This window comes from Eubalaena glacialis, chromosome 9 (assembly GCF_028564815.1).
Source record: "Eubalaena glacialis isolate mEubGla1 chromosome 9, mEubGla1.1.hap2.+ XY, whole genome shotgun sequence".
NCBI classification, from domain to species: domain Eukaryota; kingdom Metazoa; phylum Chordata; class Mammalia; order Artiodactyla; family Balaenidae; genus Eubalaena; species Eubalaena glacialis.
In genome coordinates, this window is record NC_083724.1 from 60,815,114 (window position 1) to 61,968,546 (window position 1,153,433).

General features: G+C 35.1%; 1 long non-coding RNA gene across 1 annotated transcript; it reads right to left on the minus strand.

Annotated features, from left to right (window-relative positions):
* Positions 1-43,355: 43,355 nt before the first annotated feature.
* Positions 43,356-825,205, minus strand: LOC133097171 (uncharacterized). Its single transcript, XR_009701997.1, has 5 exons — positions 824,781-825,205; positions 560,259-560,313; positions 270,643-270,714; positions 187,708-187,817; positions 43,356-43,406 (listed from the first exon to the last, which is right to left on the minus strand). It is a non-coding gene; the product is annotated as an uncharacterized LOC133097171 (long non-coding RNA).
* Between the last annotated feature and the right edge of the window lie 328,228 nt (positions 825,206-1,153,433).

The window sequence follows — 1,153,433 nt, forward strand, 5'->3', positions numbered from 1 at the left end:
ACGGATATTTTGGTATATGTCCAAGAAATATTTTTAAACCCTCTATATTAGAGACTGTACTCAATTCTTAGAAAATGCAATACTCAGTTGAATAATTTATATCATTTGAAAGAAATTCCATGACTAATACTAAGCACATGAATGTAATCTGCAGGTTGTCTGTAATACTATTTAAAAAATCAGGATGGCCAAACCTACATAAAATTTGCATTAAAAAACTGAGAACATGAATGAGTGAATGAAGCATCCATTAATCACCATAGTCCAACTACAGAAGGGTTATGTGGGTTTCCACTACGTAGATTCTGTTTTGGTTATTAATGACATGAATATGTATGTATGTGTATAAATATAAATACATATATGATAGATATAGATATGATATAAAAGATAGATATATATTATATAATACATACATGCAAACGTACAACTTGGGCATAGACTGTGACAATTTTCCCACCCTTGGATTTAAAGTAAGCAGGCTTTTCATCTTCTCAAATAACTATAAAGTACAAAAGACTAAATCTCATGTTAACCACTTATGTATTACTTTTCTTAAGGACTGCAAGCCAGGGGTGCTACTCCAATATATGTAGAACTGGATATTATTAAAAGCATACTGGGGTAAATGTTCTTCGGGAAGACATCTCAGGGACGTCTTCGGCATCCTAGAAATAGACTGAAATCTCAGCATCACGACTAAGTGATTGTAGATGAACTAACTAACCCCTCTGACCCTTAGTCTCCTCAGCTCTGAAATGCTGAACAAAATGCATGCCTCAGAGTATGATTGGAAGGTAGAACTGAGACTACATACATTAAAAAAAAGCACCTAGCAAAGCACCTGATACACAGTGAATCCTTAAAAATATTAATTCCCTTCAACTGTACATAATTGTGCATGTGTTATTAGTTTGACCTCTTAAAAGGTCCAAACTCCAGGTGCAGAAAATAAAATTTATGAATTGGAACAGATTGCTGCAATTGCACACACAGATACAAAATTCAGTGATTCATAAGCATTAAACACATTATTTTATGTAAGTGGAAAAATGTTGCAATAAGGCTTTCTGTAAATATTTTCAACTTCAATGTCGACTGTATTAGCTCTTCATATGGAAGTGAATTTTTATTGCTGGCATTTAGTTCCAGAATAAATATTATTTTTTTAAGCTTGAGAATTATATGATAATGAATAGAATATATTTCAACTTCTTTTACTTTGTAATAGTTGCATATTATCATTTACATGTCAATACTATTCTAGTTTGAATTTTACATTTATTTTCTTTTCACTGAATTGTACTCTAAAAACACAGTTTTCTAGACTGTATCAATATTACCTGAAATAAATTCAGAATTATGTATCAATCATCCTCCATGTTCGAGTCATTTTCTTCCTACTAAAACTCATAATTGGATAGAAGCAAACAATATAGAAATTAAGTGTTAGGTTTGAGCTTTATAGTATAGTGCGTACACGTGAGATCCTAAATAAGTTAGTCAATTGAAAATATTTCTTGAGGAACTACTAAACACAGAGCAATATGTAAGGTATGCTGTATAAATGGCACAAGAGGGCATTCCTACCTCATTTAACAAGTTTGCAAAATTGCTAAGTAGAAAATATGCATGCAATACAAGAACCTTAGAACACAAGACAGTACAAGTTAAAGTGCTAAACTTTGTTATCCTGAAAATAAAGAGTTCAGGGAGGTGGGGAATCAAACCACAATATTTAAAGCAATGAAGAATTTCAGGAGAAAATGGGAGCTGGAATTGAACTTGGCCTTGAGAGATGAATAGAATATGGGTGTATAGGCAGACAAGGAAGACCACTCCGTTCACAGAAGTTGACATAATGACGATGGGGGCTATGAGAGGAAAGAACTTAGCTTTGAGTTTCTTGGTATGTGTTCAAGGAAGACTGCTTTTGAATAAGTGTGGCAGAACTCAATTATCACGTATATAACAGATCAGGGGGAAAAGTCCTTATAGGCAATATGGCAGGATACAGAAGTATGAGGATAAGTGCTGTTTTCGATCAATCATCTGTCTGTTTTATGAAATGGATTAGAAATGAGATAAATTAGAAGATAAGAAGAATACCCAGAAGATAACTGTGATGATGAGAATTGCAAGAACACACTGTCAGCTTAAATGAATTAGGCAGGTAGAGTTCAGAGAAAAAGGATAATTACAGGAGGCATGTCCAGATCCCACATATGCAACTAAGAGAAGGTTTAGGATGGGGAAAAATCCAGGAAACATTGAGATTATGAAATCCTGTATCCCAGTTTTCATCATAATAAATCAAATGCTTAAGCAAAGCTCTCTATTTGCAGAAAGTGCTAAAGGGATAGGAGGTTAACCCTCATCCTCATGAGAATGAATAGTGTCAACTTTGTTACTGTTTGGCAGAAGGTATAGACTGGATATGGCCTGAAGTAGCACAGAAAAGTCATGATAAGATGACCAGAAGATACTAGTTTGGAAACCCTGAGAAGAATTTGGGAGCAACAGGTCATACACAATAACAAAGACACGTGGAACTCTCACCACCCTCCCATTCTAACCTAGCAATATCCGATTATTAGTAAAGAATGATGTATAAGACTGTACTTCTGCAATGCATCTAGTTAAAATTTCATAGTACTCTTGGCTGAGTATTATAGAAAGGGTGACTCTAGAAATCAGAAAAGTTGTGGACTCCCATATTATGCAAGAATAAGAATCCAAACCAGAGTATTATTGAGAAAAACTAAATAAGATAAAATATGAGATAAACAATGTTTTATAATCTTGCATATATTCAGAACATAGTAGGAAACCAATACATGAATTTGATTGTGAGCAACATTTCTATAATATTTGGAGGGAAAAAAAAGAGACGGGGTGAAGTGTAAGATGAATATATAAGCTGATGTTTGGGAAAATACAACTTATAGAAAAACTTCTACCTCAACCAGTCATCTTTTTAACTAAACAATCTCTCTTCCCCATGCCTATAATATATGTACCAGGCAAATACCATACAAATTTTAAGAGTTTTCATGTTGAAAAATGCAGTGCCTTCAGTGTATTTCTAGTTCCATAATATGTAAACTATAATATCGACATTGTAGAAATGAAAATCTTTTTAAAATTTCAGCTATCATACTCGGCTCCTCTGTGATTTTTATTTTGCTGTTGCATTTGATCTATTTTAAAAGAAAAAATTTCAAATTGATACTCTCTGCATCTTACCTGAATAATTATTTTTCCTATCTCAGACTGTTTCGGTGGTGATTTTTGTTTCCTTAAGAAACAAATGCTACCCCTCCTTGGAATATTCTCCTGACCCATGAAGTTGAATCTTCAAGAAGTATCTGGACTTAACAGATCATCCCATATGGGTTAAGATGTAATTGACCTTCTACTATTGGCTTAGGAGATTCAACCTCAGTGGATGGAAATGAGGGGAGAAATCAGAAAAAGGATTAAGCCTGAGATAAAAAGAAAGATAACCTCCCAAAATTTGTGGCAAAAGAAATGAAAATATTGACAGTACTATAGAAAACAAAGTGTCTTACCAGAATTTTGAAGTCACTGGAAGATCCAGGAGTCCAAGCCTAATTAGAAAAATAGAGAGAAATAAAGTTACTTTAGTTTTCTTGTTTTAAAAATAGATACGCAATTTTTTATAATTCTATAACATTATTACATTTATAAATATTGTAGACTGATGAAAATACCTTAGGAAACCATTTTTCTAGGTGAAAATATGTTTTTCACTTAAATTGTAGTGTTTATTTAGTCTCATATTGTGCCATTAAATAAACAAAGACAAAGAAAATACAGTCTAGATCTTGAAAATGTATTTCCAACTATTCAGGTGACCATAATTATTCAATTTAATTCTTTAGATTCTCAAAAGAAGGTAGACTATTACTAAATATACTTGAAATCTCCAAATACTTATTACATGCATTTATTTTTCTTGTGAGCTAGGCAGACCAAAGCTTCATTTTTAAAAATGTTTTACCATTTTTCTGCCTTTGTTGGTATCAGTCATTAGTTTTGACTTTGATTCATTTTTGAAAAGTAAATCCATGTAAGATATTATAATGACAAAAATAAAAGGGTTTTAATTTCCAAATTATATTAAAATGCAGCCTCTATGTTTTTAAGGTATTTGAAGTTCAAATGAAAGGCAGTATCTGAACAGCACAAATTCCCAAAAGAAGACCTAGCACCTGCTGTGGGATGCAAAGGTTTTATAAATGTTGTCTTGTGTAAAGGCAATGGCAAACACTGTGAGGCCTTTTGTAAATATGCCTGACTGCCTCTGTGTTTGAGCAGAAATATTGAACTTCTAACCATTATTCTATAAAATAAAGGAGATTATTTTTTTTAAACATATGATTATCACCTTTTCCTTTTACCTTGGGAATTAAGTTTGAAATTATATATTGTACAAGTATTGAAAAAACTATCTCTATAAAAGAGAATGAAGAATAACAATAAATGTGAAAATTTCACACTCTGTGTATACAGTTTTCTGTGTCTATAAATATGTGTCTGCGTCTTATTGCCACAGCATTCAAATTAGGTTATCTGGCCAGAATTACATACATAATGCTGGACCACTAATTGGTAACAAATTGGCCAGAACGAATCTATTAAAATTCTTTCTCTAGGGCTTAGAATCATTTGAGAAGACCAGTGGTTCACTTGAGAGGAGCAAGCAGTGGATTTTGTTGTATTATGAGAGAGCCTGGCTTCAAAGGTACAAAGCCTCTGTCTCTGGATTTTAGTTCTTCTCATGAGAGCTATAGAAAATGTTTGGTATTTTTCTTTCCTTTTCACATTTTAGGTTATTTCTTTATTGTGAGTTATAAATCACACAAGAAACTTGCAAAAGTACAAATGTATATAGCTCAATAAATTATCACAAAATGAATGCTCATGTAATCAACACTCAGATCAAGAACTAGAACACAACTAACACATAGAGGCCCACAGCTTGGTCTGTCACCATGTGTGCGTTTGTGTGTATGTGTGTGTGTGTATACACACATGTATATACACAACATACATACACAAACTATATATATGAATGGCATATACACCGACAGTATACACACACATATACATACGTAAATACATATAGTTTAAACTCACTTGATTACTTCTTGTGGGTTATGCTAAAGCACAGGTTCGAATAAAGTGCAAACCAGTTGAGGCAACACAGATGCATACGCCGTGACTGTGGAAATGCAGCACTAATGTTACGTATTCATCATAATTTTGCATGGCATATTGACTATGTGTTGCCAGAGAGGGACAATCCTTTGGACATGTTATGTAATGTCATTGAACATATTGTGTATTGTAATCACGATAAACTATTATATAAAAACTATATATATGTATTTGTCTGTTTCCAGATTTTTTGTTCATCCTATAGTTTTGCCTTAGTTTTGAACTTTATATAATTGAAATCATACACTGTATTTTCATCTATATTTAGTTTCTTTCCCTTAACACTTACATGAGATTCATTCATCTTGTTGCTTGTAACTATAATTATTTTTCATTACTCTATAGAATTCCATTGGATAAATATTACATGATTTATATATTCAATCCTCTATTGACAGATATGGATTGTTTCTACTTTCTAGTTATCATGAATAATTCTATTATAAGCATCCATTTATACATGCACACATATTCGTCTTGGCTATTTCCTAGAAGTAATTTACTAGAGTACATATGTTCTATTTTAGCAGACACTGCTGAATAGTGTATCAAAGTTGCCATTGTTGCACAAATTCACCAGAATATATTTTTATTCTACTTAGCTTTAGCCATCAGTTTACTGTGTAGTATAATTATACTTTTAATTGACATTTCTTTATTAATGCGTTTTAGTGCATTTTCATATATTTGTCATATATATATACATAATTCATACAAATATATATTTTTTCATTTAAGGAGATACTTTTCAATTTTCTTGTCCATTTAATGTGGGTTGTCTTCTCCTTATTAATTTGTAGAAGTGCTTTATATAGTCTAGATTTGAGTCCTTTGTTGGTTACATTTGGTGAAATATATTTCCCACTCCACAGCTCACCCTTTTACTCACTTATTGTGCCTCTTGTTGCAACTTAATTCTTAGTTTAATAGCAGTCAAATTTAACCATCTGTCTTTCTTTTTGTGGCCCATGTATTATACGAAGTGATCATATATACATATTCTTCTCTATCTTCTTCTGAAAGTGTGTTATTGTATGATTCTTCTGCCTCTCACATCTAATCCAAAAACCTACCCGAAATTAATGTTTTGCTCTGTGTGATTTGTGGTAAAATGTTATTATTTTCCAAATTGACCCAATAAAATTTATTGAAAATACCTTCCTTTTGCTGCTGCTTTGTCATAAATTAAGTGTCCATAGATACTTGGGTGTTTCTAGATGTCAATGTATCCCATTTAACTATTTGTCTATATCACACGTGTCTATACCATATCTTACCACAACTTGATGTGGATAGAAGAGCAGGCCCCTCTACCTTTTCCTTAAGAGTTTATTGAATATTTAAAAAATATAATCCACATAACATAAAATTTACTGTTTCAAACTGGACAATTTAATGGTTTGTATTATGTTCACAATGTTGTGTAAACATCACCATTAATTCCAGAACATTTCCAAAATCTGAAAAGGAAACCCTATACCTATTAGTGATCAATCCCATTTCTCCCTTATCCACTTCCCCTGGCAACCTCTAATCTGCCACTCTGGATTTGCCTATTCTGGACAATTCGTACAAATTAATCATACAATTTGTAGACATTTTTGTCTGTCTTATTTCACTTAGCAAAATGTTGTCAAGGTCCATCTATGTTGTAGCACATAGCAGTATTTCCTACCTTTTTATGGCTGAATAATATTCCACTGAGTGGACACAGTACTTTTTTTAATCTATTCATCAGCAAAGAATAGATTTTGTTTATTTTCACTTTTTTTGTCAATTATGAATAATGTCACTATGAACATCCATGGACAGGTTTTGTGTGTGAAAATATGTTTTTAGTCCTCTTGGGCATATATGTAGGAGTAGAATTTCTGAGTCATATGTTAATTCTATGTTTAACTGTTTGAGGAACTGCCAAACTCTATTCCAGAGTGGGTATGCCATTTTACATTCCTACCAGGAATGAATAAATGTTACAATTTCTCCATATCCTCGCCAAGACTTGTCACTTTCCACTCTTAAAAAGTATGGCCATTATAGCCAGTGAGCGTGATAGTATCTCATTGTGGTTTTGATTTGCATTTCCCCAACGACTAATGATGGTGAACAATTTTTCATGTGGCTATTGGCCATTTGTCTATCTTCCTTGGAGAAATGTCTACTCTAATCCTTTGTTCATTTTTAGTCGGGTTATCTGTTTACTGTTGAGTTCTCACTATTCTTTTTATATTCTGGATATTAATCCCTTATCAGATATATAATTTGCAAACATTTTCTCCCATTCCATGGATTGCCTTTTAATTTTGTGTTATTTCACAAAAATGCACAATTTTCTATATAGAGGTTTCACACCTTTCAATAAATTCATTTCTATTTGATATTTTTATATTATTAAACATGGTATTTCTATTTTCTATTTATCACTTGTATGTAGAAATGCAATTGACTTTCTACTGACTTTATATTGAGCAATCTTAATTGACCTGTGTATTCTTTTCAATTTACTATCTGCACTCTCACATTATACACAAATGATGGTTTCATATATTCCACTTAAATCTTTGAACTTTAAAAATGTGCCTGTATACATATATGAATGCATACTTGGGTGTATGCACATTGGCATGTGTGTGAATGTGTATGCATTTTGAATCACTGCACTCACTAGGACTACGAGAACAATGAACAGAAGAGCTGTTCCTGGGCACCCTTCTCTTGATCTCAAGGGAAACTTACCATTAAGTCCACTATTTGTTGTAGGTGTTTGGTAGATATTCCTTATCATAATGAGAAAGATCCCCTCTATTTTCAATTTACTACGAGTTTTAGTTAAACAGGAATTTTTATTATTCATCTCATTAATAGGTATGTAATTATTTAGATTGTCTTATTCTTTCTCACATCAGTTTTGTTAAGTTATATTTTAACTAGAAATTTACTTTATGCAAAATTTTCTTTTTTAAAAAAGTTATTTCCAACATCCTTTCAACATCTTTTTCGTACCTTCAGGATTTGTAGAAACCTCTATTCCTGATATTATTCTTGACACCTCTCTTTTTTTAACTTGGTAACATCAATATCTACCACTTTTATTAGTTTATTCAAAGAACCAATTTTAGTTTCGTTAATCCTCTCTATTGTACGTTTGGTACAATGTACAATATTTTTCATTCTATTACCTCCTGATTTTTATTATTTCTCTCCTTCTGTCTTTGGGTTAAATGTGCTGTTTTCCCTCAGTTTCTTGAGATGGATGCTTATAATCGATTTTCTGCCTTATTCTTTTCTTATATGTGTATTTGAAGTACACTTCCCCCTAACATTGGTTTTAGTTTTTTTAATACAGTTTAATTTTTATTCATTTCTAAGTATTTTAAAGTTGATTTTTTACTGAAGAAGTATTCCAAAAATGTATATTTTAATTTTCCTAATATCTGGAGATTTTCTGATTCAAATAACTTGTGCACAAAGCACTTAACTCAACATGATGCCAATCCTCTATAATATATTGAAATTTGCTTTATGATTCAGCATCTGATCAATTTTTATAAATGTTCTGTGTATCCTTGAAAATGATATACATTCTGCACTTAAGTGCATTGTTCTATATACATAAATTATATTAAACATGTTAATCATGTTGTTCATTCAGATACTGGAAGATTCATGTTGTACACACCCCCCCCACCATGATTTTAAGTTTGTCTTTTCTTCCTTTTAGTTCCACCTTTTAAAAAAAATTCTATATGTTAGGCTACATTAAGAAATACATACAAATTTCTAATTTTTATATCCTTCTGTTCAATAGAAACTGTTCTTGTGAAGTAGTTCCATTTTATCCCTAATACTACATCTAAGTTCTGTTTGAAATTAATAGAAATGTCCCAGCATTTACATTGACTTTTCTCAAAAGAACAACAAATAATTTTAGTAGAAAGAAATGCATGTTAAAGTAAATATATAGGCTGTCAGATCACTAGTCAGAGTGGCAAGTGCATCCAGGGAGAGTCAAAGGAGGATTTAACTGGCGTGAATACATATTCCAGTAGGGAAAAGTAGCTTATGCAACAACATGGATGGCGATGCATTCTATGTAGCTAGGGTCTGAGCGTGTGGTGGAAAGAGATATGACCAATATTTGAAGACATGGTTTAAAATCAGATTTGAAGGGCTTGATAACAGCAAGACTTTTATCATTAGTGAGCAATTTGAAGATAAGGCAGAGAAAATTTTGGAGTAGGGTTCTGATGACCTTAACTAACACAAAGCAATCTGAGGAGGTAGTAGAGAAATATGAAAAGTAAAATTTTAAATGAGTTTTAGAATCCTGTAGCATCTCTTTGTGGGTAGTTCTAATAATCTACTGGACATGCAGATCTGGAGTTCAGGAGAAATTTATAAACTGGATGTATAGATTTGGGATTTATCAGTGTTTTAGTGATAAATGAAGCATGGGAGAAAAGGAGGACACAAAAGTGATGATCAATAATGGATACTTAGGGGAACATCAACATTACTGGAATAGGCAGCAAAAATGTAATAAGCAAAATTGGTTGAGAAACCTGATAGACATTTCTCAAGTTTGAAGGAGGAAGGAGCCAAGAACAAATGGCGTCAGCAATGCAAAATGTTCTTCAGAGTGTTCCAAGATGATGACAACAAAATTTTGGCCTTCACTATTGCCTTTAGTAAGAGACATTTAAGCAGAACATTGAGATTAAAAGTTGAACACTTTGAGTGATAAATGGTAACTTAAAGAAATATGGTTCATCGAATATAAGATTTTCTCTTTTGAATTTTGATGAAAAAGGGAGGAAAAAGGGCATAATAAAGGTTGGAGGGTGGTGATGGAGTCAATGAAAGGTAGCTCTTGTTTACGTATAAGTTATGTCCAAAATTTTAGGTTATCAGAGAGCCTCACCCATATTCTTAGTCTGCTTTAAAAATATCTGGCCAACTTCTAAGGACACTGTACTTGTTTCTCCTTTTCTTTTCAGGTAAGTATGTAACACAGAGCTTTCATATTTAGACTACTGAGTTTCCACCATTTGGATGTGTCCCTTAAAAGCATCAACTATTTTCACTCCTTTTATTAGCTTCTTTTGTTCAAGGTATATATGTCAAGTAATTTTCACTGGTACTTGTGGGATTATATTCAACTACATTGCTGAAATTTCAAGTATCCTTTTTATGTTGTAAATACTCATTATACAACTATACAGAGACACAAAATCAATTATATTGTTACTATCTTTCTTTAGTTTTTTTCTGATAATTACTGAGCATAATTGTACTTTTGTCTATGCCATTCCAATTATTCCAAATGGTGTCCATTTTGTATACTCTTATTGTAAAAATTTATCTTCTTCTTTCAGTTAAGCCCTTTAGAACACTCTGTTCCCACGTTTGTTTAACTTTCCATCCTCTCTGCACAGTCTCAGGCTCACAGATCCTCAGAGCGTTTTGTTAAATGAATAAGTAAGTATGAATGAAAAAAGTAAATGCACAAATGAATAAAATTGTTTTATGTAAATGGCAAGTCACCTGCCAAATGCATACTTCAGCTCTGTCAGAGGAAAGGAGCCACGTTATAAGGCTAAGGGCACAGACACCAAACAGAGTTTGTGTTTTGACTCTACTGCTTTTGAGTTTTATTAATTTAGATCTAACCTAACCTGCAGTTTACTTACCTATAAACAGAGATTTTCATATGCAATTGTCATAGGATTGTTATAATAATTGTTATTTCTATGAAGATGCCTAAGATAGTTCTTTTGCCTGAGTGAGGGTTCATAAGTATAGATAAATCTGGATCTGAGATGCAGTCTGACCTTCCTGCAAGCCCATTTTTTTTTGGTACCATAAACAATGATCTATTTCTCAATACCGTCTGTGTAGTCAGCTGCTCACCGTCCATATCACCTTCCCTATCCAAAGTCATGACCTTTAACTGGAAGAAGAGATTAATACAACACATATGCTATCCCAACCCCCAAGTCTTAGTGCTTTTTACTCAAAACTTAATTTATATAAAATAAATGCATATTTTGGAATTCTTCTGACTGACTAAATTGCCTTGCCAACAATTAAGAGTGGGTTTGATGAGTTCTCTTTAGGTCTCAGTTTTGTCTGGAACTTTTATCCAAGAAGAAAAAACACAGGCTAATGTATGAATAGTCAAATTAATAATTAGAAAAGAGGAGCTTCAAGATGGCGGAAGAGTAAGACGCGGAGATCACCTTCCTCCCCACGGATACATCAGAAATACATCTACATGTGGAACAGCTCCTACAGAACACCTACTGAACGCTGGCAGAAGACCTCAGACCTCCCAAAAGGCAAGAAACTCCCCACGTACCTGGGTAGGGCAAAAGAAAAAAGAAAAAACAGAGACAAAAGAATAGGGACGGTACCTGCACCAGTGGGCGGGAGCTGTGAAGGAGGAAAGGTTTCCATACACTAGGAAGGCCGTTCGCGGGCGGAGACTGCGGGTGGCAGAGGGGGGAAGCTTCGGAGCCACGGAGGAGAGCGCAGCAACAGGGGTGCGGAGGGCAAAGCGGAGAGATTCCCGCACAGAGGAGCGGCGCCGACCAGCACTCACCAACCCGAGAGGCTTGTCTGCTCACCCGCCGGGGCGGGCGGGGCCTGCGAGCTGAGGCTCGGGCTTCGGTCGGATCGGCGTGAACACAGCCTGAAGGGGGCTAGTGCACCACAGCTAGCCGGGAGGGACTCCGGGAAAAAGTCTGGAGCTGCCGAAGAGACAAGAGACTTTTTCTTCCCTCTTTGTTTCCTGGTGCGTGAGGAGAGGGGATTAAGAGCGCTGCTTAAAGGAGCTCCAGAGACGGGTGCGAGCCGCGGCTATCAGTGCGGACCCCAGAGATGGGCATGAGACGCTAAGGCTGCTGCTGCCGCCACCAAAAAGCCTATGTGCGAGCACAGGTCACTCTCCACACCGCCCCTCCCGGGAGCCGGTGCAGCCCGCCACGGCCAGGCTCCCGTGACCCAGGGACAACTTCACCGGGAGAACGCACAGCGCGCCTCACGCTGGTGCAACGTCACGCCGGCCTCTGCCGCTGCAGGCTCACCCCGCATCCATACCCCTCCCTCCCCCCGGCCTGAGTGAGCCAGAGCCCCCGAATCAGCTGCTCCTTTAACCCCATCTTGTCTAAGGTAAGAATAGACGCCCTCAGGCGACCTACACACAGAGGCGGGGCAAAATCCAAAGCTGAACCCCGGGAGCTGTGCAAACAAAGAAGAGAAAGGGAAATTTCTCCCAGCAGCCTCAGAAGCAGCGGATTAAATCTCTACAGTCAACTTGATGTACCTGCATCTGTGGAATACCTGACTAGACAACGAATCATCCCAAATTGAGGAGGTGGACTTCGGGAGCAAAGATATATTATTTTTTCCCTTTTTCTCTTTTTGTGAGTGTGTATGTGTATGCTTCAGTGTGTGATTTTGTCTATGTGATTTTGTCTATATAGCTTTGCTTTCACCATTTGTCCCAGGGTTCTGTCCATCCGTTTTTTTTTTCTTTCTTTTTTTTTTTTTTAACTTTTTATAATTTTTTCTTAATAATTATTTTTATTTTAATAACTATTTTATTTTACTTTATTTTATTTTATTTTATTTTACCCTCTTTCTTTCTTTCTTTCTATTTTTTCTCCCTTTTATTCTGAGCTGTGTGGATGAAAGGCTATTGGTGCTCCAGCCAGGCATCAGGGCTGTGCCTCTGACATGGGAGAGCCAACTTCAGGACACTAGTCCACAAGAGACCTCCCAGCTCCACGTAGTATCAAATGGCGAAAATCTCCCAGAGATCAATCTCAACGCCAAGACCCAGCTTCACTCAACGAGCAGCAAGCTACAGTGCTGGACACCCTATGCCAAACAACTAGCAAGACAGGAACACAGCCCCATTCATTATCAGAGAGGCTGCCTAAAATCATAATAAGGCCACAGACACCCCAAAACACACCACCAGACGTGGACCTGCCCACCAGAAAGACAAGATTCAGCCTCATCCACCAGAACACAGGCACTAGTCCCCCCCACCAGGAAGCCTACACAACCCACTGAACCAACCTTAGCCACTGGGGACAGACACCAAAAACAAAGGGAACTACGAACCTGCAGCCTGTGAAAAGGAGACCCCAAACACAGTAAGTTAAGCAAAATGAGAAGACAAAGAAACACACAGCAGATGAAGGAGAAAGATAAAAACCCACCAGACCTAACAAATGAAGAGGAAATAGGCAGTCTACTTGAAAAAGAATTCAGAATAATGACAGTAAAGATGATCCAAAATCTTGGAAATAGAATACAGAAAATACAAGAAACGTTTAACAAGGACCTAGAAGAACTAAAGAGGAAACAAACAATGATGAACAACACAATCAATGAAATTAAAAATTTTCTAGAAGGGATCAATAGCAGAATAACTGAGGCAGAAGAACAGATAAGTGACCTGGAAGATAAAATAGTGGAAATAACTACTGCAGAGCAGAATAAAGAAAAAAGAATGAGAAGAACTGAGGACAGTCTCAGAGACCTCTGGGACAACATTAAACGCACCAACATTCGAATTATAGGGGTCTCGGAAGAAGAAGAGAAAAAGAAAGGGACTGAGAAAATATTTGAAGAGATTATAGTTGAAAACTTCCCTAATATGGGAAAGGAAATAGTTAATCAAGTCCTGGAAGCACAGAGAGTCCCATACAGGATAAATCCAAGGAGAAACACGCCAAGACACATATTAATCAAACTATCAAAAATTAAATATAAAGAAAATATATTAAAAGCAGCAAGGGAAGAACAATAAATAACACACAAGGGAATCCCCATAAGGTTAACGGCTGATCATTCAGCAGAAACTCTGCAAGCCAGAAAGGAGTGGCAGGACATATTTAAAGCGATGAAGGAGAAAAACCTACAACCAAGATTACTCTACCCAGCAAGGATCTCATTCAGATTTGATGGAGAAATTAAAACCTTTACAGAGAAGCAAAAGCTGACAGAGTTCAGCACCACCAAACCAGCTTTACAACAAATGCTAAAGGAACTTCTCTAGGCAGGAAACACAAGAGAAGGAAAAGACCTACAATAACAAACCCAAAACAATTAAGAAAATGGTAAGAGGAACATACATATTAATAATTACCTTAAATGTAAATGGATTAAATGCTCCCACCAAAAGACACAGACTGGCTGAATGGATACAAAAACAAGACCCATATATATGCTGTCTACAAGAGACCCACTTCAGACCTAGGGACACATACAGACTGAAAGTGAGGGGATGGAAAAAGATATTCCATGCAAATGGAAATCAAAAGAAAGCTGGAGTAGCAATTCTCATATGAGACAAAATAGACTTTAAAATAAAGACTATTACAAGAGACAAAGAAGGACACTACATAATGATCAAGGGATCGATCCAAGAAGATAGAACAATTGTAAATATTTATGCACCCAACATAGGAGCACATCAATACACAAGGCAAATACTAACAGCCATAAAAGGGGAAATTGACAGTAACAAAATCATAGTAGGGGACTTTAACACCCCTCTTTCACCAATGGACAGATCATCCAAAATGAAAATAAATAAGGAAACACAAGGTTTAAATGATACATTAAACAAGATGGACTTAATTGATATTTATAGGACATTCCATCCCAAAACAACAGAACACACATTCTTCTCAAGTGCTCATGGAACATTCTCCAGGATAGATCATATCTTGGGTCACAAATCAAGCCTTGGTAAATTTAAGAAAATTGAAATCGTATCAAGTATCTTTTTTGACCACAACGCTATGAGACTAGATATCAATTACAGGAAAAGATCTGTAAAAAATACAAACACATGGAGGCTAAACAATACACTACTTAATAACCAAGTGATCACTGAAGAAATCAAAGAGGAAATCAAAAAATACCTAGAAACAAATGACAGTGGAGACACAACGACCCAAAACCTATGGGATGCAGCAAAAGCAGTTCTAACAGGGAAGTTTATAGCAATACAATCCTACCTTAAGAAACAGGAAACATCTCAAATAAACAACCTAACCTTGCACCTAAAGCAATTAGAGAAAGAAGAACAAAAAACCCCCAAAGTTAGCAGAAGGAAAGAAATCATAAAGATCAGATCAGAAATAAATGAAAAAGAAATGAAGGAAATGATAGCAAAACTCAATAAAACTAAAAGCTGGTTCTTTGAGAAGATAAACAAAATTGATAAACCATTAGCCAGACTCATCAAGAAAAAAATGGAGAAGACTCAAAACAATACAATTAGAAATGAAAAAGGAGAAGTAACTACTGACAGTGCAGAAATACAAAGGATCATGAGAGATTACTACAAGCAACTCTATGCCAATAAAATGGACAACCTGGAAGAAATGGACAAATTCTTAGAAAAGCACAACCTCCAGAGACTGAGACAGGAAGAAATAGAAAATATGAACAGACCAATCACAAGCACTGAAATTGAAACTGTGATTAAAAATCTTCCATCAAACAAAAGCCCAGGACCAGATGGCTTCACAGGCGAATTCTATCAAACATTTAGAGAAGAGCTAACACCTATCCTTCTCAAACTCTTCCAAAATATTGCAGAGGGAGGAACACTCCCAAACTCATTCTACGAGGCCACCATCACCCTGATACCAAAACCAGACAAAGATGTCACAAAGAAAGAAAACTACAGGCCAATATCACTGATGAACATAGATGCAAAAATCCTCAACAAAATACTAGCAAACAGAATCTAATAGCACATTAAAAGGATCATACACCATGATCAAGTGGGGTTTATTTGAGGAATGCAAGGATTCTTCAAAATATGCAAATCAATCAATGTGATACACCATATTAACAAATTGAAGGAGAAAAACCACATGATCATCTCAATAGATGCAGAGAAAGCTTTCAACAAAATTCAACACCCATTTATGATAAAAGCCCTGCAGAAAGTAGGCATAGAGGGAACTTTCCTCAACATAATAAAGGCCATATATGACAAACCCACAGCCAACATCATCCTCAATGGTGAAAAACTGAAACCAGTTCCACTAAGATCAGGAACAAGACAAGTTTGCCCACTCTAACCACTATTATTCAACATAGTTCTGGAAGTTTTAGCCACAGCAATCAGAGAAGAAAAAGAAATAAAAGTAATCCAAATCGGAAAAGAAGAAGTAAAGCTGTCACTGTTTGCAGGTGACATGATAGTATACATAGAGAATCCTAAAGATGCTACCAGAAAACTACTAGAGCTAATCAATGAATTTGGTAAAGTAGCAGGATACAAAATTAATGCACAGAAATCTCTGGCATTCCTATACACTAATGATGAAAAATCTGAAAGAGAAATTATAAAACACTCCCATTTACCACTGCAACAAAAAGAATAAAATATCTAGGAATAAACCTACCTAAGGAGACAAAAGACCTGTATGCAGAAAACTATAAGACACTGATGAAAGAAATTAAAGATGATACAAATAGATGGAGAGATATACCATGTTCTTGGATTGGAAGAATCAACATTGTGAAAATGACTCTACTACCCAAAGCAATCTACAGATTCAATGCAATCCCTATCAAACTACCACTGGCATTTTTCACAGAACTAGAACAAAAAATTTCACAATTTTTATGGAGACACAAAAGACCCTGAATAGCCAAAGCAATCTTGAGAAAGAAAAACTGAGCTGGAGGAATCAGGCTCCCTGACTCCAGACTATACTACAAAGCTACAGTAATCAAGACAGTATGGTACTGGCACAAAAACAGAAATATAGATCAATGGAACAGGATAGAAATCCCAGAGAGAAACCCACACACATATGGTCACCTTATCTTTGATAAAGGAGGCAAGAATATACAGTGGAGAAAAGACAGCCTCTTCAATAAGTGGTGCTGGGAATACTAGACAGGTACATGTAAAAGTATGAAATTAGAACACTCCCTAACACCGTACACAAAAATAAACTCAAAATGGATTAAAGATCTAAGTATAAGGCCAGACACTATAAAACTCTTAGAGGAAAACATAGGCAGAACACTCTATGACATAAATCACAGCAAGATCCTTTTTGACCCACCTCCTAGAGAAATGGAAATAAAAACACAAATAAACAAATGGGACCTAATGAAACTTAAAAGCTTTTGCACAGCAAAGGAAACCATAAACAAGACTAAAAAACAACCCTCAGAATGGGAGAAAATATTTGCAAATGAAGCAACTGACAAAGGATTAATCTCCAAAATTTACAAGCAGCTCATGCAGCTTAATATCAAAAAAACAAACAACTCAATCCAAAAATGGGCAGAAGACCTAAATAGACATTTCTCCAAAGAAGATATACAGATTGCCAACAAACACATGAAAGAATGCTCAACATCATTAATCATTAGAGAAATGCAAATCAAAACTACAATGAGATATCATCTCACACCAGTCAGAATGGCCGTCATCAAAAAAATCTAGAAACAATAAATGCTGGAGAGGGTGTGGAGAAAAGGGAACACTCTTGCACTGTTGGTGGGAATGTAAATTGATACAGCCACTATGGAGAACAGTATGGAGGTTCCTTAAAAAACTAAAAATAGAACTACCATATGACCCAGCAATCCCACTACTGGGCATATACCCTGAGAAAACCATAATTCAAAAAGAGTCATGTACCAAAATGTTCACTGCAGCACTATTTACAATAGCCAGGACATGGAAGCAACCTAAGTGTCCATCGACAGATGAATGGATAAAGAAGATGTGGCACATATATACAATGGAATATTACTCAGCCATAAAAAGAAAGGAAATTGAGTTATTTGTAGTGAGGTGGATGGACCTAGAGTCTGTCATACAGAGTGAAGTAAGTCAGAAAGAGAAAAACAAATACCGTATGCTAACACATATATATGGAATCTGAGAAAAAAAAAAAAAAAAAAGGTCATGAAGAACCTAGGGGTAAGACGGGAATATAGACACAGACCTACTAGAGAATGGACTTGAGGATATGGGGAGGGGGAAGGGTAAGCTGTGACAAAGTGAGAGAGTGGCATGGACATATATATACTACGAAACGTAAAACAGATAGCTAGTGGGAAGCAGCCGCATAGCACAGGGAGATCAGCTCGGTGCTTTGTGACCACCTAGAGGGGTGGGATAGGGAGGGTGGGAGGGAGGGAGATGCAAGAGGGAAGAGATATGGGAACATGTGTATATGTATAACTGATTCACTTTTTTATAAAGCAGACACTAACACACCATTGTAAAGCAATTATACTCCAAGAAAGATGTTAAAAAAATTAATAATTAATATTCTATTTTTAATGTTTATATGTCCTTCATAATTTATCTGATTGGGCAGTATCTTGATGGGGTCATGCTACTTAAACTTCTATATACATTTCTTTGACTTAGTAGATAACAGAAAAAATTTGAAGCTTTAAGAATTCTGCATATATAGTACTGATTTCTATCATTCTCAAGTTGAATTTTAACTCAGTTGGGTGACTTAATTCCATCTTCCAAATTATTGCGCTCCTCAAGTAATAATTTATGATGAATTATAAAGGAGATTCATGGAATTATTTACATCTGATGGAAGAATGCTTTTTTACCTTTTTTTTTTTTTTTTTTTAAGGGAAACTATAGTTGTTTTTAGAAGTAGAAAGCAGGGCAGATGGATTGGAGGCAAAAGATTCTATTAAACACATGTATGTTCTGTAGACCTTGAATGTAGATGTTAAAGTCTAGATAAGTTTTATCAACTTTATTATTTAAAACTCTACAAGACTGAGTTCAAAGAATTGATGATGAGTTGACATATTTGCATTATTTTAGTTTAGTTTAAATGGCTCTAATTGATTAAATATAGGTTACCTACTCTAATATACAAAACCTTTTCTATTACAGCAATGACTTCACTAGTGATATGACACTTTCTTAATTTTGCTTTGAAGAAAGGTGTTTCTTTCAAAGGTATTTTATGAAATATATTTATTACTGTATCCCTCCTCTTAGTATCCACGATGCACATTAGCAAACGAAGAACTATTAGATGCCTTTAAGAGGGAGAGATTTAATTTGGCTTAAGATGCCTTAAACCAAATTTCATCAAACTCACTTAAACCATGGAAAGGGGGTTTTTTTTTTTGTTTTTTTTTCATATAAATCTTATAGCTCTGTGAATCAAAGTTTCTCACGCTGAATGTGAATATGACTAGCTGTAATATTAAATGTAGTTTGATGTAGGAATAATTAATTCCACCATATTTCAAAAACCTCTACTTATTTTTCCTTTTATCTTATGTTACAATAATATCTATATATTCACTCATCCATTCAGAAAAAAATTTATGAATCATAAACAAGTATGACTGAGACTCAGTTTCTGCTTTTAAAAGGGTCATGTTAGCGCAAACTGCAGTAAACAAATAATTGCCAGCTATGGTCAATGTTATAAGTATTTGTACATAGAACCACAAACTGATTACACAAACGTGCTTTGAGATTCTAGTGATATAGATACAATTCTCCAAATTGTCAAAATCAATACCTTTTCAGGGCTCATATGGCTACTGTTTGCCTACTCCTTTTGCTCAGAGGGATCAATGATAGCAATGCCTTAATTTCTCCCCCCGATCTTGACAATCCTAAAGACTAAGCAACTGAGTGGAAGAACTAGAGGAGTTTTATCATGGATGAATTTCACTTAGATCCTATGTACTTTTTGTAAAAATCAGTTTCAGTCTCCCACTAGAAGGCCAATTGCATTCATTTTGTCTGTCCTATTTACTACTGCACACCTGTGCCTAGAATCTAGAATTTAACACTTGGAAGGTACTACATAAGTGTTTGTGGAATCAACTGCTTTTTTCAGGCTGAGTTTTTGGTATTCATGGTACCAGTGATGTCAACTCATGAACCCATCACCTTTATACTTCAGGCACTTCATTTCTCAAAATTCCAACTTTAACCACAGCACCATGGGAGAGAGGTAACCTCTCCAAACAAGTCCCCTCATGGTAACAACTACGGAAACCCTATCACACTTTCTAACCTAGAAGGATGGGTGGAACCAGTTAGAAATGTCTCATAACAAGATCCTTCATCCCCATCAGACTCAGAAGAAGTTCCCAAGTTTAATAATTTTGCAAATAAGCTGATTCTTGGTTATTTAAGCTCTGCTGAAGCACTAAGCCAGAAATACCATTTTCTGGGACCTAAATCTCTGATTCTGACACGTTTAGCATCCCGTTGTTCCCAGTCTGTTTCTTCATTACCAAATACTCTAATGATCTACTCTACTTGCCAGCCCCTACCCTGTGTTTAATTCTAATTTGTGAAGATGCCATAATAAATCCGTTAAGCTTTTATTTGTACAGCAAGTTTCACTAGGAGACTCCATCTCCTGCTAGTTTTTCATCTTTCTGCCGGCTGGCTGATCTGCTCCTGCATGTCTCTATAGCACCTTGAGACCTGTTAAAGCCTCATATTTGGATCTCCAGAGTGGATTCCACCTGCTTGAAATCATGCTTTATAAAAGAATAATATGAAAAAATAAATAAATAAATAAAATAATAATATGGAAAACCCTATTAGTGTGTTTATTTGTTTTACATATTTAATTGAGAATACATTTTGAAAACAAATATCCCATTTTTTACCCCTATGTGGAGTAGTTTCTTGGAAACAGAATGCTCTTTATTTCTACATAATAAAGTATAAAAGCAGGTGTTTGGGGAAACTAGATATATGGAGGAAAATCACTGAAGTTCTTGGTGGTCACAGCTCGTCCTGTAGATGGTGTTATACAAAGTGATTCATAAATACCTAAATGAGCTACAAACAATTTTCAGTTAGTTGGTGTTCATGGTGACTCAGATGGCAGGTGATGAAGCATGGAAATTGTTTCAAAGAATACATTTCCAACATAAATGTACTGTTTTCTTGAGTGATTCCCGAGGAGATAATTTTTTAGTTCCTGTTGGAATAGCTGGTTCTGTAAACAGAATCAGTTCTATTTGCTGTGATTTTTCCTTGTTCATGGTAGATTTTAAAAAATGTAGAAAGATATCAGACCAATCATTTTAATATTATATAAGTTTAAGGTACACAGCATTATAGTTCAAGATCTGTATACACTACAGAATGATCACCACTACAAGCCTCGTTACCATCCATCACCATACCTTCACCCATCTCACCGCGCCCACCCCCCCCCCCAAATCCCTTCCCCTTTGGTAACCATCAGTCTGTTCTCTGTATCTATGAATTTGTTTTTGTTTTGTTTGTTTCTTTTGTTTTTTATAGATTCTACATATGAGTGAAATCATCACACCAGTCTTGAGAGAGGAAAAAACAACAACTGCATTTTGCTTTCTTAATGTCCTTTATTTTGCCATGCCTAAGTTTGGGAATTAGGTTGTTCTGGATTGTAAGCAGTTTAAAACAAGGAAATGTGATTCTGCTTCACAGGTTTCAAACTGCTGTCACTATTTTGAAGAGTTACTTCAGGAACTAGATTTTATCATAACTGCATCCAAACGATGGAACTTTCATCAAAGAATGGGGTACATTTTTATTTGTCTGTTATTTGACACATATGTAAGGCTCACTATGGACCAGGCCCTGCTCTGCTATACATATTAATTCATTGGGGACTTAAAATAGCCTTAGCAGGTACATGTTATCATCACCATCTCCATTTCATAGAAAGGACACAAAAGCACGGAGATGAACAATCTACTCCTGGTCACACAGCTAGTAAGTAACAAAGCCAGGATTTGAACCCCAGCAGTGTAGCTCCACAGTCTGTGTCCTTAACCATTTTATTATACTGTTCCTCAAGTGGCCTAATAAAAAGTAACAAATGAAATATTGTCCATATGCCAAAGATGGGAATAAGTCACAGAGAAAGCAAGTTTCAGCAACATCACCACGACGAAGCCTGCACAAGTATCTCCTTGTCAGATGACCAGTGCCCCTCTCCCTTATCAAAGATTAATACGTTGAGTAGCATTATAACTTACAACTGGATACCCAAACAGAGAACAGAGCTTCCCTTCAAAGTCTCTCTGTCACCTGGCAAAAATCACACAGTGATTAAAACTTGTATTCTGACGTCAGCCGGACTGGGTTTTGGATCTTAACTCTTAATCTTACTATCACTGAGCAAGTTATTTATTCCTTGAAACATTTAATATTCACTACAACCTAATTAAGAAGGTGCTATCCTTATATCCATTTATACACAACAAAACTGAGTCACAGAAAGTTTTAGTAACTTGCCCAAGGTCACACAGCAATGATGGCAGTCTTGTTTCCTACCCAGGCAGTCTGGCACCAGAGTGCAAGCTCATTGAGTCACATTGAGAATTAAGTGAGAAACACCTTCTCTGACATCCCTCAGTCAATTCTTTATTTTGTTTTTGAAGCATCTGTAACTCTCCTTCTGAGCACTTGCAATACTTAGGTAATACTTTATTTTGTTGTAAAGAGATTTTATAAAAATCTGTCTTCCACTGTGACCTAACATGTTGAAAACAGAGACATTGTTGATTTGACTCACTGAATAACTAAAGATAATGCCTTACACCCATTAGGTCATTCAGCACGTCGAATGAAAGGATTAAAGAGTAAATTAATCAATAAATGGTAGCCTGAAGTGCTTGGCAATTAGTAAGTGCTCAATAAATAGCTATTATTAAGACTATAAACTGGAACATAATTAATTCATCATACAGCTTTTACGTGAGATCTCCAGCAACCAAAAATTTGGAAACTGTAAATATATGCTTGAAAATATCATTTGCATGTAGTTTCAATGCAGCACTGGCACATTATCAATATATCAGAAATCAATTAAAAAAATTCCTTTGAAGCTGATTCCCATGATAACAAGATAAATAATAGCTATGTAGAATAAATAAATGGTTTTGATTAAAACGTTTTTTAATGTCCAAAGACAAGTGGATTGGTAAAACATAGTTAACATGAAAAATACTTAATTCTTATAAATTAAATATGGAACTATTTAACCAAAATAAAGTACAGTTGATCCTGGAACAACACGGGTTTGATCTGTAGGGGTCCACTTACATGCATCTTTTTCACTAACTACTTACTACACGACCCACATGGTTGGCTGAATCCACAGATGCGGAACCGTGTATAGGAAGGACCTACTGCAAAGTTACAGGCAGCTTTCAGACTGGGGTTTGGTGCCTTAAGTCCCTCATTGTTCAAGGGCCAACTGTAGACTCAGACTAAAATGCAGACATTGGGAAGGAACCAAAGTTCATCCTATCTGTACTTTTTCTTCAATTATTATGTTAACTAGCTATAGATTGAGTGGCTATGTCTTAGATGCAGCGTGGGAATAAAACAGCTTTATGTCTTGTGCTATGCTAAATATAAACTTTTTTTAAGGATGAATTCAGTAATTCTATTACTTTCGTTCATGAGCTGTTTCCTAGAACTAAAATCAATCCCACCTGGAGAGAGAAGTAGAGCAAAAAAAAAAAAAAAAAATTCCTTTCTATTTCTTCCACAAAATGACTCACAAAATGAGATCAGAATTTGGAAAACATCACTCCATTCCATTTCTCTTTCTTCAATCACCATCACTACCCAAATAATTTTGGCTGAATCTAGCTTCCTGGACAATCTCTGGATAAAAAGGTATATGGTCATGGAGAATGCACACAGACAGCAAGATGATGTAACTCAGCCCACTAAAAATGGATACCCTTTAGCTAGAGGTCATTCTTTTAAATTTCCAGAACAAATAACTATTTGTATATACCAGGACAAATTACTATTTCCTTCAGCAGTACCGCCATGATTTTTACTCATTTACCTATCACAACACTTCTCAGAAGGTTTTAGCTGTTTCATTCTCCTGCACAAACTTTCTGCAGATTCTAAACTCAAGAGCAGAGTATCCCTTTTATTGCTCATAATCCTTCCACAGTCTATGTGACCTTACATGGTCTGGCCCTTTGCCTACCTTTATAACCTCAATTTCTTTCCCATCTTTGTACTCTAGCATATGGACCTTTTTTCCCATTTCTAAAATTCACTGTGTTCCATCACCTCCACAATGCCTTTGCATATGGTGTGGTGAGACAGGAGTAATGTATTGAGTCCAGGTCTGAATTACATACTCAGCAGGAGTTTATATCCTGGGCAAGACTATTCAATGTTAGGAGATGAAGTTATACAAGATGTGTTCGAAAAGTACTTCCTTTTGACAGATGCAGTACTCATTTCTTTTTTTAACTGTCATAAGACACAATCTAGAGAAGTATACTGCCAAAACAAATGCCTGGACCACAAAGCAAAGTGGAAGAACAAAGAAACGGAATATTCTGAAACTGCAAACAGTACCAGTTCTAGATGTGTTAGGAAAGTTGAACAGTTAAAAACTCAGCTGAGCCTCCTAGAAACCTGTAAAAGAACAGCAGCAGGAAATTGAACATGAGCGACATCTCCATTGCTACAGAGAAAAGTATTCCAGAAATAAAGAGGTTTCTGATGTTTCTAAAGGTGTAGATGTTTTATCAAGGCTTGGAAAAAAGGGAGGGACCACTCCGGGGAGTAGTTCCTGACAGAGGTATCGGGCCTCACCTGACCAACCTGGGAATACAAGCTTCAGGACTATCAATAGTTTCAGATCAAGCTGATTTTCCAGATGAAACACGTGTGAGGTTAAACAATGAACTCTCCCAAGAAAGCATGTTACATAGGCTTAAGTATTTCCATATCTAGAGTTAGGGGTAGCATTTGGCACACAGGACAAAACAGTATTCCTGCTCACAAGAAAGTGTGTGAGCTATGTCATAAGACAGAAACAAAATTCATTACAGCATCAGGGCTCCAGAGATCCAGGGCTCAAATAAGAAATGGAAATTAAAAGGTTTTGAATATATCATTTGGGAAAGAAAGTCACCTCAGTTTATACCTAATGAGTGAGTCTGCCATCTTTACAAGATTCTAAACTTAGCAAGATGGCCGGAAAATTTCAAATGACACTCTCTGGGAAAGGATCGCATGTGCAGGTAGATTTCCTCCATGGTCAATGTAGTGCCATGATTAGGTTAATGACAGAAGTGATCCTGTAGGAGTTCACAGGTTTTGGAAACCAGAGAGCTGACTGACATCTTAGCAAGTCTGATTGAAGTAAGATTTTTGTGTAATACCTTCCTTCCACCAGTCACCACTAAATATCTGATTCACTGCTATAGGATATAGGTTTCATGTTTTCTAAATTTGGTAAATATAAAGCCTGTGCTATAATCATCTACTCACTCACTGTAGTTTTTAAAAACTGAGAACGCACACTAAAGGAATCCTTGAATATTTCCATGAATGTTCATTCACATCAGCACTGTTCTTTGTATCAGGAACAATAAAAAAGGGACAATGATCCATTGGAAGTAATAAATTGTGGTATAAGCTATCAATGAACTCTGGCTACGTGCATTAATGTAGATGATTCAGAACCAATGGTAGCAAAAGAAAAAAGAATATTATGTCCAGCATGATTTGATGTGTTTAAAGTTCGAAAACATGCAAAACTAACTGCGAGGGATATACACTTAATAAAAACTACAGAGAAAATCAGGATGGTGGTTACCTGAGTGTGGAGGAGTATATATGAAGTGCTAAAAGAACTAGAAGCAATTTTATTTAATGACAGCTGCTGAGGTCACCTGCACTACTCAGGAATCAGAGCAGTTACCACTGATTCGCTGGCTAAGCAAACAAATTCATTTTGGATTTTAGATTAAGAATTTTGGCTTTTGATTTACTTGGAGTTTTACATCACAAGGTGATGCAATTAGGGAACTTTAGTCAATCTCTGGGAATTTAATAATGGAAGAATTATACTGTCTATATTTGAGGCTATCTATGTCAGAAACATTATATGATTGCACACTGATATTTATCGTGTAATATTTTAATCTATAATTAAAAACATGGCTGGCAATAATTTGAGATGGGGGAAATTAGTAGTGTTAGGAAGCCCAACAAGTTGAGAGAACCCTAGATGGAGGAGGTTGGGTAAAAATCTTCCTTCGTTTTCGTGAGGGTATCCATTAGAGCAAGCCACCTGGCCTTCTCCCAACTCCTCTCATGCCAAAGGTTGTGAGAAGGTATTGAGCACATCTAGCTCAGCCCCCTGTGGGCTGTAGCTTCTCTCAGTGCTTGTTGGTCCTCACATCTCAGTCAATTTCTTTGATTTCATGTGATAAGCTTAGAGGGCACAACTCGGTCCTACCAGGAATGCCTTCACTTGTTCAGCTGTGCCAATACCTAAGTTGGAAAGTCTGCTTAAATCAGTGATGGGGTATTAAGTTATTTGCCTAAACTTTTAAAAATACATTTTCCCATCATCTTTAGAATAAAACTGGCTATTTGACCTCTATTTCTCTGCCTCCTGGGTCTTAATTCCGAATTGATTCTCAGCTCAGGAGGGGAAGAACAGGGTATTATTTATTGATCCCCTAAACCCTAACAGCAGTGAATATAATACAAAACTGGATGGCATCATCAAATATTTATTATTATCAGATCAATTATTGTTTAACAGTCTTAATTCAAGACTCCATAACAAGACAATATTCTATATAAAATCCAGAGTGTACACACCCCAGGGTCAGTGGAGGAAGTATGCCTTTTTAATAATAAATCAGTTTTGTGTGTTCTAATTTTTTTTTTTTTTTTTGAGGAAGGAAGGCCCCAGGAAGGGATTTATATTAAAAATCTGGCAGATCATTTGGAAACCTCATAGACAGAAGGTAGGAATATAGTAATTAGGACAGCTCTCACTTAGGAACACTTCCTGCCTCTGTTCCCCTTCATCTGAAAGGAAGGAAGGAAGAAATGAAAAAAAAAAAAGAAAAGAAAAAGAAGTTGAATTCACTTAAAGTTGGATTCAGCCAAACTCACTTCAAATAACCAGCCATCTTTTCTTAGTACCTAAATAAAATAAGGGATGCTCATATGTTAATTGATGTTTGTGAAATTACTTATACAGCACTTCATAAGAAATAGCTATGTGATTTTGGAAAAGAGTATTTCAACTGATAACAACTGAAAACATTAACTTTTGTGTGATTAATGTAAATTTGTTTTACTTAACATTACCCCTGGTTTATCAACCATTACTAATACAAATTGCAAAGGTTTTACCATTATATCAACTTCTTTATTCATGTCCCCAATGCATATCCTAAATGTGATCAAAGGTGATAATTATTTAGATGTTTAAATTTATTCTAACAATTGTATATTCCAAGTATCTATCATTGAAATGCTCATAAACAAAATAATGTTAATGGCACTCAGAAAAAAACGTTTTGCTCTTCTTCAATTTTAAAGCAAACCAAAATATGGCCGGAAATAAACAGATTAAACTTCTAGTCTATAGTACCAATGCAAAGGAAAATAGACTCCCTGGCTAACGAATTCACAAACCAAGATGCCTCTACCATAAACTCTCTTTACTGAGAACTACTTATTCCTTTTTTTGTCCCAGACCTACATCAAGATTTCCACTTGTTTCACAGTAACCAATTGGAGTGTTCTTTAAAGCAGAGTGAACATTATAGATTTCATTAAACTGTAAATGGCTAATGTCCCTTAACTTCCCACAGAGAATTGTATTTTTTTAAAAATCTATGTTTATTAATGTAAGTAATTCCCCCTTTAGCATAATATTAGGCATCTTGAAAAAGTGACATTTCCAACCACTGCCAGGATATCTTGTGAGGAAGTATTTTTATGAAACTATTGGGATAATAAAGGTTATTCATTGGAAGAACTCAGATATTCCAGGGGCTCAATGACCTAATGGAAAATTTCCTATTTACCCCAGTTTCCAAATTTAGATCCTCCCTCCCATCCTGAAGCCCATCTGCTTCCTCCAAAGGCCCAAGATTCTGCCTTATTCATTTCTGTATGGGATACTAAATAGAGGTGCTCAAGGCAGAGACAGATTAACGGGCAGCCAGTCAGTTTCACAAACACCAATTGTTTAAAAACATTAAAGCATAATTGGGGAAAAGAACTGGAAACATGAAGCTGGTTAATTTTGATCTTCTAATGCAACTCTTCATATAACTGTGGAATGTTCTTTGTCACTCTCCTGCAGCCATACTTGAATATAAAACTTCTCAGTGTTATTATGTATATAGAGCTCCTTCAAGATGACTTGAGATTCAGACTTTTTTTAAACCCCTGCCCAGGCTTGGAGAACTGAAGGATCAGTTTTGACAAACACAGATATAGCCCTGGTGCCACCAATGAAACCTCGATGTTGGTCAGTGTTGCTGAATCCTCTACATCACTAAAGTTACCAGAAAGTTTATGTTCAGTATTCTTAGTCCTGGGACACTGATACAGCCTGTTTTCTTTTTGAATACCAAGATTATTAGCTAAATTATGAATGAAGTCATCAAATGTGGATGTGAATCCCAGGTCTGCCATTGACTAGCTTTATGACTTTAGGAAAATTAACTCAACATTGTAACCTTACTTAACCCATCTGTAAAATGGGAGTACCACCTACCTCTAATGAATTGAATTAAATTGAAGTATTAAACCCCAGTACCTCAGAATGTAACTATATTTGGAAATAGGGTCTTTTATAGAAATAATCAAGCCAAAATGAAATTATATTGAATTAGGACGGGCCCCTAATCCAACATGACTCATGTCCTTATGAAAAGAACACCACGTAAAAAGACACCCAGAAAGAACATCACGTGAGGATGAAGGTGAAGATTGGAATAACACATCTGCAAGTCAAGGAGTGCCAAAATTGCCAAGAAAAAAAAAAAACAAAAAAAAACTGAAGCTAAGAAAAAGGCATGAAATTAATTCCCCACCACAGCCCTCAGAAGGAACCAGCCCTGCTGACACCTTGATTTCAGACTTCTAGCCTCCAGAACTGTGAGACAATAAATTTCTGTTGTTTAAGCCACTCAGTTTGTGGTACCTGGTTACGGTAGTCCTAGGAAACCAATATACTACCTAACAAAGTGATTATGAGATTTAAATGACTTGTAAAGCACCTGGCATAAGATAAGCCCTTGATAAATTATTGTGAATAATAACAGTGTTGGAATATTTTTGCAACATAACCATTAGAAGACTATGCAACAGCTATTCTTGATTTATTCTTCATTTCTATTTTTGGAAATTTAGATATTAAAATATTCTGGTAGGAAGGCATTAAGGAAGGCAGGAATTACAAAGGAGATAAATCTCATGCCAGTGTATACTAATTGTTTGAATCCCCTGTAAATGGTTTGCCAGGAGAGGAGGTTGGAACACTTAGCTAAATTGAAGTTTGGGGATTATCTGTGAATTTGAAGTACCCATACCACTTTGGCCCCTATTAGCACAAGTAACTGAGAGAAAAATCTTGCCAGTTATGCTTTTCCGTAAGGCTTAATGTGGACTTCAATATTTAAGTAATTCATTAGCAGGCTTAAATGGTGCCATGGAACAACATTAAAGGACGTAAGAGGCAGTCTGTGACCTTCATTTTAGAGACGAGCAAATCAGGGCCCACCGAGGTTATAATGAACTCAAGATTATATAGTTTACATTGGAAAAGCTGACACAACAATCTTTGTTTCCTAATTTTCTGTTGAAAATTGTGCCTTTCAGGATTCTCTGAGTATTATTTTCCAGATTCTATGGAGCTTTTCTAATTGTCAGAACCCCAGCTCTGCACGTGCAATCTTAAGACCATGATTGGGAGCATTCAGATCCAGAGAGAAGAAAGTGACATTGCAACATTTTCAGTAAAGAAGCCTCAAAATTGCATTAGGTGAAGGGAGCAGTCGTGGGGACAGAGGACAATGATTTTTACGCTAAAATTACAAGCCGTATAACACATTTAGAGAAATCTTTTTTTCATTGTTTAGAAAACCCATTAAATATGGCTTTATAGGACCTTTCTAGGACAAGTCACTAAAGCTCTAAATGGTATTTGGAAATACGGCTACCTAAGATTGAAATCATTTGCATTAGATTAGAAAACATGCAGGACACTTTGGTCATCAAGGTCACTGGGATGGCTGAACTTTGCCCCACCACATGATTTTGCAGATACAGAGTGTACTTATAACCTGCTTAACAACTAACCCCACTTAAATTAAAGCAAGCTGCCCTCTTTCACCTCTGGCATACTCAGCTTTTAAGTAGACCTTGTCTGAAGAAATATCAGACTTTTAATAATAAACTTTGTTTCATTGTTTGCTTTTTTCCCTTTGGTTTATTATTTTATATTTCCAGACTTTATAGGACATTTCCATTTTGCCTTCCCCAAGGATATCAGTATCGTAATTAAGGGGCCCAGTTCAGAATCTATTCCAGAGACAATCACCCAGTTTTACTTTGTGGCTTCATAGCACAGAACGAGAACTTTTCAAAAGACACTCAACACAAATGCAGAGACCCCTCTGGACAACATATTAATTTGTATTATGAAGTGAATTATGGCTGTACGCACCAGAGCTGGTATAGTTAAGTATCTGTCAGTGTTCCTACTATGTTTTGTGGGCTTCTTACTTGGCTGCAAAAATGCCCTTTGGGCTGAAGCATACAAGGCCAGCCTAGCAAGTCAGCGTTCCCTTTGTTTAGTTTTACCATTTAAAAACACTAACTCTCTTTTGTGTTTGCTTGTATACATTTTATAAAGAGAGGTTTGATTTTCTAAATCAGCATGGCTGCCAGAATGATGATGGTTTAACGGGTCTCACTAAAGGTCTCATTTCTGGGTGTGATCCACATTGTTCTCCGTGGACGATGCCAAGGCTCCAAAACTGAGGATTCCAGTGTGGTGAAAATGCCCTCCACAAATTACAGGTGTACTTATTAGGCCTCTAAATTTTAAATCCAGGCATCTCTATTTATATAGATGGGCTAGGACTTATGTTTAGGGTTTTCCTCTATCCTCACCTTTCCATGCTCCTATCCTTACCTTGAATCTTTGTAAATTCTTACCCCCCTTCCTTCAAAACCCAGCTCAGATTTGCTAATTTCTGAGAAGACTTCCCCAACTCCCTCACACAGACTCAGGGATTCTTCCTATAAGCCCCTTTGCACATAACACCTAGCTCTAATATAGCTGTTATTAATATAGCTGTTATCACATGATACCATTTCTGTCTTTCTGTTTCCTTATCAGACTGCACAAACTGAGAATAAGGATTATGTCCTATTTATTTGCAGAGCACTAGATATATTAAATATGCTCAGTAAATGTTACATTACTGAATGAATGAATGGAGTAAGTTTTCCATGAAATAGAAATAGTGAAAAGGAAAATCGAAGGATAAAGTTATTTTTGAAAAGTAAGAACTGTCTTTAATATGATTTCCCACTTCCAGTCTTTGACTTTCCAAAGGGTACAAATTCTCACACTCCCCATGATAAAGAATCTCCCAGAAAACTGAATTACTTGTAAATTCTTATAGGAAGAAATATATGCAACAGCATTTGTTAAGAAAATTACTGAACAAGGAACTAGCAGATGAAGTGTCTGTTCTGACTTAGTCACTGACTCCGACTCTTCAAGTTACTTAATAGCTCAGTGATTCAATCTATCTGCAAATGGTGATAAATAGCAGTTCCTGCCTGCTTCTCAGGGATGGTTGGGGAAAAATATGTTAGAACAGCTGAGACAGTTTAAAGAAAAAAACCTCAACTAAATATATTATATAAATTAAATATCGTTACATCGCTATTGCATACTATGTACTAAATACTAATTTATTGCAAACAAGACTGTCTAGTGAAATCACATTAACCTAATCACAAAATATAACTGGAAGATTTTATTCTTCCACATATCATGAGCAGTTGGACTGTATCCATTCTATAAAGAAGTAGAATGTAAAGTAGACTGTTCGATTGTTTCTACATTTGGGGATGGTCCATGTGATTTCGATGATGCATAAACTGTCATGTTCTACCTGAATCACCAAACACATTTTCAAGGAGAGGAGCTAAATAGAATTACAGATAACTTTCATAAGTAAAATGATTCTAAGAAATTTTTGTCTTTTTTTTTTAAATCACAGGTTTGCGAACAGATTAAACATTGAGGGCTATAAACCTTCCAGTATAATCCATGAATCATACGCCTTAGTATAATCTAGAAATGGCCAAACCTCATTCTATACGTAAAGAATAATAAAGTTTGGGGTGGAATCGAAGAATCTGCATGTTAAACAAGGTCCCCAGATGATTTCTATGAAGATACGCAGGTTTGAGAACAGCTACAAGAGCTTACACTCTGGTCCAGGAGGCAAATGAAGAAAAGTACAGACTGCAGAAGATCAGGAACAGGAAGCTAAACTTTACTGTGTAGCAAAAAGTGATAAACTCTCTCCCCTTTAAAAATCACTGAGTATGTTATCTTTTGTGGAATTTGTAAACAAATTAGAAATTAACAGTATAATCCTGTTTTAGGGGGAAAAAATTGGGGGAAAACTTGGATAGACTAAACTAAAAAGGGGAAGGAAGAATTGACAGCTCCAGTTTGCTGTATGTTATCAGGGTCCACAGGTACCTTGTACTTATGGGGAAAAAGGAGGACTCCACAGATTCTTTCATTCTTTCTTCTGTAGGGTCCTGAAAGCAAGCCAACCTACTTCAGGTTCTGAAACATTTTGGTACATTTTTTGAAGGGTTTGCTCTCCCAGCAACTATCAAGACAAATTGGGTAAAAATATCAAAACAAAGTAAGGTTGTAATGTGACTATTATCAAGTAGATACAAATTTATTATTTTGTTTCTGTTTGTAAGACAGCACATAGTCGTGTAGAAAATTTCAACAATTACAGAAAAGAATACAGAAGCAAATGAAAAACACCTGAAGTTCTGATACAGTGTGTGGCAATTACTGCTCTCGTTTTGGTGAAAATTCTTCTGGAGCTATATGGTGACTGTAGAATATGATTCCATTATATACAACTATAACTATAATTAAATTTACATTTATTTGCATATATAAATATAAATATACACTTATATGTAATTTTATATTATATTTTTATACACTGTTTTTTCATTGACACTTTAAAAAATCTCATCATCATGAATTGACATTGACACTTTAAAAAATCTCATCATCATGAATACTTATGGTATTAACTGGAAAATAATTAGGCCTAGGTTAGAGCTGCTGTTAGCTGTTTCATCTCCTTCATTCATTTCTTGAAGAAAAGGATTCCCTCTCAGAAATCTCTCTATATTCCTCTTATTTTCAGATCAGGGGTTCCTGGGAAATTCCCTCTTCCCCTCAACAGCTCTCTACCCTAACTTCTACCTCTAAACCATTATATGTAAAGAGAGATAGCATGGGTGCCCATTGTCAGTTTTCTGGAGCACCAGGTTATCAGTGAGATCTAAGTAATCCAAGGTCTACAGCTTCTCTCAGTCTTTTCCTGTTCTGCTGACTTGTATCAGCATTTCTTGGAGAGTGCTTTTTTACCACTCGTTCCCTTGGATGCTGAATAGAATCAAATAAGTTTAACATTTTATTTAACATGTATTTAATACATACAGTGTTCTACGTGCAGTGTAAGGGTTACTTTACTGACTACTTAGAACCACCATATAAGGTGAAAGCCGTTCCTGTGTTTATAGGAATAAAGAGGAAAACTGATTCTCAAGGAGGGTAAGTAAAAAAAATCCATACAATTTGTCATCATGGAGCAGGTGGGAGAAGGAGGAATGGGGAACAACTACTCAAAGGGTACGGAGTTCCTTTTGGGGTGATAAAAATGTTTTGGAACTAGACAGATGTTGTGAATAGATTGCTAATGTACTAAATGCCACTGAATTGTTCATGTTAAATGGTTAATTTTATACTATGCGAATTTTACCTCAATTATAAAAACAAATAGTAGAGCAGGGGATCAAACCCAGTCTGACTCCAGAGACACACTCTTAAACATTACAAAATACTGTCTCCTATGTGGCTATATTGGCCCCAAGCTTTTATAGCAAAAAATTATTAACTTCTCACTGCAGAAATTTTCAATGTCTTTATCATGCTGATAAACATGCTAAACCTCCCATAGGGTGATGTGGTATATAGGAGCGTGGTAAATAGTGTTTCTCAAATTCCTTTTTCCATGGAATCCATCTTATCTGGGGCATTTCTATAAGAATGTGTTTCATAAAACACCATTACAGAATCACTGTTTTCTTCAAAGCTCTGGAAAAAATGTTTATTACAGAATTATTTTCACTTGGATAGTCTAGTTAGTGTATCAGCAAACTTCATAGGAATTCAGACAATATAATAAAGACAGGGCAGTTTACTGGAATTCCCTTTATGATCATTTCCTTAGCACTTATTCATAATAGAAAGAGTAAAAGAGCAAAGAAAACCAAGCGATTACAACTTTATATTCTATTTGAAAACATTTAATATTTACTTTTTAGTTAAGTTTCATGCAAATGGTAGCTCTGCTATGTGCACATAAAACTATTTAAATTTTATGATAAAACAAAATATGTAGGGAAGTATAAATTTGATATCCTTTGATTTTTAACACAGCAGCTTCTAGGCTAAATAAGTCTTTCATAAGCAACTGAAAACACAAACTTTATACACTTGAAAAAAGATATTTTTATATAGATTTTGTGGGGTTTTGTCAGTTATTTTTCTCAGTAAGGAAGACAATTTCAGCAAAAGTTAAAGGATTTGGAAATTAAGAGCAATGACATATTATAAAATAATTATTTACTCTTTAATCATAACCAACTTATATCCCAATCCCATTCCCTTTTTCGATATTAACCATTATCATTTCATAGAAAGAATATGGGATTTAGAATCAGTCAAAACTGAATTCGCCTGCCAAACTTTATAACTCAATTTCCCCATCTAAACATGGATAGTCCTACCTTGTAGAATTTTTATAAAAACTACATAGGATATAGATGGTAATCTGTCCTTCCAAAAACATGTATATACACTTGACCATCCCACTCATCATAACCGAGAATCCTGACTTCTCCGTTTTCCACAAGACCATCATCATCATTACTTTGGTTTCACTTCCCTCCTAACACAGTCTGTAGTCCATGTGAAGCCATTTCCTAGATGATTTTAATAGCACTCTTCCTCTGGTGAACATCTGGCACTGCTGGGGAAAAGTCACCAAATAATCCTGACTGGGTGCATTACAAACACAGCCTAATATCCTCAGGCTGTATTTGAACTACTCAGCTCTCATATCTCAAGAGTAAAAATGGTATATATCTACATCTATCTACCTATCTCTCTCTCTCTCTCTCCCTCCATATATATATATATATATGTGTGTGTGTGTGTGTGTGTGTGTGTGTGTGTGTGTGTGTGTGTGTGTAGGGGTGTGGGGGGGGTGGGTGTGAGTGTGTATCTCAATATATCACACTCTCCCATATCAGACTTAATTTTTCCTATTGAAAGAAGACAACACCATTTATTTTATTATAAGAAAACAGATATTATTCAATGTAGGCACTTTTACTTCCACAGAATTAATTTCTGTGTTAATGTTTACTTTTAGTTTAAGGCAATTCTTATCTGAGAGCAACAGGGAACCAGGTATGTTCTCACAGGTGGTCTGTAATGTGACCATCTATGTATGATGGAGGCTGATGAGGGGTGAGGAGAGGTAGAAAGAGACCAAATCTCAGCCAGGTCTGACACACTAGGCAACTGTATCGGAGTGCTCTTAAGAAGTACCTTGGAGAACCACCAAAAGCATTATTTGGGAGCATCTGAGCTCCAGGTTTGTAGAAATCACTGGATGCCAGAAATACAGCAGCAGTGATGACCAAAAGAGGGTGGATAGCCCCTTGCCAAGGGTAGTCACACATGGAAATATTCAATTCTTCCTCCCTCCTCTGCCCCAACCCAAACAAATAACAACAGGGAAGGAGGAAGGAATTTGAGAAAGCAGGGTGCTCTGGCACCCTTTCGCTATTCCTTCATTGCCACTCACCCCCACCACTACCCACAACCCCTAAAACATACAGAACCAATAGGACACCAAGTCTAGCCTGTGCCCAGGCAAGGGGAAGATCTCTGAATCAAATATTAGGTTGAAACTTTCAGATAATCAAAACAATTGCATAACAACAAAAATAAGACATTTTAACAACAAAAAGGGACTGAAATGCTATGGGGTCTCCAACTGTGATTAAGGTAGCAATGACATCGTCCAGTAGGAAAGTGGGTTTGCCAGAGGACAGCAGGTAGTGTTTAATGAAAAAAAATAGATAGAAAGATAGATATTTATATCTTCAGTATTTCAGACTCTTCTACCAAAACAATTTTGTTAATCTCAACAGTAACATACTTGTCAAATATAATCCTTCTTCTGATTTTTTTTAAATTGAAGTATGGTTGATTTACAATGTTCTATTAGTTTCAAGTGTACAGGAAAGTGATTCAGTTATACATACATATATATGTGTGTGTATGTGCGTGTGTGTGTGTGTATATATATAAATATATTTTTTTCAGATTCCTTTCCATTGTAGTTTATTAGAAGATATTGAGTATATTTCCTTTGCTATACAGTAGGTCCTTATTGTTCTCCCAATTTTTATCTGTGACCAAGCAGGCCTGTTGACTCTGCTTAGTCATTCTATTCCTAGCCAGTTCCACTGAGATGCACTAGTAATAGACATATAGTCCATGCTAGTATTTGGCCAATTTGGTATTGGTATTGGCTACGCTGGTTATTAAAATATCAAAGTACTTATACAGAGTTGGTAAATAGGCACTGATTCAAACCCCCTTTCTCCCACTGTCTTTGCAGACTTGGCCTCCCCTCCAGGAGTCCCCAAAACCCAGCAACTATAGGGTTAGAGTTAGTGTTAGTACAGTAGGGGAGCCTCTTGGTCCCTGTTCCCTTGAGTGGACTTCTGTTTGGTTTGCACCAGTACCATATTTTAAATTTTGCAGAAAGATCAGAAGATGAGGTAGATATCTTTGAACCATCAATTTCTCTCTCAAATGCATTGTTACCTTGCCAATGGATACCTCTATAGACAAACATGCTCTAGTCTTTCTACACTTTAAGATATTGTTTTCTTTTCTTCTCCTCCCACCTGATGTTGTATATTTGTTCGTATTAAAGTGTCTATACTTACTGCTTTAATGAACTGCCATGGCTATATCAACAGCCTTCCCAGATAATGGATTTGCCCTCTGAACTGAAATTTCTTACAGTGTCTTGAGAAAGATCTCCTTACAAAATATCTACCCTATTTCTATGGGTAACATGAGTTCCAGATTGTAGCCCTACCAAGCCTTTCCTGTATCCCTGTCTTTGCCACACACCAAACATAAATTTAATTTTTCCACTGAAGAAAATTCATAGATCTTATTGAAATCACTCAAATACTAGTAGTATTGAAGGTCTATGGTAAATGAGAAAACAGTGTTTTATATAAAATTTCAAGTCCAGGGAATGCAAGTGCCTTTCTTTAACATACAGTGAAATTTTTGAGCGTAAGGGACAGTCTGTGTTTCAGGAAAACACAATAGCTTGAAGTTGTTATCCTCCAAGACCTACTCCCATATCTTTGACTATAACATCCTTATAATCTATTTCTATTCTTGACATTTTGCCAGGGCTTCGGACTTATACATAAAACTACTTTCTGACTGTTTCCCTATCTGGACTTCTAAATAATACCTCTTCATCTTCTCCACCATCTCCTCTCAGCCATCATACACATATTACTCAACACACTAACCATAAGAACTCTTAAACCTCAACTGTTTAAAAGCAGTACTCCATTTATGAGCCAGGAAAACCACGTGAACAGGTATTTCATTGAAAGGATATATAGATGCCACATAAGCACATGAAAAGATGTTAAAACTCATTAGTAATTAGAGAAATGAAAATTAATACTACTATGAGATACTGCTGCACACCTATGACTAAAATAAAAACAGTGACAACACCAAATGTTGGCAGGGATGCAGAGAGGAAAGGTAGGTGTCACTCTGAGTCCTCTTCTCTTGGCTTGTAGGCAGCCACCATCTTACTTTGTGCTCACATGACTTCTTTGTGTGCATACAAAGGGTGGGGGAGGGGTGGGATTTCTTCTTCTAAGACCACCGATACTATTGGGTCAAGACCCCACCCTCAGGTCATAGAACCTTAATTACCTCTTAAAAGCCCTATCTCTAAATACAGTCACATTGGGGGTGAGATCTTCAACATATGAATTTGGAGAGGACACAACTGAGTCTGTAGCAATTAGTTTCCTCTGCTGTATGACAAATTACCACAAATTGAGCTGCTCAAAACATGCATTTATTATCTCGCAGTTTCTGTGCACAGGTCCAGGCATGACTTGGACCTATGCACAGAGTTAGCTTAGCAAAGATCCTATAGACTAAGGGCTCAGTTTCATAAGACTGTCCTCCTCCCCACATACACTTGAGATGCCAATCTCAAGTCCAAGTTGTTACCCGTGCTTCCAACCAACTGGCTATAAATCAGAGGTTCCCATGACCCTCATCCTCGGGTTTGATTAACTTGCTAGAGTGGCACACAGAACTCAGGAAAGCAGTTTACTTATAGATTACTGGTTTATTACAAGTATATTAAAGGGTGTGAATGAACAGCAAGATGAAGAGATATATACAGTGAGGTCTGAAAGAGTCCTGAGGGCAGGAGGCTCTGTCCCCATGGAGTTGGGGTGTGTCACTGTCCCAGCATGTGGATGTATTCACCAGCCCATAAGCTCTCCAAACCCTTTATTTGGGGGATTTTTTGGAGACTTCATCATATAGGTATGATCAATCATAACTCAATCTCTAGCGTCTCTCCCCCTTCTTGAAAAATGGGAGGAGAGACTGAAAGTTCTAAGCTTCTAATCGAGGCTTGGTCTTTTTGGTGACCAGCCCCCATCATGAAGCCATCTCGGAGCCCACCAAGAGTCACTTCACTAGAACAAAAAACACTCCTGTTTCCCAGGAAATTCCAAAGGATTTGAGGAGCTCTGCATCAGGAACTGGGGTCAAAGACCAAATATTAGAACAAAAGATACTACTAGTGCTCTTAGGAAATTACAGCAGTTTTAGGAGTTCTGAGCCAGGAACTGGGGGCAGATATATATTTTATACAACACATGTATATTCAGGTTGTTGGCAGAATTTATCTTATGACTGTAGGAAGGACTGCATCCTTGACTTCTTGCTGGCTGCCAGCCAGAGGCCACTGTCAGCTCTAGAGGCTTTCAGTTTCTTGCCATGTTGCCCTCTCCTTAGACCCTCTCCCACCATGGCAGCTTATTTCAAGGCCAGCAGGAGAGCAAGAGCCACTCTTCTAACAAAATGTATTCTTATATAATGTAATGTACACGTGGGACTGTCACCTCATCACCGTTGTCATATAACATAATCACAGGAGTGGTATCCTGTCCCCTTCTCCATATTTCAATGGTTAGAAGAAAGTCAGAGGTTCTGCCCACACTCAATGGGAGGGAATTACACAAAGGCAGGACTCATGGGAGTCACATAGAATGTGTTCAACATGTTCATTATATAAAACATAAAATTTCAAGAAAAATAAAAGTCACACATATACCTACCACATAGAAATAATCACCATTAATCATGCTGGATGTGTTTCTTTCCAGTCTTTTTCTGTGTGCTTTCCTTGAACCCTATCCCCTAACAAAAGCACATCATAAATATAATCACTTGAGTATCTCTGTGTTTCTGTGTTTTATATAAATATGTGTATAAAAGCACATGTATAAAAGAGGCATGGTATTATAATACTGTTTCAGAGTTTGGCCTGATTTTTAAGAACACAGTCTCCTTAAATAATCTTCAAAATAATGAATTTTAGAAGCTGTAAAATGTCTTAAATATTAATATTTATTTGACAGTTTCCCTATGATTTAATAGTTAATTTGGTTCCTATTATCATGTTATAAATAACACTATGATAAACATCTTACTCCTATAAAAATAACCTTCAAATATATCTTAAATCTATACTTTCAAGAACAAAGTGGGAGGATTTCACTTCCCAATTCCAAGTCTATACCTTTATTACCACCATCTCTCTTTTAGTTCAGACAACAGATTCCTAACTGATTTTCCTGCCTTTCTTCTTGACATCTTCCTATTCCTTATGCTTCTACATTCAACTGATAACCAACCAATTTATCATCACCTTTCAAGATACCTGAGTGTCAAACCCTCCAGGGAGCCAGACTGATTGGAATGATTTTTCCATAGGGCCCCCGCATTGGCACCTCACGCCTATATTATGTTACACACACCATTTTAAAATGACATGTTTCCAAGTCTCCTTCCTTCTAAGATTATAATTCCCCTGAAGGCAGAGAACCTCTATCTCTTTCTTCTTTGCACCCTTAGCCCCTAACACAGTATATGACACACAGTCATTTCTTAATAAGGGAGCTGAAGTGAACTATTAAACTAAAATAGTTTGAGTGTGCTATGGAAATGCAATTTTTCTAAGCCCCCATCTACATTTTACAATGCGGTTTTTCATCCTTGAGCACACTAACAAGGCCTAAAATTAAATCAAAGACATGCAACCTGCTCTTGTACAACATAAAGACCCTTTGTATCAAATGCAATCTTTTTTTTTTTTTTTTTTTGCCCCGCTGCATGGCTTATGGGATCTTAGTTCCCTAACCAGGGGTGGAACCCAGGCCCCAGTATTGAAAGCACCGAGTCCAAACTCTAGACTGCCACGGAACTCGCTCAAATGCAATCTTTTAAAAAAAAAGAACTGATATTAAAAAATGATCAAGAAGTTCACAACACTTTCTTCACCAAAAAGAGTGCACAAAGATAAAGACAAATATTATACTGTAAATGCTTACATAACCTCAAGCTTACACATGTAGAATCATCTCTCTTCTATTCACAGAATGATCGAGCTGGTTATTTACAAATTTAACACAAAACTGAACTCATTACAGAAATGGGAAGGAGTAAAGGACATTTATTAAATGTCTATTATGTAGCATGTATAAGAGGTGCTTTAGGACAGTTAAGTCATCTTAATAGCCACACAATCCCTATGATAATTATTACTAAATTCATTTTATATCTGAAGTAACCTTCCCAGAATTCCACAGCTAGTAAATGACAGAGTGGCATTTCAAACTCAGGAAGGTCCAAGTTCAAAGCCACGATCCTCCCACTTCCTCACACTATGAGAACACCTAGGAAATGCCCCAGTTTTCAGTTCATTACCAGAAATGTTGCTCCCTGGAATATCAGGGGAAAGAGTAGAAATGACTAACAGCAGGCTCGAGGTTGAGGCTGTACATCTATGGGAAACCGAGATTATTTGCATTGTGCTATGTTTGATTTAGTTCCCTGCCAAATGTCATGCCAAAGCCTTGACACAACAGAGATTTGTGCCTGGAGACATTCGTTCCCTGTCTGGCAGAGTACATTGGCTGGCATATTTTCCTTGGATATTCTAAAGTCATACCCATCTCTGAATAGGGACTGAAAATGACTAAGAGGAAAAACATATGAAAAAGAGTCAAGAAAAAAACTAAGTGTGTTTCAATGTTAAAATCTCAGAAAATTATCCATATATGCAGATGAATAGCTTATTCTTTCATATAAGGGTAATGTGGAACACATACCATATATTTAGAGCCAAATTTAAAATATAAATGTGTATATAAGTGTATTTCCCCCAAAACTATGCATACAGACATCAATTATTATTCATGTTAGCGTATATAGCCACATTTTTCTTATAACCACAAACCAACTTCCAACTTTTCTTTCAATATAAAATTACTTTATCACGCAGAAAAATAAAAAGAACTGCCTTGCCAGTTTCTGTGTGGGGTTGGAAGGACCCCCAGGGTAGAGTAAATGATCTAGAGAAGCTTTAGAGAAATTATAATCAGACATTTGTGAATCCATTTGATACTTCAATACCTCTAAATAAACAACATCAAACCTTCTATTAATACTTTATCACTTAAATTCCTCACGTGTTAATTCAAGCAAGTCTTCTCATGCTTTCTCCATAGTGAAGGACTGGTTTTAATAGCTCCTATTTGTGAGTTTCATTTTCACTTTCATCTGTCTTCGCCTTTGTCCACTATAGCCCCTGACAATCTTAGTTCCTTTGGTCTTAAATCAACGCTCCCACCAAGTACTTTTTATTCATTATATACACTTTCTTTTCAGCTCCCTCTTAGGATTCAAGGCTATTACAGTTCTTGATCTTTATAATGTTCTTTGTTCCATTTTTTTTTTTAATTGGAGTATAGTTGCTTTACAATGTTGTGTTAGTTTCTGCTGTACAATGAAGTGAATCAGCTATACGTATACATACATCCCCTCCCTCCCACCCTCCTCCCATCCCACCCATCTAGGTGATCACAGAGCACCTAGCTGAGCTCCCTGTGCTACAGAGCAGGTTCCCACTAGCTATCAGTTTTACCCATGGTAGGAAAGCATAGGCATCCTGTATCAGCCTTATACTGGCCGCCTTATCTTTCATGTAGTACATTTATATACGTCTTATTTAAGCTGTGTGTGTGTGTGTTTATTTTCCTGTTTGCTTCCTATTTTCACACTGATTTGTAATTTTAAACTAATTTCACCATTTGATTCACCAAAACCTAGACACTCTTAGGTAGTTCTTGACTGGTAATTTAACTGACCTATATCCTATTTCAGTAATTTACTCATCAGCGTCATTAAAGACTATGTTAAATACCTTCCATCAGCCTTAGAATAGTTCACTGTTTTACTTGCAAGAGCATTAGCGACAATAGTCCTTTGAATATAGGTTGTGTGGATTAAGGCATTCTGTGGCCAGGCAATGCTATGTATTTAATAATCAGATATTTTATTCTGATACTTTATCACTAGAATCATATTTTGCCAGATGAAAGAGTATATATCATATACATAAACATGTATTATAATTCCATATACCTAAGTCTGAGACAATAATGTAATTATTATAACATTTTTATACTTTACTCATGAAGAAAATTTGAAATATATTTTAAATGTGCATACCTTTGTCCAAGGCACATCCTGCTGTGGTCTCAGGACAGGAACCTATTGTAAAAAAATATATATATTTTTATTAATATACTTAGTATTACAAACAGATTGAGAAATACCAATACATAAAACAAGACATGGTTTAAACCTCAACCATTGCTCAAAATGGGTATCTGCCCATTAACTTCAAAAAGATGGTCTATCTTTTGTCTTTTTTAGATGAAGTTCATTATGAAAAAAAGGACTGGAGATAAATACTCTGATATATCTCTCAATCTGAATCTCCAAAGGAGCTCTATTCTTTTATGTCTTAAAATAATTTTTTTTCCCAGAAAGAAATATAGAAGCAAATTTAGCTCCTGATACATAAAAGTCAATTTTAGGCAAAAATTCAGACACCACTTTTCAAAAATCCTAAATGAATTACTATGTTCAAAACAGGAAGATGAAGAGGCAGGTTAAACAGGTTTTATAATAATAAAAGCCTTAGAATATTTGTTGATCAAAAAGTGGCATCAGCGCACCAATTCAAGTTAACACAGAATCATTTTCACAGTAATAATGTTTCAAACTTTCACGTAGTGAGACTAAAATATGTGCAGATAATAGATGTAAATATGTTCAAATGAACTTGAGTACTTTAGAAATCAAAAGAGGAAACAGAATCACATATTGCTGTGCTAAAGCCCAATATTTCCATCATTTCTATTTTATTATTCTATTAGATGCAGTGACACATTTCCAAATATGTCCAGAAACCCACCCACATAAAAGGACAGATCTAAGTCTAAGAACCCTCGTTGCAAATGTGATAATACTAATTACAAGGACCTCAATTAAATGCAGAATGAAAGAACCACTTCATTCATGGTTTTTGACATTCTATCTGCCTGAAATTTCCAGATGTGGGGAAAAAAATCAGAGAAACAAACTTCCTTTGTGATCTCTACCAGTATGTTGGGATAAAAATTTAACCATGAATAATAAATAGCACCTATAAAATAGAAATAAATATAATGTTTTCTTCCATATGTAAAGATCACTAACCTAAATGAATTTAGTTCTAGAAGGCACCGGAGTGGTAATCCAGTAAACTGGATTCAAACTCTGAATTACAAAGTTCTCATTTTTATGTGGTAATGCCTCAGGAACTTCTGGGCGATGGGGAGAAACCAAGACTCCACGTTGCCTATAACATTCCTTCAGCCATTATTCAAGCCAAGTAGCCGTGTACAAGTGTGTACACAAACACATACACGTTGGTACACACTTTTCCTCTCTCACTTGAAAGGTCTACATAAGGTAATGTTTAGTGACAGGATTTTGTTGCTTAAAAAAATACACACACACATGCACACACACACACACACACAAATTTAGGCTATCTTTTAAATTTTATGGCCCAAACTCGAATTTCACACTTTCGGGAGCTGAACTTTGGTCCTTGGATTACTAACCAGTTTGGATTTAGACAATGTACATAACCTTATCTTAGCCTCAGTTTATCACTTATAATGAAGTTGTAAAGATTAAATGAGTTAATACAAATAAATTGCTTAGAACCCTTCCTAGGGCATAGAAGTGGCCAATAAACATTAGCTATTAAAAACTATAAAATGTTTGAAAAGTAAAAATAGTTCAAATATATTAAATTATTTAAATATCTAAAAAATATTTTAACTCATGCTTTCTAGTCTATTCATCTCCCAGTATGAAAAAAGTTTGTATTGGGTTGGCCAAAAAGTTCATTTGGGTTTTTGGTACCATGCTACGGAAAAACCCAAATGGACATTTTGGCCAGCCCAATATTTCTTCTATTTTAATACAATTATATTTATATTCACATAATTATAATTAAGTGCAAAATAATTGAGAAACACATTTTAAAAAATGAAACTTTATTTATGAAAGAAATTCAGACAAATCAAAGTAAAAGTGGCATTTTTTTGGTCTTTGTTTTGTTTTGTTTTTGCAGGGAATGAGGTATTTTAAGTGGTATTTAATAACTATCATTCTATGTTCTGTGTTTTACTTATGGTCTGGCATAACTAGAGGAACAGAAAATCTTGGTAAATGACAGGGAGGCACTTAAAGTTTTCACCAGCCAAGCAAGAATCCAGTTGTCTAACATCCATGGGAGTAGAAGCATAGGGTGAAGAGAAAGTACGAAACTCTGGATAGGCAGCATTACAGCCAGACTATAATGAATTTATCACAGAAAAACATGGTATCAACAAAGTCAGGGCTGGATTCACAGAAAAAAACAATCCCCAAATTCTAAAATCTCCATTTCTCTGGCCAGTAGGAATAATTGGGGTTTTAAAGATAGGATTAAGGGTGTTTGCTCTGATTTTTCTGACAGGAACATATACTCCTATAAATGGAAATAAGTTGCAGGAGGAAAGGGAGGAGACATATTTTAAAATTGTGGTTTAATTGAACTTAGCATAGGCTAGAATTAGGAGGGAAAAAAAAGACTTGAGATGAGAAAATGAAAAAAAAAGGAAGAATAAAAAAGACAAGAATAAAACACCTATAGACTCAATAAGGAAAATTCTAAATATCAAACCTGATAGACAATATATTTGGAAAACTATGTTTCGACCAGCAGCTGTTTTTTAGATCTGCTGATGGTGGTGAAGGGGAGGTGGTGTACCATCACTTCATTGACATCATTTAACTGTTTTAACTCAGGCATTTTCTCCCAGGGCTAATTTCCTCCCTCCACTCCCATGGCCCGGAACATTCGGCAATCCCTGGAGACATTTTTTGTCACAGCTCGGTGTAGGGTGCTATAGGCATATAGTGGGTAGAGGCCAGGGATGCTGCTAAACAGCCGACAATTCACAGGACAGGCTTCCACAAGAAAAAAATTTTCAGCTTAAAATATCAATCATGTGCTTAGGTTGAGAAAACCTGTCTGAATTAACAGGGGATATGGGAGTTTCCTGCTACCTCAGCTCTTCACAAACCCTCCCAAATTATGAGATCACATCATTTATGTAGAGTGAATCTTCAGGAAAAAGAGTACTAACCCTGCTCAAGAGTCCTACTTAAACACTGCTCACTTAGTACTTAATGAAGCCATGCATTAAATTCAGGTTGATCAGGTACTAGTCACAAAGTTTTTTACACTGCCTCAATCTGAACCCTATAGGTAAATGTATTCTCACTCTTTTTCTCAAATGTTTTTCAAGGTCAGAAAATATTTTGGTGGATTATCATTTTTCAGTTTTTTTCTCTTAAAGAACACTAAATTTAAGGCCATATATTATGCTGCTTGACATAATTCAGTTTGATTAAGAGATAGGTTATTTGCCTTATTATTAGAAATTGGATAATATACCATAATTCAATAGTTAACAACCAAAATAAAAAATAAGGTGGTTGAATATTACTGTTCTATTTTTTAATTTATATAAAAATAACAACTAACCTTCTTTAAGCAAATCTAAGATATATGGGTATTGAATATTTACATAAAGAAACAATATGTGCAGTGACTGGACTCAAACTAATCTTTGATAACAGTTTGTTACTATTTAAGGTAAACTAAAGTTAATTCTGCACTGGTCTCATTTTGCTCATTTGAGAGTATCTTATTATTATCATGGTGCTAAGAGTATTTAACCTGTAAACTATAATGCTTTATTTATTTTGATTTAGTGGTATTTACAAACTAAAAAACATACCATGTTTTAATTTGTAAACTGCCCTCAAGGATCTTCTCTGCAAAAGCCAAAAATCTCAGGAGGAAATTCCCTAAAACTATTAATTAATTACAGGTGAATTTGGACAGCTAAAAGCGATGCATTGGGGAAAGGAGGAGGAAAAGAATAGGAGAGTTTATGTTTTTACTTTTGTGATTCATAAGAGAAGCCTATATTTAGAGCAAACTTAGAAATGGTCAAAATGCATAGCAATGAAATGTCACAGGACCTACATGTCCTTCCTGTGTTTTGAGCACAAGAGGTATTCTTACCAAAGTATATCTAAGCCAACAGTTACTTCACCAGAGCCGAAACACTGTTTTACTCCAAAATAAATAAGCAACACAGTGATGTATGCCCCTTATACCCAATATGAATACTTCAGAGATTTTGTTATTGCTCCCACTTTTATTAACTATTAGTATCTAATAAATTTGACTATATAATGTATATAGCTAATTTTCAGATACAAAGTCAGTATTTTATACCATTTCTTATCCGTGTCTATTTCTTTAGTGGTACCAAGTAAATAGTTGTTAATGTATGCATGAGACAGTGCATGTATTTAAAAGCTACATTTAATTTTTTTCCATATCTTATTCATATTGTGAAGTACAGAATAACTTTATGTCATTTATGGTCACAATTGGATGTATCCATTTCCATGTGACACATAGTAAGTTTGTAAGCATAAGCCATAGAGCTTATCATGGAAGACTTTCTCCAGGCTACATCGTTTTTCCCTGTCAAAACTGTCAGAAGATCATAAGGATAGGGGCAGAGTTACTCTTCATTACCTTATTTAAATGTTAGGTCCTTAAAATGACTTAATTTTTCAGCCTATCTCGGAGAAAATTTTCCCTTCATTTTCATTTCCCTACTGATATATGACCCAATTTCAGGAGCAAGTTCAATAGATATGCTGTTATGACAGCTCTAGAAAACTAATGCAATTGGTAATTTCCAAAGTTAGATTGCAGCTATACACAAACATACAACAGAGGTAAATATTATCTTCAGTGTTCTCCCATTTTCTATTTAATACTTATCTTTCTCTTTTATGGGCTTATTGCATAACCAATGCTCTCCTGATTTTTCCAGGTTTCAAGGGCTTGTCTATCAGTGGATACAGCTTCCGTTTCCTGCCTCCCCAAATGTACTTTCAAAGTGATTCTCTCCTGACCTAAAGAAAGAGTCTAACACAAAGATTTTAATTACTGAGAACAGCTTGGCCTATATCTATCTTTGAGGGAATTTGTTTGCAAAAAAAGCAAATGATACCATTTTTAATAAAACAAGCCTTTGCGATATTTTGTTTTGTTTTGATAGTGATGAACAGGTGTGATAAAACTGCCATCTTCACTCATTGCTGGTGGTAGTATAAATTGGAAAGCAATTTTCCAGCACATATCAAACTCTACAAGATATTTGCTCCCTTTCACCCACTTACTTCACTTCTGGAAATCTCTCAAAAGGACGTATCAACATATGCTGACACAAACATTTATGTATTCTGATAATCCATTTCAATATTATTTACACCAGCCCCTCTCCCCGCAAAATGGAAACACACTAAATATCTTATAATACAGAAAATGAATTGCTTCCACAGATAAGGAAATATTGTGCTTTAATGTGTAACCATATTTTCAAAAACAATTTAACAGCATGGGACTATAAAGTGACCTTTACAATTTTAGGTGAACACGTCAGGATGCAACAGGATTCCACTGTGTAAAACTAAATCCCAAAACTCAGGAATTCCCTTTAGCCTTGCTCCCCCTAAAATGAAGAGTCTCCTTTTATAAATTAGTGAAACATTCAATTCCAAGAAGTAGACATAAGTTTTTCAGCAGAGTCCCCCATTACCTCAGAACGAGCAGGGAGAAAGAGATTTTCCACAGTTACAATCTGTGACTACAAACTGGCACCTGCTTCACTCTTGAAATGAACTGCCTCTGTCTATTTTACAGCCAAAATAACTGGCAAAGATGACATCCAATTACAACTTTCCTTTCTCATTTGGAGGATCAAGAGGTAGTCTTCCTTTATTTCCTAACAGAGGTATCACCAAGCATCTCATGACATAAGCCATAAAGACTAAAGAATAGTCCATACTTTGATCTCTCCCCTTTGTTAGCAGGTACATGCATTGTTTTATTGGAATAGAACAGTCTAAACCTTGTTGTACCATGATGGCCAAGTGCTAAACTCTTTAGCAAATCCTTATTTTCAGAAATAAAACATTGTTTTACTATTTAGTAACCTATGTTCTTGGGCAAATCGTTTATCCTCAAAGGGGATGATGATTGAATAATCTCACAGTGAATATGATCAAGTTTAACAGCCCACTAAAGTCATCCACCTGAATAAACATACGTACCTATAAAGTGGTTGCTCTCTATATGAACAACTATTTCTATTTATCAGACACTGAAATTTTTAGTTTGAAGGAGCCAGTAGCAACATGGTTGCCAAATTATACCTTTAAATGTGATTTAGGCACCAACAGAAGCCTCGAAGTGGTAATCAAGAAAAAAAAAGATTCTATGTAAATGTTAAGCACTATAGTGGGTTATACTCAACATATTTTTTTTTGTTTGAGTTTTATGAACATACTGTAAATCTGGCAATTCTTAAGAAGGATTGATTATAATATTCTTTCCCCATCGTATTCATGACAGCACTTCATAAATGCCCAATTTTCAAAAAAAAAAATCAGAACCTACAGCAGCAGAAAACAAAACAGTGGATTTAATGTGGAGTAACGGCAGCGCTGCCTGTATGCTGGGTTTGCACATCATTATTCAGAAGGCGGCATTAGCACCTTGCAAGGAGGCAGGATGGAGGGAGCAGGTCTCTCATTATTTCTGAGAGCAGGACTTGAGCAGCAGTTTGAAGATTTGAATGCTCCATTATCATCAGTCAATAAGTAGCATTTATGGATCTGACACCCCACTGGATCATCAACTAATTACATTAATAATCAGATCTAATTTTCCTTTGTCTTTTTAATTTTAACCACAGAGAGTTTTGTCCGTGAAGGTCACTTGTTTTATGGTACTGCTAACACAGACACATCATCATTAATACTTTCGTTAAAATATTTCTATGAAGCTTAAGGGCTGGTTCCTTGTGAATTTTAATATGTGTTTTTTGAGAAAGAGGAGATCAGGGCCCTAAATTCTAACTTTGTTGGAAACCCTCTGGTTTGGGGCAAGTCATTTAAAGTGTTTGACATCCTTTTCTGTATTGTAGAATGAAATAATTAGAATTTCAATCTAAGGATTCACTGATTTTTGAGTATTTATAGTTCTATACCTAAACTTTTTGGGGAAGAAGAGTGGTAGATGGGAGTTTTATACAGCATCCAGAAGCTAGAATCTTCTAATTAATCTCTCTTCTTTAATTCCTCATCCAATCCATCTTCTATTCTATAATAGGCATATTATCCCAAGCATAAATTCTGTTTGTCCTTCTCCCACTAATGTCCTGAAAGAGCTTTTCATCACCTAAGACAATATATAAACTTCTTGGTTTTGGCATTTCATGAAGTAAATAGTTCCAATCTTGCTCATTTCCCACCATTCACTCATATCACCCTTCTGCTCCAAAAAAACCCAAACCACTTGCTATTCCCTGAATATGTTATGTTCTTTCACTTCTGTGTTTTTCATATTCTGTTCCTTGTTCTCTGAATACTCTTTTCCTGTTTCCCCTTCTGGCTAAGTTCCTACTCAGGTTGAGTCCTTCATAGCTCAGCTCATACCATCCCGCTTTCGATTCTTTTCTTGAGCTTATTTATATGACCCTAAAATAGGTATCTCTTATATGCCTTGCATTCCTGTACCCAGAACCCTGTACTCCAATTGTTGCTTTAAAGGTAAGTCTCTTCCAAAGTACTGATCAGTTCCTAAACAGAAGGGACTTTGCTTTGTAAGTTCTTTTATTTAGCACCTAACACAACCTGGCACATAATAGGCACTAAGAAAACATCTGTTGAATGAATGGATAAAAAAATTAACCATGTTTCATAGAATTTATTATTAGTTGCTCCTTTTTCGTGTGCAAAAAAAAAATCCAAAACAGTCTAATCCTTTTACTTTACAAGAGAATACTGAACATGTTAGTTTAATAACCTAATCAGCCGTTACATGTTAGAATAGAGATGGTGACTTACACTAGATGTTTCCTTATCTTTAAAATTACTTTTTTCAAAATCTTAAATTGAAAACAAAAAGAAAGATCAGTATAACCTCATAAAACACCATTTATATCCTCTTTCCAACAGCCGTTCACTTCCACTTCATAGCACACCAGACAGCGGACCTTACTCGTTAACTAGATAATAGCCAGCTAATTTTATGCACAGGTTTTCCAAATAGTCAGTACGTACTTTCTCAAATCCTCTGGGTTGAAAGGTATAAAATTCAATTTTCTAGTCATCCTCTAAAAATACTTTTTAAGTGGAGCATCCACGTGAGGATATTTTGGGCACCACTGAAGAGTAGTTTTATAAACGTGTACCTTGCCATATACAAGCTCATGATATGCTATCATGGTTAACCTGTATTATTCTAAGAGCACTGAAACTTACGTAAGAAAACTAGATACACTCTTATCTCTGGGTTTCAGATCTTATACTATATAAAATGAGATGATCAAAATATTTTTTTTAATGAAGTTTAGAATTCTTATTTGAGAAGAGAAAAAAATACCACGGGTGTCTGGTACCACTTTCCCCTACCTATCCCCAACACACATACAAACACACATATGTGTATGTACAAACACACAGCTAAAGGAATAGTTCAAAGAATAAATATACCTCCTGAATATAAATATATAATTTTACAAACATCAATATTTTACACTAATTTTAAAGAAAGACCTTACTATTGTTTGTAAAATGTATTAAAATAAGTGAAAAGCATAAATTGCAAGTGTCTACACAAAGAGAATTAGAGTACCACTGGTGGGAAAAAAAAAAATACATTCTTTAACAGAATCAGCCCAAAGGGGTTTGTACATGAGTCATTGTCTAAAATACTATCTGCATATCAGAAGGGAGATGATAGAAAAGCCTGGACAAAGAGGATATTCCAAGGGCAGGAATAAGGGCTAGCTGTGATTCACTAATAAATGGCAATGGTGAGACTGGAAGAAGAAAATTAAACTGGATCATTTTGACCAATAATAAATAGTTGCCTAATTAAAGTGTTACATGTGAGTCCCTGTGAAGAGCTACATGGAGATATGTAATATATCAAGTAACAGAACAAGTATAACTAACCAAATACTGCCTAAAACCGAATAGGCCCTCAACAAATATTAGTTTCCTTTCCCTAAACTAGGTTAAAACTTTTGAAGTCGAAGTTTATCCTTAATGAACTTTCAGAATTTCTCAAAAGGGCTATTCCTTCTGTCCAGTAGGTTTTTACACCCTCCTTTTTCCTAAAAATACTACTTCCCCCCGTTATCTATTAGCTAACTTCTATTATTTGTCATATCTCAATTTAGATAATCTTTCTCTGGAAATATACCCTGGTGTGTGTGTGTGTATGTATGAGCATGCACAAATGAACATGGCAGTCTCTTAGTAAACACATGTTAGATGACATAAGATATACTGTCTATTGTCATATGTATAGATATAGATAGGCCATTACAATATATTTTGATGCCATTATTGAAGATATAATTGAAAAAGCAGATAAAAATTAAGATTTTCTAAAAATCCCTAACTCCTTCAGACCCATTAGGTGAAGGAACACATTTGCCTACTTAAAAAATTATTGAAAAACAAAGACCTTTCAAAATTGAGGTAAATTAAAAATTTATTAATTGAGGGAAATTGAAGGAATCTTTTCTAAAACTCTTTTGACAGAACATGAAACCTAGGCTGAGAGAAGTTAAGGAATTTGTTTAGTCTTAGGCAGGTAATTAATGGCAGACCTAAAACTGGATCCCTAAGTACTGACCTTTCCATCCAGTACATGCTGTCTTTGGGGAAGAACTTCTACAATGAGCATAAATAGCTGTGAGTGATTCATGTGGAAAATAAAATAAGGACACAAAAGGTTGACTCAGGAGTTTTACCTCCTTAACTGTGCTATACTGTCAAGTCCTCAAAAGTGTTAAAAATTCCATTGTTTAACAGGTAATTTTCAATTTAAAGTCAAAATGCTATGTTGAATACTCAGGGAATCTTCAAAATGAAAGGAAATTTCATTATTTTGTGGTTGGTATACCTACTTCCACAGAACTTGCCTAGTTTAACGTTATTCTTCAGGTAATTATAAGTACCAGTCAACTGATTTACATTGTTTAAGGTATGAGTAGACAAGCCCAAGATATAAACTAATGTAACTTAGATACATGAAGGTAAATAACCAAATTACCATGGAACTTGTTATTCCCCCTTTATATTTATATTTAATCATTTTGTTTAAATTCTTCCCAGGTTACCAGGGATGATTTCTATTCTTTTAAAATTTAAAAAAAAGAGAGAAATATTAAAAGCTTTCTCCCATGCAAAGTTAAGTCTTAGTAATTTCTAAAAGTACAGCTGCTTTAGATTCTGTGTGTGTATTATACTCTCAAATGATATTTTCTTGCTCATTATAGGAGATATGTATTTTATACACCTTTAGCCTTTTTAAGTATATTATACAGTGCAATGAGAAAAATTAATTTTCAGTTTCTCTCTTGTATGAAATATCCGAGCTAATAATTTGACCTAGAAGGACTAGAATCTTTTTTCTTTTCATTAGATTTCCCCTTTCACCAAAAGCTTTGTTAGCCTACTGAGTCATGACGAGTAATCCTTTACATGCTAGGGTACACTGTTCTTCCTGATGAACTAACAAATTAAAATGTAATGTGAAATGATGATGCTGGGAATATTGAGGAATAGCCATTGATGTGGGAAGGAATCCATGATTAAACCAAGATATGCATTTAAATTATAATTTTATCAAACTGATAATACAGAATAAAATGCAGTTTGAAAGAATCCAAGGACATAATAAGCAGCATAAGAAAGCTATTTCAGAGCCCTTGCTGTCTTCCCTCCGTTCTGCTGTGTGGCCCTCCTCTCACCCTCCGCCTCCCCAAAACCTTATTTTGTTATATCTCGCCAAGAATTAGGAAGCAATCAAATGATTTTTCACCACCTTCATCTCAAGCTAAGGTAATTATTGGTCTGGAGTTTTGATTTTTTTTTTTTTCTCTTTTCTTTTTTCCTTAAACTTGGTTTGCTCAAGAGTAAAATGAACCACAGTACTTATCAACTAAATGCATACACACAAGTGATACTGAAGGCAACCAACCGAGACTGAAGCCAAAGGTTAGCTGCAAATCCATTAGTGATTTTAAATAGTGGGGGGAAAAACTTCTTGATGAGTCCATGATAAAGCTGAATAATTGCAGAAGTCACAAAATAAGACAATGTAATTTGCATGATGTCATCAGACTGATTCACAGAAAGCTTAAAAGAGTGCAAAAGGTTTCCTGTAAGATGACCAAAGCCATATTTGCTGTTCATGTATCTAAAAATAAAATTTCTTTTTTTTTTGACACACAGTACATTTAGTAGCTACACAGAGCCAGAAGCTAACATATCTAGAAATTTTTCTCACCATCTCTGAAGCACCCACATATCACAGAAATATCTAGAATTTGTAGAATATACTGTGGAAAATTCTGAAGTATATACCGGGGGAAAATTTAGTGACAATTTTCAATTAAGTTTGCATGCTTTTTATGATTTATTTGGTGTTAATAAACTTCCAACCATGGTATCCACAATTTATATTTAAGGAAAAATGAATCTTTAAGATCTAATCTCACCTTCTAGAATTACAAATTACTCTACTGTTTGCTTTGTTCCTGTTACACATTTTTTTTTTCCCCAAAGCTATGGTAAACTTTAATAAGGGAGCTCTCACATCAGATATTTTATCATCATTAAATAATCATAGAACTTCTTATTTTAAGAATTTTTAATTAGCAGATCAATGACATAATAAGAGACCATACTGATTCATTCAAAGCGTTTACAAAGCATTGGTTCTTTAATGGAGCTGTGGTGGCTTAAAACTAGAAGAAAATTGCAATGTCAATATATATTTGCCCATATATATTACTAGCATATATATACATAACTATATATATATGATGTCATGAACAGGGTTTGGTGTGGGGAAGGTTTGAATGAATGTAGCTCACTGTACAAGCAAAATTTAGTTAAAAACATGTTTTGAAAAAAGAACTCTAAGTTAGCTAAAGCATTTGGAAGGAATGCTAGTCCTAACTAATAAATAGGAACAAAAATAAGAAACAACATATTTTTTTTCTGCTTAATAGTAATAGCAAGTAACAAGTGACATAAAGCCTATTATATAATAATAAATAGAGAAATAATAAGGGAAATAAAAATCACCATCAGGTAAACATCACAATAATAACTTCTGCAGGTAAAATTCAACAATGGATGCTAAAATAATTGGATGAAGCAGGATATTCACATAGCCTTAAAGTATCTCTCCCATTTTTTTTTTTTTTTTTTTTTTTTTTTTTTTTTTTTTAGTTTAAAGGGAAAAATAGTAAATTTAAAGTGGAAAGACTAGGCACATGCTACCTTAATTGAGTACATCCAGAGGGATAAAATATACCATATACCTTCTGATATGATGCACTGAGAAGGATACAACACTGCTTTTGTGGCACTGCTAAAAATACTTCACCTTGATCTAATCATGAAAAGCATCACACAAACCCAGAGCAAAAGTCATTCTACAAAGAAACTGACCACTACTCAAGTGTTGCAAGGTCATGAGAGACAAGGAAAAATTTAGCAACTCTCATAGATTAGCAGAAACTAAGAAAACAGCAACTAAATATAATCTGGGATCCTACTTTGGATTCTGAAACAGAAGAAAACATATTTGTGGAAAAAACTGGTGACATTCCAATAAGGACCATGGATTAATTAATACTATTGTTCCAGTGTTAACTGTACAACTGTACAAAGACATCGTTATGACTATGTCACGTGTTAACATTAGGGGAAGCTGGATGATGGGCATATACATATACACTATGCCATTTTTTGCAACTTTTTTGTTGATCTAAAATGTTTTCAGGACTTCCCTGGTGGTCCAGTGGTTGAGAGTCCGCCTGCCAATGCAGGGGACACAGGTTCAAACCCTGGTCCGGGAGGATCCCACATACTGCGGAGCAACTGGGCCCGTGCACCACAACTACTGAGCCTGCACTCTAAAGCCAGCAAGCCACAACTACTGAGCCCACATGCCTAGAGCCCATGCTCCGCAACAAGAGAGGTCACCGCAATGAGAAGCCCACGCACTGTGGCAAGGAGTGGCCCCTGCTCGCTACAATTAGAGAAGGCCCGCGCACAGCAACAAAGACCAAACCCAGCCAAAAAATTTTTTTAAATTAATAAAAATTAATTATAAAAAAAATTTAAAAATAAATGAAATGTTATCAAAAATTTTATAGCTATTATAACAGAGATTCAGACAGGTAATTAGATAAATCAAGTCAACACATTTCAAAACTTTCTTTGTAGCTACCATATTATTCCAATGTCACCATTTCACTGAATTTTATAATCACTGTTCTAGTTCTTTTTTCCTCCAAGTAAACTGATGAGAATATATTACTTCTCCATATTTCATAATCAATAACATGAACCAAACCAATTGCTTAAGCCTATGTTTTCTATTTTCATAACAACATTCACCTATCCCAAAATATTATCCTGCTTATATTATTTCTTCAAACTCAAGACAAGTATTTATTAATTGCCACAACATGTCTTGTACTGAAGATGTAATATGATTTACAATGTATCTACCTGCGTAGATTAACAAGATCTAGAAAAATAGTTTATGTAATTTGTATCTTATATGCCTACTGTAAACCATTATCATGTAAGTGAAAATTATTTTGAAGGTTATTGATACATTTGCATTCATTTAACAGTTATACTCTTGGTTGAAAAAAAGCAATTAGCATCAATGAGCAAAGATCAAGAACCTGAAGAGTTTTGTCATCATTTGATTTGTATATAATGGTATAAAATCATATAGGCAGAAGGGAGGAAATAAATTACCATGTAACGAAAATTTTGTAACATGAACTTTACATCTCTGGAAGAGAATGTGAAAAGCACGATGGAATGTCAGAAGAACAGAAGCACAGTGGAAAATCCCTGGCTGGGATTAGCAATAAGAGGTGTATTTAAAATCACTTGCAGATGAGCAGTTCTAGATTCTCACTTTAATACTAGTTTTCTTATCTTTGTGTTTTTAATCACAAATTTTATATTTTCCCCATAGTTCACTGAAATAATTTATAAAATATTTTATTTCAAAAAGGCACAAGAACTACGGTATAATGTTAACACTATCAGTAGAAAATGAGTAGGTGGTAGAGAGTACCACTTCACCAAACATAAACTGTTTGTTAGCTGCCAGGTGAAAGTCCAAATTTGCCTATGAGATTTGGAATTGGGACATTGAAATAAAATAACACTTTATGCTGCACACAAATTGAAATTAGTATGTTGTGATTTTCCTGTATATGGGTAAGTAACTAAGGATGATGGCAAAGAAGCATTTACAAATAAACATATAGGAATTATTTCAATAATAAAAAAAGTCAAATCTCTCATTGTCCAAAATTAATTTAATTGATCAATTTAGTTTTCTCTGTTAATTTTCTTTTGTCACAGTTTTCCTTACAGTGTCTGTCCTAAATACATAAATTTTGTGAAAAAGAGAGTTAATTAGATTCCAGAAAAAAAAAAATAAGGGAAGGGAAACTGGAAAAATAACAGGTATAAGGGATTTGGGACACCTAATATAATGGATAAGGAAAAAGATGATAGAAGAATTGTATCACAAAAGGTCAAAGACCTGGGAAAGATCAAAGCTCCAAAGAAAATGAAAAAATTAAATCTGTACAACATATGTAACTTGTATCTTATAATTAGCAGAAATTCTTAACATCAAGTAAAAATAAACCATGAAGTTATAATTTTTCTAAAGCTGTTTCCCTTTTTTTTTCTTTTATGCATATCTTAATACACGGAAGAAGAGTACCTGACAATATTTTTCTATTATAAAAAGTCATGTCATAAAAAAATAAGACCCCAAAAATAGTTCTTTCATTAAAAGGCAGTAACATTTTATTCTAACTCCATAGATCAAAGTAAAATATTAGTCTGATATAATAGAAAAAAAAAAACATTTAGTTAAAGGAAGGAAGATAATAAGCAAAGACCAACCAGCAACCGGGTAGGTTCCATGCTTCCAACATTTTAAAATTTGGCCAAATTTGGTCAAATTTTAAAGAAGTATTATTTTGTCCACCTGAGGTCAATGTACAATAAGAAGTAAGCTGTTTAAAAAACCATTTAACTCTTTCATATTCTTCATCTGGAGCGAAAATTATATCTAAAGTGGAAACAACTAGAAGAAACCAATGCTTTAGTCATGGATTTACTCAAAAGTCTTCAATGTCTCTCTGATGTTTTCAGAAATTGATTCAAATTCCTTTGCTGAGTATATTGCTATACTCCATTACCTAGGACAACACCTGGCTGGCTGGCTGTTTCCTAGAGCATTTCTTGCCTTTCCACACATTTAGCATTTAATGTAGGCTACTTTGTATTGTTAATTATTTTTATGACTCTGTATAGTTCTTTGTAAAAAGGAATTGCTTATGAGAATATTTCAGGAACCAGGCCTTTATCCCTGGTAGAGAAAGCTCTGAGACAAAACCAAGGTAAGACTCATCAAGTAGAATGACTAAGCCTGTATTCAAACTTCCATTTTTTATAGCCACTCAGTGAGGTTCTCAGCACATAACTATCTAAGCATGAGACTACACTGGATGTCACACAAGGTGAGGTTCATAGGGTATAAAAAAGACCCAAATAATAAATTGTTTGCTCCAAAATATTTCATCCTGAATTGTTATCTCTGTTCACAAGGGCAAGATCCTCTACTGGGGGTGGGGGGCGTGGGGGGGATCAACATCTTACCTGGAATTTACCAAGAGAAGGTGGGAATCAAGGTTAAGGTGAACTAATCATCCTGACTACTGAAATCTCTCTTTCAGTATAAATAGCCTGGATAAGTTTCAATTCCATTTCTGCCTTCAAACATGGAGCTTAAGAGCTTGAGTAAATATTTTATTTATATTTGTAGAATATTTAAAGAATACAAATAATTTCTCATCTCCAAAGGATCAAAAATTGTCTTTTCAGTGCTGAACTTTTCTGATCTGTTCCCAATTTTCCTCTAATTCTAATGTAGAGGCAGGAATATCTAGCTCAGCATCCTGACTCTACTTTTCAGTAGCTCTCCATCCTGAGGTTTACCTGAACTGGATCTCAAGTCACTCAACTGTGAAAAGTGACAATTTATACAGCCTATGGATTTTTTTTAATGAGGGGAAAAAAAGGAAAAACATTTTATAAAATACTTATCAGTATAATCATAATTATCATCACCATCATCATCTAATTTGTTTTCCTGCCCCCAAGACCTATGAGCCCTGAGAACAACACCTGTTTACTGTTTGAGCAGTTGTTTTGCCCTGTTGTTCAGTTTCCTGTTAAAACCTAACTGAGCCTCTGCTGCCCACTGCAGGAGGAAATGAGAAAAAAATCATCTCCCTTCTGCCTGGATTCTCAGGTGGCTTTATCGCTAAGTGTTTTGTTTGTTATTCTGTGATTCATTATTTGAAGAACATAGTTTACTAGATATCTTCATACGATGAACTCAATGGTAGTTTAATACATATAAAAGATAAGTTTGATTAACTATTATACCAATTATACAAAACTAAGAAAAATGACCGAAATTCAAACAGCACATAGTGACAATTATTTTTGTTGTTAGTTACGACCACTATATAGACATTTCCACAAAATGTTTGGCATTCCTATTCAGTTCCTATATTTTCTATTTTCCTGATATAATTATTTAATGGATCTATTCAAAACGTGTAATGCATTTCAGTCATTGCCTAGAATGGGGCCAACTATTATAGTAGACAACAAATCATCTTTGAATAAGTGGATATACACAAATATACCGATACATGTGAAAAACCCACACTAGTCTTATAACACGCAGGGTAACCAGTTCAGTTTGAACAGGCTCTAGAGTTTTTTGGTAGAAGGGTGAGGTTTCAGTATATATCATAAATTTATAAAATGAACAGGAAAACGTAATAGGTAATGTGCTGAGTTTTATTTTTAACAGTTCATAATGGAATATACCGAGAAGCTTTCCTCAAAACTTCTAGTACAGTAAAATCTTATTACGGATTTTTCAGGGATTATAGAAAAATGTTTTCTTGAACTGTCATTTTATTATGTTCCATATTACTATAAATATGTGGATTCTTACCTGAGATTTAAAAGACATTTTTTCATAGCTAAACAGAAGTCTTCAGTCAATTTTGTTAGTTATAATGAGATTACACCTTTAAAAATAAAACGAGTGTACTGGAGTTCTTTGTAAACTGCTCACATATTTGGGCTATAAAAGATCTGTAAGATCATAAAACCATAGGTGTATTTTTTAAAAGCTGAAATGGACTTCAAAGATGATAAATTTAAGGAGTTTGTTTTGAACCTGTTCAATTATGATAATGACCTTTAATTCTTTCCTAATGGCCTCCATGGAATTAATTGGTTATTTCAATATCAGGGCTCATCTTGTTTGGAATTTTAAAAGAGTCTCTTCTTTCCCATAATGGGTTCTATCAAGCCTATTTTAAATGTTCTGAAAGCACATTTTTAAAAGCCTTGACATTCTCCCTCTACCATCTCTCTTTCATCTTTCTTCATTATTTTCAGTAAAGAAGAAGCCATTTTTGTTCCTTTGTAATTCTGCTTTGGTCAAGCTATCATTTAGACCTTACTAACAGTCTTTTCTTAATTACATTTTCTATGTTGAGAAAATTTTGTGATTGGAAAGATATTATTTATAAAAATCTAGAAACTGTTTCCACTTAATGGAAGTTACAAGCTATCAAATTTCTAAACAGGTGCCATGCTGCCATCTTCTGGTTATTTTGTAACAATGTTTCAAAGCTTATAAACTTTATTTTAAAAATGCCTCCTGATGTACTTTGAAATATTAGAAAAATCTGTATTAAATTAAAGACAACAATTTGAATGATTAGAGTCACTATATCTAGAGTTCAGTTGGCCTGAAATCCTGAAGATAATGTCTTATACCTTTAAGTATAATAACTGATTGGGTCCAAAGGTAGAAAAGATGGGGTCCAAAAGATAGAAAAGTGTTTTATACCATGATCATTTACCTTGGACACTAATGAGATGGTTTCATGACATTTTTTTTTTTTATCATACTACTTTTTACATAATTTCTCTCACACCCTTTCAGTGTGGTTTCACTGAGTGTGAAACTTTCCCAAATCTACCATTCCTGTTATTATTAATAAGTGACGCTATTTAATGGTGTTGTGAGTAGCACTGAACAATTTTGCAATTTAATTGCCTTGTTTTCATGTTAAAACTCTCCAGTACCTATAAGTAGCAGCATAGACCTAAGACCCAGAAGGGATGGCTAGAGAAACCAGGGTTTCACGTCTTTAAGAGATTTTGTGTTTTAAGGGATCATTAAAACCTGTAGAACTTTCTTTTTTTGTGCGTTAGTTTATTCTAACAATTTTTCAGATTTTTTTTGTGTGAAAATGCCTATTCACTCCACTAGCATTCTCGTTTTAGTAGCCTTTAAGAGAAAGATAGAATGATTTTATGTAAGATAAATTGATGTCTCATACTGAAAAATTATTTCAAAATGTAAGGTATTAAAAACATTGTTTTAAATTCAAATAAGAAACAGTGTCTTTAAGTTCTATGCTTTTTCAGATGACTATATGAGAGTATAAATCATAATAGCACACTGAAAATCAGGATGCAAATGGCCCAGTAAATGTTTAGCAACAGAGGATTTTCTCAACTGTTTATTAAGTGCAATCCAAAATCTAAATCAGCTGAGACAGGTGCTAATTTCATTCCTGTTATTAGTAATTAGTGATGAAATTTAATGGTGTTTGTAAGTAGCCTCAAGCGTTTGCCATATTAAACAGGGTTTCAATATAAGGGGCCATTAAAATGTAGTTTTTAAGCTTAATAGACTTGGGCATACAGGTATCTTGAATAATCAACACCTCCGAGAGCATATGCCAAGTTTAAATGGCAAAATCGGCCCACTTATTGTGGGCACAGAGATGACCTTGTAGCTGCTGGATACACTGTGCATTTATATAGATTGTACCATACCCAGATGGTTGATAACTATTCTGTTTAGTAAACTCAAGGCACCTGATACTCCTGTCATTGTTTTGCCATGACAGAACTACTTTTTAGTCTCTTATATTCACAAAAAATTGCTATTATCATATGTTGACAGACAGCTATCAATTAAATGAATATTTCATCATTCCACAGCTTTCCTATGAATAAAACGGACTTTATTTAGAAAATGTGCTGTTTGATTCATCTGAGTTTTGTGTTTGCTTTCACTGTTGGAGGGAAAAAAGAATCTTTAATAGCCACAAATAAAAAGAAAGAATCCGGGGCTTCCCTGGTGGCGCAGTGGTTAAGAATCTGCCTGCCAGTGCAGGGGACACGGGTTCGACCCCTGGTCTGGGAAGATCCCACATGCCGCGGAGCAGCTAAGCCCGTGCACCACAACTACCGAGGCTGCGCTCTAGAGCCCGTGAGCCACAACTACTGAAGCCCATGTGCTACAACTACTGAAGCCCGCGCGCCTACAGCCCGGGCTCTGCAACAAGAGAAGCCACTGCGATGAGAAGCCCACGCACCACAACGAAGAGCAGTGCCCCCTCGCCGCAACTAGAGAAAGCCCGCGCACAGTAATGAAAACCCAATGCAGCCAAAAATAAATAAATAAATAAAAAGGAAGAAGCACTCCTACCTGGGTCAAACCCATGACTCTGTATTCATTAGCAGCAAAATAGCTAAACTAAATGTATTAAAACACCCATACATATGCATACATTAAATATATATGATTGGGAGTTTGGGATTGTTTAAAATAGACAACCAACAAGGACCTACTGTTAAAATATATATATATATATACACACACACACACATATGTGTATATAATTAAATAGATAGATATAATTGCCAATATGCTTCTACTCTATCTCTTTTATGCTGTTAAGATTATCCCAGGTGGAAAATCAAGATGGCAAAGTAAGAGGAAGTGGAGCTCACCTCGACCCACAAACACATCAAAAATACATCTACATGTGAAATAATTCTCAAGGAGAAGTAACTGAAAACTGGCAGAAGAATGTCTATATAACCAAGGCTACAAGAAAGATTTCCACATAACCAGGTAGGATGGGGGAAAAAAAGCACTGGGGTCAGGACTTGTGCCCCTAAGAGGGGTCTAAGAGGAAAAAGAAAGACTACACTGGTGGACACTCACCCTAAAGAGTGAACAGGTCAAGCCACAGACTGGGTGTCCTAGTCCTTGGGTCCCACGCAGAGGAGGCAAATCCCCTTGGCTGCTGGGAGAACAGCTGGCACAGAGATAAAAGGTCTAGAGAAGCCTAGACTCCACTCACGGTAAGTGCATGAGTGCTGACTTGCCAATAGACAGGGCAGAGAGAGCTCTACAGGGGTGGCTGCCACCTTGCCATACTCACCAATCTGAACTGGGCAAACACCCCAGTCCCACTCACTCCACAACAAGGTCTGGCACAGGATCTAGGGCAGCCGAGTCCTGGGAAAAGACTCCATCTAGTAACATGAAGATGGCCAAGGAGCCAGGTGTGTGATCTAGGTGGGGTGGCCGCAGCCATTGCTGGCACTGGTAGTGCCAAGGAAGCCGCTCAGACCTCTGACAGCAGCACAGCCACTTCAATTCCTGCAAGCGCAATGCCCAAACCCCCAGTCCCAGCCTAGAGAATGCCCTGGCCCTGCTCAATCCGTGTCACAACCTTTCACTAGATCTGGGATGACCATCAGGGAAAGGACGTGACCTTGGATTGCATCTGAGCAGAGCCACAGATGCCGTAACAGGCGGAGCATCAGACCTCTGGGAGCGCATGATCCTCACTGACTTCAACACTCCCCACCTTTGAGGCAAAGACCCCAGTGAGGGGAGAACAAAAAATACACACTGAAAGAGAAGAGAACCTACTGGAGTCAAACCCTTAGGGGCTTCCACTTCAGCAACTGGGGAACAGACCCCACCCCTGAGAGGGTGGCAACAGTCAAGGAGCAGAGAGGAAGCCCTGCCCCACACTCTGAGCAGGCTTTAGCTCCTCCAATACCAACCACCCCCCATCAAAGTGACAGCTGCGAGCACACCCTGAGGAAAGGCGTGGCTGCTGTCCACATCAACTCCAGTCCTCACAGCAAAGACACTGGGCACACAGTCTACACGCTGATGCTCCCACATAAAAGCACTCCTTTAAGATCGCAATAGCTGTTTCACCTAAATTCAGAGACAGAGAAACACAAGTAAAATGAAAAGGCAAAGGAACTACTACCAATAGAAAGAGAAAGAGAAAACCCCTGAGGGAAAAAAAAAAGAAACTGAGATAATTAGTCTAATAGATACTGAATTTAAAAAGTTGGTAATAAAAAAGCTAACTGAATTAAGAAAGTACGAATATAAATTCAGATTATTTTAACAAGGAACTAGAAACTATGAAGATGACCCAATCAGAAATAGATAATTCAATCTAAAAGCAATGAATAGCCTGCTAAATGACACAGAAGAATGCATAAGTGATATGAAAGACAAGATGATGGAAGTCACCCAATCAGAACAACAGAGAGAAAGACAAACGAAGAAAAACAAATGCAACACACTAGATCTATGGAACAATATAAAACACACCCAACTATGCATAACAGGGGTTCCAGAAGGAAGAGAGAGAGAGAAGGTGATCAAAAACATATAGAAGCAATTATTGCTGAATACTTCTCAAACCTGAAGAAGGAAACAGATATCCATGTATAGGAAGCAGAAAGGGTCCCAAACAAGATGAACCCAAACAGACCCACACCAGGATATATCATAAATAAAATTAAAGATTGAATTCTAAAGAGAAAAACAGTCATTTACAAGGGAATCATCATAAAGCAATCAGGTAATTTCTCTGCAGAAAATTTGTAGGCCAGAAATTTCTCAGACAACCAAAAATTAAAAGAATTCAGTAATAAGAAGCCTAGCCTAAAACAAATGCTGAAGGGTTTCCTCTAAATGGAGAAGAAGAAATGTAGAGGAAAGGGAAAATCCTAATAGGAAAGGCAAATATACAGAAAGGATGGAGGATCACTTAAATAAGCCAGTACATAGGATTAAAAAATGTGAAAGCAACTACAACTATAATATACAGTAAAGAGATGCACGAAGATGTAAAATACGACATCAAAACCACAAAATGTGGGGGAGGAAAGTAAAAAAATCAGATCATTTAGAACGTGTTTGTACTTAAATGATTACCAATTTAAAGCAAGTAGATATAATTACGGGTCAATATATATGAACTCCATGGTAACCATAAATTGAAAACCTACCAATAGATAAAGAAAAACCAAAAAAGATAGGAACTAAGGCATATTACAAAAGAAAACCACGAAACCACAATGGGAAATAAAAAAAGAAGAAGAAATGAACAAAGAACTACAAAAACAGAGAAGTTACTCTGATACACATCCTGAACATAAATTCAGAGGGGAAATAAGAATTTTATTCAAAGTTCGAAAAAGAATTTCAAATTCAACTCAGGTTTACTCTAAGGTGATATGCCTATGTAACAGTCAATGCATTTCATCTGTTCTTTCTCCATGTTATTAGTCCCTACTGGATTTCCATTAGATTAAATCCCAAATTCCAGGTAACTTTAAGAAAATATAAAGGATGAAATCAATAATAATCTTAAGATAAAACTTTCATCACTACAAAGTTTGAGGATAAAACTGACTTTTAGTTGTATGATACTGGAAATATTTTATGAAATACAGCCCACCACTTCTTAAGATGAATAATCGAGAGTTAGAGAATAACCAAAAGGGGTAAGAAATACTGGGATTGAATCTAATTACACCAACGTGTATTGATCTCCTGTTCTATGCCAAACACTATGCTAGGTTAAAAATATAACTGTGCCTGGCACATTTCCTGTCTTTAAGGTATTCCGAGTTCATCAAGGGAGTTAGGGGAACATCTAACTACTAAACAATGTGATAAGTGTATGAATATAGTGTTTCAAAAGTATGGGTTACGGGTCCATTAATCATGTCTGTGATGACCAAGAAATGACATATGGACTGGGCCTTAACGGATGATTAGACTTTTGCAAGATAAAGGAATGTGTTTCTGAAGAAACAGGAGCACCATATTTAAAGGTCCTGAAAGGTGATGTATTTGTCAGGCAGGTAATAGGGACAGTGAACTTGTCCATGTGGCTATTGCAGAGAAGTCACATGGGCACAATGTAAGGGACCAACACAGAAAGGTAAGTGAAGGACCTTAAATGCTAAGCTAACCAGACAACAAGGAGAATTACAACACTTTAAGGAGATGTGTCTTGATAATAATTAATAAAGAGCATTTGTCGTCCATTTTACATGTGAGATCTAGTCTGATCTTCACAGCAGCCCTAAAAAAAAAAAAAAAGTCCTTCATTTTACAGAAAATAAAATTAAGGCTTACAGAAGATAAATATTTTGTCTAAAATAGGTAGTAAGTGACTCAGCCCTGATTTCGCTCTAGAGGTCACATTTATCTACTCTGCACAGCCACCAAATTAACGAGACTGGTGTTTTAAAAAATAGCTTTACTGGTAGAGCTGAGTGAGAATAAGTTAGAGAGAAGAGATCCTAAAAAACAAAGAGAGGAGTGAAGATGCTGTTGCAATAATCTAAACCAGAAATAACACAGGTATAAATGAATGCAGAAAGTGGCTGCGGGGAAGGAAGCCTTACCTTGAAGCCAAGAAGCTTGAACTTCAGGGTCTTCACCGGCACAAGCCACAGCCAAGGCGCTGGAAGATCCCCAGCAGGGCTTCACATGGTCATACACATTTGTAATATTTGGAAACGCATTTGCCACAATGGTTAAGGCTGCTGTGTCTTTCTACTGTGCCTTCAAATCTATCCATTTTTGCTCCTATCCTATGGCATTGGAGAGGCCACTTGTATTTGGCAATCTGGCCAAAGAAATATTTGGGGCATATATTTATCTTGGGAATAGTGGAGTCCATTCATGCAGTTTGCAACAATGCCTTTGCATAAGTAAGTTATGAAAAACAACTCCATCGTAAGAAAAGTTGTCAGGAATACTGCTCCGCCAACTCATTCAGCTTTAAGATACGAAGTTATAAGGCCAGAGGTCTGATCATAATACGGAGGTCCACTGTCAGTCAGCACAGGAAGTATGTGGGTAGTGGAGGAGAAATAAGACTTGTTCCTCCGAAACAAGTCTGAGGAAAATTCTGAATCATCGTGCAAATAAATTATAAGCAGAGTATTGTGTTCTCCTTGATACTTAGTCAAAAAGGGATGTCAAAAAAGTAATATACTCTGAGGTAATAGATCATATACAATTATAAACATGCCATCTACTCTTTTTCTCCCTTTTTGGTGGGAATCAAATAAAATAGGTTTACACAGGATTTCTGTGTTGCAGGACATGGACCTACAGCAGTACTTCAAAGAGCACACCTGCCTGTGGGTGAAATTGCATGTTTTATGTGGTTTCTCATTTTATCAGATGTATTAGTACATCTGGCACGTCTCTTGACAATGTATGGTGGTTCCAGACTAAACAACAAGTAAAATGGCCACTGACAGAGCAAAATGATCGAACCATACTAGAGGAAAGCTAATTATGTTTCCATGCTCTCTATAAAAAAATGTTAATATAGGACTATAGTTATATGAAGAAGTGATTGATGACTATGCGACCAAAAAAAAGTTATGGAATTGTGTCAAGATTTCTTTCTGAATTTTAAAGTATTTGTTAGTCTTTTAAAATGTGCAATTTCTTGTCATTACGCTTAACATTCTAATTAGATATTCACTTTCAAACATGTTTGCACTCTTAAACAGGACCTCAAAATTATAGTAAGTTTTTGTCCTATAAAACCATGGTTCTCTCTCTTAGTCAAAAGAAAACAACAACAACAAAGAAACCAGAACATTTGAGAAACTTTTTAAAGATAAACTTGCTCATACTCTGTAATATAATGGAGTGGAGAGTCAGAGAAAATTCCAGGGTGCCTCGCATGGGTTTCTGGGTAGAACATGGAAAATGATTCTAGGTTTGCATGGCAGACAGCTGAATTCCAGATATATTATGTTTGAGAGGAAATATAGAGGAATAAATATCCAAGAGGATATGCAGGAAATATAAGGCTCTAATGTGCAAGAGAGAATAGAAAGTAGTCATATACAATTTTTAAAGACTTTATATTTTTAGAGCAGTTTTAAGTTCACAGCAAAATTAAGGGAAGGTACAAAGATATCCTAAATACCCTGCCTTGCTCCACACAGAAATAGCCTTCCTGATTCTCAACACCTGCCACCAGAGTGGTACATTTGTTAAAATTGATGAACCTACACTAACATGTCATAATCAGCCAAAATCCATAGTTTATACTGCGATTCACTCTTGGCGTTGTGATTTCATGGGTTTGGACAAATGTATCCATCACTAGGGTATTACACAGATTATTTTCACTGCCCCCAAAACCCTCTGTGCTCTGCCTATTCATCCCTCCACATCCCTCCAACCCCTGGCAACCACTAATCTTTTTACTGCCTCCATAGTTTTGCCTTTTCTTGAATGTCATGTAATTGGAAACATACAGTATATAGTTCTCTCAGATTTGTTTCTTTCACTTAGGAATTCGCATTTAATATTCCTCCACATCTTTTCATGGCTTTAGAGCTCTTTTCTTTTCAGCATTGAATACTATTCCATTGTTTGGATGCAACACAGTTTATCCATTCACCTATTAAACTACATCTCAGCTGCTTCCAACTTTGGTCAATTACAAAGAATGCTCTATAAACATCTATATGTAGTTTTGGTGTGGGCATAAGTTTCCAGTTCCTCTGGATAAACACCAAGGAGTGGGATCACTAGATTGCATGTTTAGTTTTATAAGAAACTACCGAACTGTCTTCCAAAGTGGCTGTACCATTTTGATTTCCTATAAGCAATAAATCAGAGTTAATGCTGCCTCACATGCTCATCAGCATCTTGTGGTAAGTGTTCCATATTTTGGCCATTCTAATAGGTGTGTCGAAGTATCTCACTGTCATCTTAATTTGTATTTCCCTAATGGCATATGATGTGGAGCATGTTCTCACATGTTTGCCATTTGTGTATTCTTCTTTGGTGAGGTGCAGGGCCTTTGGCCCATTTTTTTAAGTGGGTTCTTTGTTTTCTTATTATTGAGTTTTAAGAGTTCTTTGTATACTTTGACCAACAGTTCTCTAACACATGTGTCTTTTATAAATATTTTCTCCCAGTCTGTGACTTGTCTTTTCATTCCCTTGCCATTGTAATTTGTAGAGTAGTCATATAAATTTGAGGAAAATAAGTGTTTGGAAATAGCTCAAGCTAAAAAAATGTATGGGAATGCCCAGAGAGGAAATGTACAGTTGGAAGAGGTGAATAGAATGTGCAAAAAACCAAAGAGTATCAAATATGAGGATTAGGATGAGGATCTAAAGGATGCCCAAAAAGGGAAAAAAAATCAGAAAGGTAGACAAAGTATTTGTAGAGTGTTAATATTGGAAACTAAAGTCAGAAAGGACTTCAAAACAAATCTTCAAGTTCTTCAGGGATGCAAGGATAATGAGGGTTAAGAAAAAGACATTGATTTTAATATATAAGACCCTACTGGTAAAGTCACTAAATATCAGGTTTTGTGAAGTTATTGAGATTAAAGTCTGAATATAATTATTTGAATAGTAAACAGGAGATATGAGAGCAAAGGCAATGGACTCACTCTTTAGTTTCAAATAATATGAGCTCAATTTTATAACACACTCTCTTATGCTCTGTTTATAATATAAACAAACATTTATATTATATATAAATATAATGAGTGACTTTAAACCAAAATGCTAATACTTTTACCTCTAGGTAAAGAAATTTTGTTGTTTTTAATTTTTTTGTGTGTTCTCCAAATTTTCTACCATAAATGGATTTCCTTTTATAAGAAAATACTATAAATAACCTATTTACAGAATATGTATTAAACATTTATAAAATATATTTATAAAGTATAAAAATATATATAAAGCAACTAGTTGTTGCTTAAGGAAGAGGCTGATGTTTAAGAGAGTCTATATTGAAGAGAAGGTGCTGGAAAAGAGGGTAAGGATCAAAGATGAACAAAAAGGGATACCAGAGGAAGAATCTAGACAAATGGAAGAAGGTAGACTAAATAATGCAAATGTAAAGGGGCTAGCTTCAATAAAAATGATCATTTCCTCTCATAAAATGGGGAAGGAAGGAATAATGTAGTTAGAAAATGGTGGATTTAGGGTGAAATGGAAGTTAAATGGTTAAAGTCTGAATGCACTAATTTTCTGAATATAAGAGATTCAGATGTTAGCAAAATTTGAAAAGGTCAAAAGAGTGTTGGAGTCTCATAGAATAGCCACTAGAGAGAATAGACAAGGGAGGAAAACACAACAAAGAAAACATTTACCAAGTATTATTGATGGCCCACGCTGAGTCTGACAATCATAAATTTTAATGGAGCAAATTAATGTTGTTAGGCTATTTTCTCCAATAGTATGTAGCAGCCTAGAAGCAGAAATGGAGAAAAAGTGGATGTTTGGAATATGCCATATATAGAGAAGAGTCAACAAGAAATAAAGTATTTCTCAAGACAGCAGATGAAATGTCCGATTTGTGAGCCAGGCCCCAGCAAAGATGGAAGTAAAACCAGTAAGAATCTTTGGAAATAAAGAGAGAACCAGAGATTAGAACAGTATCACCCAAATTACCGAAGTGTGATGGGTGGCAAACTGATCCTAAGAGATAATGAAGGAAAAATATTTTATAATCGAATAAAGTTGGAAAATTTTACATATTAGAACCACATCATAGGAATTCATACAGCATAAGAGTATAATAAAAACTATATGAATTCCTACAGAATTGAAACTGTATCTCACCTACAATTTTTCAAAGTTGTTGACCATCAAGTTCCTTCCACCATATTTATTTTTATTTTTAAAATAAAAATAATTAACTTCCATTTGGAAAATAAATGTAGGCTTGCAATCAGGTTGAAGTGTCTGTTAAATGCTAATAGATTAGGTGAAGTGATTAAGTTTTGGATAGAGCCAAATTTCAAAATTAAAGATTTTATATAGAAAGCCATTATAGAATGTAGATCTTTAAATGAATTAACCAGTGGGGTGAAAATGAAGACCACTGGAATTTGAAACTCTTAAGTATAGAATATTATTAAGAGAATATTGAAGTGCCCATAATCTTCTGAAGACATGAGATTAGAAAGGAACACTGAAAGGCTAATACCAACGACCTCCAAGAATGAAGACAACCACCTATAAATCAGTAAGTATAAGTTTTGAAAGAATGATATGTTGTATTCTGTAGGCTGCAAATGAGGAAGAATCATAGGATGTGGTGTCGGTTCAGTATTCCATAAACACTAATGAGAACCAAGAAAAAGCCAACTGTTACTGAGGTCAAATTCATAGAAAAACAAGCAGTTCTGTTTACCATTAAATAAATAAATAAATAAATAAAGAGGAAGGAGGGGCATGGAGGAAGACAAAGGTTAGATAAAATAAAGTTTTAGTATACATAGAAAGTAGCTGGGGGAGAGAATGATGTCCCAATAAGAATCAACAAAGAGTTAAAAGTACAAAGATAGTTTAGGGCCTTAATCGAAGGACAAAGCAAGGAAAATAAAAAATAATAATAATAATATAAGGACATTGAGTCTACTAGAGAGATTGTTTGGATCAAGGGCTTTCACTGAACTTTGATGTTCACAAAGACAAAATAAAAAACAAAAAGAATAAAAAAGAAGACTTAGAAACACAGGGAAAAATTGATTAAATATGCTTTGAAGTACAAATAGAAACCTCTTGTAGTCTGCAAATATCCTTGCTCAACTGTTCCTAAACAGGACCACCCACTTGAAATTCCTAAATTACACATCAAGAAAAAATTATGTTATACATATGTGTGTGTGTGTGTGTGTGTGTGTGTATATATATATATTTAATTGCAAAAATATCTGTATCAAAATAAACAGTAAAATTTCCAGAGTACAATGCATTTGGAAAATCCTGCATTCTACATCCCTTCTGGATTATCTTAAAGTCCATTTGTGCTATAAAATGTCTGAGATATACTGAGTTTAGAAAAAAAGAATTCACTTTAGTTTTATTTAACATTCCTCAAACTTATATGAACTTGGAGCCATTTGGGAAAAAAAGAAACTAGAGCGACCCGGAATCAGAGATTCCTTCAGAGAAAATGGCAACAGCAAAGGATCACTTCATTATTTTCAAAGTACCTTGAAATGATTTACAACTGTAAAATACAGACCTGTGAGTAAGAATGCATGATCTGAAGGTAGATGGATGAAAGGATCATGTCTATAGGCCATGAGTTTCTGGAATACAGAAACCATTTATTTGATTTTTGTTGCTCAGTCTAACACATAGAAAATAAATGAATTTTGGCTGTTTGAGTGGTACTTCATTGATATTAGGTGTTCAATTATACCTTGCCCAGTTTATGTACTGTTGAAAGGGCCATGAATATATTCTAAAGATCATACTTACTATTTACGTGTCAGTAAATGTGGTCATCCACATTTCCAGCTGATAATGAAACATTTACCAATCAAATCTAAAGCTTGCAAAGCAATAGTCACTCAAAAATTTAATGAACATTTCTTAAGAGATATGCAACACAAGCATCTATATCTTTAATACAAGGAGATAAATGATTAGTAGAGCTTTTTGATAACTGCTCAGGCATAATCTCTTGCTTCTATACTAAGAGTTTAGAATGCATTTAAATAAGAAAGACTTATAGATGAAAGAGCCACTTGACTGATTTCTTTTTTTTCATTTAAAAAGAAATAAAGAATTGGACACATTTAAAAGTCATCTATCAAGAGTAAATATTAGGCACTTCCATCATCTAACAAGTCTAAATTTTAAAGGTCTTTTAGTAACAAATATAAATGAGAATTTCTTTTAAATGGTGAGTTCCCAGAACACATTCATAGGAAGGAAAATGCTTTCATACACATAAGTCCTTTCTGATGAAGTAAAGCACCAGCATAAAGCTTTTCTCTATGTTTCATCAAGTCTAAGCAAGCTAAAGAGGATTTTTAAAAGTCTCTTCAAATACCAAAGAAGAATGAAAATGTACTGTACTTAAACTCCAAAGGGATTTTTCTTTTGTCAAAGGCTGTCCTTCCATAACCTATTCTGAGCTTAAAAATCATGTGAATCTCACTGTGGCTCTCATTACATCCCTTTGGTTGTTAATTTTAAGTAATCTGTAGAAAGGTGAGTTTCTCAAAGTAAACAAAGGAGGCATCCTTGTAGCCTTTGGAGAGTAAGTTAACAAAACCTTTGTTGGATTAAGAAAATTAGTTTCATTTGTGATTGTGAGGATCAAGTTCCATTTTATCGACTGATTTATCAAAACTCATTTTAAGTTTACAAGGTTTAACAAGTCCACTTGTTAGAGAAGACACTTAAACTACTGGTTTTTAAACAAAAAGAAACTAAGTAACTTGTCTCTCAAGAAATTGGTCAGGCCATTGCATGACTTACAGAGTTCCCTATAAATCAGAGAGATGGTTTTTATGGCATTTTCATCAGAATACATTTTGGTAGAAAACTCAAACACATAGTACTCACTATCAAAAGACCATAATGATTAGAGTTAATGGTTATGGTTCAGTTTACACGAGAATAGAGTCAGCCTGAGTAATTTTCAAAATGTTAAGGACACAGAATAACAAGTTGATGGATGCTGAGAAAAATAGTCTATTTTGTTCTTAGACTCTGAAGTCAACTCACTCCATAACATAAAGCAATAATGTGCTCCTCAGGTAACTGCATAACCCAAACTTAATGTCTGGGCTCCAGCTGTGAAAAGTTTGATGTTCTAATATTTGGGTCATCTCTACTTATTTATCTCTCTGTTCTACATCCTAGAGGTCACTTACATACATATGTTCAGGGACTGTTTGTGGGTAAGCCTAACCATTTAGTAACTCACCTCACTAAACTATAAAGCCTAAGACTTCAAGAATAATTGATTCTTGTATTCAACTGTGCATCCCCAATATCTAGAAGAGAGTATGGCTTATACTTGGTTTTCAATAAATAATTTTTGAGTAGCTATACCCATTATTCTTTTATCTTATAGTCTCTCAGGACCTCATATATATATATATATATATATATATATATATATATATATAGAGAGAGAGAGAGAGAGAGAGAGAGAGAGAGAGAGAGAGGGAGAGAAGGGCTATTTATATGCACACAAATACATATATACCTCTATATAAAAATATATATATATATATATAAATATGAGGATATATACATATATTTTATAAAATTTGGACTACCAGATACTATACTGATCATATTTAATTATAAACAGGGATGGTCAGGTAACCAAATATACTATTGGGTTGACCAAACAATGCCTTCAGTTTTTAAGGAAAAATAAAAGACACATTTTTCATTTTCACCAAGAACTTTATTGAACAACATATTTGCCCTTTTGTTCTACTACATTCTGCCATTTTTCAGGCAACTTCATAATTCCATCTTTCCAAAACATTTTAGCTTTTTGAGCAAAGAACTGATCCAGGTGCCTTTTACAGTCTTCCAGGGAATTGAAAATTTTTCCATTAAGAGAATTTTGTAAAGACCGAAATCAATGGAAATCTGAAGGTGAAATGTCTGGTGAATATGGCGGATGAATCAGAACTTCCCAGCCAAGTTGTAACAGTTTTTGCCTGGTCATCAAAGAAACATGTGGTCTTGCATTACCCTGATGGAAGAGTATGCGTTTTCTGTTGACTAATTCTGCACGTTTTTTGTCGAGTGCTGCTTTCAGTTGGTCTAATTGGGAGCAGTACTTGTTGGAATTAATCAGTTGGTTTTATGGAAGGAGCTCATAATAGAGGACTCCCTTCCAATCTCACCATATACACAACATCACTTTCTTTGGATGAAGACCGGTGTTTGGTGTGGTTGGTGGTGGTTCATTTCCCTTGCCCCATGATCTCTTCCATTCCACATTGTTGTACAGTATCCACTTTTCATCGCCTGTCACAATATGTTTTAAAGGCGGAACATTTTCATTACGTTTAAGTAGAGAATTGCATGCAGAAATACAGTCAAGAAGGTTTTTATTGCTTAACTTATGTGGAACCCAAACATCAAAGCAATTAATATAACCAAGCTAGTGTAAATGATTTTCAACGCTTGATTAGGATATTTTGAGTGTGTCGGCTATCTCCCGCGTGGTGTAACGTCGACTGTTCTCAATTAATGTCTCGATTTGATCGCTATCAACTTCAACTGGTCTACCCGACCGTGGAGCATCATCCAGCGAGGAATCGCCAGCACGAAACTTCGCAAACAACTTTTGACACAATCAGTCACAGCACCTTCCCCGTACACCGCACAAATCTTTTTTTTTGCATTTCGGTTGCGTTTTTACCTTTCTTGAAATAAAAAGAAGCACGATATGTAGAAAATGTTGCTTTTTTTCTTCCATCTTCAATATTAAAATGGCTACACAAAAATTCACCAATTTTGATGTCTTTTTTTAAATGCATGCTGATATGACAGCTGTCACGATACAATCTAACAAAATTGTTTTGAATGAAGTTAAAGACAACTAAGTGCTTCTAGAGCCATCTTACAGAAAAAACTGAATGAACCTTTCAGCCAACCCAATATTATTAAACCACACAGAATTTACTTTGAAAACGTACCTCCATAAAGTTTAATACAATCAAGCAAAACCTTTCTAAAACATACCTTATTGCATATCCATTTCTGTTTAATGATTATAAATTCCAGAATCTATCATGAAGAAAATGTGTTGCCAAAATGTAAGGATTATGCAAGTAGAAAAGATATGTCAAATCACTTCAAACGTCAGGGGAATATTAAGCAAGTGATTTGGGGAAAATACTCATGTTAATACTTCCCTCATTTAAATGAGCTCTCTGATAAACAAGGTAAGTCAGTAAAATGTTAAGTGGTAATCCTCATTGGTTGTAAAAAATGTCAAACTCTTGTAAGAAACACAAAAGATTTCATCATTCTCGATATTATTGCAGAACTCAAGAAACTACTTTTTTCATTAGATTGTCTCTTAATATCTGCAATTCAGAAATAATTATCTCTTGTCTCTTATATCAATGGGACATTACCTGCACCAACAGTTAGCAACAGTTTTTCCTTTTTTTTTATGTTTTTATTTTTTTTCATTTCAGATACAGCAGTAAAATTTCCACTCACCATAGTGACCTTCCAGTATAGATGAAACCTGCTGGCCAGCAAGGTTAGCACTGTTTTAATTAAGAAGCTTACAATGAAGCATAACTGGTGCCTTCTTAATTTCTAGGATCTCTGCCCAGTGTGCCAATGGCAACTGTAGTGGGAAAATAGAATTTTTTTAACTTACAAATGCAGTTTTGGGGGGGTGGGGGAGGAGGGGGAGCTATCTGGGAAGGGACTGTTTTTCCCACTTATTAAACGTGAAAATACATAGCAAATCAAAAAAGAGAAACTGATTATTTAAAGGGAGCTCATGAGTGTTCTGATAGCAGACTTTAAGTATTTTAACTGGACATAAGAGCCTGATGTAGTACTCTTGTAGTGCAATAAATTAGAGAAGGCAGGAGATCTAGGTTTTATTTAGTGTTACACCATCTCAGAAGAGATTTTCAGGCACCTGTCTTAACTGAGTTCTTTTATCTGAGCAATGGAAGCAGGACTAGGACACATACAAATGCCTGCTACATTCCAATGTTAAAATTTACATAATGAGAAATAAAGTGTTTTTTTTAATGCACAAAGGTTATCTCATCTGATAGTTGTTTTTGATCAGCTTCTAAGCCCAGAAAGAACTATTTTTCACTAGAAATAAGTACCATAATCTATGTTCAGTCCCACGCCTCTACATTCACTTCTCTCTTTCTCTCTCTTGCGCTCTCTCTCTCTCATAGAGCTATTTTAGCTGAAAGAAGCTCCATTTCTGGAATAGGACAAGATAATTATGTAATTGTGGAATACTGCATGACATGGCACCACACTATACTTCATTCCCCACCTCTAAAGCCCACCTGTGAGTCAGCATCCCAAAGCAATTGAACCATACATTAATGTATCTGCAACACAAATAATTGATTTCTAAAAATGTTAAAAAGTAAATTTGCTCTCTACCGACGTCATGATTTCATGAAAGTATTCTAAAATTCCTATAGTATAGAAAGTTTGACACAGCTTTTAAATGACACCACAAATTTCCAGTTAGAAAGGTACAGTCACCTTCTCTTGACTATTTTAAGGTAAAATCTCTCAATTATTATGCCACTCAGTGCTTAGCATGATGTAGATGGCTCAATAAATATTTAATGAATACATAAATTGTTAATGATTTAGGGAGAGAACTTACATTAAAAACCTCATGAATAAAAAGGCACATAATCTAAACAAGACTTGTAGTTTTAACACAACACTTTCTTCTTTAGCATACTACGTACTTGGAAGAGACAAGCAGGGTGAATTTTTTTATATATGAATTATTTGAATATAATTTGGTGACAAAATAGAATTTTTAATCTTGTTTAATTTTACCATTTTTACATATGCATTTGAGGTATTTATTGCATAGAAAAAATTAACAATTATCATGATATATAAGTAGCTGTCCTAAAGGTTAAATAATGATTATATATAAATTTTGTTTTAAAATTAGTAATGATACTACTGTACATTCATAAAATACTGTGTAGTTTATACAGTGCTGTTATGTAATATCTAAAGTGATCACAGACACTTTGCAGTTAAATATGCACATTCCCATTTTAATGAGTAACAATATCATAGTAGTTAGGACCACAGGCTCCATGGCCAGGCTTACCTAGGTTTGCACCCCAATTCTGCCATTTGCTCTGAGGCCTTGAGCAAATGTCTCAACATTTGCAAGCCCCGAGTGATATAAACAACCTCACAGTGTTCATTTAGGGTTGCAAGAGTTAAGTCATGACGTGCTTAGCCCAGTGTTCTTCACTGAGCAACCTTACAGTAATGATCTCGTTAGTCACTGTTAGTAAGGGATTGGACTACTGGTTAACTGACTTTCTGGGCAACAACAGTGGTAGAACAGAGGCAGCAGAGGTGGAACAGTGGTGAACAAAGTTTAAATTTAAGGCAGTCTGACTTGACAGATTTTGCTCTCAGACTAATACTCTACCAGCTCATTTGAGTGGAAATCAAGTCAACTGTAAAAATGCTATCTGCAGAAACATTTTTAGATAAATTTTCACAAAATAAAATGTGTAATTTAAATATTTAAAACCCTTTTCATCTATTGTAACTTACAGTTTACACATATTGAGATTTCTCACTTTTATGCAATCATTATTTGTGCTAGAAAAGCTATTTGTCAGTGAAAACAAGACGCTAACTTTTTCAGCTTAAAAAGCAACTTGGTTAAAATGGTACCTAATTGCTCTATTCACAAATGAAGAATGACCTTTCAAATATGTGTATCAGCCTCTTACTCATGAACATTAATGCTTCTCTTAAACTCAAAAAAGTACTCTTTTAGTGAATGAATAATAGAGCTAAAGAGCACCATCATCAATGGACTTCTGTAAGGGAACATAGGAAGCTGGAGAAAAAAATAAGGTAGGAAAGAAATACACAACGTAATGAACCTTAAAGCAAGCCAAATTAATATATTCACTCAACACATAGTGGAGTGACTTGTATAGAAGTAGCTCTTAGAGGGAATTGTGATTCTTATCCTAAAAAGGCTCACAATGCAGAGGCTATTAGATAAAAAGCATTATTGGGGATCAGATTAAAATGAGATGAGGGTAAATTTACAGCAGCAAAGAGTGATTTACAGATCTTATTTGAAAGGTTATTGGAATTACTAACGATTGGGCAAGCAGGTAACAATCTCTCAGTGGTGTTGTGACTGATACCCTGTATACACGCTTATTTATATTGGGTTGGCCAATACAATATTCCCGATCCTCTTCTTATTAACACATCCTGACTTCTGTTCAGATAAGGACTAAAAATCCACCGATATCAAAGAACAGGTGGGTAAGAGATTCAGAAAAACTGAACATGAGAAGTCTCCTGGGAAGCCTGTGGGACGATCTCAAAGAAAAGGCAAGAGCAGTGCGAGAAGATAGATTCTCTGCTCTGAACTCCCCTGTGGCTGAACCGACACTGGCAATGACTTAGCTTTATTTTTCATGAAAATATATGAACTCCAGTTTGTTTAAGCCACTCTTAATCAGATATTTATGTTTAAAATTGTTCACAACTATTGCACACTCCATAACCATTATGGATTAGAAGTAACAGAGATTAAAGATTAATTGAAGAAGTGGATATGAAGGGAATATGGTGCCTCTCATGTTGGATATACGTTTGAGGTTGTAATGGAATATTCGTGAAGTTGGAAATTATAAAATATATATCAAGAGGCAGATAAACAACGAAGGTATTAATGTAAAATTCAACTGCAGATTTGAAATACAAGATAAAACTGTGGAAGTGAATAGAGAGTCAAAAGAGAGTCAAGAGCCTTGGCAATGTTTACTATTAGGAGGCTGAATAGAGAAGTCAGCTAAAGAGCTAGAAAAATAGATTTGACCATGGAATATCGCTGTCTAATTAGAAAGTGTAGTCATATTTGTAAAGACCAAATCATCAGGAGTCATTTGCAATGGATGCACCATTCAATCTTTAAGAAACCAATGGGAACAAACAGCGGTGTTAAGTATTGCTGCCAAAAGGATTTCTAGAGACCTCGAATGTTGGGTGGGGAGGGCCATGCTGTCCCTTATATCTGTTATATTATCCACTGTCCATTGTCCTTCACTTCTACTTGAATCTACAACCTCAGCTATAGTGGTTCCACTTGTTCTTCAGTTATTAAGTATAGAAAGCTTATCCTTAATCAATCCTTCTGCATTACATAATTATACTTACTAGTACTTAGAGTGCATTAGTATAAGTCGATTTGTCTGTATACCCTATGGATATACACACACACACATGCACATATCTATTCCTATATGAAATAGGCTAGTCTTTTTTTTTTTTCTTAACATTTTTATTGGAGTATAACTGCTTTACAATGGTGTGTTAGTTTCTGCTTTATAACAAAGTGAATCAGTCATACATATACATATATCCCCATATCTCTTCCCTCTTGCATCTCCCTCCCTCCCACCCTCCCTATCCCACCCTTCTAGCTGGTCACAAAGCACTGAGCTGATCTCCCTGTGCTATGCGACTGTCTTGTTCACCACTGTATTACTGGGAAGAATGATTTGAGTGAAACAATTCTGATTAAGGAATCTCATAACTTGGTAATTACCACCACCAGCCTCCTCAACTTGTCTGTACTCTTTGGCCTGGAGTAGTTTACAACACTGACATGGGAGGGAGCATGGGATTGTGCAAAAAGGTCTGATTTTGAAGCAAAACAAATCACTTTCTAATCCTGGATATTCCACTTATTAGATTTTGGCTTCAGGGAAGCTACACAACTATTTTAATCCCTTGATAACCCTTCTATTGTTGGAACACAAATTGGAGGTAAACTGTGGTCAAAACTGGTAAGTAGAAGCTGTGGTGGTCTTCAATGATGCTGATCTTAACTCACATATTTTATGTTGCCTATATGATTTCTACCACTTGAGAACACTTCTTATACCAGGACAACTTATTTCAAAGAAAAGTCTTTGTTGTAGGGGCATCATTGGAGCCTATAAAAATAACTGAAATATTTGTTTCCTTGACCAGTCTGAGAGAAGCTGACACATTTCATGTCTAATCATCCATCATGTTTTATGCTAAACAAATTTTCTGTTAAAAAATCTAAACCAATACATTTAAATTTAGGAAATGTTTTTTCATAAAGACTTGTTAATGGATATTGCCACAGTAAAACAAGCAAAATTCATCTTTTATTGGAAACATCTTCATCCAAATCAACCACTTTACATATTTAATAAATAGCCTTATGTTTTACCACAAATGAACTACCAAGTGTTTCATAATTGCTAAAGTGCTTTGTTACATTTATATAAATCTATTTGAATATAATATATTCCTATGAACATATTTAAAGGACCATTTGCCCCCAAAATGCCTTATTGGCTGAAAAAGAGAAAATACCTTTTGCATATTCTGAAGCAGCTAAACAACATGTTGTTAAACTTTTTCAGGATGTCTGATCCCAAGATAACACTAGTAGCTAAAGCACCATCACTACTGAAGTTGTTTGTAAGGTGCAAATCTATAGTAATAGCTGGTGAACTGGAAAAAAATTCTGCAACATCAAAATCCATCAATCCGTCAATCCATCAAAATCAATCCAAAGATCCATCAAAGGTGGATCTCGATTATCCTATGCATGAAATAATAAACACTATCATACTGAGATGAGAAAAATCTCACAATATTAATGATAATAATGAAGAAAAAATGTTAAAGTTTATTTTCTCTTTGTGGGACAATTAACGGGAAATAAGGATGCTTTAACTGCAGATTATTAGGTTACATGAGTAACTATTGCATTAGAAAATCTAATCAGTAAGATGTAAATAAGCAAATTACCAGCTGTCAAAAACATTACCACTATCAAACTAAATGAGCTTCCCCTAGGCAAGCTAACATTGCTTTTGCCTGAAGGCCAGACCAAATATGAATCATGAGGAAGACAAGTCATATAAATAAAACAGCTTTTAAATTAATTCTTTCTGAATAGATGAACTTGAAAAATAAACTTTAAAACTCATTTCTAAAGTTGGTAACAACAAAGTAACTGTGATGACGGCTGACTACCGTAGGCCAGATTGAGTATTCCTCAATGACCTCTCACTTCTTGCTTTTACATTAACACAAATATGATTATATAATATTGAATTGACTCGTACACATAGCTATCCCATAGGGCAGACTAAAATGTGATTTTCAACATGAAAAGTTGTAGATAAAAGCAGTGTGGTGATTTGTATGTATTTGCTGAACTGGAAGTCAACTGTTTAATGCTACCTTGTCTAACTACTCAAAAAAATTGATTCAGTAATGTCTTTAGAGGCCAAATATACAAGGTATATATACACACATATTTTCCCATCCTGACAACTTTATTTTGTCTGCTATTTACACAGATACACCCCTAAAAAAATTGAAAATAAAATATTAAAGGTATTTAATTTTGCTTTTATTTAATCTGATTATTTACAGTGTTTTAGTCTATCCTTTATCTGTAGAAAGTAAAATGAATGGGTTGAGGAGTGAGGGGGACCTTCTGTAAAGATTTTGGGAAAAAAAAAAAGAAAGAAAAGTGTCCATATACAAGGGTGTCTTGAAATTACATTGGTTTCTGTATTAGTGTCAAAAAGTCAAGAGTTCCACCTGAAGGTTAAACAAATTTAAAGTTAGCCATCTGAGTCTCAGGGAAACTAGGGAAGTTGTGCCTGCCATTGTGGGGCTAGTTAACAAGATCAATGTGAAGGACAAACGATCATCCTAGGGGATGCTATGGGTATTTTGGAAATGGAGTTTAAATTTGATCTCTTAAGGGACTTCCTTCAGTATGGTTACAGGGGCTGACCTTGGGGAAAAGAGTTTAATGCGTTACTTTTAACTTTGTTTTTTTTCACAATGTCCTATCAGCTAGTTTGGGGACTCTACTTGACTAACCTCATCCTTAGTTGTTACCTCATCTAGCTGCCCGCTAAGGCTCACTGAAGTAGTGAATACAAATATTCTAAAAGAATGTATTTTTTAATGGAGACCCTCACCAGGTGTCACTTAGACTTAAAGAAATGGATGAGATGTGTAGTGCCCTAATAGGTAATATACAGTTGAGTAATGAAGCTACACAAAGTGATTAAATGAGCATTCTGGGGCTTTAGGAGGCTGGAAGCAAAGGTATTAGTAAGTAACACCTAGACACTGACTCTGCCTCCCCAGATCCTCACATTTTTCCCCAGTTTGAGAAGTATCTTTACTGATGCTGATTTTGGCTGGAGAATAAGCAAGAATCAGATCTCTATTTCTTTTTAAAGGCTTACATGGTATAAATTCCCCCAGAAGAGGGATGAAACCCAAAGTGAATTTACACTGAGGTTAAGAACTGCACTTTTCAGATTCTATATCATTCTACCCTGGGGTTAAGAACTTAGGTGAAATGATTACCGATTTCTGCTGCATGTAAATATGTAGTGCTGTTATATCTGTTGTGTCTTCCTTCTGTCACTTTTTAAAAAGTGTTTAACTCCAGTTAAATCCCAAATGTAGTTTAATTTTATTGTATGAGTGATGTGGGTGGAGGTAGGTAGGGGCTGGTGGTAGGGGTCTGCTCACACATATGTGCGAGTGTTTCCTCTTAGCCAATTTATAGCCTAACCTGAACCAGCATATCTATTGTGTTGGGAGGCTTTTGAAACCTGTCTGAATATTCCTTAGAGATATAGCTATATAGAGATTATCATGTTTGGTATCCAGAATCAGAGAAGTTGAAGAAAAAATATATATAACCCATACTATATATATTATCCACAGGCTATTTATTCTCTCTGCTATGTTTTCTTTTTAGGCATAAAAAATACTGGTATTAGTAACCATATGCATTTTTAAGCATTTTACATCCATTATTAAATATAACATTACCAACAATTCTCTAAAATAGATTTATATTATTATTCTCATTTTACCGATGACCTTGAGAGGTAACTACATTGGCCAAGACTGCAAAGCTAGAAAGCAGTAGAGCAGGGATTTAAATTTAAATAAGACCACAAATTTCACTCATCAATTCCAAAAATAAAGGAAGTGTATGTGCATGCATGTATATGTATGTGTGTGAGTACATACTTTTCTTGACTTATGACTTACATACATTTGAAATTTGTAGGCTAAGATGTGAAATATCTGTGACTGGAGTCTCAAATCCTTTCAGCACTTATTAGAGTAAATATCACCCTACCTGTATATTTGCTCAAAAGCAATTATGATGAAGCCATAATAACCTTACATTCATCACATAAACTTCATGAATACAAAAATTTAACTGAAATAACAACCCACAAATGTCATCATATTGTTTATTTTTTCTTCCCTTCTTTTCCTTGTTAAATTATGGGTAACTTTATTTTGAAAATGTATTCTGGTTCATTAAATATTTTTTAAATACTACTCAAATATATGTTCATGATAACACTTAAGATAATCTCAACATATATAAACATATTATTTATCCTCCGTCTACTCCCAAATGTACTGTCAATACCTTCTCCATCATTCACGACTTAAATTTCTTTTTAACTAAACTACACAATATCAAATTAGAATTTGGCCTAGTACAGTATTTTCTAAATGCCATATACTTGAGAACTAATCATAATTTTTGTCGTACCACATACCTACCATGCATACTATAATTTACCTGCTGTTTTAATTGGCTGCTTTATTACAGGAATGGAGCTTTATATTGCTGCTGTAATGAAAATCAATGTAACGTTTCATTGTTTTGACTTAATCATAAAAATAAACACAGTCAAAACAAAAGCATATTATTAAATTTTAGTTAGATATCTTTGCCATTGAGTATGAGACCTACTCTTTTTGTTAAAAACAAAATTATTGGAAATACGTGGGTTGCTAAAAATATGCTAGTATAAAAATAAGTATTTCTTCTTAAGAATCAGAAGCAGGGAATAAGGTAATAACTTTCTCAAAATGTGGTTTAAGTTTACTGAGATGATTTTGTGTGTCTCAAGTGGAAGTGATATTAATGAACATTTAAAATCTTGTCTGATAAATCAAGGTTGATCACAAAATACAAACTGTTTTAAACTAGCATTCAACACCTGGTAAAGGTCCAGAAAAAACCTTGAATTTAGACAAAGTCACGAAATTGGGCTGTGGGAACCACATGATGTGAATTTGAATTCTTACTCTGGTACTTATTAGCTATGATGTCTTATATAAAACTGCATTAACCTATCTGAGCCTGTTTCCTTATTTGTTAGCAGCCACTGATAGTTCTAAAATCTATTAATTTGTAGTTGCAAAATGTACTTATCTAATTCTATCATTTCTATTTTATCCTGTGGGATACTTTGTAACAAGACATAACCCCAGTCTGCTACTTTGTTATCCAATGGTAGAGTCCATTTAAGAAAGGCACGATAAATGTTTGATTCTCTTTTATTTCATATACTAGGTTTCAAGATAAAATTTAATTGCTGCACATTCTCTGAAGGAAAACAGTTTTTAAAATATCATTTATACTCATAGATTTACATGTGTTTGATAAATTTCCATTCATTGCAATGACTAATTTATTAATTGCAAATTAACTCAATAGTGGCCTCTTCAAGTTATTTTCTGAATTCTTTTGACATAAACCTAGAGTTTTTTTTATAGCTTGCTATCTGGTTTGAAAAGACATCTCGGGGCTTCCCTGGTGGCGCAGTGGTTGAGAATCTGCCTGCTAATGCAGGGGACACGGGTTCGAGCCCTGGTCTGGGAAGATCCCACATGCCGTGGAGCAACTGGGCCCGTGAGCCACAACTACTGAGCCTGCACGTCTGGAGCCTGTGCCCCGCGGCGGGAGGGGCCGCGATGGTGAAAGGCCCGCGCACCGCGATGAAGAGTGGCCCCCGCTTGCCGCAACTAGAGAAAGCCCTCGCACGAAACGAAGACCCAACACAGCCAAAAATAAAAATAAATAGATAAATAAAGTAGCTATTAAAAAAAAAAAAAAAGACATCTCAGACTCATCTTGTCCTAGACCTGCCATTTCTCCAAGAAACCTTGGTTTTCTTTAGTAGGACGTGATATTTCAGTAACATAATCTGGGTGCTACATAGATACTAATTGCTACTGGCTCAGTGATTGCTTCTTGGTCTTTACAGCAGAAGAGCTAGGATGGACACACACACACACACACACACACTATATATATATATATATATATATATATATATATATACACACATACCCACACACATATATATATACACACATACACACACACACAAACACATATACACACACACATACACAAGCATATATCAATGTAGTTTTCAAGAAAAAAAAATTCTTAAGTTAATACTAATACTTTCAATGCAAATTCAAGACTACAGAATTTTTACTAAGTCTCTTCCATATTGCACCATTCGCTTCTTTTCCACATCAAAAATCCTGATGCCTGAAGATATAGAGGATAACAGAATAAAAATATCCCATCATAATTGCTCATTTTTTTAATCTACTTTACACAGAGGACAGTCTCAGAGTAACAACAGTAACATTATCACCACAAATATGAGTAATAAAAATAATTTTTAAAATTTGAATATGCTCTCTGATAATCCCTTATTTTTATATATACATATGATTATATATGTATATGTAAAATACATATATCTATGTCCATATCCCCTACATCCATATCATCTGTATTGCCCATATCGCCCAAACCTATATTTACAGTCAAGGTATACAGACACTACATACTGTGCTCTGTCTCTTTGCAGAGTCTTAACCACTGGACCACCAGGGAAGTCCTTTTTTTTTTTAATTTTTTTTTATTTTTTAGTATATACTTTATCCCTTTTTTTTTTTTTAATTAATTGATTTATTTATGGCTGTGTTGGGTCTTCATTTCTGTGCGAGGGCTTTCTCTAGTTGTGGCAAGCGGGGGCCACTCCTCATCGCGGTGCACGGGCCTCTCACTATCGCGGCCTCTCCTGTGGCGGAGCACAGGCTCCAGACGCGCAGGCTCAGTAATTGTGGCTCACGGGCCCAGCCGCTCCGCGGCATGTGGGATCTTCCCAGACCAGGGCTCGAACCCATGTCCCCTGCATTAGCAGGCAGATTCTCAACCACTGCGCCACCAGGGAAGCCCCTACTTTATCCCTTTTAACCATCACCTAGCTTTAGTTCTGACTGAGTACATGTGGAATATTCAACACCAGTTTTTTATTTATCTCTAGTTAACTGGGTGTCTGAAGCATATTCTACGGAAGATTGTCAGGAAAGATTCAGGGAAACAATGGAGTTCTTCAATGTTAACAATACTCTTTATGTCCTTTTAACCCAAAGTTAGTTTTTCTAAATGTAACATCTTTGGTTCATGTGTCTCTCATTTTCCTTCCCTGTGTACCATAAGTATGTTACCACATTTTTTTCTAGAGTTAGGTTCTGTTGTTTGATAACCAATTTTATTCCCTAATCAGTCTTTTTCTTCTTTTTCTTTTTTGGTATAGGTGTCCAAATGACACTTTTGTATTTCTTTCTTTTAGAGTTCAGTATTTTACTAGAGTATTCCTTGCTTTGGGTAATTCCACATTGATGTCCTTAGGCACATGACCTCTTTCAACATACAGCTTTAAATACCAGCAGGAAAGTTTTCTTGAGTATAGTTCTGGGTATGTGTTTCCTTTCCTTTGGTTTTCCTGAGATGCCTGATGCCTCTGACTTGTATGTAAGAAACTTCTTCAGGATTTATGTTTGTCTCAAATCTTTTTTATAATATTTTCTTAAATGGGTCTTCCATTAACTTTTTCTTAATGCTTTTCTTGCTAGGTTTACTTGTTCTAGTGTTCTTTCTAGTTTAATCTTCATTTCTGAAATGATTATTTCTTTTATTTCTAATAATTTCCAAAACTCTGTCACTTCATTTCTGAGATTCTCTAATGTTGATTAATGTTGTCCTTTGTAATTTTCCTAATCTCTTGTACATTATTTTGAAATGTTATGTCACAGTTTTTAATCATTTCTGTGGGCATGTTTTTCTGGGATGATTTTATTTTCTGTCAAAAGAATTTTTTTTAGAGGATTCAATTAGCTAATCCAGGGACACTGCCAGGCGCAAAGTACTTTCTCAGAATTAACAGATTTTTAGTTCCTCCAGTAGTTAATTACTGCTTACAAAATGATGCAAAAGTATATGTACAATTATTCTACTACTTAGTAGCCCTAGGATGTGAATACTTTTTACAAGATCTTTAGCTAACTGACCTGCTAATGAAAGTCTTCAGATAATAAATTAGGCATTTTTTTAAAGCTTTTCTTGTAGTTACCCTACCTCCCAATCAATAAAGTACTCGAAGTAGTGCTTACACTATCATCTAGTTATTCATGACTAAAAATGTTGAGCTCTTAAAAAGGTGATAACCTCAAAATGGATTTGATACTGCTCACTTCCATGTATTTTAACTGTTTTCAAATGCAATATGATATTGTAACTGATATTTTTCTATAAAATATGTTTATATAAAGTTATGAGAAAATATAATCTTGCATATTTATTATGTCTACTATTTTTAATATATCTAAAACAAGCCAATAAAAATCATTGGAGTATTCTACTACTGATGCATTGTTATGCTTAAAAGGATGAGGTGTAGTGGGAAATAACAGTTTAAAAAATATTTTACATTCATCTATGACATTGCTCCTTATGATTAGAGGGCCTACAAAATATTATGTAGAATATTGTATTTAAAATTATGGAAGATCAATTCAAATTGGAGTTAACATTTTCTACACTACATATGTCTATAAGCAGGTAACATTTATTTACATAAGACTATCTATAGTGATGTTCTTTTTCAGAATATCTACATCTAACCTAAAAAAAACACAATCCTTTGATTTCTAATTTATTAATATTTGAACTATGCTAAATATAAGAAATAAATAAAACAAGCCCATGTTTATCCAGTGGATATTAAGCATATACAATAAATTCTACATTAAATGTACAAAACTACAAATCTGTGGTGATCATCTTGATCCGCTCTTAAAATTTCATAGAGAACAGACTGGTAGTTGCCAAGGGGGAGGGAGTTGGGGGAGAGATGGAGTGGGAGGTTGGGGTCAGCAGATGTAAGCTTTTATATATAGAATGGATAAAAAACAAGGTCCTACTATATAGCACAGAGAACTAGATTCAGTATCATATGATAAACCATAATGGAAAAGAATATTAAAAAAAAAATATATATATATATAACTGAATCAACTTGCTATACTTCCCAAATTAACATGACACTGTAAATCAACTGTACTTCAATAAAAATAAATAAATTTTTAAAATAGGTTGAATCCAAAAAAAAAAAAAAATTCATTTCCTCTGGTTTCATGTGGCCAAGTGATGTTCCTAAAGAAAATCTCTAAAATATGATTTGTAAACTATGTGTCTGAAACATGATTTTTAACATATGAAAGGCTATGTGGTGGTACGTTAGCTATTTTTTGGCAATACATTAGCCATCACAATTATGTGGTGTTTTTCCATATGCATGATAACATTAAACAAACCCACTACATTAAATGAGGTGCTAAGATTTAGTAATTAAGTATTAGTTCATTTAATAATTAAGCATGTTACAATTACAATTTTTTGTTAGCTCAAGAAGTAAACCTGACACACCACAGACTTAGAAATTAGTTTTAATAATAGAAACCTACATTATAATTATTATCATTATCACTTTGTACACTCACTGTTTTGAAAAACTAATCTGTTATGTACTTGTTACCATTTCGATTACATTTGCAACAATTATGTGTGTTTAAAAGAAATAATAATTAGTAGAAATCATATTCATTCACTTAACAAGTATTTGAGTACCTATAATAAGGTAAACCCTGTTCCTTTTGCATAGTTATCAATAAAACTGTGGCATTTGGTTAATAGCCCCACATGGCACAAAGTGGAAACCTCCAACATGTTTCCTTAAGCTTAATAACGCTCAGCATTATAATGTAGAAAAAAATTCAGTTTTACAGTTGCATTTTAAAAACTCATATACACCTCTTCTCTTAAAAGCTTCGGAAATATTTTTGTGGCTTTTGTGAATTCACAGTAAAAGATAAAATAAAGTCTAAAAAAGGCTTCATTACTACTGATAGGGAGCACCTTTTATATGTAAATTTGACAGACTGTTTTTCATTTGTAAATGTCTTCATGACCTCATGCCATTTTTGTGAATATTTGCCTTTCTAAAGGCAATGTTCATTGCAGCACTATTTACAATAGCCAGGTCATGGAAGCAACCTAAATGCCCATCAACAGACGAATGGATAAAGAAGTTGTGGTACATATATACAATGGAATATTACTCAGCCATAAAAAGGAACGAAATTGAGTCATTTGTGGAGACGTGGATGGATCTAGAGACTGTCATACAGAGTGAAGTAAGTCAGAAAGAGAAAAACAAATATCGTATATTAACGCATGTATGTGGAACCTAGAAAAATGGTACAGATGAACTGGTTTGCAGGGCAGAAGTTGAGACACAGATGTAGAGAACAAACGTATGGACGCCAAGGGGGGAAAACCGCGGTGGGGTAGGGATGGTGGTGTGATGAATTGGGCGATTGGGATTGACATGTATATACTGATGAGTATAAAACTGATGACTGATAAGAACCTGCAGTACAAACAAACAAACAAAAAAAGCAACTAATACTAAAAATAAAAAAAATTTTTAAAAAGGAATGAAATACTGACACACACTACAGCATGGCTGAACCTTGAAAGCATGGTCTCACTGAAAGAAGCCAGACACGACAGGCCACATATTGAATGATTCCATTTCTATGAAATGACCCAAAGAGATAAATCCATGGAGACAGAAAGCAGAGCAGTGGTGACCAGGGACTGGGGTGACAGGAATGAGGAATGAGTGCTTATGGGGGGGTGGGATTATCTCTTGTGTTGATGAAAATGTTCTAAAATTGGTTCTGGTGCTGGTTGCACAAGTCTGTGAATATACTAAAAACCACTGAATTGTGTACTTTAAATGGGAGAATTGTGTGATACATTATCTCAAAGTGGTTTATTAAAAAAAAAAATTTTTTTAGTATACATTCTATATTGAAAATATTACAGATCACTATTCATCAATAGTGATAGAAAATGTGCCTGATATTTGTTAAATGGGAAGGGGGCCTATAAAAAAAAAATGCCTGTTTTTGATAAACAAATGTAACATCTTCTATATGTAACAATTTCTTAATCTTATTAATCTCCTAAGAAGCAGAGTCCACTTCCATCAATGGAAGCCAAAAGAGACAAAGCTTCCTCTTCCTGTGTCCTGGCAGCTAGAACATGAACATGTTAAAGTTCTCCCTCATCATCTCCAAAGGTATGTAGGGGTTAGACAGAGTTTTGCCCCAAGTTTGCCTCATTATTAACCCAGTGAAACCCCCAAACCATCCCACGTTTATTCTGTCAGTTCCCAAGTATGCATTTGGAAAAGATAACTGAGCAACCAGAAGAATCCTTTCACTATTACTTCTGGAAGTAAGTGCTATATTGGCAGGAATACCAACTAAAAGCCTCCAGGGCCATTTCTCCCTATCCGAACAATTAATGGAAATCAGTATTATTCCTCTGAAGACAGCCCTCAATTAGTGCACCATCCAAGATTTTAAAAACATAAGATGGTGATTCCTACTGCATCCTCATTTTCCAGTTTGGCCAGTAGAGAAGTGGTTAGGTCCTGAAGAAGAGTATTGGATTAGAAAATGTTTCATTGATTAGGAATTCCAGTTTCAGTTCTGAATGTGGTTCCCTTCCTTGAGCCAAGATTGTAGCCTCTCGATCACAGTATATAAATATTAATCTAATAAATACTTTTTCTCCAGCTTAGGAAAGATAAAGATATATTTTAATCTGGTAGTGTGAGTCCAATTTTACCACTTTCCTTTATTATTATATTAGCCTCTCAATGTTGTCTCACAATATAATAGTCAGGGTCCTTAGTAAAAGAACCATTCCATAGGACGTAAGCCGTTCTATTAGTTGATGACATATCACTGGGACCAAGGTAGCAAGGAGAAGGTATACTGGATATCTCAGTACAATACACATATGTTAGTACAAAACACTGGTACATGAACTTTCAGTGAAGTTTCTGGGAATCCAATAACCTTGGCCTTAGTAGGGTAATACATTTCGAAGTAAAGGACACTTGTGCCCCCTGCCATTAGCTAAGAGGCACAACACTTGGGCTTCTTTATATTTTGAATGCAATAACCAGCATATTTTGCTATACTGCTCTGAGCCACTCATCAGTTACTTGAAAGGATGCCACTTTCGATAAGACTCAGAAAAAAAGACGGCTCTCTAATTTGTCAAGGTGGTGGTGCAAGAATCTCTGCCACTGAGCATATTCAAAGGTATACACAATGTCTTTGGCACACTGGGAAAGAGTATGCAGAAAGGAACAAGCCCTCAGATGAGAATCTCACGGGAGACCACTGGGGTTTTGGACAAATCCATGCCTTCTTCAGCATGTAAATTGTCTCCTTTGACAAATAGCTCCTGGCCTGCACTAAAATTTAATAAAGTCTGAATAGGTAACAATAGGACACAGGTGGCCCTGTAACCTTACAGAACTAGGTATCGCCTGATCTATTTGCTCCAAAGTTCGGCATGTGTGATATAGGACTCCATCATGTGGCAGAAATAAAATCATCTGAAGTAATTGTTCAAGCAAACTGTGCACACTTTCAGTGCCAGCCTCCTACCACGCTGTAAGCTCTTCCATACTAACTCTGATCTCGTGTACAACAGAATAGTCAATGACCAGTTAGTGAGGAGGAAAATAATGGAGTCAGTTTTGTAAAAAGTGCTGAATGATATTCTAGGACTAGCTAGAAATTACTGGTGCAGAACTGTACTCCCATTCCAGTTATCCTTGAAAGACCATGAAGGAAGCTAATCCTTTTAGTATAAGGACATTTTAGCAGTCTGTTTTATGGTCCACATCTTTCTGGAAAGGGTGACGGTCTTATGTAAAAATCTACACTAATTCATGGATAGTTTGGACAATTATTTGGGGAAATGGGAAAAACAAGCCTCAAGGATTAGTAACAAGACAGTTCAGGGAAGAAGGGTGTGGAAAGACTTCCTGGAGTAGCCCCAGAATATGAAGATATATATGTTCCATCTGAATGCTTGTTTTTTTAAGGATCATTTTAATGCTTACAGAATGGGGTGGCGGGAAAGCTCTTAACTGGTTAGAGAAAATGATCTTCTCAGTGTATGTCAGTCACCTTCATTCTTTCCTCTCTGCTGGGCCTGCTGAATGGGCTCATTCACCATGTGAACATGGAAGCAGGAGTAGAGGCCATGCAGGTCCTCAACAACTTGATCTCTCTCTCACCAGGGCTCACCTCACTACTGCCCGTGATGAATGCCAAATTTGCCAACAAGAGGTACCAACATTAAGAGCATATTCCAGATGAATAAATTAGTTACCCAATAGCAGTGATCTGGGACTCTTCTCGCTACTTGATAGAAAAGGGAAAAAAAAAAAATATATATATATATATATATGTATACATATATATATATATAGTTTGTGGGCTGATTTAACCTATCAAAGGAAAGTTAACACTGGTCCTCTTCAAGGGTAGAGAGTCATATGGATAAAACCCAGGTGATTCTATGGGATGTTCTTTCACACAGTATAGACCTCCTGTGTTAACAGCCTGGTACTGGTACTTACTAGCTGTGCAAATTTGTCAAGTCCTGTAAACTTTACACAAACTTAATTTCCTCAACTGTAAAATAAGGGGAAAATCTTATCTATGTCTCAGGGTTGTTATCAGAAATAAAAGACAATATATGTAAGACACTTAGAACAGTAACTGATACATAATAAGCACCACATAAGTAATGGCTAAATAAAATAATAGAAAACTATCATACTTAAAGGTAGAAAATTAATGGAAACTATAATAAATGATCGTGAAACTTCTTTCAGGATTAAATAGTTGGGCCACACCAGTTACTAAAAAGCCTTAATGTATGTTGTTAGCTGAAGATAAAACATAAATGGCAAGTGGTGGAAAAAACTAATAAGCACCAAATGTATCCCCATAATCAGTTACAGAAATGAGGTCTGTAGTAGCTTCACCCATATTCGTTTCCCTAACTCTGTTATGTGTATAACACTACATACTAACTTGTTTTCTTTTACATTCCTCCATGTCTATCTTATTTTTGTGTATGAAGTGTGCAGGTGGGGGTTAACTTTCCGATATAGTTGCAGATATCGGTGTATGTCTTTGGTGCAGGCAATCTGACTTGTTTTTAATTTTGATGGAGAATAGATCCAGTTTCATAGGAAAATTAATCAAGGCAAATCTGAAAATGTCAAAGATCTTGCCATGTCAGTGACACAAGGAGAGGGACTACGACACCAGGGCAGCATCCCAACCACCATAGTGTGGTTTTGGCTGTGTTGTTCCCTGTCACCACTGTCCTTCTTTCAGAAGTCTGGATCTCCAGTTTTTTCAGTATCCTTCCTTCTGTTGCTGGCATTCAAGAAATCTAAATACACACATAAACCAACACTAGGAGAATATTTGTATATATTTCTAGAAAAATGTGAAAAGCTATACATTCAAATACTAGTAGTGGTTAACTCAAGGTGATAGAATTGTGTGGTTGGTCTTCATTCATTTTTGTTTTTAATTTGCTGTATTTTCATACTATTCTAGTGTACTACTCATATTTAGGAAAATTTTGTTTTTTTCCTAGTTGCCAGAACTTCTTCTTTTTGTCTACAAATTTAACTTTTTCAGAGGAAACAAAACAACTAAGTAGTAGATATGTAAATATAATTCACCTGATAATTGCATGCCTGAGTTTATTTCTGCATTAAAAGTTAGGTCACATCATTGAAGTGGGGAGCCAAAAAACAAAATAAAATTATGAGATTATAAAAGTATTAGGGAAAATACCGTGAATTAAGAAAGGGATAAGGAAAAATACAGTGGAAGATAAAATATTTTTATTTATATTTATTCCAATTTGGGTTTGTGAGAACTATAAGGGCATAAATTTAAATTTGGCAGGTCCTGGGAACTGCACTGTCCTTTGAGTGATGGTGAATGGAGGACCACAGAGCTGGATCTAAATGCCATGCTCTGGCAGGAAGTGTTTGTGAGGGGAGTTGAAGCTACAACAAATTTAGAGAAGGTATCTCAGTATACCAGAGAGTATTTTGGTCTGTTTATTTCCCTTGTTAAATTTGAGCTAAATATACTTTCAAAGGTTACCCAATATTTACTAGCAAAAACAACCAAATTATTTTGCTTTTCTGGAATCATACTGGGAGAGAGGTAGGTAGGAGGGTTGATAGTGGAGTAACAGAAATGATTAAGATGCATAATGTGTGTACATATGCTTTGAATGTTCTGAGAAATGCTGAAGCACAATAGACTTATGAATCACTGAGTCCTGGGTATAATTATTAGTTATTTCTCTTACTAGTTACGTAACTTGTGCTGGTGACTATTTTATCTCTGTACCCTCAGCTCCTGATGTTAAGATGAAAAAAATTAATTACATAACTCTGAGTTAAGCAGTAAATGAGATAATCCATGAAGAGTTTGAATCTCAGTTCCTGGCACAAAGTAGGTGCTTAAATTAATTTTAGCTAGTATTTTTATATAATGCTGATACTATTAGAATATATGTTAGATCATGGACTCTGCGATAGAATGGCCCTTAGGAAGTGTTTCTTTTAAGCCTCCAACCTTAACTATATAAATAAAGAAGCTGACACTTGGAAATAGTAATTATTTACTTAAGGTCACATAGAATTTTAGTGGCAAAAAGTAAGAATAGAATGTAATTTTCATGAGACTTAACTGAGTCTTTTCTCTATCTGTTATATCTCACAGCTTCTCAGATCTACACGTAAATACATACTCAATGCACATTGGCCAAAAGGATAAACATGTACCTTAGCTTACCTGCTAACATAAATATTTAGAATATATTTGTGAAATCTGAAGAAAGATATATTGCATTTTTATTTTAACACTTGTTAGTGACTTAAATATATTGGGAAATACACGTAAGTACTCATGTTAAAAACATTGCATTTTTAAATATTTGCTCAGACAAGGAATTGAGATGAATATTTAATATGTTTATGAAAGACTATAAATGTTTAATATTAGAAAATTTTATTTTTCCCTCCAAAATAGCTAAGTGTAGATATTTTTAGATGAATATATACATATTTGTATACTCATGTATATTTTAAATCACAAATGGAAATAAAGCAGAATATTGAGATAAGTTATGTTTAAAAGAATTTTGAGTTAGAAGGCTTTTTACATAATCTGTATTTCTTTTGACCCAACACACCTATAGCTGTCTGCTTGGAGTAATTTTAAATGGCAATAACTCAAAACATAAAAATTCAAAGTCTAAAATCAACTGAAATGGAGCACTTTTCCTTTGTATGGAAACAAAGAAGCAAAAATCGAATAGGGTGCTCTATAGAAACATCGAAGGATTATTCACTTCATTTCAGCCTTCATAGGTGAAAAAGGGAATTAAATCCATGTTAAGATTGACAGCTATTAGCTAAAACTGTTAACTCAAGTGAGTTTGAAGGGAGGGAGGGAGGGAGGGAGGGAAGGAGGGAGGAAGGGAACAGGCAGGGAAGAGGAAGGAAGGACGAAAAAGAGATTTAGGAGCAAAAAAGAAACCAGACATCAGTATCAATTCTAAAAGTAGTATGGTTGTTATTATCTCATACTCCACTGTAAAGTAAACTGTCTTTTAAGAAACATACCAACTAAAAGCTAACCAACTACTCAAAAAAACTTTTTTTTTTCCTTCAGATTATTGCCTTATCAGCTGTATCTAGGGCAGTGTTCTTCAGTGGAGTGCTTCACACACCAGAAGGTGGGTAGGACAAGCTACACGATGTCAAGTAAAATTGACTTTCTACTTAGGCATTTTATTTGTTCCTTATTCTATTTTGTGCATGTTTCATACTGAAAAAAATATATTAGAACAGCAGTATTTGTAAAGTCCTATAAATAAGTAAAATCATGTATCAGCGATATGCACTTGAAACTGTTTAAATGACAGTGTATGTGATCAGTTATTCAGGGATCACTAGTCTAAACTGTCAAGCAGGGGTTAGCAAACTTCAGCTAGCGGGCCAAATTTTGTCTAACATTTTTTGTATTAAATAAAGCTTTATTGGAACACAGCTATATTTGAACATTGTCTATGAATGCTTTTGCACTATAACGAAAGAGTTAAGTGGTTAAGACAGAAACCTTAAGGCTTGCAAAGCCTACATTTATTTTTTTCTCTGGCCATTTACAGAAAATTTTACTGTTCTCTTGAGAAAATTAAAATGCAAGAATTCAGGTCAAAGATGCTTGCGGGCAAGGAGAGAATCTTAGTATCTCTTAGGGACATGGTTTCCAGAGTCTATAAATAGTTGTTACACCTTGGAATTTTCTCGGCTAACAGAAAAAGGTGCCGGTGTATCTTTTTTTTTTTTTTTTTTTTTTTTTTACCTTAAATGCAAAGTACACTCTGTATCTCTTTCCCCAAATTAAGCCTTCCTTCTAAAGGAAGAAGGCAGATGACCTTGGCAAAGTTACACTCTCTAAACCTTGGTTTACTTATATAAAAAATTAAGGACTGTGATATCTTATGGGATCTTTTAAGTGTCATGCCTGCATGTGCTCCATGTTTGGCAAATGAATCCTCCTCAGTAAAATGATAATTGCTTCTCTTCCCACATATTTTGGTACAAAATATCTCACATAGGTTTGATTCTATAAAGCAACACCAATACATGAGTAATTATTGATGTTTGACTATACAGTCACACACAAACATGTACATATTTCTGTCCTTTTTATATCTAAAAAATCAATAACATATAAACAAAAAGATATAAATTACTAATTAAATAACATTAACATGACAGTAGAAATATATATCAAGTTATAGACAAACTGGCTGATGTTTCATGGATGTTAACTTATTCATGAAATTTAGCCAGGGTTTTGGCCAGTGGTCTCAGTATTCGACCAGGACAGCTAGGCTCAGACTGTGGGCTTAAGATCCAAATGGGAAAGAACTCTACTATATTTCATAGTTTTAATTTGGATATCTTCAAATTGGAATGTTATAGTGCCAAAAGTTTCATTTAAACCATGTTCCTTTGATCCTTTGAAGATTTTCAATTTTGTCCATCGGAATACATGTTCTTAATGGGAGGATTAATGGATTTCTCTTTGGAGTCCTAATATTTAGCTGAGTGCCTAAAAAATGTTAGGTTCTTAATATTTATAGGATAATGAAAAATAAAAGGAATTGATATTACGTGGTAACTGGAAGGAATAGGTGAGAATGAACAAAATGATTACCTCATAACTATAAACAATTACTAGAATTAAGTTATGTTGCATTAATTCCTTCATCTAATATTTATCTTTTAATTTTAAACATCGTATATGTATATAAATAAATCTAAAATTTACTTAAAATACAAGTTCTGGGGGAAAAATCCGGTATTTTTACAACACTCGAGACCTAGCCTTGAGTTGAGCACCTGCCATGTTCAAGGCTAAAAAAATAAAGTTTCAGAAATTGAAGCATTTTAATTTGTAAATTAAAAAATATAAAACAAGCCAACCAGGCTCGTTAGCATAGAAAATCTCTAATGCAGGTATTATGCCATAGTTGGGATATACATATTATTAACTTTAAGTGTCATTTTTAATAAATTATTAAAATACTACCTTTTCCCATCTATACTTGTAAATGGTGATCATGACTATCCTGTTTATCACATTCCAGTATTTTCAAAGAGAAAAGAAAACTGTATTACTAAGTCAAAAACTCTTATCTGCCATTTTCAACCATTTTGTTCATAAGAAAATTCAGTGGTAGATCCATATCCAAGATGTGGAGGCAAGGACCAGTGGGAATGAGATAGAGTTTCTGTCCTTCAGAGTGTGTCCCTCATGGCAAATTATAGGATCTCATCATGAGTGTGTGCAAGGTGAAGAGAGTAAATTTAAGTGAAATTTGAGCTCTTTTCATTACCCACCGACTTCTAATATGGTTCAGTGTTCCAAATAGTAGGTAGGGTCTTTCAGTCAGTGGTAATACTCAAAGTCATGTCCTATTTTCTATGACATGTTGCACTGAATCACGCCCAAGTAATGAACTTGAGGTAAAAAGACAGAATCTGTGAATGTTTGGTAGAGAGTCCTCAGCAAGAGGACATGAATTATTTTAAAAGATCTAGAATCCTAAGCAAAGAAAATGCGAGTCATAAAGCCAATCTTATAAACTGGGCTGGCTATGCAAACCTGGCAATGTTTACAGAAGGCTGCAGTTAAATAAGTAAGCAGTTAAATAAGTAAACTGAACTACTTTCAGTTCTACTTCTGTAGGAGTAGGGTGTATCACATATTTAGGTCAGAGCAGGGGAGAGTGAGGCAGAAGCCACAGTTTGATGATCTCTAGCACCAGCAACTGGGAGAAAAAAAGGCTACCAAGAAATTAATCTACTTGTGTCTTGAGGAAGACTAATTCCTAGAGTTATAAAAATTATGTAACTAGGCACAGAAATTAACTTTCTATTTTTAATATTTGCTATTTGGAAATTATCTTAAAGAGATGATAACACACCTCCCCACCAGGCAAGATATTTAGTTTCTCAATTTAACACTTTGTTCTCACCCAAATAATCACCAGATTGCCGATCTTTACACCTGTATGTAAAGCACTGCAGAGAGGGGTATTTTACAGCCTGTATATCCAGAAGCATTCACAATAAAAATTGTTCAATATCTTCTCCAACGTTTTAAGTTTTCACAAAGTTGATCCAAACGTTAAGGTAAAAACAAATCAGACTCTAGATAAGTGTTTGAACAACTTTAGCAAGATGATGCTATAAAAAATACACAGCTATTTTCTCTTGAAACTTCATCTTTATAGAAATTAAGCCCCAAAGACTATACTAAATATTTTTTGCTACCATTTCAATGGAGTTTTTATAAAATAAATTCCTTTTAGGTAATTTGACTCATGAGAGCAAAATTATTTGAACACATAGGACATATGTGTCTCAAAAAATGGTGTGCAGAAGAGCTACTAAGGAAGTTCACTGATTTCTAGACTCCATGTCAAGGGGTTCTGATTTTGCAGTTTGAAGATAAAGCTTGGAAATTTATTTTTAACCAAACCACCTAGATCATTACTTTGCCAAACACCAAATAAACCAGAGATGAAAGAAAAATGAAACTGAAGGGTCTTAGTACTGACACTGTTTGGACACTAGAAGTGGAATATTGAGGGTTGGAGGGAAGAGGATTTGCTTTTGATTGACTAAAAACTGCCAAAATCATCTTTGAAGGAAGCCATGTTTTTTACCCACAGGAGAATTAAAGAGAGTGAAGGGTTATGATAAAGCTTTTATCTTGGGCAAAACTGATGCAGTGACAGTGCTGTGATGTATGAAGCCAGCAGAGAAAATACCATGCCATAAAATATAAAATTGCCCAAGTAAGCCAGGAAAAAAAATAACATTCAGACATACAAGTATTCAGGTTACTTTTCTAAAGAGTTTTGACTTTAAAAATATTATTAAATTGCCCCCCTCAAAAAATTACCTTTAACTTAGTTCTTAAGTGTAAAGAATAAAAACTATTAATAAAAACTAATAAAAACTATTTTTCTCTGTCCGCATGCATGACTAAAAGTGAATAACTGAAACAACCAAACCGCATTTGACTCTTTACCCCAAAAGTGATTACTTTGTCATTTTCACTGCAATGGGACACATATGCCATCCACAACGAATTACTAATGTGCCTATGATATTCTGCAAATAAATACAATGTATTTTTACTTGTGAGTACCATCTGCAGGATTTCAAGCATGCAAAATATTTTGATGCTTCAGGGAATTTTATATAATTGATGCTGTATTTTTCTGAGAATGCTTCAAATGACTGATTATGAAAGATTTGCCCAGTTTCACTTACATTAACTCTTGAAAATAATATCCCCACATTCTCTGACTTCAATTTCAGCAGTCAACCCACTTCTTCACCAGTACCCCATTTAACCTCCTCCAAATCCCTGCCGCTTTATATGAAAAAGGAACAAACCCCACAGGTGATCTAGGTAATGTAATAGTATTTCCTCCAGAAGTATTTGGTTATTTTTCAGTAACCATTAAAAACAAAGACAGATAGCAGGCTCCCTTCACATAGTAGCTGGGTACTGTGTCCTCACCACTATCCCCTTCTTTCTGTTGTCATAAGAGCTCTCCAGGCAAGGCCAAATCCTCTTGCCAGACAGCTACTCTTGAATAGGAGGCCTCCTAATCATCCCAGACTTACCAGAACCATCTGGTCCTTGGGAAGTTACCTTGGAGCATTAAAATGGGAGCTTGTAGGGCTGTCTGTGGAGCTGAGATCTCAGGCTGGGAAATGAAACTGCTTTGCCTTTTCACTGAACCAGCTGAGATACCTGCCTATAGGTGATGTACATCACACTTTTTAAAAGAGGCAGCGACACATGATGAAGCTACATCCTGCTAGAGCAGCCCCCAGTAAGAAGTGCCAGAAAACGAAAATCACACTAAGGTAGCAGCAGCCCACGTGATTCACAATCAGCATTGAGGAGAGGATTTTTCTCATATGGAAGGACTTGTGAACAAGTCAGATGAGCTGGGATCCAAACTGAGAGCAGTGGAAGGGGGAAAAAAAAAACAAACAAAACCCATTTTAAAAGGGCCTCTAATAAACTATACCCCACTTAGGAGTCTTCTATTTTTATTCTGATCTTATGAGTTAACCCATGGATTTAACATTGTAATTTTCAGAAGCAATACCTGCAGAGCCAAAGATTCTTCAGTGCCTTTTCTCTTATGCTCATTTATACCATTACATTTAGTACCCAAATCCCATTAACTCCACATCTTGCCTGGGGTTGTAAATGACTACAGAGACATATAACCACTAGACCACATCCTCCCTGAGGGCCAGAATTGCATTTCAAAAGTAGAATCCAAATTATATAAGATGTGATGGTAAATGCTCAGATGTATATAAAACAAATAGAGATGCCGTTTGTCCCATTAATAAGCATATATATAGTTTATCTCATTTCATCATCACAACTATTCAAAGGGCAGGTGATAAAAAGACTGGGAGGCTTAGAGAAGCAAGTATCCTGTCCAATATGACACAGTCTCTCACGTTGGGTATATCCAAGCTCTGAAACTTGGAAATCTGACCCCACTGGCGATGGCCTCAACCAATATTTCTGTCTATTCAGTAAAATATGTTAAAGAAGAAACTCTATCACACAAAACAGGTAATGTATCAAATGAGTATATCTTCATATCTTCATTTATTTCAATAGAAGGATGTTTTTCAAAAAGGTGCTCATGTGGACAGAATATTTTCATACCCTTGTTTCCCTTCCTTGTAAAAAAAAAAAAAAAAAAAAGTATAGCTCTTTGATCTTCAAGGTCCCCAATTACTAAAAATAAATCAATTGCCTTGATAACCTACTGAATGTCTCTGAAAATCAACTAATCAAAAATGCCCATTTTAGTAATTTCTACTCAATATCAGGGAATGCAAGATATACTCTAAGTTGAGGCAAAGAAATGTCTGAGCATATCCAAATATCTGAAAACCAGGATGTTTTTGTGTATTTGGAGGGTGGTCACTTAAAGAGGAGAGTTATTAATACACTTTCTAGAAAAATTTGCAACGGAGGAAGCAGCTGTGTTTTATTGGGGAAATTTGTCCCCGAACTACTCAGTAACTTCCATCTGACCCCCCAAAATCAACTTGTACAGGTAGAATCTACACCAACTATTTTCATAAGAAGTGATTCTGAAGAAAAACATATGCCCGGATGAAAATAAAAAAACAAGTAGAAAAAGATGAAACAATGAACCCAGGCGCCAAATAAATCAAACTGAAGGGAATTGTGATTAACAATGTTGGCTTTCAACGTTTTTACACGAAAGCAGTTGACTGACTTTTCATGCACAGATCTGGCAAAATTAGAACAAAAAGTCAAGATATTAGTATCTTCTTAAATTTATATGTGGAAGTCTGACTGTAATGCTATTGTCTATCCTGATTTTTTAAAAAGAATGATGATGAGGCAAGAAGGGCAAAGAATCTCCATGTGTAACAAAGTGAACTGTTGTGAATTATTCTAGATTTCAAGGAGAAGCACATTTGTCTCAGGTATGATTGCTAAGCTCTTGACTGGCATTTTGATATCTTAGTTCACCATCTTCAGATACCAGTAGGTATCCCAGTGGAAGCAACACTAGCTGTGTGCTAATTTAATAGCTGGATCTTATATCCAGTTGATGTTCCACCCAAAATCAGCAAACCTTTTAACAACCAAATTAAAATCTTCAAACACTTCTTCTGAACACAGCAATAAAACTGTGGGTAGTTAGTTACCCATTAGAGTTTAACATAGTAAAGTCAGAGAAGAGCCCACCCAAAATAAAATCTGTCTGTCCAGAACCCAACTCAGCTCCTCATCAGGAGCATCCATCAGTATAATTAAAAAATAAATGCACAGATGGCATCCATAAACAAGTCTCAGAGCCAGAACAGGCTATGCTGTCAACTCTTGCTAACAGAGTTACCTAAATAAGTTACCTAGATAATCCAAATCAACAAACACCAGCCTGTGACAACCCAACTCCATCCCCCAGGTGACTTAAATTTAACTCTGGAACATAAAGTTGCCATTTAGATATGTTGAATTCTTCAAGGATATTAAAAAACTGGTTCTTATCTTTTATTTTTTAGACACTCAAACTTTGATGTTTCCAGTGATCTTTTTTTTTTTGTAGGAATCAGATGCAATATAAGTCTTGCAACTTGGAAGATCAAGAATTATGCTGAAGGCAGGAAAGAATCCTAGCTCATAGCTTAGGAAAGATGTCGAGTAAACATGCAACTGTAAATTATTATTGTTGTTGTTATTAATAATATTAGTGGCACTGCTATTATCCTGGTTTGCTACTCAGTTCACTGACTGAACAAACATACAAGGCTTGCGCAATGTTTTCTAGAGTCATAGGATGAATTTCAGACAATCCACAACTAAAATAATAAATGAATAGGGGAAGGAGAGATTTAATCTTAAGCAAAACCCTTTGGCCAAGGTTTACATACACAAAGGCACAATATTTAAAAATTTGTCTTTGTAATCAGAGACCTTAGATGCCACCCACTAGCTATGTGATTGTTAACCTAACTTCAAGAACTTCATCTGTAAATTGATGATCACAATACCTACATCATAAGCTTATTTTAGGATAAAATGAAATGATGTAGTTAAGATTTCAGAACATAGCATGTAGTAAACATTGTAGTATTGTTTCTGTTATTTTACTAGAGAGAATATGAGCAAAAGTGGAATCAGTGTAATAGATCACTGTTAGGTATCTTTGAGCAAAACTTATCCTGGTTGGATTATTGCAGTGCCATACTGCTAACTATGAGATAAAAAGATTAAAGTGAGATGTTCTCACCAGGCAAGCCTTCACATGGCTGCTTCTCCTTAGACACACTGTTATGGCTGTTCCATAGAGGACCAGTCATATATCTGAGAATGTAGTGAAGAATTGAACATTGTCCCTTTTTTGGTTCAACTGACGTTGCAGCAGGTACTACAGAACCTGAAGATTCATATTCTTCAAGCAATTACCTTTGTGACATTATTTTATTAGATTTAATTAGATTCTTTATAAAAGATGTAAAGATAAAGGTAGTGCAGGCACTTTTGGAGGATGTATCAATAATATATATTATTTTCATTATCTTACTGGGCATATATATTTGTGTTGCTCATTGAAAACTGTCTTAACAAGAGCCACAGTTCCTCACTGTCAATGTTGGCTAGACCAGTGTCATAAAATAATTAAATCACAAAGTTTGTGAGCTACTTATATCCAGTTAAAATGTAATTAATTTGGCAAATTAAGTTCCATATAGTTTTAAAATTTCAGATTCAACCTGGAAATTTCTGTTACTGATAATTGAAATCGACTCTGTAACTCTTCTCAGCCACAGGGCATTGGACAGAGACCAGAAAAACACAATGATGGAAGACGGATGCATTTTGAAATTCTCAGGCACAGGAAACTCTAAGGCCAAGTTACCTGAGTGAAGAAAACAAACAAACAAAAAACAAACAAAAAAACGCTCCTGCCTGTATAAATTAAATTCACAGATAAAAGTAGAATAACCTTCCTTAGGAAAGAGTTTATGAGGACAATATATATTTAAAATTGGAATTCTGAATCATTGTAGGCCAAGGCACTGAAAGAGAATTTTTGGTAGCTATTATTCTCATCAATGAGGAAGCCACAAAAGCATAAATGAGTATAAAACTAGGACAAATGGCAGTAGCAGGCAAAGACTTATTAGAAACTGAGAAAAGAGAAAAAGGAAAATTGAGACAGAACAGAGTTTTTTTTGTCCTTCTAGAACAGATCCTTAGTAAAAAGAAATTAAAAGTTAAAATCTGAAATCTGCTGTAACGTATAGAGTCACATACAAATACACTTAAGTTAACTGTATTAAAAACTAGACATAATTGTCACACCTCCATATAGATTTGATAATTTTCATGTAAATCTTTTTTTGTCTTCATAAATCTACAGGTTATAAATCATTGTTATGTGCTTATAGTTGTCTATAATTTTAAAAATAGTAATTACTATATTTTTGAGCATGTACTATTTACCAGACATGAGACAAAATAGAGGTAAGATTTCATTTATTCTTAATGATAATCCTATGAGGTAAATACTATTATCTTCCTGTTCTTCCAATGATACGACAATAGCTTTGGAGAAGTTTAGTGATTTTCGCAATCATACAAGTAATGCAAGTATACTACCCTAAGTAGGACTGGTAGATATCTAATGGAATTACAGACAAGGATTTAGTGCCTTGAGGACACTAAATAAGCATCACCCTTATAGCATTAAGTATGTCACAACATGACCTCATTATCTATGATGCCTGAGTGTACCACACATTACTCAAGCCACATATAATTTCAGAGTAGCCTTTGATATAGAAGACCTCTAGTCTCTACAGCAAAGACAGGCAAATTTTTCTGTGAAGGGCCAGATAGTATCTTAGCCCTTGCAGGCCAGGCAGGCTCTAGTGCAACTACTCAACTCTTATTATAGTACAAAAGGAGCCACTGATAACACATAAATGAATGAGTATGGCTGTGTATCAGTAACGTTTTACTTATGGACATTCAAATTTGAATTTCATATAATATTCACATGCCATGAAATAGTCTTCTTATTTCTTTTTAACCACTGAAGAATGTAAAAACAAACAAACAAAAACCAAAAACTTCTAAGTCCTGAGACCATACAAAAACAGATGTTGGACCCAACTTGGCACACAGGCTGTAGTTGATTGACGCTCTACTCTGCAGTGTCTAAAGTTCTTGCTGGTAGTGGCTTAGGCACTTAAGTATTCGTAAAATCTGGTATAACTCTATCCTACTATTTTACATCCAAGGTAAGTGTTAATTTAACACTTACCTTAAAAACACTTACATTAAAAAGATGGCCCAGGGCTTCCCTGGTGGCGCAGTGGTTAGGAATCCTCCTGCCAATGCAGGGGACACGGCTTCGTGCCCCTGTCCGGGAAGATCCCACATGCCGCGGAGCGTCTAGGCCCGTGAACCACAACTACTGAGCCTGCGCGTCTGGAGCCTGTGCTCCGCAACGGGAGAGGCCGCGACAGTGAGAGGCCCGCGCACCGCGATGAAGAGTGGCCCCCGCTCGCCGCCCTCGCACAGAAACGAAGACCCAACACAGCCAAAATAAAAAAAAAAAAAAAAAAAAAAAGATGGCCCATCTTTTTAATGCATTATTCAGTTTTGAAGTGATGCAATTAATTAAGCCCATAAAACACAAGTAATCCCTGGTTACATAATAAAGAACCAAGTATAAAGCTTGCCTGATCCTTGACGCTAAGTGGTATTTTCCACATTAGTATTTAAACAAAGAACTTGGGATCAAGAAAATGACCTTGGGACATTCTTGTACATTTGACAAAATGAGTTTGGAAATTTTTATTCTAGCAAATTTTGAAAAGTTTGTCAAAGAGATAACTTCCAAGATTTGTAAGAAATAAAATATAAAACATCTAATCTTTTCTCAGGATCATTCTACTGGTACTTACAAATTTAGCTATCAAAAATAATTTTTATTTGTGTATTATTTATATTTCCCCATTATTCTTTTAAAAAATGTTACCATATTTTATTTGTTTCTGGTCACTTTTCTAATTAAAATAAATAGGTTATCTGAATTATAATCTAGTTTCAAAAATCCCTTTCAACTTCATAATTTCTGCAAAGTCAATACCCCAGAGAAACAATAAAAATGACAAAAGATTATCTGACCTGTTGCCCATTTTGACAGCTTAGACCAAACAGCAAGTGTTCTTACATGTAATCGCACCTTTTGGCATATCTAGGGATGATATTCAAAAAGTCCCAGAAGCTTTCACTGCTATCAACTTTATTTTCTTCTAACTGTTGTACTACCAAATTGAGGATTTTAGGGCACTTTTGCAATAACCTTTAAAATTACTGGAAGAAATACAAGTATAGTTCTTCTTTTTGCTTGTCGAATAGCTACAAAACGAGCAAAATGAAAAAGAATTGGATAATAACATGATATTTGCCAGATTTTCCCATTGCTAATGACTTCTCAGGCATTTAATTGATTCAAGATTTGAGTGGTCCTGATCTTTTGTTTTTTTGTTTGTTTTTGTTGTTGTTGTTGTTTTTCTTTTGAGTGGTCCTGATCTTAATACTGTGACCATCCATGCCACGATGCTTTGAGGTCAAGTCAAGGCAGCCCTCTTTTCTTTTACAGAAGCAAAGTCTGTACAATGTTTGATTATTAATATCAGAGCAGCTATAAGCTAGAATGAAGAATTACAGGAAGGTCATCAAATAAATAAATAAATAAAAGCAAAGACAGGAAAACTATGACTTTCACTTTTACAAAGCTTTGTAGTGCTCAATATATTTTCACATCCTTCTCAGTTGATTCTCATAGCAATGCCCAGTAAAATAAAGAGGAGGAGATCTTTCCAAAAAGGCAAGCTTCTCTCTACTTTGCCACATCATGACTGACCATTAGAAACAAAAAGAAACTAGAATTGTACACAGGAAATGCTATTTGAAGCACTAGGAGGCAAAACCTACTTAAGAACTACAGTAACAAAAAGAAATACATCAAGTGTATAAGGCCAAGGAATGGACTCTTCATTCACCTAGATTAGCAGGATGGATGCCAAGAGAAGTAAGGCTGTAAAACACGATTCTCAAGGGATGAAATAGAATTAGTGACAATTCCCAGCCGTCACAGAAGAAATAAATTCTAAGAAGAGGAAAATTTAAAGGAAAATAAATTTATTTTCAGAACTCTTGGTAGAATCTGTTAGGCTGTCCCAATTTTCTGATGGACCCTGTCACTGTAGGGATACCTTTCTTAGCAGAGCTTCACCCTCTTCTTCATTCAGTTTGCTCTATATTCCCCATTCCTTCTTGAATAGACCCCCTATGGGAAATGTCACTGTTGATCAGTGAGCTAGGGAGGAGAAAGGAGTGATTCAGGGCTGAAATGTGTAAGAAAATAAATTCAGGGAAATAAGCTAAAATAAAGCATGAAATGAATCACTGAAGAACAGGAAACAGAAGCAACAGTGATTGTTAAAAGACCCATATATTCTTCTTCTTTCTTATCCCTCAACCTTGGTTATAAGCCCTGGTAGTAGGAACTTTGGTGGCAGCCTTTAAATGGTAAGCATGTTATTCATCAGCTTTGCAGAAACTGTACTCGGCTTTAGTCCATCTACCCAGTGAACTATTACAATTGATTATGTCACAATTTCAAATGCTTTGCCCTCAATGTCCAACACTAGAAATGGAATGAGGGACATCTTCATGGTTTTGTCTTTCCCCTAACGGCAGCTTTTCTCCAGTCCTCAGACGTCTGACTCCTTATTGTCGGGGTATGAAACATCATTCTGTTTCTTCCCATTTGACTTGGCATATATTAGGGAGATAGAAAATGGAACAACAGTTCACTGGAATGGATCCCTGAGTAAGTTAAATGCCTCCTGAATAAATGTGCGGTATCTCTTTCCCAGGCCTAGGTAATTGCTTTTTTTATTTATCTCAAACTGTTTTCATACTCTCCCGTAGCCTAATAGAGTCACTCTCTGCACACAGTGGATTTCCATCACAGAAGCTCACAGGATGCAGCCTTTGCTGATAATAAATAAATAAATAAATAATGGAGTCCATGTTACAGCAAGTGGAAGCTGAAGTTTTATATTTATATATTAAATTAAAATGGCTTTCTCTCCATTTTACACAAAATGTAAATTATAGTTCAGTCAGGCAGTAGACGGAGGTTGGCTGCTTTTTGAGCAGAGATGTCTGAAAGTTTTATTTCAGGGCAAGCATCCCTCATGGGCCATACAGACATTTATTAATAAGTTAATATGGCAGTATTCATTCTAATCATATCTAGTATCTGTCTTGTGCACAAGTAAAAGTCTGGGTGAAGGAAGAGGACATTAATATCTTTCAGATGAACATGGTTGATGAATACTCTCCTTAAAGTAAATGAAAAAATCCAAATGGAAAGAAATACTTTTAAATGAACAAAAAATCAACGATATGAAGAATGTATTATCACTCTACACGGCACCATTATCTTTGTCAAAAGATTCACTCCTTAACACCAATCAGAACTTTATATTTTTCTCCTTAACCAGAACACTCAGGCAACTGTGAACTACAGTCTGAGCAATTGTTTTAGTGAATAGAGGACCACAGGTCTTGAATTATAAAAAGAATACATTTAGGTAATGAGAGATCTTTTTTGTCATTAAAATATGGACTATTTCATGAGGTTTTGGAGGCTCTATAACTAGAAGACATTTGCTGCTACTAGACCCATATGGACAACAAGTATGATAACACAAAACAGTTATGCTTTGTCTGTATTTAGCCAGCATAATAGAAATATGCCTGATTTTACAGACACAACACATTTCCAGAAAATAGTACATGTGACTTCAAACTTGCTTCAGTTTTTTCTGCTCTCAGACTTGACAGCTAACAACCCTTCTAATGAAACAAATACTTGGGATAGTAATTAATCTATAGATCCAACATGGCAAACACCTGGCAAATGTGCCAATACTCCCACATTCTGCTCTCAGAACAGACATCATAATTCATTATGGCACTCTTCCACCAACTCAATATTTGGACACAGATGACTCAAAAGCGCACACAAGGCAGTGACTAGCAATTGATCCACGTCTCCGTTTCTTACTGGTTAGCATAGGTAGTTAAAAGCTCTGACTTACAGTTTCAGATAAGAGTTGAATAACTCTTAGTCTATCTTTTTTTTTAATGTTCAGTATAACCTCACTTTAAAGGTAAAGGAATTAAGACCAACCATAGTGAAGCAGTGAAGTCATTTACTCAAACCAGCAGTTATTTGTAGAGCAGAAAAGGACCTCGGAGAAAAAAAAACGTAGTCAAACCTATTAATTTCACAGATAAGAAAACTGAGGCACAGAGCAGAAAGATTTGCCCAAGAACAGGTATCAGATCTTGTGCCAACCCTGATCAGCTGAGGTAGCTTTCTGGACCACCATGTTGAGAAGGATTCTAAAGCTGAGTCTTAGCCTAATGGATAAGTTGCTCAATTAGCAATGATCCATTAACTATGTCTCTGAGGTGTGAGGGCAGGGAAGGGCAGAATAAAACATGCGGTATGATATCCCTTATTTGACCTCCATATTCTGAGCCCAACTGCACCAAAATAACTTCATGACAATGATTTGGATTCCCAAATAGCGCTCTCCACCTTAAGGAGAGAATGCTTTTGTCCTCTTTGCATAACTATTCTCGTTCATATGAAAGCAAGGTTTTTCAATAGCTATAATGAAGCTGGTATTCTGATTTAATACAATAGTGAACTTAGTTAATGCTCCTGAAATCTAGTCTTACAGTGCTGACAAATTCAAATTGCTGAGCCTGCAAGTTTCAAGGTCAGACTCTGGAATATGGCAGCATTATGAAGGTAATGTAAGGCCATTTGGGGAGAGGACAGCTGGCTTTCTCATGTGCCATATACATCATTTCCTTTAAAGTTTCATCAAGTATATTTGCACCTCATTTTAGATAACAGTATAGAAAATCACAGCTTAGAAAATAATTTAGAATATTTCACTTTGAAAAAGTGTTTATCACAAGGTCCCTAATACTACCAAACTCCTCCCGTACATTTAAAATAAGATATGATTCTCCCAACTAGTTTAAAAATAACTTTTCTGTAACAAATCTACCACATAAAGTAAAATTCACATGTTCATAAACAGTATCTCCTGGGAAAAAAGCCCAAATAATTGACAATGTAAAACTATTTTTCATTCTGAGAATCATATAGCATATGGCATTTCACAAGATCTGCTTTTGAAAAGCATCATGATTATTATTCTACCATGGAGTCACTAAAGGCAAAACAGATGCAGAAAATGGATTACAAAGTCAGCTAGGAAAGACATCATTGTTAACAACTTATTTTTGAAACCTCAACTAAAGAACAGCTTGAGACAAGTTTGAAGACATTTCTTTACTGGACAGTATTTGATTGCATGTAAGCGGACATATGTGCCTTATTTGGGTTATGGGCAGAGGCAATATAGTTTTTCATGGTTTCTTAATTATTGTTCATATGTTTATAAGAATACAGGTATCCTCTGCTTTTCAAAAGTTTGCTTTATGTCCCTTAACTTTTTGGAAAGCCCTACATTAGTGCCTGTTTTTGTGACCAAGATAAATCCAAAGAGCATTTTCACTTTTGTGAGAAAAGGCAAAAAGCAAAAACAGCGTTCAGCATTTGTTTTGCAGCGAGCCCTTATAAAGGCATCTTGCACCCTGAGTTGTGAGAGTGGCACCACCAAGCTCCTTCCCTAGGAACTACACTTGCATCTTAGCATCAAGCCTCCATAGCTCTGAATTGCGTCTGTGAGCATCTGTGCTTTATCTCCATTTATTTTGTGCAATCTTTAGCAAGATGTGTCCTAAGGCAATTGATTCTTCGCTTTACACCATTTCAGCTTATGAAAGGTTTCATAGGAACGGACAACTTTTGGATAGCAGGGAAAACCTGTATAGAGATATTAAGCAAATTTTACTGGTCTTTCTAAACACTTGCTATTTCCCATCAGCACCCTGATGCTTCTGTGTTTTATTGCCTTCCTTATGTCTAAGTTACAAGAATACCAGCTTAAGGCTGGTATTAAATGTGACAAACACAGTCACATTTCACACCCTGAAGGAAAACAGACAAAAGCAAAGATTAAGACATGAAGCCAAATATATCGATGTAACTTAGACTATCCCATTTTGGAAATTTATTTTTGAAGCTTCCCTAGCACCACTAGTAATTGTAGTAAATTGTTTATCCATGCCATGATGGCCTTGTATCCAGTATACTCCTCAGTCAAAACTTCATTTGTAGCTTTTATCACCATAGCAGAAGATAAAGAAAATTGTAACTAAACAAATCACTCTAACATTGCAAAATTACTACACTTGTAGTATGGATCTGCAAATTGGCATCTCTCCAAGAAAATGCAGTGTTGAAAAAACTAAAATTATGTATTGGATTAGCAAGAAAGAACATAACTGTTGGCAAAATAGACACTACAGTTGAAAGTTCTTATTTTTATAATTAGACAACAATTTAAAAAATATTTATTGTATTTCTTCCAACAGTAAGAGGAATCTCAGCTGGCATTTTTCTATCCTATGCTAACATAATGAATTGTTACCTTATGACCATTTTTAAACTATGTAATTGGAAATGTATGCAATTGGGGGAAGGAGAGAGGGAGGAGTGGGAGAGAAAGATGGAAAGAGATGGAAAAAGAGAGGGAAAGAAGGAGCGAGGGAGTGAGAGAATGAAATTTTGCTAGGGAATTCTACCTACCATTCCAATCACATGAATGGACTGGGAGAAATAAATTTTATGTCACCCCAGTAAGATTCACACCAAGAGACTTATGGTACGAGAGTAATTAGGGTTGACATAGTCAGTTCTTATTCTTAAAACTTATGGAAAAAATGTTTAGATGGTTTTTCAATTAGTCATATATATTTTGTTCATGGTAATGACATTATTCACACGCTTGGATAAAAACTAAGAGATATATCCAAGTTACATAGAGAAACACTAATTAAAATAGAAATTACTTAAAAAACACTAAGTAGATAATGACAGTCTGAAAGAACCAAGAGTTAGAGTCTTCATAAGTAAGTATATATATATGTTTATACATTTGGGTATATGTATATCCCCACACATATTTACATGACTTTTCTTGATTGCAATAGTAAGATACACTCATATACTTAGGTTAAAGAATTTGCCATGCAAGATTTGGGCACTTTTTGGTTGCTTCCAATTTTTTCATGATTATCAATAACAATGCTCTGGCCATCTCTTAGTGTTCTGAGACCCAACGTCAATGTGCAGAGAAGGGGTTTCCCCCCACACCACCAAGCAATTCTTGGACACCAACTGGGTCTCCTACAATTCAACTTAATTCTAACGCTAACTACATGCAGATAGCATCAGATTCCACGGATCAAAGGCACAGTATTACAAGACTGTCTCCCCCTCCGTTTCAGATGTCATTCACTTGCCCAGGATGTCACCTGAGCTTCTGACAGACCAGTTATAGATTGGAGGTTTTGACAACCCTAAGCTTGGGTATCAGACACCAGTCACCACTCCAGGTTATTACCTGTACTTCTGACTGACTAGCTGTAAAACACAGGTTCCCAGGATGCCGCTCCTCCAGTGCGATTAATTTGCTAGAGCAGCTCACAGAACTCAAGAAATCTGTTTTCTCACTAGATTATGGGTTTTTATAAAAGGATATAACTCAGGAACAACCAGATGCAAGCGACTCATATAGGGCAAGATATGGGGAAAGAACATGGAGCTCTCATGCCCTCTCCAGGCACACCACTCTCCAGGAACCTACATGTGTTCACTGCCCCAGAAGGTCTCAGAGCTCAGTCCTTTTGAGTTTTTATGGAGGCTTCATTACAAAGATATGGTTGATTAAATCATTGGCAACTGATTCACCCTGCAGCCCCTCTCTCTCTTTCTAGAAACTGGGGGTGAAAATTCCAACCCTCTAATAATGTGACTGGTTCTCCTGGTAACTAGCCCCTATCCTTAGCTGCCATCCAAAAGTCACCTCATTAAAATAACAAAAGACACTGTCATTGCCTTTATAGCTATCATCACTTTGGAAATCCCAAGAGTTTTAGGAACTTTGGGATGAAGACCAAATATATATTTATTGTAAATCACAATATTATACCATCTTTGTCCATATTTTTTTTAAAATTCACTAATTCTTGCTTAAGAACATATGCATAAAGACAAGACTTCCACCCCAATACTACATGTAATTGTAAACTCTACCTATCCAATAACGACATTGCTTTCCTCAACAGTACTTTCCAATCAATTTAACCCCACTAGTGGTATACAAAGGAATCCCTTGACAAACCTGTTCTTATTGAGTACCATCATTGAAAAAAGTTACCTCTTTGTCATTTTCAATAAGCAAAGACATATTTAGATGAAATAAATTGTTGTAAGTCCATTTAAATAAAAGTTTTATTCCATTCTTTAAAAAGAGGGCAAAATCAACTGTGTTAGTGCAAAATCCATTCTTGTCTATGCAAACATGGGGATTACCCCTAACTGCCACACAGTGCCTTATACCCAGAACTGTCTGGCTGGTGTAACTAGTTTTTCAAGATATGAAGTGAAAAGAGCATCTCCCTGGGCTTAGTAAGAGGTTTCTCAAAAGGATTCACTATGACTTCTCATGCAAGTTTTAATTCTTTGACATTGAAAGGACTGCAGGAACTATAAATCAACACCTTCTTATAACTGAAAATCAAAGAAATCCCCATTTAGAAGTATAATAGTTTGTATTTGGAAATATTTGTCACTGGTGCCCTGAGGTGAGTTCCCCAAGATCTCTGAAAGCATTTGCAACACACGCTGTGTTCACAGAGTAATACAAAATAGCTCCCACTAAAACTAGGGAGGGGAGGGTTTCAGCTCCGACGGAAACTAAGTTGGTTCTACAGATACCAACCCTAACCAAAATCTGTTTTGGATTTTTAAGCAAAGTTCATTTTTCTTAAATGCCACTTCTACATCCTCCTAGGTTTATTATATTGCAGGTGTCCTGGTGCCTTTTCAATTACATTTCAGTTGAAAACAAAACAAAATATTTAGGACATGAAAATTTACCTGATTTTATTATAACATTACTCCATAAAATAATTTGTAAACTTTTCAACAGCAATTATTTCTTCACTGAAATGGGTGGGAGACTTTGTAATTACCACTGAGACCATCAGCTGTTTTTCTGGTCAAGATTTGCTAACTCCTTGCTCAAAGAATATTTTCTTTACTTAAAAAAAAAAAAAAAAAGAAAAATCTAACCCATTTATTATAATTATGTGACAACAAAAGTAACATTCTTATTAGCATATTTAAGATAATTGATAATTTAATGGGTTTTTTTGTTTGTTGTTTTAACAGCAGGCTCCATTATGTTATTTTCCTGTGTAAGAACACATACTGGCTTCCAACTGCCCAGAGAATGAAGACAATATTCCTCAGTATGTTTCTCACATCTGAAAAATTTGGCGAATAGTCCTAACAGTCTTCTCTTCTGGCCTTCTAAATGTTCTCTTCTCACACACTTACCTCCCCCTTTGGACATATGTGTGTATATACCTATGGTTCTGTGCCCTGAAATCTCCTCCCTCATTTAAGGTCTAACACTTAACATTTAGTTCATGTTTTATCCATTTTCTAGAATGGTCTAAGCTGATTTCTTTTATTACTTCTATTAACAATTTGCACCATACGCTTTAGAATCCGCATATATATATATTCTAGTACTGATTGGTTCTGGTTTTGTTCATGTTATTTCATGAAAGTGCATCATATATGCAGGACACTTTTATACTGTTGTATTTGTAGGAATAGATTAATAAAATAAAATTTAAAAAATTAATTACGCAAACTTAAAAAATTAATTATGCAGACAGATGTCGTCACAATCTGGGGTCGATAGACCTGCATTCCAACGATCACTAGACATTTTGGTCTCTCAAGCAAAGGATCTAGGTAAAGCTCTTCTTATAAATTTTAGGGGCTATTTTCTGGCTATTTACACACATGGACAAAGAAAAAGAGAAATAGGTATGAGGAGTGCTTGTATGAATAATTATACCCTCAAAAATTTACAGAGGGGAATAATATAGTGATAAAGAAAAAAAAATGTTAAAGGTGGGAAGAGGGTATATTTTAGAGGATTCTTAGCTATCAGGAAGTTTTCTTTGTCAAGATAAATGCCTCTTTGTGATTTCTGGGTTGACTTCTAGGGTTCTTAGATGGTTGTGACTATGACTCCTTGGAAAACATATTTTACATATCATCAGAATCATCAAACGTTACGGTAAAAAAAAAATAAATCTTTAAGTATCTTCTAAGTTTAATGCCTAAACAGAACTTCAGCAGAGGTGCTAGACACAACTGGAAAATAATGTTTCATATTTACACAGAACAATGTGGTTCCTAATCAATAGCAGAGGCTTTTGCTTCTGTGATTTTTGTTTCTGTCGTAGGGGCTAAATACAGCTTATATTATAGCCTTCTTTTATATCCCATTTGGATATTGTTAATTCTTCTGTCTTCATAGGTTTCAACCTTAGTACTCAGACTCAAAGTTATGTTTATACAGACTCAGAAATTTAGAAACAAAAGGGGTCTAAGTTTTCACCTATACTATTTTTCCATTTAGCAGATGAGAAGCAATATTACCATGACTCTTTTTTCCAAGATCATAAAGTTAACTGGTAACATTATCAGGATTAGAATCCAGGTATCCTTATAGGTTGAGTTACTTATTTTCCTGATCATATTTTTGGCTTAGTGAAAACATTTTATATTCTACTGTTCTTGAAAAGGAAATGTTTTAGGATATGAATGATCAAATAATTTTATATAATCTTAAATTATCTTCCTATTCAGTTGGGAGGGATTAAAAATTCCTTTACTTATTTATAACCCCAACGTCCAAAAGGATTCAACATAGTCGGCATAATTAAATATGATACATCATAAGCATATTTTCCTTAACATATTGCCTTTATAAATAAGGTGATATGAATAAAGAAGGAATCTCAAAGGATTTGAGATCCAAAATAAATTTTCTCCTAAATTTGACTCAGTTCTATTTCATAGGCAAAAGAAAAATAAGTTCTTGGCTTACATGACAAAGAAAAATAATTGATATTTCAAGAAGCAATCTTTCAAAGACTAGGTGGATAAAAGAATACATATTCCCTTTAATTCTCAACTTAAAGTCATTCTCTTTTCTTAGGCCAAAAAATTACTAGAGCTGGCAAGTAAGTGGGGTTAGGTTAAAGAGTCAATAAGGATCTTCCTCCTCTCTGGTCCATATGAAAACATGGGAACCAGTGACAAGAGATTAAGAATGTGACAGAATCTAGGAGATCTTAGCCTCTGGGTATCCTATGATCCTCCCCAAAGAAATCTGGAATCAGACAATTTGACTAGAACTAGTTTTTTGCTCTATAAAGAGCTAAGGAGAAGATGAACAGTTGAACTAATTCTTCATCCCTTAGTGAAGCAAAGTACAGAGAGACTCAGTAGCAAAATGGTTTTCTCTTGGATGAACCTGATTTATGATGTATCTCCAGCCTACAGGTGCTGACAGACCATAAAAAAATAATTGGCAGAGGAGATGTGTAAGACTGATAAAATGTTGATTTTAATTGAATAGGGGTGAATGGGTACATGGAGACATTATACTATGTTCTCTATTTGGGGGTATGTTTGAAATTTTCCAAACAAAACTATTTTAAAAATTCAGGGAAGCTTTATATGAAAACTAACACAGTGGTTATTTCATCCTTCTTTAAAATCCAGATAGATTTGGTAGGCAAAGAAGAAAGAACACAGTGAAATCAACTAAGGCAATCTGCAATCTACATTTACAGTAGATATAAAAAATGTTGTTACTTGAATGTAGGTTATTTTCACATACTCAGAGAAAGTTTACAATAAATTATGAAGTTTTCCATAACCTTTAATATCTTCAGAAAATTGAGATTTTACAGCAACATCCTTGATCATAATGTATTTTATTCAAAATAAAAACTGTAGAGATAATTACAGAAACTTGAATAGAAACTGCATATTAAATAACATTATTTCTATTTCACTGATATTAAATTTCTTGGATGTTACAATACTGTTATGATATGTGCAAAAAAGCCTTTGTTCTTATGAAAGATTTGGGGATGAAGTGTACTTATCACTGCAATTTACTTTCAAATAATTCAGCCAAAACATTTCATACACACACATATATGGAGTTAGAAAGAAAAAGGTGAGGAAGAACTCAAATTTTGAAAAATGGTAATAATTGGTGAGTCTGGATTAAGAGTATACATGTGTTATTACAGTATTCTTTCAACTTTTCTATAGGTATGAAGTTTATAGTGGTAGAAGGTTAAAAAGAGAAATACAGCAACAAAAAGTTGAATAAACAAATTTTTACAAGTTAACAAGTTAAGAAATACATTCATTTGACCACTTGAACCAAAGAGAAAAGTTAAAATAGGAAATTTCATTCTGTAGTCTAGAGAATATTTCATACAAATATCTTCCTCTCTAAAAGGTCAAGAGGGCAGGAGTTGACCTGATCTTTAAGGTCCTTTTAACAGTAGAAATGCATTAGTCTAAATACCCCCAAAACAATCATAATGAGAATAAAAGCAAATGTTTACTGGCAATTTACAGTTGCCAGGCAATGAACTACATATTCTATATGCATTACCTCATTTAATCCTCACCACATCTCATGAGTAAGAGCAATTTGTCTTTGACTTTACAGTGATCCCACGGGCTAGTAAGTGGTGGAGTAATATAAAGTGCCCTTTATATTATGCAAAGCAAAGTTACTCAGCAGTTTCATCGTGCCCTTACCCATCAGAGCTGGTAGTCATCATGCTCCCCTAAATGAAACAGCTACCTTAGCACAATGATTGAAAGTGTAGCTCTGAAGGTAACCAGCCTGCAAATTAAACTCATGTTCCAACACTTACTAGCTGTATGACCTTGGTCCAGTGATTTGTCCTCACTGTTCTTCATTTTTCTTAACAATAAAATGGAGGTGTTAACTTGTGAAGCTATACTAAGATTACTTGTGAGAGATGCATTTAAAGAACACAGCACAGTGTCTGGTACATAGAAAGTATCCAGTAAGTATTAGATCTCAGTATTATAATGGGGGACATTCCATATTGCAGCAGCTTCACTTGGTTTAAAAAAAAAACAACAAAAAACAGCTGAGTATGTTTCAAAATAAAAAGCATCAGGCAGAGACAGGGGACAGAGAGTTACTAAAAGTAGCAATATTTATCAATTAAGTAGAAGATAGTCTAAATTCAGTTATATCCCCAGGCAAAGTGCCTGCTTAATATTAAGCATAAGCTTAATTTGTCAAATAACAGAATTTAACAATTAACGTCTAAGCTGTAACTGAATCATAATAGAAATTCAGAAGATCAATATTATTTTACTCATTTAAAAATTAGTGGTAAAATATCAAATGTTAAATGTTTAAACTTAAACTCGCATACACTAATTTAAAAAAATGCAAGATCATTCCATGAAGTGAGTGTATCTCACCAAATCTCCTACCACAGCATAAGAAGATCAGACAGAAGAAATATTATCAAAGAAATGTTCATCATGGATGTTTTTGGAGCATTCACCACTGTCTACTCAACATGGAAAGATAACCTGTTTTAACCTGTCATGTAAAGAACAGCCCATTTTCTTTTGAGCTTTCTGCCTTCCACAGTGGAAACATTAGCCTTGGGTAGCTTATCTGCACCTCTCCTTCCTATTTTGCCCAAAGAAAAATTAAGAAATGAAATAATCCTTAAAGCACAAAGCATGGTCAATATATTTCCCATCCTCTTACAGAAAAAGTAATTATCCAGAAAGTCATAAACTCTTGCTAAAACCTGGATCTTAACTATCTCTTTTTTTTTGATAAGTGAACTTAATAAGAAGTAAAGTAACAAAGATTCTCTGGGTAATTTACCACAGATTCTAAGGAGGTGGGCACAAAATTTAACATGAATACTGCTCCCAGCCTGCATTCTACATTTTCATTAATGCCACGCCTAAGGTTATCTAAGAACCTAAAAATACAGAAGCAAATTAGAATATGGTTTTGCTGTTTTAAAAAACAGATTATGTAAATACCAAAAAGTGGGTAAATAAGCAATCATTCTTAATTCTTTTTAACTACAATATTCTCTCTTCAACCTGACATTCATATTTTTAGTATCCCAATGGTGAAAATAATTTGCAGAAGCAAAACTTAGGAGCCTATAGGGAAACAGAGTTATGGGAATAAAACCATGTTTAAACATAGTATATTGGGAATCCTCTGGCAGTCCAGTGGTTAGGACTCTGTGCTTTTACTGCCAAGCGCGTGGGTTTGAACCCTGGTAGGGGAACTAAGATCCTGCAAGCCACGTAGTGTGGCCAAAAATAAAAATAAATCAAATAAACATGTTATATTATTTTAATAGATTTAACATTCACTAAAACAAAACAAGCTAACATGTATTGAAGAACTAATGACATTATTATTACACATAAAATGAGGAAAAAACATGAGCAAGATATAGAATTTTGGGGGAAGAGGATTTTTTTAAAAATAGGAAAAATCCTCAAAGAACCTTGCCCTAATGGAATATTTAGGCAATGGTCTGAATAAGCAAGTGTAAAACAAAAAGAGGGATCACTTACTGTGCATAATAAACCAACAGGAATCTATCAAGGGGAGCTTCCAGTGGGCTGTGAGGGTGAGAAAGGAAGCTAGAGCAGGTAGGGGATTGGAGACAATAGAAAAGAGGATTGGGGACTTCCCTGGAGGCACAGTGGTTAAGAATCAGCCTGCCAATACAGGGGACAGGGGTTCGAGCCCTGGTCTGGGAAGATCCCACATGCCACGGAGCAACTAAGCCTGTGCACCACAACTACTGAGCCTGTGCTCTAGAGCCTGCGAGCCACAACTACTGAAGCCCGCGTGCCTAGAGCCCGTGCTCTGCAACAAAGAGAAGTCACCACAAGGAGAAGCCCACGCACCACAACAAAGAGTAGCCCCTGCTCGCTGCAACTAGAGAAAGCCCGTGCACAGTGACAAAGACTCAAAGCAGCCAAAAAAAAAAAAATTAAGAAAAAGAGGATTGGTTAATCATTTTACCCTGGTAGGGGGATGATTGAAACTCCGTTAGAAAAGGTGTTTATTATTCTTTTTAAAATGATTTACTCTTTGATTTTTCTAATCTGTAGCCATAACATCCAAACCTTCACTGAAATTGTCCCAGAAACAACAAATCCCCTTACATGAGGGGCATTTTATAAGATTTCAACATTATATAAATTTGGGTCTAAAAAAAATAAAGACTGCAAGAGATGAAATGGAAATCAGAAGAAACAGAAATCACTTTCATGAGTGAAATGTGAGCATCTCCTTCTCCAAATCCACAGAGATATTGAAAGGAGTGCTGGACTTAAGTCACCTTTATCTGAATACCCAAGAAAGGTTGAAGAGCCCAACTGACATCACCCCATCTCCTCAAATTCTCCTTTCCCTGTAGCTTAAAGAATAAACTTCAGAATATGTTTTGCTTTCTGTCAGATAGTATTCCAAATCACCTTATACTACACACAAAAATCAACTCAAAATGGATTAAAGACTTGAACATAAGACCTGAAACCATACAAATTCTGGAAGAAACATATGGGGAAAGCTCATTGATAACAGTCTTGGCAATGGTTTTTTTGGTTTGACACCAAAAACAAAGGCAACCAAAGCAAAATAAACAAATGGCATTACATCAATCTATTGGGTTGGCCAAAGTTTGTTTGGGTTTTTCTAAAAGATCTTACAGAAAACCCAAACGAACTTTTTGGCCAACCTGATAAAAAGCTTCTGAACAGAAAAGGAAAAAAAAAAAAAAAAATCAACAAAATGAAAAGGCAACCTATGGAATGGGAGAATATATTTGCCAATCATATATTGGATAAGGTATTAATATTTTACACACACACAGAGACACAAACATTAATTAGATTATTCAACCATAAGAAGGAAATCCTGATATTTGTGACAACATGGGTGGACCTTGAAGGCATTATGCTAAGTGAAATAAGCCAGAGAAAAACAAATACTGCATGGTATCATTTATATGTGGAATCTAAAAAAAAAAAAAAAGTCAAGTTCATAGAAACAGAAAGTGGAAAAGTGGTTGCCAGGGGTGTGGGGGAAATAGGGAGAGATTGGTAAGAGGGTACAAAATTTCAGCTATAGGGTGAATGTAATGTAAAACATGGTGATTATAGCTGATAGAACTGTGTTGTATTCTTGAAATTTGTGAAGAGAGTAGCAGTTAATTATTCTCACACACAAAAAAAAAGCAAACAAAGAGAAGATAAATATATGAGGTGATAGATGTGTTAATTAAGTAGATGGTGGAAATCCTTTCACAGTATACATACATTAAACCTCTACGATATACACTTTATCCTACAATTCTACTTGTCAATGGTACCTCAAAACTGAAAAAAAATAGTTAAGCAAACAATGGAATATTACTCAGTGATAAAAAAGAATGAAATCTTGCCTTTTATGACAACATGGATCGACTTAAATGGTATTATGCTAAGAGAAATAAGTCAGAGAGAAACAAATACCATATGATTTCACTTATATGTGGAATCTATAAAACAAGTGAACTAGTATAACAAAATAGAAACAGACTCAGATATGCAGAACAAATTGATTGCCAAAGGTGAGGGGGGTGGGGGGGAATGAGAAACAGTTGAGGGGTATTAAGAGGTATCAACTTCCAGTTATAAAATAAATAAGTCATGGGGATGTAATGTATAGTATAGGGAATACAGTCAATAATATTTTAATAACTTTGCATGGTGACAGACGGAAATTAGGGTTACATAGCAATCGTTTTGTAATGTACAAAAATATCAAATCACTATGTTGTACACCTGAAATTAATGTCAATTATATTTCAATTAAAAAAAGAAAAAAATAGTAATCAAGGTATTTAAAAAAGTAAGCAGTATGTCCACAGTCCTCCAGCCAAACGTTAAGAGCTTTTTTTTTTTTTTTTTTTTTTTCACTTACTCGGAAAAATATGTATAGAGTCTCCCTAAGTTACAGAATTGATGTTTAATTCACTTTTACCTGTGAAAGTCTTGTAAATTTGGAAAAGTATGCAAGATAAATCTGAACCCTAATACTTTGTGTCCAAGGAATTTGTGATCAGTGAGAAATCATTCTATGATGTATTTTGTAGCCTAGAAATCTAAAAAAATTCAGATATAAATTTTTATGATTCCAAGTTTTATAATACATAATCTTAAACTGAGTTTTTGTGAAATCTTTTAAATAAAGAACATGATGATTTGTTTTAAGCTACAAAGGGTTCTGTGAAGCATTAGTAACTCAAGTGAACAAAACTGGTAAAATATCAACCTACATATCATTAAGGTTATTTTTTTATTGTTTTAACCCTTAAATATTTTTTACTTTACTCAGATCCTGCATTCTCTGGCCCTTTTATCTCATATTCTCAAATTTTTGCCTAGAACACTATTACCATGGACCCCTAAATAATTTCTTAAAATTCTATAGCTTTTGAGATACTATGACTTTTTCTTATATAGAAATCAAGAGTCACTAAGAAGGTCAAGGTAAATATTGATTCTTTAAATTGCTGAGGAAAAAGTAAGTTTTAAAATGGCTGGATAATTTCACCAAGGTTGAATATCTGTTAATAACCTAAGGAGGTTAACTAATCAAAGACTATCTTACTAACTTTTATTGCCTTTTTATTGTACTTTGTACATGCTCTACACGCAGGACGCTGAAATCTGGCAACTACCATTAGTATCAGTAAAGGTTAACAATGTCTCCTAAGTTTGGGGAAACAGCTTGAAATCTAGTGATTAGTAATAACATAGGTTCTATGGATTCATGCTTTAGACAGCTGACTGAGAGGCAGGATTCTGGAATTAGTTCTTTATAAACTGAAAACTTCCAGGTTTAAGACAGAATGATAACAGTCCACAATAACAGCTAACATTAAATCTTTTAGCCAAATGAGATAAATATAAATTAATTGATAAAAGGTAGAATACCAATAAAAGCAAATTAAAAAAATCAGGGAACAATCAACACAGAATCCAAGATAATGGTTTACTCTAGTGGATGGAGGCAGGGAGATGGGATAAGGGGGAGAGATGATTAAATGTAGGATAATCTGGAGATCGCAGCTTTGTTTTGCATGGTGTGCATTTCATTACCATGAGAGAAGGAAGGAAGGGAGGGAGGAAGGAAGATTGACCATGCACAGACCAGTAATGATTGTGTTTTAAACAAAGGATTATGACTAATACAATCCTGGGTGCTTCAAGTTCAAATGCAGTTTAAGGAGATTTTAGAATTCATCTTTGCTGTAAAATTTTAGGAAACATAGTCTTACACAATCAGATTTTTTTGTTTTATTAACATGAATGAATGTTTTTCTATCTAATGAGGAAACCTAATAAATGAAACAGAAGGGTCTTAGGAAAATACTTTGAAAATCTCTTTCAAGTAGGACTTCAGAAGCAAGCATACATTTAGAAATTTTGGCTAACATCCGTGATATTTCACTTATATTTAAACAGAGCTGTGAATGTCTCTCCAGGGCACCTACCATTCTATTTTAATTATGCCGCTTAAAAAAAAACTGTTTTAACATCTAACAAAGCACACATGATGTGAAAACACTTGTTAAACCACCTCTGCAGTTTTAACAATAAGACAAATGTGAGATCATTGCATTTCTTAAGGCTCATTAGATTAGCATTAGTGCAGTGGCAATATTTTTGGGAAATATTTGCCCTTGATATCTTTTTTTCATATACATTTGCCATTTGGAGGGTTCTTTTTTCAAATTCACTTTACACAAATTCTATGTTAGAATCATGAGATACCATAACATGTGTCATGTTATAGTGGTGGCACAAACCTACTCGGGAAATTCAAGATAAATGGCATGCCATTCATTGAGGATGGCTTTAGGTTATGTTTTTGTGTCTAACTATCAGCCTAATAAATAGCTTTTTTGCTCATTTGTAGTATATCAAACACATCTTTTAAATATGCTAATTTTAAGATACGCAAAAACATAGGTTGTATGTATGAATAAGTTGAATTACCTACCCTTGGGAGAAGTTTTAAGTTACATTCCTCAAGCCATTTGTTAAGCTGTATTCTACTCTACATACAGAAAATTTGACAGAATTCAAAGGAGGGTTGAGGCAAAGAGTTCAATCCCATTTCTATTCACTCTTGAGTCTGGAGGAGAAACTCTGATTTGAGATAATGGACTAATGATGAAATCAGGAACATTTAGATAATACATTGGGAACACTGAACTGGGATAAAGATTCTTTTCTTCTTTATGACTTACTCACATGGTCAAAATGAGAGTAAAAGCCAAGAGAAAGGAGGAATGAGACACTATTTTCTGCTCTAAGTTTTACAGTAGAAGGCAAGGAGTTATTGTATGTTCTGTTGGGTGCATTCTAGATCACCAAGATAGGAAAGTGGATCTGAGTTAAGAGCTTTTGAAGAAATGCACCTTTGTCTTTCTTACCATGTCCATCTGATACTCTCCAGAATTCAAGCATAATGTCATTGGTGGTTAAGTGAGATAGAGGACACTAAAGGACCATGTCAATTTTGGGAGAGATCCAAGACCCCAATCCTTTCATAGGACAACCAGCTAGAGAAAATTAATGGCTTTATGAGATTTTTTTCCTTTATGTATATTTTTCTAAAACATATACATATGTATGTATATATATATATACACACACACACATATACTACAAAATATCAATAACCGAGAATATCTCAGACACAAAGTCATTCATTCAGTCACATAAGAACATATATGCCATCTACTACGCTAATTGTGGAGATTTTGAGTTAATAAGAGAGCCAAGGAGCTTATATTCTAGAGAGTGAGTGGACACAGGCCGTTGCAGTACACTGAGATGTGGACCATGTTTGTAGAAGTACAGGAAGCACACTGGAGAGGTGATTTATTCAGACTTTCAGAAAAGGCTTACAGGAAAGAGTCATTTACTTAGACCTCAAGTATGAATAGGCATTATCCAGGTAAAGGAGGATGAGGTGAGAGACAATCTGAATAGGAGAGACTTGATAACTTTGAGATTGGAGGAAAAGCTAGACCTCTGAGACCAAAATCTATCAAGTTAAATCCTAGCTGTATCTCTAGATGAGTTACAGGGCTTCTCTTTGCTTGTTTCCTAATCTTCAAATAGCATTTTAGGAAAATAAAATGACATTGCATGTAACCTACCAAATACAACACATTAAGTTTCTCATAATGGTTAGATTCTTCCTGCCTTTACTTTTTTTCCATCTATATGCCTCTGTTTTCATGGCTCTTGTATTATTAGCATTTCTACAACTAGGAAAACAAAGACAGGAGGAAGCATTGTACTTTTTCTTTTCTCTTCAGCCTTCCTTCCACAATCAACCATGGGCTACTGACATCCTAATGTTAAGTATTATGCCTGATTCACTGTGCCCACCCCACCTCACCCCACCCCACCCCTGCACTTTGGGTCATATTATGTGCTCCAGATATATGGAAGATTCGGAATGAACGAGTGAATGAATGAATAGGAGATTTGATCCTCTATTTTCCCTAAAGATGGCTTATTTTACCCACGCCCAACCTTTTCCATTCAGTACATGCTATGTTTTTTGATAGTCCCACGATGAATGTGAAATCCTTTCTCTAAAAGTAAATGCATGGTTTAGGCTTAGGCTCCATTCTCCCCTAGGGACAAAGGGTAAAGGATTGGAGGAATAGAGGTCGGCAGTATTTGCTTTTTTTTCTTTTGTTTATACCATAGTTTCGCAACCTGGGCACTATTCACAATTAAAACAGGTACTTCTGTGTTGTGACAGGCTGTCCTATGCATTATAGGTTGTTTAGCAGCATCCCTGGCCTCCATCCACTACGTGTTCAATTTCATTCCTAGTTGTGGCAAGAAAAAATGTCTCCAGATATAGCCAAGTGTACCACCTCCTTCCCCTATTGAGAAACAAACCTATATTCTAAACATTTAATTCAAAAGAATTTTTATCATAGAGGAAGCTGTCAGTTTCTTTTTTGTTTTTTAATGTAATGAGGAGTAGGTCAATCAAGGTTCGAGGAGTGGAAAAAATTTAAGTTTAAGGTATTTGATACTGCAACTATTACATCTTGCAAACATGGCCAAGTCTCTACTTGCACCTGTCAAACCAAGAACACAGTGACTGAATTGGTGGGTCATCTAAGTGAAAATGTTAGGTTTTCAGACTTAGAGGATAGAAATCTCAAGATCAAAAAGTAAGAGATCTCTGAATTAAGGTAATCTCAGGAGATAAGGAGCTTGAAGGGATATAAAACCCCTTCCCTCCTGGTTTGCTGCGATCAGGTTAATAAGGAAGAACATCTTGAGTTTCTAGTTCATCTTGCTTCAGACAGCCTGGAGATCAAGATTAATCACTGACAGTTGGGTCGATATTGACAAGAAAATTATATTCAAAGCTTGACGTAAGAAAATACCTGAATTTCTCGCCTATGGTATCTAAAAGATGACTATATGGCTAATTGCTAGCATTTAAGTGAAAATGTTATGTACTCCTCAGATGTTAATTGGTTTACTTTTCAGAATTTCAAGAATCAGACTTCACCATTTCCTTTGAGTATAATTGTAAACAGTACTAGAATGTATATTCAAATTCAAATTAGCATATATATGTATCTTCATCTGTTTCTTCTATCAGGTGTGAGTTCCAAGTACACTTTAGTTTCAATGTCCTAGAGAAGGATTTAATTCATCTCTTTGAGATGCAATGTATGTAGATGTATGTATGTTTGTGTGTGCATGCTTGTGTGTGATAAGCAGTGCTTTATGTGCAGTGGTACAGTAACTGCTGTTATGATTTTTTTTGGTAAATATGGTAGATCTTTTTAGACAGATGCTTTTTAGTGCTGAGACTATCAAAGTCAGCCAAGCATGTATTTCTGTTGATTTATTAACTCTGCAGAGCTCCAATGTTACTGCTTTGACCTTTGCTGCTCTCTTTTTATTTTTGAGGGGTACCCTAAATGGATCTTCTGGTAGTTTTATTTTAGAAAATAATCAGATTTCTACGTGCTCTAAATAGTTTAAGTGAAGAACAAACTCTCCTTTCCACTAGTAACTTTGTGCAGCCCAAAACTATTTCCTATACTCACATTTGGAGACCCTGATTTGACAGATATTTCAAGTATGAGAATGCTCAGCAAAATTCTCATTAGCCATTTTGGAAAGGTGTATTGAAATCCTTGAGGAGTGAAGTGAAACTTTATTCAACAAAGGTTCCTTTTAAAAAGTAAGTATTAGGTGTTTTTAAAATTGGTTAATACTGCAGAATTTAGACATTTAAAGAAAAATTTTAAAAAAGCAGGTACATTGCGACACTCAATCATCCTTTGGATTCACCATCACAACCAGAAATTGATGGGCAGCTATTTTAACACTGGAGTCTCTACTATCAACTTGTCTCACTAACTTTTGTTGTTTTTATAAAATTGCTATTTTGCCTGTCTCCAACTAGGAGTAATTCCCACTTCTCCAGTACTCTGCTTTTGTAACAAGATTAAGAGCTTTGCTTGACTTGGGTTTGAATCCAAGCTCACTGAGGCCATAGCATCTCTCTGCCTCAGCATCCTCATCATTTTTTCTAAACGGAAAATATCGACCTAAAGGACTGCTGTGAAAATGAAATAGAATGGTTATATAAAGAACCCCTGGTGACACCTTGAACTTTTTTATCCATCAGTAAATTTTAGGGCCATAGAAAGTGGCGTGGAAGGATTTGTACAGTCACGTGTGATAGATGGGTTATACTGAAGGCCCCACTTTTTTTTTTTTATCCCTTCCTGTATGTGTCCCTCTGTGATAACACAGAGCCCTGCAACTGACTCTCAGAGGTGCCATGTAACTTGTGTTAGCCAAGAGGATGTTAGCAAAGTTAGAAAGTAGAAACTTGAAATATGCCTGACTGATTGAGTTTGCATGCTTGTACACCTCCTGCATTCACCACGGGAACAGGTCTGGGCTAGCTTGCCAATGAAAGGTGAAAAATCACTGCAGGAGAGTCAAGTCACCCAGGCCACCCCTGGACTTGTGAGCAGCATCCAACAACCGTCACCCCACCACTAACTCCACCATGGACTCCACAATGTCCTTTAAGAAAGCTCTTCTGCAAGTTCTTTAACATGTCTGGAGTTGAAGAAGAATACAGACAAACAAATATAGATTTAAAAATGTCTAGTAGCTTTATATTTGATGTTATATGCACATTGATTTAATATCTACTCATAATACATATATGTTAAAAACTTACTTAGATCCCACTCCTCCAATCTGCTCTTCTCACCACCTGCATTTCTCCCCACCTCTCTTCCCATTTTAATCCAATCTCTCATTTCTCTCAACATGACAGTCAGCAAAAAGGCCTAACTTGGGACGTTTTCCAGAAGGCTGGTAAGCACTGACTGAGCTGACTGTGATAGAATTTGGTTAAGAAGCATTTTCTCAGCAATTTTGCTTGTACCTATTTGCTTTATTCACCATTTATGTTTGGCCAATGCTTGGCCAAAGCAGTGTTCCAAAGGATAAAGTTGGTTGCTTCTGTTGAGAAATGAATATTCCCACCGCCCTAGGGTCAAGGGAGGAAGGTTCCAGCATGTAATTTTCCCTTCCACAGAGGGCTTTAATTCAGAAGTTTCGGGAATAGAATTGATATTTTACCTAAACTAAGTATTTTTATGAAGAAGAGAATGAGGTTTTTCTTGGTGGCATTTCAGATTCTGAGCATCAACTTTGAGCTCATTATTGTGTATGCCAGCTGCCAAATTGTTTAGATTGTGCCATACATGACTTTATGCTCCTATTGTCAAGGAAGGGGCCTTGTGCACAGATGTGCATACACACACGCACACTACACCAAGAGTCAAAGCCCTACACTTCAAGGTGCTTACACTTTAACAGAAAAGGTAGGCCCATTCTAAGTTTATTTTTCATGTTCCCTTTGTTGTTGTAAAAAATCTAAACACAAATTCAAGTATTTCCTGTTCTTTGAGGGACAATGACATTTCTTTATTCTAAGAGAAAAGTTAGAGATATTTTTTATAAGCAGAACAGGTTTTAGAAAAACAAAACTTCCTAGTAACTGACAATAAATACAGACAAAGCTGTGAAGAGGAGGTCAACTAGGGGAACAGGAATGTAGAGCTGATGTCTGGTAATCACAGGATAGTAAATGTGCAGAGATGGTTCAGGTTCTTCCTGGTTTTCACTCTCAAAGCTACCTGGTCTCTCCATCAATTATGAATTTTAAGGATAGATCAGCTTATACCAAAATGACAATCATACATCTGCTTTCTTATAAATGAAGCAATCACCAACAACTCTAAAAATATCTATGACACACAACCACTGCTTCACGTGTACTCTATCTGACCTCTCAGTCAGCCTTCATTTCCAACATTTAAATAAATGTATTTATCATTCAGCCATATACTGTGAAATTTTCCCATCACTTGGTTTTCTCATTTTCCAGGGCAAACTTCTCAAAACCCAAGGGAAAGCAACTGAAGTAGAACTATTCCAAAGTGCATTTCCAATGTGATGCAGCAGAAATAATGTTCAATGAAATTATTGTTAGTAGCACCTGGGAAGCCAAGCTGAATACGCTATGCTTTCAATGAGTATTTGACATTCGTTCATTTGTTTTTCAGTACCAGCACCTTCATTCTTCGTTTTATTCCTTAATGCATATTTAGTTGGAAAACATATTATCTAGAATGATGTCTAAATATTAACCTAGATATAGGAAGCTAAAGGACATTCAATACTCAGAGATGAGATTATGGTTGATCCTATGCCAAACTATGGGGTAGGTGAGGTTTATTGGGGGCCCTCTCAGCCTCCCCATCACCCAGTAACCATTAACTCTGGCCTGTGCTCAGGACATCACACCTGACATTGGGGATAATGGAATAAGGGATAAGAAACAGAGTTCAGTCTTTCCACCTTCATACTTTTACGTTCTTCTAAAATTCTGGTCTTTTTGTTTGTAACTCTCTTCTCACCCCTCAAAACAGGAAAAATATAACTTCAATTCTTTCAACTTCAGTGTGTATTTCAGGCAAGAAGTTGCTTCTTCTCAAGTTTTACTTCTGTAAGGAAGTGTTTCCTAAATGTTATAGCAGAGCTCATTGCTTACTTCCCTTGCCTACAAACACTTACCACCACCAAACCATGTAACTCTCCCTTGCCTCCTGAAACACATGGCGTAAGCTCTGGAACTAGATGGCGGGTGGAAGCTGGTGAGCCTTAAGGAGACTGGAGTCTGGTTGGCCTCTAGGAGGCTATCCAGACCACAGCAAAAATGCTGTTGGTACCGGGAGTAATGAAGACCTTTTTAATATAGTGGCAGGAAGTATAGCAAAGCTGTTATCTAAAAATAGCAAAATGTGCAACAGTATAGCGACATAGATTTGAGTGCTGAAGGGAATGTCTGCCTTCTCCTAGCTGCCTATAATAAAGTAAGAGATCAACTAAAGAACCAAGTGTCCATTTATTGAATGGAAATTAGAAATTACTGAATTGGAAAGCAAGCACCCAGACCAATCTTTTCAGGCAGTAAACTGTTCTGTGAGTAATAAAGAGCCATGGTGAGAGTATAAATTCCTATATTAATACCTAGCGAAGATCTAAGGTGTGCCTCATAGAACCTTTCACACAAACAACTCTGAGAACTTTCTTCCTGAATTTGTTACGTTTAGAGAAAAAGTTGCTATGTTATTTTTTTCCTAAGATTTTACATTTTGAGAGAAGTTTCAGGTTTACAGCAAAATTGAAGGAAAGGTACAGAGATTTCCTATATACCCACTGCCTGCACACATGCATAGCCTCCCCTGTAATCAAACTCCCGCATCAGAGCAGTGCCTTTATTGGAACTGATGAGCCTACGTTGATACATCATAATCACCAAAAGTGCTGTCTGAGAATTTTAAGGACACATCTCACAGATAATACATCTCAATACAAAAAGCGCTTCTAAGGGGAGTATTCCCTTAGCAGCCTCACAGGGGGGCTTGTAGATATGCTACCTAGATGACAGAAGGGACTTTGTAGCTTTAAGGATTTTGAGATGGGGAGATAATCCTGCATTAGCTGGGTGAAGCCAATGTAATCAAGAGAGTCCTCCTAAGGGAAAGAGAAGGCAGGCTAGTCAGAATTGAGAGATAAAGTAATGAAAGCAGAAGTTTCATTGACCTAGAACCACCAGCAAAGGAATATGGGCAGCCCCTAGAAAAGGCAAGGAAATGGAAAGAGATTTATGGATGTGAATTTGTCTAATGTAGTAGATTACAACTGATATATTTACAAAAATACACATTTAAAAAAATGATTTCAAAGTGAAATGAAATGAATGTAGTACAAAATTAAAATAGGCCTTTGGACTTTTGAACTACTATGAGCAAGAAATAAGCTGAGGAAGTTCCTTATTTATACATACCAGCCCCTCCTAATGGAAAAACAATAATGTCCAAGGGATGTAGCCAAAAGGTGCCAGAGCACAACTCCAGAGAGCAGCATCGATCTCTAACCAAGAAACTGACAGCATGTGCCCAGCTGAGTGTCAGAAATGCTATATACCAGCAACTGCTGTGGGTCTCTAATTTTCTCTATTTGAATCAGATTGCCTACATTGGTTATCTTATGTCTTTTTAATTCACAGGGGTTCTGATGAACGAGAATGATACTCAAGGAGCTGTATCTTAGGAATTGCACAAAATAGCTTTATCCACACGCAGATATGGTTTAAATAAAAGATTGTATACCCTGAGCCTGGGATTGCTGTGGTAAAAATGTGGGGTGGGAGATGTGTGTCCTGGAGAAGGAAGTGTATTTTGCTAATAGGAGGGATATAAACTGTGGCCAGAGAGCTGACTGTGGCATGGCGTAACAATGTCGCCTGTCATAGAAACAATTCTACAAGGTGACCTTGACAATTCTCCCATTGAAAAGAAGGGTCTATATTCCCTGATCTTTGAATCTAGGCAGGCTTGGGACACTCATGTACCAATACAATGAGGAAGAAGTGACAATGCATGACTTTTGTGTCTAGCTTAGAAAGGGCACACAGCATCCACCTTGTTTGCTGGGAATCTAACACTGGAACCTAAGTCACTACGTAAGTTGCCTGGGAGCCCTGAGCTGCCAGGCTTCAAGAAAGCCCGAATTAGTCCATGTGGAGACTCCACATGGGCAAGCCTGTAGACTAACCTGACCAAAGAGAGGCCTGCTCAGCAGCCAGCTGTCCCAGCTCCTCTGACTTGTATCCACAACACTGTCCCCAAGCACATCCCAAATTTCTGACCCACAAAAACCACATGATATAATGAAATTGTTTCCTTAAGCCAGAAAGTAAGATAACCAAGAAATGACCAAACAAGTCCATTCTCCTAAACCCTCAAAACAAGAAAACATTGGTTTCAATTATCGACACATTGGTGGTGACTTACTTCTTATACTTTTACCTATACTAGAAAGCCTTCCCTGAATCTCATAGCAGACCTGGTTGTTCACTTCACCTTATCTACCACCACCAAACTGTGAAATTTTTCCTTGAGATTATGCTTACTGTACTGGGTATTATTTGCACACCTCTCAGTTTTTCCCACTGAGATAGGAAATCCTCAAGGGAAAATACCCTGAGTAATTCAAGTTTACATCTCTTGCAATGAAAAGCACAAAAGACACGTAATTGGTGATGACTGTAAGCCTGTTATATAAATGAAAGATATTTTTTTGAAAAATCTCTTTTTGAGGGATTTTCAAAAAGGTAGAGGGCTTCGTTCCCTTTAAGTGATCCGTACTCTTACAATACAAGCAGAAGAGGAAATTGTTTAACACTACTGGACCTTTACTATAATTCTTAGTTTCACAGAATAGAGAAGGAGATTTCTCATCAACTTATCAAGCTGTTCTTGAGAGGCCGAAATTTATATGAGAAAGCATAATATCTGATATGCAATATCTATGGTGACCACACATTTGGAAGGAGCAAGAAGCTGATCTTATGATAAACCCTGTGGTAGAGGGGCAGAGCAAGGTTAGATGTTCAGCTTCCTGCAGGACCAAGTTAAGACACCAGAGTGATGGCATTGGAGTACTGACTACACAGCTGTACTGAGTCAAGCCTGGAGACCCAGTTGGTGGTATGTGGGGTGGTACAAAAATAGTTTCTGGAGAGAGACCTAACTTCTACCACCTCAAAAACGTTTCTTGGGAAATAGAAAAATTAGAAAAAGGTAAATGTTCTCTGCAGAACTAGAAAGTTTTACTAGTAGAGGAATATAGAGGAGATAGTACTTTTAAGTGTCCCTAAGTACCATCACTCAATTGACAATGTTAATATTTTATGGAATATCTACTCTGCTGTCTGAGGAAGTGTGGCTATAGGGGGCAAACGAGACACATATGCTCCAGGGTTCATGGAAGTTTAATTCTAATGGAGCAAGGCAAACTCACAAGAAACTAACAAAACAGGGTAAGTTCAGAAAACATAAGTGTTGAAAAAGAAAATGACAACTGGCAAAGGGAAAGACAATGGCCAGGGGAAATTTGTACATTAGCTAGGATGGCTAGGGAAGGTGGAGCAAACATGGTTGTTTGCCTGCCCCAGCTATTTCCCCCCCATCTTGGGTTCTAGTGGAAGAGCCCATCTCTTGTCACGTACTCACTTTCCCATCACCCCATAGCAGATGTGGAGAGTATGAACACTATTCTAAGACACTATGGAGACATCTGTTGGGGAAATAGATGCTTCCAAGAAAGAGCCTCCTCTCTGATGAAGACAGTCCCTTGAACATTGCCCTGTGAGCACAAGATGCACAGAGCTACTGTAGTCATCTTACAGTGTAATGGGGACGGCGATGAATATTGCAGAGAAGCCAACCTCAGGTCTTGATTGCATTGAGCCAGACCCACACCCTGAATCACTTACTTCAGTACATCTATTGTAGGAGAGGAACACTCATTGTTTAAGCCACATTTATAATACTTGTAACCGCAAGTATGTTAATGTATTAGTTTGCTAGGGCTGCCATAAAAAAGTACCATAAAGTTTAAACAACATAAAATTGTCTCAGTGTTCTGGAAACTAGAAGTGTGAAATCAAGGTGTCCTCAAGGTTGGTTCTTTCTGAGGGCTGTGAGGGGAAAAATTTATTTCACGCCTCTCTGCTTGGTTTATGGACGTCCATTTCCTCCCTCTGTCTCTCCTATCTCCTTTCTTCTATGTGTATCTCTGTGTTTAAATCTTCCCTTTTTATAAAAACACCAGTCATATCAAATGAGGGTCTACTCCTAGTGACCTCAGTTTAACTTTATTATCTCTGTAAAGACCCTCTCTTCAAAGGTCACATTCTTAGGTACCGAGGGTAAGGACTTCAGCATATGAATTTTGAAGAGACACGATTCAACTCATAAAACTAATAAATATAGACGTTTTCACGGAGGAGGTAGAAAGAAGAGGAGTGCAGAAGCAGCAGATTTACACCACAGGTTTGGGTAAAGACTATCATGGGCCCAGAGAAGTGCAAAGGCCAAGGCTCTGAACTGGTGATTTAGTCAGAATTCAGTTGCATATGTGCGCTAGTGATTGACTTATTGCCTTCCAGCCCCAAATGCACATTTCATTGCCTATTCTGTGATAACTGAGCTGAACCCTGAATATTTCTCCTTTGCCAACTGGCACGATGCTAATTTTGCTTTGTCAGTCGAGGGTGCTGGAGGGACATGGCAGAACGCAGGACTTCTCTTTCTAGATCCAGTGTGCTCTTCTCATCAAATTGCTGCATTGTACAGAGTCTCTGCAGGGCCAGGTTCCTGAAGTGTGTGCAGCTCCTGTTCCGCTGTGGGCAGTCTCCTAAGGAACCCCAAAGGGTGAATTATCTGCAAGTCTGGACTCAGTAACATGACCACACCCTCTTAGTGAGGCCTGGATCTCGATCCTAGGGAAGGAGTTATTTTAGATCGGTCTCTTTCTTGGGTATTATATCTTAGCCTAAGGGTAGTGACTACTCCTTATATATACTATTCCTGAATTCTTTAGAGATCGGTATACTCCCATTAGGTAATCACTGTTACTACAGTCTTGTTATAATTAATCATTCTTCACATTAAATTTGTCCTGTTCAAATTACGGTGTGGTTTCTGCCTCCCGATGGGGCCCTGAGTTGTCCAATATGCCAGAAATTACTCACAATATCATCACAAGAAGTAGAAGATCAAGCTCTTTGAAGGGACTCAAGGAATGACTCCCAGAATAATGCTGTGAACTAGCCCACAGAGAAGCTGCTATCATTGCCAAAAGAGAAGAAATCAGGAAGCTATCGATGCATTTTCCAGGAACATTTCTGCTTAGCTTCAACCCAAGGAAGGGGAAGTAGATCACGATTCCCAAAACATACTGTGTCTTTCAGGCAGCCATACAAAGTAACACACCCCTTGAACACTGCTGATTCTTTCTCTTTATACCCCCCCAACTTAATTCCAAACTTGAGCTTTCTATGAGAGCCTCAGAGCAGTTGAATCTAAATTACACTGGATTTCTGGACATCATATCTATTTTACCAGGCAGTAAGTAGTAGAAAGGAAAAAGATTAAATGGAAATGTCAGCTGATTTTGTTCCCTCCCAGAAACTTCCTTGGCAATCAGTGATTTGATTATATCTCTTTGACTAGAGTCAATGACTGGGCCATAGGGCCATGTCTTGTCCAACTACTGGAAAATGGCTGGGAATAAGAGAAGTGTGGAAGGGAGTAGAGGCACCAACGAACAGTATATGCCCACCTGTGTGTATATGCCCTGCTCTCTTCTCCAAAGCAACCCTGACTGAGCTTTCCCAGTAGTGCGGGGATTGGGATGAGATAAAGTTTGTACGAAAAGGGTCATAAACTCCCCATTATGTTAGACTTTCCGATCTTAAAAAATAAAGAACAAAGAGACAACACTTAGATTTAAAGAAATAAATGGCATCAGGGAAACATTTAACTTTTTAAGCAGAGGCACAGTATCCTGTGAGGATTGTGAGCAATTTGTCACACAGCACATAGAAAAAGCAATTACAAACACACAGACTATTATTTCTTCTTTCATATAAATGCTATGTATTTGGTTTTGCATTTTCTCACGCTTAATGATATATACAACCTTATTTTCTTGACAACACATTCACACTTACATAATTATCTTTGAAGGCCGATACAGATCTATTCTATTTAATCATTTAGATTTTGATGGTCATTTAGAAAAAGGATTTTCTATTGAGACTTCTTAACACAGGTCACTGGTTAAATATACAGTATTTCATATTTTAAGTCAAGAAAAAATTAGATGTTTCAAGAATCCTATGTCTCGGCTTTGTGTACACAGGCACATAAAACCTACATGAAAGGCTAAATACTAACTACATATGACTGGAAAAGTTCATAGCTTTTATGTCACAATATTTAAATTTTCATCAATGTATATTACACATAATTCCAGTTTTTTACTAAACAGGATTGAATGATCTGTAAATTTAGTTTAAAAATTAAAAGATTTACCTCATAATTTTATAATTTATTACCATCTTCTAAAGCTAGATGGAAAACAAAAACGACCCATTTATCTCTATTTTCTCAAATGTAGGTTGATAGGATACTAAACTCAAGTTTACTTTTAACCACCACTTCTATTTATACATTTATTCATGTAATAAGCATTTACTGAGTGACTATCATGTACATAAACAAGTAAATAAATAAAATGTATTTTAGGTGATATGGTAAGTCCTATGAAGAAAAATGAATCAGTAAAAGGGACACGGAGAAAGGGAGAAAGGGATGGATAACTAAACAGTCATGCAAGGCCTCACTGAGATGACCTTTGAGCTAAAGAAGGGGAAGAGCAGACCAAGCTGGCATTTGGAAGAGGAACAATCCATGCATAGGGGGTGGGTAGGGGCCATGGTGCACAGAAAATGCAAAAACCCTGAGATGTATGTGCACTTGCTCTGCACCAGGAAGAAGAAGATGTCTCACGCACAGTGAGCCAGAGGGAAAGTAGAGGTAGAGGAAGTCAAAGATCCAGTAAAGAAGTAAAATAATCCAGAACACTGTGGGCACTTGGAATGATATTGGCCTTTACTCTGAGTGAGATGGACAGGCACAGAAGTATTTTGAGCAGAGTTGTGACACGATTCCACTGTCTGCTGGTCAAATATAGACTTTGATAGGGAGTGGGGGTGGACAAGAGACAGAGAGAAAGTGCATTAGTTAGGAGGCTGTTACCATAATGAGGTGGTTATAACCAGGTTAAAGAAAATAGTGGTTTGTACATGGAAATATCAGCAGAGGGGTTGAGAAGGGGTACCATATTAGACATAATTTAACAGTAATGTTAATAAGATTTAGCAAGGTATTAGTTTTGGGATACGAAAGAAAAGGAGTCAAAGATGACTCACTCTAATTGTTTTAGAGCAAATAGAAGGATTGCGTATGTTGGGGAAAACTGGATAAGGGTGTTAGATCAGAAATTCAGTGTGGGACATGATAAACTTGAAGTGCTTACTGGACATCCAAGTAGACCTGCTGAGCAGGCAGTTGGAAGTAAGAGTGTGAAGTTCAGGAGAGAGCTTCTAGTTAAAGATACACATTTGGGAAATCTCAGTATACAGATTGTATTTAGAGCTATGAGACTATTATTGCAGATAGTGTTGAAAATGCCTGTTATGTGTCAGTCATTCTGTTAGGTCCTTCCACTTTAATCCTCGCACCAATTTTGCAATGAAACTGAGGCTGAGAGAGATTAAATAAATTTCCATGACCATGTAGCTAGTAAACGGAAGATATAGTAGTTAATTCAAGGTGTGTCTGAAATTAGCATCTATTCTTACCTGCAGTATAGACACACTCCATTCCTTGGTCTGAATGCACCAAATGTTATCCCCTACCTGGCATAGAAAAGTCACTAGTATTTAGGTCTAAAAACCACCAACCAGCCATTGTTGATTGATCTACCTTCTGCTATCCCAACTCAGAGAACTCTCCTTCAATTTTTGGAAATGTTAGCATCCTATCTCTCCAAATCTTACCATCCTTGCTTAGAGATAACTTGAAATGATTACCTATTGCTTCACTAGGGGAGACAATAATCTAGATATAGATCTGAATAGTGCAGTATTTTTGGAAATTTATTGTAGTGAATAGCAATTTAAAACAGACCTAAGCTGATTGCATTGTACAATATCAGTTCTTTCCCAGAGCTTCTACATATTAAGGGTTGGGGGTTACAAAGAGATTTGCTTCTATTCATGTATTATTTGTGGCTTTTGTGTATGTGTGTGTGTGTGTATATATATATATATATATATATATATATATATGAATGTAGATGCATCCTCTCTTAATAAGTGCACTTATGAAATCAATTGCTACTTTGAAATTTTTATCACTGTTGTGATTCTACAAGATTTTAAGACTCACAAATCTTGGTACATGCAATAAAAATATCTTGGTAATGTAAAGTAATGTAGAAAGTTCATCATAAGCTTTTAGAAATTTAATTATATAGGAATAAATGAAAACATTATGAAAGTGTTTTTTTCTTTTTCTTTTTTTGAATTTTATTTTATTTATTTTTTATACAGCAGGTTCTTATTAGTTATCTACTTTATACATATTAGTGTATATATGTCAATCCCAACCTCACAATTCATCCCACCACGACCACCCCCTGAAAATATTGATTGGTAATAAATCTCTGGTTATAAATGTGATTTTAAATGTAAACTAGCTTTAAAAGATAATATTTTTTCTACTGTATTTCAATAAAAAAACAAGAAAATTATATACCATTGTAAGCAACTGCCACACTGGAATAGATTAGTGCATGTTAATAATATTATGTTTTGCCATTGTAAGGTGTTCTTGGTCAAAGAGCTCAAGTGTCAAACCTTGTAAAGGAAAGGTGAATAAAAGAGTTATAAAATAATTAAGATTTATAAGTCACAAAAAATTTAAAATAAGGTTTTTGTCTTCATAAAAAGAATCATAATCTAAGTTCTAATTTTCTATAATTCTCTATATTGTAAAAGAAGGTTTGGCATAAGCATATAAAATATGGAATTAAGGTTATGTAACAAAAAATAATTTTCTAAATACAATTGATTTAGAAAGTGACCAAATGAAATAACATGATATGAAGCATAGTTGTCACTTGGAGTTGCCTATCTGATATTCTCATAAATCCCCAGTTTTGTTAAGGATATCAGTACACCTGTCTCAATATGTTTAGATTTTCACCATGCTTTGCAGCAGATGTAGCCATGGAACACAGTTTTAGCTAATAAGATGTAAACAGAAGTTGAGTGGGGATTCCACTAAGGCTTATTAAAGGTAGAACACATAGCTAACATTTATGTTTTTGTACCTTTTTCTTTTTCTTTCCTTCCTTCTTCCTCTATGGAATTAAGATGCAAGCTGGAGGACAGACTACCACCTTGCACCCATGAGGCAAGGAGCATGATGAGAAAAGCCACAAGAATGAGTGAGTAACAGTGCAGAAAAGAGCCTAGTCCCTGATAGTACCATGGAACTGCCATATCGGCCCAAGACTACATATCTCCAGACTTATTATTAGATAGGAATAATAAGACATTTGGGGACTTTTTGCTTACTATTAGTTTGAGTTATAGCTGCATATTCCTAACTGACATAGTACACATAAGAAAAAACTTTTCTCCAATTCCAAAGAGAATTAAGCAAAGTATACTTTATCATAGTTATTTAAATCCCCTAGATTAAGCCTCCTTGATACTCATGCCATCGCCTAGCCTCGGTACACAGGAGCTCTCTAATAATTGTTTGATGGGATGTAAAAGGAATAAATTAATGAACAGCTGCTAATGAAACAGCTAAGCATTTTTAAAAAATCATTTTAATGTCAGAAAAATTACTCTGAAACATTTTTAATATATAGAATTATTTCTGTTCTTAGTAATGAAATGTGTCAAGTTCTGAAAATATCTACATTTAGAAAACATAAAAATTTGTAGGGCTTCCCTGGTGGCGCAGTGGTTGAGAATCTGCCTGCCAATGCAGGGGACACGGGTTCGAGCCCTGGTCTGGGAAGATCCCACATGCCGCAGAGCAACTAGGCCCGTGAGCCACAATTTACTGAGCCTGCGCGTCTGGAGCCTGTGCTCCGCAACAAGAGAGGCCGCCATAGTGAGAGGCCCGCGCACCGCGATGAAGAGTGGCCCCCACTGGCCGCAACTAGAGAAAGCCCTCGCACAGAAACGAAGACGCAACACAGCCATAAATAAATAAATAAATAAATAAACCCAAAAGTTTAAAAAAAAAAAAAAAATTTGTAAATTACCAGTCAACTGCTTACCAGTTTCAACCAATGTAAGCTGCTATATCAAGTAATTATTCAAGACAGGTGAAAAATACATAACTGCCTGATTTTTGTAGAGAATTTTAGATAAACTATAAACAATGCAAAAAACAAATCAAAAGTAACAAAACTGCCACAAATTGTTTTAGTAAATGATTTGGTAAAGGGTTAATAATAATAAACATGGCAGTAGAAGGGAAGTAAGAGTTCTGAGGCTTTTCTTCTAACTTTGAGGATGCCTGAGGATTTGAAATGTGGTGAATCTTCCAAATTCCATTATCTCATGGAACACATAGGATTTTACCTTCACCAGATCCCAGATAAGTGAGAATCTGGCCAAGGAAGACAGACTAGACCAAGCAGCTATAAACAGTTCATGAGTTAATGGTGCTGCTGAGATGCTGCCACCCCAGGTAAGTGTAGTCATGAAGGCTGAGGGGAGCCACCTGGCTAGCTGGTCACATACATTTGAACTTCTCCAAAGTTATCTGCATACATGCAACTTGGCTCTTGTGACAAGACACACTGTAAGTGCAAAATGGTTGGGACATTAGAAGCTGTTGCTGGGAGGTGCAAGACTTGTGCTATGCTGTTACTGTGTGTGCTGTGTTGGTTTTTGCCCTATATCCTGTAGGAAAGCTAAATATACTCGGTGCTGGGTAAAACCTATTGCTCTTCATGAGTTTGACTGTCCCTCTAAATCTAAGACCACTTCTTCCAGCAGAGGAGAGTGAGTGATACAGTTGACTAGTTTCCAATGCTAGCCCAACACAGAATACTTAACCCATTATATTCTTGAAGTATAATAGCATACCACAAGCACAATTCACTACATAAAGTATTGTTTTCCACAGAAAAATGTATTCTGTCCTTTTCCCAAAAAATTACACAGCTTTGGCTCTAGGATTAAAACCCCTTCTCTCCTGCCACCACATCTACTGTTTCAATAAATTCTCCCATCTCTGAAACACTTGCTGTGGTTCCTCAATCTTGGGGTGGGAGCCCAGCAGCCTTGAGGCAGAAGCAAAAGAGGGGAAAGGAGGTCTTGGAACATCACCTTCCCCAAGAATTCACCTCTACCCCCTGTGCTTTCTTAAGAACCTTACTCCTGTTTTCTGTTATTTAAAGCTCCCCTTTCTCTCTTAACTGGATCCTTCTCAATGATCTTAAGCATGTTCAATTTTCTGACATTAAAACAACAGAAGCTGTTGTGATTCAATAGTTCCTCCATCCTGCTCTCTTTTAGCCTGTTCCTTTCATTTTTTTAATATTTAACATAACTCTCCTATTCTCTCCACCTCCAAGCTACTATCAAGCATCTCTCCGTTGAACTCCTCCAATAGCCACCTGGCTGGTAGGAAGCAATTTGGGGTTTTGTCTTGGTATAAGGGGACACAGTGATAAGAATGGAAATTGCCCTTTTTTTCTCATGAGTACTTGTTCCAATCCCAAAAGACACATTTAGCCCAAAACCCAAGAAGAGAAATGGATAGCAGTAAACACATGGGATTCTGGATATTACTAATAGAAAGAGGAAGGAGAAATAAGAAAAAAGAAAGAAAGAAAATCTTTAAGTATCAGCGAGTAAGAGGAGGAAAGAATTCTACTAGGACTCCTAAAATGGGAAAAATGAGATGGAGGCAAAGCAGACATACCCCAGCCCAAGACCTTATATGTATTTGAATATTTCAGTTGAATATTTTTCATTTTTGCAAATTGTTAAGTGAAGGATCTATAGCAGGTAAATTTCAACTTAGCACTCATGACATGTAGTTACTTAAAATCCCATTGATTTATATACTTGCTATTCTTTTTTATGGTTATGATAAATAACTTAAAAATTGAGTCTATCACAACGGTGGTGAATAAGGTCATTTTTCATTTACAATGGAAAGCTTGTCTTTCTTGAGGTTATGTGGCACATAGGTAGAACCTGAAACTTATAAAGGGAATGATGGGTAGCTAAAGAGTCTGTCTGTCACAGTTCATCTGCTGCAAGCGAGATGGCTACAAAGCTTAGAGCCCATCCATTTATTTACAGAGACAGATTAATTTTTTCCATCTTTATTTTCTCTTTGGAACCTTAATTTACAATGAAGGGGGCCGAAGTCTTCCCTAAAACACACACATCCAAACACACATACATACACGGAATGTGAAAGCGTAAAAGTCTTTCTTAAAAATCTTTCTTTTCTTTTCAAAAAAGAAAGGGAATATCTACAATGATTGGCAACAGAACAACATAAAAAACATCAGAACATTTATAGTTCTTTCATAAAAGAACTAAAAAATTAGATCTAAGGAATTTATTTTGAGGAGGATCAGCCGAAGGAGCTAAGTGACTTATGGATTACAAAACAATATTTTAAATGACACATCATAAAATGTAGTCGCTTTGGGCGTCAACTGAAAAATTAGCAACTTTCATAACTGAGTACATTTTCAAATATAAATATAATGCAAATCTGACATCAGTTGCCATTTATTTGGATTATAATGGGAAACAACTTTAAGAACACATTAGAAAAATCATTAAGTGGAGATCTATTTACTAAGTGACAATAACAAAACTGGTGTGTGAAAGGGAGCAGATTAATGTTTGTACTCTCAAAGTTTTCTGTAAGTTCTCATAAATAATCTCTGGACTTACAGTATTTTTCAGTGGAGGCATTAATGATATTCTATCATCTTTGCAACTGGCGATATTGCAAGCCTTTTCACATTCTTCCTTCCTGGGCCCTAAACTCTTACCAGTCATTAAAACAAAAATCTTGCTTACACACAGACACACTTTCCAAGATCCCTGAGGGTTGGAGATGGTAATGCCCACTTCCTTCAGAATTGTTGCTAAAACCTAGAAGCAGAGGAATGAGCTTCTAAGCGAACAGTCCACAGTCATCCCCAAATTACTGATTTGCTATATCAAATTTCAACCAAAGAAAATATACAAAGACTCAGTATTATGAACCTACACACTTTCAACAAGAATTTTTAGAAGGGAAATAAGACATTAAAGGTAAAAAAGACATAGTTGAGGGAAAGTTGAACTCTACAGTGAATATTTAAGAAAACAAAAAAAATCTATTTGCAATGTAGTAATTATTTTATATTCATGTCTTTTTCTTCAATGGGAGTACATCTATACCTTATTTTAAAATATGAAAGTGGTGTTTTCTAATCCTGTTGAGAAAATATATAGTATTTCTAACAATAGAAATAAGCACAATTTAAATTACAGGTGTTGGTTCACCTATTTATCAAGATTTTAATAGCCTGAAGAACAGATTATTACCGTTATACACAATGTATATTGTTATAAATCAGCATATTAAAGCAATCAAATATTTAATATTTTATTTTAAATCTGGTGTTTTCTAATGTAGACAATATATACTTAACTACTGTTCTCTCAGCTGTCTAAATTAAGCATCAGCTAACTTCTCTCTAAAGAGCCTAGTAGTATATATTCTATGCTTTTCAGTCCTATGCCCTCCATTGTTAGTACTCAACTCTGCCTTGGTCGTGTAGAAGCAGCCACAGAAAACAGACAAACAAGTGAGCACAGCTGTGTCTCAATAAAATTGTATTTACAACAGATGGCTTTGGTACATAGACGTACTGTGCCAAACCTTGGTGTAAATCAGGCAATAAGAACATCTTCTATAACACAAATTAGCTATTGTAAAGAATTCATCTCTTCTATTGCTTTGCATTTTTTCATGAAAATACATAAAACTTCTATAGTCCAAAATGTGTTTTAAAGATTAATAACCTAAGTCATATTAATAGTAAATGCCACACAAATACAGGGGTATGTCAATATCACATTTTAAAATATCAATAAATGAAAAGAGGTAACCATTTCATTTTGGGGCCAAAGGTAGTGAATTCCTTATTTGATGATATTATAGCTTACTTAATGAAGGGGATGTATTTTAATTAACTGTTTATAATGATAATGTCTTAATAATAGTATTTGAATATCAATAAGAGTAGAATTCACACTCGCCTACTCACACACAGAAAAAAGTATTTTTTCAGACACTTGAAGGTATTGTATTGTTTTTTTCCTTAACAGGGAAAGATGTCACACCAAGGACTTCATATGAATCTTTAGATGACCCTCTACATTTGAATTCAAGTTGAGAAATTCCTAGATCTTAGAGAAGGGAAATCACATCAAGGTTCTTGTGGGTGATTACTGCACTGAAATTTTGGTGGTTTCACAGTGTCATATACTCTATGAACTGCAGGAGTGGATTGAGATATTCAGCATAGATATCCTTAAACCTAAATTCTTAAACTTCGCTCAGGAAACCATGCAAAGTTTTCTCAAAGTGTAGTCCTCAGATCTCCTTTACTAGAATCACTTACTAGGTTTTTTAAAAAGTTGTATCAGTTTATATCTTAATTGTAGTGGATTAAAATTTCTATAGATAATGATTATGAATTCATATATTCATGGATATACATATTCAGGCTTTTCTGACATAATCATCCCAACTGCATTTCTCTGACTAGGCTTTGGAGGTCACTATTTCAGAGAAGTTTATGATATTCTTCAAGTGTGAATATATCGTTATTATAAAATTATTTTCAGAATCCTTCATTAATGTTTTCTGTAAAGGTTTTGGACTTTCAATGTTCAACCTCCTGGAGCAGTGCTTGAAGCCTAGTGGCTAATTCACACAACAAATTGTCATAATTATTGATGAAGTTATGATAAGGTCAAATCTTAAATATATTCCAAAGATGCTTCTTCCATTATGGCTTTACAAAATATGATGCTACATTGAGTAGGATAATAATTTATGATAAATAAAAAAATATTAAATATTTGAGAATTAACCATTATAGGTTTTGGTGTTGATAACCATGGGTTCAAATGCCCAAGAATACTCAAATAAAAAAGACGAGGGAAATCTGACTTCTTTCTTTCTCAGAATCTCTCGTGGTAAGTTCATGAAGGAATTACATGTGGGATTCTGTAAGTATTCCAGGCCAGTAACTATTTTAAACAGATTTAGACTCCCTGAGACTAGAATATTTTCTTGCACATAGTTGTTAACCAACTCAGGTTGGCTGAATTGAAAACTGGATATGAGAAGTCATTTTAAAAAATATAAGGTAACAATGGTTTACTGTTACAGCACATTGATTGGATTTAATAACCATAATATTTTTACTATTTTTAAACATCATTGAATACAGGCCAGCTTTACACCAACTTGGGACAATTTAGAGCCCTTCAGAAAGGTAGCACTGACAGCATCTACTAAACAAATGTAACAGCCATTTTTATCAGTGTCTTTCTTGTCTTACCATGAAATCTGAAGAAAGAACTTTAAAAGTAAGTTAAGTTGATCATCACATAAAATATTGGAAAATAAAAACTATTAGATGGGAAGAAAACTATTAAAAACATGCAGATTTAAATTGCAAGGGAACATAAAGTGAATCACTTGCATTAATTCATATGCATGCAATCTTTGTGCTATGTAAGATACATAATCATTGGAAGACAGTGATTTGATTCAACAAATTAGTTGCTTCTTCCTCATTTGATGTCTTATTTTATGGCACAAAAGGTTAAATAACTATATACATCTTAAGCTCAAATACATATGTACATATGCAAAATCCTTGATTTTTACTGGAAATGTATCCTCTCTTCACTCAGGCAAAGCTCCTTTTAAACCATAAGGAGTATTGAAGTTGAGGTCATGGTAAGTTTTCTTTAAGGACGAAGACCAGATTGAGACAATATACTACTTCAGCGTGGTAGGGGCTCAGAATTTTGACAGAATTAGACTGAAATATGTTTTTTTTTTCACTGGCAGCCAAAGTCATACTATTTTGTATTTCTACACTTGGATTTATATTGCTGAAGGATCTATAAAATATTGCCCTGTGTATTGAGAAATCCCTATCATCTAAGATGTCCAAATGTGTTTTGTATTCACTACAATGTGCTTGGAAAGCAGTTTGTGAAAGAAAATAGCTCCAATTCATCATTACATTTCCAAGTACCCCTGAGTTCTCTATTTTCCTACCTACCTACAGTTGAGTTCATCAAGTGACCTCAGTATTTTGAATATATTATCAAGCATAACTTCACAAGCCAGCACACAACAAAACAAAACAAAACGGACAGATACTAGTCAGACGAGCAAAGTCGAAAATTATCTCTGCAAATATGGTATTTTATTTTTATTTAAATATAAAATTAATGATTTAGGGCTTCCCTGGTGGTGCAGTGGTTAAGAATCTGCCTGCCAATGCAGGGGACATGGGTTCGAGCCCTAGTCTGGGAAGATCCCACATGCCACAGAGCAACTAAACCCATATGCCACAACTACTGAGCCTGATCTATGACTGAACCAAAACTAAAGCACTGAAAGGAAAAGCAGGTAACTTAGGAAATAAAAACAATTCCATTATTTTCTAGTAAACCAAAGTTTTTCTTTTTTTCTTATACCCCAACTTGTTCCAAAAATTATCTAAGAAACCTACCAAGATACATAAAAAAGATAACCTTAAATTAAAAGTAGGTAAGAAAAAGGTTAACACAGACATACACCCAGTTGTGCACACACACACACACACACACACACAAGTTTAGGATTATAAAATGGAACCAAAAATGAGGCTGATGCAAAATATCTATCATAGAATAACAGGGAACCTTGGGAGAAAGGAACTAGTTGGGGAAAGTAGAAGAAGGAGCCAATAGGGGCTTCCCTGGTGACGCAGTGGTTAAGAATTCGCCTGCCAACGCAGGGGACATGGATTTGAGCCCTGGTCCAGGAAGATCCCACATGCCGTGGAGCAACTAAGCCTGTGCGCCACAACTACCGAGCGTGCGCTCTAGAGCCCGTGAGCCACAACTTCTGAAGCCCGCGTGCCTAGAGCCCGTGCTCTGCAACAAGAGAAGCCACCGCAATGAGAAGCCTACGTACCGCAACAAAGAGTAGCCCCCGCTCGCCGCAACTAGAGAAAGCCCGTGGGCAGCAACGGAGACCTAACGCAGCAAAAAAATGAATTAATTAAAAAAAAAAAAAAAAAAGGAGCCAATAGATGTTTGCTAGACTGATGTGCTAAATTTTAGGAAAACCAATTTCAAAGAGTTCATATGATATAATCTGTAGGATAGAGGATTTAATATGAAATTATTGACCACATAATCCTAATGAATCCATTTAAGTAAAACTAGGAGGAAAGACATTAATAAGGATATGAACAAAATACAGAGGAAAGCAAACCCGATCTGGGGTTTGAGTCCGGCCTCCTTCAAATGTAAGAAAAGTTTATTGAAAATTTAACGTAATGAAAATAATACCCATTATTCATTGAAGATCTAGTGTATACCTATACAAACAACACTGTCCATATCATCCTTTATCACTCCTCAAACAACACTGCAGGTCACATATTGTACCTTCATCATTAACATAAGAACACTGAGTTTGGGAGAGTTTCTCTAACTTGTTCAAGTCATTTATCTAGAAGCAGAATTAAGGCACTGACTCCAAAGTCTATTCATACACCCTGCTAGTAGGAACTTCAGAAACAGAAGCTCTGAATCTAACACCTCAATTTACCAAATTAAACATTTTAATTTAAGCATTACTTTGTTGTTATTTATTTAATACCAATACTGTGCCAGGCAGTTTGCTAAACTCTTCCACCACAAACATATTTAATTAATTCCACCCCAGATCTCTGTGCCTATTGCCACACCAGTAAGATTAAGATAATCATAGAAACAGCTTCGTGAGTTTGTGAGAAAATATCCATGATGCACTTAGAATTCCACTGGGCACAGATCAGGCACCCAATAAATAATAGCTATTTCTCTCATGACACGTAAAACCTATCTCCTTTATATGTCCAGCATAGAAACAATGGCTGAGACAGGAAAGCTCAATAAATATTTTGAGATAATGGATTAAAATACAATTAAATAGAATAAAAGAGGTATAAGGTATCATTAAACAAATCAACATGGTTGATCTCTTTGGAAATCCGGATTTTATAACATATTCTTTCTTGCTCCTCCCCATCTCACCCTAGGCTTGGGGATGCCAGAAAATTCTAAAGTACTTGAAGTCTTTCATTGGATCTTCCCAAGTCTCTAACCCTTTCTAATTACCATGAAATACCATCATGACTATGCATCTCATTAAGTGTGTCAGAACAATTGTGTTCTAAGTTTTATTTGATCATAATAAAAAACTCAGTTTTCAAAACTTGTTAATCAACTAATAAGGTCATTGACTCACAGCCTATAGACATTAGAGGGAACATTAGCCTTTATCTCAAGTCAAGGCCCCAGCTTTCACTTCTGGAATCATCAGCAAACCGTCGTGGGTCATTCCTGGCAAATTTCAGCCCTCCAGGTGCACTGATTGTAGTGAAAAACGTTTCAATCACAGTCTGTTCTTTTCATCATCTCGCTTCTTTCTCTGCTCACTAAGAACTGCTCTGTGTCACACAAAGATGGGTGAGACAGTGAGTCTGGGTCTAAAGTTTGAAATGTGTTTCTTTTCTAAATCTTGAATATGTTTTAGGCATAAACCTTTGATGAGCTACAGGAGATGAGATCACCTGCTGGAAGTCAGATGCTCACTGAGATGAGACAGGTCACTTCTCTAAGGTTATCATTCACTGGCTACTTATATGTAACTGTGATTATTTTGAGAAGGAGGAGGAAAAAAACGTAGAATTTAAAGATGGGGCAAAAAACTGTCTTTTCCATACTTGTTTTGAAATTGAAATATCTGTATTACTATTTTTCTTAATAGATCTTTATTGGAGTATAATTGATTCACAATACTGTGTTAGTTTCTGTTGTACACCAAAGTGAATCAGCCATATGCATACATATGTCCCCCATATCCCCTCCCTCTTGAGCCTCCCTCCCTCCCATCTCCCTACCCCACCCCTCTAGGTCATTGCAAAGCACTGAGCTGATCTCCCTGTGCTATGCTGCTGCTTCCCACTAACTACTTTACATTCCGTAGTGTATATATGTCGATGCTACTCTCACTTTGCCCCAGCTTCCCACTCCCACCCCATGTCCTCAAGTCCATTCCCTATGTCTACATCTTTATTCCTGCCCTGCAACAAGGTTAATCAGTATTTTTTTTTTTCTTTAAGATTCCACATATATGTGTTACATATGGTATTTATTTCTCTCTTTCTGACTTACTTCACTCTGTATGACAGACTCTGGGTCGGTCCATCTCACTACAAATAACTCAATTTCATTTCTTTTTATGGCCGAGTAATATTACATTGTATACATGTGCCACATCTTCTTTATCCATTCATCTGTCGATGGACATTTAGGTTGGTTCCATGTCCTGGCTATTGTAAATGGTGCTACAATGAACATTGTGGTACATGTCTTTTTTTGAATTATGGTTTTCTCAAGGTATATACCCAGTAGCAGGATTGCTGGGTCATATGGTAGTTCTATTTTTAGTTTTTTAAGGAACCTCCATACTGTTTCCATAGTGGTTGTATCAATTTACATTCCCACCAACAGTGCAGGAGGGTTCCTTTTTCACCACACCCTTTCCAGCATTTATTGTTCCTAGATTTTTTGATAATAGCCATTCTGACTGGCATGAGGTGATACCTCATTGTAGTTTTGATTTGCATTTCTCTAATAATTAGTGATGTTGAGCATCTTTTCATGTGCCTCTTGGCCATCTGTATGTCTTCCTTAGTGAAATGTCTATTTAGGTCTTCTGCCCATTTTTTAATTGGATTGTTTGTTTTTTTTGATGTTGAGCTCTATGAGCTGTTTGTATATTTTGGAGATTAATCCTTTGTCTGTTGTTTCATTTGCAAATATTTTCTCCCATTCTGAGGGTTGTCTTTTTGTCTTTTTATGGTTTCCTTTGCTGTGCAAAAGCTTTTAAGTTTAATTAAGTCCCATTTGTTTATTTTTGTTTTTATTTCCATTTCTCTAGGAGGTGGATCAAAAAAAGATCTTGCTGTGGTTTTTGTCAAAAGAGTGTTTTTCCTATGTTTTCCTCTAAGAGTTTTATAGTGTCTGGTCTTACATTTAGGTCTTTAATCCATTTGGAGTTTATTTTTGTGTATAGTGTTTGGTAGTGTTCTAATTTCATTCTTTTACATGGAGCTGTCCAGTTTTCTCAGCACCAGTTATTGAAGAGGCTGTCTTTTCTCCATTGTATGTTCTTGCGTCCTTTGTCGTAAATTAGGTGACCACATGTGTGTGGGATTATCTCTGGGCATTCCGTTCTGTACCATTGATCTATATTTCTGTTTTTGTGCCAGTACCAAACTGTCTTGATTACTGTAGCTTTGTGGTATAGTTTGAAGTTGGGGAGCCTGATTTTCCAAGACTGAACCAGGAAGAATTAGAAAATATAAACAGACCTATCACAAGTAATGAAATTGAAATGGTAATTAAAAAATCTTCCAACAAACAGAAGTCCAGGACCAGATGGCTTCATAGGCGAATTCTATCAAACATTTAGAGAAGAGTTAACACCTATCCTTCTCAAACTCTTCCAAAAAATTGCAGAGGGAGGAACACTCCCAAATTCATTCTACAAAGCCACCATCACCCTGATACCAAAACTAGAAAAAGATATCACAAAAAAAGAAAATTATAGACCAATATCACTGATGAACATAGATGCAAAATCCTGAACAAAATACTAGCAAACAGAATCCAACAACATATTAAAAGGATCATACACCATGATCAAGTGGGATTTATCCCAGGGATGCAAGGATTCTTCAATATACGCAAATCAATCAATCTGATACACCACATTAACAAATTAAGGAATAAAAACCATATGATCATCTCAATAGATGCAGAAAAAGCTTCTGACAAAATTCAACACCCATTTATGATAAAAACTCTCCAGAAAATGGGCATAGAGGGAACCTACCTCAACATAATAAAGGCCACATATGACAAACCCACAGCAAGCATCATACTCAAAGGTGAAAAACTGAAAGCATTTCCACTAAGATCAGGAATGATACAAGGATGTCCACTCTCACCACTATTATTCAAAATAGTTTTGGAAGTCCTAGCCATGGCAATCAGAGAAGAAAAAGAAAGAAAAGGAATACAAATTGGAAAAGAAGTAAACTATCACTGTTTGCAGATGGCATGATACTATACATAGAAAATCCTAAAGATGCCACCAGAAAACTACTAGAACTAATCAATGAATTTGGTAAGGTTGCAGGATACAAAATTAATGCACAGAAATCTCTGGCATTCCTATACACCAACAACGAAAAATCAGAAAGAGAAATTAAGGAAACAATCCCATTTACCATTCCAACAAAAAGAATAAAATACCTAGGAATAAACCTGCCTAAGCAGGGGAAAGAGCTGTACTCAGAAAACTATAAAACACTGATGAAAGAAACGAAGATGACATAAACAGATGGAGAAATATACCATGTTCTTGGATTGGAAGAATCAATATTATGAAAATGACTATACTACCCAAAGCAATCTACAGATTCAATGCAATCTCTATCAAACTACCACTGGCATTCTTCACAAAATTAGAACAAAAAACTTTACAATTTGTATGGAAACACAAAAGACCCCGAATAGCCAAAGCAATCTTGTATTATTATTTTAATAAGTTAATTAACTTAGTTCACTTTTTATTCTGACTCCTCAGATTGTAATAACCTCAAAGGCAAAAATCACCATCTAAAGATTTTGCTCTCATCTGTACCCTTATATACGGCCATAAGTAAGTCATTTTTCTGAGCCTCAGCTTCCACACTTACAAAATGAATGTAATAATCTTTCCTTAATTATCTCAAAGAAATCAAATGCAATAATACACATAAAAATGCTCTGAAAAAGGCAAACCACTAGGTAAACACAAGGTACCATACAGGCATAAAAAGACAAATAATAAAGCCTAACTTTCTTTTTTTCAGCTGTGAAAATTTAATCATATACCCAGACTTATTTGGAAAATAGATGATGTAAAATAAATTCACTTAAGTTTCGTTCACCCAAGATCAAACTCAGAGGAATCAGAGGTGGGCAGTGACATACGCTGTTAAAATAAAGTGGGGCTTACGTTCTCATGCTGGAAGTGCCTTTAATCTGTCCCATATTTTTTATTCAGTTCATTACAGAACATGCATAAACATGGGTTTTTAGCACCTTTAAATCACCATCCTAAAGATTCAAATCAGTGAGGCATACATTATCAATGTTCTCTTTAATATTCATTGTGATCTACTCTGTGGTTTTCTTTCTAATGAGAGCTTATCATCTGAATAACTCACCTTCTTGTACCTGAATTTCACAAATTTAGTCCATACTTGAACATCACCTATTTTAAAAAGAGTTCTTGTTCAACTATTCTGTGTGTTTATAACTATTTATCTTCAATATCTTCTCATCTACTTTGCACACATCGTACACATTTAGTCACACTAAATTTGGTTTATTTGGTTACTAAAAGTCATGTGTATTTTTTTTTTAACCAGAATTACATTTCAGGTAGCCTTAAATAATCAGCTCAATTTTCATTAATGACTGACAGATAAACACTGCATTATCAAGAATATATTCTTAATGTCCTCAAATAACTCTATTCTCATGTTATTATATGCAAAGTTTATAGTTACATGTAAAAAAATGGCACCATGGATTTATGTGGCAGTTGTTATCAAATTAGCCCATATTTAATATTTATTTGTTCAATAAAAGATCATAGAATACCTATAAGTATATTTATATGCATATGTTTGTAAATATAAAAGATTGTTCCGTCTTCTCAGAGATCTTACAAATGACGTAACATAATAATGGGCAAAACACAAGATGAATTTTCAACTGCACAATTCTTAATATATATTCAATCCGAGCCCAGTACAGACTAGAAGAAGTCAGATGCTAAGGGGTAGAAGTGAACCAAAACTAGAGGAGCAGAAAAAGAAGCTAAGAAGAGCAAGGATGTCACTACAGTCAAGGACAGAAGTGAGAACTAAACAGAGCATACAAGTCAAGGGTATAAGTGAAAATTCATCAGCAATCTGCCCTGACTGGAGAGTATGGTAGGCATTAATGGATTATAAAGATAAGGTAAAACCTTAGGATTAGATTAAGATAAATTTGATTATCAGAGAAAAAATAACATACCAGATGCTGTAGGCAATAGAAGCCCTTATAACTTTAAACACAGGTGAGAAACGTGATGTAAGGCTTTAGGAGGACCCAGGATAGAAAAATGCAGGACGGGTATGAGGCAAATTCCTGGAATTTAGTGGAGACAAAGAAATTATTAAAATAATCCAACCCTCACAAAGGAGGAGAGTTTTGAACTCAAGTAGAAAGGGAAAGGAAAAGATAGAGGAGGATCTTTTCAAAGTACAACCAATCACATATTTACAAAATGTGTTCTAAAATATGAAGGCAGGAGAAGAAAGAAGGATGCATTCAAGGTTTTCAGCCATGGAGATGAGGAGAAGGGTGCTTTTATGCAATTGCAAAATATAGCTCTAGATTCCTCCAAAAGTTCTAACTTCACTCTATACTCAAGTATCATTTTCTTTCTGTTTATATAGATTATGCTACATAAATAACCATTACTTTTATCTTTTACAGATTGACTTGAATTTATTGCCTATGTAATCGATATGTTAATGGTTTGAAGCTTTTAATTTCTCTTATTTTCTATTACATAATAATGGTGGTTACATTGTTCATGTTCAATAAAAGCTTAATAAATGAATTAAGTCACAAACCTTTCTGTGACAGATATAGGTCAAATCTTAAAAAATAATTTCATAGAGAATTTCCTTATGATGTTTCAACTCACATATCTTGTAATCAGCACTTCTCAAGGCCTTGGGTGTATTCTATCTAGACAATTCGTAGGCAGGGGGCATAAAAACATTACTTTTAATTAAACTGGAATGCATTTTTTAAAAGAATATGTGGATCAATTTCCTTGTTACATTCCACTACCAATTTCTAGTTTCTTCTCTTTCAAATATCTAGAAGGAAATGTCATATTTTACAGGATAAATTGTTTCTGGGTTGAAAATTTGCTTGATAGCTTAATGTGAGATCTGGTTTATGAAACTTACTGAGTTCCCTGCATTTGTGACCCTCTAAGATTTCAACTGTGCTGACTCAGGCAGAAAAGCATCATTGTCAAGAGTAAGATGAACATAGAAGACATTTAGGTAAAATTACCTAAATTTAAATGAAGTATGGTATATTATCAAATGACAATATCTTCCTATCTCCCTCCCCTTCCCCCGACACACCAAGTCCTTATGTGGCCAGTACATAATGCAGGGAGGAGTTTAGGTAGCAATAGCCAGGCAAGAGTTCTGTGTTCTACCTTGTCTATCCCCTAAGCTTGGCAAATGCAGTCTAATTAGGTCATGTGCCATCATCCTATAGATGACAGTTACCAGGAGGTTTTGGTGTCTGGTATTTCTCTTTATTGGTTCTCCTATGAGCATCACTGTGTTACCATCCAATAATAATCATATTACTCTTCTAGGGCTGCCAGAGCAAAATATCACAGACTAGGTGGCTTAAAAAAAACAAAAACAGAGGTTTATCTTCTCTCCATTTTGGAGGCTGATGTCTCTTCCTATCCTATAACACAAGTCACATGAATTAGGAACCCACCGTTATGACATCATTTATCCTTACCTACTTCCTTAAAGTCCTTATCTCCAAATATAATCACATAGGAGTTAGAGTTTCAGGATATAAATTTTAGGGGCACATAATTCAGCCCATTACAATGATAATTCACCAATTTAAAAAAATATTGCCACCTCTGCTAATACTACTTGTACAAATATCCATGAAATCCTATTAACCATAAATACTCTTTGTAATCAAAACCTTTCTGATTTTGTAATGAACACCAGGAATCACTTAATAGTTATCACTCATTTTCTGCAGTATTAGCAATAACAAGTAACATGTATCACAGAATTATAAACTAACAGTATAAGGCTTGGTGGACATCAGGCATAATGACCCCTGTAACTTGCAAATTACCATCAGTTTGATTTATTAATGTATCATGTATCTAATCTATTATATCTCATACTTTTAAAAAAAAAAACACCTATTTATTACAGAAACATCCAGAAAACTAGGAATTAAAGGGAACTTCATCTACCTGATAAAGACATCTGTGAAAAGCCTGTGACTAACATCATTTTTTTTCCCCCTATTTTTAGTTCTATTTTTTATTGAAGTATAGTTGATTTACATTATGTTAGTTTTTTTTTAATTGAAGTATAGTTGATTTATGTTGTATTAGTTTCAAGTGTATAACAATGATTCAGTATTCTATATATATATAAATATTATTTTTGAGGACTGTATAGAATGTACTAAGAGTATAAAGAATATACAATATACACCCAGAAGGGTAAAAAGAACATAGTGTGGGGTGGGGGAGAATCTCAGAATAAACTGCATAGAAATGAAAAGTGGTGTCCAGCTGGGCAATGGAAAAGTCAGTGGAGGATGAGAAAAACAAGATGGCTAACGCCAGGGGAAGGAATTAATTTTACACTTCTCTGGCATCTAGCACATAGAGCATTCCTGCTGCGATAAGAGCTTAACAGCTCCAGATCAGGCCAGCCTGGCAGAGACTACCATGTGACCTAAGACTACCATATGACCTAAGTGAGGACAACGAATCCACAGCTGACATGAAGAGGAAGTGCCTCTATTCTCTATTCTAGGGAACAGAGGCTATTTCAACTGGCAGAGGTAAGGAGAACTTTCTCTTGGTCTAAGGCCTAGTCCTGGGAAAGTAGTGGACTTTGTTGCCTACAATTCCATTGCGGTCCTGAAAAAAACAGAAGTGCAGATGCTGGGAGTCCATGCCATCCACAGGGGTGTTAGTCTGTATTATTTCTCAGATGGCAGTCCAGGCAGGAAATGAAGTGTTAAAGGTGTAGGTGACAGATATGTGTTTTAAAGATTTAATTTCCCAGGCAGTTTCTAAAACCGTAAACTTTGCCTCCATTTGCTATTTAATATGTGTTTTCTGTTAATGTACTGCTTATATGTCTCTGTGTTGAGTTCCTAACTGGTAAATAAGTTATATCTAGGAGTGATGGACAAAGAAAATATGCCAACTTACATTAATCCATGAAACATCTTTGGGAAATGTATGCAAACGTGCACTGATACAAATGTTAAATCTAAGAGTCTTGATAGAATAGTCATTAATTTCAAGGTAAAAATAATTTTTAAAAAAACTTTGGAGTTTTATAGTCGGTTAAACCAAAATATTATCACATAGAGAGAAGATATAAGATGTAACCATTGATTTAACTAAAACTATGGTATGGGAAGTTATTTTAAAATTGACATAACCATATCAACATTATATTCTATCAATATCACTAAGATGAATAAAGCATTTTTTCACATATTTCCTAGGATTAAAAAGCAAACTCAAACTACGGAGTTCAAGTTTTCCTTTTTATTCCAAAGGAGGGAGTAGGTGTAATGATCTTTTCACTGCTGATACATACTTTTGTTCATCAAAAAATAAATGAAGCAGCACATTTCTACCTGAAAGGGCATATTTTTCAATTGTGTCCTTAGTGTGTTTTTCCCCTCTCACATAATGTTGCTGTGAATGAATGACATGCTGATGAATAGGATTTTAGGTTGAGATTCTAATTTGAAATATTTTCAATATTTTCATTTTCAATGCTTTTCCTACTAATTTAACTACCTAATTGCTGGGGACTGAGTAGTTGTATTGGGAGGGTTTTTTAAATGCTTACATTATCCGTCTAAATGCCAGTTTATTAAAAAAAATCACAACTACAAAAAGCAGTGCAGTATCAAGTTAAATAAAGGTCATAATCTCAGATGTAGAGAATGCACTTGAGGACACGGGGAGGGGGAAGGGTAAGCTGGGATGAAGTGAGAGAGTGGCAAGGACATATACACACTACCAAATGTAAAATAGATAGCTAGTGGGAAGCAGCAGCTGCATAGCACAGGGAGATCAGCTCGGTGCTTTGTGACCACCTAGAGGGGTGGGATACGGAGGGTGGGAGGGAGATGCAAGAGGGAGGTATGGGGATATATGTATATGTATAGCTGATTCCTTTTTTATACAGCAGAAACTAACACACCATTGTAAAGCAATTATACTCCAATAAAGATGTTAAAAAAAATTTTTTTTAAAAAAAGGTCATAACCTCTCCACTCCCAATGCATTATTGTTTAATATACTAAGCATATGGGTTTAACATTAGGTATTACCTTAGACACAATTGTAAAATGTTGTATAAAGTCCAAAGTAGTTTACCTGGTATAAACACATCCAAACGTAAAATCACTTTAATTTTTCATTTTGATATTGGGAGTCTCCCTGTCTTTATAGGCTGTTTATACATAAATGAACTAATTAAGAAATTGACTAAGTTGGTTAGAACATATAGAAGTGTAAGCCTTTGGGACACCGTTATTTCTTAATTCTATATTGTCAAGGTCATTCACTACTCACTAGATCTGACTCAACACCTGTTTTTTGCCTCTATGTACAATTCTTTCTCCCCTAACACGCAGTTAGCTTTGTAATGTTTCTGAATAGAAAAGTAATACATATAATATGTTCAGAGAATACAGAAGGTAAGCATAAAATGACAAAATAATCCTATGAGCCAGAGAAAAGTCCTAATACTAATAATATAATTTTATATTATATATATTATATAATACTACTAATAATTGTATAGTTATCTATGAACCCACACATTTTTACAAAAATTGACATACCATATGAACTTTTTTCATTTAATGTAATGTGTTGGCATTTTTGAATTTCTCACTTCTTTGTGTAGATATTTGTGTATGTGTAATCTTTTAAAAATCTTCACAGTAATTTGCAATGACATCTGTTTACATGTATGTTTGTACATCTGTTCAAATAATTCCTTTAGAATTCCTAGATGCAAACATATTAAGTTGAAAGATATGTACTTTTGAAGGATATTTTGAAATGTGTCATCCTTCCAACAGTGCAAGTATCTGACCATTTCTCCTCACTTTTACTAACACAAAATATTGCACTCTTCTATTTTAATAAATTTAAAATGTTTTGCTTCATTTTACATTTAATTACCTGTGTGATTAGGCAATATTTTATGTATTATTTAACTTTGCCTTTCATCCATCTTTAAATATATTTGTCTTTTTCTTACTGATTTCTATGAGATCATTTTATAATGAAATATTTTCTGAAAATATTGGTTAAAATGATCAATCAGATAACGATTTTCCAAGTTCTAGTGTACAGCCATGAGGCTTTTAACTGTCTAGATAAAGCCTGGAAAGCTGGAAAGGTCTAATAAGTTTATTAGCTCCAGTAGTGATTTTAATGCATTTTATTTAATCCAACAAAGACTACACGATGGGTTTAAGTTGAGCAGTTCTCATTCCTGTAGGAGTCATTTCCTTTGGAAGCTACTTACTTTAGGTTTGGTTTTTCACTGTTGGTTTCCACTTCATTGCTTCATACTTAGATTTGCCTGTTGGCTAAACTCCTCTCTGTTGACATTTTATTCATCCATTTCCTGTCTTTCCTCCTGAGTGTTGTTTGCTCCGCTCTTTGGTTCATATATATCAACTCCATTCTCTCTGCCTACCAGGCTTCCACATTCTCAGCTTTGTTTGGGAAGGTCGTTAGATAGCTACAACAACTACTGTTATCTTGGTCAGGAAAAGAATTCCAAGGCTGGTGAAACCACTGGTCAGATACAACACTACACTGAGATCATTCTTATAGCTGAATGCAAGATCTTTCTCATTAAAACATAGCCTCGGGGCTTCCCTGGTGGCGCAGTGGTTGAGAATCTGCCTGCCAACGCAGGGGACCCGGGTTCGAGCCCTGGTCTGGGAGGATCCCAGATGCCGCAGAGCAACTAGGTCCGTGAGCCACAATTAAAAAACAAAAAAACAAAAACATAGCCTCTATGTTTGAGTCTACCTAACAAAAAAAGAGCATTTCCAAACTTGCTTGGATGCAAATGTATATGAACATGAACATTAGCCACACAGTTAAAAAGAAATTTAGAAACACACACACACAAACCTCAAGTCAGAGTTGGCTCCCATATCACAGCAAGCCCCAAGCAAATTACCACACAATGAGCTATACTGCTAAAACAAGGTGCGATATAAAAATTTACGATAATTTCAAAGAAATTAACATTCTGGAAAAAACCCTACATTTATTTTTGTTTTCATAATAATTTGCACTTCACCAGACTCCAAAAAGTATTTTGTATCTTTCCATTTAGTTACAAACTTTCATATTATTCAAAATGCCAAGAAACTGGGCTAAATAACAGTGGGATATAGGGAAAAAGTATTTGAACTTTGTTATTCTGTTTTTAAGTAAAATTTCTAGAATAATATGATACAATAATGTTAATAAACTAATCCATTTTTCAAGCTTTCCTATGGCATTATTGTTTAATCAAAGCACGTTTAAAAAAGCAAAATTTTCGAAAACAAGCAACGCGTTTTACTTGACATACAGCAAATCATCAGTTTCTCCTCGTCCAGTTTTTGGAGCCAGCGTATAATGCCATAATTTACTAGACTTAAGATCTTTATGTTCTTTATTTAAGAATGTTGGGCAAGAGAAATAAAAAAGAAATTATATCAATAATCTATAAGCCTTGCTGATATATCTGTAATATATATAAAATAGGGGTGGCTAAAAAAAAGTAACACCCACAAATTCAGTAAATTTCCATCAAGTATATTTATAAGTAAAAATAAGAGCTGATAAATACAAAGGATTTTTTTATATTTTAATTAATTTATTTATTTTTTAAAATAAATTTATTTATTTATTCATTTTTGGCTGCATTGGGTCTTTGTTGCTGCGCACGGGCTTTCTTTTTAGTTGCAGTGAGCGGGGGCTACTCTTCGTTGCTGTGCGCAGGCCTCTCATTAAGGTGGCTTCTCTTGTTGCGGAGCACGGGCTCTAGGTGTGTGGGCTTCAGTAGTTGTGGCACATGGGCTTGGTTGCTCCACGGCATGTGGGATCTTCCCGAACCAGGGCTCAAACCCGTGTCCCCTGCATTGGCAGGCGGATTCTTAACCACTGAGCCACCAGGGAAGCCCCTTATCTTTTAACTTAAATTTGAGCAGGTCAGAGCCTCTGGAAAACCTGTCACTTAAATTGAAAAACACAAGGCACTTTTGGTTGTTCGCCAAGTTAAAATATGCAAACTACAGTGTTTGGGTAAGACATTTGTCCAAAATTGAGAGAGTCAACTCATTTATTATGAGGTAAAGATCTTCCTTGTCAAACATCAGCTTTGACGATGCTATAAATTCTACTATTCTCTGGGGTTACGATGAACTGAATTGCATAAAATAACGTTCTTCTGGTCACATGAATGAAGCTGGAGATCACAGTAACACTTCCCAATAGCAACATGCTTTGCCTTATCAGTGTCTAGAAATAATTTGATAATAAAGCTCCCTGAGAGAGAGAGCTGAATATTACCAAATATTAACACTGACAATCAATGCTGGGCCCTACCTGTGACTTTTCATCTCCCTCTGGTGGCAAAGAGAAACAGGGAGATGACAGGTATTATAATTCAGATGATTGAGGCAAGAAGCCAGTAATACCAGATTAAGAATAAAATCACATTCCCATAGACTTTCCTGACTTAAAGATTTTCTTTTTGTAAACTAATGTGTTCAACACCACTTCAAATACAAGAATTTTTAATAACTTCCTCATAGCAAAGAGTACAAAAGTGGTACAACCAACATGTACTATAATTTCTTAAATGTTGATAATTTCTTTTTAGCTTCCTTCCTTCCTTCTTTTACAAATGTAAATCAAGACAAACACATTGAATAACAATCAGACTTGCTGTGAAAATTTTAAAATATGAAATTATTTTTTTTGAAGTATGCTTGCCTCACCTTGCAAGATCACACGAGTATGTGATCAATTACACATTTTCTGGCTCATCAACAGAAGAGGTGACAGTATAGCTCCAATTAAAAATAATTCCAGGGCTTCCCTGGTGGCACAGTGGTTGAGAATCTGCCTGCTAATGCAGGGGACACGGGTTCGAGCCCCGGTCAGGGAAGATCCCACATGCCGCGGAGCAACTGGGCCCGTGAGCCACAACTACTGAGCCTGCGCGTCTGGAGCCTGTGCTCCGCAACAAGAGAGGCCGCGATAGTGAGAGGCCCGCGCACTGTGATGAAGAGTGGCCCCCACTTGCCACAACTAGAGAAAGCCCTCGCACAGAAACGAAGACCCAACACAGCCAAAAATAAATAAATAATAAATAATAATTTAAAAATAATAATAATTCCAAATTAAGTTCTGATGGTGACAAACTCATCTTTTCATAACAAAAAGTTTGATCTGCATAGTATTTGGTTGTTTATGTGGTTAATTATAGAGCAAAGCTAAATACAAGCTTCCTGAGAGAATCTTTTAGTAAGGTCATAATGAATCTTATTCATCATCGTATTTCCCAAAGTAAAAGAATACTGATAAATTTTATATGCATTGCAGGGGAAAATACTTTCAGGACAAAAAGGTGGGACAAGGATTGGTTAAACAATTCCAACAGGTTTGTTACCAGAGGATCTCTTAGAGCCTTTACCAAGGTCAAGTGCACTGTCAGTCTCTAAACGGGGTAGAAGGTGACCAGAAAACTCCCCAAATCAAGTCACCAGCTGTTCAGCCATTTCACCACAGAACACTTATTAACATTGCCCATAGCTTATGTTCTGCTACAGATTGAAAAACTACTGTAACAATTTCTCTTTCATAGAATGAGTTGTTTTTGTTTTGTTTTTTAATTTGAAGTTTAGAATACCAGAAAATCTCATTTGTCTTATATTATCATAGACTAGCATGTACTAAAGGGTAAGTTACATAAAAAAATCAGCAGTTATGTTCCTCAATTCAGGGGATATTTTCAAATACTGCTTAACTTGCTCACTACATATTCTCTCATTTCTAATGTCAACCTCCCCCTTTCATTTGAAAGCAGTTATATTTGTCTGCTTTACCATGCCTCCATCAATATCCATTGAGCACCTAAGAGATGTGCTAGTATTATGAGGCATCCTGAACATTTACTTTACCATCCGTTCTGAGAACCTTCCTAAACTCTAGTTTTGCCATGAAATGTGGAAGAAATAGCATGGTCTTGGCAACAGTGTTCTTTAACTTAATACTTATGTAACCTTCCACAAGTTTGTCTACCTCTCTGAGCCTAAGCGTTTTATCTATAATTAGGGCTATCGCCACACATAGAGGATTTCTATGAAGATTAAATAAGATACATCAAAGTGTATAGAACAATGCTAGCGATTAAATGCAATTTTGTTTTCTTTTTGTCTCTCTGATGAACTTCTCAAAAATTGGTCATGCCTTGGACCGTATTGCTAAGTTCTCCTCTAAGATGCCAAATCTCTCAAACCCTCCTTCGAAGGATCACTTAACCCTGCTACCTTTCTCACGCCTGTGAGTCCTCATCTACAATGTCATAGCAGTCACCCATGTTCAAGTCCATCAGACCATTCTGGTTTCACTTCTTTCTCACCCCTGTGTGAACTCCACATCCAGTCCTACCAGAGGTGTATTTTCCAGTGTTGTGGATTCCTTCACTCCTTTTTCTGCCCGTCTTACTTTGGAACATCCCCAAACTTGAATTAAACACTTCTTCACCTTTAGCCAGTTCTCCTGTTTATAAGGTACAGAGCAGGGTCTAGGTATTTCTATGTATAAGTGCCTAGATATTCCCATTGCTTTTACCACACTCTCAAATGTGTGTTATGCGGTTCACATTTGGAAATCAGAAATTAAACCAAAGACATCATTCATGCCCCCAAGGCACTGGCAATACATTATACAACCTGGCTTTCCTAAAACTGACTTGTTTTGCCCTGTATTCTTTATGCTTATAGAAATATAATGTCTTTTAAGAGAACTATGCAGGGCAATTTTTTCCTCTCAAAAGCTAGAATTCAAATAGGTCAAAGTTCCCATCAGCCACAAGTAGAATGTTGGCAGAGTTTGCCATTACTGATATCTACCTCCGCTGCTGAACCTATTCCAGCCTCTCTGCCATTTTTCATTTTGTAGGTTTGGTTTGAAAATCACATCCTTTTACAAAGACTGAGTATTTTTAAAGGCCCTACACCTGGAATTACAATAGATGCCACCAGATGGCGCCACGGGACTGGCTACTTAGGTCAAAAGGTTAGACTACCCCAGTTGTGGCTGTGGAGATGGCATAGGTTAAGTCTACTTCAGGTTCTTTCTATAAAAATGTCATTTTAATATAGCATAGATTTTTTTTCTAATCCCTAATTCCAAGATATGTAATAAACAGTTTTGAGAGAGAGAGAACACAAAGCTGAATACTCGATTTTCCATACTTTGATAATTGACAGTCACTAGCTAACCGGAGTCTTCTCTGTCCTGCTACCTTTTGTCTTCCCTGTATCGATTCGCTGCTTTGCACAACCCAGAGCCGTGCAAATGAACATCCCATGGGCCTGCTCCCTCTGTGGATGGCTGCTCCACAAAAGCTCTTCACCATTAGGAGCAAGTTAATTAGCTTCCTCAGAACTCCTAATTAACTCGTCAGTCCCTTTTATATCTTTCCACTCCATATCCACCCTCTTCCGTGAGTGAGAATGTGTTCCCTCGCCTGTCACTGTCTCCGCTTCCTGCTGCTCCAGCTTATTTCAGTCATGATATAAAGATCAAAACGGCTAAAATATAAAAATTTAAAATGTGGAAATAGTGCTCTAGAGCTGCATCAGAGTCCCTAAATGCCTTTTCTTTCAGTCAAAAAAAAAAAAAAAAAAATCCATCTGTACATTTCCCTTCTTCTAAAGTTCCTCCTTTGTTGTAAAATCAATTTACACAGTTATTACTAAAGATTAAATTTAGCTAATTCAACAACCCTCCACTTACTAGTCCTGAAAATTTCGAGAATGACGGATAGGAGAATGGACTCTGGAATCCAACGACCTATGTTTAAGCCTGGCTTTTCCATTACTAGTTAGGTGAGCCTTCAACAGCTTGTTTAATTTCTTCAGGCTTCTGTTTCATTTATATAGAAGGAAGTAATAGTATTTTAGGAGAGTTATGAGAAGTAATCATATATAAGGCTTAGACAGTGCCTGACACAAAGCCACTAGCAATTATCAAATGTTACCTGTGGCCATTCTATTACTTTTAATCACATCAAGGGCCAACCTCCACTTTTTCTTGAGAGATGCAAAATACAGATGCAGAAAAATGAGCACAGAATGCAACAATTATAATGTTTAAAAAAGTGAGCCTTTGTACACATATGTTATTGTAATAGACTCTCGCTAAAAGGATGTGCTTACCTAGAAAACATGTTTACCTCAGAGCATAGAATTGAGGGAATGAAAGACAGTAGGGGAGGAAAACAGTTCTCCTTCTTCCCTTCTGAGATCTGTTTTCAAACTATACAGAGTTACTTTTAAAACTGTAAGAAAAAATGAATAGCATGGTATTTAAAAAAAAAATAGTTACAAAATGATTTTAAAACTTCAAGTGTTGTCAGTCTATTGTCTGTGTATCTCTCTGCCTGAATGGGAATGGAGATAAAGTTGTGCACGACAAGCATACCAATTCACTCCAAGTAATAAAAGGGCCGTTGGACTCGTGTTACAAATTAGATGGAAGGGAACACAGCATAGCAATAATGGCAGGCAGCAACATTAGGATAGCCAGGACTAGGCAAACATGAGAAGCAATTCATTTGGGATTCCCTCTCTTGAAAGTACATGCTCATTGGCAGCCAAGGTTGATTCAGCCCTGTTTGATTCAGTCATCCTAATCAGTTCATTCTCTTTTCTTTCCTCTCACTGTCTTCCAGATTCAGAATATTACTAGAATAATTCAATTTACTTTAGAATCTAAGTCACTTCTAAATGTTTTTAATATTTCCTTCTATATTCTAGCATTGAAAGACATCACTTAAGAAAAAATTGTTTAGTTTAATCAGTCAATCTAACTTTGTTAACTTTAAGAGATCGTACATTTGATAAGCCAAAGAAGGATACACTTTTGTTAGTGTGAAGGACTAACTGGTGGAAATAAAAATTACTTATTTTACAATACTTGGATTTATTGCAGTGCTGGTAGAAAAAAAAAATTACTCTAAAAAATGGCAAGTCTCATTCTGAAACACCATTTCCAGGAATTCTTCCCTCAGCTATATAATTTCTGTGAAAGCTCTTGAAATTTTAGAGTAAACACAGATTAAAATTATTTTTATTTTTTAAAAATTGGAACTGTATGTAACTGATAAAGACGGAAAAGAAATTTATGTCCAGAACTACAAAAAGTGTGGGGAGAGGGACATATATGGAGTTTTAGTGGGAGTGTAAACCAGCATATTTGCCTGGAGGGCAACTGGACAGGGTAAGAGATGTATAGACTTCGGTCTAGCAATTCCACTTCTACTTCTTGGAATTTATCCTGAGCAAATAAGGGGACATATTAATAAAGGTGTTTATGCAAGTTTCTTTATTAGAACACTGTTTCTAATAGAGAAAAGTTAGAAACAACAAAAACAAATAAGGGAGACTAGTGAAAACATTTCAATGAACCCATGTAATGGATTTTTATAAGACCATTAAGAATTTCATATACTCTAGGAGACATAGAAATATGTTTACAATATACTGTTACTGAAAAGAGTGGTTTACATAACAGTATGGCAGCTTATGCTGTGTTAAGATCATGGGTTTCAGATAGCCTAGGGTTTAAATCTTGGCTCTGCCACTCAGTGTTTGTTATAGGGGCTTGAACAAATTGTCTAGCCTTTCTAAGCCTCACTTTATCATCTATAAAATGGGAATAAACAGTTAAATCCATGCATAACTTTAAGTGTATTTCTGTTCAAAAATACCTTACTTAACATGTATCATTAATTCACTAATATTACATATATAGCCAAACTAAATTATAATTCATGCCTGAATGAAATTTATCTAACACACATTTTCTCCACAAAGCAAATCTGTTATCTTGCACCTAGGAACACTGACAACACTTCAACACTACAATTGTAGGCCATTTAAAATGGTAAGAATACCATAAAAATCTCACAAAAATGCAAACATTTCAAAAAATGTAACACTAGGTAAACCATGAAAAGGACACTTGTGTATTAATATGGATGTCAAACAAGAAGGGAAAGCACCACCTCATTCCACCTTAGCTGGGAAGGCGTCGGGGGAAGGCCACTCAAATTTTGACTGCTCTGTGCATGTCTGTGAATGACCACAACATTCTATAAGCATTGATTTGGGGGTTACCAATAAATTTTAGGCAGTAGCCAAATTCACAAACATGAAATGAAGATCAACTGTGTGTGCCTGTACACACAGATACACACAGTTGATCTATCTAAGTTAATTTCATTAATGGGATAGTTTATAACAGATTCTATTATGCTAAAAACGATGTTTTAGTAGGTGGTTTTAACTCAAGTTCATGTTTAAAGGTAGTGTGACAGTAAGCATCTCCACGCATCATGGCAATCATTTTTATATAAGGTCATACAGTGCTATTAGCTATTATATTTCATAAGGAATTAGAATCAATATTAAAAATACAAATTTTGTTTTCTTGCCATAATCTCAAAGCAAAATGGATTTTGTCCCAACCCAAATTATCCTGGGAATATTCAAGCAATATCATCATAGTTTAAACATCACATAAATTCTTGTGTTTGCCAAAGCATTATTTTTCAAAAGCAAATAGCAAAGCTGTTCTAATGAGCATGCAGATTATTATTCTAGGGAATGGCCTGGAAAGTGTAAGGGGTGAAGGCTGTAGAGCTAATGTCCCTGACTTTGCCACTTAGCTTTGTAGTTTTCATGGGCAAGCAAGCTCCTTAAATTTGCTATGCACTATTATCTTGATATTTAAAACAGGATTAATAGTTTATATGTTATAAATATACATATAGTTAATACATTTCAAGTTCTTAGAAAAGTGTCCGGCACATAGTCACAACACAATGAATGCCATTATTTTTTGTTATTACAAATGATATTAATATTGATGTTGAGGAGATAGAAAGTTATCTGGCAGCCTTTCATTGGTTTATGTGAAACAATTGAAGAGTTCTAGAAAAAGCTACAGATATATAAATCAAATATTGTCATTGATCTGAGTATGAATAAACTTATCATCTGATTTTTAGCTAATTTTTATTCCTAATTTCTCAGTACTTTTGCTCCTCACACAGATCTCCTATCACCTGTTTCTTACTCTTTCATTCTCCTTAATTTCACTTATTCCATTCTCTTGTGATCCACATCTTGAAAGTCCATTTCTCTTCTAAGTAGTTTCAGGACTCCAGCATCCTGACCCTCAGCAGTCTCTTTAAATCAATCTCATTGACCAGGGTGATGGATGGTGTTTGTTGCCAGAGTTCCACCCCAATTGCCCTTCAAGTGGGAAAGTCCCTGCTCAGCAAAGAATGAAGCATTCAATTTGTGTGCCCTTTTCTGAAGAAGGGTCTCAGACAGCCCCCTTACCAGCTATCTCAGTTTCCAACATTTTAGACTGCTGTGGAGTCCTGCATGTGCTGCAGAACAATCATTCAAATAAAGTATACTTCAGAGCTTCCATTCTCTAAAAGCCCATTGATCCGTGTGACTCCACTATCAGGACAAATGGGAAGTTCCTGCCTGAATGTGGCAGATGAAAAGGTAAATTGTACACTCTGGTAACACTGACTTTATTATAGCAAAATGATTTGCATTTTGCAAGTTGGCAGTTCTTGCAAAACCTAAAGGGAAAACCTAAAGGGAAAGACAAAGTACCAAGCTATTACTTAGGTCCAGGTGGTCCAGGTGCCAGCTGCAAGTAAGGAAGTTGCATGACCTGGTGCTCATCATCTAACCTGTCTGAGCCTCAGTCTTCCTTACTGTGGTGTTTTGTAAGGTATCAATGCCTGTTTGAGCTCATGTCTTCTTAGGGTTGCTGCCAGGATTGAATGGTATAATGGATATGAATCACTTCACAAATTAGAGTATTTCATAAATGCAATAATCTGTTGCATTCATAACATCTATACTCTTATCTGTCTCCATCCTCTGCGGGACCTCTAAGCTCCCAGCCTAATCAAAGATCCTTCTTCAGGTTAAAATGAGTAAAATGAAACCCATAAGCAGTGATGTTAGCAATTTTCAGAAGGATTGTTAAACATATTTAAATTTTTTACATTTAAATTGGGGACAGAATTTTCAGTTTTTGTTTGCTTCTGTTACAGCAGAATCTTTAGCACTGGCTTTTTAAAGGGACACTGTAATCATAAGATATTAGAAAACAAAAGTTTATCTCAGCTTTTTCTGATACTTTTAATTTGTATACAGCTTTTCAATATGCTGGTTTGTCTTCTTGTCTACATAGGCAGTGCTATAGCCATTTCAAGTTCAGAATTACTGCAAAAGAAGTAATTGATCCTCTATTTCAATATCCCTACTGTTTCATGAGCTCTCTTACAATTCAGAGGAATCTATTTCTCACTGATGCTGAAAAACATAATAAGGTCACAGCAGGGAGGCTTTAGCTTCATTAAAGAACATTATTATAAAAATAAAATGATCGAGGGCAAATTGTTTTTTTCCTTGTGGTACTGTTTCTGCAGATTCACATTAATCTGAGCGTTTAGAGGCACAATAAATTCGTCATCTTCTCTCTATCGTCCACTTCACCATGGTAGCCCCTAGTGGTAGAAAGATGTCAATCGCTCACGTTCCAAGGGATTTCTTCATCTGTTGAATAAAGAGGAACGAAGCCTCCTCGGAAATGAGGGCTACAGTTATGTCAATAACTAAATTTATTTCTGCTTTTAAAACATCATAGAGAATGCTGGTGTCCAACAAATGTAGATGCCAGCATTATTTAAAAAGTGACTGAGCAGAGAAATGAATTGAAATTTTGACCCACTCAGGGTTCCGTCTATCATGGGAGCCTATAATCGGGGAACAACAGAGAAGAACTTAAGACAGAAAATCAGTGATTGCTCTATTAATCTAGCTTAACTGTTACTAAAATCTAACAGAGCACATTACAAGCTGCAGGCAGTAAGGCTTATCAATTCATTGCTACTTTCAAGGTTCTCCCTTGCTTTCTTTTTGCCTTCAGCTCCTGGCAAAGGACAGCCTTTTACAGTTCCATTTCTCAGTTTATTTTTGACTGCTTTTAATTATATTTAATGGCCTGCTTCTGCCCCACTTAAGTTATTGGAGTTGCAAAGCACTTTGCTGTTATAATGATAGTTCCCTTGATGTCTGTTCACTATTAACTGCTTTTCAAAAGTGCTGCTCTCAACTCCCTTTTTAGAAATATTTAAATAACTGAATTTCTATAACATAGATATCTTGCACAGAAGATAGTGATTCTATTGCCTGTTTAATAGTTTGCAGATAGCAAAATAAAACTTTTGTAAAGTTTTGTATTATAATATTAATTGGGAATGTCTCATTAAATCATCTTGTATTAAATTCTCACCAAGAGTAATGTCCCAAAATAATCAATGACTTAAGAGTTTGACACTTTGCACATTTAATTCTAAGAAAATATTTTAGAAAATAGAGTATTTTTCATAGAGATGAATAAAATCCTGTAATTAATCTATGTGTCTTAAAAGTTACCATTCTTTGTTTTTAAGAGGAAATGAAGGAGTATGCTAAAAGAGAGCTCATCACACAAATATGTTATTGCTCAGGAAAAAAAAAATGGCAGTGGAATGAGAATAATAAATTTAGAAGTCTTAATATTGTTTTAAAAACCCGGGACTTCCCTGGTGGCGCAGTGGTTGAGAATCTGCCTGCTAGTGCAGGGGACACGGGTTCGAGCCCTGGTCTGGGAGAATCCCACATGCCGCGGAGCAACTAGGCCCGTGAGCCACAACTACTGAGCCTGCGCGTCTGGAGCCTGTGCTCCGCAACAAGAGAGGCCGTGACAGTGAGAGGCCCGTGCACTGCGATGAAGAGTGGCCCCCATTTGCCGCAGCTAGAGGAAGCCCTCGCACAGAAACGATGACCCAACACAGCCCAAAAAAATAAATAAATAATTAATTAATTAAAAGAAGAAAAAAAACCTGATGATTTGATCACAGGCATTAACAACTTCTTCTCAAACATCAGGCAAATGACAGCAAAATAATTGTTTTTAAAAATCACCTTACGGGGGAATACTAATCAACGTATAGTAGAGATACTAATAGAAGAGAGAGGGCAATAGTAGCATGGTTGATGGCAGCTGACAGTGTGAGTCAGGCACTGTTCTAACTCATTTGGTATCTGTAACATCCCTATCATTAACTTCATTTTACAAATGAGAAAATAGAGGCACAGAAACATCAAGTACCTTGCTGATCAAATATTCATTAAGTGGTAAAGCTAGGATTCAAATCCAGGCAGTCTGGTTTCAGAGTCATACCCTTAATCACTGTGTTGTATTTCAAATCATGGAGAACAGGAACCAGAGAAATGATCAATGTAGCCGAACTGAGAAGGTACTGCCTTATGTGCCAAGACTGTGGAGTACACACAAGTCAGCTTATCACCCCCGAAGCCACCCACAACCCTGTATTTGGAAGAAGTGAATGCCATGGAAGGCAGGGGTGAGGTGCAGTTCCAGGAAAAAAAAAATCCTAAGACTGTAAAGTGATTGCTCTCTCATCCTCCACAGCTGGCAATTACTCCCCATTCCTCAGCACACCCCATCCAGAAACCTGGTACTGTAAGATTTTTCCTTGGAGAAAACAAGCCTGGTACACTTTAAATAGAACCATTATTTCAAGTTGATATGCCTAATCAAAGAACCTGGAATCCCCTTCCCCCTTGGTTTCTAGAAGAACAGTCAAACTGTATTACCCCAGCTCCTACTCTAAAACCCCTCTCTAATATGTAAATGGGTAAGAAAAGATCAATCATTTGGGCAAACTGCAACATGATTGTGACCTTCAGCTAAGACCTACAGTAACAACGAAAAAACACTGAGATAAAAAACAGACAACATAGGTGGAAAGGAGGACCTCCAGAGTGTGGCATTCCAAGCTGTGTGGCTGACAGGGTCTTGGTGCTCTGGCCGGGTGTCACGCCTAAGCCTCTGAGGTGGGACAGCCGAGTTCAGGACATTGGTCCACCAGAGACCTCCCAGCCCCACATAATATCAAATGGCAAAAGCTCTCCCAGAGATCTCCATCTCAACGCTAAGACCCAGCTCCACTCAACGACCAGCAAGCTACAGTGCTGGACACAGTATGCCAAACAACTAGCAAGACAGGAACAAAACCCACCCATTAGCAGAGAGGCTGCCTAAAATCATACTAAGTTCACAGACACCCCAAAACACATCACCAGACGTGGTCCTGCCCACCAGAAAGACAAGATCCAGCTTCATCCACCAGAACATAAGCACCAGTCCCCTCTACAACCCACTGAACCAAACTTACCCACTGGGATAAGACATGAAAAACAATGGGAACTACAAACCTGCAGCCTGCGAAAAGGAGACCCCCAACACAGTAAGTTAAGCAAAATGAGAAGACAGAGAAACACACAGCAGATGAAGAGCAAGGTAAAAACCCACAAGACCAAACAAATGAAGAGGAAATAGGCAGTCTACCTGAAAAAGAATTCAGAGGAACGACAGTAAAGATGATCCAAAATCTTGGAAATAGAATACAGAAAATATAAGAAACGTTTCACAAGGACCTAGAAGAACTAAAGAGCAAACAAACAATGATGAACAACACAATAAATGAAATTAAAAATTCTCTAGAAGGAATTAATGGCAGAATAACTGAGGCAGAAGAATGGATAAGTGACCTGGAAGATAAAATAGTGGAAATAACTACTGCAGAGCAGAATAAAGAAAAAAGAATGTAAAGAATTGAGAACAATCTCAGAGACCTCTGGGACAACATTAAACGCACCAACATTCGAATTATAGGGGTCCCAGAAGAATAAGAGAAAAAAAAAAAGGGACTGAGAAAATATTTGATAAGATTATAGTTGAAAACTTCCCTAATATGGGAAAGGAAATAGTCAATCAAGTCCAGGAAGCAGAGAGAGTCCCATACAGGATAAATCCAAGGAGAAGCACTCCAAGAAACATATTAATCAAACTATCAAAAATTAAATACAAAGAAAAAATATTAAAAGCAGCAAGGGAAAAGCAGCAATTAACATAAAAGGAATCCCCATAAGGTTAACAGCTGATCTTTCAGCAGAAACTCTGCAAGCCAGAAGGGAGTGGCAGGACATATTTAAAGTGATGAAAGGGAAAAACCTACAACCAAGATTACTCTACCCAACAAGGATCTCATTCATATTCAACGGAGAAATTAAAATCTTTACAGACAAGCAAAAGTTAAGAGAATTCAGCATCACCAAACCAGCTCTAAAACAAATGCTAAAGGAACTTCTCTAGGCAGGAAACACAAGAGAAGGAAAAGACGTAGAATAACAAACCCAAAACAATTAAGAAAATGGTAAGAGGAACATACATATCAATAAACCTTAAATGTAAATGGATTAAATGCTCCAACCAAAAGACATAGACTGGCTGAATGAATACAAAAACCAGACCCGTATATGTGCTGTCTACAAGAGACCCATTTCAGACCTAGGGACACATACAGACTGAAAGTGAGGGGAGGGAAAAAGATATTCCATGCAAATGGAAATCAAAAGAAAGCTGGAGTAGCGATTCTCATAACAGACAAAATAGACTTGAAAATAAAGACTATTACAAGAGACAAAGAAGGACACTACATAATGATCAAGGGATCAATCCAAGAAGAAGATATAACAATGATAAATATTTATGCACCCAAAATAGGAGCACCTCAATACATAAGGCAAATGCTAACAGCCATAAAAGGGGAAATCAGCAGTAACACAATCATAGCAGGGGACTTCAACACCCCACTTTTACCTATGGGCAGATCATCCAAAATGAAAATAAATAAGGAAACACAAGCTTTAAATGACACATTAAACAAGATGGACTTAATTGATATTTATAGGACATTCCATCCAAAAACAACAGAATACACTTTCTTCTCAAGTGGTCATGGAATATTCTCCAGGATAGATCATATCTTGGGTCACAAAACAAGCGCTGGTAAATCCAAGAAAACTGAAATCGTGTCAAGTATCTTTTCTGACCACAACACTATGAGACTAGATATCAATTACAGGAAAAAATCTGTAAAAAATACAAACACATGGAGGCTAAACATTACACTATTAAATAACCAACAGATTACTGAAGAAAACAAAGAGGAAATCAAAAATACCTAGAAACAAATGACAATGAAAACATGACGACCCAAAACCTATGGGATGTAGAAAACGCAGTTCTAAGAGGGAAGTTTATAGCAATACAATCCTACCTCAAGAAACAAGAAACATCTCAAATAAACAACCTAACCTTGCACCTAAAGCAATTAGAGAAAAAACAAAAAAACAAACAAACAAAAACCCCAAAGTTAGCAGAAGGAAAGAATCATAAATATCAGATCAGAAATAAATGAAACAGAAATGAAGGAAACAATAGCAAAGACCAATAAAACTAAAAGATGGTTCTTTGAGAAGATAAACAAAATTGATAAACGCTTAGCCAGACTCATCAAGAAAAAAAGGGAGAAGACTGAAATCAATAGAATTAGAAATGAAAAATGAGAAGTAACAACTGACACTGCAGAAACACAAAGGATCATGAGAGATTACTACAAGCAACTATACGTCAATAAAATGGACAACCGGGAAGAAATGGACAAATTCTTAGAAAAGCACAACCTTCCAAGACTGAACCAGGAAGAAATAGAAAATATAAACAGACCAATCACAAGCACTGAAATTGAAACTGTGATTAAAAATCTTCCAAAAACAAAAGCCCAGGACCAGATGGCTTCACAGGTAAATTCTATCAAACATTCAGAGAAGAGCTAACACTTATCCTTCTCAAACACTTCCAAAATATAGTAGAGGCTTCTATGAAGCCTCCATCACCCTGATACCAGGCTTCTATGGCTTCTATGCCTTCACAGGCTTCTATGAAGCCTCCATCACCCTGATACTTCTATGAAGCCACCATCACCCTGATACCAAAACCACACAAAGATGTCACAAAAAAAGAAAACTACAGGCCAATATCACTGATGAACATAGATGCAAAAATCCTCAACAAAATACTAGCACACAGAATCCAACAGCACATTAAAAGGATCACACACCATGATCAAGTGGGGTTTAGCCCAGGAATGCAAGGATTCTTCAACATACACAAATCAATCAATGTGATAAACCATATTAACAAATTGAAGGAGAAAAACCATATGATCATCTCAATAGATGCAGAAAAAGCTTTTGACAAAATTCAACACCCATTTATGATTAAAAAAACCCTCCAGAAAGTAGGCATAGAGGGAACTTACCTCAACATAATAAAGGCCATATATGACAAACCCACAGCCAAGATGGTTCTCAATGGTGAAAAACTGAAACCATTTCCACTAAGATCAGGAACAAAACAAGGTTGCCCACTCTCACCACTATGATTCAACATAGTTTTGGAAGTTTTAGCCACAGCAATCAGAGAAGAAAAAAGAATAAAAGGAATCCAAATCAGAAAAGAAGAAGTAAAACTGTCACTGTTTGCAGATGACATGATGCTCTACGTAGAGAATCCTAAAGATGCTACCAGAAAATTACTAGAGCTAATCAATGAATCTGGTAAAGTAGGAGGATACAAAATTAATGCACAGAAATCTCTTGCATTCCTATACACTAATGATGAAAAATCTGAAGAGAAATTAAGGAAACACTCTCATTTACCATTGTAACAAAAAGAGTAAAATACCTAGGAATAAACCTACCTAAGGAGACAAAAGACCTGTATGCAGAAAACTATAAGACACTGATGAAAGAAATTAAAAGATGATACAGACAGATGGAGAGATACACCATGTTCTTGGATTGGAAAAATCAACACTGTGAAAATGACTATATTACCCAAAGCAATCTACAGATTCAACACAATCCCTATCAAACTACCAATGGCATTTTTCACAGAACTAGAACAAAAAATTTCACAATTTGTATGGAAACACAAAAGACCCCAAATAGCCTAAGCAATCTTGAGAAAGAAAAATGGAGCAGGAGGAATCAGGCTCCTGGACTTCAGACTATACTACAAAGCTCCAGTAATCAAGACAGTATGGTACTGGCACAAAAACAGAAATATAGATCAATGGAACAGGATAGAATGCCCAGAGATAAACCCACACACATATGGTCACCTTATCTTTGGTAAAGGAGACAAGAATATACAATGGAGAAAAGACTGTCTCTTCAATAAGCAGTGCTGGGAAACCTGGACAGCTACATGTAAAAGAATGAAATTAGAACACTCCCTAACACCATACACAAAAATAAACTCAAAATGGATTAAAGACCTAAATGTAAGGCCAGACACTATCAAACTCTTAGAGGAAAACATAGGCAGAACACTCTATGACATAAATCACAGCAAGATCCTTTTTGACCCACCTCCTAGAGAAATGGAAATAAAAACAAAAATAAACAAATGGAACCTAATGAAACTTAAAAGCTTTTGCACAGCAAAGGAAACCATAAACAAGATGAAAAGACAACCCTCAGAATGGGAGAAAATATTTGCAAACAAAGCAACTGTCAAAGGACTAATCTCCAAAATATACAAGCAGCTATGCAGCTCAACATCAAAAACACAACCCATTCCAAAAATGGGCATAAGACCTAAATAGACATTTCTCCAAAGAAGATATACAGATTACCAACAAACACATGAAAGGATGCTCAACCTCACTAATCATTAGAGAAATGCAAATCAAAACTGCAATGAGGTATCACATCACACCAGTCAGAATGGCCATCATCAAAAAATCTAGAAACAATAAATGCTGGAGAGGGTGCAGAGAAAAGGGAACCCTCTTGCACTGTTGGTGGGAATGTAAATTGATACAGTCACTATGGAGAACAGTATGGAGGTTCCTCAAAAAACTAAAAATAGAACTACCATACGACCCAGCAATCCCACCACTGAGCATATACCCTGAGAAAACCATAATTCAAAAAGAGTCATGGACCACAATGTTCATTGCAGCTCTATTTACAATAGCCAGGACATGGAAGCAACCTAAGTGTCCATCGACAGATGAATGGATAAAGAAGATGTGGCACATATATACAACAATGGAATATTACTCAGCCATAAAAAGAAACGAAATTGAGTTATTTGTAGTGAGGTGGATGGACCTAGAGTCTGTCATACAGAGTGAAGTAAGTCAGAAAGAGAAAAACAAATACCGTATGCCTACACATATATATGGAATCTAAAAAAAAAAAAAAAGGTTCTGAAGAACTTAGGGGCTGGACAGGAATAAAGACACAGACATAGAGAATGGACTTGACGACAAAGGAAGGGGGAAAGGTAAGCTGGAACGAAGCAAGAGAGTGACATGGACATATATACACTACCAAATGTAATACAGATAGCTAGTGGGAAGCAGCTGCATAGCACAGAGAGATTGGCTCGGTGCTTTGTGACCATCTAGAGGGGTGGGATAGGGAGGGTGGGAGGGAGGGAGACGCAAGAGGGAATAGATATGGGGATATATGTATATGTATAGCTGATTCACTTTGTTATAAAGCAGAAACCAACACACAATTGTAAAGCAATTATACTCCAATAAACATGTTAAAGAAAGAGACAACATAGAAGTTTAAGAACACACACCAAAAAATCAGTGTCATCAGTATTGAACAAGAATAGGTTATGTCCTACGATAATAAAACTAAGACAGTATGCTGTAGTAAGTAAAACACAAAATTGGAAATTAAAAGTAAAAAATTTTAAAAATGGCACAGATGAACCAAAAATGAAAACATTTCTTAAAGGGAGACTATTCTTAAAAAAGACATTGTCGTGAAAGGAAGGCTGTGGCAATGTTTTAAACTGAAGGGGGCTGCAGAACATGATAACTATTAATTTTACAACAAGGCCGTAAGACTGAGGTGGCTCTAATGCCATGAAGGTCTATGTAAGCAAACCAAAATCCAACCCTGTTAATGCCTCAAAGATTACAAAATCAAAACCTAAGGCAACCAAACAGCCAACCAGGCTTTAGGCGATGGCCAATCAATTATCTCCTTAGTTTGCATCTGCCTTTATCAAGTCTCTCCCCGGCTTCTGTCCATGGAGCATGGCTAACCACTTCCTGTTTGGTGCTGCCCAATGCATAGAGTTTTTTTTTCCTCAAATAAACCGTTAAAATTTTAACATGCCTCAGTTTACCTTTTAACATAACTAAATGCAATACATGATTCCAGACTGGATCCCCTACTGGAGGAAAAAAAATACTATGAAGAATTGGCTGACAGCAGTTGATAACATTGATATAATCTACTGCTGGTGTTCCAAAGTGTTTTATCAATTACACATTTACTGAAGCCGATGACCCTACTTTACTTATGTGAGAGATTATCCTTGTTCTTCAGAAACACACACTAGAGTATTTAGAGGTGAAGGAAAGTGATATATACAACCTACTCTCAAATGATTAAGAAAGAAAGCATAGAAATAGTATGTTTGTGTTACTGAGAAATGAGGCAAATGTTAACTATAGGTAAGAGGTATTGAGGTGTTCCTTGTATTTTTTCCACAACTTTCCTGTATGTTTAATTTTGTTCCACATCCAACTATTTTCTAAAAATCAATAGAAAGGTAGAAGATAAAGTCAAAGAGATCTCCCAAAATAGAGAAACCAAGAAAGAAAAGAGAGTTGAGTTGAAAAATTTGAAGACAGGAAAAGAGTAATCCAGAAGGTCCAATAGCTGACTAATAATATAAATATAGCTGATAAGATGAAACTATCAAAGAAATTGCATACAAATTTTTTTTTAAGCACAGAAGAAAAGTCACTTTCCAAAATGAAGTTAATCCCATATCAAGGCACACCATCACAAATTTTAATAATCATAAGAGGTTCCTATAAAGAGAAAAGAAAAACAAAAGCCACTTACAAATGAAAAGAGAACAGACTAGCATTAGAGAGATATTTTCATAATCATGAGGGAGAATTATTTTCATCTCAGATACTAAAGCATATACTCAAATATCAATCACATGGAAGGGTGGAAGTAAGCCCTCTGAAGACAAGTGTGGATCCAAAATGTATACTTCTCACACTTTTTTCCTTTTTTGGGGGGAAAGCTATTAGAAGTTGTGTTTCTGGGAAAAAAAAAGAAGTGAAGGATTCAATCAATCAAGAAGGAGTAGTAAGTGCAGTCCAGGAACGAGAAATTCAGAGAAAAACGGACAGGGAGGCATAGAGAACAACCAGATAGATGGGGACAGAATGTATTCCTCCAGCTTGCCATCAATCTCCAAATGGAATTTCACAAATATTTTAATAATTTTGTGAACTTGAAATTTGAACCCATTAGTAATCTTATAAGCTTCAAGAAAAACAAAGATCTTATGCTAAAAAACTGTAAACCTGAAAGCAGTATTTACACAGTCATAATAAAGTAAACATCGAATACTGAGTTCAACACAACAATTTGATCCAACACATTGACAGGATAATGGAAAGTTAAGTCCTGTGATCAATGGCTGTCCTAAATCCTCTATAAGTATCATAGTAGGGAGTTAATAGGTTATGTTTAGATTTGATAAGTCAAGATAACAATATAAACATAAACTGAAAATAAGTAAGGTGATTACCAAAATAAACAGGTAAGAGTTGAACCTTATTCTTTCTACTGAATGTGACTATAGCACAGACAGGTGTGGGGCAAGATGCTGTGATTCTGTTGCTGTTATGAGCCTCTTAATACTGTCTGATTACTAGATGATGAGTTTCTTTCCTACTTAGAAAATATTAAGAACAAGTCTTAGAGCTCCACAACTGCTTCAACCATTTCAACAATAATGTGCACTGAAGATTACACAGAAATGTCTGTTCCCTGCCTGAGTTGTGTGGATGTTTTAAAAAGAAACATTGTCCAGTGTTGTGACATACTTCTGAACGGAAAACCATCTCCTAGCAAAAGAAATTTCAAACAGCCCAGAAAATGTTCTTGTTGCCTTCTCATTTCTAAAAACAATTGCTTTAAAAATTAAGATTCACGGTCCAAGAGAAATTTGAAAGCTAAAGTTTTGTGGGTTTTAGTACAAGGGTAAGAATGTCACATATCTCTCTAAGTTTTGTAGAATAACTTGTTTCCATTGTTAAAAATATTTGAAAATGAAGCACATTCTGCCCCTGCTTTCAACGTCCACCCTGAATAGATGCTATTTATTTGTTAGCCACAGAATTTCAGAGTTTTCACAGGTCCAATGTTTACTGTAATTTGAGTAGCCAACGTTGACTACCAATACCTCTGACCTTAGCGAATAGTATGTATTAGTCTAAATTACAGATGGTGTTAACTGTTACAGCAGATTACAACAAAAAGAATTAGACGATCACACATTTAAGATATGATCACAAATTTTGTTGTTGAAGATCACTTATTCTATGTGAGAAAATTCTTCTCATTTATTAAGATTAAAGTACATTGCCTTATCAAACAGGAATCTGCATCTTTCCCTCTACAAGAGATAAATTGTGTACATTTAATATCTACTATTTTCAAGGTCTGAGTTTTCAGCATAGTCTGTCATCTCAAGCATCTGCCATGGATCTCAGGGGAAAGGAGGGCAACTGCTGACATTTTTGTATGTGAGGTCTTTACATCAGATATCTGTATCTGAGGTATATACAGGAGATCTTTGAAAGGGATTGATTTACCTTTCTAGATAACCAGAAAATTATATTTCATCTCAAATATTTTTTTAAAATTGTTTCATTTTTATTAAACAGAAATACTGAGTTTACTGGGCTTTTATCATTTTTCCACCATCTAGCAGATGACACTGACCCCTGTATTTTTTTAACTTCTAAACTTTCCTACTTCTCTTTAATAATCTGAGATAACTCCTTCTCACTCAGCTTTATCCTCCTGTCTTCCAATGTCCACGTCTCAAAACAATTTTATACTAGAACCTTTTTCTTGCTTTTGTCTTCGTCTGTTTCACTCTAATGTTAAATGATTACTAGTGGGAAGAAATTTCAAATCTAAATACCGTGCTCCAACTTCTAAGTTTTTCAGTTTCATGTTTCTAACTCTTATCTCATACTTCTACATACTGTAATATTCTGCCACCATGTCAAGCCCTCAAAAACTCAGTATAAATAAAATACCATTTTTTTAGGGGAACAGTAACTATAAGATACTGCTTACATCTTAGAAGAATTACTATGGAAACAATATGATAAAAAGGAAAAATAGTGTTTTTTTTTTTTTGGCCAAGGGGAAAAATTGAGTTTAAAAAGAGAATAGGCAGGAATATATATATAAAAGAGGATATGAAAGAAGACTCTTAGGACTCAGAAAAATGTTTTACTTCAACAAATATATGCTGAATGAGTAGAACAGGATATGAGGGAAAAAATGACTTAATTTCTTACAGGTTTAAGAAAGTGACTCAAGTGCTTTCAGAAGACGAAACTATGGTTTAACCCACAAGTCTTTGTTTAGAAAGATAAAGATTACTATCTACATGTTACCATAAAATGTTTATTTTAATCTATACCTTTTCAACATTTCTCACAAATGTGAGTTCTATTTGTTTCGTGTGAATGGTATATTACAGGAAACATTTTTTCCAAGATTAATTTTGAAAGTTGCAAGTACTGTTGCTTTGTAACCTTGAGACGAATGTTTACTGTAGAAAATCACATGTAATTGAGTGTTGTAGAAAAAGTGTTATGGCATGTAAAATATAAAACTTTGGAGGTCAATTTTGCTTATAACTGATATTTAAATACTGCTATGAACATCAGATTGGTAATAACAATGATACGCTCTATGGGCATAAAATATAATTTCCAAATTAAGTTAGAAAAAAAATTAAAGTGTTTGTATCTGTGATGTTATAGGAGTCCAACACAATGTAAAATCCACAGATCACTGGAGAAGGATCATAAAAATAAACGTCTTGGGCTAACATTGAAGTCCACCAAAATCAATCACCATCCTTTTCAGTACTACTACCCTTTATTTAAAAAAAGGCTTGCTAACTGTCCTTACCCATTTGTTATGTATACAGATATTGTTCCCTCCATCTACAGTGCCTGATATACACCATCCCTGTTATTTATATCAGATTCAAGATAGCTTCAAGAAGTCTTCACAGTTGTTTTAATACAAGTCAAAATGTATCTGTCTTCTGGCAAACAATCTGCTCTTGGTCGCTCATTATCTTTGGCATCTAACACTAATAGTTACCTCACTATACATAGTATGTATCTGCATTATAAGATAATATTTAATACTATCTGCACATAGAGCATATCTCCTATCCTGGAGAATAGTCACTTGAAGGCAGAAATACTTTATTAATGTCTATATACCCCACAGGTCTAGGGAAATACTATGTCCATAGTAGATGCTTAAAATTTTGTCAATCATTTCAACTCTTAGTTATTGAGAACCATCATTGAGAGTCAGTGTCTTTTTTCCCAGCTCTGATGTATTCTCACGTAACTCACATTTTCTTGAGAAATGTGAATAAAGGACAGAGAATAAGCCTGGTTGAGACTTTTGGTTTGCAGTGATCTAATTCTCCCAAATTTTACTACACATTATTTGACACTCTAAGTGGTTTCAGTGTGATCAACATATATCTTGATTTATCTTAGACATATATTCATGAATGACTAATGAACACTGATTCATATGAAAAAGTTCTCACCTTGTGATAATTTCCAATATTTTATTATAGTTCGCAAAATATCCTCATTATAGTACTTCAGCAAATGTAATTTCAGCTGCTAAAATATTCAACATGACTACAGTTGTTGGCAATATTAAATAATTCTTGTTGCTGCGTGATGTTAGCTGCAGCTTAAATTTCAAGTCATGGAGTATTATTAATATTATATGGTTAGAAATAATTTCCAGATCAATGAATCAATGTTATCTTAATATTCTGTGTCTTTAATTTTTGTACCACATTTATTTTGTGAGTGGGTTTCATAAAAGACAGTTGCTTGGTGTTGCGAAGCTCATTATCTTGGGATTTTGTCCAGAGCTGAATTCCCTTTGTGATCAAAGGTCAAAGAGAACACATCCTAAGCTATTGAACCATGCTGATTTGATGGGCAGGCCATATATAGTAAAGTGAGAAGGAGGGAACTTTCTCTGCAAATACTTAAAGATACTTTACTGAAAAGCAAAGACATTTTGCACAGGAACAAGTAGAAGTAGTCTCTATAATGTGTGTGTGTGTATGTATATGCGTGTGTGTGTGTGTATACACACATATATACATATATACATTTGTGTGTGCTTTGCTAAGTAAAATAATTTTAGAGTTGGTAGCAATAAATCAATGCTCACACCTGCAAAGTGCTTAAACATTTATAAAAGGCTTCCACAAACATTCTATTAGTTGACTTTCAGAATGGGAACAATTTATAACAATGAGTAATTTCAGCCTCAGAGGCTTAAAGAGAATGTTATGCTCTGGGCTGCATAACTCATTCATAGCAGGGTAAATATTTGAACCCAGGTCAGTTTATACTATATCTGTCCCCCACACCCATGTTGATGTGTTGATAACTCAACTACCATTGAGTTTTTCTGCCCCTCTTCTAGTTTCCACTTAGTGTTAGTTCACACATTTATAATGTGCATATTGGGGATAGAAGCACAGAAGATCAATAATGAAAAGTACATTCATTGATGGTAATAAGTTTTCTCCCTTTTCCTATGTTGATAAAAACAAACTTGCCCCTTCTCCTGTCTATTAGGGATAAGTCAGGCCTACTCAGTCAATCTAGACAGCCCTTCACATACACTCTTGCCTTTCAAGCAGGGTTTTGCTTTTTCAGATTTGATACTGGGGAGGGTGAAAAGAGGAGATCCCATTAGAAAGGAATCTGAAGGAACGAGGTGAGAAACATCGGTGAAAAGGATTATCTGTGACTCATGTTGGTATATTGAGCTAGTGACCAAGTAGAGTATGGGTTCATATAGAGTTATACATTTGGGTATATTGAAGCCTTGGGTGTCAGTGTGATCACCCAAGCAGAATATGCAGTAAGAATAAAAAGGGCAAAGGATGGACCTAGAGACACAGTCTATGGGGAAGATAGATACAGGGAAGTTTGAAAGAGAACACTACCAGTATTCTTCACAAAGTTTTTTGTTGTTTTTTTTTTAAGATGTTCACATGAAAAATTAAATTTATTTCAACTTTCTGATAAATGTACAACTTACTCATGTGTCACTGAAGTCAGAAAAATTTAGAATTGAATAATATGGTAATGAAAGTAACTGAAAGATTTGACAAATATTTTCTTATTGTGACTTATACAATGATGCATTATTTTAAAAGGCAGTGATATTTACAAAGTGTATGACAAAAGATAGAATAATCAATTTGATATACTAAATGCTAACTTTAAACAAATATGTTAACATACAAATTTACTCAATGTGTAGCATTTATGGTATAATTTTCTACAAAATGAAAATTAGAATAAGGTAAGTGAGCATAATATGTACATTTATCCATTTCAACTAGTCAAACTTAGTTATTATCAATACTAATGAAAGCACATTTCCATATATTTAGGCTTCAAAACCCTACTCAAATTTTATCCCTTCTTTGGCATCTTTACACATTTCATTAAATAGGAATCAATTGTCTTCATTATCTAAAACTCATTTACTTAAACAAAAAAGTTAGGTATTTTTTTCTTATTATGAACTAATACATATAATAACCTATATACACATGCCATTATGTTTAAACACGTACAGGATTTTACTTCCATCCTGTTTTGTAACCTCATTTTTTTTAATCTCTGGAAAACATGGTGATGATTTTTTCATGACCACTTTCTATAATACCTTTTCTTATGAAAAACTTTGATGAATTATTGGAAGTTTTGTATTTTCTGACTATAATATACATTGTGAAGACATCAGAAAAGTGTTAAAAATAAAAATAGAATAAAAATCATGTATGTCTCTTTTCTATATCATTTTCTCTATAAATGCACAAATGTTATCTATAAAGAATTTTTAATCCGCTTTTTCAATTTTAAAAGTATACCTGGCTCTTTCTTCCATATCATAAATATCCTTCTAAACTATCTGTTTTAATAGATCTATAGAATTTCACTCTTTGAAAAAAATCTATTTGATAAATACTATCCAATTAAGTATTTGGGCTGTTCATTATTTTCACTGATATTACAACAGACTGAGAAATATCCTTTAAATCTTTTCATGCATCCATAATTACTTTCTTACATTAAATCACTAGATATAGAATTGCTATTTATTAATATATTTGATAAATAGACTAAGTATTTATTGCATGTTTCTTCTATCTTTTATAGCACTTGCCATACTATTCTGGGATTGGCTTATCTTCTTTACTAATCTTTGAATTTGTGGAAGGCAGATATTCTATATAAATTAAAATAAGACATGTGTATAGGTCCTAGTATCTAGATCTTAAAAAGTATATATTTTTTTAAATTAAATTGTATAAAATATATTCCATCCCCTAAATCTATAGTGTATTACTCTAGTCAACCCACAAAAGTTTTATATTCATGTCTCTAGGTGATATATACATTCTTGGCTTATGAATTCATGAAAGTACAGACTCAGGGAGGATCATAATTAGAATCTGTGCAATAAAAGGTGTATTTGACCTCCACTTTTGATCTCTTGAAAACCAGAAATCAAAGATTCTTTTGAATTATTGGATTATCTGTCTGCTCTAATTACATGACTCTGCAAGTGACAAAATTCAGGGTCCTTAAGGGTAACTCAGCCCTTAGGTGCCTGCCATTAAGGAGGGTCTAGAATAATGTGTCAGTTTGAAATGCTTAATGGGAACTCTGTGTTCCCAGTTAGGTCACTTATAGAAATAGCCTTCCCTCCTTACCCCCAAGTACTATATGAAGTTTTATCTTTTATTCTACTTACACTTCAGGCATTGACCCTCATTTCAGAAAGAAACCCATCCTTAACTACCTGTTCTATTACTTAAAGTTAAAAAGAAGAGAAAGAATATCCAATGACTTTAAAGCACACAGAATTTTACAACTACTATAATCTTTTAAAGAAATGCCATAGCCCGATATCTTAAAAGGTTCAACAGAGTTACGTTATGAACTGTGTGTATATAGGAGTAGGAAAGATGCACATACTGTGTCTTGGAGAACTGAACTCACCTGGACCTGAAGCCCATCACTTCCTTCAGTGCTGGTGCCAACATGCCATCAGTCAGACACCCTTAACTAGAGTTATCATGGGCCAGGAACTGCTCGCTTTTTATTCCCACCTGGAACAAAATACAGTGTCAGTCACTTTTTCATGTTCCTTCAGCATAATAACATATTCATTGTGTTATCTTTTCCTGTCACATTAGACTCTCATTTATCAGAATGCTCAACACAAAGGAAAGAAGCATAAACTCTTCACCTCTATAATTCACACCTCAGTGATTAATATAGCACCTGTGTGAGTCAAAGGGACCATGGATATTTTATTTCCTATAAAACGTTCCTTATAAAAGATTTATTATTTTAGTGCAATTAATACTCTCCATTTGGTTTAATTGATGTGTTAATTTAGGAAGCCATTTTCTATATATTGTCCTCAGAGACTGTAAATCAAAATACATTTTTAAACCCCAGAAAGAAGCTAATGTTGAAAATATTTCATTTTCAGAATTCCTTTTTTTCCCATCACAAAAAGGAATCTCAGTAGGAAACAGAATTTAATAATGCAATTCCATCAGTTTGATGCCTGCCCTATTTTAAACTCCTCAGATTGAGAGACATTGATGAAGAACACTCATGTTTCCTCAAATGCACCAGGGTGTTGCTGCTTTGGAACACAAGGTGAAAATAGACCTTTCAACTACTTGATAAAGTTACAGGCTTCGCAAAAACCTCAGGGCTGAGTTGCCTTTGTGAATGGGGTGTGTTAGGACCTTCCAGTCCCCACAATTAGAGCCACCTGATCTCCCCAGTGCTCTCAGCCATACTCCAGTCCAATGCACAATCGGGAGGTTTAAGGAAACATCCAAGAGGTATAGCAGTACACCAATCGCGCTGCCGTTTGTCCAGCCAGCACTTGCTTTGCCTTTGTCCCCTTCCCCGGGATCTGGAGTTTACCCTGAACTGAATCTCATGATGGGGCTCCTGCCATTTGCTGACCTTCCTCCTGATGCTCACTGCCTAGCCAAACCCTCAGAACCAGGGCTGAGCAGGTTGATCTACCTGCCAGGGCTCCCTCTTTCTTCTTGCTATACCTTCTTGGCACTAATTGCTTATTTGACTCACCACCTGATACCTGGCACCACCCTCTGTGAATGAATAACGTGGCTCCATGTACTTCAAGACATGCAAACCCTGTCTTCAAGTGTCAATTTAGCAACCACCTGTTTTGTCCTATCTTGCTATTCACTTGGATTAAGAGTTTCTGTCTAGGTAGTGCAATGGCAAACATGCAAGAAAGGTCTACTTGGATTCCTTTATAGAACCCAAACCTTAAGAATGATTGTTCTTTCCTTGAAGTGCTCTTAAAATTCAGATTTCTCTCCGTCTGGAATCCATCCTATCCCTTTCATTTCTTAAACTACTGCGACAATAGACTTTCATCAGCTCTCACTTAGGTAATAACTTCCTACATGTTGATATGGTGCCAACTGAAAACAGATGGCACTTTAAAATTAGGATAATTTGAAGAGACTTTAATAAAAAACTTATTTACAAAACAGTGGGTGGTACGTAAGGAAACCACAAGGGAAGGTGAGTTGTTCTCACCCCAGGCCTGCAGGGACAAGGTCGGGGAACAGTTACTGTCACCTAGGAGTCAGGTATGCAGAAAAGGCCTCCTGGAGATTAGCAGTGATCTTTCCTTGGGAGTCCCAGGTAGCACAAGCTGGCAGGATGGAAGGGAGCCCTAGGATAAAATGTTCTCCTATTTTCCCCTCCCTCTGGTTTCCTTCCTAAACTACCTATGAGACCAATCACACTGGAATCCTAAGAGCATAAAAGTCTGTTGATAAACTCCATCCAGGCTAGTTTCCAGTTTTAGAGAATAGGATGGAGAAAGGTAGAGAGGGCATCTGAAAGAACAGAAGAGATCCAGCAAACACTCTAATTCATACTTTGGAGCATCAAATTTGGAATCAGATATAAATCCGAGTCCTAGCTCTACCTACATGTATGACTCTAGACAAATAACCTAATATTTTTATTTCTCAGTATCATTATCTGTACAATGGGGATAATATGTACTTCAGAGTTTTGTTAAGATTAGACGGCATAACGTAGCTAGAGCACATACTAAGTACTTAACATTAGCAGTAGTGGCAGTAATTCCTCTCAAAATGTAAACACACACACACAGTGCTGCTAAAGTCTTCAGCCCTTGTTCCAACAGACCACGTGTTTAAGTCTGATTTTCCTAAGTGTTCTTCCTTCTGCTTAAGAATTTTTTTCTCCCCGCCCCCCATGCCAACCCCTGTTGCCTAGAAAATTCTTACTCAGATTTTAAAGTCTGTAATATGATGTGAAGGCTCTCTCCGGTCTCTCTCAGGAAAGGGGAACCATGCCCTGTTTCTCCATGACACACATCACTCCGCAAAGCAATTATACCATGCTTGTCCTCTTAGTTGACTGTGAACTCCCCGAGAGAAAGAAAAGCTTAGGTCTGACAGATCTCTATCCTCAGAAGGAGGTTCATTGTCCCTCAGAACGAGGTTCATTGTCAGATTCTTAGTAGATACTCAATAAATATTAAGTGAATAAATGAATATGTATTACTAGATAAAGTCTGTTACAATGTAAGGAAAAGGCTCAGTAACTCCTTCCTTCTTTGCCCATAGGGCAGATCAACCTGTAACCAATTGCTCATGGTGGGGACTAAGAAAGTCAAGAAAACGGAAGAGATCCCAAAGGAAAATCCAAGCAACTTTGTCATTTTTCCTGAGACAGCCTTGCTGGAAAATTCACCTCATTCATTTCAAGTGTGCCAGAAGCACTAGTCCTAATTGAATTCATTCAGTAACTCAAAAAACTACTTAACTCTGACTACAAACACCTCTATGTATCTGATGCATTTGAGTAATAAAACAACCAGTTGAATTGCCAACATTCTCTCAATGAGAAACCAAAAGTTTTCCCCCTCCAATTAAATATATTCTGCTTTGTGAATAGGTAATTAATTTGCATCAGTCTCACAAAATGGTATAAAGGACAAAGTCTCACTCCCACGCTTCCATCCCTTTCCATCTGTCACCCTCAACAAGACAACATTTACTGGCATCTGTGTGCCCTTGTTAAATTTCTTCCTGCAAATACAGTTATGTATGTGTATTCTTACTCCTCAACCCCCCTTAAAAAAAACTGTATGCTTTACCCACTACTATGAGCCTTTTTTTCCCCACCCAAAGTAACTTTGAGGTCTTTTATACTAGCAAATAAACAGTATCTTCATCATATTCAGCTTCATGTATTTCTGTTCTGAAATACCATAAGTTCTTTAACCAGACTCCCCAAAGATTTGTTTTTCAAAACTTTCACTGTTATTAAGAGGCTATAATAAATGATTTCGTATAAGTAAGTTAGTATCTCATAGTATAAGTAAGTTAGTATCTCATAGGTCCCCATCTGTAGGATACATTCCTACAAGTATGTAGAGGGAGTTCAAAGGTGAATGCATTTGTAACTTTCAAATAGATTGACAAATGACCCTCCTTGAGAATCAAACAAATTTATGCTCTCACCAGCAGTCTTAAAAATTATGAGTGGAAAAAAAAAAAAATTATGAGTGGGTTTAGTATCTTTTAGATACACAATATCCCTTGTTATCTTTCTTTGTGAAATTTCTACTATCAGCCTTCACCATTTTTATTATTCCAACTGCAGTTCAACACATTCTTTCTTATACTGTGTGTTTTCAAAATGAAGCAAAGTCATTAACGACATGAGCAAAATATTCCTCTATGTTTAGGTTTTTTCAAACTTTTGTGCCCAGCTTCCTGCAATCCTATACATCCTGGAAAGCTAAACATCAAAAAGAGGTCCCACAGTGTCCTCTGGTGGCGACCTGCTTCATCGCATCTTCCCTGCATTAACTGTGGGGCAGAAGGTTGATGTCAGACTCTGTTAGCCTCTTAGCCTGGTTCAAGTCTCTTCACCCCTAAGGCAATATGAAACTACACCCATGACTTTAGAGCTAAGTCAGCCTTTAAGGAACCAATTTGTGCTTTCAACAAATTGGTGGGTGTCCTAATAGGCAGGGTTCATTTCTTTTGTTTTTGTTGTTTTTCTGGGTTTTTTGTGTGTTTTCTTTTTCCCCTAGTTGCTTTTAAATATGTCCCAGAGTACATTTTCAGTGCGCTGCAGTGCAGGCTTGTATGGGCAGTCAGGCTCTGCTTCAGCCTTCCATCTCTATCAGTGAAATCCAAAGGACTATCATCACTCTGTAGAAGTTCTAGTACTAAAAATATCAAAGCCAGCTTAGTCAGAAGCCTGAAATTCATTTCATTTCATTCATTCATTCATTCCACAAGTATTTGGAATACTATATGCAGTGTCCTAAGCGCTTGTGAATTTTTCAGTAAAGAAAGTAGACAAAAAATCTGTCTTCTTGGAGCATGTCTTCTAGTTGGAGGAAACAAAACATGAAATTAAGCAAATACACCATATTAAAAGACATGGGTCTGTGAGAGAGTATGTGGGGAAGGGGGCTGTTTCAACTTGAACTAGAAAGAGAGAGGGTAGGCCTCTTTGAGACAGTAGCATCTGAGTACGAACTTGAAGGAGGAAGAGGAACTGTGCAGTCCCCAGGAGGAAGGCCCTCCTAGGACACGGAGGCAGCCTGAAGGCCATAGCCTACTTGGTAGGTGTAGCAGTACACACGAGAAGGATGCCCTTTGAGAATGAACAGACCTTTCCACCCAGCTGCTAGGAATGCTGTCAAACGTCAGCCCCAGTTCTCATCCCACTTTGAAACTGGCCTAAGCTGGTTGTGTTGTGTCACCCAAGGCTTCCCTCAAGGGCAGCCTTGCACCCCATGACTAGTGGATGCCAAGCGTAAAGGTCTAGTCTGTAGTCACAAGGCAGGACAGCTCCCTGGGTTGTTGGCTGAGGCTTTTGTGGAGATCGCACTGAAGCCCATTTTGCTTGCCTACCCCTACTTTCTTCCCCTTTCTCTCACAGATGTTGATCCCCAGAACACTCACCCATAAACTTCCTGCATACTCCTTTGTTTCAGTGTGCGCAGCTGAGGAGCAGCAAGGTATCAAATCCAATACAGCATTCATTAATTCTTACAAGTATTTAGTCAGTGTCTACCATAGGCTAGCACTAATTTTGGTGCTTAGAATATAGCAGTTAAAAAAAAATTGTTTTTTCATATGAAGATTAAATTAGTACAGAAGGCAAATTTAATAAGATACATTGTAAATAACATAGCAATTAATGCTAAGGCCAAAAAGAATCAAAAGTCTATAAGCAATGTCTGGGAGGGAAGTTGTAATTTTTTTAATTGGAAAATTTTTAATCAGTAACTTTGTATAAAATTGAAGTATATGCAATTTCATAGATAAGAGTCAGGCAAATTCTTACAAAGTCAAAATTTGAGTAAAGACCCGAAGGAAATGAGGGCATCAGCCTTGTGGATAACTGGGAGAAAGCATTCTAGGCACAGGAAACATCAAGGACAAAGCCTCCGAGATTAGATTGTTTAAAAAACAGCATGAGGACTTCCCTGGTGTCACAGTGGTAAGAATCTGCCTGACAATGCAGGGGACACCGGTTCGATCCCTGGTTCAGGGAGATCCCACATGCCGCAGAGCAACTAAGTCCATGCGCCACAACTACTGAGCCTGAGCTCTAGAGCCTGCGTGCCACAACTACTGAGCTCGTGTGCTGCAACTACTGAAGCCCGTGCTCCGCAACAAGAGAAGCCACCACAATGAGGAGCCCGCACACCGCAATGAAGAGTAGCCCCCGCTCGCCACAACTAGAGGAAGCCCACGTGCAGCAACGAGCACAGCCAAAAATAAAAACAAAACAAATAAAAAACAGCACGAGATCCAATTTGTTAGGAACAGATTGAGACAGAAGAGGAAGTCAGAGAGTAATGAAGAGACATTATCTAAAACTGAGTAGGTTATCACAGGCATTAGAGATACATCTCCAAATGAGATGGCAACCCAATGGAAGACTCTGAGTAGAAACCGAACAGGATGTCTCTGGTTGGATTTTGAGAAGAGAATGAAAGGGAATAAAGTCAGAAGCAGGGAAGCAAGACTACTGCAGCAATCTAGAAAAGAGATGAATGTGGCTTGAACTAGAGCAGAAACAGTAGAGGCGGCCAGGAATGGTTAGAATATGGATGTATCTGAAGATAGAAAAGATGGGATTTGCCAACAGGTGCTTCATCTAATATCCCACGTTGAACAACCCCATGGTTTCAGATCTAAGCACAATAGGGAAAACAGTGTTGGCATCTACTTGAAGCAAGGCTTAGAGGGAATTAAAGGGATCCATTGTAAAATTGGTAATTTCCAAATGCCCATTAGGCATCTAAATGAAGATGTCAAATAGAGAGCTAGGTAAACGTACCTGAGATTGGGGGGCGGGGGGGATGTGCCTAGAAATGTAGATTTCTAAGTAATTAGAACACAGATGTTACTAAAAAGCCCCGAGATAAGGAGTGAATATGGTTTGGAAAGAAAGAGGTCCAAGGACTGAAGCCTTGGGTACTTCAACTTTTATTAGAGATTCAAAGAGTGAAGAGAAACCAGCAAAGAATGAAGTGGCTAGTGAGGTATGCAGGGAAGTTAGAGAGTGGTGTTCCAGAAGCTGAGTGGAAACTGGTTAAAATAGCAGAGAATGTTCAACTGTGTCAACTCTAGCTGATAAGTCATGTGAGATGAAGACTGGGGATTGTCATTTTATTTACAGTGTAGAGATCATGGGTAACCATGATAAAATGAGTCTTAGTGAAATGGTGAGGAGGATGCTAGAATAGTGAGGAATAAAGACAAGTCCAGAGGGGAGATATTGAAGAGCATGTATACTATTTTTCATGCACAAGTTAATGCAGACCAGATTTACCTCAAAAAGCAAGCCTTAGTAAGTTAAGAGATAGAAATCCTACAAATTATGTTCCCTCAATACAATGGAAATAAGTTGAAAGCCAGTAATAAAAGGATAACACACAAACCAACAACCTTTATGTCTGAATTTTTTTAAAAATGTAAATAACTAGACAAGAAATATTAGTTTAATTTAAAAACAATATAAACTGAATGACAATAGAACTACGACGTATTGAAGCCTGAGAAGCCTTTTGGATCCTTACCCTCTCTCCCATGTTTCCCTTTCACAGGCTGAATATTGCTTCTAGAAAAGTACTTAGAAGATTTGCCACACAAGCAAAAATCACCGTTTTGTACCTTATTTCTAAAATAATTTGACTATGTGCTCATCTTCCTCACTAGGCTGTAGGCAATTTCAAAGCAAGTCCTTACTCATTTTGATAATAGGTAGCACTCGGCAAAACAGCTAAGTAGGTGGGCAGTACTCAACACATGCCTATTTAATGAATGAAAGAGATGAATTCATGGACAATTAGATGTATTACAACTTGGTAAGTAGAACTGAGGGGTGTACAAAGTCAGTGCATGGCTGAAAAGATCTACATTATTGAGTGGCATGTAGGACGTCAATTAAATTGCGTGGAATTAATTTTTTAAGAAAAATTCACTCTTCAAACTAGCTGCAAAAATAAACTTCCAGAAAAAGTGCAGGGTTCAACAGCTGCTGATCAACTCCCAAAGAGATCCACTCCTGAGGCTTGCTCTGACCTTTCACCTGGCTCTTCCTGATGTGTACTCTTACTACAGAAGGGAAACACACTCTTTTTTTTCAATTGCACGTCTCCAAACTACTGCACCCCCAAACCTCCCCCATAGATATTAGCTTCCTGGAGTACAATTTGGTCAGTGCAAAGGCTCAAAAGGTTCTCACACAAATCCCTTAATGCCTTGACAGACATCTAAGCTCTAAAGCTACCAATGTTGTTTTTCCCAATTCATGCCTGGAAACAAAGATATTTCCACAATAAAATTAGAAGTAAAAACTCCTACGAGTCCCCCATAACATAAAAGGTTTTAATTGAAGCAAAATGTTCTGTGAAGCAAAACTATGAATATGTGCTGACTCATTATCTTTTTTATAATCTAAATGACAGAATGAATAATGATTATATGCATGAAAATCCTGATTTTGGAAGCCATGCAGAGAGTTCTATTTGCTTATGAAAACCAGAAAATGTCTGAAAATATAAAAGATTAGCCCAAGAGCCTAAAAATACCACAAAAGAAATCATCTTTTATTAAAAAAAAAAAAAGAAAAAAAAATTACTTGGTTGAGCTAAAGAGTTGACATTTCCCTTTATCATGTATTTCTACATACAGAAGAAGCTTATTCAATATGGTGAGCAGTTTGATTATACCAATTCCTCATTTAGCTTTCAACAATGCACCTTGGAATAGTATATTAAACTTAGGTGTCAAAATCCTTTGCTAGTTATATTTAACATGGGTTCTCAGGATGACAATAAAATTAAAACTATGGCATGTAAGCAGTGAAAGGCCAAGTTAGATTTTCATCCTGATTCTTGGTTCTCAAGACTAAACTTATCTTCCAAGAAGAGACCTTTTCTTCACATAACATTTGTGAAACTAGGCAAATATTTTTTGCTCATAAAGATCTGAGTAATGTGCCTATCAAGTTTATTTTATTAAATTGGCCATCCCTGAGAGTGAATAACTCTATCTCTACATAGAACAAATCAAGAAAAGTGGCAATAGAGGAAGACGACTATTCAGGAACTTCATTAGTCTGGAAGGAAGCTATAGTCTCCTTGTTGAAGGAATATCCTGCTTGCAAAGTATCACTTTTTTCCCCCTTGACTTTATTAAGGGAACAGAGAGAAGGCAAAAATGAAAATTCAGAGCATGAAGAGTCGCCAAGATGTTTGTTGACAATCCTAAGATCTATTAGTTGTTTGCCTTCTGTGGTCCTCATTGCTCAAGACCCTATTTCAAAGTCAACTTTATGAAAATGAGACTATTCCCCTCAAAGTACAGGTAGTTGTTCCCTTTACTGTACTTATGAACTGCACTGTCATTTTCTATCAGCACAATTATCACTGTTTTGTTTTGTTTAAACAGGGCTGTCCTCCCTCGTGAAATAAGAATATTTCAAGAAGAGATATGCATCCCTTATTGCTGCCACTCTTTTCTCCTCCTATCTGTCCTCAACCCACTCCATCTCCAGGACCTAATATCATGCCTGGAAAACAGTAAGTTATTTTGAGTGCTTAGTGATAAAATGGCTGAAGAAAACGTGAAAAATGTCAAAGTTAAAGGCAAGAAAAAGCAAAATTTAGAGATAAGTTAAAAGTCAAATAGCCATTCACTTCCAGCTTCTCTTTAGAGATTCATTTGTTTACCTGATGACCCAATACTCTGCTACATCTATTTCTTACAAAGGTATAATTTTAAGGATAAATATGCAGTACTTAGCCAAACATTTTAAAAAGTGTGCCCAAGAAATTTCTGTGATCCAATGGCAGTGACTCAGAACCATTGTTACAAAAGAGAAAGGACAATATTATCAGCCTAACACTCCCACCGAAATTGACAGTACCGTGTAAGACATGCTCTGAGTAGGAGCAAAGGAAGAGAGGATTGAAGAGATCTTATGACAATGAGAGGATAATTGCAAAAAACAAGATGACAGTCAAAGTATAAAAGCTATTTGAAATGAAATTAAAACATCTAGTAGTAGAGTTACACTGTATAAATAAAAGAATATTAAACTGCAGTGAGAAAAATAATATTACAGTGTACTGTAACTGATACAATGGCAGGATGGTGGGTATAAGATTCCTGCAGTAGGGTGAAGGGTAACCAATACAAGAAAACAAGATGTTTAGCAAAATTATAAGTCAGATGAAGTTCAAACAGAAGGGCAAGAAGATAGCATCAATGATTTTCTGATATATTTCATTTTCCCCTCGAGGATCTTTGTAAAATCTTCAATTACAAAATGTTTTCATTAATGAATGTTTGAGTTCCCGATTCTTTATACTTTAAGGGAAGTAGTAGGTATTTCTAAACATTTTTAAAGGTTTTTAAGATTGAAACTAAAGCTCAGCATTCTCCACACCAGAGCTTCCCATCCTTCACAGGATATGTAGGTTTTTAAAATTCTCTTCCCCTATTTCCTTTCCTCATTTCATTTGTCCTTTATTTTTCTTACCTGGGAGTGTCCCTCATAACACTAGTAGGGCATAATTATTTGTTCTGACTTCTGGACAAATTGGGTTAAAGACAGTGGGAAACATGGAGGACACCGGACAGACTCTGAAGAAGGATCTGGGGGCTGGATTACTCATTGGTCTGAAAGTAAGAGATGCCATTTCTGGTTGTATTTAGGGTGGGGATAATCCATGACATGCAAACACAATGCAAGCACTAAGGCTTTTTTTTTTTTTTTTTTTTTAACCTGTGGTTAATTAAGATCAAACGTAGGATGAAGGTGAAATACTAGCTATTTGTAGCCCTCTAATAGTACAGGGACAATGATAATTGCGGAGAGATCTGGCTTCTGTTAAATGAATTAGAAGCTTTCATTCAGATAAAAGGAATAGGCTCAGGATATCCAACTCTAACTCAAATCAAGCCATAAAAGCCCAAGGTCCTCTACTAAAGATTTTGAAGATATTCTCACCTCCTTGAGTTGAAAGGCAGACGGCTCTGAAAAATCAGACCTAAGATTTAATTGCAAAGGTGGAAGAACTGCACAGGAAACCAAGTGTGGAGAGACCTGTAACAAAGTCATGGCCCTTAAACAGTGTGGGAAAGGAAGTCCTATGAGGGGACTTTTGAGTGGATGAGCCTGCAAATTGTGAACTTCTGAATTCCTCTGAATCCTCTGGGTCAGTAAAAGCAGTGCCCTTGGTCATTGAGAAAAGTCACAACTTCCCTTGCCTGGGCAATGTATAAGGATATTACTTAAAATTAGATTTTTCAAAAGATAATGTTATTCTCCTCAAGATCTCAGGCTACGACCCCTCCTTGCCTTCAGGCTAATCACAAGGGCGAGGTCTCAGCACAATCTGAATGGAGAAGTGCAATCTCTGCTTTGGGAGAAAATAGTTTATATACCCAAGGACTGCAGTACCTAGCTAATATACTAGAGCAGGGGCCAAGGTTAAACCTGTGGGAGTCTACTCAGTTCATTAGTCCAGAGTCGAGGGGGAGGCAACATACAGCTGGATAAGCGGAGAATTTGACTCACCGAACCTATTCATCATGTGAATTCAATGTTCAGGCAGGAACACCTGGCCCAAATGTGTGTGTTGGGACAATTCCTTGAAACCTGCACACCATCATGGCCTGCAGCAAATGAAGTAGAGGTGTTAGGACGGTTTTTGGTAAGGTATTGATGAAGTTCATAGGTTTGGGATGATAGGAAAGTTAGAACAGATTTATTAGGTTAGAGAACTCACCACCTCATTTGTGTCCCTTGGGGAGCCCAGAGGACCCAGAGCTATTAAAGCAGTGAAACAGTACATTGGTGAAAAGGGAAAGACTAACAAGGAAAAGCTCAAAACGTGGCTACGTTCTGTAGTACAGGTGGAAGATGGGAGTTTAGTGGGCTCCGGGGCATCAAGGAGGATAACGGGACTGCAGTACAGAAGCCAGGTACAGAAGCAAAGTCGAAGGAAAATACTATCATGCTTAGCAACACTACATTGGCTATCATGGTACCCTGCTCCACAGGCATTTTTGGCAATGACTAGTAGACCATGGTGCTCCTTGTGACAGGATTTACATGTAACTGACTAGGGTATTGTTCAATTATAAAAATGGAAAAAAAAATCGTGAGCAGAAACCTGACACAAGTCACTGCAGTGGAAAATTGCTGTCCCTCACCCATTTTCTACAACCAAGTCAGTTCATAGACTTGTGAGTCCATTGACTGAATGGACGTGTGGCTCCTGTTGAGGAGGTGCTCTCCAACACCACTGTACATACATATTCTTAAAACGTATATACATGTATTCCCCGAAGAGTTCCAGGGCCATTTGCCAGACTAAACGTTTACTGGGAAAAGGAGAATACACAGAATTCAGACTGTTTGCATTAAGATCTAACACTGGAAATAAAATACTTGAAATACTATCATATTAGAGTGAGGGCTTATGGAACCCAGGGGATAAATTAAGTTTATTCCAAGTCCATCATACAATGTTTCTGATATGTCTGCAGATCCATCTAGCAATTATTTCCCTGAGAACTAAACATGGGAATTTCATAAATGCATTCACAGGAGCGATAGACTTAACTAGCAGCACTCCCACATTGGTTCCCAAAGCTGTGGGGTAAGGAACATTATGGTAGCAAGCAGAGAGTGGAAGCCCCTGAGAATGTCCCTTACAGTTTTAGCCAAGACAGTAAATCACATGCAATAACGAATCTTAGAATTACAGAAATTAGTGGTACCAAAGACCTGAAGAATACAAAGGTGGTGATTCACATTATATCCCCATTCATCTGTTTTGTTCATGAATTTTTTTTTTTTTTTTTTTAAAGGTCATGATTGAGATGGTTAATTTTGTGTGTCAACTTGGCTGGGCCATGCTGCCCAGGTTATGTGGTCAAACATTTTGTGTATTTCTGCAACGGTGTTTTTGGATGAGATTAACACCGATATTAGTGGACTTTGAGTAAAGAAGATTGTTCTTCATAATGTAGGTAAAGCCTCATCCAATTCATTGAAGGCCTGAATACGACAAAGGACTGACACTCCCCCAGCAAGAGGGAACTTTGCCAGCAGACGGCTTTTGGAGCCTCAAACTGCAACGTCGGCTCTTCACTAGGTGTCCTCCTGATGGCCTTCACATTGGAACTGCAGCTTTTAGACTCCCTAATTGTATAAGTGAATTCTCCAAAGTAAATCTCTGTACACACAGACACACACACACCCATTGGCTCTTTCTCTGGAGAACCCTAATACAGTGATGGACTACCATGCAGAATGTGATATTTTAACTGCCTCTGATTTCAGTTTATCTGACTTACACTCAATGAAAGCACCTCATTTCTGCATACTGCAATCATTGCTGAAGCAAAGTTTTGTGCATATTGTAAACAGTTTTTTTTGTAGATGCCACCTGGAAATGCTTTATCTCATGCCCGTGCTACATACTTCTCACTTCCTGCCATAGTTTTGTTGACATGTATATACCTTTAGACATAGAATGCCTTGAAAAAATTGGTGTGCACACACTCAACATTCCAGTTAGCCTTCGAGCTGCCATGTGTATAAATGCAAGATTTCTTAGTTGTGTCTTTTAGCTGTACTTTTCCATCCAGGTACTACCTTGAAGGACTCTAGGTACTTAAGACCCTAGTTTGGAAATCATTATTCAATGAACAGTCCCAAAAAACCCTTCTACTTACAGGGTCATATAATTTTCATATTTTACTACTAAATTAACAATTTTCAAAATACTAGCTTTAAAAATGTTGTTCTAACATTTTGAATATGTCAATACTGCTCATAAGAACACAATTTCTAAAATATCTAAGATAGCAAGAAACAATTTTGTTCCTGGCTTAAAATAAGAATATCAAATAATAGGCAGAAACAGAAAATCTCCTATTATTTATGAGGCCACTGAGTTAATAACTAGTTCACATTCATGGATTACTTTCCTTTTGAGTAAAACACTACAACATGCACATGAAAAATTCAAACGATGCCTGCTAAGTAGTTATCCCTCCTCCCACCACAAACAGTTCATTTTACCCATAGTAGTTTGTCTTTCAGAAATATTTGTGTACATCAACATTAATAGAGCAATCAATACAAGTAACTATATATGTAATGATAATAAGATTTCTCGTATAAGAGCTATTTTGATTAGCTGGGAAATATTACAAAGGAGTGAGATAGACTTATATCTTGTTTAGAATGAGATTCTAGGGTAAGATAAACTCAGTCTTAATATTAAACCTCTGTTAAAAGTAAACTCTCATTTAATTTTATAAGTAATTATAGACATAAAAGGTAAAGGCCTCTCATTTAAAAAAAAAAATACAGGATCAAACTAAATGCAGAAAAGCTTGCATTTCATCACAGCAATGAAACAGAGGACAGAGAAGCAACTTCTTCCCATCACAAATTAGGCATAGAAAGCACAAGTGGTCAGGTCCTCTTAAGCTTTCAGCCAAGGGGGTGAAAAATCTACAGTGTAAGACTGAAAGGGAAACATCTAACTGAAAAATAATGAGTGAATGAGTGAGTAGATGAGTGAGTACTAAGCAGCCAAATTTGGCGTGGGGTATCATCCTAGGAGTACCCAAAAGAATATAAAATAATAAAGAATATATATGTATTTAAGGCACATTCTCTAAGTATTAAAATTCTAATGTATGTGGTTATTTTTAATTTTATGAATCACAAAATAATTTTATCCTTCTAGTTTTGTTATGCATCAGTTTGGTACCCAAATTTTGCTTCTCGTCTCTATCACCAACCTTAGCCACAACACTTAACTCTAAATATTCTGGACCATTAAGGAAATAATGTTACTCTCAAAGGACAAAGATTTTCCAGGACTGAGTGTAACTACATGTTCCTGAAACAGCATCAAAGTACTCTTCCAGGGACAGCCAAGACATTTTGAATTGTAATATTAAAATTAGAATAAAACCTTAAGATAGTATATTTCCAAACAAATATGACCTTCAAACCACCTGTTATTTTTGTTTCCTTTTAATCTTTTATAGTATATTAAATGCACTTAATTCTAGTCTTTATGTTCCAAAATTGTTCAGTATAATGTATGGTCTTCTGTTCTTTATTAAATAACTCAGAGAGATATTTCACTTTCCAACTTATTTGTAATATTATTCTTTGGCCTTTCTGGGGGAAGGAGAAAAAGTAAATGATACTGAGGGGAAGCTTATCTCAACACTGACTGAAGTCAAACTTAAAAATAGACAAAATTACTGAAAATGTCTGAGGCAGAAGTATTATGGAGATTGAGTATTGAGATTGTGGGTCAGATGATTAGAATTTATATATGAACATGAAAGCTTAAAACTCTCAAGCACTACTTGGATTCAGAAGCATGATTTGCTTTTAATATGTGCACGTGATTTTTAAAAGCTAGTTGACTATGTTTCATGTAGGAAGAAGCCAATAATATTTACAAAGATCAGACCTAAAACAGAATATAAGTTGTATAATATGATTTAGAATGTTGCCATATATTTAATCTTGTGTTCTTGAAGTATCCATTTTCCACAAAGGTAATTAGTGTGGGAAATAGTGAGGTGAATCAGACATGGGGATTATCCTTAAGGAACCAGTTACATAGTAACAGACATATCAATGTATTAGTAAATGAAAAGGCATAAAGCAAAAAGAGATTTTACTTTCTAGCGATGAAGGGACTAAACCAAATTTCCTCCACACAACCATGAGAGAATGAGTTATAGTAAATATCAAGTTTAAATATATGTTAGGTGAAAGTTTAAAGAAAATTGGGTATGTAATAACCAACCACTGGTGCTGAAAAGTTAAACTGCCACTTTCTTGAACCAGTTAAGAGTCAAAATAGATGAGAAAGGCTTAAGCTCAGGTTAGGTGGAAAGTTTGAGAACATCGTATTAAACTGAAGCCCATCAAGAGCTATACATTTTGTTGAAAATGAAATTTTTGAGAAAAAACTATTCTTACCAACTGGGCGGCAGGGGGGGGGGAATTAATACAAGACTTGTTTGTATTAGCCTTATTTGAAGGACCTCACTAATTAAAAACAAAGTGATACAGAACTGTTATCGTCCATGGGAATCTCGGCATAGACAAAGAACATGCCTCTGTTTAAAGATACCTCATAAATCCAATCATAAAAAACTCCCACAAATAAAGCTCTGTCAAACAGTGCACAACCCAAAACTACAATATGCATGTTGATGCAAGCTTCTCAGAGAATCTGTATAGATACAGACTATTATTTAAGTATTAAAGTTGTGCAAAAGTGCAAACAAATGAGAAAAAGTAATCAGGTAAATTTACAAACATATTCAAATTAGACATCTGAAAATGAAGTACGATCACTGAAATTAAAACTCAGAGAAACCAACAGAATACTTCCTACCTCTTCCTAGGAGGCCATAAAATACCACAACCAGATAGAGACATTTCAAGAAAGGAAAACTACTGGCCAATGTCTCTGATCAACAACATGTAAAAATTCTCAAAATATTTATCAAAGAAAATTCAATGTATACAAAGAATTATACACCATGACCAAGTAAGATTTATTCCAGGTATACAGGTAAACCCAATGTTCTAAGAACATCGAATGTAATCCATCAGACCAATAGGTAAAAGAAAAATTGCTATCAACTGATGCAGAAAAATCCTATGACAAAACTCAGTACCCATTCATGATAAAAGCTTACAGCAAATTAGGAACTGAGGAAAACTTCCTTAACTTGATAAAGGATAACTACCCAAAAAATGCTACAGGTAACATACTTAATGGTGAGAAACTGGATACCTTTCCCCTAAGATAGGGAACAAGTGAAGGATGTCCCCTCTCACCACTACTACTCAATATCTTAATGGAAGGACTCCCAAGTGAAATAAAGGAAAGAAAGGTACACAGATCTAGAAGGAGCAAATACAACTTTTGTTGACATGACATGATTGTCTCTGTAGGAAATCCCAAAGAATTGAAACAAAAACTTCTAGAATAAGTAATTATAGTAAGGTCACAGAATATAAGGTTAACATGCAAAGTGAAATTGCTTTTCTATAAAGCACTAGTGATTAGGAATTTGAAATTGAAAACTAAGTACCACTTATAAACTAAAAAATAAAGTGTTTATAAATTTAACAGAATATGTATGGTATCTCTGTGTGGAAAGTTTTAAAATTCTATTGAAAAAAAATCAATGAAGATCTAAATAAATGGAGACATATTCCATGTTCATGAATTAGAAGACTCACTTGTTAATATATCAGTTCTTCCCAACTTGATCCATGGATGTAATGGAATCTCAGTCAAAATCCCAGTAAAGTTATTTTTTTTATATATTAACAAATTCTAAAATTTATATACAAAGATAAAAAGATCTAGAATAGACAACATAATATTGAGAACAAAGATGGAACACTGAAACAACCCAACTTCAAGACTTCATAAAAAGCTACAGTAATCAAGACAGCATGGTATTGGTGAAAGAAGACACATAGATTAATGGAACAGAATAGACAGCCCAGAAACAGATCCACATGAATATTATTAACTGATATCTGGTGAAGGTACAATGACAACTGAGTCAAGAAAGGATAGCTTTTAAACAAGTTATGCTGGAAAAACTGGACACCCATGTTAAAAAAAAAAAATATATATATATATATATATATGTATATAATCTAGACACAGATCTTAATTCTTTCACTATACCTGACTCAAATTGGATCATAGACCTAAATAGTAAACAATTCTATAAAACTTATACAACACAGAAAACCTACCTGACCTTGAATTTAGCAGTGAGTTTTTAGATACAACACCAAAAGCATGATTGCCAAAGGGAAAAAAAAAAATGATAAATTGGACTTTATTGGGACTAAAAGACTTCTTTAAAAGACACCACTGAGAGAATCAAAGAAGCCACAGCTCGGGAAAATTAACAAAACACTTATCTGACAAATAACTTTTATCAACTGTACAAAGAACTCTTAAAACTCAGTGGTAAGAAAACCACCCAATTAAAAAACAGGTATCTGAACACTTCAAAGAAGAAAACAAACTTATGGTTACCAGGGGGGAAAGGGATAAATTGGGAGATTGGGAGTGACATATACACACTACAATATATAAAATAGATAACTAATAAGGACCTACTGTATAGCACAGGGAACTCTACTCAATACTCTGTAATGACCTATATAGGAAAAGAATCTAAAAAAGAGTGGATATATGTATAACTGATTCACTTTGCTGTACACCTGAAACTAATACAACATGGTAAATCAACTATACTCCAAAAATTAACAAAACAAAAAAGATATGCAGATGGGAAAAAAAAGACATGCGATATCATTTGCATTAGATAAATAAAAATTAAGACAATACACCTATTAGCCACAATACATCTTCTAGAGTGGCTAAAACAAACAAACAACAGCAGCAAAAAACCAAGTGCTAGTTAAAATGCAGAGCAATAGCTGGGAATGCAAACTGGTACAGCCACTATAGGCGACAGCTTGGCAGGCTCTTAAAAAGTCATACAGTTTTACCATATAATTCAGCTTTCATGCTCCTAGTTATTTACCCAATTGACTGGAAAACTAATGTTTACACAAAAACCTGCCTGCAAATGTTAATAACAACTTTATTCATAATTGCCCAAAACTGGAAGCAACCAAGATGTCTTTCAATAGGTAAATGAACAAACAACCCATTGTATACATGTACTAGTTACTCAAATTAAAAGATACGATTAAGACACAGAAAGATATGAAGGAACATTAAGTACATTTTAAATGGCTAAATGAAAGCAGCCAGTATGAAAAGGTAACGATTTAATTCCAATTAAGTATTACTCTGGAAAAGGCAAAACTATAGAGTAAAATAGTCAGTAGTTTTCAGGGGCTTGGGGTAGGGCAGGGGGATGAATAAATAAAGTGCAGGTCATCTTTAGAAGAATAAAATTATTCTGTATGGTACCATAATGGTGGATACAAGACAGTACACATTTGCCAAAACCCATAGAATTTCATAGCACTAGGAGTGAAACTTAATGCATACAAATCACAAAATATTTAAGAATGTGGGGGAGGGTATCTCAGAAGCAATGCTGACTAATGGAAGAGAATCTGTTGAAGGGGATGACAAAAAAAGGTGCTAATCTAAGTAACTTTGTGAATGAGTGAAGTCTGCAACATTAAAGCAAAAGGAACTGCATAAAAGCACTGTACTTTAGTTGATAAAGTTGTTACCCACAGGGGTAGGCGTAATAATTCTAACACTACTACACATGTATACTGGAATGGAACAACAAAGTAAATGGATGACGGATGGTAGGAGCCAGGCTCCCCATTTTTGAAGTGGGGAGAAGCGGCTAGAATGATCTATGAGGTAATAAAGTTGGAGACATGAGTATGAACTTGGGTTTAATACAGAGACAGATATAAATATTTAGAGTTATTTATAGATAGGTACATGCACCTGAATTAGTATAAGCACATATATTTTTTTGCTCTGTCAGCAGAGGACCTGAAAGAAATGGTAGCCAGTACAACAAATTAGGCCTCCTTGAAGAAGAATCTGATTCTAAGTCAGTGGCAGGAAATACGCAAAATGAGCCCAGAACACCTTGTAGTGGCAGAAAGTCAGAATATACTCAAAACAAAACAAGAGCAAGACCCTCACTGGTGGAGGTATGTCAAAGGAGCCCTAGAGCAACTGAAAGCACACCCAATGGCCAAATTTCTAATAATTTGAGCAATAAAGTAGTATTAAATTACAACCCAAAATATGAAATAAATATCCATATTGATAAAAGAATAAGTAAGTGGGGGAGAAGTGACAAACATCCCAAGCAGAAGAATTTCAAATACTTTATGTAGATAATCTGCCCTTAAGGAGCTATGCCTGGTGACTTGCTTCTGAATAGTATGAAAATGAGAGGGGTGCAGGGGAGACTAACTTTACAGTCAGAAACCCAACCAACACAGTATCAGGTTGTGTAGGCCAACAACAACGGCCATAAATCATTTTGATAGTATATTCCCTTGTAAGGAGGTGATGAAAATAGCAAGTTACCTCTGGGATCTTTCACTTAGTCACCAACTACCCAGGTCTTATCTTGAGGGAAATACACAAATGTTAATAGAAGGGCATTGTACAAAAATTCTAACCAGTACTCATAACTTTCAAGATCAAAAACAAAGTCTCAGGACCCACCACAAGCAATTCCTCCCTTAAGAGACATGACAACTAATGCAATGTGGTATCCTGGATTGGACCCTGGAACAGAAGAAGGACATTAGGTAAAAACTAAGACAATTAAAATACAATATAAAGTTTAGTTAATAATGTAATAATGGTTTATTAAATCATAACAATGTGTCACACTATTTACGATGTTAATGGGGAAATGCTGTGGAGTGTATCTTCGATTTTTCTGTAAATAAAACTTTAAATAAAAATTTTTAATCCAATGAAAAGCACCTTAGATAACTCTGAAGTAACAGTAGAAAGTAATCTAAGTCAGTAAAGTAATTCAGACAGAGGAAGTTTGAAAGGAAGACAAAGGGATCTAAACAGCTGAATAAAAAGATGCAATGATGTTTAATAGGTGTCTTAATATGAAAGAAGTGGAATATTGAGAAAGGAAATATTTAAAAATATAATGGCCTCAAAATTTTCCGGAATTGTCAAAAGATGCCTCCTCAAATTTAGGAAGAGTAAGGAATATAGAGCAGAATGAATTAAAAACTGGGGCTTGGGCTTCCCTGGTGGCACAGTGGTTGAGAATCTGCCTCCCAATGCAGGGGACACGGGTTCGAGCCCTGGTCTGGGAAGATCCCACATGCCACGGAGCAACTGGGCCCGTGAGCCACAATTACTGAGCCTGCGCGTCTGGAGCCTGTGCTCCGCAACAAGAGAGGCCGCGATAGTGAGAGGCCCGCGCACCGCGATGAAGAGTGGCCCCCGCTTGCCACAACTAGAGAAAGCCCTCGCACAGAAACGAAGACCCAACACAGCCATAAATAAATTAATTAATTAATTTAAAAAAACAAACAAACAAACTGGGGCTTCCCTGGTGGCACAGTGGTTAAGAATCCGCTTGCCAATGCGGGGGACACGGATTTGAGCCCTGGTCCGGGAAGACCCCACATGCCGCAGAGCAACTAAGCCCACGAGCCACAACTACTGAGCCCACATACCACAACTACTGAAGCCCGCATGCCTAGAGCCCGTGCTCTGCAACAAGAGAAACCACTGCAATGAGAAGCCCACGCACCGCAACAAAGAGTAACCTCCACTGGCCGCAACTAGAGAAAACCCGCGCACAGCAACGGAGACCCAACACAGCCAAAAATAAATAAATTAAATAAATAAATTTTTAAAAAAAGAATGAATTAAAACAACCTATATATAAGGTACATTGTAAAGCCAATGTGGACTATCACAACAAAAAAATTAGCTATCAATACTTGAAAACTCAAACATACAAAGATATAACAAGATTGACAATAGATTTTAACAAGAAGAGTAATAGGAAGTGAGTGAAACATTTAATGTGCTTAAGTGTTACCTCAAGCTTTACAAAAACAAAAATACTGAGAATTTACCACTAATAAAATCTCACTAAAGGAACTTATATAGCATGCAGTTTAAGAAGACATAAAACATGCAATGAAAGTATGACATAAGGAGGAATGGGTAGCAATATTGGCAGATATATGGGTACATTAAAACAGGTATTAACTATGTAATGGTGGAACACACCAAGTTGAAGAATATTAAACCTCAAATAATAAAGAGTAACAAGTAAAAGTGAGTGACAAATCTGTAACTTTTGATTGTAACTCATTCCTCCCAAAGTTATTTTTTACATTTATATATAGCATGGTGTTAGTACTTTGCATGTCTATACTCTCTTCATATGAGAACTCGGTAAAATCAAAGATTTTTTACCCTAGGTATATATAAACACATTTTTTGAAGTACAACTGTGAGCTACAGATTAGAAACACATCAAAAAACAAGACAAACAAAACAAACAAAACCAAACCTAAGGGCACTGAAATACTGCAAAAGTGAAAGGATGGAAAATACTAGATAAACACTAACCCAAACTTAACTGGTATAGTAAAGATATTATCAGAAAAAGTCCTTAGGGCAGCAATTACTAAATTTTCTTTGCCAATATACAATGATGAAAATTTCAAAACATGCGTGCACCAATTTTTTAAGAAAGTCATATTTGAAGAAAAACATTGAATATCTTTTGGAAACATGAATATGCAAAGAAAAGCATTTTAAGCTGGGATAAAGCCTAACAAAGATATATAATATGCTAAAGAGAGGAAAAGGAAGAATTTGTGCAGAGACCAGCAAACAGTATAGTTTAATCCATAGTAAAAAGTACAGGGATGTGAATAATAGGAGGGAAAAAATTTTTTTAAATACATCAAGGGATAGGAATAGATGGCCTTGAATACAAAGTTCATAAAGCAGAGGAGTAACATTGCAGTGCAGTTTTCTGGACGATTTTAGAGAAGTTAGCACATTGAGTTAGAGAGACCAGAGAAGGGTCAAATGGAAGCAAGAAAGTAGGAGAAATGAGCTATAGGACCTACAACAGGAATCAGGACAGTGCTGATGGAAACAAAATATATTTGGAAAGCGAGGAGGTAGAGAGGGTGGGAGCAAAGATTTTGGAGCCTGGTGACTAGAAATTGGTGGTATTAGAAAAATTCAAAGGTAAGAAGAGCAGACTTGGAAGTTAGTGAGTTTAATTAATTTGGGCATTGCAAGTAGACCTCAAAATTGTCCAGGCAAAAACGATCCTCAGGTAGGTGGATTAAAGGACCAGAGTTAAGCAGATGGTTTAAAATCAAAGGAAAAGCCAAAGAAGATACATTTTTAGTATGTCTCCCAAAAGGGGAAACATAGGTTACACGGAATGCATTTTGGAGTGAGTTTCATCTGCAAATGTTCTTGTTTCAACCCAGCTTGCTTCTCTGCTCAGCAGAAGAACCTGGGAAGTGTTAGCACAGTTTATGTTTCTGTATTCGATTCTACAGTATTTGTGGCCCATAATGGGTAAAAGAATCCCTTCTTTATAAAAAGAATTTCTTCCTGAATCTAAAGCAAAATTGCCCAATGTTTTGGATATTAAGGAAAAGTATTGCCCATTTGTTTTGTCTCCATAATTCAGTTAGGGAGCTACAAAAAAAGAAATGGTAGGTTGTTTACATAAATATACAGAATTTGAGAAAAAATATTAAAAGAAAATGCAAAATCAAAGAGCTTTGCAGCTTAAAAGGTTCATCAAAAGTCCCATGTGAACTTGGATCAATTTATGTTTTGAGATGAAAACAATCATGTAGGAAAAAACTCAAGAATAATTTATATAGTGTGTTTCAGTAAATTGGATGGATGACTAAGTATTTTATTCACATTTTAAACTATAATTCACATTTAATTGCATGGAGAAACAAGGATCTTATAGTGAGAAAGATAATTCAGGCTTACCCACTTTAAACTAATTTACTGAATTCAGCCTATAACTTCTATATGGAAATGATGTATTTTATAGATTAACAGAACGTCTGGGTTAGGGTAATGGATATAAAACTGATCTAGCCCTATATTTATTTTCCCCTTACAAAATATCACTGTTTTTACACTTTAATTTGTATTAAAGTTATCACCTTGTCTTTTCCCATTCCTTTCAAACTTAAGATCTGAACTGTACTGAAAAGAAATTTTTCTACAAAAGTGAGTTTGTTTTGGTTTTCTTGATTTTTGTGTTTTGTTTTTTTTTTTTTGGCCACATGGGAAAGTAAGCAGAATGGTCTGTAATGGCCATGAATGGCCATGGTGCTCTTCTGAGTTATATTAATATTACTCTTTTCCTCATGCTAGATGAGGACTTAGTCCTCTTCATAGTCTATCTAAAAGGCTGGAGACATACAAAAAATAAACCTAACAAAATGCTGAATATAGTGAAGAGGTGATTTTGAGAATCCCTTTGGATATGGATCTGTACCTGAAGCCAAATTATTTCTGAACTACAAATTTTTCCATAAACATGCTAAAATAGAAAAATTTAAGAAGATTTAGTTTTTACAAGCCACTGCTTCAGCTGTATGTCTGCTATGTATGCTTATCCTACCATGATACTGTATATAGTCATAGTATATGTTAAAAATTCAGAATGAACTGTTTAAAATAAAAATCCTCTTGATATATTCTAGGATCCATCACTGAGTCTCAATTGTCTCACACGTATAGTCAAGACAGAAGTCCCAGTACTGCCCCTACAGTGAGAATTCTATTAAGATAAAAAAAAAAGGAAGCATTTTAAAATCCTTTCATTTACCCCTTTATTTTTTTTCATTTCACATTTACTGAAGCATATACAACTATAGGACACATTAAGTCAAGACATGATCATTTCCCTTAAAACACAAAATTATTTGAGTATAAGGGAGTATAATGAGATGAAAACAATGTAGGCATGTGTAGGAATGTACAACACAATAAAAGTAATGTAGAGATGAAATTGAGACACATATACACCAGGTAATATGCATGGGGTATCTTAACCAGCCTGGGGGCTTTTGGCATACTAAATGACGAGATGAGGAATGCAGAGAAGAGGGCATGTTACTGGCTAATATTTACATGTTAATATTAGCTAATAACATGTAAATATTATCACTAATCATTTTCTTGTGGACCTGGCACGTATTTTCTCAAAATCCTCCAGAACTCTATGTAGTGTAGTAACAATATTCCCTTTTACCAATGAATTAAAACTTAGTTTGAGTGCCCATTATAACTTAAACCTATGTATAGGCAGAAATGTTTCTCACAGGGAGAAACATTCTCTTTGCCCAACTGTAACTGCCAGCATATGTATCTTCCAACTCTATAGCAAATATTGAATTAGAAATTTCAAAACCAAGAAATTTGAGACACAGCAAACATGCCTTCATCATCTATTCCTTGTTTAAGAAATGGTGGATGATATACTTGCTGAAATGGTGGTCCTTCACTGAATTTGGGAGTAAATATGAATGATTTTCTATGCGTCTTTTGTTTTTTGAATTTTAGTCACTCAGAAAAGGTATGATGAAGTTAGCTTATTTCCTCAAAAGGTTTAAACTTCCCAATACATTAGTAAAGATTCATTCAACAAACATTAAATGAAGCCCGCTATATAGCAGGCACCATGCTCCAAGTAGCAAGCTAAAGCCTGAATGATGTATTGTTTTTACCCAGATAATGATTACTTAACTGACTGGTAATTCAGTGTGATAAATGTTATGATACTTTGGGAAGTAGGAGGCAGGCAAACCTAAGTATAAATGCGTATTCTGTTAATATAAAAATCAAGTGAAGTAATAAAATGAGCCATGGAATACAGCGCTTGGCAAGTCTAATGACCAGTTCTACAAAGTTATGATAAAAATTTAGAAGTCAAACTTTGTTAAAAATTCAAGACATAGTTACTACCATATGTATCTTCAACTGGTAGTAACTGGTAGCGCTTCTACCAGTTCTTTAAAAGATAATTCCAGAGAAAATGTCTTAGAAAAGCAGAAGAAAATAGTATCTTAGAAGTAGGTATAAGAAAACTTCAGACCACCTACCTTGCCTGACATTCTGAGTTGTGCTCCTGAGAGCAGAAGCAGCTTTTTTTAAAGTTGATGATTAAAAGGACCATAGAACTTCCTAAAATCACAAAGCAATGAAATACTAGGCATATAAAGTATGTGTGGAATTAGTGATTGGTCAATTCATCCTAAGGAAGAAAAAGCACCTAAGACTGAGGTTCATTTTAAGACAGCCAAAAAATATTGGTAAAGTGATTAAAAAATGTAACAATTATGGAAAATAAAAGGAGAGAAACAGTTTTTAAAGTGTTAACAATTTCCTATTTATCAGGCACAACTTCATGCCATACTAAATAACTCCTCTATTTAAAAGAAATTAAATGAATATAGGCTAAGCACATTGGCTCCTACACCCATTTTCTGTTTTGGTGCTCCAATGTCTTTTTGAAGCACAATCCATTCAAACAGTAAGCCAACAGTTAACTTTTAGAAAATTGAAAATTGCCTTTATAAACCCTGTTGCCCTTCTCTCAATTACTTATTTCAGTTATCTACAAGTTATGAGAAGGCAGATATGTATATACACATATTATACAGATGTAGAACGTCTACCTTTTTTATACTATTTAGGCCTTCTAGACTCCTTATTATGAACCTAATTTTAAGGCAGTTATGGTAGCCATTAATGCTCTTCATTGAACTTTGACTCTCTACCACCTGTCAGGCTAATAGTAAGATCGCACTTTCTTGTCCTAGGGTTGGGTGGAACAAATATCTAGTACTTGGCAGTGAGAAGTTGAAGTGATACACTCCCTGAATCTCTTATATGTTCACCCCAACAGATGCCAGTCTTGATATAATTAACGTATGTAATGATATGTTACTGTTTTCACACTTGTATGATATGGAACCACTAATCTAACTCATTCAATTTCTCTCAGCCTCAAGTGTCCAACAAGAGGTCCTGGGCTTATGGAAGTGCTTGCTGTTTTTGCTGCCACAAGGGGTCAGGCTAACACATTTGCATCAGTCACTGCCATTGAAGATGAAGGCAATTATTTGTATAATTTTGAGCCATTCGAGTTTAACTTTGTGTATTATATCTTTCAACACAGGTATTAAATATGATGACTAAAAAGTGAAAACATAAGTCCCCTACATACGAACAAGTTCTGTTCTGAGAGCACGTCTGTAAGTCCAGTTTGTTCGTAAGTCCAACAAAGTTAGCGTAGGTACCCAACTAATACAATCGGCTGTTTAGTACTGTACTGTAATAGGTTTATAATATTGATACTTTTCACGCAAATAATACATAAAAAAACAAAAAATAAAACATTTAATCTTGCAGTACAGTACCTTGAAAAGTACAGTAGTGCCAGCTATATCACTGTTGCTTTTATGCTTGCTTCCAGACATCCTGGGCTTGCAATAAAGATATTGTACTCTATACAGTACTGTACAGTAAAGTACACAAGAGCCTAACCGCCTGTAGAGGATGCACTCATGTGACGATGTACGCCAGACATGTGAACTAACTTACGTGATTAGACATGGGAACGCACGTTCACACCTCTGAAAGTTCGCAACTTGAAGGTTGGTATGTAGGAGACTTACTGTAGATGCAAGGCAGGCAGTTAATGCATCAGATCTTGGTCAACTTGACTGAAATGTTATTAGAAAAGGAAAATACTAATTATATATTTATTTCTGATTAATTGCTGAATCCTGAAAAAAATCTCAGCTGTTCTCACTTGATATTTCTAAAATACCCTCTCATCCATTGGCCCACCCACTCATTTTTTTATATGTCCCTTTCTCTGCATGAATAGGGTATTCTGCGCTCTGCTTGTTTTGTGTATCTATTTCTAATCACCACAGATAAAGTTTAAACCCTTACTAGGGGAAATTATATATTTAACAGGTTTCCTATGTCTACTTAGTCTTACTTATTTACTGAGAATCTAACTGGAAACATGAGAGCTCAATAAAGATTGTTCACAATATAAAAGATGTCAACATAATTCCAACATGTAACGTACCGTAACTTGAGTAAACCACTGTAACTTGAGTAAACTGATTGAATAAGGATGCAAACTTATGCCAAACACTAGAAAGATAAAGAATCCACCGTGAGCATAAAATAGAATGCAACGTTTAAATGGTACCTGATAATTCTAGAGGAGTAATAAAATATTTTATTCTTTATTGTAACCAGAGAAAATTAGAAACAAGGTTAGCAGGAAATAAGCCAGGCATATTTAATGTCTTTTTTAAATGCTTTTGTAAATATTTAATACTCAGATTTAAATAAACCTTGTCGAATTCAGACAATTTTTAAAATGAAAGAGCTTAGACTCTATTGAGCTGTATGCACCTAAGTTCTCCATTATTGCTAATTACCAAGATTTAAACACTCTAAGTCTATTTGCCACTCAATGGGTCCCTGTAAGTCCCATTAACAGTAACGGGAATTCTATGGGTACTGAGAAAAGAGAAATACCTCTTAATGTACATAGTTTTCTCCTTTACAATTAGCCTCTGCCTTCTACCCAATTTCTTAAGTTTGATGTTTTAACTCCTTCAACGGAAATGATTGGATTGTGATGGAAATCAGGCATAGCCTCATTACATAAGTCACAGTACTAGATACTGCAGCAACATCACAGATACTGGCATATTCACCAGAACAAAGTTCACTGTCATGCAACAAGGCAGCACAAAATATCAGTCAAGAAGTGGAATTTTGGGTAAGCAGAGGTCGTTGATGTGTAAGCACTTAACAGGATAAAATAAGAGAAGAGCTTCTTTCTTGGTAATGAAACCCAAAGTCCAGATCAAGAAAGACAAAGCTCTTATCACCTGAAAGCTTTAGAATTGATATGTAAAAAAATAAGGTGGGTTCAACTTAGTTCTTTGAAGATGCTCTGAACAACTGCATCAACGTTCAAAGGCTACCAAAGCATTTGCAACACTGAAGACTAACCATTTAGATTCACAAGGGACTTCCCTGGTGGTCCAGTGGCTGGGACTCCACGCTCCCAGTGCAGGGGGCCCGGGTTCGATTCCTGGTCGGGGAACTAGATCCCACATGCCTCCACTAAGATCCCGCAAGCTGTAAATAAGACCTGGCGCAGCCAAAATAAATACATAAATAAATAAATATTAAAAAAAAAAATAGATTCACAAATGTTTTCGGTCAGAGTGAAATTGTTAATCTAGCAATGATTCTGCTGATCCCAAAGATAAACAAATGGTACTCTTATGTTTTCATTTTTTTACAGGCATTCCTTTCATACATTAACATATGAATGACATATCAGAGCTTATTTAAACTGCATTTGTTCAAGCATGTATATGATTTGCCTCTATGGTTCTTGAACTATAACCAGAGATAAATCCATTTTCTTAAATGGAGACTAAAATTGAGTTTCTCAAATTAGGAACTCGAGCACTCACCAAGTTAATATTGAATTTGGTTTGGGAGTGAGGGGACGCCACTCTCAAATATTTACCAGGACACGAAGCAAAGTGTTAGGGAAGCTTGCTGGAAACATTACTCTCTACTTCAAAAAAACATGATGCGTTTGATACAGGTGTGCATCATGGAGTTAATGTTTCTCATGATTTAGAAATAGAAGCCCAGATGGGAAGGAATGAGAACTTCTTTCTGGATAATTCTACATGCTAGTTAGAATGTAAACTTTAAAAAAAAATTAATGTCATCCCTGCTAAGCCTTAACAGGAAAAAAGGAGAAATGACACCTTAAGTCATGGTCCATAGTGAACATCCATCAAGAGGATTTACTCAACTGTTATGAGTGGAGAAAACCTCATTTTCCGGTAGAACCTTAAAAAGGGCTTGATTTTTTTTTAAAGTTTTGTTTTAGTTTTTAAACTTATTCATCTGTGCACAGCAAGCTAGACTATATTTACATTTCTTTAGGAAAAATAGTTTATTTCCTTTACTTGTACCTTAATGTGTTCAAAGTTAAACATTTTTATATAATGAATGGAAGCTTAGTTGTTTGCGTAGTATAAATATGAGATATGTATACTTTGTGTTTAAACCAGAAAGTGTTTAACAACCTACTTTTCATTGAAAACTGAGCAAATAAACTTTGTTTTGTCCCCCCCCCCTTTTGCTTGGTTAATAAAGAATGTTAATGAACATTAATGAACAAATATAACACTAACGAACAAATATAACACTAATAGAAATTCATTATTCTATTTTGGATTTGGAACCTCTAAATAATGGTCTTCATGACTTATTTCAACAATATGTAAGCTTAGAATTGTGATTTGTGAAAGATTTGATTTGCAAAAGATCTTCAAATAGGTGCACATGTACTCACACATAACACATAACACAGGTGGAGCCTAAATTCACACAATCTTCCACATCTGTACTGATCCTGGTAAACTGCTTAAAAATAGGAGTAATCTTTCTGAAAATGCTAGAGCCATACATACAATCATGAAAAAATTACTGTGGAACCTCAGGTTGGGTGAGGGGCGGGGAGGGGGAGGACCAATTTTACTTTGAGATGGTTGGAGCAGGTATATTTAAGAGTGGAAAAGGGAAAAACTTCCAAGGAGAAATGGTATTCAGCTGGGTAGACATGAGAGGAGAGAGCTTTTACGGAAAAGGAAACTTGAGGCAGGTATAAAGAGGAGATAAGCAGTCACGGATGAGCAGAAAAGGGAGAAGTTCAGTATCAGCTTAGAATGGGTCAGAGACAGAAGGTATTAGGGGATGAGATTAAATATGTAGACTGCAAGCCAGTTCTGAAGGACCTGATACACTACGCTAACGAGATTCAGCGGCACTGATTCTAACAACATTAAGAGGCAGCGTTAAATTGTTCTATCACCTGTTAGACTTTTCTTCCTCTGACCTCAAACTGGTTTCCCTCGAGTCCATGAAGCCTGAGAATTTAATCTCTAGAGCCATACAGATGTTAATTCGAAAGCTGATTTCAACTTACGGCTGTGTGACATGGGTAATGTAACCCCCTTCAAATTTCAGATTTCTCATCGCACCTACCAAGAAGGATAGCTGTGAGATTAAACTTCTAGAACTTAAAGTTTGTCAGCCTAGCCTGCCACATTGGTGTACAATTAATTCACGTAGTTTATAAGTATTACCATGTTTTAATTAACATTTCCTTACTGTAGATTTTGTATCATTTAACATATTGATAGACGTGATTTGTTTGGTTTTGAGCAAAATGCTCGCAGAATGAATTGAAAGTCAGGTTTATACTATTTGAGGTAGACCTGGGGACTGCATATACCTATGCTTTTGTCTTCTGATATTCGAAGAGAATGTATATCATCACTGATTCTAATGGCTTTGGGTTATTGACCTTGCAGATGAGAAACCACCTTATGCCATCAATTCTGCTTGTACACCTGGAAAAGAAAGTGGACCTGAGACTATTTTTTAGCGTGACAGGAAAGGTTTCTTCCCAACTCCTGAATTATCTGTAACATATTCTAGACTTAAACATATAGCCAGCCATATACATTTGCCCCTTGCTATTCAAGGGGGATTGGTTTCAAGACCCTCATGAATACCAAAAATCCATGGATGCCCCAGTCCCTTTTATAAAATACAATGTAGAATTTGCATATAACCTACATACATGATTTATACTTTAAATCTCTAGATTACTTACAATAACTAATAAAATGTAGATGCTATGTGAATAGTTAGCAGCGTGGCAAACTCAAATTATGCTTTTTGAAATTTCCTGGATTGTTTGAACATTTTCAATCCATAGTTTGATTTTGCAGATGTGGAACCTGCAGATACACAGGGCCAACTGTATTTGCCAAATTCAATTATTCTTCAGACTCTCTCATCTATAGATCTAGTGACTTTCTCCTTTTAGCATATCCAATATATTCAGAAAATGTTTTTATCAGCTTTTGTTAGATGTTTCACTCAGGTCAAGGCTTTTCATTCTTTCAAACATAATTATTAGAACTGTTTCTAGGGCAGGCCTGTGCTATGTCAGAGGGGAGGGGCCTTAGGAGTAAAAGATTTTGCTCCCATTTTAGAGCTTTAAAAGGGTTAAATAAATTCTTCTCCATATATTCTTCTTCATAAAAGCCTGAGCCATTAAAACAATCTCCACTAAATTATCAAAAAAGACATGTTAAGAGTCATGTTCAGTAGTCAGACCTCCTAGGAATCACGGCTTATTATCTGGACACTCTTGGACAACTGTCTTAGCTACCCTTTGCCTTGGTTTTACCATATGTACATACTAGATATAAATAGTGACTGAATTCTTGTGAGGATTACATGCACTGCAGTGAGTGTTAGCAATGATCATTATTAGTAGCAGTAAGATGACAAATTGATAGAAATAACAGTCCTTACGAATTAGAAGGTAAGCCAAGTTGAAGTCATGCACAGAAGATAAAGGGCAGTGTCTAGATCTGTAAGCCTCTTCCCACCCTGTTTTAAAATAATCTGTCCACTAAACTTTAACAACCACTGTTCTTGAGATGTTGAAGATCCTATAGGGCAGAGGTTAAGAGAGGGAAGGAATAACATGAGACAATTATGTCCAAGAATGTATGTTCTGTAATTTTACATGTTGCGTCATATAACCCACAGTGATCCTAGAAGATGATTTCATCATTCAGATGAGGAAACTGAAATTCATGGACTTTGCTAAAGTCACACACAATTCAAAGTTTATCAGGATTGGAAAGGATTTTAAAAAGGTCTTTTAATGGTGTTAGGTAGCTTTGATTGACCATGTGATCTCACTTTTCTCAAAATTAAGAATAATTGACATCCACAGATTGAAGGCATGTAAGAAGTTGAAAGGTAGCTCAACACTGTTTACAATAATTGTTTTATGCACACCATGCCTGGAAATGGCAAGAGACGAAAACTATGTTCGAAATAAACTGATGTATGTTTTTAAAAACCTTGCATGGAATTTTAGAATTTTATATCCATATTAGAGAAGCTACTGTGTAAAAATCCCAATTAGAATAGTGAGAAAAGTTCTCTCTAATGCTTATGGTCATGAGTATATATGTAAAGAGTTCAAGATTTTGCATTAGGTAGAAGAACTATTTTAGAATATAAAAGCTCTTATATTTTAAGAAGCAACCTGCTATCCTTCAATGAAACCATGAAGACAATTGTGAGGACTGACTACATGCACATGTGCCAGGTCAGGACACTCAACGGCCACGTACTCATCAACTTTTGTTGAAGTTAGTTAGCTAAGCAGCTTATTTGATTAAAGGCGGTAGTGATTTCTAGTAGCCTCATTCAGGAGCACATATTACAACTTCATTTTGCACTGTCTTATTAAGCAAATGTTTAAGATACACTTTGAGTAATATCAGTGACATTAGAAAATATATTAGATGGCCAACAATTAAGAAAACATGACGCATATGTAAGTACAAACCATTCAAATTGCCAGCAAATAGTTAAATGCCAAAGCATAGAACAGCTAGTCAAAGGTCTTAAAGTGATGGGCCAGAAAATAGAGTCCCAGAAGCCAAAGCACAGAAGAAATAAAGTTTGTTTTGTTTTTTGTTTGTTTGTTTTTAGAATGGAAGGGAGGGGCAACTACCTGACCAGGTTATCAGACTTATTTCCAAATTAGGATTCTCAAGGAGACAAAAGCAGAGGACAGTTCCTCTCCTGCAAGAAAGTCAGGAAATAGAAATAACAGAATACATAGCCACAGGGCCTGTAACCTCAGCCTTAATTCACAGTTTGGCATTACAGGGAGAGAAAGGCGAAAGAAAACAGTAAAACTGAGCTGGGGTGGGTGTTAATAGAAAGCTGTAGTGGGGAAGGAGGAACACGTATACATTTATCCTCAGTCTCTGTCAAGCATTTCCACTCCTCTTCCCCCAGCTTGCCAAGTGTGCTTTCTCATCTCTGCCCACTCCTTTCTGATTCAAAATGCATCAGGACTATCATTTCTTAGATGACAGAAGAAAAGGGCTACATGGGGACAATGGCATAAGTGTGGGTCTTAAGTTGAAGAAATGACCATTTGTATTTCAGAAGCAGGAAGCAGTCTGGTGGACTGTACCTAAAGATCCAGGGGAGGTCAAGAGAAACACACCCTGGTCATACAGGATTTATACAGCTGTGTTAAAAATATTAGGTTTTATTTTAATGATAATGAAAAAGCCATCAAATCATTTTAGGCAGGAAGGATCCAAACGTAAGAGGATTCCTCTGGTAGTTGAATTACCTCATCTGGTTGAAAGGAGGGTATATACTTCAGACATGACTTTAAGAGCAGCAGGTTTGTGCCCAGTTGGGGAAGAAAACTTCTGTTCCTTTCCCTTGTCACATGGCAGACAGCCCAGAAGTCTGTACTAAAAGATTTGTGTGGGTTTCTGTTTGGGTAGTTACAGAGAACTTAAGGGAAGAGCATTCCCAGAGTTATCCCGCAAGTTGACTAAACAGAGCTCCCTAACAGATCTAACACCTAGGCTTAAATAAATTGGACAAGAGCTTCTTAATTATTAAGGCCACGGTCTCTACATTGCCTTGGTCCACGGGAAACCATGACTTGAGGCATTGCCCTGGAATGTCACAATGGACATGGCTCTAATTTGGACAATCTACTGCTTTAAGAAACTGGTAATTAAAGACTATTTATTGTTCTAAATTTGAATTTTAAATTCATCAACCCTGTTGCTCTTAAGTTATTCTTAAGTATTTTTAAATAGATATCCATTTTAAAATCTCAGTTTAATAGAAAAGATGACTCTCTCAAGAACTATCAGCCTACAAGGATAGAACCTATTATAAATTTTCTATTTGTCACCCTGTCTAAAGGATTTCTTACATATTCAGTATTCAAAGAGAAATTAAACAGTAATATGGAAAATAATCATGTGGTTAACAAAATAATTGAAAAAAAAGCTAAGAAAAAAAGACTAGTTTCTTTAAGAAGAGAATTTTTAAAAGCTGATTATCAGAATCGGCTGAAGGACTCTGAAGCAATTAAAATGATTAAAACTCAATAGGTCTGAGTGGAAACCAGTGACCTAGCAGGCTGAGAGTAGCTGGAAAGAAAGGGATGATAGGGGAAACAAAATAGGCCATGAGTAGATGGCCATTCAGGCTGGAACACTGCAATATTATAGTACTCTACTTTTGTGTATGTTTTGAATTTTCCATTAAGTTTTTTTTTTTTTTTGAAGGAATAGTCCAAAACGTCTCCTTTCTGATGATTTCACGTTTAGAAACTGATGAGTTATATTATGACATAGGATTTAATTATTTTGCATTGGATCCTGTAAAAAGCCAAGAGAAACTGATTTTTAGTATGTTTAAAAGGAAGAGGATTTCACGTGCTCGACAAGGACGCTTGCGCTGGTTTGGTGGTGACTGGGCAAACAGCACCACCAAGCTGCTATCATGATTCACTCAGAGAGAAGAGGTAATCTATGATTCACAGAGAATCAACTTTTTTTCATGTAATTTCAATCCTATATTCCTTTGTGTACTTAAATCTTAAACACTATAAAAACTTAAGTGTTTTTAGAGCAAATTTGGGATGGCTCACATATTCACAGATGATTTGTATTAACCAAGTTGTATTAACCAAAAACAGTATTTCATAAGTAACACCACCTTTACAAGTGTTGCTAGTAATTTCTACTAGAACTTCCCTTTAGTAACAAAATTAACACAAAAATGAAATTTTTAAGAAGTCTAGTAAATTCCTCACATGAAGTCTGTTCCATCTGAATGAGCTCTACTTCTTTCAGTAGTACAAGCCACATTGACATTTGACAATAGGCAGAACCACATCTTATGCTATATGATTATGTAGAATTTATCAGTCAAAAACACGCCCAAATCCTGACCTGCTCCACAGAGAAAATAATCACATGTACGTTTCCATTGCCATGCGTTTTCCCCATTTCTTTGTACCACACTAACCAGTAAACATTCAGCATTTAATGTGCGCATTTCTTCCTTACCTCTCTTGCAAAATGTGAAAGCTCGCCCCTACTTTTTCTCCCCTCAAGAGGAATCAACTTCAAAGTTAATGAGGCTTGGAAAGTCCCTTTGGACGCTTCTGTTTCCAGTTTCAGTAACCCTCAGGACAGTTACAGTCGGGCTTTGGTGAAACCTCCTCCTATTCCTATGCTACATTTTTAGGTTAGCACTTGAAATTAAATTCATTCTTTCACTTCATTTAATCTACATTACTTGAGCAACTAATTATGCTACAATTGGGTTATTAGTTTCCTATTACTGCCATAACAAACTATCACAAACTTAGTGACTTGAAAAAAAACAATTTTACTACCTTACAGTTGGAGGTTAGAAATCCAAAATCAGTCTTGGGGTGTTAAAGCCACGGTGGCAGCAGAGCTGATTCCTTCTGGAGACTCTGGGGAAACAGCGATTTCCTTGCTTTTGTCAGCGTCTAGAGTCTGAGGGCACTCTTTGCCTCAAGGCTGGGTCCTGGCTTATACCTCCCTCCTGCTTCTTTCCCCACACCTACTACTACTAACTTTGCCCCTTCTGCCGCCTTCTTATAATAATCACATGGGCCCACCTGAATGATTCAGGGTAATTGCCCCATCATTAGATCCTTGATTAATCACATCTGCAAGATTTCTTTTTTGATGTAATATACTGATAGGTTCTAGAATTAAGGCATGGACATCTTTGGGAGGTTGGGGGTGCATAACGCAACTTAGCCCAAAAAGTAAAAGGAAGCACACTCAAAACTGATACTGGAGAATAACTTAGAAAAGTCCAATAAGCCTAGTATATAGTTAACACTTACCAGAAAGGAAGAATGCACACACTAACATGGCTGAATTTTTTAAACAATAATTAAGTTACGGATTGGTAGGTATTTTGATGACAACTGGAGAGAGACTGACTTGGTCTGAATTACTCAGAAAATTGTCTTAACTTCTCACTCACCTTTATTGTTCTAACCCTAACTTTCCAGACACAGAAAGGAAGAATCTGCATTCCTTATCTATAGAGACCACATGCCCGGGGCACAGGAACATGAGCCTAAGGTTAGGTGCAGTCTGTGGGTGCTTGGAAATCAGCTGTAACCTTTTCACCTTGAGGTAAGAAAGCATATATTGATGTGAAAATATGTTCCTTGGTACAGAGTAAGGGACTCTTATTTTTATTTTTATGATCTTATCTGGGACAGTTTTCTAGTTAACTAGTCAGGGCAAATATATTCATCTAAAGGGGCCCACCAAAAACTGAGAGGTGATCACAGACTTTCCACATACTTCTGAAATTGCTTTGATATTTGTAAAGAGGAAGAGCACATATACTGTTTGTTCTATAAATAGATTTGTCCATATCATAGGAATTTAGAAATAGTGACGCCTGGGACAATATACTTTCGATTATATTATGAAGCACTTTCACTACAGGCAGCTGAAAAATAGGCTTGCTCAACATCTTTAATTTGAAGAAAAAATGGAGATGACATCCTTACCTCTGTTCTATATATTAGAGGGTGTTTTTCTCTTGTTTTATTTTGTACAATCTACAACAGCTCTGTAATGACTACATAACCTCAGTGTATTATTTTTAAACCATTTAAGCCTCCAGAGGTGTTTAAATATAAAACCACCAATTAAAAGCATTTTATTTTCTCACAGAAGTATGCACAGATGGCCTATATTGAATGATGCCAAAATGTTTACAAAAAATATTTCTCCTTTGCTATTAAAGAAACTGCCTTACTGACTCATGTGGATGGTGAATAAAATTCACTTAGCAAGCAAACCTAGTAAGACCCCATGTGGCCTTCCAGGGACAGACACCCTCCCCCTGCCCCACCCACCACGTTCTCCACCTGCCTCTTGTTTGTAGAAAAACTTTAGCCTCCTAGGCCTTTCCTTAGTTCCAAAGAATAAACTTAATCAGAGAAGTGAGAAAATGCAGAAACAAAGAAAACAGTCAAGCAAGACAAAATAACAATAGTTTAGCCATTAAACAAAGTCAAGGGCCTTTAGTTCCTCCTCAAGAGCTATAGATAATATTCTGAGCCATGTTCTTTGAGCTGTTTAGCAGATACTGAAACCGCCTCCAGGTGGATGAAGTTAATTATATTCTGACTATAAGCACGTAGACCCCAGACTGGTTGGAACCAGAAGGTAGATGATACTGACTCCTGATCACCTCACCACTAACCAATTAGAAGAATGACTACAAGCTGATCACACACCCCACAACCCTCCCCCTCCCCCTGTTTTTAAAAAACCTTTCCCTGAAATCCATCCGGGAGTTGGTGTTTTTTGAGCATCAGCTGGCCAGACTCCGTGTTTGGTACCTTACAATAAATGCTGCATTTTCTTTTATCACAAACCTGTGTCAGTAGATTGGCTTTACTATGCGCCTACAAGTAGATCCAAGTTTGATTCAGTAACACAAGTAGTGTTTAATTTTGTACCCCTTTTGTAAGAGGTGTTTTGACTTCCAGCTCAACATCTCTTGGGCCAAGAAGGTCACTAGGCTTAGAAAAAAATTTTTTTTCAATAGCTGTTTCAAGGTGACCCATTTAAATGAACGTACACTTGGTCTCTGAACCTAGATCTACTTACTCCATTATTTGCAGGGTAAATTTCCTATGCTGGGTGCTTCTCCATGGAGCTTTGGACGTCCTTTCAAAATCTCTTCAGAACATTTCTATACACGCTTAGGGAAAGCATATTTTTACTTCCTTCTCTACCCTTACTAGAGTGTGAGCTCTTTGAAGATAGGGACTATGTCCTACACCTTTAATTTTCTATTGTAGTGTTTGACATTACAAAAAATTTTTGGCGGAGTAAATATTTGTTGAATAAATAAATTAATAAATACAGCACACAATGAATGAGACCTTGCTGAGTTCTTTCGTTTGGTAGGAAGACTCAGGAGGATTTTGTAAGCCTTATTTTTGAGGTGTTTATAGTTTACTTAGGAAAAAGAAGAAGGGAAACTGGAGAAAAATCTCAAAACACTACATACAATTGAAAAGCAATCATAATATCTGCTCTAAACCTATGATTCTCCAGGCATACAGAAGGCTATATAAGAATCACTTGGTAAACATAAAAATATATATATATATATAAATTTAACTGTGCTTTCTCACTCTGGCTACAGTCCAGAATAACCTGTGAGAGCTTTATAAAGTTAAGTTGCCTGTGTTCCATTCCCAAATTTCAGGAGTGGACAAAATCAGGAGATTTTGCTGTGCATTTAGGATTGAGAACCATTGAGCCACTCAGAGCAGAGACCTAGGACAAGCAGAACTGTATCACCTGAAACTTCTCAGACACACACATAATCTCAGACTTTGTCAAAAACCTCCTGAAACAGAATGTGCATTAAAAAAAAATTCATTATGTGATCCACACATGCATTAAAGTTCAAGATGCACTGCTCTACATCATATCAACCTACACAGAAAGGGAAAAAAAGTCTGTTGAAGTAATTAGGCAATGCTCTTGAAGGAGACATTATAGCCTGTGGGCACCTGGGTTCTGGGGTCAAACTACCTGGATTCTAACACTGAAGGTCTGTTAACTTGATCGGGTTACTTATTATTATGTCTAAGCCTAAGTTTACTACACTCAAATGGAGGTAATGATAATACCAAATCCATACAGTTGCTTTGTGTCATATACTATTGTTTCACAGAGTAAGCCCTCAGTAAAGTTAATTACTGCCACTAGGAATGAGTAAACTTGGGCCTGAAAACAGGTGGAAGGCATTCTTTTCAGGTCATTATCTATCTTGAAGCAAACTAAAATAGCAGTTTTCAACTAGGGTATGCAAACTCCTAAACATAATAAATGCATGCCAGATGGAACAGGAGAACCACCAGTTTTAAGTGGAACATTTTTCAGATTCTCAATATCAACATGCATCCATTTATAATTTATCTAAAATTAAAATCTATCATGCCTGCAACAGTGTCTGAGCTTTGCCTTTCTTTTCCTTTCCCCACTTGCCTTTCACAAAGGTCCTCCTCCTCAATTTACAAACTCAAAACTTAACGTTGCCCTGGGTGAAAAAAACAAAACAACAACAGCAGCCAAAAAAACATTTGTGGCACCAAAAGCACTTTTCATGCGTCATCTAGGTGATAAACTATTAATAGCAAGACTCAGTGCCCTCTTCTCCAGCTAGCCATCCAGCTACCTATTTTAGAAGAGTTCAGACTTGAACACACAGATGTCTGCACCTGTGATGAGTATTCAGTTTATTTAAATTAAAAAATGAAATCAGTCTTTTCTGACAGTAAATTTGATTTGGTGATTGGTTTGACAATGAGGATTAACTTCACCATTTAATGAGAACATTCTTCCATAAATTGAATGAGCTATAGCTAAAGGTAAAAGGTTTTGACAAATATGATTTAAGCACACACACACACACACACACACACACACACACACACACACAAAATACATAGTAGTCTTAAAATGGAATTGTTTATGATTATTTAAAAATAGTAAATAAAATTCAGATGTCAGCTTAAAAATGTATGAGCATTACAGTTTGTCAAAGTTTCTGAAGTTTGCAGATTACTATTGGGTAGGTCAAAAAGTGCCTTACGTTTTTTTTTTTGTTTTTGTTTTTTTAATTTTATTTATTTATTTATTTATGGCTGTGTTGGGTCTTCGTTTCTGTGTGAGGGCTTTCTCTAGTTGTGGCAAGCGGGGGCCACTCTTCATCGCGGTGCGCGGGCCTCTCACTATCGCGGCCTCTCTTGTTGCGGAGCACAGGCTCCAGACGCGCAGGCTCAGTAATTGTGGCTCACGGGTCTAGTCGCTCCGCGGCATGTGGGATCTTCCCAGACCAGGGCTCGAACCCGTGTCCCCTGCATTGGCAGGCAGATTCTCAACCACTGCGCCACCAGGGAAGCCCGCCTTCGGTTTTTAAGTAAAAATAAAAGACACAGTTTTCATTTTCGCCAAGACCTTTATTGAACAACGTATTCAACCTTTTGTTCCACTACCTTCTGCCATTTTTCAGGCAACTTCATAATTTCGTCTTTCCAAAACTGATTTATCTTTTTGAGCTAAGAACTGTTCCAGGTGCCTTTTACAGTCTTCCAGGAAATTGAAATTTTTTCCATTAAGAGAATTTTGTAAAGACCGAAATAAATTGAATTCCGAAGGTACAATGTCTGGTGAATATGGCAGATGAATCAGAACTTCCCAGCCAAGCTGTAACAGTTTCTTCCTGGTCATCAAAGAAACATGCAGTCTTGCGTTATCCTGATGGAAGATTATGCATTTTCTGTTGACTAATTCTGGACGCTTTTCGTCCAGTGCTGCTTTCAGTTGGTCTAATTGGGAGCAGTACTTGTTGGAATTAATCAGTTGGTTTTCCGGAAGGGGCTCATAATAGAGGACTCCCTTCCAATCCTACCTTATACACACCATCACCTTCTTTGGATGAAGACTGGCCTTTGGTGTGGTTGATGGTGGCACATTTCCCTTACCCCATGGTCTCTTCCATTCCACATTATTGTACAGCATCCACTTTTCATCTCTCAACACAATTTGTTTTAAAAACGGAACGTTTTCATTACGTTTAAATAGAGAATCCCATGGGGAAATACGGTCAAGAGGTTTTTTTTTTTGCTTAAATCATGTGGAACCCAAACATCAAAGCGATGAACATAACCAAGCATGGTGCAAATGATTTTCAGTGCTTGATTTGGATATTTTGAGTATGTCGGTTATCTTCTGTATGGTATAACGTTGATTGTTCTCAAGTAATGTATCGATTTGATAGCTATCAACTTCAACTGGTCTACCCGACCGTGGACTGAGAAATCTCCAGCAAGAAATCTCCAGCATGAAATTTCGCAAACCACTTTTGACACGTTCGATCAGTCACAGACAGCACCTACTCCATACACTGCACAAATTTTTTTTTCTTTTGCATTTCAGTTGCACTTTTACCTTTCTTGAAATAATAAAGCATAATATGCCAAAAATGTTGCTTTTTTCTTCCATCTTCAATATTAAAATGGCTACACAAAATTTCACCAATTTTGATGTCTTCTTTTACACACATGCTGATATGACAGCTGTCACCTCACCTACAATCTAACAAAATTGTTTCGAGAAGTTAAAGACAACTAAGTGCTTCTAGAACCATCTTACAGAAAAAAACAAGTGAACATTTTGGCCAACCCAATATCTGAAGCGATGTTAGCTCAAGCCTTGATAGGCGGATTTATCTCCCAGCCTTGTACTATTTATGATGTTCTATACGGCACTGGAAGCTCCAGAGAAGAAAACACCAAATAGACGTCCCAAATGCTTATCTGGGCTTAATAAAAGAAGAAAGTAAAACAGAATGTGGTGCATGCTCTTACCTCAAGTCTCTTATTGGTACTCCAATACATTTATAATATCAGATTCCAACAATAAAATAACATCTTAAGGAAAAGAGCTTAGATGCATGCAGAAAGTACAGAGTTCTATACTCACAGATCTATGCTTAAGTTTTTAGTGGTGAAAAAATTTAAAATCCACAAATACAATGATATCATAAATAGCAGGGAATCACAGACCTGGAAACTATAAAATGGAGGGACTAGTGGGATTTTTCATTTTTGTTTTTGGAGTCTTTTTGGTATTTTAAAGTCTTTGGTGCAGAAATATTAGGATATAATGGCATGGTTCAAGAGTGACAAGAAGGAGAGCGAATGCAATGGAAATTGCAATGGATACAGCTGAAAAAAATATCAATTAGCTTTTGATGATTCTCTTTGTTTAATAATTCTCCCAGAATGAATGTCATTCATTGTCATTTCCCTTTGCATTATTTAAAGATAGAAGTGTGAAAGAAGGGACTTTGGGTTTATTTGATTGTGGTTATGATTCAACAAAAGCTGGTTTGAAGAGGTAGAAAGAAAATAAGACATTTGAAGGCCTATTGAAATGTGGAAGTAATTACTATTTCTTCTTACACAAAAAGGTATTTTAAAATTGTATTTGTAGAATATCTTTCCAGGAAAAAATATGTTATGAGCTTTCTGCTTTCATCTAGGACATAGAACATGGGAAATAGTACTGCTTCTAAGTAAACAATGGAAAAAAGCCAAAAACAACAACAACAAAAAACTATTAAATTACTTTTATCAAGTTCATCAGATCACGGATGTTATAGAGAACGAATTAGCCTGAATTCCAAAAAGAACAAGCATAGAAGGAAGGAATTGATGCCATATATGAGAGTCAAAAGAAATAATTTAAAATAATCATTGAGTATCAAATATAAGATGGCATGTTGTCTCACTCTTGACTGGATTACTTCAATCCTTGATACTAACAGCCTGTCAGAATAATAGGTATGCCTATTTCCAGGTATAAATACTATTTACCTTAGTCTCTGTTCTTCCATGTATTCAGGTCTGGCATTAAATAAAAAATTAGAAAACATACAAGAAAGGGGAAAAAAAAAATCTTTGTCACGACACAAGATAATCTATAGAACTAGACTCATAGGTGACCTAAATGTTGGGCGGAAACTTTAAAATAATTGTGAAATCTCTTAAAGACCTAGTAGAAAAAGTGGATAACATATTTCAATCGATGGGGAATTTTAGCAGAGAGATGAAAACTATAAGTAAAAGTCAAATGCTAAAAATAAAAACAAGATATATGAATTGAAGATTTCCTTCAACAGACACATGAGGGTACTTGACCCAGCAGAGGAAAGGATCAAAGACACGTCAGTAGAAATTATCCAAACTGAAACACAGAAATAAAAGAATAGAGCATTGAGAGTTGTGGGACAGGGACTTCCCTGGCAGTCCAGTGGTTAAAACTCCAAGCTTCCACTGCAGGGGACATGGGTTTGATCCCTGGTCAGGGAACTAAGATCCCACATGCCGAGTGGCATGGTCAAAAAAAAAAAAAAAGAGAGAGAGTTGTGGGACAATACCAAATAATTCATCATGAGTGTCTTTCAGTTCACATAAAGAACCAGTAGAGAAATTGGATGAAAAATTTCCAAAACAATGAGAGCACATCATAGAACCAAGCAGCTCAGAAGACACTAAACAGGATAAATAACAAAACAAAATTAATCAAACAGAAAAACACATGTACACACCAAGATACATGTCAGTCACACTAAAGTAAAAAAAAAAAAAAAAAAAAAATTGTGCCATACCTCTCAGAAGCTATGCAAGCTAGAAAAACAAGAACACACAGTAGCATATTTGAATTTTTGAAAGACAACAAAATTGCCAACCCATAATTATATCCTCAGTGAAAATGTATTTTGAAAATAAATATGCAATACTTCTTAGAAAAGCTAAAGCTTATTCACTGTCAGAATACTGTGCTATAAGAAATGTCAAAGGACATCCTTCAGGCAGAAGGAGTGATATGAGACATAAACGTGGATTACACAAAGAATGAAACATGTCAAAGTGGTAAAAATGAAGATAAATATAAAAGCCTTTTTCTTATTTTTAGTCAGCTTCTAAAGATAATGAATGATAATGTCGATCTTTTAGAAAGAAATTTTATGTATGTTGCTTTTCTAAATGAATACTTTTCAAAATATAATCTGTGTAGCCCTTATGGTTCCAGAGAACTAACTCAGTAGCCTCCTCCCTCAGAGGTAGGACAACAGGGCTCCAAGTTCACACATCATATCTTCAAAACAACTAAGTTAACGCCACCATTTTTAAAATGTTAAAAAATATCTATTGGGTAGCTATTCTATCAGGTGGTAAAATGCAAGATTAATGTAGATATAGTACCTTTTCTCATAAAGCTTACATTTTACTAAAGGAGACTGCAAACAGGTATCATAATTATATAAATGAAATAGAGATGATGAGCAATGCTAAAAGGAAAGCTAGAAGGTGAGCAATGATAGAGCACAAAGAGTGAGGTGACTTACATGTAAAGTGATCAGAGAATATATAGAAAGAAATGACTGTGGGACACCCATGAGTCAGACACTTGGATATATGGATGGGTTTAGAGCTCAGAGAAATGGTTTCTACTAACACATAACATGTGGGAGTCAAAGTCAGAGATAAAATTTAAAGCCACAGGGGACGTCCCTGGTGGCGCGGTGGTTGGGAGTCCGCCTGCCAATGCAGGGGACACGGGTTCGAGCCCTGGTCCGGGAGGATCCCACATGCCACGGAGCAGCTGGGCCCGTGCGCCACAGCTGCTGAGCCCGCGTGCCACAACTACTGAAGCCTGTGCGCCTGAAGCCCATGCTCCGCAACAAGAGAAGCCACCGCAATGAGAAGCCCCCGCACCGCGGCGAAGAGTGGCCCCTGCTCGCCGCAACTAGAGAAGGCCCGTGTGCAGCAACCAAGACCCAACACAGCCATAAATAAATAAATAAATAAATTTATTAAAAAAAAAAAAAAAATTTAAAGCCATGGGAATGGATTATATTACCAAAAAATGAAGTGCAGATAAAAATAAGTTTTACAAATAGAGTGTGTGTCATGGAGGGGGGGGTAAAAGAGTTATGCTTAAAATATTTTCAAGACCTTAGCCCCCAACTATTCCTCTCTACCCCTCTTGCTAAAACAAAATTGTTCATGCAACAGCTGCAGGCTTATGACCCTGGGCTTGCTGCCTCTGTATCCTGTGCCTATAAATTTTTTAACTCCCTTTCTCCTAGAACACGGTATCAGAGCTGATTTACATGCAACATTTTAATAAAGACATGAGCTACTAGCTTTGATTGATTTTTCTCTTCCACGTGGGGCAGTAAAGAAAGAAAAACCATGGCAGCAGAAGTTATCTGCTGGTTTACAATGTATATAATTGTTTGTCTTTATAGTTAATGATGTATAATGGTGGTACTTTGTAACTTTCTTTCCATTATATCATATTTCAAATTATACTATTTTTATAAAGCTGTTTATATATGAGCACTTTGTTTTGATACTATTATACATGTCTTCCAGATCTTTCCCGCATTACTGGGAAGAGTATCATTTTGAGATTGTCAGAGGCATCAATGTCAACATAACTCTGGCTTTTAGAAATAATTTGGTCTTTGAAGTGCTCAAGAAAGCTTCCTATACATTAAAATAAACGTGCATACAAACAGTAATACCTTCAATACTATCATCACTATCACCTGTTTATAAATTATAAAATTCCAAGTTGTGGCTAACTTTAGAAAATAGTGAAAAGTCATATGAGGTAAAAATTGACTGTAAAAAGGTAAAACTGCCATTTCTTGCATTTGATATGAGTATCTCCATAAAGAACTGAAAGACTCCCCAAATTGTTAAAATCATTAACACGGAACAAGATACATTTTTACAATTTAATTGCTTTGCTTTCTATCATCACTAACTGAGCAAACTATAGAACAGAGAATATGCTGTGCTGGATTTAAATATGCCCATAAGGAATTCCCTGGCGGTCCAGTGGTTAGGGCTCTGCGCTTTCATTGCCTAGGGCATGAGTTCAATCCCTGGTAGGGGAACTAAGATCCCACAAGCCACGCGGCCTGGCCAAAAAAATAAAAATAACATAAAATAATATAAATAAATAAATAAGCCCACAAATTCTATGACATTCCTCCCTTCGGAAGGTGATTTTCTTCCCTTTGACTGTGAGTCAGAATTAGTAACTCACTTATCATGAATAGACTATGATGCAAAAGATGTTATTTGATTCTGAGGCCAAGTTATAAAAGATAATTACTTCCACTGAGTTCTCTCTTGTATTACCCACTTTGGGAATACAGGAAGCCAGCTGCCATGTTCTGAGGACACCAAACATCCTACAAAGAGGTCCACGTGGGGGGGAAATTATCCTCCTGCCAACAGTCATCACCAACTTGCCAGCCATGAGGGTCAGCTACCTTGGATGTGCATCCCCCAGCCCCAGTTCAGACTTAAGATACTGCAGGCCTGGTTGACATCTTGACTACTCCTTCATGAGACTCCCAGCCAACACCACCCTGCTAGACCACTCCTAAATTCTTGACATGCAGAAACAGTGGAGAAAATGAATATTGCTTTGCAGCAATAGATAACGAAAATATCTATGATTTACAATGCAACAATTAATGTATAAATATATGGAAATTAACATAATGAAAAATGTTCAAGTCTGTTACAAAGAAAAATTAAAACAAAATGGAGAAAGTGTCCAAATATTACCATGCTACAAAGCTTTTAGAGAGTGATTATATTAAATCTTTAAAGAAAAGATCATCTCAAAGCTTTTAAAAACCTTCTCTGGATAATGAGAGAAAGCTTCCAAGTTGTGTGTTTTTGTTTTTTTTTTCAAATCCAGCCACTATTAAAAGAAGGTAATCTATGCCAAAAGGGATTTATTCCTAGAAAGCAAGGATAATTCAATAGTAGGGGATTTATTATTATAATTCATCATATTACAAGGTTTAAGAATAAATATCTTCATGGACACTAATGGGGCATTTGACAAAATTTTACATCCTTTATTCTGCATTAACATTCCTAAGAAAATAAGAATATAGATGTAAATTTCTGAATATAAGCATACATCTTACTCCCAAAGTCAACAGCATGCTTACTGAGAAACACTAGAAGTATTCCCACTATGAAAAGATATGACAAGACTGCTCAAAAAAATTATTATTTCACATATTTTACAGGTATTAACCATTGCAAATAGATGAGAAAGAAATTAAAGGTATAAATTGTAATGCAAGTGGTAAAATTATCACTATTTGCATATAATATAACTGTTTTGTTGGCAAACACAGGGACTGAAGGAAAAAGTACTATCAACAATGAAAGAATTCAGTAAGGTGACTGAGAATAAAATTGATATTCAGAAGTCAATAGCTTTCTCATATTAAAAACAACAACTCATTATAACATGAGTAGGCAAATTGTGGACTGTGGGACAAATCTGTCTCACTGCCCTCTTTTAATTAAAAAAGTTGTATTGGAACACAATCACACCATTCATTTAAGACTTGTCTATGGATGCTTTTTCACTACAAGGACATCAGAAGTTGTCTGGCCAGCAAAGCCTTAAATTATTTACTAAGTGACCCTTTACAGAAAAGAATATTGCTAAACCCTGTGTAAGAAGAGATAGTAGAAGAAAGATCCCATTTACAATAAGAACAGAAGTGATAATACCTAGAAATAAACTTAAGAAGATGTGAAAAGTTTGTTAAAGACACAAACCTTTGAAGACTTAAACAAATGGAAAAGCATACCATATTATTGGATCAAAAAAACTCTATGACAAAATGTGATCCTCCTAAAATTAATCTGTAGATGGAACATAAACCCAATAATAATATCAATAAGTCTTTTAAAAATTTATGGCATTCAAGAACTAAAATGTATATCCTCTGGAAAAATACAGAAAAATCTAATAGTGGTAGCTGCCAGTAGGGAGGAGAGAAAAGAATAATTGTTACTAGATATACTGTTTGTCCTTTTGAATCTTGTCTTAATACTACCCGTTGAGAAATAATAAAATGTAAAAATTTAATCAAAAATCTAACTGAAGCAATATGCAAAGTTCAAGGATGGAATCATAACATATAAGTAGAACAATTAACCCAAATCAATCTGCCAATTCAAAACAATCTTCATTAGAATTTTACCCGAACTTTTTAAAGAACTCAACAAACTCTATAAAACATAAACATGGAATAATTTATAGTCTATGGATAACTAAATAAACTCTGACTAAGACTGGGAATTTACCCAAACAAATTTTAGTACACACTGCAAAAACATAGTGTTTAAAAGAGTATAGATTTATGGGTGGAAAAAAAAAACTCAGATAACTCTGAAATAAATCCTCATAAATAGGGAAATTAGGTACATATAAAAGGTTGGGCAAAGGAATGGGTAAAAATGGGCTGCCTGATAAGTAGTGTTGGCAAAATTTGTTATGATATTGAGAAAAGTAAAAATGGATCCTGAGCATAGTGTACTCTAGTTGTATTAATGATCTAAATGTGAAAAGAGAACTTATATGCTGAATAGAAGGACAGAGAGGAAAATAAATTATAAACCACAATTGGAAAAAGGCTTATTAAATGAGAACAAAAAAGGTTAAGTTGTGAGGTTAAAAAAAAAATCAGTATTTCAAAATTAAATATTCTGTTCAGCAAAAACTAACAGATAGATAAAAATTTAGCTATTCTGAATAATAAAAATTAACTGACAGATTATAGAACCAAGTTAGTTTAAAAGATGAAAAAAAAACAAGTGACATTATAGCTTACATTCCCAAGGAGGGTGATATTGCCTTGCTAACAAGGTAGCAACAATTGTTATTTTATAGCTTACATTCCCAAGGAGGGTGATATTACCTTGCTAACAAGGTAGCAACAATTGTTATTTTCGGAGTGACAAATTTCTTACCTTTTAATATGTAGACCATAGATATACTTTTAGTACATAAACATATACAAAATGTCTGTAGTATTAAATTTCAAGGGTGAAGACTCTTAAGAAAAATAGTCTACAAAAGCTCTCTAGGGAGGTAATAATGAAAAAAAAGAAAAAAAAACATACTGCTTATAGACTACACAAAGAATTTTCTTAAATCAACAAGGGAAAACGCATCAGGAAAATCAATAGATAGCTAGTCAAAGGATATTAATAGGTAATTCATAGAAAGGGAGTTCTGAATGTTCAAAGTGACAATAAAAAATGCTAATTAAAACCACTTTATACCCATCAAAGTGGCCAGTTAAAGACATAATAACAAATTTTAGCTGAGATATAGAGAAAGGGAACTTGGTGTACTTCTGGTGAGAGTATATGTCTGTATAGCCATTCTGGAGAGCAATCTTAAACTATTTACTAAAACTGAAGATGTTTATGGCCAGCAATCCCAAACCTAAAGAGGTTCTCAAAAAAGTTGCCAACTGGACCTACATCATGTTGTTATCCATGAAAGTGAGAATTGTTAGCAAACTAGATGCCTACTACCGGAGAAATGCGTAAGAAAAATTCAGTGAATATATGTTATGGAAATCTACGTAGAAGTTAGAAACAAGTTAATGGATATCAATAAAATAAGACACATAAAATTCAAACATATATTTAATTTTCAAACTGTAAGAAGCTAAATGAAATTTATGGTCGACAACATTTAAGTACATTAAAAGCACATAACCACGGAAAACAATACTACATTATTTATATGGTTACATGCGTATTAAAATTTGTGCCAGTGGGAAAAGGGAAATAGTTTATCTGAGATAAAGGGGCTTAAAAGGAGAGGAGTCTTTATGATCGCTACCAGTACTCTATTCTCATTATTTCTATAATGACTATCCCCTTCTAATATAATATTTAATTAATTTATTTTATTATTTAATATATCTATTTCCTGTGAGAACATAAAGTCTGTAAATACATAGCGCTTTGTTTTGTCTAAGGTGTTTCAAACACTAATATATTTTAAAATACAATGTTGACACATAGTAGATGCTAAAAATTATTTGTTGTATTATCAATGAATTAATGATGATAATTTGCCCATAATTTGCTTTACCAAATCACTTCTTCTGAGCATGCTCAGTTGAAACAACATGTGTCCACCTTGGTGAACAGCTTCCTAAGATGAACATATGGTGAAGCATGGCTCTTATGTTTCCTGTAATCCAGAAAGTGTTGCCAAAGTGCAGAGCTCTGCCAAGAAAGCTCTGGCTTCCTAAGCTTGACAAGGCTTTCTGAGGCACCCAGCCAGGGGCCTTTATATGTATTTTTGGCCATAATCACTACATAGAATGACATGGTCCAAACAACCTCCACATTATCACCTTGCAACACATTGTCCTTAAATAAAATAGCATATTGTGATATGCTATCCACGGTGCTAGGTATGGATGCTATACACATCACTGGTCAGTAAATGAGCAAAAATCACTTTCATGTCCATATATAGAGAAATATGAAGAAAGACATGAGCTCATTGTAATTTCCACCATTATAATCATAGAAAAGTGACTTTTTAGGTAAGCCTTTCTTTTCCCTAAGATAAAAATCAGGACTCCCATTTGTAGTATGTATTTTGGGGGGTTATATAAGAATCTAGAAGCCAGATATAAGCTTTTCTACAATAAGTTTTCATTTTGTGACTGATGCTACCCGTTCGGATCTCAGAGGAAAGATTCTAGAAATGAAAAAGTCTTCATATGTCAAGGAGGACACGTTTTCCCTTCTTGATTATAGCTTTCTCTTTACAATGCTTTTCTGTTTTAGATTCAGCGTCCTCACAAATCAAACTTGATGGTGGTTCATGTGCTAAATAAACATTGTTCTGACAAAGATGACATCTGTGTGGTTTTTGGGGATAAGTAAACTTCTATAAGTAGAAAAGCAAGTTGATATTGTGGACAGCAGTCATTCATGGCTGCCTGAAATCTGCGGAATGTTACACACTTTGACAGGTCTTTGTAAATCGAATCCTTTAATGTATCATACAAAAAACTTTATTTCTGAACCTCACTTGTTGGTAGGATACAGAGAATTGATTTCAATGCCAGTCAAATGCACCCATTGCTAGACTTTGATTCAGAATGGGTTACAGGGAAAGAAAGCACCCATCTTGAAGGTGCTGTTAGAAGCAGAGATGACCTGGTTCTGAGTAAAGTAGTAGTGGCAACAGCAGAACTCTTGCTAAGGGGCCTGGCATGTTTCCACAGCATTTCCACCAGAGTTCTTGGAATCTCAGTGAACAGTCAATTTGGATGCCCTTCCAAAGAATCTCTAAGCTGGGGCTTCCCTCGTGGTGCAGTAGTTAAGAATCCACCTGCCAATGCAGGGGACATGGGTTCGAGCCCCGGTCTGGGAAGATCCCACATGCCACGGAGCAACTAAGCCCGTGCGCCACAACTACTGAGCCTGTGCTCTAGAGCCCGCGAGCCACAACTACTGAGCCCGCGTGCCTAAAGCCCGTGCTCTGCAACAAGCAAAGCCACCGCAATGAGAAGCCCGTGCACCGCAACGAAGAGTAGCCCCCGCTCATGGCAACTAAAGAAAGCCCGCACGCAGCAGCAAAGACCCAAGGAAGCCATGAATAAATAAATAAATTTATTAAAAAAAAAAAAAAGTATCTCTAAGCTGTAGAATAAATACTCTATAATAAAAGTGTCTCCGAAAAGAAGAGAAAATAGAACAAAAACACTGGGTAGTAAAGCTATACAAAGTTAAACCCCTCAAAATGACAATTGCTTTTTAAACTTTTTTATGGCTACCAATAATAATATATAAGTAAAGCACATAGTACCTGCTACATAGTAAGCCCTGTATTAGTGGTGGCTATTTAAATGTATTTCACACTGAGATCCAAAATATACATACCCATATATATTCAAATTGAAAACAAAAATATCATGAAATAATAGTCATATTTACTATATTTTCATTAGATTTTGTTTAAGTAAAAAAAAAAAAAAAATACTATTAATAGCACTACCGAAAAATAGGATATTTGAGTAACTAACCTTTAGAGGCTAATGACACAGATAGAAGTTAAGCCATGCATTCATTCATTCATTCATTAAAGCATCCTTTCCCCACCAATTATTCTCTAGTGTCCTCTCAGACAGAACTAAGGTTTGATTAAATAAGCCTATTGTTTTGTTTCTATGGAGTCAACTTCTAATAGAAGGATAGATATCCAACTAAAACAAAGAGTTGAGAACCATGGAGCAGTGATCAAAAAGGGGATATTTTTACTTTTTTATTCATATTATTTTTTTCTTATTACAAAAGAAATTCATGATCACTACAGAAATTTTTCAAAGTGTAGATTTAAAAAAGGAGACAATGGGAATCACTCATTAAGCCACAAACTAGAGATAATTACACATAGCAGCCTGTGTCCAATCAAGAAAAAGAAAGCACCCAGTGATTTAATCAGGGAAGTTTAATATAAAAACTGTGAAATTCTGATAAATGAGCAATTATAGGATATAAGAATACTTTTATATTCCAGATACCCTTCATATGGGGAACTTTCCCAAGGAAGGACAAACTTGGAAGAGGACTCCCCTTCCCAAGACTGGAATTCAGACCTTGTTAGAGAAGATGTAGTTGCAACCCAATGGATGAGAGAGTTCACTGTTGTGCCCTGGTCAGGGATGGTCTATATTCATGGGACAAGTAGAAAGAAATCCTCCAAAGTGCAAGTGAGTCACAGTTGGTAGCTAAGTGTGTGAGTATGCACAGGGAATAGAGGCACCAGGGGAAACCCTCTCGGGCACAGGTAGAGTCAGGCAAGCTCTAGCTTACGGCTGGGCACATGGGCATTCAAAGGGAATGGGGGAACATATGTGGCAGGAGAACTAGAGCATGCAGTATCTCTGTTGGGAGGGCCATGGTGTTGGGAAGACCTTGGAGACAAACCTGGGGTGGGGCTGTGAATGAGTGAACAGAGAGAACGAGGGCCCTGGTATGGGCCGGAGACCTGCAGTGGTCAGTGTCCATGTCAAGAGGGACAGTCCTGCACGCCTGGCCAGTCAGAGCATCACTGAACGTCCTCACACCCACACTGTTGACCCACCATGCAGTGGCCAGAAACCACAGGAGATTCTCCTTCTCCTGCAATGCTCCCCAGTGCCCTCTACTGAGAAACCTTAGCATTGTGCTCACTGTACAGAAGGGAGAATTAAAGAAATTTCATTATTGCAGAGCATATATTGAGGGGTTAATATGGAGCTGAGAGGCAATACTTAATAAGTAGCAATACATACTAGAGTTAAGATTTTTGTATATACTTTTCCATTCTTTGATCAATAGCCATTCGTACTCTACTATACATGCTATTTGAAACTCTTCTATTAACAACATACTGTGGTCATTTCCCATAATTTTCTTTGGGAAAGCTACTGTAACAAAAAGTATCCAAATATCTAAATAAACTGTGCCAATGATAGAGATACCAGTGGAAATGATAAGCATTTAAAAGCTTATTCGCAATCCAAACAAATGATTTATAATGAGGGGAACTTTAAATATTTATTGTAAGTAATTTGGGGGGGGAATAGGAGGTTCTATAGGCACATGATCTTCAGTTATTTTACTGAACAATTTTTTTAAATTGTGATGCATCAGAATGCTCACCAAAAAAGGGTATCTACATTAATAATACATGAATAAATCATGTTCAAAAGCCCCCCAAAATGAGAAAATTTTAATTGAGACATGAATAAATAGAAAGATATACCATGCTTACATATTAATAACAGAAATACCCAATATTGTAAAAATGCCAATTTTCCCCATATTATTTTATGGATTCATTGCCATCTAAAAAAGTACTTAGGGACTTCCCTGGTGGTGCAGTGGTTAAGAATCCGCCTGCCAATGCAGGGGACATGGGTTCGAGCCCTGGTCCGGGAAAATCCCACATGCCATGGAGCAACTAAGTCCGTGCACCACAACTACTGAGCCCGCGTGCCACAACTACTGAAGCCTGCCCACCTACAGCCTGTGCTCTGCAACAAAGAGAAGCGACCACAATGAGAAGCCCACGCACCACAACGAAGAGTAGCCCCTGCTTGCCGCAACTAGAGAAAGCCCACGTGCAGCAATGAAGACCCAACGCAGCCAAAAATTAAATAAATAAATAAATAAATATTTTAAAAATAATAAATAAATAAGTACTTATTTTTTGGTCAAATTTGACAAACAACTCTTTTAAATGTATAAAATGGTAAAAAATGTCAACAAATTTCTCAAACCCAGATAGAAGGAACTGAACAGTTATAAAGACAACTGAGGAAAATCCTCATAAGGTTTTGAAAATGTGACCCAAAGTAAAATGTACCCAGGGATTCCTGCAGAGACTTTCAGAACTCATTTTGAAGACAGACTTATTAAGCTTATGCCCATTTTCTTTCTATAGCATATTTCTTACAGATTTACAATGTAAATTGTCAAGAACTGACAAAACAAACAGTAGTATTTGTAGTCACAAGGTAAATTTCAACTAATAAGGAATGATTTCAAATCTGATCAGAAAGCCAAAAGATTCCTAAAAGAGATACTATTTTCTGGGATGCAAAATAAGCTTCACATTTGAAGCTCAAAGAAAATAAATCTGTCTGAGATCCACAGTGAGACTAATCCCACCAGCTTTTGGGAAAGACCCCCGAGTAAGGGGTTCAAAGTGTCTCCATAGAGCACATTATTTCTGAGTCAAGTCTTTCAAACCATGGCAATGAGGAAGTCTTGAATGGATCTCAGTAGAACTACCCATAATAATTTTAAGTGTAGAGCGCAGTATTGTTAACCATAGGCACATGGTGGTACCGCAGATCTCTAGAACTTTTTCATCTTGCATGACTGAAAGTCTATACCCACTGCACAGCAAGTCTAGGGAGTGTTTTAAAAAGTAAATGTGTTAACCCATGTGAACGTTTCCTTCCTTAATGTAAAATTTGTCTTGTTTATTATAAAAGCAATAGATAATATAAACACATATTAGGAAGACAATAAAAGGCTGTCATAGCTCCACCAGTAGGAGATAACTCGTTTCATTTAGAGATTATACTTTGAGCCTTTGTATTTATACATGCATAAAGTTTGGTAATGGCAATAAAATTACATTATAATGCTGGTTTTTATTCTCATACCGTATCATGGATAAGTATGCACAACAAAAGTACTGTTCTGCAATATCAGTTTAATGGACATATAGTACACCATTATATCAACGACGTACAATTTATTCAAATTACTATTGATAGATGTTTAGTCTATATCCATTTATCACTAGGTCCTCTGCCAAAATTAAGAAGTTCAATTTGCAGATCCTACATTTTCATTCATATTTCTTTCACATTTCTACATATGGAAAATGTAAGTAAAAAATTAAAGGAAAGAGTACTCTGAATGGAATTATAGGCTGAGGTCTTATTTACTTCTATAACTGAAGCAATTGTGCTTCAGTGACAGACAATATTATTTGAAACTTTATTACCAGAGATAGATATGACATATATAAAAAACACAGCAGAGCACAACCTTAGGGTTCACTGGAAACAGCATGACCTCTGGAGTCAGATCAGAGACTGAGTCAAGTCCTACAAAATGGGTGGTTTTGGATTAGTCACTTAACCTCACAGACTTTCAGTTTCTGCACCCGTAAAAATGGGTAAGTAGTTGATAGGTTGTAGCAATATGTGGGATAATAACCATCTGGATTAAGTGAGATAATATATGAAAGCCAGTCCAAAACTTAGTGAATAGTAAGCTATTAATATGTTACAATTTCATTTCTAGGATCAAAAAAAAAAAAAAAAAAAAAAGCTACACATGATTCAGGTAATGGGAACAATATATATATATAAAACTAAAAAACAGCAAACTAGCAAGAAAGATTAACAAAGTTAGTCCCTGTTTTTTTTTTTTTTTTTTGAAAAGCAGAGTATCCCTTTTATTATAATTTCTTTTTACATAACCTTTTCAACCTAGATTCAGGTAACTACCTGTCTCTCCCATCAAAGGAGAAGGGTCCTGCATATTACAACAGGCAAAAAAGGTTTCTAGGAAATAAAATATTTTAAACTGATTCATGACAATTTTTCAATTTTCTTGAGTACACTGGAAAGTGGGAAAAAGACAGGAGGGAAAAATGGTGCTTCGAACAGCCAGACTGTAATAACCTTAGTTAGGTTAATTTTTTTCTCCAAACAGGTTCTAAGGAAGTTCAAGTGCTCTATGTGAATGCTTTTCCATACCTCAAGGTATCTATTCTTTACTCCCAGTAATCTTGGCCAGTGTTTATCTAAATTCTCTGAAGCATATTAAGTCTCAATTTTGCAAAATAACCCTGGGCAACCACAAACAAGGGGAAAGATGTATTTCTATATCTTGTAGAAATAATATTTGTAACAAGTACATTTTCAGAATTTAGAATTGCTAATTCAAGATGGAGAATATGCTGTGGGAAGAGATATTAAAAAGGTAGCAGTCCCTGTTTTATAATCACACCATCCTTAAAGTTCTCAGTCATTAATTTTGTTTTGGTTCTTCATTTATTAGAAAAACAAAAAGCCCAATTATTTAATCTTGTTTGAACTTAGATTTTGCAAAGGCACACGTCTCCTTTTGTGGACCGTAAAGTTTAATGAGAATTAGATTCATAGCTGAAATTTTTTTTTCTTGGGACATTTATTTTCTGTTTTCTCTTTTGCAACAAATAAACTTAGCATAACAAGTTAATCTGAATTAGTAATTGTGTCTATGTCTATTCAGGTCATTGTTTTGAATTTTTTTTAAAGAAGATCATTTAACTGAAGGGTTTCCCATCATTAAATATCATAGGATTTCTTTTACAACAGAAGCTGAGCTAGCCAAGCTACTTCTGTCATTTATTGGCTTGGATGCCCTAGAGGGAGAAGAATTGGAACAAAGAACTTAATACACAGGATGTGAGAAGACTTGAGTAAAACCGTTACAGGAATCAAACTCAAACTAGACAAAATCTAGACAAGAAATAAAAGGAATTGGCATTTTTTTGTTTACTTTAAAGATCAATGTTTGAACAATGGTATGTGTGTAAATAAGTTAAAAATACCTTTGAACATACATTTTAAAATTCTTTTAAATAATATTTGCAACAAAGCCATCTCACAAAGTCAATTATAATAATTTTCCTCATGAAACTGTATATTTGTAAAGTGATTAATACAATTATATATTTATTGTCTTCATTTTGATATTGTGATAACTCAGAGTCAATAGAACTGTAGCTTTATGCTTGCAATATTGTTTAGCCCGGGGCTGAGATGAGTGCCTTGTGTAAACTGCCCACAAAACTATCCTTGTAGAATTGCTTTTCTTAAAGTTTCCCTTAGCAAGATAGCATCTGTTTACATTGAGTACCATTAAAAATATCTCCATTAAACGTATTACAATATTATTCTAGATGGCATGCACCACATTAGCTGCTGTCCACTTCACGAGGGCCCTCCGGAGAAATGCATTGTCTCTGCATCAAAACAGCTTTGCAAATACAAAAGGTAAAATCTTCTAGGTAAGATGAATAATAAAATGTCTTCATGAACTTGGACTTGAAAAAGATTTCTTAAACAGAACACAAAGAGCACTAACCAAAACAGAAAAGATTGATAAACCAAATATTAAAATCAAGAAATTATCTTCATCAAAATGCAAGTTTAAAACCCTGCAAGGGTAAGCCATAGAGACAGAAAAGATATGTACAACGTATATAACAAACAAGGGTCACATACTCAGAGTATATAAAGAATTTCCACAAATCATTACCAAAAGTCAGACAACCCAAAAGACAAATGTGCAAGGGATTTCAACAGCACTTCATAAAAAAAGGAATTCCAGATGGCCACTGACATAAACAAAATGTGGTGCATCCATACAATGAAATAATAATTGGCAATAAAGACAAATGATGTACTGATACATGCTACAGCATAATGAACTTCAAAAACATGCTAAGTGGAAGAGCCGATCACAAAAGTCAACACATGATATGATCTCATTAATATGAAAAGTCCAGTATAGGCAAATCTATAGAGCCAGAAAATAGAATGAAGATTTCCTAGGGGTAGGAGTGTGGGAAGAAGGATAGGTATGACTGATGATGGGTAAAGGTTTTATTTTGGGGGTGATGAAATATTTGAAATTAAATAGTGATAATGGTTGCATGACTTGTGAATATATCCTGACTTGTGAATATATGGTTGCATGACTTGGGAATATATTGAAAACCATTGAGTTGTATGTTTTAAATGGGTGAACTTTATGTGATATAAATTATATCTCAATAAAGCTATTAAAAATTAGATGGAATAAAAATTTTTAAGTTATAAAAAAATTAGATGGAATGGAAAAATAATGTGGTCCAGCAATATCAGTCATCATAAACTAAAACCATAATTAGATACAATTAGATACCAGTGTGAACTTTTATACACAGATGGTGATTAAGAAAATCTGGCAGTATCAACTAAAGTTGAACTGACATATACCTTCTGACCAAACCTTTCCACTCCTGGTATATAATCGCTAATAAGAGTTGGCAGTGGTAGGAAGTAACTAGAATTTAAAAGTAGGTCAGTGCTTGTTTGTTACTTTGCTTGTTTTGTAAAGAAATACTTTAATTATTCACTAATTCAAAATGTAGGTCAACTGTGATTCTAGGTTGCCACACTTCATCCTGGTGGAAAAACTTTACTTTTCACAGCTTGATTATATTCTCTTGCAAAGAAAACTAAATATAAGTAGGTGTAAATTATGCAAAACATTTCCCACAGAATTTAGTTTTCCTTTTATATTCAGCCTATACAAAGTTCATTGTACAACCCTTGTGTGATTGTACCTGCTATGTCCTGGGGCAGCTGAGGCATATGCCTAACACTGGCATTTCAAAAGCACCCAACCACTAGCTTTTAAGGGTAAATGAGATACTGACACTTTATATTATTTGATACTTATGACACTAGGCTTTATTCTCATATCATGATGACAATGCAGACTGAAAGCCAACAGATAACAGAAAGCAGTTATAGGTCTGACTTGTGCTCACTTCTTTTGGACTACTGCCTAGTTAAGTCCCAACTCCCTCACTTCCTGACAGGGAGTCTGGCCAAGCATCCAAATGTTGTCACAATTTTTGTTCGTTTCTTTGTATCTTCATCCTTTTTCAGATAACTCTAAAATGGTTATCAGGATGTTGAGAATTTTAAATTGTGCCCCATCTCCTCCTTTTCTATTTCTTACAAAGGAAATAGTGGAAGCATCTGGGGTAGAAACACATAAGCAGACGGGTATGTGCCCTTCATGACTCAAAAGTAGGTTCTCCCTCTCATGTTAATCTATTTGGTATGACACTTTAAAACTTTCTGGAAAGCTGCTTGATAATATTTATCAACAAAATTAAAATAACCATAGTCTTTGACCTAGTTATTATCCTTAAGGAGATTCTATCCTCATCTAAGGATCTGAAATGTACACAAATGAACAAAAAGACATTCATCATAAGTATTATTTATAAAAATACAAAATTGTACTAAAATCTGAAAAAAATTGGTAAAAGCAAAATTAAATAACAACCAAAGGAGGCCAATTAAATTAAATTTCCAAAATTTCTTATGATATAACATAAAGAAAAAATACAGGGCATGAAATTATAAATACACCATTAATATCTCTCTCTCTCCACACACATATATATATGTGTGTGTGTGTATATACATATACACATATATGTATATGTACACATGTAAATATATACATATATAATCAGCACACAGAATGCTGACTACTATCTCAGTAAACAAAGGATGTTGAGGCCATTAAGCCCTCAGCCACTGCAGCCACGCCTGACAGTGCACCCTGAGGGGATTCAGGATGGAAAGGAAAAGGATACTGGCCCTAGATAGTCAAGGTGCTAATCAAAGGAATATTTCATTCAGCCCAGATTCCTGCATCTTCGCAAACATAGAAAAGTGCTAAATTCATTAACTTGACTTGCATGTTTTTTCTTTAATTAAGAGAAATTTTTGATGCTCAACTGCCTGGTTTGTTTTTGCAAAACTCCTATATATCCTGGCTCTTTCTTTCTTTTTTTTTTTTATATATTTATTTATTTATTTATTCGCTGCGTTGGGTCCTTGTTGCTGCACACAGGCTTTCTCTAGTTGCGGCAGGCCGGGGCTACTCTTCCTTGCGGTGCGCAGGCTTCTCATTGCTGTGGCTTCTCTTGTTGCAGAGCATGGGCTCTAGGCGCGCGGGCTTCAGTAGTTGTGGCATGTGGGCTCAGTAGTTGTGGCTCACGGGACCCAGAGCGCAGGCTCAGTAGTTGTGGCGCACGGGCTTAGTTGCTCCGCAGCATGTGGGATCTTCCCAGACCAGGGCTCGAACCCGTGTCCCCTGAATTGGCAGGCGGATTCTTAACCACTGCGCCACCAGGGAAGTCCCCTGGCTCTTTCTTTGCCTCTTCAGAACAGTCCTTCAGAGCTTATCTGAGGGCTTAATTCCTCAGTATGTCCGATGAATAAAACATAATTCTCAACTTTTAGGTTGTGCATTTTTTTAGTAATAACGACATTGTATTAAAAACAAGGTAAGAAAGTAATAAAAAATATTGTATATAACAACTGACTGGTTCTTTTAATTCTAGATTTCAAAATGTCTAAGTTAAATATTTGAAAAATATAAGTAAGAAAAAAAACGGGGAAATTAATAATGGAAATGTGATCATTTTGGTCTCTTATTTAATGATCTGCATTGGTTCCTTATTAGCTATAGAATAAACATTTAATACTTAGCATTAGATACAAGGTCCTTAATGTTGCTGTAGTCTCACTATGAGGAGTTTTTCACCAATTTAGTTCATGCTATAGCTAATCTGAATGTTAAGCTATATGCTGATCTTTATTCTTTAAAATTCACTTTTCCTTTCTAGCTCCCCAAACTCTTACTTATTCTTTATGTTCCAGTCCGCATAATTTTCCAATGTTAGAATGAGCTATATTTGAATTATGTTTTTTGTTTTATTGAATCCAATGTCATAGCACATCTCCAGCTTTGTGCCATACATGAATATAATTAGAATATGTCAGGGAGCTGAACCATATGATCTCAGGAACTGCTTCTGGTAATATGGTTCTATTCCAGTAGTGTTCATCTCTTCCATGTTTAAATTGTTTTTCAAGAGAGATATGACACAGTCAAAGATTTTCTAAGTAAGCCATTTACACTGCCATGCATATGAGGAGAGTTTTGGCTAAAATATTAAATACAATTATGGATATTTTTGGTATATACTTTTTATATTTAAGATCATAGACTTCTGTACAGAGCCAAGACTGGTTAGAAATAAATTTTGTGCACAATCTGTGCATAACAATCAAACTTTATTTGTCAGCCAATTTTTATCAAAATTTGGTTGATATTTTAAAGTTAAAGCCATATTAAGGAAAAATATATTTATTTTCTCATAATCATCGTTCCATACTTCTAGTTCTACCTAAGATTCACAAATTCTAGCAAATATATAGAAACAGTAGTAAACTAGCAATATTATGGAAAAACACTCTTATTGCAATACTGAAAATCTGGGGTTGGTTGGCATTTCCAATCTAAACAAGATGAATTTCTACTTAACTAGTAATTCTGTATGACAGATTCAAGAAGGACCTAAATGAAGAAATCACTCATGCCCTTAGTGAAAAATCTTATGGTTGAAAACAAGTGTGTGAAGAAAATGACTACTAGTAATACAAATAACAATAGTTAGCAGTCAATATTAGTCAATGAAAAATAATGAATGGTTGGATTTCATTTTTCTGCTTTTTCCCCCAATCACTGATTGACAAATCAAACCTATTCTCAAATCATAAAACACAAATGAGGGCTTTAAACGTATTTAATGAAAAACTGCTTTATAAAGGTCAATTATCTAATACCATAGAAAATTAAATTAATGCAGTTCCATTAACACTGAGGGCTTTTTGAGTCTTAAACCTTTTGCTTAGTACTTAAAATGCACTATATATTTAATCTTTGGAACAACCTAATGGGTTGATACTACCTTCCTTTTAAATTGAGAAATCAAACTTAGGAAATAAAGTTGCCCACATTCACCCAACTAGAAATTGGAAAAGACAGTTTTTGAACACATGATATATGTGTCTCCAAACACTATGATCTCCAGCAAAAAAGAGGCTGAATATGGATTTTGAATTATTTTTAAATGCAAGGTATTTACATAGCAATTTTCTCCAATATATATACAAACGAGATGTCTATAATTTCTCTGTCATGTTCATGTAATGCCCCCTTTGCCTCTCAAATATTCGGTAATGGCTGTCTGTGGTTTGCATGAATGTTTTGGGGCTGGTAGGTTTTCTGTTTTGGCTGGGGGATGAGCTCCACACACCGCTCAGTGTGGTGTGTCATCAAGTGGGCATGCATAGGACTCTGATGCTATTCATGCTAGACTCAGCCAGTGGTGACTGGATTCCCAAGCCAGAGATGACCATTAAGGCCCAACTGCTGCCCTCCCACACAAACACACATTGATACAGAAATACTAGGAAAGCAATAGAACAGAAAATTGAGGTTTTAGACAGTCTCACCTAGATCCTCATGGTTATGGGGAGACCACAGAAAACACTATGAAACGTCTGCATTAAAACTAATAGAACACTAATAACATTTTTTACCTTTAAGAATTATTACATATGTCATTGCATTCAAACCAATGCAATAATCGGTCTCATCAAGAGAGAATGCTATCTAATGTAGGTTCTATTTTAAATACTCAAGATTTATCTGCGAAATTATATCATAATGTAATTAGAGATATACCAATAACAAAGTATGCCATCTAGTTAGTATGAGGGATACACTGCAAATTTTACGAAGTTGTTTATTTTAAAATAATAAATGAGTGAATAAATATTTACTATAAGAAAAAAATCATTCTCCATAATCCCTGAGCCAAGCCCTTATCACTATAGAAGTCACTTATTTTTAGAAGAAAGAAATCACAAGGATTAGATCATTTTTCTTAGATTGGAAGAAGATTTAGCAGATCCTTGTCAGTGTTCCAAGCTGTTAACTTTGATTTCACATACTAAAAGATGAAAATCCTATTATTAGAAAAGCATTTAATTTCTATCCAATTTTCTTTTCCTTGTTAGTGAAGTCAGTAATCTGTTGTCTGAAGGGTTATCAAAGAAGCTGGGATGTCCTGGCATTTTGAAACTTGAAATTTAATAAGACAAATAAAAGTGCTTGCTCTAATTTTTCACTTAAAGGTTTCTCAGACATAGATTTCTCAAGTTAGTTTTATTTATTCCTCCATGTATTTAGTAAGTCAAACACAATAATGAACAGGCTATTATCAAAGCATAATACCTTATTGCTGACAAGTACCCAGTGCAAGGCTGGTTTAGATAATATTTGCATCTTTTTAGGGAAGGGTATACTTATTCCTCAAAAAGATACACCATTGTAGCACATCCAACTCTGGGGATTCAGGCATTTGAAATAGTCATTTTGTAATCATAAGTGTTAAGAGTTTCAGAGAATTTCAGTGCTCTTTACTTATAAGTTTTCTATTAAAACTTTACTTTGGACTTATAGAAGCATTTCTTATATCTTACAAATCACCTCCTAAAATCTAATATTATTTAATCAGTGATCAGTATTCCAAGCTGGAGATAAGGACAGAGAGACCGTGAGGATAAGCATTCATGAAGTTCCTTCTATTATGTCTGACAAGTGGGAGTTGTGGCCTATGCATGAGCCGAAAATTCACTTGTTTTCAGCCAATTAACTTTTTATTCCATTATACTCTTCCTTTTCAATGATAAACATTGATACTGACAGGAAATCTGATGCAATATTGTGATTTATAAGAAATATACGTTTGGTCATTCAGATGACCAAACACATATTTCTCATATATTTGGTCTTTGTCCATGGATCCTGGCTCACAGCTCCCAAAACCCTTGGGATTTTCTGAATGATTAGAGCAATGGGGTCATCTTTTATCATAATATTTGGTCCCTTGTCTTCATTTCCTGAAATTGCTTCAGAGCCATAAAAATGAAATGGGTGTTTTGTTATTCATAACAAGCCCCTTTCCACCACAACTAGGATTATGTTAATAAGTTGATTTTTCTTAAGCAACTAAGGATGGGGGCTGATTGCTAGAAGAACCAACAATGAATTGAGGGTTGGAAATTTCAGTCTCACCCCCTGATTTCCAGAGAGGGGAAAGGGGCTGAAGGTTGAATCTATCGCCAATGGCCAATGATTTAATCAACCATGCCTATGTAATAAAGTGTCCATAAAAACCCAGAAGGATGGGTTTGGGAGCCTCTGGGTTGGTGAACATGTGGAGGTGTTGGAAGGGTGGCACACTCAGAGAGGACATGGAAACTCTGTGCCCTTACCCTATGCACTTGTTTCTGAGTTAACTGCAGAACCAGCTCAAACTGGTCCTACTCTGTCCAAAACAGGATGTCTAGTTGTCTTGCAGATACAGCAGAGTCAAAACTGCAAGTCATGTAACCTGGGCATGTTCAAGGTTAAACCAGTCACAGAACAAACAAACAAACAAATAAACAAACAAAAATGGAACATGACAGAAACCTTAATGCCATAACCCTTTCAGAAACAAGGGGTCCATTGTCCTGGAAGATCCAGTGCTGAAATCCACCATTCCATAGCTTACTATAAATGGTCAAGTTTAAAACTCTCCAGTTGAAACCTGCCCTAGCAGCATTTCCATATACCAGCTGGTCCTCCCTAACTTATAAAAGTTTGACCAAACACCAGATGGGGGAAACAGATTTGAACCCTGCCACTTGTCTCCTTGTTAGTGGACCTGGCAATAAAGCTCTTTCTTTTCTCAAAGGTCAGAGCAATAGTATTGACTTCTATGAATGTCAGGCTGCAAGCCCTTGCTCGGTAACATACCATTTTATAATAAACCGGTAATCTAGAAAGTAAAATGTTTCCTTGGGTGAGCCACACTAGCAAATTAATTGAGTCCAAGGAGGGGGTCATGGGAACCTCTGATTTATAGCCAGTCAGTCAGAAGCACAGGTAACAACCAGGACTTGCCACTGGAGTCTGAAGTTGGGGGGTGGGGGACAGCAGCCTTGTAGAACTGAGCCATTAACCTGTGCGATCTGATGTTATTTCCAGGTAGATAGTGTCAGAATTGAGTTGAATTGTAGGACACCATTCTGGTGTCTGGGGAATTGCTTTATGGTGTGGGGAAGACACACATACACACATTGGAATTGAGTTCATAAACACAAAAGACGTGTAAAGAATTATTATTTTATAATAAGTATATCTTCTCAATCTGTGCCTCCATTCTTTTTCTGAGATTTTGGATGTAGAAAACAAACTCATGGTTATCAAGGGGGAAAGAGGGGCGGTGGGAGGAATAAATCGGGAGACTGGGATTGACAAATACACACTACTATATATAAAATAGATAACTAATAAGGACCTACTGTATAGCACAGGGAACTCTACTCAATACTCTGTAATGACCTATATGCGAATAGAATCTAAAAAAGAGTGAATACATGTATATGTATAAATGATTCACTTTGCTGTACAGCAGAAACTAACATAACATTGTAAATCAACTATACTCCAGTAAAAATTAATTTAAAAAATAAAATGAAATATATACATACTAATCATTTCCTTAATTTAGTTTTAATATTTATTTACCTAATCAAGCTTTTAAATACTGTAAGAGGTATAAAGATGGAACTTTATGTAAGAATTTTGAGGAACTATAAACAATATCTAAAGAATGGCCAAACTGAGATGAAACTAACAACAAGATGAACAGATAAATTAAAAAAGGCAGGAATGGTCAAACAAGAAGAAAAAATATCGTAGGAAGAACAGGTGTGAAAAATCATGTTTTCCACTGCTCCTCTGAGCACAATCTGCAACTTTATACTTATGTATGAGATGATTTTTAAATTCTTTTATTGAAACTGGGTCCCTTTAAAACCAAGTTTCTCTGCCAAGTTTACGATTAACCTCTCTATCCAAAACTTTATTCCCTTTCTTGCTCCATACCTGTTCCCCTCAGGACTGAGGGGTATCCAATAAAAGGGGAGATTGAAACCAAGCAGGATCTTGTGGGAGCCCTCCCGGGTACAAAAGTCCCTCCATGCCCCTGGTTTCTTATTTGTAAAAAAGGCTCTAGTGTCCTAGGCCTTCCCTGAGTTCCAAAGAGCAGATTCTAGCAGTCAAGAAACAATAGTTCAGTGATAAAGTCCTAGATCCTCCTCAAGGGATATACATAACAATCTGATACATAGCTTTGAGTTGTTCTGCAGGAACTAAGGCCCCACCCAGGTGGAGGATGGTAACTACATGCTGAGACCCCAAACTGGTCTGAACCAGAAGTTTGATGATTGAGATTCCTGGAACACTGCCCTGTTACCTCACCATCAACCAATCAGAAGAAAGTCATGCACCCTGCAGCCCTAAACCTAAATATCACATTTAAAAACTTCCCTGAAAACCATCAGGGAGTTAGGGTTTTTTGAACATGAGCCACTGGTTCTCCTTGATTGGCCCTGCAATAAACATTTCTCTGCTCCAAACCCTAATGTTTTGGTTTTCTTGGCCTCATTGTGCACTGGGCACACAAACTTGGGTTTAACAACATTATTAATGTCCATCTTCTCTACCAGACTGTAAGTTTCATTAATGCAGGCACAATGTTAACTTTTACTCACCATTTCATCTCCCAAGCCCAGCACTGTTATCTACAAATGATAATTCCTTACTATAAGGCTTTTAGACCCATGATAAGAGCACCACAATGCTCATATTTGGGAAAAATGTTAGACACAGATAAAAGGAAAATACTAAGACCACAAAAGACAAAATTGCCTGGATAGGTATTGTTTTCTATGTATTAGAATAGCAGCTTACAAGCTAAACTCCAGTGTAAGAAACAACAGAGAAAATACAACCCATTGAAAGCATCCAAATCAATGAGCAAAAAGATTTAATTATTACATGGAAATGCTTCACATAATTTTCAAGATCATGACTAGATAAATAAAATACATTAATATTTTATCAGTAATTTCCATGTTCTGCTAGAGAAGTATACCTACTCCAAAATTTATTAATCCTCAACAATCTTGTGCTATTATTATTGTCATTATGTTATCAGTGATATTAAAATTCACTGACCTAAAATATTATATCCAAACACAAAAAACAATAGGTCTTGCTCTATCATTTTTTTAATTAGAAATCTTAATTTTAAACACTTTCATGATGCCTTGAAAGATTATATGGAATCTTTTAAATCAATTAAAAGACAATAAACAAGACAATCTACTGTGTAAATGTCAAAACAACTTACATATCAAACAATAGTTAAACAATGAATGGCTTACTGATGGGATACTAAAAGTCATGAAACATTTGCTATAGAAATATATTTAATGATATAGAAATTGTCTACCATGTTTTAAGGATGAACTCATCCTTTTTCTAAGAGTATGTATGACATAATCCAAACTTTTTTAAAGAAAAAAATGATTAAAATATCTAGAAAAGCATGCATCAGAAAAACACATAAGTAGATTCTGAACATTAGATTATGTATACTGTCTGTTTTTTCTTTGCGCTATTCTGTGTCTTTAAAATTTTCTACAGTGATCAAATACAACTATTAGCAATTAAAAATTATGAACTGTTATTTAAAATTTAATTTGCTTCCATTTGATTTTGAAAGGTCCTTCTCATACATGGGACACAGCTCAATACCTGGAGACTGTTCTTTGCTATTTAAGTGATTCATTCTATGCATAGGAAATATTACCTGTCTCTCTTCTGCCATTATTAAATGTAGTTTTTCTATACATATTTATTAGTCTAGTTGGCTTATATTGTTATTTGAGTCTTCTATATCCTTGGGGCTTTTCTTCCTAGTTGTTTTATTAGTTGTTGAAATCATGGTATCAATATAGTTAATTATTAACATTGAATGGTTTATTTTTCCTTCAATTTTGCCATTTTTTTACTTTATGTATTTTGGGGCTCTGTTGTTAGATGCGTATATTTTATAGTTGACATATTTTCTTAATTAATTGAGCCCTTTATCATCGTGAAAAGAATGTTGTTCCCACTTCACACATGAAAAAATTAAGACTCAGAGAGGCTGAATAATTTGCCAAGGCTGCAATTCCAATTCAGGTGGTTATGTCATAAATTCCCTGTTCTTTCTACTTCTCCATTGTCTTCCAAGATGTAATTCTACATTTACTTTTCACACTTCATTATGCAAACTGTTAATTGCAAATACCAAATCCAGTGGCACTAAATAACTCTATGTGGGTTTTGACTTTGAGAGTGACTGATGTATTTAGAACTTTGTTTCCTAAAGACATGGGAGCATGATAAGAAAATATTATTCACTCCAAAAATAATATACTGCATTACAACATTAAATTATATTCATATTTCATCCAAACTGTTTCAACATATTTCACTGAAAAAGAAGGGTGCAAGAACAGCCTCAACAGTAATAAATGACAAAAGAAATCTGACTTTACAGATGAGAAACGAGACATGGAAAAGTTGATAATGACAAAAGAAAGAAAAACTTTTATTTGGAATGAAAATACATTTTTAATCCTCAATTAAGTGCAGTTATTTATATATTTAACTGTGCTTTTCTTCCCTTGTAATTGAAGAGACTTGTTATCCCATTTTATGGGTGTACTTAAAAACTGCTTCAGTTAGCACTTCACCTCATTGGATTGTTTGGGGTTGATTAATTAAAATGTCTTTGAGATATGGGGTCTGTAAATGGTAATGGCCACATAACGTTCACTAGAGCAGTCTTATTCTGGATAATCCAGTCAAAGTAATTTCTGTAGACAAGTGCCTTGCTCACATGTATGGAACTCTCACTACCTACTTAGGCAGCTCTTCTATAATTTACTTTTATTGCTTTCAGTTTCATTTGGATTTTATAGGCTTAATGGCTTGGGAAATGATTATGGGTAACAATAATTCAGAATTGACCTTTCAGAGTTACCTGCTTTTTGATCGGTTTAGCTAGCAATGCTTCTACTTGAATTTATCAGCAACAAAAAAATACGTGCACTAACAGCTGCTGACTTACATTTTATAATTATTGTTATTATGTTAGATAAATATTTAAGTAGTTGAGAAAACCATGGCAGTAGAACAAAGTCATCCACAGTAACATAAAGTCAATGTGTCTATGTGAAAATATTTCACACTCAAATTAATCTTGCTTCTTCATGTAAGAAACCCTTTGGGAACTATTAAAAATGAAATTGCAATCAACTGGCAATGAGCACTGAGGTTGCATAGAACATAGTTGAAATATAAAGGCAATTCAAATTTTTATATGGATACTAAAGAAGTATAAGTCAATCCTAGCCTCAACTCTAAAATGAGCATCACCGTGAGATTTAATTTCTGTACATGCAAAGCAGTTAATACAATTTCAGTGAAACCCAGCAGAACCCTGTGGGGCTCCTGGGCACAAAAGCCTTTCTGTGTCCACCGTTTTTTTGTTTATAGGAAATAGGTTTCATTCAGCCTCCAGGACCTTCCCTGAGTTCCAAAGGGCAGGTTCAAACCATTGCTAATCAGGGAAGGGAGGGGCTGAGGAGACAAGGGAGGAGCAGTTAAAGAAACAATAGTGCACCTTGGGGCAGAGCCCTGGTTCCCCCTCAAGGGATATACATAACAATATCTTTTTTTTTTTTAACATCTTTATTGGAGTATAATTGCTTTACAATGGTGTGTTAGTTTCTGCTTTATAACATTGTGAATCAGTTATACATATACATATGTTCCCATATCTCTTCCCTCTTGCATCTCCCTCCCTCCCACCCTCCCTATCCCACCCCTCTAGGTGGTCACAAAGCACAGAGCTGATCTCCCTGTGCTATGCGGTTGCTTCTTTAAGCTGTTTTGCAGATACTAAAACCCCCACCAGGTGAAAGAAGTTAATTGTATGCTGCCTACAAGCATGCTGACTGCAGACGGTTAGAACCAGAAGGTTGATGATGCAGACTCCCAATTACCTCACCACCAACCAATCAGGAGAATGTCCAGGAGCTGGTCCCGCCCTCCTCTTTGAACAACTACAACGAAACTCCTCACTACCTCCTCCCAGTCAGGACACACACTTTTGAGGGCACTAGCCCACTATGGCCCCCTTTGCCTGGCAAAGCAATGAAGCTATTCTTTTCTACTTTACCCAAAACCCCTTCTCTGAGATTCAATTCGGTACCGGGGTATAGTGGCCGAATTTCAGCTTCACCATTTACTTTACATATATTACATTTTTTAATACTGGCAAAATTCTATGAGGTACACATTGCTATTATATATTATAGATGAGTCCGTTTTATAGATGAGAAACTGAGGTAGAGAAAGGTTATTGCTTAAGTTCACACTGCCAGTAAATAGTAGAGGAAAAGTTTGTCTTGTCTTGTTTTTCCTCAGGTGTCTGATTCTGGAGCCAGCTATCTTAATCACACATCACACTAGAACGTAACAGATACTCATAATTGTAAGCTTTTTATTTCTCTTTTATTTTCTACCAATGTTAAGTAATGTAAGTTTTCTGAAGAGGGAACTTTCTAGAAGAAAAGGAAAGTCTCCACAGAGGAAGTGGAAAAGCACTTGGATCTAAAGGGAAGATGTGATTTGGATAAGCAGAAGAGGAAGTGAAGAGCATTCTAGATAAGGAACAGCATATGGTGATGAAAAGTTTGGAAGAAGGACTAATCTTATCATGCTTCTGAGAGACTGAAGAGGCTGAAATTAGGAAAATTTGTGGGGAGGTGTAGGAGATAAAGCTGGAGAGATAAGGTAAGCCCGGTGGATAAAAATGCCTTGAAAAGCTAGGCAGAACATGTTAGCTTTGACTTGGAGAAGATCGATTTCTGAGACCAGAGTGACATGTAGTTAGTATTAATGGCATAAATTAATGGAAGGTAAATACTGTATTCAGATTTCAATAGTTATTTAACCTTTTTTTAAAATTTCAATTTCCCTCATCTATAAGAGGGTGAAAATAATATGTATCTCAAAGAATTATTTTGAGCATTAAACAAAATAATAAAAAACACATAATACAGTGTCTGAAACCCTGAGTGATTTATATGAGGCATCTGCTAAAATTATTATTTCAATAGTAGGAGTAATAGAAGAAAAACAGAGGCGGAAGACAAGGAGGAGGAGATGGAGGAGGGGGAAGGGGAGGTACAACAGCAGCCAGTAGCAGCTGCCATTATCATAGAATCTTATAAAATTTATCTCCTCTGGTGAGACTTAGGAACTGAGCAGTTTTTAAGATGTAAGATGTTACAAGGTTCTTTTGAAACATTTCATCTCTGGGTTACTCTTAGGCAAAATTTAGAAGTCCTGCTATCCTGCTCTCAAGATTTCATACTAAATGTGTCTCATACACCTCTCTCTAATTGCCTGTTGACTGGTCCTGCCCCCTTTACATGGCGATCCACTTGAATCTGTCTCTCCTGAGTGAGGCACCAGGCTACAGTCACCTCCATCTACTGTGTCAGTCCTTGTCCCTCAGAACTTTGTTACATACTTGCTATCAATCTGAATTAAGGCATATGTAGTTGATAAGGGCTTAATGCAATCTGCCAAGATGTGGATGTAATTTTGGATGGTTTGTAGATGAACACTATATTATAATTGTTATTTTCTTCATTTTAAGCATTAGGAAGCTACTTTTTTGTTGTTAGTGACATTAAAATTTCTTTTGAAACACATTTACTTATAGTAATCTATTTAGAATAATGAGTCATAACCATTTGAATGAAAGAGAAATCAATGTGTCTAAATAGATATAAATAGATGATAGATAGATAGATAGATAGGAAGGCTCTTCCTCATAACAGAATGCCAAGTAATAAATACATAGGAAATAATGGAGTTTTAAAATCATCAATGGAGGCTACAAGCAGGGGATGGAAGTTTGAGAAAGAACAGGATATTTACACAGTCTCAGAGAATCTCTCTATAAGGTACTTACTAATTATGAAAGGAAAATTTTGACTTTAAAGTAGACAAACCTGTAGACTGTTTCTGGATTTCTTTGTTTCTTTGTTTATTTCTAGTGCAAATAATGCTGCTAGGACCATTATTGGCAATGACTCCTGTTGCACATTTATAAGCATGTTTTAGGATATGTTCCTAGGAGTGAAAATTTTGTATCATGGGTTACACACATCTTTAGCCCCATGAGAAAATGCCAAATTGTTGTTTAAACTGATTGTCTCAGTCTACATTCCTACCAGCAAGGTATATAAAACATTTCCATTGTTACACATCTTCACTAACAATTAGTAATGTTGCCAGATTTTTTAGTTTTATCAATGTGGTGGACACAGAGATATTTATCTTTATGTTTTCATTTGTATTTATCTTATTGCTAGCATCTTTTCATATAGGTACAAACCACTTATTTGTGAAATTCCTGCTCATGAGTTGGTCTAATTTTTGGTTGGCTTGTCTTTTTCCTTATCATTTTCAAGAGTCTTTATAGGTCATGTTGTTTGTTAGTTATATGTCTTGAATAAAGTTTTCGGTTTCACTTTTTATTTTCTTTTTGGAGAATGGAGGCTTCTTACAAACAGATGTTTCTGATTTTATTGTTATAAAAATATCAATCTTTTCCTACATGAATTGTAGTTTATTTTTCAAAATCTTGTTTTAGAATCCTACATATCCCAATGATATAGAGATTTTATATTTTATTTTCTTCAGAAAGCTCTGAAGCTTTCTTTCAGGTCTGAGTTTAACCCATCTAGACTGGATGATGTGAGGCAGGAAACTAAAAGATTGAGGAACTGAAAAAATGAATATGCCAAATTTCTGACTGATCCTGTTTTGCACTTCAAATTTTGAATTTGTAGACTGGGAAAAACACTAGTACCTTCTTCTTACTATCATTGTGAGATAATGCCTAAAAAGGTTAATGCATATAAAGGGTTTATAGCAATACTTGACACAGTAATTTTAACTTTATTATATTGAATTCAGCTTCAGATCTTGAATATAGAGATCGAAAGTTATAATCATCCTAATTTTGTCATTTAGAAAAGTTAGAGATTTATTATTTTAAAGAATGTATACTTCCTACTTTGAAAGAGGGACCATTTTATAATCAAATAGTAAAAAGAATGCTTCTTATTTATTTGGGCACTTTTTTTTCTCTGCTTAAAATGAACCAACAATTTTGGCCCAACACAATGCAATTCCCCTAAGAAGCATATCCATGTTGTTTGTTATTATTTAACAAACAAAAATATATGTGGCACATTTATTATGCCACAAGAATAATCTGAGAGATAGATACTAGTCACTTAATATCCGTATGACTGGAGAATCCTATTTTTTTAATCACCCCAACTGCTTACAAACACCTTGTTTTATCTGAAAACTCTTAATCATTCTCTCTATTGCAAGTATTAGTAAAACTTCTGTGAAGTTTTACTAGACTTATAGACACTAATACAGTTGTTCTAAGTTCTGGAAACCACTGCAATTTGTACTGCCTCTTGTATCAAACATTGCTGTTTGCTCACCTAACTGCCACTGGCCCTCGACACACACATATATTCTGATAAATCCATCTCCTGTTACAGAATATGAAAATATGAGATACTTAATCTTGTAATGCTGATTTCCAAATGTGGTCAGTGGCACTTGAGAGAGTCTGCAGGGAGGTTTCTTTGGTGTCTGGCATTAGAAAATCAGATATTCACAGATAAGTTATCCTGTAACCTTGAGGGAATAAACTTGAGAATGAAGGACCATTGACTAAGGAAGGCAGAGCTTCAGAAAGGAATTTTCCCCGATCTTCCATGACATGTGTGTCACAAAATTAAACAAACCTGGAAATTTGTACCTCCTTACTTGTTACTGTGTTTGATGATAAACCCCGATTTTTTAAGGCAATTTTGGTCTCATGTCTCTTACTTGGTTTTGATACACTGCTCTCATACCTCATAGACAGCATTCTAATTTATTGGCATGTACAGTAGACAATGAATAAGTGTTTGTTAAGTAAAAGCAATGGAGAATTACTTCCCCTCTCATATCTGGATGTTGCCTGACAAGAATATTGCTACCTACTTCAGGAAATAACAGGAAGGGAAATAAGGCCACAGGCCCTTGTACTGCACAGATTAAAACCACCCTGCACAAGTTTTACGCACTGGGTCTTTCATTTTAAACTATAGGTGAAATCATTAAACTAATTTATTGCAGTTTATGTAGATTGGGCAGCTGTTAAGATCTAGATTGACCAAGTTTTATTTTAGCCACTAGAATGAATAAAATGCAATAAACTAGAGCCAAATGTCAAATACCCGTTTTAGAAATGATCTCTTCCATTAATTGTTTTCCTGTTCTCAATAATTCACTATTACAGAGCAGAAAGCCCATTGAATTATATGGTTGTAATTAGGCTGTTGCTTTAACATGTTTTATGTTTCAGTATTTCTTATGCCTCCAGTAAAAGAAAAAAAAAACTGATAATGGCTTTATATAAAGCTGTCCTTGGATGGAATTTTGTTTTGTCTCAGAAAATTATCTTGTACTAGAAGTATATACTCTGTCCAAAATTTAAAAGTTAAAATAAAATAAAAATGATATTTTTCACCTGTTGATGTATACAGGACATTCTTACATTAAAGTTTTTTGACATTAATCAAAAAACAAACGAACCCTAATCATATTTTTGTAAATCACTATATATATATATACACGCATATATATATATATATAAATGTACCACTGTTATGACTAATCTAATCAGGACCAATCATTTTAAATGTATAACAGATAATACACATAGTTTCAATTTTTTTTTTCTTCAGACATTAGAGACCACGATGTTTCAAAATTCTTCATTACCTTAAGAATCTTGAATATCATTACAAAATGATATCATTCCATTAAAAGGAGGATTCTCAAAAATCTCATCTCTTGATTTCCATATAAAACAAAAGCCATACCTCAGCTACATTCCACTCCTTCTACAAACTTATCTAGTAAAGGAGACATCAGGGGAAGGAGCCTGGGTCTTCCATTGGGAAAGGAGCCTGGGTCTCCCCAGCCATGCAATAGACATGTGTGTCTGTGTAGTGGGGTATCATACATTTAAAAGCAACAACTCTTGTTCATCTTTGGTGGAAACAAAAGCAATTCTGCACATAATTTCTACCATGCACTTGAAGAAAGGAAAACTCTACCTCTTTTCTCTAAATAAATCTAAATTTTATGTTTTTTACCTTCACATATTTCACCAACCGTCATATCTATTGCTCTTCTTCCTTGCATTCTCTCCATGTAACTCCTCAGGTATTTTATTGTCAGACCTCAAACTGAACACATTTTTTTTTTTTTAAATAAATTATAGAGTTGCTACAGAATTATCTAAAAGCTATAGTCTTAATAGCTAAATCCTAAGATTACTTTCTCATTGGCCACTACCACTCAATAACTATATTGCATTGCAAGTTAAGACCTAAGTAAAAATGCTTAAGATGTATTTAAGCCTGAAAAAAAAAAACAAAACAAAGGTCCCCTTAAGAAAGGTAAGACATTCTTTACATTCATGGAGAATATGCCCATGTTCATTCTTCAGCAAAATACTGTTTTAGTCTTTAATGCTTCAAAACAATAGCTGGTAATTGTTTCAAATATGCATTTGTCCATAATGAGAGCTTTAATTTGTATGCTCTAATTATTTTTGTTTTAACTAATGTAAAAATTTAATAAGAAAAACCTTAATTAAATAGAGTTGGAAGACCAGAAGAGGGAGCTCCCATGCCCTGAAACAATAGCAGAACCCAACACAAAGAAAGACTCCTTTCCTGGCAAGGACTTAGCCCAAGAAAAACCATGGACTCTTCATTTACTATAGTCCTTCCAACTTCTTTTTCCTCTCTATAAAAGCTTCTTCTTCTCTTGCCCTGGGGGAACTTGCACTTGGCTCCCCAAGGTTGTAGACCCCAAACTGCAATTTTCTGCTGATCCCAAATAAACTTATCTTTGCTGGGAAATATCTGGTAGACTATTTGTTTCATGTCAACACTAAAAAGTGTATTACTTATGTATTGTCAGTCATGTGTACATCCTATGGTTTTATATTGATAAGACTCTTATGTCCAGTTATTTTAAAATGTATTTCCAAATGTTTTAAGTAACATTTGCATTGTCATTGTCATGAGATGTATTTGATGAAAGATAAATATATTAGAAATATGTAATTAAATCATTTGTCATCATTGTTTAAAGTATTAATATGTGTATTTAAATAATGCTTTTAAAATTCATTCCAGGGAAAGTTCGCACGAGATTTTATAAATAGAAGTTTGTATAGCCTAACTGTTTCTGAACAAGGAAGGTATCAATAGTTTTCCCTCTGAAAAGGAGTTCTATTTGTCATTTGCTATGTCTTATTGATCAACGTGAATGTCTGGTGCCTTGAGAAAATAACATGCCTTAGAATGTAAACCTTTCACAGACTACACATTCGAAACCCTTTTATAGTAATTACATAATTAACTCATAATGTCATACTTTAAAAAGATGATAAAATGCTGTATTATATTCAGCACTTCAATCAGATGTACCAGTTTGCTAATTCTAAGTGCTTCGTCTCTGATATACTCACTCATTTGCAACTTTCCCTAACTCCTCATAGAAATTTTGACACTTTATGAGTATTAAGCAGTCTCACCAGAGAATGATGAACGTGACAATACGAGTATTTGAACATAACCATAATGCAAACCATTTGACAGCCAGATTTGAACTGTCATTCTTACTAGATTTTCTCAAGAGTCAACACTGATCTTGGGAGAATTCATATTTCTTTTAGACTTTCTCTGTGTATCTAAGAGAGAATTAGAATGGACGTTTGGCTGAGCACATACCAAATAGATACAAAATTTAGATGAATTTTAGATAACTTAAAATTCAGGTATTTTTTTTTAATGGATAACTTAATTATATTAGATCTATATCCTTTATTTTATTTATTTATTTATTTATTTATTTATTTTTGGCCGCGTTGGGTCTTCGTTGCTGCGCAGGGTCTTCCTCTAGTTGCAGCAAGCGGGGGCTACTCTTCCTTGCGGTGCACAGGCTTCTCATTGTGGTGGCTTCTCTTGTTGCGGAGCATGGGCTCTAGGCGCACGGGCTTCAGTAGTTGTGGCTCGTGGGCTCCAGAGCGCAGGCTCAGTAGTTGTGGCGCACAGGCTTAGTTGCTCTGCGGCATGTGGGATCTTCCCAGACCAGGGCTCGAACCCATGTCCCCTGCATTGGCAGGCGGATTCTTAACCTCTGTGCCACCAGGGAAGCCCAAAATTCAGGTAATTTTTAAATCCCTCACCCACACTGAGAAAATAAGGAATTGAATGATATTTGAAGAGTATTTCCTTGGAGAGAGCTGTGCTATGAGCTTCTCCCACTGACTTTTCAGGAATTTGGGGTATAATCTACCAATCTCAAATTAAGAGAGAGTGACTTTGAGGAGACCATTTAGGGGATTAAGTAACTGTGCTACAATTTGGGGGGCATTTCAACCTTCCCCCTTTAAAAATATAAAGAATGAGATAAGTATTCTCTCAGAAAGGAGACCAGGCATAGATAGATCTCAGGAAAGAAAAGCTAGAGGTAACACCTGATGCCTAATTGCTGAGGAATGTTTAAGCAATGAGTCTTAGGAACGTTTACTACTTGCATAAAGGCTACTGCTATACAATCTGTAGAGACTGGTGGGGTCTTTGAAGAAACCGCAGATGTACTGATGAAAAAAAAAAAAAATCAGCTTTAAATACCTACCAGGCCAGGCCAATATCATTTAACTAAGAACTATACTGATCCCTGTACCTCTTCTCTCTCACCATGCCCCAAAGCTAAGCATTTTGGCAAGCTGGAGGAGGAGGAATCACGCAAGGTTTGAACAGAGAAAGGGAAAACAGCTGATGGCTCCATCCTTCCTGATCTACTGGCCTGCAAATGGCTCAAACTGACAAGAAGGAGAAATCTCAACATTATCCCAGACAAATGACATGAATTGACACTATGTTTTAAAGTTCTGAATTGATTATGGACATTTTTTACCATCATAAAGTTACCAGAAAAGTCAAGAAGCCTGCCTGAGTTTCTCAAGGGGCAGGGAAATAACCATGCCGACAGTGACTAAAATAGACACTCATAGACAAAAATAAAGTTGTTTTTGTTTATTTTAGGCCATAATTTGTGCTTAAACTTTGGAAGTATTCACAAGGATAAGGCTGCCTTCACAGGGGGCAGTGCTTCCTCAATACAGGAGCACTGTTACTGCAAACACACAGTCTTAGCCTTATGTCGTACACAGTATTATCTGTCATGGCTTTGACACAAACACTGTGGTGGGTTGGCCTGGATTTCAGGTATATTACACATTTACAAGAACCGTTTCCTCAGAAAAAGGAAGTCGTGGTCTCATAAGTGGGCAAGATACTTGGTTAGTGATGTACAATTTTTAAAAAGACTTGAAAAGGATATGAAATTGCAACATGCCGCAAAACCTACAGGGCTTCTCAGGTGACAGAGAAATTGCTCCAATCGATTTTAACATCCCATTAAGGCCAGCCAGCAAACCAGGGGATGTACTGTCTGCAACAATAAAGCATTCCTCTGGAGACTCAGCCTTGGTAGAATAAATAAAAAGGGGTAATTCCTTCTATTAATTCAGTTCACTCTGGCCATTGATAGGAATATAGAGTCAGATTCCTGAAAATATCACATATTGACGAGGGGCGTGAAGTCTACTATAACTAAACAGAAGTTGGAACACAGTATAAAGTATCAGTTTTATTATATCATATAACCTAAGGGCAATCAAAATTTCCTCTTCCAGTAATAAAAAGGAACTATTGAGCAAATGGATGAAAACTTTCATTATGATGTTCAAAACAGCTGAGATAAAAGCATAAGCATTAAATTTGGGGGTAAAAAGAGATGGGTGGGATATGACCTTCTCTAACTTGTCAGGACAGCATTGAATCTCTAGTTCACAAATATGGCCCAGTAACATGCAGAGATGTACATTTGCATCTTTCAAATAATAATTTTAGTCATGCTAAGTTTGTGTACAAAAGTACTGAAACATTATTAACACTCAGTCAAATGTATGTCATATGTTCTAATCAATTTAAAAGGATTAGAGACGAATATATATGTCTGATCACTACATGTGAGAAGCATTTGTTATGTGCATATTTGGAAGAGAACTTTTTTTCTCACTGATATTTCACATAATAAACTAATTTGAACATTGAACTTAACACAGTTATTGGGAAATGACGTAATGGTTCTACAGAAATATGTGCATATATATTTATGGGTAGGAAATGCTAAAGTATTAATAAAATAAAAGAGATTGGAGTTTATAGTAAAAATACAATGAGCTAAATGATAAAATACTTAAGCATTAGCCCTTACTTGGGGATGAATCTTTTTGCCCTTGTTATGGACTACAGTGATCATTTGTTTGTCTTAATGGATTTAGTTTCCACCAACACATTTCAAACTGGTTTAAAAATACACATTACATTTTTCTTACTTCTGGTAGCATTTCCCATCTGTCCAGAGGAAGAATTGACAAGACTTCATGTGTTTTATAATGAGAGGTGAGAAAGGAATCCAAGATATTTCCCAGGTTTCTTTTTGGGAAACTGGGTAGATGGTACTTCTATTTACAGGAATGGGAAAGATAAAAGTAGGTTTATGGGAAAATATTTTGAGTTCAATTTTAATATATTAGAAGTTGAGAAGTTAATGTGCTATCAAATAGATATGTTGATTTGATTCTCAGGAATGCGATCCTAAGAGGACATATTGAGTTGACAATCACTATACGTAAATAATCCTTGAAGCTACAAGAGTAGATGAGTTCAACCATGAAAGCTATAGACTGAAAAAAGAAGAAATGTAAGAAGTTATTGGGCTAATATTAGTTCTTGAGAGGTGATATCTGGCAAAAAGGGAAACAGAAAAGTGTTCAATGTATTAATGGCCTAGTGATGGGTAAGGAAAGTGAGGGAATCCCCATGGGGAATCTACCTGATTAGAGAAATTCCAGTTGAGAAAATCTTGAAAATTGGAGCAGCGAGCCTGTGTGTCTTGAACACCACACAGTGCTTATTCAGTGAACAAACCAACCAACTTGTTGTAACAAACCCCACCTCATCTTTACCCTTGAATTCTATGGTTTGTGATTTTTCACCAGCAACTTGGAGGACAAATCTGCTTAAATTTTCATCTGTGTTCTGGGAAGGAAGCAAATGAACTTTCCTTTTTTTTTTTTTTAAACTTTGGGTTTATTTTATTTATTTATTTATGGCTGTGTTGTGTCTTCGTTTCTGTGCGAGGGCCTTCCCCAGCTGCGGCAAGCGGGGGCCACTCTTCATTGCGGTGCGCGGGCCTCTCATTATTGCGGCCTCTCTTGTTGCGGAGCACAGGCTCCAGACGCGCAGGCTCAGCAACTGTGGCTCACGGGCCTAGTCGCTCCGCGGCATGTGGGATCCTCCCAGACCAGGACTCGAACCCATGTCCCCTGCATTGGCAGGCAGATTCCCAACCACTGCACCACCAGGGAAGCCCCTTTTTTTTTTTTCTTGTTTTCTCTTTTTCTTTTTTTATTCCAACCACAGACAACTCAGACACCTTTATGAAGTGGCTGATGACTCAGAACACAGAACAGGAAAAATTCAATCCAAAATGAAACAGCAAAACTAATTGCTCTGCTCTTTCTCTTTCTTGAGAGCAAAGTCATAGAAAATTCTAGGGCCCAGGTATAGAAAAAGTAGTATCAAGTAACAGTGGGTTTTAAAAAAAAACAAGTTAGATTATGCATGCTATGACTTGGTGAGGTAGAACTTGATCCCCCAGAATCCTTGAGTCTAAATGAATTATCTATCAGCTGGCTGGCCTGTGAAGAAAGCCATAATTAATGAGAATCATTAAGGATTCACTGAGTTGTGTCAGACAAGCCTCATTTTATTTTATTTCATTTTTTAAAATTTTTGATAGAGTTTATTAGACTGTAGATTAAAGGAATGAGGTAGATGCAACATATCTGTATATCTGTATTTCAACAAGGTATTTGACATGAGATTTTTGAAGGTAAGAGATGGAGAATGGGTTCCTGGATAACAGATAATTTAAATGGATTCCTAACTGGTTCAGCAGTGTTAGGTTCTTGAATTAGAGGAGGGCTCAAATAAGTGGAAACAGCAATTATGAAGGCTTTTATATCAAAGATTTGATGAAGCCTGGCTTGTCTGGAAAGTACTGAGTTTCTAATTTAACATCTCACCACTTCCTTGTCTGTCTTCAGATCTCAGCTGAGGCTTGGTTCCAGTTAAATGTGAGTTGCTACCGTAAGGGATAGGGTGTGGCGGCTCTTGATTAATATTCAACATTCAAAGGAAGTTTAGCTGGTGCGCTGTGAAAAACAACTTTTGTAGGATTGTTGGTTCATACAGGCAAAGACAATTTGGACTAAATGATATTTACTATAACCATTTAATCCTCCTCTCTTCTTCTCACAGTGTGACCTCTGGTGGCTCACCACTGAGGATACTATTGAGAAAAAATTACTGGCAAGCTTATGAATGACTAAGGAGTTCTATCATACGGTGACCATAAATGGTGTGAATCTACTTTTGCCAAGATATCCCCTTGGCAAGATATCTTATCTTTGGTGGTACTCACATGGATACAAGTTGCCCATACTAACTATTTGGCTTTTTGATTCTCTACAATAACCCCTCTGGATTCTTTTACCCCTAAGCTTTCCAGAAGAGAAGTATTCAAATAATGTCACTAGATGCCACTATAAACCATCTCAACCACTTGATCCAGCCAATCCTGGTCAAACCAACTGCATGAACATACATATTTGTGTGTATAAATGCATAAACACACTTACTGACTTGCAGCATGCAATGTATCGATTCAATCTAATGCTTAAAATAAGCTTTTTTCTAAAGAGTCTTTGAATGCCCAGTACAATTCCTGGGTGTTAACAGAAATAGAAGAAAACAGAGGATGTGTAGAACTGGGGATCTCTAGAACTATATATATATAAACACACATATGTACATATATATTCATTGTATCTATAAATTTTTCTATAGTATGAATTTTATATTTTTTACTCTTTGTCTATAATAACTGTGTATAAATATAATGGTAAATTTATGTAATTTATAAAAACTGTACATATATTTGAGTACATATTTAACATTTTTAACTGACGGAATGTTTCACCAAAAACATCTGGAGATAGCTCTAAAGGATGAGGGATGAAATGTGCCTCAAAAACTGCGGTTTAGAAGAACTGGGAAAATTGAAATTAATTAATGGTTAATGTAACACACGATATTTTAAAAAACAAGTGAATGTATGTGTGCTTGTGAGTGTGTGTGTGAGTGAGAGAGAGTTAATTGGATGGTTGAGGAGAGGGTTGTTCAGAAACGTGATGCCAGAACATGTTAATGCTATTTACAGATAACAGGAAAAACTAAACTGAAGCAAAAAGACTTGTATTTGGTTTTATGGCATAGTAGTACATAAGAACTATTTTACTTTAAAATTGAATTTCAATATGCAAAATGACTATCATGTATTATCTAAGCTGATAGAATTTATTAGCTTTTATTTGACTTCAGCCTCAGACCTCATCACGCATGCTCCTTCAACTACTGCTGTGGGCCACAGTGTCAACGAATAAAATATCTTAAAAATTACCTATAAGCAATGCCACCACAATTTTAGACTTAAAAAATTTACTAGTTTCCATTCTCCACATAATTTTAACTTTACATCTACAGGCTTAATAGTACTCCTATTACTAGATTAATTAAAAACAAAAATGAAATCCCAATGTTATAAACTTTGTTTGAAAAAAGGTCATTCTCTAATTAGGCAAGCAATGATGTTGACATGTCTTTAATCCTGCTCATTCTATATTATCATCAAGTCACAAGCTTTATTAAACTAAACTTTAAAAAGAGCAATTAGAATGAGTGAAGCTTACCAACATATAGCCTTCCCCTACAAGATGATTAATGGCTGGAGAATGAAAAGTGTCAAACTCCTCAAGATTTCCCTGGAAGGAAAAAAAAAAGAAATGGGAAACACATTCTGAATTTACATTTTTTGGCAGTTATATGATGCTAAATTTAAGTCAGTTGATGAGATGAAAAAGGAGAATAATAATAATTGACACTTTATAGAGTAACGAAATTGACTAATGATTTGAAAAAATACCATCAAAAGGGTGTTTATATTATTTCCTTGATGGAAACTATTATAATCCATTTAAAGAATAATTTAAAGAAAATCCATTTAAATAAAACATTTAAAGAACAAATATAATCCTTAAATTTTTCTGATATAAAAGTTCATGCTATAAGAAATTATTCACTGATTAACCACAAACACATTTTCTTGTCTTAAATGAGAAGTTACTGAAAACATAATATATTTTATATATAAGATCTTTACATCTGTTTTTGTTTTTCCATGTTGCATAAGAAAATGAACCACTCACAATTTTTTAATGTTATACTACTCATTATTCACGTATGTTTTCTTATAGATTCAGAAAGCATTGTTTATCAAATTATGCTTATTATCTATAGAACTCTTATCCCACATCCAAGTGACTGGTGTACTCTAGGATAATCAACAATTTTCAAATTGACAGCACAGTACTAAACATAAAATAGTGAGGCCATAACTATAATAAACCATATACATCAAAAACATTAAATGAATCAGGATAGAGAATATGCAAGCCAATTGATGAATAGTCACCAGACGCACAGCTCAAAGAAAAACTATAGACAATTAAATATTTCACTTAAAATCACACATTTAACAGCAGAAAATTGAACTGGGTGACAAAGATCAGGTGGTCCCACCAACTGTTTAATGATTGGTGGGTCATGTGCTCCTGAGTTCCAAAAAGAAATCACAAATGGCAAAATTTCTACCATTTACTAAACACAAAGAGCTGAGCATTTAGGGTTCATCATGATTCCCCATGTCTGATCCAAATGTCTCCTCCCACACACAGCCAGGCTTTGTATGTTTCTCTCTTCCTAAAATGTTCCCTTGCTACCTGTTCAAACGTTATTCATTTTTTCTAAACCAAACTCTGAACTCACCTAATCTATGAAGCCATAATCTTTTTTGCATTCATAGGCTTGTTCTAATATTAACACATACTCCATCATGTATTTTTCATATATGGACCTTCTTTTTTCAACCACATTTTTAGTTCATTGGAACAGCAATCATGGTCTATTGATTGTGTGTGTATTCAGAAATTCAGAATCCAGTAGATTTCTGACTATGTGGTAGAGAAAATATTATATTTATACAAATATATGTATATTTGTGTATAGCTAGGTAGATAGATATAGATTACTTAGTTAACTGGAAAGTCTTGGTACTATACACTACGTCTAAAATGATCCATGTCAAAATCTCCTTTGACTGACCAAGAAATGGCTTTTGGTTTTGAAAGGAAGGAACTGCTATTTCTGTCTAATTTGGCAAACAGTTCTCGCTCAGGACTAATAGAATACTACATTGAAACTAATTTCTTCTACATGACTTTAGTGAATAATGTTAAAATCTAACAAGGTGTTTCTATAACCTTCTGCTGAACTTAAAAAGAACAGGTTCTGCAGAACCTAAGCAAAATAACATGTATTGAGTGGTTACTATGTCCCAAATGCTCTTTGTATATTATGTTGATTTTTTTTTTTAGCATGATTAAATGCAAACTAATGAGGCAGAATTTGTTGATTTCTCTACTTTTCAGATGAGAAACCTGAAATAAAGAGACTTTGAGTTACTTCCTCAAAGCCTCCTAGTCAGTAAATGGTAGAGCTGGAATTTAAATGCAGGCAGTCTGACTCAAAGCCTTTCATTCTAACTACAATAATATGCTACCTGTGTCTACAAATCACATATGCTAGATAAAGGGGAAGGGAATGCTAGAAGGAAGGAATAAGAAAGATATTTTATATATTGTCAAAATGTGGAACTGACATTTTTTTAAAAGCCAGGAGCAATTCCTAAAGGATTCTACCCTTCACACCCCTTCCCCAATATACCCAAGGCAGTCTTAGAACCAGTATTTTCACGCAAACAAGACGACATGTTATAAAACCATTATCTAGTTATAGGATTATATATGGGAGTTTAAAATGAAAAATAAAATTTATTTTTAGATATTTACATGGGCATATTATCAAACATCTTTTATGTTACATTATAATTTAAATTGTAGAATTTAATTTTAGGTAAGATTTAAAATAGCTTTTAAATTTGCCCTTTACCTCTCTGCTTTTGAACATCTTACCATTAACAAATACAGCATCTGTAAAAACAGTATAATTTTGAGCTTTTAGTGCTATGGATTTCGCATTTCCCTAAACCAACCCTTTTCCCTAAACTGTACATGTTTCAGAGACTAAAGCAATATTTAAAGATTGTGGTATTCAAAACTTATTCACAGGAATAATGCTACCCTTTCTTTCTAGGAGCTGATTCACAAGTTATTATAAGTCTTACAAAAAACATTTTTTTTGAGATTTATAGTATGCACTTAACTTTGAGATTAGTTATCGTCAATAGCATTCTCCCCTTTTAAAAGTTAGGAAGAATGAGTCTCAAGCACGTTGAATCATTGCTCAGTTTTACTCAAGTTGTTTGTAGAAGAACTTGTGGGGACTTCCCTGGCGGTCCAGTAGTTAAGACTCTGAGCTTCCAATGCAGGGGGCGCGGGTTCAATCTCTGGTCGGGGAACTATGATCCACATGCTTCATGGTGTGACCAAAAATGTTTAAAAATAAATAAGTAAAATAAAATAAAAATTTTAAAAAAAGAAGAACTTGAGTTTTTCCTCTGCTCTTTGAAGCTGTGTTTCCTGTTATTTCTTTTTGTTTTATTTCTTTTGTGTTGCATTGTTATCATTTTCTGGCACTTCATATTTTGCTTTTAGCTTTCACAGAAAAAGTGAATAAAGACTCTCTACACTACCCGCACACACAAACAAGAACAAGTGTGTTTCTTTTTAAATGCTATCTATGTTTAAGCCCCTTACTTATTGTTACATAAGGTCTGCCATTATAAATTTAGAAGCTCATCACTAATCTTCATACACACGAGTTATTTTAAAAAATTCGATGAACATCAATGTTACAAATTAAATCTTATCTCATGGTCACTGATTTTAATTCTTAGAACACTAAAAGTGACTATGAATAGGTAGCAAACACCAACAGTTAAGGAGACACATATTAATAGGGAAAAGGGAAAATTTATAAAGTACACCTTCTGCTTATAGTGAAATAAATTATATAAAAGAGGGAGTTTCTGAGGGTTATAAAGATATACAGTACAGAAAATAAGTGAAAATATAAAAAGGTATGTGCACTTATTCTGAAAGTTCTTTAGCTTCTTGTAATAAAGGATTTCTGTGAACAGATAGTTAATTAACATGCATTACCTAATAAAAGATGCATATGATGAAGACACATATAGTATAATGCTTTCATAAAAAGATCATAAAATATAATCATGCAAGCAATTGGCCTCAATCCACAAAGCTAAAACTAACTCTATATCTCACTGAAATTCAATCTCTCTTACAATAACCTCCTGTTATTCAATCTCTACTCCTTCATCTAAATCATAAATACATGTCCCTGCCTTTGACTCTTCTCCCAGTCTATCTCAGCCTCCTCACTCGTCTTACTTCCCTATCCAGGTTGATCCCAGGTTAACCTCCTCAGATACCCTCTAACCAAACCTTTATCACCTCTGCCCTCCTGCTGTCTCACTACCCTGCTAATGGAAAACTCTAGACCAACCTGACAGTCCATTTCCTCCGTTCCAAATTTTATACTGCCCAACTCTGACAACTTGAGTTCCTTATTAATGAAACTCCTAATTAATGGCTTCTTTATTAATAATAATGGTTTATTTTGTCCAAAAAATGGGCTGGAAAAAGATAAGTGAGTAAAAAGCAGCAAGACAGCATGCTTCTGATGATTAATTATAGAGCATTGTCCAAGAACCAGAAAGCCTATATCCTCATCTGTTTGTGTTTAAAAGATAGGAGAATATATGTACCCATCCAAATCATGGGATGCTATATGCTTCACCAAGGATCATTGCAGATTCCTGCTGGCCTGTAGGTCCAAAATAAGGTTCACTCTTAGGTATTCATAATTGGCAGCTGGCAGCACACCCCCCCTGCCACTAACATTGCATATCTTTCAAATAAATCCAGTATTAGGTATTTCAAAAACTCATACTATTTTACTAACACTTTTGATAAGAACCAGAGCAAGTTAGAGAGGACAGAGTGCATACATTAGTGGCATCTCTGCTTTCTAAGGCCTGTGTGTATCCCTTTCACCATGACATCTGAGACACACCAATGGTAGCCTGTTGACAGCTACATGGTGACTAAAGTGTTACCTACCACGCTTAATTCCCTGATGTTTCTGAAATATAGGTCTGGCTAAGCATTCTAAGGCCCTTTTGCTTACTGAACACCAATTTTATTAGAATTTAAGGGTCATATCATATGACATCCCACCACACAATGTGAGTCAACCATTTAGATATCAAATAGCAGCAGAAGATCACTTATACATGTTTAAGAAATTTGATCAGGTTTCCACAAACTGCACAAATATTTTTTTGAAATATGAAACAGATTCATTCACTTTACACTTAGTGAATGGTTTAATCAAGATAAGTTTCCTGTGGGAACAGACCACTAATATTTGAGAGGGCCACAGTCTTCATCTTATTGGAAAGTGTGTCACTTATCTTAAATACAAAAGGCTATTTTGTTTTGTTACACTGCAATTGTAGTATCTAGAAGATGATTCCACTGAAGGGAACTTGAAAGACAGCTCAAATATCTTACTTTAAAAGAAAAAGGAAAATAAAGCAAACAAAACCCTTCTAAGCTTTGCATTCTAGATAGCTTTTATTTTTCTCCATTCTCCTCTTCTCAGTCACACCCTCTCAAAAAAGTGGTTTGCCTTCACTAACTCTATTTTCAAACCTTCTCTTCACGGCTTATGCACTTTCTCAGAGATTCAGGCACTGACATTGCTACATCTGGAGTTGCCAATGACCTCCATATTGACAATTCCAATATAGACTTCAGTTATTTTACCTGTCGTATTTAACATTTGGCTCTGCTGACTACTGTTACCATCTTAAAACTTCTCTCCTAAATCCCATGACACTGCTTCCCTCTAGTTTTCTTCCTACCACTCTGGTTATTCCTTCTTAATTAATTGTTCATGTGTATCTTATGATTTTTTTTTCTCAGCACTTCATCTTTGACACTTTGCCCTTCTCATTACATACCTTCATACAAAGCCATGGTTTCAAAAATAACCTATTACTAATAAATTCCACATGTATAGCCCCCAAACCCATATATCAAACTATTGGACATTTATACCTGAATGTCCCAAAGATGTTCCCAATTCAACTTATGAAAATATTCAATCACCTTTCATCTATTAATCTGCTCTTGTAATCTCTATCTCTGTGAACAATAATAATAGATAACATTTATTCCACATTTACTCTGCACCTGACACTTCCAGTATCTTATGCAAGCTCTCTACAACCTCATAAGGGAGATATTAATATTATCACCATTTTGAAGATGAAGAAACAGATGCACAAAAAGGTCAAGTTACCCACTTCAATTCATACAGCTAATAAGTATTGGATATGGGATCCAAACAGATTGCCTACACAATTAACCACTACACATTGAAAGATATTTGCCCACTTGCACAAGTCAGACTCTCTGGGATCAATTAAGTTTCACTTTTATTCACCTCAGAAAGCTGTCATCACTCAGTTTTTAGATTATGGGTACAAAGTATTTATTGTATCCATTTCCTCCTCTCCATTTCTATGGCTCCAACTTTGGTTTACATCTTCACTTCTCATCTTGATTATTTGAATAATTATGGCTCTTTTTACCAGCCTCTATACTGACAATAAACTTTAATCTCTGGTCTTGATTCCAAACACTTTATTCTGCTGTTGTTTAAGATCAGTCTATGTAACCTGGAAAAAAGATATATGACTATGAAAAAAGTTGACCTAAATACCACCTTCATTTTCAACTGGCCATATAAAAAAGGCACATGCACAGATTTGGTGGGCACAGAACTCTTCCTATCTCTCACAGCACAATTTCCTAAGATAAAGGATAGAATTTCTAACCATCAAAAATATGACTGAATGGTCAAAAAACTGAAAGTCTATAAAAATTATGAAATAAAAGTCACCATTCTATTTGTACTTTGACAACTTAAAGTTCTCATTTGCATATATAAAATAACGCAAAGACCATGATTTTTCTCTCATGGAAAGTCCAAGGCATGCAAATTGTCCCCACAGGCAGTTATGTTCATGACATGCCAAAATAAAGTTATGAGAAGGAAGTGTCTGTATGAGTTTTGCCTCCCAAAATTTAAAGTTTACTAGTCTCTAGTATCTGTACATGTTTATACAGTAATGAAATAGAAGTTGCATTAAAAATTGTGAAGAGTTACTCAAGTAAGCCAGATTACTATGTGAATTTAAGAATATTTTATTTCAATTTCCACCTGAAAGAAATTCTCCTCACATAAAAAACACATGTGTCCTAAAGAAAGTCACTAACCCTCTATGACTCTCTTTTCTTATCTGGGGAAAAGAACATAGGGAGTAGGGGTTAGTAGATGAATTCTAAGATCTTTTTCTGCTCTACTCTTCCAATTTGGGCAGATCTTTCAAGTTAGATAAAATTGCTTTGGTGACATCATGTGAATGGTTAGAAAGGACAAAATGTGAACAATCAACAAACAACATTATACTGGCTTGGAGAACAAAGACTGTAAGATATTTGTGATTTACAATTTGAGCCTCACAATTTGAATTATTTTAATTTCCAAGAAAAACAACCCAGAAGCTTTAATGCCACTCCCCTAAATTGCTTTCAGTTAATGTGTACTTAATCAGAATTACAAAGGCATGCACATTGTTTTCAATAACAAATGGCTTTATTTCAAAGTGAGGCTATAATTGGAATAGAAAAAGTGAATGACAGCAGCAACCTCAGCATTTGGTAAAACTCTACTCAGAAAAACAAGTTCAAACCAGAGGAAGCAGCGAGATGAGCAAGCATTTTTGGTTTAAAGGATCAATAAAAATGAATGCACTGATGTAATATTCCTGACCAGAGAACTCAAAAGTATTTCCGTTTTGTTTCAAGTCTGATGTCATTGAATTAAGAACACTCACACAGTTTTTATGCAAGCAGGATGTAGCTTTGAATAAATAGCCATAGAGCACTTTCGACAATTGGTCAAAACACTTTAGATACATCTAACAGGGCGTCCTCGGAGCAGATGTGTTTCTGCCCAAACCGCGCACTAGAATTCCAATTACACAGGCAGACACATCACTACAGCCTAATTGCCACTATCCTCAATGTGGGATGCAACCACTGCTTATGCGTCCTTGTTTCTCCCAAATCAGCATTTAGTGATCTTCTCAATTTAGCAGTCTGCCCAGGGCTGTTGGGAGAACCAGCAATAAACTACTTAGTAACAAGAGGCTACAAATTGGTTTGTGCTCCGGTGTTTACGGGCTTAGGTAGTTAATTTCTTTCCGAATCAGTGGATGGATTAAACATTTTCTTCCCTAGCAAGGAAAGGTTCTTTAAAAAATGAGATTTTAAAACAATCAGATAAAGAAAAAAAAAAAAATGGGAGAAAGAATTTAGCAAAAAGGTATTAAACGCAAAATTAAATTGAGCACTGATAAACCTCACTGTTAAGGCCATTTAAACAAATTGAAATGTATTCTTCCCCCTCAGTTTCACATGAAGTGCAATATGCCCTATTTTAAAATTAGATAAGCTGCTTAAAAGCTATTACTGTAAGCTCCACCCTCTCGCTAACCAAATTTACTGTAATGTGGGTGAGATTGTTTTTCTTTCACTCTTTCTATTTGTTGTTTTGAAGACAGTGATACGTTTAAACTGTTTTTCATGTTCTTAAAGTAAATGCATTTCAATGTTTTTGAAAAATAAGAATGTAAAAATATATAGTATTTCCATAAAAAAGCACATGCTTTCTCTAGAAGAAAAAATATATTTAAACAACTCACAAAAACACATTATGCCACTAGTGAAAGAAAATAACTTTTAAAAGTAACAATTGTAAATGATATTTTAATTTTTCATGCCCACACACACAAAAAATTTGGTTTGAGAAATATATAGTTGTATCTTGAGACAGTTTGAAATTATGTGAAAGACTGAGACTATATCACTGAAGAGTTTCCAGTTTTAATTTTAAATGTGCTAGAAACAAAGTTAAGTAGAAACGTGAAATTCAATGGAATTGAATTCTGGCAAAGTCAAACTTAAAAGAACCAGATATCTAGATCTTAACTATAGAAAATAGTTTTCTCAGTCGGTCACTAAATCACTTTTTAGGGGCCTAAAATAAAATAGGCCCATGAAAATAAGCATATTATATTTGGGATCAACTATTTCAAGCCCGTTATTTAACGCTACCTAAAATTGAGGCATGGGGAAGGAGCAGAACCATTCCCAATTGCCTTATTATATTTGAGCCTCTACAAGACTCACTAAAGTATTTACTATGAGCAATAAACCTAGCTTTAAAAATCTCAGCAATCTGGGTACCGCAGATATGAGAAGGCTACTAATTGGTTTAATCTTACCAAACATTGTAACTTTTTTTTGCACGATCAAATGCATGAAATGATTAAGCATTTTAAGAAATTTTATTACCTAAGGAAAAGAAAAGTTGTTGTTTCTTAAAGCTAACGTAACTTAAATAAAACATAAAGTTTATTTATTTTTATAAACTTATTTATTTATTTATTTATTTTTGGCTGCTTCGGGTCTTCATTGCTGTGCACAGGCTTTCTCTAGTTGTGGCGAGCGGGGGCTACCCTTCGTTGTGGTGTGCAGGCTTCTCATTGCAGTGGCTTCTCCTGTTGCGGAGCACGGGCTTTAGGCGTGTGGGCTTCAGTAGTTGTGGCATGCAGGCTCAGTAGTTGTGGCACACGGACTTAGTTGCTCCGCGGCATGTGGGATCTTCCTCCTGCACTGGCAGGCAGATTCTTAACCACTGCGCCACCAGGGAGGTTCAAACATAAAGTTTAGATCCAGGCTGTCACCCATTAGCGGTTGCCTTCCCTGTGAATCCTAAATATAATGTATGATCTCATCTGCTCATGGCAAAGTAACATCCTTCTTAGAAGCACATCCTCAGCGACAGCATTTCTGGAATGTCATTCTAGCTCAAGTAAAGCAGCATCCGCAGTACTACACAATCATCCTCAGAAGTATTGCTATTTAGAAGCAGAACGACAATGAATAATGGTAAGAAATAGGGCACTGCCCCCGTGGGAATGCAGTAGCAGAGGTAGCAAAACACTTAAACTTCTGACTGCGATTTCCCAGAGATTTAAACACCAGCAAATAAGGCCCTGTAGGCATGTAAAAGATAAGAGTGAATTTAACCCCCTTTTCACCTGCTCAGCTGCCACAAGTGTCGTTCTCTATGTGTAATTTAAAGTTTATTCCATTTCTGGCCCTGCTATTGTGCATTCTGAGGCATCAGCATAAAGAGGCATGGGGAGACAGAAGACTCAGAGATCAATCCTGAAAGATTAATCTATTAAATGTAACCTATTAAAACACCATAGATGGCCAACTTAGTTAAAGGTAGCCCAATAGAGCTGTTGAAAAGAAAGCTATTTATCTAGACTGTTTCCTAAGAACCCAGAAAGCTGCTATTCCGGCTCTGGGGTAGAATTCTGCCCTCAGCACTTTTACCTGCTGCCTTCTGCTGGCATTCTTATTAAGACGCACTTACCCTTAGGAAAGGTAACAAGATGGCTATTAGCGGGACTAAGAACACGTTCGTCTCCATGAAGGAACTGACAGAGATGGTGCTGCTTGAGGAAGGTAAAATACAGAGAACTGAGAAGCAGTAGAGCACAACCCAGATGAGGCAGAATTCCAGAACAGGAAGGTGGAGGGCTGTCTGGGTATGCTTAGTTTGGCCCCAACCCTGAAGTATACTGTTCCTCTCCCTACCCAGCCTCATTCAACTAAATCTAAATGACAGTTACCACCCAGAACTTTTTAAAAACTTGAGAATAGTTTATTGCAAACAGAAAACATAAAATTTTCAAGAATTCATTGGTTTACCTAATATGAATGTATTTCTGAAAAAAACTTGTCAATTCCCCATAATGTGAACACTTGAAGAGTTTAATCTAAGAGACTAGAAAGAAAAAGCACAGTTTAAACTGAGAATACTTGAATTCTAATCTCACTTTTGGCACGTATCAAATGCGGGCATTTATTGAATTTTTATGGATTTCAGTTAGTTTCTCATTTATACAAAAGAGGGCAGGAGAGACAGATCACTTCTAAGGTATCACAGAGCTCTAAAAACACAAGGCTGTACAAAATTAAATATTTTCTGGATGGAGATTAAAGAAAATATGAATTTTGCTACTGCCTCTTGGCTAGGGTTGGACATCAGATTATTTCTGCATAATAACCTGTCATGTATACGTAAAACTAATGGATGCTATTCACACCACCAAAGTGATTCACACCATTTCGGTTTGAAAGATAGCACATGCTTTGCTTTACTTAGAGATCACAATTATGTTTGGGGAAGAAAGCAATTTTGATATTCCAATCACAAAATTATCTTTCAATGTGCTCATTTATCCATAGAAAGTATTGCAGAAAACATTTAGTTGGCAATCCCCAACCCAGACTGGGATTTTAACTCCTCTCAATGAACTTCTGTGGGATGCATAGTTAATTTAGGGGTTCCTATGCTCCTTCTAAAAAGTCTACAAAATTTTATGTGAAGTGCATGTGTGCATTTTTCTGAGATGTTTCATAGCTTAGATCTGCAATTCAAATTGGTTTAGGATGAAAAGAAAAAAGGGTGAAAAGGTGGTTCTCACCTGAAGATCAACATGACAGAAAGAGACAGGACAAAATGTAATGTTTCTGAGGTGACATTCAAGGTAAAAAAAAGTAGGATCTGCCCACACTCATCTGCAAAATTCCAAAGGCTGATTTGTCTTTCGCAGGGTAAATATCCAAATGAGTGAATAAATTACAATTCCAAAACAGATATTTTGATCATAAACTGTTGACAACTGTGATTTAAATGAACTCTCCCATTTAAATTTACTGGTTATTTTCTATGTTTTGTGACACAGGGACACAATTTCAGAATTTGCAACAAATATTTAAGCACATATCTTCCCTGCATAGAGTCCTTAACATGAAAGAGCGGAGGTCAGTCTGAGTAAAGTCATGGAAGGTAAATAGGGAACCTTGTTTCTTGTTTGACACCCTGCCATCTACCATTGAATACACCTGCAATGCATCAGAACCATGCCACGACAGAATAGACAGTCTCCCTAAAATTATGTTTGTGTGTTTTAATAGGAATAAGAGAATAGTATCTAAGAGTTTTTCCTTAGAATAATTCTTTGTGATGGAATAATATAGAAGACATAACAGATTATCATCAAATTTTAAAAGATATCAATTATGCTACTAAACTTTTCTTCATATGTAAAAACAAAACAAAACAAAACAAAAAAAGGTATAACAATTAAGCCTTTGATCTAAGGCTCTACATCCAGGGGAAGATGTTTTCAGAAGTAAAAATGGAATCAGACTTGGTTGATACTTACAATCTTTCCACATAAAATGAGACTTAAGCTTGAAGTTAAAATCACTGTTGTATGAACAAATATACAAACAAAATCGCCACAAATGTAGAATGAAAATCTAGCTATTGGACTAATCAAATAATTTGCTCTCATTTTGCATTTCTCAGTGTTCACAAAGATTATCTCATTTGGCCATCTCCCTGTTAGATTATTAATATTATACTCAATGTATAGATTAGGAAATTGAAGCTCAGGGAGACTGGCAAATTTTCTCAAGTTTGCAGAGCTGGTAAATAATAGAGCTGGGACCAGGGCAAACCTTTCAGAAGTTATAGGGCAGACTTTGTGCCATCACTGAAATAGACACAATTTTAAATGATCACAGGATTATCATCCACTATTCTGATTGAGGCCATTCAACATTCAACTTCCCTTTTGCTGCTAGTCTATGAGTCATTTCATTAATAATCAACTAATAATAATGGTTCCAAAATCTCCTACATGTCAAGGTGTGACAGCTCCTCTCTCTCTCCGTCATTCCAGATGGTGGATACAGGAAGGTTTGATGACATATTTTGGGAAAGAAAATTTATTCAAGATTTAGAGATCAGGGGCTTCCCTGGTGGCGCAGTGGTTGAGAATCTGCCTGCCAATGCAGGGGACACTGGTTTGAGCCCTGGTCTGGGAAGATCCCACATGCCGCGGAGCGGCTGGGCCCATGAGCCACAATTACTGAGCCTGCGCGTCTGGAGCCTGTGCTCCGCAACAAGAGAGGCCGCGACAGTGAGAGGCCCGCGCACCGCGATGAACAGTGGCCCCCGCTTGCCGCAACTAGAGAAAGCCCTCGCACAGAAACAAAGACCCAACACAGCCAAGAATAAATAAATTAAAAAAAAAAAAAAAAGGAATTCCTTAAAAAAAAAAAAAAGCGTATAAAAAAAAGATTTAGAGATCAAAATGAGGTCTTTGAAGTAATTTGTTCATCCTTTCTTCTATTCACATTATTAGGAGACAGTTTAGAAAACACCTATAACTTTTCTTTAGTTTAATTGTCATCCTTTTATTTCCCTACAGACAGTTGTTAAGAATTTTTCTTAATAAAAAAAAGCATAATTTCAGAAAACATTTTAATAATTGGAAAAATACTTAAAACGGAGAGGAGAGAAATCATGTTTAAATATTAGAAGAATTTCATATAAATTGAGAGTCTGGGAACAAGTGGGTGGGCATCTATAAAAAAATGACTACAGGATTACCAATCTGTCACTATTTTAAACAAAAAATACCCTTGCTTATAGAGGACTAGTTATATTGTAAGCTTAAAACCAAAATACAGATCACAGAAATCTTAATAACTGGATATTCTTTAAATTCACTACCTGTGATATAATTTAAGAGTATATTTTTTCACCTACCATTTTCAGAACAATTTCTAGGCGATTTGGAGTGAATGCAAAATGGAATGAATAAAATAAATTTGGCTGATGTACTATTAGGCTCTATAAACTATATTGTGCTATAAGAATTACTATTTAAATATATGTAATTTGTTTAATACTATTTCATAATATGTACATATGACTACCTCAGATAATATGTCCCAGAAAAAGACAAACATATGTTGTAAGGCATGGCCACTAGTCTGCACTGTTGTATAAGAAATATTAATTTTCACTGAAGTATTTCTAAAAGGAACCAGCTCTATTAATTCTGTATTAAGAATCACAACTATCAGATCTCAGGTTTATATTTGCCATTTTCTATAAAACATTATATGGCAAATCAGTATTGTGGAAAATATTAAATTAAAACAATATAAAGCCATCAATGTTTCCCCTTTTCTTCTAAACTCAAGAAAATAGAATTTTTAGTATTGATATTGATAATTTATGAAATATGAAATATGTTAAGCTACATAAATGTCTTCCTTTAATTTGATGCATTATACAAAAATGTTCTAGCAGCTGGATGTAGCTAATGATCAAGTAGTTTGCCTGCACCTATTACTAACAAGCCATCATAAATAGCTTCTCTAGATGGCTTCATTAGTGATTTTAGATAAATACGGTAAAGCGCATACATTAGTGATAATTTTTATATTATATTTTGTTTTATGTAATTGTTTTCTCAGTTATCCATAAACATTTTTAAGTTTGTTAGTTAAAGCACAATTATATCTTTGGATTTTTAACCCTTTTTCTACAAATGTCTTATACTTCACTGACAAACTTGAGGAACTGTTAAATTACAGCCTCAACACTCAAAATTGTTTCAGGATTTGGAAAAATGGACATTTTAAACTAAAAGCAATATTGTAAACTCTTCACCCTTATAAAATGTTGTTTCAAATACCCTATATATATATATTTTTTCCTAAGTATCAATACATGACAGGCTGAAGATCAGAATGAGAAATGTAAAAGTGTATCAGAAGTTGGCTTAGGGTTCTTCAGTGTTTCTCAGAAAAAGTCTACCTAAATATATATATTTTTACTTGCAACTTCACAATGCTATATTTCAGAGAAAAATATATTCAATCAAATATGCACCATTTATCTGAAAAGATATGATTGATGATTACATTCAGAGAACAATTAATATCTGCCACTCAGTTAATGAATATGAACAAGTATATGCTGTTATTCTGGATATGTCTATAGTGAAAGCAAGATAGTTGAACCAAACACCCACCTTGTTTAAAAATGAAAATACCACAAAAACTGTGTGGGTCTCAAAACACTACTACACCTGTCATATAAAAATCTGTTTTGCACACCCAAAGAAAAACAACTACAGACATCCAAACTACAATATTTTAAAGGTAATAAGCAGATCAAATATACACGAAAATTGGTCATTCAATTTTAAATGCCATGGATATTTCATTGCCATGGATATTTTACTACTCAAACATCTCTTGCCATGTTGTGTAACAAAGAATATTTAATCTGGGGCTTTCCTGGTGGCACAGTGGTTGAGAATCCGCCTGCCAATGCAGGGGACGCGGGTTCGATCCCTGGTCTGGGAGGATCCCACATGCCGCAGAGCAACTAAGCCCATGTGCCACAACTACTGAGCCTGTGCTCTGGAGCCCGTGAGCCACAACTACTGAGCCAATGTGCCACAACTACTGAAGCCCACGCGCCTAGAGCCCGTGTTCCGCAATGAGAAGCCACCGCAATGAGAAGCCACCGCAATGAGAAGGCCTCGCACTGCAACGAAGAGTAGCCCCTGCTCGCCGCAACTAGAGAAAGCCTGCGTGCAGCAGCGAAGACCCAACACTACCAAAAATAAATAAATAAAATAAATAAAAATTAAAAAAAAAAAGAATATTTAATCTTTAGGAAGAATAATGTCATGGCAGCTCATCCATAGTTTGAATATTGCCACCTATAACACATATAAATTAAATTCATTATTTTGTGAACATAAAATTACAAGGTCTGAAAACTATAAATGTGAAGATGTAACACTCATGTGTGAATCCTTGCTCCAAACCTTCAATAAGTATGGCTGGGGCTTGTGTTCTAAACTCTCTATATCTCAGTTTCCTCATCTATAAAATGAGAATAATGATAGTAACTACCTTGTAGTTACAGGCACGAGATTATGCCTATAAAGTCTTCAGCATACCTAGCATTTACTATACATGCAGTGATTGTTGGATATTCATTATTATTATTAAATTTATTTTATTAATTTGAGGAGATAATAGTCTTCAGAGTAAATCAGGCTGCATAAAATGCAGCCAAAGAAAATATCCTTCTTATGTTTGCAATTCACCATCTCTGGACTTTTGTTTCAACACTCCCCAAGTAATTATTTTTTCCACCATCACATCTCCCACATTTACACACCTGCCAAAATCTTGTTTTGACTACATAAGTATGAAAACATTGGAATTTCATTTTTCATGTAGCACACCACCATACATAAGATAGGATAACATTGAAAATTTGGGTTTTATCCTACACTGTCAACTTATATATTTGGATGTGAATACTTGATCGAGCAGTTGGTTGACCACAGGCAATTCATTTAACTTTACAAAGACATAGTTATTTCATCTCTCAAAGATTACTATCCAATTTCTCAAAATTGTTGCAAGCAATACAGGTAAAACTCCTAACATAGAACTATTAGCTCCTTCTCACTACCTATCAAATCCTATTTATTTTTGTGCCTCTTCCCAACAGGATTGCCAAGCAATCCTCATTTCAGGTAGTTCCCATTACAACCGAGTGGACTTCCTAGTTTCCTAACACGAGCATTAGCTGCCTCCAGGTTGATATTTGCTCTGCTCTTGAACCCAGCTGTCTATTTCTTGCTGTAAGTAGGAAACATATAAAAGGTTTCCTAGGTGAGACAGATGTTTACACATTTCTATCGCCATGTTTTCTAACAGCTAGTGTCTACTACTTTCTTGACCTTCTGCTTTGTTGTACTGCTTTCCTTAACCTCAGCCCTCACCTCCTTTGTGCTTCTTGTCCTGACTTGCTGCCCTTGACTTCTTAAATTATTACAAACTGTTTCATCTTTTGGTCAACAAGTGCTCAAGATTTTCTAGCCTTCAGTATCTCAGGTCTGCTTATTGATTTTTTAAACCTAGTTTATATCCATGGCCTGATGGTGGCCTTTGACTTCTGTGTATGATATGGCTTCTGGCTTCTTATATAATCTTTGAACTGTGCCTCTGGCCTCACCGCTGCCATTTGGATTTTTTTTTTTTTTTCCATTTGGATTCATTCCAGCTGTCTTCTTGTCTGTACATCCACTGCTTTATCTTGGTTTCCAGTTTCATTGCATATCTTGAACCCTGACTTTACCATTCATTGAGTCTCATCTTTCACTTTTTTTTTTTTTTTGAGTCTCATCTTTTATACTCCTAATTTCATAAAGACTCCTATTACTTATAACTGCTCTGGAAATTAGAGAAGGAAAAAAAAGTCTATGGAAAGGTAGGATCTAGGACCATTAGCATTTACAAAGGCAAGTAAAGGACTTCCCATAACCTTTGATTCTTATATTTACCCTCTTAGCTCATAGCTCCTTGGCACCCAGGAAACAAATAGTGACAGTCAATCCCCACCCCTTCTCCCCACCCCCTCCAAAATCCTATTTCCAGGTGTTTCTTTCATTAAAATGCTAACGAATTATAATTTAAATGATAAGCCTCCAAAATATATCAAAGTTTTAAGAGTCAAGTTCAGTAAGCAGAAAGAACACAAAAAGTGGTTGTAGGATGATTTCTTAGGATTAGGATGTCTTGAATTATACTAGAACTGGAAGCCATTTGAGTCATTAGGGAGGAGGTCCGACACTAGGTTAGTTCAAGAGCAGGAGAGAGCTGCAGCCCTTGAACGGGACATTGAGGAGGTTGAAGAAGAAGGTTCAAATGTATAAAATGTAAGTGGCAAAAGCAAAATGAGAAAAGCAAAGCCTCAGAGGAAAAAGCAATGATGTCAACTGCAAGCTGTCACAGGTTCTGGTACCACTTCCACGTGGCTATTGAGGAACACAGAGGTAAAGGGTGTGGGAGCTGAAAGGGATCTGTGCAACAATCTACTGCAGCCTCCTCATTTTTTCAGGACTTTTAACATATATCATTTCCTTCCTGCCTCTGTGGGTCCATACTTAGAAACTTTGGCCCTGCATGTTCAATGCTTTCAGAAATAGTAGCTCCCTTAGAACATACTGAACTGGATTAAAAGAAGCAGCTTCCCTGGCAAAAAAATCTATGTGTGTATAGAACACATTTTGCCATCTGTCCCTTTTTCCACTTTAAGTTAGGTTCCCTTTTTTATATCAAGTGACGCAATGCTGCCACATCTTTTGGGTCAGTGTTCATAGTCAGAGTTATGAGGGAAATCTTTTGAAGGGAAAGTCAAGTTACTATATACTATGTGAGGGGAACTGAGAATTTTCCAACAGTAATTTTCAGCAGCTAAATATGAACCCCAAATACTCTTAATAAGGAAGAACAGTATATATTAAGTAGGGTAGGTTTTCCTTTAAATATATTTTATGTATTGTTCATAGGAGTAGTACTTGTAAACACGCAGTGCCAACTCCATTATAGAGGAGTAGAAAGGCTTGTAGGCCGAGTCTCAGTACCTAAAGTAGCAAAATTCTTACACCTGGCAAAGACTTTTGAGTGAACCATTAGTCAAGATTCATCTTAAGGTAGCATGACCAATCTCAGAATCCAGTAAACTCTTTTGATGTTTATCATAATCTGATTATAGCATTTATAAACTCTTTTTTATGTATTTATTTACACTTCCATTAGGATATAGGCATTTTTTATATTTTTTATGTATTTATTTACACTTCCATTAGGATATAGGTTCTGTGAAGACTAAGACCTTATCTGTCAAGTTCATTCCTTATTCCAAGAAGCTGGAATAACAGGCTCCAAATAAATATCTGTTGAATTAGAGAACTAATTAATGTCAATGTAAAAATTAATTTGGTTTGGTACAATAAACCTGGCAAACCTTGCAGAACTGTTCTGAATAAGCAAAATTATGTTTTCAATGAACAGTTATCTAATAAACCAACAATTAAAAAAATCTCCACGGAACTCTCTCAAATGCATATTCTTAAATTATTTTATTTTATTATGTTTTTCAGTTTTAACATTTAATTTCCTCTCCAATATTTTGGGAGTTGTGGTTCTTTAAACTCTATTTAACAACAATTTATTAGAAAATTACATAAAGTCAAATGCTGATTCACTTTTCTGTTTCAACTTTCTGAAAAGGGTAAGCATATATAATTCTTATTTTTCACAAACGTTAAAAATTCTTAAATCAATGTAAATCATCTATTATCCCATGCTATGATAAATGTACCTTAAGCATAATAAAAGTTGCTATATTCTCACAGCAAAGTTGCTATAGTCTCACACCCACAGAAAAAAGAAAAAAAAAAATGCAGAAGCCATTGAAAACTGTGTACCTAGTATATTATTCTCCACAAGCATAAAATGAAGTCATTTTTATTTTTAAGCAAAGAGTTCATTTTGTATGTTAGAGAAGAAAAATAGAAGAATCTTCATATTTTGAAGAAAAGAGTACTGTTTTAGGAAAACATAGCTTAGTTATAATTTGGTAATTATTGTTCCGTATTATTCTCCTTAAAGTATTAGACATCATAACCAGCACTCACTCATCTCCCATTGTGAGCCCTCTCCCAGCCATTACATTTTAACCCATCCTCTCCTGTTTTTAGTCATGATGTGACTTTTTTTCTCCATATTGTCAGTGACATTACCATCTTTCTTTTCCTATGTCAAGGGACACTGATTTGCCTCTTCTCTGCCAGCCATCTTATTCTCCTTCGAAACATGATTATGTTTGAATTCTCTTTGTATTCAGATAAGGAATGCTAACAATATTTTAATTTTCAGATTCATGTATAACTTAAAGATATACCACCGTCACCACATATTTTATTTGGTTAATTATTTAGGCTTCTCTCTGATGATTTACATTGCAATGCAATCTTCAGATAGCATTTTCACAGGCCTCAGAGGCTGCTCCACCAGGCCGTATAAATCAGTAGCTCCTCTATAAGTACTAAAGTAGAGGACAAGGAGGAAAGTTTCTTTAAAGATGAGCTCACTCAGAGTGAGCTTAAAAAAGGCGCCTGCTTAGCGGCAAACTCCCAAAAGAAGCAGCACAGGAGGGAGACGTGCTAAGAGTTGGAATGGTGTCATTCCCCACCTTCAAGTCATCTGTTCAACTGTAAGCTGAGAATACTGAGAAACCTGCCTTGAAGGTAAAATCAGGCCAAGCTATGCAAAAGAGGAGAAATTGACATTTATGGAGCACCTATAATATTGCAGGTATTGTGAAAGTGGGCACTCTTCACACATTTTTGGATTTAATTCTAAAAACAAAATGAAATGGTTATCATCCCCAGTTTTCCCCCACAGGTGTGAAAACTAAAGCTAAGGTCACAGCTAAGAAGATCCAGGCTTAAACGCAAATATTTCTCACTCAAAGTCTGTGTTGTTTTTCCCACTCAAATATCACAAACTTCCTTCTTACCTTCAAATTCTTCCTTTTTTCCAAGTCCACCCATCTACTCATCCTTCCTCTCCCTTTTACCTCTCTTCCCTTCCCTACCTTCCTCTAACAAACATATTAAGCATTTACTATGTACCAATTACGATGTGGGATATCAAAAATAGTAAGTCATGACACTCACCATGAAGAATGTACTTTGCTTTTTATATTTTAACAATATTTGATGGATAACTTCTACATAACTATCTAAATTTTACACCAATGTAAAATGTGCATAATGTGCTTAATGAGTGAAAGTATATAGGATATTAATGAATTTTCTCCTGAGGAAAATAGATAAAACAAACACTGTTTGACTCTTGAGATGATTATGTAAGCAAAATATAAAGAAACTATATGAAACTTGAAAATGATTGACTTATGACTTATATATGCTTTAGATGAATGATGTTTTGTTAATAAACAGAGCTGAACTGATTTTCAATTGCATAATAAGCCTTAAAAGATGTTTGGCATGTCATGTTTTAGCTGCACAGGTGAGGAATCAAGGCAGCCCAGTATCTTATTTCTGCCGTCATCTTCCTTTTAGCCCTTAGTAGTCTGTTCTTTGTTTCTCATGGCGGTTTTCAGAAGTGAGGGGGAAAAAATGAGGCATTTGGTCAGGTGCTTGAATATTTCATGGTGAATGTGGTATATTGTAATTAAAGGAGGATATGAATGTGGAGGTTCTCAGAGGGTGAGTATAGGATAACTATATTTGTGTACCCTGTATAGATCATTGATTCTATCTAGAAACAATTACCCTTTAAATGAACAGCAATTGAGCATTGGCAACTTTTATTTACTTATTTTTTTATTTCTATTTTTTTTGTATTGTTCATTGAGGTTTTTAGGTAGTATCTCATATCTTTTACTTTCCACAGACTGCTTTACACATTTTACCATTCTATTTTATGAACTTAGTAGAAGGTCAGAACACATGATAGAATGTTGTGTTGTTATTTCTGCCTTTATACTGGACTTGGGCAAATTTCATACCGCTAAAAATAACTTAGATGTGAATACTTCCTTGGTTTATTAAACTCTTCCAAAGTAAAAGCCTGTCCCCAGCCTACTCCATTTGAAACTAGTCAGAACTATAACAGAAAATCTGCAATAGCTATCAGTGAGAGGAAAATATTTGATAGATGTACAGTAACCATACAAATGATGTTGTATTTAATAATCTATAGACAATATCTGTAATCTCTATAATTTGAAAAGATAGTCAACAGAAGCCAGCAGAGAGACTTTATGTGTCTCTGCTCATGTGGACTTTGAGATCTATAAGACATGCAAGATTTGCAGATTGATATTTGCCAATACTCATAAACTTCTACTTGCATATTTTAAAATAATGGAGATGTTTATAAATATCCACGTAATAAGTATAGCTAATCTTAATTGAATACTTACTAACATCAGACCTTTCACATGTACTCTTTCATTTAATTTAGTCTACTTATCTATGTTCTAATGAGGGAGATACTATTTTTACCCCAGTATATAGATGATAAAAATGAGACTTGGAGACTTGAAGTAACATGCCTGAGGCTACAGATTTAGTAAGTGGTGGAGCCAGGATTTAAACGCAGGAAACTGACTTCAGGGTCTTCACTCTTAATCACTTCGTTATGTTATATGGGGGAACTATCATGACTTCTGAGATTTTATCCAATTGTTCAACATCATACAGACACAGTTTTATTGTGTCATCATATTAATTGGATGCCATAGCATAATATGACCTTGGGAAAGGAGCAACTAATGAAGCACACTTGATCTCATTCTGCTGTGTGTGACCTCTGAGAAGTACTTCTTATGAATATATCCTGAAGTACAATGTTCCTTTAGAGGACCTGACTAGCTGAAGGTTGCAGGTGCAAAGACTGTCAACAAAACAAAACACCTACAGAAGTGTAACCTCTTTTATAAGCTGCTGGAAAGAAAAAAAAACTACTGAATAAAGAATTACCTAATTCTCAGTCTTTTTCTTTAAATAGTAAGTCAGTTCACTTTTTAAACAGAACTATGAATAACTGTAGGTACAACACCCATCTTTGCAAAGAGCTCCACATCCAGAAGGAAAATCTAACTTCCTCCCAAGAGTAATTGTGATTCTGTTAAGTCCACAGGAACATAATATTGATCCAAAAACACACTTCTCTATTGGGAGTCTTTGAAAGGGATTTAATGAGCCATATTCTCCCTGTGTATGGGCGATGTCCTGGGAATAAATTAAGCTCTTTTGCAAGCTGAATTAACTCTTTCAAGCCACTTAAGTATTATTTAGTGCACTGAAGCAGTGCCTTACAGACAGTCTGTCTTAAAATTTATAAATTGTTGAACCTTGAACATTTTGCCTAGGTATTCACTTTGGGATTATTATTTCTGGTTATAAAAATAGGTGAATCTGTTATCACGTGGAGAATTGTAAGCCTAAGCAGAAATATAATATTTATAAAATATAAGGTAATGGAGAGATAAAAAGACACTAAACTGGAAGTTAGGAGAGTAGGTTCCTAGATCCTTTTCTGTCTCCAAATATATTTCCTTGGGGAACCTCTTAAATTTTCTTGAATTTAGTCTCCTTATTTCTGAGGTGCTGTGGTTGTGAATCAGATCTGGAAGATCAAGAAGGTTGTACAGTAATTATAAAAAAAACTGCACATTTGCACTGACATCAAACATTGCCTACAGATGTGATCAATAACTGCTGCACTACTATATCAGGCTGAGGCCACTCGGGAACACAGAGGGTATGACAGACAGTTTAATAGAGGACATGTAATGCAGAAAATAGTTACCAAGAAGTTGAAGAGGTGAAAAGCCAACCAAGGAATGGAAATCAAGCAAGGCCTTGCTACTAGCAGCATTAGCTATTTGATATCAGCTGAAGTGAACTTTCAAACAATCACACTCTCTCTTGTAGAGTCCTAAGGACCTCCCAAAGGACAATATTTACAGCAATACATCTTATGTGCCATTTGCTTGGAATGAGCTATGGTCTGAGGTTAGGATCTACATTGGCTGAGAGGCTTCTAGGGGACAAGATTGTAGGATCGGTAGAAAAAAATATTTATTAACAATATACTGGCAGAACATTTTATAAGACAGCCTAGAACCGTCAAGTATTTATATCTAATTAAATGGTCACCAGAAGGCTTCCACTGTAGAAGAGGCCTTTAATCTTAGCTTCCAGCTATTCTAGTGCTTGTTATGGTGAAAAGACCGGAGGATACAATGAGTACCATGAAATCATCCTGTTTCTTCTACAAGAATGCTGGACTTTTCCGGCAGCTCCCACTCCCCATAAAACCCATGGAATTGAGGGTGTTAATTCCAACTGCAGAGGCAGATTCTGATTAGACTAGACATGTATAGCAATGCCTGCATGTTCTCCCCATTTGGCAGTTACTGGTTTAGGAACTGAGTCTTAATTCAATCAACACCTGGCATCCAAGGCCATCGTTCTTGGTCCAAAAGTAACACATGGCAGTCAAATCAAACAACTGTTTTCCATAACTGAAGAGAAGTTTTCTCTCTTCTTATCTTTCTGAGGACAAAAAAACCCTGAAATCGTGCTAAAATCATCCTGTGAACATGATATAGTTAGCCTAAATTCAAAGCTGATACACCAAAGAGGACAGAAACAAGAGAACTGTAGGGAAATGGTACCAGACCCCTGATCATAAGACACACAGATTCTACCAGGGTTCGTTTCCTAAGGTTGCCATAGTGAAGTACCATAAATGGATCGCTTAAAACAATAGAAGCTTATTGTCTCACTGTTCTGGAGGCCAGAGCCCAAATCAAGCATAGGCAGGCCCACACTGCCTCTGAAGGTGCTAGGGAATGATCTGTTTCAGACCTCTCTCTTTTAGCTTCAGGTAGGTAGCCTCAGGTGTTTTTTGGCTTGTAGATAGATGCTTGTCTTCTCCCTGTGTCTATTTATGTGTGTGCCTATTTGTCTGTCTCTGTGTCAAAATGTCCCCTTTTTATAACACATCAATCTTACTGGATATGAGCCCACAATAATAATTTTATTTTAACTTGATTATCTCTGAAAAGACCCAATTTCCAAACCACATCACATTTTGAGGTACTACAGGTTAGAACTTTAACTTGTCTTCTTTGGAGGGCACAATTCAACTCATAATAGTATCTTACCTTTGGATTTCCTGTTATTCAAAGAGACCACATATACTTACATTTTATACAAGTCTGGGTTTTCAGTTTTAGTCCACAGTCCCATAATTAATACAAAGGCTAGGCGAGGGGTTAACAAAATGGACTCTTGCTAACTGTGGCTGAGTGCTCAAATTCCCATCCACAGTGAATCAAAACTAAAGGTATCCAATCTTATTAGGAGGCTAGGCATTGTCATAAAGGGGCAAAGAATTTGCCCCCTCCAAAGTATGATTCTTTGGTGTAAGGATTATCTTGAACTGACTTTTTTTAAGAAACAGCAGACACAGGAAAAGTTCTAAAACTAAGTAGCAGTTACCCTTAGTAAGGGATGTTTACACTGATCTTCATTTGTAAGGGTTTCTCCCTCTTTATACCAAGAAGAAGAGGATGACTGACTAAATCTCTAGAAACTCTTATCAATGGTGAAGGCAAGACTTAAATCTGCATAACAACCATACCTTTGTTTAATATGCCTTTCCTGACAGCCTTCCATAACTAGTTCCCCCAACCCCCAACATCTTCTTTTATCTTTAGCTGGAGCTGCTATTTAAGGTGTTGGCTTGGGCCATTTCAGGGAGTTACTCAGTTTTCCTAGGTATCTCCCATGTATACAGGAGGTATACCTGCTGTTAAACTTCTGTTTATTTTTCTCCTGTTAATCTGTCTTTTATCATAGTGGGTTTCAGTCAAGAACCTAGAAGGGCAGAGGGAAAATTATTTTTCCTCCTCAACATAGGCCACTCCATTTGTCCCTATTTGTGTCTTCTCTTCATGTAAGATCAAAAAACTCTGCAAAGTTATATAGTCTATTGCCTTTCTGGTACTCATGTTCAACCCTGGGATAGGGATGGAGCACCACATGGAGTAATGAAAAAGTAAATGTCAACCAAAAGACACTTTAGAAAAATAATATACGCCTAATACATACTCCATAGTACAGATGCAACTAGCATTATGGGACTATGGGCTGGGCAATGCTATTTAAGAATTAATCCTCATACCAATTTCTCCCTAAACATTTGGAGTTGTATTCATAAGTTGCAGAATAACTATAAGAAATTACAATACAAGTAAAAGAAAAATTCAGGACCTGAAGAAGCACACCCATGCTCCATGCCATTGATATGGATGTAAAGTAAGAATGACTTCAGTCTGTTTTTCTTTGGGAAAGGGTGTATTTGTTTTGGATTATGCATAAGATAATTACATTTTTAAAAAAGAGAATACTCTTGAAATTTCAGGATATGGGTATATGTATAGCGCTAAGAAGACAGGAGTTGGAACGTAATGAGTATTCAATTGTTTTGGCTACTCAGCATCCCTTCTCTCCTTCTCCTGCTGACAGTATCCCTTTTCCATTCATTCTTCTAAGTGATTCCCATGAAGCTGAGCATCATAGTTCCTGATGTCACCTGAGTCATAGGGACTTGACTAAAGGGGTTTGTGTTTGACCAAAGATGGGCCGATAAGATTCTTTCTTTGGGGAATTTGAAATTTTTCCAGAGACCAAATCTTCTTAAGCTGAGTTCTCTAATGGAGCATTTAAAGAAGGTCCACAAGTTTATAATACTCATATTTCCTGCACATTCATAGCACCTGCATTTACTAGACATTGGTTACGCACCTCTTTCTTTAGTTTTGTGAGCTATTCTGGTATCCACCTCATTTGGTTCTAGATATGCTAAGTTTCTGATGCTTTTTTCTGTTATTTGAAATAAAAGAACTTTAATTGACACAGTACCTAGGACAGTATCTGGTTCTCTGTATCATGATAGGTTGGAGTTCCCTTTTCTGTTTTCGTTATAGAACTATTTTAAAGGCAAAAAGTAATAAAATAAAGTAAAATAAAATAGAATAAAATTAAAAAGTTCATTTACTTTGAACAGGTATGTACTTGCTCAGTTGAATGTAATACAATTCTTTTAAGTGAATGAGAGCAAATGAGTAGAGGCAACTCCATTAGCCTCATTTATCTTGCTAATAGCATTATGTATTGTCCTGAAGCAGTAAGTTCAAATTTAAGATGAGTCTCATGACTGAGCCAGACTGGAATAGGGAATTAGATTAGAAATGTTCTTCACACACTCACGTTCAGTAGGCTGCCCACATTCACAACTTCTGTGTTGAACAATGCTCATGGGGCTTCTCCTCAAGGATTTACATACCAGCTGCAGGTAAGTTTAAGAGAAACATGACTACATGTACTCCTGGGAGGCACAGTTACAATTGCAGGCAGCTATTGGGCCATTCCATTATAACAAGGCAGTTGCTTGTGCTAACCATTCCCTATGATAATTTGCAAAGTCACTTAGAGTGCAGTTTGTTTCTTGCATGACTCTTCTTAATCGATAACCTCTTATTAGTTAACTCCCGTAATTGATAAAAGTTCAAGAAAAAAAGGTTTTATTCATCAAAGTATGACCTTACTTTGAATTAGAGAGTTTAGGTGCTTAGTATTTGAACAGATTATACCTTTGTCTTTTCTTTGTCCTCTATTTCTTTACTAATATTTTAATCATGGATATAGCATTAGATATGAGGATAAACAAATTGCTGTTTCTCAAATTATGTATAATTTCTAAGTATTATAAACATAAAAACACCGTATCTGTTAAACACTCTAGGATAATAGTTTAGAAATTTAAAAAAAAGAACAAAAAAACTACACTTCACTTGTGGATATTTTTAAAGAGTATAGGTAATATAAAAATTGCTTTAGAAAATTCACATAAAGGTAAAGCATCATTATTAGATAGCTTAGGATAACAGAAGCAAAAATCTTTGTCTCAAAATACCACTGCATTCATGTTAGTGCACAGATATTTTTACTCCTATTATATTAGTGTTGAGTATCAACCAGTTAAAAAATCCTTATGAATTTCTATGTTAGATGTTTCTGATATTCTATTCACATTTAAGTAATATGAAGAGGTACCACTGTATAATGCTTTTGCTAAAATAGCTTTCTCCACCAAAGTGAAAACCTCCTAAAATGGCCCTAAAATTGATGATAATAGTGCATTTCATTTATGTCCTCAGCTTTCCAGTCCCAACTTTATATTTGCTTTATAATGTTGAACTGAGGGTTTATTGGTTAAAAGAAAATGAAAAGAAGAAGGAAGGGGAAGGAAAGAAAGGATGGCGGGAAAAAGAAACCTACTTTCTAAAACTGAAATTGACTCAGAGACATTGTTCCATCCACAAATTATCTCTCCCTAAAAGAATGCATTGTCTTCTAGCTACTCAAAGTGCCATTACTGAGTTTCTGTTTGAATTAAATACAGATCAGTTCATGTGTATAAAATTATGAAAACCTTACCAAAATTTAATGCATAATTTCAAGTGTTCAGTTTGTCCACTAGAGTGCACCATTGTAATCTCATGAATATAACAGAAATGTGTTAATGTATTTTTTTTAATGTACATAAAAGAGAAACACAGTGTTAAAGAACAAATTGCATTTCTTAATTGCCACCAACCTCTCAATAAATGACAAATTGCATGCAAATTAGATTTAATTTACCTTATGTTTTATAGGTTCACAAAAGCCTTTTTAAAAAGCCACCTCCAAGTATTTGAAAGTTCTGCGTGTATTTTCCCCATTATCAGCATACCAATGACAAGGCTTGCTTTTACTTTTTTTTTTTTTTTTTTCTTTTTTATGGAATGTGAGACTATAAAAGGAAAACAATGGTCACATCTAGGTCAGGTGTATGGTGTTCACCCATGGGTATCAGGTTTTCCTTTTCATTTAAATAGGAAAAAGATGTTTGCTCATTTAATTACTCTCCATTGCTATCCTCCTGTCTGACAATGAAAATGCATATTGAATTCTATAGCCACAATAGGGAAGGATAATGCATATCCTGCAACAGGAAAGGGGAAAGAAGAAAAATAGATAACTTGCCCCAATGAGCAAATGAATCATAAAAATTAGAATGGAAAGGGCTTACTATGCAATGAAGACCACAGCTCAGGGAAAACACAGTTCCACTTATGCTTATTTCAGATTATGGGAAAACACAGTTTCACTTATGCTTATTTCAGATTACACTGCTTAGCATTCATACTCTTCTTCCAACAATAGCTCTGTCTTCCCCTTTCTAACATCACACACATCCCATAATTGTCTGTAGTAGCTTTTTCCTCAGCCCGAATGAGGTTGCTTTGAAGGCTAAATTCACACGCTAGAGTAATTAACTACATAATTGGTCTAGAGTGAATCTTATATTGTCTTCTATGATACCTTCCTATTCCCCATCACATCACTTAATAGAAGCAGCCACTATTTCTAATGCCCAAATCAGGAGATTCAAGAGGCTGATTTATCTGGCCATAGGGGGAAAAAGGAAAGGACTGGAAACATTCTTTGCACATAGGGACCTGAAAATAGTTTAGGGCTGCAGATTAGGTTTTAGAATGAATATCTTTCTGTTTAGGTAAAGTGAAGGTTTCGGGGGATTGTAATCATCATCCTGGGTGACGATGATTTTATACCAGTGGTTCCGACAGTATAGTTTCTGGACCAAGCAGCATCAATATCACCTACACTTGCCAGAAATGCAAATTATTGAGCCCTACCCAGGAATACTGAATCAGAAACTCTAAAAATGGGTCCCAGTGATCTGCGTCTTAACAAGCCCCCCAGGGGATCGTAATGCACACCAGAATTTGAAATCATTGACACATACTGTTAAAAGAATTTCTGAAAAAAAAAAAAAAAGGTAAAATCATGACTCTCGTACAATTTTAAATAATCATATGTCAATTTACTTAACTCATTAATGAGAGGTAAAATGTTATAACCAGTTCAAAGGAGAATTCAGATAACTACACATACCTAGGAAATAACAAATGCTGAAATGAATATACAAAAGATGTACGACCACGCTATCCACTGGGCAATAATCAATTGTATTCCATCAGGCACAATCCATTTGCTCTTCTATGAATCATTTGTACTATTTTTGGTTTTCCACTTCCAGTTTCAGTTTTCTACACCAGGGTTATAAAGTAGCCACTGTCACTTAGGGAAATGTCCCCTAGTCAAGACAGTGTTTCTTTTTTCCTTTTGCTCATTTCAAAGTCATATATATATATATATTTTTTTTTTTTTCTTCTCCTGACAGTTTAGTCCACTTATGCTCCCCTAAAGCTAAGTGTGGTTAAACATCTTTAATCTTGGGATTTCTGAGCCATCCCATCTCAAAATGTCCATTTTTATGCCTCAGATTCTAGCCACAGATCTGTTTCCAGTTGACCACAGTTAATTAGTTAATTATCAGAGAATATGGGAATGAAAGCAATGAAATAATATGTCTTTTTTGTAGGCACCATTTGAACATTATATCATCCTAAGAATGAATGTCAAGAAACAACTGTGTAAACAGAATCCCATGCAGTATCTTGAAATTTTAGTGTAGGAGCTAAATTAATATGATTTGCAGATTTTCTGAAGGGCAGAGAAATTCTGCTAAACGGACAGTAGGAATCTACCTTGTGAAGACAATCAGCTGTAACAAAGTGAGTGTCCTAATATGTTATTGTATGTAATAAGGTCAAGGTCTGAAAAGAAGAATTGTGTAAATTCAGCAAAATTCAACTGCTCCACTTCTGTCAAAGTTTTAACCAATTCATACTGACAAAGGTACTCAGGTTATAAAACTGAACCTGTTAACAGCAGCAAAAAAAAAAAGTGTATCTCATCATTTCTCTTAAGAAATGTGTTCCATTTGGGATATGGGGATATATGTATACGTATAGCTGATTCACTTTGTTATACAGCAGAAACTAACACAACAATGTAAAGCAATTATACTCCAATAAAGACTTTAAAAAAAAAGAGAAATGTGTTCCATTTAATAATTATTATCAATGCCAAACTGGGTTTAATTGTCTTTAAAGCATCCATTTATGAGGAAAGACTAGTATAGTATAGTAGTGCAGGGGAGCAGAATTTGCCACTCCAAAGTATGACTCTGGCATAAGGATTATTTTAGGCTGGTTATTTTCAAGAAATATCAAAGGAGAAGCTCTGAAAACCAAGTAGAAGTTACCCTTTTGTAAGAGACATTTACATTTAAAAGGGAAGTCTCCATTTGTAAGGGTGTCTCCCTCTCTGTACCAAGAAGAGGAAGATGACTAATTCTCTAGAATCTCCTATCAGTGGTGAAGGCAAGACTTAAATCTGCATAACAACCTTACCCTTGTTTATTGTGCTTTGCCCGCAAACCTCCCACAGCTGGTTCCTCCATCCCATAACATCTTCTTTTGTCTTTAGCTGGAGATGATAGGTGGTAGCTTGGATCATTCTGAGGAGTTAGTTTTCCTGGGTATCTCCCATGTATACGGAAGGCATACATGTCATTAAACTTCTGTTTGTTTGTTTTTCTCCTGTTAATATTTTATTAGAGAGAGAGTCTCAGCCAAGAATCTAGAAGGGTAGAGGGACAATTATTTTTCTTCCTGTACAGTAGCAGAAAGAGTTATGAAAAACAAAGCAGGAATTTGGGGGATTTAGATCCAGATCCAGATCTTTAACTAGTTTGGTGAACTTTGATAAATCATTTATCTTCCTTCAGTCTTAGTTCTCATATCTTTGAATTGAGGAGACCTTTATTGTATGGCGGAATACTGCATACTTAAAAAAAAATGACTAGTTCTAATGCCAAACAAGTGAACATCATATGCACGTGTAGGGGAGGAGAAAATTAGTTTTCCTACTACCCTCCTATGTTCTTCAGCTGAGATTCTATAAATTGGACTAACAAAAGACAGATCGACAAGAGAAAAGCATACACATTTACTTAATACACAGTGGAGCCTTCATAAGGAAATGAGGACCTGAAGAAACAGTTAAACCTAAACTTTTTTATATTCAGCTTAGTGAAGAATGGAAAGTCATAGAAAAATGTGATAGGACAAAAGAGTATGAGCTAAGGATAGTAAATTGGCAGAAACTTAGCAAGGCCTATTCATCTGGATTCCTATTGGCCTACCTCTATCTTCAGAAATAAAGATGCTCCTTTCCTCCAGTTACAGGGAGCACATCTCTCACAAGTGGTTCCTGCTTCAGGGGCAAAGTGGGAGGTCAGGGTCCTTCCTTCACCTGCCGTTTCTCACATTCCTTCAGTTAAAAATATTTGGGCTTCCCTGGTGGCGCAGTGGTTGAGAATCTGCCTGCCAATGCAGGGGACAGGGGTTCGAGCCCTGGTCTGGGAAGATCCCACATGCCGCGGAGCAACTAGGCCCGTGAGCCACAATTACTGAGCCTGCGCGTCTGGAGCCTGTGCTCCACAACAAGAGAGGCCGCGATAGTGAGAGGCCCGCGCACCGCGATGAAGAGTGGCCCCCACTTGCCGCAACTAGAGAAAGCCCTCGCACAGAAACGAAGACCCAACACAGCCAAAAATAAATAAATAAATAAATAAAATTAAAAAAAAAAAATTTAATATGCCAAGGTGCCATATTTTGGGAGAGCATGTTCCAAACCCCATCACACTTGAGTATAAATATATAAAATTTGGCAAATTACGGTCTGAAAGTTGTGGAAGAAAAATCAAAATGGAGTCAGTGTTGCTAAGAGAGCTCTCTAAAATGGACCCAGGAAGCCACTGAAGAAGTATGGCCTATGCACATTTCAGCCTGGATGGAATCTGACCTTTTGACCACTTACTGTGTGCTAAGAAAGGCATCTAGAACATTTGCCAGAAACTCAAGATACTTATTGGACCATTACCCTAAAATAACTTGTGATTCCTTAAGGACAAATATTTCCTGACTTGAATCAGAGTTAATCACAGTTCTTGCCAGGCAACTTTAACAACCTTGTAGCTTTTGTTTTTATCAGCCCCTGACTCTTTCTCCTCCCTGGAAGACTCTCAGTTTTACCCACCTTTCTGTCTCCCAAATTGCAATTCCTAAGAACCCAAACAAACTCATATCTCATTTGCAGCCTTCTGCTTTGTTTTTTTTTGTTATTTTTTTGTCAACAAAGTGCCATAATTTTCAGATATTGGACCTGAGGTATGAAGGTGGATGGAAAGTATCCTGTATTTCTTGCAATCTAGCAGTACCATCTCATTGAGAGAAAATCAGACGGCCAATAAAATCTATCGTAGATAGCAGTACTTTAAAAACAGTAACAACAACAAAAAACTCAGAATCTCCAGCTTCCATTGCATAGTCCTCAACTTTAAAAGCTGAAAAAGATCTACTATTAGCCAATCTTATGACTAAAACATCCTTTCACAGCTGTCAATAGCGATGATAATAAAAACACACCAAATCTGTTCCTTAACCCTTCATAAGTTTTCTGGATGTTTCTGGGTTTTTTTTTTTTTTTTTCAGGTGGTAGTGTATGTCCTTCCCTTATCTTTCACTTAGTGAGATCTTCTTCAGACTTCAATGTATAACTTAGAAGATTTTTTTTTGAAATTTTGTCTAATGCTCATCTTCATCAGAATTAGTCCTCTCTCTTTCTGTTAAAAATTCTCTATATTTCAAGTGGTTTTTATTTAATTCTGCCTTGTTGAACAGTAAGCTATTTAAATATTTATTACTGACTATTGTAAGCCTTTTGTGAGGCAGGACCATGCTGTATTAACTTATCACCTCTGTGCCCAGCAGAGTACTGAACTTTAATTAGTTGCACAATAAATTCTGGCCGAACCTGAATGATATTCCAAAGCCCAGCTGACCTCAAAAATGAACTAAAAATGTGCTAAGACTATATACTGTATATATATATATATATATATGGCACCTTCCTGTTCTCTCTTGTCTCTGAAGAGGGGGTGAAATGTATTTATCTTTGATATCTGTATTTTTTAAAAATTTTCAGTCAATTCAATCTCATTTTAGTCATAGGGTTGCTGTAATGATACTCAAAAAAAAAAAAAAAATCATCAGGAATTCTATAAGCTTGACTCTCTCCAAGAAGCTCAGAGTAGGTTCAGTTTCATCATTCCCTAGAAAATCTTCTTTCTTATAAAATAAGAAATGAGCTTCAAAGACATTAAGCAGTTAGTTCACAAAAACCATGAGACAAGAAGCTTGATCTGCTTTTTCATGGGTCTAGGCCAATGTCCTACATATTAAAGCAGAATGCTAAAACTGACATTATAGCTCCACAATTAGTTCCCTCAAACTTAGAGTTTATGCAGCCAATAGCTGACTTGAATTGTAACATTTAATTAAGAACCAGAGAAATCCACTTAGGTATAAAAAGATGTTTCCAAATATACACAAAAATGTGCCTTCCCTAGAATGCTGCAGTGTCTCTGCAAATTTTCAAATGAATTCCTCTGCCTATATTCTGCAGTGATTTGGATTTTTTTTTTAATGCTTTGCAGGGATCCAGAAAAATCATTATTTCCAGTTTGCACATATTTATTGCCTGAGAACACAACTCTAATCCAAGGTAACTGGTGCAGAGTTGCATAGCATTAGTCAGTGGACCCATGGTTGCTTTCTGTCCTTGGCCATGAGCCCTATAAAAGTCTGATTTTCAACAAAAAACAAAATACCATGCAGCTTTGTCACGCTCAGATGGCTTTACTTTTCATGCCTGAAGCAAGAACTCCATTAGGATTTTTTCCTGGGAGAAGGCCTATTCTGTTTGCTTGCACCACTAGACCATTTGATTTTTGTTACACTGCTCTACCATTTTCACTACAAATAAAATCAAACTTTTGGTCTGATACATTTGAGTTTCCCAGGGCCTGAGAGGAAATATTCTTTTAAAGAATTTACAGATTGCTATGCTCATGAAGGCAATTCTCAAATACCTTCTATCAAAGAAGAGCTGAAAGGCACAGGGAGAAGGATTTCAAAATCCAATCAAGGTACAAAGCAATGAAGGCGGTCCATGATTTTTCCTTAAAGGTTTTCCCTGAAAAACTGGGAAAGAAAGCATTCATCAGTGATTAAGAGATTAAGGGCAATGTATCATGCCAAATTCCATTTGGGGAGTTGGGAAGACTGGTCTCTATTTCAGATTAATTTGTTATTTATTAGTAGTCCTTTGATGTTATTGGTATCACAGAGCAAATGAAACAAATGCAAAATTTCCATAAGACATTATTTTGGAGATTACACATAAGTAACTACATTTTCTCCAAAAATATTTAAGTTTCCTGATGTTAACATCTCCTAGCAAAATGTCATTTCCCTTGGAACTTAAAGTGAAATAGTTGTTCCCAGTAATGTTAACGGTCTGTTGAAAGAACTGTTGGTCTTTTGCCAATTCTGGAGGATACTTTTCCTTCTGAATGTCAGCCAACGATTTGGGTACAACTCTTTAAAAAGGTGACAACAAAGCACATCTTGTTACCAATATAACCTCACATTTCAGAACCTAAACCTCTGTCTTGTGAATATGTTTCTCCATTTGCATACAAAGAAGCAACAGCAAATTTAACACCCATTTCAATGGCTTTCCCATCCACAGTCATGTTTCTATATCTCATTTTCTTTTGAGGAGAGACCCTTTAACCATCTCATTAATAAAAGCCATTCATTATATTTTTATTACCAGCTTTCAAAAAATATACACATAATTACCTATATGACTCACTTTGACTCGCTTGATATTTCATAGCTCTTTTCATGGAATAAGATGAAAATGGGGGAGTTTAAAAGCTGTTATTTTCCACAGGAAATCATACCTCCCTGGGAGGACTTCCCACTTAGTGGCTTGTTCTGTATGGCATTAGCATGAACTGTAGTTTCCTTTAAACTTCTTCAATGCAATGTGCCTGAAGGGCCGAAAGGCCACCATCTTTCTCTATGTCCGTGACATCCAGAGCAGTTAAGTTCCTTGGCACTTCCACTAAACAAAGTCAAGTTTTCATTGTCTTGCTCTTGTTGTGTGCATGTTTTTGCTTCTGGATTGTTGCTTGTTTCACCACTACTGTGTTTACTGCCTCATATATTCTTGATGATTTCATAGTATTTGTACTGTCTTATGTTCCTCGAGTCCCTGAATGTTGGGGTAAAATGCTTCTTATGGAAATCTCACTCCTCATCGAAAACTCTCACTTTGATACAAGAGTTGGGTTGTCTGCCTGAAAAAAAATAGCTTCGGCTTCAGGGATGTTCTTTAGAGTGTATTGCTCTCCAAACAGGAAAAAGAAAATTGTATGTTTGGCAGTGCTTATGAGGACACGGTTGGTGGCACTATTTTCTCCAAGCAAGTATTGAATGGATGCCCCAGGATAAAATTAGGACTACAGGGCTTGGTGTGTGAATCATGAAACAAAATAACCAAAACCCTATGCTTCCAACCAATTTATAAATCCACAGATCCTTTGGAGGGGAGCAGTACCATTTACCTCCTGTTACTTCAATTTGGCAAAAGTAGCTCTCTCTTAGCTGGATTGTATATTCTGTTGTATTATGTGGTAACAGTAAATAGCTAGAATTATAATGGTACCTGTTTCTAAAGAGCCTAATGGATTTTATCATTTTTATCCATTTTTAAAAAATCTTTTCTTCATTGTCATACATTTTCCACAGAGCACTAACATGATTTTAATTTTACTCATGTGGAAATTTGTCACAAAAACAGTGAGGTTTCTAATAATGCTAATAATAAAACCTAAAAGCGACTGCCTTTTATTTGTCAACACTTACATACATGATCATTAATCCTAAAACTCTGCAAGGAGGTTATTAGCTGCTTATACTTAGGAGGGAATGGAAATTCAGAGAGGACAAATAATTTGGCCAAAGACACGCTACTGTCTAATGGTAGAGCCAGAATTCGAACCAAAGTCCTTTTAATTCCAAAGACCATATTTTTTCTACTCATAGCCCACCTCCTACCCCAATGTGCTAAAAAATATTATTTAACTATCTCTCCAGATGAAAAAGTCCTGACTGTATTGATATATAGCATTTGTGTATTTCCCTGCTGTAAATACCCCCACCATGACCAATTTTAAGCTACTGAACATGGAGTTGGGAAGAGATGCTATCAATTGGCTCTTGGGATTTGGTACCGGCTGACTCCAGCACAAACTGGATCACAATTCAAACTTTTTCCTTTCATATTTCTGATATGATCTTGGGTCCCTTTGCTCTAGGTCTTCCAGCTTTGGTAACCAGGAATGGATTCAACTGGTCCATTGAAATTAGTAACACTTTCCAGGAACACTATCAATTACAGAGCTGCTTCTGCTTTATGAGAAAGGCAATCAGACATAGGAGAAAGCACACCAGACGAGAACTGAGAATATGTGATACTCAGTTTAAGTTCCAAACCTGCCACTCCGTTGACTGAATGTGGGGAAGGTAATAGAAAACACTTGCCTTGCTAAGCCTTGGCTATATGATCATGAAAAGGGAAATATAGTAAGCACCCTATCTTAGTTGCCTTCAAGGTGAGTAACGTAAAATATGATCCACCTTTAAGTATCTTATAAATAATAATATGATAAAGGTATACAGTATAATTGATATCAATGCTATTCTTTTTTCCTTTTAGTCTGCCACACACTCCATGCCCTTTCACATACCAACTATTTAATTTCATCTACATAAAAATGAGACTAAATTAGAAACGATGCAGATTCTACAGAGCCAAATAATACAATAGAAGTGACTGTTTTCAACCACCAAAGACATATTCTTTCACTTTTTTCAGCTCCTTTAAGCCAATACTTGAAAAATAATGTAATCACAAGAGCTATTAATGCACTTTCTAACATTGTGCATATTAAATCTACTACAATGGAACACACATTTCCTTTTTTTTTTCCCTGTAGAGTATTTTATATTATTTTATTTTTTTTACTGGAGTATAATTGCTTCACAATGGTATGTTAGTTTCTGCTGTATAACAAAGTGAATCAGCTATACATAAACATATATCCCAATATCTCTTCCCTCTTGCGTCTCCCTCCCACCCTCCCTACCCCACCCCTCTAGGTGGACACAAAGCACCGAGCTGATCTCCCTGGGCTGTGTGGCTGCTTCCCACTAGCTATCTATTTTACATTTGGTAGTGTATATATGTCCATGCCACTCTCTCACTTTGTCCCAGCTTACCCTTCCCCCCCACCGTGTCCTCAAGTCCATTCTTTATATCTGTGTCTTTATTCCTGTCCTGCCCATAGGTTCTTCAGAACCTTTTTTTTTTTTAGATTCCATATATATGTGTTAGCATACGGTTATTTGTTTTTCTCTTTCTGACTTACTTCACTCTGTATGACAGTCTCTAGGTCCATCCACCTCACTACAAATAACTCAATTTCGTTTCTGTTTATGGCTGAGTAATATTCCACTGTATATATGTGCCACATCTTCTTTATCCATTCATTTGTCTATGGACACTTAGGTTGCTTCCATGTCCTGGCTGCAATGGACATTGGGGTACATGACTCTTTTGGAATTATGGTTTTCTCAGGGTATATGCCCAGTAGTGGGATTGCTGGGTCATATGATAGTTCTATTCTTAGTTTTTTGAGGAACCTCCATACTGTTCTCCATAGTGGCTATATCAATTTACATTCCCACCAACAGTGCAAGAGGGTTCCCTTTCCTCCACACCCTCTCCAGCATTTATTGTTTGTAGATTTTTTGATGATGGCCATTCTGACGGGTGTGAGGTGATACCTCATTGTAGCTTTGATTTGCATTTCTCTAATGATTAGTGGTGTTGAGCATCCTTTCATGTGTTTGTTGGCAATCTGTATATCTTCTTTGGAGAAATGTCTATTTAGATCTTCTGCCCATTTTTGGATTGGGTTGTTTGTTTTTTTGATATTGAGCTGCATGAGCTGCCTGTATATCCTGGAGATTAATCCTTTGTAAGTTGCTTCGTTTGCAAATATTTTTCTCCCATTCTGAGGGTTGTCTTTTTGTCTTGTTTATGGTTTCCTTTGTTGTGCAAAAGCTTTTAAGTTTCATTAGGTCCATTTGTTTATTTTTGTTTTTATTTCCATTACTCTAGGAGGTGGGTCAAAAAGGATCTTGCTGTGATGTATGGCATAGAGTGTTCTGCCTAGGTTTTCCTCTAAGAGTTTGATAGTGTCTGGCCTTACATTTAGGTCTTTAATCCATTTTGAGTTTATTTTTGTGTATGGTGTTAGGGAGTGTTCTAATTTCATTCTTTTACACATAGCTGTCCAGTTTTTCCAGCACCACTTATTGAAGAGGCTGTCTTTTCTCCATTGTATATTCTTGCCTCCTTTATCAAACATAAGGTGACCATATGTGTGTGAGTTTATCTCTGGGCTTTCTACACTGTTCCATTGATCTATATTTCTGTTTTTGTGCCAGTACCATACTGTCTTGATTACTGTAGCTTTGTAGTATAGTCTGAAGTCAGGGAACCTGATTCCTCCAGATCTGTTTTTCTTTCTCAAGATTGCTTTGGGTATTCAGGGTCTTTTGTGTTTCCATGCAAATTGTGAAATTTTTTGTACTAGTTCTGTGAAAGATGCCATTGGTAGTTTGATAGGGATTGCATTGAATCTGTAGATTGCTTTGGGTACTATAGTCATTTTCACAATATTGATTCTTCCAATCCAAGAACATGGTATATCTCTCCATCTGTTTGTATCATCTTTAATTTCTTTCATCAGTGTCTTATAGTTTTCTGCATACAGGTCTTTTGTCTCCTTAGGTAGGTTTATTCCTAGGTATTTTATTCTTTTTGTTGCAATGGTAAATGGGACTGTTTCCTCAATTTCTCTTTCAGATTTTTAATCATTAGTGTATAGGAATGCAAGAGATTTCTGTGCATTAATTTTGTATCCTGCTACTTTACCAAATTCATTGATTAGCTGTAGCAGTTTTCTGGTAGCATCTTTGGGATTCTCTATGTATACTATCATGTCATCTGCAAACAGTGACAGTTTTACATCTTCTTTTCTGACCTGGATTCCTTTTATTTCTTTTTCTTCTCTGATTGCTGTGGCTAAAACTTCCAAAACTATGTTGAATAATAGTGGTGAGAGTGGGCAACCTTGTCTTGTTCCTGATCTTAGAGGAAATGGTTTCAGTTTTTCACCATTGAGAACAATGTTGGCTGTGAGTTTGTCACATATGGCATTTATTATGTTCAGGTAAGTTCCCTCTATGCCTGCTTTCTGGAGAGTTTTTATCAAAAATGGGTGTTGAATTTTGTTGAAAGTTTTTCCTGCATCTATTGAGATGATCATACGGTTTTTCTCCTTCAATTTGTTAATATGGTGTATCACATGGATTGACTTGCATATATTGAAGAATCCTTGCATTCCTGGGATAAACCCCACTTGATCATGGTGTATGATCCTTTTAATGTGCTGTTGGATTCTGTTTGCTAGTATTTTGTTAAGGATTTTTGCATCTATGTTCACCAGTTTTATTGGTCTGTAGTTTTCTTTTTTTGTGACATCTTTGTGTGGTTTTGGTATCAGGGCGATGGTGGCCTTGTAGAATGAGTTTGGGAGTGTTTTTCCCTCTGCTATATTTTGGAAGAGTTTGAGAAGGATAGGGGTTAGCTCTTCTCTAAATGTTTGATAGAATTCGCCTGTGAATCCATCTGGTCCTGGGCTTTTGTTTGTTGGAAGATTTTTAATCACAGTTTCAATTTCGGTGTGTGTGATTGGTCTGTTTACATTTTCTATTTCTTCCTGTCTCAGTCTCGGGAGGTTGTGCTTTTCTAAGAATTTGTCCATTTCTTCCAGGTTGTCCATTTCATTGGCATATAGTTGCTTGCAGTAATCTCCCACGATCCTTTGTATTTCTGCAGTGTCAGTTACTTCTCCTTTTTCATTTCTAATTCTATTGATTTGAGTCTTCTCCCTTTTTTTCTTGATGAGTCTGGCTAGTGGTTTATCAGTTTTGTTTATCTTCCCAAAACCAACTTTTAGTTTTATTGATCTTAGCTATTATTTCTTTCATTTCGTTTTCATTTATTTCTGATCTGATCTTTATGATTTCTTTCGTTCTGCTAACTTTGGGGTTTTTTTGTTCTTATTTCTCTAATTGCTTTAGGTGTAAGGTTAGGTGGTTTGTTTGAGATGTTTCTTGTTTCTTGAGGTAGGATTGTATTGCTATAAACTTCCCTCTTACAACTGCTTTTGCTGCATCCCATATGTTTTGGGTCGTTGTGTTTTCATTGTCATTTGTTTCTAGGTATTTTTTGATTTCCTCTTTGATTTCTTCAGTGATCTCTTGGTTATTTAGTAGTGTACTTTTTAGCCTCCATGTGTTTGTATTTTTTACATATTTTTTCCTGTAATTGATATCTAGTCTCATAGCGTTGTGGTCGGAAAAGATACTTGATACGATTTCAATTTTCTTAAATTTACCAAGGCTTGATTTGTGACCCAAGATATGATCTATCCTGGAAAATGTTCCATGAGCACTTGAGAAGAAAGTGTATTCTGTTGTCTTTGGATGGAATGCCCTATAAATATCAATTAAATCCATCTTGTTTAACGTATCATTTAAAGCTTGTGTTTCCTTATTGATTTTCATTTTGGATGATCTGTCCATTGGTGAAAGTGGGGTGTTAAAGTCCCCTACTATGATTGTGTTACTGTTGATTTCCTCTTTTATGGCTGTTAGCATTTACCTTAAGTACTGACGTGCTCCTATGTTGGGTGCATAAATATTTACCATTGTTATATCTTCTTCTTGGATTGATCCCTTGATCATTATGTAGTGTTCTTCTTTGTCTCTTGTAATAGTCTTTATTTTAAAGTCTATTTTGGCTGATATGAGAATTGCTACTCCAGCTTTCTTTCGATTTCCATTTGCATGGAATATCTTTTTTCATCCCCTCACTTTCAGTCTGTATGTGTCCCTAGGTTTGAAGTGGGTCTCTTGTAGACAGCATATACACGGGTCTTGTTTGGAACACACATTTCTATGACCAAGTTGGAGCAGAAGGGAATGTCACTAACAGCGGAAATAGCATGAAATTCCAGGAAAAATGAGCACAAAAACATGCTCTCTCCTTTTGCACTTTTGTTTAACATACATGTTGCTTTTGTATTTTTGATCCCTTTAAATACATCCAGCTAATCCATAAAGAAGGGGTAACTGAAATAAAAGGCATCTTATGCATTTGCAGTCTGCCTTCAGACTTTTTTCAAGTTAGGCTTATTTCTTCTTTTTAACCACTTTGTTTATCAGTATAATCTTTGCTCATCAGCAAAAGTCGTGTGTGTGTGTGTGTGTGTGTGTGTGTGTCTGTGTGTGTGTCTGTGTGTGTGTGTGTACATGTTTCCTGTTTTGGCTGCGAGTTCCCATTCAGTCATTTGGATTTGGCAGCTTGGTTTTGCTCTATCATCCAAAGTTTAGACCCTTCATCTCTTTACAAAATGGCTTTCATTGCCTAGCCCTGTGCACATTGTACAACTTCCATCTATCTGTCCAAGAAGGGAGATAAGACATCTGCCCTGACCTTCTGAATGTGAGCAGGCTGAAGATGGTAACCCAGTGGGAAAAATCCCAGACTATGAGAAAGGAGCAAAGTTACCAAGGCTTGTTACCAACAGAGTGTAAACAAGACACTCCCTTTGTGATACTCAAGTGCCATCACAGGAGTGTGATCACCTGCAAAAATCATGCCATGAACATTAGCCCCTTTCTGGATTGTGATGCTATATTATGCCAGGCTCCCTGTTGAAGTTGGATTTTCTCCTCCACATACCAACTCCAAACTTCCTGACAATTTGTTAGTTGTGAATAGCTCTAGTGGCGTTGCTCCCAGGATTTCTCTTGAGAGAATGTTTTCCCCTCTCTCACAAGACCAGATGCAGTTACCAGACTTAGAGTGTGAAAGTCTGGCAAATGTTTGATTAGGTGGCTGGCTCAGCACTCAAACTAATCATCCACTGGGGCTTTGCTTTTGTCTTCAATAAAGGAAGATCCCAATTGCCTAATTAAATTTTTTTTTTTTAATTTATGGTATTTCCAAGAAATAATGACTCTTGTTCTTTGTTTCAGGGAAAAACAGGAATAGTGGTAATCAAGAATCAGAAAACATACACCATGACGATTATGACACCGCTTGAGAAATGAACAAGCTGATATGTTTATCTTGTTGGCTTAAAATTTTCTAATTTTCTCCTAAATTTTCTCCATAATTTTTGATAATTAATGTCCACTATATTATGTTTTCTATACAGGAAGGAATCCTGTATATTTAGTGCTCAGCACACATATCAAAAATACCTAGCATATAACGGACACATAGTATGAATAAATCTCTAGGATACTGTATTAGTTTGCTAGGACAGCCATAACAAAATACCAAAGAATTGGAGATTTAAACAACAGAAATTTACTCTCTTACAGGTCTGGAAGTTGGAAGTTTGAGATCAAGGTGCTGGCAAGTTTAGTTTCTCCTGAGGCCTCTCTCCATGCCTTGCAGATGACCACCTTCTCTTTTTGTCCTCACATGGACTTTTCTTTGAGCACATGTACCTCTGGTGTTTCTTTCTCTTCTAGGAAGGACATAGGTCCTATCAAATTAGGTTCCCACACCTATGACCTCGTTTAATCTTAATTACCTCTCTAAAGGCCTATCTCCAATGATAGCTACACTGGGTATTAGGGTTAACATGAATTTGGGGTGAACATAAATCAGTCCATAAAGGGAACTTTCTCAAAATATGTCCTACAGACACGCTGATTATTGTTCAAATTCAGATTCCTGGACAGAAATCAACATTTATTGAATCAAAATTTCCAATGTAAAGCTTGGGAATGTGAAATGTTAATAAAAACAAAAAGAGTGATTCTTTTGCTCAATAAAAATGGAAATTGCTATTATAGGAGTAATATCTGGGTCAGTTGGGTCCAGAGAGCAGCTTGCACATTTACTCTTCTGGCTCAGGCATCACACTGTCTCTTTATTTCATTCCATCTCTTCATTCAACACTTTTCTTCATTGTACCATTTTTGCCTCTATACAGTTCTTCAAGCTCTTCTATTCCCTCACAGCTGAATACACTATTTGTTTAAATTGTGATTCAAAGAAATAGAAAGGTCAAAGAAAGGATTGTGACTTTTTTTTTAAGTTTTATGTGTACTTCCCATTCAATGAAATTAATTAAAGATTGTAATTCCTTTGAGTTGGATTTGGTATCTCCGTAGTATTACAGATAAAATCTAGTATAATAACATGAATTTATATGAAAGATTTCAGTTTTGTTTTGTTTTTTTTTTACACAAGAAGTTCTGTGACAGAAAGTAACACCAAGAACAATTAAAAACACACATGCATTAACAATATTATCTTTGTCTCAAATTAAAAAAAGAAAAAGACAATCAGTTACAGAGACCATAGAACCACATTGCTATATACTTCTTTGATTGCTTTTTCATTCATAACAGAAGTAATTAGGGAATGAAAAAAAAATTACTTAGGATTTTTTCAAATGGATTATGAAGACAGTTTCTATGTCAAAGTTTCTTGTTGAAATTAAATTTTTAGTTACTATGCAGTAAATTCTTACTATGTATGTGATTCTGTGTTGCTCACTGCCATATATGATACTGTAGTTAATTTTTAAACTAAACTAACAGGCAAGAATTGTTATTACTCTTATTTTGTGGATTAGGAAAAAGAAAGTCAAGAATCTATTTTAAAAAAATCCTGGAACTAATGATTGAGCATAGAAGCAACAGGATATAAGGTCAATATGCAAAAATTAGCTGCTTCCCTACAAACTGGCAATAAACAACTGGAACTTCAAATTAAAATATATATATACTATTTACAATAGCACAAAAAATGAAATACACAGTCATAAATCAAACAAAAGATGTATAGAATCTGTATGTGGAAAATTACAAAACTGATGAAATAAACCAAAGAAAATCTAAATAAATGAGAGATATTTTTTATATTTGGAAATAGATTGGAATACTCAATATTGCCAAGATGTCAATTATTCTTAAAGATCCATAGACTTAACAACCTATTGCAATTTCAATGAAAATCTCAGCAAGCCATTTTGTACGGCAATCCAATTCTAAAATTCGTATGGAAAGGCAAAAGACAAAGAATAGCTAACACAATACTGAAGAAGAAAAACAAAGTTAGATGACTCACCCTATCCAATTTCAAAATGTATTGTAAAGCTACAATAATTAAGACAGCAGGGTAATGGTAAATAATAGACATATATCAATGAGACAGCATAGAGAGCCCTATCTTTGACAAAGAAGTAAATGTACTTCAATAGAGAAAATACACATTTTCAACAAATGATTCTGGAACAACTGGAGGTCAATATGCAAAAAAAATGAACCTAGACAGAGACCTCATAACTTTCACAAAAATTAACGCAAAAAGAATATAAAGCAAAATATAAGGGCAAAAATTCTAGAAGGAAACATAGAAAATTGATGTGGCTTTCAATTTGGTGATGAATTTTTAAGTATAACAAAAATCACGACCTATGGAAAAAAATGATAAGTTGTACATTATTAAAACTAAATCATTATGCTCTGTGAAGGATACTATTAAGAGAAGGATATGATTAGCCACAGACTGGGAGAAAATATTTGCAAAATGCATACCTAATAAAGGGCTTGTATCCACAATATACAAAGAAGTCTTAAAAGTCAACAATAACAAACAAATCATTCAAAATGCAGACAAAAGATGTGAACAGATAACTCACCAAAGAAGGTATGTAGATGTAAACTAAGCATGCGAAAATATACACAGTATTTCCCATCATGGAAATACAAATTAAAACTACAATGAGCTATTTTTATGTGCCTATTAAAATTGCTAAAATAAAAAAAAATACTGACAATACCAATCACTAGCAAGGACACAAACCAACAAGAACTCTCATTCACTGTTTTCGAAATAATATATCCCTTTTCTAAGATAGTTTTTCAATTTTTTTACAAAGCTAAACTAGGTCTATACAACCTACTTATCACGTACCCAGATATTTAATGAACTGATTTGAAAACATATATCCACATAAGACCTGCACAAAAAGTGTTTATAGCAGTTTTATTCATAACAGCCCCAAACTGAAGCAACCACATGTCCTTCAATAGGTAAATGGATAAGCAAACTGTGGGATGTCCATATGAGGGAATATTTCAGCAGTAAAAAGGAATGAGCCATCAAGCCATATAAAGACATGGATGAATGCGTATTGCTAAGTGAAGGAAGACAGTTTGAAAAGGTTACAGGCAAAGCAATAGAGATGATAAACAGATCAGTGGTTGTCACGGGGTTTCTGTTAAGGGAGAGGTGGTTAGGCAGAGCTTGTAATAGAACTTTAGTGCAGTGAAACTGTACAGTAATACTGTAATAGTGGATACATGACAACATGCATTTGTCAATATCCATGGACATTTATAGCATAAAAAGTGAACCTTAACTTGTGAAAATTAAAGAAACTATATATATATATATATATATATATATATATATATATATATATATATATATACACATATTTAGATGGTCATGGTCATGGTCATGGTCATGGGATACCAGAATGGAGTGCAGACTGTGAGAAAAAAATCTAACTGCATTACAAATTATGAAACAGTCTTTTTGGAGGGAGTGGGGGGAGGGGGAAGGTGCTGACCTAAGTAACTTTGGAAATGAATGTAGTCTCTAAGACTAAAGGCAAAAAAAGAAACTGCACATAAACACTGTACTATAATTGATAAAGTTGTTTCCCACAGGTGTATGGGTTAGCAATTCAGAAATCACAATACTTGTATAATGGAATCGAGCAATTAATTAACTAGATGGAGAATAGTGACAGCCAGATCACTCACCATTTGGGTAGAACTTTATAGATAAGCAAGGGCAAGAGGCTAGAATGATCCATGTGGTAATGTACTAGAGGTAGAGATATCCATATGAACTCATGTGAGCTTAATATAGATGCAGATAAATACATATAAAAATATTTCACAGTAAGCATATTTAGCACCCAAATCTTGAGTTCAAAGGTCATTCTCCAGTAAAAGAAACCAGGACTGCTTAGAGAAATTGATGATTGTAAGACTGGGCCAGGAAATATAAAAGATGATCCAAGAGCATCTTTTAGTGCCAAAAAAGAAAGTGTTAAAAAAGATCCACAGTGATGGGAATATGTCAAAGGGACACAGGAGCCAACTGAAAAAACTTTCACAGCTGAAATAATTTGAGCCACACAATAAATATCCATGTATCCGTACTGATATGAAAAAATTATTAAATAAATAAATAAAGGAAAAGAGACAAATTTTTCATGCAGAAGAATGTCAGATAATTTATTAAGATATTCCACTCTTGAGGTAATAGAGCATAGATTTACACTCCTTAAGTTTAGGTGATACATCCTTACAAAGAGTACAGTAGAAAGGAGGAAAATGGAATAACTTTACAGTGGAGAAACTTGACAAACACTGCTTTAACCAGGTTATCAAGATTAACATCAACAGTTACAACTGATATTGATAGTATGTACCCTTGATACGATGTGATGAAAATGGTACTTTACTTCCTCCCTAATCCCATGAACCTAGACTAACGTGAGAAAAACATTAGACAAATACCAACTGAGAGACATTTTGCCAAATATGTGACTAGTATTCCTCAAAATTGTAAAGGTCATCAAAAATAAAGAAAGTCTGAAGAACAGTTACAGCCAAGAGAGCCTATAAGACATTACAACTAAATGTGGTATCCTGGACGGGACTGTGGGATAGAGAAAGGGCATTAAGGAAAATTAAAGAAATCCAAATAGGTATGCACCTTAGCCAATAATAAGAAGAAAACAAAAACAAAAACAAATAAAAGAAAACCCACAAAAAACCTCAAGTCACAAAATATTTATGTGATTTGCGAAAAACCACAAATCTGGAAAATGGCAGCATACTGGTTGGAGATCAGTGCCTCTGACTTTGAGTCCAGAGCTCTTTCTACTATGAGAGAAGAGGCCTCATCACTCTGCATTCCACAGCCTCAGATTTCCACGTCATTGACAGTTGCCAATAGTCAAGGAACTAAAAGGTTTCCTGTTGGCAAGAACCAGATTTTTTTTTCAGCTAGATTCTATTAACTTTATCCTCCACTCATTTTTGTGATGGTTTTATGATAAAGTAGGTGTGAAACATTCTACTGGGTTTAGATGATTTTTGAAAGATATTTCAATTGCTGATTTTATTAAAATATACATTAATACTCTCGCAATTTTAACGAACTAATAACTTTTAAAATCAGCATAGCTTGAAAATGGAATGAAAGAGAACTTCCAGTCATTCTTAATAAAGGGTAAAGTATACATAAAATATTGTGATATTGATAACCCTCTTTATAAGCATCAAATAAATATTCTACAGAGTGAAACATTACCTAGTGTGAGTTGTCACAAACTGTGCCAGATCTTGTATTCAGGAGCCCACTGTAGGTGTTTCAGATATCCACCACAATTGCAGGTATTCAAATGGCCGACTCAACTCTGCCCTAAGTTTACTGGACTGAATTGTGGCATCAGAAAGTACTTGGGTCCTCTCACTAGCCTACTTATACACCATTTGATAACATGGGCCATTTGGCTTCTTGCTCATCCCTGCAAGTTCCTTTGGTAGCCTGAGAATGTTTAGATAACAGTAATACTCACAGCAATGCAAAATAGCTTACAGTTTTTCAGTCCAAGCCCAAAGCCGTGCCATTTCCAGAAAAAATAAACTACATAAAAATCAAAGAATGTGGCTCAATTATAGACCCTCTTTATGTACCTGTCTACTCAGGATGTTATTGGCTCAGTTTGGATCTCTGGAATTTCTAAAACTGACAGAGGAATAGTATTTTTAACCTTTTTAAAGTTTTGGGAACTTTTGAGACTGATGAATCCTTTGATGGTCTTTCCAGAAAAAAAAAAAAAAAAAGAATGCACAATCACACTACATTTTAATTGACTTCCATGTTGTTTTCTCTGACCTTCCTAAAGCCATGGATGCCAAGGTAAGGTTGTCCATCTTTGAGGTTATTCAGAAATCCTTCTGTACCGGATCTGATTTAGAGTAAGAAGTGGGCTTGTGTGAGTTCCTTGCATACCACGTGCATTCAGCTAATGTTTCTGAACCAGAGTAGCAGAAGGGATTTGATGAGCTACGCTAAAGTACACATGGTATATATAGCATCAGTCTGAAGCCACCTGAAATGTTGCAATATATCCACCATTTAAGACCTCCAATAACATGGGAACATTGCTTTCCTTAACCACTTTATGGAATAGTTTTATTTTCCCCAGGAGTTTTAGAGAAATTTTACGTAGTCAAATAATTCAAGTTTCACTTCTATTCCTTTCCATAAATAAGAAGATGGGTAGAAGAAGACAGAGCGAGAGAAACTGAATAAATTCCAAGTCTGTAAATTCATTCTCTAGATATATACTAAGTGGATGTAATGAAGTTAATAAGCCATTGATGCAAACATTGAAATGGAAATAAAATGAAGATTTCCAGTGGATTATAGTACATATTCATTTCTACCAAGGGGAAAAACACAGTAAAACAAGGTTTGCTTCTTTTCTGAGTAATTGCAATACCTTACATTTATTTTTATTACTTAAGACGTATCTGTTGAAGAAGAGGACCCCTGAAGTTACATATGATTATTAACTATAAAACAAAAAAAATAGTAATTCTGAAGTATGCTTTTTTCTCATTTTTAAAATCTCTAGAAAAAGAGTATTAAAAATGATTAAAAACAAATCTAAGCCCATGATGACAGCTTACTTACTAAAGCTTTTGGATTATGTTACATGCTCATTCATTTATTTTCCATAGCACTTACCACATTATATCATATAAATTTATTATTTATTGTTATGATTATAGTGAATTTTCATCAGTTTTGGTCACTGATATTCACAAGAGCTTAGACAGTGCTTTGAGCATAGAAGGCACCCAATAAATAGTTGATGAATGAATAAATTATTTCTTTCATCTATGTTTCAATTATGTGGGTGGTGTTGGTTGTGTTTAGGATAAAGGTGAGATATTAAATAGATATACTGATTCCAGGATCTTTGTAAAATTAAAGTTTTGGAGTCTATATTAAACTTAACTATGCTTATCTAACAAATGAGAGATGACCAAGGACTTGGGGTCTTGTCATTTCTAGAATCATCTATCCAAAATATCATCCTTCATAACCTGTGCCTTGTTAATTGATTGCCTTCTGCATAAGTACTTTAAAATCCTCACATTTATGTTGGTCGTCCTGTGGAATAGGAAAAAAATATTCACCTTTACTGTCTACTCACATTATCTCTTGGGGTCAGATTAACTGATGATTTATTACAGGTTCCTGACAAAGGTTTTAATTCTGGCCTCAATGTCTCCGTAAGAGTTATCTGATCTGTAACCTCTTCTATTTTCATTGCCAACATCTTCATATCCTCATTATTTTTCATTTAAACTACTGTAAGTAGCCCTCTCATTTCTTGAGTACATATTTCAGTGGCCATTATATATCATACACTGCCCCCCACCTCTCTCTCCTCCACCCACAGTTTCATAGCCACTACGTCCCCATACATCTGCTGCAAGCTAATCTTCTTGAACCGCAGTACTCATCATAACTCTCTTCTGCTCACAGACCATCTGGAGGGAGAGGATTAACAGCAGGCTACACCCTTTCTCCATGGGAAGATGTTTTCAGGTATAACTTCTTCAGCTCTGTTTATTTGAAAATGCATCAACAGGGAACAGTGTTAATAGACTTCGTTGTCTATTAACTCTCATTGGCGAACTACATCTGTACGGGGAGGACTGAGTGAACATATAGATCCTAAAGACTTACGAGACAAAAATTGTACAAAAACCTGCTGGGAAATACAAGGCTTGGCTTCCCTGATGATGTGATGTTTGTGTGATGTTTGTTGTAAAAAGCACGGCCCTTGAGGAGGCCTGTCAACCACTCCTAGAGGCTCTCAGGGATGAGGCTTCCCTGTGCCAAGGTGGCTGCACCCACTCATGTGATCTCAACCCTTCTAATCAACCTGCCCCTTGTGGGGCGTGGGAAGCAGCGTCTGGACTACTGCAAGAACTTTGAGGAAAACTTATTTAATGAAGTTATGCTGACATGCTCTCTTTCCCTTCTTTCCTCAAAGTTACATAAATCTGGTACAGGTTGTGGTCAGTTGTGCCCTATAAAGATGTGCCGTAAAAAAAAATGTCAATTTGAAAGATCAAGATCACCGCTCAATTTGTAGGGTAGATGTTGCAGCATCAACTCTCTCATTGCCTAGCCATATAGCCTGGCACACACTACATCCAGCCCAACTTCAACTTTATTTCCCTTTCTCCTACAAAGCCAATGCCGATGTCTATACCTTTAAGTAAAATGCATTACAATCTGAGAATCACTATAGACTCCAAGCAACTTGTGGAGAGAATCAAAATCTCATACATTTTGTAACTCCCCCATCCCTTATATGCAGTACTTGACATATTTTAAGTTCTCAATTTTTTATGGGAATGAATTAGCCACAGAGAAATACCTTAGGACGGAATAATTCAAAGAACCCTGAGAAATATCAGGAAATCCTTAGTGAATGACTCCAGAGCAATAAACACAAAGAATAAGTCTAAATATAACCATATAGTGATAATTATGTCAAGTCCTAGAACTTTAGAGTTCAAAAGAACTTCTCCATATAATACTATCTAGCTTATTAATACTAATAGCTTATACTATTCTACTTATTGTTGTCACCATTAAAAATCCTGACCAGGAGCCTGGTCATCTACTCTCTTCTTAACTTTTCAGATTATGAGTTAATCATTATTTAACTACTCATGAAATAACCTGTGTAACAGTTAGCTCTAATTTCACTAATTTTCTTCCAGTTACTTTATCAATATTTGTCTCCTAGGAATTTTTATCCACTGTTTCTTATTCTTTTTTTTTTTATTTTCTGTAAAATATCCTCTTTCTCTTCCAGTTGATAATTCTGGAAATATTTTAGAAATAGTTTTAGTATTTTCTCCTATACTTCTCCTTTGAACAACATTAAATATAAGACATGATTTCCAGACTCCTCGCCATCTGGCTGCTTTTTTCTAAACTTGTTCTGGTTGAATATTATCCAGCTTAAATCTACTTCCAATCACCAATGTGAATGGAGATTTTCTTGTGGTTGTTGAAATTCAAATAATTATGTACAGACAATTTTCAGATCTCTGTCCTTTGCTCTTGGGCTTACCAGTGTTTTAAGGCTTAAAATGTTCTCTTAAGGGACCATCCTGTTTTACAGTTACCCTTCCCTCCAAGCCAATGCCCATTGCCAGTTCTGGAAAGGAAAAATGGTGCTGGCAAGCTTCCACTAGTTTCCAGCTTAAGGCTGTGTCTGACTATTTGATATGGACTGATCTGATCTAAGTAGACAAGCCATTGCAGCTATTCTGACGGCTTTACTCTTCCAGATGGCAAATTCATTCTTGGCCTTGTACACAGGGACTGCACTAAAAGAAATGGTAATACATGGTAATACTCCTCTTGAATCCAAATGTGCATTGGCAGGAATGAAATCCTGAGGCCACCCTCAGGCTTTTTCTTTTCTTTCTTTCTTTATTAATTTTTTTTTTTTTTTCCATAACATCCAGGCAGGAGGCACTCCAGAATCATACTTTTCTACCATGCCACTACATTGCCACATGCTTGAGTGCATACATCAAGACTGAAGATTAGAATTTTAATTCTGGCCTTGCTACTAATTATGTGATTTGGATTAAATACAGTGCCCTGCCACCAACAAACCTCTCCCTTGCCTCAATTGCTTTATCTATGAAATTCAAAGATCCTTTCCAGCTGTAAATCTCTGTCTGTCTTAATCATTTTGTGACTTGTTTAAGGTTGGTTTCTCTCACTTTGAGGATGTGTACTTAGCAAATGCAGTCATTCTGAAACCAATTAAAATGGGAGTGTTTGCACTGACTCCTAAAGGAGATGCATTTCACACAGTTAGGCATTTACTGTGAATAACTCTCAGGGAGTATATGAACAAATTTCAGAGCATGCAGGGTAATTCAATCCTCAGTTTCTTTCTTTTCCTGCTTGGTGTGCACAATCCCATTCTGACAGATGACACTGCCAAATGTGTGGGCAGAACAAACAAGGAACTGTGTGACAGAAGAGAGAAGTACTGTGGAGACACCAAGCACAAATAGAGAAGAAGAAGGAGAAAACACCACTAATGGTCTAAGTAAAACCTAAAGCCAAGGGAACAGCATACACTTAAATGATAAGTTAAGGAACCTTTCTGCAACTGCCTGACAGCATATCCTCTAAAGGAAACTAGTTGCAAATCATCACCATTAGAGCTGGTAGCACAGAGGAGCAAAACAGTTCCCAGTAAAGGAAAACCAGGCAGGAGCAGGAAAACCCAAAATAGAAATAGAAATAATGACAGTTTTACCAGAGGACAAAATGCTGTATCTCCTTTAGTAGACTATACCAGAATGTTAACACTGCATGTGCAGAGTAGATGCAATAGGGAGGCATTGGTATTCAAACCACTTGTCAAAGCCACACTTTAATCCAATCATGACACAAGGGAGAAGAATAGAGAAATTAGGAATGTATTAAAAGAAACAGGAAGAATTGGGAATAGAAAGGGTGACAAGTTTAAACTGCTTAAACTCTTAGCCCTCCCCTATCAGAAGACTCACATTTATCTGTCTGAAACCAGTGAGGAAACATATTTTACATACAAATAACAGACCAGCCACAGTAAAGGGCTTTGCCCTCAGTATATAATGATAGATGAAATCTACTACCATACACATTATAGATATATTTTTAAAGTGATCATAACACCATTTCTTTACAGGGGCTTTTATTCCTTAATTAGGGAGGTTTTAGGGCTCAGGGCAGGCTGCTCCCAAATTTGTCAAAGTGGCATATTGATTATTTTGAATTAAAGTTGCTTGAGAAACAGCTGGTGCAAGAAGGATGCTCTGACCCTCCTCTCTGTCTCCCTGAAAGCAGGAAATAAATCTCCCATTGGAAAGGTACCCTCCCTGTATTGGGAGGTAGAGAGACATTCTTATCACCAGAGATTGGGAATTCAGGGCAGAGAAGGTTATACACACAAATCTTCTTACATCTTTACTAATTTACTATCCCAAGCACAAACTCTGCTTGGATTCTTCACTGATTAAGCACCCAAGCCTAATTTGTCTTGTCAATTCACCACAAATTTAGTTTGTCTAAAAAGTATAAAAGCTGCCTACTTTGGCCACTTTTTAGGTCTCATTTCTATGAGACCTCCCTGCATTCAAATTAAATGTGTTATTGTTGTTTTTCCTCCTCTTAATCAATTTTGTGTCAATTTAATTATTACACCATCCTAAAGAACTCAAGAAAGGTCAGGGTGAGGGGGTGGGGCATAATTTCCCCCATCCCCAGTAGAGACAAAGATACAAGATAAAATTACCGTTTTATACTCTAGAGAATTATAAAACTATTATCTTGAAAATTAATTTCCTGATGAGTTAAACATACTGTTATCAGTGTGACTATTCTAAAAAATCCAATTATATAGGGACAAATGGATATACTAATAATTTTAAAATTATATCAATATATCATTTTTTTAAAACCAGGAACCATCATCTCTTATTTTAAGAGAATATAGTTATATCTTTCAAGTAAATTATAACATTTCTTAAATTAGAACATCCAAATAATGTATTAAATATCCACTAAAAAACTTTTATTTATTTATTTGTTTACTTATTTACTTATCTGCTATTAATAATTCCATCTTCCAGTTAAGGTAAGAGTACATATAAGTAAGCATGCTTCTAGGTATTCCTTTAAAAGATATATTAATTCTTAAAATTTCTAGAAAATATTTTAAATATTACAAAGTAAATAACTATTTAAATAATACTACTGTAATATACTTGTCCAGGATTCCAATACACATCAATCAATAAATTGCTCCCTACGTACTGATGATTTTCCTTAAAAATTCAAGTCAATTATAAAGAAAAGTAAAATGGAAGTCTTATAGTATTTTTGCTATAAGGAAATGGCATTGTCTGTGAATTTTATTTTTAGTTGCTAAATACTTTATGGTAATCCCATGTGATTAGTGGCTTTGCTTTTAAAAAGTTTTGTATGGAGTCTCCAAATCAGCCATTTTTATGCAGTTTTTTCCTTAGTCACAAAAATAGCTGAGCACTTATTAATTAATCAAACACCTCTTTCAACCATTAGGATATAATGCAATCATAAGCAATGTTTTGTAATAACCTGAAAAACTTAGACTTAGGTCACACAGGGATTTAGAGAAAAGCAAAGTTTAACATTTAAACTTAATTGGGCCAAATATAAGAATTATCTCCTTGAAATAGCAACAATAAATCCATGTGGCTGACTTGGTTTGGCAGCTACAAATGCGTTGGCTCCATACGAAATAAAATTCTTCATTATTACCCCATATTTAATGATAGCATTGATCTTCTCAGACATTTTCACCAATCTACTTTCCTGGAATTCATTACTTGAATAAGTCAGAATAATATCTTTGAAAGGATGCAAACATTGCATTTGATTGATCAATTTACACAGGCTTAGAAGTGCTTCTCATCATCATCTTCATGCTTATCAAATGGACATGTTTGACCTCTAACTTAAGAACAGCACAAAGGTAGTCTGGATGCAAAACTTTTAATATGAACAATGATCCTTTGCAAGTGTTGCTGCTTTCAAGTTGGCAAGGTGCATAACCAATTATGTTAGAAAATGTGGGTCTGCTGATTTTTGTGTGTGTGTGTGTGTGTGTGTGTGTGTTTGCAAGGACTTGAGAGCAAATAATTCCATCAACTGGAAATTTACCATCAGTTTTTCTAGCAAAGACCATGGATCTCAAATTATAAAGAAAGAGAGAGATGAAGTTCTATAGAAAGATCATATGCATTTTGAGTTTGGCCATTTGAGTGTTCATAGAACCAAAAGTTCTTAAAAGATGCTGCCTGAGCCCTAACAATGCACTTAAATAAAGGTGCATAAGTACAGCTGACAAAACACATGTTGATAGGATATGATTATTTAACTATGACAGAGTTTGTTAAATTAAAGCAAGGGGTCTGTACTAGGAAGCAAGCCCACCTCCTCCTATTCCAAACGCATGTACACGCATACCACCTTCTCTGGATCGTCAGTGATAAAAATTTCAATATTTGCTCACATTAAGTGATAACTTAAAACTAATGACAGCCCCTCTTTATGGAAAACAACAAAAACAACATATGAAGACTCTTGGATTTAGATATTGGAAATAATTTTCCCCTCCCCAGTTTGTCTTTCTCTTTTAAAGTTCTGCACCTATATAATTACATTTCACATCTAAAATATATTTCCCTCTTTTTTTGCCTTTTTACCTATGACAATATTTTGCATCATGTAAATGCTATACTATCCTTAAAGTTTTCCCTGACCCTCTCAGTCCCCAGAAAGTGTTCTCTTCTGATTCCTTAAAATAACCTTCTGTATAACCCACTCATGTAAGTCATCTTATAATAATAGTTAGACTTTTTACATCAGATTAAATTTGGTCTTTATTTGGATTAGAAGTCTTACAGGCAGGTGCCTAGTCTCATATTTCTCAGCTACCCTCAATCCCTATGTGGAGTGCCATAGACACGTCTAAGGTTTTCAACTTGTGGCTGTTTGAAAAGAACCTCATATAGTACATAATGTCTGTGTTAAGGAGGAAAAGATAATGCTTTTGAAACATTTGTTTCTCAAAGCCTGGGCAAACTGTGTTTAGGGAGCTAATTCTTGTCAGGAAATTGACGTTTATATAGCACACTCTAATGAAAGCATAGAGTTTTAGTGGAAACTTAAAATATAAATACAAATACAAATTATTTAATAGGGGAGATAATGCTATCAAGGAGCCCTCAGGAATGAGTCAACACTAGGGCTATACTAATCTATAGTCAGAGTACTGGGCTCAAGATCATACTTGATCACTTAATGGCCATGTGACTTTGGATGAGTTTCGGAAATTTCCTATTCTCTATTTTCAAAACATAGATAATAATAGGCACCCTAACTATCTCCTAAGGTGTAAGTACCAAGTGACACAACATATGTAAAATACTTCTAAATCACAATGTTCCATAGTGATTTTTTTAGGTGTTATTTCATGATACTCAGAAAAAAAATGTTCAGTGACTATATCAGCAATGCTTTTTCCATGTTTAGCTAGCCTTTCTGAAGTATAACAAAAAACATTTTTTTCATCTTTATTTCTACAGTGCCTAGTATAATGTCAGATACTCTAATGGGAATTCTATAATTACATTTTCAATAAAATAATAAGCTAAACCAAACTGTATCTCTGTTACACTGTGAGAGGGACTAAAGAAAATATAGAAATATGTAACGTAAATAGAACTATGCTGAGGGCAAAATTGAAATCCATTAGTAAATCTATTTTTGTTTTTCATATATTCATCTATTACTAAACCAGAGTTATAACTCATTCACATATTATTTTACGTTAATGGCATGGCTGTATTTATTGGTATTTTTAGATATTGATATTAATCTCTCTCCAAGTATCACCACCTGGACATAATCATTTAGTTCAGAGGTCAGCAAACTTTTCTGTCAAGGGCTAGATAATGACTATTTTATGTTTTGTGAGTCACAAATACTCAATTCTGCCCTGTAGTGTGAAAATATCCATAGATGTTATGTAACAAACGGGTGTGGCTATGCTACAATAAAACTTTATTTACAAAATTCAGTGGTGAACCAATTTTGGTCCTCAGGCTGTAGTATACTGACCTTTGTTTAGTTCAACAAAAAGTACTTAGAACATAATAGGTCAAGCACACAGAAATTTTAGCATACATAGAAAGTCTCAATAAGAGCCTCGGCTTTCTGGGATAAAAACACACAGGACAACGTCATGAAGGTGCACAGATCTAAACCATAGCCATGACTTGAAATAGTGTGGAGAAATTTAACATCAGTGCCTTTCACAGGGTATGTGTCCTCCTGGTGTGAGGGGGTGGGGTGGGCTGGTACATGAACGTTCATTAAGATTAGTTATAAAATATTAGAATTTCTCTTTTGTTCTCTTTCAACGTTTCAACTTGTGTATGTAAGATAATTATACAATATATGAGTATAGTTTTATATGCATTATATTCAAGTAATTTACAAATAAATATATACCCATTTTCAGGACATGTACCCAACCTTTTGCAATTGATGCGGCAAGAGATTAAAAAAAATGGAGTCACTGGAACTTAGATAATCAATTAATTTAAAGCTTCAGATTAACATGAGTGATAGGAAAATTATATAGAATAATGACTTTGTAGTAAATTTGGTCAGCATAATTTTGAATTGTAAAATACCCTTCATGTGAGAGGTAATGGGGTTTATTTATAATTGCTGGGAATATTTTTAAGCACCCTAAAATAGGAGTACAATTCAGGAGCCCAATCTTGTGACTAAAAGATCAAGTTCTGCATTGAAAGCCACCATTTCTGTTGGTCACTCATTTTCTTGTTGAGAAATTTAAGACTTCATGGAGCGCAGTATGTCATGAGAGACCCAAGCGGGAATGGGAAAGAGATGCTGATTATGAGCTAATGTCAGGAAATAAGATGAAGAGTAAAAAGTAGGGAAGAATGATAATAATGGTGCATGCACACACACACACACACACACACACACACACACATACCCCTCCACCACACACACACACACACCCCCCACAAAGAGTCTTGCTGTTTGCTTAGTAGCAACAACTGCCCAGGTGGGAAAAAATCAGTTGAAGCCATCATCTTGCCCTCTAATTTTTAGGTAAAGAAATTCTGTTTTATCAGTTTCCTTAGTGGTCATCAGTAATGTTTTTGAATGTTCTTCAAATATATTTAGAAATACCTGATGAACTGCCAACTTCTACTCAATGAAAAGCTTTGCTTCATGAAATCTAATAAGAGATGTGACTAAACAGTCTCCAGCTCTCCTTAGTACCATTCACTCATGTGCTTACAATTAACACATTGTTTCTAGGATACAAGATTAAAACAATATAAAACCCTAGCAGCATAATAAAGAACCAATTGTGGTCTAATTTGATGCCCATATGATTGACTCAACGCAGTGTACAGAAATCACTTGTTAGGATCACTTGAAAACAATTTTTTAAAAAAACAATTCAACTCCAAATTTATAGGAACTGGGAAAGGGTTTAACACATTGGTAGTACTTAATAATGGCCGAAAAAAATGGGTAAATTTCATAGCGACAAACCAGAAGTCTAATACTATCCAATAAATGGCCTAATTGTATAATCTGTATAAAAAGATGCTGAAGCCTTATTTTCAGTTTTAGATACATGAGGTAACTCCATCTAAAAATAGCACATGATAATCCACCATCGGTACTACACCATTTGGGAGTCTGTTTCCCACAGTATCTTAGAAATGGTCAGCAGTAGAACAATCCAACCATTCTCTCTTTTGCAGTCACTCTGATTGCCACTGAAAGAAACTCCGTACTCTGGAGCTCAGTCGTTTAAGCAGTAGTTTAAACTATTGCCTGCCTCAGTGATATGAAGTGGAAAGTGAATCCATTTCAGATCAGACAGATCTGTGCTTGGCTCCACATCCCTGTCACTTTCTAAGGACAGATCTTGGACAAATACTTCTCATGCTATGGCCCTCATTTTAGGCACATGAAGAGCTTCTTGCTGGTTGTGAGGATTGAGGTTAAGTTTATTAAGCATGCAAGTCCCATGTCTACCTATATACCTATGTTGAAGGGATCAACAGCAGCTCTTCAAAGAACTTTCTAGGCTATTCCTTATTGTATCTTGTTTGGGATAAATATATACACACACACACACACACACACACACACGTATATATATATAACTTTGTTGCAACCATTCCTTTGAAAATGTGATTTCAATCTAGGAGGTTGCCTGGATTCAAATCTCAAATATACTCTTTATAATTTAAATGACCTTTCTATGCATAAGTTTATCCATCTGTAAAATGGGTTTTAATGAGATACTAAATAAGTTAATATGCATAAAAAGCTTATAGCAATTCCCATTTTTAGGAAAGAAAAAGATGCTGGTCTTTGACCTCCAAAAAGACTCAAACTTAACTTAGGCCTCAGCAATATTATTTGCTGACCACTGAAGTAATCTGCTATAAGCCTTTAAAAAATAACGGAGAAATATTTTTAAGTAAAAAATAAACCAGTCAGCAAAACATGAACAATTCTTTTTTTCCACAAAATGTTTTGAAGTTATTTCTTTTAGAAACTAAAAAATAATGTAATATACATAATAAAGAGTTAGCTAAATGTTACACTTTCTAAAAACTAAACTTTATACACTCACATATACATATTGCACACATTTTATGTTTAAATTCTTCTCCCAAATGGAAATGTTCCTTTTCACTGTGGCTCAAAGACAGCATTAGGACTGAATTTTCAGCCTTTAAGATTTGGAATTTACATAAAAGTAATACCTACATGTATGATTACTAGATGCTCCAATTATGCTAAGCTTTTTTTGTTTGTTTGTTTTTAACAGCAACCATTGAAGATGTGGCAAACTTTGTTCTCAATATTGATCCTTTAGAGTGTAGTTTATTTATTATATCACTATAACTACAGCTTCCTGTCAAACTTGGGCAAAGAAGAGATTGGAAAGAAATCTAGTAACACTAAGAGACTAATATAATAACTGATCATTTAGAGTGTCATGAGATCTCTCCAAAATATCCCTTTACAGAACACCCAGAGGAAATTAAGTGCTCATCTTGCTTTGTAGGTAGAAACAAGTGATCCAATGTTTTATAACTGAATGTACTAGTAGAAAATGACTGCTTAGCATTGCAACAATTATTATGAGATAAGCATTTGGCACCTCTGGAAAAACAAACAAGCATTTCCTGTGAAGGAAAATAGGAAGTATTATGGTAGCTTTATCTAAGCTTTATGGAATAACTTTGTGGAAATGTTTATAAATTTGAAATTTCAATATAACAACTTCTCATTTAAGTGTAATCTTTTGAAGACTATAAGTATAGTCTACTTCTTTTGGAAAGTATAAATTCTTCCCAAGGTACAATAAAATATACTTCAATATGTCAAAATATGTTTGCAATACTTTAGGATGGATTTCTTTAAGGCAGTACAGGCAATTCCTAAATTATGATTTATATATTAATCAATTTATTAATTTAGTTATTCAACTAAAATTTATCAAGTAACTAGTAAGTAGTAATAAAAAAGACTATTTACAAGCTTGCTGTCTTGAGCAGTCATCTTTTTCCATGGAAACAGTGCTATGCAAGATTAAATCCCCATGACAATCCACAAAATGAACTTTATACCTACCAAAGTGCATTGCACTAAGTAGGACAATTTCATCTCTACCTAGCACCAAAGGTTTCCACAGGAAAAGGTAACTGGAATTTCCATCTGTGATGCAAGAAACGAGTATGCTTTTAACAGAAGTAATTCTAAAATATATAAGACATTCATACTTCCATGCATGTAGACCTCAAGTACACATCTTCTGATTTATGATCAGACAATAGGAAAAAAGATTTAGAAACCCAGTTCCTCTAGAAAATTCAATCTATACACTCTCGAAGCACAAAGATGGAGAAAAGAAGATATGCTTCTCATATCTTTTTTGTCTGTATGAAAGAAGGTAGCTCTAGGTCAACTTCATCTTCAGGAAGGGAAAAGAACTAGAGTGTTATTGAACTCAATAAGTCTACAAGGTGGGGATAGTACTTAAGCATTTCTGATCTTTAGTAAAGTTAATCAATCTCTCTTAATTTTAGTTTCCTCATTTATAAAATATATCAGACACTTTTACCTACCTACCTCTTTGGATTATTGTCAGTATCAAATAATATATTATACGTAAAGTGTTCAGCACAGAGGTTAATCACAGAATATACTCATTAAAGTTTGGCTGTGAACAAATACATTTCTTTTCTGAGTGATGGAAATGTTCTGGAATTGGATAATGATGATAGTTGCAAAACTTTGTGAATATATTAAATACCACTGAATTATACACTTTAAAACAGTGAATTTTATTTTATGTAAAACTTTATTGTGTGAATTATATCTAAAAAATAAGATTAGCTATGATTGTATTTATCACCGATATAATACATATTAGTAAATACAAAATATTTTGTACATATATATTTTGTGGGTTTTTTCCTGTCTTGAAATAGTATGGAACCCAAGTCTATAAAATCAATTTGACACAGTAACAGCTATCTTGAATTCCTTTAGCTTTACCATAACTTTTCCTTATACCATAAGGTATAATAATGGTGGATGGGGCAAGCAACATGTGGAATTGGAAAATGGAGTGATAAAAGATGTTGAAGTCAATGAGTTTTTAAAAATTGCTGAGATATCATGATTTAGATGAATCAATATACTTAAGCTTGGCTAAAAATAAGTGGGCAACATTGAAGAGTATAAAATAGGATATGGCATAACACCCAGTCCAATTAATCCATCACTAGAGAAGTAGTCATTGGAAAGTTAATAATTCAATCATTCCAATTACCTGGAATTCAGATTTTACCGCAGCCAAATTCTAACTTCCCCACATATATTAAATGAATAGCCTTGGGTAAAGTAGATTATTCAGTATGCCTCCTTTTTCTGATTAGTCAAAGGGAGACTATAGCTTGCGTGCTTCTTGAGATGCATTCAGTAAACTCTAATTCTCTTCCCCTCCCTCTTCTGCAATGGCTTCAGTGATGACTGCATCCATACATCCAGTTCAGAGCCAATCGCTTTATATCGTAATGGTTTACCTTCCCAATGACACTATGAGCGATACAAGGACAGAGTTTGGGGTACTCATTGCTATATTAGTTATTAATTAATCTATGCACCATATTAATACTTGCTGAGTGATTTTTGTGTGCCAGACACCAATAATAAGCAGAATCTCCAAGACTAGAAGCAAGTTTTCTGACCTCTGTTCAGGGTTCGTTCTGCCTCCCCACAGTGTCCCTTGAGAGATACAGAGGTTACTCTGTATTAAAAGAACTTTAATTAGGGACGAAGAATTACAAGAAAAGAAAATTCATGTGTTTTAATCTGTGTCTCCCAGACATATTATACCTGGACATTAGGTAAGGAAGCCTGAATGTCTTTAATATCTTTGAAACTTCGAAGGGAAATAAAAGCAGCTCTTCTTTGGTCTATCACATAAAGTGTGAACTAGGTGGGGGGAAAATAACTCAGTAAAGTCTAGTACTTCAAGGGCAGAACCATAATACATTTGACTGTGTGACCTTCTATTTCAAAAATAAGATGCAATCTAAAAGACGTTGAAAAAATATTTCAAGTTAAAAGTGATTGATGAAATAGTCCATTATTTAGATCTCTTTTTTTTCACATGACAGGATATGCCAACACATGCAGAGAATGAAGGACAATAGCTACAAGACTGTAAAAGGAATTGCTCAGTTGTCTTATTTAGGAATCCAAGGACAGTTCAGAACCATGCTTCTGACTAAATCTGAGCCTGTGCACCTAATATAGTAGAGATTTTGAGTTCAGTATCCTTATTTCACACTTTAAATTCTGCTTTTCACTTTCTAAAGTTGGAAAATATTAGGGTTGTTTTATAAAACTGACTTAAAATCTAAACTCTGTTGACATAATTTAGTCTTTATTCATTCCAATAGCAAGAACTTAAGAAGATTTGGAATTAACTAAAAAAGCATGTTCACCAAGTACCTTAGTCTTCAGGGCCAAATCTGTAATAGTAAATCTTTTAAATCTCTGGGGAAATAAAGCCATGCAACAAGATATTAAAAACTTTTTGATTGTTTTTAGCTAGCTTATTAAATTTGCTGTCCAAAAACAATGTTTCAGTGTTATAGGAATACCAAAATATTCACAAAACAGCTCAAAGATTAACATATGCATGTGAATCAAAACCCATCCATTGAGAACTATTGCATTTAATTGATTTTAAGATGAAAATTTTTCCACATATTAACAACTCTGGGTGGCATTTTACAATCAATGGAATCTTTGGATGGATAGAATTTTTCTTTCTTAGTGGAATATAAAATATTGCTGCATCATACAATCACCATGTTCTATCCTAAACAGTAATTTCTGTCTTACAAAGAGTACACAAAAGTAAAATCATCAAAATAAGTACATTTTTTTTTTCTGAAATAGGGTAGGATAACTGTCTAGAGAACCCCTTTTCATTTCTGACATTAGTCACTGCTGTCATATTGTTTCTACAATCATGTTGGCTTATATTAAATAAGAGACAGGAGAGTTTGATTTCCCAATTGAAAAAACTCAATGAACTATGGTAAAAATGCATATATCATAACCATTATGTAAGAACTGATCTGGAATTTGGGATTTATAGGAGGTGTTTAGGTACTGTTATTAATTACTACATAGTTTGAGAGAGTCTTTCAACTTCTCTCTTTCATAAAATGGAAGTAATTATTTTTGTCTCTCTGGCAAGATTAGAATGCCCCAATAGTAAAAGGAAAATTATTGAAAGTATTTCTTTGAGGAGCATTAATTATGTTACTTACTATATTTAAAATATACCCCTCTACTGACCAATTCAGTACCCAAGTGTTCAGGACTGGAAATTGATTTTGAAATTGTTTTAAATATAGTGGCAAATAATTAGAGTTATAAGTGGACAATGGAAAGTAGACTTTCAAAATTAGATTGTGAATATTTCTTCTTAAAATAGAAACATTTATTAAAAAAATTTTGATTGATATCATAAAGTCACATAGCCCAAATGTTTTCAAGTTAATTCAAAATAATTATGGTTTGGAATTGTCAACCATACATCAATTAGAAGACAGAAATGTTTACCAAACTAATTTCTTTATTTTTAGAATAATTGATTTGTAGAAAGTAGGGCCATTTATTATTAAGAATGCCACAGACTATGATCACATAAATCCATATCTTCTTCATAAAAAGAGGATATTTATCTCTCATTTATCTAGAGAATAAATGAGAAGCAGGAGAAGGCATTCAGCTTATTCAAAAGTAGCATCACCATTAAGGAACAAGTTCAGAGGAAGTTGGTTAGCAGAGTCTATCCTTTATATCGACACTGGAAATTATTAACTGAACCTTTAAAAGACCACTCCTAATGACCTTGGTTTCAGAATTAAAACACAGTATTATGTTTGTATGGGCCTACATAACCTAGGGTCTATAATGAGACATACGTTTTGGCCTATACTTGATTCCTGTCTACAGTCAAAGACCAAGAATATGCTGATTAAAGGAACAAAGTATCTAATGCATATTCTGCCAGAGTTCCTTACAAAGTGACCAAGAAGATGATGGTGGAGCTTAAGGGAATAGCTATGTCTACCACCCACCTACACCTCATGTAAAACACTGACATAAGAAGCACTGGCTTGCTGTGTGTCAAGCAAAAATCAGCATATATGTCTGAATAAAATGTCCATGTGGATATATAACTGCTGGTCTGTTTTCAATATTGTTTGGTGAATTTTAGACATTGCACAAGCAGCTTTTGAATCCAGAAAAGGTAAGTAAAGACCTCAACATGACAGGGAATTGTAGACCAGTCTATTAGTTATACAACCTCCCCCAAACACTTCTCTGAAAGAACTATTGGAGTAATTTTCTGCTAAGAAAATATTGCAAGTGGTTTAAGTCACAGTACTATTGTCTAAGATACCTGTACTCAGTGATTTAGAAAGCACTGTTATTTGTCAAAAGGTGTCCTATAAAAAAATGTATTTCTAGGGCTTCCCTGGTGGCGCAGTGGTTGAGAATCTGCCTGCCAATGCAGGGGACACTGGTTTGAGCCCTGGTCTGGGAAGATCCCACATGCCGTGGAGCAACTGGGCCCATGAGCCACAACTACTGAGCCTGCGCGTCTGGAGCCTGTACCCCGCAACAAGAGAGGCCCTGATAGTGAGAGGCCCGCACACTGCAATGAAGAGTGGCCCCCACTCGCCACAACTAGAGAAAGCCCTCGCACAGAAACGAAGACCCAACACAGCTAAAAATAAATAAATAAATAAATTTATAAAAAAAAAAAAAATGTATTTCTGTACAGCTTCCAAACTTGTAAGATCGACTGACTTGGTTTTAATATTTTACTCCTTCCATCTTTCTGTTTATCATAATTTAAAGAATATTTTTCTTCTTTCTTTACATATCAATATTCTTAATAAATTTCAACCCCTAAGAGACATATTATAGTGGTTTAATGTAAAATTACTCACAAAGCAGAGTCATTGGGTGTTGAGTGAGAACAGAAGAAGGTCCTTAACATAAATTTGACATGATTTTCCCAATTCTTAGAACTACTTCAAGATGCCTTGAAAATCAATCTCACGCTTTTTCTTTCCTAAACAATCATCTATGTCTTAGACTAATCCATATAAGAGACCACAGCAAAATAAAACCATTAGAAAGAAATAAATGATACTGTTTATTTTTTCTGATACAGGGCAGGGTAATTGACCATAGAAATAAGTTATCTCACTTCCCGTATCTGACATTAGTCCTTGCTGTCGTACGGAGACATACCATATCTATAATCATGTTTGGTTTATGTAAAACAAGAAGCTGCAGAGCTTGACTTCTCAAAAGGAATTGCAGTAAGAAATTAAAATAATGGCTCTCATGGCAAAAGACTGCTGTGATGACAGTAAGCTAATTTTCCAGACTTCAGAATTTCAAAAAATGTTTTGACAACTAACAGTGAAAAGCTTTCATCCTTATTTCACTCTTACACTAACTGCCAGGTTTTTATGCATTTGTAATCATGGACTTCTTCAAATGCAAGAATATTAGCATTACTGATTTGTTTTCCATTATCACATAAAGGCTCCTAACACTTTAGAGTATCCTATACACAGGTTTAGGATTCAGTACAATAATAATAAACTTCAGAGCAGAGTATTATAAGCCTGAAGGTGTCAGCGTAGAAATTTGAAGAAAACAGAGAACTATGCACAATCTACAAAGAGGAAACAGGCGTAGGTGAGATATCTGTCATTTTGCGGGTTCTAAATAAAATCATGTATGAAGTCTCACACTGACACTTCAAACAGTAGAGGGATGCTTTCACTTTAATGGATTTAATTTATATATTCTCTTTCTTTCTGCAGTGCAAAACCTGCAAAACGCAGTGAAATATAAGGTAAAAGTGTCTGCTAACCCAGAGATGGAGCATAATAAACTATTTCAATACTTGATCCTAAAGTTGGGAAATATCCATCAGGAATCTATAATTGTCCCATATTTTACTTCAGAACCCATGAATGCATTATCCACATCATACCTGGACGTCACCTCTGAAACTTGCAATGCAACATTAGAAAAATGAATACAGACTTATCCCTTCTCATTACTCATGATCACCCACTGCATTTTAATACAAAAAATTAGCCAATGATGCCTCCTCTACACATTAAGACTGAATGAACAACAAACATGATATTTGAGCAAGAATGAAAACTGAGGAGCTTCCCTGATGGTGCAGTGGTTAAGAATCCGCCTGCCTATGCAGGGGACACGGGTTCAAGCCCTGGTCCTGGAAGATCCCACATGCCGTGGAGCAACTAAGCCCGTGCGCCACAACTACTGAGCCTGCACTCTAGAGCCCGCGAGCCACAACTACTGAGCCCGCGTGCCACAACTACTGAAGCCCACGTGCCTAGGGCCTGTGTTCCACAACAAGAGAAGCCACTGCAATGAGAAGCCTGCGCACCGCAACAAAGAGTAGCCCCAGCTCGTTGCAACTAGAGAAAGCCCACGTGCAGCAATGGAGACCCAACACAGCCAAAAATAAATTTAAAAAAAAAATTTAAAAATAAAAGAATGAAAACTGAGCTTACATGCATAGACTTCACTAATCTAATGCATAAAACACAGAAGTGTTAATATGGAACACTTAAAAACCAAATTTATAGTGACTGCATGTTGCATGGTAATTAGTTATAATTAGTCAGCAGTTCACATGAGTTACTATAACGGTATTATTTTGACATAACCAAGATGTGTTCTCTCTCATTAATAAATACATGGATACATGATAGCAGGGGTAATTTTTAATAGCCGTTGTCCTTATCTACACATACACATGACATTTGAATATGTCAAAGCAGAAAGTTCATACATGCTTTTCCTTATCCAATAGTCAGTGATTCTCTGCCCAGTGTGCCCAGCCTCTCACACTTAGTGTTGAAACATGTAAGGTCATCTCATCTTTCCCATCTTGTATGCCTTCTGTAGATCCCTCTCCCTATATCCTCATCAAGGGGACCTTGAACTGCAATGATGTTCAGCAGGCTTACAGCAATAATAGAGCTGTAGATTGACAGTTCTGATCATAGAACAGCAGAGACACCATCTTGAACAACGGAGAAAATGTCATACAGGCAACAATGTTATCTCTTCTAGGTTACAACACTAGAATTAGATACTGGTCAAATACATATAGGATGATAGAAAAAGTTACTAAGACGTAGACTGATATCTGGGTTGTCTGACAATTCCCTTTCATCTCTCTTTTTTACTGAATTCAAAAAGCAACAAAAGTGATAAAAAGCATGCCCCGTACTTTTCTCCGACTGAAAAAAAGCTGTTCACAAAAGGCACTCCTTTTCTGACTGGGCATATATTGTCACATCTCAGCAGCAACAGGTGTCAGTGTCTTTCTGGGTCACACCTTTCTCAGACTTGCAGAGTGAATGGGGAGAATGCAGTTTTGTTCTAGGAGAAAGACACTGGTCACTTTAAGATTCCCTCTTTCAGCCAGTTATATGTTCCAAATTTAAATGCTTAAAATGTCCAAGAACTGAGCTATTATCCCAACTTTATGGATGGAAAAACTACACATTTAAAAAGTATATAACTAATGCAAAGGCATGCAGGCAGTAAACTGCAGTACTGGGATGTGAAATCTGAAGTCTGCTCATGTGGGTAAAGATCAATGTACTACCACTTTACTATTTCAGCAACCACTATGCCGTATCTTACTCATTTTTTTCAGGTTAAAAATTGGAGTCAAGATGCCGAATTCCATAGACAGCAAGAGCCACTGAGCTAGAATGATGGGTGCACTCTCTTTCAACGTGATCATCTATTGGAATATTTCAAACTGTCTTCAGTTACATAAATATATAGTATCAGTGTCATTATCTTTAATAAACAGTTTTACTCTTGATTTCCATAGACAGTTCATTGAGGCTAGTAGTTTTCATTATGGTTTTAATTTTAGGATTGTTAAGAGCATGGGATCCAAAATCAGACTTACTTCCCAGGTTCAAATTTCAGAACAATTATATAAAAGTAGTGTGAACTTTAGCAAATTTCTCTGTGCCTCAGTTTTATCATCCATAAAATAGGAATACAAATAATATCCTCCAAGATGGTTGGTAGAAATTAAATAACTTAATGTAAGTTAACCTCTCAGTATATAGTAAATACCACGTAGAAGTTTGCTATTATTGTTTTCAATTGTGTGAAGTGAAATTATTTGGAGTTCTGGCCATGCTATCTATAAACAAATAAAACGTTGGAGGATTTATTTCATAATCCTTATAATGCCCACTTGAAAAGGCTGTCCTAAGCAAACAAGGAGGCAGCAATGGAGGTCAAGTTATAATGGGCTCACAGTCCTTGGAGTTCTTGGTTATCTTAGTATGTTAAGCCTTATCTTTTTAGTAATAAAAAATTGTGGAGTTGGGACAATTTGTCATAGAATGTCTTAAAGATGCCAATCTTACCAATTTCTGATTGCTAAAGGAAGGATGGGTAAAAATAGGATTAAAAAATGAAAGATTTGGAGACTCTTCACCAGAAGTGATTTCTTTGGGTAAATTAGTAAAAGATGCTGTGTGCTCTATAACTACTAATGCACACTAGCATTTTAAAAGATTTAAGAATTCATCCAGGATGAATGATAAACATGTATAGTTTTTTTTTGATAAATTTATTTATTTTATTTATCTTTGGGCGCATTGGGCCTTTGTTGCTGTGCACGGGCTTTCTCTAGTTGCGGCGAGCGGGGGCTACTCTTTGTTGTGGTGCACGGGCTTCTCTTGTTGCAGAGCACGGGCTCCAGGTGCGCGGGCTTCAGTAGTTGTGGCATGCGGGCTCAGTAGTTGTGGCTCGTGGGCTGTAGAGCACAGGCTCAGTAGTTGTGGTGCACGGGCTTAGTTGCTCCGCGGCATGTGGAATCTTCTGGGACCAGGGCTCGAACCCGTGTCCCCTGCGTTGGCAGGCAGATTCTTAACCACTGCGCCACCAGGGAAGCCCCTGTATAGATATTTTTAAGCCAGTTTTTCCCAAATGTTTGTGTGTGTTGTGTGTGTGTATAAAGTTTAACCAGCAATATTTTTAACTATGCTTCTGAAGGATATATTTTGGGAAATTTTCCGTAGTTTAGGTTAAATTCTACCATTGGGCAGATGGGTTTTCCTAAGGAATGAGGTAGAAAATGAAAAAAGCAACAAATTGAGAATTCGCTTAGTGCAGGGCATTTAACTGTCTTTCATGTATCGCCTCACTTAATATTCATAATGACTCAAAGCGTAGGTACTATCATTATTCTCAATTCATGGGGCATAGAAACTGAAACACAGAAAGTTTAAACATCCATCCTAAGGTCGGATGGCCAGTAAGAAATGAAATATTTGACGTAGGCTAGAGTCTAGCTGCAAAGCCTAGGGCTCTTGGACTCTGAGTGCTATTATTTCCTTAGGTAGGGAAGATAAGTGATAAGAGAAAAAGTGGTTTGATGGAGTGGATATTCAGGAATAAAATTCAAGAGGAGAATGACCTTAGAGCCACTGCTGGCTATTTGCAAGGAAGTCAGGAAGCATGGGGCGTGGAATCATGAGAACTTCATAGGAGTTTTAGAACTCCGAGACTCCTTTTGTTATTATTTGTAGTTTTAATACTAGTGAAAAACAGAATTAAAAAAAAATATATGTACAGGTTTGGGTGGTATTAAATGGGGAAGGGGAAAGAATGAATGTACATCGAGCACCTCCTAAGTGCCATACAACTGCTCCTCACTGGCATGAATTATTTTCACTTTACCCCATGATTTTATAAGATAGAGAATATCCTGATTATTTTGTAGAAGAGGAAATTGAGGCTTAAAATGAGTAGGCAACTTGTCCTTGAGTCAAATAATAAAGAAGAAACAGAAATGGCTTTTAAATTCAGATGGGACTTATTGAAAAATTTCCCCTATAACATAGCCTGAGAAAGTGGAGCCTGTAGGAGATCACACTTGAGTCATGAGTGAGAGGTACCCCAAGAAGCAGAGTGTTAGCAGCCATCAAAGGAGTAAAAGTAGATTTCCTACTGGACTGGCTGAAAGTAAGGCAGACGGATGTGAAAACCATTTATGTGAAAAAGAAAAGCCTCCTCCTTAAGCAGATAAAATGCAAAAAGGGACCCAAGCTTGAAGGATAATCTGGAGGAATGACAGTCCTTTCCTACAGCTGATGCAGCATCATCCCAGGAGGCAGTGCCTGGCATGTAGAGCATGGGTGGCATCTCAGCTCCTTCCCTCTGCTAGATGCCTTTGAATGGGGCACAACCTGAACAACCATAAGAAATGTCTATTAAAAAAAAGAAAAATGGTAGTGATGAACCTAGTGGCAGGGCAGGAATAAAGATGTAGACATAGAGAATGGACTTGAGGACACAGGCAGGGAGGGGGAAGCTGGGGCAAAGTGAGAGTAGCATGGACATATATACACTACCGAATGTAAAATAGTTAGCTAGTGGGAAACAGCAGCATAGCACAGGGAGATCAGCTCAGGGCTTTGCGATGACCTAGAGGGGTGGGATAGGGAGGGTGGGAGGGAGGCTCAAGAGGGAGGGGATATGGGGATATATGTATGCATGTGGCTGATACACTTTGTTTTACAACAGAAACTAACACAGTATTGTGAAGCAATTATACTCCAATAAAAATCTATTAAAAAAAAAGAGAGAGAGGGGCTTCCCTGGTGGCACAGTGGTTAAGAATCTGTCTGCCAACGCAGGGGACACGGGTTCGAGCCCTGGTCCGGGAAGATCCCACATGTCGTGGAGCAACTAAGCCCATGCGCCACAACTACTGAGCCTGCGCTCGAGAGCCCGCGAGCCACAACTACTGAAGCCCGCGCACCTAGAGCCCGTGCTCCGCAACAAGAGAAGCCACCACAATGAGAAACCTGCACACCACAACGAAGAGCAGCCCCCGCTCTCCGCAACTAGAGAAAGCCCGCACGCAGCAATGAAGACCCAATGCAGCCAAAAATTAATTAATTAATTAATTAATTAATTTAAAAAAAGAAGAGGGAGAAATGTCTATGGACATAGGGAGCCAACTTAACATTGACAGGTGAACCCAAGACTTTAACCACAGAAGGACTAGCTTCCTTGATAGACCTCCTTCTTGCCTCCATTCCAGATCAGACAGCCTATTGCTCTCTCCAATACCATATATATGAAGGTTGAAAGCAATCACGTGAACATAAAAGCTAATTTTATATTGGAAAACTTGCTGTGCAATGGAAAAATGACCTCAAGTGCACTCCCTTATGAGTTATATAAAATCATAAATCTTAACCACAGCTGCAGTGTATTTGTAACTCCACGTTACACCCAGAAACAATTGCAAATCTACTCTGGGGATAGTTTTAGTTGCTATAAGAGACAGGTTTGGAACACATATAGTTAGAGAAACCCTGCCAACGCCCTAGTTCCAAGGAAGGCAGGTCACATATCTCTTAGCTGGCCATACACCTGCCACATTTTAGATACGCTAAAAAAGAACACTTTTAAATTTACATCTCAATGTGAATTAATCATATTTAATCATATATCTACCTAATTGTTTTCAAACTATTAATTAATAATATAGTAATAAATACAAGTGCATATAACAATATATGTTAGGACCATTTAAAATCAGACACTTTCCCCAGCCTAATTACATGACAAGTTTGCTTTTTATTCCTTATAAAATTTTCACTCAGCCTCCCTCCCTCTTTCTCATTTTTACAAACCCATTATTTTCTGAAACTCACACTAGATCAAGCTACTTCATTTAAAAATTTCCATAGATCCTTCAATATATTCTGCTGCCTGGGGTACTGAATTTGATGAAACATTCCTCGTGAGTAAAAAACAAAAACAATTGTAAATGAAAATCAGATACAGAAAGCTTCAGATTATTGCTAGAAGGGTGTCAATATTAAAAGAACACATTTATTATTAATTAAAAAAATCCCTAGAACTAATATCAATATTATTATAATGCTTATTTAATCAGATATACAATTTGTCTGGCGGTTGCCAGAGAGGAGGGTATGGGTGAAATAGGTGAAAAGGAATGAGAGGTACAAACTTTCAGTTTTTAAACAAAAATCAGATAGACAAAACAGGTTGCAATAACTACAATCTTTGTTGGCTTATTATCATAATTACTTATACTAATAAAATACTTAAATAATAAAATGTTAATAAAATACTAATAAAGTCCAAAACTTATGTACAATTTCATCCTCAGGATTTGAGGTGTTCTCATAGATATATATGAGCTATATAGTACTATGGTATTAGTAGTAGCATCTATTAACAGTTACCAATTCAACCTGGCATATGCCCTGTTTATTTATAAGTGCTTCAGAAATTTCTTTTGTAAAAAAGGAGTTTTCAAAACTATACTTACAAAATATCAGAGAGAAAATATAATACTTATATTCTGGTCAAAATCATGTAAAGAAGAAACAACTCATAAAGTAAATCATCATTTTTTTCAGATAATTCACTCCAAACATCTCACATCCATTATAATAATAATTACGCATTCATTTTTTCCACACATTCCTTCAAGAGTCTTTTTTCAAAACACTTTGTGTCAGATGTCAAGAAGAGTAAGAGTAAGACCTAACTTCTAGAAGCCAATTAAATGACAAATTAGAATTCAATAATGTAAATGCCATGATAAAGGGATTACAAAGTGCTGAGGGAATATACAGATCTATTAGAGCTGAGGAAGAAGAGAAAGACTGAACGAGAAGCACATTTTTCAAATAATTATTACTTACCCAGCACTAATATCTGCACATGCTCTTAGTTACTTTTTATAACTTGTCCTTTTTATTTTAAGTAAAGCTAAGAATTGCTTCTCCATAAATATCTATACATTTCCTGATTGTTCCTGATTTTCTTCCCTAAAACCAGGAATAGGATACATATTGTCAAGATTATTGCCATTGGATTATGATGCTTACTTTAAGCTGAATTATAATATGTATAAATATTTAAGAGCATTGCAGTGAGAAAAGCGTAAAAACAAATAAATGAAAAACACAAAACAAAACAAAACACCATTGCATTATGTATAATTAGCAAAAAATAGTAACAAAAGTTCACACCAGACATCTAGAGCAAAATGGAAACTACCCAAGTGCCTCATTAGAGAAAGGGAATTACACAATAAAATCTGCTTAAAGCCCTTTGTGGTTATATCATTGTTTTTTTGTCTTACGCATCATTCTGAGACATTCAATGGGAAGGTCTAAGGGTTCATTGTCCCTCCCTGATTCCTCCCCCGCACTAAGTTCTAATAGATCTTTTCTTCCTCCTCCCAAATGGGACTCTGGGGTCCTAGGGAAGCTGATCCTTACTTGGAGCAAAGAGTCAAGATTGGTCAGCTCCTCTTCCACATGGAAGTTTATCATGTTCTTGCTTGGTATGCTCAAGAATTCAAATTAAAAGTGGAATTATACAATTTAATGGCTAAATACTTTAAAAATATTGATTTCAGGTCCCTATACACACACACAGATTGAAGATCTACAATAATAGATATCACAAATTTTATCTAGTATGTGACAATTATAAACACTACACAATGCCATTTATGCAGTTCATTATAGCCAAAATTATTAAAATAACTACAATAAGATCAGTTTGCCATAGTAGTTGTTTATACAATATGCAATTTTATAAATGTAATTTTTATTAATATTTTCTCTGTTCTAATGATTGCCATTTATTTACTTATATGTTTATTTTTAAAGTATACATTTGGATTGTACAACAAGATTTTTGAAGGTGTACAGCATGATGATTTAATATATGTGTACATTATGAAACAATTACCACAATCAAGTTAATTAACACATCTATCACCTCACCTTGTTACCACTGTTTTGTGTGTGGTAAGAACAGTTAAGATCTACTCTTGTTCATGTATGCCATTGAAAAGTTATTATTTTATAACAAAATTTTTGATACTCATCAGCCAGTTTGTCTATTTATCCAAAAAATCTTTATTTTTAAACTCAATGTCAATACAGTAAAATGTTCAAAATTCTTTGTTCAAAATTTTTTTTAAATCCAATTTGTAGTTGGGGTGATTCAGTCTTTAAGAAACAAAAGGATTACACTGGGTTTTAGTATAGACTATGTTCCTGCTTTAATCCCTTGCCTCATTTCCTGCCACAGGTTCCAGCCATACTCATTCCCTGGCAGTTGCACCATACATTCCAACTTTTCAAAGCCTTTGCATACTCTGGGCCATCAGAACACATTTTCCTCCCCTTGTATACCTGGAAAACTCCTCTTCATTATGCTTCAAATATCTGTTCAATTAGTGCCTTCTTTGAAATATCTTTCCTCAACCAGCCTCTCCTCCTGTGTTCCCAAATGCTTGAAACATAACATATAGCACTTTATTAGCATGATTCTTCTATTCTCCATTGGACTGAGGATTCCTTTAGTAAGAGGGTTATTTCTTTCTTTCTTTAGTTTTATTTTTTTCCTAATGCCTAGCAAAGTAATCTTACACACCAGGCACTCAAATAGTCTTGACAGATTAATAATAGTCAATGGCTCATATTTTGCAAACCACATTATAATTAATCATGAAGTGAAAGTCAGTGTCTATAATTGAAGCATGCTGCTAATTACCTAGTCCATTTTACTCTACTGTTTTGATGCTGGTTGCAACACAATTTTAATTAGATTAGCTAGACAGCTAGATAAAAGTTAAATTGAGAGAGGAAATGTCATTCCTCCAGTGGCAGGAAGTATACAGGATCAGGAGGCAAGAAAACAAGATTCTTGCCTCCACTTTTACCCACGCTTTATTTGACTTTCTAGTTCTTCATCTGAAAGCATTTGAGCTAGATGACTCCCTATATTAATTGCAGTTCTGTGATTCTAACAGTTGGTGATTTGCCTATCCCTCACTCCCTCTGCCAACATGAATCTGGCCCGTTCGCTATCTTCTAAAACTTAAGGTTGTTAATATATTAAAAAAACTGAATTATTAACATGTTTGTTGCATAATTATTATCTTACATGAGAAGCTCCTGGAATACCTGCACATATTTTCATAACAAAAACAGTACAACAGAAAGCAAAGTGGGGTTTCCCTGGTGGCGCAGTGGTTGAGAATCTGCCTGCTAATGCAGGGGACACGGGTTCGAGCCCTGGTCTGGGAAGATCCCACATGCCGCGGAGCAGCTGGGCCCGTGAGCCACAACTACTGAGCCTGCGCGTGTGGAGCCTGTGCTCCGCAACAAGAGAGGCTGCGACAGTGAGAGGCCCGCGCACCGCGATGAAGAGTGGCCCCCGCTTGCCGCAACTAGAGGAAGCCCTCACACAGAAACGAACACCCAACACAGCCAAAAAAAAAAATAAATAAATAAATAATAATTAAGTGTAGTCATCCACAGCCCTAATCTGATGGATGCACCACTATTTAATGTTGCCACATTAAACAGCACAAAGAAACTCTTACATCTTAAATACTTTTACCTGGAAATGACCCACATCACCTTCACTCACATTTTATCAGCCAAATCAATTCTCATAGCCAAAAATAACTAAAAGGGGGTGAGTGCCCAGAGGGAAAACAGGAATTGTGGTCTACCACATACTCTTAAAACAAGCAAACAAACAAAAAACCTTCTTTTTTGTAACCTGTTCCTCCTCCTCCAATCTAACTTGTGCACATTATTCCATGGCATTATATGTAATTCTACAGTGTTTCCAATTAATTTGAATCTGAATTTATGAATAGATCAGAAATGTTCTAACAAGGCTTCTCCTCTACCACTACTTCATGTAGAATATTAGGTTGGTTCCTATTTTCAATAATGTAATACAATGCTCTAAGTTTCCTTGAAGTGAAATTTTGATGTCAAAGATAATCCATTAATACTGTTCAGTTGGCCTCCAGAAAGTTATCAAGTTAATAGTTTATTGACAATACTGATGTTTATAGTCTACCTACTATATATGAGAAGCCAGTCTAAAAGTTCTAGAAGTATGGGTCCCAGGCAGAATATGGTATGCTTGCTGATTAGTGCATGAAGTGAGAAGTACAGTAACACAAAGAAAAATAATAATTTATTGAGCTGTGAATGTGACGAAGAATGTTAAAAAACAAATAAGCAAAATCATTAAATTTTCTCTCATTCTAACACAATAGGTGGACTTTCAATAGGTATTTGGAGTATAAGAGGACAATCTAGATGATAAAAATAATATGATCAAAGGGAGAGTGGTAAGAAAATTTGAGGGAAAATTTAGAAAAGAGTAATTGACTATTTGGGGTAGAATTAATGTTTTTGTTTCATTTTGTATTGCTTTAAGACATAGTGGGAAATAAGCAGGAATAAGAGTGTTAGGCCAGAATATAGAGGAATGTGAATGTCACTTATTATATATGAAATATCTGTATATACAATCAAAAGTGTTGGCAATGACATGCAGAAAGCAAAAGGAGAATGAAAGCTACAACAAAAGTTTGGAATTGATGTCATGAGGGACAGAATTTTAGTAGTGAGGTTGACAGAGAAGGGAAAACTGCAAGAGCCCCTGTGAAGGATAAGCTTTTAACTGATTGAATGTAGGGGTGAGGAAGAAATCACAGATGTACTAAAAGGTTGAGCCTGAGGAACTAGAAAGTATTCTGAGGATTAACTAAAATATAAATTAGGAAAATGTGGGTTTTAGTGAGAACATATAAATTTATCTTTAAAACTTAAGATTAATGGGATAATGGAACTAAAAGTAGACTTGGCAGATGGAAGTGGAAAAGGAAATACTTGCAAGATATATATATATATATATATATACATGTGTGTATGTACATATATATATATGTATATATGTATATATGTATATATGTATATATGTATATATATGAAGAAATTCTTGAACAATTTTGAAAAACATAACCAGGGCAAGTATATATATATACGATGTGAGAGATATATAAATGGATGACGTACTCTAAAGGAAAAAAAATATAGTGCTGTAACAAAAGAAGGCTGATGAAGGCCCACAACGGGGGATGTGAGGAAGAGAAGGAGACAACAAAAGTGAAAAACTGTCAAATCTGAGTATGAAATATATTAGTTATAAAGATCCTTCTGCACGAGTGGGCAACTGTTTGGTTTAGTTTTTATTTTCACATAGACCATTTCTTGTTGTTGAAAGATATGTTCTAGAAGGAGCACTGGACTTGCCATTAGAATGACCAGAATGTATTAACTCTGCCATCTACTAGCAGTATAAACTTGGACAAGGTGATGCTCCTTTCTTAACCAGTGTCCTCATTTCTCCTACAAGAGATAACATCAACTTTATTTTATTTGTTGTGAGGATACATAAGATAATGCACATAATATCGTATCTGGCACCGTTCCTAATAAAATAAAGGTTTGATAAACATAAGCTGAATCCAGATTCAGGGATTTTTAATCTGTTTATCTACACAGTGTTTGGTAAATGACTTACATGAAGTGATGTGCTCAATAAACATTTGTTGCGTTTAGCACTGGGAAACGATAGGCATTGGGACTAGAAAGCCAACTGCAATATGATTAAAGTCATTGTCAATTCAGGATTATCCCTGACGACATTTTACAAATTGCCTAAATGTACTTTCAACTTCCTTAGTTCAACCTACTCACAAACATTACCCTTTATATCTGGCACTATTAATAATTTTATTAGTGTGGTCATCATTAGTCTGATCACTCAAATATAGGTTTTTTCCCCACTTTGAGGCAAATAGTAGGATTTTATTTTTTGGCTTGCTTGAGGTTGAGAGAGTATATGTGACTAGTTTAGGACAGTACATTGTGAGAAGAAGTCACGTTTGTGGGTGTTCAGTCAGTCTAGTTCTTGGAGTGAAACCAACCTGACATGAACATGAACCATGAGCAAGAAATAAACCTTGCTGTTGAAACCAATACGAGTTTCTGTTTTGTGTTCGTTGTTGTTCTTACTATAGCACAACTTCATCAATCCTGACTAATACATTCACCATATGGTGGGAGAGTCCCTTCTAGATTCACCAGCTTAAAACCCACAGCACCTCTAGTACCACTAAGATTAGCATAGCATTTGCATTTTCATCATTTAAAGATGAGCTAAGGCACTACAATAGACTTTGATGTATCAGAAACCAACTAGTATAAAAACAAATAAAGGGAGAACATAAATATGTTGCCATATTCTTTAAGAAGTCAGCAAAGCTGATCCCTTAAGAAAATAAACAGGAGGATAAAAAAAGATTTTCTACAAGTAACTTCTTTCTGTTACTGCATTTTGATTTCTTGTCTCTGAAAAGTTATGTTACTCATTGGGATGGAGAAAGAGGGTTGGTGAGAAGGCTGATGATGAGCTGATTTTATGGTAATTAAGGGCACAGTTGATGTTAAGTTGGCTGGCTAATAGATATTTTGGAAGACAAAATAAGTTCTCCTAATAGAATTTATCAAGTTTTTCAGTATAAAAAATGAAATACAGAAAAAAAAAAAAAAAGAAATACAGGACTTCCCTGGTGGCACAGTGGTTAAGAATCCACCTGCCAATGTAGGGGACATGGGTTCAAGCCCTGGTCCGGGAAGATTCCACACGCCACAGAGCAACTAAGCCCGTGCACCACAACTACTGAGCCTGCGCTCTAGAGCCCGTGAGCCACAACTACTGAAGCCCGCGCGCCTAGATCCCACGTTCCACAACAAGAGAAGCTACTGCAATGAGAAGCCCGCGCACAGCAACGAAGAGTAGCCCCTGCTCACCGCAACTAGGGGAAAGCCCACGTGCAGCAACGAAGACCCAACGCCGCCAAAAATAAATAATTTTAAAAAATGAAATACAGTCACATGTGTTACTGTAATTACAAAAAGCCCATTGCATTCAATAAATATTCTATCAGCTACTTACTACTCTAAATGAATTCCCTCTGAAGAAATTCTTGACCAAGTTTGAAAAACATAAATCAGAGCAGATATAAATAATCTACCTTTACTTAAGGAACACTATATAAGATTTTCTACTGAGGTACTGAGTACCTATTATTATGATCATCTTCTTTGACCCAAGTCATATTTAAGTGAATGTGTTCACTGCTGTTATTGGTACCTGATGAAGGGTTGAGTGACGGGGTCTCTGATAGTATTTCCATGACAATGCTTCTAGTGGTTGATAAAGCCAGGCCTCTAGGGTCCAATTTTCTGAAACCCATAGGGAAAAATAGGAGCTGGAAAATGAACTACCTGGTTATATATATATTTTTCATTGTTTCAAGGAGACTATTTTCGAGACTGATTGTGACGGGAATAAAAAGACAAGGACAAGCAACCCCAAACTGTCAAAATCCTAGCATTCTTTCAGCTGATTTCCTGATACACACGAATGACTTATGCCAAAAGGCAAAAAAAAAAAAAAAAAAAGGAAGAAAAGTTTCTTTTCTGAAGATGACGTCAACATATCCGGTGCCTTGGGTAAGAAATAATATAGATGGTATTTTTATTGTTTGTTTGTCTTTAAGGACAGATCAAATTTCCACATAAGAGGGTCAGAAAACCGTGTCGCAAACCTTCTTCTAAGTAATTATTGACCCAAAGTTGAAAAGTAAGCATATACAACTCTTTCATCTACAGCATTAAGTCCAATTATGAATACATTTATTTGCCAGGCTCTGTGCTATAGTTGTACAGAACTTGCAGTTTTATGTGTCACAACTACTCTGTGAGGTTATTACTGTTGACATTCTGGAGGATGAGAAAGCTATCCCAGAGGTTCAGTCCCTTGTTCAATATTGCATGACTGTGAAGCAGTGTCACAGCTTTTATATCTGGGTCAGCCTGACTCTGAAATGTATGTGTTCTCCATCATAGTGCCGCTGCCTCCTTCTCCACAACAAACAAACAAACAAACAAACAAACCCCAAAGAAACTGACACATGGAAGAGTAAATCTGAGAAAGAAAAGAATCTTAAAAGAAAAGTAAGAAAAAACATGAGAAAGATTGCTTGCTTGAGGTTTTTCTTTTTTAAGTGGAGGATAAGGATGAGCAATTTTATCTCAATTTGCCAAATTAATCAAAGTCAATTAGAGGGTATATCTTGCCAAAAGAAAGCATACTGAATGGGCATTGGCCAGTTTAATCGGGATAAGGTTGGCAAGAATTAAAGTGGGAAAGCCACTTAATATGGAATAATCCCTAGCTAATTTCAAGAAAAAGTAGTTAGAAGGTATTGACTACCTCCTCTCTTTAAATATTAAGTAGTTTTATTATGAAAACATAATGTTGTAATGTCCCATATAGCTGATTGTTAATCCAACTAAAGCTTAACCAACCAAAATTTTAGTGAAATTTTGAATTGGACTGCTATTCATTTTGTATTTGACGTATATTCAGATTTTCAATTTGAGCATAAAGTGTCATTCTGGACGCAACTCACGGGAGAGTCCTGGATTCTAATGCTACTTACTTCCCACATGGCCTTACACACATTCTTTGAGTTTCTGTAACTCTTTTAACTCACCTGTAAAATGGAGAGAATCAATGTTTTAAGGTTTGTGTGAGGATGGAATTAGATAATTAAGGCCATGGCATTTTGTGAATAATTCTATGCAAATAAAGATGGTGATTATAACCTGTGTACTTCCAATTGGCTTCTCAGATCAGCAGAAAGTTCAACTTTATTATTGTAACAATTATTGTTCACTTCAGTGATTCTTTCGAGTTTTCATCCTCTATAATCAATCCTTTCTCAGGTATAATTTGACAATGGGATGAGCAGCAGTTTGCAGCATTTCTACTTTTCATTCTAAATTTGTCGTAATAGAAAGATCAAGTCATTTTGTAGATACATTGATTCTAAATTTCAGAATAAAAAAATCTGCAAGTAAGGTACTATCTCTGCTACTTCCTAGCTGTGTGGTCTTGGACAAGTCATTCAGCCTCTCTGAAGCTTACATCTTCATTTACAAAATGGAAGCAGGAGAATTGAGAAAGATAATGTATATACAGTGGTATACTCATTTTTGATGCACTATCTTTTCCTTTATCTCTATCAGTTTTGCATGTCAGCTATAAATCCAGCAGATGTGCTTTCACCTATGTAATTATGATATTCAGGCCTGATTGATTGTAGTGGTTGAAAGCAATTGTGAGTAAACAAGATGGATAGTGCAATGAACATAGAGGTACCCCTGAAGGAGAGGAACGTGCCAGATTCCCTTTGTCCGACGTGCTCTTCGGTGTTTCTGAAATTGAAAAGCAAGTTCCGTTTTCAGAATGACCAGCTGTGAGGGCTTAACTTGCTCAATGCAGCCAGAAACAGAATAACCAGGAAAATAACAGGTCACAGCTGAGCTCCCAGGTTGACCTGGAGCATGTACTTGGCACAGCAGCGTAATTTCTTATGACCTTAGGCATGACGTTAATATGAGGCTCATCAGTGACAGATACTGCTTGTTCACCTTGCCAAAAACAATGGGCATAGTATGTTTACAGATTTACTCAATGATATACCTGTTCAACCAACAATCACCTATCAATTTTGTGTTAAGCCCTATACTTGGCACTGAAGATTTTTTCTTTTTTTTTAAATGAGTAAATCACGGTCACTGCTTTCCAGGAATATCAAATTTAGAATGAAAGAGGAGCAGACACACAATTGACTATTTTACAGCCATGATAAATCCTGGATGCGTAATAGAGTTTGATGAACTCTACCCACGTTGTGGAGGAGGCAGACTTCTCACATAAAGTTAATATTGTTGGATCCAAATTCTAAAAGTCTCAGTCAGGGAACAGGAAAGCTAAGATTAAACAAAGCACAAATGGGCTAGGTTTCAACATTCCCATGAGGTAGAAGATAATTTGGTTCACAGGAAGAACCAGAACAATGATTCCCCAATATTTTCCCCCTTGCCTCTTCCTGGATTCCCAAGGATGGCCCAATGGGAACACCTTCTCTTGAAATAAAATAATCCTCCACCAATGTGTGATCAGAATAGATCAGTTCTCTGGTATCTTAAAGCCCAAGTCACATGCCTTATTTGAAAAGCTAGAAAGAAGGTGTAAAGGATGCTTGTCAAAGGTGGCAATTCATCCTTCCCAAACACTGGAAGGGTTGACTCTGCCCTTGCCAACAGTCATTTGGAGGTGTAGAGAGATTCTGTGACACACTAGAAATTCCTTTAGTCTCAATACCCACTTTTGTCAAACTAAACCTGCAGAAACTGTAGTCTTATACAATGCCTAAATGTTACAAGTCTACTTCACTGCTTTAAAAAAATGTTTGTCCATGAGTGTCAGTACTTTAGCTGTACATCATCACTCCTTTCCAGAACCTTGGAGGTATAATTGAGATGAGTGGTAGTGAAAGGAAGCTGAATTAAATCAGGTGGGATGGGTCATAACACATAAAAAGTCCTTGCTTAAATGGAACTGTAGACAAAATATTTCTGCAGATGAATTGATACATCTCTTCTTTGCAAAAAATCAAAAGTTGAATTTCTAGTGTATTTCCTTTTGCCTCTAGGTGGCCAGAAGACTACAGCTAAAAATGCACTTGGGAGCTCAGAATCGGGGAGGTTGTGTAGTGCAGTGGTTAGGAACTCAGACTTGGAATTGGACTTCCTGCTTTCCAATGCCAGCTCTAGCTTTCAGTGCGTGCCCTTGAGCTATTTACTTAGCATACCTGGTCCTCAATTTCTTCATCGGTAGAAAGAGGACCACAATGATTATGATACCTACATCAGAGATTGGATGAGTTAATACACAAAAACTCATACAGCCTGACTCACTGTCAGCATTCAAAAGTGTTAGCTATTATATTAACAACTTATCACCTTTTTCCTCTCCTTAAAATGTTTCATATCACACTTTACTTCATTCTCTATATATCCTCAATTCCATTCTGAAATATGGAGAATATATAACTGATGAAAAAGCACTAGCTTCAGAGACCAACAGACATGGTTTTGGAATTGGGATCCCCTACTCTTGTGGTCTTGGTGAAAATATGTAACCTTTCTGTCAGCTATCTTTAAAATGTCTTTGCAGGGCCATTGTACAGACTAAATGAAATAATTTATATCAAGTGTTGCTCAGTATTTGGTAGTTCCTTCCACTGCTTCTTTGAATATCTCGCTTTTTTTTTTTAAGTTTCTTTCAGTCACATGGTGGGGAAAGCAATGCCCACTGGCCTGGTATAGAGTTGGAACAGCTGTGGTGAGTTTGGGGTTCAGGCTAACAGGTGGTCTAAGGAGCACTTTCACATCCAAAATTTCGAGCACATATTTTTTGACCTCCATAGGAAGAGAAGAAGAAGAAATGGAAATGAACTCAGAGCACAGGAATCCAAATTCCAGAATCTAATTTTGCTCTCAGGAAGGGGAGAGATGGCAAAGAGACACTCTGCAGCATTTGGAGAGGGTACAAGTGCAAAACCAAGGGCTCAGTTATAAAAGGGCTTTTGTGAGGAAGGCTACGTATTAGTAATAACAGGTAAACAGAAACTTTTTTCAGTGCTTTTCAAAAAATTTGTTTATTCTTCACCCTATAAGGTATATATGATTGTTGTCCTCATTTTACAAATGAGGAAAATGAGGGACAGAGAAGTGAAGTAACTTTGTCAGGTTCACCCTCGGGCCAGCTGGCTCCTGAGTACGTACACTCCTCATCCCCACACGATGCTACCTCTGCACAGATACAGATAATTCGCTACAACTACTGATCAATAACTCAGACACTGAGCCTGAACTCCCACAATCAGAGGACATATACAAGAGACTTTGTATTAAAGATAATGGAAGCGATGTTTTTCAAAAGTATCCAGTGATACCGATCACCTGGGGTGCTTTCTAAACATACAGATTCCAGACACCGCCCCAGACCTAGAGAAACAGTCTCCAGGGAGAAGTCTGGGTGGTAGCTATGGCTGACAAGTGCTCCCAGGTGATTATCCTTATTATAAAGAAAGACTGGGAAACACCAATGGGGTGAATAATGAAAAAGTCTTTAAGGCAGTGCTTCTCACACTTTAATATGCACACAAATCACTTGGAGATCATGTCAAAGTTCAGCTGTGGAGCCTGTGTTTCTGTATTTTTAAAAAACTCCCGGGTTATGCCAGTGTTAGTGGTATATAGACCAGATTCTGAGAAGCAAGGCTCTAAGACAATGACTCAGCAGTATAAGATCTGGGGGCTCATTTACTGTTAGCCATAACCTTGGCCTTTTGATAAGCAAAGCCATCACCTGGCTTGTTTGTACAAAACACAAATAAGAGTATAGATCCTGATTTGACAGACATGGTTAGTTATCAGAAATTGACTTTTTAAAACAAATAATACCAAGGATTTGATTCTCATGCAGATAGTCCTCAATCCTACTTTTCCATTGATAAACACTGTAAATGCTGTGGAAATCAAAGCACTCTAAAGGTGGAAGGAACAGCAGTGCCATTATAGAAGTCATCCAATCCCTTGGTCTTATCACCCATAACCTGGAGAGAATAATATGTGCCTTTATAGAGTTGTTAGGATAAAATAAGACATGAAAGCAAAGACCAGCTGAGCCACCCTATTCAAAGGGTCAACAGAAATAGGATATGGATCCAGGAAAGAACCACTTTCAGCCAAACAGCAGAAAAGCTTTCCAATATTCTCTTGATTCTTAGGCTATAAAGGCAATTTACAAAATCACTACATTCACTCTATCCATTTACTAGCTAAGCAGGACTGATTCCTATCTGTTATTATAAAATGATAGTGGTTCTCTCTCTCTCTCTTTCCCACTGTGTGTGTGTGTGTGTGTGTATGCATTTCATGCCCACAAGCATATACACACACACATATATGTGTGTATATATATATATACATATATATATATGCTTGCAGATAAGCAACATATACATAAGCATATATGATTAAATTTTATAGATTTCTGGAGATTCTAAAAACATGTAATATAGCTAACCTTTAAAACAATGCTAACGTAGCTGCTACAATATGGCATTTTAAAAACACCTTTTTAATAATGCATGTTCTTAAATGTTAAACTGATTCATATGTTACATTCCCAACTTTTAAATCTCAAGTTCTACTTAGAATATCAAAAGAAATATGGAAAGTACAGAATTTTATATAAAAATTTCTAATGAACTATACTGATCTGCTGTTATTACTGTATCTTAACCCTGCTTGAAAGTTTATTACTTTTTCAGAGGGAAAGGGTCTTCAGCTTCTTTCTCAGACCATGCCTTATTGGATTTAAAAAAAAAAAAAAAGAAAAAAAACAACCTTCAAAGTACTATCTTTCACTGCCTGTGGCAAGGACAAGGCTTAGGTCGATGCCTATTACAGAAGCAGCAAAAATATGTGGATTAAAAAGAAAAAAACACACACTATAGCCTCTTTGGTGTATCTAGACATTTTAAAACATGGATTAGACACACACAGACAGTATAAACATCAAAATCACAATCAAGTGAATATATTTCATATATATCTAATGTCACACATTTGACATAGAGCTTTTTGGTGACCATGCTTTGGTGTGATGTATATTTGTTGAATTGCATAGGGTCATAATATGAAGTCTAAAGTATAGTTTGTTCTAGCACATTCTAAAAGGGTGAATCATTTGAAGGAGGTCTGTAAAATTATATTGTCTAAAGATAATTAGATGACTAAAATAATTTTGGATTATTAGTTACATTATAAAATTTCAATAATAGATCCCTTTACTTCTTCACAATTCAGCCAAGAAACATTGAAAATTAACCCAAAACCTTGTTTGTTATAAGGTCCAGAATTATGTTCACTATCAACTTTGATGTTTTAACATCTACATGAAAGTAAGGCATTTAAAATGAAATGATATTTGTAAAAATTTCATGAGTTTTCCTTTCTACCTAAGGAGAAAAATTCAGTGTAAATTTGTGTAGGTGTATTTCCTTCTGAAAACTAAACTACTTTTAGGCTTGGATTATAACTGGAATAATGTAACACAACTAGGGATAGTGACAATATTTAAATTCAGTGACTTTTTCTATCTAGATTCCTTTTAAACATAGGAGAACAAATGTACACCAGAAATTGGGAAATAAAATGTGTGTGTGTGTAGGTAACTTCCCAATAAAGATATATATATATACTACACATATATATGTGTAATACATATATTTATTTATTTATATGGTCTTGGGTAAAAATGTAGTCATCTTTAACATGTATCATCTAGAATCTGGAATAACTGGTTATTTATTGAAACATCCAACACATGACCTAATATAGAGGGAAATATAGAGATGAGTGATACAGATATGGATATATTTATATTATGGATTATTGGGGAACAATATCTCACTTTCTCCATATTTGTATCTATAATTGCATCAGACTTAACATGAAGTTAAGTGATGGCTATTGAAATAGCCACATCATCATAAAAATCTCTTTATTTCTAAATTGCAAAATGCCAGTCTGAGTTAAATCAAATGATACATGGATCATTAGTGTTTCTGCTTCTAGTCTTGATTTGGCACAATATACATATAAATTAATGGCTATTAATTTGGATACAATTTATGAAGTCATTTCACAGATTATGAATATAGGCAATAAGCCACAGTACAATTAAGAGTTTCTATGTTTTGGTCACCAAAAGAAGTTATAGATATTTTCATATCACATTTAAGTTTCCACAGATATCTTGAAATATCATTTACATCCAGTACAATTTCAAAATTACAGCATTTAACACACATGCTGCTAGATTTTTAGTGAAATCAATATTCTACTCTATCACAACTTTGTGAAATCATTTACTCTGTAATGTCCATATATTTAGTGTTATGCACATGAAAACGTTCTTCTAAAAAGTCCATATCGTTCAACAAAGGAATTCATGGCACAAAATGATTAAAAACACCTGTTTTTTAAGCATGAGTCATGTCATGGCACTGCTCTCTTGAAAACCCTCCAATGGCTATGCACTTCACTTAGAATGAAGTTGTTGTGGTCATTTGATTTCCACCACCACTAGTTCTGGCCTCATCACTATGTTTCTCAAAATATTAAGCATACCCCCAACTCAGAGCCTTTGTACTGAATGTTCCCTCTGCCTAGAATTATTTCCCTTCAGATTTAATCATGTTCCACTCACCTCCTTCTAGATTTTTTTTTCAAATGTCACCTCATTCAAGTCTATGCTATTTTATTTATAATCACATCACTTCCTTAACATCTCTGTTTTCCTTACTATGCTAATTACACCCCATAATTTACTATATATTTTCTATCTACCCTCCCCTAGAATATAAACTCCATTGGAGGAGGGATTTGTGTGTGTGTGTACGTGTGTGTGTGTGTTTTCTGTTTTGTTACCCATAATATCATAATGTATTTGAGGTGCTCCATAAACTCTTGTGACATGAAAAAATAATTTGTAAAGGTAAATGACGCTTTCAGTATGGTTGGAAAACAGTATGCCACTGTAAATTAGCCCATTTTTACAACTGCTAAATGTAGAATTTAAGAAGGTAGACAGAAAGTTGATGCTATTCCTTTATCATAGTGGTTAACTAAGAGTGTCTATAGAAAATATATTAGTTTCCTAGAGCTGCCACACAAGTTACTACAATTTGGTGGCTTAAAACAACAACAATTTATTGCTTCACAATTCCAGAGGCTAGAAGTTCAAAATCAAGGTTTGGCAGGGCCCTTCCGAAGGAGGAAGGTTCGAGGGGAGAATTCTCCTTGACTCTTTCAGTGTCTGGTGCCCCCGGTGTTACTTGGTTTGTAGCAGCATAACTCCAACCTGCTGCCATCTTCAGATGGCCTTCTTTCCCTCTCTTTTATAAGGACCCCAGTCATTGGACTTTGGGCCCACTCTAAATCAAGGATGATTTCATTTGAGATTCTTAAATCAATTATATCTGAAAAGTCCTTATGTCCAAATGAAGTTACATATACAGGTACTAGAGGTCAGGACCTGGACAAATCTTTTTGGAAAACATAATTCACTATAGAAGATAAGAAATGATTCAGAAATTTCTGGATAAAGAAACCAGATTTTTAAAATTCACTTTGTCTGCAGAGAAGGATATTTATGATTTCTTAATATTTTTTTCTAGAATTATATGCCTCACTGTTTTGGAGGATCTTCTAACTGATTTTGAGGAAAACAAAAAGTGTTTGTTGTTAATAAAAGTGCTTTTAAAGTTTAAATGGGAGAAAAAGTAGCATTGTGAAGCAAGACTCTAAAGCTCTACATAGTTAAAGTGACTAAATACAAACTGACCTTTTGCATCCAAGCTGAAAGTAAACTATCTACAGACCAAGAACTATGACTTGATACTTTTCCCACTGGAAAAAAATGATAGAAACTGACTAATGAATGTATGCCACTTCTTTCTATAGATGCAATAGGTCAATCGTGGCTAGCCAGCTGGAGATTAGACTGCAACACAGGTCACCTACCTGTGAAATTTCCAATAGCTATGATTAGAGAAGCATTAAATTAGAGGTTAAGTGCTCAATGGCTGAAGGAAACTTCTACTTTTATTGAGTACCTCCGAATGGCCAAAAGGAAATAATATATACTTCATATACTAGATCTAAGTCTATAAGAATACCTTATTTTAAAGGGTTGTTTTTTGCGTTAATGTGTTACCTAATATTATTGATTATCACTATTATCAAAAGTGGTACATGTAAATTTCTAGCTTTTAATTCAAACTGTCAAATGTGAAAGTGAAAAAAAAAGAAGTAGGAAAAAGACTTGAAAATGTTAGTTGGAAATAAGCTCAAAATGAGTGAAAAATATAGTATCACAATTAATAAATCTAAAGTATTCTTGAGTGAAATTTTTGGAAATATATGCCTTAGTCAATGGTGGTTCAGCATTACAATTTTAATTCAGATTACAACTAGGATTTAGTGTTGAATTCTAGGCATAATATTTGGAGGATGACCTTTATAAACTACTCAACAACCAGAAAGATAAAGAATCTGTGAAATATGTCATATTAAAAACAGATGAAGGAAGAGGGCATATTTATTTAGCTTGAAGAAGATACTCAGAATAGAAACAGTGTTTGCATGAAATAAACTGAACCATGGACATGTGGAAAATAGTAAAACATAATAAAACCAAACAAAGCAGATAAGCAAAAAGAAAGTTACAACAGGCAAGATGAGAGTTATATCAATATGTAAGAAACACCAGCTAAGTATGAGAACTGTTGAGCACTGAAATGGGCAGATACTGAATTTCCATAACAATGACTATTGTTCACTGAAGTGCTTGGTGCTGAGCTAACTGCATTTCTCCACTATTGCAATCAATCTCAACCACAATCCTATGAGGCAGAGGTTATTATCTCCATTTCCTAGAAAAGGAAATGTAAGTGATTTGTCTATGGTCAAACAACTAGAGGTTCTAAACTTATTATTTTAACCACGTTTATAGTCTTGGCTTTCTATGGCACACAGAATTGAGCACATCTGTTATGATTTTTTTAAAGGGATATCATGCATCCAGAGCATAGTATATCTGACTTCTAAAGTTAATATATGAAAAAATGTTTAGAACAGTTCTCGTAGTAAGAGTATCTGAAATGTACTGAGTGTGAAAAAGGATAATTCTTAGAAGAGAGTATAATCATACAATCCTAGCTTATACAGATATAAAATGAATATGTGTCAAAGATTTTATTTAACTTACTAATTAATGAAGGAACCAGGGAGATATTACAAATGGTTCTAAGGAGAATTCAAAAAGCTACACACACACACACACAAAACATTCACATTGATGCAAAACTGTATTCTAAAGGGAGAAAGGGAAATCAATTTTATTTTGTTAGAAAAAAAATTATTTTCAGTCCTATGGAAAATAATCATATGCATTGCTTTCAGTATTCTACAATGCACAGAGTTGTAAAATAGCTCCAAGACAATGAGAAGTGCAGAGATCCATTAGAATCAGACAACCTAGGAGGACACGCTTAGAAAGCACCTAGTAGTCCACTGAAGACACCCATTTGGGACCATTTCAAAGTCTTTCACAATGTTTCCTTCAAGTGTTTATAATTATGTTGTACAAGTCACATAGATTGGAAGTAGCAGAGGAGAAACTTAGAAACTTAGATCTGTTTAGCATGAAAGACGATGGCACTCTGCGTTAAGGCATATAGCCTCCCCAGAGATATTTGTATGTTGCATAGAAAAACTGACATTCATTGAATACCACATTCAGTGCTAAGTGTTTTATATTTCATGACAACAGTAACAGCAACAAATAATTATTGAGTGCTTTCTGTATGCCAGGCTTTGTGCTAATTAATTTATGTGCATTATTATGTATAATTTTCCTACAGGTCATAATGATAACACAATAGCAGCAGCAATAACAAAAGCAATAATAATGGTATCTCAGTTTAGTTAAACAGTTACTGAAAGGCAAGTACTTGTTCTAAGTATTATCGATTTTAATCTTAACAACCACTGCTATGATTTAAGTAATATTATTATTGGCGAGGAAGTTGAGGATTAGACAGGTTGATCAATTCGCCAAAGTCACACAACTAATAATATTCCAATCTAGGTCTCTTTGAATACAAAGTTTGTGGTTGTAATTATTATACTACTAAGCTAAACCATCATAGATCATGTCAATGCACTTTGAAGTATACCTATTAGAATACAAAATTATTTCTTTATGACATCATACAGGCGAATATTAAACACGTTAGGTTTTCAGAAACGTTCCTATAGTTTTAAAAAACCTTGAATGGTTATATGTATTTTAAAAATAGTTTGCTTAGGGCTTCCCTGGTGGCGCAGTGGTTGAGAATCTGCCTGCCAATGCAGGGGACACGGGTTCGAGCCCTGGTCTGGGAAGATCCCACATGCCGCAGAGCAACTAGGCCCGTGAGCCACAACTACTGAGCCTGCGCTCCGCAACAAGAGAGGCCACGATAGTGAGAGGCCCGCGCACCGCGATGAAGAGTGGCCCCCTCTTGCCGCAACTAGAGAAAGCCCTCGCACAGAAACGAAGACCCAACACAGCCAAAAATAAATAAATAAATAAATAAATTTTAAAAAAAATAGTTTGCTTAGAAACATAAGAATTAAAGAAGGATTCATAACCAAATATGAAATATCTTCTTCAAGAAATCCACTCAAAGAGTCAATGATTAAACCATAAGTGGAGGGTTTTCTCTGACTGACTTATCATAAAAAATAATTATATACCAAACATTATTAAACCTTAGTCGCCTCTCCTGCCACTCCCTTATCCTCTTCCAAATAACATTCCTATAGGTTCTAAAAAGAAAGGAAAAATAGATAGTGCTCAGATAGAGATAGAAGAGGTAAAATACATTACCAGCAGTAAATATTTATTTACATTTCATAAAATATATTCGTTATTTTTCATTGACTAAGTAGGAATGTAGAATTTTGCTATGATTTATGCCAAAATAGATCATTGTAAGAGATCAAATGTTTTACAATATGCCTTTAATATTTGCAATATTCTTGATTAATCTTATTAAATGATTAGCTTGTACAGTAGTACATACAAGGGTTTTGATTGTCAATGATAAATTAATCCAGCTCCTGACTTAATGATTAAATATGCCAAATTCATAGATATAGTGTGTTAAATTATTTAAATTATTTAAATTATCTTTGTTTAGCCACATAATTGGAAGGAAGTAGTGGTGTGGATAATCCTAAATACTGAATGATTCCAAAATCATTTAGAATTGGCTTTGGGATGCATTTTAATTTGGAAGCAGATTTGTTTCCTAAGTTCATTTTGCATGAGCTAAAATTAAAATAGGCAAATATTATTCACAAAGAAGGTAGCACGGTCCAAAATGTTATGGTTGATAAAGGCATTTCAGCCTGGGATATAGGTTGTACTGCTAACAACAACTAACAACAACAATAACAACATAACATCAACAATGAAAGAGACTTGAGGAAGAAACTTAGAGCCTGTTCAAGAACATCCAATTTATAACATAATTTAGAGTTAACTGTATCTTATCATTAACTCCTGCCCGGCTGCTGTTGTTTCTGCCTATAATAATCTTCTATTTTCACTTATCCATATGTATACAATAGTTCAAAGTATATTTCAAGTCCCACATCCTTCATTAACAATAACTTTATAACTTGAGTATTGAGTCTCCCTCAGTACTCAAGTAAACCTAAGTGTTCCAGGAACTCCAAGATTTATTTATTTTTCTCTCCAACCACAAAGATTGAGGGTGAAGTATGGCATTCTCTACTACCACCTCCCAAGACAGGTCCCATTCTGACACTGACCCCCAGGCCATGACCTTCATGCAAAAACAACTCTTACAACAAAAATCTCAAGGTAAATGTCAGGCTGGGTGCATTTCTGAAGTGTCTATGTTTGTTACTTTAGTGGTTTGTGTACCTGAAAATACAGGCTTTTTCTTAATTAGGGTTGAAACAGTGAAAAAGGTATGGAGTTAACAAAAGTTCATATTTCTTCTTGTTTCCCCATTATTGCCAAACAATAAAAACTTTAAAAGAGCAGATATAACTATGTTCTGAAATAGAGGTATAGGGGAAAAATGAAATTAAGTACTGTTCTATAAATGGAATGTTAATTACTACTATTGATATTAAATAATAATGATTACTGCAGCTGCTCTTACAACTAACAACATGATCAACACCAGCATTTATTGCTTATCATGTATGTACTATACGCCAGACACTGTGCTAATGAATTCACATTAATTTTTTTAAATGTCATTTAATAAAAAAATGAGCATATCTATATATTATGATTTAACTCTGGGGATGGGGAAGTACCTTAAGAATAGATGGGGCTTTGTTTTTGGAAAACTCTTTGTCTTATGAAAGGGAAGGACTGGTTTCAATGGGAGAGTTTGAGACAAATGTGCTAAATAATCCTTTATACTAGAGAAAAGGAAATCTTAGAGTTGCCCTTTACAACTGGTTCTATGGGGGGAAAGGGAACCATGAAATTGAGAGATAAGGGCAAGAATAAGTAGAGGGCAGAGAGGGATGAACAAAGAAAGAAGTTAATGAAATAAACATCAGTGCGTCCCATCTAAAAGGCTCTTCCAATACACTGGGGTCAAATTTGTATTCATAATTTTATTTGCTTTTTTCTTACAGAGGTACATAACTTGTATAAGCTCCAGGTCCCAGAAAACCTGGATCTGTCTCTAGCAGAGAGATGTTTCTGTTCCCAAGAAAAAGATACTAACTCTTCCAATACTCTTTTTTAATCTGGTGTCATCTTCCTCCACTAGTCCTAAAGGTTCAGTAAAATCAGATGTTCAGAGTAGCCTCAGGTTATGTGCTTAAGCTCAAGGCCCTAAATCACTCAATTATAGTATTTTCAACACCACATTAAGCAGGTCAATTAAAATAAGGTATCCGATCAAAATGACTTTATTTCAAATATCAAAATATTTCATACCAAATATCAAAGGGTGACCAAGGAAATTATAGGTTTAAATAAGTTTGAGTGAGGACAGTGGTATGCTTGAGGTTATAAAGAACAACCAAAATATATCCTTTTGGTGGATATCATGCTCACCTGGAAATTATGTTTCCATAATGAACATCAGATTATCAGTTTAAACTTGGAACATAGTGGACCCTTTGAGTTCAATTAAACATTGATGAGAAACTTTAGTTCTCTCGATCATCTTTACAATGTCTGCATCTAAACCATAGCTACAGTTAGCAACTAGACAGTAAGACTGGACTAAAGCCAGGTATTTTGCCAATAAAGAGGAGTCAGAGAAATAGCCTTAGGCCTCACTAGCCACACTCATACCCTAAATCACACTGACACTGCCCCATCAGCCACCTACCCATCACCTGGCATCTGTGATGTACTCTACTGTTGTAAAGTAGAACCTGTTGGTGGAGAGGACTTTCCTTGCCAGAGACGGACTGAAAACAGCAGTTTACAAGAAACTGCGGCAGGTATCAAGCTGGCGTCTTTAAGCAGCTCTCTTGTTAACAGATATGCTTGCGTAAGTCAGACATTTGCTGATGTGGTTGTCTGCGGTGGTCTAAGTCCCAGGAGCAGGACAAAATTAAATAACCTGGTACAGGTAAAGCACAGTAAAAAGCTGGACATTTAGGCAACAGCGGAAGTATGTCTTGTAGGACATATTTTTGCTGAGAGTAGAAGTTCCCCAGAGCAAAAGGATATGAAGAAAGGGTACACAGTGAATTGAAGCTATACAAGTGCTCCTTTCTGAACTTGAAATTTGCCTTGGGGACGTGGCTACATTTAGACTAAGTAGACTTTAAATGATAAAAATTATCAAATGATTAATGATCAGTGTGTGAGTCTGTGAGGTGAAGAAACCAAATTTTCCAGACTGTCATATTCATTCTTTTGTATTTAGTCTTGCAATCATCATCTCTATGAAGTCTCAAATTATAACACATAGCATTTGATTTTATTTGCCTTTCCTTTGATACAGGAAAACCAGTGAAGGGTTGTCCTAGAAGTTGACCTTGGACTGAGTCCCCAAAACTCCTCTCCCAATCATTTTCTGTGACCTCCATCCCTGTCACTCATGTACCATCTTGTTATATGACCACTGTCAAATGTGACTTGTGAAAAGAAATCCATCAACAACTCATCTGCACTTTAAGAAGACGAAGGAAAAAATGAAGGCAGATCAAGAAAAGGATGTCATTATTTTGCAGAACAGGGATGGAGAAAAATGACCACATGACACTCTAAGTTGGAATAGTGAATGCATCTCCCCTCAAAAACTGATATGCATGGTGTTTGTCTCTGCATTACACCCAATGCTGTGTTTTGGGTTGGTCATTTGTGCACCGCCATCACCCCATTCCAGTATCCAGAATTAGCTAAATTGACTGGATTTTGGTACTGTTAATAAATAATTATCCATTATTATTTAGAAAATAATGTTGTGTGTATACAATGTGGCATCTACAGTGCCAAGGCCATAACAACTATGTGGTGAATGTTTCCAGTCTTAAATAATTATCCATTATTATTTAGAAAATAATGTTGTGTGTATACAATGTGGCATCTACAGTGCCAAGGCCATAACAACTATGTGGTGAATGTTTCCAGTCTTAAATGATACCCATGTTACTAGCAAACATGTATTCTTAATAACAACTTGTCAAACAACATGGGTGAGGAGCTATCTAATTTTGAATGTGGGGTAGAAATGCCACAGAAATGAAGGTCTGTGTTCTGTAACTACTATAAACTCACATGCACCCAGGTTGCATTTAGAGAGCTGATCAGACTTACTTGAAACCCATTTACTCATGTGAGGAACCAAGGAGCCACTTTTTGATGGAAGAAAGGGTTGAGGAGTAAAACTTGGTAAAGAAACAAGAATTGTTTGCAAAAAGGAAGAGTTTATTTTGAAGACGACCCTTAGATAGGTTTCTTGCTCAGCTTTGTAATTCGTGCTTTGATCTTAAGGTAGGAGGATTCTAAAAAACTAAGTCAAAGTAAAACAGAGCACAGAATTCAAACATGATTTGTTGTATCATGTGTTATACTGTAAACAGAGTTTTTAATATAATATATAATACACATCCTGAGAAGTCAATGGGAGTGGAGGTGATTATGTGTTAGCCTATATTCAATACTGTATTTAGGATCCCATTTGACACATATGCTGAGGATTTTCCGAGGCAGATTCGATTTGAAGGAAACTAGGGTTCCTGAAATTCCACAGGTGGTAATCTGTCAAAGGCAATATAATCAATTATCTTTGCTAGGACACTATTATACTATTGCTATATCCCCTAGCTATTCTCTCAATGAACATTATTGCCTCATACATACCTCTTTAAACATGTATCTTATAGCATTATTGGTTATGAGGAAGAATGTGGCAGATCAAAGGAAAACAAGTTAATCGTTTCCTTTTTTATCTCTAGCAAAACTATCAGTTAGAAACAGGAAATCTGATGTTGGCATTGATCAAGATAAAGATATAAATAAGGATGCAGAGGTAGGTTTAGATGTTATCATGCTAAATTCTTGAAACTTATGATAAAATACTCTGTGACCAAAAACAATATAAATGCATAAATAATGTAACCATAAGAGTAACATGGTAAAATATTTTACACTATTATTAGTGAACTTATAAAACACAATTTGTGAAAAAAGTATAAATTAAATTTTTAAATTTCATTTTTAAAGTAACACAGAGAAGTCATATTTTATTTAGCCTTTGACATGAATTCAAAATTAGGGGTCCATATATCAGCCTAACAATTCAAAAATTAGACTGGAAAGCAAAATGTAGGTATATATTCATATTGTTATGAAAGTTGGGGAAAACTGAATTCAATTTCCCTGACCTCTTTCTCTACTTGTTTTACAAGGATGTGGCATTCACATCTTGTACCTATTACAATTTGCCATTAATATTTGATACCCCCTAACACCTTCAGAGTCATTTAAAAATTTTTTATACCATACATTCTTTCTCTCATTTTCAGGGGCTTGATCATTGACAAATTTGATTCCTTAAATAATACTGTTTTATATACCTCAACTCTGCTCATCACCTCAAACTTTAGAATCAATTGATCACTAATTTTTATAGATAGTTGAGCTCATAAATATGGTCATAACCCAATAATTAATTCTCACTTTTCTACTTTTCTCAGTCTACATTATGCATGTGACTTAGTTTTCATGAGTATCAACACACTCTTTTTTTACAAGATGTGCAGGAAAGCGTTAACACAGTGTGCTAGGTCTTTGGAAGGGCTTGCTACAGAGATGGGTATTGGCTGGCATCTGGGAACACGGCTTTTAAACTGTTCCACAAGGCTTTTAAACTGTTCCCTCTATCACTAACTGATAAGGTGTTTTACCATACAAGCCTAACTAGACTGTACAAACAGTGTGATTTATGGTGAACATCTGCTTTCCTTCTGGGATTCTAGAATTTTGATAATTTTGGATAGGGAGAGATTGCCCATGTAACCACCACCACCCCACCCCACCCCCAAGCCCTTAAACTCTAAGTCTCAAATGGGCTTTCTTGGGAAGAAACAACTGTGCAGATGTTATTTCATTTCATGTCTGGGGGGGAGCACACTTGGGGTGATACCTTCAGGGACAGCATAGCAAGAATGAACATGGATTCCTCCAAAGCAGTCTGATACATCTTTCTCCCTCTCTCATCCAGCTGTATGGCCTTACTGTGTTGCTGCAATAATTATCAGCCATGAGTCCAACTATATGCTTAGCACTGTGAATCCTTCCAGCATAGCACTGAACCTCTGATGGGAGTGGGATCCCTGACACAAGTGGTGTTAGAAGTGCTGGCGCACTAGACTTCTGTCTCAAATATAGTTCTCATGTCTGTAATGGCTCCCAGGACATTTCTTCTTAGTTGTCTTATCATTGTCTCAAATTAAAAGAAAATTTACTGTTACTTTAAATTCAAACACTTCACAGTTCTACAAATGGTATTAACATTCTTTAGTCTAGTCACCTACATTCAAAATACGAGTGATCGGGCTTCCCTGGTGGCGCAGTGGTTGAGAATCTGCCTGCCAATGCAGGGGACACGGGTTCGAGCCCTGGCCCAGGAAGATCCCACATGTCGCAGAGCAACTAAGCCCGTGCGCCTCAAAACTACTGAGCCTGCGCTCTAGAGCCCGGGAGCCACAACTACTGAGCCCACGCGCCACAACTACTGAAGTCCGCGTGCCTAGAGCCCATGCTCCACAACAAGAGAAGCCACAGCAATGAGAAGCCCGTGCACCGCAACGAAGAGTAGCCTCCGCTCGCCGCAAATAGAGAAAGCCCGCGTGTAGCAACGAAGACCCAATGCAGTCAAAAATAAAAATAAATAAATTAAAAAATACGAGTGATCTTTGAGAGCAAGGGCAATCTATAATAAAGAATAGAGGTTATGAAATCAAGATTTCCATCCCAGCTTTATTTCTAAATCCCAGTGTATTAGTTTAATGAACTTGGGCAAGTAGGACACAGCTTGACGTGGAGTGGAAACTGAGCACATTGTAATTATTTACTAATTAACAATATTAATCATGTTATTCTTATTCCCTCTTCCTACTACCATTCTACTATCATTCAAATATTACACAAATTGTATGACTTGCATTAGTAAAGTCATTAACTTTCCCTTTCTCACTGGGGCCACCCCAATCTGGCCTCTTTTTCTCAGTTCTACATAAGTACAATAATCTATTTTGGTCTCCTATTCCTCTCTAACCTGTTTTTCTAGATTAATCTTCTGAAGTGGAATTTTTTGAACTCTACTCCAGGGAGCCCTAACATTTCCTGTAACTCTCACAAAGATCAGTGAGGAGGGGAGTATGGAGAGCAATAGATCTCACATCTGACTACAACAAGAAATGCTCTGTTTTTTATCCATTTCCTATATTGTGCTTCTGTTTGACATTCTATTTGGACAAAGGCCTTGGTGGCTAATAAGTTTGTAAAAGCACTGTGCTAGCTGTCCTCAGGATCAAATCTGATCTCTTTAAACTCCAGATCCTCCACTTTTCGTCCCAACTTTCACTCTAATGTTCTTTACGTAAGTCCTTTGTCTCGGTCAAAATGATTTGTTCATTAAACTTTCTGTTATCTGTTGAACTGTGTCCACTCAAAATCGGTATGTTGCAATAATAACCATCAATACTTCGGAAAGTGATCTTATTTGGAAATAGGGTGGTTACAGATCTAACTAGTTAAGATTAGGTTATACTGGAGTGGGGTGGGCCCCTAATCTAGTGTGATTGGTGTCCTTACAGAAAGGAGAAATTTGGACGCAGCCATGCACACAGAAAGAACACTACGTGAAGGTGAAGGCAGTGCTCAGGTTGATATATCAGAAGCCAAGGAATTCCAGTGATTTCAGCACACCACCAGAAGCTAGGAGATAGGCATGGAACAAATTTCTAGTTCACAGTCCTTAGAAGGAACCAATTTTGCTAATACCTTGACTCAAACTTCTAGCCACCTGAACTGTGAGACAACAAACTTTATTGTTTAAGCCACCCAGTCTGTGGTACATTTTTATGGCAGCACTAGCAAACTAATACAACCTCTAAACATACTAAGTACATTTTTATCTCCACACCTTCGTTCTCCCTGCAATGCCTTCCTCAGAGATTCCCTCCCCCTTTAAGAACCAGCCCAGGTTTCTCAACCTTCCCAAACTGTTTTTTAGCTGCCTTAGCTTGTGGCAAACTTTAATTTTTTGAAAGACCTCATAGAACTTAATAATTCTCTTGAAAAATATTATATGCTATCTTATTGGTTACTTGAAAATAAAAGCCAGAATCACAATTTAATGTCATATCTTTAAACATAAAGCTAAATTAGAGTGTCACTGTGACCACTATTATCAACATAGGACATCTGCGGTAACTTAAGAGTGTATAAATTGGCTTTGAGGACACACAGAGGTAAGGGTTATGTGAAAATAATAGGTAGTATCAACAAGTATAGAGAAAACACTTTCTCATATAATAAACACTCTATTTCAACTCTCTTGATATGAATTAGGAATGATTGGGCTTTCTGTTTTCACATGAATTTAAAAGACTACTATTTTGGTGATATTCATCTTGCTTTGTTTATGGATTATTTTTGTTGTACTAGTGCAAAAGGACCTAATTATAGTTGACACACTTCACAAAGTCCATGCATGCTAATGGTATGTACAGATTATTCAAGAGAGCTTTAAGAATCCTTTCTTTAATAATTAAAATGTGTTTCGTGTCCTTCTTAAGGTCTCCAATGACCTCAATTCCCAAATCTGAAATTCTACTTTCACTGCTGTTCCTACTGACGTAAAGCAATCAACATGGTTGACAGCTCTAAACACCTCAAATTATTGTCTCTTTTGATTTTTTTCTCTCTTTTTCTTGTCTCACAGGCTGCCTCCCTTATTGTCTACAATCTCACCCATTCTCAAGGATTCAGTTATCAAATAAATGCTGATGTTTATACCTCTTGTTCCAAATTTGTCTCAGAAACACATTTACAACAGTTTCTTGGTCTGTATGCAAGCTGGTACATCATAAGTACCAAATGTCTTTTCAGTGGCAAACTAAACTATTTTGCATGTGTAATGTCATTTGTGCACTGCCATCACCCCATTCCAGTATCCAGAATTAGCTAAACTGACTGGATTTTGGTACTGTTAATAAATAATTATCCATTATTATTTCTCACTAGGTTAAAAGGCCACTATCACAGAAAAACACATATAAATGAAAACATTATTTGATATAAAAATCATGACTTTGGCCATTGTTAGTGGAAATAAAAAATTTTGTTTTTTTTTTTTTAATGGTACAAATGAACTTATTTACAAAACACAAATAGAGTCACAGACATAGAAAACAAACTTATGGTTACCAAGCGGGGGAAGGGGAGGGAGGGATAAACTGGGAGGTTGGGATTGACACATACACACTACTGTATATAAAACAGATGAATAATAAGAACCTAATGTATAGCACAGGGAACTCTACTCAATACTCTGTAATGACCAATTTGGAAAAAGAATCTAAAAAAGAGTGGATATATGTATATGTATAACTGATTCACTTTGCTGTACAGCAGAATCTAACACAACATTGTAAATCAACTATACTCCAACAAAAATTAATTTAAAAAAAAGTCTCCCCTCCTTTCACAGTATGACTTTTCTGCTATATTCACTTACAAATAATATTGCTAAAAATTAATTTAAAATTGGTGATTTAAAAGTGTATTTTGATTTGGTTTTGGATTTTGATAAGGATATTTGTAGACATCAAAGACTTTCAATGGCTCTCCATTCTTCTTGTATAAATCTTAATCTTTTCAAACTAGCACTTATAGCCTTATACAAACTGACCCAAATCTAACTTTTCATCTCTTTCTCTTCTACTGGGCCATAAAGCTTACATTCCAATTGAGCTAGTTCTTTGACACCCACTCAAATATTTGAGATTCCTACCTCAGTGTCTGTAATTATTTTCAAAAATATTTCTTCCACATGAAATAATACCCCTCCCTTCTGTTTCTATCATCAGAAATCTTGCCCATCATTACCACAAAGACCACTTCTTCATCAACTTTTCCCCATTAGCATAGGTCAGATTTACCTTCTCTTGATAGCACTGATAATAGCCCATTATGTCTATAGTTCATTGGAAATATATATTTCCTACTTAATTGTGGGTTTCTTTGAGGTCAAGTATCAATATGTATCTGACATTATCAAACACAATGCACAACAGAGATGCATCACTGAAATATTTGCAGAACTGTCCTGCATTTGGCTGCAAAGATCCATCTTCTCTGTGGACACAGTTGCAAAATGAAAAAAATAGGACAGAATATTAAGTGATTATAAATAAAAACTCATCCAGTAAATCTTTTCTGAATTGACAGAAATAGTGCAAGTAATAACACATCTGAACAAGAAAAGGTATTATACTGAAGGCAAAACTGAAAAAAAAAGTAAACTGGAACTACAGAAAGCAGATATATCATCCCTTTGGAGCCAAATCATACTTTAAGGTAGGCAGAGGAGCTGAAAATGGAAATCGAAGTGGTCTGGAAAACAGGACTCCCAGACCTTCTTTTATAAAGAATTGTACAAAGTAGGTCAGCACTGCTTAGAGAAGTGGTGAGAGCACAGAACATTCAGAAAAGAAAGAAAGGAATAGATCCCTTAAAGCTCTATAAGCTAGCATCAAATGTAAGAAAAAAGGAAGAGGTGATAGTAATGTCAAGCAGCACAAAACAAGAAGAAAAATTGCATTTGTTGGAGGCTGGGCTGCAGAGGAGGTCACAGAAGACTTGCTGTGTTATTTGGGAGGAAAAGAGAGAGTGGGAATAAAGCATATCTCTAAGAAAAACAATTGCTGTGTTTTCATTTTGGTCATCTGGTGTTAGTATCTAATAGTGTTTAAAGAGTCAAAGCTCTGAAGCAAAAGATATCTGGGCTCATCTCCAAGTTCTGTCCCTTGGGAGATAGATGGCCCAGTATAAGTTGCTTAAGCATCGGGTTTCTTCTCTGTAGAATAGAAACAATAGTAGTACTTACTTCAAAGAATTTTTGAAAGATAAAATAAGATACATCACTTAAACCCTTAGCATAAAGCCTGTACTGTTAAGTGCTCAATAAATATTAGCTATTATTTTCAGTCTTTAAAGCATGCTATGTTTCAGAGACTCCAGGAAGGCTTTCCTGCCCCGAAATTCAGGACTGACTTCCAAATACTTAGGTTGTCAGTATATTATACATTAAACACATCCCATTCTTTCATAACTCTACATAAAGAAGGATGTGATATATTAGGCATTGTCTTTACCTTAATATCTTTCATAATTGGATATCTGACCTGTAACTGAATAGAAGTGCTTATGTCAGGAGAGAGGTTATATGGGGAAGGGTAGAGAAGAGCACAATGCTAGTGGGAGGAATGGAAGATATATTCCTATACAATTTTGCTAATGCTGGCTCTAGTATACAGTAAAGTATAGCTGATCATCAACCTTCTCATCCCCACCTTGTGGGGGATATTTGCATAGTTCATGTAACATGACAATACAGGTAATTATAGTCTGAAAATCAGAAATAGACTGAAACCATATAGACCACATTTAAAAATAAGAGATGATGAGGAAAGATTCTGCTGCAAGCTGGGCTGGCACCTTGTCAACTCCACACTAAAAGTGATGTAGTGATAAAAGAGTAAATGAAAGAGAGTAAAGAAGAAGTATTGAGGCAACAATCATCACAGAGAATATTTATGTTAGTGGTCAGCAGTTAACACTGGTAACGCTTATTCTTAGGCATTTGTAATTTGTTTTCTTTTTTAAATAGATGATTGAAGTAAAGAAATATTCTGTACATAAAAGAATGGAAATTCCATGAGACTTTTCAGCAATTATAGGACACCTGCTACAAAATGTTGTCTATGCCCCATTCCATTCTAATGTATCATTGACCAATATTATGGTTAAAAGCTTTCCTAGCTTCTCATCATTTTTTTTCTTTTTTTAATGCAGACTCAATATGCCCTGAATGATTGTTGGACAGGCTTTAATAAAAATCTTTTAAGAGTGTGTATACTTACGTATATATTACTCTCTTAAAAACAATTAGTTATTTTAATTTAGCAAACCCTTACCTGCCATATGATGCGCACTGTGTTAAACACGGGAATGAGAAGAGTCAAATGTACTGAGATGGAAACAAATCCTTTTTATAGCTAGATGTGGAACCCCTCTTAAGAAGATTGCTACCTGTGTTGAAAAAAATTTTGGTAAGTCTACTTGGAGTAGAAGTTAAGACCTCAGCTGATCCATAACACGAATGGCTCAACTATCCTCAAAATAAGTGGAGTGATGTGTTGGTTGATCTAGAGAGAAAATGTGCCTGTTGGGGGGTGGGGGTACATGAGTAAGAAAAAGAGGACTTGGAACCCCAAACTGTAGCAGGAGGTTTGTAGTAAGTCATGCTTCTTCCTCTTTAGTTTTGAGAGAAGGTGAAGGTACTGAGCGTATTCTGTACATGTGAGCCAGGTCCCTTGGGGCCAGAGATCAGACTGTGGTAGGCATCTGCTAAGATGGCCCCCAGTGATCCCTTCCTCCTGCTGTTCATGCCCTGGTGTTTATGCCCTCCTGGTTTCTGTCTTTGGCATTCTCTCTCTCTCTTAAGAATTGCTCTAGAAGAGGCCAGCTGCCATGGTCTGGGGACACCCAGGCAGCCCAGGAAGAAGTCCATGTGGCAAAGAATTTGATGTCTCTAGCACATGGCTATTGGACGCTTTCATTGCAGCTGTCTACCAGGGTTGGTCAAGTTGATAAACTGGAACATGGAAGGTACAGGACAGTTTGGATGGGAGAGGGCTGAATCACCAAAGGGACTGGGGTGAATGTCCAGATGACATAGAGAACTTAAAAATCTCTCACAAGTATGAGAAAGACTAAGGAAACGTAAAGAAAGAAAATCACTGGGGAATTACAGAAAATGCAGCGAACATGGAGTCTGACTCTCACAGCTGAAAAACCGAAGTTGTGTCCAATATTTAACTCTGAGGGTCGGAGTATCCCTAACTCACACATGGTTTCAGAACCTTCAAGGCAGGCACATAAATGACTACAACACAAGAATGAAATATAAAAGAGTACTCATGTACATTATATATCAGTATATAAATATGTAAGTGCATAAATAGTATAGATCACTTAAAATAACATAAACTAATAAAGTATGTTACAGCATAAGTAATATGAAATATTATATAGAAAATAACTGTCATACACCTAACATAACAAAAATAAATGATATGTAAGTAGAAATACAAGTAATACATTCACCACAATAAACAGTAACAAAGTTAACTAATATATACCTATTCGTATATATTTATACAGAGAACACAAATTTTCAGAAATATATCTGATACATGCTAAACTAATCTTCAGTTGAAAAGTGAGTAATATGGAAAGATTAGCATTTGCGTAATCACTGTATTCAGTTCTTATAATGTTACCATTATTGCTAGTAAAGGATGTCAAATTTAATTACATTTTCCTATACATTCCAGGAAAGTATAAAAGAGGGGTGTTGCTATATTTTATATATATACACATACATATATATATATTTTTTCACTTAGGTAATGTTTTGTCAAAACTTGTATATAGTGTAGCAATACCTAAAAGTGTTACACTGTTGAATTCTAAGGTTGTTTAAAGTGTTACACTGTTGAATTCTAAGGTTGTTTAAGACATTGGGACATTTTTTTATTCTATGTCCTCCCTGTATAATTAACTCACATTCTTTAAAAAGTGTTCCAATATTTTCACAAATTCTCTTTTTAACCAACCTGATTTAAGAATCTCTTTGCAATATTTAACCCAATTAGGCCAGTGTGGTCACTTTAAACTATGTTCAAACTTTCTTTGATACTCCTCCCTTCAAAAGGAGAAGACTGATCCCCAATTTACTACCCAGAAATGTAGGCTGGAGTTAGTCTCTAAATCTAATGAATAGAATGTGGCGGAAGTGTTAGTATATGAATTTTGAAAATAAGCATATACGCACACATAGAGGATCTCTTTTGGACCACTTACCCTAAGGGAAGACAACAGCCAGATCATGAGCACAGGAATATGTGTGAGGAGAGACTCCGGGGAGGAACTGAGGCCTTCCCCCAACAACTAGCACCAACTTCCCAGCCCTGTGAATGAGACACCTTGAAATTACAACTCTACACCTTCTGAAAAGCCTGCAGGATGACAACTGACTGCAAACTCTTGAGACACTCTGAGGCAGAACCACTCACTTAAGCCATGCCTTAATCTTGACCCACAGAATCTCTGAGGATAATAATTATTGTTGTGTTAAGCCACTGTGTTTTGGGGCTTTGTAATACAGCAAATAATCTAATATAATCACCTTATTATTTTATATTCCATCTTCAATAAAGACGTATTAGGAAAAAGAGATCACCTTTTATGTAGGACAAAAACTGCAATTTAAAATGCACACAATCAATATTACTGCATTAGTCTTGTTTTTAATGGTGCATATGTTAATTTCTGAATCTGTGAATAGATGTGCCATTATTATGAGCTTCCACTGGTGACTGTTACATGTATGTGTTTAAACTTAATTCTAGATTAAGAAAGCACATTTGTAAATCCAGTTACTTAGCTGAAATCTCACAGAAGAATATTTGTACCTGGAATATGACATTTGATTCTTGCTCAAAATATTTACTTATATACTTTGAATGAAATCATTACAGTTATAAAATTGTGTCTTATTTTTGTGGTACATTCTGCCATTTTTCAAAATAATAAAAACAATAAACTACTGCTAGCTTACTTAGAAATAGGAAACTAAGTTTTATGTGAGAATTATTTCATTAAATTCATACTGTAAGTTAATTAATTGACATACTTAGTGGAGTAACAAAATTCATTTTTTAGTTTAAAAAGTGAGCTTTTATTGTTTGGTATGAGGTAAGCACTTGCTTTAAACACCTTTTATGTATTTGTTAATTATTGCTGCTGTTCTACCAATTAGGAAAACAAAGCAAAGATGAGTCAAATCACTTTCAAAGGGTCACATATTTAGTAAGTAGTAAACTGGGCTTGAACTCAGGCCCTCTAATGTGTACATTCTTAAGCATACTGATGTCCCAATCTGGAATCCAGTTTTCCCACTAACACATAACAAAAGATCTGCAACAAAAGCTCATTAAAACAACACATACATCCACTGGTTCAAAATTAACATATGCCTTATTAAAGGCAAGACTAATTGAGCCATATTGATTGTGCACATCCTAAAATGCTCCTGCCTTTAAATACAAATTAGTATATGATCAAATTGCAGTGTAATTTTTAACAATTTTAAAATCTCCTCAAGACAACATACCTAATTCTATCAGAATAGATACATTAAAAAAAAAAAAAAAATCAAACCAACATGCATTCCCTACAAGCTACTTGGAACTCCAAGGGAAAAAAGCAACAAGGTCACAAAACAGGTTATCTTAATGGGGTACAATCTGGGGTTGCATTTATCTTAAACAAAGGATAATGGTAACCTCCAAAATGTAAGGAAGAAAATAGTAAAATAAATTTCTAAGCAAAGACAAAGAATTGGTGACACTAAGGTAGACTTAGGTGCTGATCAAATTTGAGCTGCTTTCATTCCTGCTTTTTCTATTTCAGGACTCAAGAACTTGCTGCATTCTCCCGGCTATGAGGAAGGATGAATACAAAAGGCAACCTACATTGTCTAAAAATAGACCTCAGTCCACTTTGACAAAGCACTCCATCCAGCAGCACTCTGCTGCCACACTTTCATTAAACCAATGGAGATGTCAGCTTCATCTATTTCGTTTCTACTGGAGAGCACAGGGATGCTTCAATATTTTGACCTGTCTCCACTGGAGAGGAAGAATTTGATTTGTAAAAAGACATGGACCTAATTTTGCTAGATATTAATGAATCAGCTAAGGAAGTCTCTATATGGCTGCAGGAGCAGTCAGCAACCCCATGACAAATCTCTTTCTCCAGCAGACTACACTATGCTCACAAAAAATTCACTTCAGGATGAAATTTGGCATGTGGTTATACATGAAATCTGGCATGTAGTTATACATTTCTGGGATAATCATAATTTTTTCCCTTTCATTAGCAAGAAAAAAAAATTAGTGTCTTAACCTATAGCACTGTGTTACAACTAAAATAACAAGAAAAATACACAATAAGAGTTAGTCCAGGGCTTCCCTGGTGGCGCAGTAGTTAAGAATCTGCCTGCCAACGCAAGGGACACGGGTTCGAGCCCTGGCCTGGGAAGATCCGACATGCCGCGGAGCAACTAAGCCCGTGCGCCACGACTACTGAGCCTGCGCTCTAGAGCCCGTGAGCCGCAACTACTGAGCCCATGCATCACAACTACTGAGCCCGCGCTCTAGAGCCCGCACTCTAGAGCCCGCAAGCCACAACTACTGAGCCCACGTGCCACAACTACTGAAGCCTGCGTGCCTAGAGCCCGTGCTCCGCAACAAGAGAAGCCACCGCAGTGAGAAGCCCACGCACCGCAACGAAGAGTAACCCCTGCCCACCACAACTAGAGAAAGCTGGCGCACAGCAACGACGATCCAACACAGCCAAAAATAAAAACAAACAAATAAATAACTTTATTAAAAAAAAAAAAGAGTTAGTCCATCTCTGGAAAAAACAGAAAAATATAAATACCCTCCTTTATCAAAAGAGAGTAGAAAAATAGACACACATTTTAACAATATTTATTTTCTACTCTATATACATTTTATCTTCCAAAAAAAAATGTCTACAGATTTTACTCTATCACAAGAAACATTAAAGGGCTTAGGTCATATTTTGAAAACTGTTATATTAAGACATTGTCAGTGATTAACATTTTCACTTCCAGAGGAATTCATTTAGGACCACTTCAATTTCTTGATGAAACTTCATTAAAGTAAAAGAGTATGTCCATATTTATAATAAAATATGTTTTGCTTTTTTTCTGTTATACTTAAAATATGATCATGGTAGGAAAATCTGTAAAACAGATATAAACTTAATGACCAAATAAAAATTATTCAAAATCCCACCAGATATAATTATTATAACATTTTTGTTATATCCCCCAATTATATAGTTATATATGTACAAGTGTTTATAAATACACAATACAATTTTATTTAGCAAATAAAATACACAGAGATGATATTTTTGGTATATGCATTCTACTCCATTTCATTTTCTCCTTATATCATGTTTTCTTAGATTCCTCTCAGTCCAAAGCTGAAAAGTTAATTAATGAATTCATCCACAGATACACTTATACAGCAATCTATACACACATGCAGACATATAGTCACCCACCCATCCTTCTAGCCACCTATCCATACATACATACATAAACTCAAAAAATAGTTTAATGATACTGTCTATTGCAAAAAATCACTCTTCTACGTAATTGTTTACTAAAACAAAAAAAAAAAATCTGTCCTCTTTTAACTTATAATTGTGGGGGAGAGAGACAACTAATAAATAGAGAAATATATGAAATGATTTCAGATAATGATATTTACTCTGAAACTGGCCATTCCTGGAAGAGGTTGGCATTAGGACCTCAGAGAAGGATAAGTCAAGTCTTTCCCAGAAGTTAATGATACAGATAAATTTTGTACCTCTAGAAAATAAGTAGTCTCAAAGTTAGATTTTTATGAGGTGCAAGGGGGAAGATTTCTAAAGTCCATTAGCATAGAATATCTAGAGCTAGACCAATTTAGCCCTGATTAAGTGGGTGGAGAAAAGTCAGGATAAGAAGTTAAGCATTACAAATCCTTCACCCTCCAAGCTTAGTTATACTGTGGGAGGAAAAGGAGAGACTTAGGAAGATGAATGTTTGAGACTCTAAAGTTATAGTTACCATCCTCCTCCCCATACCCAGCTTGGAGCAATGCTTTGAAAGGGTTGGGAAGTCTTGACAAGTATCTAGTATATTTGGGGAAGCCCAAGAGTATTGGTAGTATGAAGGTGCTGCTGACAGAGCCAGTTGCAAGCAGAGATCCGGGGTTCAAAGATGTGGGTGGTGACTTTGAGTCTGAAAACAAATGACTGGAACCACAGCCAAGGGAATTTTTGTACTCAGTGGCAAAATGGGACCGTACACATTGTCACAGTCACAAATATAGGAGCAAACTAGACTACTTACAGCCAATGCCAGGAAGGATCCAAAAGATTCCAGATGGAGGTGTACCTTTTCTATCCCTCTGCCATGGTGTGCAGGAAGTAGAAAGCACACTGCCTATATACTCAGAAGCCACCTCAAAGAGGAACATAGGAGGAGAAGAATATCTAACTAATAAAAATTTAATTCTAATAGACTGAGCTACGTAGTGAAATGCTTAGGTTTATAAAAGTAAGACAGAGCTTTATTTATAAGTTCTGTTAGCCTAACTTTAATTTTTCTCTGTCAAAAGAAAGGTCTAGGAGGAAGATGAGTTTTAGAGATTTAAAAGCTACATTTTACTTTGCATATTTTAATATAGGGTTAGTAATTCCTGAGCTCATTATAAATATTAAAGTGTATGGTCAAAGGCTTTGACCCAAAATTTCTTCAGAGATACCTGAAATCAAGAGACAGTAGTTCCTAGAACTAGAGTTATTCTATCCCACCCCAATCACTTGCCTTTATTTTTAACTCTGAAGAGAAAGGAATATGCATAAATATGAGACAACTGTACAATGTGGGAAAAAAGTCAAAGTCAAAGATGGTATTGCTTATATTCCTGCTCCTGCTCCCCTAGTTCTTAGTAACTTGCAGGAAAAGAATGACACATTCACAGGTTGTTTCTGTCTACTGTACATCTAGTCTACTTTTCTTACTTACGAGAAATGCATAGATCTACTCATTTGTTCAACATAATCTGTATCTGGCATGATGATAAGTGTTGAGGACACAGGGACACAGTTCCTTTCTTCAAGGAGATTATTGCCTAGAAAATGAGTGAGCTAATGGAAATAGAACTTCAACTCTTTGATCTGATTAGGCAGCTCTCAGATTTCATATTTCAATTAAAAAATGGCATCATTGTATTCTGTGTATCACATCACAAAAAGATTGGGGAAAAAAAAGAATAGCATAGGATATTGATTAAATGGAGAGATCAAAATACCGTTGTTAATAATAATCACAATAAATAGGCATTATTTAATGAACTTATTACTTATCAAATATTGTGTTGTAAAATATGCATTAGTCTAGTGTTCTCAACCTTGGCTGCACTCTAGGATCACCAGAGGAGCTTTTAATACCTCTGATGTCCAGGCCACACTCAGGTCAATTTAATCACAACCTCTAGGGTAGGAACCAGTCCTCAGCAGTATATTTTAAATCTCCTCAGGTATTTCCAATGTGCAGCCAGGTTTGAGCACCACTACATTAGATACAATAAAATATGCATTCTTTATTGAATATACCCTTGTGAAAATCAGGACTATGTTTAGTTTTTCAATAAACCACTAAGGCTGAATAGTAACAGAGATAGTGTGGTATGTGAGGACAGATGGATGGTTTCACAATAAATTAATGGGATTTCAGTGTGCTTCCCACAGCTGGCTCAGGAAAATATTTCATTCATAGTAGAAGGGAATGAGAATATGTGAATCACATTCAAACGAATCAGAGCTATCCCTACCTATGACCATGTAGCAAGCGCAAGTAAGGAGCAATATCTGTATTATTATTTAGAGACACCAAAGGGAAATTAGATATTACTGCCACGAAGCTATCTATCCTAGGATAGTCACATTGCAACACAAATTTCACTTGCCATTTTTTCCTCCTTATAGCATTTAGAAATAGAGAAATTCAAGATGATATGATGCTATACACAGAAAATCCTAAAGACACTACCAGAAAGCTACCAGAGCTCATCAATGAATTCAATAAGGTTGCTGGATATAAAATTAATGTTCAGAAATCTGTTGCATTTCTATACACTAACAATGAACTATCAGAAAGAGAAATTAAGGAAACAATCCCAATTATCATTCCATCATAAAGAATAAAATACCTAGGAATAAAACCTACGTAAGGAGGCAAAAGACTTGTATTTTGAAAACTATAAGATGCTGATGAAAGAAATTGAAGACAACACAAAGAGATGGAAGGATACACCTTACTCTTGGATTGGAAGAACCAATATTGTTAAAATGACCATACTACCCAATGCAATCTACAGATTCAATGCAATCCTTATCAAATTACCAATGGCATTTTTTCACAGAACTAGAACAATTTTAAAACACAAAAGATCCCAAATACTCAAAGCAATCTTGAGAAAGAAAAAAAGGAGCTGGAGGAATCAGGCTCCCTGACTTCAGACTATATTACAAAGCTATAGTCATCAAAACAGTATGGCACAAAAACTGCTCTATAGATCAATGGAACAGGATAGAAAGCCCAGAAATAAACCCACAAGTCTATGGTCAATTAATCTATGACAAAAGAGGCAATAATATATTATGGAGAAAAGACAGTCTCTTCAATAAGTGGTGCTGGGAAAACTAGACAGCTACACGTAAAGGAATGAAATTAGAACATTCTCCCACACCATGTACAAAAATAAACTCAAAATCGATTAAAGACCTAAATGTAAGACACTATCAAACTCCTAGAGGAAAACATAGGCAGAACACTCTTTGACATAAATCACAGCAATAATTTTTGGGGTCTGTCTCCTAGAGTAATAGAAATAAAACCAAAAATAAACAAACAGGACAGAATTAAAATTAAAACCTTTGCACAGCAAAGGAAACCATAAACAAAATGAAAAGGCAACCTATGGTCTGGGAGAAAATAATGGCAAACGATGCTACTGGCAACGGATTAGTTTCCAAAATATACAAACAGTTCATACAGCTTAATGTCAAAAAACAAACAAACAACCCAATCAAAAAATGGACAGAAGACTTCAATAGACATTTCTCCAAAGAAGACATACAGATGGCCAACAGGCACATGAAAAGATGCTCAATATTGCTAATTTTTAGTGAAATGAAAATCAAAACTACAATAAGGTATCACCTCACACCAGTCAGAATGGCCATCATTAAAAAACCTACAAATAATAAATACTGGAGAGGGTGTGGTGAAAAGGGAACCCTCCTACACTGTTGGTGGGAATGTAAATTGGTACAGCCACTATGGAGAACAGTATGGAGGTTCCTTAAAAAAATTAAAAACAGAGTTACCATATGATCCAGCAATCCCACTCCTGGGCATAGATCTGAAGAAAACTCTAATTCAAAAAGATTCGTGGACCCCAATATTCATAGCAGCACTATTTACAATAGCCAAGACGTGGAAACAACCTAAATGTCCATCGGCAGATGAATGGATAAAGATGTGGTATATATATATACAATGGAATACTACTCAGCCATACAAAAGAGTGAAATAGTGTCATCTGCAGCAACATGGATGGACCTAGAGATTATCATACTAAGTAAAGTAAGTTAGAGAAAGACAAATATCATACGATATCACTTATAGGTGGAATCTAAAAAAAAAGATACAAACGAACTTATTTACAAAACAGAAATAGACTCACAGACATAGAAAACAAACTTACAGTTACCAAAGGGGATAGTGGGATTAGGGTAAGTTAGATAAATTAGGAGTTTGAGATTAATATACATACTACTATATATAAAATAGATAACCAACAAGGACCTACTGTATAGCACAGTGAACTATACACAATATCTTATAATAACCTATAATGGAAAATAATCTGAAAAAGATTATTTTCAGGTAATCACTTTGTTATACACTTGAAACTAACACAACATTGTAAATTAACTGTACTTCAATTAAAAAAAATAGAGAAATTCACAAATTTGTGCTCAAAGACCTTCTCAAAAATTATTTGTAATACTAAGGAACTGAAAACCAACATAAAAGTTTACCCATAGAAAATGGTTAAATAAATCTTGATAAATCAACATAATGGAATATAAGGTATTCATTAGAAAACACGATTTGGGTTCCCTCTGAACATTGACTGTGGGTGGTCGGATAATTTGTTTAAAAGCAAAGTCAGTCAACATATTCATAAAGTCCAATAAAAATTTTATTGGATTACATTATTGGCCTACATTTTCTTCCAAGTTTTAAATTTGCTTTTTTTTTCTATGTGTTTTAACTAGCCAACAACAAAATAAATGATATGTATATATGGTATATACATATGTATCATTAAATATAATGATCAAAGAAATTACAGCTCTTTCTCAATTTCCAATGGGGTTATATCCTGATAAATCCATTGTAAATTGAAAATGTCATTAAGTCGAAAATGCATTTAAATATATGTAACCTACGAAACATCATAGCTTAGCCTAGCCTACCTTATATGTGCTCAGAGAACCCTTACATTAGCCTACAGTGGGGCAAAGTCATCTAACACAAAGCTTATTTTATAATAAAGTATTTAACTTGTGTAATGTATTGAACACTGTACTGAAAGTAAAAAACACAATGGTTGTAGGGGTACAGAATGGTGTAAGTCTATAGGTTGTTTACACTTGTGATCAAGGGGCTAACTGGGAGCTGCAGCTCCCTGCCACTGTCCAGCATCATGAGAGAGTATCTCCCACATATCTCTAGTCTGAGAAAAGATCAAAATCAAAATATGAAGTACAGTTTCTACTGAATGTGTATCACTTTTTCACCATCATAAATTCGAAAAATTATAAGTCAGACCATTGTAACCTGTGGACTGTCTGTACTTAAAACAATGTTTTTTAAAATTTGCTTCTGAACACAGGAAGTGATCAAAGCTTAATTTGATGTCACTCACTCATCAATACTATGTTATCTAAAGTGGGCTGTGGCTGTAAACTTATTCAATTAATCAAACTTGGCTGTGCAAATGTAATATTTGTGTATATGTGTATAATTTATGAACCTTTTTGGTAACTTTTCTTTATTTCTTATTTAAATTAAGGTTTAATTTAAATAAAGTTCACCATTTTTAATGTAAAATATTGACAGTTTTGATAAATTCATATAGCTGTGGAACTACCACCACAATCAAGATATAAACTGCACCAACACCCCCAAAATTTACCTCTGAAGTTGTTTGTAGTCAACTCCTCTCCTCACCCCTAGGCCCAGGCAACCACTGGTCCATTTTCTGTCACTATTGTTTTACCTCTTCCAGAGTCTTACAATATACAGCCTTCTTTCACTTAACACAATGCATTTGAAATCCACCTCTGCTGTTGTGTCTATCAGTACCTTGCAGTGTTCTGTTCTATGGATATATCACAGTTTACTTATCCAGATACCAGCAGAAGGATGTTTGGGCATCCAACCCTAATTTAGGGCATTTATGACTAAAGCTGCTATAAAATTTGCATAGAGGTTTTTGTGAATATATTTTTGTTTCCCACAGAAAAACACCTAGGACTGGGATTCTTGTATGGTATGGTAGGTTTATGTTCAACTTAGAAAGGAACTCCCCAACTACTCCCCAAAGTGGCTATAAATTTTTGCATTTCCACTAGCAGGGTACGAGAATTCCTATTGGCAGCATTTGATGATAACATTTTTCTTTTTTTTTTTTAATATAGCCATTCTTCTAATTATGTGTAGCTATCTCATTGATGTTTTACTTTTCATTTGCCTAATGATCTTGTGCATCATTTTTTAAAATGAGTTTATATGTCATTTGTATAACTTTAGTGTCTGTTCAAACATTTTGCCCATGTTTAATTGGATCATTTGTTCTTATTAAGTTTTGAGAGTTTTTCCATATATATTGTTTACAAGCCATTTATCATATATGTGATTTCCAAATATATTTTAGTTTTGTCCTTGCATTCTCTTAACAGTGTTTTTCAAATAGCAAAAGTTCTTTAATTTGATGAAGTCCAATTTATTTATTTATTTTTCTTTACTGGGCCATTCTTTTTTTGTACTACTTAAGAAATATTCACTTAACCCAAGGACACTAAGACTTTCCCCTATATTTTCTTCCAGAAGTTTAATAAAAATTGAGGCTTTCCATTTAGGTATATGATCCATGTTATTTTTTTTTTCTTTTTTATCTGTTACGAGATATAAATTGGGGGGGGGTGTTTGACATATAGATATTCAAGAGTTTGGTACCACTTCTTGAAAAAAAATTCTTTATGGGAGTTTTGTCACCTTTGCCAAAATTAAATGACCATATGCCTGTGGGTCTATTTCTGGATGGCCCATTCTGTTCAATTGTCCTATATGTCTATATCTTTTTGTTAATTGATTGATTTGTGCTGCATTATACTAAGTCTTGAAATCAGGTAGTGTAATTCCTCAAATTATTCTTTCTTTTCCCCAAAATTGTGAAGGCTATTTTAATATATTTGTATTTCCATATGAATTTTAGAATTCATTTGTTGATTTAAAAAAAAACCTGCTAGAATTATCATCAGAATTGCATTGAATTTATAGATCAATTTAGGGAGAAGTGGCATCTCAATTATATTGGTTATTTCAATCCTTGAACATAGTATGTTTCTCCATTTATTTAGGTGTATTTTGATTTCAAGATAAAATTTTAGCGTCTTGATCTTGGACATAATTTATTAAGTTTATACCCAAGGATTTCATGTATTTCTAATGTGTTTTAATCACTAATGTAATTGACACTGTTTTAAAATTTTATTTTCAGTGGTTAATTGCTAGTATGTAAAGATACAATTAATTTTCATATACTGACCTTTTATCCTGTGACATTGCTAAACTTACCTATTAGACCTAATAGGTTTTTTTTTGGTATTTTTTCGGGGCAGGGGATTTTCTAAGTAGAACATTATGTAACCTGCAAATAAAAAGTCTTATTTCTCCTTTTCCAATTTGTTTTCTTTCTATTTATTTATCTTCTTGCCTTACTGCACTGCGTAGGATCTCATTTTCAGTTATGAATAAGAGTGCTAAGAAAAGACATCGCTGCTTTAATTTGAATCTTAGGTTGAAAGTATACAGTCTTTCAGCTTTAAGTGTGATGGCAGTAAATTTTTATAGATGACTTTTATCAGTTTCACGAAGTTCTCTTCTCGTCCTAATGCGCTGAGAGTTTTTATCAGGACTAGATATTGAATTTTGTCAAAAAAATTTCTGCATCTTCTGAGATTATTATACATATTTTATTTCAGTTTTTTGATATGATAAATTAGAATGATTGACTTTAAATATTTAAAGTCTTGCATTATTGAGATAAACCCCACTTGGTCATAAAGTACTGCCATTTTTATACACTGTTGGGCTTGGTTTGCTAAAATTTTGTTAAGAACTTTTGCATTTATATTCACTAGGAATATTGTAAAGAATATTAGTAAAGACTTGGTATTATTTCTTCCCTTAAACGTTTGATATAATTAATCAGTGAAGCCATTTAGGTCTGAGGTTTTCTTTACCAGCGCTGGCACTATTCAGGTTATCAATTTCTTCTTTAGTGAGCTTTAGGTAGCTTTTACCTTTCAAGGAATTTGCACAGTTCAAATAAGCTATGGAATTTATTAGCCTAACATTATTCATAATACCATTTGATATCCTTTAAATGTCTGTAGGATCTGTAGTGGTGTCCTTTATTCCTGATATTGGTAATTTGTGTCTTCTGTTAATTTTTCCTGATCATTCTGGCTAGAAATGAGGCATTTTATTGATATTCTCCTTGCTCTGCTTTTTATTCATCCAGTTACTCTTCCAACTATTCATTAAGCCATTCAAAAAGCTTGTATTCAGTATCTCCTATGTGTCAAACATTTTGATAGATACTCTTGATACAACACAAAAAAGACATAATATATGGGCTAGGAATAAAAAAATCCAGTGAGGGAGAAGAAAAGTGTACATATGATTGAGTTATTCACAAAGTGCTATATCTTTTGTCCAATGTTCATTTTAAACAAGAATTTAGACTGTATTTAGATGAGATCATTATTAGGCATCCCCAAGGGATAAAGAGGGAAAGGAGGAAGACAAGAGTTATCAGCATAAATTGCAAAGCTTTTTCTAATGAGATGGGTTAGGACAGTCCATTGAATTCCTAGAACTGCTACTGACTTCATGGCTACCCACTGTCCTTTTCTTATTAGAAACATAAAATCTTTATATATTTAATAAAGGCAATGCTAAATTCATGGGGTTTCTTTGCCCACATATAAAATCTGAAAATGCAGTCAATTTTTATATGGTTCATTCTCTCTGCATTTATGAAATTATTAATTGCAAAAATAAAAATAAAGTAATATGTGCTCTATTCTAAGAACAATTCATTTAATTAAAATCCCAATTCAACATATCATAATTCAACTCACAAACTTGGGCAGTGAAATGGTTTTGATATTGCTGAATAACTTTACTAATCAAACTTTACAGTAATCCAAAATGCAACGTAAAGACTTATAATAAAAATCCATATTTATAAGTAAGTTGATTTTTAAAATTTGCATAAATTGTTTAATAAGAATTCACTATTGCCTGTCTACTTATGCAAATATGCATGAATCAGATAACTGATTTCTCTTGGTTAACCAATCTAGGGGTAAGTCATTGGAAAACAAACAAACAAACAAACAAAACATCCTATTTCACTGCTTATTAATTTCCCTTCCTACTGCTAAAAAATTGTGAATGTTTCAGCAGTCTCCATATGAGCCTCATAAATCTTCAATCTTTATGCTGATTGATATGACTAAAGAGACCATTCCATTGTTAGGTTATGAGATCAGTTTCTGCTTATATTCTAAGAACTATCATTACCACTTCAAATTCCAATATGTTAGCTCTCTTGATCCCATTTTCTCTGTCTGCTGGAAACCCTATTTTGAGTCTTTGTCTTTCCATATCTCTCACTCTTAACTGCACTGTCCTTTGAACTTTTCCCCATCTATTTTGAAGAAGATATCATTCTACTCAACTGCTCTTTTCACCTCCTACTCAGTCTTACTCCTTTATTTTTAACTTCTAGAAATAGCTCTTTCCCTATTGAACTGTTTTCAGCAATTTCTGTGGGCAGTTTCTATCCTCTCTATTTATAATAATAATGAGGACAACCAAACAAAAATAATAATGAAGAAGAAGGAAGAGGAGGAGAAGAAAAGAAATAAGTCAAACTATTTGAAAACATAATATAATCAGCTACCTACCTATAATTTTTATGAAAGAGGTACTGATCTGAGTTTAAAATAAATATTGATGTTCAGAAGATAAAATTGTTTTCCCAAGATTACTTAATTCATGTTCATCATTTAAAACTAGGTCTAACTGCTAATAGCTACCACTTATTGAGTACTTTCTATATATTAGACCAAATATATGCATTATCTCATTGAATAAAATAACCCCTGAAGAAAGTACTATAATAATAATCATATCACTATCTACTGAAGCTCCATAGATAGATGAAATGGTTTGCTCAAGGTCACATATTGAGTGAGAATGTTGTTATTCAAACCCAAGTAGTCTGGCACTGGAACCGGGGACATTAATCTCCCCTTCATACTGAGTATTTTTACTTTATTAAGCTATGCTACATACAAAAAATTTGGTTGTTTGTTATTTTTGTATTTTTCTTTTCTTAATTAGCCATTACTTCAGGAAGTAGTATAAGCACAATATATTACTCAATGCTAAAAACTAGGTTGATTCCAAAGTGAATATATAGTACAAATATATATCAATATTTATCTATCTAGACAAGAGAGAAAAGATCAAAGAATAAAGGAATAAAATTTAAATTTTTATTATTTTTATTGTTTTTAAAAATCATCCTTATTTTATTGAATGCATTTTTAAATTCCAACTTTTCTAATTAAAAAATGATTTAAATTTTATTCCTCTCAAGTTGACCCACCAAATATGTAAATTTCTCATCCAGGCCAGTTTTCACCACCATTGCTATACTCTTACTAGACCATAAATCCATCCCTCATTTTAACTTTATTTTAAATACAATCTTCAAACATGTATATTACATATTACTTAGAAAACATTATGTCATCCTTTGAGATAACTGTAAAACAGAGACAACCTTTAACTATGATAGAACTTAAAATATTTACATTCAAACATATTCTTATGTGAATACATTCACTTTTATAAAGTGAGTTTCTAACCTGACTGGAATAAATATTGTTCAATCATTACAATTCCATTAAAGTTGCTGTTATTTTTATACCCTGAAACATATTTTTCATTTCATATTCCATTTCCAAATTCAAGGTATACAGTTTTTTTTTCATATACAGAGTAAAAGACAAGATTGAAAGTCAACTCAGTATACTTCAAATGATGGGCAAGTTAGAAAAACAATTTTTTCTTGAGCTAACGAAGGTCAACATCTCAAACACAACATATTCTTGAAGAATATTCTTCAAAGTAATCCTTTTCAAAAGTACATCTAAAATCAAGAATGTCTGCAGAGTGTTATTTTGGAGTGAGCTAATGCCAAAATATTCCAGTCATCAGTACACTCAATCATAAGACAGAGAAAATTTATTGACATTCTTCTTCAAAGGGTTACTGAGAGTATTATCATATTTGTAACTGAAACAGTCCTTTTTTATTTCATTTTTTGCAGATTATTTTCATAATAGTAGCCTTCAGTAAATATATATTGCAACTCATATGGCAGTTAACTATTTTTAACACGAAAGGACACAAAATTTAAAAAGATGGGTTGGCCTGAAACACAGAATGGAACAACGCTATCATTATCCTTTCAAGTGGGAAATACAGTTTAAAAGCAATAATCAACTGATATCTAGCCTTCAGTGCATAAAAATGACCAGACTATCATTTAAGAACCTTAAGGGTCTATAAAATACAGAACAGAGGACAGTTATAATCACATTCCTTCATTTTCATTTCTACAAAATCTACGAATCTACTTTAGCACTTAAGTTAAATGGCTTCAAGAGGCCCATGAGATTGAACACTTTAAGTATGAAAATGACTGCCATTTAGTGGACCAATCAATTAGCTTGACCATATACTTTTATGGTTCTTCACCTGAACTTATTTATTGCTTCTAGCCAAGTGTTTTCCAAATCGGTTGTTTTGTGTCCCATCACACTAGGTTTGTCATCAATGCATTATATTTAATGTGCTTCCACTGAGATTGTTCAAGCCTACCTAAAAAAACTCATTTTACAAATAACTATTATGGAATGTCTATTTGAGTATGTTCTGGGACCACCGTATACATCTAAATTCATATTACAGTTTTGATGTTCTTCATGTGGCTTGTATAAAATACAGAGAAAAACAATATGTGTGATTTGTGTTGTCCTAATAAATCTAGAAGTAATTGTACAGTTAGCTGGATGGGTCACAGATAAAGGAATCACAGAATCATAGATTTACTTGAAAGATGATATTCAAATAGAAGTACTCAAAATAATATGTAATATATTATTACATATATTATGTATACACACACACACACACACACACACACACATGTACACACTCATCTTCAGACCATTCCTGACGATTTAAAGGTTTTAGGAATGTAAAGGATAACAGAAAACCTGGTAAAGTACACTGAGCTTGGAAGGGACCATGGGATTAGGTTGAATAAGAAAGAATACATACTTATTAACAAGCATCTGAATTATGAATTTACACTACTGGATCTACAATTTAAGCTGAATTGGTTAAAACTGACAAAGGATAAGAAAAGAAGGAATAAAATCCTCTCATCTTTGAAGGTCTGAATAACATGTACAGCTAGAAGCCATGGCATATATCACAATGCTAAAAGGATTCTCAGGGTCTGGTACCTACAGAAATAGAAACTCAGTTTGGGAATCTCAATGGAAGAGCCCACAGTCCTGACCTGGAGGCTTTAGTTACACAGCTCAAAAGATTACCACACTGTGACTGGGCTATTATGTCTTCTATTTGCTTGAGAGTAACATTGAGCTAATCCTTTCACATTTAAGATTCTACTTTTATTTGCTAAGAGTCATGTTCAAGAGTTTTAAATCAATTTTTGTCTTCAGTGAGGGTCTGACATCATGGATTTTAGTAATTATAAAAACCATAACTTAAAAATCACTAAAACATAATAACTTGTAAGATTTCTATGCTAAAATAGAATTAAATATGGGAAAATAATTAATAAACTGTCAAATACAGAAAATACTTTGCCCTGTGTGGAAAGTAAATAAGTGGCTTTGTTTTATAATGATCTCCTATTTTTATACATAAAAGTGTGGCTAGTAAAATGTTTTGTTTAGTTGCCAAACAGTAAAAAATTAAAGTCTAAAAAGATTCAGTGTTTTCAAATAATATATTTGAATTATTTAATATATTTGAATAATAATAATATATTATTGCCAAATTTAGTGTCACAATAATAAAGCCTTAGTATAGTTAATGAATAATAAATAAATATAATTTAAAAAATAGAAGATAAATTCAAATGTTTGTTACAGATACAGATTTTCTGTAAAGTTTGGGACACTTATAGAAATATTTTCTCTAAAGGAGAATTAAAACACCCTAAATAATTACCCCTACCTAAATATAATATCATGCTTACGTAGTTGTAGAAAACTGAAACTTTTAGAGATGACCTCTATAAAAAGTGGAGGACATTTAAACATATACATATATATATACAGAAAGAGAGAATATCTGAGTTTTTAATTTTAATTGTTAGAGATATTTAGTAATTAAGGCACTTAAAAAGCAAAAAAAAGAAAACACTTACATAATGAGAAAAAATGTTTGACAGCTTACATCTGTCTTTAACATCATGTCAGTCTGCATATTAATTGAACAAAACATTTGCTCATTTTCGTGCTGATGCTTTTTTTTGTTTGTTTACTTGAAACAATCATTTTCATAGATACTCTGAAAAAAAGCTTTAGTGTCTTTTTCATTAATAATTTTATTAATTCAACGAGTAATCAGGTGCAATTCATCAACTGCACAACACTTTGTGCCCTATTTTTGCTAAATGCTTTTTCTCTGGAATTTAAATTATAAAGAAAGAGTGGCTGACTAATCTGAATTTCTCAATTTATTCATGTTCAATGAAAAGCTATTCATCAGCGTAAACTCTGCTGTGAGTTCAAATCAAATTCAAGCCACCTGGGAGTAAACAAAATTGCTCTTCTTCCTTAACACTTGGAAGGAGATAAAAATAACACATTTTCAAGAAACTCTGGATACTAATATATTTAACTGAAATAAAACAGACATGGCAAGGCATCAGGCATTTCCACTATATCAGATGTTTTTTCCATGCACTACCCACTTCTAAAATAGGCTTTTATTAGTTTCATTTTCATCATATAATGTTTTCTTTTACACCTCGCAGGTATAAAAAAAATCAGTTATGTTCAGTACCCCAAGATATGCAAAAAATCTACAAAATTATTAATGTATTCCTTTTCTTTTAAAACATTTTACATATCAATGGAATTTGTGATTAAAATAAAGTATTCACTTTCAGAATTTTTATTAAGTATTCAAATCTCACAGTCCTATAAATCTAAAGTTCAGTATCTACCTGTTTGGATTTTATAGATGCTTATTCTTTTAAAATCAGACATTTTTCATAATAAACATATGACTAAAAGTGGTCTATGGAGTAGAATTGAGGCTTACATGATTTTGAGGGAAGATCTCAGAGACAGTCCTTTAGAGACTCTTCTCTACTAATAATGGAACTAAATTTCATCTATTTTTGTGCACCATGCCAATATAAGGTTATATCTGTAGCTGGAGAGTTTTGGTCCATGTATACTTGTGTAAATAAATTATCAGTCAATTAAAAAGCAAAGGAACTATTGAAATGGTAAAGTCCCATTCCCTTTTATTTATTCTTCTTGATGACTTAGGGATATTTGGATTTAGCCTATAAAAATCCACACATCACAGGTGATCCTCAATTCTTAAACTTCTTGAACCTACATCCATTTCATCAACAAAAGAAATAACCAATGGATACATGGGCTAGTGCTGCCCACCAGACAACAGCTATGCATTGGCAGAGTCATTACCTTTAAGCAGAGGTGTCTGAAATTTTTGAATATTTAATGGCAATTATCGTTTATTTCTTCACATAATAAGTCAAAATGTTAATTCAAAATTATGGTTACTAGGGATCAAAAGTAGAGGAATCATAAAAATAAAAGACTTGGAACAAGGATGGAATCTTCTGACATGCTGAAAGCAGCAAATCTTAACCTCAACTGGACACATAGTTGGATTGTATAGTCAATTATGAAGGAAAAGAATATTCAAGGATATATAAAAAATGTGAGAAATATATTGTTGGAGATTTTGTCTATGAGGTGGGACCTAATAAGGATCTTTTATCTGTTTAGCTATTAGGAAATGGAATCTTCTTTGTGAATTTTAACATTTAGGAAAGTATTATTCATACAGTATGGAATATCCTATAGTTAGAAGTGAATGCACTGGGCTTTAAAAAGATGGGTTAATGAAATTTTCTACTTAGTTCTTATCTTCAGCCTACCTCCAAAACATCATCTTTGTTTCAGGGGAAGATATATAAAGTCCAAGCTTACCTTCTCCCAAAGCAGCTGTAAGAGTTGCTGCTGTGTAAGTGATGGAGGAGACCAGGATGCGTGGAGCTATAACCCTGTGAGAAGCCTGCAGAGGGTGCATTGTGACTTGAGCATCAATCTGATCTGGATGAGCAGAGCTCCTGGTACTTCAGTGGCCATTAGCCTTGAAAGGGAGGGTGAGGATCTGAAGGAGGAAATTCATTTTGTTTCCCTTCGAAACTATATTTTTAAAAATTGGTAGAACACTTTGATGGTCCAAGAAATATTTGTGTTTATATGAGGTGGTCTCTTCTAAAATATTATTACAAAACATATGAAAATAAGCATTGTTTTTGTTAAAATAAACTTAAATCTCACATAATGATGTAATAAAATCTGCATGTAATAAAATCTGCATTTTACAATCATATTTTTATTCAATCACTTAATTCCCATTGAGGTATTTACTGAATCATGAAGTGTATTTAGTGAATCATGAGATTTTAAAAATCTTTTATTACTAACTTATTGTTTTTGAAAAACCCAATGGTCATTATAATAGGCAGTGCTGTTTCAAACGTAATGATCTAACACTGTTATCTGCAGCAGAAGTGATGTTCGCACAGCTGGTGTACACTTGGAGACAACCATGCCCTTTATGGTACCTTGTCTCTGCGTGGCTCTTATCCCTAACATTCGCCTTTTAACATCTCTATAGAGATCTAACAGAAAAAATCACAAGAACAGCATCTTTTGTGCTTCTCTTTCTCTGGAAAACCCAAAGCAGCAGTGTATCTTCCCGTATTTAAAAAAGAAAGAAAGAAAAATGTTTTAATCTTTCATTTTCCAATATAAAGTTTTTAGTCAAAAGGGTATTTATTAAAAGAAAATACATCTGTCACTCACTAATTCAGTGACTAACTACATAAGTTTAAAACTTACTTTTTCTATGAGTATCAGACAAAAGTAAAACAAACTAGAAATTTCAACTCTCTTTCAGAAAAAAAAAAAAAGAAAAAGAAAGAAAGAAAGGGAGAAAGAAAGAAAGAAAAAAGAAAGATTCTACTGGCCTAGCAATTAAATCTAAAAAAGCTTCCCTTATCTAGGCTTAAGGGAAGGTAGATATGAAAACAGAGTAGACTACCTACATTTTGTTTTCCTCTAAGGCTTGCTATTTCTAATAGACTGATAGAAGCCAACCAACCTGTCAGGAGTTTATTGCAGAGGAACAGTGGTGACTTCTGGGAAATAATTCATCAAAAAAATTGTGGGGAACAGGCCTGGTTCAAATATACAGATAACCTTCAGAATGCAGGGACAATTCTGAAAATAGTAGTTACCAATAGTTGACCTTTTATATTTCCATTCCCAACAATACATTCATGTCTGAGTCCTAATAGTGAAAAACCTATGAATACAAATAAAAGAGCAGGGATATTTATTGTAACGGCAGAAGAGTGAGCGGTTGTGACTTCCACAAATAACAATTATAAACTGAATAAAAATTTTTAAAGCAACTCTACTATTTAAAGGTACTGTGAAATGTCCTAAGCAGAGAGAATCCAGAGGAAATTCTAATCTGATTGTGTCTTTCTGGCCTAAGGGCACTGTCCAATCTCCCCGGCTATAGCTGCAGAAGATACCAGAACAAAACTCCACAGCCTGGCTTGCCAGTAAAAATGTGCCACAGATCAGATTTCAAGTTGGAAATCTCCAAAATGTGTTATTTATAATGCTCAGTTTTCAACTAAAATTTAGTAGATATACAAAGAAATAAGAAAGTATGATCCATATTCAGAATACAGAACAGATATTCCAAGTTGATCTTGATATTGGATTTAGCTGACAAAGTATTCAAAGCAGCTATTATAATAAATACATTCAAATAAGTAAGGAAAATATGTCAAAGGGTTAGAGAAAAATGTTATCCATATTATACTCTTCTATTACAAAACACGAGAGCTATTCTTCAAATTTGGCCTGAAAACAGAATTCAGTTGGGACTTTGTATATCGACAGTTTGAAAGAATGACAGGGAAATCTTGGAGGATCCCATGTACCAATGTATTTATCCTAAGCAGGCAGCAGTGGTCACAGCTTCTAGAAGGAGTGGCAGTGATAGATCCCAGAATCTGATCTTCAGCTGCTGTTGGAAGCATCATTGAGCATATGGATAACTAGCTCCTTGGTCAAAGACCTCTTGCTTCTCAAAGTGGTCACTAAAAGCAAGTGGTGAGATGCCTTCAAATGAACGTATTTTACTGTGAAAACTATTTAGGTACTTTGGAGGACTCTCACCTACAACTAAGTTATTCTTTGAGAGAAGAACTAAAATCATGTTTTGGAAATCATGGAAATTGTATTTTTCAACAACATCGCTAGAATCACACATTTATTATTCCAAAGACAGACACTGCCACTTTCAACCCCATGTTATCTTTAAGTTTCCTTTTTATGCTTCTTTTCCAATATCAATAGTATATCTATACCCTAATAGCAATTGTGGATGTGAAAATATTCATAACAATAACTTTAAAAAGACTAGGACTGGACACTAATTCAAGGATACATCCTCACATTGAGTAAAATTCCCATGAAGTTCACTTCTTTGATTTCACTGAGATGCAGTCAATACTTGTGTGCTCTAGTACCGTTACACCTCAGTGCCTGCCACACAGTAAGTAGTCCTTAAGTATTTGTTGAACAAATACAGGGTAAAGTTCCCCAAATTATGTATAAAGCCTTCCACTACAAAAGTAGGTAAGTCCTTAGGGAATTTTATCCATACCTAAGGAATGTATTGCCCTGCTTCTTAAACATGAATTTTACCCCTCAAGATATTTTTCCAATCTGGATCACTAGACAATGGAAAGGGCAGGGGCATTTTTTTATTTAGGTACTGTGTTATATTTTTCTTGGGCAATATTACAAGGGACAAATAATATTACTCTGGCCTTGTAAGAATGTGTTTCAAGTTCCAAAGACTGGTTGCTAAATTATTTCAACACTGGAGTGGTAAAAACATTTTTATCTTGGATACCAAATACCTATACGGTGGTCTTACTACGGAGTCAAAGTCCCAAACATGACATATTGAAAAAAATTATTTGGTTCTAGTGGTGGATTTTTCTTTATAAGGAGTGGTATTAACTAGCATCTAGCTGCTGGTAGTCTGTCAATATTTAAAATCTAACTTCAAGGACAAGTCACAATCTCTTGTAGCCTAGATGTTCATATATTTACATCACCACCTAGTTTGCAGAGAGCCTCTAAGAGTAAAATAGTGTTTCAGGCTTCTGAAAGATGGCTAAAATTAAAACATTACTATTGTTATTAATAATACAAACGTATAAAATATACAAATAAATAGTTGAAATCTTACCTATTGAGTTACTTGAAAGTAACCTTGTTACTTGAATCATTTCTAACACCATCCATAATTCTCAGAGCCACCAAATCATACCCTGGTGGGACTTGCCATTCTAGTTCTGGTCACCTTTGATGAGGTTGGTTAGCCTGTTTATAGCTGACTCTCCTTCAGCCTCATTTAGTGCTGAACGGAACTGGGGAGATGAGAGCAGAAAGTGGCTATGGCAGATGTTGGAACCTTTTCCAAGAAAGTGCATAATAAAGAGATGCAACTGTATCACAATTAATTCCAGTAATAGGCCTGCTAGTGAGTGCTGGGCCAAACAGCATTTAATGGTGAATTCTGGGGTATATGTGAGAAGAAATGAAGTAATATTTACACAGGATCAAAGACAACCCTTATCAGGTGGCAAGGAACTACTGCATCTTAGGGAGGAGATATTGGTACATACTTATAAATAAAGATATAAATTTAAATGAAACCAATTGGGAAAGGGTCAAGTTTCTGGTATCACATAAATATGACTAGAGTCCCTTTTTTTCCCCCTTATAAATGTGAAGTCACTGATCAGTAAGTCTTTATTACCTGCCAAATAATTCACATTATACGATAGAGTAAGGCCATTTTTCTATCTTTATTTCTAATATCACATTAGAGTATGATTCCAGATGGCAGAGTTTTACATTAACATTTTATTATGATTAGATACATTTGTGTTGGGGAAATTTAATGTGAAGTGTGGGATCTTGCTCTTCAGCATATTCTGGATTTTTTTTTTTTTTTTTTTTACCTTGTTAAGAATAAGACCTTCGAGATTCTTAGAAAAGAAATTAGAAAAAGTTAAAATATTATAAATCACTAAAACTTAAAAAACACTTGAAAAATATGCAAGAATTTTGTTTTGTTTTGTTTTTAATTAAAGAGCAAGGAACTGAGTTAAGGAAAGTTTAAGTGACTTGCCTGGGGTCACTCATAGCTAGTAAGATACAGGGTCAGACATCCCAGACAGGTTATCACATACAGTTCTTTTATGATCTTATCAAAACTAAAGTCATGCATATTCCAAAAGGATAATGTCTCCAAACTCTCCCACATTCTTAAATTTACAAACATTGTCATTTAGGTAGGAATGTTCTCCTTTATATTAATATTCCCAAATAAAGATCAGCTTTAAAAATTTTCAATGGCATTTCTTCATGCACGAAAAGATTTTTATCCTTCACAGGAGAATATCTCACACCACAGGATAAGTAGAAAACAATAAAGACTCATAGAGATGCCTGTGCTTGTGGCATGCAGCTCTCTTTTCTCATCCTTTAGGTAAATTCCTGGCTCGTGCCTAACACTCTCTCAGAGAACTGGATTGAAAGCTGAGTCTCAGGAAATTGCAAATAATTACATGTCCCGAGCCTTATGGTCTCACATGAACAGTTAAACACTGAATGTTAACTTTAAGATTGCCGAGGTTCAATTTGGCACTATAATAGTGTCGATAGCACTTACTGTACTCAATTTTGGGGAAAATTTTTTTCTACCGGTAGCAAAAATAACTGTCAGCCATATGTGTATGCATACAAAATTAAATACTCTATCTAGAACTGTATGCCTTAGCAGTAATTTGCTCTTGTTGGGCATCTTTTACTAAATTAAGACAATTTTCCTAATGTGGCAGAGGTGGGGTTAAAAATTTCACTAACAGAAAGTTTTATTTTGGCTATAATACATTAACACAAATATTTTTGTCTAGCTTTCTTTTCAATGGCTTGAAATTTAAAGAATCAGATAAATTATTTTACAACTTTTATTTTTATATTTATTTATATTCAGGAGGTTATTTTCATTTTTTAATTGAAGTACAGTATACTAATTTCCAAAAAGAAGTATAAGCAACTAATCATAAACACACATTTATAAGGGTACCCATGGTAACAACAAATATTGACAGAAATAGCATAATTGAGGTATAAATTATCAACAACGAGCAATAAAATAAGTACTAAAAGCTACATTTATCTTTATTTAACATGAAAGAAACTTTCATGTTAAATTTATTTTACTCTTTCTTTTGGATTAGGAGCTTTTCTGAAATACAGGAATGCTTAGTGATGATCAGTAAAATTATTTAAATCAGTAAAATAAATGTTTGAAATTACTTGGGAAAATATATACTATATACTTTGAGATTATTTATCCTCATCATCTTTGTTTTTTAAAACAAGTCAATAGTAAAGCTAAGACTCCTTTGTTCAGTTAGTGATGAAGAACAGCTCTTCTTCTTTTGACAATAAATCCTTGATCAAAATGTTGTCTCTGCCACACCACTACCACTTATTAGCTGTATTAATCTGATATGGTCACTTAACCTCACCAGAACGTCAGTCTCTGTCTTTGTAGAACTAGCATTCTATTACTATTAGAAGAAAAATGTAAGATTTAGAAATTATGTTGAATAAAGCATCTGATCTACCCATGGCTCTCAATGAATGACAGCTCTTATTATATGAGTTCATATCCCATCAGAGAACAAAGCAATTATTTATATAAATTTAAAAACCTGAGAAAAAATGAAATGTATATATAATCTATCATCAAGTACCTTAAGATAAAATAATTTAGAATTCCACATTACTTTCTATAATAGGAATATAAACATAGGCAGTGATGGCTGAAAAGAATTTTAACCACTTTATCAAGGTATGGTTGACGTACAAATAGCTGTACAAATTTAACGTATACAACTTGATGAGTTTGTAGATAAATATACATATGTGAAACCATTATCACATTCTGTTCCGTAAACATGTATATCAGTTCCAAAAGTTTCCTTTCATCCTCAGTGTTTTTGAAGATGATGATGATGATGATAATTTGTGATAAGAACACAACAAAAATCTACCACCCTAGTGAATTTTTAAGTATAAGATATAGTATTACTAGCTATAGGCACTATGCTGTATGGTATAAGCTTAACATTTTTGTTTCTTTTCTTTGAATGTAGTGGAAAACCTTACAATTCTTTATATCCAGGTCATATGTGCACTAAGAAACTAATGCCACAGTAGGATAAAATCCTACATATTTCATTTAAATATACTTTTTGTTGATTTAATTTCAATTTTTTGCAAAACTTTCTTTAAAAGCAATCCATTGAATTAGTTAAAGTATGGGGCAAAGTACGATGATGTAAGGTCTTGATGTAAAGTGATTGTCATAAATCATGTTATACTCAACACATTAACACAACTTCATCTGTAATTAGAAGAAAAAAAAGAAGATAAAATAAAGAAAAAAAAATCTCAGCATGGATAATGTGAAACATAAAGAGGAGGTTATTTTTAATAGTATTTTGCAATATCTTTTTATTCTTTTGGCTACAAAGTAGAGCAATAATACACATAAAACTAAACTGCAAATGGCTTGTTATTGTTCCAACTATTCCTTTGAAATGCAGTGCATTACAAACAGTATTTGCTAGGGAGATTTTCTTTTATTTGGTGGAAAATGGCCATAAAAGCAAAGATGTTTCCTTTGAGGAACATGAATTATTATACTACTTTAAATAGTTCCTACTTGAGATAGCAAAACAGTTTAATCTTTGAATATTATGTGTAGACACAATGTTTTATTTAAGCATCGTTTGTTCATATAAATAGCTATTTTTATGTAAAAATTTTTAAGCACAAAGTTAAAAGATTGTTAATATATTTTTCTTTTTCTTCTATTGAAAATTTGGTGGAAGTCTAAACTACATTTTAAGAATGTAACAGTCTCGTCATTTTAAAAACCAAAAAGTTTAGGGATTTTACCTTTCAAAGACCCAAACCAAACCAGTCAGGTTACCCGTAAAATTGTTTAGAACCAAGGGAAGAAAAAAGGCAACACTTTGACCTCTATATAAAAAATCAAATCAATTATCACACCTGTAAATAAACCAAAGAGGATCCATGAAAGCAGATAAAGATTCCAAATCTCAAGATACTGTAACAACTACATAATAAATGTGATTGGAAAAGGTTATCTTGAACAAAGGTTCCTTGGAAGCACATAAATCATAGAAATAATTATCTCTGTATGGTGACAGGGACTTAGGAAGTGAACTACTTTAGGAGTATCCTCCAGAGATCCTCAACCATTTATGAGCTGCACCATCATTCCTACAAAAGACAAGATGGTTACTCTAGTTGAGTCAACCATACAAGTGCTGTATTCAAAAGAAGAAATGAACTGTGAACAGAAAGGCTAATATAATGTAGTACTGATATGAAATAAATACTTTATGTCTAGGTTTCTATCAAAAATTGCTTGGGACTCTTTTTTTCTGATTTATTCACTAAAGCACCTTCTTACAAAGAAAAATAAGCAGGCAAGCACAGAATGTTTATTGGATGGTAGCACTCTTCTGAAGTTTTGCTGTTGGTTTCATTCTTTTCAGGTTGGAGCTCAAGGTGGGCTACCCCAGAATATGACACAATGGCATATTGATTATTTTGAATTACAGTTACTCAAGAAGTGGCCAATGCATGGAGGATACTCTGACCCTCCTTTATGTTTCCCTGAAGGCAAGAAATAAATCTCCCATGTGAAAGGTGCACTCCCTGCATCTGACAGTCGAAGCATACCCCTATCGCCAGAGATAAGGAATTCAGGCCAAGAAGCCCCTATAAACAACTTTGTTACTTCTTTAATTTACTACCCCAAGCTCAAACTCTGTTTAGATTCTTCACTAATTGAGCACCCACAACTTAAGTTTCTTTGTCCTGTCAATTCCTCACAAGTTTATTATTTCTTTGTCTAAAAAGCATAAAAGCTGCCTGCTCTGGCCACTTCTTAGGTCCCTCCCATTTTTATGAGACCTCTATGTGCACAAATTAATTTTTTTCCTTTTCTTTTTCTCCTGCTAATCTGTCTTGTGTCAATTTTATTATTATTCCAGCCATAAGAACTCAAGAGGGGTCATGGGAAAAGTTTCCCTTCCCCAACATTCACACAACCTAGCCATATTGTGGCCACCATGCTAGGTGCTTAGAATATAATAAGATTGAGTCCCTGTCTTCACAAATTGTATATTCTAAGAGGGGACAGAGAAAAATAAATGGAAATAGAAAGTTGCTTCACACTGTGATGAATATTATAAAGGTTCTCATCATGGAGTGCTTCCTGCATTTAAACTAAGACCTGAGGGATGAGTAAGAAATTACCAGGGGAGGTGAGTGAGAAGCAAAGTGTTTAAGGAAAAGAAGATAAAATGAGAGTCTGGGGAAGAAACAGAGAAAATGAAAAATTGGGGAAGCCTAATAAATCCAGATTGGCAAGGGTGAAGAGGGCAAAGAGAGGTAAAAGAGGCAGAAAAGCAAAGGACTGTAACAAGTGGCATTGCATGCTGGAACTATGAGTTTGTACTTCAGGACAAAGAAAAGCTATTAAAAGTTTTTAAAAAAGAAAGTGATATGATGAAACCTGCAAATTTGAAAGATCTCACTGGTAGCTGTGTGGAAAATAATTGGAAATGCCAGAGAAAAAAAGATAATTTAGGAGGCCATCCCATATTTCAGGTAAAATATAATAGTGGCCTAAATTAACCCAGTGTTAATGGAAATGGAAATATGTGAATGGGCCAGAGATGTGTTTTAAAGGTTGGAATTAACAGGACTTCATAATTGATTGTTAACTTTTTTTAAGATTGTGCTGTGGTTTTGCTGACCATGATTCTTTCTTCCCTTAACTCTGCCTGTTGTACTGAGGGTCAAATTTAAATGTGGTTCACTGTAAATTTCAAGTGAGTAGATCTAATTGGTGAACATTTTGAAAGTAGTTATTGTCTACTACCCAGTTTATTTAATGCTTAAGAAAATTATTATCTCTCTTACATCTGAGGTACCAGAAATGCCAATACTGCAAATAAAAATGGGAAAGGAGCAGAGCTAGGTGAATAGTATGAGCTGAAATGGAGGAGACCTTTCCAGTTTCTAGTGATTGTTTTCTTTCCACTCTAGTGCATCATTTCTCATCCTTTGGCCATCATGCGGCTGTCTAGCCCATAACTGTTCCCTCCTCAAACTTCCCCTATTTTCTTCTTTGATTCCATTAGTGAACAATTATAGTAAAGACTGGCTAGTCCTCAGATAAGTGCCTGCGATGGAGATATTGTGAGTTTCCAAAGTGCAAGAGACACTTGCCTTGGAGTGGGGGTGGGGTATGAGGAAGGGCTGTGTCAGCAAAAGAAGGCTAGAGTAATCTCCAAGCCTCCACACTCACGTGGATGAACAGAAGCTAGGCGCCTGGACTTTGTCCCTCTCCCACCTTCCTCACTTACATACTGCTAAGTCAGATATCTGATATTCTTAAGGGGAGAAAAGATGAAATCGCAGAGAAGAAATATGAAGCATCTGAGGGGTGGGAGAACTTTGGTTAAAAAAAAAAAAAAGAAAAAAATGTATATGAGGGGAGCCACAATTAATAGGGTAGAACAAAAAATTTTAAAGGCACAGTAAATTCCATCAGGGAGATAAAAAGAAAACTGGATATGAAAAATGTAATTTATGAAGTACAGATTTCAATAGTTGGATAGATGGAAGAATGTACTCAGTATAAAAACAAACTTAAGTTGGAAGATCAAATTTAGATCTCTCACAGAATGAGATCAAAGGATGGAAATAATAAGTGAAGAGCTATGACATCATAATTTCTCAACTTTAGTACTATGTACATTTGTACCGGATAATGTTTTTGCTGTGAGGGGCTTTCTTGTGCATTATAGGATGTTTACCAACATCCTTGGTCTCTCCTCACTAGATGCCAATACTCCTCATGTTCCGACAACCAAAAATCTTCAGACATTTCCAAATGTCCCCGAGCGACAAAATGCTCTAATGGAGAACCACTGAAATATTTGGATAAGAGAAGTACAAGTGGACATAACTGTCTCTTATGAGTCTCAAGCAGTGAAAAAAATAGAGGTGAGGAAGTAAAGAATTAAAAACATTTATAAACATTATAGAAATTGTTCATGGACTACCAAATAATAGTGATTTTTTAAAAATCCATACATACATTATATTGATATTATGGTTAAAATTTTAAATATCAAATCAAAATTTAAATTATAATAGCTTTCAAAAAGTAAAAGCAGATCACTTAAAAATTAGCAAGTGTTAGGCATCATTCATATCAAGCAGCGGAAGTAAGAAGACAATAAAATAATACTTTCAGTGTTAAAGGAAAAGAACTTTGAGCTAGGGATGCTATTTTCAGCTGAAAAACAATTAAATCTGAGGCCAAAACATATGTGTGCTCTGGGATAAAAAGTCTTAGAAGGCATACACAATAGAGATCCTTTTGAAATAACATTTAGTAGATATTGTCAGCATCAAGAGCAATAAATCCAAGACATAGAAATGAAATATGGGAAGTAAGGGGGATAAAGGTGTTACCAAGTTTGCTACGTCTAAGTGAGCAAGACTTAAATAAAGTATATCCCTAAAAATCCAGCGTGAAGATTTCAAAACATACCATTCTGGTATGTGTATATTGCATGGAGAGAGGTACGTTTTGAGGAAGAGGGGTTAGACAGTGAGGTAGGTTCTTACTTTGTTTGGGATAAAACGGATTTCTGGCTGGATAATTTTACTGATAAATGCCAAAAAACTCTTTAAGATAATATCTCAAGTTGTTCCAGAAGTCTGAAAGAAGAGAAGCACTTAAAAAAAAAAAAGACAATAGTACAAAATTGACACCCAAACTAGATAAAGTAGAAGAAGTAAACCACAGACCAATTTAATTTATGGGCTGAGATGTTAAAATTCAAAAAACTAAAAAGAGAACTACCATATGATCCAGCAATTCCATTCCTAGGTATATATCTACAAAACATGAAAACACAAATTTGAAAAGACACGTGCACCCCAATGTTCACAGCAGCGCTATTTACAATAGCCAAGGCATGGAAGCAACCCATGTGTCCATCAATAGACTAAAGGATAGAGAAGATGTGGGATATATACATACACATACACACACACAGACACACACACAGACACACAGACACACACACACACACACACATGCAATGGAATATTACTCAGCCATAAAAAGAATGAAATTCTGCCATTTGTAGCAACATGGATAGACCTAGAGAATATTACACTAAGTGAAATAAGTCTGAGAGAGAAAGACAAATACTATATGATAACACTTGTATGTGGAATCTAAAAAATAATACAAACAAATGTATATAGCAAAACAGAAACAGACTGACAGATATAGAAACAAACTAGTGGTTATTGGGGGGGAGGGGCAAGTTAGGGGTATGGGATTAAAAGGTGGAAACTACTATTATAAAATAGATAAGCGACAAGGATATCTTGTATAGAAAAGGGAATTACAGCCATTATTTTGTAATAACTTTTAATGGAGTATATTTTGTAAAAACACTGAATAATTATGCTGTATACCTGAAACTAATATAATACTGTAAATCAACTATACTTCAATTAAAAACCTATCAGAACAGCTGAAATAAAAAATACAACACAAACACACACAAAATAAAAACTCTAAATAAAAGATTGACTAATTGAATACCATTGTGCAATTTTATAAACTACACTATAGTGTGATGTATATTTTATACCAGAAATGCAAGGATAACTCAAACTTAGATAACTTATAAGTACAAATATTTACATCAGAGTCAAAGGACAGAAATCACATGCTTTCTGTGATATGATATATAAATGATATATAAAATATATTCATTATTTTAAAAGAAAATTAGAAACAAGGGTTAGAATTAGACTTTCATAACTTGATAAATATTGCTGCTAAAAAGCTAAGTAAATATCACATTCAATGGATAAACTTTAGAGGGAGTCTTTCTAAGATCAACAACAGCATAAGGATTGTCCTCTATCATTACTACTGTTTAGCACAGAACTAAAAGTCCTAGATAACGCACATAAGTCAAGAAAAATAATGCAGCATATATTTTGGGAACTAAGAGATATAACTGTAGCTTTCACTAGTTAATATGTTTATTTATATAGACAATTCAAGATAACCACCTAATCATTATACTTAAATAGAGGAGGTTACTTAACATTAATATCATTCTTTATATGAGCAATTAATAACCAAAAAATGGAAGATACCATTTACGATACAAAGAGAAACTACAACCAATCTTTTTTTAAAAATATATTAACCTAATAAATAATATGAATGCATATATAGAAGTTTAAAACTCTACTAAATGACATAAAAACACTCACCAAATATAAATTCTATGTTGATATATAAAACGATCTAACATTATAAAGATCTCAGTTCTCCCTATATTTATTTATACATTTAGGCAATTCCAATCTAAACCTCAAGAATTTTTAGGACACCTCACAATCATTATCAATTTAAATTAATTAATTAAATATTATGAATAGGTAAACAGCTATGAAGTAGAAGAGCAAAAACGGAAAACTACTGACCTTGCCAGATACTAAAGCACATTAAAAAGCCATAGTAATTAATAAAGCCTGCACTCTTGCAGTTACTGTTAAATAGAGTAGAGTAGCATAAATGATGGCTTAGAAACATACAATCTATAATGCAAAAAAAAATGAACTGTTTAATAAATGGTGTCAGAAAAAGTCTCATTACATGGAAAAAAATTCCCCTTCCTAGGCCATACATAAAAATTAACTCTTAGTGGGTGAAATATCAAAATATGAAAAGGAAAACTTATAATGATAGAAAATAATATAAGACAATATTATTGGAACTCTGAGGTAGGAAAGCTTTCTAAAATATGACTGTATATCATAAATACTAAAAAGAAAAATATGTATTTACTGCAACAAAATTACAGATATTTTAATCAAAGGGCATCATGGGAAAAATAATGGATGGGTGAAAGATTAGGAGAATATATTTGTAATGTCTTAAAATTATAGAGGATTGGCGACTCTTCCAAATCTTCTGGAAAATATAGAAAATCATATAGAAAATATGATAGATACAGTATAATAATATCAAACACAATAACAGATGCCAAGACCTTACTATTTATAGTAATGCCTGTAAGTGTTTTATATTTATTTACTTATTCAATAACATTAAAGAAAATTCACAGAAGGGGAAACCAAAGTGACTAATATGTATTTTGAAGAGATATTCAAACACATTAGAAAATAGATAAATGCAAGTTAAAACTACTGATTTCTACTTTATACACATCGGTTTGGCAAAAAAATGCAAAGTAGGGAAATATTAAGTTCTGGGTATGAATGTGATGGGACTCATACATTGCAAAGGGGACTATAAATTTGTATAGCCATCCTAGAAACAACCTGGTAATACTTCTTGACAGTATATATGTATGTATATTGCCCAGCAATTCCATTCTTGGGGCTGTTATACAGTGAAATATGAAGAAGATACAACATAATTGGTTAAAAACACAGGCTCTCAACCAAATGATTTGGGCTCATATGCTGTATCTTCCATACGTTAGCCTTTGAGCTTGGCCAAAATTTTTAAACTCTTGGTGTCAATATTAAAATTGGTAAATGGAAATAACAGCAATGACAAAAATAATAACTATAATATTTGCCTGTTAGGGTTGTTATGTTTTAGCCATGACAACTTCTCAGATCAGATCCTAGCATACAGCAAGTGCACAATTCATGGTTGCCATTTTATTGTTAAAATAACTCACATTTTATCAACCCTGACACAGAGAGGAGATGTACTAAATACACTAGAGTGGGTACCTGTGAGGTACAAGATTGAGAGTAAAAGAAAAATAAGGGAAAAAGGGAAGAGAAAAAACAAACAACAATAATAACAAGAATTGTCTTGCATGGACGGCTAATGACAATGTTTCATGAATCAAGATTATGATCAGTTCATATTTATAACCTTTGTGTAACTGAAGTATTTCAGTAAAAAAAAAAGAAAAGAAAATGAGGATTGCTTATCTTTGAATGATCACAGTGCTAACTACAGGTACTCTCAAGGTTTTAAAAATGTATCCTTCTATATAGTGTTCAAGATAAAATTACTGAATCAGCATTAGGAATTATTTAAAAGAGAGAGGGTTAATATAAGCAAAGAAAATGTTGTTGCAGCTGTTTTAGTGTATTCATTTGTTTCTAGGCCTGTCCTCAAGGACTCAAAGCAGCCAGCATTTGGGGGTCCTATGAAAAGACAAAAGGAAAAGAGGAGAGATGAAAAATGAAAGAGTAAGTGAAGAGGATAAAGGAAGGACACAGGAAAAAACTGTGAAGTTATTTTTTAAGAAAAAAGTAAATGTCAGAGAAAAAGCTCCAAGAAAACCAAAATCTTGTTTTACTGTAAATAAACTAGTCAGCAAACAATGAACTGCACAACATATTAAAAAGTAGATAAATTGTAAACAGCAAAGGAGAGATAACTGTTATAACTGTGTTCCCACTGAGTGTTCATAAGGAAACAGTCACACTTTAAACAATTTAACACATCTAGTTACATTCAGGTGTACACCTCTTTCAAACCTCCCTCTTTTTTAAATATGTAGAAAGATAGATTTTTAAAGTATTGAGAGTTTCTGCAGGAACTCATCACTGTGCCTAGACCATAGTGTAGGCTTGGTGAATGTTTGCTAAACTTTGATAGCAACACAAGTATTTAAACGAAAGGTGTTGGGTCCTATGGTGTAATTATGTCCATCCCTTTTTCTGGAGAATACTCTCAGTTTCTCTCCCCATTCTCCTCACTTCTTTTCTGCTTTATCAAAGAACTGATATACGGGGGGCAAGGCCAGGCATCTCTCTTCAATCAGTCAAAGTGAAAAATGGGAGGTTTTCAGAGGATCAAATAAGAGAATGCATGTGAGACCCTTGGCATCCTATGTGACATAAGAGTACATGCTTTGTAATTTGAGATAGCTCTTTTCATTCCTTTCTAGGTAACACACCTGAAGGGTAGTAAGGTTTAAAGTGTATATAATAAAAGTGTCCAACCACAGCAGCAATTTTGAAAGTGGTTTCTTCATTCATAACTTTTAAGATTGTTTGTAAAAACAGAGACCATATTTCCTAAACAAGGAGACTCACGTTATACAGATTGAAAGCAGTAAAAGATTTCATTTTGTATCTCTACTAGCTCTTTTGTAACACTACTACCAGGCAGCATTAAAGATGATCTCGGGGGCTTCCCTGGTGGCGCAGTGGTTGAGAGTCTGCCTGCCAATGCAGGGGACACGGGTTCGAGCCCTGGTCTGGGAGGATCCCACATGCCGCGGAGCGGCTGGGCCCATGAGCCACAATTACTGAGCCTGCGCGTCTGGAGCCTGTGCTCCGCAACAAGAGAGGCCGCGATAGCGAGAGGCCCGCGCACTGCGATGAAGAGTGGCCCCCACTTGCCACAACTAGAGAAAGCCCTCACGCAGAAACGAAGACCCAACACAGCCATAAAAAAAAAATTAATTAATTAAAAAAAAAAAAGATGATCTCACTGTTAATCTTTACAGAATTGAAAAATGTTTCTATATGAGGTCCTAGCTGTCTGTGAACTCTTGATTTACTACAATTTACTCCATTTAATGAAAGAGTACACAAGATGGTTTTCAATTGTCAGAATATACTTCAGACCAAAAGAAGAAAAAAAAAGTCATTGAACATGTAAAGCAGTAATTTTAATGATATTTTCCAGTTTGAAACATAATGCATAATTTTTCATCACTATAGGAAATTTACTTTCTGCTTTGAAAGTGGTTCAAATTTTGAAGGAAAGGGGAGAGAGAGAGAGAATTAGAATTTACATCTTCCCTCCTTTGTGTAAACTGCATGCTAGGCACTTCATATATATTAATTATCTCAGTTAATACTACTATAAACCTTGTGAAATTGCAGTTATTTGAGTTTTACAAACACCTCAGGGTAATTTGATAACTTGCCTAAGGTTATATGGCTAATATGTTCAAGACATTGGTTAGAAAACAGGCTAATTTGACTCTAAAACTCATGCTTTTTAAATGTCAGTTCTCATCTTTTCTTATCTGCATTGCAGATTCTAATTAATGTTTTAAAATGAATTCATCGTAGAACCCTGTTGTTGCTGCTCGTGGAATCTACATATGTGGGTTATGACCTAATTCATTTCCTGTGAAGCATCATAACATCTTATCAGGATACGATGCAAGAGTAGATAATAAAACCTGCCATATCTGTTCCCTGTAGGGAAGGCAAGTGTTTAATAAAATGGCTTCGGTACAAGGGGTGAGAATTTCCAGAGGAATTTCTACCAGATCATTTTGTCAACATTTGAAGACAGCTTCCCCAAATTGATGGCTCAGGCTTTCAAGGTAGTAATAACTACTGCATTTGTATACCAGATCATATACGATGTACCAGAAGTAAGCCCTTGTTAATGATTAAGGTGTGGGAGTGAGACCCAAACCTCAATCTGCTTATCATACAGTCTAGATGTTCAGAAAAGTTCAGCATAACTAAATTCAGCCTAAGAGTCAATTATTCTCTTGCACTTGACCTAGATGCAAGGTAGCATTAGTATTCTCTGAATAATTTGTGACTTCAATGATATATAATCAATCCTTTTGCTTTTAATTTATTGGTCTATAGATTAAACATTTTGCAATCTTGTTTACTCAGGTCCAATTTTCTCATTTGACCTCAGTCTTAACTGACTAAAAGAAAATGTAAGCAGAAAGCATTTTATCACATTAATGCAACACTTGCAATTTGATTTAACAATATGATAGATGAAAGGATGAGGTTATTATATCACAATGCATTTATCATCTTTTACGAATTCTCGCCTAAACAAAATTAACACTGAACCATTTCCAGTGAGGTTTCTAAAATGACTAGCCTTGCCAAGATAGGTTTTTGGCTCATAAATAACATTGGTAGAAAAAATAAAATCACTAAATGCTATAAAAATGCAGTAGCAGGAATCACTGGAGTGTGGACATTAAGTACACTGCTCAAAATGGTATGCTCAAGTGTGCAAATCATTTGTCTGTATGACAGTACGCAGACTATTGCCACAAGACAAAGACAATTAACTTTTTGGATTATTTTGATATCTGGCAAAAACTACTGCTCAAGAAAACTCAAAGCTACTCACATCCATGTTAAACAATTCTATCATTAGAAAATGCACTGACTTCTTGCTATATTTAGGAATCTCCACTGTTAACATTCCTGAGAGCAGTAACAATCCTACTATCCCTATCTCATACCAGGAAAGAAGAGATACTGTTTTTTTAGTGATCAATACAAAGAAAATTCTAATATGTTTGATTAAATTTATACATTGATTTTTTTAACCTCTCTTTCATGGTAGAAAATGTATTTTTCTACATCTTCTTCTCTCCCGTAGAATACAGCACAGCACCATGTGTGGAATTATATATATATATATATATATATTTATATTTATATATATATCTACTCATTGAATATATGAGTCAGTTCTATCACTCTTCTTTCAATCTAATAATATAACATAGCTTTTAATTTCTACATAGTTTATCAAGTATTTGGATTTAAGCAATATTACTTAATTTTCTGATCAATGCCTGAATATCTTTAAGATCCTGATTTTGTATTCTATTGGGAGTTTCAAAAATATCATCAATTAGGCATTTGCACAAAGACTTAACAAAAAGTAAATTGAAAGTCATGGGTTTGATCCTTCAAATCCCCTCCAGTTTTAACTTGCAGTGAGTCTCCAATTCTGCAGGGTTGCTAACTTCAGATTTCCAAAAGATATAGTAAAAGCAGCCGTTACACTTCTCTCCAGTATTGAAGCTCTTCTCCTGGGTTTTGGGACAAGGGCAACTTTAGAAAGATGTCCCTTCATTCTCATGGATCATCTGATACATTTGTGGAAACAGTTATCTGTAGAGGACCCCAGGACCTCGTCATCTCTCTCTTCTATTATAGCAAAAGTCTCCAAACTGGTCTCTCATGACTCTCCTATTTGTCCTCTACAATATCACTAGACTTATCTTCCTAGAATGCAGTTGGGTCATTTTGGTCTTCTTCTCAAAAATCAGCAAAGGCTTTCTATTTCTAGGCAATCAATATCAAACTCTTTAGTTTGACCTTGAGAGATCTCTGCAGTAGAGTACCAATATAGCTTCCCTATAATACTTCATTACTCTATTTATCCTCATCTTCTATATTCCTGCTGACCAACATTATTTACCATCACTTGGGACTCCCATGGCATTTCTGTTAATGTTTATTCATTTATGCAGTTTTTCCCAACCAGGAATGCTTATTCTTCCCTTCTTGATCATCTCTACCTATATTCATTCATTTTATGAATATGTATTAAGTCAAGTGTCTTAGATGATATGATTAGGATTGTAATTGTTGATTAATTGGAAATTTTTATTAAAGTAGAACTCATAAATGCATGATACTAGCATAACAAACATTTTGTTTAATTTTAAAGTCTATACATCCACATTCACTTCAGAATATTTTCATGTGAGGCCAAACTTCTTTTCGAATAAGGCTTTTGAGTTGTTTTTCTCACATAAACACCACCCAATAATGTATCTTCTAAGAGTTCCATTTTAAAGAGTAGTGGGAACTTGTAAAGTAATCTGAATGTAGAATCCTTCACAATTTTGGTGATTTTCTCCCAATCCTTTGTAGTTGTCTGCCCACACCTAATTAATAGCATCTTTAAAATATTTTACCTTTTGTTTTTACTTTTCAAATCATTCAACATAGTTTTTTTAGAAATAACTAGTTCTTTCACACTTAAGTTTTTTCATTTTATATAATATACAGAGATATCATATATTTTCAGAAGTAAAATTGCCATCTACAAATTTGAGAACATTACAACTGATTTTGGAAAGCGTATATCTCATTAAGTGTGACACCTTTGGCATTGCTGGTATGATTATTCAGAGAATGAAAACAGAAAGTGCATCATAAGTAAACAGCAGGTTGATTAATTTTTATACTACTATATGCCAGGAAACTGTGACAGGCACTATTAATACAACAGTTGTATCAGTTATCTATTGATGCAAAACAAATAACCCAGCAACTTAGAGGCTTAAAATAGCAATAATTGTATTTATGCACTCTGTTGTTCAGCAATTTGAACTGATCACTCCGGCTGTTGTAATTACTCGGCAGCTAGACGGTGGCTGAATAGTCTTAGAGGGTCTCATTCACATTCTTATTTACACACATGTGGAGTTTCTGCTGCATGAGTCTCTCTCTCCATGCATCTTTCATCCTCAAGGAAGCTAGCCCAGGTTTTTTGACATGGAGGCCTCAGAGTAGAAAGAGTCAAGACTGGATGCTTTTAAGGCTTATGGCTATAATCTCTGCAGTATTTTACAAGTTAAATCAAGTCATAAGTCCAGCCCAGATTCATGGAGTGAAGAAACAGATTTCAACTATTGAGGCAGGAGGTATAATGTCACTTTGAAAGGGAGTTTACACAGGAGAAAGGTGTAGCATGTTTTGCAACCTTCCAAAACAAGTAACAAAGCAAATAGAATCTTCAGAGAAAGCAGAGAGAAAAGGCAAGCAAAGAAGCAACTGCTATTAAAAAAAAAAAATCTAAGAAGGGGGCAATTATATAGGAAACTGTAGGAATATATAGCAGGAGTACGTCTCTAGACCAGTGGAAAATCAGTAAATAGAAATACAAAATGTAAACTGAGACTCCAGGAATGAGTGGGCGTTATTAGGTAAAAAAATGAGGGAATGGGCATGAGAGACTTTTGAGGTAAAGGAATAGCAGGGCAGGCACAAAGGCCTGGAAGCAAAGGAGAGCGTGGAGGAGAGAAGAGAATGTTCACTGTGAGGAGGATCACAAAATGTAGGTAGGGAAAATAAGGAGGATGCCAGAATCTCAAGAGCAATGACAATTCTGTTAGAGTTTACTTCTGAGTATAATGAGAAGCTACTAACAGGTTAGAAAAATCAAAGTGGTATTCAGATCAACTCTTCAGGAAAACCACTCAGGGTTTAGTATGGAGCAGAGAGTGAAGTTTACGGGTCTAGAGGCAACGTAAGGAGACTCCTTAAGTAACGCAGAGGGCATAGGTTTACCTGTGGCCAGCAGCCTGCCATTGAGTAGGCACTGAGTAAATATTGGTCTAATTAAGGAACCAGTTCACTTTTATCACTGGGAATGGGAAAAGCAGTAACACAGTATCAGATTCCTTTATTTAGTTGACAGAAAAGTTAAGTAAAGATCCATGTTAGAGAAATGTGTCAAAGGAGATTGGACCATTTGAGTAATAATTGACCTCTCGATTTTTGGGGTGCTGGTAATATTAAGAAAATCTAGGACTCAGATTATTAACAACATCAGGCTGATGATTTACGTGACTATTTTTCATAAGCTATGCTCATTTGGAGGGTGGGAGACGCCTCACTCATTTGGGGAATTGAGACAAAAGGAGAAGTCCGGGGGTGAATGAAAATGTGATTTTTATCTAATGACTACTCTTTCATAAATCTTTTAATATTAGAAAATCTGTAGTCTTAAAAACAAAGGAAAAAACATATCTTATTATTCTTTCTTACAAAACAATTATTATAATACTTTGATACAAACAATAGAGATCATTTTGAGTATTAGTGACTACCACCGTAGCTACTAATAAACATGCAGAGCTTAAATGGTTCTTAGAGAAACAAATGCTATTTCATACATTTAAAACTTGAAAGAAGTAATTATAAAGGTAATTGAGCTCAGTGAAACAAACCAAAAACCAAAAACCAAAACCCCTGCAACTTCTAATCCTCCTTACATTTCTGCTACACACTCTTTAAGATCTAGTTTTCCAGGAAAAGAAAACAATTCCCTACACAACGCCAACTTTCACAAATCTTTGTACCTTGCCCAAGGTACTCTCTCTGCCTGAAACGCCCATAACGATGTGCTTGATGGGAGGGATGCTTAGTCACCCTTCCAATTCTACCTCCAATGGAACTTCCTCTGAGAGTCCTTCTCTGATTTCCCCAGGCCCTTAGTAGCTTCCTCAGTGTGCCCATAGCATTTTTATATACAACTGCAGTAACATTTTTCACATTGTTTTATAACTATTTGCTTACTTTTCTTTTTCACTCAACGTGACTTCCTCAAGACTCTTAAATTCTTTCTTGTAATTGTTTTCTAGTAAAAATATCCAAGTGCAAGTCAACCAAGATACACTAAACTATGTGTCCACAGTGCTGATGGTGGCGGTTAGGCTAGTCTTCTTTGTTGAGTTAGTATAAATTATTTTGAGGGTAACAAAATGAATACTAGAAGCAAGAGTGTTTAAACAACTTAAACCATTATCTTACCTAGGTGAGGTCTTGTAATACATATTTCATTATAACTGTAACTTTTGTGGATTTGAGAAGAAAGACAGTTTCTTGCTAAAGATAGGCTTTGTGAAAAGTATCAAGAGTAATGATGACCTTTAGGTTAAGTCGGTTTTTGTCTTTGTTTTTTAATAGGTAGGTATATATTCTGAAAGGAATTGAAGATTTGTGGACTGTCTCATTGAATAAACACAGCTCATGTAATTGCTTGTGATGTTACTATATACACGCTCTGTATTAGTTTCTTATGGCTGCTGTAACAATTTACCACAACCTAGATGGCTTAGTACAAAAGAAATTTATTCTTTCACAGTTCTGGGGGCTAGAACTTAAATCAGTATCACTGGGATGAAATAAAGGTGTTGGCAAGGTCATGATTTAGAAAAAAAATTTTTTTTAAATGATCACATAAGCCATGTTTCCTCCCCATATAATGATACAAAACCAACAAAGGCACAGACCAACAACTTAATGGTTTCAGTAGGAAGAAAGTAATACTGCTTAGAGCAAAATATTTTCTGTATTATTAAAATGACATGTGCTCTCAAACTAGGTAAGATTTACATAAAACAACCTGAGACATTGAACCTGGTATTCTTTACTTCTCACCAGCTTCCAAATCTTAACCTTGCTCTCAGATCATTAAAACACATGCTTGGGAAGAAACAGCTAAGCTACAGGAAGATAACCACTTTCTGTGGATCCCTGTAGACAGAAATAAGCTTGGCCTGAAAGCAATGTTACAGAGGATTTCAGAATCACGAGAGCAAAATGGTACATTAGGGATAAGTCTACACTTATGATTCCAGGAAGAATAAGAGCCTAAACCTTCCTAAGCAGAGAGATGTCTACCTTATTTCTCAAGAGCTCCATGGAATTGGACTCCAAAAGCATCATGAAAACCCTTTTCTAGTATCACTTTCCCTTTTCCTTATATAAAATCCAAATTCCTCTTATTACAAGTATAGGTCAGTTTTTGTTTCTTATTCAGAAGTTATATTCCACCAAAAATAGCTTTGGCTATTTTTAGAAATATTCTTTAATCTCTCACTCCCTCCTCTGCTAAGCCCCTCCACTGGAAATGATCTCCATTTTTCAGACACTCTATTTTATTTTTTTAAAAACTCTGACATCATTTATACGATTTGGGTGGCCACATTTTTAACTTCACTTACTCCTTCTAAAATTTGATCTGGGGAAAAAATCCACTCAAACATCCCACCTAGATTATTTCTAAAATATAAGGGCTATGTATGTATTGGGGTTGGGAAGAGGGATGTAGGGTAGGATCTGTATACTTGGAGATTACCAAAAAGAGGTAGAAAATTAACTAAAGTACTACCATGTGAACATAATAATTATAGTAAGGCAAACAAATGTAAAGCAGGGGAAAATATCGACACATTTGATTATTGGCAGTATTTTGTAAAAGGATACGGGAATGGGGGTTGTTATCAGCTTTAAAATGTCAAGAAACTGTGTTTATGAATACATTTGAAAAGAGTCCCTTTCAGGATGCCAAAAATCTCATATAGGATTGCTTTTTAAAATTCTATTAGTATTTCTTCTTGTAGCAGAGAGTCTCTTATTTTAGATAATACACAAGGTATCTGAAGAAATTTGGGGAAAAATTTATAGAAATTTTTTAGACAAAAAAAATCTTTTTCTACTACTTTAAAATAATCAATAGTTTGGCACTACTATAAGCACATAGAAGAAAAGAAAGCTAAATTAAAAAAAATTAAACTACAAAGTCATAGAATCACGTGCTTAATCAGATGCTCCAGAATATTTCTCATTATTATTGTTAAAGTGACCAATTATTGCTGTGCCCAAATTTAGAAGAAAGGCAAACAAGCTGAATATTCTCCTATTCACCTAATTTAAAAAAATTTTTCTTCTTTCTCCAAAACACCTCTAAAACAAAATGTCAACACACAATCAGTATTTAAAGTAAGAGCTTAGCCAAAATATAATTTTGGAGGGATAAAAGCCCTATTGATATCATTTCTCCACACTTTTATTGTCATTGTTGCCTCTTCCTAGTGCTTCTCAATTTATCCTCTTTATTCTGGGCTGCTATAAAATTTTCCCTAGTTAACTATCTACACTATTTTTCAAAATATCAAATAAATCAATACACAGCAACAAGATTAACTACCAGTTAATGAGATACAAGTGTATATGTGTGTGTGTATGTATGTGTATATATATATATATATAATATTTATGTAATTTTTAATAGCACCATTGCAAAATCAGAATTGTTTATTGATCAGGAAACTAAGGCTGAGAGATACTAGATTCTTTGTCAAAATCGTGCAGCTGGTATATCCTTGGATTAATTTATTCTGGTTCAATCTGTTAACATGTGAATCAACTCATATCCACTTCAGCCACATCACATATCCTAAAAGAAGCATTATAAATCATTTCTTCTATGTAAATCTAGTTCTAAAAATACTCTCTACACCATTATATTTTATATTGACTATTATGTTCAAAATAATTTGAACATTAAAGAGAACATTAAAGTATTCTATATTTTAATTTTTTCCAGTTCCATTGATAATAATACCTGACACTTATTAAGGGCTTACAGTACAGCAGCCATTCTTTTACACATTATATGTACCATTTCCCTCAACAGTTATAACTCTAATGAGGTGTCGTATTAGTTAGACTTAAGTTCAGTAGTGAGTGACTGAAAGAATGGAAATAACAGGCTTTTACGATGTGGAAATTATTTCTCTTTTAAGTAAATACATGGGTAGGTGATCTAGGAATGGTATGATGTCAAAGACCCAAGCTCCCAGAAGCTGGCATATGATACTCCTCACATTTCATTGGCCACAAAATAGTCACATGGACAAATACAGCAGCAAAGGGCTGGGAAATACAATCTGCATTATGGAAGGCCATTTAACTGATTAAAATTGGGGGGCTCTATCAAAAAGGGAGAAGACAAAGGATATTAAGAAAAACTACAAGCATTCTATAAATAAGTAGCTATAATTATTATCCTTCTTTTCCAAATGAGGAAAGTAAGGCATAGAGATGTTAAGTAACATGCCTAAGGTCACACAATAACTTGTCCCCTTCAGTTTTTATTCATCGTGTTGCAAATGCTTGTTACAAGGTCAATTTTACTATAAATTCTAATTTATCCCTCTATCACCGAACATCTATGCTTTGCCTTGCACCAAAAACCATTCTGTCATTTGCAAAGATAGATATGGTACAAAAAAGATAAAAGATAAAGCAGTGAAAAAGCCAAGGGGAAAGAGGAAAAAAAGATGAAGCCAAGAATAATTATTTATCAAAATTAAGGTAGATTCTACACAAAAAATTCTCCTCAGAAATGAAAAGGGACAAACTACTGATGCATGCAGTAACATGAATGAATCTTAAAAGCACTCTGTTAAATAAAAGTAGCCAGACACAAAAGGCTCCCTACCATATGCTTCCATTTTTATGACACTTTTGAAAAGGTATGTCAGTGACAGAAATCAGATCAGTGGTTGCCAAAGGCTGGGAGTGGAGCAAGGAGACTGACTGCAGAATGGCAAGAAAGAACTCTATGGGGAGACAAAAATATCTTTATATTGTAGCAGTTTTTTGACTGTAAACATTCATCAAAAATAATTGAAATATATAGCTAAAAAGGATCAATTTTACTATATATAAATGATACTTCAGTAATCATGACTCATACAAATACATAAGCTATATAAGCTATTGGGTAGCCTTAGTTAGCTGAGGATTACAATTTGCCTCTGAGTTTTGTAAACCCAGTGTAGAGATTAAAATATAATCAGTTATAAAATCATCAGTGTCTTTAAAAATAATATTAAGATAAATAATCTGGGCAAGGATGAAATGAGGTGGTAAAACTTTTTTTTTTTGCTTAAATACAGTTTGTTTTCATATATTACAGGTTGGTAATTTTGCAATTAAAAAAATATTTCATAATACCAGTATATAGATTACAAATTTCAGGTACAGCATTCAAGCAGGATTAACTCATGCCTGAGTAGTCTACTCATTAACACTCAGAGTCTAAAATTATATACTTAGATGTACTCAGAATTCTAGAGAGCTTCATCCTTTGTTTGAGTGCACAAGAAAATACATATAAACTAATCTATTCAAGGGCCATTCAAAGTTCTTATTGCCAGCTAGGTCTTGTCAACATGAATTTTGTCAGGTACCACTTTGTAAATTCATTCTAGTTTCTATGTACTTTTTTTGCCAAATCATTTTTTCACAAGCTAATACCTTACTTAGTCTTTCTGTAGAGAACTTATGCTATTTATCACTTCTTCTAGTAACAATTTAGAAAAAAAATCCACATGTTAGAATCACATTATTTCGCTCAGGATTCTGGAAAACATTCATTTTAGAAAACATTCATTCACCCTGGCTCCCTCATTTACAACCTGGAACCTTGGAAAAGGCACTTCAACCCCTCTGTGCCTCAATGACCTCACAGGGAAGTGGAGCTAATAAGAACAGCTCACTCATAAAGTTCTATGTTGAGAGTTAAATTAGTCGGCATACGTAAAATGCTTAGAGCATGCCTGACACAAAGCAAGCATTATTTTAGTTGCTGCTACTATCACTCTTAAATCCTACATGACCTGAACATTCCTCAAAATACAAAATTTTATTTAGTACCTCTTTGTATAGATTCTGTGTAACCTTTTAATGTCTTATCATCTCCCATTAGAAAAGAATAAAAATGTTAATCCCATGGTAATAATGTGACATATTAGTATTAAGCCTGTACTACATGCAAACTAAATCCGTTAGGGGAAAATACACTTAAAAAATTATAAAATTAAACCCAACAATCTGAATATAACACATTATGGGAGGCATGTTTACATTATGGTTAAAATGTAAGAAAGCACGCACACACACACACACACACACACACACACACAGGAACAGAAACAAAACCTGTGTTGTGTTGCCAAACAGCCAAGAGTTTGAAGTTGAAAGACTGCCACTCTTCCCCCTACCCCATAACCACCATTTGGTCTAGGCTGACCTTATTTCCTTTGGTACATTCCACCTTGGGTGACTTATTTTTACTTTGGATAAAACAAGGGATCTAATTACAAATCTAGTCATTGAAAAAACTGAGTGGGAATCAAATCAGGTTTAAGACATGATAGCAGCCGTGTAAATTGAGGATATGAATGGATTCTGACAGAAAAGAACCATGAGATTATTCCCTGTAACAGAATTGCATCCCTCTCCCTTAGAGGACATTAAAAACTTGGTTTGAACAATTATTTCCATAGGAGGCATTACTTTCTCCATAATTTCATCCTAGTTTTCCTCTAGACAAGTTCATGTTCCACTTCTTAAAGGGGTATTTATCTCTGTAAGAACAAGGGATATGTTATGGCTTTGTTGTTAAACTGAATATATCAGCCCCTTGAAAGGGTTAATCATCTTTCTGTATGACACAATTAGACACAGACAAATACAGGGATCTAAGAATGCATTTCACCAGTAGATAGTCTTTGCTTTGGGAGAAGCTTCAGAAGGAGTAGAGCTCTAAATGTTTGTGGGGTAGACCAAGTAGTAAGCTGAGACATGGAGAATAACTTTTCATCAGAGTCCTAATGGGCCATGGTAGGAATGGGTCTGTAAAGAAGGCATAGAAAAGAAAGTGGATAGAGAAGCAATAGAGAGGAGAGAAGAACACAGATAAGCAAAGGTCAAAAAAAAAAAAAAAAAAAAGACATACAGAGAAGCTTTAAGACATCTCAGAGTATCAATAAAATAGGACTTAACATTTCTATGAAATATAAGCCATGCTTCATAACCTCAAAAAATGTTGAAGATTGGAATTTTTTTTATTCCCCACCTATAGATAATTCATCTTTTGAAATTATTTGTAACCTCTATCCATACTTTAAAAAAAATTAGTCTATTAAATAAAAGAAATGATCTTACTTTTAATGAATACCTTACGTTAAAATTATCACTTACCCTCATATTGTCTTGATATATATCTTAAAAATTAAAATATTTAAAAGAATTAACTTTATGTAAATAAAACCAATAAGATGAACTAATGAAAGTAAGAAAGCATCTTCCAGGGATGTATTACTGTATAGCTGAGGGAAAGAATAGGTATAGTATGATAATTTTGAGCATGGTAATGCTGATTGATCGGATTACATGCTGTGAACAAAAGGAATAAGTGGTCAGGCATGAATGATAGTGCCTGAAAGGAAGACAGAGTTAAACAGACCCTTACAACCCATGGCCAAGTATGATTGGCTCTAACAAATGAAGTACAGTAATAGCAGCTGAAAGTTGTAATGATTGCCTGAAGAGGTGGGTCAAAAAAAATTCCAGGACATTTGATGCCTAAAGGCATTAACATTATGAGCATAACTGGAAAAAACGACAGGCAGGATCCATTACAGGACTGTTAGAGGCAAGGACAAAGGAAACACTGAAAAGATAAAATGAAATTTCATTTTCACTGATGGTGCTTAATCAAAACTTTGGAACAGGTAAACAACTGGAGAGGCCTACTTAATAATACATCTATTCTCCAGTAGATTAATATGCCTCTTTAGTTCTCAAAAGTAGAAAAATGGGGGGGAGGGGCAAGATGGCGGAAGAGTAAGACGCAGAGATCACCTTCCTCCCCACAGATACATGAGAAATACATCTACACGTGGAACTGCTCCTACAGAACACCCACTGAACGCTGGCAGAAGACGTCAGACCTCCCAAAAGGCAAGAAAATCCCCACGTACTTGGGTAGGGCAAAAGAAAAAAGAAATAACAGAGACAAAAGAATAGGGACGGGACCTGCACCAGTGGGAGGGAGCTGTGAAGGAGGAAAGGTTTCCACACACTAGGAAGCCCCTTCGTGGGCAGAGACTGCGGGTAGCAGAGGGGGGAAGCTTCGGAGCCACGGAGGAGAGCACAGCCACATTGGTGCGGAGGGCAAAGCGGAGATTCCCGCACAGAGGAGCGGTGCCGACCAGCACTCACCAGCCCGAGAGGCTTGTCTGCTCAGCCGCCGGGGCGGGCGGGGCCTGGGAGCTGGGGCTCGGGCTTCGGTGCTAGCCGGGAGGGAGTCCGGGAAAAAGACTGCAGCTGCCAAAGAGGCAAGAGAATTTTTCTTGCCTCTTTGTTTCGCGGCGCGCAAGGAGAGGGGATTCAGAGCGCCGCCTAAACGAGCTCCAGAGACGGGCGCGAGCCGCGGCTATCAGCGCGGATCCCACAGCAACAGGGACGCAGAGGGAAAAACGGAGAGATTCCCGCACAGAGGCTCGGCGCCGAGCAGCACTCACCAGCCCGAGAGGCTTGTCTGCTCACCCGCCGGGGCGGGCGGGGGCTGGGAGCTGAGGCGCGGGCTTCGGTCGGATCCCAGGGAGAGGACTGGGGTTGGCTGCGTGAACACAGCCTGAAGGGTCTAGCGCACCACAACTAGCCGGGAGGGTGCACGAGAGAAGGTCTGCAGCTGCCGAAGAGGCAGGAGACTTTTTCTTGCCTCTTTGTTTCGTGGCGCGCAAGGAGAGGGGATTCAGAGCGCCACTTAAACGAACTCCAGAGACGGGCGCGAGCCGCGGCTATCAGCGCGGACCCCAGAGACGGGCATGAGACGCTAAGGCTGCTGCTGCCGCCACCAAACAGCCTGTGGGCGAGCACAGGTCATTCTCCACACCGCCCCTCCCGGGAGCCTGTGCAGCCCGCCATGGCCAGGCTCCCGTAATCCGGGGACAACTTCCCCGGGAGAGCGCACGGCGCGCCTCAGGCTGCTGCAACGTCACGCCGGCTTCTGCCGCCGCAGGCTCGCCCCGCCTCCTCCGTACCGCTCCCTCCCCCCCGGCCTGACTGAGCCAGAGCCCCCGAATCAGCTGCTCCTTTAACCCGTTGTGTCTGGGCGGGGAACAGACGCCCTCAGGCGACCTACATGCAGAGGCGGGTCCAAATCCAAAGCTGAACCCCGGGAGCTGTACGAACAAAGAAGAGAAAGGGAAATCTCTCCCAGCAGCCTCAGAAGCAGCGGATTAAAGCTCCACAAACAACTTGATGTGCCTGCATCTGTTGAATACCTGAATAGACAACGAATCATCCCAAATTTAGGAGGTGGACTTTGGGAGCAGGATATATTAACTTTTCCCCTTTTCCTTTTTTTTGTGAGTGTAGATGTGTATGCTTCTGGGTGAGATTTTGTCTGTATAGCTTTGCTCTCACCGTTAGTCCTAGGGTTATGTCCGTCCGTTTTTTTTTTTTTTTTTTTTTGGCTTAAAATTTTTTTTTTCCCTAATAAATGTTTTCTTAATAATTTTTTCCTTATTTTCTATTTTTAAAAAAAATTTTTAATAAGTTTTTTCATATTTTTTATTTAAAAAAATTTTGTTTTCTTAATAAATTTTTTCTAAATAATTTTTTTCTTATTTTTAGTATAAAAAATTAATAAATCTATTTTTAAAAATTTAAAAAAAATTTTTTTCTTAATAAATTTACTCTTAATAATTTTTTTTCTTATTTTTTATTATAATTGCTTTATTTTATTTTATTTTATCCTCTTTTTTTCTTTCTTTCCATTTTTTCTCCCTTTTATTCTGAGCCGTGTGGATGAAAGGCTCTTGGTGCTCCAGCCAGGCATCAGAGCTGTGCCTCTGAGGTGGGAGAGCCAACTTCAGGACACTGGTCCACAAGAGACCTCCCAGCTCCACGTAATACCAAATGGCGAAAATCTCTCACAGATCTCCATCTCAACATCAAGACCCAGCTTCACTCAACGACCAGCAAGCTACAGTGCTGGACACCCTATGCCAAACAACTAGCAAGAGAGGAACACAGCCCCATCCATTAACAGAGAGGCTGCCTAAAATCATAATAAGGCCACAGACACCCCAAAACACACCACCAGATGTGGACGAACCCACCAGAAAGACAACATCCAGCCTCATCCACCAGAACACAGGCACTAGTTCCCTCCACCAGGAAACCTACACAACCCACTGAACCAACCTTAGCCACTGGGGACAGATACCAAAAACAACGGGAACTACGAACCTGCAGCCTGTGAAAAGGAGACCCCAAACACAGTAAGATAAGCAAAATGAGAAGACAGAAAAACACACAGCAGATGAAGGAGCAGGGTCAAAACACACCAGACCTAACAAATGAAGAGGAAATAGGTAGTCTACCTGAAAAAGAATTCAGAATAATGATAGTAAGGATGATCCAAAGTCTTGGAAATAGAATAGACAAAATGCAAGAAACATTTAACAAGGACGTAGAAGAACTAAAGAGGAACCAAGAAACGATGACAAGCACAATAAATGAAATTAAAAATACTCTAGATGGGATCAATAGCAGAATAACTGAGGCAGAAGAACGGATAAGTGACCTGGAAGATAAAATGGTGGAAATAACTACTGCAGACCAGAATAAAGAAAAAAGAATGAAAAGAACTGAGGACAGTCTCAGAGACCTCTGGGACAACATTAAACGCACCAACATTCGAATTATAGGGGTCCCAGAAGAAGAAGAGAAAAAGAAAGGGACTGAGAAAATATTTGAAGAGATTATAGTTGAAAACTTCCCTAATATGGGAAAGGAAATAGTTAATCAAGTCCTGGAAGCACAGAGAGTCCCATACAGGATAAATCCAAGGAGAAACACACCAAGACACATATTAATCAAACTATCAAAAATTAAATATAAAGAAAACATATTAAAAGCAGCAAGGGAAAAACAACAGATAACACACAAGGGCATCCCCATAAGGTTAACAGCTGATCTTTCAGCAGAAACGCTGCAAGCCAGAAGGGAGTGGCAGGATATACTTAAAGTGATGAAGGAGAAAAACCTACAACCAAGATTACTCTACCCAGCAAGGATCTCATTCAGATTTGATGGAGAAATTAAAACCTTTACAGACAAGCAAAAGCTGAGAGAGTTCAGCACCACCAAACCAGCTTTACAACAAATGCTAAAGGAACTTCTCTAGGCAAGAAACACAAGAGAAGGAAAACACCTACAATAACAAACCCAAAACATTTAAGAAAATGGGAATAGGAACATACATATCGATAATTACCTTAAATGTAAATGGATTAAATGCTCCCACCAAAAGACACAGACTGGCTGAATGGATACAAAAACAAGACCCATAAATATGCTGTCTACAAGAGACCCACTTCAGACCTAGAGACACATACAGACTGAAAGTGAGGGGATGGAAAAAGATATTCCATGCAAATGGAAATCAAAAGAAAGCTGGAGTAGCAATTCTCATATCAGACAAAATAGACTTTAAAATAAAGACAATTACAAGAGACAAAGACGGACACTATATAATGATCAAGGGATCAATCCAAGAGGAAGGTATAACAATTGTAAATATTTATGCACCCAACATAGGAGCACCTCAATACATAAGGCAAATACTAACAGCCATAAAAGGGGAAATCGACAGTAACACAATCATAGTAGGGGACTTTAACACCCCACTTTCACCAATGGACAGATCATCCAAAATGAAAATAAATAAGGAAACACAAGCTTTAAATGATACATTAAACAAGATGGACTTAATTGATATTTATAGGACATTCCACCCAAAAACAACAGAATACACATTTTTCTCAAGTGCTCATGGAACATTCTCCAGGATAGATCATATCTTGGGTCACAAATCAAGCCTTGGTAAATTTTAAAAAATTGAAATCGTATCAAGTATCTTTTCTGACCACAACGCTATGAGACTAGATATCAATTACAGGAAAAGATCTGTAAAAAATACAAACACATGGAGGCTACACAATACACTACTTAATAACGAAGTGATCACTGAAGAAATCAAAGGGGAAATCAAAAAATACCTAGAAACAAATGACAATGGAGACACGACGATCCAAAACCTATGGGATGCAGCAAAAGCAGTTCTAAGAGGGAAGTTTATAGCAATACAAGCCTACATCAAGAAACAGGAAACATCTCGAATAAACAACCTAACCTTGCACCTAAAGCAATTAGAGAAAGAAGAACAAAAAAACCCCAAAGCTAGCAGAAGGAAAGAAATCATAAAGATCAGATCAGAAATAAATGAAAAAGAAATGAAGGAAACAATAGCAAAAATCAATGAAACTAAAAGCTGGTTCTTTGAGAAGATAAACAAAATTGATAAACCATTAGCCAGACTCATCAAGAGAAAAAAGGAGAAGACTCAAATTAATAGAATTAGAAATGAAAAAGGAGAAGTAACCACTGACACTGCAGAAATACAAACGATCATAAGAGATTACTACAAGCAACTCTATGCTAATAAAATGGACAACCTGGAAGAAATGGACAGATTCTTAGAAATGCACAACCTGCCGAGACTGAACCAGGAAGAAATAGAAAATATGAACAGACCAATCACAAGCACTGAAATTGAAACTGTGATTAAAAATCTTCCAACACACAAAAGCTCAGGACCAGATGGCTTCACAGGCGAATTCTATCAAACATTTAGAGAAGAGCTAACACCTATCCTTCTCAAACTCTTCCAAAATATTGCAGAGGGAGGAACACTCCCCAACTCATTCTACGAGGCCACCATCACCCTGATACCAAAACCAGGCAAAGATGTCACAAAGAAAGAAAACTACAGGCCAATATCACTGATGAACATAGATGCAAAAATCCTCAACAAAATACTAGCAAACAGAATCCAACAGCACATTAAAAGGATCATACACCATGATCAAGTGGGGTTTATTCCAGGAATGCAAGGATTCTTCAATATACGCAAATCAATCAACGTGATACATCATATTAACAAATTGAAGGAGAAAAACCATATGATCATCTCAATAGATGCAGAGAAAGCTTTCGACAAAATTCAACACCCATTTATGATAAAAGTCCTGCAGAAAGTAGGCATAGAGGGAACTTTCCTCAACATAATAAAGGCCGTATATGACAAACCCACAGCCAACATTGTCCTCAATGGTGAAAAACTGAAACCATTTCCACTAAGATCAGGAACAAGACAAGGTTGCCCACTCTCACCACTATTATTCAACATAGTTTTGGAAGTGTTAGCCACAGCAATCAGAGACGAAAAAGAAATAAAAGGAATCCAAATCGGAAAAGAAGAAGTAAAGCTGTCACTGTTTGCAGATGACATGATACTATACATAGAGAATCCAAAAGATGCTACCAGAAAACTACTAGAGCTAATCAATGAATTTGGTAAAGTAGCAGGATACAAAATTAATGCACAGAAATCTCTTGCATTCCTGTATACTAATGATGAAAAATCTGAAAGTGAAATTAAGAAAACACTCCCGTTTACCATTGCAACAAAAAGAATAAAATACCTAGGAATAAACCTACCTAAGGAGACAAAAGACCTGTATGCAGAAAATTATAGGACACTGATGAAAGAAATTAAAGATGATACAAATAGATGGAGAGATATACCATGTTCTTGGATTGGAAGAATAAACATTGTGAAAATGACTCTGCTACCCAAAGCAATCTACAGATTCAATGCAATCCCTATCAAACTACCACTGGCATTTTTCACAGAACTAGAACAAAAAATTTCACAATTTGTATGGAAACACAAAAGACCCCGAATAGCCAAAGCAATCTTGAGAACGAAAAATGGAGCTGGAGGAATCAGGCTCCCTGACTTCAGACTATATTACAAAGCTACAGTAATCAAGACAGTTTGGTACTGGCACAAAAACAGAAATATAGATCAATGGAACAGGATAGAAAGCCCAGAGATAAGCCCACGCACATATGGTCACCTTATCTTTGATAAAGGAGGCAAGCATATACAGTGGAGAAAAGACAGCCTCTTCAATAAGTGGTGCTGGGAAAATTGGACAGGTACATGTAAAAGTATGAAATTAGAACACTCCCTAACACCATACACAAAAATAAACTCAAAATGGATTAAAGACCTAAGTGTAAGGCCAGACACTATCAAACTCTTAGAGGAAAACATAGGCAGAACACTGTATGACATAAGTCACAGCAAGATCCTTTTTGACCCACCTCCTAGAGTAATGGAAATAAAAACACAAATAAACAAATGGGACCTAATGAAACTTAAAAGCTTTTGCACAGCAAAGGAAACCATAAACAAGACCAAAAGACAACCCTCAGAATGGGAGAAAATATTTGCAAATGAAGCAACGGACAAAGGATTAATCTCCAAGATTTACAAGCAGCTCATGCAGCTCAATAACAAAAAAACAAACAACCCAATCCAAAAATGGGCAGAAGACCTAAATAGACATTTCTCCAAAGAAGAGATACAGATTGCCAACAGACACATGAAAGAATGCTCAACATCATTAATCATTAGAGAAATGCAAATCAAAACTACAATGAGGTATCATCTCACACTGGTCAGAATGGCCATCATCAAAAAATCTAGAAACAATAAATGTTGGAGAGGGTGTGGAGAAAAGGGAACCCTCTTGCACTGTTGGTGGGAATGTAAATTGATACAGCCACTATGGAGAACAGTATGGAGGTTCCTTAAAAAACTAAAAATAGAACTACCATATGACCCAGCAATCCCACTACTGGGCATATACCCTGAGAAAACCATAATTCAGAAAGAGTCATGTACCAAAATATTCATTGCAGCTCTGTTTACAATAGCCAGGACATGGAAGCAACCTAGGTGTCCATCATCGGATGAATGGATAAAGAAGATGTGGCACATATATACAATGGAATATTACTCAGCCATAAAAAGAAATGAAATGGAGGTGTTTGTAATGAGGTGGATGGAGTTAGAGTCTGTCATACAGAGTGAAGTAAGTCAGAAAGAGAAAAACAAATACAGTATGCTAACACATATATATGGAATCTAAGGGGAAAAAAAAAAAAAAAAAAAAAGAGGTCATGAAGAACCTAGTGGCAAGATGGGAATAAAGACACAGACCTACTAGAGAATGGACTTGAGGATATGGGGAGGGGGAGGGGTGAGATGTGACAGGGTGAGAGAGTGTCATGGACATATATACACTACCAAATGTAAAATAGATAACTAGTGGGAAGCAGCCGCATAGCACAGGGAGATCAGCTCGGTGCTTTGTGACCACCTAGAGGGGTGGGATAGGGAGGGTGGGAGGGAGGGAGATGCAAGAGGGAAGAGATATGGGAACATATGTATATGTGTAACTGATTCACTTTGTTGTAAAGCAGAAGCTAGCACACCATTGTAAAGCAATTATACTTCAATAAAGATGTTTAAAAAAAAAAAAAGTAGAAAAATGGATGTTGAGATAGCAAAAGTAAATTATATGAATTCACTATGTCCAATGACAACTTCTTCTATCCTATGACAATATGTCTCTTTCCATAATTGGCTTGGATGTTATAATTGTAAATGCAACATGCAATGTGAGATTTATGTTCAATTGATTATTGTATATAAGTTGGAAATAAAAAGATGAATGTTGCAGAAGCTTAAGGGTCACTATTCTTCACATTTGTCACTCTGAAATTTGATTGGTTCAAATTTAGCTAAATAAAGTTCACAGAGTCAAGAGAAGATAATCCATTATTTTGAAAAAAGATACCTACGCAGACTTCCTTTTTTCCATTATTTTCAACTTCTTCTTTTCCTTTTCCTTTAGCCTTTCAAATCTTTCATTTTATAGCAGAGGTCGGGTTCTGGAACTTCTTAAGGGCAGATGCACTACTCACTGTATGCTATATTTGAACTGGTTCTTATTTATCCTATATTAAATACATATCTCCAAGTATATTTGTTAAAACGAACATACAGTCTCAGGCACTCTATTTCTTACCATAATGTATTTAGTATATAATTAGTTGCTTCTAACATAAAATATATTTATCACCTGTAAGTCAGATTTTTAATATGCTCACCCCTCACAATCAATCTATACATAATGATAGCAAAACCTTATAAACAATCAACATTGAGAGATGAATGTTTAAGGAAGGTCTGACATTACTCATGATCTTGCCCACCTCTGTTCTCTGTTCTGTCAGAAAAGTTTTAGACACCAACCATTATTATTTTATCTTTTAGTCACGGACAGGATGCAGGGGATAGAAATAGTGAGAGCCTCTAAGTATCAGGCAATAGGTAGCATCTCTTCACAGGTCATCTCATTTGATTCTCACAACCACCTTAGAAGATAAATACGGTATTCTCCTCCCTGTTCAGATGTGGATAATACACTATTTAATACTTAATCATGGAGAGTAAATAGCTTTCCTTCAGTGTGGAAGCCAGTAAGAAGCAATACTGAAATTCATTTTCTGGGCAGCACGTTTTCTGACAGATTTTGACCAAAAGATAAGCACCCAGATGAGAGAAACCAAGACAGTGAGGATAGTAGATGTTCCTCCAAATAAAGGAAGAATGTTTAGACTTGGAAAGAGAAGATGCATGGGGAAAATAATAATGTCTTCAAATTTCTGCAGTGTTTTTATATGCAAAGGAATTTCGTGAAATATATGCCTCTTCCGAGGACAAGACCACAGCCTCCAAATGTAGAGTTCACACAAAGAGCTTTGGTTTACTATAAAAAGAATGTTCTAGTAATCTAGCCACATAAACTTCAACTTCCTTAGAAAGTAGGAGCCTCCTTACCACCAGAAGTTCCAAACAGATGCTGCTGATTATATGTGAATCATGTTATTAAACAGATTCCAGCTTTTGGTGGGAGTTGAATCTAGGTAACCTCAAAGGTCCCCTTTCCACTTCCAGTGCTGACTTTAGAAATGATGCTAAATAGCAATTTTAAAAAGAAGAGACAATTTAGCATCTTTTTATTTAGCTCCTAAGATAATATATTTCTTTTTTACAACATGTACACTTTTTCAATTTATCCTTTGATTACATGATTCAAATTGTTATTTAGGGAGTTAAAGTGGCTACACTGAGGGGTGCTTCAAATCCTATAGCACCTGGCTGTCTACTTATAAGAATTAATATGGATATATGTGCACTCCAGTGAAGAGTTACTATGTGTTAATTATATGTTAATATATGACACATTTTAATCTTCCACAGGCAATCTAACCTAAAACCTAAAAGAGAGAGAAATAGTTTTCAACCTCGTGAAATGAAATCTGTACATTTATCTCTCTATATATATTTCATATTTTGGATGGTGACTTATAATTTGCTTAATATACCAGGGTAGAAGGATACTGTTTATTCAAATCCAAATGAGTTCCTGAGAAATCTAGTTCCTATTTATAATCTTCCATTTTTCTATATGTGGATTGTGAGCTTTGGAAAGAAGAGTCTGTGTACTGTTAGTTTTTGACTAATAGCTTGGTGGCCAGCACAAAAGGAAGTACTCAATAAATCACTCATGAATAAATTGAAAGCTGCTTAAAAGTAATTAGCTTTCCTGGAATTCACAAAGAAATGAACCCAACATCAGCTAATGCCAGTTTTATAGGTATTTCATGCTATGGCTGTCAACTCTGGCTATATACCAGGACACTTGGTAAAGGTTTTGGTAAAGTATCAATGATGAAAAGGCCACAACTACATTCTGAAACAGAAACTCCAATGTAGAGGTTAAGGCATCCATATTTTTAAATACTTTATCAATGATTCTTATAATTTTGCAATTTGAGAACCACTTTTATTGATAACCATTTGTTCCTAGACAAGGAGCTAGACATTCCCTATGAATATGACTCTATCATTTATTCTATTATATTAAAAAATACATATCCCTAACTGGGGACAGATTCTGCCTCTTAGGATCAACAATTACCTTTAGTGTATGTACATACTTAAAATGGAAAAAAAAATGCTTCAGTGTACGTCTATGACATTACAGAACCGTTCCATATTATAAATGTCTCAGCCTAGTCTGGTAATAACATATAATTAAAATAGATATTTTCACCTTAAGTTATTAGATCACACTGCTATTTTGCTAACTCATAAATTATACAGAGCACAGAAAACAAATTTAGGGGGGTGAAGTCGAAGTGAATCCCATCATTTCTATCCCTGCCTACGTTGTGAATTTGGTGGCAAAATTTGTGAAACCAAATGCATCCCCTTCCTTCCCCAACCCCCAATAAAATAGTGAAGAAACAAAAACATTTTCTAGGTTAGGGGAAGCATATTTACAATTTGCCAGCTTGTGCCATTGCTGCTGAATCTCTTCCCATGTCTTGATTTTGCAAGATTTGATCTCTATGACATTGGAATGCTCTTCCCTGCTTTTCTGAATCTCCCCTTCTTTTCCAGTATATACAACAGCTACATAGTGATTTCTCCTTCTATGTGAACATCTGTTTGGGTTTACTGCTTGTCCCATTGCATATGTTCTACAGAACCAACCCAGTCCTGGTCAACTCAGTCTCAGAGTATCCCAACCTGCCCATGACACTTTAAAATACTAGAAAAAAAGCCAGATATTACAAACTAAGTTTCATCATTTCCATTCGAGAAAGGATCTCATTCCCTGCTGTTTCTAGTACCTCAACTGGAGTCTGTCATCTAGCTAGCTAACATTAAGTATTTGTTTAATAAGCAGATGAATCGAGATGATAGTTTTGGTACAATAAATACAGAGAATATATCATTTGTTCTGATTCATAAGTTTAGACTCATTTTTTTTTCCCAACCAAGTAATCTTGTGCATGACTATGACAAAGACAAGATTGATGATATCCTAAAAGACATGACTGTTCAAGACTGTCTTACTGGAGGAAGAATTGGCTGCAAAAATTTCTGCAACCTAAGAAAGAACAAAGTGTATATTCAGCAAAACTAACATTTAATACATTTAATCAGAAAATCTATCATCAAATTATAAGCAAGTCTATAGATATCAAATAAACTATTTTCTCTCCCCAAAGTAGTGAATGCATACAATTACTTGACAAATCCAGGACTTGTCTTCAAAATTATTTGTTACTAAAGCTGGAATTTGTGAAGTACCAGCCCTAATGTAGTTCCTTTACTGGATGATGTTTTTAATAACGGACAGTTGGGTATAAATCATTATTTTGAATGACACAATTATGTTTCTTCTAAAAAGCTCTGCAAAGCTTTGCATTATTGTCAAGAAGTTTTGTACTTGTTTAACAGAGCCCATTACCCACATGCTATATTTATTTATTCATGTTTTATGGTACTTATTTATACCCTCTGTAACTGTAACTACAAGTTTTATCAAGTTTATAGCATTTTTTAATATTAAATTTTGCTCCTCTATGGCCTAGGAATTATCCTTAAAATTTTTTGTGTTTTTCAAAAGTTATTTTCTAAAATTTCAAAATGTAAGAACTTTAAGTAGTATAAGTGAACACTGAGAATTATAAAGTTCAGATAGTTTACTATTGTGAAACATTACTTTCTGTGGTCACATTTTGGCTTCATTTTTAAAAGTGAAACGAAACTCATGTTTCAGCACAAATTATGATTATATATAATCACTGGTGTTTATTTTGAAACAGTACATATCTAGAATTTTTAAAACAAACTATTTTATAATACTCTTAAGTAACATGTATTTATTTAATTTATAAAAAAAGGTTAATTGCATTATTCATGTTCTGTTCCATCCTTTCCTTTGTTTACTCAACGGTGTCAACTGAATTACGTGAGCCTTTCCTGTCCTAAGTACTGGGAAAACAAAGATGAATTAGATACTGGCCTGCTCATAGTGAGCTTCTAATCTAGTAGGGAAGTCATATGTATAGAAATCAACACTTCCACTAATATCTTTATGAAAAAAAAAAAAAAAGCTTTAGTGACTCAGAGATACCACGGAGGGCATCACAGGGCATACAAAGCTTTAACTGTGGCTTAAAGAGAAAGTAAATGTTTGCAAGCAGACAGGAGACAGAGGCACTCCTGGGAGGAGAAATAGCATATGTGAAGTCAAAGAGGAATGAAATACCACAGCATGTTTGGGAAACTGGAAGGGGTTTGTTTTTTTCAGTGGTTCAAGTTTCACGGAAGCCAAGTAATAAGAAAGGGCACAGGAGATATTAGTAAATGCCAGACATAAAATGTTGGTCTCATACCACATGTTAAGAAATCTGCCTTTTTTATCCTGAAGTCACTGGGTAGTCATCTGTAATTCTCAAGCAAATCCACCTCACAGTAGACTTACCTTTTAGAAAACTACACTATTGGTAACACATACAGCAGATTAGAGGGAAGTAGGACCAGATCTATGTTTGAGGCTACAGAAATAATCCTCATGAGAATGAACAGAATAGTAAGAAAAGAATGAAGACAACATGTTTTTGAAGTTAAAAATTAATAGAATTTGGAAAACCACTGGATGTATCAGGTAAGGAAGTGAAGCTATAGGAATGGCTCTAAATTTTCTTGTTCAGGGCCATGGAGAATTATAAACCAATTAACCAGGGCAGAGACAAAAGTAAATTTTATAAGGCAGAAATAATGATCCAAGTTTTAGGTGCACAGGTTTAAGTATACTGTGTAATATCCAGAGAGTATTATCTACTAGGTAGTTTGGTATGTTCAGATCCTGGTCACAGTAGAGAGTTATAGTTGGATACACAGACTTTGATGTCATTAGTTGATATATAGATGTTGAATGAGATAATGGAGATAGAAAAAGTAGTCAGATTGAGGGTAATACAGACTAGAAACTCAGGAAACTCCCACAAGTACAGACTGGAACATGTCATTACATTTTAAGAATGTAAAATTTTATCAGACTTTCATATTATTCAGCTATAAGCAATATCATAAAAGTTCATTTTGTAACTAAATAGTAATGGTGCTCTAATAAAAGTATTAGCTCAATTAAAACACTACTGGATAATGTATGTAGTAGTTTTAAAATACCATTTTACAAATTCAGTTTTTGATAAAGAACAACCATCTTATCATTTATATCTTTTTTTTTGCTCTGTAATAACAATAATTTGTACTTAATTTAATGACTGACAATTACTTGAATCCACTGTAGAAGAGTGGGTACAAATTTTAAAATATTCCAAAGATAGGAAACATTAACAAAAGGGATATGTAATTTCTAGTATGGAGGCAAAAAAACTCATTTAAAAAATAATAATTTACCTACGTTGCTATAATCAACACTACATCAATCTCCACACATTTGGAATTGTTTCCTTGGAGACACTTTGTATTATTAACATTTACCCTATTGGACCCGCACATACACAACATAAATAAAGAATCAGAACTTGTCAATCATTAACTTAAATATAGCTCTAGGCTGTCAAGTCTCTGGTTCCCAGGAGTAACAACCACAAAACCTATCTAATGGGGGCTTTTGCTATTAAAGTCTTCTCTGGGAAACAACTGTGTTATAATTTACCACAGATATATATTGTATCTGTTAGTGTAATAAAAAAAAAAACTAAACCACTTACTTGAACAGGAGCAGAAACTGTGAACAGCTAAAATGCAACCCATATAACTTATTTTATCTACAAGGTATTTCATCTTTTAATTTCGAGAACTGCAAATCTCTTTAGCATTGTCTGTTTCCCCATATTGGTTTAACAAACATGCCTTGAATTTTTGTCAATATAAGCTGTTTGGGGAGGAATAGGAAAGAGAAAATATTCCTTTATTACCAGAAACAAGGAGAAAATCAAGAATACAAAATTAAGCTACAATCTTGAGTAAATATAAAAATGAAACAGATGCTTATTAATTAGTGTGAGCAGGTGATGACAAGGCTCCATGGCACATCGCACCAGCTGCGAAGAATGTAGACAGCTTTTATCTTACCAGACCATTTATTTATTATGCAACAGACACCTCGTGCACTACAAGTCAAAACAAAACAATACGAAGAGCTAAGATTTCAGCTTTCCAAACTTTGAACATTACTTGGTTTTACCTACTTGCCTAAGGGATAATCTGACTTTCATGTTTAAAAGTTTTAAGGATGTTCCCGTTCATTGTATTTCCTTCCACTAGAAACTGTATGACTAAAACATTATTTATGACATTCTGTTGTATACAATATGCCAAGAAGAGAGGCAGCATTGCTTTAAGTATGGAGTCTACTTTTTCAAGGAGTCCAGAATAATAGGCAGTATTAAGAAAAAAAGTAAAAGATCTAGACAGAGGAAACTCTGAAAATACAGATCCACTTATCAGCTGTTTAAACTCAATTTATATAAAATTAAATTTTTGAAAATAAAATTTAAAAGGCTTCTTGTGAGACACTGTGATGACCAATCCATTCCATTTTCAATTTCCACTTCTGCTCAGATTAGCGGCAATCAAATTTCATTTCAGCAATTTGATAATGGGCCATTAAGGTAGTCTAATCAATTGAAACTTTTTTTTCCCTTGTGCCCCTGCACTCTCACATAGAAATGAATTCAGTAACATTGATGGTTGACCCTTAGCTTTTTTTTAGTTATTTAAGTTGTGATAACCTTTGTATTTTTTGTACTATGTGATTTTATTTGGATTTAATTTTGCAGTAGTACACAGAGTACTTGATCTCATATCTTTCAATTATTTTACTTACTTAAAAGAAAATAATAAAACAAAATAAATGTCCTTCAAAAGCAATTGACAACAACAAAAAATGCAGAAATGCAATTAGGAACTAAATGAAAAAGAATGTTTTCTACCTAAGTGATAAAAATATCAATAAAATATGATCTGTAAGTTTGTTACTTCCAAATTAAAGAATATTAAAGATCAGAAATGCTGAGGTAAATCTGGCACTTTTGGTTTCTTTAAGACAAATAAGTACAGTTTCTCTGGAAAGCAATTCAACCATCAGTATCAAGAATCAACATACCATTCAAATCCTTAGTCAGTAAATATGTACCAAAAGAACAAATCACAAAAGGTGAAAGAGTATGCAAAACCTAGAGTAAAGAATAAGGAACAGTATCAGTGTCTAAAAATTTAAATAAATTTCAAATAAATTACCTGTTCAGATGATTTTTACATCAGCCATTAAAAATATAATTGTGGACACTATGGAATATCCTTTACAACTTACATTATTGGGAACTTATTAATTGCCATTTAAGAAAGTAATACCCATTGGTAAAGCCATTGGTAAAGCCCGTCTATATAGGTTGCTTCCCAAAGGTATACAGAGAAGGGGGAAAAAATAGTTGAAGAGCTCAGATAAAAGTGAGAAGAGACAGAAAGATAATATACAAATATGGGTGATGCATTTTAGTAGGAATCCAGAATCTCTGGAAACAAACTACTGATTATCCATAAATTAAGGTAGCATTTAATAGACACTCTATCAACCAGCTGGAAGATGAAATCAATACTGTCCAGTTCTTGAAGAATGGGAAAAAAATGCCAAGGAGGGCTTACTGTATTTTTTTCATTCATTTTCAAAATCTAAGGAGTATCAGTGGAGCTACTCATGTAACAATAAGGTGATATTTAGAGACTCTGAATCTTAACAGGTAATCTAAAGTTTTATATATATATAAATATATATGTATACATATATATAAATATATATGTATATACATATATATATGAACTGTTGAACTGTTGTTGTGATACATTTTTCCATACATACAAGTTCAGAGCTAATGCTAAACAAAGAAGATGATTCCATAAAACTGATCTCTATGTCCACAGCAAACAGAAAAATGACAAGAAGTGTACACATGGCAAAATTTAATGATATAATTTATTTGAAAGACACAGAAGACAATTTTGTAGTTACTATATGAATACAATTATCTTTATACTTAATATACCTAAGGAAAATGCTAGAACAGTAAAAGTGAAAACAGGAAACGGCTGATGCCCTGGGGTAAGTAATTTCTTTATTTCTTTTATTTTTATTATACTGCTGTCTGTGGAAGAAATAGAAGTTCAGGGTAACAGGAATAAAAGCCTTTGATTAAGTGCCTGAAGAGTGCTTTGAAGGCAAAAACCTAAACTTCCCAAACAAAGAAAAATAATGCATCTTCAAGGGCAAATGCATCTGAGGACAAATCTATAATGATGAAAAATTTCATGCATGACTTAGACTAAACCCGTCTTTCAAAGATGGTTTTCTAAATTCAAAACATGCAGTTGGTCATGTAGAGCTGACCTGGGCCTGAATTTCTTGAGCAGAGGATCCTGGACGAAGCAGAGAGGCATCACATAGACAAATGTCAAAAGTGTCAATAAATAAGCTGAAAGGAAAAACTCCATCAGATCTTTGGTTGCTCTCTCTCTACTGCTAGAGATGATGCAGAACATACCAGACCAACTCATTAAAGATGCAGCAGGCCACCTTTGGTATGTACTTTTGCATCTTAGGATATAATTTAAGGAGTAGATGTTGCTAAGCAAGGCTAAATACAATTTAAAGCACAGTAACCCGTGGCATGACCTTTTCTATTCAACATAGTAGCCAGTGTGCAATCTGTACCTGGTACTATTCACTCAGTGATAACTTGAGAGGTTTTGACAGCCCTGATACTCGCTTAACATGGTCAAGCGATTGATCAAGTCGCCTTTGTAGATTAATATAACAGTAACTTGTCTGCATAGGCAAATGCAACAGTAGGCTGGGGAAAGAGACCATGAAAGAATAGAACACATGGAAATTGATATCAAGGTATTTCAATTTATCAGTTGGTAACAGCTGAGCATAAATGTATGGCCAAAGGTCTAATATGAGAAGTAAATGATGATGAAAAAAATGGCCATTAGACCAAAAAAAACAAAATATATACATTCCATATGAGCAGACTGGTATTAAGACAATAATAAAAATAAAATTTAAACTGATTGTGCTATTTATTTTTTTATAGGGAGTCTCTAATTCAACCAGGAGAGTTTTACTACTCATGATAATAAAAATAATTTTCTTTAGCTTAAACGCTTCAAATCTTTAATCAAAAACAATAATTAGACGTACTAGCATTCATTATTGCATGCAGAATAAGTATTTGTAATCCCATAATCATTCTCTGGATATGTACTGTAGTCCTTTCCCTATAATCTGGGTCACCACTGATATCCTCTGTTCAAAGCATTTTACAATCTTGTTCTTGTCAAGAGGCAGACAGTACTTTCACAGCTGAACTTGCCATAGTCTTATGAGGCTTCACCCACAGTATCACCAAGCCTACTTTTGTAACCTACACTTCCTTTCCCACATGGCTTGAGTGACTGCATGTCTAAGAATATTAAGGAATGCCAACAGATGTGTATGACAGAGATTTATCTCAGACGGCTCTCTCAGGAATGCAATGAAGTTATTAAAATTTTGCACAAAGCGTTAGCTCAACCGCCATTTTATAATAGTACCCTTTATATTGTTGTTTGGCTTTTAAAAATCTATTAAATGCATAACAAAGAAAGGCATGTTAAAGGTACATGTATTTCCAAGTGATAATACACCTTTGGTGCCATAGAACAGTAAATTCTCAACATCATGAAATATGTTACTGCACATTTTTAACAAAACAAATTTATTTTTACTTGGATTTATGTATTGTATTCACCAGATGGCACTATCAAAGTACTTCTAAATCCATAAGCTTCTCAACAATACTTTCTGATATTAAAAAAATAGAATTTAGGTTTCTATGTACTTAGAAAAATACATAACGCTAAAATTGTCTTTGAAAGCAGACTTTAAAAATGTCATCAAAACAACCAAGATGTCCCAAATTAGCTTCTGAAACTGCAAATCCTGAGACTGAGTATGGTACCTTTTAAAATAGTCATTCTTTCCTTCTTCAGCTTTTAAAGACAATCTTTTAAAGAATTTCAAATACACCTTCAACGGGCAAAGCTATATGCATACATCTTGTAAGGTTAACAACACCATCAGAGAAGGGAGATTCAAAATAGTGTTGCTGTTGCTGACTGTTTCTTTCTTAACAGGTTAAGGTAGCTTAGTGAGAGGTGAGGGAGAATAGAGAGCCTTAGGGGGACAGAAGTAATACTTTAGAAAATATTTAACATAATTTTGAGGCTTCAATCAATTAATTTGGGATAAAACAGAGTTTAGGGCTTCCCTGGTGGCGCAGTGGTTGAGAATCTGCCTGCCAATGCAGGGGACACGGGTTCGAGCCCTGGTCTGGGAAGATCCAGACATGCCGCAGAGCAACTAGGCCCGTAAGCCACAACTACTGAGCCTGGGCGTCTGGAGCCTGTGCTCCGCAAGAGAGGCCGCCATAGTGAGAGGCCCGCGCACCGCGATGAAGAGTGGCCCCCTCTTGCTGCAACTAGAGAAAGCCCTCGCACAGAAACGAAGACCCAACACAGCCATAAATAAATAAATTAATTAATAAATTAAAAAAAACAAAACAAAACAAAAAAAAGAGTTTAGTGTCTACTGACTTCAAATTTAATCTCCACTACTAATAAAAGTTGAACGGTATTTATAATCTCTTATAACTTCACTTCCTCTTTGTTAAAATGTATATAGTCAAAACTTTATCTTCAAGTGTTTTTAATCTGAAGAAATTTTATCAGCATACTTTGCTTTTATTTCTATTTTAACTTATGTAATCATTATATTTAAGTGGTTAATTATACTGTTAAAGGCTAGAAATATACAGAAAGTCCCATCAACAGTTATCAGTGACATCCTGCTACCTCCCTCATTTAGAACTAATAGTCCCTATTAGTTCTTATTGGAAAATTTGCTTCCATTAGGGAAATTGGCTGTAGGTGTGGCTCTCCAATAACACATTGCTCCCTAACACAAAGCCAGCCTATAAAACATAGTTCAGTCCTACTGCAACAAAGCAGCTTTTATGAAGAATCACAAATCAGGTGGAGCTGCCAAAATGCAGCATTTCTGTACCAAGATCTCCCTCCTTATCCTTTTCCAATTAGTCTCTTTGCCAACATTTAGCTAAGACATTAAATTGAGTCTTTTGCTGCTGGGGCAAGACTAGTGTAGATATTCTTACACTGAACGTGAAAGGTCCCTGGTCAGAGGACTCCCTCTAAGAGGACTCCCATTTGGTTATTTAACCCCAGGAATGTCTGTGGACGTTTCAGCTTTCAGCCACTGTAGGAAAATGGCCAAGTGCTGGATGAGATATTTTGGACAGGCAGGTGGAATCTTAAGTTGTACCATGTCAGAAGAAGCTGATTTCATACTCTCAGGTTAAGGAATGCCCTGCCCTTTCTCCAAATGGTTTATTGCCTCTGAAAACAACAATCTTTTCTTCCTCAAAATTTCAATGTAGATCTGCATTAAAGGTTTAGATGTAAACAGTGCATGCACGATAAATAAAACTTACTTCTAAAAACATCCCCTTATGTATGAAACTTTTATTCTTTAACCTCACCTTTTCTTCAGAAACTTTAATCAGATATTTGTCAATGTCATATAAGTAAATAAAAGGTAATTTGTATTCATTAAAACAGAGAATGAATCCAGTGAAAAATTATACAAATGAGATTTCTAGAAATCTGTACAATATAGACATTTTTAAAATGTCTTAAGTATATATGTACAATATTCATGATAGAAAGCCTATGTTTTTGAGGTAGTATTGAGGAAGTTGGATGGAAGGAGAGCATCTACTATGTAAATGTAGTGTCATCGTCTATACATAAATCATCTCATTTTATCCTCACAGTAACTCTAAGAGAGTTAGTATTATCACCAAAAATCACAAAACAGTTGAGGAAATAGAGTACCACAAATAAGAGTCAGGAGAAAAAGCAAAACAAAACAAAACTACAGAATCAAACAAACCCAGTCAGAATATATGATAAAAGAACAGGAAACCATAAAAATTGACAAGGTGTATTTTTTTTAAAAAAAGCCAAAAATCTTAATGAAAAAATAATTAAACAACAAACTCAATAAATGAGTTAAACATTTAGCACATTAGATAGTTCACAGAAAAAGAAACTTGGATGGGCACTAAAATATGAAAAGATATTCAACCTCATTAGATATCACAGAAATGTAAATTTAACCCACTGAGAGTCATTTTAAAATCCACCAGATTGGCATACTTTTGCAAAGTCTGACAACATTAAGTCAAGAATACAGAATAAGTGATTCATAGAGTGCTGGTGAGAATGAAAACTGCAATAACAGCTTTGGAAAATAACTTGATATTATTTGCTATTTACAACATGGACTCATACTAATACCCAGGAACTACACACCTAGGTATAAACCCTAGAGAGGTTTTGCATATATGCATCAAGAGGCATGTAAGAATGTTCAAAGTAGCCTTGTTTATAGTATACACTGGAGACAATCTAATTGTACATCAATATTAGAGGGACTCATTAAATTGAGGTATATATGTTTTATACTGCACATATCAACAGCATGACTTTAAAAAGTATCATTTGAAGTAATAAAGAGAAAATTGAAAAAAAATACATATACTGTGGTCCTATTTATATAAGATTCAAAAGCGATAGAGGTCAGGGATGCTGCTAAACATCCTACAATGCACAAGCCCCTACCACAAAGAGTTTTCCAGCCCAAAAGCCAATAGTACCAACACTGAGAATCCTCTAAAGAAAAGCATAATTAATACAAATTTCAGGAAAACTTGTAAATAAAGGATCAGCATTACAAGTTTTCCTTTTTAATTTTCCTTTTTACAGATACTGTCTTTAAACTCCTGGTATCTATTTCATCTTGGATTTTTTTCATCAATTTTTATTAATTTAAAATACTGCATTAAAAATTATTTATCTTGATTACTGAGGTTTTTTGGTGCTTCCTTAAATTTTAGGCCTGAAGAACGTGCCTCATTTGCTTCACATTAGTCCCAGCCCTGGGGAGGGGTGCAGGTAGAAGGACAGGCATATAGAGCTTCAAAAATATTGATATTCTATTTCTCAAGCTGAGTCATAGTTACAGGGTTTGTTTTATTATTTTTCTTTGAACTATACATAGAGCTCACATTCATTATTTTTCATGCATAATTAAAATTAAAACAAATTTAAAAGATTTGGTTATGCTATAAAGACAAATCTTTATTATCTATATATCAATTGTTAGAAATATGCTCTTTATTATGCATACGTTAACTAGTATAAACTACTATTTAACAAATCAAATATACATTTATTTGGGTCAATATTAAGGGGACACTAAAATAAAGGCATATGATGTTTCCCCTTTAAATGCACAACTGTTATAAATGCTTATAAAATATATTCAAATATTCAACTTACTTCTGCACACAACAGAGCTTCCTTGAATTTTTTCTTATAATTAGAAATATAAGGGAGGCATTTAGTCCAACTGTGGTTTATTAATTCCTAAATGCTAGAAAGCAGTGACTTGACATGCAAATGTAACATTTCTATCTCTTCCTCTATTTCATTATCAAAATTCTCCAACTACCTTGTTCATTAGAGAGATAGAAGTGTTTCATTAATCCATTTCTGACTTCCATGAGGATGTTCACTCACGCAATTGCTTTCCATTCTTTCCCCCACTAGGTAAAAAATGAAAATCAACTACATATTCATTACACGATTATTTTTTCTTTATAATTAATGGTCATGAACTTGTAATCTTACAATTAGAAAAACAACTGTTACAACAAAGTATAACCTTTTTCCTTCTCATTTACTTGACTGTCTTGTTTCTTATATCCATTAAATGCTCAAGTGGCATTGAAAGAGTTTTCATTACTAAAACTGGCTTTCCACCAGATTTTTCTTTGCTTTATCCCAAATGTCAATACAAATTCTTTTTCCTTTTAAAAAATGCAGACAAGCTGGATTTAAGTTATACTCTGCTATTGACATGTCTGGTGTTGGCACTGTATTTCACTGTTCTATTGCAGGCCATCATATATACGTGAACACACATGTGTGCCCGCACATACACACACACACACGCTCCACAAAAGTTAACTTCTGAGATCTGAAAGCTAATTAGAAACTCAACCCAATCTCATCCTCCAAACCTCAGAGCAGGTTAGTGAGTGTTGTGTGAGCCTCCCAAAGCTGAGGATGTGGAAGAGGGATGTAAACAGAGGTCAAGTAAATATATAGCAGTTAACCTTTTTCCAGCAAAGCAGACATTGCGAATTGGTCACAGCAGGCTTTCCATTTAATCACGAACATAAATCAGAATATTTCTTAAAAAAAAAAAAAAAACCAAGAGGAGGTCACCACTGATTCATCTGAATTGGTATGTGATATATGAGTCTAATTGTCTTCTCTGACCAATGAGAAAAGTGGCAACATCTTAAGTCTCCCTGTCAGATCAAGTCAAATCTTCCTAAGTAGTCATAATGTGGGAAATCAAACCACATGCATATAATCATGATCTATTATGAGTCCAGGCCATTGGTGGTTAGACAACATAGATCTTCATTTAAGAAAGAAATGCAAGGGAAATATTGATAGTACAAAAATGCTATGACTAAGAAAGTGGAGGAGTTTAAAGAACTTCTAAGATGCTTAACTGGCCCTTTGGAAGCTTTCTTAGCAGAAATGGTTCCCTAGCAGTAGTCAAGTGGTTTGAAACACCAACTCTATTCATAGACACTCATGTTTATAAGGTTTATTGTTTCTTGGTTTGGTTACTTATATTTTTGGATACTGTAACATAAATTTAGTGATTGAGGTATTACAGTTATTAAGGAGCTTCTATTGTGGCCAGAATTTTTTTTTTTTTTTTTTTTTTCATTAAACAAGAAGGAAAACAGAGAGCTAGTGCTTCTGAAAGTAACCTTTACATATTTCTGGACACTTGTTTCTATATAAGACCTTTGTAAAAATTGACTTTTAAAAATACTAACAATTTAATAGATATTTAAAACAAATGAATAAATAAACAAAAACCCAAACAGTAAGCTATGTCTTCTCTGTACCTCCCTATCTTAACCTGTACCTACTGTTCTCTTAGTTGTCACTACTCAAGAATTTTGAAAGAAGTAGTTGTTACATCTATTTTTTAAAAAATTTTGGTTATATGATAAAATATTTTAAAATGTGGTATGTGTCTTGGGGGAGCTATTTAATTTTTCACTATTAAATTTCTAGCTTTTATTTTTTTAATTAGGCAGTGAATTTGATGAACTTTATTCACTATAAATGCCAAGATCTAAGGGGCTTCATAAACAAGGTCACTCAATCACCTTTCAATGTTAGAGATATAGTTTATACAACCTGGGATTGAAGTGAATCACTAGAAACACACCAGAGTATTTAATCTGAATCCATTCACATAATAATTAGAGTGCTTAATCTATCTCTATGCATACAGGATTGTCTGGAACGATATTCATCAAACATGAGGGTTATATATGGATAAAGATTCTTGGAGATTTATAACATTTTTCTTGTTCTTTTCTACATTGCTTGAATTGCTTAACAATAATCATATATTCATTATGAAAACATGGATTATTACTTGAATCAAAATAAAATAAAAGGTGTTAACAGACAAATCTTGAAGTTAAACAATATAGTAAGAATACTGCATTTGACACAGTTAATTATATATGGGGAGAACATTAAAAGCAAAACAAAAAAATCATTGCTGCATTTCATTTTCCCAGTAACCTTATGCTGAATAACAAACTGGTATACCAGATGAAAGATTAAAGTCCAAATTAAAAGCTGTACCAGGAGTCAAACTACTTAATCAAAGATGTTTCCAAATAATGATATATTAGAAAGAAGTGAAGGGAGGTCCAATAGGCATCTTCATTTATCTCTCAGGTGAAAAAAAATGGACTGAGATGTAAGAAAACTCGATATATGCTGTCCAAGTGAATTCTCCAACAAATAAAATTCTTAATATTGTGTAAAGATCCATAGTTAAGGTAATTTAAGAAGAAAAGTTATTTCAAATAGTCTATCGCCAATGTTGCAGCACTTTTTGTTTTTAGCATTAGCATTATGAGTTCGTGTATGTAAACAGTTCTCGGTGCCTGCTCTTGCAGGAATATTCCCTTAAACATGAGTGTGTCTGAAGACTTTTCCCAGCCTCAGATTTGGTAGCTAATTTGCATTTATGCTGAAATCACTGGCATTAATTGGGTTTACCTCCTTCTGATTTCTGTGTCAGCAAAGGAATATAACTTAAATTCCAGGAGGAATGAGAGGCCTATTTGTCTAGAGTTAATTCCTTCAGGGTAAATAGTTGGGAGAAAAGGTGTCTGTAAATTGTAAAGCAAGTTTTAGTAGATTTAGAACCTAAATCGATTTTAGATTTCTTATTAATCAGATGAATTTTTAAAACTTTAATTAAAAAAAATAATATATGATATTGCTTATACGTGAAATCTAAAAAAAAAAAATTGGTACAAATGAATCTATTTACAAAACAGAAATAGAGTAACTGATGTAGAAAACAAACTTACGGTTACCAAGGGGGAGAGTGGGGGGAGGGATAAGTTGGGAGATTGGCATTGACATATACACAGTACTATACATAAAATAGATAACTAATAAGAACCTACTGTATAGCATAGGGAACTCTACTCAATACTCTGTAATGATCTATATGGGAATAGAATCTAAAAAAGGGTGGATATATGTATATGTATAACTGATTCATTGTGCTGTACAGCAGAAACTAACACAACATTGTAAATCAACTATACTCCAATAAAAATTAATTAAAAAATCTTCTAGTTTTTCCATATATAAAAATCACAAGTAATTCTAAATCTCTATCTAGTAGTAGTTTAATGCCCTTAATATACTTTTTAGAGAACTTTTATTAAATTGACTTTAAAAAAATTACACTTCACTTCTCTTGTTTTATCCTTTTGTGACTAATAATTATCTGCCACACAGGAGTGACAAAATGGTAAGCAAAACCAGAAAGCTCTTTTTCATTAAAAAGAAAATGAGATATTTGAATGTGGTAAAATAACATTATCTTAATATAAAATCTGGGTAGAAGTATGCCCCATGAGCTAAGTAGGCACCACTACTTAGGATTTACACAGAAAGAACTTACGTTTATTTATTTTATGGTTGATTGGATCTGCATAGAAAAAGACACAACATACTACATTATTATAAAGAGATTAATGGCTAATAGGATTAATAATATTATGCAAGTCCTCCTTGCTAATTTACTAGTAGTTTTCTAAGAGATTTAAATTCCTCTTAGAAAGCTTTACAAACACCATCTTGTTTTCCCATACCCTGCTTTTTGCCACTTCACCCACCCTCAAAATTGAATTTCTCCTTTACTGTGATCTCACAGTGCCTTAGGAAAAGCACTTAACATTCTGCAATTTTTTTCTATATATCTCGCACACCAGATTTTAAGCTCCTTGAGAGGAGACACTGTATTTATCACCCTGAATCCTTAATTTTAGCATAAGGAAGGTCACATAGTAAGCACTAAATCAATGTTTCTAGAATAACTGAATATACGAATGAATGAATGAATGAATGAATGAACAGCATAACCACTTAATCAATCGAGTATATTTGGTTGACTTCAAGGACTCAGAAGGCTAGACATACTATAATGACTTCTCTTTAGCTAGGTTCACCCCCATCACTCAAAAGTTATCCTTTACCAGCAGCAAGATAGCCATTGCTAGGGCCTAGTATTTTAGTATAGGTTGGCCCAAGGCAGAACATTATAGGGCTTGAAGACCATATGTTATTAGTCTTGAGGTTCATTTCTCCATTTCCTCAACAATGTCACTATTCCAAATCAGATGAGATGTGCACTGTTAATAAACTTCAGCATTTAAAATGAGACTCCAGCAGTAAATGTAAGAATTGTGACACGTTTATTACCTTGGAATTTGAAACACAAATCAATCTAGTCTCTAAAACCACATGTTGAAAAAGTCTTCCAAAAGATATCCAAAACTATTTTTCTTGAAAGAATAAAAAAGAAGTCAAAAAAGACAGAAATATACAAAAGCAATTCAATTTCAAAGGAGGAAAAAGAAATCCACAGAAATGTTCAACATAAATTAATTTCTTAACATTTACTAAAGTTAAGTTGGGTATTTGTTTTAGCAGTGCTGACATAGTCTTCGAATTATTCATATTTTTATTTCTATTTTTTTCCTGGACACACCATTTAGCATAAATGTCTTTATTCTAAATAGGACAATTTGATTTAACACACTCAATTCTAGAGCATTCATGAACTAATTAATATTGTTTGGATTTTCCATGTCTTGGGTTTCTTCTATTTAGATACCTTAGTTTAGACACTATAAAATCACTACAACTTTACTCCATACTATATTGGCAATGATTAAGTTTAAAATATTAGATTTGAGTCTTCTGGCAGCATTTTTATTTTTTCTTAAACTTTGATGGAACTGTGTGGTAAAACTATGCACTAAAATTAGAAGGCTTTGTGGATAACTATGGATTATACCTATTCATACATTTCAGGTCTCCATTAGGAACTCATAGAAACAAAAATCTGGCCTTTTTCCAAAAAAATTATTGGATGACTACTACTGAAAATGTGCTAAACAGAAAACAAGGCAAAACCTTTTAAGAGTATGAATTCAATATACTAGATTTATAGTAAAAGCCTTCTGGTTACTTATAAAGTATCATAAATGATTTCCATAATTATCAAACATATCACATAGAACAGAAAAATTCCCAATGGTTTTTAATGAATTATCAGTAAAAATGTGTGAAGATAAGCTGAAGGGCACTTCATCTTTATTTGATCCACATTTTTTCTTTAATCTCTATTTAGATAGAAAAGCTGTTTTTTATATATTAGAATGTTTACTTTTCATATCATTCATAATAAAATGTTTTAGTTGAACAAAATATGAACAACTAATATTTTTGCTGTTGTTTGAACAGATAACATGGTACTTTCATACTTTCTCCATACTTAGAGTTACTAATTCTAGGCTGCCAGTGTCTGGCATCTAAAACATCACATGAATAATTTCCACGCTGATAGGCATGATGTACCCTGCCTACATTCTCTAGTTATCCCTTGCCACATTTTCTCTATTTTCTTACTCTCCTTATTCTTTATTTTGCCCATTAGACTTTGAAGATATTTGCATTCAGTAATCTTGCTCTAGATCCTGAAGATTTCACACTTCCTATTATTTTAAAGAAAGCACACAATTCTAGAGTTGAGGGAAACTTTACAGTGTAAAGTTTTGCAATGTAGGTAACTTAAAGCCACTGGCCACATGAATTGAATACTATCAACAATACTTATGAAGACACTTGCAATTATATAATACATTTCTCTCCATTTACTGTAACATCCTATTCTAGTTGTATTCTATAATGTTTAAAAAATTGAAGAAAGGAGAAATAAATCAAAATCAAAGCAAAAAGGTTCAAAGCCACTGGACATTTGATTGGCATGTGATTTTAGAAAACCTACATGCATCCTTAGTGACCTGTATTTACTTAAATAGTATCTCAATTTAAAGAAAAATGACTACTTTAGCATTAAAGTCATTCATTTAAATATTAGCCTTATGATTTCTTCCACTTATAAACGGACTGAATAATAAATTGCAATACAACAATATAGTATACTATCACATTCTAAGTAAAAAAATGATTACTAGCATTTATTGAATGCTTACTACATACCAAGCATAATTATTAATTTTAAATATGTTAATAACTGAACCCCTCAGTGTAACACTAAGAATTACCTGCTGAAATTATGCCCATTTTAAAGACTGAAAAATTAAGAGTCAAATACTTTAAGTCATTCACCTAAGCTTACTTAAGTAGTAATTGGTAGAATCTGAAAAAGCACTCAGACAGTGTGACTCTAGAATTTAGCTTTATCCACTGAACTATACTGTCAAAATGTAAACACTGACATTTTGGCCAAATGATTAACAATTCACAAGTTGTGGTTACAGACTAGAAATGTTAATGGACAACTGTCCTGCAATAATTATTTTAAAATTTTCGACTTCCCTGATGGCACAGTGGTTAAGAATCCGCCTGCCAATGCAGGGGACACGGGTTCAAGCCTTGATCCAGGAAGATCCCACATGCCGCGGAGCAACTAAGCTCGTGTGCCACAACTACTGAGCCTGTGCTCCGGAGCCCGCGAGCCACAACTACTGAGCCCACGCACCACAACTACTGAAGCCCACGCGCCTAGAGCCTGTGTTCCACAACAAGAGAAGCCCCTGCTCACTGCAACTAGAGAAAAGCCCACGCGCAGCAACGAAGACCCAACACAGCCAAAAATAAATAAAATAAATAAATAAACAACAAAAAAGAGTTCTAAAAAAAAAATTTATATAAGAGGATATATCTTTCATCTGCCTAAGACATATAAAATATTCTAGAACTTCATGGAAACAATAATGATACATTCTAAAAAATTATATGTGTATATATATTTGTATAATATACTTTTATTTATCTTGTTATTAAATATAATTTATACATTATTATGTAATATATAAGTATGTGTTATATATGCACTCATATGTAATTATATTTACATATGTGTGTGAATATGCACACGTATAGTTATATTTATTTGTGTGTATATGCACGTATTAATTTATTATCTGATGCTTTGAGTTTCCTTCTTGCTGAATACAGAAGTAGTAAAAGGGCATTTAGATTTATATAATTTTGAAGGCACCGGTAAGCACTCAGAAAAGAAGAGAGAAGGTTCAAGAGCACAAGGAAAGAGTGGACAAAAGAAAGAAATAAATAAAACAATGTCTTTCTTGAACATATTAAGAGAGGGAAAAAAAAAAGTACACAGAAGGGCACTCTGAAGAGCAGGAAAAATGCCAAACATAAGAAGAGTCTTCGTGAGCTGCTAAGATGCTGTTTTCTTTTCCTCCACATTGATTCAGTAAGATATAGAAGCCTCTGCAATCACAGAGCCCAAACTCACCAGGAAAAGAAATTGGTAAAATATTTCCCTATCGTTGCCTTCCTTTGTGGGACACAAACATACGCTGAAGAATACTCTTTTCTTTTGTTTTTGTTTTTTTTCTCCCACTCATTGGTGTACAGATATAAATCACAGAATTTGGGGCCTGAAAGGGAGGTCTCTCTCTCTCTCTCACACACATACACACCTACATACATATACATATGTGTATATATATATGTGCGTGTGTGTGTATACATATTTATACATACCTGATATATATAAAAATATACATATACACACATATGCATTTATACATATACACAATATACACACATATACACATATATATACATATATATATATATATATACATACACACACACACACATATATATATATATATATATGACTCTGGAGTCCAGTTCTTATCCATTGTGATTGTGAATTGTGAATCCCTTGAGGGATTCAGTACTTTTTATTATAGGCTCCTAGCAGTTTGTCCTATTTTATGTTTTGTACTGACTATATTCTGTTGAAATAAAATTAATAAATGGGGAAACCCCCAAAAGATCACCCAAAAAGTTATAATAACACAAATCACCTCATATTCTCCTCATTTTTTAAGGTAAACTAATTAAAAATTGTATGACATAAGATTTATTGAAATTGTATTGAAAGCCATATTTAAGTTTATTCTTATTGCAGGGAAAAATTTCAACTCCAGTCTTTCTCTAAAGATGATTTTTCTATATATGGTCAGATGATTTCTATGGAAGCTTTAATTCATTTAAATTTGAGAGACTTTTGGGACTTAGGCATCCATGATAAAGTTTACATTTAAAACTTCATCATTTTTACATGCACCCCAGTGTTCATAGCAGCACTTATTTACACTAGACAAGACATGGAAGCAACCTAAGTGTCCATGGACAGAGGAATGGATAAAGAAGATGAGGTGTGTATATATATACATACATATACATATATATATATATGTATACACACACACACACACACACACACACAATGGAATATTACTTAGCCATAAAAATGAATGAAATGATGACATTGCCAGCAACATGGATGGACCTAGAGATTATCATACTAAATGAAGTAAGTCAGATAAAGACAAATACCATATGATAGCACTTATTTGTGGAATCTAAAAATATGATACAAATGAACTTATTTACAAAACAGAAACAGACTCACAGACATAGAAAACAATCGTATGGTTACTAAAGGGAAAAGGGGCTGGGGAGAGATAAATTAGGAGTTTGGTATTAACAGATACACACTACTATACATAAAACAGATGAACAACAACAACCTACTGTATATAGCACAGGGAACTATATTCAATATCTTGCAATAACCTATAATGGAAAAGAATCTGAAATACATATATATGAAATATATATATCTGAATCACTTTGCTGTATACCTGAAACTAACACAACATTGTAAATCAACTGTACTTCAATAAAAAAAAAATTAATTAATGTAAAAAAACTTCATCACTTTGATAATATAGCTTATTGGAAATTTTAATAATAATTTTTCCTTTTAAGAGAGTTGATAGTAAGATTTGAAACTTCTATATTTACTGCTTTTAAAGCAATCTTAGCCATATCAGTATTCTATTTATTTTCATTGTGCTTCTTGTCTCTTCGATTTTAGTCTCCATTCCTTCTGTTTCTTGTACTCAAGTAGAATAGTTTATTTCTTCCTAGTAAACCCATACTATATGCATGACCCGTGAATATAAATATCACAAACATTCAAAGAAAAGGAAGGAATTGTACTGTATACTCAATATCATTTTTATATTGTAGGAAAAAGTATTAAGACTAGAAATCTATAAAACATGGATTCTAGAACTATCCTTTCCTCTAGGGAATTTTTTAAGCTCCTGGTTTTCATTCTCAGTGTCAGTAAAAATGAATATGTTGAACACAATGTTTGAAAGGTTCTCTACAGTTCTGAAATAGTAATAAAAAATTTATTTATAATCCACTATTCCTTAGGGTTCTTGAGCCCATAGGTATATATTTATTTTTATGAATGCATTAAGACTAATACTGCATACAATTTCTTTATATAAGAGTTAAGGGATTGTTCCCTTCTGGTATGTTTATGTAGATGTATTTTTAAGAAGCATTAAGTACATCTATAGTCTTTTTTAATAGATTTGTCTAATATTTATAAAGCAACTAAGTTATTAGGCCAGTATTCATGGCCACTATACAGTTATTTTCCTCTCACTTCCCACCTGGTATATTAGTATTATAAAACAAGTTATTTTGAAAGCAAATATTGAGCTGTAAGACCATAAATGCTTTGTATTATCTTGATGTATAAATGTTCTTCTTATAATTATTAAACTTGGAAAAATCTTATAATAAACACAATTAGAGATGTTAAAAACAACGTTCTCTAATGGACCAAACTGATTACTTATAGCAGAGACAGAAAATTGTGAGGAAAAAAATACCTGCTAAACTTTCAGGTTACAGAAGTGTAAATTACCCATTATCACAATGCATAAAACCACAGCCTGCAAAATTGTCCACTTTTCACTTATTACTGATATTTAATATTTTGAGAGTTAAATAGATGAGAAAATAATTTTATGAAGTCATTTTTAACTCAGACCTTTTCCTCTCATTTTTGACAACTTATTCTGCTATGAAAAGTTCAGATATCATACAGGATTACTCTTGTATAAAGGTATTTGCTAATACAAGGCTAATACGTTTGTTTTATTGTATTAGCCTTTTTTATTATGAAAATGCAGTAATCTTAATCTGTGTGAAACAGAACATTACTAGAAATTCCCCACATATTTGTAAAACAAAAACAAACCAAACAATATTTTTGGCCAACTTTACCTAAGTTTTCTTAGCGTTCTATGTATTTGTTATCAGTCTTTTCATTTCAATAAACCTGGCTGTCAAGCCAGTTTAGTGTAGTGAAACGATACCAATGGACATTTGAAAACATCTTATGATTTAGAATATATTTTTCCTATTCACTATGGCATATCATCCTTTCCAAAACTGTATCAATACCTCTAATTTGTTTTGTAGTAACCCAAGGCACAGAAACCACAAGTGATTTGCGTAAAGGGCTCACTGAGGCAAAAAGAGGCATAAAAGAGACATGAGTTGAAAAAAAACAAAGTAAAATGACTTCATTCAGTTCCTAGTAGGTGTACTTCTGAAATATACAAAATAATTGGTAATTTTGCACTCTGTAATGACAATAAAGCAGTTTAAGAAAAAAAGAAAAGAAAAAACAAACAAGGAAGGGCACTTAATTCCATTAGATTCCTATTCACCAAATTTTGCAAAAGCTCCAAGAAAGGTGAAAAAGTGTTGTTCCATCCTGGTGGCAGGGCTGTGAGGGGGAGGGAGGCAAGGCGTGTTGAAAAGGAAGTGTCAGGGTTGTATGCCTGGCCAGAGAGAAAGAAGTAAAAGCCTGGTTGCATTGAGACTTGATTCAATTCTTTGCTTATCCCTTTTGCAAAAGTTATTTAAAATGGGAGTCTAAAAGCAGTGAAAAATATGGTCTGAGAGTAACACCATCCCATCCATTAACTGTCACATTAATACTGAGGATAAATGCTTCTTTGGCAAGAACATTTCTTAAGTATTAACTAAATCCAATAAATAATGTAATGTCCCTTTTAAGAGCTAGTATTCATGGTTTTCAATTTAGGTAGCACCTGGAAATAAGTTTGGGTAGATTGGAATAAGAGATGTATGCCTATTTAACACAGATCTGGCTAATGCAGTTAATGAAGGCAAATAAGAAAAGGAATGAGTCATTGGGAAGAAAAACTTCACTGAGAACCTCTTTTATGCCAGGTATTATGCTAGGTACTGTGCATGTATCTTACTCAATTCCTACCACAGTTTAAGTTTTGCATGATTTCCATTCAGGGTCTGCTACATAATTTGTGGGTTGTGCAAAATGAAGATGCAGGGCCCCAACTGGGGAGGGAAAGTCAATGTCCCCTTCCCACTGGCTTGCCACTCCAATCCATAGTGGACTGATGACTCAAGGGGATTGCAACCTTCTCATTGGAATGCACTCACTACCTGGATGAGGGTGGGTGAGAGGTCCCTGTTAAATCATCTGCCGATTGTGGAGTGTTGCTGCCAGCCTAGGTGTGGTATGGCCACTGCTCTGCCGGCTCCATGTAGCACATGTTCAATCCCCTCCCACCCTGCACCCATACCTAGATCCCCAATGAGAAAAGAGGGCAGTAGGGGAACAGGGACCTCCCTGCAACTGTCACCCCCGGTGGAGGGTGGCAGCAGTCATATAGTAGGGTCCATAGAAGGAAAAGGTGAGTCGAGAGGAGGCAGATGAAAAGCCATGCAGATCCCAGGGAGACAGGAAGTGGGAGGTGGAACAGGGCCTGGGTGAGGCTCTAAGCACCCAGAGAATGCTTTGCTTCCCTTAAGACTTTACTTACTAAACAAATTCAAAGATAAAATTATTATGAATATCAAGATCACAACCACAGATCATTAAATCCTAAATGCTAAGCACAGGACCTTGTGTGACTACACTGTTCACACGCCCATGTAGTCAGCCCAGTTTCCATTATGCAGATGGAAAAAGTGCCCAAAGTCCTGTTTGTCAGCATGAGAAAAAATGCGCGTGTGTGTGTGTGTGTGGTTGTGTATGAATAAGGGTGGAATCAGTACTAATTTTAGTTTTTTTCACTATGTCTAATTGCTCCTATATATTTACCACTTCTAAAATTAATGAAGATATTTTACAGTATACTCCTTATATTTCATCTTTTTGGAGTAAATATAAAGGAGTTAGGAAAAGAAATAGATATAAAGAATATAGAGTTTATTTTGGAAGACTGATAAAATATAAATACCTTTGGCCTACCTAACAAAACTCTCTTCTATCAGCAAATAGGCAATGATAAATCTATATAAATATATAAGTATAAATATATATATTTTTTCTCAAGTTATCAAGCTCAATGTTGACTACCATATGCAGTTCACAGGAAAAGTTATAAAATGGAAGCTAATATTTTAACTTCTCAAAAAGATTTTTCATTATACCTGCATATATGTTTTCATGTGGAAATCACTTATTCAGACTTAGTTTACTATTATCATCACCTCTGGTCTAGTATGATTCAAAAAGAAGTGAAATCACATGTCTAGAAGCACTCCACAGAAAATAGTATGATAAGTAGAGAATTACAGCTTCTACAAAGCCACTGAAATAAAGAAAGCTCAAAAACGATGTTGGATTAAAAACAGGTTGAAAGGCATTAAACAAATACACAAATCAATAGTCAAATATTCCTCAGAAGAGCATGACAGAAATAATTTAAATAATTTCTATGTTCGATTTCACATTTATATGAAAATTGTTTTAATCTTATGATTTTAAAAATACTTTTCCCCAATAAACTTTTAACTTTCCTATGCAATCTCTCAGTGGTAAAGCTATATGAGACTTGGCTCAAATATTACCTTCTCTTATTTACATTGGCTAACCACCTTTCTCCACATGCAGACTAGGTAAGTGCTACTTCCCAGTGCTTCCTGAGAGTCCTTTACACAGCCTTCATTTAGCATTCCAGTGTTAAATGATCTTCAACCTCTCTCCTCCTGGTAGCTCTCAACAATTTCTGAAAAAGATGAATCTGTGTTCTTTGTTTGCTTGCTAGTTTCTGTATCATCTGTGCTTATTAATATGTCTAATACATACTAGAATTTCAACAACTGTAATTAGCTCTAACCATGAAGCTAACCATATTTGGTAGAAAGTGACTTTTTCAATGTAAGAAAATCTATCAGGGCTACTCCCAGAGCACAGTAAATATTTGCCATTCCGTACCTACTCTTCACAATTTTAGTAAAGGTAGAATTTCTCATCTGCCATGTAATCAATTCTGTTTTCTTTTTGATAAAAAGGGGGCAATTTTTATTTATTTATTTATTTATTTATTTATGGCTGTGTTGGGTCTTCGTTTCTGTGCGAGGGCTTTCTCCAGTTGTGGCGAGCGGGGGCCACTCTTCATCGCGGTGCGCGGGCCTCTCACTGTCGTGGCCTCTCTTGTTGCGGAGCACAGGCTCCAGACGCGCAGGCTCAGTAGTTGTGGCTCACGGGCCCAGTTGCTCCGCGGCATGTGGGATCCTCCCAGACCACGGCTCGAACCCGTGTCCCCTGCATTGGCAGGCAGACTCTCAACCACTGCGCCACCCGGGAAGCCCAAGGGGACAATTTTTTTAACAATTAAAAGCAAATGAAACTAAAGAGAATATGTATTATCTCTATACAATTTTTTTTAAAAATTAAAAGCAAATAAACCTAAAGAGAATATATATTATCTCTTTACAAATTATATACTTTCAAAAAATTATATTATAAATATAACTATATTATACATTTTATATAATATTATGTATCATATATATTCATATGTTATACATTATAAATTATATATATTGTATGTATAAATATGTTATATATAAAGAGATATAATAGATATATTTTCTATATATAAACAAATATCAAACTATATGTATATATATACATACATAATATACATATACATATATTACACAGATGTGTATATTATATTATATATAAAACTTAACCTCAAATATACATATTTTTAAAATTCAAATGAACTTTATATTTACATCAGAATACTTTCAAATTGTAATTACAAAAGAGGGACTAACTGGGAATGTGAACACTAACAGAGACATTGTTTCTTACAGAGTTCCTCAGCAGTTGATATTTCAGAAGGACTAAGAACAAAGCTTGATATTTTGCAGATACATGAGATCACTACTAACCAGTTTCCAGCAATGATTGTGATATCAGAAAAAACAAAGATAATTCCTAATTGCACTCCACAAGCTTTAATATTGTCTAATTAATTTCCTGATGTACATTTTGAGTTTGCCTGTGGCTGGTGACCCATTTTGTACCTGAATAATGCATTTTATTTCTCAAATTATGCTCTTGATACTAATACCTTTCATTTACAAACTGAAGCATTAGTCAAAGACCTGATGAATGGTACTTTCCAGGTGAGAATAGTCAGTGTTTTCAGCTACAGATACAAGCCCTTAGCTTCCTTCACTCTCCGCTAAGGGATTAAGTCTTCAGTGTTACTCAAGCCTACCATGATGGACTTTCTAATGATTGTAGGGGGATCTATGTGTGTCATGGTTTGAATTATGTCCTCCAAAATTCATATGGTGAAGTCCTAACCTCTAGTACCTCAGGATGTGTGACCTTATTTGAAATTGAGTTGCTGTGGATGTAATTAGTTAAGTTGAAGTCATCCAATATGACTGATATTTTAAAAGGGGAAATTTGGACATAGGTATGCACACAGAGAGGACCCCATGTGAAGATGAAGGCAGAAATCAAGGTAATGCCAAGGAATGTGAAAGATGCTAGCAAACCACCAGAGCTAGGAGGTAAGAATGGAACAGATTCTCCCTCATAGTAATGAGAAGGAAGCAATCCTGCCAACACCTTGATCTCAGACTTCTAGCTTCCAGAATTATGTGACAATAAATTTCCTATTGTTTACAACGCTCAGTTTGTGATACTTGGTTATGGCAGACCCAGCAAACTAATATGATGTGTAACTTTGCGAACTCCCTGATCTTGGCCCTTCCTGATGGTAACATGGTTCTACTCATCTAAACCTCATGAAGCATTGGGATCTGAGAGAGATATGTAGTTCCTTGGGGCTTAAGGTTTCAACTTTTCTACATTACTAGTATGTCCTAAACATCGAGTTAAGCCAGATTATTTTCATTTTTGAAATCAAAATTAATTGTTTTGGTTGTTCTTTAAAGGTTCATCTTAGTTTTTGTTTTGTTTCATTTTGTTTAAGAATATGATATAAAACTAATATTCAATATGTATATCAAAATGTAACAGACACTTTCAGTTTCCTATCATTGTTACTTATTTGAGTCAGTGTGGAAAGGACTGTGTAGCCTGGAGTGATTCTAGTATTAAAGCTTACTTTACATATTTATGATAATAACTCTAGGCTGCCATAAATCTTGGTAGATCATCAAGAGATCTTATCTGCTTCAGGTGCCCTTGATTCCCTAGGATGATTATGAGGAGGCATTGGGGCTGCTGGTCATGTACCTTACACAATGCCCATGGAAGACGATGGAGGACACTATCTGAGACAGAGAAGCTTCAAAAGCTAAATCTGGTAAGTTCCAGAGTCCCTGATGAAGAGAAATTACAAACCAAAAGAGCAGTTGACTCTAAACCGAATTTTGGATTTCCTACAAGTGTGACTTACAAATGAATGGTCTCACATAAGATGAAAAAGGAAAAAATATAAAGTTGAGGTAAGAAGGGATAAAGGAAAAGAAAGCAGGAAAGGAAGCAAGATTAATAGCAAGTAGACTAGAGAGAGCCTGTGAAGGAACAAACACTCAGTGAAGAAAGAAAAAAAATGGAAGAGTTCATAGGAAGGGGTAATTATTGAATAAACGGAGGTTGAGTAAGGTAGAAAAAGCAAAATCCAATTACTTAAAAAATCAAGCTAAGTATATAAAAGGAATCCTGTTATCACTCTTGTACATTTCAAGTGTTATCACTCTTGTACATATCACTCTTGTACATTTAGAGAATTATATACTCTCTATTAAGCTAGGTAGTGAGTTCTTCTTGGAGAGCAGAATTGGTGTGTGTGTGTGCATGGGAGCACATGCAGATGCGTGTGTGCCTGTTTTCCTCTTTGTAGCCTCAGCCTTTAGGCAAATTGCCTGACATACAGAAGTGCTTAATAAATTCTTGTTGAATGAGTCATCTTTGGTTAGCAATTCATAGTTACTTATTTTGTTCTGATTTGCAAATCATTAGAAGAAATGTTCTTAATGAGGTATCTGGAAGGATCCACTAATCCAGAAATAATACTCTGCTCTAGAGCATTAGCAAAAAGAGAATATGACAGTGGGGGCTGGATGAAATCAAATCTCTTTCTAGATGTCTCCCATTTCCCTTTTAGTTTCTTAGAAACAGAGCTCCTGGGCCACCAAAGAAAAGTCTGGCACTTGAGTAAAACAGTACAACAAAGCATCACTTTTACTAAATCTGTTTGTCTCATATTCAAGCCCTGAAGGTTTGCAAAATATGTTTCCAGCAGATGGCGTTTTGCAGAGTTAATAAAGATGTTCACATCTCCAGTGTCTTGTAATTACCTTAAGAATTAGGAAAAGGAAAATAGAAAAGAAAGGAAGAAATTCCTTCTGTTTCCCCTCCTTTTTAGTTTCATTATCATAATCTGTATCCCATTTCAATTTCCATTACTTTCAGAAGAGTACAACAGGACAATAGGCAATGAGAGAAGTCTGTATTGGAGAGACAATTTAATTGCTCTGTTAAGAAAGAAATTCAGTTCACACAGAACAGGGCCAACCTTTTCCATTTGATCTTACAGCTCAAATGTCAGCTATGCCATACGTTTTATGTTATTTGAAAGAGCATAAATGGAAACAAAGACTTTAAACATTCCATTCTGCCTCACTATCATTTTATCCATTAAAAAAAAATCCTCAGTAACATTTAACAAACTTAAAACAAAACAGTCCTCAGGAATATGTCAAGGTCTCTACAGACTACTCTAGTGTATGTGAAGCTGGTTGACTGTTTTTAGTCAAATTCATTGAAGGTGTTGTGTATTAAATTGTTGGAAGCTTTTCAGAATTCTGGCTCGCAAAGCACACGGAAAATGAATAGTGTGGCTACTGTGGGTGCCTTCATTTGCATATCAATGCCGAGAATTCTGTTGGTTTCATAGAAATGATAGTGATTGAGGTCTAGGAATGAAAGTGAGTGGTTTGGATATACACAGTGGTCAACAGAATTCTCTCTGCTTGCATGCCAACATTTCAAATGATTTTCCCAGTAGGATAAGATGGGTCCTTCACTGTTTTGTGTCCTCTGAGGCAGCATTATGGGTGTCTGAATAGGGCTAAAGATGAGGATGTTTTGAATTCCCAACCAACGATTTTTTTTCAGAGAAAATAATTCTCTGCCAAAATTTCAAAGCCCAACAGCTTGAAATCTCTGTCTCTTTTCCTTTTTGGTTTCACTTCTTTTTTTAAAAAAATCAAATTAAATAAAATATGAACATTTTTGTTCAAGAAAGCCAAGTTATGAGCAATAGTTTACCAAGAAATGGACAGATTTTTTTCTTATTATATTTCACTTGCCAAAAAGAATTTTGCTATCCATAAAAATCTACAGTTCGGTATAGACATTATTAGTTCTGTCATAAATGTGAAAGAACATTGGGAAACCTTATGATAACTTTTCAGATGATATCATAATTCAGTCTGGGAATCAGTGTGGTAGAAAACCTAATACATGGGCTATTTTTAAATCCTTAAAATTAAGGAAGGGCACAATTTGAATCAATATCTCATGGGTGATATTGGCAATATCATGGGTGATAAAATGGGTGGTACTAGAAAAAGGTTTCAGGGACAAATCAAATGTTTTACCTTTAACTGAAATAAGGCTTATATGCATTCTTCAAATTTCCCTTTATTCATAAATAACCATCTAGAATGTAAGCACCATGAAGGCAGGATGTAATGTTCTCTTCACTGCTGTATCAGCAGTGCCTAGAATAGTACCCGGCATATAGTGGGAACTTAATAAATAGTTGTTGAATATAGGAATAGGTTAATGACTAAAAGCCGACCTGGAAAGAGATTCCGTTTTTGAACACATAGCATTAATGGACACCAAGGAGGTGGTTCCCGTATGTCCTTTAGCTTTAACCATTCTCCCAAGTTCCAGTTACACTTTGTCAGCTGCAGCAGACATGCTAGTCCCTCTAACAAAGTCACATCAGTATGTCTCCAAATAAATTCAGCATCTCTCCTACCCTGAACATTGTCCTTCTATCACTTAACATAAACTCTTCCTTCATTATTTTTTGATGCTCTGAATATCTGCCTTAACTTTGAAGGCTACCTCAGTGACTTTCAGGCATGCTGTCCTCCATGTCCCCTTACCCAGGCCCCTTCCTTTTCTTGCTCAGAGTTTAATTTCTTCTTCCTTAGGTCAGGATTAAACACAATTTCTAAAAATCTTACCTACCTCAAACTTTCTTCTCTTCCAATCCATTCTATATAAGAAGAACGGATGTTTGTGTGAGTGTGTGTGTATTTATACATTTAATTGTCTTACTTGCTTTCCCTCTCAAAACTCTCAAGAGTACATACATTTCTACTGTATTCCTTACCATGCTATCTAAGGCCTCAAGACAAGTGTTGAGGCATATATCCAACTGTTTTAAGGCATATACTTCTATTTGTAATGAGCCCCATTCCTTGATACTCCCCAAACACAAGATGCCAGGCTTTCTTCTCTCTCTTCCTTTGCTTATGCCCTTTCCTCTTCCTGAAAACCCTTCTCCACTCTGTTATTCCTCTGAAAATATAATTCAGTCTTTAGGCCTAATGACCTTAGTTCAAATGGCTCCTTCACCATAAAGCATCTCAGAAGGTCCTGATTAGACATTTCTTCTGCCTTTGAATTAGCATAATTTATATACTTCCCTTATGAAATTTATCATATCCTGCCCCACATTATAGAACTTCGCTTGTATATTTCGTATCTGTTACTACACTCAAAATTCTTGAGGACACTAATGATGCCGTACACTCAACTTTCCAGCTCTTGCATATAGACCTGCTTATAGCAGGGACTTAATTATTGAATTATTAAATTAATCTAACCACTTATCTTCCATAGAATGAAGCTCAATGCTTATATCAGGCATTAAAATATTTAATTAAAATATGATCTATTTTTACATTGTCATTTTGTACTTAAAGGTTACCTATTAATGTCAGTGAATATAGCAAGAGTTTTGCCACTTACAATTTTTAGATTATTTAAGCTAAGCTTGATGGGAGTGAACTTAACACTTTCTCTGTACCTAAGGAGTGAGAGGTACTGGTTAATATTACATGATTTTGTTGATGCAATCATTACCAGTGCAGCAAAAATAACGTAGGCAGCAACATAATTTCTTCATTGGAATGAAAGTGTTCTAGAGCCTCAAGACTCAATTGATTGGAGAATTATGAAATATCCACTGTGATATTAGCATTCATTATACACTGTGGTCAAGACAATGTTAATAGTTAGTGTAGACGAGTGGTTCTCAAACTTTAGCATTCATCGGAATCATCTGTCTTGGAAGACTGTTAACACCCAGATTACGAGGCCCCACCTCCAGGGTTTCTGATTCAATAGGTCTATAATGGGGCCTCAAAATTTTGAATATTTTGCAAATCCCCAGTTGATGTTGATGCTGCAGGGACTTCACTTGGAGAAGCACTAGTCTAGACTAAGCAAAAAAGATGGTACACATTATTATAATTCTTGGTACATGTGTGTTAATTAAGGCTGATGAAGTAGACTGGACCTATAAGGTAAAACCAGCATCAAATGGGCAAATATAACTGAGGTGTCCCACCTAGCACCCTTTACCGTCAGGTTCCCTCAGCTTCCACTTGCACCAAATATTTGAAACCTAGAGGTTAGCACAGGACAAAAAAGCAAAATCACTGTAGCATAATGGTCTTTTCTATCTTGCTAAGAACTATACTCCAGTGTAGCTCTGAGACACAGAAGGTTCTCAATATTTATATGTACAAGAATGGATGAAATCAAAAGTAAATATGGTGCTGAATTATTTGACAGTAATAATCATAGTAATTAAGAGAAGTTGAATGAAAGTATGCACCATTATTTTAAAAGACCTAAAGAAGAGTAACTCTCTTGAGGAAAAAGACTGCACGTAAAGCTGAAGCTTTTCCCTTGCTAGGAATCTTCACTGAATCTCTGCAGTGGGATGTGTCTTGCTAGTAAAGTACCAAATGGTAACTTCTAAATGCTAACATCTGGCTCTGAATGTCTTTGTTAAAGACAGTACATGTTTTCATTAAGAACAGGTATTAACTCTAAAATACATGAAGATCCCCCTCAATCTTAGAATAATTATCTTACACAACCACTTTTTAAAAGAATCTATAAAGAACACATTTAGGGATATCAAGAACATATTGTAAGAATAATCTGATAGCATTTGCTGGTCCCAAAGCGTACAAGTTTGATTTCTTTTTCTTGACATATATATCTTCTCCCACCTTCCAGATTATAAGTGACATATATTTTTAGTTCATCGATCTCGAGAATTAAGTCCTTAGAAGGCAGGGATTGTTTATATGTACACCTAAAATCAGTTTAAGAAATTATCAAACTTGCTAAAACTTTAAGAAAAAAATATAAGCAGGAAAAATTAATATTTAATACAATCACTCAAGAAATTTAAGTGAAGACATGCAAACTGCTGGAAATGCACCACTGAATTTCAAACCTGTATTTGCTGTGAAATAATAGTTCTTCTGAATATTTTGATAAATGTTTTAATACGTGCTTAACTATTATTTAAGATCAAAATCTTTTATTTCTTGGATCAAGATGTAGTTGAGTGGAGAAGGAGTGAATACTAATGTTTATATCACAGCAATAATAAGAGTCAAACTGAAATACATTTTAATTATCACAACAGATTTCTTAGTTTGGAAGATCAATAACTTACTATGGAAAGTCAGAAAGTTTCATTATATAGGACCTTTACTGTGTTTTTCTAATTTGTGAAAACAAGATTATAATAGTTGAGTTAGTTCATTAAAACTAGTTTAAGGCAACATACATTATTATGTGTGTATATAGGTATAGATATATGGGTATATATATAAGTATAGAAACATTTAAATTAATAATTAAACTATTTTAAATATATCTTTTATATTATCAGTGACTTTAATTTTCTATCTATCCCTTGCTTTCTCTCTCTTGTTTTCTTTATTTAACAATGAACATGTGTTACTTCAATGGGAAACAGTTTAAATATGTGTGATAACTGATTTAATTGTAGATTATTATTAAGCATTATACTTCACTAGATTGCATTTTTCTTTTAAAAAGCCTCTAAATTTCCATGACCTTACTTTAATAATGCAGTGTACAAGGCAACAAAAAGTCCTGTGTGAAATAATTTGGGTGAGCCAAAATGTACTAGGACTACTTATAAACAATCATCACTGGACTCCATTTCCTAACAAAAATCCCCATGTTGCACAGCAGAAAGATTCAGTGCATTAATGAGTACAGCTTGCTGCTCATTGCAAAACGGGTGGTTATGGAAACCCATTTGACCATTAAGCAGTACATGTGGAGAAAACTAAAATTAGAAGACACTTGGTGATATCACTTAAGCCTATTTCTGGACTCCGGCAGGAAAACAAATGCAGGCACAATACAGAACTGCCAAATGAGGCAAACACCAGCTGGTCTGAAAGCCAACATTCATGAGCTCTTAGTTTCATAACATGTCTTACATGGGAGAAAAATAAATTGTCATTAAACTTTCATATCCACAGGTGACTTCACTTTGTAGATTATATAAAAATAAATGCTTTCCAACAATATATGCATACCTAAGTAATTAATGAGTTATTGCTCTTGAAAATTTAATATGAAAATGACCACAGCAAGGCCACTTAAAAGATAAGTAGATTAAACCTCATGTTAGTAGACTGACATATATCTTTGATATTATTCTAGTATGTTTATTATTCTAGTGCATTCCAGTCTCTCAGAGTCTATATTTGTTCTCAAGCATAATGGCTGCAGCAAATAGTCTACTTGGAACTGGAAAAGGAGTGTTGTAATTAAATGTGAGTTTCTACTAAACAATCACGAAAACTTTCTTACCACCAATAGTGCCTTGGAAGTCATTTTTAAAACAGAGCATTTTCAAAACTCCGAGGTTTCTTTCTGCAACCCATTTTATGTCCCCACCTCCGTCTATCTAGGAGGTAGATATGTCTGCACTCTACAAAGAATTCCAGGGAACTAAGTCATTGCCAAGGCCATTTGAGAGGTTGAATTGGCTCAAGCTGGATGCAGATTTAACGTAACAAATCAGCCTGACTGTATTCTAGTTCTTGGTCTATCTTTTGGGCTTGCTAAGTCATTCAGACCTGGGAAAGATTCTGACTTACTAAGAATTTTTAGAAGGGTTCCCTATCTTCACAGCTAGACTTAAAATGTATGGCTTCTGACAGGAATGCTTGGAAAATAATCATTCACTTCTCTCCATCAATTCCATGTTATCCCAAGGGTTTGTTCAACAGATGGACATAATTTGCATATTTGACTACCACAGTTTTCTTAATTGCATTTTCCCAGCATACTCTATTATATTTGCAGTTTATTAGGTTTCCCTTAGAATTTCACTTTGAAAATCATACACAACATATATTAAGTTATCATATTTCCTACATAGTAGACCTCCTTGCAAAATCTAGCACTTGGAAGATTCAGGCATTTAGGATACATTGAAAATCTATTACCATACTTTAAGCTCAACTGTAACATCTCTCAAAAGTATTTAATATGTCTATTTTGTTATAAGCCTTCACATTTTAGTTAAAAATATGTCAAAATATATTTTTATGTCAGAATATTACATAATTCAGTAGCTGTGTACAGTATTTCAATTTTTAATGTTAATTTTGTCTTAAAATCTATTGTCAATCTCTAACAAATGCCTAGACCATTCATCATTAGAAACTTAATTCTTTTTCAACCCAGAAATAAAAAAAAAAGATCCAAAAGAGAGCCAAGAAAAGTCATACTGCCATTAAGGGGGGAAGCGAAATGATATGTCATTACCATTATGATTTTAGTTTGCATGTGGGACCAGTCTTCTAAGTACAAAATACTTCTAAATAAATAAAAATCTTACCTTAAGACATTTCTGAAGAGGGTTCACCATATTAAAAAAGCTTGATTTTTAAAATATATTTTAAAAATATGCACTTACAACATTGTTGTATATTAATTATAGGGAAGAAACCAAGTACTCTTTTGCTATTTTTAAGATCTAGTCTCTGATTCTCAAATAAAAACAACTGGCAGTGGAGCAATTTTGTATTACTTCACATGAGACACAGAGTTGTTTTAACATTAAGTATCAAAAACGTGTACTTTTCTTTAAATGTATAAAAATTCATCAGGATCCCCAAAGAGGCCAATTCACTTACATTTATGGGATTAATATGAAGGCAGAAAAAAAATTCTTATCTAAAAATAGTGGATAACAATATATAGCCAACTATCTTACATCTAGAAATACTCTTCTAACTTACTGTGTGAATTGTGAGCTTTGAAGGAACAATTAAAATGGGATAAGTCAGTAGTGTAGGTTCAAATGTAATTATTCTTTAAACTTTATTCTGGTGACTATCTACAGAAGCAGTACATCCTCCTACAGAGGATTTTGAAAATCTGGGTGGCAGTGTGTTTTTGTTTTTGTTTTTGTTTTTGTTTTGTCAGAATGATTTAGGGCAATACAGGAACTTTAGTAGGGAGAGCCAGGGAAGTCTTGCAATGTGTAGGACAGTCCTGCACAGCAAAGAAGGCTGTCACATCCTGTATGGTTTTGAACTTCTGGCCTGGCATCAAGAGGAAGAAAATATATATAGTTACTTGAGCCTAAACCTTAACACTCTTTGGCATATAAGCATAAAGAACTTTTGCACACTGAATCTCCACAAAGTAATCTCTATCTAAATTAAGGAAAGATTAAACTTAAGAAAGCTTTCTTTGAACCAATGTTTTTTCCATTAGACATAATCACATTACCTACATGGGAATCCGCTCATGATGTTTGAATTGCAATAAAATAAATCTGTATTTATTAAAGACATTCTATGCATAGATGTAGGCATCTGATTATTTTATTAGGTTGTCATACTAGCATAGCCCAAACATTAATAAAATAAAATCAACGTAATTATTTTATTACAAATTTCTCACCCTTTATTTCTCCTTTATGTTATCATTGTAGAATTCTATTCATGTAGTAATTTTATGTTTCATTTCCAGATAGTGAAAGAGAATTATAAAATACATGCTAAAAAATAAAATGCAATCTAAAAAAAAAAAATGGTTATGAAGAACCTAGGGGCAGGACAGGAATAAAGATGCAGATGTAGAGAATGGACTTGAGGACACGGGGAGGGGGAAGGGTAAGCTGGGACGAAGTGAGAGAGTGGCACGGACTTATATGTACTACCAACTGTAAAATAGACAGCTAGTGGGAAGCAGCCGCATAGCACAGGGAGATCTGCTCGGTGCTTTGTGACCACCTAGGGGGGTGGGATAGGGAGGGTGGGAGGGAGACGCAAGAGGGAGGAGATATGGGGATATAGGTATATGTATAGCTGATTCACTTTGTTATAAATCAGAAACTAACACACCATTGTAAAGCAATTATACTCCAATAAAGATGTTAAAAAAAAAAAAAGAAAATGCATCAGTTCTAGTAGGGTTGAGAATAGCTGTTATAGCAGAATAGTAATAAAAGTTTGGACACCTTATTATGCATTATCATGGCTGAGACTTTAGTGGTGTGAGTCCATAGGAAATAGGATGACTTTTGAGTCCAGAGAATGTTGAAAATAACAGTTAAAATGCTATGAAAACAAGAGCTCCAGGATAGAAATGTGAGAGTAAATATGTAGAAGTGTAGAAGAAGAGAATAAAAGCTGCAACAGAAGAGCACATAATAAAAGATTATTTATGGTGTTAAGTAGGTAAGAAATTAGCTTCTCTATGATACAAGAAAAGTAAACTACAGACCTACATCCCTCATGAGAATAGACATAAAATTAACAATATCATTTAAGAATGCCATAACAGTACAAAAAATGTGAAAACGATAATAAAATATGACCTGGTGGGTTTATGGTTTATGGAATTTAAGATAGGTTTGGCATGCAAAAATCTACCAATATAATTCATCATGTTAACAGAAAAAAAAAAAGAAAAAAGAAATATGACTGTCTCAAAAGATACATTAAAAATATAACAAAAATTCAAAATCCACTCATGAAAAAAATTCTCAGCAAAATATAAACAAAGAAACTCAAACTCAAAAAGGAGTCTATGAAAAAACTTTACTTAACAGCATACTTAACAAAGAAAGACAAATGTTTATACTCTAAGGTCAAAAACAAACGAAGGATGTCTGTTCTCACTACTTATACTAAATATTGTACTGGTGTCCCAGCCACAGTAATAAGGCAAAAGAAAGTAGAAGACACACAGATTGAAAAGGAACACATAAAACTGTCTTTATGTGCAGACAATATGATCATCTACATTAAAAAAAAAAAAAAACTAAAGAATACAGAAGAAATCTAGATCTAGGAAGTGAGTTTAGAAAGGTTTCAGGATACGAGATTGATATACAAAAATCAACTTTATTTCTCTATGCTAGCAATGAACAATCAGAATTGAAACTACAAAACAATATAATTAAAGAAAGAATGAAAAATGAAATGCCCAGAGATAACTAACAAAAATTATGCACATCATAGTATACCTATACAATGGACTACTACTCAAAAATAAAAAGTAACAGACTTTTCTATACACAACAACATAGGAATACCTCAAAATGATGATGAGCAAAAGTAGCTATGCAAAAATACAATGCATACTGCATATTCTGATTCACATAAAATTCTAGAAAATGCAACTACTTTATAGTGAGAGAAGGCAGATCAGTGTTTGCCTGATAACCACAATTTGGGAGGAAGTAAGATTATAAGAGAGCACAAACGAATTTTGGGGGATGATGGGTATATTCATTATTTTAATGTGCATGGTTCACAGATGAATACATATGTTAAAATTTATCCATATCCAAATTGTACACTTTAAATAGAGGCATTTTATTGTGTGTCAAGTATACTACAATAAAGCTATAAGACCGATTATCTATGAAGGTAAATTGGTAAGAGGTCAGCTATTTATCATAACTAATGGTGAATGAAACCATGGTTGTATTTCTCATTTGCAAATTGACTCACCTTGTTGAAAGTTTATTTAAACACTGTTTTCACGTTTGCACTGAACTGTAAGACTAAAGAAACTAATGAGAGAGGAAAAATGAGGCTTGGACTTGAGACTACGATCTGTGAAGGAGAAAATCTGAAAACATGAGCTAGTTTAAAAATAATATGATTGATTTATAATAAATATTGTTCTATCATTAGCTTTCAAATTGCTTTTTTTTTTAAAGATCCCCTCTGCCTGGTGTGGTGGAATTGGGGCAAGGAGCAGGATTATTTTTAATTCTCTATCCTCTTTTCAAAAACAGAAGTGTTGCTCTTCATTTGCTTGATTTCTTTTAACTCCCATAAAAAATTTCATCTTGGCCGAAAACGTTAGGTTGAAATGCTGAAGCCATTTGACTATACTAGGCCTAGTGAGAGATTAGAATAGAGCAGTATCTCATTTGAGATACATTTCTGTATAATCAATCAATTCTCATAATAGATTACGATATGGTGATTTAGATGGATCAAATCTACAAAAAAATATTCATTTATTCATGCAACAGAAATATATGAGTTCCTACTATGTGCCAGGCACTATGCTAGATCCAAGGATATAATGATGAGTGCAGTTTTATTTGAATGTTAGTGATAGGAATTGAATCAAAATTTATCTTTGTATTGCTGATTATAACATGCTGCTTCTTTAGTATTATGTACAATCAATCAGCTTGAGGACTTACCTGATTTAAAAGAAGAATTCTACAGCTTGGATAGAATCAATGGATATTTTTCTCTCTGGTATTGAAGAAACAGTACAATTTACCTCTAATTAGGTGAGCTGATGACTATATATTTTATAAAGTTGCTGCTTCTCTCTGGATGTGATCAACAGACTGACATAACATTTCTCTAGCAGAAAATAGGCAGAATATGCAAAATGTCACCATGTCTATGCTGGGTTAAAAAAATAGAGAGTCAGAAAATGGTTATGTTTCAAAAATGTAAAGTTTAATAGTTGATACAAATCTCTGACTCTAAACTAGGGCTTCTGTTTTCACAGCCTGAGGCAATTCAGTTTCCACTGTCCCTTTACACCCTATGAACAGTTTTGCCTGATACCTTTCAAAAACCCAAGGATATTCACTCTTGGGAAGGAAGTTATTCAAAGAGAATCTTCTTTAACGTCATGCTTATTTCTCCCTGAAGTTACTGCTTTGAGGATAATAGTTTTCTTTGATTATGAAAACTGAATGGTTTCCACATTTATATTCTGCCTTGTATAAGCATTTGGCCACAGCTGTAATGGCTAGTGCTTTTGAGACAAGTTTAATTTTCTTTTCATGTTAAATGGTAATGTTTTTATGTTTATTACTTTGTTTACTTAGTGTATCACAAAATCTACTCTTGGCTGTGGAGGTTTGATCATAATATGCATTTTATTAGTCAGATCTCGTATTCTATAATAGCCCAGACTTAGGTTTACTGTTTTAATTTGAGTCCTCAACAATATCCTCCCACCTGTACAATTTCAATAGCTCCACTTAACTGATTTTCAACCAACACTCTCTACTCTCTTCCCTGTAAGATCTACCCTTCAGACTGCTGCCACCACAGTTCCCTTCAGAAATCCCGTAAGATACCAAAAAAAATATATATATATATTTTCTTCATCAATGCACATACACATAGTAGTAGTAATAACTACAAATACCTGGCATATTAAACCCTTCACAATCTGGTCCCCACCACTAATTTCTGACATACAGAGAGCCCTCAATCATCATTTACTACTAACGACTTTTTTTCATTGTTGCGATCTTGGTATCCCATTCACACTTTGAGCTCTCGATGAAGAGCAAGCTCTCTGTGAATCACTACTTGGCCCTCCTTAGAGGGTTAGTCATTCTATTCTTGCATTCTCAAAGTACATCAATCTTTCATATCCACTGTGCCTTCAGTGAGCTCTCATATTTGTTTCAAAGCATCCTCATTAAGCTGTGATCTCCCTCAGAGCAGAGATATTGATTAATGCAATTCTGCATCCCTGTGCCCATCACCATGCCCTGTACACAGTAAATAGCTAATAAATGTTTTTTAGATACAGGATTCTGGATGCATCTTTACAAATACAGTGATGAGCATGGCAAGAGAGGACAGCCGAGCAAGTTTCTGTGGACGTTAAAGAGATATGAGCACAGAGATCTGAGTTTATGGTCAATATAGATTTTCTTTTTCAAACCAAAGCTGGTTATGAGATTGAACAGGAATAAAAATCCCTCTTGAATTCTGGATATGAATAACGAATCATCCCACCAAAAGGAAAAATTAAAAGTTTGTTTCAAACTAGTTCAAACTGTAGAGCCTCTGTTGAAAATGCAGTGGTCCATATGGATAAGGTTAGTGGAAGTGATAGAAGTTCAAACAATGTTTAAAACAGGGAGAAAAACTGTTTGCTGCTTCTAAATTGAACAATGATTTTAGAATGCTTTCCCCTCTTATCAGGGCTCTACTTTTATAAGCATTCTGCTTTCTAGGTGATTCTATATTGACTTGTCTAAGCCCAAGGCATAATCTTTTAGACTCCAGACATGTGCTATAAGTCTGCTTGACAGTTCATTACACAATTTGTTTTGATTATCAGTATATTGGGAAACTCTTCTCATCCTCCTATTTCTTAATAATTAATAATAAAAATGAAACAATTTATCAATGAAAGCCTGTAAGAACATTAACACAGTATACCTGACTGTCCAAAGAAATGTTATTTATAATTATGTCCTAATTTAAGGTTTGACGTTTTCCACTTTATTGAAAAACATACTACCCTAAACATAGTGAAAAATAAAATGGGATTCCATCATAACCCAGCTGAGAAAAAAATAGATTCCTATAAATTCTGGACCAGTTTTCCTCCTAGGATACATTAGTTGTATGTTGTAGAACCCTGTGTACAGCAGAGATATCATTAACGATCATAAATATATATCTTTAAGTACAGATAACTTGAGGTTTTGATGTAAAGTCATACGGTACATATTTAATAGGATAATCAAAATAATGAATAATTTGAAATATTTAAACAATCATGTTACCTATGATTTCCTAAATATAATCATAATAATACTTTCAGTAAAATTATTGCTTACAAAGAGCCTAACTGCCTGCTCAGTTAATATTCACTAATAGCCTAGTATGTGTAAGATAAGCTAGGTGACCCCACAGACACTGAACTGTATATACATATATATATATATATATATATATATATATATATATATATATATATATATATATATATATATATACTAGCTCTTTTCTTGCATTACACACTTTGATAGAAAAAGGAGTGGCTTGTTTTTTAAAGGTATGTGGTTAGTACAGTTTTGTTAGATGTGTGAATGAATGCATGAACAATGAAATAAACAAAACGTGGAGTAAGAGATAGTCCTTCTAAATGAACTTATTTACAAAACAGAAACAGACTCACAGACTCAGAGAATGAACTTATGGTTATTGGGGGGGGAAGAGTGGGGGGAAGGGATAGTTAGGGAGTTTGGGATCGACATGTACACACTGCCATATTTAAAATGGATAACCACAAGGACCTACTGTATAGCACAGGGAACTCTTCTCAATGTTATGTGGCAGCCTGGATGGGAGGGGAGTTTGGGGGAGAATGGATACATGTATACGTATGGCTGAGTCCCTTTGCTGTGCACCTGAAACTATCACAACATTGTTAATTGGCTATACTCCAATATAAAATAAAAAGTAAAAAAAAAAAGAAAAGAAATAGTTCTTCTACCAAGGCATTTAATCTGGTGGTGTGTGTGTGTGTGTGTTTGTTGAGGAGGGATGCGGGGTGTGGCAGGGACTTGGATGAGCCCGTGAGATTGATCAAGTAGATGAGGCAGTATATAAAGGGTCCAAAGTTAAGTGAACTCAAATAAGGCAGAGATAAGATCAAGTCAGAAAATCAAAAAAGGCTTCAAGAATGAGATATTTTGAAGAATTAAATTTTAACAAATATTACAAGCCAATTCAGTGATGCAACACTTTCTATCAAAAAGCAAGCGTTGAACATTAAAGCAATATGAACCACGTTAGGAAATGGATACTCCCTATTTTATATTTCCTTTGGTCTAGTGAGCATCTTTCTCACGGATCCTGTCTTCTAAACCTATGAACAATCATGTGGCCACAGCAGTAGTTAAAAGAATAACCTAAGTTTGAAACACAACTATGCGAATCACTAGGTATATACGCTTTGGAAGTTTATTTAGTCTTTCTAAGCATAAGTCTCCTTATCTATAAAGTGGAAGATTAACCATTTAAACTGACTTGATTGTTTAAAGGATCTTCTGCAAAATGCATAAACAATAACAGGCACAGACTTAAACCTCAAGAAAGTGTAGCTACTTTTCATTTTCTTCTTCGTCTCTGTCGTCATCATTTAACAATATTTCTGCCGTAGGTTATTTAGTTGCACTCTGAAAGAATTAGAGGGTTTTTTTGTTTGTTTGTTTGTTTAATTTTTTTGGTGGCACGGTGCAGCATGTGGGATCTTAGCTCCCCAACCAGGGATCAAACCTGCACCCCCTGCAGTGGAAGTGCGGAGTCTTAATCACTGGACCACCAGGGAAGTTCCAAGAGCTATTTAAGATATATACCTTTAGGCAGTTAATACTGGTAGATGTACTGTGAGCACAAAATAAATACTCATTAACTTAAGGGATACTCTGTAGACACCTAAAACTGTACAAAGGGGAAAGATTTTTTTGCATGCATAAAATGTAACTGAAACTTTATTAGAAGATTAAACATTTTTCATCTTTGATTAAAAGGTGTTACAGAAATTAAAAGTAGTTTCATTAGTCATTATTGTTAATTGGTCTTATTAATGAGAAACCTATATACCTAGAGGGACAATAGCATCTCAAATTTCCATGCCTAAATGGTATTTTCTGAGTTAGACTTCGTAAAGTTGCAACTTGAACTTAATCATTTCTGATTAAGCTCCATGCTTTAGAAAATTGAAAGGAATTCCATGCATATTTTCCTCCTAGATAAATTAGAATAATAAGATCCCTATTAAAAATCTATTTATTCCCTGAAAAGTTAATCCCCAAACAGTAATAAGTTGGGCACATCTATTTCTTTAGAGTAACGTTTAAGCAATGTTTTAGCAAAATGTTTATTTGCATAATTTACACACGCATTACCATGTACTGTGAACATTTTATGAGGCAACGTTTCATGGATTTAGCATTATTCCCAGTTATAGTTGCTGTCACATTTGTGTCATTTCCACAGATGTTTCCCCCTAAATGACCTAACATTATTTGTGCATTTAATGTTGGTTTATAGGCTTGTAGAAATAAAAAAATTCACATATCTCACTGTTTTTCATATTTATTTGTATTCTGTCTTGGATGCTTTCCCTGGAAGCCAGAGGAGAGGGAGAATAGGGCAAGAGAACGAAGAGGATTGTGTTCCAGACAACAGAGGAAGGGATACAGCAACCACATAAAACTCTAGGAGGTGATGGGGAGTGGTAGAGAGTGGAGACAAACAGTAAGGGTTAATAGTGTCAAGAGGAGGCAGAGAGGGGACTCAGGCTCTGAGTCAGTGTTTTCTGGGGTGGTCCTAGGTAATTTTTAAACAATTCTGTCCCACACTTAGGAACATAGATAAAAAATTAAGCTCATAACCTACCACAGCCTCTGGCATGAAGTTGGGATATTACTAACCCTAAGCTGGGCAGACAAAGCACGGATTGAAGAACTCCTTGGGAAAAAATGTAGGGAACTGTGCAAAATTGAGCTGCTCACCAAAGCAAGATATTCTATTTTTCCAATGTGGGTCACGATAATCATTAGTTTTATATAGCTTCGAAGAGAAGCTTATAGAAAAAAATCCAAAAAAACTAAAACAAAAGGAACAAAAAGAAAAAACAGAGACTGCCCTAACAAATCAGATTGAAGAGCATCATTTTCGGATAAGAATTTAGGCACTCTAAATCTCCATGGGATTTCCTGAGGGGCCTGAGTTCTCTGGAATATGCTCTTAGACATTTCATTAAACTAAGGGCATGTACTTCTCCCATGGAGTGAGATGGTTTTGGAGAGTTTGGGTTAGGTCAGAAATCTTACGTCAGGGGATAAAAAACATGACTAAAACATGACCTTTATTCATGAGAAGTGTATGATCTTCTTTAGCAATACTGACAATTTCCACTCAAATTCAATTTTGTAGTCTATTACAGGGAATTTATACTCCTAAGGGGGTAGCAATGTGTGGTAGCCTAGAAACTTGGTCCACGGAATCATGTAGTGCATCCTTACTGCTTTTGTGTGACTTCTTTTTCAAGTCAAGATGTTACTTCTGTAAATCTTACAAATCTGAAGTCAGCAAATTCAACCGGCATTTGAAAATATTCACCACCAGCTAAGTGATTAAAAGCTATTTCAAGACATCTCTACTTTTATCTCCCTTGCAATGTTTGCTCTGTGAGTAGCATGGGGAAACTTTACAGCTATTAGTCCCTGAAGAAAAGATCAAGCAATTGCCCCCCTTGTGAAAAGTAAACTAGTTCTCTTTTCCTGTTTTGGTCAGCATATGCTCTTTACAACAAAAAAGACATGATCATACTCGATTTTTTTCTGTGACTAACACTTATGGTAACTCTCAGATTTTCTTTTGTTCCAAGACCCGCAGGAGCCATGAGAAAGAGTTGAAATTTTGACCTGGTGATAGCCAAGATTGGACCTCAAAATGTCCTTTTCTTGTGGCTGGTTTGACACCATTAGGGAAGAACAAGCTGTCTAGGTAATTACTCCATCTGTCAAGAGAAAAGGCCTCTTGAAAGTTGGACGTTTGGCCACCTACAAAGTAGGTAGAGGAACTTACCTAAAATCTAATTCATGACCAGATGTAGAAATTAACATTTTATTTTTAAATTTTCATCACATTATTTCAAACATAGTTTCCCATTTGTTTGTTTTATAAGTACTAATATGAAGGACTTTTGCTTCTACAGTTAGGCAATATTTAAATAGTGCTACCATAAACGCTGTTTTCTTGTATTTTAGAGACTGGTAACAAATATTATAGTTAGCTACTTACAGATTCATGTAAGTTTAGGTATTAGCAGCAAAATCTATAGATGATATGGCCTACAATAAACTATGGAAATTGGTTGCCACACTTGAAAAAAATAAATGCTTAAATATTTCCCTTTAAACACAATTAGAGACATAGGCTTACATTTGGAAATTCAGAAAAAATGTTTATTTTGATTATTAATGTGTATTGTCAGAAAAAATGGCCATATCTAAATATTTCATATATTTGTCTAAAAAGAATATTGCTGGGGAAAAAAAGAAAAACAAACCTGGGCTTTTATTCTAGTTACTGCACTTGTCAAACTCTATTTGAATGAAAGTACTTAGTATGTATTATCTGAGGATTATGATAGCTTTGGCACAGCATAAAGTGAAAATTTACTGTTCTAAAGCATTTACACGAAGAGATGGGAAATGAAGATTCTGACTCTACAAAGATTCTATGAAGATTCTGAGACTATAAAAAAGTGAAAAAGCAAGTAATTTCCTTCAAGTTTCAAGTTTTAGGTAATAAAATATATGCCATGTATGTTCTATGACCCCTCATTCGTTTATATAACCAAATTTTAAATTAACCTCAATAATTTTATAAGTCATCTGAACAGTTTTTATATTTTTGGGCTCCTGCCAAGACAAGATGTTCTGGAACCAAATTTTGTAAAGTCAAAGGGCCTAGAAAGTTTTTATAAGGTTTAGATTATCATCAGATCAAAATTGGAGCCTCAAATGGAGCTTGGTTACTTTCAAGCTTTTCTCAAAATGATATTTAGCAAGAGACAATTAAGAAATAATCCCTCTTTAAACTTAATCTCAGTCCTAAAATCCTTTGATCCATCAACAGTTACTGAACATACAACATTCTAGTTACACAGGAGAAAACAAAATCTAAGTCAAAGGGAAAAGAATTCTTCATCTTCATGTCACTTCGAGCCTGCCAGGCAACCATAAGCTATATGCTGGTTTACTTCCCTTGAGCATATGTTCCAAGAATTTAAAAAGAGTCAAAGAAGAAATTGTTTATGTGTATATTATGTGTGTGTCTGTATGTATATATATCATACAATTATTACACATAATTATACATTATATATTAAAATAATTATATATAGTATTTAAAGAGACAAAAAATGTTTGACCATTTATAAACTCATACCCTTCCTGAAAAAATATCAGATTATAAAACAATATACTGCAATTTAGTGCTAAAAAACATTTTTTATTTGTCAGAAATGTAAATGTTTATATAATTATATATGATATCTATCAATAAAACAGCAATTCAATTAGTAGGACTACATAGGAGACCTTGAACAAGATGAAGAGTTTAGTACTGTTCATATATTTGTATCAAATGAATTGAAACTCAAAGAAAAACATTTAAAAAATAACTAACTAAAAAAAAAATTGTTGAAATAATGTTCAAAACATGCTATTTTGGGTAATAATTATGTGGCTAACATAATGCTAGGCACTTTTTCCAGCACAGTATAAATTAACCTTGACAATCACACTAAAAGTCCAGCATATCTAATTGGAATTTTTAGACATGAGTCTCTAAGGTGCACAGATGTAAAGTAAGTAAATCAGGATCATGTGGTTAAAGAGTAGGTCCTCTAAATTAAGATATTATACTTTTCCCAATCTCTTTCTGTTGTCTATTGAGAAGCAGTATAGGATAGAGGTTAAGAACCTAGTGTCTTCTGTATCTTCAGTTCAAGCTGTGTGACCTTGAACAAGTTATTTAACTCTGTTCTCTAACCTTTAAAATGGGGCAAAAATAGTATCCATATTAAATGAATAGATGTTGTGAGATCTGAATGACAATACATGTACGTCATGTAGAACATCACAGAGCACACGGTAAGTTTACAATAAATGTTATCTAATATTACTAGGGGTTCACTCTTTGACCCTTAGGGAGTTACTTTGGCAGATTATATTTTCCTAAAACGGCCGTTACAATAAACCACTCGCTCATCTCACAATGTGACCTTGCACTACTCCATCAAGAGGTTGAGTCTATGTCCTCTTTTCTTGAAGCTGGGTGAAACTTTGTGACAGTCACAACCAATAGAACTTGATGGAAATGAAGTTATATGACTTCCAAAGTTAGATCATAAAAGGACGATGGTGTGTCTGCCTCTCTCTGTTTCCGTGTCACTCTGATTCCGTCTCTGACTTTGTCTTCCTCTGTCTCTGTCTCTTTCTCTCTTTCTACCCTTGCTGTTAGAATCCAGTCACCAGGTTGTAAGAAAGTACCAGTCATATATATGTAGAGTATGTGTACACATTCCAGCCAAAATCTCCAGCTAAATTCTAGTCAAAAGCCACCATCAACTGCCTGACATGTGAGTGATAAAGACTTTGAAATAACACCAGTCCATTTTCATGAGATAACCTGAGGAAGAACCATCAAGCTGAGTCCAGTCACCCCCATGATGATGAGAGATACAAATGAGCAATCATTATTGTTTTAAGCCACCATTTGGCGGGTGCTTTGTTATACAGAAATAATCACCAGGTTTTCTTTTGAAAAAATAAATTACTAAAAATAGGATAATTGAATACATTCCTGAATTTGATTTTTTTTTTAAATCTAGTTACTGAGCTGAAGCATCTTTTTCTCCTAAATGTATAGATCTTATGTAGATATAGAGAGTCACAGCTAGATTTAATGAAAATTTTCATTTTCTGCTACCCAGAAAGAAAGGGATGATCCATCCTTACTCTGAGCAAGGTTGGCATATGATGGTGAACAAAAACGACAAACACACATATGAAGGTCTTCCTCCTAAGGTCAAGAGAAGAGTATTTCCATGAGCAACTACCACAGTGCCAGGACTTTGGGGTCCTTCTTATGGGATCAAATGCAAAGAGTTCTGATTCTTGATAAAGAAAACAAGGCAGATAGCAGCTAACTTGCCCAGACACATTGAAGATAACCATGAGGTGCTCTGATGCTCAGGGAAATGCAACCAACCAACTCTTTCAACACATAAAACGAAACACCAATCATTGTCTTCCAATTTAAACATAATACTGGTATCTGAATTCAAAGTGTTGAATTATAATTCAGTTGCATCACCCAGCTTTACATATCAAGTCTAGAGGCTTTGACTGTTTCAAGAATAGTCTGTTGGACAAAGAAAGAAAAATCTCTCAGAGTGCCATTTGCTTGGGTAATATCAGGCCCCGTAAGTGGACTTCTATAAAGAGAGAAGCTCACTGAATTAATACACTGAAGAGAAAAAGAAGGGTAAATACTCCTTGAGTATAGGGTTTTACATATATATTAAAAGGCAAACCCTGTAATTTTCACAAGGAATGAAACAGGCTCATTATTCTCTCACTTTGAGAAACCGTTCTTCACTCAGGAAAGAAGTCCACGATAACTCTATAAAACAGAATACCACCCTTGCCAGCAATTTGGCTTTTTTCCAAAGAAAAATGCCGAAGGAAAAAAAACAAAACATTAAATAAGGGAAATTAATCCTAATTACATAGCTATAGAAATGTAATTATGTTGAAGATAATACAATGTTGCCATTTGACTTTAATGTTAAAGAAAGCATCTTGTCTCAGCAAAAAAAAAAAAAAAAAAAAAAATGTCCTAAGTAATCATAATAACATAATAATGTCTGCTGAGAACAAGTCTAACTCACAGTCATACAATCCACACCCCCACCTCATTCTAAATAGTTAATTATTTATATTATATCATTTATAAATCGATGCATGCTATAAGCTGGTAAATCATTTGTGGGTTATATAAATGCAAAAATAAGTAACCAAACATAAAATCAGTTATTTAAAATCCAAAAGTAGTAACTGTAAGGCTTTGATTTACCAAAATGTGCTTAATAGTGTTTTGAATCTTTCCCCTGGTGATAAACAATATGAATTACATAATGAGATACATTTGTTTAATAGTTGGGCCAACTTATTCCAGCTTGTCAAATAGCCAAGACTTTATCTATTTTTTTACTGCTGCCAGGCTGATGGCCATCTCTGTGTATATGTTTTAAAATCTTCACTGGATGGCAAATGAATAAAGCATAAAAACAATTTAGCCCGAGATGGCTTTCTGTTTCAAGAAAGTTTGTGCTTGGTAGCAATCAGGATTACTGAGGACTTTTAATTATATCTGTGGTCCTTGCATTACAAACAGATTAAAAGGTTCCCAGAAGAATGGGAATCCTTTTGACTGCCAGATATAGAAAGGAAAGACTGAGGTTAGAGACATCCCTCTGAACACAAACCCTGACACCAATTTCTCTCCTGCTCTGAGGTCACAAGGACCCACATGTACAGAATTTCTGTACACTACAGTTTACATGTGTTTACTCTGGCTGGTGCCTGTCTCCCAGGAGACTCCTGATAAGCATCAAGAAATGTAGTCTCTGGTGATCAAAAGGACGAAGTTTTTGTCTTCCTCAGAAAAAAATTTTTTGAAATATGCATTACAGTGTTTTTACTTTCTCTTTATATGCTCTATAAAATTCCTTATTTATTAAAATCTTAGTAGTTATACTTTGTCTTGAGAAAACATGGCTTTGTAGATATGATATAAAGAAAAGGAAGAGGAAAATAATGACACCACCACCAACAATTAGTAAGAATCTTTAATTTGCCAGGCACAGTACAAAATACTTTTCCATCTGGCCCTGCTAACTTTAAACCGTTGCTATTTAAAATGAAGTGATCTTTTTTATGTTACTTTGTCAAGTGTTTCTTATTATTTCCTTTGGGCTATCTTTGCTATACACTTTGTGTCAATGATATGAGAAATTCAACTTATCAGTTAGGTATCTGATCAAGTCTCCTTTTCACTAAAAATAATTAGTGGCCACCAATGCCCCTATCACACAGGACAGCTCCCTAACATGGTCTACCTATTTCTCCAGGATTACTATTAATCATACCCCTCTTGAAAATGCCAAGTTTCCTCTTGCCACAGAGCTTTGCACATGGTGTTTCCTTCTCCAGTAATTTCCATCCTTAATCCCTTTTGCCTGCAAATACTCCACTTCACTTAACACAAACTCCTTCCTCACATTTCAGCTTAATCACCTCCTCAACTATTTCTTCCTTAATATGTTCACATTATGATAAATACATATCATATACATCATTATACACTCTCATATCAATGAACTCCATACATTAGAGCATCCATATTAAAGTTAATTTTGGTTAATATTTGCCTTCTCAAGACTAAAAGCTCCAGAATGGTGGGAAAAAAATATACATTTTTTTCTAATTAGTAGAGCGGCTGGCATAATGCTCAATAAATGTTATTTAAAATAAAAAAAATAAATTAATGAGTGAAGGAGTTAAACTGGTTTTAGACAGGTTTTGGTTTCTCAATTGATTTCCTGAGATACAAAGAGAAAAAGTATCTTATTTCTCACACCTTGCCTATAGCACATAAGTACAAAGCACAAGTGCTACTTCCTGGTTCCACCCAAATCTTTATATAATTAAGTATTAAGCCACCAACTAGGGAGGAGGTACTGATGAAGAAGGGCTCCAGGGGAACTACAGCAAACCAGGAGCATCCTACAGGGCAAAACTGTCAAGGCAAAGAGTTAGGATCACCATCAGAGAGATGCATTCATAGCCAGCAGGAAAACAGCATGCATCACATCCAATTGGTTAGGCAAGCATAGGAATATAAGGAAGAAAAATGATAGGAATATCCCAGAGAATTACAGGGGGCACCATCTGGGCTGACTGCTTAGTTCAAAATGATTTCCATGATGCCATAATACTTTTCCTCTTCCCATACTCCTCTCTGCTATAATAGCTGAAGGATCCACAGGGCAGACTTATCTAGACCAGTCATTGGTTTTCAAGCTCCTAACCACCTCTCCTGGTTAAAGGATCAGTAGGTTACTCAAGCCAGTCCAATATGAATTCTTCCTTGGGAATTTTAAAACTCAGAATGAGATTAACTGTTCAATTGATTAGAAACCAATTAAAATGTTAAGCGGCTAACAGTCATATGCATCCACGGTATAAAAAGAAGACTGTCGCTTCTGTAGTAAAAAATAATGAAACAGGCATGCACAGGGAAGGAAAGGGGTGTGTGTGTGTGTGTGTGTGTGTGTGTATGTGTGTGTGTGTGTGTGTGACGAAGCAAAAGAAGGGAAGATGGGAGAAAAGAAGGGGGAGTGAGGCGAGGGAGAAGATGGAAAAAGAAAGGGAGAAGGAGAGAGAGGAAGAGAGAAGGAGAGTGAAATATGACAGATTTCAAGTCCCCTTAATACTAGCCATGCTTCAGCCAGTTCCACTCCTGACCCTTCCAAGGATTGGATATGTGAACCCAAAGTGTCTCCTTTCTTGTTTAAACTAGTTGTAGTTGGTTTAAGAGAGCACAGAAATACCAGGGTGAGATACAAATATTAACTGAGAGGTGTGATGCAGAAGTCAGGTTCTGATGAATTTCTTTTTAGGCAGTACTTCTACTTGGTTCCCTGTGCATGGTCATGGGGACTGAGGGGTTGCTACAGGGGGGAAAAATGTCACAGCAATGTGATGCGGTTTCACCAGGTTGAGCCATTAGAAAGCCTGAAGGCATAATATCATAATGTCAAAGAACAGAGGAACATAAAGTTATAAGACGCTGTCTTGCTATAATACCTCATAGATTACTGACCACTATTAATGTGCTTAGATCGTCATGAAACTAGGCAACTTATGTAAGCAATCCAGGTATTTTTATGTACACACTTTCATTTAGTAATGCTTACAAAATAAGCAATAAAGTAAGCAATAATTTTTTTACATAATATTGGCAAGCCAACAAACATTCATCTGGATACTCACTTCAGAATGTTTACCTGCACCTCCATCTTTTTATATACTAAATTTGTATAATGTATGCAAATTAGCAGTTGAGTGTGATTTAAGTTTTGTTGTTGACTTGAAAAAGTGTTGACTTTTTCTTTCACTTTCTCTCTCTCTCTTTCCTACCCTTAAGAAAAACAATTTATGTTTAAGAATTCAAAGAGTAGGGAAAACAACTAAATACACCCCGGTTTTTATGTTTCATGCTAATTTATTCATTCATTAAAACTATTTACTGTATGATGGGGAATGGATTACTAAACATAAAAAAGATGAAAAATTCAACTTTAAAACAGTATTGTTGAGCTTATTTGTTTAGAATGTTGAAAGTATCTGCTTCCTATCTGTAGGAGTACATAGTAGGACTGGCATTCTGTCTCCTCCTCACCGGCGTACAGTAACCATTTGATTGCTGACTTCAAAATATCCTTAATATGGACCCCAGGGATAATGCCTTATTTGTCCTCAAAGTCCTCTGCTCCAATCTTGACTCCCTAGACTTTGCAAATCCTCCAAGTGGGAGCTTCAGCTGTTTTCTACCTTTAAAATCAGCTCCATTCAGTTCCTGAGCCAATCTAAGTGCAAACCATGTCAGAAGTTCACAATACATCTGGCAACGATTTTTATTTCAATCAATTAATTCCAGCCTTTCTCTATAATGCTCCTTTAAACTATAATAATATTGGCTTAATTAATAAAAAGTATGGGTCTAGCTTAGTTTCCCCCATCAAATACTCTTGTTCATTCAGTTATTAAACTGCCCAGAAATTCAGCTTTGTAGCCTGGGTCTTGATCACCTGTTTGGTTCCTTTTAGCTCCCTTTACCAGACTCTCAGGCTAACATATTTCAAGGCTACCTGCTATAATATGACAAATATTGGGACATATTTATACTAAAACCATGTTTATCTGAAATTCAAATTTAACCAGATACTCTGTTTTTATTTTTTACTTCTGGCAATGGCCATTTGGGTCCAGGATGTGAACCAGTAGCAAATAAACAGAATTTCTTGGGCAGTATCAAAAAATGGGAATAAAGGTGCAGACCTACTAGAGAATGGACTTCAGGACACGGGGACGGGGAAGGGTAAGCTGGGACAAAGTGAGAGAGTGGCATGTACATATATACCCTACCAAATGTAAAACTGATAGCTAGTGGGAAGCAGCCGCATAGCATAGAGAGATCAGCTCGGTGCTCTGTGACCACCTAGAGGGGTGGGATAGGGAGGGTGGGAGGGAGGGAGACACAAGAGGGAAGAGATATGGGGATATATGTATATGTATAGCTGATTCACTTTGTTATAAAGCAGAAGCTAACACACCATTGTAAAGCAATTATACTCCAATAAAAATGTTAAAAATAAAACAAACAAAAAACCTTATCTAGCCCAAGAAAATACTTTGGTATGATGTCAGATCTCACTGTCCTGTTAGTCCTGAGTCCCTCTTTTTCTAGTAGGTACCCCTGATGTTTTGTGGGAGACTTTACTCAAGATCTCAATTTTTTTTTTTTAATCCACAGTTTCAACTAGGTAGTTTCAAAGGTCTCTTCCAAGTCTAAACTTTATAGTCTCAAACTAAGAGTTATTTCTCCCTCAAATCCTAGCACTCCTAAATATAAATCCAGGTTTTATCATATGAGCCTAACTCCTTGGATCTCTTACTCCCGTGTCATCAAGAATTAAGCTCTTGAAGGATGCCAATGTCTGGAGTTACGCTATGTCTGTGAATGTCACCACAAGGTGACAGTTACCCTGGGAATATGAAAATATTCTATATTCCTCCAGATTTTCATAACAGAGAGCATTAAAGTTCCTATTAAGATAATTAACAAAAGGGAGGTTATACTTACACTTAGAAATTTCCTTTAAGGGTAGCATTATCCTGCACATGATTACAAATCTATACTAATAGCCTTGTTTGTCCCTTGCCAGTAGTTTAGAAAAGAATCTAAAATTTTAAGTGTGATTTTCTTGCTGCTCTTTTTAATTCTTAGGTATTCAAGAGAATTATATTACTTAGGGCATACATATGGTCATTTTTCTAAATAAGCCATAGTCTCTTATTAAAGTGAAACTAACTTTTAAAGACCTGTTCAAGTAGATCAAAACAACTGGGGGTAAAAAAAAATCCTAGAGGATCCTAGAAAATAGACATGTCCTTGCGAATAAATTAATTTTGTACCTCACATGACACATACTTTTTCAAATGAGGAAAAAAAAAACTAATACCAAATGTCATTTGAAATAATGTATGTCAGTTATCTCAATGACTAGTATTACTAATTTTATGAATGCCTGAAACTGAGTTCCCCTGGTGGAGTATTGAAATTAGAGCACTGGAATCAGATATAGACTCAAATATAGAGAAAGAATATTACAGCATATATTTGCAAAACTAAAATAATAAAAATGCTCAGTAAAATAACTGGGAAAAATTCAAAGAATGTTGTTTGTAGGTAGCTGTCGTTTATCCAATCCAAACTAAGCTATCATGAAGATATTACTAGTATATTTATTACTCAACTGAAATGATGGTAGGTGTTATTTCTAGAGTTTAACAAATCAAATCAGAGAATCTAAAATAATTATGCTAATTATATGGTTTAAAATTGTAAGAAAGAAATGAGATTCATTTCTTGAACTCAATTCTCCTTTATAAAAAGTAATAATGACAATAAAGCAAAAGTGGATGTACAGGAGCAACAAAGCAGAACTGTTTCTATTCCAGGTATCAAAGTTGATGGGGAACCATGAGGTATACTGGGAATAAAGAAATAAGTTGTACCTTCTAGAACCCAGTAATATCAGTAGTTGCCTTGGAATATGTTGAGGCTAAATATGTAAGTCTATAGAATGTATCTGTCCAACAAATAAGGTCTCCGCTACAGAAAACAGGCCCTGATCAAACAGACAAAGTGTTCAAAGACCAAAAATGCTACTTAATATGACAAGGTCACCTGTCACATACATACTAAGGCCCTAAATATAAAAACTGATTTTACTTGAAAATCAGTGGTCCAGAAAGGTGAAAGTAAAGAGAAACCAATTTTGGAGTTTGAAAGAAATGATGAAAAAATTTAAAGAACAAACAATATATTTGATACAAAAAAGGCACAATGAAATATGAAGTAGGAAGATAACACTAAAGTAACTAGCATCTTCTGAGTACTTACACTGATTTGGTACTATCGAAATACCTTACAGAGTTATCCCACTTACTCATCAAACTTGCTTATGAGTTAGGGTCTATCATCCTTATATGCTGAGGAGAAATACACCCAGAAGATTTAGTCACTTGTTCAAAATCACCTACAAAGTAATGACGCCAAGATTTAAAGTGAGTTCTGAAATCCAAGTCAGTGTTGTTAGCTGCTATACTATACCATCCCTGTGTGCTACATAATCATTTACTGATGATGAGTTGAAGGGCATTAAAAATGAATAAAAGAAATGGATGTATAGCTACTGGAAATCAGGAGAGTCTGAGTCAAGAATAGGCTTGGACAATGACTAGCTACATTGAGCACAGGCAAGTCACTTTACTTCTCTGGGCCTCAATTTCCTCATCTGTAAAATTAGGAAATCCACTGTGGTAGGTTTTGGCAGTGAGAGCTCCCAATCTGTTCACGTCTTCCTGGATCCACACCTTTGGCTAGATGCTTTGCACACTGATGCTTGGCCTGCCATTGCAACTTGCTTCGGCAGAAGGGACAGTGGGAAATGTGATACAAACGGAGGCTAGAAAACTCCTTGCTCACTAGAACTTACCCTCCCTTGCTGCTTCTGGGAGTCCTGGAACAGCAAGTATATGAATAACTCAGCGTAGCCTATTAGAAACATGTAACCGAGTCACTCCCACCGCCTCAGCTGACAGCACCAACCATCAGACATGTAAAAGAGGCCAGTGACTGGAGGCACAGGAGTGAGTCTAGGAAAAGCCATCAAAAGAACTGCTTGGCTGAGCTCAGCCCAAATTGCTGACTGATAAAACTGTAAGCTAACAAATGATTGTTGCTTTCAGCCAGGGGTCAGCAAACGTCCTGTATAAGGCCAGATAGTAAATGTTTTAGGCTGTGTGGTCCATAAGATCTCTATCACAGCTACTCAGTTCCGTTGTTATAGCACAAAGGCAGCCATAGACAATGAGCATATAAATGGGTATGACCGTGTTCCAATAAAATTTTATTTACAAAAATAAGTCAGCAAAAAAAAAAAAGAAAAGAAAAAGAAAAGGACAGGACCTGGATTTGACCCTTGGGTAGTAGTTTGCTGACCCTTGTTTTAAGCCAGTAAATTTTGGCTTGGTTTGTTAAACAGCCAAAGCTAACTGATACCTTGATTAAGATGAGCTCATTAATATTAAGAAAATCAATTCTGTAACTAGAATTTGCATTACAGGTGAAATGAGCCTTACATTATTCCAATCAAAATCTGCCCCCAAAATACCAAGTTTTGTTGGTTTGTGTTAATTAATTAATTAATTATTTTTTGGCTGTGTTGGGTCTTTGCTGCGCGCGGGCTTTCTCTAGTTGTGGCAAGTGGGGGTTACTCTTCGTTGTGGTGCACGGGCTTCTCATTGCAGTGGCTTCTCTTGTTGGGGAGCACGGGCTCTAGGCGCGCGGGCTTCTTGTGGCACGTGGGCTCAGCAGTTGTGGCTCACGGGCTCTAGAGCACAGGCTCAGTAGTTGTGGCTCACAGGCTTAGTTGCTCCATGGCATATGGGATCTTCCCGGACCAGGGCTCGAACCCGTGTCCCCTGCATTGGCAGGCAGATTCTTAACCACTGTGCCACGAGGGAAGTCCCCCAAAATACCAAGTTTTCATCAGTGAATAGAAAAGAAAATGCTTGGTTTTCTCCAATTCAAATTTATTTTTGGTGAAAGTGATTGCTTTAAAACTTTGGGTATGTTACTAAAAGTATATTAACTAGAGCAATATAAATATAACTGAAATTTCACCCAATACTTCTTCCTTGGCCCTATGAGAACAGCACTTTCTCTCTCACATGCATGTACACACACACCCAGTAAGAATAAAACTTTAAAAATCACTAGTTAAGTGTGCTTTAAAAAGCATGGTTGCTAAGCAAAATTATAAACCCACTGATCTAAGGAATGCTAAGGAGAATTAAAATAAAGAAACCAAAATTTGCAAATATCTTGCTATGTATAGTATATGTATTATTCAATACATAGTGTCAAATGTGGTCCTCCCTGTGATGTGCCACTTGTAAATGCAACTCTAAAATATAATAGTGAAGAGAATGGATGATGCTGAGAAACATGGTAGTACTGAAAGACCTGTGTGTCCTTGAATGCTGAATGAGGGTAATTTTGACCCAAATGTGTCACTTTTAATTTATGCAAAATATATCTCCAAAGAAATTCAGTCAATGTTATTAAGTGAGGGAAGCATTTTAGTGTAAAAGTGAACTGATAACATCAAAAGTGCATATGTATGTATGGATGGAGTGGAGGGTGAGGTTGGGATGGGGGTAAGAGAGTCAAAAAAGAAAGAACAATTAGCAAAGAGTACAGTTCCAATTGGGCTTGAGAGGAAAGTACAGTTTAAAGTAGAGTGAGAACAGTTCTGAGTTGAAGGCTAATTTTAGGGAAGAAAAAAAAAAGCCACGTCTAACCTAGAAACCTATCTGGGTTAAAAAGTTCAGAGTATTAAGACCATTAAGAACATTCTAGAAGCTGTCAGACTATGTTAGGAGAATTCATGAAGAAACTAGGGAATGCCCTTATGAGTAGTCAGGGATCAGGCAGATGGATTCAGACCAATATTTTTGGAAGTAGGTTGAATATAAATAGAAAATAGTTGTACAAATGATAGGACCTTAGTATCTCAAAAATACTTATATCTTAACACTAGGTGTTAACATCAAAATTATGTAGAAGCAACTACAACTTAAGCAATGAACAATTTGTAGATTAATGCTTTATTAGACACATGGTTTATGAATAAATTGATTCATAATTTATTTTTCATTAATGTATAAGTTGCTTAGTCACAGACAGCAAATGATTGGAACCTATTAGCAAAATATAGGAAAGGAAGAAAATTTTTACTCAGGGTATGCCTTAGTTAAGAATTACCTTAAATTTTAAGAATTACTAGGAGTCATTTCTGTAAACTGCGGAAAGGAATATAAATTGGTACAATGTTCCTTAAAATATTTTGGCATTAAGCATCAAGAATCTAAATGTTTATATATTTCATTTAATTCTACTCATAACAATAAGTATAATAAAATTTTATGCACAAAGATGTTCATTACAGTCCTATTTAAATTTTTTTATAAACTGGTAACAGCAGGGAGGCCTACAGTTTTAAAAATAGTTAAATAAAATATGAATTAATACATTTTACATGGCCATTGAAAATTTTGAAGAGTTCTAACAATCTGAGAAACTTATTATTAGGTAACTAGGATAAAAGCAAAATAAAAATCGCATGTACATATTGATCTTGTCTATGTAAAACATTTATTTGTCAAGAAAAATCTGTCAGAAAATATGCTAAATTAATAATAGTAATTATACTTGAGTAGTAGCATTTATTCCTTTACACTTTTAAAATTTTCTAAATTTGCAACTATGAACTAATACTGTTTTTATAGAAATTTAAAAATAAAATGTCAGAAAATACTATTCCTTCTAGCTGAAAAAATCTTAAATGTTTCTTCATTTGACATTCAATGCTGGTCACAATCTGTTACAAAACATCTTTTTTATCCAACTTCGCTCTTCCTTCCCACATAATGCAGATAGACTGATGGTACTTTCTTATTCTTAGGTTTGCATTTCTCTGGCCCAGTGCCTTTGCCCAGTTCCGTTTACCTACAACATTTCACCTGTTTCTCTCAATCTATCTCCTTCCTGTTTTGAAATGCTCTTCCAGGTATCCTCACATCCCAGAAGCCCCACAGAACCACTGTGACGAACAGTTCTCTCAACTCCTTTTGACAATTATATGCCACCTTTATAATTTTAAGTGATAGAAACCCAATTAAACCCGTTTTTACCAGAGAGGAAAAAAAGAGGGGGAGGTTAATAAATTTGCTCATTCCAGGAAGGGTTTTTCAACCTCAGCATTATTTACATCCTTTGTCCTGGGGGCTTTGCACCCTGGGCATTGTAAGATGTTTAGCAGTATTCCTGGCCTCTGCCCATTGAATACCAGTAGCGCCCCCCAGTGTCACAAGCAAAAATGCTTCCAGACACTGCCAAATATCTCCCTGGGGGCAAAGTCACGAGAGCTGATAACCATTGGTTTAGGAATAGAAAGGCCTGCCTGGTCCTAAAGATTAAAATCACCTTCTCAAAACTCTTCTCCCTCCATCACAAAGACTCTCACTCCACTAACCGACCACTGTCAATACCAGACTTCAAACCTATCAGATTAAATTATTCAAGGGAAAAAAAAAATACACTGTCCAAAATAATAACTCTGATACGAAATCTGATGCAGTCTCTAATTGCCCTACCCATGAACTAATTTCCTTGGTCAGTGTGAGAGACTACTGGAGAGAAAAGAGCTGGATCAGGTATTCACACTAACCTGCAGGACTGCTGTTGGCACCACTCAACCCCTTGAGGAAAGAAGATGCTTTGATTCTAAGAAGGGAGACGGAGTTCAGTTGTTCTTTAGAGTCTCTTCTCTGCTTACTAAGACTGTAAGTTACTTAAAGGTAAGCAATGCCTTTCCAACATCTTTTCTCCACCCCACAGTTCCCAGAATGCCACCTTGAAAAAGTTCAATATATAGCCCCTTATTAACTGAAACATTTTAAAGGATAAGTTACTGAAATTTTTAAAATCCCAGAGAATAAACTGTTCTCCTTTTTTTTTGTTTCACAAAGGTATCTTTACAATCTCTATAACAATCTTCTGAAAAAATATGAATTATTTTTCAATTTGTTCTGTAAAATTAAAATTCTTAATAATCTTTAAAAAATAAAAAATCTGCTTTAGTTTTAATTAATTTGATATCAGTGAACATTAAACTTGCCGTCTAGATCCACCTATGCATAGGATGACAGAAGTATAAGACAGAATTAGAAAAATATAGAATAAAAGGCTAAATATATAAACTTTTTGAGAGGAGGAATTATATGTTACACTTACGCTAAATACTTTGTTGACAATATGATAAAAATATTATTTCTAATGAGTAGTATTTATGTTTGTATTTGTGCATATGTGTGCGTGTGAGTATGATTTAAACAATGATGTGTCTGGCAACAAACATAAATCTATGAAGAATTTTATAATTACATATTTTTAAAGTTTTTAATTTATCTTCCTTAATCGAACTATCCATAAGGCTTATTATATTAAAATGTTTTTTTAAAATGTTCACAACACTTGTTTGGAAATAAACATTTATAATACTGATCTAGCTCTCATATCACATCATACTTTTAAAAATAGAATGTGATAAAGCAATGAATTTCAGGTTAAGAATATGAGTCTCAAGTCAAGAAAACACAATTTCAAATTGGATTTTAAAGAGTTTGAAAGCAAACTAAATGAGCCTTGAGTATATATTTTTTGCTTCCTATAATTTTACAAAGCAATTTTTTATCCATCAGAGAGGGCTGTGCCGTATATTTAGAAAACCTAATTTGAATAAGATGGAAAATTCAGAACTGCCATGCAAAAACCAAATAAAAACCTGACTTCCATACCAGAAATATTATTTGATCTTCAACTACTTGGGAAACGTTTTGGTCTCAATAATGACAATTTACTTTAAATGGAAGTATTTTTGAGCATAAAAATATGGTATTTGATGCATATTGAATCTGTCTTGGATGCATTCTCATTACAAATACATTGCTAGAATGTAGACTATTGTATACTCCTATGAGAAATTACCTGAAATTTACAATTCAAAGATTTTTCCTAAAGTTGCTCAAATTCTTGGGCCTAATATTTTAATAGATTATGCAAATGGTAGCAATACTTGAGTCATATTTTTTTACACTTACATTAAACTCTAAATATTAGCTATCTTTAATTCATTTACAATATAATTTTAAACATTTCATATATGTTTTTAGAAGGAAAATAATGTCTTAAGTTGAATTGGTACTTTTTAGCAGTCATAAATACTTGACACTAGTAAAAGTATCCAAAAGGTACATTTAATCTATTGTTGATTTTAGAGTAATTAAAATATTAAGAGCAACTCACTAAGAATACCTTGACAACTTCTGAGAATGTAATATTTCTGAGACTATTAAACTTCACAAAAATAACAGTGAAAAATTATTTATAAAACATAACCTCAAATGTTTTCTCATAAATTAGACCACAATCACTACCCAATATTGATAAACTCAAATGTTTCTTATGATATGAAATACTTCTTTGGTTTGTTTTGTCATTGGTACTTTTCTTGATTTCTTTTGTTTTGGTTTTTTGCCTCCAGTGTGTTGTCTAGGCATTTTTTATAACAGTTTTATTGAGATATAATTCACATACCATAAAATTCAACCATTTAAAGCATACAATTCAATGCCTTTTACTACATTCATAGAGTTATGCAACTGTAACCATAATCAATATTAGAACATTTCATATCCCCAAAAGAAAATGTCTTACTCTTTAGCCTTCAACCACTATTACTCCTTAAACCTCTTCCAGCCATAGGCAACCGCTAATATATTTTCTCTCTGTATTCATTTGCCTATTCTGGACATTTGATATAAAAGAAATCATATAATATGTGGTCTTTTGTGACTGACCTCTTTTACTCAGCATAATATTTTCATGGTTCATCCATGTTGTAGCATGTATCAATACTTCATTTTGTATTATTCTATTTTATGGATATACCACATTTTATTTATCCATTCACGTGCTGATGGATATTTGAATTGTTTTGACTTTTTGGCTATTGTGAATAGTTCTGCTGTGAACATTTATGTACAAATTTTTGTGTAGACATAATTTTTTCATATCTCTTGGGTATATACCCAGCAGTGGACTACTTTGTTTTTTGTAAACAGAAGAATGCACTGCAAAGAACGCATTGTTTTTATATCCTATATTCTTCATGTAATTTCCATTTTCTTAACAGCTGAGGAAAAAAATAACTCTTTTAAGAGACAACATCTTGTTCTTGTGACATTTATAAGACATAATTTCAGGTGACAACGTTTGCTTTGTTTTATAAACCCCACTAGCATTTGAATTCACAGAAGTAGTGGTTTACCTACTATTTTCATTTGAGATCCTGTTTAAAAAGTCAGTAAGTTAAGTAAGCTGCCATTCAGACTGACATTTTTCTCTAAACAGAAATAGGAGGCTATTTAAAATTTTAATAAATGGTTAAGAAATGGAGAGAATATCACACGTCGTGTGAGAATCCTTTGAAGTCTTCCTATCTTAACTTGTAATAAAATGTCTTTCTTCTGTGGGGTGAGCAATTGAAATGTTATCCATCAGTATTCTGTTTCAACTCAGTAGAAATGAAAAATGCCTGATGTCACTGTCAAACATACTCAGGAAGATTTGATGAGCAAGCCCATAGGAAAATTGTCTTCTCTAAGAAATGCTCTGATGATTGGCACAATTTGTGTGCAGATGTTTTCCTTTAATTTACAATTCTAATACCCAGAGAAGAAGGTACCTTTTCAGATGGCTTACCCGTAATATAATGATACAGAATTCCACAAGGGAATTATCGCTAAGGAATTATGACATACATGATGTTGTGAGTGCACTTTTGAGACCAAATATAGGTCTATAACCAGTGTCCCTCTTTGTTTCATCAACTTATAGATCCCCAGATTTCATACTGTCACACCATAATGTACATACTAGATTTTAAATAAACATCTAATGAATGAATATTGTTAAGAATACATTTCTTACAATCCAATAAGAAAATTGTATTTTAACACAATAGTAGAAATTGAGATGTGACATATTAGAAGTAGATTAAAATTATAAGAGAAAAAAAGCAGATGAGTACCAATTAATGTTTATGAAGTCCAGACCAAAAATTCTGATTCAGTAGAAATGTTCTTATTTTGTCAGAACATCTCAGTGTGGCTCCTAGGTGGAAATCAGAATTTTACCAAGGTCATATACAATCCACAATTCCCGGTCCATTACAAAGTTGCTTTAATGAGCTGATCAAAATGCAGATGGCTCCTCTACCCAGAGAACCACTAAGAAGAGAATGATGTACTCAACTGCCACAGAACTGCTGCAGATTTGTAGTGTGGAATTGAGTTTCTGTGATCAAGATTAAATTCTTGGGTAACATCAATGATGACTACTAGTTAGCATCCTATGAAGGGCTAAACACAATCAAGTTAGTTATGCTGATATACTTCACTAAGGTAATAGAGTATTATTGGAGCTACCACTATTTATTTAGGAATAGGTCATGCTTTTTTTTAAAAATTCAAAAATGTTTCTAGATGACTCAGTGTAACAATAGCTAAGTAAAGTCATTTAAAAAATCCTTATGCTTTAGCTCATGAGACAAATGTTCTACTTCTGGTTGTGTCTCCCTAAATGAACTTCAGCATTGAGAAACTTATCTAATGTCTGTGGGTTTCTGTTCCTTCAACTGTACAATGAAAGCTCTCGCTACCAGTTGACCTCTAAAGTTGTATCCAACTCTGACTTGCTCGTGTCACAGTGAAGAGCATGGACTAAAAATGGATGGTATGTATGTTGCATTAAGATTTTTTATCATTTCAGATAGAAATGCATTTGAACTGTTTATTAATAACTTTTGCATATGGAGTTGGGGGAAATGAAAATGAACTGACTTGCTAGGAATCTCCACTGAGGACAAGGGTCACAGTTAGCATGTTTGGTGGTCGTAGTCACTAAAGATAGTGCCTCAAAAGCAACATTCTCCAAAATAGTTTTCTGTGACCATCAGTCCACATATATACTTCAAGTTAAAAAAAAAACACAGAAAACAATTTGGTGAGCTAGTATGACCTAAATTGATAGTCAAATTAGCTAGCAAGTGTGGCTCTGGCAGAAGCACACACAAATCAAACACCAAACTGACTGAGTATTGGACCTATATTCAACCCCTTTATGGGAACTTTCTGTCTTCAAATGCTATGGTTCATAGTTACAAGTGTCCAGTAGCTTAAGAAACAATGGAGCCTGATTTTTTCTTTTCTCCTGTTTTGTGCTGAGTTCCAAAAAAAGTGTTCCATTTAAAGTTTTTAAAATAATTTAGAATCCATCCAGATCTGCATTTTGCCACAACTCCATTTACTTTGTCAGCTCTTTATCTGAAATTCCTTCTGTCCTCAGGATGTTCAGGAACCAGAAAAACAACAATGGAAACGTGCCCCCAGGAGTAATTACGGTGGACTAGGATACAGGTGTGATTATAGTGACAGGGGATGGGGGCAAAAAGCACCGAAGAGTTTTAACTAGATAATTTACATGTACAATGTGACTATGTCTTGATTAGATATTTCTGAGTTTATAGCACAGTTAATCGGAAGGGCTGTGAACTCAGAGAACTTGTCTTCATATTCCAAAAGAGCTGCCATGCACGTTTGTACAGATCCTTGACATTACAAGGACAACACATCTAAGAAGACACCACTTAAACTGTAGCTGTCACAGATGTATTGATAACAACACTTTCCTGCAGGTGGCAGTAAAGCATCTTTCTTTTTAAACATATTTTCATATTCTGCTAATTTTTTTTGAAAGATGGAAATATCTTGAGTAAAGGGAGTTATTTTTTCTTTTTTCTTAATTGTACAAAGTTACCATATGGACTAGAAGTGGCCCTGCTCTGAGATATACTATTTTCAAGCAACAAATCTTCAGACAATTTAACTTCTTTGAAACTTATTTTTATCCTTGGTTAAAAAGAGAATTAATATACTTATAGGTTTATTTGAAGATTAAATCCCATTGCCTAAACACATTAAGTACTCCATCAATGGTATTAGAAACTGCTGTTGATAATACATAGTATTGTTTGGTATTGTTTTGGTAGAATGAGTGAAGGCAAGATTCTACTCCAATACTGGAATAGACTGCCAAAGAGGAAGACAGCATCCCCTCCCTCTCCTTCAAGGTCACATGGAGGTAGTAACATATGCCAGCATCTAGTCAAGGTTGCCTGTCCCAGAATTGCACAAGATGATTGGTAGAAGCATTAAAATGTACCTTTAACAAGTCAAAGAGATGCGAATTGGAGCCAGGAAATGATAACGTCAGAAGTAGAACATGACTTAGGAATATGTTTGAGATAGCCCAAGTGGAGAAAATCTCTGAAGAATATTACAATGAGAGAAGAGAACCTAAAACTTAATGTGCATGTGGGGCTTTGAAGCCACTGTAATTGGGGTACTTTTGATTAAGTGAATAAGTGGCTCATTTTGTCTCATGCTGTAGAGTTGAGAATGTTTGCCAACATTTGACAAATTTGTAGTTATCTTGCCCCTTTCCCCCTTCAGTTGGACCCTAGTAACCCTATACTAATGCTTAGCACAGGCTTGCTGGGGATGGCTAAACTTCTGAATAATAATTTACAGCAATGACAGTTGGATTAATGACAAGCTAGAAAAATTAATATTACAAAATAGTAATTAAAAATATAATTTCTATATAGCACAGGGAACTGTACTCAATATTTTGTAATAACCTATAAAGGAAAAGAATCTGAAAAAGAATACACCTGAAACTAACACAACATGGTAAACCAACTATACTTCAATAAAAATATAAATATATGTAATTTCTACAGAGGATCTCAGGTTAAACACATGGAAAGGCGTTAATTCAGCCATTGCTTTCATTTGCATATTTAATTTTCCTTGGGAAATGTCATGGGTTCAGCTCATTAACAACTACATGATCCAAATGCACAATCCTGCACTTTCCTTCCTTCCTTTGATGTCTCTTCCACTTACCCCCCAAGGACAAGGTAAGAAAAGAGTAGCTAATTTTCTCATTAAAAGAGAACATAGGTGAAAATGATAACTAATTCCAGCCATTTGAGAAACAATCAGATCTCAGCATGCAGAGTATCTTGGTAAATCAAGACAAAGTCATTAAAATTACTGTAAAAAATTCATTTGGGCAACAAATCCTTAGACACATTCATTGCATTAGCCTCTGGGTACTTCTATAATCTAACATAAAAAGTTGTAGCAGATAAAAGTTTGAATTTTAAGCCTATAAAATTCACTCTTGTATATCATATACCTACTGAATTGATTAAAAATCACATATATTGTACCTGGCATATGCCTAGAAAGAAGACGGGGGGCAGGGGGGGGCACAAGTTAGAGTTGTTGGCCAGATCACCACGTCTTTCCTTTTCAATGAGTGCACGAACTATACAAAGTTCAGTCAGATCAGAATTTAAATGTAATATAAGAATATATCAGTGAGATATGGTAGAATCAAAAGTAACCAAATTATATTGCCCTTGATTCTTTCAGTATGGTACATCCCAGGGATGGGCAGAGGTAAAGGACAGAAAAAGAAAGGAACTAGTAGAGGGACACCCATCAACCAGGTGCCTTTCAAAGGCTTCAGTTTCACTGTGTTCCTACACCTTTTATAACTGACCTAGAGTTCACTATCTCATGCAATGCCACTCTTCAGTTTTACAAACCTGACCTCTTGGAGTTGTTTATTTAAATCTTAAAAATCAACAACAGCAAAATCCTGAATTATAAACACACTGAACAAATAAAATATGACGATTTCTCTTCATTTAAAAACTGGAACTCAGCATACATCCCAGAAATTTAAAGCAAAGCATTTTCACAACTCATTCTGTTAGCTCTTTATAGCAAATTAACGTGATTACAAACTTCAGCCTTAAAATGCATACTTAAAAAAAAATTAATGAAGGTTTACATACTGTCTGGTCCCTCTACCATAAATCCAGCCTTCTTATTTATTTTTCTAAAATAATTTTCCATCAGAATTGAGAATTTCAGAAAGCAGAAAACTACAGTGATTAATAGCACTCATCTGAGGCCAGCCTGAACAGTCTGTACCTCTAGCTGCGCACTTAAAAGAAATCACTTTGCTTCTCTAAGTACTCAACTGTAGATTCGGTATCATCCTAGAACCTAGCATATGAGATTGTTTAAGTTTGAATAAGATAATCATATAAACAGTTAACTGAGTGTCTGACAAAGAATGTTCAATACATGCCAGCTAATATTATGATCGTACTGCAGAGGTAAAATCTCCTGGTTCTTGTACAGGTACTGCTATCTTGAGTTTGCGTAATGTCATTTCCCTGCTCCTAAATTGCTTCTGATATAATTACCGATAAATCTCCACTCATTTTTTCTGAGATTTTCTTTATCTTTCCGGAATGAACAATCAGAACAAATTTCTGAGCGTTTCAGTGCCAAGAACTTAAGTAGAAACAAGTATCTGCTTTACTCATTTTAATAAGGAGCAAAGGAAGCATAATACAGAGTCTTAACTCCATTTTTTTGATGTTTTATAGCTGACAGCTTAAAACGTCACCACTCTCTCTTGCCCTTCTTCCCCACTTTGGGCAAACAGGAAAAGGCCTGGATGCTCCCTCCTTTGGTCCCATTCTCTAACTACAACGAAAACCCAAGCCAATCTCCTTTACTTGCTCTCTCAAACTATTTTGGGGGCCAACCTTGGAAACCTGCCCTACCCCACCTTGAAAGCCTCATTATGTAAGAAATGAAATATATCTTTTCATATCTTCTTGGTGTGTGTGTGGCACCATTGGTCTTGATACTTGAACCAAAATTTGGGTGATAATGCATCCTGACTACTGAGTAACCACAACAGCAAGCACACTCAATGAATTTTACTAAGTTAAACTGTAGATTATTCTTACTTATCTAAACAACTGAATTTCAGGTAAGTTATCCTAGCAATCTTTTGTGGTCAAATTATGTAAGAAAGATTTCCAGAAAATTTCTGTCTTGAAAACTTTACAGTTCTTGTACAGAATATGTTAACCTTCAAGGAAAAAAAAAACTGAAAAGAACTTTTATTTAAACTAGTTTCACAACAACATACACACAGAAAAAAGGTCATTTTGTACAACAAATATAAAAACAGATTATTTTAATGACCTTATTAGATTTTTTATTCTTTCAGCCACAATAAAATGGGTATTATATAAGAAGATTATTTAAAATAGCATTCTGGAAGTAAAGGTGCACAGGACTTGTAGGATAGTCTACCATATGTCCCCCACCCAACTATACCCAAGCAAGAAGTTTTACTAACTTTTCCAAAAGGGACATTATTTAAATTAAGTGGACTTACAAAACTTTGATTCTCCAAAATTTTAGGAATCTATCTATTGTTAAAGGTGAGATATACTTCTATATTCTCATGCTTTTAAAATTATGGGGAATAAAAGTTTTATATAGAGAGTCTGTTCTATATACTTTAAAATCTTTAAATATTATACTTACATTTATCATTTTAATAGAAAAAAGAGTTATAAATATGTAATGTACAAGAAAGTGATACGATTTTTAATTAAACTCTATATCATTTGTTGAGTGCCTCCACTATGCCAAGCCCTGTGTTACATAGTGGGTATGAAATGGAAGAATAGGAAGGAAGCACCATTCTAATGGAACTAAAACTATGATGGACCAGTACTGCATGACCCCAGGTTCATATTCCTTACTCATACTGTACTGTAGATTCCACCACTGCAGTAGGAAAATCCTCGTGATATCACTAAAATACACTCTTTCTTGTTATTTCCGTACTCTGTGTATCCTAGCTCAATCTTTAAATCACCTACATAGTGGAGTTAAATTAAATCTACATCCCTCTCCAAGGAGATTCTGGCAACTGGTCCTTAAGCAAAGTGCTTTAGAGGCACCTTAAAGGGATATTTTGTTCACCTTGTAGACCCTAGACACAAATATCATGAAAGTCATTAGAAGATATGTATGAGAAAATAATTATAATTCACTTTTTATCTCCCATATAAGATTTTTGTTTCATTGGTATAGAGTAGATAGAATAACCCAGTATATCCTTAATATGAAAATGCAGGTTTTCCCAGCTTCCTGGGAGCCCTGTGTACAGATGAAGTATCTCAAGAGGTCCTGAGGACAGCTTGAGGTCAGCAGAGTAAGAGGCTACATCTCTTCTACAATCAGACAACTTCTGGCTTCACCTGATTTGTACACAGTAATTCGATTTCAATTAAGATCCCACTGTAGAAAAGAAAGGGGTTTTTTGTGGGGTGTGTGTGTGTGTGTGTGTGTGTGTGTGTATGTGTGTATGTGATTGTTTTGCTGCTTTAAAAAGTTAAAACCTTTGATCTGGGTTTCGCGTTTTCCTCAGAATATAAGCAAAACTCTAATTCTTCAAAACAGTGTAAGGTTTACTATTGATTCTAACATATTATCATTTTTATGCCAATCTTTGGGTTTAAAGATATATGTAAATTTGTATCTTATCTCAATGTATGAAAAAGGTTTTTACTGTAACTCTCTCCTTCAATCTTCACTTGATTTTTGATCATAAATCATTATTTTCACCATTCCCCAATTTGTTCCTCCACTCTGGTCAGTAGTAAGGACACATAACAAGCTTATATTAAGGGCATATGATCATCCACATACACTAAAGCTTAATTGATTTTTGTAATACAGAAAAGAAAGTAAAAACAGGCATAGGCTTCATGAAAACAGATATGATTTAAAATTTTAATTGACATAGTATTTCAGTTATTTAAGAAATAAAATCAATGAATGACACTTTTTTGCCCCTAGACCCTTCCCAGTCCATAAGACTTTGTTAATTACAAGTTTCCTACATGATTTCTTGGTCGTTGTCTCTTCTTCCCCTGCTCTTATCTTCCTTCCTGATATATCCTCCTTCCATAATATCATTTTGGTCCTTTCACTGATAAAGCCTACAGAATATTATCAAACTCTTTTGTTGGCAGATGGACATCACTGTCTTACTCAAGCTAGTTCCAAGTGACTAATCTTCATTATGCATTACAAACTATTTACTAGGTACCCAGGGTATGCCAGACACTGCACTAGTTGGTAGGGATAGAGTGTGAAACTGAGTGAAGAAGTCTTTTCTCTGAAGAAGTACACTCACAAATGCCAAACTTTTAGAAAAGTATATGTAATCTCAAAAACCAGAATCAAGAAGTGTGAGTCATCTACTATGAGGATTCTCGATTGGATATGCTCACAATTTTATTCTTACGCCCTTTTCTAAAAATGTCCTCTTATCTTCACCTGTATAAATTTATCACCTTTTGAAGTGCAGTGGGAATTCATTGTCACCCAAAATCCTCCTGCTAATCATATATTTCATTCTAAATACTGTTTTTAAAATCCTGTATCTCAGTGTCCTCAGATACTATGAGAATGAAAGCTATATTCTATATTTAATATAATTATTATTGTTAGTTATATGATGATTATGATGAGCAGTTATATAGGCATAACTGAGGGAGTTAAATGAATCAGAGGGTCGTGCTTGAAAACCCTAGAATTTTGTTTCTTTTTTCCCCCATTATCCTCCGTGGAATTTTTTTTTCAGAATTACATAAAGAGCTTCATAATGAAGAGTGAATTTAGTCAAATCCACTAGTGATCGATTACCTCAGGTTGGGATTATTCCTGACTCTTAGAAACAAAGTTGGGAGGATAAGAAAGGAATGAAATAGGACACAATATATATGTATTCTAAGATACCTAAAAACATAAACCAAGTCTCTGTCAATTCAGAATAATTAGAACAATAAATAAATTCAGAATAATTAAAATAATAGAAATTAAGAAGTTCTATGGTTCTCAAACTTGAGTGTATATTAGAATCACCTGAAGATCCTATTTCTGGGTCCAACCCCCAGAATTTCTGATTCAGTAGGTCTGATTTGGTGGCCAAAATATGAATTTCTAACAAGTTCCCAGGTGATGCTGATGCTGCTGTCCAAGAATCACATTTGAGGAGCAATGAACATAAAAGAAACAAATATTACATATAAAATTTAGCACATTTGTCTGGTAGCTTTTGCTTCATTTATGGTACTTCATTTTACCAAACAAATAGCAAACTTCCTGAAATTTTCATATCTCTAAGAACAATATTCTCTACTTAGAATACAAATCATCAGAGGAATTTTTTTAATACAATAAGTTATAAGCCAGGTGCTTCTGATGGATTCACCTTTGAGAGACAATATTTTCTCATATTATATACTCATTTTCCCATACTATATACTAAGCATTTTATTAAGTATTTCCTTATTTGATTAATATTCCCAGTGTGACTCCCATAGTTCTTCAAACGACCCTGGGCCCTGACCTAACAGGAATAACAAAAACTGGAAAAGCAACTCTGAATGGGGATATAGAGATAAATAGAAATATATAGATATATAGGCACACATATACATATATATGAATATATGTATTTATATGTATAGGTATATGTGTGTCTTTTTAAAAAGTACTAGGGTAAATGTGAACTACTAAATGAACACTATGATGAATGAATAATGAATATAAACTGTCTGCAACATCTGAAAATGGATAAAAACAAGTCATATACAATAATGGTTAAAATTACACATTGAAATGTACACTTTATGGAGAATTGTGGTTAGTTTAGATGTTAAATTAATTCTAAGCTCTATGTTGATACCAATATTCTTTTTTTTCAGTTAGATTCATTTACTACATCTTGAAGTAATGATATTTTTAAAAATATGCTGTTAATTATATTTCACATACTTAATAGTAAATGGAAGAGGTAGCCAACATTCTATGTATGCTTTGCTTTGTTGTAAATTCTAAATTTCACCTGATATCCAGCAGTTTGACTTTCTTATGAAGCCACTCACAAAGAAAAAGTGGCTGAGCAGAGAAAGAAGTTTCAAACCATGGTTCATTTTAGACTATGTATTTTCTTTTACTTACAATACTTAAACAAAAAATTGGATGGAAACCAACTGAATTTTAGACTCCATAGATGTGCAAAATTTAGCCTGAGCTAGTCATCAACCATACATATGTAACAAGTTCTGCTATTTTATACTAAAATTGTTGAATCCTTCGTAAAACTCTGAATTAAAATGACTATCATATGAAAACTCATCCTCATTAAATTTTGAACAAACCTGTTTAACACGTACTAAAGGTCAGGATTACAATTTTAAAATGACTCAAAAGATTTTTTTAAGTGAACATCCTGAAATTTTCTAGAACAAGGATCAGCATTCCATTGCATTTATTGTATAGTATAAATTATTTTAGAACTATTTAATCCTTTGAAACTCCTGAGCAAGTACCTTATGATCACACAATTACAAAAATATTGGGTTTCTAAGCAATTAAAATAATCAAAAAAAAGTTGCAAAAACAAGCCTCTGAGGTAAAGCTGATGGAATCAGCTAATTAACTGATAGCTAATTTTAGGAATATGAGGAGATATTAGATAAGCCCATGGAAGCAATCATGGAAAGACCACAGTTTTCTAATCTGGTAGAATTGGATTTGAATCCTGACTCCACCACTTATTGGCTCCATGATTTAGGGAACTTACTTAATGTCTTGGAATGTCTAAAATGGAAGGTTAAACAATTATCTTATAGGATTAGTTATTAACTTAACTGGCTTAGCACAGTCTGACTCATAGTAGACACCGACATCTTTTGAGAATGAGTTTTAATTGCTCAGTGCAGAATTTCCTATGTGGACTATGCTTAAAATAGGTTTAACTGAAAAGCAACAACGCTCCTTTTCCACCCTATATAAGTCACTTAGACAAGATGAGCCTTCAGCCTCATCTATAAAACGTAGGAGTTCAATTAGATGATTTCCCAGGGCACTTATTTATTATTCTATTATATTCTAAATAGCTTCCCTAAGAAATTCCCAATTTAAATGATATTAAGATTCTGTAGCAGATAAATTACCCTAATGTTAGATAAGAAATGTCTAAAGGCTATAGCTCTCAACTCTGGCTGTATACTAGAATCAACTGAGTGCCTTTAAAAACACTGACACGGGGCTTCCCTGGTGGCGCAGTGGTTGAGAATCCGCCTGCCAATGCAGGGGACACGGGTTTGAGCCCTGGTCTGGGAAGATCCCACATGCCGCGGAGCAACTGGGCCCGTGAGCCACAACTACTGAGCCTGCGCGTCTGGAACCTGTGCTCCGCAACAAGAGAGGCCGCGACAGTGAGAGGCCCGCGCACCGCGATGAACAGTGGCCCCCGCTTGCCGCAACTAGAGAAAGCCCTCGCACAGAAATGAAGACCCAACATAGCCAAAAATAAAATTAATAAATTAATAAATTAAAAAAAAAAAAAGTGACTTACCCAGGAAAGCCTCCTCTGACCTCCTCAAGATTAGGTTAGATGTCTTCATATGTGTGCATAGCTCCCTGGTCCTTTTCTCCATAGGACTTAATATGGATCAAATTTTAGGTTTATTTGTGTGATCTGCTGTTCAGTGTCGATATCAAACACTAGAATATGAAGTCCATGAAGGCAAGAACAATGTTTTTGCTATTGATCTTCAGAAACAGTACAAGTGACTAACATGCAATAAACACTCAATTAATATTTGTTGAATAATGAAAAGTAAAAAATAATCTTTGTTACCATTATTTGCACTTAGTTATTGGTAAGTCTGACCCTCTTTTCATGTATCTATTGGCCCTGTGCATTTCTTCTATGAATTAGTTTTACTATGGTATGATCATTGACTCATTCAAACACTGTATTCATCTGAGGACAGAGATCAAGTCTCCATTGACATAGATGAAATTTCAACTGTCTGTTTAGTGTCAAAATGTACAGTTAATCATTAAGAACTGCCACACAGGATAAAAATATCCAGCTGACTGACCTAGTATCTTCAGGTTTGTGTATGTTGTGAAGTAAAATCCTTTCAGTCCTATTCATTGCAAGATTACAGAATCATATTTTTACAGATCATAAAGATGAGTTATCTGCCATTCTGTATTGGTTAGGTGCCATCTGACTAGATTCCCCAAATTACACCTGATAACTTATACTAGGAAGAAATTGAGTCTGGTTCAGGGAACACAGGCTAGGCTCTTATTCCAGCAACTTCTCTGTCAGCTTGTGTGACCCTGGACAAGCACTTCACCTTTGTGCAGCTCTTATTTCTTAACTGAAAAGCAAAGAGTTAGACGCAACTTCAGCTCTTTAACTCTGACATTCTAGGACTGTTAGAACTATTTACATGTAATTATTGAGACTGGACTTTTTCCCCAAAATTCTGAGGAGTTAGATGTCCTAGTCATGCATGTGCGTGGACTTGTATCTGTGTGTTTTTGTGCATGTAACGAAATGTCATCCAAGTTGTAGAAAAGTTTTATTGGAAAATAGTCTGCTTTTTTCCCTAAGAATTAGTACACTATATAGCTTTCTACTGTTGTATTAAAAATCACCACAAGCTTAGCAGCTTAAAATAATACTCATTTATTATCTCATAGTTCCTGTGGGTCAGAGTTACAGGCATGGCTCAGTTGGGTTCTCTGCTCAGAGTCTCAAAAGGCTGCAGTCAAGTGTTGGCTGAGGTTGCAGTCTCATCTGAGGCACAGGGTTTTCTTCTCATCTCATGGAGTTGTAGCAAAATTCATTTCCTTGCCACTGTACAGCTCATGGAAGCTTGCTTCTCCAAGGCCAGCAGGTGAGAGGCAGTGTGTCTGCTGCTTCCAGGCTCTCACTTTTTGACCGCTTTTAAAGACCCCAATTATTTGATATTATTATCAAATAATCCTCCATTTGATAAACTTAAAGCGAATTGATTAGGGACTTTAATTACATCTGAAAAACACCTCCACTTTGCCATTTTATATGGGTTGAAGCAGTTGCAGGTCCAGTTTACACTCAAGGATGGGTTATACAAGGGTGTGGGGCACTGAGGTTCATCTTAGAATTCTGAATATCACATGCACACATGGTCTACAAAACAATCTGAAATGATCTTTTTATAAGAGTTCCAGTTTAAACAGTATTCCAAATGGTATTAATATTTCATTTTAACTGTCATTTTGAACGTTTTATGAAAGTTATTCATGTTTTAACTTCTTACTAAAAACTAAGAATTTACTTTTAATTGGCCTAATAACTGTAATAAAGATTTTTGTAAGTTATTAACTATAATTATCTCTTAAAACAGACACTCAAATTAAAATGTAAATAACTTAGTTGGAAATATACCTGTTTTTATCAATTCTACATGATGCTACAAGAACAAGACATTTTAAAACACAGACTTAGCAAAAAAGACAATTTATTTGTTTTCACATGAAAGAATAAATACATTTAAAGTACAGAAAAAAAAACTGCAAAATGACTGAATTTTGGTTTATTTTCCCCATGTATCGTGAACATAAAAATTTATTTTGTTGGGGGCCAGTATGTCAGGATATTATATAGTCTCACTTGAATTTCATCCTTTATGGTGAAATACCCATAAATAACATCGTAACCTACATCTAAATTTCATTCTTCTTAGAAACATTATATGATAATAAAACCACAGCATTTGGAGCAAGACTCCTGGGTTTGAATCTCAGTGTCATCACTAACCCACCAGTTCTATACCACTGAACATGTTATACATAATTTTGGAGTCTCATTAACTTCATCAATAAGATAAGCATAATAATAGGCACCAGCCTCAATAGGATTATGGAGAAATTAAATTTGTTAATTATATTTGTTTCTTTATACTTAAGAAAAAGCCTGGCACATGACATTTGTATGTATGTGTGTGTGAAATATATATTTAAATATTTAATCCATGTAAACATAAAATTATGCCTTACAAATTTGGACTTGTGTGTGTGCCTGATGATAAAGAAATCCCTAAACATGTATTAAAGCACAGAGAGGAAAAAAATAATGACTATTGTTTTTCAAATTCCTTAATGCAAAAGGTCCTGAGTCTTGAAGCTGCAGAAAAGGATACATAATTCTGCACACTAATGCAACTAACAGTATTCACATAATCATACCACTATGAATGTTTGTTTTTAGTGATTAGGATCAACCTATACCCAAAGTACTGATGACTCAAACATGACAGAAACACAGAATGTAAGTTTAACAAACTTGAAAATATAAAAACCAAAGTTAGAACTTGCAGGAAACAGGATAGCAAGTAAAGAGAGAGGGGTTGAAAAGAGGAAGGACAATAGTATTCTCATTTAATATAATGGGGGCTCTCCATATGCTGCACAGATTGATGGTACAGGAAACCAAAGTTCAAACGAGTCATGTAAATATGGAAATTAACCAAGAGAATAATTTTTTAAAGTATACCTCTATCAAATATTGAGAGGTGTGAGGAAGATTAGTAGGATAATATAATTGCACAGCACTTATTTTTCATAGGTAAGAATAAAAAACTATTGTCAGAAGTTGATAAGTCAAGAAATAGAAGTATATGCTTACTATTTAAAGATATTTCAGTAATTTGCAAAAGAAATAAAAACCAACATAAAAATCCTTCTGGAAAGTAGGATTATTGGTGGAAAATTGTGGGGACTAGAGCTACTTTTGTACTATTTTTTTGTGCCGTGTGTATCTTTATATATACATGCAATACATACATATGTATGTATTATATATATGTGCATATAAAACTATGTATATACATATATACATATCAAGCTATCTATATCAATAGTGCTATCCAGAAAGAGAGGCAGAGAAAGATTGAAGAGAGAAAGCAGGGAACATTGTTATGTCAAGGGTATTTATCATAGGCCACCAGCCTAGTGGTGTAGTCAAGGAGCTCATTAATTGTTAATTGCACAGCAGGTATTCACGGTTCAGGCTCCTAAAATTCCTCCTTTGGGCCTAAGGTAGGAATTGACAAGAGCTGGGCCATGACTAGTACACAGTAAGTTGGGATACCTTAAGATAAAGACATCCCAAAGTCAAAACAGATGCCAGCCTAGGTCCTGCAGCAAAGCTTAGTGAGTGGAGCCAAACTGACTTCCAGAACCAACTTGACCACCCAGTCGGATGCCTCTGCATAGCAAAACCCACACAGCCATAGCAGAAGTGAGTTGTCTCTTAACAGGTCATATTCCTCCTGCATCCAGACCTCCGAAGAGACTGCTTCTGGTTAAATAACCCTGTGATCCCCTGAGAATCTAAGCACCATAAAAAACAAATCCACATACCAGTGCCACCACTGCTACTGCACACGTCCTAAACTCAGGTCTCACACTTCCCTTGGGAGGGTATCTAGGCATCAGGCAGGAGGCAGGAGAGATGCAAGAACACAGACAGAAGCAGGAAGCCTCTTCGTGCCTGGGAGTCTGCTCAGTCTTCCGCTGGACAGGTCTCTGTTGGTTATCCTTTCTGTTTGTGCTCTGGTTCCTGCCATTTCACTGTACTTTCTCTCTCCCACCTCTAATCTCTTTTACTTTATTCTTTAATAAATTTACCAGCAACTGTCCCAATTTAGGAGTGTTCCTTAGGCGGGAAAGCCGTATCTCCTTGTCATTTCCAGATCACTGTACAATGTCCTGAAGGCCATTCCTCAGCCAAAATGATTAACAGGACATTAATATTGCCAAATAAAGGAAGTTTTCTCCCCTAAGAGGCGTTTTTTGTTCCTGACTCCTGATTTTTACTCCTTCAGTACCTATGTTACATGATTTATGTTTTGAGAAATTTGAATAATCTGTGAGGTTTCAAATCCAACATTGACTAAGCAATCCTATAGTCTTATTTGGAAGATAATTATGAATCAACTAAGAATTCAAGAATTTACTCTATAATATTTTTAACAATTTGACCATAAACCTCTGTCGGAAGACTTGGAAATACAAAATTGATCTCCACTTAAAAAACATTTTTGAGGAAGGAATAGTGGTTGATTTTACTTTTATCATCTTTAGAAAAAAAAACACAAAACTTACAGCTTTCATAACCATTTGAGTAAAGAAAAACAAAAGTCTGTTTTTATTATTCGGTTAAAATTATTTTAGAAGGAAAATTTTCTGTTTGCTGTATCTAATGTCTCAATTAGCTCCTGGGCCATTAGGTTTAAAAACAATTATACAATTGCCTATTCTCAAATACATTATAAAACTAGTTATAAGATTAGTCTTTCTATTTTCTCCACAGTATTTAAAACATCAGTTTATTTGTCAACTTACTGACCCAAGTAAAGAAGCAACACAATTTAAATTCTGTTTTCAGGAACAAAGAAATCTAGAACTCACTTCTACTTTGAGGATAGGATGAAAGAACAAAGTCTACAATTCATAAAAGTCCATTACAAATAAAATATGATGCATACAAATATGAGATCCTCCAGAGGCCAGAAAGGACAGCAGGAGAATTTGCTTAAGGGATGCAGTTCTCTTAATTAAAGAATTAGGAGAAAAACGAAACTCGACAGTAATGACATGCTTTTGGTATTTAAAAGCATCTTTGGCATGAAAGCTTCATCACTGCCTCATTTACTTTATAATTTCTCAAATATAGACATGGCAACAGCCCAGATTTGAATTGGGAAATTAAAAACTTTTTTTTTTCTTTCTTGAGGGGTTTATTTTCGAGATACTAAAATTGGGTTGTAAAAAAATATACAATACAGCGTGTCCAATGTGGATTTCATCTGTACTCAATGAAACTGACCACATGATAAGGCATCAATAAGCACCAATCAGGAATATGCGGTGTGAAATAACCAAAACATTGCTCACTAACTTACTCTGAATCAAGATGGACATTTTTGTTATGTTTCTCACTCTTTTTTTTTTTTTTCTTTCCTGTAGTCTCTGGAAAACCAAAGGCTAGATTCAAATTTGAAGAAAAGATTGGCAAAATGAGACTAAATTAAGAGTAGCTAAATTAATTAAACAAGGAAGCTAAGAGACTGAGGTGTCTTTAATGCACTGGCTGCCTAGTTGGCAAACCAAAATCTAAGCCAGTAAATGCCTTAAGGTTACAAAAGTCAAAGCCTAAGGACAACCAATCACAAACTAGGCTTTAAGCTATAGCCAATCAATAATTCCCTTGCTTTGCTTCTGCCTTTTCTCTATAAAAGTCTCTCCCCAGCTCCTGTCCGGGGGTGCTCCTAAGCATTTCCAGTTTGGCACTGCCCAATTCAAATAGATTTTTGCTCAAGTAGACCCTTAAAAATTGTAATATGCCTCAGTTTATCTTTTAACAGAGTCAGTGCTATAAAGTGTAAAACTTCCAGACATGAGGTAGGTTCACACACAGTTTGGGTAGATATTAATGACCTTCTTATTTATTTATTTATATTTTATTTATTTATTTATGAATAGGCTCTATGTGACATCCTTCTATTTAAAAAAGAGCAATAAAGCAACTTTTATATTTTAATAACTTATGTTTCTATTCAATACACACCAACTGAGTGAACTAACGGGCAGAGCAGGCTCCAGTTCAGGTGTAGAGATGTGAAGGTGAGAACAAAGACAAGAACCTTGCTCACGTTGATATGAATGTTTAACATCAGAGATGGTGTAAATGATTTCCCCAAAACCTCTATAGTCACAACAATAAGAGATTTACTTGTCTTTTGAAATCTGAAGGATGGATGGGAGTAAAATCACAAGAGTTAATCAAGACATTGTAAAAATGGGACTGAACAGGAAATCCTGCAATGTGATTTGGAACCAAACATTTATTCAATATGTATTTTAAAGTACCAGTTGTATGCAAGACACTCTATATATACCTATGAGGTTTAAAGTTTAGTAATGGGATAAGATATGCATAAGACAAATTCTAATGAAGATTAGAATGTACTGGATGGGATGAGAGGTGCAGATGAAATGTTAAGGAGTATTTAGAGACCGAGGGACTTCTTATGATATATGTGTGGGTGTTTAGGAGAAGTAGGGTAAAGAGGGTTATAGTTAAATTTTCACGTATTCATTTGTTTCAGTGAAATTTAAAAGAGAGCATTTTAGTCAATTCAAACTTATCCTAAAACCTTGTCAGTTATCAGAACTGCAAAACAAGAGCTCTTGGTCAAATCTTCTCTCCTTGTGACAGGATGACCATATTGCATTACTGAACTTGCAATATTCATATTGAATCTAACAACCTCCCCAAAGGTGTGTGAGAAGGACAATTAAAAACACTGATCGCTAGTTGCTTCTAGCAGCAAATTTCATAAAGCATCCAAAATACTGTTAATTTATTCAACAGAAGTCAAGATTTTTCTTCCTCCATACCCCTTCCATCTCATTCCCTTTGCATGACAGGCTGGTTATTATTTTTCCAGAACTGTTAACAAAGACAATCTTAAGCTGGCTGCTTTACCCTTTTTCAAACGGCAACAATCTAACGAAGGCATTGATGCAGGCATAAACCCATAAATCAGGTTCCAACTTAAGAAAGAGAATGTCAGACATTTGCTTTCAGGATTACAGTGCTACATGAGAAAGCTGTAGTTGTACCAGTGCAGCTTAATTTTGAAAAGCTTCTCTTTTACTTTCTTCTATATGTTTAATAATTTCACATTCCATTAATATACATTATAATATATAAATGTATTACGAATATAAGTTATATTATTGACTACTACATTGGATTAATCTTTCTAACACTCTATTTTTACCGTCTGTTTTAAATAATGAGACCATAAGGAGTTAAGTTATTTAAAAATATATTTATAAAAAAGCATTTATAATCTGACAAGCATTAAGTTTAGAGTCAAAAAAACAAGTGTTCTACAGGTGCTGAAGTCTAATGAAAAAGGGTCAAGGTCATAAAGGGTCAGTGCTATGAGGGAGGAATTTAATGATAGCTAGTGTAATAATTAAATAATAAATTATCTCAACAAAGAAAATCATACACACATGCACAAAACTCTACATATACTTTTGCATATGAAATAAACTCTCTTCGTATAGAAATCCTAAGCTAATGCTAGAGAAATGCAAGAGAAGTGTTGGTTGTTTACCTAAAATTGACAGCATCTAACAGTCTGACCTTCTATTTTTCTAACAAATGCAACTGTTTAGGGAATCTGTATTAATCACCCTTAGTTAGTGATTTATTTAGGAATGAGCATGTAGTGAGATTCCTCTTAAGTTATAAAGAAAAGCTTCTTGCAGGGCTTCTAGAAAAGGTTTCCTTGCTGATAAATAGACACGCATACACAGATAAAGCCCTTTTTTTCTTCCGTTGAACACTAGTGTCTGCCTGTGCTTCATAGAACGTGCAGCCATCATGCAGCTACCATGGATGACTGCTGAGGATAAACAGCCTGGCTGAGGAAGGCCTAGCAGAAAGATTGTGTGGTAGGCTGCATGATGGCTCCAAAAGATACCAACGTCCTAATCCCTGCAACCTTTGAATGTTACCTTATATGACAAAGAAACTTGGCAAATGTGATTAAATTACAGATATTGAGATGGATAGATGATCCCGGATCATCTGAGTAGACCCTAACGGTGATCATAAGTGTCCTTATAAAAAGGAGACAAAAGGAGATTTGACCCACAGAGAGGAGAATGCAATGAGATGGAAGCACAGAGAAATTTGAAGATATTATTCTGCTGGCTTGGAAGATGGAGGAAGTAGTCATGAGGCAAGGGGCACAAGGAATGCAGCTCTAGAATCTGGATAAACCAAGGAGACAAATTCTTCTCTATGGTCTCAGGAGAGAAGATAGTCCTGCAAGTAACTTCATTTCAGCCAGTGAAACTAATATCAGACTTCCGGCCTCCGGAACAGTGAAATAATAATTTTGTGTTGTTTTCAGCCACTGGGTTTGTGGTAATTTGTTGGAACAGCCATAGAAAACTAATACAGATGGAAAGATTTGAATGAGCCATTAAATTTATTCACCTAGGAGCCACTCAACCACAGTACTGCAAAGGACATGTGGGAATTACCTGAGTGGCATAGGTGATTGTTTTCTGTAGTAAATGGTTGACAGATTATCATATTTGCTGACTTTACTGGGTCTTCAGTTTCCATCACACTTTGCCTTAGAGTAAACTCCCCCTTACTTTAAGTTATTTTAGTTTTTTATATTGTCAGAAGTTCTAAGATATTGATCACAGCCCAGGAAAAAAATAAAGCATTTACCACAATTTTATATAATTAATATTAAAAGCTATCTCAATAAAAGGCAACACCATATTTTCAATTGTTCAAGTGAGAGATACTTAGGAGCCATCTTGAATGCTTGAACGCATTTTTGTCTCACACCCACATACAATCTGTCAGTACATCTTTCAGCTCTGCCTTCAATATCTCCAAAATCAGACCACTTGTCTCTCCCCACTTTAAATGCTACCAGCCTAGTGCACACTACTTTATTTTCATCCACCCTATACTGTTAGCCTTCAACTGTTCTTCCTGATACTACACATACCATTCAGCAAGCAGAATGATCCTTTATAAAATATACAATGGGTCATTTCACTCTCCTGCTCAAAACCTTCCAATGTCTTCCCATCTCTCTTGGAATAAAAGCCAAAGTCTCCAAAATTGGCTACAAAGCCCACACGATCTGTGCAGCCTGGATTCCAGAATGAAGAAAACAGAAGCCCAGAGCTGAAACTGAGCTACAATGGCCCATAGACAACATGTAACATAAGAGAGGAAACCACCTTTCTTTTCTGGAAATCTTAAGGCCATTTGCTATTTGGCAAGATCTAATGAAATGTAGTAAAATATGGCAAAAGTATTCCTTTGATCATTCTATCTTTACCACCTGACATTATACATTAATTTATTTACTTGCTTTTTGGTTCTCTCTCCATAGATAAACTCTATAAATGCAGGACTTTTCTGTTTTGTTCACTGTTGAATCCTCAGTACCTAAAATACATAGTCCCTCCTATTTAATGTTGCATGAATGAGAGACACTTAGAGCTACAATGCATGTATACAAACAAATGTTACATTAATTATTTCCTGAAAGAACAAATGACTACCCAGATAGTGACCAATACTACCCACTTTTGTATTCCAGATATTCTTACTTAAATTGAAATGTTCATTTAATCTTTGTTGAATAAATGAATGATTTCTTACAAATTAGACACATAAATCACATATAAAGCAAATAAGAATAAGAACTCTGTTCCTTTGGACTGAATGTCTATGTTCCCCTAAAATTCACAAGTTGGTATCTAGAGGCAGGGCCTTTAGAAGAGAATTAGGTCATGAGGGTGTAATCCTCATGAATGAGATTAGTGTCCTTGTAAGAAGAGATTCAAGAGATGATCTCTCTCCCTGCCATGTGAGGCAGCAAGAAGGCAGCATTCTGTAAACCAGAAGAGAGCCCTCATCAAGGTCCCAATCATGCTAAGCACTCTGACCTCAGACTTCCAGTCTCCACAACTGTGAGAAGTAAATGTCTGTTGTTTAAGCCACCTAGTCTATGGCACTTTTGTTATAGTATCCCAAACCAACTAAGATATCTGTGAAGGAGGTATTATTGATCTCATTTTGAAATACTAGAATTTAATTGCCATAGTCAAGATCATGTAGAGTGGCTGATATGGGGGTCCCATTCTTGAAATCTCTGGCCTCAAATTCTGTGTTTACTGCTCTCACATCAAAAGGAAGCATCAAAACCAGAAAGTTCAACAAAATGTTGGGAATCTCCATAAAGAGCTATAGGCAACAAAAGCAAAAGAAACTGGAACACTTAGTATTTCTTTATCTTGTAAAAACTGATTTTATTTCTCTCAGACTAACATGTAGTTTTGTCCTCCATATTTCAATATGAAAAAAGAAAAAACATACTGAAAAACATACTGTTTCAAAGGTATACACAATTATCAAAGTTTTGGAGGAGAAGGGATCTAGTATTTGGCAAGAGACTTAGTTTAGGCCTCGCAGACAAGGAAAAAACAAAAAGGCTGAAAAAAGGTAAGTTTGAAGAATATTAAATCATGTCACATAAATTTTATTTATTCATCCTTGCTCCCTCATCAGGTTAAGAACATTCTATGAGAATTTATAAAATCTAACATTAAAATGAAAGGAATTATTCCATCTTATGCCTGGCAGTGACTTTAAGAACCTCCTTGCTCCAAAGTTAGCATATATTGAAGGTATATATTAATTTTCAAAATCTTAGAAAAATTTGCTCATAATTTAAGTTACTTCAGAATGTTTTGAGATATGACTCTAGTTCCTTTTGGTAATGAGAATAAGCACACAAGTCACAAGGGTGACTGCTAAGGACTTTTTCAGACACTTCAAGGTGAGACATCAAGTTAGAGAAATCATAGTACTAATCTAGTCGGAATGTTCCATATTCGTAATAACAGTATGGAATCAATATTGAGATGAATCGTTTTTTCTGCAATTCTTATTGTGATTGCTCAGTGATATGCATTCTGTAAACAAACAACTTAAAAAGTCATAGATTCTCACTGATTTTTCCATCACTTATGGCATGTTCTGTAATAACTATCAAGTTGATATGTATCCAGGAATCTACGAAACTCTCTCAACGTTGTTGCAAAATATGTGAAACGTTTGACCAGAATTTGGGTGTCTTGATCGTAAATGGTCCATACCTCATTTTTATACGGAGTATTTCAGGAAACACTGCCCAAAAAGCATTTTTTTTTCCTGTTTTTCCATGTTTATCTCGAGAGAGTTAGAAAGATATCGGGCAGGCTAAACCTCAAATGAATTTGATAATGTTCAGTGGTTATAAATACAAAGAGATGTTCATCTATTGAAAACACAGGAAGAAAAAAATCCCATTAAGATAAAGCATCTAATTTGAAAGCGGCAGAAAGACAGGGAGAAAAAGTCACATTATCAGGTGGCTACAAGCTAAAGTATAATAACCATTAAAAACAATTACTTTATGTGCTTTTATTCCCTATTTTGGAAAATGACTGTAAATCAAGTCAACTAAAAGCATTGTTTTCTGGAAAACATTTGCATTTTTAACGGAGAAACAGCTGAACTCTTAAAAATGCTTTAGATATCAATTTGTTTTTATTTTATGTATTTATTTACCTGGACATTTTATTACTTTATTATAAAATTCTAAATATTTATAGTATGAAAGGACCTCAGAGATTGTTTAACCTAAACCTCTCTTTTATAAAGATAGAGAAATATGCTCAGATTGTTTAAGAGGTAAATTATGAAATTAGAATGTATCATAAATGAGATGAACTTTAATTCCTGTCTTCTGATTTAAGGCCAGTGTTATTTTCATTTTACTTTACCAATTACTTTTAATGTGTGTACCGTAAACAATAAATTGCATTTGCATTTACATTAATCCTAAATGAATAAACAATAATGGAGAAGAGGTTTTGTAACACCATGTGAGTTTAGTGAATGATTTTTTCATCTATTTATCTCTGTTAAGAATAAGTAAAATATCAATGAAAAGAAGACATTTTAGATAGATGAATTTTACTTAATAAATTTATGATTATTTAATATACTTGGAAAAGAGGAAAATTATTTTAATTGTTGAAAGTCCTTACAAAATACATTGTTAAAAGTCTTTAACCATTGTTGAAAATCCTGTATTGTATGAATATGTTGTATTCATATATTCATATATTGTATGAATATATTGCCTTAGTTGCAAGTATATGGAGCATCCTTGCATGGGTTTCTGGGTTATCATTTTTATCTATTAAAGTACAGAATATTTAGTAAAAATATATATCTTTATATTTTTGTGCCATAAACTGTATTTTCCTAAAAACAAAGTGCATCAAGCAATTCTGGATATTTGAAGATCTGAATGATCCTTTCATTTATATAATTAAAGATATAAAATTAGTTTTGTTGCTATAAAAGAGCATGAATCACAACATATAAGCTCCAATTTCACACAAGCTATAGGTGACTTCCAAATTCATTGAGAATTGAACTGATTACCTTTACTGCACAGAGAAATTACAAGGCAAATCAACCATAATCATAGTAAGAGAAGAAATAGTTGCTCAAGTATTTGTGATAAGCCAAAACAACAGTCCCAGCTCCACCAGCTTGACTAAGAGATACTTTCTCTTAGGTTCACTTCAAAACAAAAATATCTTATTACCATATGATTTCATTACTAGGAGTTACAGATTAAAAGTTTTACCTTCTATTTATTATGATGAATAATGATGAACTTGAGTGAAACCGAATGCCTCCTTTAATCTACTCTGGTTATTTGCTTCTCTTTTCTGAGTATACTTCTGCATTTCTCCTGTACTGATCAATTACAACTATTCCTTTCTGTGTGACTGCACAGCCTTCATACACTTTCAATAAAGAGCTTATTTGTTTACATCATTCTCTTTTTCATTAGTATGGTAGGCAGGATGGCTCCTCAATATATCCCACTATCCTAATTCCTGAGTCCTACAAATATGCTACTGTACATGGCAAAAGAGTTTTGCAGATGTGAAGTTATGAACCTTCTGATATGGAGATCACCTGTATTATCTTTACCTAGATGGGCTCACTGTAATCACATGAGCCCTTAATACAGAGATCTTTCTGTATTAAGAGATGCAGCAGAAGTTAAAGAGATATGAAGTAGGAGAGGGGCTTTATATACCTTTGTTGTTTTGAAGATGGGGGGGGGTAGGACTAGAAATACAGGTGGCCTTGAGGAGCTGAGAGAGGCCTCTAGCTGACAGCCAGCTAGAAATGTTGACCTCAGGCCTAAAGCCCCCAGAAACTCCATCCTGTCAACAATCTGAATGAACTTGAAAAAGGATTCTCCCCAACAGTCTCCAGACAAAAGTTCAGGCAGGCAAATGCCTTGTAAGACCCAGAGGAAAGGAACTCATAAAGCTAACACACACTTCTCACCCACAGAACTGAGAATGAATAAACGTGTGCTGTTTTAAGCCAGTGTGGTAATTTGTTATGCTAGCATGGAAAATCAGATTTAGTTTTACAAATAAACTAGATTTACTTCTTCATAGCAGAGATAATTTTTTACTCATGATGATATCCTTGGTTTCTTCCACTGCCTTTCACATAAGAGATGATCAATAAAGTTTATTGACTGAATACAATGCTCTATTATCTTCCATCCTTGATCTTATATTAAGTTGATTTATTTATAATCTATCTATTTTCAAGAAGGATATAAGGTAATTTATAATAAAAGCAATGTAAAATAAGACCCAAAGACAGAGACAAACAAAACAAACTAAGATATAAAAGTGGGATTAAAAGAACAGCATATCCCTAACTTGATAGAGCCAGTAATAATATTTGAAGCCAAATTTAGCACTATGCATCCCATGAGGCAACAAAAAAGAAAACAATTTTTATACAGTTCTCACCATCTCAAATTATGAAACTATCCAATTCATCAAGAAACATGCTTTTTTATTTTACACAGCATCTGTACATAAAGAGCACTGAACATCATAATGAAAATCATCTTTTGTAATGCATGGCTGAGGGATTACATATACTTCTATTCCTTATGTCAGCCCCTAGTTATGGATAGACATATTATTTAAGTTTTTTTTGTTTTTTTTTTAAATAAGCACATCTTAGATAAGACAGAGTGATAAAGCGTACCAAAACTACCAACCAGATTATGCTTAGGAAATCGTTGGACATGTGAACATGTCTATTGCCACTTCCCTTCAAGGCTGACTCTCTGGGCAGGAAGAGAAATCAGCTGCTTGCTCAGGTCCCAACCTGTCAACATTGACCAACAGAATAATCTGCTGTTTCTCAGTCTAAGGTTCCTTATAGATGGTGATTATTAAGGATAGGTCCTCATGGCAACATAAACACACAACTACGTGAATGATTATCTCCACTAAACTTGGACCACACATAGGAGAAACAATAAGTTCATGCCTTACGCAGATGACTGAAAATGTACTTGCTCAACTTACTTCATTTGAAGACAAAGTTAAATTATTTCATCCCCAAATGCATTATTTTCTGTTCCCAAATCACTTCCAGGTTCTTCAAATTACTTACTTAAATAACATTGTTATCATAGGTAGGGGCCCTACTGCCAGGTATGTGAGATCAGACATAAGCAGATCAGCCTCTGCAGAACTCACAGTTTAATAAAGTCAAATTCCAAACATGGTCTTCACTTACTCCACTCCTGAGGTAGCAAGGACTTAAATATCGTGCTGTTTCACCTGTTTTAGATTGTTTCCTTCTTCTTAAAGTGTTGTTGATCTTTTCATGTTCTCCGAGGTCACAGAATTTACCTCTTTTATTTCAATTATTTAATTTTACAGCATTTCCCATCCTCCATTAGAATAGAATATAGTAATAATGCCCATTCACTTAGGTCAGTGCTGCTTAAACTTTTTGACTGATAAACCCCTAAAAATGAAGTACAGTGAATTTGAGTCCCCACAATATTGGGGGCACAGCTCAAGAGGGCTTACATGAGAAAAATTGTTTCTTTTCTTAGTATTTTTAAAATTGTGGGACTATCTAGAACATTATTTTCCCTAAATATTTGAGTAATGTCAAAATAAATAAATTTTAAAAAGATGTACCATTTGATTCTTTACATGTTCCCTTGTACACCCAGTTTGTGAGGCATACATGTAAATTCAGGTATAAACACATAAATGAATCAATAATCAATCAGTCAATCAATAAACTAGATTCATATGGAGGAATGTAACTAATATTTGACTGTGTGCAGAGGGTAAAACCATTACTTGCAGCTTTAGCTGTTTAATTAGAGTGATGGGAAAGTGACAAAGGAACATTGGTATGGTAAATAGCTGCTTTAATATTTACTTCTGGTTATGTGGGCTTTACTCCAATGATTTGGAACATGTCAGACATGGAAATATGGCATTTCTAAGGCAACTTTCATGTTAAAAAGCTCTACTGCCATAGTTGTCATTTCCTACGGCACAGTTCCAAAGCAAGCAGAATTAAAGAATACATGCATGAATGAATGCAATGATCCAAAACATCAGGCAGAAAAAATGATTCCCAAAAGTAACAAAATATATGAAAGCACAGAAAATGGCAGTCTGATGTTCTTTCTTTAATTTGGGGGTTGTAGCATTAAAAATAAAAAAACATTAAAGTAATGAAAACATACCTCATGAAATTAATTTTTTCATCACTACTAAATCAAATAGCTTTATTTATTTATTTGTTTGTTTGCTTATTTTATTTACTTATTATTTTGGGTGGTAGTTCTTAATAGAGTTTTATCCTGGCAGAGAAAGTAACTGCTTGTTCCCTAAAATAGGTATGTTACCTCTCCTGAAAAGTTAAACTTAAGAACACGTTATAGGTTCCAATAGCAATATATTCTGAAAAATCACTCAACAAGGAAACCTATTTGCCAAATTAGAGTTCCATTGGTTCCAATTATTGTACAGATATGTTCCTTGCCAAGCCATGCCTTCAATTTTCAACAACGATAAAGGGATATGTTAGATAAGTTGAAACAGAATTTTTACAGCCTGGATTTTTAAATGCACTTTTGCATTCTGCTTGTGTGCACTCATTCATTTTATATTTTTGACTCAACTGCCATAATTTTCAGACAATATTTAGTTTTTGCTGTCACACAATAAATAAAATTTAAAGACCTAGATAAACTCCAAGGGAGACCCATTTCCCATGAATGTGATACCTTCTTTTGAAGAAAGAAAGCAATGAAAATTAAAAGAAACAGTATGTACATATCTGTATAGTCTGAGAGGCTTACCATATTGAACAAATATAATAATGTTTTATATTACTATTATTGAAAGGCATTTTTACTAATCATATACATTTAATTTCTGATTTGCATTACAGAACTTTGCATATTAGAGCAGTGAAGATAGAGACCAGAGGTTTCTTGAAGTCAGAGCTATTTAATCATCATTTTTGTCCACTTCATTGGTTGAAAAGTACCTAACAACTTTCTAAAGGTTTAAGTTTCTTCTTCTGTAAACTGAAGATTATAGAGAATGTAACTCATTACATTATTAAGGGAATTAGTTAATGCACACAATGGCATTGCAGAATACTGGATACATTGTAAATGTCAATAAATCTTGATCACTAACATTTTATGACTTTTTGTTTTAATATTTTACTTACATTTTATTATTATTATTAACACTTTATGGTTTATTATTATAATAATTCACAAAATAATGTGAATTACTTCTGGGTAGAATTACTGTCATCACGATCATCAACAATAGATAACTGTTGAGAATCTATTAACTGCAGAATATTTTGGACTATTGCCTATTTTTTTAATCTATGAGTTATAATTGTCAGAAATCTGAAATCTGTGTGCTTTGAACACCAGAATGGATATGACAAAGAACTTGCCTGGGAGGCATGACACCAAGATGCTAATTCCAGCCATCCCACAAACTAGTTGTGCGATTATGAAAAAAAGGTTACCATCTCTAGAATTTATCATCCTTAGATATTAAAAAAAAGTAATTGAATGAAGAGATCTCTTTAGAAATATACGTATGAAGCTTCTGGCAAGGTCAAGATGTTTGTAAGAGAAGACTGGCTGGTTTACTGAATGTAAAATTCACATTTTAACTGGTAAATAAACCTCAAATTAGCCAGAATAGAACATTCTCACCCTGAAGACCATAGACGTGATTAGGTAATTCATCAGGTTGCTTGGTAGGTCTGATGATTATAGACAATAATAGCTAGTTTTGATAGCTGAGAACAGGTATGTCAGAAATAACACTAATCCCAAGAAGACAATATTTGTGCACGAATGTTTTTTTACACACTGCAGTGGACACTTCTTATATTTGCACTGCTCTAATTCATCTCCGTCACAATTGATAACTTTTCCCATTAGAGTTATTAATCCAATCAAGGAATTGATAATCAAATTTTGACAGCCTGGCCCCCATTTTCTCTCATCTAGGAAACTTAGTATATTTCCACTGTGTTGATTTTATGTACCTCTGAAGGGATAATCTTTTATTCACTGCACTATTAGCCCTGTACATTGGCTATAATCTCTAAAAAACTTCAGGTTTAAAAGTTTACAATTCTAGGGCTTCCCTGGTTGCTCAGTGGTTAAGAATCTGCCTGACAATGCAGGAGACACGGGTTCGAGCCCTGGTCCAGGAAGACCCCACATGCCATGGAGCAACTAAGCCCGTGTACCACAACTACTGAGCCTGCCATCTACAGCCCGTAAGCCACAACTACTGAGCCCACGTGCCACAACTACTGAAGCCGGTGCGCCTAGAGCCCATGCTCCGCAACAAGAGAAGCCACCGCAATGTGAAGCCCACGCACCGCAACGAAGAGTAGCCCCCGCTCACTACAACTAGAGAAAGCCCATGCACAGCAACAAAGACCCAGTGCAGCAAAATATAAATAAAATAAGTAAATTTTTTTAAAAGTTTACAATTCTAAATGTTTCCATTCCATCTTTGATAGTCTGGGTCAATAGCTGACTTACCTTCTGATAAACTCAAGAAAATAAAACCCACTTATGAAAATTAAAAATTTCAATGAGAAAATATAATTTGTGACTGTTTAATCCTTACTGGTTTCCCTGTCAGCACTCAGAGCAAGGGTTTTCACATCCAAGAACCAGTCTGTAGGAAATAAAGGAATTCCCTAATAACTAGATTTTAAACATTCTCCAAGCATTGTTTTTCTCAATAAAATTAGTAATAATTAAAAGAGAATATTTAATTGCTCAGAAATATTCCATGAGCATATTTTTTTTTGCCCTTTACATCCCTCCAGTCTCAAAACGTTACCTCCCGCATTGAATTTACTTGCTTCAAGTATCAATAGCTCCTCATAGAATTAATTTGTGATATAATGCATATATCCTAAATAAAATCAGCTGTCCATTTTCTTCAGGTGCTAATATTGTCTCTGCTTAGTATTCTAATTCTACTGTTACTTATTAACTACTTTTTATTATAAAATATTAAAATCTTACGTCAAAAATGCAAGCAATTAATCTCTGTCATTCTTTTTAACTGCTGCATTATATTTCACTGCACAGAAAGTAGCAGAATTGATTTAACCAGTCTTCTATAATGGACAGTAGACTGTTTCTAATTTTTTGCTTTCATAAACAATGCTGCAATAAATATCTTTGTGGATTATCACTGTGTACTTGTGTGAGTATATCAATACTGATTATGGGGGGAAAAACCCTAAAAGTAGAATTGCTGGGTCTAAAAAATTACATTTTAGTCTTGATATATAAAGGCAAATTTTTCTCAATGTATCATCACCCAATTCTCATACCAATAGCATATGTGGATACAAACACTAACCAACTCAGTGTCCTTTTTAAATGCACCCAGACATGGCACCTTTCACCCATATTTTAATCTTTCAACCTTCTGAATAATTAAAGAGAACTAGGGGAGAAAAAGGTGTCCCTGTCATTTTTCTCCATGTATTTCCTTTCTTCATGTCTTATTATTTCTTCCCCTCTCCCAAAATTTGTTATACTCTAAAAAATCTCTAAGTCCATGAAATGAAAGAAATCATTTCTTATTTTTTTTAGAAAAGCTACTGCATAGATACTTCCTTTGAAATCCAGCTGATTCTTTCTGACAATAGCTTTTCCATCTTTATCACAAGCAGCATTCTCAATCAACCTAAATTTTCTTTTCAAAATATTGGAAATGAAATACGTTTCAAAAAGAAAAGAAGAAACTAAAACTAAGAATTGTATAATTTTGCAGGCTAACATTGTATTTGACATTTTTTGGAGTTGGGTTAATACCTTATCACTGGGTCCCATTGATTTTACTGCCTTTCTTTTGTTCTAAAAAGTGTACCATGGCATAAAACTTTTAATGAAATGTTGTGTCCGAAGTCTAATACTTATTGAGAAAACTGGAGTTGCCCTCGGGTATCACACCATCCAGGGTGGGAATTCTTCACAATTGGTAACATGGTGTTTCACTAACAAATGATTCTCCTTTTACAGACACAAGAAGTCTATGTAGAGATTTAAAATGAAGGAAGAATAGTATAAATAAATAAAATCCATAACAGGCTCTTTTAATTTGCCCCAGAGTCAAACTTATGAATCTACATATGGGATAAAAAGAGATATATGTAGCATTTAGGAGAAAACCAGAAAAAGAGAAATATTATTCACTAATGTGTAGTCAAACAAATGTCAAGACCTGTATACACTTTCTCCCAATCACTGCTAACTGATACAAATACAGATAGAAAACATGCGATTTCAGAACTACAGGGGCATATCAAAAGAAAAAATACAGCCCACCATTCTCGCTATTAGCCATGCCTATTTTTACAAACACGTACAACATCTATTAAAGTTCCAGAAAAAAATTATGTGAATAAATTACAGGTTTACCAAACAGGACTGTGAAAAAAGAAACGTCTCTGTGGCAAAAGAAAGGGAAATGACATATTCACTGAGAATTAAAAAGGAAAAAAATGTGTGGTTGTTTTAAAAGGAGAGGAATAATGGAAGTTTGGATCTTTCCCAGATGTCTGGAGAAAATGTTTCCACAAATCCCAAAGGACTCTAAAGCTGTTGGCTGAAGTTCCACTGTCTCCCATTTGTCAATCAGCCTTTGGGGTATTTATGCATTCCTAAACAGACATCCCTATGATACTGTCTTCAAACATGGGAAGGCTATCCCGGAATTTTGACAAGTATGAATGATTCTTAAACACAAAAGACTCCAAAGTTGGTTACTCCATTAATACACTGCTGCTCTGGGCAGAGGACAGCTGAGTCCAAAACAGCCTTGAGAATACACTGCTTCTTCCACTCACCTGCTGTACCTACATTTTCAAATCTCTCTTTGTCACATAAGAAGCATGGGTGGCAAATGTGAACCAATTTCAACTGCAAACTCCATTTGGCCTCCTTCCCATAAAAGTGGGTGCAAGATCCAGTTTTGGATATTGAAATTTAGCATATTTATACTTTTTGCTTTTTTTTTTAGTTTTTATTTTGCTTGTGTTTTATGTAGATAAGGTTATACTTTATATTTGGTATGCAATCCTCAGCCTTTGCTCCTCTATCCTAGTGCAAGGTGTTTGTTTTCTTTAATACTGTCTTGACTTTTCCCTTCTTAATATTCCGAACTTGGAGGGAAGATCTTTAGCTTTCACAGTGTCTTCTTCCAAGCTCAAGGGCAATCTTCACACTGATTATGAAAGAACTAAGGAATCTCACAATTATATGCACTGGAATGATAAACAGCAATTTAAAAACTTGGTGAAAATCAAACACAAATGGGTGGGAGGAATTGGGAGACTGGGATTGACGCATATACACTGTTGATACTGTGTATAAAATAGATAACTAGTGAGAACATACTGCATAGCACAGGGAACTCTACTTAATGCACTGTGGTGACCTGAATGGGAAGGAAGTCCAAACGGGAGGGGACATATGTATATGTATGGCTGATTAATTTTGCTGTACAGTGGAAACTAACACAACATTGTAAAGCAACTATACTCCAATAAAAATTAATTTAAAAAATAAAAAAATAAATAAAAATAAAACACAAATGCAACACGCTCTATATTCAGACCTAAATATTAGTTTTGGGCTTGCTACTCATTTTGCCAAGTAACCTTCACAAAATCCTTATCTTGCTTTAAGGTCAGTTTTCTCATCTGCAAAATCAAGTTAAATGCAACTGCACTGCCCATCTCACTGTGCTTTGTGTGTACTCATTCCATCCTCCATTCATAAATCTATTTACCACTTTATTTATTTATTTAATGAGTGTCTACTGTGTGGAAGACACATGTGCTGTGAGTATGAGGTTCACGAAAAATAAAACATATAAAACCACCTCCAAAAGTAAAAACAGTTATGCATATATCAGATATTGCTATTACCACAACTACTTCTTTACTGTAGGTATAACTATAACCATCACTGTGCAACTACTGAAAAAAAGGAATTCCATCATCTTCAAAGTAGGGCTTTTATATATATGTGTGTGTGTGTGTGTGTGTGTGTGTATATACATATATATATATTCATTTTACATATACATACATATACACACACACTAGTGATAGTAGGTGCATTGTATCATTCCTTACACAATCAGACTCTACTTCAGGCAATATAATAGGATCAGCTCATAGTTTCAGGGCAACTAGGCAACCCATAATGGCTTCCCCGTCTTCACCGTTAACCACTCACAGTAATGCTGTTACAGTAAAATGCTTCCGTCAGGAATAGCAACTGGGAGAGATGTCACAGAGTTTGACTGACCACCTTTCTCTTCTCTCCCTACCTGCCACATTCACAGACACATCTGGTCTTGGCAGTTGCTCACTTGCACATCTCACATGGTGACCAATAAAAAGGTCTTATCTGTCTCATAGTTACTGTTCACCTCTGACCTGTGTTCCTCCTTAGAGGAAATAAAAATAACCAGAGTCTAGTGATATAGCATATAGTCAGCAGTCAGACATAGTTTTGTACTCTTCTTTGATGAGAGAACACTTGAATGCCTATTATGAGATTTTATGTTATAATTGATTTTTCATTATATACTCCTGTGCTAACATTGGTACAAAAAGGCAAAGTCAATTCTTTCTGCATATTTGGGCCATTCACTCTTCCTCATCCATTTGAGGTTATTTTTCAAAGAACATTGGTTTCTTAAAAGATTGATTTTGTTCTCGATAAGGTAAGCACATATACAATTAAAATAGCATTTCAGTACTGTAGAAATATGGAGGTATTGATTATAACTAATATGAAGTAGAATACATAGCTGTCTTCTAGTTTTGTTGGATTAGAAATGGATTTTCAAGATAGAAAGTCTTACCAGGTATTTTATAAAAACTCGGTGTGAGACATTTTAAAACGTATAAACTAACGCTTTAAAAAAAGGTATGTCTACATCCTTTAACTGAAATGGAAATGAATGACCGATAACATCCTTATTTTCTACATTTACATAACTAGCTAGTATATATCTTTATACTAGTATATCTCTATATACCTTCTCTTATGTGTTTTATATATAAAAGCATGACAAAAATATAAACAGAAAAGGGTCAGAGCCAGACAATAAAAATAAAGTCAAAGCCACCAAAAAAGTCTAAGGATGGGATTCAAAGGTACAATTCCACTGACCTTGGAAAAAGAAATTTTGTTGCATTTATGTTGAAGTTCAGGAGCAAATGTGAAAAGTGTGGGATGCAATTTTATGAAATACAAAATTTCTTGTCAGCTATATTGCTTTCTGTGCAGAATAAAAACATTCTTAGGAACTATAATACATACATATATATGTATATATGTATGTGTATATATGTGTGTGTGTATATATATATATATATATATATATATATATATATATATATATATACACATATAAATAAACACACACACACGTACACAGACATACCTATATATAAAACAGATGCATCTTTTAGTCTGTCAGTGGTCCTGACTGACACATGGTGGTTGAAGATAAACAGCTGTATCATGACTACCAGTGATGAATGGATGCGTACTCTCCATGCTCACTGTCTTCTATACAAGCTACACAGTTTGCAATCTCTGCAGGTAAAACTTTTCTGGACTCGAGACTGGGACAGGATTATGAAAAGGTGTTTCAAAGAAGAGGCAAAGTAGGGCAGAACTTCCATCATTAGGCAATTCAGTCCAAGAAACCATCCTGATTCTTACACATAGCTTCACAGGGCTAACCTAGATTGTGTCTCCCATGCACTATTCATGTAGGTTACTGCAGCTAATAATTAGAAATTTGAAGAAGAGAGAGGATGAAATCCTGAAAATGGAAGTGTACAACATGTGGACAAGGGATATATAAGTGTGTGTGCGGACAAGGGATATATAAGTGTGTGTGTGTGTGTGTATATATATATATATATATATATATATATATATATATATATATATATATATATAATTTTTTTTCTTTTTCCCAAATTGGAAAAATAATACCTAAATTCTTCTTTGGTTCACCTTCACTTTATATTGCCATTAGTATGGTTATTCCAAAACTCAACTATGATGGTTATTCCAAAATACAACTATTGATCATGGGATTTCAAAATTTTAAATCCTTTAAATAGCTCTAAATTAAGTTGAAGTAGTCATTTCTTAGCAAGAGATACATAGCCATCTCTTTCTAGCTACCATGTTAGAGTCCTATATCAACTCCCACCACATCCACACACATAAGCCATCTAAATCTAGTCCCAGGTAGCAGAACATGCCATTCTGATGCATTTGCAAGCATTGCTCCAACTGCTTTCAATGTGTTTTCACCAGTTTTCTCTGTATGTTGAATTTCAGGCACCATTCAAAATTCAGCTAAATTAACATTCCCCATTGGAAGCCTTCCATAATAGTTTTCCTTCCTATGCAGACAGAGACTTATAAATTATGCAAGGACTACTGTGATAGATGCCATAAGAAAGATATAGGGAAAATCTGGTGATTCAGATTAGACAGGCCATTTCTCACTCCAGTGGTTTCCTGTCCAACTTCATGGAGATGTTGGTTTTTGAGCTTTGGAGATTTGATAAGTGGAGATGAAGACAGAGTGGTGAAGACAGAAGCTTATAAGGGGGAGATAAGGGTGAAAGGAAGTTTGACATCAGCCTAAGGAACTTACATTGTAATCTTGAGGGAGTGGGGAAATTCAGAATATTATGAAGCAGGGGAGAAACCTAATGACAGCTATCCTATAGAAATATTAATATGGTATATAAATACAAAGTTTATTTGTGTAAGAAAGGATATGTTATAAGTATGAAAAACAGAGACAGAATTACTATAATAGTACAGAAAAAGGAGTCCCCAACAAGGATAATGTTGAAATGAACAGGGCAAATTTTCCAAAGGTTTTGAAACTGAATCAGTGGGATTTGTCATTTTGTTAGATGCGAATTGTGCAGGGAGATAGATGATGATTTTAGTTGTTGTCATAGAAACTTTCAGTTTATGTTGGCATGTACCATTAGAGGGGACTGGGAGGAAATTGGAAATGCATCCCTGAAGTTTAGGAGAGAACCCAAGGCTGAGACAGATAGGTAGGTAAAATTATATAAAAATATTATATATGTATATATATACATACACACAAATACATATACACGCATATATGTGTGTGTGTGTGTGTATATATATATATATATATATATATATATATATATATATATGATAGTAGTTTCTGTAGTGGTAATGAGAAATTATAGACAGATGGGAAAGAGGGAGAAAGAAATAGGGAAGGAGAGAGCCAGGAGTATATAATGACATAAGCCAAGGGAGGAGACTTTCAAGAGAGCAACTGTCAACACTATCCAATGTCCAAGGAACCATCCATTATTAGTAGAATATTTTAAGTAAATGGTTGAGACAGGATTAGAATTTATGTCTCTGAATTCTAAATTATCTCTCTTTTGACAATACCACACTGTCCAGTATTGCATTCCCCCCTTTGAGAATTGTAGGTTTGCTCTGGTATTTGAGGCCTTGGTCATAAATTTCTTCTGGGCTCTGAGAAAGGTTAATTCAATGTACAGTCTAACCCTTCTTCCTCACCATCTAAATGCATCTGGGAATGGTGAGAGAGGTGGTGGGTAGAGAAGATTTGCAAACATATGGAAAAGAAAGACCAATACCAAATTGATATTAAAATGTACACACATGTAGTTCATTTTCATGACACGAAAATATACAATTATGATTCACTTTTATATGAGACATCCAAAATGAATGCCTTGATTATGTTTGTGTTAATTTTATCATTTAAGCTTTCCAAATTCATCCCAAGAATGTTTGTTTTTTAAATAAGGTCATTCAGAGATTCCATGATTTGGGAAGCCTGATATATGACATGCATACAAATTAAGATGAGTTAAACCTAAATCAAAAGCAGAAGAAAATCTATTTTACTTTTGCAAAATCTAGTAACCAGAATCATAAATAGCCTGATTCCATTACATTCACCAACACCTTTACTTCTTCTGAAACCATAATGTATATATAGAACTAGAGTTATAATAAGAAAAAAGTAATTGGATTATTAAAACTATAGGGTTTTATTTTTTTAATGTATGACATATAACTTGGCAATAATTCAAAACCAAATTTTTGGAACTTTTGAACAATGTATTTGCATTCTATTTCTGTGTAGTTTAGTGTTTCAATCTTACTGTCATAACATTTGTTTGACATTAAATTTCTCCTTAAACTTTCCCACAAGGTAATCCAAATAATTTGTGTGGGTAAAAATAAAACATACCCTGTTCCATTAGCCCTTTATAGTTCTGTGGGGCACTGTAATAGGCCCCATGGAACTATAGAGAAGAATTAACCTTCCTTCTGCAGCCTCTCCCAATTTGTACTCAAGCTGGTTGATCCCCAGAGAGCGGCTCAGCTGTTAACTGGTGGCTTATGCCATTTATAGAAGTATATTTACAGAGTTGATTCCTGCTCAGGATAATGTCATGCCGCATCCATTTCATAATATTTTCCTCTTTGGGTTTTCCTAAGTTTTATAATACTGTCATCAGAATCTCTTTGGGGCCCAGATAAGTCACTTTGACATTTACACGAAAACAAGAAACATTTTTAGACACAAAGTGTGCTAAACAAAATGTTTGGAGTTTTACATTTACATTGGTGATATATATTTTATAATTGCTTTAAAACATTGTTAATCACACTCCTTAATTGTCTTAACATACTGTCAGACTTTCAACGCAAGCCTCATTTTGAGATTTTATGTCAAATACTAATTAATATCTTTCTCTACAAGCTAGAGACAAATCTGACTAAACTCTGTGAAGCAAACCAACTCAGGACAATTCCAACAATAGGAGAGAGAGAGAGACAGACCAACAGAGACAGAGAGAGAAGGTTCAGATGAGTATTGCCTTAGTACTACATTGATCGCCAATACATGTGCTAATGATCACTGAGCATTATTTTACAAAGCAGAAAAATAATAGTGTAGTATTCCCAATAATTTAGCAACCAAGCATTTGCCTTTGACTATAAATATTAAGGGCCTTTGGAATTTATAAAAGTACAACTGTAATGATAGTAACAATAGTACTTGAAGTACAAATGACTAAGAAAAATCACCAAATGGGATGGTGCTCGCATGCGTGGGTTGCATATTATGATTCATGTTACTGAAAATTAAGTAATGGTGGATGAACAGCAGAAAATAAATGGGAAGAAAGAAAAAAGGAATGAGAGTAATTATGTGTGATTCTATGAATGGGAAAAAATAATGAGAACTGGGAACTATATCTTTGTTCCATATTTAAAAATTTTAAATGTGAAATATTTTACTTGGTCTGATTTTTCAGAAAATTCACTACTATTTTATGTTGGAATTAGATGATTACATTATATTTCAATATATCATATTATATATACAATATATTAGATTTTATTATCTTCAATCAGTACATTCCTCAAAATGTTAAATTAGGTGTTTTAATGCACCTTTTCTGACATACATTTATCTCCCCCCCACATGTAACAGCAATTCCTATCAAAGTTATGAGGAATACATTACTCTAAATGTATAAAAAAATCTTAGCACTGCACTTAGAACATTTTTAATCTTGGCAAGGTAAGTACAGGTTCAACAACAGTAAAATAATTTCTCAGGTGAATAAGAAGCTAACAATCTACACTGTGGTGAGTGTTTTAATTAAAGATCTTAAACCTAATCCCTAGGGCTTCTTTAAACAGTCCTAACTATTAAAAACAACAACAAAAAACAAAAACAACAAACATGCATGCATTCATAAAGCAAGCACATTCTATTTTCTGAACAGATATCCTTATTAGTTTGCTAAAGCATATTTTGGAAAATGTAATTCCATACACAATGGGTTTATTTCCCTGGTGAGACTGGCTACAGAACTTCACATTTTGAGCTGTATAGAAACACTAATGCAAAAAAGCTAGGCTATAAACAGCACTTTGTCAAATAGAGGCAAAAATAACAAAAAAATAATCTGGAGGGGACTATTCTTACCAATGTTATCATCGTAATTTAATCAGTTAATTCGATTTTATGTTGTCATTTGAAATTAGATTTGAATTAGTTTCTCTTTTTTAATGATAATATGAAACCTTGCGGATTATACTACTAAAATACATCAATTTTACATTCTCTCTTAGACCAAACCAACAGTAGCACCTTTAAGTAAAAATTTCTTTTGACAAACAAAGTTTGCAGCTGAAATGTCTATGTGGACCAAAAAAAGTGAGTAAAACAGTCTGGCAAACCAGAGACAGAACCAAAAGAGTTTAAAGCAATAGGTCATGTAAGATACTACAGTAAACTAAAAATAGCATGCTGTAGTTGCTTAGCTACAGCTGAACTTTACTGGAAGGTGGGCCCAGTATTGCTAAGTCTTTTGATATTTTGAAAGAAGATTTTAATAATCCAGATTTTTATATAAAATTGGTTGCTTTATAAATGATGCAACTTACATAAAGGTAAAAGTAATCGATAAAAACAATGACAACAATAACGAGCAAATAAAAATTTTAAAACTCACTTTTCTGGGCCAATCCACATGGCCCCAATGTTGCCTTCAAGCTGGCACTATACAACATCTGACTATACATCTAACTTACAAAATTTATCTTTGGCTCATGCATGTGCTCATAACATATAATGATGACTTTTAATATTCTACAATTAATATATTCTCAATTCCAGCTCAATTTTATTTCTTCAATTTTCAACATAGACGTGGCATTTTTACCAGAGTATAACAACCTCTTCCTTGATGCATTATTTTATCTAAAATTTAACCTGTTAGTAATTTCACACGTCTAGTACCTGTTTAGCTGCTGTTGCTTTCCCCCAAGTGAACTAAATCAAAGTTGAAATATTTGGTGTATCATCTGACAGAATACATTCTGCTTATAAGTCATGCCCCTTGCAAAATGGTAGGACACTTGCTGTTCTTCCATTCCTCACGTTTGGATCCACGAGGATTGCAAGTGGCTGCACTTAGTTCAGTTAGCCACAGTGGCATAACCATAAAGGAGGTTATTCTTCTCACAAAAGAAGAAGTGAGAAACAGTCGGAGTTTGCTTAGAAAATCACCAGAGGTCTAGGATCAAGTGTCTTGATGGCGAATCCTTAATGTACAGCTTTCATCTTTACAATCACAATACAGTTGACTCCACCTCAGGTATGAAGCCAGGATGATAGACAGTAAGATGGAAGGCATAGGCAGGCTTGTCAGTCCCTTTTAGTCAGGAAGTCAATAGCTCTCCTAGGACCCCTATTCAGTATGTGTCCCCTCATATCTGGTCAGCTAAAACTGGGTTATAGGACCCTAGCTAGCTTCATGAGAGTCTAGGGAAGGGGGTATTTTTAACTGGGTACACTGCTGCCCCCAACAAGATAAAATTCTGTAGCAGGAGAGGATGTATCTTTCTCAGGCATCTAGCAATATCTGCCTGCCGTGATGATTCCACTCATACAACTGGAAGCAGGGCTGAGTTTCACTTCAAGAAGGCTTCTAAGAGCTATAAGTCAGACTAAAAGCATGTTGCTACTGCTGCTTCCCCGCCCCCCCTTCTTCTTTAGTATCATATGACCAACTCATAAGAAATCATTCATTACAGAAAAATAGAAATAAAGGTGGCAAAGCACACTGTGTCTATTGGCAAGCCACCAGCATGAGCTGGTAAGATGATTCAAAAGGATGGGCAGGGGACAGAGCCTACCTAAGTTGTAATGTATTATTAATGTGTCTCTGAAACTGTAATTACCTTCTGATTCTGTCTCATCAAGCTTGCAAACAACTGCACTTAGCCTTCTCCTTTGTGGATGAATTAGTGATTATTTCATACAGTCTGTGGTTTACAGTCTGTTACTACTTTAGATTTCACATTTGAAGTTCACTTAACTAATAAGTACATCTGAAATTTATAATATATGCGAAGTACTATCTACCCCACTATATGGATGACAGCTTCTGTGGGTGTTCCCTAGAATCTCACTTTACAAGCTCAATTATCAAACTAATTTAGAATATTTCTGGAATATACCTTTCGCAAGGGCAAACAAGTTGAAGAATTGAAATAGATATCTCTTCTTTTCCCTTCAATTACGTTTTTAAGGAAGTCAACATAAAATCAGTTTTCACAACTAAAGTTTTGCTGAATAAATGGCTGTATACAGATAATGAATGCAATAAGAAGTATAACTACTCATCTGCTATTTGTAAAACGTTATGCTTTTTCATTCCTTTTTACAATAGGACATATATTATAACAATAAAGGATATTAAAGAGAAATCACGAGAGAAAGCTAAAAATGCTCCAAAACTGTAACAAAGGACGTGAGGGTAGGGGTTCTAGATGAAACAGTTGGCAATGACACTTTTTCCTTCCTCCTATAATTTAATTCATAGTATTATCAACCTACTCAGTTTAATCAGTGCTAACCTAAGAGACATATTTTCCAGTGAATTATTTCCAGCCACCAATTGTCATTTCCCATGGAAATTCTAATAAAAACACCTAAAATGCATTATCTGACATTTTAGTGGACCAGTAAGTAGCCTGTCAATTGAGATTCTAAAATCTTTACATGGTATGGATTACTGCTTTATGGTCAAAACTCTTGACTTTTTACAGGATAATTTATATCTCAATGCAGCTATTTAGCAAGGGATATCTAAAAATTCAAGTCAATTATAAATAATGGTTCCAGTTACACAGGTACACTGCGTTATGAAGAACCAGCAATTGAATATTTCTGCACTTAATATTGATAAATAATATCTCAGAGTTGCTTAAGTCAGCAATGCCTACAGCTGAGGAAAAAACAGCTGAGTACATAAGCTTGAAAATCCTCTCTCTTAATCACACTAAGCCTTCTTAATATAAAGATCGAGAATTTAGCAAAGCTTGGCCAGGTTTCCCCCTCAAAGGTTAAGATAATTTTTTTTTTTAGGCAACTGTTCTGTCATGTGCTTGGTAGATACCTTTTGCAAAAACGCATGGATCTTTTGATACTGTAACGTGTCTTTTATTAGCACAAAAATTCAGATAATTATCAACCAGGGCGGTCAACCCTAAAATCGACAGAGATCCCAAATTTTAACAACATTGTTAAAATGCAAATTATACTGTTTTCTCTTTATGGATTCCTAGAAACATCTATTTGGAGGTTCTTCCATTCATTCATTCACTCACCAAATACATATAGAGCACTGGCTAAAATGTAGGCATTGTGTGGAAAGTAAGACTGATAACCTCAAACCTTAAGCACCTTTAGTCAACTGACAGAGTTTACACCAATAACTATTTAAGCAATCAACTAATCACAATGATAATAACTGCTCCAAAGAAAAAAGAACAACTGCTGTAAAACTGTATACGAAAACATTCTAACAGAATCTGTAGGATCAGAGAAAATTTCCCTAAGGAAATAATATTTAAGCTAGAATATGAAGAGTAGGAAGGGGATTAGTCCAATGAAGCACTGAGGAAAGAATTGTAAAAGCAGAGTGAACAGCAGGTGCAACAAACAAAATAGAATTACAAAGAGACTGAAAGAAATTTAGGGCATCAAACAAAGTGAGAGAGGTTAACGTGGTTTGGAAGACAAGAGCAATAAGATGATGGCAGAAAGAGACCAAGACCAAACAGAATGTTGTATTGATAGATTGTTGGAGTGTAGACTTCATACCAAATCAGAGCAATTAAAGGACTGTGAAGGGGCTTAAAAGTGGTCTAGGGTAGGTAGGGACATAATCATTAACTATTAAACAGAAGCAACCATTTTTTTTCTAAATTTATTTTTTATACAGAGGGCTCTTATTAGTTATCCATTTTATACATATTAGTGCATATATGTCAATCCCAATCTCCCAATTCATCACACACCACCCGCCCGTCCCCCCCCCACCCCCGTCATTTGTTCTCTACATCTGTGTCTCAATTAATGCCCTGCAAACCAGTTCATCTGTACCATTTTTCTAGGTTCCACATATATGCATTAATATATGATACTTGCTTTTCTCTTCCTGACTTCACTCTGTATCACAGTCTCTAGATTCATCCACATCTCTACAAATGACCCCATTTTGTTCCTTTTTATGGCTGAGTAATATTCCATTGTATATAGGTACCACTACTTCTTTATCCATTTGTCTGTCGATGGGCATTTAAGTTGCTTCCATGACCTGGCTATTGTAAATAGTGCTGCAATGAACATTGGGGTGCATGTGTCTTTTTGAATTATGGTTTTCTCTGGGTATATGCCAACTAGTGGCATTGCTGGGTCATATGGTAATTATATTTTTAGTTTTTTAAGGAACCTCCATACTGTTCTCCATAGTGACTGTATCAATTTACATTCCCACCAACACTGCAAGAGGGTTCCCTTTTCTCCACACCCTCTCCAGCATTTGCTGTTTGTAGATTTTCTGATGATGCCCATTCTAACTGGTGTGAGGTGATACCTCATTGTAGTTTTGATTTGCATTTCCCTAATAATTAGTGATGTTAAGCAGCTTTTCATGTACCTCTTGGCCATCTGTATGTCTTCTTTGGAGAGATGCCTATTTAGGTCTTCTGCCCACTTTTTGATTGGGTTCTTTGTTTTTTTTAATATTGAGCTGCATGAGCTGTTTATATATTTTGGAGATTAATCCTTTGTCCATTGATTCGTTAGCAAATATGTTCTCCCATTCTGAGGGTTGTCTTTTCGTCTTGTTTAAAGTTTCCTTTGCTGTGCAAAAGCTTTTAAGTTTCATTAGGTCCCATTTGTTTATTTTTGTTTTTATTTCCCTTTCTCTAGGAGGTGGGTCAAAAAAGATCTTGCTGCTATTTATGTCAGAGAGTGTTCTTCCTATGTTTTCCTCTAAGAGTTTTATAGTGTCCGGTCTTACATTTAGGTCTCTAATCCATTTTGAGTTTATTTTTGTGTAAAGTGTTTGGGAGTGTTCTAATTTCATTCTTTTACATGTAGCTGTCCAGTTTTCCCAGCACCACTTATTGAAGAGACTGTCTTTTCTCCATTGTACAGCTTTGCCTCCTTTGTCATAGATTAGTTGACCATAGGTGCGTGGGTTTACCTCTGAGCTTTCTATCCTGTTCCACTGATCTATATTTCTGTTTTTGTGCCAGTACCATTATTGTCTTGATTACCGTAGCTTTGTAGTATAGTCTGAAGTCAGGGAGTCTGATTACTCCAGCTCCGTTTTTTCCCCTCAAGACTGCTTTCACTATTAGGGGTCTTCTGTGTCTCCATACAAATTTTAAGATTTTTTGTTCTAGTTCTGTAAAAAATGCCATTGGTAATTTGATAGGGATTGCATTGAATCTGTAGATTGCTTTGGGTAGTATAGTCATTTTCATAATATTGATTCTTCCAATCCAAGAAAATGGTATATCTCTCCATCTGTTTGTATCATCTTTAATTTCTTTCACCAGTGTCTTATAGTTTTCTGCATACAGGTCTTTTGTCTCCCTAGGTAGGTTTATTCCTAGGTATTTTATTCTTTTTGTTGCAATGGTAAATGGGAGTGTTTCCTTAATTTCTCTTTCAGATTTTTCATCATTATTGTATAGGAATGCAAGAGATTTCTGTGCATTAATTTTGTATCCTGCAATTTTACCAAATTCATTGATTAGCTCTAGTAGTTTTCTGGTGGCATCTTGAGGATTCTGTATGTATAGTATCATGTCATCTGCGAACAATGACAGTTTTACTTCTTCTTTTCCAATTTGTATTCCTTTTATTTCTTTTTCTTCTCTGATTGCCGTACCTAGGACTTCCAATACTACGTTGAATAATAGTGGTGAGAGTGGACATCCTTGTCTCGTTCCTGATCTTAGAGGAAGTGCTTTCAGTTTTTCACCATTGAGAATGATGTTTGCTGTGGGTTTGTCATATATGGCCTTTCTTATGTTGAGGTAGGTTCCCTCTATGACCACTTTCTGGAGAGTTTTTAACATAAACTGGTGTTGAATTTTGTCAAAAGCTTTTTCTGCTTCTCTTGAGATGATCATATGGTTTGTATTCTTCAATTTGTTAATATGGTGTATCACATTGATTGATTTGCGCATATTGAAGAATCCTTGTATCCCTGGGATAAATCCCACTTGATCATGTTGTATGATCCTTTTAATGTGTTGTTGGATTCTGTTTGCTAGTATTTTGTTGAGGATTTTTGCATCTATATTCATCAGTGATATTGGTCTGTAATTTTCTTTTTGTGTAGTATCTTTGTCTGGTTTTGGTATCAGGGTGATGGGGGCCTCATAGAATGAGTTTGGGGGTGTTCCTTCCTCTGCAATTTTTTGGAAGAGTTTGAAAAGGATGAGTGTTAGCTCTTCTCTAAATGTTTGAAAGAATTCACCTGTGACGCCATCTGGTCCTGGACTTTTGTTTGTTGGAAGATTTTTAATCACACGTTTAATTTCATTACTTGTAATTGGTCTGTTCATATTTTCTATTTCTTCCCGGTTCAGTCGTGGTAGGTTATACCATTCTAAGAATTTGTCCATTTCTTCCAGGTTGTCCATTTTATTGGCATAGAGTTGCTTGTAGTAGTCTCTTAGGATGCTTTGTATTTCAGCAGTGTCTGTTGTAAATTCTCCTTTTTCATTTCTAATTTTATTGATTTGAGTCCTCTCCCTCTTTTTCTTGATGAGTCTGTCTAATGGTTTATCAATTTTGTTTATCTTCTCAAAGAACCAGCTTTCCGTTTTATTGATCTTTGCTATTGTTTTCTTTGTTTGTTTCATTTATTTCTGCTCTGATTTTTATGATTTCTTTCCTTCTACTAACTTTGGGTTTTGTTTGTTCTTCTTTCTCTAGGTCCTTTAGTTGAAAGGTTAGATTGTTTATTTGAGATTTTTCTTGTTTCTTGAGGTAGGCTTGTGTTGCTATAAACTTCCCTCTTAGAACTGCTTTTGCTGCATCCCAAAGGTTTTGGATCGTCATGTTTTCATTGTCATTTTGTCTCTAGGTATTTTTTGATTTCCTCTTTGATTTCTTCAGTGACCTCTTGGTTATTTAGTAACGTATTGTTTAGCCTCCATGTGTTTGTGTTTTTTATGTTTTTTTCCTTGTAATTGATTTCTAATCTCATAGCGCTGTGCTCAGAAAAGATGCTTGATATGATTTCAATTTTCTTAAATTTACTGAGGCTTGATTTGTGACCCAAGATGTGATCTATCCTGGAGAATGTTCCGTGAGCACTTGAGAAGAAAGTATAATCTGCTTTTTTTGTATGGAATGTCCTATATAGCAATTAAATCTATCTGGTCTATTGTGTCATTTAAAGCTTGTGTTTCCTTATTAATTTCCTGCTTGGATGATCTGTCCATTGGTGTAAGTGAGGTGTTAAAGTCCCCTACTATTATTGTGTTACTGTCGATTTCCTCTTTTATAGCTGTTAGCTGTTGCCTTATGTAGTGAGGTGCTCCTATGTTGGGTGCATATATATTTATAATTGTTTTATCTTCTTCTTGGATTGATCCCTTGATCATTATGTAGTGTCCTTCCTTGTCTCTTGTAACATTCTTTATTTTAAAGTCTATTTTATCTGCTATGAGTATTGCTACTCCAGCTTTCTTTTGATTTTCATTTGCATGGAATATCTTTCTCCATCCCCTCACTTTCAGTCTGTAGGTGTCCCTAGGTCTGAAGTGGGTCTCTTACAGACAGCATATATATGGGTCTTGTTTTTGTATCCATTCAGTGAGCCTGTGTCTTTTGGTTGGAGCATTTAATCCATTCACGTTTAAGGTAATTATCGAATGTATGTTCCTATTACCATTTTCTTAATTGTTTTGGGTTCGTTTTTGTAGGTCCTTTTCTTCTCTTGTGTCTCCCACTTAGAGAAGTTCCTTTAGCGTTTGTTGTAGAGCTGGTCGGGTGGTGCTGAATTCTCTTGCGTTTGCTTGTCTGTAAAGCTTTTGATTTCTCCATCGAATCTGAATGAGATCTTTGCTGGGTAGAGTAATCTCAGTTGTAGGTTCTTCCCTTTTATCACCTTAAATATGTCATGGGAATAAAGATGCAGACCTACTAGAGAATGGACTTGAGGATACGGGGAGGGGGAAGGTTAAGCTGGGACAAAGTGAGAGAGTGGCATGGAAATATATACACTACCAAACGTAAAATAGATAGCTAGTGGGAAGCAACCGCATAGCACAGGGAGATCAGCTCGGTGCTTTGTGACCACCTAGAGGGGTGGGAGAGGGAGGGTGGGAGGGAGGGAGATGCAAGAGGGAAGAGATATGGGGACATATGTATATGTATAACTGATTCACTTTGTTATAAAGCAGAAACTAACACACCATTGTAAAGCAATTATACTCCAATAAAGATGTTAAAAAAATAATAATAAAATAAAATTTAAAATTAAATAAATAAATAAATATGTCATGCCACTCCTTTCTGGCTTGTAGAGTTTCTGCTGAGAAATCAGCTGTTAACCTTATGGGAGTTCCCTTGTATGTTATTTGTCATTTTTCCCTTGCTACTTTCAATAATTTTTCTTTGTCTTTAATTTTTGCCTATTTGATTACTATGTGTCTCAGCGTGTTTCTCCTTGGGTTTATCCTGTATGGGACTCTCTGAGCTTCCTGGACTTGGGTGGCTATTTCCTTTCCCATGTTAGGGAAGTTTTCGACTATAATCTCTTCAAATATTTTCTCGGGTCTTTTCTCTCGCTCTTCTCCTTCTGGGACCCCTATAACGCGAATGTTGTTGTGTTTAATGTTGTCCCAGAGGTCTCTTAGGCTGTCTTCATTTCTTGTCCTTCTTTTTTCTTTATTCTATTCTGCAGCAGTGAATTCCAGCATTCTGTCTTCCAGGTCACTTATCCGTTCTTCTGCCTCAGTTATTCTGCTATTGATTCCTCGTAGTGTATTTTTCATTTCAGTTATTGTATTGTTCATCTCTGTTTGTTTGATCTTTAGTTCTTCTAGGTCTTTGTTAAACATTTCTTGCATCTTCTTGATCTTTGCCGCCATTCTTTTTTCCGAGGTCCTGGATCATCTTCACTATCATTATTCTGAATTCTTTTTCTGGAAGGCTGCCTATCTCCACTTCATTCAGTTGTTTTTCTGGGGTTTTATCTTGTTCCTTCATCTGGTACATAGTCCTCTACCTTTTCATCTTGTCTATCTTTCTGTGAATGTGGTTTTTGTTCCACAGGCTGCAGGATTGTAGTTCTTCTTGCTTCTGCTGTCTGCCCTCTGGTGGATGAGGCTATCTAAGAGGGTTGTGCAAGTTTTGAGAAGCAACCCTTTTATTTATCTGTTTATTAAATAATTTAAAAGGAATAATGGTGGGATAACATTTATGTACTAAACATTTATGTTTGAGAATGCCATCCAGTAGGTAGATATACAGACTTAAGAACCAGCTGACTAAAGTGGCTGACCCCTAACGTATTCACAGGATCACTGCAAAAGCCTTACACAATATCGTAAGTTAAATGTTCCAATTTTTCCTAAAGATGAATTCATTTTAATCTCATAAGCATTTTAGCTTTGAAATAAATGTGCCAAGAATGCCAAGAAGGAAGATTTATCAGTTAGGGATGCATATTAATGTAACTGAAATCCTAAATATAATAATGGAATGGTGCTATGGGGAAGACAAAGTCCAAGGATTTCAAAATATATTCATATCAAAAGACAAAGTGAGGAAGATGTATGCTCTCAGCAAACTGTGTGAGGGTTATTACATTACTGTTTCCAACAAGCTCAAACCAAAACCCCATTAAATATTTGATCAGTTTGTGAAAGACCAGCAAGTACTCTTCACAACCATGAATATGAACATCTTGCAGACAGGTTAATGTATGGCAGGCCCATAAAAAAGATTATGCATGATAAAATAGTGCAATGTTGGCATATCCTGTGTGTAAAAATAAAAACGATGAAAACCACAGAACAACAAATGAGAGCTAAAGTTAGTTATAAAATAAGCTGTGTTTGGGAGACATCATAGAAGGTTGAGTCAGGGGGTTACAGGCTAACACTCAAATTGTACTATTTCAAATATAAACTAAGGATTTCTCTATTGTCCTAGACCAACATGTCAAACCTAGAATAAACAGTAATTTTAGGATAAATGCCCAGGTCAAGCTATTCATTTATATCTACAATTGAGCTTTAATTTAAGAATTGCCAAGTCAGTTTTCACCATCAAACCTCACTGTATGATTTTGCTACTATAATTGTAATCCCCACTTTTGGGGATTCTCTTTAAACTAAAATACTCAGAAATTAGTTAAAAAACAAATATATATTTGAAAAGAGGAAAGATGGACATTAACACATCAACCAATTTGCACAGTGGTACCACTTGGTTTATTATCTGAGATTTCACCCAGCAGAGAGTAAGAGGCAATAGTTTACTTTAAAAGATGAGAAATAGACATATTTAGCCTTGGGGAAGATAAGAAATCCAAGTGTGAATAGTATCAGAAGGGATTCCTCTTATGGGAGCTTGCAGAAAAATGGTAACGTGAGTAACTTAAGGTGGTAGACTGGAAAAAAATCATTGTAATGTGAAGAAGTGTTCTGTAATGGAAGTAACCATGGATAAGGATACTATCTAAAAATAAAACAAAACAAAAAGCACTATTACAAAATTACCAGATTCATAATTTTACTTAACAAGCTATTGAAGAGAGTGTTGCTTTCACTCCTAAGCAAATTATTCGAAATCATATTTAAAGAGGAAAAACTGGACATTTTGGTAATTCACTTAACATCAAATATAAAGTCTAATTCTTCCTGCATTTGGGCAAAGATGGAGGGGCAGAAGTTTGAAGGGGTGAGATATTTTGTTGAATAACTTAAAATGGCAATTTAATACTGATAATGATAAATGTTAACAGTGTAGTAACTATTCATTTCTGATCTTATATTCTGTTTGGTGAAAGATGATATATATCTGCAGACTTGGAGTTTTTCTTTTTCAATATAGAAATATAGTACACTAATTCTGCTCATTTTACATTATATCAAAAAGAAGAAAGAACATACATATTTACAGGTGGCCAGTGTAGCTAATTAGTACCAAAAAAATGATTTAAAGACTGTATATAGAGGGACAGATCAGACCATATTCTCTAAGGAAAAAAATGATCCTGAGAATGTATTTCTTTGAATTTTCAAGAGAAATTCAAAATAAATTGGATGATTGCCTTTTATTGAATTAAGTTAGCAGAACTGGAAATATTTAAATGGGTAGATATATTGATTCATGTTTTTCTATAAGCAAAGCAAGGTCTTGATAAATTGTAACACCTCCTCTCTCATTTTCTTAGAATTTTAGGGTAAATTATGAAAGCTCTATTATAAACCTGGGAATTGATTGACCCTTCTCTAAAGAGAAGGAATACACCATTCACAAAACACAATTCCTTTTTTTTTTTTTTTAGTCAACACACAATTCCTTATAGGAAGAATACTCAGTTGTTAGATACTCTGATAACCCCTTCTCTTAGTTGAAAAAAAACACAAATCTTTTAAACCTATGCCAGGATAGATTTTTAAAATCTCTCACAATGTCTTCCTGATGGTAGTTTGAGCAATGACTTTTATCATGTCATTTATATTCATTTTTAATGCAAAAAAATCATTGATAATTAAGTGGATATGACTTCATAGCAAGAAAAGAATCAAAGACAAGGTATACTTTCTGCCTGGCCAATAGGTAGGCTGTTGTTATTGATAATATTAGCACTAGTAAATAGATATGCAGAATTTCTGTCTGAGACAAGGGTCACTTCACTGATTCCATGGTTGATCAAGCTGACAGGCTATTTAGTCAGATGCCCAAGGTTACTCCAATGGCTTTATAATCATCCCCTCCAATATCCCCATATTCCACCAAATGGAGCACATTTTCTGAGATAGAATCTTCGGTGATCAAGGGTAACCCTTCTGGGAATCCCTGCCTTCAAAGAAGCACTCAATGTCTTTTTCTCTGACCATTATTAGCCTTTGAAAACATAACTTGTATCTCAAGCTTTTGAAATACTGTACCATTAATGATGCCTCACTAACTACAAAATTTGCTACCAGAAATCTGCATGTGGTCAACTCAAAACTGTGGAAATAATTCAACAGTAAAATGTTCAACTTAAAAAGACAAATCTAATTTTCAAATTATACTAACATATCTATAATTTTAATATGCAAATACCATTTTGTAATTTACTTAAATGAGGCTAATAAAAACATTTTGTGGTGGATGTTGCTATTAATACACTTTATGAAAGAAACTCAGATTAATGACATGTCATTTAGATACTATGTGTTAAAGTTTGTATTTAGGCCAGGGCGGCTCTAGATTCCAAATAGGTACCCTTTCCTATTTACCTATTACTCAGACATACTACTCAGGGCAAAATGGAGAAACAGGTGTTCTAGAGCAATGCTTCTCAAATTTTAATAGGCATCAAATCATCTGAGGGTCTCGTTGAAATGCAGATTATGATTCAGTTGGGGAGGTAGGAGGGACTGAGATTCTGAAGTTCTAACAAGCTATCAGGTGATGTTAATACTTTTCTTAATACCTCTGGCCACATTTTGAGATGCAAGGATAATATTTGAAAATATTCAAAAAAATTATGTTATACCTATGCAGGCATTTAATCTCTATCCTGGCCATGCTTCTTTTTGTTTTCTGAGAAGATGGATTCTGAGTAAATACACAATACTTTACTATTTTTATATTATATGCGATCTTTATGAAAGTGATAGGGTTAAACAACACTAAATTAGGTTTACCCTATTATTAAAAAGAGAGAAGTATCAATAAACGAGGAACTGCCAACTGCTAAACAATGTCCTTGATTGATTTTCACACTGCTAAAATCCTTTCCTACTTTGAAAGTTTTATTAAAAGAAACTCAGAAAGTAATGAGGCATTAAAAGCTGTTTATTTTTAAAAGCAGCAAAAAATAACCAAAACTTTTGAAACAACCAAAGCTCCAAGCTGAGTAAATTTTTCAATTTTTCTCAACCTATGAGATTAATCTCACATTCAATAATAATTAGTTAAGTGTTGCCTGATTTTTTAGAATAACGACTAAAGGAAGAATCTGATCTATGTAAAATATTGATTGTTAGATAGATTATTGATGTATGGTACCACTCTCACAAAATATTAGGTATATGTTTTCATTAGTTTAACTGGGAGAGGCAAATATAAAATTCACAACCTAGTAGGTAATAGTTTTTTAATGCAACACATGGAAACTACTTTCTGGTAATTGTGTTTTCACAGGAAACTATCAGAACAAATATCCAAAAAGAATAGTTTGTCCAAACCTGAATTTTGATTCACTGATTAATTCTAAGGCAGATATATTTCTTCTCTGCCTATAAATCTGATCATTTCTCTAAGCTAAAAGCACAAAACAAAGCAAAATGAAAAACCCATCTACCATGTTTGACTGGAAAATTTTCAAAAATCTTAGTCCAAATGAGGAAAGCTGTCAGCTAGACTCAGCAATATTTGTGTTCTTTAATTAAAAAACTGCCAAATAATTCAGGTAAAATGCTAATGTCCAAAAAGGAGGCTCTCTATGCTGACTCAGCCATTTAGAAATCTAATTATGCACACAGACTTACGTATATTTGGGCATATTTATGTATTATGTACATTACACATTATATAAATGTATTACTGAGATTGTATATGATAACATGTTACTATTCTTCAATTCTCACAGTCCAGTAGGTAATAGAGCTCAAAGACACTTTTATTTAGAGATAATGTGACCCTTTACCCTAAAAAATAATAAAATACTTTTCTCATAAAAGTTGATTTATCTGAAACAAACAGCCAGATCACTCATTACTCAGTGGGCTAACTCATGGCTGTGAGATAAATAATTATAAAATGTGCATGGTTCTTCATATTATTTTGTATCATTTCCTAAATGTTTATGATAACTGGGATTATTTTCAAGCCTTAAATTTACACATACTAGGTAGATTTCATCAAATTAACTGCCAATTTGCACTAATCTTTGAAATATTCTATATCATGACAATGGGTTCACAGAATACTTGCTGGACAATCTAGAGTTCTTGCATAAAGTGATTCTGCATTAAAACTTTTCTTACAGCTTGAAGGAGAACGAAAGCATCCCATTGGCAAAACATTAGAGGATTTACAAAAGGTGCTATTGGAAACTAATTTTCCCCTTTACAAATTTCCTGAGAAAGATATACAAGGAAATAATCTTTTTTCCTGTTCTTTATGCCAATACATTAATATCTAGGGCTTAAACCAACACCTAGTTGTCAAGAGGGCCCACTGTAATAACTGTCTGATAGTTTCTGGGCTCCTGCAGAGACCCAACCCCACTCTGATATCTCTTGGAAAAATGACTCTCAGGTCCTTGCAACAGGAAACATATTACACTGCTGCCACAATTTCTGGAGTTTTGGTGATAAAAATTTTCTGCCACCAGGTTGGGATAGACAGTAAAGGGAAAGGACTATATGTTCCTGATATAAGCTCTCTGTCTCTGAAGATTAGCTTCCATTTTAAAAAAGCAAAACAGTCTTAAACAAAAAGAAACATTTTATGTAATTGGCCTCACACAGATTAGGGAAAAAAGTAGAACTCCTAAAAAATATTGAGAGCCAAACATTTTAATCAGTGACTCATCTAGCCTGGAGCCATTCCATAATACTATATTAATAGCTATTGAGACACAAACGTAGCTTTTTCTTTTTTAAAAAAAATTTCATGATGATGGCTATTGAATTACACCTGGTACTCTAAAATGCTTTTCCACGAGACTGTACAATTGGAAAAAAGTAGAAAGAGTTGCAGCAAAGATGGGACGTAAGAGAAGGTTTTTACAAATTTTTCAATATTTGAGAGTACAAGAATCTCATTTTAAAAAATGCGCATCATGAACACACACACATACACAAACACACATCTACTACAAACTTCCCTCTGCCCAAAGGAACTTGTTAGCAACTTAGAAGAGTGAACAGAGTAGAAGAAAAATTCTTTTACATAAAGCCTCTTTATCTCTTGGAATCGAGTCAACATAGCCAGTGTCAAAGAGTTTTCCTATGAGACTGAATGACTTGCTGGAGGCAAGGCTTTAGAATGTTATGCACCTGACAAAACACCTGATTAGATGTTCTGTGAGTTCTGGTCTTAATATGGGGCTAAATTCAATTCTATGCAGTAAAAGAACCATGATTTAATTAAATAGAGAAGGAGGCAATATCAAGACAGAGGTTTAACCAATCAGAAATTAAAAATTAGAAGACAGTATCTTTTTGTTTCATGGCATTCCACTCTCTTCCAACTCTGACAAAATGTCATGTAGATGGAAGTTCTCAGACCAGGCTAGTTGTTTTGCATCTTCATTAACATGGGTTATTTTCTAGCTTCTAAAGAACATGACTGCAGTGTGGAAAATGTATGCTGTATTAGTTTTTTTAGAGTTGGAGTCTTGCTTTTTGATGATAAAATTAAGTCGTGTTTTATTATTCTCACTAGTATTTGGCAAATAATAAATTTACAACACTAGGCTAATATATTGGAATTAACAGTCACGTTGCTTTTATCTGATTCAGTTAACATTGTTTTACTTGTCACTGCCCTCTTTGCTATTTGTACAATACATGATTTATTTCAAGAAAGTGAAATGGGGTTTAAAAGAATTGTTTTATAAATCCTCATATTCCACGGAATTGGGATTAATTGAAAGTAGTATTACTATTTTGGAATATATCTTTAAAATGTTATTATATGTTTTAAACTAGTCATTTGTTATGTCCTTGGATAGCAAAGATCATAAAATGTGTCCATGAATACTTTATACTTGAACTCCTGATGGGTAAGGTACTTAGGTCTTTCTCTGGTTTCTTTTCATGGGAAACAGCTTAATGAGTACTTTGCACATAGGTCTTGTGGTGAAGCTATTTTATATGAATATTTTTAAATTATAAAAGTGTGTATGTTTATTGTATAAAAGTTGAAAAAAATAGAATAGAGAACAATGACACCTATAATCTTACAATGTGGACATAACTACTATACTGACATTCTTACACATTATTGAGTTTACACTGAATATACCATTTTGTATATTTTTTGCTTAATGTGATGATATGCACTTTTATATTATTTAAAACTTCATAACCAGTTTGATGTACACAAAATAGTCTGTCATAAAGTATAACAATTTACTTAAGTGACTTGGATATTCACATTTTCTATGTTTTTGATATTTGAAATAATACAGAAAAAATCATGCACATATTTGTAATTTCAGATCAGTCAATCAAGGACAAAAGTTGGACTCTACTAGACCTCTACTGAACTGCATTTCCGTACCCTTTTTTCTCTGGAAATTTCCTTTTCCTTATCTCATCCACATACTTGAGGTGGCAACTGTCATTTGTGTAACATGAACTTGCCCTCTGTCACAGTAAATTTGAATATTCTCTGAGAAATTTTAATTGGGACTGAGAGAATGACTTTTATCTGCTCTGGGTGGTTCCACTATGCAAATCTCAAGAGCTAATATTGGTGTGTTCCAACATACAGACTGCGTGTACAGAGGAAACTCGACTGGTGTCAGAAGGATAAATAAAACAAATGACAGGAAAAAAGCAGTAACAAAGAACAGAGAGAGAATATGACACAGATTCTCAAAGAGTTTCATTCCTGAGGCGTATTTACAGTCCTGATCTTGGCTTTCTAGAAGATATCTTAGGAACTTTATATATATCTATATAAAGATATATCTATATATGTTTATCTTCCTCCTTTTTTTTTTTTTTTTTTTGGTTCATTTGTCCAGATTGGGTTTCTATATCTTCAAAAGCTTATTTTCTACTAATGGAAATGAATGTTTTAAAGACTTTTGATACACACTGCATACAGTGTCTTTTACTGTTACCTTAGGTAAGCTGAAACATTTCTCACAATTCATTCTGTGTATAGTTTTTAGTTAGGCCACAAGAAAAGCCTGCACATGATTTGGCAAGTAGAGAAGTGAGAGCCATTTCTCTCTCCAAAGTTGGGTGCAGGAAGTCAGACCCTGGGGCACATGCCCTGGTCTGCTGACTTGCTGACATAGGGCAGCACCGAGGCATGCAGCCCCTTCAGCTTCTGCTGATTCTCTTCCTTCAGCTTCTCTGAGGTTAAATGCATGTGTGGCCCTTTGGTGAAGTTGCCGACTTCTCCTGCAGTTCATCCTTATCGTCAACATTAGTGGTGGTGAGAGACAGACAGGAGTTGAGCTCCAGCTTATCTTCCTGGGTCCTCCTTTATCCTCATGGGTTCCAGTTTTGTCCTGGCTCTCCTCCACTTCACAGCCCAACCAACTTAAAACAACTTCAAGCTCAACATCAGATGAAGAGGCAACAGCCTTGTATAAATGCCCCCCTCAGCTGCCACAATTCCATAAAATCCCTACAATAAATCCCTTATTTCATATCATCAGAGTGATCTGCTTCTCTGACTTTGGTATAGAAGATGAGTACTATTATAACAAAAACCGAAAACATGTGGCATTGGCTTTGGGTCCAGCAGTGAAGGAAACTTGAAGGGCTTTGAGAAAACTAGCAGAAACCTGACTAGCTGGAAGGAGATGAGGGTTTAAAGAAGAGCGGCCAGCCCACAACTATCTGAATTATCCCCAGCTGATCAAGTGTTCCAGGTGAGAACACATACTGCAGAGCCGAAGCAAACCATCTCCTCTGAATTCCTGATCCTCAGGCAGTATTATGCCCCTCAGGAAGAACTGGTTTGTTAGCAGTAAGATGTGATTCATGAAGCAACTGGTGCTGGAAGTGGAGCAGTCAGAGTTGCCTCTGCTCTTGAGTTCTATGCTAGAATCCTGTATACTTATAGAAAAATCCGCCTTTTTGCTCGTTAGTCCAAATTGAGTTTCTCTAATTAGCACTCAAAAGGAGGTCTGACAAATGGTACAATCTACAGAAACATTCTTCATGCATATTGCTTTTCAAAAAGACTACCATACCGTATCTTACTATTTTTTATGCAATTTTGAATGAAGAAATGCCCCCAACTTGAAAAACCATGATCAGTTTTCATTTGATGTATAAACTTAACCAGTTCTTTTGTTCAAGGAATTATGCAGTCATCTATTCAATCATCTAGGAAATATTTTATTGAACTCTTTAAATGTACAAGGCAGTGGGTTAAGCAAAGAGAAGGATACAAAGAATTATATAGTATCTGAGTAGTTAATCACACAGTAGCAGCAATGAGACACACGAACAGAAACTAAGACATTTCCTTGATTCTATGATGCACTTATTTTTCACATTTAAATCTGTTTAAAATCAGGGCACACCATTTAATTGATGGGTGCATTTAATGTGGGAGTGTTTCTTCCCCTTGAAAAGCTGCTATTAAATCAACACATGTGCCTTATGATCCGTGATGTTTTAGAAAGGAGGAAACGCAACATAGCACAAGCTAGTATGTAATAAGTACCATGAGCGACACCAGGAGACTTAAGATTTTCACTAGCTGGATAATGTGAGAATACGTCAAAGCATTTCAACTGGATCTAGAAGAGGAAAGGGCATGACATTTAAGAAGGATCTCCTGTGAATACATAATATGAACTTTCTTATAATCCTGACGACAGCTGTAAATGATAGGAATTAACTTAATATTCCTGATCATACAAATGAGGTTCAGGTTAGTGAGAAGAAACGTCCTTGACATTATCACACTTAGATATCTCTAAATTGAGGTGTACACTCTTTTCAGAACATAATAATGAATACATCATACTTACTAGGTACTTACTACATGCACTGTAGTAATGTGTACAATGTATTATGTTCTAAATCCTTTACATATAAGACTCATTTTAGAGATGGGGGAACTGAGACCTGGAGAAATCAAGTAAATTTAAGAAGGTCACACAACTAACAAGTGACAAAGCTGTATGGATTAAGAACCCCAGCAGTCTCATAAAAGAGTGTGTGTTATTAACCACTATTCTCTGTGCCTCTCTGGACAGCATAAAACACTTTCTCCCAAACTTCTGACTACCCCATTAAAAACTGTAGTCCCCTGGCTCTTGATTTCCCTTACCCAACTACATAATTGACAGATTTATGATGCAAATAACTTATTGTCTGTTTCTACTACCTCCAAGTAATCTCCTTAAAGGCAGGGTTGTTTGTCTGTTTTGTTCACTGATGTACCTTTGCCTGGGACTGTGCCTAGCATAAGGTAGGCCCTCCATAGGTATTTGTTGAATAAATTAATGAATAAATCTTAAAAAGGAGATGAGAGAGTGGATTCCATGAGTGAACAGTAATTGGATAGGAACAGAGGCAGGGCAGTGGGAGTTGTGTTCTGAAACAGTGATGGGTGTGGTCCGCCTAAGGTGTCAAGTGGTAGCAGAGGAAATGTGTGAGCATCCTCCCAGAGAGGGAGGTACAAGCCCCCCAGGCTCATCTGCATGAGCCTTTGCTCCCTCACGTTTTGTTTGTAGCTTGTTCAGCCATAGACACTGGAAAGGAAGGCAGGAAGACATCAAAGTAGCTGTATTGTTCATATTTTTTTCTCCCTTTGTTAACTATTTGCTCTCTTTCCAGCTGACACTACAATTTCAGCGATTTAATGATACAATTGTTTCTGAAAACGACACAGAAACAGACACCCGCTGTCATTTAATTGGCTGCCTGGACAAAGTGGAATCTGCTGTTTTGTAATTTCATTTTGGAAGTGTGTGGGAATCTGGAGAGGCTGGGAGAGGGATAACATTTACTGCCAGTAAAAAAGGTAAAAACTTAAGGAGGGATATTAAACAACCTATTTAATTAAGGCCTGTCACTTCCATGGCACGCTTGGATACTATGAAGATCACTCAATCCCAGCAAAGACTGCTAAAATTGTTTATCCAATTCAGCCTGCCCTTAGGTCAATGGAGTTTCACTTGCCATAGGAATTCTACATTATTTTATGTCACGTTTACTTCGAAGTGGTTTGCTAATCCTAATAAATCATAGCAAGAAGCATAACTCTGTCATAAACGTCTGACCCTTTCTCCTGCGCAGTTTAGGTTTGCTCTATCCAGGTCTCTGGGTTTGCTCTGTAATCAGCTCCTGCAACTCTATACCTGGTCGAGTTCTGCTTCCTTCTCAACATTTGAAGTAATGCATTAAAAACGGTGATATTTATATTTTCTGTTATTGCAAAAAATATCCCTCCTCTACCAAATGTTACAGAAATCATAACAAAGTTGACCCAAGTCTTCATCGTTTTCATTTTTAACATACAAAATGAAATACTGGATTTCTAAACAGGCCACTTGACATAGTGAAAAAAAACAGGGTTTGAACACAAAATATTGTGTTACTGATGCCCAGGTGCTAAAGCTAACTGTTGTATACAAAAGTAAGTGTAAACTAACGATTGGAGAAAGTCTGAAAAGCAGTTCATCAATTTAGTTAACAAAGTCTATGAAAAGAGGTTATAAGATGATAGGCCAATATACCCATGCATTAAATCAAAATTTAAAAGGTATCCTCCCTGTGATACCTGTGAAGAAAATGCTTCCAGGCATCTTTTTTTCTAGGACTTATCTAGTATTACTTCTCCTCTTTCTTCCAGGAGCCTGGAACTTCTTTAAGCTAATGACACAAAAGCTCTTGTTTCACTATTCCTTTTCTTTCCAATAGCCTCACTTCATATGCCTCAGTTTTGTTCCTGCTTCAAAGTCTCACTTCAGATTATCAGAGCTAAGTATTTTGTAGGTCCTTCTTCCTAGCAAACTAACTTTCTCAAAATTACATATAAAATTTTCATGGAAATATAACAGGCAAGTACAATTAAACAGGTGCAACCTTCAGCATAAAGCTAATAGGGCATCATTTGTTTTTTGTGTGTGTGTCTGTAATTAAAATGAGTGTTTGTAATGTTAACAGGATATTATAGAATTCTAACCAACGTTAAGCCAAAAATAGGTGAAAGCCATGACTGAATCTCAGAGTCTGGATGGAAGGAGATTAGTAAGTAGTCACAGAAAGGAAACAAAAAGCACAAGAGTTTTGGGAGAGCGCTAACTTTATGTGGCTCCCAAAGTATCACAGGAAAGAGCATGGAAGATCATGCATGGGCCAGGAAATGCGATGAATAACTTTGCCTATGTTCTAATGGTCAATCACAAGAATTTAACAAGGAGAACAACTGGAGACAGTGGGCCATGGGTGTTCTAACAGTTAATGTCTGTCCCAGATAATGGTGTTGGGGCTCAGGGTAGGTCACCCCAAAATATGCCAAATCGGCATTTTGATTATTTTGAATTAAAGTTACTTAAGAAACAGCCAATGCAAGAGGGGCACTTTGACCCTCCTCTCTGTCTCCCAGAAAGCAGGAAATAAATTGCCCATGTGAAAGGTCCCTTCCTTTGTATCTGGAGGTAGAAGGACATCCTTATCACTAGAGAAAGGAAATTTGGGCCAAGAAACATGTGTAAATAACCTTGCTACTTCTTTACTAATTTACTAAACAACCCAAACTCTGTTTAGATTCATCACTAATTAAGCACCAACAGCCTAAACTTCTTTGTCCTGTCAATTCCTCATAAATTCATTGTTTCTTTTGATGAAAAAGTATAAAAGCTGCCTACTTTAGCCACTTCTTCAGTCTCATTTCTATGAAGCCTTCCTGTGCATGAACTAAATTTGTTTTTTCTTCTCCTGTTAATCTGTCTTGTGTCAATTTAATTATTAGACCATTTAGAATAAATCAAGAAGGGTAAGGGGAAATGTTCCCCTCTCTGACAATGGGAGATTAAAAACAAACAAAAACAAATAAACAATGAAAGAAAAAAAGAGTTTCCTTTTCATTAGTGACCAAAAGAGAGTTGTCAAATAATTACAAGGCAGCCGTTGATAAGAGTGGTATCAGAAACAAGACACTAAGACATCACAGAGGGAGTGGAGTCCCAGTGGTGAAGTCAGGGAAGTAATATTAGAACCAGACTGTAAAGGACAGCTGGAATTTGGAAGGTCATTCTCCATAAACACAGAGATGGAATTTTTCCAGATATGCAATGAAGAAATAACAAACAGCTTGGGAGGTTTTGAATGGAGGGTATCCATTTAAGGGCAGAGTTAGGGAGCCATTTGACAAAGAAGACTGGGTAAGTTGGCTTGCAGCGGCAACATCAGCAAATATAGGCATATACTGAACACTGCTAGAGTATTTAAGTCCTTTTAACAAGAGATCGTTCCTTTTCAATGTTATATCTCCTTAGTGGCTCATTTTTAGCTTATTAAATATGAGGGAAAAGTATTATATTAAAAATTATCTTTAAATCACTTTAATAAGTGCCATCTGTAAAACTGAATTTCCCCCTCAATATCACATTATTTGTATACACATTTTATTATAAATTCCAAATAAAAATTTAATCCAAAGATTCTGAAAAAGTTAGGGTCAGAAATATATATAAATAGTAAAGATATCTAGATTTATAGATATAGATACTACCAAGAGAGCATGCCTTACTCTTCTTAATGTCATATTCCAAGTGGACTTAGATATAGTTGCAAAGAATGGTACTTATCAACTTACTGTGCATTTGAATAGGAAATTTATGTGGAAAATATCAGTCAGGGTGTAATGGAATATGTACTAAGCAAATTAATATAGTTTTTAACATACAGAAGTTGTGCTATTGAAAACTTAAATATAAAACAAGACTTTTATATGGACTCATGCTTTACTTTTTCTATGAGGTAGATGTTTTTACAGGGGAAGAAAGTGAGGCACAGACACATTTGAAAACTTTTCCAAGGTCATATAAATAGTGGAACCCATTATTTTACACAAATTATGTTTCGCCAGGATCTATATACTTAATCTCTGTGCCAAACTACCTCCCATAATAAAATGATATATTTTATGCTCAAACACATTTTCAGTAATCCTTTTTCTTTAAAATTTTCATAGTACTACACTTATTAATTTATCCTCTTGGGAAATAAAGCAAATGTTTTCTCTCATTTCCCTATACGAGAGATTAAAGAGTTATGAAGTAAGTTGCATCTCTATCATATGAACCTCTTTCTATTTTTAGCCCAAAGACCAATTCAGAATGTATAAAAAGAAAACTATAAATGGAATACCACTGGGTCTTGCTAGCAGTATCATAGTTAAAACCAAGAAACAAAGCTGAGTATGCAATGTTCATCTTCACTTCTCAGCACAATTGGCTACCAGGAGTCACTTGGAGTGCTATAGCTCAGTCACTGTGCAAACTCAGCTTTTTGGCTAATGAGTGACATTTAGGCAAGCAGAGGATTGATTCTTGAGACAGTTGTTTGAAATCTAATGCTAGATTTCTATCCAATCCAATGTCACCTTTAACTGATAGACTACAGTAATTTCACAAATAGACATTGAAAAGACCAAAGAAGTGTCAGTTACAAGACAATAACGTATATATTCACTCCACAAATAATTTTTCTGTGTACCAGACACAGTGCTATGCATATTCAGCGCTCAACCAAACCTCACAAGGTTGGCCTATTTTGACTTTTATTGCATCTATTGATAAAGGTGTACTGCTACTTTTCTTTCCAACCTAAAACTCTAACTCACCTTTTCATTTCAAATACCTGACCAAACAAAATATCAAATCTTATATATAGAATTTACTTGAATAGCCCCTACATCAAAGTGTTGCTTTCTTAGAAGTTCAGAATGTTATGTATCAGTTAGGCAAAAAGATCTCTGATGGCAAAGGTATTGCCTTTGAGAGGGATAGCCCATTTTTGGAGTAGCCTATGTTTTCTCTGAGAAAGCAGAGCAGAGATTCAATATAGAAGGGATAATTTAGCAGATGTATTGTTCATAAGACAAATGGATATAAATTAAATGAAGCACATTCTTAAAGGGAACCTGGGGTCAAAAATGCAATCCACAAAACAGGAAAAAAAAAATCTGAAGAAAGTTTCACGGCTATGATGAATTCAACTGAGTAAGAAGAAAGCATATTGTTGCCATTACTTGTGGGATCATAGTTAGGAAGCAGCAGGGTATTTGGGTGGTATTGGTCAGACTCATTAATGAATGCATACAATTCCTGGAATAAGAAGGTTTCTAAAATGAGGAGAGTGCTAGAAGTTGTCCTGTATAGTTTATCTAACATGAGGGCAGAGACCTTTTAGAGCTCTTTCCTCCCTATTTGGATGTTAAAACCAAGCAGTTGACCTTTAAGAAGCTAAATGATTCTCAATTTGCATAAAGCCTTTTTTCATTTTTTTGTTCTTCCTTCATTATATGGGCAAAATGCTTTAAGACAGCACAGCTACTTCCTATTTGTTTATGCTCCTTATGAGAAAAACAAGTATCCCTTACTTTTTCCTTTCCTCCAACTAAAGTGCAAATTTTAGGCAAACTGGTATCTTCAAAGCACAAGGAAAGTTTTCACTCAGAAAGACTTCTCTAGGAAGAGATAGGTTTCCAGGATAATAAAACTATCATGACATCTGTCTTCTGCTCTACATGACAGGAATTTTCAAGGTAGAAAAGCAGATAGAAAAGAGATTTATTTATTCATTCGACAAATAGTTATCAGGAAAAGGACAACTGGGAGGAAATTGGATATTGGATCTATGGAATTTTATGTTTGTTTCTTTGAGGCAAGATTGAGCTAAGGTCTGGTACATGAGATCAGTAATATTTTCTCCTCAAAGTTACTATACAAATCTGAGCGATTACAAGCACTGGGAAGGGGAGATGTCATTATCTTTAACAGATAAAAATAGATAGAAATTAAGGAGGAATGTTTGCCTCGTTATTTTTTTCACACCAGCTACTTGGTCTCCTCACTTCTGATTTTTCATCTATGTAGTCCATCCATCATAATGCTATAATAATTTTTCCAAGGCACAGTTCTGATTATAGGATTGCACAGATTAGAACAAATAAATAATAATAACAACAAAAGACCAACACCTTCAATATCCATTTTTTGTTTATATAGTAAATATAATTCTTTAGATCAGGCTTCAAAACTTCCACCAAAGAATCCCAGTTCAACCTTTTGAAATAACATCTCAACTCTTCCTTATCATATTTGAAGATTCAGTCTATCCCCTATTGCCAAAATGTCCCTATTCATTCCACCTCCATGCTTCTCATACTTCCGTCTTGAAAGAAATTATTTTATCCAACCTCACATATCTATATCCCATCCAGCTCAAAATGCCATTTGCTTTCTTCAATAATTCATTCATATTCCAACAGCTAAAATAAAGCCTCCATTTTTTGAAATTCCCATTCTACTTTATCTGGACAAGTTAGCAATCTCTACCTGTAATGTCATTACGTATGTGTTGCAAATATTTTTCCAGTCATTTACAGATATTATTATATATAATGTCTTCATAGTAACAAGCTTTCCAAGAATTGCTAGTTTAGAGTCAATAACAAGAACATATCAATCTTTACAGTGTCAACTCAAGTTGATCTTTCACTAGTTTCCTCTTGGCACTATATCATACAACTGTGTATATCACACTAGTTTGGAATTATGTACTATTTGTATCGATCCCTGTCTTTGTTTAATTTCAGAATTGTACAGTACAAAAAGTGGGCACCTTTGAAGTCAGATTTAGATTTGAAACCAGCTCTGACATTAAATAGCTCTGTGTACTAGGGCAAACTATCAACAACCTTAGAGCCTTAGTTTATTTCTAAAATAGGGATAAAACCCTTACAATAGTTTTTGAAGATTAAATGGAATGATTCTTATTAAGCACCTAGGACAGGGCAAGTCCTGAAATGAATGCCAGCTTTCTTTTGTGACACCATCTCATGAGTTACACTGTCTCTTCTAAAATGAACATCCTGTAACAGTTTCCAAAGTGTATAGCAGAACTGAACACAGGTGACATGCAATTAGTGCCAATGATCATATGCCAGGGATGGAAACAGAGTTTTATAGACTTTCCAACACTGTGTCTGAAATGAAAAGCTATTATTATGCAATGGATAGAACTCAGGTCAAACAGTCTGACATCTGACTCTAGATTTGCAGATATTACTTACTAGTACTGTGACTTTGAGACAGGTCCTTTACTTCTTTGAATCTCCATTTCTTCACCTGCAAAAATGAGGACATTGGACTAGATCCATGATTTTTAATTTAATTAATACTATAAAGTTTATTGGTTTATTCATTCTGTGAATGAAATTTTGTGGAAGTATAACAAATGAAAGCTTTAGAAGTAGAGCTACTCCAGATGATACAAAGAGGAAGTTTAGAGCCTTCACCTTTTGGTCCCTTCCTGTAAACCAGACTAAATCTGGCTTAAATCTAGTCAGAGATTTACAGAGGATTCATGAAGAATTGTAATAACTAAGCGATCACTCAGGTCTACTCAGAAAGTATGTATAAGAAATGACAAACTTTATCCATTCATTCATGGAGGATATTTAGGTTGTTTCCATATCTTTGCTATCGTGAATAATGCTGAAATGAACATAGGAGTGCAGAAATCTCTTTGAGATACTGATTTCATATCCTTTGAATATATATCCAGAAGTGAGATTACTGGATTAAAACGTAGTTATATTTTTAATATTTTGAGGAAACTCCATAGTGTTTTCCCAAAATGGTTGTACCAATTTACATTCCCAAATGTTCGCTGACAGATGGATGGATAAAGAAAATGTGACTATATATTTGGCTATATATATATGCGTGTGCGCACACACACACACACACAAACTGAAATATTAGTCAGCCTTAAAAAAGAAGGAAACCCTGTCATTTGTGACAACATGCATAAACCCAAAAACTTTATAAATGAAATAAGCCAGATGCAGAGTAACAAATACTGCATGTTCTCAATCATATGTGGAATCCGAAATGTCAATTTCATAAAAACAGAGAGCAGAATGGTGGCTCTCAGTAGCTAAGGAGAGTGAGATATGGGAAGATACTGGTCAAGGGGTACACAGTTTAGTTATGCAATATAAATAAGTTCTGCAGATTTAAGGTACAACAGTGTGATTATAGTTAACAATATTGTATTATATATTTGAAATTTGTTACATTTGAAATTTGTTAAAAGGGTGAATCTTAAGTTTCTCACTTCCCCCCACCTCAAATGCTAACTAGATGAGGTAATGGATATGTTAATTAGCTTGATTGTGGTGAATATTTCACAATGTATACATATATATCAATTCATGTATTTGTATACCTGAAATATATGCAAGTTTTAATTATCAAAATTAAATTAAGTCAGGTAGCCTTTTTAAATTGGGGGAAAATAAATGAAAGGCCAAACTTTAAGCTACTCTTCATATTCACCAAATATTTCCTAAAGATTCACTGAAACTCTAAAAGTTTTCTTACTAGGCATGTTGCTTACATTGTCTAATTAGCTGAAAACTCCAAATTGAAACTCCACAACTCTAATGTTTAAATACAGAAAAAAAAAAAACTAGGTTTATAAAAGTTAATACAACTGACAAATAAGAGTGATCATACACTGATGTTTTATGTTTTAAAAAACGTATTGGGCACAAAACTCATGTGGATGTGCTGTCTTCACACTTTAAATATCACTTAGAGTGTGTCATGATGAACACCATATCACAGAATGGCCAGTGTGCAAAAATCTTGCAAGAAATTATACAAGAAATTAAACACATGCTTTGGAGTAAAAGAGATGATTTTAACATTTTAACATTAAAGTTCTGGGAAGTTTACTTAACCTCTAAGCTGCAGCTTATCTGTAAAATGCAAATAACAATATTGATCCTCCCTGTTTTTATGTGTGTTTTTTTTTTTTTTTTGGTGATTGCAAAGTAATATTCACTGTAAGGAAGCACTAGCTCTTATTAGGTGCCTAATAAATATTAAGTCCCCTTTTCCTTCTCTTTTTATATAATTCCATAAATATAGTTAGCATTGTTAACATAGAGCATGAAGCAATGTAAGCAACTCAATTTTTAATGGTCTCTTTCACAGTGGTTTCTAATTTTCTAACCTTTCAAAGCTGTTAAAATAAAGTCAAATAATGATACTGCTGTGGTATAAGTGTTGCTAGGATCAATAAAGTGTGGTTGTTGGAATAAATTGCAATTAAAGGGGTAGTGCTTGATTGCTTGACAGTAGGTAGTCTTTCTGGCCCAAATAAACTCAAGTGTCAGTCTGATTTACAGGCTAATTAGTATGGACTGCACATGCATTTCATTGGGAGACCATCAGATCATATTGACTTCTATCCACATCATGAGTGTGCCCTTGACTTTGTTCAGTGTCACTAACAGGTGACATGTCCTCTTTACTTGTTTACTTTGTTTATTCAAGAATATAGTCATAATTTTTAATCAAGTAGAACATAGAAGAAATGTAATATGTTTGTAAATAAGCACTCAAACAGCTCTAAAACTTTCAGTATGACTTTCAGTATGACTTTTTCTGTTTCTACACATTTAAGATAAAAACATGCATGAATTCAAAAATGGCATAGGCATCAATATAGCAAAGAAGGATGATTATTATTGAATCTTTGCAGCAATAGAAAAATATACATAAGCAATTAATTTATAGGCTAGAAAATCTCAGGATAGGTATATTTCATGACAAATTAGTTGAATAATCCCTTAAAAAAGAGCCAAATTTTTATTTTCCAAATAAAGAGGTATGCTTACCTAAAGTACAATTTTGTTTATTCCTAATCTTGCTATTTAATGTGGTATTTTATATGTAACATATTCCAATATATTCCCACATAATTATCTAGTGAATATGGGATATTTGTACACTACAGTGAGGTAATTAAACAATCTTTTGGATTATGAATTCCATTAAGGTATATAGTGTGTGTGTGTTTTCTTCCACTATGTATTTACTAATTAGTCTAGTCCCTGCTAGAGAAATAAATTTTTGTTCAATGAACAAATAAAAAATTACAATTCTTTAATAGGAACAATTACATATATATATATATATAGTCTATACATATATTTATATATATAATTAAGCATCTTTTCTATAAGCCCTACCTCCACATTTCTTGTAAATGCCACTTTAAAAAAAAAAAATCAGAATCATGCAAAAATACTCTGATGCCATACCTTCTCTGTTATCCCATACTTATGTTAGATATTCATTTCAGGTGCTACTGCTACACCCAGAAAATCCCAATCATACTTATTATAGTACAATTATGTAATTTTCTGTTTCTGAACCCTATTTCCCTTTCCCTACACCTTCTAGAAAGGAAGCTTTGTGTAGGCCAAAGTCAAAAAGACTAATCTTTTTTGTACACTGATGAATTCCCATCAGAGTTTCTGACTCATAGAAAGTGCTCAATAATTATTTGTTGTATAAAAAAACTAATAAAAAATTTCTATTATAAAAAATGATCACAATATATTTGTGACTTTATACATGAAAGTATATTTTGATAATTCTGAGTAATCTTTTAACAGCTTTTATATATGACAGTACAAAACTACTGATGCATTAAATTTAAGCAATTATACCAAAAACACAAAATAAAACACTAGAGTCAATGAAAGCACTTTAAAGAACAAAATAGGATCCCAAGATCAAAATGCTGATATAAATGTTTCCATGTAAAAATTAGAAGAAGTCCTTGAAAAAAATATGAAAAGACAAATTAAAAGCAAAATCCATTCCCTGGCTCTTAGGTAATGTCACCCAAAACAAGAACTTGGGCTCCTTGACAGCAAAATATATGTCTACTGACCTTGTTAGTCCAAGGATTTAAATATAATACCTGGTTCACTGTGAGGGCTCAATTCATATTTTAAATGCATTATGAATGAATCAATCAATTACCTGATGCAGAATGTCTAAGAATTGAAAAACAGTGTAAAAAATATCAGGAACACAAAATAAAGACTGGAAAAATATAAAAATGTGTTATACAGTAATTTAACTAATTAATATGGCACAGACTACATGTGTTGTATTATAAAATGATGGTATTATTTTAAACTACAAGTGATATTAGAACTCCAGAAAAATAAAATATATCTGAATAGATAGGTTTAAAAAAATTCCATGATGAGCCATTACCCTTTTCCATCTTGAGTTCAGTGTCATTGACAGAGTTGAAGATAATATTTGAGAGCATCTTTTCCCCATGTCTGTAGGCAGAACTGGTGAGGAGGAGAGAGCATTTTGCTTTCCTGTCCTTGGGTTATTTGCTGAAATCAATAGTGGAAGAGGATGCACAGGTGTGGATCTGAAAGCAAGAGGCACTATAATTCTAAGAATGTGTGTTCCTGCATAGACCTTACAGCAGCTGTTCAGCTCTGACTGATCTTGGCTATGTCCAGCTGTCTGATTATCAATTTGTGTAAAATCTTGCAATAAAGAGTTACAGTTTTATCTTCTGCATAACCGTGATGTCATTAAAATAAAGGAAATGTTTAAATACTTATAGCTGTCAGGTGGTCAAATCTTAGGCTATGGGGACCTTTCTCTTCACTATGACACATACTCACCATACCAGTCTCCACCTATTTTTATTCCCATGAGCCACAGACACCCTCACTCCCATCCAGTTGCTTTTTGCTTCGCTGTCTTGCTCCTGCCTGCCCTAACACTCCACTGGCTTTCCTTGGGGCTAGTTCAGGTCAATCCTGCCTTTCACGGATACATTTTGTTCTTCCTCCAGGTAATTTTTTGTTAACTCTCAGATCAGTTTTTACGAGGCAATATTAAGATCAGTTTGACATTCTAACTGTAAATTATCTAAAATTGCCATTCACATATGCCTATAATCCATTTTCTTACCAGGAAATGTTGTTTTCTAGATTTTTTTAAAGAGCACCATTTAATTTTAGGTAAAAGAAGCAACAGAAAATAGTGTTTGGGGTATAAATTAGAACTCTAATGATTTAAAATGGGGATGGGGTATAAATTAGAACTCTAATTATTTAAAACAGGGATGATTTGCACATACTACAAGCACTAAAACACTGCTCCATGCATAGCATATATCATCACTCAGTCAAAATTCTATCCCTCTAAGCAACAAAATGGACTCTGACTTTTTTTTTAAAATATGTTCTTGGTCAGTTATTTCACGCAAAATAAACTTGGTATCCCTGTATTCAAAATGTATCTTTTAGCATATGCTATTATGAAATTAAAAATAGCTTACCTCCCCCATTATTTGAATACATTGTTTGAATACACAGAAACGTGTACATGGTTATTTCCTTTTTTTTTTTTTTTTTTTAATATTCAGATATTATCGCCTTGGTTTTTGTTTTTTTTTTTTTAATGGGAATTATTTATTTGTTTATTTACTTATTTATGGCTGTGTTGGGTCTTCGTTTCTGTGCGAGGGCTTTCTCTAGTTGTGGCAAGTGGGGGCCACTCTTCATCGCGGTGCGCGGGCCTCTCACTATGGCGGCCTCTCTTGTTGCGGAGCACAGGCTCCAGACGCGCAGGCTCAGTAATTGTGGCTCACGGGTCTAGTTGCTCCAGGCATGTGGGATCTTCCCAGACCAGGGCTCGAACCCGTGTCCCCTGAATTGGCAGGCAGATTCTCAACCACTGCGCCACCAGGGAAGCCCGGTTATTTTCATTTAGTAATATCTGTTGAATTTAGGGTTAATTTTAAAATAATCATTTAGAAATGGTAGAAAATAAATTAAAAAAAGGAGTCATCTGTGGTAAGCAGGATAATTATCCCCTAAACATATTCATGTTCTAATTCCCAAAACCTGTGAATATCTTATGTTACATAGTGTAGGGGAATTAAATTGCTAATGAGGTGAATTTGAGATGGTGGAGATTATCCTGGATTATTCAGGTGTAATCATAAGGGTTCTCATAAGAAAGAAAATGAGGCAGGAGAGTAAGAATCTGAATGATATGATCTGACAAAGACTCTGCTGGCCATTGCCACTGCTCGCTTTGAAGATGGAGGAGATATCTGTAATGCAGGAAGCCTTTAGAAGGTAGAAAAGACAAGGAAATGGATTTTCTCCTAGAGCTCCCAGAAAGAAATGCAGCCATGCTATAAACATTTGTGTACAAGTTTTTGTGGACTTATGTTTTCATTTCTCATGAGTATAGGCCTAGTAGTGCAAGTGTAAGATCATACGGTAACTCTATGTTTATCATTTAGAGAAACTTTCCAACTGTTTTCCAAAGTGGATGGCACCATTTATATTCATTTACATGATATATATGTTTACGATATATACATTTATATGTCAGCAATGTTTGAGGATTCCAATTTCTCTACAACCTCAAGAATACTGCTATTATCTGACTTTTTACTTATAATTATCTTAGTGGATCTGTAATGATACCTCATTGTGGTTTTGACTTGCATTTCTCTAATAACTAATAAAGTGAGCATATTTTTATGAGCTTATTGGCCATTTACAATCTTTTTTGGAAACTGTCTATTCAAATCCTTCATCCATTTCTAGTATCTCATTAATATAGTTAATAAATAACAACTAATTTGTCCTTGAGAGGATATTATTTATTTTTATTTTTAAAATAGACATTACTTTTTAGAGAAGTTTTAGGTTCACGATAAAATTCAGTGGAAGGGGGACTTCCCTGGTGGTCCAGTGGTTAAGACTCCATGCTCCCAATGCAGGGGACCTGGGTTCGATCCCTGGTCGGGGAACTAGATCCCGCATGCTGCAACTAAAATATCCCACATGCTGCGACTAAAGATCCCGCATGCCGTAACTAAGACCCGAGCAGCCAAATAAAAAAAATAAAAAAAAAAAAATTCAGTGGAAGGTACACATATTTCCCATATATCCCCTACCACAACAGTTGCATAACTCCCCCCATTAACAACACCACTGACCAGAGCTGATCAGAGTGGTACGTACGTCTGTTACAACTAACGAAACTACACTGACACATCATTATCACTCAAAGTCTATAGTTTACATTAGGAATCACTCATGGTATAGTACAGCCAATGAGTTTGCAGAAATGTATAATGATATATATCCATCATTATAATATCATACAGGGTACTTTCATTGCCCTAAATATCCTCTGTGCTCTATCCATTCCTGCTTCCCTGCAGTCCCTGGCAACCACTGATCTTTTTATTGTCTACATACTTTTGTCCTTTCCAGAATGTCATATAGTTGGAATCCTATAGTATGTAGTCTTCTCAGATTGGCTTCTCTCACTTAGTAAAATGCATTTAAAGGCCCTTCATGTCTTTTCATGAATTGATACATCATTTCTTTTTGGCACTCAATACTACCCCATTGCCTGGATATACCGCAGTTTGTTTATCCATTCACCAACTGAAGAACATCTCGGTTGCTTCCAAGTTTTGGCAATTGTGAATAAAGCCTCTATAAACATCCTGTGTACAGATGTTTTGTGGACACAAGCTTTCAGCTCCTTTTAGTAAATAGCAAGGAGTATGATTGCTGGATTCTAGCATTGTAAAAGTATATTTAGTTTTGTAAGAAACTGCTGAATTGTTTTCCAAAATATCTGTACCATTTTGTATTCCCACCAAGAATGAATGAGAATTCCTGTTGTTCCACATCTTCGTTAGCATTTGGTGTTATCAGTATTCTAGATTTTGGCCACTCTAATAGGTTGTAGTGGTATCTAATTATTTTTGTAATTTACATTTCCCTGATGACATACGTAGAGCAATGTTTTATTTTTTTTAACATCTTTCTTGGTGTATAATTGCTTTACAATGGTGTGTTAGTTTCTGCTTTATAACAAAGTGAATCAGCTATACATTTACATACATCCCCATATCTCCTCTCTCTTGCGTCTCTCTCTCACCCTCCCTATCCCACCCCTCTAGGTGGACACAAAGCACGGAGCTGATCTCCCTGTGCTATGCGGTGGCTTCCCACTAGCTATCTATTTTACATTTAGTAGTGTATATATGTCCACGCCACTCTCTCACTTTGTCCCAGCTTACCCTTCCCCCTCCCCGTGTCCTCAAGTCCATTCTCTATGTCTGTGTCTTTATTCCTGTCCTGCCCCTAGGTTCTTCAGGACAGGAATAAAGACACAGACATAGAGAAAGAACCTAAGAGCAATGTTTTATATACTTATTTGCCATCTGTATATTTTTGAAGGTATCTGTTAAGGTCGTTGGCCAATTTTTAATGAGGTTGTTTTCTTATTGTCAAGTTTTAAGAATTTAAGAGTTCTTCATATATTTTGGATAACAGTCTGCAATAGACTGAATTATTTGTGTCCCTCCAAAATTCATATGCTGAAATCCTAACCTCTAATGTGATAGTATTAGGAGGTGGAGCCTTTGGAAGGTAATTAGGTCATGAGAACTTATGAATGGTATTAATGCCTTATAAAAACTATTCCAGACAGTTTTCTTGCCCTCTTTCTGCTATGTGAGGGTACAACAAGAAGTTGGCAGTCTGCAGTCTGGAAGAGAGCACTCATCATACATCAAGTCTGTTCGTGCCTTGAGCTTAGACTTCCCAATCTCTAGAAATGTGAGAAAGAAATGTTTATTATTTAAGCCACCTAGTCTGTGTTATTCTGTTATAGCAGTCTGAACTAAGACACAATCCTTTATCAGATGTGTCTTTTGCAACTATTTGCTTTGAATGTGTCTGCCACAGAGCAAAAATTTTCAATTTTAATAAAGTCCACCCTGTCAATTTTTTTTCATGGAGGGGATACTATTTAATATGGTGGTTTCAGTTATAGAGAACAAATCAGTATACCTTTAATATGATGAGAACTTGGAGAGAAAATAAAAGATACAGTATGGGACTTGGATGTCACCAGAAATTTACACTGATAAGACTGGGAAATTTTCAGGATCATGTTGCTACAAAGCAACTCAGCATCACTCCTGTATCTTTCAAGTAATAAAAACAGAAATATTAATGATGCTTGTTAAGGCAGGTGGATGGGTAGAACTAGCCTGCAGGGTGGTATAAGTTCACAGGATATAGAATAATATAGATTAGACAATAGTTCTTAGATTAATAAACAGACCAATTACATTAGGTACACTTTGCCCCCCTCTCTGTATTTTATCATAGGGATGATGCACCTTGTTAAGCCCTGTCAATTTGTGTTTCAGCAATTAATTAGCAAGCAATTTCCTTTTATGGTCAAATTTCTTAGTCAAATGGACTAAGAAATAACATTCAGAATATAAAAAATTAATAAACAGAAACCTCAATTAGAGTTGGGAAACCAGAATGGGGAGCTGTCACACCCTCTGATGACAGTGGAGCCTAACAAGAAGAAAGACCCTTCTTCTTTCCTAGCAAGGTCTCAGCCAATGAAAAGCCAGGAACTCTTTGTTTACTAGAGCCCTCCGATTTCCTTTTCCTCTTTATAAAAGTGTTCTCCTTCCCTTGCTGTCGTGGGACTTGCACATGGCTCCCCATGGTTGCAGACCCCAAATTGCGATTCTCTGTGATCCTGAATATACCCATTTTTTGCTGGAAAACATATGACAGCCTATTTGTTTTAGGTCAACAAGAACCAAGCCAGTTTATCTTGGAAGCAGGCATTCTAAGCAATTCTGTAATCTAAAATATTGCCTTTATTTTGCATGCCTTAATTTTATATGGTATTTATTTTACATGATAATCTCTGAAGTGGCTCATATGACCATGATTAAAATCAATGAATCATGCTTTTCCCTGGCTCTCTGCAGTGCCTATCAGATGGTCAACAATAACCAATCTGTTTCTTTCAGTGCCCAATTACACTCTGATGGAGATTAAGAGTCACACACAAACCCTCTCTAAAGAAGGGGGAATGGATTTGTTCAAATAGAACCTCTTATTCACCCTTAAGAAAGGATATTGTGTTGAAGCCGTAGAGTGATTGCAGAGTGCTAAATAGGCACGTTGGATTCAATCATAGCTGGAACCCTTAGCCTTTAACTGTGCAGAAGCTTGGATCAAAAGCCATCATTTATCTAAGAAATCATACTGGGCAATAAGGGGTTAACATCTTCCAGAAGTTTGAATTCTAATTTTTTTTATATTTGCACAAGAAAAAAAGCCTCATATTTCCCCTTTGTTTTTTTTCTTTTTTTAAATTTCTTAAGCTTTTTGAGGAATAAAAATTCAGGGACCTAGGAAAATTCAAAGAGGCATACAAAACAATCAACATGTTCATTTCCCAAATGGTACTTTGATAGTGAAAGTAGATGGATCAAAAATGCAGACCTGCCTAGATGGGTCAGCCACTCTCTTTAGGAAAACATAGCTTAAGAGAGAGATTGAGTTTTGAGTCAATATTAGGTAAGCATGTTAATTTTGCAGGTATTGATAGGTGAAACCGATTTCATTAAGCCTCATTTTAGGAACAGAATGTGGTGGAAAGAGGACTGAATAAGGTGGCTTCTTATTAAATCAATCTGTAGGCTCTGCTTATAGTTCCAATGCAACCCATTTTTATTTTATTAAACTTTGGCAGGTGGTCCATTTTCACCTCATTTTTGAAACTAATTGAGGTGTGTTCACTGAACTGGTAAGAAAACATTGTATTAAAATCCAAGCATACAAAAATTACTTTATCCTGTTTAAGTATAGATTGTTATACTTATAATAGATTGTTATAATTATACAAACACTCCTGCTGATCTGAGTTTTTGTTTCATAGCTGGAAGTACTTAACCCAATATTAGTGCATCACTTCAATTGGGCAGATTCTTATACTTAATAGTTTGTTTTGACCATTCTCATTCCGATTCTTCTTCCATCCTCTCTACCACATTTCATTTGATTAGGGCTGAATTAACATGCTTTATTGCTATTCATGTAGAAATTTTACATCACCTCTGTAGACAGAGCACTTGAGGTCCTGCATATAAAACAGACAATTGTCTTACATGTAAGATTAAAGTAATGAAATATGGATCACAAGTAGTAAGAGCTGTATATGTGTGAGTATGTGGATTTATAATTCCAAGAGCATGTGTAATTGAATGTATTGCTTGTTCAAGCATTCTGAGGTGTTGGATATAAACCTTTCCAACAGTCTATTAGTATTTGACTGCATAATAATGATACTGTCCTATTTCTATTACTCTATTCACTATACTATTTATATTCAATATGTTATTGAAGTGACTTAAGTACAGAGCTTACAAAATAGGATATAACCTATTTTATGCAGGTTTTTATCCAGAGAAATCTATATTAACTCTCATTTTACTGCTTCTCTTATACAACACCCATAATACTAGTCCTTAAATACTGCAATATCTTTAGGTAACTTTTGTATCATGAAAAAAACGATGACCATATTGAACAGAGTGAATAGCTGGGTAAAATTCTCTCAAAGTTCTTAAGCCACAAAGAATGTGTATGTGAGGCGAGGTAATTTTCCTTTAACAAGACCCTTAAAATTACCAGAAGACCTACTTTTCACCCTATTTATCAGCTAGTTTGCCAATAATAATAATAATGATCTTGAAATAATCATTTCCAATATGCTCAGCTATATTACACTTATATATTTGAAACTCTCCCTTTAAAAAGTCATTTAAAAAACTTTCCCTTATAATCAGGATTGGGGGTGCAGTTGTTGTCATGTTAATGTTGTTGAGGTATTCCTAAAGTTTGCACCAGAAACAGTTTCTGCAGAAAAAAACTTGCAGTAATGACCCAGTGACACTGATGGAACCACTAACAGCAAAACCTAATGCTTTTCCCTCCCAGGCATGAGACCATCCCAGAGTTTGTTTACTCCACTTCCTAACAGTACTTTTCGGTCATCAATATTAATTGGACAAACACTTTGTTTGCATCATTATAATAAGCACTATTTAACTCCACTATCTTCTGTTTTCAACAATACAGCAACCTCTCACCACTCCTTTCAACCTCAGTACTGGAGAAGAGAGGGTTTGGCGAGCATGGGGCTTAAGTGCACACTTTCAGAGGAATCATTCTGAAGTCATTAACATAAAGCCTCTTAAGACGGGAGAGTCAGAATAACCTTATGCTCTTTTAAAAAAATCAAGATTTTTCTTTACCTCTCACAAAATGAGAACATGCTCTTTAAAATCAGTTTATGGGCTTCCCTGGTGGCGCAGTGGTTGAGAATCCGCCTGCCAATGCAGGGGACGCGGGTTCGAGCCCTGGTTTGGGAAGATCCCACATGCCGCAGAGCAAACTGGGCCCGTGAGCCACAACTACTGAGCCTGCGCGTCTGGAGCCTGTGCTGCGCAACAAGAGAGGCCGAGATAGTGAGAGGCCCGCGCACCGCGATGAAGAGTGGCCCCCGCTCGCCGCAACTAGAGAAAGCCCTCGCACAGAAATGAAGACCCAACACAGCCAAAAATAAATAAATAAATAAATAAATTTATTTTTTAAAAAATCACAGTTTATGACAACCTTATGCCAAAATGTTATTCATGAAATATTCATTTCATTTTTTTAGGTCCATGTCCAAAAAAAGGAAATTTTAATCATTTGTTAGAAAATATAATTTGATAATTTTATTCTATATTATATTAGAAAGTTAGCTCCAAAACACAACCAAAGACTATGAAAATTAAATAAACTACTAGAAATCCTTCAAGCTTTTCTCGGGGATGAACTGAATAATTTTTTTTTGCCTATTGTTAAATATCTGAAACATAAGAAAGACATAAAGAATAATAGAGTGAACTTCCATGTCCTTACAATCCAGCTTAAAAATTGAACTTTATCAATAAAATTAAAACCTTCTGAACTGTGTTTCCAAACTACTGTACATCGTCCCCTCACCCCCTCAGGTTACTAGCCACCTATTTAGTAGTTATATTTCCAGTGCTCTTCCTACATATATAAATATCTCTAAACAATAACAGTACAGTTTACCTGCTTTAATAATATACATGAATAGTATATCCTTTAAGAATACTTTCGCAGTTGCTCAGCTTTAAGTTTATGGAGGTCATCTAATGATGTATATTTATGTATATATATATATATCAATATGTATATAAATTTTGATAGACAATTAAGTTGATAGACATTTAGAATGTCTCCAGTTTTTGACTTTTAAAATGCTAATGTAGACGTATGTGTATTTGTGGATGATATACATGAAAGTCAACCTAGTTTACAGGAGAATTTTCCAGATTCCACAAATACTGTCTTTTGCCGGCTTTATAACCTTTACAATTCAAGTCTCTGGGTTTCTGGTATTGATAAATGTGCACAGAATAGCCACATCTAATTCTTACTTCCTCTTGGGATTTTGTCAAAGATTTTCCTTAAATTCTTTGACTCTTAGCCATGAGTGTACAAGAATATTTCTTGTATTTCACTCAGAAGTTGTTTTGTATCCAATTAGTACTGGGAAGGTGGTTTGAAATACCTTGTGTGTCACATTGCTGTAAGGGATCATATGAAGACTGTGGATTATGAGACAACAGCTAGTATGATATCATGTCCTCTTTTATTTTGTTAGCTCCATCTTCATGTCATTTTTTTACCATAGGGTGAAAAGTACATCACACAATTCTGGTAGAGAGGAGGGAGGACATGAGAGGAATGTGTGCTGTGTGTCCTTTGTGTGTATACTGCATGTCATAATTGTGGATGACCTTAACATGTATTCCATTGTTAATTGACAGGGGCACGGGATGGTCAATTTAAAAATATGTTTTCACTAACCAGATGCACATTTTCTCATGGAAGGCTTATAAATATCTTATTTCTCTTAGTTAAATAATCCAAAAACAGGCATCTTAGAATTATATATTATTATACATTTATATTGTGGTAAATTTTCTTTGGGTAAAATAGCTAAGTTCTTTGGCAAAATAAAAATCTGCAAAATTTCCATTTCTACTTTGGCATTTTCTAACCATCTGATTTGAGTTATTGAAGAACTTATGAATGAGAAATCTGTATCTTGGTATTTTCCATCTTGTTTCATAAATTTTAGTTCCTTCTGATGTTAGCAAACAAAATCCAAAATCTTTCTGGGTCAAATAAATTTGGGGAATATTCAAAGTACTCTGACTTCTCAGGTTCAATAATATGCTTATGTAAACTGCTATATTTTGTAAACATATTTTACCAAGGAATGTTTGGTTAACAATAGAAAGCTTACAGGACAGGTATTCTATAGATGACCCTTGGGAAATGCTTATGTATGTGTGTACTTTAAATACAGAAAGTATAGAAATTATGAAAAACTCTGTAGGATATGCCTATTTTAACTAATATGCAGATGTGATATATTAAAATATAGGTTAATATTGCCAGTAGAAAGTTACTGATCATGCTTACTAAGCTAAAATCTGAAGTGGTATTAGAGAATACATTGAGATGTGCACTGGGAATGATATGGACGCTTTCAGGAAAAATATGAATAACTATTAACTGGATATATTCACATCTTTAATGATTAATTCATTTAATTTATCTTTTTGATTTTTGGTGGGGGGGACCTTTAAAGAAAAAACTACTTTCTTCCTTTTCAGATTTTTTAAAAATTTATTTGTTCGTTTGAACCAAGCTCAGATCTGCTTGGCCAGAGGCTAGTGCAGCTTCCTAAAAGCCTATTAATGCACTTGAGAAATAGCGGCAGCAGGAAGTAAAGTGGCAGAGACACTGCCTCTAGGAGATTATTTGTCTCCTAGGAATTGTCTGTTTTATGCCAGCCATGCCAAACATCAACCAGATAACTTAACCACAAAGGGGCCCAGAAGATTCCCTCCACAAAAATTTCTTTCACATGGGCTTATCCCTGATACTTGAAATGGTATTTCAAAGTGTTGGTGACTAATACTTGAGTTAATCTTAGCGGTTCTGTAGAGATTTAAGCTTTTAAAAAATTCACACGTATTTCATTTATTTAATCATTGCAGTAAAACTATAAAGGTACTTAATATTCTTAAGTACACTTAAGATGTGACAAAGTGAGAGAGTGGCATGGACATATATACACTACCAAACGTAAAATAGATAGCTAGTGGGAAGCAACCGCATAGCACAGGGAGATCAGCTCTGTGCTTTGTGACCACCTAGAGGGGTGGGATAGGGAGGGTGGGAGGGAGGGAGATGCAAGAGGGAAGAGATATGGGAACATATGTATATGTATAACTGATTCACTTTGTTATAAAGCAGAAACTAACACACCAGTAAAAAGTATAAAAAATATATATATATATTCCCATCATATAGATGAGGAAATGAGGCTCAGAAAAAAAATGTGTAACTATTCTAACACATTCTGGCAAAGATTAGTATATGCCTTATTACCCTATTTTTCCCTGAATTCTGGATGGTTTCTATAAGATGTTTATTTCCAAATTTTATAGCTCATATACTCATAAAAATGTTTTAAAAGTACACAGGCACCACCAAAACATATATTACTTATTTATAAATCATAAAATATACTACTATACTATAAGAGGGTTTACATATTAAAAAAGAAAACACTGCCAAAATTAAGAAAGGGAGAGCTAACAAGTATAATAGAAACAGAAAATTAATATTTTTCTCCAAACTCCAGTGGATCATCTTACGTATTCCTGCACTGTACTCCAGTCACTTTTGAGAACACTGCTTTAAAAAGACATGTGTACTTCTACCAAACATAAAATAGATAGCTAGTGGGAAGCAACCACATAGCACAGGGAGATCAGCTCGGTGCTTTGTGACCACCTGGAGGAGTGGGATGGGGAGGGTGGGAGGGAGGGAGATGCAAGAGGGAAGAGATATGGGAACATATGTATATGTATAACTGATTCACTTTGTTATAAAGCAGAAACTAACACACCATTGTAAAGCAATTATACTCCAATAAAGATGTTAAAAAAATAAAAAAAAATAAAAAAAATAAAGGCAGTGAGGATTATGCTAAATCTTATTTTGTTTAAAAAAAAAAAGACGTGTACTTGATTTTTTGCGTGTTTGATTTGATTTAACCATCATAAAACTAAATTTTTGAGAATTCTCTACCAGAAGTAAGTGTTTTCAGGAGGATTCATCCCTTAGTGAAAATTGGCATTACTGTATAGAATGAATTCTAGTGGCCAGTGGCCTGATTTCAAAATCTTGCTCTGACTTGCCATATGGCCCTGAGAAAATTATTTATCCTCTTTGCTCAGTGCCTGTAAATTGGGATAAAATTAATACCTACATCATGGAGTTACTAGTTATTGTGAGGATTAAATTAGCTAATATATTATGCAAAGTGCTTAAAGCAAGCTTGGCACATAGTAAGTGCTGCAAACGCATGGGTTAATATTATCACAGCATTATTACATCACTTTGTGACAGTAGGAAAAAGGACATTGTTTACAAATAATTAAAAGATACCTATTACACACAAAGCACAACACAGGAACTAAGTGTATACAAAGAGAAAAAGAAAGTTCCTTGACATTAAAATAATTTGTAATTTAGTAGAGGGCCATGAGATCACTGGGGATGTTTCCATTAATTAGAGGTTAGTTTTTAATGCTTAATTATAATAAAGAAAGATAATTGTGTGGAGAGAGTTTATAAAAATATTTCTAGGAAAAACTACTGACACAGCAATATTGACCATATTGATACAGTAACAATAACGATACATTTCCAGATGCTCTATAGTCAAAAGCCCCAACTACAGTGCTAAGGACTTAGATGGATTAGAAAAACCCTATTAGAAGGCCAATGTATAACATTCAAGAACAAATTATAGGCAATAGGACAAAAGAGGTTGCTGAGATAATGATATTCCACATAATAAATTAACAAAGGTTTGCCTTCATCAAAAGATCATATTCTTGTCCAGAAATTCTTCAAACAGAAAAATCTGCTACCTTAATCATGCAAAGTAGAATAAATAAAATTCATGGTAAACCTAATTGGGAATAAAGACAGCAAATAAATAATGTGCTAGTTTTATTATTTATTTATTTATTTATTTAACATCTTTACTGGAGTATAATTGCTTTAAAATGGTATGTTAGTTTCCGCTTTATAACAAAGTGAATCAACTATACATATACATATGTCCCCATATCTCCTCCCTCTTGCGTCTCCATCCCACCCTCCCTATCCCACCCCTCTAGGTGGTCACAAAGCACCAAGTTGATCTCCCTGTGCGATGCAGCTGCTTTCCACTAGCTATCTATTTTACATTTGATAGTGTATATATGTCCATGCCACTCTCTCACTTTGTCCCAGCTTCCCCTTCCCCTTCCCTGTGTCCTCAAGTCCATTCTCTACGTCTTTATTCCTGTCCTGCTCCTAGGTTTTTCAGAACCATTTTTGTTCTTTTTTAGATTCCATATATATGTGTTAGCGTACGGTATTTGTTTTTCTCTTTCTGACTTACTTCACTCTGTACGACACAGTCTAGGTCCATCCACCTCACTAAAAATAACTCAATTTCATTTGTTTTTATGGCTGAGTAATATTCCATTGTATATATATGTGCCACATCTTCTTTATCCATTCATCTGTCAATGGACACTTAGGTTGCTTCCATGTCCTGGCTATTGTAAATAGAGCTGCAATGAACATTGTGGTACGTGACTCTTTTTGAATTATGGTTTTCTCAGGGTATACGCCCAGTAATGGGATTGCTGGGTCGTATGGTAGTTCTAGTTTTAGTTTTTTAAGGAACCTCCATACTGTTCTCCATAGTGGCTGTATCAATTTACATTCCCACCAACAGTGCAAGAGTGTTCCCTTTTCTCCACACCCTCTCCAGCATTTATTGTTTCTAGATTTTTTGATGATGGCCATTCTGACCGGTGTGAGGTGATACCTCATTGTAGTGTTGATTTGCATTTCTCTAATGATTAGAGATGTTGAGCATCCTTTCATGTGTTTGTTGGCAATCTGTATATCTTCTTTGGAGAAATGTCTATTTAGGTCTTCTGCCCATTTTTGGATTGGGTTGCTTGTTTTTTTGATATTGAGCTGCATGAGCTGCTTGTATATTTTGGAGACTAATCCTTTGTCAGTTGCATCATTTGTAAATATTTTCTCCCATACTGAGAGTTGTCTTTTCGCCTTGTTTATGGTTTCCTTTGCTGTGCAAAAGCTTTTAAGTTTCATTAGGTCCCATTTGTTTATTTTTGCTTTTATTTCCATTTCTCTAGGAGGTGGGTCAAAAAGGATCTTGTTTTTATTTCCATTTCTCTAGGAGGTGGGTCAAAAAGGATATTGTTTTTATTTCCATTTCTCTAGGAGGTGGGTCAAAAAGGATCTTGCTGTGATTTATGTCAAAGAGTGTTCTTCCTATGTTTTCCTCTAAGAGTTTTATAGTGTCTGGCCTTACATTTAGGTCTTTAATCCATTTTGAGTGTATTTTTGTGTATGGTGTTAGGGTGTGTTCTAATTTCATTCTTTTACATGTAGCTATCCAGTTTTCCCAGCACCACTTGTTGAAGAGGCTGTCTTTTCTCCACTGTATATTCATGCCTCCTTTATCAAAGATAAGGTGACCATGTGTGTGTGGGTTTATCTCTGGACTTTCTATCCTGTTCCATTGATATATATTTCTGTTTTTGTGCCAGTACCATACTGTCTTGGTTAATGGAGCTTTGTAGTATAGTCTGAAGTCAGGGAGTCTGATTCCTCCAGCTCCGTTTTCTTTCTCAAGATTGCTTTGGCTATTCGGGGTTTTTTGTGTTTCCATAGAAATTGTGAAATTTTTTGTTCTAGTTCTGTGAAAAATGCCATTGGTAGTTTGATAAGGATTGCACTGAATCTGTAGATTGCTATGGGTAGTATAGTCATTTTCACAATGTTGATTCATCCAATCCAAGAACGTGGTATATCTCTCCATCTGTTTGTATCATCTTTAATTTCTTTCATGAGTGTCTTATACTTTTCTGCATACAGGTCTCTTGTCTCCTTAGGTAGGTTTATTCCTAGGTATTTTATTCTTTTTCTTGCAATGGTAAATGGGAGTGTTTCCTTAATTTCTCTTTCTCATCATTAGTGTATAGGAATGCAAGAGATTTCTGTGCATTAATTTTGTATCCTGCTACTTTACCAAATTCATTGATTAGCTCTACTAGTTTTCTGGTAGCATCTTTAGGATTCTCTATGTATAGTATCATGTCATCTGCAAAGAGTGACAGATTTACTTCTTCTTTTCTGATTTGGATTCCTTCTATTTCTTTTTCTTCTCTGATTGCTATGGCTAAAACTTCCAAAACTATGTTGAAAGATAGTACTGAGAGTGGACAACCTTGTCTTGTTCCTGATCTTAGATGAAATGGTTTCAGTTTTTCACCATTGAGGACAATGTTGGCTGTGGGTTTGTCATATATGGCCTTTATTATGTTGAGGTAAGTTCCCTCTATGCCTACACTCTGGAGGGTTTTTATCATAAGTGGGTGTTGAACTGTGTCGAAAGCTTTTTCTGCATCTATTGAGATGATCATATGGTTTTTCTCCTTCAGTTTGTCAATATGGTGTATCACATTGATTGATTTGCATACATTGAAGAATCCTTGCATTCCTGGGTTAAACCCCACTTGATCATGGTGTATGATCCTTTTAATGTGTTGTTTGATTCCGTTTGCTAGTATTTTGTTGAGGATTTTTGCATCTATGTTCATCAGTGATGTTGGCCTATAGTTTTCTTTCTTTGTGACATCTTTGTCTGGTTTTGGTATCAGGGTGATGGTGGCCTCGTAGAATGAGTTTGGGTGTGTTCCTCCTTCTGCTATATTTTGGAAGAGTTTGAGAAGGATAGGTGTTACCTCTGCTCTAAATGTTTGATAGAATTCGCCAGTGAACCCATATGGTCCTGGGCTTTTGTTTGTTAGAAGATTTTTAATCACAGTATCAATTTCAGTGCTTGTAATTGGTCTGTTTATATTTTCTATTTCTTCCTGGTTTAGTCTCGGAAGGTTGTGCTTTTCTAAGAATTTGTCTATTTCTTCCAGGTTGTCCCTTTTATTGGCATAGAGTTGCTTGTAGTAATCTCTCACGATCCTTTGTATTTCTGCAGTGTCAGTTGTTACTTCTCCTTTTTCATTTCTAATTCTATTGAGTTGAGTCTTCTTCCTTTTTCTCTTGATGAGTCTGGCTAATGGTTCATGAATATTGTTTATCTTCTCAAAGAACCAGCTTTTAGTTTTATTGATCTTTGCTATCATTTCCTTCATTTCTTTTTCGTCTATTTCTGATCTGATCTTTATGATTTCTTTCCTTCTGCTAACATTGGGGTTTTTTTGTTCTTCTTTCTCTAATTGCTTTAGGTGTAAGGTTAGGTTGTTTATTTGAGATGTTTCTTGTTTCTTGAGGTAGGATTGTATTGATATAAACTTCCCTCTTAGGACTGCTTTTGCTGCTTCCCATAAGTTTTGGGTCATTGTGTTTTCATTGTCATTTGTTTCTAGGTATTTTTTGATTTCCTCTTGGATTTCTTCAGTGATCTCTTGGTTATTTAGTAGTGTATTGTTTAGCCTCCATGTGTTTGTATTTTTTACAGATTTTTTTTCCTGTAATTGAAATCTAGTCTCATAGCATTGTTGTCGGAAAAGATACTTGATATGATTTCAATTTTCTTAAATTTACCAAGGCTTGGTTTGTGACCCAAGGTATGATCTATTTGGGAGAATGCTCCATGAGCACTTGAGAAGAATATGTATTCTGTTGTTTTTGGATGGAATGTCCTATAAATATCAATTAAGTCCATCTTGTTTAATGTATCATTTAAAGCTTGGGTTTCCTTATTTATTTTCATTTTGGATGACCTGTCCATTGGTGAAAGTGGGGTGTTAAAGTCACCTACTATTATTGTGTTACTGTCGATTTCCCTTTTTATGGCTGTTAGCATTTGTGTTATGTATTGAGGTGCTCCTATGTTGGGTGCATAAATATTTATAATTGTTATATCTTCTTGGATTGATCCCTTGATCATTATGTAGTGTCTGTTTTTGTCTTTTGTAATAGTCTTTATTTTAAAGTCTATTTTGTCTGATACGAGAATTGCTACTCCAGCTTTCTTTTGATTTCCATTTGCATGGAATGTCTTTTTCCATCCCCTCACTTTCAGTCTGTATGTGTCCCTAGGTCTGAAGTGGGTCTCTTGTAGACAGCATATATCCGGATCTTGTTACTGTATCCATTCAGCCAGTCTATGTCTTTTGGTTGGAGCATTTAATCCATTTACATTTAAGGTAGTTATCGGTATGTATGTTCCTATTACCATTTTCTTAATTGTTTTGGGTTTTTTATTGTAGGTCTTTTCCTTCTCTTGTGTTTCCTGCCTAGAGAAGTTCCTTTAGCATTTGTTGTAAAGCTGGTTTGGTGGTGCTGAATTCTCTTAGCTTTTGCTTGTCTGTAAAGGTTTTAATTTCTCCGTTGACTCTGAATGAGATCCTTCCTGGGTAGAGTGATCTTGGTTGTAGGTTTTTCCCTTTCATCACTTTAAATATGTCCTGCCACTCCCTTCTGGCTTGCAGAGTTTCTGCTGAAAGATCAGCTGTTAACCTTGTGGGGATTCCCTTGTATGTTATTTGTTGTTTTTCCCTTGCTGTTTTTAATAATATTTTCTGTGTATTTAACTTTTGATAGTTTTATTAATATGTGTCTTGGCATGTTTTTCCTTGGATTTATCCTGTATGGTACTCTCTGTGCTTCCTGGACTTGATTGACTATTTCCTTTCCCATATTAGGGAAGTTTTCAACTATAATCTCTTGAAATATATTCTCAGTCCCTTCGTTTTTTTCTTCTTCTGGGACCCCTATAATTCGAATGTTTGTGTGTTTAATGTTGTCCCAGAGGTCTCTGAGACTGTCCTCAATTCTTTTCATTCTTTTTTCTTTATTCTGCTCTGCGGTAGTTATTTCCACTATTTTATCTTCCAGGTCACTTATCCGTTCTTCTGCCTCAGTTTTTCTGCTATTGATTCCTTCTAGTGAATTTTTAATTTCATTTGTTATGTTGTTCATCATTGTTTCTTTGCTCTTTAGTTCTTCTAGGTCCTTGTTAAATGTTTCTTGTATTTTCTCCATTTTATTTCCAAGATTTTGGATCATCTTTACTATCATTACTCTGAATTCTTTTTCAGTTAGACTGCTTATTTCCTCTTCATTTGTTTGGTCTGGTGGGTTTTTACCTTGCTCCTTCATTTGTTGTGTGTTTCTCTGTCTTCTCATTTTGCTTAACTTACTGTGTTTGGGATCTCCTTTTCGCAGGTTGCACGTTCGTAGTTCCCGTTGTTTTTGGTGTCTGTCCCCAGTGGCTAAGGTTGGTTCAGTGGGTTGTGTAGGCTTCCTGGTGGAGGGGACTGGTGCCTGTGTTTTGTTGGGTGGGGCTGGATCTTGTCTTTCTGGTGGGCAGGACCGTGTCTGGTGGTGTGTTTTGGGGTGTCTGTGACCTTATTATGATTTTAGGCAGCCTCTCTGCTAATGCGTGGGGTGGTGTTCCCGTCTTGCTAGTTGTTTGCCATGGGGTGTCCAGCACTGTAGCTTGCTGGTCGTTGAGTGGAGCTGGGTCTTAGCATTGAGATGGAGATCTCTGGGAGAGCTTTTGCCGTTTGATATTATGTGGAGCTGGGAGGTCTCTGGTGCGCCAATGTCCTGAACGTGGCTCTCCCACCTCAGAGCCATAGGCCTGACACCCGGCTGGAGCACCAAGACCCTGTCAGCCATACGGTTGCTAGTGTTGGAGGGTCTCCTGTGGAGGTGGGGGGTGGCTGTGGCTCAGTGTGGGGACAAGGTCACTCTATTTTTTTATAATCTCTTTGTTGGATATTATAATGTCATTGATCACTGAAGCAATCTTTAAATATTTTAATATCCAATTAACGATAGTAGAGTGCACATTTACTTTAGTTTGGCACTCTTTTATGTATAAAATTCCTTAGTTTATGGCTGCAATGTCTGTGTGTTAATTTTGAAAGATATGTATTAGCATCATGTCCAGTATAGCAATCTCTCTGAAAATTTTTAGATTTTATAACAGAGAAGTTATAAAAATACCCTGTATTTAATTTATTATATTCCACCATTAGTACAGTATATACTGTTGTAGGAAAAGTACACCCACTACATAAACATTCTTTAATATAAAATTCTATTTGTTAACTTAAGTGCATTCTATTTCAATATAGTAATAAAATTTCAGTAAATAAAGTAGTCCAGTAACATTTTATATTTTGAGCTTCACTAAATAATGCATTTTTCTATCATGTAGTATATTGTTTTCTGTGTAAGTATTGTATTAAAAGTTATAATTTCTAGGATTGGGGGTTCTTATACAGTAGGCAGATGCATAGAAATACACACTTTGCCATAGAAAATCACATCATTGCCTTATTATTATTGAAATATGTAAGTCAATAATAAAATGTGATTTTGTTGCCCAGATGTGTACATATATTATAAATCTAGTACTTAATACCATGATGTGGAAAAATAATACCAATGGAAAGGGTATTTTTTCCTAAAATTTGGAAATTCTTAGGTTTCTTTATATCATTAGATCTGTCTTTAACATTTGAACATCCATTGGTCAGCCATCTACTCTATATAAATCAAAATAACAGAAATATGTAGTACCAGAAAGTGATGGGTAAACATTATTTTCTAGTATTGTGTATGTACAAGTGCATTGTCTTACATTTAATTTTTTAATCAAAGTAATACATATATGATTAACAATCAAGTAATAAAGAAAAGCTTATAATAAAAACAAAAGTTGCTGCCTTCAACTTTATCCCCCCAGTTTTGCTCCCCAGAGGCACATATTATTATGTCTCTAAGCTGTTCTTCCGTTAGTTTCCTTACCATCTCTTGGTAATGAGTATTTATTTTAAATAATGCCCAGAAAGCTTTTGGTAGCTTTTAAGTCTTGGAGAATGCTAACATTAAAATATACATAAGCTTTTCAGTAACAAGATTCTGGCACAAATTATTAATGTTTTCTTTATTTCTGGAAGCAATGAAGAAAAGCAATATTAACTAGTATAATGGGGTGAACATAAATCTCCAAAATATCTGTTCTTATAATTAAAAATAATTGTATGTGATGCTGTGAACTAAGTTCTGCAGTGTAATTAAGCATATTTAACATATAACTCTATAAGTAATTTGCATAAATTATTCTGCTTAACAATTTTAGTGTACACCAGAGGATACTGTGATTTTTATCAATGCACTCTATTAACTGAATGGATAGTGATATGGTTTTAAAAGTTGAGACATAATTATAAGCCCCTTAGAATCTCCAAATGAAGAGTATTATAAGCTATTGGAATAACTTGCCAAAATTACAGGCAAAATTGCATATGCTGTTTTGAAAGTTGAAATTGAACCTCTATACCTAATCATTTGACAAATACTAACCATTCATTCATATTTTCTCAATGTTCCTTTCCAGATCTATTAGTTCATATGCTAGGCTTTTATTCAGAGATATATATAGTATTATGCATATAGTTCTATATAATTATAGTCAAAATTTATCCTAACTGAAAACATGGATAAATATTCAATTTTGTAAGATGCATGATGGTACAATAAACTAAAGGCCAAAACTTGAGTTCTGATTCTTGATTTGGTTCCTAAGAGGCCAGTGACTCAGAGCAAGTCCTATCATCAAAAATGGCTTCAGTTTCCTCACCTATAAAATGCAATAGACTTGGACTCATAAAAATCCAAAGAAGTCTCTTCAAGTACTTCACATAATCAGTCACAATTACTCTCAGTTTTGTTATTCTAATATTTATTTTACTAAATAAGAAAATAACATCATATCATTGTATACCATACTATAAGCATTTGATTATCTAGAAAGGAGACTTTTATCCACATAGCACCTCACATTTTCTTTGGCTTCCTCTATCACTCTTCTTCCCTTCCCCCTGCAAAGACAAAGCATGATTTGGGTAGGATACAAAATTGTCCAAGTATAACTATGGGCCAAGCACTACCTTCTCCCTTGTCTCAACCATGCCAAGAAAAGAGTGTAGACCAGAAGTTTTCAAGTATTTTAGTTTTAGAACCCCTTTCCACTCTTCAAAATTACTGAAGGCCCCCCAAAGCTTTTATTTACATTGTGTTTATCTAGTGATTTTACTGTACCATAAATTAAAACGAAGATCATTGGAAATATTTATCTTTATTAACTCATTAATCTCATAAATGCTAATATATAAACATATTTTTCATTGAAAAATTATTTTCTAAGACAAAAAAAAAAGGGAGAAGAGAGGCATGATTTTTCATTTTTATAAATCTCTATAATGTCTGCCTTAATGGTAGATAGGTGGATTCTCCTCTCTGCTTTCAATCTATTGTGAAATCACATGTCATGTAGCCTCTTGAAAACTTCACTGTACACTCATAAAAGAATGAGGGTGAAAAAGACAAATAATTCCCTAATGTTACAAAAAATAGTTTCACTTCTCAGCTCCCCTGAAAGGGTTTCACGCCCAAGCCACACTTTTGAGAAATACTGGTGTAGGGAAAGGCATGGGGGTGAGATGCAAAATGCTGGGCTTTGAGTAGCAGAGTGCCCAGGTGGGAGGGGGGAGGAGAGGTGGAGGCTCTTTGGCCAAGACCTGTCCATAATGAATTTGTATACAGTTGTGTATACAACACACCTGGTTTATATTATTCTTCAAGTTCTTGTTTTTAAGCAAAGGCTACTTCAGTAATAAACATTCCAAATGTGTGAAGAATTAGCAAGAAATGTGAATTAATTTATAGAAATACTATTTCCACTTATACAAAAAGAAAAAACAATCCTATGACTAGAATCACTATGTGATTGATTAGGTGGCTGTACCAGTTTTGTGAGCCTTTAAATATTATTATACTATTTAATAGGAACAAGTCAGTGCTTGGAGAGATTTCACTAAAATACATGAAAAGATTAGAAAAGAAACCAAGGTAAGCAAGGATTAACTTCCTGCTCATTTACCAACAAACTTTACTAAGAGAGGAGCTGAGATTAAAGACTAAAAGCTTGGAGACATGAGCATGACTCAAAGCAAATTAGATGGGCACGCACACTTTCTCTGCAGAGCACAAAAAAACCAATTATCTCTGCTTGTGCAAAATGCAGGAAGCAAATAAAGATTTAAAAATCATTATCTTCTTCCCTAGGTTTTCAGTGCAGGAGAGAATCTGTAGAAGTCAGCCTTCCCTATCAACATCTAGTCAGCATATACCACATCTTAACTAATGGAGATATTTCAAAATCCACTGATGATTTTTTTTTAATTGAGGTATAATTGACATGTAACATTATATTAGTTTCAGGTGTACAACATAATGATTTGACATTCGTATGTACTGTGAAATAATCATCACAATAATCTAGTTATCATCTGTCACTGTACATAAAGTAGTTATAATTTTCTTAAACTTTTTCTTATGATGTGGCCTTTTAAGATTCACTCTCTCAGCAACTTTCAAACATGCAATACAGTATTGTTAACTATAGTCACCATGCTGTACATTACATCCCCATGACTTATTTTATTGCTGGAAGTTTGTACCTTTTAACCCCCTTCACCCATTTTGCCCACTCTTCACTCCCTCACTGGTGGCTGGTTTTACCACAGACTTTTTAACATATCCCAAAACTTGAACTAGTTCCTTAAAACTCATTCAGAAAAGAGAAAGGTGCCACTAATAATTTTTCACTAACAACAACAGCAGTAAGGGTCTCTCATACTTACATAGTGCATACCAAATGCCAGGCACGGTCCTGAGTACTTTGTCTATATTAATCCCATTGATCCTCATAACAATATCCTGATGTAGACACTATGATTTCTCCTATTTTTCAAATAAGAAAACCAAGGAATAGAGGAACAGAAAGGCGGAGTGTTTTGTCTTAAGTTGGGGAGCCAGGATTTGAACCTAGGCAGTCTGGCTGCAGAATCTGAATAAGAACTAAGCAGTGACTGAATCTGAGCAATGCTATACAACAACTGAATGTGTAAAAGGTTATCAGGGAAAATTCCACATGTTGAGAGAAGCCTACTTGTTTAAATTCTTGCCCTTAAGAATTTCCTCTAGCTCTCTTGGAACACATTCAAATATTAACACCTTGAGTATAAAGAATTTTGCCTATTTTGTTCATCACTGTAACTTTAGAATCCAGAACAGCGACTAGCACAGAATAAGTTCTTAATAAATATTTGTGAAATAAAAAGTGTAAAATTTATGCTTAAAAGTAGGTTTATTTCAGAAATTCAATGAAGTGGAGCTGGAGGGAGGGTTGTTTGTTTTGTTTTTACTCTCAAATAACCCTAACTATTGTCAATCTATTACTGATTTCCAGGTGTCCTTACTCAATTACTCTTGAATTTTAGTATTTTAAAATCACTTGGGAATCTTGTTAAAATGCAGACTGTGATTCAGAAGGTCTGGATGAAGCCTGAGATTCTGAATTTCTAACAGGCTCCCAGGTGAGGTCACAGCTATTGGTCTAAGAACTGCTCTTTGAGTATCAAGGTCCTTATAAGCATCTGATAGGTGTGACTTTCAAATTTTAGAAATTAAAGTGACTTAAAAGTCATAACAAGTAACAGAGATTTTAAACATTATGTGCACCATGATGCTATTTTTTCACATACTCCTTTTCTCATTTACACTGTTGCCATTATTTGAGGACAGAATGAAAAGTGACATTTCTCACTGCTACTGGAATGATTGTCACATGGGATGTTAAATTCTTCAGGTTTTACTGGGGACATACTGCTATAATTTGTTTGGATATCTCCAACTGCCAGTGTTTTTGCTATGAACTTTCCTATGGATTAAACACAAATAAACACATATACTTAACAATTTGAAAAGGCAAGCTATCATACAGTTAAGATTAGAATGGAAAAATACAGAAACATCCACATCATTTTTTGGATTCATTCATCATTCCAGAATTAAATAGATAACAATTGTCCAAAAAGCCAAAAAAAGTAATGCTGTATAGTTTTGCAAAGAAAAGGTCAGGTGTGGTTCTCTTCCTTTCATACATGTAAACAGAGGCCACAGAAAACTATTATAGTAATCAGTATTTATTTAGCAAACACTCTTATTGCATGTAATTTGTCACAGAGAATGTTCTGTGTTACATAAATATCAACTTGTTTAATATGCATAACATCCCAACAGGTAAGTACTATTATTATCTCCTTGTTTTATAGGTGATAAAACCAAGGTAAAGGGAATGAGGTCCAGTGGTTAAGATGCCACGCTTTCACTGCCAAGGGCGTGAGTTCAATCCCTGGATGGGGAACTAAGATCCCGCAAACCGTGCAGCCAAAAATAAATAAATACATACATACATACATAAACTTCACCGTAAAGTGAAGTTAACGACATCATCCAAGGTCTCATATCTATTTGCTATGATTCAATACCAGGCAGTCTCGTCTCAGAATCTGTGCTCTTAACCACTGTACCATGGTGCCTCCCTCTATGAATTTCTAAGGAAAAAATATATTTGAGATTTCCAAAGACTTTGCAATATTATATCCAACTATATCTTCGATTAACCTCAAGAATCAGACTCCTTCCAGCAACTTAGAGTGTCACAAACAAAACAGGAGCAAAGAAATACTCAAGATATAAAATGATTGGCTTCAGGACTGCCAAGGGAAGCAGGGCAAGGTAGGAGCTAAAGGAGGGCTGGCTTTCTTCTCTAACGTAGTGTCTGTGGTTCTCAGTACTTTGCACTGAGCACACTCTGCTACGATGAACCAATCTACTAACTCTATTGCCTGATACTATCTTTATTTTTTTGTAGCTCCCTGGAATTTCAGAAATATACTTCCAGTTGTCCATTAGACATCTCCACCCACCTTTGTACAATGGTAATGGAAAGCAAACGTCAAAATCTTGCACAAAATTGTTCCTTCCCCTGAAGTTTTGTGTTGGATAATGATATTACCATCTGCTCATTAATATAATTAGGAACCTCAAAGACATTCTCAACAATCCTCTCCTTTTTTCCACATTATATTTAACTGAACAGTGACTAATATTTTTTTCTTTTTTTCCCTCTTTTTTGTAAATTGTAGCTAATTTACAATGTTGTGTTAGTTTCAAATGTACAGCAAAGAGATGCAGATATATTATATATATGTTTTTTCCTTCTCAGATTCTTTTCCATTATATGTTATTACAAGATATTGAGTATAGTTCCCTGTACTATACAGTAGATCCTTGTTGTTTACTTATTTTATATATTGTAGTGTGTATATGTTAATCCCAAACTCCTAATTTATGCCCCTGCCCCGCTATCCCCTTTGGTAACCATCAGCTTGCTTTCTATGTCTATGAGTCTATTTCTGCTTTTCAAATAAGTTCACTTGTATCATTTTTTAGATTCCACATATAATTGATATCATATGATATTTGTCTTTCTCTGTCTAACTTGCTTCACTTACTATAATAATCTCTAGGTCCACCCATGTTGCTGCAAATGGCATTATTTCATTCTTCTTTACGGCTGAGTAATATTACATTGTATATGTGTACCACATCTTTATCCATTCATCTGTTGATGGACATTTGCGTTGCTTCCATGTCCTGACTACTGTGAATAGCAATGAACATTGGGGTGCACGTCTCTTTTTGAATTATGGTTTTCTTTGGATATATGCCCAGGAGTGGGATTGCTGGATCATATGGTAACTATATTTTTAGTTTTTTAAGGAACCTCCATACTGTTCTCCACAGTGCCTGCACCAATTTACATTCCCACCAACAGTGTAGGAGGGTTCCCTTTTCTCCACACCCTCTCCAGCATTTATTACTTGTAGACATTTTAATGATGGACATTCTGACTGGTGTGAGGTGATACCTCATTGTAGTTTTGATTTGCATTTCTCTAATAATTAGCGGTATTGAGCATCTTTTCATGTGCCTGTTGACCATCTGTATGTCTTCTTTGGAGAAATGTCAGTTTAGGTCTTCTGCCCATTTTTTCTTTTTTAATATTAAGCTGTATGAGCTGTTTGTATATGTTGGAAATTAATCCCTTGACGGTAGCATTGATTGCAAATATTTTCTCCCAGTCTGTAGGTTGTCTGTTCGTTTTGTTTATGGTTTCCTTTACACTGACTAATATTAATGGCACCTCAGTGTACAACATCAGCTGAAGTCCACATCTTCTCTCCTTTGGACTACTGCAGCACCTTCCCAGCTTCTCATGGCTTTAACTTCTCCAATTATTCTTTGATACACTCATCAGACCTGCTTTTCTGAAGCACATATAGACGGTCTCACGACTTGTTAGCTTAAAGACCTCTGTTGTCCATTCTCTGCTTATAGATTTAAGTCCAAACTGCTTAGTGAGGTATATAAAGGCATTTCTCATTTAACCTCAGACTATGTTTCAAGCCACAGCCTCAACTATTTCTTTTCCAAGCAGCTATATAAGCTTCTTACTTCGGCAAACAATGTCTTTAAAATCTTCTTAATATATACCTTTTTGTTCTGTCCAGAATGTCCTTGTCTACATTTTAGCTTGACAATTTTTATTAATCTTTCAAGATGATAGCTTATACCTGAAGTATTTTCCTACCTTCCCTAGAAAAATGAACTTTATCACTCTGATTTCCTGTTGTACTTTGAATGTACTTTTTATGAGTCACTCTGCATTATAGCCTTCTGGCAGGTAAGAAAATCTCTCACAGTTTTTGGTATACAGGTGAAGCTCAGTAAAATTAACTGAATAAAAAAAGTGAAAACAAATAATTTGGCTTAACCAATGATTTTACATTAATAATGTATTTCATAATTTTGGTCATAACTGAATAATAATAAATTAACTATATATAATATTAATTATATAATAATAATAGTATGAAATTTTGTCTCACACATACTTATGTCAATGATTTCTCCATTTTGCATGAAAAAGGATGCTATTTGTAGTCAGCAAAACAATGGGAGTAAAAATACATTGATAGTATCATAAATCCCAAGAATATCCTCTATTCTATTCCTATAGTCATGGCTAGCCAGAGAGAAAAACAGTCAAATGCAGGTTGGTATAGGCTGTTGACTGCCAAGAGAAAAGAAAAGCTATTTGTGTTTAGTTCAACATGAATTTCATTATCAGGAATGTGCTAAAAAAACACTGACACTGTTGTGGTCCTTCTGTAGGTGGTCTGTCTCACATGTGGGAGGCTCATGTTTGGTAGAAACATGCTGTAGTGTTGCTGATATATGACACTATGATTTATACTTCCCCGTGCCATCCATAAATACAGGTGGTTCCTGCTTTGTATTATGATCTGGAAGCTCAACTGAAGAGAAAACAATCACAAACAGATCATTTTCTCCACAGTCACATAAACAACTATGTATATTCAAATTTGAAAGCTTATGTATGAGAGGCTCATTCAAGTTAGGACTCTGCAGTTATCATCTCGACCTCTAGATGGCGATGCAGCACCAGTTTGACATTTGCATTACTTCAATTCACATCACTGGAGTTCCACTACACTGTTCTCCGGGACATCCAGAAACTACGGGAAGAGCATCCTATCCCAAAGTGGAAGAAGATCTATTAGGTATTTTGAGGGGAGCAAAGTAGAGAGCTCTAGAGCAGAGTAGTGAATGGTGTACTTAACACTGTAGAGTGTTATTACTGATGTATACTAAGATAATCAATAAAATTGCTATATTTTATATTCTTGATATTTTCATAATTATAATCATGGGAAGTTCCAATCATTTTCAAAAGTAGAGTGAATGATGTAATGGCCGTCCATACACTCATAGCTCAGCTTGAGAAATTATCAACACATGACCTATCTTTACTCCTATACACATGTAACATGTTTTGATGCCACATACATGAATTCATTAAAAACCTCATGATCTCCCTCAACAAAATGACTCTGTAAAAATATTTCTACCTGATATTAACCTTTGAAGGAAACATTGGAGATGTAGTAATTACTAAGAGAGCAAGAGGGGATCTTCTTGGACCCATTTCTTGACCTGGGTGGTGAACACATAGGTGGGTTTACTTTGCTGTAATTCCCCTAGTTACAGACTTCATGTACTTTTATGCATATTTTACTTTTAAGAAAGGGAAAGGAAAAAAAAAAAAAGACAATCAGGAAAGGGACAGAAGCCTTATAAACCCTGGCCTCTAGACGGTAATGGGCATAGAGTATGGAGTTGCTTATCCTTATTGACAATGGGAAACCGCAAAGTTTAGAGAGAAATTAAGGAGAAAAATTAAATTGTACCAAAGCCCTCCACAGAGATCTTTAACATTTACTTCATGAAAAGCTCTTAAAGGCTCAGAAAGTCATCTTGATCTTTCTTTAAGGGGGAGCAGTGGAAGAATGAGCGTGCCCTCTCACTTGTCTACACTTTTATCTACTGTGGTCTCCCTTGAGACAGCCACTGCCATTGACGTGGTACGCAGCTTTATGGGAGAAGCACCACGAACACTTTACTGAAGTGAAATAATGATGGAAGTTTTACCTCTTGAAAACCCACCAGGAGGGCTTCCCTGGTGGCGCAGTGGTTGAGAATCTGCCTGCCAATGCAGGGGACACGGGTTCGAGCCCTGGTCTGGGAAGATCCCACATGCCGCGGAGCAACTGGGCCCGTGAGCCACAACTACTGAGCCTGCGCGTCTGGAGCCTGTGCTCCGCAACAAGAGAGGCCACGATAGTGAGAGGCCCGCGCACCGCGATGAAGAGTGGCCCCCGCTCGCCGCTACTAGAGAAAGCCCTCGAACAGAAACGAAGACCCAACACAGCCAAAAAGAAAGAAAGAAGCTTTAAAAAAAAAAAAAAGAAAAAAAAAAAGTCATCTCCGCTTTAAAAAAAAAAAAAAAAAAAAAACCCACCAGGAAAATAAGTAATAAGCCAGAGGGCAAAATAAACGTGCAATCAATGAAAAAGTAGGAAGAGCTAATGGAAATAATAAAAAGAAAAGAGAAAAATAAGAAGGTGGTGAGAACAGAGTACAGAAGAAGCTGTTCTCACTTACCCCAGAAGCCTTCCTTCACTACTCCACCTATTTCCCTCTCCTTGAAACTTCTAGAGTGTTCAAAGTGCTGTTTTATGTAAGAGAGGTATAATGGGGTGCAGAGAATACCTGCTTATATTCAGATAGGTCTTGATTGAAACCTTGAGGAAAATACTTAACCTCCTTGTTTTAGCTTATCTGTAAAATAGGGTTAAAATATTTTCCTTTCAGCGATATTTTGATTATTAGACATAAAATATGTAACATAATACCAGTGCACTGCTGGTAATCAATTAGTAACAACTATGATGATGATGATGATGATGATTAGATTTGTTAGTATTGTCTTTGTACCTAGGAATAAGCCAATGTTATAACAGGTGTTAATGAATATTTTTTCAGCTTGAGAGACAACTGTGGTTTGAGTGCAAGTAAAAATAGTCTTAGGGACTGCGTATGCTGCCTTTGACCCATATTGATAAGTCTTTTCTAAAATATGTGGATGAAAAGTATGATTCTTTTATATATGGTGTTTCTATTATGTATGTGACTAATAATGATTCAGTTTACACTTTACTAAGAATGAGGGAAGCTAAGTATAATACAAAAGGAAGTAATCTGGCTCACAGGTAGCAGATGCTACATATCTTCTACAAATACCTAATGGGAGACTTAGAGATGGCGTGTCTCCTCTGGAAATAATGATGAAATATATAGCTCAGTTTCCCCTCTATTTCTGTTTTAAATTAGCAACTGAAAGGAAGTAACAACGATTGACAGCAAACATAATTTCTCACATTTCTCTAAATAAATTCAATCCAATAGATTTTGTTTAAATTGCTCAATTACAGGTGCTTCAATGAAAGCAATATGGTTAAAGTTGTAGAGTTTTAATGCAGGATAGATATACTAGAAAGAGTAGAGAGTGTTGTAACTGAGTAGTATTAGAGAATATTTTTCCCTCTTAAACTTAGATTGTGATCACTAGATATTAGTTTCACTTATGGGAAGGATCTGAAAAGACCATTATAGTCAAGTGTAAACTAATCCTTATACAGACATATGATCACATTAATATTATAGAGCAAAGCTTGAGCATAATTTAGACCCATTTTGGAATGGTGGTGAAAGGACATATGGCACATCATGATACAGAAGTTTACTGATTCCAAGAAGGAACTTTCAGAAACATTGTTACCTAATTAAATTAGTGATTTTCTTGAGCATAAAAAAAAAATAAGTAGCCAGAGACTATGATTAAACAGAAAAACACAAGACAGGGTTATCTCACTCATTTTAGTGGCTTCAGTAGTATTTGTTGTGAAAAACGTGTTTTTATTATACTGGATAAAATTAAATAAAACAATTGAGGCCATAGCATCACATGTCTCAACTTAGGTATGCAACATGGTAAAAGATTGTGCTAAACTTGGATTCAAAAGATCCACAGACAGATGGACCTACAGAACATTATGCTTAGTGAAGTAAATCAGACAGAGAAAAACATATAGTGTATGATATCACTTATATGTGGAACCTTAAAAATAATACAAATGAATCTATACGCAAAACAGAAACAGACTCACAGATATAGAAAACTAACATGTGGTTACCAAAGGGGAGAGGGAATGGGGGAGGGACAAATCAGGGGTTTGGGATTAACAGATACAAAATACTATGTATAAAATAGATAAGACACAAGGATGTACTATATAGCATAGAGGATTATAGCCATTATCTTGTAATAACTTGTAATGGAGTATAATCTGTAAAAATACTGAATTACTATGCTGTACACCCGAAACTAATGTAATACTGTAAGTCAATGATACTTCAATAAAAAAACAAAACAAAAGATTCACAGACTATTTCCTGTTTTGTCATTTACTAACTATTTAAACTTGTGCAAACTATTTTGCCTCTTGGAAACCACTTCCTTAATCACAAATAAGATGTTGGGCCTCAACAAATACTTTCTAAAATTCTTAGCAGTTTTAATGTTTTAGGATTCCGTTATCCTTCGCACTGTATTCAACTAGCATATTGCATTTATTTTTCTAGAAGATTAAACATGAAATGACAGGTATGCTTCAATTCTAGTAGCCAGGAATCTAGTGTCCTTGTCCTGGTGGTGTGGTGGCAGTAAGGGTGGCTAAGTGCAGAGAGAGAAAGAGAACAAAGAAAGCAGTTGAGATCTGGGTGCATTTCTATGAAACGCTGCAATTTTAAAAAGCATCTAACATCACCCTTGAAAGCCAAGCATTTGCTCTATGTGTAAGAATGAGACTAGTGGAAATGACTCCCAATGATCTTTTAAAGAAACACACCTCATAGGAAAACCTCTCTTCTGAATAGCATCCCCTTTAAATTACTTCTTATAAGTAGTAACAACTGACTTCTCTTCACCTGCCCCCATTCTCCGTCTCTATAAACAGAATATTTCACAGGAATAAAGCGTTCTGGATCAGATACCAAAAATGAAAAATTAATCAATGTCCTCCAAAAGAATAGCAATAAATGAGCTACACAGTACTTCAGAATTTTTTTCAAATGAACAACAAAAGATAACTTCTCAAGTAAGATTTAAGAAAGTGCATGTAGCATGTCATATCAAAAGGAAACATGGGATTAAGAAAAGACCAATAACGATAGCTACTAGGGAGCTAGTGCTTTAACTATGGGCCCGACATTGTCCTAATACTTTACACGTATTTTTGCATTAACTATTCATAGCCACACCATGAGGGAGACACTAACATTATCCCTGTTTTCCACATGCTGAAACCGAGGCAAAGAAAGATCAAGTGGATTGACTGAGGTCCCACAGCTCAGAATGGCAGATAGGACTTGAACAAGGGACTCCAATCATTACACCATGCTGCTTCTCAGCAGACTGTTGTCAAGTCACATATTTCAGAAGATTCTTTATTTTCATTGTTCCTCATATGTTCTGTAGCCTCTGACTTCTTTCTTCTCATTAAAAAAAAATTAATGAATCAGTGAAAGGAAGAATCACAACATATGTTCACTAGCAAGCCACATAACCAACTGAGAGTAAATGTATTAATTTACTTTTAAATGGAAGCTTCTAAGACCATGCAATATTTTACTTTCTTGGGGCAATGCTATTTTTAGTGTAAGTATTCACTGACACAGTACAATGCTTATTATTTCATGTCAACCTAAAAATCAAATAGTTCTCTACTATACTTCTTCATGTTTGGCCTTGGGAAACATTTATGCAGAATTTTAAAATATGTTGAATTGGACTAATCAAATCAATAATTAAATGACTCAATTTTGCATTGAGGTCTGCTTATAAAATTTCTGTAGACAGAATAGGGTTTACTTATCTAACTGTATTGGGAAATTCTCAAAAATATACTATGTTTAAATAATAGTTGATATATTAAGAAGCCAGCACATTTTCTTAAATACTAAACATAAGTAAATGGATTCTAAGAGGCAAAATAGTTTGCACGTTTGAATAGCTAGTAAATGGCATAATAAGAAATTATGTGTGTGTTTATGACAAAAATCCATCTATTCAGCTTTTTTTTTTCCATTTTGAAATGCATTAATGCATCTGCTTTAATTAAAATGTCTCCCCTACTCACTTATTTTTGGTTTCTTTAGTTGAATTGATTTCTTTTGTTGAACTTTGCTTATTTTTATTCTTTCTTGGTTGGTATTGAAAAATGTTTAAGCTATGATTATTCTTGTGTTCAACCTTGATTGTATCCTAGAGGCTTTGATGTAGAATGGTATCAGTAATTTTCTTTTTTCTAGATAGCTTGTGAATGAAAGAACGAATGAATGAATATATGTATATATGACTAATGTATATATGACTAAATAATGCCTTAGGAAAGAGTTTTAAATTTTCCAAAAAAACCCTTAGTAGTTGATATTTAGTTTTGTTACCCATTTAATTAATTATTTTTATTGAAGTATTGTTGATTTACAATTTATGTTAGTTTCAGGTATACAGTAAAGTGATTCATTTATACATCCATTTTTTTTCAGATTCTTTTCCCTTATAGGTTATTACAAAATATTGAGTACAGTTCCCCATACTATACAGTAGGTCCTTATTGTTTATCTATTTTATATATAGTAGTGTGTATCTGTTAATCCCAAACTCCTAATTTATCCCTCTCCCACCCTTTCCCCTTTGGTAACCATAAATGTTTTTCCTAAGTCTGTGTTACCTATTTTAAATTGTATCATTTTTCTGTCTTTTGGAAAGTTTATGGAGATTTTTTTGTGCCCTAATGTATGACAATTTTTAAAAATGTAATGAAGGCATTTTTCTTTCCTGCTCATAGGCTAGATATCTATCAGTAATAGTAATATGTAATAACGTTAAACTATTCAGGTCACTGTTCTCAGTCATTTTTAAGTTTACATATTTTAAATAGATATTGATAAGAGTATATACGGTGTCACATGTCCTCATGTTTCTGTTTTTCCTTTTGTTTCCAGAAATTTTGCTTAGATAATTTTAATGTAATTCAGCATTTCAAATAGTTAATGACAGCTATCTGAATTTTAGTTCACACTACTTATTAGTAAAAGGGGATTGTCTTATTCCTTTTTTGTACTTTTTACCTTGCATTCAACTTTATTTACCATTAACACTTTTCATCCCCATGCCATTCTCCTTTGCCTTTTGCATTGCTGCCTATCCTTTTATTCTAAACCTTTACATGTCCCATTACATCCTCAGCACCTAGCACGGTGCTGGCTCATGGTGGGCACACAGCGTGTTACAAAATGGAAGAGTGTAAGTTTCAGTCATCTCATGAGTTTTCAATAAACTAACATTTCAATCAATGTTTAAATGCATAAAACCTCATTACAAAAATTGACTAGAATATGGACCTAAAGGTAGGACTAAATGTATATATAATGTTTATCTTCATAATTTAAAATTGATAAATTTTATAAAAATTCAATACAAAGTAGTAGGCATCTACTGAGTTAAAAATTAGGTTGACATACTAAGATTGTGAGTAAAGTCAATTAAAACACTCAACTTCACAGAGTCAAATATGAGATTGCATTTGATAAACTCATTTGAATTTAGTCTCTACCCAAACCTATTTATGTTTTCAAATAATTTCCCTTGTTTTCTGTACTTGTACAACTCCGGGCATCTAATTTGCAGATTACAATGTATTTAAATACAACTAAACTTTTACTATATGAACTTTATCAGCCTTGCCCATATATTTATCCATCATTAATTAGATGATCACTTTACTCTGTGAACCAGTACGTAAGTGCATGAAATAAGTAACATAGACTGGACACTGGATCATTAGTTAAGACAATGCCTTTCAACCACTATGTGGAGCCAAGGAAAGAATAGAGACTTGCTTCCCTTGTTGCTGGAAGTTAGGGCCTTCCCCCATACCCATAATGCATCTTGATTATCTTTATTTCAGTTTCTCTTTTCTTGCTCCTTCTTTTACCAACATTTGTTCCACTTACCCTTTTTCAAATACATCACTTTTTATAGCCTTGCCGTATTTCTCAGTTTACTTAAAAATTAGAAGATTTGGTGATATCAAGCCCACATTTGCACATGTCAACAACCTGCTGGAACTAAGCAGCAGCTGCCCTCTGGGGCCAGAAGTATACTTTCATTTTGCCACATTTTATTCCTGATCCACTTCATTTACTTCCATTATCATGATGCTCTTTTAGGTTGTTAAGGTCACATCCATCACAGAATATCTAGCCTGGTGTTTGGTCTGCTCATCTTCACAAACTTCTTTGTTTTTATCAACACTCATCTGCCTTTATTTATTGCAAATATTTTCTATGCTTCTTTAGCTGTGAGATATTTGAAAATGGTTATGTATAAATGAGAATTCTTAGGAAAACTCCTCTTGAAGGGCTTATGTTCTCTAAGCAAACACTTCCTTATAAAAGAGTTTATCTGTCTGGTCACCAGAAGGACACTTAAATTAGTTGATGCTACAGGCTCTAAGTCATAAACAAGGTGATGCCATTGTGTTAGAATATAGAAGTTTGAATTTGTGGGCAAGTGTGATTAATCATTATGATTGTTGTTAGTTTTAGTGGTACTGCTTTACCTAGAGGCTCATTGCGCATATAAATATGTGACACTTACTGATAAATACCATGACAGGCAAGTTAGTTACACAAAGCCTCCCCCCCCCCACCCCCTCACCCCCATGCTCTTTCAGGGAGAGGCCGATGCAACAAGAAAGCACTTTGGTTCATGCTCTTGCCCCACCTGATGGAACCTGCCCAAAGAAAGACTGTCACTCCCTTGACCAGATGAGCCAGACCCTGGATTCCTCAGGGCTCTACAAACTGCTAGATCAACAATTGGATTAGAAAGCCCAAAACCCTTAATCCTTCCAGGGCTCAGAACTTTCTTCCTTCTCCCTGTTCATCTGAAGATAGGTGGAAGGTGGTAAAAAAAAAAAAGTGTGATTTTGTTTTCCACACATCTGCTATTTCCACATTCCCTGTGTTCAGGCCCACTTATTAGAAAAAATTAACTTCTCCTTAGTTCAGAACTAGGACATCTGTCTTGTACAATCAGTTAATTTCATTTTTTTCTGGTATATACATATATGACTATTTGAAAACAATACTGAAGTAATATGTGAGTTCTTACTAATCATAAACAGTTATAAAATTTTGAAATCTGAAAATTTACTCTATATCCCCAAGTTTGAAGGTGCTGTGAAATATTGGTTTCAAGCAACATGGGCAGTTTAATAATTATTAAATTATATAAAAATGTATTATATTATATTAAACTGAAGAAATATTAAACAACCAGACAAATTATCTTTTGAATTATGAATTATTGAAGCTACAGATTTACAGCTCTGGGTTGCTTACATGAGAATAGTTTTCTTATGTAAATTGTCTGAATCAATAATGGACATTCAAAAACTTTGAAAAAATAAAATAGAATACTAACTTTTTTCTGTTCAACAGGATAGATATTTCCAGATCAAAGCTAAGTGGGGGGACTTCCCTGGTGGCGCAGTGGTTAAGAATCCACCTGCCAATGCAGGGGACATTGGTTCAAGCCCTGGTCTGGGAAGATTCCACATGCCGCAGAGCAACTAAGCCCATGCGCCACAACTACTGAGCCTGCGCTCTAGAGCCCACGAGCCACGACTACTGAAGCCCGCGTGCCTAGAGCCTGTGCTCCGTAACAAGAGAAGCCACTGCAATGAGAAGCCTGTGCACCACAACGAAGAGTTGCCCCCACTCACCGCAACTAGAGAAAGCCCGTGCACAGCAACAAAGACCCAACACAGCCAAAAATAAATAAATTAAATAAATTAAATAAATAAATAAATAAAAATTCCGATTATGTCATTAAAAAAAAAAAAGCTAACTGGGGCATTCAGTGAGCAAGTGACTAAGTACCCATTCTAAGTAGAGCCATGGACTTGCATTATCATGTTGCTGGACCAAAGTGAGGCTGTGTGCTACAAACTATTTGAAGAATGCTTTTGGGGGTAATTCTGTACATACAGAATTAGATTTATTTAAAACTCTAACTCTGATCTTTTTATTTCTTTTTACTGTCTACATTATTATGTGCATTGCTGCCACAGTTTCACAAGTTACAATGTTCCTTCATGTCCTCTGAATTTTATAACCCTGAGACTACTTAACTGTCATTTCAACCTGTTTACAGCAAATGAGGAGAGGATATCTGAAATGTATTTTTAAATACTCTCTAATCAGACATGTGATGAATCCCAAAGCAAAACCATGATAGTGTGTTCTATACTTGCTAATAAGATTCCCTTGGAAATAACAAACAGAATAGTTCAGTAATTTAAAAACTGGCACATTATTGCTTTAATAGAAACCGTGAATATTTTATCACCATAATCCCCAGTGAATAATTCTGCTTTGTTACTTTCCCTTCAAGGAGAAGAGTACTTGAAGTTATGATATGCAATGATAGAATCTCTTGAAAACCTTTGAGATCCTTTACCAAGTGACTCTGAAAATCTTTGATATTCTCCTCAGAATATTAAGGGATAGTGTTCAAAACGTGAAGCAATTATTTGTCAAAATTCTCTAAACATTGAGATTAGCTTATTGTGCCCTATTTTTAATTTGCATTTTATCTTCTCATTTATTTCAAATCGGTTGCATATTAAGTAGCCTTCTTTTAAGTCTCTAGGATTTCTTCATTAACGTTGTCCCCTGCCTTTTGTTATAATGTCATACACCCTTATTCGCACAACATTTCCATCAAAGACACTTTATTGAGTAACTACAATGGCAGAGAAAGTAATGCTCATCAAATATTGCATGTGCTTACCTACATTTCTTGGACTACGCTGCAGTTAGTTAGAGATTATAAGACTAGTTACGGCCAATGTATGATGAGCCAAAATTTTGTCATTTTTATCAGATATTCTTAATTGCAGACATGTTACTTGTATGTTCTCTATTTTTTTCTGGCTTTATTGTGACATAATTGACATGCAACATTGTCTAAGTTTAAGGTGTGCAACGTGTTGATTTGATACACTTATACATTGTGAAATCATTATCAAAGTAGGGTTAGTTAACACTTCTATCACCACACATACTTACTATTTCTTTTTAGTGGTGAGAACAATTACCATCTACTGTCTTAGCAGTTTCAAGTATATAATACAGTATTGTCAGTGATAATCACCATGCTGCACATTAGACAACCAGAGGTTATTTATCTTATAACTGAAAGTTTACACCCTTTGACAAACATCTCCCCATTTCCCCCATGCGTCAGTCCTTGGTAATCACCATTCTACTCTATGTTTCTATGAGTTTGGTTTCTTTAGATTCCACATGTAAGTGATATCATACAGTATATGTCTTTATCTGTCTAATTTCACCTAGCATAATGTCCTCATGATCCACCCATGTTGATATAAATGGCAGAATTTCCTTCTTTATCATGGCTAAATAATATTCCATTGTATGTGTGTGTATATATGTCACATCTTTTATCGTTGATCCATTAAGCTATTGACAGGCACTTAGATTGTTTCCATATCTTGGTATTGTGAATAATGCTGCAATGAACTTGGGAGTACACATATCTCTTCGAGATCCTGATTTCATTTCCTTTGGATATATACTCATAAATAAAATTGCTGGATCATATGGTGGTTCTATTTTTAATTTCTTGAGAAATTTCCATACTGTTTTCCATAGTGTCTGTACCAATTTACATTCCCACCAACAGCGCACAAGGGTTCCCTTTTCTCCACATCCTCACCAACAAGTGTTCTCTTCCTTTTTTGATGGTAGCTATTCTAATAGATATAAGGTGATATGTCATTGTGGTTTTGATTTGGATTTCCTGATGATTAGTGATGTTGAGTACCTTTTTATGCACCTATTGGCAACTTGTAGGTCTTCTTTGAAAAAAGAAATGTCTATGCAGATCCTCTGCCCATTTTTTAATCAGATTTTTTGTTTTTGTTTTTTGTCTGTTTGTTATTGAGTTGTATGAGTTCTTTATATATTTTGGATATTAACCCCTTATCTAATAAATGGTTTACAATTTTTTTTCCATTCTGTAAATTGCCTTTACATTTGTTGATTGTTTCTTTTGCTGTGCAGAAGCTTTTTAGTTTGATGTAGTCCAATTTGTTTAATTTTACTTTTATTGCTTTTGCTTTTGGTGTTATATTCAAAAAGTCATTGCCAAGACCAATGTCAAAGAATTTTCCCTTATATTTTCTTATAGGAGTTTTAATATTTTGGGTTTATGTTTAATTCTTTTATCTATTTCAAGTTAATTTTTGTGAGTAGTGTAAGGGGTTTAATTTCATTCTTCTGTATGTGGTTATCCAGTTTTTCCAGCATCATTTATTGAAGAAACCATCTTTTCCTCACTAAAATATTATTGGTTCCCTTTTCAAATATTAGTTGACTATATATATGAGGGTTTATTTCTGGGCTCTTGATTCTGTTCCATTGCTGTTTGATTACTATAGCTTTGAAATCAGGAAGTCTGATGCCTCCAGCTTTGTTCTTTCTCAGGATTGCTTTATCTATTTTGGGGTCTCTCATGGTTCTATTAAAAATTTTAGGACTTTTTTTTTTTTTTCTGTGAAAAGTGCAACTGGAATCCTGATAGAGATTGCATTGAATCTATAGATGGCTTCAGGTAGTATAGACATTTTAACAACATTGATTTTTCTGATCCATGAACATGGGATATCTTCCATTTATTTGTGCTTTATTCAGTCTCTTTCATCAAAGTCTTATATTTCTCAGTGTATGATCTTTTATATTCTTAGGTAAATTTATTCCTAAATATTTTATTGTTTTTGATGTTATTATGAATGGGATTGTTTTGTTTTTTTTCTTTTTCAGATCTTTTGTTGTTATTCTACAGAGACATTACTGATTTCTATATGTTGATTTTGTACTTGCAAATTTACTTAATTCATTGAGTAGTTCCAACAGTATTCTGGTGAAGGTTTTAGGATTTTCTATATATAAGATAACATAATCTGCAATTAAAGACATTTTTCATTTTTTCTAATTTAGGTGCCTTTTATTTCTTCGTTTTGCTTGATTGCTTCAGCTAGGATTTCCAGTACTATGTTGAAGAGAAGTGGTGAGAGTGGGCATTCTTGCATTGTTTCCAATCTTAGAGGAAAAACTTTTCATCTTTTTAAACTTTTAATCTTTCACCTTAAGTATGATGTTGCTGTTGTCTGTGTGTGGTTTTTTTTTTTTTTTTCCTCTAACAGTATGCTGGAACTTCTCCACTGGAAACCTAAACTTCCACAAAGGCTCTTTTGTCTCTTGTCCATGGGTGATTGTCTAAGATGGAGCGTCCAAGGGAGTCTTGGACTGAAGCCAACAGGGGCTATACAGGTCTCATGGACCACTGCAGGATACACAGCCAAGACTGAGCTCTGTACCCCCATTAATTGATGAGCAGGGGGGTGAGACTCTTTCCCAGTCCCTTGTGTATGGTACTGGATCCCACAGAGTTCCCACAAAGGCACTTTTGCCTGTGGATAAATTTCCAAATTCCAAATTTATCCACAGGCAAAAGTGCCTTTGTGGGAGGGGTCCCTTTGAGGGAGGGGAGTGATGAGGGATGTCTACTTAGCCATGTTGCTGATGTCACTCACTGTATGTTCTTTCTTTTCCTGATGCATCAACTTTGGAAGCCTTGGATCTGGACTGTTCAGCTACTAAGGACTATCCCAATTAATACAGGCACTAATCAACACAGCATAAGTAAATGAGAACAAAGGGAAAATTATAGAATACATAAGGAATTTAAGGAGCAATATATATTCTAGCCTCCTTTGTCATAGATTAGGTGACCATAGGTGCATGGGTTTATCTCTGGACTTTCTGTCCTGTTCCATTGATCTCTATTTCTGCTTTTGTGCTAGTACCATACTGTTTTGATTACTGTAGCTCTGTAGTATAGTCTGAAGACAGGGAGCCTGATTCCTCCAGCTCCATTTTCCTTTCTCAAGATTGCTTTGCCTATTTGGGGTCTTTTGTGTTTCCACACAAATTGTAAAACTTTTTGTTCTAAGTCTGTGAAAAATGTTATTGGCAATTTGATTGCATTGAATCTGTAGATTACTCTGGGTAGTATCGTAATTTTGAAAAGATGCTTAACATCACTAATTATCAGAAAAATGCAAATCAACCTACAGTGAGGTATCACCTCACACTGGTCAGAATGGCCATCATCAAAAAATCTACAAACAATAAATGCTAGAGAGGGTGTGGAGAAAAGGGGACTCTCCTACACTGTTGGTGGGAATGTAAATTGGTGTAGCCTCTATGCAGAACAGTATAGAGGTTCCTTAAAAAACTAAAAATAGAGCTACCATATGACCCAGCAATCCCACTCCTGGGCATATATCCAAAGATAACCATAATTTGAAAATATACATATACTCCAATGTTCACTGCAGCACTGTTTACCAGAGCCAGAACATGGAAGCAACCTAAATGTCCATCAACAGGGGAATGGATAATGAAGATGCAATACATATATAAAATGGAATATTACTCAGCTATAAAAAAGAACGAAATAATGCCATTTGCAGCAACATGAATGGGCCTAGAGCTTGTCATACTCAGTGAAGTAAGTCAGACAAAGAAAGATAAATATCATACGATATCGCTTATATGTGGAATCTAAAAAATTGGTACAAATGAACCTATTTACAAAGCAGAAATAGAGTCACAGATGTAGAAAACAAACTTACGGTTACTAAGGGGGAAAGGGGGGGATAAACTGGTAGATTGAGACTGACATATACACACTACTATATATAAAATAGATAACTAATAAGAACCTACTGCATAGCACAGGGAACTCTACTCAGTACTTTGTAATGACTTATATGGGAACAGAATCTAAAAAGGAGTGGATATCTGTAAATGCACAACTGACTCACTTTGCTGTACAGCAGAAACTAACACAACATTGTAAATGAACTATACTCCAATAAAATTAATTTAAAAAATAAATAAAATAGATAACCAAGGACCTATTGTATAGCACAAGGAACAATGCTCAATATTCTGTAATAACCTAAATGGGTAAATAATTTGAAAAAAGAATAGATACATATACATGTATAAGTGAATCACTTTGCTGTACACCTATAATAACACATTATTGTTAATCACCTATACTCCAATATGAAATAAAAATTTAAAAAAATAAAATAGATAACCACATAAAAAGCTATATTAATACATTAAATGTATGTCTTGATATTCTACTGACTAGAGGTAGGCCTCAAAATTAATTGTGAATTTGTAAGTAGTCAGTGTAAAAGGGAAATACAATTGGTTACTATTGTGTCCATAAGATAAAAATAAACCAGTTGACTGGGGAAAAATACCTATTATTTGTATTAAGACAGACAGAAAATTCCCCCTTTATTTTCAGACAGGGCAACATGACCTAATGACTCTGTTTATTCTTTGATGCCATTTAAGCGCAGGACCATGTACTTTCACAGTCAGAGGAGATGTTTCTCAAATTTACTTTGATTATGTAAATCCTCAAAACAGATTATCTCGAGAAAAACAGATTATTCTCGAGGTTCAGTTAGGTCAGGCTTCATTTTTGCTTATTCAATATGAACTTGTCAATATCACGCATAAACTTTTAAATACATGCGTAAAATTCTACTGGAAGTGTTTACAGAAATAAGGATTTTTTTGTGTCTAATCAATTTGTGTTGTGCTTAAAGTATAACTGAGTTCAAATTAGGGTATTTGCCTAAAAAACATAAATTAATTTTCCTGCATTACTTGAAGAATTGTTCATTCACACTTTTCCATCTTTCTAGCTTGTTTGCTATCAGGAATGTTAGAAGACTGTACTGTAGTTTGAATTATGTGGCAAATTTCTCATCAATTCATTTAGAAATTCCCAAATACCTGTGTGTTGTTATGGAGAACATATTTTATGTCTGATTCATTTTTCATCAGAGTACTTCTATTTATTTATATGTGCCAAATCTTGGTGGAAAATCTGAGTCTATTCTTTCTTTCTTTATTTTTTTCCCCACTTTTTTTTTTTTTGGTAAAGCTATTTTGACATTTTGATTTCTAATTAATTTTTAAAGAGAACCAGAAAGAAACACATAGAGATGTTGCATTTTTTAAAGCGTGATATCAATAAAGAAAACATTATCTTTCTTAGAAAACTTTGCTATGAGAACTTGAGATTTTATGGACACTCTGTGTAAATCAATGATCCATGAGAGCAAAACATGCACACTGGGTTCTCGGTCAATATAAATACCAAAAAACGAAAATGAGAGCAAGATGCTTTTGAACATGGTTTCAAATGTGTTGCATTCACCTGAATTTTATGGATGATATTTTTAGCTCCCTTGCATAAGAAGGATTTAGCTGGCCCCTGAAAACTAAGCACCCTGAGAAAGATATCCTTTACCTGTCACTGCAATGGGCCTCTACCATCAACCGACTGAAAGAAAAAATGTCATCATTATATGTCTCATGGCCTTTATTAAAAAAGGAAGTAGTGTTTAGTCCAATTTAACTTAGGATTTTTTATGATATTGAGAAATTACTGGAATGTTCTCAAGTTATGTGGAACAAAATACACTAGTAATTCCTCGTAAAAACCAGTTTGAAGACTGATATATGAACATAAACATTGTAAAATTATTTCTAGGCCTCTTATCATCCCAGCTTAAATATTCCAATAACCTTCCATTTTTTTCCTAGCTTGATTTCCAGATATTCTGTGCCAAGTATATTTGAATTCAACTGTGGCTAGTCCATTATGCCATGATCAGAATAGTTTTATCATCTTTATCAGTTTGAAAGATGCACTTCACACATTGGAAATAGTTTTTCACAGGTAGATTTCACACCTAGTTACTCCAAAGAGAATTGACATATGGTAGAGATTTTTTTTTTTTTAATTCACAAGCCGCTTAAAATAGAGATTAGTAGAAAGTTCAACTTGATAATTATAAAATGCAGAATATTAAATCAACTAAATAAAAAGAATTAAAATACAAAGATAAAGCACAGTCACCCTTGCCCTGCAATACTTCTTTTAATACTCTCAATTGCACATCATGAACAATTACCCACTCAGTAAAATCTTTTTTTTTTTTTCCATTTTGATATGGCCTCATATCACCTTTAACAAAAAGAATGAAAAATAAAAAAACATTTTTCCCTTCAGTTGTAAAGCATTTTCTACTTAAACTGTCTCCATTTCTTAAGTATTTTAGTTGCCTAGGAAACATACAAAGATTTTTCTGCAATAGCAGGGATCCATTTAAACACCAAATTCCCTCTGTAAGCCTGGTTCATCATTTCTATATTGCAGAAGTCTTCAACAGAGCACTTGACTGCAGCCAACTGGCTTGCTACCATATCACACTTTCATTCTAATAAAACGGGCCAAACAGATTTTCAGAGAGTTAAAGCACAGAGTTGTGGCCCTAACAGTATGATCCAGAGTATAATTTCCTTGGGATTCTAGAGTTTGAGAAGGATTATCTATTTTCAGATGTTAATCTAATCTATTATCCGCTACAAAAGATCAGCACACATTAACACTGGAGAGACCACTATTTTCTTGTCTTAATTTTTTTAAGTGCATTAACTCTTTTAGGAAACTAGGATACCATTTATAACATACAAAGTGGTCTTCTACACATTTGTTAGCTCTGTTTGACTTTTATATATTTTATCAGTATAGCATTGGTGTAGAGGAAAAACTACATATTTCAGGTCATACAGAGGGATTTATTACAGCAGCTAGATTGCCAGTGGAGTTGTGGGGGGAATAACAATTAATCTTTGTTGCTTCCAGGTTCCCCCATCTAGATAATGATAAAAATAAGATCTAAATTCAAAGGTCACTGTGATAGATCTAATTTATATAAAATTATCCTTTCTATGTTTCTTATCTCAGGGAATAATGACACCATCTTTCTCATTCACAAGTAAGAAACCTAAAAATTTCTTGTCCTCTCCCTCTCTCTGTCCTTCACATCCAGTAAGTCACTTAATCTCTCTACACCACAGCCACTGTCACTGTCATTTCCAAAATTGTTATTTATTTGGTCTCCAAGTCTCAGTTTGGGCTGCTTTAGTTCTCAACAATGATGTCAGACTGATCTTTCTAATACCTTTCTGACCCTGTCATTTAATGTCAGCGACTCCACATAAATCTTCACATTTCTAACAAGACATTCAAAGCCCTTATCTCCCAAGCTCTTGGTGTGTTCTTGCTTGTAAACTAAGAAATACAAACACATCAATCTAGCCACACCGAGTTATTTCTAGTTACCTTAATATTCTATGCTTTACTTTTTATTCTATTGTCTCTGCACTGGAATGTCTACCTGGAACTTCTAGATTCCAGAAGGACTAACTAGCCATTACCCATTTTTGTTTCCACAACTGAAATATCACTTGATCTATGAAGAATTCTTGAACCACAATCTGAACTGGGTATTGCTGCTTTCATGAAGTAAGACAGGTTAAGACAGAGGTTATTATTTGCTCACTGTCATATGCCCATGGCTAGTTTCCATGAGACAGACATTAAGCACTTAATTTGCTTAAGATAAATTTCTTTACCATCATATCAGTATATATAATAGAAGGGGGGTCTCCTATTAAAACAAAATGGAAACAAACATGTCTAGGAAAGTTGGTAGGGCAGGCAACCCTAAGATACCTATTTCTATCTATTGATTAGCTTAAAAAAACCAAATGGCATTTGTCAAGGATGATGGTCCCTGCACAAAATGCCAAGCACTTATAATGAGGCTATTTTTTTTTTTTTTTTTTTTTTAGAAGCATCTGAAAGGATCTGTCCTGGGCCCCTGGTATGCAGGTGTGGTATGGAGTGGAGAAAGGAATCTTCTCTCCACTTCTCCCAGGGATGTTGAGAGTTTGAATATGTTGGAGAAGGCAGATGACAGTAATATTTGAATTACTACTAGTATACGATCACATTTGAATTCACAGGCTGGTGATGTCTCAAGTCATTATATATACTTTTAAATAACACTTATACAAAGAGGGTGTATGTAAACATACTGTGAACATGTTCACTAAGCTTGGATTTATATTTAGTTACTTTACAAATGATAAAAACTGTGAACTTTCTGGTATTGGCTACCAGGCCTTATCAATCTAAATATCCTCTCTTTGTTCAGTTATTTTTGAAGATATTCCTATGAGGTAAAAAGTCTCTTAGTGTCATTTTTAGAACATTAGTCAAAATAAAGGAACACATATTCCTGATAACTAAGCAATTTTAGGTGAAAGAGAACATTTTTCATTAAATTTACTTTTATTAGGTAATATGCATATGCTCATGCCCTAATTTTCTTGTCTCATTTATAAAGCATCTCAGGGGATATGACTATATCTCATGCCTCCTTTACTCCTTTCCTCTATAGTTCCTTGACACAATAAATGCCATGTAAATGATATGACTGAGAAGGCTTACACTTCACTAGGGGGACTAGGTTTCTGGAACACAATTCAGTCCACATCTTCAGCTTTTATCATTTTAACTCACTTTTCTTTTGTTAGTCACGTTGAAAATGGATGACATCAGATGATCAAAGTACAGTATTAACAAAGTTGCAGTATTGAATATGTTTCACCTGCACTATTTTTGAATCACAATTCACTGCAAATGACAAGACAAAAATCTTTATTAGTAAGATTCGGGGACACAGTCTTCCTATAGACTTTGAAAGATACATAGGCATTCACCTGTCTTGCTCTAACTGGAAGTTAGTATAATAGAAAGGATTGTACAGGAAGAGTTCACATCAGCTGTTATCATTTTGGAAATGAGAAAATCAATAAATAATAATTATAGTATAAACAAAAGGGAGACTTTATTTCTCTTAAGAATATTAAGCACGGGTTTAACCTACCAAGAAGGTTTTAAAATATCATTTCAAAACCTTTATTAGAGAGGGCTGAAATCATTCTTATTATTCTGAACCAGATGATTTCCTAGGATTCCTTACAGCTTTTTCATTCTATGTGCTAAAAAAGATACAAACAAAATGCTAATGGAATCAAGAATACATATTTTGAGTGAAATCAAGTTTTCTGAAATTTATGCGGAAGTACAATTTTAAAGAAAATATCAAGAACTTTATATCCCTATAAATTTAAAGGTGGAAAAGATTGCCCTAATCCTGGTCAACAGAATACAGAACCTCACAGTTTGCCGAAAAAGAATGAGAATTAAGAACAAACGTTAGAGAAATTAGCAAAAGACTAGTGTAAATAAATAAGAGAGTTTATCAAAGTAAGATTTAAAAGCAAAACCCATGTAAGCATTCATGATACAAATTTATAAGCTTTGAAAAAAATGGCCAAATGGTCTCTAAATTTGTCAGAAAAAGGACTACTTCTCCTTAAAGGGTAAACTACAACTTTTAAAAATTTCCAAAGGATAAAATTCTTTTATCGAAGTGTTTAATTGCTCTTTGTATTTCTTAAACCATAATTTACACTTTTATTCTAAATCCTAAATATGGACTCTCCCTGGATTTTTAATATCAATCTTGACCAAAGATCCACTTTCTTGGCTTTTCTACTCCCTGTTTATAATGTAGACAGTTCCCAATGCCATTTTTCCTTCCTCCACCATGATAGCTCACCAGTTCTAATCTTATGGGCTGATTTTCAACCTTGCACAGTCCCTTCTCACATATCTACACATTGGAATATCAAGTGTTCTTCAAAATTAACCACAAATACTATTTTCTCCAAAATGGTCGTCACTCCAGCCACAAGTGGGTTAATTCTCTCTCTCTTTTTAAAACATTCTCTGTGCTTCTCACTATCAAAATATAATACTTCTCTTATGTTCTTGTAATATATGTGTTTGTTTCTGAGTGTATATATATATCTTATCTTTTCCACTAAACTTTAAACTCCTCAAGAAGAATTAGAATCTAGTTAATAGTTATGTCCTCCTGTAGCCTTTAGCATGTGTTCTTCACAGAGGGATGCTCAGATCTATCTGTGAATGATGGAAACATAATATATCTCATTCATTTATTCAGTAAATGTTTATCTATATGGTGAAGGAGCAAGAAAAAAGAGTAAACATTTCAGGGACTGTTAACATAAGTAAGTTAGAAGAATACAAGCTTGTGTTCAATCTATCTTTTTTTCCCTAAAATAAAGGGGTATCATTATTGCAGAATATGGAGGGTATTTTTTTGTCAGAGAAACCTGGTTTCCACTTAAATGCTACGTGGTGTTGAGCAAATTAATCTCTCTGAGCTTCAGTTTGTTCACTTATAAAATAGAGATAATACTTATAGTTCATTATAAAGGGCAAATGGCAAATCTATGAGAAGTGTTCAGCTTAGTGCTTGATACACAGATGTTTATAAAAGGATAAACATGAGATTCTCTTGTGGGGGATTGAGAGATGGACAATAATGTTTGTTTTCTTTAAAGTAAAGCTTAGAACACTACATCTTATGATTACAATAGAAAATTAAGTTTTTACACATGAAGAAAAAATGGCAGGGAGACCACATATTCCATCTTCTTAAAATAGTATTTTTTAATATAATTATCTATCTATCAAGTCAGCATAACTTTTTACCTTTGGAGCCCTTTTAATTTTTTCTTTGAAAGAGATAAAAGTTAAGTGACCTAATTTTTGAAATATATATTCTAAAAACCTAAAGTATGACGTTCAATCATTTAGCAAGAAGTTTTCATTATGCAGAATTTTAAATATATTGTATATGATTAATCAATGGAGACAAGCTAAGAGCCTACATTTCTGACTTACCCTGGGTGTGGGGCCCACAAACACAGACATGTAAAGAGACATTATTTACCCCAAATAGAAATATTTTCCTGTAGAAACAGGGTTTTCCCCCCTCACATTGCTATAGAGTGGACATAATGGTCTTCTGGTTTCTTTATTTTTTAGCCTAACTGGTATCCTGGGGAAAATCCCTTTTCCTATGTCTGCCTCTCCCCTCATCAGAAACTTACATCATAGAGGGGTGAAGGTGTGACTAAGGTCTGGGGACAAAAAGCATTTCATTTTGTTGCCCACAGGTACTGTGCACATGAAGCAACTCAGAAAATCATAGGCAGGAAACAAGGTCACACTACTGAAAGGAATAGAATTTTTCTTTCCCTGATTGAACCTGAACCTAGCAGGCTGTAGCCTAGTAGCTGATGGTAGCCACCTTGCTGCCTTTTAGCACTTAACAGTAAAGACTTAATACAGGAAAAGAGAGCCAAAAGAAGAAGAGAGGAGACAGATACCTAGGAGACAGATACCTCTGTTGTAGGCAGAAAAATGGATCCCCAAAGATATCCACATCGAAATCCCTGGAACCTGTGGATATTTTATGTTACCTGTAGACGGGATTAAGGTGGAATCAAGGTTGACCTTAAGATATAGAGACTATCCTTGTGGACTCAATACAATCAGAAGGGTCCTTAAAAGTTAGAAGAGGGATGCAGGAGAGTTTGTGCCAGAGTTATACAAGGTCAGAAAAGACTCCACCAGCCATTGCTGGTTTTGAAGATGGAAGGGAGCCACAAGCTAAGGAATGTGAATGGCTTCCAGAAACTGGAAAAGGCAAAAAGAAAAAAAAAGATTCTTCCCAAGAGCCTCCAGAAAGGAAGGCAGCCTTGCCCAGTGAGACCGATTTCAGACTTCTGACTCCAGAAATGTAAGATAATAAATCTGTCTTGTTTTAAGCCACTAAGTGTGTGGTCATTTATTACAGCAGCAAGAGGAAACACAGTACTCCAAATCTTTGTATAAAGTTTCCAATAATGCCTACGGTCTTTTCAGTGACATGAGCCGTAAATTTATTATTTCTTTTACCTTTGTATGGTTGGTATCTTGTAGTTTACCCAGTTAGGCACTATGGCTAAATATGGGTTAAGGAGCAGGTTTTATTGGGGAAACATACATCCCAGGATTCAGTCAGACCAGAAGGCGTAGGTTCCCTTATTCTCATTAACTTTCCAATGTGAGGCTTACTGGGCCCGGCTGGGCACATAGTAAGAATAGGTGTTCCAAGGAGGAACCTGGCCTCATCTCATCCCCCTGGGAATTGATACTGAAGATCAGAGTAACCAGGCCTTCTCCTCTTGCTGATCCCTCAATAGTAAACTTCTCCAGTAAAGCCTATTACTTTGACCATACTTTGCGTTATTGTACAATTCACCCTGAGTCTTCGCAAACAACAGGTGGAAACCTCAAAAGGACTGACTCACCTTGCCTGACATCTTCACATTTGAGACCATTTCTGTCATTTCCAGCTGAGCCATTTGATGAATATCTGATACCTGATGAATACAGTAATAAAAGGATTTTGTCTTCTTCCTAGAATTGTCTTCAGCATTGATCCTAAATTCTCTGGAGATTTCATTCATTCATTCACTCTTCCAGGCAACACAATTCACTAAGCACATGATTATAATCTAGATGCTGAAAACGTAAATATAAAGAAGATACCATATCTCTCCCCAAGGAGTTCATGGATTAATAGGGCAAATGGGAAAATAAGCAGAAATTACAATGCAATATGATATATTCTCTAAGATAAGTATTTGTAAGGTAAGAGAATAGGAAGATAACAGAGAGAAGCATGATTAAAAGACTCATAGATGTTAGCTGTATTTAGAATCTGGACTCAGCTATAATTATCCTTTTCCCAAATGGGAAGGAAGAACATCCTGAGATAAAATGATTAGTAAAAAACAAGCTTCCTGACTACAGAATACATGTCTGCATTTCTTGGCAGGAGGAACGACTAAATATGTCAACTCAAGTGCAAAGGCTTGACTATAGTAGGTGCTTAAAGAATACTTGTGGAATGAATGTCTAAATGGATAATTAGCAAAAAATAGCTGATGGTGCCTAAATTATGTTACTAATTGTCACCATCAATAAAGTGAAGTAATTTATAATTATAGTTAGAAAAAATTCTCGTATTGAATTTAGTTTTGACAAATAGCAGCTTAAATGGTGACAAAAAGAAACTGGAGGCTTTACGGTTAAGAAAATCGGCTTTAGATACCAGCCAGCCTGGGTTAGAGTCTTGACTGTTCTCCTTATTGGCCACTGTGACCTTGGCCAGGCTACTTAACCATCCTAAATTTGTTTCCTCCTAACAGGCTAAATAACTTTGGAGCCTATTATTTAGAAAATCTGATGATTAAAGGAAGTAATATATTTGAAATGCTTAGCAGAGAGCCTAGAATTTAGTAAGCACTCAATAAGTGTTTGCTCTAATAATAACTAATAATAAATATCCATATGAAAATAACTTTTAAACATCAAGTGAGACTGTTACAGAAGTTGAAAGATTTAATCTGGAAAATATTAACTATAACATAACTATTTTTATAAGAGATCCCATTGGTGTAATCATTTATTGTGATTTTGGCCCATATGTCTATGTGAGAGGAATGGAATATGGCCAAGGATTTTTAAGTAATTGTGTAAAATTGCTCCTGTTATGTAAAATTAATTGAGGGCTTGCTCCAGCAGCTGTTATGTGTACACAGAGGCTGCAAACCCTATTAAATAGAGTGATAACCATATAATCATGTTTTTCACATATCATTTTGTGCTAGCTATCACAATTAAAGGTTTACAAATAACAGTGACTTGTTTAAATATTATTGACACAATTAGATTCTCCCAGTGTGTGAATTACACCCTAGAAATAGATCCGGCATTTTGGAAATTAGATGATCTCTATTTTAATACTATTTTAATATAACGTTACCAACTATTTTTCAAAATATCCAGTTCAACTGAAATCTATCCAAGTTAAACATCTGCACTGGCCAAATCTACAAAGAGCATTTTGGCATCACCCTTAGCTGTTTCCTTTATCACAGTCAAGAACTCTTCTACAAACACTTACATCATGTTGTATAATGGACAAAATATTTCATATATGCTATGTAATATGTTCTGACTGGATTTGCTTATCTCTGTAGTACAGATAAAAGTTGTTAACATTGAAATGGTTAAAGACTTACACCTAACGTCATAGCGCATACCCTCAGAATCTCTTTTGACTTTGCAACCTCCACATCACTAGAATCAATACACCACAAAATACCTTAAAGAATCATATGTTCACATTAGTTTTTCAGTTTCCCCATCTAACTTTAAATTGTGGCAGTCGTCTGTTTCAGATCCTTTTTTGTCTAATCTCATTTGGCTTTGAGAACACCTTCTTTGGAAGAAGAAAACAGGTGGAGCCTACCATTGTTGACAAGGGCTACTTTGATCTAACGATTGTGATATTAATTTAGAGGATCCATAGATTTTGCAGTCAATGCACAGCCAATATTTAATGAGCTTGAGTTAATTATCTTTTTTCCCTTTAGATAATTTTTATGTGGCTCACAATTACAATTAAATTTTAGATAAATTAACCTTCAGGAGCAAACCTGGAAAATATAATAAATATAGTTCTACCTGTAAGGGACACTTCTATATAGTATAGCTTAAATACAGAATAATTTCATATATATTATTTCATATGTCTGCCCCTTCATTTGATTATCTCTGCATTACAGATAAGGAAATCAATATTTATAATAGTTACAAGACTTATACCCCAAATCATAGAATGTGGTCTTAGACTCTGTCAAACCCTTGAGTTTCACCACATTGCCTCCACTTCATTATAATCAATATATCACATCCTGACATATTTGAAATCAGGTTACAGCCTGCTGATGAGAGCAGCCTCATCTCTTATTCCCTGGATTAACCTGTGAAAACTTTGGTTACCTGGGTGGGTAAAGCAGTTAAAGAACACCCTTCATAGAAAACTGTTAAAAGGAGGCTTATCTCTGCCTAAGTATTTGCCAAAACAGTAGGCATCTTCTAGAGACTGCAAACACTGTGTATGAAACCCAAGGTAATCTCAGCAGAGTGATGAGTGTTTGACCATGAAGCTTAAGGGAATTCATTGAAGGAATAATAATTAAATACTATTTATTTTTGACCATGATCTCTGAGATGAGAAAAGAATTTTCTATTCAGGGTAGGGAAATAAGTGCTAGAGAGGGGCTCCTGGGACTAAACGTTTACTTGCAAGAATACAGCAAATTTCTTGGAGTAGACTTGTTCCTCAGGCTTCCTTTTATCTGATTTATTCACATGATACATGTCTGCAGGCTCTAGACATAAATCTGAAATTAAATATTTTGCTAATATTTAGCATGGATCTTGCTATAGGTTTTCAGGCTTAAAAATAGGCAACCAAATTTCTCAAGGCATTATAAAATTATTGGTGTACTATCAATATCCGTCAATGCCTCCAGCCAAAGGCCACCAGGAATACTATAGTTGAACAAAGTTTGGTTTATTGCCTCTGCAATGGAGGAGAATGCTCTCCATGGGGAACTGTGGGGTTTTTCATAAGAGGCTGTTAGAAAAGACTTATGGTATCGGGGTTTGTGTTAAATTATTTGGAGAAAGGTTAAAGAAAGTAACCTGTTCTCTAGATTGAATGTAGCCAGAAAGCAGGGGTAATTCTACTATTAGGTAGCTTAATAAAATTCTTATCTGAAGACAGAAGGTAAAAAGCAAGACTGAAACTCTAGTATAGTGACAACAGAGCAGGATTGGGGAACATTTGGTAATTTTTGTGATTTAGACAATATTCATGTATTTATCTGCATTTGTATCTGATTACAGAATGTTCTTGCATTTGTCTTGATGCATCATAATCATAGAATGACCTAATGTAGTGTGTGTCTTCTGTTACATTGTTTACGTTCAACATGAGGACATCATTATCTAGCCTTGAATGTCAGGAAACTCCAAGTAAGGTATAGCTGTTAGTACCAGGGCCATTCCCATCTTTCATGGGCTGCTTCTTTCTTTTTTTTCCCAGCTAGGACAGCTATGAACGCCTGTACATTCAATAGCAAATCCCTGTGAGCAAGTACTTTAAAATATATCCTGAATCTAACCATTTCTCAAGCCTTTCATTCTACAACCCTCATCCAAGTCAACATTATTAACTACCTGGATCCTGCTTCTACAGGATTTTTCTGTCCTCTAAAGTTTTGTCACTACTTAGCAGCCAGTGATGATCTCTTCCAATGTAAATCAGACCATGTAACTCTCCTATGCACAGACTCCAATGGCTTCCCATCACCCTCTCAGGCCAGTATCCAAAGCCTCCACCATGGTCTCACTTGGCCATTTCTCAGATATTTTTCACTGCCACACATGTTATCTTGGTTTTTTTGTACTTGCTGTATCCTTTATCAAGAATGCTTTTTTCTCCAGGTCACCAGAAGGCTCACACTCATATTTCATTCAGGTCTCTATTCAGATCATCACCTGTTGGAGAAGCCTTCCTTAAACACTATTCTCTTTGCTTTTTATTTTCTCTACTATTTTTTTTTTCTTTTTCTTCTTCTTCTTCATAGCATTTTTTCACTACTGGATATATGTTGTTTATTTGGATATCTATTTATTTTCTGTCTCCTCTTCTAAAATCCAAATTCCATGAGGCTTAGAACTACAATTATTTGACCACTGTCAAAATAAGCTCTGTATCCTCAGAGCTTAGAACATTTCCTAACACATAGTATAGGCTTAATCATGGATAAAGTCTATATCCAGAGTATGCATTTAGTCACTAGCCACAAAAGGAGCAGGTTAATTCTATGATTAGGTGGTATTATATTGACCCATAAAAAATAGCTGTTTCTGAAAGTCAAGATGGTTAAATAATGGCCATTTCATATCACCTCAATAGATAAGAACTCCCCCCATTACTCTGATGTAGGGCAGTCAGCCCTACACTAAAACAGGCCAACTTGAGCAATAAAATCTCTACTGTATGAAATGTACACCAGTCATGCTTTTATTCATTACTTCATTTAATGAACATTTATTTAGAATTTATCACCTCTGCCCTTTATAAGATGCAGTGAATATAGGGATAAACAAGGTAAAATTCTTCCTTCAAATAATACACTGAGGGAAGATAGATACAAAAGATAAAACAGAATGAGAATGGCCTCATGGAGTTACAGAAAGTATTGTATGGTAGTCCAGTGAAGGGCATTCTGAATTCGTCCAGGACATGATACCTAATTTGAGGCTTTATGAATGAGTTAGGAGTTCACCTACGACTCAGGGATTGGAAGAGAGCCATTCAGGCCGAAGGGCAAATCCTGGCTATTTGAGAGAGCATATTTTGGTTGGGAAGTATGGACATTTCCTGGAATAGAAAGAATGGAGCAGTTTCCTGAGGCCTTTAGCAGAGGAATAGGCAGGACCTGGTGTATAATACAGTGATCCTTCACAGTGAGGTCTGCTGGATTCTGAGTCCTCGAAGTAGCAGAGCAAGCAGTTTGGGGGCTTTAGGAGTCTGGGTGTTCCACTGTAAGTCACATACCAGCTGTATCAATGTTCTCACCTCTTAGCCTTCCCTACAGGGTTTGTAGTTTACAATATGACATACATCATCCTTGGAAATCTACTGTTCTATCTTTATGCCTAATATACTAATTACAGAACATTTAAGTTTGAAGATCTTTGATATAAAATCCCCACGATGAAACATTACAGAGAATGGATATGATCACTAGTAAAATAAGAAATAATTTTTTTTTTTTTTAGCCAGAACCACAGAGAACAGAAGCTGTGTATGTGCATATATTTCTTATGATTTATGTCATAATGAGGTTAACAAATTAGGTCCATTTTCTTCCGGGTCCTGATTTGTATTCATTACACTGGTTTCCCTTTGATGTCAAAGAAAATGCAAAAGGGAAAGAGAAACGGTTAAGCCAGTTTCATAAGTTCCTTTTGTTTATTTCTGTGTTTTTTAAAAAGCACCAGCACAGGTTGAGATTTATAAAGAGAGCTTAATCAATATTGTTGCTTTCAGCAGCCCTTCCTACTAATGCTTTATCTTACTAAGCAGTTCATGAACTGATGATTTTACAGAATTCTCTGGGATTAAGAATGTAGGCAGATGTTAAACTGTACTTATTTAGACATATTATTTTTATTATTTACATCATCAGTTTCTTTCCTGATTAGTAGTATGTTTTCATGTTCATTTTTTTTTTTCATAGCTACAATACAAAACTAAAATGTTTTGAAGATATAAAACATGTAGTTAAAGAGATGCAGGTTTTTCATATACATTTGTTTTGGCAAAGGAGGTAGGCCTTGATGGTGACATAGCTAAAGGTTGAATAAGCTGTTTCCAGGGGTTTGATTAATTGAGATACAAACTCTGACCTATTTAATAAACCATACAAAATAGGAAAAATTTTTATTGGCCATATTTCCTAGTTAATTCACTCTTTACCACAGTCCCTTTTTCATTAATATTCCAATCATGGAATTTTAATTTATTTTCTTCACTGTTTCCAGAGCATTTATTATGAGTAAAAATCTGATAATTCTATCTGGCTAGAGTATACCCTTGAATAGATGTTCGTCTGTTAATTTGTCTTATGTACAGTTCTCATTTCTTTCAACATAGCATCTACTGAAAATTTGAAAGCCAGGTTTAGTTAATTAGTTACAATTTAAGTTTTCAATAACTGACTCAACCGTCTACCCTGAATAATTGGACAACAAACGAATAATTTTTTTCTCCTTAGTTAAGAGTATACAAAAGACTAATACTATTACCTAGTAACTGTAAAATCTTGTCAAAGTCATCTAACACCTCTGAGCATAACTTCCCTCATCAGTAGAACAAATTGCCACACGAATCAAATGAGACTGCATACAAGAGAATGAGCACCATGAACCATCATGACACAAATTTCCAAACCCAGAGAGCCTGTCCAACAGTTCCCTGAATAAATAAAACACAACCTAAAAATATCACAGTATCAAGTGGTAAATAACCTTTATCAAAATAGCCTTTTGTGACACCTAAGGAACAATTTTATTTAGCTTTTTAAAAAATGAATATATAATTATTTAACATAAATAAAAAGTTTGATTGACTTAATGTTAGCTAAACAGAAAAAGATTGACAATACAGATTGTTCAAAAAATTAAATTAAAAACATGAGTGACATAGAACATTTTAGGTATTAAGAAGATTATTCCAAACACATACTTTTTTTTGTGGTGCTGATAGAACATGGTATTAGTGAATACTACTATGCATTTATTGAATCCACTTATGCGCCACTGATCAGCTGTCAGTGACACTGGGTGACTGGGTGCTGCTGTCTGCACTTCATCAATACACCTATGTTCTACTGCCTGGGAAATGCTGAGAAATGTCTGTTTGGGAACCTCTAACTTTGCATGGTTTCTAAGGGCAATGATCACGTTCTCCATTTTTCCAAAATACTATCATCATTTAAGAACACTCAATTGAAGTGTCACTTCCTCAGAAGAAGGCACTGCGTCAGGTTTCAAGTGAAACAATGAAAAATTAGATGTGATTACTGACCTCAAAGATATTCCTGCTTTGAGTGGTAAATGTATACACAACTGATCACTAATTGTTGCTCTGTCATCCCATATACTACAGTCAGCCTCTCAATGCCAAATCTGTGATTGGCATATACATGAGCTGACCCAAGGTGGCTTAACAAACTATCATTCCCAGGGACTTACATTTGGGTAGAGAGATCCTAGTTCTTTCTAGAATTGATTTAAGTGAAATAATCGAAAATGCAGATGAAAAAGGCAAACAAAACAGTAAAAACTGTGCAATACTCAGGAGAAATCAAGGAACTAGCTGTGTATTGAGTAGCAGGCCCTAGAAACATCGTGGTCCAGAAGAGGCAAAGGGAGACGAAGATGAAGAGAGGCAGAGAAAGAGAGAGAAATAAATAATTTCCTTGATCCTCCAGAACTTTCTAACTTCTGATTCCAATCCCTCCTGAGCCTGACGGTACCCTGTCAATGAAAAAACTTCCAATCATTATATACTGTCCTCCTATTTTACTCTAAGTAACGTAAGGTAAATTATTTACTTACAAACAATAGTTTTAAGTAAAATGAATGTGATCTAATGAGGAAAGCAGGAGGCTCTGAACTTTATCTCAGAAATAGCAATGTTATTTTAATTTCTCTGAAACCTTATGATCACAGGGAAGGTGGAGGGATGAGCTGTGCTTTGAGCGGGGAGGATGCCGAGGAAGGTTGAGAAAGCTGACTGGGCAATAGACCATGCAATTCTTTAAGATCTCTTGGAATCAAACTGCTAGGGAGGGTTGTAAAACATGTTGATTATTTAGGATCTAATTTTCTAAATTATTAATCATCCTCTGTTTTTCCCCCCTAGTTCTATTCTGCTGCCAATTCTTTCAAAAAGAACTTTAATCCTATTAATTCCCCTGCCAGATTCCAGGAAAAGTATTACAAAAACAGTGAAACTAAAATCAATGTATCTGGTTATCTCTTAGCCACGTAGTAAAAGATTTGGTGCAAATAAGGGTAAAGTGATGTCTTAATGAGATTTGGGAAATATCTGCGGATTTCATTTATGTCTGCTCCACCTAATGGGGAAGTATACATAACAATTGTCTGTAATTCAATACCAAGTAAAACTTGCTGATTTTCCCCAGAGACACTGTAACTGTTCATTACTTTACACTGCAGTATAAATTGGCCCAGTGGGGAGGCAGGCATAGACTGAAGGGAGCTGAGAACAAAATTACATAAGCTAACACTGCAGGCACCTCCCCCATACTTGAGGCCCTGGAATCCTGCTCTTGATACATTCAGCCAAACAATCTGACCCTTGCAGGTCACACATCTAGCTTTGTACCTGGAGAAACCACAGGCCAGTCTGGAGTTACCTTGAAAGTATCTTTAAAATGTATACCACTTCCCCCAACACCAATATTAGGTAACCGTAGTCCAGAACAAGCCCCTGTCTTACAGAAATAATAGTTTGCTACCTTCCTATACCAAGGGCATAAAAGCAAATGGAAAAAAAAATAATATTGACAAGAACTGCCATGCATTTGCACCCCAGCTGTACCAGTTATATACGTGACTTGAGTCAAAGTGATTATTACTCTCTTTGTAGATTTCTTATCTATATAATGGGCATGGTAGCAGTACATCTGTCTCAGTCTAACAATATAAAAATGTCATAGCAAATAAGTAGGTCATGGAAGCTCTGTACTTGTTACTGTTTTTATTGTTGTTTTTGCTGTTGTCAACCCATTATAATTCTGACCTCAGTCCTTTTGTTATTGGGGAGGGAACAAAGGGAAAAAAAAAAAGAAAACAGTAGTGGGTGGATTAATCATAACTGGCACAATTTTGAAACTATGTGTACTCATTAGCAGCAAGTAAAAATGTAAATAGTCATTGAACTAGAACACATTTTACATTGTACTACCATCTCTCAAGTCAAACTAGTTATTTCCTGGCCTCCCTCTGCTTGCCTAGCAACATATAGAATATATTAACCGAGATACATTTGTGCCTATTACAGTAGCTGAAAATAAGTACTAGGGGTTCATGAAAGAAATGAGCATCTATTCAGCGAGAAAATTAAGGATTATAGTTCCTAACTTCTCTCTAATGCTGTTTTGAGGGAAACTCGGTCAATAGGTAAAAACAGAGGTTCCTAAAAGCCAACTTTCCTGAAATGTTGGCTATAGCTTTCAGGAATAGCTTACAGATCGTTCTTTGCGTTCAGTTGGGAAAATTAGGGTAGAGTTAATCACAATTCATAATTCCAATTCTGTCTGCTCACTTTTCTTCTTCTCTCCTGAGAAGATAAGGAAGAGTGGGCCCCAGGCATGATTTGTGTTCTTTATTTCTTATATTTAGATGTACCAGCCAAATGTTTATTACTAAAAACAAACACATGGTATCTCATTATGGTTCTAATATATATTTTCCCTGAATATTAAAAAAAAAATCACATGCCAGGGGTGGCAAAAAAAAACTACTGAGTTGTGATAACATTTTCTATCTCAGTTCTTTACTACAAAACTCCTTTATTTATTACAACATTGTAAGTACAACTAACAAATAGGAATTCTTAGATTCACCACCCTGCTCTATCTCCTGTTATAATCTCTCTTAAAATCAAGATAGGTCTTAAGTCAGTGTTAAGCCTTGGGAAGATCTGATTATCTCTGTTTCTGTTTCTGTTACGTGGATGCAAAGTCTACTCCATTAATTCAAAATTATCTTTTAACACTATGTAGTAAAGTAGTAATCTCATCCCAAAGAAAGATCTGGTCTTTGCCCTCAGCTCCTGGGAGGTAATCTCTAAGCCTTCAAGCATCCTGCATGAAGAATGCCTTTATTTATTTGGTGGCTTTGGACAACATTGGATGGTCTATGCTAACAAAGTGACTCGTGGTGGGGACTTTGGGCCATACAATAGCAGTTCAACTTCTGGAGGGGCTGGTAACTCCAGGCAATCAACCACATCTATGTGACCGGGCCCCAGTAGAAACCTTGAACACCAAAGTCTCGGGTGATCTTCCCTGGTTGGCAATACTTCATGCATCTAGTTGCACATCATTGCCAGGAGGAGTTATTTAGCACTGTCCACAACTCCACTGGGAGAAAACAACTGGAAGCTGCACATTTGGAACTCCCCTGGACTCTGCCCCATGTGCTTCTTCTCTTGGCTGATTTTAACCCATGACTTTCTGCTGTAATAAACCATAACCACAAGCTTAACAGCTTTCAGTGAGTTCTGCCAATTCTTCTACTGACTTATTGAGCATGAAGATGATCTTGGGCACCCTAAACTTGCAGTTGGTATCAGAAGTGAGGATGGTTTTTACAAGCACCTACTATGTGCCTGATATTGAGCCTGAAACTGTGGATGGAAACCAATGAAAAACATTTTCATCCTGACACAGCTAATAGTCCAATGTAAAAGCCTACTTCCAGCCAACTTCCGTTGAATCAGAAAAAGTAATATTTATTAGCAATAACTATGATGATGATGATGATGATGATGATGATGATGATGATAACAATGGCAGCCACTAATGCATATTGTGTCTTTATTATGGAAGACCTTGTCAAAGAGCTATCATATAATTCCCACAACAATTCTGTGAGGAGGATACTATTATCGTCCTCGTTTTTAGAGATGAGAAAACTGAGGCATAGGGGAATACGTAACTTGACTAAGATCACACTGCTAGGAAATAATGAAACTGGAACTTAGGCTATCTAAGCCCAAAGTTGCTCTCTTACACACAGCGCTATATAAGCTCCCACATGGAAATCCTCTAACATTGTGTGTGGCACAAGGAGAGTCCTCAATAAATGTCAGAGGACTTCTTTTCTGCAGGGCTTCCCTCAGAATATGTTCTCTAGTGAAGGAACCCTAGTGGTTCCCTCCTGCAGAAATGATGCCTTTATTTAAAACAAAGAATGGTTGTTAAGGAATGTGACATCACCAAATCAAATATACTCATCAAGACCGGTACAGTAAGAAATTGAAAGATTCTGTTATTTGTAAATTAGAGAAGGACATATAAATATGAGACAATTGATAAAACTGGATTTAACGTGGGAAACGTTTAGATACTTTTTTTCCCTTTTAAAAATTTCCGCTATTGAACACCTTTATATCAAATGCTTTGAAAACTTATATGCTGTTATTCAGAGAAAACATAAAAGTGATCTTAAGCAAAACTAAGACAGTAAAATTGCAGGGTATTTTTTTAAAAGAATCATAAACATTTTCAAAATCATTAATCAGTGCAAAAACATTATTAACTTCCTACAATGTGCTCAAGCAGTACTGTAGATGTTGAGGATACAAAGAAAGAATTACATGAAACCATCTTTAAAATGATGCATGAAGATACACAGGGTACCAATATACAGTGGTGGTATAATTCATTAGAAAGTGATACATGGGGAATAAGAAGAAAAGATTAACTATGCCTGGGCGGGACTAGTTCAGGTTAGATTTTAGAGGAGTCACATCTGAACTAGTTTTGAAGACTGATTAAGAATATTTAGACAGACAGTATGTGGGAGAAAGATATTCCAGGCAGTGAGAATATAAGAAAGAGCATGGAATGTTCAAGGAACTGAAAATAGTTCAGTGTTTCTAGGGTGAAACCTACAAGTGATGGGAGGAGAGGGAGTATTTGAGCAGGAAGATGCGTGGTTAAAAAAAATAGGTAGGATTAGGACACAATGGCTTGTGTGTCATTTTAAGGAGTTTAGAATCATCCTGTTAACAGTGGGTGTCCCTAAATCATTACAAGTAGGAAAGTGACATCAGGTTTGTATTTTAAAACGATCATTCCCTCAAAAATTATATTCTAGAGGAAAAACTCAGTTATTTCCTATTTTATAAAGCAGAACTCTGATACAGTGATTAAGTATATGTTCACAGAAGCCAGAAGGAATGGGCTCAATTCTTGTCTCCTCCACTTATGTACTAGCTGTGTTCTTGGGCAGGTCAATTAATCTCTGACATTTAGTCTTCTCATCTAAAGGAAGGATAAGAATACTTCCCATTCATAGGACAGTTGTAAGAATTAAGTGAAATAATACATATTAAATACTTAGAACAGAGGAAGTTTTTAATGAATGCTAATTTTTAACATGGTTATTATTATATTGTTTTCTCTAGTCAATATGATGGATATTTTAAATTTGAAAAGAAACAATTCCTCGTGTATTCAATTGGCTTATTTTCCTTTTTACTACTGTAACTCCTTGTTTTTGCAAATTAATAACAGGTAAGCCAATGCTAATACCATAAGTAACAAAGTTACTTCAAAATACATTCATGAGGGATCAAAGTAAAAAATGAAATACATCTGTAAAAATCAGCCTTTGAATTTGTATCACTCCAGGCAGACTAAGAAACATCAAATGGAATAGTGATGAAAATTTAGCAAGTTAGAAAGGATTAGTCAAAATTTCTGTGAACTAAAATTTCAATTGAATTTCTAAGTCAACAACTTTAAACATATGCTTATTAAAATAATTTTAAAATGCAAATGTGTTTTTTTCCTATTTCCTTCTTAGTTTTTACTAATATTATATTTAAGAATTTTATATATCTGGCCCCTCATAAGCAATGATATGATAATTTAATTAGGGGCTAAAAGCTATTTCTATGATGATTTATTTCTTTGGATTCTCTTTTCTCAAACTCCTGTCTTTACTCCACATGCACACTCATGCATATCCAAAGTCTATTCACTACAGCTATAATTATTTTCCCCAAAAGTAATTTCCAATCTGGTCAATACCAAACAAAACTTAGTATTGCCCATTTTTGCAGGACTAGATATTTAATTTAGATATTAAGTATAAAACACTCTACTTAATATTTAAGATTAACCATCAATCAGGTATCTTACCTACATTCTAATTTCTCTTCCCATAGCTCTTATACTCCTGCTAATGTGCTTCATGGTATATATTACTTAACTATTATCATATTGCATTTGCCACTCCTCCATAGTCTGAGGGCTCCTATTACCAAAATTTTTGAGCTATCACATGTTTTGAAATCCAATTCCACATTTTAAGATTTCAGGAAGCTTTAACTTTCTATCTAAAAGTAAACTCATTTGTTCTCCATTTATTCAGTTTTGGCTAAACCATCTTACTTTGTATTTGCAGCTATGCTACTTTATTTAACGTAGCAGTATCATGTCTGGAAATAATAAATTTCTCAAGGACTGGGGTTAGGTTCTACTTTGCCTGCAGTAATTTATCTGAGGTGATCTCTAAATGGGTAAATCTATCAAGCAGGCATTAATTGGAAAAAGAAATCTCTTGAGAGATAGTTAAGGACATGCATTCCCAATGGGGAGAATATCATCCTCAAAGGGATTAAATTGGTTCTTGAGGGCAAAAAAAAAAAAAAATCTTAGGTATGAAGATGGTCTGTGGCCTTCCAAAGGATCACTCTATATAAGCAGATACTTACTATAAAGCTGTGCTATAACAGTATACCTGTGGTATTAAAATTTCATGGGTATTGGAAAGATTAAAAAAAAAGATCCCTTAGGTGAGTGATAATGAAAAAAAGATCGAGAAACACTGGTCTTGTGTAATTTTTTATGTTGATATTTTTGTACACCCACAGAAGGATAATCAGATTAATTTACAGATAAAAATTTCATATGTTTTAACTTGATAAGGGCATATGCAAGTATGAGTCATATTATGCCAATTATTTTAGAACCCTGAGTTTGGACCAAACTCTCACTTGAATATACTTATATCTAATAATCATATTTTCTGATTTATCTATTTGCCCTAAATATAAAGTTTAAATATAGAACTTGAGCATATTTCAGAGAGATGGCAGTGGAATGAACTACCCTGGGACGAAGTGAGAGAGTAGCATTGAACATATATACACTACCAAATGTAAAATAGATAGCTAGTGGGAAGCAGCTGCAGAGCACAGGGAGATCAGCTCAGTGCTTTGTGACCACCTAGAGGGGTGGGATAGGGAGGGTGGGAGGGAGACGCAAGAGGGAGGGGATATGGGGATATATATATACATATAGCTGATTCACTTTGTTATACAGCAGAAACTAACACAACATTGTAAAGCAATTATACTCCAATAAAGATGTTAAAATAAAATTTTAAAAAAAAGAAATCCAACTAAAGTGAGATTTTAAAAATATTCACTAAGTCTAAAATCAGAAATATAAAATGACTGTAATTTGGAAGAGAAAATAAATTTTTAAAAGGTGTAAAATTTAAAAGGTGTATCTCTGTCCTTAAGGAGTAGATCATTGGTCAGCTATTGTTTTGTAAAACAATAAATACTTAAATACCACATAGGTATCTTCAGATTGACTGATAGACAAATCCAGGAAATAAATAATTGTATGGAGATGTATAAAAATATCTCGAGGTTGCAGAATTGATTAAAATTATTTATAACTGTTATATTTCTCCAATGAGTTTCCTGGGATTCTTAAGGGAATCCTATCACAACTCCTAGGGAACATTTTATATGGCAAAGTTACTCTGTGATCATGACATGAACATACTTGAAGATATGTTTTCATATCTACTGGGCATCAGATTAAAATTTTAACTTTTAAGATGAGGAAAGAGCAGATCCATAAAGCAATGTAAAGTATTTTCTCCAGTAACTGAAGATTTTTGGAAAGCACCTTGTGGTAAAAGTCACACTAAAATATCTTTTTATCAACTGCAGGGTACAGGAACATAAAAGTTATAAATAATGTTACCCCTGACAAGAATATAGTTGTTCCCTTCCCTGAATTTACATAGAGTAAAGAAACTAAACCAAATAAATGAAATGCCTTATTTGTTAGATCGAATAAATCATTTTTTCCAACCTTATTTAGTCTACCTCTGACAGTTTCCAGTCTACCTTAAACTCATCTCATTTTATTGAAACTGAATTTTCTAAGGCCTCCAGTGAACTAATGTGGGGAGAATACCAAGGCCTCTCTTTTGTTCAAAAGTGTAAATGTCTTTATTGCCTTAGAGCCTAAGGAGCAGGCTTCTAGACATTTATTATGTCTCTATGTAGCCATTAGATCTATTTGAATTGGTGTGCTTCTTGACTATATTAATGGCCCACTTCCTCACAGCAGATCAATTATTCAATCCTTAGAAACTACTAAGAAAACCTGTCTAAAACTAAATTCGCAGCCTAAGTCCACATCAACCTAAAAACTTTCAATCCAGCAGCACCAATATGCATGATCATAGACATAAAGATACATTTCAAAATTTTAATAACAGAAAAACAAAAGTAAACACAAAAATGAAGCCAAAATAATTCTATCTACCTACCTATCTATAGATAAATACATTTACTCATATAGATATAGATATACACATACATATACATATATCATCATCATCATCAGAAAAATATTTGTTAAAAATATTTGAAAGCCAATTTGTTAAGAAAGACAACCTTGACATTTTAAATAGCAGAGTTAAAAGGATCAAATGAAAATTTAAGCACACAGAAAGGAATAGTTAAATCATAATTTATTTTAAAAGTTTACTAATTTGAGTATGTTTTTTAATTTTAAATTTTAAATAATTTTAACAAGTGGAGCTGGGGGTTCTCAACCAGGGATTCTGAGGGGAGGTTAAAGATTTCTAAAGAGTCAATTTTGAGGTTCAAAGCACCAGCATATTCCGTAAGAAATTGTGTAATATAGGTACCTGTGCAGTTTTTAACTTTTTGAGAGAAAGCTCAAACTTTCATGCTTTTTTCCAAATAGTAAAAAACTACTGGCAGAGAGTTAATCAAGAGTTATTGGATGAATTCTTAGTTTGATTATTTTTATTTTCAGTCTATATCTATTTTCTCAAAAGGATATACTTTTTGCTAAGCTAGTTATATTAATTCAACAGTCAAGACAATCATGATATTCAAAAGATATTTATAAATGCAGCTTTACTTTAAACTTGAGGGGGTCTCTATAATATGTCAAAAATCAACCAATGAACATAAATAACGGGTAATTACTGAGTATAAAATTCGAGAAATTATTTCATGTTCTAGCTCCTCATTTGGAATATCAAGCTATATTAATACAAAAGGATCACTGTAAAGTATCAAATTTTAATAAGGTATTTTCATACCTGAAAGTAGGAAAGGCTCAAAGTTTGCAAGCTTAGCTCAGATGCGTAGCCCTGGCAAACACATCTGCCAGTCTAAGTGTCTAGGGAAGTCTACCCTGTCCTTTGCCATAGTGAGCTAGGATACGACTCTCTTCCTCAGCCCTCTGAGGTTGAGGAGAGTTGGGTGACCTAACTGAGAGAACAGGAATTGTGAGACCACACTTCAATCTCATCCTCCATGCTCATGCATGAAATCCACCAAACCCTGTGGCAATGGCATGAGACAGTCTGGGACTGACATAACTTTATGCCCTCTCCTTACTTGTGAACAATCAGAAGAGCAGTTGTATCACATGCTTGGATTAACCAGTGATTAACTGGCCAGGGATATATGTCTGGAAGACAAGTGTTGAAGAAACTGTAAAACCAACCTTCCAGAAAAGAAATTAGGGTCAGTGCTTAGGAGTATCCATGTAAAGATCTCAGATCACTATCTTAACTGTGAAACCTTGGCAGGCTTCTAAGGTCTTCAAAAGCTGTGATGGATCTTCATTTGATGATAGCATTATAACAGGTAACTTTTTAGTAAAAATAATCCTCTTGTTTAAGTGACAGGTACTTGGGATCTTTACTCCACTTTTTACAAATCTATTAATATGAAAAGTAAACAGTCATGACCAGGAGGGGAGAAAATAAAACAGATAATTATATTGCAACCAGAATAACAGGGCAAGAGTTAGAGAAAAATACAGTTGCTACAGCACAAAAAATGAAAAGTATAATTAAATCACTAAACAAGAAAATTAATAAAAGCAACTGATATTGATATTTTTTCTTCTTTCCTAATTGTCTGGTTCAGAACCTTCTGAATCACTTATAGTAGTTTATACAACTACGTTTAAAGAATAAGGAGGTGGGCTTCCCTGGTGGCGCAGTGGTTGAGAATCTGCCTGCCGATGCAGGGGACACGGGTTCGAGCCCTGGTCTGGGAAGATCCCACATGCCGCGGAGCAACTAGGCCCGTGAGCCACAACTACTGAGCCTGCGCGTCTGGAGCCTGTGCTCCGCAACAAGAGAGGCCACGACAGTGAGAGGCCCGCGCACCGCGATGAAGAGTGGCCCCCGCTTGCCGCAACTGGAGAAAGCCCTCGCACAGAAACAGAGACCCAACACAGCCAAAAATAAAAAATAAATAAATAAATAAATAAATAATAATTTAAAAAAAAAAAAAAAAAGAATAAGGAGGTGTATACAAGACAAAATTTATAAAGATCTAATAGCAGGTTTATACCTACAAGTAAATGCAATAAAATGGAAACTCAATCGTTTAATCTGGCCCAATAGAATAACTTAAACTAGTAAATATAAATAAACTTCACGGTAAAATGGTCTGGGAGAGCTTAATTACAGCAATTCAGGAGAAGTTGATAGGTATCAAGACTTTATTCAAATTAATTTTAATTTTAAAACAACTGCTTGATGATAGGAATAGATAATGTAAAAAATAGAACAATTGAAGATTGCTGTTGCTGTTACACTGTATCAACTTATCTTAATATGTGAATATTATAAGAATAAATCATGGAATGTGTTTGAAAACTATCCATTATATGATATATTAGCTCAGATCAATGTGTCTTGCTAACAGATGAAATGTTCTAAAACATATTCTTCAGAAACTACTGAAGTTTTACTATTTCCTCTAGCAGATAAATCTTAAACAAAAGTTGAAATAAGAATGGTAGTTGGCACTTATATATGGTAAAGAGAGTGATGATTTCAGCAACTGTCATAACAATCATAAAAAAAGGAAAATTCATTACATATTTCTTGGTCTGATAAGTGGCCCTTCAAGCTATCACATAACCTGACTTAATTATAAAATTATATGCTTTCACATTTGCATAAAATGTTTAATATTATAGTGGAGTAAAAAGGGAAAATTATAGAAATAGTAAAAATGTTTATGTCATATCTACATATGTTTCATAGTCTTCATTTGAGTAAATACAATAAAGGTGGATTGCATATATCCTGTATAAAATCCTGACAATATTCTGATTTTGGAAGCTAGAAAAATCCATCCATATCCTATTGGGAAATTCTCTTCCCACCAACACCTGTTCTACTAGAAAAAAAAAAACCATGAAATGCAAAACAAAATATCTGAAATTGATATAAAACACACTGCTGGTGTGTAGAGGTCTGTACATACACAGAATCTTTAGCTGTAAATATCTATGAAGGAGAATTTTCATTCTTAGCATGTATGTTTCAATTCTCTCTAAGGGTAGTTTCAGTTTAATCAGCACAAAATCATAGGTGAGAGCCAGCTTTCACACATCAGCACGGGTGATCAAAAAAAAAAAAAGGAATGAAGAAAAGATTTTGAAAATTATTAGACTAAAGATGTTCATAGAGTTCATTCTGATCTCATGGTCTCAAGGGTTCGCTGTGGTGATTGGGAATGGGGCAAGAGACAGATGGCATCACCCACCTACTGATTTCCTAGAAAAACAGTTGGTCATCTTGAACTGTCTCAGTAGTTAAATTAAATGGACAGCGCCCAATTATCTTTTCACCAAAATCATCAGACCAGCATCATTATTATCTACCAAATATTTCAAGGCCCACCCCCTCCTCACCAAAATAAGATTGTTACATGTCAGACTTATCAAGATAAGGTGTAGCTTCACTATAGGAAGTAGTTTGGAGTTTTAATTTATAATCATAACATGAAAATTAAAATACTGCTCTACATGATCATGTTATTATACTCAACAAGGTCTTAGATTGTAGATTTAAAATGCATATGACCTAATAATTGCGTGAATGCTAAATGCACATATAAGAAATGTCATTAACAAACAAAGACCTTTCCTTTGTAAATTTGTTAAATTGCTTCCATTTTCTTCAGAATTCAGTTGCTCTTTGATTTTGGCTGTGTAGCACGGCTTGTGGGATCTTTTAGTTCCCAGACCAGGGATCAAACCTGGCCCCGGCAGTGAGAGTGCCGAGTCCTAACCACTGGACCCAGAATTCAGAGGCTCTTGAATTTCATTTTATCAAAAATAAACTTCTATGTATTCACACACTGAGACCAAAACAAACAAAAAAAAATGGATTAAAATATACAGCCTATCTATTAAACTAGCTAGTTGACTGGTTTGTACCATTCCTAATAGATGGCAGCTGCAAACAGCTCTAATACCCTTTAACCCAAGAGTTTTCCTTGGATAGAAGAACTTTCAGCTCTAAGTTGATTAGTTTTACATCTTGTTAGAAAGTTGTCAGAAATGTGGCCAACAGTAATCTCTCCAGTGAATTTAGTTTATTGATGATGGGGTTTCTAACCAGTATGTATAAATTCATGGCCTATTTTGATAATAATGACATGTGCATGCACATAAACTTTTCATATAAAATGGTAATATTCTGCTAGATAAAGGAGTAGGAAATCATATTTTGTGCTAGAAAACTATACCTTGAAAATGATTCAATTCTTTAAGTATTAGTGAAGTGTGAATAGATATCAGTGATCAACTCATGGTAATCCTTTTTGATGGGGGAATTTATGAAAAACACTGAAGAGTTCTCAAAAGATTGCTTTACATAATATCCTATATGATAGACCTGATATCATGTATGCATATACATGGAATAAACACACAAGGAAAGAGAGGAGTAAAAACATTACTCTTTACTCGGATGATAAACCCCAAGTTAAGTGGAATTGCTTTTCTAAAACTATCCCTGGTTTTAGGAAGTTATTTAAATATTTTGATAAAAATGGCTTTCTGTTAGTTTTTAGCTGAAATGGAGAAATACTGGTTATATGAGTATCTTCAGCTCTGTTCTCTTCTCATGTTCCACTACCACATTCCTTGCCGCAAAATGACTTACAATTTTACAAATAGGCACTATACTTCTCTGCCTTGATGTCTTCTTCTGTCTCTCTTGTGACTCCCATTTCTCTAAGAACAAGTGACACCCAACCAAAGGGGCTGGTTTTGGACAAATGAATTAATTTTGGGTAATGATTTTTGGACCAGGATTGAAGCCTTCTCAAGCTAGGCACTTTCTATTCTCTCTCAAGAATGTGGTGTGGGCTGAATTTGCTTGTCTCAGTCTCTGTTATTTCCTTAGGAGAACGTCACATGAACTTTGGAGCTAAACCACCGCATAAGACCATTATCTTTCACTAAGTCCATGAAGAAGCCAAGAGCTGATGACCTGTATAAAGAGCATCTTACATAAGAGAGTACATATGAAAGATGACATAATGAAATCTCAGAAGAGAGTTTTAATGACTCCACAAGTTTATCCAGCTGGGAATTGGGGCTAGGTGAGAACCCTGGATTTTAGGCTGACTACATTTCACCTGCCCTGCTTAATATAATGTGGACCTCTATAACTGCATTTCTAGCCTTTTTCCTGATTAAAGCGGTTCTGTTGATATTTGTTTCCTCTTACAGAGTATCGGTCCCAGGAAAACCAGTGGCAGATCTTACTCTTCTTTGTATGCTACTGGTACAGTGTTCACTGCCTAAAGACCCAGGTTTAATTCCTCATTCCCCTACCTGGGCAAGTTACTTGATCTTTCTAAGACTCAGCTTACTCTTCTGAATTCCTACATCCTAGACCATTGTGGGAATTACAGAAATAATGTCAAATGCCTTGCAAGGCGCCTAGTACACTTCAGTGTTCAATATATGTTAAGTATTGTTATATCATGCTCATTAGCATTTAGAAAGTACTCTGACTATAAAGCTGCTCAATAAATATACACAGGATATTAATACAAAACAAAATTCAAACTAAGACTATAAATCAGAGGATGGCAAACTGTGGACCATGGTCCAAAACTGGACTTCTGTCTGTTTTTGTACTGCCAGCAAGCTAAGTATGATTTTCACACTGTTAAGGGATTATAAAAAACAAAACAAAAACAAAGAATACATGACAGAGACTGTATGTAGGCCACAACACCTAAAATATTTACTATCTAGCCCTTTACAGAAAAAGTTTGCTAACCCCTGCTATAAATAATCTATAGAATATGACTGCAGTTAAAAATACAGAAATATATTTTGAGAAAATAAATCTTAGGAAACTCTCTTGATTAGTGCATTTCTAAAATTTATAAAGTTTAGTAACCACTTGTATAGCTTTAATAAGCTTCTATTCTTTCCTGTAGTTTCCCCCCTCCAATTCATCCTTCATATCAAGGTCACACTGATCATTCCGCAGCACCATTTTTATCATAGCACTCCATTTCTCACAAATACGTACATAAATACATACATAATCAAAATAAAGAATCATGTTCAAATCCTTTCACCAAATATTCAAGGTCAAACTGTTTTTCATTTCTGAAATGTTATCTCCCACTTTGTTAGTAAATATGTAATTCCAGCCATACCATACTCCCTCTAGTAATACTATGCGTATTTAGATACACTGTGGTTTTAAAATATGACAGTCTTCATTTGAAAAAAATTTTGACACTCTTCTCTTTGAAGAGTGGAGCCTAGTTTCCCTCCATGTAGGCCAGGTTGGTAGGCTTGCTTCTAATGAATAAAAGTAGTAGAACTTAGGCTGCATTGCTTCCAAGATGTAGGCATAAAAATTATAACTTCCTCCTAGTTCTCCTTCTTTTTGTCTAGCTCACACTGAAGGAAGCCAAGTATCATGCCTTGAATACACTCCAGAGATGCTACACAGAAAGAATCTGAGAGTTTGTATAACAGCCAGCCCCAGCATGGCGGCCACGTGTGTAAGTCATCTTGGAAGCACCCTTGCTGAGCCTTCAGATGTGTAACCTCAGCAACATCTTGGCTTCAGTCTCACAAGAAACCTTGAGTCTGAATTGTCCACCTAAGCAGCTCCCAAATTCCTGACTCACAGAAATTGTTGAGTTTAAACGTTTGTTGTAAGCAATAAACAAGAAAATGTATATCAAGCACTAGCCCAGAGCTTGGCACAAGGTAAAAGACTGACAAATGTTGCCTGTCACATTTTTTTCTTATTGTTTCAGTACTGTTTAGAATAAGATCAACAGTAAACAGACATGACAAAGATGAACTGAGTAATACAGATTTCTAAGTGCACTTTTACTTAGGATTGGAATGTATTTTTATTCTCAGTAGGTCTTTAAATCATCTAACGTATGAAAGTTGCTAAGAAGGTAAATCCTAAGAGTTCTCATCACAAGGAAAAATTATGTTTTTATTTTTCTTTCTTTCATATCTATATGACATTACAGCAGATGATGGATGTTCACTAAATTTATTGTGGTAATCATTTCACGATGCATGAAAGTCAAATCATTATGCTCTACACCTTAAACTTATAAAGTGCTGTTATGTCAATTATATCTCAATAAAAATGGAAGAGATCTGGGGAATTCCCTGGCGGTCCAGTGATTAGGACTCCTAGCTTTCACTGCCAAGGGCCTGGGTTTGATCCCTGGTTGGGGAACTAAGATCCCACAAGTTGTGTGGCATGGCCACAAAAAAAAAAAAAAAGGAAGAGATCTAACTAAATAAATAAATTTAAAACTTAAAAAAATCATCTAATGAAGAGTGATTCTACCAAAGACCTATTTTGAAAAGCACTGCTAGTTGACCGTCAAAATTCTTTATTCCATATATTGACAGTAAAAGGAGTTGTAACTTGTATCTCTCTTCCCAGTTAAGAACAGAATTTTCCAGTCCCCCTCGAAAGCCTATAATCATATATGGAAGTTCCTGTTAATGAAATGTAACTAAAAAATGTGTAATTTCTACCTCAGTTCCTTAAGAGGAACTCTTTTACTTTGAACTTCTGCTCTTTGATTTCCAGAGTAATGACGTCCAGAGTGACTTAGGAGACAGTGTTAAAGTTGGCAGAGCCACCATCGTCCTAAATTCCTAAACTGCCCCTTGCATTAGAACTGCCTGCTGATCTGCTATATTGTGCCTAAATTTTAAACAGGTAAAAAATTAATTTGATCTTGCTTGAGCAATTGGAGTTTTGGTTCTCTTTGTTACAGTGATTAATGATTCCTTAATACACCCTATATTGATCCAATAAGATCAATGCTTAAGCACTAGCAATTCCAGTGGCCCCTAATGACAAAGCTGAGAGTTATTAGATATTTCATGATGATAATTAGAGAAAAGCATTGACATTAACTCTCCAATATCACACATAATCACATATTTATAAATTAAAAAAATGAGGTAAAAGTATTTTAAATGTTCATGATACCAAACAAGAGTGCATATGATCTAAAAGTATTTAAATTGTTCCTAATTTTAAAAATATTTTGTGTATCAAGATTAGCATGCATTTAGATACGTGATTATAAAAACTGAGTTTTATAATTTGTTGAAGCTATGACAAGTGTCCATTCCCTAATAAATCTTATTTATGTAAAGCTATGCAGTATATTGAAAAGAGCTTAAATAAAGACTTGAAGCCAAATGAGAAGAATCTGAAGACTAAATGTTCAACTTAATATACAGCCTGGACAAATCAAATAACTTCTCTATACCTTAGCTATATCTTTTGTAAACTAGTGACTGAAAATGAATACACCTCTGTGTTGTTGTGAGGACTGAAGTGAACTCTAATGCACTGTATGTAAGCACAGTGTTCCTCAGGAGACAAGAATGCTTCATACATTTACGCACATAATCTTATTTCTGCTAAAATTTTTGGCAATGTTCTATGTTCCCAGGAAAAATGAGTTTTTTAATTAGTCAACAAATGCTACTGACTCTTTTATATTTGCCATTGGAATGGTCATGTTAATATTTCCTAAAATTAACCTGGTATTAAGAATGCCAGCTAAGAGAGAAAGTCATTAAGGAAATGCTGTGCGAGAGCTTTTTTGTGGTTTTGTCTGACTATTTGTTGCTGTTTTAAAGGAACAATATTAAGAAAACACAATTAGATTTAGGCAATTAGAAAGGCATCAGTTTTCTTGGAAAGTGGTTTTGGTAGAGTGACATGATTTGAAACCAAATTGCAAAGTATTAAAAATTAATCATTGGTGAAGACATGGAAACAAAATACATAGTTCTTTTATCCCCCAGTTCTTTGGTGTATAATGAAATAAGAGTGAGTGTTAGTAATTTCAACTAGAAAAAAAAGGTCTGGGAAAAAGGAGGGCTTAGAGAGGACATAGGCGGTTATTTTTAAAGAAAAAGAGGATGTCATCAAGAAGGACATTATGAAAATTAACAAGACAGTGATGGAGATAATGCACAGAGTGAGAAGGACGAAGTGAGGGAAAGAAAGGGAGAGGACATTTACAGGAGAATGTGGACAGCACAAGTCCAAGATTATTATTTTTTTTCTTTTTGATAGGTAAGAAATGGATTTATTTAGAGAGAAACACATTCCACAGACAGAGTGTGGGCCAGCTCAGAAGGCAAGAGGCCCTGAAATATGGGGTGGTTAGTTTTTATGAACTGGGTAATTTTATAGGCTAATGAGTGGGAGGATTATTCCAACTATTTCAGGGAAGGAGTGGGGATTTCCAGGTATTGGGCCACCACCCACTTTTTGACCTTTTATGGTTGGCCTCAGAACTGTCATGGAACTGGTGGGTGTGTCATTTAGTTAATGTATTACAATGAGCATATAATGAGGCTCAAGGTCTACTGGGGGTCGAATCTACTGTCATCTTGGACCTGGTTGGATCTAAGCAGTTTTTGTCATGTCCTATGACTATACCATTCTTTTATAGGTTGTGCCCTGCCCCCTTCTCTCCTGTTTCATTCCCCCCTCAGAGATTTTACTCTCTATTCTTATGGGAAGCAGAGGGGCAACAGTCTGTCTTCTGTAACTGCTTCAAGGCTGAGTAGGGGGCGTCGACCTGCCTGTCAGGGAGTAAAAAATCTCTGGATTCCTGATCTAGGGGTCCCAGGGGCAGGACAACTCCTTGTTTTAAGTCAGTATGGGCTGGAATCCTCATGTAGCCCTCATCTTGATGATGAAGCACTTTTTGTAACAGCATCAGAGTGCAAAAATTTCTATAAATAACAAAAGAATTAAAAGGCATGGTTAAACATCTGGTTACATTGTAATTGATAAAGAAACTTGGTTACTATAACGAGAATTATGAATGATTACACTTAACATACCAAATAATCCTAGTTAAATATTTCTCTTTGAGATACCTCAGGGGCCCTCTAAAGTATCCCAAAGTTAGCTGGAAATCAAAAGAACTTTAATTAAAATTTGATATTTGGGAAGTCTGTCAAAAAGTTTTAAAACACTTGGTCAAATAAGATCACAGGTCACTATAAGGAAGAGTTGTGCATGATCAGGATTTTCTAAGATTGGATTAAATCTACTTGGGTAAATGGATTTTGTTGGGAATGAGTTAGGACAATCGGATTTGGTTTCTCCCTCCAAAGTTTTCTTGAAATGCTGCTTTTAATAACAGATAGTATGAGTTTCTTTGCCTTTAATTGATCTGTATCGGCTTTTGAAATCTCTTGTAACTTTGGTTAAGAAATAAGTATTGTCTCACAGTGACCAAGATTAATTTTTAAGGCTTTATTGAGGTATAATTCCAAGATTAATCTTGAAAGACAACAAAGACCTTTTTTTTCCTCAAAGACAGGAAAAAGAGAGTATATTAAAAATTCATAACACTTTTGAGATAGAAATGTTCAAGATGAGTGATACTAAGATCAAAGAATTTGAAAAAAAAATGGGGACGGGATTGAGTGTTAAATAAATGTGCAGAGAATGTAAGCATATCACGCTTACTGGGAAGTTAAAGTGCATGCCCTGTTATGAAAAAGAAAGTGATAAGGCTAAGAAAGTAGATCTTAAAAGTTCTCATCACAAGAAAAAAATTTGTAACTCTGTGAGGTGAACAACCTTAACTAAACTTACTTTGATAATCATTTCTCTATAGATATATATCAAATCATTATGTTGTATACCTCAAGCATATACAAATCTTATATGTTAATTATATCTCAGTAAAGCTGGGTGGGGGAGAAACTGATGAGAAAATGTTTAAGTTAAATCAAGATGCTAATGAGCAAACAAATAGTTTGAATTCATCCCTGTCAATTACAGGCTCCCAGAAAATACCACAAAATAACTGTGGATATGGCAAAAGTGAGTTTATTCTTACTTACTAAAGCAGATCACTACCTCGACAGAGACTTAGGAATTCCTGTCTTAGTAGGGAGGGCAATGTCAGGATATTTATGAGGTTTGATGATCTGGCTCAAAGTGGGTCTTTCCATACAGGGGCTAAGTTCAGATGGGGCACAAATTCTGATATAATAGTTTAAAACTGATGGACAAAGCAAGGGGAGGGTTTTGATGTGAGGGTTCAAAAAGTCTTAGAAAATAAACATTTGGTTGATGCTATCAGAAAGTTGCTCGGCCTGATGTCCACTTAAATGAATTTTATGGAAAGGCCCTGAAATAAACAAGTTTCTCACAACTTATATCTTCCCTGGCAAGTGTTTCCCTGAAGAGTAAAGTCATGATGATGAAGTAGTGGAATTATAAGCTTGTGTTAGTGAAGACAGTAAACTGTGTGGGTATAGATGTTTCTATGCTCCATTCACTTCGTTTTTTATATAGAACTAGAAATGTTTCACACATATAGCAAGAATTCCTTTCCTAGGAACAGATGATATTGATAGAACATTAAAGATAGTTCAGCTCTAATCAATCAAGTAATAGTAAGAAAACTATTAGAAATCTTCAAAACACGATATATTCTAATAATCTATCAGTGTAGCCGTGTTCCTATAAAATTTATGAATATTTCTAAAGATTTTTAAGAATTCCTTGTTATTTGGATTTTGCTATTTTCCTCCTCTTTGAGATCTCCAAGTGATCCCTGAAGGATCCCTTGTCTTGACCGGGCATTCCTGTCTTCTTTCTTTACAATCTTAATACATTTAGTTTGTGGGTATAACTAATAAGTATAGCGAGTATAATATGCTTTTGGTAAGTTATTACAATGTGAACATTTTAGCTAAAAAGTAATAAGTATTGTAGTTAATAATAAACAGAGTGATATTTATGTGCCTCCTTTATCAAGAATGATACATGAAAGAAGGAATTTAGATTCTGAAGCATTCAATAATACATGCTATAAGTTAATATTAGAAACAAACCAGAGAATTCAATGTAAAATTGGAAAACAAAAGTGGCAAGGAAGACCCTTCCCCATGAGGAAATAAGGATTACTGGGTCCTAAGACAAGCAGCTCTGAGTATAGCCAACATGAAATTAATCGCAACTAGAGAAGCATTCTAGTCTTCAGTATTTGAAAATTCAAATCTTCCATTAGTTCGCCAGCAGCACTTCAGTTTTAACATATCTTCGGGATTTCATTAAATGACTCTAGATGTTTTGTTTTTTTTTTCAAGTTTTAAAACATTTACACTGTGATTATATCATCTTATTTATGGAGTTAAAGAGATTAGTTAATGATGTCTCTGAAAGCAGAGAAAAGGGAGAAGAAATGGGAAAGAAACCATGAAAGACAAATGATTAAGTAATGTAGATTATTTTCTATTAAAACTACAAGGCAGGATGAAATATATGGTGATTGTTATTGTTTTAAAAGGCAGTGGAAATGAAGAAAGCATAATAATGGTATAATTATAAATCCTTGAAGTTCTTCAGCATCTAAAAACATTAAATCTATTAATGCAGCAAGGCTATGCTCATATCCAGCTCAAGACAAACGTATTAGCATTATATGTTTCACAATGGTATAATTTAAAACACTATAAATGAAAAATGCTTTGCCCCTGGTTAATTTTGTGTGTTCCTTTGCCCTTGGTTAATTAAACAGAAAGTAGGATTTAGTTGTGAGGGTTTTCCTCATACAGTGGGGCCTTCCCTGACCACACTGCTTAAAATACAGCCTCCCCTCTAACACACACACACACACACACACACACACACACACACACGTTTCCTATCTTTCTATGCACTGTCTCCACAGCATTCACCACCATCTGGTATATCTGTTCATTTTAATTTTTTTTATTATTTAATTGGTTAAGGTTTGCTCCCTCCAACTCCCACCCTGGAATGTTCAGCTCCATAATCACAGAAACATTGTTTTGTTCTTGCTTTATTCCCAAGGCCCAGGAGAGTGTCTAAAACATAGTAGCGTTAATGGTAGGAAAGGAGGGAGAAGGAAGAAACAGCTGGATGGAAAAAGAAAGGAAATTATTTCTAAGGATAAATCACTCCTTGGACAACAAAGCTACATGGTAGAAGGGCACCATTAGATTTCTAAGCACTCCTGTAAGTGCGTTCCTGTCTCCTTTATCCCACACACTGACAAGGAAAGAGGGACGAGGACTGGATTCCTTCTGGGAATAGTCTTTACTCTCACTTTTCCTTGGCATGCATTTCCCTGCACTCTGATTACACCAGGATGATTTATAGGATTTATAGGAGGATGGTTAATTTTATGTCCCAACTTGACTGGGTACAGGGTGTCCAGATATTTGGTTAAACATTATTCTAGGTGTGTCTGTGATATTGTTTCTGGATGAGATTAACATTTGAATCAGTAGGCTGAGTAAAAAGCAGATTGTCCTTCCCAGTGTGGGCAGACCTCATCCATTCCATCAAAGGCCTGCATAGAACAAAAAGGTGGAGTAAGAGAGAATCCATTCTGTCTGATTGTTTTCTAGCTGGGACACTGGTTTTCTGCATTTGAACTTAGACTGGAACTTATACCATCAGCTCTCCTGGGTTCCCCAGTTTACTGACTGCAGATCCTGGGACTTCTCAGCTAACATAACCTTGTGAGCCAATGCCATATAATAAATATCTATCTATCTATCTATCGATCTATCTATCTAACCACCCATCTCACTTAATGGTTCTGTTTCTTTGGAGAACTGAGACTAATATTAAGACTTGGTTGATAAGTGGTCAGGGATACCACTAAGTCTGTCTTTAGTACTAAAGTTTTCTTTTCTTAGCTCTTTCTACACAAAAGATGCTCCATTGTAAGGTCTATGTTGGCTTGGAGACAAAAACGTCAGAGCAATAAAGAAACTACTTGTATAAAAATCACCAACTTCCATGTTGCAAAATCTAGCAGATAATTTTCAGGCCTCAAATTATGTGCTATCTTATCAGCACTCAACAAAGATGACCTAACTTCCTTTTAAGCCCTCTGTTATTTTGACTTCCATGACACCATTCTCTGCTGCTTTGTTCCTAGCCCACTGGTTTCTCCTTTCCTCTGACCTTTACCGGTGTTTACTACTCCTACCAGACCTATGAATCATAGAAGACATACTTTTTTTTTTTTAAATCTAAAACTCTATCCATTAAAAAATAATTGAGCAAACTTCCACAGTGATTTTATAACCAATTATGGACATTATAAATACTATACAAAAATAAAATGAAAAAAATTGAGATAAAGATTAAATGACAATATTTTAAAATGCTGTCTAGTTGCAATGGCTTTATTATCAATTATTTGCAAATACTAGATAAGGGTAGGATATACATTTTGGGCAAGATATACTGTTGATGATAAAAAATGTATTTCAAATAGACTACTTGATAAATTAAAAAAAAAAAAAAAAACAGAACAAAACAAACCAAAAAAACTTTAGACTGATCTCCTGACTGTTTTCATCTCATGAAGTGCCAACAAAGAGGACCAATTAGGATTTATAATAGAAAGGTTCTACTGTCATTTTCTTGTTATTTCCTGTGCATGCATTATCATTATTATATGCAACCTAAAATTTCTTTGCATTAATATTTTAAAGCTGCCCATCCACTTAGTGAGGAATATTTTACTTAAAACTAGATAATTCAATATATAAACCTATTTTTAATATTTGCTATTATTTATTTGGTAAAGGTTTGCTCCTAACCACTCTCACTCCCACACTAGAATGTTTACTTCCATAATTGCTCAGTTTAACCAGTCATGGGTAATCCAATTTGTAATGCAATGTATTCACTGTGAACAAAAGATAAAGAGTACCACTTTCAACACCTTTGGATTGTTTAATTTCCATTCTCCCCTTAAGATGAAAATGATCATGAAAGTAATGGTAATAATAATAATAAATGATTAAAAGGGGGAGGAAAAAGAGGGAATAAAAAGATCAGAAACTACTATTTTTTGGAGGAGCTTAATATGTACCAGGAATTGTTCTAAAAAGTTTACATGTAACTCATTTAGTCTTTACATTGAGCCCATGAAGTAGGTGATATTATAATTCCCATTTCATGGATGAGAAAAAATGGGCACACAGATCTGAAAGAATTTGCCCATTGTAGAGCCAGGACTCAAATGTAGGAGGCCAGGCTCCAGAGCCCATGCCTTTAACCAACATACACAGTATCTCTGATACTTCTTAGACTGTGTATGATACAGGGATGTCTAACATGAGACTCAGTGAGGGTGCCAGTGATGATCTGTAATTACTATAAAAGTTTATATCCTTAGTTGTTACAGTAGAAGCAAATATAAATATGAATTCTAATATATTCTTCCTAAATTCCCATGGATAGCATTGTATACCTCCTCAATTGCTGGCTCCTAAATTTAAAGATGATTTTTCTAATTACAACATTCCTCAAAGCTGATGTTTTCAATCTCTTTTCTGACTCAGGCTAAATTCAATATTTCTCAGAATGTGGTTCAAGGGCCATGTGCATCCTAATAACCTGAAATGTTTACAAAAATAAAGATCCCTGGACTGTACCTCCAACTGCACTGAATTAGAATCTCTAGAGGAGCAAATGGGAATCTATATTTTAAACAAAAGTCTACTGCTTTTCCATGGGCACTAAATAAAAGAACCCTTGCTATATTGATCTGGTTGATTCTTAAGGCTTAACAAAGAGGAAAATTCACCATCATAATGCTGAAATTCAACATTATAAGAATCAACAATTTGCAACAACACTACCATTTATGAACAATTAGCTATGTCATTATATAATATCCAAGCTCTGAACATAATGATAAAATGTAGTTCCGAATAATGGAAATAATGATATTAATAATTTGCATGACATTTTTAATCAACATATATTAGCTTCTAAGGATCACCCATAAATTTTCTAATTTTTACAATCTAGTTCATAATTGATTTTACACTTTTTTTTTTTTTTTTTCCAGGAATTAACACTGAGTTTACTCCCAGGCAGAATTCGTGCTCTCTTATTCAGATGAGGAAGAGGTAATCTCTTGTCCTTTGACATCTGTAAAAATCTTTAGGATTTCTCAGGGAATATTGATAGTGGCTCAGGAATTCTGCAAATGCTTTCATTATTATGCATGGGATGCAATTAATCTAGACTTAGAGACTAGAATTAAATGAGGAAAGACTTAGAAATCTTTGGCTAAGGATGAAAGTGATTGTGAGTCAGAAACAAACTCTTGCTGAGCAATTTACTCTATTTTCACTCTTTATTTCTTGTTTTTGTCATTCAAGATATAAGTGATAGGTAGGCTGGCCCAGCTAAATGGCCAGGAGAAATGCACTGTATTCTTCTCCAAGAAGTGGGTACATTACCTTATTTTCTTGCTATGAAAAAATAATTGAACTCATATTCCTTAGCCCCAGTGGATTCAAATGTCTTTGTTATTACATGCCTTAAATTTCATCACACAGCACTTATAGTTTTGAGCTACATTTTCTTATCCATTCTCAATTATGTGTGCCCTATCCACTTAAATATGCTTTAAAAAGTTCTGTGTGCTCTCTGCCCTGTCAGAGTTAAATGCATCCCTCATTTCATTTTTTATCACTTATGATAATGAATGGATATTATTTGATTTAGCCCTACCAGTCTAAGATTTCCACATTTTCTTTACTATTACAGGAGTTGCTTCATCTTTTCTTCATCTAGATCAATTTTTATTTACCATCTATAATAAAATTTACTACTTCAGAAAGTAAGTTCTACATCTCAGATTAGTGGAGGAGTTCCTTCACCAGGTCTCCATGCCATTTAGACCTCAAACTGAATTACATTTTCCTTGTGCTTCCCGCCCTAATTTTCCTCATTTCATTGTGATGGCAACCATATCCAGATAGAAGAGTTTATTTTAAGTTATTATTTTTATTTTTATTTTTATTTTTATTGAGGTATAGTTGATTTACAATATTAGATTAGTTTCAGCTGTACAACATGGTGATTCAAAAATTTTATAGATTATAATCCATTTATAGTTACCATAAAATATCGGCTATATTCTCTGTGCTGTACAATATAACCTTGTAGCTTATTTTATGCATAGTAGATTGTACCTCTTAATTTCCTACCCCTTCTTGCCTGCCCCCACCCTTAGCTCTCTCCACTGATAGGCACTAGTTTGTTCTCGATATCTGTGACTCTTTTTTTTTTTTTCTGTTGTTGTTGTTGTTATATTCACTAGTTTGTTTTATATTTTAGATTTGACATATAAGTGATAACATACAGTATTTTCCTTTCTCTGCCTGACTTATTTCATTAAGCATAATACCCTCCAGGTCCATCCATGTTGTTGGAAATGGCAGAATTTCATTCTTTTTTGTGCCTGAGTTATCAATATCTATATCTATATCTCTATATCTATATAGATATCTATATCTTACATCTTCTTTATCCATTCATCTGTTGAGGGGCACTTAAGTTGCTTACATATCTTGGCTATTGTAAATAATGCTATGAACTTTGGGGTGCCTGTATCTTTTCAAATTAGTGTTTTCGATTTCTTCAGATATATACACAAGAATGGAATTGCTGGATCTTATGGCAGTTCTATTTTTAGTTTTTTGAGGAACCTCCATATTGCTTTCCACAGCAGCTGCACCAATTTACATTCCCACCAACAGTGTGAAAGTGTTCTCTTTCTCTACATCCTCTCCAACATTTGTTATTTTTGATTTGTATTTCTCTGATGATTAGCAATGTTGAGCATCCTTCCATGTGCCTGTTGGCCATCTTTATGTCTTCTTTGGAAAAATGTCTATTCAGGCTTCTGCTCATTTTTTAAATTGGGTTGTTTGCTTTTTTGATGTTGAGTTGTATGAGCTGTTTATATATTTTGGATGTTAACCCCTTATCAGTCATATCATTTGCAAATATTTTCTCCCATTTTCAGTAGTTGCCTTTTCATTTTGTTCATGGTTTCCTTAGCACAGTTTAATTAGGTCCCATTTGTTTATTTTTGTTTTTATTTTCATTACTATAGGAGGTGGATCCAAAAAGATATTGCTGTGCTTTATGTCAAAGAGGGGTCTGCCTATGTTTTGTTTTTGTTTCCTTTGCCTTAGGAGACAGAGACAAAAAAAAAAAATTATATATATATATACATATATATATGTGTGTATATATATATATATACACACACATACACACGTATATATACATATACATATACATATATATATATATATATATATATATATAGCTAAAATTTATGTCAAAGAGTGATCTGTCTCTGCTTTCTTCTAGGAGTTTTATGGTTTCCAGTCTTACATTTAGGTCTTTAATCCATTGTGAGTTTATTTTTGCATACGGTGTGAGGAAATGTTCTCATTTCATTCTTTTACATGTAGCTGTCCAGTTTTCCCAGCACCACATTGAAGCAACTGTCTTTTCTCCATTGTATATTTCGCCTCCTTTGTCATACATTAACTGACCATAAGTGTGAGGGTTTATTTCTGGGTTCTCTATTCTTTCCCATTGATCTATTTGTCGGTTTTTGTGCCATTATCATACTCTTGATTACTATAGTTTTGCAGTACAGTCTGAAGATAGGGAACATGATACTTCCTACTCTGTTCTTTCTCAAGATTGTTTTGGCTATTCAGGGTCTTTTGTTTTTCCATAAAAATTTTAAAATAATTTGTTCTAATTCTATGAAAAACATCACTGGCATTTTGATAGGGATTGCATTGAATCTGTATATTGCCTTAGGTAATACGGTCATTTTAACAATATTAATTCTTCCAGTCCATGAGAACATGTTATGTCTTCCCATCTGTTTGTGTCCTCTTCAATTTCTTTCATCAGTGTCTTGTAGTTTTCAGAATACAGATCTTTTACCTCCTTAAATAGGTTTATTCCTAGGTATTTTATTCTTTTCTATGGGATGGCAAATGGGATTGTTTCCTTAATTTCTCCTTCTGATAGTTTGTTGTTAGTGTATAGAAATCCAACAGATATCTGTATATTAATTTTGTATCCTTCAACTTTACTGAATTCATTGATGAGTTCTAGTAGTATTTTTGTTGGCATCTTTAGGATTTTCTATGTATAGTATCATGTCATCTGCAAACAATGACAGTTTCACTTCTTCCTTTCCAGTTTGGATTCCTTTTATTTCTTTTCCTTGTCTGATTGCTGTGGCTAGGACTTCCAATACAATGTTCAATAAAAGTGGTGAGAGTGGGCCAGATAGAAGAGTTGTGAACTATATTTCTTTTTAAATTCTTCAGCCATTTCTGATTGACTATAATAACTAACAAATATAAGAAAATATCACTTCTATTTGTAATGAACCATTTTAAGGAGATGATGATAAATTATAACAATAGAGCTTACTGCCCAGTTTCTTTCATGATGTACACTTTAGTTTCTATACACTAGTTCTACAAGGCATTTTATATCATACATGACTGCTGTATGACTCTACATTGTCAGTATTCACAGATTTAGTTTCTTAACCACCCTTCAGCAACCATCCCTTTTGAAGACTCTTGATATTTTCTTTCACTTAATTTCTGTTTTTCTTCCCATTTGGTGCTCCATTTCAGTTATAATCTTAGTGTTCTTCCATTTTAATTTTTCTTACATTAGCTAACTATCTCCATTTTGATGGTAACACAAGTCTTTTACGATTATTCCAAAAATCTCAGTGGAAACTCAGAAAGGTTGATCCAGACACAGTATAATAATTTAGTATGGAGACTTATTTAAGAATTAAAAAAAAAGTATTCATCACATAAATATTCACTGAGTACCTACTATGCTCCAGGCGCTCTGATTAAAAGATGTATATGACTCAGTCTATGTTCTAAAAAAGATCATGGTCACATTTTTTTACATAAAGATACACTAATATCACTCCTTCTTTTTTTTCACTTTATTAGTAAATTTATCGAAAATAGTCCCCAGTAGCATTCAAAGCATATTATAATCACAAGAGTTAAAAGCAGCAATGTTTCATGTGGTGATAAGAAGCCATGCTTCAAAGATTCTTCTCTGAATGTAGAGTCATGACAATTGTTTAAAGTGATTTATTATGGCAAAAATAAGGGGAATGGAGTTTAAATGTTCAAGTATCTGAAAGTTAATGTACTCATACTTAAAAATCACACTTAAAATCAGAGTTTTAAGTCCATGACGAATATAAATACATGATGAGTTCTGGTGTATGTTTTTAGGTTTGGAATGCATCCTTTTGATCTCAGAAAGGAGTTGGAATCTACAATTCTTTCCACTATTTTTTTTTTCTTTTTCTTTCAAATATTGATGAAAGATTGAATCCTCTAGAAGTCTGGACTTCTCACTAAGATTTTGCAGTAGAGGGTGTGTTCCTTTTTTATAAGCTTATATACGAATTGCATAAAGCTACTTCAGAGACTGGAAAAAAAGTCTTGTTTGTTTTAGAAGCACAAGAATAGATTATGTTTCAAAAATGTTGTTGAAGTTAAAGGCCTACATTGGAGAGTTCAAAATGAAGAATTGATGGCAACAACATGGTCCTATCTGGGGACTTTATGAAGAACAATACATTAACATTAGATGAATGTGGCATGTACTATATTTATTGTTATGAAGCCATAATATATTGTAATTAAATATTGAGGGTTGGCAAAATAGGGTATCTAAATGAAAATAGCCTTAAATAAAGCTTAATAGTATTGTTTTCCTTTTTGCCTCTCTCACAGGCATTATGAGCTCTGTTATTATGTTTTCAGTTAACTGTTCAGAACTATTACTCCCACAACAGCAATACTGTCCATAAATGGGTCTCTGTGGCAACGATCCATCATATAAGTCTTCATTCACCATTTAAACAGGAGGGGTTGAAAACTATATATTTGTCAAAAAAGTAACACGTCAGCAGTCAGACAGGGGAGAGTCTCAATGCGGTTGCTTTCCTGGTGTTCTACTGATACTCTCTCTCTGTTACCTCTCTTACAAAGGACATGTAGATAATAAAGTGTGGAAAAATACTACAGAGTCCTATGTAGCATAACCAGAAAAAGCAAAGACGTTTGGACACCTAGAGTCACTGAGTTTCTCATGTTCACAAGTGGTAAATGGCCACCATTCAAAGGATTTATGTGCTAACTATTCACTGCTATATTTCCCTTTAAAAACTAAAACAAACACCCTGTTGGAAATAAATAAAAGTGTAAGAGATATTAATATTTTTGCCATTATTACTGAGTAGCATGCTGGTTCTGCTTTCCTAATAATTACTTTTTAACATAAAGTGAATAATTAAATGAACAGTCTTACCCTATCAAAATAGTAGGGATTTATGCATTATAGAAATTTAGACTTGCATTCCAATTTAAAATGCAAAGACAAAGTGATTACTTTCTTTAGCTTAATAAAGGTGAAAATAGAGCTCCTATATATAGGGTTCATATTTTTATATGAAACCCCATATAATTCGAACCAATATAAAAATAAACAATTTGATAAGAGTCTTAGGACTCAAGCTATAAATAACCAGCTCCAGAGACCACGGATAATTTTATAGTTAATATAAAATGGCTGCTGAGCTTGCTGGCAGCTTACACTCAGCTCATTAGAGCTAACCAAATGTTTGCTTTATAAAGGACTTACTGAAATATTAAAGTGCTAAATAAAGGAAGCCAATCTTGTTTTATTCCCAGTCTTATACATACTTTATAACACATTAGATGAGTATTTTCTTCTTATATTACCTGTCAACTCACCAGAACATTCTTTGCTCATCTTTACAGTAATGATATTTGCCTAAATATACATCAAAACACATACACACACACACACACACACACACACGTAACTCACTACTTTGCTCTTCAAGCAACTGAGGTATGTCCCCTATAGAGTAAAATCCCTTATAGAGGTTTTCACCCATTTAATGGCCAGTTACATCATGCTCAAACTAAACTTGTCTTAAGCAAAATGCTAATCATCCCTGGTTTCTGATGTTTTTGCACAAGTGAAAACCCATTTTTTTTTATTCTGTCTAGATGTTCATCAGATATACATTTTCCTTCTCATTACAGAACTTTAAAATGAGCCACACTTCACAGCTCAAAGTGTGGAAGATGTCATTAAACTAGCTGTCTAATCAAGAAGGTGTAAAAGATTTAATTAAACTAATAGCAGACTGACTCAATTATTCTAAAATATATTAAAACACATGCTGTACATGTGATTACAATCATAATTCATAGACAATTTTTATTTACTTTTTTGCTCATCTTTTTAAGTTGTACTATTTCTTTGCAGATACTAGTACTTGCATATTCAATTATATATATGCACATAAACACACATGCACATATAAATGACACAATTATCAATACCACATTTTAAATGTGGATTATTCCACTGTTTGCATTTTTATAACAGAACATAATGTAACTATAAAGCCAATACTTAAGAGTCATTGCATACACCTCGCCTTTCATGTGGACATCACTTTCCATATTTCACTTTGGCATTTCTGCTAAAATCAGCTACTCTTTTGGCTTTTTTAAATGGTAAAATCCATCTTTACTAAAAGGTGTTAAATAAAACTCCAAGTTTAAGGTAAATCATTCACATTTCATGGGTAACCTCATTGCTTAGAGTTATTTTATTTTTCCTTAATGAGGTCCTTACTCTTGTTTTCTCTATCAGTTGCCTTGTTTGTACTTAATCTCTTCAAAAGCCTAAGAGTCTTCAAAGGATTTGTGTGTATAATTATGTGTAGTTTTACTAAAAAAACCTGTGGGTTTTACCAAAAGCAGAAATATAAAGGTTTTCCTATGAAAACTGGTCAGTATTGCTTTGCTTTAAAGCCATCAGTATATATGCATCTCTTTTCCAGATGTCTTACAGAGAGATCCATTCTCAGTTAAGGAGGCTGGATGAGATAGCAGTGTGCTTGGTAATGACAAAGGGATGTCTCCCCTACAGCAGAAACAACAGGTGATGTGCATTAATCAAAGTAAGGACCAGCTTTTCACTTGCTATCTTTGCTTCTACCTAAGTAGATTTTAGTTTTCTCAGAGGCAGAGAAGAAAATCAAAAATTACTCTTGGTTTTGAGATGTGGGCCTGAACAATATTATGGTCATAAACATCACCCAAACTTCTATTTTTCTGCTTACATGTATGTAGGATGCACATTGACAAAGGAGGACTGTCAGTGTTCCTAACAATTCCAAGGGTCAAAAATTTCAGAGCTAAGTATATTTCTCAAACATTTTTTACATAACAAAGATGTCAAAGACACGCCAGTTTGTCAATACTAAGAAAATTATTCTACGAGAGAAGTCTACACAAAGGCTCTGTATTATTGCTGAAAAGAGGCACTTGGGATCTCATTTTTCCTTTAATTTATTACTTGTTTGTGAAGCATTTAAAAATAGTAAGTATTAATAAATCTGCACTTTTAATAACAGCCTGTCCTTTGACAGCAGTGATGGTACATAAAAACTAGTGGCCATGCTTTTGGCTAGCATTCATACTATCATTTTAGCTGTGAACATCTTTCCAGTAAAATGTCTAGATTTCTCCCAAATAAATAGACTGTAGAGCTTCACATCTCTATGAAACCCATGCCTTGCTAAATATGATTATGACATGTATTGTCAAGAAAAATAACCCTTCATTATGCCTCTAAGAGACTTAACTGTTAAGGTGGCATGCTGGTTTTGGTGTGAAGGGATCAAGACCTATTCCAGTGGCTGCTGGCTCTCACCTATACTTCTGAGTAATCTTTAGACTTCTTAGTAAGCATTATTCCAAATGGCTGATTGGCAGCTGACAGCAACTCTACCCATCGTAGCACATGGTCCACTGAGGGTTGACAACTGTCATTCAGGCAAAATTCACTACAGCTACATGCCAATCATAAAACACTCACTAAAAAAGGGGATCAAAGCCTGAGCTGACATGTACTGCCTGTCCTGATTAGATACAAAATAATTAGTCACTTTGAGTGGAAAGTTCCACTTGGATATAGCAAAACAAAACCCTACTGGAGTGGAAAAAGTTTGCTAAAATATTTTGGGGGACTGACTGATGACTACAAATACCACAAACCTCCATAAGCACTCTTCTATTCCTTTAAACGTTTTTCCAGGCTGTTTACCTGGCATCATTTTTATGAAAAATGGAATACAGAAGCATGTTTTAACTTAGGCATATTCTTTCAATACCCTTACATCAGTTTGCCACAATTACAAGCATGGTTGTAAAAGTATTTAAGAATACTTTAGTTAAGTAATACATTTAAATAAATACAAATTTAAGCTTCATTTAAGATTTTTTACTGAGGAATTTCTTTTTGATGCTTTAGTGAGATGGCTAGTTCATAACAGATAAATCTTTAAATATCAACTTTTTTTAACTAATAAGCTACAACTTCAGGATAACATATTTTCTAAAAGTATCACATATTGCTAACAGCTATTTTTTTTTTAATTTCAGTACTGTGATAGCTGCATTTACTTTTATGTTTTAGACAGTATTAGAGAGTAAGAAAACTTTGTGTGAAAGAAGCCTTGAAGACTCAACCTTCTTAAGATCCCAGTCTTCTCATGCCAAATATATGCTCAGAGAGGATTTTACTTTTAAGAAACAAGTATTAAATGGTCAATTTAAAGGGTCAAAATAACTCAGGAGCAAAAATCTGGAGTCATATACAGCGAACCTTGCCTTGTATTAGGTGTAGCCTTAGACAATTTCCTTAAAATTCCTAAGTCCTTAGTTATAAAATAAGGATGATAATAGTAACTTACAGTGTTGAATAAGGTAATGCCTAGGGCACAATAAGTCTTTAATAATTGCTAGATACTCCCATCAAATTAATTATCATTACCATCTATTTCAGCTAAGGTTTAAATTTTTCTGGAAATATAACACTCCTATTTAATTTTATACAATTTGTATCAATAAAAATAGTGCCTAACTTGATACAGCAGCTATAGTTTACAAATTTCTTTTTAATACATTTTATTAATTGACCTCAAAACTCTAGGAAGTAAGTAGGGCACTGTTCCTCTTTCCCAAATGAGGAACTTCAGGCTCAGAATGGTGAAAGAATTTGCCTAAATTCACAAAACTCTTTGTTATCAAAGGTACAACTATTTATTTGTTTATTTATTTATTTTTGGCTGTGTCAGGTCTTCGTTGCTGCGCACGGGCTTTCTCTAGTTGCAGCAAGCAGGGGCTACTCTTTGTTGCAGTGCGTGGGCTTCTCATGGCGGTGGCAACTTTTGTTGCAGAGCACGGGCTCTAGGCGCGCGGGCTTCAGTAGTTGTGGCATGCGGGCTTAGTAGTTGTGGCTCGCGGGCTCTAGCGCACAGGCTCAGTAGTTGTGGCACACAGGTTTAGTTGCTCCGCGGCATGTGGGATCTTCCCGGACCAGGGATCGAACCCGTATCCCCTGCATTGGCAGGAGGATTCTTAACCACTGCGCCACCAGGGAAGTCCCCAAAGGTACAATTAAAATCAAGATCATCCTATTTTCTATGCCACTCCTATTACCAGCTCCCTGTGCCAACACCAATTAATATATTTGCTACTCTTTCTGGACCATCAGTTATATAATAGTTTATGTCCTAATAAGAGTTATGTAGTATATAAATAACTTAGCCTGAAAAAATGTATAGCAGCCTTCATGTATCTCCCTCTATAAAAGACATGCTAGATGGACAAAACATCTTAGGGTTCAGATCAAGAAATTCAAGAAATGTGTAATTCCTATAAAATATTTTTATAAGACAATTTGACATCAACACCTCTCATTGCAGAAAAATATTGGTACTTTTATTTCAAAATTATTTTTAAAATTTAATTTAAAAATAAAGGAAATTAAAACTCAGATGAATATAAACCTCAAATGATGTTTTGCAACATTTACAATGATTTAAATAATGGTCAATAATTTTATACGTGTGTGTGTGTGTGTGTGTGTGTGTGTGTGTTTGTGTGTGTGCCTTTCTCTGGCTCTTGGTCTCTCTGCCTCTGTCTTTGTCTCTCTCTATATATAAAATAATCTCTGTCTATATTAAGTATACACATACATAAGTACACACAAAAATTTAACATGTGAAAATATTCAGTATATCAGAAAATAAATGAACAAAGTTTATTTGAAAACTAAGATTTAAATTCCTATAATTCAGAAAGTATTAATTTTTAGAAGGTCTGTATATTTAAAATTAAGATATTTAATATAATATAATATCTGATTTAGTCTTTTGTATTTATAAAACATTTCAGTGAAACAAACCTGTATTAAAGAATGATTACATCAGTCACAAACAGAATAATGCTAATAAATTATGCGTGGGTGCTATAAAAATAAATAATTGAAATATATTTATAAAACTTTAGTATTAACATTAGTATTGGTAAAAAATGAAAATGGAAAACTTACAAATATAATTTTCATATTTTTAAATTATTTTCATAGTTAATAGTGGATGGGAGGGGGAAGTAGAACTGTTTTCAAGAAGCTACCATATCCCCTTTATCCCTGATATTAATTGGAAGTTGGTAATATTTAATGATGAAGAAAAGTTTTAAACAGTTTTGATTATGTGAGATTTTAAACTTCTGAAAAGTTAGAATAATATTGGCTACCAAAATTTACATAAATTTACAAAATTTACATAAATACATAAATAAGAACCTAACCCCTCAATGCCAACTGGGTGCTTATCACAGATCAAACTAACTATAAGTATATATAAAACTACAAGGGAAAAATTTAAAAATAATAGACAATGCAGGAGCTTCTCAACTCCATCAATTCTAGCCTCCCAAGAGAGCTCTAAACGCCTCCTTTTACTGACTGTTTTCTTTCCTTTTCCTTAGTATCCTAAATTTCATCAATTCACAATCACTGTTTGAAAGGTTTCTTTCCAACTTCAATTTCTCAACTAATTTATCCCAATCTTCCTCCTTCCCTCCAAAACTAATCCTTCATCAAGTGCTATCTTCTCTAGCTCCTTAACACCTGTTTTTCCCCTCCATTCCCATTTCTTCTTAGTTCAAAACTGAACTCGTAAAACCGTCACTGACCAGTCTTCAAATTTTTCCTATCCCTTCCCCATAATGCTACTCATATGACTCTTTAAATTTCAAAGCTGATTACCTTATTACACTGATAAAACACAAGTGCCCCTCCCCACCCACTGTTATCTAAGAATGATGTTAGAAAGTTTTATAATGGTAACAGTATAAGAGGCTCTTCTGATCTTTCATTTGCCTTCTAAATGCAGGACCGCCCTCCTAGACACTGATTCACTCAAGTGTCTCCTGTCTGTATGAATGCTGAAATTAAACAAATTACTCATATTTCCTGAGATGTCAGGCTGATTTCATACCTCTTTATTTTTGCTCATGGTGCCTGACATTTCTTCTTTACTGAGAATGACCCCTCCCGCTTTCATCTCCCATCAGATCAGCCTTCCATTGAGAACACTTGTTTGCCTTTCTTGTCAGGTCCATGCATAAGTCCATCTTAGCTCCTCCTATTTTTGTTTTATTTTCAATAATGGCATTGCATTAAGTATTCTTATATTTCAAAGTGTGCAGAGAAAACTATGTCTGTTTTTTTCCCTTTCTTCAGGGAAGATTTTGCCTGCTCTAAAGCAGCCATTATGCAATTCACTCATGTGAAAGCCCATATAGAAAGAGACCTGTTTATCTTTCGTACTCCGTTACCTAATTCTGCATATATATAAGTTTAGGTACACAGGTTCTCATGCCATTTGCTGTCTTCACTAATGTACAAATATCTTTTTAAGATGTATGCTGGCAGTTGCCATGCAGAATGCCTTTGGTGAATCTTGTTATGGACGTTTTCTGGTTCTGCTATCTAGGTATATAAAACAAACACCTATATAGGCACAGTTCAAGGATCTCATTCAATGTAAAGCCAGTCCTAACATCATCCCTCAATTCTAGGTATGCCTGTTCTTCCCATTTCAACTATGAAGATTACAACACTATAACTGTGATTGTTTCACCTAGGAAAGCATATGCTCTCATGTCATCTATCTAATAATATCACATTTCTGTCTGTTGGATGTTACCACATAAAAAATGCTTGTCACCTAATTGGGAGGGTTTGATCATCAGATCTAAAAGCTGTATGGAGCATATGAAATTAATGGAGAGGGAGGAGAATTCAGAAAGAAAGCACCTAAAAATAGAATCTGATTGCTTGGCTATTTGGAAATAGCTAAAAATGATGGGAGGAAATAAAACATTATTAGGAAAAGGGTAATAATTTTATAATTACTTAAGGTGCAAAACTAAAAGTTAAGCCCCAGGATCCATGTTTAGGAGATGACAGGCCATATTAGTAATGATATTTACATCATAGAGGGCCTTTAAAATAGATATTTAAAACTCTTTTTAGAAAGTTTAAGAGAAACTATTGGCAGAATAGAGAAAATAAAATATGGGTTATTTTAAGCTCACAGTTGCTCAGAATGTTGTATTTTAATCTACTACTTATTTGGAGTGCCAGTGGCAATATAATAAATCAGTTAAATACAAAAAAAATTGTGTTCTCAATTTCAAAGACACCTATGGTAGTTCATAGATGAAAATAAACTATTTTCATAGTTGAAAATAGTTGAACACAATTAATATGCAACTTTTAAGCTCAGGAATACATTTCAAATGTCAAGGTAGAGAAGAGACATCTTAAAGCCCTTAACTACATCACGTAGCCCACAAAAATATGTTTGCAGTGATGCACAAGCACAATTACTTATTTTATTTCAAATTTAATTGACTGTTTCTGTACTTAATTAAACATCTAATGTAGGATTGGGATGTAATATTAAGGAAAATTCTTTTGAAATCCCATTAAACAGATGACTCCTGGCATGTTCATTTCAAACTGTATAAATTTCATGAATAAAAATTACCATGTGCTCCAGTTATTGTGATTTTCAATTATTTACATAGTAAATTAATAAAACATTTTAGTAAGGATCTCTTAGTATCTAGTTTTCAGTATATATAAACATGTTTAAATAAATTCCTTATGAATCTCTCAGTCACCCATACAAAGGTAACAGAAACTTGTATTATTTCAAAATAAAAATGTACGTCAAGGCACTTCATAAACTGGAAAGCATGATGAAAATACATTAGATGACAGCATCTAGACTACAGAAATTCAGTACTACTCTTCAATTAATAACTAAAATTAATAATCAATTTTAAAACAAATTAAATGATAAAAATTGGAGAATGGTCACTGGTTTTCTTAATTGTCTATTTTATACTTATTTACAGTTCTTAAAAAAATTTATTCAGAATATTGAGAACATTTTGAGTTTAAATATTTAACGATTTAAGAGAAAGGTGTAGGGCATTCTTTCGCTAAAAAAGAATGCCCCTTTTTATTTGAATATGCTGATTAGCATGATCTATTGTAACATGTCCTTATTTAGAGTAAATGCTAGTAGAATCATAACAAAGCCTATGATTAAAATGACTGTTTGAAACTTCAGGAGGTAAGTAATTGTTAATTTCAAATAGAAATAACGCTTTTCCGTATGGTTACTACTGGTGGAGAAAATTTTTTTCTCTGCATGCAATTTATTTTGAAAGAATTTATTTTTTGCTCTGCACAACAAGAACTTCACTACCTGGTGTTACAGTCTCTTTTTATTTCCATTTTTTTTTAATCTTGTAAATCTGGCTACATTATAACTCCCACTAAGCGTGGCACTGGTCCTTGCACATCTTTAGTGCACCTCAACGTTTGGACCCCATCTTTGAGTGATGCACAAACCCTATGCTTCCCTTCAAGTGCTGGACAGGTAGTAGGGGTTTGAGCAGGGAAAAATCCGAGAGCAAATATGAAACTGGAAAGTGTTTATTTTTCAATTTTATTGGAATCTAGAATGGGGATTTTTTTAAGGGCAGTTTTGCTCATTATTTGCTGCAGAAGAGGCATTACTGTTTCAAGGACCCAATGAAGCCAATGCAAGCTGGCAATATTTGAAGCTAAACTTCAAAAGTACAATCTATGGAAACTAAACAAGGAAAATGATTGTTTGCTCAATTGTAGCCAATGCTAACTGTACAAATGAACAGGATCCAGCAGGAAATACATATCTTCCATAAAGTGCTGTCTTTAAAACACTGTAATACGGCATCTTAAAGGCCCTTTACACCACTCATACATGTTAAGTTTCTCAAAGCACTTTCACACTCATTATCAAATTGCCTCCTATCTCTAATTTTATAGAAAGAAACTGAAGGGCAGACAGATGAAGTGACTTGCCTATAGTCTTATGACTAATTATGGACAGAGGCAAGTTTTCAATCCAAATTTGCTGCCTTTTTTTTTGTTTTGCGATATCAAGTTGATCATTATTGCATTAGAACTCTATTATAAATCATTCATTTATAGCATTCTTATTTATTTATACTCTACTTTGTTCATTCCAAAAATATCTGAAGACATTTAAAGAAATGCTTAAAGTAGACTAGGAAAAACAAATGGACAACTACATGAACATAAACGGACTAATATTCATACATATAATAAGTTTTATGAGCTTGTATACGTATTTAATGAAGGTTTTATATTTTGTCTCTTATGTAATAGTCAAAACAAAGAGATGAAAAGATGAGTTCTAAAATACACTCTAGTAAAACAAATCAAGAGTTCAGAAGCGACTTTTTTTGGGCTTAAGGCCCATACAGAGATAATGTATAATGTTGGCTTTCCTTTCCATTTGTTCCTTTAAAATTACCTATGTTTTGTTTCTAAAATGTATATACACACAAATGGAATATACAGAGAAAATAAAACATTTCTGGACTGCTTACCTTCTAAGATAATGAAAGGGGTATAGCACCAAATGAAAGTGGCTTGAAAATTCATGTAGTATCACTGTGATCATTTGCCAAGCTTCTGAGAAGAAAAACACTTTGTATAAACTGTTCTTTTAGGACACATCTGAAGATGATAATATGTCAAAAGAACGAATGTAATGTTTTTTGTGAAAAGACAGAGCTATGGTCAAAATGCAGAATTAATTCTTCTCTTTCTGTCTCTGTATCTCTGCCTCTCTGTCTTCATATTGCTCTTTCTCCGTATACATACACATATATACACATATATATGAATATATATATGAATGTGTATATTCATGGGTATACAAACAAATATAAATCACATACATAAACTGTTCTCAGTGTTCTCACTTACATTAAAAATTAACAGAGAGAAAGTGTGCTCTCCTCCCACCCTTCACTGTCAAGGACCTTTCATTCAAAGTTCCTATCATACTTTGCACCACAAAGCATTAGACAGGAATTAATACAGGAATTAATATGCACCATTTTGGAAAGAGACCAAATCATTAGGAATTAATTTTCAACACATTTTGTCCTTTATATCTCAAGAATGAATGGACTCTTGCTATAATCTCCTCCATTGTCTGAAGTAAGTCTAATCAATTTAAGAAAACAAATTATTTAAAAACGCCACTCCTTATCTTATCTCTAGTGTTTCCTCTTTTATTTGGCTGTATCTCTGTCAAAAATACTGACACAGAAGTTTTCTGTCCATGAGCTTGTCAAGCATTCAAGAATGTCATGTACAATGGAGAATACTGCCTGACGCTTGGTTCAAGAGGGTCTTGAAAATAAAGTTTAAGAGCCAATATATTCAGGGAACTAAACGTGTACTAAATGTGGGTGCAAGGTGTCCATTTACATGTGCCAACTTGTCAGTTAAGTTCCAATGTGTGGGTTGAACTTAACAGGTAGTCATTTTGGATGCATTTTCTTAACTGCTAGGTTGTGCAATAACCACTACTTTCCCACAGCAACTCGACCTAATCTTATGATCTCCTGAGTTTCCCTGAGACTGATAAATTCCCAAGACCCACCATCCCTATCTACTTGCTTTCATCATCAGTGATCCTATAAGACTTTCTGACATTTGAAATATACTTTGAAATCCACATTTCAATGTTAGGTAGCCAGACTCTTTTTAGAGGGAGCATTTTTCAAAGTAAGTTCATTAAAAAACAAAACAAAACAAAACAATATGAACTCAAATAATGTGAAAACTTATGGTCAAACAAAAACTTGAACTTGGATATTTATAGCACCTTTATTCATAAATGCCAAAACTTGGAAGCAACTAAGATGTCCTTCAGTAGGTGAATGGATAAATAAAACATGCAGACAACGGAATATTATTTAGTGCTAAAAAGAAATGAAGTATCGGGGCTTCCCTGGTGGCACAGTGGTTGAGAATCTGCCTGCCAATGCAGGGGACACGGGTTCGAGCCCTGGTCTGGGAAGATCCCACATGCCGCGGAGCAACCAGGCCCGTGAGCCACAACTACTGAGCCGCGCGTCTGGAGCCTGTGCTCCGCAACAAGAGAGGCCGCGATAGTGAGAGGCCCGCGCACCGCGATGAAGAGTGGCCCCCACTTGCCACAACTAGAGAAAGCCCTCGTACAGAAACGAAGACCCAACACAGACAAAAATAAATAAATAAATAAATAAATAAAAATCTGGAATACAAAAAAAAAGAAAGAAATGAAGTATCAAGTCATGAAAAAACATGGAGGAGCTGTAAATGCACGTTACTAATAATGATAGAAGACAATCTGAAAGGGTTAAATAAGCCCAACTATATGACATTCCAGAAAAGGCAAAACTATAGAAACAGTAAAAAAAATCTGTGGTTGCCAGAGGTTAGAGTGAAGCGAAAGACGAATAAGCAGAGCAAAGAGGATTTTTAGGGCAGTGAAACTACTCTGTATGATACTATAATGGTGGACATGTAATTTCACATTTGTCCAAACCCTTAGACTGTACAACACATAAGAGTGAACTCTTAGGTAAACTATGGACTCTGGGCGGTAAGGCTGTGTCATTGTAGGTTCATCAGATGTAACAAATGTCCCACTCTGGTGAGGGATTTTGATAAAGAGGAAGGCTGTGCATGTGTTGTGGCAGGAAATATGTGGGACGGCTCCACACCTTTTGTTCAATTTTGCTGTGAACCTAAAGCCACTTTAAAAAAAGAAAGTCTATTTAAAAAAAAAAAAAAAGAAAAGAAAAGGAAAATGTCACTCTGAAAACAAAACAAAAACAATCTGAGCCAAAAAATTAGCAATGGATCAGATTCAGATTTTTCAAATAAATTAGACTGAACAAAAAAATATATTCAAAGTATTCCAAACCGATAGCTCTTCTGAATTTACAGATACTATTTAAGGTGTTGCCAATTAAATCTGATCAGCACGAATGTAGTATTTTCAGTCTGATTTTCAGATCATGTAGCACAAAATCAGCATGAAACTTCTAATCCAAAAATTAACACAGCTGGATAGCAGAAGTTACATCAAGGATACTAGATTATGTGTGAATAATGTTTGATTATTCTTCAGGGTTTGAGATTTTCCTTTTAGTTTTGAGGGTTATTTCAATGAATGTTGTAAATATTTGTATGTCTGTGTTTATATCTACTTTTTTCTACCTATTAGTGAGCATATCTACAACGCAAGACTTTGTGCTGAGCAGTAGTTATATTTTTTTTAAAAGTGGCACAATTTCTATCCTAAAAAATTTTCCATCTATTAGATTATTCAATTTTTATTTTACCAGGCAAATAAATAAATAAGTTCTATATATACATACATATGTGTGTGTGTGTGTGTATATATATATATATATATATATATATATATATATATATATAATTTCCATCTATTAAATAGATTATTCCATTTTTATTTTACCAGGCAAATAAATAAAGTTATATATAATAATATATATATTAAAGACAAAACCAAGGTTCAGAAAAATGTTATTTATTAAAAGTAGCATATTTATTAATTGCTAGGTCCAAGATTCAGCAAAGGTATGTCATTCTTTAAAACATACTTTTTCTTTTTAATTTTTTTATGGTTCTTTTGTAACTCATTATCAATTACCAAGTACTATATTGTGGCAGACATCACTCTAGGCATTGATGAAACTAAGGGGACTCAGAGTTGAACACCAATGTCAAGGAATTTATGAGTCTTTGGACCCTCAGTCAATGTCTTTTCCGGGTTTTCTAGCAACTGGTTGATTTTATATTCCAATAAGACAACAGTTCTTACTTGTTTTTCTTTATTTACCAGTTATTTTTTCTTTTTCTTTACTAATTTCTACTTCATCAATATATGTGAATCTCTTTGAAGATCTCTATACTCACAGGTTAGCAGAGCATTTGGCATATTAGGGGAGAAAAAATAAATACTTTGGAATCTTTCTACTATAAAGTTTATTTATTCAGATTCTTCTTACAATAGAGAGCACAGATGTCATCGTGTGTAGTAAAGGTTTTGTTTACCCTGAGTGTCTGATGGACAGCTGTCAATTACTTCATGGCCACAATCTCCCTAAATGAGCTCAAAGAGATGGTGGGAGAGAGGCCACAGTAGCATGTGAGAACAGTGGAACCAATGAGACACATCTCTCTGTACCCATGACTTTTGTAGTCCCTTCCATCATAAATTCTGCGTTTGACCACATAGACCAAATGACTGGGTTGCTAAATGGAACATTAACAAATATGACACAAGCACAGGTGTGAAAAGTGTTTGCCCATGGGAGCTCATCCTGTCTTGCTTCTGGGAGCTCCTTTGCCACCCAACTCTGTCAACTTATAGCAAGTCATTTCATTGATTTCTCAGCAGTGGACAACTGATACAGAGGATAGGATCCAGGCCCTGTATGTTTTGTGGCAATCATATGTTTGAGTGCTTCCCCTGGGAGGATTTTTTACGACCCAGCTAGGGAGAAAGAGCATGCGCCAAGCATCATCACTACCCTTACGTCTAGGGCAGCTGGTGTTTTGGTTATGGTGAGCTGTGAATAAACAAGCAAAAAAACCTACATCTAGATTACTTTCATTAAATTATAATTTATTCAAGGAAAAAGTCTGAAAAAGTCATAAATAGAGAATTGCTAGCATTGCAGTCAGACTGAAATATTTATGTATTTCAGTCTGACTGAAGGAGCAAGGAGCAGATGAAGGAGCAAGGTAAAAACCAAGCAAACCAAACAAATGAAGAGGAAATAGGCAGTCTACCTGAAAAAGAATTCAGAGTAATGATAGTAAAGATGATCCAAAATCTTGGAAATAAATACAAGAAACATTTAACAAGGACCTAGAAGAACTAAAGAGCAAACAACAATGATGAACAACACAATAAATGAAATTAAAAATCCTCTAGAAGGAATCAATAGCAGAATAACTGAGGCAAAAGAATGGGTAAGTGACCTGGAAGATAAAATAGTGGAAATAGTTATTAACTACAGCAGAACAGAATAAAGAGAAAAGAATGAAAAGAATTGAGGACAGTCTCAGAGACTTCTGGGACAAGATTAAACACACAAACATTCGAATTATAGGAGTCCCAGAAGAAGAAGAGAAAATGAAAGGGACTGAGAAAATATTTGAAGAGATTATAGTTGAAAACTTCCCTAATATGGGAAAGAAAATAGTCAATCAAGTCCAGGAAGCACAGAGATTCCCATACAGGATAAATCCAAGGAGAAACATGCCAAGACACATATTAATCAAACTATCAAAAATTAAATACACAGAAAAAATATTAAAAGCAGCAGGGAGAAGCAACAAATGACATACAAGGGAATCCCCATAAGGTTAACAGCTGATCTTTCAGCAGAAACTCTCTAAGCCAGAAGGCAGTGGCAGGACATATTTAAAGTGATGAAAGGGAAAAACCTACAACCAAGATTACTCTACCCAGCAAGGATCTCATTCAGATTTGACGGAGAAATTAAAACTTTTACAGACAAGCAAAAGCTAAGACAATTCAGCACCACCAAACCAGCTTCACACAAACGCTAAAAGAACTTCTCTCAGCAGGAAACACAAGAGAAGGAAAAGACCTACAATTACAAACCAAAAACAATTCAGAAAATGGTAATAGGAACACACATATCAATAATTACCTTAAATGTAAATGGATTAAAGACTCCAACCAAACACACAGGCTGGATGAATGGATACAAAAACAAGACCCATATATATGCTGTCTACAAGAGACCCACTTCAGACCTAGGGACACGTACAGACTGAAAGTGAGGGGATGCAAAAAGATATTCCATGCAAATGGAAATCAAAAGAAAGCTGGAGTAGCAATTATCATATCAGACAAAATTGATTTTAAAATAAAGACTATTACAAGAGACAAAGAAGGACACTATATAATGATCAAGGGATCAATCCAAGAAGAAGATATAACAATTATAAATATTTATGCACCCAACATGGGAGTACTTCAATACATAAGGCAAAGGTTAACAGCCATAAAAGGGGAAACTGACAGTAACACAATCATAGTAGGGGATGATAACACCCCACTTTCACCAATGGACAGATCATCCAAGATGAAAATAAATAAGGAAACACAAGCTTTGAATGATACATTAAACAAGATGGACTTAATTGATATTTATAGGACATTCCATCCAAAAACAACAGAATACACTTTCTTCTCAAGTGCCCATGGAACATTCTCCCAAATAGATCAAATCTTGGGTCACAGATCAATCCTTGGTAAATGTAAGAAAACTGAAATCATATCAAGTATCTTTTCCAATCACAACGCTTTGAGATTAGATATCAATTACAGGGAAAACATCTGTAAAAAAGACAAACACATGGAGGCTAAACAATACACTACTAAATAACCAAGAGATGACTAAAGAAATCAAAGAGGAAATCAAAAAATACCTAGAACCAAATGACAATGAAAACACGAAGACCCAAAACCTATGGGATGCAGCAAAAGCAGTTCTAAGAACGATAGTTTATAGCAATACAATCCTACCTCAAGAAACAAGAAACATCTCAAATAAACCTAAAGCAATTAGAGAAAGAACAAAAAAACGCCCAAAGTTAGCAGAAGGAAGGAAATCATAAAGATCAGATCAGAAATAAATGAAAAAGAAAGGAAGGAAACGATACCAAAGATCAATAAAACTAAAAGGTGGTTCTTTGAGAAGATAAACAAAACTGATGAACCATTAGCCAGACTCATCAAGAGAAAAAGGGAGAAGACTCAAATCAATAGAATTAGAAATGAAAAAGGAGAATTAACTGCTGACACTGCAGAAACACAAAGGATCATGAGAGATTACTACAAGCAACTATATGCCAATAAAATGGACAACCTGGAACAAATGCACAAATTCTTAGAAAAGCACAACCTTCCAAGACTGAACCAGGAAGAAAATACAGAAACTATAAACAAACCAATCACAAGCACTGAAATTGAGACTGTGATTAAAAATCTTCCAACAAACAAAAGCCCAGGACCAGATGGCTTCACAGGCGAATTCTGTCAAACATTTAGAGAAGAGCTAACACCTATCTTTCTCAAACTCTTCCAAAATACAGCAGAGGGAGGAACACTCCCAAACTCATTCTACAAGGCCACCATCACCCTGATACCAAAGCAAACAAAGATGTCACAAAGATTGAAAACTACAGACCAATATCACTGATGAATATAGATGCAAAAATCCTCAATGAAATACAAGCAAACAGAATCCAACAGCACATTAAAAGGATCACACAGCATGATCAAGTGGCGTTTATCCCAGGAATGTAAGGATTCTTCAATATACACAAATCAATCAATGTGATAAACCATATTAACAAATTGAAGAAGAAAAATCATATGATCATTTCAATAGATGCAGAAAAAGCTTTCAACAAAATTCAACACCCATTTATTATAAAAACCCTCCAGAAAGTAGGCATAGAGGGAACTTACCTCAACATACTAAAGGCCATATATGACAAACCCACAGCCAACATCGTTCTCAATGGTGAAAAACTGAAACCATTTCCTGTAAGATCAGGAACAAGACAAGGTTGTCCACTCTCACCACTGTTATTCAACACAGTTTTGGAAGTTTTAGCCACAGCAATCAGAGAAGAAAAAGAAATAGAAGGAATCCAAATCGGAAAAGAAGAAGTAAAGCTGTCACTCTTTGCAGATGACATGATACTATACATAGAGAATCCTCAAGATGCTACCAGAAAACTATGAGAGCTAATCAGTGAATTTGGTAAAGTAGTAGGATACAAAATTAATGCACAGAAATCTCTTGCATTTCTATACACTAGTGATGAAAAATCTGAAAGAGAAATTAAGGAAACACTCTCATTTACCATTGCAACAAAGAGAATAAAATACCTAAGAATAAACCTATCTAAAGCGACAGACGACCTGTATGCAGAAAACTATACGACACTGATGAAAGAAATTAAAGACGATACAAAAAGATGGAGAGATATAACATGTTCTTGTATTGGAAGAATCAATATGGTGAAAATGGCTATACTGCACAAAGCAGTCTACAGATTCAATGCAATCCCTATCAAACTAGCAATGGCATTTTTCACAGAACTTGGAAAAAAAAATTCACAATTTGTATGGAAATACAAAAGACCCTGAATACCCAAAGCAATCTTGATAAAGAAAAATGGAGCTGGAGGAATCAGGCTCCCAGACTTCAGACTATACTACAAACCTACAGTAATCAAGACAGTATGGTACTGCCAGAAAAAGAGGAATATAGATCAATGGAACAGGATAGAAAGCCCAGAGATAAACCCACACACACATGATCACCTTATCTTTGAAAAAGGAGGCATGAATATACAATGGAGAAAAGACAGCCTCTTCAATAAGTGGTATTGGGAAAACTGGACAGCTACATGTAAAAGAATGAAATTAGAACACACCCTAACCCCATACACAAAAATACACTCAAAATGGATTAAAGACCGAAATGTAAGGCCAGACACTATAAAACTCTTAGAGGAAAACATAGACAGAACACTCTGTGACATAAATCACAGCAACATCCTTTTTGACCCATCTTCTATAGAAATGCAAATAAAAACAAAAATAAACAAATGGGACCTAATGAAACTTAAAAGCTTTTGCACAGCAAAGGAAACCATTAACAAGACGAAAAGACAACACTCAGTGCGGGAGAAAATATTTGCAAACGATGCAACTGACAAAGGATTAGTCTCCAAAATATACAAGCAGCTCATGCTGCTCAATATCAAAAAACAAACAACTCAATCCAAAAATGGGCAGAAGACCTAAATTGACATTTCTTCAAAGAAGATATATAGATTGCCAACAAACACATGAAAGGATGCTCAACATCACTAATCATTAGAGAAATGCAAATCAAAACTACAATGAGATATCATCTCACACCAGTCAGAATGGCCATCATCAAAAAATCTACAAACAGTAAATGCTGGAGAGGGTGTGGAGAAAAGGGAACCCTCTTACACTGTTGGTGGGAATGTAAATTGATACAGCCACTATGGAGAACAGTATGGAGTTTCCCTAAAAAACTAAAAATAGAACTACCATATGACCCAGCAATCCTACTACTGGGCATACACCCTGAGAAAACCATAATTCAAAAAGAGTCATGGGGACTTCCCTGGTGGTGCAGTGGTTAAGAATCTGCCTGCCAATGCAGGGGACACGGGTTTGAGCCCTGGTCCGGGAAGATCCCACATGCCGTGGAGCAACTAAGCCCGTGCGCCACAACTACTGAGCCTGCGCTCTAGAGCCCACAAGCCACAACTACTGAGCCTGCGTGCCACAACTACTGAGCCTGCACTCTAGAGCCTGTGAGATGCAACTACTGAAGCCCATGTGCCTAGAGACGGTGCTGCACAACAAGAGAAGGCACCGCAATGAGAAGCCCGCACGCCACAGCAAAGAGTAGCCCCTGCTCACCGCAACTAGAAAAGCCCGTGCGCAGCAACGAAGACCCAACGCAGCCAAAAAAAAAAAAAAAAAAAAAAAAGTCATGTACCACAATGTTCATTGCAGCACTATTTACAGTAGCCAGGACATGGAAGCAACCTAAGTGTCCATCGACAGATGAATGGATAAAGAAGATGTGGCACATATATATACAATGGAATATTACTCAGCCATATAAAGAACCGAAATTGAGTTATTTGTAGTGAGGTGGATGGACCTAGAGTCTGTCATACAGAGTGAAGTAAGTGAGAAAGAGAAAAACAAATACCGTATGGTAACACATATGTATGGAATCTAAGAAAAAAAAAAAGGTTCTGAAGAAACTAGGGGCAGGACAGGAATAAAGATGCAGACGTTGAGAATGGACTTGAGGACATGGGGAGGGGAAGGGCAAGCTGAGATGAAGTGAGAGAGTGGCACTGACATATATACACTACCAAATGTATAATAGATATCTAGTGGGAAGCAGCCACGTAGCACAGGGAGATCAACTTGGTGCTTTGTGACCACCTAGAGAGGTGGGATAGGGAGGGTGGGAGGGAGACGCAAGAAGGAGGGGAAATGGGGTTATATGTATACGTATAGCTGATTCACTTTGTTATACAGCAGCAACCAACAAAACAATGTAAAGCAATTATACTCCAATAAAGACGTTAAAAAAAAAAAAGAAATATACACAAAAAAAGGAGAAAAACAGGGCAGGAGATATAGACAATGGTAGGGCAAGATAGTAACACAGAAGCTAGTGAGAAGGCGCTAAAATTCAAAGAGTGAATTCATTAACGATGGTTACTGAACAAACTCCAAAGCAACAGGCAATGAGAAATCAAGGTTGGATAGGTTGTTTGTTTTTTTTTTACCTCACAGGCCAGTGATATGAAAACACAGCCTATTTCAATACACTATCTTTCTGGGGAGGGGGCAGTTTCTGAAATTAAAACAAAAATGGTAAGGCTACAAGAGCAGAAAGTCTGTCTGGATCCATCTGCCTTGACCCCAATCCCCAGTGCCCTGAGTTGTTCCTAGTGTACAAATTTAGAATTAGAAGGATCCTGAGAGATGGAATATAGGCTCCTAGAGATGAAACCACTGAGTCCTGAATCACTATATTCACACACTTAGTATCTGTATTTTGATAGAAATATTTTGTATGCTTGACTTCAAAGAAAGAGAAAATACATTTCAAAGAATGGAAAATATTCACGTGTCCTCAACTTACTAAAATCATAATCTAATTCAAGACTTCATCATTTCCAACTCAGATTTCTGCTTTCCTGCCTTCCAGTTTTGCTCCCCACCAGTTCATCATCCTCAATGGTACTAAAGAGATGCATTTAAACAAAAGTCTTCCATATCACTTACTTTACAATCATTCCATTGTTTTCTACACATAAAGGTCCATAACTGGAACATATGGTGAAAGGTCCTTCTTAATTTTATCTCTGATCACCTCTGTACAAGTACTATGGGACCAGCATGACCTCCCTCCTTCCTGTACTATGCATCAAGCAGTCTAGCCATGTTGAATATTTTGAGTTTTCTTAGGAGTGCCAGGTTCTTCACGTTGCTTTACTTTTCAAACGAAATTTTTCTATTCAGAATGTTTTTCTTCCTTTTGCCACATAACATACTTATTACACTTATATCTCAAGCCCCTGTTTAACTGCCATAATTTCTCTGGAAACTTTCCAATCATTTCCAAGAAAGCATTCCTTCCTTTGTGTTCCCATCAGACCTTGACTTGTCCTTATTACCATGCTTATCACTTTGCTGTAATCATCTGTTTAGGAGTTCATGCTTCCACTTATTCACCAGCCGACGAATGGCAGTGGCAATATTCTAAAAATCTTTGCAATGCCAGTCCATGTCTGCCACATACAACAGGTAGTTAATTAATCAGAATGTATTATGAAAATATGAGTGGTTTGAGTCAAATAAACACATTAGCAACATCAGCATTATACAAAAAGTTATTCTCTAGACTGGTTAATGGTTGTGTATGCACTGCCACCAGCCAATTACAATCAGTGGCTATTAGCTGGCAAGACTAAATCTGTCTGTTGACCCAAGACAAACTGTATGATGATGACTGAAAAAAGAACTGGAGAAAAAGCTTTCAACAAAATTCAACACTCATTTATGATAAAAAAAAAAAAACCCTCCAGAAAGTAGGCATAGAGGGAACTTACTTCAACATACTAAAGGCCATATATGACAAACCCACAGGCAACATCATTCTCAATGGTAAAAAACTGAAACCATTTCCACTAAGATCAGGAACAAGACAAGGTTGCCCACTCTCACCACTTTTATTCAACATAGTTTTGGAAGATTTAGCCACATCAATCAGAGAAGAAAAAGAAATAAAAGGAATCCAAATGGAAAAGAAGAAGTAAAGCTGTCACTGTTTGCTGATGACATACTATACATAGCGAATCCTAAACATGCTACCAGAAAACTACTAGAGCTAATAAATGAATTTGGTAAAGTAGCAGGATACAAAATTAATGCACAGAAATCTCTTGCATTCCTATACACTAATGATGAAAAATCTGAAAGAGAAATTAAGGAAACACTCCCATTTACCACTGCAACAAAAAGAGTAAAATACCTAGGAATAAATCTACCTAAGGAGACAAAAGACCTGTATGCAGAAAACTATAAGACACTGATGAAAGAAATTAAAGATGATACAAACAGATGGAGAGATATACCATGTTCTTGAATTGGAAGAATCAACACTGTGAAAATGACTATACTACACAAAGCAATCTACAGATTCCATGCAAACCCTATCAAACTACCAATGGCATTTTTCACAGAACTAGAAGAAAAAGATTCACAATTTGTATGGAAACACAAAAGACCCCGAATAGCCAAAGCAATCTTGAGAAAGAACAACGGAGCTGGAGGAATCAGGCTCCCAGACTTCACTCTATGCTACAAAGCTACAGTAATCAGGACAGTATGGTACTGGCACAAAAACAGAAATATAGATCAATGGAACAGGATAGAAAGCCCAGAGATAAACCCATGCACATACGGTCACCTTATTTTTGATAAAGGAGGCAAGACTATACAATGGAGAAAAGACAGCCTCTTCAATAAGTGGTGCTGGGAAAACTGGATAGCTACATGTAAAAGAATGAAATTAGAACACTCCCTAACATCATACACAAAAATAAACTCAAAATGGATTAAAGACCTAAATGTAAGGCCAGACACTATCAAACTCCTAGAGGAAAACATAGGCAGAACACTCTATGACATAAATCACAGCAAGATCCTTTTTGACCCACCTCCTAGAGAAATGGAAGGAAAAACAAAAATAAAATGGGACCTAATGAAACTTAAAAGCTTTTGCACAGCAAAGGAAACCATAAACAAGATGAAAAGACAACCCTCAGAATGGGAGAAAATATTTGTAAATGAAGCAACTGACAAAGGATCAATCTCCAAAATTTATAAGCAGCTCATACAGCTCAATATCAAAAAAACAAACAACCCAATCCAAAAATGGGCAGAAGACCTAAATAGACATTTCTCCAAAGAAGATATACAGATTGCCAACAAACACATGAAAGGATGCTCAACATCATTAATCATTAGAGAAATGCAAATCAAAACTACAATGAGATATCATCTCACACCAGTCAGAATGGCCATCATCAAAAAATCTAGAAACAATAAATGCTGGAGAGGGTGTGGAGAAAAGGGAACACTCTTGCACTCTTGGCGGGAATGTAATTTAATACAGCCACTATGGAGAACAGTATGGAGGTTCCTTAAAAAAAATTGAAAATAGAACTACCATATGACCCAGCAATCCCACTACTGGGCATATACACTGAGAAAACCATAATTCAAAAAGAGACATGTACCACAATGTTCATTGCAGCACTATTTACAGTAGCCAGGATATGGAAGCAACCTATGTGTCCATCGACAGATGAATGGATAAAGAACATGTAGCATATATATACAATGGAATATTACTCAGCCATAAAAAGAAACGAAATTGAGTTATTTGTAGTGAGGTGGATGGACCTAAAGTCTGTCATACAGAGTGAAGTAAGTCAGGAAGAGAAAAACAAATACCATATGCTAACACATATATACGGACTCTAAAAAAAAAAAAAAAAAAAAAAAGAACTGGAGGAAAAAGTTGAAAAGTAGAAAAAGAGTCATTTTTTTAAATGTTAATATAGGCTAGATATAAATGTTTGAGGAACCAACACAATCACCAACCATATTTGATTCTCTGATAGAATTCTAAAAAATCCAGTTCTTGATCTTAGTCAAATCCAGTTGAGTTTAATTAGTGTCAACTAAAATACCTTGAATGCAGTCGTTTATTGATTATTGAGAAAATGTGACCAGAAATGTGCTCAATCTCGTTTTCTAACAAGATTTAATCATTCTTTGGCAAAGTCACCATTCTTTTGTTATGAGACAAAACCTAAGATCAAGGAGAAAGAGTATTAAACACAGTCAAGGAAATTTGTCCTAGTTATACAGATGTTGAGCTATGCTTGTTAATTTAATTTGATTAGTTCCAAAACTATAGGATGATATAAATCTGAAGGGTAAGGGAACGTTAGTAGTGATTTGACCTGTAAGGATACATTGAGTCTGGTCTTGCTTTTCAAAAAGGTATAGGGAAGGAGTAATCTAATAGATTCTGAAAGATGAGTAAGATGATTCTAAAGATATAAGAAGGTTAGCAAGAGGTCTCAGATTTGCTTATGCTTGCCCCAGCAAAAGGGTAAAATAGCACAGCAAGGGTTAATAGAGAAGGGAAGTTGGTAGCAAATAAAGAAATAGGATCACTGGCATTGCTGGATTGTTGTAAAAAAGTATCAATTTACCAATTTTGTTTATCTTGTCAAAGAACCAGCTTTTAGTTTCATTGATCTTTTCTATTGTTTTCTTGGACTCTATGCTATTTATTTCTGCTCTGATCTTTATGATTTCTTTCCTTCTGCTAACTTTGGGTTTTGTTTGTGCTTCCTCCTCTAGTTGCTTTAGGTGTAAGGTTAGGTTGTTTATTTGTAATTTTCCTTGTTTCCTAAGGTAAGGTTGTATTGCTATAAACTTCCCTCTTAGAACTGCTTTTGCTGCATCCCATGGGTTTTGGATCGTTGTGCTTTCATTTTCATTTGTTTCTAGGTATTTTTTGATTTCCTCTTTGATTTCTTCTCTGATCCAGGAACAAGACAAGGATGTCCACTCTCGCCACTTTTATTCAACATAGTTCTGGAAGTCCTAGCCATGGCAATCAGAGAAGAAAAAGAAATAAGAGGAATCCAAATTGGAAAAGAATAAGTAAAACTTTCACTGTTTGCAGATGATATAATACTATACATAGAGAATCCTAAAGATGCTACCAGAAAATTACTAGAGCTAATCAATGAGTTTGGTAAATTTGCAGGATACAAAGTTAATACACAGAAATCTATTGTACTTCTATACACTAACAATGAAAGATCAGAAAGAGAAATTAAAGAAAAATCCCATTTACCACTGCCTCAGAAAGAATAAAATACTTCCTAACCCTCTGACACTGTTGGTGGTAATGTAAGTTGGTACAGCCACTATGGAGAACAGTATGGAGGTTCCCTAAAAAACTAAAAATAGAGCTACCATATGATCCTGCAATCCCACTCCTGGGCGTATATCGGAGAAAAACATGGTCCAAAAGGATACATTCACCCCAATGTTCATTGCAGCGCTGTTTACAATAGTCAAGACATGGAAGCAACCTAAATGCCCATCAACAGAAGAGTGGATAAAGAAGATGTGGTACATATATACAATGGAATATTACTCAGCCATTAAAAAAATGAAATAATGCCATTTGCAGCAACATGGATGGACCTAGAGATTGTCATACTGAGTGAAGTAAGTCAGAGAAAGAGAAACATCATATGATATCGCTTATATGTGGAATATAAAGAAATGATACAAATGAACTTATTTACAAAACAGAAACGGACTCACAGACTTAGAGAATGAACTTATGTTTATCGGGGGGAAGGGTTGGGGGGGCAGGGGTAGTTAGGGAGTTTGGGATTGACATGTACACACTGTTATATTTAAAACAGATAACCAATAAGGATCTACTGTAAAAAATAATAATAAAAAAATAATATATATATAAAAGTATAAATTCACTTTAAAATTTGAAGATGAAAAATAAAATAAAAAGGGAAAATACCAAGATGAATACAAATAAGCCTTTGTTTCTGCTTGTAACACAATTGTTAAATATTGTTTACAATAATAAGTAGTTAAAATTGGTAGTGTTATGGCATTAATTTTCCTTGCTGAGAAAAAAATTGGTAATATTAGAATATAGTACAGAGAGTGACATCCAAATTATTTTATTATACTTTTTGTAAAACTGATAAATTAGCTTCTCTTGATATGCCTTATGATATTGTTGTATGTGCTAGAGATGAATGTATACACACAGATCTGTCTTGACATCCTTACAAGAATCATCAGGTTAAAAAAAAAAAAAAGAAGAAGAAGAAAATGGTAACTGTGTGAGGTAATGGATATGTTTTAAAAAATTAAAAGAATAAGAATAAGAATGGTACTTTCATCATAGAGTTATTGTGAGGATTAAATAATTTAATATATCTAAAGTACTTAAAACAATGTTTGAGAGCAGTATATGCTTAGTAAATGTTGATTTCTTATTGTCAAAAAAAAAAAAAAGAGAATTGTTTCATCTAAAAGCAGGAGACTGGAATTTATGACTTCAGGTATCAATTTAGCTCTGAAATTTTGTGATTATTAGTTCTACTCCATGGATGCTTTTATGTTTGCTAAAGAGTAAAGTTAAATTGAGAAATTTTTATGGGGAGAAATTGTATCTTAGCACCAATTAAATTTATCAGCATACAAATTTTAAAAAAAAGGAACATAAGGTAGAATTTTCTCCTTTGGCACACAATTCTTCATTTCAAGTAACTAGGAAAATGGACAGAGAAATAGAAGTCTTTCTTCTAATGTGAGTAATTTAAAAAGCAAAGAAACAAACAAACAAAAAAAACACAATCTGTCCCAGATGACTTTTGTGTTTTTTATTAGAGATATAGCCCCTTGTTCATGTGGAGATGGAAATAAATCAGTCTACAATAAAATGCTCATGTTGAGGCTACATATTCTTAGATCCAGTCACATATGCCAAAAAATTAATGAAACCTGTAGCATAATTTTTCTACCTTGTGGAACTATCTGATAAAGTAATGTCTGATGATAAATTGGATTTATGGTGAGATGCTAGATTGAATCTATGGCAGTAAATCTTCTAAACTAACTTCTCTTAGCCTGTAAGCCAGATTCAATGTAGTGTTCAATAACTGTCTCTTGAATCACAGCCATTTTCACATACTAGTATCTCCCTGTAAAATTTTCTTTTATATGAGGTCACAAAGAGTTCACAATAATACTGAGAAAAGAAATATTCTGAGTAAGGTAATTGAAATTCCCTTTCAAACACATTTCCTTACTTCAATATATATCCATTTACACCTTTAAGTTACATTACTTGATGCTTGATTTCTTTTTTCCTTGCTTGGAATGCAGATAGATATTCCCAAATCAAATAAGATTTATTACTAAAGAGCTCTTCAGTGAGGTGTACTTGTCTTTCCCTTAGGATTTTGCCTCAGTATCAGTGTCCATTAGGTGCTAAATACAATGCTATTTCATAAAGTCCCTGGCTTTGGAATATGCAAAAAAAAGAAAAAAACTTAGAAGTTAGAACTACCTAGAGTTGTTTGCCATAAACCCACTTGAATATTTCCACAACATCTTATGTGAAATTCTTAGTGTTTGCTTTTTATCAACTCGCTTGGTATCTCATGTATGTTGCTTTACTACGTTTATATTAATAGGCACGCTGAGTCCTGAACGTGGCTATCTTTAAACCAGTCACTCAAAATTCACATTCCTGCCAAGTTCAGATTATATAAATTGGAGTCAAGGGTCAGTAATTATTCAGTGACCATTTAACCCAACATACTTATATTTGTGTCTTAGCTGCCAGAATATTTAGACACCAAATAAAAACCAGTGAAAGTCATCAGTTTATGTAGGTACCTGGTATTATCTGCTCTAACTCTTTAGATGATTAGCTTTGTTTTGTTTTAGTCTGATAGTGTATGTTATTTTCTGTGAGATTTAATGTATATGCAATTTAGATGTTTTCAAAATAGATAAAGATATCTAATGACTCACAAAGGGGAATACAACCTATCTGAATAATACATAATCCTATAATGATAAGTAGATAGGTAAACCTTCATAGATATGAATATTAAAAATAGATAGTCATAATTATTCAACTCTTCCAAGCTCATATTAACAGGCAGTCAATTTTTGTTAACTTTCTTTACACTGAGATTTTTAGGACACATGATATTATTGTTTAAAATCCAGCAATCAAGGAAACATGGTAGCTCAATGAAATGAATTATTTCACTAGTGGCAAAATACACATCAACTATGGCAATTGTATAGAATATAAAGAAAGATTAATGCTAAAGTTTGTTTTGGAAGGTAATGAAGCACCACATAATTCCATGAAAAATAACAGCAAAGACAAAATGAAAGAACTAAAAGAAACTTCCAATTCTAATACAGTAAAGCTAAATAAAATTGTCTCATGATTTTGGAAGCACTATGCTCAGAAAATCTTCCTATATAAAAACTGTTTTGTTCCAAATCAACCAACTTTTCCTTAAATAAACACTTCTTACTGCATTAAGCACTAACTATGGGAAAGCCACTTCACTCACAGAAATTATAATATAGTAAAAGAAATTGTACATGAATATAGATAAACAAAAGACAGAAAATACACATTTTCTTAGAGAAGCACAAACCTGCTGCTACTGGCCTGGAGGAGTGGAAAGTAGAGTTCAATTGAGAAGATCAGTAAAAGGTAAAAGGTATTCAGGATTTCCAAAATTATCAATAAGTTAAGTGCCTTGGTGAGAAGGTATTTCATGTGAAGAAAAGAAACAAAAGGGAAAGAGCAAAAAGGCATCAGAAAGCAAGAAATTCATATGGTTGGAGCAGGGATTAATTATAGGGAAGCAGTATTAGCTAAGCCCACAAAAATAAATTATAACCAGATCATAGAAGGCCTTGTCCATTGAGAAGGAGTTAGAATGTCTTTGAGTTGCAATCGTTTATTTTGAAGAACTTAAGTGGAAGATGAACATTATTGGAGTTGCTCTTTAAGGCAGGAGGAGAGAGAAGCTAGAAACAAGGAAACTCATGAGGAAACGTCTGCATGAGGAGCAATGAAGTAAAGGAAGGCCTTAAACTGTGGCTGTGGACACAGAACTGGAAAGAAAGGAAGGTATGTGAAAAATATATAGAAAATCTATCCATACTGGACTCAGTAACCAATAAGAAATGGAGGAGGAGAGAAAAGTTAAAGTATATTTAGAATTGGTTTGCATGACTGGAAAAACAACAATACCATTAAGATAGAGAGAATGAGTCAGGGGTAAAGCTTGGCTTGAGAGCAGGGGTTGAACAGATGAGACACATTTGGGAAGTACTAACTAAACAGTCAAACAAAAACATTACCCCTAAAGATAACCAAAGGTACCAGAAGCACAGGTGTAATGTGAAGACAAGACGAGAAGCGTGAGGAAGTGAAAACAAGAGAGGTGTACTTTCCAGAATTGCGGTGCTAAAGAAAAGAAGAACAAAAAGAGGAGACTTTGAACAGGTGGTAGGGTCTTAATGTGCTTGTTAGTTTGATGTTTGGATTTAAGAGCAGGTAAACCAAAGTGCTTTTATTCAAAAGTGAAAAGAGCCAAATAGGGTGATACCAAGAATTCAATAAAGATTATTAACAACACAATGTCCACAGGGTGAGGTATCCAAAGTCAAGCCAAGATAAGTCTTTAGAAAAAGGAAAGTTGATTTTCCTGTTTTGAAATAAAGAAAGGATGTGAAGGTACAGGATAGTCTGGGATGGAAATGTCGGAAGCTAAGAGTCACACTGGACAACTTTGACCTAATAATGTGGCAGAGTGTGTCATCTTTTAAATGTGTGGAGGGGAAAGAGGTGCAGAAGGAGATGGAGTTTTAAAGAAAGTGGAAAGGGTCTGAAATTGCAGCTCTGTGGAACATTCAAGAAAGTCAGGAAGAGATGAATGTAAGAACTATTGAGCAGTAGTGCTAGTTTGGCTGAACTTTTTATGAAAACAATTCCTTTGCAGTGACAACCATTACAGAGCTAAAAAATGAAGTATTTTGAAATTGTCCACTTTTAGTGGGAACCAATATACTTCCCAAAGATTTCAAGAAAATCAAATAGTGCAGTAAAAATACTATACTCTAGATTAAAAAATCATAAAAGTGTTCTTTTCAAACTGAGGAGCAAGACATTATTAAATAAAATATGACCTAAGTGTATCTAAGTGAAGTTGTTAGACATTTTGTGTACATGGCACAAAGCCATTGCACTTGATGTTTGATTTATTTGCAAGAAAACCTGCTGCCCTAATTACCCTTAAACCTCAGGAGACTTAGGCATATCAAAGGGACAAACTGTTTCAATATTATGTGTGTTTAAAAGGAAACTCTGTGAATCCATGAAGAGAGTGATTATTTTGAAAACAACCACAGAGACATTTTTAGAAATCATGGGGCCTAATGTTTATGCCATAACATACTGGCCATACTTACAAACTTCCAGTTACATAGAATATGGAGGGAAGTCTATGCAGGTACAAGCAAAGACACATTTACAGAACTTGCCATGTAATTGCAAAGGGTGTTAAGTAAGATGATTTGTTCAACTATTCTCTGGTAAATCTAAGTACTTCAGAACATTATAATAATAATCTGCTTACATAGGTGTTGAGAATTAGTGGTTCAGAGAGAAAACTCTTAACAACTTTCATCCTATGTATCCTGGCAAGACAATTTGTGTACTGGAAGTAGCTTTTAAGAGGTAGCTTTTCTAGATTCCCTGATGCCCAACAAGGTATTTGATCTTCACTGGCAGATAAAGGAGGTCCATTTGAGCTTTTGTGGCAAAATACTTTAGTGCCCTGGTTATCTAATCTAGCTGCCTCTACATGAGCACATTATATGCAGAAAAATAGATACCATGGGAATTAATGAGAAGACTCTGTATGTTAGGCCAACCTCGTTCTCCCTCAGATCTCTGTCAGAACTTTCATCAACCTTGGTTGAAGGTATTTTTAGGCACTCATATGCTACTCTTAATCCTCTTGGTTTTTCCATATACATACACCTCTCTCTGAACATTGTGGCTTCTATGGGACTTGGGGGAAACATGTACCTCTGCCATTGAGTATGGTTCCTGCCAGTATTTCCTAAAATCCAATCCTTCATAACAGATTGCCTTTCATCATTCTCACGTTCATTTCCCAGTATAACACATTTCCTGTTGTGGAGCACTGAGAAGCAACAATATGACTAATCACACTACCTAGAAATATTTACTTGTTTTCAGCTCTTAATGACAGAGAGGGATACAGAAAAGTGCAGGCAGGAGTGCAGGTACTAGGAACCAGGAGAGCTCCATACAGTGAGGTATGTGACCAGAGCTTCCGACCTACTTTCCAGAATTTGCTTCCTCATTCAGATGCAATTTCAGAATTCAGAATTCAATTCTCAATTCAGAAACATTGAGAAGGCTGGACTTGATGTTCTCTAACCTTTCCCGCTCTATTACTTCATGTAAAGTAGTATAAGTGACATGCTGGTTCACATAAAAGAAATTGAAAAGGCCAGCTGGGCTATATTCAGACTTCACATTAATAGGAAAACTTGAAATCTTGCACAAGTTGTGTTCTGAGAATGGTGAGAACACTCACACTGTGGACCAGTCTCAGAAACAGATTTACATAGTCCTCAGGATAAGCTAGGAGCAAACCATTGTATTAGATAAAATGTGTATATATATATGTGTGTGTGTATATATCCTATTTTTTTCCATAAATGAGAAAACAGAGGCCAAAATATTTTAACTCAGCTGGGGGTTACTCATAGTGCCAGAGCTGGGTCTACATATTCAAGTGTTTTTGACTCCTATGATAACATTAATTCTACTGCACTAGTCTACTTTACCAAAATGCTATCAAGAAATTCCTGACTGAAAGTCTTGAGTCCTTCACACTATTGGGCCTTGCATGACAGATAATCCATAATTAGAGGGTTGGGCATAGTCTGGATCTTGGGACACTGGTCAGATAGAGGACAACACAGAGGTGTGTTTCTGTGTATATAGACAGCCATAGCTTTCATTTTTCTCTGCAAGGACAAAAGTAAGAAGAAATTCCACAATGGTTCTAAGGACACTTGTCCTGTCATGTTCTCTCTCAAGATCATGTAAGTCAAGTGAGCACTAAATAAAATATTTGGTGAAGGATGACTCATCTGAAACATAGAAAATACAAATGATGGGAAGTGAATAAGCTGGGAACTATTAATGGACACCTTACACATACGTCACATTGTGGTACAAACTTTACATGTATGGTTTGATTTCCTTTTTCACAACTATCTACTAAAATGAGAATTATTTTTATTCCTATTTCACATATGAGAATATTAGAGCTAAGAAATTTTAATTTACTTGGTAAAGGAGACAGCCTAATAACTGGCAGAGTGGGGAGAAGAGTATACTCTGCCCCCTCCCACTCCTATGCTCTGTTCAGGGCATCAGATCATACCTAAAGGCATCTTGCATACCTAAGAGAGCTCATTCTCTCCAAGTAAAGGGAGAGGGGATCCTATAACCACATTATTATCTTCTCCTAATATTTTGTACTTTTCTAAATTTAGAATCTTTGCTAAATGTTTCATTAACTTAGAAATCTTTATACTTAATGAAAATCCTGCTCACTCATACCTTGTCAAGCTTAAAAGAAAATCAACACGATTTAAAAATGCCTCATGTATATGCCACATGGAAAAATATATGCTTAACTTCCTTATCTAATTGTCATATTAGTTTGCTGCTGGGAACTAGGAGCAATCTGTATTCTTGAAGTCACGCTATTTGTCAATAATTCAGAGAGATCTTAAGACTGTGCACCACAATTATTTATTGCTTTATCCAAAGCCTTCCAGAATTTATAGTCCCTAATCTGTAGTATATATTTTATGAATCCTTAAGTATGCAAAAAGGAAGAGAGGAGTCCAGTTACAGTTCAAATTAAGCTACTACCCTTGGAAAGAACTATATTATTAAAGTTTGATCATATATTTTGCTGTCATGTCATTTAGCTAAGGTACTGTCCTTGAACCATGCACTGATCACTTTGTAGTAATTATTTAAAACCATTCTATTGGCGTTTGTTGGTATGAAAATGCTTGATGCAGAACACTTAAGATTTCAATAAATGTGACTGCTGCTTTACCATTAAGTCTTACTCAATTGTTGGCTGTTATTGTTTTTGGAGCACTTAATATTCTTTGATAAACGAATAATGGTTATTTATTTAGGTTTCCATCTCTGAATTGCTCTTAACACATTTAATTTACAAAACTCTATGAGTATTCTGAGAGGTCAAAACCTGTATTCTTGACATGCTTACATTTAATTCACTAAAGGGTATGGTAAGTGCCATTCAACAACACCTGATAAATTATTTTGACAGTTTATTCAAGAAGTCAGGGCTTTTTTTTTTTTTTGGCCGCGTCGCATGGCATGTGGGATCTTAGTTCCCTGACCAGGGGTCGAACCCGTGTCCCCTGCAGTGGAAGCACAGAGTCTTAACCACTGGACCGCCAGGGAAGTCCCTAGGGCTTTTTAAATGTTTTTAATTTACCGTTTTTAAGAGGTTTTAAAAGAATTTAAGTATACTTATTTTGTTATTTCTTATCAATTTGACTCACTACACAGTTTAAAATATCTCAAACAGCAAAATATGCATTAATTTAATAAATATCAGTTTCAGACCCTCATGATCAAAACACTGCTTTAAGGTACTCTGGGGCCAAAGAGAAGAATAAATCATTGTTCTGCTTGATTAGTTCCATTTGTTTACTTCTTCAGTTCACTAGAGAATTAGTTTATGAAATGTCTGCGGTCTGCGATTACAGATGCCACCATTCTATTCTACATGATAAAGTAAGCCCCATGGCATTTATGGCTTTTTCTTTTTTAACAGTAAAATGAAGTTGAATGTGGCAGTGAGAGCCTTAACCAGACCTCCTGGGTTAGAATCCTGGCTCTTCCACGTCCCACTTGTGTGACCGTGAATATGTCTCCACCACAGTTCATTATCTGGAAACTGGTGATTAAATAGTATTTACCTTATAGTGTCATTTAAAAGATTAAATGCATCTGGTATATTCTGCACATAGATAAGTGGGTGACACAAAGAAAATTCTTAAAGTGTCCCTATTATTTTTGTATTAAAATCTGTAAAAGGTTTTCACTAGTAGAATGACTTTCAAAGGATTTATGTGTATTTTCCAATAGAAATTCGTTCCAGTTTCGTTCCTTATTCTCAGTATCAATGCTTTCTTAGTCCTTATATTAAGGCTTAAGGATTGTCTTTCTAGACTGTTCTTCAATGGCAACTAGAACATTCATCTGATTAAAATTAAACAAAACTGAACTTGACCCTAGTTGTGTGCTGAATACTACAGGAATTTCACAGTGCCAGTTTAACAAGGTGTTATTTCACAGCTAACACTTATTTTTTCTCTGGGAAGAAAGAGAAACAAAAATAAAGCATACCCAAGAGCAAAATAGGCCTTTTCTATAAGCTTCTGAATTCAAAATCTCTTATATCTCTTTTTATGTCCTTTCTAATTTACAATTTCTATTTCATCAATGAGATTAGTGTAAGAAGCTACTAGTTCAAGAGCATTTTCAAAGCCTTTTGAAGAGCCCTTATTAGCGGACTATTATATTCAAATAGGAGAATGAACACAAAAAAACTCTGTATTCCATAGAGCATGTAGGTTTTTGTGTGAATTTTTCATTAATCAATAACTATTCATTAAGTGTCCAAACTTTAAAACTTATAATATTTGGGGAACTTTCAGTTTAACTTATCAAGTGTATGCCTATAAAAATTCTATGCTACTCATTACTAATTACTTGAAGTTTTATGTATTAGAATTAGATAAGGGACAATATCTACTACAAAAAATTTATGGTATGAATTTTCATTTTTGCTTACAAAAATATTTACCACAACTAAGAGCTATTTAAGCAATAAAAGAGTAAAACAGCCAGAAAGGGTATAAGTTTAGTAAAAAGGCTTTATGCAATGACTACACTTGTAAAGCAGGAAGAGAATAGGTCCTTGAGAAGTAACAGCAGGCATATTCAAAGATATAAAGAAGGCTTCTAGGATAGAACTTTTTCAGAGCAGTGAAGGAGTAGGGTTTCAAAAAAGGAAAGCAAAATAGAAACAAAGCAGAAGAATATTAAGAATCCAATTAACCAAATGAGATTTAAAAAAAGGAAAAGATCATTAGTGAACTTCAAAAGAGCAGTTTCCTTGTAGCACTGGGAAAAAATCCAAATGGAAAAAAACATGTATGGGTGGGCAGTGAAGAAATAAAGTAAACATAACTTAATTTAGCAAGAATTCCCCAATAAAGTCTGTTTACCCTTGCAATTTCCAAATTTTCAAACCCTCCCTTCTCTCTTGTTGTTCATACCTTTCTTGACTCAACCTGCATTCCTTCTTTTGGTTTGCTTCAGATGTCCAAAGAAATAAGTCTTCTGGAAGCCAAAAATCAAAGAGGTTCAAGAAACTTCAACAGACTCATGTACACAGTTATTTAACCAACTCCATGAGGTAAGGCTTTTCCTAAGAAGGCCCGTCCATAAAATAATGCTTGTTCAGTATACCCACTGCCCACAGATATTGCCTATTGGAACCTGACACAAGTTATTTCTTTGGTTTTAGAACTTTTGCTCTTAGATTTTTAAAATAGGCTATCCCAAAACAATAGACTAATATCCACAGTCCTCTAGTGACTAACCTACATATAATATTTCCTGAAAATAAGCATAAGGCAAGATGTTGCCCACCAATCTTTAGTGCCCTATGATGGAGGAAATACCTTGTTATTTGAGGGTTTTTTTTTTATGAAAAATTAGTAAACTATACCTACCAAAAAATATCTGTCCCTCAATATCCAGAATCTAGTTACCTGGATTCCTGTTTTATTATTTCAATTATTTAGTCACAAAGGCCATGTTTTATTTCCCCACTTTCCTGAATATCTGCCACCTGTTCCCACTAATAGCTATATCTGCCCTTCCCTGTTCCTTACTCATACCCTTAAACTGCTGATGGTTTTGGAGAAAATAACATGGCTTTATAGTCTGATCATGAAAAGACATGTTCTCCAAGCTCGACAGGTCACAAAAACTCTTCAAGATGCTTTTTTAACATCTAATATTGATTTCCTATCCTTTATGATCACCACATATAGCTATATCAAGACAAACTATTCTCAATCATTCCCACCACCCCACCACTGTTACTCACAGTAGACCATGTTTCCTATTTGGCTGAAAAGGTACAAACCATTACATGGCAACCTCTCTTCCACCTTAAATGTATTCCATATTTTCAAACTCTTCTCTCTCATGGTTCCTGACTTAGCAGATGTGTTCATCCTGAGGCTTTCTTCTTTATGCTCTGATTTCTAGCCTCATTCAGGATTTTGCATCAATACTCACCCTTTTGGATTTTTTTTTCCATTTACTAGCCTCCATGTACCCAAAGAATGCATGCATTTGTTTTTAATTCTAAAAATCTTCATATTGATCTTATTTTCTTGTCATATATATGAAAGCATAGAGAGTTGATGTGAGGATTAAATAAGATGCAACAAAACTCAGTAAGAGGTAAGAAATTAAAAGTTGAGAGGTACACAGAAATACTTTTAAAGTAGTTTTTCCAGGTTGGTTTTTTTTTTTTTAAATTATGCTTTAAAAGTTCCTATCCCTTCCCATAGTCCAATTAACCCTTTATCACCTTGTCATTGGTTTTCTGTCTCCTTACCTTTCAGGAAAACTTCTCACTCAAAGCTAACCAGTGATCTTCTTCACACGAATTGAAGATCTAATATGTTCAGTTTTCCTTGGAACCTCTGTAGGATTGCTGACCACAGCTCTCTGAAAAAGCTTTCCTTCTTTAGCTTGGGTAAAGTAACTCTTGTGGTTCTCCTTCTATTTCTAAACTTTGGTTATACTAGTTCTTTCTCCTTCTTTTAACTCTTAAAAACCTTTCTGTCGGGCTTCCCTGGTGGCGCAGTGGTTGAGAATCTGCCTGCCAATACAGGGGACACGGGTTTGAGCCCTGGTTTGGGAAGATCCCACATGCCGCGGAGCAACTAGGCCCATGGGCCACAACTACTGAGCCTGCGCGCCTGGAGCCTGTGCTCCGCAACAAGAGAGGCCGCGATAGTGAGAGGCCCGCGCACCGCGATGAAGAGTGGCCCCCGCTCGCCACAACCAAAGGAAGCCCTCACACAGAAACGAAGACCCAACACAGCCAAAAATAAATAAATAAATTTAATTAATTAATTAATTAATTAATTTTTAAAAAGACAGTGGGTTTGAGTGTCAGCCTGTGGGTTCAAGTCCCAATCTGAGGTTTTAAAAAAATAAACAAAAACCTTTCTGTCATTATGTTCAGTGTTTAGTTCTGTCTCTTCACTGTCCTCCACTTGGAAATCTCTTGCGCTCAACTCTCAACTTAGGCAGAAACATCTATCTGTACATTTCTTGTCCTGATCTCTTCTTTATATTCACACTTGCATGTCCAAAGATCTTTTGGACATCTTCATACAGATGCCCCAGCCATGCCTTACACTCAACATCAACAATTCAACCCTGTAATCACCTAGGATTTGACCTTACTGTAGTTTTTCATTCCTCCTGTGCATGCATGCCTCCCTCTTGCTGGGTTTTGAGCTCTCTCTCTCTCTCTTTCTCTCTTTCCTTTTCCCTCTGCTACCCTTCACTATACAACTTGGATAGATACTTCATGGGAAGCACTTATCTTTTGTTTTGGGCCAGTAAAGCTCTGCTCACTAATTTGTTCAACATTGACATGATATTCATTCTTCTTCAGCACTCATTTATAAGAAAAAAAAACTATTACTCCTATACTCCTGAATAAGATTACCTGAAATAGATGATAAGAAATATATGACCAATTGTCCTTCTTTTCTTGCTTGGAATGTTGGGAAATCACAGAATAAGATTTAATGCAGAGTTATCAAATATGTAGGAGAATTTTGTCTCTAATCTCCTGATCCCGTTTTCTTTGAATACTCTTATGTGGCTTTGTTTGTTATAAGCGAACTAAAAACTGTTTATGCCTTAGGCTCACTAGAACCATGTGGAAGGAAATCTTGTGGTCTTTGTCTACTACAAACAGATGAAATGCACAGATAGATTGGACTCATTAAATAAACTACTTGAGACTGTGTCTCCATTCATAAAACTTGATAAGGCTAAGCAATTTCAACAGCAGGAGAAATGAGAACCTATAAAAGTATAACAGAAAAATAGAACAAATTAAATGGGTATAGTTTTAAAGTGTTGTTTGAAACACCATTTCATAGCTACCATTGTTTAAAAACCTGGTAATCATTTTTAAAGCTCCATTTTTCATTACCAAGTGAATCAAATCCTCTGTGTAATGTTTGCTGCATCCACCATGCAATCACTGAGCATGATAGCTTTGGCTAGCACTATTAGATGTGGAAGCATTTCAACTCATTTGTACAAATTTTTTTAAAGATCAAGGGGAGAAATCTAATTCCAGAGACACATTAAATTCAGAGATTCAGACTATATCCTAAAGAACTAATTTTAATTTTATTTTTCTTGTTTGTTTGCTTGTTTTCATTAACAACTATTCCGGTGGAACCAGTAGGCAACACTTCTTTTCTGGAAAAAAGAACATAAATACTGACAGAACAGTAAATGGGGTTTGATGTGGACTCAGACACACCAGATCTGTTCCAGATTCAGAGATGCATCTCTTTAATTTTGCCATCTTTTCTTACTACCTATCTCTTGCAAGTAATGCAATGAAAACAAATTTATAGTCTTTCTATTTTATCCTTCCTTAATTTTCTTCAAACAGCTTGCAGATGATATGGCCTGTAACTCATTTCTGTTTCTAGAACTCTCCTTGTTAGGAAGTTCATTGCATATATATAGGCTGATCCCAACTTATGAACTGGTAGTAGTCCAAAACCTCATGTTTAAATCAGTAGCTAGGAATACAAAGCACATTTTCTTTTCAGAATGACTTAATATGCAGTATATTGGTCTAAAACCAACATACAAAAGCCAAAATAGCTTCATTTTTTGAAGATCTACTAAATGTCAATATTATATATTACACATATCTCAGTGTTATTCTAATCACTTTTTTGTTTTTAATTGAGCCAGTGCATACTCACAGTAAGCACATAAAGTGCACATCTTAAATTAACAGTTGGATACATTTTTACATAGATTACACCTATGAAATTGCCATCTGGATAAAGATATTGAATATTTCCATCACTCAGAAAGTTTCCTTTTGCCTCTTTTCAGTCAACACTCATCCCATTCCATGGAGGTAACCATTATTTGTACTTTTATTACCATAGATTCGCTTTGCTTGCTCATGAACTTCATATCAAGGAAATTATACATCAGATAGGCTATTAAGTCTGGGTTTTTTCTGACAGATCCTTCAATATTCTCACATGTATCATTAGTATAGCATTCTATTTTAAAAGCACACCACTCTTTATCCTTTCTCTTACTGATTTTATCTATAGCTAAAACTGCTATGAACGCTTAATGCTCTAGGAGCACAACTGCTGAGTCATAGGGCAGGCATATATTTACTGGAAACTCCCAAAGAGTTTTCCAAAATGGTTGTGGCAATCTTCATTTCCACCGTAAAAATATGAGTGTTCTAATTTCTCTATATTCTTGCCAAAACTTCATATTGCCAATAAATAAGCATGCTATTGGGTGTGTTGTTGTCATATGTAATTGTAGTTTAAATTTTCATTTATTTGTTGAAGAACTGATGTTGAAAATGGTTTTATGTGAATATTGACCATTTTGATAACCTCCATTTTTAAAAAATATTTGTAGGTGCACTTTATATAGTCTGGAAATCAGTCATATCTATCCCAGTGACTTCTGAGAAAGGTAATAGTATCTTCACTTTAATAATGATTAAACTGAGATCCTGAGAGGTAAAATAATTTACCGAACATCACATATCTAGTAAGTGGCAGAAGAGGCAGGGGATTCAGTCTGCCTCAATCAAAAGCCTGTGTTCTTCATAGCATCCTACACTATAGAGCACATAATATTGGGTTGGCCAAAAAGTTTGTTTGGGTTTTCCATAAAATGTTACGGAAAAATCCGAATGAACCTTTTGGCCAACCCAATATAAAACATAACCAGGATATATGGCAAACTGTCCAGGGGAAACGAGGTATCCAAAACATTTCTCTCTAGGATAAAAGTATAAGACTTCCTTATTTCCCCCTTCCAGAATAGTGGGAGTGAGCTTTCATTAGTAGGTCACTGAGGTAGGGGCAAGTTATCTGGGAAAAAAAGAAGGTTAGTGTGGGTAAAAAAATACTGCATTTCACAAACTGTGTCTTAAGGAACACTAGTTGCAGGACATATTTTTTGCTCTTCTGGAAAAAGTAGTGTAATATTCTAAAATGAATTATAGAAATTAAAATGCACTTTAGTACATTAAAGCCTCTATAGCTTCCTCTTAAATTCATGTAATCCAGCATTTCTAAAATTATTTGACAGGAGAATTCTTTTCCAAGGAACACCTATTAAGAGTTTATGAAAACTAGCATGCAATGGAAAATAGCTTCCCTAGTCCTTTTGATCATTCATTCTCCTTCTTCCTTGACCACAATGGAAACCTATGGGATATAAATCAATTCACACACACACACTGGAATTCACACAGAAACATGCAGCATATACTGAAATTAATAAAAATCTTTAGAACAAAAACCCAAATTCTTGTAAGCATTGATACAAACTACCATTCCAAGGGGAAGTGGGGCAATCATAGGAGCAGCAAATATGTGTGGAGGATAGTAGCTCAGGAAAAGTAATCATTTAGAATTTAGGCTGTGGCGGTAGTTACTGGGATGAACAACTATGTTATGATCTTAGAAACAAAATGGTAAAAGCACCCTGCAGCTTGCTCCCTCACTGCAGAAGACACTGGCATTAATCTGCCAATGTCTAAATATCTGAAGAGCAGAGGTTTGGAACTTTCACAGGCATAGGGAGGTGGGTTTTCGTCTCCCTCGTGGTCAGTTGGCAAGGCAGGTTGGACTGGCCTTTTAGTTGTATGGCAATAGGCTTTCCCGTTATCCCTTGATTGTCATTCAACAGTAAATCAAGATAGTACACTGTTAGTATTCAAATGAAGTGAAGAGTATTAGAAAGAACTATTTTCTACTCCCATATCAATAAAGTATCAATAGTACACTGCAGATATGAAAAAAGCCAGAAGGACAATACAAACCTTATCATCTCTAAATATGTTTCCTAAGAGAATATGCAGAAGGGCCTGCACAGATTTCTGTTTAGTAATGTCCTTTGCAGCATTATTCATTACACACCCACACCCACACACAGACATATATTTATACGTGAATACAGGAATAGATAAAAAGAGACACTAATACATAAAAGGGCTTCATATTGACAGAGCCATGCAAATAAACACAAAGTTTATAAAGACCACAGAAATGATTAAAATATTCAATATGTTGTATCAATAAAATTGACAGAATATAGGAACTCTATATAAATTGTATGTATATCCTCACTAGTGATACCCAGTTGAATGATAGTCATTATCTTTGGCTATGGCTATCACATATGATACTTTCCTCTTGCTTTTCTAAAATGTCTCTATTTTTATTATGTTGTAAGTAATGTCTATAATATAATGCTGAGTCAAAAATGAATATGAAACTCTAAAACATTACATATACACATTATGACATCAGTATGTGCTTATATATTTCTGAATATGAACCAATCATAGTTTCTGAATGCTGGTTTTAGAGGGTTTTATTGCTGTGATTTAAAAATACATTTACCTGAAAAGTCATTCAGAGAATTATATATTAGAATTTATGTTGGATAAAAATGTATTCATAAAACAGAAGGTAAGCTGAAAATGCATTTAAGATTTTTATAGAGACAAAATTTAAAGAGAGACAAAAAGAATGCAAGAGGAGACGACAGATACTGAAATCATAGAATACTGAAGTAGAATTGACTTAATAATCACGAATAAGTTGATGATTGCAATTCATTTTATCTACACCTCTTTACAAAAGAATTTGAAATGGAAATATAAAATTAAAGAAAACTTCCCAGAACTTCACAGAAGTGTTAAGATTGAATTCACAATGACCTCAATAAAATTACCAAAGTCTTAAATTTCAAGAGAAAGGGGACATTTTTTCTATGTCTCTAAAAGAACAAAAGCAAAAATCTTTCAAAGAAGGTAAAACATTATTATTTCCAGGCTCTCTGCTGTGACAGTCAACAGCAGAAGGTAATAGAGAAATAACTTCAGAGTCTTACCAAAAAGGTGTAATCCAAGAACTCTTACCCAAGAAAGTTTCTGTTCATATGTGAAGATAAGAGAAAGACAGCTTTACACCTTTGAACTTTCATAAAATTTACCACAAAGATATCCATTTTATTCTGCAGAGGCTGAGAAAATAACGTAAGATAAAAAATAAATGAGAATTTCTGCACATGGAAGTTGATTACTATACACAAAGATCAGGAAATAACTTTATTAATTTTTAAAAAAAGAAGCATTTGTTAGCATAAAGTAGATGTGTATAAATATATTTAAAGTTTAGCATTAGAAATAGAAAAATGTTTCTGACCATTATGACTGCTGTGAGGGGAGAAAAGCATACAGGAAGACATTCACCCCCTATAGCAAGCTATGAAGAAAGGAGGAAAGAAAAAATATAATAAGGATGCATAATATTCCCTGTGAACTAATAGTTATGATTCTAAATTCAAAATCTAATGAAATCAAAAATTACCCTTATTAGTTGACAGAATAAAAATGTAACAAAAAATCAACAAATTAATGGTGTCATTTAACCCAGAAATGGAAAGATACTTCAATGTAACAATGTTAATATATTAGTAGGCTAAAACATTTAAATTGTTCACTGAAAATTCAGTGAAAAGAGAAAATTTAACATCTCTCTCAATAAAATATTTTTAAAAAAATAGAAGAATTCCTTTAGAAACAGCCATATAACCCCAAACCAACAATTTAATAATGGCAAACTGATGGTGATAACCCCGTTTAATTCAGTAACAAACAAGGATATCTACTGCTATCAATATTGTTTAATATTAGAGAGGCTCTTGATAATTCAAGAGCAAGAATGGATAGGAATATTTGTCATAAAAGTAAATACTGTTATTTCTAGATAACACTGCATGCATTGGAAGGAATCAGCTAAATTCCCAGCAGCAGTGTTAAAAGAAGTCAATAATGAATCCTGGTAAATGATACACAATCCGACATTTTTGTGCTTTAGCAAAGACCATTAGGAAAGCACAAATGAAAGCACTATCACAAAAGTAAATTTACATGATGGCAAAATCTTAGCCACCCTTCCTACTAGCAGCAACAAAGTTCTTCTGAATGACTAAAAAAAAAAAGAGCTGGTGATAAAACTTTGAATTTTAGAAAAACATGTGAATAAATGAAAATATACATAATGGATGTGGATCTCACATTAATGCTGTGTGCGTCTGTGTGTGTGTGTGTGTGTGTGTGTATAAGATATAGGCTTAACACAATTCCAATTACTAACAACTATATACAGAATCTAAATAATATAAACTAATTGCTACACAATTCCAAATAGTAAATACTGTATATAATGTATACTTAGGTTTAGCATAATTCCAATACAATAAAAATATATTAATAGTTTTTGGAACTATAATTACTGATTTAAAAAAATGTTGAAAAAATAAATGAGTGAAACTTTTAAAATAACAGTAATTACTATGCTCTTGCTGTTGCTACTACTACAAATACTATGAGGCTTCCTGCCTATGACTTGTTGAATGATGGACTTTTTGTTTTAATCCTCCAAAAATCTGATGAGGAAGATACTATTATTATGATGGTCCTTTTTAAAATTATGTGAGAAAAGTGGTCCTTAGGAAGCTTAACATCTTGCCTGTAATTACATAGGGAAAATGATGGACTCAAGATTTGAAGGTAGGCAGACACCACTGTCCTGCTCAATTACTTGAAAGTGAAGAATAAATCCTCTCTGAAGACAATGCTTCTGACAATGTGGGCCTGGCACTAAAGCAGAAAATAGAAATAAAATAGAATGCAGATCGGGCATCTGAAAACCACACATAAAATTTTTAAAAAGGGTAAAGTGAGGTTTTCAAAACAAGGGGAGAATTATTAATAGTATTGTGACAATTGCATAGCAACTCAGGGAAAAGGAGAAATTAGAAGCACAGCTCACATACTGCTTTAAAATAACTTTCCTGTTGAACATCAAACTTACCACCTATTAGGTGTGAGTACACAATGTAGATGTTGAAATGTCCTACAGATGCACTTGTTCTAGCAAACTATGAGAACAAGTACTATGAAAGAGAGTACTACAGTCCCCAGATCCCCCAAGGATGGTGGTGCCAGTCTGCCATGGAGAGTTTTACCTTGTGCCCTATCCACTCTGGCCAGTGACCAATTACCCATCTGTCCTCACTCAGAACTCATGGCCAATTGCTCTGGTGTCTGCCATGCCTAAGCACTGTGAGGAGATCCAAGAAAAGGTTTCATTCTATTGTGCAATGCTAATACTAACAGTGCATAGCGGGGAAAAGGCACACAATTTCAGTAGCAAAGAGGTAGATTGAAAACTTGACTCTCCTTTCAGTAGTTGTGGGATGTGTGATTCAGCAACTGCAAAAAGGCAATAGTATTGCCAAATTTACTGTTCTGTTTCAATAATTAGAAACAATTTGCTTATAAAACACCTGCATAATTCTTGGAACATCACTTAATAAGTTGTTTTTTAATGATTTTATTATTAACATGTTGATGATCCAACTCATTATTATTAGTATTATTATTATTTAGAGACATTGCCATTGAGTGTCAATATAAAAGAGAGATGATGAGCAAGATGTGGTAGAAGTAGAAAATTCTGCCAAAGGACCTTAAGCATATTTTCTCTTCTTTTCAGAGTATGCAAACATAATTGCTGCCCAGAAATACTCTCAGTCCCCTGCCCTTCAGTGACTCTGTTCCCTAAAATATTTACCTTCTGTTACCTTCCTATTGGGAGCACCCAAGAGCAGAGGCTTTGTGTCAGTCTCCTTTCATAAGTCAACTTTATCTACCCTCAAGTATCTACTCTTCGCCTCAACAGTTTCCACACACACTCAGCATCCTCTCCATATTACCAGTACTCCAAATAAATCACAAATTTTAATAAAATCCACACTTTTTCATTTGAAACATAGGAAAAATATGTGCATACAAATGTATCCCCGATATGGAAAATGAAAAGAAAAATAGAAAAAATATGTCTGTGAATATAGATGTGGAGGTAAAAGAGGGATAGTTGTAATTAGAAATGATCATCAGTTACATCAATACGTAAATGTATGACACAAATATCAATCCTTTAAAAAATGAATAATACTTATGAGCACACAGTAAACAAAGCGGAAAAACACATTGTAAGAGAGAAGGATGAAGAGGAGGAGGAGGAGGGTGGAAGAAAAGAAACATAAAAGGGAAACTATTATACACAGGAAATGTTTATCCAAAGCAAAGAAATGCAAACTAAAAACAAATCTAATTTATCTTTGCAATCATTAGAGTAAAATAAATAAATAAATAAGGCTGAAGATAATATATTAAAATTGAATAACTATTCATGGATGGTGTACCTATCTGCACAATATTTTAAAAGGCAGATAATTTAGGTAATACATAAGAAAAGCCACAAAAACGATCATTCCTTTGACACAGAAATTTCATTTTTAGGAGCGTATTTTAGGGAAATAAGATTAAACATAATAGAAAAGATAATATGTTTCAAGATGCTCTTTGCAGCACTTTTTGTAATGCCAAAATTTGGATGCAAGCTAAAATTTCAACATTAGAGAACGATGATATAAAATTACTATAAATTGATTCAACTGGGTTTTTATGCACATTTTAAAATATATTTATGAGAAAGAGAGAAAATTTTATATGACATAAAAATAGCACACTACAAAGTGCCATTTGCAGTCCAATGGCAGTTCTGATAAATTAGGGATAAATTAGGTATATATGTGGAAGAAAGTATCCAAAACATTATCATAAAGTAACCTATAATTGTGTTAGATTAATGGAATCTTGGCTGTCATAATTTATAAAACAATGTTTGGTATTATTCTATTTTCTTTTCAATAGCTACATTTAAAATATGTATTATTACATATTGTTATTTGATTATACATGATCAAAAGAGTAATTCTGATTTGCTTTTCATAGAGTTCCTGTTGCAGAAAGTTGATGAACAAATCTAGAAGTTCTCTCACTACAAGCATATAGAAATGTTAAAGTTAACTAACAACTTTTAAACTTACATAGCTAAGGGCAAGATAGAAATCCCAAGTGCCAGGAACAAAGAAATTGAAAGCAAGAGCAATTAAGGGGTGAGCTGACATTCTGGGGTGGGTGACGAGGAAGTGGAAGCCATCAGTGACTGGACCGGATCCTTGAAATTTAGTGTCCACATAAGGACAGGAGATAAGGTATTAGGCCTATACAAGGTTGGGAGTTGAAATAAGTCCCTACTTAAGATGGTACCCTCATTAAGCTGAACTAAAAGAATCTGCTCACTAGCTCAGTGGGACCATAAACAAACAAACTTTTCTACCTCGGCTCTGAATGGGGAAAAAAAAGCCTCAGGGTAGAAACTGGTCACTACTTGTCTTGAACACTACTTTTCTTATGTGAAAATCAATATGCCAAAAACTTAACATAAAACTTGATTTTGAGCTAGAAATTCTCCTAGGATACCTGGCAGAAGCAAATCTACACTAGAGGGGTTATTATACAACAGACCACATAGGGTTTATAAATAGAAACAAAAACAAGTTTCCCTGAAAGTAAAATCTTATTAAAAAATAAGGAAAACAGTCTGTTTTGAGTGTCAGCAGACACAAAAATAGAAATCTTCAAGCCTAAATTAACGATACAATAAAATAAAAAGGGACTATAAAACACCAGTCTAATGATTAAAAGGTAAAAATGAAATAAATTCATATGGTAAGAACTTTTCCATATGAAGCATATAATAACCAAAATAAAATTTATTATTATATTTGAAAAGAGAATTTGTGGATTGACAGACCTAAGTCACCTAGAATATGAGTTTAAGGATTAAGCGTCATCAAGTAGAGAGTCCAAGATTTATCTAATGCTAGCTATCATAAGAGAGACTAGAAAAAAACAAGGGAGAAGTAATATTTCAAAGAGATAATGGCTGAGAATTTGCAGAGTTGATGAATGACATGAATTCTCAAATGGAACATTTAGAGTCTAAGAAGGACAACACCTTGACACATCTTGGTGAAAATGCAGAATACCAAAGGCAGATTATTAAAATTATCCAGAGATAAAGGCTTATTAAAACAAAACAAAGTAACACAAAATACTTAAAAGAATGGCTCTCTTCTTAATGACAAACAAATTCAGAAGTGATTGTGTGTGTATATACATGCTTACAGAAATAATGCTGTATGACCAAACAGGATTTATCCCAGGAATTCAAAAGTCGTTTAACCTTATCCTATGTATACAGTTAATTCCTCAAAGTAATAGATTAAAGAAAAAAAGCGATATGGTCTTGCCAGTAAATAGAGAAAACCCACTTGACAAAAGTCAGTATCCTTTTATGGAATGGATATAGAAGACAAGTCCCTGAACCTAGTAAAGATTACTGAAAACTTTAGTGATACCACACTTTTGGTAAAACTGAAAAAGATCTCCTTAAAGACGGGAAGGTAGGTACACTATCCATGCTTCTGTTCAACACTGTTCTAGATCTCAAAGCAGGGAAAAGAGATATAAAGATCAAAAAGGAAGAAATGTCTCACAGATAATGTGGTTGTCCACATAGAAAATTTAAACTATTCTGAAGCATGTTCAGCAAATAGGAATATTCAGCAAGTTTGCTTTCATAACAAAATATCAGAAAAGCAACAAAATACCAGAAAAATCTTTAAAAAGGTAGCATTTACAAAAGGAACAAAACTGTAAGGTATATGGGAAAAATTTAACAAAATAATTGGTGAAATTTATAAAACATGATTAAGGACAAAAGAAAATGTGCATAAATGGAGAAAGTAATTTTCCTTGGAAGAAAGACCATTAAAGACATCAAAGAATCCCAATGAAATTTTTATGAAACATGAAAAACTCCAGCTAAAGCTCAGGGAACAGTAAAGAGAAATTTAGCAATATAAGAATAAGAAAGGGTGAACTCACCTGTGATGTATTAAAATACATTATAACTCTACAGTAAATAATCATAGCAAATGAATTGAGTTAAAAACCTTCCTGTTCTTTAAAAAAAAGTCACCATGATTTATGTAAACTATAAATGCATAAAATTATGCTTACTGTTGTGGTGATATTTTTATTTTTTATTTATTAATATTTTTAATTTTTATTTTTAGATTTCTGTCTTTCTCAACAAGGTAGAAACACGAGAACCAAATTTACCACTGCGTAGATACTCAAGGGAATATCCTGGTTGCATCATCTATAAACACCTGTATTAACAGTATGAAGACTTATAGAAAGATGACGTACACCAACTTCCTGACCCTCTGGAGAGAAAGAGAATGGGAAAGAAACGGCGTAGACCAGGGTCTTTGCTGTGAAGGCTGTCCTGTGCATTGCTGGATATTTAGCAGCACCTCTTCCTCTACACATTAGATGACAGTAACACCACACCTCCCAATCATGACAATCAAAACTGTCACTAGAAATGGTCAAAAGTCCCCTGGGGGCAAAACCGCCTCCAGTTGAGAACCACTGTAAGAGACTAAATCTTTAGTATTAGTCCTCAAAATGAGAGGGAAGGGCAAGGAAGCACAAGAGAGAGATGAATTAAAATGTCAACATCTATTGAACATGAGGGGCATGAGTGTCAGTCACATTAGTTTTTGTACTTTTTATAAACGTTTGGACTTTTTGAAATTTTAAAGTGTCACCAGGCAGTGTAGCAGTACAGCTTAATTGTTAATAATGCTGGCTGTAGTTTAGGACTGTTTTGGTTTGTAATCTGACTTAGTTTTTAATATTTATATGATTTTGTACCAGTTTTGTATTTTCTCCAAGCCTCAGTTTCCAAATCTGGTAGTTGTGAAAATTAAATGAAGTAGCCCATACAAAAGTCTTATTTAGCACATTGCCTAGAACATAACAGACACTCAAAAACAAAGTTTTCCTATTTTAATTAATATTACTTTGTTTATAAAAGTGATTTATAGAAGCATTTATGATATGTGGAAAAATAAGTCATCATTAATCATAAGCATAACCATAAAATGATTTATTTTTTTAAATTGAAGAGATTCTGAAAATATTGTGTGGTCAATTTTAGCTTTAAAATGAAAATTAGAATGCAATTACTTGATTGGAAAAATATGATCAAAAATAGCACACAAAATATCAGCAGCAGTTAAATACTGAAGTCACAAGGCCAGACAGACTCAAAGAATGATCTTTATTGTAATTCTTTTAGTTTGTGTCCCATATCAAAATAAACAAACAAGCAAACAAAAAATACCTGGTAGCAAAACTTTAGTTTATGAAATATAAAATGTGAAAATTTTTGCTGCATACTAGTAAATGCAAGATGTTCAGCATAAATTTTAAATTACAGGATTCCTTGCTTCAATTAGAATAGGGTAATTAACTGGTTTTCTCAAGTCCTTATTTAGAAGGTGTTAGAATAAGTTTAGAAAAAAGAAAGTGTGAAAATGATGTTTGGTTTTATGTAGCACTTCATACACAATGAACCTGTTTTCCAACACTTCTTAAGTCACTGATATTGCAACTCATTTATTTTATAAAATCCATAACATCTTAAAATTAAATGTTTGTGCTATTAAATTTTTAAGGTTCACATTACAAGGAGTGGGACTTCAGCTTTCAGTAATTTAAAATTTATGTCCCAAAACTGTGGTCCACAAACCTTGAATTTCTTTAACATAGGATGTCTGGTAAACCCATTTTTAAAGCAGGATGGAGTACTGGGGGCTGGTAGGGATGCGTGGTGATGTCAGCGAAGTATCAGCAACCATAAACTATAGGCTACTTTGGCTTTGACAAGCTGAGCAGGAGCTGATAGGCTAACTGTGCTGTGTGCAGTCACAACCTTCTTTTGAACATAACCCAATGCTGGGAAAAACACAAAATGTTCAGAACCAGATTTTTTCCCCTTTTTCCTCTGTGCCTATTTGGCTAGAGTTCTCTTAAACACAAAGAAAGCATTGATGACATTCTAGAAAACTCAAATTGAATGCATACCTCATATATCAAAATTAAATTGTTTCCTATTAAGAAAGCACTCATAACTATAATAAAAAGCTATTTAAAACTATTTCAAAAAGACACTCGGAGAAAAATATTTAAATAAAATATGTGTAATAGCATTTTCAAATAACTAAATGTGAGTAAAGCAACATATTATATTACAAATAATTTGAGTACTTACTTAATTTACTACATAAAGATTATTTCATTATGTATGACCATATAAAATGTATAGTGTCCTACAATACCCAAAATTCATTCAAGCACTTCATTATTGGCCTACATGAAAATTTGGCATCATTTGTAATCTGACACATGTGGCCACGTGAAATTGAGTCAGCTTCATGTAATTTCGGCTTTTAAGAAAAAGAAAAATTTGAAGAAAGCAGAATACCAATACTAGAGATATCCTGATGTTATTAATTCACAGCAGTATACCTGGAAGAAGAATAACCTAAAATATAATTTTCCTAACACAGAAATTGATAAGACAAAGCTTGTGTATATGTGCACGTATGCATATGTGTGTTTGTGTGTGATATTCGTAACATATGTAGCAAATTTATTCATTTTGGAAATAAAATGCCAAATGTTAATATTTGTTTATCTTGAGTAGTAGCATCATTTCTGATTGATATTTTCTTTTTTAATTCACTATTTTCCAAATCCCACCACTCTCTAAGTGGAAATAAGCAAATAAATAAAAAATAGAGAAGTTCTCAGTGATTCTAATGTTTGAAAGGTTTCAAGAGATATTAGTGGAGACTAAATATTCTTGAGAGTTGTGAAAAGGGATCATAATAAACTATTGTTCCTGTTATTTTTCCAAAAAAAGATTCAAATTAATAGCTTCTCTTAATATCAAGAAGTTAATTGTAAATTATTTTATTTAGTATTAGAACTCTCTTGAACAGAAAATTTTAACAATTCAAGACTTCAATCAGAACACCACCTAAAAATTACAGTGTATTAAACTATGTAACATATACAAATCAGTCATCATTTGCCACTTAAAACCTAATAAACATCATCACAGTTAAAAGGAAAGTGAAAAAAAGCTTATCTTTTACTTGCAAATAACCCCATGTTGTGTAAACTAAAGGTCTAAATCTAATCTTGCTGCTTCTGTGACCTTGCACATACAATCTGAATGCCCTGAGCTATAACATTCATCTGATCAGTGTGGAAAATACTAATTTCTGTAGAGTACTTACCACTTTCCAAAGGCTGCTATCCAGAAAACCCCTTTATTTATATTTCTACCTCTAAAACATATGTTTCCATTGCATTGCGCCCATTGTAAAGATGAGATGGTTGAGGAACAGATAAATAAACTATGCAATTCATGTTATATTAGTGAACTACAGAAGTAATTGAGATTGCCTGATTTCTTTTCTAGGTGAGAGAGACAGTAAACTTTCTTTTCACCATTTCTGGTGTTCACCTTTAATTATATAACATATCAAAATTCACTCACCAAGTTTCCATAAAATCTTTCAAATTAAGCACTCATTCATCCAGGCTGAGGAAAATTTCAGAAATTACTGCCTATAGACCTGAGTGCTACATTTCCCTTATGATAACTGCAATGGAACAAGTAAGCGAAATATTGGCAGAAATTTCCCAGAGATCCTAAAATAAAATTCTGAAGCTAACATATAAATCACTTTTTATGTCTTTGAAAACATAATTTTTGATTTAAAAAAATAAAATACAGAACAAAGAGTTTTTAAAAGGCCCTTCAAAACAATAAAGACTTTTTAAACATTTCAAAACCAATAAAAAAACTTCACAAAAGACACAATGTAATTAAATCAGAAGCAAAGTTTTCTGGTAGTGATTTTACTTACAGAATGTTGAGTAGGCTAAAATAAATGGAATAAATAGAAAACTCCTTATCTTAGAGTTTTCAGAATGCTAAGAAACTATGGCACAGATTTTTCAGCCTCCAAATTAGCATCCAGTTACATGATACACCAACCCTGTGTCCCAGGCAGGTACAAAGAGGGTAGAACAACAAACTCTAGGGCTACTTGTCTATCAGATGGACAACACTGGCTAACTTTCAGATTTCAAGCTTTTAAATAGAAACACATATCTTTTGGGAAAGACGGAGACAAAAGAGATACTTATAATAACCACTCTTTGAAAGCCACTGAAGAAAATAAAGAGAACCCAAAAGAGAAACCAAAACTTAATTTGCACTTTAACTGGGCATGACTTCAACCTTATACCACATATTTTGAATAATAACAGGTGAATAAAGCGTACTTTGAAAAATGCCAAACAGGATACCAGGAGTCAACTCACAACTCCACTCATCAAGACTATGTTGGGGTGAGGAAGAAGGATAGAAAATGCATGGTCTAAAGTTTTTTGGGTTTCTGAGGAGCCAAGTTTTCCATTCCCTAGTAAGAAGGGACAAGTCTGAAATCAAGTATTAGCAGGAAGATAGATATGAATGACTATTCTTACCCTGATGAAAGTGGACTCCAATAAACAAGTTCCCATGCTAATGGTTTTATGCCCTGTTTTCCTGGAAGGAGAGTTTAAAAACAGGAGGTGAAATCCAACCTCACCTTCCCTTGAAAATGTGCCACATCCAGATGACCCATTCCAGGCCTAGTCTGATTTGTCCACAGTACAGAAGTTTCAAAGGATAAGCACAAACAACTTCCTCCAGTGTTGCTTCAGTGGTCCCAGGTTCTATGCACCCTCTATCAGGCAGCTGAGAAGGTTGAACAAAGAACAGAAACCATCAAATCCCCACCCTCCAGCTGGTATTAAGAGGAGAATGAAATAAGAAATCTCATATGCCTGACAGGGTGAGTGATGTTATAACGTAATGTTATAAACACTATTTTGGTGGCAAACTGTATAACATATTCAAAGATTAATAAACAGGAAAAAAGAGCAATAATTTTAATAAACGTCTGAGTCAGTAAAGGAGAAAGGAACATAGCATGCAGAAGACCATAAAGAGATGACTGGAAAAACAGTCCCTCCATGAAGAGAAGAAAATTAAATAAATACAATTTCAACATTATTGAAAAATGTTTCAAAAATATGGGCTCTGAGGAAATAAGGGTAAAATGAGTAAACAGAATGAAATAAAGAGCTAGCAGTCCTAAGAAAATAAATTAATAGAAAAATTAATGTAAGCATAGAACTTATCAGATTTAAAACATTAAATTACAGACTATGCATTGATGAACTGAGTCATGGAAGAGAAGCTTGAAGAGGTAAGAGTGAATTCATAGGGAAAAAAAAAAGAACAAACTTATTAGTATACTGGAAAAATCTGAGGAATGTTGAAGTATGAAATTAAATTCAAATTATAGACAACAGTTTTGTCTGAAATAGTAGACTATGTACATGAAAAAAAAAACAACTCTATTCAAAGCTCTAAGAATGAATAATATAATAATAGTAACAAAAACAACAACAAAAACCTTTCATGACACAGACAAAAGGTTTGAAGATTTATAGGCCCAGTCTACATTTCAGGAAGTTTTACTAAGAGATATTCAAAAGCTAAATATTGTAATAACATCACTGAATCACAAAATTTAAGAAAGAGTCTACACATATATAAGAAAATGAAGTGTCAGTTACAAAGTAGGGAGGGAAACTGTATTCAGTATTCTCCACAGCTGATTTCTATGTTAGAAAACAATATCTTACTGGAGTTTTCATGGGAACAATATATGACTCAAATTATAGCTAATCTGTTATTCATACAGAATGTAACAAAAACATTCATAGATATGACAGACTCAGGAAGTATATCATCTATTTATCCTCACTGAAAGACATAACTTGAGCAATGTGAAATGAATCACAACTCGGATATGCTTCAGGAAGATAAGGATTTGCCCACTTTATCCGTTATTAGCTTCTCTTAGCTCAGTGACATCTGAGGAAGAAGTTAAAATTCATTTGTTGAGTATGAATATGTGAATAAATGAATGAATGAATAAGCAAGTCATGACAGGCATGAAATGATAGTGAGTAGTCAGTCAATAGTTGTTAAATGTTAAAACTCTTCATAAGTATACTATACACTAAAAACATCTGTTAATTATATCAAAGTTGGATAAAAATCCCAGAGCAGAGACTAAACCCAGGAAAAGTAGCAGTGGAGCTGGAGTAAGGATTTGTAAGAACTGTTAACTACACACTTTTGCTTATCTGTTATTGGAAATATAGTACAGTCAGCAGATTCTGCTTGCTTCTGAAGTAAAGTAGTTGAAAACCAAGTGTAAGCATATAAACCTAATTCTTAAAAGGAAACCAAATGATATTTAAAAGAGAGACTTTATGCTTTCCAGACTTCCAGAGGGGGGCAAAATGAAAGGTGAAATAAGTGAAAAACAAAAAAAATTAATAAAAGGTAAAATGAAAAAAGTAATATTTAAAAAGACCTGTTACAACAATAAATGTAAAAGGAATCAATTCACCAAAACAAATAAACAAACAAGCAAGATGGCAATGTTATTACTTGAGTTGAAAAAAAAAAAGAAAAAAAAAACCCTATATATATATATACAAGAAGTATAGGAAAGTGAAGTAGAAAAACTCGAAATCTAAAGGAGAATGATTATGTACCACACAAGTAAACAAGAAAGAGATATTACTGTTAATGTACATAATACATTTTAAAACCTCAATGTGACAAAGATACTCGACAAAAAACTGAAGCTCTAACTGCCATGGACCTTTATATGTCAAATAACAAAATAAACCATGTATTAAGAATGATGTAAATATATAGTAAGAACTGACATAAATACAGTAGCAACTACAGTCAACAAACTGGAGAGATCAAGTATAACATTTTGTATATGAATGATCTGAATAATCTTTTTTTTTTTTTAATTGAAGTATAGCTGATTTACAAAGTTGTGTTAGTCTGCGGTATACAGCAAAGTGATTCAAATATATATATGTATATACATATATATATTTTTTCATATTCTTTTCCATTATGGTTTATTACAAGATACTGAATATAGTTCTCTCTGCTATACAATATGACCTTACTGTTTATTTCTTTTATATATAATAGTTTGTATCTGTTGATCACAAACTCCTAATTTATGCCTGCCCCCTCTTCTCTTTTGGTAACCATACTTTTGTTTTCTATGTCTGTGAGTCTGTTTCTCTTTTGTAAATAAGTTCATTTGTATCATATTTTAGATTCCACATGTAAGTGATATCATATGATAGTTGTCCTTCTCTGTCTGACTTACTTCACCTAGTATGATAATCTCTAGGTCCATCCATGTTGCGGCAAATGATACTATTTCATTCTTTTTTCATCTTCTAAGCATGTATCTATATATCCTTCAAATAAAAAATGCACCTTCTTTTCAACCATATGTGATTATTCCTCAAAACCTATGCTAAATATATCATACTGCTAAGGGACCCTTAATAACTTTCCAGAACAAAACCAAAATGCATTTTCTTCATAACACAACAAACTAGAAATTAAAAGGAAATGCAAAAAAGAATTCCATCCTTAAAATGTGTCTCTCATTCCTTAGACAAAAAATAATTTTATGCAGTTAAAAAGTATAAATGTAAAAACAAAGACATAACAATATTAAAAGAAAATATTTTATATTCTTTATCATTCTTTTGCATAGAATGATATGAAGACAAACTTTTTTTAAAAGATTAACAAATATTATTATATACAAATCTATAACCTTTTTAAGGCAGAAAATGGTATGATCAAAGTTAAAAGACAATTGCAATGAAGAAGAAAGCAAAAACAAGTGAAATATCAACATCAAAAAATATTGCAACATATCACTTTCTCTCTCATGCCACACTCACAGCTAAAATTATATAGAAAGAAATCTGCAAATGTGCAGCCATTTCCCCCTTTCTGTCCATCCTTAACCTTTAACCACTCCAGGATTACCTCCCCTTCCTCCATTAATCCTTGGAAGTTGTTCCTGCTGCCATCACTAATGATGCTCCTCATCCCCGTGTAAACAAAATCAGGGAAACATTTTTAGTCCTCTTTGTATTTCATTTCTCAACAGCATTTTACACAGTTCACTACTTTAAACTCTTTCATATCTTTATATACATTTCATTTATATTATGTGCTAATTTCAACAATAAAAATTAAGTATTTATTGAGTACCTGCCATAAGCAGGCACACTTTTAGACAATAAGGATATAGCACTGGCTAAGACTAAAAAAGTTCTTGCCTTCAGGAAACTTAAAGTCTACTCACAGGGACAAGCAAGAAATGAACAAATAAATATAACTATTTGAATTAGAAAGAAAACAAGACAGCATCACAAAAATGTTAAAGGAGGCTTAAAATAAAAGAAATCTGTACATCCACTAAGAGATAACCAGAATTTATTACAGTAATGGTAAACCCACGACCTCTCAAATATTAAGAGGCATGTTGATTTTTGTCACAATTTTTCTAATAAAAGTACATGATGGCATGTTTTAAATGACCATATTTGATTTTTAAAGCACAGTTTCACAAAAATATTCTAAAGATTCTTCATGTTCCCAAGGGCTTATAAAAATTTGATATTCAAATTATTCCATTTCTAGCATAGTCCATTCCATCTTTTCTGTCATTTTTCTCTTTATCAAATGCCAACTTAACTCTGCTAGATCCTCAATTGTTAATGGCTTGAGTGTGAATGAAGCCATTCTCCTAAGTCTCTATGATTAACTTCATGAATATAACGTAACAGTTCCTACATAACCCTCATTAACTACTTCAAAATACACAATTTTACATGTTATATTGTTTCTTACACACTTCTACATATTTCAGATAATCTTATTTAACCAAATAAATGTGGATACTATCTATGTGACATGATGGATGTTAGTTTTAAGGAGGGATGCACATTTAAAGGGGACCTAACTGTTTAAGTGACTAATCCATTAGTAGATTATTTTTTCTTTTTTATATCAGTCTCTTTTGCTACAAAGAAATTTAAATGGCGTATAGGAAAGGTGAACATTAGGAAACTATGGACACCCTTTAGATAAAATTGCAAAAGCAGTGTATGGCAACAGATTCTTATTTTATATAATGGATTATTTAAATATTTGACAACCAATATATATTAATCCAACAATGGTATAGAAAAAACCTCACTTTATAAAAATAGTTTTCATAAAAACAATGATTGCCATCAACCCATTATAAGCTTTTATTATATTGTGCTTGGATTATTCATTAATATTTCAATGAGCTTCCCTGCTTATATAGACACCTCACTTGCCACCTCAAATCAGTCTGGCATAAAGTCACTGGATTAATCTGCCTAAGGCATTTTGACACTCCTTAGATTGTGTGTGTGTGTGTGTGTGTGTGTGTGTGTGTGTGTGTGTGTGTGGAGAGAGGAATGGAATTCAAATGAGTCTACAAAGTGGCCTCAATTTACTTGTTAAATTTTTCTCTATGATTTCCTTGTATAAATATGGTTTCCCTCTTGTCTTTATGTCTGACACTCTGGTTTTTGTCCATGCAAAAAGCTCTACCTAGCCCTGTTAATTCTATTAACATTTCCCCATATATTTCAGACAGACATTCATAAATTTGGTTTGATCTCCCAGAAAATATTTGTTTATGAATCATCTGCCATTTAGCAAATTTTGCTTTTTAATATCTTTTTTTTCAGTTGTTAAAATTTCACTACTTCTCCTACTGTGAAAATTTAGGAAGAGGTAGATGATAAGCAATGTGTCTTACTTAGTATCACTTTCACATTTCCCTATATTACTACTCTGCATAGAACTTACCATTAGCTTTGTATATAATATTTACTAACTTTAATTTTTTTTACTGACTTGATAACTCCACCAGATTGTAAGTTTCTGGAATGTAAGGAGTTTGTCATGTTCATTGTTATACACCCAGCATCTATATGCATACACAGCATATACTATGTTCAAAAAATAATTGATAAATGAGTACATAGAAATGAGCCTTTAATTCTTAAAGGCTATATATTGATAAGATTTATGTTTGCCAGTGAGGTTACAGTGTATAATCACAATCAATTAGCTTTGATTTCATAAATTTATTAGAGCATACCTTCTTTCTTTCCCTTGAGGAATGCACATTTCTAATTATCTTGCATGTTTATATCAGTTAAGACCTAAGAATTAGATCTCTGAAGACATGAACTTTGCTGTATTTTACAAAGTCACTTTTAATTTGTATAGCAATTGTGAAGAATTAGGATGTAAAAATTAACATGGAATCTTCGGGCACGGATGCTATGTCTTTTTTAATGCAAGTCTACATGACCAACTCAAGGAGCCACTGAAATGGCCAAAATTATGAAGCTTCAGGTGAATAATAACATATCTCCATAGATCATCTATAAACAGAGGAAAAAAGATTTTAGGTCCCATAAAAAGACATTGAGGCTTACTTTTAGAGGGAGAGTAATATTTCTGATGAAGACAGCACAGCATTTGCAGTGTTTCTTTTAAGAATATTTGATCCGTTGTTGAGGACTGTAATTTATCAAATATCACATGACCTGTATCTCCCTATCCTTACATTATTATTTCTTAAAGCTTTAGAATTTGGAGATATTTATACTCTAAAGTTAAAAATATATTTTTTCTTTTTATCTCAGAGTAAAATGATTCACATGTAACAACTTTGTCCTTCTAGACTCTCAACTCTTTAAGTATATTTTTAAAGTATGCAACATACAGACAAATACACTTCTCTCACCTATAATACTATTAATTGTCCTTAATAACTGCAATCTGTTTCAGTCATGTACACTAATGCAATAATTATAGCTTAAATAATCCAGTGAGTAAAAGTATCTATTTGACATACTGTGTTCAACATTAATCTGTTTCTTAGCTTAGCATAAATCTGTATACCAGATGCCTTCTTGTAATTAACACGTTGGGATTTGGGAGCAGTAGATTCTGCTTGTAACAAACTTTCCATCAAGTCGACATCTGTGATTTATACCTCCAACTCCCTTTCAATATATTTACATAATCAGTTCAATTTCAGCCTAGATTATACATTCTTCTTACATTTTTATAAGCAGTATCCCCTAAAGATGGTTAGAGTAAATCAAAGTGAAGTTTAATTCTTTCTCCTCTTTTTCTAATAAAACACATAAAATCAAATTCATTGATTACTTGAATTTATTTTATAAGATAAAATATGTGCTTTTATTCTGATAAATGGTATATAAGGCCATAACAGGGATACTTTAATTACTATCAACATGATAAAATAACTTGTATGTACATAGACTTATATTTTAATATATTTTTAAGATTTAATAGAATTTTGCCCTACACCATTCTTTTGAAGCATGTTTAGATGTTAGTTTTCCCATTTAACCACTAATGAAACTGAGGTTCAAAGAGGTTAGATGACTTGATTAGGAGGGTTGAACTTCCAAGATCATCACTTTTTTGTTTTGTTTTCCAGTGTACTTAAGGGCAGATTCAGGTCTTTTCTTCCCAATTCAAGGATTTTTCCACTCTAACACACTGTCATTAAAGACAGGTAACTGTAAAACTTGGAAATATTTTCAAATTATAATACAAATATAAGATGTCACTTAAAATATTTTACAGATAAACCTGGTGTTGTCTAAGATTATTTTAATCACAGTATAATTAATGTCAGTTTTAGATAATGTACATTAGAATAATAAATTTTTTATATAATTTAGTTTCTAAAAGATTCTAGGTTAGGCAAATGATAGCATAAAATGTATCATTATAAAAATTCTAGAAGATATATTTGACATATTGTTAGTATGCATATTTGGTTGTAATGTATCATTGTAAATAAAAGGTACATAATTACAAAAAGCCTGCCTTAAAAAGGGAATATTGCTAATGTTTCCATGTTTTATTTCAATGCAAAAAATTGACAAATTGTGAACTAAATTTTACATAAATGAGAAATATGTACATTAACATTGTTTTTGCCTTATTCTTGTCTGCCCTTCATTTTTATAGACTATAATTACCTCTTCATTAGCAAACTTTTTAATGTCTATGGTGAATTAACAATTAAAATCTTTTTAAAAAAACTAGAATAAATTTTCAGAAGAATAAAATAATTTAAAAATCTTTTAGTAGGAAAGCAGTTTCTTTGATATCTATACCCCAGTTTCTTAATGTTGTACAATCACAAAGAAGGTTAAGAGACAAATGGAGAAGAGTTACCAGGAACCAGCAAGAGCATCTTAGAATTAGAGGAGTGTACGGGGTACTTTACTGAGGGAATATTTCTCTTCTGCAAAGCCAAGTCAGAAATCATCCAGAATTGAGAGATATGAATAAAGACTAGAGTTTAAATGGTAAACCTGCTTCATTTCAATACTTACTTCACAATTGTTCTATTGTTAAGGGAGGAATCTGGGCTTCCTTCCATCAGGGTTATGGTGATAAGAGAATTTCTCACCTTTCATTATTCTCCTATAGGAGTTGGGTCTGCCTAGAATTATCCTCTCTGATACTAATGTCTGATAACTCTAACAGCTTTGACTATGAACCAGGCACTATTGTAAGTGCTTTGCATTTATTATCTTGTTTAAGTTTAGGCAGGTATAATTGAGGTAAAATTTTCAACACGGATAAAAAGACTCTATCATACTTAGAAATACATGTAATTCCTAAGTAGACAGATAAAGATTACAAGAAACTCTGTAAGCTATAAATATACAGTTAAATAATGGATGCTAAAAAATAACTGGATTTCTGGTATAGGGTATTTAAAATGGGAAACAGTTAAAATGGGAAACAGTTAAAATGTGAAAAATTACAACTTAATGGTATATAATGTCATGCAGAAGCTATGTCTATCTAAAATGAGTATATTCAGTCAGTTAAAATCCTTGATTAGGAAAAATAGTGAACTTGTGTTTTTGATACCATATAGAACAGCAGTCACCAACCTTTTTGGTACCAGGGACCGGTTTTGTGGAAGACAATTTTTCCATGGACCAGGGTGGGGTGGGGAGGGGCGGTGATGGTTTCAGGATGATTCAAGCACATTACATTTATTGTGCACTTTATTTCTATTATTATTACATTGTAATATATAATGAAATAATTATACAACTCATAATAATGCAGAATCAGTGGGAGCCCTGAGCTTGTTTTCCTGCAACTAGATGGTCCCATCTGGAGGTGATGGGAGACAGTGACACCCGAAGTGTGTTGCTGAAGTCCAGTCTACTCTGTAATCTCATTTTGGTTGCTGTCACTGCAGAAAACCCTGCTTCACAAAGATAGGATGTTGGAAATGGAAGCAGGCTTTTCAGTGCTTTTGTGGCAATCTCAGGTTATTCCGCCTTGACTTTAATCCAGAACGTATGGAGATTTGAAGTTGTCTCAAACATACTTTTAAGGCCACCGTCATTTGTGATCTCAAGCAGATGATCCTCTTCTAGCACGGACAAAGTTGATTCACCTGGCTTATTCACAAATGGGTCGTGGAGCCATTCCTTCCCAGTTCGGGGGTCTTTTGTGGTTGGGAAGTAATGCTCAAACTCTTTTGAAAGTGAGATAGGTGATCATGCACCAGCTGGGAGAAAAAAGGCCCTGGCTCAGTCTCTTTCAAAATCTCTCCTAATGTTTGAAACATGTCAAAAATCCCAATGTTCACTCGTCGGCCCCATAATTCCAGTTTGGCTTTGAATGCAGCCACTTTATCTGCTGACTTGAACACAGTTGTCATTCTCCCCTGAAGTGACGTTTGAGTTCGTTGAGCAGGTTGAATATGTCACACAAGTAAACAAGTTTTGCGACCCATTCTGTGTCAATGAAATGTGCTGCCAGGGGTGACTTTTTCTAAAAGAAATCTCTGGAGCAGCTCTCGTAACCCAAAAACTCTGGCCAGTGATTTTCTTTTAGAAAACCATCTCACTTCTGTGTATAAGAGAAGACGTGCGTGCTCTGCGTCCATCTCCTCACAGAGCTGCGCGAACAGACGTGAGTTAAGGGCATGTACTTTAATGTGGTTGATAATTTTCATCACATCCTGCAAAACGTTGTTAAGTTCAGGTGACATTTTTTGGCTAGCCAGCATTTCTCTATGGATGAGACAGTGCGTAGACTCACATTCAGAAGCGACCTCTTTGACCCGAGTAGTGAAACCAGAAAGCCATCCAGTCATGGCAGCCACTCTGTCCATGCATATACCGACACAAAATGACCAATTCAGTTTTCCTGATATGTAATCATTCAAAGACTTGAATAGGTCTGCAGCTGTGGTGTTGGTTGGCAACAAAAGTGCACATAACATGTCCGTATGCACATCCTCCTGAAAAATATATCGCACAAAAACAAGCGTTGTTGCCTTGTTGTCAACATCGGTAGACTCGTCAACCTGGATTGCGTACCACAGTGACTCATTAATCCTCTCTAACCATTGTGCCTCAATATCCTCTGCTATTTCATCAGTTCGTCTAGTTACGGTGCTAGCCGAAAGAGGAACACGTGCCACCTTTTGAACTTCAGTCTTTCCTAAAAGTTCACAACAAATGTCCTTAGCAGCAGGCAGGATCAACTCTTCACCAACAGTAAAGGGCTTCTTAGCTTTAGCAATGCAGTTAGCCACTAAGGACCATGCTCTCGGTGCAGACACATTTGATGAAGTGGTGGCCTTCAATAATTCTTTCTTTTGAAAAACTCCAAAGGCTTGTCTTTTAATGCAGGGTGCTTGGTCTCCATGTGGCGAAGCAGTTTTGAAGGTTTCATGGCTTCGTTGTATAGCAGGTCGCCACATATTATATAAAGCGGGCTTGGAGAATGTGAATCACCTGTTGCAATGAACCCGTAATTTAAGTAGGACTCTTGGTATTTTCTTTTAAAAGCAGCTTTCTTTTTGTTGGCAGTCTTAGAGTCTTCTGCTGTCTCATCTTTGGGTCTCTACCCCTTTACAAAGAAGCTCTCCAGCGACATGTGTTTTTTACTCATTTTGGCTAGGGTTAGCCTGTGGGCTTACCAAAACTGTGACTGAGACAAGTGTGAAGTGCGGGAAAGAGGCGCGGACGGAAGTTTTAAATAAAATAACGGGCAGGCCACGTGCAGACTAAAATAAGTGTTGGATTCTGACGTAAAGCCTGCCACCAAATGCAGCTTAATTGTCAGTTGCCACTCACTAATAGGGTTTTGATGTGCGTCTGCAAGCAATTGGTTTATTATGGTCTCTGTGCAGTCAAACCTCTGTGCTAATGATAATCTGTATTTGCAGCCACTCCCCAGCGCTAGCATCACCACCTCAGCTCCACCTCAGATCATCAGGCGTTAGATTCTCATAAGGAGCACGCAACCCAGACCCCTTGCATGCACAGTTCACAGTAGGGTTCACACTCCTATGAGAATGTAATGCCACTGCTGGTCTGACAGGAGGTGGAGCTCAGGCAGTAATGGGAGCAATGGGGAGTGGCTATAAATACAGATAAAGCTTCGATCACTCGCCAGCCGCTCACCTCCTGCTGTGCGGCCAGGTTCCTAACAGGTCACAGACCAATAGCGGTCCGTGGCCTGGGGGTTGGGGACCACTGATATAGAAAGAACACAGGTTGGCTAGCTGAGTTTTCACCTTATCAAATTTTTATTGTATAATTGTGTATGTTTGGTTACATCAATAATATCTACTTTCTAAAAAGTTTGATGGATTTATTAAAATACTTAAAATTATATTCTTAATCTAGAGTATATTGTAATATATACTAATACTTTAATATATACTAATTCTTTAATATTGAGAACAAATTCATAATTTTCACTGATTTTCTCAGAATCATAGTTTAATTTTACTGATAGTTACAAAAAAAGTTTATATAATGAAGATGAAGTGTAGGGCCCTCATCTTTGCTTTTTTTCTAGGAGCACTTTAAGCTTTTCAGAAACTTCCAATTAAGGCAAAAACTTATTTAGAAATAAAATTTCCTGAATATTTACTACACTATTCACAATCCATTGCATTTTTGAGACATCAGGCAAAGAGAGATGACCCTTGCTTTAGAGAATAAATCAGTGAAAAAATGTGTTAACATTATTTAGCAATTAATTTTTTCAATCTATTTGTTTTAGCATTAAGAATAGTTAGCATATAAAGCGTTAATATCTTAAATACCTATATTCTTTTCTGTATATTTCACCACATGACATATACATGTATACTAGACTAAGATCCACAACCAATGGCCATACCTCTCTCGTAACCTTGTACTCTCAGCCTTTGATACACTGACATACAGTACGTGCTCAAGAAGTCTTAATGAATAAATGAGTTTAATCATCCATTTTTTGACAAATATATATATAGTTTAAGCATATTTTTATTTGGGCATTTTAAAACTGTATGATTAAAGTTGGTTTGCAGAATATTCATATTTTATGAATATTTTATAGTGGAAAAATCATTCCTCTTATTTTTATAATGAACATAGTGGTGGATACACTGAATTACTTCCAAATCTTTAAGCAAGTTCATTGTTGAGGACATAAAATTATGTTTAGGGAAAAAGAAAGTATGAATTTGTGTGTATACATATCAAATACATAATAGATACTTAGGGGAAAAAAGACAGAAAGACATGTGCCCAAAATTTAATTTTCCCTATTATGCTGTCTGTATTTTTCCATTTATCCTAAAATTAATATTTATGGCTTTATAAAAATATCCACGTTCTTATAACTAGCCATTAAAACACTGGTATTAATAGTTGAAAATATTTTTTAAAATGTAATGTGGGAATCATTAAGTACCATGCACTGGATTGCTTACCTAGCCTGTTAATTAATAACTAGACTTTTTATTATTAGCTTCACATTAAAAGATTAGCAAAAAGAAGGGTCATGACCTCAGTTAACAGGAATATTGCTAGTACATTGCTTGCTTCATGAATAATTTATAATCCATTTGAACCAAATGAGCAGCAGAGCAAGATTACAACTAACATTCAGCTGTTCCATGGATTTGTTTTAACTCCCTTCAGGAATACTGTTTGTAATGAGTAGCAAGACATAATTTTCTTGGTTACCTAACATGGCACCCCAGATTCTAATGTTTAGCTTTTAGTAGAAAGGAAGCTCAATATATTAAAATAAAGTTATTACTTTCTCATAACGTCTTAGCAGGTGAACAAAATAAAGTGCAAGGCATATTAGAGAAAAGTTTAACTAAAAAAAATACAAATATAACTGATAATAAGCAATATAAAACACAGTAATTGTGCCTGCACACCAAAAAAAAATCAGCCATTAGCCTTACAGGTCCTAGCAATAACCCTATCTCTTGCTTCATGCCGATTGATTCTATACATTAAGAGAAGTCTTCCTTGTACCTGGGTAACAACAGGTCACATAACCTTTCTCTTTTATTTCAAATATTTGCTCAAATCTGTAACATAAAAAAAGAAACATTACTTTTTAAGCATATGTATTTTTGAATGAACCAAGATTTATAATTATTTGACTATTATATATATTTTATAGCTTGAGACACAAGGAAAAATGTGGAAAGAAAAATTACTATTATCTTAGAAACAGCAATTAAAATAAAATTTTCACAACAATAAACATATTAAAAAAAAAAAAGTAAAATACCTGAATCTTTTCTGACCTCCATTCCCCCAACAAAAGGCACGTCAACTGCGTATCTCAGTTAATATTACAAATCATTACGAAAGAAAATTCAGACAGACTCAAGGCATTTTAATGAAAGTGAACAGTCTGCCCAGCCATTAATAATTTTACCCTTCATTATACAAATGAAGCTTGAGGTTTTACAATGAAAATTTCCTGATTAAACCCACTAACTTTTGATCACTAGGGATAACCAAAGATTATATACTCAGCTTATGTCTACCTTTCTTTGGATCTGCAGAAAATCTTTTTAAAATCTCAGTTACTATTAAATACAGTGGCCAAGTTAAAGAGACACACTTCATTTTTTTTTCTGAAAAATGTCTAGATTATTAATTTTTATAGGACTGTTATCAAGAATGACTAATAAAAATGTTTGAAATTCATTTTTTAAATGCCTGCAATTGATCAAATCCTATATGATTGCTCTGTAATTACTAAATAGAAATAAATAAGTTCATTTATAAGCCACTGTCATTAAAGGAGCAATATACACTGAGTTGTAAATTCAATTTGAGGTCTGATTTTCAAACATGCTTGAAATTTTCTCCTCATCCTTTTACTTAAGATCACCACATTTACTTCACTTCTCTTGCCTTTGCCTTTATTTTCCATTATTGAAGAAACTTTTGTAATATTTTCTCTCACATGGCGAATGGCAGACTTTTTTCATAGTCATCTAACAGGCTGTAGATGTAACTTTTAAAATAAACTGTTACTTTTACATTCTGCCACCTATTTTTAGTGGTAGAGCTTCCTGCGAACAAATGAATAGTCTCATCATTAGCTTTAGGGTATTGCCCATGACAACCATCTTCTTCCTGTGTCCCCTAAGCAAATCTACTCTTTTAAGACAACTGCCTTTTTTTTTCCACCAAGACTAGACTTTTTTAAGTCACCAAATACATACATTTTAATAACTGATTTCTCTCATATGAAACCATGGTTTTCATGATATATTTCTGTATTATTTATAGTCCATACTTCCTTTCATACACATTTATCTCATTTTACCTTTGCAAGCCTTCTGTGAGTCAGAAAACTAACTTTCTACAATGAAAAGCATCTAAAAGCACTTCTTCTTGAGATTGTTCACTCCTTTGAAGGTCACAGACTTCATTCCGAACCGAATAAAATGTATAGTTCCTTTCCTCAGAAAAAAAAATGCACACAAATTTACAAATCCAGAGGATTCATGGACAATCTGAATTCTCATATTAAGAAGATGTGATCTAGCTAATCACTCATACCCAGCAGAATTAACTAACCTTCAAGTTCACATCACTCAATAATACTGAAGATTACATGAAAGCACAGAAGAAGAAAGAAAATCTTGGAGAAGTTAAAAGAAAAGGGAAATTATCTTTGAGAATAATGAGATGAGATATTGATGCTTTCCTAATACTCATTAGGAAACAGCATAGGGCAGGATATACAAACAAACTGGGACTTGAAGTATTCTTTCTGATTGAAATGACAAAAGAAATACCCTCTAATTACTTTGTTGACAAATTCATCATGGATGATGAAGACTAATACTTATCAGTCTGGAAGCACATTAGAATCCACCCAGGGAGTTAAAAACAAAAAAGGACCCTTGTCTAGGGCCCCACCTCATGAGAGATCCTGATTTAATTGGTCCAATATAGGGTTTTGACATCACTATGTTTCTAAAGCTCCCCAGTAGATTCTCATGTGCAGAGTTGAGGACCACTGCTGTAGAACCAATAAGAATGGACTTGGAGCTTAATTTTAATGAATAATCAGTATGCTGCTGTGAAATTAATCACAACCTAGAAAAAAATCACCATTTCACACTGGAGTTCAAATTAGCAAGGAGAGGTGCCTTAAATAAATATTGTCCAATTAGTCAAAACCAATTTAAAATCTGAAAAAGGAAAAAAAAAAATCCAATAGCCTGAAAATTAAACAAAATTAAAACTATATTAAATATTGTATCTATAACATTAAAATATGATAGAAAATGATAAAGAGAAAGAATGTAAATTTGATAAATGCAGATTTAAACAGTATACACAAATTGCAAAGGTGAAACTTATACAAAACCCAAGCACTGCATTATTATATATTATAATTAATTTAGCTCTTTGCAAATTTAAGGTTTTATAGTACCTGGTCTTTAGTACCCAAGAAGGTAGCAAAAGTTAACACCATAAGGCAGAATTTTCACCCAACTATTTGATGGTGCCTGCCACCTCAAATATTTTTTGCAAAGAAGTCAGTGGAAAAATCTAGAAGAAACAGATTATCTCTCAAATTCAACTAACCCATTATGGTAAGCAGGCCAGAATGAAATAGTATGTATGCACACACCCACACACACACATAACACAAGCAAGAATATTATAATCTAATATATGTAGGTACTTTTAAATTAGCACTGAAATACTCCTATACTCAAGAAATTCATTCATGAAATCATTTCAGACTTAATAGACTTACACTGCTGATTGTAGTTATCTTGCAAACAAAGTATTTGATTCATAAAAGATCCATTTGAGTGCATTTTAGAGAAGAACATGATAAAGCAATAAAATCACAGAATCTTAATTTTGAGGGGGATTTATAAGTAATACATTTAATCCTTTAAGACTTTCCTTCTGAAGCATACACAGCAAATATAAATATTCATAAGAAATGATCAAGGAGTCAGTATATGTATTCTCACCATTGCAATGGGGAGTTCATTAGGTTTTGTTTGGTTGTTGTGTTTATTTTGCTTTGAAACAAATCATTGACAATCTTCGTTTTCCTTCAAAACATTAACTTCCTTTTTGAACTATGGGTACCATGACTGCGACCATTACCCCCATTTTGATCTGACCAATGTATAATGATGAACAGAATGAAAAGAATGGCTCCTCTGGAGACTGAAGAGTATAGAGTTCATTGGGACACAGGAGTAGTACAAAGAAATCTTTCTTTCTAGGAAGGTTTGGAGAGCTTAATGAATTAAGTTGATAAATCCAGGTCCCTTCATCATGAACATCAGTATTACTAAGCCATGCATAGCAAAAACGGATTTATAAATTTGTTTGTAAATTAATGCAACACTCAAAGTGATCACACTTTCAAAGACAGTAAATACACTAATACTCTTTACCAAAAATACTAAATGAAACTAAAAGGATCAATTCAAATTTGGTTATTTTTAACATTAAGATTCCTAATAGCACCTAATGAGATTTGAAATGTTTAGTTAGGGGGAAAGTAGAGATAGAAAACGATATTTAATCTAGGTTTTTTCTTTAGTACTTTATCACTTATTTAATGAATATTTTTGAGAGGCTACTATGTCAAGCACTATCGTAGGTGCTGAAAGTATAGCAGTAAAAATGGTAGACAAAACTATCTTACCTCCTGGCCTTTACATTTTAGTTGGCCAGATGGACATTAAAGAAGGTAAAGGAATATAACATATAGTAAGTGAGAGAATTATGGGTGCTTGGGAGGAAAACAATGCCAGGAAGGGAAAAGTAAGTGTCTGGGGTGAGGAAAAGTACAATAATTTTGGAAAAGATACACAAGGAAAGTCCCATTGAAATGGTGATTTTTAAGTGCAGAGCCAGAGGAGGAGACTATTGCTAAAACAAGGAAGATATATATGTTGAACTCTCTCCTTTCCACATGTAAGCAGTTTCAAAAGGAATGTCACTACAAGCCAGTGTTAAGCTTAATATTAAAATGGACTCTCCAGCCTTTTTATTTAAAAATTTTTGAAATCTAGAAAAAATCCAGCTCAAAATGATGGAAAACTTGGGTTTCTTCTGCTCAGTAGGGATAAATTTAATTTCAGTAATAAATAAGGGCAATTTTATTTGATTGACACCTGGTATTATCACCTCAGAAATTTTGGACATTTAGGAACTTTTGGTAAAAACTGCCAAAGATGAGAACTTCGAAGTAGAAGCCAGAGCTAGGACAGCTCAGAGCAAGACAACAGCAACAGCAGCTTAAGTGTGTTTGGACTTTCCATTCTACACAGCAACTCTTCCAAATTCATTAACGCACAACCCTACGAGGTCAAGACGACAGTCCTTTTATTAGCATTTTACAAAGAAGGAAACTGAGACTGAGAACTTTAAAACGACTTCTCCACAGACATAAAGCTAAATACTGGAGAACTGAATAATAAAATCCGTGTTCTTATTTTTAATTCATGATTTTTTTTTTTTCTATTTCATTTTACTGCCCCTGTCACATCCTTTTTCCACCCCAAAAGAAACTACTTACTGGCTACTGAGTCAGAAGGTGGACATGAGTCCTGTTCTTAGTGTTAAAAGGGGTGAGAGATGGGGGCTGCTGAGTACCTATAAAGCTGAATCACAACACTGGTGTATATGCTACAATGTTGGCTCTAAACACACATCAAGCAAGTCTGCATTGCTCAGATACCATGTCAATCTTAATGCAGGAGCTGTCATAGCTAGAGACGCTAGGATACTGTCAGAAATCGTGGGCTTGCCAAAGAAAAAAAGGCAAAATCTTAAAAGAAACAGACGTTCAAGTTTGAGTAGCAAGTAACATGTCCGCTGGAAGAATACAAATGTCCCTCACTCTGGTTTCTCAATGTGATTAAGTAGTCTAATTCAAATTCATTCGGCTTATGTAAGGTACTGCAGAAGTGCTGTTATAGTCAGCAGCAACAGTATTCCAAAGAGAGGCAATTAGACTTCACTAGATTTAAAGTTTAGGGCTCATTATATATGATATTTTTCAGCTGGCGCACAGATTGAAGTCTTCACGAAAGAGCTGCATAAAACAAGAGATCCTGTTTGAGCTCCACTGATCATTGAAGAATGCTGACTGCCAAGCTGCCAATTGTGTTCTCAAAGAATAGACGCATCAGCCACTAAATCAAACAGCTGTGAAGCTCCCACCTGCCACCAGTGGGTAATCAAGAAACATCTGAAAGATAGACCTTCAGAAAGCTAGAATAAGTGGATAGCAAGGACTGGGTTGCTATAAAACTTACATGTTTTGTAGGTCTCACCAGGCATGTCATGACTCAAAGCAAGCATACTCTAAAGCTGCATCGTTCTCTAACAGAACAGCAGAAAGCTGAAAAAATTATAGTTGCTGATTCTACCTATCAAATAGTTATCAAACAAATACTATTTGAATTGAGCTATATATCATGGGTCATTGCTGCCCTGAGGAAGGGAAAGTGTTCATCCAGTATAAAATTATGAGAAGATTCATAATGAAAGTATGTTTTATAAAACACTTTAAAAGTTAGGTAACCCCATAATTAGAGGTATCGATGTATCAGCAGAAAAATCTGAACAAAAAAGAGGTTCGTAAAAAAAATATGAGGGAGTCAGTAACTCAGTGACTATAGCTTTGAGGTAAGTCACTTATAAGGATAATATTACTCACATTACTCCCCAGGTAGTATAAATAAATGATGTCAAATCAAGGTACCATTAAAAGACATATACAGTACAAAAGTAATTGATTGCTTTTAGCAACATTTGTTAATAAACATTTTATAGAAGAATGTGATGATTCCCTGTAAATTCAGGAGAGTGGAAGGGCAAGGGAGAGTGGGTACTATTAAAGATTTGAGATTTCTGTTTAATTTTGAGATGATTTTAGCTTTATAAGAGTTGCAAAAATAGTTCAGAGAAGTCTCATATATCCTTCATCCTGTTTTCCCATACACATCTTATACAACCATAGCACATATATCAAAACTAAGAAAATAACTTTAGTTATTTTACTGTTAGCTAAAGTAGAGAACTTACTTGGATTTCACCAGTTTTCCACTAATGTACTATGGGAGTTTTCTATTGTTGGTCTAAGATCTGATTCAGGCCACTAAGCTGTATTCAGTTGTCATGTCTCCAGAGTTCCCTCCAATCTGTGACATTTTCTCAATCTTTCTTTGTCTTTCATGACCATGATTCTTTTAAAGAGCACTGGTTAATACATATTTAGGATGTACATTAATTTGAGTATGTGCTATATTTCCTCATGATTAGATTGAACTTATGCATTCTTGGGAAGGATTCCACAGAGGCAATGTGCCCTTCTCAGTGTATTACTTTGGGGGTATATAATGTTAATACATGCGTCTGGTAAAATTAACTTTGATCCCATGGCTAAGGTGGTATCTGCTCGGATTCTCCACTGTAAACTTACTATTTTTTTCCTTTGTAAATATGAAATATTTAGGGGAAGGGAATGTAAGTCTATATAAATCACCTGTTTCCACATAAATTTTCACTCACTCATCTTAGGACCCATGAGAGAATTTTTCCTGCAACAATGTCTAATATGGTGTCATGATGAGGATTTTCTATTTCCTTCATTCATTCTATAGTTACTAATTGGAGTTCTACACAAAGAGTCATCACTTCTTTCCCATATAATTGTTTATTCATGTTTATTTATATATATCATGTTGGATATAGATGTTTATTATATTCTTTTGATTATAATCCAATGATATGGATTATCCATGCGGTTACCCATTTTACTGCTCAAGTTGTTCCAACTTTAGTCATTGAATGTTCTTCCATGTTGGCTCGCATATCCTTTTGATATGAAATATATATATCTTCTTTACTTTCTGGTATCACAAAGTTCTCCAGGCTCATTATGCATTTTCTCTTATCCAGCTCATCTTGCATTTTCTCTGTTTAAGCTCTAGAATTAACCAGACTTCCAAGGAGCCCTGATTCTTCTTTTATGGAGGATTACATAGAATCCAAGATCTGGGTACCAGGCATGCTCCTTGCTACTGGAATGTCACTGTTTCTAGCATTTGTCATTGTATAGAGCTGATACATAAACATGTATACCAACTCATGCATACACACACGTATTTATTTCTCTATGTATTGTACGTAAATGTCCATGCCAACGTGATCACATTTTATGCCAATCCAGGATGACAGAGTTCATTCTAGTCTTTCCCATTTCCTTATTTGCATCTTCTTTCTATAACAGAGAAACTGGGATCTCATTACCTACAATATATCTATTAATTTGTTCACCTCTAATATACATGTAAATTAGTTTCAGAATTTCTAACCCATACATGCCCCCTTTGAGAAAGAAATTTATCAACTACAGTACAGTGCTTATATACTGTTTTTTTTTTAATATTTAGCCTTAGAATATTTAGTCAAACATCATTTTTTCCAAAGTTACTTAGGTCAGCTCTTTTCTTCCCCATCCCATTCAGTGTGGTTATATGATTCATTTTAAATACAGAGTCATTTGTCACAGTCTGCATTTTATATTTCCCCCCACATTCTGATTTATTTTTTTTTAAATCTCCATACACAAATCTCACTCTTCGTGATGTACAGTCATATGGGTTTGACAAATGAATAGAGTTCACCACTACTGTTCCATATAGAACAGTCCCATCTTTCCAAAACATCCACTGCATATACCTTTATAAGCAACCCTTACCCTCAACTGCTGACAACAACTAATCTGTTTTCCTCAGTATGGTACTGGAACAAAAGCAGATACATAGATCAATGGAACAGAACAGAGAGCCCAAAAATAAACCCATGCACCTAGGATCAATGAATCTATGACAAAGGAGGCAAGAATATACAGTGGATAAAAGATAGTCTCTTCAGTAAGTGGCAATGGGAAAACTGGACAGCTACATGTAAAAGAATAAATTAGAACATCTTATCACATCATATACAAAAATAAACTCAAAATGAATACATTTTGAGTACTGAATATGAATACAAACACCTAAATGTAAGATCAGGAACCATAAAACTCTTAGAAGAAAACATAGGCAGAACACTCTTTGACACAAATCCTAGCAATACTTTGGGGGATATGTTGCCTAGGGCAAAGGAAACAAAAGCAAAATTAAACAAATGGGACCTAATTAAACTTTAAAGCTTTTAGATAGAAAAGGAAAAAAAATGAAAAGACAACCTACTGAATGGGAGAAAATATTTGGAAATGATATGACTGATAGGGGTTAAGATCCAAAATACATAAACAGCTCATACAATTCAACATCAAAAAAACAAACAACCAAATTATAAAATGGGCAGAAGAACTGAATAGACATTTTTCCAAAGAAGACATACAGGTGGCCAACAGGCACAGGCAAAGATGCTCAACATCACTAATGCTCTGAGAAATGCAAATCAAAACCACAATTAGATACCATCTCACACCTGTTGGAATGGCTATCGTCAAAAGGAACACAAATAACAAATGTTCGCAAGGATGGGGAGAAAAGGGAACCCTTGTACACTATTGCTGAGAAAGCAAATTGGTGCAGTCATGGAAAACAATATTGAGATTCCTCAAAAAACTAAAACTAGAACTACCATATGACACAGAAATTCCACTCCTGGGTGTATATCCAAAGAAAAAGAAAACATTAATTCTAAAATATATGTGCACCCAATGTTCATAGCAGCATTGCTTACAATAGCCAAGATATGAAAGTAAGTTAAGTGTCCATCAACAGATGAATGAATAAAGAAGATGTGGTGTGTGTGTATGTATGTATATGTGTGTATATATATATATATATATATATATATATATATATATATATACACACATAGTATACATGGAATACTACTCAACCATAAAAATGAACAAAATGTTGCCACTTGGAAAAACATGAATGGACTTAGGGGGTATTATGCTCAGTGACATTGTCAGACAGAGAAAGACAAATACTGTATGATATGTGGAAAATAAAAAATAAAACCAGTGAATATAATGAAAAAGAAACGGACTCACAGATATAGAGAACAAACTGGTGGTTACCAGTGGGGAGAGGGAAGGCGGGTATGGGCAAGACAGGAGTAGGTAATTAAGAGGTACAAACTACTATGTATATAAAAAAATAAGCTGCAAGGATACATTGTACAGCACAGGGAAAACAGTCAATATTTTAAAATGACTACAAATTCAGTATAACCTTTAAAAACTGTGAATCACTACACTGTACACCTGAAACTTATATAATATTGTAAATCAACTATCCCTCAATAAAAAAGGGAAAAAAGTATTAAAAAAGAAAAAGCATTGCAAAACAAATGCATTCTCTATTATTCTATACAGATAAGGTAAGTTTACTTGTAGGCAAGATAGGTTGTCATCTTTGAGTTTAGATTTAATAGACACCTAGATAAATCTACTTGGTTCTTAAAGAATCTGAAATTTCTATTACTAGTGACATTTGTTTAGGTTCATCATTCAGAAGACATCCATAATTTAAAATGAAAATGCTTCTGGAAGCTAGAAATATTAATAAAAAGAAGGATTAAATGAATTCACAAGAAATTTTTGATGATTTATTAGATTAACTTTTTCTGAAGATGAGAGATTAGGGCATTGTTAGTACACAGACATTAATGTAGTAGAATCACTTGAAAATTACCAAACCAAGAGAGAATAGAGCTTTCCTACTTGAAGATTTATCTTAGCCCTTACCTTCTCAAATTCTCTCTCTAATTTATAGGTCTTTCAAGATCAAAGTCATTGTTTTATACCACTGTTAACAAAGCACCAAGTTTACAACGTAAAGTAGAATCTCAACAGATGTTTACTGCTAATGTCTTCTTCTCAGACACCAATTCCCATGAACTTTGAGAGAAGAAAAACATGACTTCTTTATGCCCTGTGTCTGTTGAAAAATGCTAAATATTAAAGTTATGGGTATCTAATGATAAAGCTCCTGGGGTTCACAAACAAAATTGTGCAAATGTGGTCTGTTACTACCATAAAAAGGTAAAATATTTGGTGATATGGACTTCTGCTAGCTAGAAGAACAGGAAAAAGTACAATGTAGGTGCTATGGTCTCATGAACAAAGTTTTTAAAATCTCTGTATTCCTTTAGCATGATTTATTTTAGGTCCATTATATTTTGTTTCATTTCTATTTTTATTCTTACTAATTTTCAAGCCAATAAAATAGAACAAAATACTTTGTGCAGTATAATTATGTATGTGTGTGTGTGTATATATATATATATATATATACACAAAACTGAATCAATATCAATAGTTACAGCTATAGCTATTCACTTACACATTTATGTAATACCTCTCTTTATGTATGATGGTCTTACAGTTGTTGATGAGGGTACAGTGTAGAGGGACAGAGGTGAGGGTGTTTGCTGCCCAAATTGGAAATGTTAATACCAGTAATCTCTTCCCTCATGTATTTCTCCATTTCTAAGTGTTGACACTTTGGATTTAGAATGTGTGTTTAGATATGCTATATAGTTCAATAAGAGAGAAGAGTTTTACTCTTCTATATGCTAAAAGAGGTCAACTTGTTCTAAGGCACAGAGTTTAAGAGATAGTCTGGAATTTATTGAGTTTTCTACTACCAAAACATAGTGGTATAAATTCCATAACCACTTCATGAGGAGGTGATAAAGATTTCAGATCAGTGATAGGACTCAATGACCTCAAACTAAAATCCATTGTTCTATTCCAGTAAACAGAACATAGTATCACTGTAACTGAATAACTATGTACTGCTTGTCCGACAAATAATTTACATTTGATAGTAATAATGAGAAATTCAAGGGCAAGAAATTCATGCTTTAAAAAGTTAACTTCTTTCAATTACCTGTCAGATATATAAATCATGAATAAATAATGTTTTACTAGAGAAACTGAGGAGCCTGACATATGTCCTTGTACATCTCACTTGCAGAGATTGGTGAATTCACTTGTCATATCTTTTAATCAGGTACAAGTAGGGACAAATTAAGCATCATGCATGAAATCAGTCATTGGAAATTGAGTTTGAAATAAAGATGGTTCATTCCATCAGTCAGAGTAAGAGATTACAAGGCAATTACATACAGCTTGGTCAAGGTTACAATTTATGTTTAGATCATTCACAGCGCTTTGTCTACTTACAAACTGGGGACTGTCATGATAATTTAAGATTTTTTAAAAAGACATTTCATAATAATTAACATAAATCCTTTTGTTGCTACAAGATAATGAGTTGGATAAGAAGCGACCTTGCTACTTTTCCTCTTCTGGGTAGACTTTTTTAATGGTCAGAAGAAATATGAACTTTTATCTCCTATTTTCAGCTAACTCTTAACTTTGCCTTCCAGTTTTTTGATACTACAAATCCAACAGCCTCTCCACATTGTCAGACAAGAAACTTGAAAGGGATTCCATATGGCGAAATCAGTTAGATAACTCTTGAGGACAAAATGGCAATGTAAGAATATCCTCTAGCAGTTTTGCCAGGATACAACAAATCTAGGTCATTCTATTCAGCAAGAAAAGTTATTAGAATAAGAACTCCTCTCACTTCCTCCACAAGAAAAACAACCCCACAAAATCGAATGACCTGTGAATCCTCTTTTGGAGAAGGTAGCTTGCCCTAGATATTCCATTAAGAATATGCACACTATTACTAAGATTAAAAAAATCTGATGATTTGAAATATGTTACAAAATAACATAATAAAAAAAAGAGTTTCAAGCATCTAGCACTTAACTAATACATGCTAAACAAAGTGCTTGGTAAAACTTGTTAAAGGATAAAAATAACACCAGTTCCACTGTAAGTAGCCTCTTGGAGCTAGTGGATGGGTCTTAGCATATATTGTCTTTTTGATCCATAAACATTTCATATGTACTGGTAGAAAAAGGGTGTGTGTGTGTGCGCACGCGCATGCACGCACACTCATAGTCATTATATTTAAGGAATACTGAGAGATTAGGTGTGAAGGAAAGGTACAGCTAGCGCGTGACTTCAACCAGCTAAAGATCTGCTCTTCCAGATTTACTAAAATACGACCTCCTCCTGTTGCTTCTCCCTGAGCTGTGGACATGAGAGGAAGAGTGCCATTTTGGAACTCATATGCTAAAGAGTCCCTGAAGCAATTATTCTTTGTAAACCATTGCCAAGGCCAACGTCTGCAAAATCTCTGGGCAGTAAAATGTGGGGCTTCAAATACGAAGCCATCAGCTGTGTGGCTCACAAGAATCCTCCTCAGTTGAGTTTAGATATGATAATTTAAAATTTACACAAAGCTTCTGAGAGGACCTTTTACCTTAAAGGCTGAAAAAAGCTTTTTGCTTTTTTTTTTTTTTTTTTAAGACTTCTCACCACCTGGTGTAATTTGCAAAAACTTGAATTTTCTGAAGAAATAAAAATACCTGATTACTTACTTATGCCAGAACGTTTGAAATCTGTGCCACTTAAAAGTAATAGCAAGAAAGGTGACTTCAAATCCTACAGAAAGGATTGATTTTGTGAGAGAAGCTTATAACTGTGAAGGCACCGTGACCGATGGAGAAATGGAAACTCAACTTGAACAATCATATTACGTTTCAGTTCAGAATTACTGTCTAAATGATGGTATATGTTCAAGTGCATTTCAAATAATTTTCAGATTTTTCAGTCTAGGAACCTTGTTTAAATTCTTTTAAGCAGAGGGAATTGAACAAAATTTAGAAAAATTGAACACATTTTCTAAAAATATGTAAATAAAAATAGTTTTTATAGTGTAAAAATACTAGCCTTCATCTAAAAGAGTATTTCCCAAAACAGAATCTAGGTGTTTAACCATAATTTTTATTAATGTTCTGTAAGGGAGTGCATAAATAAGGATAGAATATGAAATACTAGTTTAGGATCAATGTTTTTGATTAAATACCCCTCTTATAGCCAAACACCTGTTTCATGGTTGTTGCATGTATAATTAATGCAGTCTAATGAACATGCTTCATCAAAATCTCTCTGTGGTTTAAAAATAAAATCAGAGTGGTAGGTTTTACAAATTACAACATTTAAAAACTATACAGTAATATCTTAAAAGCATATCTTGTGGCATTTTAGTTCAAAAGACAGTATGCCTGGATTGACAAGGTCCTGTAAGGAATCATATAAAAATTGCTATGATTTGCCAGTGCATATTACTACACACAGAGACTCATTTCATCAACACTTGTGTTGCAGGCCTAGATTCTCCTGAAGGCATGCATAGTTCCAGCTTGCTTTGATATATTAGGTATCAATAACAAATCATCTGTCTCAAAAACACTTCTCCTCCTAGATCAGCAACTCTCCCACTATTCCCACTTCAGGCTTTCTTTTCACAGTCATGCTCTGCAGTCATAATGAAGGCATTCTTCCCCTTCAAACAAGCCAGATTTTTACCCTTTAATATAAACAAGTGGAGAGAATTGTAAGAAAAAAAAATCCATAAACTCCCCAATATTTTTCAAGTATACTTTTGTGTACAAAAATTAAAATAGCCCTTTAGCCAGACTCATCAAGAAAAAAAGGAAGAAGACAAATCAATAAAATTAGAAACGAAAAAGGAAAAGTAACAACAGACACCGCAGAAATACAAAGCATCAGAGGACACTACTACAAGCAACTCTATGCCAATAAAATGGACAACCTGGAAGAAATGCACAGATTCTTAGAGAGGTATAACCTTCCAAGACTGAACCAGGAAGAAATAGAAAATATGAACAGACCAATCATCAGTAATGAAATCGAACCTATGATTAAAAATTTTCCAACAAACAAAAGTTCAGGACCAGATGGCTTCACAGGTGAATTCTATCAAACATTTAGAGAAGAGCTAACACCCATCCTTCTCAAACTCTTCCAAAAAATTGCAGAGGAAGGAACACTCCCAAACTCATTCCACAAGATCACCATCACACTGATACCAAAACCAGACAAAAATACTTCAAAAAAAAGAAATTTACAGACCAAAATCACTGATGAATATAGATACAAAAATCCTCAACAAAATACTAGCAAACAGAATCCAACAACACGTGAAAAGGATCATATACCATGATGAAGTGGGATTTATACCAAGGATGCAACGATTCTTCAATATACGCAAATCAAACAATGTGATACACCACATTAACAAATTGAAAGATAAAAACAATATGATAATCTCAATAGATGCAGAAAAAGCTTTTGACAAAATTCAACAGCCATTTATGATAAAAACTCTCCATAAACGGGGCATAGAGGGAAACTACCTCAAGATAATGAAGGCCATATATGACAAACCCACAGCAAACATCATTCTCAATGCTGAAAAACTGAAAACATTTCCTCTAAGATCAGGAACAAGACAAGGATGTCCACTCTCACCACTATTATTCAGCATAGTTTTGGAAGTTCTAGCCACGGCAGTCAGAGAAGAAAAAGAAATAAAAGGAATACAAATTGGAAAAGAAGAAGTAAAACTTTTTTGCAGATGACATGTTTGCAGAGGACATGACACTATACATAGATAATCCTAAAGATGCCACCAGAAAACTACTAGAGCTAATCAATGAATTTGGTCAAGTTGCAGGATATAAAATTAATGCACAGAAATCTCTTGCATTCCTATACACTAACAATGAAAGATCAGAAAGAGAAATTAAGGAAACAATCCCACTCACCAATGCAACAAAAAGAATAAAATACCTAGGAAATAAACTACCTAAGGAAGTAAAAGACCTGTACTCAGAAAACTATAACACGCTGATGAAAGTAATCAAAGATGACACAAACAGATGGAGAGACATACCATGTTCTTGGATTGGAAGAATCAACACTGTGAAAATGACTATACTACCCAAAGCAATCTACAGATTCAATGCAATCCCTATCAAATTACCAACTGCATTTTTTACAAAACTAGAAAAAAAATCTTAAAATTTGTACAGAGACACAAAAGACCCCAAAGAGCCAAAGCAATCTTCAGGGAAAAAAACAGAGCTGGAGATATTCCATGCAAATGGAAATCACAAGAAAGCTGGAGTAGCAATTCTCATATCAGACAAAATAGACTTTAAAACAAAGACTATTACAAGCGACCAAGAAGGACACTACATAATGATCAAGGGATTAATCCAAGAAGAAGATATAACAATTGTAAATATTTATGCACCCAACATAGGAGCACCCCAATACATAGGGCAAATACTAACACCCATAAAAGGGGAAATCAAAAGTAACACAATTATAGTAGGGGACTTAAACACCCCACTTTCACCAATGGACAGATCATCCAAGATGAAAATAAATAAGGAAACACAAGCTTTAAATGATACATTAAACAAGATGGACTTAATTGATATTTATAGGACATTCCATCCAAAAACAACAGAATACACATTCTTCTCAAGTGCTCATGGAACATTCTCCAGGATACATCATATCTTGGGCCACAAATCAAGCCTTGGTAAATTTAAGAAAATTGAAATAGTATCAAGTATCTTTTCTGACCACAATGCTATGAGATTAGATATCAATTACAGGAAAAAATCTGTAAAAAATACAAACACATGGAGGCTAAACAATACACTACTTAATAGCCAAGAGACCACTGAAGAAATCAAAGAGGAAATCAAAAATACCTAGTAAGAAATGACAATGAAAAAATGACAACCCAAAACCTATGGGATGCAGCAAAAGCAGTTCTAAGAGGTAAGTGTATAGCAATACAATTCTACCTCAAGAAACAAGAAACATCTCAAACAAACAACCTAACCTTACACCTAAAGCAATTAGAGAAAGAAGAACAAAAAACCCCAAAGTCAGCAGAAGGAAAGAAATCATAACGATCAGATCAGAAATAAATGAAAAAGAAATGAAGGAAACGATAGCAAAGATCAATGAAACTAAAAGCTGGTTCTTTGAGAAGATAAACAAAATTGATAAACCATTAGCCAGACTCATCAAGAAAAAAAGGGAGAAGACTCAAATCAATAGAATTAGAAATGAAAAAGGAGAAGTAACAACTGACACTGCAGAAATACAAAGGATCATGAGAGATGACTACAAGCAACTATATGCCAATAAAATGGACAACCTGGAAGAAATGGACAAATTCTTAGAAATGCACAAACTTCCAAGACTGAACCAGGAAGAAATAGAAAGTATGAACAGACCAATGACAAGCACTGAAATTGAAACTGTGATTAAAAATTTCCAACAAACAAACGCCCAGGACCAGATGGCTCAACAGGCGAATTCTATCAAACATTTAGAGAAGAGTTAACACCTATCCTTCTCAAACTCTTCCAAAATATAGCAGAGGGAGGAACACTCCTAAACTCATTCTACGAGGCCACCATCACCCTGATACCAAAACCAGACAAAGATGTCACAAAGAAAGAAAACTACAGGCCAATATCACTGATGAACATAGATGCAAAACTCCTCAACAAAATACTAGCAAACAGAATCCAACAGCACATTAAAAGAATCATACACCATGATCAAGTGGGGTTTATCGCAGGAATGCAAGGTTTCTTCAATATATGCAAATCAATCAATGTGATACACCATATTAACAAATTGAAGGAGAAAAACCATATGATCATCTCAATAGATGCAGAGAAAGCTTTCGATAAAATTCAACACCCATTTATGATTAAAAAAACCCCAGAAAGTAGGCATAGAGGGAACCTACCTCAACATAATAAAGGCCATATATGACAAACCCACAGCCAACATCGTTCTCAATGGTGAAAAACTGAAACCGTTTCTGCTAAGATCAGGAACAAGACAAGGTTGCCCACTCTCACCACTATTATTCAACACAGTTTTGGAAGTTTTAGCCACAGCAATCAGAGAAGAAAAAGAAATACAAGGAATCCAAATTGGAAAAGAAGAAGTAAAGCTGTCACTGTTTTCAGATGACATGATACTATACATAGAGATTCCTAAAGATGCTACCAGAAAACTAGTAGAGCTAATCAATGAATTTGGTAAAGTAGCAGGATACAAAATTAATGCACAGAAATCTCTTTCATTCCTATAAACTAATGATGAAAAATCTGAAAGTGAAATTAAGAAATCACTCCCATTTACCACTGCAACAAAAAGAATAAAATATCTAGGAATAAACCTACCTAAACAGGCAAAAGACCTATATGTAGAAAATTATAAGACACTGATGAAAGAAATTGAAGATGATACAAATAGATGGAGAGATATACCATGTTCTTGAATTGGAAGAATCAACACTGTGAAAATGACTATACTACCCAAAGCAATCTACAGATTCAATGCAATCCCTATCAAACTACCAATGGCATTTTTCACAGAACTAGAACAAAAAATTTCACAATTTGCATGGAAACACAAAAGACCCCGAATAGCCAAAGCAATCTTGAGAACGAAAAATGGAGCTGGAGGATTCAGGCTCCCTGACTTCAGACTATACTACAAAGCTACAGTAATCAAGACAGTATGGTACTGGCACAAAAACAGAAATATAGATCAATGGAACAGGATAGAAAGCCCACAGATAAACCCACGTACATATGGTCACCTTATCTTTGATAAAGGAGGCAAGAATATACAATGGAGAAAAGACAGCCTCTTCAGTAAGTGGTACTGGGAAAACTGGACAGCTATATGAAAAAGAAAGAAATTAGAACACTCCCTAACACCATACACAAAAATAAACTCAAAATGGATTAAAGACCTAAATGTAAGGCCAGACACTATCAAACTCTTAGAGGAAAACATAGGCAGAACACTGTATGACATAAGTCACAGCAAGATCCTTTTTGACCCACCTCCTAGAGAAATGGAAATAAAAACAAAAAGAAACATACGGGACCTAATGAAACTTCAAAGCTTTTGCACAGCAAAGGAAACCATAAACAAGACGAAAAGACAACCCTCAGAATGGGAGAAAGTATTTGCAAATGAAGCAACTGACAAAGGATTAATCTCCAGAATTTACAAGCAGCTCAAGCAGCTCAATATCAAAAAAACAAACAACCTAATCCAAAAATGGGCAGAAGACCTAAATAGACATTTCTCCAAAGAAGATATACAGATTGCCAACAAACACATGGAAGCATGCTCAACATCATTAATCATTAGAGAAATGCAAATCAAAACTACAATGAGATATCATCTCACACCTGTCAGAATGGCCATCATCAAAAAATCTACAAACAGTAAATGCTGGAGAGGGTGTGGAGAAAAGGGAACCCTCTTGCACTGTTGGTGGGAATGTAAATTGATACAGCTACTATGGAGAACAGTATGGAGGCTCCTTAAAAAACTAAAAATAGAACTACCATATGACCCAGCAATCCTACTGCTTGGCATATACCCTGAGAAAACCATAATTCAAAGAGTCATGTACCAAAATGTTCGTTGCAGCTCTATTTATAATAGCCAGGACATGGAAGCAACCGAAGTGTCCATCAACAGATGAATGGATAAAGAAGATGTGGCACATATATACAATGGAATATTACTCATCCATAAAAAGAAACGAAATTGAGTTATTTGTAGTGAGGTGGATGGACCTAAAGTCTGTCATACAGAGTGCAGTAAGTCAGGAAGAGAAAAACAAATACCGTATGCTAACACATATATATGGAATCTAAAAAAAAAAAAAATGGTCATGAAGAACCTAGGACCTACGGGCAACACAGGAATAAAGACACAAACCTACTAGAGAATGGAATTGAGGATACGGGGAGGGGGAAGGGTAGGCTGGGACAAAGTGAGAGAGTGGCATGGACATATATACTACCAAACATAAAATAGATAGCTAGTGGGAAGCAGCCGCATAGCACAGGGAGATCAGCTCGGGGCTTTGTGACCACCTAGAGGGGTGGGTTATGGAGGGTGGGAGGGAGGGAGACGCAAGAGGGAAGAAATATGGGGACATATGTACATGTATAACTGATTCACTTTGTTATAAAGTGGAAACTAACACACCATTGTAAAGCAATTATACTCCAATAAAGATGTTAAAAAAAAAAAAAAAAACAAAGCTGGAGGAATCAGACTCCTTGACTTCTGACTGTACTACAAAGCTACAGTAATCAAGACAATACGGTACTGGCACAAAAACAGCAATATAGATCAATGGAATAGGATAGAAAGCCCAGAGATAAACCCATGCACCTATGGTCAACTAATCTATGAAAAAGGAGGCAAGAATATACAATGGAGAAAAGAAAGCCTCTTCAATAAGTGGTGCTGGGAAAACTGAACAGCTACATGTAAAAGAATGAAATTAGAACACTTCTAACACCATACACCAAAATAAACTCAAAATTGATTAAAGACCTAAATGTAAGACCGGACACTATAACATTCTTAGAGGAAAACATAGGAAGAACACTCTTTGACATAAATCACAGCAAGATCTTTTGACCCACCTCCTAGAGTAATGGAAATAAAAACAAAAATAAACAAATGGGACCTAATGAAACTTCAAAGCTTTTGCACAGCAAAGGAAACCATAAACAAGACAAAAAGACAACCTTCAGAATGGGAGAAAATATTTGCAAACAAATCAACATACAAGGGATTAATCTCCAAAATATATAAACAGCTCATGCAGTTCAAAACTAAAAAACAAACAACCCAATCAAAAAATGGGCAGAAGACCTAAATAGACATTTCTCCAAAGAAGACATACAGATGGCCAAGAGGCACATGAAAAGCTGCTCAACATCACTAATTATTAGAGAAATGCAAATCAAAACTACAATGAGGTATCACCTCACTCCGGTTAGAATGGGCATCATCATAAAATCTACAAACAATAAATGCTGGAGGGATGTGAGAAAAGGGAATCCTCTTGCACTGTTGGTGGGAATGTAAATTGATACAGCCACTATGGAGAACAGTATGGAGGTTCCTTAAAAAACTAAAAATAGAATTACCATATGACTCAGCAATCCCACTACTGGGCATATACCCAGAGAAGAACATAATTCAAAAAGACACATTCACCCCAATGTTCATTGCAGCACTATTTACAATAGCCAGGTCATGGAAGCAACCTAAACGTCTGCCCTGCAACAGACGAATGGATAAAGAAGATGTGGTACATATATACAATGGAATATTACTCAGCCATAAAAAAGAACAAAATTGGGTCATTATGTATAGACATGTGGATGGACCTAGAAACTGTCATACAGAGTGAAGTAAGTCAGAAAGAGAAAATCAAATATCATATATTAACGCATATATTTGGAATCTAGAAAAATGGTACAGATGAACCAGTTTGCAAGGCAGAAATAAAGACACAGATGTAGAAAACAAATCTATGGACACCAAGGGGGGAAAGCGGGGGGCGGTGGGGTGGTAGTGGTGGAATGAATTGAGGATTGGGATTGAGATATATACACTAATATGTATAAAATAGATAACTAATTAGAACCTGCTGTATAAAAAAATAAAAATAAAGTAAAATAAAAATAGCAAGTGGCTACAAAATATTTGCTTACAAGTAAAATTTTATGTGGCCATTGATTCCCTTTATGATTACTCTTAAAAAAATATCATGTGCCCATTGTTAAAAACAAAAAGTCAAACATCCTGCTGCAAATTTTGATTTCAGGTGAGGCTAACTACACTATAGATGCCTTTCTGTCATTTAACAAAAGGTAAAATGTCCTGTCATTGTGCTTGGGCTACCTGTAACAAAATACCACAGGCTAGGTGGCTTTAACAATGGAAATTCCCAGTTCTGGAGCATGATTGGTTTCTGGTGAGGGCTCTCTTCCTGACTTGTAGACAGCCAGCTTCTTACTGTGTCCTCATATGGCCTTTCCTTAGTTCAGGCAGAGAAAGACAGAAAACTCTCTCTTCCTCTTCTTATAAGGCCACTGATCCTATTGAATTAGGGTCTCACCCTTATAACCTCATTTAAACTTAATTACCTCTTGAAGGTCCTATCTGCAAATGCAGTTACATTGGGTTTGTCAACATATGAATTTGGAGGGGGACAAAATTCAGTCCCTAGCATGTCTTGAAGCCCCTAGGAACTTGGGAGCAGATATCACACCCATACGTACCAAATTTACATTTGTTTGGAGGCAGTGCAAAATGTGGGGGATCTGGAATAATGCTTGCAGCATCTTGGAGAAACATCTTGTTTACAAGACACAAATATTAGTGCAAGAACATCCACTCTAAAATGGATTCTACATTAAACTTTTTCTGAGAATAAAAATTATCAAGTACAAATTCTAATTTCATTTGCTTTCAAGTAGACTTCTATTGGTTTCAAATTGCATTTTTAAATATATTATTTATATAATAAAATTGTTACACACATATTTGGCACACATAAGAAAAAACTTCTGAAAAATGTCTTCATATTTGAAAAGATAAAATTTTCATTTATTCAGAACCATTTACTGAATGCCTACTGTATGGCATACCTTGTTCTAGAAATCGTGTATGTATTAATAAACAAAACAGGCAAGAATCATTACCTTTACTGAACTCACATACAAGTAAATGTATTTATTTATGCAAATATTGCAATGAATATTTTGATGCAATGCTGAATACCTTTTTCAACTAATGGGAACTCTCAAGTTTCATACTATGAGTATTCTTTTTCTGCGCTTAATAACTAACCCCACTTCTGTGAAACAAGTGGAAAATATTATTTAGAAAGATTAGTTACATTTACCACTAGATATATTTCTAATATTCTTATCAAATATATTAAAAGCATCAAGTGAGTTTTAAGATATATTTGTGCGTAACTTGGTTCCTCAGTCCAGGGAGGTCTGCTTGATTTTGGAGCCTGAAGACTTGCGTCTGAGACCTGGTTATGCCTCTTACAGCTTCTGGGGACATACACAAGTGTTTTATCAATAAGTCTCTCTGATCTCACATATAAAATGACACCAGTAATAATATTTACCTTATTAGGATGTTGTAAAGCTAAATGCATAAGGTCTGACACGTAGTTCAGTACACAATAAAATCTGCTATTATTTAAATTTAGAGAACTCTATCTGAAGCATACACACACATACACACATATCAATGTATAACTTATTAAAATGGAAAAATTAAAATTTACTAATACCATAATACAGAAAATCAAAAAATTTTGAGGGAAACATCATTTATTAACAACCTACATCCTCCAGCAAGTTAATATCTGATTTTGTTCAAAATCTTTTGAAGAAATCAATTTTTTTGAAGAAAATATGTGTCATCTTTAAGGACTCATGTTCTTTTTAGCATTTGAGTTGAACATTTATTGAAGCAGTCAACTATTTTCTCATTAAGAAGCATTTTTCTATGTCTTAGTAACCTGTAATCTCACTTTGAGAAGTGAGACTCCAATTCATAGACAAGTACTAACATGCAATTATCAATTAAATTCACAGTATAACATTGGCTACTTTCCATTCTTTTTTTGCATTAGAAAGTTTTCCTGTTACTATTTTTAATCTCATAACTATGGATGAATTAAAATATAGAGGTAAACTGGAAAGACAGACTAGAATATGATAGTAAAACAAGCAAAGTTAGTGTAATGTATTCTTGGTGGGCACATAATAAGCGATATTAGAATACTAGGACTTGTACCCTAAATCTTTTCTCTGCAGGCAAATGCTTCTATTTCCAGGGTAGCAGTCTCTACTTTCTCTCAAAGGATGCTATCAGGAAGAAGAGGTATTAGTTCTGACAGTTCTTTGATTCCAACAGAACAAAGGCAGTATATAAATAAATATTATTTACCTACCTAGCATTCTCGCTATCAGATTTGTCAAACTATATAAAATACTGAATTTCTAAATATCTACTAGTATTTCTCATCACAAATTTCAAAAGCCCTGTAATAATAACACTGAAAATATCTGGATATGTTTCTATGATAGCTGTTGGTTTAACCTGATGTCACAATGCAAAAAAATGCCAAATAATTTTCTTCTGCTTAGTTTTGGAATCTTAGTCTTGCTCAGAACACTTTTTATACGCGGAGCCATCAAAGTACTGTACTCTCAGTACAAAATACTGTCTGTATGATATAAACCCACCAACAACGTGGTGGATTTCAGGTTATAACCTGCAAGTCCACAATTGATTTATAGCTTTTTAATCACATAGTTCTAGTTTGATGTTATTTACTTCTTGCTTTAGGCGGGTTCTTTATTATCCTACTGCAGATTCTTGAGAAAACAAGCCCCATTCTATAAATTGTAAGACAAAGTTATGGATAAAAATGCTCTTTCCACATGCACAAAGGTGGAAGCCATGTTTTTCAAAAGTCAGGAGTCCACAGAATTTTCCAAATGTATTTTTTTTCCTGAAAAAATGCTACACGAGAGAATTCATCTACCATGGAGTCATCACCTGGTTCTCTCTTCCTGTCTATACTTTTACAATTGCTCTTCTCCCACTTTAGAAAGTGTTAAGCCCACTTTTCAGTCATCCTGCACTGAATGCATTGCCTTAAGATTATGCTGTCACTAATCTCATGGGGTTACTTAAATTTTAACTAACTAAAATTAAATAAGGTTAAGAATTCTGCTCCTCAGTCCCACTGCCTATATTTCATTAAAATGCTCACTAGACAAATGTGGCTACTGTATTAGATGATTCAGATTTGAATATTCTCATTGTCACAGAACATTCTTTTGGAAAACACTGTTCTAAGATACAATGACTTGGGGGCAAAATAAAGGGACACTGGTCTGTAAGACAATAATGACTAAGAGTTTTAAGAATATTGTATGAAATACAAAATACATACAAGATATTGTATGAAATATTACTCAGTCATAAAAAAGAATGAAATAATGTCATTTACAGCAACATGGATGGACCTAGAGATTACCATACTAAGTGAAGTAAGTCGAAAGAGAAAGGCGAATATCATGATATCACTTATATGTGGAATCTAAAATATGACACAAATGAACTTATCTACGAAACAGAAACAGACTCACAGGGTTGTGGTTGCCAAGGTGCGGGGGGAGGGATGGATTGGGAGTTTGGGGTTAGCAGATGCAAACTATTATATATAGAATGGATAAACTACAAGGTCCTACTGTATAGCACAGGCAATTATATTCAATATTTTGTGATAAACTATAATGGAAAAGAATATAAAAAAGAATATATATATACATATATGTGTATATATATATATGAATCACTTTGCTGTACAGCAGAAATTAACACATTGTAAATCAACTATACTTCAATAAAATAAATTTTTAAAATAAAATTTAAAAAGAATATGATATTGTATTTCATTCAGATAAAATTCTGTTAGGAAATAAAAGTAAGTACATATGAAAAGAGAAAATGATGTACAATTTCTGACAATTATAGCTTGGGCACATATTTTGAAGATGGTTAACTGTATCATATTGATAACAGGTAAGTATATCATTGGATACACTTAAATACAGATGTAATAGTCTTTTAAAAAATATTTTAAACGCTGGAAATTATATTCATTGCCACTATTTCTCCTTTTGAAGAAAATGACAGATTTCAAACTAAATAAGTACAAGATGTACATAATTTTAAAATGTATTTTAGGGAATATTAGGGGAGAAATTTTGAAGGATCCAAAACTCTCTTCTTTGGTTTTCACACCAGAAGTTCCTTAAACCAATCTCTTCACTCCTAGTTATTCTAGGTTAGTTTCCACTAACTGCCCTCCTAACCCCAGGCCCCTGTTCTTTAACTCAATTATCTTTCATTACTCTCTATATAAAAGAGCCTCCCAAATGTCAAGACAAATAATTTCTTCCTTGTTTATTTTCTGGCAGTGGGGATTGAGGTTCCTTACATTTACAGCATCCCAGTAAGAGAAGGAGGTGCTTTTACTGGTTGTAAACTCTCAATGATAGAATAGTCAACCAAACCTCAGAAAGAGTGGGATGGTTAAATCAAGTAGCTTATATATCTCTCAGAAAAAGTCTCACAGTCTATGTGTTCATCTTGATTGCAGGTCAGCAAAATATTGAGGATCTTGGGTCCAGAAATCATGCTTTACCTTCTATCTTTTACCCAGACCCTCAGTTACACTATTATTCTTGTTCATCTGAGCCTGCTTCCATGAAAGTCTTACTCAATATGAATGCACACAATATGAATGCACAATTGAAAAGCAACTTAATTTACTTCACATAGCTCTCATGGACTTCAGAATAATAAATCAGACAAAAGATAAAGACAATTGAGAAAAGTATTATTTATCACCAAGCTATGGAATGGATAGGTAGAAATTAAGAATAAACAATTTAATTGATTCCAGGCTGTGCCATTTCTCCTCCTATTTTTAAGTCAGGTAAATATGCTCCAAAGCCTGCTCATGCCTCCCAATAAAGAGGCATGGGGATTTATGACACAATGTACTACTGATGTCAAAAAGAACAGAATCAAACAGCTCAGAGACAAGAGAATAGGTAACAGTAGACAGTGACACACCTAATAATTCTATTTTTAAAATACATGAACTGTTAATGCAGATGATGAATCCATTAATAAACAGAAATTAAGTATAGGAGTATAAGCTAATTCCATCGGCATTACATGAACTGGAAGAAGATGTAATTCCGAAGAAAAGCCATAAACAGCTTGCACATTGTCATACAATTAAACAAGCATTAAGATTACTAAATTTAGATAAATTAAAAAGATAGGCCACACTGGATATGTAAGCCATTGTAAAATGGAACAGCAGGAGGTTAATTCAAGAATTTTCCCTAAAACTCAATCAAGTTTAAGGATTTACAAATATAATCAACATAAGATGATTCACACTGACAATTTTATTAACACCAACTAGAATAATTTGCTTTTTAAGTTCATGTAAAATGTAGATATATTATATCAGGGGATAGGATTTTATTTAACAATAATTACTTAGGCATATGATTCATTCCACCTGGTTCAAAATAATAATTGGCTATTCAATATTTACAGCATTATGAGACAGAGAATTATGTGGTTACCATGTGAATTAACATTTGATTATAGTTATCTTGCTTTTATTATGCATTATATCTAAAGTTACCTATAATAATTAGGGGTAAGTTTAAAACAGAAAAACTAAAACTCATCATTACCCAAAATTTTCATTGATTCAATGCCCTTCCCCACAAAACCTTCAGTTCCTTCAGATCATATCCTGCAACATACACATACTTGAGTGAAAGCTCTATGGGCACAGGCATCTGATGGAAATCTGTGCAGTGAATCCTGCTCTAAATCCCCACAGCAGAAGTGTTCCTTTTTTTCCCCTCGTTATGAGGCCATGGAGAGAAGCTGTTTAGAACATGGGCTCTGCAGCCAGACTTTCTGATTCCCAATTCCACCATCTACCTGCTGCGCACCCATGCATGAATTTCTCAAATTCTCTGTGCCTTAGTTTTCGTATCAGTCAACCTACCTCCTAGAGTTGTAAAGTAAGGATCAACTGAGATCAGACATATAAGTGCTTCAAACAATACCTGACATAATCAATGCTATACTGCTAGCTATTACTTTTAATGTGGGGCTGTATCTATCATAGAACTTACTACATTGTACTGTAACATCTACTGTCACAAGAATGTCAGCATATTACTATAAATAAATAAATAAATATAAATATTCTCCTAAAACATATGCAAAATATATATTAAAAATATAAAATTTATATAATTTGTATCTGCGGAGTCTAGCCCAATGGCCAGTGCATAATGACAATCAATGTTGTACAAACAGATGATTGAATCCATTATCTTTATCACCTAATTTGCATGTACGTAAAAATAAGTTGACATACAATGTATCCTGTAATTTAGGAGTTAAATACCATTGGTATATGTTCTGCACGTATAATTGTGACTTCTAAAGGCAACTGAGCCCTCACAGTAACTATCTTCAAATATTTTATAATAATTACTTCTTCCTCCATGATATTTCAAGAACACCAAATGAAGTTTTTATAATTACACTTTCACATTTGTTGTTCAAATTTTAAAAACAGATTAAATGTAATTAAAGCAGATTTATACTCCTACATGTTTGTATGAATAGGGTTGGTTTTGTATGTGCATATGGGGAGGGGAAAGGGAGAATCAAATGATGAGAAACATTTTTTCTTTTAAATTAAGATCAGTGGATAATCCTGAAAATTTTGATTGTTTAGGTTTAGTGAAGCCTCTAGTTCAGTTTTTTAAATTTAATTGTCTATGCTTTAAAATGCATTTTTTTCATGACAATGACAACAAAGGAGAACTTTTACCCTTTTAAATTTTTTGAGTGGTGTATTCAGATATCCCTTTTCTCTGCATGAACTCAACTATTCTAATAGTGATGAAAAGTCAATTTTGGCAGTTTTCACTAATATTCAAGAATATTTAGAAAACTATTTAGATAATATACCTAAAATAAAATCTATGGTGAAATTATGTTTTTCTTGTGACCTCAATTGACTGTGGCCTGACATTAGACCCCAAATCATTCTACACATCCATGGGTTACAAAATTGGTTTTATTCTAAGTCCATTATTTAAAGATGTCCAGGTGATGGAAATAGGAGAGAGTATACCCCAGTGTCCTTTTAAAAGGAAAAAAAAGTCCAAATGATTATTATTTATGGAAAACTAAGGCAAAGGTTAAATAAAGGCAAAAATTTTAAATCCCATCCACATGAAATGCATTTTTGTTACAAACTCACTTTTGTGTTTCAAAAAGTAAGAGTTTCAGAACAAGTGTCCATCAGAATGCTCTACAGCCACTCTTAGCAATGAGCACACGTAACACGTCTTGGTTTCTAAGTATCACTGTTAACTAAAAGCAACCAACAAAAAGATTCTGATTCCAGAACTGATTCAGGAAAAGCATACGCAATATTCCTGGAATAGCTAGCTAAGTGAGAAAGTAAGAAAGAGCTCAGAAAATTATGGGAATATGGCAAAGAGACATAGATAGGAACAAGAAAAAAAAAGAGCTTCCAATAATCAAATTTGAAAAGCATTGATTATTAAAATGAATAATGATATTAATGGACTAAAGTGCATTGAATTTTAAAAATGATTCACAAGTTAAAATGTATATTAAAGAAAAGGGAAGAAGTGAAAGTTTATCCTTACAGCTGAATAGCAACTACTTAAATGTAGGATAGCTAGAAAATTGCCTATTACCAGGCAATAATCATCAATGGATGCTAAAACCATTGGGTGAAATCTTAATGGAAAATAAGATATTTACATACCCTTAAAGCATCTACAACAGATTACAGCCAATTCTATTATAATGGGATACGTGTTCCTAAACATCACCATGCTCTGCAAAATTGCACAATAAAAACCATAGGGCTTATGGAAAAGGATAAATTTATAAATAGTGACATATTTTAAAAAAGAAAGCTAATAAAAATGGTAGCATATTAAGTGGTTAAGAAATACATAATACAACAATAAACATGGCACTTTAACTTGAGAAAGACTTGAAATTTGCTTCTAGTTTATGGGTGTTGAATGAGTTGTAGCTCATGAGTTATCATGAAGTGGTAAAAGAAAGGTTATCTGATTGGGTAGAAAGTTGTAATATCAAATATGGATGAGTTTGTCTCATAACACACACGGCCAACTGAGGTAGTGGGAAGATGGTCGAGGTGTGTGCATGTGTGAGTTTTGCATATTTCTACATGGCTTGGTCCAACTGGATGCAGTTGTCTGTGTTCACCTGGTGTTTCTCCAGGACAAAATCACACGTAAACAAACATGTCACTGTTATGCTCCGTTAGTTCCCTGACGTATCAATCACATTAGAAAAAATGTACATTTTCAAAAGAAGTGTTATAGCAGAACTAACTGTACTCATTAACTGTAAAGTGGAAAATGGAATTTTACAGTGGAGAAATCTCACAGATGCTACCTTAACCAATTGATCAGAGGTCACATCGTTAATAATGGGACAAATTGCATTACATGCCATTTAATTTTCTGAAGAGTTGATTTTAAAAATACCCCCACCATGACCACATGAACAATGTTTGTACACCTTCTGTAAGACCTCTGTTGAAATCTAGCGGGGTGATGTAAAATCCCTTGTATAAAGACCACTACATATTTCTTTAATAATCTTGTACCAGAAAAACATCTCTCTTAAACAACACATTTTATTCCTTCAGACAATGAGAACCATATAATACATAATATATTTTTTTTTACTTTGTGAGGATTCTCAGAACAAAATGTAGTGCTTCATAACTATAAATCTCACAGTCACTGGTTTTCATTTATTTACCTGCTCCTGCATATTTATGGTTCTTCATGTATATTTTCAGAAATCCACCTACCCATCCATACATCATTCATTTACTAAGCAACTCATTAGGTGCTGACATAAAAAAATATCTTCATGTTGTAGCCTCTGTAATGAGAAAAGCCTTTTAGGGTAGAATTCATAGTCATGGAGAAGGTATATACACCGCTCTCTCACTGGGTCTCACTTTGTTGATTCAGTTGTATTTTATTGAAAGCAGTCTATTTTGACAGGTAAAGTATTCTGTTGTTGTTGGTTTTTTTAAATCAGTAATGTAAATAAAGATTAAGGTATGCATGAAGTTCATATCACATAGTATAATATTGCATACATCAGAAAATAATGCACACTTACCCCTCCAGATGCCTTATCATGAATGCAATTATAGAAAAATCAGGGGATTAAGAGCTTTTCCCTAGAATTAACAGGCGTGGGTCAATGTAATACTAAATAAAAATATTTTCAGTATTATACGTGTTTTCAAAGCCATACTTCATACATAATTTCATCTGAATACTAGTTTCTTCTCTTATCTTGAAAACACTTTTGTAAGCATTTCAGAATGCATGCAATGTAATTTCATGATTTTTCAATAGGAAATCTTTTTAAATTAAAACTGTTCAATTAGAAGTTGTTTGTACTTGGATATTTTTCAAAGAGAGCATTTTATTTTCATAATATATATGAAATAATTTTGTCTTTACTTCAAAATAGTAAATGAAATTTATTTTTATTCAAAACCAATTCCATTGAAAAGTTTAAAATCTCAGGAACTCTTCTACAACATATTTTATTAAAGCAAACCCTTTCTGTCATCATCAAATTGTTCAAGGCTTATGTCAGCTCTGTGCTGTGATGAGATTCAAAGGCGGCAATACTCTTTCCATATTGAGGTACATCCTTTAAACTTCAATATCAGAGTTCCAAAAAGATGTCAAAATCACACCATGGAACCACCCTCCAGAGTTCAAGACTTAAAATACAGCAGATTTAGACTTTTATTAGAGAAATCCCTCCATCATTTCAAATTAACATGCAATGATTCTGTCTGGAAGAAAACAGATTACCTCTACTCATTATTAACTTTCATGATTTTCTTTTACTTGAGTATGATTTTGTGTGACCAAATTTTATTTTTTGCTTAAAGTTATGATTTTGTTTTTGAACTTGCTGATTCACAGAACGCTCTTGAAGACAAAAATAAGCTTTTAATATTAGCGTTCTGGGTAGGTGTTTACAGCCCATAAACGTAAATATGTGGTTAAAATTGTTCAGAGGCATTTAGATATGAATTACACAAGTGGAATTCAAGCATGTGGAAATGCAAAATCTTAGCACAACAGGACAAAAGTTCTGTTTAAGTGATCCCTGCTCAGTAGACACGCAAGATGTATGCCCTTCAAGGTCCCCAAGGCAAGTGCTACTATGTACTAAGAAGAAGGGGAAAAAATGGCAGATTATTTTTAATTTGTTATTAATCATCTGCATTTCCTATTCAATTTTGAGATGCAACATTTCATTTCATTAGTTCTCTCATTATAAATATTTTCCACGGTGATTCAGTTGACACAAGTTTTCTGACACTGACTGTGCAGATGGCAGAAAACCGGTGTCTGGTCTCAAAGGAACTATTTGACCACTGCAGTAAAAGAGCAATAAACAAAATAACAACACTGCAGCCCACTTCAGTTTATGTAGGCAGTCAGCCTTTTATCGCTGTAAAACCTTGAAATGGATGTATGAGCTTTGCTGCAATAAACAAAGAGCCGTTTACAGCTTGGGGATGGCAGGTACCAACACTGGACCGGAGCTTCAGCAGCCTGAATGTCGGGAACTGACTAATGTGAAGAAACACATTGTGGCTTGTTTTATGGAGAATATGTTTTATAAACCTCAAGGGACAATTTATCACAAATTCATCCACTCTGTAGCAGATTGCTGCTTTAATGTTGAATGCTGGATTTCAGTCAGGCCCTCAAGTAAAAAAATTGAGGAAACAAATTCGAATGGTATTTGTTTCTGTTTGCTTTATCTTGATGATTCTCAAATTTTCCCCTAGGAAATCCATTTTAATTACTTATTCTCTCCCTTAAACAAACTAAATATTTCATGACTTGGGGCTAATTCATTAGAAAATTTACATCTATTTACTGTTGTGAGCGATTTCAATGCCATTTATTTGTGATCTTGCGAGCTTGCTGCATGCCAACATCTTCAAAAAAGACAAAGTATCTAACAAGGATATGCTTTGCTAATGGGTACAGAAAAATGCACCTTATTTCTTATAAAATGGAACTATCAAATGACCACAGCAAGGATTTTTATAGCCTTGTGGTTTTTTTTTTAAAAACAGTAACTAAAGGCACAGGGATATTTTATACAGGGATATTTTACAGGGATGTTATGAGTGGTAACCATTAAATAAAAATAATATACTTGACTTTCTTCATTACATATAAAACGTCAGTGTAAGAGAAAACAGCAGCTGTTCTCACCCCTAAGAAACTATGCAGTGCAAGTTGGAAATTGATATCTACCATGTTGTCAGCAACTCTCCATGTTGTAGGTGAATCCAAGCATTCGGTATAATCTATCCCGAGATACCCTTTGACCCTTTTATGGCCTGTATTGTCACATGGTGAGAAAGCTGACATAAGTTTCACACATGTGTGTCTATCTTAGTACTCAAACAGTTGGTTTTTGGCTTCAAAAATCAAATACAAGGTGTTTTCTGTTTTTGTTTGTTTGTTTTTGTTTTGGGGGGGTTTATTGTTCTTTGTTTGTTTTGGTGGGGAGTGGGGGATAATAACAGTGTTGAGAATATAACCATTTTTCAAACAGTGATTAGGAATTCTCCTGCAAATGAATCACTTATGAGTGGGTAGGTTGTGGTGCTAGATTAAAGTCTATATTACTGGGCCAAACTGTAATTTATACAATCACAATTTTCCAGGGGTGGGTCCAGCGAATATGTCTGCTCAGCAAATCCCTCCTATTACTCTTATACACACATATAGGAGAACCACTGAAGCTATGAGAAAGGAAAGCATGTAAATATAAGGGTAACATCATCTGTCGTACAGATATTGAACCTTTAAAAAGTTGGAGCATTCAAAGGAATTCTCCTGCAAGTCATAGAACTTAATTGGTTTCTTCTACTTCCTGCCTTTTCCTTTCCCTTTCTCTCCTTTCAATATTTATGTCCTACAACTAATTTATTATTTTTTTATTTTCATGTGCATGTTTCGTGACAATAATTTTTAAAGAAACTTCCCTATCCTACTAGCATTTGGATCTGCCCACTCAAAGAGCAACCAACACAAGCAATACAAGTGGAACTAGAAAACTCAGTGTGCTTTCTGGACATGTTTTGTTGGAGCTGTTCAGTTCTGATGTAAAGAATGTACACTCCACACTGGGTAAACATAGTCTTTTCCTGCGTAAAGCAGAATGCAATGCTTGCATAAATATGGGCGCAGGATACACTGCAGAGAACAGAACACGTAAGCAAAAAGTCAGCTGTCTCATTAGATGTAGAGTTAATACCTCAGAACCCCTCTTCTTTTATCTGAGGTTTGACTGTTACCATCCAAACATGTCTTATTTCATGATTCAACCAATTTTCTTTTAAATCTAATTAGTAAGTGACAATGCTTTATTTCCTGCTATTTGAGTTTCACCTAAAGCAGCAACTGATGGTAAATCAGTGAAGTTTTTCAAATGAGGGCTTCAAAGCTTCTTTTCCTTTTGAACTATATTAAACTATCTCATAACTGAGTTGCGCATTTCTCTTCCAAACCTGGAATAGCCTTCTGTGGAATGGACAGCAACAGTTCCTCTTTAGAGATAAAGAATTCTAAAAAGGATAAGAGGACTATTGTCATGAAATAAAGATACATGGAAAAACCTATCAGATTATTATTACAAAGTTAGGTCATGTGGTTTAAACAACACATTTGTATGTGAAAGACACGTTTTTAAAATCTAAGTGATTTAAAACAGTTTATTCTAGCGCTGACATGAAATCTCTCACAACTCAGCCTTCTTCACACACGGATTTGCTAGTGTCGGCTCTGATTCCGAATTTTGTTAAGGATCTCAACACCACATTCTGTTTTGTTTCCTATTTTTGTTCCTGAACTTGTTTTTGCTGCTGTTAATTTGTGTTGTTGTATTTATTTTTATAATATGACATCGAGTATGTAAAACATAATTGGCTGGAAAATAGATGGCTATGTAAAAAATCGGGCATTAATCTAAGCTAAAGATTGTCAAAAATCAAACACCTATGATATTTAGTCTCTATTTCAACTCTCTTCCTTCCAATTGTTACCTCTTGGGATGTCAACTAGTCTGTTCTTTCTCCTACCCATTAACCTTTTATGTTTTTCTTTCCATGTTTTCCCTCCAAACATTTAGCTAACGTATCTCTGTGCTCTCCTTCAGTGAGTCTATAATATCTACATTTATATTTCCATTATAATATCCTAAAATCATTTTATGAACTTCTAGATGTTTCCTTTTAACTAGATTCTACACATCGAAACCCAAGCAAGCATTTCATGTTCTTCAGTGTTCCTCTACACAGGTAGTCTTGTGTGGAGCAACGTGGTCACCACAAGTGGTAGCCAGACCAGCATACCTGGTCTGGAAATATTTTAAAAATACGGATTCTCAGGCTCCAAACCAGATCTACTGAATCAGAAATTATGATTTCTGATGCAACCAGAAAGCTGTGTTTTAACAAGCCTTTGAGACTAAAATTTGAGATACTCTGGTATAGTATATAAAAATGTTGTCTTTGAAGTCAGACAGATCTGATTTTGAGTTCAACTTACTTGTATGATCTTAAACAAGTTGCTTAACTTCTGATTGGCCCAGCTTGAATCACAGTGCCCATCCTTAACCAATCACTGTGGCCAGATAAATGGAGTGACCTGACTGGCCTAATATTGATAATGAGCCTACCATAATGGATAGGGAGGTGGGAAAGCCCCATGTTGATCACAAGGAATAGGAGAGGGGTGGTTTCCTTAAGGAGCGGAACCTGGGGGACAAACATTTTCTGTTCATCTCAAGTGATACTGTTCATATTTTTTCACTCTCCCTATTCTTCTAAACATCTGTGACCATTTACTTTCTTCCAGATTTTGATCAAAATCAATTACATTCAGGGAGTGTTCCTTGGTTAATCCTCCCCTCTCTGAACACAATTTTACCACATTTGAAAATAAAATATTTTATACAATTCCTTTGTGATTATCCCATGCAAGTTCCCTTATGTTACTGGTTTCTTGACTAGATTATACGTTCTTCTAGACAGGAAATTCTCCCCCTCAGTTCCTTCCTGTGTTTTGAGAAGTGTTCCATACATAGGATTTATATTTATATTTATATTTAATAAATATGCCTCTGTTATTAATCCTGTTATTGTTTAGATTCTAAGCTAAATCACTTAAAAGATTTGAGATCTGATTTTTTTTTCTTTAAATGTTTAACATATTTTTAAATTCTGTCTTGAGGATATGGATCTTATAACTGAATGTCCTGAATAATATTTTGAATCTTTATGTACATTCCAACAGACTATATTAAATGAGCTCCCTCTACTTCATTCTCTCAGAAGTTTAAGCTTGTTATTAACACAAAGCTTCTAATAAAGAAGTACTTAATATACTGAGTGATTTTTTTAATCTTAAAAATAAGACTATTATGTAAATTTAGAGAGATACAAATTTATACTTGACTCTATTAGTTGTAATAAACCATTAAAGGCTTTAGAGTAAGATCCTGACACAATCAGACTGTGATTTAGAATAGAAAGGGCAAGTCACGCAAGCCCCAGTTGAGGCCATTCCTAAAAGAACCCCAATAGTTCCATATTTCTTGGTAACAAAGAAAAATCATTTTCCTTCTTTTCTGTCAGTACAATCATCATATAAACATAGAAGAAAACAGTAAATTTTCATAAAAGATGTATGATTTCAATATGAGCTCCATAAAATAAGCAAAAATTGCACAACTTTTTTTAAAATTGTGAAACATTTTTAGATTTATGTTTTATTGAGGTAACACTGGTTTACAACATTATATACGTTTCATGTGTACAACATTATATTTCTATTTCTGAATACCATACCATGTGCTCACTCCCAAAAATTTAGTTTCCATCTGTCACCATATACCAGATCCCTTTTACCATTTTTGTCCTTCCCCTGCCCCCCAGCCCCTTCAGCACCGGTAACCACTACTCTGTTCTCTGTATCTGGTTTGGTTTGTTCATTTATTTTGTTTTTTTGCTTGTGGACTTAAAAAACCACAAAACAAAAAATATAACTGTTTTTGAAGTACTAAGAGCTCAGAACCTGAATAAGTCATAAAATTAGTCCAAATCTTGACTCTTCCTTTCACTGGCTTGCTAATACTCTTTGGATCTTAATTTGCTCATCTTTAAAGGCACCCACACCATCAAGTTATTTTGGGGACAAGGTGAGCTATTATTCCTAGAATGCTTAGCACTGTACTCGGCACATGGTACATGCTCCAAGTATAGAAGTCATTTATTACTCTTCATTCTCATCATTTACATTTCTCGCATCCTGTCCCAAGACATCCACCCAAGGCACCACACTGAGCTTTACAGTCATTCCCTGGGGCACCAGCCTGTGCCTCCAGGGCATTCTCCAGAGAGTCAGGTTTTGGTGTGGCTGTTCCCCAGATCAGAAGTGCCACTCTCTTCCACATTAATGCAATTACTCCTGAGAACTGGAAACTTCCCTACCTCACCACCCTGACCTTGTACCTTTTTCTAAAGGTGGGGTTAGGGACAATCTTTTCAAGGTTAAACACCCTTGGATTTACCATTATTGTTTAGCATTGTAATACAGTTACCTCCACTTATCATATTTGACTTGGTGATAGCTTTCAAATCCTACCACTTCTTTCCCTTTTGCCTCACATATGCGCAAGTTGATAAGAAAAACTGGGTGCTTTCTCCTTTGGTGCCAGCTTGAAGTTAGAACTGTCAAATACCCAGGCCTGTATGCACACAGCCCCAGTTATCTTGGGCCTACCCACTAACCACCATAAAATTCCACAGCAGTGACCCATCCCTGCTCTCTCTCAAGCCATTTTCCAACCTGCTTTAGAACCTGCTCTGCTTTTCCAAGAAAGTCTCCTTATGTGGGACATAAAGGTTTTCATCACTTCTTGGTATGTGTGTGGTATCATCAGTCCTGATATTCAACCAAATTTTGGGTGAAGAGGTTACCTCACCTCTGCGGGGTATCCACACCAATGGTCATCATCACTGTATGCCAATTAAACAACAATTTACTTTTCCCCCTCTCTGGAGCTCTTCTTCATGTTCAGACAAATTAATTCAGCAAAGTTTAGCAAACTACGTAAAAATATATATTGTTCTTTTAAATTGTATTCAATGTGAAAGTCACTGTTTCTGGGTCATCACTCCCACAGTTTGAACGTGCCTGCAAAGAACACCTGCCATCCTTCTGAATCTTGTGTAAAGGAGGGGGAAAAATGTGAAGTTATCTTTTGTAATCAGTTTTCTACGGATACTTTAAGACTGAGTTTCAGAATTTTTACCAACATTCCTGCACATATCCATTTTTACTTGATTCTTTTCATCCACTATTAAATATTCATTTTATATTTTATCCTGATTAATAGTTTACAAAGGGCTTATATTAATATTTTTAAGCCTCAAAAATAGCTCTGTGAAATATTATCTTGGTCTATACCTTCTGTGGCTGGTCCTAAATTCTTTAATGACGTAATTTTACCTTTAGAGGTATTTATGGATAAATTTGAGTGGCTTTGTCTTAAATATACATCCAATGCTTTTAACTAAATGAAAACTCACCTGATTTAATTTTCTCTATTCTTTTGATGCAGAAGGAAAATATCAATGTTATTCAAGGAAAATAAAAGAGAATGAAAATGGGGAGATGGGTAATCATCTCCAGAGTAGATAGGGTTTTTGTCTGAGGACAGTCCTTTGTTTGGAGCCTCTGTGGGCTGCTGCAGGGCACAGAGCAAAGGACTGATATCAAGTCTGAGCAGGTTCCCCCCCTAATCTCCTCCTACTGGGAACTTGCCATGAGGCAAGAAATGCAGACTTAATCCAGTTACATTATAGTAAAAACTAAAACACAAGTGACCCTGAAAGCTAAAACTTGTAGGATGTTCCAGAGACACTTGTTAAGCTATTATATTTCTCTGCTAAAAGGAAAATTTCTGTACTTTTTTTTTTTTTTTTTAAGTATACAATTCTCAAGACTGAGGTTGAGATTTGGCTTTGTTTAGAAGCAATATGAAGGGGTGTGTAGGACTCAAACTAGAACTTAATGGATGTTTTCACATCACAAAACCACTATGCGGTTTGGCACAATTTAAAATGACTGGCAGGCTCCACTTAGCAGAGGCCAAGGCATGAAATAGCAGGGGTGTTGCAGGTCAGTGCACCGGCAGAGGTGAATGGGGACGCACGCCTGGCTCTAGCTCCCACAATCACTTGCTCACGTTCATGAGCAACAAAACTGAACCAAGTAAAAAAAGAAAACATTAAGTATTAATGTGCAGTACACACTGACCAAGGATGGAAAAGAGGCTATTTTCCGTATTCTTTCTTTACTTTTATGATTTATGTCATGAAATTGGACCTAATTATACTATCTTATTCCCAAAGATAATGCCCTATTACGAGTTGGGAAATGTACTTATCCTTTAAACGCTGATATGAGAAGAGAACTGTTATAGCATTCTAAGCTGTCTGCTGGTTAAAGATGTTAAGAAAGAACAGGCCAACCAAAAGCAAAGAAGTCAGTTCCTGCCATTTCCACAAAAAAAGCTTATCCAATTGATATAATGTATTTTTTAGATGGTAGCAATATTCATTACTGTATGGTCACAAGGTATTTTCATGTATATTATCTCATATAATCTTCAAAGGATTACATGTGTCAAATTCTTAAAGCAAATGAATTTTAAATGAATATCTGTTGATTGTTAAAGTATTAAAATCATGTCTATGTGATTTTTTTCTGATTCTTATCTCTTTATATATTTTGATACAATATATAAATGAAGCAATAGTTTAAAATACCATTACTACACTTTAAGTTGATGTCTCAGTAATTCTTTAATTTATTTTTTGTCTTGATGGCTAAAATTCTGTATAAGTAAATATATCACCACAAATAAAAAAAGGCAAAAATATGTCTAACAGTTTTAGCAGGGGATTCTATAATCATTTAGCTTCTATATAATAAAGTATAAGGAGATATTTATAATATATAGCACATTACACGTAACTGAAGACCCTTCCAAAACGGAGAAAACGTTAAGTAATCAACAAATAAAATAAGATGTATACCAATAAAAATGTAAGACTGTTGACAAATTTCACTAATTGTTTTACATTTCCCCTGTGCAGATCAAGCTGAAGTTCCATTAGTTGACTTGAGATAATTAATTGACATAATTATTATGTTATTTAGCTTTTTAAAATAATATGTTCCAACTTTTTTTCTAAACACACCAATTGAGAAATTAATGCACTTGGCCAATTACTTCTTAAATGAGAACTAAAGTCTTACACTGCAGCATTTTGTTATTCCTTCTCATCTTGAAAGATTAATAAAAAATACTTCTGATATAATAAATTTGATCAAAATCTATTTGCAGTTATAATGACAAATTTTACTTAATTAACACAACTGCTTTGTACTATGAATAGCCTTCTCCTGCCAATCCGGGGTAATTCTGCATCAGCTCATATTGTATTATAAAACAGCATGAAATTTTTATTAGTTCACTGAAAGGATTTGAAATATGGTTTTCTACTTACTATCCAGTTGTTGCTTGGCTTTAATTGTTATGTAAAGATTCAAAGAAAAGTAACATCATGAATCTAAAATATTTTAATGTCAGGGTACTCTGTATTAAAACTTTGTCACTCTCAACTAAGTCCTCTACTAATTTATATAGTTCGAGATGTATTTTGTTCAATTTTTGAAACACGCTCATATTGAAAAATTGTATTACATAAATAACTGGAAATGTTTTCTTATTAGTAGAATCAATTAAGATGACTTCAATGACAAGCATTCTTTACTCATCTTTCTGTCAGCTATAACAGGTATTAATTGCTTGCCTTTATAACAATATGTATTTTTATAGTGAAATTTATAACTGATGATTATTTGCTATAAATTTTCATTTTGACATAATAAAGTAGAAAGCATAAGGCTAAAAGTTTGTCTGTCTTTGCATTTGGGCAAGGTGGCTAAAGTAATTTGATGAACTATTATGTATATAGTTTATTTATAGAACTGGACTTGGAAAGACCCTGGCGACCATCTAGTCAAACTGCCAAATTTTCTGGTTGAAAACTGTCGGATTGAGTACTTTCCAGAGTTGAAAAATTTGATCACAGATTTTGTATGTGAGAAAGACCAGAATCTTCGTTTCCTTAACTTTAGAAGTTTGAGGAGTTAAAAACGTATTTCCAGGACCACAAATATATTCCTCATCTATCAGCATTATTGGAAAATAAGTTCAGGTATTATATTATTTTAAGGAATTATGCCTAAGCACAAAACGGGCTAGTTTCTCAGAGGAAGGATATCAGAACTATGGTGAGTTTCAAGGTTTAGAAAATAACTTGCCAGGAGAGGAAGAAGGCTGGTTCTGGTGCCAAGAACCACTAATGCATTGCTGCCAAACAACCTTGCACTGTTGGCATAAATGATGGTTGTACACTACCACAATGTAACATCTCAACAGAAATAAACATCAGTCTTTGAACCATAGTCCAGAGGTATGTCTAGGCTCTAAGATATGGAAGAATCAACTTGTGGTAGGAAAGAGCCAAAATGGAGTCTGACTGAAAGGTGTCAATCACAAAGAAAAGTCCCATCTTGTGAATGCATGTCTCAAGATCATTTTTCAATCGCACTATGATCATTATTTCAATCACATTTTCCAAACTCCTTCCTTGAAGGACCTTTTATCTTAGTAACTTTAAAAAGCAATCAAATATGATGGCAAACGGATTGTTCCTTGACTTCTCTTTCTGATCTTTCATCAGAAAGACAGTGTATAGGAATAAACTTATCTAAGGAGGGAAAATTGGAAGAATTTTCCAATTCTTCCAATTGGAAGAATTTTCCAATTCTTCCAATTGGAAGAATCAATATTGTGAAAATGATTATATATCCAAAGCAATCTACAGACTCAATGCAATCCCTATCAAATTATCAATGTCATTTTTCACAGAATAAAAACAAAAAATGTCACAATTTGTATGGAAACACAAACGACCATGAATAGCCAAAGCAATCTTGAGAAAGAAAAACAGAGCTGGAGGAATCAGGCTCCCTGACTTCAGACAATACTACAAAGCTACAGTCATCAAAACAGTATGGTACTGGGACAAAAACAGAAATATAGATCAATGGAACAGGATAGAAATTCAAGAGATAAACCCACACACCTATAGTCACCTAATCTATGACAAAAGAGGCAAGAGTATACAATGGAGAAAAGACAGTCTCTTCAATAAGTGGTGCTGGGAAAACGGGACAGCTACATGCAAAAGAATGAAATTAGAACACACCCTAACATCATACACAAAAATAAATTCAAAATGGATTAAAGACCTAAGTGTAAGGCCAGACAGTATAAAACTCTTATAGGAAAACATAGGCAGAACACTCTCTGACATAAATCGCAGCAAGATTTTTTTTGATCCACCTGCTAGAGTAATGTAAATAAAAACAAAAAAAACCAAATGTGACCAATTAAACTTAAAAGCTTTTGCACAACAAAGGAAGCCATAAACAAAATGAAAAGACAACCCTCAGAATGGGAGAAAATATTTGCAAATGAAGCAAGTGACAAAGGATTAATCTCCAAAATATACAAAGAGCTCACGCAGCTCAATATTAAAAAAACAAACAAACAAAAAAAACCAAATGACCCAATCCAAAAATGGGCAGAAGACCTAAACAGACATTTCTCCAAAGAATATATACAGATAGATAAAAAGCACAAGAAAAGATGCTCAACAGCACTAATTATTAGAGAAATGCAAATCAAAACTACAATAAGGTGGGACTTTCCTGATGGCACAGTGGTTATGAATCTGGCTGCCAATGCAGGGGACATGGGTTTGAGCCCTGGTCTGGGAAGATCCCACATGCCGCGGAGCAACTAAGCCCATGCGCCACAACTACTGAGCCTGTGCTCTAGTGCCTGTGAGCCACAACTGCTGAGCTCACGTGCCTAGAGCCCGTGCTCCACGACAAGAGAAGCCAGCGCAGTGAGAAGCCTGTGCTCTGCAACAAAGAGTAGCCCCTGTTCGCCGCAACTAGAAAGCCCTCACGCAGCAACAATGACCCAACACAGCCAAAAATAAATAAATAAGTTAATTAATTTAAAAAGAAAAAAGAAAAGAAGTTTAAAAAAAAAAAAACTACAATGAGGTATCACCTCACACTGGTCAGAATGGCTGTCATCAAAAAATCTACAAACAATAAATTCTGGAGAGGGTGTGGAGAAATGGGAAACCTCCTATACTGTTGGTGGGAATGTACATTGGAATAGCCACTATGGAGAACGGTATGGAGGTTCCTCAGAAAACTAAAAATAGAGCTAGCACATGATCCAGCAATCCCATTCCTGGGCATATATCCAAAGAAAACCATAATTCTAAAATATACATGTACCCCAATGTTCATTGCAGCACTATTTACAACAGCCAGGACATGGAAGCAATCTAAATGTCCATCAACAGAGGAATGAATAAAGAAGATGTGATACATATATACAATGGAATATTACTCAGCCATAGAAAAGAACGAAATAATGCCATTTGCAGTAACATGGGTGGACCTAGAGATTGTCATACTGAGTGAAGTCAGTCAGACAGAGAAAGACAAATATCATATGATATCACTTATACGTGGAATCTAAAAAAAAGGGTACAAATGAACTTATCTACAAAACAGAAATAGAGTTACAGATGTAGAAAATTAACTTATGGTTACCAGGAGGTAAGGGGGGAGGGAGGGATAAATTGGGAGATTAGGATTGACACATACACACTACTATATATAAAATAGATAATTAATAAGGACAGGGAAGAGCACAGGGAACTCTACTCAATACTCTGTAATGGTCTACATGGGAAAAGAATCTAAAAAAGAGTGGATAAAGGTATATGCATAACAGATTCACTTTATTATACACCTGAAACTAACACAACATTGTAAATCAACTACACCCCAATAAAACTTTTTACGAAAAGAAATAAATAAATAAATAAATACAAAAAAAACCAACAAAGATTAAGGAAATGTATCCCCATTTGGTTCTTCTTAGATATAAATGTGTACCAGAAAATGTGAATAAACGCTTAGCTTTGCTAAAAAAAAAAAAAAAAAAAAGCAATCAATAAAACTATTGTTTATACGGAACAGTAACTGTCCTCACCTACTTTATAAATATGCTTTTTCTACATATTTATATACTTTTGTATATAAGGTAAGACTGAAATAAATGTCTTTAGTGTATCATAAACATACCTTGAAAATACTATTATCTATGGTTGGCCCTGGAAATAAAATTGCTGAAGATAAAATTGTGACAGGAATAGAGTTTCATAAAATGTTCTAAAATACGTTACTCTTTTAAAAGAAGTCTATATATATGAGAAGACAAAAAATGCACCATCTAAAGGGAAGCAAAAATAATGTAAGAGAGTATCAGAATACTACTTAATAGAATGTTTTTTCATTTCTGCCTTTTTTCTTCAAAAGTCTCCTTAAAAACACATTTTAAATGATGATATGACTTAAATATCTCTAAGTAATAGGATAAAGCAATGTGTCTTTAGTGATTTGTACTACATCTGAAGCACAGAGAATTATCACCTATCATTTGCTTAACAGCAACCAGTATTCAAATGTTCTAGGACTACAACCACTTCCCACTTTTGAGTACTCATCAGATCAGACAATCATTTTAAAAGATTCATCAACACCCAGATGTGTAGTCTGACAGCATTCCCTTTTTGAAAAGCATGTTTCCTTCCTAGTGACCAAAATGCACCTTGAATATAGAAGGTAACAGCCAACATCACGGGTTGGCTTTAGGGCTTAGAAGCAAAATTTCTAAAGTTCCTACATTTCAACCACAAAATAAATTTTTTGTTTTACATTAGTTTATAAAAGTTGAAAAATAGAAAAATGTTCTTCAGATATATAATCATGTTTTAAAACTCAAACTCTGTCTTGTATCTTCCTAGGAAAAACAAATCAAATAACCTAATTTTTTTTTCTAGTTCAGGGAATAGCTGCATCTCTCTTTTCTTTACCTTTTGTAAAGTTTAAGTTTTGGACAATTAAAAGGAGAAATGCTAAGAAACTGAACTGCAGTAGAGGCATAGTTTACTGTCTCACTTTAACTATGAACAGACTTCTAGGATGATTAAGCAGAGGGAACTCCCACACCAGGGTGGTTCCCATAGATTCCCTCTTCATACACAGCCTGTATGTGGTGCCTGACCAGGAGGTGAATGTCAGGAGATGTTTCAAGACTCTACTCTGAAGGGTCCTGATTGAGGAATGAAGGGTGGGGACCTCTTTCTTCCCCTGACTGCCTGTAGCCCACTATGAAGATGCACAGCAAAGAAATGACCTTTGAGGTCATTTCCTGTAGATATTTTTAACATGATTTTGAAAGGGCTATTTACACTGTACACATAGACCTTAATAAAACCCAGTTTACAGGCAATTAGTTCAGCTAGTTATAGCACAGAGCTTGTAAATCTAAAGCTTATTGTAATTCCCAGTTTATTTATTTATTTTGATCCAGGTACAATTGTTTTTCCATTCAGGGATATAGTTTTTAATTGGAGAATTATTCAAAAGTAAGTTATAAAATACATATTGACAAAGAGAGACTTGCACAAATTAGTGTAAATAGAGGACTGAATGTAGAAAAATAAATGAAAAGTAACTCAGTTCAGTAGTCATGTCTTCTAAAAGGTCTCTCAGAACCTCAAGCTGAGCAAAGTTCTCTTTCGTTATTTAACAAAAGGATTATTTGCATTTATCTCATTCTCTTTATCATATTTAATTTATGTTTATATGTATTATTTCTCTACATTAGTACCATTATTCCATGGGACACTAGTCACAGCTAAAACTCTTTGAAAATGGATTCCCTGATCAAATTAGTTTGCAATGTTCTACTAGAGACCACTCTTAAAGAATAGAAATGCATCTTAACATATTATAATATCTATGAAGTCATGCAGTCAAAATAATTTTTAATTTTTTAGCTCAGCATATTTTCATTAACTCTTACTTAGCAAGGGGACACCACCAATTTGCTTTATCCTGATAATATCTACAAATATCTCTTGGAACCAACTATAGTGTGGAATAGTTTGGCCCACAGGTAAATTAAAATACAAACAGACATATAAGCAAACACATTTTTTTTTTTTTCCATGTGATAAAAATTCTGGAAAGAAGTATTCTTAGTTTGGGATCAGTGGCTCATCAGTTTTCCATGCAAAAGAGAGAAGGAAATGACAAGGAAGAAACAAAACTTTCTTAGAAATCTCAGCAAATTCTAGTTTGTTGCTCATTGGCCACAGCTGAGCCACATGGACACTCTTACTGCAAATAATTTTGAGAAACAGATTTTTTTCACTGGGAACACTGACACCCAGAACAAATTGGAATTTGTTAGTTAAAAATACAGAGAGAATGGATATTGTGCAAACAACTAATATTAGCTGACACAATTCCCTGGATCAAAATTTAGAGAGAATTTGATGTCTTTCTGATTCATTTATATCAAACATTGCTTGCTTGTCGATGAAACCCAGTGAATGAAGCACAATAGGTAGTCAATAAATATATTAAATTGAGCCATTAAAAGAGGATTCTAGCAATGTCTTTAAATATGGTATGGAAGAGGAACATGTGGATAACAATGTTTAATACACTACAAAACTTCAGTGGAAAAATAGATACATGGCAAAAAGAGAAAGATAGAAAGTTCCCCATTACGACTGATTATCTAGTCATATTAAAGCTGTTAAGCACAGTTCTAGAAGCAAAATTCGGCCATGTGAATTCACCACTGTTCAGGTAAGGGTTTTCGAATCATCTGAGAGATAGGTCAAGCTGTCATTGGAGTCAGAATATCTGCTGTAGATTTCATTGAGTCTCACCAAGAATTCACCATCATAGTCCTACAAGTCATATGAGACTTCCTCTAAATATGGCCTAACAAATCAACTTTCTTATTTCAAATCAGTTTATAACATACATCAGTATCAGTAGAAGAGCTGGGGCATGAGGTGATAGAGAATTATACTGTTTCTGTTTCTGGAAATAGTTTCTCATTCATAATTTCATAATCATATGATTGACTCATAGCATGTAATTGTGATTAATGGTTTTTACCAATGATTTATTTTTTAATCATCTCTGGATATGGTGCTAAAGTCTCATTTTCAGAACTGCGAACTTTTAACACCAGACCCTAGGCTACACTAGAGACATAAAGATACTACCATGCTCTGGGGCCTCCTGAAGAAAAAACAACACTGACTCCTTTGGTACCCTCTCAGAAGCTACAGTATTGTAGAATACCAACTTTTCTTCAGAGCAACTTTGACTAGTGAGTTAAAAAAAACAAAACAAAACTTATCCCCTCTTACCTGACACATTCATTGCAAATAAGAAATAAACATACTAATAATATATTTATAGTGCATGTCTCTTTCTTGTACAGTTGTCCCTGAGTATCTGCAGAGGCTGGTTCCAGAACCCAAAACTTACAGATGCTCAAGTCCCTTATATAAAATGGCATAGTACAGTTAGCCCTCCGTATCCACGGTTTTTGCATCTATGGATTCAACCAACTGTGGATGCAGAACCTGAGGATACAGAGGGTCAACCATACATTTTCTAACAAGTAGTAATGCAAATCAAGATATTTTTCAAATAATTGTAGACTTAACCAACATTTGTAGACTTATTAACACTTAGACTTAAGGTAGAATTATTAATAAGTTTAAAAATACAGAAGACGAGGAGGAGGTAAAGCAATAGAGGAAAAACAATAACAGATCATTTTCTTTTTTACCAAGAGATGTATCCTGGCAATTTATTTTTTTATCCCTTGGTACTATACAAGGAACAATATGCTATTTGTTTGTGATAGTGTATTAATAGAGATGTAGTTGCATGTAAATTTCAGTAATGCATTTCTCCAAGATTGTAATCAATCATGAGATAAAGATGTATTTACAGCCATGGTAATTCAGATTAATCTGAAGGGTTATTGAGGGTGAGGAAAGGCAGAGCTATAGCTGTGGATGGCAAAACATTTTATGAGCCTTCTCAGAGCTCTCAGAAAACAAACTTCAACATTGGCAAAGCTTGTAAAAAGAGGTAAACAAAATTTAAATTAGACTATTTAACAATATTTCATGCTCATTACAAGCCTGGGAGGCTGTAGAAACTCACACATTAGTTGACTGAAGCACAAATGTAAAATGAAACTGAAGCACATATGTAAAAGGAGGTCTCCTTTTAGATTTAAGGACTCATTTACTCTCTATACAGACCTTAGCTATCAATCACACACAGAAGTAGATACTCTCTGCCACACAGCTATTAAATGGAGAAATGTACATTTTCTACTTCTTCTATCAGGCCTACTGATGTATTTTCATCTATGGCATCAATCACTATAGGAGCTTAAGTACTTGAAAATGGGAACCCATGGGGCCCAGGCACCACCAATGAGGGCTCAGCTGTTCTATGAAAGCCTTGAAAAGTCAACCATCTGAAAGACCTAAAAACACAGCTTAGAGTCTCATCATAAACCACTGACCATGTGGTGTCCCTGGCACCAGGCATCACACAGAGGATTTGAATAACCTGTGCAAATTCTAAAGACAAAGAAAAAAGTGGTGGCACTGAGATTCTCACTAGTGATTTCCAGATTGTGAACAAAACCAGGCATCCTTTGGCACTAAATTAACTTTGAGCAACATCTATAGAATGCTGGGAGGTGTGTGCACTCCAGGAGAACTGCCAAAGTCACAGACAAAAGGTTTCAGCATAATTACAGAGTCTGCACGGGGGGAAAGAAGCACAATATCTCAGTGGAGAAATGCAAATGATCTTTAAGACACTGTTAATGTGCATCAAACTCTGGGTAGCAACTAACTGTGAACACATAACCAGTAAATCACAAAGGAAAATAAGAAAAAAAAAAATTGCATGTGATAATCTGCTTCTGAACATTTTCTACAAGCATCTTCATGTATAACACAATTACAGCAAATTCAAATTCTATGGTCTTTGCTCAATTCAAAAAAAACAATATTTTATTAATTATATGAAATTATAGCTAGTTGTTCTCACCTGGAGTTCCTAATTCTTAACTATGTATACTTAATTAATGTAAGAATTTTTTTAAATAGCAGTTGAATACATGCAATGGTGTGTCAGCTAACTCTGGTGGACCTCTACATGCAGAGCTAACATCCTCTAATCCCTGATTAGGCTTTAGTTTCAGGAGTTGATTCTCACAAAGGCTTAGATTTTAGCTGAAGGGAAAGGGGGAATGGGAAAGTTGGGGAAATGGAGATTTTAATTTGTGTTTAGTCCAAATTAATCGCCAGCTTCACCCTCTCCTCCTCTTCCCCGCCAAGAGAAAGGGGCTGTAGGAAGAAGGTAGCAGAACTGATTCCAGCAGAGATTAGGTGCACTTTGGAGCATGAAGCCAGATAACAAAGTGACTCAGAATTACTGAGCATCAGCCAGAGATCATTAGGTAGGTTTAGTCCTCTGAGGACCATGTCCCTATTCATCAGTTTACGCCCATTCTCTGGGTTAAGGAAAGTGTAAATCTTTAGATCTAGATAAAGCCAATTTCACCTTTATGTTCTCTGTGTTCTTCACAGAAACTGTCTGATTACTCTTGGGAATTCTCCACTACACTTGGAGAGACCAAGAGACTAGTTTCTTTTTTTTTGGTTTTTTTTCCCTTAAGAAAAAAATAACATAAAATGTTAGGATAAAGGAGCAAAGAAGAGAGAATGACTCACTGAACTGTCTCCTGGTCCCTCCCAACTCCCTCCTGTTGTTCTTCGAAACTTTTCTATGCCTTATCAAGTTATCCACCATTATCTGCCCTTTAATTCTAGTGCCTTGAATGTTTCCAAGAATTGATGAGGATAGATAGGAGAGATTCCATAGGTAACAATCTCAGAGCAACGAAATCTAAGTGCATCACACATGAAAGAAGAGAAAACTGACCCAAGGAATTGCCTAATTATAAATGCAAATACAAAGCTGCTCTTTGCTATAACCCACTGCTAATCAATTTCCCTAGAATGTTCACTACAGTTTTCTTTTCCAAAAATTCTTTATTATCCACAAATTCCCATTGCTAAGCTGTTTGTTGAGAAAGGAAGTAAAGTACTGTCTTAATGTGGATTTCTTAAAGCAGAGCCTGACATGATGATTGGGTGTAGAAAACTTAGGAGTTAATTTCAGGAAGCAAAAGTGAGGGATTGGGAAAGTTGAAAGCCAATAAAATGTGCCTCATTGAGCTGGTTGCTGATCTGACCAACTGGAAATCAATGTATTTGGAGATTTGTGGAGACTCTGAGGAATCTTGTAGAGGAATCATCTCAGAATGGTCACCTTGAAGGAAAGGGAGGCTGGTGAAATTATCTACAGATCTTACTCCCCCATTAGTTGAAGATGGTCTTTGGGAGCATTAACTTCCACCCCCACCCATAAACACAGTTACATCTCTGGGCTGAGAGACTTTGTGACTTACAGAAAGCCTGAAGCAGAAAAGCAGAAATATTCCATGGAGTGTGCTTTAGGTGGGATGCTGGCAATGCACATAAAACTGTCCATCACAGCTGCTGTGAAATCAGTTGTGCAAAGGGGGAGTGCCTCTGCCACAAGTGGCCAAATACAAGTTTCTTCTCCACCTCTACCTCTCCATCTAAAGGTTATTTATTCCCCCGCATCACTGCCCATTTTATACAGCTTTTTATGGCCTTATTCACTTTGACACTAACTTTTATTCTTCAACTGCTATCCAAACATTTTTAAACTTGCCTTTCATAAACCGAACTCTAGCTCTCTTCTGATAGCATGGAGACTTTGATACACTTCTATAACTAAAATTGCACATATGCCACTGATTCATTTCCCTTGCTTCTTGTTATTGCTTCCAGACTATTTCACCTTGGGCTTTGGCATAAGCTAAATTTTAAAAGGTAACAACTTAACCCCAAAAGAACTAGTCAAAAACAACTTTATGGACTTCGATTCAGAATCCTTAGGATGGGAACATGCTGCTTTTCAGGTCCACCAGCTTTGATTACTTCTCCAAGGACTCTTTTTCCACATATCCTTTCCACCTTAATTTTCTACTTTGCATGCCAGAGCCACCAGTTTCTCTATCAGATCCTTTGGAGTCCTTAAGGCAAATACCACCTCTGTATTTCACGCCTTCAAAGGACTGATCTTTCATCTTGATTAAATTCATGACTGGCTCTTTTCCTGAGTACAGCCTCTTGCAGTAATTGCAAGAGGTTCACCCTCACATTCTCCTTGCCAATGGTGTTTTGAGGTGGTGGTGTTCTTTGTGTAACTCCAAATTGGTGCATGTAGACCATTCCATACTAATGTCTTCAGCTGGTATTAGGCCTAACCTAACACTTTTTGTTGTGTTTTCTATTGACTAATAGATCACTTCCTTACCTGGTTCAAGAAAATGAAACCAAGTCTTTTTCTCCTTATTATGAACTTGGGCAATTTCAACAATCAGCCGCAAAATTTCTGAATTCCCTAAACATCCATGACCTCTCACATCACTCTTTTGAACACCTACTTTGGTCTCTATACTCTCAACTTTATCATCAACAAAAACTGCTGTCATGTTGAAACCTTCAACTCTACTACCTTACTGATCCAAACCTATTATTTTTGACATTGATAGCCTCATTCTTCCATTATCTTTCTTTCTACTTGATCGTGTTTGACTCCTCCGTCTGTCAAGTTTTACAGCTTTTCCTCCTGTCTCTATCCATCCAAGAATCCCATAATGTATTGTATTTAAATCTCCACCACCATCAACTCTAGATCAGTCAATTCATCTTTCCTCTCTCCCACTTCCACTCTTCTGACAAAAATAGCATGCCTGAGTGGAAGAGGGCCACTACAGATTTATGGCAGGAGATCTATTTTCTTTCAGTGCTCTAGTGACAAGAGAGAGAGAAGTGGCAATTCTCCTTCATGGAGGAAAAAGACCCTTACATTAGAGAAGCAGCAGTATCCTCACAGAGCAAAGTGACCATAACACAGGTCCAAGTTAGTCACAGGGTGAGGCATTCCTATCTTCTCTAGAAAGAAAGGGAAACCCACCCTTGTCCTGGATTGGGTCTTGTGACTATCCCAGTGGATGCAATCCAGTTTCTGGGACTTCAACTTATTTGCTAGAGTCATCCTTGATGATAGAGCTTATGATAATTATTTGTGCTATAGTAGGTTTAATTATGCTCAAGGTGGGACACAAGATTTGAGCAGAGGTAGCATCTGTGCCTCCTGTTGACAGTGTCCTAACCCAGCACAGTGATCTCTAGCAATGTCTCTATGCAGAGAATCACCAGACCACATTCATGAGTTGTTATGTCCCTATCCATACTGCCCAGGGGGGCCAGAATGTAGTAGGCCGCAGGACAGCCCCTAGCAAGACAGAAGGCAGTACTTAGAGATGTAAGAGTTGTAGGTGGAACATCATTTATGAATGTGTCAGGAATTTTTTAAAAATTGACAGAGGCTAAAATTTCTGTGATTACGCTGAGATGGCTCAGGTCATAGATTGTGAGATTATTTTAACTATCTTTAATTTTTGTAATTAAAAAGGGAATGCATATGCACAAACAATTCAAACAGCAAAAATGGTTTGTAATAACAATTAACCTTTTCACCCCCACATTGCAGCCCTAAAAGAAACAGCTGTATCTCATTTGTTATGTGCATTTCTAGAGATTTTCTCCAACTATCCAGGCATGTACATAGTCTCTCCTACAAGGATAGCCATTCACAGGCACACTTCCTTTTTAAAAAGCAAATAGGATCATATTGTATGCAGTGAGTTTCACCTCACTTTATTTACTTGTCAATAAATTTTAGGACTCTTTCAATGGTGGTGGGCATAAATTCTACACATTTTGTTTAAGGATTGTGCATCTATATAATAATTAACTACTTTTCCTATCAATGGAAATTATAGTGTTTTTAATGTTGTAGTTACACAAATGGGTCAGAGAATGTTATTTATATAGGTTTTTACTCACTTATGCAGGTATACCTGTTGATTAGATTTATAGAAGTGGAACTGCTAGAACAAAGGATGAGTTTTACATTTTGGTAATTATTCTCAAATTTCTGGGAGAGGGCTGTTATTTTTCCCCTACCAATATTGTTCTCTTAATATCCTCTTTATTACTACCTGGAAAGGGTAGTATGGGAAACACCTATTTTATATGGCTTGCCTATCTCACTTCCAAACAAGAACAATCATAAGAGCTCAATTTCTTAATCTCCTAGTTCCATTAAAATACCCATCCCAAATATATTTGACTAAGCTTTAATGATTAAGCTTTTTAGTATATAGCTGAACCCTCATCATATGCCTCTGAACTCTACTATTCTTAATCCTTAAACTGGCTCTTTTCTCAGGATATTATTTTTTCTCCAATGGATCTTACTTCTCTGGAGAAATTATTTGATAATCTTATGGACCTTTAGTTTCTTCTCTGGGAAAAATAGGGGATGGAAACTATATATAATTTCCAGGATCATTTCCAGTTTTAAATTTCTTAGCTTCACACTCTATCAGCTCTGTGTGGTTGTGAAATATATTTAGGAAGTTTTAGAGTAATATTTTACTCTCTTTCCTTATTGATTTCAATATTCCAGTTCAATATTCTGATCATTGAATATTATCCACAGTTTCTGCCTTCACCCTCTATATTCATAACAGCATCCAATATTTGAGGATTCCAATTTCCTACGACAGTATATTACTTAACAGTTGCTATTAACAGGTTTATACATTTCAAAAGACCATGGCATCTACTACCATCTATAAAACATTAGAGTAGTTATTAAATTGTCACCCGTTCCTATTGTCCTAAATTATGAAATTGATTTAACTTCTTTTGCTGATTCAAATATAGTCTCTATAAAAGGTCAGTCAAAAAACCTTTAAACTGAAGCAAAAAACCTTTCTACTGCAAACTAAAATGACTAAAAACTCCTGATTCCAAGTCATAACATTTTACCCAATTTTACATAGGTAAAACCAAGTCTAACATGTCTGTCAAAATAAGCATGGTTTCATACTGTTTCCAGAGGGGAAAAAAAAAAAAAAGACACTTGTCAGTGATAGGTACAGGAAATAGAATTAGCAAAACATTTTATAATATAACTCAAGACTGGTTTATCCTACTTTGAATTGTATTAACAGGCAGGGAAATGTTACCTATTATACAATAGCATCTAGCCATCAGATGTGTTTGAAATTTGATTGGGGGTATTCCCTTACAGTTCTGGGATGAAAGCCAAGCTATTAGGCGGAATTTGTTTTCTGCAGCTTTAGCATCCCTTCCACCACCTCCAAAAATATATCCAATCAAATGGCATTAGAGTAACTCAGTCTCCTACAAAAGGCAAGAATACCCATCATTATAATTACTGGCCTTGAAAAGTGTTCTTTTCTTAATACAAAAAAAATCATTTTTATGAATTGATAACAAATGAGCTCTAACATTCGGAACAGTCAGACAGTTTAAAACATTTGAAATGTAAGTTTTATAGGCAAATACTAGAAAAAAATATAAACTCAAGTCATTAGGATAAACTTGGTTAAGATATAAGAAACTAGAGACCTATAAGGTCCCTCCACTGAAAAAGGCATTGTAAAGAAGACTGAATACTAAGAAAATATCAAATTAGTAAATAAAATAAAATAGACATAGGCAGAGAGGAAGAAAAAGAGAAAAGGGTGTGGAGAAAAGAAAGAAAAAATATATTTTTAAAATTTATAATAATTTATTATAATTTATAATAATTTATGAAATTCTGGAATACATATTAGATATAAACCTTTGGAATGTTAACAACTTTCGGTAAGTAACAAAGTAGTCTTAAAAATATAAACAGCCTTTGCAACTGTTTTTTATACCTCTGAGACCCTTTCCTAAAAAATTATCTGAAACTAGAAACAATTCTTACAAAGATGTTTACCAAAGACTATTTTTGGTTGCAAAAATTAGAACTGATCTAAATACCAAAACTTAGGGAAATTATTAATTATTTCATATCTATATAATGACCATCCAAAATGTTGGGTGAAAATTAAAAAGAATTCAAAATTCTATATGGAATGTGATCCTAATAGAGTACAAAATGTTTAGGGAGGAAATAAGAAGCAGAAAAAAAGAGAGAAGTATTCTGCTTCTGGTACCAGCTGGTACCTGGAATGGCTGTAATATTAGCTGAGCTGAGATCATTCAATCCAGACTCAGGTAGCCTGAGTAGAGTCATTTCCTTTTACAACAGTACCAGACCTGAGAGAGGTGATATTTTTTTGTTGTTGTTGAATCCAGGACTGACTACAACAGCATCTCTAACAGCACGGAAACAAGTGCAGACTTGTGGAATCACTAATATTACTTTTTGTTCTCAGACCTGCCACTCCCATCTCTCTTTTTCTATTCTAACTGTTCAAATTGTTTTGTGACCAATTCACTGTACTGCCCTCCTCCCTCTTTTGAAATATGTAGAGTGGTTTCTGTTTCAATGCCTAGGTCCTGACAGATACAAATACAGCATTCTTTTTCATTTTATTCTTTATAGTCATGAGAGAGATATAAATGTTATTTAATAAATAACCCACTGAACTTCATCTTCTGTCTGCCAGAAATAACCAGTTGACTATACAAGGAGGTGAAGTCCAATGAGAAGGCTTGACTGAAACTGACCCTTTCTAGGCCTCAATTTTCTCCTCTATTAGACAAAGGGCTTCCTGTAAAGAATGTCTAATATTTCTCATAGGCCATATATTGATCATCACTTGCTTATACAGAAATGTATACACAAATGCAGGCCCAACTTTCTCTCTAAAGACCTAGTTCATGAAAAGGCCTCGTCATTTACCTAAATGCCCAAACCAAAAATGTAAAATTTATTCTCATCTTAGACTACTGAAATAGAATTTTAACTTCTCTCCCTGATGCTTAAATTCACCCTTATAATATTCAATATATTCTTTGTACTGTGTTAAAATCTTTCATTGGTTCTTCACTGTCTACAAGATATATTCATATCACTGAACAAATATTTTTGTAGCAATGATTATGCACCAGGCATAATGTGTTCAGAATGGCGAAACAGACATGATTCTGCCCCCATGGGGCTTACAGTGTGCTAAAGGAGACAGGCATTCAAAAACAGTCCAACAAATAATTTAGGAAATTATGCTATAGTAAGTACTGCAAATTTTTTGAAGGTATTATGGAAATGTATAATTTTTTTAAAACCTCTTTAGGATAATGTGTAAAAACTTCAGTAACCTGGCTTCCTCTCTTACCAACCCTTAACTTGCAACTTAGTGTCCTATAGCAACATTTTCAAAATTCCTCAGACTCCTTTATACATCTGAGCCTTTGAACATTCCATTTCTTAGCTCTGCTACACATTTACTTCATCATTTTTCCTTGTTAAACAAACGTACAGAAAAGTATATTTTTAAAAAGTTCCCATCAATTTTCACATGGTTAACTCCCACTTAACATTTAAGACTCAATTTAAGAGGTTTTATTTACTCTACAAAGAATTCTGTGAAATCCCCTCTCTCCTTCCTGATCAATCCCCAAGTTACATGTCCCTCCCATGTGTTTTCATAGTATGCCTGCCTTCCTCTCTCGTGATATTTATTCAGCAGTATTGCAAGAGTCTGCATATCTTCTTTCTTCTGGTGGATTAGGAGTACCTTTAAGAGCAAAGATTATATTTCATATTCCTAGAACCATTTTTAGAATGAATTATATAAGAATCCATACTTTTCCAAAACTTAATTTACCTTGGTTGCAAAATCAAAATAAAATACCTTTTAATAGGTTTCAAAGAAAAATCTATTACATATTAGTAATCATACAAAAGTTCACTTTTTGGTGTTATTTAGTCAAACAGTATAGCTTGTTTAAAGATAATCAGAATATTGAAGTTCCATTTTCTTGTGATAAGATTTCTATTGTAATTCTGGGAAATATTATCCATAAGTGGTTTCCAAAGTACACTCCTGCAGTGTGACCTTCTTTCAGAAGACAGTCTGAAGCAGGTGTGGTTCTACTGGGGAGGTGGCTGAAGTCTTACCCTTTTGTCTACCCTTGATACCCATGATTTGGTCTCTAAAGCCATCTATTTGTAATCTAAGAGTTGAATGCAATACAGTGCAAAATACATACTAATATATAGTACAGGAAGTGCAGACTTTAAATACACATTGCTTTTTACAAATCCTTACTTCATTTACTAACCAAAAAAATCATAATCTAAATTTTAGTGTATGCATATTTGATATTTAACTTTCTAATTAAGTATGTATATAATTTAGAATTTCAGCTGTCACAATTTAAATCAAAGCAATAGTTCCCATCATTAAACAATTGGAACCAACTGGCATGTTCTTTGTATTGTGATAATAGTAAGTCTTTGCTCTCATTTCCAGGAGGCTCAGAGCCAAAGTGGTACTAAACTTAACAACTATGCCAATATTCTTGGTTAACAGAGATACCTGGTCCTTCTCCCCTTCCATGCTCTAGTTTTCTGATTTTTTTAAAATAGTGTTTTATTAACCTATTTGCATATGTGCTATGTGATCTAAGTTATTAAAAATTCATCCTGTATATTTGTTTGTATGTATATCTGTGTATATACACAGCTTTTACTTCCATCTAATAAATGCAATAGAAATATATTGTTAATTTATCTAGCATCTTGGTTGACAAATTACAATGATTGTTTTCATTGCTATGTAATTCATTATAACAGTCTCTCCACAACCCACTTTTCCTTAATTTTCTAAATCTGTCAGGTTCAATCACAAACATATTTCTTTCTTCAAAGTGAGAACATTATGAAATTGTGCTTTATTTGATCATGCAACAAACTCTTTTGTAGGTAAGTTATATTTTTGGAGTATTTTATCTTAAGTGAATTAAAATCATGCATATAAGTAATAAGCTCAGGCATATTTATGGATGGGAAGAAAAATGTGTTCAAAATAGTAGACAATCTAAAATGATGGAATAACATCAACATTATTCATTTGACATCCTTATTACCTGCTTTGAAGAGATGTTTTCTATGTTCTGTCCCTATCATGGCATTCAATGCACTGTACTAGAATTGTGTGTCCACTCAGCTGCATTTCCAACATCACCCCAACGCTATCTAGATTATAACATTTTGAAGGTAGATATCTTGTTCACCACTGTATCAGTAGTGCCTGGCATATTACAGTCATTCCAAAAATATTACTGAATGAATAAAGAAAAAAAGAAGATTGCTGAAATAATTCTCTCTCTTTTAAAGACTTCTACAATCCTTTCTTTAGAGCTCCCCTATAATATTTATCACATTCAAACTTCCATGGTAGATATTTCTGTATATGGCTTATATCCCCCTTTAGAGGTAATGGGAGGCACCTAATTCTCATGTTTTCCTATAACCCTTGGCGCTGTGTTCTATCCAGAGAAGGTACACAATATGTGTATTTTAAACAAAGAAAACATAAAATATTTTTAAGCATGTAAGGAATTTAAGTGTCTTCTCATAGTTACTCAACAAACTATTTGTTTTTAAATGCCATATAAAACAACAGCTGTATGCAATAGATTAGGCCACAAGTCATTTCACTAATTTAAAACAGCTTTTGAATATCTACTATATATGTCAGATTGTTCTACATGCTGGGAAAACAATAATGATGAAGACACAAGACTCTCTGTTCTTACGGTGCTTATAGCCAGGAAGAAAGAAAAATAATGTATGTGTGATGATAAACTTGGGAAGGAAGAGCTATTGGGTTTCTCCAAGAGAGATGGAGATTTTATAAGAAGTGACATTTCATCTGTTTGGATCATGTAGAGAATGTATAGTAGTTCTAAAGGCAAAAAATTGGTGGAACACTGTTTAAAAGGCAGAAAAAAAATGCTGTGTTTAAAAAAATGTAAAATCTAAAAAATATAAAATGTCTCGGGGAAACAGAATATGCTGAATGGATTAAACTAAAACTCAACTTCTCTTTAGATCGTAAAAATAGCCTTTGTGCAATATTAACATAATCAATACATCTGTACAATAAGCCAGCATTAATCTGATTGCCTACATACATTAAAGAGATCATTTTCATAGTACACTATAATATTTCCTAAAGTTTAAGGTGCTAAGTCAAATTATTAACTCAGATTCTAGATTTTCAAACAGAATCTTGAGGAAATAGTCCATGGTTCTCTCTCTCATCCATCTATCCCTTTCATAAACCATTGGGCCATATGCCATCTGTTTTTGCATTGTTATCCATACCCTCATTTTGATAATCTAGAAGATCCAGAAATATCCATCATATTTTACTATTCAAGAAAAATGTTTATCAGTCTCAATTTATTAAGAATTCCACAGGATATTACACAGTGGCCACTGCAAGAAAGTGGCCTAAAGGTCACAAATGATCATGGTGAAATTAAATTCCTAAACTGAGATTTATTTCAGCAATACACTTTCTCCCTTTCTTCCAATCCTATGAGAAGGCAACATGATTTTTTCCATCTAAATTACTACAAAAAGATACTAAAAAGAAAGATAATAGAGACGGTGTTGAGAGGAGGAATAGAATAACTTTCATCTAAATTTGGAAACCTAAAGAGGAATTCAGATCAAGTGCTAGAAAAATGCATGTGTGCGTACACATATGCATACACACAGGAGGGAGACTTATTTTACACCCTAGCCTGCTTTCTTCAGAACTTTCCTAGCTAGTACTAGCTGCCAATTCAGCTCTCTCCCTCACCTAAAAATTTGCAAATGTAATCAATCCAAATCCAGAACATACATATGGTTACATTGTACTAGAGGTTGCAGGACACTATGTCTTAAAGCCGGGAGCTCAGGCTTCCTGTGCAATACTTGCTTATCATTTCCTATGTGGTCAACATTCCTGGGTATGCCTGGAAACTTACCCACTTGTTAATAAGACAATTTTTTTTGTCTATTTGGCTACCTTTTTTTCCCCATGTACAGCTCCCTTGGCTCATAGTACTGTAGGGAGAGGAATGAATGAAAAGATTCTGGAATGAGAACTCTACCTGAAACCCATAACAACATGCAGCTGAATGTATCAAAAGGTCACGCTGCTGGTTTCGGTGGCATTTTCATTCATCCGCCTTGCTATTTTATGACTATTGCATGATAGTGTAGCATTTTGTAAATATTTATGGCATTGTAGAGAGCGTGCTGCACATTTTGTTATTTTTGAGAACATAGAATATAGTTAAAATATGTGATATTAATGATTCATTCCAATTTCTAATCTAATTTTTCTTTTATGAAGCCACCAACAGATCACATTAGGTTATCAGTAGATATAAAAATTTAACTTAGACAGATTTACATCAGGGAGACTTTGCCACAGTTCATTAAAAACTAATGCCACGGGGACTTCCCTGGTGGAGCAGTAGTTAAGAATCCGCCTGCCAATGCAGGGGACTCGGTCCGGGAAGATCCCACATGCCGCGGAGCAACAAAACCCGTGCGCCACAACTACTGAGACCGCGCTCTAGAGCCCGCGAGCGACAAGTATTGAGCCCATGTGCCACAACTACTGAAGTCCATGCGCCTAGAGCCTGTGCTCCGCAACAATGGAAGCCACCGCAATGCAAAGCCCACGCACTGCAACGAAGAGCAGCCCCTGCTCACCGTAAGTAAAGCCCACGTGCAGCAACGAAGACCCAATGCAGCCAAAAATATTAATTAATTAAAAAAAAAAGAACTAATGCTACAGCCGTCTAACATTTACATTATGCCTAACTTCAGTACACTCATATTTTTGATACACTTGAGTATTTTCCTTATGATAATCTAAGAGAATGTTACTTTTATTTTATGTGTTGTCATCAGATATCATAAATGCTTCATTAATTTCTAAAGGCTTCTATGATATAGTAGAAAAACTAGCCTTTGTAATGTGACAGGTCTGGATTTAAATCCAGGTTCTGTAACTAATTGGATGAGTGGTCTTAGAATTGTATTGTTTTCTGTGAGCCTCAGTTTCCTCACCTGTTAAGTGGTCATAACCACTATCCTAGAGTCTTACCTTAAAAGTGCATATGTAAAAAGCCAATCATATAAAAATTTTCAGTCACTGTGCACTCTCCCTAATGCAGGACCCTACTTCAGATGGTGACAGGAAACACGGGACTTTACATTTTCAGTTCCATCTTCACAATTTTTAGAAAGTGAAACAAACTGTATTTTCTCATTATGGATATATCATCTAAGAACTCATGTAGCTGTACAGTAAAGTACAGTATTTTCTGAGAATCATTAACTCTCCCAGATTCAAGGGCCTTATGGGGAATTACAGTGAGTGTTTTAAAGCTGTGAAAAAGTTAAAATAGCCATTAGGCCAATATGTCTAAGTCATTGCACAACTGTATGTCCACAAGGGCTCACAGTTTATAGGTTCATCTCTAATAGTATTGTTCCTGGAGGAGAAGGAGAGTTGTTTGAAACACAAAGTACAGTAGAGTGAAATAAGTCACTGACGGTCAATTGTTTTCTGGACAAATCGTCTCAATACCACACTGTGAAGAAAGTTATTTAACCAACTCTTTAAACTTGTTCCCATGAGGTAAATTGGAAGGAAGGATGATGGTCCCAAGGCCCAAAACAATGATGTAAGAAGCTAATCACAAGGCATACCAACAAGTATCCAAAATATAAAGATGTCAGCACTTGGATTGGACAGGAAGAGCTATTCTTACCAATTAAAAAAAGTATATTAGTTGTTCATGGCTATGAGGTATCTATAACTCATAGCAAGCAATGAATTTGAAGGCTTATTCCCACAGAATATTGTTCTATGTATTTAACACTCCATTAAGAGTCAAGCAAATATATCGACTCCACATAGGAAGATGGTGAACAGCTTTTATTGATAAAAGTGTCATTTCTGGGGGAAAATTGGTGTTTCTGTAGAACCAGAATGAATTACAATCAACCCTTGATATCCACAGGGGATTGGTTCCAGGACCAAAATCTGAGGATGCTCAAGTCCATTACATAAATGGCATATTTGCATATCATCCTGTATCCTTTACATCATTTCTAGATTTCTTATAATACCTAATACAATGTAAACGCTATGTAAATAATTGTAAATACAAAGTAAATGCTATATAAATAGTTACCAGTACATGGCAAATTAAAGTTTTGCTTTTGGTAACTTTCTGGAATTTTTTTTCCAAATACTTTTGATCCATGGTCAGTTGAATCTGAGGATGCAGAACCAGTGGATATGAGGGTTGACTGTACTGTCCAGTGAAAGAGTTCACCTCCTCTTTTTCACATGCTAGATAAGTTGCTATGCCTTTGTTTTAGAAGACTTAAATTGAAAACAGGCAGGATGGGTCCATTCCAGAAAGGGTATTGTGTAGAACCACTGTTGTATTTTGGGTGGGAAATTGATTGAGTTGTCAACTGAAATGTGACAGAATCCGTGCAACCTCCAACAGAAGTAGTAGGTATATGACTTGTGAGTATATAAGTAGCCCCAATATACCATGTTTATGAACCAAGAAATAGGAGAACAAGATTCCAAATCCTAGAAATGAAAATATATTTTATAATTACTAAAAGGAATGATCTTACTTTATATATTCAGATATTTATGTATTTCAGCGGTTTTTACTCCATTAAACAGAGGGGTGGGATAGGGAGGGTAGGAGGGAGGGAGATGCAAGAGGGAAGAGATATGGGGACATATGTATATGTATAACTGATTCACTTTGTTATAAAGGAGAAACTAACACACCATTGTAAAGCAATTATACTCCAATAAAGATGTTTAAAAAAAAAAAAAACTACATTCAGTTACTGAACGTTATTTAATCCCAATAAACATATTCAGCTCAAAATGTAAGTTCCCCTAAATCAAAATCCTTAATTCACCAAACTGACTTCTGTATACTCATCCAGTAATTTTCCACGTTTGGGTTCAGATACACACATATTGCACATATTTCAAGTCATTTTTGTTCGGAATATGAAATATTATTTCTATCTCAAATATTTGTCGAGAGTGAGAAATAAGAAAGAATAATGAATAAATAAAAGAATGGGGGAATTCAAAGATTAGGAGAGATAAGTAAGGCATATATGGGGAGAAAAACTGTTTTGAGTAAAGCCATGAGAAGGGTTTAAAAGATGAGTAAGAATAAACTCAGGAGAGTGAAGCAGGATAGAGCTGGATAGGCACAGATCATGCATGGGGTCTGCCACTGAAGGATCCAGAATGTTGAAGTCTATAAATAGAGCTGTATAAATCAGATAGATATCTAGGTAATAAAATAAACTGGGGTGGGGGGAGCATCCTGTGTATAACATCTGTAACAAATACAATGATTTTATAAATAACTCACTTAAGTTGGTGGGAAGGCAGAGCCCAGTAAGATAGGTCGGTAGGTAGGTAGATAGATAGATGGATGGATAGGTAGACAGATAGATGGAACATCAATTTAAGTATGCTGGGTTATCTTCTCTATAATGATTGTGAAATGAATTTACGACATTTATAGTTAGTTTCCTGGTCTATTTCTGCCTCTAATCCTATTTTCTAATTAATACTTTCAAGCTTTTCATTACAGAGCTTTCTCCCCAGATTTTCAGATTATAGAAGAAAGACCACTGAACTTCAAAATGCTGACTCACTCTCAATAAATTAAGCAGAACAGTATATTGGAATGATTACTGTACCCTGAGGCACCAGGTCAGGGTTGAATTCTAAATGTGACTATGAAGAAACCACCTATCATCTCTGCCTTCACTTTCCTATCAGTAAAAAAGAAAGATAAATTATATCATTTCTAAGATTTGGCTAAGATATGGAAAGTTTATGATTGCAATACATTTGTGAGTTAAAGTTCATTAAGCTCCTTGGACAGCTTAAGCAATGCAACACAAAGTTTTCATAGAAAAGCTGAGAAAAGGAATGATTATATGATCTGTTCAAGAAAGTATACCTTCTATATTAATTTATATCAAATTCACATTACTTTGGATAAATTATACACAGTTCAAATGAATATCTTAGATTCTCCTCCACGTTTACATGATTCATTGCCTAAATAAACTACTTTTTCTCACTTGATTCTCAACAACAGGAGTTTAAAATGACTTTCCAGAAGTTTTTGAGAATAACTCTCACAGTAAGCAACTTTAGAAAAGTGCAGTGTGGGCTAAAAAATCAAAAAAAGCAAAAATCATCAGGGTACAAAAATTATTTTTAAAATATGGAAAATATTTATAATATTGTGATGATATTAGGCAATGTAACCAACATCCTTTAGATTAGTGAAATCACTGCCTATCTTCCCTTGGAAGATAAAACTGTTTCCCTATTATTTGACACTGTAGACATCAACAAAATTACCTATATGCTTTCAAATTATTAATCATTATCATTATTAAGAATTTATAGCTGATGGAGAACAATTTCAAATACTAACTATAACTAAATATACTCTTTTGAAGACTGTGGAAGTTGGGAAAATTATTAATATTTCCTATTAAATAACATCAAATTTCAAAAGGAATACTAAAAAGATTTTTCTGAAAATCAAATGGGAAAAAAACAATGTGCTCTACCTAGTCATTGCACTTTATGACAGCAATAACCGAATTTTTTAGTCATGGTCTAAGGTAGAAAAGGAGTTGTAAAACACTAGTGTCTTTGTTTATGATCTAGAAATTAACTGTACACATTATACTTGGTAATTAAGAAAAGAACATTGTCACTTAAACCACTCTTATAAAGCATGACTTTATTATACATGCAAGATCAGTAAAATGCATGACTGTCAATCCAGGTCTGCTGTATCTGTCTGCCAACCAAAGAAAGTGATCACTTATGGTGATTACCAACCACATCAAGTGTAGTCTATATGTCACATCTTCACAAGAGACAGGTGGCAGCTTGATGAACTTTCTTTTTTAGCGCCAGTCTCTCCCTCTGTCTGGTCCTCTCCTCCCATCCTCTTTTTGTTTCTCTCCCTCCACCCTTTCTCTCCCTAGGGGTTCAAATGTCATTGCTACATTGCTCAGGAAATGAATCAATTTTCTTTCCGCTAACTCCCCTTCCTGGGAAGATTGAGGATCTCCTCATTGATTTTGACTAGGGAATTTTTTTAAGTAGAACAGACTTCTGACCTTTCAAATGATCAGATTAGGATGGTTATTTTCACATTATTAAGTAATCAAGGAACAAATGTATTAGAAAAGAGTTTGGTTCACAGGCGGGTCTGTCGGCTTCTAAAAAAATATTTTGCCCTGACAGCTAACCCAGATTCCATTTCTTCCTTTGCCTGTGAACCACATGGGAAGCTAAAATGCATTTTAACATTGCATTTTGCCTAAAGGCTATCAGTAAAATTTAATTTTCTTACTGCATTGATTTTTCCATTATAAGTTGTAACAGTCTAATGATATCTCATAAGAATTTTCAGTATTGAGGAAAAGGATGTGAAAGGTTTAACAATGATAACTGCTTGGGAACATAGTGTGATTTTAAAACAAATCTTCTATGTCTCTTTTTGACGCACAGTTGTTTAAAACTATGGTACATTTCATACTCTTAGTCCTTAGATGATGCTTTTAGTTCACCCATTATAAAGTTTAATATGTAACATTCCCCTTAAAAAAACAGAATCCCAATATTTGAAATCAAGATATTTTATCATAGGCATCAAATTCAGTATGTAGATACAGGGCTGGCTGGTTGTTAAAAATTAATGTGCCACACTGAAATAAGGTGACTAAAAGACACTAGAGTGTAAGGCTCTTGGCTCTTAGTCTAGACTGCATTTAGTAAAGGTCGACACCTTACCCTAATTACTTCAAATATGTCAAGTTGTCATATTTATATTTCGAGTTTGGACAAAGCAAGTATCAAAGATATCACACAGCCATGTCCCTACCAAAAAACAAACAGACAAACAGAAAAGCCTCTGATTCTTCTTTTCTTTTAAATGGTTGTCTCATTGCTGAAGCTTCAGCAAAACTTAAAATAACCATGTTGAGAAAACATATAAAAAAATAGAACCAGTGTCACAGTGAAATCAACAGAGAATTCAATGTGCCATATGTTCAATAGCTCCAAGGGAATATTTTAATTATTATTTCACATTGTCATAAATACATGTGGTTATAAATATGAAATGGAGATTTGTGAACAAAAAGCTAACCAAGTTAAATACCTCATTGTTAACAAGGGTAGATGCCACCAAATGGAAAATGTCTTAATTGTTATCACTCACCCTTATCTTTAGTATGTTCATTGCAGGCATGTCTCTGATACTTATTTTCACGCAATTTGGTTTCCACTTTTTTTTTTTTTTTTTTAACATTTAAAGGGCTTGAAACAGAAATGGAGAACATCTGTTTTGAAGAAATAAATTGTTATTTAAAATGTCATCAAAATAATTTAGAAAGCCAATCCTTTTCCTATTTTAAAACTCTAAATTTTAATGTTTAAACCACTGTGCATACTGGGATAACTTTATTGAAAGAATAAAGAAAATCATGCCTTCACTCTTTAATAAAGATATCCATTCCTGAGTAACTTAATAGACCCTTCCATATCAATAAACTTTCCAAATGTTTAGTTTTAGGAACTAATGTGTTCTGTGTTTAGTCAATATAAACCGACAAAATTTATAATTATCAACTAATTATTACCCCTTCATTATTCATTGTCACCACTTCTGAGATATTGATCATCCATAGTAAATGAAAAATAAAATTACAGATTAAAGGCAACATCTGAACCAATGGTGTTAATGACCAGATTTGGCTTTTAAAATTTCCAACTTATCTTGACTGGGTCATGTTACATTGTTAACCTGTATTCATCTAGTTAACATATCTATTTATAAGTTGTAAAAACATGGGTCATGTGGTAATTTGGAGTAGAAAACATCTGAAGTTGATTTTTCATTTTTAAGTTTTGCAATTAAGAACCAGAAGTGAATTTATTCTGAATAAATAAAAACATGCCAACAAAGAAAAATTCTTTTAATCAGCCGCTCACACTCTGAAATTTCTTCCATCTATGCTTAGGTTTATAAAAGTACCTCAGAGTTGTAACACTTATAAATATGCTACCTATTGTACAAGGCTCTGCTGAATGGTCACTTTACCCTAGAAGTCTTTTCCAACGTTCCTAAATGGAATTAATAGCTAATCTTAATGAACAAGACATGCATTTACTGTTTCTTCTACTTCAGCTGGTTGATCCTTAGCCTGTCCCCTCCAAAATATGGTAATTTACTTCATAAAAAAAATAAACAAAAAGCCAAAATATCCAGAAAAAGATACAGACGTGTTTTAGCATGCAGTAAGTCAAGAAAATAAATGTCCTAAATGAATCACCTTTATTTGGTGAAAGTGCTTTTTATTGCAAGCAAGGAAACTCACTCAACTTACTTATGCAAAGGGAAAGAAACTGACTGCAGAATCTAGGAATAAGTCTGGCTGTGTGCTAATAAATATTCAACAAGTGGCCCTCCAGCCCACATTCATAGCATTTGACAATTTCCATGGTGTAAATACTCCCATCAGGGTCGAATTCAAGCTACAAACATAATGTCATTGAATACAGTCTTAGGAAGATACACACACACTTGTCTCTCAAAACCTGGTTGTCCAGAAAACTACTAGAGCTAATCAATGAATTTGGTAAAGTAGCAGGATACAAAATTAATGCACAGAAACCTCTTGCATTCCTATATACTAATGATGAAAAATCTGAAAGAGAAATTAAGGAAACACTCCCATTTACCACTGCAACGAAAAGAATAAAATACACAGGAATAAACCTACCTAAGGAGACAAAAGACCTGTATGCAGAAAACTATAAGACACTGATGAAAGAAATTAAAGATGATACAAACAGATGGAGAGATAATACCATGTTCTTGGATTGGAAGAATCAATATTGTGAAAATGATTATACCACCCAAAGCAATCTACAGATTCAATGCAATCCCTATCAAACTACCACTGGCATTTTTCACAGAATGAGAACAAAAAATTTCACAATTTGTATGGAAACACAAAAAATGCCGAATAGCCAAAGCAATCTTGAGAAAGAAAAACTGAGCTGGAGGAATCAGGCTCCCTAACTTCAGACTATACTACAAATCTACAGTAATCAAGACAGTATGGTACAGGCACAAAAACAGAAATATAGATCAATGGAACAGGATAGAAAGCCCAGAGATAAACCCACACACATATGGTCACCTTATCTTTGATGAAGGAGGCAAGAATATACAGTGGAGAAAAGAAAGCCTCTTCAACAAGTGGTGCTGGAAAAACTGGACAGCTACATGTAAAAGAATGAAATTACAACACTCCCTAACACCATACACAAAAATAAACTCAAAATGGATTAAAGACCTAAATGTAAGGCCAGACACTATAAAACTCTTAGAGGAAAACATAGGAAAAACATTCTTTGACATAAATCACAGCAAGATCCTTTTTGACCCACCTCCTAGAGAAATGGAAATAAAAACAAAAGTAAATAAATGGAACCTAATGAAACTTAAAGGCTTTTGCACAGCAGAGGAAACCATAAACAAGATGAAAAGACAACCCTCAGAATGGGAGAAAATATTTGCAAATGAAGCAACTGACAAAGGATTAATCTCCAAAACATATAAGCAGCTCATGCAGCTCAATATCAAAAAAACAAACAACCCAATCCAAAAATGGGCAGAAGATCTAAACAGACATTTCTCCAAAGAAGATATACAGATTGCCAACAAACACATGGAAGCAGGCTCAACATCATTAATCATTAGAGAAATGCAAATCAAAACTACAATGAGGTATTACCTCACACCAGTCAGAATGACCATCATCAAAAAAATCTACAAACAATAAATGCTGGAGAGGGTGTGGAGAAAAGGGAACCCTCTTGCACTGTTGGTGGGAATGTAAATTGATACAGCCACTATGGAGAACAGTATGGAGGTTCCTTAAAAAACTAAAAATAGAACTACCATATGACCCAGCAATCCCACTACTGGGCATATATGCTGAGAAAACCATAATTCAAAAAGAGTCATGGACAACAATGTTCATCGCAGCTCTGTTTACAATAGTCAGGACATGGAAGTAACCTACGTGTCCATCAACAGATGAATGGATAAAGAAGATGTGGCACATATATACAGTGGAATATTACTCAGCCATAGAAAGAAACAAAATTGAGTTATTTGTAAGTGAGATGGATGGACCTAGAGTCTGTCATACAGAGTGAAGTAAGTCAGAAAGAGGAAAACAAATACCATATGCTAACACATATATATGGAATCTAAAAAAAAAAAAAAAAAAAAAATGGTTCTGATGAACCTAGGGGCAGGACAGGAATAAAGATGCAGACGTTGAGAATGGACTTGAGGACACGACGTGGGGGAAGGGTAAGTTGCGACGAAGTGAGAGAGTAGCATTGACATATATACATTACCAAATGTAAAATAGATAGCTAGTGAGAAGCAGCTGCATCGCACAGAGAGATCAGCTCAGTGCTTTGTGACCACCTAGGGGGGTGGGATAGGGATGGTGGGAGGGAGATTCAGGAAGGAGGGGATATGAGGATATATGTACACGTATAGCTGATTCACTTTGTTATACAGCAGAAACTAACACAACATTGTAAAGCAATTATACTCCAATAAAGATGTTAAAAAACAAATTAATTTTAAAAAATAACATTAAAAAAAAATAGCTGGTTCTATCACACTATTGGTTTGCCATAAAACTCAAGGGCAATATGAATAGGCAGGCCTCACATGGAGTGAAACCATGAACCAGGAAGCCATGAATAAATGAGGATAGTCTTGTGTTTCTTAATGGCCAGGTGGGGTCCTTTCTCTACTCTTCTTTCTGCATGTGCTTCAACTTTTCTTCTGCAGGTAGAGAGGCACTCCGCTCTTTCTTCTTAGCCCATATTTCACCCAAAAGGCCTTTTCATCTGGTTTTCTTACCATATGTCTGTTCAAGTCATAGAAGATACAGATGAGCATTCTTAACCTCGCGTATATAAATTTTCTGGAGGGACAATTTTGCTCAGCTTGAATGTAATAACCATCTCTGTATTATGACGGTGATGGCAGTAATTTTAATTTGTGTGTGTGTGTGTGTGTGTTGTATGTTCTTAAGAAATATTTGGACTACTGTAGAACATGGAAATAACAGAAATAGAGGAGTATATCACTGTGGATAGAGGCATAGTTTTCCAAGACAGGAAAAAGGGCCTGGCTTAGGCAGCTAACTATACCCCTTTCTGAAAATGTCTATTGTACTCATTGGGGTAAGCAGAATAATGCCCCTCCCCACCCCCAGAGATGTTCATGCCCTAATCCCTAGAATCTTTGAATATGTTACCTTACATAGTAAAAAGAACTTTGCAGATATAGTTAAACTAAAGAGCTTGAGATGGGGAGATTATCAGGAATTATCTCATGGGCCCAATGTAATCAAAAACTTCCTTTTAAATGAAAGAGCTAGGCAGGAGAATCAGAGCCAGAAAAAGTTGCTAATGGAAGCAGAGTTCAGAGTTCAGTACTAGCAATAACAGTAATCATATTAGTAGTATTGCTAGTAACTGCCATAAAATAAAAAGTGATTCATTATATATGAATAATATCTGAAAGTTATAAATTATAACACCCATCCTACAGAGTAAGAAACTAGGTGTCAGGGAGATAAAATTATTTCCATTGTATCACATGGGTAGTGTATTTGGACACATAACCAGGAGTATCTGATCCTTAAATCAATTTTCTTTCTACAACATATTTATATGCTACATTTGAAGTATCATTAGACACATACAGATCTTAATATAGCATAGATATGCATGTCTAATGAGAAACAAATAGTTCACTGATTTTCCTCAAATATAGGAAATGTTTATCAGAAAAACATTGCTGTCTCAGTCAGTTTGGGCTGCTAAAACAGAATACCATAGAATGGGTGGCTTAAATAACAAACATTTATTTCTTATAGTTCTAGAGGACAAGTCCAAGATCACAGTGCCAGCGTGGTCAGGTTCTTGGTGAAGGCCCTCTTCTTGTTTTACAGACAACCAATTTATCATTGTAACCTCACATGGTGGAGACAGAGAAGGGGTTAGCTTTCTTCCTCTTTTAATAAAGTCACTAATTCCATCATGGGGGTTCCACCCTCATAACCTAATTACCACCCAAAGGCCCCATCTTCAAATACCCTCACATTATGGCTTCAACAAACGCATTTTGGGGGTTGCAAACATTCAGTCCATAGCAAGTGTTCCTACAATAAGAGGCAGCAAAACACAGGAGCCTACAGTGAAGATTTAGGTGCTAGACTGCATGGGTTCCCATCTTGCTTCTTCCACTTTCCAGATGTGTACATTTACACAAGTTATATGCCACCTCTATCCTTCAATTTCCTCTTTTCTAGGATGAAGATAGAAATCATCCTTACCCCATTAAACTATTATGACGATTAATAGTCAATATTTATAAAGTACTTAGAATAGTATCTGGTGTATGTAAGGCACTGTGGAAGTATTGATATTTGTTTAACAAATGAAAGACAATATTAGGTCTCAGAAGAACTGTGTCGATCTTAAAATGAACCAGTGGATTTTAATTGTATTCCAAATTCTGAAGAAAGATTATGAGTGTGTGTTTTTTAAATAATATTTTCTATTTATTTATTGCAAGAAAAGATATTTGTCTTATAACCACTCTACACTTGAAAGGAGATTGACAAGTTTATAGACTGCTGATTCATTTATTCATAGACTTAACCAAACAGTTTAAACCTTCTCTTTTAATATTATGATGAATGTCATAGCAGGAGCAGTTAAAGAACTGAACTCTTTTCAAATAGTCCTTGAAGAAATATTCAATGAGTGATCAAGCAGAAGCATTCATGATTTCAGCTAATTTAGGACTATGATGCTATCCTCAGTGGTAGTAACCAGGAATCAAATTAATGCCAGTGCATTTAGCAGGGTTTGTGTATTTTGTGTACAATTACCCACCACATGCTGGAGTGAGATGACTCACTTGCTGTGTTAATTGGGTAAATCACCTTTTTTATTTCTCTATCCCTCAGTTTGGTCTCAGCAGTTCAACTCATTTCTGAGGGATATCAGAGTATTAAATAGAATGGAAATGATATTATAAAAAGTTGAATATATTTAACTTTCTCATAGACATATAGCTTAAAATACAGGTTCTTATATTACTATTAATATTTCTCATAAGGTAATCACCAACAAGCTACATTGCTGATAAGGAAGTGGAATCCTCTAACATTTTCACCAATGAAAAAAAAAAAAAATTAAACCAAGAATCTTGGATTTAAAAGTCCTACCACACAAGGATGCATGAACTCTGGAGTTGGAAATGTCTGGGGGAGTATGGTAGCCTTTTGGCAGAAGTGAAAAATAAAACAGTTTTTTCTAGAGATTTGGTCAAGTGCTTCTTGGAAGTCTTCTCCTTTATTCCTCACAGAAAGTAAGCCAGGTTATGTGAGATCTAACCATATATTAGAGACATGATCTAGCTCAAGATGCTTCGGGATTAATGCGCATCAGGGCAAAGCTGTTAGTCAACAATAAGCAGCGTGAGCCATTATCCATTTCATCAATGAAGGTCAATTTCTATACCTAGATTTGAATTTTTCATACATTGCTCCTCTAATTTTCCCTTTCTCTTTTAGCTCTGCTTATGTTGTTGGCATTATGTCCCACTCCAAAACATAAGGTCTCAATGAAATGTGAAATCAATGTTATACTAATATCAACTAGAATTAATGCTACAATCCTTTTCAAAATTAACACAACAAATATATATTTGATTAGCTTATTTTTCTACTTTACCAATACTGTATAGACAAATTAATTGTTCTTTCATTTTCATCTAGAAAAAGCACAGACTCAGAATTTCAGCAAACTCTAGAAATCTCCTCTACCACATCTCTATTGTTATTACCCAACCATTCTTGATTATGTCCATTTTGGAGCAGATGCAATATGTATCCGTCCATTTAATATACATTTACTGAATGCTCCCTGTGTTCTGGATAAATGTGTAATAAAACAGACACAGGCCTTCTGGTAAAAAACTTATATTCTAAATGAATTAATGATACTAAAGAAAAATTACAGAAACAATTGTAATTGGGATAAATACTGTGAAAATTAATTCAAAGCTACTGTAAAAGTCAATAATAGCATAACCTGACCTAGTTAGCAGTGACAGGAATAATTTACTTAAGAGGAAGTAATATTTTAGTTAACTTATAAGGGAACAATAGAAAAAAATAAGATGAGGTGGAAGGAGGCAAAGGAGAGGAATATTTTTGATTAAGTCTAGCCAGGCAAGTATAGATTATAGGCAATAAAGTCTGTGAGTAGGTAATATTAAAAAAGTGATGAAAATGATAGCATGCAGATTATCATAAAAAAGTAACCAAGATAATGGGCCATAGAATCAGGGGAGTATAGAGTGAGAGATAAAGATTGGGAGGATGCACCCATTTACAATTGCATCAAAAAGAATAAAATATCTAGGAATACATTTAACCAAGGAAGTGAAAAAGCAGTATATTGAAAACTACAAGACATTAATGAAGAAAAAAAACAAAAAACAAAAGAAGGCACAAATAAATGGAAAGATATACCATGCTCATGGATTGGAACAATTAATATCATTAAAATGTCTAAACTACCCAAAGCAATCTACAGATTCAATGAAATCCCTATCAAAATACCAATGGGACTTTCACAGAACTGAAACAGATAATTCTAAAATTTGTATGGAACCACAAAAGACCAGGAATAGACAAAGCAATCTTGAGAAAGAAGAACATAGTTGGAGGAATCACATAAACTCCCTGATTTAAAACTCTATTACAAAGCCATACTAATTAAAACCATATGGTATTAATATAGAAACACACGTATAGATAAATGGAACAGAAAAGAGAGCCCAGGAATAAACCCATGATTATACAGTCAATTAATTTCCAACAAAGACGTCAAGAATATACAATGCGGAAAGGACAGTGTCTCCGATAAATGGTGCTGGGGAAATTGGACAGCCACATGCATAAGAATCAAACTGGACCACTATCTTACACCACACATAAAAATTAACTCAAAATGGATTAAAGATTTGAACATAAGACCTGAAACCATAAGACTCCTAGAAGGAAGCAGAGGCAGAAGAAGCATCTTAACATAGGTCTTGGCCATGAGTTTTTGAACCTGACACCAAAAGCAAAAGCGATAAGATCAAAAGTAAACAAGTAGGACTACACCAAATTAAAAAGCACCTGCATAGCCAGGGAAACCATCAACAAAATGAAAAGGCAACTACTAAATGGAAGAAAATATTTGAAAATGATATATCTGATAAAGGGCTAATTATCCAAAATACATAAGAGACTCATACTACTCAATAGCAAAAATTAAACAAACAATCCAACTAAAATGAGCAGAAGATCTGAACAGACATTTTTCCAAAGAACACATACAGATGGCTAACAGGTATATGAAAAGATGTTCTACATCATTAATCATCAGGGAAATGCAAATCAAAACCACATGAGATATCACCTCACCTCACCTCACATCTGTTAGAACAGCTATTATCAAAAAGACTAAAAATAGCAAGTGTTGGCTAGGATGGGGAGAAACGAGAACCACTGTGCACTGTCGGTGGGAATGTAAATTGGTGCAGCCATTATGGAAAACAGTATGAAGAATCCTCAAAAACTTAAAAAGAGAACTACCATATGATCCAGCAATTCTACTTCTGGGTATTTATCGGAAGAAAATGAAAATACTAACTCTAAAAGATATATGCACCTCCAAGTTCATTGCAGCACCATTTACTAGACAAGATATGAAAACAATCTAAGCATCTATCAATGGATGAATGGATAAGAAAACTGTGGTGTGTATATATATATATATATATATATGTGTGTGTGTGTGTGTGTGTGTGTGTGTGTATATATATATAATGCAATATTATTCAGCCACAAAAAATAATGAGATCTTGCCATTTCTGACAAGACTGATGGACCCTGAGGTCATTATGCTAAGTGAAATACGTCAGACAGAGAAGGATAAATACCGTATGATCTCTCTTATATGTGGAATCTAAAAATGAATAATAAATAAAAATCAAACTCACAGATACAGAGAACAAATGGGTTGTTGCCTGACCTGGGAGATGAAGGATTGGGAAAAATGGGTGAGTTTTTTTTTTAGTTTAATTAAACTTAATTTAATAATAAGAAAACAAGGAGCTACTATGAACAACCCTAAGGATACAAATTCATCAGCTTCGATGGGCTTTACTAATTCCTCCAAAAGTACAATTTACCAAAAATTCACACAATATAAAACAGGTATTCTCAATAGTTCCATAACTATTAAAATATATTGTACTTGCAATTTAAAACTTTCCAAAAAACTTATTACCACGCCTAAATAAATTTGCTGGTGCAGACTGCCAGACTTCTAAAGAAGAAATAACACCAGTTCTACAAAATATCTTCCAGAAAATATTTCCCAACTTATTTTATGATTTTTCATTATCCTGATATCAAAATCAAATGAAAATAGTGAAAAAATAAACAGAAAACAAAAACAAGAACAAAAATTACAACCAATACATCATGAACATCAGGATATAACCAAGTGAAGCTTATCCTGGAAACACAAGGCTGCTTAAATATTCAGACATTAATCAATGTATTCCCAAAGTTTAAATTACAACAAACACATGATCATATCAACTGATAAATTTTTTTTTTAATTCATCATCCTTCCATGATAAAAAATCTCAGTTAATTAGGAGTGGAAAAGAATCTTCAATATGATAAAGAACATCTTCAAAAAAACCTACAGATAACATCAAAAGTCAAACTTAAAGATAGATGCTTACTTGCTAAGGTCAAAAACTGGTGAAGATGTTCTCTACTCTCCTCATTCCTATTCAACATCATACTGGAAGTCCAAGGCAGTGTTAAAAGAAACAAAAGGCCTTCTAATTAGAAGGATAGCAACAAAATTGTTCTTTTTCACAGGCAACATTATTGTCTGTGTGTGTAATTCTAAGAAAACTACAAATAAATTCCTAGAACTAATAAGTGATTTAGCAACTTTGTAAGATCAACACCCAAAAAAATCAAATAAATTTCATTGTTTTAAATTGAAGTTGAGATATATATATATATAGATAGATATAGATATATATATAGATATATATATGTATATAAAATGGTATTGCTTTCCATTCATGTGTGTCATCTTCAATTTACTTCATCAATGTCATATAGTTTTCATAGTACAGGTCTTTCACCTCCATGATTAAATTTATTTCCAGGTATTTTATTCTTTTTGATGCAATTGTAAAGGGGATTGTTTTCTTAGTTCTCACTCTGATAGCTAGTTATTAGTATACAGAATCGCAACATATTTCTGTATATTGGTTTTACAGTCTGCAATTTTGTTGAATTCATGTATTAGTTCTAATAGTTTGTTTCTGTTTTTGTTTTTTGGTGGAGCCATTAGGGTTTCTAGGTATAATATCATGTTATCTGCAAACAGTGACAGTTTTACTTCTTTCTTTCAAATTTGGGTGATTTTATCTATTTTTCTTATCTGATTGCTGTGGCTAGGACTTCCAATATTATGTTGAATAAAAGTGGCAAGAGTGGACATCCTTGTTCCTGATCTTAGAGAAAAACCTTTCAGGTTTTCACCACTGAGTATTATGTTACCTGTGGGTTTGTCATATATGGCCTTTATTATGTCAAGGTATGTTCCCTCCATACTCACTTTGTTAAGAGTTTTTATAATAAATAGATGTTGAATTTTGTCAAATGCTTTATCTGAATCTTTTGACATGATCATATGATTTTTATTCTTCATTCTGTTAATACAGTATATCACATTGATTTGTGGATATTTAACCACCCTTGAATTCCTAAAATAAATCCCACTTGATTATGGTGTATAATACTTTTCATGTATTGTTGAATTTGGTTTGCTAATATTTTGTTAAGGATTTCTGCATGTATGCTCATCTGGGATATCAGACTGCAATTTTCTTTTTTGTGGTGTCTTTACCTGGTTTTGCTATCAGAATAATGCTGGCCTCAAAGAATGAGTTTGGGAGCATCTGTCTGTGGAGAAGGATAAGTATTAACTCTTCTTTAAAAGTTTGGTAGCATTTGACTGTGAAGCTGTCAGGTCCAGGACTTTTGATTTTGGGGAGGTTTTTTTTTTTTTTTTTTTTCCCCGACTCAGTTTCATTAATAGTGATGCGTCTGTTCAGATTTTCTATTTCTTCCTGGCTCAGTCTTGAAACATTGCATGTTTCTAGGAATTATTCATTTCTTTTAGGTTGTCCAATTTGGTGGCATGTAATTGTTCATCGTAATTGGTTATGATCCTTTGTGTTTCTGGGTTGTGGGTTGTAACTTCTCCTTTTTCATTTCTGATTTTATTTATTTGGGCCCTCTCTTTTTCCTTGATGAGTGTGGCAAAAGTTTGTCAATTTTGTTTCTTTTCAAAGAACTCATTCTTCTTTCATTGACCTTTTTCTATTGCTTCCTTACATCTGTATTTCATTGTTCTGCTTTGATCTTTATTATTTCCTTCCTTATACTAACTTTGAGTTTCATTTCTTCTCCTTTTTCTACTTCCTTTAGGTATAAGGTTAGATTGTTTATCTGAGATTTTTCTTGTTTCTTGAGGTAGGCCTTTATTGCTACAAACTTCCCTCTTAGAACTGCTTTTGCTGTATCCCATAAATTTCAGAGCATTTTGTTTTCATTTTTCTCAAGCTATTTTTTTATTTCCTCTTTGATATTTTTGTTGAGTCATTGACTTAGTAGCATGTTGTTTAGCCTCCACGTTTGTTTGTTTTTTTCCATTTTTCTTCTCATAAATGAGTTCTAGTTTCATACCATGTGGTCAGAAAAGATGTTTGATTATTATTTCAATCTTCTTAAACTTATTGAGATTTGTGTTTTGGCATATCTTGGAGAATGTTTCGTGTGCCCTTGAAAAGAACACGTATTCTGCTACTGGAGTGGAATGTCTGTATATATCTATTAAGTTCCTCTGATCTAATGAGTCACTTAAGACCAATATTCCCTTACTGATTTTCTGTCTGAATAATGTATCCATTGATGCAAGTGGGGTGTTAAAGTCCTCGACTATTATTGTATTACTGTCAATATCTCCCTTTATATCTGTTAATAAATGCTTTATATATTTAGGTGCTCCTATGCTGGGTTGACAGATATTTATAAGTGTCATATCTTCTTGTTGGATTGATCCCTTCAACATTATGCAACATCCTTCTTTGTCTCTTGTTACATTCTTTGTTTTAAAGTCTATTTTGTCTGATGTAAGCATTACCACCTCAGCTTTTTTTTGTTTCTATCTGCATAGTATATCTTCTCCATTCCTTCAATTTTGGTTTTTGTGTGTCTTTAAATCTGAAGCGAGCCTCTTGTTGGCACTATATATATGGGTTTTGTTGTTCTATCTTTTCAGCCACCCTATGTCTTTTGATTGGAACATTTAGTCCACTTACATTAAAGTAATTATTGACAGGTTTGTACTTTATGAATTTTGTTAATTGTTTTCTGTTTGTTCTTGTAGTTCTTCTCTATTCCCTTCTCTTTTCTTTTCCCTTGTTATTTGCTGACTATCTTTAGTGTTATGTTTGGATTCCTTTCTCTTTATATTTTGTGTATCCCTTATAGGTTTTTGGTTTCCATGAGGTTCATATATAACAACCCATGTATACAGCAGTCTATTTTAAGTTGATGGTTGCTTGAGTTCGAGCACATTTTAAAAAACACTACAGTTTTACTTTCCCCCACATTTTATGTTTTTGACGTCATATTTTACATCTTTTTGTGTACTGCTTACCTATTTTAAATATAGATGATTTTTTACCATTTTTGTCTCTTAACCTTCATACTAGCTCTATACGTAGTTGACCCATTACCTTTACTAAGTGTTTGCCTTTACCAGTGAGATATTTTTTCGTAATTTCATGTTCTTAGTTATGGCCTTCTTTTTCCATTTAAAGAAGTCCCTTTAACATTTCTTGTGAGACTGGTTTAGTGGTGATGAACTCCTTTAGCTTTTGTCTGTCTGGGAAACTCTTAATCTTTAATTCTGAATGATAACTTTGCCAGGTAGAGTATTCTTCGTTAAAAGATTCTTTTTTTCCTTTTAGCATTTTGAATATATTGTGCCAGTCTTTTTATGCTGTAAAGTTTCTACTGAAAAATTGAATAATAGTCTTATAGGGGTTCCCTCGTACTTAACTAGTTGTTTTTCTCTTTCCACTTTTAAGGTTCTTTATTTTTCTGATCATAATGTTTCTTGGTATGAGTCTCTTTGAGTTCATCTTATTTGGACTCTATGTGCTTCCTGGACTTGGATGTCTGTTTCCTTCACCAGGTTAGGGAAGTTTTCAGCCATTATTTCTTCAAATAGGTTCTCTGGCCCTTTCTCTCTTTTCTCCTTCTGGGACTCCTATAATACACATGTTACTATGCTTAATGTTGTCCCAAAGGTCCCTTACACTATCCTCATTTTTTATTGTTTTTTTTTTCTTCTTGCTGTTCTGATTTGGTGATTTTCACTACCCTATCACTGATCCATTTTTCTGCACCCTCTAATCTGCTGTTGATTTCCTCTAGTGCATTTTTCATTTCAGTTATTATATTCTTCAGTACTGATTGGTTCTTTTTTATATTTTCTATTTCTTTGCTAAAGTTCTTCTCCAGAGTTCAGTCAGCATCTTTATGACTATTACTTTGAACTCTTTATCTGGTAAATTGCTTATGTTTCATTTAGTTCTTTTTCTGAGGTTTTGTCTTGATCTCTCCTATGGAAGGTATTTGTCTCCTCAATTGGCTAACTCTCTGTCTTTTTTCTAGGTATCAGGTATATCAGCTATGTCTCCCAGTCTTGAAAGAGTGGCCATATGCAGAAAGTGTCCTGTGTGTCCAGCGACACAATCTTCACCGGTCAACACAATGAGGTGCTCCAGGGGTATCCTCTGTGTGGACTGTGTGCCCTCCTGTGTGGTTGGGCTGCAACTGCTGCAGGAATGTTGGTGAGTGGGGCTGGCCCCCATCCAGGCAGGCTGAGAGTTACAGGCCATGACTGCAGCAGGTGCACTGATGTTTGGGACTAGCCCCCAGCATGACTGGCTATGAGGCCCAGCCATGACGGTTGTGAGTGCACTGATGTGTGGGGCTGTCCTCCTGGAGAAGGATCCATTTTGGAGGGGTGCTGGTGCCAGCTGAGGCCACATGCTAGGTGGGGTGAGGTGAGAGCTGCTTTGGAGGACCAGGCAGACTGGGTGGGGCTAGTGCACAGGGGAACACCTCGGCAGGACACATGGTGTTGGCTTGGTTGATGGAGAGTGACAGATATGATATCTGCTAGTGCCAGGTCAACTAGCTGGGAGTTAAAAAAAAAAAAAAAAAAGGCATCTTCCAGCACTTCCATCCCCAGAGAAAGTTCTACTAGATCCATATCCTCCCAGCACATGCCCTAAAATTAGTCAATGAATCTCCTTCTTGCATGACCCAGGTGCTTTCCAAGCTGCTGTCTCTGAACTGTGACTTGGAGTGAGTGACCTTATCTGCAAGCCCTTCAAGACCTTACTCTCAGTTTCCCACAGCCTTCAGCTCTCCTGGACATAAGTCCTATTGGTTTTCAAAGCCAAATATTATGGGGGCTTGTCTTCCCAGTGCAGATGTCCCAAGCTTAGGAGTCTGATGTTTGGCTCAGAACCTCCACCTCTCAGAAGGTACCTCCAAGATTGTGATATCCTTCCCACTTGTGGATCACCATGCCAGGGATGCAAGTTCTGACTAGACCACTTTTCTGTCCCTCCTACCTGTATTGATGTGGCTTTTTCTTTATATTCATAGTTGTAGAACATATGTTCTATGAGTCTTCTCTTCATTCTCAGAGATAGTTATCCTATGTGTAGTTGTAGTTTTGCTGTGTCCATGGGAGAAGGTGAGATTGGAATCTCCCTACTCCACCATCTTGATCCAGACGTCCCCTCAAATACATTTCTATATATGAAGCAAAGTATAATTTGAAACTCAAACCTACATATCAATACTCCAAAACAGTAATATTCATTTACCACTATAACAAAATATGTACAGGATCTATAGCTGAGAACTATAAAAATCTGATGAAGTAAATCGAATAAGACTTAAAAAAAAAAAAAAAAAGAAGACTGGGAGACTGCAAAAGGACTGATGGGCTGCTGCCACCCATGGGTTTAGCAGTCATGGTAGGAATTTTATATTGGATTTGATTAACATTTACAAGTATAATCAATATGCTAATGACTTCAACCAAGTTACTGATGAGATTGTTTTGTGATTTGCCTATTATAACACTGACCCAAGCTCATCAAGCAAAATGGAATGTTGTTATAGCCTCAAGATTCTGTTCAGTTATGTTTTCTGGCAGGTCTTTGATCAAAGTCACAAATCTCAGTATACAAGAAATAAAATTATAAGCTTAAACTAATGACTATAGCTTATCACTCACCAAAACCTCATTCCTCAAACCTCAGGTCCCAAAATGAGTATATATGTTTATACAGATACTCTTTACATCTTGCAAATAGTAAGTTATTATGATTCTCTGTTAATACAGAGGGGAAAGTAAGCTATTGGGTTGGCCAAAAAGTGCGTTGGGTTTTTCCGTAAGATGTTAAGGAAAATCCCAAATGAGCTTTTGGCCCACCGAATATTTGCATCCCAACAAATGACATATACCAGTAGAGATAAACCACTGAGGGCAAGGGCCAAATCCTAGTCCTCTTCAAAGGTGCAACATAGACTTGGTTGCCACAGAAGTTTGTTCAATGAATGAATATATCAATGAAAAATAAGTATACAGCTCTAGTTGTTTAATAAGGAAAAGCCTCTTGAACTATTTTTGAAGTAGAAATTTGACACCACTGCCAGAGGAACATTCATATTTTAGTTGCACCTTTGACAGCATCATCCAAACTACTCTTTGGCCAAAAATAACATGATATATAACTTAACAAATTTGAGCTTTCAGATAATAAATAACTGATGATGGTCTAAAATGTTAAACTAATTTTATCTTCCTTTGAATCGTGTTTTACAGATTTGAGCATCCTAAAGTAAACTGTGAAATAGGCTCATAATAATACTTATTATTATATTTTAGTGCTCCTTTCTCCCATTCACATTCATCACTATTTGTGCAATTCTCTCATTGATGGAAGCCCACCAATAGATAATACCTCATATTCTGTACCTTTCAGACACCCTTCTAACTCTTACCCAGACTTACCTGGCTAGGAGATAATAATTTATCTGATTAAATAAATTCATCTTTAAAAATCATAAAATGAATATATTATCCAATTTAGGAAAAAAAAATACATTTTCAAGAAGGCTTTTAGAAAATGAATACTTTAAACCCAACAGAATTTTAGAGCTGGAAATTTGGTGGAGAAATCTCACATCACATAATGGTAACTACTACAGCAACAGATATATTGAATCTAAAAATATATGATTTTTTTATGTTGCTTTTTTCTTCAAATAAAAAAATTGGAAGAAAATTAAAGTGTCTCTAAGCCCTATGAGTACAATCAAAAGACCATTAGGTTAAAAGATAAAACACACACACACACTCACACATACACACACACAAACACACACTTGTGTGTTGGGATAAGGCCTCCCCCCCATTAAAATATTGGAGACTTTTCAGAATAATAGCTGAGTTTTCCATTTTTGATCATTTTAATAGCTTAGATTAAAAAAAACCCATTTCACATTTTTAATGCATAAAAAACTCATATGTAAATGAATTCTACTCAGTGATGTAACTAGGTTTAGCAAGAAGAACCTGAAATTTAATGCTGATAAACAGAAAGTAATATAGTGGGAGCACAAAACTACAAATATAAATGCATGGTAAGATTCATACTTAACATGAGATATGTACTTGAAGCTATACAGGTAAGATGTGCTTTTTAAAACACAATCCAGTAAAAAATACATAAAAATAAATTATAAAAAAATTTAAGTAATCAAAAGTTTTTCTGAGGTTTCTGTTTTTGGCTATCAGGCAAATGTCTCTCCACATTTTGCAATAAAATATTTAGTAGAGAGACTCAATAAGGACACACAATTATTTTATCTAGGATTAAATGGCATGAGCTATGAGTATAATACGAAAAAAAAGTGAACCTTACATCTTCGTAGCCTCACAAAGATGGTGAGAGGAGTTTTACAAGAAAGAATGCTAAATATAGACTGGTATCATGCCAATCTCAAATTGCTGTATTCAGCTCAATAAAAAGTGACATGGAAAAGAACATTCATGGGAATGAAAATATTCAGAAAAGATGTCAAAAAGCACTTTTTTTAAAGGAAGCATAAAAATTACATGGCAATTCTACCTAAAGTAGTTTTTGAGAATAAATCTTCTGCAGTTAGTCATAAGGGAAACAAACCACAATGATAGTAAGAATCCAAAAAGAATGAACTACATTCTCATGTCTTTCATCAGGTTTGCTTGTGGGCATAAAATTTTCTTGAAAACTAAAATGCAGTAATGACTAAAGTGCAGAGAAAGACTTATTTCCTTTTACCTAATACTCAGAAAAGAGCAAGGTACTGTCAATCATGAAATGATTCTTCAAAAATTTATGGGTGTGTGTACACACACACACACACACACACAACTTTTAGAACCAATGCTTTTTGTTGTTGATATAATTAAAGTTCCAGATGGATAACTACTCTTAGTTCACAAAAATGTTTCCTTATTTTCCAACCCTATAGAATGTTAACTCAACGCTCTTTCACTTATCCTTTGCATTTTATATGAAAATATCTTGTCTATATTTCTCAATGAAATTAACAGTAGACTCTAAAGGCAGGCTATTTCACCATCAAGATCCTAGAAATGTAATATCTGATAGAGAGAAACAGTGTTAAAATTTCGAGGTGATATTTATCTAATAACTAATAACAAGTCACTTGAGGTATTATAAATCGATAAAGTGGAGAACGTGGAAGCACGAAGAGATGCATTGTGACAGATGAGGCACAAACTAGCCAGGGCAGCTGACAGCAAAAGTCCTACTTTCAGCTACAAGGAAGCTGCAGAGAACAGCTCGGGCATCTGCAGGCTTGCCGTCCTTAGGAGGCTATTTCCCTTAGCAATGTTCTCCACAAATTTGTATTGTGGAGCAAATTATATTCACTCACCAGTATTTATAGAACATGTATTCTAGTGCTACATACCTAATAGAGGCTCAATAAACATTATTTATGAACTTGAATTAATGAAAATCTATGGTATATATAGCATTTGCAATTCAATGCAAATAGCATCTACTTCCTAAACATGAACATGTAACATAATAATTATTAATAAGTATTCTTTTCATTATAATAATAAAGTATATCATTATATTTATATATTATATTAATTACATATTACATTAATAATAATTATTATTATTATTATAAGGGAGAGGAGGAAAAGTTACAGGAGGAAGAAAACAAGAGGAGATAGTAGACTTTGTTAAAAGTATCTGATCCAGATTATTGCATTTAACCCTCACAACAAACCTCTGATAGGCATGCCATGCTTACATCCATCCTTTCAGAAGAAACTGACTTAGAGAAACTTAATGGCCAAGAGCACATAGCTTGTCACCAGAGGAGAACACGTCAGCTTACACCTCCCCAATTAAGGACTATTAATGTATACCGTGTTCTCAGCACTGAACAAGGTACTCAAGATATAAACCTGAAGATGTGGCTTCTGCCTTTCACACAGTCTAGTGAGGGGACCATAGAGCTCAGGCATACATACAAATGCTCTATAAACACAGATGAAGGATGAAACATGAAGAGCTCAAGGAAAACAGAAAATGAGGGATAGAACCAAAAATTGAATGAAAGCAGATCTTGCTGACAAAAAGTTTATATTCTTAGTCTACTAGAAGGAACTACAGCTCACATATAAGGGTCATCCCTACAAAGATGAATCCAATACCTATCATACCATATATCTAATACGTCATAGGAAATAATGCTTTGTAAGTTATAAAGCACTATGTAAAACATGTTTTAGAAAGGGAATGAGATAACTCATCTGTGAGGCCAGCAAGTATTAGTTTCATGATGGTGACTTTCTAGACCCCATTTTACCCTCAGTACCTTATGCAGTGCCTGACTCAAAATAGATGCTCAGCAACAACACTGATTTATAAGTGGTCTCAGTTTTATAGCTGCAGTAACTCAAGTTTAGGTGTTTGTCAGCATGTGGTCAGACATTAAATTTAGGAGCTAAGACTGAAATCAAAAGTTTTCTGACTCCAAAGTGTGGGCTTTTTCTAAGGCAATCCAGAATAAGTGACTAAGACGGTGTTCATGAGAGAAACAAGAATTCTGGAAGTGAGGATTCTCCACTTGGTGGTGATTTAAAAAATGCTACCAAGTAACTATGCCAGCAGCCTATATAGGATCACTAAGTAGGTGTCATTGTGGCTTGCTGTACCAAAAAACACATGTGGTTGCCTAAACAATAAAACTAAAAATAGGTTAATCTCAATTATGTGGATAAATAGCCCATAGAATTAGAACTCATATTGTAATACTGATGCTAGAAGGACACCACAGTTACACAGAATCATAATGCATACACTCAGTAAAGGAACATTGCTTATTACTAAAATTTTGCTACTGAACAAGAAATAACTAAGTATATTTCACTGTGAGAAATTATCATCTTTGATGTCTTCTAAACAAGGGTCTGGAAGGCACTTAAAAATTTCTCTTCTGTAAGCTTTTTCCTCATATGCTTCCTTTTCAATGAAAGCCTCTCTGATCCCCTATTTAACATTTTATACCCCACTGCCTATAGCGCCTTCATTACTTTATTTTTTCTTCTTAGCACTTAATATCTGATATATTATGTATATTTAAAATTTTTAACTTATTTCCCCCGCTAGGATGTAAGTCCTACAAAAGGAGATCTTACTGAATGAATTAATGAAGTAAAGTTTCTCATTTTGCAGATGGAAAAATGGAGTTGAGATGTGCTCTATGATGTCTCAGGCCTGGACCAAAAAGAATCTCTTAAGTTCATCTCCTATATAGAATGTTATCAGGACTAAGGCCTTTAATTCTGGGTAAGGTTGGAATCATATCTGAGTGTCAGGAAACAGAGTAGGAATCCTCAATGAACCTAAACTGGGATTTCAGAAATGTCTGTGTGGGTCTGATACACAGGTCAAACGAATTGAGAAACTTTGTTATCAAAAGAAACTGAGACTATCATTGAAATAGAACATAGCCTAAGAGAAGAGGGAGCCAGACACGTTGAATTTGACCTAATAAAAAAGATTTAGTCACGGGAGAAGAAAGGAAATTATCAGTCAAGAGTGGAACCAGACACTCAAATTACCCAGGGTTGAGTTTCACATGTGAGTCCTATGGAGCAAAGAAGTGTTGCAAAGGAACTTGTAAGTAAAACTGAAGGAACTGTCTCAACAAAATGACTAAGGACTTAGAGCATAAGCAAAAACTCTATAGTAAAGTGTGACAGAAAAATTAAAGGGAGGGGGTGTGAGGAGAAGACATTCTTGTCTAGTTTGGCAATGTATTACCATGGAAACAGCCAGAGGCCTCCAGTGCTTCAACTAGGAGACAGGATGGAAACTCTGGGCCCAGCAAATGCCTCACAGAATATAGCAGAACCTGAGGGATCCAGTGGCCATGGGATGTCAGGTGGACATAGCATTACCCAGCAAAAGGCTTAGAATCAGGAAAAGAGGAAAGCATTACTATAGCCCAAGTAATAGCTGATTTGTTACCTGACTGAATTTGTGTTTGCACACATGTGAAATAACCTGTCTGGGATGCCTCAGAATACTTAGGAAGCATTTTTCCCAAAGGCTAAGAATGTGTATAAACTAGAAACTTTCAATAAAAAATTAAATTTATGTTATTACTATTAATGTGACTCCATTTGTAACCACAGGAATAATGAGGCCTATAGAAACTCATGCCAGTGAAAGAAGTACGAAAATAAATTTTAAATTTTTAAAAATAAAGTCTAATTGTCTAACTTTGACATCTGTGTCAAAGGAAAAAGTCTACAATGTCATACTTTCAAAACTGAACTTTTGATGTGCATTTCACAAATATAAAGAGATAATCAGCAAGATTCAAATTCAATGCTTTAAGAAAATTCATATGAATCAGAGTACTCAGGTTGAAACTCAGTCCATAATATTTTGTAATAGTAGGTAGAAGTTAGAAAATGCCATGTAATTATTGCAAATACTTTTGCCACAAGAAATGGACTAGCAAATTCATTTTCAAAATATTTTTAAAATCAGTTTTATTGAGGTGTAACTCAGGTACAATTAATGCACCCATTTTAAGTGAACAGCTTAATTATATATATACTCATGTAATTATTATCTCAAGATACAGAACATTTTCATTATCCTAAAATTACCAAAATGCCCCTTTGCAGTCAATATTCTGCATCTTCCCCTCCCTCAGGCAGCCACTGATCTGATTTCTAACATTTTAAGTTAGTATTGCCTGTTTTAGAACTTCATAGAAACAAAAACATATCGTAACTCATATTTTCCTCTGGCTTCTTTCCATAAGCATACATTTTTCTGAGATTTATTTGCATTCTTAAGTGTGTCAATAGTATTTTGTATTGCTATATAGTAGTCCATTATAAGAATACACTATAATGTACTTAGCTATTCTCTACTAAATTCATTTTTGAAGCAGTTTCTTCCATTACCTAAACAGCTCATTCAAAATCTCTCTTTACTTTCACAAATGTAATGCAACAACCCACCCATTATTTGTAGTGCAGAAATATGAAACTATCAGTCTGGATGCAGATAGTTTACATTGAAAACTGAACACCTGGTGGTATGCAAATTACCTAATCTGCATATGTGCCTGCCTGTGTGTGCATGGGGGGGAAGGGTTTCCAAGTGGAGGACAACTTTAAGGGAGGAAATATTATTAAATTTGTATGTATGTAAATGGCACCATTTACATGGCTTATACTACTGTGTGTTTTGGTGAATGTGAATGTTCTTGTGGATCTGTTCATTTTGTCTTGTTCTGGTTTGAAAGTTTCCTGCAGGAAGTAAGAAGCCAAGATGGAAAGGCTTCAGAAATGATTCAAGGAGGGTTATCATCTAGCAGAGAAGCAGATGATTTAAAACAGTGCAAAGGTGATCCACCTGTTAATGTACATGTAGTCTTATTTACTGCGCAGTATAGTGACATTGCCTTTTGGGAGTAGAGAACAAAATCATACCTTGAGAGAAGGACCACTTACCAATCACCCTGAGGAAAAGACTGTGGAAAGCAACCTCCAAGATAGCCCCAATGATCCCAGCCTCCTGGTATTCACCCCCTTTATGATTTCTACCTGTTGTGTGTGGACTGCACTCAGTGACTCAATTCTACTGAATTCAAAGAGGGAGAAGAGATGTTCTGTGACTAGGAGACTAAGTCATAAAAGGCAGCATGACATTTCTTTCCTTTCCTCTCTCCCTTACTCTCTCTGTCTCCTGTCTTGTCACGAGCAGCAACAGTGAGCCACATGGCAAGGAATGGAGGCCTCTAGCTTAGACCCAGTCAGGTCAGAGTGACAGCATCCCTCCCTCCACCTCTGGTACTTGACTGCAGACTTGTGAGAGACTCAGCCAGAACCATCCTGCTGAAAGCTCCCAGATTCTGGACTCCAGAAACTCTTAGATATGACTGTAAGTTATTTTAAGCCACTGAGTTTTAGAGTAACTTGTTGGGCAGCAACACATAATTAATACAAGGTCTAACCTAGATCAAAAAATGGGAACTCTAGTGGTGAGCCTTAGACGGAAGTGAGTTAGAACCTTCTTATTCTGATAACACTTCCTAGGAGTTAGGTCTGAAACTCTCAGAAACATATGGTTCAATACTTATGGAAAGGGATCTTATGGCAAAGAGTTGTGAGCTAAGTGAGGAAGCATCCTACAGTCCCCTGGAGACAAGTCTGAGCCTGTGAACTAAAAGAAATGAAATGGAGCTGCCAACAGTAAGTTACTCTTTAGGTATGCTGAACTGTCATTGTCTCCAAAACTTTAAAAAAGGATGTTTAAAACTACAGCATGGTTTCTTTTTGTGTGAAATTAAGGGGGGGGGGTGCTTAATGGTTGAGGGAAAGTGTTAAAAGATAGAACATTACAAACATCTCATAAGAACAGAGTTGTGACCCCAGCTACAGGTAACAGCCACGCCAGTTACAAGTGGCCAAGCAGTGACCTAATATGTCCTTTGGCAGAATATAAAGTGACATGGCACTTTGACAAGTGAACCAAATCAGAAAAACATGGAGTTGAATTCTAAAATGCTGCTTAAACCTAACAGGAACTACTTGAGGATCTTCTTAAATAAAGATGATAATTCAAAAAGCCCGGCGTGGGGCCTGAGAGTCTGCATTTTGAACAGGCTTCCAGGTGATAACGCATGCCACAGGTCCACAAACTATAATCTGAGTAACAAAGTTTTAGGGCATATGTGACAGTGATTGCCCATGAAGACACAAACAGAGCATTGGAACAGACATTGTTTAAGGCCCCAAATTCCTGCAACTAAAAACATGGAAGCTCAAAGCCATCATTATTTGGATATTATTACAAAAATGACTTTCCTTTATATTTACAGGCTGGTTCAACCTAGACCAACAAGTTCTGTACAGAAAAACAGAGGGATCTGGAGGTCACCAAGTGGCTTCAGAACCGTGTTTTTGTTCTAAATATGTCTATATTTCTCTACGGATACATCATGCATAATCCTGCTTCAATATATATGACACACTTCATATTAATACAAAGAGACTGGGAATTCTCTAAGAATTTTGGCAGACAGACAACATTATGGAACTTGAGCCAAAGAGATTTTAATGAACTATTTTCAAATGAAGGGAAAGCTTGAAGCAAAATACGCATTTCTATTTAAAAAAAAAAAAAACCAAAAAACTTAAGCCTATTTGTAACCTTGACTAAATACGTTTTTTTTTTTTCTTATTGCTGAGACAGAAAATACAAAATCTACAATTTGAAATCTTACTTCTATCCAGGAAGGTGCTTTTTTTTTTTTTTTTTTTCTTAATTCAAGTCATTTCTCTCTCATTGCCATTATTGCCCTCTCTTTTGTTTTTAAAAATATACATTCAGTGCATAGTAAAATCGCATTATCATTAAAAGAAGTATTTAAATTTTACTCTTTCTTCCTAAAAAGAAAAACTAAACTCCTTTTTGAGTTGTGCTTCTATCTTTCCTACTTATTTTGAATTGTTTATATTAGTTGCCATCCATTGTGCAGAATAAGCCTAAATAAGCAGATTATATAATTTCCCTTACTGGCAATTACAGAGGACAGTTTCCTCTAGTTTTGAGAAAGCATGTGCTCTCTATTTTCCTTAAAAATAAATAAAGGAGAAATTAAATTGCACATGTCTTGAGTACAATTCAACTGGATATTGCTTTTTTAGTGCTTTGTAGTGACAGAGGAAATGACTTTTTATATTTCAATCTTCACTCAACTAAACTCAAAAGAGTAAAGCACCTATAAAATTATGATCACTGATTAATATCAAATCAGTCTAAATGCAAGCAAGGAGCTTAATATAGCAAAAATGAAGTGATGCTATTTATACCTGAATTTTCAGTTAATTTATGTTCTTTGAACTGCTGATTGCTTTAAGAGAGGCAGATATAAAAATGTCTTCAATAAATTGCTGTATTTCTCAAACAACTTGGTATGTTGTTGGAGTTTTGTGGCTGGCAGCATAATGAGAATGAATGGCTTACAATCAACTGGGACTGACCCACTTAGTCATTCACACCATCCATCAAATGGGAGAATGCTTCAGAGATACAAGGTCACACCCTTGCCACAATTATTCTGTCTAATGAGGTATCACTGAGATGTCTACTAGTTCAAAGGTGTGTGGTAAGGGCAGCTGAGATGAAATATTTTGTATCCTTACACTGAAGTATGGATACACATTTCTGAGTGGGTCCTTGTCACAATATCAAATTAAATGAAAAATGCCACTTCTTTATGAAATCATTTGCACTTTAAAGAGGTAGAAGTGATACAAATTTTACTTTCATGTTGTCTAGAAGTGAAGAAAAAAAAAAAAAAACCCTCAGGAGAGGTTTTTTTGTTTTTCTCCAAAAAACTCAATGACAGGTTGACTTAATTATTCAAATGGTAATTTTTTATAGTAGATAATTAGACCATATGTTAACCTCAGAATTTAAAATAACCAATTTGCTTACATTGTGTGGTTCTTGTCTAACTCTGTAGAGGTACCATTTTCAGAGTGAAAAATGAGGCTTAGGTCAAATGAAAGCATCCATTAACATATTATTGTCTCCACAGAAATCCATAGGAGTGTATTAATTATCTAGGCAGCTGATCTAAAGAAGTTTTTTTATTGTTAATTGCTAATTAAAGAAAATGAATGGTAAAAGTAAATTAAAAAATAAAAACATAGATGAACTATAAAAGATAATGAGGCAATTTACAATTAATTGAATAGTTTTACATGAATTTTCCCTCAAATAACCAATAATTAATTCCAAATAAGTTGGAAAAATCAGTGACAATTCATTAAGCTATCTTGGCTTTAAATTTCTACAAAGTGAAGCAAACATAACCAAGTCTTTTCAAAAAGATATGTTTCCTTCTCAGTTCACTCACCAAATAAGCTGATCTTCCATAGGCAATTGGGTTTTGTTTTTTGGCTCATTTTGCTGGGCAGCTTCGGGGTCATAACTATGCCTTAAATACAATTTGCCCATGTTATTAATAGTTCTGGGAACTTTTTTATTCAATCTGTGGATGTTATTAAGTATTTATATAATAAATTAAAATTAGAATTATGTATGTATCAGTGATAAGCATTAACTAATTTCCAAAGCCCACCTTAGTGTGCATTTTAAAATACTTTCCCTACAAGCTACAGCTACTTTATTTAAAAAAATAAAAAATAAAACCTAATGTACCAAGTGCTTTCTTCCATAATAAATCTAAGACTTTAAAAATTGAGAACATAACATGATGCTCTCATGTAATAAGAGATAAAAAATGCATATGCATTAGTCCACTGTATATTAATTAAATACGTTCTATACATTCTAAAAGAGAAAGGATGAGATATTGCCATTACCCCTACCTCTTTATGCATATTATTTGTAGCGTGATTTTTAAAAATAATTGAAACTATTTTCCTTTCAAATATTTTCTTCTAATCCCTCATAATCACAGTCACATACATACAAACATACACCTTTATTTATACCTACATTTATGTTCTGACTTAATTAATTCTACAAAAACACCTTAAAGGTAAGTAATAGGATTTCTGCTTTACAGATGAGAAAACTGAAGTTTGCTTACATTAGTAACTGGCTGAAGACCAAGAATCTAATAATTAGTAGAGCTAGAATTGATCTGAGTTTGACTATTTCTAAAGCCCAGGTTCCTAATCAATGTAACTATTAAACACTATACTTAAAAATAGTGAACTGCTTATTTTGTTACCAAATTTGTTAACCATTTATTTTGTTATAGAATGTATATTGAACAAAAAGAAGTAAAAGTTGTCAAAACTTACCAAAAGCACTTAATTATGTTTATATGTAGCATATACATCACATCCACAGCCGCATGTGTTGTGTGTTTGTGTGCATATGTATATATATATACATATGTGTATATATATACACACACATATGTTTGTTAATCTACTCACTCACGTTTAATGAGTCCATGTCATACACAATTAGATTACGCCCTCATAGTCTAGCAATTACTAAGATAATTTTTTTTCTAAAATAATATTTTTTGTGTGGTTATCAACAATGACCAAATTTTAAAGAGAGCATAAAATAAAAGGAAACAAAGAATAAGCATACATATTAAAATGATTGTATGCTATTTCTTATGGGCTTCATAATTTAATATGTACATTAATTATTTTCGTTAAATGGAGCACTGGTTAAATTTACCTTTGACTCCAAATTGGGTATAATGGTGAATACCTTGAAGAGCTGGTAAAATGTGAAAAATGAGAAGCTAGCGGTCAAGAATTGAAGTTACAGAAAAATAACTTATTTTGTTAGGAAATATATAATTTATACATATAAGAATTAGTTAAACTATAAGTTACAAGCCTCACAGTTGTTCAGAGTATTTGAATTTACTATTAGAATAACATTTGGTTACAGTGTATGAGAATAAGTATAACATGTGCAAACATGATATATCTGACTGGTAATAAAAACCAAGTCCTAGGTAGTATATGTAACTTTTGCCAAGTAAATCAAATCAAACATGAAAAATTTATGAGTGTTTCTAAAAACAATGATCCAAAAAGGCTAAAGACATTGTATAGCTATCTTTGTATCATGATTATTAAAGGATTTTCTCTAGTTACATCATGGTCTTTGATTTATTTTTTGCTATTAAAATAGCAAATGAGACACAAAGCATTGCATGAAAAAACATGCTTCATTACCAACAGCACAGATAATAAGAATATAAAAGGCTCCCTCAAAATTTCTCCCGCAAATATGCTATTATTTGGTGGCAAGATTGTCCATTAAATTATTTAGCATATACAAATACACATGTTAAATAGTTTATTTGGTACCGAATAATAATATATTTGGGGAAGAAACTTGGGGGGAGCCTTTTTAATGCCCTTACTTATTATCTGTACTATTGGTAATGAAGCATGTCATTACTTGGTACCATAATTGTCCCTGAAGGTTGTTTAGAATATGCAAGTACATGTGTTAAACAGTTTATTTGGCACCAAATAACATATTTGGGGAAGAAATTTGGGGGGAGCCCTTTTATGTCCTTGCTTATTATCCATACTATTGGTAACAAAGCATGTTATTATTTGGTACCAAGGCTGTCCATTAAAATTTTTAGCACATGCAAATATACTTGTTAAATACTTTATTTATAGCCTGTAATAATTTAATAACTTATTTGATTTTTTTCTATCCAAAGCAAACTGATAAAAAACTATTCTTTGTATAAACATACATTGAGCACTATCAGAGTTTCATTCTTCAAATGAATTTACTGAACTAATTCAATGAGTCACCATTTGACTCTATGAAGAAAAATTGGCATTTTATTAACATTGAAATACCAAATCAACAGAAATCAAAAAATGCAGTTGGATTCATTTAAGATCCATTTTAAAATAATGCATGACTTGAAACTTTTTTAAGGCATTAAAACAGCACATTTTAGATTAGAAAATATTTTTAATTAAAGCATCCTGCACTTCAACAGCAAGTTCTATAATATAACTGCAATGGTAAGCAAAGATTTCATTAACTTCTGCCAGAAGTCCCAGATTTAGGAATATCGGCTGTAATTAGAAAAATTAAAGCTACACTTAAGAATTAATTGAAATTATTAAAGTGTTTACTCTTGCATTATTTATAGCTAGAATGTCAGCAAGAAGCATTTTACACCTTCTCATAAGTAATTCTACAGTGTATATTACCAACATAACATGACTTCCATTGAATATTTGGTCTTTCCATGTGGGCCTGCTATAAGTTATCATTTTATTCTGATTCCCTGGACAACTTCATAAAAATTCTTCACTGGGAAAGCATGAAGACTAATGCATTCCTGATGGATGGGTGTGATGCAAGATTCAGGCATTTGCTGCCCTCATCAAATTTACCAGCAGGATTCACCAGAAACAAAGATAGTCTTATCAGACAACTGCACTGTGTATGGAGTGACCAGCAAGCCACAGATTGAGGCTCAGTTTTCTAAAGGCAGAAAATTTTACAAAACCTGAAAAGACACAGATTATAACTGTAAAGTATCAATTCTATGTTTTTATTAACTCATTCTTTGATTTCATCTCAGACACTGTATTCATTTTTATTTTAAGTATTACGTATTTTGAATTTCTTAGCTCAAAGTAGATGTGTCTTCAGAAAAAGGAATTGACCTACTATCATAATTTAAAGCAAATAAGACTCAGCCCATGATTTCTGTTTGTGACCTCAACCCACACAGCACAGATAAATTCACTATCATGGAAGGAAAATGAAGGTTAAAAAGAAAAAATAGCTGCAACAATTTAGCGATCTTCTTTAAAGTTTTACATTTTTAGGTGATTCTCTGTATAAAATAAATTAAAATTTTACAGAAGTCCAGACAAATTCTTTATTGCACAGAAGTCTGAAATGTCAGTTAAGTTACCTGGGTTCTAATTTCACATTTAATTCTGAAAAAATAATTATAAAAACTTGGTATTGAATATCATGGAGCCTCTTGTTCATTATTAGTAATACTAAATGTTTTCACCTAGACTTTTTCTTGCTAATCCAAACAACAGAATAGATGACAAAACATCTCAACTACCTATTTTAGATTCAGAGTATAGAAAAATTGTGCAAGATATAAAGAAAAGAAGGGAGACAATGTAAGTTCTCACCAATTTTTTTTAAAAGGTGTAAATAACTAAAGTGGAGAATACTAACTCCTTCAGTATCTGTTCTCCTCTTCCCCCTTTTAATAGAAGCAACTCCCCAATTTAGCTAGGTACCTGGCCACCCAGCTAGGCACTACATTTCCCAGCTTCCCTTGCAGCCAAATATGACCATATGACTAGATTCAATGGAACTGGAATGGAAATTCCCTTAAAGCAACGCTGTTTCCCTTAACTTCCTATCTATTTATTATCTAAATTTGACCCTGAAGATAAGGACTCCTCTCTAGGTAATGGCTGAGCAGCAAGATGGAAGAAACCTGGGTCCATGAATGTCCTTGTGAAACAAGTGTCATCCCATCAGCCTGGGCCACTCAACTGAGGACTATTATGTAAGAAAAATATTTCTATTTCATTTCAGGTACTTTGTTTTGGGGTCACACAGTTATAAAGGTTTAGTGTGTAATCTAACTTGTACAATGTTGAATGCTGACTCTTTATAATTATTTACTACTGATTAATTTTTTGAAGTGTACCATATGGGTTAATAAGTACTTTAAATTCATTTAATTTTAAATCAATTAGGAATACCGATAGATGAGCCAAAATGTGGGCGATGGGCTCTACAATTCTTAGATTGGTTACTCTATGGGAAAAGACAAACAAATGAACAACCAACTGCTTACCAGGACAAATACTGCAACTTTTTTTCAAAGTTTGGTCATGAATATTTTATAATTTTCCAAACTATTCCAGTGATCATGTGGCTGTTAAGTTACTTAATCAGAGAGCTCAATTCTGAGATTTTGCATAGATTGCAATAACTCAAGATTACTCTAATTTCCAAAAAAATAGGCGTTTTTTTCCCTTCAGTTTTGTGACATTTTCAGCAATAACATCTTGATTCTTTCCTCTTCTACTCAGCTTTCCCCCTTCCCAGTCCTTCCAATCTCCCCAACAGATCAGACTCAATAATTATCAGCTTTAGTTACTGATACAAAGAAGCAGATCCAATAAAATGGGCTCTTTAGACCACAGAAATATATTAATATGGATCCAATCAATATTTTTGCAGTCATCACATTATTTTGGATGTGTAGTCTAAAAAGGGGTTCATGCAATATTTTCAAAGGTCACTAAAAATGTAGACATGGAAGCTGTGATTACATACTTACTTCATCTTAAGATACATCACTTTAAAATCTGGGGTACCTTTCCTAAGACAAAATGGATTAAAAAAATCAATGATTTTTTTCAAGCCCTTGTATAAACAAATTTCCTTAAAAAATAATTTCTACCTGGTAATCCAACAGAAAAGCAGTCATATGTTATCTAAATATCCAACAAAGGTTTTTTGGAAGTTCTTAATATCAAAGCTACATTGTAGAAACATATCATGAACTGTTTCCCTTTTTGATCTGCAACATTCTCTTCAAGACAGATTTCATGTTATACAATGTGTGCCACGATCCTGGAAAGTGCACCCAAATTCTTAAGATTGATGACAGTAACTACATACATGCCATACCCAACAGATGTTACAGTAGCATTTCCAGCAACAAAGACCTGGAGCCCAGCCAAGCTGTGAGAAGCAGAGTCTGTTCTTATGAGGGCTGGGCTACAATAAGAAACCCACACAGTTCCAGGATGGTAAGCCAAAGTAGGCTGACCACTTTGGAGTTGGCAGAGGAAACACAACATAAAATTTTGCTAGAGATCATTACTTTGTATGGCAGATACTGGCCGCTGCTGGGAAGCAACAGAAAACTGATCGATTTGTTGTGCAGAAATAATATAGTAGGTGGTTCATCTTGAGCAAAGCCACAGAAAGAAAGAAGTCCCTCAAATGTGGCGTTCTATTGTATATATGTCATTGGCTGGAAAGGATACTCATGATACTCTGAAATCAGATTCAAAATTAGTGTCTGAAGGACCCATACATGTAATAGTGCAAAATTTGAGAAGCCTCTTCAACAAGGAAAAAGCAATTATAAATCGTCATCATCGTTATCATTTTCATCATAAGCTACCTAAATCATTCAATTGTTAACTTCAGTGTGTTTGTATGGCTTTATTATAGAGTACATAATGCAGCAGGGGAGAAGGCAAGAAATAATGATGAAAAGGTAGTTTGCAACCTGAGTCAGGAAGGTCCGTTTATGGTACACTAAGTTTTCCTTTTAACATTATACTCCAGGCAATAAAGAATCTTTTAATGCTTTAAGCATGATCAGATTTGCATTTTGAAAAAAAAAAAATCTTTTGGTGGCAGAGAAAAGAATAGAGGAGATAAGGTAGAAGTGGGAAGACAGGAAGTAGTCATCCAGGTAAGATTTGTGCTATGGACTGAATGTTGCATCCTTCCAAAATTCTTATGTTGAAATCTATTCCCCCATGTGATGGTATATGGAGGTGGGACTTTTAGGAGGTGTAGGTCATGAAGGTAGAGCCATCATGAATGGAATTAGTGCCCTTACAAAGAGATTGCGGGGAGCTCCCCTGCCCTTTCCACCATGTGAGAATACAGCAGGAAGAAGGCTGTGTACTAACCAAGAAATGGGCTCTCACCAGACACCAAAACTGCCAGCACCTTGACCTTGGACATGCCAGCTTCCAGAACTGTGAGGAATAAATTTCTGTTGTTTATAAGCTACCCAGTCTACGGTATTTTTGTTATAGAATGGAATATGACAATTCCATTCCATAAGCCTGAATGGAATATGACAATTTGGTAAGACCCTGAAGCAAAATTATGGCATGGGGGAAATTTTAGTAAATAATACAGGGTGGGCCTGACAGAGCTTGGTCACTGATAGCTATCATTTTTGTGGTAGGACCCCACTGAGATGGGGCTGGATGCTGGCACAAATTTGATGAGACAACCCAGACCTTTAAAAAACTTTACTCTCTTGAAGTTGCAGATTCTGCTTATTTTAGCTAATTTTCTGGACCTATTACATTTGTTTGCCTGCAGAGATCTAATCCAAGGTATCTTGTATAACCCATACTGTGTATGCAAATTATACTGTATATAATGAGTACATTACATTTTAATAATAATTAGGACTACTCGTTTAAAAACACTTTGGATCTGAAGATTGTCTTCTTTGTTCATAAATCAAAAGAAATAAAAAGATATTATTGCCAATGTGTGAAAGAGTCCAGGGTTTCTTTGTTTTTTATTCTTGACCACTGCTCCTCCTACAAGGTTTTCAGGGACAGAAGGCCAAACCCTTGCTTGTAACAAGCATTTTAACAGTTTAGCAGTCCTACAAAGGTCTCCAGGGGACAAGTTTGCATCACAGAACTGCCCAGTCTGGCACATTTTCTACTCCTCAATTCTCACTTAGAAAGGAAAATCCATTGAATTTTCTTGGCAAGTAATCAGAACATGTTAGGGAGGAAAGACTTCAGGAAGACCTTGGGGGGAAAAGATAATCCAATAAACTTGTTCATTAAGTGTTTCTATATCTTTCACACTTGAAAGGAAGAGGTTTGTGCCTCTTGAAATATGAGTCGTAAAATAACTTTAACTTTCTATTTTTGGTATTATGTATTTCCCCCAATATAGGGAACATGCAATTTTTTGTACATGCTTTGCCATCTTGTGGTATTAATTAAAATTATAACTTGACAAATGTATAGCTAATATTTTATTTAGTTTGATTTTTAAAAGTCACAAATTTCTGATAATTTTACAGAACATCTAAGATATTTCTCATGTCCTTTCAAAATTAGGGCACCAGATTTCCACCAATAAGCATCGAGCATTTCTCATATATTAGAAACCAAATAAATGTTTACTAAGATTATTTTATTCAACCTTTTTAAATTTGGTTAATGTACAGGTAATAGTTTAACTTTTCAATTCTTATAATCTAAAAATTAAATCATGATTTATGCTGTAACTCATATTCCCTCAATTTAAGTTTCAAGTAAGCAGTCATGCAAAAATTCAAGAAAAGTGATCAACACACTGGAAAAAAAAGAAAAGCAAAAGTAGTTTACTATTGCTATCAAATGAAATTTACAATGAATTTAATCAAATGTGATGCAATGGTGTAAATAATACCCAGACTACATGGCAATGAGACATAAATAGTAAGAATTCACAAAAATAATTGTAATTAAAATGACTTTGACAGGACCAATTTTTGGTTTTCCTCTTCTTAATTTCTTTACTGCTTATAATCAGCAACACTTATATTATACTTTGTACCAGTTAGTTATGACAGTCTCATGTCATTATCATGGGAAACATTAATTAAAGTACTGGTAGATGGGGCCCTCTTGACCCTAAATCTCACTCCATGGTACATCTGAGCTCATCTTCCCTGCCTTTGCATTTCTATTCCGCTATGCCTTCTACATAAGACAAACTGACTCAAACATCTTGGTTGATTCTCAAAAATTGTGGCTCTTGGTCACCAGTCACTAAGTGTAACAAGGTATGTAAAAAGGTGATGCAGCATAAAATCTATGGCCAAGAGTCTATAGGGGCCTGCCTGTTTGGTGGGAACCACCTTGCTCAACCTACTCCTTAGAAGGGACCTGAGCTTGGAGGGACACCACGGGCAAAAACAGAGAGCACATCAGGTTCTCTTTCTACCAGATCAACACTCTCCAAGGAAGAAAAGAAATACACACTACTATATAAAAAATACATACCTAATAAGGACCTACTGTATAGCGCAGGGAACTCTACTCAGTACTCTGTAATGACCTATATCGGAAAAGAATCTAAAAAGGCATGGGTATATGTATATATATAACTGATTCACTTTGCTGTACAGCAGAAACTAACACAACATTGTAAATCAACTATTCTCCAATAAAAATTTTTTAAAAAAGAAAAGAAAAGGAATACACTCTAAAGCATTTGCACAGTCCTTACCCACTCAACTTTGGCAAGAGTTATCTGGAGATAGTTGGCCTTGGTGTGGTTTGTCCTCACTTCTTTGTTTCCCTGAACAACACTTTCACAATGTTCCATTCCTGTATGTTATCATTTACTTACAATAATTTGTGTTGGCTTCGTTTTAAAGGAATTGTATCATAAAAGCAAAGCTGGGATACCTCATGTTTTTCCACATTTGATATATAAAACCTATGCGATTGTGGAATTCTTATATACTAATGTTGTACATATGGGAGAACATATAAATCTATGTCAAAATGCCAATATAGCAAAATGGTTTAAAATGTGGGATGTGCAGGCAGAGCACAAAGGTGCTTCACTTGATATGCTGCAATGGGCAACTTTCCCTTGCTTCTATGTGCTTTAGTTTCCTCATCTGTAAATTAAAGATAATAACTGTACTGATTCCATGGGGCTGAGGTGAGAATAAATGAGTTAATGCCCATGAAGCACTTAAAATACTGACTGGTATACATTAAAGAGTCAATAAATGTTAGCTATTATTATCACCTTCTATCTTAAGGCTTTTCCAGAGCTCATGAGAAGATTCCACAGGACAAAAAAATTCCAAAACCCACGATGCCATCACTGATTAGGGACAAAAATTGCTTCCTTCTTTTAATGTAATAAGAAGTGATGATTAGAACCATAAGAAGTGATGGACTAGTCATGAAATGTAGATTGTTACATCGATGAGAGCGATGACTGAGATGTAAGGGAACTGCACAATACAAAAAATGGTGTAATCTATTAACAAGTCTTAACAATATACACTTTTATATTCTCACGTGACCAACAGAGTCATCCCTGTGTAGCTGTGGCACCAGGTTCCTATTAAGATCAAAGGAAATGAGCAAAAAAGGGAAACTTGGCAGTAGAAATAGAAATGGGAAGAGATACTCAATTCCTATTGAATAAGGGAGAAAGGAAGCCTGCTCTAGTAGGAAACACATGATCTCTTCTGACCTAGCTCCATAAACGGATTCGTCTCCAGGTTCAGCCCATAAGATTTCACACCAAAATAAATATTGCCTGAAATTTCTTTCTCTGAAAACAGCATATATATAAACACACAGACACACAGAGCATATATATATTGTATATATAATATATATATATATATATATATATATATATTACAATTAGAATATTTCTTTAGATGTACTACTTCAAAAAGCCAGAAAGTATCAATGTGTCTTAGGGAATGTGTAATTTATGTTATTAAGTCTGGCAACTTTCCACAATGGAGGTGGTCTATGGGAAAATAGAAAGCACCAAAAAAAAAAAAAAAAAAAAAACACAAGAGGAAGGCATGCCATCCTGAGGGGCAGGGAAATGAGACACTGAAGTGCTGAATTCAATCCTGAGAGCACACAATTCTACCACAAGAAAGCCCTGTTGTCTTGAACCACACAGGTATAAATGATGAGGCTAAGACATGTCTTACAGAGCTAACCACATATATTTCCTAGGAGGCAACAAACGGATAGCACAAATGACACAGAATGAACACATCCATTCAGAGGAGAAGCCACCGGACATCCTTACACACTAAAATTACAAGCAATGATCCACTGAAATAAATACCATTAATAAATATTAATTAAGAACTAAGTGAGTATATTATAAAATAAAATGGAAAATAACAAATGATGGGAAGACACTTTCCTATCTTTTTAATGCACATAGTCCAGCATTAAAATTTAGAAATGTAAAAGTTTCCTTGAAGGTGAAACAATATACTGTCTCAGGACAGTTTTTCAAATATTACTGTTGAGTAGTACAGTATCTTTGATAAGGGCTCTTAAGGAGAATAAAAACAGAAACTCTTTAAAATTAAATTAGAAACTAGAGAAATCAAGAGGTGAATTTATGGTAAATTTTTAACTCCAAAGATATCTAACAATCCAAGTAAGTTTCTAAAAATTTAAATTACACTTTTGTCTTCCTCTTTATTTGATCCAAAGTACATATTATAAGACCGCTTATGAAAATAAGCCACACATCAAAATGTACAGGTAGAATTTCCTCTCTTTTTCTCTGTTCTCTTTCCCGGTAAAACCAATACACTTCTCCAATGATGCTTTGGTTACAACTGAAACAACACGATCCTTGACTATAACTTGTATTGTACCCCATGAATTTGGAAATACAAGGGATTGGTACATGGACTATAAACTGCTACAGTGGTCTGGAGATTTATTTGTGTTTTCCATATCTTGTCAATATGAGGAGGGTAGAGTGATATGCTTATCATACCCTACTGCCTGCCTCTCTGGAACTTTGGAGAGTGGGGAACATGACCAATTAGCATTGGAGTAATCCAGCTTTGAAGATGTTGAAAGATGTCAACTTTGCAGTGGAATACAGCATAGCCTACAGCTGCTACATAAGCAAAAAGGATTCTACCCAGCTTCCAGAAGAGATGCCTCTGACTCAGGATGACAGCCAATGAGCAGGGGGAAATGATAAAAGAAGCCATGTACCGAGAAATTTTCCTGTGATTTAAGAGAAGAGATTCTTTAGGGAGATTACATTTTCTCCATGGAATAAAAAAAAAAAAATTCTTGATAATGGGGAAACATTTCATAAGAATATAAGATGGTCGCAATTTGGGCAATTTTATATTGCTACCGTACGAGTGTTTACTCAGCGTTGCTTGGCACACTGGAGAAAATAAATATTTGGGGATCAAGTGTTATATGGGTTATGCCGCCATGTGGTACATATTGCATAATCCTGACTAGTGATTCTGACTTGAAAATATATCCAAGCTGGGAAACAGAAGAGAACGTAACTTCTAGGAGTAGTGCATACGGTGCCTGTATTTTCCTGTCCTTGATTTTTGTGGCAAAATCAAAGAGGAATTAATACAGATCAGGAACTGATAAACTAACCTCCTTAACGGTTCCAGGTGGATACAAGGTAGCAATGGCAAAACCTGGGACTATGGCACAGTGAAGGTATGAGTCAGATTCCCTGCTAATCTGATGACCATCTACTCCAAGGTGAAAAGTCATATCTCGAAGTTTGAAACCAATTTGTGGGAAGAATAAAAAGTGGAAGAATACGGCTTCTAAGGCAAGATTAACAAGTCTCTCCTTTCTTCCATCCTCTCCACTCTACATCCTTCATTCTACCTCTAAGTACAATTTATGATCTTGATCATATAGATTCTAGGTCACTGTACTTGGACAACATCTCAGGGATACAGCATGGATGAGTATTTTTTTTTCCTACCTAAATAAATGTCTTGGACAAGTGGCCTAGACCAGTTCATTTAAAAATAGGAAACACGCTACTGCTCTTATTTTTTCTTGGTCTGTATTCTAAATTAACCTTTCCTAGGGGCTTCCCTGGTGGTGCAGTGGTTGAGAATCTGCCAGCCAATGCAGGGGACACGGGTTCGAGCCCTGGTCTGGGAAGATCCCACATGCCGCAGAGCAGCTAGGCCCGTGAGCCACAATAACTGAGCCTGCGCATCTGGAGCCTGTGCTCCACAACAAGAGAGGCCGCGATAGTGAGAGGCCCACGCACCGCGATGAAGAGTGGCCCCCGCTTGTCACAACTAGAGAAAGCCCTCGCACAGAAACGAAGACCCAACACAGCCAAAAATAAATAAATAATTAAATAATTAATTTGGAAAAAAAAAAATTAACCTTTCCTAGAACTGGAAGGAAGCTATGTTCTAGGCCTTTGTCCCAAGACAATCTAATGAAAGAAACAGGAGTATATCCTATGATATAAATCTCATAATACATGTGTTTAGTGGGTAAGTAGTAAAGAGTTCTATGTGCACACATGCTTGCCAGGCTTTGTTCTCTGTTCTTGTAGCTGCTGAAAAGGTCTATTTTTCAACAGTACAAACTATATTTGAGAAATATAACTTTGGGTAGTCTTTGAAAAGTATAATTCACAGGGGTCCCAATACAATAAATGCATTAATAGACTTGTGTAGCTGATTGCTTACATATTTGCATTCTTAAAATGGATTTTTTGTAAAAGTTCACTAATTCTGCATTTAAGTGTAATATTTTTTGTTCTTTGACAAAGTAAATCAGATAGCATCACATATGCAATGAATCTTACAACAAGGCATCCCAGTTAAAATTATACACATTTAATTTGAGGTTAAAGATGGCTGCTTTTAAGTCACCAAACATGTTATAATCAAATACAAATTTGTTCCTTTCCTTTTTAGCACCTAATATAAGTACATACACTTAACCAGGTAAGTAAGGTCCATAATAGCACATGTAAAAGAACAGCAATCATGTTCTCTGCAATTCTATATATCTCAACATTAAGAATATTTAATTATTATAATGTGGTATTTAGAAAATATATGAAATTATTACAAGGTGGAAGGCCTTGGTAATATGGTATATTGTTGAAATTTCATTTGATTTAAGGACTAATCAGAGAGCAATTTGATACAGTACACCCTAATATATGTTCTCTTTGACTACTCAATTATTGTATATACACTTCTAAAATTTTTAAGCACACTATTTTCACTAATTTCCATCTTGAACAGATGTATTTAAACACACACACACATACACACAGGCACACATGCAAATACACACAAAGAAAAACAAATACACTCTCTATAATTAATCAGCCATAATTTGCATTCAAAAGTAAACAAATTTTAAATATAGCATGATCTCCCGGTCTCCCATGATTTAAAACATAAAACATTTATAAAAATATAGGTCACTTGCTACCATTCAGAGATTTCTGTCAGAAAAGGAAAGGAGTGGGCACACTGATTTTCTTAGAGGGGAGGAAGTTTCCAATTTCATCAGTTAAATAACATGAATTGTATCTAGATAAATTGTATCTACAATTTTTTTTTTTTTTTAAATTTCCACCACCACCTCCCCTTCCTAGCTCTTTTTTTTTTTTTTTTTAATTTATTTTTGGCTGTGTTGGGTCTTCGTTTCTGTGGGAGGGCTTTCTCTAGTTGTGGCAAGTGGGGGGCCACTCTTCATCGCGGTGCGCGAGCCTCTCACTGTCGCGGCCTCTCTTGTTGCGGAGCACAGGCTCCAGACGCGCAGGCTCAGTAGTTGTGGCTCACGGGCCCAGTTGCTCCGCGGCATGTGGGATCTTCCCAGACCAGGGCTCGAACCCGCATCCCCTGCATTGGCAGGCAGATTCTCAACCACTGCGCCACCAGGGAAGCCCGTATCTACAATTTTTAACTGTATAAATTATTGGCTTTTTCTATTTTAAAAACAGCACTGAAAATTAACACCATATGTATTCTTTCTCTGTGTTCATTTTCCATGATGAGAAGTTTGATCACTATAAAATATTTTTAAATGAAATGCATCCTACATCATCAATGAGATTTTTTAACTTATAATTTACTAACAGGTATATAAATGACTGTCCGTGTGTTTTCTTGCCAATGTAGTATCTTAGATACTATTGCTCTGTGATGGAAAGCCTCTCTGTGAACTTCAGAAATTTATGTCACCTTTATGGTTTTTAATCTTTGAAGTCTTTAGTTTTGTCTTTAAAATATAGGGGTTGAAATAAATTTTTCTATGGTTTCTTCTAGCTGTGACATCTATAACAGGTATCACAGAAAAAAAAATATGAGTTGACTTCAATTGTGCATATTTATCTAAACATGACATTGTAAGATAGCTTACATGAAGTAATTAAGAGAAGTAAAAAGGATGTCAAAAGAGACGAAGCAATTCCTCTTATTTTTATCTTCTCATACCCTCTGGTATTGAATAGAGTAACAAATCCAAAAACACTTAATTATACAATATTCTTTCAGTAGCAAGAGGGAAGGGTGGTTTAGAGAAAATTTAATCAACCCCCTTCCTTCCATAATCTCCATCCTCCTCCTTTAAAACCACTCCAAATAAACATTCAATCTACATAGCAACAGTGTCCAAGCACTTCCAACATGGCTTCAGAACAATTTCCTTAGCCATCCTTCAAACAAGATGGCTGCCCCAACTCCTACATAGATTCTCAAGCTGCCATAGTGTAATTCAACAATTTGCTAAACACTAATACTAACTATATTAGTAATTACATTAGCTTGTTTCTCAGATTTTGTTATTGAAATATTCTCAAATTGTAGGCCAATTTCTCTACAGAGAAGAAAACTCAGGTACAGAGAGTCCAGGTTACCTCCCTGGGGTCACACAGCCAATTATAACGGTGAGAGGAAAACTCAAAACTTCTGATTCTACAATCACATAAATGTTCACTTTGTGGGTAATGTTCATTTTTGGTTCTTCATTCATTTTCCTTCATTCAACACAGTTTTAAAGGGTTTGAAGAAACATAACCATTATTGCAAGTACAGTTAACATATACATTGTTTAATTGTACCAGTGGAAATCCATTTATTCTTCATGGATGGCAAATTGCTTTTGAAAAGCCTGATTAAAACTGACTGAACTGACAGTAGTCATAAAAAAATTTGCATTTCAATATATAAGGAGATAAATGAATTCAAAAGGCACTCAACTGGATACAAAATCCAATTCATCCAATATTCACCATAACTTTTAAATTAGCATTATCAAATATATATGTTCATATAATTTGCATTGCTAAAGTTTATTAAATTCAGTATAAGTGTAAGTCCAAAAAGACATAACTGAAATTGAGGTATTTTCTCCAAACAACGGAGGAATTTGTGGTATTAAATTTGAGATTAATAGATAAAGCCATATTGATAGATATTCAATTAGGCAATTTTGAAAGTCACATATTGTTCAGAAATGTCTAAAAAGAAGATTTTGGGTGGGTGAATTTGAAATGTGTAACATGCATTTCAGGCCACCTGCTCTCAAATTACCATATAAAATCCATCCATTCCCCACCTACTCCCATAAGCCAGTCTTAGAAATGCAGAGGTATCAGAAGTTACATCAATATTACTTTTCTAACAGCAAAACAATTTACACCAGTGGTAGCCACAACTGTCATGTGCACTAGTAGCCATTCCTAAAATTTCAATAGTATCCAGCTAATTATTTTATATAAACCAGCAATATTTTAGCTTTTCTCTTTTACTTAACCTCACTAAAGAAAAATGTCCTTTGCCCTTGCAGGTTGCATCTGCACCCTACTAGTAGTACACAGGAGAGAAAGGATGTCATTTCATAGAGGGAAAAACAAAGTAATTTTTAACCACAGTTTAGCCTTCCAAAATCACATCTACTTAACAAAGTCTTACTTTCTAAATTAAAAGTTTTAAGAAAATAATAACCACATTTAAGGGTTCCCTACAATGTAAGACCATGTGGTCTACAAAACCACCTTTAAGTAATGATATCTACAGGACTACATCTGTAAATTCTACGTTAATATTAAGAGAAAGAAAAGTATGTTTGCCCTCACCAACTGCAACTGTAAGCAAATGCAGGTATACAGCACTTTATGAGTAAGAACTCCTTTAGTAAGCACACGTTTAGAGGAATTAATCATTCATTCCCTGTAGACTGCTTATGTATTTCATAGGGCCATGATCTGATCTGAATAACAAGAACAATTGCATAATAAAACACATTACTGCTGACATCAGCAACTTTCTTTTTTCAACTTTAAAGTTGCAACCACCTCTGTATTGCACAAAAAGCTGGTGGCCAAAAAACCTGACAACTGAATCGCCCCATCCAGCTTTGACTTTTTTCTCTCTTATTACACAGAGGCAGTGATCAAATATAATATGTGCAAGCTTTACTAGAAATGGTTTTAATTCAGGCTATCTTCCTCAGCACTATGACATAATTAGAGACAGAATTTGTGTCAGATTAGTTTTCATGTTAAGTGTAAATCTTTCAGAAATTCAAACAGGATGAACAATTCTGTCATGTCTTTTCTTCTGTGGAATATGTGTCTAACAGTAATATAGGTAATAACATGTTTGAACCACTCTAAAATTTGACTACCTCAGTACAAACTCACCTTTTATTTTTCAATAATTATTTTTTCAAACATCAAGTATGCTTTCAGATATTTGAGGTCACAAATGAGTAGAGGTCATTTGCTATAATTCAAATCTGATCAACCAAGGGCTTCATTTTAAATTATTTAAATTCACTTTAAACCAATGAGAGAAATGGCAGCTGAGAGCAGTAATACGTCTAAGAAAACACATTTGGATAGAAAATAAAGTAATATACAAGAAACAATGATATATCTATCCAAAATGATTTCCATGTATGGTAACTTCATGTCAACAAATTCATCAACTGTCCTACTGTTATTTCATTACCCCCAAAACTTATGTCCCAAGATATTCAGAGCTTCTGATATTGAATAACCATAACAACTCTAAAAAGAGCTTTCCCTTTTTTATACCACTGTACATTAGTTCACTCCTAAATTTTTAAAAATCAATGCCAAATGAATTTAGCTGCTTTTATATATTTACTTGAATAAATATAAAGGTAATTGTTTTTCACTTTACCATCATCAGCAATTAAATATAAGAAAGCCCTCAGGTATTATTTGATAGTAAGGTGTTTTGTTAAAAATAACCTGTGACATAAGTGATTTTAATTTTCAGTCTGGTTTCTAACTCTTGAAAGGATATGATTAGAAAAGTGTATATTATACTAACACAGAAAGTTGAAAGTTAAAGATAAAGCAGAAAAACTTTTCCTAATCACTATTCTACACTAGTCAGTATGAATGCTATTATGTCAAAGAAGTTTTAATTTGTTAAAAATCACCTCTGTTTTAACTAAACTGCAATTCCTACTGTATCTACTGTATATGTAACAATGCAAGAAGAATTAGATTCAGAATCCATTTGGCAGTGATAAAGGAAAAAAAAAATGCTGAAATGTTATTGATTCTCTCCCTCTTGTGCAAAACAGACTGACTCAACTATATTTTTCCTGACATAACACAAAGGTTTTATTTAGATATTACAAAATACTGGCAAATGTTAGACTGTATATCTCTCTTTTTTAAATTTTAAGATATCAACCCTTTCACAGAGAGAGGAAGAGTGTCCTACTTGTTTTTACAGAAATGCTGCAGCCACTGACATGGTGATGTTAGCCCCAAGAGGAATACCACCTGCAAAAGTTTTTGATGCAGAGATATTCAGCCCTAGGAGACACCTTAAACCTGTCACTGGCTGCTGAGCCCATCATAATTTATAACCTGCTGTGTCAAAGTCACAGCCTCAGCTCCTGCCCTCTCCAAAACATTTTTCACATTCCCTCTCCAAATTAATTTCATCCAGTTTTTTACAAACTAGCCTAAAATTCCCAGATTTTCTTCCACATCTCCTCTACCTACAAGCATAAAGAAACCTCAGCAGGGTTTTTTATTCCAGTCTTTCAAACCGGCTATATTAACTTTCCCTTGACCCAATTTTTTCTTTTTTTTTAACAAGCTCTCTTCAGAACCAAAGATAAAACAAGCAACCAAGTGAAGTCAGAGAAGGATAAGAGTTGGTGTGGATTAAGGCTGAGGTTGAAGCTAGCAGTAGAAGGAAACCAGTAGGGTTAGAATGCTCAAGCTTTTTTTAAGAAAACCATCCTTAAATCTTAGAACCAACCAACGTTTCACAAACCAGGCTTCCCATAGCCCTTGAACAATCAGTGTTTAAAAAATCGGATTCCCAGCAAGATTGCCCATACTGAAGTCTGCTGAATGCAATGTTCTTCCAAAAAAGAAAGAAAGAGAGAGAGAGGGGGGAGAGAGAGAGAGAGAGACACAAAGAGAGAAAGAAAGAAAGAAAGAGAATGGAAGAAAGAAGAAAGAAAAGAAAGACAGAAAGAAAGAAAGACAGACAGACAGACAGACAGAAAGGAAGAAAGAAAGAAAGAAGCTTAGCAAACCACTTCTCAATTAAGAACTAGTGAAGTTACATAAATCAACTTCTTCCCCGGTAAAACGAACAAACTGCCCGCCCATACCATCGGGGGAAAAGCATTCATTCAGCATATGCCTCAATTTAAGACAAGAAATACAGAAGCACAGTTTACTTACTAAAGCAGCCGCTCCAGTCCTCCTTGGAAACCCTGAGGAGTCTTCTCGTTTCTCCCCTACCAGTCAAATAAAGAATTGTCTTTCTATTCCACACAGGCCCAGAATAAACTGCAAGAAAGGACAGCACAAGAACAGCCGCCCGTCGGGCTTTGGCTTTGGTCGGATGCTTCGGGTTCTGATTGTTTCAAAAGTGGGGTCTTCTTTTCGGGAGGGAGGGGGCGAAGACAGGAGAAAATGAGGGCGCTCCGCAAGCTCGCCGGGGTCCTACAAATTATTCTGACGGCAAAGTACCTGCACTCTCCCCGCGGAGGCTGCCTGTCAGCGCCGCGCGGAGGGGAGGACGCTGAGGGGGAGGAGCAGCCGGAGGGCTCGGGCTGGGAGGGAGTGCGGGGCGGGGGAGGCCGGCGAGCGGCGGGCGGAGAAGCCGGGGGACCAGCCGCCGTCAGGGCGAGGCGCTGCCCCACGCGCTCGGGCCGCCGGGTGTGGGCGCGACGGGGCCGGGAGCCGAGGCGGCGGGCATCTCCCGGCAGCTCGCGCTCCCTCTTGCTCCCGCTCGCACACACAGGCACACACCCCACGTCTCCGACAGCAGCCGCCCCGCCGCAAGCACTCACCTGCATTTCCTTGACAAGCCACTTGATGGCTGCCAGCGGCGCGGGCGCGGCTCCCGCGGGCGGGCGGGCGGGCGGGAGCCCAGGGCGTGGAGGACGCGGCGCGGGATGTTCTGAGCGCCCGCCCGGGAGGCGGCGGCGGCGGCTGCGGCTGCGGCTGCGGCGGCGGCGGCAGCAGCGGTGCGGGCGCGGGCTGGGGCGGGAGGAGGGGAGCCGCGCCGCGCCCCCGAGCTGCCCGGGCGCTGACCTGACTGACCCCACGCCCCCGGGACCTTGGCGGGATTCCAGGGCTCGGGGGTCAAGTGGTCGGCGCGGGGAGAGGAGGACATGTCGGGCCCGCGCTATTCCCGACTACTAAAGCCACACAGGACTTGTCCAGGTGTGAATCCCGCTTGCGCGTCTTCAGGTGTTCGCGTGCTTTCGCTTATTTTACAGGTGTTTTTGCTTTTTGTTTTGGAGGGAAGCTGGCGGTTAGGGTTAGGGGTGGAGGGTTTAAAAATGCAAGGGCTAAAGATTTACTCTGCAATACGATCGATGCTTGGGAAGAATCCCCTTTAGTGAGAGTTAAGGAAGGGGAGCGGAGGCTCCGTGGCGCCCGGGGTGTTCTGCATCTCAGATACAGGATGTATCAATAGTTGTCGTATGGGGTGCTTGGCAGCCTGGCTGCCGGGATTGAGGGAGACACTGGGCTCTGCCGAGGTGGTACTTGAGAAGGGAAAAACCTGTGAAAGAGTTGCTGGGAAACAGCCTCGCTATTGAGGAGAGGACGCGGACAGGCATTGGGGGAGCAATTTCTTCCCCAGCTGCTCAGTCCCCCACCATAGAGCGGCCAACGCCACTAAGGTGGTGTGCCACAGACTCGGGATACCAGGGAAGAGGAACTTAGGTCCCCTGAGCAAAGCTAGAAAAGGGGACTGGAGCTGGGGAAGAGGGTGGGCAGGATGAAAGAAATCTAGCAGAAAGCTTATCACACCACCATCATTTATGTCTGATCAGAGCATACAGCTATGGCAACAAATGCTCTCTCTTTCTTGCTAAAGAGAGAGCAATGTCACTACGTCGGTGCTTTAAAAAAAAAAAAAAAAGCCAAAATAATTATCCTGTTTGTAATAACGCAACAGAGAGACTTCCAGGTACCCTCTAGTCAAACGTGCTGTAAGCACTATGGACACAAACAGAAAGCAGTGAGCCATCTACTTATTTGTCCATGACCTAATAGCAGAAATGTCACTTTCTCCCAAAGAGAAACAAAGCTTAATCAATATAGGTGACATTTTCCCCAGGGTCCTTTTTCTATTCATGCCTGCTTCATTGCTTGCCATGCCCCTTTGCTCTTCAGGAGTGACCCTTCTTCTGAACCCATCCCCTACCAAGCTCCCTGCTCTGCCACCTTAAACCCTCTGAGCTCACCCATTCAAGAAGGTTCACTTGCACACAGTATCACTTAAAGCTGTTCTTGTAAATGATAGGATATAAACCAAAAAAGACTTCTCCTGCGCGTGCAAGTGTGTGTGTATGTGTACTGCATGTCTATCTTTGCAATTATGCAAAGCACCTGCCCCCCTTATGGTGTTGTCTGTGCAAGATGATGACTAACTCATTCTCTCTTCCTCTCTCTCCTTCTTTCCCTCCCTCCTTCTCCCTCTGCACAAATACACACCACTCACCCCTGTCTCAGTTCCTTCCTGTCAGTGTTCAGTAATGGTTTTACATGAACTTTCTGTTAGACAGCCTCTGACTACCAAGAGCGAGTTGGAGTGGATTGGTAGGAGAAATGCTGGGGCTGAACACTGCTGCTATGTTTCCTGTCATCACTCACTCATTACATACACTACTGTACCTCATGCCAAGTGGCAGCAGAAATGATTTCCGCTCTTGCTATTTGTAATCATGTATTTGCCCTCCCCCGGAAACACTTATAATTAATAATAAAAGAAATAATGCATCTTGAAACGGTGGGAAAAGCAGATGGATGCTGATGTGGTGGCGTTAGTCACCTTTTCTGTTGCTGCTGCAAAGACGGTGTGACCACCTCTCCCTTTCTGCTGCTTCTGGCGGGTTAAGCAAAGCATCTGGCCCTTTTACTGTGTTCTCTTCTCCATCTTTCCCTTGACAATAGTTTGTGTATTTTAAATAAAGATTTCATTCTGCCAACCCGCAGGAAGCTTTTAACAAGATGCAGCTGAGTGTATCGATGTCCTATATCTTTTTACTGCTATATGGGGGTGTTCAGCCAGTTGAAACTCATCTCAACTTCAACTCAAAGCTGGCATCTCACACTCACAGTGCTCCCTGGGGCTGATTTACTTTTACTTCTACACAACTATCTTTTGGTGTCCTCTAGAAGAACACAGGATTCTGAAAACAATGAAAGACTGAGGCTTATAATCAATCCCCTTCCTGCTGCACCTCTCCCCCCCCCCACTTAATGACACCACACATGTTAATTGTGATTAGCTTATTGTAGAGATTTTATTAGTGATTCATTAGAGTTGGACTGGGGTATCTTTCCTGAGGATAATGGCTCCAAGCCTGAAGAATTAAGACAATTTCATTATCTAACTATCTTCACCTCCTATTATGGTTTATTGTTCTTTTTTAAATGAAAAGGCAGCTTTAAATGTCCTCTTTGGGTTATTGTTGTATATTTACTTTTAAAAGGCAGCAGCCTCTTTAGATTGGTCATTGAACCATGTGTTTAAAACAATCATAACAAACATGAAGTAGAAATTTTTTTAAAAAGTGGGATAGGGTAAAACAGGGTGGTCCTGAATATCAGTCATCTAAGATTAGTCTCTTTTGAAATTCTCTTTATTTTACCACGATTTCATTTACCAAAACTTTAGTAAGCCATGTTACATTTAAGCTTATAATTGATTTTAAAAGCCTGCTTATGCAGAAGAAATCTCCAAATTTATATTTGGATTTTGGATTTTTGAGGGAATTAAGTACTTTCTTATCTTAGTTTTTGAATTAAGCTTAACAGTGCAACAAAAGCAACTCTGCGGCAATAATTTCCTGTTCTAATATGTCCTTTAAATGTATTAATAGCATTGTGATAAAACTTCCTAATTATTCAGCAGTCCATATGTGGAATTGAAAATAAAGAAGATATAGATAACAGGGCAGTAAGGGAACTAGGAAGAGCAAGTAACCTGTTATAAGGGAGACGGTGATCAATAATTGAAAGAGGGTAATTCTGTGACCACCTGATGCGTGGGTTTGATTTGTCAATAGTAGTCTCTCACACTTTACCATCTTTTTTCTTTCTTCTTCAGTCTGCATAAATGGTGTACACTTAATTTCTTCTCCCTTTTCTCAGCTTTTGCTTCTCAAGTTATGCTGATTGGCAGAAACAGTCGTATATTGATAATACAGTGTGAAATCATGCACTTAATGAGTCAGACTGCTTGTACTTATCCCACCTGAGACAAGGATAATCCTCTACTCTTCAACTTTTATTTTGGTCAGTGAGGGTAGAGTTCTAATTGAGTAAATAGGCCTAATTTACCTAATTTGTTCTACATGCTTTGCTGCCAAGAAATCTGCTTAGGAAACCTTAAAACACAATGAGAAAATAAAATGTCTTGGCTGTACCCAATTTAAGGAGCCTTAATGAGTGGAGTCATTTGTGATAATTATCGGCTCATGGTTTAGATGTTATTCCACTGAAATTATCATGTGGCTAATGCTAAGTTACACAAAATCTAAATGCTTGGGAAATATGGGTTTTGATATAATGTATATACTTATTTTTACATTTGTGCTAATCATCTCTATTCCTCACCTACCCCCTAACCTTAGATCCCTCATTTGCCCTTCTTTGTGCCCTAGAGGTTAACCTCTAATAGCTGCATGTACCTGGTTCCCCTTGTCTCCTGGCTTTTGTTGGGGCATTGTCAATGAGAGGTACTGGAAGAGGGCAGTAGGAAAGAAAGGGGGGGCTGTTCTTGCCCCTTTTGCTCTAGAACTTGGACTGTGGTTCTTTCTGGCAGTGGCTGCATTGCTGTACAAAGACAGTCCTTTCTTGTCACCACCCTTCTAGTTCCAGCTCAAGTGTGCCTGTAATAACATTATCTTCTCCCTTACCCCTTTAGCTTTCCACTATGGTTAAAACCTAGGATACTCAGTATCTCTCCTCAGTTCCTCCAACCCAGCCACTCCTCTGGGAAGTGTCTGTTACCTAAATTCTCTCTCTCAAAAATCACTCCTGATTGTGCCTTTTGTTTCCCTCAGGTACTCTGACTGATACATTTTTGTAACTTAAATTTATAGTGTTCAAAGATAACAAGAAATATTTTATTCAATTATTTCAAAGTTTAATATATTGTCTAGTGTGTATAGAAGTGCTGGAACCTTACCTTTACTCAAACTGAGAATAACTTTAACATACTACAAGAAAATATGTGATGGTACAGCTGATCTATATAGCTAAGTAATACAATATATTAATATTTTCCACAGAGGTGTCAGTCTCTGTGTATTAAATGAGCCAGATTTGTCCAAAGTGTAAAACTACCTTTTTCTTAAACATATATCTCAATGTTTTATGGTATATGATTGCAAAATAATAATAATAATAGTAATATATGTTTTGAAGGCTAGTATTTATTATTTGATGAAGCACACTATAGTTCAAAAGGCATTGCAATTTTCATCAATTTTAAAGAACTAAATGAGTAAGGAAGCCTATATGAATCCATTCTTCCAATTATTAAAAGAAAAACCAATAATGAGGATGTAAAGGTGACCTTGGTTACAAGTGATAACCCAAAATAAATGCCCCATGTGTATACCTTGGAAAGAGAACAACTGGATATGAATACAAGGAATACAATCCACCAAATTCTTTTAAGCAAGCATTAAAAAAAAAATCAAGTTAACAAGGATCAGAGTGAGTTCTTTAATAAAAATAAGGTATAATTTGAGAGAGAATATATAATAGTTCCTATGGATTTTTGGTCTATTTTTGACCTTAAAATTAATAAAAAAAGGTATTGAATGCAAGAGTTTACCTATACATCACTACTTAATAAAGTCATTGTAAAATTTACTTCTTCTGTATCCTGAGTAATTTTGTATTTTCTTTTATAAATTAGGCATAAGAATGATCTCAACCATATATTTATGTGCACACCCCATGTGTGCACATACTACTTTTCCAAATTTTTTAAAGGTCATTAGCAGTACACTGTCTAAATTTTAGACCTAAGAAACATGGAACACAGAAAACTGAGGTGGATTAGCTGACCCCAGGACAAAAAGTTATATTAGCATTTATTTTTATCACAGGCTTTATGTATATTTTCAAAAATTAAAATTGTGGATTTTTAAAATAGAAGCAAAAGAAAGAAATGTGACGACCGTATCATATAGGACTCTGCTTTTTAGCAGTCTATATTTTATAGGTGACATGCAAATTAGAAACTTCTCTCTTCTTTATGGAAGGATATTTAACGTAAATCAAAACAGCAATCCTATAGATGCTTTAAAATTAATTTTTCCATGTAATTATCACTATCGCAACACAAGATGACTTGGTGCAGCACCCTCACCTTCTTCCCCATTTTACGCTACTAAACCCAGTGCAGGGGAAATGTTCATTTTTACATGACCAATGAGTGAAGTCCTGCTATTTCCAGGCAACTTTCCTCCTTATCATAATTTAAGGAATACTTTTAATGTAAGAACATTTCATATATACACATATGTGTGTATGTGTGTGTGTATTATTTAGTGTTTTTGTTATTTCAATTACAATGCGTGTGTTTTCATGAGCCCCGTCTCATTATCTTTTATGAGAAAAGTATTAAACTAAATCTTTAAACAAAATTTAAATGAGTCATTGAACAATCACTGCTATACTTAAAAGGGGAAAGAATCAGGAAAGACTTCTAGCAGGGAGTCTTCAAGAAAGGGTGAAGAGATGATATGGCTAGTGAGGCATCATCTTTATGAGTTGTTTCACTACTAGTAGTAATCAAAATTCTCATCTGAGTTTCATCTAAGCTATAAAAATGTGAACATAATAGGGATATAGGTCATGAATATGAATGTGATGGGGAAAGGATTTATTAATGCTAGTGTGTTCCCCACCAAAATCTCCTCCTGCCTCTTCCTCTTTTTCTCAGACACACACATGCATACACACCCCTACAGACACACTCAGAGAATGTGAGGTTATATTTTCCTTGCTCAGCTCCAGTTCCTATCCTGCCCTCTACGGCTTTTTTGCCCCCCTTGTTCTCAGGCTTCTGTCATGCAGAAACTAGAGAAGTGGAAGCAATCTGGGAATGAAAAGACTCAGATCAGGGATTTAGGGAAACAGAGAGAGATAAGATTTAACACAGTTATAAAGTAAGAATCTCCCAAGCAACTATGAGATGTGGGAAAGTTGGAAAGAAGAGAAAAACACTATGTTTTGTAGAAGTGTCACTGAGGGATATGAATCAGGGCCTCCCAATAATGCTTTTGAAGGGCCCAGTATTAAAGACTGGAATGCACTTTTATTACTTTTTTGTTTTTAGTCTTTGTATTTCCTCGGACAGTCAAAAGCTCTTATACAATACCATAAGGAGAATGGAATTTTTTGTGGTTTTACACACACACACTCACACACACACACACACACATACATACACAAATGTTTTCACCCAGACAAATATAGGTTACATAGTTTATAAGTTGATTTTAAAGTCCTAAGTTATTTTTAAAGGGTACCAGCTTGATTTTAATATAAATAGGGTAAATATATTTTCTATATTAAAATTATTTTTCCTAAATCCCATAACATATATTATTTACATTGAAGTTTTAACTAAATAAATTTTCAAATCTTTAGTGACAACTATAATATCTGTTCTCAGAAGAAAATGTTTATACAGTATAAATATTAATAAAATATTATCTAATAAATAAAATGCTTTATTTTAACATTGATTTATTTGGTAAAAACGCCTATAAACACTTTTCCTCACTTTGATTCTCTAGGAGAAATGTAAAAATTATTATGGAAAGCCACATTATTTTTGAGGAATCCAATCAGTGCTTCTCAGATATTTTTATATCCAAAGCTCTCCCCTCAGTCTCTACTTAATAAGTCCTATGCAAGCCCATGAGACACAAAAATCTAGAATATACTCATCCAGACAAAAAAGATATTAACCACATTATCCATCCTTTGTTGTATCCCATTGTGCCAATAATAGGTGGCACTTAGGACCAAAAGTAATACAAGACCATCATATAGTTTATTTAAATACATCTTATATGTCTTTCGGTGTAGTAAAACGGAGGGTACCAAATTTTAATGGACATAGTGAGAACTTATTGTATGCAAAGTAGATGAGAACACATTTGTGAGAACTTATTGTATGCAAAGTTGATGGTGTATGTGTGTAAGGGGTGGGGGGAGGAAGGTGGGGGCGGAGTGCAGCTAAATGACTAATGCCCATATGCCCATAAACAAACATAATTCAGAAGTCTGGGAGCACATGATTAGATTTAAAAGATTTAACATGGAAAATTTAATCAAATTCATCAGGCAACCTTGCAACCAACACTGTAATACAGAATATTCAAAGAAATCTACATGTCAGCAAGATGTCTAAGTACTCAGCCTGTCAAAACTCCAAACTGAAATTATTGATGAAATGCTAAATTAAAAAATATTTTTCAAAATCTCTGGAAATTTAGTAAGGGTGCTCTCAACTATTAAAATTAAAAGAAATTCATAGTCCATAAACTATGTTTGTTTATAGAATTATAGACAAATAAAATATGTATGGCTAATTTCAAATTTGATCCTTCAGAATGTAGCACAGTGTCAAGGAAAATAAGCAGGAATACTCTGGAAAAACTCACTAAAATCCTTACACTTCTAGGGATAAGGATGAGCCATGAGGCAATAAAGGAAACTGAAAAATGGTAGGAAACAGAAAGTATCATGAATAAGCAGCATTGCTGGATGTTAAAACAAGGGGAGTAGGTTCCTCCTATTTGCAGTAGGTGGCAGCAAGGGCTAACGAGTAATAAAAGCAAAGAAATATTTTGGCCCAGTTATCAACATGCTCTTTTAAAGATGAGTAAAGAAGATTTTGTAAAATAATGGGAGGAATGTGGAGGAAGTTATCACTTGAAACAATGTTTGAAAAGAAACAGAAAATAGAAAGAAATTTCAGAAACACCTGCAATAAGCTTTGTAAAATTAAGAATATAAGGTGCTTTTGAAGCCACAATAAAAACAGAAAAGTGAAAGTAGATAATAGACTATAGTGTAAAATTTTAAAGTTAGCTTTCTGAGAAGGAGGGAGACATAGAAAGAAATAGGTAAAAATTAAATTGTAAAAAGCTACAAATTAGTCAATAACATCAGAATTAGAAAGCAAAATGCAACAGAAATAGCAGAATTCATAATGCCAAAAATTACAGTTGAACACCAAGGTTTCTATTTAATAGTAAATATATTTTTTCTCAAAATTATTTAAAAATAGCATCATTTTCCCTTTATAATGTTAATTAATGCAAAAGATATATGTAGGTGTGTGTATATATGTGTATATACTTATATATACATATATATGTATCTGTATATCTGGATATATATATGTGTGTATCTATTCATCTGTCCTAATATTGTATTATATATGCAAGAAAAAGATAATATGCACTGTAATAACTAGAACTATTTTAATTTTTTGTATGTCTGTATTTGCTAAAATAAAATGATTCATTTTCATTACCAGAAGTATGTTTTAAATATATATAATTTTAAAATGGCTTTGAAATATATTCTGAGAGTAGGTAAGTCCTTTTTTTTTAAGTGTTCCCATTGCTTCCAGTAGAACATATACAGAATAAATCAAAGTAATTACTATATGCAAATTTTTACAATACTCTTAAGTAGAGTTTCATAATAACTTTTCTATTTTTCATCTTACCTTATTTTCTGCTGTATATATTAAATAGTAAAAGATGGTAAAACTAATGTTTCACCTTGTTTGAAAAGCTTTTGCAAAATTAAATTTTGAAGAAAGTCTTTTCCATATTTTCTAAATATCTCCAGAACTTCTTGCTGTAATTAAATTTGTAAAGATTCACTTTGCACATTATGTCTCTCTTGACAAAAATTTTTTCCATTCATAAAGGGAACAAATTGATAACTGAATAGTGCCAGAAATAAAAAAGTTCAAGAAAGTTCAAATATGTGGTCTTTGAATGTTTTGTACAGGCATATTGTTTTTCTAAGTTCAGTTAAATGGTACAGAATTGTGCTCCAGTAATAACCTTTAAAAAATTAAAAGGTACATTTGCATCAAATTGAATGGCCAACTAAAATTTTAGGTTTTAACAATTCTAATTGAAAAGGTTTTAAAGTAGAAAAGAAATAGCTCATAATGTGAGTACATAAATGGTAGAACATTTAAAAATATATTTCTTTTTCTTTTAACATTTTAATAGTTAGTACTCTTAAATCTCATATAGAGATGCATATCTGCACACTATTGATTGTGCATTATAGAGATTTCATAATGAAATACCATGATATAACTTATGTGAATCACTCTACATTTTCTCAACTAAAGCCTAGGGTTTTAAAGCACAGAATGAGAATCATACAGCCCAAAATACTGAGTGCATAATGGTTAAATGATTGCCTTAAATTAACTTGATGACTATGTGATTTCAAATTTAATTCTGATAAACTAAAATCACTAGTGTTCTAACTACAAAAATATGCTCCTATCAGATATTTCATAAAGAAACCCAGGGTAAAGGACAATAATTTCATTTATTTTAATTTTTAGTTTTATAAGTCATATTTGGAATCAGAGTTGTAAAGATGCCATAGTTAACTTGAAAATCATGATTTTCTGAAACAGAGAGAATGGGAGAAGGAGAGGGAAAGGAAAGAGACAGAGACTTGTTTATCCTTGTAGTTAACCTCTATTGTACTGCTCCATACCATTTTACACTCAAAATGGAAATCTCTTAAGGAGAGATAATGCCACGATAGAGAATGCTTGTGGGTTATTTTTTCCCCTTTTGGACTTTTCAGTGAACTTTTTAAGTCCCTTTTCTAGGATGATTCTTCTCCATGGTAGAGGATTCCCAAGATAAGGAACTGACATTTTCTATTACAAGTGCCAATTTTGTAATTGGTTTTAGTGGTTTGAACATTTGTCCCAGAGTAACAAGAGAGAAACCACCAATGTGTATCATATACACCACCAAAGAGCCACCAGACCCAAGTGGCTTTCAGTCACCATTAATTTCAGCTGTCTGAAAATATAGTTTCACAAATTTTGCTTGTTATTAACAAGACTTTCTTTCTGCCTTATTTTACTTTCCCACATTTTAATGTTTACACACAAAGAGCAAACACTAAAATGCTAAAATAGAGTACCAAATATTTTAAGATTGAATAATATCAACAAGCCCTATCATCAGGCAACTCTGAGTTTCATGTTCCCATTCTACAGGTGAGTCAGCAGAAGGTAAGAGAAGGTAAAATTTACTTTTCTGAAAAGAATAAGTAGCAATTTTACTAAGAGGGAATGATTTTCCTTAAAAGCAGTATGGAAGATAATGCGATGTGAAGGTTATATGTATGCACTCAGGAGACAAACTGCCTAGGTGCACACCCTTGTTTTTCTACTTGCCGATCTGGGTAAATAATTTATGTAGAAGTAAAGTTTTTACTTCTACATAAACTTTCCTTCTCTGTAAAATGGGGATAATAATAAATTTCCTTCAGCCTCCTTCCCTTGTTAAATGTTAATAATCATAATATCTTCCTCACAGGATTGTTGTGAGGAATATCATATGTAAAGCACTAGTAAATGGTAAACAGTATATGAGAATTAACCCTTTACATTATAAACAATATGGATGAACTGTACTGCTCAGCTTCCCTTGCCAGATATTTTATCTTTTATTGCTACTCTGGTTTAAGTGTTCAGAGTAGTTAAATTTTGGAGTGCCTACCAAAATCACACCCCTGCTTTGAAAATACTCCTTACTGATAGCTCCCACTAATGGGATTCTATTTGCACCACCTTCTGGGTGACCATAGCTGATTATGCCAGGAGGGGAAAGTTGATCCATGGGAAAACAGAACATCCTCTTCTTTCCTACATCCCATCTTCCAAGGATTTCAATGACAAGATTCAGAAAACATAGCCTGAAGGGGTATGTTGGGAAACTCTGAAGTCATGTAGATTTGGGGCAGACAAACCTATTCAGCCTTGCATTAGCAGAGAGACTTGGCCACAAAGGGGAAGAGAAAGAGACAGCCTGGGAGATGGGGAGAGAAAAGAGGCTATGCAGTCACCAAGAGGTGTGTCTCAGCTCCTGACTTTCCTTCTCTACATCTAATTAAGCTTGTAATAAGACTGGCTAAAGTTTGTCTTACTACTTGAATTCTAATAAAGACATCTCACCCTAACGAACTTGAACTAGGATAAGTTCTATTCTATTTCTTTCAACTAAATGATCTCTGCCTCAAACAGATGTTTTTCTATTGCACAACTATATGCATAAAGTTCTGTAAAAAAATGCATTAAGTGATAAGTGTAAGCAAACTGTGGGGGAGGGGAGCAGTGAGCTGATTGCAGGCAATGCCAAGCATCTCTGCGCTGAAAATGAACCTAGAAGAATTAATTCTTCTCATATCAGCAATGGATATTTGGAAAGAAGCACATCACAAGGCACTGTGAAACAAAAAGTGATACATTTTTGCCAAAAGGCAAAGAAGCGTTTAGAAGGGACAACCCAAAAAAGTAATCTCCTACAAGAGCATGTTTAAGGGAGAAGTTCACAAGATGGTATCAGTCTACTCAGAAATTTGGAAGGAAAGGAAACTAGGTAGAAGAAATAATGATAATGATGATGATGATGATAGCTGAATATAAGTGAAAAGGAGTAACATTATAGGGAGGTTGCAAAGTGTAATATAATGAGCTCAGAGGGTTACCTTTGATAAATTTGCAGAAAAACCTCAATTCTGCCAGGGACAAATGATTTCACACCTCTCCCCTCTGCCTCGTTATTCTAAAATTGGTATAGCAATGCTTACCATGCAGGGTTGTCATGAAGATTAAGAATAAGAACTTTGTCATCAAACAGACCTAAGTTCCTATCCTGATTCATAAATAAAAGCTCAAAAAGTGGGTTTTGTTGGTTTGTTTTTTTTGTTTTTGCTTCTCATAATGATTTTTATTATTGCTTCCCAATCACAAGGGTTATTCATACAAGAGGAATAGAGATTTAGCCTGAACCATCAAGCTTTAAACAACAGGAAGATTTTACCATAATCTTTTTTTGGAATTCATTGTTAAATTGTTCATTGTTCATCCACATAGCAACTTGCTGTTCTTAATAGCACATGAGATACTGAGGAACAACAGACCTCAGTAATGGTTATTTGTTCATGTTTTGTAATGACATTGCTCTCAATCCTCCATGTCACTTAGAGCATAACCCCTATCTTTGTTCATGTGTCTGAACAGTTGTCATGTCCTCTCTATTCAGTTATAATAGGGACTCTTAGTTTTACAAGTAAAATCTTAAATCCTTAAAGAATTCTGAAATTAATTCATAAGGAATTTTACAACTTCTATATGCTCAATAAATGTCATCATCTCTCTGAACATCAGTTTCATCATCTGTGAGGTAGAATTAATAACTAACTCTTAATATGGTGTCAAGTTGTGAGGACAAACACCAATCTCTCTGGCAAAATCTTGGAAAATGTATACCAACTCTACAGCTACAATCATGAAAGCAAACAAGCATAGCTCAAAGTGCTAAGCTTTTTCAAAATGTCTATATAATTAAGCCCATTTCCATATTATATATATATTTCAAACCATTTCTCTAAATTTAGCTCTCTTTATTCACCATAAAGCCTATAAAGAAGTAGTGGAAAAGAGCTTCATCACGTACATTAAATAAAGTTAAACCAGAAATGAAAAGTTAATCATCAATGTGAGCAAATGTGCCCTTCAGTGATTCATGACCAGCCAATTTGCACTTGGAATCCTTTGAGAATAGCATACTCAAATTCCCTTGGCACTGGTAATACATGTTGTGGTATGTGCTGCTAATTGCCTACTCAGTATCCATTCTCATTGTCTTCCTTATTAACCTGAGCTTGATGGGGGTGGGGGAACATACACAGATAAAATTAGTCATCTTACTAACACTCCTGTAGCTAGGAGTGGCCATGACAAATAATGTTGGCCAATTAGATACACGAATCACCGGGTGGGGATTCCTGGAAATATCTGCAGAAAGAATATTGATATAGAATGAATGATTGTGTCCCCACAAAATTCATACATTGAAATCTAATCCCCGTTGTGTTGGTATTTGGAGGTGGACCTTTTTGGAAGTAATTAGATCATGCAGGTGGAGCCTTCATGAATGGGATTAGTGCTCTTCTAAGAACAGGCTAGACAGCTAGCTCACCCTTCTTCTTCCATTTGAGGATCAAAAAGAAGTTGGCAGTCTGCAACCTGGAAGAAGGCTTTTACCAGAACCCAACCATGCTAGCACCCTGCTCTCAGACCTCTAGGCTCCAGAATTAGGAGAAACAAAGTTCTGTTGTTTGTAAGCCACCCAGTCTATGGTAATTTGCCATAGCAGCCTAAACTGACTAAGACAAAAACATTCAGTTGCCAATGCTCAATTTTGCCTTTTCAACTTTCATCTTCTTCTTGCTGGTAACCCAGATATGATGTCTATGAGGTTGAAAACCACAGATAGGGATAATAGAGAAAAAAGGAAAATAAAGCTTAGGTGCCTGCTGCCATCATTGAGACACTCCTCCAACCCTGGACCAATAGATCCCTAAATTTCTTGTTTCATGAAAAAAGTAAGTCTTCATCAATTTAAGGCACTGTTGATTGGACTTTTGCCTACAGACAAAAGCCTTCATCACTAATAGTGCAGTCATCTTCAGTATTCTAATATCAAGACATAGGTGCTTCATGACTAAACATATCTTTATAAGTATGAGAAAGATAAAGAAGAAAAATACAAGATATTTTAAGATAGATGGAATTCAAGAGGTTATTTTGGGGCTATATCAAATATGAAAATGTGCAAGAGGGATTAGAAAACCAAGCAGAAACAGTGAGTCAGATTTAACTGAATATAGTTGACCCCATTTCAGTTTGAGTAAGTCTCCTTTTAAGCAGCCCCTATAGAAAACAGCAATAGAAGCAAAAGACCTTTCTTTAGTTAAGGTAATATGCACATTTTTATTACTGACATGCACACACCCATACACATACACAAACATATATATGTACTTATAAATCTATGAATTATGTTAAAATGTAAGGATGCAAATAGAGAAATAAATAGGCACAAGATTTGAAAAGGAGGAACTGTATCAGTTACCAACTTGATTCCACAAATGTTCTGCTTATCTCATCAATTTAAGGTCACTTGCTAAATTTATGTCAGAGCAACTGCATGAATCTACATTAAGAAAATAATAGGAAGATAAAAGCACTTATGGCAATTATACTTTTGAAAGAAGATTAACTGATGTGTGTTCTAAATAATATGGAAGCAATTACTATTCAGTCCTACTAAATTATATATCTTGAGTCATCTCTTCATAATATTTTGAAGCTTAAAAGGAATCTTAAGAGTATGTTGTCCAAATTATTTTTTTTCCATTATGAGAAAACTGAGTCCTGGAACAATGATGGAATTACTCAATGCTGCTCCTTCAATTTAATTATTGTTTAAAAAAGTTGATATCAGGGTTAACATTTCAAATTGCTAACAGGGCTTGAATTGCCTTCTCCCAATTTACAAATAAAAATGTGTAATTATGGAAATTTGTATATGAAAATTGTAGCTGTGCATTATGGCTATAGAGGTTTAATATTGAAATCTAAGAAAATAAGACATTTAGGCCCATACTCTAGAATTTAGAAAACTTTAGAATTCCTTATTCACCTGAGTGTAGGAAGGGGCAAATTATCCTGAAGTACCTTATAGTTAATAAATTATTTCTTCTGTTTCCTCTCCCAAGCTAATTGTTAAAATAATAATAGACACTAAATGCAGCTTCTTGTTGTATATTAGAGGAGATTATTTTAATGTTGTATGTAAGTCTGTGTCAAATTATGATGAAAGAGATATTTTATAACACTTGTTCCCTTGGCATGCCTTGGATCCATGAGATCAATGAAATTAACAAAGTTCTTGCCAGTAAGATTTTGTCTCTGTCTTTTCTAGGCTTCCTGGGACACTGCAACTTCTGGGCAAAGTTTCTTTTCAGTAACACAATGAAAACTAAAGATAAGTGAAGACTGCAGACAGTATGGCTGGCAAATAAACTAATGATTACTTCTTATGGGAACAGCATGCATAACATCATCAACTCACCTATTTTTTTTTTCTTATAGACTGAACATTGACCAAAAGAGCAAGCAATAATAATCATACATCTCTCATCTTTTTTTGAGAGTAAGAGTTATGTTACTCTCAACACTTTCTTCTCTCTTATCCCACTGTTCATGGCTAACTCTGTCCTTCTCTATACACTGAGGGACTCAGTGGATATAATTTCCAATATAAAGCATAACTAAGGAAATACACATTACATAGCTGAAAAAAGAATCAGCTGAAGATAAGCATCAAAGTCAACGGTAAACATAAGAAGAGCAGTCTATGACTGGAGAGAGGTTAGGAGACATGCAGAACATTAGCTCTTTCCTGTATTAGGCAAACGTATTATTTAACAGAGACCAAAAAAAAAAAAAAACACAAAACAGATAATCAGACTAATCACTCTTCTATACAGTGGCTCATAATCTGGGTTCCATGATGAGTTTCAAGGGTTCTAAAAATGCTTTGAAATTATATGTAAGTTTGTGTATTTGCACATATCTATATAGTACAGGACCACCTACTGAAAGCAAGAGAAATATTACAACTCAAAATTGTTTATGAAAAAAGGTGGATGCATTGCCTCATTACCAAAGCACATGAAAGGACATAGGAGAAATTCCCATTGAAACAACTAGACTGGGAACCTAGATGTCATTAAAATATCTGTCCCTGTCACTCCCTCAACTTTTTCACTTCCCTACTGGTTTCATTATATCCCAAATAGATCAGGCAAGTTGCGAAACACTGGGACATGGCTGGATTCAGGTTTGATTCACATACTATAAGCTTAGCCACTAGAGGAGAGATCCTCCACAATTTCCAATTAAAGATGCTGGGAAAGTGCTCTTGTTGGTAAAGTATGGGTCATAAATCCTCCATATTTCAATTGCTCTATTCAAATAAAGAGAGTATTATTGTTGTCTCAGTTCAAATCATGTACACAATCAATTAATCACAGTGGCAGGAGCTATGATTGACTTAACACAGTTGAAGCAAATGGTTTGAAGAAGCATTTTCCATAATAAGGGAGGGGCTGTTTGGGTTCTACAGTAATGTTTTTTTTTTTTGAAATTGGTCAGCCCAGCACAAGCTGACACACACAACGACATATGATAAGACAGTGTAAGGAATATTACTAAGAGTTTTGGTTACAAAATTTATATCATTTTTACATTTTCAACTACATCTCTAATTCCTGATTAGACTTTTATTTTTCATTCTTATAGTGATTCACAGATAAAAAATTTCTAAGAATTTTAAGGCTTGAGGGGAAAAATATAAAACAAATCAGAACTAAATATGTATCCCATTATAAAGGATGAATAAACATTGGTAAATGATATTTGGGCTATATTTTAAGTGAAATTTTTAGTTTCAGTGCACATTTTTCATTTTGGCTTGTTCTTTAACTGCATATATGTTAAATTTAATGCAGTCCTATATTATTTGGAATACTACCAATTTATTCCTTTGTTTCTGAATTTCATAAATAGAATTTAAAAAAATCAATTTGTGCTGCCATTTTAAAACTACAAGCCAAAATTCAGAACTTTTTTGAGTAATAGTGAATGCCCTCACCTTTAACCCTTTCTCATTTCCCAGAGTGCATCACTGTTAGCAGTTTATAAGCTATCTGTTCAGATATTTTTCTGTACACATGCAAATATACTAACATACTTTTAAGCTTTATTTTTACTAAAATACCATATTAATATTTTTCTGCCACTTACTTTTTTTCATTCAACAAAAATGAAGAATTCCTTCCATTTCAGTAGTACATGCTTATTTGTCTAGTTATTTTTTATATTGACAAGGAAGAAGGCAAAATAAGTAACTTTCTCAATAATTTACCTAACCATTCTTTTAGTGGTGGATATGTATCAATAGAATATCACAAATATTTTCACCATTATGAATAAGGCTGACTAGAAAACTCAAAGTGAACTTGTTCAGTAAAAAGAACTGTAAATTCAAGTTTTAGAATTATGGCCCAGTTGCCCTTCAAAATTGCTCACTGCCATGTATAACACCGACAAATTTAAATCGTAATGTTTTTGTCAATATGATAGGTGAAAATTTGTAATTAACTGTCACTTGACTTTATCTTTTTTTGATGAAAAAAGTTAAGTGTATTTTCATAGATTTTTTAATGATATGAATACATTTTTTACATCTAGGTCTGCTCATATCCTTACCCATTTCTATTGAGTTATTTTACTCTTAATGATTTATATTTGTCTTTTTCTCCCCTGTCTTTTGGAATGGAAATAAAAATATGCTACTCAGATCGCCCTCTGTGGGGAGCAATACTGACTCATGGCCCCCACTGCTGCCCCTCTGGATCAATTGCCAGGTTCACTCACAGAAGGTGCTTCCCAACAAGCTGTTCTTAACCAGTGACTGAACAGGCAGGGAAGTAAGGCAGGTCCATTTCAGTGAGAATTGGCAGTCTTCTACGTGTAATGTTGGCTTGAGGACTCTGTATCAGAATAGTGAAAATCGTAACTGTGCAGTTGAAAGTTCAAGACTCTTCCTACTCAAACCTCCTTTCTTTGCTCTCTGCACATTGTCTCCTGAATCTTGACCTGAATCACCCCCATTTCTGACTTGGGGTTTACTTCTAGATGAATCTGAATTTATGCTTTCCACTATTGTCTGTGAGTATCTTTCACTGTATAGACATTTATAGTTGATTTGCCTTTTTTGTTTTGTTTTTTTGCCAAACATATCTTTACCACTATGGTTTCTAAGTTTCATTCATGCCTTAGAATATTTTCTCTTACATTAGAAAATACATTTATGTTTTCTTCCAATACTTCTATGTTTTTAAAGTTTTCAATACTCCCCATATTCAAGTGAAATATTTTAATGGTGTGAGATAAGGATTTAATTTTTTTTTTGAATTTTTGAATTTTATTTTATTTATTATTTTATACAGCAGGTTCTTATTAGTTATCCATTTGATACATATTAGTGTATATATGTCAATCTCAATTTCCCAATTCATCCCACCACCACCCCCCTGCCGCTTTCCCCCCTTGGTGTCCATACATTGGTTCTCTACATCTGTGTCTCAACTTCTGCTCTGCAAACCGGTTCATCTTTACCATTTTTCTAGGTTCCACATATATGCGTTAATATACAATATTTGTTTTTCTCTTTCTGACTTACTTCACTCTGTATGACAGTCTCTAGATCCAATCACGTCTCTGCAAATGCCCCATTTTCACTCCATTTTCACTCCATGGCTGAGTAATATTCCATTGTATATATGTACCACATCTTCTTTATCCATTCATCTCTCGATGGGCATTTAGGTTGCTTCCATGACCTGGCTATTGTAAGTAGTGCTGCAGTGAACATTGGAGTGCATGTATCTTTTTGAATTATGGTTTTCTCTGGGTATATGCCCAGTAGTGGGATTGCTCAGTCATATGGTAATTCTATTTATAGTTTTTTAAGGAACCTCCAGACTGTTCTCCATAGTGGCTGTATCAATTTACATTCCCACCAACAGTGCAAGAGGGTTCCCTTTTCTCCACACCCTCTTCAGCATTTGCTGTTTGTAGATTTTCTGATGATGCCCATTCTAACTGGTGTGAGGTGATAGCTCATTGAAGTTTTGATTTGCATTTCTCTAATAATTAGCGATGTTAAGCGGCTTTTCATGTGCTCCTTGGCCATCTGTATGTCTTCTTTGGAGAAATGTCTATTTAGGTCTTCTGCCCATTTTTGGATTGGGTTGTTTGTTTTTTTAATACTGAGCTGCATGAGCTGTTTATATATTTTGGAGATTAATCCTTTGTCCTTTGATTTGTTTGCAAAAATTTTCTCCCATTTGCAGAGTTGTCTTTTCGTCTTGTTTATGGTTTCCTTCGCTGTGCAAAAGCTTTTAAGTTTCATTAGGCCCCATTTGTTTATGTTTGTTTTTATTTCCATTTCTCTAGGAGGTGGATCAAAAAAGATCTTGCTGTGATTTATGTCAAAGAGTGTTCTTCCTATGTTTTCCTCTAAGAGTTTTATAGTGTCCGGTCTTACGTTTAGGTCTCTAATCCACTTTGAGTTTATTTTTGTGTACGGTGTTAGGAAGTGTTCTAATTTCATTCTTTTACATGAAGCTGTCCAGTTTTCCCAGCACCACTTATTGAAGAGACTGTCTTATCTCCATTGTATATCCTTGCCTCCTTTGTCATAGATTAGTTGACCATAGGTGTGTGGGTTTATCTCTGGGCTTTCTATCTTGTTCCATTGATCTATATTTCTGTTTTTGTGACAGTACCATATTGTCTTGATTACTGTAGCTTTGTAGTATAGTCTGAAGTCAGTGAGTCTGATTCCTCCAGCTCCGTTTTTTTCCCTCAAGACTGCTTTGGCTATTCGGGGTCTTTTGTGTCTCCATACAAATGTTAAGATTTTTTGTTCTAGCTCTGTAAAAAATGTCATTGGTAATTTGATAGGGATTGCATTGAATCTGTAGATTGCTTTGGGTAGTATAGTCATTTTCATAATATTGATTCTTCCAATCCAAGAACATGGTATATCTCTCCATCTGTTGGTATCATCTTTAATTTCTTTCATCAGTGTCTTATAGTTTTCTGCATACAGGTCTTTTGTCTCCCTAGGTAGGTTTATTCCTAGGTATTTTATTCTTTTTGTTGCAATGGTAAATGGGAGTGTTTCCTTAATTTCTCTTTCAGATTTTTCATCATTAGTGTATAGGAATACAAGAGATTTCTGTGCATTAATTTTGTATCCTGCAACTTTACCAAATTCATTGATTAGCTCTAGTAGTTTTCTGGTGGCATCTTTAGGATTCTCTATGTATAGTATCATGTCATCTGCAAACAGTGACAGTTTTACTTCTTCTTTTCCAGTTTGTATTCCTTTTATTTCTTTTTCTTCTCTGATTACTGTGGCTAGGACTTCCAAAACTATGTTGAATATTAGTGGTGAGAGTGGACATCTTTGTCTTGTTCCTGATCTTAGAGGAAATGCTTTCAGTTTTTCACCATTGAGAATGATGTTTGCTGTTGGTTTTTCGTATAGGGCCTTTATTACATTGAGGTAGGTTCCCTCTATGCCCACTTTCTGGAAAGTTTTTATCATAAATCAGTGTTGAATTTTGTCCAAAGCTTTTTCTGCATCTATTGAGATGATCATATGGTTTTTATTCTTCAATTTGTTAATATGGTGTATCACATTGATTGATTTGCGTATATTGAAGAATCCTTGCATCCCTGGGATAAATCCCACTTGATCATGGTGTATGATCCTTTTAATGTGTTGTTGGATTCTGTTTGCTAGTATTTTGTTGAGGATTTTGCATCTATATTCATCAGTGATATTGGTCTGTAATTTTCTTTTTTTGTAGTATCTTTGTCTGGTTTTGGTATCAGGGTGATGGTGGCCTCATAGAATGAGTTTGGGAGTGTTCCTTCCTCTACAATTTTTTGGAGTTTGAGTAGGATGGGTTTTAGCTCTTCTCTAAATGTTTGATAGAATTCACCTGTGAAGCCACCTGGTCCTGGACTTTTGTTTGTTGGAAGATTTTTAATCACAGTTTCAATTTCATTACTTGTGATTGATCTGTTCATATATTCTATTTCTTCCTGGTTCAGTCTTGGAAGGTTATACCTTTCTAAGAACTTTTCCATTTCTTCCAGGTTGTCCATTTTTATTGTTATAGAGTTGCTTGTAGTAGTCTCTTAAGATGCTTTGTATTTCTGCAGTGTCTGTTGTAACTTCTTTTTCATTTCTAATTTTACTGATTTGTCTCCCTCTTATTCTTGATGAGTCTGGCCAATGGTTTATCAATTTTATCTTCTCAAAGAACCAGCTTTTAGTTTTATTGATCTTTGCTATTGTTTTCTTTGTTTCTATTTCATTTATTTCTGCTCTGATCTTTATGATTTATTTCCTTCTACTAACTTTAGGTTTTGTTTGTTCTTCTTTCTCTAGTTCCTTTAGTTGTAAGGTCAGATTGTTTATTTGAGATTTTTCTTGTTTCTTGAGGTAGGCTTGTATAGCTATAAACTTCCCTCTTAGAACTGCTTTTGCTGCATCCCATAGGTTTTGGATCGTTGTGTTTTCATTGTCATTTGTCTCTAGGTATTTTTTGATTTCCTCTTTGATTTTTCAGTGATGTCTTGGTTATTTAGTAACATATTGTTTCACCTCTATGTGTTTGTGTTTTTTACGTTTTTTTCCCTGTAATTGATTTCTAATCTCATAGCGTTGTGGTCAGAAAAGATGCTTCATATGATTTCAATTTCCTTAAATTTACTGAGGCTTGATTTGTAACCCAAGATGTGATCTATCCTGGAGAATGTTCCGTGAGCACTTCAGAAGAAAGTGTAATTTGCTTTTTTTGGATGGAATGTCCTATAAATATCAATTAAATTTATCTGGTCTATTGTGTCATTTAACACTTGTGTTTCCTCATTAATTTTCTGTTTGGATGATCTGTCCATTGGTGTAAGTGAGGTGTTAAAGTCCCCCACTATTATTGTGTTACTGCCGATTTCCTCTTTTATAGCTGTTAGCAGTTGCCTTATGTATTGAGGTGCTCCTATGTTGGGTGCATATATATTTATAATTGTTATGTCTTCTTCTTGGATTGATCCCTTGATCATTATGTAGTGTCTTTCCTTGTCTCTTGTAACATTCTTTATTTTAAAGTCTATTTTATCTGCTATGAGTATTGCTACTCCAGCTTTCTATTGATTTCCATTTGCATGGAATATCTTTTTGCATCCCCTCACTTTCAGTCTCTATGTGTTCCTAGAGACTAGGGACACATAGACCTAGGTCTGAAGTGAGTCTCTTGTAGACAGCATATATATGGGTCTTGTTTTTGTATCCATTCAGCAAGCCTGTGTCTTTTGGTTGGAGCATTTAATCCATTCACGTTTAAGGTAATTATCGATATGTATGTTCCTATGACCATTTTCTTAATTGTTTTGGGTTTGTTTTTGTAGTTCCTTTTCTTCTCTTGTGTTTCCCACTTAGAGAAGTTCCTTTAGCATTTGTTGTAGAGCTGGTTTGGTGGTGCTGAATTCTCTTAGCTTTTGCTTGTCTGTAAAGCTTTTGATTTCTCCATCGAATCTGAATGAGATCCTTGCCTGGTAGAGTAATCTTGGTTGTAGGTTCTTCCCTTTCATCACTTTAAGTATATCTTGCTACTCCTTTCTGTCTTGTAGAGTTTCTGCTGAGAAATCAGCTGTTAACCTTATGGGAGTTCCTTTGTATATTGTCATTTTTCTCTTGCTACTTTTAATAATTTTTCTTTGCCTTTAATTTTTGTCAATTTGATTACTATGTGTCTTGGTGTGTTTCTCCTTCGGTTTATCCTGTATGGGACTCTCTGTGCTTCCTGGACTTGGGTGGCTATTTCCTTTCCCAGGGTAGGGAAGTTTTCAACTATCATCTCTTCAAATATTTTCTCGGGTCCTTTCTCTCTCTCTTCTCCTTCTGGGACCCCTATAATGCGAATGTTGTTGCATTTAATGTTGTCCCAGAGGTCTCTTAGGCTGTCTTCATTTCTTTTCATTCTTTTTTCACCATTCTGTTCCACAGCAGTGAATTCCAGCATTCTGTCTTCCAGGTCACTTATCCGTTCTTCTGCCTCAGTTATTCTGCTATTGATTCCTTCTAGTGTATTCTTCATTTCAGTAATTGTATTGTCCATCTCTGTTTGTTTGTTCTTTAATTTTTTTAGGTCTTTGTTAAATATTTCTTGCATTTTCTCAATCTTTGCCTCTGTTCTTTTTCTGAGGTCCTGGATCATCTTCACTATCATTATTCTGAATTCTTTTTCTGGAATGTTGCCTATCTCCACCTCATTTAGTTGTTTTTCTGGGGTTTTATCTTGTTCCTTCATCTGGCACATAGCCCTCTGCCTTTCCATCTTGTGTATCTTTCCTTGAATGTGGTTTTTGTTCCACAGGCTACAGGATTGTAGTTCTTCTTGCTTCTGCTGTCTGCCCTCTGGTGGAAGGATTTAGTTTTAAATTATTTTCCAGATATGTTGTTAATTGTCACAATATCAATTGTGGAATCTGTGCTCTATCACCTTTAACCACTAAATTTCCATAGAAATATATATATATATTTCTTGATATTTTAATGTGTTCTACTAATTTATTTGTAAATATTTGCTGTAACTTTGAGATGAAGTTTGGTTATTTCGTATGGTGTATTTCCTTCATTTTGCTTTCTCAAACATTTTTTTCCCTATTCTTCTATTCTTGTATATTTATTTTTCCCAGATGAACATGTGAATCAGCTTAAGTTAACAAATAATTTGGACATATTTTTAAAGTTACCTTTACTCTATCAATTAATTGAAAGTATAGAAGACATATATTTGAAATAGTAGCTCTTCCCATTCAACAACATGATAGACCTCCCAATTATTCAGGTGTTTTGTGGGCCCTTCTGTATAGTTTTATAAATTTTGGCATTTAGCTTTTGTTGGTATCTTGTAAAATTGATCACTAGGTATTTTATAGATTTATAGTATTGCTTAATTTACTTCTAAATTTTTGTTCTTGTTATTAGAAACTATTGAAGTGTAACATGTTTTATATATCTTAATGGTGCTAGGTTATGTGGAACAAAAAGTATAATATCTAAGTGGTCTTTGAACCATAAAGCAAAATAAATATGTTAATGAAATAATCAAAGACAATATGTTTTTTGACATGATATTAACAATTCATAAGCAGAAATAAACAAACATTTTTTAATGTTAAAAACAAAATTAACTAAAATTATTTTAAATTAACCTTGGCTGCTAGGCTACTTGGAGTTTTTCCTAACCTCATAACTTGAGCTATCAATATCAGTAATTCCTATCTATTTGCCTCTTATTTTGATTATCCTTAAAGAATTGTAAAAATTATTTTTTCTGTTATTAAGACTAACATAATATTCTTCCATATCTTAGCTCATTTTAAGGGGACGTTCTAAATTCTAGCCCTAATGCACTGTTTGGTTTATTATCAAGTGAAACATACAAATAATATTTTGACCACTTAGATTTTGGGCTTTGAAACCTAGATGTGTGGAGCATCATGATAACTCTGACAAAAAATAATTGCTGTATTTAATAAAGCCTTTCATTTCCTTTTGTTTATAAAAACAAAACAAATCAAAAATTCACTTGGAAAATCATAAATGGGAAATATTTGTTGTGGAGTGGTTAACAAAGTGTAATAAGATCGTCATTTTACATTTAAAATAGTTATTGGGTGCATTTTGGAAATAAATTTTGTGAAATAAGGCAATAGCTAATGAACACCTTATCTTAAACATTTTACTTACCAGAATGGCATATAATATAAAAATGCTGAAGTAAGTGGTTGCAGGTATATGCTTAAAGAACAAAAATTAATATTTGTATAGTACTCCACAGTTTGTGAAAGCATGTGTATGAAGAGTTTAATATTCAGCAGTTTACTAGCTGAGTCTGGTTCTGCTCTCTTGCAGCTTGGTGACAGTGAACCAGTCACTTAACTTTTCTGTTAAATGAAGAATAGTGGATTCTCATGCCTCTCTCATAGGGATTTTTGTGAAGATTAAATAGCAATGTGCAAATGGACATTCTTTTTATAAGATACTATGCAAATATCAGTGCTGAACATTCTACAAAATCATAATTCAAGCATTTTATTTTAAAATAATTTAAACATTAAGTGAAAGCCACTGAAAACAGCTGTGCTTATTTTTCAGCTGTCACAATCCCATATTTATAAAATTAGATAAAATCAGAGAAATGTAATTTAGCACTGATGGGTAGCTATATCAGGTAATGAAAAATAATTCGTTCAGTAAATATTTGGTCTGCCCTTGCCTCCATCCAACTAGATCTTAGTTATGGTGCATTTTTTAGTGATAGAGAAATGCATGCTTTAACCCGGGCCTGAAACTAGTCTCCTAGTTAGACTTTTTTCATTTATTGGATTCCATTTTCTCCTTGATTTTCTGTTCCTCTCTCTGTGGTTATAGGAAAGACTTACTTCTTTCATACTTCCTACTCTTGGAATGGAAGAAAATAAGGGAATTAAATTTTTTAAAAGATTTACTCTTCTATGCACTCTTCAAAGAGATATATATATATATATATATGTGTATATATATATATATATATATATATATATATATATATATATATATATGTATACACATACATACATGTAAAGGATCAAAATTCTCAACAACTCCAAACTATTTCTGAACCAGTTAGGTTATTCAGATATTTATGAACTATCATATTACTTCATTCATTCATCCATTAAGGTATTTATTATGTGTACCTGATATGTGCCAGGCATTGTTCTAAGCACTAGGGAGTGAGCAGTGATTAGATACAACTTACCTTTAAGGGTAGGGAGACTATTTAAAAAATACATACAAGATACCGATAAGAAAATATCAGTAGTAAATGCTGAGGAAGTACTTATTAAGGAAAATAGTAAGGGAGTAAAAGTCATTTGTAAAAGAGCTACTGACCAGTGATGGGTGGAGAAGCTTTAGATTCAAAAAGCCTCCTGGAGTTGAGTGAGTGATTAGTGAATGATTAACTCAAGTTGAGACCAAAGCATCAGGAAGAACAAAAACAAAAACAGGTACTGGGGAAGAGTGTACCAGATGGCAGGAAAAATGTCAGCGTGTTTAAATAAAGGAAGGAAGGCTACTCTGACTGGAAAGCAGAGGATAAAGGGGTAGGCAGGATTGAGAACTTCTAGGGCCAGAGACAGGAATAAGGTGTTTAGGTTTTACTCCAAGTATGATGGAAAATAAACTTGATCAACTGCTGAACAAAGTAAAATATGCCCATTTAAATGTTAACATCTTTAAAATATTCATTCTATTTTAATAAAGCTTTCCGCGGAGCAAAGCGGGAAAGGCTACAGTTTCAAAGAAGATAACTCTGCTCTTAACTGCAAGTTTAAAAGGAAAAAATATGCAACACTGCTATGTGGTTGACTACAGTCTGACTGGTAAACATACCAATGTGAGTTACATAGTCACTAAGCTCTTGGCTTGCAGCCTTACTGCTTATAATCTATTTTTAACACAGCAGTCAGCAGGTTTTCATTAACATATGCATTACATTTATTTCCTCCCTGTGGTAGCCAGAATAATGACCTACCCGCTAGAAGTCTATGTACTAATACTCAAAACCTGTAAATACATTAAGTTATGTGGCGAAGGGAAATTAAGGTTGCAGATGAGACGATGTTAGGATTGTTAATCAATTGACCCCAAAATAGTAACATGATTTTGAATTACCCAGTAGGCCCAATGTTATCACAAGGGTCTTTAACGTGAAAAACGAAATCAGAAAAGAGAACCATCTAGATGCAGGGTGAGAAATATCAAGCCTGACATCATTCGCTGTCTTTGAAGATGGAGGAAGGAGAGTGAGCCAAAGAAAGACGGCAGCCTCTAGAAACTGGACAAGGGAAGGAAAAGAATTTTACCCTAGAGCCTCCAGAAAGGAATACAGCCCTTCCAACACCTTGATTTTAGTCCAGTGACCACACTGCCCTACAAACTGTAAGACAGTAAATTTGTCCTGTAGAATCCATTAAACTTGTGGTAATTTGTTGCAGCAGCAAAAATAAGCAAACAAGAAACCCCACCCATCCACTAGATTGCAATCACTAATACGGTTTGAAATTTTGTCTCTTGGATTACTGATATATTCCAATTACCTAGACTGGTGCCAGATACACATAGGCTTCCAATAAAGATTTAACAAAAGAACTGAATGAATAAATGAATGAATGAATTATGCCAACATTCTGCTCACAACCAGTCAATGGCTTCTTATCTCATTAAGATTAAAAGCAAAATCATTCTCTTCTAGAAAATCTATACTGCACTCTTTATGACTTCATTAACTTTATCTCCTTTTACATTTCTTCTTGAACTCTATACCTTAGCAATACTGACCTCCTTGCAGTTCCTCTGAGACTTTGCCTATGCTATACTTCTCTACCTTGAATACTTATCCTCAGATATCCACCTTTCTCTATCACTTCCTTCAGGCCTTTGCACAAACATCCCTTTAGCAGTGAGGTCATCCTTGACCATATAATTTGAATCTCCACCTTTGGCACACCCTTTCCTTTGCTTTATTGCTCTCAATTACATCAGTACCACCTGCACATATCTTTACTTATTTATTTGCTTACTGTCTCTTCACCTTTAGAACATAAATTCTGAGAGGATTTTTTTTGTCTGTTTCCTTCTATGCTATGCTTGGCACATAATAGGTGTTCAACAAATACTTAGTGAATGGATCATGCTATCTCAACAAAGACCTTTTTTAAAATGCCCCATACATTGCTACAGCAAATCAAAAGATGAGTCCAGGAGAGCCTGTGGTTTATTGAAGAAAACAAAGACTGACAAAGCTTAGGTTATAGTCTGAAATCTGCAGCAGTACTCAGCCACAGCCAGTGGAAAGGCAGCCAAAATGTCTATAGAAATAAATTCTGAATGTTAATATTATTCTTTGAATTAGTAATGGTACCGAAACAAGAACCAAGCAACCCAGCACAGATTGCATGGGGCAAGTGAACCAAGGGGCACAACAGGGAACCAGAGAAAAACAAGGCTATTTCTTCAGCTCCTAACTTACACTATTACATGAGTTCTCTGATAGGAAAAAAAAGATAGTAACATAAGAAGGCACTGTACGACTATTATAGTTTACTTCATACAAGGCTGTAAACTGTCATTTTCATTCCCTAAGGATGGAATAAGTGATCCTCATCAAATTCTATTGGTATCTTCATAAAACTCCAAGCCTCTTTTGACATGAGATATTAAGATTTCTATTTGGAATAAAATGCACCTTTTGACTTACAAGAGTCAAGATCCTACTGCTCAAGGTTCATTAAGACATGTAGGAAGCCATCTCGTCAGAATTCAGTCCCTGAGAAGCCAAGTACTCCCTACAATACACCAGCTGCTCACTCTGTCAACACTGTACCTGTAACAATACTCTTGTCTCTTCATATCCAGTGGAGATTGGTTCTAGGACCCTGGAGGATACCAAAATCAGTGGACTCTCAAGTCCCTTATATTTAATGGCATAGTACAGTTGGCCCTTCTTATCTGCAGGTTCTGAATCTTCAGATGCAGAACCTACAGGGATACAGAGGACCGTCTGTATCACAATGTACAGAAACCAATTTTCCATTTGTTCCCAATGAAGAGCAGGGTTGTGCCAGTGCCCCACAGAGCAAATCCCTGAAGCTTCTCTTCTGACCTAAAAAAAGAAGGCGAACATGCTCATCCTGCTTCCACGTTTCCCTCCGCAGACAGAGTTTTGGAATCCAGGATTCCATGGGCTATGAGGAAATGCACACACTGTTTTGAGGAGTCAAAATCTTGGATTAACCATTGAATGTAGTAAAGAGATCCTGTAGACAAGGAAGATGAGTGGAAGCTGCTCTGGTGTTGCCTCCTGGATAGTGCTCTTAGGTCATGAGTATTTTATGTTGAGTAGCAGCAAATCGGAGTCCTTGTGTCAGTTTGTTCTAAAGTAGCTCAACACAGTTCTCCCTAGTTATGTCCTTACTCTTATCTTCCGCTAGAGTTAGTCTGACACAATCCAAATTACATCAGATTATCAGAATGGATGGATTCTGTCTATGTTGGGTTGGTTTTGCTTCTTTGTATTTATCATGTCCAATTATTTATGTACCCACCTAACAGTAATATGATGACAACAACCAACATTTATGTAGATCTTTATAATTTGCAAAGTAGCTTTTTAAAAATTTCTTTCACTTAGTCATTGCAATGACTTGTGAGGTAGGTATTCACTACCTTCATTTTGCAGGTGGTGAAAATAGGACGTTAGGTGATTTCCCAAATTATAAATTATAAATGGCAAAGAAAAGATTTAAACATGTATTATATGATTCAAATTCAATGGCACTACATTAATTAAGGAGATAGGTCTTTCTGATGTGTTAAATGTACGTACAACAGAAGAAAAAACTTTATTGACAATCCAGTTATGCTGCATTCACTGTTTCCTCATTATAGAGTAAGAGATTTCTAGCCAAACAAAGGTGAATCATGGTAATATGCATATTAAACTCAATTCTGTAGCCAATTATAAACAGGGAAAAAGGACTCATTGTTTATGGTACTATCAATTGTATTAATTAATGCAAATGTATTAATATCATTTATATCAATATAGTCATCATACCAATAAATTTTTTCTGAGGATGAGAAAGGAAGCCTCAGTTTGTTAACTAAAAATAAATAAATAAACGATTCTGAAGATAACTGCAAATAAATCAAATTTTGAATGTACACATAGAGTACAAATTTTTAATCAAACACAGAATCTTTGAATTAGGTTTTTGTTTGCTTATTTGTTTTTTTCTTCAAAGGATTCAAAACTGTAAGGATGTCAAAATAGTATTCATTTTGAGCCATAGAGTCATTGACTCCTATATCAGTCTACCTAACCTGGACATCTCAATTTCCTCAGAGAATGTTTTTTGTTTTAGAATTTAGTAAAGTAAACGTTTCAACTTTACTAACCTGGAGCAAAACCACTAGGAGGAAAGTCTATGTCAAAAAATTCTGGAAACATTTAGACTTTAAATAATACTTTGAACAAGAAGCATTTTTCAAACAAATCCTTTAGCAATATTATTTGCTAAAATCTCAAATTTGCTCTCTGTTTATAGCTTTAGATTTACAGCCAGTTAAGATTTTCAGGGTTTTGAGCCATAGTCTAAATTTAGAAGAAGGGTTATATTAATTTTTATTGAATACAATTCTTCCTTTTCTCCATAATACTGGTTATCTTTCTAAACGTCACTCAATTTTAGTTGAATCTCTTTCTTTCACACTATTTTTCCTAATAACTATAGTTTCTCAGCAATGGAGTGCTTCCAAATATTCAAATAGCCTTTAAAACATAAGACTTAACATGAAGAAAAATATGTCTAGTGTGAATAAACTTAAAAAATTATTTTTATCCATAAAATCTGTAGGAATACCAGGTACCTATTTTGGCAAATATAAATTTGATTCACACTTACTCCTCCACTCTGGTTTAAATGTCACTTTTTAACTTGTTCCACATTGCTCAACTAACATGAATAAAACATCTTATATTATGTAATAATCAAATCCCTGTTTTGTCAGGTAACCTTAAATGTTCCCTTAAGCTTTTCACATGCCCAGTAATATCAACTGAGAATTGACATCAACATTATAAGTGATTATCTTTTCTCATTAATAGCTTTTTTATCATCTATAGTGGCTTAATGTCAGTAGCTACATTAAAATGAGTTTTTTTTAATAAAGATGTAAAAACAAACAAAAGAGGAGCTAAAATGATAATAACATAACTGCTTTAATTTTGACAGTGTTTGAATATCCATTATATGTTTGACTTTCCCAATAATCTGATAGTTAAGAAAGGCAAGTTATTATCCCTCTTTTATAGAGAAGGAAACCAGGACTCATTAAGTTTAAGTGACATGTCCATGGTCGCCTTGCTAATATGGGAAGAGCAGTCATGAAAGTCAGTGCAAGAATTAGAATTCTGAGGTCAGTGTGTTTTCTCTTCTACAGAAATAAAACACACACTATAATCACCATCAAAATGCGCAAAGCCAATTTAATTCATTTCAGAGCTGAAGTGAAAATGCTTCATTTTGCTTCTTACATATAGCAACAATAAAATGTTTTCTCTTTAATTTAAATCTTTAAGATATATTTTTATGGTACACACATATATCAAGGAAGAGAGCACATAATATAAAAACTCACTATCTTTATTTTTAACCAATAAACAATTATTATTTTGCTAGAATAAGGTAATTTTTTTGTAATTTATTCTTATGTGGCTCATAAAACTCAAATGTTCAACAATTTTTGGCACTTAGTTTCAACATTCGCTATCTCACCTTAGTAAACATTTATCCTGAAGACCATTTCAAATATTCTTCTGAAGAGGGTCACTATAATTCTAGTGAAACACTGATCACTATCACCGAGCTAGCCATTTCTCTTCTTCCTTAGAGCCTAGTAAGAAGTATTAAATCCAAAAGTCCAGTATCCAAATGTACTATTTATCTCCAGGATTTTGGTAGCCTGAAATAAAGTAGGGGAAGGAACAGACATCTACGCCAAATTTAAATCATTACAATTATTGAAATAAAAGTTTTCAATAAAAGCCACTAACATAGTTTAGAAGGGTATATTAGCTATCTATTGCAGTAGATCAAATTACTCCCAAACTTAGCAGTTTAAAACAGTAAGCTATTATTATCTCATACAGTTTCTGAAAGTCTGAAATGCAAGTGTGGCCTAACTATGTGGTTCTGGCTCAAGGTCTCTTGTGTGGTTTCAATCAGCATCTCAGCTGAGCCTGCATCATCTGAACACTTGACTGGGGCTGGAGGAGCCACTTCCAAGATGACTCCCCGACATGCCCTAAAAAAAAAGTTTTCTGTTTAAGGGTTTTATTTATATTTGAAACTTTCTGACAATTTAGATATTTAAGTTAACCTAAATTGTCCTGAGTGAACTAAGAATATTTCACTCATCTGTTTCTTTTATGTAATTCTGAATATATTAAATGATCTCTCTATATATCATAACTTAAAGTTTAAGCAGTCTTAAAAAAATCCCATCACTATTCAATGTAGTAAATAATGATCCCCATATAGCATGAGACATTTGTAAGGTACCAAAATTTCAATTATTTAGATTAATACAGATCATATATTCTCATAAACTGGAATGTGGGCATATGACCTTCTTTTATATTAATCTTGTTAACTATAATTGAAGTCTTTGACATTTCAGTCTATAAAAGATCGGCTCACTACCTCTGCAGTATGGACAGTCATCTTGCATCACTGAAAATGTTTCTTCTGATTGCGCTCAAATTAAGGTCATCTTGAGAATCAGATATCTTCTATCCCAGCTATTCATTTATGAAGATCCAGAGAAGGCTGGATATTATAGTCAGATTGTAGCAAAAGAATCTTCCAGACATTGAAAAAGAGAAAATATTATATTTCTGAAAGAAAAGAAACCCATGAAGAAAAGAGAGGGATAGGAAGGCTTCCATCTTGGACAAGATGGTAAACAGTAACTTGAAATAGTATTAGATATTTATAAATCTGTACTTTCTTATAATGAAGCAAATATACATTCAAAAGAAGCAACGTTACAGGCAACATATTAGCATTGCACTTACTCAAAAGATGAACAAACACATTTCTTTACTTTAGTAAAATTTTGTTGCAATGTATGAGGCCTTACTATTGGACACATAATAAACCCGAAAAGTAGTCATTGGTATTAATATCTCCATTTTGTTGGTAAGCGAACTAAAGTTCATCAACTAGCTTGCCCAAGTAGGAGCTAGACTTAGAATTCAAATGAAGGGGTATTTAACATTAGTGTGAGTGTTCTTACTACTGTATTCGTTGAAATGACATTCTAAAACTTGTTTGCCTATTTAACAACATCTGGGCAGAACTATAGTCTGGAATATTCATTTTTACTACTGTGTATAAAAACTACATTGCATATATTTTTCATAAATTTGACTGACCTAATCTGATATTCTTCTATCTTGATTGGTATTATAGAAATGTAAACATAAAACAAAAAAGTGCAGTTATCTCTTTTCTACCATACTGTACTTTATAAATATATTATAGATAATAATGACTAATGAAGTTATTTAAAATTATTAAATTGATGAATAATTAGAACCTTGTCTAAAAATTAATGTGATATATACATTTAGGAATGATCCAGAAACGACATGAATTAAGTTAGGATGGTGACATATCAAATGGATATCTATACAAAGCCAGATATCCACCACACACTCCAATATGATTGAGGGTGACTGACATTAGACAGTCTGCTGACCCCAGGGATTGAGGAAAGACCACAACAACTGAGAATTAAATCAATTCTATTTCAACCAGCTCCTTCTTCCTGTGCCAAAAACTCAGAGCAGAGAGAATCTGACATTGATTTTTACATACGTGTGTGTGTGTGTGTGTGTGTGTGTGTGTGTGCGCGCACTGAAAAGAAAAGTAGCGTAATAAGCAGTCATTAAAACATTGTAAGTCTTGTGGTTATTTACTGATTTTGGTAAACATCCAGATACATTTCACTATGCAGCTAAAGGTAACAAAAACAAAATTTCATCAGACTCTGTAGTTTTGGAAAGAACACACAGTGTGGTAACAATGGAGTTGCCTGATTGCTTAACATGTGTGCACTTTGGTTCTTCTTCTGTAGAATGCAGAGGATTATATCAAATATATTACATCACATACTATAAAATGAGATCTAGTCAGACTATCTGGATCTGGATCCAGCAGTTAAGCTATGTTACCTTGGATGTAATTTCAGTTCCTTGTCTCTAAAATGGAAGTAATTATTGTTCATCTTTCACAAGGGTGATTAGAGGCAGTGAGACAGTGTATATTATATGCTCAACACATGGCTGGCCTTCATAAGTATAAATAATAACATATATTATATCAATAAATAATAAGTGTTATTATAGTTTCTGTGGTTATCACCCCAAAACAAACACACATACAAACAAACAAATAAAATATCCATAGGCATATTTGCAAAACTTTAGTCAAAGAGAAAAATGTAAAAAGGGGTTAATACCACTTTTACCAAGATCATTAGTATTTACAGGCTGCCTAGAATACAAGTATCCAAACCCAAAGCATATTGATAAACATAGACTTATTTATTTAATAAATATGTTTATTTAATACTGTTGATGAGCTTTTAAAAGAGCTACTGAATAAAGCAGCTAATTTTCAAGAAGAATCAGTCAAAAAACATCAAGCATTTTCATAAAAAGAGTTTAGCTCATTTTGCCTGCAAAAAACTCCAAAAAATAACTCCTTCAAAAATTAGAATATGGTTCCAAAGCGCATATAAATTTGGAGGGGCTTGTCTTACCTGAACTTTCGAACCTGTTGAAAAATTCCTCATGAGGATCTTTGTTTCTCTCATTATTTCTCTATCTTTGAAATATTGATACTTGCTTTCCCCATTTACTTTCATTTTATTTCATCAAGCATTGCGTACTTCATTTTCCTCTTACAAGAGCTTCAAATATATCTGCTATTTATTCTTCAATAGGATGGCTCTTCTGCTTAACTACGGTGACAATAAACCTGCAGAAGTACTGAAGAAATATGCCTATCTCAAAACAAAATGAGCTCTTCACCCACAAGCCCTTGATTATATCTCTCTTTCTGATTTTTACAAAAATTCTGCACTTATCCACTTTAATGAATTACATTTGCCCTTGGAATACCTTTTTACCTTTTTTCATTTCCTTTAGTACATATAAAATATGGTAGTTGGAGTGTAAATTGACTAAAAAAGACCTTAAAATACAATCAGGGGGAGAAATAATTATGTTACCTAAATTACTGTATCAATTTGTTTCATAAAAGTTCTGTCTCTTCAACTTTCCTTAAAATTATTCAGTGATGGTTGGGAAGGTGGAGAACAAACATTGACGGAGGAAATTAACACCTCTTTAAGCAGTTACTAAGAGATGGCCTGCTGGATGCTTGAATCAAGCTGAAAAGCTTGCTAAATGAAGAGGCTGATTCTGCTGTCTGCCTGGTTGGGCAGGTGGGCCTTCCTCCCTCATGTTTCTAGATTTGCCTGCTCAGTTGAAAATACCTGTTTCCTCTGATAGAAAACACACACACACACACACACACTCACACACGAAAAAAAGCATCAGCTGTTTATACCACCAGATGAGACCAACTGAATTTGTCACATTTTGTTTTAAAATAGCTTAATAAGTTGACCGATCTTTACCTACGTGGCTAAGGGTGTGTGTATGCATTTTGAATAAGAGAGCTGAGCCAGACAATGACACTAAATATCTGTGACCTTAAATAAATCATTTAACTTTTCTGAAAGCTGGTACCTTCAGTATTACATGAGCTCATCTCTACTCCCAATTTAAAATTATAAAAAGAAGACTGGCGTATTTACTATAAATGAAAATGGTAGAGTTTATTTTTCATCTTTGAAGAAACAGTATAAAATTTACCCATTAAAAAGTATCAAAATGTTTTATTAACAAGCATTTCATCCATTCAATTGTTAGCCCTGATATTACCACACCACTCTCCCTATAACTGCATTATTAAATATTTGATAGGTGCTTAACAAATGAGGATCCTAATAACACCACCTGCCATTGTTGCAAACTTACCAAATGCCCAGCATTATGATAATAGCTACAGGTAAATTAAAAATAAACAAGCAAATGCCTTGAAAAAGGGTTACTATGTAATTGATCATCCAAATCTGGATACTTCTGAGAAGGAAAGAAGCATTATTGATCATTATACTAGAAAAACAAGAGTAAACTAAGATTGTCATGGGCAAACCAGGGCAAAAGGTCACCTGCATATGTTGTAAATGTTTGCAAGAACAAGGAGAAAAAGGTGTTAGGACAGGCACAAGAGCATGAAAATTACCATAGTTGGATGGAATCAGAAGTAATGGTGGAGAGAAAATTATATAAGCTTTTCATTGTATTGTTTCATTGGTTACAATAAATGAATTTACTGTTTTTGAAATCGGAAGTAACATTTAAAATTTTTTTAAAGAAATGATATCCCAGTGATCTTCAGATATCAGTAAATGTTTCACTTCTCAGATGAGTAAACTATCATAAAAATGTTCAGATAAACATTGACCAAGGACACACAGTAGGTAAGACAAAAAGCTGGAACCAGACTATGTGCAACAACACTGTCTCCTGATTATGTTTCCCAACAGAAGATTTCTAGGTTCAGCATCATGGGAATTCATGCTTCTCCATGATAGATAAGGGCTCTCTTGACAATTTCAATTATCAGAATTGTGCCCTTAGGGAATTCATCAATTAAGTAAGAGGAGCATTCCACACATCTATTACTAAAACAATCCTTTGTGGCATTCATCTCATAAATATCATGCAACTGCTGTTCCCAGTTGGAGTACAACGATATCCAGTATATGAAGATGATAAATATTTTACCAGTTTCAAATCCAAAGTTTTCAGTGAAGTTCATGGAAATATGACATTAAAGCATGTTCAAATAAACATCAAATGAGAAAAGTTACGTGAACTATAAACTATTCCTAAACTATGATTCATATCATCCTTATTGTCAAGGGAGGAATGGGACTGTGTAAAAGTGAGAAAATATTGCACATTAGGTGGTGACACAGAGTGAGTTTTTCCCTCTTCTTTTTTACATATTTGGAAAATATATACAAAATTTGGAGGAAATTTTAAAACAGCATTTATCACAATACATTATAATACAGACATGTAATAAAGTGGTCAGTTGTGTCATCATGCTATTAAACACGTTCGTTTGATCTCACTGAGCAATAGAAGTGTAATTCAATAACTGGTGAATGTCATCAGTCATTTAAAATATCACTACGTTTTTAAAAGCTGTATTTGAAATAACTTCTAAAAAAACATATTTCATGTATTAGCCAGGTATAATGTCAGGCATTCTAAACATTGAGAAATGTAAGTCTCCTAACTAGGTATATAAAATAATAAACTAGGAATGCAATAATAGACATTCATTTATTCATTCAGTCATTCATCAAATATTTGTTTAGTACCTACTGTGTGCCAGGCATTTAGCTAAGCACTAGGACTTAGTAGTGGTAAATAAAATATATACTCTGTCTTTCTTATAGAACCTAAAATTTCTTGAGGATTTAAATATGTAACAATTAACATGTTTTGTGAAAAAAAATGCAAGCTGCTAAAGGGATGCGTTACCATGAGTTGTTACTGAGTGTGAGTAGCCATTTGAGACTTCAGAAGTTCCTGAAAGTTAACCAATCAGGATTGATAGTGTGCTTGAAAAATAAGACAGAAGAAAGTTAAAAAGCTCTGCAATGGCCTTTCAGAGGAACTGAATAAATGTCAATGTGGGTGACACTACTTTATTTCTAGAACCTTCCGTATTGCAGATCTTTAGGGTCTGCAATCTGACTGAAGGGTATCTTGCAGCAAAGGGATGTTTCTTGATACTTTATTAGCATAAGAAGCACACTGTTTTTAAACTATACTGTGTGTTTTCAGTATTCTTGGGGGTAAAGTTCCCCCAAGTCACCTTTTGTGCCATTGCTCTGAAGTAGTAGAAAAAAATGAGGGGAGAGTGGTGAGCAGTTTATGAACAAAATTGTAAGACCTCACAAGTTGGTATAACATTTTTTGGAGGATAACTAGTTAGGTACTAAATTACTTTCATTTTATTTCAAATTGTTCTTCTGCAATTATTACAGAAGATTGTACTGTTTTAAGAGTTAGTTATTTAAGAAAATCATCTCTCATATTCTATTAAGAGTATGAGTATAAAATTAAGATTCTGTAAGCAGGAAAAACAATATTGTGTACAGAAAGGCATGTAATGTCTGGTTGTCTCCCCATTAGTGATACTATTGTTGATTGTTGAGTTAGAGGGTCATTGCTCATTGTAAAATTGTACATTTCCTTTCATAGGAAATGAAGGGTAATCTGGACTGTGAAACTATGCAATCATGCACATATACGTTATGCCCAATGATTAATCCAAAATTTAAAATAGTTTCTTCAGATTGAAACAACACATAAAGGGCCAAGCAAGACTTACAAAAATAAAGGCATATCTTTGCACATATTAATGAAACTCTGGATCATACCATATAAAAAAAAATCTTAAAAAAGAAAAAGGTACACTAACAATGATATATCAGAAAGAGAAATTAAGGAAACAATCCCATTTAACATCACATCAAAAAGAATAAAATATGTAGGAATAAACCTACCTAAGGAGGCAAAAGACTTGTACTCTAAAAACTATAAGATGTTGATGAAAGAAACTGAAGACAATACAAAGAGATGGAAAGATATACCATGTTCTTGGATTGGAAGAACCGAGATTGTTAAAATGACCATACTACCCAAGGTAATCTACAGATTCAATGCAATCCCTATCAAATTACCAATGGCATTTTTCACAGAACTAGAACAAATAATTTTAAAATTTGTATGGAAACACAAAAAAACCCAAATAGCCAAAACAATCTTGAGAAAGAAGAATGGAGCTGGAGGAACCAAGCTCCCTGACTTCAGACTATACTACAAAGCTACAGTCATCAAAACAATATGGTACTGGCACAAAACAGACACATAGATCAATGAATCAGGATAGAAAGCCCAGAATCAAACCCACACACTCATGGTCAATTATTCATGACAAAAGAGGCAAGAATATACAATGGAGAAAAGACAGCCCCTTCAATAAGTGGTGCAGGGAAAACTGGACAGCTACATGTAAAAGAATGAAATTAGAACATTCTGTAACACCATACACAAAAATAAACTCAAAATGGATTAAAGACCTAAGTGTAAGACAGGATGCTATAAAACTCCTACCAGAAAACATATGCAGAACACACTTTGACATAAATCGCAGCAATAATTTTTTGGATACATCTCCTAGAGTAATGGAAACAAAAGGAATGATAAACAAATGGGACCTATTAAACTTAAAATCTTTTGCACAGCAAAGGAAACCATCAACAAAACAAAAAGACAACCTCCTGAATGGGATAAAATATTTGCAAACGATGTGACTGACAAGGGATTAATTTCCAAAATAGACAAACAGCTTATACAGCTCAATATCTAAAAAATAAAAAAAAAAAAATGGGCAGAAGAACTAAATAGACATTTCTCCAAAGAAGACATACAGATGGCCAATAGGCACGTGAAAAGATGCTCAACATAACTAATTATTAGAGAAATGCAAATCGAAACTACAATGAGCTATCACCTCACACTGGTCAGGATGGCCATCATCAAAAAGTCTATGAATAATAAGTGCTGGAGAGGGTGTGAAGAAAAGGGAAGCCTCCTACACTGTTGGTGGGAATGTAAATTCATGCAGCCACTGTGGAGAACAGTATGGAGGTTCCTTATAAAACTAAAAAAAAAGTCACCATATGATCCTGCAATCCCACTCCTGGGCATATATTCAGAAAATACAAAAACTCTAATTCGAAAAGTTACATGCACCCCAATGTTCACAGCAGCACTATTTATAATAGCCAAGACATGGAAGCAACCTAAATGCCCATCGACAGATGAATGGATAAAGAAGATATATATATATATACACACACACACACATATATATATATATATATATATACACACATATATATGTGTGTATATATATATAACTCAGCCATAAAAAAGAATGAATTAATGCCATTTGCAGCAACATGAATCGACCTAGAGATTATCATACTAAGTGAAGTTAAGTCAGACAGAGGAAAACAAACATCATATGGTATCACTTATATGTGGAACCTAAAAATAATGATACAAATGAACTTACAAAACAAACAGATTCACAGAAATAGAAAACAAACTTATGGCTACCAAAGGGGAAAGGGGGGGAGGGGTAAATTAGGAATTTGGGATTAACAGATACACACCATTATATATAAAATAGATAAACAACAAGGACCTACTGTATAGCACAGGGAACTATATTCAATATCTTGTAATAAACTATAATGAAAAATAATCTGAAAAAGAATATATATATGTATATACATACATATATAATGTATAACTGAATCACTTTACTGTGCACCTGAAACACTGTAAATCAAATATACTTCAATTTTTTTAAAAAGTGTATAATTAAATTATACATTTATAATTATAATTTAAAGATATAATATATAATGTAATTATATATTATAATCTATAATTATAAATTAAAGAAAAAAAAGTAAAGCAAAAGGTAAAGCGAAGAACAGAACAGAAAAGAGACCGTGGGACAGAAATTATTTAAACAGCAGAATTCTCATTGGATTGAACAGATTCCAGAAGAAAATGAAGTGAAATCTTCTAAGTTTTTATGAAAAATAATTATCAATCTAAAATGGTATAGTAGCTAAGATATCACTTAAAAGTGAACGCAAAATAAATTTTACCATCTGTATCTTTCATTGATAGAAAAACTTATGTATTCTGTTCAGTAGAAATGTTACTAAAACCACAATGCAAAGTACATTACGCCAGAAAACACAAAATTGAATTATAGTTCCAGCTCTTGTTAAGAATGACAGGAAGCCACCTTTCTTAGGTCATAGGGAGAGAGTGACTGTCTGAACCTGAAGACACAGTGACTCTGTGGAGAGGGTCACCTGACCAGAGCTGTTACTTTGGTAAAAGGACTAAGCTAGGGAGGAGGGAGGAGACTGGAAAATAAATATCCTGATATCAATTTCCTCACTTTAAACTGAAGGGCATAGAAACCTATTAATGGAGTGCATATATTTCAGTCTCTAGGGACAAATAAGGGGTGAAAATGGTGGAAAGTAGATCAGGAATGGCAAACAAAAATAGCTCATCTCCTAAGACCACAGACTTGCTTTCAATATCCGGTTCTAGTATTATGTATTTAATAACATCTGTTACTCAAGCCCATTTTGAACATGTGTTTGTACAGTTCCATGTATTAAATGGTAAGAAAATGTCTGAAGAGTTGGGGAAACCCAAGAGAAAATTAAAAAATGGGAAATGCAAATGCATATGAAACAATTTTCAACTTCTACTGCAACTTATACTTGTAAATAAATGTTTTAAAAAATTAAATGGAAACATAATTTAGAAAATTAAGAAACAAAAATTCGAACATGTGAAACTGTCAAATTCACTATCACCAAGTTATATTAAATGATAATTAGATACTACTTTTTTTCATTTTATATTGGCAGATTCTGACATGCTACTCACTTTGCAATAACATTCTATATTATACACTTCTCAAGCATACATATGATAGAAACGATATGGAAATCTATATAGACAGCATAAAAATTGGTAATTGTGTCTCAGTCATTCCTCTCCTAGGAATCTTTAGAGGAATATATAAAGGATGGTTATTTATGTACAAACATATTCACTGTCCATTGCACTAAGCTGAACAATAGTAAATTATGTTAACTCCATATAACGGAATATAAATTTTGTTAACAAAAATTTTTAAGTGAAATCTAATAAGTGACCATCATGCAGAAAAGAAAGGAAATGTAACAAAGGGTAACAGTGGTTAAAGTAATTAGATAAAAAATATCAGTCAAATCTGTTCAGTCAAAAGGTGTATATCTATGTATATCTATATCTATATATAGATACATAGATATATATCTTGTAGGGGAGAATAATCTGCCACGATAAAATGTGTCTCTTTGGCTTGTGGATTATTTCGAGTATTATTTCGAGCTGAAAATAATCAAAGCCCAAAAGACACAGGAGGAACCTTTAACCTTCTCCCGACTGCCTAAAAGAATTTAGACAGAGGGCTTGTTCCTGGAATAGAGCTATTACCAGAGAGATCTATAAAGAATATGAACTAGATGTAATGGGGCGAACTCGGCAGGGCCTACAGATAAGAGTCCACTCTGTGTCCCATTGTCTCTGCAAGGCCCAGGTAACGTTTGTTCACCAAATATTTGCTTTTCCTTCTCCATGTGAATTGCCTTCCTCCCCTCTGAAGTTCCAAACCACTACTCCCAACATTCTCTCTTGTCTTTAGCTGAAGATGGTATTTAAGGTGAAGGTTTCTGCCATTTCTACAAGTTACTCAGTTCTCCTGAGTCTCTCTCATGTATACATGTTATTAAACTTTTGTTTGATTATTTTCCTGTTAATCTGTCTCATGTCAATTTAATTTTTAGACCAGTCAGAAGAACCTAGAAGGGTGGAGGAAAATGTCTTTCTTCCTGACAATCTCCACACACAACATGTATATGTAACCACACAGCATAGAGAAACTCTATCTGTGCAAGAAAATTGAGCTTACTAGTTTATGGTTACATCTTGTATGTGTGTGTGTGTGTGTGTGTGTTTGTAGGTACATGTGTACCTTTGTGTACTTTCTGTGTAAAGGAATTTATAATACTTTTTATGGGTGGCAAGTTTTCTGTGTGTCATTCAGAAAGTGCCTAGGGTTCTGTTTGTGTTTTTCTTCTTAGTAATCAAACTAAACTTCATGAACAAAGAAATAAACATTTTCCCTAGCAATGCAAAACAAAGGGAAAGCTCCCTTCAAGTGTTTAAATCTCCTTTAAAAAAAAAATCTATTATAAGCCAGAATGCCATCAGGATAACAGTTGCATTGCGTCAAGCATCTGATTCTTGTGGTAGACATCGTATAATGATGACTAGGAAACTATCTATCTTCTTCTTGACAGGTGACCTATTTTAGAATCAGGAAGGCCATCATCCAAGAGAAGTTACTTTAGCCATGTTGTTCCTTTAATCATCGCTTACAATTTGCTTGGATGATTTGCAGGACAAGGGCTCTTTTGTTTTCCTTTTCTAATTATATTCATATATATATGAATAAGATTTTTCAGTTTTTAAATAACCAATTTTGGAACTGTAACAAGCAGGTTACAAATTTAATTAATTTATCAGGATGTATGATCTTCTGTAATTTTATTTTTATTTAGAGTTTATCAGTTACCACTTTTTGTGTATTTTATTTGAAGTTCACATATGCAGAACACTAGAAAGGAGGATATATATGAAAAACTACCTAATCAATTGTTAAAATTCTGCAACTGCTTTATTTTCTAAATATTTGATATCCATTAAGTTTCTAAAAATTTTCATCAATCTCATTTACGATAAATGGTCAGTCAGCAAACCATTCTCTTTTGAGATCTATATTTACATTAATATCCACAAAGCAAATGTAAGTGAGCATCAGAAGGGCCCTTGGTGTTCTGCTATTGATGTCTTAGCTCTAACATAAAGGTAGCAATTTAGCATCATGCTATAAATAGAAAAATATAGTGGACAGCATTGGCTCATCTTATGTTTTTAATATTCTCTTCAGGGTAAAGTATGACATAATTACAGTGGTGGAGCTTTCACTGTAGGGGATTTTGTTGTTATTTCATTTGACAATCAAGTAATTAGCTTCTCTACTGGATGGTTTACTGTATGTTACTAATTAAGCTATCCACTGGAATAAAAGTTTACTTAAAAGTTAGTGAAGACACTCCTGCTATAACATTAAAGAAGGCAGCAAATACAATGCAAATTCATACTATGTGATTTTATCAACTAAACATATATACATTTCCCTCTCTAAAAAAGTTACAACATATTCACTCGAGATTTACATCTAGATCATCCGAAGATATGTATGTTGTAGCTTTTTGAGTGTGTTAGGTTACAAAATCAAAGTTAAATGGCAGTTATAAATGAGAAAAAATTAGTTTTTAATCTTTAGTGTTTTAAACATGAAAGCAAATTTACAGGATTTATGTAAATGTCTAAATGTGTGTATTAATACCACGGCATTCCACCTTGATGACTAGTTAATTAAAAAACCCATATTCTTTTTACTACTAAAATTCAGTGAATAATTTAATAGATTAATATAATGCAAATGATTTAGTAGTATTCTAGCTTACTGGTTTGGGGTTAAAACTCTAATTCTACAGGATACTAAGAATGATCTTGTGATGAACAAGTACAGCAAACAGCTGAACCTGAACACCTGAACCTTACTGTGTCATGAACTGTGGAACTCAGTGGCCGCAAGTCCTCTTATGGAGTTCTTGTGTGTCTATCATGAAAGACAGGTGACAAACCAATTATTATAATTCATTACATAACTGCAAGTTTGAAAGTCACATGAGATGTAAGTCTCGAGTGAATATGTTGTAACTTTTTTAGAGAGGGAAATGTATATATGTTTAGTTGAGAAAATCACATAGTATGAATTTGCATTGCATTTGCTGCCTTCTTTAATGTTATAGCAGGAGTCTCTTCACTAACTTTTAAGTAAACTTTTATTCCAGCAGATAGCTTAATTAACTGCAAGGGTGTTGAAGGTGGTATAAACAATGGGGATCTGACACAGTTTGTGATGGTGTCAGAACAGGCTTCTCTCTTGTTGGGCTTTTTAGCCCAAGAACTGAAGGATGAGCATGGGTTGGTAAATGGGGAGGAGGAAAGCATCCCATGCAGAAGGAACAGCAAGTGCTGAGGTCTAGAGGGAGGAGATCCATGGGACGTGTGCAAAAATGAAATTTCTGGTATGATTTGATAGAAGATGGTGAGTAATCATTCTAATCATTCAACCACTCACTAGCATGTAACCTTGAGCTAGTCACTGAAGCTTTCTGAACGAAATTTTCTTTTTTGAGAAACTTGAGAGTTTCCCTAGAATTTGCTTATTAAATAATTTTTAGATTGAACCACATAAATTGCCCTTTGTATAGATAAAAAATAGCCAAATGTTTGCAAATTTATATGGTTTAGCCTAATGTAATTTTAATAGGTGCTACCGATTTTATAGTCAGGAAAAGTTATTGAATTTCTATAATTAAACCAGATCAATAGCAGACAAAAACGTACTTTAGAAACACACCTCCTACACTGTTGGTGGGAATGTAAATTGGTACAGCCACTATGGAGAACAGTGTGGAGGTTCCTTAAAAAACTAAAGATACAGCTACCATATGACCCAGCAATCCCACTCTTGGGCATATACCCGGGTAAAACCATAATTTCAAAAAATACATGCACCCCAATGTTCATTGGAGCACTATTTACAATAGCCACGACACAGAAGCAACCTAAATGTCCACTGACGGATGAATGGATAAAGAAGATATGGTACATATATACAATGGACGACTACTCAGCCATAAAAAAGAACAAAATAATGCCATTTGCAGTGACATGGATGGACCTAGAGACTGTCATACGGAATGAATTAAGTCAGACAGAGAAAGACAAATATTATATATCACTTATATGTGGAATCTAAAAAAATGGTACATGTGAACTTATGTACAAAACAGAAACAGAGTCACATATGTAGAAAACAAACTTATGGTTACCAAGGGGAAAAGGGGGGGATAAATTGGGAGACTGGGATTGACATATACACACTACTAGTTATAAAATAGATAACTAATAAGGACCTACTGTATAGCACAGTAAACTGCTCAATACTCTGTAATGACCTATATGGGAAAAGAATCTAAAACAGAGTGTATGTATGTATATGTATAACTGATTCAATTTGCTGAACAGCAGAAACTAACACAACATTGTAAATCAACTATACTCCAATAAAAATCAATTAAAACAAAATTTAAAAAATAAAATAAATTTAAAAAATTAAAAAAAAACATGCCTCCTCTTTTGAACTGAATGTTGCAAACTCACACTTTTGAGCTTCTGGGAGAGCTGAGCTTTATCATCATTAGACCTTGCCTCTCAGAGTCACTTGTCTGATGATGTCTGTATTTAAAAGAGTGGGTAACTGACTATTGCTGTTTTTCGCACTGCTTTGGCTGTCTAAATCAAGTCAAGACAAATTATACCTCGGCTGTGCTGGCAATAGTTGGAACACTTTAGTGAACTATCCTTTGATAGTTGGATTACACTTGCCTTGCTACTTCAATGTAAATGTAATTTGAGAGGCTTGTTGCCTGTTCCTCATAAGTGTTGTGACTTGAAGAAGAAAATATGTCACACTGGCTTGTTGGCTCTACTTGGAAAAGGCATAGAACTGTCACCAACAAGGAGGAGGAAAATGTTTCATCATCTACATTAAACTCTAAGGACTTACAAGATCTGCTGTGTAAACAAAGTTGAAGTACTTTTTGTTCACTAACTTCTTGCAAATCTAAAATAAGAGGTGCTCTGGGCCCCATTTTTTCATAGTTACTGAAGATTATTGTTTAAAAGAAAAAGTTTCCCCCTCCAGAAAAGAATGGCTTATCACTTCTGTCACATATCAGAAAAAAAGGCAAAACAAATATCCCATTTGGAAAAGAAATGATGGAAAATGTTCACTATGGGATAAAACTTTATCCTCTGAAAATACATTACACTTGAAATAACTTCCATTTTTAGACGAGGATGACTTTGCACTTAGAAAATAGAGAAATAATAGTAATACAACAAACAGAAATCACTTCCAAAGATCTCTTTAATTAGTCACAGGGAATATGAGCATCAACTAAGTTGTGACCCTGAAAAAAGGAAAGTGGATTTTATTTTACTTTCAGCTTCATGGCCATTTAAAATATGGGCTTGGAGAATGTACTTGCACTTTATATTCAGTGCAGAATATTATTAAGGTTATTTTGTATATGATTATTACAATACCTCAAGATACCAAAAAATAACGCACACCTATTATGAAACATTTTCATTTCTTCATTTAATACTTAAAACAAAAGCAATGACAAAACCCCACGTTGGCATGGGTATTCAGATTGATGTTCAGATTACGATCTTTATCATAAATTATGATTTTTAGGTGGTTTCTTTTTAATGAGATAAAGTCATAATGTACTGTAAGCTCAAATCTAGTAGGATTGTTATTTAGGTGGTTATTTCCTGTTCTTGATATTGTTTTTCCTATTGCCAGTTTTCCCCATTTCACTTCCATCTGTATTTCAGATTTTCGTAATACATTATGTGCCGGACATAGTGTTTGTCGATGATGTGAATTTTCATTTCCTTCTGAGCTTTCATGCGTATTTTAGTGAGAAGGTGGGGGAGGTTGTATTGACAGTTATACGCAAAATGCAAATTTGAACCAGATTTCAAATATAATCTTTAAGTTATATTTAGATTTAAGAATTTTATGACTTAAGAATGGGTGGATTTAAAGATAAAAGGAATATAATAAGTGATAGGCAATAGGAAGCAATGGTGTCACATTTACAGATAAAAAATTTAGTAATTTCAATGCATTAGAAAATATTATAAAATAATATAAAAAGAAGGGAAAAGAGAAATGACATACAATGACATGGAGAAGGAAAAAAAGTAAATTCATGGCAATGCATTAATTTTCTTTGTAAAACAGAATAGATTAGATATGATCACTAGGCTCTAAGCCAGACTGACCAGTAAGCATATATTTGAATTAGGTCGTATTTGCTCATTTTGTAATTTTCTCTAAAAGTGCTCTTTGGTCCAGGAACTGGAGTGGGGAACTAATATGTGAGGTTGATTCAGGATTGAATACTGGATGACAATTCAGTAAAACATTTGAACACAACAGAATTTTAATAAAAGGTAAACACTAAAATGATCGAAGCAGTAAAGTAAGCTTGAAATTGAATTATGTGGGGGACTTCCCTGGTGGTCCATGGGCTAAGACTCCATGCTTCCAATGCAGCGAGCCTGGGTTCAGCCCCTGGTCAGGGAACTAGATCCCCCATGCTGTAACTAAGAGTTCGCATGCTGCAAACAAAGGATCCGCATGCCGCAACTAAAAAAAAAAAAAAAAAAAAAAATCTCGCGTGCAGCAAAGACCCAGCAAAGACAAATAAATAAATTAAATAAATGTTAAAAAAAAGAAATTGAGTTATGTGGACCCAGAGAGTGGGGAGATTTATTTTTAAAAAAGACAGAAAGCTAAAGTTATATTGATGATTGATAAGTGTTGTATGTGCAATGAGATTTGGGTGGGGGTGAATATGACACCACACTTGCTGGAAAGGCTGTTTGCTGACAAGTCCCTAAGGTGACTCTGTGAGGGTTAACAGCTAAGGTAGAGGAGAACTAAAGATAAGTGAATCAAAGGAGGGCAAGAAACAGACATTAGTACCTCTCAGATGGGACTTCAATTTGGATATTAACATTGCTAAGAATGACCAGTGTTGGAGAAAAGAGACTCAGGTACTGCCTTTGCTAGGGAAGTTGTAAATGGATCAGGGGAAATAAAAAATTGTGGTGAAATGATTTGGAAAGGGAGGTAAAATAGGATAGCAACCCTCCCCTCTCGCACACATATATACTGGACAACAGTGTCCTCAAGTTCTGAAATTTTGTTTTATGCATCCAAATATTCCTAATATCTAACTCAGCACTTAGGATAAGTATATTTTCAATGAAATTTAGTTGAATGAATAAATGAAAGCCTTTCACAACAGCTGAGATAATTAGTGCTTACTATGGGTTATCATTAAACTATACATTTTACATGTGGTCATTAGTGTTTTTCACTAAATATTTATAAATTTCCATCTCATCACATGTTAGAAATGCATTCCCCCCACCCTTTGTAGTTAGACGTATTATATGACCTGCTGTTGCCAAGATAATGTGAGAAAAATTCTTTAGGAGCCAGAGTGTGATCTATTGCCATCTCTTTCCTTCTGACACAGCTACTAGCAATATTTGAGTTGATGGAGGCACCACAGACTTGTTTCTCTGATTGAGGACAACATGCAATGAAGTCTCTAGCTGCTCTGCAATGGTGGAAGCTCTCTTGTTATTCTATATGCTTACAAGAACGGAGCCCTCAGCCAATTGGCAATAGACATAGAGCATGAAGCAGAAATATATCTCATTGGTATAGGCTACTGGCATCCTGGGATTAAACGTTACTGTCACATAACCTAGCCTATCCTAATATATATGTAAGAGAGCGTCTGCTTACAATGTAAAACGTGGGTATCAATGCCTTCATCATTACAGATGAGGAAACCGGCTCAATAATGCTAAGGAAGAGTGAAGGAAATGTTGGGGTGTTATTTCATCCTTTATAGCCTGAAATGTTGGCCACCTTGATGACACACTAGTCCAAACATAGTTGTGGAGTTCAGAAGCATATGTTCCAAGGATTCCTGTGACCTAGCTAGAATACATAACAGTGCCCAGAGCATTAGTAGAAGTTCAGCATCACAAATTCTGAGTATTTCTGACTAGAAGGATTTGAAATTTCTAAAACTTTCATAAAGGACCAACATCACTATATGTGGATGATATGTACAGATGAGTTGAAAATTAAATATTTAGAAATATTTAGAGGAGAAGAGAAGGAAATGTTCAGAAAAAAAGAGTTGCTAACCCTGGATGTCATGACTTAATCGTTTTCTGTCATGTTTAGAAAAAAATCCACATCTCACCATTTTATTACATTAAACCAAACAATTATAATCTTGAAAATGTGTAATTTTAAAAGTTCTTAAAAATTCATGGCTACCCCAGCAATCCCACTACTGGGCATATACCCTGAGAAAACCATAATTCAGAAAGAGTCATGTACCAAAATATTCATTGCAGCTCTGTTTACAATAGCCAGGACATGGAAGCAACCTAGGTGTCCATCATCGGATGAATGGATAAAGAAGATGTGGCACATATATACAATGGAATATTACTCAGCCATAAAAAGAAATGAAATGGAGGTATTTGTAATGAGGTGGATGGAGTTAGAGTCTGTCATACAGAGTGAAGTAAGTCAGAAAGAGAAAAAGAAATACAGTATGCTAACACATACATATGGAATCTAAGGGAAAAAAAAAAGGTCATGAAGAACCTAGTGGCAAGATGGGAATAAAGACACAGACCTACTAGAGAATGGACTTGAGGATATGGGGAGGGGGAGGGGTGAGATGTGACAGGGTGAGAGAGTGGCATGGACATATATACACTACCAAATGTAAAATAGATAGCTAGTGGGAAGCAGCCGCATAGCACAGGGAGATCAGCTCGGTGCTTTGTGACCACCTAGAGGGGTGGGCTAGGGAGGGTGGGAGGGAGGGAGATGCAAGAGGGAAGAGATATGGGAACATATGTATATGTATAACTGATTCACTTTGTTATAAAGCAGAAAGTAACACACCATTGTAAAGCAATTATACTTCAATAAAGATGTTTAAAAAAAAAAAAATTCATGGCTCCATTTTCCTCCACTTTCTTTATGTTCAAAAATTTACATTTAAAAATCAGACTTCTATTTTAGATTTCAGATAGTATATTAGCAAAGGAACATAAAACATTTAAATAATCCTTGCTCTCCCTCACAGGTGATTTTCATGTCAGACAGTTTTATATGAATCTTTGTACATTAAAAACATGTAGATATAGGAGGCCTCATGAGATGAATTCACATTTATTAACATAGAGAGAAGGATATTAAGGACAGATGTTACAGCTGGATATTGAAAACAAAGCCATAAGAATATAAAACATGTACTTCACTTTTTCATAAAGTTATCTCATTCTCTGGCAAGCAATTTCAATTAGTGACTATTCAACCAAATCCAAGTCACTCAGATATTATAGTTTCTTAACTTAAAATTGACACTGGTAATGAGACTTCAGTCTCCAAGTGATTAATTTGTGATCATACTTATGCCATACTCTTAGTTAAGGCTCAATAAATAGATGTCAAAAAACACAGGAAAATGAAAATAACTTTTATAATTTGAGGAAATTCTCCCTTTTTCATATTATCCTTTCTAACACTGTAAATTAAGTAAATCTTCAACTGAACCACTGAGAGTAAGCCTTAGTTTCAGGTAAAAGGATTTATACTATATCCTTACTTAATTCTTTTCTACAATCCTCAGGACCCAATTCCTGGAAGGAGCTAAAAGCAAAACTCAGCTATTGGAATTCTCTTTGCAAACTGTCTCCCAAACAAGCCAGGATTCTGAATACTGATACTGATTGCCATCTAAAGGGATCTTCAATGAGGAATCGTAATGCTCTCATAAATTCTAGCACCTTTCTATGACAGCTCAAGATACTTGTTAGAATTCCTGCTTCACGGTATACCTAGTAAAAGTTAATATAAAAATATAAGAATATAAAAATAATGCAAATAAATTTCAATAACATTTAAAATTGTTCTTTTGGTCTAATGTTAGTGGTCATATAAAAGTTACTTTTGTACTTCTTTGAAATTCTAAAAGGTGGCCATATACTACCATAATTAAAATGTTAAATAATAAAATAATTCATTACCAATCATACTTAAAGAAGAAACACTATTTAATGGTAAAGAAAAATATGACTTTTATCCTCATACATAAAAAACAAAACCTCAGTTTTGGAAAATTAGCAAAATGTGGTAAAGCAAGATAATAATATATTAACATGTTTATTAATGTCCAGAAAAGTAATGGAAACAAGGTTACAAGGAATAAGGAGAGGAACATTTTCTAACTGTTGGAAAGAATGCCTTGGTGTCTTTTTAAAGCATGCATGTTTTATAATGGCTATTATCTTGGTCATATCTTTAAGAACACAACTATCACTTGTGGTAAGATCAGTAAAAAAAAGCAAGCTCTCTTAGGTTTTGCATAAGCTAAAAGCAATTGAACCAAACATCCCATAATTATGTATGAGATTTAAAAAATATTTTTCAAATCCATAACAACTTAGTTTAATGAAACTCAAATTACAATCAAATGGAGAAATCTGATAAAATAACAACCACCTTATCTCTTTGAACTACTTTGCTTATTGTTCTTCTCATATCTTATATTAATTAGATTACAAAGATTTTTCTTGTAGAAATTACTGAAGAGAAAGTAGACAGAAACTAATAACAAAGTATGAAATATGAGAATATATATATATGTCTTGGTTGTTAGATACCTGTACTTGCAAAGGAGCTAGAACTCTTGAGGTGTTATATTTGTTGTATTAGCTCTTTACTCAGTTATCTCCACTGCACAGCTTCCTTTTTTATTTTTATTTATTTTATTTAGCTTTCTAAGGTTTAAAATGTAGGTGTGGAGAGAGAGAGAGACAGAGAGCACTGTAGGTTAGCACAAGGTCAAATCAATGTGTTGCAGGTTAAAACAAAGCAAGGAAGAAATCAGTGGTGTAAAATTGTATCCTGGTTACTAAAAATACTTTATTTTTCTTAGAAATAGGTTACTTATGGTGGACTGTGAAGAAAGAAAAAGTGACCTAAATAAGATGCACGATGCTTGCATCATTTATTTATTCCTTAACCATTTAGAAACATCTAATAATGATCACTGTTGGTTGTTGAGAACTTACTGTGTGTCAGATGCTTTATATCTAAGGGTTATAACTACCAAGCATGGCAGCTACTGCCAGTCTCATTAGAGTGATAAAAAACTTCAGGTTTACGTATGTTATGTAACTTGTCCCAGCTCTTAGAGTTGGTATGTGCTGCAACTGGGATTTGGGCACAGGTTTGTCTGATTTCAATTCTGTACTCTTTTCTACTGTACCATGCTAGACATTAGTGACAAGGAAATTTTGCTCAAATTCTAATAGGAAGGAAAGCATAAAAATATAAGAAAGAAAAATTGTGTTGGTATAGAATAAAAAGCACAGACCTCTGAAATTTGGCCTATAAATCATGTGAACACAGTATTAGAAATGATTCTCATGTCACACGTCACATGTCACACACATAATGCAATATGTAGTCAAAATTCTAGTTCAAATTCATAGATATATGTATACAGAAGAGGTTAAAAATCAGTGGATCACCCTATACATGAATCAGTCTTGCAATAAATCACTGCAAGAAGAGTAATCTGGAATAACAATTCCTGGTCATTATTAGCACTATTAAAACATTGAAAATTTTAAAAAGAATAACTGGCGGTATTTTTGAAACTGTACTCACTGATCCAAAAATACTTTATTTCTCCTTTATTTACTTGTTAATCTGTTACACATTCTGATACAAGTTCTAATATTCTAATGGGGTGGCAGTGACCTTGATTTCTGAGCAGGTGACTGTGAGCTGCCATAAATCTTGGAATTACAAAAAGAGAGAAGTAAAACAGTATATTTGGTATCTGTTTAATACTTACATGAAATAGATAGTCTTATTTTATTTTTATACTCAGAAAAGTTGAGGCACAGAGAGAAAGTCAATGACATGACTAAGGTCTCATAACTATTAAACATCTGAAGCTAGGTTTAGTCCATATCTACCTAACCGAAAAGAACAAGCTACGCTTACTACACTGTTGAGTCCCTTCAAAGGATATAATATCCTCAATTCCTCCAATAAAATTAAACAAATAAGCAAACAAAAAATAAGAGAAAGATAGAGAGCTAAAGAATATAGAAATAGATGACTGATCACTTTTCTCTTTTGCTGTCCTCTCTGGATATCTCTATCTGTTCTGTGAAATTCGACATCAAGGGTCACTGCCAGCATCAGGATATACATTTTAAATAATAATGATTTAAGATAGCTTAAAGAAAACTTTTTGATAATTTTAACTGCAAACATAAATTTCCCAGTGTTATAAGGCAATGGCTAGATTTTGATGATACCTTTGGTTGATTTTTAAAATGCCCATCTATTTGCAATAAAATCATTACCCCAAATCTGTTGTTTCCTGTAAAGTCTTTAACATTAAAATTTACAGTATATATTCTGTAACAAGCATATGGTCTGCAGAAGAAAAAGAATAAATTTTCTTTTTTCTGTTAGCTTCTTTGACAGTAGACAAGAAATGTACTTTCCATTTTGTCCTGATCACTAGGAAGCTTAGAACTAACTGTTGGGCTTCTGTCTTTTACTATCTTTGTTTGTGTGTGTTTATGTGGGTGCATGTATTTTTATTCTAATATACCAAAAATAATTTTAGCACTTGGTTTATACAAACAAACATTCAAAATAAATATGTGAGAAATATCTGGTGTCATAACAGATGCCCATTTTTTAAACATTCTTTGTTAATGTATTTTATTAAAAGATGTCTTAAGACAGCTCACTTTTTTCTCTCTTCGCCATTGATACGATTAACTCAAGGTTATGTATATACTAAATTCTCCTTATATTAGCTTTCCTCTTTCTTCTTCTCTAAAGGTTTAGAAACTGTGTTTATTATAAAGACATTTTAGAGATGTTTTACTATATCATTCTAAAGGATATTCTTGTGCCATCACTACTACTATCTGACAATGAACTAAGTTTGCAGGTTTTGCTGCGGCACCATAGTTGCAATTAATCTTAAGTAGAATATATATGGTGGCTTCAGTTTAATTCTTAATGGGTTATACTGTACATAATAAAATCACCACAAAGAATTGATGAGTAGCATTTAATTAGCAGATGACAGCCTGATCTTAAAGACTGCAATATCTAATTTCCCAAAGACATAAATATTCTTGTGAAAAATATATAAGACATAGGAAAAACATAAAGTGGATTACTTATTTAGACTGTTTAAGCACAGACCACAGTGACAAATGGAGGGGAGGTTACTGATATTTGAAGTATTCATGGACAGTAGTGGCTAAGAGCAGGTAAAGCATCTGATTTCCTGTGTTCAACTCCTATCTTCTCTATCTTAGCCTGGGTTGCCCAGATAGCATAACCTGAAGCAAAGATTTCAGCATCGCTACTTTACTAAAAAACTGAAGTGAGGAAAAAACAAAATGAATCAAAGAAAGAGGGAGAGTAAATATATGAATGTGTTACTAAGCTGGCCATCACTGTCAAACATAACTCAAATTCATGAGATTAACTTCTAAAATATAAAATAAACAAGCTTTTCTCAAGACACTTACTCCTGGGATTCGAAGATTTACCTTTGGTGCTAATCTTTGAGGATTAAATATCACCTCCTGGATTGTGATTTAATTTTCATTTCTGGGTTGCATGTGTGGAGGCCCTGAATAGATCCACAGTATCTCACTCATCAGGGAATAAGAGAGCGCCAAAATAGGAGACCAATGGTGTTCAGAACATCCATAAAATGTGACACTGATGGGTTGTACTTCATGAATCTTTTCAGAATCTACACAGAATGGTTTACCACAGTAGCAGCTTAGTCTGGAACAAACAATCAAAGGTTCCAGAGATAATGAGGTTGTTGAGATGATCTGCAATAACATATGAGAAGCATCTATCTGACTGACCAGTTCTCAGATCTATTGATGCTCACCCTAATATCCAGGTACTTAATACAACATGGTATTTCCATAGTTGTAAGATGTCCTTACTTCTTCCCAAAGAGGTGAGATACAGGTCTGGTTAGTCACAGAATCTCATTTAAGAATAATATCTCCTTTAAGCCAATTCATTTGTGAAGCAGGCCTGATTTTATGTTTATTCTACATCGATTGTTCACAGGAAATACTCCCAGAAGGCTGTTTAGGTATAACCTTGAGGGAGAAATGCAAATGAAATAGAGGTTAGGTGATATGGGATTTCTGGCCACCAGTTCATCTAATTTTCTCATGCTTTCTACATCTGCTCAGCTCAGATCCCTTGTACCATTTCCATCGTACAATGGGTTACTGCTTCACACACTCGAAATTACAACTTGCCTGCTCTAATAATACCCAGGTTAGGATAACTAGATGTCCTTACATAGGCATAGGATGTCTGGCTACTATGGCCTCATAGTATATTAGGAGTTATTTTTTCAATGATGGTTAATTTCTCGGATGTAGAAAGCTTGAGCTTGCTCTATAGCCTAGGATTCTACATGTCAATTTTCCTGCTGGAGTGTGTCAGAAATTCAATATAGCATCCTAAATATACCAGATACATCTAGCACTATCACATCTCTGGGTCACATATTTTGAGTTACAAAGCAGCCTGCATCAGAGTCTTGACTCACTACAGAATACTTTCTTGCTCGTGGTCCTACCAAAACCTGCACTTTTTGGAGTTACCCAATAAAGGATCATAACAGTATTCTAAAACATGTTAAATGCTGCCTCAAAAATCCAAAGAGGCCCACTAAGCACTGTGATTAGGAAATGTGACGTGTAATAAATTTTTACTCATCTTAGAAAGAATATTCTGATATGCTCCAGTTGACTTGAACCCCTAAAAGATTCACTTATATGGCAGGCTCCTATATCTTCAACAGGATTTTCTTTCACCTTCTGGCATTCTGGTGTCTTACTAGGGCATATAGAACACTTGTTAGTTCCATACCATTGAGTTCAATTAGCTTGATACATCATTATAGTAGACCAGCATGATGTCCTGCAGCATAGCAAGAGATCAGTGTTCCTGCAGAGCATGTCATGAATGTGAGCATGAGTGTTAACATAGCCCTGGGGGCAATCAGTGAATGTATACTGCTGCTCCTACTATGTGATGACAAACTGTTCTTGTTTCTCCCTATTGTCAGGAATCAAGAAGTATGCAATTGCCAAATAAATTCCTGTGTGCCAAGTGCCAGAGGTGCGTGGTACTGCACCAATAAAAATACCACATCATGCATGTAGTAGCAGTTGGGGCTACACCCTGGGTAAGTGTAACATAGTCAGTCCATAGTTATCTACCAATCAGGATCAATTTTTTAATTGATTTTTTTTCAGCAGCCCAGCAGGTGAATTGAATGGGGATATCACAGGAACCACTATCCCTGCATTGTTTAAGTATTTGATGGTGGTGCTTATCATTGTAATTCCTCCTGAAATATAGTATGGCTTCTTATATATCCTCCAGGATAGGGGAGGGCTTCTGCTTTCCTTTTTCTTAACCATAATGGCTTGTACTCCACAGATAATAAATCCACGTGAGGATTCTGCCAGGTAAGTATATCACACTCAATTATCCACTTGGGGACCATGGAAATAACTGTAGGGTAGTCATGAGGACATGCTGGAATCACTGAATTGTGAGACAGTGAGACAAACCTGAGCTAAAACTCCATCTATCACCTGGTATCCAAAGCCTCCACTCATGGTATTTCAGACTCAGTTTACAATCCTTGTCAAATAGTCCTTAAAATATCTGTCATTCCTCTTTCTCAGAACACAGTTATCCTAGCATTAAGTAAGTCCCTTTTGGAAAGATAAGAGGAACATTTATCTAGTTTACTTGCAGTGATTCTACAAAGTCCATTCTCAAGGAGACCTAGATTCCCCTTCGATCAATGGCTTCTGGGTCTGTGAACTGACTTAAGTCTGGAATTTTTGTGAGGAACCCTAATTTTCCATTTTGCTGGCTTATGTCAGTTATCAGTTCACAAGATCTCATTTTATTTATTTTATTATGTAGTTCACATAACACACTATTCTGCTTATCATCTATCTTTCCTCTAGGACACTAAGATTTATTTGCCATCATCACAGATACCTGTGTATCAAGACACCCTGATTTCTACTCTAGCAATCTCACCCATCAGAGTAGTTAAATATATCTTGTCTCTAAATATTAAGCACAGTCACCTATATTCTTCCATTCTAGAATCCTATTATTCCTACTTGTCCTGGAAAGCACGGTTTCATGGCAACATTTCCTACTGTCATTCAAGTCCTACGTGGGATAGGAACATGATGTTTCTTAGGGATGTTTGTTCCTTCTTCATGCCCTGCCAAAGCAATATTCCATATTGCCTCAGTGAAGGAAATGGTCTCTGGCAATACTTTGGGAAAATACTTTAATGGTGCATTCTTAAGTTGCACATAGAAATCTATTCTCAACACTGCCAGTTTCTTGAGTATTTCTTTCCTCCTTCATATTTTGGCAGGGAAGTACTGACATCCCCACCTCATTTTCTGTAGGCTATCATTGTGTCCAAGCTTTGAAGAATTAACTCAACAAATTATGAGGATTGACTCTACTTCTTGACAGAACATTGACTTTCAATTTAGGAGTGAATGCTTCAAACTCAATAAATGCTCATTTATTATAATGTTTGCTTTGGTGTGCCGCCCAGTTCTCCACTCAGGACTGAGGTTTGATTTTCCCAGCTTTGGCAGTGTTGGTTGATACCTCACAGCTGCATCTGTTTCTGAGAACTGCCCATGGCCACAGGGAGTTACCTCAAACAAATTCCTCTCCCTCTAGGGGTCAGCCCACATCAAATGACTGGTCTGTGAAGAAATTCAAAGGTCTTTTCCCTTGATTCAACTCCAGACAACTTTGATAGTCACTCAACTCCAGAGCTCCTTGAGGCACTGAGACCACTTCTTCAAGTGCAGCACAGCAGTTTAGCTTCTCCCTTTGCCCAAACCTGTGTTCCTCAGCCTTTGTAAGTGCTACTTCCAAGACTGGTCCTCAATAAAACTCTTGCATGTAAATCTCTATCTCAGAGTCTGTTTTCCAGGGAAGTCAATCTAAGATGCCTGCCAGGCCTTATACTCTTTTACCCTGCTCTGACACTTGAAAGATCCACTACACAATTATCCCTCAATTCCTACCCTGTACATATTAATCAGGTCCTACAATTCCAATTTGTCATTAAATAACTTTCTCCAGTGGAATTACTGAATTTTCATGCTTTGCAATAAGCCTAGAAACAGTAAGTGTTGGTGGGGCAGCTCCTGAAGAGCACAAACAGTATTTGGGGAGGCATTTGCCTCTATGAGGTGCATTTGCTCCAAACTAGAAAAACACTTTCTTCTGTCACAGGAGAGGAACTATTTCTGCCCTTGTTCAGGGGAATACAGAGTTCAAGATTCTCACTTCAGTCCACACAAATGTCCCTATTCCAATTCTTGAAATTTTGCTCTTTTCCAACCAAAGTCCTGAACTAAAAAGAAGAGATCTCTCAAGGCAACATATTTGGTCTCCTTTGTAGCTCTGTCACGCTTAAAATCAAATCTGGGGTCTGATTTTCTGCAGAGTGTCCTATACTCATAGATGTTAAGGCTCTGCATAAGTGAAGCCATAGAGGTCCTCTGGCTTTCGCAGAGTGCCTCAATTTGGCAATTGGCTGCTCTAAGCCTATCATTTTCTCTTTCAAAGCTTCCAATATCTTTAACAAAAACCAGCCCAATGCACAGTCCCTGTAATTATTATTGTCCCCATACCATATAAGCATACAGCCACTGCACATCCTAAAGTCTTATCTTCCACCTGCACCTTATCCCAATTAACCACAAAGGAAAGCCTTAGTAATCATGATGTCACGGCATGCCAGAGCTAATCACCAGCCCCTCTTAACACTAGCACTGGGATCCTTATTGCTGTGAGAATGGTCAGTAATGCAGTTTCAATTCATTACCCTAAGGGTTCACTTTCTGGGGCCATTTCTGATACCAACTGTTTTCGACTGAGTTTCTTAGAGCCTGAAGCAAAGGCTTATGTTGAATACTTTATTCAACAGCACAATCCTCGGAAGCAGGGGTGAGGGCAAGGGGAAGTGAGGCAGAGAAGAAGGGAAAGCTGATAAGTGGTGCACTCCTAAGCTGACTGCTACATAGTATTAAGTGTGATTGATTGCTTGATCTCATGGGAGTATCTCCCAAGAAGCCTTATTAATGACTGCTTCTTAGGACAGGTCATGCATGGGAGAGGAATGGAGAAGAATTTATTCTCTTCTTTCAGCTATTTTCTGTTGGTCAAAGATCCACCTTCAAGGTTATAATCTCTTCTCACTTCCAGGCTACTTAGGTGTAGGCACCAAATGGTCCCATGGTGTCTTCTGCCTCAGCATCAACAGGGAATTTGGGCAAAGGATGAAAGTTGTGCATTGATTCCATGATGAAAGGAATGATAATGTTGTAGCCATTTGAATTCGGTCAGAATTCTGTGGCTGTGGCCCAGGATGCAAAATTAGTCAAAGGCCTTTGGAATAGGTTAAGCAAAGAAGCTATGAAGGGAAACAAACGGTATCTGATAAAACTACTTACTAGCTTTGTGACCATTTAAAATTTACGTTTTCCCTTTCACTCAGTTACTTCCTCTATAGCATGGAGCTAATAGTTGTATAATATTAACTGAATGCTCTATGAATTATGATATCTTATTTGTAAATATTTTTTCACAGTTCTTGGACCATATAGTAAAGTATTATTTATTATTTCTGTTTTCATGAAGAAAAATTCTTGCAACCTAAATAAAAACTTGAAATATCCCTAGGTATTATTTAACCTTCTTATAAAGCACTGAGTACCAGGAATATACTGCTAGAGGTATTTGGATGTGTGAGAAATATTAGTAAAATATTGATCCTGAATATGGTTTATTTTAATTTAAAAAGAGAGATAACTAACTTGCAAGACAACCAATATAAAAGAAAAGAATTTTTCATCTCTTACCATAGAAAGACACAACCATACCTTTTTCTAGATGTAGTTTAGACTAGAAATGATTGTAAACTAGTATGCTTAGGGACTCTTTCAAGATTAAGACACCTACTCATATGCACATTATAGTAGAGATAAAATGGTTTTGCCTTCTTGGTATATAGTATATATTCTTTCTCTTCCTATCAGTAACATAATTTACTCATAGGAAACACCTGTCCTATAATTGGGTTAAGTCATTTTGGAACGATAACCTTATGCTTGGACCACAGTTGGGACGTGATGCTAGTCTGGCTAATCCATGTGTTCAGTTTCTTATGGTGACTGACTCAAGAAGGGTCACATGACCTGAGTCAGTCCAATGTGGATCAATCTCAAGATTTGTCAGAAACATTATAGATCAGGGTTGTTAAGAATACCGATGTGAGCCTGAAGATGTTATGCATACCTTTCCTCTATGTTGGGAATTTCTGCCTGAATTATGCTAACAAAGGGAAGCAGAGCCACTCCCTCTTGCGAGAACACCAGAATCACAACTAGCTGCTGGACAATCATTGACAGGAAGACACTGGAACTCACCAAAAAAGACACCCCACATCCAAAGACAAAGGAGAAGCCACAATGAGACGGTAGGAGGGGCGCAATCACAGTAAAGTCTAATCCCATAACTGCTGGGTGGGTGATTCACAGACGGGAGAACACTTATACCACAGAAGTCCACCCACTGGAGTGAAGGTTCTGAGCCCCACGTTGCTGGGGGTCTGGCAACGGGAGGAGGAATTCCTAGAGAATCAGACTTTGAAGCCTAGTGGGATTTGATTGCAGGACTTCAAAAGGACTGGGGGAAACAGAGACTCTACTCTTGGAGGGCACACACAAAGTAGTGTGCGCATCGGGACCAAGGGGAAGGAGCAGTCACCCCAGGGGAGACTGAACCAGACATACCTGCTAGTGTTGGGGGGTCTCTGGAAAGGCGGGTGGTGGCTGTGGCTCACTGTGGGGACAAGGACACTGGCAGCAGAAGTTCTGGGAAGTACTCCTTGGCGTGAGCCTTCCCAGAGTCCGCCGTTAGCCCCACCAAAGAGCCTGTGGGCCTCAGGCCAAACAACCAACAGGGAGGGAACCCAGCCCCACCCATCAGCAGACAAGTGCATTAAAGATTTACTCAGCTCTGCTCACCAGAGCAACAGTCAGCTCTACCCACCACCAGTCCCTCCCATCAGGAAACTTGCACAAGCCTCTTAGATAGCCTCATCCACCAGAGGGCAGACAGCAGAAGCAAGAAGAACTACAACCCTGCAGCCTGTGGAACAAAAACCACATTCAAGGAAAGATACACAAGATGAAAAGGCAGAGGGCTATGTACCAGATGAAGGAACAAGATAAAACCCCAGAAAAACAACTAAATGAAGTGGAGATAGGCAACCTTCCAGAAAAAGAATTCAGAATAATGATAGTGAAGATGATCCAGGACCTCGGAAAAAGAATGGAGGCAAAGATCGAGAAAATGCAAGAAATGTTTAACAAAGACCTAGAAGAATTAAAGAACAAACAAACAGAGGTGAACAATACAATAACTGAAATGAAAACTACACTAGAAGGAATCAATAGCAGACTGAGGCAGAAGAACGGATAAGTGACCTGGAAGACAGAATGGTAGAATTCACTGCTGCAGAACAGAATAAAGAAAAAAAAGAATGAAAAGAAATGAATACAGCCTAAGAGACATCTGTGACAACATTAAATGCAACAACATTCGCATTATAGGGGTCCCAGAAGGAGAAGAGAGAGAGAAAGGACATGAGAAAATATTTGAAGAGATTATAGTAGAAAACTTCCCTAACATGGGAAAGGAAATAGCCACCCAAGCCCAGGAAGTACAGAGAGTCCCATACAGGATAAACCCAAAGAGAAACACGCCAAGAAACATAGTAATCAAACTGGCAAAAATTAAAGACAAAGAAAAATTATTGAAAGCAGCAAGGGAAAAATGACAAATAACATACAAGGGAACTCCCATAAGGTTAACAGCTGATTTCTCAGCAGACACTCTACAAGCCAGAAGGGAGTAGCATGATATACTTAGAGTGATGAAAGGGAAGAACCTACAACCAAGATTACTCTACCCAGCAAGGATCTCATTCAGATTCGATGGAGAAATCAAAAGCTTTACAGACAAGCAAAAGCTAAGAGAATTCAGCACCACAAAACCAGCTCTACAGAAAATGCTAAAGGAACTTCTCTAAGTGGGAAACAGAAGAGAAGAAAAGGACCTACAAAAACAAATCCAAAACAATTAAGAAAATGGTCATAGGAACATACATATTGATAATTACCTTAAACGTGAATGGATTAAATGCTCCAACCAAAAGACACAGACTTGTTGAATGGATACAAAAACAAGACCCATATATATGCTGTCTACAAGAGACCCACTTCAGACCTAGGGACACATACAGACTGAAAGTGAGGGGATGCAAAAAGATATTCCATGCAAATGGAAATCAAAAGAAAGCTGGAGTAGTAATACTCATATCAGATAAAATAGCCTTTAAAATAAAGAATGTTACAAGAGACAAGGAAGGACACTACATAATGATCAAGGGATCAATCCAAGAAGAAGATAAAACAATTATAAATATATATGCACCCAATATAGGAGCACCTCAATACATAAGGCAACTGCTAACAGCTATAAAAGAGGAAATCGACAGTAACACAATAATAGTGGGGGACTTTAACACCTCACTTACACCAATGGACAGATCATCCAAAATGAAAATAAATAAGGAAACAGAACCTTTAAATGACACAATAGACCAGATAGATCTAATTCATATTTATAGGACAGTCCATCCAAAAACAGCAGATTACACTTTCTTCTCAAGTGCGCACAGAACATTCTCCAGGATAGATCACACCTTGGGTCACAAATCAAGCCTCAGTAAATTTAAGGAAATTGAAATCATATCAAGCATCTTTTCTGACCACAATGCTATGAGATTAGAAATGAATTACAGGGAAAAAAATGTAAAAAACACAAACACATGGAGGTGAAACAATACGTTGCTAAATAACCAAGAGATCACTGAAGAAATCAAAGAGGAAATCAAAAAATACCTAGAGACAAATGACAATGAAAACACGACGATCCAAAACCTATGGGATGCAGCAAAAGCAGTTTTAAGAGGGAAGTTTATAGTTATACAAGCCTACCTCAAGAAACAAGAAAAATCTCAAAAAAACAATCTAACCTTTCAACTAAAGGAACTAGAGAAAGAAGAGCAAACAAAACCCAAAGTTAGCAGAAGGAAAGAAATCATCAAGATCAGAGCAGAAATAAATGAAATAGAAACAAAGAAAACAATAGCAAAGATAAATAAAACTAAAAGCTGGTTCATTGAGAAGATAAACGAAATTGATAAACCATTAGCCAGACTCATCAAGAAAAAGAGGGAGAGGACTCAAATCAATAAAATTAGAAATGAAAAAGGAGAAGTTACAACAGATAACACTGAAATACAAAGCATCCTAAGAGACTACTACAAGCAACTCTATGACAATAAAATGGACAACCTGGAAGAAATGGACAAATTCTTAGAAAGGTATAACCTTCCCAGACTAAACCGGGAGGAAATAGAAAATATGAACAGATCAATCACAAGTAATGAAATTGAAACTGTGATTAAAAATCTTCCAAAAAACAAAAGTCCGGGAACAGATGGCTTCACAGGTGAATTCTATCAAACATTTAGAAAAGAGCTAACACCCATCCTTCTCAAACTCTTCCAAAAAATTGTGGAGGAAGGAACACTCCCAAACTCATTCTATGAGGCCACCATCACCCTGATACCAAAACCAGACAAAGATACTACAAAAAAAGAAAATTACAGACCAATATCACTGATGAATATAGATGCAAAAATCCTCAACAAAATACTAGCAAACAGAATCCAACAACACATTAAAAGGATCATATACCATGATCAAGTGGGATTTATCCCAGGGATGCAAGGATTCTTCAATATACCTAAATCAATCAATGTGATACCACCATATTAACAAATTGAAGAAAAAAAACCATATGATCATCTCAATAGATGCAGAAAAAGCTTTTGACAAAATTCAACACCCATTTATGATAAAAACTCTCCAGAAAGTGGGCATAGAGGGAACCTACCTCAACATAATAAAGACCATATATGACAAACCCACAGCCAACATCATTCTCAATGGTGAAAAACTGAAAGCACTTCCTCTAAGATCAGGAACAAGACAAGGATGTCCACTCTCACCACTGTTATTCAACATAGTTTTGGAAGTCCTAGGTACGGCAATCAGAGAAGAAAAAGAAATAAAAGGAATACAAATTGGAAAAGAAGAAGTAAACCTGTCACTGTTTGCAGATGACATGATACTACACATAGAGAATCCTTAAGATGTTACCAGAAAACTACTAGAGTTAATCAATGAATTCAGTAAAGTTGCAGGATACAAAATAATGCACAGAAATCTCTTACTTTCCTATACACTAATGATGAAATATCTGAAAGAGAAAGTAAGGAAACACTCCCATTTACCATTGCAACAAAAAGAATCAAATACCTAGGAATAAACCTACCTAGGGAGACAGAAGACCTGTATGCAGAAAACTATAAGCCACTGATGAAAGAAATTAAAGATGATACCAACAGATGGAGAGATATACCATGTTCTTGGATTGGAAGAATCAATATTGTGAAAATGACTATACCACCCAAAGCAATCTACAGATTCAATGCAATCCCTATCAAATTACCAATGGCTTTTTTTACGGAACTAGAACAAAAAATCTTAAAATTTTTATGGAGACACAAAAGACCCCGAATAGCCAAAGCAGTCTTGAGAGAAAAAAACGGAGCTGGAGGAATCACACTCACTGACTTCAGACTATACTACAAAGCTACAGTCATCAAGACAATATGGTACTGTCACAAAAACAGAAACATAGATCAATGGAACAAGATAGAAAGCCAAGAGATAAACCCACGCATCTGTGGTCAACTAATCTATGACAAAGGAGGCAAGGATATACAATGGAGAAAAGACAGTCTCTTCAATAAGTGATGCTGGGAAAACTGGACAGCTACATGTAAAAGAATGAAGTTAGAACACTCCCTATCACCATACACAAAAATAAACTCAAAATGGATTAGAGACGTAAATCTAAGACCAGACACTATAAAACTCTTAGAGAAAAACATAGGAAGAACACTCTTTGACATAAATCACAGCAAGATCTTTTTTGATCCACCTCCTAGAGTAATGGAAATAAAAACAAAAATAAACAAATAGGACCTAATGAAACTTCAAAGCTTTTGCACAGCAATGGAAACCATAAACAAGACGAAAAAACAACCCTCAGAATGGGAGAAAATATTTGCAAATGAATCAACGGACAAAGGATTAATCTCCAAAATATATAAACAGCTCATGCAGCTCAATATTAAAAAAACAAACAACTCAGTCCAAAAATGGGCAGAAGATCTAAACAGACATTTCTCCAAAGAAGACATACAGATGGCCAAGCAGCACATGAAAAGCTGCTCAACATCACTAATTATTAGAGAAATGCAAATCAAAACTACAATGAGCTATCACCTCACACCAGTTAGAATGGGCATCATCAGAAAATCTACAAACAGCAAATGCTGGAGAGGGTGTGGAGAAAAGGGAACCCTCTTGCACTGTTGGTGGGAATGTAAATTGATACAGCCACTATGGAGAACAGTCTGAAGGTTCCTTAAAAAACTAAAAATAGAATTACCATATGATCCAGGAATCCCACTACTGGGCATATACCCAGAGAAAAACATAATTCAAAAAGACACATGCACCCCAATGTTCATTGCAGCACTATTTACAATAGCCAGGTCATGGAAGCAACCTAAATGCCCATTGACAGACAAATGGTTAAAGAAGAAGTGGTACATATATACAATGGAATATTACTCAGCCATAAAAAGGAACAGAATTGGGTCATTTGTTGAGACGTGGATGGATCTAGAGCCTGTCATACAGAGTGAAGTAAGTCAGAAAGAGAAAAACTAATATCGTATATTAATGCATATATGTGGAACCTAGAAAAATGGTACAGATGAACCGGTTTGCAGGGCAGAAATTGAGACACAGATATAGAGAAGAAACGTATGGACACCAAGGGGGGAAAGTGGCGGGGTGGTGGGGGTGGTGGTGTGATGAATTGGGTGATTGGGATTGACATGTATACACTGATGTGTTTAAAATTGATGAAAAAAAAAAAAAAAAGAAAAGGGAAGCAGAGTGCAATTTTGACCAAAAGGAAATAATACTGGGGGGTGGATTTTGAGGACAATGTTGAGGCGGAGTTCCAACAATATTTAAAGCTTTCATTATTCTCAGACCATTTGATTATCACTACTAATAGTATTAATACTACTGGTACTACTTTGATTTAGTCTTCTGTTACTTGCAATCAGATGTGTATTGGTTCATTTGTTGTATAATTTGGTTCATTAGTTTTAATAAATGTACTATATTTACAGGAGATGTTAACAGTAGGCGGCATTTCTGTGGGGGTTATAGAAACTCTCTGTACTATCTTTGCAACTTTTCTGTAAATTTAAAACTAATCTAGAATTAAAAAAAAATATTTTAAAAAGTATCATGTGTACTACAGATCTGCTTTGCTATGTCACACTGCCCAAGGGTAAGTAGACCCTCTCACTAATAGATCTGTGCTTAAGTCAAGAAGGTCAAGGACAAGCATTTCTCTAATATTGACACTTGGGGAACCTCTTCTTCCTGAATGTATGGATAGAAAATTTTCAAAACACAAGTCAATATGGTCAGTTTTGGGTGAAAACTTTTCAGTGAAGGGGAGATAAAAGAGGATGAAAAGATAGCATTTCAGTCAGCCATTCTGATTTATGACTGGTAAACAGTGGTCAGCTTTATATCTTGGTTTTCTAGTCATTCTAATGTCTGCTCTACTTATACTATAAAATACTATAACTAGAAGTAGGTTCTTTATTTTTATTTTCTCTGTCAATCTCGTATCAATCAAGATATACGGGCATAAATCTGGAGAAAATCATAATTCAAAAAAATATACGCACCCCAATGTTCACTGCAGCACTATTTACAGTAGCCAAGACATGGAAGCAACCTACACATCCATTGACAGATGAATGGATAAAGAAGATGTGGTATATTTATACAAAAGAGTATTACTCAACTATTAAAAAAAAGGATGAAATACTGTCATTTGCAGCAACATAGATGGAGTTAGAGATTATTATACTAAGTGAAGTAAGTCAGACAGAGAAAGACAAATATCTTGTGATATTGCTTATGTGTAGAATCTTAAAAAAAAAAAAAAAAGATACAAATGAACTTACAAAACAGAAACAGACCCACGGACATAGAAAACAAATTTATGGTTACCAAAGTGTAAAGGTTGGGGGAGGATAGGAGTTTGGGATTAGCAGATACAAACTACTATATATAAAATAGATAAACAACAAGGTCCTACTATGTAGTACAGGGAACTCTACTCAATATCTTGTAATAACCTATAAGGGAAAAGAACCTGAAAAAAGAAAGATATATATGTATGTGTAAATGAGTCACTTTGCTGTACATCTGAAACTAACACAACATTGTAAATCAACTATACTTCAATAAAAATAAATTAATTTTAAAAATCTGGTATTAATCAAGGCTCCACTTTTAATATAGGATTTTCTTTTTGTATTACAAATTCATATCATTTTCTCCTCAAAGTATTTTTTTCAGAATATTATGTTTAACTCGTAAAAACACCTCATTCCCAAATAACAGATTTTATTTTATTGTTGTTAATTCAGATATGTATCAATAATTTTCAGTGATTATTCTGTGGAGGAATCAGCCTTTAGCATATAACCTGAAGATATCCAATAACTGCAATTTCAAACAAAAAAACAGAAATAGTGTAACTAAAGAGAATACACTTAACTAAAAAATCTTAGCCCCCAGTCTTATACCTTGTGAAACATGACTTTTATTTAGCGTGCTTTTATTTCTTTTCTAGGCACAGAAAGATTTGGTTGATTTCACAAAGGGTAGGAAGTGTGTATCGAAATTCCAGAGGCCCTCCACACTTCCAAAGACAAGCTCACGGTGCTTCTGCTAGCAGCATCAACATGGTTCAGAAGGAATACAAAGGAAAAGATAGTATTTATAAACTAATATTCAAAATGTTATAGGCTTAAAAACCAGGCATTGCTGTGAGAGAAGAGACTGTCTTTCCACTTTCCCATTGAGCATATTATTGTCTGGGCTTGAGTGCTTACATGATAGAGTTTGTTGTAGTAGATGTCCGAGGAAGAAAAGTAGGAGAAGTAAATGAAAATCCCACCATTTCTGACTTCATAGAAATTGAGAAGAAAAGGGTAGAGAAGCAAGGAGACTGAAAAAGTGAAGATCAGGGCAGCCACCTACTCTGATTTTCCAGCCCTGGAATTGCAAAGCATGTAAGGGTTGGAACAGCAAGGTTCAGTTTGAGTGTGAGGTCAACTCTGTGTGGGATATTGGCCAGCCACCCATTTGGGAGTTGGGGAGCAGACTCCTGCATAAAGCATCCCTGAGCTAACTTCGGAGGGCTTGGTATAGTTGGGAGGTGGAACAGAGTTGTCAGGCAAAGAGAAGGTCTAACCTATACTTGCAAAGGTCTCTCTCTTCCTGCATGTCACTGACATACAGAGGATCAAAAGGCAATATGGCCTCCTGTGGTTGAGGGCAAAGTAATCTCATAGTAGATGCTACCATCAGACTATGGGTCAGATGGGAGAAGCAGCAGAAATTCAAAAGGTCAATTCCGCTGGGAGGGTCCTGAGACACTAGGAAATAAGAAAGAATAAGAAATCATCTGCTGCAGAAATCAGCCGCTATTGCCAACCCAATCAGGCAAAACAACAGCTTAGATAAATGATACATTAGCATACCAGCCAGGGCACATTATAAATTAGCAGAACAAGACCCTTTTCCCAGTGTTACAAGATCATGCCATCAGCCACGACGGTACTCCTCTACACACAGATGACATCTTAGAGAATATAAGAGAACATTGATGCATTTGAGTCATCCAAGAAGACACATTTTGTAATGTAAAAAATTTAATGATTGGATTGTACTGAGATTAGCAAATAAAAGTAAGCTTTACTTTCTTTCCCTGCTACCTAGCCATTGGAGGGTAGTGTGAAAGATGAGGCAGTTATAGATAAAATACGGAATCTTTATTTCCTTCACACATCTGAGTGTGATGTGCACCAGTCTGCAACCCTGCAAAGTATTTGTTTTTGACTTCTCAGCCTCAGACTACTTTATCTTCAGGTCAGTTGAGCTTCTCTCCATCTCACTTTGTGTCAGTTTCTAGATGCAAACTCCAAATTCTGATGGAATTCTGGCACCAAATCTAAACTTTCCTTACTGTTGTTTCGTTCCAGATGTCTTGAAATAGCCTCCTATAGTCATTGCCCTAGATTCTGTCACTATAGCTGCTGTATCATACTAGCTCATTCATGATTGAATTGAATCTTATTTTTAGAGATTTTCTTTCCAACAAAACTTCCTCAAAATCATTCTTATAACTTCTCTTGCTTTCTCCAGTCATTTCCCACCATATTTCTCATTGCTGGACTCCAAGCCACATTCAATACTATGACGCGTGTCACACTGTTTGATCTCCTTTCAGTTAACTTTCACTCTTTATAAAACTGGCATTCCTGAGACTTGTGTGTGTATGATCATTCTAAAATAACTTTCCTGCATCCAAAAAGGCACAGATGGAAGACACATAAAATTAACTGGGAAAGTGGGTATTAATTACCAGGAAACACATACAGAGCCAACAACACAGATTTACACACAGGAATCAATTAACTAATGATTAAGGACACTCACAAGGTCTGAAAAGTGCCACATCTTCTGATCTCTCTTAGGTCAAAAGCTATCATTCTTACCTCCTCACTGTCACAGCACCTTAATTGCACCTCAACCATACACATGCTTTATTCTCCTGCCATTACTGCTACTGGTTTATTTGCCTTCCTTTTCAATATTCCTATGTTTTATTCATATTTCTCTAGCATATTTTCTAAGGCACTACTTTGCAAGATGTTGATACTGACTACTGTTTGTTGAATCGAACGGCAACTCATTTTATTCTTAATGTGAGAGAAGAGGTGAGTTCTAATTCTACATCCAATATACACATACATTGTAAGCAAGATCCTTACGTATTAAGTTTCTCTAAAATGACCACATTAGCTGTGTGATTCTTGTGTGAACAGGGGAAGTGCAAAGTAAAAATAAAGGGACAAGGAGTCTACCCAGATACGAAAAGAGGAGAGAAAAAGCTGTTTTCATTTCCTAAGTCCCAGGCTAAGTCAAGTTCGTGACTATGGCCTCTTGTGAGAGGCACTATATGGGCAACAGAAGATCCCTGAAGGTCTAACTCTACATGCTTTAGCATGTCTTTGAAATGAAGGTAAGGCTGACTTAAAACGTTTACCTTTATGGGAAAGAGGTAGCAAACAAACACTTATTGTGAGCCTTCAATATGCCAGGTCTGTGAAGGGCAGGCCGCTTATATATTTTCCTCAGGGAGACATAACCGTCCCTATACCAACTGAAATATCAATGTATTTTACTAAAATAATCACTCAAGTAGCTACTTGAGAATTTATTTATTTCCATCATGGCAGTGGTTTTGCAACGATGCTTGAGGTGTTTGATTTGCAGCCCTGAGCTCAGCTGATTCTAAATATTTCCAGTAATTTATCCCCTGGTCCATATCTCACTCCAGTTCTCCCCAGTCAATCTTCAAATTAAGAGTCCCTGATCGCCATTTCTCCCAAATACGTAGCTTTTTTTTAGGTCTTCCCCTTTCTGACTTCTAATTGACGTTGGTAATCTACTGTGCCTCTGAACTGGCTTTTCCCATTGTGGAGAATTCTTTCAAACTAAACCTCTTATCAACATTTCTCCCTTTACCTTCTTGAAAGCCAATTTAACCAAATAGCAATGCTGATTAAAACTTCTGCTTCAAGATAGCACACTTTTTACACGTTTTACAAGGAAGCGCACAGCATCAGGTATCATCATTCCAGGTGTAGGTTATTTCATTCTACTGTAAATCAAATTGTTGTCCAACGTATTTTATTACTTTTAAAACTTTCCAAGGCACCAGGCATTATACTGCAAACTGGGATGGCTCCTAAAGATATAAAGGCAGCCATGGGTGAGCTCATAGCATGATAAGGGATTCAAATATGACTGGAGTACCAGGTGGCAAGTGCTGGGAGAGCACCACTCTGGAACATAGTGGGATGATTAACCGCCGTATGGGGGTGCAGTGGGTGCTGTGATGGGCCACCTAGAAATTCCTTCAGGTCTGAGATCCTCACTGTCCCTGCGACGGGGCTGCTAACAGGTCTCTATCTATCCTTCTCCAGGAATTATCCTCAGTGAAAGAGATCCACTGTGCCCAAGGTTATGCTTCCTCCTCAGGGAAAACGCTTATTCAGTGCTGTGCTATGATCTGCTCTCCTTTCTTTAAGTACAGAAATCTTGAACTATCCTCCCTGGCTCTAGGTCACCCAGTTGGATTGGCTAAGGGTTCTCTTCCACTGTATCACATTTCAACCTCTCCTCTGACCAGTACTGCTTCCTCCATTTCTTTCATGCAGCATTGCCTCCTACTGAAAGAAAGCCATCATAGAGTCACTAGGAATCCAACCTAAAATGGGGTTGAGTCAGGGAAAGCCCACAAGTAGTTTTGAGGGTAGTCCAAATAAATAGAACTGACATGACCTGGTATTGTGTTTAAGGGATAATTAGAGCAAACATATAGAGTGTGCTTATATGTGATGGATGCACTAAAGCTTGGGGTAAGGTGGTAGTGTGGGGAGTGGCTAGCAGTGAGGTTCAAGGCGTGGGAAAATGCTGGTTGTAAAGAGCCACAGAAGCCTTGCTAAGCAGTGAGCAGAGGCTTTAACTCTGAGGAGTGACAGGAACATATTTCTCTACGGAGGTGATTGTAACAGCCACATGGAGAAAAGGACTGAAGGCAGAGAGATCTGTGATGGGGATTCAGTTTGACAGCTTTTATGACAGACCATAGCGAAAAAAACAAAGACTAAAAGAATGGCAATTATATTAAGATATCTAGAGTGATATCTGTAGGATTAAAGACTTGTTGTTAAAAGAGTTAAGAGAGGGTTGGTGCCAAAATAACTTTAGGAATTCCAGGTTCTGATGTTGGAGAGACCACTGACAAAGGTGATAAATACAGAAAGAGGTAAAATGAATTGGACTATATCCTTCCATAATTATCTTCTACAATCCTCAGCACCCAATGCTGAAAATATGGGAAGAACAAAATTCAGGGAATCATCAAAATGAAATAAAATAATTTATATGAAGACCTTAGAACAATGCCTGGCATAGAGAACACTACATTTATTAGTTTGATAACAGGGTGGATCTTCACTCTTTCAATTTACAGGTGGACAGATATACCACCTACTACTATTATCCCATCTCTCTTGGAGACGTTTGAAAACATATTACAAATTTCATACCATCCCTGACATATTTTATAAGCTAGCACCCAAACAAACAAAAATTTCAAAAGCAATCTTACATTTTATTTTTAAACCATTGTTACCTACTCTCTTCTTTCCAGGGGCTTGTGTCATGCTTGTGAAATCAATAGCAAGAAGCAAGTATTTCAGGAAGCAGACAGTCAAGGACAGCCTCTTATTCTGCTCTGCAAAGCGTTTCTTGCTCTAGAGGCACTCAAACATGTAATGACGTCTTTACTTTTCCGAAGCCTAAAAATATGTTAAGAAGTTTTTAAAGTATTATCATCAAACTTGGGTCTCCAGGACAGAATGTTTCTTTTTAATAATAGTAGCCATTTTTCACTGAACTCCCCCTGTGTGCCCGGCACTAAGTGAAAGACTTTATAAACATTATCTCTAATCTTGTTAGTAATCCCACAGGATTTTTATTTTTTTATATATTTTTTTAAACATCTTTATTGGAGTATAATTGCTTTACAATGGTGTGTTAGTTTCTGCTTTATAACAAAGTGAATCAGTTATACATATACATATGTTCCCATATCTCTTCCCTCTTGCATCTCCCTCCCTCCCACCCTCCCTATCCCACCCCTCTAGGTGGTCACAAAGCACAGAGCTGATCTCCCTGTGCTATGCGGCTGCTTCCCACTAGCTATCTATTTTACATTTGGTAGTGTATATATGTCTATGCCACTCTCACACCCTGTCACATCTTACTCCTCCCCCTCCCCATATCCTAGTGGCAAGACGGGAATAAAGACACAGACCTACTAGAGAATGGACTTGAGGATATAGGATTTTTATTCATGTCTTCAGTTTCCACCTCAGGCTTTGGGATGTTGAATAATTGGTTCGAGGTCAACGCAGACCTCTGGTTGCAAAGGAGGCTTTCACCTGGGGCTCTACGCCTTTACAGATGAATAGCTAAGTCATTCCTGAAAATTATCCTGTCAATTCCAGGTGCAGGACAAAAGGGAATGATGTCTGCAGTCTTTGCTTGCTAACTCACTGGATTGCTTTCAGGTTTCATAAGAACACCAGTGAAAAGAAAGTGAGGGAGGTAGAAATGTGGCCATTATTAGGTTCATACAAAAGACTTAGGCTGCTGAAGGACACCGTGCACGCTCAGTATTGTAACTACTTATGTTTCTCCGTGCAGACCAAGAAGAGGAGAGGTAGGATCTGGTATCAGTGGAATCTAAAAGGAATAAAGCAGAATAAGGCAAGAAAGAAAAATCATCATCAATATGTAGATAATTCACTCTGTATCTGTGTGTGTGTGTGTGTGTGTGTGTGTGTGTTTAGTTAAAGCATTCTATACTTTCACTTCATTTTATCTCAGATTTTTAGCAGTCTATTCTCCCACACCCAGGAGACTGTGTGTTAGATTTAGTATGATTGTTTTAAATAAGGCTGCTATCACAGTACCTGTCATTTAACTGTTAATAAAAGTACAGTTATACAACTTTTCTCTTGGGCCTTTCGCCTCTCTTCATACTATACTGTCTTTCAAGTATGACAACAGTGGCCAGTATGAACAGGAAAAGTACTTTGAATGTCAGCTTCCTACTCACGGTGGTTTTATTGAGTTTACCAATTTTCATGGCATTTTACAGGTTTTGGAGAGATAGATGACCATTAAAGGTAATCAGAAAACAGTATCATGATTTTGTAAAATATGATATAAATGTAGAAACATCTATTAAGTGCAATAAGAGTAATTTTCATTTTATCTATAGAATATTGGTAATTGAACATCTCTACCAGATAGATGAAAATCAATAAATACAGAATAAGATAGAATGATATATATTTACTTCACATGTATTTGTTACATATAGCACTTGTAATAACAGGAACAATATATTTTAAAAGATGAGCAAAAATAGAAATAACCAACCATGACCATTTTATTAGGTATAACTAGGATGATCACTTTCAGATATATTCTTCAAGACTTGTTTTCCACTAAACCCATACAAACAAAAATAATTTTAAAAACTTTAAGAAGAAATTAGGTGAATTTAGGGTCAATAAGGAAATACTTATTTTTATCAGGTGCTTTTCTTATTTTTATCACTTCCATACATCACTCATGTTGTGTATATGTTAACATGCAGAAGTTCAAATGTTGGATAGCTCTGAAGTCAATCATGCCAACATAAGTTGCATTCAACAATTGTCTATTACCTCTTGGTCAATTATGATAAAACTCAAAGAGACCCCATGATTACCATCATTATTGATTTTACAATCAAAATTAAATTGAACAGATTTCTCTTATCAAAACGAATTAACAAAGATATATGAAACACAGGAAGAGAAACACTGACAGTCATATCCCATGTATTTCAATCTAACTTGAGAAGTATGTTAATACTACGACATTCTTTTATTTACTTTACAGAATGCAGTGGATTTTGTTGCTAAGGAGCTCAAAATGACAGTTGCCTTTCTAATCCATTAGCAAAATGTAAAATGCAATGCTGAATGTCACTATTGCCCTCTTAAACTGTACTAAGTATGGTTTTAATATTGATTCTTGCACATGTCATACATTCCCCAGCATTCAGTACTTTTGATGGCAGGTTGTACTACAAATCACTCATCTCTTTCATCCTGATCTTTAGATATACATTTTTAATACATTTTTATTATACTGCTGGTCTTCCTTTAGTCAGGATTATGAATGCATTTTACATGTTGGAAAAGATAGCTTTATTGGAGTAATGTGCCAGGAGAAATAGGAAGAATGAAAAGAGAAAAGGTTAGGAATAATGGCTATTTTATGGCCTATAGTGCAAGTATTTAAAAAAAAAAAAAAAGATAATAATAGGAAGAGGAAATAGCCTAACCTGAAACATAATCTATTAAAACGGTTTTAGAAACAATAATAATACCTTAAAGTTGTATAGCAATTTAGTTTCAAATTACTTTTTTGTAATTAATTTATTTATTTATTTTTGCTTGCATTGGTCTTCGTTGCTGCGCGCAGGCTTTCTCTAGTTGCAGCGAGTGGGGGCTACTCTTCGTTATAGTGTGCAGGCTTCTCATTGCGGTAGCTTCTCTTGTTTCGGAGCACGGGCTTCTCTTGTTGCGTGCGGGCTTCAGTAGTTGTGGCACGCGGGCTCTAGAGCGCAGGCTCAGTAGTTGTGGCACATGGGCTTAGTTGCTCTGTGGCATGTGAGATCTTCCCGGACCAGGGCTTGAACCTGTGTCCCCTGCATTGGCAGGCGGATTCTTAACCACTGCACCACCAGGGAAGTCCCACTTTCAAACTACTTTTACATACATTGTTTCATTTGATCTTCAGAACCACTCTGTGATATAGAAAGAGTAGTTATTATTTTCTCTATTATCCAAAACTAGTCACTGACCAATAATTATGAGAGATTACGTGGCTTGCCCAAGGTTGTAGGGCTAGTAAATAATAGGGTCAAGATATAGAAGAATGTTCTGATTCCTGGTCCAGTGATTTTACCTTACACTCCACGAAGGATATCTTCTGTCAGAATAAACACAAAAGTAAAAAAAAAAAAAAAATATATATATATATATATATATATATATATATATATATACACATACATACACACACACACACACACACACACACACACGTATACATATGAGCCAGGAAATTTATCCTGCCCCTCTTCTCTCATTTTTTCTTCTCTGGTACTCTGTTGGAAATGTCCCAATATAAACTTGTGCCTGGAACAGTGCTTAGCATTCATGGGAACACATTCAATGTTTTCGAATAAATGGAAAAATAAAGGAATAAATAAATCTACACTTTTGAATATAGTACCTGAAGAACTTCTGATTCCTGGTCATTCCCATGAATACTGTGAAACGAGTTTATTTTCACTTGTCACTCTAATTGCAGTGTTTTGTTTACATGTAAAGAGTGATTGGATAAATTATCATTTGACCTTGCATATTACTGTTTACAATAAATAGTGAATAATGAATATTCAACCAAAATATAATATAGTTACATCAAACTGATGGCTAGAACATTTTACTTTTCTTCTTGATTTTAATTTCTTCTACTATCTCAGAAATAATAGCCATAGGAGATTATACTTACTTAAATTTAGATTAAAGGAGGATTTGATCAATTGTTCTTATAGTTCTGATTTGGAGACTACTAACGCCCATTAGAATGACCCATGAATCATATACTTTATATTAAATATGACTATTTCTAGCCTCATTAAGATGTTTCAAAATTCAAATAACAGAGTTGTATAGGTTATATAAGTGATCCACCTAATTTGTGTAAAAACTGGATTTATTGGGTATTTGCTAATATGTCTCAAATTATCAATTAATATGAAGTCATAAAAAGCCATATAAAATTGTTTGAATGTGTGCATTGTTTTACATTATATATTGATCATTTTTTGATCCTCGTGTTAGCCTCAAATCATGCTGTATCAGGGTTTTGAAGGGGTGTATGTGGGGGGGGCAAAACTGGCAAGATGCTCAACAAACTCATTTCATCTTTCTGCATCTATAAAAAGACTACAATTCCCATCTTCACCTACAGTTATTTTGTTATGTAGGGCCATATAACTGGGTTCTGTCTAATGCAATGTGGGTAGAAGGGTGTCCTATGCCTAGAAGTGTGTCCTATGCTTAGGCATAAGGCTTGCTCTGTGAGCCTCCACAATCTCTTCTACTTCAATGATGATTAGGGCAGTTATATTGAAAGTAGTGACATTATATGTAGAAATAGCCTAGTTTTTCATTCATTTTTAGAATAAAGTCTCCAAGAGAATCTCTGACACCAAATGGAATTTGAATGAAGGAGAAAAAATTTTGTTGAGTTACGCCATTAAGTTGTATGATTTACTTGTTAATGCATCATAGCCTAGACTTCACTAACTAATAAGGATATGCGTAATGTGAATTGTTGCTATGAAGTTACAAAAAAAGGACATTTGTAGGCTTAGAAGTCAGAGAGTGGACAAAGAAGAAACTGAAACTGGAAGCTAGAAAGCTGATGAATTGTGTCACACGGTGGCAAAATACTTGATTACCAGGGATAACTGTGAAAGCAGACCATGGGCCTATAAAGCTTGTGGGTGTAGAGAAAGAAGCTGAAAATCACGAGTTCAGCACAGTTTGTTGTTTATTATTGATTTAAATAGATAAGGAATTATAAGAAATAACGAGCTTAAGGAAGAATTGAAAAGATTATGAGCAAAACTGAATAGAAAAACTATAGAGTTTGGGGACTTTGCATTTGTAGAAAAGCCAACTACTTCTAAATCCCAAACAGTAAGATATTAAGAAATAAAACTTTCAGCAAAACCCAAGAAAAAATTTTCATTTGAATAAAGTGACCCAAGGAAAATATCAGATTAAGTATAAGCCTTCCCATTCAAGTCTGAAAGGTTCCAGATAGGCACCATTAAATTGAATGACACAGACATGGGAGTGAGAAAGTAAAAAAAAAAATAAGTGGATTTGAGAACTATGTCTATTAAAGAACTTTAAGTGTGGAACAGACAATAAGCAAGGGGATCTGAAGCCTACTAAGTTTTGAAGAAAACTAGGAGCATAAAAAAGTTAAGACTTTTTAAGATTTAAAACAACTCTTAAGACTTCAATCTGCATGAGCAATAGACACATTTCAAAAGCTCTACAGGTCTGCAAGAGTAATTTCCCCCAAAACTATCTTATATATAATAAATAAACAATGAACTAGGAAGAACCTCCAGAGTGTGGAGCCAGGGGCCAGGGAAAACTATGGATAACACAGTTCCTCCCATAGAGCAGCTTCAGAAATAATAAAAAATCAAAGAACTCCTGGCACTTCTGGGGTTGAGGGATTGCACGCAATCAGCTCAATGGTGTTTAGAATTGCCAGAGACTGATGCCTACAAGTTCTCCTTTTATTTGCTTTTTCAAATGGGAGTATTTATTCTGATTATCTGGTCTCTACACATTGTGTGTGAGTACATGGTCTGCTATCAGGTAACTTTGTGGTCAAGGCACATGACCACTGAGATTTGTAGGAGATCATATAGGTCATCAAGACCCCATGGATATGATTGTGTATGATTTAAAAATCATGGACTTTGAACTGGATACAATAACTGGGTGGGTCTCTGTCTTGTCCCTTTTAGGGAGAAAGAAAGTATGTTCTAAGTGTAGAAAGAAAAGTGACCCATTTGGTGAATAAAAAAGAGGATTATGTCATAGAATGCCTAGATGTTCAATAACTCCAACAGTTCTTTCTGGGTACTATGTTTTCCAAACACTTGTAGTTAGTTTGGACCTTCTGACTAGATAATGGCCATGTGACCAGCTTCTTCAGTGTGGGAACAAGTGATGTGTGCAATTCCCAGGCCTGGATGTGAAACTCCTTGCACACACTTTCACTTTGTCTTTTGCTTTTGTTACAACCAGGAAGGCCACCTAAGAGATGGTGGCATAAGAGGCTGGTAGCCTGGTTCAGTTGATTACTGCTTGAGAGACAGTCACTAAGAAAATCTCCAACCTAAAACATACCCTGTGTATCTTAGAAGCAAAATTTTATTGTATGATTCTACTAACATTTGGGGGCCTATTTATTACCTGAGCTTAGCATAGCCTGCCCTACCTAATCAAATATGTCTCATTCAGCTAAGAAATTTGGCAGTTTCATACATTTTTGTGTGTTGAGCACTTAGCAGAGTTCTTGGCATTTACAATAAGTATTTGTGTTCAATGGGTGTTTGCTTATGAAATGAATCATCAGTTCTATGAAGAAATAAGTTCTGGGGCAGATAATATTGTTTTACAGAGAAAACAAAGATCACATACATATGCGGTAAACTGAATTATTTCTCCCAATTCTTTACTTCCCTGTATAGCAGGATCACACACGGACAACCTCTGGCCTGTTATTTTTTAGTGTAGTGTCTCTTTGAGGTCAAAATATACTTGCCTACCCTATTGATATTGGGCTTTACCATATGACTTGCTTTAGCCAGTGGCATGAATGTGTAAGTCACAATATGTTATTTTCCAGCTGGGAAGTTAAGAAGCATCCAGGTTTCCACTTGCCTCTTGGGCTTCTTTCAGGCCTTGAAGATAGTGCTGCCAGGATGCTGCTTGTCTCAGAAGGAGACATGTAGGAGGATATGAACCCACCTTCAGTCTGGAGCCCAGCCCAGTAGAATCCTTGAAATCTAGCTAAGATTCATTAAATCTTAAGAAATCAAAGATCTGTGAGTTATTAAAAAAAAAAAGTTCTTGTAGGACAAAGAGATTCTGAGGTTGTTTTCTACATGGCAAAAACTGACATTACGGACTTCCCTGGTGGCGCAGTGGTTAAGAATCCACCTGCCTATACAGGGGACATGGTTTGATTCCTCGTCCGGGAAGATCCCACATTCAGTGGAGCAACTAAGCCCGTGCACCACAACTACTGAGCCTGCGCTCTAGAGCCACAACTACTGAGCCCATGTGCCACAACTATTGAAGCCTGCGCACCTAGAGCCCGTGCTCCGCAGCAAGAGAAGTCACGGCAATGAGAAGCCCGTGCACCGCAACAAAGAGTAGCCCTTGCTTGCCACAACTAGAGAAAGCCCGTGCACAGCAACGAAGACCCAACACAGCCAAAACAAATAAATAAATAAATAAATAAAATTTAAAAAAAACCACAAAAAACCCTGATGTTACAGTAAATTCCATAGGTGGAAATTGAATTCAGTCTTCAAACTTCAAATTCAATGCTCTACCTACTACACAGTGGGAAAGATTTATTTTGAACTTGAGCACAAATTCTTCCATTCAACCCCTACTAAATTTTTAATTTGGAATGCATCTGTAGCTTTTAAACTCTTATTTTTATATGTTGATATTTATTTTTCTCTGTGTAATTTATTTTTAAAAAATAAAAAACTTTTAACCTTCTAATCTTCACTCAAAAGCAATTTGTTTCTGTAATTATAAAAACTGACAAGATAGAAAAATAATTACAAAAGGGTCATTTTCAAGGATGCTGTGTTTCTTCTCTTATGAAAATATGCAACTCTAATGAATTTTGTTAATGCCTCTCAGTTCCTCTATGGCATTTACGAAATAATATTCACTGGAATTTATACACTATAACTATGCAATTATTTTTATGTCTTTGATGTGTAGCATGAGGGAATGCTAATCTTTGTTTACATTTTTTTAGGTTTGCTTTTTATATTTAGAAACAAACTATTTAATAGCAAGGCCAATAAGAATCCTAATTACTTGTATTTATTATTAGCACTTTCTTCATTAAATTAGACATTAGAAAAAAGGCTTTTATAACTTAATCTCATTGAATATCATTATTAATGTGCTGTTGTCCCTTCAGTAACCCTCCTGTTTTGTGTGCCTCATTGTTTATTTTACTGTAAATCTTTTAAAATAGAAATCTCATTTCCTCTTCTACTCTGAGCTAGATTTAAGACCTCTTCCTTGAAGTGACCGTTAATTTCTTTTAATTCAGTCAAAAAATGTTAAAAACTCTTGGCAGGAGGAATGAATTGACTACTCAATTATAGTTACTAGAAAATTCAGGCAAAATAACTATATCGGCTGTACATTTAGACACAACCTCTGTAGTGTTAAACTTTATTACTTCACACACTTCAGCTAAGATTAGGAGAGACTACACTCTAAATTACATATACAGCACATTTTGGTGTAGTATATATGATATATTGGTATAGAATAAGATATTATGATACAATAGCTAGTGGGAAGCAGCCGCATAACACAGGGAGATCAGCTCAGTGCTTTGTGACCACCTACAGGGGTGGGATAGGGAGGGTGGAAGGGAGGGAGACGCAAGAGGGAAGAGATATGGGGATATATGTATATGTATAGCTGATTCACTTTGTTATAAATCAGAAACTAACACACCATTGTAAAGCAATTATACTCTAATAAAGATGTTAAAAAAAAAAGATATTATGGTTGGAAGTTTTGGATACATTTTAAATATCTGCAAAATCACTTATCAAATTTTTTACCAGATGCATTTCTTACTATGTACTTATTAATTACTTATAATAATTAAGAAAATAGGAAAATATTACGGAAGCAAATCATATACATTCAATAGTAGGATTTTGATATTTGTAAAGACATTTTTGATTATTTGTTCCTGTGTTTTCCCAATTAGGTGTTTTTCCCTAGCAAACACAGGTGCAAATTGGTATTGACAACATATACAACATTTAGAAGAGAATATATGTCTTATGAGAAAAATTTTCTTTAATCTGTCTATCCTTGCCTTCATAATCCTATATAACTTATCTTAAAATTTGTCAGAGGAGAGTTTCATTGTTTGGAGTTGTGAAAATGAATGTCAGACAATGATTTTCAAGTTTATTCAGTAAGGGAAAGTTCTCTCATTTTGTAAGTTTCCCATTTAAAAACCCTCCTTTTCTTTTTCTTTTGAACTTGCACTAGTGAGTTAGCATGACAGATTTTATTCATTCTGAAATGGTAGAGGAAACTCTGATGTTACCTCCTGGAATATTGGAGGCTTCTCCCAAATTACTATATTTTAAGTTCAAGTTGAAATGAATAGTGTCAAAGCAGTTCAAACACAAGGGAAGGAACACGAAATAGAATAACATGATTCTGAATTTTTTACCCTGACCTGATTTTACCAATACCTGTTAGCCTATGCGACAAAGTTCTTGTGTCCTGGGACCCTGTATCACCTTTGTATCTTTAGTATAGGTTTCTGAATCTTGGCATTGTTGACATTTGGGGCTGAATAATTCTTTGTTTTAGAGTTTGTCCTGTCCATTATAGGATGTTTAACAGCATAACTGGCCTCCACCCATATAAATGTCTCTGATTCAATGCACATAAAGCATGCTGGAGGATGGCACCTCATTCTTGCAGGATATTGCCTCAAAGCTGGTGCTTTAGATTTTCCTTCAGCAGGCCATTCTAACACTATCAGGGCAGCAGCAGCTGGGTGATGCATTATGTATTACAACCAGTGAATTCTGTGGTCAGAAGCTGTCTGGGGATTACATGCCTGTGGACCAGGCATTCTGTAAGCACCTGGATAGCGGTACTGGCTGAGACCCAGTAGCAAGAAAAGGCAACCTTCAACTCAGACTAGGTATCTATTCCTGTGAAAACAAACCACACAGCCTTACCTGATAGAAGGACCCAATATAGTCAACTCAGAACCAAGTGGCCATTTAGTCTGCTCCAGGAATAATGCCATATTGGTCTTTGCTGTAGGAATTTTGGAGATTTGGAGGTAGTGGTAACAGTAGTTGGACAAGCCTAGGTAAGTAGGAATCCATGCTTTTGGGCACATGCATAGCTTGTGTCTTTGCTGTAATAGCCTTGTTTTTCATTTACCCATTATGATAATACTATGGTAGCAGCTGATAGTTCTGCATCAGCTAACATCAACTGGATGAACATTGCTTCCATCTGGAAGTTTACTGCCTTTATTCTAGTGCATCTTTTCTGGTAGGCATTCACTTGTTACCATTCTCATATATCCATCCATATGCCTTTATCCCAGACCTCCTTGTGGCCAATATTCCAATCCTTTTCCTCCCAGATCTCTGACCAGCTGACCCAGTAATTTGTCACTGCCCATTAGTCTATTTATATTATGACCACAAGTTAATTCTCCTTCCACACAAAGTAAATATCCAAGTACTTATGTATTATGACTGTCTTTCAAGCTTAACCATGAGTCAGGCTCTAACAAAGCCACCATTCCTCTTCAGCTGGTTTCCATATAATCTAGCTCATATGTAAAACAAGCTTGGGAATTTGACTTCTTTTGGAGCTGTTTGGACATGATTCTTCCAATGGTCATAGGTATGAGCTGGAAGAGGGAAACTAATGCAACTGTAGTAGGAGGATAAGGGGCCTGGGCTACTTTCTCATGCAGCTTCTTGTGCTCTCTGACCCTGCTCCTGACTGCTCCCCAATACACCCCTTCTATTTTAAAAATTATTTCTTCTGATTCCACTGAACCGTACGATTTGGTGCACCTGACAGTACCAAGTTCATGATGGACAGTTACAGATAATCAAGACCTTTTCTCTACCAGTGCTCAATAGCACTCCAGGAGCTATTATTTTTTTTAATGGCTCCCAATTTTTTATTGCAGACAGCATACTCTTGCTCCAGAGCCTCATGATCCACTGGGGCTTGTCATACACGCCATACTGCATCTTTTACAACATCCAAACTTCAATTCCATATAATCTATTGAATCAATTGGGTCACAGTGCAGCTGATCGCACTTCAGACTGGAACTGATGCAGATCTGTGCCCTACTCAAAGCTGGCAGCCTTCATCACGGTCTACACCTTAAACATATATCATTTCTATCTGTCAATTATACCTCAATAAAACTGGAAGAAAAAATAAAACAGATGTAAAAAAACAAAAAATGGTGTGGCATCCTCATCTTCCAATATGTGGTCAGAGCTCTATTCATAGATGACATATGTTTTCTCCAGAAAACGCAGGAGACCTAGTAGGAGTTCAATTTCCTTCTTTCTAGGTGGGTATGCAAGATACAGCAATTTATCTTTTACTTTGGAAGGGATGTCCTGGAATGTCTCTAACAATTCGACTCTTAAAAACTTTACTATAGTGACAGGGCCTTGAATCATTGTAGAGTTTATCTTCTAGCCTCTAGACTATGTGTATCCTACCGAGGCCTTCAGGGTAGGAGCCACTTCTTGCTTATCCTTCCTAATTAAAAGAATTCTCTCAATGTAATGGATCAATGTGATATTCTGCAGGATGTCCAAACAGTCTAGCTCTTTTTTTTTTCGTATATTATGATAGAGTTAACATAGTCCTAGGGCAAACTATAAATGAATACTCTTGTTTAATCCATGGGAATGAGGATTGTTCCTGATCCTCTGTATTAACTGAATAGCAAAGAAGATATTTACTAAGTCAGTGGATGCATACCATACACCTGAGATCTATTAATGTACTTCACCAAAGATACCATATCTGGCCTAGCGGCTGCCATTGAAGATGCTGCTTGATTAAGTCCACCCTGGGCTATAGGCATTTGCTGGGATTCAGGATCCATCTGGTGTCCGCAGGGGGCAGACTGGTGAATTAGTGGGAGATATGATAAAGACCACTATTTCTGTACCCTTTAAATTCTTCAGTGTGGTACTTATCTCTGTTCTCTCTGGTATGTGATACATATTTTCTTTGTTTGTTTTACTGTCCTAGCTGGAGGGGCAGTGGTAGTTTCTGAGACTTCACAGACATCCCCACTATTATTGCCCTTATCTCCGCAGGTGAAAGACACAAATTCAACAGTTATTCCAATGGCCAAATATGTCAATGCCAAATACACAGTCAGATGTCAGGGCGATTACAAGTGGGTGGGTCTGTGGTCTCAGTGGGCCATTTTAAGTTGGACTTTAGTCAGGAATTGATTACCTGAACCCATGTGACCCCACTTTATCAGAGGAGCCATAAGGCTACTTCAGCTCTGTAGGTATTAGTGTCAACTTAAACTCTGTGCCCAATTATCCTCAAAATGTCTGTGTAATCCCCTTTTTCCAGTGTATAGTAAATGACCAACAGGTAATGGCTCAAGTAAATGGCCAAAGGTCTCTGGGAAAGGCCTGGAGAAAACAATTCAGTGCATCTTTGCTAACAGTGCAGCATCTTTCACTATGGGGACCCAGTGGCCCCTTCAGATAATAGTTTCTATATCTGAAACAGCTTCACATAATACCTACTTCCCTGAGTCTTTTCATTCCATATTCTACCATTTGTCATGACAATTCAGGCATATCAACACCTGGATGAATGATGCTGTGACTTAATTTTGATTATAGCTCTGGAGGCTAGGAGAGGAGGTGGCTCTCTTGAGTTCTGAGTTGGCAACTGTTGTTTTGTGGGGTAAATCCCTTTTTATTATTTTCTGATACTGGAGGAGTGCTACATTTTAATGTGACAAGGTGAGCCACTTATGAAGGCTCAGAAGGTTAAGAGAAGTCTAGGAGTCAAAATCTTCCAGGGCATCCTCTCAGATGTCCCAGTCCTGGGTCAGAGCACCAGGTTTTCCCAACTAGTGCCCCAACTTTTGTATAACAGATCTGTTATGGTTGAGCACTCAATGATCTTCAAATTTTAGCACCCTGTTTTTCAAACTCTGAGCTTAATGTTATCTTTATCTGTTTGCTCAGAGCAAGACAAGAGGGTTTATTTGTGAGCTGCCAAAGAGACTCTCTGGCTCCAAGTTTTAAAATGATTGTTAACAGCCCTCTGCTTTTCATTACTAGTCTGCTTCAGTGCAATAGCCGTACAATTCTGTTCTCCTTATATCTGCACTCCTTCTTCCACTGATACTTTTCAAATGCCTAGATCATGATATTGTATTCACCTCTACCACACACCCATCCCATCTCATCATGGGTAATAATTACTTACCCCCAGGCACAGGGTCCATCATCAATCATCTAGCTAACTTCTTGGCTTCCTAAGAGGATGAGATCTCAGCTTGAATCCTGAGGGACCTTGAAGGTGCTAAAAACTAAACTCTGTTGGCTAACCGTACTCATTATAATGGGGAAGCTAATCCTTCCTTGAGGGGGAATCTGAGTGGTACATCTCTATGTCTGCCAAACCATCAAAACATGAATCTTTAGACTGTCTAAACTAGTTGTCAAGTTGATTATGTGGAAGAGATAGGAATGAAGATAAACTGTTCTGTGTAATAAACTGGAAAACTTTTTCATTTAGTTTCTTGTGAATAGAAAGTGAGAGGAGATAAAGAAAAAAGAGAAAAGGGAAGGGGTGAGGAGCAGTGGAGAATGTGCAAGAGTCTAGAACTTATGAAGAAAAAGCCAAGAGTATCTGATTTTCAATTTTTAATCTTTTAACTGCTACAACATATATGCTGTTTGGTCTTTTGAAACCCTCAATGAAATTTGATATAAAATATAGATTAGTGCTTTATTTTGGTTGAAATCCAGTAAAATATTTTTGGTTCCACATCTGGGATAATACAATGTGGACCAAGAGAATCACAAGTGGATGCTGAGATAATCCATCCATAATTGTACCCCCTTCCACAGATGATCCTGAAATATACCTTATCTCTTAACAGAGCCAAGATTTGAATCTTAATCTGTGGATGGACTGTGCGCCCATCTAGAGTCATAACATGATGAAGTTCCCCTTAATTTTTTTTTTCAGTTCCCAGAAGCACAATATTGGTATCATGTTTCACTCAGGTATATACAGATATATAATCCCCAAGCAGTTGATATGATATGAGGGGTCTTTATTTACAGGAATTTTTCATAACTTTCCTTTCACCCTACTCGTATTTGCCATCACTGATATCCAGATCCACAATCTACCAATCCCAAATCTCTGGCACGAGCCGCCTCCATTTCCTCTTCGAATTTTTTGCTTCTAAAATACAACTATTACCCTGTTATTTTAATATTCAAAAGCATTCAGAGGTTCCTCATGGCTTATTATTTTTTCAAATATTTTTGGTGATTACTAGATGTTAGCAACTGTTCTAGGTGTTGGGGTACAATGATTAATAAAGGTACAGTCCTTAATATTGAGAGTGTCATATAGTTGCAAACACGGCAGAACACAGAGTTCAAGATAGAGATTTACATGGAGTGGCATTACCCTTATGGAAAGGGAGATTTGTAATGATTACATCAATTCTGGACTCTTCTGCCTGGCTTTCAAGATTGAGATTATTTGTTATGTCCTACTTACCCAAATTTGTCCAGTCACTGCCCAACACAAATTCTGTTTCTCTTAGAAAAATACTTTAATTCGACCCCCATACATAAAGCTCTTGCTCACCTCTTTATCTTTGTTCATCCCTCCCGCCTAAAATGGCTTTCGACAGCTCATGTCTGCTTGTCCACATCCTTTTGCTAGCTTTTAAAAGATAAGTACCAAAGCCAAGGTTTTGTTTCAATCACACAGTTTTACCAAAGTCCACATAGTTTGCTCTCTTCTCTAAACCTCTTCTGCACAAACTGATTGTATCTCCCTCTTGGAATTTATCTCTATTTGTTATTGAATTCAGCATGAGAATATCATCTTTAAAATTAGCTTTTTTATTCATGAAGGACTTATTCCATCCTAAGAAGCACAATTGAACAGGCCTGTATTCCTACTATTCACATTATAGAGGAGTAGAAACTGATGGATGGTGCAGCCTATCAATGAACAATTACTTTCAGGATTCCCATCGTTTGCCTCAGAAAATGTTTTATGTGTAGGAGATAGATTGGTGAATAAGGCAAAAAAGGTTTTTGGCTTCATTAAGCTTATGATATAAAAATATAGATATATTTAAACAAATAAATATTAAAATGATAAACCTATATTTATAGACTTTGTAATAATGGAAATAATATGTTAAAGAAGAAGGATATGATAGAGAGTGCCGGGGAGTATGTAGCATCTTTAGGGTAATCGAAAAATGCTTTATCAGATGAGTTGATATTTGATATTTATTATGTCAGATCCTCCCTCAGATGGCAAAGAGCTAGTCATATGACAAGTACAGGAAGGAGTATTTCAGGCAGAGGAGATGATTAACACAAAAGGCCTGAGAAGCCAATGTAACTAGACAACAGTGAACAAGCCAGGGATGGTATAAGGGGAGGCCAGAAAGATAGGTTGTTCTTGTGAGCAAATGGTGTAGTTGTTTGAACTTGTTTCTCATTGATTCTCTCATACGAAAATGCTTTGCTCTCACCGGTGGAGTATTGAACACTGCTAGTCCTTGGTGTTTTGTTGACTCTTTTACACACATATAAACTGAAAATTAGGATCAGAATTTTTTATTGAATAATGTCTTATGAAGGTTATGTCCAATATTCCCAAAATAGCTTTTCAGCTTAGTACTCCTTAAAGTTGCACATATCAAAAATAAGGTGCTAATACTGTGCTGGTAGTTTGCAAGAGCAAACCAATTCTTGAATTTAGTTGTTAGCGGTAGTGGGACTTATTTCAATCCTTGAACAATTGTGAAAAGTCAACCCATTGACTTCATACAGAGAAAAATACAATGAATATGTTTACTATAGCTCTGGCCCTGATGTGTTCAGGTGACATAGAACTGAAAGAGTCCATGCTCTGAGTAAGTTCATTTTCTGTCAGGTTTAATTAAATTAATCTATTCCCTGCAGTTCTCCTTTCTTCTATTAGAGACAGCCCCTGAGGTAAGGTGGAAATCTGCCAATTGTGAGGGTAGTTTAATTAATGTAACAATTATAATAATATCCAATATTTATTGAGTATTTAGTATATGCCAGATATTTTGCTAAGTATCCTATATGCATTTTTCTCATTTAATTTTCTCAAAACTGTAGGAGAGAGGTATTATGATTATCCTTATTTATAAGATTCCTAAACAGAGGTCAAGAATGTGAAAGCAACTTGCCTCTGGTCACACAATTAGTAAATGGCAGAAATAGGATTTGAATCCAGGTGGCTTAATTCCTGAGTTTAGACTTAATCATTACTCTGTCAAAACAAAACAAAACAAATCATACCAAACCAGCAGATACACTTATTTGGAAATCTGAATTATGTGTGTTTTCAATCTCCAATAATCAAATTAGATAGACAATTATAAAGACACCACATCATCTCATGCTGTATTTTAACAACAGAAGACCTATTTAAAATGTAGAATCAAGAGTCTCAGAGTATTAAATAATAGATTATGTAATTCCCGAATGATGTACAGACATTGAATATAAATTGGTGATGTAAATATGGTTTTACAAATAGAGGGTATGGTACAAAAAATTTCCAATTCCATTTCTTTAAATAATTCCCTTTATTAAGTCAGGGCACCTTAATCAATCCTCTGTCTGAGTTTCTCTATGTATTATAAAGGCAAAAAATAACAGTTCCCCAAACATCGTAAAAATTAGTTAGTTAATTTTAGAGATCACCATGTATGTTTTCTGCATGCATAATTGTGGGGAACCCTTAACAAAGAGGATGCTTTACAATGAACTTGCTATTGTGGACAAGGAGATTTTTAGCCTTCAGAGTATTATGTACGTGCTTCCCCCATTAGACAATTATGTGCTAGTTATTCCAGGATGATTTTCTCAAATGGTGATCTAAAAAAAAATACGTTTATTTTAACTGCTGGAGGACATTCCAATTGAGAAGAGTAATCAGAAAATAAAATATAACTTACATTATTTTTCACTTTGTGTATCAATCCAATAGATTCAGGACCTTTTTAAATCTTGTTTACTTTTTTTGAGGTCTTTTTTTTCCTTCAGCCTTTCCTTGACTTCTTTTTTAAAGTCTTGATATATCATGTTTGTGTTTGTGAGTGTGTGATACCATGTGAATTATCTCGCCTTTTTTCTTTTTCTTGCATGTTTTCTAGCCTCTTTTCTTTGTAGCAGAAGTCTGCACCTCAGGGGCCAGAGGGTAATGTAAGATGTGAACTGATTCAGGAAGCTATAGGTAATATATAATACATATACTTACATCAGCAATGGGGAGCTGACTAACAGGAAGGACATTTTCCTTACTGCTACCTAGATTCTGCAGGTCTGTCCAGTATTGACAGACATCTGATTCTTAAAAAAAAAAAAAAAGTTTAAACTCCTTATTTTTAAAATGTTGGTCACTAATTTGAAATTAAAAAAGAAATCTGTGCCAAACAAAATATGTGCACAGCCTATCATTTGTGATTACGAAGGATAACGGGATTGACTCTGATCTAACTTATGAAGTTTGCTAACAGAATGACTATGGCAAGTTACTTTTGTTAACTGAACCTCTAATTTTCTCACATTTAAAAGAGAGATAATACTATATCACATGGTTGTTTGAGTATTAAAAGATGGAATGTAGATGAAAATTTTTGGCACATTTCCTGACTCATAGAAAGATTTAACTAAATTATAATTAACTTCCCTTTCTTCTCACACTTTTGACTAAATATATGTTACTTACTTATCTACTCCATGAATCCTCCCCAACTCCCTTTTCTTCCTCAAAGTTGTCCATCTTTTACTAATTATTATTACTATTTTAGGATAGATTGTCATTAAATGCATCTCCTCTTTAAAAAAATAAAGTAGTTTTTTGTCCCTTTGCTTTGCTGAAATTTTCATTCCAGTGTTGAAAACGAATGGAGAAAACATTCTGAACTGACCAGCAACTGCATGTGATCCATAGCAGTTTGCTGAAAAATGGAACTTCTTAACTTGCACTTGAAGAAAGGAGCCAAATAAATTAAATGTATTATTAATAAAGACATAATTGTGTGTGTTTGGCTGATCCCTTTGAAAGTCTGCCCTGCCAAGCCTTTCAGGGAATGAATGTGAGGGCATACTGTTCAACAGTCATGGAAATTGTTCCTGATTTCCCTGTTTGATCTATTTGCATTTTTGCTGCATCTTTTATCATTCTCAACATCAACTCCCACTTCGTCTAATTTCTGTCAAATCTCTCCAGATCCATTATTGCCTTTGTAGTTACCAAACTTTATCTTTTCTTAGATTTTAATAATCGTCTTTTCCATCTGACTCAGTATTCCCACGAACTGTAAACTTAAATGTCCATGCTTGGCATGGCCTGGGAGTTCTTCAATATTTTTTACTGTCCTGTGGTTCTCCTCATATTAGGTACAGTCTTGTGGGCAATGGGATGTGGAAAAGGGAATGTTGCCCATCATCAAGCCGTCAGCCACTGCACAGCGCCCCACCCCCTCCACCCCGCCAATGGTGCACTTTGTATACTAGCCTCAGATAGTTAAGATGCATATCAAAGGAATAATTTCAATGAGTCCAGATTCTTGCTTCTTCCCATACATTGAAAAGTGCTAAAATCATTAACTTGAGATGTCTGTTTTTCTGATTAGCAGTAATCTTTTGATGTTCAACTACATGTTGCTTGTTTGTTTTTTTCTTCCCCAGCAAAATCTCCTATGTATCCTGGCTCCTCCCTTACCTCTTTGGAGCAGTTCTGCAGAGTTGTCTGGGAGGCTGTCTCCTGGGCCATAGTCTTCAGTAAGGTCCCCAAATAAAACTTAACTCGCAATTTTATGTTGTGTTATTTTCTTCAGTGGACAGGGAAATGAAAGATAACCACATATCCTAAGGGAAATTTTAAAATTAACAAATAAATTCACTATTCACAATTTCCTCTATAATTGTTTTCATGATTGAGTACTAAAACATATGATTAATTTATAATATTTCCATAAAAAAGATTTTATAGTTTTCATGAATAAATTATCAAAAACGTGGTTGTGAAAAAGTTTAACTGAAATGTCTTGGATAGCTAGCTCATCATCACAAGGCCAGATGACATATACTCCATTTGATTTGTATGCACAAAAATGAATAAACTTTTACAACCCCTTATACCTGGAAATATATGTTCCTCTAAGTGTCCAATTAAGGTCCCTACATAGTTTATCCTAAAAGTGACATTGAGGAAAACATATGCTTCATTTTTTTCTTTTATTTTTACTTGTAAAGTTCCATTTTTATTCATATACTCATCTTTCTTTTTCTCAAATGGTAGTTAAAAGAATGATTTTACTTTTTCATTTTTATAAACAGAAGTAAACATAGAAAACATATTTTCAAATGAACTGTGTCACCTCACATTTTAGGTGAGACTGTTTCATAAAAAGTTTATATCACAAGAAAATTTTCCCATAAAGCAATGGTCTCTTTTCTGCTGGCAAATTTTTAGCAACATATTAAAACAATGAATTTTAGAGATTGTTCTTATTTTACAGTTTCACTTCTCTGATATCAGCTATAGAAATTGATATTAGAACCTGAAATATATAGTGCAAGAAAATTACAGACTAATTTCACATATAAAAATATAGTAAAAACTTAAAGTAGAAGCATATAATCTATTAATAAATTAAATATAATGGATAGTTTAATATTAGGAAATCTATTAATATAATGCATCACATCAGTGTACCAAGGGAGAAAAACTGTTATGGTCCAACTGATAAATGCCCACCAAACAATACTCAGCATGTATTCCTAATTTTAAAAATCTTAACAAGAAATAAAAGGGTAAAAAGTCAATATCACAAAGTAAAAGTTGCTGTTATACTTAATGATCGAGCACTACAAGCAAATTAAATCAGAAATAAGGATGAAATAATATAAGGGAAACAACAAAAAGCAGTGGGATGATGAAATATCTGTGTATTTCCTTAACATAATATGTTCTTATCTAGACTGAATAAGCTTTTTATCAAATGGCTAGGCACTGGAGACCTTTCCTTTAATCTCAGGGGAGGACAAAGTTGGCCAATATAAACAATATTTTTTTTAACATCCTTCACAGAAGTTCTAAAATTATTATTCAGGAAAACAAAATTTCAAAAATATATAAATTTATAATCAAAAGTGGAAAAGTAAACATAAATTGTTGATGACATGATTTTCAACTTGGGAAATTCAAAAGAATTAACTAAAAATCTATTAGAACTAATATACACAGTAGTATAGCTTGATTGAAAATAATAGAGAAATAAAAATTTCCTATATAAAAATGATAAGCAGTTAAAATAAAATAAAAAATGAGTCATATATAGTAGCCAGGAAAAGTATGAAATATAAGCAATGAACTAAAATAAATTTCCCAGAACTTTATGAGATAAACTACATAAATTTTCTATGGAATTTAAAGGAAAGATGAAAATGAAGAAACATACTTTGTTCTTCAATAGAAAGACTAGGAAGAGAGTGACAGCAAGATTTCCTAAATTAATCACATATAAGACCATTCTAACCCAAAGTTTAACTTTGGGAAGGTACCATAAACTTGACTAAATAATTCTAAACATCATTTGGGTACACACACACTTCGAATAAAAAATAGTAAAGCATGGAAAGAGTTTTCTCTCACAATCATTAAAAAGTTTATAAACATATCATTAATAAGACAGTATAGTAACAGCAACAGAGCATATGGATAGGTCAATGCAATAATGATGAAAGGTCAGAAGTAAAGATAATTATACATAAATACTTAGTTAATGACTCTTAAGTAGCCATTTTAAATCAGTAAGATGGACAAATGGATTAATCAATAAAAGGCAGTAGAATAACTGGTTAACACTACAAATACACACATGCACACACACACACACACACACACACATCCTACATCATAGTTTATACCAAAATAAATCCCTGATATATTAAAGACTTATGGCTAGCCGTTTCTCACCAGGAATTATGGTCTGAAGCGTCGGTGCAAGGCCTCTGCCCATGGCAACCTATGAGCAAGTGAAGCTAGATGGAGCACAAAGGAAAACAAAAGGTACTACAGACCGGCCTCTCTGCCCTGAAAGCACGCTTGCGGCCTGTTTCTAAAGGCCTTCAGACTTGGGTCTTGGACTGGAACTATACCACCGGCTTTCCTGGACCTCCAGCTTGGAGAGGAAATTTTCAGCCTCCAAAATTGACTGTATGGCTGACAGGGTCTTGGTGCTCTGGCTGGGTGTCAGGCCTGAGCCTCAGAGGTGTGAGAGCTGAGTTCAGGACATTGGACCACCAGAGACCTCCCGGCACCACGTAATATCAATCGGTGAGAGCTCTCCCAGAGATCTCCGTCTCAACATTAAGACCCAGCTCACTCAACAACCAGCAAAATCCAGTGCTGGACACCCCATGCCAAGCAACTAGCAAGACAGGAATACAACCACACCCATTAGCAGAGAGGCTGCCTAAAATCATAATAAGTTCACAGACACCCCAAAACACACCACTGGATGTGGTCCTGCCTACCAGAAACACAAGATCCAGCCTCATCAACTAGAACACAGGCACCCCTCCACCAGGAAGCCTACACAACTCACTGAACCAACCTTATCCACTGGGGGCAGACACCAAAAACAAAGGGAATTTCGAACCTGCAGCCTGCGAAAAGGAGACCCCAAACACAGTAAGTTAAGCAAAATGAGAAGACAGAGAAATATGCAGCAGATGAAGGAGCAAAGTAAAAACCCACCAGACCAAACAAGTGAAGAGGAAATAGGCAGTCTACCTGAAAAAGAACTCAGAGGAATGATAGTAAAGATGATGCAAAATCTTAGAAATAGAATGGAGAAAATACAAGAAACGTTTAACAAGGACCTAGAAGAACTAAAGAGCAAACAAAGAATCATGAAAAACACAATAAATGAAATTAAAAATTCTCTAGAAGGAATAAATAGCAGAATAACTGAGGCAGAAGAACGGATAAGCGACCTGGAAGATAAAATAGAGGAAATAACTACTGCAGAGCAGAATAAAGAAAAAACAATGAAAAGAATTGAGGACAGTCTCAGAGACCTCTGGGACAACATTAAACACACCAACATTCAAATTATAGGGGTCCCAGAAAAAGAAGAGCAAAAGAAAGGGACTTAGAAAATACTTGAAGAGATTATAGTTGGAAACTTCCCTAATATGGGAAAGGAAATAGTCAATCAAGTCCAGGAAGCACAGAGTCCCATACAGGATAAATCCAAGGAGAAACATGTCAAGACACATATTAATCAAACTATCAAAAATTAAATACAAAGAAAAAATATTAAAAGCAGCAAGGGAAAAACAACAAATAACATACAAGGGAATCCCCATAAGGTTAACAGCTGAACTGTCAGCAGAAGCTCTGCAAGCCAGAAGGGAGTGGCAGGACATATTTAAAGTGAGGAAAGGGAAAAACCTACAACCAACATTACACAGCAAGGATCTCATTCAGATTTGATGGAGAAATTAAAACTTTAAAGACAAGCAAAAGCTAGGAGAATTCAGCACCACCAAAGCAGCTTTACAACAAATGCTAAAGGAACTTCTCTAGGCAGGAAACACAAAGGAAGGAAAAGACCTACAATAACAAACCCAAAACAATTAAGAAAATGGTAATAGGAACATACATATTGATAACTACCTTAAATGTAAATGGATTAAATGCTCCAACCAAAAGACACAGACTGGCTGAATGGATAAAAAAACAAGACCCGCATATATGTTGTCTACAAGAGACCCACTTCAGACCTAGGGACACATACAGAGTGAAAGTGAGGGGATGGAAAAAGTTATTCTATGCAAATGGAAATCAAAAGAAAGCTAGAGTAGCAATTCTCATATCAGACAAAATAGACTTTAAAATAAAGACTATTACAAGAGACAAAGAAGCACACTACATAATGATCAAGGGATCAATCCAAGAAGAAGATATAACAATTGTAAATATTTATGCATCCAACATAGGAGCACCTCAATACATAAGGCAAATGCTAACAGCCATAAAAGGGGAAATCGACAGTAACACAATAATAGTAGGGGACTTTAACACCCCAGTTTCACCAGTGGACAGATCATCCAAAATGAAAATAAATAAGAAACACAAGCTAAATGACACATTAAACAAGATGGACATAATTGATATTTATAGGACATTCCATCCAAAAATAACAGATTACACTTTCTTCTCAGGTGCTCATGGAACATTCTCCAGGATAGATCATATCTTGGGTCACAAATCAAGCCTTGGTAAATTTAAGAAAATTGAAATCATATCAAGTACTTTTCCTGATCACAACACTATGAGACTAGAAATAAATTACAGGAAAAAGTCTGTAAAAAATACAAACACATGGAGGCTAAACAATACACTACTAAATAACCAAGAGATCACTGAAGAAATCAAGAAGAAAATCAAAAATACCTAGAAACAAATGACAATGAAAACACGACGACCCAAAACCTATGGGATGCAGCAAAAGCAGTTCTAAGAGGGAAGTTTATAGCAATACAATCCTACCTCAAGAAACAAGAAACATCTCAAATAAACAACCTAACCTTACACTTAAAGCCATTAGAGATAGAAGAACACAAAAAACCCAAAGTTAGCAGAAGGAAAGAAATCATAAAGATCAGATCAGAAATAAATGAAAAAGAAATGAAGGAAACAATAGCAAAGATCAATAAACTAAAAGCTGGTTCTTTGGGAAGATAAACAAAATTGATAAACCCTTAGCCAGACTCATCAAGAAAAAAAGAAAGAAGACTCAAATCAACAGAATTAGAAATGAAAAAGGAAAAGTAACAACTGACACTGCAGAAATACAAAGGATCATAAGAGATTACTACAAAAAACTATATGCCTATTAAATGGACAACCTGGAAGAAATGGACAAATTTTTAGAAAAGCACAACCTTCTGAGACTGAACCGGGAAACATGGAAAATATAAACAGACCAATCACAAGCTGTGAAATTGAAACTGTTATTAAATCTTTCAAAAAACAAAAGCCCAGGAGCAGATGCCTTCACAGGTGAATTCTATCAAACATTTAGAGATGAGCTAACACCTATCTTTCTCAAACTCTTCCACAATATAGCAGAGGGAGGAACACTCCCAAACTCATGTTACGAGGCCACCATCACCCTGATACCAAAACCAGACAAAGATGTCAAAAAAAAAAGAAAACTACCGGCCAATATCACTGATAAACATAGATGCAAAAATCCTCAACAAAATACTAGCAAACAGAATCCAACAGCACATTAAAAGGATCATACACCATGATCAAGTGGGGTTTATCCCAGGAATGAAAGGTTTCTTCAATATAGGCAAATCAATCATTGTGATACACCATATTAATAAACTGAAGGAGAAAAATTATATGATCATCTCAATAGATGCAGAAAAAGCTTTCAACAAAATTCAACACCCACTTATCATAAAAACTCTCCAGAAAGTAGGCATAGAGGGAACCTACCTCAACATAATAAAGGCCATATATGACAAACCCACAGCAAACATCATTATCAATGGTGAAAAACTGAAACCACTTCCATTAAGATCAGGAAAAAGACAAGGTGGCCCACTCTCACTACTATTATTCAACATAGTTTTGGAAGTTTTGGCCACAGCAATCAGAAAAGAAAAAGAAACAAAAGGAATCCAAATTGGAAAACAAGAAGTAAAACTGTCACTGTTTGCAGATGACATGATACTATACATAGAGAATCCTAAAGATGCCACCAGAAAACTACTAGAGCTAATCAATTAATTTGGTAAAGTTGCAGGATACAAAATTAATGCACAGAAATCTCTTGCATTCCTATACACTAATGATGAAAAATCTGAAAGAGAATTTAAGGAAACACTCCCATTTAACGTTGCAACAAAAAGAAAAAATACCTAGGAATAAATCTACCTAAGGAGACAAAAGACCTGTAGGCAGAAAACTGTAAGACACTGATGAAAGAAGTTAAAGATGATGCAAACAGATGGAGAGATATACCATGTTCTTGGATTGGAAGAATCAACATTGTGAAAATGACTCTACTACCCAAAGCAGTCTACAGATTCAATGCAATCCCTATCAAACGACCAATGGAATTTTTCACAGAACTAGAACAAAAAATTTCACAATTTGTATGGAAACACAAAAGACCGCGAATAGCCAAAGCAACCTTGAGAAAGAAAAATGGAGCTGGAGGAATCAGGCTCCCTGAATTCAGACTACACTACAAATCTACAGTAATCAAGACTATACTACAAATCTATAGTAATCAAGACTGTTTGGTACTGGCACAAAAACAGAAATATAGATCAATGGAACAGGATAAAAATCCCAGAGATCACATATATGGTCACCTTATGTTTGATAAAGGAGGCAAGAATATACAATGGAGAAAAGACAGCCTCTTCAATAAGTGGTGCTGGGAATACTGGACAGCTTCATGTAAAAGAATGAAATTAGAACACTCCCTAACACCATACACAGACATAAACTCAAAATGGATTAAAGACCTACATGTAAGGCCAGACATTATAAAACTCTTAGAGGCTTGGGAGGGGCAAGATGGCGGAAGAGTAAGACGCGGAGATCACCTTCCTCCCCACAGATACATGAGAAATACATCTACACGTGGAACTGCTCCTACAGAACACCCACTGAACGCTGGCAGAAGACGTCAGACCTCCCAAAAGGCAAGAAAATCCCCACGTACTTGGGTAGGGCAAAAGAAAAAAGAAATAACAGAGACAAAAGAATAGGGACGGGACCTGCACCAGTGGGAGGGAGCTGTGAAGGAGGAAAGGTTTCCACACACTAGGAAGCCCCTTCGTGGGCAGAGACTGCGGGTAGCAGAGGGGGGAAGCTTCGGAGCCACGGAGGAGAGCGCAGCCACATTGGTGCGGAGGGCAAAGCGGAGATTCCCGCACAGGGGAGCGGTGTCGACCAGCACTCACCAGCCCGAGGGGCTTGTCTGCTCACCCGCCGGGGCAGGCGGGGGCTGGGAGCTGAGGCGCGGGCTTCGGTCGGATCCCAGGGAGAGGACTGGGGTTGGCTGCGTGAGCACAGCCTGAAGGGTCTAGCGCACCACAACTAGCCGGGAGGGTGCACGAGAGGAAGTCTGCGGCTGCCGAGGAGGCAGGAGACTTTTTCTTGCCTCTTTGTTTCGCGGCGTGCAAGGAGAGGGGATTCAGAGCGCCACTTAAACGAACTCCAGAGACGGGCGCGAGCCGCGGCTGTCAGCGCGGACCCCAGAGACGGGCATGGGACGCTAGGGCTGCTGCTGCCGCCACCAGACAGCCTGTGGGCGAGCACGGGTCATTCTCCGCACCGCCCCTCCCGGGAGCCTGTGCAGCCCGCCACGGCCAGGCTCCCGTAATCCGGGGACAACTTCCCCGGGAGAGCGCACAGCGCGCCTCGGGCTGCTGCAACGTCACGCCGGCTTCTGCCGCCGCAGGCTCGCCCCGACTCCTCCGTACCGCTCCCTCCCCCCGGCCTGACTGAGCCAGAGCCCCCGAATCAGCTGCTCCTTTAACCCCGTTCTGTCTGGGCGGGGAACAGACGCCCTCAGGGGACCTACATGCAGAGGCGGGTCCAAATCCAAAGCTGAACCCCGGGAGCTGTACGAACAAAGAAGAGAAAGGGAAATCTCTCCCAGCAGCCTCAGAAGCAGCGGATTAAAGCTCCACAAACAACTTGATGTGCCTGCATCTGTTGAATACCTGAATAGACAACGAATCATCCCAAATTTAGGAGATGGACTTTGGGAGCAGGATATATTAACTTTTCCCCTTTTCCTTTTTTTTTGTGAGTGTAGATGTGTATGCTTCTGGGTGAGATTTTGTCTGTATAGCTTTGCTCTCACCGTTAGTCCTAGGGTTAGGTCCGTCCGTTTTTTTTTTTTTTGGCTTAAAAATTTTTTTTTTCCCTAATAAATGTTTTCTTAATAATTTTTTCCTTATTTTCTATTTAAAAAAAAAATTTTTAATAAGTTTTTTCATATTTTTTATTTTAAAAAATTAAAAAATTTTTTTCTTAATAAATTTTTTCTAAATAATGTTTTTTCTTATTTTTAGTATAAAAAATTAATAAATCTATTTTTAAAAATTAAAAAAAATTTTTTTTCTTAATAAATTTACTCTTAATAATTTTTTTTCTTATTTTTTATTATAATTGTTTTATTTTATTTTATTTTATCCTCTTTTTTTCTTTCTTTCCATTTTTTCTCCCTTTTATTCTGAGCCGTGTGGATGAAAGGCTCTTGGTGCTCCAGCCAGGCATCAGGGCTGTGCCTCTGAAGTGGGAGAGCCAACTTCAGGACACTGGTCCACAAGAGACCTCCCAGCTCCACGTAATACCAAACGGCGAAAATCTCTCACAGATCTCCATCTCAACATCAAGACCCAGCTTCACTCAACGACCAGCAAGCTACAGTGCTGGACACCCTATGCCAAACAACTAGCAAGAGAGGAACACAGCCCCATCCATTAACAGAGAGGCTGCCTAAAATCATAATAAGGTCACAGACACCCCAAAACACACCACCAGACGTGGACGAACCCACCAGAAAGACAACATCCAGCCTCATCCACCAGAACACAGGCACTAGTTCCCTCCACCAGGAAACCTACACAACCCACTGAACCAACCTTAGCCACTGGGGACAGATACCAAAAACAACGGGAACTACGAACCTGCAGCCTGTGAAAAGGAGACCCCAAACACAGTAAGATAAGCAAAATGAGAAGACAGAAAAACACACAGCAGATGAAGGAGCAGGGTCAAAACACACCAGACCTAACAAATGAAGAGGAAATAGGTAGTCTACCTGAAAAAGAATTCAGAATAATGATAGTAAGGATGATCCAAATCTTGGAAATAGAATAGACAAAATGCAAGAAACATTTAACAAGGACGTAGAAGAACTAAAGAGGAACCAAGAAACGATGACAAGCACAATAAATGAAATTAAAAATACTCTAGATGGGATCAATAGCAGAATAACTGAGGCAGAAGAACGGATAAGTGACCTGGAAGATAAAATGGTGGAAATAACTACTGCAGAGCAGAATAAAGAAAAAAGAATGAAAAGAACTGAGGACAGTCTCAGAGACCTCTGGGACAACATTAAACGCACCAACATTCGAATTATAGGGGTCTCAGAAGAAGAAGAGAAAAAGAAAGGGACTGAGAAAATATTTGAAGAGATTATAGTTGAAAACTTCCCTAATATGGGAAAGGAAATAGTTAATCAAGTCCTGGAAGCACAGAGAGTCCCATACAGGATAAATCCAAGGAGAAACACACCAAGACACATATTAATCAAACTATCAAAAATTAAATATAAAGAAAACATATTAAAAGCAGCAAGGGAAAAACAACAGATAACACACAAGGGCATCCCCATAAGGTTAACAGCTGATCTTTCAGCAGAAACGCTGCAAGCCAGAAGGGAGTGGCAGGATATACTTAAAGTGATGAAGGAGAAAAACCTACAACCAAGATTACTCTACCCAGCAAGGATCTCATTCAGATTTGATGGAGAAATTAAAACCTTTACAGACAAGCAAAAGCTGAGAGAGTTCAGCACCACCAAACCAGCTTTACAACAAATGCTAAAGGAACTTCTCTAGGCAAGAAACACAAGAGAAGGAAAACACCTACAATAACAAACCCAAAACATTTAAGAAAATGGGAATAGGAACATACATATCGATAATTACCTTAAATGTAAATGGATTAAATGCTCCCACCAAAAGACACAGACTGGCTGAATGGATACAAAAACAAGACCCATATATATGCTGTCTACAAGAGACCCACTTCAGACCTAGAGACACATACAGACTGAAAGTGAGGGGATGGAAAAAGATATTCCATGCAAATGGAAATCAAAAGAAAGCTGGAGTAGCAATTCTCATATCAGACAAAATAGACTTTAAAATAAAGACAATTACAAGAGACAAAGACGGACACTATATAATGATCAAGGGATCGATCCAAGAGGAAGGTATAACAATTGTAAATATTTATGCACCCAACATAGGAGCACCTCAATACATAAGGCAAATACTAACAGCCATAAAAGGGGAAATCGACAGTAACACAATCATAGTAGGGGACTTTAACACCCCACTTTCACCAATGGACAGATCATCCAAAATGAAAATAAATAAGGAAACACAAGCTTTAAATGATACATTAAACAAGATGGATTTAATTGATATTTATAGGACATTCCACCCAAAAACAACAGAATACACATTTTTCTCAAGTGCTCATGGAACATTCTCCAGGATAGATCATATCTTGGGTCACAAATCAAGCCTTGGTAAATTTAAAAAAATTGAAATCGTATCAAGTATCTTTTCCGACCACAACGCTATGAGACTAGATATCAATTACAGGAAAAGATCTGTAAAAAATACAAACACATGGAGGCTACACAATACACTACTTAATAACGAAGTGATCACTGAAGAAATCAAAGGGGAAATCAAAAAATACCTAGAAACAAATGACAATGGAGACACGACGATCCAAAACCTATGGGATGCAGCAAAAGCAGTTCTAAGAGGGAAGTTTATAGCAATACAAGCCTACATCAAGAAACAGGAAACATCTCGAATAAACAACCTAACCTTGCACCTAAAGCAATTAGAGAAAGAAGAACAAAAAAACCCCAAAGCTAGCAGAAGGAAAGAAATCATAAAGATCAGATCAGAAATAAATGAAAAAGAAATGAAGGAAACAATAGCAAAAATCAATGAAACTAAAAGCTGGTTCTTTGAGAAGATAAACAAAATTGATAAACCATTAGCCAGACTCATCAAGAGAAAAAAGGAGAAGACTCAAATTAATAGAATTAGAAATGAAAAAGGAGAAGTAACCACTGACACTGCAGAAATACAAACGATCATAAGAGATTACTACAAGCAACTCTATGCTAATAAAATGGACAACCTGGAAGAAATGGACAGATTCTTAGAAATGCACAACCTGCCGAGACTGAACCAGGAAGAAATAGAAAATATGAACAGACCAATCACAAGCACTGAAATTGAAACTGTGATTAAAAATCTTCCAACACACAAAAGCCCAGGACCAGATGGCTTCACAGGCGAATTCTATCAAACATTTAGAGAAGAGCTAACACCTATCCTTCTCAAACTCTTCCAAAATATTGCAGAGGGAGGAACACTCCCCAACTCATTCTACGAGGCCACCATCACCCTGATACCAAAACCAGGCAAAGATGTCACAAAGAAAGAAAACTACAGGCCAATATCACTGATGAACATAGATGCAAAAATCCTCAACAAAATACTAGCAAACAGAATCCAACAGCACATTAAAAGGATCATACACCATGATCAAGTGGGGTTTATTCCAGGAATGCAAGGATTCTTCAATATATGCAAATCAATCAACGTGATACATCATATTAACAAATTGAAGGAGAAAAACCATATGATCATCTCAATAGATGCAGAGAAAGCTTTCGACAAAATTCAACACCCATTTATGATAAAAGTCCTGCAGAAAGTAGGCATAGAGGGAACTTTCCTCAACATAATAAAGGCCGTATATGACAAACCCACAGCCAACATTGTCCTCAATGGTGAAAAACTGAAACCATTTCCACTAAGATCAGGAACAAGACAAGGTTGCCCACTCTCACCACTATTATTCAACATAGTTTTGGAAGTGTTAGCCACAGCAATCAGAGATGAAAAAGAAATAAAAGGAATCCAAATCGGAAAAGAAGAAGTAAAGCTGTCACTGTTTGCAGATGACATGATACTATACATAGAGAATCCAAAAGATGCTACCAGAAAACTACTAGAGCTAATCAATGAATTTGGTAAAGTAGCAGGATACAAAATTAATGCACAGAAATCTCTTGCATTCCTGTATACTAATGATGAAAAATCTGAAAGTGAAATTAAGAAAACACTCCCGTTTACCATTGCAACAAAAAGAATAAAATACCTAGGAATAAACCTACCTAAGGAGACAAAAGACCTGTATGCAGAAAATTATAGGACACTGATGAAAGAAATTAAAGATGATACAAATAGATGGAGAGATATACCATGTTCTTGGATTGGAAGAATCAACATTGTGAAAATGACTCTGCTACCCAAAGCAATCTACAGATTCAATGCAATCCCTATCAAACTACCACTGGCATTTTTCACAGAACTAGAACAAAAAATTTCACAATTTGTATGGAAACACAAAAGACCCCGAATAGCCAAAGCAATCTTGAGAACGAAAAATGGAGCTGGAGGAATCAGGCTCCCTGACTTCAGACTATATTACAAAGCTACAGTAATCAAGACAGTTTGGTACTGGCACAAAAACAGAAATATAGATCAATGGAACAGGATAGAAAGCCCAGAGATAAGCCCACGCACATATGGTCACCTTATCTTTGATAAAGGAGGCAAGCATATACAGTGGAGAAAAGACAGCCTCTTCAATAAGTGGTGCTGGGAAAATTGGACAGGTACATGTAAAAGTATGAAATTAGAACACTCCCTAACACCATACACAAAAATAAACTCAAAATGGATTAAAGACCTAAGTGTAAGGCCAGACACTATCAAACTCTTAGAGGAAAACATAGGCAGAACACTGTATGACATAAGTCACAGCAAGATCCTTTTTGACCCAGGTCCTAGAGAAATGGAAATAAAAACACAAATAAACAAATGGGACCTAATGAAACTTAAAAGCTTTTGCACAGCAAAGGAAACCATAAACAAGACCAAAAGACAACCCTCAGAATGGGAGAAAATATTTGCAAATGAAGCAACGGACAAAGGATTAATCTCCAAGATTTACAAGCAGCTCATGCAGCTCAATAACAAAAAAACAAACAACCCAATCCAAAAATGGGCTGAAGACCTAAATAGACATTTCTCCAAAGAAGAGATACAGATTGCCAACAGACACATGAAAGAATGCTCAACATCATTAATCATTAGAGAAATGCAAATCAAAACTACAATGAGGTATCATCTCACACCGGTCAGAATGGCCATCATCAAAAAATCTAGAAACAGTAAATGCTGGAGAGGGTGTGGAGAAAAGGGAACACTCTTGCACTGTTGGTGGGAATGTAAATTGATACAGCCACTATGGAGAACAGTATGGAGGTTCCTTAAAAAACTACAAATAGAACTACCATACGACCCAGCAATTCCACTACTGGGCATATACCCTGAGAAAACCATAATTCAGAAAGAGTCATGTACCAAAATATTCATTGCAGCTCTGTTTACAATAGCCAGGACATGGAAGCAACCTAGGTGTCCATCATCGGATGAATGGATAAAGAAGATGTGGCACATATATACAATGGAATATTACTCAGCCATAAAAAGAAATGAAATGGAGGTGTTTGTAATGAGGTGGATGGAGTTAGAGTCTGTCATACAGAGTGAAGTAAGTCAGAAAGAGAAAAACAAATACAGTATGTTAACACATATATATGGAATCTAAGGGAAAAAAAAAAAAAAAAAAAAGAGGTCATGAAGAACCTAGTGGCAAGATGGGAATAAAGACACAGACCTACTAGAGAATGGACTTGAGGATATGGGGAGGGGGAGTGGTGAGATGTGACAGGGTGAGAGAGTGTCATGGACATATATACACTACCAAATGTAAAATAGATAACTAGTGGGAAGCAGCCGCATAGCACAGGGAGATCAGCTCGGTGCTTTGTGACCACCTAGAGGGGTGGGATAGGGAGGGTGGGAGGGAGGGAGATGCAAGAGGGAAGAGATATGGCAACATATGTATATGTGTAACTGATTCACTTTGTTGTAAAGCAGAAGCTAGCACACCATTGTAAAGCAATTATACTTCAATAAAGATGTTTAAAAAAAAAAAAAAAAAAAAACTCTTAGAGGAAAACATAGGTAAAACACTCTATGACATAAATCACGGCAAGATCCTTTTTGACCCATCTCCTAGAGAAATGGAAATAAAAACAAAAATAAACAAATGGGACCTAATGTAACTTAAAAGCTTTTGCACAGCAAAGGAGATCATAAACAAGACAAAAAGACAAACCTCAGAATGGGAGAAAATATTTGCAAATGAAGCAACTGACAAAGGATTGATCTCCAAAATATACAAGTAGCTCATGCAACTCAATATCAAAAAAACAAACAACCCAATCCAAAAATGGGCAGAAGAGCTAGATAGACATTTCTCCAAAGAAGATATACAAATTGCCAACAAACACATGAAAGGATGCTCAACATCACTAATCATTAGGGAAATGCAAATCAAAACTTCAATGAGGTATCACCTCACACCAGTCAGAATGGCAATCATTAAAAAATCTACAAACAATAAATGCTGGAGAAAAGGGAACCCTCTTGCACTGTTTGTTGGAATGTAAATTGATACCGCCACTATGGAGAACAGTATGGAGGTTCCTTAAAAAACTGAAAATAGAACTACCATATGACCCAGCAATCCCATTACTGGGCATATACCCTGAGAAATCCATAATTCAAAAAGAGTCATGTACCAAAATGTTCATTGCAGCACTATTTACAATAGCCCAGATATGGAAGCAACACAAGTGTCCATCGACAGATGAATGGATAAAGAAGATGTGCACCATATACACAATGGAATATCACTTAGCCATATAAATAAACAAAGTTGATTTATTTGTAGTGAGGTGGATGGACCTAGAGTCTGTCATACAGAGTGAAGTAACTCAGAAAGAGAAAAACAAATACTGTATGCTAACACATATGTATGGAACCTAAAAAGAAAATGGTTCTGAAGAACCTAGGCGCAGGACAGGAATAAAGACGCAGACATAGAGAATGGACTTGAGGACACAGAGAGGGGGAAGGGTAAGATGGGACGAAGTGAGAGAGTGGCATTGACATATATACACTACGAAATATGAAATAGATAGCTAGTGGGAAGCAGCCACATAGCACCAGGAGATCAGCTCGGTGCTTTGTGACCACCTAGAGGGATGGGATAGGGAATGTGGGAGGGAGATGCAAGAGGGAGGGGATATGGGTATATATGTATACGTATAGCTGATTCACTTTGTTATACAGCAGAAACTAACACAAAGTTGTAAAGCAATTATACTCCAATAAAGATGTTATAAACAAATAAATAAATAAATAAAAATAAAAAATAAAAAAACCGTCCCCCCCCACAAAAAAGGTACTACAAACAAAAATGAGCTTTTTGAAAATAGGGCTTATATCATATATTTACATTTGGATTTCTCTGACCTCTCTTCAAGATTTAAAGAGTCGTGAAGGACTAGAAAAAGTCTTCCACTTCTGTATTTTTCTGCTACTTCTTTGTATTTCCTACTATTATTTTTCATGTAAATGATGATAACTTATTGATGGAAAAAGTTTGTTTACTATATACTCTTGTAATTCTTATATCCAATGGATATATAATGTATACATCCATTGTGATACAGTAACTTTGATTTAATGCCTTTGGGTTTGATTTTGATTCCATTCATGCTTGTAAGGCAGAAATCACACCTTAAACAAATTACTCTTGCAACCCCCCTGAATTGTTCATGTATTTCACATAGATAATAAAAAAAAAAGAAAAAAAAAGACATGGCTATTTTCATTATATTTAGTCTTTTATCCTCAGGAATTTATGTTTCTAATATCCAGTGTTAGTGAGTGAGGGCACTTCCATGTACTGCAAATTGAATGTGAATTATTACAAAATTTCTGGAAAGTAATTTGGCAATATGTGTCAAATGTCTCAAAAATATTCATAATATGTGACTCAGCAATATCACGGTTAAAAATATATTCTTAAATATTCAATAACATTTAAAAGTTCTTCATTATTATATGATAATAGCAAAACTTGCAAACACTGAAAGTATCAATATGAGATTGGTTAAATAAGTTAGGGAATATTCAAACAGATAATTGGTCTGTGGTCATTCAAATAAGAATATTTTATTTATGTATAGAGGATGTTCAAAATTCCTTTTCTCTCTCTTTATCTGTCTTTTTCTGTCTGTTTCTCCATATATATATATATATGCACACATATACATATTTACATATACAGACATACATATTACACAAACACACAAATTGAAAAAATACATAACAAAAGAGTAATAATTGTTTGCAATATCTATTAAAATTTGTTTCCTTTTTGTTTTACTTGCATTTTCTGATTTTTTCTTTTTTCTATGGATTATCCATAAAATAGCTATTCTTAAATCATATATATAAATATATAATGATTTTAGTTATAATTTATTTTGTGAATAATATTTTTGTTAATTCTACTTGCTTTGATTGCTAATTAATTTTTTATAAAGCTATCTGTGGCCCTTATCAGACTGTAAACAGAGTCTTAATGTCTTAAACATTTTTGTATCCCCAATGTGTCTATAATTCTCCTAAATGATTAATAAACACTGGCTATATTACCATCATTTTAAAAGTATTCTCTTCATGCTGAAAATACAGAGTTTAACAAACATGAACTTATGGTCTCTGCCTTTAAAAATCACATCAAATATAAAATAACAGACGCAGGATCAATTAATATGATATGAGTAAGCGAATTGTACTATGGCAGAAGGTCATGCAAAGTTTTCTGGAGAAACAAGTATCAGAACTACATTGTAAAGAAGACTTAGAACTTAGCCAGGTGAAGAAGCTTTCAGAAATGAGTCTGTTGCTGAAATGAGGCAGGATGTAAAGAGGCCTAGAAACAAGAAGAATCAGCTTAAAAATTTTTTTTTTGAAAAGTTGATTTATTGGATGCAAGTTGGAGTTGGGATTTCTAAGGGGTAAGCGTGGGTAGTAAAGGTGTCTAGATCTCAAAGAGCCTTTGATGTTGTGCTAACAGATTTAAATTTTATCTTTAAAATAATGGAAGCCTTTGATGTACATTAACTGTGAAAAGAGGAAATGGCCCATAGTATTAGAGAGCATTTTGAGATATATTTCATGTGTATAACATGTCGTAGTTCCTTGGAAACTTTGGTAATATATTCTGGCCCGTGGCATACTTGAGTTTTGAAACTGACAAGATCTAATTCATCCACTTTAAGTAATGTATAGTATTTCACATATAGTATATTAATATACTATAATAATTTTTTCAGAGAGACAGAGAAAGATAACAAATAAGGCTATTGTTCACAAAAATTCTCTCTGATACATGTTGGCTCTCTTTCATTTAATGTGTATTAGCCTTAAAGCATATTTTATACACATAAAGACAAAATTAAAAAGATGAATTAATAAGCATCAAATAATACAGTGAAATTGATAGTCATAAATACTCAATAATGGTATAGCATAAACACAATTCAGGTGTAGACTTCCTGGGTGAGATAACTTTGAAAACAAGACTTGAAAGGAGCTCTATATTTTACTTCACTGTGATGAACAAGTATACTAATGTAAGAAGATATGCACAGTTTGGATAACAGGAATTGACTCATGTATGGGTTCTTGATACATGATGGAGAGACCTTACAGATGAAGGAGGAAAGAGCTAAGACAATCACCTTTCCATATGGAAGTGGAAAAATATAAATATATTAAAGATATAAATGTAAAAAAATCAAAACTTTACAAAAATGATCATATAAAAATATAGATGAATGTCTTTCTTACATATGTAGAGGAAAAGTAAGAAAGACACATAAAATAGAAATAATTAAAGAATGATGAGACTATCACAATTAAAAACTTTATTACAAAAGACATAAAAATCAGACTAGGAGAAGATATATACAACCTACAAAAATTTTAGTTAGCAGAACACATATATAAATCCTTCATATAAAAAGAAAGCAAGCCAAAAAAAGAAATATGAATGGAAATAAACAGTTCAAAGAAGAAGAAACCTGAATGACCAAGAAATAAATCTCCTTAATGTCCCTAATAATCAATACAACATAATTTAAAATAATAATCAGATATCATTGCACATTCATCAATTAGGAAATGCTCAAAAGTCTAACCATATCGATTGACAGAGGAAGTAAGGAACCAGATACTCAAGATAAATCTGTTGGAAGTATAAATTAGAACAACTTTAAAGAGCAACTGAATATATACAAAAAAATCGACTGTACATATACCATGCCACCCAGAAATCTCACCTCTAAGAAAATCTCTTGCACAAGTAATATAGGAGATACATAAGAGATGTTATCTGAATAATTATTTATAATATATTGGACATGGAAAGATGGATAACATAGGGGAAGTTGAAAAAAGTACTATAGCATATTCATATACTATACATGAGATACTGTACACCACTTAAAATGAATGGATTAGATTTTACCAATCCTAAAAGACGCTGAATAAAGAAACAAGTTATAGGTGCATGTGTATAATGTGCAAGCACATGATTTTTGTAAATGTAAAGCCATTTATATATAAGTAGTAAAAGTATATCAACAGGGATGAGCTACAGATCAAATTTGTGGTAATTGTGTTTGGGGATGGAGAGGGATGGAACTTGGTAGGTGAATATAGGGATTTCAACTTTAATTTCTATAAAAATAAATTAAAAATAAGTACATCAAAATGACAGCCATTTTCATTTGCTTACTTGAAGAGGTGAGTACATGGATGTTATTCATTGTAATTTTCTGTTTTATAAAAATATTATTATTTTTCCTCTTCATAGGAATGAATAGCAAAATGATACATCATTCTTGTGGATGTAGGATAAAATAGCATTCCTTCTTCTAGCTCATACAATACCAGGCGTAGGAAATGGTTTTACTAACTAGATTCCAGCCCTCATTGATATCTCTAGCCAGTAGCTTTTGTGCAGAGCACAAATTTCGTTTTTAGTCATGCTACTTAGGGGATTTTATAACACAAGAAAGGATAAATTCATGTTGTACTTTTTGGCTTGAGTCTACATTTTATGTCTTATGAAATGTATCCTCTAATCTAAGGATATATAAGTTTGGAGTTTATATTAATGAGTAATCCAAGTTTCAACCACTTTATTATAATCTCTGCCAGGCCCTAGCCATAGAGAAGGCAAAGCCTATACCAGAAAAATTGTCAGAATTAACCTAAAACTCTTGTTTCTATGAGTTTTGTCATATTATAGTCAATCTACCAAAGTTTACTTTCTGGGGTATGTCAGCCAACCAAAAAAAAAAAAAAATAGCATGTTGGTAATGTGGACAAGATAAACTTCAGGTACCATCTTTGAACTCACTAGTGAATGGCTTGTGATATCTTATATTCACTTATATTGTTCAAAGTTGCAACCTCCTAAGCCAACAACAAAAGATGTACTATAGTACCCCCATTGTCTGTAATGTACACAATTACACATTGCACAAAAACACACCCTTTGTGTATGAACACAATCAATACTTGAAATTAATAGACCCACAGCTTTTTCATAAGCCCTTTTTCTATGTCAACACAGTGTGACTGACTGTACATTTCCAAATACAATTGTAATGTTATTGTATATAATATATACATACACATAGATACATGCATACACATGAACTAGGCTATAGCAAATATTTGACGGTTAAATCCAGCAAGTTGGCCATAAATAATACAACTATTCCACAAGTACTTTGGGCCAAAATGTAGGGAAGGCAAACTAAGTCCTAGCAACCCATGAGGACAGATGTCAGGGAAGGGTGATAAATAATTAAGTTTTAACACTTAAACCTCTGTGCCCAGGCAAGCTGAATTGTATACAGTGGAATAAAAGGGGAGCAAAAGGAATTGAGTGCAGATGGAAGAAAAAAAATGAGAGGTGGGAAGCATAACATTGGAATGTGCCTGCCCTGAGGAATGCCTTTACCTTGGTCAGCAACCCAAAGTCAAGTATGGAAAGAACACTATTCTAGAAGTCAGGAGACAAGGATTCTAAACCTGGCTATACTACTACCAAGTTGTTGATCCTGGGCAAATTATCTCCCTTTTCTGGGCCTTGGTTTATTCGTCTCACTGCTGTTGAATCTCTATATTCCTCCAAGATACTGTAAGCCCTTTTAGCCCTTTTTCATGGTACTCAGGAATTACTGTTAATGAACTACAGCATCCTGTAACCTCAACTATGTTATATCAGCTCCACTTCTTGGTTTAAATCTTTTTCACCATAGCATTACTAAAAGCTGGCCATTGAAAAAGTTTTTAATCTATCAATGGACTAGACTCCCAGGAACGCATGTTATGGGTCGTATGCTCCGATGAAAAACTGCTTTTTAAGACATCCTAAGGCCTTAGTCATCTACAACCCTGGTGTCAGCAGAACAACTTTGGCATTACAGAATCATCATCTTTCCCTTCACTCTCTTAGTACTTTCTCCACAGAATTTTACCATAATGGGTCTGATTCTTTATGTAAGTCCCACCCACTAGTAGAATATTGTTTTGATAAATGTTACGAACAAGTTCAACATAGCAGAGAGATCAACATAGGTATCACTCAGGTAAAGGACAAAATTAATTGCAAAATAAAAAGACAAAAGAAGTGTTCAGATGAGTCACAACACCCGGAAGAGAGACTAGCAACATTTTTCAAAGTAGAGGCACAGATGTACACCTGTGGACCTCTGAAACCCTCATCCTAGGGTTCACCATTGGGACTGTTAAAATCTGAATGAATGGGGACCATCTTAGATGTTCAGAAAGCTCAATTATCCCCTCCAAATCTCATCATACAGGAGCAGTTCTAGTGGGTTTGATGAATACTTGCTGGAAACCACCACACCAAGCACTTCATCAGTCTCAGGGTCGTATAACATGAAATATAACTGAAGTGAGATTCAGAACAGTTAGGCCTGAGTAGGGCCTCAGTTAACACTCTCAACCTTCACAAAGTGAAACAGCCTGGTCAGGATAATTTTCTGAATCCAGAGCTATAGCATTAGTGCCAGGGCCAGTTTCCCAAATGTCCTTGGGAATCGTACCAACAGTCCCTCAAACCTACGTGTAGCCTAACCTACCCAGGATCAAATTCAGGAAGGCTGGGGCCTGAAGCACATGGGGGACCCAGTACCCTACACTGGTACAGAGTAAGGCATGCTGGTCCTTTCATTGCAGGGCATCACGTAAGGATGATCAAAAACAGAAACATGGTCAACAGCAAAACACATTGTTAGAATGGTAACAAAAAAGGAAGTCAGCTAGGCTGGGGAAGGGGGAGAGTGCTAGGGAGGGGACAGTTCCAAAGAAGACATCGATCCAAAGATGACCCCAAGAGCGTGATCTGAACTGCATAATTCAGGCAGGTGGTAAATGGATAAATGAACTGGAAAGCCATGGCTGGAAACCCGTGAAGGATTCTGAGTACACTGAAGAGAAGAGATATCTTGGAATGCCTAGCATATAGTTAGGTAAACCTCAGTTAGGCATTGCTCTATCTGCCAAGCCTTCTTTAAAAATGTGATTATAAAGCTCATGCATATACTTTCTCTAGCCAAGATAGATAGATGATAGGTAGATTAAATAGATGATGGATATTCATGGAATTACACACAAAATACTTTTATGTGTATATCATGACTTGCTTTATTGTCTGAACTATATTTAAAAGCATTAACATGAAACACTTTCAGTCAGGAAGTTCTGCCAAATGTTTGCATTGTTAATGACGTGGCCAGCGAGGTGGTTAAAGGTTCAAGTTCTACGGAGTCAGACAGAAATCCCAGAAGATTCGAAGTTAACTGTGTGGTATATTTTAACATATGAATGCTTCTAAATAAGTTTTCAAAGTTCTTATGGATTGACTGTCCCTCTGAACTTCTTAGAGTAATTCTTAGTGTTGCAGTAGAAAGTGTTGACTTTGGATTTAGATGGATCTGGCTTTAAATTCTTGTACTGACATTTTCTAGGTATTTGACCTTGGGCTATTATCCTAACCTCTTCCATCAGAAGTTTACGTCATCTACAAAATGGAAGCACTAATGTCTTGGTCACAGAGTTTTTATAGAAATTAGTGAGATGATTCACGTAATGCATCTAATGTGTGCTTGCCACATAAAAGATGCTATATAAATGAATTTTTATGACTTAATTTATGAACTTCCAGAAAAAGGTAGATGGCATTTATAAATGAACAATGAGATGGGGATTACAGAATCAGAGCACTAATATTATGAGCCAAATTAATAGAAAATGTAATTTGATATATCAAGATATGAGGGACACATTCAAAACAGAGAAAGTATTTTACCAATATATTCTATGACACTGCTATAATTTTAACACAAATGACGTCATAAGGTCTAAAGGACCATGGCTCTCTAAATACTGTGAATCACTAAGTTAAACAATTTTTTAAAATTGTATTTAAACATAGCCTTGTTATAAATATTCTCTGCTCTTCATTATTTCTTTATTATACGAGTAACATGTGTAATTACAAAAAATGTGATGAGTGAAAGTATATCTTCATAACTCACCTGTTATTCTACTTCTCAGCAATAACTACTGCTAACATATTGTGAATAAATTTCTACACCATAGGTACATGCATTTATGTATATGCATACACATACAGGTATAATTTCTTTAAAAAAATAGAACCATATAATCATGCTATAAATACTCTTTTGTATCCTTATTATTCAACTACACATCCATTCTCTTAATATCCTTAATAACTTTAAAATAAAATATGCTACAATATTCTGTTCAATATGGTGACTGAACAAAACTGTAGCTATTCTAAAATGCAGTTATAAAGAAGCTGCTCTAGAGACCAAAGGCTTCTGGAAGCTGCGTTATAATTTTATAGAATAGAACATCTCGTTCTATTTAAGTTTTTCGTCTAATCCTGAATCCATATTTTTATTCCATTTTGAGACCATGACATACTGGTTTGTAAAATACCTTGTGATCTTTTGTTGAAAGTGCTGAATATTATTATAACCATTTATCTTCACATAGTACAAACCCTTGACTGGAAAAGGCATTGTTTTATTTTCCTAATGCACTAGGGGAAGTTGTTACATTTTTGGCTCTAGCTATTGCTATTAATTCCTCAACTTTTATGACCATGAACCACGGCCCTCAAATTCTTTTCTTCCCATTTTCATCAATATAGCTATATATAATCTTGCTTTTGCAATGAGAAAACAGACCAACAGTGCATTACAACTGGTTGGCTTATGCAAAATTAAATATTACCTGTTGACTTGAGGAGACCTTTACACCAGCCCTGAATTTATAATTATTTTTCATATGGACCCAATCCATTGATTTAGGTACTTGAAAACAATCAGTAAAACAATATTAGCATCATGCATTTTCTTTATTAATAAGTAATAGGAAGAATGAAATTTCCCATGCTTTAGCATTCCAAGTCACCAAAGCCTTCATATACCTGGGATGGATGACAAATAGTTTCTTGTATCTTAGTAATATAAAAATTACCTTCTAAAATTTTTTTTAGTATTTCATAAACACAGTCTGAGAATTAACTCTAAGAGGATCACTATAGAGAAAAATTGGCATTTAAGTCATGTAAATATAAACTATCCTCTAAAGAATTTGTATCATATCATCTGTCTCTACTTTGTCCTATCCCCATCTATAGCAAGTTTTCTATATCTTTACCATTATTCTGATTATTTTCTTTGTTCCAACATGGGTTTTGCTGTTTCCTATGGCCGCTTCTTCATCAGGTACCTATTAGTTGTTAAGATATTAGACTTGTTGCCTAAATCTTAGAGTCTTAAAAAGAAAAACAAAACAGAGAACTAAGTACTCCCTGTGCTGGGAAGGTACAAGAGAAAAACACCTATAAGGAGATGACATTTTATATTGGGTCTGAAGAGATCATAATTTCTTTTACATCATGGTGGCTAATCTCGTCCTTAAGTTTTCTGAATGACAGTGCCATTGATCATTGTGTTGCAGTAGAAAAAACACTCCATGGTAATGTAACACAGGACATTCAAATTCTCCTCCTGCCACTGCTGTGTGGATTGAAACCACTGGCAGAGGCAGTAAGACCTTAATTTAGAGCCTGAGTCTCATTTATTTGTCATGTGCCCTGGAAAAGCTACTTTCCCTTTTTGTGCATTAGTCTCCTCATTTCTAATAAGGGAAAAACAAGACTTTTCTTGCAAAGTTGTTGGGAAGATTACAACTGCTGCATATACTGTCTAGACTAACACCCAGTACACCTAATAGCTACTCAAGGAAGGGTGGCTGTAATTATAATAGTTGTTATTAATCACGATCCTCAGATTTTCTGAGAAACAGGCTAGAGAAACTTTTGTTTCTTTCGCACCCACCCCTTTACAGATCCCATCTGCATTTTAAGACAGAAGAATTTATAATACTTGTTAAGGCAATTGAATGCTATAGAAGAAAACAGTACAATAAAATATTTCCTGTAGAAAGTACTTGATTGGACATTTTTAATAAGAACTTATTCTCTCTCTCTCCCCACCCTTTCTCATTTTTTACTTTTTTCTCTCTCACTTTTACTTCCCTCTATACACACATACACACATACATGTATACTCTCACCATTTACTCCAAACCCATTTTTTCGCATTCTCCTTTTTGCCTTTATAGATATTCTGAAAGTTCTTTAGGATTTTTGTGCTTAGAAGAAAGAATATCAGTGTCTCTCACTTAAATATTTGAAGAATTAGTAATTTATGCTTATTAGAAATTTGTGTATATAAAAATCTCATATAATAGTCTCAGATAAGTGAAAGTATAAGATTTTAATATAAAATATGTAGAAGAATGTCTTCAGTTAACTCCTGATAAATTCTGAGGATAATTTATTACATATATTCCTTAGGAACCATTTTTTAAACTACTATAGTAATGTGGATAGCATACTTTTAAATCAATCTATATATGGTTAAATACTTAGGGTCTGTTTACATATTTTTTCTAAAGGCCCTCTTACCCATATGAAAGGATCTACTTTTATTTCTCTCTCTCTCTTCTGTCCCTTCTTAATGGAAGGAATGGTATTTCTGAGCTACACACATCCTATTTTTGCATTAAGGAAGAGTTGTCAGTCTATTTATGGAATCCAAGTGTTTTTGTTTTTGTTTTTGCTATGTTCCCTTCTCTAGTGATACAAAACTCCCAAAATAGCTAGGTTAAAAATCTGGTGCTTAGATTCCAAACACTATGATGATTAAATAATCAGTTGTGATGATTAAGTAATGACAGCCCTTTTCTGCCTTCTACTCTCCTATCTGACATCAGCTTTGACATTTGTTTTGAAGCCGCTGAGTTTTGGGTGAAGTCTCCGTCAAGGGTGTTAGGTATTTAGATTTTCCATGAAATGAAAGGAAATGCGAAGAATGAAATCTTCCAACTAATATGCTTCCCAAAGTTGGAACATCAGGATTCACACAATAATATACCAGAAGAATGTGGCAGTATCACATTATTCTGCAGCATCTCAAACCATCTGAATTGTAAGTGATATTCAGTGACCTCAGCTTGTCCTTGAGGCTCTAGCAAAAAGCTAGTGTTGCAGTTAGAGCCCTGGCAGCAACCAGAGCCAAGTTTAAAATAAAGAATGCTGCTGTCTTCTATCTCTACAAAACCAAGCTTGTAGAGCTAACGTATTAAAATGATTTTTGGTAGTATTCTGCCCTTTTATGAAATTTAATGAATTATTTTCTCACAAGTAGATAGCAACTAAATAACCCTGTGTGCTTTTAGATATTCAAATAGACTTAAAAACCCCTTAACCTTTTTTGGATGCAGTTTTCTATTGAGGAAAGTGGATAAAGTAAAAGATCATTAAAAAGATTGACAACTCCCAATGTACTATTAAAAAAAAATAAATGGTTTGAAACTACTTTTTATCCTTGATTTACCAGAAGTTGCTCTAGCTTTTTCAAGGGAGCAAAATAGAAAAATCTATTTGCATCCTTTAGAGATTAATGTGAGTTGAAGGTTTGTTTTTTTTTTCCTTTTTAAACTTCAAGTAAAACTGAGTTGTTATGAAGGATAAAGTGTGTTGAAATAAACAGACTTGCTATAGTTGTAGGAGTTGAGGATCCACAATTCTGTTAACATAAATTTATTATAATTCCTACTTAGGAATATGCTCTTTAATGATGTTAAAGATAAAATTTGTTTGTTCTTATTAAATTTATATTATTTATATTATGTGTGATACTCATGCATGAGAAATATCCTTTGAACATGAAGACATAATTCTTTTCTCATTATTAACTTCCAGTGATAGAATAGATCAAGATATTTTAACCAGTCGTTCAAAAAAACTCTCAGGTTAGACTTTGCATGCAAATTAGATGCAAAGCCTTTGTAAAACAGAACTCTGCAATTAAATACATTGGAAATATTCATTAATAGATTCAAGGTAGTTCTTTTACACTTACCCTGAAGTTACTCCCAGTTTAGCAGAGACTTGAAAAGACTAAGTTAGCTATGGAAATAGATCAGGAAATGTATATGTGTTTTTAGTTGCAAGGTTATAACTCAGTGAGATACATGTTACTGACTGAGCTTCTCTAAACTATTGTTTCTTAGTTTTGTTTATGGATTCAAATGTTATTTTTCAATATATGCAAGAGCCACATAAATTATTGTAGCGCACAGGCAGTATGAAACCACCAATTTACTTCACCTCGTCATAGCATTAAATGTCAAGGTGTCAAGTTGTCCTTTCAGGTTTCATTGGAAAACATAAATTATTGCTAATAGAATGCACCAGTGAAATTTCTGAATAACAAATGACTTCGCAAAGCATCGCTTCAAGAAGGAACTATAGGACACTTGAGATAATTTATGATACAAATAGTTTCAAAAGCTGGTCTGCCTGGAAGGTTAATTTCTCAATGTAAAATAAATAGCTGACTGAGTTTCCTGTGTTCAACTCATCCTCCTGCAATTTCTGTCAAATACATTCTTAAAGAAGTCGTAGCTCTGACTGCAAACCTGAAGTGCCCTTAGGGCATCAGTGGTACAAAGTAGAAGATTCAGCTTCAAATTAATAGCTTGAGTTCTTCCAAACTAACTTTCCCTTTTTTACGGATTCAAATGTTATTGTTTCATAGAACATATAGTGTCTGTTTTACCCCCTCAAATACTCTTAGCTCAAATAGGATAGAATTTCTGAAACTCTAATATCCTGAGTTTATTCATTTTGCTGTACTGCTTCCTTCCCATTTTTATGAGGAACATATAGAGGGGCAAAAACTGTAACTCTACATATTTTTTAAAAATTTATTAGAATTTCTGGCAAAATCATTAACATTTGTAGAAGATTCTGAAGGTAGTTTCTACCAAAAGATCTTATACAGAAAATAATCAGTAAAAAAATCTTTGATGGAAAAAAACAACAGATCTCCACCATTTGCAATAGAAACTTGTGTATTCTTTCATATGGGCTCAGACAAGGCAAGACTTGGGTAGGTTCAGTATAGATACAGCTAAGAGAATCACATAGGCCTGCACATTTCCTCTGTAAGTTGACTTTTCCTTCTTGTATCATGAAAAAGTAAACCTAACATGTATCTAACATGTGAAAGTTGATATAATTATCAATACTTTAAAGTGTTATATTTAGGAAATATCATAACGGTCACATCTATATACCTACATGGGATATTAGAAGTAAATTGTTTAGGAAATATTTTAAATATCTCAATATCTATTTATACTTTATTATATTATTCTCTGTTTTTGCAATGTTTCTCATCCATTTAGCTCACGGATATTCATGCACTAACAAACTCAGCATTTATTAGTGATTTTCAGAATACTTGTCTTCAAAGAAAAAAATAAACTATATCAAATAGATTATCTGTAATAAGAAGCAAAATTATTCCTAGGCTTCAATGTAGAAAACATTTCAGTTCTTTTCAGTGCAGAAACACACATTCTAAAAACAATACAAGTTAACCTTGGAAGAAGGCCTTTGGAAAAAATATTTTAATCCTCAAAATTTAATTTGCTATCATTTAATTTATTTTAATGTCTTACATTTTTTCCTATCAACCCCTTTATACAGAAAAGTTAGATTCCTCACACTTGTATTATGTGACCCTAAGTTTGCTTTCATAACTTTATTGTTTAATAGCATGTTAAAATTTTTATGCCTATTCTCTTTCTTCTTTACAAACAGATACATTTGGCTGAATACATAATTCTGGATCTTATGACAGGGTTTCTCAACACTGGTGGACCACAAAAATTATTTGGAGGCTTTATTAGACTGGAGATTGTCCCCTCCATCTCCAGATATTCTAAATCACGCCCTAAGTGTAGCATGAGGCCCACAAAACTACATTTTAATAAAAGCCCATGTGACTCAGTTCTTGGTGTTGTATGGACCACACTTGGATTAAAAATAGCCTGAGCATCACTTGGCAAGAGATTTTTAGCAGTTAAAAATTACCTAATATTCTTAATATTATTCAACTTTTGAATCTGAAATTAAGAATGAGGGGATGCAAGAAGATGTAAGGAATTTTGTGAACTTTAGAATCAGATATGCCTGGATTGAAGTCCCAGCTCTGTCACTTACTAGCTGTGCAACCTCAGGCAGTATTTTTTTCAAATGACAAAACTGTATAAATTTATTTATTTATTTATTTAATTTTTGGCTGTTAGGTCTTTGTGGCTGCGCGTGGGCTTTCTCTAGTTGCGGCGAGCTTGTTGTGGTGCAGGGGCTTCTTACTGTAGTGGCTTCTCTTGTTGCGGAGCATGGGCTCTAGGCGAGGGGGCTTCTGTAGTTGTGACTCATGGGCTCTAGAGCGCAGGCTCAGTAGTTGTGTGGCACACGGGCTTAGTTGCTCTGTGGCATGTGGGATCTTCCCGGACCAGGGCTCGAACCCATGTCCCCTGCATTTGCAGGCGGATTCCTAACCACTGTGCCACCAGGAAAGTCCGAAATGACAAAACTAATAATAACTACATCGAAGGGTAATTATGAAGGATAAATTAAATTTTTGTAGATGCATGTAACCAGTAGTAGAGCATCTATAAATGCTTCATAAAAATCTGTAATTATCTTACTTTTTCCTGTTGTAGGAAAATATACAATGGTTGTTTGGTTTTCCTAGCAAATCAGCATACCCTTCTACTGGCTAATTTATTAAATTAGCTGTCAGATCCACTTGCTCCTTTCTAGGGTCAGGCCACCATTATTTCTCACCAGGATTACTAGCAAACCTTCCTAATTATTTTCCTTGACTCCAATTTTACTCCCTTTTCAATCTGTTTTCTGCAGTGGCATCCAGGCTTATTTTACTAAGATCCAAATCTGGTCAGCCTGTTGAGTCTTTCATGATATGGACATTGCTTATTTCTCCTATATTACTTCTAGTCATTCCTAATTGACTCTACACTCTAGCCATACAGAAATTGAATATTCCATTAAGAAACTAAGTTCTCTCTTACTAATCCCTATCCACCTTACTCTATCCTTCACCTGGTTCAACTATACATGCATTTTAGGTCTCACACTAGACATTATTTTCTTCTTAGATGCTTTTTGCTTTCCTAGACTCTCAGGTTACACTTCTCCAGAAGTCTTTCTATAACATTTATAACAAGTATCATGCTGTACTGCAGTTGTTACGCTTGCCACTCTCTTCCAATAGATCATGAGCCCCTTGAGAATAGTTAATACATTTCTTTAGTTATCAGATTCCAGTGCCTAACACAGTGCTTGGCTCATAATACTTCCCCACAAAAATATTTACTGGGAGAATGAAAGCATGTATTCAATGACCTTATTGAATTCTACAGTGTCAGAGGAGTAGTTCCTAGCTCTGGACTTATCTAAAATTGACAGACATGGTAAAGAAGGGGATGTGGTAAGGTTAAAGGCCAGTAGGAAACCGTAAGACAATCAAGCGTCTAGATAATGTGAAGGGGTGCTCCAGATGAACACAGGCATTGAAAGCTTTGCAGCAATCCTTGTATGACTGCAGCTGGAGCATATCAACATATTCTCTGTAATACAATATATTTCACAGTGTCGTTCTAGCTCTGAAGTAACAGGGGCTAGTGTCTTCATTATTCTTCATTTCACTCCATCTTGTATACATTAACATTAAAGGAGAAAAATGCCCCAAATTCAGAAAATAGAGGACTCTAATAATTGGGGTCATATTTGCACTCCTTTTAAAAATAAAAATCATTTTCATTTAAACCAAAGTTTTCTTTAATGTATTAAAGACATTATTGAACACGGTAAGAAATGTTTCACACATATGTGTAATATGTACCTAAAGATTTTATTTTACCAAAACAAAATACAGCCCTAATTATTTTATTAATTTTTGTCATTATAGATATTAATTTCAATATTAGCAATGAAGACAAAGTCAAAACTCTTCTAGGCACATGTGATCATGACACAAATTTACATTCAGTACAAGTTGTATTTTCAGCAATTATTCTGAAGCATTCTTTATAACTTTTGTTAAGTTTTTCTTTAAGGCAATTTTTCAGGTTGTTGTAAATTGGCTCTGAGAAAAGACAGTATATACATTTCTTTGTAAGGAATTTTAAGTATAAAATTTACCAAGTCTTTATATTTGGAGGTATTCTATGCCTAGCTAAAGTACTAAATAAATAGGTAAAGTTTGAATTGTTCAAACTCTTCATGTCAGAATTAGTGTTAAGTCATGTATCTGATTACTACTGTAATGCAAACCAGTAAGTGTATTATTATTATTATTTAAATTCAGTTGGCAATACAAAATGCCTGACAAAATGACTGACAAAATGCCTGAATACTGAGAATAGATTTTTCTATGATTATAGTATAAAGATAAGGGGAGAAGCCATAAACATATATTAAATACCTGTTGTGTGTCAGACAGAGTGCGAAGACTTTGACATATGCTATTTAAGCCACATAGATGTTGTGGATATTAAATTAATATTGAAAAAAATACACAAATTACCTACTACAGTGTTTGGAATACAACAAGCGAATAATAAATTAAAATATGATTATTTTACTCTTTACAAGCAGGCTGAAAGAAAAAAATTTCCCCCATTTTGCAGATGAGGAAATTGAACTTCAGAACATTGCTTCTTGCTCAAAGTTCCTTCATTTGTAAGTGGAAAGCCAGGATAACCCATTTCTACTTGCCTTTGTTTTATGCCAAAATCACGTCACTAAATCTGACCTTTTGGACTAAGGGGTCTTGAATGTAGTGAAGGGTATATATTTCCTTATGTAACAATCTTTTTTTTTTTTTTTTTCTGAAGCATTGTTCAGTTATTTTTCTTGCATAATGATAGTACCCTGATTTTCAAGGCCATTTACTCAAAGTAAAGACCTGAGGATAGATTGCAAACATCTCAGTGATGGGTGCTCTATAATACAAGAAATCAGGAAGAGGATGCAGAGACTACAGTGTCAGTCATTAAGGAAGACATCTTCTCATAGACAGGGAGAAAGAATAGGTAAGTTAGTCATGGTAAAGCTGCTTTGTAGACTAAAGTAAGAACTTGGATCTTGGAAGAGAACAGTTAGTTTGAAAGACTATACAGATATATGTATGCATAAACATTTTCCAAATGTAAGACAATAGAAAATATTATTTCTTACCATACTCAACAACAAAAAAAGTTAAAAGTACAACGTTCAATTTCTTTTTTTTTTTTTTTTAAATTACATTAGGCACTGGATAAGGGGCATGGTTCAATAGCAGTTAATTTGAAAAAGGTTTGGAAAGTATGTATGTGTCTATATAAGTATACATATATATATATATGCACACACACAAATAGCAAAAACAATTGCTAACACTTTAGTGTTATGCTTAGCTGACCAGCTAATAGCAGTATAGCAAGGAAGCTAAAAACATAAATGCACCCATAATCTGTCTTAATCAAGACAAGGAAAGCAAGAATTTCCCTGAACCTCATCACGGATATTATGTTCACTTTTGTTCAACATTAAGGTGAATATTGGTTAAAGAGTTGAAAGACTGAGAAATTCTTGGCTTTGGAAAGATGAACTTGGGAAGACTAGCATAACAGATTGGAAGAGTTACCTAAGGATTTGACTTCCTTGTACCATGTGATTGTCCAGAATTGGCACTAAATAGGAGAGTGGGGAAGTATATTTTTGCTCAACATACGAAAAAGTGTTTTAGCCATTAGTACTAAGTAATAATATATGAACTATAAAACTTCTATTTCTGCATATTTTCAAGGAAAGGCTAGATGTTTTTCTGTCAGGTACATATAAAAGACACTGCTATAACTGGCTAGATTAGATGGCCTTAAATTCCTTTGTAACTCTGAGATGTGTGTTTAAATGTAGATTTTGCCTTTAATTGCCTTTATACTGCAGAACATGAAATTATCTTTCACCAATAGTTTAGGATGTAGCAGGGGTTTTTTTTTTTTTTTTTTTTTTAAACTGTTCTTAAATTTATTTATTTATTTTTGGCTGTGTTGGGTCTTTGTTTCTGTGCGAGGGCTTTCTTTGGCTGTGGCGAGCGGGGGCCCCTCTTCATCGCGGTGTGTGGGCCTCTCACTGTCGCGGCCTCTCTTGTTGCGGAGCACAGGCTCCAGACGCGCAGGCTCAGTAGTTGTGGCTCACGGGCCCAGTTGCTCCGCGGCATGTGGGATCTTCCCAGACCAGGGCTCGAACCCGTGTCCCCTGCATTGGCAGGCAGATTCTCAACCACTGCGCCACCAGGGAAGCCCTGTTTTTTTTTTTTTAACCTTGGAAAAAAAATGTCTAGTCTTTACCCTACTATTTCCTTGTAAGTAACAAAACATTATCCAGGGACAACATTTCTTTCCAGGGACATTATCTTTTAAATAGTTATTTGAGAGGAAGTCTTTTAAAAATATTTCTGGAACAATTTTGTTCCCAGTGTTCTACTTGTTTATATGTCTTTCCTCTTAAATCCATTCATGAAACAAATTCCCTTTTCTATTGATAGGAATATATACATTTTATTTGGCTAGTTTAATGATGAGGTGGACCATTGATTATAAAAGATGCTTTGATCAAACAATCTTCACTAACAGCTTAGAAAAGAAAAGTCTTCAGTACCAAGAGTTAAAAGATGTTGAGGTTCTTCAGGGAAAATATCCTATCTGGAGAAAGAAGATTGTGGCCATTTATTGTAGCAATAAGTACAGTAAAGACTTGGAAAAAAGTTATCTTTCAGTTTTAATCAGGTTACTCAAGTAGAACAGCTTCAAGCAGAGATTGCTGTTTAAGCTGAAAATGGGAAAGACTCTTTCTTATAAAGTATAATGCTGTAGGGTCATATATGAAAAATGGGACCCTTCTCTGCTCTTTACATAACAAAGCATAAAAGCATGTTTTAACCAGCTTGGGTTCTAACTGGGTATTGATTAATATCACCAAATAATTGCCCAGATACACTTTCAAGGACAAAGGTGGATAAAATAATCAATGTCATCACAAAATTCATTCTTTTTCATACATCTTATTTTCTTTGGATTATGATTTCCAAATTATTAAAAATCATGAAAATTATAAGTTTGAATGAAAGATTCTTTAAATCTCTAAAATACTGTCTTTGAGTGAGGTTCTAAGTTGCAACAAACAACAAAAGCTGTTTCTAAAGTGAATCTTGCCTAAACACTGAAGTTTTTAATATTCATTTTTTTATTTGGGGTAAGTGGAGATGCATTAATTGACTCATGATGTTCTTTTTTTTCTTCTTTTAAAGGAGGAATCAAAAAAAATCAGAAGCATGAAATATTTCCATCATGATTTAATTAACATCGATCTAATGAAGTGATATGTAAAATGTCAATTTTCTTTAGCAACATCAAAGCGATGCCTAGGTTTAATCCTGCAAGTGTTTAAAACTATATAAGCTGTGATGAGCTAAGATTTCTTTTTAAGAAATTGAAATAAAAGACACTTCCTTCATCTACTCATCCTTTGAAGCATGAGAGGAATCAAATTAACTGTTCTGGGGCCATAACTGACATTCATAAATAACCTGCTGTCTACAGACACTGCCCTTCTTGTTTAGCTGATTCTCCCTGTCTTCCTAGAGGCAAAAAAGAGAAACTTCTTGTAGAAGGAATATTTTCAGTGCATAATGATCTTCATCCCAAGAGCTCTGCTTTTCACTCCAGAAGTTACTGTCTGGCTGTATTTGCCACTCTTTGCTGGACAGCCTGATCACAACTCTGCTTGAGGGATGTTCAGTAGTGGCAGACTATTTCTTCTCCTTCGGTACAACCCTGGCACATCATCTGTCATTTTAGTACAACTCTTGGAGCTTCTGAAGCTTATATAACAAAAATTCTGATAAATTTTAATGTATTTTAATAGGCTGTAATGGACTAGAATAACCCAGTTTATTTTATTTCAAGATCGTCCTACTGACGAAGGGGAATGTGTTGTACAACAGAGAACAGGCAGAAAGAAAAGAATTTAGGTCAATTAGAAATGTGTGTGCACTGCTGTTTAAGATTTGAAATATGTGTTTTCAAGGATATGGAGCAACAGGCATGCTCAAGCAATGTTGGTGCTAGTATAAGTGTGTGTAAATACCTGTCTTTGGGACATATTTTCAACTAAGGAAAAACATCACTCTTCCCTTCTTAATGCCTTACACACTGGCTTCAATGACTGGCTCAGTATCATCCCCAGTCCTTAAGAGTTAGTCCTTTTTTAAATTTTTTCAAAGAACTAAAACAAATAATCCTAAAATTTATATGAAATCATAAAAGACCCAGAATTGCCAAAGCAATCCTGAGGGAAAAGAACAAAGCAGGAGGAATAACCCTCCCAGACTTCAGACAATACTACAAAGCTACAGTTCTCAAAACAGCATGGTATTGGCACAAAAACAGGCATATGGATCAATGGAACAGAATCGAGAGCCAAGAAATAAACCTCCACCTACACACCTATGGTCAATTAATCTTCGGCAAAGGAGACAAGAATACACAATGGAGAAAAGACAGTCTCTTCAGCAGGTGGTGGTTGGGAAGGTTGGACAGCTACATGTAAAGCAATGAAGTTAGAACACACCCTCACACCATACACAAAAATAAATTCAAAATGACTTAAAGACTTAAATATAAGACAGGACACCATAAAACTCCTAGAAGAGAACATAGGCAAAACATTCTCTGATATAAATTGTACCAATGTTTTCTTAGGTCAGTTTCCCAAAGCAATAGAAATAAAAGCATAAGTGAACAAATGGGACCTAACTAAACTTACAAGCTTTTGCATAGCAAAGGAAATCATAAACAAAACGAAAAGACAACCTATGGACTGGGAGAAAATATTTGCAAATGATGCGACAGGCAAGGGATTAATTTCCAAAATATACAAACAGCTCGTACAACTCAATAGCAAAAGAACGAACAACCCAATCAAAAAATGGGCAGAAGACCTAAATAGACATTTCTCCAAAGAAGACATACAGATGGCCAACAAGCACATGAAAATATGTTCAACATCACTAATTGTTAGAGAAATACAAATCAAAACTACAATGAGGTACCACCTCACACCAGTCAGAATGGCCATCATTAAAAAGTCTACAAATGATAAATGCTGGAGAGGGTGTGGAGAAAAGGGAACCCTCCTACACTGTGTGGGAATGTAAATTGGTGCAGCCCCTATGGAAAACAGTATGGAGAGTCCTCAAAAAACTAAAAATAGAGTTTCCATATGATCCAGCAATCCCACTCCTGGGCATATATCTGGACAAAACTATAATTCAAAAAGATACATGCACCCCTATGTTCATAGCAGCACTATTCACAATAGCCAACACATGGAAACAATCTAAATGTCCACCGACAGATGAATGGATAAAGATGTGGTATATTAGACAATGTAATACTACTCAGCCATGAAAAAGAATGAAATAATGCCATTTGCAGCAATATGGATGGACCTAGAGATTATCATACTAAGTGAAGTCAGAAAGAGAAAGACAAATACCATATGATATCACTTATGTGTGGAATCTAAAATATGACACAAATGAACTTATCTATGAAATAGAGACAGACATAGAGCACAGACTTGTGGTTGCCAAGGGGGAGGGAGAGTGGGGGAGGGATGGATTGGGAGTTTGGGGTTAGCAAATGTAAACTATTATACATAGAATGGGTAGACAACAAGGTCTTACTGTATAGCACAGGGAACTATATTCAATATCCTGCAATGAACCATAATAGAAAAGAATATGAAAAATAATATATATGTATAACTGAATCATTTTGCTATACAGCAGAAATTAATACAACACTGTAAATCAACTATACTTTAATAAATTTTAAAAAAGAGTCCTTTTTATTTTACAAGAATAATATATTAACTAGCACATCATTAACAAACTATGAATGTATCATTGTCATACAATAATAAGAGAGTGTTGCAAAGCAAGACTCTAAGGAAGTGATGCAAGAGAAGGACACCTGATATCACAAATATTTGATAGACACAGTATTTAAGCGTTTGAAGTTTTTTCCGACTGGTGAGTCAATTCACTTGTCAGCACAAAAATGAGACACACCTGCAAGACAGTAGCAGAACTAGGAAAAGAAAGATGGGAGAAAAGGCCCAAAGACCAATTTAGCCCTTCATAATATATGGATATTTGTAACTCTAATTTGGCCTTTGGATTTGTGAATTGAAAAAAAATATGAAATAGAAAAAGGATTTCTGACATTTATTAACCATAATTTTCTTCATTTAAATGATATGTGAGCCTATATACACTACCAAATGTAAAATAGCTAGTGGGAAGCAGCTGCATAGCACGCAGAGATCAGCTCTGTGCTTTGTGACCACCTAGAGGGGTGGGATAGGGAGTGTGGGAGGGAGATGCAAGAGGGAGGGCATATGGGGATATATGTATACATACAGGTGATTCACCTTGTTATACAGCAGAAACTAACACAACATTGTAAAACAATTATACTCCAATAAAGATGTTAAAAAAAAAACAAAGTTTCCCTTAAAAAAAAATATGTCAGTCAAAAGTATAAAACACACAACGAGGAAAGGCTCTGGTTGATGCTAGAACATTGCAATGGGTCGTGATAGGTCCTGCTTACGGGAACTTGTAAGTGCACAGGATTAGAAACTTCTTGGGTCCCCTCACCCAAGAGCACATAAGAAAAGCTGCCTAAATATGGAGCAGCAAGAATTCAGAACCCTGAATTCAGACACCAGGTCTTGACTTGTTGTTTTACACGGTAAAAAAGTTATTCCTGAGTATTTTAAGATCTTCAGGGCAGGAGGAGATAACAAAACCAGGGAAGTCTTGTTTGGGATGCCTAAGATACAGTTTCAGTGCTTCTTGTTGATGTTATTTTGCTTACTTCTCCCTGAGGAACAGAAGATGAATTGTGGGACTTGCAATTGTTGCCTTTGTCTATGCTGTGCTTGTATGCTTTTGATGCAAAATAAAGCTTGTCAGCTGAACAGATTTATTCTGTCAAGTATTTGCAGTTAGTGTCATTTTTTCACACTTGGACTCAAGAATGGCACCATAAAACTACTAGACTTCCAAAATACATTGGTAGGAAGTCATTGTTATATGAAAAGTCATACATTGTTTAGGGTTTTAGTGACTTTACAGAACTAGGACACTTTCTCTAAGTTGTATTCATATTTTAGTAGGCAGAGTGCCTGATATAAATTTTATTGTGTAAATGCTTGGATTTAAAATTCTTCAGAATTATGTAACAAATTTGTTAAGTAAATGGTGTGGGGCAAACAATAGCAGCAGCACTTGGTGGGGTCTGGAACTCATGAGAAGAATAGTCAACAAGCTCATCCATCCCCAGATCACTCAGCACCATACACAGAGTGATGCTGATGTCCATTTGCAGCTGTTGTATCCCAAGGCTCTGCCTCTTATTTCTCTTTCTCTGTGTACGTATCCAAGAGGAAGATCTCCTGAGCTGGAGAACAAAGGACCTGATCTTGGTATTGGGGATCCTGGAGAGGAAGGACAGGAGACTCAGTCCCAAGCTTAGTCTTCTTTTGATTGAAAAAGTTTCACATTTTGGAATTAGTCTCCTATGTTACTTTTTATTCAGTGGTGAAAGCATCTACAATATATTATAAGTGACTATCTCCCCTTTTCTCTTCCCCTAAATCTCTAGGACCTCTGGAGACTGTTGTGACTTCCTGGATGGAAAGCAATTGAAAATCATCTCTGGAAGGGAATCCAGCCTAGGAGTCCTTCCACACTCACTGCTCTAGATGCTCCGCAATTTTTTTCCTTTTCAACCAACCATCTGGATGATTTTTTCCTCCTTGCACAGTCTTCTAGATAGTGCTTTCCTTTTCTAATAATGGTTCCTAGCTTCTTATTACTTCCACCCAGATTTTTAAAATAACTTTTTAACTTAACTTGTCATAGATACCATCCCAAGCATCAGCATCCAGCAGACTAATGAGTGTCACCTAGAGTAGGCACAGCCTCCTACTGACAATTCATCATATAACTTTCTTAAGACTCTGCCCAGGCTATGTGACAGACTGCCAGTTCCTGAAGCTGTGTTCTACTAGGGCCTCCAGACTATAGACTTGGTTTTCCTGTCTTTGCTCCTCTCCCCCGCTTTCCCTGACTTGCTTGCAGTCAATGCACCCACCTATTTATAGGATATCCAGAGAACTACCCTTGTCCCCTGGGTGAATGTGTCCCACCTCTGGGTATTACAACTGAACACCCTCCATGCCCTGAAACACTGTGTGCTCCATGTTGGGTGTATCATTTAAGCAAAATCTTGAAATTAGCACTAGCATTATCATTTGGTTAAGGTCAGAACTCATACTTCACAGCAAGGTACTTGGGCCAAGGTACAGCTGTACAGGCCATGTGGTAGGATTCCAGAAAAGATTCCCTCCTGTTTTCCTTAACAATGAAAATCAGAATTAGTGTGGTCTTGTCATTGAGGGATGGATATTTAGGGCTTGGCCACTGTGACAGATGTGAAGATACACAGCCCAGATTCCCCATTAAGGAAGAAATTACAGCCCAGATATAGGGGATGTGGTCCAGGAAAAACATCTAGCTGTCAGCTCCTTCAGGGTCTGCTTCAGCTGAAGACAGCCTCCTCAAATTAGGTTACACCCTTCCCACAACTACCTGCCTCCTACAATTTAAGACTAAGCCGGGACTAGGGAGAGAAAGCCAGAGTAGGACCAGGGATCTAATCTCATCCCATTGCCATTTAGCTACTTGGAATGCAAGGAATTTTAGAAAATTCTAAATTCAAACCTTTCATTCCATGTCATGATACAAGTATATCTGTCAAAATAAAAATATAGAATATATTATATTTGAAATTTTTAGCCAGATTTAAAATTTTAAAATGTTTATACATATTATGCTTTTAATCTTGCCCCAGGCCAAGCAACTGCACACTTGGACACTTGGTGTGCAAATGAAATACTGAAATGATCTAATGATGACCAGAGGACTTCTTCTAGAGCATAAAGCAGTCATACATTCATGTTTACTATTTGAGAGAACAATTTGTTTTTTACTGTGTATATACACTTCTGGACTTTCATTTGAATTTTTCATGAATGACTTGAAAGAGTCTGAACTCAGATTATCAGCTATTATCACTGTTGAGCAAAGGTCTTTGGCAAACATGAGGAGCATCACTTGATATAGACTGGAATTCACAGGCAGAAGCGTTAATGGGTACAGGTGTCTTTCTTTCTTTGTCATCCAGTGGAGACATTGTGGGCTGTGCATGATCAGAGGTACCTCCATCTCCCTGCTCTCCCTCTGTATGGCTCTAAAATGAAAGTGGTCTTGCATGGGGGGACTATGCATCTTGGGCTCAGGCACCAAGCTGTCTGAGATTGTATGTCAGATAATTCAGGAGGACCTTAGGAAAAAAACCTAACTTCCCCAAACCTAAAAACCTTGGGGGATCCCAGGTCCTGTGGAGACATGAGCTGCCTGTGTGCAGTCTCTATGGTGGAGAGATAGGTGCTGAGTCTTTGGTTCCAGCTGGCTTGTTACAGGCGAGACAATGACTTGGATCTTATTTTTCTCTACAGTCTACAGAATGAGTAAATAGGTAAGAATGGAACCCATGTTTCCAAAAGTAAGAAGTTAATAGGTAAAATATTTACAGAAAAGGAAGGGTTTGTATTCTAGCAACCAGTCTAAATTAGAGCTGCTTTTCTCTTTGGTTTAGCAGTATACTCATTTGAATAAGGAATATAATTCCTCTAAATTACAATGTGATTTCCTGGTTACCTATAAACCTTACATAAGTCCAAGAAAAAAAAATTTTATGTTAAATAAGTATTTAAACTTCACATTTTATAGTTAGAGAAATTCAATTTTAGACCTGAAGTTTCTCTAGTGTTCATCTAGTGTAAATATGTGACTTTTAAATATTAACTGCTTTAAGTATTATGTATATTTCTTGAGCCAAGGCATTTCTATAACATAAGTGTTTTTATATGATTAAAGTAAGTGGTAAAATTTAGTTCACACATATTCATTGCTTAATAGGGGTGTAAAATATTCATAATTGAAAAAGTGAAATAAAATATAATATTTAAAAGGAAACATCTCTTGTTGATAGCATTTTTTTTTTTTTTAAAACATCTTTATTGAAGTATAATTGCTTTACAATGGTGTGCTAGCTTCTGCTTTACAACAAAGTGAATCAGTTACACATATACATATGTTGCCATATCTCTTCCCTCTTGCATCTCCCTCCCTCCCACCCTCCCTATCCCACCCCTCTAGGTGGTCACAAAGCACCGAGCTGATCTCCCTGTGCTATGCGGCTGCTTCCCACTAGTTATCTATTTTACATTTGGTAGTGTATATATGTCCATGACACTCTCTCACCCTGTCACATCTCACCACTCCCCCTCCCCATATCCTCAAGTCCATTCTCTAGTAGGTCTGTGTCTTTATTCCCATCTTGCCACTAGGTTCTTCATGACCTCTTTTTTTTTTTTTTTTTTCCCTTAGATTCCATATATATGTGTTAGCATACTGTATTTGTTTTTCTCTTTCTGACTTACTTCACTCTGTATGACAGACTCTAACTCCATCCACCTCATTACAAACACCTCCATTTCATTTCTTTTTATGGCTGAGTAATATTCCATTGTATATATGTGCCACATCTTCTTTATCCATTCATCTGATGATGGACACCTAGGTTGCTTCCATGTCCTGGCTATTGTAAACAGAGCTGCAATGAATATTTTGGTACATGACTCTTTCTGAATTATGGTTTTCTCAGGGTATATGCCCAGTAGTGGGATTGCTGGGTCATATGGTAGTTCTATTTTTAGTTTTTTAAGGAACCTCCATACTGTTCTCCATAGTGGCTGTATCAATTTACATTCCCACCAACAGTGCAAGAGGGTTCCCTTTTCTCCACACCCTCTCCAGCATTTATTGTTTCTAGATTTTTTGATGATGGCCATTCTGACCGGTGTGAGATGATACCTCATTGTAGTTTTGATTTGCATTTCTCTAATGATTAATGATGTTGAGCATTCTTTCATGTGTCTGTTGGCAATCTGTATCTCTTCTTTGGAGAAATGTCTATTTAGGTCTTCTGCCCATTTTTGGATTGGGTTGTTTGTTTTTTTGTTATTGAGCTGCATGAGCTGCTTGTAAATCTTGGAGATTAATCCTTTGTCCGTTGCTTCATTTGCAAATATTTTCTCCCATTCTGAGGGTTGTCTTTTGGTCTTGTTTATGGTTTCCTTTGCTGTGCAAAAGCTTTTAAGTTTCATTAGGTCCCATTTGTTTATTTGTGTTTTTATTTCCATTTCTCTAGGAGGTGGGTCAAAAAGGATCTTGCTGTGACTTATGTCATACAGTGTTCTGCCTATGTTTTCCTCTAAGAGTTTGATAGTGTCTGGCCTTACACTTAGGTCTTTAATCCATTTTGAGTTTATTTTTGTGTATGGTGTTAGGGAGTGTTCTAATTTCATACTTTTACATGTACCTGTCCAATTTTCCCAGCACCACTTATTGAAGAGGCTGTCTTTTCTCCACTGTATATGCTTGCCTCCTTTATCAAAGATAAGGTGACCATATGTGCGTGGGCTTATCTCTGGGCTTTCTATCCTGTTCCATTGATCTATATTTCTGTTTTTGTGCCAGTACCAAACTGTCTTGATTACTGTAGCTTTGTAATATAGTCTGAAGTCAGGGAGCCTGATTCCTCCAGCTCCATTTTTCGTTCTCAAGATTGCTTTGGCTATTCGGGGTCTTTTGTGTTTCCATACAAATTGTGAAATTTTTTGTTCTAGTTCTGTGAAAAATGCCAGTGGTAGTTTGATAGGGATTGCATTGAATCTGTAGATTGCTTTGGGTAGCAGAGTCATTTTCACAATGTTGATTCTTCCAATCCAAGAACATGGTATATCTCTCCATCTATTTGTATCATCTTTAATTTCTTTCATCAGTGTCCTATAATTTTCTGCATACAGGTCTTTTGTCTCCTTAGGTAGGTTTATTCCTAGGTATTTTATTCTTTTTGTTGCAATGGTAAACGGGAGTGTTTTCTTAATTTCACTTTCAGATTTTTCATCATTAGTATACAGGAATGCAAGAGATTTCTGTGCATTAATTTTGTATCCTGCTACTTTACCAAATTCATTGATTAGCTCTAGTAGTTTTCTGGTAGCATCTTTTGGATTCTCTATGTATAGTATCATGTCATCTGCAAACAGTGACAGCTTTACTTCTTCTTTTCCGATTTGGATTCCTTTTATTTCTTTTTCGTCTCTGATTGCTGTGGCTAACACTTCCAAAACTATGTTGAATAATAGTGGTGAGAGTGGGCAACCTTGTCTTGTTCCTGATCTTAGTGGAAATGGTTTCAGTTTTTCACCATTGAGGACAATGTTGGCTGTGGGTTTGTCATATACGGCCTTTATTATGTTGAGGAAAGTTCCCTCTATGCCTACTTTCTGCAGGACTTTTATCATAAATGGGTGTTGAATTTTGTCGAAAGCTTTCTCTGCATCTATAGAGATGATCATATGGTTTTTCTCCTTCAATTTGTTAATATGATGTATCACGTTGATTGATTTGCGTATATTGAAGAATCCTTGCATTCCTGGAATAAACCCCACTTGATCATGGTGTATGATCCTTTTAATGTGCTGTTGGATTCTGTTTGCTAGTATTTTGTTGAGGATTTTTGCATCTATGTTCATCAGTGATATTGGCCTGTAGTTTTCTTTCTTTGTGACATCTTTGCCTGGTTTTGGTATCAGGGTGATGGTGGCCTCGTAGAATGAGTTGGGGAGTGTTCCTCCCTCTGCAATATTTTGGAAGAGTTTGAGAAGGATAGGTGTTAGCTCTTCTCTAAATGTTTGATAGAATTCGCCTGTGAAGCCATCTGGTCCTGGGCTTTTGTGTGTTGGAAGATTTTTAATCACAGTTTCAATTTCAGTGCTTGTGATTGGTCTGTTCATATTTTCTATTTCTTCCTGGTTCAGTCTCGGCAGGTTGTGCATTTCTAAGAATCTGTCCATTTCTTCCAGGTTGTCCATTTTATTAGCATACAGTTGCTTGTAGTAATCTCTTATGATCGTTTGTATTTCTGCAGTGTCAGTGGTTACTTCTCCTTTTTCATTTCTAATTCTATTAATTTGAGTCTTCTCCTTTTTTCTCTTGATGAGTCTGGCTAATGGTTTATCAATTTTGTTTATCTTCTCAAAGAACCAGCTTTTAGTTTCATTGATTTTTGCTATTGTTTCCTTCATTTCTTTTTCATTTATTTCTGATCTGATCTTTATGATTTCTTTCCTTCTGCTAGCTTTGGGGTTTTTTTGTTCTTCTTTCTCTAATTGCTTTAGGTGCAAGGTTAGGTTGTTTATTCGAGATGTTTCCTGTTTCTTGATGTAGGCTTGTATTGCTATAAACTTCCCTCTTAGAACTGCTTTTGCTGCATCCCATAGGTTTTGGATCGTCGTGTCTCCATTGTCATTTGTTTCTAGGTATTTTTTGATTTCCCCTTTGATTTCTTCAGTGATCACTTCGTTATTAAGTAGTGTATTGTGTAGCCTCCATGTGTTTGTATTTTTTACAGATCTTTTCCTGTAATTGATATCTAGTCTCATAGCGTTGTGGTCGGAAAAGATACTTGATACGATTTCAATTTTTTAAAATTTACCAAGGCTTGATTTGTGACCCAAGATATGATCTATCCTGGAGAATGTTCCATGAGCACTTGAGAAAAATGTGTATTCTGTTGTTTTTGTGTGGAATGTCCTATAAATATCAATTAAGTCCATCTTGTTTAATGTATCATTTAAAGCTTGTGTTTCCTTATTTATTTTCATTTTGGATGATCTGTTCATTGGTGAAAGTGGGGTGTTAAAGTCCCCTACTATGACTGTGTTACTGTCGATTTCCCCTTTTATGGCTGTTAGTATTTGCCTTATGTATTGAGGTGCTCCTATGTTGGGTGCATAAATATTTACAATTGTTATACCTTCCTCTTGGATCGATCCCTTGATCATTATATAGTGTCCGTCTTTGTCTCTTGTAATTGTCTTTATTTTAAAGTCTATTTTGTCTGATATGAGAATTGCTACTCCAGCTTTCTTTTGATTTCCATTTGCATGGAATATCTTTTTCCATCCCCTCACTTTCAGTCTGTATGTGTCTCTAGGTCTGAAGTGGGTCTCTTGTAGACAGCATATATATGGGTCTTGTTTTTGTATCCATTCAGCCAGTCTGTGTCTTTTGGTGGGAGCATTTAATCCATTTACATTTAAGGTAATTATTGATATGTATGTTCCTATTCCCATTTTCTTAAATGTTTTGGGTTTGTTTTTGTAGGTGTTTTCCTTCTCTTGTGTTTCTTGCCTAGAGAAGTTCCTTTAGCATTTGTTGTAAAGCTGGTTTGGTGGTGCTGAACTCTCTCAGCTTTTGCTTGTCTGTAAAGGTTTTAATTTCTCCATCAAATCTGAATGAGATCCTTGCTGGGTAGAGTAATCTTGGTTGTAGGTTTTTCTCCTTCATCACTTTAAGTATATCCTGCCACTCCCTTCTGGCTTGCAGCGTTTCTGCTGAAAGATCAGCTGTTAACCTTATGGGGATGCCCTTGTGTGTTATCTGTTGTTTTTCCCTTGCTGCTTTTAATATGTTTTCTTTATATTTAATTTTTGATAGTTTGATTAATATGTGTCTTGGTGTGTTTCTCCTTGGATTTATCCTGTATGGGACTCTCTGTGCTTCCAGGACTTGATTAACTATTTCCTTTCCCATATTAGGGAAGTTTTCAACTATAATCTCTTCAAATATTTTCTCAGTCCCTTTCTTTTTCTCTTCTTCTTCTGGGACCCCTATAATTCGAATGTTGGTGCGTTTAATGTTGTCCCAGAGGTCTCTGAGACTGTCCTCAGTTCTTTTCATTCTTTTTTCTTTATTCTGCTCTGCAGTAGTTATTTCCACCATTTTATCTTCCAGGTCACTTATCCGTTCTTCTGCCTCAGTTATTCTGCTATTGATCCCATCTAGAGTATTTTTAATTTCATTTATTGTGCTTGTCATCGTTTCTTGGTTCCTCTTTAGTTCTTCTACGTCCTTGTTAAATGTTTCTTGCATTTTGTCTATTCTATTTCCAAGACTTTGGATCATCCTTACTATCATTATTCTGAATTCTTTTTCAGGTAGACTACCTATTTCCTCTTCATTTGTTAGGTCTGGTGTGTTTTGACCCTGCTCCTTCATCTGCTGTGTGTTTTTCTGTCTTCTCATTTTGCTTATCTTACTGTGTTTGGGGTCTCCTTTTCACAGGCTGCAGGTTCGTAGTTCCCGTTGTTTTTGGTATCTGTCCCCAGTGGCTAAGGTTGGTTCAGTGGGTTGTGTAGGTTTCCTGGTGGAGGGAACTAGTGCCTGTGTTCTGGTGGATGAGGCTGGATGTTGTCTTTCTGGTGGGTTCGTCCACGTCTGGTGGTGTGTTTTGGGGTGTCTGTGGCCTTATTATGATTTTAGGCAGCCTCTCTGTTAATGGATGGGGCTGTGTTCCTCTCTTGCTAGTTGTTTGGCATAGGGTGTCCAGCACTGTAGCTTGCTGGTCGTTAAGTGAAGCTGGGTCTTGATGTTGAGATGGAGATCTGTGAGAGATTTTCGCCGTTTGGTATTACGTGGAGCTGGGAGGTCTCTTGTGGACCAGTGTCCTGAAGTTGGCTCTCCCACCTCAGAGGCACAGCCCTGATGCCTGGCTGGAGCACCAAGAGCCTTTCATCCACACGGCTCAGAATAAAAGGGAGAAAAAATGGAAAGAAAGAAAAAAAGAGGATAAAATAAAATAAAATAAAGCAATTTTAATAAAAAATAAGAAAAAAAATTATTAAGAGTAAATTTATTAAGAAAAAAAAATTTTTTTTTAATTTTTTAAAAATAGATTTATTAATTTTTTATACTAAAAATAAGAAAAAAATTATTTAGAAAAAATTTATTAAGAAAAATTTTTAATTATTTAAAATAAAAAATATGAAAAAACTTATTAAAAATTTTTTTTTAAAAATAGAAAATAAGGAAAAAATTATTAAGAAAACATTTATTAGGGAAAAAAAAATTTTTAAGCCAAAAAAAAAAAAAAAAAAAAAAAAACGGACAGACTTAACCCTAGGACTAACGGTGAGAGCAAAGCTATACAGACAAAATCTCACCCAGAAGCATACACATCTACACTCACAAAAAAAAGGAAAAGGGGAAAAGTTAATATATCCTGCTCCCAAAGTCCATCTCCTAAATTTGGGATGATTCGTTGTCTATTCAGGTATTCAACAGATGCAGGCACATCAAGTTGTTTGTGGAGCTTTAATCCGCTGCTTCTGAGGCTGCTGGGAGAGATTTCCCTTTCCCTTCTTTGTTCGTACAGCTCCCGGGGTTCAGCTTTGGATTTGGACCCGCCTCTGCATGTAGGTCCCCTGAGGGCGTCTGTTCCCCGCCCAGACAGAACGGGGTTAAAGGAGCAGGTGATTCGGGGGCTCTGGCTCAGTCAGGCCGGGGGGAGGGAGCGGTACGGAGGAGGCGGGGCGAGCCTGCGGCGGCAGAAGCCGGCGTGACGTTGCAGCAGCCTGAGGCGCGCCGTGCGCTCTCCCGGGGAAGTTGTCCCCGGATCACGGGAGCCTGGCGGTGGCGGGCTGCACAGGCTCCCGGGAGGGGCGGTGTGGAGAGTGACCTGTGCTCGCCCACAGGCTGTTTGGTGGCGGCAGCAGCAGCCTTAGCGTCTCATGCCCGTCTCTGGGGTCCGCGCTGATAGCCGCGGCTCGCGCCCGTCTCTGGAGTTCGTTTAAGTGGCGCTCTGAATCCCCTCTCCTTGCACGCCGCGAAACAAAGAGGCAAGAAAAAGTCTCCTGCCTCTTCGGCAGCTGCAGACTTTTTCTCGTGCACCCTCCCGGCTAGTTGTGGTGCGCTAGACCCTTCAGGCTGTGTTCACGCAGCCAACCCCAGTCCTCTCCCTGGGATCCGACCGAAGCCCGCGCCTCAGCTCCCAGCCCCCGCCCGCCCCGGCGGGTGAGCAGACAAGCCTCTCGGGCTGGTGAGTGCTGCTCGGCGCCGAGCCTCTGTGCGGGAATCTCTCCGTTTTTCCCTCTGCGTCCCTGTTGCTGTGGGATCCGCGCTGATAGCCGCGGCTCGCGCCCGTCTCTGGAGCTCGTTTAGGCGGCGCTCTGAATCCCCTCTCCTTGCGCGCCGCGAAACAAAGAGGCAAGAAAAATTCTCTTGCCTCTTTGGCAGCTGCAGTCTTTTTCCCGGACTCCCTCCCGGCTAGCACCGAAGCCCGAGCCCCAGCTCCCAGGCCCCGCCCGCCCCGGCGGCTGAGCAGACAAGCCTCTCGGGCTGGTGAGTGCTGGTCGGCACCGCTCCTCTGTGCGGGAATCTCCGCTTTGCCCTCCGCACCAATGTGGCTGCGCTCTCCTCCGTGGCTCCGAAGCTTCCCCCCTCTGCTACCCGCAGTCTCTGCCCACGAAGGGGCTTCCTAGTGTGTGGAAACCTTTCCTCCTTCACAGCTCCCTCCCACTGGTGCAGGTCCCGTCCCTATTCTTTTGTCTCTGTTATTTCTTTTTTCTTTTGCCCTACCCAAGTACGTGGGGATTTTCTTGCCTTTTGGGAGGTCTGACGTCTTCTGCCAGCGTTCAGTGGGTGTTCTGTAGGAGCAGTTCCACGTGTAGATGTATTTCTCATGTATCTGTGGGGAGGAAGGTGATCTCCGCGTCTTACTCTTCCGCCATCTTGCCCCTCCCTCCATTTTTTTTTTTTAAATAACAAAACTGCTTGATACAATTATAAGAAAAAAACAAACTCTCATTGTTCAGACTGGCCTCTAAAGGTCCAACTTACTTTTACAAAATAGGCGTTTAATCTTCTAATAATCCCAGACAACCGATCAAGAAATAACTTACTGGATTTTTAGAAATCATGTTTTCTTATTATTCTTAATACACTGTGTTCTCTGGCTTTTCTTCTGGGAAACATTAGTGGAACACCCTAGTATCTGCCCTTGCAAATTCTTGAGGCTATCTTTATAGAGGCAAATATGATAGCACCTAACATTCAGGAAAGCTTAGAACACTCCTTTAAATTGGAATGTAGCGGCCTAAACTCCAATGCCTGGCTCTCACATGTTTTCTCAATTTTCTTGATGCAAATCAGAAGGGGTTTAAAGTCTGCTAGGGTCATTTTGCTATCATTAATGCCTGCTTCAAGACAATATAGTACAGGGGTTAAAAGTAAGGACTCTGGGGAAGAGTTGTCTCAATTCATGAATGGGTTCTAGGATTTACTGTTAGCCCCCTACCCCAACAATTCATAGCACAGTGCCTGACACACGGTAAGCACTAAGGTATTTTGAGTCCACAAATTAATATTATATCTTAGACTAGATTTTAGTTCACTGGGTTTACCTTTTAAACCAATTAGTTCCTCCTCATCTTTTGCAAGGTCCTATGGTTTAATGAAAATAAATGAACTTTGGAGTTAGATATCCATGGGTTGTTTACTATGTTCCCCAAACAAGTTGTTTTATATCCTTTCAGAGCCTCAGTCCTCAATCTTTTGAAACAAAGATAATATGAAATTATATTGTGCCAATTAAGATAGATTATCTATATAAGATAATGCCCATCCATGTTAGCACTCAGCCAGGGTTATAGGATCCAGCCTAGCCCAGCTCACTGTTCCCTTGACCCATCCACGCAGCTAAAGCATGCTGAGTTGCCACTGTCTCGTTATTAATCCTGACAGTTTCGAAAATCAAAAAAAAAATTATCTTTTATCTTTCTAATTAAATTGGAAAGCCATGTTTGAACTCTGAAACCTATAATTTGTAAACCCCAACATTTAGTTAATAACAATTATTCTAATTTTTAGTTTTGTCTCACTACAGAAAATCAAACCTTTTCATCACAATAATAAATATTTGTTTCGCTTCTTCATTCATTTACAAATTTCTTGAAGACATTTAAAGGATTTTGTTTATGTTTTTTTCCCCAGGCCATAAACACTGTTTCATGATACTGAAGTCAAATCTTTAACTTACTAGTAAGATGTGAAAAGCATATTTAATGAGGTGCTAAATACTGGTCTAGTTCAAAAAATGCTGCTAGTCACCATTAACATTAGAGATCTACAGTAGCTTAATATGTTACATATAATTAGTACTATCTTCAATCATTTGGCATTTAAAGGCATTAAATCTACTCAAACTATCTAGCTAAGAAACAGCTGGTAATTGATAATATCTACCTCTAGCTTTAGAAAACTGTAATCTCAGCTGGAAGTCTCCAGATGGGGTGAGTAAAACAAAACAAAACAAAACAAAAAAATGTTCCTCAATGCTCTCAGTATAGTCTGAACTTCAGATCGAACACAGAGAAAGAATATGGAATGCTAAGAATTAAAAAATGAATTTGTCCATCACTTTGTTATCCTGATATTTTCATTAAATTGGCTGAAAAAAAATGAATCGTACTACGTCTAGAGGAGAAAGAAATAAACCAACCGATCTATTTAATTTTTCTAGACAAATGTTAGCTCTTCCAGTTCCATAACTAGTAATTTAACCCTACAATGTTCTTCTTAACAACAAACAACACTCAGGTTATAGGAATACAGATTTAGAGGAGACAGAAAAATTCCTTGTAAATACAGATGGGATCAATGAAACTCAAAGATTATCAAGATGTCACACTTTCAGCAAGTCATAAAAAAAGACTGGCTTAAACTCAGATTTTTAAATTCCTGGTAGAGCCATCCTTTCACCAAACTATAATATGTCAATGAAACTTAAATAGCGAAAACCCAAATTTCTCTATCATAAAGCAAATAATAATCAGTATGTTAAGTTTGATGAACTAAAAGTTGGAAATTCTCTAATTTTTACTTCTAGGCAAGATAAAGCAGCTTTGAAAGCCTAAGGTGAATACTAAGACTTTAATGACAAAACCAAATCCATCATTCAATTGTGTCATTAAAACCTAGATGTGCACTCAGGAAACAATTTCTAAAATGATTCAGATAATTATTTGATGGTAATCTGAAACACTTTAACTGGAGATTAGTTATGAAACAAAAAAACTGTTCTCCTGTGTATTTTTTTTCTTTACTCCAGGAAATACATAAAAATACTTAGTAAGTGGGGGAAGGGAAGAAAAAGAGAAACAGCAGGATGTTTCAGAATATTTTTTCCTCCCATGCATAAAAAGCAGAGTAAAATAAAAACTGAAGTCCTCTAAAGAATGGGACTGTCCTGTCCCTCCTGCCCCCAAGCTCCAGTATTTCTTAAGCCCTTCATCTGAGAAGCCTGGAGATAAAAAGAATTGGTTATCTTAGTAGATAAAGGATGTCATTGGAAAGATTTTGAGATGGTCAAAACTGTGTGGATGGCAAAAGACAGCTGGACAGAATGAAGTCTTTTAAAAAGTGTCAATGAATTTAGTGAAAAAAAAATGTAAAAAAAGAGGCTTACAGACGATTTACTTACACAAAGCTCTAAGATTTCCTTCTCAGGAGAAAGTTTTCATAGTCGCTATTGTAAACCCTCTGACTTACAAATTGGCTCTTTTGTAATGTGTCACTGGAAACATTTTACATGAGAAATGCAAAATTCAAATATAAACAAATATTAGCTGTGTTGCCAAAGTTTTCCCATGACATAACTTAATATATTTCCTGTAATCATTTATTGTGTTTCCCTTCAAAGATTGCCAAGCTGAATCAGTCAACGAACTAAAAAATATTTGAAAAGTATGAAATATTACTCTAATTCTGTGCTAGGCAACAACTCCTCACTTATCTGTAGCGCACTGATTATGAGAACATAGCTTAAAACCAGGATAAAGAGAAAAAGGACTGCATAAACAACCAAATCAGATCACACACCTTACCTTCTAAGTATTTCATTCTAAAGACAGCTTTCCAGAATCTTAGGCACTTTTACATTATACGCAATTCGAATATACATGATTGTCTTGTTCCTCAATTTGTAGAAAACAGGAGGTAACAACATTTAAATTACAAAGTAGGATTCCCATTTGGAAGCTCCTAGCCCTTGACCCAGCAATACCATATCTAGAAACTCATTATGCAGATATATCTTTTTGCAATTGGGTAAGTATAAGGATATTTACCACTCCTCTACTTTTTTTAAGTAGCAAAAAAGGTTGTAAACAAAACAATTCCCATTCTGAGGTTAAAAAAAGGACGGTTCATTCACAAAATGGAGTAGCATGTGCCTGTTTTAAAAAAAAATGATTGTGTTCTATCATACTAATATGGAAGAATCGAAAAAATATATCAGTAAGCAAATCAGTAATTTTTAAATGTTTAAATCCATAAATATTTCTGACAGTTTATACGAGAAAATGTTTAATTGATTACATCTGGAAAATAAGAGTAGGGGTGAGGAGTAGTATGCCAAATCACACCCATTTTACAGAAGACACCGAAGCCAGGAGAAGTTAAAGAACTTGCAAAAGTTCTCCTGTTTGAATTCTGTATTCAAACCCAGGAAGTCTAGTTCCAGAGTAGGTGCTTTTAATCATTTCACAATGCTGCTTTTCATGAGAATAAAAGTAAGCCTGTATATCATATATTGAAATGCCAATTTGATAGCTAATGCATTTTATCCATCTAGTCACTTATTTAATTTTATTCAAGATTCACTTTAAAACAAAACAAAATAAAAACACGAAACAACAAAAAATAATTCTCTTCTCTCAGATGCTCATCTCTATGTCATGTAGTGTGTATTTGTGTGTTTCACAAAATAGTCCAAGGTTGTAGAGTCTTTCACAGAATAACTTTCCCCTCTAGAATTCCCAGGCACACAGTGTCTCCAACTGCCACTGGTGGACAAAGCAGTGATCTATGAGTAGAAACAGGTTTAGAGGCCGCTCACCAGAGCTCTGCATTTAGTACTAACTATCATAGGCTTCAGAGTAAAATTCACATATTGATTTTAATTTATAAATCCCCTTCTGGTGGCCTGCCGTGTTGCCTTATAGATTACCTCTGCACCTGTAAATCATCCCACAGCTGGGATTGGTTGTACCACTCATAAACCTGATTCTTTGATTTAAATGTTAGGGGACTGGAGGCAGATATTTTCATTAATCTTTTATGTATTTTTTCTTACACATTTTTCTTCAGGATAATATGAAGATAATTATATAGTTTTAACCCTCCTTGATTTATAATTTAAGATATTTGGCTTATAGATAGTACAGTGTAAGAAAGGTTAGCCCGGGGCAAATTTGTGAAATACGTATTTTTAGAAATCTCAACTTCCTTATTTGACTTCTTTTTTCACCCTTTAAGACTTCTCTCCCACTCCCTCAGGCACATACTGCTTTGACTGTTTTCTCCTCTTAAACATTTTAATATCAATTTACATTGCTATAAATTGCATGCAACTATTGCAAGTTTTTAAATGCTATTTCCACCCTAATGTTTAAACCTTGACAAGGATCAGCCCCTTTAAGGGAAGCTTTAAGGTTACCTTGAATTGGAGGTGCTTCATGTGAGGTAGCCAGTTTTTGGAACATCCACAAAGTTCATAATAATGTCTTTAACTATCCTTCTGGTAGTCACTGGTAGAGCTATGGTAGCCATATTTATTCTATCCAACCTTGCCCAGCTACAGCCAGTTGGATGAGGCGTGACCATTTGACACTGGTTGGTCCAATCAAATCCTTTCAGCTAAGAAGCTTCACTTGAGAATATGAGTTTCTAATTGAGATCTGAATAGTGATATAAAATCTTGGGAGTTGTGACTCTGCATTCAACTGCCCAGGGATTGAGTATGAGAGAAATCAGGGCTGCAAAAACAAAGAGTGAAGATTTTAACTGAGAATCAGAAACCAGAGATGGAGAGACACAAACTGTTCAAAAGTCCCTCTTCCATTCTTACCCTTGAATTCGAGACATTTTTATTTTCTTGTGAAAATTAGCCCATTTCAGTTAAGTTAAACTAAACTGGTTTTTGTTACTTGCGACAACACCTGCCATCCCCTTCCCTTTTAGGATAAGATTATTCAATATTCTCTGAGGAAATAAACTTATTTCACCCACAGTCCTTTGGCTCAGATAAAACTGCTTCCACTTCTAGCTCCAGGGTTTAACTTTTAATCTAAGTTAACCAGAGCATCATTTTTTCAGTGAGTGTGATTGTTTACAGATTGAAACATGGTACATTGAGAGTCAATGGAATGAAGGGAAACTTTGATGGAATTTCTGAGACAGCCTCATTTTCCTTTAAAATTTGAACCTGCAAGTTCATAGTCTAGAACAACTTGAACTCCCTTGCTCTGAACAAGAGTTGGTTTACATGAAATCGAGTCAATCTAAAGAAGTGGCACCTAACAAAAGAAAGAAAAAACAGGATTTTAGTGGCTTCAGCTGAGCCCCAGGTTCAAACCCTATCATACGTTATATACTTTGGTTGTACTTTTCAACCAAAAGCCTCTTAACTGATATAAACCACCCCCCACCCAAATACCACTGTGCCATTGTTGCCTTCTTTATCTAAATTATGTCTTACTCTTTCAAATAAAAGAAAAATTTCCATTGGTAAGATCATTACATTTAAATTTCTGTTTTCTATATGCAAAAAAGACAGCATTTATTTAGTTTTACATTAATTTTTATAACAAAGGCAATTTATTAATTTTACATTCCATCTTTCAAATTACAATATTTTGGTAAATGCTCTGTATCACACAGAGAAAAAGCAACAGATGGGAGATCAGAAGACCTTAGCTTGCCCCTGATTTTACTATATACTAGTTATTTAAAGACTAGGAAATCTCTTTCTCTTGCTTTCAAGAAATAGATAACATGTCTGCCCAGGTAATCCATAAGATTCCCGTGCAGCTAAAAGTGACAAGTTGTAAATTCAAAGCTCTTTGGAAATATCTGCAGTGGTATACATATGTGCCTGTGTATTCTTTGGAAATTAAAATATAAATCCTTAGATTTGTAGACTGTGATTTTCTCCCAAAATTAACACCTAGCATATAATATCAAGTTTCATGTAGTCTCAGATTTCCATCCCAATTACTAGAGTTCAGGTAGGGCTTCTCTTCTACTTGAGTATTGTCCTAGTTCAATATTATGAAGAGTCAGATTGTTTGAAGAAGTGTAACAAAATACTGGCCCTAGGAAATGTGCAATACTTATAGGCAAGGGATATTCCAGCTTTAGCAAGTTCTAATTGTGACAAAATTTTTAACTGTGAGAAAACGAAGATGCATAAAGTCAAGGAAATTACCTTTTAACCTCCAATCAATAGCATGGTTCTTTGAATTATTGAGACCATTCCTACTCATTTGTTAAAAATTAGATAATGCTAACTTTTGTTGCCATAGTGTGTATTTTCAGAATATTTGCTATTTTAACAATTGAGTATAAATTTAGAGTGTATTGAAAAGTCAAAAATGGTTTGGTTTGATAATTCATAGAGTAACAGTTTGTACTCCTAAGTTTCTTAAAACTCTGCTAGTTACAAAATAATAAAATCTGATCACTGAAGGGTAGATAAGAATTCATTTAGCATTACAGCCCTTTCTGGGGTTACATTGTACTTGGTTATGCTATGATACTCATTAATTAGAGCACTGCAGGAGTAGTATTCCGTTCGGTGTTTTATCTATTTGTTTCCGCTAAAAATTTTGATTCTCCTATGTGGCAAAGCCTATATTTTAATTATTTTATGATCCCAGTGTCTAGCCTTTAACAGGTCCAATAATTGTTTGTTGAATGAATGAATAAATGTCAAAGATTGCTTATGGAGTATCAATACCTTCCTGGTTATGAAGAAGAACATCAAGCTAATTATTTGGTTTATCAAATATTAGTGCCACTAATAGTCTTTGAAAATTTCAAATAAAGTTATTCATACGTTAAGGAGCAAGTTGCATTGGACTTTTAATGGAATACAGCAAAGAGAATTTTAAAGAGTTTTCTGTTTATTAATATTAACAGGGAAATGGAATGGGATTGATACTTAAATTTACTTTAGAAACTAATACTTTTCTCCTGAATTAAGTATGATCATATGTTCAAACTTTAGCAAATAAAGAAACTGTTAAGATAATATTAAAAGGATCCCTTATGTAACCATCCCAACAATAGTTGATGGTATTTGTTAAGCTGTTCACAATACTTTTCACGCACACACACACACACACACACAGAGAAATGCACATACGTAGTAAGATGCTCATTGATAAAAACTGAACAACCCATGACTTGGGAAATATTTCAGTCACATTTATTTTTGCTGTTTTCTCTTAGAATTCTGGTGGCTAGATATATTTAATGCCAAACATGCAGAGAAATAGTTAACACTGAGGAAAGAATATTATGATATTAATTCCAGGGAAGGGAGAGACTCCTCACCCTCTCCTCAAATCCAGTCTTCTGGCACAGGTAGGATTTGGAGGGGAGGGTAGTATTCAAGGTAAGTGGTCAAGTTGCTTGGCCTGCCCAGGAAAGGGTGGGACTCCCAAAACTACCTTTTCCAGTGATAAAAGTGTTCATAAATCCTCTGGCCTCCAGCTACCTTGGTTCAATTCTGGTCTCATTAGACTAGTAGAAAGAGGTCTGCAGGCAACTGAGTATAGAAGAGGGATCATTAGTACACCAGGAAGTCCTATATCTGATTCCAGAGTATTTGTTCTCCTGACAGATGGCAAGAAATGAGCTAGTGCTAAACTGATCAATGGGCCAGTGAGTAAATGATAGATTTCCTTGGGTATATTTGGAGATGAGAAGCCCCTAAGAGGGGGAAGAGGTACTCCTGTTAAATTCTATAAATGGAACATTACAGCTATTGTAACTTTAGTTTGACCTCAAGTTGTAAAGCTCTTTATACAGTGACACATTTAATATTTTGTCTGAAAAAGTACATGTTGAACATGATTTTTCCAATTTTTCAATTGTTAGCATTATAGGATTTTATGTAAGTTTTGTTCTTTGGAATTAGTCCTATCTACCATTATTTTCTCTTATGGTTTCTTATTTTGCTTTTATGCATTGAGAGATATTTCCATCCCAAGTTTTTCTTTCCTTTTGTTTCCTTTTAAGAGACTCTTTTTTTATTATTGAGTTTTCTATTAAATAAGTGATAAAAAATAGATATGTTATTTGATTTTCTCCATAAGTATAATGGAAGCAAACATCTGTTTTTATCAAACCTCTGAAGATCTACCCATTTATGGTTACTGACCAATAGAGTAAAATTATAGAAAATAGTTTAAATATGCAATTTTTCCTAAAATTTTAAAATATTTTACTGGTAAATCTTGATTTCTTTAAGTGGTCTCTTACAAATCTGAGGTATTTCTATCTGTCTACATTCCAGAGTAAATTTAGGGCACACTATAAGTTTTTACCTCATTTTTCAAGTAGATGAGAATCATCATTAGAACAGATATGAATGAGATCATGACATGACAAATAAAATCACTGGTGAAGCTTAAAATGCGAGCTTAAAGATAATAAGCAAATATTGGATTTCTTGGAAAGAAATAAAAATGCATTGACTAAAGAGCTAAATATCAAGAATTTTATTCCAATGAAAAAATTATTATACTAACTATATGAAATCAAGCCCTATATAATAGAGTAAGGAGGAAGAAAAGCAAACTCTTATTGGTAAACAATAATTTTATCAAGAATTTTTGAAACAAAAGCACAACTAATTCTTATACATAAGTAAATATTCACTAACAAGAATATAATGTAAATATCAATATGTAAAAGAACACATTTGGAGCTATACTGATATAACCAGGCATGAATTATAAGTAAAGTGGTAATCTTGTTAACTTAAAATGAACAAATTTTAAAGAAAAGTGACCATTTATGGGCTTAAAGGCATTTAAATAAGACTACATATCATCATGACAAGTGAAAATATTAATACAAAGTATCTTTATTTAATACAAATGGAAGAGACATGACCAATTCTGATATAAAATTTATCTTTAAACACAGATAAGCTAGCTGAAATGATTAGAGCTAACAATATAAAGGTATGCATATGTAAATTAGCTTCCTTCTATAAACACTAAACTTTATTGTATATTATTTATAATATGTATATTGTGATGGAAGTTGTGTTAATATTATGATGGAAATATTGACAGTCATTAATGTTTTATTATTTAATTCCCTGGTACAACTCCTCAAAACTCTTTATAATCTCTGTCTCTTTCTTCAAAAATACAACTGTCCCCTGTTTTCTCTTACCCTCTGTACATGATTGTGCTTCCAAAAATATCGATTCATCATGGCAAAATATCTGAAAATCCCTGAATTAATTTTGTGTCTATTTCAAATTGTCTTCCTGTTTTCACTCCCCCTAAATGTAAAAACCTTTCACTCATGTACCTTTGCTGTATTCCATCTTACTCCTGCTTTTCAGGCTCTATCCTCGTATGCATAGTCAGCTTTTCTCTCTTCATGTCCTTTAGAAAAATACCTATGTATCTGCTCCATTGTACGCAAGGGACTGCCTTCCCATACCGTATCATGATTGGCCTGGGTAAGCAATAACATTCAGTGGAAGTACTAGTGTGTCACTTCTGATATTAAGCTGTGATAGAATGTGCCTTACATTTTGAGTGCTCTCTCATTTCCCCTCTTTCTCTCAGAGCACTTGCTGGAGGAAGCCAGCTGCCATGCAAGGCTATGGAGGCACTCATGTGATGAGGATCTGCAGCCTCTTACCTAAAAGCCACTGAGTGAGCTTGGAAGCCAATACTGCAACCCTGTAGCTGACAGCTTGACTGTAACCTCATGATAGACCCTAAGCCAGAAGCACCCAGCTAAACTGCTCCAGAATTCCTGACACATAGAAAGTATATGAGATAATAAATGTTTGTTGTTTTAAGCTGCTATGTTTGGGGATAATTTGATAAGCAGAATATATAACAAGTCACCAAATGACTCTATATGTTAGCTTATTTATGGACTCTCCTCTGTTTCACTGGCTTCTTTTTCTTTCTTTGCACTACTACTACACTGAATAATTACCATAGTTTTAAAATAAATCTTTCTATCTGGTAGTGTAAGTACTCAAATGCTGCAGTTATTCTTTAAGACTGCCTTTGGTATTTCTGGTCTTTTAAATTTTCATGTAAATTTTAGAATCATCTTGTCAACTCCCATACACTCACAGGAGCACATGAGCGCGCTCGCGCTTGTGCACACACACAATAACCACAGTGATTTTGATTGGGATTTAATTGAATCTATATATCAACTGGGCAGAATGGACATCTTCACAATACTAAACACTCCAAAACCATGAACATTCTTCAATATCTATCAGTATTACTCAGTACTATACGTTGTAGAGATCTTACACATTTTCATTTAACTTAAAGTTTTTGATGCTATTGAAATAAAAATACACCAGATTTTTTTTCTATTTATGGGAAATACAAGTGTATTCTGTTACCTTACAATATCATTATTAATTCTAACAGTTTTTCTTGTAAGTTCCCTTGGGTTTCCTCTAGCACAATCACATTAACTGCAAAAAGTGACACCTTTATTTCTTCCTTTCAAATTATTATCCCTTTTATTTCTTTTTATTTCTTTATGGCACTGGCCAGGACCTTGGTTCAATGTGGAATAGAGGTAGTTATATTACATATCAATTTATTTCCCTTTATCACTATTATATGTTCAAACTCAGAGGGGAGTCTTTCAACCCATCCATATATAGGATGTTTGACATAGTTTCCCCCCTCCCCTTGGTACACCTTCTTTATCAAATTAAAGACATTGCCTTTTATTCTTACTTTTATGAGAGTTTTTAAGCATGACTGGATGTTCAGTTTTGTTAAATAATTTTTCTAAATCTATTGAAATCTTCATATAAGTTTTTCTTCTCTTTCCTTTCCCTATATATAGTGATGAATTTCAGTGGTTGATGTTTAAAATTGTATATTTTTTCAAATAGTTTCATAAAAAATTCCAAACACACAGATAAGATGAAATAATTTTACAGGGAACACCTATATCACCACCACTTACACTTTATAATTGTTAAGATTTTGCTATAATTGCTTCATCACATAATTATCCATCTCTCCATGCATCAATCCATCATTTAAAAAATATTATTATTGACTGTTCAACCAATCCTGAACTAAATTCCCCTTGGTTTCATATGTCATCTTTTCTTTTTTAATATTTCTGGGAAAATTTATCATTATTTTGTTAGGTATTTGCATCTGTCTTTGGAAATTGTACATTTTCTTTTTTTTGCAATGTCCTTTGTCAGGTTTTGGAACTCAAGATATATTAACCTCATAAAATGAATCACCAAGAGTTGCCCTTTCTCCTTGCTGAGGAAAGTTTATATAAGATTCTAGATATATCCTTTTTAAATTTGGGGGGCAGTTCAGTGATATAGTTAGCTGGGACTAGAATTTTCTTTTGGGGAAGGTTTTCTATAATGGATTCAATTTATTTAATAAATATAACTATTTCGGGTTTCTATTCTTTTTTTAGTTTTAGTAGGTCATGTTTTTCAAAATATTTGCCCTTTTCTAAATTTTCAGCTTTAATGGAGAGAAGTTATTCATCATATATTTCTACTGAGTTATTAATGTCTACAATATCTATAGTGATACTACCTTTTTCTTTCTTGTTATTTATAATTTGTGCTTTCTTGATTTGTTCATGACTGGTCCTACTATAATTTTATCAACTGTTTTAAAGAACAAGGTCTTGGCTTTGTTGTTTTACTACCCTTTTATTTTCTATGTTTTTGATTTCTGTTCTTATCTTTATTTCCTTCTTCTAGTTACTTAGGTTTAAGTCACCATTTTTTAATTCACTTCTTAAGAAGCTTCCTTTCTAATAAGTGTATTTAAAACTATAATTTTTCCTCCTAGCACTGCTTTAAATGCATTCTACATGTTTTGACATGTTCCGTTATGACTATCCAGTACAAAACAGTTCTTACTTTCTTTGTGATTTCTTCCTTAAACAATGGGCTATTTTGAACTATATTGTTTCATGCCCAAACTGTTGGGTATGATTTAGTTTGTTGTTGTCATTATTGTTGTTTATTTCTAGTGATTCATAAAATATTCTGAATCATTTTATATTTATTAGGCTTGTATTATTACACATTCTATTGGCAGTTTTGGTAAATATCTCATGTGTACTTCAAAAGAATGTGTATTCTGTTATGCTGGGGTAAAATATTCTTTAAAATAACTAAGTATAGTTTGTCAATTATCTAATTGCTTGTTTTTTTTTTACACCTTCTCTAATCTCACTATTTTTCTTGCTTGCCCCGGAAGCAGTGTTTAAATACACTTCTCAGATTATGGATTCATCTTGTCTTCCTTTTAATTCTATGCATTTTTGCTTCATATATTTTGAAGCTATAGCATTTGATAGAGCTAGATTTAGAAATGTTTAACTTTTCTAGTAGAATGATCTTCTTACCATTTCAAAATATTTCCCTTAGTCTCTATTAATACTTCTTTCCTTGAAGTCAATTTTAATATTAGCATAGCTTCAACCAATTTATTTGTTGGTTAATGTTTGTGAAGTGTATCTTTCTCCAGCCTTTTACTTTCAGTATTTTCATGCCTTATATTTAAGGGGTGTCTCATTAAGTAGAAAATAGCCAACTATCATTTTTTAGTCAAACTGATGTTTTTTTCTTTTAATTAGACTATTTTAAATGTAATTAATGATAGTGTTGGTTTATATCTACCATCTGACTATTTGTATTCTATTTGACCCAGTTTAAGTTCCATTTTTATTCCATTTCTTATGTACTAATCAATATATTTCATATATTTTTCAATTAGATTATAAATTACATTTTTTATTATTTTATATGTTGACCTAAGGGGTCACAATATGCATCCTCAATTTATTACAATCTAATACAAATCATTCATATTCTACTTGCCCAATACATTAGAACCATAGAACCATTTGTTTCCACTTATCTTTCACCTGTCTTTGTATTATTGTTGTCAAGTCTACACTTACATTTTAGTTTGCACAGCATATTACACTTATTGTTTTGTATTGCTATTTCTTATTTAAATTTGTCCATGTATTTCCTTTTTCCATTAATCTTCATTCCTTTATGAATTTGAGTTTCCTGCTGAGAGCATTTTTCCTCTGCTTTTAGTAAAGCTATGCTGAAAACAAATGTTCTCAGTTTTTGTTGTTGTTGTTTGTTTTTTGGTTTGAAAACACTTTATTTTGCCACCTTTATTGAAAGTGTATTTTCACTACGGATGGTCTGTTGATTGGATTTTTCAGCTCCCTTAATATATCATTCGATTTGGTCTACTGCAAGCAAAAAATATAAAACAAAACAACAAACAAACAAGAAAAGAGAACAAAAAAATCAACAACAAAACCTATCCAATTTTAATTTAACTCTTTCCATCCTACATTTCTCCTTATTCTCCTCTTTACCAGACTACTACCTAGTTTCCAAAAATATCTTCCTCATCCTTGCCTTTGCATCTTTGCCTACATTCCTTACTTTATTTACAAAAACCTTTATTAATATTTATTTTGACTACTTAGTATATATATATATACACTAAGTATATACTAAATATATATATATACTAAGTATATATATATACGTATATATAATCCCTGTCTTCTATATAGTAATAGCATTCTTATTCTCTTTTAGAGAATCCTTTTTCTTTTGCAAATGACTTGGATGGGATGTCAATCAAAATGAATCATCTTCTCTCCATCAAGGATGACTACATAATCCAGTCAAGGCCAAACATATTTTTCTTTGAAATATGAATCTTGAGCTTAGCTGCTTAAAGACTGAAAATGATTAGAATTAATTCTTCCTGATGATGATACATTATAGAAACACTATAATTGTCCTTGTGGCCTTGATATTTTCTACTGTTTTTTCCAAAACTAATGCTTGTACATAGTAACTAGAAGAGTAAAGGTAATATATTTTGCATTGGTAAGACCTACTATAGTATTTAACTAAAAGATGATTATAGTGGAGTTTCTGTAAGGGAACAACCAAAAAGTTGAGGGGACTTTAATCCAAGATATTTGAAGACTAGGCAAAAGAAGATTGAGGACACCAAGATTACACACCAAAACTGCTGTCTTCTGAAAAAGTATTCACTTCTGCATGTTTATAGACTCAATCTGAATACGGAAAAGAAACAGGGATACATTTTTAATATCTATATTTACTTATTTTGTCCAGAAAGCAAACATGAGGTTTCTAGATCTAAGGAGACATTATTATCACTAATAACAATGACTGTATTGGTTCCCGATATCCCCTTCTCTTCCTTTGGGTAAGAGAATGAGAGCCAGATGGCTGGGCATGTGTATAAAGGGGTGTGTATTTCAAAATTATGAATCTGGAGCTTATATAAAAACTAATAGTGAGAGTGGGAGAGAAACTCTGAGAGTGGGAGAGAAACCTTATCTCCCTAATGTATTCTCTGTGAAGAGAAGAAGTCAGTCCATAGTTTACAACTCTTTTGAATATAAATAAATCACCTCTAGTTTTATTATGTTTTGAAATGTATACCTATGGCTCCAGGTAGCAATAAATCTCTTTATCTCTCTAGAGGCCTCTCTATTTTATTAACCCTCTAACTTTCAAATATTTTCCTTTACCCCAGGTTGCAGTTTTCCACATTCAGAAAGCTCTAACCACGCAAAAACATGAAAATATTTTCACTACAGTTGCACAAAGAGTTAACTGCTATTTTGCTATAAATAAGAGATTAAATTCAGTTAGATACTGATTAAGGAGCGAGCAGGCTGTCTCAGGGAGTAATGAGTTCCGTGCTACTACATTCATTCAAACATATGTTCAAGTTGACCATTTAGAAGAAAAGTTATAATGGGGATTCAAGCATCCAACAAGTCCATTGTATCCTCAGGACATGGCAAGAAACAGAATGGCACACTCAAATAGGGATATTGCCAACACTTTAATGAATAAACTCTTTGCAAAAGCATGGTTAAGTTAAAGGGAAACTAACGAGATGGTAGAGCATCTTGGGGCTAAGAACGATGGTGAGACAGTACCAACCTCGAGTTGAAGGGGTAAGGGGAGTGATTGGTTGCCAGAACTCAGAGATCCCTATCCCTCCCTCTGGGAGAGGGCCACACAACAGGAAATAAGGCCTAAGATGAAGAGCATAACCACTGCAACCTCCTGCAGCCTGGTAGACAGAAAGCTGGGGAAATAAATATCTTGACTACTCTCTGATATCCTCAACCCACCAACTTCAGCCTTCTGCTGGTGATCTTCATTTGTCTAAACCAACAGGAGACCAAAAGACAAGAGAGCCCAGTCAACTCAATCCACAGAGGCCACCCACCCACTCAGAGCACAGATTCTTCTGGTATGACGGCATCTGGTGAGTAAGGCAGCAAATATGCAGCCCAAACACTTCCAGGTGAATGTGAACTTAACTAAACCCTAAAAGTCTCTGATTCTTTGAAAGGTTAATCCTAATACATTCTTTCAAGAAAAGTCTCATAGCCTTAAAGAAACACTTAAAGAATGAATGAACAATTGCTGTATAGAAATGGATATTTAGAAGTCAGCCATTAAATACAAATTGATATAACTTGATGTCAGAGGTTAAATAAACCTCTGCTAATGGAGAAGGCTAAGCTTTACTTGTTGCTGGCTCCTTTGACCCATACATGCTATTCTGAAATCATCAGGATACACCATCAGCCAATTTGCTTTCAATTATTTTCTTATCTCAGGCAGACACTTCAAGAGTCAGGGATCCGTACCATCTGGGCCAGATGAAAGGAGACCCAGTGCTGGGTGCCAATAGCATACTGATGACACTACATTATGAAACATCTCACTCTTTCCCTGTGAGGCTTCATTGAAAAGACTTCACAGACAGTACCATATGTCAGTGAGAAATGCAATATCTAGTCAAGAGTTTGGAGAAGCAAGTGTAAAAGCTAGTAGTTTCTTCTGTGTTTAGTTTCAAATCTATACTCTGATAGGTATAGCTGATCTAAAAATGCTTTTACCTGTCACTTTTTGTTTCATTTCAAATTTTGACTGGCAGTCAATAGTAATGCAATCCAGATATTCAAAGCAATTTTATGCTGCCTTCTGTCATAAATTAAAATGTTCCATTAACTAAACAAATTCTCAATGCCATAAATCAGCCCACACTAAGTAAATCACAGTTAGTGAAAACCAAACTGTAATTCCATAAGAGTGATTAAGTGCTGGCAAGATATAGTGAGATATATTATCTGTGGTGGAGAGCATGATTATTCAATATCTGTATTCTGTTTTTTAGACTGGCTAATTTCCTCCATAATAGGTATTTTTACTGGAAATATTTAAAGAAGAATATATATCACATAAAACTGTGTATTTTGTTCTTGTTTTGGAATGTTTTGTTATAGCCTCCTCATTAGAGCATACTTTGAAATATAGCTGATGGCTAGTTTACAAATTTGAAAACCTATAATGGATAATGTATTTACCCTAAGATGGAAATAACCTTCCTGTCAGTAGAGTCAATCATTTCTAAATTACAAAATTTATTCTCTCTGATATGTTATGAACACTGTTGGACTGCTTTCAGTTATTCCTTTCAGAAACTCAGTTTTTTTTTCCCCTTATCAGTTTGCCGACTGCTTAAAGCATGGGAATTTTACAGATTAATATGTGGATATGGTAAATTTATACTTAATAACTTCTAAGAAATATTGATACAATTACTATATAGATATAAAACACAACAGCAAATAATTATAAAGTACTTATTTGTACAAAGCACTAAGTTTAACTGTTTACTTTTTTTTTTTTTTTTTTTTTTGGTTGCACCAGGTCTTAGTTGTGGCAGGCGGGCTCCTTAGTAGTGGCATGCGAACTCTTAGTTGTGGCATGTGAACTCTTAGTTGCGGCATGCGTGTGGGATCTAGTTCCCGGACCAGAATCGAACCTGGGCCCCTGCATTGGGAGTGCAGAGTCTCATCCACTCCGCCACCACAGAAGTCCCTAACTGTTCACTTTTGATGAACTTTAACAAATTCATCACATAGTCTATGATAATACCATCCTAAGTAATCTCCTTGTTTCCATGTTTAACATCACCATTTTATTCTTTACAAAACAATCAAAGCAATCACATTTTAAAGAAATGTGAAGGAGGTCATAGTATTCTTCACTTAAAATCCTCTAATGGCTTTCCATCAAAATTAACACAAAATAGGGAATCCTCTAATTGTCCAAGATGCTACATCGTCCTGTCATCCTCAAGCTTCATCCCCGCCTCCTCTCACAGTTGCTCAGTGTGCTTCTTATGCAGTCTTCACTGTTATTCTTTAAAGCTACCAATTAACTTGACTGTGGTAATCATTTCACAATGTATACATGCATTAAATCATCCACGTACACTAAAAAAATCACATATAACAGACATGTTTAACTTTATGTATCTTCTGACCCATTCCTCAATACTCTGCAAGCAAAATGGAACATGTCCACCTAGTTACTGTAGGATGGCATCATGTCCAAACTTTAAAGACACATGCTGGTAGAGTTTTAGGATTGACTCCAGATTTATTTGTCAGGATATTAAATTCTGAGGCACAACATGAGATTCCTCACATGTTAATACACTTTTCACTACTAGGCTCTTATTTTACCCATATCTTCTATTTCAAAATGTCCTCAAAATCTAAATCTACCCATATTCCACTGTTTCTGCTATTACTTATTAACTAGTTGCCATAACTCTTTTTCACATATGCCCCATTCAGGCTATGCAGAGATCTGACATCAGGTACTGTCTATAGGCATTGAAAGAAGTCAGGAGAAGATATTTTGGAGAAAAGGCATCATCTTCTATAGAAATAATGGTATGTGAGTTCTTTGCATACTCTATAGGCAGAGAGGAAGAATGAGAGGGTGACTTCTGCTGGTTTATACTGTTAGTGGAATCTATTCTCAGGCATATCCACCCAAAAGTCCCTATCCCTGTTCTCAGGGTTTTCATCATTCCCTATAAAGACATGATTTTTATGAGAGTCCTGTCAAGGCTGTGTATTGCATCTCCTTAGCAATTAGACTAAATTCTTGGCTTATCAGAACAATCTTCACTGCAGCTGCAAAAGATGAGGGGCTTTTTAAATATGGTCCTGGAGCCCTTCACATTTTCACAGCACACACAGAATAGAGAACTGGCTAACCTGTAGCTGTTAGTCCTTGTAAAAGGCTTTTACAGATATTAACAAATCCAAGCAACTGACAATCTTTATAATTACCATTTTTCCCATTACCTCCAAATGCTAGAGAGCTTCTACACAAGTCAATTTTACCTCTTCTTCCATATCTCTTAATCCATAATAGGGGGACAGATTAGTAATTTTTATTTGACAGTATGCCAGGAGTTAATAGTACCCACTTATATAACAGTAATGGGGTCCTTGTGGCTATCTAATCAGGAAGTGATCTAAATCTACATTCCAACCTGAGGGTTGTCTTCCAAGGACTCTTCCATAATCACATGTACTCATTTGCAGCTCCTAAAAGCAAAGCCTTAGAAAAGGATTTAGATGTGGTAGTTTACTTGGGAGGAGATCCCTTGGGGGGAAAAAAAAAAAGTGAGGAAGATAGTAGAGTGAGAGAGAAAAGCAGTGAAAAGCAACTAAAGATGTCTTATTAAACTGGTTACCACTATGTGCAACTGGAATTAACCCCCTCTGGGTATCCTCTAGATCACTCTGTAGAATATACTTCTGGTTAATTCCTATGCACAAGGAGGCTTCAGTTTTACCTCTCAACTCCCTCTTCAACTGGTGGAAGAATAACTCCCCCACAATTCTTGTCTGGGCCCCTGCATGGAGTAAGAGAACTTCTATGGTTTTGGAGACAGGGAAAAACAGAGAGAATGATCTAGAAAATTATCAAACTCAGCTGCAGCTCAGATGAGCTGAGGGAATGTTGTTTGTAGCATCACAGACATCTGCCACAAGACTCAAGCAGTTTTAAATACAAAGATTTCTAAACTTTCAATGAACAGTCATCATTTTACACAAAATATTTCAAAGGAATGAAAAAGAATAGAGATACCAAATTTATTTATGAAGCTAGTAAAACCTTTAAAAAAATTAGGAAAGAACAAGAATAGAAAACCATACACCCATTTTGCTTGTGAACACAGATAAAAAATTCTAAAGAAAAGATTACAAGTTGCATTTGGTCATGTATTAAAAATGGTACTACCCAATGGTCAAGTATACATTATTATAACTGCAAAATTAAAAAAACCTATGAATATAGTTCAACATATTAACCAAAATGAGTGAAAAGTTCATATCATCATTTTATTAAATGCAGAAAAATCATCCAATAAAATGCAGTACTCATTCATGATAAAACAATAATTAGAAAATTAAAAATACAAAATAACTTATTTAACCTTTTAAAGATATATGCCAAAATCTCACAGGAAACATGGTCTATGTTACTATTTTAGAAGTATTTCCACTAGAGAAAAAGGGAGCTATTATAGCCCCTATTTATTTAATATTTTACTAGAAGTTCTAGCTACTACATCAATTAAAAATAGGAGTAGGCAGATAAATTGTAAAAAAGATATGAATTTGCTCTTATTTGCAAACAATATAGTTGTTTGGAGATAGTTCACCAGGGCTGTTTATTTGTTTGTCAGTATATAAAAATTTAAACTATTTATACACAACAGGAATGACTGATTAGAAAATGCAAAAGAAAAAATATCCATTTATAATAGCATAAAAATGTATGTGAAGCGAATCTAACAAATATGAATAGGATCTTAATAAAAACATTATAAAATATTATGAGTAAAAATAGACCCGAATAAATGGAACATTATAGCATATTCATGAAAGAGAAGATACAACTTCATAAAGATGTGAATTTTCCCCATATTATTCTATAAACTTAAGGCAATTCCAATCAATACCACAAAATGATTATTGTGGAACTAAGCAAATATTCTAAAATTCATATGGAAATTTAAAACCTAATACAGTTAAGAAAAGACAGACAAATAGTAAGACATAAGGACATTATACATAATAGGTATCAAAATGAAGTGTAAAACTATAGTATGATTTGACCTACAGACTATAAATATGTTGATCAGAGTTAAAAGCCCAGAAATATAACAAAGCCTGTATAAAAATTTTTTATAAGAAGAACACTACCAATCAATGAATAACGATGAACTAGCTAAGCAGTGGTGTTAGAATAACTGAATTTTCATATTAAAAAAATGTCATTGAACTCTACCTCAGACTTTATTGGAGTGTAACTTCTACAGAGATAAAAGACAGAAATTTAAGGAAAAAATGTACAAGGTAGTTGTTTTGACCTCTGAGAAAACAAAGAACATCATGATAGATTTGATTAAATCAAATTAATATTTTACAGGACACAAGATATCATATATGATGTTAAGGACCAGTGTGAGATTAGAAGATATTTGCAACACAGACAATTGATGTAGCATTAGCATACAGAATATATAAAGTCTTCAATTTGTCAAGGAAAAGGTAATAGAAATGGGCAACATATATGAAAGCACATCATAAAAGAGGAAACACGGACAATAGCATAGGAAAATATACTCAACTACTTTAGTTACCAGTTGTTAAATGTTAAGAAAAAATTTTATTAAAAAGAAACAAACAATGTTATACTATTTTTGGATTGGTAAAAAACTCATATAATCCTGCTGGAGATTAGTAAAATTAAAATGTTATGCATGTTGAAACTCCTAAATTCTGATTGTAGGTGGAAGAGAGAAACCATAAAGAAGTTTTTGTTGACATACACTAGAAAACAAATCAAAACAAAACAAATTTTTTTTATTGTAGGAAAAACTAAAACAATTTAAATGGGAAAATGTAAATGAAGCATATTCATATAATGCAATATATAGAAAAGTTAAAAGTAATAAAACAGATATATATATAAATCAATATGTATAATTATCAAAATTAACAATGAATGAAAACAGTAAGTTGGAAAATAATAGCTAACATATATCATTAATGTAATTAAGAAAAGCTCTGAAATGATATTATATGTTGGTCATCAAATATATATTTAATAAAATATTATCAAATAATATGGCTTGAAACAAAAATAAAGAAAGCTATGATCTTTCCCTACAATTAAAAAAGTAATTTGGGTTAGTAGGCATTTGAAATAAATTGGCTGAATAATTGTAGTCCTTTGATGAATTTATACTCCAGTAGAAAAAAAAACAAAGAGAAGAATCTAATTTTAATGTTAGGGCAATGGCCTTGATGCTATGGTATCAAAAAGAGAGCCAATTGACAGAGCTGTGTGGAGTATGTGGGGGTGAGCAGGTTGACATAAAAAATCCATTTCTTATTTTTTGACTTTTTGAGCCACTTTATTTTATACTTTACAATATACAAAGGAAGTTCTAGCATTCCAACTTCTCAATGTAGGCCACCACTGGGCACAGTTTTCAGTCAAATGACAGAGCAAACAATAGAGACACTCCCAGTTTAGCTGCTCACACTAATATGTACTAAATTCAGAATCTCTGAGCCATTCCTCCTTATCAGTAATTTGGCTCAGTCCACCAGGATTTTCCTTTTTCCCTGGTGAAATAGCTTTACCATCCATTCTTAACATATTCCCTAAGTTTCTACAGATATTAAATAGATAATAATTATAAAAATATTGGAATTCTTTTGTTGAGTATAGTACCTCATCCCAGCTCACATCATGGTGTGTACTCATCCTGCTGTGGTGGGTATTTACTCTCCTGTGATCTGTTAATATCTGAGCCTAGTTAAAGGATCTAGGAACAATGAAAGGTGGTAAGGTTAGGTCTTAGGGAGGGTTGGTATTCACCTAAATGCAGTTAACTCATACTTTAGTGATTATATTTTTCAGACAAGGTGAGATAGGGCTGCTTCTGCTGGCCAGGGAGGCTCGCACCCCTGAAGAATGAGTAGAGTTTAGGTAAGAGTATGAGTGAGGGAAGGAATTCTATGAGGAGTCAAGACAAGGCAAGAGATCAAGTGCATGAAAGAGCATGGTCAGTGTGAGAGTATCCCCCCATCTATATAGCTGAGTACACAATAATACAGCAAAGCCTGAGACATGGATTGGTAGTTAAAGGAAGACCAGATCTCAAGTGTCCTTGCACACATGTAGGGTTTAGATTTTGGACAGAGAGGTATCAAATACTTTTGAGCAGGGGAGAGACATGGTCATCTTAGAAATTTAAATGTAACACTGGCTACAATGTAGAGGATGGATTTGAGAGAGAAAAAATGCATCAGATATCAGTATTATCTCAGTCCAAAGTTTGATATTTCTGATGCTAATATCTGGAAATGCATTTTGCAAAAAAATAAGAGCATTTATAATTGATTTAATATAATAAGGAAGATATCACTTGCCAGCAGAAGCTTAAAATTAAGTGGCATGGTAAAAAATCTACTGAAATAGGTGTTAGGACACCTTTTGTTCGGAACCATCTTTTAACTATCTGACCTTGAACACTGACTCAAAACAAAACAAAGAGATATGTAGTTATTTGGTGACTACTGTGTGCCAACCTCTAGGCAAGAGAATAGATAAAGGAAGCAAGTAGACTCAGGTGAAATAAAAAAGAAATTGGGGATATGGCTATTTCATAACTAGTGAGTTTGTAGCACAGATTTTTGAATGAACATGAATTTGCTCGAGGAAGTAGGGAGAAGTTGTGTGCTTTTATTGTTAAAAGCAATAGCGAATGAACCCAAATGTCCATCAACAGATGAATGGATAAAGAAAATATGGTACATATATACAATGCAGTATTAGGCAGCCTTCAAAAAGAAGAAAAACCTGTCAAATGCTACAACATCACTGAAACTCAAGGACAAAGGACAAATGATGTATGATCTCACTCACACAAAGTATCTTAAGGAGTCGAAATCGTAGAAAATTGGTTGCCAAGGATTGGTGGGGAGGGACAGTTAGTGTTTGATGGGTATAAAGTTTCAGTTTTGAGAGATGAAAAATTCTAGATATCTGTTGCACAACTATGTAAATATACTTAACACTACTGAGCTGTACACTTAAAATGGTTAAGATAGTAAATTCAATGTTATGTGTTTTTTACCACAATTTTTTTTTTAAAGAATAGAGAATGTAGTGTAGAATTTGTGTCCATGCTCAGCATGGCAGAATGATTTTGATCCCTTTTGCAGAAAGAGTTCATCCAGAGAGCTGTATTAATTATTTTCCTGAAAGATATTTGAGGCTCTGGATAAAACAAAACCCACAAAACCATGGTAAGAATAAGGAGCGGCAGCACTTATACAGCTGGGCAGCGTGGTAGGGTAGTGGGAACCTCACAGAGGGCAAAGCTGCCTTTGCAGTGGCGTATTACCTCCCGCAAACAAAAACAATGAGGCCAGAGAGAAAGAAAATGAATAGACTCTGAGATACCCCTTAGGACCTCCTGGGGAACACTCTGAGAGGGGAGGTAAAACCTGTGTATTTTAGGCATAATTGTAATAATGGTGAAGAGCTTGGGCTTTGGACCCAGACTGCCTGGGTTTGAATCTTGGCTTTGCTATGAGTGACCTTGGGTAAGTTTCTTAAGCTCCATATCTTCATCCAGGAAACATGGATTATTATAGTATCTATACCATAAAATTATTTTAAACATATTTTAAAAGAGATACTGTGTGTGAGGTACTTAAAACAGTGTCTGGAACCTATACACATATCAGCTATTACCAGTTTCATTTATAATCTTAATCAGGGAGTCTTGAATTTATATGGGATAATAGTAAGCTAAAAAGTCCACGTTTTCCAGGGACTCAGACTAATTGTAGAGAAAGACATTTAACAATCCAGACTAAGACAATTAGATAAATGATATAACAAAAGGTAAGTGCAATGACAGGACATGTGAAGGGACTGTATTTTAAGTCTTTTTGGGATATTGTCTCATCTAGGTTGGGAAAGATGAATAAAGATTGCCAGAGGACCATTTGTTTAAAGTTATAGTGCCTTTAGACTGCATGGATATTGGGGGATGTTGTGGAGTTAAGTGTGTTGCAATGGAATTTAAAATGTAGGGATGAGGGAAAGGGAGCAGAAGTATCAGGACAGAAGACTGAAGGGGCCAGAAACCATAAAATGCAAAAATTGTAGTTCACTGCAAACAAACTTTAGAAATTAGACCATATTAGTGGTTTTAAAACTTTAATGCGTATTAGATTCACTTGAAGAAATTTCAAAATACTCATTTGTAAAGATTTCTCCCTCTTTTATGAGATACTGATTCAGTGGGCTTGGAAGAAGGCCAGGCACTAAAACAGGTGTTCTGGTCCTCACAATATTTTGAGAACCAGGGCTGTAGACCAGTGGTTCTCCAACTGTGGCATGTGTGAGAGTCTCCTGCAGTGCTTGTTAAAACGCAGATTATCACACAGCCTCAGGCTCTCTGATTCAGTACCTTTAGATGGAGCCTAGAGATTTGCATTTCCAATAAATCCCATCCTGTGAAGTGAGGCTGATGTGGGGATGTATTTTGAGATCTGCTACTGTGGATCATTGATTTAGAGCTTGTTTAGAAATCCACAACAGAAGCACTAGAGGATCTTACTCAAACTGTCTATATACAGGACCCAGGCCCTGTACTTCCACTTTCTCCTAACCCCTTGCTGCCCCTACCTCACCCTTACCTCGACCTATGATATGCCTGAGAATAGGAGATGTGTGGTTTAAAGCACTTTCTAAGTTCAATTGTTACGAAATCAAATGTGATACCATAACTAAAAGTGCTTTGTAACTGCAAAGGGCAATATGTATGGAAGATATTAATTTTGTTTCTAACTCAGTACACTGATACTGCTCAACACAATCTCAAGTTCAGAACAATTCCTAGGTGGCCCATGTTACCAAGCTGTACATTTAGAAAGAGAGGGAAAAAAACCTTAGAGAGAAACAATAGAAATTCAATACACTTTAGAAATAGTTATTGAGGATCTATTCTTATGCCCATTTCTGTAAATGTTAGTTTGTTCCTTACACTGTGGGCTAGGCAGAGAACAGCAGTATTTGATAACTATGTGCCCTCGTATGCCTAGTTGCCTGATATTTAGAATTACTTTAGTGCAAAACATAACAGACCCTGAGGGTGCTCAGTAGAGTGGGAATTGTTTTCACAGGCACTATATGATAAAATCTTGATAGAAAATCAGAACTACCGCACATTCTATAATCATTATGGAGAGCTCAATGGAAGAAAAAGGGGCAAAGACTAGCATTTCAAATATTACCTACTGAATAAAAGCAATCTCTCTATGATAAATTGAAGAAATTAATTGTGGAGTAGAATAAGTGCTTTGTTCAGAAAACCCCTCCCCGCACAATGATAATTCATGGAGAACTCATATAAAAGGTGTCAGCTGGAGATGGTCATAGTATGAGGTTATTATTATACTTTCTCAAGTTCTAGTAAGAAATAAATAAAAACAACTACTTGTAACTTACTGTGATTGCATTTATGGGAAATTAAAGAAATAAACTACTACTACAATAAAACGACTGCTTTTGGTGAATTTTCTCATTAAAACTGTTTTATAAAACAATATTCAAAATACATTTTCCTTCAAAATATTTTGGATAAAAAATAAATTTCTCAGTATTGCCTTTGTCTTTTTTATGGAAATTTTCATATCTGTCTTAAAAAGCAAAGAGTGGAGGAAAGAGGCAGGTAAGAGAGAAAATAGGCAAATGCCCAAAGAACTCAAGGTAGGCAGGGGAAATAGGGAACTTTTATATTCAGTCACTGACAAATCTGCCCTCGGTGATACAAGCATAATATTTTATAAGTTTATTTAGTTTTTGTTTTAAGCCCTAGAAAGATGAGGCTGTTAATACATTTTTAATGAATATTTATTAAACTTCATTTGATGTTGAATGAATATGCAGACACTAAGATGGTTAAAACTAGAAGGTAAATGGGTGTCATACTCTTGCTTTTAAGATTACTTCCAATTGCAGTCAGACCCTACCAGAGGTCAACACCTTTCCAGACTTAATGAACTCACTTTGAGATAGGTAAAGTAGAGTAATTAAGTTAATGGCTTGGTTCCCGTATCTTAACATGGCAAAGAGCAGGCGAACTATCAGGAAATAAGCGGGCCAGAGCCAGAGGGAGCATAAACCATTCTAGAAGACTACAGATGTAAAAGTAAGGGTGAGTGGAACTAGATTAAATCAGTCTAGGTTAAGATGAGTAACTATTGGCAACTGTCTCTAGGAGAAATGAGCTAAACATAATTATGACAAATTACAATGTCTGGTAAGATATATTCATTAGAATCTTTCTTTAAAACTATTACCACTTTACCCTTTCTATAGTGAATAGATTATTTCCATTTCTGTTATATATAAAATGACTTCATGAAAGTAACCTCTTGCTCATTTCTGTCAGAAAAAGGCAAATATATTTACCAAAAAAGTGTGTCATATAGTACAACTTTGGCCCCATTTCCAATTTTTGTTGTATAAAAAGTACGAATAAGTCTTCCTTCAACCATACAGAACACAACACTTGGAAAATTCACAGTACAGTCTTGAATGGACTGTCATGCTATATATCAAAAGTGTATCTGAGACTGTGATCTTTAAAGAAGATGTTCAAAGAGATCAACAATTCAACTCTAAATTCTTCCCTTAGATTGAGATAGACTAGCAGAATATTGTGTATTTAGAAAAAAGTGGTTAGTTCCACACAGTATCACCTTCTCTGAGGTCATTTCTAATGTAACATCCTCTGCTTTTGCTAAAGGCTATTATAAGAAATAGCCATGTGGAAACGAATTTGTCATTCACCACAAAGCTGTTGTAAGGAACGTGGAAAACTATATTTCTTATATAAGATCCCAGGTGAAATGTTTCTTTGGGATTTAATCCTGGCAAGAACTTTTTCTTCAACTAAGTAACTTGTTTTCTAGGTAACCTTTCCCCAAGGACATATAGCTGAATAGCTAAGGGAATAGATTGTAGAGACTGGCTCTATGAGCATATATCCTAGATATGATCTAGGTAAGGAGTTTGTGTTTTATTTCTGTTTTTTAACCATTTAAAAGGAATAGTATCAATGGTTCCAATTTGTGTTTGCTTCTGAAGATGAAATTCACCTTCTGTTTGTAAAGAAATATGGCTTCTGGCAGTTTCTTGACTCCTCTTATTAATTAGTCAAGACCAACTCATATAATACTTCTCTACTAAATTATTTATATTTTCTATATTATACTCCTCCTTCCCTTTTCCTCTAACCCACAACAGTATTCCTCACCACAATTTCGGGGCTTTCTGACTCAGAAAGTTTGCTCCGGATATTGTCAAATCAATATAGCAATGAACACAATAATTCATAGCATTACATAATATTAAAACAGTGGGCTTAGAAGAAGACATAAAAGTTATTTAAATCCAATCACTTGATAGAATCCTATCCAGAACATCTATAGCATGCAGCTTTCTACCTATGGATTTTAACATCTCCTAAGGCTGCCCAATTCACTTTGTTATACTTCTGTATAACCTACCCACCACTATAGTTATACCACTTTAGAATATTTATTTAAAAAGTAGTATAGCAGTCTTTTACGTATTAAAAGCTAGTTATTTTCTACCCAAGGAAGGTAATTGATAATAAGTATATATATATATAAAGTTTAGGTACTATATATTTAGATATATAATTTAAAATATATATATATATGTTTATCAGCTTGGTGCTTTGTGTCCACCTAGAGGGGTGGGATAGGGAGGGTGGGAGGGAGACACAAGATGGAGGAGATATGGGGATATATGCATATGTATAGCTGATTCACTTTGTTATACAGCAGAAGCTAACACACCATTGTAAAGCAGTTACACTCCAATAAAGATGTTAAAAAAATATATATGCTTGACAAAGCCTTTTAAAATAAAAAAAGAAAAGATAATGATCCTGATGACAAAAATAAAAACAAAACAAAAATAAAAACACCTCAGTAGGACAGCAACATTTTCTGATCTAGTTCCTGTTGACTTTTCTAGCATAATCTCCCACTGTTTTCTCCACAACTTTGCTTTGTTTCAGTAACGCCTCCCTATTTGATATTTCCAAGTGCACTATCCTTTCTTAAGCCCAGTTGCTTTTATATATGCTATTACCTCTGCTAGGAAAGATCTTAATCCCAATTCTTATTCTGTTTTGAATCTTTTATCCATTCTTTCAAGTTCCAATTTATGAACCACTTCTGGGTATATGCCCTGACTACCCTCTACCTTCACGAATCTCCCCTCCCCATGAGGACCTATGACACATACACACAATCAGGCAGTTAGGCACTCATCCTTTAGTGTGTATTCTTTTCGTAAAGACATTGTTAAACTTGCAGTTTTATATGTGTGTTTTCTTCACACCCTAAATTCCTTGAGGGCTGAAATCATGCTTTGTCAATATTTATATCCCCAGGTCCTGGCACATAAAGTGTTTTCAATTCCTTTCTCCAGTTTTCCCTCTCTCTAATCAAGTCCTGTGGAGGTATCTTTCTAAATATAGACTTGGTCATGCTACTCCACAACTTAAAAAATCTTCATTAAACCTTTACCCTAACAGATATGTGCTAAACTCCTTAGCATGACATGAGAGATCCTTCAAAATGTGGACCCAATATCATCTCCTCTTACTTTCAGCACATCTGACACCATTCCTCAGACATACCACCGGCTATCTAAAACTCATATTTCTATTCATGCTATTCACTTTGTCTCATTCATCTTTGTATTGTGAAAGTTGCTTAGAAAATAGGGATAGTAAATAAGTATTTGCTAAAAAGAAGAAATAAATGAAATATTGAATATATTAACTTGTTTCAGACGATATACATGGTAACAATGAATAGCTATAACAATATATTTCCACTTTGAAACTGACAACTCACTATTTCTACGGAACTGAAATTTTGACAACACAGGCAATTCTACCATAGAATCCTAAAGTAATGAGGGAAACAGAGATAAATCATGGACTGAGAAATGTTTTCTCCTTTGAAACACTTGTGAGTTTTCCAGGTGATTCAGGAGTACTTGGTATAGTTTCAAGAGTTAAATCATCTTTTAGCCTAAAAAATAATGTTTTTTGTCAGTGCTTTTGCTCTGACAGGTTATATATGGAAAAAGTGAATTCATGGCTTGTTCATTAAGATAACAATGAAGCAAACTTTAGTGTATTAAGTATAAAATATAATGCTATTTTCCTATGTAGCATCATTAACTATAATATTGGATTATTATTTTATTATTATGTAATGCCATATATTTCGGAATGCGTGATTTTGGGGAAGGGGGTTTCCAACATAAAGAAAAATTATTACAAACCTATGGAGACTGAGCTTTTAGTTTTAGCTCCTGAATGACAAAGTCTAACTTAGAAATCTCTCTCTCTTCCTCTAAACCCCTATCTAGGACATCATTTTTTTTTTTTTTTAATTTCTGACTGCATTTAGTAAATGCCTGAGTTCAATTGGTTGTAAGAACTTCATACTAGTAACTCATGTACAAAGGAAAAAAAAGCAACAGAAGGTGCATGGGGGATAATTTAGTGATAATCTTCTCATTAGTTCTCCTTCTGAAAAGGACTGAGGACAAAACCATAAATGGCTCTAGATTACAGCATGAGTGATTTAAGTTAACCATAAGGAGGATTTCCCTGAAGGGCAATGGTTGTTAAACACTGGAATAAGTTTCCAAAAAGAGGTTGTAGAACAGAGCAGAAAGGGCATAACTTTAAATATGATCTACATTATATTCCAAAATGTTGGCTGAATAATACTTCTGACTAATGAAAAATATGTATGCATGTGTGTGTGAATGTGTGCGTATGAGAGAGAGAGAGAGAGATTGAGTGTCGGGGAAGACATTTTGAAACTCTTTCAATCCTTATTGTGTTTATAATATGACTTCTGATATTCTGTTCCTTGAAAAAAATAATCAACAACACAATAAACATTGATTAAGACCACTTAATATTGGTCTGTTTAAAAAATTAATATTATATCTAAAATATTATTTTAAGTATACTTATTGCATTTTATTTTAAATATTTGGGGCTAAATTTCAACTTTGTTATTATGTAAATGAAAGTCATGCTTTTCTAAATAATGCCTATTTATTAAAATATTGTTTTTAATGGAGTTTTAAAAGATGCATTTTCCCCCAAATCCACATTTATAATGGATTATTGCTCTAGATTTATTCTATTTTACTTACAGCACAGATGAGGTGGAGCGTCAGCCAAAATGTTAATAAAAAGATAATAAACTATCTGGATCGGACTTTCCTTCAACATTGAGCTCTCCAGGCTCCACAGAGAGAACAGTGGAAATGGCTTTTTAACCAAGCTCATGAATGCAATCCTTTTGCCCAAGAACTGATGTTCCAAGTGCCTGGGTAGAATACAACTTGAGAAGCATATAATGAGCTTTTCCCTCAGAAACACTAACTATGGCCCATTCTCTTCAAACCAAATTTCTCTCACTCAGGGTGGTTTACTTTCTTGTAAGTTTATCAACTTTCACATGAATGAATCCCAGCAATCACAGCAATCCGCTAGCATGATGTCATTATTGGTTTACATGAGTATAAATAAGCATCTTTTAAGTACATTATAATAAGAAGTTTGGAAAACAACAATTGGATTTTAGAAGAAAAACATAGGATTCTTTAATGCCAATGCAATAAGATTTAGTTGAGAAAAATGGGGTGAGTTCTTTTTTTCATAATTCTCATAAGTGGAATCAGGAATGAAATGTCAGGAATGGAACTAATTTTCTACAGGGGAAGAGTACACACATAAACCATTATAATTCCTATAAACTTCTAAATCAGCTAAAATATATTCCAAATAAAAAAATATTCAAGAATGAATATTTTCTGCTGAAATTCTCAAATGCATTGGGCAAACACAAAGTCCAGTAATACACAGGTAAAAAACTTTGTTTCTTCTAAGATAAAGGAAGTTATTAAAAACAAAAAAAGAACTCTCTAATCTTTATTTTAAAAAATCATTAGAATCTGGTTGATTTTTTTAATTGACTTTAAGCAATAAATTCCATACTATAAAAGAGGATTTACTAAGACATTTTAATTATGAACTAATTTATCAAGATACATTTAATGAAATTCACATCATTCTTCTCTTGTTTCTCCATCCACGTTACTCTCCCCCCACCCATTCCCCACATATAAAAATTCACCAATGCTTATTAGCAGATTGCCAGGCTAGGCATGATTTGGTCTACATATTTATCCTGAGGACAAAATAATTAATAAAAAAAAAACTTATCACTCAAAAACGAGTAAATGTTGCATAATGGAAACCTAATCTAGTATAACTGAGAAATCTGCCCTTCCTTGAAGCTTCTTATAAAATCAAGTTTTACAAGATTTTCCCTTCACTAAATTATTTTCAAAAATATCCTTATTTGACAATAATTTCTCCTAGATAGAAAACGATTTTTTTCTTCTAAACCTAGAATTCTTGAGCTGTCTTTAACTTTGACACCACCTTCAGCCTGATCCGATTCATTCATTTCATCAAAATTTACTGAGTGCCTATGAAGCACCAAGTAATGCGCTAGTTCTAGAACTAAAACTCATAGTTCTCTTCCAGCGAGCCAAGATCTACTGTGTGGCAGGCACATCAATAGACAACCACAAAGTAAGATGCAAGCACAAACAGCTAAGGAAACAATCAGGAAAGAACCTTAGCAAGGTCAGGTCCTGGAAAGACTCACAAAAGAAATAAAGCCTGGTTTGAACTTTGAGGGATATGAGGAAGTGGGAGCAATACAAGTCTGTTGGGTTGGAAGGGAGATAAGCTCTAGATCTCTCAGGCAAGGCATGAAGGATATGCCAAAGCTAGGAGGAAACAGGGATCAGGGTTTTTTTTCTGGAACCCACAAGTAATTAACTATAGATGTAACTCAGTGCAGAGAGCACAAAGTTGATGGATGGTACTGGAGAAGTAGGTAAAAACTGAATCTTGCTTTAGATTTTATGATTTAGCAGTAGGGAATAATAGAAGGACTTTAGGCAGGCATGTGATGTGATTACATGACCCAATTAGAAGTATGACAAATGGTTTAGAAGGAGCAAAAATGGTGAAGAGATTATTCCACTTATCAATTGTACAAGCTTGCTAAATTGCATAACTTTTCTGAGCCTCAGCTTTCTAATAAAAAACAAACAAACAAACTAGTGGCTACATTTTAAAGTTGTTGTGAAGGTTAGAGGATATGTATATTAAGCAGCTAGTATAGTGACAGAAATCTATTAGGCACTTACTAGTAGATTCCCTTCACTAGCTCCTAGCCTCTGGAAATTTAGTCTCCAATTTTGTAAGGAAGATGATTTTTCTCTACAACATAATTCCTCTCTCTCTCTCATGACAACCCACTCTTTCACTTGAGCAAAGAATGAGGAGGTAGCTCTCTTGCTGGGAACTGATTAACGTGTACATGTATGTGGTTAGAAAAGGAAACAAGTCATTTTAAAATAGGTATCTCAAAGGGGATCATACATTGCATGCATTATGCAGCTTGGACTAAAAATCCAGGCAGAAATAGTGATTCAGAAAAACTCTAATACTGCTATTTTGCCATACAATCACAAAGGAGATGTGTTTGCTAGAGTCATCTCAGTGAAGAACGCTAGCTAGCACTGAGCAGATCTAAATATATTTTTGCAGGTGGATAGATTGTTAGTTTCCATGTCGGCTTGTCATGGTGAGTGATATTTAAGTGTGAAGATCAGCTGCGAAGTTGTTCACATTACCAGTTTCTCTTTCTTGGCTATCATTTCACAAGACAAAGTCAGTGAACCAGATAAGGGAAAATGTGGATATGTATGTTTGCATATGTTTGTCTTTTTTACCCTTTCCTTCTGTATCCTGTTCTCCAGTTGGTTTATCTCCCCTAAATTAGTGCTACATATTACAAAGAAAAATGCTTTCACATAAACACTTTCTGTTTGACCTCAAATTAGTCTTTGAAGGAGAAAAAAGCATTTTCAAATGATTTCAGAAAAGTAAGATTCCTATGTTGAAGCTTTAAAATTTTTTTCAAAGCTATGCCTAAGGAAATTTTCAGAAAATAAGCAACTGGACAGACTGGTTGAAATTGTCTCCCTTGTGGAACACAGTGTTAATTTCAGGAAAATTTAACTGTGTAATTGAGTGGCAATTAAGTGGTGTAGAGATGCTAGTCGTGGGTTAAAATAATTTGTAAGGCTTAATTAATTGCTAGAACAACTGATAGCCCTGTCAACTTGGCAAGTAAGTTCACTGACCTTAAAATTCAGCTGAGCTCAAGAGAAAGACTGACAAAATAATTTGTAGAATGTGACAGAGATAGCTAGAGATAAGTAACATATGAAGGTAGAGGATATACCACCAGAAAAGATAAAATAGAGATGGTATTTTCAAAAACTTTTATGCCCAGATATCTCCAGAGACAAGACCCCAGGAGCCAAATATCTATCCTGCTCATGTATTGCACATAAGATTTTTTTATACTTTTAATGACTTCCTACTTTTCAGTTTGCACTGAGCACATGATAAATAGGTCAAATCCTGTGCCATGTCCACTTAATCTCAAGTTTTGAGAAAAGAAATAGCCATAAATCCAGCCGAGTATACAGCACTAAGTGTCTTCCTTCCCATTAACTGCCAACATTTAGGCTTCCATGTAATCCTCTCAAGGTTGAAATAATGCCACTCCATTCCTCTTTTTTATATTAGGGACAAATGGGTATTTTTTTACCCTGTAGTTTGGAGAACTTTTAAAAACTCAAGACTCCCTGACACCTAAAATAACAGGCCACCCCTCCTTGATGTTCACTTGTCTTTAATTGATGGAATGAGAGACAAAGGAAAACAATGGGCAATATCTTTACTTCTTCCAAAGTTTTATAAATGAGAAAAGCCAATCCTTGAACGAAGTGACTGAACTGTGGTACAGAAGTTCTAATCATTTCAGCTATTCCTAAAAATAGAAGCAATCTTCTGATTTGTCAGGGGATGTACTACATCATCCACAGAGAGGGCTAAAGTAATCACATAAGCTATGTTACATTTTATAATTTTGCAGTCATAGAGTATATAGGTAGTAATGATCCAGAAAGCAATAATTAGAAAGGAGAATACTGACTATAACGAAGCAGTTCCAGAAAAAAGAATCTGGATAAAACTTAGATACTTTGTATCAGATACATTTTAAGTGCCATATCAGATCATCTCAGCATCATGTGTCTCCTGTCTTGGGGACCTCTTTCACTTGCTACAACCATTGCATGACTACTGTGCTCAACTCTGATTAAGTTATTCTCCAAATTCCAATATCTGTCTAAAGAGAAAGTCATGTCTGTGGCCTTTCTGAAGATGATCATGCAAAGTTGAACAACCAGTCACGACTGATACCAGTAACTGGGCTTTGATTTGACTTTTCTTCTTTCCTGTTTCAATCCCCTTTGCCCTCACTTCTGCTCTACGGAATTTCGTTCCATTGTAAGCTAACAGTAGTCTATAAACCTTTTCCTTGCATCTGCTTTCCAGTAACCCATAGTAGAACATAATTCCTTTCAGAAGTAGCAAAAGAAAAATAAATTCTTAAGTAAAAATGAAATAGCATGGTGTCAAAAAGATATAAAAACTAAAATACTATGACTTCTTTTTATTGAAACACAGCTCTAAGTCTTCCAAGGCAATAATGAGGTATTCAGGAGTTCTACGTTACTCATATATTTAACTGGGACGAACTATTTGGGCAATGAGGATGTTCATATTATTGTCAATTTCAAAAGGAAGAATATAAGATGTGTGAATTGCTGCAGTCTGTCATAGCTAGGGCACTTTGTCTTTGTGTATTGATGCCTCTGCTTTAGAACTAAGAATCCTTAGTTCTAGTGAATATGTTCATATCCATAACTTCAGTTATTAACAGCCTCAATAGTTGTAGCAGAAATCATGTTTTAGAACCTACAGGCTGTACTGTTATCTCCCCTATCCATTTTTCAGAGTCATCTTGCCTGAAGGGCTTCTTTCCACTGGTGTGAAACCAAATTTTTTATTTCTCATTTAAACTGGCAATGCACTACTTTTAGTCATGACTATCTTTCCAGTGGAGTGTTTTTAAAATCTCTAAGGAAGAGTCAAATCTAGTGGAAATTAATGAACTGGAGCTTTCTGAGTTTTTGTTTAAATATATGTAATTTCAATGTGAACTCTAATTGCAAAAAGGCAAGATCAAAGAACTAGGGAAAATATCAGACATTTGCAAACACTGGAATCAATGATATTTCCCAGTCCTTGACAAAACGTCGAAGATGTAGTTAAGCTCTCTCTAGAGAGTGATAAATTAGGATTACACACGATCAATGAAATATGCTGCTATATTTTCATACCATTTATTTGTTTTATTTCAAATAAATTATTGGGTTAACTTTTGTGTGTGTAGGCATTTCAGTTGGAAAAAAAAGGGAAAATGTGATGCCATACATGCCATATTAATGCTTAACTTTTAAAGTTTTGTTTACCAAGTTGATTATTATTTTATCACATAAACATTTATCAGGCAATTTTGAAATGCCAGAATCATCCTTGACATTAAGCTTCTAAGGACTACTTAAACATAGTTTTAATGTTCAACAACCTAACATCTAGTATCTGGAGTCAAAAAAGTAAATTAAACATGACAGTTTATTATAATCCAAGTTATGAGAGATTTATATGTGGAGGATTACTGGATCATGGGGTAGAAGCACTTATATTAGAAACCTTGGGGATAAGAGTTGAGGATCAAGGGAGACTTCTCTGAGAAAATAAAAGTTCAGTCTTTAAGGATGAGTTGGAGTTATCTGGGCACACATTGGGTGCTGAGTTTGTAAAAAGAGTGTATTCCATATAATGTTAAGAGCCATCCTGGTGTTAAATGGTATCATGCAAATAAAGAATCTGCAAGTCATTGCTCATGGCTGGATCAAATGTTGAAGGGTAAAGTGGTATGAGACAAAGCATGCAAGATAGGAGTACAAAGCTAAACTAGTAGTTCTGAAATCTGTGGGAAGCACTGGAAGCCTTTTTTAAATAAGTGTGTATTGTGATTAGGTTTGTGTTGGAAGAGATCTCTTGATCAGTGTCAGGGAGGAAGAAATTGTCCTATACCCTTCTAGGTTTTTCTGGCTGGCTTAAGAATTCAATTGACATGAGACAGATTAACAGGAAAAAGTCAAACAAAGGTATAATAACATGTAAACATGGGAGATACCCAGGTAAACTGAGTAACTCGCCAAAATGGCTGAAATCCTCACCTTAAATACCATTTTTAGCTACAGACAAAAGAGGATGTTGAGGCTAGTGGTTTGGGACCTTAAAGGCAAGGAAAACAATTCACATGGAGATGGAAAAGCAAATATTTTGAAAACAAATATTTGCTGGGCCATGCAGTTTACAATGGGACACAGAATAAACTCTGATACCCAGGCCCTGCAAGTTTCCTCCACCACACCTAGACCCATATTCTTTTTTGGGTATCTCTGGTAATAGCTGTATTCCAGGACCAGGCCCTGTTTCTAAATTCTTTATGCAGCTAAGGGGGAGGTAAAAAGAAAGACTTCCTGAGTCTTCTGTTTCTTAAAAATAATCAGCCTAAATTAATTCTCATGCCAAAGAGACATTTTGGGGTTGCAAATTTTGTCCCAACATCAGTATGTAGGAAGACTGCAACAGAGCCGAATTGCAGACAGAGACCAGTTAAGCATCTATTGCTCTACTCTAAGCAAAAAAACGAGTGTTAGAAGAAAAGCAGTGGGAGTGGAAATAGCAGGCGATCAATAGGATAGATTTTGGGAGGGAAAGTTAATTGGTCTTGGTGACAGAATAAAGGAAGTGATCGAGATAATGTTATTAAGTATGAATAATAAGTTTCTAGCTGAGGCAACCTGGTGGTGGGTGCTGGTACCTTTAACTAAGAAAGAAAAACCAGGCCTACAAGGATGTTTGGGAGCAAGAAGCAATTTCGAGTTCATTTTTTAAATATGTTGAACTTGAGAATTATTTGGGGGAATACAAATGTAAAGTCTGAGAATGCAGGTAAGTGTATCGTTCTGAAATTTAAAAGAAGGAATTGAACCCAAGATATGTATTTGGAAGTCATCACTATTTAAGTGACAACTGAAAGTATACAAGTGGATGAGGTTTCCCAGGCAGAGATACAAAATTTTAAAAGTACAATAGAACATTTCAGAAAATCTGAGCACAGGAAGGACAAGTATTGAGGAAAACTGAAAAGGAGCAAGTGTAGTGGAAATAATGTCAAAGTTGTGTAATGTTAGCAGCTACCAAGTACTGAACGTTTAGCATGTGTTAGACACTGAGTTATATGCCTTAAATGTTATCTCACAAAAACTTTGCAACAAATATAGAATTATTATCACCTATATTTAAAATGAGAAACTAGGGCTCAGAATGGTTGTCAATTATGTAGATGTAACAGCTCATATGAGGTATACTGAGTGGGACAGACTGTATTTTCCAAAATAGTTACAAAAATAGTCCTCATTCCAAATGTTGTCCTAGAAATGTGTTGTCTCTCCATCAAAAGAAGGCTATGCCCCATCCCTTTAAACCTGGGCTTTCTTTGACATCTGCCTCCACCAAGAGCTCATGGTGAAAAGGATACAATGTGACTTTGGAGACAAGGTGATCAAAATGTCATGCACTTTCTCCTAGTTCTTCTGAAATGGTCACTTTTAGTAATAGCCTGCATGGTGTGAGGAAACCCAAGCAGCAGGTGTAGAGCTCCACATGAAGAATTAGAACCACTGGTCCATAGTCCAGGTGAATTCTCTGTTGGCAGCACCAATTTGTTAGTTACATTAAGTGAAGCATGATTGTTGTTTTAAGCCACCAAGTTTTGGGTTGGATTTTTAAGCAACAATAGACAAACTACATAAATTTGTGTACCTAGAAGTAGGGAGTTGACGTAACAACACCTAAGACTGTGACATTGGCTTTGAAACTGGACAATGACTGGAAGCCGAAAATGCCTCAAAGAGATTCTTAGAAAAGGCCTAAAGGACCTCAAGAAGCTATAGGTGAGGGCAGAAAAGTAATGAAAATGTGACCAGAAGTTAGCTGAAAGCAAATAATTGTTATGTACTTGTTGAGTTTTGAGAGTTCTTTATATATCCAGGATACATTAAGTTCTTTCTTAGACAGGTGATTTGCAAATATTTTCTCCCAGTCTGTGACTTTTATTTCCAATCACTGTTTGCTTTTTAGTGGAACAGTGACTGCCAAAGAGCAGACGTTCTTAATTTTGAAGAAGTACAATTTATGAATAATTTTTCATTTTTGGAATGTGACTTTAGTGTTATATCCAGGAAAGTGTTGTCTTTTCAACATCACAAAGATTTTCACTTATGTTTTCTTTTAGAAGTGTTTTGCATTTATGTCTTACATGTCTACAATCCATTTTGAGTTAGTTTTTGTGTATGATGTAAGTTCAAGAACTGAATTAAGTTTGTTTTGTTTTGCATATGTATACCAACTGTACCAGCACCATTTATTTAAAAGACTATCCTTCTCCATTCAATTGCCTTTGCACATTTGTGAAAATCAACTGACCAAGTATAAGTGGTTCCATTTCTAGACTCTCTATTTTGTTGCATTTATCTGTTTTTTACCTTTCACCAATACCACACTCTCCTGATTGCTATAGCTTTATAGTAAGTTTTGAAATCAAGTTGTGAGAGTCTTCCAACTTTATTCTACTGTTTAAAAATTCATTTTGGCTTCTAGTTATTTATTTTTCCATATAAATTTTCATATTAATTTGAGTTCTACAAGAAACCCTGTTAGGCCTTTGAATGGAATTTTGTTGAATCCATCACTTTGAGAAGAAGTTATACCTTGACAATAAATAGTGAGTCTTCCAATCCATGAAATGGTATGTCTCTCCACTTATTTTGGTCATATTTGATTTTTGTTTATTGGAGTTTTGTAGTTTTGAGTCTTATAGATCTTGTACATATTTTGTATCATATTTCTGGTACTATATAAATGTTAGTTTGAAAATCAATTTTAAATTGTTCATTGCTATTATATAAACATACAATTGATTCCTGTATTTTGTTTGTATACTCTAATCTTGCTAAACTCACTCATTATTTATTGTCATATTTTTTGTAGATTCTTTGAATTATTCTACATAGATAATCATGTTGATACAGAGATAGTTTTATTTCTTCCTTCTCAATCTGTATGCCATTGTTTTCTTTTACTTGTTCTATTGCTCCAGATCAGAGCTACAGGAAAATGGTGAATAGCAGTGGTAAGATTGGACATCTTGCCATTTTCTTGATGTTAGAAAAAAACATTCAGTCTTTCACCTTTTACGTTAGCTGTAGGTTTATGGTACATGCCCTTTCACACACTGATGAAATTATTTTCTATTCCTTGTCCATTGAGATTTTCTATCATGAATGGATACTGAAATTTATCAAAATTTTTTTTGCATCTATTGGAATGCTCATATAGTTTTCTTCTTCATTCTGTTGATATGATAAATTAATCTGATTGACTTTCAAATGTAGCACTAATCTTGCATTCCCAGAATAAACCCACTTTGCCACACAATGTTATCCTTTTTATACATTGTTGGATTTTATGTACTAAAATTGAGTAAGAAATTGGAAGATAGATATTTTTCTCTTCCAATGTCTTCCACTGTTTTTGGTGTAAGTGTAATGATGACTTCATTGAATAAACAGGGATGTGTTTCCTCCTCTTCAAATTTCTAGAAGAGTTTTTTTATAGAATTGCTATTATTTTTTCTTTAATGTCTGGTAGAAACCACCAGTGAAGGCATCTGTGCTTGACATTTTTTTTTGCGTGTGGGAAAGTTTTAAACTACAAATTCAATTCCTTTAATAGATTTAAAGTTATTCAGGTTATTTATTTCTCCTTGAGTTTCGGTAATTTGCATCTTTCATGGAATTTTTCCATTTAATCTAAGTTTTCAAATTAATTGGTATAGAGTTTTTATTACTTATCTATTGCTGTGTAAGTAATTACCTCAATGTGTAATACTTAAAACAACAAACATTATATCCAGTTCCTCTGGTTCAGGAATTCAGAAGCAGCTTATCTGGATGATTCCGGCTCAAGGTCTCTCATTTGGTTGCAGTCAGCTGAAGGCTTGATGAGTCACAGTATCCAGTTGAAGATGGATCATTCACATGGCTGTTGGAAGAAGAGCTCAGTTCCTTGATGACTCTTGGCAGAAGGCCTTAGTTCCTTACCACATGGGCCTCTCCATAAGCTGCTTAAGTACTTAAGCTTCCTATCAACATGAAAATTTCTCCAAGAGCAAGGAATATAGGAGAGAATGAGAGAGGAGGAAGCCACAGTGCCTTACATTTGCACAGCATCATTTCCACTTCATCCATTTGTTAGAAACAAACTGCTAAATCCAGTTTACAACTGAAGGAGAGGGCAATAAGACTCTACTTTTTACTTTTTTTTTTTTTTTACAGACAATTATTGAAGAATATTTATTTTGGTAAAAGATACACATTTTGCCACCTAATAGTTCTGACATTTGTAAGTGTATCCCTATAAAGCAGTTCTTCTTCTTTTTCTTTTTGAATTTTATTTTATTTATTTTTTTATACAGCAGGTTCTAATTAGTCATCAATTTTATACACATCAGTGTATACATGTCAATCCCAATCACCCAATTCATCACACCACTCCCCCACCATGGCGCCGCTTTCCCCACTTGGTGTCCATATGTTTGTTCTCTACATCTGTGTCTCAATTTCTGCCCTGCAAACCGGTTCATCTGTACCATTTTTCTAGGTTCCACATATATGCGTTAATATACAATATTTGTTTTTCCATTTCTGACTTACTTCACTCCATATGACAGTCTCTAGATCCATCCATGTCTCTACAAATGAACTAATTTCATTCCTTTTTATGGCTGAGTAATATTCCATTGTATACATGTACCACATCTTCTTTATCCATTCGTCTGTCGATGGGCATTTAGGTTGCTTCCATGACCTGGCTATTGTAAATAGTGCTGCAATGAACATAGGGGTGCATGTGTCTTTTTGAATTATGGTTTTCTCAGGGTATATGCCCAGTAGTGGGATTGCTGGGTCATATGGTAGTTCTATTTTTAGTTTTTTAAGGAACCTTCAGACTGTTCTCCATAGTGGCTGTATCAATTTACATTCCCACCAACAGTGCAAGAGGGTTCACTTTTCTCCACACCCTCTCCAGCATTTGCTGTTTGTAGATTTTCTGATGATGCCCATCCTAACTGGTGTGAGGTGATAGCTCATTGTAGTTTTGATTTGCATTTCTCTAATAATTAGTGATGTTGACCAGCTTTTCATGTGCTTCTTGGTCATCTGTATGTCTTCTTTGGAAAAATGTCTATTTAGGTCTTCTGCCCATTTTTGGAGTGGGTTGTTTGTTTCTTTAATATTGAGCTGCATGAGCTGTATATATATTTTGGAGACTAATCCTTTGTCCGTTGATTCATTTGCAAATATTTTCTCCCATTGTGAGGGTTGTCTTTTCGTCTTGTTTATGGTTTCCTTTGCTGTGCAAAAGCTTTGAAATTTCAGTAGGTCCCATTTGTTTATTTTTGTTTTTATTTCCATTTTTCTAGGAGGTGGATCAAAAAAGATCTTGTTGTGATTTATGTCAAAGAGTGTTCTTCCTATGTTTTCCTCTAAGAGTTTTATAGTGTCCGGTTTTACTTTTAGGTCTCTAATCCATTTTGAGTTTATTTTTGTGTATGGTGTTAGGGAGTGTTCTAACTTCATTCTTTTACATGTAGCTGTCCAGTTTTCCTAGCACCACTTATTGAAGAGACTGTCTTTTCTCCATTGTATATCCTTGCCTCCTTTGTTATAGATTAGTTGACCAGAGGTGCATGGGTTTATCTCTGGGCTTTCTATCTTGTTCCATTGATCTGTGTTTCTGTTTTTGTGCCAGTACCATATTATCTTGATTACTGTAGCTTTATACTATAGTCTGAAGTCAGGAAGTCTGATGCCTCCAGCTCCATTTTTTTCCCTCAACACTGTTTTGGCTATTCGGGGTCTTTTGTGTCTCCAAACAAATTTTAAGATTTTTTGTTCTAGTTCCGTAAAAAATGCCATTGGTAATTTGATAGGGATTGCATTGACTCTGTAGATTGCTTTGGGTAGTATAGTCATTTTCACAGTATTGATCCTCCCAATCCAAGAACATGGTATATCTCTCCATCTGTTGGTATCACCTTTAATTTCTTTCATCAGTGTCTTACAGTTTTCTGCATACAGGTCTTTTATCTCCCTAGGTAGGTTTATTCCTACGTATTTTATTCTTTTTGTTGCAATGGTAAATGGGAGTGTTTCCTTAATTTCTCTTTCAGATATTTCATCATTAGTGTATAGGAATGCAAGAGATTTCTGTGCATTAATTTTGTATCCTGCAACTTTACCAAATTCATTGATTAGCTCTAGTAGTTTTCTGGTGGCATCTTTAGGATTCTCTATGTATAGTATCATGTCATCTGCAAACAGTGACAGTTTTACTTCTTTTCCAATTTGCATTCCTTTTATTTCTTTTTCTTCTCTGGCTGCTGTGGCTAGGACTTCCAAAACTATGTTGCATAATAGTGGCGAGAGTGGACATCTGTGTCTTGTTCCTGATCTTAGAGGAAATTCTTTCAGTTTTTCACCATTGAGAATGATGTTTGCTGTGGGTTTGTCATATATGTTCTTTATTATGTTGAGGTAGGTTCCCTCTATGCCCACTTTCTGGAGAGTTTTTATGATAAATGGGTGTTGAATTTTGTCAAAAGATTTTTCTGCATCTATTGAGACGATCATATGGTTTTTATTCCTCAGTTTGTTAATATGGTGTATCACATTGATTGATTTAGGTATATTGAAGAATCCTTGCATTCCTGGGATAAATCCCACTTGATCATGGTGTATGATCCTTTTAATGTGTTGTTGGATTCTGTTTGCTAGTATTTTGTTGAGGATTTTTGCATGTATATTCATCCGTGATATTGGTCTGTAATTTTCTCTTTTTGTAGTATCTTTGTCTGGTTTTGGTATCAGGGTGATGGTGGCCTCATAGAATGAGTTTGGGAGTGTTCCTTCCTCCACAATTTTTTGGAAGAGTTTGAGAAGGATGGGTGTTAGCTCTTCTCTAAATGTTTCATAGAATTCACCTGTGAAGCCATCTGTTCCTGGACTTTTGTTTGTTGGAAGATTTTTAATCACAGTTTCAGTTTCATTACTTGTGATTGATCTGTTCATATTTTCTATTTCTTCGTGGTTCAGTCTTGGAAGGTTATACCTTTCTAAGAATTTTTCCATTTCTTCCAGGTTGTCCATTTTATTGGCATAGAGTTGCTTGTAGTAGTCTCTTAGGATGCTTTGTATTTCAGTGTTGTCTGTTGTAACTTCTCGTTTTCATTTCTAATTTTATTGATTTGAGTCCTCTCCCTCTTTTTCTTGATGAGTCTGGCTAATGGTTTATCAATTTTATTTATCTTCTCAAAGAACCGGCTTTTAGATTTATTGATCTTTGCCATTGTTTTCTTTGTTTCTATTTCATTTATTTCTGCTCTGATCTTGATGATTTCTTTCCTTCTGCTAACTTTGGGTTTTGTTTGTTCTTCTTTCTCTAGTTCCTTTAGTTGTAAGGTTAGATTGTTTGAGATTTTTCGTGTTTCTTGAGGTAGGCTTGTATAACTATAAACTTCCCTCTTAGAACTGCTTTTGCTGCATCCCATAGATTTTGGATCGTCGTGTTTTCATTGTCATTTGTCTCTAGGTATTTTTTGATTTCCTCTTTGATTTCTTCAGTGATCTCTTGGTTATTCAGTAACGTATTGTGTAGCCTCCTTGTGTTTATTTTTTTAAATCTCTTTTTCCTTGTAATTCATTTCTAATCTCATAGCGTTGTGGTCAGAAAAGATGCTTGATATGATTTCAGTTTTCTTAAATTTACTGAGGCTTGATTTGTGACTCAAGATGTGATCTATCCTGGAGAATGTTCCGTGCGCACTTGAGAAGAAAGTGTAATCTGCTGTTTTTGGATGGAATGTCCTATAAATATCAATTAAATCTATCTGGTCTATTGTGTCATTTAAAGCTTCTCTTTCCTTATTTATTTTCATTTTGGATGATCTTCCATCGGTGTAAGTGAGCTGTTAAAGTTCTCCACTATTATTTTGTCCTCTTTTATAGCGGTTAGCAGTTTCCTTATGTATTGAAGTGCTCCTATATTGGGTGCATATATATTTATAATTGTTATATCTTCTTCTTGGATTGATCCCCTGATCACTATGTAGTGTCCTTCCTTGTCTCTTGTAACATTCTTTATTTTAAAGTCTATTTTATCTGACATGAGTATTGCTACTCCAGCTTTCTTTTGATTTCCATTTGCATGGAATATCTTTTTCCATCCCCTCACTTTCAGTCTGTATGTGTCCCTAGGTCTGAAGTGGGTCTCTTGTAGACAGCATATATATGGGTCTTGTTCTTGTATCCATTCAGCAAGCCTGTGTCTTTTAGTTGGAGCATTTAATCCATTCACGTTTAAGGTAATTATCGATATGTATGTTCCTATGACTATTTTCTTAATTGTTTTGGGTTTGCTTTTGTAGGTCCTTTTCTTCTCTTGTGTTTCCCACTTAGAGAAGTTCCTTTAGCATTTGTTGTAGAGCTGCTTTGGTGGTGCTGAATTGTCTTAGCTTTTGCTTGTCTGCAAAGCTTTTGCTTTCTCCATCGAATCTGAATGAGATCCTTGCCGGGTAGAGTAATCTTGGTTGTAGGTTCTTCCCTTTCATCACTTTAAGTATATCATGCCACTCCCTTCTGGCTTGTAGCGTTTCTGCTGAGAAATCAGCTGTTAACCTTATGGGAGTTCCCTTGTATGTTATTTGTCATTTTTCCCTTGCTGCTTTCAATAATTTTTCTTTGTCTTTAATTTTTGCCAATTTGATTACTATGTGTTTCGGTGTGCTTCTCCTTGGGTTTATCCTGTATGGGACTCTCTGCCCTTCCTGGACTTGGGTGGCTATTTCCTTTCCCATGTTAGGGAAGTTTTCGACTATAATCTCTTCAAATATTTTCTCAGGTCCTTTCTCTCTCTCTTCTCCTTCTGGGACCCCTATAATGTGAATGTTGTTGCATTTAATGTTGTCCCAGAGGTCTCTTAGGCTGTCTTCATTTCTTTTCATTCTTTTTTCTTTATTCTGTTCCACACCAGTGAATTCCACCATTCTGTCTTCCAGGTCACTTATCCGTTCTTCTGCCTCAGTTATTCTGCTATTGATTCCTTCTAGTGTATCTTTCATTTCAGTTATTGTATTGTTCATCTCTGTTTGTTTGTTCTTTAATTCTTCTAGGTCTTTGTTAAACATTTCTTGCATCTTCTCGATTTGCCTCCATTGTTTTTCCAAGGTCCTGGATCATCTTCACTATCATTATTCTGAATTCTTTTTCTGGAAGGCTGCCTATCTCCACTTCATTTAGTTGTTTTTCTGGGGTTTTATCTTGTTCCTTCATCTGGTACATAGCCCTCTGCCTTTTCATCTTGCCTGTCTTTCTGTGAATGTGGTTTTTGTTCCACAGGCTGCAGGACTGTAGTTTTTCTTGCTTCTCCTGTCTGCTCTGTCTCAAGACTACTTGTTAAAAGGGAATTAATAAAGAATTATGGATATATTTTAAAACTACCATAAAGTTATTCACATTTCTCCCTTATTATTTGATCTGATTTGTAGGGATATTCACTCTCTCAATATTGATCTTGGTAATTTTGCCATATCCTTTTTTGGAAGTGGATTTGATTTACCAATCTCCACAAATAACCAGTTTTTGTTTCATTGATTTTTTTTCAATTGTTTTCGTTTTCCATATCATTATTTGTGCTTTCATCTTTACTATTTTCTTTCTTCTATGAAAATTATCTTTCCTCTAAAATTGGGCTTGATTCCTGTTTTGTTGTTGTTTGCTTTATTATGTGTAAGATTTAGTCAGTAGTTTGAGAGCTTTATAGGCATTTAGTACTATAAATTTCCCTCTAAGCCCTATTTTAGCTAACTCTCATTAATTTTGACATGTTGTGTATTCATTCTCATTCTATGCAAGATATTTTTTCTAATTTTTCCTTTGTATTTTGGTGTTGGTTTGCTTAGGAATCTGTTATTTCATTTTCATGTACTTGGAAATTTTCAAAATATCTTCCGTTATTAATTTTGAATTTACTTCTATTGCAATCAGACGGCATACTTTATATAGTTTGAGTACTTTTAAATGCATCGAGAGTAGTTTTATTGCTCAGAACATGGCATATTCTGATGAAAGTTCTTTGGGGCCTTAAAAATATTATACATTCTACATTGTTGTGTATCAGTTAGGTCAAATTGTTTGATAGACTGTTTAAGTCTTCTATATTCTCACTGATTTTGTGTCATTGTCTTCTCTTAGTTATTGAGAGAACAGTGTTGATGTCTCCAACTATAATGGTGAATTTGCCTATTTCTTTTTGCCATCCTATCCACTTTTGCTTGATGTATATTTAATCTCTGTTATTGGGTTCTTAAATCTTTAGGATTTATGTCCTTTTGATGAATTTATGATGGTTTTATCCATATTAAAATTTTTTTTGCTCTCAAATCTAATTCATGTGATATTACTATAACTACTCAATTTTTTTTTTAACTTCAATTTTCTTTTGATTACTTTTTGCATGGTATATGTTTTCCATCTTTTTACTTTATATCTTTAAATTTAATTAAGTTTGTTGTATTTAATGCATAATCAGATATAGATTTTTCCAATATGACAGTCTCTATTAGGGTATTTACCATTCAAATCTAATGTGGTTATTGACATGGTTGGATTTAGATCTAGCAGCTTGGTATCTGTTTTCTATTCTTCAAATGTCCCTTTGTCCCTTTTTCCCCCTATTTTTCTGCCTTCTAAGGAATAAATGAGTAATAAATGAGAAATACTGCAAAATGACAAATGCAACTCTAAAGTGATTTGAAAATTCAGACTGAAGGTGAACTCTCTTTCTAGGATGACTGCAAAAAAATGTTATTTAGAATCATAGGAAGAATTCAGCCAGCCCTATGGTTTAGTGTGAGCAGGATGAAATAGTTAATCACGCAACAGATATTTATGAAGCTCCTTCTAGGTAACTACCATTTAATAATGCATTTTCCTCTACTCACATACAAAAATGTATAATTTAACTTTCTCAGTCAAGCAGAATACTGTGTATTTCTTGATACCCATCTGTCAAAGAAAAAACCAAAAGCAGTAAAATTATGAATGATGAAATTTGCAAAAGTTATGAAGCACTTTTCAGACCAGTTATTATGTTTATAGTTAATTCTATTGTCTAGTAAGATATTTTCTAGTCAATATCTTTTTGGAATCATTCAAACTACAGCTCTATTTCTCAATCTTAAGTATTATTATTATTATTACTATTATTATTAGCATTATTATCAGTAGTTGTAATAAACAAGTTGTTCCAATGACACACACTGTAAAAATTCTAAACACATCTAGAAGTAAACAGTACTTTAAGTTATACATTCAATATCATGGCAAACAAAATTTACTTTCTCAGCTCTTTCAATTGCTGTCTGCTAATTCTGAAGCTGCTTAGTTATTATGTTTATTTGTTTATCTAGATCAGAATAAGGTCTAAAACACAACTGAGGACATGATCGTCCTGGGCAAGGAGTGTACTTTCATTGGTACAACAATGAATGCATATGAAATACCTTTCTTAACTCTCATTTTGGGCTATACTAGGCAGGGTTAAAGGATTTCAATCCGGATTAAAGGATTAGGTAACTCATAAACTAGTGTTTCATCTTAGAAAAGAAGGAAACATATTCATTTAAATTCTTTGTGTCAAGGGATGAATGACTATTTATGCTTTGCAAGCATGCTTTTTTTCCATTTAAGCTACAATAGCAATATTTTTTTTTCCAGTCTTTTGCCATGTTGATCCCCTGCTCATCTTTCATACTGAATGCTTAGATATGCCTTATGGGCTACAAAAAGTACACTGCAATTAAGTATCACTGCCTCTGATGATAATGTTCTTAGGTAATCATTGCTGTAAGTCACAAGAAATATGATAGCAAAAACAGAAAAAAAAACTGAAGAGGAGTACAAAAATATTCCCTAAATATTTGTATTTCTAGGAAAAAAGAATAAAGAATTTTTTTTTGAACATTTGTATTTTCAGCATGGGTTAAAGACTTTGCTAAGGCTTAAAAGTCCAAAGACTATTTCACACAAGTGATACATCAAATAACCTCCTTGCATGGTGTTCACTCCTCCCTTTATTCTTAATGCACAAGCCTTTGATAACTGGCAAGGACAGCCTTGGTTAATTACTTGGTTGGACCATGGTGTTGAGCTGCCAAATTTTCTTAGTCTAAGAGATCCTGCAAAGTAAAACTTCCTGCTCTTGCCATCATATTCAGATCAGAAACCATCCAAAAATTTAAACTGGGTTCCGCGACAGATTTTGACTCTCCCATGGCTAAAAGCCCATAGGCAGTACTGGATGAACTATAACCTCATAAAACTGCATAGTGGTTTATTTGTGGAAAGCCATTCTAGACTCATAAATCTCTGAAATGCAAAATTTGATCACATTTCTAATTCTGTTAATTCAAATCTTTGTGCCTTCTTCTGTCCTTTTCTTTTCACTCTTAGGAGTGCCTCTCTCAAAATCATTGTGAAGATTTAAAAAGTTACCCATCAGTTGTCCTATCTCATATATTCCCAGTCTTTCCTATTCTTTCATTAGAAATTTCAACCCCAATAGACCATACTGGAAGCTTACATCTGGTCACTGCCTCCAAAAGGCACCTAGCTACTATCTCCATTTCTTTGCTTATCCTCATATTTATCTTCTTATTTGGAGAAAATGATGCTTCTATACAGAAGAAACCCCATTGCTAACCAAAGTCACTATAAAATACACCTGGTAATTAATATTTGCTCATACCTTTGGTTGCAATGGGAACTGTTGTTCAAGAAGTAGTAGTTCAGGGAGGAGGGGCAAGATGGCGGAAGAGTAAGACGCGGAGATCACCTTCCTTCCCACAGATACAGTAGAAATACATCTACACGTGGAACTGTTCCTACAGAACACCCACTGAACGCTGGCAGAAGACGTCAGACCTCCCAAAAGGCAAGAAAATCCCCACGTACTTGGGTAGGGCAAAAGAAAAAAGAAATAACAGAGACAAAAGAATAGGGACGGGACCTGCACCAGTGGGAGGGAGCTGTGAAGGAGGAAAGGTTTCCACACACTAGGAGCCCCTTCGTGGGCGGAGACTGCCGGTAGCAGAGGGGGGAAGCTTCAGAGCCACGGAGGAGAGCGCAGCCACAGTGGTGCAGAGGGCAAAGCGGAGAGATTCCCGCACAGAGGAGCGGCGCCGAGCAGCACTCACCAGCCCGAGAGGCTTGTCTGCTCACCCGCCGGGGCAGGCGGGGGCTGGGGGCTGAGGCTCGGGCTTCGGATCCCAGGGAGAGGACTGGGGTTGGCTGCGTGAACACAGCCTGAAGGGGCTGGCGCACCACAGCTAGCCGGGAGGGAGCCCGAGAAAAAGTCTGCAGCTGCCGAAGAGGCAAGAGACTTTTTCTTGCCACTGTTTCGCGGCGTGCAAGGAGAGGGGATTCAGAGCGCCGATTAAACGAACTCCAGAGACGGGCGCGAGCCGCGGCTATCAGCGCGGACCCCAGAGACGGGCATGAGACGCTAAGGCTGCTGCTGCCGCCACCAAAAACCCTGTGGGCGAGCACAGGTCATTCTCCACACCGCCCCTCCCGGGAGCCTGTGCAGCCCGCCACGGCCAGGCTCCCTTAATCCGGGGACAACTTCCCCGGGAGAGCGCATGGCGTGCCTCAGGCTGCTGCAACGTCACGCTGGCTTCTGCCGCCGCAGGCTCGCCCCGCCTCCTCCGTACCGCTCCCTCGCCCCGGCCTGACTGAGCCAGAGCCCCCGAATCAGCTGCTCCTTTAACCCCGTTCTGTCTGGGCGGGGAACAGACGCCCTCAGGCGACCTACATGCAGAGGCGGGTCCAGGTCCAAAGCTGAACCCCGGGAGCTGTGTGAACAAAGAAGAGAAAGGGAAATCTCTCCCAGCAGCCTCAGAAGCAGCGGATTAAAGCTCCACAAACAACTTGATGTGCCTGCATCTGTTGAATACCTGAATAGACAACGAATCATCCCAAATTTAGGAGGTGGACTTTGGGAGCAGGATATATTAACTTTTCCCGTTTTCCTTTTTTTGTGAGTGTATATGTGTATGCTTCTGGGTGAGATTTTGTCTGTATAGCTTTGCTCTCACCGTTAGTCCTAGGGTTAGGTCCGTCCGTTTTTGTTTTTTTTTACTTAAAAAATTTTTTTTCCTTAATAAATGTTTTCCTAATAATTTTTTCCTTATTATCTATTTTTAAAAAATTAAAAAAAAATTTTTTAATAAGTTTTTTCATATTTTTTATTTTAAAAAATTAAAAAAATTTTTTTCTTAATGAATTTTTTCTTAATAATTTTTTTCTTATTTTTATTATAAAAAATTAATAAATCTATTTTTAAAAATTAAAAAAAATTTTTCTTAATAAATTTATTCTTAATAATTTTTTTTCTTATTTTTTATTAAAATTGCTTTATTTTATTTTATTTTATCCTCTTTCTTTCTTTCTTTCCATTTTTTCTCCCTTTTATTCTGAGCCGTGTGGATGAAAGGCTCTTGGTGCTCCAGCCAGGCATCGGGGCTGTGCCTCTGAGGTGGGAGAGCCAACTTCAGGACACTGGTCCACAAGAGACCTCCCAGCTCCACGTAATACCAAACGGCGAAAATCTCTCAGAGATCTCCATCTCAACATCAAGACCCAGCTTCACTCAACGACCAGCAAGCTACAGTGCTGGACACCCTATGCCAAACAACTAGCAAGAGAGGAACACAGCCCCATCCATTAACAGAGAGGCTGCCTAAAATCATAATAAGGCCACAGACACGCCAAAACACACCACCAGACGTGGACGTGCCCACCAGAAAGACAACATCCAGCCTCATCCACCAGAACACAGGCACTAGTTCCCTCCACCAGGAAACCTACACAACCCACTGAACCAACCTTAGCCACTGGGGACAGATACCAAAAACAACGGGAACTACGAACCTGCAGCCTGTGAAAAGGAGACCCCAAACACAGTAAGATAAGCAAAATGAGAAGACAGAAAAACACACAGCAGATGAAGGAGCAGGGTCAAAACACACCAGACCTAACAAATGAAGAGGAAATAGGTAGTCTACCTGAAAAAGAATTCAGAATAATGATAGTAAGGATGATCCAAAATCTTGGAAATAGAATAGACAAAATGCAAGAAACATTTAACAAGGACGTAGAAGAACTAAAGAGGAACCAAGCAACGATGAAAAGCACAATAAATGAAATTAAAAATACTCTAGATGGGATCAATAGCAGAATAACTGAGGCAGAAGATGGATAAGTGACCTGGAAGATAAAATGGTGGAAATAACTACTGCAGACCAGAATAAAGAAAAAAGAATGAAAAGAACTGAGGACAGTCTCAGAGACCTCTGGGACAACATTAAACGCACCAACATTCGAATTATAGGGGTCCCAGAAGAAGAAGAGAAAAAGAAAGGGACTGAGAAAATATTTGAAGAGATTATAGTTGAAAACTTCCCTAATATGGGAAAGGAAATAGTTAATCAAGTCCTGGAAGCACAGAGAGTCCCATACAGGATAAATCCAAGGAGAAACACACCAAGACACATATTAATCAAACTATCAAAAATTAAATATAAAGAAAACATATTAAAAGCAGCAAGGGAAAAACAACAAATAACACACAAGGGCATCCCCATAAGGTTAACAGCTGATCTTTCAGCAGAAACTCTGCAAGCCAGAAGGGAGTGGCAGGATATACTTAAAGTGATGAAGGAGAAAAACCTACAACCAAGATTACTCTACCCAGCAAGGATCTCATTCAGATTTGATGGAGAAATTAAAACCTTTACAGACAAGCAAAAGCTGAGAGGGTTCAGCACCACCAAACCAGCTTTACAACAAATGCTAAAGGAACTTCTCTAGGCAAGAAACACAAGAGAAGGAAAACACCTACAATAACAAACGCAAAACATTTAAGAAAATGGGAATAGGAACATACATATCGATAATTACCTTAAATGTAAATGGATTAAATGCTCCCACCAAAAGACACAGACTGGCTGAATGGATACAAAAACAAGACCCATATATATGCTGTCTACAAGAGACCCACTTCAGACCTAGAGACACATACAGACTGAAAGTGAGGGGATGGAAAAAGATATTCCATGCAAATGGAAATCAAAAGAAAGCTGGAGTAGCAATTCTCATATCAGACAAAATAGACTTTAAAATAAAGACTATTACAAGAGACAAAGAAGGACACTATATAATGATCAAGGGATCGATCCAAGAGGAAGGTATAACAATTGTAAATATATATGCACCCAACATAGGAGCACCTCAATACATAAGGCAAATACTAACAGCCATAAAAGGGGAAATCGACAGCAACACAATCATAGTAGGGGACTTTAACACCCCACTTTCACCAATGGACAGATCATCCAAAATGAAAATCAATAAGGAAACACAAGCTTTAAATGATACATTAAACAAGATGGACTTAATTGATATTTATAGGACATTCCACCCAAAAACAACAGAATACACATTTTTCTCAAGTGCTCATGGAACATTCTCCAGGATAGATCATATCTTGGGTCACAAATCAAGCCTTGGTAAATTTTAAAAAATTGAAATCATATCAAGTATCTTTTCCGACCACAACGCTATGAGACTAGATATCAATTACAGGAAAAGATCTGTAAAAAATACAAACACATGGAGGCTACACAATACACTACTTAATAACGAAGTGATCACTGAAGAAATCAAAGGGGAAATCAAAAAATACCTAGAAACAAATGACAATGGAGACACGACGATCCAAAACCTATGGGATGCAGCAAAAGCAGTTCTAAGAGGGAAGTTTATAGCAATACAAGTCTACATCAAGAAACAGGAAACATCTCGAATAAACAACCTAACCATGCACCTAAAGCAATTAGAGAAAGAAGAACAAAAAAACCCCAAAGCTAGCAGAAGGAAAGAAATCATAAAGATCAGATCAGAAATAAATGAAAAAGAAATGAAGGAAACAATAGCAAAAATCAATGAAACTAAAAGCTGGTTCTTTGAGAAGATAAACAAAATTGATAAACCATTAGCCAGACTCATCAAGAGAAAAAGGGAGAAGACTCAACTCAATAGAATTAGAAATGAAAAAGGAGAAGTAACCACTGACACTGCAGAAATACAAACGATCATGAGATATTACTACAAGCAACTCTATGCCAATAAAATGGACAACCTGGAAGAAATGGACAGATTCTTAGAAATGCACAACCTGCCAAGACTGAACCAGGAAGAAATAGAAAATATGAACAGACCAATCACAAGCACTGAAATTGAAACTGTGATTAAAAATCTTCCAACACACAAAAGCCCAGGACCAGATGGCTTCACAGGCGAATTCTATCAAACATTTAGAGAAGAGCTAACACCTATCCTTCTCAAACTCTTCCAAAATATTGCAGAGGGAGGAACACTCCCCAACTCATTTTACGAGGCCACCATCACCCTGATACCAAAACCAGACAAAGATGTCACAAAGAAAGAAAACTACAGGCCAATATCACTGATGAACATAGATGCAAAAATCCTCAACAAAATACTAGCAAACAGAATCCAACAGCACATTAAAAGGATCATACACCATGATCAAGTGGGGTTTATTCCAGGAATGCAAGGATTCTTCAATATTCGCAAATCAATCAACGTGATACATCATATTAACAAATTGAAGGAGAAAAACCATATGATCGTCTCAATAGATGCAGAGAAAGCTTTCGACAAAATTCAACACCCATTTATGATAAAAGCCCTGCAGAAAGTAGGCATAGAGGGAACTTTCCTCAACATAATAAAGGCCATATATGACAAACCCACAGCCAACATTGTCCTCAATGGTGAAAAACTGAAACCATTTCCACTAAGATCAGGAACAAGACAAGGTTGCCCACTCTCACCACTATTATTCAACATAGTTTTGGAAGTGTTAGCCACAGCAATCAGAGAAGAAAAAGAAATAAAAGGAATCCAAATCGGAAAAGAAGAAGTAAAGCTGTCACTGTTTGCAGATGACATGATACTATACATAGAGAATCCAAAAGATGCTACCAGAAAACTACTAGAGCTAATCAATGAATTTGGTAAAGTAGCAGGATACAAAATTAATGCACAGAAATCTCTTGCATTCCTGTATACTAATGATGAAAAATCTGAAAGTGAAATTAAGAAAACACTCCCGTTTACCACTGCAACAAAAAGAATAAAATACCTAGGAATAAACCTACCTAAGGAGACAAAAGACCTGTATGCAGAAAATTATAGGACACTGATGAAAGAAATTAAAGATGATACAAATAGATGGAGAGATATACCATGTTCTTGGATTGGAAGAATCAACATTGTGAAAATGACTCTGCTACCCAAAGCAATCTACAGATTCAATGCAATCCCTATCAAACTACCACTGGCATTTTTCCCAGAACTAGAACAAAAAATTTCACAATTTGTATGGAAACACAAAAGACCCCGAATAGCCAAAGCAATCTTGAGAACGAAAAATGGAGCTGGAGGAATCAGGCTCCCTGACTTCAGACTATATTACAAAGCTACAGTAATCAAGACAGTTTGGTACTGGCACAAAAACAGAAATATAGATCAATGGAACAGGATAGAAAGCCCAGAGATAAGCCCATGCACATATGGTCACCTTATCTTTGATAAAGGAGGCAAGCATATACAGTGGAGAAAAGACAGCCTCTTCAATAAGTGGTGCTGGGAAAAATGGACAGGTACATGTAAAAGTATGAACTTAGAACACTCCCTGACACCATACACAAAAATAAACTCAAAATGGATTAAAGAGCTAAGTGTAAGGCCAGACACTATCAAACTCTTAGAGGAAAACATAGGCAGAACACTGTATGACATAAATCACAGCAAGATCCTTTTTGACCCAGCTCCTAGAGAAATGGAAATAAAAACACAAATAAACAAATGGGACCTAATGACACTTAAAAGCTTTTGCACAGCAAAGGAAACCATAAACAAGACCAAAAGACAACCCTCAGAATGGGAGAAAATATTTGCAAATGAAGCAACTGACAAAGGATTAATCTCCAAAATATACAAGCAGCTCATGCAGCTCAATAACAAAAAAACAAACAACCCAATCCAAAAATGGGCAGAAGACCTAAACAGACATTTCTCCGAAGAAGATATACAGATTGCCAACAGACACATGAAAGAATGCTCAACATCATTAATCATTAGAGAAATGCAAATCAAAACTACAATGAGGTATCATCTCACACCGGTCAGAATGGCCATCATCAAAAAATCTAGAAACAATAAATGCTGGAGAGGGTGTGGAGAAAAGGGAACCCTCTTGCACTGTTGGTGGGAATGTAAATTGATACAGCCACTATGGAGAACAGTATGGAGGTTCCTTAAAAAACTACAAATAGAACTACCATACGACCCAGCAATCCCACTACTGGGCATATACCCTGAGAAAACCATAATTCAGAAAGAGTCATGTACCAAAATATTCATTGCAGCTCTGTTTACAATAGCCAGGACATGGAAGCAACCTAGGTGTCCATCATCAGATGAATGGATAAAGAAGATGTGGCACATATATACAATGGAATATTACTCAGCCATAAAAAGAAATGAAATGGAGGTATTTGTAATGAGGTGGATGGAGTTAGAGTCTGTCATACAGAGTGAAGTAAGTCAGAAAGAGAAAAAGAAATACAGTATGCTAACACATATATATGGAATCTAAGGAAAAAAAAAAAAGGTCATGAAGAACCTAGTGGCAAGACGGGAATAAAGACACAGACCTACTAGAGAATGGACTTGAGGATGTGGGGAGGGGGAGGGGTGAGATGTGACAGGGTGAGAGAGTGTCATGGACATATATACACTACCAAATGTAAAATTAGATAGCTAGTGGGAAGCAGCCGCATAGCACAGGGAGATCAGCTCGGTGCTTTGTGACCACCTAGAGGGGTGGGATAGGGAGGGTGGGAGGGAGGGAGTTGCAAGAGGGAAGAGATATGGGAACATATGTATATGTATAACTGATTCACTTTGTTATAAAGCAGAAAGTAACACACCATTGTAAAGCAATTATACTTCAATAAAGATGTTAAAAAAAAAAAAAAAAAAAAAGAAGTAGTCGTTCAAAACAGATAAGAGCATAGAAAATGGAGCCAGAGAAGTTCAATACACCTCATTTGACCAATTACTATTTGTATGATCTTGACAGCTTGTTTAGCTTTTCTGCGCCTCAGTTTGCATATTTGTAAAGTGAGGAAAAGCATCATGTTTAGAACAATAGCTGGCTTGTAATAAACGCCATAGAAGTGCTAGTATTCTATTTACAAGAAAGCGAAATATAATCATTAAGGCTTTACTCAGAGACGTCTTCTCCATTGAGTTATTTCTGGTTCTCAGGTAAGATCTGACTGATTAAGAAGACTCCTGGTAATATATCTTTCATCAAAAACCAATTCAATATAAATAAATTAATTAATTAAAAAAATTTTATTGGAGTAGAGTTGCTTTACAATGTTGTGTTAGTTTCCACTGTAAAGCAAAATGAATCAGCTATATGTATACATATATTCCCTCTTTTTTGGATTTCCTTCAGATTTAGGTCACCACAGAGCACTGAGTAGAGTTCCCTGTGCTATACAGTAAGTTCTCATTAGTTATCTATTTTATACATAGTATCAATAGTGTACATATGTCAATCCCAATCTCCCAATTCATCCCACCCCCCCCCTTTTTCCTCCTTGGTATCCATACATTTGTGCTGTACATCTGTAATTTTGTGTACTACACAGTTTTAAAGTTTCCTTGGATATGTGTTTGGAAATATGTTATGGTAGTATGTTTAAGATATATGAATTAGAAAACAATGCTCAGCCTGTGGTTTTAAATGTTCTTCTTCAGGTTTGTTTTTTAGCAGTTGGTAGCTTCCCTAAAATGCTAGAAAACCATAGCAGATATAAATCAACAAAATATAATTTCATTTTCTTCTACTGTACTACTCAGGGAAATGAGTTTGAAAGAAACTGAATAATTATTGTACTAATTTTTGTTTAGATAATATTTCCTGTTTCATATATTTTGTAATATAAATAAAAATTATGAAACTGCTTGATATTTTTCTACCCCAAGCATTTTTGACTTTTAAATTTGAAACATTGCCATTTATTTAGTTGCCAGATACAACTATTTACTGAATATCTATTATATGTTCAGCACTTTCCTAAATACTACAGGTCATTTTCAAAACAACACTGATGATCAAGAAAAAATTTGTGGAAAATGTGTAATACAATGTAGAGCCATCAAATAAACAGAATGTACAGAAGTAATTAGTTAGTTGAGGAAAATATGTGATATTTAAGGTTTACTACATTATCGTTCATTATTGGAGCCCCCAAAAATGTAAGTAGAAATTCAAATTGGACCCAAATATATATAGATATTTATATAGATAGATATAGATAGATAGATAGAGATATTTGTAATACATTTTCTCTGTGAAAATGCAACCAGCAATAGAAAAAACAGGCCCACTTCCACTTGCTTACCTTAAAACCAGAGACATTTAAACTTCTATTCCTAATCATTAACTACTTTAGAGGGGGGATAAAAATTGAGGATGTTCACAGAACTTTCTACTCCCTCAGAAAAATAAATTATGCAATTCATTACATTCAATGGGAATAAATTTGAGTTTCTCTAGCAAAATGTATTTTTTTTTTTACTTTCTTCCACAAATTTTCAAAAAACCAAATGAAAAGAAATATCAAGGGTATTTGTAACTAAATAAAAAATCCTCAAATCAATGTTCTTAGTTAATTAGTGATGGCATTTCTAATCCAAATTACATATATAGATCATATTTTTGTTATCAAACTATAACTATTTTCATTAAAATTATTTCATGTCTAGTTTCATAAACCTTTGCAAAAACATCATTTAATACATTTCAAATTCTGTTAATTCAAATTATTCTGTCATCTTTTTTCCTTCACATTTTTTGGTTGTTTTTCCCCATTACTTTGACCAACTTGATTGATATAAGACAAAAAACTGTGACTATTTTGATTAATATTATGTACACATGTATTTAGTATAAATAATTTTTATTCTTTCCTCTTAAAAGTATCTATATTATTTTGTTTATTTCCATTGCATAATATTTTCTTTCCTAAGAAAGTAGAGAATGTTAATAATAGAACCTCAGGACTTCTCCTAGTAAATTCTAGTAAATGTGTCAGATTGACATCATGGTTAAAGTAAAGCCAAACAAAATGCAATGACCCAAAATTGCTGACAGAAAAGAAGAAAAGACAGTGACAATTTTAACAAATTTTTAGAAGTAAAAATACGAATACAGAAGTGGTATGCTCATTGCTGTTAGCCATCCAGTCATATTTCCTTTGATCCCCTTACCTTTTTCATGGACACTGGCTCTGTTTGACACTTCATCCCCTTTAGCTAATACTAGCATTTCTGTCAGAGAACTGTTTCCAGGCTGCTAGAAGCCACCCATTTACCTGTATATGCCAGAAAGCAGCAGGTGGCCCTTATCCAATGACTGATAGGTGTGGGAGCCTACATACACCAACTTACTTGCCTCCTAATTGGACCAACACTGGTTCTCCTGAGCTCTCATGTGGGATTGAACTAAAAAAGTCTCTGGGGCACTCTACTTGATACAATATCCTTGTTTCACCTCCTTCCCTTCCCAGTCCCACTGCCTCAACTGACTACTGTTTTTCCCTGGGAACACTTCCTACTAAACACTTTCAAAAAATTCCTCATCTTGGGATCTGCTTTTGGGAAAACACCTCAAATACAGTGATAATTGATTTAGCCCATTTGATAAAATCACCACTTAAGTTTGTGCAGAAAGACACATTAATGATAATCCATCATCAATAATAAAATCCTGCAGAACCTCTGAAAATCTCAACACTGGAGACATTGGAAATAGCTTAATGTAACTAACTTAAAAAAAAAAAAGAGAGAGAGACTGGTTGAAAATCTCTTTAAAAAGCATTTGGACTTTCACGTCTCACATCCTCATATATTTATCCTCTGCAAGAAAACAGAGTGGACTTGGAGATATGTGGAACTATAGAAAATAGGAGGAGTAGGGATTAGATAAAACAATGCATAAAGAATTGTAAGACCCTCAGCTTTCTCTCCCTATCTAGTTCCCAGAAAGTTAGTATATGTCACCCACCCCAACTGTATACCCCCACCAAGGTTTAGAAAACTATCTTAACAAAATAAATAATTCTGGGGAAAGGAGTTTCAGATACTAACAGTTGGAAGTCTTCCACTGAAAAATGTAAGACTGACATTTAAACACCACCAGGTGACCTGCTCTGTCAATGCAATCAACTCACTCTTGAATACAGAGGGACAAATGGGCTCCCCAGCAATGCAGGGGAAGCCTCCACCAAAAAGAGAGCGCAAAACAAACAGATAACAAAAAAAGTGCCTAGGAAACAAACTAAAGAAAACTTCATAAAAACTAATTTATTTTGAGAATAAGTAAAATGTTGCAGCAAGCATAAAGACTGATATGCTATAAACAAGAAATTCAAAGAAGGAAGCCCTTGGAAATTAAAAAGATAGTTTTTTCTATGCTTCAGTGTCCTCCGGGAGGGTGAGAATATAAATTCAAGGAAATCTCTTCAAGTGTAGGAAAAGGTAAAAACAATGTGTTGGAAAATAGAGACACAAGTAGCAATTTGGAGTATCTAATCATAATCTTCAACATCTTTCTAACAGGATTTCCAAAAAGAGAGACAGGGAAAAAGGGTAGAGGAAATTGACAACAAAGGGATAGAAAATAGTCCCCCACCAAACCAAACGTCCCCGTCTCTAGAATAAAAGGACCCACCAAATTTCCTGTATAGTGAAAGAAAAGAGGGCCACACTAAGGTACACTGCACTGCAATCAAAAACAAAGAAACAAAGAAACAAACAAAAAACAGAATAAAAGATTTTAAGAGTGTCCATAAATAAGGAGAGGAAAAAAAGTCACACTAACATAAAAGGGGAAAAAGTGACATTTCCTAATAACACACTGGATTTTATGAAATAGTGCCTTCATTATTATTCCAAGCGTGGGTGGGTGATTTATTCAAGACATTTTCTTACATATAAGCTTTCAAATAATACTTCTTATAGCACCTCATTAGAGATTTACTAGAAAATAAGCTTTAACAAAACAGGTGACAAACTAAAAATGAGAAAGTGATAGGTTCCATAAAGTAATGAAAACTTCCTTCATTGAGTTTATACTCTAATAAAAGAGAGGCAATAAGTAAGTAGAAAACAGATGGTGATAAACGTTAAATAAAAAGGGAAAGCAGGGTAAAGAGACATAATGGTTAAGAGGATACTTTCGTTAAGGTGCAAGAGAAACTTCGCTGGGACCTGAATGAAAAGCAGAAGAGCCAAAGAATACATGGACGATAGTGCTCTAGGCAGAGGGTGCACCATATGTCCCTGAGAAGGGAGCATGTTTGGCTTGTTCAAGAACAGCAATAAAGCCAGAGCAGCTGAAGCAGAGATGAGCTGGGGCGCACATGGAGAGACAAAGCGGGAGAAGTAGTAAGAGCCTATGTCATGTGGGACTCTTCAGTCTTGGAAAGGACTTCAAATTTTATTGTAAATATGACTGCCCATGAAAATCTGCTAGAGGATTTTGATCAAGGGAGTAGTATGACCTGATTTACATTTTAAAACTCTGCTGTGTGGGGAATAGCTAGTAGGAAATCATGCATAAAAGCAGAAACACCAGGTAGGCTACTGTACTTGTTTTTATACCTCCTTATCTTTCAGTACTTAATATGACTCTTTTGTTCTCAGAGTAATATTTTACATCAGTACCATTGCCTTATCATTTCCACTTATATTTGGGACATTTTGGCACATATATCTATCAGTGTGACAGGAACAATAAACAACCAAAAATCCCAGAGATGATTTCCCTAGAAACCTACTCTGACGCAATATGATGATTTTCTCATTTGACTTCTGTCAATAAAGAATACATGGAAACATAAAATGGCTAAAGTGTATTTATAAACTTTTGAACCAGTTATTAAAATTGCTGAAATATTTTAAGAGCATGTGGTCAGATATGACATTTCGAAACTTTGAAACTAAATAATTGAGTGGGAGGGAAAAGAAAAATAATGAGTGATTTGTTTGCACACTTCAGATTTTTAACTCTTGCAGGAACAAACTTCAGTAATAGACAATCATCACCCTAGCATATCATCATCTTCAGCACATAAAGTTAACCTGATAGTCAAATTAAATATATGAACAATTGCCTACTTGATATGTATTCCAATTTTCTTTTATTTTGTTTTTTTCTTTTTTTTCATGGATGCCATTTGATTTTCTTTTCTCACTAGAGAAGACAGAATATTTTTAATTAAAAAAAGTATGTATTTCTTAAGTGGAAGAAATATCTATATTAAAGCAGCCATTACTACATTAAATTTACCCTGGGACCTATGTTAAAAATGGAAGATGGTGTCATAATGTGCCTCTGGTCCTTTGGGAAACTTTCCTTTTTAACTCAACAGGCTATGAAGATCATCATAAATCCTTAGGACAGTAATTCAGAAACTGCTAATGATTGCATTCTTGCATGTTAAAGAAGATGTGCAGAGTCAGCAAAGAGCTACTAATGACAAGCATGAAGAAGACGGAAATCATGGCCTGCCTGACAAGGGAATCTTTACACGCAGACTATGGTTTTCAAGCTTAAAAGTTGTCAAGAAGCTCCATTGCCATATATCCCAAATGATGCACTGATTAAGAAAAGTCAGTATGTCTTTTGGGAAGTTAACAGTCATGATATAGTAACTATGCAAAGCTGCAAGTCTCTGGAGTAGTATTTGTGTCTAATATATATGGTCACAGAAAATATAACTGCCAAGGATGCCATATTCATCATCTTGAGTAGTTTTATCAGCACTACCTGATGTCACACTCAAAAGAAAAATCACCAAAAATCTTCTTGGCCATTCAATCACGCATCCTTTGTGAGATGTGCTTGGGGTAAACTCTGTGCCTGGCTATCAGGATATAAAGATGAAAATAATACAATGTCTGTGCCCTCACAGTGCTCTAAAAAAATAAGAGGTAAAACAAATCAGGAAAATATTACAACATAGTGTGGTAATTACTATACTAGAATTAAAATAAAAACATTAGGGGAAGTGCTAAATTGGCTTCGATGAGTTTCCATAAAAAGTATATCTATAACCTGTGATTCAAGGAGAACTTATGGAAGATATAATTAAAAAGCTTATTTTTGCATGAGAAAAAAAGAAAATATTTTTCACATTCTCTAAATTCTTTATACTAAGATATGGTGCTAAAATCTCTCAGTTCTGACTGTAACTCTGTTACTTTTTTGATAAACTACACAAGCAAAGGTCATTTCTTCATTAATTTACACATCATATAAATATTTATTATATGTCCATTATATATGATGGCATTTTCTAGAATCTGGAAATAACATTGCAAGCAAAAATAGACATTTTTACTGCAATCAGAGAAGAAAAATAAATAAAAGGAATCCAAATCAGAAAAGAAGAAGTAAAACTGTCAATGTTTGCAGATGACATGACACTATACATGAGAAGCCTAAAGATGCCACCAGAAAACTACTAGAGCTAATCAATGAATTTGGTAAAGTAGCAGGATACAAAATTAATGCACAGAAATCTCTTGCATTCCTATACACTAATGATGAAAAATCTGAAAGAGAAATTAAGGAAACACTCCCATTTACCATTGCAACAAAAAGAATAAAATACCTAGGAATAAACCTACCTAAGGAGACAAAAGACCTGTATGCAGAAAACTATAAGACACTGATGAAAGAAATTAAAGATGATACAAACAGATGGAGAGATACACCATGTTCTTGGATTGGAAGAATCAATATTATGAAAATGACTATACTACCCAAAGCAATCTACGATTCAATGCAATCCCTATCAAACTACCAGTGGCATTTTTCACAGAACTAGAACAAAACATTTCACTATTTGTATGGAAACACGAAAGACCCCAAATAGTCAAAGCAATCTTGAGAAAGAAAAACGGAGCTGGAGGAATTAGGCTCACTGACTTCAGACTATACTACAAAGCTACAGTAATCAAGACAGTATGGTATTGGCACAAAAACAAATACAGATAAATGGAACAGGACAGAAAGCCCAGAGATAAACCCACGCACATATGGTCACCTTATCTTTGATAAAGGAGGCAAGAATATACAATGGAGAAAAGACAGCCTCTTCAATAAGTGGTGCTGGGAATACTGGACAGCTACATATAAAAGAATGAAATTAGAACACTCTCTAACATCATACACAGAAATAAACTCAAAATGGATTAAAGACCTACATGTAAGGCCAGACATTATAAAACTTTTAGAGGAAAACATATGCAGAACACTCTATGACATAAATCACAGCAAGATCCTTTTTGACCCATCTCCTAGAGAAATGGAAATAAAAACAAAAATAAACAAATAGGACCTAATGAAACTTAAAAGCTTTTGCACAGCAAAGAAAACCATAAACAAGACAAAAAGACAACCCTCAGAATGGGAGAAAATATTTGCAAACGGAGCAACTGACAAAGGATTAATTTCCAAAATATACAAGCAGATAATGCAGCTCAATATCAGAAAAACCAATAACCTAATCAAAAATGGGTGGAAGACCTAATTAGACATTTCTTCAAAGTAGACATACAGATTGCCAACGAACACATGAAGGGATGCTCAACATCACTAATCGTTAGAGGAATTCAAATCTAAACCACAATGAGGTATCACCTCACACCAGTCAGAATGGCCATCATCAAAAAATCTACAAACAATAAATGCTGGAGAGGGTGTGGAAAAAAGGGAACCCTCCTGCACTGTCGGTGGGAATGTAAATTGATACAGTCACTATGGAGAACAATATGGAGGTTCCTTAAAAAACTAAAAATAGAACTACTATATGAAACAACAATCCCACTACTGGGCATATACCCTGAGAAAACCATAATTCAAAAAGAGACATGTACCACAATGTTCACTGCAGCACTATTTACAATAGCCAGGACATGGAACCAACCTAAATGTCCATCAACAGATGAATGGATAAAGAAGATGTGGCTCATATATACAATGGAATATTACTCAGCTATAAAAAGAAATGAAATTGAGTTATTTGTAGTGAGGTAGATGGGCCTAGAGTCTGTCATACAGAGTGAAGTAAGTCAGAAAGAGAAAAACAAATACTGTATGCTAACACATATATATGGAATCTAAAACAAAAAACAAAAAAAGTTCTGAGGAACCTAGTGGCAGGACAGGAATAATGACACAGACGTAGAGAATGGACTTGAGGACACATTGGCGGGGGGAGGGGAAGGGGAAGCTGGTACAGAGTGAGAGAGTAGCATTGCCATATATACACTACTAAATGTAAAATAGATAGCTAGTGGGATGCAGCTGCATAGCACAGGGAGATCAGCTAGGTGCTTTGTGACCACCTAGGGGGGTGGGATACGGAGAGTGGGAGAGAGGTTCAAGAGGGAAGGGGTATGTGGATACATGTATATATATAGCTGATTCACTTTGTTATACAGCAGAAACTAACACACCATTGTACAGCAATTATACTCCAATAAAGATGTAAAAAAAAATAGACATTTTATGATATAGCTTTTGTTCCGTAAGAGAGGCTAGTAAGTTTATTTTTAGAAGTTGACGAGTTGATTCTTACACATATATATGTGATAAGTCAACAACCTAAGAATAACCAAAGCAATAACTGGAGAAAAAGAAAAGTTTAGCACATATACCATGTGAATTCAAGACTTACTGAACATCTGTTTTTATCCAGTAGTGTTATACTTGCACAAGGTTATACATATAGATGAACAGGACCAATAAAGTCTAGAAATAGATCTGCACATATATGGTTAATTCACTTTTTTTTTTTAACATGAAGAGGCAATCAGTGGGGAAATAAAATTCTTTTCACAAATGGTGCTGCAACAACTGGATATCCAAAAGGAAAAATAAAATGAACATCTACTCTTCCCTCACATGAAACATAAAACTTATGGATCATGAGTCTAAAAGTAAAAGTATAGTACTTTTAGAAGAAAACATAGAAAATCTGTAACTTTGGTGTAGGCGAAGATTTCTTAAATAGGACATAAGGGCATAAGCAATAATAGAAAAAAATAATAAATTAGGTATTATCAAAATTGAAAAAACTTGCTCTGGAAAGAACTCAGTAAGAAAGAAAAGGCGAGTCACACAGCCTGAGAGAAAATATTCATAATACATACAGCTGACAAAGGACTTATATCCAGAATATATAAAGAACTTTTACAAACCAATCATAAGAACATAAATTCCCCAATAAGAAATGGGCATATCTGAACAGATGTTTCACAAAAGAACCTATGCAAATGGCTAAGTGCATGAAAGGCATGTGTGACACAATTTCTCATCCAGCAAATGCAACTATTACACACCCAAGAGAATGGTTAAAATTAAATAGCTGATAATGCTTACTATTGATTATATGGAGCAACTTGAACTCTCATACACTGCTAACGTGAATGTTAAATATTACAACACACTGGAAAACTAAGAAACACGAAAGTTTCTTAAAATGTTAAACTTTCACCAACCATCTGATCCAAGGTATGTATCCAAGATCCATGCACACATACCTCAATCAGGTTGATGAAATAAAGACAGACATAGACAACAGGTAGATAGGTAGATACATACATATATACATTCACACACATACATATATACATACGTACATACATCCACCCTTACATAGATAGGTGATGGACAATCGAAAATCTCAGATCTTATGGGTCAAAGTACAGTTTTAAAGCCATTTTTGACGAAACAAGTAGGCTGACCAACATTTCCCAGGATTAAACAAAGTAGAGGAGTGCATTTGAACTACAAAACTGCTATCATGTCATCAAAAGCAATATATTGAATTGAATAAGCAAGTCGAAAATGGAACAAGTAACTAGAAGCCACATGCTATACAGATACTATAAAAAATAAATATTAGGTGTCAAGGAATACGTCTGTTGATTAATACTAGAGACAAGGTTAGGCGTAAGGCCTAAGGTCAAAAGAGAAGTTGCTGTTAACTGAGAACAAAGAAACCTCGAAAGGGAAAGTATCTACTTCAGATTAGAGACACATATTTCTGTCTGGGGAAGAAAGATCAAATGTGTTTAGCCCAAGGCTTAATCTATCCAGAGAAAGGGCAAGTATAGATACCTGACTAGAGTAAAAAGTAAAGACTGAAAGAAAAAAAGATGGATTGTAACAAGATGCTACTTATTCACAGACCAGAAAAAGAAAAAAGAAAAAAAGAATAGAGCAAAGTAGATTGGGTTTAAACAGGAGGGTGCTAAAGTAAATTGGAGTAATTCTAGGAGCCATAATCACAGAAGTCAGGGCCTAATTAAGCTTTTAGCCTACAGAGGAATAACCAAAAGCAAGAACCTAAAGAGTGTGTGTGTACTTTATCCAAAGAGATTTAAATCCTTATGTTTCTAACTAGCAAATCACAAACTACAAAGAATCTGAACATGAAAGGCACTACACCTATCCCTTCTCTGGGGGAACCTCCCTGCTACTGCAGGCATTGGGCCTGTTAAGAAAATATTGAACATTCTTAAAGAATTTGTAGATTCTGAAATAGAGAAAGGAAAAAAATAGTATGAAAAGCAGAAAGAGCACATATGGAAGCTAATTCCTAGGTGTAAATTCCAGAGAAGGCTTGTCCCGTCTTTTGGGATCTCTGCCCAAATATATATCTTTCCACAATACCTGAGCATTTATTTTTCCTTGCTACAAAGACTACAGTTTACAAAATAAAAATTCAATTGGCCAGTATGAGGAACTAGATATCATTCCCACATAATGTGGGTAAACTTAATAACTAATAGATATCATAGGAATTTTTATAAATAATTAGTTGAGTTGTGGAAGTTTTGATTAGGTGGAGGCAAATGATTTGGAAGAGTATTACCAAAGAGAGATAGTGAGAAAATAGTAGTAGAACAGAAGATAGAGAAAAAATATAGGAAAGTGACAAAGAAAAATTACAGAAAATTTCCTTATCCTTTTACAAATCAAACGTGTGTGGAAAGGGAATGGGGAGGTATCCTTATTTTCCTTCCTATATCACATGACCAACTGCTCTTAGACACCAGAAATAAGCTAGTTATGGTTCTATAGTTGAATCTCATTGTAGATTAAATGGCCTTTAATAGATTGTTTAGGGGAACCTTAGTACCCATTACAGCATTCCTGTGTTTTTATGTGACTAATATGTGTTTTATATAAAGAAATAATTTATAATTTGGGAATGTGGAGAATGGCGACATACTTCAATTACTAGTAGTGGCCACCTATCCTTTAAGAGTTAGCTATGGTCTTTAACTCTCTATGTTTGAGATAAGGCTAAGAAATGCCAAATCTTAAAGCAGAAATTGTATCAGAACAATAGAAACAGAACATGTCATTGCTGACCTGGGGTAACTCCAAAGGAAGCAAGACAGTGGCTTTGAGAACAACTATTGTGAGCACAAATATCACTAGTGTTCTGGCATTCCAGGAATTCTGTATCATTGGTACCAAGAAAAGTTTAGACAGTGAGATATAAAGGCCTAATTTTAAAGAAGTCCAAAAATGTATAATCAATTTAAGCATCTGTTAGGTAAAAATTTGACACTCAAAATTGATATTAAAAATATAATAACAATGGTTGAATTATGTTTATACTTTGGTGGATGCTTTTTCAAATCTGGTGGCCATCACCTAAAATCAAAGACTTTATGAGCTTTTGAAACAAAGTCCCCCTAAAACCAAGTTCCACTGTTGAGTTTATGATTCACTTCTCTATCCAAAACTTTATTCCCTTTCTTGTCCTGCCCCTGTTCCCCTCAGGATTGAGAAGTATAAAAGAAAAGGGGAGATTGAAACCAAGCAGGACCCCGCAGGGCCCTCCTGGGTAGAAAAGCCCCTCCATGTCCCCCACTTCTTGTTTGTTGAAAAGGCTTTAGTCTCCTAGGTCTTCCCTGAGTTCCAAAGAGCAGGCACAAGTCTTTACTAATCAGGGAAATGAGGGGATGCAGAAACAAAGGGATATCAGTTAACAAGAAAAGCAACAACAATAGTTCAGTGAAAAACAGAGTCCTAGTTTCTCCTCAAGGGATATACATAACAATCTGACACATATCTTTGAATTGCTCTGGAGGAAGTTAGAACCCCTGCCCAAGTGGCGGATGGTGACTACATTCTGAGCACAGGCACTAGACCCCAGACTGGTTGCAACCAGAAGCTTGATGATTAAGATTCCTGAAACATCACCCTGTTACCTCACCACCAACCAATCCAAAGAAAGTCATACACCCTGCAGTCTTACCCCAAATGCTGCCTTTAAAAAGCCTTCTCTGAAAGATAACAGGGAGTTTGGGTCTTTTGAGCATGAGCCCCCTGTTCTCCTTGCTTGGCACCCTGCAAATAAACACTGCACTTTCCTTCACTACAACCTAATGTCTGTAGATTGGCTTTGCTGCATGGCAGATACTCAAGTTTGGTTTGGTAACACTTCTGAGTTTAGAAGAGTTTCCTTACTGATCATAATCCCGTTCTAACAGTTTTGTCTTGTGAAACAGATCCCAATTATTTTCCAAGAGAACAACACTACTCAAAACATTTCTGTGTCTTATATTTCTGAACATTTTACCAAGTAGTTTGACATTTTATAGAACGGGAAAAGTATTCCAAGAAACAGCATCAAGCTCTTTCCTATTATGGCTAAAATTCACACTGGAGAGAGTAGCTAAGCTTTTAAAAAATCTTCCAAAACAGGAATCTCCAGAGTAAAATCTATCAGGCTGTTCCTGTGTACAAAGATGATAAAAGTCTGGGGAAAGGAAAGAAAAGGATATGTTGGAGGAAATTAAGTTATATAGCTGGTCAAAAATGTACATAGAGTTTTATAAAAAGATCTTAGTTCCTATATTGATATCCAGTACATTTATTGTCAAAATATTAAACTTCACATTTGAGTTCCTATTAACTGAATTACTGATGGCAGCACCCAAATCTTGCATCAGGAGTAAATTTCATCTTGAAACTACCTGCTGGATAAGAGTCTTGAAATTGTCAAGTAACCAGAATGCTGTTTAACACCTTTGCCAAACTGATCAATTCTTCACTAATTTGTTTCAAATTCAAACAGGTTTTATCACAGTATGTTTATATTCACAGACTAGGGGCATGAATCAAAATGTCTGTGGGCCCATGAATTAGTGAGAGGTGGTGCGATATGCCAGCATTAAACTGGTGAATAGCAGCAGCAGGAATTATCTACATGAGGATCAATATTGCTATTAGACTTAATGCTACAAATATTTGTCCTTATAGATGCTAACTATCCTCAGATTACTTTTATCTAATCCCAGGCCCAGATCATGAAAATCTGGTTGGGGTAACATTATTTTATTGTTAATGATTATACTTTTTCATGTGTACTAAATGAAAACTGATTAACTAAAATATCATTTACGTTCACACATATCTACATTTTATAAGGGAAGAAATTCTTTATCATTCATAGATACTTATGGTATATAAAATTATATATTTATGTCATATATCAATTATTATCAAATAAAAAATGAAAAAGTTTACCTATTTATAAGTCTATATCCTTATACACATATACATATATCTATATACACAGTACATATGTATGTATATATATATACACACAGATCTGTAGAGTTGACACCTGAACAACTTGGGGATTAGGTGCACTGACCCTCTGCACAGTCAAAAATCTGTGTATAATTTATAGCTGGTTCTCTGTATCCATAGCTCCTCTGAATCAGTGGGTTCAGCCAACCCCAGATCATGTGGTACTGTAGTATTTACTATTGAAAGAAACCTGTATATAAGTGGACTCATGCAGTTCAAACCCCTGTTGTTCAAGGGTAAAGTGTATATATACACATATATACTCATACACATATGTGATTAAAACATACATGTATGCAATTTTACTAGATCCTAAATTCTGTCTAGATTCAGGATCATTAAAAACCAATGACAAGAGGGACCTTCAAGATGGCAGAGGATTAAGACATGGAGATCACCTTCCTCCCCAAAAATACATCAAAAATACATCAACATGTGGAACAACTCCTACAGAACACCTACTGAATGCTGGCAGAAGACCTCAGACTTCCCAAAAGGCAAGAAACTCCCCACGAACCTGGGTAGGGCAAAGGAAAAAACAAAAACAGAGACAAAAGAATAGGGACGGGACCTGCACCTTGGGGAGGGAGCTGTGAAGGAGGAAAAGTTTCCACACACTAGGAAGGCCCTTCACTGGTGGAGACGGGGGGTGGGCGGGGAGAAAACTACAGAGGAGAGCGCAGCAACAGGGGTGCAGAGGACAAAGTGGAGAGATTCCCGCACAGAGGGTCGGTGCCGACCAGCACGCACCAGCCTGAGAAGCTTATCTGCTCACTCGCCGGTGTGGGTCAGGGATGGGAGCTGAGGCTCAGGCTTTGGAGGTCAGATCCCAGAGAGAGGACTGGGGTTGGCTGCATGAACACAGCTTGAAGGGGGCTAGAGCAACACAGCTAACTGGGAGAGAGTCCAGGAAAATGTCTGGAACTGCCTAAGAGTCAAGAGACCATTGTTTCGGGGTGTGCAAGGAGAGGGGATTCAGAGCACCCCTTAAAGGAGCTCCAGAGACAGGCGTGAGCCGTGGCTATCAGCGTGGACACCAGAGACAGGCACGAAACACTAAGGCTGCTGCTGCAGCCACCAAGAAGCCTGTGTGCAAGCACAGGTCACTATCCACACCTCCCGTCCCGGAAGCCTGAGCAGCCCGCCACTGCCAGGGTCCCGAGATCCAGGGACAACTTCCCCAGGAGAACACACGGCACACCTCAGGCTGTTGCAACATCATGCCGGCCTCTGCCACCACAGGCTCACCCTGCATTCCGTACCCCTCCCTCCCCCTGGCCAGAGTGAGCCAGAACACCCTAATCAGCTGCTACTTTAACCTCATCCTGTCTGGGTGGGGAACAGATGCCCTCAGGCGACCTTCATGCAGAGGCAAGGCCAAATCCAAAGCTGAACCCCAGGAGCTGTGCGGACAAAGAAGAGAAAGGGAAATTTCTCCATGCAGCCTCAGAAGCAGCGGATTAAATCTCCACAACTTGAAGTACCCTGCATCTGTGGAATATCTGAATAGACAACAAATCATCCCAAAATTGAGGCGGTAGACTTTGGGAGCAACTGTAGACTTGGGGTCTGCTTTCTGCATCTAATTTGTTTCTAGTTTTATGTTTATCTTAGTTTAGTATTTAGAGCTTATTAGCATTGGTAGATGTTTATTGATTTGGTTGCTCTCTTCTTTTTTTATATATATATTTTATTTCCTTTTTCTCTTTTTGTGAGTGTGTATGTGTATACTTCTTTGTGTGATTTTGTCTGTATAGCTTTGCTTTTACCATTTGCCCTAGGGTTCTGTCTGTCCTGTTTTTTTTTTTTTTTTTTTTAGTATAGATTTTAGCACTTGTTATCATTGGTGGTTTTATTTTTGGATTTGGTTGCGCTCTTCTTTCTTTCTTTCTTTTCTAATTGTTTTATTACTTTTATATTTTAATTTCTAAAAATATTTTTTATTTTTTACTTTAATAACTTTATTTTATGTTATTTCACTTTATTTTTTTCTTCTTTCTTTCTTTTGTTTTTTCTCCCTTTTCTTCTGAGTCATGTGGCTGACAGGGTCTTGGTGCTCTGGCCAGGTGTCAGGCCTGAGCCGCTGAGGGGGGTGAGCTGCGATCAGGACTTTGGACCACCAGAGACCTCCCAGCCCCATGCAACATCAATCGGCGAGAGCTCTTCCAAAGATCTCCATCACAACGCTAAGACCCAGCTCCACTCAACGACCAGCAAGCTACAGTGCTGGACACCCTACGCCAAACAACTAGCAAGACAGGAACACAATGCCACCCATGAGCATAGAGGCTGCCTAAAATCAAAATAAATTTGCAGACACCCCAAAACACAGCACCGTATGCGGTTCTGCCCACCAGAAAAACAACATCCAGCCTTATCCACAGAACACAGGCACCAGTCCCCTCCACCAGAAAGCCTACACAACCCACTGAACAATCCTTACCCACTGGGGGAAGACACCAAAAACAACGGGAACTAGAAATCTGTAGCCTTCAAAAAGGAGACCCAAAACACAGTAAGTTAAGCAAAATGAGAAGACAGAGAAATACACAGCAGATGAAGGAGCAAGGTAATAACCCACCAGACCAAACAAATGAAGAGGAAACAGGCAGCCTACCTGAAAAAGAATTCAGAGTAATGACAGTAAGGTTGATCCAAAATTTTGGAAATAGAATGGAGAAAATACAAGAAACGTTTAACAAGGACCTAGAAGAACCAAAGAGCAAACAAACAGTGATGAACAACACAATAAATGAATTAAAAATTCTCTAGAAGGAATCAATAGCAGAACAACTGAGGCAGAAGAACGGATAAGTGACCTGGAAGATAAAATAGTGGAAGTAACTATCACAGAGCAGAATAAAGAAAAAAAGAATGAAAAGAATTGAGGACAATCTCAGAGACCCCTGGGTCAACATGAAATGCACCAACATTCGAATTACAGGGGTCCCAGAAGAAGAAGAGGAAAAAAAAAAGGGACTGAGAAAATATAGGAAGAGATTATAGTTGAAAAGTTCCCTAATATGGGGAAGGAAATAGTCAATCAAGTCCAGGAAGTGCAGAGAGTCCCATACAGGATAAATCCAAGGAGAAACACTCCAAGACACATATTAATCAAACTATCAAAAATTAAATACAAAGAAAAATTATTAAAAGCAGCAAAGGAAAAGCAACAATTAACATACAAGGGAATTTCCATAAGGTTAACAGCTGATCTTTCAGCAGAAACTCTGAAAGCCAAAAGGGAGTGGCAGGAGTTATTTAAAGTGATGAAAGGGAGAAACGTACAGCCAAGATTACTCTCCCCAGCAAGGATCTCATTCAGATTCAACAGAGAAATTAAAAACTTTACAGATAAGCAAAAGCTAAGAGAACTCAGCACCACAAAACCAGCTCTACAACAAATGCTAAAGGAACTTCTCTAGGCAGGAAACACAAGAGAAGGAAAAGACCTACAAAAACAAACCTAAAACAATTAAGAAAATGGTAATAGGAACACACATATCGATAATTACCTTAAATGTAAATGGATTAAATGCTCCAACCAAAAGACATAGACTGGCTGAATGGATACATAAACAAGACCCGCATATATTCTGTCTACAAGAGACCCACTTCAGACCTAGGGAGACATACAGACTGAAAGTGAGGGGCTGGAAAAGGTATTCTATGCAAATGGAAATCAAAAGAAAGTTGGAGTAGCAATTCTCATATCAGACAAAATAGACTCTAAAGTAAGGAATGTTACAAGAGACAAGGAAGGACACTACATAATGATCAAGGGATCAATCCAAGAAGAAGATATAACACTTATAAATATATATGCACCCAACATAGGAGAACCTCAATAGATAAGGCAAATGCTAACTGCCATAAAAGGGGAAATCAACAGTAACACAATCATAGTAGGGGACTCTAACATCCCACTTTTACCAATGGACAGATCATCCAAAATGAAAATAAATAAGGAAACACAAGCTTTAAATGATACATTAAACAAGATGGACTTAATTGATATTTATAGGACATTCCATCCAAAAACCACAGAAGACACTTTCTTCCCAAGTGCTCACAGAACATTCTCCCAGATAGATCATATCTTGGGTCACAAACCAAGCCTTGGTAAATTTAAGAACATTGAAATCATGTCAAGTATCTTGTCTGACCACAACTCTATGACACTAGATATCAATTACAGGAAAAAAAACTGTAAAAAATACAAACACACGGAGGCTAAACAATACGCTAAATAACCAAGAGATCACTGAAGGAATCAAAGAGGAAATCCAAAAATACCTGGAAACAAATGACAATGAAAACATGATGACCCAAAACCTATGGGATGCAACAAAAGCAGTTCTAAGAGGGAATTTTATAGCAATACAATCCTACCTCAAGAAACAAGAAACATCTCAAATAATCAACCTAACCTTACACCTAGAACAGTTAGAGAAAGAAGAACAAAAAACTCCCAAAGTTAGCAGAAGGAAAGAAATCATAAAGATCAGATCAGAAATAAATGAAAAAGAAATGAAGGAAATGATAGCAAAGGTCAATAAAAGTAAAAGCTGGTTCCTTGAGAAGATAAACAAAAGTGATAAACCATTAGCCAGACTCATCAAGAAAAAAGGGAGAAGACTCAAAACAATAGAATTAGAAATGAAAAAGGAGAATTAACTGACACTGCAGAAATACAAAGGATCCTGAGACATTACTACAAGCAACTATATGCCTATAAAATGTACAGCCTGGAAGAAATGGACAAATTCTTAGAAAAGCACAACCTTCTGAGACTGAACCAGGAAGAAATAGAAAATATAAACAGACCAATCACAAGTAATGAAACTGAAACTATGATTAAAAATCTTCCAACAAACAAAAGCCCAGGACCAGATGGCTTCACAGGCGAATTCCATCAAACATTGAGAGAAAAGCTAACACCTATCCTTCTCAAACTCTTCCAAAATATAACAGAGGGAGGAACCCTCCCAAACTCATTCTATGAGGCCATCATTACCCTGATACCAAAACCAGACAAAGATGTCACCAAAAAAGAAAACTACAGGCCAATATCACTGATGAACATAGATGCAAAAATCCTCAATGAAATATTAGCAAACAGAATCCAACAGCACATTAAATGGATCATACACCATGATCAAGTGGGGTTTATCCTAGGAATGCAAGGATTCTTCAATATATGCAAATCAATCAATGTGATACACCATATTAATACACTGAAGGAGAAAAAGCATATGATCATCTCAACACATGCAGAGAAAGCTTTCAAAAAATTCAACACCCATTTATGATAAAAACCTTCTAGAAAATAGGCATAGAGGGAACTTACCTCAACATAATAAAGGCCATATAGGACAAACCCACAGCCAACATTGTTCTCAATGGTGAAAAAATGAAACCATTTCCTCTAAGATCAGGAACAAGACAAGGATGTCCACTCTCACCCCTATTTTCAACATAGTTTTGGAAATTTTAGCCATGGTAATCTGAGAAGAAAAAGAAATAAATGGAAGCCAAATCAGAAAAGAAGAAATAAAACTGTCACTGTTTGCAGATGACATGACACTATACATAGAGAATCCTAAAGATGCCAACAGAAATCTACTAGAGCTAATCAATGAATTTGGTAAAGAAGCAGGATACAAAATTAATGCACAGAAATCTCTTGCATTCCTATACACTAATGATGCAAAATCTGAAAGAAAAACTAAGGAAACACTACCATTTACCACTGCAACAAAAAGAATAAAATACCTAGGAATAAACCTACCTAGGGAGACAAAAGACCTGTATGCAGAAAACTATAAAACACTGATGAAAGAAAGTAAAGGTGATACAAACAGGTGGAGAGATATACCATGTTCTTGAATTGGAAGAATCAACATTGTGAAAATGACTATACTACACAAAGCAATCTACAGATTCAATGCAATCCCTATCAAACTACCAATGGCATTTTTCACAGAACTAGAACAAAATATTTCACAGTTTGTATGGAAATACAAAAGACCCCAAATTGTCAAAGTAATCTTGGGAAAGAAAAATGGAGCTGGAGGAATCAGGCTCACTGACTTCAGACTATACTACAAAGCTACAGTCATCAAGACAGTATGATACTGGCACAAAAACAGAAATATAGATCAATGGAACAGGATAGAAAGCCCAGAGATAAACCCACACACATATGGTCACCTTATCTTTGATAAAGGAGGCAAGAATATACAATGGAGAAAATACAGCCTCTTCAATAACTGGTGTTGGAAAAACTGGACAATAACTGGTGTTGGAAAAACTGGACAGCTACATGTAAAAGAATGAAATTAGAACACTCCCTAACACCATACACAAAAATAAACTCTAAATGGATTAAAGACCTAAATGCAAGGCCAGACACTATAAAACTCTTAGAGGAAAACATAGGCAGAACACTCTATGACACAAATCACAGCAAGATCCTTTTTGACCCACCTTCTAGAGAAATGGAAAGAAAAACAAAAACAAACAAATGGAACCTAAGGAAACTTAAAGCATTTGCACAGCAAAGGAAACCATAAACAAGATGAAAAGACAACCCTCAGAATGGGAGAAAATATTTGCAAATGAAGAAACTGACAAAGGCTTAATCTCCAAAATACACAAGCAGCTAATGCAGCTCAATATCAAATAAACAAACAGCCCAATCCAAAAATGGGCAGAAGGCCTAAATAGACATTTCTCCAAAGAAGATATACAGATTGCCAACAAACACATGAAAGGATGCTCAACAGCACTAGTCATTCAAGAAATGAAAATCAAAACCACAATGAGGTATATCACCTCACACCAGTCAGAATGGCCATCATCAAAAAAACTACAAACAGTAAATGCTGGAGAGGGTGTGGAGAAAAGGGAACCCTCTAGCACTGTTGGTGGGAATGTAAATTGATATAGCCACTATGGGGAACAGTATGGAGGTTCCTTAAGAAACTAAAAACAGAACTACCATATGACCCAGCAATCCCACTACTGGGCATATACCCTGAGAAATCCATAATTCAAAAAGAGTCATGTACCACAATGTTCATTGCAGCTGTATTTACAATAGCCAGGACATGGAAGCAACCTAAGTGTCCATTGACAGATGAATGGATAAAGAAGATGTGGCACATATATACAATGGAATATTACTCAGCCATAAAAAGAAACGAAATTGAGTTATTTGTAGTGAGGTGGATGGACCTAGAGACTGTCATACAGAGTGAAGTAAGTCAGAAAGAGAAGAACAATTACTGTATGGTAACATATATATATGGAATCTAAAAAAAAAAAAAAAAAAGGTTCTGAAGAACTTAGGGGCAGGAGAGGAATAAAGACGCAGACGTAGAGAATGGACTTGAGTCAGTGGGAAGGGTAAGCTGGGACGAAGTGAGAGAGTGGCATGGACATATATACACTACCAAATGTACCAAACATAAAATAGATAGCTAATGGGAAGCAGCCACATAGTGCAGGGAGATCAGCTCGGTGCTTTGTGTCCACCTAGAGGAGTGGGATAGGGAGGGTGGGAGGGAGACACAAGAGAGAGGAGATATGGGGATATATGTGTATGTATAGCTGATTCACTTCGTTATACAGCAGAAACTAACACACCATTGTAAAGCAATTATACACCAATAAAGATGTTAAATATACATATATATATAAATGTAAAAAATAATAAATAAAAGATGCTAACCCAGATCTTATAGCTCTGAACTACTGCTTTCCCTACACCTACCAGAAAGCAGCAGCAGCAGAGACATTTCCTGAAGGTTTGTGGTGGCAGCAGCCTTGTGGAAGAGAGCCAGTGGGATTTGTTTTTTCATCTGCATTTTATATTTACAAATATATTGTGTATGTATTTAGAGTAATTTGGCAGAAAGCTAATAGACTTTATGAGGAAGCTAAAGTCCCTTGCACAGTTGCAAGCTATTTTTTGGTGCTTCCCCTGAAGGACTATGTGTGAGTGAATAGAACAGAAATGAAACAAGCAGCTGATAAATGGGTAATTTTTAATTGCCATTTTTTGCTGAAAGTATTGATGTTTTTCTTTATTCCAGTGAAATATCCCAAGTAAAAAATGTAGAGAATGTCTAACAGTTTTAACATGGTGGAAGGTAGAGCAAACAAATGGAGAAAAAAATCCAGGGGAAGGATTGATAATTGAATAATGAAATAGTTAAAATTAATTTGAAAATATCTTTGAACTTTGACAAAGATATACAATACAATACAATAGATATGTGTCCAAATCCCCTTGGATACTTATATCTGGAAATCCCAAGAAGTAAAAGGAACATACTAAGAAGGAGACTTTAGAGCAGCAGTGGACTGAGTGAGAGTTGAGAGAATCAAGTCCTTTCCCCATTTCACCCCTACCCAACCCAACCCCATTCCATTAGCAGTTCTGGTGCCTTCCTTCCTTCATTCATTCAAAAAAACATTTACTGAGTCCTCCTATGTGCCAGACTCTATTCTGGATGCTAGGGATTTGGCAGTGAGAAGGATAAACAAAATTCATGTGGCATAGAGCTTAAATTTCAAAAGAGAAAATAGATAATAGACAAATATACACATACATATATATGACATAGGGGTGTTAGGATAAAAATTAAGTAGGTTAAAGGGGTGAGAGAGTGCCTGGTAAGGGCACAGTAGTATATTTTAGATAGGGTGGTCAGGAAAGCCCTCAGACAAGCTCACTGGGTTGTATTGTAACTTCTGGGGGTTTAGCCCAGTCTCTTCATACATAAAATGGGGGCATCATTAGGCGATCACTAAACAGCTTCAAAATTCTGTGCTTTCTTTAAGAGACATATCTTTGGGTCATGTAATCTTTTGTATGTATAAGTTATGGTCTTCATTGTCCATTGATTTCAAAATGTAATAAGAATGTTCATTGATTTCCAAGCTTAATTCCATGTTACATTTAAGGAATTTAAACCGAGAGTTAAATGCCTTCCCAGAGGTTGCATAATGGTAAAAGACAGATTAGAGCTCTTGATTTCTGCTGTTCTCAGTCTGAAATTCTGCCTCACTGTGTGATATAATAAGAAGTGGAATTGCAACGTCAGAGCAGTTCAAAGTAGAGTTAAGATGTGTGAGCTATGATAGACTAAAATATGTACGAAGAAGGAATTGTATAAGTATATCCCACTGCAATCATTTATGGAAGGCAAGTAAGCCATGTGATATGCTTTAAACCAGTAAAATAGCAAACCCCCTCCAAGAAAATCTATAATTTTAATCAAAAGTTTGTTTCAGTCATTGAAATTCTGTTATTGCTGCTTACAAACATTAAAGTCAATCAAAACATTAAAAAAAAAAAAAAAATGACAAAAGAGGAAAATGCCTTGGAAGACTTTTAAACTTATACCAAGATAATGAGAATTCTGTATATTTGACAAATGGTATTCATACTCAGAGAATAAAATGATGACAGATAAAACTAACTAAAAATATTAGTATGTGTAAGAAAATTAATATATTAAAAATAGACAAACATCTGACCAAAAAGTAAAAGACTTAAATTTAGAAAAATAACTGACATATAAGGAGTGTGAAAAAGAGATGGCCAATCTAACACCAAACAATACCTATAAGATAAATACATACATTTATAAATGTGTGTAAAAATGATCTTCCAGTGTGAAAAAAAAAAAAAAAAAAAAAGATCTTCCAAATGCAGCAAATAAATGCATGTGTTTTTGCCCCCTTTGGATCATGGTCCTTACACATTTGGAAGAAAACAATCTCATGTTCTGATTATTATGGAGGAAGACCTGTATGGGTCCAATCCAAAGCAGCTAAAAATACATAGCTATGCCCATTATAATGACATGGGAGGTACAAATACAAGCTTCTCCTTGAGCACAAGGAGTCTTGTACTCAAGGTGGGTGGAATTATAAGGAAACCTAGATACCACAAAAGACAAAACAAAGGAGAGTTTTGAGATTCTGTATAAATATTTAAACATTTAAATCCAAATACGCATTTTGGAACACATCTGTTGTTTTAGTTGTTTCTCCAACTCACTCAGATTTTTGTTGTTTCCTCTGTTCTAATGTTTTCCAATGGAGATTGACACAAAGCCCAGTTCTTTGACTAGACATAGAGAGTAAAGGCAACACATAAGTTCATATCATTCTGACTTATTCTCCTGCATTATGATACCAATGTACAAGATCAATACTTTTATTTATTATAGAAAACACCACTCAACAGGCTTTTTCTGAAAATTTAATTATTTTCTGGAGGAGTGTAAGGGAAGTCAGAAATTGGAAATCATAGTTAGCAGAGTGAAAATGTAGAGAGTTCAGGCATATTAAATTAAGGTTAAGGGGAAGAAAGGGTGAGGGTGAATCACTGCTACTTTCTTATATTTAGGATCATTCTATGTCTTAGGATAATCACTATTTGGCATATGACTCTCTCAGGAATGCTGGATCTAAGAATATATATAGTCATACCTGCATAAGCATGCACACATACACAAACATAAATGGAATGGGGGGCTTCTTTCATCTGATGGAATATTCACTCTATTAGCAATATCCCAGTGAATAATAGCTTCCATGAATGGTTTCACCTGCCTTAGTGCAGATAAAACAGATATCAGTAAAAAAGAAGCATACACCTCATGGGTCTCCTAAATTTTGTTGTCATACAGAATGTAAATGCTATAATGAAAAGTACCCAACTAGTATTTGGTAAAATATTAGAAAAGTAGCTCTCCAGAGGGGGAAAAACAAAACAAAAATATTCTGTGTTGAGATATGGTCGGAAATGCTTAGATAAGCAAAGGTAAAACGTTTCTTCACTCCGAAACTTCTCAGAGCATGTGTGGGGCTAAAACCTGAGTCCCCTGCTTTCAGAATCATTGTCATTCAAACCAAATGCTGCTCTATTTAGTTCACAGGGTCCAACACCCTCAATTTGAGGCTCATGTGAATCCAGTAGCTTTGAGAAATGATGCCCTCTTATCGGAAACATCACAAATTCAGGGGAGCTGATCAGGGAAGGGGTATAAGCAAGGGGTACAAGAACAGAAAGAAAATTGCCTCTCAAGTCAAAAAGTACTAGATGTTTATCCCAGTGTCACCTTACCTTAGCTGTGTGAACTTGAATAAATAAATTCCTTAAGGCCTAGTTTCCTCACCTTTAAAATATGATTTTTTAAAGGATTAATATGAGTTTCTTTAATGTTAGCATTACTATTCTTATTAATTTTTGTTGTGTCTAACAATCCATCACTCTTTAAATGGGGTTAGCAGTTTCATCTCCAATTATAAATATTAGCTCTTTCATTGGCTTTCCTAAAATGGTATCAAGGAAAAACAGACAGGCCTTAGAAGAAATTAAGAGGTTTTATGTCCAAAGACACTGTATTAAAACAAACCCAAAGTCATTGTTATTTTTATTAAACTGAGAAAATCAATCTCTCTCTCTCTCTCTCTCCCTCTCTCACATACACACACACACACACACACACACAAACTTATTTTCCCTCTTTCTTGTGTTTTGTGTGAAAGGACCTTTACCTGGTCCTAGTGGCATCATATTAATGAGTGATCTTCAGACAGTGTAGAGATTTTAAGGATGATTTCAAGTATGGCTTTCTGTACTAAAATGCTCAGTACCCTGGAGAATGACACACTGATGTCAACCTCTTCTCAGAACCAGAATGAACAAAATTTTATTCTTTTGTCAGTCTGATCATTTAATGTGTTGTCATGCTAATTACTTTAAAGAGCTTATATGTTGCACCCTTATTCCTTAAAATTTCAATGCCAGTGTCTATTCCCTAAACTTATTTATATTGAAAACAACGATCTGAGAATAAAAAAGTTAAGCCCTAAGAACTCTTCAACAACTGTAAGCAAATGAAAAGCATACTTAAGAATTACTGTTAAACATACTTTAAGACAGAAAAGCTGTGGGTTAAAAAAATTAATTGAAAACTAATATTAAAGTTATCCTCTCTTATGATAATAAAACAGTGATCATGTTATTGCTATAAAACAATATTGAAGTGATCCATATGATCTTGTTTAAATAAGTAGTTCTCCAGCCTAATTATATATTAGAGTCATCTGGGAAGCTTTTCCAATAAGGCACTGCATAAACCCCGCCCAAGACTAATTAAATAAGTTGGTGGAGCCTATTATCAATATTTTTACAAATCTTTCCAGGTGTTATAATGTGCAGAAAGATATTCCAACCACTGATCTTGTTAAATTAATTAAACAAAAAACCATCAGACCGAGGTGGTTCTAATACCTTACCTTTGCCTATATAAGCAAACCCAAACCTAAGTCTGTAAATGCTTCAAGGTTAAGCAATGGAAGGCAAAGAACAACCAAACATACACAGCATACTAGGCTTTTCCAAATAAGGCAAACACTTAAGCTATAGCAAATCAAATCATTTCCTTGCTTTATTTCCACCTTTTCTCTACAAAAGTCTTTCCTCTAACTCCTATAGGTAGAGTGTTTCTAACCACCTCTGCTTGTGTGCTGCCTTATTCCAATCAATTTTTGCTCAAATAAACTCTGAAATTTTTAATATGCCTCAGTTTATCTTTTAACAATCTAAACTGTTGCTCCCTATAAAACAATGGCTTTCTTATAAACCTTTTGCATCATGGGAACTTTTGAAAATTGGATGTCAACTATTGGTATTTCTGCCCCCTAAAAAATGAACCAAAACACATCTACATCCACCCACAAATCCAAATACATACCCACACAGATACCTAGACACATTCTCATACTCACACACACATGTGATTTTGCATACAGTTTAAAGGCATAGCCATAATTCCTGAAGCCCTTGTTAAGAAATGTACCTCTAAGAACAACACTTAAATGCATTCAAGAGGAAGAGAAGCTGTTGTCTTTTCAATGGATCAAGTAGCAACACCTTGGCAACTGCTTCACTGTTTAAAAATCTCTAGTATTAATGACATTCCTTTGTAGCTTCAACATAAACCCATTTTACCTGCTCAAGTTCTCAAGTCAAAAGGAAATCAATGTGTGTGTGTTTTGTGTGACTGTGAGTAATTTACTTCCCTTTTCCAAATCTCAGTTTTCTTGTCTGATAAATGAATAAATTGATAGAGCATAGGTTAATAATTCAATACAACATGTCACACTGGCTTTTAAAGAATCAATGAATATTAGCTGCCACTATTAGTGTTGCTTTTTTTAATATAGTCTATTAATAATAGTTTCATATGCTTGTAGTCTTAATGAAATTTCTCATTTAGTATTTTCATTTCCAGAAAATAGTCACAAAAAGTCAAAAGAAAGCAAAACAAGCAAGCCATAAATAAATGAAACAATGTTGATTGTAGCCATTGCTATCTCCTTTCACTTTAAGTCATGTTTGAATAAAGAAGTTTTGAATACAGAGGAAATATTGGGACATTGCTTGTGTTTCCATTTTTAAAATCTATCTCTGTTAAGCTGAATACACTAAGATGGCTATTTAAGGAAAAAGAAAAGTACAGCATTGTGTTTTTCCCCTTTGCCTCTTAGATCAGACTACTTCTATAAAACAAGTCAATTTTGGTTGTTAATTAAGTATCATTTTTCATTCATATTTTCCCATACTAAGTATTAGTATTGTTTCCAGATCATATATTTAATCAACTGTGATCAATTTGAATTTGAATATCAATATTCTGGCTCCTCTTCCATGCAGTTGTTGAAATGATATATGTAAGTATGTTTTTTCTGTCTATTTTTGTAGCTTTTTATTGAATTATAAGTAGCATAAAATATTATATTAGTTTCAGGTGTTCAACAAAGCGACTTGATATTTTTTATACATGATGAAACGATCCCCACAATAAGTCTAGTTATCATCTGTCACCATACAAAGTTACAATGTTATTGCCTATACTTCCTATGCTGTGTATTACATCCCCATGATTTATTTATTTTATAGCTGGAAGTTTGTGCCTCTTAATCGCAACCTATTTTGTTAGTCCCCCAACAATGGTGCAGCCATGGTGGAAAACAGTAGAGAGGTTCTTCAAAAAACTAAAAATAGAACCACCATACCATCCAGCAATTCCATTTCTGGGTATTTATCTGAAGAAAATTAAAACACTAATTCAAACAAACTTATGGTTACCAAAGGGGAAAGGGGTGGAGGGATAAATTAGGAGTTTGGGATTAACATATACACATTACTATATATAAAATAGATAACCAACAAGGACCTACTGTATAGCACAGGGAACTCTACTCAATATTTTGTAATAACCTGTAGAGGAAAAGAATCTGAAAAAGAATACATATATATATGAATCACCGTGCTGTACACCTGAAACTAACACGACATGGTAAATTGACTATACTTCAATTTAAAAAAAAAAGAATCAATAGAAATTTTTAAAAAAGAAAAGTTATAGGTACTCCTATATTTTTTGCAACACTATTTACAATACTCAAGGTATGGAAGTAACCTAAATGTCCATGGATAGATGACTGGATAGAGAAGATGTAGTATTTTTTAAAAAAATACCTTAACCTAGATTTTTAGTTCTTTCTCTTTCTCTTCTTCAAACCTCCAAAGGCTACATACAACTTTTAAACGAATCTAACACTTCCAAGATGCGAAAAACACCTTGAAACTGAAAGTGACAAAGTGAATCACATTCTTCTCCTAGTTAAGATCTACAGAGGCAGAGACACGCGTGTGATATATATACACAAACACAGCTGGGCTGAAACCTGATTTACCTACATTCTAACGTGACTTTTAAAATTTCTCTGAGTCCCAAACTTGCATGGCCTTGGTGTTCTGTGAATATCGCAAAGCATTTCTGTTACATTCTCTTGCTAAAGAATTTAAACTCACAATACAAATATTTATTTAATTACCAATTGTTTAAGAAATGAAGATGATATTCTTTGAGGAAGCAAAGAATAACAATATAACCCAAAGTTTACATGCCTAGAAAGCAATTACTCTGTGTCAAGCCATCTATTATTTGCATTACTGTTCAGCCATACAACCACTATATGAAGCAGGTATAACTGACCTCACTTTTACAGGAGAGTGGCCTATATTTTAAAGGGGTTAAGTGCCTTGCTCTAGATCACACAGTGTGCAAATAACAGAGGTGGAATTTATTCCTCTTCTGCCAAGATTTTATATTCCAGTATATAACTATGACATACTGCCCATTTTAGTTTAAGAGAATCAAAAAGTTAGCATTTTTTTTTTATACTTAACAAGTTAAAACTGAAAACAGCAGTACTTGTGTAAATCATGGTACTGCAAAGACTAGCATAAGAAAGACTTAAAATCACTTTCGTACTGTAAAATAATTATAAATGTGAGATAGCAATAAAAATACTAAATGAGAAATTCTGTTGTACTTAATTCCTATAAATGGCTCTATAACTTTGCATGTCTGTTCTCTGCATTTAGATGAAGTTTGAAACTATCACTTAATTCTATATCTTATACATGAAACTCAAATTGTAATAGAATCTTTAAAAATGTCTGAAATGATTAAGAGAAAAATACTCTACTATAATGAGAGTTCTAGGTAGACTTTAAAAAGAACCATGAGAGATAATCTGGTACAATAAAAGCTACAGAAGACAATTATGATTAAACTCAAATTATATACAAGGCAAAAATAAACAAATAAGAAGTAAACATTATAAACTCTTACATACTGGCATGTTTTTTGTCCCAGTTGAAGATTATATCTAAATATAAATAATATCTCTGGATAATAAATCAATGGAAATAACCAAATCAAAGCTGATCATTTTGCTCTAAGTCATCTGATTTGAGTATTTCCATAAAGTAAATTAATGATATTCACTAGAATTTAGAGAATATTCTTATTATTTTAAATATGTTCTCATTCAGTTTGTACCTCAGTGATTCTATTAAACCACAAAATTTTCATTTTGTGATATTTGACTAAACAGGACTAAGATGAGTGACTTAGATATCTAAAAATATGGATTTTTAGATCCTGTTTAATTGGCTTGAGATTAGCACTCTTTCCTTACCTAAAAATTGGCAATCCATTAAATAAATCAAGAATTCATACATTTTAGCAGTTTTGCTTTTATAGTTATTGGATATTTCTTGAATTGTTTTTTCTGCTCTTTTCCCTTTTCTTACAGAATGCTTTCATTGCCAACTACTGTTGCAGTAGCCTATTAAGATTAGCTTGACTATGTTATTTGTACAAAATATTAAATTTGATGTATTCTTTGCAGACTAGGCATGGGATGTGTATATTAAAAGACTATGTTTAAAGGCATATTCTAGATTATTCAAATACATGTATGTGTGTATATATATATATATATGTCCCCTTTTAATACTTACAGAGAAATAATACAGCTCCCAGATGTACTAGTGTATTGATTTTTGTGTATTCAATTAAAAAAAAAAAATCATGTGTGACCTAGCTGCAAAAATGCAGCCCACTTTGGTTCAGATTTCTTTCCTGCGTGACTCATGTCCTATGGATTTGGAAGGGAATGACTATGCAGGGATTAAGAGTATTGGAAATGTGTCAGTTGACTATTCTCTGTGGAGACTTAGGGAAAAATAAATGATGATAACAACAGGCTGTAGAGGACATTCTTATTTGTCTTAAACTTTACCGTACAGCCTAGTGGTTAGAGCTCTGGTGTCAGACTTTCTGGCTGTAAATACTGACTGTATCATTTATTAGGTATGTGACCTCAGGAAAGTGAATTACCATCTCTGTGATTCAGTTTCTTCATTGGAAGAATTGAGATAATAATGACACCTACAACATAAATTTGTTGTGAAGGTTTAATTATCTAAAAGAAGAGTTAGCATAGTCCCTGTTCATGTTAATTACGTAAATATGTGTTCATATTTTGAAAGTTATTTTTATATATTTCAGAAGAGTAAAGCATAGCCTACTTTTAACCATTCTCACGTGAGAAACCATTCGTAGTCAGAGTCCTATTTCTAGACTAGGGAAATATCACCTCTTCCACTAACATTTAAATGTGAGCACAGACCTCTCTTTTTCCTCTATTGTTTACTGCTGTATCCTCAAGGCTTAGATTAATGCCTGGACCATACATAGTATGCTGTCAGTAAATGTTTGTTGAGGAATCATTGGTCAACTTTCAGTTTCTTCATGTCAGCGAAAGAAACCCTCCATAATATTTTGTAATAGACAAAATGTTTCCTTTTGACATCCATCATGGATATACTCTAACCCATGCTAGGATTCAATCTAATCTTTTTCTTTAGTCTGCTTCCTCCTGCTCCCGCTCTCTAATGGATACCTTGGATTTTGGGAAAATTCTAAAAGTCCTTTTGATATCCCACTTGGGGTTTTCCAATATAGGCAATCCCTTTAAAGGAAAATAATCTCTCTCTATTCAGCTCTATCAAGATTCTCATTCCTGGGTAACATGAAAATAATAATAATGGTTGGTATTTATCAGGTGCTTACTGTATGTGGCACTGGGATAACTTTTGTGTCATCTTGTTTAATCTTCTCAACAACATTCAATGTTGCAGATTGTAGAAACCTTTTATAGATGACAAAATAGAGATTTGGAGAGGATAATTATTCATTATAAAGTCACAAACTATAAAGGGTGAAACAGACTTTTTACCAGTCTGATGTTAACATCAATGCTCTTAAGAACCAAATAAATTCTTCTACCTATGCAGTTAGTGTTCAGTACTAAAGCTATTAGGAGGCCTGATGTTTTCACATACACTAAGGTATTAAAGATTGACGATACACTAACTATTATTTAAAAGGTTATCCTGGCTGTATATGTTTTCACTTTGAAAAATGTTACCTTGAACAAAAATATATTGAACTGAATGAAAGAAATTCTAATGGTGAATTACATACCTTGTGACAGGTAAATAATTTGGGGCTGGAGAATTTTCCAGAGTTAACAACCTTAATATAATTTTGTTCTGAGTTTCATTTACAAATTTATCTATATAATTGCCCTTTTAACCCCTTTCAGATAAATAGATATTCTCCTCTAGTTAATTAATTCAATTATTCAATTCATAAAGGATTTTGGAATGTCTACTATGTGCCAGACACTGGTTTAGACTTGAATGTAAATGACTTTAGAAAATTCACAACTTATTGCAGGACAAAGACATTTAGATACATAACTGCAGTACAATAAAATAAAAACTGTAAGAAAGGCACTTAATACAAAAGTGGGAATGAATGGTACACACACCTATTTGGGTAAAGACACTGAGAAAACCAGAACCTTCACTGGAGCAGTTACATTTATGGCAGAGAGAGTACAGAATGGTGAAAAGAAATTTACCAGCTGGAATAGTTTGTGTAGGGAATTCTAGACAGAGCAAACAACACATGCAAAGGCATGTAGGCTTGAAAGAATGCAACTTGTTGGGAGAATTAAGATTAACTGGCTATGAACAAACATTCTCTGATGACTTTAATGAAAATACTCTCTATTGGTTTTTCCTCTTCTAGGTTTGTGCCTTAAATGTTGGGTCTACTCATCAGACTGTCCTTCTACCTCTCCCAATTAGGTTTCTGTGGGTTATCTCATTTATTTCAGAGCTTTAATTAGCAGTTATCTGAATGCTGGTGGTGGTTCTTTAGGGGTTTCCAGCATACTGTTACTTAGATGAGGCAGCCTAATTTAAAGGAGATAATTCGAAGACATAGAATAAAATCCGGAAATGTGAAAAAAAAAAAATTTGAAAGGTGGGAGAAATTCAAAAGTAATTGTCAGTAAGAACTCACGTTTAGCTTAACATTGTTACAAATGGTTAAATATAGATATAAATAGATAAACCTATATAGATATGTGTATATATAGGGGTTAATACACAAATATGTATTTCTTTGCTCTGTCAGGTAAGAGAGCCTAAAAGAAATAACACCCTGATAACAATGTGCACACCTAGGGCCCATATCTTGGTTTTAAATAATATTTTCCAATAAAAGAAAACAGGGTTCCTTTGAGAAATGGCTGATTTTGGACTACGGAAGGAAATATATAAGATGAGCCTGGAGAATCTTGCTGTGCCAAAAGTAAGGAAGTGTTAAAAGAAAAAACAAAAACACATTATTGGGGTTTGTCAAAGAGCACATGAGCTAATGGAAAGAGTTTCCAATGCCCTAAGCTGGAACTATTAGAGCAACAAAATAAATTATTATTGGATTACAATGCAAAGTATAAAATAAGTGTCCATGAGCCCAAGCTGATATAAATCATTGAATGAATTAATGAATGAGAGAGAAGAAGTAAGTCTTTCAAGAATTTCACATAGTTTATATATATTCTCTGCACTAAAAGAGGGAAAATGTAACTCCCCACTCATGAAGTAAGGACATAGAGATGTCCTTTCATAGGACGTCAGAAATAGGGAGAAAAGAGTAACTTTACAGTGGGGAAAATTTCAAACATTATTTCAAGGGGTGAATAGCCAAGGTCAACATCAACAGTCATAAACCATGTTGATACTATGTATCCTTGACATGATGAAACTGGCACTTTACCTCTGTGATCTTCCTCTGAAAACCCCAAACCCAAGTCTAATCAGGAGAAAAACATCAAACAAGTTCCAGTAGAGGGGGATCCTACATATACCTGCCAGGTATTCCTCAGGAACTCTCAACCTCACGAAAAACAGAATAAGTTTGAAAAACTGTGATGGCCAAGAGAAGCCTAAGGAGACATGACAACTAAATGAACATGGTATCCTGGATGGCCTCTTGGAATCGAAAAAGAACATTAGGGAGAATTCCCTGGCGGTCTAGTGGTTATGACTCCGTGCTTTCACTGCTGAGGGCCGGGGTTCAGATCCCTGGTTGGGGAGCTAAGATCCCACAAGCTGTGCGGCACGCCACCCACCATGCCCTGCAAAAAAATTATAGGTAAAAATTAAAGAAGTAGAAATTAACTCTTCTTATAATATCTATTTCTTACTGATTCTGTTTGCAAAGTGACCTTATATAATTTGTTGTCAAATGATATTGGATGAATGTGTTTTAAGGAGATGTTGACCAAGAGTTTCTGAGAAGTTGTGCGCTGCAGTAAACTGGGAACCAGTAAACTGTGGTTTTTGTCCTCTCACTCACTGTGGGACTTTGGACAAGTCATTCTCACCTGTTTGGATCTCAATTTCTTGTGTCAGCTTAAACCTTAGCTTTGCTTACCATTGCATTCATGCATATAGGAGTTCCACTGAAGGGTTTGAGGGCCATAAAACATTTATACGAGGAGCTGTGGAGTCTCCTGGAAAATATCTCATTACTGTAAAAAACAGACTCCAGGCACACAAGCCTTAAAAACTACGTCTCAGGGTCTAATGGGGAAGAAGGGACAGACCAGTGTTAATTATCATATTATTTCTAGCCCAATATTTAATCAATGTGTGCCTAAATCTGAGGAGAGAGAATTGGTAGAAAGTACAGATTTCACTAATTTCTGAAAGTCAAAGCACTGCCTAGAAACTCATGGATTAGCATAGTCATGAAAGTGAGATTCTTTCCCCAGATAGGAAGAGACATTGTGTTTCTTTTTGCATAAAGAGCTCAGAGACCTCAGCTTTCTTTGCAGGCTCCAACAGTACTGGGGTATTGACACATCAAAATAGTTTCCATACAATGAGACAAAGTGCGGCACTGACTCAGTGTGACTTCAGCAGTTACCAGAGATGGCTTTGCAGGGACAATACAGACATGGAGGTTTTGGTGTTCTGAATCCCACTGTGTATGCCTAAACAGACAGGTTTGGAAAAGGGTGGGGCCTTTCCATGTACCTGAGACAAATAGGAAATGAATAAAATGGATTCTGATGTCCTACAATTGTAAAGGAAGCTAGACTCAGGGAAATAACATTTGCTATTATCATGCTTGAACAAAGAAAGTTGAGAAACAGAAAATAGGAGATTTCCAAGTAATTAATCACTAAAATTGATATTTCATGAAATTTGAAGTGGAACTCCAATATCAGATAAATTGGAGTTACTCTCAAAGAAGAGTAATATGCTCTCAGATCTTAAGATCTCAATTATTGACCTGAGAAGATCTAAGAATATTTCTCAATGGAACATAAGGGCACTCCAGAACCCAGACTGAAAAATTCCCAACTGAATGATGGCTAAGGTTCTGCCTACCTTTAAATATTTATTGGCTCTAAGCCAGGGAGGAAGTTTAATATAGGAACATTGATTCTGACTCTAGAGATTGTGAGGAGATAAGAAAAAAACAATACTTAGGAGTAGCTGAAATTATAGCTTGGCTACTTGGCGAAGGTCACACTTCTTTTCCATCTTCAAATGAATAAAGAAATAGGAATATTCTGAACTTTGGGATCCCTGCCAAGTCTCTCCATTCCAAGTTTCCCAAGTTAACTATTTATACATCAGCCACATACAACAAAACAAAACAAAACAAAAAAAGTTGCCTGTCTGAAATCCTTGACTACATGACCAAGATTAAAAAGAATTCTAAGAGAAAGGAAAATCTGGCTGTTTCTACTGCAAGCAGCCTACTTCATTAATTTCATTCCTAAAAGGGCCAGGGGAAAAAAAGCATTGACTTTGTTCAGTCTAGGAGTGAGAAGTTAAGAAAAAAAAATGTTGGGAGAGAATGAGTATTTTGCAACTGAATTGCAGGCAGTCCAGGGAAAGAAGAGATAAGATATCAGTCTCCCAGGGCACTTCAAATACAAGGTCCAATGAAAGAAAAAACATATACAGAAATAAGAGATAAGACCTGGGTTTTTTTAAAAAGGTAACTGACTGTGAACTACTTGTCAATCAATGGGTGCCACAGGCCAATTAGACGGAAAAGAAGAGTCCACCAGGCTAGCAAAAAATTTATTGTATTAAGTTGGTGGCCTTTGCAATATAAACAGAGTTTAAAAAGTTACTAGGTTTGTCATTTACATCAGTCAAGAAGATGCTAAAATCAAATGATTATCTCTTAGTATTCAGTAAAACAATTTAATGGGATTCAAGTTCCCAGTGTCCATTCAAGTGTGTGACATTTCCCATACATGGCCATATAAGAAGAGAAGTTTTGGGAAGCAAATTAATAGGTTAGTCTTTAAAACAACTACATCTGGCATCATTCTAGTTTGAAATTACTAAGTAACAAAACACATATTTCCACAGTTCAATCGCTGACAGGGTATCATAGGGAGAGGTGGTCGGAATAGTTTCAATCATATGAATACTAGGAGAGAGGACCATTTGTGGAGGTTTCCTTAAGAAATACATTCTCTGGCCTCACTTCTGATATTTACATATTTTGCAAGCTAGAGAAGTATTGAAGAGTAAATATTTCAGCATATCACCTGAGCAATTCTTACAGGTAATACAACACATCCTGCTTATGTAAACTTTACCTTTTCAAGAAGTTTAAAGAAGCAGGGTCTCTGGCTTTTATGAATCAACTCTTCCAAATTCATACTCATGTTCACTTAGAGAGCACCCTTGCAAATCCTTGCAAAGTATAGTGGGTTTATTTTTTATTTGCAGAGTTCAACTGTGTTCTAAGTTCAAAAGTTTGCAAAAAGCCTTTAGAAAACAATGAGAAAACTTAATCTGAAGAATAAGTATGTCATTGAAAATCCAAATTAAGATATTCAGACATTGGTTTCAGTTAGAGGGAAATAAAAAGATATTTTTCATTTGTACCTCTAAATGCTTCAGTTTGGTAAGATATTTTCCTTAAAGGCAATTAGCTAACCAAGATAATTACTTCACCTGACATGTATAAGAATTTATTGATTTGTCTAGTCCATAATTTTGAATTGTGCTCCATTTAAAAAATGAGCCATTGTTCAGGTCCTCTACAGAGTCAATGAATGCAAATTTTCTTCAGTGCTCTGGCACCTTTCATTTTACAGTATTTATTTACCTACAGGATTTTCTAAGGATCAGGCAGCTTCTACTGTTTACTTAAATAAAGAATAGAAAGAAATTCAACATCAGAAAATCAGTATCTAAATACATTTAACTAAGTGATCTCATATTATACATATGTCACTGAAAAGTAAAATTTTCATCATGCCCAGTGAAAATTCTTTTTAGTACCTTCTTACAATTTTTGAAATATGATCACATTCTTATTTTTATTTTGAACATTTTCCCCTTAAAAATAACTATCATTAGATTAAAAACTTAAATTCAAGACCTTAAACCATAAAACTCCTAGAAGAAATCATAGGGAAAAGCTCTTTGACATTGTAATGGCAGTAATTTTTTGGACATGACACCAAAAGTACAAGCAACAAAAGCAAAAATAATCAAATGCAAACACATCAAATTAATAAGCTTCTACACAGCAAAGGAAACCATTAACAAAATGAACAGGTAACCTACTGAATGGGAGAAAAGAATTTGCAAATCACATATCTGATAAGAAGTTAGTATCCAAAATATATAAGGAACTCATTCAACTCAGTAGGAAAAAAAAATCCAATTTTAATATAGGCATAAGACCCAATAAGATATTTTTCCAAAGAAGATAGACAAATGGCCAACAGGTACATGAAAAGGTGTTCAACATCACTAATCATCAGGGAAATGCAAATCAAAATCATGAGATATCACCTCACACCCGTTAGCATGGTTACTATCAAAATGACAAGAAATAACAAGACTTGGCGAGGATGTAGAGAAAAGGGAAGCCTTACGCACTGTTGATGGGATATAAATTAGTACAGCTACTATATTAGGTGAATAGATATGTGTGTTCTTTCTAAAATACAGAATTTTTAATACAATGAATAAATATATTTGAAGAATACTGATCACAAAGTTAATTTATGTAAACCATTCTCTTTTCCAACTTAAAATATAAAAATTGGGAATTGTTTTTGTGTGCCTGTTAGAAATGGTTCAGTTACAGAAAATCTGACTGATGATGAGTTAAAATCTAGAGACTCATTTTTCTCTCAGTAATCTGGTTCTGCTGAGCAGTTTTCCCATGATTCAATCTGGACAAGACCCTGGATTGGCATCTGTGTAACTCTCTTGGCTTTACCTCAGAGTAACAGAGGGCTTTTAAACTCCATTCAAGAAAAAAAAGCAAACAAACAAACAAGGAAAAGGCATGGATATAGGCAGATCTATTTTTCTTATACTAAATGAGAATCTTTCCCAGAAGCCCTGCCCTTCCAGTGGATATGCCCCACCACCCCATAGGCAAAAACTATACCATGCAGTCAACCCTAAGTCCAGGGGAGCCTTACCATTATAATATTTAATTTCTTTAGCCTCTATAGTGGAGGCTGTCATGGGGAAAGGGCAACATAGGTAGATATTATTTGCTGAACTCATAGTGCTTTGTGATACTGTGCTTCTTAAACTGTGGTTCATGGAACACTTGATTTGGAAACGACTGATGTAGCAGAAACAGAGATCTGTACTTTTTCCCTAACTGTGCTCTTTTCCTTCTAGGCATCTATTTAAATGGCATATCCCAGTTGGACTGAATTTAGGCTAAGGGAATGTGGGTGTAAGTGATGTATACTATTTCATGGCGTGGCCTTAAAATCCTCCATGCTCTTGTTTTCCCTTTCATGTTGACTTTGGAGACCAGAGAATGAAGACTGTACGATTACAAGATAAAAGAAACCTGGATTCTCAATTAGCTACTTGGAGTAGAACTATCCAAGAAATCTACTATACCAGGAGCATCCACACTAGATTTTATCTCATTGTGATATAAATTTTCATTTTGATAAACTTCTCACATAGTTTCAGTGCTTCTGTAATGTTCTTTTCCACATAGCAAATGTTTTTTACTTTTTTTCCTTTTTGTCTCAACCTTAATATTACTTACTCTCTGAAATTCCCTACTACTAGGTTGGGTGGTCCTCAGTGCTTCCATATTAGCTAATATAATTTGTCACCCATTGTTCTAAGAATGTATTTGATCTTTTTGTTTCTCCTAAAATCCTATGAGGACAGGCTTTGTTCATCTTTTTGTCATCTTGTTTTAGCAGAGGGCCTGGTTTAATACATAAAAATAAATGTGTTTACTGAATGAATCTGACATCCTGAAACCATATTTATGAACACCCTGGTTAAGGTATCGAAATATATCCAATGCTTGAGAGGAGAGGAAGGAGAATTAGAATAAAGTAAAATCCTGGGAGAGCAGTGGGTTAAGAATGAATAGACAACTGCAAAGAAAGGAGAAGATTGTTTTGTCAGCTTTCGGGAGACTGTATCCATGAAGGAGTAGAATGTGAGGTATGAAAAGACTGTAGTGAGAACAAAAACATGGAGAATTAAATGCAAACCCTCAAGGAAAGAAGATTAATGAGTAACAGTTTTTTCTATGAATGTTCTTTTGGAGATCGCAGATGAAGAAACCAACATTAAAAGCTTTTGATGGTGAATTTGGGGGGAGGGGTGGCTGACAAAATCACTGCAGTTTCTCTTCAAACATAACTCTGATTTTTGGAAATTTCTGGAAAATTCTTTGTTCTGGAAGGTTACCACTCAGCAAACTAACGTCTTTAGATGTCTAGTGCTTCCTTTTTAGTCAAGATCTGCCAAAGTCAATTTAGCCTTGGGAAGAGAGTCTAAAACCAACCAAGTCTCAGATTCCTTTTCAGTGATTGAGAATATGGGTTTTTTAACTTGAGTTCATTTTGACTTAGGTCTAAGTTTCTATCCAAACCTGTGCTATAAACTCTGTCCATAACAGTTTAACAGCACTAAATCCCAAGGATCCAACCTAGAAATAAAAATTTCATTCAATAATTACATGGTAACTTTTCTGTGGTGGAAAATTGCCAAAATTTCTGAAAATGGGATAGTACAAAGAACAAGATGCAGCTCTTTCTTAAAGATTAAAAATTTTTTAGAGTATGAAATAATGAGTCTTATAGATGTAAAATGACTTTATTGGTGTTTTATTTATTTTATTTGACTAATTAGTTATATGGAAACCAGTAAGATATTACAACTGGTTTAAAAGGGATTTCAAAATGCTACACATTTAGAGTCAGAAAAAGAATACCAAATAAATGTATAAGTGGATAGAAAAACTGGTTAATATTTGCAGGGTGATAATCAATTGCATTCTACTGGACAAAATTTTCATATTATATCAGTATTCTACAAGTTATTTTCTATTTCTAGCTGTAAAATAGCCTAGTTAATGACAAAAAGAGGCAGGGAAAGCCCAGAAGGTGAATCTGGTCAGGACATTTACTTTCAAAGTCTCTCACAATTTTTCCTTACATCTACAAGGAACTCATAGCTTACAGTCTAATCTGTAGTGCAGAGTAATTAGTCAGACATAGAAGCATGAAGAAGGGATCTTCATTTGAATATGCAAGCAGGGGAGAGACTTTTAGGGGAGGTGATACCTAACCTAAAATACATGTAAAATATTTGCAACTAAACTGTATTATTGTTGTCCATTTCACTGACAAGAAAGCTGAGATAGAAAGGAGATAAGTAACCTGCCCTCAGTTACCAAGTGGACAAGTTTATTAAAAGAAGGATAATTTTAAAGTATAGATTTCTCTTCTATACTTGCTGTAATGAATGCCCAACTCTATCTGCAATGGAATTTAGTTTTGGCAAATGATAACACTGATCTTTTATCTTAGTATTCCAGGGTAGAGATGAATGGTCTAGGTGATTAGACTCAACAGAACCGAACCTTTGGAAGTGTATGATCTTTTCACTTCACTTGGTGTTTCATGAAAGCCAGGTAGCACTCAATGGCAAGTACCTTCCAATAAGGCAGGTCCATGCATTCATACATATGTTTACTCTGTTTTCTGTACTTTAATTTCCCCTGAGCAAATATCAGCCAAGTGATCAATCCTCATGTCTCCTGCAGAGAATTAGAGGGTCAGTTCATACTGAAGTTCTCTCTTGCCCTTTTTACTTAATTCCGAGAACACCATCCCTTCTCTACCCATCCATCCCATTTGAGCCAACCATTTACTTTTCATTGTTAGGTTAGGTATCATCTCCCCTAAAATTTGAATTAATATTAGATAAAATATGTTGTATTTCTTTATCTCTGAATATTTATAGTCACCTGCAGGAAAAAAATGTACTTTATAAGAACTCTCAGTTTTAACATGTTAATAGTATTCAACACAATTTGTGCAAAAGCTGGGAGACATTTTTTGTAGTATATGTGTTATACCACATATAACAAAAGATTTAATATTGAAAAGAATATATTGCTTCTGGAAGGCTTTTTCCGCATCTTCTAGATCACTGTAAATATCTTTCTTATTCAATTTTCTGGTATTCCCTTCCTTGTAATAATGCTGAGTTAGATAAAATACTTCAAGAATACAAATTTTTCATTCATAAAGGAAAAAAAATCCATTGAAAAAACAGCAGAATTGGTGTCAGTTTCTGAGAAACAATCAAAACTGGATGTTCTTTTTTATGTGTAACATTTCTTCCTTTAACTTCTCTTGTTGCATAGCTACATCAAATTAATCAATAAAATAACACTGACTTCAACAGTATCTTGACCTTCTCTACAATGAAGTGATGGGCTTGCCAAAGCTGAGTGAATTTTTTAAACACTTGCCCTAATAAAAATGGCTAATTCACATCAATTGACTGCTTTTTCACAAGTGGTAAAAGTTAAAGGACATATTTGAGTCTCTAAATTGAAATATCATTTGTCTAGCAGATCCTGATACAGACTTACCACCTTGCAGCTATAATGTTTTTAAAGACAAAGAAAAGGCTGAAAAAAAAGCAAATGGTTCTGAAAACAAATATGTAGCAAGGACTTTTTATTAGAGTATAAGACAAAATCCATGGAATATTAGTGCAATGCAACTAAACTGAGGAGGGAAAAACCCTGATGGTCTAATAATACTTTATTGCATAAAATAGAAAAGTCCCATTTCTGAGAAAGGTAACAGGAAGCCCTTATGTCTTCCCTCAATTTCCACCTCATAGGTCAGAGCATGGGATTGCAAACTTTCCAGTGTAAGGCAGCAGCTCTTTGTGTTTGCAGAGTTTGGATAATGATTTGAGAAAATGTTTGTGAAGTGCCTTTCATATCAGCCTGGTCCATTTTAGAGACTCAATAAATAGTGCATATGTGACTATGATTTCTGCCTCTCCCAAATCAGCTGAAAATATCCTGTGTATGCTTACTTTCTCTATGTGAAGCCCAGAGCTTAGCATCCTTCATTGGTTCCAAAAGTATTTTCTCATGAGCGATGTTTTGGAAGCATTAAGTCACTTATTGAAGATTTGTGGGTAATGACAAGTGATCAGTTTATGAACCACTTAATCCTTCCTTCAACACTAATGGGAAGCCATCTGTGGTAATACCCATCAAATCATTAACTCCCTTCTTGGAAACTAAGTTAGGGAAATGATAATTCATTCACATAATTAGTATATAAAGAATATATATGAGAGCCTTCAAAACAGCAAATATTGGATAGTCTAAATAAAGGAATATTATGTCAATATTTAAAATCATGTTTTCAAAGGAAATTTAATAAAAAGTGGATTGCTTCCCATAACATAATGTCGAAAGACCAAAGCATAAGAAATTGTGCAGCTATGGACTAAGATTATAAATTTAAAAAAATTGGAAGTATTTTTTTTCCCTTATATTCTAAATTTTTACAAATTAGCAGGCATTTCTCTCAATATGAGAAAAAATAGTAAATATTATAGACATGGACTTTAGGGTATGGATAAACAATCAATATACAGTGCCAACAAATTTCTTTAGCTTACTTTGTTCTAGAAAAGAAAATACTGTTCAAATTTACAATATGGTCATGTAAACTACAGATCTGTATTTAAAGATTGCAGATAGTAACATTACTGTTAATATTTGTGAAGTATTTTATAATTTATTGTATGTAAAATATACCAAAAGACCCTAAATAGCCAAAAAAAAAATCTTGAGAAAGAAGAACAGAGCTGGAGGAATCATACTCCCTGACTTCAGACTATACTACAAAGGTACTGTAATTAAAAGAGCATGGCACTGGCACACACACACACCCCCCCCACACACACACAAAGACACATAGACAATGGAACAGAATAGAGAGCACAGAAATAAACCCACACATTTATGGTCCATTCATCTATGACAAAGGAGGCAACAATATACAATGGAGAAAAGACAGTCTCTTTCAATAAATGGTGCTGGAAAAACTGGACAGCTACATGTAAAAGAATAAAATTAGAACATTCTCTAATACCATGTACAAAAATAAACTCAAAATGGATTAAAGACCTAAATGTAAGACTGGAAACCTTAAAACTCCTAGAAGAAAACATAGGCAGAACACTCTTTGACATAAATAGCAGCAATGTTTTTTTGGATCCGTTTCCTAAAGCAAAGGAAATAACAGCCAAAATAAACAAATGGGACCTAATTAGACTTAAAAGCTTTTGCACAGCAAAGGAAACCATCAACAAAATGAAAAGACAACCTACTGAAATGGAGAAGATATTTGCAAATGATATGACCGATAAGGGTATATCCAATATATATAAACAGCTCATAAAACTCAACATTAAAACAAACAACCCAATTAAAAAATGGGCAGAAGAACTGAATAGACATTTTTCTAAAGAGGAAATGCAGATGGACAATAGGCACATGAAAAGATGCTCAATATCTCTAATCATCAGGCAAACGCAAATCAAAACCACACTGACTATCACCTCATACCTGTCAGAATAGCTATCATCAAAAAGAAGACAAAAATGTTGGCAAGGATGTGGAGAAGAGGGAACCCTCATACACTGTTGGTGGGAATGTAAATTGGTGCAGCTGCTGTGGAAATCAGTATGGAGGTTTCTCAAAAAACTAAAAATAGAACTACCATATGACCCAGCAATTCCATCCCTGGGTATGTATCAAAAAACAAAACAAAACAAAAACCAAAACACTTATTTGAAAAGATACTTGCACCCCAATGTTCACAGCAGCATTATTTACAATTGTCAAGGTATGGAAGCAACCTAAGTGTCCATCAACAGATGAATGGATAAAGAAGATGTGGTATATATATACAATGGAATACTATTCAGCCAAAAAAAAAAGAAAAAAAGAATGAAATTTTGCATTTGCAGCTACATGGATGGACTCAGAGGGCATTTTGCTAAGTAAAATAAGTCAAACAGAGAAAGACAAATACTGTATGGTATCATTTATATGTGAAATCTAAAAAATACAACAAACTAGTGAATAAAACAAACAAATAAAAAAAGGAGACTCACAGATATAGAGAACAAGGGAGTGATTACCAGTGGGGAGAGGAAATTGGGGGCAATGTAGGATAGGGAGAAAAAAGGGTTATTATGGGATTATATGAAAGCATGCGTGTGAAACTTTTCAAAATTGTAAAGCACTATAGAATTTAAAAAATCTTTCATTCAATAAAAAATAAAATATACAGGTACATAATACACACATATACACACAGTTTGTTTTGTTTTAGACATTTAAATAATTATATAAATCGTATATATGAAATACATTTTTTTTCCATTCCCTATGTGTTTCAGCTTAATGCCTGTTAAATCAGACACAGTTCTTAAAATTGACTTCTTCAAAAATGTTCTGGCCATACTAATTTAATCATTACTTCTCAATTTTGTGATCCAGTAGATGTTAGAGATGGTATTACAAATTCCATAAGACTTGTAACACAAATTTGCTTCTTTGGGGTTTAAATTTGTATGCATCTATATTAATAAGTTGTATCTGAAATTCTAAAACTGTTAATGGGTTACCTTCTTTACAGTTTCTCATTAGGAAATAGAGAATCCAAATTAATTTGGTCCTATTTTTCTTTGTTCTCCACGAAATTAAATCCATGATTTGAAAATATTGAGATTTTTATTTTTTTAAATCAAGGTAAGAGATAAGAAAGAGATAATCTCTCTCTCTTCCTGGTTCAATATTCTACAAAGATGGCCCTCTCATAATGATGAAATTTTATTTAGTCTTAGAGGAAATTCTAGCTGTCAACCATGCTTTTTTGAAGTGTTCTTCAGAGTAGTTAATAAGATCTACAGTACTCTGGGAAATAACTAAGAAAACATAAGTCCTATTAGCATACAGTAGTAGTATGCACAGTAATCAGCCAAATAACTCACAATTTCCCTGTTCTTAGATTGAGGAAAAGTGACATGACAATAAAATAAAAATGCCTACCCTGTAATAACTGTGAAAAGAGAAATGTGGCAGATCAAGGTAGAACTCTTACTGAGATTTCATTGTAGCACATTTAGCAGATTGATTTTAAATTATTATCAGAAACACGAGAAAACAAATTAAGAAACTTCAGCTAAAAGTCTGTCCTATAAAAACCGTATTTTTATTTATTCTGTACTTTTAATTCTTTATAGACATCACTATAAGCTTTAATGTATGGTCATTGAGAAGTGACAGTTCTGGGATCATTAACAGATTTAAAGGAATTTGAAAAGGTTTGCAAACGATATGGTTGGGCCAGATTTCTTTAGGGCTCAAGAGCTAGTTCTAAAGTCTGCTCATGTCTGGTTAAACACCAACCTCACAATGTCATCTCATGCTTATGATTTTCTTGACCTTACATTCAACATCAGCCAGTTTTAGATGTAAGACTCTTGAGGAACAATTGAAGGTTATATTTTGGTAGAAGGTGCTATAAATTAGAAATCTGGAGGCCCAGGCTTGACCTGGTCTACCATTAACTGACTAAATTTATAAATGTATTTATTTTGGCACCTTCTATCGGTGAAGTAATTATGGAGGAATAAACCAGATGATCTCTAATTTCTCTTAACATCCATATTTTCTAAGAAGCTTAGATGCTTCCTAAACATGTGAAGACTCTCATAGTCTATCCATTTTTGAGAGCTAACTAATTTACTGCTTTGGAAAATTCTGAGTCAGAAGGAGATTCCACAGAGAGGATGTCATTTAGAACATGTCCCTAAGGTAAGACTTTGGAATTCTAGACATTTTCAGAACTATTATAGTTTTCAGAAGTGTGTGACAGAGGGATCACATGTGTATTTTAGACCATGAGCACATGCTTTGATTATGGATTATAGGCTGATTTCTTCTCTTGATTTCTGTAGTACACTGGTGGTCCCATAGTAGGTGCTCAATATACATTCATGAATTGAACTTCCCCATTTCTCAGTTAACCCAGGATCTAGCAATTAGATTTTATGTAAGGGAACCTTGGAGGGAATGAGGTTACTTAATTGTTAAACTACTGCTTATCAGGAACTCAGTAGGTGTTCAGTAGCTCTGCTGTAATGATGGATGATGTCTATTTTTATGCAAGACTTGGCTTTGTGTGGCTATTTGTCATGGCTTTTGATAATACCTCTTTTGCATAACATCTCAGGGCTTAGAGATCTGGTTCCTATTTTTTAAGTTTATCCCCTTTAGCTGTATGGTGTTGTTCTAGGGAATTTATAGCCCTTTTGAGCTTCCACAATATGGTCATCCTAATATAAATATTGTTTACAACCAGGATAAACATGTTAAAAAGCAATATAAAAACAAATATCAATCATTTTTCTCAAAAAGGACATAACCTTTCTTTCAAATTTACCATGTAGCAATTAATTTTAGACTTTGCTTTCCTAGTCAAAAAAGGCAGTAGTCGGTAGAGGTTACAGACAGGTTACAGCCCTAATTAATGACCTGTAGGTAGTAAATGAAATACGGATATTTAGAGCTCTTAAATAAAAATACATCAAGGCACTTCAAAAAATGTAATGACTTAAATACCATCAGTAACACAGTGATTTTGTATATTAATGAAGCAGTCATTTATTTGAATATGTTTTTTAGACATAGAGTATTTGTAGTAAGTGCTAAAATCGTTAGTAGCTTTGGGTTCAAAAACACCATCAATTATTTATCTTTTTGATTCTCCCAAACTCTTTTCTCCTTAAATTTAACAAGCTATATAGCTTGCTAGAAACATTGAATATCAAGCAAACAATAAGTAATATCAGCTAAAGATCTAAATATGTACATTTACTCTGTAGTTGAATCTCACACAGGATATTGACCTTATTTATTTACTTACTTGTTTGTTTGCTTCTTATAGACATTAGTTTATATGTCTATGAGTGATAGAAACCTAATGTAGATCAACAGGATATTGTTAACTAGAAAGTTAATAGATTGATTTCACACTGAAACTTTGATTCTTAACCTGTACTTAAGTATAATAATGGGTCTGCTCTCACTAGGACCCCTTACTATATCAAAACCTTCTTGCTGAGTCAAGCTAAATGACATATATCTTATGTTTTCCCAGGGCTAATTGTTTTAAAATACCTTTTTATATGCTATAAGTCCTTGAAACAGATTGAATATTTTAGTTAAGTAAATCAATTATTGTGGGGACAGCAGGGCCAAAACAGTCTGTTAATTTGTTGATTTTTGATGAAGATAAAGTTGTGAAGGGATATTAACTAGGACACATACATATGCATTTATGAGTAAACTAACTCACTAGAGAAAATATCCATTTCAGTATATGACCATCACTATGATTCTCCAATATCATTAGATTTCATTAAGTAATTATGAATGCATTATACTACCTCAACTTAAAATAAATTTAAAAGGACCTGGTAGGGGAGGGACCTTTAAGATGGCAGAGGAGTAAGATGTGGAGATCACCTTCCTCCCCACAAATACATCAAAAATTCATCTACATGTGGAACAACTCATGCAGAACACCTACTGAACACTGGCAGAAGACCTCAGACTTCCCAAAAGGCAAGAAACTCCTCACGTACCTGGGCAGGGCAAAAGAAAAAAGAAAAAACAAAGACAAAAGAATAGGGACAGCACCTGCGCCTCTGGGAGGGAGCTGTGAAGGAGGAAAAGTTTCCACACACTAGGAAGCCCCTTTCTAGGGGTTTCCTGGTAGAAACAGGGGGGCCGGAAGGAGGGGGAAGCTTCAGAGCCACGGAGGAGAGCACAGCAAAACGGGTGAAGATGGCAAAGCAGAGAGATTTCCACACAGAGGATCGGTGCCAACCAGCACTCACCAGCCTGAGAGGCTTGTCTACTCACCCGCTGGAGCAGGTTGGGGCTGGGAGCTGAGGCTTGGGCTTTGGAGGTCAGATCCCAGAGGGAGGACTGGGATTGGCTGCATGAACACAGCCTGAAGGGGGCTAGTGCACCACAGCTAGCTGGGAGGGAGTCCGGGAAAAAAACACATGGAGGCTAAACAATATGCTACTAAATAACCAAGAGATCACTGAAAAAATCAAAGAAGAAATCAAAAAATACCTAGAAACAAATGACAATGAAAACACGACGACCCAAAACCTATGGGATGCAGCAAAAGCAGTTCTAAAAGGGAAGTTTATAGCAATACAATCCTACCTCAAGAAACAAGAAACATCTCAAATAAACAACCTAATCTTACACATAAAGCAATTAGAGAAAGAAGAACAAAAAAATCCCAAAGTTAGCAGAAGGAAAGAAATCATAAAGATCAGATCAGAAATAAATGAGAAAGAAATGAAGGAAATGATATCAAAGATCAATAAAACTAAAAGCTGGTTCTTTGAGAAGATAAACAAAATTGATAAACCATTAGCCAGATTCATCAAGAAAAAAACGGAGAAGACTCAAATCAATAGAATTAGAATTGAAAAAGGAGAAGTAACAACTGACACTGCAGAACTACAAAGGATCATGAGCGATTACTACAAGCAACAATATGCCAATAAAATGGACAACCGGGAAGAAACGGACAAATTCTTAGAAAAGCACAACCTTCCAAGACTGAAGCAGGAAAAAATAGAAAATATAAACAGACAAATCACAAGCACTGAAATTGAAACTGTGGTTAAAAATCTTCCAACAAACAAAAGCCCAGGACCAGATGGCTTCACAGGGGAATTCCATCAAATATTTAGAGAAGAGCTAACACCTATCCTTCTCAAACTCTTCCAAAATATAGCAGAGGGAGGAACCCTCCCAAACTCATTTTATGAGGCCACCATCACCCTGATACCAAACCAGATAAAGATGTCACAGAAAAAGAAAACTACAGGCCAATATCACTGATGAACATAGATGCAAAAATCCTCAACAAAATACTAGCAAACAGAATCCAACAGCACATTAAATATTTCATACACCATGATCAAGTGGGGTTTATCTCAGGAATGCAAGGATTCTTCAAAATATGCAAATCATCAATGTGATACACCATATTAACAAATTGAAGAAGAAAAACCATATGATCATCTCAATAGATGCACAAAAAGCTTTCGATAAAATTCAACACCCATTTATGATAAAAACTCTCCACAAAGTAGGCATAGAGGGAACTTACCTCAACATAATAAAGGCCATATATGACAAACCCACAGCCAGCATCATTTTCAGTGGTGAAAAACTGAAACCATTTCCTCAGATCAGGAACAAGACAAGGTTTCCCACTCTCACCACTATTATTCAACATAGTTTTGGAAGTGTTAGCCACAGCAATCAGAGAAGAAAAAGAAATAAATAGAAGCCAAATCAGAAAAGAAGTAAAACTGTCACTGTTTACAGATGACATGATACTATACATAGAGAATCCTAAAGATGTTACCAGAAAACTACTAGAGTAATCAATGAATTTGGTAAAGTAGCAGGATACAAAATTAATGCACAGAAATCTCTTGCATTCCTATACACTAATGATGCAAAATCTGAAAGAGAAACTAAGGAAACACTCCCATTTACCACTGCAACAAAAAGAATAAAATACCTAGGAATAAACCTACCTAAGGAGACAAAAGACCTGTATGCAGAAAACTATAAGACTGATGAAAGAAGTTAAAGATGATACAAACAGATGGAGAGATATACCATGTTCTTGGATTGGAAGAAACAACATTGTGAAAATGACTAGGGTTTGACTTAGGGTTCACCTAAGTGATACCATATGCAAACACATATAATGGAATCTAAAAAAAAAAAAAAAAGGTTCTGAAGAACCTAGTGGCAGGACAGGAATATAGACGCAGATGTAGAGAATGGACTTGAGGACACGGGGATGGGGAAGGGTAAGCTGGGACGAAGTGAGAGAGTGAAATGGACATATATACACTACCAGATGTAAAATAGATAGCTAGTGGGAAGCAGCCGCATGGCACAGGGAGATCAGCTTGGTGCTTTGTGTCCACCTAGAGGGGTGGAATAGGGAGGGTGGGAGGGAGACACAAGAGGGAGGAGATATGGAGATATATGTATATGTATAGCTGATTCACTCTGTTATACAGCAGAAACTAACACACCATTGTAAAGCAATTATACTCCAATAAAGATGTTAAAAAAATAAATAAAAGGACCTGCTAAATGAGCATTTCATAACCTATTTACAAACTACATTTACACTCATTTATTTCTTGATTTCCAGACTTGAAAATAGATTATACAGTTAAAGGTTTAAAAATTAATGCAGAATATTTCTTGTTCTCATATTGTGTAGTCTAAACCTCTCAAAGAACAACTGAAGTAAGCATAAATAACAGCTAATTACTCAACCAAGACTTCCAAAAGAAATAAGCTGCTGAGAATCCAAACACTAACGAAGTAAACTTAGCAGGGGACAGAGAATGTAAGATCTAAGGAGGTTCATTCTTCCCTTTGCACTATATTTCTCAGCCCTCCTTGGGTACGTTACTGTAAAAGACTAGAATCTCAGTCATTTGGCAAAAAAGACATATTTGGACAACTAAATATAATTTGTTTTATTTTATTGTTGTTTACATTAGTGACCTAATGTAATGATACTAAGCTCTGACAATGCAATTCACAAAATCATAAAATCTCAAATTTACTAGTCAGTTCCACAACTGGTAGTCTCTATATGGAGTTATCATTGCAACTTATTTTACTTGTGCGTCTACTATGTTATAGACATAATCAGCATTTAAGGATTTTCAGGTGGTACAGTAAAAAATTAAACATATCTGAGGATATGACAGTAACTTAGATCAAAATATCTGCCTCTTAGCATTTAGTTCAAGACAGTGTACCTCTTGGGTGGCAATTCAAATGTGATGCCTGATGATAGTGAAATATTTACATATATTCTGTTTTGCTATTGGTATACTTATCAAAGAATGCAGTTTAGAAAAAAAAAAATTAACCAGACTAACTGCAAAAAATAGTCTTAAAATATGCCTTAAAAAGATCTTTTAGGATTTAACTGAAAATAATAGTTGCTATACGTAACATATTGCATTGATATATATTCAGACTCACTGTATTTGAAAGATTTTCAATTTGTTCCTTTCTGTTTTTCACAATTTCTCTGCTTTACATTTTGATTCTAATCCACATGAGGGGCAAATGCCAGCATCAAATTAGGTTGAAATTAATGATAATCATAGAGTCTTAATTAAGGGAAAGCCACTAGTGTTCGCAGGCTATTCTAAAAACTATATTTTGTAGGAGAAGGAACTACAGTAAAAATGACATTTCATATTAGAGGCTTATAACCTGTTCACAGTACAGAACAGGCAGCCATGCAACTGACTGGGGTATAAAAGGAAAAATATTACTGCAGATGCATTAATTTAAAATGGAATTAGATTGTTATAAATTGGAAAGGAAAAATAAAGTATGAAATAGAAATCTTTCTGTTGCTGCACTGAAATAGGGATTACAGGGCAATTTCAGATAAGAGGATTTCCTGTTTTATTCAACTTGAGGTCACTTTATATACTTTGTGTTTCTTCTTTTCCTTCTTTTATTCTTCTGTATTTACTCAGGCAAGGTCAACAGTCTATCTGGAGTGTTCTGCAGCCACCCATTTATTTTAAAGAACCAACCTTCTGTAGTGTTAAAATACCCCCATGCCATTTGTGAGATATTTTCTTGTCTTTCTTCTTCCTGCCTGTTGTTGTGATGCATCCAAATAACAGATGGTTTATTTCTTCCAACTCTTCCACGAGTCAGCAGGTGGTGATCAGTCAATAGATATAGTTTTATTTTTGACTTTCAAAATATATGTGTAACCTTTTCATTACTAACAGGATGATTCAACTATGAAAAGTATTTCCTGACCTAGGTTCAAAGAATTTACTGTATTTTGTGGGGTAAAATATAATATGATATTTTGTTATTGCTAGTATTTGACTGTTGGGTAATGAAATATTGGAGAAAACAAGAATTTCCTATTAGAATTCAGCATCTTGAAGTAGTTTAATGAAAGTAAGAACTAGATAATAAATTGATCTGTGGATGAGGGGAAAGGTGAAGAAAATTAAAATTTTGTAAAGAGTAAAGTACTTCACATATGAAACATAAAATATAAAAATTGAAATTTCATTAAAGAAAAACACATTCCACAAATAATACTCAATAGGTAACACCATGTGGCCATTAGGTCTTATTTACTAGCATTGTGTAAGGTATTTGTTTTGTAAAGAGAGATCATCCCAGAAATTTTCTTTCAACCTCTCCCTTGATTGTACATATTTTGAGGTCAGCAATATAGCTTATAGTCCTTTATGTCCTTTACAGTGAATAGCACTATGTAATTGCTGAAAATATATAAATTGATTGGCAAGATGGTATATTCTGAGGTACGCTGCATAACACATATGCCACGTTTCAAGGACATGCAGCTTTTTCTCTCCAATAAAGTATATTTCCTCTGGATCTGTTCAGGATCCATGAAGCTATGAAGTTTAAATGACTTCAGGATATACAGTATGAAGTATAATCCTAAACCCTGACCTTGCCTACAACATAATTTTAGAGCAGCCAAAGGAGGACAATTCTCAGAGTAACATGTGTTTTCAAGATGTAATTTCTGGAAATTTACTAAGTAAATCAAAGAATGAAGAATTTGTTAATAACCAGCTTATCCTCATTCATAATCAGTTATCCCAACTACGGAGTGTCTTTTCGAAAACACAGCTCTTACCATGTCATTTCTCTATTTAAACCCTCTGATGACAAACCATTTCCTTCAAGATGAAGTCCAAATTCACAACAATAAGTGTAGGTGCATCTGAGGGTTCTGTCCTCTGCAGTTTTTTCAGCTAATCTTTGTTTATTTTTCCTGCATAGTTACATCTGTTTCTATGATTTGGTTAACACCCAATCCATACCTCCTATCGGCACTTCAATTTTGAGAACCAAAGTCTACAAATCTGACAACTGGCAATACAATCACCTAACATTTAATCTCCCATGTCTATAACTAACCTCATGATCTTACTTGTAAACCCTGCTTTTCCTAATTTAACGTATTCCACCATCACTTTAGTATTATCGAGGCCATGATAAGCAGAAAAATCTCAGTGCCTTTAAAAAATACAAAAATTCGTTTCATAATCTCACACATCTGTGTGGCCTGGATAGGGATTTTGCTTTGCATAGTTTTTACTCAAGGACCCAGGCTGTTGGAGCAGACACCGTTACATTACCAGCAAAGGGAAAGAGAGAGCATGGGAAATCACACTTGTGTTTATAAAGCTTCCTCTTAGAAGTAGACATGTCACTTCCTGAATTTCATAAGATAAGGTAAGTCACATGGCCACACTCTCTTACAAATGGCAGTTGCCATGTTCTTGGAGAAAGCCATAAATATTGTGATACAAAAGCACTAAAGATGATTATATCTACCCTCCTCACTAAGCTACGAAGTAGCTAATCTTTGCACTTCTTCACTAGCACCTATTGTCCATATCCTATCTATTACCAGATCTTATTAACTCCAGTCACTAAATATCTTCTCATATCTGTTTCCTTTTCTCCAACCCAACTACTACCTTATTGCTACTCAGATCTGATCATCGTTCTGCTAGACTATTGCATCAGCTTTATTACTCTCTGACTACAAATTCCCCATGCCCTAATCCATTCCTCATACTGTAACTAGAGGATGTACTAAAAGGTGGATTTAATTTTATCTATCTTTTCTTAAAATTCTTCAATACTACGGATTCAATTCAATTTAGTTTTAGTTTAAGCTTCCTAGCTTGGAATACAGGGTGCTTCATTGTCAGACCCTGGTCTACTTTTCTGTCATCATCTCACACCTCTCTTCTCTGACACATTTTTATGGTCCTGACATAATGCACTACTTGTTATTCTCCCCAAGAAAATCATCCTTTTTCATATTCTTAAACGTTGTATGTACTCCCTCTTTTCCAAAATGTTCTTGTTCTCAAACCTCTATTTATCTTTCAAGATTAATTTCAAATGTAAGCCCATTATCATGGTTTTCTTGGCTCTTCCTTTCAAATGGCAGAATTAATTTTCTCAGCTTCTGCTTTCAGATACTAGAGCACTTAGTGCACAGCTCTATTAATCTATATCTCAAGTTGTATTCAACTGTATGTGCTTGTGAGTTCCTTCAGGGCCAAGACTGCATCTACTTCATAGTCTATGGCATGGCTAGGGGATTCAATAAACATGTATGAAATTTAAATAAGTATTTAAATTTCTTCTACTCTTTTTGAGCCATTTTACCAAGTATTACTTTAAAATGTTTAGGTAATTTACCACATGAATTAAAAATGGGGGGAGGGTGGCTCTTAGAAAGCCAATTTTTTAAACAATTTTATTTAAACCATAGTCCAAATTACTCATTAGAAACTGGATTTTAGTAACATTGTGTCAAAAATACTACTATGTAGGCAAAATTTATGAACTGCATATTTAAACTTCTCATTTATAAAACCAACAGGCCTAGTAATGTAGTTTACAGTGCAAATTTTAATATTTAACCTGTTAATTTGAATTTGACTTACAGGACTTTAGAGAGTATCAGGACCATCTGGCTTTTCAGTTGGTGGTACACTGCTACCTAAAATAATAGACCCACCTTTTTATTTTCCTAAGGATTGTTTATACCACAGAGAAATTACTACAATCGATGCTGTTTTACGTATTTTACAGCAAAGAAGTAGATATCAGAATGTGTAGTAGAAATAAAGTTTCCTGGTAAAGTTGATGCACATTTGTTGAAAAATTTCAGTAACTATACCATATATACTTAAAAGTGTGCTTGGTTTTAAATCATCAACATTACGAATAATTAAGGCATCACGTACTTACTGATTGCCTGAGATATTCCTGGAAAGGATTTTGCTCGGAATAAAGTAACAAAAAGACATACTGCTTGTCCACAGGATGATTTTAGTCTAGTAAGAGAGACAAGAATGCATATAAATGGTTTCACTGAGTATAAAAAGGGCAAATATAGAAACAATAGCTACTATTACAGGTTCTCCAGTAAGTGCAATAACTCTTTCAACAGCCAGCTTTTCTTTTCCCGATCTTAAATCATTGCGCTTAATTGTAAGCATATTAACATTTAAGCATCTATACTTATTAGCAGTTTTTTCTTACAGATATAATTATACTAAATTGCAATATTACTTTATGTCGTTATAGCAATTATAAATTTAATCTAAGATCTAATGTGAAACACTTGAACATGAGTGCTGAAAGGACTTCTAGTAGGGCTTCAAATAGATTTTTTTTCCTTTCATTGTGTCATTGGAATGCTACTGAAAAAGGGAATAAACACTAATTTGATAATGTTCCTTTGGAATTACATAGATATATTTTAGTTTTCTCTTTGTTGAAGGGTCGGCATTCTTCATAATACTTAGGGGGAAATCATAGCTGAGGGTGTAAATCAATTAATTGAAAATAAATTCAATATATAAACATATTTTGAAGTCATAGTGATTACTATATCTATGGCTTTAAATTGGATAAGGGATATTTTATAGTGTCATTATGTTAATTGCCATTCTAAATAACTGTAATACATGAAACATAATTGTAGTCCATTTTTTATTATAATTATAACAGTTAATGTACTTAAATTTAAAATAAGAAAATTTTATTTTTCCAGGGAAAAATATACTGTATTTTATAGGTACCACTTATTATGTAGAGTTATATCTAAGCATTTCAATAAAAGTTAATTTCACTTGAAAGTAAACAATGTAAATGAGTTTCTAGGTATATTTCTTTATAACTTTGAAAAAATATCTTCATTCTTACATTTGAATGAGAACTATGAATATATGAGTTATTTTAACAGATATGTTTTTTGGATACAAATGTGAATTTAAGTATCAGATAATAAAGAAGACATACTAATTTAGAAAATTTGTCCTCTGCTAAAAAATTACATTGGGTTTAAGTCATTTAAGCCAGCTAACTGGCTTAAACCTCACATAAGAGGTAAGTGGAGCTTTTGTCCCCATGGGAGTTAGATTTCTATAATTTTGTTTATTCATTCCCTGAGATATGGTATTTAAAACATTTTGAGAAACAACTTCAAAGTTTCTATGCCAGAATAGCTATTATATGTTTTATTAATTAGTAGTCTATTGTTAATCAGAAGAATTGCTTCACACAATGAATAATTTTATGAGGTCTGAACGTATAAAGATGATGAAACTTAGTAGTTACAGATTCAGACTTACTTTTTATTTTTTATTTTTATTCTTTTAGCATAAACCTTTTATTTATAGAGAACCATAGTTACCACAATGTTTAGGAATAATGGTTACATAATGGCACTATTTAAAATATTGATGAAAAAATACTTTCTTACTATTAAAGTTTCTCTTGCTTGTTCTAATAAACCAGTTGCAAAGTTTCTAACTTTATTCTATTTATGGTAATTTAAGGCCTTATAAAGATGTCTAAGATCACTCTATTAATTTTCCTTTCTGTGATGAATGATGTCGTTTCCATGAGAATATATATGAATTACAAGCACTGTACTTATTTTATGACCTATGATTAATTAACTCATATCATTCTGATATTAAGAGAGAAGAGAAACTTCTCAGAATACAAAAAATAAGAGAAAGTAGGAAACTAAATGAATTTAGTAAAGATTTGCCTCCAAAGGACTTATATTTTCTCAGAGAAACGCAACTGACCTTTGCAATTCTGAAAGTAATTTCACATTCATTATATTATTTGATCTTTACTAAATTTCAGTACAGTAGATATTGCCATCATCATATTAAGTTTGCAAATGAGAAAATCGAGCCTTAGAAGGGTTAAGTATCTTTTTGAACATACGGATTTAAATATTCATTCTTGCAACAGATCTTTATTGGAAAACCATCATATACTGGGCCTGCTCTGAGCACTAAGGGTGTAGACATAAACAAAAAGTCTGTGTCCTAATGGAGTTTGCATTTTAAAAGGAAAGACAAACAGAAACCAAATGCATAAATAAACAGGTTGCATTAAGTATTGGTAAAGAAGGCGAAGGAAAAAGAATCTGGGAAGGAGAACAGAGTATGATATGAGGGACAGTATTATTTTAGATAGGATGGTTAGAAAAAGCCTCCTGAGAAAGTGGCATTGAGCAAAGGCATGTATTAAGTAATGCAATAAGCTATGTGAACATATGAGAGAAGAGTAATTCAGCAAAAGAAAAAATTAGAGCAAAAGGTCTTGAATTTGGAGCATGTTTAGCTTGTCATAGGTGAATCATGAAGGTCTTATATGCTTATATGGGAATGTGTCTAGATTTTATTCTGAGAGACATGAGAAGCCATTAGAGAAATTTTAGCAGTGAAATGTTTATCATGTTTATATTTTTAAAAGTTCACTCTGGTTGATTAGAAGGAGACCAAAATCTAAATGGCATGTGTACTGACCAATCAGAATGGTCAACATCTATAAATACTTGGTAGTTTCATACTGATGAACAAACAGATGAATATCAAACTGTCACAGAGAGAGGGAATAATAAATACATCATTCTAAATGCTGACTGAGAATTAATAAGAATTGGTAGACATTTGACTGAAAACTAATGCTTCTAATCTGGCATTCTTTTCATTATCCAAGACTCCCTCATATTACTAAACAAAATGTTCTACTCACTGCACAAGAGAGTTTTCAAACTTATTTTCTATGTATACTAATATTAGAGTTAGTAAGACAATTCAAACTTTGATCTGAAAATGTATTTCCTTCAAAAAGGTTGTGATTTTTTCCATACTAGAATTTATAGAAAAAAATACAATTTAAAAAAAAATATACCTGATGGCAGTCAGAGAGGCTTTTCTCAGCTTAAAAGCAAAGAGAGAATTTAACCTTTAAATTTTTTCTTAACACCACATTGCAAATATATGATAGAAGTCTTAAAATCGTCCCTATGCTTTTAACCTTTTACTCTTTCAATCAACTTTTAGCAATATAACTCAATGAAATAATCAGAAATGAAGCATAAAAAATAAACAGTAATTATAACCCCACTCTATGTAAAGTAGTAAGAGTATAAACTAAAGAAGAACAAACAGGTAATAGAATAAAACGAGTTATGTTATGATCAGAGGATGAATTACTATATAGTCATTAATACCTGCACTTTCACTGACTATTTAACATTAGTGTGATATGTTTAGAATTTGTTTAAAGTTTAAATGGTGTCACAATATAGTAGACGAGATAAAATGCAAAGCAGTTTTTAAGGTGTGCTCCCAAACGTTGATTGCAATTATAAAACTATCAAAAATAGCAATTAGCTATCAATAGGAATACAGTCAAATGCTAATTTTTTGTAAATGTCTTCTATCTTATATCTTTTCTATATTGAATATGTATTGATTTTATCAGAATATGAGAAAATAAAATTGGAAATAAATCTACTTGGTATGTATTACATAGGTATCTGTCATATATGTCCCTATATATCAGTTCCCATTATATTGAGTGCTATATTCCCCTTCGACCACCTCTACTTTGTTCCTAATATTTACTTCATGTTTACAGACAAAAAGATTAAGAAAACAAATAAAAATTCTGCACAGATAGGTTCATTTCACTGCTCAAATGTTTCGTATACAATACCTTCTCCCAAACTGCTGTTCCTATCTTTGTTTCCTATGTTCCTTTGCATCCTCCTGGACTAGAGATTAACTAATAGAAAATAAGAGCATGGGCAAAATAGCAAATTCATGTTTTTGCCTTCTATTACAAGTCAGGTTTGACAGTGGTTAAGCAGATTATAGGATAAGGAAGCTAAATATTATATTTTTAAAACCAGTGACACTAATTCTGAAAGGAAAGTTCCAGCAGCTTACAAGGAAAAGAAACACCAAGTGTTGAAAGAATTTATTTCTTGGCTTTAATTATTTAGAAGCATTTGTTTAGTAAACGTCACTAATTTTAATTTTAGATTTAAAGCATGCCTAATTTTACACATGGTTTCACACAACTGCTTTTCCTTAAATTAAGCTATTATTTGACTAGAAGTAAAATTTTGATTTATATCTCTTGAAATGCATTCATGTCTGTATCAGTTTAGAATTTAGAGCCCTAGGTTTTATGTAAATTATTTTTACAAAATACATTTTAAATGTTATCCTCCCCTAATGATTAATCATAAAATGTTCTTTTCCTTTTAAAGTCATGTATTTAAAATTTTCCATTCAACTTTGGAAATAATATGTATTAATTTAAAACAAGGGCATATCTGATAAGTGTACATAACAAATATAAATGCAGAATAAAATATAAATAGATTTCATGCTTTTCTTTAAATCTAAAATTCATGGGCACATGCAAATTATGTTACTGTGTAGTTCTAAAATAATTTGATAAATGATGCACTTTTGCTCTTAACAAGGACGTATGAATCTTTCAAGATTTATTTCTGATAATTTCATTTTTCACATTTCTGATGCCATAAAACACAGGTCATCATAAAATACTCAAATACCATAGCATAAAATGTCTTTATAATTAAATCATTCTAGACAGAATTAATAATCAATGGATCAGTTATAGGGTCAACATAGCCTGTAAGGTATTTTGAAAAAAATATTTATTAAAAGCAAGTTAGCTCAATATGAAATATTACTTTTAAGTATGTGCTTTTTACCTCATTATTCTATTAAATATTTAATAAAATATAAATAATTAGTCTCTAAATTTCACATTTACATTTCTAAAGCTACAAATATTTAGACATGTCCCTATCTTGACAGCTTATATGATGGAATTCCAAGACAAGAAATTCTGTATATATAAATGTGATTTTGGCAGGAAATAATGTAAAGAAAGCCTAATATGAATATATCTTGACCTTAACTATTTCACATAAATAAATTTGTCACTTTTGGTTAACATTTTTCAAGTGAAACTACAAGGAAATATAATTGTACATTTATTAACACTGTGAAAAGATTTTTATTATAGAAATATAGAGGAAGGCTGAAGAATAGAGGGACAATTAGATGACAAAACAGTGTAGCAGAAAGTACTCTGTGGAGAGCAAGGGAAAAATAGAATTAAGAAAGACAGAAATCCCAGAAAAACAGATTAACTTCTCTCTACCTCCCCTCTGACTTGAGGAATCAGGAAAGCTTTGTTTAACTATGAACCATTGGTTTGCAAGAAGCCTGCTAGGTGTCTGTGGCCATGATAAGGCCCAGAGGGTCTCTGAAGACATGAAAGTCTCAAAGAGTACCTTGCAACAACTTCATGGAATGAACATGATATAATTACTGCTCTTGTCTGCCTTGCATACATATCCCTGTCCACAACCCAACTTCCAGTAATGGAATCCTCCTTCTTGATTATGAGGGGGCATGGGACAAGGTTCAAGTCAATCATGGTCATCAATGATGTGTAGTTGAGCCAAGTAGGGCCAATCAAGTCCTTTCCCAGGAGCTTTACTACTATAAGGAATTGATAGGAAAACTTCTTTTCCTTTGGCTAGCTGTACAGGAATGACCTGAGAGCTGCCTGGATGATAATCTATCCAGTAAGAGAAACAGAGGCCAATTGTGGAGAAACAGAAAAATAAGATTTAAAGAGAAAGAGAGGAACAATGATGAAACACAAGTCCTAGATTCCAGACCCTCAAGTTCCCAACTTCTTCATGTCCATTTTTTTTTTTCACATCTGATGTGTCAATAAGAAGATATGCAAGATATGAGCTATTAATTGTGCCAAGACTTAACTATTCATAGTCTTGAAGTGGGAACCACAATTACAAGGAAGTTTGAAAACGACTGAGTATTTTGCTATTATAAAGCACAGAAGGTAAAAATAAGCTGATATTTAACAAATGAGAAGGGACACATAAAAATGGTCAAGTATCATCTTTCTTGATTTGTCCCTGATGTCTCATAGTATATTTATTATCTGAGTATTCAAATTTAACATTACCAAGTAACTGCAAATAAACTGATAGCTTAATATTCTACTTATGTTCTACATGGTTACGTTTATAGTACTGGCCATTCTTTACAAAAACATATTGTGCACTTGTAATGGCTCTGCTTAGAAAATTTCCTTTTAACCCCAATGTAAAAAGAGCTTTTGTTTATAGCCATATGCAAAGTCTAAAAATATTCTTCTACATTTTGATTTGCAAATACAGGAGACAAGGAATACAAATTATTGCTAAGAACCACTGGGAAGGATTCAGCAAAGAGACTGTCAACAGCTACTATGGGAGAATAGAGTGTATAAGGAAACCAATGACTGCACATCTACCTAATTGTTACAATATCTAGGTTAGCAATCCCTAGTGATTCCATCCTTGTGATAAAGACAATTAGAGAGATCCATACCTAAGTTGTATATGATGCAATGAAGACATTTAAATCCTGAAAAAATGATTTTAAACGCTAAAAAGTTTTAGAGTATTTTGCAAAATCTGCAATTTTATTACTGCATTGTCTGATTTACCCCATGAAAGTAGATATAATATCCTTTCCCAATAAGAAACTATTAAAATTAGCTAAAGGGTAATAAATAAAATTGCCACATTAAAGAAGGTATCATTGCAGAAACAAATCCCCAGCATATTGTCTATTATTTTCCCTTTTAACACTGATCTACAGTTCTTCAGGCTACAGTGCTTAGAGCCATTTATCCTCTACAGTTGTTCTAATTATATCTATCAAATGTGATGCATGTTTAATTGGATTTTAATAGGACTGTAGCTCCTTGTTTAGCAGTAAGTTTAACAGGAGAGTAATTTATTGCTGATAAGGTATGGGGTCTTCAGTTCCTCCTACTAAATAAGAATTGGGGGGGCTTCCCTGGTGGCGCAGTGGTTGAGAATCTGCCTGCCAATGCAGGGGACACGGGTTCGAGCCCAGTCTGGGAAGATCCCACATGCCGCGGAGCAACTAGGCCCGTGAGCCACAACTACTGAGCCTGGGCGTCTGGAGCCTGTGCTCCACAACAAGAAAAAGGCCGCGATAGTGAGAGGCCCGCGCACCGTGATGAAGGGTGGCCCCCATTTGCCGCAACTAGAGAAAGCCCTTGCACAGAAACGAAGACCCAACACAGCCAAAAATAAATAAATAAATTAAAAAAAAAAAAAAAAAAGAATTGGAAATGCATCTGAGAACCAATGTCTTGGGTGAAGTTCCTGTTCTGAAAGCAAATCAATGTGGGTGATTATTTTGCCCATGTTATAAGTGGGTTGAGAACAGATATTAAAATGTTTAATAGCCATATGACCCAGCAATCCCACTACTGGGCATATACCCTGAGAAAACCATAGTTCAAAAAGAGTCATGTACCAAAATGTTCATTGCAGCTCTATTTACAATAGCCAGGACATGGAAGCAACCTAAATGTCCATCATCGGATGAATGGATAAAGAAGATGTGGCACATATATACAATGGAATATTACTCAGCCATAAAAAGAAATGAAATGGAGTTATTTGTAGTGAGGTGGATGGAGTTAGAGTCTGTCATACAGAGTGAAGTAAGTCAGAAAGAAAAACAAATACAGTATGCTAACACATATATATGGAATCTAAGGGGAAAAAAAAAAGGTCATGAAGAACCTAGTGGCAAGACGGGAATAAAGACACAGACCTACTACAGAATGGACTTGAGGATATGGGGAGGGGGAAGGGTAAGATGTGAGAGAGTGGCATGGACATATATACACTACCAAACATAAAATAGATAGCTAGTGGGAAGCAACCGCATAGCACAGGGAGATCAGCTCTGTGCTTTGTGACCACCTAGAGGGGTGGGATAGGGAGGGTGGGAGGGAGGGAGATGCAAGAGGGAAGAGATATGGGAACATATGTATATGTATAACTGATTCACTTTGTTATAAAGCAGAAACTAACACACCATTGTAAAGCAATTATACTCCAATAAAGATGTTAAAAAAAAAATTACTGCCTAAAATTTTCTTCAAGTTAATTAGATACTGGGTGCAAATTTTCATGATAATATTGTAACAACAGGTACATTTCCTGCTTGAGGGAAGTATAAACCAGTAACAAATTAATTCTGTGAAAACATGAACAAGCTAGCTGACCAAAAGTTGTAGTATTCATCAAAAAGCCAAAACATTGACATGTAAAGAAGGTGCAGAATTTTTAAATAGTAATTTCAAGGCAATTGAATCCATTACCATGTTAAGTTCTGATATTATTTTTGTAAGAATATATTAGAAGCTTTTTAACTATATCGATGCAGCATGGTGATTTAAGTGGCTGAAACTTAATCACAACCTCATTTTTTGGCTATGATACCAAAAGCTCACATACTTATCTATCTCAAGTGAGTTGGTTTCCATTTTTATAGTAATGACATAACAATGGGTAGGTGTTAATTGTTACATTGTCAGAACAGCCCATGAACATCTGAGTAGTAATTTGAGGCATCTTTGGAAAAGCAGACACTAAGGGAGACAAGGGGAAGTAGGGCTTCAGCAATAGTGTGCCTTTATCATTAATACATATGATGCCTTTTTTTTTTTAATTGGAGTAAAACTGCTTTACAATGTTGTGTTAGTTTCTGCTGTACAATGAAGTGAATCAGCTATATGTATACATATATCCCCACCCTCTTGTACCGCCCCCCCCCCCCATGTCACCCATCTAGGTCATCACAGAGCACCGAGCTGAGCTCCCTGTGCTGTACAGCAGGTTCCCACTAGCTATCTATTTTACATGATAGTGTATATCTGCCAAACCTAATCTCACAATTCATCCCACCCTCCCCTTCCCCATCTGTGTCCACATGTCTGTTCTCTACATCTGCATCTCTATTCCTGCCCTAAAAATAGGTTCATCTGTACCATTTTTCTAGATTCCACATATATGTGTTAATATACAATATTTGTTTTTCTCTTTCTGACTTACTTCACTCTGTATGACAGACTCTAGGTCCATACACATCTCTACAAATGACCCAATTTCATTTTTTTTATGGCTGAGTAATACCATTGTATATATGTACCACATCTTCTTTATCCATTCATCTATCATTGGACATTTTGGTTGTTTCCATGTCCTGGCTATTGTAAATAGTGCTGCAATGAACACTGGGGTACATGTGTCTTTCTGAATTATGGTTTTCTCAAGGTATATGCCCAATAGTGGGATTGCTGGGTCATATGATAGCTCTATTTTTAGTTTTTTTAAGGAGACTTGTTTAACACAAATTAAATAAGTATCATTATTTTCACCTTTTTGAATTTCACAATAATGGAAGATGACTAAAGTTAAGGCATATTAGAAGAGTTGATGAAATAAACTTTGACAATTGCAGTTGAATCACAAATCATTACATGTGTTTGTTACTAACATCCTGTTTCTCATACTATTTATTCCATGAAATATATAAAGCTACTTCGAAAATACCTCATTAATACTTATCAACCTTCTGTGCTTAATTGTATGAAGGAGGGAAACAACAGCAAATTCAGTTATGAAAACAAGATTCATTATGTGATGTGCAGGTGCAGGTAAACTAAGAAAATACGGGACATTATTTTTAAAAAATCCATTAGGATATTCAAGACTATATTTTCTAGAACTCTAGATCATAAAGTATCAGGATTGGTACACCTCTGTTCAATTAGATTTTGATTAAAAGCATGAGAATATCTTCTGTATGTATGAATGTTGCCTACATCATTGCACCTTGAATTCTGCCATGATTTTGAAGCCAGCAAAGCGTAAGTACCTGACAGTCATTTTATCTCATGGCTTCTATATGTAGGGCATGGCATGAACTAATTTCTGTAACCTCCTGTAGCAAGAGTGTAAATCAAGGAGCTACATGGTAGGATGCAAGGGGAATGAATGACCTCTGCCTTTAATTAGGCCAGATAATTCTTGCAGAGAAAGAATATATACATAAAACATAACTCTGCAAGAGAGCTTATGAAAATGTCAGTTGAATTTAGATCTACTTTTAAGCACTGCGGGAAAGAGATTTCTAGCCAATTTCCACACAAAATACTGAAAAATTTTCACTATATTACCATTCACCTTCAGGTGTTTATGAATGTCCCTCACTCCCAAGATTTGCAGTGAAACCTATCTTTTCCCAGCTGGTTCACCAAAATATCCAGAGCTCACATCTTCTACAGAAGTGTGCATGACAGGGTAAACATAAGCATGACATTTTAAGTCATGTTCCCTGGGTTTCTGTCTCTGTCTTTGCCAATTACAAGTTGTGTGATTCTGAATACATTACTCATTATCTATTCTATGAGACTTGCTATCCGTACCTGTAAGACGTGGATTATAATGTTGAATGCTGTTGTATTAAAAGAAGTAAAGCTTTTACTTAGCACACTGCTTGGCTCATAGTAAGTGCCCAGGTGCTGGTTGGTCGTTGTTGGTGATTGTCATATAGTCCTCTATCTACAAGCTTTTGTTTAAGTTGAATCTGGGAACAGTACACACCTAACACCTGCATTGTAAATATGGACTTTCTTGGACGGAACTACTGTTGTCTAATTGCTGATTGCACTTTAAAGCTGGCATGGCTTGATGAGAGAAAGTAATGACAAGCATACACTCTTGATATTCAATGCTTTTTTTCTTGGTGATTATGGTAAACATAAAGTTGAAATGATACAAGTAAGATGCATTTATCTAGGATTATGGCTGATATTAATTTGGTCTTCTATGAAATGTGTTCTATTGCCTAATAATATCATTTAGTGTGAGTATTTTTGTTAATTATTAGTAAGAAAAAAAGAGGTATTGGCCTTTTATTTTTGATTTTTCTAATTAGCATATTAAATTTGTATGAAAACCAGCAAGATTTAACACAACTTCAAAGTCATGCAATTAATTTTGTGCATTTAGTTTGGCAATGATTTCATGGCTATGATACCAAAAGCACAGGCAACAAAAGCAAAAATAGACAAGTGAGACTACATCAAACTAAAAAGTTTCTGCACAGAAAAGGAAACAATAAACAGAATGAAAAGAACACTTACAGAATGGGAGAAAATATTTGCAGACCATATATCCGATATGGGGTTAATATTAAAAATATGTAAAGAACTCCTACAACTCAGTAGGAAAAACAAAAACAAAACAAAACAAATAACCCAATTCAAAATGGCCTTAAAATGTCCAAAGAAGACATACAAATGGTGAACAGGTATATGAAAAGGTGCTCAACATCGCTAATTGTTAGGAAAAAGCAAATCAAAAGCACAGTGAGATATCACATATTAGGATAGCTATTATCAAAAAACAAAAGATAAGTGTTTGCTAGGATGTAGGGAAATTTGAAACCTTGTACACTGTTTTGGGGAATGTAAGTTGGCGCATCTGTTATGGAAAACAATATGAAGGTTCCTAAAATATTAAAAATAAAGCTACCATATGATCCAGCAATTTTACTTCTAGGTATATATCCAAAAGAATTGAAGTCAGTACCTTGAAGAGATATCTGCACTTCTGTGTTCATTACATATTTATTCACAATGGCCAAGAAATGGAAAAGACCTAAATGTCCATCAAAAGGTAAATGGATAAAGAAAATATGGTATATACATACAGTGGAATGTTATTCAGCCGTTAGAAAGAAGGAAATCCTGCAATATGCAACAACATGGATAAAACTTGAAGACATTATGCTAATTGAAATAAGCCAGTCACAGAAGGACAAATATTGAATGATTCCACTTATATGAGGTATCTAAAATATTCAAACTCATAGAAGCAGAGAACAGAATGGTGGTTGCCTGGAGTTGAGGGAGGGGTAAATAGGGAGTTGTTCAACGGGTGTAAATTTTTAGTTATGCACAATGAATAAGCTCTATAGATCTGCTGTACAACAGAGTGCCTACACTTAACAATACTGTATTGTACACTTAATAAATTTGTTAAGAATCTAGATCTCACATTAGTGCTCCTAACACACACATGTAACAAAGCGGGGTGAGAAAACTTTTGGATGTGACGGTTATATATATTGCTTTGATTGTGGTTGTGGTTTCATGGGTATATGCATATGTCCAAACTATCAAATTGTATACTTTAAATATGTGCAGTTTTTGTATATTAATCACATATCAATAAAGCTATTAATTAAAAAATAAAATAAAATAAATTTATAATTGGGTATTTGAGTTTAGGGGTTGTGAGGATGTGTGCTGAAGTCCTGAGTTCAAATTTTATTTCCACCATTTATGAACCATATAGTCTTGGGTAAGGCGGTTAGCCTGACTGCACCTCAGTCTACCCACACTTAAAATGAGAATATTGATAGTACACCCTTAGAGCATTATTTTGTGGTTTAGAAGAGATTGTATTTGTGAAGCACTTCGCATAGTGCCTGACACATTCTAAGCCCTCAGTAAGTTTCTGTAATACTATTATCCATAACATAAATTAGAATTTCCTGGGGTTTTAAAATTATTATTATTAATCCAATGCTTGAGACCTACCTTAGACCAACTGAATCAAGAATTTCTGGAGAGGAGACTCAGGCAAGTATATGTTTTTAAAATTCTCCCCGGGCTATTCTAATAGTATTCAAGACAAGAAGAAAACTACTAGATTAGAGAAACACTTAGAAGGAAGAACAGACAAGACTTGGTTGACTGGCTGTGGTAGGTTAGAAAGAGGTAGGAGTTAAGAAGGAGTACCCATATATTTTGTTTTTATCACAGGATGGATTATGGTAACAATGACTGAGAAAGGGAATGCAGAGAGAGAGCAAGTTTTTGGTGAGAGGGTGGATTCTGCTTGAACATGCCGAATTCGATGGTCCTATTATACATCCAAATGCAGAGTTAGGGGAGGCAGTTGGGTTTGAGATCTGGGACTCAGAAGAAAACTGTGGTATGAGGGTATCAAGCTAGAAAGCATTGTCTATAGATAGATGGCACCTGATATTATGGGAGTGGATACAGTCTACAGAAAAAGCTGACAGTGAGAAGACTATCTGGGATTAAACCCCAAGGAATTTCGACATTGAATATTTAGATAAAGTAGAAGGAACCTAGAAAGAAAACTGAGAATAAACATTGTGGTATACTCAAAGCCAAGGGAATAGATTTCAGCTAGGGGATTGTGGTCAAATATGTTTGCTTTTGCTAAGACATATAGTAATACAAGAACTGAATGTGTTTACATTTTCACCTGAAAAAATCCAAGTGCCTTGCAATTCAAATTCTGCCTACCTCTTGTCTACACTGAAACAGCACAAAGAGTGTCCAGAGGAAAATAAAAAGCAATAAAGAATAATAAAACATAGTCCTACCAAAATTTCCTTGGATATTTGATTTCTCATATTCTCACATTTTCTCTTCAAATTTGTAGCTCTTCACCCCTTGGTCCTTCAATATTCATTCCCCACTTGTTATTCTTAACTGATGGACTGATTCATTTTTACTAAGAAAATAGAAGCAAACAGACTATTTCATCCTCCCAATTCTTTCTCTATAGCCTATCTGCATCAATGTTTACAGTCTTTTCTTTTATTCCTGTTACCATGGAGAAATGTCCTTACTCCTATCTTATGTCAGCCCCTCCAGTTTTAAACTGAATTTTAATTTATTCCATCAAAGTCTGCTATTGCTATGAACCTCCCTCAATCCTGCATCACCGTTTTCCCCTTTTTCTTAAATTCCTTAATCTGTTCCCTTAATGTGTTTTTGTATACCAACATGCAAACAAATCTCCTATCTAAAATTCATTATCCTCTTTTTGACCCCAAAATGCCTTTATCTACCTAGTCATTCCTTTTTCCTCTTTTGTGCAAACTTTTTTTTAAAAAAAAATACTTTTTTAAGAGTATTTTTAAGTTCACAGTAAAATTGAGGGGAAGGCACAGAGATTTCCCATATACCTCCTCACCCCATACCCCCCACATGTAGAACCTCTCCCATTATCAACATCCCCTACCAGAGTGGTACATTTGTTACAAATGATGAACCTATATTGACACATAATAATCACCCCAAATCCAAAGTTTACATTAGGGTTCACTCTTGGTGTTGTACATTGTACATACTTGGACAAACATAGAATGACGTGTATCCATCATTATAGTATCACACACAGTATTTTCACTGTTCTAAAAATCCTCTATACTCTGCTTATTCATTCCTTCCCTCATCCCCCAATCCCTGGCAACCATTGATCTCTTTACCATCTCCATAGTTCCTTTTCCAGAATGTCATATAGTGGAAACCATACAATATGTAGCTTCTTTAGATTGGCTTCTTTCACTTAGCAATATGTATTTAAGTTTCCGTTATATCTCTTCATGGCTTCATAGCTCATTTCTTTGTGTCTGAAGGTATTCTCTCTTTTTAATGCTGTGGTTTATTTATTTACGTCTTTTATCTAGCCTTTCTTTTGATAATGACCCATCTTTTATAGGTGTGAAATACATTTTAGTTACGTTAAACTTTTATGTCATTGATTTTTCTCTTTTTTAAAAATGTTATTTTATTCCTTTTTGTCTTATTCAATGGGGCTTTTGTTCCTATCACTTCAGTGAAGTTATTCTTGTCAGCATCACTAACGGCCACCTTCACGTCAAATCCATTAGCCAATATTCACACTTATTTAACTTCTTAGTTACTTATGACACAATTGCCCACATCCACTTTCTTCAGACACTTTTTTACTTGGTTTCTAGCACATTACTCTCATCTAATTGTATTTCTACCCCACAGTTCTCCTTCTGAGTCTGCCTTTATGGTTTCTCCTCCCTTGTGGGACTTCTAAAGATTAAATTATCCCTAATAATTTTCCTTAACCCACATGTTTTTTGCAAATTTTTGTTATTTATATTACCTCCTTTTGCGATCACATCCTACCTCATGGCTTCACATTCCGTCTATAGACTGACAGTTCCTAAATTTATAGCACAAAGTCTGACCCTTCCACTGGGCACCAAAATCATATATCATAGCTCCTTTTTGATATTTCTGATTTGATAGCTAATAAGCATGTCTAACTTAACAAGACCAAGCCAGAAGTACTTACCCAGATTCTACCAATGCCAAACTGCCCTGCCCTTAGTTCTCCACCTCTATCATAGTACCATAATTGACATAGTTTCTGGTATCAAAATTTTCAAAGATTTTCTTGATTGCTGTCATTCTTGCAAACCAAGCTTGTTATTGTTTCAGGGACTTTATATGTAGTTCTTTTATTTCTAGAATGTTTTTCAAAACAAACTCCTTGAGGTTCAGTATTTCTCATCATGTAAGTCTCTGTTTAAATATTTCTTTTTCAGAGAGGTATTCTTTGACAGGCATATCTGAAATAGCCTACTTCTCATTTGTCCTCTGTACATAAAAGCAACTTTATTCTTTCCATAGCACTTTTCATCATCTGAAGCTAAATTACTTACTGGTTTATTTATCTTCTATCTCCATCATTAAAATGTAAATATAATGATGGTGAGGACTCTGTTCGTGTAGTGCAACACTCGACTCATTATCTGGATAATTATGTATAGATCAGGGCTTATATATATTTGTTGAAAGACTATATGATAAAAAGAAGCTACATGTTTAAAAACAGATGGAAAGTAACCAGAGCAGGAGAGACTGAGTATGTGTCACTGTTAATGACAATAAACCAGAAGAGAGAGAGAAAGAGAACTTAGGTACCAAGGAGTAAATGAATCCTGTTACGTATAGAACTGCCCACTGAAGTGTAGGTATCTCCTGTGTGGTTGGTGGGCATGGATATAGAACATGAATATGCTTGCTAGACATTTATATTTCATTTGGTAGATTTGGTGCCTAAGATTGAGAAGCAGAGATTTCAGGTTCTTGGAGAACAAATGGAACAACAACAACATGTATGTGTTGTATATGTATATATATATACGCACACACATGTACTTGTTCAGATATAAAGTCTTTAGAGTCTGAATATTGTGGTACATTTAATGCTCAGTTTTATCTTTAAACAACCTTGTATGTTCGAGTTAATTTCAAAGAGGCTCAGGAAACAATATGTTGTGGAAACTAATGTATGGAGTTCAGAGTCATAAGCCTTAAGTACAGATCCTGGCTGCCCTGACAACTGTCTGTATAAGAGGACTCTGGCTTATTCATTAACCTCTGCCATGCAATGTTCCATATCTGAATAAGCAGGGATAATGGTGACAAGGTTGATTCTGAGGTCAACTGAGACAGTATGTACAACTGTTAATTCTGCCTCCCCTCTTCACCAATGCTTTACTCTGAATTATTCCTTTTGGATATGGCTGCATGTTCTAAATAATAATAACTTTGAAAAATTATTCGCTGTGTATAAAATGATAGCAACAGAAAACATTTGGAAGTAATTTTAAAAGAGTTTTGAGGGCTTCAGTTATGCATGTCTTAGTGAATTTGACGAGTATTTTCAGTAACAAGGCCAGGTGTTATTTGAAAGGGTATCTTCATGTCGTGTAATAGTGATTATTGTTTGTTCTTGTTCAAGTATTGTCCTGTAAAGTGTGTATCCTTAATAGATACTATTGGATATGCTGTCAAGTATGCTTTCTCTCTTATTCAAAACTCCTTTTTCGTAGAATTCTAAGTAAAGCAGATATCTTCAACAAAGTATATTTGTTATGCAGAAAGAGTTAGCAACATTAATATCAAATGGCAAATACAAATGTCTTTGTGTTTTTAATTAAAAAATAGCTCATGTAAAATATGCATCACATTGTTAGATGCCAGTTTAATAATTTGAAAATGATGGTAAGGTGATGGTAAGTGGTGTCTCAGTGTGTTTCTCATGGGCTTCTGCTTCAAAGAAAAGGCCAAATTAAATTGGGCTTTTGAACTTTGAATTTAAATATGTCTCAGCAAAGCAGTTAAGCATCTAGGTGACTTTAGGGTCAAATGCATGGTTTGTTATACCAGGTTCACCAATTAGTAACTGTGTGATTGTGGATTATTCAAACTTTATGAATCTCAGAGTTCCCCATTTTTTAAATAAATATGAGTATAATTATAAAACTAAACCCATATATTTTATGTGAGAATAAAAGGACATAGTACATATAAAGTATGTAGAGCAACCAGCATTTAATAATTCTTCAACAGAAGTTATTATTACTATTATTTTATTAACAAGCCAGACTTAACCTCTCCATGAAACACTTATAGAAGCCAACCCTTTTAAACCAGTCAGGTATGTATAATTCCTTTGCAAAGCCATTGCACTTAGAAACTTGTTTTTCATTCTGTTCACATGACTGTCTTCTTCATGAGCCTTCAGTGCTTTAAGGTCTGTGAATTTGTTTCTTATTGGTGTTCCCAGTGCCCAACATATTGCTTGGCACACGATGGTCCTGCATTCAATACTGGTTGAATAAATTGGATGATTCATGTTCATATGACATGGCATTATCTGAAAAAACTTAAACACTCTTTGAAAAAACATTTTGTTAGGCCAGCAATTTAAATCATTTTCTTATTTATAAGAATCTTTTGGGACTTCCCTGGTGGCACAGTGGCTGAGAATCCGCCTGCCAATGCAGGGACACAGGTTTGACCCCTGGTCCAGGAAGATTCCCACATGCCGCGGAGCAACTGAGCCTGTGCGCCACAACTACTGAGCCTGAGCTCTAGAGCCCGTGAGCCACAACTACTGAAGTACACGCCGAGAACCCATGCTCCGCAACAAGAGAAGCTACTGCAATGAGAAGCCTGTGCACTGCAACGAAGAGTAACCCCGCTCGCAGCAACTAGAGGAAGCCCACGCACAGCAACGAAGACCCAACACAGCCAAAAACAAAAATAAATAAATAAATAAATAAATTTAAAAAAAGAAAGAATCCTTTGAAACAGGAGGGAAGGGGGCAGGGCACAACCTTTAAAAGAATGACACAGCCACAGTACATGAGGAAAACTAGTGAGAACCAACTAGGTGCAAGATGGTGGAAGAGTCCACTTCCAATAGACCTTGAGCCTCATTATATGCTCATTGTAATACATTAGCATCTAAATGACACACCCACCAGAGCCATGACAGTTTTGAGGCCAACCATAAAAGGCCAAAAAGTGGGAGGTGGCCCAATTCCTGGCAATCTCTGCCCCTTCCCCAAAATAGTTGGAATAATCCTCCTATTTATTAGCCTATGAAATTACCCAGCCCATAAAAATCACGCCATATTTCGAAGCTCTCGCTCTCTCTTGCCTTCTGAGATGGCCCACACTCTGTGGAGTGTGTTTCTATCTAAATAAATCTGATTCTTACCTATCACTTCATCTCTGAATTCTTTGCCATGAAGAAAGAACCTCAAATTCACTGGCAACACCGTGTTTTCATAGAATATGTCTGCATGTTAAGTTCTTGATGATTTTCACCATTTTAGGAAGTGTGTGAATGCTGGGATAATTGAAATTCACTTCCTGATATAATTTCTATAAGAACTAAAGTGGAGAAAAATTGCGGACATTATATCACATTTTCATAACACGTACCTATTGACTTTTTGTAATCTCCCTTCAGGTCACTGAAGAGACATATAAGTCAGTACCCCTTTGAAAACTCATCAGAGTGACTAGGTCATGCAGAAACTAAATATCCTATTAACATTTTCTAAAAATGAGCTTATTTCCTGTAGCAAAGGCATAGTATACTATTCTTCAAGGGTTTTTTTTTTTTTCCCTACATGATGCATGGCTAATTTCATTTTGAAAATTGATTAGACTACCTTATTGATTGCAGTGATTGCTTTTCTTGTCTTGAGAAAGGAGATAGAATGTATAATTCTTATTAAAAGTTGATTAGTATTTAATACTGTTAGTCTTGTTGAATGTTGCATAATAAATTCTAAAACTGAAACCTTGCATGGCCAATTACTAAATATAAATACAAAGTAAATCACATCTTCAAGTGGTATAAAAAATTCAAAGGCATAATCTTCAATGTTAAAACAAACCTGAAAAAAAATCTCATTAAAGGCAGTAGTTCTGTGGTCTTAAAGAAGCTTTTGTTGTCTTCTTTGTGGATATGTTTGTGATTTTAGTCCGGGAATGAATACAGCCTGCTTTGTCCCTAATGCATTTAGAATTTGCACAACATAAAACTGTACAGCTACCCAATGGTTTTATTTTCCTAAGGATTTTATCTATGATTAAAGTACACCATGAATTAAAATGTGTATGTCTTCAATGTACAGACCTAATTTACAAACTCATATTCTAATAATACTCTGACAAAATATTTACTTGTATTTTGAAATGGGTTTGCTAGTAAATAGAATCTAAACTGCTGAAACAGATATACAAAATGTTATCACTGTGAAAATATACTTATTTCTTCCATCTGTTGTACAGTTCTCAGTAGGTATAAGATCTCATATGACTGCTGAATGAAAGGACTTATGGATAGTGTGGCATGAGAGAGTTGTGACCTTAAGGTGGTATTTATTTTATGATTCTTTGGCACTGTGACATCAGCTGTTTTCAGAGAGATCAGGGCATCACTCCCTCCTGCCAGCTTAGAGTATACTGCCTATGGCCACTGGGGACCATACACACTGCATACCTTCAAATCTTATATAGAGGAGCAAAACTCCCCACAATGACTGCAGAGTACAATGGAATCTGTGAGTACACTCTGGTTAAGTTTTATGTAGTGGCTGCCTGAGCCACCTGCCTCGAATCTCACGGCCCATTGTGCAAAAAGTATATCACTCTGTTGACAGCAATCGAGATTAGTGGTAGTGACATGCACATGTGGAGGAGTGCCGAGTAGGCAGAAAAAAATGAGCAGAAGGGAAATGAAGTGACCTCCTAATAGCGGATGAACATGACTCAATCAGCACTGGAAATCAATGAGCTGAAAGGAAGTGGCAGGGAAAATCAATGAGGGAATAATGCACTGACCAATGAACTTTGCCCCCTTTTTGTATTCTCGTCTGGCTGTAGCAACCTAAATATCCAAGTATATCTCTTCCAGATCATTCTAGCCTTTCCATTCCTATTTATATTCTCAGTTGCCTCTAGTTCCCATGCTACTATCCATCAGGTTCTGTGCACAATTTAAAGCATCGAAAGATGATGCAAATGTCATCCCCCACACCCACTTCCCATAGGAAAGCAACCAGGGATAAAACTTCTTCTGAGAAAGTGGCTGTGCAAAACATGGCAGAGTGGACATCAGCAGAAAAATTTAGATGGGGTTTCCAGGGCCTTGAAAGCAAGTTTCAGCTTTGCCATTAATTTGCATCTCTGTGTCATTTACTTAAACTTTGAGCCTTAATTACAATGGACATTATATGTATACAGGATAAACAACTGTAACACATCAAACAATTGCTGGAAATAGCCTTATGTCTCACAGAACCCTAATGTTTCTAAGTTATACATTATCAGTGGTGAATTAAGCAAATATTAACATTGAAGAAGCGGTATCATTTTGTTTCAAGGGCAAGTAAGACCCATAAAGTCAATTTTGCACTTAATAATAAGATTTTAAGGTTTATTTAGAGTTTATTATTGTAAACCTGGAGGAAAAAAAAGAGCAAATCATGAGAAGGAACAATGCCACAAATTCAGCTAATGACTATGAGATTAAATTCTGAATATCTGGAATTTAGTGTTCTGCCTTGTACTTTGTGGTCTTCCACAGACACAGTCACTCTCTGTTCTTCCATTTCCTAACCTAAATAATAAATCTAATCTAAATCTGATGTCTTCCGAATCCTAGTGAGACTACATTAAGAAAAAAATTCATAAAAGTATCTCAAAATCTATAAAGTTTAAAATAAAATGTAAGGTACTATGACTGGGAAAAGAGCAACAATCTGTACATACAGATAGAGTTAACAGGGAAAACAGACAGCTGTGGGTTTTTTTTCAGCTTAAAAATAAAAATTAAAAAAAATTTGTGGACAGACTCAATACTCTGTCACACTTTGTGATTCTAGTTGAGTTGTTTTACTCTAATTTATCAGCAGGAGTGATTTTTTTTTTTCCTGATTGATATCGTTGTGGTCATTGATTGAATATTTCAGCCGGTCAACATTTCTGTTTGGTTCTGTGAGTCTCCGATCTGTTCTCTTGGTTCTTTCCCTAAGTAGACTATATAGACCTGGACGGCCTGGCTATGATTCAGACTTCTTTGCAACTCCCATCAAATTTAGCAAAGTGCATCATTTGAGAATAGATGCTTCAAATATAGTTTTTGTTAATGTTGCTCATGAGTTGCCTAACTTGTGTTAAGTACTTAATAATAATGTATAACATTTTAACATTAAGTATTTTATTCTTTACTAAATTCTATATGTGGATTTTTCAGCTTTATATTTAAGAAAACCAGGATGCAGAGCTTTCAGGAAAGTCAATTGTCCTAGAGTATAAGATTTGTAATTGAAAGAACCAGAACCTTTCAGCTTCTCTCTGTAGCTGCTCCTTGAGAAAAAGAAATCGTAAATATAGACTTCCCATTGGAATAAAAGTCCCTTTTTGAGGCTTTTCTGAGAGTAATTCCTTCTGTAGCCTGAAGAGCCTTCTTGTTTGGTCTGAGTGTCTTTCTTTAGAGAAGGGGATACCCCTCAGCTCATATTGCTGGTGGAGTTAATTTTATTCATACAGATGGGTTCTCTCTGAAGGAATCCCTGAAGAACTCAAAGTCTGTTTTCCATGGCCTAATTTATTGGTTTTCAATTTTTTCAAACTGTTGTGGTTTTTGCTTATTTGGTATGATTTTTTTTTTTCCCAAATAACATCTTACATGAAATGTCAAATTATAAGACAGAATGCTGTTCCTCAATTTGAAGTGGTGGAGTTAACGGCCAGGAGTCTTGTCCTTTCCAAGCTTTAGACCCAGCCCTACTTTACCACTGAGTTCCAGCATTTTGCAAACTGCAGACCTATGCAAATTGAAAGTTGAAATTTTCTGTAAAATGTGATTTTAAAAATGTTTCTTTCTGGTCAAATTAGAGAGCGAAATGGGGAGAATCAGAAGTCCAGCCAAGGGTCACTTTTCTCTTTTGCTAAGGATACTATGATATGTACTTTTATCAACCATATGCTGATGCCTATTTTAAGTATGGCACAACGCATGCACAGAATACCAATCCTGGTTCCAGATGTAATTAGGTTCGAATGTACCACTTACTATATTTATGATTTTTGACGAGCTCTTTAATCAGATTATCAGGGTTTTTTTTTTTCATATGAAAAGTGGTAAAACAATTCATCTGACAAGGGGTCCTATGTGGTTATAAATAATAAAATGCATGTACAATGCCCAGCACAGTTAGTGCTCATGCATAGTAGGTATGCATATGGTTACTCATATCCTTTGTCCTAATAAATCTCACAAGAGGATAGAATGCTATTTAGAAAAATACAGGTATTACTTTTACAAAACAACTATCAGCTCTATTAGCGCCACAGAGTTTGCATTCATTTACTTCTTATTTCACCATTTCTATACCCTGATCATGGGACATGCAGCCAAGAAACAACTTAAGCAGGAGCATAAAAACATTATGCCTTCCTGAAGATTATAGTCAAGTGAGGGGACAGGGCTATGGATCAAATAATCACACAGATAAAGGTAAAATTATAACTGGCATGGTGCTCTAAGGTCAATAGAGACTGCTTGAGGAAATGACAGATATGAAGAATGAGTAGAAGTCAACTGCTAAAGAGAAAAACAACTGTAGCCGGAATGAGATAAATAAGACATGTTAGAGCAGGTGCAGAAGAAATATGAATATAAGGTTTCCAGGTAAATCAGCACTTAAGCAGGCATTCCAGTCAGGACACAAGCAACAAAATAACTTGGAGCTCAGGAAATAGTAGCATCATTCAAGCAAAGTGACAGAAGAGTGTGGGTTACATGTAGTCTGTTGCCTTAGGAAAGCATATAGTCAATTAGTTATTAGCACAAAAGTATATCAAAGATGTTATTCTGTGGGTTAGTCTTAAAAGGGACAATTGTGTAAAGGATGGATAGGACATCTGTCAGACAGAACTGAAGGGATATTTAAGAAGGAGCCCCTGAGGATAGAATGCTGATGATTACTGGCTGTTGACCAGAGTCAAACAAAGTGATTGAAGAAAAGAACATCTTTGGCAGCAAACACATCATCGCTGGGAGCTGACAGAACACGAGTTCTCGGTTAATTGGAACTAGACTTTTGGGGAATGAGGCACTGTTAGGGCATGATTGCACATATTAAATTTTGAATACTTTTCAAAACAAAGACAACTCACTACCATATAATGCAATACAGCTTGTAACAGAATTTGGCTATTGATTGGCCATGAGAATGGAAAAAACAAAGTTTATCTTTCTCATCTCTCTTTTGCACAGAATGTGAATATTATCACTGTTAAGCAGAAATAATGTTGGTTGGTAAAAAGTCGAAAATATGAGAAATAAACAGATTACGCTCAAAGGAAGAATGTTGTCCTAAGATGTTAAAAGAATGAAGTATATTTATTTACATTGTAATGTTGGCTTACAATAAGCAGGATATAGTACTTCATGAGCAGTTTGAAATTGTGTATGCAAAACATATATACAAAAAACGATAAGAAGGAGATATTAGCAATAGTTGCCTCTCAATGGTAGAACTACATGCAAATACACACAGACACACACAGACACAAATAATTTTTCTTTTTTTAACTATCTATGATTTAAAACTTTTTCTATAACTGGAAGGTAATACTTTTATAACTGGAAAAAGTAATAACAATCACAGGAAGTGATTAAGATAGAAGAAAAAAACATTTAGAAATCTTAAAGTATTTCGTTAAATTGACCTCCTCCTTAAAACTTAGTTAGGTGACTAGTTCAGAACTAGACACAATTTGGTCACATTTTCAAAATTTTCAAATAAGTTCAAAAAAGCAATGACATTTTTGGGGACAGTATTGAAATTTTGTATACTTAGCTTATTCAGTGTGAAAATGTTTTCAAATATCCCTAAAATTGTCTGAATATTTGTTAAGGCATGTGATGAAATTTAACATGGGACATATATCTGCAAAGATAATTGGCTCTTCCATGCTGCGTCATTTTGATGATCTCACTGTGTGAATACAGGCCAACATTTCCTCATTCATCATAGAATATCAACCTTTCCACTTAAAGATCTGCTATACAAAATACATGGATCTCTCTGAGAATACCTGGGGTTCAGGTTTTTGCAGGTAAATTTAGCCTTACCTTTGTGCTACCACACCTCTGCCAAAAATCGAGCTAAGATAAATGCTACTAAACAAGCTAATCTGAAAAACAAGCTATTCCCTCCTCTACTTTATGTTCAACCTTTGCATAAACTTCACCACCAGATTTTGGCTTAGTTTTCTGTAGCTCTTCATTAACTTGGTTTACAGTAAGAATATGTTCATTGGGTTAAGGTATGATGCTGTGGTAAACAGAACTTTGGCCTCCATAATCTTTGCTTCTTAATGTTATGCCTAGAGATAAATTAGGTAACATGGCAAAAGGGATTTTTCAGATGGAATTAAGATTATAGACTTTAAGATAGGGACACTATCCAGGATTATCTAGGTGGGTCCCATCTAATCACTTGAGCCCTTAAAAGCAGATAAATTTCCCCAGTTGGGTCAGTGAGAAAGATATGGCAGAAAAAGAGGTAGGGGAGATGAGAAGAAGGGGAGATGAGAGATTCAAAGGATAGGAAAAGGATTTCACCCAAGCTGCTGGCTTTCAGCATGTGGAAAGGGCCCAGAAGCTATGGGACACAGGTGACCTCTAGAAACTGAGACTGACTACTAGCTGAGAGCCAGTAAAGAACAGGGACCTTAGTCTACAACCATGAGGAACTGAATTGTCACCAACCTCAACGAATTTGGAAATGGATTCTCCCCAAAGCCTCCAGAAGGAAACCCAGTCCTGCCAACACCTTGATTTCTGCCTTGAATACTCTATGCACAGAAACCAGCTGAGCCACACTCAGGCTCACAAGTACTTGGGCGTGTGACCTACAAAACTCTTAGATAATATATTTAGGTTGTTTCAAACCACTAAGCTTCTAGTAAAATTTTTTGTGGAGACAATAGAAAATCAATACAGTGTTCTACTTCTGTTTTTTATGTGGGGTCAATACAAGAATGGTCATATAAAGAATGCTTACACATTTTCTAAAAATCTAAGATCTAAAATCTAAGATCTTAAATTGCCCCTGTATAAGAAAATATATGATATAGTTCTGTTATATTTGTGAATAATAAAACCATTATCATTTATCTCACCATGAAAATATGAAAAGGCAACCTATGGAATGGGAGAAAATATCTGCAAATCACATATCCAATAAGGGGTTAATATACAAAATATACAGGGAATTCACATAACTCAATAGCAAATAAAAAATTAAAATTAGAATTAAAAAATGGGTAAAGCACCCATATAGAAATTTTTCCAAAGACATACGAATGGCCAACAGGAATATGAAAAGGTGCTCAACATTTGCAATTCAAAAGTGAAATGCAAATCAAAACTGGTTATTATCAAAAAGACAAGAAATAACAAGTGTTGGCTAGGATTTGGAGAAAAGGTGACTCGTGCACTGTTGGTGGGAATGTAAGTTGATGCAGTCACTCTGGAAAATAGTATGGAGATTTCTCAAAAAATTAAAAATAGAACTGCAAATGACCTAGCAATTCCAGTTCTGGGTATTTATCCAAAGAATATACTAACATAAGAAGTTATATGTATCCCTATGTTCACTGTAGCATTACTTACAATAGCCAAGGTATGGAAACAACCTAAGTGTCCATCAATGGATGAACAAAGAAATTATGGCATATATATACAAGGGAATATTATTCAGCCAGAAAAAGAAGAAAATTTTGCCATTTATGATAACATAATTGGACCTTGAGGGCATTATGCTGAGTGAAATCAGACAAAGACAAATACCTTATGATCTCACTTATATGTGGAATCTAAAAAACAAAGCAATACAAAACTAAACTAAAAAAAGCAAAACTGATCTCATAGATACAAAGAACATATTGGTGACTGTCGGAGGTAGGGGGTTGGAGGGTGGACAAAATGGGTGAAAGGGGTCAAAAAGTACGAACTTCCAGTTATAAAATAAGTAATTCATGGAGATGTATTGTAAAAAAGAAAAAGAAAGAAAATCATCTATCTACACACACACACGCACACACAGAGGTATATAATTCATCCTTAAGAAAGAAGGAATTCCTGTCCTCTGTGACAACACAGATAAACCTGGAGGGCATTATGCTAAGTCAAACAAGTCAGATAGACAAATACTACATAGTATCACTGATATGTACGATCTAAAAAAAAATAATAATAAAGAAAAAAATTGAACTCATAGAAACAGAGAGTAGAAAAATGGTTGCCAGAGGCAAGGGAGTGCAGAAAATAGTAAAAGGTTGGTGAAAAGGTACAAAGTTTCAGTTATAAGATGAATAAGGTCTGAAGACCTAATGTATAACCTGGTGACTATTATATAATTGAAATTTGCTAAGTGAGTAGAACTTAAATGTTCTCTCTCACAGACACAAAAGGTAAATATGTGAGGTGATGGAATATGTTAATTAACTCAATGAATCAAATCCTTTTACAATGTGTATATATATCAAAACATCACATTGTATACTTTAAATATTGTACAATTTTATTGGCCAAGTATACTTCAACAAAGCTGAAAAAGGATATTATAACTTATCTTACATGAAAGTAATTGCCAAATGGATTAGAATTAAGTATAAGATAAAACAAACATTACTTTATTAAAATATAAATTTAAAAAGAGAGGTGAATATTGATCAGTTTTTATAATCTGAAGGATTTTCTAAATTTAAGAATGATGGAGTATGTCACCAGAAAAAAAAATCTTTAAGGTATAGACTACATGGAAATATACCATATAATGTGACTAAAAATATACAAGAAAAACAAGAAGAAATTCCATAAAACCAAGTGGAAAAAATAACTTAAGTAGATATAATAGGAAAAGTTTGATACCCTTAATGTATAATAATTTATATCTAAAATTTGTTAAATACTTACTGTGTCCTAGGCATTATTCTAGGAGTTTCACACATCTTAAATGATTTCAATTTCAATTTTACAACATTTTATTCTGAAATTCAGATGAGAGAAATGGAGGTAACAGAGAGGCTAACTTACTCAAGACCACATTGGTAGTGAGGACTGTTGGGAAAGACAAATGGTGGAGTATGTCTGATGTAAATATTTTGTAAGTCTGGAATCTACTGGAGGATTCTAACATCCAGGGGAAGGCTTGGATGGTAAATTCTGGTTAATTTTGATCAATTTCAACTCTTAGCACTTTACAGCTACCCATCTCCCACTCCTACTCCACAGCAGGTAGCCATACACACATTCGGGAAAGCTTGCATGTAGCTTGTGGGAGCCAAAGTGGACAAAAAGCACCCCGTCCTCCAAATATTGGGGACCTGTGGTCTGATCACTAATTGCTGCTTCTGATCTCAGAGGTGCAAAGAGGCAGGTGGCCATTTTTGATGCACCACCCTCATTTTTTTCAAGCTTTTCCCCCTCTGGCTGAAGTGAATTCCAAGGGACTTAAAAAGCTAGCCCCCTTCCCACTTTCATTTTGCTATTTTACCCCTTTTGGGAGCTAGAGATTAAAGACTAGCACATTCAAAAGCAACTGAATATATTCACCATGCATTCCAAGGAAAAGGTATAGGCTGAGAGAAGACTAGAAAGCATCTTAAGTTTATACATTAAGCTGATTCTCAGTACAGAGGCAGTCTACAACAACAATAACAAAACCCATAAACAACAACAATAAAAAACACTAAAAAATACCAAACCCCGGGAAGGGAGGAGAATCCAGTTTCTAGAGTTACCACATTATTAGATTCAAATTCAGCTCTTAGCAAAAAGTCACAAAGCATACAAAGAAATAGGAAAGTATAGCCACATTCAAAGGCAAAAATAAATCAACAGAAACTGTCTTAGAAAAAAATCTGATGACAGATCTACCAGGCACACAATTTCAAACATCTATCCTAAAGATGCTCAAAGAGGTTAGGAAGATGTGGAAAAAAGTAAAAATGAAATGATGTATGGAAAAATGGAAATATTAATGAAGAGATAGAATACATAAAAAGAAACCAAAGGGAAATTGTAGAGCTAAAAATACAATAACTGAAATTAAAAATTCACTAGCAAGATTCAAAGAGAGATTTTACTGAGCAGAAGAAAAATGTGTGAACTTGAAGATAGGGTAAGAGAAATTATCAAGTCTGAGGAACAGGAGAAAATACAGATTGAAGAAAAAGGAACAGCGATTAAGGGAACTGTGTGACACCATCAAGCGGCCCAACATATGCATTTTGGAAGGAGAAGAGAAAGATAAAGGAATAGAGAGAATATTTGAAGAAATAATGGCCAGATCATTCTAAATTTGAAGAAAGATATAAATATAAACATCTAAGAACCTCAATGGCTCCAAGTAAGATGAACTCAGGGGACGCACACTGGGACATATTATAATTAAAGTTTTGAAAGACAAAGAGAAAATCTGGAAAGGAGCAAGAGAGAAGTGATTTGTCACATACAAAGGATCCTCAATAAGATTATGAGCAGATTTCTCATCAGAAACTGTGGAGGTCAAAAAAGCAGTGGGCCAATATATTCAAAGTGCTAAAAAAAAAAAAAAAAAAATCTGTCAGCCAAGAACCCTATATTTGAAGAAAACTGTCTTTAAAAAATGAGGGGGAATAATTACATAGCTATTATTTATGAAATAAGAGTATTTTATAATAAAATAACATGTATTTCACTAAACAAATGTCTAGAATGCATTAATTACAAAAATTTTTTTAAATTAGGGAGAAATTAACACATTCCCAGATAAACAAAAATCTGAGGGAGTTTGTTACCATTAGACCTGCTCTGCAAGAAATGCTAAAGAGAGTGCTGTAATTCAACATAAAGGAACACTAGACAGTAGCTAATAACCAAATGAGGAAATAAAAATATCTTTGCAAAGGTAAATACATGAACAATTATAAAACCTCGTATAATTATAACAATGGTATGCAACTCCACTTTTTGTTTCCTATATGATTTAAGAGACTAGTACATTAAAAAAAAATCAGTCTAAAGGCTAGTAATATTGTAACTTTGGTTTGTACTCCACATTTTGTTTTTAACATATTTTAAAAGACAAATGCAATTAAAGTAATTATTATTTTATGTTGTTGGGCAAAAGATGTATGAAGATGTAATTCTGTGGCATCAACAATTGAAAGGGGTGGTGATGGGGCTGTAAAGAGCAGAATTTTTCCTATGTTATTAAAGTTAAGCTGGTATAAATTCAAATTAGAGTGTTATAACTTTAGAATGCTAAATGTAATCTCCATAGTAACCATAAAGAAAATAGCTATAGAATATACACAAATGGAAATGAGAAAGAAATTTCAATGTTTCATTACCAGAAAATCAACTAAACAAAATGAAGAGAGTAACACAGGACATGAGGGACAAGAAGCTATAAAACATATGTAAAACAAATAGGAAAATGACAGAAATAATTAACCTTCTTACTGGTAATTACTTTAAATATAAATGGATTAAACTCTTCAATCAAAAGACAAAGATTGACAGAATTTTTTTTTTAAAAAAAGAAGCAAACAAACAAACAAACAAAAAAACCCAGGAACCAGTTATATGTTGTGTACAAGGTACTCACTTCAGATCCAGAGACACATGTCTGAAAAGGGATTAATATCCAAAATATATAGAGAATTCCTAAACCCATCAACAAAAAACAACCCAATTCAAAAATGGGCAAAGGTATTAGATAAACATTTCTCCAAAGAAGATATACAAACGGCTAATAAGCAAATGAAAAGATGGTCAACATTAGGAAAATGCAAATGAAAACTACAATGAGATACCACATTACACCCATTAGGATGGCTACTATTTTTTTTTCATTTTTTAAAAATTTTTATTGGAGTATAGTTGACTTACAATGTTGTGTTAGTTTCTGCTGTACAGCAAAGTGAATCAATTATACATATCCAATAGGATGGCTACTATTAAAAAACAAACAAAACCAGAAAATAATTGTTGGTGAGAATGTGGAGAGATTGGAACTCTTGTGTGTTGTTGGTGGGAATGTAAAATGCTACAGCAGCTATGAAAACAGTATCCTAATTTTTCAAAAAATTAAAATTATAATTACCATATGATCCAGTAATTCTACATCTGGGTATATAACACAAATAATTAAAAGCTGGGTCTCAAAGAGATATCTGTGCACCTATGATCACAGCAGTGTTACCCACAATATGAGGAAGCAACCCAAATGTCCATTGACAGATAAACAGATAAGCAAAATGTGGGATATACATACAATGGAATATTTTTCAGCCTTAAAAAGGAAGGAAATAATGGTGTATCCTACAACATGGATGAACGGTGAAGATATTATATAAGTGACAGAAGTCAGTCATAAAAAGACAAATACTATATAATTCCTCTTATATGAGGTACTTAAAAGCAGTCAAAATCATCGTGATAGAAAGTAGAATAGTGGTTTACAGGGGCTGAGGAAGGAGGAAATGGGGAACGGTTGTTTAAAGAGTATAGAGTTATAGCTTCAAAATATGAAAACAGTTTTGGAGGTAGATGGTGAAGATGGTAGCACAACATTATGAATGTATCTGATACCACTAAACTGCACACTTAAATGGTTGAAATAGAAAATGTTATGTTATGTATATTTTATCACAATAAAAAATGGGTAAGAAGGTGTATTTATCATTGTATAATCTCTATTCTGAAAACTCAAATTAATTTTGGCAAAATAGATATAAAATGAAAATGTTCTTTAAAAATGGTATTAACAACCTTTAAATAATAGTTAACTTATTTGAAAATGGTAATAAAATGGCATGTATTATGTATTACATAAAGGTGGATCCTTTCAGACTTCCATAGAGCTGTGTCTTCTGTAATTTGTATCCTATAATATCTATAAATTCTTATATATGATTGTATGATTTTTTTGCTATTGCTTCCTTCTTTAATTTTTTTTACTTAATAATAAACTATGTTCATGTTTGATTATTTTGGACTAGCTCACTGGTGTTCAAGTACCTGTTATACAGCTAGCAGAGCATAAAATTGTTAAGGTTTTTTTGTCCCTTAATTGGCCAAAGCTGCAACATCTGTCATTTTTGTGAGAATCAGATTTCAGTTTCAAAGGCAGCATGAACAGTCTGGCACAGCCACATCAGTATCTCTTTGGTTTAATATTCTTGCCCATCCTCCCTCTTTTCACTAATCACTTTCCCCCCTTCAAATCTCCTTCTCTTCACAAAGCTTCCTTTCGCCTTATGGGACCCACTACTGAATCTTTTCTGGCTATTGATTCTGCAGAGTGTGCCACCTCAGTAATGCTAGGTCATTCATAACTACATGTAGAATTTTTATATCCCTCCTCCATCATTTCTCCCTTTGCCAAAGAGTAAAATTTCTATCAAGTAGCCACAATAACATGCTATGAACTAGAATTTAATCAGTAATAAGAGTATTAATGATCATTCAAAAGGATGTAATAGTAGGAACCACACAGAATTTTTCTGGTTCTGTGTGTTTTGTTTTTGTTTGTGTGTTTTTTTACATTTCAGTCTCTGTAGATTCCTTCTGGGATACTCCTTCTGGAGTTAAATCTGCCCAAATAGATAAGCTCTGCTGTGAATTAAAAAAAATAAAGGCAAGGTATTATAGAAGTGTGAACATAAAATTTGTTCCCTGCTTGATAAAATCCTTTAGAATATTGTAATGTTAGTATTATATTTCTCCCCTTTTCTTTTATCAACTGGGAAGGCAGTTTCACTTTCTGCTATTATAGCACCATACCCTCTAGTCACATTGACACTAAAATAACAAAAACAGACACCATTCCCTTTCTTTTGTCTCCATCCTTTGACAAAGTTTGACAATAAGCATAATTTCTAACTAAAAGAAAATAGAAGGAATAACTCCCTATTTGTTCATTTCTGCTTTTTCTGAGATTACACAGCAGCATGGGCAAAGTTGACTACACTATTAAGTAAAATATGGCACAAAAGTTTTACTCTTTAGTATCAAAAATGTATGAAGTTTTTTCCAAATATATGAAAAGAAAAAAAGTAATTTTGGATTAGTGTAACTAGCTTCACCCAAAAAACTCTGTTACCATAACAACTTCATTATTTATTCACTTAATGTGATTTAATTTAATGTCAAGGCAATTGATTTTTCTGAGGTGTAATTCCTTTATTTATACTTTGGGGAGTGTAAATAAAAAAATAAAGTAAAATATGTGAAAGTCTATAATGCAGATACTATAAAATTTAGTTGTAAAAATCAAGCAGCACACATAGATATCAATACATAAAATTGATTGAAAAATAACAAGAAAATAACTTAGTATTCATTATGGTGAAATAATGGCAGATTAGCTTTTTGCACATCAATTCCCAATTGATAATTATGAAATACAAAAAGCATGCCTTTGAAGACATGAGGTACACCAAAACATCCACAGCTTGAGGGGTGAGAATCACAAAAAGATGAGAAGAATATTGAAACAGATCCAAACTATTCAATGTTTTCCCCACAAGACATTTAATATTTTTGAAAGTAGCAACCAAAGGAGAAGCTAATAATGAAGTACAAAGTGATGGCTGTACCTAGTAAAAACTGGTTAACTTTCCAAAATCTCATGGAGCAGGAGGACAAAATTTGAGTTTCTGGGCTATAAGTCAGCCAAGACCTGAAGGGCTAATATGTTAGAGTGAAAGAAAGTATTTACTTTAAAGTGAGCCCATATGACAAGCCCACAGCCAACGTCATTCTCAATGGTGAAAAACTGAAACCATTTCCTCTAAGATCAGGAACAAGACAAGGTTGCCCACTCTCACCACAATCATTCAACATAGTTTTGAAAGTTTTAGCCACAGCAATCAGAGAAGAGAAAGGAATAAAAGGAATCTCAATCCGAAAAGAAAAAGTAAAACTGTCACTGTTTGCAGATGACATGATACTATACATAGAGAATCCTACAGATGCCACCAGAAAACTACTAGAGCTAATCAATGAATTTGGTAAAGTAGCAGGGTACAAAATTAATGCACAGAATTCTCTTGCATTCCTATACACTAATGATGAAAAATCTGAAAGAGAAATTAAGGAAACACTCCAATTTACCATTGCAACAAAAAGAATAAAATATGTAGGAATAAACCTACCTAGGGAGATAAAAGACCTGTATGCAGAAAACTATAAGACACTGATGAAAGAAATTAAAGGTGATACCAACAGATGGAGAGATATACCATGTTCTTGGATTGGAAGAATCTATACTGTGAAAATGACTATACTACCCAAAGCAATCTACAGATTCAATGCAATCCCTATCAAATTACCAATGGCATTTTTCACAGAACTAGAACAAAAAATTTCACAATTTGTATGGAAACACAAAAGACCCCGAATAGCCAAAGCAATCTTGAGAAAGAAAAACGGAGTTGGAGGAATCAGCCCCCTGGACTTTAGACTAGACTATAAAGCTACAGTAATCAAGACAGTATGGTACTGGCACAAAAACAGAAATATAGATCTATGGAACAGGATTGAAAACTCAGAGAGAAACCCATGCACAAATGGTCACCTTATCTTTGATAAAGGAGACAAGAATATACAATGGAGAAAAGACAGTCTCTTCAATAAGTGGTGCTGGGAACACTGGACAGCTACATGTAAAAGAATGAAATTAGAACACTCCCTAACACCATACACAAAAATAAACTCAAAATGGATTAAAGACCTAAATGTAAGGCCAGACACTATAAAACTCTTAGAAGAAAACATAGGCAGAACACTCTATGACATAAATCACGGCAAGATCCTTTTTGACCCACCTCCTAGAGAAATGGAAATAAAAACAACAATAAACAAATGGGACCTAATGAAATTTAAAAGTTTTTGCACAGCAAAGGAAACCATAAACAAGATGAAAAGACAACCCTCAGAATGGGAGAAAATATTTGCAAATGAAGCAACTGACAAAGGATTAATCTCCAAAATATACAAGCAGCTCATGCAGCTCAATATCCAAAAAACAAACAACCCAATCCAAAAATGGGCAGAAGACCTAAACAGACATTTCTCCAAAGAAGATATACAGATTGCTAACAAACACATGAAAGGATGCTCAACAGCACTAATCATTAGAGAAATGTAACTCAAAACCACAATGAGGTATCACTTCACACCCATCAGAATGGCCATCATCAATATATCTACAAACAATAAATGCTGGAGAAGGTGTGGAGAAAAGGGAACCCTCTTGCACTATTGGTGGGAATGTAAATTGATACAGCCACTATGGAGAACAGTATGGAGGTTTCTTAAAAAACTGAAAACAGAACTACGATATGACCCAGCAATCCCACTACTGAGCATACAACCTGAGAAAACCATAATGCAAAAAGAGACATGTACCCCAATGTTCATTGCAGCACTATTTACAATAGCCAGGACATGGAAGCAACCTAAGTGTTCATCAACAGATGAATGGATAAAGAAGATGTGGTGCATGTATACAATGGAATATTAATCAGCTATGAAAAGAAACGAAACTGAGTTATTTGTAGTGAGGTGGATTGACCTAGAGTCTGTCATACAGAGTGAAGTAAGTCAGAAAGAGAAAAACAAATACCATATGCTAACGTATATATATGGAATCTAAAAAAAATTGTTTCTGAAGAACCTAGGGGCAGGACAGGAATAAAGATGCAGACATAGAGAATGGACTTGAGGACACGGGAAGGCAGAAGGGTAAGCTGGGAAGAAGTAAGACAGTAGCACTGACATATATACAAAAGTAAAATGTAAAGTGTATTATTTTACCAAATGTAAAATAGCTAGCTAGTGGGAAGCAGCTGCAACGCAAAGGGAGATCAGCTCAAGTGTTTTGTGACCACCTAGAGGGGTGGGATAGGGAGGTTGGGAAGGAGACGCAGGAGGGAGGAGATATGGGGATATATTTATACATATGGCTGATTCACTTTGTTATACAACAGAAACTAACACAACATTGTAAAGCAATTATATTCCAATAAAGATGTTAAAAAAAACCTGTAATACGATAGCTTCCAATGCTAATTTGTTTAAAAATGCATTTTCTCTATAAATAAAAGCTCATTTTCAATAAAAAATTTGAATTGTTATACACATTAACTATTTTGATATTAAGAGAATGTTTGTTCATGTGGTGCCAAAAGCATATTAGAGTTCAATCACCAAAGAGAGTAAAAATGGGACCTTCTTAAGGACAATGATACAGTTCTTACTTTACTTTCTGCTGGCCTCACAAATCTCATAACCTCCCATGACCCTTTCATAAGATAAGTCAAATGAGTATCAACCCATGTTTTTTTAACCTTAGAATACTTTGCTATTTATTTTAATTGAATGTCGAGACTCTTCGTCTCATAGCATTGACATTATTGATTCAATAATTGACAGAAATCATCACTGGACAATTGTTACTGTTGCTGCCAAAGATGTGGAAAAAAACCAAGCAATCCTTAATTTGCATATTGCAGTCATAATTTAGTTTGTGCCTTCAAGTATACAAGATTCTTCTCATCTACATGTTTTGCTTGACCTTACAAGTGACTAAAAAATAATGAGAGTAGTAACAAACTTGTATTTCCCAAAAGATTTCCAAAGCTTTAACTGTTCTTTCTGGAATTCCCAAAGATTATTTCATGAGCCTCTGCTGTATCTTCTAGGAATTCTTGACCAAGATAAATCCTAAAGAAACTGTCATGAATTTGAATGGCTGTTCTATGTAAAAGATATGCAAATCAAAGCATTACCAAAATGCATTAAGTGCTCCACTGCCAAACTTCATGAATCAAAGATGGGCTGAGTCACACTGAATTCTATTTCATAATGCTGTGGTTTACTTACTCCCTTAAAAAAACACAAACTATTTTAAAAATCATTTAATTTATAGATCCTCAAAAACACTGGTCTGAAAAAGAGTAGTGTTATTTTCTAAGTAATATACAATTTTGAGAGGGGAAGAACAAACACCCAGATAAGTGATTTACTTACTTAAGGCCAACTCATGCCTTAATGTTGAAGAAGGAAACAGCATCTTGATTTGATACTGTACTGGGTTCACTTGAGCTGACTATATGGAAATGGCAGGACAAGAAAATGAAGAAAAGAAAGGTGAGTTTTCATTTCAAGCTCCAATGACACTTTGCTGAGATGTTATGCTAAGCAGTTTTAGACATGTAGTTAAACCATTTAAAGTTAATCTAGGATCCTAGGAGTAGCCATTTTTTGAGATTATGTGACAGGTATCAGAGGGATAGTAGCCAGGAAAAATAAAGGCTAATAATACCTTTTTATTTCATGGTGATTAAAAAAATAATAGAAATGAAAAGAAGAGTTCATAATAATGAGTCAAATGTTTTGCGTCTTTTGCAGTTCTCAGTTTATATCCATATTAAGATAAGAGCATGCCACTTTAGAACTAGGTATATATTATTAGACGTTGTCAAGCTCAACTTTCTTATTTCATAAAATACTGCATCTGGTATTTCAAGAAAGGTTTATGAAACGCCTTCACTACCTATCATATGGTATAAAAAATTCTGTATTAGAAAGCTTTCTGTTTTGGTGTTGATATATTAAAATAGCAACTTTCCTAAAAAATAAATAAATAAATTAATTAAATAAATAAATAAAGTGAGCCCGACAGTTGAAAGCACTTTTAAAATCAAGGCATTTACTGATTTCTAAGTGGTGCTGCTATGATAGACTTAACACCAGAGAAAGAGATAGTAAATAGGTTAGGAAGCTGATGAGAGCTTTCAGGACTTTCACAGTGATGTGGAAAAAAAAGTGTGTTTCAGAGGCCACCATGTATTAGTGATCTTGATAAACACTTTTACACACACACACACACAAGCCCACATAAGAGCAAACTGGAAATAGGCTAGGCCTTACAAAAGACTGAATAACAGCTTTGACCAAACTCAGTCTCAATGTTAAACTAATCTGCTCCTGTTCTAAGAATATGACATATTTTTAAGACGAAGTTAACTATATTTGGAGGACCAATTTATTTCTAATTTATTTTCATATAAAATGGCGAGAATGATTTTTTTAAAAGACTGGGATGTCAGAAGACAAAATCAAATAAGTAAAATTGGAACAAACAAACAAAGAGTAATATCTAACATAGAGATGATCCTAAAATTGCAGTTATCAGAGGACAACAAGAGGGATATTTTAACTCAAAAAGGTGAAAACTATAAAATAACAATTAAATTGAAATTATAAAACTGAAGACTCCAACAACTGGCATTCAGAAAACACTAGAAGACTTAACAGCAAATTAGGCATAAAAGAAGGGACAGCCTTAACAGCAAATTAGGCACAAAAAGAAAAGATTCTTTTTCTGAATCAAAAGAAAATACCCAGATGCAAAATACCAGATGTACAGAATAAAGTTCAAAATGGACTTGCAAGACCAAAATATATATAACAAAACATACTGAAAAGTTCTGACATAAGTGTACACGGAGACCCAAAGGAGGAAAGGAAATATGAGGAATAGACACTATTAGAAGATACGCTGACCAAAAATTTTCTAAACTGGTGAAAGATAAAATCACTCAAATTTAGGAGTTCTACAAACACCAGGTGGGATAAACCTAAAGAAAGCCACTGTTAGAACAATCAGAAGAAAAAGAATATTGTATTATCAGAAATGAAGAGAGACATCACATACTGATAAAAGGGTCAGTTCTTCAGAAAGACATAACAGTCCTAATTGTGTGTATATCTAACAATAGAGCCTCAAAGCACGAGACAAAAATTGATAGATCCAAAAGGAAAAATATATATATCTACAACTATAGTTAGAAACTGCAATACTTCTTTCTCAGTAATTGATAGACTGAGCAGAAAACCAGTAAGGATGTAGATGACCTGAATAACATTATTAACTAACTTGAAGTAATTCACATTTTTGGAGCACTCGACTCAACAACAGTTGAACATACATTCTTTCCAAGTGCTCAAGGACACACGCATAACATTCTACTGAAACTCTGATCTGCTTCCAAAATGAGCCAATGAAGCACATTTTCCCAAGGACACAATCTATTGTATTGAATTCAACAAACTAATGTCTTCACAATACTCTTTCAGATAGGTGGAAGAGTATATTAAAAGTAGAAACGGGCAAACGAGATTACAAGAAGTGGTATGATGTATAATGAAGGCTATTGATAGAGATTTCCAGTTTCACTTGGATATGATTTTTTTAAATGAAGCCTCTACTGTGATCAGATCAGCCAGAAAAGAAGATGCAATAGCGCTTGGACAGGTTAGAGATGAGGAAGTTCAAGTATTGGGAATCCAGAAAAGAGGTTATATTAATCAAGAAACGGTTCTGGTTTTCATCTTTGCAGTAGATAGGAAAACAAGTAAAACTTCATAATTTGGTAAAGGCAAACACAAAAGTTTACAATGAATGCGAGAAGTCAAGAGTGAATAGAGTTGGAGATTCAGTAGTTAACAAACTAGATGACCAGCAAAATAATGGAGATTTTAGTGGAGACAGAGGAAGCTTTCAGAAAAAAGTGAAAAGGTTAAGGTACTTGTATCAGCTACCCAGACCACTTGAATTAGTAGAAGAGTCTGAAACTCTTATAAGAACAGACTCTTTCACTATCACTTCAAGTCTAAAATTCAATCTCAGAAGATGTGCTGCTGAAAAATCATTCACAGACAAGACAAAAATTTTCTAGATTTAAAAGTTTTATTCAGGTACATCCAGTCTTCTCTTTCCCAATCTCACTCATCTCAATGAATTGAATGTGTTTTGATGATAGAATGATGGTTTTCCTGGTAGAAAGCCTAAGAAAGAACAGTATTTTGTCAAAGTAATGTATACACAATTACATATATATATAAAATGATACAAATATATATATAAAATATATGTAAAAATGATTACATGAGTGAGTGCACATTCACAATATTCAGCATTACAAATACAGGAAAAATGACTTACTCTTTTATTCAATAAGATATTTTTATCTTATAATTATTTGCTTTGATAAGTTGTACCATTTATTTCTGGTATTCAGGAAATATTTAAGAACAGGCGAGTAAGGAATGGCTTATTTTCTCAAACATTATGTTAATGTTAAGTATTACTTTCAGTGAGTCTCATTGTTAAATATTACAGAATTCTAAAGGGTCATAAAGTACATAATTTTAGTTATTAAAAAGGCTGCCAAAACGCGGCTTCGTTGCTAATTTACAGCTTTCTGGAAAAAGGTTCAGCAATGAGTCATGATTCTATTCCTGGAGGGTCATTATCTGCCTTCTCTCTTGCTCCACAGCTAGATTCTGGCTCTAACAGCATCATACATGTACTCATCTGCTCAGTACTATAAGACTTCATAAATAGTTTCACAATTACTGTGTGCATACAGCTACAAAAGCAAACCTACTGAACTTCCATTTCCACCTAGGATAATAAAGCTTTAATAACAATAATAAAGCTTTAAAGAATGTTGCTTTCCCAAAAACAATGAAAAAATCCAGATACACTAAAAATCATAACTTTCATTAAACCCATTAGAGAGGTGAGGGTACAAAACAACCAAATAACCTGAATTTCAAAGAGGCACAAGTCCAAAAGAGTCAGAATGCACGAACTTTATTGCCTATAGTAAAGCATTGGCAGAAGAAGCACAATCCACTATTTAAATAGATGAGAAGTCAACAAAATTTTAATAAAAGGCTAAATAGAGGATCGAATGTCATTCTGGAATAGGTAGGGGCCACAGACCTAAATGGAGTTGTTACTCTCTCCAAAGCCTTTTCATACACACCTCTACTTGAGTGTTTATAAAAAAGATTGGAGGCAGGAGAGAAAACTAAAAAGAGCCCCTAGCTCTTGATAATGGCAAGCATGTAGGATGTGATCGGTGGTTGTGGGAGCACAGGAATATCACAGGACTCACTTCCTCACACTCTTGTAAGAGCCTTAAATGACAGAGAGAGAGATAGCATGGCTGTTCCCTGTGCAAAGGCAATGACATTTTGGGGTTAGGGGGAAAGTAGGAGAAATAAAGCCTCTTTTTCCTGAAGGAGAAGTAGAAAATCATCTTAGACTCAAAATACTCTATGGCTACCAATCATAGGTCTTATTCTACTGAGAGAGTATAAGAAAACTCCTTAACCAACACCAATTACAAATATAAAGCAAAGTTTGGTTATCATTCCAAGGGGCAAAAACACTGAGAAAGCTCCCATAATTTTGGCTCAGGTGCAAAGGACCTCCTTCAGACTGAAGCTGGACCAGAACAACAGCCCCTTACCCCTCACATGACGCTAACAGAGAAGTCTAAGGATGAGGAGGGGCAGGAGCATGGAGAGAGTCCACCTTTGAAGTGCCCATAGACAAAGTGGGCTAAAAGTTGATGGTAGAGAACTAAAACTGAGAGAAACTCCTCTCTGACACCAAAATCTCTACCCTACACATAAGGAGATGGAAACCCACCACTGGAGGAATCTGATGATTGGGATTACTGATATTAACTAAAGTCATAGTAAAAACAAAACCCAAATAAACTTCATTCCCTTGCCTAGACTATCTCAACTCCCACTTTAATGTTCTGAGAGAAAAGGCATGTTTATTTCAAGATGCAGATACTATTTACTTTAGAATTTACTGCTTTACACATAATGTTCAGCACTTGATTAAAAAATAACATAATTTTTGTGATATAAACAAGAAAATAAGGGAAAAGTACCTCAACACATTGTGAAGAAGCAAAGGAATCAAAAGAACCTGACTCAGAGTTGAACCATAACCCACTACATAACAATGTTAAAAGAGCTATATTTATTATGTTAAATGACCTAATGGAAAAGGTGGGTGACATGCATGAATAGATGCAGAGAAATGCAAAGAATAAGAATTAAATGGAAAAGCCTAGGGAAAGAAAAAAAAAAACTCCAATATTAGAAAATGAAAGTCTTTTTACTGAATCAGTAGTAGACTCAAAATGGCCCTCTGGATTCTCCATTAGGGTCTCAAGATTGCTGCACTTCTTTTGTGATGGCTCAAAGGGAGAGTGTCCCATGAGTCCCAGGTTGAAACTGCAGGACTTCCTATTACCTAGTCTCCACTATATTCTATCAATCTAACAAGTCACTAAATTCACTCTAGATTCTAGGAGAGGGAAAATAAACTTGTAAATGCCACCCCAATGGGAAGAGTAGCAAAGAATTTTTAGTTTTTTTAAATCTCTCATAATATATACCCCATTCTCCTAATCCACATTTGTTGTTAAAACTAATCAGGGGCATTACAATTTAAAATATTCAAATATAAGTAACTCTAGAGATGAAAGCCTGTAAACTTTATAAGCAGAAAGAAAAGGTAAGTAGGAGAAAATAACATTTCCATTGTTTCCTATCTCTAATTTATACTCTAATGGAAAACAATATACCATGCTAAGGACCTGTTTTACTTATTACCTAACTAAAATTTTTAACTTATTTTCTGACATTTAACTCCAAGTTATTTACTTTACACTACAATTTCTTGATTAATTTTTTTTTAGAATAAAAGGTTATTAATCTTAAAAACATATATGCTTTATTTTTTTATATTATCCAAGGCTTTTCACATATAATCTTATCTTTTATCTCCATTATGCTACAACAAAAGGTGAAATGAAAGCAAATTCAAGCAACAAATTATTTCATTTCTTTTGTGACAAAACCTAATCTAACTGATTTTATTCCCTTTGGATTTAATGAACTATTTGAACAGGTTTGTTCTGTAGGATGGCCTTGTTGGAATGAAACGTTAAGGGAAATGTTTGAGTTTTAAACAGTTGAAGCAGTTATATTAGAATCTTCCAGAATAAGCCTATCTATAGCACTTTATGCTTTTATATTTAAACTCTCTTCTTTTTACTGCCAATAAAAACAGAAATGTTGAGAAGACAGAGTGTGATCCTATAAGCCAAATGTTGACATAAATGACATTTTACTTTGATTCTATCCTTATTACTTAAATGGTTTATCTCAAAAGTCATGAAGAAGCATTGTGATTCATATTTACGACTGATTCTGAATCTACAGAAATGAAATAACTTTGCCGTTTTGTACAGATTTAGAAGTAAAAAATTATTCTGAGTAATTTTTAAAATTATGATATATAGAATATTTTGTTTGTTGCTTTAAAATGTATTCTAATTTGACAAAGAATAAAAAAAGAATCCAGTGAATCAATTTGATCATTTTGAATATTTTAATCAGAAATGTGATCTAAAGCAGTTAGAAATATCATTTATTTATCAAACTTAGAAATATTTGTCCTTCAATTTGGGCCTTTTTGATATTGGATACACTGAAAACTTTAAACATAGCTTTTGGTTGCTTAGGAAAGCAATTATTTGTCTTTATTCATTTAGTAAGCTTGTCATAAATTGTCACATGAGTAAAATTTGGTTTGTATTGGTCTGACATACTGCACTTCTGGTTAGCAATCATAGAAAGCTATACTCAAAAACCCTAAGATGAAGTTTAGTAATACTCAGTACCTTTTCCAGTGATGGGATATAGTGCTGGCCTATAATTCATGTTGTAGTGTTACTATCTAAAATGTGTCTAGGCTCTTTGATCAAAAAAATATCTTCTAAAATGTATATAAGGTGTTTCCAGGTCTTTGCACTGAAACATACTCTGAACCTGTCCACATGTATATTTTTTGGTCATCATTTGCACTTTTCTACCTTAGTTTACTTTATTTCAGAATTTCAAACATCAGTTTCTAGAACATACTCTGAAGAGTATTTTTGTAAGGAAAATCCTATCATCTTCAGAAAATCACAAGAAAGTCAAGGTTTAAGAAAAAGTTTAATGTAAACAAATGAATAGGTATATCCTGTGACTTCAGTTTAAATTATAGCATGTGCAGTCTTTGTTAATGTCCTTTTATATTTAAATCAAAGCATTTATTTCACATACAAAATTAGAAATGTTAATTACTAACACATTAAAGAGAAATAAAATGTAATTATTTCTTGCCCAACTGCACAAAGGTTTGTTAAATGAAAAGCTCTATTAATTTAAAAGCAATTACAAGTTATGAGTAATCTTAATAGTTACAATATTATTGAGGATAAACTGCTTAAACCTTTAATTAAAAGTTGAATCATCATTAAAACTATGTAATTTGGAAAGGAAAGGGTCTTGAGTTCAAACACTTTTCTAATTCAATACTAAATCTAGTTAAAATTTAGTTACACTACAGTAACTTTCACAACCCTGATTTTGAACTCACAGTTTGAGAGATGCTTACCTGGTATACTTTTCTCTACTTTGATACTAAAATATAACATGCCAAAAATTGTTTTTATCTAATGGCTGACGTCAGTGACATCCATGAACTTTGATCTTTTAAAACAGCCATTTCCAAACCATAAACCCATTCAAACTAAACGCATTTCCCCATTCTTAATGGATTCTTCTATGCCTTCTATGCCAAAGACAGTATGCTGTCTTTGGACAGGTTGCTAATCAAGAAGAAACAATCATACATAGGGAAATTAACCCATGAAAAGACCAGCAATTACGATGCAGTAGCATATTAAAAATGAATGCAGCATCAGTCAGAACGTCAAAGCAAATCCACTGAACTAGGGCTCTGTGTGTGTATATGTATGTATGTATATTTATACTGGGAAACACAGAAAACATAAAACAGCTTGCAGAAAATATGCTGTCCCTTGGCTTTAAATTTTACACTAACAGCAGCCAGGAAAGAGAATCAGTTAACCATAATGGAAGTATCATTCATAGACATCTGTCCACTTTGAAGAGAAACCAACACACTATTGTAAGAAAATAGTGTCTTTGTAATTACTACACACAAACACACACACACACAAATGCCCACACACGTGCAGAAAACTTTTTTCATTCTTCATTCCATGAGAATTAATTATAACATTTGGCTCAAAAGAAATAAAAATGAAGTGGAAGTATACATTCCAGCATGGGGCTTTCTACTGTCCCTGAGAAGGTATTTTACTGGGAAGTGTGCACAATTATGTCCTTTTTGAGAAAGAGTATAGAATTGTAGTTGAAATGTGTAGGTTTAGATGCTTGCAATATTCAAGGTAAACAACCACTTAAGTGCCCATATGTGACTGCCTTTTCCCTTTAACAGTGTTTCAGCAATTAGGGATGTTTAAATGATCCAGTAACTACCACCTCTCACATCCAGAACTAAAAGCAAGACTTAATATCATTAATGAAAAATTCAGCATATTCAAGCAATTGAGTGAGAACCAGGCCCTATATATATCCACAAACATCTCCATATCTTGGTTTTAGATGGCTGTTTTTTTCATGCATTACTGGGATAATAATTTGTTGTTCTAGTCACAAATTTGTTCTTGGCCTCTGAAAATTCTTACTATAAGAATTTATAGAATTCTTACTTCAGAAATCTACATGAAGATTTTTTTAGTCTATTAAAGGTTTTAAGGAGAAAGATACAGCTGAGTAAACTAAATGATGGCAAATTCCAAACCAAAAAAAAATGAATAGTACTTTCAAATGTTATTTGTAACTGATTATATTAGAAATTGGAATGAAGATCTCTATTGATGCAACTTGTAAGTGATAATTATATTAAAAATTTAACCATAAGGGTCATTTTAACTTCTAATAGAAGGAAAATAGTTATACTTATTCCTAGTTCACTTTTTGTTCTCAATCTCAGCCCATCTTGGTTTTGAATTCTATGAGGAAGGCAGGTAGTGAAAACAAAAAACCAAACCACCAACCAACCAAAGTGGAGTGGTGCACAGCCAGTGGTTCTGTGAGGTTCCCTGAAGGGTAGGAAGGTATATATAGAAGCTAGGTATGGAGGCTGAAGAAAACAGAGGTTCTGGAATGCTCCTGCTACAGAAGAGTAATTTATGAACATATGGCTTTCAGGTAGTCAATAACCTTTGAATCTGAGTATGGTATCACCAAAAGTTTCTTTAAATTAGCCTCTTGCTAAATCCATGAACAGATTATATTATATAATAGGCCCTCTGATAGGAGCTTTATAAGAGATAATGTAAGAAAGAGCCTTGAATTTTCAAAAATGAAGGACAACCAAGTGGTAAACAGAAAAGACAAATTTTTGTTCTCAGGTATTTAAAAAAATAGATACAACTGTTAGAGCAAAAATGATAGCATTACCTATTTTTTCAATACATGGTATGTAATACTTGTAGAAACAATAAATTAAAGAAGGGATAAACGAGCTTACAAAGTTGGTGTTTTCTGGATTTTACACAAAGTGATACGATATTAACATTATGTAGACATGAAAGGAAAGTTCTATATATTAAAAATGAGTTTAAAATGCAAAGAAATGTATACAAAAAGTCAGTAAGTAAATGAAGTAAAAATATAAAAAAAGAAAAAAAAGAAAGAAAAAATTAAAAAAATAATTTAAATATTCTGAAAGAAGTCAAGAAAGGAAAACAGTACCACAATGCAAAGACAAACAAAATAATTATACAAAACAATAACAAAATAGTAGCGTTAAATGCATATTGATAATTATATGAAATATTAATGCTGTAAACAGTTCAAACAAAAAGCAGAGATTGACAAATTTGAACTAAGCGATCATGAAAATACAACATATCAAAGTTTGTGGGGTGAAGCTAAAACAGGGCTTAAAGGGAAATGTGTAGCTTTAAATGCATGTTTTAAAAGAGGAAAAATATCTAAAATTAATGACCTAAGCCTCCACCTTACAAAGAAAAGAAAAGTATGGCCAGGTAAACCTGAACAAGTTTAAAGAAGGAAATAAATTTAAGAAAAGATATTAATAAAATAAAAAACAGAAAGACAACAGAGGACATAAACAACACCAAGTTTATATATATACATCTTGGTTCTTTGAAATCACAAAAAAAATTGATTGATTAGCAAAAAAGGAGAGAACACAAATCAATATCAGCACCAATAAAATAGGTGTTTTCACCATAGACCCTATAAATTTTAAAATAATAATAAAAGAACACAATACATAATTTTCTGCCAACAAATTTAATAAATTATATAAAATGAATAAGTTTCTTGAGAAATACAATTTAAGAAAATTGACACAAGAGGAAATGGAAATTCTGAAGACCCCTATGTCTATTATGGAAATTGAATGTGCTATCAACATTTCCCCAAAATAAATCTCTAAGTCAATATTTTATTACTGGTCAATGTTATCAAAGAATAAATAACACCACTCTTACAAAAAATGTTTTAGAAAACAGAGGGAGAAACATCACTTTTACAGCTCATTTTATTAGGCAAGCATCACCCTAACCCCACAATCTGACAAGGATATTACAAAACAGAAAGAGCATGGGAATATAGATGTGAAACAATTTTACATCTTTTTTCAGGAATATAGAACAAGTAGGAACTATCATAGTAATGCAAGCTTTATTTACTATGTCAAATGCATCAGTAAGCATCAACATATTAACTGAATAAATGGAAAAATCACATGAATATTTTAAAGGATGAAAAAAAATAGAAAAATATCCTATAATTGAAGGACATGAATTTCCATATTGAAAGCACACAATGGGTGCATAACAGCTATGGATAAAATTAGATTCACACTAAGACATATAACACATGACTGTCTTTCAGCAGAAATTCTAGAGAAAACACAATGTTTCAAAAACTCAGAATGACTTTGGGCTTTTTGAAGAGAATACTGAAAGTAAAAAGACAATGGAGGGGATGGCTTCAAGATGGCAGAGGAGTAAGACATGGAAATCACCTTCCTCCCCACAAATACATCAAAACTACATCTACATGTGGAACAACTCCTACAGAACACCTACTGAACGTTGGCAGAAGACCTCAGACTTCCCAAAAGCAGCCTCAGGAGCAGTGGATTAAATCTCCACAATCAACTTGATGTACCCTGCATCTGTGGAATACCTGAATAGACAGCGAATCATCCCAAAATTGAGGCGGTGGACTTTGGGAGCAACTGTACACTTGGGGTTTGCTTTCTGCATCTAATTTGTTTCTGGTTTATGTTTACCTTAGTTTAGTATTTAGAGCTTATTATCATTGGTAGATTTCTTTATTGATTTAGTTGCTCTCTTTCCTTTTTTTATTTTTTAATATATATACATATATTTTCCTTTTTCCTTTTTTGTGAGTGTGTATGTGTATGCCTCCTTGTGTGACTTTGTCTGTATAGCTTTGCTTTTGCCATTTGTCCTAGGGTTCTGACTGTCTTTTTTTTTTTTTTTTTTTTTTAGTATAGTTTTAGCGCCTATTATCACTGGTGGACTTGTTTTTTGGTTTGGATGCTCTCTTCTTTATTTCTCTCTTCTTTATTCTTTATGCTCTCTTCTTTATTTCTGTTATTTCTTTCCTTTCTTTCATTACATTTTTATCTTTTTATTTTTAATAATTCTTTTCTATCTTAATCACTTTAATTTATCTTATTTATTTATTTTTCTTTCTTTTCCCTCCTTTCTCTTCTGAGCCATGTGGCTTACAGGGTCTCGGTGCTCTGGCCAGGTGTGAGGCCTGAGCCTCTAAGGTGGGAGGGCCAAGTTCAGGATATTGGTCCACCAGAGACCTCCCGGCTCCATGTAATATCAAACAACAAAAGCTCTCCCAGAGACTTCCATCTCAATGCTAAGACCCAGCTCCACTCAACGACCAGAAAGCTACAGTGCTGGACACCCTATGCCAAACAACTAGCAAGACAGGAACACAAACACACCCATTCAAAGAGAGGCTGCCTAAAATCATAATAAGTTCACTCACACCCCAAAAAACACCACCAGACATGGTCCTGCCCACCAGAAAGACAAGATCCAGCCTCATCCACCAGAACACAGGCACCAGTCCCCTCCACCAGAAAGGCTACACAACCCACTGAACCAACCTTAGCCACTGGGGACAGACACCAAAAACAACGGGAACTACAAACCTGCAGCCTGCGAAAAGGAGACCCCAAACACAGTAAGTTAAGCAAAAGGAGAAGCCAGAGGAACACACAGCAGATGAAGGAGCAAGGTAAAACACCACCAGACCAAAAAAATGAAGAGGAAATAGTCAGTCTACCTGAAAAAGAATTCAGAGTAAAGATAGTAAAGATGATCCAAAATCTTGGAAACAGAATGGAGAAAATACAAGAAACATTTAACAAGGACCTACAAGAACTAAAGAGCAAACAAACAATGATGAACAACACAACAAATGAAATTAAAAATTCTCTAGAAGGAATCAATAGCAGAATAACTGAGACAGAAGAATGGAAAAGTGACTGGGAAGATAAAATAGTGGAAATAACTACCACAGAGCAGAATAAAGAAAAGAGAATGAAAAGAATTGAGGACAATCTCAGAAACCTCTGGGTCAACATGAAATGCACCAACATTCCAATTATAGGGGTCCCAGAATAAGAAGAGAAAAAAAAAGGGAATGAAAAGATATTTGAAGAGATTATAGTTGAAAACTTCCCTAATATGCAGAAGGAAACAGTCAATCATGTCCAGTAAGTGCCGAGAGTCCCATACAGGATAGATCCAAGGAGAAACACGCCAAGACACATTAATCAAACTATCAAAAATCAAATACAGGCTTCCCTGGTGGCGCAGTGGTTGAGAATCTGCCTGCCAATGCAGGGGACACGGGTTCAAGCCCTGGTCTGGGAAGATCCCACATGCCGCGGAGCAACTGGGCCCGTGCGCCACAACTACTGAGCCTGCGCGTCTGGAGCCTGTGCTCCGCAACAAGAGAGGCCACAATAGTGAGAGGCCCGCGCATCGCGATGAAGAGTGGCCCCCCACTTGCCACAACTAGAGAAAGCCCTCGCACAGAAATGAAGACCCAACACAGCCAAAAATAAATAATAAATAAATTTAAAAAAAAAATCAAATACAAAGAAAAACTATTAAAAGCAGAAAAGGAAAAGCATCAATTAACACACAAGGGAATTTCCATAATGTTAACAGCTGATTGTTCAGCAGAAACTCTGAAAGCCAAAAGGGAGTGGCAGGACATAGTTAAAGTGATGAAAGGGAAAAACCTACAACCAAGATTACTCTCCCCAGCAAGGATCTCATTCAGATTCGACAGAGAAATTAAAAACTTTACAGATAAGCCAGAGCTAAGAGAATTCAGCACCACCAAACCAGCTCTACAACAAATGCTAAAGGAACTTCTCTAGGCAGGAAACACAAAAGAAGGAAAAGACTTACAATAACAAACCCAAAACAATTACAAAAATGGTAATAGGAAAATACATATTGATAACTACCTTAATGTAAATGGAATAAATGTTCCAACCAAAAGACATAGACAGGCTGAATGGATACAAAAACAAGACTCATACATATGCTGTCTACAAGAGACCCACTTCAGACCTAGGGACACATACAGACTGAAAGTGAGGGGATGGAAAAAGATACTCCATGCAAATGGAGAGCAAAAGAAAGCTAGAGTAGCAATTCTCATATCAGACAAAATAGACTTTATTTTATAAAATAAAGAGTATTACAAGAGACAAAGTAGAACACTACATAATGATCAAGGGATCAATCCAAGAAGAAGGTATAAAAATTGTAAATATTTATGCATCCAACATAGGAACACCTCAATACACAAGGCAACTGCTAACAGCTATAAAAGAGGAAATCGACAGTAACACAGTAATAGTGGGGGACTTTAAAACCCCACTTTCACCAATGGACAGATCATCCAAAATGAAAATAAAGAAGGAAACACGAGCTTTAAATGATACATTAAACAAGATGGACTTAATTGATATTTATAGGACATTCCATCCAAAAACAGCAGATTACACTTTCTTCTCAAGTGCTCATGGAACATTCTCCAGGATAGATCATATCTTGGGTCACAAATCAAGCCTCGGTAAATTTAAGAAAATTGAAATCATATCAAGTATTTTTTCCGACCACAATGCTATAAGACTAGATATCAATTAGAGGAAAAAATCTGAAAAAAATACAAACACATGGAGGCTAAACAATACACTACTAAATAACCAAGAGATAACTGAAGAAATCAAAGAGAAAATCAAAAAATACCTAGAAACAAATGACAATGAAAACACGACGATCCAAAACCTATGGGATGCAGCAAAAGCAGTTCTAAGAGGGAAGTTTATAGCAAAACAGTCCTACCTCAAGAAACAAGAAAAATCTCGAATAAAAACCCTAACGTTACACCTAAGAAATTAGAGAAAGAAGACCAAAAATACCCAAAGTTAGCAGAAGGAAAGAAATCATAAAGATCAGATCAGAAATAAATGAAAAAGAAATGAAGGAAACAATAGAAAAGATCAATAAAACTAAAAGCTGGTTCTTTGAGAAGATAAACAAAATTGATACACCATTAGCCAGACTCATCAAGAAAAAAAGGGAGAAGACTCAAATCAATAGAATTAGAAATGAAAAAGGAGAAGTAACAACTGACACTGCAGAAATACAAAGGATCATGAGAGATTACTACAAGCAACTATATGCCAATAAAATGGACAACCTGGAAGAAATGGACAAAGTCTTAGAAAAGCACAACTTTCCAAGACTGAAGCAGGAAGAAATAGAAAATATAAACAGACCAATCACAAGCACTGAAATTGAAACTGTGGTTAAAAATCTTCCAACAAACAAAAGCCCAGGACCAGATGGCTTCACAGGTGAATTCTATCAAAAATTTAGAGAAGAGCTAACACTTATCCTTCTCAAACTCTTCCAAAATATAGCAGAGGGAGGAACATTCCCCAAATCATTATATGAGGCCACCATCACCCTGATACCAAAGCCAGACAAAGATGCCACAAAAAAAAGAAAACTACAGGCCAATATCACTGATGAACATAGATGCAAAAATCCTCAACAAAATACTAGCAAACAGAATCCAACAGCACATTAAAAGGGTCATACACCATGATCAAGTGGGGTTTATCACAGAAATGCAAGAATTCTTCAATATATGCAAATCAATCAATGTAATACACCATATTAACAAATTGAAGGAGTAAAACCATATGATCATCTCAACAGTTGCAGAAAAAGCTTTTGACAAAATTCAACACCCATTTATGATAAAAAACTCTCCAGAAAGTAGGCATAGAGGGAATTTACCTCAACATAATAAAGGCCATATATGACAAACCCACAGCTAACATCATCCTCAATGGTGAAAAACTGAAAGAATTTCCTCTAAGATCAGGAACAAGACACGGATGTCCACTCTCGCCACTATTATTCAACATAGTTTTGGAAGTCTTAGCCACAGAAATCAGAGAAGAAAAAGAAATAAAAGGAATACAAATTGGAAAAGAAGAAGTAAACCTGTCACTGTTTGCAGATGACATGATACTATACATAGAGAATCCTAAAGATGCTACCAGAAAACTACTAGAACTAATCAATGAATTTGGTAAAGTAGCAGGATACAAATTAATGCACAGAAATCTCTTGCATTCCTATGCACTAATGATGAAAAAACTGAAAGAGGAAGTAAGGAAACACTCTCATTTACCATTGCAACAAACAGAATAAAATACCCAGGAATAAACCTACCTAAGGAGACAAAAGACCTGTATGCAGAAAACTATAAGACACTGATGGAAGAAATTAAAGACGATACAAACAGATGGAGAGGTATACCATGTTCTTGGATTGGAAGAATCAACATTGTGAAAATGACTATACTACCCAAAGCAATCTACAGATTCAATGCAATCCCTATCAAACTACCAATGACATTTTTCACAGAACTAGAACAAAAAATTTCACCATTTGTATGGAAACACAAAAGACCCTGAATAGCCAAAGTAATCTTGAGAAAGAAAAACGAAACTGGAGGAATCAGCCTCCCTGACTTCAGACTATACTATAAAGCTACAGTAATCAAGACAGTATGGTACTGGCACAAAAACAGAAATATAGATCAATGGAACAGGATAGAAAGCCCAGAGAGAAACCCACGCACATAAGGTCACCTTATCTTTGATAAAGGAGGCAAGCATGTACAATGGAGAAAAGACAGTCTCTTCAATAAGTGGTGCTGGGAAAACTGGACAGCTACATGTAAAAGAATGAAATTAGAACACTTCCTAACACCATACACAAAAGTAAACTCAAAATGGATTAAAGACCTAAATGTAAGGCCAGACACTATAAAACTCTTAGAGGAAAACATAGGCAGAACACTCTATGAAATAAATCACAGCAAGATCCTTTTTGACCCACCTCCTAGAGAAATGAAAACAAAACAAAAATAAACAAATGGGACCTAATGAAACTTAAAAGCTTTTGCACAGCAAAGGAAACCATAAACAAGATGAAAAGACAACCCTCAGAATGGGAGAAAACATTTGCAAACAAAGCAACTGACAAAGGATTAATCTCCAAAATATACAAGCAGCTCATGCAGCTCAATATCCAAAAAACAAACAACCCAATCCAAAAATGGGCAGAAGACCTAAACAGACATTTTTCCAAAGAAGATATACAGATTGCCAACAAACACATGAAAGGATGCTCAACATCACTAATCATTAGAGAAATGCAAATCAAAATTACAATGAGGTATCACCTCACATCAGTCAGTATGGCCATCATCAAAATATCTACAAACAATATATGCTGGTGAGCGTGTGGAGAAAAGGGAACCCTCTTGCACTATTGGTGGGAATGTAAATTGATACAGCCACTATGGGGAACAGTATGGAGGTTCCTCAAAAAACTAAAAATAGAACTACCATACGACCCAGCAATCTCACTACTGGGCATATACCCTGAGAAAACCATAATTCAAAAAGAGTCATGTACCACAATGTTCATTGCAGCTCTATTTATACTAGCCAGGACATGGAAGCAACCTACGTATCCATCGACAGATGAATGGATAAAGAAGATGTGGCACATATATACAATGGAATATTACTCAGCCATAAAAGGAAACGAAATTGAGTTATTTGTAGTGAGGTGGATGGACCTAGAGACTGTCATACAGAGTGAAGTAAGTCAGAAAGAGAAAAACAAAACAAATACTGTATGCTAACACATATATATGGAATCTTAAAAAAAAAAAAAAAAAGATGGTCATGAAGAACCTAGGGGCAAGACAGGAATAAAGACACAAACCTACTAAGAATGGACCTGAGGATACGGGGAGGGGGAAGGGTAGGTTGGGACAAAGTGAGAGAGTGGCACGGACATATATACACTACCAAACGTAAAATAGATAGCTAGTGGGAAGCAGCCGCATAGCACATGGAGATCAGCTCGGTGCTTTGTGACCACCTAGAGGGGTGGGATAGGGAGTGTGGGAGGGAGGGAGACACAAGAGGGAAGAGATACGGGGACATATGTATATGTATAACTGATTCACATTGTTATGCAGCAGAAACTAACACACCATTGTAAAGCAATTATACTCCAATGAAGATGTTAAAAAAAAAAAAAGGACAGTGGAGTAATGGCACTATATTTCTGCAGAAAAATCATTTTTTAACCTAGAATTTTAAATCCATCTAAGTTATTAATCAAGTTTAGAGCAGAATAAAAACATTTTTAGCTATGCAAGGACTATAAATATTTGCATCCTGTTATCTGTGCAAAACAGGCCTCTGGATAATATCCACCATCAAATAAGAAAGTAAAGTACGACAGAGTAAGATATGGAACATAGGAAACAAATGGAATATAGGAAAGAATTAGAGGGAACCACCAATAAGAGAATGAAAAGAGATCCCAGGATGAAACATATGTACCAGACATAGAAGTTAACCATTCCAGATTGAATCTGTTTGACAAGATACAGATATTCTCACGACTGATCGACAACATTAACTTCTGTTTCTTTGCCAACCTTTTTTAGAACAAAACAAACAAACAAAAACTACTGGAAATTGTATTCCACAAAAATAAGGAATTAGCTCCTACATATGTATAAAATCCAATCTTTATTTATGAAGGGAAAAAAAAACTGAGAGTAGTTTTTCTTTTTACTTAAAGAAGAAGCCACTGGATTTAGGAATCAGTAAATTTCATGAAAGAAACAAATGGGCATTGACATATATTAATGCTGCCTGTTTACAGTCAGTAATTTTGGATATTATTCAGATATTACCCAAATAATATTAAAAGGCTTGCTACTAAGGCTTCTTCCCAATTTTCCTCACCTTGAAGTAATAATTTTTCTATTATGGTAGTCACCAAAATTACTTTATTTGGTTTTTAAAAAAATTGTGGGCATGATATACATTGATTTAAAAGAATTTAAAGGTACCAATAATTTTAGGTCTATCATTCCTTAGAAGAGATTTGTTTGGATGACTTAAAAGCTGGATTTGAAGGCTAAGGTAACTTGCTATAACTGTATTTCCTTCAGAATACCCATTCTTCCTCCAGTTAGGAATTGGTAAGTTTTGATGAGTTTGAAGAGATTCAAGAATTATCATTTTCACTCTTGTCCTGATGTCTTAAACTATCCTACTCTTGAATATTGTCAAATGATATTTTATAATCTATGTTGTTCCATGTAGTACTGGAATATGTATAGTCTTGCTACAAATTAGTGCATTACCAAAGTTCTTCCTGCTGCCTCTAGGAATTTTTTTAACCTTGGTAATACTTTTATTATATTTACCTTTTTTTTTTTCTGTCTTTCATCTTTCTTTTTCTTTCTGCATTCCCCCACCAACTACATATTTCTTTTCAGCTAACTCCCTTTGCACTCACCCAAAAATAGTTTTTACTGCTTTGTTCCCCCTTATATTTTACATCCTCTTCTTTTTTCTCGTTTTCTTATTCTACCTCCCGGGAGTTTTTAACTTGAGATCCATGGACCTCCTAAGCTTGGATGGGCTTCAGGAGATCCAGAAGCACTCTGAAAATGAGTGCATTTTATCTGTGTTGAATGTGATTTTTTTTCTCAGTAGAGGGTCTCTAAAGTCTTAAAGAAGTAAATGAATAATCAGAAAATTATCAAGCAAACTTTATAATCTGTCTCATGTTTCCCCCTATGTTCCCGTCTAGTTTCTGGACACGTTCCTGTCACAGCAAACTTCTAGTGAAGCAGTTGTATCTCTCTTCTTGTTTTCATATCCAGACTTTCTCTTTCTACTTTCATTTATAAAAAGGATGAAATGTTCTTCCTTAAGGAAATTCATCGTACTGGCAGGAGAGGAATAGCTTCCTGGCAGTGCCATATGGGAGGAAAAACAAACAAACAAACAAACAATCAACAAACACAAAGCTTGAATATCTCGCACTTGCTGATTCTCAGGAACACAAACTAGTAGGATGCCAAGCATTCCTTGCTGCATCCATGTAATAAAGATAAAATGCCTTCTACTGTGTTCCAATTTATTTAGAAGACGACAAAGAAGCCTTACAACTTTTAACCCACTACGATAAGTTATCTTAAGACGTCAAAACATCCAAGAGAAAGCCAGCCATTCTTCCACAATTTCTCTGAAATAGACAATTATTACAGACTTTTCTCCTCTCTCTCTTCCCTCACGACATTTTCTCTTCCTAAATACTTTTCCTCAGCACATTTTAAAGCTAATAAACTACTAATAATTTATTTTTAAAAAACAACTTAGAGGTAGTCTTTGGTATAAGAGTTTTCCTCATTCAAATGTACACTGATGCCTACTTTTTACAGGCATATATACAATGCTTCATCACGGTTATGAGTGTCTTTTCGCAGGGACTGAGTCTAACTCATCTTTGTATGTCCCACTATCTGTAAGTGCAGACTGTTTGTAGATACTCAAAGTACATAGAAATAATGAATAGATGAGTACATTTATAAATGATATTTAAGTTAAAATTATTTAATTTCACAGTCACTTAAATATTAAAGCCAACTAATTCTTTTTATAAGATTCATTATTTGAATTGCTTGATATAGATCAATGTGAAAATAAAAGTGCTTCTCAAATTGTGTGCAAGATCACAGCAAAAGGTGTTCCAGAAGAAATACACACACAGCACATTAAAAACTTTTGACAGTCCTTCACCAAAGAAATTAATTTAATTTCACATTTCCACAGGCATTAACTTTTGGGACAACTACTATATTTTAATTCTCCCAGAAGAGAAGTATGCCACAGAAACCATTAGACAACTCGGGGAAGTCATAGACCAGATACTAAATATTCTATTTCATTTGATCTATAGAGATAACAGAATTAAAAACATTGATCCTGAATATCATTTCATTCCAATATCCACAATTTTTAAAGAATATAAAATGCCATCAAAGACGACCATACAAAAAAATTACAAAAGTGAAAATGAAAAACTGCAAAACTCCACATCTAACCCACATATACAGAAAAACAAATAAAGGTATTAAAATATTATTTGTAATCATTTACATTCAAAATGGTTAGTAGAGAGAAGCTGAACCTTCTTTTTCATTCAAAAGTTTTATCTTGACTCCAAGCTGTTGAGTTGGAATGGTCAACATACAAAGAATAAAAGTAATTCAGAATAAGAGTGAAATCGCATAGTATTTGGGGAGAATTAAATGTCCTTGAAAATATCATTGGACTGAATTTCAATCTCATGATATACTAAATAGAAAAGGGGAAAACAAAGGAGATCTCTATTAGTATTGCTGAACAATACTAATAGAAAATTACACTGAAATTTCCACTGAAATGAATACTTTGCTGGAAGGGAATTAGAGAACTTCATCATGATATTTTAATTGGTTTATTAATTCAAAAAAGCAAAATGCAAAGATGAATTTTATTTGTGAGGATGCTGTGTAATGAAGGCAAGCTGGAAAATAAACATATCAAAAAATCACATACAGACTGCAAAAGGGAGATGCTTTAACATTGGCCATAAGACTTTTCCCATCTATGCTCTCACATTGCTTTCGGGATTTGACCTTGTGAGACTCTATCTGCTTTCTGATGTGAGCTATGGGCAAACTGCTGGCAAGGCACCATCAATGTTCCTTCTGAAAAATCAACAGTGACAGTCTTTCCCTAGTCTCGCCTGTGCTCATTGTCCATGTCTCCAAAACTAAACCACTTAATACAAATAAAATGTCTTCTCATATTTAGACCCTTAGAAAGTATACATTAGCTATAGATTAGAAATCATCCCCAGGGAAGATGTTTTTGTTTGCTATATAAATTTTTGCCTGCAAAAATATGTAATAGTCATTTGGGTGATTCTGATTCCTGTGAAATTCAAAAATGGGTGCTGCACTGCTAACTCTTTATACTGACATTTACTGAAAAGAGCTGAGGCTCTGGACTCTGGATCTTTTAACACCTGAGAACTACCATTTACAAGCTGTGCACTTTAGAAAATTATTAAGTATGTTTAAAATGCAGTTGCCTGCCTCATTTGAAAAATCAAGCTCATGATAGCTATCACATAGTACTTGTTTAAGGAGTATCCATGTATGTACAGTACATACCATGGAACTGGGACTTAGAAAGTGTTAAAAATAAGTTTCCATTTCTCCCCTTTTAAAATCATTATCAGCCCAATATCTCTTTTTCGTGGCAGTCATTTGCTTTCTGATCCTTGTAAACTAACTAGTCTATATCCACAATCATTATGAATTATTCCATAGAGAGCTAATAAGTACACACATATCCACATATTGAAATAGGCAACATGAAGTTGTCAATGTCATCCTCAGCAGTGTTAGCAGTGGTTAGCAATGTGGACATTACAAGCAGGGAAAAAAGGGCATGTTTTCTCACAGGGCTTAGCCAGGGTCTTTGGAAATGTTCTGCTACCATTACCATCACACTACTGATCAGTCAAGGAAAAGGACGACATTCAGCTTAGAAAATCACTAGCATAGATCAGTGTGACCGGGAGGTAAGTAGTCTCTAGAAACTTGATGCATTGAACCATTTAATTCAAGGAAAACAGAGTAGGATTGTTTAATAAGAACTTGGCTTACTCTACTGTCAGATGCTTCTAGAAAAATAAATGCTCTTTACTGAAACCTAAAGATATGAGTATATTTTCAGCCATTTTTCTTTGCCCTAAAGTAAAGAGACCTGTATAGAATATGAAAACAGAAAACATTATTAAAATCACAATGGTGCTATGACAGAAGTCCTAATTTGGGGGGAACATGGGAAACTTTCTTTTAGGAATATAATTTTAGTGATCTTTCTTTCAGAAACATGATTAGCAAAGGGTACATTAATTTTCTGAATGTGTATTTCAGGATATATATGTATTTAAATGTTAATACATTTGTCCTACACAATGCCTGAGTAAAACAATAGGTCTGTTAGTAATAATTCTCAGATTTAGTTTTGTTATAAGAATGCAGAAAAAGTTAAGATTCTTAATTCACTTTATGTTTCTTATTAATCTTATGACAATATACTCAAGACACCACATTTACTTAGACATTGTTTATAAACTATTTCAAAGGACAAAAGTGGAAGAAAGACAATAGCACAATTTTGTAATTTACTCATGTAATATCAAGTGTATGTGGCATGGAAATATTTTTTCATAGCTATTGAAAGAAACTAAAATGGTCTTCATTTCTAGCCACAGATGCTAAACAGAAGGGGATTTTATAAAGCTTTCATAAAACATAGAGTAAGCTTAAAACTGCTTATATTGCTTATGCATGCAAAATATTGGAAAGTTTAACTATGAAGGTTGTAAGTTTAAGCATATTGTAAACATATACTTTATAAACTAAAACTGCTACATCATTCTTTAAAATGTAGTCCTTAGCATCTGAATACTATAGAGATCCGATGCCCACAATCTTCAATCATGAATGGGCCATATTCTGAAAGTAGAGATATTTCTAAATATGTCTCCTACAAAATTATAACCTAATTAAATATACATTTTGTGCCTGAAAGTTTCTTTCAATATTGAAGAATAATTCTATGCAAACTGAAATATAATTGAATATTTTTGTGATCATAAATTCATAGTCCAGCTAGAAGTCCAAATATTTATAATAATACTTGATTCTTGTCTTTCTCAAGAAATATCCCACATATCCTGTTGTCTCTACCTTCAAAATATGTCTAAAATTTTTACCATTTTCATTACTACAATACTGGCCCTAGCCACCATCATCTTTTGGCTGTGTTATTCCTATATTCCAACCTGTATTATTCAGCTTTGATGAAACAACGAACAACCTTACAAATATCATTGATTTTCAGCAACAAACATTTATTCTTGTTTACATTTTATGGGTCATTAGTGGTGCCTGTAGCTCTACTGGGCTCTCCTAAACTTTTTGGGCCTTGCTTGCCTTGTTGTGGTACAGCTGGGAATGGGCTATACATTATTTTATTTTAGCATCAAGGAAGAAGGAACAGTTACTATCTGTGGCATGCTGATTTCATGGAAGATGACAGTAGTCTGAGGACAGAGTCAGGGTGTTGACTGGACAAAGTCTAACTACACACATGTGCACTTAAAGCTTCTACTTAAATGTGGCAAAAGTCACATCTGCTCATGTTTCATTGACCAAAGTAGGTCTATTGCCAAGCCCACAGTCAATGCAATGGGAAAGTATATATTTTACTTATATGAAGAAATTATAAAAGCCAGTAGTGATCAAATAAATGTGAAAAAATAATATAATCTATCATTTCTCTAAAACAGTATCTCTGCATTTACCCTTGTTATATCTGAGGGTGGGGTTTTGTTTTTTGTTTTTGGGTCTTTTCTCAAAACATTATCCAAATAATCCTATTAAAGTAGAAGTCAGATCATATCTCTCCTCTGCCTAAAATTGCCCAGTGGCCTCTCACCTAATTACAAGTGAAATACAAAGTCATTACAATATCCTGCCTTATCTTCTATTTCTCTTACCATTGCTCTCTTTGCCAAGAGGCTAGTTTTGGGACACAGCTAGCACCATCCTATCTTGGTGCCATTGCAATTTCCCGTGTGTTCTCATGGCTTCTTCCCTTACCTACTTCAGGTCTTTATTTAAATATCTACTTCTCTGTGAGGGCTTGATTCACTATTTTATTTAAAATTTTAACCCTCTCCCAGAGCTATCTTAGCTCAACCTGTAACTTTTTGCTTCTGAATTAAAAAAAATACTTTTGGGGTATGTGCTCCAAATCACTTGTTTAGAGGAGGATGGTCAACTACTAATAGTCTCTCCAATAGTAAGTTCAAGGGGGTAGCTGTAGTTCCCCAAGGCAAAACTGGCATATAACTTAACAGAGAAACCTGAGCGGATGATGGGCAAAAGCAGATGCTGCAAACTGCATTCAAATTATTTTATGCCCAAATAGTTTTAATTCTTCATTTACTGCAAGATAATTTTGAACAAATAAGTATCTTCTGAAAATTGGAGGTATAATTAAAATAGAAATTTTCAGTAAGTGACTTTTAAAGTTTCTTTTTTTTTCAAAATGTATTTGAGAATGCACAGACTAAATCTATGGCCTAAGTGACTTAACTATGTGATGCCTACACTACCACAGAGAGTCAACAGAACAGAAGGTCAGTTCAGCTCTTAGTTCAGCCCACGATTCAGCACCACCAGTTTATGTGCCCACAAAGCTTACATGTGCCATACTCTCAGTGAGATCACCCCCTCCTTGAATCTAGCCTCATTCCCCAGAGGGCTGTCAAGTGGGAGGGAGTGGTAAAGTCATCTGGGCTACTATTACAATGGTGAGGAAAGGGATAAGGAAGATACAGTGAAAGCTTCTTTATCTCAGATGCAAGAGCAGCAAGTAAAGTGAGCACTCCAAGGTGGATGCAAGCACTTTGCTGTAAAAGTGAATTTGTTGGGATGTATATGAAACTCTTTTAAACAGCTGAGCTGGTTTATGTAATTCAATCAAAATTATGTCTTAAATATTAACAAGACACAATTGAGGAGCACTAAGGGTGGCTAACTACTGATGACTGATATTCCAAAAATCAGTCATCAATGCTGATAACTATATATATCCCTACCTTTGTCCTTGTTTCCATCTCCCTTGTTGTACTTTCATTTTAAAGAATCAGAGCTTCCAGCTTCACACTGACTGCTCACACCTTGTCTCTCAGATATTGTCTCTCAAAACAACATTTTAGGGTCAAGATTTTTTTGCATTCTCAACTAAACTTTAATTTCTATGCACACAGGATAAAGTCTGTATTTATTCACTACTATTACTCCCAGCATCTAGCAGCAGATATTCAATAACTATGAAATAAAAAAGTAATTAAAAAAAAGGAAACACAAATAACCAAGAAAAAGGATATGGTACCAGACAGTGCAATAGCTAAACCCAGTGGTCAAAGACTAGCTTTGCCAGTAATCCAATGACGCTAATTCAGAGCTCACCCATTAAACTATATACTACAGCACAGTGTTACTTCAAAGTGTGAACTAAAGAACCATAGTTCCTTAAAATAGTGATAGGTATAACAAAAAAAGTGTTCCATGGTCAAAATGTTTAGGAGACACTGAATAAAATTCAATAAAATAGGGGAAAAAAAACAACAAATGAATGAATGATAAAATAGAAAGGAAAGTGAATTTGCCCTATTTTTTTTATTCCTAGGAAACTGCTAATGAAAATGATTAATAATAATCCCAAACTAATTGTTACTACCTTATACATTTCCATGTGTTCTCTGTTGCTCCAGGCAACATATATCTTCCAAGTGTCCCCTTTATTGCACTTAACCAAAAGAATGAGTGAAGTGGGAATCACATTCATTATGAAAATTTCGAGGGTGGGGAGACATTTTTATTTTAAATATTGCGCATAACACACCACCACTGGTGGTTGTCAAATGTTTCAGTCAAAGAAGGACATCAAAGACAAACTCGAACACACACAAATGAAATGTAAAACAATTTACCACTGTACTGAATTATTGTTAATGGGTCTTACTAACACAGCTATAAAAAGAAACGCAAAACTCCATATATCAACTTCAAGTGAATCCTAGGGAAAACTACAGCAACGTTTGGGACGGTGGTTGGGGAAGTGGTGGCGGTGAGGGCATATGTATATATATGCACGTGTATGTATTTTGTGCCTGTCTGTCCAACCAAAACATATCATCCTGCTCAAGTTTAAAATTAAAATCATTCATTATAAAAGAATATTTTTACAGTCTCAACAGAATAAAGAAGAAATCCAGCTTTGTACTCTGGCCAAAGTCTTTCAAGCACAATTTTAACGAGAATAGATATAAAAGGATATCTGTGAATTATCAAAGATTGACTTGAAATTTCTTTTGCATTCTCTAGTCTTGCTCAATGACTGTGTTTTGTTAAAACTGTCTGCTGAGCTCTGATGACTCCCGGTCACTGGAATATGTTGTTAACTGACCTGTTGGAAGTACTAGTGCTCACAGCTAATGCATTCTCAGAGCTGCACAGTATGAACACAGCAGGTATAAAGTAAAAGCAATAATAAAAAATTGAACAGACCTTAAGTGCTATGATTATTACTGTAGGCCAGTTTTTATCATCCCTTTTGAAAGTGTACTTGAATTTCCTGTATCTAAAAGTATTGATAGCAATATTACCCTAATAATTTCTTTCTTAGTGATGGGAACCACATACCATATTTTTTTAAAAAGCAAGTAATATTTGAAAGGACTTTCCCAGAGAGGGTAGAGGGTAGACTATTAAATCTACAAATGAAATTATCTGAAGATTCTGAGAAGATTTCCTCAAATAACCTAGTAACAGGCTAGCAAAATCCAATAGAGCAATGGCTGAGATTTTTAACATCAGCTTTCCTCTAGAGAATTTGTACCCATTGATAAGTTTTGCATCCTTATCAGTAAAAGGAGGACAAGAGTTTGTTTTAGAGGTAGAAACTCTAAGTGCAGAAAGGTTTTGCATTGATGGTTGGAGAGTAGAAGGACGGTATAAGTTCAGCAGTCTCTTAGTTATGCAAGACTGTGTTTTGAGATTAAAGTAAATTCATCTCTATCTCTACCTAGACAGATACAAATAGATATAGATATTGATGGAGATGGAGAGATAGAGACAAAGACAGAGATAGAGATATACTACCTGGTAGCAGGTTACAAACATGGATTTATTAAACCCAAATTATTGTAAGTAAACATTTTACTTATTTACAGAAAAAAATGTTTTCACAGGTTAACGTTAAAATCTGTGTCTCCTTTAGTAATGTTTAAGAGATGAAAGCTTTAAAATTAGTAGGAAGTGCAAATTGTATATGTACCTGAAATCTTTACAAAAGGGTGTCCACACTGACATATCATACATCTGTATAACCTTATAATCTTGTGCATACTTTTTTTTTTCCTACACCTTGCATCTGATCCATCAGCACATTCTGTAACTTTAAAATGTATTTAGAGCTAAATCACTTTCACCCCTCTATTAATACTGCTCTGGCCAAGTTACCGGGCTACAGCCTCCTACCTTGATCTCTCATTTAAATTACTGCCACGGCCTCCTAAATGATCACTGCTCTGCACCATATTGATTTATTTTAATAGAGCATCCACGGTGATACCATTAGATCCTGTCAGTTTTGAACTCAAAACATTCCAGCGGTCCCTGTCTGATTCAAAGCGAAGGCTATGTCTTTATAACACTCTACGAGGCACTACATAATCTCTCCTTGCCCCAGTACACATGTGATCTCCTTTCTTAATATTCTTCCTTTCCATCCCTGTGTTCCAGGCACACCCACCTCTCTGCTGTTCTTCAAATATGCCAGTCACAGCCCTACCTCAAGACTTTCACACTTGTTATTCATTCTGTCTGGAGTGTTCTTCCTCTGGTAACAATTTTGCTAGCTTTCTTTAAATCGCTTCTCCCATATCGTTATTTAAGTGTAACTTCCCTTGCCCGCTCTATTTAAAAATCCACCCCTTCACTACTTCCTAATCCTCTTTTTTATTTCTTCCTTCTTAGCACTAATGAGTGCTAATATATTGTTTATTAATCTTTCTAAATAGAATGTAAGAAATATATTTTTGTATGTTTTGTTCACTGCTTTATTGCAGCGTCTAGTACAGTATGTGACACACAGAAAGCAGGTGCTCAATAAATATTACTTTAATATTTATCCTAGATATGGGAAATATTTTTTTGTAAATCATAAGATTTTAGAGATAGAAAAATCTCAGGTGCCCCTTTCTTCCAGAATTCTTATTTTATGGAAAGGATACTGAAAATAAAATGTTAAGTGTCTTTTCCAAAATCGATTAAAGTCAGAAGCGGGAATGGAAGTTAGAATTTTTTGTTGTTTTTATTCTTCAAGTGATTATATTTCTTATATATTACTAATACCAAGATATTAGTTATAAATTTTAAGGGATAAAATATGCAATATAATTCTAAAGAACAAAATATGTTCAAGAACCTAGAAAAATGGTACAGATGAGCCGGTTTGCAGGGCAGAAGTTGAGACACAGATGTAGAGAACAGACATATGGACACCAAGGGGGGAAAACTGCGGTGGGGTGGGGATGGTGGTGTGCTGAATTGGGCGATTGGGATTGACATGTATACACTGATGTGTATAAAATTGATGACTAATAAGAACCTGCAGTATAAAAAAACAAACAAAACAACTAATACTAAACTTTCATTGGGTTATTTGTATGGAAATAGGTTAATATAAATGTTTCAGACATTAAAAAAAATACGTTCAAGAAAAAATAAGCATATAAAAGTAATATTCCTAAGAGACTGTGAAATCTCAGTTAATGATACATTAAAGTTATCTATAATTAGAATAGAAAAAGATCTAGAGTCATAGGATATCACAAGTCAATTACAAATGAGAAACACTACAATGTGAGTGAAAAAATGTACAGTACAAGCACACATTATACTGGGAAATACTGTAATTGAAAAATGATCATCTCACTGTATACTCAACACTGCTCAAATCCTTATTAGAATAATATCTTCAATTCAGAGCTCAGAAGCAAAATGGAGATGTGGACAAATTGAAGTGTGCTCAGTTGAGAGCTACAGAGATAATTAAAGTGCTGGGAAATTTGGCCTCTGAGGATAGGTTAGAGTAACTCGGATTACTGAAACTGAATCAAAGATGGTTGAGGTGATATTAGATAATAGTTACCAAGCATAAAATAGTTATATTTTAAAGAATGAGAGCCAGCTGTCAGTTTCTCCATTGGGAATTAAGAAAGGGGTCAATGACATTTCTCTGCTGCATGCTGAAATTAGGTTAACTGTAATGAAACTTTTCTTTATATGGGAAAATTATTAAATGAGAAGATGTTACTGAGAAAAGTATTTTCATCTGGTAGTCTAAAATTGCCTATGGCTTCTTAATGTTCAAGACTGATTAAATCTTCCCTTTGATGTGGATATGGATGAAGTAACAAAGCAAATTCTCTCCTGGTCATTTCATGTCTGGTTCTCATTAATTGCTCCAATTCTTCTTGAAATAATGTTTGATTATGATTTAATGATAACTTCATTTTGCATAGATATCTTGGTCAGATTACTTTCGGCAGTAATCTAATTTAATATCACTGATAATGTTTGGGTAAAAATGTTATGAGATTCTCATAATCACTAATATATAAAGACTTGCAATATCTTCCCAATTTTTTTTACCTTCTGCTCCTCCATCCCCAGAAGTCCCATCTATTAAACTCCATCCTACATTCTAGCAAAGGAATTAATTCCTTTTACTAGCATAGCTCTGATCATGATAATGATAAATTTTTGCTAAGAAGAAAAACACGTGCACATTACCTATTAGCACATCTCTGTTGTCAGGGGAATAAAGGCTTTACTGACCTCTTGCACTTTAATCCTAGTATAATACATCTCTATGTTGGACACCATTTTCCTTTGATAAACTGTCCTATAGGTTATACTGACCTATTTCTTTTTTATGAAATTTTATAGGCTGCATTTTGAAAGAGCAGAACTTAATTCACCTCATCACTGATCATTTTATATTCCTTGTCCTCTCAGCCACCTGGTGTACCCTTTAAAACATCATGCAGATGAGTATGCCCTCACAAGGACAGCTCTGTGACTTTGGTCTGAATGATTCCCACAGTCCTCTGGGAAGGAACGTGATTGACAGTATCTTCTAACTCTAGCTATCTGTACTGGTCTAAAGATAGGGATTGCCTATGCATTCTGTCATTTGGAGTTGAAAAGAAATAGCTCAATAACAGCCTCTGGGAATATTGTTTTCCCAGCAAAAACAGATTGTTTCTCTTTAAAGACTTCCAGTTTTCTCTTTCCAAAATCTATTCCATATTGTTTCATGACTTCATAGCAAAAAAACAATACATAAAGAACATTTAAAAAAAATTTTCACCAAAAATTCCCTTTTCATTATTGAGGTATTTAAATTTTCCTTCTCACTATTTTAGGTAGATATCGCTACCATAAACATACACAAAAATCGTAGTTTCAATGTATAAAATGATAAAATAAAGTGGTTTAAAAATTATTCACAATTTTATAACAAGGATAACACTGTAAAAATGGGGGATTTATATTTTGAGAGACAGAGAATAATTATATAATATAAATGCAATTTAAAATAAATGAATAATTTTTAAAAGTTCATTTTAACCAAAATAAGATGGTTTTTCAAGCGATCTTTTACAATTCATCATCTCCAATATTTAACATATAGTGGGCCTCTTTCCACATGATTAAGTCCAAATTTATTCTGTTTTAACTGCTGCATAGTATTCTACTGTTTTGGTATAAGGTTGCCATGTATAGGTGTGTAGATTTTCCACTGATCAAGGGTCCCTTACTGACAGGACAGGTGGAGCTGAAATTTAGTCCATACAGCCTTTACCCAGCTCTATAATGACTTGTGTCTGGCCAGAGGAATTGTCTTTTTTAATTAACACAAATTATCCATATGGGTAGCAATGGTCCTGTAGTTTTAACTGAAGTTTTACAAGTGCATAGTTTAAAATATCAAATAACTCAACAAGGCTTATAACCAAATACAGCAGTACACCTGTCCCAAACCTTCCCATCCCTAATTTCTGATACCTAGTACTATCATCTTCAATTTTTTTCCTGCAAGAAATATTCCAGAATTTACATCCACATTTATCAATAAGATATTTACGCCCCGTATATTAATTTTTCAGTTTCAGATGTTATCTACTGAATTCCTACTATGAAAAAATAGGAATTTCCTTTTCTTACTGTCAACCACATCAATTCCACTGTGCCAAATGTACACACACAGTGTTCCCAATAAAATTACTCAAATATTTTTACTAGATCAATATTTAATGTCCACATGGTTATGACTACATACATTGTATTCATTATTAAAGTGGTATTTTACATTTCTAATCTATTTCCTTTTTCATGAAGCTTTTTGTTTTAACTGCACTTAATAATTATTTTGTTTATTTGCTTATATGTGGTTAAAGGTTACTTGCTATTAATTCATCCCACAACTCTCCTCCAGAAGTATAACTATAATTTCATTATGTTCACACATCACATATTTTACTGGTTTAATTTTTTCCTTAGATAAATAATTCTTGAAGCTCTCTCCTTTTCTTCTCCAGTCTGGAGTCTGTTCTTTAATCCTGCAGGATAGCTATTATTTTGTCACCTCGGGATCTCCATTCAGCCTTATCAGAGATGTTCCCATTAACTCCTTCCTGCTTTGGATCCCTGTTTCCTGATTTTCATTTTTTCCTTATTCTTGTTTTATGGCTTAATTTTAATGGACCCATACCTTACAGTAGGTCATCGAAAATAAATTGAAAACAAGTAAATTTCTTGAGGTCTTGGATGCCTGTAAATAAAATGAGAATGGTAGCTAATGCTTTTAAGAACTTCCTAAATGTCAGCGACTGCTCTCTCCATTTTATACTTATTTACTTGTTTAGTCCTCAAAACAACACTGAAATAGGGTTGATCATTATTTCTTGGGGAAAAGAGAAATTTAAGAAATTTAAATTTAAACCCTAAATCATGGAGAGGGTTGTCGTACCACCATATAAATGCTTGAAATCAGGCTTCAGAATCCATAACACTACATAACAACTCAATAGGGACTTCCCTGGCTGTCCAGTAGTTAAGACTCCGCGCTTCCAGTGCAGGAGGCAAGGGTTTGATCCCTGGTCGGGGAACTAACATCCCACATGCCACGTGAAATGGCCAAAAAAAACAAAAAAACAAAAACTCAATAGCATTATTCTACCACCACATGTGATGAATAATTAGAATTGATAAAGAATTCTGTCTTCTAATGGCACCAATAAATTTATTTACTCCTTTTTCACTGTTTCATTCTACTTTTCACTGTTATCTCTTTCTATTGTTTGGATGTTGGATATCTTATGCGGGTCCTCTAATGTTGTTATTTTTTCCCAGGTATTTTCCATTTCTGTTCTGGGAAGTTTTGTTAACTTTATTTTTCAATACCTTTATTGAAATTTTAATTTTTCTTAACATTTTATTTTTCAAAAATTTTTTTCTCCATTGTTCTCAGCCACTTTTTCTTGATCCATGAACACACTCCCTTTCCTCATTTTTATATATGTATAGACTGTTGGGCTTCTTTGTACGGTGATCAGGTTGAACTGTTTCTTAGGGGAACTTCAACTCTCAAAGTCTGTATATCTCTCAGTTTCCCTGGAGGGGAATTATTTAATATCCTGCCTATAGGTTACAAAGCCCAGCAGCCAGTGTTCTCAGAGCTGAGTAAGAGAAGTGGTTTTACTATTCTCTATATTGGCTTTCACCGGTCCCTGAATTTCCACTTAGTATCTTCATCCTCATCTATGCCTGGTGCCCCCATGTCCAGATCCATGCCTGGCTCAACCTCTTCAGACAGCTAAACTTCAGTTCCATGAAAGTGATTGTTTCTTTTACAGATTTTTAAGCAATTCTTTTCATCAGCCCCAGTAGCAACCTGCTTTCAGAGATGCCTCTATACAGAGACAGTATTTCCAAGTATTTGAGCCTATTAAATGGGCTCTTAAATGTATAGTTATATTATACAAAACATCACTGTTACTCTTTTTGGTTTTGTTTCAGACAATGCTATCAAATACCAAAAAAATTCTTAATATCTTCCAAAACTGAAATTTTTCAGTATCACAAAAGATATAAGTATACAACAGTGGGTTCACTGCTAAGTCTAAACCTAGAATACAAATGTAGTTTACGTACTGTGATAGAATATTTTTCTTACATATATCCAGGCCTGACCTCCTGAGAAGTTAGACATATATGAGGACCTACCCTTCTAAGAGATAAATAAGGTTTCAATCTTATTTTTTTTTTTTTAAACATCTTTATTGAAGTATAATTGCTTTACAATGGTGTGCCAGCCTCTGCTCTACAACAAAGTGAATCAGCTACACATATACACATGTTGCCATATCTCTTCCCTCTTGCATCTCCCTCCCTCCCACCCTCCCTATCCCACCCCTCCAGGTGGTCACAAAGCACCGAGCTGATCTCCCTGTGCTATGCGGCTGCTTCCCACCAGCTATCCATTTTACATCTGGTAGTGTATATATGTCCATGACACTCTCCCACCCCGTCACATCTCACCCCTCCCCCTCCCCATATCCTCAAGTCCATTCTCTAGTAGGTCTGTGTCTTTATTCCCATCTTGCCACCAGGTTCTTCATGACCTCTTTTTTTTTTTTTTTTTTCCCTTAGATTCCATATATATGTGTTATCTTGGGTCACAAATCAAGCCTTGGTAAATTTAAAAACATTGAAATCGTATCAAGTATCTTTTCCGACCACAACGCTATGAGACTAGATATCAATTACAGGAAAAGATCTGTAAAAAATACAAACACATGGAGGCTACACAATACACTACTTAATAACGAAGTGATCACTGAAGAAATCAAAGGGGAAATCAAAAAATACCTAGAAACAAATGACAATGGAGACACGACGATCCAAAACCTATGGGATGCAGCAAAAGCAGTTCTAAGAGGGAAGTTTATAGCAATACAAGCCTACATCAAGAAACAGGAAACATCTCGAATAAACAACCTAACCTTGCACCTAAAGCAATTAGAGAAAGAAGAACAAAAAAACCCCAAAGCTAGCAGAAGGAAAGAAATCATAAAGATCAGATCAGAAATAAATGAAAAAGAAATGAAGGAAACAATAGCAAAAATCAATGAAACTAAAAGCTGGTTCTTTGAGAAGATAAACAAAATTGATAAACCATTAGCCAGACTCATCAAGAGAAAAAAGGAGAAGACTCAAATTAATAGAATTAGAAATGAAAAAGGAGAAGTAACCACTGACACTGCAGAAATACAAACGATCATAAGAGATTACTACAAGCAACTCTATGCTAATAAAATGGACAACCTGGAAGAAATGGACAGATTCTTAGAAATGCACAACCTGCCGAGACTGAACCAGGAAGAAATAGAAAATATGAACAGACCAATCACAAGCACTGAAATTGAAACTGTGATTAAAAATCTTCCAACACACAAAAGCCCAGGACCAGATGGCTTCACAGTAGGTTTCAATCTTATTGATTAGAAGCATGCATTTTGAAATCACTGGAACAATAGCATTTGCCAAGTTACCCATGCTATGTGTAAGATAAAATAAATTCTGCACAGTAATCTCCACTTGGAGAACTCTGCAGGTACATACAGGTGGAAAAATTCATGTCTTCCAACACACTATGCCATTTCTTCTGATCAAGGAGTAAGTATGTTTCTCTCACTCACTACAGTTCCTGCAAAATGATGAAGGTGTAGAGAAAATTGTGAAGTTTTATTTTCATTTGTTTGTTTTGTGTTGTTTTAAATAGGAAACCTTAACTACTATCACTAATGATAGCTTTCCTTTCCATGTGATATTTATGGTGAATATTTATTTTCTAGTTTGATAATCCAAAGTATTTGAAATGTAAAGATACCTATGATTTTCAAATGCATTTTGATGTTTAAAGACTATAATCAAAATAAATATTTTCCTTAAAATTTTTTCTTTAATTGTATGTATTTTAATCCCTTAAATATAAAATAATTGACAAATAAGTCTACTAAATCAACACAGCTCAATATCTTTTCAAGTCAAGGTTGAGAGACATGCAAGTACAAAGTCATCCATTAGGCCAATAGTTCTCAAACTTGAGGGAGCACAGAAATCAACCAGAGAGCAAGTTAAAGGTCCAAATTACCAAGCTTCTCCAGCATAGATTTTGGTTCAGTTTCTCTAGGATACTGTGCTTTTCCAATGATACAGATTGTTTCTGATGCAGCTGGCATCTAATCTTAGTTTGAGATACACTGGAGTAGGGTGTAAATTACATTATAGCAGATACTGTGTCATATTTGTTTCTCCCAAGAGTTGACCTTAGATTAAGATTCAAATGGGAGCAGTGGCCAGATGAAGCCTAATCCCTTAGGGAAGCTCTGAGAAATTCTACAACATAAATGCCTTAATGTTATCCCACTGACAGGGAAAGGGAACTGGGGTATTTATATAGTAACTCCAGAGAGTCAATGGTAAAGACCACTCCTGAGAGTTGATTTCTCTTCACTCCCAGTCCACTTGGGCAGGGTAGCTGGGTTGTCTACAGTTCTGGTATAGTGATCTTCAGCACAGATGCAGACTGGCATGTGGAAGTCACACAGAGCACCTACTAGTAATGCCTGAGCACCACAGACCAAGCACTGACAGTGTCCACCACAAAACTGGGTCTGCATATTTATACCTCTCTCCTTAGTACCTGCAACATAGTAGGCAACAAATAAGTATTTTTGAAATAAATAACAATGAATAAATGAAAGATAAATGACACAGCTTGTAAGTGAGAGATTTATATTATGTTCAAATAAAATGGGATGAGTGATTAAGGCAAAATGCTAAGCCCTGATAGCACGGGATTCTGGGTAGTGGAATTTGAAGTCAGGAAGTTTTCCTCTTTATGTGATTTTCATCATATTAATGTGTACCATAGAACTGTTTGTTCTGTATTGGAACCTCTTCTCACCCATCCCTTTTAGGAAACTCCTTTGGAAATATTTTTTCTAGATTACTCTTAATAGGAAGATGCAACAGAGTTTAATGGAAAGCTTTATGTTACAACACAAATGTTGGCTATAGTGAATATCCTTCTATCTTCCTAATTAAATATTAATCCATTTTATCTGTTTTATCTAATCTTGCTTTTTTTTATATCAGCATTGCTTTAAGCCATCACAAAAGCAAATAGGGAAGTAGATATGAAACTTTTAGTCTTATAAAACAGCAGAAATAAATCTATATCTAATTGGCAGATGTTTGTTCCAAAAATAATATGCGAACACTCATATGTGCACACTTTATTATACACACACACACAAATCCATATTCCTGAGTAAAATGCATGCCATCAAATCCCCTGAAAGTTTTGATCCAGGTAGAAAGTAGGATGGCCTTTCAGATTCTCTGTCTTACTAATGTTTCTCATATTTCCCATTCATATCTAAAGAATCAAGGTCACAGAACTTGGAAGCCAAAAAATTCAATATCCCAAATAGCTGCCTCACATCCTGCTTGGAATTGGAGGGGGAAGGGAATGTATAAGCAAGTAATTAACTGGTCCTAAATTAGAAGTATCCCACAGCCATACAGGAAATACTCAGTTCCACACCCATAACCAATTTGTTGATCAAAAGTAGGGATTAGAATTCAAAGGCTTAAAAACGTGAACAAAGTAACACAGAGGTGTCAATTAGTTTAGCTGCATATTGGATCATGGCAAATGGAGAAGGGAGAATTAAACTCTATGAACTGCACAGTATATGTCTTGCCTAAGATCACTGAAATAAAATAAAATGCTCCTGCATGCACAAGTGCAGGTACACACATGCATGCACACACACACACACACACAAACATATCTTCTGGAGGCTAAATAAAACATTTTTCTATAACCAAGTTATAATCCTATCTTTGGATAAAGTGATCTCTTCCTTAAACAAGCCGTGTAATCTTAATTTGATATTATGCCGTTAAATATTTAGTAATTTTATGTTAACTTTCTATTCCATCTATTATGTAGTTAAAATCTTCTCCTTCCACCTGTCAAAATGTTTTAAGGAATGTTTGCATATTTGAACAAAACCAAGAGCTGTAAAAATACCTACATGAAATACCTTTAGCCTAAATATTATACAATGAAGTAGAAACTACATCATAGTACATTATGGTCCTGAGAGCAGGATAAGGAAAGATCTTAATGGATTTTCCAAGGGTTTCGTCAGGCTTATTTGGACTGTATCATATATCACAGCGGGCACCCGAAGAGCATTACTTTTGTCTTTTGGAATAAATATTATGCATGAACCTTATCAAATTTTAGCATTTCTTTCTCAGCAATGTGACCTTTGCAAGTTCCTTAAACTGCTTTGCACACGTATTGTGAGGATCAGTGGAAATCCTTTATTTAAAGCACATAGTAGTAAGTGCTCATTAAACATTGCTTTCTGTTATTTCATTATTAGCATTATTATTATGCCTTCTCAAAGACCAGTGGGACCGAATGTATGGGTAGCATTCAGAGAGCATTTAGCAAAAGATAAAAATAATAATAGCTGACATCTATTCAAGGAGCAAAATGTTCCAAGAACTGTACAAAGAGCATGAACTTATTTAATGCTATCATCAATCCTATTCCATTTCCAATTGCACATGAAGAATCTGAGCCTCTGAGAGATGAAGCAACTTGTTCAAGGTCACATGTAGAAATGGCAGGGCTGGAATTTAAACCCAGGCCATTTAGAGTTAGAGTCAGGCTCTTAACTAATATCCTATACTGTCCCTTGATAACAAAATTCAACTGTCCATATAGAAACCATGTGGGTTAAAATGCCATGTAGGGCAGATAGATAAGGAATACCAACATATGGATGAAGAAAGAATAGATATATTTCCATTAGTCACATTTGACTCACGGCTTTCACCAATAAAAAGTGAAGAGGAACTAGAAATTAAATACTGGAATTTTACAATCAAAGGTACAAGTGCTACATATAATTAGGGTGTAATTTACTTATGGCTAAATAACCTGTATAGTTAGCTGCATAGAATTTTCATGCTATTGGGTGTATTCTGTCACAATGAATTCATCTTTTCGTGTTTTGTTTTGCTTTACTATAGAAATAAAGCATATATATACAATAAATAAAATATATTACATATGTACATATATTATATAATAAATATCCTAAGTTAAAAATATTTCTTTTTAAATATTCATTTAATAATCTACTACATACCATCATACCTGACAATCACAATCATTATTCTGATGTCCCACTAGAGGAATAATGTCTCTATCCCTTATTTATAAAATGTCACATTATTGCACTTGGTACAGGGTGTATCTATGTTTGTTATTCTGTCTTTCTTTTTCCTAGATACCCTTTTCTAAGTACTCACACAAATAAACACCCTTATATGAAGAGAGTTCAAAATGCCTGAGTAGGAGGACTTGGAACTCCATCTCCCCTCACAAACACACATCTACATATGAAGCAATTCTCACTGGCAGAAAACTAACTGGCAGAAAGACTTGTACAACCAAGGCTATAAGAAAGATTCACATGCAATCAAGTAGGTAGGGAAGAGAATGATCAGGTCAGGACCTGTGCACCTGAGAAGGGTCAGAGAAGATGAGGGGTGGATTACAAGGGTAGAGATCTTCCATGGAGTTGAGAGGTTCGAGTCACGTATTGGACACCCCAGCCCTGGGTCTGACACCGGAAAGACGAGTCCCCATACCTGGTTAGAAAACCAGTAGGATTAACAGGAGGGCTGTAAGAAACCTAGAATCTTCCTGTGAAGAGTGCACACACACTTGCTTACTCCCAAAACAATGTAGAAAAAGCAGATTGAAGCTGCATGCGACTCTGGTCAGTTCCCCATGACTGCTTTGGCTCATGTCACAGCTTATGCTGAGCACCTACTCTGCTCCACTTGCTTTGCAAAACAGCTCCACATAATGGCAATGGCTGCCTTGGCTAAGGGGAGTACTCAGCTGTGAGGGATGGTGCCAGCCTGGACCTGATGGCATCTGACGAGGTGGGAGCAGCAATTACTGCTGTTTATAGAGGTGGAGTGTCAGAAATGGGCTGGGACTCTGACTGGGGCTGGGGCAGTCACAGCCTGTGCTTCTCTGGGGTGAGGGTGCCAGTGCTGGAATGGGGGAGAGCACATACTTAGAGAGAATGGAGCTAACTTGAGCCCAAAATCAAGGCTTCTGCTCCAGCAACTTGGGACCTGCTGCTGTCCCTAATAGGGTGATGTTGGCCACTGAGCAGAGCAGAAGCCCCAGCCACACCTGGCTCCAGCTCTAGTCCCACCATCTCCAGCCCCACCTGCTACTAAGGTGATAGCTGTCAGCACACCCTGGGCAAAGATGTGACTTATGTTAACATTATATCCAGGTCACCCACCAAAGCCACTAGGCACACACAGACTGTATAGGGATGCTCCCACATAAGGACAACCCTACAAGACTAGAATAGGTAATGGTTTCACC